This window comes from Lontra canadensis, unplaced genomic scaffold (genome assembly GCF_010015895.1).
Source record: "Lontra canadensis isolate GAN:19392208 unplaced genomic scaffold, GSC_riverotter_1.0 scaffold100, whole genome shotgun sequence".
Lineage (NCBI taxonomy): Eukaryota > Metazoa > Chordata > Mammalia > Carnivora > Mustelidae > Lontra > Lontra canadensis.
The window spans coordinates 4,715,357-5,868,789 of record NW_022631094.1 but is presented as its reverse complement, the minus strand read 5'-3'; the positions used below and the strand labels follow the sequence as shown (position 1 = coordinate 5,868,789).

The following is a 1,153,433-nucleotide window of genomic DNA, read 5'->3' as shown; positions in this document are numbered from 1 at the left end:
TACACACTCACACAGAATAGACAGATCTATAGAGATAGAAAGTAAATTAGTAGTTGCCAAGGGTTGGGGGTTAGAGAGAGCAATGGAGAATGAATGCTAACTGGTATAACATTTTTGTATGTTTTGGGGGATGGAGTAGGAAAATTAATGTAAAATTAGATTGTGGTGGTGGTTGCATGAATTAGTAAATATACTTTTAAAAAAACCCTTTGAGGGGGCACCTGGGTGGCTCAGTGAGTTAAAGGCTCTGCCTTTGGCTCAGGTCATGATCCCAGGGTCCTGGGATTGAACCCTGTATCAGGTTCTCAACTCCTCAGGAAGCCTGCTTCCTCCTTTCTCTCTGTCTGCCTCTCTGCCTACTTGTGATCTCTGTCTGTCAAATAAATAAATAAAATCTGCCTGAATTTTATACTTTAAGAGAGTGAATTTTATGATCTGTGAATTATATCTCAGAAAGCTTTTTCTTTAAAGAAGCAGTAATGAAAGTTATCCCAAACTAAGCTCCACTGAGAGTACTGATATTGAGAACCATGCTTATCTTCATTACTCTTCTAGGGAATTATCCTTTATTAGCTTTGTTATAGCCTGTAGGTCATCTTCACTATGCCAGTAACAGTACCACATGTGAGAATCCTGAGAAATAAAAAGCCACAGTAGAAATGACTGCACTTGCCAGGTGGTTAGGACGTGTTTATTTGAATGCATTTTAATTGGTGTAATTGCATTTCTGGGAGGGAGCATTTTCTTCAGTGTCTCATTCTGTGTTGGCATTATTAATAGCCTGTTATCTACTTACACAGAGCAAGAAAAGCATGCACTTCCAGGGGGATAGGAATAATGTTAATTTTATTCATTTGGCAATACCGGGGGAAAAGATAAACTGATACAGAGAAAAAAATAAGAACTAATACTTTTCTTAGAAGTATCTGCTTATTTTATGCCTTTGGCTTGGTTCAATATGCTTGACCGAAGATACCCCAAGACACTCATCATTCATTCATTAAACAACTATTTATTGTACTCCTTCTATAATGAGAAACAGAATATTGCTCAAATATGAGTGGAGAATAATCTTAGGAAAAAATAAATTTAACTTTTTATAGTTTTCGGACTATAATACTGACTCATGTATAGATATGCAAAGGAGGAGGCCAGGTCTCCATGTAATTACCGAAGAAGCATAAGGAAATTGTATATGTGTTTGGTGGCAGCTGTGGCATAAGTCGCCCATGCAATGACCTCTCAGCATATCAGACGGGACTGGCCTTCTCCCTGTGGTTCTCAAACTTCAGTGCGCATCATGATCACCTGTAGGGCTTGGTGAAACTGGAGATTGCTGTCTTTGCCTAGAAATTGATTCAAGAAATCTGATGTGGTGCCTAAAAACATTAATTTCTACAAAGTTCCCAAGAGATATTGGTATTGATGATATTGATGATTGATATTGATGAGATGAGATATTAATGCTGCTCTTAGAAAACCTACCCTAGTAAGAATCATGAGAGAGGAAACATGTTTAGTATCACCTTATCTTCTTTAAGCTTCCTTCTCACTTTTGGGTTTGTATGAGACCTTATTACAAAGAAGAGTCCCCTACCTTGGACCAAAGCCGGCAAACTTCCCTTTTTCCCTCCTTCCCTTAAACCCAGCTTCTGGGGACCCTCTTGTTTAAGGTTCTGTTTTTGGTAGGAAACACCAGCCAATCTAATAAGCGAATCAAAGGAATGCTTAGTTGTTGCCAAGGCATTCATGTGTGACCCTATGCTATAATACTCTTTCCTCTTGATATTCAGCTTGAATTTTCTCAGCCTTCCTTCAGGCCAGATCTGTTGTTCTATGCATGACAGCTTCAGCAGTAATGTCTATACTGATACTCCATTTTAATAGTTTGTTTTTACAGAAGGCATAGCTTCATTAATAATTCATTAAATTATTAAAGCAAGAGAAATCTATCAGTCTCATATTCTCAGCATGGAAATCATACAGTATCTTTTAAATGCATGGCACATAAATTCTCCAAAGGTGCCTTAGGAATGGGCTCATAGGTAGGCCTATAGCAGAACTCTGAGGATTTGGGCCAATGCTTGAGGGACACCTGGGCTGCTGGTTGGTTAAGCATCTGCCTTCAGCTCAGGTCATGATCTCAGGGTCCTGGGATTGAGGCCTGCATCAGGCGCTCTAGTTAGCAGGGAGTCTGCTTCTCTCTCTCACTCTCCCTCTGTGTTCACTCTCTCAGATAAATAAATAAAATCTTAAAAAAATCTTTGCGGAGTGGGAAGCTATGGATGCTATATGTGTATGTGACTATAAATTAATAAGTCATTGCCTACAGACCTAAAATTAGACTTTTTAAAAGGATTTTTTAAATGTTTAAATTAAAAAAAATTTTAAATTAGACTTTTAAAAGGATTTGAAAGGACTCTTTAAAATTAATGTGGAAGAAAGAATATTTGAACAAACTATCAACTACTTTGACCAAACAGACGTATGAAACAGTACACCCAACAACTACAAGGATATATATACAATGGAGCATTAACAAAAGTAGACACATAATGAGCCATAGTTTCAAAAGAGTGAAATATTACAGCATCTATTCTGTAACAACAAAATCAAATTGGAATTCATTAAAATTAAGATATAAAGAAAAGCCCTAAATATTTGAGAAGGAAACAACGTACATTTAAATAACTCACAGTAAAGGAATAAATCACAAGGAAGTTAGAAAAATATTTCTAATTGAATGCTAATAAAAATACAACATATTAGATTTTATGGGATGCAGTCAAAATAGTACTTCCCTAGAAGGAAACCAATACTTAAAAATACTGAAATACAGGGCAAAAAGAAAATTTTTAAAATGTTTAAAAATCAGTGATCTAAGGTTGCAACATAAGAGGCTTCTTAGGAAAAGAGGAGCAAATTAGGGGCGCCTGAGTGGCTCAGTCAGTTAAGCAACTGCCTTTGGCTCAGGTCATGATCCCAGGGTCCTGGGATCAAGCCTCACTTCAGGGTCCCTGCTGAGCAGGGGAGTCTGCTTCTGCCCTTCCCCTCTCCTTGCTCATGCTTTTTCACTCACTCTTTCTCTTTCAAATAAATAAATAAAATCTTAAAAAAAAAAAAAAAGAAAAAGAAAGGAAGAGCAAATCAAACCCAAGGTAAAGAAAGAAGGAAATAAAAATCAGGAATCAATGAAATGGAAAGCAACCAAATATGGAAAATTAACAAGGCTAAAAGTTAATTCCTTGACAAGTTTAAATGAGTTGATAAACCCCTAGTAAGACTAATCATGAAAAATAGGGAAAAATATAAATTCAATAATTTAGATGAAACAGGAACACAATTTACCAAAAAGAAGATAACCTGAACATTTGTAGATCTACTATGTAAATGGAATTTGGTAATCAATAATTTTCCCATAAAGAAAACTCTAGGCCAACAGTCTTGGTGAATTCTATTAAATAATTAAGGAAAAAATAATGACAATTATACACAAATTCTGTTAAAATAAGGATAAGTCCACATAAACTTGTGAGATATGACAAGAAAAGAAACTTATAGACCATACTTGGGGCACCTGGGTGGCTCAGTGGGTTAAAGCCTCTGTCTTCAGCTCAGGTCATGATCCCAAGGTCCTGGGATTGAGTCCCACATCCGGCTCTCTGCTCCACAGGGAGCCTGCTTCCTCCACTTTATCTCTCTGTCTGCCTCTCTGCCTACTTATGATCTCTGTCTGTCAAATAAGTAAAGTCTTAAGAAAATTATAGACTATACAGAGATAGAGGTAATAATCCTTACAAATAATTATTGAGGTGAAAATGAATAAGATATCATGAGTAAGTAGGGTTTATCACAAGAATACACGATTGGGGGGCGCCTGGGTAGCTCAGTGGGTTGAGCCGCTGCCTTCGGCTCGGGTCATGATCTCAGGGTCCTGGGATCGAGTCCCGAATCGGGCTCTCTGATCAGGGGGGAGACTGCGTCCCTCTCTCCCTCTCTCTCTCTGCCTGCCTCTCTGTCTACTTGTGATCTCTCTCAAATAATAAATAAATCAAAAAAAATCTTTAAAATAAAAAAGAATACACGATTGGCTTAACATTTGAAAAATCAATGTAATTCTCCATATTAACAGAATAAAGGAGAAAGACGATGATTGTCTTAATAGACTCAACCTAATGCAAACCAAAATCCCTGTAGGCTTTTGTAATTAAAATTAAATTCTAAAATTTCTGTGAAAAAGCAAAGCTCTAAAATAGCCAAAAATCTTGAGAAAAGAACAAAAAAGATTATGAAGGATTATGCTATCTTGTTGCAAGATTTACTATGAAGCTACAATAATCAAGATAGTGTGGTTAAGCAAAATAACAGAAAAATAAATCAATGAAACAGAAGAGAGTCCTGAAATAGATCCACACGTATATATATGGTCAATTGACTTGACAAAGACAATGTGATGTTTATATGCCAGCTTGAGTAGGTTATGGTACCCAGTTTTTTTGTCAAACATTAGTCTAGGGGCGCCTGGGTGGCTCAGTGGGTTAAGGCCTCTTCCTTCAGCTCAGGTCACGATCCCAGGGTCCTGGGATCGAGCCCTGCATCGGGCTCTCTGCTTAGGAGGAAGCCTGCTTCCTCCTCCCTCTCTGCCTGCTTGTGATCTCTGTCTTTCAAATAAATAAATAAAATTAAAAAAAAAAACATTAGTCTACATGCTGCTGTGAAGTTATTTTGTAGATATGATTAATGTTTACAAATCAGTTGACTTTAAGTAAAGCAGATGTCTCTTAAGGGTGTTTGGTGAGCCTTGTCTAATCAGGTGAAGACTTTAAGAGCAAAAATTGAGGATTGTGGAAAAAGAACCAACTCTGCTTCAAGATTGGAACATAGAAATCCTGCTTGAGGGGACCTGGGTGCTCAGGCAGTTAAGCATCTGTCTTTGGCTCAGGTCATGATCCCAGGGTCCTGGGATTGAGTCCCTTGTCTGACTCCCTGCTCAGCAGGGAGTCTGATTCTCTCTCTGCTTCTACGCCTCACCCCTGCTTGTGTGGGCATGCTCTCTCTCTCTCTCTCTCTCTCAAGTAACTAAAAATCTTTAAAAAAAAAAAAAATTCTGTTTGAGTTTACAGCTTGCTAACCTGCCCCACAAGTTTTGGACTTGCCAATCCTCACAATTATTTTTTTTTTTAAGATTTTATTTATTTGACAGAAAGAGATCACAAGTAGGCAGAGATGCAGAAAGCCCAATGTGGGACTTGATCCCAGGACCCTGAGCTCACAACCCGAGCCACTGAGCCACCCAGGTGCCCGGATTCTCACAATTATATTAAAATTTCACTCTGAGAGAGATAGTGAGAGAAAGAGAGAGAGGAAAAGTAAATATAAACAACTTCTACAAATCAATAACAAAAGAGCAAACCACCAAAAATTTTTTTTAATGGTCAGAAAAAGTATAGCTATTTCACAAAGGGAGATATATGATTGAGCAAAAGCAAGTCATCAGGGAAATGCAAAGTAAAACCACAATGAGATACAACTTTATACCCGCTTCAATTGCTAAAACTAAAAACACTGACAGCACCAATGTCAGTGAGAATATGGAGCAACTGGAAATCTACATTTCTGGTTGAAGTGTAAGATGGAAACCACTTTGGAAAACAGTTTAGCAGTTTTCATGACACAATGGAAATGAAATTATGTGTCTACACAAAGTCTTACACAAGAATGTCATAATTGGGGGCACCTGGGTGGCTCAGTGGGTTAAGCCTCTGCCTTCGGCTCAGGTCATGATCTCAGGGTCCTGGGATCGAGCCCCGCATCGGGCTCTCTGCTCAGCAGGGGGCCTGCTTCCTCCTCTCTCTCTCTCTGCCTACTTGTGATCTCTCTCTGTCAAATAAATAAATAAAATCTTTAAAAAAAAAGAATGTCATAATTGCATCCTATATAAAGCAGAAACTTGACACAACCCAAATTTCCATCAAAAGAGGTACCTGGGTAGCTCAGTCAGTTAAGCGTCTGCCTTCAGCTCAGGTCAGGATCTCCGGGTCCTGGGATCGAGCCCCATATCAGGCTCCCTGCTCAGCGGGAAGCCTATTTCTCCCTCTCTCACTTCTCCTGCTTGTGTTCCCTCTCTCTCTATCTCTTTCTGTCAAATAAATAAATGAAATCTTTATTTTTTTAAAAAAGGTATGAACAGACAAGTTATGATATATTCACGTAATGCAATACTATTCAGCAATTAAAAAATGAACTAAAGGTACTTTCAAAACTATGGATGAATCTCAAAAATCTTATGTTAAGTGAAAGAAGGCAGAGAGAAAAGAGTACATACTGTATGATTCCTTTCAAAAGAATTTCAAGACTAAGTTACACCAATATATGGTGATAGAAATCAGAGCAATGATTGCCTAAGGGAATGGGTACAGGAAAACCTTCTGGAATGGTGAAAATGTTCTATGTATTGTGATTTGGCTTAGTGATTACATGGGTATATACATTAATCAAAACAGATTGAATCGTTTAGAATCTGTACATTTAACAGTATATAAACTTTTTTTAAATTAATGAACTTTTTTTTTAGAGCAATCTTTGTTTTGCAACAAAATTGAGCAGCAAGTACACAGCTCCCAGATGTTCTCTAACCCCGTACACACACAACATCCTCTCCATCAACATCCTGCAACGCAGTGGTACATTGTTACAGTCAGTGAACCCACGTTAACGCATCATAACCCCAATCCATTGTATACTAGAGTTCACTCTAGGTGTTCTACACTCTATGGGTTTTAACAAAGATATAATTTCATGAATCCACTATTGTAGTAACATACAGAATGGTTTCACTGCCCTAGAAATCCTCTGTGCTCTCGCTATTCTTCCTCCCCACCCAACCTCTAGCAACTACTGATGTGTTTATTGTCTCCATACTTTTGCCTTTTCCAGAATGTCTTGACCACAGTACCTAGTCTTTTCAAGTTGGATTCTTTCACTTAAGTTTCCTCCACGTCTTTTTATGGTTTGATAGCTCTTTTTTTTTTTTTTTTTTTTTTGCACCAAAAGATACTTCATGGTCTGCATGTACCACAGTATACTTACCAGTTTACCTACTGAAGGACATCTTGGTGGCTTCCGAGTTTTGGCGGTTATAAATAAAGGTGCTATAAATTATCTGCATGCAGGTTTTGTGTGAACAAGTTTTCAGTTCCTTTGAGTAAATACCAAAGGGCATGATTGCTGAGTCATATAGTAAGAGTATGTTTAGTTTTACCAAACTGTCTTCCAAAGTGGCTGCTGCTGTTGTTCCACATCCTCGCCAGTATTTAATGTTGTTAGTCTTTTGGATTTCGGACTTTCTAATAGGAGTGTAGTAATAGCCCATTGTTTCAATTTGCAGTTACCTAACAGGATGTGCTTAGAAATATGTTGTTTAATTGCCAAGTATTTGGGGGATTTTCCAGCTATCTTTCTGTTATGGATTTCTCATTTAATTCCATTGTGGTCTGAGAGCAGACATTGTATGATTTCTATTCTTTTAAACCTGTTGAGGTGTGGTTCATATTCCAGAATGTAGTCTATCTTGATGAATGTTTCATATGAAATTGAGAGGAATGTGCAATCTGCTGTTGTTAAATGAAGGAGTCTATAGATGTCAGTTATAACCAGTAAAGTGATGGTGTTTTGAGTTCAACTATGTCCTTATTGAGTTTCTGCCAGCTGGATCTGTCCACTTCTATTTCTTGCTTTTGATCCATTCTGATAGTCTGTCTCTTAATTGGTCTATTTAAACCATTGATGTTTAAAGTGATTATTGATATAGTTCTACTAATATCTACCATATTTACTACTCTTTTCTGTTTGTTGTTCTTTGCTCATTTCTCTTTCTGACACTTTTTCTGCCTTTTGGTTTTAATTGAGCACTTTATATGATTCCATTTTCTCTTCTTAGCATATCAATTATATTTATAATTGAAGTTTAATCAACAAACAATGGTACATTAGTTTCAGGTGTGAAACATAGTGATTTCACAGCTCTATACCTTATGCTTGCTTACCATCTGTCACCATACAATGCTATTACAATACCATGGACTATATACCCTATGCTGTAACTTTCATCCCCATGATTTCTTTATTCCATAACTGGAAGACTGTAACTCCCACTCCCCTTCACCCATTTTGCTCATCCCCCTACTTGTCTCCCCTCTGACAACCACTAATTTGTTCTTTATATTTATGGGTCTGTTTCTGTTCTGTTTGTTTGCTTTGTTTTTTTTGGATTCACCATAGAAATAAAATTACATGGTATTTATTTTCTTTGTCCAACTTATTTCACTTAGCATAATACCCTTTAGATCTATCCATGATGTAAAAAATGGCAAGATATCATTCTTTTTATGACTGAGTAATATTCCAACACACACACACACACACACACACACACAACACACAACACCCCCCCACGTCTTCTTTATCCATCCATCCATCAATGGACACTTAAGCTTTCCTCCATATTTTGAATATTATAAAGAATGCTGCAATGAACCTAAGGATGCCTATGTCTTTTCAAATTAATGTTTTTATTTTCTTTGGGTAAATACCCAGTAGTGGAATAGCTAGATTGCATGGTATTTCTCCTTTTAATTTTCTTGAGTAACTTCATACTGTTTTCCACAGTGATTGCACCAATTTACATTCCCATGAACACTACAAGCAGGTTCTTTTTACTCCACATCCTAGCCAATACTTGTTATTTCTTGTCTTTTGGATGCTAGCCATTCTGACTACTGTGAGGTGATAGCTCATTGTGGTTTTGATTTGCATTTCCCTGATGATTAGTGATGTATCTGTTGGCTATCTGTATGTCTTCTTTGGGAAAATGTCTATTCGGGTCCTCTGCCCATTTTTAATTGGATGTGTGTGTGTGTGTGTGTGTGTGTGTGTGTGTGTGTGTGTGTTGAGTTGTCTAAGTTCTTTATATATTTTGAATATTAAACCCTTAACAAAATCATCATTTGCAAGTATTATCTCCCATCCAGTAAGAATGTCTTTTCATTTTGTTGATGGTTTCCTTTGCTCTGCAAAAGCTTTTTATTTTGATGTAGTCAATTAGACTTTTTAAACTTTTTAAAGTGATTACTTTGCAATATACATTTATAACTAATCCAAATTTACCTTCAAATAACACTATACCAACTCACAGGTAGACAAATACCAAATAATAACAAAATATCCCTGACTCTCCCCTCTCATTGCTCATGTTACTACTGTCATTCATTTTACTTATACACGAGAATACATAAATACATACATATATATGTATGTACATACATATATATATTTATGTATATACATACATATATTTAATACACTGTTGCTATTATTTTAAATGAACTGTTGGGGCGCCTGGGTGGCTCAGTGGGTTAAAGCCTCTGCCTTCGGCTCAGGTCCTGATCCCAGGGCCCTGGGATCGAGCCCCGTGTCGGGCTTTCTGCTCCGCAGGGAGCCTACTTCCTCCCCTCCCTCTCTCTTCCTGCCTCTCTGCCTACTTGTGATCTCTCTCTCTCTCGGTCAAATAAATAAAATCTTAAAAAAAAATGAACTGTTAACTGTTAGATCAATTAAGAAAAAGAAAAATAAATTTTTTAGGGGCATCTGGCTGGCTCAGTTGAAAGAGCATGGGACTCTTGCTCTTGGGAGTTGTGGATTCAAGCCCCACATTGCATGCAGAGATTACTTAAATAAATAGTTTTTAAAGAAAGGAAGAAAAATAAATTTTTATTTATTTTTTTTTTTTTAAGATTTTTTATTTATTTGGCAGAGAGAAAGATCACAAGTAGGCAGAGAGGCAGCCAGAGAGAGAGGAAGGGAAGCAGGCTCCCTGCCGAGCAGACAGCCCGATGCGGGGCTCGATCCCAGGACTCCAGGACCATGACCCGAGCCGAAGGCAGAGGCTTTAACCACTGAGCCACCCAGGCGCCAATTTTTATTTTTTTAATTTTATTAAATTACTTTTTATTTTTTAAATTTTAATTTTGCCTTCATTTAATCATTCTCCAATGCTCCTTTATGCAGATATAAGAGTCCAACCTATATCATATCCTTTCTCTCTGAAAAACTTCTTTTAACATTTCTAGCAGTTCAGATCTACTGGCAACAAATAAAATTTTTGTTCAGCTGAGAAATCTATTTCTCTTTCACTTTTGAAGGATATTTTCACAGGCTATAGAATTCCTGGTTGGTGATTTTTTCCCCTCTACACTTTAAATATCTCATTCCACTCCTTTCTTGCTTGCATGGTTTTGAAGGAGAGGTCATATAATGCTCATCATCATTTCTTTTTTGGTAGGGTGTATTTTTCTTGTGACTTTTTTCAGGATCTTTTATCTTTGATTTTCTGCACTTTGAGTATGTATTTCAATTACATTTAAAAATTTTTAGAGATCACTTTGCACTGAGATTCAGATACTTTCTTCTGCCTTGGAACTTTGTTGTCCATTTGATCTGGTTTTTAACACTTAGAAGGACAGTACATTTCCAGTTATATGTTAACCTATCACATTCTCAACTTTGTGAGTCAATTACTTTATTTTGTCACCCAGCTATTTATTGTTCAACTCAATCAGGAACTTACAAGGTAGACAAAAGGCCACAATCATGCCTGAACTGGCTTGTTTTCATTAGTTTCTCTTGTCTTATTTCTGGGAATCAATACTTGGTATCTTTTTTCTCTCACAAATGAGAGCAGGAGTCCCATCATCTTCCTTTCATACCTGCATCCTCAAAGGAGCCTCTCCCATGGCTTCCCACTGAACTCAGACCAAATCCATGCCCATCCTCCTCTGCCTGGAGAAACTGGACCTGTTTCTCCCACAGAAATGAGTGCTCTCTGCTATGTGTGTTTATTCCAACAGAATTGCTTATTCCAACAGAAATGAGTGCTCTCTGCTATGCATGAGATGATAGCTGCCTTCCACAATGGGCTGCCTAGTCCATTCCTCACTTGGCAGGTATAGAACTAAGGAAACCAGGAGTCTTTGAATATGTAAGCAGAACCCACACGAGGACTAGCTTTCCAATGGCTGACACAAAAGTCCTAGTGTGAGGCTGGAATGAGCCTCTTCCAGAAAGGGCTGTTTTATATGCTGTTGTTAACAGTAATGTCATCTTTCAAACCAAGCCTTAGAAAGTAGAATAAACTCCATTCAAATCAAATCAACAAATACTTGCCAAGCCACAAGTTGAAAACAAGACTCCCAAATAAGACCTATCCAGCTGCCAGTGATCTCCCACCCACCTCCTGCTGTAGGGAGTATCTCTGTGGCAGAGTATCCTTTAGGGCTCTTGTTCCCTTCTGCTCTATTTGTTCACTGTCACTGAGAAATATTGTTAGTTCTACACAAGAGGATCCTCTCTATACAGGTTACAAATGCAACAAGAAATACGTGCTTGTGTCCATGCATGAGAGTTTTAAATCAACTTAATACATAGAGTCCTTCCTTCCACAGAGTAATCAAGAGAAGCAAGCTCAATATCTCATGTAAGAAGTTGTCTGAAGATAATATAAATCATCTTCTGTCATTTTTTCTTCTTCATACCTACCCAAGGATGGCTTATGTCATTTAGATTAAAAAATAATTACACTTGTAAAATGTGAAGAGTAGGGCTGCTATCAGCAGTGTGGCTCATAGACTTTCCTGCAAATGGCTTGCAGGTATGTCCTTCACAGTGAAGGGAAGAAGTGAGCACATGCCAACAACATGCTACTGAGCTGCATACCCACCTCTACCAAGACTTATTCTGTGCTCTTGATTCTTCTAAGTTCTATGCTTCAGAGTACCGTTCCCTGAAAAGCCCCACTTTCTCCTTAACCACTAAGGAAAATTAGGTAACTTCAGGCAATCCTTGACCCCAGTTTAGTGACAGGATGACTTTGTACAACCTGAAATCCTCATTTAAAGCCAGGTGTGGAAGAAATACCTTGAGTCCTTTGGCATTGTCCTTTTAATGCTCTATTCCATTGGTTCTCAACTCTGGCTGTTATAAGGTGGAGATCCACTACACATGGGAGTCACTACAGGCAAAATGCCTCCAGATAAATAAATAATTTATTTTATCTTTATTTTTCTTAAGAGTTTAATTATTTATTTATTTGACAGAGAAAGAGTGAGAGAGAGAGAGAGAGAGAGCACACAAGCAGGGAGAGCAGCAGGCAGAGGGAGAAGCAGGCTCCTGGCTGAGCACAGAGTCCAACGTGGGACTCCATCCCAGGACCCGGGGATCATGACCTGAGCCAAAGACAGATGCTTGACCAACTGAGCCACTCAGGCACCCAGAAATAAATAATTTAAATACAAAACCTGCAAACCTAAGTTTAATAAGTGACAATAGAAATAACCCAGAGATCTCCAACCAGAAGTATTGTAGTAGAAACCCTAATCTCCAACTTTCTTCTCCATTTACCTAACTTTCCCCCTTTGTCAAGAAAACAAATAAGTTGGTACATAATATGCCCCAGATTATTTCCTCACACTATTATCTTCATTACCACGCATCTCCAGTCTACTAATACTCTCACTACTATATACTTAGTCCTTTGATTGTTAAGATTTTTATTGTGGACATATCCCAGGCATATTATCAGCATTCTTAAAATTAGAGACATAAGTCTTCTCTCAACATCTACTTTAAGAAAACAAAAACGCTGTGATGTATGCTTGGTGTGATGTTCATGCTATCCATTATTTAACACACCAAGCCTTGCGGGAAACCCCCAAATTTTTAAATGTAACTATTAGATTCTAAGGTAATTCAGGGATCCCAAGAGTGATTCCTTTCTGTTAGCCTTAGTCAGGATTTGGGTGTAGTAGAGGGAAATTATGTCTGGTAACCCACCCTCCTTGGAGATGAGAACCAGGCAGTGATTCTAAACCCTGGAAAACTATCTGATCAAGCGCAGGTGGGGCTCAGGCATATTTTTCCAGAGTTTTGTAGGTGGTCCACATCCATAGCTGATGTTTAAAATCTTTATCTTAGGAAAAACTTCTATCTTAGGGCTTGCCAACTAGCTGCTTTCTCAACCTAGTCCCTGATCTGGTCGTAGACTTGACATACTACTACAATTCCAAGGAGGAGGGGCCCATGGAACGATGGGATGGTTTCAGTCCACCCTGGGGTGGGGCTATGGCAGGAGCAGAGTCAGTATTGCAGGAGGTAGACTCTTACATATAAGAGTTTCTCTGTGTTCTGACCCAAAATGAAATCCATGATTCAAGATTCTCTTCCCTCCAAAGTCTTGTCTTAAACAGATTCTGAGAAGAGTTGGCAGGAATTAGTTCATCAGTTGCATTGGTTGTGATAAGAATGACCAGGTAACATGATACTGCTAGAGGGTGAGGAGACTTTGGTGGCAGGAGGCCCCAGAAGAACACAGAAAAAGGCACTGGAAGTGGAAATAGACAAAGGACAAACTGGACCAAATTCTCGTTTCTGACATAGAGGTTGTGCTTTCTCTGAGCTGGATGGCTTTGATTTCTTTCTGAGATATCAGTGGAAGACTGTCCAAGGGGTGAGAGGAGCAAGTGAGTCTCCATAGCCATGTGATATCTCAAGGTCTCCTTTTCAAAAACCATGCTGGATGGTTACGCTTGAAACATTTAGGAGACCACATTTTTTTCCCTTCTTTGAAGAATTAGGCTGAAAATACAACTCCACCCTGGGAGGGCTAACATAAGTTAAAGTCATAATTTTTAAAAAGGCCTGAGTTTTAAATCTAGGGCAGTGGTGGATAAAACTATAGTCTGTAGGTCAAATCCCACCTGTTGCCGGTTTTTGTGTAAGCCTCAGGCTAAGAGTGGTTTTTAAATTTCTAAATGATCAGAAGAGAAATCAGAAGACTAGTATCTTCTGATGTGAACATTATGAAATTATTTTCAGTGTCCGTAAATAAAGCTTTATTGAAACATGGCCATACCCATGTGTTCACACATTGTGTACTTCAATGACAGCTGAGTAGTTGTCACAAGCTGTATGTAGTACTCTGTTAATTTGCAAACTGCACAGCCCACCTCAAAACACAGTGACGGCTTTAATTCAACAGCATTTTGAGAGCTATGCTTATTGCCATAACATGACATTTTATAATGTGCATAGTGCATGCCCATCATGTCAAGACAAAAAAATGGAGAGAAAAGTAAACTTCAAATAGTACACTTGTAAGACAATGCAGTGTGGATTATTTTGTCATCAAATTGGATGACAAGAACTGTGTCTATTATATAGTGGTGCTATTTAGCTGTGCTAAAAATACAGTCCCTGTTGGCATTACCAGATAGACGAAGCAATCATAACAATTTTCCCAACTCACAGGAAAGCATGTCAGAAAAAGCAGGAAGTAGAAGAAGGAATATTTTATTATAGCAGAATTTTTTTCCACAAATTTTTTGGAAATGAAGCTGCAACCAAAGATTCCAAATAGCTCATTTGTTAGATAAAGCAAGTTATATACCAATGGTCATATTTGATTCCAAGCCAAAGAAATATGTCCAGAGAAAATAAACTGGTTTAAAACTATTAACTTTTGGGCAAAAAGTTACTCAAAGAGTTGAGGACATTGGAAGCAACATCAATAGTCAATTTTAAAAGAAGCCAAATGATTTCAAGTGGTCTTCCTTGGCTTTTGATAAGCCAACATACTGTTCAGTTGTTGTTATTCAAGGAGTCAATGCCAGATCTGAAGTCACTGAGCTTCATCTCTATGAATGGTCTCCATGAAACAATTACAACTGAGAATATTTTCAAAAACAGTAAGATAACACTAATCTAGTACAACCTGAAGTGGAATCTGCTAAGATGTCCTACCACAGATGGTGATAAAAATGTATGTGGAGAAAAACAGGGCTTAATTGGATGAATTTACAGTTTTTGAAAATGTAAGGTGTTTAAAGACTTCATTGTGTTCATTGTACTATTTATCAGCAGTTACTCCTGAGGAACATATTTGATACCATGTATTTTTGAATTGGTAGTGTCAACAGTAAACTTCCACTCTCATGGATGTAAAAATTTTCAATTCTATAAATTTTGTCATAAATGGAAGCAAATCTCTACTTGTTCTACCACACAGCCCCCCAGCAGTGTGATGTTTAGTGGTGACGAAATTTTACCGAGGTTATTTTCAGCTCAGGGTCAAGACTGAAATTTCTCTGAATGCGGACATTCTTCAATCACAGTGATTTAACTTTGAAACACTTTGGAAATTATTTTTCTAAAGATTTTTAAAAATTTGTTTATTTGACAGAAGGAGACACAGCGAGAGAGGGAACACAAGAAGAGGGAGTGGAACACAAGCAGTGGGAGAAGCAGGCTTCCTGCCAAGCAGGAAGCCCTATGTGGGGCTCGATCCCAGGACCCTGGGACCATGACCTACGCCAAAAGCAGATGCTTAATGACTGAGCCATCCAGGCACCCCTGACTTTGGAAATTAGTTTTTGCTGCAGATTTAATGTTTCTTAATGAATTGAGCTTAAAACCAGAAGGCAAAGCTGCGATTATGTAGAAAACTTGTACTGCTGTAAAGTCATTTTGATGACAGCTAATGTTGTTTGAATCACAAGTAATATCAAGCTGTGGTATTTACTTCCTATGTTGTCAAAAATTAAAAGAAGAAGTGAAGAGTCTCCATCCCACACAAATTTGCAGAGAACATATTTTCCAAGCTCAACCTATAGTTCCGGCAGTATTTTTTGGACCTCATTCCACATGCAAAGGAAAAGTCCCATATTTCAAAATCTATCTAATTGCGCAATTTTAGCTTCTGCTTGACTATCAGTTGAGCTGATTAATCTACAATAATATGCTAAAAGGCACATATCAAAGAAATAATATAATAGAATTCTATAAATGGCTCAAGTAGTTAATGTTCTCTATTAAATCACATGCTTCTGATTGATATCACTATTCAGCAGCACCTATTTGCGTGACAAGACATTTTCTTATCCTGTAAGTACCTACCTCAATTTTGCCTCTTAGCCTATAAAGCCTAAAGGATTTACTATCTGGCCTTTTACAGAAAAAAGAAAAGCCCCTGATCTAGAGGACAGTGAGTATATGAAAGATGGAGGAAGACCTCATTAAGTTCACTCGCTAGAAAGTTTGGTTAAGTACGAAGTGTAATTATTCTGATTTAGCAAACATGTTTAGCATGTCATGTTACTTGAATAAAAAATAGAATTGGACCTGAAGCTACATCTTTCTGCTATAAACTTACCACGTACTATTTAGTTTCAGCAAACAACAGCTGTCTTGCATTAAGATGCCAATTTGAATTTTTATTAGTTTTATAGTTTTGTGTTTCATCTGTACATCTTGCTTTAGCTTCAGATATCAGTAAGACCTATCCTCATAAGTAGTTTATATCTAATATTATATTTGTTCATATGTGTAGCATTATTTTAAAATGTAAGTTTAAGACACAGTTCTGAAGCTCACATTTTTTTCCTTCAAAAGAACCCATTAAATACTCGAGTTTGAGAAACGCTGTCTTAAATCAAACTTCTCCGATGCCAAATGCCAGGGCAACTGTCTGTCAGGTGTGAGATGTGAACATAGGTGAGAACCTCTCCAATCTTCCCAGATGTGTTTTCATTTACTAAAAAGGAACACTATGAATACACCTAAATCTGATTCTTCAGGAAGTGTTTAAAAAGTTGAATGAAGGGGCACCTGGGTGGCTCAGTGGGTTAAAGCCTCTGCCTTCAGCTCAGGTCATGATCCCAGGGTCCTGGGATCGAGCCCCACATCCCCACATCCCCACATCAGGCTCTCTGCTCAGCAGGGAGCCTGCTTCCTCCTCTCTCTCTGCCTGCCTCTCTGCCTACTTGTGCTGTCTGTCAAATAAATAAATAAAATCTTAAAAAAAAAAGTTGAATGAAATATTTCTCATCCAGAGATCACGGAAATGATAGAGCATCTGGAAGAGAATGTGTTGGGCAGAACTGACCTTAACAAGAGTCTGTTCTTAGCTCTTCAAATGCAGTGGTTCTCAACATTAACACGCACAAAACCACCTGATGGGCTTGTCTAGCGTGCACAGTAGCAAACTTTTCTCCCAAAGATTTTCACTCAGTAGTGCAAGGAGGAGGCCCAGGAATATTCTCTGATTGATGACACATGGACAGCCATATTTTGAGAAACATGCCTGTAGGTTCCTGATCTTCATGGTTTCATTCTGCTCTTTACTTTAGAACCCAGAGGATCTTTTGTAAAGCTCCCTGAACTCCCTACTGTAAGAGGTGAGGTAGGAAGAAGAGATTAACCCATTCCACCATGGTATCTCACTGATTGTTATTACAAATCCTAAACTACACTTGTTTGTGGAACATTCTAGAATACAGCAGGTGACTTGAGCTATTTGGTTTGTAATTAGCTAGAAGTAACTCAGGTTTTAAGATTCAAATACCAAATAAAGGAACTTACAGATAAAAAATAAAATGTGACCAGGACTCATTTTCTATCAATCTAGTTATTTTTTTAAAAAAAGCTTTAAACAACAATCTCGTTAGTCTCACATTTGTGATTTTCTGCAACTCCACTGAAGGTCAAACATACATGAAAGAACCCTTGCTTCATTGCCTAAAAAGACAGATGAATACCTTCATTTTAGATAAAAATCAGGAGTCCAGCACATTCTTACTGGTTAATATAAAATCTGGACTACTGAATGGAAGCCTCAGTGTAAGGCATCAACAACCCAGTGTCTCTAAATGAAACTTTAAACCTAAATTCAAGCCACTTCCTAAGCCAACATTGCCGAGGACTTTTACTGGGTATGTTTGTACAGGTTACCTGTCCCGACGACCCACTACCCGTTAAAACATAATACATTCATTAGACACAAAAGCTTGTCCTAGGAAAGAAGAGATTTTTAGCACTGGAAAATTACAGGATCAGGGCTCACCGGGGAGGTGAGCTCCAGGGCAGTGAGTTCCAGTCCCTGCTCAGCTTCTGATGTTGATATGACTGAAGGGGTTTGGGTTCGCTGCCCAGTTTCCTCACCCGTGAACCTGGAATAACAACGCACCCTCCTTTACAAAGGAACCATGCTGTGTAGCAAAGTGACAGATGCTTTCTCTCTGTTCAAGAGACCAAGGTGTAGCCTCATTGTTTGTGATATTCCCCACACATACTCTAACGACTCCTGACCTTTTAACTATGAATTCCTCGCTTAGTCTCCGTTTTGATACCTTCTATTCAGAGCCCTTTGGGTTCCTTAACCTTGCTTATCTCCCTGGCTTGGGTCTCTGTTGGTGAACCCTCACTGACATTCCTGACGAACATTACAACATTACGTTTGACTCCCACATCACCTATCCTTCCCAGTGACCTGCGGTCCGGATCCTCTCAGGTGTCTCCACACACAGTGCTCACCGCCATGCTTCTGTCCCGCTGCTTCTGGACAAGCCTGTCAGCCAGCCAGCTGTCCCCAGGGAGGCGGCAGAGACTCTTGCGGGGGCTGGAGCACACATCTCTCCCTGACTCTTACCCCTTCTTCCCACGTGCAGCCCCTCACCACACTGTAATAATGCCCCTTATGTGTCATAACTATGTCAGGACTCCCCTCCGGGCGTGTGTTACCTCCTGGCTTCTGACAGATTCCTGGCATTCTGTACAGGGGGCAGGTCAATGCATGCACCCAAGGTGGGAATTAACTGTTCGACTTGTCATTCTTCAACGGTCTGGTTTATACATTTGGGCTGGAGAAAGATGAGATGAGAAGAGAAAGGATGCCACCTGAGGAATCCCCTACTATCCCGAAAGCTCTAACATGAGCCCTCATATGAGCTCGAATATCCTAATATTCGATTCCCCAAGATTGTTCCCGGCTAAATGGATTCCCTTTTTCCTTAATCAATAAACATTTTTGCAATCCCACAGACACCATTAACTGAAAATGTTGTTTTAGTGTGCTATTTGTACTTAGTATGTCACAATTTATATTTGAAAAGGCATTCTGTATGATCCTTATAGACGGAAATAGTAACAAATAGTAAGATAGTAACAAATAGTAACAAATAGTAAGATGGCATTATCAGGAAGGGCTCCATTCCATGTAAGAGAAATTTCTGGATAAACGGAAATGTCCTCATTAAAGACCAATCTTCCGAAACATTTCACCATTTTTTCAGGCTTAAAAAAAAAAAAAAAAAAAGTGAAGAAACGACAAAAGGGGGCATCTGGGTGGCTCAGTCGGTTAAGCATCTGCATTCGGCTCAGGTCATGATCCTGGGGTGGGGAGCCTGCTTCTCCCTCTCCCTCTGCCTGCTGCTCTGCCTGCCTGTGCTCTCTTTCTCTGTCAAATGAATTTTTTTAATTTCACAATTTTTGATGGAACTCTTTAGTTTTTGAAATAATAGTAAAGTTAAATTCTTCAATATCTACATAATTAGATTATCAATGGATCTATTTCTAAAGTATATGTAGATGCCTGCCTCCTTATGCGATGGAAATCAGACATACTTTGCTTTTCATTTCCAGCTCCAGAGCATTGGTAAGAGTGTTCATTATTAAATGTTGTAATAATCCAGTACTAATTTTGTTTCTTAGACTTTTTGTCACTCAATATTAGACTGCCAGATGACACTTCCTGCTATTTTTTTACTTGCTGACTTCTTCTAATTCACTGCTTCTAATCTACTCCAGGGCAACAAACCAGTAACCAAACTTGAGTTAGAAACATGCTTGTGCACCATTGGTGGAAATGTATAATGGTGCAGTTGCTCTAGAAAATACTATTTCGGGGTGCCTGGGTGGCTCAGTGGGTTAAGCCTCTGCCTTCAGCTCAGGTCGTGATCTCAGGGTCCTGGGATCGAGCCCCGCATCGGGCTTTCTGCTCGGTGGGGAGCCTGCTTCCTCCTCTCTCTCTCTCTGCCTGCCTCTCAGCCTACTTGTGTTCTTTGTCAAATAAATAAATAAAATCTTTAAAAAAAAAAAGAAGAAAGAAAATACTATTTCACTCCTCCCCAATAGAAATAGAATTACCATATAATTCAGCAATTCCATTTCTTAATATATACCCAAAAGAATTGAAAGGAGGCCCTCAAAGAGATATTTGTACACCCACAGTCACAACAGAACTATTCAGGATAGCCAAAAGGTGGAAGCAACCTAAGGTCCATTGACAAATGAATGGATAGGATGCCTGGGTGACTCAGTTAGTTAAGCATCCGCCTTGGGCTCAGGTCATGATCCCAGGACCCTGGGATCAAGTCTCACACAGAGCTCCTTGCTTAGCGGGGAACATGCTTCTCCCTCTCCTTTTGCCTCTCCCTCCTTCTCCTGTGCACTCTTTCTCTCAAAGAAATGAAACCTTCAAAACAAACAAAAAAAGCACAAATGAATGGATAAACAAAATGAAATGTATCCATATGATAGAATAGTATTATAAGGATCCCCCCACCGTCCCCAGAGTCCTACATTGTCCTGGGCACAGTGATCATTCCCACCTAGGAACTCACCACTCTTCTACTCTGCCCCCCCCCCCCAGGTAAAGTCCTTTGAAATCCCATGTAATGGCTCTTTTCTGTTGCCTCCCTCTTTTAGGTCACAGGAGGGTCGAAAAAGGAGAGAAAGGAACTGAGTAAGGGGAGACGGAGTGAGGAAAAAAACCAGCTCAAGAGAAGGATCAGGGGAGAGGACGGTAGCCCCTCACTTCCTGCTTCGCATCAAGCATGAGGGCTAGATCAGTGCACATGCACGTGTGTCTATTATTATTCCATTTTACAGTTGAGAAAAATGGGGCTTATGGTGAGGTCCCCTTCAAAATGCTGAAAATGAGTGAAGTAAGAGAAACAAGGACACTGTTACGAGTTCATTATTTTCAGATTATATCCTTCCTACTTGGGGAGGTGTTGAGAAAGAGTTTAAAAAAGAAAAGGAAGGCAATCCTGTCACATGCATAGCCTGGATGAACCTTGAGGACACCATGTTAAGTGAAATAAGCCAGTCACAAAGACAAACACTATAGAGATAGCTTGGGGACTTGGGGAGAAGGGAAAACAAGGAGTTGTTCAATGAATCAGTTTGAGTTTTGCAAGATGAAAAGAGTTCTAGAAATTGGTTGCACAGCGATGTGAACAACTCCACACTATTCAACTCTATACTTGAAAATGGTTAAAATGGTGAATTTTATGTTATGTGTATTTTACCACAATTAAAAATAAAATTTATAAAAAGAGTTAGAAACACGCATTAATTCATTCAATAAGTATTTCTTTTGTGCCTACTGTATATCAGACCCTGCTCTTCATACCAGGGGAAAAATGCTGGTTTTGTCCTTCATGGAGCTCACATTCTATTGTGTGGTATATAATAGTATATATACCTTTGCAGTCTACCTAATAAAGCGTATGATTTTAGGACACTCGTTTTAGAACATAAATGATTTCTCTCTGAGATCTGCACCCTGACATATTTGAATGAAGAATATACCTGAAGTTAAAATATCTTAATTCCTAAAGAACATGATGATTAAAATGTAAAGACTGACCTATCACCAATACCTTTTGGGTATTTGCTTAGTTTTTCTTTCCATTATATAGAGTAAGGAATGGGATATGAGAGACTGAATAGACAAATGAGCAACGGTCAGACTATATGAAAATAAAACTTTGACCCACAACCTGCAGCAACGTGCCCAGGAAACCAACCTCTTATCTATAATAAACAATCCAGGAAGCCAGCCCACTTTAAATCAGATTTACAGGGAACAAGATCACTATCTCTAGTGACAATGCAGGAAGCTAAACAAAAACTTCTGTAACAATCAGCCTAAAATGGCCAGGACTTGATTAATGACTGACAGCTTCTCTAAATTTTGTCCTTGCTTCCAATTTAGGACCAACCAGAGAAAGCCAAGTAGACCCCCCCTCAACCAGTCACCTAGGATGCCCTGCTCACAGGCAGCTTTCCTCCTGCCTCCCCATGCCAACAGCCCCCAGTCGGGCATTCCCGAAGCCTCCCCTTTGTGCACTTTATAAAGCTTTCCCACTCCTCTACTTGCCTTTGAGTCCCCGCCAAAACACAAGGGACTGTGGCTGTCTCCCTTACTATAGCAAGTGTACAATAAACAGCTTTTGCTTTTCTCATTTTGTTGGTTTTTGTTTATTTCCACAGATGTTTACTATATACTTGCCAAACTGCGAGTCAATCTTTTAAAACAGTTACTAACTCCCAAGACATCATTGTTCCAGCTCCTGGGTTACTAGCAAGATGGTTGGCTAGTCCTGCCCGGCTCCTGGTGCCCAGATCTCAGCGAGGGGTCGCCCGACATTAACCAGTCATCCAGCAGATGGCACGATCACCACGCTCCTGCCCCCATCAAGAGTTCTTTCATTATTTCAGTGGCATAATTTTTTTAAGTTTATTTTATTTTATTTTGTTTTGTTTGAGAGAGAGAGAGAGAACATGAGTGGGAGGGGCAAAGAGAGGTGGTTTTTTTTTTAGATTTTATTTATTTGACAAAGCACAAGCAGGCAGAGCATCAGGCAGAGGGAGAGGGAGGAGCAGGCTCTCCATGTAGCAGCCAGCCCGACGCAGGACTGGATCCCGCAACCCTGGGACATTGACCTGAGCCAAAGGCAGCTGCCCAACCAACTGAGCCACCCAGGCACCCCTCAGTGCCATAATTTTTAACAATGAATGATCATTTGAAAAATTCTTTTAGAAAAATTATTTTTCCATCTAGATTCCTAGTTAATCTTCTACTATACTTCCTTCAGGCATGGAGAAATAGTTTCCATTTGTTTGTTCCAATGTTCGTGGAGGGTTGGATGACCTCCAAATAATGGGGACATTTGTACATCCTACCTTAGATTACATGTGCAAGAACGTAGGAACTATTCCTGCTCACTTGTATCTGAATAACTGCTGGGTAAACATCAGGTGTAAGAAATATTTGATAAAAGGGGCGCCTGGGTGGCTCAGTGGGTCAGGGCCTCTGCCTTCGGCTCAGGTCATGATCCCAGGGTCCTGGGATCGAGCCCCGAATCGGGCTCTCTGCTCCCCAGGGAGCCTGCTTCCTCCTGCCTCTCTGCCTAGCTGTGATTTCTCTCTGTCAAATAAATAAAATATTTTTTTAAAAAAGAAATATTTGATAAAATAAAGCTCGGTTTACTTTGGTGCTGAATAATCACTGTAATTGGTATTATTACCTTTCAAACACATGGTGTGCTTTTCTTCTTCTGCCTCCACGTATGACCTCCCTCTCGTCCGTTGGAAGCATCCATTTGCCTCAGGTCGGATTATTGTTCTTAGGGCAGAAAGGCAAAGAGAAAATATTACATGTTTTTTGCAGTCTAGGTCTTTGCTTTTGAGAGTTTTGAAGACCCAGGCTTGCAAAACACGTTTTCAAAGAGAAAGAGAAAATATTCCAAATACTCTCTCTTTATGTTTCAAAAGGCAAATCTGGCTGGCTCAGAGATTATTACAAGCACATAATTTTGAACAATTGATGATCAATGGATTGAACGATGGATTTGAAAATAGAACAATTTTACTTTAAACCAGAGTATAAGGGAATCCCTTAAAAAGGAACGGGAAAATCGAAAAATCCCTCCTCTTTTAGGTGTGGGGAGGAACAGCAAGACAGATGTGTGCTAAGATTTCCCCTCTAATGAGAGAGCTAATGGGGAGGATGACATCTCCTGGGCTGAGAGGAGAGATTTGGAAGATTTCCTGTGCTGTTTCAGACTCAATAAATCATCCCTCAGATTAGATTCCTATATAAAATGTTAAGTTAAATGCATTACGTAATCAATCTTAGACTTTGGAATTCATGTATTTCATGGGAGTCTGTGCTCTACTACCTGGTTCACCCGCGTCCTTCCCCCGGGGATAAATGGAAAAGGTATAACACAAAGGATACTTTTGTTGAAACCCATTTGTGTTTGTTACCTTTTAAAAACACTGAATGTGTTAATTATGTTAGTTTAAGAAAACAAAATATGTATACTTTTCAGAAGAATGATTAATTCTCACATAGGGCTCCTTTTGAATCTGTGCAGGAAGACTAATCAACCCAGGATATAGGGTGTCATTTCTGTTTCTTTATCAGTTTGGCTCCCTCTAGCTGTCAGTTTGAAAATTTTAGTAGGTTCTAAAATTACGCATTCTTGGTCCCCTTTTGTAACACAAAGCAGAGTGATTTTTTCATACGAATGTTTGGGAGGACAGTATTCTATTGTATATATATACCACATCTTCTTTATCCATTCATCTGTTGATGGACATCTAGGGATGCAGCCATTAAAAAACAAAACAAAACAAAATATGAAATCTTGACATTTGCAATGACATGGATGGAACTAGAGTGTATTACGCTAAGTGAAATGAGTAAATCAGAGAAAGAATTACCATATGATCTCTCTGATGTGAAGAATTTGAGAGGTAGGGTGGGGAGTCATAGTGGGTAGGGAGGGAAAAAACAAAACAAGATGGCATCGGGAGGGAGACAAACCATAAGAGACTCTTAATCTCACGAAACAAACAGGCTCGCCAGGGGTTGGGGGGGTAAGGAGAGGGTTGAGGATTATGGACACTGGTGAGTGCTGTGAATTGTGTAAGACTGATGACTCACAGACCTGTACCCCTGGGCCGAATAATACATTACATGTTAATTTAAAAAAAAGAAGAAGCTTTGGGAGGAAATGAGAGACTGATAGAATGTATTTCTTAACAAAGATCATATGCAGATATTTTTTGAAAAATTACTAAGGTTTGTATATAGGGTTGACAGATTTAGCAAATAAAAATATAGTGTACCTAGTAAAATATAGATTTGAGATTGAAAAATAAATAATTTTTTAGTATAAGTAAGTTCCAAGTATATTACTTTGGCAACTCTGTGTATTTTATGTCTTACATCTTGTTTGACAAATGAGGATTCTGAGGATCAAAACTTTCTACTCCAAACTCTATTTTTCCCATTTTCACATGGCTTATTCTTGCTTTTTCATTCTTAGTCTTCCTAAGTTGCCTCCAAAAATCAGCTCAGAGGTCTGATCGGAGGACACTTGATTTTAAGCTGTAAGAATCCTGAAATATCTTTATTTTAACATGACCAGTGGAAATGATCCAATAAGGATCCTTCTGTGTGCAAGTCCCCGGGAGACCTTTACCTCTTACTGAATCCTCCCCACTTGGACCCTAGTGTTGACATGCATATTTACAGAGAAGGAATTAAGGCTTAGAGGGACTTGTCCAAGGTGACATGACTACAAAGTAGGGAGCTGAGTTTTAACTCACATAGTCAGCCAGAACCAGATAGTAGATGCTCCAGGTTCATGGGCCGTGCAGTCTCTGTCACGACCACTCAACTCTGCCGTCGTCCAGCAAAAGCAGCTATGGGCAGCACACAGCTGGACAGGCGTGACCAAGCTCCAGTAAACTTTGTTTCTGGACACGGAAATTTGAATTTCCTAGAATTTTCACATATCCTGACTTATTATTCCTTTGACTTCTCTGAATTGTTTTAAAATGTAAACCACACTCTTAGCTCTGAATAGGGATTGGCAAAGTGAGCCCGTAGGTCAAGCCCTGTCCACTGCCTGTTTTTGTAAATCAGGTTTTTCATCTTTTCTCTCCTTGGTGTTCTTCTTGAAGGGCATTCCCATTAATTCTTCATGGTAGATTAATTCATGCAACAGGTATTGTGATTAATCAAGTCCAATGTTCTATCACCAATTCTGTGGTGCAATGTAGGGCTTTTACTTAAGTAATTGTCCTACAGTCTTCTGGAGCTCCTTTTAAAAACAAATTGGTAGCATTACAAGGTAGCTATGAATTAGCATAAAACTAGTGATTACTTTAATGAAATTGATCTTTAATCAGATAGTCCATTAGGCATTCTCTTCTTATTGGGCACCAATCTAGGCACAATCACTATAGAAAGAAATGCACTTACCCTTTTTGACAATTCATCAAGAAAACACTTGAATTTCTCTTTGGAATTATATTTGTGCTCATCCTTTGCGGAAGGACAAATACTTGTGATAGACATTGAGATCCTGGTGGCACCTCACTGAGTATTCTCACCTGTGCTGTTCCCAGAAGAAGGTGTGTGAAGGAAAAATAAAGACATTTGCTTGGGATTTGGGGTTTTTTTCCTAATACTTATTATTCACATATTATATATTTTCCTTTCAAGTAGTAACATTTTTTTCTCCTAAAAATAGGTTAAATCTTAAGCCCCCACCCTAAAATGCCACAAAAGATGAATTTGAAATTGTTAAAATTTAGATTTAAAAAAAATTTATTGTGTTATGTTCATCACCATACAAAACATTATTAGTTTTTGATGTGTGTTCCAAGATTTAAAATTTAGATTTTTAATTATTTTTATTGTGCCTTCTCAGTGTTCAAAAGAAATGGGTGAATTGGGACACCTGGGTGACTCAGTCAGTTAAGCATCTATCTTCCACTGGGTCATGATCTCAGGGCTCTGGGATCAAGTCCCACATCAGGTTCCTTGCTCAGTGGGGAGCCTGCCTCTCCCTCTGCCTGCTGCTCCCGCTGCTTGTGCTCTCTCTCACTCTCTCACTGACAAATAAATAAAATCCTTTTTAAAAAACTGGATGAATCATACTAGATTATGGGAAATAGTTAAGGTATTAGGTATTGTAGAGTGTCAGAACATACCACCCCAAAATATGCTACTTGCACAAAATGATTATTTTGAGCTAAAGGCAACTGAGAAGACAAAGATACAAGAAAAGCTATCTGCCCAACCCCCCCTCCCCCCGCCCGCCACACCAATTTGCCTAAAAGCAGTACATACATTTACAAAGTTGTCCTCCTCTCCTCACTACTGGTAAGGACCAAAATTAATCACTAGAGACAATTTTAGACTTTAATCAGGCTGGAAACAGCACCAGAGTAGTCTATATAACAATCTTTACCAGAAGCTTTTATTTACCATTAGTTTTCCATAATGTGCCTTCCCACAATTGGGAGCCCCCAGAGACTCAAAGTTCTTTTTCCTTTGTCTTGCTGCTTCTCTAACACTTTAGTGTTCCCTTGCTGAGATGCTTCATGAGCCTAAGTTCTAACCACCCCTTTGAGTTACTCATCTCTGAGTGGTCCAGGTGAAGGGTGGTGCATATGCTAATGAACTTCTGCTTGGTTTTCTCATGGTGACTTGTGTTTTGTCAGCCCGATTTATAGGGCCCCAGCCAGAGAACCAAAGAGAGTATAGGAAAAAGAATTTTTGTTCCTCTACAATATCTTGAAATTATGTTCTCTGCTTCACAAAGGGATTGTGTTCCTGTTTCAACGTAAATCCCTCTCCAAACACATGCCCTGAGGCCTGAGTCTCCAGTCATGTCAGGCAAGGAAGAAAAGAGCCTCTATAGATGCAGTTGTCACCCCTGGCTGGGTATCAAAATTATCTGGAGAGATTTTAAAACCACACTTTCCCTAGAGTGTTAGATTCAGTAGGCCTGGGCTTTTTCTTGCGGGGCTGAGTAGAAGTCTATATGAGTTCCCTCTGGCCACTGGAATAAATTACCACAGACTGGGTGGCTGAAAACAACACAGATTTATTATCTCAATGGTGGAGGTCCTAAGTCTGAAATTAAATGGCAGGGCTGTATTCCTTCTGGAGGCTCTAGGGGAGAATGTCTTTCCTTAACATTTCCAGCTTCTGAAGGTCATTTCATTTAAGGTCATTGGCTTGTGGCCTTTCCTCCATCTTCAAAGCCAGTGCTGTAGCATCTCTCTCTCTCTGACATTGACCCTCAGGCCTCCCTCTTATAAAGACCTTGCAATAACTTTGGATCCGCCCAGATGATCCAGAATAAACTCCCCATCTCAAAGTCCTTAGTCACATCTGCAAAATCCCATGTAAGATGACATACTCAGTTCCAGGGGTTAGGATGTGAACATGTTTGGGAGCTTTTATTCTGACTACTCCAGAGCCTAAAACAAGGCAAACACACAACTCCATCCCCAGCACTCTGCCACCTGCAGACATCACTAATTGCTCCACTATTCAACTAGTCTGTCCAAGGTTTTTCTTTTGCAAGAGCAGAGGAGCAAAGAGAGAGAGAAAGAGAGAGGACTAGGGTGCCAAAGAGATCTTCTTTGGCTTAAAAACCTTTGCCCTTCTTGATATCTGCATGACAAAAGTAGGGACTTTACCACAAGGACAGTATCTTATACATTGATAGATAAACAGGTAGATCTATATATATCTACAAGCCCATCCTCTTTGCAGCCAATGTAAAGATATACATTTCATACTCAGTGGGCCCCCAAAGCCACAATCTTGGATATTTTCCTACCAAGTCCTGTTGGTCATCACAACCCTAACCATGACTTAAAGCCCCACACTAAGAGAAGAAGTGGGGCATAGTCTTGATCATGGCCTTGGACTTGCTCCAAGGGCCTTCCTGCTCAGCAATGAGACATGCCTATCCTCACTCTCTAGAAGTTTGTGGTCAAGAATTTAGCATCCTGGGTTATGCCTGCTTCTACTCCACTGCCCATATCTGAGCACTCTACTACCAGGTCTTGGTTCTAGAGGACTCTCAATCCTGTTTCTTTCCTCTCCTCCTCTTGAATTTAGCTTCCTTAGCAGAATCAAGGCATCTCTCGTTTTCCTCAGTAGTGCTCTGCTTTCCTGGTAACTTGCTCTAACAGAGCCTGATTTCACAGACTGCTTCCAGTAGCTTCCCGTCTGCCCTGTGCTTGTAGCACAAGTCTCTCTGGTTTCACACATATGCAGAGGTCTTTCCTCCTCCTGTCAGTGTGTGTTTACAGATCTGACATATTATTCCTGACAACACTCTTTACTGCCGAGTTGCCATCTGAATGTTTCCAGGCATTCTGCCACAGGCACCAGTGGGTTGACAGCTCTAAATCTACTCAATCCACCACTGAAGGTGTTGACTCCATAAATTTTTTTCTTGAATCTCTGTGGCTTCTCTGTGGCTTCTCTGAGCCTCCTGTTGCTGCAACATTTTGTGGCAAGTTCTAAAGATGGACAAAAAGATCCCTCTCTAGTTCCTGTCCTGCATTCCCCAGTAACATACCTGGTTTCTGGAATCTTCTCACCTAGATAAGAGCTTCTGCACTTACTGGCAGCCAGGCTTATAGTCAACCTGATACTGCAGGGTCCAGGGGTTCCCATTTTATAGATAAAATAGAATTGGGTCTTCATCCAAATACGACTGCCACAGATCCTTCCCCCTCCTATGAAAGTTGCCAGTTTCTCTTTTTAAATTATGTGTCTATTCTAGACCTTGGGGGTAAAATGGACAGAGAGTTCAGAAAGATCATCTCTTGGACACCTGGGTGGCTCAGTGGGTTAAGCCTCTGTCTTTGGCTCAGGTTGTGATCCCAGAGTCCTGGGATTGAGCCCCACATTGGGCTCTCTGCTCAGCGGGGAGCCTGCTTCCTCCTCTCTCTCTGCCTGCCTCTCCATCTACTTCTGATCTCTGTCTGTCAAATAAATAAAGAAAATCTTTTTTAAAAATCCCCCCCAAAGCAGGATTTAAAAAAGAAAAAAAAAGAAAGATCATCTCTCCTCAAAATTAATGACCACAGGGGCCCCTGGGTGGCTCAGTCGGTTACGCAACTGCCTTCAGCTCAGGTCATGATCCTGGAGTCCCCGGATCAAGTCCCACATCAGGCTCCCTGCTCAGCGAGGAGTCTGCTTCTCCCTCTGACCCCTCCCTTCTCATTATCTCTCTCTCTCCCTCAAATATATAAGTAAAATCTTAAAAAAAAATTAATGACCACAAAAATGGAAGGATTAATGATGCAGTAGCAATTTTTAAAAAGGTGCATGTGTACAGGAGTTGGGGGGAGTTGTCTCATTCACATTATAATCTTTAAAAACTCACATCAACTTTTCTGCAGCGGGTTTGCCACCAGGACACGGGTGTTGTGAAAATCACCACTAAGCCTAAACCAAAATGCAAAAGGAAAAGACTCATATCAACATTGTCATCATTGGATGATTTTGGAAGTCTACCACTACTGGTTGTCTGATCTATAAATGTGGTGGGATTGACAAAAGAAGTATTCAAAAATTTGAGAAGAAGGCTGCTGAGAAGGGAAAGGGCTCCTTCAAGTATGCCTGGGTCTTGGATAAACTTAAAGCTGAACATGAATGTGGTATCACCATTGATATCTCTCTGTGGAAATATGAGATGAACAAAGTATTATGTGACCATTACTGATGTCCCAAGATGCAGAGACTTTGTCAAAAATATAATTACAAGCACATCTCGGGCTTTCTGTGCTGTCCTGATTGTTGCCACTGGTGTTGGTGAATTTGAAGCAGGTATCTCCAAGAACTGGCAGATTCGTGAGCATGCCTTCTGGCTTACACACTGGTTGTAAAACAATTAATTATCAGTGTTAACAAAATGGATGCCACTGAACCACCCTACAGCCAGAAGAGATATGAAGAAATCATTAAGGAAGTTGGCACTCACATTAGAAAATTGGCTACAACCCCAGCAGTAGCATTTATGCCAGTTTCTGGTTGGAATGGTGACAACTTGCTGGAATCAAACACTAATATGCCTTGGTTCTAGGATGGAAATTCACCCATAAAGATGGGAATGCCAGTGGAACCACAGTGCTTGAAGTTCTGGGGGTTGCATTCTGCCACCAACTTATCCAACTGACAAGCTCCTGTGTCCGCCTCTCCAGGACATGTACAAAGTTGGTGGTATTGGTACTGTCCCTGTGGGCCGAATGGAGTCTGGTGTTCTTAAACCTGTCATGGTGGTTATCTTTGCTCCAGTCAATGTTACAATTGAAGTAAAGCTTATTGAAATGCGCCATGAAGCTTTGAGTGAAGTTCTTTCTGGGGACATTGTGGGCTTCAGTGTCCAGAACATATCTGTCAAAGATGTTTGTTGTGGCATCACACCAATTTAGACCTACCAACCGAAGCATCTGGCTTCATGGCTCAGGAGATTAGCCTGAACCATCCAGGCCAGATCAGTGCTGGATATGCACCTGGGCTGGATTGTCACACAGTTCACATTGTTTGTAATTCTGCTGTGCTGAAAGAGAAGATTGATTGTTGTTCTAGAAAAAAAGCTGAAAGATGGTTCCAAGTTGTTGAAATCTGATGATGCTTCCATCATTGGTATGGTTCCTGGCAAGTCTATGTGTGTTGAAAGCTTCTTTGACTTTCCTTTTCTGGACTGTTTTGCTGTTGGTGACATGAGACAGATGGCTGTTGTGGGTGTCATCAAAGCAGTGGACAAGAAGGCAGCTGGAGCTGGCCAGGTCACCAAGTCGGCCCAGAAAGCTCAGGAGGCTAAATGAGTATTATACCCAATACCTGCTACCCCAGTCTTCAACAGTGGTAGAGGAACAGTCTCAGAACTGTTTTGTCAATTTGGCCATTTAAGATTAACAGTCTGCGACTGGTTAACGATAAATGCATTGTAAAACCTTCAGAGGGACAAAAAAAAAAAAAAATTAATGTCTTTTAGAACAGCAAAACTAAACTTAATCTCTGTGTAATCTATGTTTAGGATTTTATGTGTTTATATGTTAGTATTTATGTGTTTATAAAGTAAAATGAAATTTAAAAAAAAAACCTTCAGAGGGAAAGAGGAATGTTTTGTGGACCATTTGTTTTGTGTGTGTGTATGTGTGGCGGTTTTAAGTAATCAGTACTTTTTAATGGAAGCAACCTGACCAAAAATCTGTCACAGAATTTTGAGACCTATTAAAACAAAAGGTTTTCTTTCTTCAAGGTTTTATTTATTTATTTATTTGACAGAGATGCAGCAAGACAGGGAACACAAGCATGGGGAGTGGGAGAGAGAGAAGCAGGCTTCCCGCCAAACAGAGAGCCCGATGCTGAGCTCGATCCTAGGACTCCAGGATCATGATCTAAGCCGAAGGCAGACACTTAACGACTGAACTATCCGGGTGCCCCTAAAATAAAAGTTTAATGAGAAAAAAAACAAATCCCATCAAAGAGAGAGAGAGAGAGGCAGAAGATTCCCACTATCCTCTTGATTGAGCAGGGTCCTAGATGCTTCTAGTTCACACCAGTTACGACCACCATAAACAGTATAAGAAGAAGGAAGGTGAGTGGGGGAAAAATCAGTAAAAATCACCATAATACACCCAACAAAAAAGAGGCAGGTGAAAAAGATACATAGGAGGAACCCAGGTGTACATTTTCTACGCTTCTTCTAGTCACCATCTTGTTTGCTGAGCAATGGAAATCCCAGCAATAAACAGCGATTGGGGAAAATAGAAGACGAAGTGAAAATAATAAACAATTTTATGAGGGAAAAGGGGTCAAAGGAAGAACCAGCGTGAGTGCCTGGTCAATTTCATCTATTGTTTTCCTTTATTGATCCATTGTCTTCAGCATCAAATATGATGTTAACTGGTACTTTGACATACACATATTTGCAATCATATGTAAAAGGGAAAATTTTTAATGCTTCTACTATAGTTTTAAAATTTGAAATGGGTGCTGAAAGTAGTAAAATTTTTTGGCATCAAGGGAGATAATATGATTTTTTTTCTGTTTAACTAATACATATATGAATTATATCCTTAGATTTCTTAATATTGAATTATTTTTGCATTCCTGAGATGCTTTGCTGATCTATATTATTCTTTAAAAGTACTGTTAAATTGGGCGCCTGGGTGGCTCAGTGGGTTGAGCCTCTGCCTTCGGCTCAGGTCATGATCTCGGGGTCCTGGGATCAAGTCCCGCATCGGGCTCTCTGCTCTGCAGGGAGTCTGCTTCCTCCTCTCTCTCTCTGCCTGCCTCTCTGCCTACTTGTGATCTGTCAAATAAATTAAAAAAAAATTTTTTGAAAAAAATAAAAAATAAAAAAAAAAAGTACTGTTAAATTAGGGGCACCTGGGTAGCTCAGTCAGTTAAACGTCTGACTCTTGATTTCAGCTCAGGTAATGATATCAGGAGTGTGGGATGGAGCCCAATCATGGCTCTGCACTCAGCAGGGAGCCTGCTTGGGATTCTCTCTCTCCCTTTCCTTCAGCCCCTCCCCCCTGTTTTCCTGCTTGCTCTCTCTCTCTCTCTCTCAAATAAATAAATTGATCTCTTTAAAAAGTACTGTTAAGGGGTGCCTGGGTGGCTCAGTGGGTTAAAGCCTCTGCCTTCGACTCAGGTCATGATCCCAGGGTTCTAGGATCGAACCCTGCATCAGGCTCTCTGCTCAAGCAGGGAGCCTGCTTCCCCCTCTGTCTCTCGGCCTGCCTTTCTGCCTACTTGTGATCTCTGTCTGTCAAATAAATAAATAAAATCTTAAAAAAAAAAGTACTGTTAAATTATATTTGCAAATAGTTTATTCAAGATTTTGGCTTCCATATTAAAAGTCTAGATTGGTTTACAATTCTTTCCCAGTCTCTGGCACCAAGGCAGGTTGGTTTGACAACCACCACGATGAGGAACTTCTGATTACATTTTAGAGTAGATTATTTCTAGCCACAGCCACTGTCAGAGGATAACAAGAAGAACCCCAAAATGTGAGCAAGACATCAACTGCATTCCCTTGTTTCTGTAACTGTTCATGCTGTCTCTATTTGCCTCAAATGTATACTACCATAGAGTCATAGAGTTATACACACGCACATACGCACATAAAGGTGAGCAATGTTTATGAGTTAGGAAGATATAGGATCCTGGGGAAGCCTTTATCACACATGAATGCTTCCCATCCTCTAACCCCCAAGCCCTGCAAAACTGAACCCTGGACCTGCAAAATTCTCCCCTCTGTAATGCACAGTAATTTGCACCTTTTTCAAACCTGGAGCTGGCTCTTGTTGAAATCAAGAGACTTGATTCAGCTTCTACCAAAGAACATAAATGTATTTTCCCAAGAGAAATAGTTATTTCTCTCAAAAGAATTATGGTGCCAGCTGTAAAGATAAAACAAATTTTCTATCTTAAAATAGAGGCTACAAAATAGATATGTTTTTAACAATCTTTTGAGCAGGAGACCTTATTTGGGGATATTTTGTCTACAGAAGTTATTATATTCCATATTTTTTTACTTAACAATTTTTTACCTAACAATTAAAAATTATAGATAAAATACAAAATGCATACTTTATTATTGCATGGTACTGAGTGGAGTCTGCAATCTGTAGGCTTGTGAATAAACATCACCAACTAAAATTCAAATTAATGACAGAGTGCCTGGCCAGCTTAGTCAGTAGAGCATGAGACTCTTGATCTTGGGGTCATGAATTCAAACCCCACCTTGGCCATAGACTTTACTTAAAAAATACATACATACAATTAAAATGAATGGGATCAAAAGTAAATTGAATCACTAAAATCACTGTAATGTTCTGCTTAGGCCACAGCAAAGAACATGATGGCTCTATCAGTTAGGAATTGCATTCCTTCCCTGAGGGTAATAGAAATCTCAAGACAGTGGCCTAAGCACAAAAGCTTATTCGCTCATATAAAATCCCAGGGCCGACATGGTAGCTGCACATAGAAGGAGCCAGTCTCAAGTCCTTGACTATGTTTCTGTCTCTCCATCTTCAGAATATGACCCATCAATAAGGTCACCTCATGGTCCAAGTCTGGATCCCAGCAGGGTGTCTGCAATTCAGGGAGCAGCAGTGGGGCTAAAAGGAGGTTCCTCTCTATTGAACTGGCTTCTGTTACAGAGCTTCCATTGAGTCCCACACATACTTCCACATACATTTCCTTACCTGGAACTTAGTCACCCAGCCATGTCTCTGAACATATGGGACATGAGGAAATGTGGTCTTCTTTCTAAGAGGCATCTATTACTAAGAACAAAGGGGAATGGCATTCATTTGGTAAATGGATGGCCATTTCTGCTATAATAATTCAATTATAGTTGATGTGGTATGTAAAAACAAAGTTCTAAATTATGATATATTTCAAATAGAAAATATCATATCTGTGTACCTAATACTCAGAAAAAACATTTGTTTCAAAAATGTATAAGACATAGATCGTTGTAGGCACACCCTAGGCTCATTGTTCTCCAGATGTCACCACTGTGTTCATGCTCAGTCATATCCTCCCCGTGCCTGTGTTGTCTTTGTCAGCTTATATATGCACTCTTAACTATATAGAGTGATTTTGTGTGTGTAAAATTTATACAAATGTTGTCATAATGCTTCAAATCATTTCTAGTTTTCCTTTTTGGGAGACATGTTGTCAGCATTGATCCTTTCAGGACATGTAGATATAATTCATGCATAATCTAGCACCACTTACCAAAGAGTCTATTCTTTTCCTCACTGGTTTGTAATACCAAGTACACCAAGTGTTCTAAGTACTCAAGGATGGTTTATAGCTCTTTTCTGTTTCATTGCTATCTTAGTCCATCTCTGTATCAGTTCCACATGGTTTTAATCCTAATAGTTTTATCTAAAGTCTTGATACCTAAAAGACAAATCTCCCTCCTTTATCTTCTTCAAAATTGTTTGGACTGTTTTTTTACTGTATCAGTTTCCTGTTGTTCTTATAACAAATTACCACAAATTTAGTGGCTGAAAAACAACACAAATTGATTCTCTTACAGTTCTGGAAATCAGAAGTATAAAATCAAAGTGTCAACAGGCTATGTTCCTTCTGGAGTCTTTCCATCTCTCTCTCTGTGATCACATGGCTTTCTTTTCACTCTGACTTTTCCACTTCCTTCTTATAAGGATCCTTGTGTTTGGGCCTACCCAGATGATCCAGGATAATTTCTCCATCTCAAGATCTCTAACTTAAAAAAAAATCCCTAACTTAATCATATCTGCAAAGTTTTTTGCTGTGTAAGGTAACATATTCATGGGTTTTATGCATTAATACCTGGACATTTTGGGAAAAGTGATTATTCATCAACCACTTTGAAAATTTATAACATAATCTTAGTTTTAGATCAATTTGCCAGTTTCTATGGAAGAAGACACTCTGTTAGGATGTTTACTGCATAGCATTACATTTATAGATTAATGTGAGAATTGGTATCTTTTAGAATACTGAGATTGTCCATTCATAAACATGGTTTATCTCTTTATTTAGCCCTTCTTTTGTAGTCTTTAGTAAAGATACATAATTTTTTCTGCAAAATTGTACAACTTTTAGTTGTATTTATTTTTAGGTACTGTATATACATTTGTGCTATTGTAAAAAGGATTTTTTATTATCACAGTTTCCACTTATTTTGTAGGTATGTACAAATACTATTGGATTTTAATTTATTTACCTTGTACTTAGCAAGTACTGAATTTTCTTTCATTTCTAAAACTTTATCTGAAGATTCTCTTGAATTTTGTACATAGACATTCTTTTCTGTAAATAATTTTTTTCCCTATTCTTTTCTTTTTTTTTTTTAAAGATTTTATTTATTTGTCAGAGAAAGAGAGTACACACAAGCAGGCAGAGAGGCAGGCAGAGAGAGAGGAAGAAGCAGGCTCCCTGCCGAGCAAGGAGCCCGATGCGGGACTCGATCCCAGGACCCCAGGATCATGACCTGAGCCGAAGGCAGCAGCTCAACCAACTGAGCCACCCAGGCATCCCCCTATTCTTTTCTTATACTATTTTTTTCTTGTCTTATTGCATTAGCTAGGTACTTCACTGCAAAGCTGAATAATCCTTCTGACTTTTTACTTATATGCTGGTTGCTCTTAGTACTTTGTCAAGTTTCAGGAGTTCCTCTCTATTCCTGGTTTGCCCAGAGAATTTTTTTTTGAAGTTTTTTATTTATTTTTTTAAGTATTCTATACCCAATGTGGACCTTGAACTCAGAACTTCAAGATCAAGATTTGCATGCTGTACTAACTAAGCGAGACAGGTGCCCCTATTTTCTTTTTAAGAAAAGGCATTGAATCTTATCTGATGATTTTCTTCATCTAGTGAAATATGCTTTTCTTGTTTAATATGTTAATGGAATCTATTAGTATGTATTCCTAGGATAAACCTTACTTGGCCAAACTATCATCTTTTTAATATATTACTGATTTAGTTTACCAATATTTTATTTAGGTCTTTTGTATAATAGTTTATCCGCTAGATTAGCCTATACATTTTCTTCATTGTACTTGACTTTCCTCACTTTAATGCCAATGTTAGACTAATCTTGTACAGTTACTTAGAAATATAAGAGTTATTTATATATTTTGATATTACACTCAAGTACCCATATTACAAAAATTAGCACCCCATTTGTGTTTTTGATTTCCCTTAAAATAGAAATTCTTGGGGTGCCTGCATAACTCAGTGAGTCAAGTATTTGACTCCTGATCTCAGCTCAGGTCTTGATCTCTGAGACAGGAGTTCAACCCCCACGTGGAGCCTACTTTAAAAAAAAAGAAAAGAAATTTTTTTTTTAAGATTTTTATTTATTTATTTGACAGACAGAGATCACAAGTAGGCAGAGAGGCAGGCAGACAGAGAGAGGGAAGCAGGCTCCCTGCTGAGCAGAGACCCTGAGGCGGGGCTCGATCCCAGGACCCTGAGATCATGACCTGAGCCGAAGGCAGAGGATTTAACCCACTGAGCCACCCAGGCGCCCAAGAAAAGAAATTCTTAATTTTAATGTCAAATAAGTCAATCTTCTCTTCTCTGATTAGTCTGTTTGTGTCTTGCTTAAGGCAGCATTCACTATTCCAAGGTCAAGGAGCTATGTTTTTCCAATAGTTCCGCTTCTCACACTCAAGTCTTGGTACACCAGGAATTAACCTGCAGATATGCTGTGAGGTAGATATTGTTTTTCCCCATGTGAATAACCAACTACCCAGCACCATTTGTGAAGTGTGTCTCCTTTCCTTGCTGATCAATAACCCATCCCTGCAGCCCCAGAGATGTGAATGTTGCTGCTGCCCTTGCAGTGGCTTGTCTTTTCCTATGTTTTGGTCAGCTTTGTGGGATCACTGATCCTTGAGCCCCCCCAGGTCTAAATTAGGAAAGCTTTCCTCTAGAGATGGTTTCCTTCCCTATAATGCCTGTCTGGCTCCAGAACCCAAGCCCAGCTTCCCCCACCCTACCCCAGCCCACACAAAATGTCCCAGAAACAGTACTGCTGTACACCTCCACCAACCCAAGGCAAGCCCGCCCCTTCCGGATGCCACCTGCTCCAATCCAACTTGCATTTTTTTCCAGGGGGTGGCCCTTGGAGAGTGTGGGGTAGATATTTACAGAACCTAGTTGAAATGCAGTGGGGGGCTTTCAGAGAACCTTAAATAAGTAAAGTCCAGACCAATCTCTAAAAATTTACATACAGTGTGTGTGTGTGTGTGTGTGTGTGTGTGTGTGTGTAATTTTTGTAAACCAACTGAGATCATACTTTTGTGCTGTAATCTTCACTTTTCTGATGTCTTGGAAAGCATTCCTTGTTGATATGTAACATTCATATGTAATTTTAATATTGTAATAGTATTTAATAGTCTTGATTGTGCCATGCATTATTTAACCACTTGTGTGCTATGTCCAAAGACCAGCGGGTCTGCAGCATTTTACAAGTCTCTAGGAGAAATAGGCAGGGTGTGATTTTCAATTTAGAAACAGAAAATGAGAAAAATAATTGTCCCATGTTTAACAATCAGATGTAAGTATACTGTCACTGGAAGTGACTGTTGTGTCACTTGAGGCATGTTAGCAAATGTCTAGGGGGGCTAGGGAAGGGTGGCACATCTGTTTTTTTCTCCTGTTCCAGATATTTCACATCAAAGACAGCTTCTCAGGCTGCAGAGGTCAGAGGTTGACTTAAGGGGACCCTTTAAATTCAGGTTAATTGTATGTGAATTAGGAGTGCACACACACACACACACAGACACACACAGTTTTCCTTTTGGACGATCCTTTTCCCAAATAGGGCAGAGCCAATGGAGATGGATGCCTCTCACTGCTCAGAAACCACCTTGGAAACCCAGAGGGATTTCTGGGTGCACAAAGATCTAGGTTGCCCATTCTATACCATTTCAGAGGACATCAGAAGTGCATAAGCAGAGAATCCACAGATACATAATCAGGCCTCCTATAGATAAGACTGCCTGTCAAGTGTTGTAACTGGAATGTGGGGTTCTTCTTGTATCCACTGGTAAAACACAAAGCCCAATGACAAATCCTTGGTTGGTGAACACACAGTGTGTCTCAGTTACTGCCCCGCCAGGTGAGTTTGAAGGTTTCTTCTTAGATCAATACAGCTAGGCATAAGTAATGTAGGTACCTCTCTAGGCACTTGTCCTATATCCAAAGGAGTCACTACCAGTTCTGAGAGTCTCAGATTTACATCATTTTACTGCTCTTAACACACATAATTTCTAGTGTAGAATGGAATGTATAGAATAGGATAAAGAGCTTGATGTGGACTATCAACAATTACAGTCTTTTTCATGAAACCTAGGACAACCATATGCTGTCATATTCTCCCACATTATTCTAAATTGTCATCATCAAAAATAAGAATTAAGTGCCAGGATTAGCAACTATTCAAACAGGTGCAAAACATCTCCATAAAAATATTTATATAATTTCAGCAGTTAAGCTTTTGCCCTAAGTACCAATATCTATTCCATTTCTTCTTTTTAAAAATTTTTTATATATTTTCATTATGTTCAATTATAGTACATCATTAGTTTTTGATATAGAATTCAATGATTCATTAGTTGCATATAACACCCAGTGCTCATCACCACACATGCTCTCCTTAATACCCATCATCTGGTCACCACATCCCTCTACCCTCCTACCCTCTGTAACCCTCAGTTTGTTTCCCAGTGTCCAGAGTCACTCATGGTTTGTCTCCCTCTCTGATTTCTTCCCATTCAGTTCTCCCTCCCTTCCCCTGTGGTCCTCCACACTATTCCTTATGTTCCACATATAAGTGAAACCATACGATAATTATCTTTTCTGCTTGACTTATTTCACTTAACACAATCCCCTCCAGTCCCATCCATGTTGATGCAAATGGTGGGTATTTATCCTTTCTGACGTGTTAAGGTATTTCAGACCCCATTGTGGGGTGAGAGTCATGGTGCGGGAGCAAGATTGGGTGATGGATTTTTATTTTTTTTTAATTTTTTGTTAAAGATTTTATTTATTTATTTGACAGAAAGAGATACAGTGTGAGAGGAAACAAGCAGGGGGAGTGGGAGAGGGAGAAGCAGGCTTCCCGCTGAGCAGGGAGCCCAATGCGGGGCTCGATCCCAGGACGCTGGGATCATGTCCCGAGTGGAAGGCAGACGCTTAAGGCAGACGCTTAACGACTAAGCCACCCAAGCGCCCCGGTGATGGATTTTTAGTTTAATGTTCTATTGATAGAAACCAAGACTCTCAGGACCAGATCAACAGAATTGACAAATAAGCTTTGCAGAAACGGAGGCGATGTTTACCACCTCTGATCTCCATCATCTCCGATAGGTGGAAGGTCCTTTGATTTAGATAAGCCTCAATTAGAAGCAAATCCTTGAGTAGCAACTATGATATCAGTAAAATCATAACACTTTTTAAAAATGTATGTTTAATCCCATCATAGGCTTAATAACAATGGATCTTTTCATTTCCGAGTATTGTTTTCATTCGTAAGTAACTGATAGTGTGAAATATGCTCAGCCCAAGATGTAAACTCTTTTTTGATTATTTAAATTGAAGTTAGTTAACATAACAGTTTTACGAGTAGAATTTAGTGAGTCATCACTTACATATAAGTGCTCATCCCAACAAGTGTCCTCCTTAATGCCCATCACTCACCTAGCCCGTCTCCACCTCCCCTCCCCTCCTGTTCATTCTCTATAGTTGAGTCTCTTATTGTTTGCCTCCGTTTTTATCCTATTTGTCCTTCCCTTTCTCTATATTCATCTGTTCTGTTTCTTAAATTTCATATGAGTGAAATCAAATGGTATTTTTCTTTCTCTGACCTATTTCACTTAGCATAATACACTCAAGTTCCATCAATGGCAAGATTTCATTCTTTTTGATTGAGATACACACACACACACACACACACACACACACACACCCCACATCTTCTTTATCCTTTCATCAATTGATGGACGTTTGGGCTTTTTCCATAATTTGGCTATTGTTGAGAATGTTGTAAACATTGGGGTGCATGGGCCCTTCAAACCGGCATTTTTGTGTCCTTTGGATAAATACCTAGTAGTGCAATTGCTCAGTTATAGGCTAGTTCTGTTTTCAACTTTTTGAGGAATCTCCATACTGTTCTCCAGATTGGCTGCACCAGTTTGCATTCCCACCAATGGTGCAAAAGTGCTCCCTTTACTCCGCATTCTCACCAACATCTGTTGTTTCTTGAGTTGTCAATTTTAGACATTCTGACAGGTGTGAGGTGGTATCTCATTATGGTTTTGATTTGTCTTTCCCTTACAATGAGTAATATTGAGCATCTTTTCATGTACCCATTAGCCATCTGGATGTCTTCTTTAGAAAAGTGTCTATTCATGTTTTCTGCCCATTTCTTGACTGGATTTTTTGTTTTTTTGCCTGTGGAGTTTGATAAGTTCTTTATAGATTCTGGATATTAACCTGTTATCAGATGTCATTTGCAACTATTTTCTCGCATTATGTCACTGACTTAGTTTTGTTGATTTTTCCTTTCCTATGCTGAAACTTTTTATCTTGATGAAGTCCCAACTGTTCATTTTTGCTTTTGTTTGTTTCCTTGCCTCCAGAGACAAGTTCAGTAAGAAGTGGCTGCAGTCAAGGTCAAAGAGATTGCTGCCTGCATTCTCCTCTAGGATTTGATGGTTTCAAATGTCTTACATTTAGGTCTTTCATCCATTTTGAGTTTATTTTTGTGTGTGGTGTAAGAAAATGGTCCAGTTTCATTCTTCTGCATGTTGCTGTCCAGTTTTTCCAATACCATTTGTTGAGGAGACTGTCATTTGTCCATTGGATATTCTTTTCTGCTTTGTCAAAGATTAGTTGACCATGCAGTTGTGGGTCCATTTCTGGATTCTCTATTCTGTTCTATTGACAATTTTTGGTCTGGTACCATATCATCTTGATAATCAGAGCTTTGTAATACAGCTTGACATCCAGAATTGTGATGCCTCTTGATTTGGTTTTTTTTTTTAACATTACTGTGCTTATTTGGAGTCTTTTGTGGTTTCATACAAATTTTAGAATTGTTTGTTCTAACTCTGTGAAAAATCCTGGTGTTATTTTGATAGGGATTGCACTGAATGTGTAGATTGCTTTGAGCAGTATAAACATTTCAACAATATTTATTCTTCCAATCCATGAGCAAGGAATATTTTTCCATTTCTTTGTGTCCTCTTCAATTTCTTTCACAAGTGTTCTATAGTTTTCAGTGTATAGATCTTTTATCATTATGGTTAGGTTTATTCCTAGGTATCTTGTGATTTTTGGTTCAATTGTAAGTGGGATCAATCCTTGATTTCTCTTTCTGCTGCTTCATTATTGGGTATAGAAATGCAACAGAGTTCTGTACATTGATTTTATATCCTGCAACTTTCCTGAGGTCATTAATCAGTTCCAGCAATTTTCTGGTGGAGTCTTTCAGGTTTTCTACATAGAGTATCATGTTGTCTGTGAATAGTGAAAGTTTGACTTCTCCCCTGCCTATTTGGATGGCTTTTCTTTTTGTTGTCTGATTGCTGAGGCTAGGACTTCCAATACTATGTTGAACAAGAGTGGTGAGAGTGGACATCCCTGTCATGTTCCTGACCTTAGGGGAAAGGCTTTCAGTTTTTCCCATTGAGGATGATATTAACTATGGTCAAAAATGTAATAGTTTTTTTTTTTTTTTCTAAGTGTGTCTCATAAAGCCCAGATACTTTCTAAAGAAATATAAAAATCAAAAACTTCAAGAATAGAATTCTTTTCTAGTTATTATGAAATTTCCAAGCACTTTGAGGTACAAAACATGCTTAACCATTTTTCTGTTTTCAGAGCAAACAAAATAAAATCAAATTAGTTGACTATAAACAGGCATAAACAATCTTAACAATCTTGAGTGTGAAAATGTTCTAAAACTGGATCATGGTGAGGACTACACAACTAGGAAAACTTGCTAAAAATCATTGAATTGTATACTTAAAACAGGTGAGTTTTATGATATGTAAATTATACCTCAATAAAGTTACACACAACAAATTAGTTGCAATGCTTCCTATGACCACAGAATGTCAGCAAAGTCAGCTACGAAGGATTTTTCTATAAACCTAAATTTCCAAGGAGAATGCCAGCAACCACTAGATGTAGCTGTCTTTCACTACAGAAATGCCTTTGTTCTGGCTCTCAAGTGCCTGAAGTTATCACGCACCAGAGTAAGGCATCAGGAATAGGGAAACATTTTCAAATATTGGTTTATGCAGACCTACAATGATTCAAGCAACCATCTTATCCATGGTATATACAATAAATAAAACTAATCTCACGCTACAGTAGTTTTCAAAAAGCAACTAGAAATTCATTCTTACTGAAAATATTAAAATCATTTAAAACTAGTTTTAAACTACGTATGTGTTCTAGTAAACATATTATGTAAACTTTAATTATGACAATTTTATTTTATATTTTTTAAACGTACAGTTTAAAGTATGATTTTTTTTAAAAGATTTTATTTATTTATTTGACAGACAGAGCTCACAAGCAGGCAGAGAGACAGGCGGGGGGTGGGAGGGAGGGGGAAAGCAGGCTCCCCACTGAGCAGAGAGCCCAATGCAGAGCTCTGTCCAGGACCCCGAGATCATGACCTGAGCTGAAGGCAGAGGCTCAACCCACTGGGCCACCCAGGCACCCCTTCAAGTATGATTTTTAAAATTTTGATCTGTGGGACACCTGGGTGGCTCAGTGGGTTGAGCATCTGACTCTTGCTCAGGTCATGATCTCAGGGTCATGAGATCGAGTCCCTCATTAGGCTCTGAACTCAGCAGAGGGTCTGCTTGAGCTTCTCCCTCCCTCTCCTTTTGTCCCTCTCGCTGCTTGCACAAGCTCTCTCAAATAAATAAATCTAAAAAAAGCTTTTTTTATCTAAGTCCCCTTAAGTTCGACAAATTAACCAGTGAACTTTTCACTGGTTAATTTCTGGTTTTCACTGGTTAATTTCACTTTTTTCAAGTAACTAGGTAACATGAAAAAACCTTTTAAAAGGAAGACAGTCTCTCTTATTACCTCTTTAGTTCTTTTGAGAACATAAAATGCACTGGATTATAGGAAGGCAAACCCTCTAATACACACTGAAAACCACAAACATTTCTGGGCTGGTGATACTTCCTCTTACGCAGTGCAGCCCTGTTAGAATTAAGAAGGGTGGAGGAAACTTGTGAGCTGGAAATTTTCTCAGTCACATTTGGGGCATACTTACAAGTAAGTGAAATAATATTTGTTCAAATAAAGTCTTCATGTGTCAAAATCTTAACCTAGGTTTCCCAAATCAAAATGGATGCCATGTCTTCATTATGAGGTCAGTTTTAGGCTAAGAGCTTTTTGCTTTTGAATTCTGGTTAATATTTGAAACAGTCAGAATGACAATTTCTTAGACTAATGATTTGAGTACCAGGAATCTAGAAACTGCTCACAGGAATAAGAAAAAATAGGACTTGATGAAATGTTACTTACATTAATTTTTCTAAGAAATTTGAGGGTCAACTGTGTTCTTTGCAGTATCACCAAATGTCAAGGTCAAAGTAGACGAAACCGAGGTTAAGTGATGTGGCCAAAGTGACACAGGTAGTTAATGAAAGAATGAGGTCTAGGACCAAGTCTTGTGGCTTACCGCCTAGGTCCTCGTTTAAAACACGCATCCATTATTCATTCTATGCTTTATATTATCTGTAACATCGGGGGTTTTCTGTTGTTTCTGTAGTTCTTTTTGCCTAGTATGGATTTGAAAAAGACAGATAATGATTGCTTATTCAAGAGCTATAAAATACATCATGAGACAGTGATGTTTGGGTTGCGAAATGCTTTGGAAGAAATATTCAAGTAATTAGTTATGGTGAAAATGTCTTGGGACTGAGAACGACATGTGGAATCCTACTGTGCTTTAGTGAATAAAGTCTACGCCAGCTGTGGAAGAGCTCCCTTAGCTATTTGGCAAAGCCCCCATGGCAACCCAGTCTTCTTTACTCTCTGCCACTACACTGGGAGCTCCTGTTACTAAGCACTGGTCTGCCAACTCCCCCCGCCCCCCTGCCAAACTGCATGATCCTATAAGTATTTCTGGAGCAAGAGCAACCAGGCATTTAATGACGTAAGTCATGTCTCTTGACGAGAAAGATTAATGAGTCAGGCATGTTATGTACCCTTGATAAAAGAGATTTGTGTTCTGCCCTTCAGGGTGTAAGCTCCAACCAAATCCAGCTGGGTAGTATTAATTCAGACATCTGAATAAAAGGATAAATGTAAGTAATACAGAGATCTGTATACACATGCCTGCAAATACAAAACTACATTGCCTAAAAGCCTCAACCTTTGTGGCATCAGATGTATTTTCATTTTAACACTGAGTGGTTAGGTAATTTAAAAGATAGTAAGAATTCTAACTGACCAAAGTAGCAGATATGCGTGGGTATTTTAAAAAACTTTTTGTATGTATATCTATTTTCAAACAAATTCATATTGAAATGGATTAATGTTCTAAAATTTGGAATTTCTAACATTCTGTTATTATTCATAAGTTCATGTATCACACCAAAAGTCCCTGAATTTAAATTGTTCAAAGGCATATCATTACTGTCACTAATCTAACCTCTAAGTAATTGCCAAATATCACCACTGCCTTAATCTTCAATTATATTTTTTTGATCTTTCAAACTAAGGTAACAAAACAAATGCTGATCTTGGCATCTACTAAGCAACAGGATATGCTATATATATATATTTTTTTTTTAAGCTTAGAAATATCACTGTTCTCCCACAGTGAATGAAAGACACACTTTTCTCAGTATTGTCAATAACTTCTAGTTATATGATCGTGTCTCTCTGATCCTTCTGAGCCCCACAGTCTGATAACATGTTAAGATATGAGTTAAAATGCTATCCATGGCCATGACGGAATGACACCCCAGGTAGTATGGGGAGGCAAAAACCCTTTGACATTAGTCTCATTTTCCATTGTGTTCTAACCACTTAGAGTAACTAATTATAAACAATTAAAGCAAAATCAGCAATTTTACTACAAAGTGATTCATTTTAAAATTACTTGTTTACTAAAAATATGACCTGAAAGCAATTTATAAGATTCCCATATCCAATAGTTCATTCCTTTTGCAAGGAATGAACTGTGTACCTGTATCGTCAGGGGCAAATATATAGTCATACGACTTCTTGTCAAATTATTGTTCCTCCTTCCATAATAATCTACCCAAGACTTCCCAGAGTGCTATGAAAATAATTCACTAAACTAAATGGGAGAAAACTTTTACCCTCTACCCTCAGGGGACTTTGACATACACTTGGCAGAAAATATTACCCATCAGTTTTGAAATTTTCATAGTCCAAGAATGTTTAAAAGAAGGAGTTACAGAAATGGCCCATACATCGTGTCAGGCGATGGCTTGACACCAAAAAGTCTTGTAGGCTCAGTAAATATTGGATGGGTGCAGCCATGCATGACTTTGGGGAACACTGGTCAAGGCCTGACCCCAGACAGTGTTCTCCAGCATCAGCATGCTTCAGAAAAAGGAATGGAATGGGTTAAAAATAGAAATACTCACACCTACTAAATCAAAATTCCAGATACATGGAATGCCAAACAGAATCAACATATGGTACAGTCACATTATCCTCTATCTAAAAAGCCCATTTTCATGAAGTATTTCCTTATTTAGGCTATTTACTTCCTCAAGAGTTTACCAATAATCACTAGGTTTTAAAAGGTAAGAATTTAAAAGTCTAAGGCAAGCCTGACACTGGCCTGCCATGAGTCAGAGCTTTCCAGAACTCACCAAACACTAAGAGCAAGGCTTGTGTATTTGTTCTAGAGACTATTACACCACATGTCAAATATCCTCACAGTAGTAGTCCACGACAGATCTGGCAGGGTCCCTGTGTCCTCCCACTGTTTCAAGGAGACCAGCTGGAGTTTTCTTTGGTGAGCTTTGGGGCTTCATCTATTCAGACCTCAAGGGCAAATGCTTTCTTGGAAGCTGTGTTTACACCAGAGCTGGCTGAAAACCCAGTCTAAAGCAAAATGGAAGCCTCATGGTAACAGACTACTACACTAGTTGAGAGGTCTGAGTTATTTCTAGTGTTTTTTTTTTTTTTTTAAGATTTTATTTATTTATTTGACAGAGATAGAGATGGCAAGGGAGGGAACACAAGCAGGGGGAGTGGGAGAGGGAGAAGCGGGCTCCCTGCTGAGCAAGGAGCCTGAAGGGGGGGCTCAAGCCCTGGACCCTGGGATCATGGCCTGAGCCAAAGGCAGCTGCTTAATAACAGAGCCACCCAGATGTCCCAATCCTAGTCTCTTCATTGCCAATAGCCAATACTTAAGTCAACCTGAAATTTGGTTTTCTTGTCTCTAAAATTAAAGGAAAACTTACAGTTGATCCTTCAACAACAGAAGGGCTGGGGTGCTGACAACCCCCTCCCCATGGTCAAAAACCCACATAGAACTAAATCCACATCCACTAAATCCACTAAATACACATATAACTCCCCCCCAAAACTTTAATAGCTTACTGTTGACCAAAAGCCTTAATGATAATAAAGTCAATTAATACATATTTTATATACTGTATACTGTATTCTTATAATAAACTAAGCTAGAGAAAAGAAAATGTTAAGAAAATCATAAAAGAGAACACACTTAAAGTTTCATACCATAAAAAATCCGCGTATAAGTGGACCCATGCAGTTCAAACCTGTGTTTGTTCAAGGGTCAGCTGTATACTTTCAGGACTTCTTTTACCTTGAAGATTCTACTTCAATGTGTACAACTCTAGCTTTGATATGCCAACAGCTAGTCATTAAACCAGGGTCATTTTCTCCTGAACAGCACCAGGGATTTTAGAAACCAGAGAGAAACTAATACATGCTTCTGCTCATGAGAAAAGGACAGGTTTGGATATTTGTAGATCTAACAACTTGGAGCCACAGAACTCTCTTTCAGCAGGCCACCAGCTGCTTGGCCAGCATGCACTTCTCTTGGTCCCTTTTGGGCCTTTGGTGGGGTTTAGGTCAGAGCCCCAGGACAGAGGCATCGTGCCACTTGCTGCGTTCTGTTCTTGGTCTTGAGCTCTACCAGCTATGTGACCTCAGGCAAGTTACTTAACCTTGTCTCTAAACCTGTTTCATCTGCCAACTGGGGATGATAATAAAAGCACCAAGACTTGTTGGGGAATAAGAATTAAATGTGATAAGCCTATAAGGCACATTGGTGCTGGCAGACTAAGCACTCGGTACATGGAACAATGAGTTTTGATTACAGATGCATGGTTATAGCAGCCATAGAACTCAGCATGAACCTGGAGAAAGTCCATGAAGTCATGATGCTGCCACAGCTGTCAGTCCTCTCCTCTTCCAGACTTATTCTTACTAATGCAACCTCACTTATTGACTTGAAGGAATGAATGAACATGCTGACTCCCTATATCTCTTTCCAGAAAGTCCAGATCACACAGCTCTGAAGATGGGACAGTAACGAAAGGAAGCATGTGACATGATCAATGCATTAAAGGGATCTTCTGCATGAAAAATAAACTGGTAGTCGTGGCTGCCCTCCCAGGACGTAGCTTCAAGTCAGGGACAGGAAACTGACTTTTCACTATATGCCTTTGTATCTTCTGAATTTCGAACCTCAAATATGTGTTACCTATATTAAAAAATATTTTTAACATGTCAATTTTTGAAAATTAAGAATACACCTTGTAACTTAAAATCAAGTTTACACCTTCCCCTCATGAGAGCTGGGGAGCTGAAATCCCAGCCTCATTCGCCCTTCAAAGCATCTGAGCGCCGGTCGCTGCTGTCTTGCCTACGCATGCCCGGAACTGGAGGGGTATGTGCAGAAGCCATGGGAGCTGGAAGAGAGGGAAGGTTCAGCATTATTTCACGTTTTGACTGGTTTCTGCACAAAGGAACCAAAGGAATTTCTACTGTAGATTTAGAGCAGGTCTTTTGCTGTGATTCTGTTCTCCTGCCCCAGGAAGGCAAAGACCAGAATTAAAAGAAAGAACAGAGAGCGAAGAAAATGCACGGGTGCGCACGCGCGTGCGTGCGTGTGCGTGTGTGTGTGTGTGTGTAGTCCAAAAACCCCATGCTGGCTCAGCTTTTCCACATTGTTTTCCCAAATATTTTTCTAATAAATAAATCTGAAAAAACTTAGCATACTTTTGAAAATTAAGACTGGCTTGGAAATAACTAAGGGTTGCATTTTATTTGAGCAAGTACAACAAAGGTATAGTAAGGTTAATTTTCCCTTTTACTCATCATTTCCCATCCCTGATGGAATTATGTGTGAATGTGTAAAGAGGATAGACCTGAAAAGAATTTTTTTTTTTTAAAGATTTTATTTATCTACGTGAGACAGAGCTAGAGCATGAACAGCGGAAGGGGCAGAGGGAGAGGGAGTAGCAGACTGCCGTCTGAGCAGGAAGCCTGTTGGTGGGGGTGGGGGTGGGGAGGTGGGGGTGCGGGGGGTGGGTGCTGATTCTTGGACTCCGAGATCATGACCTGAGCTGAAGACACCCAGGCGCCCCCCTGAAAAGAAATATCTTAAAGCTCATTATAAAAGTAAGGTATCACATAGTAGCACATGACAAAATGCATCTTTGAAGAACATACAATACTGTGTTAAAAACGCTTTGCGCTAAAAATATACTTGGAATTCTAAAATGTATAAATGTGAAGTGTAGCTATGAGAAGATGGATGTATACAGAAATAAGCTGTACACAAGGCAGAAATACGGAAATATGCCATGCTCGAGTAGGTCAGAATCAGGCCTGTGACTTTAGGATGACCCCAGAAGAGATGAGCCACATTTAAGTTCCTGAAGCCCGTGGCACAGGCGATAGAACAGAACAAAGTAGCGCATCACCGCGAAGCCAGTTGGCAGCCGCTTGGCTTGTCCCACACAGGGCCGAACTGCTTCATTATTTTTGGTTCTAGACTAGAAAAACAGTGTGTTGGTTTCACAAGTCCTCATTAAAAAAGAAAAAAAAAGTGTAGTTTAGGCACTCGGGAAACAGACTATTAGAAGGCATTGGAAGACACTCTGACGAGAACTGAGAAGTGGAGCCGCTGACGCGAAACGCTGTGCTTCCGGCAGGCCTGGCGCTCACGCACGTTTGCACACACGGCAGGAGTCGCTCTGCTTCATTTTCCCTATCAGATGACTGAGCATCGGAAGCCCTAGTCACAGCTGACAAGGGGGTGTAATCCCACGATTCAGGGCGGGTGGTTTCTACATCCGCTAAATCCAGATTCTGGAGATCATAGGAGAAACGAGCGCGCACGCAGGCACGGCCCGGGACTCTGCACGACACTGTCCTGCAGGACGGACGACGTGCGTGGCGGCCCGCTTGCGCCCGTGGCAGCCGTACAGTGTAAGGCTGAGTGGAGAGCCGGCGAACCGTGCTACGTTTAGCAGCGAAAGTTTGGGTTTCAGGGACACAGTGAAGGAGCAAGAATCCAGAGTTCCCACGTGCATCAGGGAGCGGAGAGCGTGAGCCCCCCCCCCCCCCCCCTCCAAGCTCTCCCTCACGCCCTGCACAGCCCAGGCACGCATCAGCCATCAGGCGCCCGCCGTCAGCCGCCGGCACACCCTGTCTGATCCCACACTGATGCCATATGTCTCACACAGGCCTGAACCCCTCTCAGCCCCGGGCGGGGGGTGGGGGGGGCAGAATCTTCACTAGGAACCCGGAGCAAAACGCGCAGCCAGAATCTGATCGTCATGCCACTGTGAAGTCACTAAATGAAGTGACCCTGGGATGCCCTATGTCTGGGCTTCTTGTTTTGTGATGGAACGAAATCTCCTTACTGTTTAAACCACTAGGGAGTGGGGAGACATCTGCATTTTGTGACCCCAAGTAATGAGATGCAATCCTGTTCCTCCAAAATAACCTATTTTCTAGAGCAGTGCACACACACGAAAGGATGCACACTCCCTCTTATAAACTAAACTCTGATGTAAGTACTAACATTCTCCTAAATTCATCTCCTGAAGTCAAGCTCCTCGGAGAAGAGTGATTGCTCTTATTCCCTGTCCAGAATACCCTCCTCCCCAGCACTATCCGTTACTTCAAGGCCCAGTTCAAAATCTGCCTCCTCCATGAACAGTTTCTTATTTAATCCCTGCCTACATCTGTCTCTAATTCCAACATATGGCATTTACTGTCTCTAACTTTTTTACAGCTTGCCTGCTGATCCTTGTGTCTCCCCTCAATGTCTACCACACTGAGCACACATTTGATTTACAGTGACTGAGTATAAAGCACCATCTGCCTTCACCTGAAACATGGGATTTTCCTTTCCTCTTTTCTTCCTTGTCTTCTTTCCTTATCTTACTTCTCTGTAGAAGAAAAGACAAAAATTTAGGTAAAAGAAATTCAGAGCTCAGACCCTGAAGGAAGGTAAGTCTTTCTAAAGAAAGCCAAAAATGGAATGGCCTACCTTCTGGGAGTTACAGATAAGGGAAAGAATTATGACATGGGGGAACAGCAGTTAGACACCACACCAATGACCTTCTGTTTTTGTACCTCCCTAACACTCTGACCAGGTCTCACTACTGAAAGTAGGGGAGGGAGCATCCTTAACAAATCAGAAGGTACAAGAAAAGATGCAGCAGAGTCCAGCTCATGGTAGGCGTTCAACAAATGTCTCAGGAGTGCATGAGAGAGGACAGATCATCTTATGACTAGAGTTTCGGGCTTATACCTTAAAGATTTTTATTATAAAAACAGAATGAAGTGTAAATACCACTAAGAACACTGCCATCTCAATGTAATGGACTTCATGTGAATGTGTTGACATAAAAATCTTTAATCTGATATAGACTTCAAGCTGTTTTGAAATGGAAAATAAAATCTTGGGTTGTTTTTGTTTTTACTTTAAAACTACTATGGCCGTTAGCTAAAACTCAAAGTAAGGGCCTATCTGCAGAAAGGCTTTGTCCATTATCACATGACCTGAGTCTCTGTAGCTGCTCTTCTATGAAACAGCTCTGGGGCCATCATTCCCACAAGATGGCGGAAAGAGCATCTGCAGAGAGCAAAACCTGGTGTAGAAATTGTCTTGCGTATCCTTGAGGGTTTGCAAATACAATATTAACTTTTACTTTTAACACATTCCAGATATATTAAAAATTTGTTGTAACTTTCATGAGGTTCAGTCATTCAAACAGACACTAAGAACTTCTGCAAGATCTTTTATATTACACAATAGAGTAAAAACTGTAGTAAAAGTTCAGATAGTTAAATGAGCACCAAACACTACAAAGTGTAACCAACATGGTTCTATTAAAAACGCTCTTCAGCTATGCCATTCAAGGACAGCAATACAATACTTTCTTTACAAAGCAACTAATATAAAAATCTGCAAATGCCATAAATTCATTTATAGGCTCTTATTTTCATATAGGCATGTCATTAGATTCTTTTGATTCTTTCTTTCCTTCAATTCTTTCCTGAGGTATTTTTTTGTGGTTTGCTTTTATTGTACTGCTGGATGCATTATCTTTGATCATCCTTTCCTAAAATGATTTTTAAAGACCTGCAAAAAATTTTATTGCATAGGACACTATTCATGACAGAGGTTGGGAACTGCAAATATGTGGCATTGGAATAAGTCTTACAAATATTGCATTTTAAGAATCTGTTACATACATTTTTTTTTTTTTTACAGCTTGTCTCTTTAAAAAAAAAAAATTGAAGTTACAGCTAAGAGTTAACTACGTACAGTGAAGCATTTTAGGAATGTCAGAGGTTAGAGAATACGATGAATGATACAAAGGAAAAAAGCCATAATTCTTGCTGGCTATATATTGTATTGCCTTCAAAAGCAACTGTACATGTTGTAATCAGTTCATAGTTAAATATTTCTACTAATCTGTTTTAGGAGAGCAAATGTCTTTCAAAGTTTCAAGTTCCTCTATGAGCTTCTTGTTCTGAACTTCCAGCACTGCAACTCGACTCTCCAGACATTTTACATATTCTTTCTTTCGACGTCGACATTCTTTAGCAGCTTCCCTGAAAGAAAGTAGAAGCAAAAGGGCAAACAAAACATTTTTTTTTTTTTTTTTTTGCATGCTATGGACAAGCAGACTGAAGTAAGCTTGGTAAATGTGATCATGGCTGCATTCCAAATCTTGGAACAGCGTTCCCAATTCAATGTCAAACACTAAGCCAAACTGGATTTTTAAGGGTCACAAGTGTCCCTTCCACAAGTCCACATGGCAATTAGTAGAATTGCTGCATCTCCTGCCTTGATTAGAGTTCATAATAAACAAGGTCCAAGTCAAAGACAGTTACTCTGCTTTATGGCAATAAAGATCTTTGAGGGCCTTGAGTTCCTCAATGAGAGTCTTGTTTTGGTTTTCAAGCACAGCCACACGATTTTCAAGACATTTGACATATTCTTTCTTCTTCCTGCGACACTCCCGGGCAGCTTCCCTGGAACCAACACAAAGCAAATGACTACAGGAACAACCTCCCAGCACGATCCAGACTGGTTCAAATGAACTTCTGTCCCCCAAACTCAAAGACCAATCAATCCTAGGCAAGGTTTGTACAAAGCCACACAACGAATGTAACCAAGCACATGCCTTTTGTAAGAATACTTTCAAACAACAGGAACGACTTGAGAGCACGATCAATGTGTCCATCATTCATTGTAAATGCTGTTTTCTTAGGGCACACATTCCATGATAACAGTGACCAGAATGATTTTCAGTAACCTAAAACAATAGGACCACATCCCCAAGTGGAATTTCTACAAAAACATTTACAGATCTTTTCAATTCTCTTGAGTATTTTTGTCCACCAAAAGCCACATATTCCAACACAATGAGTTAACTTTATTTTGGTCAGAAATATTGGAAAAATTAATCCTCAGAAATTTGAAATGTCAATATTGGAGATTTTGTTTCTTCAAGACTGAATCTCATCAGTAAAACAAATAAGCTTGACCATGACTGCAAGAAGCAGTTTATTGGCTAGAAAACAACATGGATAAAGACAATGGTAAGCAAGTCACATACATTTTCATAAACCATAATGAAATGGACTCCGCTTCTGAAAATTAAGGAAGGGAAGAAGGGATAGCACAGAATCCAGCACTCAATAATTCAGACACTTTAAACCCATGAAGTGACAGCACCAATATTAAAACCTCGGAAAGGAAGCTACTATAACCCAAAACTCTATGTCAAGACTGTTTTTGAATCACATGCATTTACTACCCAATCTGCAGATCTTTAAAGCGCTGTAGGCATGCCCAAAAGAAGGAACAGACCAGCCAAAGCAACAAACACAAATACACAGATGAGTTAGTCATTCTCATGCATAACCCCACCAAAAAATAATAAATAGAGCCAACATTTTTCTCTTTTTCCTTTTTGTCAGGGTGGGAAGGGGTGGCAACTATATCCTTTAACTCCTCTGTAGAATATACCCTCTGGTAACAGTGTTCTTTTGAAGGAGTCAACTGAAAATAACTGCTTTGGGGTACACTTCAAATCAAAAAAGCCTATGTTGAAAGAGATAACTCAAACATATATTAACAGGAATTGTGTTGGATGTCTAAACACCAGTTACTATAATGCTAGCTAGCACTGCTGCAATTTTGAACCAGGAGGGATGTGTACAACAGATTTGGCCAATTCTGTTTTATTTTTAGGATAGTTGACTCACTAACAACTGGTTATCTGTTTTTTCTCCGTGGGGCCAAGTGTCAGCAGAAAAAAGACCTTGAAATCCCAGTGAACTGCAGGAAAAAAACCAACCCCGACTTCCTAGCCAAGAACAATGCACTCACCCTGTGAACTCACCAAGTTCTCAAGCTTCTCAACTAGTTAATGAGAAAATTAAAAAAATGTAAGAAGTAAACTGAATCTGACAAATACAGATTGATTTAATCTCAATGATGCATAGGGAAAAACTGAGAACAAATCCAACCACACATAAAATTTGCAACTCTTCTTTCTACAAAGGAACTAAAATACATTTATGAATACCAACGTTTTCATGGATTGAATCATTATATTAAATTCTAGATCTGGAAGGAAGATAATCACTCTACAAAACATGTTATCATTAAATGAAATTTTATATATAGCAGTGCTTGATATTTATTTTTTAATTTCTTTACCAAGGTGTACTATCTATTGTAAATATAATTCATATCTCATGTGGGAATGGTGCAGGTTACCAGTCAAAATGTTCCAAGCACCAAGCTTTAAATGATCGTACCAGTAGATGGTACATTCCCAAGTACTTCCCAGCTATGGAAAACACCTGTTTCTTCTATTAATAGCTAGCTCAGTTTTTAGGCCTTGCGTTTGTCTGGATATATCCTCAGCATGGAGAGGAAGTACATGGCAAAGAGGAAATGCTGACAAGGCTGTAAAGAAATATAAACTGTGGCTGGACTGGGAGAAATATCTATCAGATCTGTCATAAATGCCAGCCAAAGAATAAAAAGAGAATGCATGAGAGGTCTTTCACGTTAATAAGTAAAACATACATACTCTCCATGAAGTGAAATCTGCAGCTTACTCTGAGGTCTCTTTGAGGTGACTCTGGAATAGTGCAGCAGGCAGGCTCTGGAAGAAAGACTGCCTGATTGCACATCCAGGTTCTGTCCAGTGTGGGCTGTATGATCTTAACCAGTTCACTATTTAACCACTCTGAGCCTCAGTCCCTCATCTGGAAAGTAAGGATAATAACCAGACCTGGTTTCATGTGCAAGTTATGTGAGAGTTAAAGAAATGGTAGAAACAAAGCACTTACAACCTGCATATGGTACTTGCTCTGCTGAGCCTCCTGTTAGCCATTTATCATCGGCTCTTCCCTTGTCCTGCTCTTAGACTGAGATCTGGAAAGCTAAGATAGACCCTTCGCAGAATTCCTTGCAGCTAGGGATTCTATTAGCTATTTCTAGCCAAGAAAACGCGGGTGAAAGATGCTGTGAGGACCTCCCAGAAGTTTTCGGAAGATCCAGAAGCTCTGGACCTTCTCCCTTCTTCCTGCCTGTTGTGATCCTAAGAACAAATGTCACCTGCTGAAGCTGACAAGACAGGGAGGAGAAGCCTGGATCCTTGATGACACTGCTGAGCCTTTGTTCTGGCTGCACGTACCTCTGGGCCAGTCACATAAGATCAAAATAACACCTGTGAGGTGAAGGCTCCATTTCCCTGGGTTATTTACAGCTCGAACACAAACACTACCCAATAGCTGTTATTAGTGAATTATTTTTTTAAAATGTAAAATTTCATGACTGTTTTCCTCAGGGAAATTTCTTATTTATGTGTAGGTAGCTGTGGGGCACTTTTAGAGGAACCCACTTGCCCAGTATTTCACTATTTCATTGATAGTTCTACTGACATTTTTTTTTTAAATCTAAAAAAACAAAAGGGAAATAAGAATGCTACTTTCTAGGTCTTTTTCTTTTCTTTAGGAAAATAAGACATCAATGAACAATTTTACAGTTTGCATTATTACTATACTTTATATTTCTAAACTGAATTCTGTGACCATAGAAGCAAATGTTTTCATAGCTCCCTAAGATCTCAGAAAGGACAGTTTTAAAATATCCATATTCCTCCACCAGATCTAAGTTAGAGATCTTTGATAGTAAGACTTCCATAGAACAACTATGTGTGAGACTATGTGAGCTCACCCATTCAGCCCCTTCAGGATTTCTGAAGAAAATGCTGACAATGAAAAATAGGAACCCAGCATGACTTAGTCAATCTGGAACAATCACTGATAAAGACGTGCGTGTCTTAAATGATCTTAGTTTGGGTAATCTGTTGTATTTTCTAGGGTACAAAACTCCATCTAGTGATCTGTGATAACTACGATGTTTGGGAACTAAAGCCAACTTAAGGAGTCCTGTATTGTATAAAAATGTGACCTTTATTTACTTAATATTTTACTTATTTGATGGAGAGAGCAAACAAACAGGGGGAGGGTCAAAGGGAAAAGCAGACTCCCTGCTGAGCAGAAAGCCTGATCAGGACCCGATCCCTGGATCCTGGGATGATGACCTGAGCGGAAGGCAGATGCTTAACTGACTGAGCTACCCAGATGCCCTCAAAATATGACATTTAAAGGGATGTTAGTAAGCTGAATATAGATGCTACTGATTCACATTCAGTTACAAAGGGCTGTTACAAAGTCAGTACTCATTTCTGAATTGTAGTGGCTCGAAAGTCACAATTTCTAGACTAACTAGCTTGCTAATGCCTACTAACAAACCACCACCACATGGTCCCAGTCAGAGGTGAGCACATGATGTCATCTGAAATGTATTGTTTTCTTACAATGAGGATATGATTTAACACTTAGGAATAAGGTGACCAAATGACTTGGAGAACTCTTAGACTATTCTGTTCATTTTGAAAATCAGATTTGTACCATTTTCCACCATAAAAACTAACCCAAGAAATAATATACAAGTCAAATTAAAGAATTCTGGAAAACAGCATTTTTATGACATACTCCTATTTAAAAAATAAAATTACAGCAACATGGTACAAGAGTAAGTGAGAAAATGAGAGTGTGACCTGAAAGTACATATGCTATAATATTAGTAGGTATCTCTAAGTGATGGGGCTTTGAGTAATTTTGTTTCTTTCTTTGCTTTGTATTTGCACTTAACCAAAATTTATCAGACTTAATATGTATTTCAGTATTATAGAAAAAAACAAAGTTACAAAATAGATAATAGATACAAAATAGATAAAAGGAAACTACATACAAAAGGCTTAGAAAATTCTATTTATTTATTTATGTGAACTCTACCCCCAAAACTGGGATTGAACCCATAACCTCAAGATCAAGAGTTGCATGTTCTACTGACTAAGTAGAACCAGGTGCCCCTAAGAGGCTTAGCAATTCTTTACTCACACTTAATTTTGCTCATAAAGAAGCAAAGAAATTACACTTATCACCTATTTCACAAAGTAAATACCAAGTAAAAAATAAATCTTTATTTGTAATAAAGCCCTTGTATCATCATTAAGAAAATTAATGTATCTTTTAGACATTACCGTTACCACACGTAGGGATGTGCCACCTGCTGATGAAATGGCACTCTGATGACAAGACAATCTAATTATGGTCACATGCAGAGCACAAACCCCAAAATGCCACAGAACATGTAACTTGGGAGAAATGACTCAGGAAAAGCAATTTTTTTAAAAGCCCCACAGCAATAAGTTGTGTGTCCAATAGGTGGTTACTGGTTTCCGGTAAAACATCCTACCTGTTTTTCATTAGCCTCAGCTCTCGTTTGCGTGTTGCTTCTTCAGCTAGCTGCTGGGGACTGTGCAAGCTTCCTGGTGAGGCAGCCATCACTACTCCCTGTGGCAAAGCAGTAGTAGGAGCTCGGATCTGGTAAGTCGGCATGTCACCAGTGGCGGCTGCAATGAAACAAAATATGACAAGTTTATATAAACAATTTACAACTTGATCTTTTATATAAAACTGACCTGGAAATAACATACTTCTTTCTAAATGTCATAAGAAGTGAACTTGCTAACATTTAAGATGATTATTTTGAGCATTAAAGTCTTAGGTATCAAGGATCTTCAGCATTTGGAACAATAATATTCAGCATGCTCTATACAGTTAAGGTAGAAAAATGCCCCCCACACATTTTAGAAAGGTTTTTACCAAAGGCTAAATTAGGGAGACTTTTCAACTGCTCTCTGGGGAAAAAAGCCCTGATGTGTTTATCAATTCACATGATATAAATACTTTCACGGTGGCCAATTTCAAGCTACCAGTGTGACCTCTTGGAAGGTGGAGATGAGAAGACATACACAGTAAGTAGGACACCATACAGATAAAAGAGATGTAAATAACCTCAAGAGCATAGATAAAATTATGAGAAGTGATGAGTTTTGAGTATTTATAGTTTTTAACATAATCTATTTGTTAAATATATTATGTATTTCTTTATATATATTTATTTAATTTTTAACAATGGCTCTTTTTACAACCAGCTCACAAAACCCCTGAAAATTTAATAATCACTCTAGCATACCAGTGGGAGCTGGCTCTAGCATACCACTGCAAAAATGTTAATTAAGCAGAACATCTCCATTCTCTGAATATTCCAGGTAAGAGATTTTCCTGTCCCCTATACCGTGCCTGAGACAGTTACTGGATATCTTTAAATATAAGTCCTACTACCAGAAGATGACTGAGGCTCGCTGTCTTTTCAGTTTAAAAACCAAAACAAAATAAAGAACAAAACAGCAAAGCTCTACTTAAATCTAATTTCTCTGGGGGATGATCATTTTTGTCTTAAGTAGGTTTCTTGAGATAATGATACATTTCTAAGTATTCATTTAAAAAACTTTTCTAATTATAGTGCAATCATAGTTAAACGACAGACTTAATATTCACTTAGTATTCAAACTGAATACTAAAAGTCCTCCAAGTTTCCTAATTTATACTCAACATTTGCCTTTCTACTCTAATGAACATATCTTCCTAGAAGAGACAAATGGATTTAAGTGATGAAATGTTTCTACCACCACTGTTTCAACTTTGAGAATGTATGGTCCAGAGTTAATCTGACACTCTAAGAGATTACAAAATTCATGCTGTCTCAAAGCTAACTACAAGATAAAGGTTTTAAAAAAGTTACCAAATCCTACAAAAATCGGTCTGAACCAATGCCAATCAAAATAGAAAACACATCACTTCCATATTTCATTAAAATGCATTATAACCATTGAGTAAGAACTGAAATTTTACCCAAAAGGGACACAAAGACATTTTTTTTTTTTTTTTTACAAATGAAAATACCTACGCAGTTTAAAAGATCAATCAAAAACTGATCTAGGTGCTCCTTTTTGGGTAAATGCCAGGGTTTTTTTTCCCCCTAGAGCTTAAGAATTAGGTGAAAATATTTTTTAGACTTTCAAAAAAGAGCTTTGAGGGAAGATCACTTAAAGGTCTTCATAACATTAACAAAAATACCACTTACAAGGATGCACTTCTCCTTCCTTCTACATATAATCTTAAAAACAATGGTGACAAATAGTAACTGATAAGTACAAAGATCACCAGCAAAATCTCTATCAATAATAAAATTGGGGAAAATCCTAAATTTTTGTGACTATTTAAAATTCTGTATACACAGTTATCTCATTGTATATCATAGAGTATCTCAGCTTTGAAATATTTAAGAAGATAATTTTAAAAACAGTTTTAACTGTTAACTGACTCAAGATTTTTCTATTTTAATCATATTGTCAGAGGAGGTAGACTGGAACACGGAATAACATAGTTCTCTCCTCTCTCCTCTTTACCCACATCCAGGGAAGAAGGTTATGGGACAATAAAGATTGACACAATGGAACAGCTAGAGGCTACACAGGCTTTCTAAAACTGGAACAATAGCCAGTGACGAATGAAAAGTTTACGAGATGTTTATGTGTCATTGTGTTGACATTCGCAGGGGGCATGGGTACAGACCTTGGTCTAGGGCTTTTCTTTTGCAAACTCTGGTTACAGAGAAGTGCAATAAAATTAATAGAGGGGTTCATTATACTTTCTCTCTCCCTCTTTGTATGCATCTGCTATTTTCTGTCTATAAAGTTAGAGCAGAATTCTCATATGATATGTAAAAGTTAGTTTAAGAGTATTCATTCTTTTTTTAAAGAGGAAAAAAAGGGGGGTAGGTATACTTCATAGATGAAAACTAAAGTTCATTCATTGGTCTTATAAGCAGAAATGGTTCTAAACTTTTGCCTGTTTCCAAAAGCTGAAACCACCTTCAAAGGACCAAATTTGGCAATTCAATAGAAGCAATTCAAAAGAAGTATTCTTAAAACATTCTGAGTAACAGCTCAGGAAAAAGATATCACTTTAAAATGATAACTTGGAAGGGGATGATATATTTAGATATATTAGTTCTGGGACGTTAGCTAATAAATAGGGTTTTATTGCAATGTTTCAGATATACTACATATTTATCTCCAACAAAAATCAGGTTGCAGGTCATTAGTTCAGGTCAGAAATATGAATTGGCATTAATTAGTAGGAGTTAATACACATTTCTGTAATATCCTGAGGAATCTATATGATGGTACACTTTAAGTGGTCACAGAGTAAATGTCAATGGATAAATTCCATATACTCAAATAGGATCTTATCAGTAAATACACTAAAAAGATATGGGCAAAGACAATCTCTTGTTTTGAGAAAATCCAAATGTCAAAAAGTTTTGTTGCTGAAAGAAGTGATAAAAAAATTTTTTATCTTGGTTAGCTTCAGTTTCCAATGTTACCAATTCAGTGGCAATTAAATGCAGATTCAATACCTAGAATCACAGTTCAAAGAACCACCTTACAGTCTTTGATGACCTATTCTTATCTCTGTACATCTATAAAGGCCAGTTCCTATTCTGTCTAACTACTAAATGTGTGTCCACGTTATTTATTCTAGAATTTCACTGTATACATTATTTCTGACAATAAATGAGTCACCAGTGGGGCCATCATTTTGTGACTGAAGAAAGATAATACATAAAAGATACTTCTATACTAATTTTATTCTAAGGCAGCAAAAACTTTAAAGACAAGCCAGGGGTGTCTTTTTTAGCTGGTATTCCCTATAACCTAGCACAGTGTCTGGCATATCATGGGTGCTCAGTGGGTTTACACGCACACCACGAAGGAAATTTTGAACTTCCCAGGGTTTTGTCATTTGAATGTTTAAAATAAGCAGTATTATTATTGTAAGACTATTGTTAGCTATTGTTATAGCTAAGTCTTTAAGTCTTTAATACTAAGGCATGAGAAGCCCTTATAAGATGCTATGTATTTATTCAAACTGGCATTATTTCCTAATCTTCCTTTACATAGGAGTCATTTCACCTGGCATTTGAGAAGCAGATGAGTTCTAATTAGTGTTTCCCACTATCTACCTACTGACAGGAAAATTTTTTTCGGTTTAGCATCAAATATTTCATGGAAAAAGAAAATTCCTAGAACTCTCAATTCTGGTCATTAGGCTTCATACCTCTCTTCGCAAGCTTTAAACACGGTACAGTAGAAAAAGCATGGGATCTGGAGTCTGGATTCTAGTCCAGCTCTGCCACTTACCAGCCATGTGACTTGGGGCAAGTTCAGTTTCCTCATCTGTAAAATGGGGATACATTATCTCATTTAATACTCACAATAAACCCTGTAATGTATGTCAAAGTGTCTAGCACAGTGCCTGGCACATGGTAGGCATTCAGCAAATGTTAGTTCCCTTCCTCTTCCCTTCCTTAAGTTCTGAAAGACAATGTTCCAAATTATGCTTATACTGTATATTAGTTAAAAGGCATATAACATCCATAAAAATATTTTCCCCTGGAGTTTCCCTTCTAACAAACCTGGGTAAGAGAATGATTGAAACGTATGTCTCTTATTCCTTATTTTGTTTAAAAATACGCCTATTAAAAATGTCTAAAATTTATACAATATTTTATTATATTCCTTTAGAGAATAAATTATTAGAAGATAATAAAAGTCCTTTTCAATGTTTATAATCATTTAGAATAGAACCTCAAAGGTGGAGAATCACAAGTAACCATATTATAGTCTCATCAGACTGCTAATAAGAAAACTAACTGAAAAGCCTCACAAGTCAAAGACGTATTTGTTTCTTCCTAACAAAGAAAGAAATAAGAAACTCAGCCAAATGCCTATCTTGAAAGTTTTCAAAGTGGAACAACTTATCCACATCTCAAATAATGGTGATTTTGTTTGTTTATTCATCTACTGATTGATATCCCTATAGTACTGAGCACATTAACTGAATAAAAACATTCTTATAAATGGAGCTCCTACCTTCATATGTCATTTCGCTACGTGTCCCTTAGTAACAAGCAACAGAGCTAACTTTGAAGTTGTATTGATAAGCAGGGGACTTCTTTTCCCTAGCTCCAAGAAGCTATGGACATCTTTACTTTTCTTTTTTCCTTCTCTCCCTCCCATCCACCGTGCCAGGGCACACAATGCCTAAATCAGCCTTGTCCTTGCCTGGTGTCTCACAGTGTCAAAACCTTTCCCTTCTCCACTGCTCTATTTTTTCCAGGAAAACTAAATCCTGATTAACTGACTATTTAAGCACTGAACAGTTTCAAATTTGTTACAATAATTATAATACTCAGACCACAAATAATTAAATCATTAACTATTTTTACTTTAAGTTACATAGAAGGGAACTTCCTGAGTTGTTTAGTGAAAATCTTAGGAGTAAAAAAAAAAAAAATCTATGTAAAAGATAATAAATTATAAGTATTGACATGAAAACTTCTGTATATTATCAAATATATACTCTATTGTCCTGTGAGAGTAATAATATTCTAGAAAAAATCCATTTTTACTATTTAAAATGATGCTAGCTTTATTTTGTATGTTTTCTGAGTAGTGTGTAGTATGCTGTGGTAACTCACCTAAAATTAGCATGAATTTATCAGGTGAATTTTGAGGAGCAATGTAATATGGTGTGAACAGAACCAGACAAGGTCTGGTCTTAAAGTCTGAAGGTCCAAACTGGTTCACCACTTGTTAGCTTTGTGAGCTTGGAAGAGTTATTTACCACTCTGATCCATGTTATTATATGAAAATATAATATCTGCTCTGAGCACATCAGTAAAAATACATGGAAACCGCTTCTCCTCATGGGTATTTAAATAGTTTCCTCAGGGAGGCCTACCCAGATCCTTTAACCTATATTACCTGTTTCCTGTAGGTCTCTCACCACCTGATTGTTTGATAGCACTGAACACATTTGTATTTGTATTTATATTGTAACACTGCAATTTTTTAAAAGCTTACATAAATTCAAAGTATCATAATTATTTTATTAGGCAATATATTCATATAGGCAAATAAAACTGGGCAGAGTGAAATAATCATCCCAAAAAATATTTCATTGAAATTTTTTCAAAAATATTGGGAATGTAGAACAATGGAAATTTCAGTAAAACTTCCATACAGATTCGGAGTTTTATTAAAACTTAAGGTAGATAAATGACTTTTTTCACTTCTACCATAATTATAACTTGCTTTGCTGGCAAGTTTAAGAAACTGTTATACCTGATCCAAACCTTTCTTTTATGTGAAAATTCCCCAAAAATAAGCTTTTCAAGTGCCCTTCTTTCACAAGATAAAATGTATCCTTATCCTCATGCATCAAATATTAACTAAGACACTATTTTCCAAATTTGAATGAGCTGGAATATTTATTTTTAATAATTCAGAAATTCAGGTTAAATACAATATATTAGAGTTTTTAAGACTCAGAGACTAAAAGATATGGAGTGAGGCTCTTAATATAATCAGCTTATGAATAAAGAAAGCAAAAAACTACTTCTAATGAAAATTTAAACTATACCCACAAGTCTCAATAATACAATTTTATAAACTATAGCTATTCACTTTCCACATTTTATTCCATGATCCTATAAATAAATACCTAAAAACTTTTCCCATACCAGTCATTGTTAGCCTGATTTTGGTCTAGGCAAGTTTTTCAAACTGTAAGTTTTAGACCATTAGTGGGTCATAAAATCAATCTCATTAGCAACAGAAAAAATAGAAAAGCACATTATATCTCTACTATATTTAAAGATAAGCACTTTAAAAAAAAGCAAACAAAGCAACTAAAAACACTGCAGGGCTTAAACTCATGACCCTTAGATCAAGACCTGAGCTGTGATCAAGAGTCAGAATTAACCGACTGAGCTACCCAGGCACCCGAAGATAAGCATTAGAGACAAACCAGAAGAGACTCCTAATCATAGGAAACAAAATGAGGGTTGCTGAAGGGGAGGGGAGTGAGGGGAAGAGGTAGCAGGGTGCTGGACATTAAGGAGGGTATGTGATGAGCACTGAGTATTACGTAAGACTTATGAATCAAGGATCTCTCCCTCTGAAACCAATAATAAGATATTTTATATGTTAATTGAATTTAAATAAAAATTAGAAAAGAAAACTTGTTTATGTACACACACACACACACACACACACACAGAGGTATACAACATCATGATGTAAAACGTGGGTCATGATAAAAAATATGTGTAAGCCAAAGATCTACATCAGCCCATGTGGTTCACCAATCCATACAGCAGGTCCTCTACTATTACTTAAAAAAAAATTTCTTAAACACTGTGCTCTTCCAGCTCCTCAAAACAAACAAAAGTTTTTCATTTTTAAACAGCATTTCAAAATAGAATTGGTTATTTCTGAAAACTGATCAGATTTCTAAAAATAATGATTTCCAAAGCACAATGAGGTCTTGTGAAAAAAGTTTGATATTTTTAAATTTTAGCATTTCAAAAATTTTAAATTGGAAGCAACTCATGTATGGGTAAAACTGTGAAACAAAGCTCTTCAAGGACAGTGTATGTTCATTCCATACACATAAATGTATAAGAATGTTCACTTACAAGCAATGACTAAAAATATATACAAAGTTTTACTTTAAACTTTCATCTTTAAATATATTGTGAATTTTCAAATCTTTTATTTTTAATTTTCTCTCATGGTTAGACCTAAGAATTGGAATTAAAGTCTTAGTAAAGAAAGATATAAGCCAACTAACGATTTTTAGCAAACAAATACATGCACAAAATGCCTTTTGCTTCTAGAATCATATTGCAGTATTTAAGATTATTTTAAGGCCATCTGTATCTTACAATAAACTTGTCATTTGAGAAAAATAATAGTGCATCAAGATAATTTTCAAAACGCTTTAATACAGGTTTTAGTTGCTCAGATCAGTGGAGTGTTTCCATCTAGGAAGAGGGTTTAGACCCACTAACTCTGAAAAGCTAAACTGTGGTAAAGCTGTTGACAATCATCTTCGTGATTTCAACTGCAAATTCAGAACTTGGTTAGAAATGAGACACCACCGAAAAAAACAACAATGCAACCCTAATACAGAACATTAGCAACTAGGTCACGATCATTCTGTAATTAAGAAAACCAAACAACAGGATTACTGGAAGGTGGAGGGGGTGGAGTAGGGTGGGACAACTTTCAGACAAGCACTTCCCAGACTGAGCGCTAGAGGGCACTCCGAGGCGCCAGTGGCCGAGAGCGAGCGAGGGTGCGGAAACCCTCCAGCTCCAGAGCCCACCTCTCCCCCGCCCCCGCACGTGCGCGGCGGCCTCAGCGGGAGGCTCAGCCTGCCCACGTAGGCGGAGGCGGGACGGACGGCCTCGGAGTTCTGCTCACCCAAGCATTACAGGTTTCACAAAGCGTTCCCCCTCGTCAAGCAGATACTTACCTCAAGAGAAACGCTAAAGTAAGGCTTACGAGAAAAGCTATTCAGTGTTAAGAGTGATCTTGGAGATAGAGGCAGTGGCGAGCTAGTTAACAGCTCTAAATCTGTCAGCAGCCCTTGACAAAGCAGAAAGGAACTGACTAAATCACAGCATGACTCGGAGCTGACGTCAATGTGCAGCTCGCTTGGAGTTTAACTTTTCCACTTCCCTGCTGAACACGATTCCAGGAAATGTAGTGACGTCAGCCCTTTGAACTCGATTAGCTGAGGTACAGACCATTTTAAACACAGGAGGAAAGAACCAAGTAGGCACGCAAACACCGCCGACACGCTGCGTTTTCCTAGTCTGTTTTGGAGCAACATTTGTACACAACAACGAAATCGGAAGCTTAATTTTTTACAAGTTGAACGGTATGTTTAACGGTATGTTTAACTTGAAGCTGCACTGAATTTGCAACAGGTTGCAACGAAGTAACAGCTTATTTTAGTAAAGCACAACGGAGAGAGAAAGGATTACTGCCTTGGTCAAAAAAGCAATCCGCTGAGCAAAAAAGCATTTACACTAAGATGCCTTCACAGAGTGTGCTCAGTACATACAGATATATATTAAAAGAAATTTCTTACTCCTCAGCCACTGGAAAATTACTACTTTTTGAAACACTCAGAGGTCCCTAAATTTTTCTAAACTTCAAAATAAAAATTTCAGAATTAATTTAAATCTCTCTTAAAATTCTTACCTGTTTCATCTCCAGTTACAGCCATGATGGGCTTCTGCATACAGAACTGTCTTGTCTCCCCTATCACAGGTTGACATACAGTGTTCCAAACTAGCAAGCATGTGAAGGATAAGTAGGAGTAACTTACATCACAATGACATCACTAGCCTATCACTACCATCAATTTGCTTTGTCACAGAGGAGCTCAATGAAACCAAAGCCCTATAAAAATCCTTCCTGTAATAAACCATATTAATGTTGTTGTTTCTCATTGTACATAGAAATCTGTTGAGATGGGCTCTGGCAAAAAAAAAAAAAAAGTCTCATTAGCATTAAGTTACAAGATTGTTTCTTATGGAGTAACTAACTTCTTTATTATTGTTCTGTCCAAGGTTTCTAGATAAACAAAGGGGGCGTAAACACTGTATCTTTTATAACTCCTAGGAGGAAAACAAAACAAAACACATGGAGATTAAAGCAATAACAAAGGGGCCCCTAGGTGGCTCAGTCATTAAGTTTCTGCCTTCTGCTCAAGTCAGGATCCCAGAGCCCTTGGGATGGAGCCCTTCCATTGGGCTCTCTGCTCTTGGGAAGCCTGCTTTCCCTTTCCCACTCCCTCTGCTTGTGTTCCCTTTCTTGCTGTCTCTCTGTCTCTGTCAAATAAACAAAATATTTTAAAATAAGTAAATCAGACAAAAACCCTGACAATCAGCCCAGAAAAACATTGTGAAATACTCAGAAATGTATTTCTTAAACACTTCTAAATTCGTCAAGGAAGAAATAACCAGCCACCTTCTTACACTTAACAGTTTTATTTGCTTAACTATTTGCTACAGCACCATAAAATCCAGCTGTTCCCAAGGTGAAACAGAATTTGCTAATTTCACTTGAATAAATACTGACATTAAAAAAATTCACTGTGCCAAATGTAGCAAGAACTACATAGCATTCTTCCATAAATATTAGTTTGAATCATAGGAATTTGATATTTGACCTTTTTGGCTCATAAAAAACAGCAATTTCATGAGGCTGTCTAATACATTATTTTACTAAATTAAAAACCCTTGAAAAGAATTTGGGGATTTAAAAAAATTCATAAATAAATCACAATTACTACTAGTAAATTTTTAAAATGTCAAATGGTATTTGGATCACTTAATGAAGAGTGCATGAAGAGCTAGATCACTATATGAAATTTAACAATGGTAAGGTTAGTTAAAAAAAATTAGCTCATGTTCAACAATATAAAAGACCACAGTCTGGAAAAAGAAATGATTTGCACATCTATCTAGTGTACAATAATAAGTCACATGGCACTGAGACCTTTTATTGTTACCAGTGGGCTGAATAAAGCCCATTCCCTTATATGATTAGAATTCCACCTAACCTTAATATTAATGATGTTGATGTGCTTTTCCAGAGCACATGAATTGAAGACATCTGGCTATGTAAGAAAGTGTGGAGAGCAACTTAGACATCAGTCCCAAACAGAGGCTCCATGACAGACTCTCTTCCATCTCAGCTATACCTAAGGGCTTCATTTAATAAATGGTTTTATTAAACATTTATCATGTACCAGGGACTGTGCCAGATACTAAGGATCTCTACCCAAACAGAAGTTATCTAGGCATGTCACACATACCCTAAAGAGGTACAGTAGGAACTGACAGGAAGTTATCTAAACCAGATCTGCAGTATCAGGGAAGGCTTCCTGGAGGAAGTACTAAGATGAAGCCTAAATAATGTAAATGACTGACATAAGTGTTCCTGTCAGGGCAAATGGCTAAGTGTGAGGCCCTAGAAAGGAAAAGAGGGTGCGGCATAGCACAGGAAATGAAGAAATCTTGCACAGAGCTGCATTACAAAAGAGGGAGAAGTTGAGAGGGAAAAGTCTAGTAAAGGTGGCAAGGCCTAGATCAAGCAAAGATTTGGGCCATGTTAAAGATTTTGGACTAAGGGACATGTGGGTGGCTCAGTTGATTAAAAGTGTCTGCTTTCAGCTCAGGTCATGACCCCAGGGTCCTAGTCTCCTTGCCCAGCAGGGAGCCTGCTTCTACCTCTGCCTGCAGCTCCCTTTACTTGTGCTCTTTCTCACTGCTCTCTCTGAAAAATGAATAAGTAAAATCTTAAAAAAATTTTTTTTTTGGATTTTGCATAACAAGTAACAAGACTTCACTGAGTAAGAGGCTGACACGGTTAGATGTGAATTTTAGAGATACCACTCTGAACTGCAGAATTAAGTATAACAGAAAAAAAGAAAATGTTGGAGGTAGAGACATTTGTTTTTAAGAAATATTAGTAGCTCCCAGGATTACTGGGAGGGATGAAAAAAAGGGAGCCTGAGCTTTCAGGAACAATTCTCAAAAAACCAGACCAAGAAGAGATCTGCCACCTCTGGCATGATTAGGAAGATCAGGGAACTTCTCCACCACTACCAGCTCCAGGGCAGCCACCCAGCAGAAGGGATGACAGGTCGGAGGGCATGGCAGTAAGTAGGACTGGACAGCAGGAGTGGAGAGGAGTGGAAGGATGAGTGGTTTAGCTGGGAGGAAGGAGAGATGATACACAGGTTCTTAGCCTGAAGCAACAGGTTGGACAGGAGTCCATTACCGAAATAGGGTAAACAAAAAGAGAACTAGGGTGGGGAAAATGGACGTGACTTTGGACTGAAAGAGTCAAGAGATGTGTGTGGGACTTCTAAGCAGCTAGATGGGAGTCAGGGGCATGGTCAGAGTGCACTGACAACCAATGGGCAGGGATGAAGTCAGCCAGGGAGAGTGTGCCAGTTAGATGGAAGAGGGCCCAGAATGCCATCTTGACAAACACCAACTAACAGTAAAGAGATGAGCAGAGGAAGATTAGACCAAACAAGGAGACTGAAAGACATGTAGGAGAGAGAAAAGAAAAAACTAGTAAGAACACAGTATCGTGATGGGAAGTGAAGGAAGCAGAAGTCAGTAGTGTTTAAATACTGCTGAGGGATCAATCAAGAGAAGGACTGAGAACTGGCAAAGAAATCCCGAGACCTGTGAATGGAATGACAGGAGGGAACGTGACCGAGTAAGTGACACAAGAATGCCCATTGACCCTGTATTTAACATAGAAGTAGAACTCCTACCCACCATTATTTTAAGAAGAGGAGAAAAGGAAAAGAAAAGAAAAGGCAAGGAAAGAAAAATTAAAAGAAAACACAGGGAATCAAGATTGGAAGGGAAAAAACAAACACCTTACTTGTGTTTGATAAAACATCCATATACCAACACAGATAGATTTTCAAAGAATGTCACATTATTAGAAGTAAATTCAGTTTAGCAAGACTAATAAATAAAATACGTTTTAACAAGTCAGTAATATTTCTCTACAACAGCAACAACTAGAAAATGTATTGCTCATAATAGCAACAAAAACCTTCAAGCATTTAGGAACTTAACAAAGAATATGAAGTACTTTCACAGGAAAAATTTTAAACTACTAAAAAGTTAAAATAAGATCCAAATAAATGAGACATTCTACAGTTTGGAACAGGTCAATTTAACATTATAAAGACCTCAGTTCTTCCTCACCCTTATACACGGTTCGTAGGAATGTAAATTGGTGCAGCCACAATGGCAAACAACATGGAGGTTCCTCAATAAATTAAAAATAGAGCTACCCAGAGTGCCAGGTGGCTCAGTGGGTTAAGCCTCTGCCTACAGCTCAGGTCATGATCTCAGGGTCCTGGGATTGAGCCCTGCATCGGGCTCTCTGCTCAGCGGGGAGCCTGCTTCCCCCTCTCTCTGCCTGCCTCTCTACTTGTGATCTCTCTGTCAAATAAATAAATAAAATCTTAAAAAAAAAAAATAACTACCCTATGATTCAGCAATCACATTACTGTGTATTTATAAAACAAATAAACAAACAAAAACAAATACTAACTGAAAAGATAAATGCATCCCCATATTCACAGCAGCATTATCTACAACAGCCAAGATATGGAATCAACTGGAGTGTCCACTGATAGGTGAATAGGTAAAGAAAATGCAGTGTGTACACAAACACAAACACACAAATACACCTATTATTAGACTATAAAAAAAAAGGAAATCATGCCATTTGTGACAACATGGGTGGAACTTGAGGGCATTATGCTAAGTGAAGTGAGTCAGAGAAAAGACAAATACCATATGATTGTACTTACAAGTGAAATCTTCAACAACCACCACCCCAGGACCTGAGTGTGATACAGAGAACAGAGGAGTGGCTGCCAGAGATGGGGAGGCTGTGCTGGCAGGGAGGGAATGTACAAAATGGGTGGTTATCAAAAGGAACAAACTTCCAGTTACAAACTAAGTCCTGGGGATGTGATGAGATACAGCACAGTGCCTGTAGTTAATACTGTGCTCTCTGTTTGAAAGTTGCGAAGAGAGTAAGTCTTAAAAGATCTCTCATAAGAAAAAATCAATCATAATAATGTGGTGGATGTTAACAAGACTTATTGATTTATTGTGGTAATTACTTAGTGTATAAATGAATATCAAATCATTATGTTGTACACGTGAAACTAATATAATTGCCATATGCCAGTTATATCTCAATTTTAAAAAGGACTTCAGTTTCCCCTAAATTAATCTATACATTAAAAGCAACCTCATTATTGGTTTTATTATTATATTGTTATTATTTAGAAACTCAAATTTATTCTAAATGCATACTGACGAATAATGGTTCACCAAGCTATATCAGCACTGAAAGAATTTTTTTTTTTTAATAAAAAAGGGAAACTCATCCTGTGAGATAACAAACCTGAATGGTACTACTGGCATATAGAAAAGGAGACCAATATGGGGGCACTTGGATGGTACAGTCAGTTAAGTGTCCCTCTCTTGGTTTCAGCTCAGATCATGATCTCAGGGTCATGCGACTGAGCTCTGCGAGGGCTTCTGTGCTCAGCACAGAGTCTACTTAAAACTCTCTCTCCCTCTGCCCCTCCCTCCGGCTCTCTTTTTCTCTCTAAAATAAATAAATCTTAAAAAAAGAAGAAAAAAGGAGACCAATAGTACGGAATAGAGAGTTTTGAGACAGATCCAAGTATATACGAGAACCCACTGTATAATTAAGATTTTTAGCCCCATAAATTAATGGGGAAAAGACAAACAATGAGTAGGGGAAAACTGTCTCCATATGTGAAGAAAAATGAATTCCACCTAATACTATGTATCAAGGTGAAACTCTGGTGGACTAAGGACAAAAATGTGAAAGGTAAAACTATAAAGCTAATATAATTATTATAGGAAAATATCTTTGTGACTTACAGAAGAAAAAAGAGTTCCTAAATAAAATCCCACAAGCACAGAACTCATTAGTCTATTATCTATGCAAAATAGAAAAAAAATTTTTAAAGCTCTTCTGGTGAAAGTACCAGGTTTACAGTGGATTTCCATATAAAAAAAGATAAAATTAGAAGAAATAAGGATTCTTTACGGTGATTTATTTAGACATAGAGGGTTCATGAGAATCAGGGTAAATAAAGCAGGTGGCTTTGATTTTACAATTAAAAGAAAAAGTATTAGGGATGTACTATGAATTTGTTTTACTCCATAAATGGAGTGGAACTACCACTCAGTTCTTCATACATTTTTATTATAGTCCACATTAACCCCCAAAATACCTAAGAGTAAAGCTAGTATCAAGAGAATCATCATTCAGAATCTGCTTTTTTCCAAACTTGCAAGACTTTCAAACCAAAAAAAAAAAAAACAAATATTATTCTCTTTAAAATTAGTGCTACATCAAACATCCTAAGCAAATGCTAAGAGGAATAGAGTTAAATGAAAACATAGGATTTTTGCAAGTTGTATTAAACACATTATAGTTACTATGAGCAAAACTGAATGAAATTAAAATAACGTATAACTTGAATTGTACTGAAATCCTAGGTTACCCTAAAAGCTTAGGGTTACATCCCAAATGTTTCATTTTACTATTTCCACCTGACATTTAAATATACTAGAATGGTCTAGAGAGGGGGGGAAAAAAAAAAAAAGCATTTGTTTTGAAATGAAATGTCTAGAAATTAGATTTGAAGGAAAAACCCCCAATTCAGTGCACCACACACTGGATATTTAAATCTTCATAGACCAGGTAATAAAAAATATGTATTAGGTACAACATTTATAACCCCCAAATGAAGATTATTTACTTAATTAAAAAGTTCATTCACACGTCCCAAGTCTTTTTCCCATCATGCTATTCGGAACAGAACCTTTCTTTACAGCCAATAAAACCTGCTAAAAAGTGAAAATCATGTAATTTAACGTGTTGTTGAATGTACTAAAGTAAGTGCCTCCCCCCAAATCTGCCTCCTGTATATTTCAGGAAACTATAAAATTCCCACTAACTGGTGTGATATAGTGATGCATAGGTATTCTAAATGTACGAGATTAATAAAATATACCTTGAACAACAACCTGGCTGCCTGGGACAAAGAACTGCTGTGTGCCATCAGCTGACTGTGCTGCATACTGTACAATTGTAGCACCTGGCGGAGGAGCTCCTGAATTTGTCATTGTTAATGCCTGCAGTCCCTGAACACCATCAGATCCTGGGTTAGAAATCTGGATTGTTCCACCTTGGGCTATAGCAACTTAACAGAAAAAGAAAAGAAATATTAGAGAATTTCAAGATTCACTTGTAATAATCCCATATTGGAAGAATACACTGTGGCTCTGTTAATTACCAATGCTTCTCATTGTCAGTTTACCCTTATTTCTCTATGCTGAATTGATAAGGAGATCCTTCTTCATGGGACAACACTCTGAAAAAGCTCATAGACACTGGAAAATATCTTATATTCAGAATTATTTGAAATACATAGAACCCATGGAGTTTGTCTCCTCCTTGGTATCCATCCAGCTAAATTATTTAAGAGGAAGAGTGGAGAGGAGGACAGGGAGGAAGACCAGCTTCTTGGTTTTCTCCATTCTCTCAGATGTTTTTAGTTATAGATAAATAGCATTCTTCTAATATTTAAAAAGTAGTCAGTAAAATTCCTTGAGCATCACAATTACAATGAATTTACACCTTCATTCAGCCAACTACTTTTCTAATTTATCATCAGAAGAAAGTAGCTCTTAATGGACTATATTACTATATATTTTGGTTTTAAAGCTTAAGTCTACAAAACTGTAACCTTTACCATTTTGACTATGTCAGGAAAATCCTGAAATATAAAACATTAAGTTGTAAGGGATCTTAAAATATATAAATATATATGTTTATAAATATATATATACACACACACATATATATAAAAAATTTTAATATAAAAATACCAAAAGAATCTGTGCTACAATATTTACCTCTATCAAGTGTCTTGAATAACTGTAGCTCATGGCAACAAACAGGAGGCAGAATTCCTCTAAACACTGAGACTTGCCAGTCATGTTTAAAAGTTAACATATTAACCAAAAGTTCACAAAGAACAACTGATCAAATGTTTTATTTTTAAATTTCACTCTAACAGACAAATAAGCACTGTTTAAAATATCTGAGAGTTCGGCATACTTTAACGTAAATATTATGACTCTATGGTTTAAGTGGAACCAAACGCTATGCTCTCCAAAAAAAAAAATCCCATATAAACTAGCTCATTAGATTTACAATGAAGACAATGACACATCAGAATAACACAACACATATAAATCAACATAAATGCCTTAAAGGAATGTTACAGTAGTGTCAAAATATGTGTTAAATATTTCTGACTTATTCCTTAACGTTTTCAACAGTATCAAAGCAAAGGCCCATTTAGGTGAACACCTGATTGCATAAACTTACAAACTACTTGGGAAGAGTAACAACAAATCTTTAGTTCCTCAACCTGAGGCCTAACATAGAAAGATGGTTAACATTTTAAAAAAGATTTCTGCAAGATTCAGTCTCTGTTTTTTTGTTCTTTGACAGGCCACCATTAGGATAGGGTTGACAGAAACTGAAGAATCAGTTCATAATATCAAGGATGCTGAGGTTGAGAAATTTATGTAATTTATGTATTTATCTGGCTCACATAGAGCATCATATTCTGTACACATTTTAAAAACAAGATTTCAAGGGTCTCAGGATTCACCCTTTATAACAAAAAGGTCTGGAAGAAACCTAACTTTCTTACAAGTATGAAAGAGAAGAGATATTGCTTCCTCAGATCTTCATGACTGGACATGAATTTATTTCATATGTTATCATTTATCTGAATGTGTGCTTTCAGTTGATAATGAGTTTGGTGTTACAGAAATCGTGCTTTAGAAGGCGCAGGCACAGGCAGTGTAATCACGACGTGGAAGAAACACAAAGCACAGCATATAATAGGCACTCAATAAATGATGAATGGCTACCATTTCTTCAGGACAGACTACATCATAAACAACTTGAGCTACTTGTGAATCTAGAAGAGTTAAATAAGGTATGGTTTCAAATTCTAATTACATAACTTAATTTTCAGTGCCAATACAACTGACAAGATTTGGGACTGGTAAACAATCCAAGGTAGTTGCTGCCAAGGATAGAACACGAAATAGCTAGATAACAAAGACCCTTACTTTTTCTCTTTTCATATTTTCTTTTTTTCCACCTTTTATTTTTTTCAATAATGTTTCCTCATAGTTCCAAATAAACTTTGCTTTCACGCTGTGAAATGTTGATACGTAAAGAATCTGTTCCTCTCCGGGCGCCTGGGTGGCTTAGTGGGTTAAAGCTTCTGCCTTTAGTTCAGGTCATGATCTCAGGGTCCTGGGATGGAGCCCTGCATCAGGCTCTCTGCTTAGCAGGAAGCCTGCTTCCTCCTTCTCTCTCTCTCTCTGCCTGCCTCTCTGCCTACTTGTGATCTCTGTCTGTTAAGTAAATAAAATCTTAAAAAAAAAAAGAATCTGTTCCTCTCATCATTTTATTTTCTGGTCATTATATAATTAGTGGAAAACAAAAGCTACACACACACACACACACACACACACACACACACAAGCTAGCACTAGGGGAAAACATTTCTACTGATAAGTCTTGTACTTTAACCTAGCTCTTATTTTTTATACCAAAGGTACTTTTGATTTTGACATTATCAAATGACAGAGGACCTTCCCATTCAAAATGTTACCTCTCATTTGAAAATAAACAAGATTTCCCAATGCTTCAGGATACTAGAATTAGGTCTGTGTGTGTGTGTGTATTCAAGATTTGAAGAGGAAACTATTCAGGTTACAAAATACTCAAGGATAGCAAAATATGTGTTTTCAGTAAACACATATCAAGATAAATAGTGGGAAAAATTAAGATGAAATTAACTGAATGACTTTAGTCACATCTTTTGTCTTACCTAATTATTTTTTTAAACTTATGGAAATTTGCTAGTAAACATAAAAGTAGAAAAAATTTTGTGTCCTCTATTTTCCTTCCTTGCCCACACATTCTCAAACTTTTTTTTTTTTTTGGTCTGGAGTATTCTAAAACAAATCCCAGACATCATATCTGGCTAACCATTTTTTAATTAAAATGATTGGCCCATATGAAGGCCTTTAGTAACCAATGAAGATAAGATACCATTGTATTTACTACCAATTTTACTTTGCAGACCTAGGCTTTTTTAATGATTTCTTAGACTGACACATGCAACTGAGGTATTAAAGTTTCTACCTATGGCCTCACTGCTGATCACAATGAAGAGTCCATACTGGTCTACGAAGACTGGGATGCAAACAGAAGTAAAAGTGTCTTTATTTTAGCTTATATACATACCAATTTTCCTCTTTTAAGCAATCCTTAATAACATTAGTTTGATAATCTAAATTGAATTAAAACTGAACTAGATTATATAATCAATTAAATTCTACTTCAACGTCCATATTAACAGATTCAAGCCTGTTAGTGTATTACTGCTCATCATAATGGTGGGAAGAGGTTAGGCTCTGTTGTCCTAGTTGTTCTGGGAGTTAGCTAACGTTTTTTTCCCTCTTAAGTAAGCTATTTTCCCTCAGGTAAGCTATTCCCCATAACTAAATAGGTCACTCTATACCCACAGTTTGAATGTTGGACACACTGACCCTACATTAAGAGTTTGTATAGACAGAGTGTAAATCAGTAATTTATTAAGCATTTTTCTACTAGTTGGTTTTAGTGGTTACAAAAATGTCTCTATATACATCCTTATATAGTCAAGGTACTGAGTTTCGAATCAGTATTAACCCAAGTACAGTTTCTCCATCCCCAACTTACCATACACCACAGTAAACCAGGATGACCTCATATCAACTAGTGTAGGCAATAAATTCTTTAAAAATTCCTAGTTTACAAAACTGTATTTAAAAAATCTGTTACTTCTCTACTCACTGCCATTGAGCACTCCTTTCCCAGAGCTATTAATATCATAGAAGTAAGAAAACATTTTGTGTGGGATGAAAATTTGAGAATTTTGGCAAAAAACTTCTTTTAATTAAAAAAGCAGTATTTTAAAGTTTTGTATGATCAATAAAGAAAGAAGAGAAAGATAAGAGTTCATGACCAAATGAGGAAGGAGTAGAATTTATTTAAATTAAGATTTCATCTGACTTTTCATTTGATACTAATATCTTTGTAATCCTAAACCTGAATATATGAGCTAATTCAAACACATAAACATTAAATGTTTAATGATAATTTAAAATCCTCTTTATTCCAAATTCCAAAAGAAATTCATAAATAAAATTCACTTAATTAACTTTATAAAGAACAGCAGACCTTATGCCAGTGAGTTCTCAGATTTAAATTTTAAAAAGGGAGCACGGAACAGAACCTGTGAGTACCTATGCCTTAAAAACCAAGAGGTTCATAGAGCTGAAGGGAGACTAAAATAGCCTCATGCTGTAACAAGAATAGCAACACCAAGATTAAAAAGCCAGATTTATATTAACCAGATACCTTCTATGTTTGCTTTGAAAGTTACCTTGGAAGAATGTAAGAAAAGTCATTACTAAGAACTACAAATGCAACTGCATTTACTTTAGAATGCTACACCTATCATGCAAATTCCTTTTATGGTGTTTATTCATAGGAGTCTCCTGAGAATTCTGAATTCTTTGAGTAGCCCACAAAGTTCACATAGATCTCTTTTTATAATGGTGGATTTTGGAGTCACCCACTTACCTTTAGTGTATAAGAATTCCAGTAAAGATGGGTTAACAGAGACTCATTCTAACAAGGTTCCTAGTAAAATAAAGTAGGGACAAGCAAAGAGACAAGGGACATTTAGAAAAAAAAAATCTTGGGCAATAGTCCTTAACTGGTAAGGGAAGAGGTCAGGTATAGCAGAGTGAGGAATCAAAAAAAAAAGACTTTTGTTTTTAGAGAAAATTTAATTAATTAAGAAACTGCAAACATTTAAATTCCTTTAGTTACTTTTACTATGTTTATGAAATTCATTCCCATTTAATGTAGATCTTAAATGTCTTATGCAACAAGTGACATTCTTTGCTAATTCTGAGATTATTAGAACTGCTCTCTTTCAGAAATATTCTCTTGAGACAAAACAAATTTTCTTTGGCCAGAACGACTTAATTGGCCTACAGCAATCCTATCCCTAAGATCTGTACTTCCAGAAAAGATTTTGCAAGTGTAGCTGACTTTCTTGGTGTTGCAATAATGAATCCCTGTCCATTTAAAAGTATTTTTACTAATTCCAGGGAGTAGACTATTCTAACTTTCACTTCTTAGTTTCTGTGATTAAAAAAATAACTTGAAAAAATAAGGCAAACTTCTGTCAAAAGCTTCCGACTATTAAAAAATATGAGAAAGCCCGAGTACGCTCATTTTTATTTTATTTCTTCAACTTTGACACACAAAATCCTTTAGTTCTTTTTGTTTTTAACTCCAACTAGCTCATTACAGTAAATTAAAAATAAGTAATCTAAAATAATAATATTTGGAAAAAAAAAAAAAAAGCAAAGCCTGCATGGGGGAAAGTCATCCATAAATAAAAGTTGAAGAAAGAATTGAACCTACAAAAAACACATTTTACAGTAAAAGGTTATTAGAGGGTCTCAAAAACAGGTACATGTAAAAAACCCAAAATAATCTCCAGAAATTCTAGTAAAGTAAACTTCTCTAGTCTAAACACCAAAGGACACCAGTAATTATTTTGTTTTTTAGATACCCAGGGAGCAACATTAAAGCATTAATATCTGTTAAGATTCCTACTAAGAAATCTGATTAATGAAAATGGATCTTGTTTATGTGTAAATATACATTTACCCTCCAATGAAAGTAAATGTCTTTGAAACACTTTTAATGTTAGTATTCACCTTTCAGAAGAAAGAAATATCAACATAAGCAAGTGTCACGAAACGTCTAAGAGATGCATTTTAACTGCAAAGGCAGTTATCACTTTTCATGAAGCAATAAAAATGGCAATTTCTACCTGCAGAGAGCACATACAAAATAATCACACCTTTTAATACCTGCCAGGACCATATTGTATGGGTCTAAATTAAGAAACCTCAATAAGAGACAGTCTGTGACCTCTAATGGGGCAAACAGATAAACATCTAACTTCTAAACTTTAGATTTGCTGTTCTCAGCCATAACTCCTGACTCTACTCCCACCACCCTGCACCCACAGTGACGTCAGTCTCCTGCCAGGCCCCGGCTGCAAGTGGGTGCACTCAGAGCACAGGAAATACAGGCTTTGTTGCTACCTGGAGGGAAAATTCACTGGCTTACATTTCTGTTTTGTGTCAAAAGTAGCATGTCTGTTTTTTACCACTTTTCCCTCATTTCCTTTTGTCCTCATGCTAACCCCAGAGTTTGGCAAATTTTAGTATTATTCCCACTTGAAAGACCCCGAGATGGGAAAATAAAGCTTCTCTATCTGATCCAGTTGATGAATGGTAGGACTCGGAGCCTTCCCCAGACCATCCCTAGCTTCAATGTTCTTGCAACCCAATGCTTTCACAATTTCAAATTTTCAACTAATAACCTAGGCAAAATAACCTACAGCATCCCTTTCCATATCACTTATAAAGAGATCACCACTTCTATAAATTCCTAAGCAGCGTCGGGATATGTCAAAGAAATGTTTAAGATGAAAGCAACTTAGATCACCCCCAAACTTTAAGATGTCTTAGCATTATTTCATCCGTAATTTCCAACCTTTTCCCTATCACACCACAAATAGAAAATGATAGTATGTGTACAGCCCACTGCTCTAGATCAGACCTGAACAATGAGGAGTTTCCAGCAGCTCCAAGCCCTGCCCAGCCACTCCAGGGACTGAGAGCATGAGGCACTCACACTAGTGTACCTTCGTGTTGCCCTACAGAACCATGCCAGCTGGCAAACTCTGATTTACACTTCTAAAACTCCCACCATCTATTCTCACTGGGCCAGACAGAAAGGTATATAAATCAGAGAAGTAATAAAAAAAAAAAAAATTACAGTGAAACCTCAAGGTCTAACTCTTGACACAGGCAGTGGCGAGTTTCCTTTTCCTAACATTGACTTTGGACCTGTTCATTCAGCACCCCATAGAGGTTGTGGACAAATTATACCCCAGTTCTGCTAGGTGTCATGGTAGGAGCTACCTGAAGAACCAGAATTGCCAAATGAGAATTTGTTTAATACTGCAAATCTACCACCACCAAAATAAAAAACTCTAAAAAACTAATGACTACATAAGGTCTTCCCATATATTAAAGAGTATCATTTGCTTTAACAGCCACAACTTAAAGACTTGAGAGTTTTCTAGGTATTACTGTTTTTATAAAGGGAAAACAGAAAACATATCTAAAAATCTTACCACCATATTTAAACCAACACAGTATTTAATACCACATATATTCCATTACCTAAGTAGCTTTTATTTTAAAATCTTTTTTCTGTCCTTTTCCTAGCTTTTCTTTCTCCTTTTTGTTTTTCTTCCTAGCTCTTGTTTTTTTAACTAAAGCATTTTTATGTATATCAAATGTACTTGATTTGAGAAAAAAAAAATCAGTGCTTTAATTAGAGCAAAAAGCACAGGATTAACAGCCCATTAAAATGCACAAGACTAAATGTGAACGTATCTGTTTATTTACAGCTTTTGATGTTTAAAATTTCAAATAAAATGATCTGTCCAATTGCTGTACTTTTAAAAAAATAAATCATTTTTCCATTCTCTTCTAGAAAAAGCTGCAGCACAAATTAACAAAGACTAGTGAAAACATAATTACATTTAAAACAATTTAGGAAACATTATGTACCTCTTTTAGATTAGTAAGCATAATATGTAATTGTTGGTAACAAAAGCCAACAAGAATGAAATACAGACATTTATATCTTATGTTTGCATGCATCTTATAAAGATAACAAAAAACAGTAAGTTTTAAATTTTTATCAGACATGAATATAAACATATAAATAGGCAAACCCTCCCTTTATTTTTACTCCAAATTTTTCTTCTATATTCAGTAAAAATACTTTAACTTTTCAAAAGTATATGACAGGTCTCAGTACAAATCTCTCACTTCTTTAACATGTACTTTTCATTCTATGATACACACAGTTTAGATATTACGATGCATTTTTAAATGGAACAATTGAATGCCAAACTCAAGTTGCTTCAATGTAACTAGAGAAGACTTAAAGCTAGCACTGTAACATAGCGAATTGCAGCATACATACTGTATTGCCCCGTGCTAGTCTGATATATGCTAGTCGGTACTGCCATGGTAGCGATGTTAGGTGGCGTTCCTTCTTCCTCTGACTTTTCTTCTTCAATCTTGGGAACACCAGGCACATCAGAGGAAAGTTCATTCAGTATTTTTCTAAAACATAATTTGACAACAGAAATAATCAAGTTACATGAATGAAATTTAAAACAGAGAAACTATTATGGACTTGGTTTGATAGGTAATTATTTGATACATAATTATTCTCCCTTTTTGGAAAAGGTATCTTTAGAGTAGGAAACTTAAATAACTTACCTATAAGAGGGTCTTCGTGAAAGGATTTCTCTACGTTTATGAGAATCAATTACACCTTCTGATTCTGCAGACTCATCTGTCTCTGCAATTGTTGCTACCTATAATACAAGAGTTTCTGAAATGCATCATAAAATATATGATCTTCTTCATTCAAAAAACGGTGCTTAAGGGTCTAGATGCCAGGTGCTGGGAAAGTGTCCAGCAACAGAACACACTGAACCTGCACTACTGCAGCGCACACCTGGCTTAGGAAAGGGAGCAAAGACACACACGTATTTCAGTTGTAGAGCAGGTATGTGTGGACAGGAATGGCTCAGATAATAAATACTACAGAAATGCAAATGAAGGTGGCTGGCATGGCCAGTGAAGTTTCACAGGAAAGCACTACATATAAGATACCTAAGACTTAAGATCTCCACCCTAAACCTACACTTAGAAACCCAGTGGGGATTGAGTGAGCTAGTGACAGGCAAAATAAAGCGTCTGGACTTCACTGCCCTCTTTATAATACCACAGCTGACTTGAGCTGGGTTTTCAAACTAGACATTAGATTCAAAGAAGCAAACAAGTAAACAAGCCCAATTAAAGTTAGGATGTATAGGACAAGAAGTCAGTTGGGGCTTGATGGTGGTAAATCTTGAAGGTCAAAATAAGGAATTTCTCCTTAAAGGAAAGATCAGAATTTTAAGCATGATTTCATTTTTCAAGTCACATAATAATCACAGGATTTTAAGGGAAGTCTGCAAACTAAAATAATGAATCCCTACAATAACGTGATGGCTCTCAATATACCTTGCCATTATCATTCAGGGCCTAGGATAGTTTTGAGTTTATAAAACTCACTTTTCTTCATATTACAATTACAGGAGAATCCGATTTGGGCAAAATCAAAAGAACTTGTTTAAATGTCAACAATGCAAGCAGGAATATATACTTCTTTTTTTTTTTTTTTTTAAGATTTTATTTATTTTTTTGACAGAGAGAGAGATCCCAAGGAGGAAGAGAGGCAGGCAGAGAGAGAGAGAGGGGGAAGCAGGCTCCCCGCTGAGCAAGGAGCCCGATATGGGGCTTGATCCCAGGACCCTGAGATCATGACCTGAGCTGAAGGCAGAGGCTTTAACCCACTGAGCCACCCAGGCGCCCCAGGAATATATACTTCTTGAAGCACACTGGTGTACATAATGTTCACTTACACATATGACCATGCATCTCTGGTCACGGGCACCCTACACATAAGCATAGGCACCAGTGAACAGAATTTAGAAAAAATGTTATGGCAATCAACAATCATATGTCACCACCAAACAGTATCACTTTACACTAGGCTTTCACACATCTCTCATATACTCGTAACAAAGCCCGAATGTGAGGTAGGATACTATTTTACCCACTTTAGAAAAGTGATAGCTAAAGTTCATGTAGATAGATTAAGAGACAACCATTGTTCAACAAGCAGGAATTCTAAGACAATATCCACTGGCACTTACCTCTACCAAAGATAATTAAATCACCTACTTAAAAAAACCCAAAAAAGCCTACTGAATATAAGATAATACTTTCTTCCAATAGCAGCCAGAAATATCTAGAGCAGAAATATCTGCATCCCAATAAAAGTCCTAATTCAAAAAGGAGAGTGGAAGGATTTTCTTGTTCTATAATTAGGGTCAGAAAGAGTCAGACTCTTGGAACCAAGGGTCATTTTGATAAAAAGAGACAATGCTAAGAATGATTCTTACTCTTTTGAAAAGACACTTGTGCAGCAGAGCTAACTAAGCTTTTAATGCATGAGTATTTATTACTTCAAATATCATGTTGAAACCTTATTCTGCAATAAACCGTACTCAAATATGCAAGGGACAAGACTGATTATATATGTACACCTATGTTTTCCTCATCAATCTTTTTGTCATCAGCTATGTTCAAATAATTTCAACATCTAAAGGATAATAACTGACCTAAAAAGAAAACAGAAGTAAACTCAATAACCAAGAAAATTATGCTTTAAAAAATGCATACATACTTACACCCATCAGAATGGCTAAAATCAACAACAGAAGAAACAACAAATGTGGACAAGGATGTGGAGAAAAAGGAACCCTGGTACACTGTTGGTGGGAATGCAAACTGGTATGGTCACTCTGAAAACAGTGTAAAGATTCCTCAAAAATTGGAAAACAGAATTACCCTATAATCCAGCAATCACGCTACTGGATATTTACCCAAAGAATATAAAAACACTAATTCAAAGGGATACATGCACCTCTATGTTTATAGCAGCATTATTTATAATAGCCAAATTGTGGAAGCGGCCCAACTGTCCAACAAGTGATGAATGGATAAAGATGAGGTCTATACATACAACGGAATATTACTCAACCATAAAAAGTATGAAACACTGCTATTTGCTACAACATGGGAGAGCACTCGGGAGTCTAATAATGAAAAGCTAAATAAGTCAGTCAGAGAAAGACAAAAGCCACATGATTTCACTCATATGGAATTTATGAAACAAAACAAGCAAAGGGGAAAAAAGGGAGAGAGAGAGAGACAACCCAAGAAACAGACTCTTAATTATAGGGAATAAATGACGGTCACCAGAAGGGAGGGATGTAGGGGGATGGGTGACATAGGTGATGGAGAGTAAGGAGCACACTTGCTGTGATGAGCTCCGGGTGTGGTGTTGGAAGTGCTGAATCACTACATTGTACACCTGAAACTAATATCACACCATGTGTTAACTAACTGGAATTAAAATAAAAACTAAAAAATTCATACTTAATTTACATCTCAATAGATCAATATGCATCAATATGCAAAAAATGTTTTAGCTTCAAGAAATGTTAAGGATTTGTAATCAACTGTGATGACAAACTTAAAAGCAGATCTCTGGATCACAACCATAATAATCATGTCTATAAAAAACCAAGGTTTATCTGAGAGGGGATGATGATTAGAAGCATAATACCAAGGTAACAATAATATCCTATCATTCTTACAAGTTATAGATATTGAATTAAAAATAAACTTCCACCTACTTACTAATGTGAGTACTTATGAAAACAGTAATCTTTATATTACTATTTTTATCAGGCATCTTCAAAGAATCCTCAAAACATTTTTAAGCACCACTGGAGAGCTTTGCTAAATAAATCTGAGTCTGAGCACAGAGCCACGACGCAAAGAATTACTCATTTGGCAATTACTCATCCTGTAAATTAAGAGCAAACAACAAAACTGCAACTCTTAAGTCAAATCCATGTATTTAGCAGGACACAATGCACTTTGCATAGGAAATGGAAATTCCCCCAAATTTCTAATAAAAAGACTTGAGCATAAAAGGTACACAAAGAAAAAGATGATACATGAATTAATAAAAGGAAAAAACAAAACAAAACAAAAAAACAGAAGAAAGTCAAAGACAAATCATCCAGGAAGGCAGCTAACCTGAACAGTTTGTATTTGTGGTGACTGAATAACCGATGGCTGTGGTGTCTGAATTACTCCCTGGACATGTACAGTTTGGCCCGAAGGTAACTGTACTAGAGTTACAGCTGGGGAGCCTCTTCCGGTGCCTGATCCAGCTACAGAAACCTGCAAAAATGATCATCATTCAGGATTAAGACTGGCCATTTTCTGTTTTGTTTTGTTTTTTAAAGAAATACCATTCACTATTATGACTGGCCATTTCTTCCTTCCTTTCACCTGCTTCTAAGAAATGACAAGCTCACGGGGTACTTACCATTAGGAGGTGGTTACTGTCCTGGAACAGTCATTCTCTGATGTGATAGATATTAAAGAACCCATGCTCCTCACTTTCGGTTCCCATGCTTCGATGGCTAAGAATGTTCCAAGCCCAAAGTTCTAAAGCAGTTAAACTACCTCACTACGACCTCACGACTATTAACAGTGAATCCTTATTTAGGCCAAAGTATAAATTACCCTCTTCAACTTCCTAAGAGAAATTGGGAGACAGAACTTAAATATGGTGAATTATTTTTTAATAAATGAAATGCTCAAAATAGGATATTCTGGTACTACTCCAGAGACAAGCTAATGCCTTGTCTCTATACTAATGAAACTCATACTTTTATGCCCCCATAATCACAAAAAAGGCACAGGCCAGAGGAATTCCAGGATTTCTCATGCTCTTAGTGTGAGTGATCCAGAGAAAGTGCATGCCTTAGATCTGGGATGTCCCTCTTACAGTTTTCCTCCCTGCTACCTCCAGCATGTACAGAAAGGGCCAAAACCATCACTTAGCTTGCACAAAGAAAGTACAACCATCTCCCAGTACCCCTGAGTAGTTTCAACAGAGATCTCTATCAGCAAAACACAGTACTTCCACCCCCCCTGGATTCAAAACCTGCCAAGTTTTCTAATTAGTCAACAACTCAATCCTATAGGCAGGCCAGTGTAATCTTATAAACTTTGCCTCATTTTACTGTTTCACTCACTATACATTATGACTTACTTAAAAGAGTTAAAGACTTTGGAAATGAAATAAGTGAAATAAGCTACCAGTTTCTTCCATGAATGGTAGTAGAACCACAAGATCTAAAACAAACTTTGAAGGAACCCTCTGTATAGGGCCTCACTTTAAGAAACACCAATGATTTCCAATCTACTTACACTTAAAAACAATTATTAAAAACTGGGCTTATAATAAATAATTGTAAGATTTATTTATAAGCTCATTTCCTTAGAAAGCAAACTTCTTTGGTAATCCAAAAGTAAAAATCTTTCTTCCATGCAAGAGAACCTATGTGATGAGCATTGTACTAGGTGCACTAGGGTAGAAATAAAATTGGTAAAACTAACACCTAAGAAACAATAGCACACCAAGCATATAGAACAAATTGCTCCACTGTACGGGCCATGAAAGTCAGGGGAGTACAGAACAGAATGGGTCTGAACAATACAGACAGGCTTTGCGTAGAAGCCACAGCTTGAGCTAGGCCTGAGTAATAGACAGAAAAGGGCAGACACACCCAACATATAGCCCAATGGGCAAGTGCAGCCCACCTGCCCCTAGAGCATTATTGTCTACCTCAGATTTTAGGGGAAAGAAAAAGATTATGCCATTGTAGAACAAATACATTTAACAACCAGAAGTTTTTTTTAAAAAAAAAAGAAGGATTTGTTCTAGAAATGACAAAGCAGTACAAAAGATACATCTGTATAAACAATAAAAAGGCATCCACCTCTTTGTGGACCAATTACCAAAAGGTACGCCTTCAGCCACACAGATAATTCTCGAACTTTTTAGTCTCTCAGGACACCTCTACTCTCTTAAAAATTATTAATGACTTAAAGAGCTCTTGCTTGATTTATATCCAGTCAGATGCTGTAAATGTTTAACACTCAGTGTTGGGGAAGAGAGAACCTTGATTTCAAATGTTTGCTGATTTCTGTAATGTGAAACCCCAACTATGACAGATTTCAGGTTACCAACAGATGACACTGAACACAAAGTTGGAAAAAGATGCAGGCAATCAGCTCTCACAAGCCAGCTCCAGCATATCACTGGTTTTATGTATATGTATCAATATTTACCATATTAGAAATTAAAACTGAAAAATTTTTATACCTTAAAAATAATTCTACCACATGTTAACACAAATTGCACTTTATTAAAAATAATGACATTTTCCAAAACAGAAAAATCAGTGACCAGAGTATCAATGTTTTACTTTTTTACAAATCCTTTCAATGTTCAGTTTATTTGAAATCAGCTAAATTTTCATACCTACTTGGGCACTGAATCTGTTGCAAAATTTTACTTGATAAGTGAAGAAGATTTGGACCTCACCGAATTTCCTGTTACTACACCAAAACCGAACAGGTGGTTATTTCATAAAAATCAGTTGCAATGGGGAATCTGAGACCATAACAGTTCTATTAAAATCCACTGACCAATCCTGCACTTTGAATGGGTCCCATGCATGATTCTGTAATATCACGCAGTAGTTATTTGGAAAATATTGGCTCACTAGATTAAGTAGATCTCCCAAATGCTGACATATTTCATGATACTTTATCAGAAAACCTCATTCATTAAAACCAACATCAATCTCATCAGAATACTATAAATACCGAAAAGCTACCAAGCTCACAATGTAGATACAGGATTTCCAAAATTCAGAACTTCTCCCTAAAAAAGCCTGAATTTTATCATAGACAATAAACACTGTTAACTGTTTTCCTTGAAGTGAAAAAGCTTACTTCATTTGCTTTTAAGAAAATGTTTTCCAGGGGCACCTGGGGGGCTCAGTGGTTAAGCCTCTGCTTTCGGCTCAGGTCATGGTCTCAGGGTTCTGGGATCAAGCCCCACATCGGGCCCTCTGTTCAGCAGGGAGCCTGCTTCCCCCTCTCTCTCTGTCTGCCTCCCTGCCTACTTGTGATCTCTCTTTCTGTCAAATAAATAAATAAAATCTTAAAAAAAAAAAAAAAAGAAAGAAAGAAAGAAAGAAAACGTTTTCCAAACACTCAAGTTTGAATAGCCATGCTTTGGCTATTGGCTATTCTTTAGAGAAAACTGATGTCCTAGGGGAAAAAACTCAGCTAGTTCATTTCACCACTCAAACAATTACACAAGTGTTTTTCTTCAAGAACACCATCAGTCTTTACTGCACAGCAGAAATGCTTTCAGTAAACATACCAATTTCATAACACAGAATATTAAAACAACATGTACTCAAGGATCAAGGTTTGATACAATTGGTACTATTTACAGCTTCATCGTGGTATTTTGTCTCAAATAAATCCGTAAAATCCTTTAAAAAATTGTTTAAATTAAACTGATGTGTTGGTTTGTGTTTTTTTTTTAACGGCAAGTGAATGACGGTGAAGAATACAATGATTACTGGTATAGTTTGATGTCACTGACTTGATTCATGCTAAGGCACCAACAGCTTTAATCCCCCCCCTTCTGTTTTTACACCATCTGTATAAATATCATTACAGAGAAAAAGGAAAATAAATCTTAGCATTATTATGAAAATAGTCTAGTCCTCTCAAACCTCCTGAAAGTCTCCCCTAGGGTTCCGCACACCACATTTTGGAAACAGCTGCTGTATCCCAACGCAGCCCTTAGACCCCCGCTCACAGTGTAAAGAACTGAGCACTGAAGCAGGCTGTGATTTCAACTACAGCACAGAAGCACAACCCACACCACCATAACCCAAGGCCTGAGAGAGAGTTCGTGAGTCAGAGACTGAGTGAAATATAATATGAAATACACCCAAGAGTCCTACTGGTATTATAGATTGACCTGTGGATTAAAATGCTGGATAGTGCCCACAATCATTTTCTGTGGGGAAATACCCCAGCTTTAAAGACATCAGATATTCTGAAGAACTGAACAACTCAAGAAAGATCTGTGAGGTTTTGATAAAGATAAATCATGCTTCAAGTTATTTTAATTACCTTTCAAGTGTAATTTTCAAGATTTTAAATTATTAAATAAATACTCTTATCAAAATGGCTTGGTGTTAATAATACCTGCTGTGGAAAAGGAGCTGTAGCCACTAATACAAAACTGTACTCCTAGAATTCTGGAGATAAGTTATAGGAATTCTGTAACTACAGCGAAACTTCTCTATGTCCAAACTCTGGGCAGTGCAAAAGCTCATGGGACAACTTTTTTGTTAAACTGCGGAAATACAGGCTGAGAAGCTGCACATATGACAAACTCTAGAGAATTCAGATGTATCCTTAAAAAAAAACAAGAAAATACAAATCCTTAGATATAGAGACATTCTATATTCAGACACTCTAAACTCACTGGTTTTGCCAAAACTGGTGACCACTACTAAGCCTATCACTGTATTGGTAAACCGGCTAAACTTCACTGCTACACATTAAAAAAAAAAAAAAAAAATTCACGTGGCTCCCTACCTTTAGCATTTCAGTATTATTATATGATTATACTGAGCACATGAGCCACAGTGGAATCTACAGCATCCTTGAAGTAGGGTATTTTACACAGGTGACATAGAAGGAACAGTGGCAGTGATTCAAGGACATGCACGCAAGCTCCAAAGCCAAAAGTAGGTAAAGAAAGAAGCATCTTTGTGTTTTGTGTAAGGTGGCACATTCAGTTTTAGGTAGGCTACATTGAAAGCAATGGTAGGGTAACTAGGTGGAAGTGGTAATAAGCAAGGAGAATTTTGCAACTGACGCTTTAGAGCTAGAAAACAAAGATCTGAAAAATACTAAGAGCAATCTATTAAGAGTACTATAATTACTTTATTCCTAATGTGCAAACAGAAGTCTAAAGAAGCTCTGGAAAAAGAGAATAGTTTTTCCTGAGAGACACTAGTATAGGGACACAAACTTTAGTTCATCTGAACTAATATATGCATACTGCAGCCAGAAATAAAGAAATATTTCTGGGGCACCTGTATGGCTCAGTCAGTTAGCCGTCTGCTTTCAGCTTGGGTCGTGATCCCAGAGTTCTGGGATCAAGCCCTGCATCAGGCTCCCTCCTAACCACTCATACTCTCTTTCTCACTATTTCTTTTGCTATCTGTGTCTCTCAAGTAAATAAATAAAATCTTTAAAAAAATTTCTCATAAACATCAAATATTCATTCTAAAACTTAATATACAAAAAATATCACAAAAGCAGGTCATACTTATGAATTAACTCATTCTTTTATTCTCTCAACAAATATTTATCAGGAGCCTGTTGTGTGGGCCAGTCTAGACAGTAGGGACATAGCAATGAACAAGAAAAGTCTCTGCTCTCCTTCATCAGAAAGATACTGAAAACAGATGAAGACAAATACAACATTTTTATTGGTGTTAAATTCTTAAAAGAAAAATGAAGCAAGGTAAGGAATCAGAGAGTTACAAGGCGGGGGTAGTGTGGAAGGAGGCTAATCAAAATATACCTGTTGTGGAAAGCTTCTCAGAGGAGGGAACATTTGCATAAAAAGCCTAAATGAAGAGAAGGAGAAGGCCAGAGGAAGATCTAGGAGTATATTTGTCCCTTTCTAACAATCATGTAGGCAGCTGCTTAAAAACATAAATAAATAAAATGGGTGTATTTTATATTCCATAATTGTATACCTCTTTTTATGAGGTCTAAAAGTGCGTAGAATGAACTCACAGTAGACATGATTTACCTTTTCTTCCAGATCCCCTGAATAATCCTCTTCTACAGGATGCCTGAAACATAGATTATGCTGATGCCACCACATCCACCAACAACCCCACTATAGGCAGTAGTTAATCTGAAGTTAAGATGATGCAATTGACAGCCTTACTTGGCTTTGCAATTAAAAAAAAATCCTTATAATGACACTTGTAACTGGGAAAACCTCACAATGTTGTAACATGGCACTTGATTAGCACCTAGTAGACTACCTCCAGTCTGTAGCCAGGTTCCCTTATGATGGGGTTTATGATGTCACAATACAGCTGCAAATGTCACAGAGCTACTGGGCCTGCATTCAAGACAGTTAATAAAGGATGAAAAAATGTGAATTCACAATATAGCAGATTTCACTATCAATTCTGCTCCTGAGAAATAAAATCTATACCTTGTCTATTTTAATTTTAAAAGACTACAATTGAAATCCACTATTACAAGCATGAAGTTGGAAAATTGTCTTGATTTCTGTGTATTAAGACAAGATTCTTAATAGTCTGTTTCTTCTGTAAGGAAAAAAAAGTGTTTACAGAATGTTTCAAATATTTTTAAGGTTGAAAACAGGAAAATAATGAGAGTGAACACTTGAATATAGGTGTAAAATATTTCATTTTATTTTTTTAAAGTTGTGCTTAATTGCACTAAATAAAGAGAACACAAAATGAAAAATGTAGAGTGGGTCTCATTTTAGTGTCTGTCTTTCCCATTGCAGTTTTTTTTTTTTTTAAGTGTGGCTAACAGATTGCAAAATTCAATACAGTTAAATTTTACTTAATTTTATGGGCACCTGGGTGGTTCAGTGGGTTAAGCATCTGCCTTCAGGTCACGTCATGATCCCAGGGTCCTGGGATCAAAAACCATGTCAGGCACCTGGTTCAGCAGGGAGTCTGCTTCTCCCTCCCTTTCTCCCTCTGACCCTCCCCCTGTTCACACTTTCTTGCTCTCTCTCAAATAAATAAGTTAAATTTTTTTTTTTTTACCTAATTTACCTTGAGAATTTCGGTTGAAAATATTTATTGATAACAGAGTTAACCACATAAGACTCATATTTGTATATCTACCATGTTAAAATTCTAAAGAGAATTACATGGGAATGCTGTTGCCTCACATGCTTTTTCTATGTGTAGAGCATAAACAAATGTCATCTGAAATCTATAATCCAAATAAAATGAGAAGGGGGGAAGTAGATCACTGTTTCTGGTACTGTAAATATAAATGGCTGAATATTAAGTCTTTTTAAAAAGATTCTCTCCTTGTGGGGCGTCTGGGTGGCTCAGTTGGTTAAGTGTCTGCCTTCAGCTCAGGTAATGATCCCGGGATACTGGGATCAAGGCTCACATTGGGCTCCTTGCTCATAGGGGAGTCTGTTTCTCCCTCTCCCTTTGTCCCTCCCCTCACTCAGGCTTGCTCTCTCTCCTTCTTGCTCAAATAAATAAAATCTTTTAAAAAATTCTCCCTTGAAAGCAAAGCAAATATCAAAATTAAATCATGCTTAATTATACAGTCTATTTTCATTATATTTCCAATAAGCAGTGATGATCTTTTGAGGACAAATTAAAATTAGGGATTCTTTAACCTTTGAAAAACAATACTCTAGCTGATTTGTTTTTCCTGCCTAATCTGTAGAGTATCTTTAGTTTTCTATTTGTAGCATTAGGAGTATCATTTTATATTCTAACCAATATGTGTTTCATTTATCATATTTTAAAAGCATTATGAAAATGAATATTATCTTTGTAGCAGTTAAAATTCTTTTAACTCCAAGACTTTTAAATATCAATCCTATAGTTGCCTTCAGTAAGACTGAAACTAAAATTGGTCATAATCACTAGTCAGATGCAAGTAATAAGTGTACATAATGAAGTTTCAGTGAGATCGGAGCCCAAAAGAACATATACCCAGCAGACATCTTGTAAGAACAAATAGTAAATAATAAAACTATTCTTAACAATAATGTAGATCATTTCTAATAATTGATAAGAAATGTATATGTCAAAAGCCAGATACCACAAAATGAATGCCTAAAACCACTTATTACCCAAACTTCATATTAATCTTTATTTCCAAGCAAAAAACTCTTTATAAGAATGTCTATGAAGCAAACTTTAATTCACTTGAATTATTTTATTTGTTCTATCAATAACTTTGTGTAAGTCCTACAAAGTACTGAACTGGCAAAACCAAAAATTAAAAAAACAAAAATACCCAAAACCCTTAAGAACTGTAATAGTAGAGGCATCTGGCTGGCTCATGTGGAAGACTGTAGGACTCTTGATCTTGGAATCATGGATTTGAGGTTCACATTGGGTATATAAATTAGTTAAAAAATAAAGAGGGGTGCCTGGGTGGCTCAGTGGGTTAAGCCTCTGCCTTCGGCTCAGGTCATGATCCTAGGGTCCTGGGATCGAGTCCCGCATCAGGCTCTCTGCTCAGCAGGGAGCCTGCTTTCCCCCCCTCTCTCTCTCTGCCTACTTGTGAGCTCTCTCTGTCAAATAAATAAATCTTAAAATAAATAAATAAATAAATAAATAAATAAATAAAAATAAATTTCTTTAAAAATAGTAATAGTAAATAAAATGTGGTATATACATACAAAGGAATATTATTCAGCCTCACAAAGGAAAAAAAATCCCACCACAGAGTTTGACACAGATAAACCTTGAGGACCTTATGCTAACTGAAATAAGCTAGTCACAAAAAGACAAATACTGATGCATCCACTCATATCAAGTATCTAAAAGTAGTTAGGTTCACAGAAACAGAAGGTAGAATGGTAGTTACCAGGGCTGAAGGCAGTGGTATTAAGAAAGTTTTTGTTTAATGGATATAGAGCTTTAGATTTGCAAGATGAAAATGTTCTGGAGATCTGTTTCACAACACTGTATTACTAACACCACTAAACTATACACTTAAACTGGTCAGGACTGCAGATTGTATGTATTTTCTTACCACACATAAAAAATAATAAGAACTCTGGCCCCATATCTGGTGGATATAACAAGTAACTGGCTTCTTACCAGGAAAACATCCAATAAATTGATTTTACCAAAGGCAGTGGGACTGATTTCTTCATCATCTCATAAAACGTAAGTCTAAAGCTCTGGGTGCTCTCATACTCTTGGCCCCAGAGTGATGGTTCAACACATAGAATAGTTACCGATGCCAGAAATTATGTGGAAACAATTACTAATACATCAAAATGGATAAAATTTAAATTTTCTAATGCTCTTCACATATCCCAGATCAGAAACAGAATTGGGATCTAAATATAGAACTATCTTAATCTGCCACTGAAGAATGAAGGAGTAACAATATACAGTACATATACAACATGTACTGCATAGTACTGCTTATGTGTCTATATACACACATATATATACATAACATATATGTGTACATATACAATAACAATATATAACCTATTTTTATTATTAAATTCAATTGTTATGGAATTTCCAAGGCAATGCCCTCTATATGGTTCAGTTCAACACTGAATACCCTATGTATTACATAGGGTTGTATTACATATTGTATTACTCTACAATAAAGAGTAGAGAGCTTGATTAAATCTAAAGCCAGATAGCCTGGGTTCTAATTTTGGCCTTGCCTCTTACTAGCTGTGTGACCTAAGACAAGTTATTCATTCAGTCTCTCTACACCTTATTTTCCACCACTGCTAGGAGGAATGAAAGCAGTATCTTTCTACAAAGTTATTGTGAGGACAGAGTCAAAGGCCTGGCACAGACTGAGTATTCAATACCCACTTTTGTTATTCTTATTATTGTTGCATTTAAGTAATTTAGTCAAGAATTTGGAACTTAAACAATTTACAAGTATTAATCCTCTGATCTGGAAGGTTAAAATACTTTTCCAGTGCCTAGGTGGCTCAGCGGGTTAAGTCTCTGCCTTCGGCTCAGGTCATGATCTGAGGGTCCTGGGATCAAGTCCTGCATCTGCTCTCTGCTCAGCAGGAAGCCTGTTTCCCCCTCTCTCTCTCTGCCGGACTCTCTGCCTACTTGTGATCTCTCTCTCTCTCTGTCAAATAAATAATTTTTTTTAATTAAAAAAAGTAATAATAAAATACTTTTCAGGGGCGCCTGGGTGGCTCAGTGGGTTAAAGCCTCTGCCTTTGGCTCAGGTCATGATCCCAGGGTCCCGGGATCGAGCCCTGCATCGGGCTCTCTGCTCAGCAGGGAGCCTGCTTCCCCCTCTCTCTATGCCTGCCTCTCTGCCTACTTGTGATCTCTGTCTGTCAAATAAATAAATAAAATCTTTAAAAAAAAAAAAAATACTTTTCAAAGTCTTCCCAAAATTCAGGTGAAGAAGAAAGAACCCATGATTTACATTAAAAAAACAAGTCAAAATCTGAATCAGTGACAAAACATGGCTAGACTAAATTGCATCCTTAAGTTTTTTCAGTTTCAGTGCAAAGGTCAGAATTCATACACAGGCAAGTCTAAGAATTAAGCACCTAAAAAAGCATTATAATGAAACCTGGTCTTAATATGAAATGTAAAATCTAGTAATAGATTATATTTTAGATTTTCAGACGCAAAATGGCATAAAGAAATTCCTGCAATATTTAAAAATCCCTTTAAAAAAAATCCAGGGGCGCCTGGGTGGCTCAGTGGGTTAAAGCCTCTGCCTTCAGCTCAGGTCATGATCCCAGTGTCCTGGGATCGAGCCCCGCATCGGCCTCTCTGCTCAGCAGGAAGCCTGCTTTCCTCACTCTCTCTGCCTGCCTCTCTGTCTACTTGTGATCTCTGTCTGTCAAATAAATAAATAAAATCTTTTTAAAAAAATAAATAAATCCAAAGTACAAAAATTTAGGAGCATAAAATATGCCATTTAAAATAAGTTCATGGCATTATATCAGAATGTTGCATATAAAACTACTACGAATTTTTAAAGATTTTATTTTTTAATTTATTCATAACAGAGGGAGGGAGGTAGAGGGAGAAGCAGGTTCCCTGCAGAGCAGGATGCCCCATGGCATTTAGGATGACTAATTAATTAAGCATGTACTGCAACCTTTCTTTTCCCCCAGTAAAGATGAGAGGTACAGGGGCCTGGGTGGCTCAGTGGGTTAAGCCTCTGCCTTCTGCTCAGGTCATGGTCTCAGGGTCCTGGGTTGGGGCTCTCTGCTTGGCACTTAACTGACTGAGTTACCCAGGTGCCCAGTAGCTTTCCTTTTCTACACCCTCTGAAGGTCTGTTTAAGCATAGTAAATAGAGTTATATTACTTTCAAATGAATTCCTAATACAACATTCTTTTAAAACAACATAAGCCACTTCCTCTTAAAGCCTAATTGCAACCACTGGCCTAACTGCTACCATTCTAATCATTTGAGGCAAGTTAGTAGAATGATAAAAGCAAACAATTATTGCACATTCCAAGCACTGTACTTGCACTTCACACTTCATCTCCTTCATCTTAATCTATGAAAATCAAAGAATTCAGGCAATTAAGTATTAACTTAAAACTATATATAAACATTAGGAAAATAATGTTGAGGGAACCTGGGGGGCTCAGTCAGTTGGCCAGCTGACTCTTGGTTTTGGCTCCAGTTGTGATTTCAGTGTGGTGGGATCGGGCCCCATGTCAGGCTCCATGCTCAGCAGGGAATCTGCTTGGGGTTCTCTCTCTCTCTCTCCCTCTGCCCCCCTACTCATGCTCTCTTTCTCTCTCTCTAAAATAAATCTTTTTAAAAAAATAATTTTGTGTCTTTAGTGTTAAAATAGAGTACAAAAAATACTTTGCACCACTACTTTTAAGTAAACAAACTACATTTAATTCAAACTGTGTATATGTATGTATACATTGACTCTTTTTCCTTACACCAAGTAGAAAGCAGTAAATAAGCCCTTAAAAAAGGGAAAACTAGAAAGTTCTAAGGACTCAAGGAGACCACCTTACACTAGCAATACCTATCACAGTGTATTAACATATCTGATACCAAATACATAAAGGTATTTATTATCTGCCAAAATAGAAGTTTACTGCTATATAGAACATACCTATTTAAAGGTAAATTTTTTTCCTGAACTATTTCTGCTTGCATCATGTTTATCTGATAGTGTGTCTACCTAATACATTCACTACCATAAGCAGGCTTTTCTCTCCCATGTCTTTTTGGAGAACCACTAGAGATTTTTCTCTGCCGGGGCTCAGAAAACTCTCATTTCTGAAGAACACTATTAAGATGTCATCAAAATTAATCAATAGAGTGAAAATTTCCAAAAGCCCCTGTGTTTTATAATTCCTTTAACAAATGTAATTCTTTTAACAGTCTGGGGTTTACCAAGCTTGTAGTAACTTTAAAAATTAAAATCAGGCAAAGTAAAATAACCTCTGAATATTATTCAAAGTAGAACCTACAAAAATTCACACTTTTTCTTCAAACTTCAATGTCTACTCCCTTCGTTATTCTTTTTTCATTATTGTGGTAAATAATGTAGAATAAAATTTACCATCTTAACCATCTTTAAGTTTATATAGTTCAGTAGTAAGTATATTCACAGTTGTGAAACAGATTATTCGGAACATTTTCATCTTGCAAATCTGAAATTCTATACCCCTTAAACAACAGCTCCCCTATAAACCTTTCCCTAGTCTACTTTACTACAAAAAAGAAATCATAAAGAAAAGGGTAAAAAGAATAACTATGTTTATACTCAGTTGTTCTCCCATTATTGCTAGTAACAAATCACCTCTCTCTATGAAGAACTTGGAACATCAAACAAAAAGTATCCAAACCCCATCAAAAATCATTATAAATGACAGAAAATCTTTAACAATCTCTCCAACACTAAAACTAATTTGTATGTATTTTTCTGATTTTAAGTATAAAAACAAAATATTTTTCTGAAATTTGGCTGATTCCTTTATATCTGCTTAAATTATCTTTGAAATATCAAATTTTATTCAAAGTATTATCACTAAGATGAAAATGGAGGGCATTCTAAAGCCAAAAAGTAACCTTTAAAGAAATGTGTTATCACATACAAAATTACAAAATACAAGTACAGATATATAACAAATTCTTGTTCAAATTGAACAAAATAATCTCTGCTATTAGCAGTTCACCAACTACTTTTATGTCCCTCATACCTTGAATTACCTTCAAGAATGAGTTACATTTTAAAACAGTATATTTCCTTGAATTAGTTGATTAAAGAACATCATACAACACAGATTTAGCATTTACTGAAAAAAATTCAGTTTTACTTTTTCTTCCAACTTTTGCTCATTTTTAGAGAGAATTCTAGATGAAGTAAAACATTATATAAAAAAATTAAAGCAATGAAAAAGAGCCAGAGGAAGGAATACAAAAAAATAAGGAGCAATAGAAAGTCAATACTGAAATGAAAAATTTTTACCTAAAAATCTTAAGAACATTTTTCTCTTTCTGCAAAAGTCACTCAAGTAAGGGAATTAGTATGTTGAAATAAAAAACAAGATTCAATTGAACACTAAGCTTAAATTATATCTACTTAGCTGGCAGTAGATATACCAGATCAACAAAACACAATGCAGACCATCTTTAATATACAAATATGATGTTACTGACCCATTATCAATAGCAAATGTTGTATTTTTGTTTTGTTTTCTGATAGTCATCCACATCCTTCCTGGTCCTACTTAGAACCAAGAAGATGGATTTTTGGCACAGCCAAAGTAATGAGAAACGTCATTCTAATTTCCCACCAGACTGAAACAAAAACACACAACTCATACATTAAAATGTATCCTTTGTTAAATCATTCCTACTTCAATCCCTCACTGCATGCCAAGGCCGGCTTTATTCTGAGGCGCTCCTTTACATACTATTTGCATTTAGAACAGAAGGCATAAAAAAGGAGATTAGCAGAGTATAATCCTTGAACAACATTCCCAAGTGGTTTTCTCTGCTCCCTATAATCTCATTTCCAAAAACACACAGGTCTGTGGGAAGATTAACGTTTATATTAGAACACATTCTCTTGAGGCACTGTGCTGACCCTGATAATCTCTAGAGCTTCAAACTCTAGGATTCCCTGCTTCTGCTTCTTTCACCTTTGCTGATACCTAGAGAACTGGTCATTTATAAAAAAGAGTTATTTAGCTTTGAGAGGTGAGGTGCCCACAGGCTTCAGCAGCAGCTACTAGGCATGAAGCTTTGGAAAGCTGGTTTTAAAGCACATCCTTTCCAGCAGCTCCATGAGGATTACTTTGCCTATCCACATCTTCTGGAGACATTAACAACTCCCAAGGGACATCCAACAAGAAAAGTTCAGGGTGTCCTCACTCTTACTTTCAGAGTAGTTTACACATTTGTGAAATAAATGGGGAAATGTGAACAAGAAGTACGTATCATTTTAAGGAATTATGCTTCATTTTATTAGGTATGACAGTGACATTTGGTTACATAAAAAATGTCCATAATCTTTTACAAGTTGCATACCCAGAAGTAAGTAGGAGTAAAATGACATGTCTGAGATCTGCAGAGTTGCTTAAAATACTTTAACAATCAGAAAAAAAAAAAAAAAAAGATAGATGAGGCTACAAAATCTTAGTAATTATCAAGTTTATGTATACATAAATTTATATACATAGCATTATCCTACCTTGTATATGTTTGAAAGCTTACATTATAAAAGAAAGTTTAGGGCGCCTGGGTGGCTCAGTGGGTTAAAGCCTCTGCCTTCAGCTCAGGTCATGATCCCCCCCACATCAGGCTCTCTGCTCAACAGGGAGTCTGCTTCTCCCTCTCCCTCTGCCTGCCTCTCTGCCTACTTGTGATCTCTGTCTGTCAAATAAATAAAATCTTTAAAAAAAATAAAAAGAAAAGAAAGTTTAATTACCCATTTAAGGATTATATTATTTCCAGAGGGTATGTGGCTATTTAAAACTACTTGTATATAACATACATATATATTTGTATATAATATACATAGATAGATAGATAGATATAGATATAGGTTTGTTTGTTTGTTTATTTATTTATTTATTTATTTTGCTTTCCACCATCTTGGCTTTTGGACAGGGTTTCCTCCCTGGCTTGGTTATTTAAAATAAACTCTCCAACTTATTACCAATTGTTTTTCCAGGGGCACAGGGGAATAGAAAGTAGTCTTACATAGCAATACATACACTTAACAAACAAGAAAGCAGCTTCAATTAAAAATAAATCAACATAAAAAATATCTCAGGCAAGAAGAAAGCAAAGTCACGATTTATCCTCAACTATCTGCCACCCTCAGGATCTGTTTAAGGCAAATCCTGCTTTCAGCTCTTTGACATTATCACCACTGTGACTTCTATTTACTTTTGACTCCAGTAGAAGGGAAAGATTCCATTTGTATCAGGGAAGTTATAAAACAGAAAAACTGGAAACTTAAAACTCTAGCCTCGTTTGGTGCACATGGAGGCCTGAGGGCCAAGAGCAGCCTCGAGTTGTCAGATCTTCCTGAATGTGATGATTTTCAGAGTAACCCTGATGGGCAGAAGCTTTATAAAGTCCATGGTGCTCAAAACTACTACTCTCAAATGACCAGATGCAAAGGATGAAACTGACTGAATCTTTTTGTCACACCTTTTGTGCCCACACTAGTTAATGACAATTTGACGATGTAAAAAGGAAATTAAGTGTTATAAAGTCCTACCTACACCAAACCGTCCTTTTTGAAAAAAATGAAACAAGTATCAAGTATACAAGGACATCAGGAATTATTCAGAAGAGTCACTTTTAGCATACATTATAGGTTTTTTTTTTAATTTCTTTCCAGTGTAACAGAATTCATTGTTTATGTACCACACCCAGGGCACCATGCAATACGTGCCCTCCATAATACCCACCACCAGGTACATTATAGGTTTAATAAAGATTTCAATCTGATTTCCTAATGCTTTTATCACACAATATCACATCATAATGAATACTCACAAATTAACAGCTTCAGGCATCATAAGAACCTAACTGTTTAGAATCTAATTATGTTTAGAAAATTTTGACTGCTAAGAATTTGTCCTAATTTTTCAAAAAATCATGATCCGTGCATGGCGCAAGGATAACTCTTAGTTAACCAAAGTAATCAATGAATCAGCACACAGATTACTTCTTAATCTCTTAACATTCCTAATATGTGAAAGACAAAAACCATAGTTTATCCTTTGATCAGACCCTTAAGATATATAGAAAATAAATACCATAGCATGTCCATGAACTTGCTCTCCAGATTTAATAAATACCAACATTTGAATAGTTGAGATTTTTAAAGAAGAAAGCATTATAAATGCAAACCACAGGTTTTTTTCCTAGATCTGATTCAGCCTTCTCATGTCTCTCTCTCTCCTTCCACTTTCACTGTCCTTCACTTTGCCACACTCCTGTCCTCACCCCTTTGTTTCACAGACTCATCTTTCTCTATTATTTCACAGAAAAATTTCTTGAAGAATCTATACTTCCAATTTCTACCTCCTCTCCCTCTTACTTCTTCTCCTAGCTATGAAAACCTAGTTTCTATTCACTGGACTCCTATTCAATTCCAAACGCTCATAAATCAAAGGTTATTTTTCAAACTTCATATTACTGGAACTCTTTAGTAATTTCTGACTGACGCTCACAGAGCTGGTTGTGACCCAGGCTAAACGTCCTCAGGATTGCAAATTATCATTTTTAAACAATGGAGATGTATTGTTTTGACTGTGCAGGCTCAGAGGAGGGAGAGAAGGCTATGTGAGGGTCAGTGAGCCAGCCCCTAAAGGGAGGAAAGTGGAGGCAAAAGTAAGATTTGCTTTCAACTACCACTTCAGCAAAGAAGGACAGAATTAAAGATCAGGAATTATAGTGATAAAAACTCTAGAAGATGGCAAATTTATGAAAAAAGATATGTGTATTGTATTCTTTTCGTAAGACCCTAAGACTAAAAGACATATACCCAAAATCTCTGGATGTTAAGATTATGGGTAGTTTTTATTTTCTTCTTTATAATAATATATATTTTGTTAATTTTCTACAATGAACATACATTTTTTTAATAAGAAAAAGGCTGCTCCCCTCACCCCTTTAAATAGCAAAAGGTCTGCATGCCTGTATTCTAGGGTAACAAAGAAGGGTGTTGCCAGGGAGATGCAGCTCCACAGAATACTTGTGAGAAAACCCCCAGGGAGCTCTTACGAGGAAAGAAAAGCAGGCTGGGTGTTTGGGGCCAGTCTTGGGAAAGAAGAGACCTCATAGGAACCTGTCTGGCCTGAGACAACCCAGGAAGTACCTGGTATTTCCCCTGGACCTCCAGTCAGCCATATGGGTCCTCTCTCTCCTCCCTTCAAGATACTGTGAAAATCTCACGACTGCACTGTATCCCACACTACGGTGACTCCACACAAAAGGTGTCTCCACAACTGGCTGGTTGACTTCCAAACCAACCCCCACATAGTCCACACAAATATTAGTGTTCTAAACACAGGGAACACTGTGCTTCAAGAATATTTAGAATCCAGGACACTCTACACTCTCAAATGTATACAACCTCTGTTTACATTTACCAGCTCAACTTCCCAGCCCAGATGTTAGGCTCCAGTTAGCCCCTCTACCCATAGTTTCTGGACAGTCTGGCTTTGTGCCTCTGCACACTCTCTTCCCTGGCCTAGAATATGCTTCCCTATCCTTGTCCACGTCGTAAACTCCTATTGATCCTTTATATCTAGCTCAAAAGCAAATCCTCCATAAAGTACTCCTGGTCACCTGGCTCCTCCCTCCTAACATTTTATAGCACTTCTTATACTGTTGGAGCTATCATTCAAGTACCTGTCTTCCCTACTAAACCATGAGATATTTAAGACCAAAAACTACATTTCTCCATGTATCTAAATAGTGCTGAGAGCCAGTAGGTACTCAAAAAATACGTGACAAACTAAATAAAAGAATGTGTTTGCTTTTACTACATATTTTTATAAATATCTCAGAAATAAGTTTTAAGAGCTGAAAATCAGGCACTAACTCATACTGGTGGTCTCTAAATGAAACCAATTCAAAGACCTAACTAAAAAGGAAGTAAAGCTCAAACCAAATATATACTAGGCAAATGTAAGATTTCTGTAGTATTTCCAGTTGAGAAGTTAAAACTATACCAAATTGGAATTACCAACCTTCTGAAACAGTAATTTGAGGGTTACATATGTGGGCAGGGTTTTGTTTTTCCATTTGCATAGCAGTGGTGGTGGAGGGAGCACTGAAAAGTGTCCGTTACGAGGCAAAGTAACTCAAATACACATTGTCTCTTTGAAATCAAATCAGTAAGAATGGCTGATAACCAGGAAACAGGGTAAACTTAAGATCAACTTCAAGAAAACAGAATCTGCACATACTTATTTGCACAGTTTCACTTTCATCAGTGCCTGCCTATTGCCTACAATAAATTTACCTGAGCTAAAGTAGGGATTGAATTTTGACCAGTCTGGGTCTGCGTATGAGCAGATTCACTCTCAGCCACAGAATCTGTTACACTTCCATCCTGCTGAGATTCAATTGTTTCCATGGTCATTTGTCTGAAAAAACAATAAAAAAGGAAGAAGTATTAAGGCCCTATCAGAAAGATTTCTCTGCTTTTACTTAGCTTTCTGATATTCATTTCTGTCATCAATTGTACCACCTTATTTTTCAAGAAATGGGTTCAGTGGTAGAGGTCTAAGTCTCCAAACTAACTCTGCTCACAGGATATGAACATTACCATTGCAGGAAGCACTGTAAAATGTTTTATGGGAATTAACTTATTACAAAAAATGTTAATCTTATAATAAAGTCTCCTTGATAATTATTTTAAGCCCTCCAGTATAAATGAGTGAAAAAAGCAGACTTTCTATTTTACCTTAAGTATAAATATTCTATGACTCTCATGAAGGCCTAAGGTACCTGCTTCATAATATATAGTATCAGAGAATTTCCCCACAGTCTAAATTAAATGCATTATAATATAAAGATGTGCCTAGCTTTGACAGCACTAACCAGTTTCTGATAAACAAGCCTCTCAAACGGAATCATGCAGAGCTGACTACATGTCCTACAGCTTCCCATTTCATTAAAGAGAAGAATCTAGGGGTACCTGGGTGGCTCAGTGGGTTAAAGCCTCTGCCTTCGGCTCAGGTCATGATCCCAGGGTCCTGGGATCAAGCCCCACATCGGGCTCTCTGCTCAGCGGGGAGCCTGCTTCCTCCTCTCTCTCTCTCTGCCTGCCTCTCTGCCTACTTGTGATCTCTGTCTGTCAAATAAATAAATAAAATCTTAAAAAAAAAAGAGAGAGAGAAGAATCTAATTTTTCCAGAAGAACTTTCGACATAATTTTGTCTATGATAATCAATTTAACAATTTTTATTTCCATATAGACGATAAACCACTATGATAAATTTTATCCTGCTAGAAGAAATACAAACCACAAACAAAATAAACAAAATCAAATATTGAAAACTTACAGGAACTATTCTCTGTTACACATCTTTTCAACTGTCAATGATACAATGTGTTTCTCACTTTAGTAGTCTAATTATATAGCCAAAAAGTATGCAAGCTACTCAGAACTTTGAATTAAAATATCCAAATCCTTTTTCCAGATTTAGTTACCAGATTCTGCACTCTTTGATCCATCTTGCACTTTACTATCTTCTTTTGCATTTCAATAGTCATTACCTGAATCCAAGCCTTCCATTCTCAAACCCATCTATACTGCTTTTAAGTTATTCCTCACTACTGAAAAACATCAAAACTTCTAACTAAACATGACAATTTAGAGCAACTATAAAAGACAAAAATCCGGTCTACTATGAAAAAATGTCTTTCCGTTACTATTCCCCAGTTCCTTTAACTCTTATTTTCTAGAACAGCCTAGGCAAGTAAAGATCACCTGCATAAACTGCCAGTTCTTCTGGCTCTATGTTTGCTTATGTGAACAGTTCCCAAAGAGAATACATCAGAACATTTAGTTCTACAGGATATGATAAAAATGAGATTGGGGGAAGCACTTAGTGAAAAAGTTCTATATGTCCTGGTTAAAAGGTTTTCTTTGCCGCAGAACTTCTCTAAAGCCTAAATGTGCTAACGTGCCTTCAGAAGGTGGAAGGTGCAGATCCAATAGGCCGCATTTTCCAAAAGCATCTGACCACCAAAAACTCTTTTCCACAAGGCATGTCCTAAAGGTAGTGTTCTGAAAACAACTTGAGAAATGTCTTATGCTATGTCTTACACCTTTTAAAGAACTTGAATCTCAACTCAAACACTATATGCTAGAAGACCTTCCTCACTAAACCATTCATTTTAGAAACATTTACTTAGCGCCATCTACATGACTGGCTCCCAAAACACAAAAGTGGGTAAAATGCAGCCCTTGCCCTGAAGGAATTTATTCATTAATTGGTCCTTGGACAACCTCTATCAGAAGTAACTAACTACTTATTGGGGAAGTAGAGGAGCAGATTCCTAGGCTCAACCCCAAATCTACAGAATCAAACTTTCTGGGGCATCTAATTTTTTTTACATCTAAGAGATTCTAATGCATATTAAAATTTAGGAAAGAGGCGCCTGGGTGGCTCAGTGGGTTGGGCCGCTGCCTTCAGCTCGGGTCATGATCTCAGGGTCCTGGGATCGAGCCCCGCATCGGGCTCTCTGCTCATCGGGGAGCCTGCCTCCTCCTCTCTCTCTGCCTGCCTCTCTGCCTGCTTGTGATCTCTCTCTGTCAAATAAATGAATAAAATCTTAAAAAAAAAAAAATTTAGGAAAAACTTAGCTTACTGGTAAATTCTATCAGGTAGACTCATAAGGAACACATGTAAAGTCACTTTTTAAATTGTGTAAAGGATGTTATGCACAACATACTCTGGGAAACATAGGAAGCAATGATTATATCTGCCTGAGAATAGGGCCATATAAACATATACTGAACAATGAGAAGAATTTCACCAGGTAGAAGAGGAAAAGAGAACTATGAGAGGAAGGAAAGTACAGAGTATGGTTGGGAAATGGAATAACAGATTGTAGTAGATAACCTAGGTGGCCAGGGAGCCTGTTTAGATTCAGTGAGGAGGAGGCAAAATAGGACTGGTAGAAGTGGGGCTAGAAAGGTCAGATGGAACCAGAGAGAGAATACTTTTTAAAACTCTAGAGAGAGGGCACCGGGGTGGTTCAGTTGGTTGGGCATCTGACTCTTGGTTTTAGCTCTGATCATGATCTCAGGGTCCTGCGATCGAGCCCTACATCTTCAATCTACATACTCCAGCTTCTCCAACCCTATATGTAGATGCTCCCAAGTCTGTACTTGTCTACACTCCCCTCCTATGAGGCATCTCAATCTAGTTTTCAGATGCCTGTCCCTTCCCTTCCATTTCTTCTATTCGAGAGCATCACTACCCACTTAAGCATCGCAGCAACAAGCTACAAGCATGTATGTAAGTTGGTACCGGATTAATGACAAAAACCCACAGAGCTAAGTATCAGCCAAATCAGGATGCCATGAGGTCTGGAAATGGGAAGAAAGGCAGGTATGGAAGGTCAGTGGCCACCCCTATTCATCCTTCCTGCCACATATGGCATCATCTACTATAACCTCTTATCCCAACATTGGACTAAGCTGCCAAGCTGCTACTCCTCATGATTGCTGCTGTCCATTCTAAAGACTACACAACACGCTTGCCCTTCCTGTAAGCCATGACCAAACCTTGATGCCCCCTGACCCATGCCTGAATCACATCCATTAACACCTCACATTCCTACCTCCCCAGTCACTGTCAAAGATGTAGGCTCCTCCTGTACTTCACTATCCCTCTCATAACTAGTACTTCCTTTCCCCCAGTAATTCAGTTGCTTACTCCTAACTCCTATTCTCCTTCCAAGCCCTTGCAACGTGCTATCTGGAACTCCCACCCCTCACCCCATCCTCTTAACAGACAGCAGCTTGTCTTCCCATACCTAATCAGAATTCCCACTACTATTTGTCAGCTGTTCCTCCTCTGTGCCTTTGCAGAAACCCCTGTCTTTTTGAGGTCCAAAGTCATTGGGTGTACCATCCTATATTCACCCACATGATAATCATTTTCCACTCACATCCAGGATGTAAACTGAAGACTTTGGCACTTGAGTTAAAAGATTTCCTCTCCGGAGCACCTGGGTGGCTCAGTCAGTTAAGCATGTGACTCTTGATTTTGGTTCAGGTCATGATCTCGGGGTTGTGAGATTGAGCCTGCATTGGGCTCCATCCTCAGCAGGGAGTCTACTTGAGATTCTCTCCCTATTTCTCTCCTCAAATGGGCAGCAATCTTAGAGTTTCCCTAGTGAACTTACTCTTCCATTCTCTATGACTCTTTCAAAGTTTTCTCCCTCTTCTCAAATCTCCAAGCTTACCTAACTACCCTACACATAGTGTAAGCCTCCTGCTTAGATGAGAACTCCCTCAATTTCCTGCCACCAAATCGGCAAACCCATTTACATCTATACTCACCATTTTACCTTGCCTCCTGCCTCCCCACTCTTCAAGTTCTTTTATCTGTGCTTTGGACCCTCTTCGAGGGAACTATTATCAATTACCTTCCCCCCTCTCCAATGGCTCCTCTTATCAAGATTTAAACAGGTTTAAGTCTCCTCGATCTCAAACACACACACACACACACACACACACACACACACACACACACTTGCTAAACCAGAAGTCTTTTTCTAGCTACTGTCCTGAACCTCTCTTCTTCCTTTCACTGCTAAACTACATTAAAGAATTACCAACATTATATCCATTTCTTTACTCCCACCTATTCCTAGACAACCCTAAACTGGCTTCTGCTTCACTAAACTTCTCTAGTAAAGGTAACCAATCTGTCACTAAGTCTAAGTTCATTTTAAGTCCCATCTGGCTTGATCCCTCAGCAGTATTCAAAACTGTTGGCATCTTCCTTTTTGATGTCATCATATTGCATTTTCTGTTCTCATCCCATTTTCCGACAACTCCTCCACAAGCTCCTTTGCTAATTCTTTCTCTTACTCAATGTCAACCTTCATATTGCATGTCTTCAGGGCTCTGTTTCGTTTTCTCACCTCACTCTCAAATCTCCCTTTGTGTACTGTCATCATTTCACCAACTTCAGGTTTACACTCTCAAATCTAGATCTCTAGCCCAGAGGTTTCTCTTGAATTCGAAAACCATATATTCAAATGCCTATCTATTATCTCCAAATAGGTGTCCTACAGGTACCTCAAACTCAATGAGTCCAAAACTAATCTCTTCCTCCTCCACAAATGTGTTTCTGCTCTGAGATTCTTAACCTCAGGAAATGCAGCTCTGGCATCTATCAAGTGACAACCTGGGTGTTACCTCTAACACCCTCTCCCATTCATTCCCTACAGCCTCATTACCAAGTGGGATGACTCTTCCTACTGAAGAACAAGTTAGTCCCCTTCTTTACCACTACTCAATCTCCCTATTCCAATCCATACTAACAGTTCTCTTTCTCAAGTTTACACTTCTGCTTAAAACACTTCTCTGCTCAAAACTCTTCAGTAGCCCTATATTGACCATAGGATAAAATTCAAACGTCTTACAATAATAATAACCACAACAACCATTTGTTGGTGCTTACCATGTGGTAAAAGCCTACTGGCTTTAATCCTTAACATCTTTATAAAATCAGGATAGTCAGTTCTTCTTTTAGGGATAATAAAATAGATAATGACAAAGAAACATAAGAGGTTAAGAACTTAATCTTACCACCAATCTGATCTGTTCAGAGTGGCATAGCCAGGTTTTGAACTAAGGTCTTTTTCCAAAGTCCATATTCTCAATTACCAAACCAAACTGCCATTCAATCTCTTTCACGACGTGACCCCATTTTACTTTTATGGCCTCATTTCCAGCCACTCCATTCTTCCCATATTCTGCATTCTGGCCTCCTCATAAGCCATTTCTTTCAAATACACATCCTATTTCCCTAGTTCTAATCTTTTATATCTGTTCTTCTCTCTTCCTGAACTGCCCTTCACCTCTTCTTTGTCCAACAGGCAAATTCCTACCAGTTTTTCAAGGCCTGGCTGAAGGACACCATCTTTCAAAAGCCTATTCTAATAGCCTTGGGCAGAATTATTCTGTTCTGAGTTCCCAAAGCATTTTATGTAGTACTTCCATTATAACACTTGTCTAGCATATAACACATTTATTCACAAAGTACCAACACTAGTATAAGCAACTCCGGGACAGAGATTACATCTTATATTTCAATGTATTCCCAGTGCCTAGTACAGAATCTACCATAATTGTTAAATAAACCAACTGATCAACTATTAGGGAAGACTATGCAACTGTCAGATGTCACTAAAATGATAAAAAATAAGGTTTAGAGAGACTGATTTTCTATAAGGCACATAATAGATAGCAGACAGTGAATAAGAGGTCTTGTGAACTCCAGGGTTCCTTCCAGAGCCAGTGTCCCAAGTATTCCAATTTTGACAGCATTTTACAATAAAGATGCGTTTTTGAGTATGCTGCAACTATTGTTACAATCTTCATCCAGATATGCTTTATCTTTTCACAAGAGGATGTAGGGACTTTAATTTTATACCATTTGTATTCTTTTAGCATGCCTAGTATAGTGACCAATACATGTCACTTAATAAAAGTTTGATACTAAAATCAATTTATTTGAGGGGCAGTGAAGCACACAAACTCTTGATCTCAGGCTCTGGAGTGTGAGTCCCATGTTGGGTGCAGAGATTACTTAAAAAAAAAGGAAGAAGAAGAATATTTTTTAAAAATAACAAATAAAATAAAATCAATGTATTTGAAGGTAAAAATCATCTACAGAAAAGTAAAGCCAGTGCTATCTATTTAAAATATATACCCTATCATTTTCAAGCCTGTTTATTCTACTGATCAATATCCAACTGCTCTCTAGTACAACCTCCTAAACCCACTAAAAACCAGCCCTAGGGCACGACTCAGAGAAGAAGATTCAACTAAGAATTAAATGTTCAACATGGGTCAATCACTATACTAGGCATTTTCAAACAGTATTTCAGCGGGACATATACTACCCAGAACTCAGGGTATATGATATGCATATAACACTAACACCTGTAAATCAGCCTCAGTCCAGATAGAATTCATTTATAAAGTATAAGAGGAAAATCCATTATAATCCTTCATTGTTCACTATATATCTTATAGTTAAAATTGAAGAGATGTATTCAAGAATATGTTCCCCCAAATCTCACTTTCTTTTTTTTTTTTAAGATTTTATTTATTTATTTGACAGAGAGAGATCACAAGCAGACAGAGAAGCAGGCAGAGAGAGAGAGGGAAGCAGGCTCCCTGCTGAGCAAAGAGCCTGATGCGGGACTCGATCCCAGGACCCTGAGATCATGACCTGAGCTGAAGGCAGAGGCTTAACCCACTGAGCCACCCAGGCACCTCAAATCTCACTTTCTATATCAAATGTTAAGCCTAATTGTACTGAAGTTAGTTATTGATAAATTGAACAATATTTTAATCTTAAACAATAACCCTTATTAGAAAGACCAATAAGTAATCACAAGTTATAAAATATTTAAAAATACATAAAAGATGAAGCAATAAAAGAAAAACAAAAACAAAAAGTCCATTAAGTACTATAAACTAACAGCAAGCAAAGGACTGGCAAATACTTGGTTCCACAATTCTGAAAAACAGATAGATTGCTAAAATGGGCATATTCAAACTTATAAATGATTAATATAGTAGCAATATTCTTTTCTTATGAAGGTTAAATATTTCTTCTGAAATCTTCTTTATATATATATTTAGCAAACCATCTTCTTCTTTGATAGAAAAATAAATATTATCCCAATACGTTCTAAATATATTAGGATTCATTTTAATAAATGTTGAGATAGCTATGTTTTAAAATAACAGGATCCATCCATTAGCACAATTTTCAAAGACTAAGTTAAACTACTTTTAGAAGGGTAGAACTATATTCGTTTGCTTACTCCGTTATTTTCTAGAACTTTAGTAAAATGTCTACATAATACTGCAAATAACTCCTCCAAACACTTGTACAACAGTACCATACTATTTATGCAGTACAACACAACAGGTAGACAATCTATTATATATCTTCAAGAAATAAATACAAAGGTATATTCATAAAATTATATTCACAATTATAGAAATACTGAGACAACTAATGACCAAAGTTATTTAGGCATCCCTATGTGTCAATATCAAATAAGATATAGAACTAGAAGAAAAAATTAGAAGAAAACAGAAAAACATTTTAAAGGATTGCTATCACTGGTACCTAGGAAAGTGTTCTTAAAAGGCAGGAGAAAACAAATAGAAAAGGAAATACAGACCAAATCTATCTAAATGAAAGTAAGACAAAGGCTGTTTCCTAATTATAATTAAAATGTTCATTTAACTAACAAACTTCTAAAATCTTAGTTGTATCCTATTTGCAAAGATAAACTACACTGCAAAGCAACTATATTTGCCCTTGTAAAACTTTAAAAATAGAATCCAGCTGAGAAAGGAAAAAATATTAGTTGTTTCTATTCTTTATTTATAAATAGTTTTACCAAAAAAGTCACAGAAAATTTATTTTCTTTTTAAAGCTAGATCCAACTGACAAACCAGAATGTCTCTGAAAGCCACAAGAAAACCTGAAAAGTTCTATCTGGATTTTTGTAAAAAAATTGATAAAACTGTTCTATTTTATATTAGGAACAAGCATAGCTTAAAGGCAAGGAAGGAAGAGAACTAAAACTCTGTCCACATCCTTATGTATGGTCTCCTTTCTAAATGAAAAGACCAGCAGGAAACACAAGCTAAATGTAAATGCCCACTTCTCCCCTCCATTGCCTCACACGTACAGGGTAGAAAATGAACACTTCAGATGAATGGCTGACCACTCTGGATGGTACATTATATCATACAGAGTACATTATATCATATTTTCTTAGTATCATATATATACATACACACATTTATATACATTCATGGATACATGTCTACATATATATACATCATTCACTTATCTATTAGTTTAACTCTCTAAGCAGAACTTTCAAAAGAACAGAAGATATACCCACCTACCTTAGATTTGTCTTAATATATTTTTTCCTGCCACATTTGCTCATTATTAAGACATCTGTAATCAATGCTTTGTTCCTTCTCTGTTTTCTTCTTTGTCCTGCAGTAAAAAATTGAATTGGGAGATCATAAATTTCATTAAAAAAAAAAAAAAAAAAAAAACCTCAAAATAAATAAATAAATAAAATAAAAACTACATCAGAAGAATACCCCCCAGAATACCCTAATTTCTATAAAACTGAAAAAACAGACTTGAAAGCTGGAAACTCTGTATTTTTTTCAAAATTATTTCCTTGCAATGTTCTTATCATCTACGAAAAAAATTCAAAAAACGTAAATCATGTGCTATTTATCAGGTTATTTCCTACTGAAGAGAAAGCAGTGCTGTCTGAATCATTTAATATACACTACATATAGCTCACAATATCAGCTCCATTTTAAAAATAACAATCACTTAATAAATGAGTGAATTTATCATTTCTTTTATCATTTTCTTAAACTTCGTTCCACTGCAACAAATTTGTCAACCACTTTTTATTTACCTTAAATTCAAAACTGGCTTTTGTCAGAGAATTTTAACTCCAAACAAAATATTAACAGTTTCTTTAAAATCTCCTCCAACAGTCTATAGTACACTTAAAAAGCTGTTTTAGACACTCTAGTAATTAAACCCCATTTTTCACTAAGATTTTTTAAAAGTATATATTTGACAAGCTGAAGCAAGTAAAATTGGCAAAGAAAAAAGAAAAAGAAACTGAAGCCCTTAATTTACTGTAGATGTGGAAAGGACAAATGTGTGCAGCCCTAAGTGTCTTCTATGGTATCTGCCAGCAATGCTGGTGCTTAGCCACAGACATACTGCTTTCAGGATTCCCTCCTAAGTGGCCCCTCTAAAACGGTGTCATACCATCCTAGTCATTTTAAAACTGAGCCAGCAGGTTTGCCTAGGACAATGATTATAGCTACTGTCAGTACCCTCCATCCTCCAGCATAGGAATAACAGGAGATGGTAGGACATTTGAACCAGGCTACCTACAATATGAACAAAAAGGATGGTGACATTCCTTTGGATCAAACCTTATTCTGTTATATTCTTTTGGTGTTTTACATTGGGACATCTAATCTTCCATAAACATTGCATAGCCTAGAGGGCAGGGACCAGCATAGACAAGACAGATAACAAAATGTCCCCACTCTGCAGGAGATTGCAATTTAATGAGAGAGATATTTAAACAAAGAGCACTGACTATATTATTTGAATAATAGTGATCATGGCACCACATAAAAAGAGAAGTTAACTGCTAATTTCTATATTTCTCTTGGAAATACCTTTTTTTTGTTTAGTTTTTGAATGAGTAATACATTCTTATGGTGCAGAATTTAAAAAGCAGCAAAAGGTATTCACTGAAGTGCAGGAACAGCTACCTACTTGCTCTTCCCAGAGGCAATCAGCATTGAAGAAAGTACCAGCTTCCAGCCACCACAGCCACAAGATGTCAAAAGGGAAAATGACTAGTCTCATGCCAGAATGATGACCATCAGACAAAACGGATTCTGACTGAAGGCTTATCAAAGCATGATTTCATCCCAACTACTCTCTTAAGAAGTCATCATGACTGATTGCCTGCTTGCAAAATCTAAAAAAATGCTTTCTAGTCCAATCTTCCTTATATCCCTACAGCATTTCCCAATTCCCAAATTTTCTGCTGCTCTTTGGAACACCATGCTCACTTTTCTTCCAAATTACCCAGTCCTTTGTCTTCAGTCTTCTTTGCCTGCTCTTTAAAGATTTTTATTTATTTATTTTTTTATTTGACAGAGATCACAAGTAGGGCAGAGAGGCAGGCAGAGAGAGGAGGAAGCAGGCTCCCCGCCAAGCAGAGGGCCCGATGTGGGGCTCAATGTGGGGCTTGATCCCAGGACCCTGAGATCATGACCTGAGCTGAAGGCAGAGGCTTAACCCACTGAGCCACCCAGGCGCCCCCCTTTGCCTGCTCTTTAAAGGCTGGTATTCCCAGGCTTCCTGTCACAAAAGTCTCCCCCCACACAGGCTCCCTAGACTACTTCATCCTCACTCAGTCTCAGTTCTCATCTGCAGTCTAGACTTCTCTCTCCTGAGCTCCCGCCCACATGCATCTGCCCATTGGTTTGCTCACAGAACCTCAAGCCCCAAATGTTCAAATCTAACCTCAATGCCCTCACTCTGCATCTCTCCTCTTGCTGTACTCTTCTCCCAGTGAGTGACATCAACACTGACTCAGCCACCCCATCTGGGAGTTCTCCTCTCCTTTCATTACCTACTTCCCATGTCCTCAATTTCTGAGGAGGCAGACTGGTTTATTGGTAGCAATAGTGTGTGGTATAAAAACACTGGCACTGGAAGCTGATCTCGGTGTCACCCTGCTCTGAGTTCTATGGTTTATTGGCTATATGACCTCAGATAATTATAAAATTTTCCAAGCATTCTTTCCTGTCAAATGGAGATCTTTTTGTGAGGATAAAATGTAATAATAAACATAAAATGTCTAACTGTGTTTGGAATATAAGCAAGGACCACTACCTAACTCAGCATCAATAATTTTATCTCATATCTCTCGACTCTGTTGGAGCAGTCTCTCCATCATTTCTGACACTGCTTTTGTTCTGAAACTGATTATTTGACATGATTAAAGCAATAACTACCTCTCCATAAAGCAATTTGTCTCTCCCTGTAATAACCTCACCTCACTCAAACCTCTCTCTCAAACCCTCTTAATCTACTCCACTAGACCACAATACTCTATTCAAAAATGCAAATCCAAACACATTATTTATTTCCTTATTCAAAATCTTCCAATAGACCCCTTGCTTTAATAAATAGTCAAAGTTCTGAGCATTATAGTTTGAGGTACTTTGTAGAGGCTTAATAAAGTTTGTTGTAAAAGTCTTCAATTTTAAGATATACCAATCCTTTCCATTAATTTTCCAGGTTCAAAATTACCTTGTGTGGATTTGTAAAAGCAGGAGACCCAATTTTACTAAAGTATAAACTGTGCATACTTTGAAAAACTTGGCTGCTTTTTATATTACTGATCTCATCTCAAATCTGCTTTTACTATTCTAGAACATGCTACTCTTTGGTAGACAAGGATTGACTTAGGGTCCCCCACTTCCACATACACAAACACCTGAATGGTTAAGAACTCAAATGTCCTAATATGTTCTCATACTGAGATTATATATTTAGCCTAAAACATACCCCTTCAATTCATCATTTCACAACACAGCCTAAGGTTAGAATTTTTAAGCTGATCTCCTTATGCCTAAAATCACAAAGGTTACTGATGTAAGGTCTTGGATACTACCAATTTTCTATAAAAATATATTTTTAAGTCCTATCTGCTAAGGAAACCTTTTAGAGTACAAAGGCATATCTTAGTTTATTATAGGCAAATAAGAGCTTATACTAAGAGAGAAAAAGGAGTTCAAAATTCTTTTGCCTATTGTGAATTTCTGTGTTGTATATGGAGAAAAGCCATTTATCCTACTGGTAAAAATTTTCTATCATATATTAATTAGGTTTGATTGCCAAAATCACATCTGGCATTCACCTCATTCTTCATCTGTGTGTTGCTCTAGTCACCCTCTGGCATACAGATTCAATTAATTTCATTGCTATCAAGTATCCCTTAATATAAAGCTCTCTATAACAGGTATTTAAAATACATTGATTAGGAGTGCCTGGGTGGCTCAGTTGGTTAAGTGTCTGCCTTTGGCTCAGGTCATGATCAGCAGAGAGCCTGCTTCTCCCTCTCCCTGCCACTCCCCTGCTTGTTCTCTGACAAATAAGTAAATAAAATCTTTTAAAAAAAAAAAAAAAAAAAAGGATCAAACTTCTTCGGAAACATTACCAGAATATAAAAGCTTACCTAGCCAACTTCCTTCTCCCCAACCAACTCTCTGTATGAACCAATGCTCTCCATTTCTTCTATAAAACCTATAGCACACCTAATGCCAGAGTCACTCTCTAGTGTACCCAAGCACTTCTGTTTCTAACAGCTGTGGTGGATGCCTAGCAAGAGTTAGCCATATTTATCACCTAACTTGATTATGCCAACTATACTTACTGTTGTAATTTTGGAATTCTGTTAAATAGCATGTTAAATTGTTAAATAGATTTAAAAGATTAAAAAAGAGCTGCTTCTGTGAAAACTAAGTAGACTGCTTTGGAAAGACAATAAAAGGCTGCTTTTTAAAAAATTCTGGCTTTGGGGCTAGATATTACAGTTGGAAAGACCTATAAAATTGGAGAAATGACAAATATGTAGAGTTCTTTACAAAGACACTTGCAAAACAACCTAAGTTCTTGCTCTACTTTCAAGATCCGAAAAATGGAAATTGTAAATTATGCATTGAGATAGTTTTTGCAGGAAGGGGGAGAAACAAAAAACAAAAAACACAACCAAAAAAAAATCCCACATTGCAATTAGAATAGTCAAAATAAAAAGGAAAAAATGTGGAATAAAAGGGGATACACCTCTAATGGAAACAGGAAGAGAGAGAGAGACCACAGAAAAGTCTATTTCTCTGGTTCCAGGATGAAGCAAGGTTTTAGTTCCTTCGGAAAATAGGAGATCTTCATAGGTTAATCATGATTTAAATAGCAATAGCGAGTAAGGTTTGAAAGATAAGGGAAGAAGAACATGAAGTGCATATACAGCTGGTTCATTTCAATCCCATCGATTAAAAACTTGGGAGAAGGCAGGGCTGGGTAGAAGAGAGAAGTAATTACAAAGAGCCAAATACCTCAAGTTGGCAGGGATAAGCCTATCTTACTACATGCATTTAGATTAAAGAGATGAGTACAGGAGAAACAAAGTGGGAGAGCAGTGACAGGAAATTACACCACTTTTCAAGTTTTGTAATCATTGTGAAACAAGGTTAGAATAACTTTCAAATAACATTCTTTATTTACACTTTTGTGTAAAAACAGAAGTAGCAATACTTATAAATAATTGAGACACTTGCAAGTGATGTCTTTAAAATTTTAAACATGAATCATAGAGAGAATCAGGTGGCTTTCTAATACAGATTCAAGGCCACTCCAATTTAATTGCTGCAGATACCTATTATTTAAGAAATCTTAAGTTTTTATAAAGTCACTAAAGGTTTAACTATTTCAGCATCCCTTTCTCAATTAATTCCCCACCTGGCACCTGTTTTTGGCTATTTCACAGTCAATGAACAACAAAATTGGCTAGTAAGGAGGAAATGAAAACTAAAATTCAAACAATCATGGCCTATCTCCACTTCTCCAAATACCACCGTCTCCACCACCACCACTTCATGGGAGGAAACAAAATTTAAAATCTTCTGTGAGTTATTTGCTTGACTGGAGTCATTGCTGGATTCTCCTGTTCAATATTGTATTTCACTACTGCACTTTAAGTACATTTCAAAGTACTTATCTACACAAAGTACAACTCTAGTGACTATTAACCAGTAATCTGGAAAAGAGTAGATAAGACACTTGAATTAAGTAATGTTCAGAGAAATAAATTTCAACGTTATGATACTTACCTAGATTGGTCCTCTTTTGTGTATATGAACAAAGCTGCTACTTAGTTCTAAGTCCAGAAACATGCTTAAATAGGTTAATGTTAACACCTCCATCAATTTTAAAAGGAGTGAAAGCATCCCAACTGTCTATATACAGTATCATAGGTCTTTATGCATGATTCAGTTTCTCTAATACCTGAGCTAGAGGCTTTTATAATATCAATGCTAGAATATAAACTCCACTTTAAAACATTTCAAAGCAAAAAAATCATTTCTGCTCTAACAATGGAAATGAACAAAACTGAATGACATGAGTTAGGACGGTCTAATTTTAAGTCCACTGTGTTAAAAAAAAATTCAAGAAGATAACTTAGAAAAAACTGTTTTTGGGAAATTCTCAAATTATCAGAATCACACAAGCTCCATTAGGATTTCACATGACTTTGACATTTAACAGGTCTTTCTGACTGTTCAGAAAATACGAGCAAAGATGCTTCCCACTTGGGGACAACTGGGTACTTCAAAAGAGCCTCACAAAAGGGCTGCTAGTAAGGTTTTCTATAAGGCAAGTATCCTCCCTTACCAGTGAGACAGTTATTCCAAGAGGCTTTAAGCAAAACTCCCACATAACTTTCTAGCCTATGTTCTTCCTCAAAACTGTTTTATATACCCCTTGGCAACAATTTCCTCTAACACTCCTGAGAAAGCCAATCAAAAGATGTGCAAGATTAAAAAAAAAAAAAGTGCAAGATAGATATTGTACTTTTTAAACTTTGCTGTAAACGGAATTATATCAATAAGACTCAAGTTGTCTTCATTAGTAGTATCAAGATAAAATCCCACTAGTGTTATCCTTAAGTTTTCCTCTTCATTCCCCCTATTCTCTACTGGATATCCTAAAGCATCAGAAAAAGAAAACCCATGAGTGAAAGGATTTACTCTTATAGTGTATTCTTAATTATACAGTTCTCATGGTACAAAGTATTTTTAAAAAAACCTTAAATATTCTTTAAAAGGAAATTAACAAAATGATTTAAAATGTTTATTTCTACCTGTATGTAATGGATAAAAAACATTTCCCCTGAAATTTTTATTTTTATGATCTGCATTGATAACATTAAAATTGCATTCAATGTACTATAACTCTTCTCAAAGCTGATTTTTACATACAGAATCCACTAGTTCAATAAAGTTGAAATACTTAACAGAATTTAAAGACATTTCGGGCTTATTTTCCTAATGACCAATGTTGACCGCATGTCAAAATATCAGTTGTTCAGTTTTACTTTTAAAAGTCTATCTAAATGGAACGGGACATTTGAGCACTTTCCAATGGACTACTACGTCAACAATAAACCTGGCTCAATTTTCTGGCCCAATATTAACTTACAGAGAATATCAAGTTAGGGAAAACAGATCATAAATATATGTACGTACTGGTCAAGTTTCAATCTGGATTTCTTATGTGTGTTAATAACCTGAAACTCTTCCCTACTCTTCATGGAATTCTAAAAAGGATTTTACATTTTAATCCTGCAATAACCTGCCTCAGTAGCAAACTAAAGTCGTCTATGGAGTCTGGAGTTTCTTGAACTCATCCGTAGAAGCAAATTTCATTAACCTTCCAGGGCAAAGCAAAAACAAAGACTGAAGAGCTCCTCTGTGTTTACACATTCAATAAAAATTTATTCATATATTCTTACAAGATATGTACACAAAACATCAGTGTAATTACAACTTCACACTCACCAAAATGATTCCAGGTTGACCAGCAAGTCACTGGGAAAGCATCTGCTTACACTGATCTATTTACAGATTTATACCAAAAATGTTTGTGTAATTATCAACACTTAATATGACAATGCTTTAAGTGTTCTACTCATTCAGGATCAAACCCACTTAAATATCTTTCTAAAAGCTGTATCCGGATCAGTAAGCAGTTGTTTATACATTATTTTTTTTAGTACCTAGCTCTTATTAGCCAAACCATTATTTGCAATTTAACATCCTTGGGAGGAAAAAGTTCAAAGAAAAGAAAAAAGTTCAAATTTAAAAATTATGAAGGGAAAGCAGCTTACTATCCCAACATAGGACCAAAACTAGGAGAAAAACGTGGTACCCAAAGGAAAAAAAAAAGAGAGAGAACATGAATTATTAATATAATCTATTACAATTTTCATACCGGACCTCTATCGTGCACCGAGGTTTCTGTTTATTTAAAGGGAAGGTGGCTACAGTCTCATCAGCCCGCCAAATCAGGCCTGAAAGGAAGAAATTTTAGGAAGTTACGGAGCTAAGAGGTACTGTTAAAAGGGGCTGTTTTAGTCAGACCTTCAGGCTGATCCTGTAAGCCAAAACTGCTGAAAATTTGATCGTAAGCTGACAGCTGCTTTCCTGAGCGCTGTACACTGAAGGTCTCAGCGATTTTAAAGTTAGGGGGACCTGGTATTCGTGCAATAGGATAAAGAACTATGTTGAATAATTTATCTACTTCCTGTCCAGCATGTTCTGGGAACCTTGCTAGGTGCCTTCTAAAAAGGCACAAATCAAAGGTAAAGAATAAGAGAAACTGCCATTTCTATCAGCTGTCAGGGTTCTGATCCTTCTTCGCGGCTATTATAAAAGTCTCCGCACTATTTCATCAGCTCTGTCGTGTCTGGGGACTCAAGTGACTCAACACCGGTGTTCCCGACTCATGTTTCGGAGAAGAAATGGGTTAAGGCTGATTTCTACCTAAACGAAGTCCATATAATTGAGACAAAGGTGCTACTAATCGTCGGCTGTGGTAAATAAAACGTCCTTACTTCTCGTTTCCTTTTCTTCTCAAAGAGGGAGAACCCCACTCATCAGACCAGAAAGGCTTTTTCCCAAAGACTCGCCCAACTTGTACCAAGTTCAAAAGGAGCCAGGGAGGGCTGCGAGAGCCCAGCAGCCCGCTTCCCGCTCGTTAGAGCTCTGCACTAACCCGAAGGCACCCCGCGGGCGGAGCGGGACAAGTGAGCGGCCGCCGCCACCGGGAGATCCCCGGGGTGGCGCCCCCGGCCGCACTGCTCCCGCTCTCCCCGCCCTCCCCTCGGGCTCGGAGCCCCCCGCTCCCCCGCTCCGGGGCCCCGAGGCCCCCGACCCGTCGACCCGGCTCCGCTCCTCCTCCTGCCTCCGCCTCCTGCGCCGCGTCGCCGGCTCCGAGGTCTCTGGGTCCCGGGCCGGCGCGCCACTTACCCGCCGCGATGGGATTTACGTAGCGGACCTCGTCACTGATTACGGACGGGAGGAGGTGGAGACCGCGAGCCCGACCGCCGCTCAGGAGCGGCGCCGCCGCCCAGCAACCCGGCGCCGGCGCCGGCGGCGGCCCCACGTCGCCCCCACGTCAGCTCTGATGCGGCAGCCGCGGCCTGCCCGCCGAGCCGAGACCAAAAGTAGCGCAGCAGCCGACCGAACCGCGTCCTCGCGCCCCGCCCTCCCCTCCCCCACTCGGCGACTGCCTCCCCGGGGACGCCCGGCGGAAAAAAAATCCAAACTCGAACTCTGCCCCCTGCCGGCCACCAGCAGGAATGCAGCGCTGACAATCCAACAATTAAATGGAACGGGGGGAGGGCAGAAGGGGGAAAATGAGCGGCCAGGGGGCGGGGCCTAAGTGGTGGGGAGGAGCGCCAAGGCGTGGCCTTAGCGCGAAGAGGCGGACCAGGGATGTGGGCGGGGCCGGGAGGGGGAACTGGGATGCGGGGGGAGGAAGACCGAGTCCCGGGCTGGGCCTGTGGGGAGGCCTGGAAACCGGAAGTTGCTTCGCAGCGCGCGCGCCCGAAGGCTAGTTGACTACAAACAAAGCTAACGGTGGTCGCTGGGGTTTGTATCTCGAGGTCGCTTATTCTCTAGGTTGCCGGCTAGGGCGGCTCCATCCCCAACCCAAGCTGAGGTCCCGAGCTTTGTGGGTCCTTCCGGCCAAGGGCGCATCCTGCGGATCCGCCCCAGGTCTGAGGAGCGGACCCCTGGAGCATACCCACTCCCGCGCTCCTGCAGCGTCTGCCATACAGAAAAACGCTTCTAGGTCCCGGATATCCCTCTGGACTTGAGCCTTCAGGGATATCCAACTGGCTGTCCTTGTTCCCCAGCCTGCTGCCGCCTCCCCAGTGACTTTGTGCGTCAGGGTCGTAGAGAAACAGCGAGTTCCCACTTGGAGATGTGACAGAGGAAAGGAAGGCTTTTGGGTGACGCGCAGAAATCCCTGCCTCTAAATGGGGAGAGTTTCGTTTTTATCCCCTGGAAACTGAGGGCTTTCCAGTAAGAGGAACGTTTCTGACCCGCTGTACTCTAGGAACCCATTTATGCATACTCAGAACGTACTAAATTGTAAGGCTGAGTAAGCCCTCCGAAAGGGAGGCTTCGTAGCCTAAAGACAAGCCTCTTTAGGTTCAGGAAAAAGGATTTCAAACAATGATTGCCACCCAACTTTATAGTAGCCAGGAATGTGTCGTGCGGGAGACCAGTGTGAAGGACACCACTTGAAAAACTGCCGAGAAAGAATAGAAACATATCAACAGTGCAGGTAGAGAAGGGAAGCTTTGTGAAAGAACAGAATCTCTGTAGAGTTGGAGAAAATTCTGAACTCTCTTGAGTCCCTGGTTTTGGCCAACCTGAACTACTTCCAGCTATAATGCATACTAGCAGAGATAAAAGAATAAAAATCTGGTAAGTTCACTTCCCCCTTTGACATAAAAGTTCCTCTTGCAATAAAGTAGACGGTGCTCATCTCCACCGCTTGCAAATATTAATGAGGAACATTAGCACATTAACAGAATTAAATTTTAAAAACGGCCAAGTCCTTTTCGTGTATGTGGTTAGACAAGGCGGGCACAGAATAATTATATGTAAATAATACATCTCATTTTAGCTCAGGAAAAAAGGGGTCATTAGAAGGGAAGAGAATAAAACAGGATTATCAAACACTCAAAAATCTTACTGTACACTGTGGTCAAGGTTGACCAGTGCAGGATGAATAGATTTTTAGCTACAAAAATTGAGTGGAAATTGTGATCATTCGCCTTCCCCAAAACGTTGTTCTCCACCTACTTGTTGCTTTCTTTACATAGATAGTTAAAGGACTTAAGATGTAAGTGGTAAATCAACATACACGAAGATGTAAATGTCAACTCTTTTTTTTTAAGATTTTTATTTATTTGACAGATCACAAGTGGGCAGAGAGAAAGGAGGAGGCAGGCTCCCTGCTGAGGAGAGAGCCAGATGTGAGGCTCCACCCCAGGACCCCGGGATCATGACCTGAGCTGAAGGCAGAGGCTTTAACCACTGAGCCACCCAGGCACCCCAATGTCAACTCTTTCTTGAGAGTAGGGGAAGAGTAGTGCCTGGGGTCTAAGGAGAAAGGGCATGACCTAGCAGCAGGAAAGGTACATGCAGTTTCCTATTGCTGCTATGACAAATTACCACAAACTTAGTTATTTAAAACAACACATATTTATTACCTGGCAATCCTATAGACCAAAAGTCCAATACACGTCTCACTGGGCTAAAATCAAGGGGTTGTCGGCTCCAGGGATGCATCCATTTCCTTGCATTTTTCATCTTCTAGAGACCACCCACATTACTTGGTTGATAGCCCTTTTCCTCCAATTTCAAAGCCAGCAACAGCTGGTTGAGTCTTTCTCCTGCTGCCATCTCCATGATTCTGATTCTCACCTCCCTCTTTTACTTATTAAAACTTTGTGATTACATTGGGCCCACCCTGGTAATCCAGGATAATCTTCCCATATCAAAATCAGCTGATTAGCAACCTTAATTCTATCTGTAACCTTATTTCCCTTTGCCATGTGAACTGATTTGTACACAGGATACAGGGATTAGGATATAGATATCCCTGGGGGGGGCGGGCATCATGCTGCCTACCCATAGTAAAGGACTCTAAAATAAACTTGAGCTCTGAGGACAAATCACCTACCTCTCAGGGGTATCCCTTGCAAATAATTCAAACATTTGATTAGAAATGCCAATAAGTGATTTTTCACTTTCTCATTACCTATAATAAAGATAGAAAATTTTAAAATGGGATAAAGAAGAGTGGGTTAGGAAGGCATAAATTTTTTAAATGGAAAGAATAATAGTACCTACTCCTTAGCGTTGTTATAAAGATTAAATAAAGTGTTGCGCCTGGGTGGCTCAGAGGGTTAAGCCTCTGCCTTCGGCTCAGGTCATGATTCCAGGGTCCTGGGACTGAGCCCTGCATCAGGCTCTCTGCTCAGCCAGGAGCCTGCTTCCCTCTCTCTCTCCGCCTGCCTCTCTGCCTACTTGTGATCTCTGTCTGTCAAATAAATAAATAAAATCTTAGAAAAAGAGATTAAAGTATCTACCATAATGTATGTGCTTAATAAATAAGCTGGCCAAAATGGGTGATGGGCATTAAGGAGTGATGAGCACTGGGTGTTATATGTAAGTGCTGAATCACTAAATTCTACACCTGCAACCAATTTTATCATATATGTTAACTAACTAGAATTTAAATAAAAACTTAAAACGGATGGGAAAGCTAGCTATTTTTATCTTGGTCCAGTGTCGAGATTTTTGGGTTCCTCACCTAAGCAATAGTTCTCTGTTGAGGAGAGACAACTAGAACACCTACTTTCCTGAGAAAATACAGGCTGTCAGTCACACCCATATACTCTCTCTTCACATCAAAATATCTTAAATCATCCCTCCCTTTATGCATCAGGAGGAACACCTTCCTCCTCTCCTTTCTAAAACCAGTTATAAGATAGATGTCATTTCTTTCCCATATCAGATCTAGCTCAATTATCTGCTGTCTTGTACCTTTATTCTCTTTCTTCCTCTTGGCTCCTTCTCCTCTGCCTGCAAATGTATTCACATCTGGTCTCTACTTGAAAACTGTTGACACTGCTTCTCCCACTAGAAAGGCTACAGACTTGCCAGCTCTAGGGTATACATTCATATTACATTGTTTGCCCATATGCCTACCGTACCATCTCTTGCCCATCTCTCATTATCAGACTTCTCAAGAAAGAAGGCACTTGCTGTATTCACTTCCTCACCACCTACTCATTTCTTATTTCCTGGCTATCTGATTTTTGCCCTCTCCAGCCCCCAACCCCCCACCACCCCTCACCAGCCAGACAGCTTTCTGATTACAGAATCCGAAACGTTTTTTTTTTCATTCTATAGCTTCCTTGACCTTTTTTTCTAATTAATCCTACCTTCTTAATGTCTCCTCCCTGCGTTTCCATGACATTTGATTCCCCTGGTTTCACTCATCTTTGCTTCCCTAATTTAGATCTGAATTTTCTGCTCTTAATCATCTTCTACATTGTCCTCCTTAGTTATTTCATCATTCTCATTTCTTTTTTTTTTTTTAAGATTTATTTATTTATTTGACAGAGAAATCACAAGTAGGGAGAGAGGCAGGCCGAGAAAGATGGGGAAGCAGGCTCCCTGCTGAGCAGAGAACCCAATGCAGACCACAATCCCAGGACCCTGAGACCATCACCAGAGCCGAAGACAGAGGCCCAACCTGCTGAGCCACCCAGGAGCCCCATCATTCTCATTTCTATTGAAAAGAAAATTCTTAAAGTTATACCCCAACATCCCAACTTCCTTTCCTCACCCCAAATCATATTTCCAACCACCTGATAGAAGTTTCCACTTGCACGGCCTATGATCATTTTCAACTCAACAGATTCAGAACTACCCATATCATCTTTCCTCTCCATTCTTGAACCATGGTTTTTTTTTGTTTGTTTGAACAATGTTACCGACACTTTTCAGTTCTCAGTCATCCTGCCTCTAAACCTTGGAGTCATTTTGGTCATTCTGTACTCTTATCATTGAGGATCCATTTAGGTGATAATTTGAAGTGTATGCCATGTTCTAGGCTATATGCTAACAACTCAATTTGCATCCGTCCTTTCCTTCTCATTCCCACTATTACCAGTGACTGGGGTCATGCTTGCCTCCAATATAGTTCACCTAAGTATTTCTGTTTCATTTTTTCCAATACATCGCTCTTGTGATTTGATTTCTCTTTTTAAAAATCTTGAATAATTGGAGAGGGTGGTTGGGTTATGGACACTGGGCAGGGTATAGGATATGGTGAGTGCTGTGAAATGTGTAAGCCTGATGATTCAGAGACCTGTACCCCTGGGGCAAATAATACAATATGTTAATAAAAATAAATAATCTTGAATGATTAGAGGGACTGGGACTTAAGGGGCCAAAGGTGGAAAGGAGATTGAATTCCCTTTGGTGACCTCTTGAATTTTCTACTATATGTATGCATTACATATTCTAAAAACAAACAAAAAAATAGTTAAAACAAACAAAAAACTTCAGTGAGATTTTATTGGCTAAGTTTAGCATAAAGCCTTCATTATGTGGGTCCAACTTAAGTTTCAGCCCTATTCCAAGTTAGTCCCTTGTGTTTTGTACTACACTGGTCCATGTCATACCTTGTGGCACATCAGAGTCCTGTGAAGAGCTTGTCAAACGGATGTACCCAGGCTGTAGGCCCACTTATAAGTCAGAATCCCCAAAGAAAGGGCCTGGAAATCTACCTCTTTCAGATCAGTCTAGTGAGCTGCAAGATTATTACTAGACAGCACTTTAGCCAAACCTTACTACTTACTGTTCCGGATAATTACCTTACATCTTCTAATCTTTTTTGCTTTTATTCACTCCATTTTCTCATAAGTTCTATCTGCCTGTTAAAGATACAGCCCACATACTATCTCCTTTACTCATCCTCTTTAGAAATAATCTATCCCCTCTTTGCTTGCAATTAGTGATTGTTGTCAGGATCTAGAGCCAGAATTCTGAGTTAAAATTCCTATTTTGTTACTTCACTAGCTGTGGAAATGTTAGGCAAGTTTCTAAACCTCTCTATGCCTCAGTTTCTTCACCTGTTAATGGGGATGAAATTAGTACCTGCCTCATAGGTTGTTATGAAAATTCATGTGGGTAAGTGTGTAGAATTTTGTGCTTGGCCCGAAGTAAGCACTGAATAAATGTTAGCTATAATTAACACTTTATGACTTGTACAAGTTCCTTCATTGACTTGTGTGGGATCTAAGCTCTAGAAAGTCTTAAAAATCTAATTTGACTCCTTTATTTTATAAATTAGAAAGTGGAGGGGTGTCTGGGTGGCCCAGTCGGTCAAGTGTCTGACTCTTTTGATTTCCACTCAGGTCATGATCTCAGGGTTTTAGGATGAAGCCCCACATCAGTCTCTGTGCTTAGTGGGGAGTCTGCTTAAGGATTCTCTCTCCCCCTCTCCCTTCGCCCCCTCTCCCCTGCACATGCTCTCTCTCAAAAAGATAATTTTTTTTTTTGAAAAAAGAAAAGAAAGTGGAGGCTGAGTAATTATAATGCTTACTTTGGCTAATGAGTAGTAATAGCAGGACTAGGATCCAGGCTTTATGACTTTTTTTTTTTTAAGATTTTATTTAGTTATTTGACAGAGAGAGAGAGATCACAAGTAGGCAGAGAGGCAGGTGTCGCTATTTGGGGGGGCGGGGAAGCAGGCTCCCTGCTGAGAAGAAAGCCCAATGCAGGGCTCAATCCCAGGACCCTGAGACCATGACCTGAGCCTAAGGCAGATGTTCATCCCACTGAGCCACCCAGGTGCCCCCAGGCATTGTGACTTTTAAATCTATACTACTTCTATTATACCACAAGTTTTCAGAATTTTGCATTGTTTAAATGACTACCCACCTACTTTATTTACCAATTTACCACAGGTGAGAGAGAAAATGGATTCATTTGAAAGTAATTTACACAGGCCCTTTCTATTCAAGCTTTAGGATTTAAGACTAACAAATATATTGTGCTTAGTTTAAATATCTGAGAAAAGTAAAACAAGTCAATGTAATATATACTTGATTTATGATGTCTCCAATTTGCTCTTTGGGAAGAAATGTTTCATTCTACCAAAAAGTTAACAGTCCTAGCTTCCAAGGTGGAAAATATCTTTTCATATGGGTGTGTGTTCTTTGTTTTTTGAGTTTTATAAACTTAAACATCCCAATCTAATGGCTCTGAACTCACCAGAATATCTAAAATATTTATTTATACAACCTCACACCACTGAATTCTTTAAAACTAGGAGATTGTTTGCAGTCTTTAAACTATTGTAATTTTTAAATCATAAAAATATAATGAAAACGTACTTTCAAATGTTTCCTACATGTTTTTATTGACAACAAATTCAGTTGCTGCTGAGATTTACTTTTTTCCACATACAATTGTATGTACATTGTAGCTATTGTTAGAACCGTAAGTCCTGGAAAACTAAGAAGCTTGGCTGAAGTTGACCACTGTTCAGCCTCGGAAATTGCAGGATTTTTTAGAATTAATGTAGCAACTTCATTCTGTTCTCCAAATATTTTTGATATAATAATGATGGTAATTAGTGTTTCTTTTATTTTTATACTTTTAAGTATGTAAATGAGATGCTAGAGGAATACCAGCATGGCAAAGACATGAATGATAATTCATAGAGCATATGAACTGCTTTCTGATTACTTTATTAATTATTAAAAAAGAAATTTGAAACTAGTCCCAGAATTAAATCCAATGACTATTATTTAAGACATTTTAAAAGAATTGAGCGCCATGTTAAGAGAAGATTAGAAAGTTACTGGATTGAATATGACAACATCCCCCATGACCAAGAGGGCTCATTTCAACAACTTTTTGGTTAGGACAAGATTCTAAAGACAAATTTCCATTACACTAAATGGCAGCTATCAAGACTCAGATACATGGTTGTCAGAAAAAGGAGAAATCAAGGTAAGCCAAACTAAAAACAGATATCAAGAACTAGCAAGAGCTGGATAAAAAGCATTAGGTTGAGTTGATTCAGATGCTGAAATGGGCAACAGATCAGACTAAAAAGAAGGAAAAAGAGACTAGACCAACACAGGAGAGGAGTTGTCAGGGGTATAACTTAGGGTTGATGTTCTGGAATCCTAAACCAGATTATTAGCAAAAAAGTTTAGTGGGGAGAGAAGGAGAAAATAAGAGAAGAAAAGTAAAATGGTAGAAGAATGGGGATATATATATATTTGTGTGTGTGTGTGTGTGTGTGTGTGTACATACACATATATATGTATGTATTTATATACCCTTCAAGTCTTTAAGAACTAGAACAAGGGAGAGGCCAAGCATTTAAAAAAAAAAGAGATTATCACTACCAACACATTGGAAAAGGCCTCTGTGTCACAATTGTTCTTCTATGTCCTTAACCCCTCTCTCAGCCTCCTTTTCTTTTTGGCTCCACTGAGTCACCCAGGCGCCCCGGAGAGATTTTTCAAATACCTACCACACTCCCTTTCTTGTGCCTTTGAGTGCTCATATTACACACTCAGGTCCCCTATAGGCTTCAGTGCTCTCTGTAATTGGGATTCTGTGCCTTCTTAAATAGCCACACCTGTGTCACACCCCTGTGCTCACCCTTAGTTTCTCCTTTCCTCTTTTGAACTCCTGCTTAGTTGCTAAAGGAGGGCGGAAAAAACCGTCTTCTTTCTTTCTCTGATTCTATTTAATTTAGGAAGCCACAAACACGTCTAATCATGCTCCTTGGGCAAAAGAGTAGAGTAAATAACACAAGCTGTACCAAGGAAAAAAAATGTTTCAAGTTTTAAAATAAAGTTAGGCTAAAAAAGAGCCAATGCCCTCGATCTCTAAAAAACTCTTTAATATGCATAGTTCTATTTAGAATTTCCAGAAAAGTCTCCATTTGATCACCTGAAGTATTTTTTTAAATTTGCAGCATACAAAATAGGTTTTAAATTACTTCTTTTTAATTAACTCTTAAATTACTACTTTATCTTTCTTCTATTTGTTAATTATTTATAATGCAAAGGCATTGAGAAATATTCACGGAGGACATGCTTCATTGAAGGAAAACAGTCCATTATAATTACAGTATGGCTTATATAGGCTTCATGGTACAATTATTTATACTATTTTTGTCATGGAAAATATTTTTCCTTCTAAACAGTTAATTTTTTATTAAACCTAAAATGTAGTTCACCTATAAATTGGATACAATGTTCAAATTGAGAGATTAATGAATTGATAATAAAACATTCTGAACTAAATCTTGACTTGTATAGATCAATCAAGATGAGATGGATTTTTTTATGTTGTCAATTACTGAACTATGCTATTTCAGGACTTTTGCACATGCTGTTCCCTGTGACTATAATGCTTTTCCCCTTCTTTTGACTGTTTAATTTCAATCCATCCTTCAGAGCTTGGCTCATTCACTATCTCTTCTTCAATGAAGCTTCCTTTTATTTGGCAGACTGGATTAAGACCCTTTAACCATTTATGTTTTCATTTTATTTAGGCATCTCTTTTGTATTTACCATAATTGTAATTAAGTAATAATGTCAACATGTATTTTTTTAAAAGATTATTTATTTATTTATTTGACAGGCGGAGATCACAAGTAGGCACAGAGGCAGGCAGAGAGAAAGAGGAGGAAGTAGGCTCCTCCCTGAGTGGAGAGCCTGATGCGGGGCTTGATCCCAGGACCCTGGAATCATGACCTGAGCCGAAGGCAGAGGCTTTAACCCACTGAGCCACCCAGGCATCCCCATCAATGTGTATAAAGCCTATTTCCCTGCCAACATTTTTTTTTAAGATTTTATTTATTCATTTGACAGACAGAGATCACAAGTAGGCAGAGAAGCAGGCATTGAGGGGGGGCGGTAAGCAGGCTCCCTGCTGAGCAGAGAGCCCGATTCGGGACTCGATCCCAGGACCCTGGGATCATGACCTGGGCTGAAGGCAGAGACTTAACCCACTGAGCCACCCAGGCGCCCCTCCCTGCCAACATTTAACTTTGTGATGGCACTGTTTCCCTCTTCTCAATTATCCCTTAAAATAACCTTTAAGAAGACATGACGTTATGGAGAACGCATTAAATAGCTTCCAAAACAGCTGAATGCTCACACCAGACTTCTAAATATCTGTTTGTTTGCTTTTGTTTGACTTATCTAGTTCAGTGCTATGTGCTAGAAATGTTTAATAACTGTTTTCTAGTAAGATGAGAACTAAGATGCTATTATTGAGTCATGTGAAAAATGTACCTGAAGTGAAGGATTAGCCAGTATGTCTCTGTAAAACATGAGGTAAATGATATCCATATTATCTGTGTATAAAATGCCTTATTTGCAAGCATGCTTCATCAATAACAAGTACTTGAACTAGAATTTACCAAGTTCTTAGGCTTCATAAATTGACAACCTCTTATTTTGTAGGTTATAGTGCCATCATGTGGATGTCATTTTCCTAAAATGAAATGTAACATTTTGGTAATAGAGATTATTTATTATGATTGGGAAACCCAGTCACCCACACACAGGCATGACAGCTTATAATTTAGTACTGATTTCTAAGACTGTGTATTTCACTGGAAATTTCTGAATCTGAGTTGTTAGCATGCAGAATTTGGAAACCTTCATTTAGATGATAAAAAGAGACTTTCTGAATATAATAGCTTGGAGGTTCATGCAGTCTCTACGGATGGTCAGGCTTTTTTTTTTTTTTTAAACTAATGTTTATCATAGAGAATACAAATGAACAACCAGATGAAAAGATGCATAGGTCTAGAAAGATCCCAAGCACAGGAGCTTCTGTCTGTTGGGGTTGGGGTGTGCCACCGTCCTAGCACAGGGATATATTCACCAACCTGGAAACTCTCCGAATCCCATAGTTTAGAGATTTTTATAGAGTCTGCATCACGTAGGCAATCTCCAGCCCCCAGAGGACCAGGAGTTGGGCTAATGGTTCCAAGCTTCCTTTCTTTTTAATTTTTTAAGATTTTATTTATATATTTGAGAAAGAGAGAGAGAAAAAGAGAGAGAGAGCATGAGAGGGAGGGAGGGGCAGAGGAAGAGGAAGAAGCAGACTCTCAACTGAGCAGGGAGCACCATGCGGGGCTTGATTCCAGGACCCTGAGATCATGACCTGAGCCAAAGGCATACACTTAACCAACTGAACCACCCAGAGGCCCCTAAATATTTAAGTGTATTCATTTGACAGAGAGAGTGCACAAGTTGAGGGGGGCAGACTCCCCACTGAGCAGGGACCTTGATACTGAGCTTGATCCCAGGTCCTGGGATCACGACCTGAGCTGAAGGCAGCCTTCCAGGTGCCCCTAAAATTTCTAAGCTTTTAATCATGGCCTGGTTTTTCTGATGACCAGCCCCCATCCTGAAGCTATCCAGGAGGCCACAAAGAGGTGCCTTTTTTTTTTTTTTTAAGAATTTATTTGACAGAAAAAGAGAGAGAGAGAGAGAGACATAGAGAGGGAATACAAGTAGGGAGAGTGGGAGAGGGAGAAGTGGGTTTCCTGCTGAGCAGGGAGCCTGATGCTGGGGCTTGATCTCTGGGATCATAGCCTGAGCCACAGGCAGATGTTTAACCAACAGAGCCACTCAGGTGTCCCAAGAGGTGCCTTATTAAAACAAAAGGTGTTCCTGTCACTCAGGATATTACAAGGGAGGTAGGAGCCCTATGTCAGAAACCAAGACCAAAGACCAAATATTAGGGCAAAAGATGTTCCTAGCATCCCTATCACTTGGCAGATTACAAGAGTTTCAGGATCTTTGCCCCTGGTTCCTCTGTGTCAGGAACCAGGGGCAAAGATCAAATATATATTTCTAATTATAAAATAATTAGCCATTCTATGGGTGTGCAGAGGTATCTCATTGTTATTTTTATTTATAGATTTCCCAAATGTCTAAGGATGTTGTGTTGAGCATCTTTTTTTTTTTGAATTTTATTTTTTATATACATATATGTTTTTTCCCCAGGGGTACAGGTCTGTGAATCGCCAGGTTTACACACTTCCCCACACTCATCATAGCACATTGTGTTGAGCATCTTTTTATGTGCTTATTTTACTTATTTGTGTCTTCTTCGGTGAAATATCTTTGCCCATTAAAAAAAATTGTTTTTTACTTTCTTACTATTGGCTTTTGAGAATTACTTACACATTCTGATAAAAGTCCTTATCATATATGTTTTCTATAAGTATTTTCTCCCTTTCTCAGTTTGTTTCTTTTTTCTTTTTAATTTTTTAAATTAACATTATATATTAATATATTATGTATTATTTGTTTCAGGGGTATAGGTCTGTGATTCACCAGTCTTACCCAACACCCAGAGCTCACCACAACACATACCCCCACAATGTCCATCACCCAGTCACCCCATCCCCCCACCCCCTACCCTCTAGCAATCCTCAGTTTGTTTCCTAAAATTAAGAGAGTTTGTTTCTTTATTACCCTACTAATGCCTTTTTTTTTAAAAGATTTTATTTATTTATTTGATGGAGATCACAAGTAGGTAGAGAGAGAGAGAGAGAGAGAGAGAGAAGCAGGCTCCCTACTGAACAGAGAGCCTGAAGCAGGGCTTGATCCCAGGGCCCTGAGATCATGACCTGAGCTGAAGGCAGAGGCTCAACCCACTGAGCCACCCAGGCACCCCATACTAATGCCTTTTGAAGAAAAGTTTTTAACTCTGATGAAATCCAGTCTATCACTTTGTTATTTTGTGAATCAAGCCTTTGGTATCATACATAAGAAATCTTTGCCTCAAGAGCAAAGATTTTTTTCATATGTTTTCTTCAAGAAGGATAATAATTTCAGATTTTACTGTCCATTTTCTTTTTTTTTTAAGATTCTTTAATTTATTTGACAGAGAGAGAGACAGTGAGAGAGGGAACACAAGCAGGGGGAGTGGGAAAGAGAGAAGTAGGCTTCCTGCTGAGCAGAAAGCCCTATGTGGGGCTCAATCCCAGGACCCTCAGTCCATGACTCAAGCCAAGGGCAGATGCCCAACCACTGAGCCACCCAGGCACCCCATTTTTATTTCTTTACTTTCTTTATTTCTGGTTAGCTAGGCTCTGAATAAGAAATCAGAAGCCAAAGTCTTTTTTGCCATGTTCTGAAAAAGTAATAGTAGAAAATAGATGTTAATATAAGGAATCAACAGAATCACTTTGGAATGGCTCAGGAGAGGAGAGTGGTATAGTCTAAGGAAAATAGTTCCAAAACAAAAATGTTCCCTGAAAATTCTAGCAAATCTAGATGTAAATAACAAAAATACTTGTATGTAAATATAAAAATATTTGTATAAAAATAAAATACACAATTCTTAATGTAAATAACAAATCCTTAATGTAAATAACAAAAATATTTGTATAGAAGGCTAGTTGCAGTGACTTTCACGGAGATCTAAAAATGAGTAGTGAATCCCCTCAATGTTAAACTGACATCTGCCAGAGACTACAACATGATAAAAGTTCAAGCAACTCTACAGTGCAAATGTGGACCCACAGAATGTAGAGTTGGAAGTCACTTTAGAATTCTTCTGCATTGAAGTTTTATTAACTCCTTTTTAAGATAGATAAATGAACTGTACAATTACTCTCTTTGAAGCTGAGACTGAACCCTTAAGTCCTCCAAGAAGGAGGATGTGGTTGGAAATGTCCTCTGGATTTCTCAGTTAGAATATTATTTAATAAACATTGAGTGTTACTTTGTGCAGGCATTGTATATAGGCAATAAAAATGTAAGGGAGTTCCTGTCCAGGGTTAGGGAAAACAGGAATGTGCAGGATCTTTGGGAAATAACAACTTTTTTTTGTTTGTTTGTTTGTTTTGTTCATACCACATTTTATTTATCCATTCATTAATCACCACTTGGGTTGCTTCCACATTCTAACCATTGTGTATAATGTTGCTATAAACATAGTTGCAGGGTGCCTGGGTGGCTCAGTGGGTTAAGCGTCTGCCTTCCTCTTAGGTCATGATCTCAGCGTCCTGGGATCAAGCTCTCTGCCCAGCAGAGAGCCTGCTTCCCCCTCTCTCTCTGCCTGCCTCTCTGCCTACTTGTGATTTCTCTCTCTATGTGTCAAACAGACAAATAAAATCTAAAAAACAAAAACATGGATGCACAAATATCTCTTCAAGTCCCAGATGAGGCTCCCTTGCTGAGCAGGGAGCCTGATGCAGGGTTGATCCCTGGACCCTGAGACCATGACCCAAGCCAAAGGCAAAGACTTAACCCACTGAGCCATCCAGGTACCCCTATTATTTTTTTCTTCTGCTTTCTTTGGGTGTAATTTGCCCTCTTTTTCTATTCTTGAGGTAGAAGCTTAAATAATTAATCTGAGATGTTTATTGTTTTGTAGTGAAAGCATTAATGTCATAAATTTTCCTGAAAATTGAAGTACTGATTCAATAGCATCTACAAAGTATTACATGTTACACTTTCATTTAAAAATTTTTTTTAATTTAAATTCAATTTAGTTAACATGGAGTATGTTAGTTTCAGGGATAGAATTTAGTGATTCATCAGTTGCATATAATACCCAGTGCTCGTTATATCAAGTGACCTCCTTAATGCTCATCACCCAGTTACCTCATCCTCACCTCCCTGCCAGCAACCCTCAGTTAGGGTCCTATAATTAAGAGTCTTTTATGGTTTGCCTTCCTCTGTGTTTTTATCTTACTCTATTTCTCTTTCCCTTCCCCTATGTTCATTTCTTTTGTTTCTTAAGTTCCACATATGAGCGAGATCATATGACAGTTGTCTTTCTCTAACTGACTTATTTCAGTTAGCATAACCCTCTAGTTCCATCCACATCATTGCATACATTTTCATTTTCATTCATTTCAAAATATTTTCTAATTTCCTTTTTGTTTTCTCCTTTGCCTTGTGGGTTATATAAAAAATGTCTTCTTTGTGTTGGTGACAAATTCTCTTAGCTTTTGTTTTTCTGAAAAAGTCTTTATTTTGACTTCAATTTTGAAAGATGTTTTTGCTGGCTAAGTAGTTCTGGATTAACAATTTTTTTCCCCGTGCTTTAAAGATACCCTTCATATTTTTCTGACTTTCATAGTTTCTGATGAGAAATATGTTTTAATTCTTTCTTTCCATATAATGGTGTTCTTTTTCTCTGGCTGTTGTGTTTTTAAAGACTTATTTATTTTTTATTTTAGAGAGAGGTGGGGGGAGGGGCAAAGAGAGAGAGAGAAACTTAAGCACACTCCGTGCTGAGCACAGAGCCTAATGCAAGGCTCAACCCCACAACCCTGAGATCATGACCCAAGCTGAAACCAAGAGTCTGGCACTTAACCTATTGCACCACCCAGGCACCTTCTCTGGCTGCTTTTAAGATGTTCTATCATTGGTGTTCAGCAATTTGATGATGATGTGCCTTGTAATGTTTTTCTTCGTATATATTCTGCTTGTGGTTCGTTGAGCTTCTAGGATCTGGTAAGTTTTCATTAAATTTGGAAAATATTTTGGCTATTATTTCTTTAAAACTTCTTTGCTGCCTGCCTGTTTCTAGATCCCATCTACACATACATAGACCATTTCACATTATCCCACAGGTAACTGATACTTTATTCATTTTGTTTTCTCTTTGTGCTTCTATTATAGATTCTATTGCTGGTTCTTCAAATTCACTGATGTTTTCTTCTGCAGTGTCTGGTCGGCTTTTAACCCTGCACAGTGCATTTTTAAATTTCAGGTGTATTTTCATTTTAAGAAGTTCTATTTGGGCCTTTAATATAGTTTTCCTTTCTCTTTTCATCATGTCCATGTTTTCCTTTATCTTTGTGAGTATATATTGTGTGTCTATAAGGTCTGTTTTAAATACTATTCCTCCCAGATTCAACATATTATTTCTAAATTTGTTTCTATTGATTGATTTCTCTATTTTTCTCCTGATTATGGATCATATTTTCTTGTTTCTTTGCATATTTCATAATTTTTTAAAAGATTTTATTTATTTATTTGACAAAGAGAAACACAGTGAGAGAAGGAACACTAGCAGGGGGCAGTGGGAGAGGGAGAAGCAAACTCACCCCTAAGCAGGGAGCCTGATGCAGGGCTTGATCCCAGGACCCTGAGACCATGACCCAAGCCAAAGGCAGATGCTAAATGACTAAGCCACCCAGGCACACCCAGCATAGTTCGTAATTTTTAATCACATGACAGATATTGTGAATTTTACATTGTTGGTGACTGGATTTTATTGAATTTCTTTAAATACTGTATAGGTAAGTACTTGAAATTAGATCCTTTTGAGATTTTAAGATTACTAGGGTAGATGAACAGCCTTTAGTTTTGGATGATTTTAATCCCATAATTAGGCAATACTTTTCTGAGAATGCTATTTGATTGCCCTGTATAATACAAGATCTTCCCACTGTGGCTTATGGGATCGTAAGTAATTTATTCCCTATCCTGTGTAAGGTCTAGGAATTACTTTGTCTATTATACTCCATAGGTCATTTCTTGGACCCAGTTATACTCTTTTACTGCATGCACAGCCCAAAACTCAGCCAAAGACTCCTCCAGGTCTCAACCTATCTTTAGAGAGTTCTAACTTCTGTACTACTCTGTCCTGCAAATTCTAGGGCTTTGGCCTCCCTGAACACTTGTATCTATCTCTTCAGTTCAGTCAAAGATCTAGACTCTGTCTAGGTTCCCCTGTGCTGCAGCCTGGAAGCTGGTGAATTGATGAACTAGTTCAATTTAGGGCTCACTTCGTGTTTTCCCTTCCTTCAGGGATCACAGTCTTGCACTCCCTGTTATTTAGTGTCTGAAAACTGTTGTTTTATGTATTTTGTCTGGTTTTCTTGTTTTAGACAGAAGGATAAATACAATTCTAGTCTTTCCATCTTGGCTAAAAACAGATGAGTTTTCCGCAAATTTTTGTAATATTGGGTTGGAGTTAAGATGATGGAGTAGTAGGAAGATCCTATGCTTGCCTCAAACACAGCTAGATCAGTATCAAATTATTCTGAACACTCAGGGAAATCAATATGAGGACTGAGAGAACAAACTGCACGACTAGAGGAAGAAAAGAGGCCACATCGAGGAGGTAGGAGATATAGAGATGTGATTTAGGGGAGAGAAAAAATCACCAGTGCTATGGAGGGGAGGGAGCTCTGATGAGGCAGAGAGGAGAGAAAGATAGAGAAAAAACAGTGCAGTACATTGCACAAGAAAGACACTTCTCCAAAACCGTTGATGGGGGAAACGAGAGGGGCTGATTATTGCATGTTTACAATCAGTAAAGCTCAAAGACGTAAAGTTCTAGAAGTGTGAGCCGTTACTGGGTGTGGTCTGGCAGATGTAGCTGTGCTCCTGTGGAGAAAGAGGGCAGAGGCCTGGGAGTGGACAGCATGGTCTGAGGATCCCCTGGGCCACACTAGAAGAGACAGTTTCCCTTCTTAGAGTACATTTGGGAGAGGCAGCACTGCCCTTCTGGGGACAAAATAGACAAAGGCTGCCATTCGTTAACATACCAACAGAACTGCCTGCAAAGGCTTTTCACTGTGCTTTACCATAAACTCCCAAGACCTGGGTGTTTGTGTGATTGCTCCTCTGGAACAAACCAACACCAGTCCCAGCACGGCAAGACCCTCCTCCAGAGGATCAGTGTGGGTCTGTGCCATGACAGGTCACTAAAACTGGAGTTTTGAAACCTACCCATTGCACCTGAGATAAAACACAGTAGCGTTGTGCTGCCAGGTGGGCAGAGGACTGGGATACAGACAGGGTGAACACAGGAATCTGAAGGATACGTGGGACAAATGAGGTAAGATTGTTTGCTCTTCTGTGAGGTCTTCTTGCATAGCAGCAGAATGAACTCCCCTCTCCAAGGACAAGATAGCTGGCTGACACATTTCCTGCCACCCTTCCACATTGATCAGGACAGATGGACGTCAGTGAGCAGCACAGCGCCCCACAGTGGAGACTTGAGCAGTATATACCAGGCGCCCCACCCTGTATTTTGTTGATGCTTCTGAACTAGGTAGGACAAGTGTGTCTGAGAGTCAGAGCCGCAGTGGGCTCCTCCCCTGGAAGAACTGCACAACATCCACCGCCCCCCAACACACACCCAGCCTACTGACCACTGGGTGCTACAGAGCTTAAGCTCTAGGGGAAATAGGCTCTACCTTCTTTTAACAAACTAACCAAAACACACGTAGTTAAAACTCACCACGCAGGAGGTGCCTGGGTGGCTCAGTCGGTTAAGTGCCTGACTTCAGCTAAGGTCATGATCTCAGGGTCCTGGGATTGGGAACTGTACAGGGTGCCCTGCTCAGCAGGAGTCAGCTTGTCCCTCCGGCCACTCCTCCTGCTCACAGGTGTGCTCACTTGCCCCCCCCATAAATAAATAAAATCTTAGAAAACAAACAAACAAAAAACCTCATCACACACTGAACAAGGTCCAAACACTCACCATCTCACCACTGCAGTCAAGGAGAAACTTTGCAGAGGACTGATCTGAGGGAAAGAGAGCCAAAGCAGCACAGTATACACAGCACAGACCAGAAACACTTCCTGAAGTGCCACCTGGACAGTATATAACTTCTTCTTAATATAGCCATTACTCTTGGGATCTGGAAACATAACAGGCTTTCTTAACACACAAAAGACAGAGACCTAGACAAAATGCCAAGATGGAGCAATTCACCTGAAAGGAAAGAACACGAAGAGGTCACGGCCAGGGATCTAATCAATGATACATGTAATAAATAATATTTATTTATTATTCTGAGCCAGAATTTAAAACAACAATCATAAGGATATTCACAGGGTTTGAGAAAATCATAGAAGACACCAGGGAGTCACTTTCCACAGAGATAAAAGACCTAACATTTGGGGGGGGGGAAATGCTATAACAGAGATGCAAAACTGGATGAAAAAAAAAACAAAACTGAGCACAAGGATGGAAGAAGCAGAGGAATGAATGAGTGACATAGAAGATAAAATTATGGGAAAGCCTGGGTGGCTTAGTTGGTTAAGCTTCTGCCTTGGCTCAGGTCATGATCCTGGAGTCCCAGGATCGAGCCCTGCATTGGGCTCCCTGCTCTGTGGGGAGTCTGTTTCTCCCTCTCTCTGCTCATGCTCTCTCTCTCTCTCTCAAATAACTAAATACAATCTTTTTTTAAAAAGAGAAAAATTTCCCTTCCTCAGGGCCCGCATATCTATGGACAGACTACAGTATTCATGACTTGGGCCTCGTCAGTGCAGGTACCAAATTCCCCCCTAAAGTGTTGGAGAATAAGCATCTCTCAGCCAAAATTTGCCTATTGAATCCCATTTTCTCTCCAACTTTTTCTCTGCAGTTGAAGAGAACACATTCAAGAATCACGTCCGTGTGGGGGATTTACCGCTTGCTAAAATGTTAGTTTAAAAGAAAGGCACTCCAAAACTTCTTTGCTTGTCTAATTCCTTACAGCATTAGCATTCTGCTTAATATAGTCTCTTCATCTATAGTGAGAATTCCAAACTGGAAACCTGTCACTACTTTTGAACTCTGGGGAAAAAAAATAATTTTGTGATCCGTTTTCAGCCACCTTCCACACTGATCCCACCATCAGCTTTAACGGTTATTTTCAAATAAAAAACAATAAGAAGACACGTTTATTTTAGATAAACCTCAGTGGAATTAAAAAAGTGAAATGAAGGCCAAAACATACACCAAGCATAACACCTGAAAATCAGACGAATTATCTACACGGTCAGAAACAAACAACACAGCTAAATTCGATCTCGGTGATCACTCCCATCACAGGCTGACTGAACTGAACCACCAAGCTGTTCAATGAGAAATGGCTCCAGACTGTTAGGCTAACGACACTCAGAAGCAACATTGGTCTTTATTAAGAGCATATGATTTCCATTCGTTATAAATAGCCCTTTGTATACAATACCCTAATAATGAGCTAGTTACCTGCTCACCAAAAGAGGTCCCGTAAGGGCACCTCATAAGAAGCACTTTCGTTCATCTTGTTTCAATGCTTTTGTATGCTTAAAATGAAAATATCTTAAATATTCTATGATCATAATTTTCTGTTTCAGAATTATGTCCCTGGTCGCCACAAACTGCTAAGAACTGTTATGTAAGTAGTACAAAATATCTTTTGTCATATTTTTATTTTGAGCAAACAGAATTTTTATATCATTCGCATTTGAAAAACAACTCAAAGTTCTTTGAGTTGGTAAGGCTAGTCCTTGCCTGAGAGACCTTATTTTAAGGAAACAGGCGTATACTGGCATAAACTGGCATATACTGAACTTTAGATTTACCCTTGGCTTCCTGTTTGGCGGGGAGTCTGCTTCTTCCTCTCCCTTTACTGTTCCCCCTACTTGTGCTCTCTCCTTCTCTCTGTCAAATAAATAAATAAAGTCTTAAACAAACAAACTTTAGATTCACCCTTAAAACAATACTTAATGGGGGCACCTGGATGGCTCAGTTGGTTAAGTGTCTCCTTTCGACTCAGGTCATGATCTCAGGGTCCTGGGATCGAGCCCCACAATAGGCTCTCTTCTCAGCAGAGAGTCCACATCCCCCTCTCACTGTCCTTCTGTGCTCACTTTCTCTCTCAAATAAATAAAATCTTTAAACAAACAAACAAACAAAACAATACTTAATTTCACTTTGGAGAATACAAAAAGTAGAGGGAGAAAAAAACCAAGGTCTAGCTGTTTCTGCATGACTTGCTCTGATGAGTTTAACTTCCATGTCCCTTCCAGATGGGCCACATGAACAAGGAGTGGCTCCTTCTTATGACTCCAAATAATGCTACTACATGGTTCTGCAGACAACGAGAGCCCCAGGAATAGTCACAGCACCGCTGACTTGGTCTTCCCATCTCTCTACCAGGAGCCTTTTCAACTCTGAGTAATGGCTCCCACAATTCAGTTATTCTCTGTGTCTTGTAACAAGGGTGCTGAAAACCACCTCTCTAATGAATAGCTGTACTTTTATAATAACGTTTCCTGACAAATAATACGTGCTACATGGCATAGAAAGGGTTGACTATACATTTTCAAACCTCAGGCTTTGGGAAAATGCCTTCAACTTCAAGAATCACTTCCAGGATGCTTGGGTGGCTCTGTTGGTTAAACGTTTGCCTTCAGCTCAAGTCCTGATCCCAGGGTCCTGGGATGGAGCCCTGTGCTGGGGAGTCTGCTTCCTCCTCCTCCCTCCCCCGTCAAGCTTCTGTAGTCTCTCTCTCAAATGAATAAATAAAATCTTTCTTAAAAATTTAAAAAAGAAAGAATCACTTCTACTTGTATCTTTACACTAAGGGACTGACATTTTTGGTTCAAATATTTTTAGAGGAAATGTTTGTCAGGAATACAACATCACCACATGTTTTGGAGCATTCTTCACCTAGACAAGCTACAATTCAAGACTTGAATTTTTAACCTCTATTTCAAGAAACCAACACCACCATTTCCTTATTCCAATAGAAGTGTTCTCAGGTAAAGAAACTGACTCTTGAAATCAAATAATTTAAATAAGTACCTCCTTAAATATTTTTTCCTTAAGAATATAACAATGCAACACAGATGCAACTGAGAGACTTTTTTTCCCTGAAGGTTTCTACTAAGATGTTCTTGAGTATCAGATGGCTGAATCAAACACCCATTCTGTTCACTGCCTGCCTCAGGGGGCCAGGTCGTCAAGCTGTGGCTGATGAGATTTCAAAAGGTCCACAAAAGGGGCACCTGAGTGGCTCAGTTGGTTAAGCATCTGCCTTGGGCTCAGGTCATGATCCCAGGGTCCTGGGATCCAGCCGCACCTTGGGCTCCCTACTCAGTGTGGAGTCTGCTTCTCTCTCTCCCTCTGCTGCTCCCCCTGCTTGTGGGCTCACACTCTCTCTCTCCCTGTCAAATAAATAAATAAATAAATAAATAAAATCTTTTTTAAAAAAATGCACAAAAATACTAAATTGCACTGAACACTTGGAAAACCAAGCCAAAGCTACTGCAGAAAACACAGATCAGAGATTTACAGATTCTAATAGGCATTCCATTTTTATATTCCTCATCAAAACGGACTCTCAAAAGGAGCGTCCACTGTCAGTACTATAAAATATGAAAAACCCACACACAGGACTAGCTGATTTTTAAAACTGAGTAAAAAATAAAATTAAAATGCTTGGCTGAAAGAAGAAAAACTTACCACAACTTTCAGTATATTACATCCAAAAAGGAAGGAAGAACGAAAACAGAAAAGGAGTAGCTCTAAGGAAAGAAAATTAAGTGATTTTTGAATTTAAGTAAAGAAATTACACACCTTCCTGGTATACACAGAAAGCTATCCTACCACCCGTTGCCAGAATTGCAAGCAATGTCTTTTCCATCAAAAATACCATTAGGCACTTCTTAGAACATGATGCTAGTTCTAATGAGTTCAAATGAACAATGCACCACAATTGGTGGAGGAGGGGCAGGACATTGACGTCAAGTCTGAAGTTAATGGCAGCCCCTGGAGCTGTGCAGCCTAGAGTCCATGAAGTTCCACACCCAGGCCTTGAATGTGTCAAAGTGACAGATAGCAGAACCATTAGGAAGTTGCTCTATTGTTTCTTTTTCACCCTGAATCCTGGAACCTGTAACTCAGTGGTTCTCAAGAGAAGTAGGAGAGAGTTTCCCCCTTGGGGAAATTATATTTGACAATTACATTTGTGGTGTCATGACTGGGGGTGGGAAGACGCTACTCGCATCTACTGGGCAGAGTCAGGGACACTGCTAAACATCCACAATGGACAGGGCAGCCCCCCAAAAGCATCAATAATGTTAAGGTTGTGAAACCCTGGCACAGCTTCAGAACTTCTACTTTACTGAAAGGGTTCCAGAATTTTATGCTAAGAAGCTAGGCTCAAGTGAATATACTTTCACATGTGAATGTGGCTAAACAAGACAAAAACCCATTTATGAATGCTACTTTGAGGAATGAAAAACAAAACTATACAGGCAATTTACTGAAGTCCTGTTCTTCTTGACAGGACATCAGTATTGTAGTTTGACATCACATTTCAAACCACGTTAATCGAAGTCAGACACAGAGAGCAAGAGGAAAACACTCATTTGATGCCTTGAACTATCAACCTCCCATGTCCAAAATGAATGCACAGATCTAGTCTGAGGACACAGAAGACTAGGGCAGCAAGGACGAGGCTGCATTAAGCCATGCCTAAGAGGAGGTAGCTGGCTGCCATTTAGCAGACTGATGTCCACACTCACCTACCCACATGAGCCCTTTGCTCTCAAACTTTCACTTCGGCCCAACACTCCTTCCCACAATCCCCTTCATTCTTTCCTTCTAGTCCTGTCACAGTGTTGTCTTAGAAATATCCAGGCACAAGAATGAATTTCATTGTCAAAAAACCCCACAAATGGTCCTCAGAATATTTACTACTTAAAGATTTTATTTATTTATTTATTTATTTGTCAGAGAGAGCGAGCTTAGGCACAAGCAGGCAGAGGTGGAGAGAGAAGCAGGCTCCCTGCCAACCAAGGAGTCCGATGCGGAACTCGATTCCAGGATCCTGGGATCATGACCTAAGCCGAAGGCAATGGTTTAACCGACTGAGCCACCCAGGTGTCCCAGAATATTCACTACTTAAATGAGAGAAGAAAATACTGTCTGGATAGCCAGTCTCCTGGTTTCACGTCAGAATTCCACAGGGCCTCTCCCAGAAGAACATCTCCATCAACTCGGAAAGTCACTGCCATGCTTGCTATCTACCCCAAATCGTTCTTAGGGATGCAGAGGCGCCCAGACATCACCCAATATAAAAACAACCAATCCACTACGGAGGCCTATTCTTTACCACTCAGGGCCTTGCTGGGCTGTTGCAGTGCATGTCATGTTGTCTTGTAACCGGGTCCCCCCTGACTTGTCCCACCTTAACAATGCTGTCACAGCTCCTCCTCACCTCCTCTCTTCATGTACTTCACTTCCTAACGCCCAGGGGCTGCCAACAGCTTCATAACATGAGTTACCAAGTAACCCTCCTACTGCAGAAGAGAGCTCTACACACAGCCAAGTGTGCTCACAGAGCTTGCACGGCGCTTCAGATACATGGCCTGGCAGAAAAAGCCGTCTTCCGCAGAAGCAAATGGTTTGCAAAGCAAGAATATGCTCCCCACCCCTTTATCCCTGAGTGGTTCATAATTAAAGTCACACTTTTGAATACTGGCTTTACCAGGCTTTCTCTGCACTTCCTACAAAATATAAGAAATGGAAAAATCAGACATTAGATTTATTTTATAAAAAAGATATGCTAAAATTAAAGTGAATAAACAATTTCTATCTCTTCAGTAACCTCCCAAGAGAGGGATGCCTGGGTGGATCAGTCAAGTCCAACTCTTGATTTTAGCTCATGTCATGATCCCAGGGTGCTGGGATCAAGCCCCATATCTGGTTTCCTGCTCAGTGGAGAGCCTACTTCTTCTTCTCCCTCTGCCACTGTCCCCCACTTGTGCTCGCTCTCTCTCTCTCACTCTCTCTATCGCAAATTAATAAATGAAATCTTAAAAAAAAAAAGAAAGAAAGAAATTACGTAGAAACAACAATAATGAAAAACCAGTAGGACAGATCAATGAAACTAGGAGCTGGTTCTTTGAAAGAATTAATAGAATTGATAAACCCCTAGCTACACTTAACAAAAAGAAAGAGAAAGGATGCAATTAAAGAAAGTCATGAATGAAAGAGGAGAGGTCACAACCAACACCACAGAAATACAAAGAATTATAAGAGAATATTATAAAAAACTGTATGCCAGCAAATTGGGAAATCTAGAAGAAATGAATAAATTCTTAGAAACATAAAAACTACCAAACTGAAAGAGGAAGATACAGAAAATTTGAATAGACCCATAACCAACCAGCAAAGAAACTGAATCAGTAATCAAAAATCTCTCAACAAACAAAAGCCCAGGGCCAGATGGCTTCCCAGCAGAAATCTACCAGACATTTAAAGAAGAGTTAATACCTATTGTTCTCAAACTATTCCAAAAAATAGAAATGGAAAGAAAACTTCCAAACTCATTTTGTGAAGCCAGCATTACCTTGATTCCAAAACCAGACAAAAACCTCAATAAATACATTAAAAGAATCCAACAGTACATTAAAAGAATTATTCACCACAATCAAGAGGGATTTATTCCTGGGCCACAGGGATAGTTCAATATTCACGAATCAACCAATGTGATATACCACATTAATAAAAGAAAGGGTAAGAACCATATGATCCTTTCAATAGATACAGAAAAAGCATCTGACAAAAGCATTTGACAAAGTACAATATCCATCCTTGATAAAAACCCTCAACAAGTTAAGGATAGAGAGAACATACCTCTGTATGGTAAAGGCCATACATGAGTGACCCACAACTCATATCATCATCAATGGGAAAAAATTGGGAATTGTTCCTCTAAGGTCAGGAACAAGACAGAGATGTCCACTCTCACCATTGTTACTTAATATAGTACTGAAAGACTTAGACACAACAATCAGACAACATGAACAAATAAAAAGCATCTAAAATGGCAAGGAAAGGGTCAAATTTTCACTACTCACAGATGACATGATAATCTATGTAGAAAACCCAAAAGACTCCACAAAAAAATTGCTGGAACTGATAACATCAATTCAGCAAAGTTGCAGGATATGAAGTTAATGTAGAGAAATCTGTTACATTTCTATACACCAATAATGAAGTAGCAGAAAGAGAAATCAAGGAATCAATCCCATTTATGATTGCTCAAAAACCATAAGGTATTCCTAGGAATAAACCTAACCAAGGTGGTAAAAGATTTATACTCTGAGAATTATAGAACAATTATGAAACAAATTGGAGAGGACAAAAACAAATGGGAAAATATTCCATGTTCATGGATTGGAAGATCAAATATTGTTAAAATGTCTATACTATCCAAAACAACCTATATATATAATGCAATCCCTATCAAAATATCACCAGCATTTTCACAGAGCTAAAACAACAATTCTAAAATTTGTGTAGAACCACAAGACCCTGAACAACCAAAGTAACACTGAAAAAGAAAAGCAAAGCTGAAGGCATCACAATTCCAGACTTCAAGCCGTATTACAAAACCTTAGTCATTAAGACAGTATGGTATTGGCACAAAAACAAATACATAGATCAATGGAACAGAATAGAGAACTCAGAAATGTACACTCAACTCTATGGTCAACTAATCTTCGACAAAGCTATCCATTGGAGAGAATATCCAATGGAAAATAGTCTCTTCAACAAATGGTGTTGGGAAAACTGGACAGCAACATGCAGAAGAGTGAAACCGTACCACTTTTTTACACCATACACAAAAATAAATTGAAAATGGATGAAAGACCTCAATGTGAGACAGGAATCCATCAAAATCCTAGAGGAGAACAACCTTTTTGACCTTGGCCACAGATACTTCTTACTAGATATGTCTCTGGAGGTGAGGGAAACAAAAGCAGAAAGAACTATTGGGACCTCATCAAGATAAAAAGCTTCTGCACAACAAAGGAAACAATCAACAAAACTAAAAGGCAATGTATGGGGTGGGAGAAGATATTTACAAATGACATATCTGATAAAGGGTTAGTATCCAAAATCTATAAAGAACTTATTTTGATAAGTTCTCAACACCCCAAAACTAAATAATCCAGTTAAGAAATGGGCAGAAGATATGAAGACATTTTTCTAAAGAAGACATCCAAATGGCTAACAGACAAGTGAAAAGATCCTTAACATCACTCATCATTAGGGAAATCAAAATCAAAACTATGATGAGATACCACCTCACACCTATCAAAATGGCTAAAAGTAACAACACAAGAAACAACAGATGGTGATGAGGAGGAGAAAGGGGAATCCTTTTACACTGTGGGTGGAAGTGCAAACTGGTGCTGCCACTCTGGAAAACAGTATGGAGGTTCCTGAAAAAGTTAAAAATAGAACTACCCTAGGACCCAGCAACTGCACTACTAGATATTTACCAAAGGATACAAAAATACAGATTCGAAGGGATACATGCACACTGATGTTTATAGCAGCACTATCAACAGTAGCCCAGCAAGCTATGGAGAGAGCCCAAATGTCCATTGACTGATGAATGGGTAAAAAAGATGTGGGATAGGGGTGCCTGGGTGGCTCAGTCAGTTAAGTGTCCAACTCTTGATTTTGGCTCAGGTCATGATCTCAGGGTTGTGAGATTGAGCACCATTTTGGGCTATGTGCTGGGCATGGAGTCTCTTTTAAGATTTTCTCTATATCTACAATGGATAGCCACCAAAAAGAATGAAATCTTGCCATTTGCAACAGTGTGGATGGAGCTAAAACGTATTATGCTAAGCGAAATAAATCAGAGAAATAAATACCATATGATTTTACTCATATGTGGAATTGAAGAAACAAAAACAGATGAACATAGGGGAAGGGAAAAAAATAGAAGGAGGCAAACCATAAGGGACTCTTAACCATGGAGAGCAAATGGAGTGTTGACAGAGAGAGGGGGGCAGGGGATGTGCTAAATGGGTGATGTTATGGAGGGCACTTGTGATGAGCACTGGGTGTTGTTATATGTAAGTGATGAATCACTAAATTCTACTCCTGAAACCAATACTACATTATCTGTTAACTAACTACAATTTAAATAAAAACTTAGGGGACACCTGGGTGGCTCAGCAGGTTAAGTCTCTGCCTTCGGCTCAGGTCATGATCCCAGAGTCCTGGGATCGAGCCTCGCATCGGGTGCTCTGCCCGGCGGGGAGCCTGCTTCCCCCTCTCTCTCTGCCTGTCTCTCTGCCTGCTTGTGATCTCTGTCAAATAAGTAAATAAAATCTTTAAAAAATAATAATAAAAAATAAAAACTTAAAAAGAAAGTATGGAAGAATGATGGCTAAAAGTAGCTAGAGGCTACAGGGAGGAATACTAATGAGAAGCAATTTGATTCACTGTGAGGAATTTCAAAGAGTCTCAGAACAACTAGGTACCAGGTACTTCAGAAGATGGGTTCTGAAAGTAGGATTCAGTTGAGAATTTGTAGGATGAAGTATGCCTTTGGATTCCTCTTCGCACAGACATCCTTGTGCATTTGAGTGAATGGATCCCCTCTTACTGTATGCTCAACTTCTAGACTGGAGATGAAGTTTGTACTCTGCTGAAAGTGAATCTGAAAATAAAAATTAAAAAAATGGGGGGAACAGTATAGTATCTGAAACACTGATGATTCCCAAATGAAACAATATATAGCTTTAGTTCCTGGGCTTCAGACACACCTGTATAGCTTTCTATTTAACATCTCTATTCAAATGCCTAATAGAGATTGCGATGTAACATGTTTGAAATAGAATTCTTGATTCTCGTTTTCCCAGCAGACTTGTTCCTTCCTCAGTCTTCTTTATCTCAGCAAATGACAACCTGGTTCCTTAAGCAAAAACCTGGTAATAATTTTGGAGTAATTTCTTTCTCTTACTTAGAGGTAGCAAATTCATTTATGCTACTTCTAAAATAATTTCCCAATCCAACCCCTCCTCACTATTTCCTATGCTAAAAACCCTAATCCAAGCCACTAGCATCTTTAGCTAAAACATTGCAATAGTATCACAACCAGTCTGTTTCCATTCTTGCTACCCATTATGGACAGAATTGTGTTGCTCTCAAATTCATAGGTTGAAGTCCCAACCCCCAGTCTGTAATTATATTTGGAGATAAGGTCTTTGAATTAAAATGAGGCTATTAAGGTGAGGCCCTAATCCAATAAACTTATGTTCTTATAAGTAGAGGGAGAGAGGGGCGCCTGGGTGGCTCAGTGGGTTAAGCCTCTGCCTTCAGCTCAGGTCATGATCCCAGGGTCCTGGGATCAAGCCCCGCATCAGGCTCTCTGCTCAGTGGGGTGCCTGCTTCCTCCTCTCTCTCTGCCTGCCTCTCTGCCTACTTGTGATCTCTGTCTGTCAAATAAATAAATAAAATCTTAAAAAAAAAAAAAGTAGAGGGAGAGATACCAAGGGTGTGTGCATAGAGGAAAGATCATTTGAAGAGACAGCAAGCTATCTGCAAGCCAAGGAGAGAGGCCTGGGAAAGATTCTTCTCTTATGGCCCTCAGAGGAAACCAATCCTGCTAGCACATCCATCCTGAATTCCAGTCTCCAGAACTGGGGGGAAATAAGTTTCTCTTATTTAAGCCAACTCAACCTATTGTATTTTTGTTGTGGCAGCCCTAGAAGACATGCCCCTTAGCTCTAGGGAATTTTTTAAATATGGTAAACCAGATCACCTGATTGCCCATACTTAAAAACTTCCAGTGACTTCCCAAGTGGTTAAAATGAAATTTAACCTTTTACTATGGTTTATAAATTCCTAGAAGATCTGATATTTGTCTCACTTTTCAATTTCACGCTGTAATACTCTCCTCTTTGCTATGTTCTGGTCATACTGGCCATCCTTCTATTCCACAAATATACCAAACTTATCTATTCTTCAGGCTTTTTTCACTTGCTGCTCCCTCTGCAGTCATGTTCTGCTCATCATTTTGTGGCCACTTCTTGCCATTGAAGCTCAAATGTCACCACCTCAAAGTGGCCTTTGCTAATTGCCTTAGCTAAGCTATCACCTCTTTCTCACCATATTCTGTTACTATGTTTAATATTTTCTTTAGAGTATGAATTACTAGATTGAATTATCTTTTTCATCTGTTTACCTAGTTTTAATGTCTCTTCTCATTAGAATGTACGGTAATTGAGGCCAGGACCCTGTGAATGCTGTGCCCAACACCTAGAACATTGCATGGCACATAATAGACATACTATAATGATTCAATGAATCAGTGAATGAAAGAATGGATACATAGATTTATAATTTTACCTGCTTGAAATGTTTGGTTATTTTTTAATATTAGTTCAGTAAGCACTGAATACCTATATGACAAGCAGACATGTTATGAGAAGACTCAGGCAGTCCTTTGGAGAGTACCGCAAGGACCACATGGAACTGAGGCCTCCTCCCAACAGTCTCTAAGAAATTGTTGTGCTCTGCCAGCACCAATGCAAGTGAGCTTGGAAGCAGATCCTTCAGCTACGGTTAGTCCTTTAGATAACTCCTGCCCAGGCCAATATCTTGACTGAAACCTGGTGAGAAACCCTGATGAAGAACAATTTAGCTAAACCATTCTGAAATTCCGAACCCACAGAATCTGTAGAAAATAAATGTGGATAATTTGGGCTTGGGGATAATTTGTTGCCCAGCAATAGCTAACCAATATGTTCACAGATCTGGAAACTAGGATTCATCCTTGACAGCTTTCTTCTCCCTCAATTCCAATATTAAAGCCATCTCAGTATCTCCTGAACCTTCCATTTCTCCCTGTCTTTCCCACCACTCTCCCATTCCAAACTGCTGTCAGTTCTTCGTTAGGCAAATACAATAATCTCTTACCTGGTCAGCCTGCATCCATTTTGGCTTCCCTTTAATCTGTTCTCCACTCTGAGGCTAACATGTTCTTTTCCAAACACATAAATCTCATGAATTCCTCATTTCCTCTAAATAAATTACAATGGACTATGAAAAATTCTAAGGTAGAGGTAATCTCAGAGAATATAAGTCAACAGAAAAGGAGCAACAAACTTATTAAGAGTAGGAACAAATTCTTCTACCTGTTTTATTAACAATTTTTAGTAGATGGGGCACCTGGGGGGGCTCAATCGTTAAGCGTCTCCCTTCGGCTTAGGTCTTGATCCCAGGGTCATAGGATCGAGTCCCACATGGGGCTCCCTTCTCATCAGGAAGTCTGCTTCTTCCCCTCCCATTCCTCCTTGCTTGTGTTCCCTCTCTTGCTGTGTGTCTCTCTCTGTCAAATAAATAAATAAAAATATTTAAAAAAAATTTTTTTATTAGATAACACATAACTTTGGGACAAAATTCAGATCCCACTAAAGAGTACACCGGGAAGATACAACTCTCTCCTATTTCTGTGTGCCCTCGTCTCTCCAAAGGCAGCACATAGGCAGCTTTTCGATGTATCTTTCTAAATAGACTCTATACATATTGGTTTATTGGCAATTATGGGAAGTGCTTGAAGTTAAACCTACCCTTGTCTCTAAAATCTTGGCCTCCACCCTGCTTTCAGACACATTGCCTATAATCCCTTTTTAGATTAAAACCGATCTGCTTAGGGTGCCTGGGTGGCTCAGTGGGTTAAAGCCTCTTCCTTCAGCTCAGGTCATGATCCCAGAGTCCTGGGATCGAGCCCCACATCGGGCTCTCTGCTCAGCAGGGAGCCTGCTTCCTCCTCTCTCTCTCTCTGCCTGCCTCTCTGCCTACTTGTGATCTCTGTCTGTCAAATAAATAAATAAAATCTTAAAACAAAAACAAAAACAAAAACGCTCGGCTTTCAAAACCAGATAAGGTCAATGCAGACATAATTTATCTTTTTTTTTTAATTGCCAAAGGAGTTTTAATGATAACACAAGATCTACACATTTTGATTTAGCCTCCAATTCTCTAACCCATTAATCCTTTGTTTCAGGAAGTGTCATCTTTCATAGCTATCTAGATGCACAATACATTGTCCTGTGCCAATAGCTCGTTTTTTTGTAGGTGAAGTATTTTTCTTACAGTGTTTATTGATATTTGTTGACCTTTTCGCAGATTTTTTTTTTTTTTTTTTTTTTTTTTTTTAAGGAGACTGCCCCTTTCAGGATCGAGGTTTGTGGTTTTTATTAAAGCTTGTGGCTAAGGGGAGGCCTGGGTGGCTCAATGGGTGAAGCCTCTGCCTTTGGCTTAGGTCATGTTCTCAGGGTCCTGAGATCAAGCCCCTCAAGCTCTCTGCTCAGCAGGGAGCCTATTTCCCTTTCTCTCTCTGCCTCCTCTCTGCCTACTTGTAATCTCTCTCTCTGTGTGTCAAATAAATAAATAAATAATCTTAAAAAAAAAAAAAAGCTTGTGACTATGGATGGCTGGGTGGCTCAGTTGGCTGGGCATCTCCTTTCGGCTTGGGCCATGACTGAATCCCACATCAGGCTCTCTGCTCAGCAGGGAGTCTGGTTCTCCCTCTGCCTGCAGCTCTGTCTGCTTGTGATCCCTCCCTCTCTCTCTCTCTCTCCATGTATAATAAATAAAATCTTAAAAAAAAAAATAAAGCTTGGGGCGCCTAGGTGGCTCAGTGGGTTAAGGCTCTGCCTTCAGCTCAGGTCATGATCTCAGGATCCTGGGATGGAGCCCCACATCAGTCTCTCTGCTCAGCAGGGAGCCTGCTTCCCCCTCTCTCTCTCTGCCTGCCTCTCTGCCAACTTGTGATCTCTCTCTCTGTCAAATAAATAAATAAATAAAAATAAAGCTTGTGACTAACATTAATTGTATTCCCTCTATTGTGTGCAATTATTTAATTTTTTTGAAGCTTTTAATCTTTAATCTTTTAATTACTTTTAATCTTTCCTGAATGTCATACTGTTTATTTCAACCCATTTCTGGAGAATCTTGATTCTGTGTTGACCTATAAATTGAATTAATTTTACATTGATTTATTGAGTGCCTAGTGTTTGCCTTTCCTAAAATTTCACCTATCTTTAACACAAGAATCAGAAAAGAGAGCCAGCAATCTCTTCCTTCCCACCACATTAAGTTTCTAGGAAGCACAATAAAGAGAAAAAAAAGCCTGATTTGGTGAAGAGGGAGGAGAGAAAAGAGAAGGAGACCAGAAAATCAAGTGGTAAAACTTGGTGGGAAAAGTAAAGAAATTGGGGTAGGGGTGGGGGTTACCGGCTGGCTCATTTGGTAGAGTATATGATTCTTAAGATTGTGAGTTTGTGTCCTACACTCTGTGTAGTTTACCACCCCCCTCCCCCCCAAAAAAGGTAAAGAAATATTGGGCGCCATCTTCTGGATTTGTATATCCATGGGAGTCTCTGTGTGTGTGTCTCTCATAGAAACATTGTTTTCTCACAGCTAATGGACTGTACTTAAGCTCTTCTAAATGTTAGGGACAGAAGTGGTTTACTATGAAGCTAACGAAGCTTAAATTTCCTTCCAAGGCCCTCCTTCTTGCCCTAATGTTATTATCTGTGATTTTGTATTCTTTTTCTTAAAGAGGAGTTTTCAAGTCCTGGATTTGGTGGAATTTCATTTCATTGTGAAACTTTAAACACAGGGAATGGTGAATAAGGGGCAGAATATGAGAATATTAGTATAAACAGGCTGGAGAAAACCATGCACTGATACATATATTTTGGGGCAAGTAGAGTTGGGGTTGAATACCTGGAAATCTTGGTTTCTGGTTTAGGTTATGTACAAAGAGCCAGCAGATTAGACACTGAAAAAAATATTAGAGAGCTTTTCATACTGATTTTATAGCTATATTTTCCCCATAATAGATAGTGTTATTAAACTTAGATTTTATAGAATTTCAACAGTTTGGGTTGGAACTAACACTGAAAATACCTAGTTCAAGTTTCTTATTACCAAGGCACAGACCTTTAAATGACTTGTGTGATATCAGAGCTACAACATAGATCTCCTGTTTCTCGTGGTCTGTTATTACTACTCCCTCTAATTAGACACCATTCCCCTCTGCTGTGCCAGAATTAGCGCAGTGAGCTGAGCTGAGCACAAGCCATACTACTACCAATGTCAAAAGCAGCTGCTCTATGTCTGGACTTACCACATCTTCCAATTATGCTTCTGTCACCAGAGTAGAACTGAGTTATGCAAAAGATTGGTTTGGAGTCGAGGTATTATAGGGTAAGTAGGAGTTGATTCAGAGGAAACAGGAGTGTTTCTGAAAGTAGTGATGACTGGGCTGTAAGAAGATCCTGCATGCTTTTACCTGAGGGACTAAAATCTTGGTCTCAGAGTTTCTACACTGAAAATTAGTTGGCACGAATCTATTGTTGACATTTCCATCACTTAACTCTTCATTCTAACCTGCAGAATAGCAGAGATCATTACTGACCCTAAAAATCAAATCAGTGACTTTGATTAAGTTTAATCTGATAATATTTAAAACAATTTTTGGGGGCGCCTGGGTGGCTCAGTGGGTTAAAACCTCTGCCTTCGGCTCAGGTCATGATCCCAGGGTCCTGGGATTGAGGTCCACGTCAAGCTCTCTGCTTGGCAGGGAGCCTGCTTCCCTTCTTCTCTCTCTGCCTGCCTGTGATCTCTGTCTGTCAAACAAATAAATAAAATCTTAAAAAAAAACCAAAAAACAATTTCTCACATATGGCTAGACATGGTAGGTCAAAATTTGATCTTTGTTTACACCAGTTAGCTCCATGCTGTGAGCAACTGGTTCTAGAGCACTGGGCTATCTTTCCCACAATTTTAAGCCACCATTGCCAAGAGAGATGAGATGAATGAATATCTGTTGATGGCTTGATAGCTCTCATCTTTTTTTTTTTTTAAAGATTTTATGTATTTATTTGACGGACAGAGATCACAAGTAGGCAGAGAGGCAGGCAGAGAGAGGAAGAAGCAGGTTCTCTGCTCACAGAGAGTCTGATGCGGAGCTCTATCGCAGGACCCTGAGATCATGACCTGAGCGGAAGGCAGAGACTTAACCCACTGAGCCACCCAGGCGCACCATACCTCTCATCTTTACTGGGAAAAAAGAAAGGTCACAGTACATGCCCAGTTAATTAGTCATCCAAAAATGCTTTTTTGATGTTGTAATAGTGACCCAGGAACAGACTTTTGAAAGACGGTGAGGTAGAGAATTTCAGATTGTAGGTTAGTACCAAGGTTCTCATCTCTGATGAAGTTAAGTCTTTTAGTCTCCCTACACTCAATTTTCTCTTTTTAAAAATGGGATAATAATACTTGTCCTGCCTACTTCAGAGGGTTGAACAACAAAACTGGAAAACATGAACTCATACTTTTTCTTTACATATTAACTCATACTTCTTTGTTCTTTGTAGCAGGGTAGGGAAGATTAACATTGAAAAAAAATTAGCATGGCTCCTAATAAGGAGGGAAAATATTCTTTCCCTGCTTTGGGAGGTCTTCAGCCCTTCATTGGAGGGAACTGGAGTAAAATTGGAAGGGAACATTTTTCTGAATGGAATGAAAATACCTTTTCGTGTGTGTGCTGGTGATTTGGGTTTGATTTCCCAGAAGGTGATCAGGAATTTTATCACCTAATTTTATACACCTAAAAGAAAGAAAACAGAAATTTAGGAGGAGAGAGTAAAAGAGGGTGGGGGTTAGAGTTAATGGCCACGGGAAGCTATAGAAGAATATTTAAAATTTGTGATACTCCCTATTAGGAAAATGTGGATGAGGAAAGTCTCCCAAGCCCAGAAGGTGTCTAAGCCTGGAAGTGACAGGTGGCTGTTGAGATACTGCTCGAGTGCCTAGAAACTGTGGGATCAGAGTGTTGACCAACTGACTGCCAAGCTTATAAGCAGTCTTTTGTCTGCCAACATCAGCTTCTTCTATGTATATACAGTCCAGCAATACCCTAAAGAAATCTGGAAATCTAAAGAATCCCATTTTATTAGCACGATGGTATACGAACCTCTACCATTTGTTGAAAACACTATCTTCCAAGAAATAGCCTCTTTTTTTTTAAGTTGTTTTTTTTTTTTTAATTTGACAGAAAGAGATCATAAGTAGGCGAGGTGAGGGGAGGCAGGCTCCCCGCTGAGTAGAGAGCCCAATGCAGGGCTCCATTCCAGGACCCTGAGATCATGACCTGAGCCAAAGGCAGAGGCTTTAATCCACTGAGCCACCCAGGTGCCCCTAGACTATTATCTAGAGAACAAACTGATGGTTACCAGAGGAGAGGTGGATGGGGGATGGGTGAAATAGGTGGTGGGGATTAAGGAGTGCACTTGTGACGAGCGCTGGGTGATATATGGAGGTGTTGAATCGGTATTCACCTGAAACTAATACCACACTGCATGCTAAATAACTGGAATTTAAATAAAAACTTAAAAGATGGAGACACTATTAGGGGCAGCTGGATGGCACAGTTGGTTAAGTGTCTTGAGTTTTGATCTCTGCTCAGGTCTTGATCTCAGGGTTGTGAAACTGAGCCCTGTGTTGGGCTCTATGCTGGGTGTGGAGCCTACTTCAAAAAAGTGGGCGGGTGGTGCCTGGGTGGCAGGTGCTAGAGCCTCCAACTCTTGATTTCTGCTCAGGTCATGACCTCAGGGTCCTGGGATCAAGCCTGGGATCACATTGTCACAGATGGCAGGAGTTCTTTCTTTTTAGAGTCTGAATAATATTCCATTGTATGCATATGAAATACTTTCTTTACCTGTTCATCCATCAGTGAACATTTAGGTTGTTTCCATATCTTGCCAATTATGAATAATGTGGTAATGAATGTGGGACTGCAAGTATGTCTTCAAAATCCTGATTTCAATTCATTTGGATAAATATCCAGAAGTGGGATTTCTGTATCATATGTATCATATGCTCAATTGTTTATTTTTAGAGGTATGTCCATATTATTTTCCCTAGTGGCTATCCCAATTTGCATTCCCACCAACAGTGTGTCAGGGTTCCTTTCCTCCACATTCTCACCAATGCTTGTTATTTTCTGATTTTTTGGTTATGTGCATCCTAACAGGTGTGGATGATATCTCCTTGTGGTTTTGATTTGCATTTCCCTGATGATCAGTGACAAGACCTTTTCAAGTACTTATTGGCCATTTGCTTCTTATTTGGAAAATGGCTATTCAAGTCTTCTGACCATTTTTAAATTGCATTCTTTTTTACTGTTGAATTGTACAAATTCCTTATATATTTTGGTTATTAACCGCTTATCTGATATATGGTTTTCAAGTATTTTCTCATATTCTATAGGTTCCTTTTTCATTTTGTTGATTGTTTCTTTTTATTTGCAGAAGTTTTTTAGTTTAATGTATTCTCATTTATTTTTGCTTTTCCTGCATGGGCTTTTGGGGTCATATCTAAAAAATTCATTGCCAAGACCAATGTTATGATTTTCCCCTTATGTTTTCTTCTAAAATTTTTATGGTTTAGGTCTTCAATCTATTTTGAGTTTTTTTTTGTGTATGGTATAAGATACGAGTCCAGTTTCACTCTTTGGTATGCGGATATCCAGTCTTCCCAGCACCATTTATTTAAAGACCATCCTTTCCTCATTTTGTATTCTTGGTGCCCTTGTCAAAGATTATTAGCATGGCTCCTAATAAGGAGGGAAATATATGGAAATATATGTATGAATGGACTCTCTATACTCTTCTACTGTTCTCTGTGTTTTTTTATGCCAGTTATCATACTGTTTTGATTGCCACACCTTTGTAAAATAGTTAGAAATCAGGAAGTATGATTACTCCAGCTTTATTCTTCTCAAGATTTCTTTGGCTATTTGGGGGACTTTAGTGCCACTAGAATTCTGATAGGAACTTGTATTGAATATATAGGTCGCTTTGGGTAGTCTGGACATTCAACAATAATTATTAATTCTTTCAATCCATGAACACGGAATATCTTTCCACTTATTTGTATGTTCTTCAGTTTCTTTATTTTTTATTTTGTTTATTTGTTTAAATTGAAGTATGGTTGGCATACAAAATTACATTAGTTTCAGGTGTATAACATAGTGCTTTGATATGTATTTACATGATGAAATGATCACTATGATGACTATACTTACCATTTGTCACCATACGAAGTTATTACAGTGCTATTGATCATATTCCCTATGCTGTGATTTACGATCCTGTGACTTATTTATTTTATGACTGTCAGTTTGTACCTATTAATCCCCCTCACCTATTTCACCCATCCCTCCACCCATCTCCTGTCTGGCAACTACCGGTTTGTTCTTTGTTTTTGGGTCTGTTTCTGTTTTGTTTTTTATTTTTTAGATTCCACATATAAATGAAATCATACGATATTTGCCTTTCTCTGTGTTATTTCACTTATCATAATGCACTCTAGGTACATTCATGTTGTTGCAAATGGAAAGATTTCATTGCTTTTTATGGATGAGTAATATTCTATTTCCTGTGTGTGTATATATATATATGTATATACCACATACGTACACTATATGTGTGTATATATATACAACATACCATATCTTCTTTTTTTTTTTAAAGATTTTATTTATTTATTTGACAGAGAGCTCACAAGCAGGCAGAGAGGCAGGCAGAGAGGAGGAAGCAGGCTCCCTGCTGAGCATAGAGCCCGATGCGGGGCTCCATCCCAGGACTCTGAGATCATGACCTGAGCCAAAGGCAGCAGCTTAACCCACTGAGCCACCCAGGCGCCCCCACATCTTCTTTATTGATTCATCTATTTATGGACACTTATGTCACTTCCCTGTCTTGGTCATTGTAAATCACAATGAACACAGTAATGCATTTATCTTTTAGAATTAGTGTTTTTGTTTTCTTTATATAAATACCCATTGCTGGATCATATGATATTATCTATTTTTGAGTTTTTGAGGAGTCTCTATACTGTGTTCTATAGTGTCTGCACCAATTTACGTTCCCACCAACAGTACTTGAGGATTTCCTTTCTCTACATCCTTACCAACATGTGTTATTTTTTGGCTTTTTGATACTAGCCATTCTGACTTGTGTGAGGTGATACTTCGTTGTGGTTTTGATTTTCACTTTCCTGATGATTCACGATGTTTAGCATCTGTTCATGTGTCTGTTGGCCATCTGTATGTCTTCTTCAGCAAAATGTCTTTTCAGGTCATCTGCCCATTTTTTTAAACTGGTTTGGGTTTTTTTTGGTGTTGAGTTGTTTGAATTCTTCATATATTTTAGATATTAACCTCTTATCAGATATATTATTTGGAAATATCTTCTTGCATTCAGTAGGTTGCCTTTTCATTTGTTAATAGTTTACTTTGCTGTGCAAAGCTGTTTAGTTTGATATAGCTCCAATTGTTTATTTTTGCTTTTGTGACCTTGCCTAAGGAGACAGATCCAAAAAAAAAATATTGCTAACACTGATGTTCAAGGAAGCCTATGTTTTCTTTTCTTTTTTTTTTTTTTTAAGATTTTTTATTTATTCATTTGAGAGAGAGAGAGTGAGCAACAGCATGAGCAAGAGGGAGGGTTAGAGGAAAAGGGAGAAGCGGACTCCCTGCTGAATAGGGAGCCCGATGGGAGGCTCCATCCCAGGACCCTGGGATCACTACCTGATTGGAAGGTAGATGCTTAACTGACTGAGCTACTCAGATCCCCCAGCCTATGTTTTCTTTTAGGGGTTTAGTGGTTTCAGATGTTACATTTAGGTCCTTAATCCATTTTGAGTTTGTTTTTATTTATGGTATAAGGATGTGGTCCAGGTTCGTTTTTTACAGGAAGCTGTATGATTTTTCCAAAACCATTTATTAGAGAGATTCTCTTTTTTCCTGTTGTATATTCTTGTCTCCTTTGCTGTAGATTAATTGACCATATGAGTGTGAGTTCATTTCTGGGCTCTTTATTCTGTTCTATTAACCGATGTGTCTATTTTTGTGTCAGTAGCTTACTGTTTTGATTACTATAGTTTTGTACTATAGTTTAAAATCTGGGATTGTGATACCTCCAGCTTTGTTTGTTCTCAACGTGCTTTGGCTATTCAAAGTTTTTTTGTGACTCTACAAATTTTGGGATTATTTATCTAGTTCTATGAAAAATGTTATTGGTATTTCAATAGGGATTGCATTAAATCTGTAGATTGTTTTGGATAGTATGGACATTTTAAGCATTTTTTTCCAGTTTATGACCATAAACATTCTATTTGTGTCATCTTCAATTTCTTTCATCAGTGTTTTATAGTTTTCAGAGTCTTTTACTCTTCAGGCCTTTTACCTCTTTGGCTAAGTTTATTCCTAGATATTTTATTCTTTTTGGTGTAATTTAAAATGGGATTGTTTTCTTAATTTCTCTTTCTGCTACTTCATTATTAGTATATAGAAATGCAAAAGGTTTCTTCTGTACATTGATTTTGTATCTTGCAACTTTACTGAATTTGTATAAGTTTGAGTAGTTTTTTGGTGGAGTCTTTAGTGTTTTCTATATATAGTATCATGTCATCTGCTAATAGTGACAGTTTCACTTCTTCCTTACCAACTTGGATGCCTTTTATTTATTTTTCTTATCTAATTGCTACCATGTTGAACCAAAGTGGTGATAGTGGACCTCTTTGTCTTGTTCCATATTTCTGATATTTTAGGTAATTTTTTCATTTTTTCACCATTTCACTCATTTTTTCACCATTGAGTATGATGTGGGCTGTGAGTTGTTTTAATACAGCTTTTATTACATGAAGATATGTTTCCTCTAAACCTACTTTATTGAGGGTTTTTATCATCAGTGGATGTTATACTTTGTCAAATGCTTTTTCTGTATCAATTGAAATGATCATATGGTTTTTACCTTTTCTCTTGTTGGTGTGATGTATCACATTGATTGATTTGTGAATATTGAACCACCTTGCATCAGGAATAAATGCCACTTGATCATGGTGAACGACCTTTTAAATATATTTTTGGATCTGGTTTGGTAATATTTGTTGGTGATTTGTGCATCTGCCTTCATCAGAGACCCATAGTTTTCTTTTTTTGTGGTATCTTTATATGGTTTTGGTATCAGGGTAATGCTGGCCTCATATAGGATGAATTTGGAAACTTTCCTTCCTCTTCTATTTTTTGGAGTAGTTGGAGAATCATAGGTATTAACTCTTCTTTAAATTTTTGGTAGAATTCACCTGTGAAGCTAACTGGTCCTAGATTTTTGTTTTTGGATTTTTTTTTTTTATTACTGATTCTAATTCATTGCTATTACTTGGTCTGTTCAAATTTTCTATTTCTTCCTGATTTCTATTTCTTCCCAGTGTGGGGAGACTATATGTTTCGAGGAATTTATCCATTTTTTCTAGGGTGTCCAATTTGTTGGCATATAATTTTCCCTTTATATTTCTATGGTGTTGGCAATTATTTCTCTTCTTTTATTTCTGATTTTATTTAGTTGAGTCCTCTCTTTTCTTTTCCTTCATTCTTTTGTTTTGTGTTTTTGTTTTTTGTTTGGATGAGTCTATTTAAAGGCTTACCAATTTTGTCATCTTTTCAAATAATCAGCTCCTGATTTCATCGATCCGTTCTATTGTTTTTTCTAGTTCATTTATTTCTGCTATAGTCTTTTTTTTTTTTTTTTTAAAGATTTTATTTATTTATTTGACAGACAGAGATCACAAGTAGGCAGAGAGGCAGCCAGAGAGAGCAGGAAGCAGGCTCCCCGCTGAGCAGAGAGCCCGATGCGGGGCTTGATCCCAGGACTCTGGGATCATGAGCTGAGCCGAAGGCAGAGGCTTTAACCCACTGAGCCACCCAGGTGCCCCTACTATAGTCTTTATTTTCTTCCTTCTACTGGTTTTGGGCTTTGTTTGTTTGTTCTTTTAATAGTTCCTTTAGGTATATTTATTGGTTAAGTTATTTATTGGAGACTTTTCTGGCTTCTTGAGGTTGGCTTGTATAGCTATAATCTTCCCTCTTAGAATGGCTTTTCAGCATCTCAAAGATTTTGGAGCATTGTGTCTTCACTTTTATTTGTCTCCATATATTTTTTTATTTCTTCATTGATTTCTTGGTTGACCCATTTATTATCTACTGACATGACATGTTATTTAATCTCCATGTGTCTTTCCAGATTTTTTTCTTGTGGTTGCAAAAGATGCATGATATTATTTCAAACTTTTTGCATTTGTTCAGACTTGAAAAAACTGTGTTTTTTTTTTTCTACTGATGTAAGGAAGAGAAAGGGAAGAGTGAAAATGGCAGCTCTATGGTATATTTCAGTTGCTAGAAGTCATTCACAAATTGGAGGGTATCAAATATTCAAAGACAATGAAAAGCAGAGACCCCCCCGCCAAGTAGATAAATAAGAAAAATGACTGGTTTTCCTTTGAAACAAAATTTTTCCCTGTAATTGCTCATCTTGTGATCAAAACAATCTTAAAATTATTGTTTATCACAAAATAAGGCCAGTTTTATTAGTTTTGGCCTGATTGTATAGGTATAGTTAACATGTTATTTTACCATATAGGTCTTTTAAAATTGCTTAATTGTGCATTTACTTATTTTTATTCAGTAGGTGTGTCCAAATCTAAAAACTGTGTATGTGTTGTATTTATATTTATATTTATCTCTCCTTGCATATTATTTGTGCTCTATGTGTAATATATTTATATAAAATTGTACCCTTTATCATTGTATAATTTGGTCTTTATCTTGCTAGTGTTTTATATACCCATTATTTTGTCCAGTAAGATGCACTATTTCACCCATGGAGGAGTCTCCTTTACCCCAATAAAATGAAGTCCATAGAGTACCTTCATTCCCCCATATACTTTTCTTCCCTCTGCCTTCTGTTCCTACTATTTTCCTTTTCATTATATATTTCAAGTCATGTAATCCAATCACTCACTGTTAGGTTGTAGAGTAGTTGTATGTTCAGTTTTTAAAGAAACCTCCAAATTGTTTTCCAGAGTGACTGATTCTATTTTTTATTCAAACCAGTGATGTATGAATAATTGATCAAGTTTTTCTGCATTCTCACCAGCAGCTGGTTTATCACTATTTTTTATTTTAGTCATTCCAAAAGATGTATAGTGATAGCATATTCTGGTTTTAATTTGCATTTTCCTGAGAGCTAATGCAGCTGAACAACTCTTCGAGTGTTTATTTTTCATATGTGTATCCTCTTCAGTGAAATGTTTCTTCACATCTTTGTCTGCTTCCTATTGAGATTTTTTGGTTTTCTACTATTGAGTTTTGAGAACTCTTTATATATTCTAGGTATGAGTGCTGTCTCAGTCTATTCAGACTGCAATAACAAAGTACCACAGACTGGGTATCTTAAAAATAAGAGAAATTTAGCTTATCTCTCACAGTCCTGGAAGCTGGAAGTCTGAGATCAGGATGCCAGTATATTTGGATGAAGGCCCCCTTTTGTGTTGCAGATTTCTCATTGTATTCTCATGGTGGGGGGTGGACACCCTAGGGGCCTCCATGGAGCCTTTTTATAAGGAACTCATCCCAATCATGAAGATGGAAAGTTCGTGACTTTATCACCTTCCAATGCTCCCACCTACTAATACCATCTTCTGAAGGTTAGGGTTTTAACATACGAATTTTGAGAGGCCACAAACATTCAGACCATAGCAAGCCCCTTGTCATATGTATGGTATGCAAGATCCCACACTGTAGCTTGTCTTTTCATCCTCTTTACAGAATCTTATGCAGAATAAGTTTTTAAGTTTGATGAGACACATTTATCAATTTTTTCCTTTCATAGGTCATGTTTTCATTGTCAAGTTTAAGAACTCCCTGATTAAACATAGATCTTGAAGACATTCTCCTTTGTTTCTTTCTAAAAGTTCCATATTTAAGTCTGTTATTCATTTTTGTGTTAGTTTTTATATAATGTATGAGACTTATATTAAGAATCTTTTTTTTTCTTTGGTCTATAGATGTCCAGTTGCTTCAGCACCATTATGGAAATGGTCTGCTGCACTTCTTCTTCTTCTTTTTTTTTTTTAAGTATTTATTTGAGAGGGATCGAAAGGGAGAGCAGGCAAGTGGGGGGAGGTGCAGAGGGAGAAGAACAAGCAGGCTCACACTGAGCACGGGGCTCAACATGGGGCTCAATTCCATCACCCTGAGATCATTACCTGAGCCGAAATCAAGAGTCCAAAGTTCAATTGACTGAGCCATCCTGGTGCCCTTGGTTGGCTGAACTTTTTTTCTTTTTAAGATTATATTTTATTAATTTGAGAGAGAGAGAGAGAGAGAGAGGGAGAGAACACGAGAGGGGGAGGGTCAAGAAGCAGACACCACACTGAGCAGGGAGCCCGATGCAGGGCTTGATTCTGGGACTCCAGGCAGTGGCTTAACTGAGTCACCCGGGTGCCCTGCTGAATTTTTTAATTAAAAAATTATTTTTAAGGGCACCTGGGTGGCTCAGTGGGTTAAAGCCTCTGCCTTCAGCTCAGGTCATGATCCCAGGGTTCTGGGATCAAGCCCTGCATCGGGCTCTCTGCTCAGTGGGGAGCCTGCTTCCCCCTCTCTCTCTCTGCCTGCCTCTCTGCCTACTTGTGATCTTTGTCTGTCAAATAAATAAATAAATAAATCTAAAAAAATTATTTTTAAGTGTTGTACTTGAATCCCTTTAGGTACTTTTGTTGTTTTTCCATTTTTTTACATCAGATTTTTATCTGTCCTTTCCAGCATTTTAGTTTAATCATTATTAAAAACTTCTTGTGCTGCCTGGCCCTTTTTCCCCCTGGGAGCTAGAAAGACTATCCTTTCTCTTTATTTTATCATTGAGCTTCAGGTCTGCTTATCTACATATACTAATGAGGAGAAAGGGTTGAGGAGGTGAAAGACGAAGAAGTGTTTAGCCTGTGGTAGTGTCCAGACAGGCTAGCAATTCCTTGCTAGGATACCCAAGAGAAGTTCCTCTTTTCCCCATTTCCCCTGGGTTTTTCTAGCCTCTGAGACGGGGGGATAAAAAGTCTACTGAAATAGTAGCTCTTTTTTAGCACACTAATATCGGTATTCACCAGGGAGTTCTGAGCTCTTTACATGAGTCATCACTCCCAATAAAGACGAACAGCTCACCCAGCTGCTTTTGATCCCAGGAACTATTTGGCGTGGGAGAAGAAAATAGGCTGCGGTTGGAAATGCAGGGGAAGGAAGGTCTATTTAGTTCCCAAGAATATGCGCTTCACGAAGTGTCTTTTACCTTATTGTTTTTAACAGCTGCATAGTATTTCTCATGTGGGAAATACTATGTTTCTAGTTTTGTCACTGAATTGCCTTTGCAGTGGTGTTATCCCGTGCTCCGCCCGTGTTTGACTAGAACAGTCTCACATATATCCCTAATACTCAAATTTTAGTCTCTAATACTATTCAGTCCTATAGGGAACCAGTATTCCTTGTAAAGTTTTTTGATTTCTTATCTCCATACAGGGAACTTTTAAATGGGCAAAGAACATCTTATTACCAGAATCAAAATTCTGGAGTACTAGTGAACAGGCATAAGGACAACTAAGATCTCTCTGGCCCAACCATGATGATTTGAACATTCAAAGAATGATAATTATATACTTTATTGGAATAATTTTAATCTGTAAAAAGCTATGAGTACATAAAGTTACTCCAAAGGAAAAGCATTAAGAACAATGTGCCAGACTAAAATGGCAGCATAGGAGACCCTTGCCTCTGTCCCCCGATAATGATCAACAGTTAAATAGTTATCTATGACCAAAACCAGCTGTGGGAGAGATGTGGAGTTCACTTAAAAACTCTAGCAACACAGTGGAACAAGAAGCTCAAGAATTACTACACAAAAAGAGAAGGAAAACAGCTTCATTTTCCTGCATCATTCCATTTTCCAAGTGGGCATTACTTAGTGCCCACTGGGAACTCCCAAGCTAGAAGTATTTCCCTTCATTGAGAAAGGGAGAGCAGAGCGAACAGCTTCCCCATCCTTTCAAGGCACGTGACCCCTACTGCCCATGAAGGATCTGCTTTGGTTTCACCCCATGCAGAGACAGGCAAAGCTGAGATGTATAGAGATTTCTAGGAACAAGGAATAAAAACAGGAACTACCAACATCAGGTTCTCAGTGGGATCAACCTTGGTTCCCAGCAACCAGAACTACAGGGTATTCTAGTAGGCTCACCACAGAAGAAACCAATGACCAGGGCAGCTGCCATAGACCTCCTGCAGATTTTACCAGTTTTCCACCTTGGAGGTATTCCCATTCCCAGATGCCAGATACCTGAGTCTCTCCTAGCTCCCCAAACATTCTCCCCACCCCTACACTACCCCCTACCCTGTGCCTGCTGTAGTGTAGGCCTCTACGGCTAACAAATGCATAATGTCAGCCAAGACCCCCACAGCTGTCTCCCATCAATGTGTGTGCCCTTGAGGTTAGTCCTTCCAGGTGTACACTGCATGCCAGTGGCCGAATGCCTGTCACTGGCTGCCGCCGAGGTGTACGAGCACATGGCAAAATACTGTGGCCAAGGAAGTGCATGCTGGCAGCCAAGACCCTCACAGCAGTTTATGGGTCTTGATTTAGCCCTTTCTCCTATTACTGGCTGGCACTACTGGGCTCACCTATAGCCAACCCAGCCCTGCTGTGCACCTGAATGTTCCTGCTTCCACCTTTGTTCCTGAACGATGCTTCCACATCACTGGCCTCCACTTCCACAAACCTGTGGCGAGACTGTGGAGCCACAGGTGTGCATGCCCACAGCCAGGGCCCCCACAGCTTCTTGTGGTTGCAGATTGGCGCTGTCTCCTGCCACTGGCCTGTGCAGCTAGCCAGCTCTTCCAGCTGTATACCTGCATGACTCCAACCTGACTCCCAGCACAGTCCTCCTTTGCCGTGTGTCTGTGGCAGACATGGAAATACACGCTGACAGCCAGCACCCCTCTAGCTACCAGTGTCCCCACAGTTGGCTCCAGCCTTTGCTGCTTGCCCTGGTTCCTACCAACTACATTTGTATCTGCAACTGGCTCTTGCCACTTCACAGACACCTATAGCTACCAAGGCTGAATCATTAAAAAATAGAAAATCAGAATAGACCAATAACAAATAAGGAGATTGACTCAGTAACCAACATTCTCCCACAAAAGAAACCCCCAGGACCAGATGGCTTCATGGGTGATTATACCACACATTAAATGAAGAATTAATACCCAAACTCTTCCAAAAAAATTGAAGAAACAGGAACACTTTCAACCTCATTTTATGAGGCCAGCCAGACAAGGACCATGTTAGAAAAAGAAATTACAGGCAACTTCCCAGGTGAATATAGAGGCAAAAACCCTCAAGAAAATACTAGCAAACTGAGCTCAATAGTACATTAAAAGGATCATACACCATAATCAAATGGATTTACTCCAAGGAGGCAAAGATGGTTCCACATATGGAAATCAATAACTGTGATGCACCACATTAATAGAATGAAAGACAAAAACCATATGACATCTCAACAGTTGCAGAAAAAGTACTTGACAAAATTCAGCATGCATTTATGATAAAAAACTCTCAACAAATTGGGAATAGAAGGAATGTACTACAATTTAATAAGTGCCATATATCACAAAGCCACCGCTATATTGTACTCGCTGGTGAAAGGTCAGAAGTTTTCTCTCTAAGGATCAGAAACAAGACACTCTCAGTCTCATGAGTCCTTTTCAACATGGTACTAGAAGTCCAGACCAGAGCAATTAGGCAGAAGAAGAAAAAAAGGCACCCAAATAAGAAAGGAAGCAGTAAAATTGTGTCGCTTAGCTGATGATATGAGATATATATATATATATATATATATAGCCTGAAAGAACTATAGCAAAACCCCATTAGAACTAATAACTGAACTAGTAAAGTTTCAGGATACAAAATCAATATACAGAAATCAATTTCATTTTTTAAAAGATTTATTTATTTGAGAAGGAGAGAGAGAGCACAAATAGGGGGAGAGGCAGAATGAACAGAAAAGGGAGAAAGTCTCTAGCAGACTCCCTGCTGAGCACAGAGCTGGACCAGGCTCAACCCACAACGCTGAGGTCATGACCTGAGCCAAAACCAAGAGTTGGATGCTCAACTGACTGAGGCATCCAGGCACCCCAACTGCATTTTTTTACATTAGCAATAAAGTATCTGAAAAAGAAACAAACAAACAACAACAACAACAAAAAACCCCAACCATCCCTTTTACAATAGCATCAAAAATTGCTGAATACTTGGGAATAATAAATCAAGGAAGGAAGGATTTAGACACTTTAAACTATAAGACATTTCTGAAACACACTGAAGGCATAAAAAGGAAAAGTGTTCCATGTTCATCGATCAGAAGAGTTAAAATTATTAAAATGTCCATACTTTTCAAAGCCATCTACAGATTCAAAAATCCCTCTCAAAATTCTAATGGCATTTCTTTACAGAAATAGAAAGAGCAATCCTCAAATCTATGTGCAATCACAAAAGACCATGTATAACCAGAGCATTCTTGAGAAAGAACAAGGCCAGACGTATCACACTTCCTGATTCCAAACTATGTTACAAAACTATAGTAATCAACACAGCATAGTACTGGCGTAAAAACAAGCAGAGAGACGATGGAACAGAATCAAGAGCCTAGAAATAAACCGTGCATATATGATCAATTAATATCTGATAAGAGAACCAAGAATACTCGGGGAGAAAGGACAATCTCTTTATAAATGATCTTGGGAAAATTGGATATCCACATGCAAAAGAATTTAAGTGGACCTCTGTCTTATAGCACTCACAAATGTTAACTCAAAAAGGATTAAGTACTTAATTAAAAACTGGAAACCAGGGGCGCCTGGGTGGCTCAGTGGGTTAAGCCACTGCCTTCGGCTCGGGTCATGGTCTCGGGGTCCTAGGATCGAGCCCCGCATCGAGCCCCGCATCGGGCTCTCTGCTCAGCAGGGAGCCTGCTTCCTCCTCTCTCTCTGCCTGCCTCTCTGCCTGCTTGTGATCTCTCTGTCAAATAAATGAATAAAATCTTTAAAAAATAAATAAATAAAAATAAAAACTGGAAACCAGGGGTGCTCTGGTGGTTCAGTGGGTCAAAGTCCTGGGATCAAGCCCCACATCAGGCTCTCTGCTCCGTGGGGAGCCTGCTTCCTTCTCTCTCTCTGCCTGCCTCTCTGCCTACTTGTGATCTCTGTCAAATAAATAAAATATTTTTAAAAAATAAATAAAACTGGAAACCATAAACTTCCAGAAGAAAACGTAAATGATAAACTCCTGACATCAGTCTTGGCAATGATTTTTTTGTATATGACACCAAAAGCACAAGCAATAAAAGCAAAAAAAGAACAAAAAAGAATAAGTGGGACTACATCAAACTGAAAATCTTCTGCGTGGTAAAAGAGACAATAAACAAAATGAACAAGGAACATATAGAACAGTAGAAAATATCAGCAGACATGTATATGATAAGGGGTTAATATTCAAAATGTATAAAGCACTTCTATAACTCAAAAGCAAAAAAATCCAATTACAAAGTGGGCAGAGACCTTGAATAGGCATTTTTTTTCCAAAGAAGACATTTAAAATAGCTCATAAATACATGAAAAGGTGCTCAACATGGCTAACCATCAGGGATATACAAATCAAAACCACCACGAAATATCACCTCACACCTGTTAAAATGGTTATTATCAGACAGAGAAGAGAGCAAATGCTGGCAAAAATGTAAAGGAAAGAAACCCCTATGGGCTGCTGGTCACTGTGGAAAACGGCATGGAGGTTCCTCAAAAGGTTAAAAGTAGGTTTTAAAAATTAAAACTACGGGGGTGCCTGGGTGGCTCAGTGGGTTAAAGCCTCTGCCTTCAGCTCAGGTCATGATCGCAGGGTCCTGGGATTAAGCCCCACATTGGGCTCTCTGCTCAGTGGAGAGCCTGCTTCCCCCTCTCTCTCTGCCTGCCTCTCTGCCTACTTGTAATCTCTGTCTGTCAAATAAATTAATAAAATCTTAAAAAAAAATTAAAACTACCATATGATTCAGCAACCCCACCTCTAAATATATATCTGGAGGAAATAAAATCACTATCTTAAAGAGGTATGTGTACCCCCATGTTCATTGCAACATTATACACAATACCCAAGACATAGAAACAAACTAAATGTTCAGCAATGGATGAATAGATAAATAAATCTTGGTACATACATACAACAGAATATTATTCAGCTATGAGAAAGAAGGAAATCCTCCCACTATAGCAAAATGGATGAATGGACCTTGAGGGCATTATGCTGAGTGAAACAACCTTAAAGACAAATATTGTGTGATTTCAGTTATATGTGAAATCCAAAAATATTGAAATCCTAGAAACAGAGTAGAACAGTGGTTTTCAGTGGCTGAATATTGGGACAAACCTCCGGGGTTAAGATGAGTAAGTTCTGGGGCTGTATCATACAGCTTGGTAACTATAGTTACCAATACTGTACTGTGTACTTGGAAGCTGCAAGGAGAATAGAGCTTTAATGTTCTCATTATAACAACAAAAACAAAATGATAATTGATGTAGTTTTTTGAAAGTTTGGTGAGGTTGGTGGGGTCTGGAGCTGATGGCCAAGAAAGAATTCTTGAGATGTCTTTGGTGCAAAATGGTGGTTTTATTAAAGTTGGGAAACAGGACCCAGGGCAGAAGGAGCTGCTGCCACAGCTGCCTGCTGTCTCCTGCTGCCCTGAGACTGTGAGAAGCGAGTGATTATATTCCTTGGGATTGGAAGAAGTAAAGATAAGGGAATTTCCAAAAGAACTTTCATTTTTTAAAATTTTTACTTATTTATTTGACAGAGAAAGAGACAGCAAGAAAGAGAACACAGGCAAGGAGAGTGGGAGAGGGAGAAGGAGACCCATGTGCGGCTGGTGGAGGACTCTGGAGGCATGATCTGAGTGGAGCAGACACCTGACTGGCCGTGGAAAAGGACTTTCATATGTTAAAGAAGATTTAGGATCCTGGAGAAATGTCATAATTTGCCTATCTCAAGTATTTATCAAAGGGCTGCAAGTTATAAAGACATTTAATTTTATCTACATTTCCGTCTACCTTTGTTTCCCACATCAGTAATTATGTTAGGTGAACGACATGTTAACTAACCTTATTATGGGAAACATTGCACAACACATACATGTAGCAACTTATTACATTGTACACCTTAAGCTCAAGAACGATGACAAGAAAGTTAGAAAAAGAAATGAATAAGTAAGTAAATAAAATCTTCTCCAACCCCCACCCCGAAAATCAATGTACCAAAAATGTAGTTGTAAATTACCACACAAAGAAAATGACTCTGTTAGGATATAGTAACATTAAATCTTTTTAAAAAATTAATCCTAAAATTTATATGGAACCAGGAAAGACCCCAAATAGCCAGAGGAATTGAAAAGGAAAGCTGAAGTTGGTGGCATCACAATTTCAGACTTCAAGCTCTATTACAAAGCTGTCATCATCAAGACAGTATGGTACTGGCACAAAAACAGACACATGGATCAATGGAACAGAATAGAGAGCCCAGAAATAGACCCTCAACTCCATGGTCAACTAATCTTCAACAAAGCAGGAAAGAATGTCCAATGGGAAAAAGACACAGTGTCTTCAACAATGGTGTTGGGAAAATTGGACAGCTACATGCAGAAGAATGAATTGGACCATTTCCTTATACCACACACAAAAATTGACTCCAAATGAATCAAAGACCTCAATGTGAGACAGGAATCTATCAAAATCCTTGAAGAGAACACAGGCAGCAACCTCTTCAACCTCGCCCCAGCAAATTCTTCCTAGAAACATTGCCAAAGGCAAGGGAAGCAAGGGCAAAAATGAACTACTGGGACTTCATAAAGATCAAAAGCTTTTGCATAGCAAAGGAAACAGTCAACAATACCAAAAGACAACTGACAGAATGGGAGAAGATATTCACAAATGACCTATCAGATAAAGGGCTAGTATCCAAAATCTATAAAGAACTTATCAAACTCAACACCCAAAGAACAAATAATCCAATCAAGAAATGGGCAGAAGACATGAACAGACATTTCTGTAAAGAAGACATCCAGATGACCAACAGACACATGAAAAAGTGCTCCACATCACTCAGCATCAGGGAAATACAAATCAAAACCACAATGAGATCGCTTCTCAGCCTTTTGGCTAAGATCAAGTGTAAAACCAGTGAGGTACCACCTCACACCAGTCAGAATGCCTACGATTAACAAATCAGGAAACGACAGATGTTGGAGAGGATGTGGAGAAAGGGGAGTCCTACGCTGTTGGTGGGAATGCAAGCTGGTGCAGCCACTCTGGAAAACAGCATGGAGGTTCCTCAAAAAGTTGAAAATAGAGCTACCCTACAACCCAGCAATCGCACTACTGGGTATTTACCCTAAAGATACAAATGTAGTGATCTGAAGGGGCACGTGCACCTAAATGTTTATAGCAGCAATGTCCACAACAGTAACATTAAATCTTGCTATCTACCTTGTTTTTATTGATTAGTTAGTGTTTGTTTTGCTGCTTTATGCTTATTATAGATGAACAATACAGATTATTAAGTTAATTTTTGCTTTAAAAGTCCAAATTTGAAATCAAAGGACAATAGGAGCAGGATTATCAATAAAATAGTCATGAAATGATGGTTGATGAGATTGCTAGGGAACATGTAAAGAAGTCACAATGTCTCTTCAACATAAATAAGGCATGCAGATACTGATTGTAATTCAGATAAGAATGCTAATCTAATCCAATTTAATCATGTCATATGAAATTGTATAGCAAACTGAAGTAAGAAAATGGGTAAAGTTGAAACTTTAGATATACCCAGAGGACACATAAAAGTTATACAAAATCCAAACCTACCCTAAAATCCTCACTGGGAGTCAGGGGCTTGGGTGGGATCCTTTGTTACCAAAGCAAGTAGATGCTAACAACAAGAAGGGCTAGTGTGTTACTGTGAACTAAAGCAGAATCATCCTGGAAGTAGCCTTCTGAACCCACGAGTCCAGAGTCTCAGGCTATAAACTAACTCTCCACCTGTGGCACAATTCTGAATCACAGACAGGGTGACCTTAGCAAGACTGACAATGCTGCTGCTCTTCTAAGCTAAGAAAGTGACTTTGGAAGGCCAGGAAGAGATAGAAATAAAGATAGAAATGTAGCAAAAGTAAAAGTAAATTAATGCCATGGTGTTAATACTTTATTGCTTGGTTTAAGAATAAGCTTTATTACAATTGTAACTTGTCTGTGTAATTTTTGTACTTTAAAATATTTAAAACTGAGGGAATAGAGTTTTAATTTGACATATTGAAGAGAATGTGATCATGAGGATCTGATTTAGTTAACTACTATGTTTAGGATAGGTTTGTGAAAGTATTCATGTCCTAATGAAGATCTGTCATTATTGCTGTAAAGTTGGCATTGCTTTCGTTACTGCGTGGAACGCCTGAACAATTTTGATATATGGAATTTGTGATGGTGGCTTAAAAAGTTAATAAATTATTAAGAGAAATTATTTATTATAAATAATTATTTTTAAGAGAAATAAATTATTTATTAAGAGAAGTTACTTAATAAACCTTGTATATGTTTGGGAAAGATTTAGAGAACTTTAGTCTGTCAAAATTATCAACTAATTGAGCATTAATAACAAGAAGTGAGGGTGGGTATTTTTAAAATTTTAATACAAAGTATACTTGATTTATAAATGAACTAAAATTTGTAAGTTGAGTGTAAAGCCTTCTGACAAACTCTGCTATTGATTTCAAGGTTAGAAATTGAATATGAAGTTAAACACAAATAGCATATTGTCTTCTCCCTTTGCCTGGTTAATGTCTATTTAGTTTTTTCTTTCACGTTATGTGTTTTTCCATAAGGAAAGCATCTGTGTTGGTTAGAAATGCATTTGGCTGGAAGTAAAATAAAATCAACAGCAACTTAAGATTAATTGTTTTATTTATCTCACAAAAATAACAAATACAGGGATGGTATAGTTGCTTAAAAATATTTATAAGGACCCTGGGTTCTTCTATCTATCTGCTCTGCCATCCTTAGGGTGTGCCTTTTGTCCTTAAAATCACTAGTCGGAAGCTGCAGCGTGGTCTAAAAGCATTGTGCCCCACTTTAGGCAGAAAGAAAATGATAAGAGACAAAGGGCAAAGAACAAAAGCCTCTTGTGAGACTTTGTCTTTTTTATTCAGGAAAGATAATGTTTCCCTTGGGACTTTTGCCTGCCTCCTCATTGGCCAGAAATGTGTCACATGGTCTTCCCAAGCTGCTAGGAGAAGGCAAAGGGGGAAGAGATTTGGAGTGGGTGCTGACTGACTGTATCTCTGATCTCTGAAACTGGCCCTTTTTTATTTTCCTCATAGCACTCAGTAAACGAAGAGACCAATTAGAATACCTTTGAATGCTATAATCAGTGCAGATTTGAAGAGTGGTGGATAAAAAAATGCAAAGAGTATATTCTGTCTATTATATTTTTATCAACTTAGGTGCTCTTCATATGTATTAATAAGTGACTAGATTGAAAACTCCTTGAGAGCAATATATTGCATATATGATGGTTGCCTAGCCCCTTTTCTTTTTTTGTTGCATTTTTTGAGGTATAATTGACATATAAGATTATATCAGTTTCAGTTACACAACAGAATGATTTGATTTTTTTTTCTTGTGATGAGAGGATTTCTAAGATTTACTTTCTTCGGGACTTTTCCAGCACCTTTCCTTTTCTTTCATTTCCTTTCCTTGTTTGTTTGTTTGTTTGAGAGAGAGTGCACATGCTTGAGCCAGAGGCGGAGAAGGGAGGGGCAAAGGGAGAGGGAGAATCTCAACCAGCCTTCACGGGCTCAGCATGGAACCAGCACCGGGCAGGAGTCCAACACAGGCTCCATCATCTGACCCTCCAGTCGTGACCTGAGCCAAAATCAAGAGTCAGATGCTTAACTGATTGAGCTGCCAGCACCCTTTCCAGCACTTTTTTTTTTTTTTAAGGTTTTATCTATTTATTTGACAGAGAGATAGAGAGAACCAGGGAGCACAAAGGGGAAAATGGTAGAGGGAGAAGGAGAAGCAGGCTTCCCGTTGAGCAGGGAGCCCAGTATGGGGACCAGTCCCAGGACCCTGAACTCATGACCTGAGCCCAAAGGCAGACGCCCAAAGGACTGAGCCACCCAAGGGCCCCAAACCTTTTTTTTTTTTTTTAAATAAAGACTTTATTTATTTATTGGAGAGAGAGAGTAAGTGAGAGTGAGCACAAGCAGGGGGAGAGGGTGAGGGAGAAGTGGACTCCCCTGCTGAGAAGGGAGCTTGACGTGGGGCTCAATCTCAGGATTATGACCCAAACCAGAGGCTGCCGCTTAACTGACTGAGCTACCCCGCCACTCCTCCAGCACCTTTTCTTGAGGAGCTTGCTACTCAAAGTGTGGTCATGGACCAGTAGTGTCAACAACAGGGGCTTGTTAGAAATGAGGGGACTGTTGGAAATGTAGAATATCTGGCCCTTCTCACATCTATAAATCAAAATCTGTATTTTAGAAGATCTCTAGGTCATTTGTTTGGACATTTGCTCCCTGGACTTCCAGTTACATAAGCCAATACATTTCTTTTGTTCTTAAACTTGTTTCTACCATTTGCAGTTGAAAGAATCCTGAGTGATCTAGACAGTCACCATATACCATTAGGTGCTTTATTCTTTACTGTGATTCATACGTTTTTGTTGATTTGGATTTATAATGGAATCAATCATTTATATGCTCTTGGATCACAAAACAGATACGTAAAGAATAGCAAACGCATTTTAACACTCATGCTAACCTTGGTCAATTGTTCATGGCTCCCTGGCCACACTCATTGTGTTTGCATAAGGGGACATTGATGCCACCCTTTTTTTTTTTAAGGTTTTATTTTTATTTATTTGACAGGGAGAGCACAAGCAGGCAGAGCAGCAGGCAGAGGGAGAGGGAGAAGCAGGCTCTCTGCTGAGCGGGGAGCCCGAGGTGGGGCTCAATTCCAGAACCCCAGGATCATGACCCGAGCCGAAGTCTGAGCCACCTAGATGCCCCTGATTCCATCCTTTATCTCAGGGGCAGATTCACATTTCATAGTGTGGTGAAGGGTGGTAGTGATAGGTCGGCTTCAATGTTGCTCCTCATTCATGGATTCAACAGTTCATGTATTCTCGTCCTGGACAGACAGGTAAAGCCTGTGTGTAGAATTGTAAAATGTGAAATCTGGAAGTAAACTTGGGACTCTTCTAGTCTAGTATTCTTCTGCTACCTGGACTTAAGTATTCTACCACTAAAAGTGAAAAATAATTGTCATAATAAAAACCATTAACCTAGTAGTCATCATTTTCAATTTTATGTTTTTCTTCCTCCAAATGTTTACACAATTTGTGCTTCCTATTTAAAAAAATAGAATCTAGATAAGAGAACATCTGAATTAGAATAAAATTACATATTAACTGTTAAAATTATAAAAGAATTCTCTTATGGTGTTCTGGTAGGAACATCTTGATTTCCAGGTGCTGTGTCTCTTACATAAGTTTTAGCTCTCGACTCCGTACTTTCATGGGTAAGGAGGCTGAGACTTCCTTGGTTATGGGATTTGTCCAGATGGAAGCCTGTAAACTGTGTTCTGAATATGTTTCCTGCTTTTCCACTACCCAGAGGGCTTCTTCTCCAACCCTCTTTTTCTTTCTTTTTACTGCCAGATACACATCCCCAGATAAAGACATTGTCCTTTACCATATTCTTTGCTAGGGTCAACTGGTCAGAAAACACAGATGAGAGAAAAACTTAATTGAGAAAAGACTTGGATGAGAACCCAGGGTGACATGGAAAGAAAACAAAGTGATATAAAGGAATAACAAGAAAGAGCTTATTGGGGGTGATGGAACTCTTCTGAGTTCCAGTTGTGTTGTGGCTACACAGATACTACAGGTGCTAAAATTATTAGAACTGTATACCCCTCCCCCAGTTTTACTGTGTGATAATTTAAGATAAAAATAAATAAATAAAACAGAAAACAAAGTGTTGAGGCACCTGGGTTGCTCAGTTGGTTAAGCATCAGACTCTTGTTTTCAGCTCAGGTCATGAGATGGAACCTGCTTAAGATTCTCTCTCTCCCTCTTCCTCTCCCCCTACCCAGCTCTCTCTCTAAAAACAAAAAAGAAAAGGAAACAAAGTGTCAAAGAGTGCAAAGAGGCCATGCCTGCAGTCTTTCCTATCTTCCTAAATAGTCATAAAGGAAATGTGATGAGGATCTAGGCTACAAGATGAGTAACTAATTATAAATAGTATAGGTTACAAGACCTACTAAATTTACACACATGCTGATTTTTAAGACTATATATTGTGAATGTTTCACTTTGGTTTTTTTTTTTTTTAATTTTATTTATTTATTTGACAGAGTGACAGAGAGAGAGCATGAGAGGGAAGAAGGTCAGAGGGAGAAGCAGACTCCCTGCTGAGCAGGGAGTCAGATGCAGGACTTGATCCCGGAACTCCAGGATCATGAAGCAGAAGGCAGTTGCTTAACCTACTGAGCCACCCAGGCGGCCTGTTTCACTTTTTCTTTTTCTTTTTTACTACATCTTTTTGTACCAAAAGTACATCTTTTTGGTAGAGAGAGGTTGGTAACTTTTTTTTAGTTTGGTGTGATATATGAATTGTTTCTACAGTATGTTTTATTAAATAGTAAACTATTGTGCAATTCTTACTATAGTGTTAGTCTTATTTGCTTTCCACAGAGATCTGGCCAAGTAAATCATATGTTAATAAGGGTGTTTGTTTGTTTGTTTCTTTGCTTACTTGACTCATGTATGCTATTTATTGGAAAAGGCACTGATGCCCAGCTAAGGCTCTTAATCTTGCCATACCTAAATACTCTATTTTAGAAATCTGGTTGCATAATCTTGTGTAGTTCCTCTTTCCAACATTGATGCTGAGTATGCTTAAACATTTAGGACCCATTTGCACAAGTTAACACTACTGATAGACCACATTCCTTTGCCTGAAGGCTGTGTTGTTTAGCCCATCTATGCTTTCTCTAAATTAGCTTGCTTCCACACTTGCCACATTTGATTTTCTCTGCTTTCTTTGTCCATTTGTCCTCCAATGGGATGGCCCACATTACTTATTTTTATTACATTGCAAGTTCTCTCATCTCCATCATACTTTTTTGGGGCGGATCATGATTCATGTTCTACTCTTAGTGACATATGTATTTTTGATATGAGCTAACACTTGAGGAAAATGTCACCTCTCCTTCTTTCACCTATCACATATTATTTATTGTAATCCATTGCTCAGATTCACTCTCCAATTCTGAGAAATCACCTTCTTAAATGTACTATCTCAAATCATGAAATTGAGTATTTCTGTAAAATGAGCTCTCTTTTAACACAGCTTTGTTCTTGTTAAATTACTTGTCCTAATGTGACTGCAAAGAAAATATAAAGGATTTACGGGCATTTTTTTTTTTTAATTTAAAGGAGAATGCTTTTTCTTTTTTCTTTTGATAGCTTTCAACCAGAATTGTCTAAGAGAGACAAAGATATAACCTGTTCATCTGGATCCATCCTCCCATACAGGGATCTTACAGGCTCCTAGCTTTTCTGATTAGAAACCCCGTACCTTTTTTTTTTTTTTTTTAAGTGCACAGTTGTATGAGTTTTTTTCAATTGATAGGCTTTTTAAAAAAAAGATTTTACTTATTTAACAGAATGAGAGCACACAAGCAGGGGGAGAGGCAGAGGGAGAGGAAGAACCAGGCTCCCTGCAAAGCAGGAGAAGCCCGATATGATCCCAGGACTCTGGGATCACAACCGGAGTGGAAGACAGTGGCTCAACCAACTGAGCCACCCAGGCGCTCCATAGGCTTTTTTTTTTTTTTTTTTTAAAGAATAGTTTTAGATTTACAGCGAAACTGAGCAGATAATAGAGAATGCCTATATAACCTCTTCCCCACACACCCCCCTTCAGTGTTCCCTGTGAACATCTTACATTGGTATGGTATGTTTGTGACAATTAATGGATCTATTCTAATAGACTGTAATTAACTAAAAATCCATATGATTCTGATTTCCTTAAATTTTCCCTAATGTATTATTCTGTTTGAGGATCCTCTGCATGATACCACATTACATTCAGTGGTCATGTCAACAACTCTTGGCTGACAATTTTTCAGCCTTAACTTTTGTTTTTTTTTTAAATGATTTTTTTTTAAAGATTTTATTTATTTATTTGAAACAGAGAGAGAGAGAGATCACAAGTATGCAGAGAGGCAGGCATAGAGAGAGAGAGGAGAAAGCAGGCTCCCCGCTGAGCAGAGAGCCCGATGAGGGCCTTGATCCCAGGACCCTGAGATCATGACCTGAGCCGAAGGCAGAGGCTTTAACCCACTGAGCCACCCAGGCGCCCAGCCTTAACTTTTTTTGATAACCTTAACAGTTTTGAGGAGTACTGGTGAGGTATCTTGCAGAGTGCCCCTCTAATGAAATTTCTGATAATTTTCTTATGATTAGACTAGAATTGTGCATTTTGTGAAAGAAAATCACAGAAGTGTAGTGCCATTCTCATCACATCACTCCAAGGGAACATACTACCCACAATGAGTTATCTTGTTAATGTTGACTTTAATCATGTGGCTATGTGACATTTGTCAGGTTTTTCTACTGTAAAGTCATTCTTTATTTTTTGGAAGGAAGTCACTTTTATGGTACACAGCCAAAAAGTGGGGAGTCATGCTCTCTCTCTTTTAAGTGGAGTATCTGCAAAATTTATTTGGAATTCCTGCATGAAGTAAGATTATTTCTTCTCCCCCATGTATTACTTTATTCCATCATTTTTTATATTAGTATGAATCCATGGATATTTATTTTATACTTTGTGTTATAATCCACTAATATTTTACTTTCTTGCTCAAATTGTTCAGGCTTTGGCCATTGGAAATTCTTTCACTTGGCTCTTGTGCCTTTGACATACTCCAGTCAATGTGGATGTTTTATTTTTGAGTACTTCCTTCCTTTCTGACGTGACAAGGTGCTCCAGGCTCATCTTGTGTATTTTCTGCCCCAGTCGTCCTGTCAGATATTTCTCCAAAGAAGAGCCTTGCACTTTGTAAGCACAAAGTAGCTCCTTAATCAGCTACTCCAAACATGAAAACTATTCTCCAAATTATCATTTTTTCTTATTTGCTAAAAACAAAAGGTGTAAAAATATTTAATAAATTATATAACCAGGAAATGCATATTCCCAGTAAAGATTTAAGGAGGGATGATTCAGATTGAGTATACAGAATGTAAAAATGAGACAAATTGTTTGAAATAATAAATGTCCAGGAATAATAAGGCCTCTTCGGGTTTTATGTTATAAAGGAAGCTTATAGAGATAGAAGATGATTCTGGTTGGGCTCCTCAAATACTAGGGGCGGAGGGATTAGGAGATGAACTTGGAAAAAATTTTTTTTTAAGATTTTATTTATTTATTAGAGAGAGAGGGAGAGCGCAAGCAGGCAGAGCAGTAGGCAGAGGGAGAGGAAGACTCATTCTCTTCACCAAGCGGAGAGCCCAATGTGGGGCTTGATCCCAGGACCCTGGGATCATGACCTGAGCCTAAGGCAGCAGCTTAACCGACTGAGCCATCCAGATGTCCAGAGCTTGGGAAATTTTGAAAGAGAAAATTATGTGCGCTCACAATTGGGAATTGAAATAGACATACTTTTTTTTTTTAACTGATTTATGCAATGACATTTTAAGATATTCTACCTAAAATATTTTTCATTGATTTTCCTCTTTAAATACTAACTTATAAATCATTTTGTCTAACAATTATTTAATGTTCTCAGACCAAAGTCAGAAAGATTTTGAAGTGAAATAGCTGCCTACAAAATAGCACATCTATAATATGATCTGATTTGCATAAACATTTTTAATTATATTCATGGAAAACATTTTGAAGAGTATTTGTCAACTTAAATATGGTACTCTATTTCTACAGTATTGGTAGGGCTTTTTCCTTTCTCTCTCTCTCTCTTTTTAAACATTTTCTAAAAATTTTAAGAAATCAAGAAAAGAATAAATGAAATCAACAAACATTTTACAAAGCCAAAACACATTTTTAGTGATATATGTAATTTCTGTTAAAAATTAAAACAGAGAAAGGATTCACAGATGAACTAAGGTTTGAGTTAGGTTTGAGGGTAAAGACCAACCATTGGTTGGCCAGAAACAATATCTTTCTTTTCTGGAAGGAAAAACTAATCTCAATTTAGTATTAAAAGGCTTAGATACTATAAGTTTTTTCAAAATGTATTTCCCTATTATATAGGCTGGATAGCTCTAAAGGGTTGAGAGGTCTCTGGAATTTAGAAATTGGAGGTGTTAGGGGTGCCTGGGTGACTCATTTGGCTAAGCGTCTGCCTTCAGCTCAGGTCATGATCCAAGAGTACTAGGATCGAGCCCTGCAGGGGAGCCTGTTCTCCCTCTCCTTCTGCGGCTCCCTCTGCTTCTGCTTTCTCTCTCTCTCTCTGTGTCAAATAAGTAAATAAAATCTTAAAAAAAAAATAGGGGGTGTTATAGTGATTCATGTTTGGCACCCTTCATGATAATTCATATATCCAGCTAGAGTTTAAAAGGAAAGTGGCAGGACAGGGAAGTTCAAGACTTAGGGCATCTGTTCTCAACCTTTTTGGTCTCTGGACCTCTTAACACTCTTCCAAATTATTGAGGGACTCAAAGAGCTTATATTTATGTGGTTTATATCTAGCACTAGTTACCATGTTAGAAGAAGAAATTTTAAAACCCCAATTATTAACTTAAAAAGTAGTAAATGCAAACAGTTTAACATACATCACATGTTTATATGAAAAATAACCATTTTGAGGCACTGGGTGGCTCAGTCATTAAGCATTTGCCTTCAGCTCAGGTCATGATCCCAGAATCCTGGGATCGAGCCCCACATGGGGCTCCCTGCTCCATGGGAAGCCTGCTTCTCCCTCTCCCACTTCCCCTGCTTATGTTCCCTCTCTTGCTGTGTATCTCTCTGTCAAATAAATAAATTAAATCTTAAAAAAAAAAAACAGAAAAAGAACTACTTTAAGATATTCTACTTCTCTTGACATGGCTTTCCATTTTTTTTTTTTTTTAAAGATTTTATTTATTTATTTGACAGAGAGAGATCACAAGTAGACAGAGAAGCAGGCAGAGAGAGAGAGAGGGAAGCAGACTCCCCGCTGAGCAGGGAGCCCGATGCGGGACTCGATCCCAGGACCCTGAGATCATGACCCGAGCCGAAGGCAGCGGCTTAACCCACTGAGCCACCCAGGCGCCCCTGGCTTTCCATTTTTTGCATATGTCTTTAATATCTGACTTGATAAAAACTTTCCTATGATTCAAGAATATGAAAAAAGTAGGAGGCCTTTAATAGTCTTTCCCGTTAAATGTGGATATTCTTCTCTGATGTTACAGAACATTTGTTAAGTGGTAATTTCTTAAAGGTTATTTGCAATGAAGAATCTGAAATCATATAAGAGAATCTTTTGTACTTTGTTTCTATGTGTGTGCAACACACGTATACACACATGCATATATTGATCTATCCATTGGTCTACCTGGCACTTTATTTATTTATTTATTTATTTTTTAAAGATTTTTTATTTATTCATTTGACAGAGAGAGAGAGATCACAAGCAGGCAGGGAGGCAGGCAGAGAGAGAGGAGGAAGCAGGCCTTCCACGGAGCAGAGAGCCCAATGCGGGGCTCGATCCCAGGACCCTGGGATCATGACCTGAGCCGAAGGCAGAGTCTTTAACCCACTGAGCCACCCAGGCGCCCCTACCTGGCACTTTAAATGGATCCTTTATCCATGCATGACTTTTAATGGCCTGCATTGGTCATTTGGAAAATATTGGTTCACTGTGTCATGTAGACCTTTCATATGGTGACATCTCATCATACATTATCAAAAAGTCCTATTTATTAATAGCACTAAAGTCTTTAAGCGATTGTTAATCTTACAACTCAAACCGCCAGTTATTTTACCAGCAAAAGATAGGTTTATTTGAGAATATCAGAGAGATGCAGTCATGGACAAGCAAGCAAACAGGATTTTTAATGGACCTTAAAGGGTTGGTGCAAATAGTTTTGAAAAAGAGGGTTGGAAGGGAGAAAGTTTGAATAACAAGACTCTAAGATCTTGTGGATGTGAAAGCAAATAAGGAATAAATCCAGGCTTTTGTTCTCTGTGGCTCTGTGTATATGAGGAGGAGATAGGTGAACCTACACTTTTTTGAACATTATGTGTTAAAATTAAGGAATTAACACCTTTTAGACTGATGTGGTAAGGGCTTTGGGGAGGTGGGGACTCAGTGGTGAAGACTGTGAAGAGAAGTTCCTTTATTTAAAATATATTTATGTCTCAGTATTTATCTATAGACAGAAACCCACTAGAAAAGATGTATGTCAGAGGGGAACATAGTTTTGCTAACATATTTTTGACAATTTGAAAAGCCCATGGTAGTGTTGGCAAGGAGATTGTAGGTCTCAGAATATTCACATGGATTTCAAACAACTCAAAGGGAACGCACTTTTGTTGAAAACACCTTTCTGATATATTGTTACTAGTAGTGCCAAAACTTGGTAGGTATTGAGTCTCTTGGGCTCAGCGAACCGTGATTGTCTCCTTAACCGGGAATACCGCAAGAAGTCACTTTAAATACTGATTTCCGCGGCCCTTCGCAATTGCACTAATTCTGGCTCCCTGCGCTTGCCGTAACGCGGACTCTACCATTGCTTTCTGAGGGGGGATTTTGAGGTAGCGGAAGAAGGAGCCCAAAGGGTGTGTGTTGGGGGGGGGGAAAGCCGGGTCCAGAGGCCGGTTGTTTTACGGATCCCGTAACCAGCCCGTCCTACTCCCCTTTCCCCTTTCCCCGCCGCCCCTGTCCCGTCCGGCAGCGGCGGCGGCCTTGAGCTTTGTTGTGTTCCCGCTGTGGCAGGTGAGCGTCCGGCGCGCGGGCTCCCCAGGCTTCGCTCCCCACCCCCCGTGTCTCCTGGGCCGGTGGCGGCGGCCGGCCGGGGAGGCGGCCTCGGCGCACAGTAATGGCAGCGCTGTGAGCAGGGGAACGCGAGCTGACAGCCGCCGCCGCCGCCGCCCACCTTCCTCGCCGGGGGCTTCGTCCTTCACTCCTTCGGGCTGCCTCCCCCTCCCCTTATCCCCTGTCCCTTGTCCCGCTTCTGCAGAAGGTAACCCCGCTGAGGGTCGGGGAGCCGGGCTGCAGGCTCCGGGAAACTTCCCTTCCCGGTTAATGGGTGGCGGGGATGGGGCGGAGGAAAGGAGTTGGGGGCGAAGAGGGGGGAGGGGAGAGGGATGGAAGCGGGGCGGCGGGGGAAGGTGGTGTCCCGTAAGTGACCCCGGCTCCCCGGAGCGCTGACCCCTAAGCCCGGCACCCCCTGGACTGGATCCCGGGCCTCCCCTACCCGGCCTTGGCCGCCCCTCCCTCGGCCCCATTTTCTTCCGAAGGAGGGAAGGTGAGAGTGCGTGTACTCTTCTCCTTGTTTACGAGCTCACACGCATACACAACTCTGTGTTTGGGGGTGTGTGTGGGGGCATCAGTCTCTTACATCCTTTCCACGAGTATTTTCACTTTTGTTTCCGCAGACAGCGAAGATTGATAGCTATGGGGAGGAGTAACCTACGTGCACTCCAGACCTGTCTCTACAGTTAGGGTCTGGTGAAATAAGATCCTTAGACTTCTCAGAGCACTTACACGCTAGGGAGCCTGGACCATTCCCTACAACCCCACCGATATGTGCATGTAAATAAAACATCCGTAAATTGCACACTGTTATTGTCAAATCATCTCCTTTCCCTCAGGGATTACTATTACCAGTTGATGGGTGGTACCGTATAAGTTTACATTTTGAACATAATTAGATTAGGTAACTAGAATAGATAAGATTTGAAGATATTAACATTCACTTTAGGAGCTTTGACTTGACAGTATAAAATTCTTTGAACTACATCTGTCCCAAATGTACATTCAGAGTAAAATATGGGAAATAATCAGTTTGTTCTCATTGACTACTGACTACCTAATAGGTATTTAAAACACTCAAAAGGCTATACCCTATCCTTTAGAATCTCAGATTTCTTTCCAAGGCAGACAGATTGATTATACTTTGCCTCTCTTACTCAAATACAGTGTTTGAAAGACCCTTCCGAAAGACTCAGAGGTGAAATTACAGATGTACACAGTGTTTTGAGTTACCCTTTTTTTCTTTTCAGATGCTGTGTATCTGTAATTTAGTTTCCCTGTAGCAGTGCTACAGTGTGCATGCACATAGTGTGTGAAAAATACCTTTTCTATGTATTTGAATGTTCAGAAGCATCTGAAATAATCTTACTTCACTCTCCAGCCTCCGTTGATTTTCAGTATTTTATGGAAGTTAAGATGGTTTATCCATGTCTTTTATCCTCACCAGTTTGTTATTAAATTAAATATTGTGGACCTTCTTTAAAGTCAGTTTGCCTTCTTTATCAGTTAAATATTTAAGTACCTGGTTCATGTATCAAGTATTATTGTGGGCATTAGGGATACAACAATAAGCAAGACTTGTGAAGTTTCTGTCCTTCTAGAGCTTCAATTCTGGTGGGGGAGGAGAGACTGATAAGACATAAGGAATAAAAATAATTTCAGAGAATCATTAAGTGCAATGAAGGAAATAAAATGGGAAGTTGTGGTAGTGACTGAGAGAAGACTACTTTAGATGCTGTGGTTGGGAAAGACCTGTCTGAGGTGAGCTTTGACCTGATACCTGACAAGTCAGAAGGGTTTAGCCTTTGGAAGTCTGAGGGGAGAGTATTCCCTTTCTGAGAGAACAGCACAGGGAAGTTCTCAGAGGTGGTGTCAAGCTTGGGGTCAGTAAACTGAAGAAGCTCAGTGCATGTGGACCCTAGTGGGGGATAAGAAGTTAGGTCATAGCCAAGGGCCAGATCTGGTGAGGCCTTATTGTCCAAAGGAGTTTGGATTTTATTCTTAAAGCACATGGAAAAGCTATTGGAATTTTTGTGAAACTGAAATTGCTCTGGTCTGATTGACAGTTTGACTGCAGGGAAGACTGGATAAGGGGAGAAAAGAAGCAGAGAGACCAGTTAGAAGGCTATGGTAGATTAGTGACTAGTGTGTTAGATCAGGTTAAAGATTTTTAAGGTACATTTTGGAGCTAATGGCATTGATTGAACTTGAGGCTTGCATGAAAGTGCAGTTGGTTGGGACAGGGGTGATTCCTGGTGTTTGGACTTCAGCTGGAGGGTGGTGATGCTGTGAATGGAGATGAGAAAGCGGTGAGGGAAGCATGTTATATGGGGGGAAAGGTTAGATACGTGTTAAGTAGGACATGTTAGATGTTCAAGTGGAGGTAAGAAGTAGGCAGTTGGATATACCATCTGGAGTTTACTGAAGAGATTAAGAAGTCATTCATTCAATAAATGTTTTTCAAGCACCAGCAGTGGACCTGGCAGTGGGAATATAGTAGTGAAAACGTAGACAAAATCTCCGTCTTCCTGGGACTTAAATTCTGATGAGGAAAGAAAAAAGAGATCGGGCATCATCAGCACTTATCTGTTGGTTTATTTATGTTTTGAATAAAAACTACATTCACATGATTCAAGACTTAAAATGTTTGGTGAGGTACAGAGTGAAAATCTCCCCTATTTCTTGTATCCTGTAACACCCAGTTTTTGTGGTGCTAAAAAGGGTCCATGTTTTCTTACATACCTTTCCAAAGATATATTTTATGTACATATAAAGCAAATATGTTTATATTCTCCCCACTTTGTCAAAATGGTAGCATACTTCATCTGCTTTGACTCCTTGTATTTTTTAGAGTATGAAATGGTGTTTAGTTATGAAACAGGTTGAGACCAACTAAGGAAAGAATATAGAGAGAAGTGGAGAAAGCCCTGGAATACTGCAGCATTTTCTAAGTTGGTCCCTGCTGAGTTTTGGACCTACAGATGTGGTGTTGTTTAAAGAGCTGTTACTTTTTATGAGACTTTTTACAAAAGTTTGCACTGTTTCTTTTGTGTTCTACCTTTCTTATCTGCCTGTTGTCTTTATACACTGGAAAATGTCTGATTATAATTGAAGGCAGTGTTTTCATGTATCTACTGTCAATTAAATTCAAGAAAATTGATGACAGGATCAGCCCTGGAATCTTAATATTATAAAGACTTTTAACTGGTTGTTGTTATGTCTAGGAAAAACAGGCAGAAACTTAGAATGTTAGAGATTTATAACAAGTTATTGATACTTGAGATGTATGACTGAATCCTTGCTCAGTAATCAGTTAATCAATGTATCTGTTCAGAGTGATCTGGCTCTTTGCCTGGGTTTGAATCTTAACAGTAATGTTTCTATTATATTGCAGATGTTAGCATAATCCTTGTATTATTATCTTTAAGAATATTTAGAGTCATCCTCTGTTACCACTTTGTGTTTGGGAAGGCTTATTGGAGAGACTAGAACAGTGTAGGTCTTTTGATCCTTAGAAGTTTTGAGACTGAATAGGATTAAGATCATTAGCGTCTGCTATAACTTTTGGGGTGCAGTTGAACCCTGTTGATTGACCTAACCCAGAGGAGGAGAGAGGGAATTTTTTTTTTTTAAGATTTTTTTTAATTTATTTGACAGAGATCACAAGTAGGTAGATAGGCAGGCAGAGAGAGAGAGGAGAAAGCAGGCTCCCCGCCAAGCAGAGAGCCTGAAGCGGGACTCGATCCCAGGACCCCGAGATCATGACCTGAGCTGAAGGCAGAGGATCAACCCATTTAGCCATCCAGGAGCCCCGAGAGGGAATATATATATATATATATTTAAAGATTTTATTTATTTATTTGACAGACAGAGATCACAAGTAGGCAGAGAGAGAGAGAGAGAGAGAGAGAGAGGAGGAGGAGGCAGGCTTCCCGCTGAGCGGAGAGCCAGATGCGGGGCTCGATCCCAGGACCCTGGGATCATGACCTGAGCCGAAGGCAGAGGCTTTAACCCACTGAGCCACCCAGGCGCCCCAAGAGAGGGAATATTTTTTAATGAATATAATTATAATGCTTTATATGTTGGTTGACATTTTGATTTTCAGTTAGCTCTCTTTATTAGCCAGTCACTTGGTATATAAATATATCTGTTTTTTTCTGAGATTGTTCTTTTTTTTTTTTTTTTTTTTTTTTTTAAGATTTTCTTTATTTACTTGAGAGAGAAAGAGCACAGAGAGGGAGGGAGAAGCAGGCTCCCCTCTGAGCAGGGACCTGCTCATGCAGGGCTTGATCCCAGGACCCTGAGATTATGACCTGAGTCAAAGGCAGGTGCTTAACTGATTGAGTCACCCAGGCGCCCCTGAGATTGTACTTGATTTAAGAATTGTTTTGTTCAGTTTGATTTTTGAGGTCATTTTTGTTATCTTTACTTCTCTTGTATTCTTTTTTTGCTGGAGATTAAAGTAAGCTACTAGCTTTTTAGGTTGAAGAAATAGAATCTTTAATGGAAAATATTTAATAGTACTTTTTGAAGCATTAGACACTAATTACGTATAAGACTACCATTTGAAATATGTGTAGTGAGTGTGTTAGGCTAACTTAAATTCTGTAAATGTATAGGTGTTAATGTTTTATTTGAAGATTTTAGTTATCCAAATGATTTTCATTTATATACTTTAACATCATAAATGATGTTACTCTTGTTATTTAATCATTGGATTGTAGCCTGATTGTGTGTCAGAATTTTTTTTTTCAACGAAGTTGACAATTTATTGTTTTTGTTTCTCTTACCAGCTATAAGTTTCTTGAAGACAGCATCTCTAGCACCTATAAATACATAAGTATCTCTTAATGACTAAAGTCTTGTTTCAACATAGGTTGCTTTTCAGATATTGAAATGTTGGATTTACTTACTCTATGTAAATACTTATTGAGTTTCTCAACTTTGTTTTAACTCACTTGAGGGAGAAAATGTATAGGATACTTCAACAATTTTTTAAAAAAATTTTGAAATCTGTACCTTCACCTAGGTACTTTTCACCCAGCTTTCCCTAATGTTAATAACTTATGCAACCGGAGCACAGTGATTAAAACTGGAAATTAACATTGGTACAATACTATTAACTAAACTACAGACCTTATTTGAATTTTACTAGTTTTTCTAATAATGTCCTTTTTCTGTTTCAGGATTCAGTCCAGAATCTTACATTGCATTTAGTTATTGTGTCTCCTTAGTCTTATCTATAAGAGTCTTTTTTTCTTCCATGACCTTCACACTAGTGATGAGTGTGTGGTCATTTATTTTGTAGAATGTCTCTCAGTTTGGTTTTGTCTGATGTTTTCTTGATTTATTGAAGTTTTGCATTTTTGACAAAAATACTATAGAAGTAATGTGCAGTGTAATGTTGAGTCCTACATTCAACATTATTGATGTTGAGTACAGAATGTCAGTATATCCTATTTGAGGTGATGTTAATTCTCATATGGTGGATGTCATGTCTGTCAAATTTCTCTACTTGTAAAGTCACCATTTTTGTCTTTGTAATTACAAGGTATCTTGGGGAGATTCTTTGAAACTGTGTGTTTATCCCTTTTTTCCTCAAACCTTTGCCCATTTGTTTTTAGTATTCTTTGGTAGATCTTGCCTGTAACAGTTACTGTAATGGTGTTCACCTGATAGTGATTTTGTTTTTCTCATTTCCTTCTACATTTATTAATTGGAATTTTTCTGTAGAGAAGACCTGCCCCTTCTTGTTTATTTAGTAATTTGTTTATATTAGTATTGAGTCATAGATACTTGTTTTATTCTATGGTTTATAATTTAATGCTGTCATTATTTTGTTGTCAGATCGTTCCAGGTATGGTCTTCAGGTTGACTCTTTGTTTTTTCACCATGCCCCCATTCTCTTTTCTTTAGGAAAGCATTTTTTTTCTGACATGATAACATTTTCTAGGTTTATCTTCCATTTCCCTGCTGAGACCTAGAATCAGTCATTTGTCCTAGGAGCTCTGGTTCTTTCTATTGGAGATATTTAGAAACCAAGATCTGGATGTGATGTGTGCTTATTGCTACTGAGGTGTCATTGCTCCTGTTAGGCCTTCTTAGCAGACAGAGCTAGAAATATATGTGTATATATACACATTAACTCACACATACACAAACATCCATGTTTATTTGTGTATCTTTTTAATCCATGTGTGCATTTATGAAAAACTATGAGTTTATACCAATAACTCTGATTCCAAACACTATAGAGTTTATGCTAGCTGTCCCCTTTTGTTTATAATTACTATTTTCTGAGAGTGAGAAATAGAGCATACTTTGGTATGAAGTTACTAGAATAATGAATTATAGTGATGTTCAGGAAGATCCCCAAATAGTCCTGAACCTTAAAAAACATGTTAAGCTATCTTTCAGAATATTTCTTTTATTTGGTAAAAGTATAAATCAAAATTAATCATATTTTATCTTTGTAGTTCTAACTATTGTTTAATTACATTTAAAAAATTTTTAGAGATCACTTTGCACTGAGATTTAGATATTTCTTTTGCATCAGAACTTTGTTGTCCATATGATCTGGATTTTAAAGACTGAGAAGGACAGTGCCTCTTTTTTTTTTTTTTTTTTAAAGATTTTATTTCTTTATTTAACAGAGAGAGAGAGATCACAAGTAGGCAGAGAGGCAGCCAGAGAGAGTGGGGGAAGCAGGTTCCCCGCTGAGTAGAGAGCCCAATGCGGAGCTCAATCCCAGGACCCTGAGATCATGACCTGAGCCGAAGGCAGAGGCTTAACCCACTGAGCCACCCAGGCACCCCAGGACAGTACCTTTTTTGTATTTTTTTTTTAATTGTGGTAAGATATACATAAGAAAATGTCCCATTTTAACCATTTTTAAGTGTACAGTTCACTAGCAGTAATTATACTCACAGTGTCTTCACAACGATCACCACTGTTTCCAAAACTTTTTCATTATCCCAAATAGAAAGTGCAACCATTGAGCAGTAACTCACCATTGCGTCTCCTGCCAGCTCCTGGTAATCTGTAGTCTACTTTTTGTCTTTATGAATTTGTCTCCTTTGTTACCATATAAAAGGAAGATCATATAGTATTCGTTCTTTTTTGTTTGGTTTATCTTATTTGACATACTGTTTTTGGGGTTCATCCATGTTGTACCATGTATCAGAATTTACTCCTTTATTATGAATTATTAATATTCCTTTTATGTGTATTGCAGTTTGCTTATCCATTCTTCTGTTAATGGGCATTTGAGTCCTGTCCACCTTTGACTATTGTGAATAATGCTGCCGTGAATGTTGTAACACAAGTATCTTTCCCATTCCCTGCTTTTCGTTTCCTTTGGGTAAATACCTGGAAGAGCAATTGGTGCTCTCATATGGTAATTCTGTAGTTAGTTTTTTGAGAGCCTACTGAAATGTTTTCCATGGTGGCTGCATCATTTTACATTTCCTACCAGCATTACACAAGGATTCCAATTTCTCCACATCCTCACCAACATTAGTTACTTTCCATTTTTGGCTTGTTTGAGTGCTGTGATAATAGACATCTTACTAGGTGTGAAGTGGCATCTCATTGTATTTTGGATTTACATTTCGCTAATGACTTGTGATGTTGAAGATCTTTTTATGTGCTTGTTGGCTATTTGTGTATCTTTCAGGGGAAATGTCTATTCAGGATCTTTGCCCATTTCAAAATTTGTTATTGTTGTTAAGGTATTCTTTATATAGGATATTAATCTCTTTTCAGACATATGAGATGTAAATGTTTTCTCTCATTCTCTGGATTTTCTCACTCTTGATAGTGTCCTCTGATGCATGAAAGTTAAATTTTGATGAAGAACAATTATCTGTGTTTTCTTTTGTTTGTGTTTTTGGTATCATATCCAAGAAGTCATTCCCAAATCCGATGCCAAAGCTTTCCTGCTGTGTTTTCTTCTATGAATTTTCTATTTTTATATGTTTAGATCTTAAGTATAGGCCTTTCTTCCATTTTGAGTTAAGGTTTGCATGTAAGTAAGGACAGTGTATTTTGTGTGGATTATCAATAGATGGCTTTATGTTGGCACTTAGTTATGTCCAAACTTTGGCTAGTTTGGAAGTTAAATTTTAGAGGGCTAAAAACTAGTTATAAAGAAGGTAATCGAGGATTAAGGAAATGGTGTGGCATTATGATGAAAGGAATTGCATTTTTTCCTATCTGAAATAGGTGAAGATTATAATGAACTGCTTATAAGAAAAATGGAATGAAAGAAAGCCTTTTTAATTGATATATGGGAATAAAGTATGAGAAAGAGTAAAGGCATAAAGATTTCAGTAATGGTACAGTTTTGGTCTTCATTAGGTTCAAAAACATGGATGGAAAACTTAAATTACAGAAAACAGTAGAGAATAATACTACCTAAACTTAGCATTACCCAGCAAACTTGGAAAGTATTTATAAATATTGTCTTTTTATGTTGTGCAGATGGAGAAAATGAAATAGCAACTAGCCTGGGATCACACTGTCATTGAAAGAGCCAGTTTAGCATACTAGTTTCTTGATTCACACTTTTTCATTTTTGAGACCAGTGTTTTCCTTCCTTCCTTCCTTCCTCTCTTTCTTTCTCATGGATGGCGTGTTTGTTTTGTTTTGTTTTTTAAGTAAACTCTACTCAATGTGGGGCTTAAACTCTCAACCTGATCATGAGTTGACCCTGAGATCAAGAGTCACATGCTCTACTGACTGAGCCACCCACGTGCCCCTCTTTCTTAATGTTTTGACATCTGGCAGAAACTTCCTCCACCATCTTAAGACATTCAGCCTTTTAGGTGGGACTTGCCTGCTTTTAGAAGGCTGAACTATCATCTCATCCACTTCCTCTGAGCCAACTCTAGTTTTTGCAATGGCAAATAATAAATGCAGTAGAGGACAGGGGTAAGAGCTTCATCTTAAAGCCAGATGGATCTGGATTCAGATTCAGGGGTTGCTAGTTAATAGTTATGTATGTATTTTACCCAAATTTTCTAAATCTCTGTCTTTTCTTCTTTAAAACAGAGAGAATAATAGTCATTTTAGAATTATTCTGAGGAATTGAGATAATGTGTAAAATGTGTTTAGCATGGTTTCTGGAATATATGCAAGCCAATAAAGATTTGCTATTATTATTATTAACAACTCTGTAGTTAGATGCTGTTATGATGATTATAAGTCATGGGCAAAGTACATCCTGTTCCAGGTCTCTCCTGTAGGAGAATTGGTGTCATTTTTATTTCTTTTTTATAACTTGTGTGTTGGATTATCTTTATTTTTTTTTAAATTTATTTATTTGAGAGAGAGAGAGAGAGAGAGCGCACACCCAAACATGAGCAGGGGGAGGGGCAGTGGGAGAGGGAGAGAGAGAGAGAGAGAGAAGCAGACTGCCCACTGAGCACAGAACCCTAAATGGGGGGCATGGGCATGGGACTCAGTCCCACGACCCTGTGATCACGACTTGAGACCTGGTTGCAACTGACTGAGCCATCCCTGTGCCCCTGGATTGCCTTTATTCTTTACCTTAATGGACACTTAAGTGAAAGAATGGGATTGTAAGAGGTTGTGTTGTCCATGCTGTTTTTGGAATTTTAAACAGGAGGTAGTCAGCAGAGTTGTTGTGTATCCGCTGTAGCCGTATCACCTTTTCTTATTCTCTCATGTCTGTGTCTTCTAGAGCTGTGTCAGGATTTAAGTGGGAATTAATATATAGCAGCTCCCAGGTATATTAATTTGAATGGAAAAAAGGACCAGTTGAGAAATAGTGATAAAGTTGGTAGGAATTGGAAGAGAAGCAAGGAATCTGAATTTTATTACAGCTAATAATAAACCAGTAGAAACTGATTAGTTTGTGATTCCGTCCTCCGTACAAACTATGTAACCCATAACAAACAACTCAGAAAAGCAAATTACTATTAATCTTAACATCTTAGCCTATATTTGTGAGAAAAGATTTAAATCCAAGATTTTTAAATATATGTCATTTAATTTAGCTCTCAAAGAATAGGATAACAAATACTGCAATTCTTTGGGTAGTGCAAAGACAGAATGATTCGGGTAACCCTTTCTAATGTTTGGGTAGAAGATCAGGCCTAGGAAAAATTGTGCCCTGGATCATGTAATTCTTTGTGAAAAGGCTGGTTGGTCACAGCTTTGTCTAGCATGTGTGGCAGTGTGTGAGCTTGCCTGCCTTTGAGGGAGTTAGACAAATTCAAGTTCTTTAACTTATTTGAGATAGGTATATAAGAATGGTTTTCTTTTCTTTTTTTTAAAGGCTGGTTGGTGTCTTAAATTCCTTGCTTAAATATTAAGAAAAAAAGAGAAAGCAGGTAAAAGGGACATTAAACTGCATACTAATGAGAGCAGTGTGAAAACTTGAGAAGTACAGTCTGTAGAGACTTGGGAGAGAATCTCAAGTTTGAAGAGAGAATGGTCTTTAATTTTGGTCAGATGGGTTTATTTTGGAAGCATTTGCCTTCTACAACTTACATATTGTAGTATAAATACATTACTTACTCCCCACTGTCCTTCCTTTTCTTTGAGACTTAAGGGTTTTCTTCCTGCAATATACTTTTTGCCAACTGAGATTGATGAGAGTCTACTGTATTTCTCTTTACTGTTTTTCCCCTACTTCTGTCTTGTCTTTTTTTTTTTAACAAATGATGGAAATGACATTTGTGGAGTACTAAGAGCTCCATGGATCAAATCTTGTTACAACAAAAAGCATTGTACCCCATGCCTCATCAGATAACAAAGATATCTTTTGACTCTATTGGTTCACTCATTTGAATACAGTAAGATGAAATTGTTTAGATGCAACTTTGGAGCTTATTTTTATATGAAATGACAGAAGCATTTTTAGTCAGTATGTAGTAGAGGTAGCATTTCCTATGCAAATGGAAAATACTGCAAGTTAATAATGTCCTGTATGGGGCCTTAAGTATTTTCTTTCAAATTATATTAATTATAATGATATTAATTAGAATATAACCTTCTCTAAGCCCACTAAATGTCATTTGAAAAGCTAATTATGGTATATTGAGTACCTGAAATTAATTGAGGTCCCAGTATTGTAATTTTTGGACTGGCCAAATTTTTGGCAATAGTGATCAATACTGACGTAAAAAGTCATCATTTGGTAGTTTCGTTTCTCTCTCTCTCTCTTTTTTTTGCACTGAAAAGAGAGTTACAGGGCGCCTTCGTGACTTAGTTGGTTAAGCATCAACTGTTGCTTTTCACTCAGGTCATGATCTGAAGGTGGTGAGCTGGAGTCCTCCATGGAGCTCTACTGTCAGTGCAGAGTCTGCTTGAGACTCTCTACCTCTCTGTCTGCCCCTTTCCCTCCCTGTATGTGTGCATGCACGTGTGGACTCTCTCTCAAATACATCTTTAAAAAAGAATCACAATATTAAGTGTTTAGCGTTTTACATTATTTGTAAATCATACTTTTGGAAGTCAACTGAAATGTGGCATACTAAAGCATTTATCAGTAATTAAGGTGTAGTCACCTTCATCAACATGTTAAACATGGTTATATGTTTTACTAAAGTAGTTTATACTTCAGGTAAAATATTTATCCAATTGTGTATATCAATTCTCTACCTAAAATGGAAAGTTTTGAGAATCTTTTACTACTTTACCTGCTGAAATGTAATTATCCAAATCAATTCTTTATATGAAAAATGTTCATGGGTGCCTGAGTGGCTTGGTTAAGTGTCTGTTTGGCTCAGGTCATGATCCCAGGGTCCTGGCATCAAGCCCCACATCAGGCTTTCTGCTCAGTGGGGAGCCTACTTCTCTCTCTCCCTCTGCCTGACGCTCTGCCTACTTGTGCTCTCTCTCATCAAATAAATAAGTAAAATCTTTAAAAAAAAAAAGAAAAATATCCAAATGAAGAACAATATTGCTTCAAATTAAGATCCACCCATCTTGGCAAAGTTATGTTTTTTATTTCTGCTATTATTTGTAAATTTGTTTTTAAAACAGTTTCATCAGGCTGTGTTAACACATCATACTTGTGGTAGTAACATGTTCTTTTGGAGCTCTCTTTCAGCCTCAGAAACCTAAAACTCACTGGAAAGTTAAGTGACAGGTCAGCTTTTAGTGTTCTGAGGAATGAAGTATGTGTAGTGAGGAGAAAAACTTAAAAGAGATTTTAGAACATTTTTTTTTTCTTTTAAGATTTTATTTATCTGATAGAGAGATGGAGAGTGAGCACAAGTAGGCACGGCAGTAGGGAGAGGGAGAAGCAGGCTCTCCGCTGAGCAGGGAGCCTGATGCGGGGCTCCATCCCAGGACCCTGGGATCGTGACCCAAACCGAAGGCAGACACTTAACTGACTGAGCCACCCAGGTGCCCCGAGATTTTAGAACATTTCTATTGGAAATCTAGATAGATTAACAGTTTGATTTTCCTGATTACTTTTTTATTCTCATCTTTACGGTAGGCTACTTAGCTTTTCTCTTAAAACTGATAACTTGTTTTGGCGCACCTGGGTGGCTCAGTGGGTTTAAAGCCTCTGCCTTCAGCTCCGGTCATAATCCCAGGGTCCTGGGATCTAGCCCCACATCGGGCTCTCTTCTCCGCAGGGAGCCTGCTTCCTCCTCTCTCTCTGCCTACCTGCGATCTCTCTCTGTCAAATAAATAAATAAAATCTTAAAAAAAAACCCTGATAACTTGTTTTAAAATCTTTGTTATCAGATTATTAAAATATTTAACAACTTTTATGGGAAAGATGTCAGAGCGATAAATTAGCAGAGAATTTTTTTGTTAAACAATAAAATATAAGATACATGCCAAAGATTGTAAGTTAGAGTCTTTGAAGGATTTTAAGCCGAGTGTATGAAATAATCAGATTTGTGTTTTGGAAAGTTTACATTGGTCATGGTATGTGACATGTATCAAGGGGTCAAAAGAGGATACGGGCAGGTCACTTAGGAAGCTATGGCAGTGATCAGGTAAGAGGTGGTGGGTTGGATTAGGGTGATGTCAGTGGAAATGGGAAGAAGTGCATGAATTCAAGAATTGGCTAGAAGATAAAGACAGGACTTATTTATTGGATTGATTTGTAGAGGAGAGTCAGAGAAATCAAGAAAGAATAAAATTTCTGGCTTGAGGAACTCTGGTTGTTGATATTTGCTGAGATGTGGGATACTACGGAAGGATGAACATCTTGAGTTTGAGGGGTTGGGTTTATGGAAGAATAACAGACATAGAAAAATGTTCTTTGAATTTTTTTTGTGTGTGTTCTTTGAATTTTGACAAATTTTTATAGTCCTGTAAGTACCACCACAATTAATATCACCCCAGAAGTTTTCTGTTGCTCTTCCGTAGTCTTTCCTGAGCCTCTGACAATCGGTGATCTGATGTATGTCCATGTGTTTTTGCCTTTCCCAGAATGTAATGTAAATTGAATCATATAATATTTAGTCAAATGAATCCTCCTTTCACTTAGCTAAAGCTTTTAAGAATCATCTCTTGTCTATATATCAGTAATTTATTCCATTTTATTGGTGAATAATACATCACAGCATGGAGATACCATATTTTGTTTTTCATTCACCAGTTGATGGGCAGTGGGTTGTATACAGTTTTGCGCAGTTATGAATTAAGGTGCTATAAAAATTTGTGTTTAGTTTTTTTTTTTTTTTTTTTTTGTAAATCTGTATCTTTATTTCTAATGTATAAATACTCAGGGGATTACTGGTTAAATGAAAGGTGTATATTTAAGAGAAACTGTCTAAGACATTATTTTATTTTAAATTTCCACTTGCACAAATGAGAGTTTTTGTTGCTCCACATCCTCATCAGCATTTGATTCTGTCGGATTTTTGACCCATTCCAATAGGTGTCTAGTGGTATCTTGTTGAGGTTTTAATATGCATTTTTCTAATGACTAATGAAATTGAACATCTTTTATGTACTCATTTGCTATCAGTATTTCTCAACTCTTTGGGTCTTTTGGCTTTTTATTTGGATTGTGTGTTTTATTATTACTGAGCTTTGAGCATTCTTTATAGAGTTCTTTGAGAGTTCTGGGTAGTAATCCTCTGTGTGTGTATTGTGTATCTGTCCTATATCAGATCTGTATCTCACAAATATTTTCTCCCAGGCTGTAGCTTTTCGTTCATTTTTTTTTTTTCTGTTGAGGCATAATTGCCATATAATATATTAGTTTCAGGCTTACAACATAATGATTTTAGTATTTGTATATATTGCCAAGTGATTATCACAGTATGTATAGTTAACATCTGTTATGTAATCAGAAAAATTTTTTTTCTTGTGCTGAGAACTTTAAGATTTACTCTCTTAGCAACTTTCAAATACATAACATTTGGTATTATTAACTGTGGTCCTCATGCTGCACATCACATCCCCAGGACTGACTTGTATTGTGACTGGAAGGTTGTACCTTTTGACTCCCATCACTCATTTGTTCACTCTTTACTCCCCATTTCTAGTAGCCACCAGTCTGTTCTCTGTATCTATAAGTTTGTGTTATTTTGTTCCATACAGATGGGAAAAAAAAATGCTATTGGAATTTTTTTTTTAAGATTTTATTATTTTTTTTTATTTGTCAGAGTGAGCACAGGCAGACAGAGTGGCAGGCAGAGGCAGACGGAGAAGCAGGCTCCCGCTAAGCAAGGAGCCCGATGTGGGACTCAATCCCAGGACGCTGGGATCATGACCTGAGCGGAAGGCAGCAGCTTAACCAACTGAGCCACCCAGGAATCCCTGCTATTGGAATTTTGATAGGGATTACATCAACTCAGTAGAGTCAGTTAGGTAGTATGGATGTTTTAACACAATTTTTTTTTTTAAGATTTTATTTATTTGACAGAGAGAGACACAGCGAGGGAGGTTAGTAGGGGGAGTGCGAGAGGGAGAAGCAGGCTTCCCGCTGAGTAGGGGGCACGGTGCGGTTTGGTGCGGGGCTGGATCCAGGGACGCTGGGATCATGACCCAGACCAAAGGCAGACGCTTAATGACTGAGCCACCCAGGTGCCCAACACAGAATATCTTTAGCACGGAATATCTTTTCATTTGTGTTTTCTTCAATTTTTCTTCCATCAGTGTCTTAATAGTAAGGTGTCTTAAAGTACAGGTTCTCCCACCTTTGTGGTTATTTATTTCTAGGTTTGTTTGTTTTAATTTTTTTTATTTGACAGAGAGGGATGGAGAGAGAGGGAATACAAGCAGGGGAAAGTGGGAGAGGAAGAAGCAGGCTTCCCACTAAGCAGGGAGCCTGTTGCAGGGCTCCATCCCAGGACCCTGGGATCATGACCCTATCTGAAGGCAGACACTTAAGGACTGAACCACCCAGTCACCCTTATTCCTAGGTGTTCTTTTTGATGCAATTGTAAATGGGATTGTTTTCTTAATTTCGATTTCTGGTAGTTAGTTATTGGTGTATAGAAATACAACAGATTTTTATATACTGATTTTGTGTCCTACAACACTACTGAATTAGTTTATTCCTTCAAATAGGTTTTTGGTGGAGCCTTTAGAATTTTCTGTATATAATATTGTTACCTGCAAATACTGACAGTTTTACTTCTTTTCTAATTTTGTTGCTTTTTACTTATTTTTCTTGTTTAGTTGCTATAGTTCAAATTTTCAATAGTATGTTGAATAAAAGTAGTAAGAGTAGATATCCTTGTCTTAAAGCTTCTAGCTTTCCCCAATGGTTACAATGTTAGCCATAGGCTTTTAGTATATGGCTTTTATTGTGCTGAGGTACATTCCCTTTAAGCCCACTTTGTTGAGAGTTTTTATCATAAATGGATGTTAAATTTTGTCATGCTTTTTCTGCATCTATTTTGATGATCATATAATATTTTTCGTTGATTTTGTTAATGTGGTTTATCACATTGATTGCGTTGAGGATGTTGAATAAATTCCACTTGATCTTGGTATATGATCCTTTTGTATTGTTGAATTTGGTTTGCTGATATTTGTTGAGGATTTTTGCATCTATGTTCATCAGGGATATCAGTTATAATTTTCTGTTCTTATGGCATCCTTGTCTCATTTTGGTGTCAGAATAATACTGGCCATATAAAATGAGTTTGGAAGGTTTCCTTCCTCTTCTGTTTTTTGAAAGAGTTTGAGAACAATTGGTATTAATTATTTGAATGTTTAGTAGAATTTACCAGTGAAGCTGTTTGGTCCTGGACATTTGTTTGCTGGGAGCTTTTTGATTACTCATGCTACCTCTTAACTAGTAATCAGTCTGGTTAAATTTTCTATTTCCTCATAATGCAGTTTTGGTAAGTTTTATGTTTCTAGGAATTTATCCATTTTTTTATATGTTGTCAAATTTGCTTACATATTATTTATTCATAATCATTTCTTTAAAATCCTTTGTGTGTCCATGGTATCAGTTGAAATGTCTTCTCTTTCATTTCTGATTTTGAATTCTTTTTTTCTTCTTGGTGAGTCTAGCTAAAGATTTGTCACTTTAGTTTATTTTTTCCAAGAATCAGGTTTTAGTTTCATTGATCTTTTCTTTATCTTTTTAGTCTTTATTTAACTTTTTTCCACTCTGATTTTTGCTCTTTCCTTTCTCCCACTAACTTTGGGCTTCCTTTGCTCTTTTTTTCTTAGTTGCTTGAGGTGTGAAGCTAGTGTTTGAGATTTTTCTTGTCTCTTGGGGTAGGCATTTGTTGCAGACTTCCATCTTAGAATTGCTTTTGCTGTATCCCACAAGTTCTGGTATGTTGTATGTTCTGTTTTCCATACTTTTCAGTCTCTTTTTATTTCTCTTTTGATTTCTTCTTTGACTCTGGTTGTTCAATAGCATGTTGTTAAATTTGTGAATTTTCCAGTTTTCTTCCTGTTATTGATCTCTAGTTTTATGCCATTGTGGTCAGAAATAATGCTTGATAGGATTTCAGTCTTCTTAAATTTATTAAGATTTATTTTTTGGCCTAATACATGATCTGTCCTGGAGAATGTTCCATATGCACTTCAGAAGAATGGATTCTGTTGTGTTTGGGTGGAATGTTATGTATATATCTATTAAGTCACCTGGTCTAACATGTTTAAGGTTGATACTTGCTTTTTGATTTTTTTCTAAATTTAACTATCCTAGCTTTCTTTTTGTTTCCATTTGCAAGGAGTATCTTCCATCCCTTCACCTTCAGTTTGTATGTCTCCTTAAATCTGAAGTGAGACTCTTGTAGGCAGCATATAGATGGGTCTTGTTTTTAAATCCATTTTGTCACTCTTTGTCTTTTGGTTGGAGAGTTGTGTCCATTTACACTGGTAGGTATGCACTTACTGCCATTTTTTGGTAAATTGTATTCTGGCTGTTTTGCAGCTCCTCTTTGTTCCTTTCTTTCCTTGCTCTCTCCCTTTGTGGTTTGAGAATTTATTTACTGGTGCACTTAAATTCCTTTTTCTTTATCTTTGTGTATCTTTACCATTTGTTTATCTTTTGTTTTGCTTTGTGGTTACCATGAGGCTTATATATAACAACTGTGTTTGTAACTGTTTAAGTTGATAACAACTTAAGGTTGAGTGCATTCTAAAAAGCTTTACATTTTTACTATCCCTCACATTTTATATTTTTGAAGTCATGTTTTATATCCTTTTATTTTGTGTATTGCTTAACTAATTATTATATTTATAGTTATTTTTACCACTTTTGTTTTCTACCCTTTATAACTAGGTTTATATCTATTTATTATATATTTACCATTTTCTTGCCAGCATTATTCTAAGACCAGATGTTGTTAATTTTGAGGAAGTCCAGTTTTTTCTTTAATGATTCAGGCTTTTTGTGTTATAACTAGGAAATATTTTCTTAAACTTCTCTTAGTTTTTAATTTAATCTACCTAAATTATCCCCTGATTCTCCACCAGAGCTGCTAACTCCTTGCAGTGTCCAAATATGTTATGCAGTGAGAGGAGGGGTGAGGAAGGAAGGAGTCAAGGCAAAATAATGGCCCAGGGGCCAAATCCTTTCCTCTCCCTGTTTTTGTAAGTAAAGTTTTATTGGAACACAACCATGCTCATTCATTTGCTACTGTCTGTGGCTGCTTGTGTGTTCCAATGGCAGAATTGAGTTAGTTGTAACAGAGGCTGACTGGCTTTCAAAGCCTAAAGTATATATTATCTACTCCTTTACAAGAAAAGTTGATTGCCACTAGAGACAATCTATTAGTTCCTCCTGCCCCTTTTCTTGGGACAACTCTCCTGCAGCCCTTTATTCTTAAGTGTCTTTCTGGACAAATTGTTTTTAAGCTCTGTATAGTAGCTATTCTGAAAAATTCCTATTTCTCCTTTGTTAGATCCTTCTGTTTCTGGGATCCCAAGTCTTTCTTAATCTGTTTCATTCCCTCCTGATAAAATATATCTTCTATTTCCCTGTTTAAAAAGGCTGCATGGGAAGTAAATAGATAGAACTCTTAATAGAGAATTCTAGGGGCACCTGGGTGGTTCAGTGGGTTAAGCCTCTCTGCCTTCGGCTGAGGTCATGATCTCAGGGTCCTGGGATCAAGCCCCTCAATGGGCTCTCTGCTCAGCAGGGAGTCTACTTCCCCCCTCTCTCTGCCTGCCTCTCTGCCTACTTGTAATCTCCATCTGTCAAATAAATAAATAAAAATCTTTAAAAAAAAATAGAGAATTCTAGGTGGTTAGTCAGTTTCCTTGAGAATTTTGAAGGCATAGCTTTATATTACCTTCCACCTTCCAGTGTTGCTCTTGATAAATCTAAAGATTTCCAACTTAGGGTTTGCTGTAACCTGTTCTTCTTTTCTGAAAACTTTTGAAATCTTTTCTTTTTCCTCAATGTTTTAATATGGCAAAAAGAGGTGTCTGTTATTTATTTATTTATTATTTACTTATTTTGTAAAAGATTTTTATTTATTTATTTGGCAGACAGAGATCACAAGTGGTCAGAGAGGCAGACACAGAGAGAGATGGGGAAGCAGGCTCCCTGGCAAGCAGAGAGCCTGATGTGGGGGCTCGATTCCAGGACCCTGGGATCATGACCTGAGGTGAAGGCAGAGGTTTTAACCCACTGAGCCACCCAGGCACCCCGCCTGTTATTTATTTTTAAAATTAAATATTGTGGGTACTGTGTAGACCCCTTTTAATTGGAAAACTCATGTTCTTCAGTTTTAGGGTGTTTTTTTTTTTTATCTTTGATAATTACCTCTCCTTCTGATTTTCTTTTCTTTTCTTTTTCTTTTTTTTTTTTTTTAAGATCTTTTATTTATTTGACAGAGAGAGACCACAAGTAGGCAGAGAGGCAGGCAGAGAGAGAGAGGGTGGAAGCAGGCTCCCTCCTTGCTGAGCAGAGAGCCCGATGTGGGGCTCGATCCCAGGACCCTGGGATCACGACCTGAGCCAAAGGCAGAGGCTTTAACCCACTGAGCCACCCAGGCGCCGCTTGTTCTGATTTTCTTAGGATGCATATTGATTGCATGTTGGATCTCTTAGATTAGTATCTCTCAGAAACTGAGTTTTCTTATTTCTTTTATGTACTCCCCTCACCCCATGTTTATGATGAGGAGGAGAAGGGTTTTTACCCCCTTCCTTTGGAAAATTGCAAATATATACAGAAAAATGAATAGTATAATGAACCTGCTTGTACTTGTCACTCATCCTAAATATTCATAACCAAGCTGTTAATTTTTTAATTTTTTATTTAAAAGTTTTTTTTGTTTAAAGATTTTATTTCTTGTCAGAGGGTGCATGCATAAGCAGGGCAAGTGGCAGGCAGAGGAAGAAGCAGACTCCCCTTTGAGCAAGGAGTCTGTTGTGGAACTCCATCCCAGGACCCTGGGATCATGACATGAGCTGAAGGCAAATGCTTAACGGGCGAGCCACCCAGGTGTCCCACAAGCTGTTAATTTTGAAGCCTATCTCAGATAGCATTTCATTATATTCATAAATATTTTGGAATATGACCTAATAGGACTCTCAATTTAAAAAAACCTCATTTTATAATTATCATTATAAAAAGTTAAAAATTACTTATTTAAGGTTATCAAATATCCCATCATTATCCAAGTGTCCAGGGGTGTCATAATTTAATACAAAAGATCGTCTGCATCCAAACAAGTTCATTCATACTGTAATTGATTAATGTGCTTTTTAGTCTGATTTAAATTCATCCTCTATATCTCTTTCCCTCTCTTTCTTTTCTTTCTTATATGTGCGCATATTTATTGAAGAAATCTGATTATCCAGTAATTTCCTACAGTCTGGATTTTGCTGACTTGTAGATTGAATAATGCTTGAATATATAATATATATAGCATAGGATGCATTCAGATGACCTCTTTTTTTTGAGCAACTTCATTCACTAAGTCTGGTGTTGATGTTCATCCATTTTGTAACATCTATCAGTACTTCATTCTCTTACATTGTGGAATAATAATCCGTTGTGTGGATATACTTTATCCATTTATCTGTTGATAGACATTTGAGTTAATTTCTTCTTTTTGGCCTTTATGAATAATGTTGCTGTGAACATTCATGTACAAGTTTTTGTGTGGCCATGTTTTCTCGGGTATATATGTGGGAGTGGAATTTCTGGGTCATATGATAACTCTTTTTATGTAAATTACTTTTGTAATTATTTAATTTACTGTTGATAATCATACATATTTACAAATGGTTCTGAGAAAATCTAGTCTAAATTGTTTTCAAATGTAATGAAAATTTTGTAGGTATTAAAATTAATGTTGACATAATATTATTTGGAAATGTAATGACATGAATATTTTTTGCAATATTTTCTTTCTTTCTTTCTTTTTTTTTTTTTCCTGGTATTTAGAGCCTGTGATTTGTTTTTAGGGTTCATAACACTCATGCGCCTTAGGCATAGTACCTGTGTACTGCCTAAGTGTTAAAAATCCTAACATTGGGGTGCCTGGGGGGCTCACTCGGTTAAAACATCTGTCTTCGACTCAGGTCATGATCTCAGTTCTGGGATCGAGTCCCACATCAGGCTCTTTGCTTAGTAGGGACCACCTTCTCCCTCTGCCTGCCACTTACCCTGCTTGTGTTCCCTCTCCTGTCTCTCTCAAAAGATAAACAAAATCTTTAAAACAAAACAAAACAAAACCCCAAATCCCTAATATTGCCTGGGTGAAACTCAGGAAAAAGCTAAGGTGGTAATATGAGAACTTTGTGGACACTCAGTGGGACGTAATCTAAGTGGGAATGGAAATTGTCTTGGCAGAATGTCAGGCATAGGACCATGATGGGGTCTTTAGTAAAGCACAGGGAAGAAGAAGACTCATTTATTTTTACGAATTACCAGACAGCTTGGGAGATGTAGAAGAATAGTGAGGTGATCATGGTCCAGTTTCTTTACTTGCTCTGTATCATTCTTATATAAATTCCTCATGAATAATTACATATAAACCATTTTGATAAGACAAAGGAACTTAGATTTTTAATTATATGAGCTTTCTGTTGTGTAAGCAGAGAATTGAGGAGATAGTTTCAACATACTTTCAGCTATTGGTTCATTAAATTCTAGTATGTTTCACTAAGCTAGTGTTTTTCTCACCTTGACTTCCATATTTTCCATCCATCTAAAAATGGATTATCACTGCATATATACCCACTCTACCATAAACCTGTTGGTTTTAGCAAAGAAGTCAGTGTCACTCTAATTCTGTCAAAATTTGAATAAAGGTAAAAGGTAATCATGTAGCCATTAAAATAATTTACAGGTAGTGGGCATAATACCATTTTTATAAAGGGAAAAAACCATTATAAAGGGGACATTGACAACTTTTTAGTATACAGTAACAAAATAGGCCTTATCTTTAAGAAACACTCCAATAGGGGTGCCTGGGTGGCTCAGTGGGTTAAAGCCTCTGCCTTCAGCTCAGGTCATGATCTCAATGTCCTGGGATCGAGACCTGCATGGGGCTCTCTGCTCAGCAGGGAGCCTGCTCCCCCACCCCCACCCCTGCCTGCCTCTCTGCCTACTTGTGATCTCTCTCTGTCAAATAAATAAAATCTTAAAAAAAAAAATTAAAACACTCCAACAATTACAGTTCAGGTTGGGTAATGCTCTAAGAGTGGTAAGTCAGAATTTTCTCAAGTACTACATAAAATAGGGCACCTAACCTGGTTTAACTGGGCCCAGGGGAAGTTTTTATTTATTTATTTATTTATTTAAGAGAGAGAGAGAGAGAGAGAGAGAGAGTTGAGCACAGAGGGAGAATGAGAACGAGAAGCAGACTCCCCGCCAAGCAGAGGGTCTGATATGGGGCTCGATCCCAGGATCCTGCAATCATGACCTGAGCTGAAGGCAGATGCCTAACCGACTGAGCCACCCATGTGCCCCCCAGGGAAAGTTTTTTAACGGCAGGTATACTACACCAAGGCTGTGATATCAGTAAGAGTTAGGTGAAGGGTAGAAAGAGGGAGGAAGAAAAAGAGAAGAATTTTAGGTAAAGAAAACAAAGAGTAAAGGCTGGGTGTGTGAATCAGCCTGCCGAGTTCACTAACCTCAAAGCAGAGAGAAGTTACTGGATTGTGATGTCAAGGAAAGGAGTCCCATGAGAAGAGGAAGCTGAGAAGATGCTTATACTAATAAGGTCAAATCATAGAAGCTTAGTATGCCAGGTTGTCAGTGAGTTTAAACTTTGTGCTATCTATAGTGGAAAATACCAAATGGCTTTTAAGTATAAGAGTGACCGGTTAACTTTTTGGTTTAGGTAGGTTATTTTTGTCTTTGAGTGCCTGTTCTGAGATTATAACTTTGAAGGTCACGAATTTTATTTATTGACCGCTGTATCCTCAGAGGGTAGAATGGTGCCTTGCAAGTATTTAAGATTCACCAAAGATGCTAGTAAGGCAGTTTAGTTGCATATAGCAATTAAGAGGAAGGGATCCAGCACAGGTGTGAATCCTTTTGAGGCCACCATTAAATAGTGCTGTGACCTTAAGCAGATTCCTTAATCACCCTATGACTCAGTTTTCTTATGTGGAAAATGGAGAGACTAGTTGGACCTACATAATAGTTCTGAGAATTAAATGAGTTTGTATAAAGTACTTAGAATAATGCTTGGCTCATAGTAAGTACTACATAAATATTATAGGAATAGATAAATTTAAGAAGTAATTCAGGAACACAGTTGGATAGGATGTGGTAAATAAGGGTGTGAAGTGGTTAACATTGATTCCCTTTGTAGAGCTAGCGCTTTAGGTCCTCCCTGTTTCTCCCCTACACCTACTCACAACATACATGCACTCAAACTCACTCACTATTACTCTGACAGATAACTGCTCATCCATTCTAGTTAGTACTGGAAGTTTAAATAAATCCTGGTTTTTAGTCTCTGGTATGTTGAGGAAAGACTGCTGATTCAGGGTGGCACATCCTCCTGGATTTTGTTTGGTTTCTCTCTGATTCCTTTTCTTTCTCTTTCTTGAAATCTCTTCCTTGGACTCCTTGAGTTCTTTACTTCTCAGAACAAAAATATAAGCAGGGCTTCGAGCCACTTCCAGTTGGTGGGCTGGTGGTATGTAGCCACTTTCTTCCCCTTGTCTCCTTTTTCTCTTTATGCTTCTTCCCCTTCTCCCCATTGTTTACCTACTCCTTATTTTCCTACACAGTAGGAGACAAGAGAAAGGATTTCCTCCTTATTTGACCTTGCCTACAGGGCTAGCTTGGTGTTCACAGTTCTGGTAATTATGGAAAGTTTTGGGGAGAATGTTAAAACACATGTCAGAAAAGTACTCCCTTCTTCAATTAAATTTAACTTTAAAAGAGTTCTCTTTTAATCTGTTTTTTCTGATGTGATATTGCGAAGCATTTGGAATCTAGCACTTAAGCCAAGTTTCTCTACCCTTTTGTTTCAGAAACTGGCTGACTTCTGGAATATAGCTTGTCTGCTAGGCAAAGAAATCTTTTAGCTCACTTCTGGGCTGGTCAAGGTCACCAGAATCAGAGGTTTCATGCTAGAGCCATGCTTTAATTAGGTGTGTGGGACTGGATATTCTGAGAATCTAAGATGGAGCCTTAGCTCTCTGCTGCAACACTGATGGTCTTTGAAATCTATACATTTTTTAAATCTTTTTAGGTTCATGTGGATTTTGTGTTCTACTCTGTGGTTCATTTGTTTTGATAGGAATGTAAATTTTCTCCCTAATCTTTTACCTAAACTAAGGCTCTGGGAAGATAAACTCTTTTACTTTCTTGTGTCTTCTCATATTCCCACCTATCTCATTCCCTAGTTTAAAGAGTACATACAAGGATTTGGATCCAAAACCTTTTTATTGAGTGTCTCTTGCATATTTCTTTTTTTTTTTTAAGATTTTATTTATTTGCTCGACAGACAGAGATCACAAGCAGGCAGAGAGGCAGGCAGAGAGGAGGAAGCAGGCTCCCCGCCGAGCAGAGAGCCCGATGCGGGGCTCGATCCCAGGACTCTGAGATCATGACCTGAGCCGAAGGCAGAGGCTTAACCCACTGAGCCACGCAGGCGCCCCCTCTCTTGCATATTTCTTATAATGGGAGTTGGGTTTTTGGCTAATGGGACCTCAGCTTTTTTCCCTCAACACACTGAGTCTTCTAAATTCTTGGAACAACACTCTTGATCATAAATAACTTCTAGTAAAAGCTTTCCATTTCCTAGAGTTTGTAAGAATGTAAATATTCTGTATAATTCCTTGTCTGGATAGTCATGAAAAGATAGTGGCCAGTGTCTATTGTGTTTTTACTGTGCGCCAGGTTCTGTTCTCACCCCTTTTGTCTATTGTGCTGATGAATTTTGTGATGCTTTAAAAACAAGTAACTTGTTTGTAGAATTCTTGCTAATGTTACTGTTGTTTTTAATTAACAGATTTCAACACTAAACTTGCACAATGTCTTTGAAACCAAGAGTAGTAGATTTTGATGAAACATGGAACAAACTTTTAACGACAATCAAAGCTGTTGTCATGTTGGAATACGTGGAAAGAGCAACATGGAACGATCGCTTCTCGTATCCTTTTAGTGGCACTGATAAATGTTCTTGTATTGATAGTGATATTGTATTAGTAACTCTGTCAGTGAACATTGGTAAATGCCCTAAAACTGATAAACTTACTGAAAAGTGAAAACAGGTTTATGCTTATGTAAATGGAAGAGAATGCCATGTGACTGCTTTCACATGTATTGTTTACATTTCCAAGTTGACCTATATGTGTCAGTCAACAATCTGAGAACCTTTCATTTGACCTTACTAAGTGAGCACTTACGTATATGTCAGGTACTACTCAAGGCTTTGGGAATACAGTGTATACAAAACCACTTTCCTTTCATTCTACTAAGGGAAACAGACAATAAACAGGTATTTAAAAAAAAAAAATCTAATGCCAGTGCTTCTACTAGCAGGTAGCAAAGGACTCTCTAGGGAAAAATAAAGCAGGGTAAGGGCATGGAGAATGGTTAGAGTATGTATGTACACAACTCTCTTAGGTGGGATGGTCATGGAAGATTTCTCTGAGGAAGGTGGTGATATTTGAACAGAGACTGGACGAAAGCAAGGGAGCAAATCCTACAAATATCTGGGGGAAGAATGTTTCAGATAGTGAATGGCAAGTTTAATGACTTGACAGCTAGAAATATGTTTTTTAGTTAAGTTTTCTGTATTTGTGAATTAGCAGTTTTATATGAAAATACAAATTGTGGTTTCTCTAGAACAATCTGAATCATGGTGTTCTGCCTTCCCACATGACAGCAACCCTTTTTTAAATATATACATACTATATATATAATTATATATAAAAAACACTATGTAACCAGGGCATTATGGATATAAACTCTGGCACCAAGAAAAAAACCCCCAATATTAAAATATTTCAGCTTCTTAGTATTTGGGAGGTGAAAGGGGTCTCTAGGAACCCTTGGCCACAGGTACCTGGGGCAAAGTCATGGATGGCAGTCTTACCAATTCTGCCATTGTCTTCCAGGGACCAAGGCTGGGTGGGCATGGGGACAGTATAGGTACATTGGCACATGTTCACTGGCGGACTTCTGAACTATCTCAGTCTGCCACAGGACACACCATACATGTCCTTTCTTAGGGTAAAGAAAGGGGGTGGGGTTGAGGCCTGGTGTCTATGGGTCCAAATGGCAAGGTAGTGCCAGGGCCTTGCAGGAGGCCTTGAGTACTAGCTGGACACTGTAGGAACCAGAGATTCTTTCTACAGAAAGGGAAGTTAAGATGTGAAGATATTAACCAAAATGTGTGTGGAGATTCAGTTTTTTCCAACTCTGTGCTGCCCTCTAGCAGTCTTCTGGGACTAAGGGATGGCTACCCTCATCATGTGGGCATATACTCTTTAGAAAAGCTTGGATTTTGTAAGTGACCCAACTTGTTCTTAATGCCTAATTCAGTTTTTTTTTTTTTAAAGATTTTATTTATTTATTTGACAGAAAGATCACAAGTAGGCAGAGAGGCAGGCAGAGAGAGAGGAGGAAGCAGCCTCCCCGCTGAGCAGAGAGCCCCATGCGGGGCTCCATCCCAGGATGCTGGGATCATGACCTGAGCCGAAGGCAGAGGCTTTAACCCACTGGGCCACCCAGACGCCCCTCCTAATTCAGTTTTTAATATTAAGCTGACTGTTGATGTAAGAATCACCATTCTTTTAGACCAACAGCAAACCATCTCATTCATTACATTTGCAGTCATTACTAAGAAACATGTAAACTACCTATGTTCTAGCCACTAAAGATAAATAAAATGATAGTAACGTTTCTGGAAGCCTTCATAGTTTGCAAGGGTGTTTTATATTTTTTTATATTATTTAGTACCTCAAATAAGCCTGTAAGATTGGTGGGGCAGATACAATTGTCTTTATTTAACAAAGGAGGATATTGATACTCACATCATGCAGGTAGTAATTGAAGTAGCACAGACTTGAATATGAGATTTCTAACATCTAATTCCCAATACTTGCCAGTATATCTAGAGGATAATTGATATAGATTCTGCCTTTGAAGAACTTATTATTGAATTAGTCTAAATTTTTTTATGGAACATCATTGATTGTTTTTGCATAGGACTCTTTTTCTTTTTTGCATAGGAATCTTAATAAAATGGAAAATGTTAAATTTACTTGTGTGTTAATGAGGTTTCACTAGACAAGTACATAGGTAGTTTTGAGGCTATTTCAACTGAAATATGAACAGAGAAAGGAGTTGGTCGTGGAAATACCTGACTTCCTTGGAAAGTGTTGCTTCAGTCATTGTTATTTCTAAGATGTTTATTGTTTGATTCGTCTGAGATGGTCCAGTTACCTGCTCACGTATTTTTTCTTCCCTTTAAAATAAAGAATATCTGCAAAAACAATAAAATTAAGAATGGAAATTCTTACTTTAAATTCTATTTTGAAAAACAAAGGACTGTGTTACTAATTATTCTGAAGTAAAATCCTTTTCCATGTTAATTTGTCTAAGAATATGAGGTTGACTTCTGACCCTTAGGTATCTTAGATAGAAATTTTAGAGGCTATAAAACTTTAATCTTTTGAAAATGAAAAGAAGCCCCCCCCATTGTGTATCACCATATGTGATAGTAGTTGATCTTTTTTTTTTTTTTTTTAAGATTTTATTTATTTATTTGACAGAGAGAAATCACAAGTAAGCAGAGAGGCAAGCAGAGAGAGAGAGGGGGAAGTAGGCTCCCTGCTGAGCAGAGATTCCCCCATGCGGGGCTTGATCCCAGGACCCTGAGATCATGACCAGGGCTGAAGTCAGAAACTTAAAGCACTGAGCCACCCAGGCACCCCAGTAATTGATCTTTTATAAAGCATTTTTTTTGGGTGTGTGAAATGTAATGTGGTTGACCCTTGAACACAGGTGTGAACTATGTGTATATAAAAAAGGTGTTTTGGGGGTACCTGGGTGACTCAGTGGGTTAAGCCTCTGCCTTTGGCTCAGGTCATGATCTCCGGTTCCTGGGATTGAGCCCTGCATCGGGCTTTCTGCTTGGTGGAGAGCCTGCTTCCCCCTTTCTCTCTGCCTGCCTCTCTGCCTACTTGTGATCTCTCGCTCTGTCAAATAAATAAATAAAATCTTTAAAAAAAAAAAAAAAGCTGTTTTGTTTTGTTTGGAAAGATTTATTTTATCTATTTTAGAGATTTTAGGGAGCGAGAACTGGGGTGGGGAGGGACAGAGGCAGAAGGAGAGTAGAGAATCTCAAGCAGATTGCCCACTGAGCATGGATCCTGACGTGGGGTTCTATATCAGGACCCATGAGATCATGAACAGAACCAAAATGAAGAGCCAGATGTCTGACCAACTGAGCCACCCAGGCACTCTTTTTTTAATAAATTCAGTACTGAAAATGTATTTTCTCTTCCTGATGATTTTCATAAGATTGTCTTTTCTCTAGCTTACTTTATTGTAAGAATACAGTATCTAATATAATATACAGAAATGTGTTAACTATTTATGTTTCAGGTAAGGTAAAGTCAACACTAGGCTATTAGAAGTTCAGTTTTGGGAGAGTCAAGTTATACATGGATTTCCTTCTGCTGGGGGTTTGGCACCCCTCACTCCGTTGTTCAAGGGTTAGCTGGTACATATGTGGAAAAGTTGGTAAGGTGTACATGTGGGATTAAACAGATAATTATTTTTCATTTTTATTAAAAAAAAATTTTTTTTATAAACATATAATGTATTTTTATCCCCAGGGGTACAGGTCTTTGAATCGCCAGGTTTACACACTTCACAGCACTCACCATAGCACATACCCTCCCCAATGTCTATAACCCCACCCCCCTCTCCCGACCCCCCTCGCCCCAGCAACCCTCAGTTTGTTTTGTGAGATTAAGATTCATTTATGGTTTGTCTCCCTCCCAATCCCATCTTGTTTCATTTATTCTTTTCCTACCCCCCCAAACCACCCACGTTGCATCTCCACTTCCTCATATCAGGGAGATCATATGATAATTGTCTTTCTCTGATTGACTTATTTCGCTAAGCATAATACCCTCTAGTTCCATCCACGTCGTCACAAATGGCAAGATTTCATTTCTTTTGATGGCTGCATAGTATTCCATTGTATATATATATACCACATCTTCTTTATCCATTCATCTAAACAGATAATTATAAAGCAGACACCTGTATAATCTGCACAGGTTGAGAACCAGAAAACTCTGAGGATCCACCAACTCTCCCCCCACTACATGTCCTTCTCAGTTCACAAGCCCACTCCTTGTCTTGGAGGGAGCTACTGTTGTGACTTTTGCATCTATTATTTCCTTGTGTTTTTTTTTTTTTTTCTTTAATAGTATAACTGCTTATGTATACAGGCCTAACAATTACTGGTTCTTTCTGTGTTTGGAACTTTATATCAATTGAATCATGCTGTGTATATATTTGTGTCATAATTTTTTCTTTCAACATATATATGTATGTGATTAATTTATAACTAGTGACTTTGTAAAATATGTATTACTAGTCCCATTTTATAGCGGAGGATGTCATGGTTTATTGATGGTATAAGATGACTTACCCTAGTAGGACTGAATGCTGAAGTAAAATGCTCAAGTCTGCTTATACTCTTGAAGTGGACATTAAGAAAGCTTGTTCTGTCATTTGAAGTGTTTAACATGTGTAAGTACAGAATTTATGGAACCCTGTCCACAACAATTTTTACTAAATATAAACTCCATAAGGGCAAGGCTTCTTACCCATTTTGTTCACTGCTGTACTCCTAGCATCTAGCACATGTAGGTATTCAGCAAATACTTGGGGAGTGAATAGCTACTGTCAACTAAATGTCATTAAGCATATTGTACAGATGGAATAAATAACATTAATATTTAGCTAGTTCTCTTGTGTTGATAAGCAGGTTTCTTAACACTGATCTTCATAAGCGTACTGCATCCAGGTACGATGCAAGGCATTCTGGTTGCTAGGTAATGTAAGTAAAAGACATCAGTTTTTAAATACATAACAAATTACCACAAATTTTTTGAGAGATATCCTTTTATTATCTCACAGTTCTATAGATCAGAGGTCCATGGTGTGACTGCGTTCTCTCTTCAGGATCTCATAAAGCTGAAATTAAGGAGTTGGCTGGCTAACTCATCTAGAGCTCAGGGTCCTCTTCAAAGCCCGTTGCTGTTAATCGGGAGAATTTAATTCATTGCAGTTACAGGTCTTAGTCTCCATTTTCTTATCTCTTGGCTGTGAACTGCTCTTGGTGACTTGGTACACCTCAGTTTTTGCATGTGACTCCCTTCCATCTTCAGTGCCAGCTGTGGCATGGCAAATCTTCCTGTGTTATCTCAGACCTCCCCCTCTGCAATTAGCCACAGAGGGCTAGAAGCAGATGGGGCTCTGCTTTTAAAAGGCTCATTCGATTGGATTAGGCCCACCTGGAAAGTCCAGGCTACTTTCCCTCTTTCGGTCAGCTGATGAGTAATCATAATTCTGACTTTTTGCTCTGAGTTCCTTTTGTCGCATAAAGTAGCAGTCCCAGGTATTAGGGTGGAAAATCTTAGGAGGCCATTTTTAGAATTCTGCCTAACACAGGTAGTAATATTTCTAACAAAAGCTTTACGACAGCTTAGCGTGGTTTGGGATTTACCCTTTATTAAGGATTTCTATCAAGTGCAGTGAGGTTTGGTGTAGATCTAGATTTACTGTTGTTTTTTTTCTGGTTTGGGGTTCTTTGGCTATTTTGGTTTGCTTTTATTCATGGTTTTCTGCTTTTTGGCGGCTGTTCGGACAATTCCCAGACCCTTCAGTATAATATAGATGCTCTCCTACTTAAGGGCAAGTTAGATTCTAAATAGTTTTATTTAAGTCCAAAGTGATGAAGTGAGGGGAAATCTAAAATGCCTTCATGAATGTAAAACCAGGTTTTAAAACCAGTTGTACCATTGTCCTCACTTCTAATATATATTCTGTTAGGCATCTTTTCAAACACAGACCAAACATAGACCAGTTTTGACTACATTGAAAAATATTGAACTAGGTCATTCCATCCCTGATGATCCTCACAGATTTTAGTAGAACTTATTAACCTTGGCGCCTGCATTAGTAGCCCATCATTTTTTCTTTGATTGTATAGATTGGGAAAGGTTTTATCTGTAGTTTTCTCTGCTTGAAGCATCAGTAACATTTTCACTCTGTTCCAAATTAAATCAGACAAATGTTTGATTATTGTTATCCTGTAGCTATACACTTTAAAGTTTTTCCATTTAACCAATAATTTGTACCCTTGCTTGCTAGTTGATGATTTCATAGATACTGCATCTTTTACATGTTGCATGTTTATTCTTTTTCTTCAGAAATGTCAATAAAGATCTGTATTTTTTTTTTTTTTAAGATGAGGGAGATTTTTTTTAAAGGTTTTATTTATTTATTTGACAGAGAGAGAGATCACAAGTAGGCAGAGAGAGGCAGAGAAAGGAAGGGAAGCAGATTCCTTGCCTAGCAGAGAGCCCGATGTGGGGCTCGATCCCAGGACCCTGGGATCATGACCTGAGCCGAAGGCAGGGGCCTTAACCCACTGAGCCACCCAGGTGCCCCAAGATCTGTATTTTTTTATTGTCAATACTTTTTTGGTCATTGTACCATTTTCAATTTTAAGATAAGCTTTCCTTTCCTTTTTTTTTCTTTTTTTTAAAGATTTTATTTATTTATTTGACAGACAGAGATCACAAGTAGGCAGAGAGGCAGGCAGAGAGAAAGGAGAGAGGAGGAAGTAGGCTCCCTGCTGAGCAGAGAGCCCAATGCGGGGCTTGATTCCAGGACCCCGGGGTCATGACCTGAGCCGAAGGCAGAGGCTTTAATCCACTGAGCCACCCAGGCGCCTTTTTTTTTTTTTTTTTAAACTTACCAGCACTGTTTAAAATTTGTTTCTTGTTAGATGGATGTAATATTTCTTGTTATGTTTCTTGTTAGATGTAATAACTTAAAAGCACATCCATATAAATCTCCTACAAGCTGTACCTTCATAATAAGAACCCATAAACATACAATGTATACTTCTTTTCCCATGGCTTGGTTTTCTGCCCTTGTTTTTTCGCCCCTTTTTTCCTTTTTGTTTGTTTGTCTTAAAGATTTTATTTTTAGGAAATTTCTACACGCAACATTGGGCTTGAATGCACAACCCTGAGATCAGGAGTCTCATGTTCCACTGACCGAGCCAGCCAGGTCCCCCTCCTTTTCTTCTTTCTAATGAGAGCATCTACAGTGACCCTCAGCAGGATCAGGACACACAGGATGAAGGCCTAGGGTAGTGGAGGAGAAGATGAGAGCCCAGACAGAAAAAGACTAGACAGGAAAAGTTGAGGGACAGCAGAGACAGAAGAAAAGAAGGTGGATTTTGCAGCCTGGTGTCAAGACACCCAAAATAATAATACAGTGTTACTTCTCATTTCCGAAGGGGGAGATTTCTTAGAAAATGGTTGATGGTGTGTCCCACTGCTGTGGATAATCTTTACATCCCCATTTCCCCATTGTAGAACTCGTTGTTTTAGACCCACTATACAATAAAATTGATAGTGTTAATATTCAAAATTAAACCCAAGCAAAGGTAACACCTTTAATAGAGAAAATAAAATAAATGATTTTGCTTCTGGCCAACAGTCTTTTGGTTGTAACAGAGTATAGAACTTTTGCTCTGGAACAGTTTTGTTTTTTGGCTATGAGAGTTTTTATAAGTGGAAAGTTCATAATAGAGGAATTTTTATATCCTGGCTCCCTAAAGAGTGACATAAGGAAAAGATGACTTTGGAAAAGAGTGTTTAAATCTAAAACTGGCCTTCTCCAGTTATTTCCCATTTTTTGTTTTTTAAAGTGCCTTCTCTAAAACCAAATCATCATTGGATTGTAGAGGGTTGGATGCTCTTCTCAAGGCTTAAGTATTTCCAAGGTGGTTAGATATTTGAATAGGTTAGAGAAAAATAGCACATTTAGGAATATGTTTTAGATAGTTAAGTGACATTATACAGTGGTTAACTGAGACCCCAAACTATGGTGAGTTAAAAAATTGAAAGATTTATTAAGGCAGACTCCATTAAAAAAGACACAAGTACATCCTCATTGAGGATGTCAAACAGTATATAAATCCTGTATATGGATTGAAATGGGAAAGTCTCCTTGCATTCCCTGCCCTGCACAGATCCTTTTTCCCTAAGTGGAAGGAAGGTAAGTCCTGTAGCCTTAGTCCTTTTAGCCAATTTTGTTTACATGTGCATGCAGTGGATATTTTGAGATATTAGATTTGGTGATACAGAACATTTGGGCGCATAATTTAGAAAACCATACCGAAATTGTGCTATTGAATCATTTTGATTTTTCAATATCAAGTTGTGTATTTTAGAAATAAGTGTATTGTGGCTTCAGGGAAAAAAAAGGTAGAGCAAATATGATAGATGAAAACTTGAAGTAGGTATTCAGAACTTAAATATCTTAAGTGCATCACACCTTTGCCAAAGGAATTGATCTAGATCCTGTCTAAGATTAGTCTTTATTTAAAAAAAATACATTTAAGTATAGTATACACACAGACACAGTAACATACAGGTGAATTTTCATAACATGAACATACCCATGTACCCAATAGATAGCACTCCTAGGATCCCAGAAGCACCCCACATTCCCCCTCAGTCACTAGGGGTAACTACTCTCTTCTAATATGTTTAATTCTGACAACACTATTATATCTGTTTTTACTAGGGTAAGATTGTGATGAGTAATTGAGATTGAGTATAAATATATGATAAAACTCTTATGTGGTGGATTAGGACTTTTTTTTCCCCCTGAGGACTTTATAGCTAAAACTTCCAAGCTGGATCCAGGAGCTCATTTAGTACATTATTTTGGAGCACCTTTCTTCTTTATTCATACCTTGTTCCTTCTCTCCCCAAACTATTATCAGTTCTCTACAGAATTTCTGTCCAGATAAATTTCTAAATTTTTTCTTAGATGATGTATGTTAAAATTTCTATTTTCTTTGTAATATAGGTTAATATTTTTATGTTATTTTTAGTAAATAGTTCTTATGTACTATTTTACTTAATCTATTTTATGGAGTTCATTATATCTTGATTGATTTAAAGTAATCTTAATAGTGTGTTTCTTTACTATATATTTTTTTTCTACAAAAATACCTGGCACAGGAGCACCTGGGTGGCTTAGTTGGTTAAGCATCTGCCTTCAGCTTAGGTCATGATGTCCTGGCCCTGGGGTTGAGCCCCAAGTCAGGCTCCCTGTTGAACCGGGAGTCTGTTTCTCCCTCCCCTCTGCCCCCCACTTCATACTCTCTGTCTCTGTCTCTCAAATAAATAAATAAATCTTCAAAAAACAAAAAACCTGGCACAACAATATTACACTGTATGGATATTTTTGCTTCTCTGTGTTTAACTGTAAAAAATTTTTTTGTTTATATTTAGCAGTAGTATATTGAAGAATGTATACATACATACATTAAGATTTTACTATTTACTAATTATGTATAATGAAAACAAATAAAAGGATTTAGAAGGAACCTGGAAAAGTCTGACCAAAATCTACCCATCCATGACCTCATAATGGAGAGGGCTGCTTGTTCTTTCTGGAGTAAGGATACTAGGTAAATAGAGCATATGATGTTGATTCCCTACCTCATCACCAAGTGTTTAATAAGTGCGTCTTATGTGTCAGGAATTGTGCTTTGCATCTATGAATCTAGAGATGATTTAAGAACAGGCTGGTGTGGATGACAAAGGTATTAATAATTTCTACTGTATAAAAGTACTATAGAAAAAGAATATATAAAATGTTACGGAGATATAGAAGAGGAACAGTCTTCATCCTACCTCTATATCTTTTTATAATGAAAGTTTCTTAAAATTTTTTGTTTACTATTTTTTTTTTTAAGATTTTTACTTACTTACTTGACAGAGATCACAAGTAGGCAGAGAGGCATGCAGAGGGAGAGGAGGAAGCAGGCTCCCCGCTGAGCAGAGAGGCTTGATCCTAGGACCCTGGGATCATGACCTGAGCTGAAGGCAGAGGCTTTAACCACTGAGCCACCCAGGCACCCCCCTATTATTATTTTTAGTAATCTCTACACCCAAGGTGGTGTTTGAACTCACAACTCTGAGATCGAGAGTCATATGCTCTTCCAACTGAGCCAGCCTGGTGCCCCCCCACCTCCGTATTTTTAAGCAAAATTTTTATTTTGAAATACATCCCAATTCTTATATTAAGTATGCTGAATATATTTATAATATAAATAAAAATATATTAGGTACATTAAATACTTGACTCCATCCCAAATAATCAACCTTATTTTCAGTTTTTATCTGCATCTCTAATTAAGCTGTTCTCAGATTGCTTCATGTATGCTTCATCTTCAACATCTGGTCAGTGATGCACAGTTTATGTACTTTAACATTCATGAACTTAATTTGGGTCTTAAAAGGATTCTGTAGAGATATCAAAAGAGGATTTATTATCTTTAACTTAGAGATGAGGAAATGGCAACACAGAAGGGTTCAGAGGCTTGGTCAGGGTCACTGGCTAGTAAAACTAAAGTCTCAATCGGATCCCATTTCCTTTGACTTCTGTTTAAGGTCTGTCTGCTACAGCATATCTCCCACTTCTGATACTTACCAAAGTAGTACTCAGAAACTTAATTGATTAATTGATATTTCTATTCGTAGTATAATTCTTCTTATGGAGTAAATACCAAAGGATAGTGTGTGGTTTATAGGATGTTCTTATGAGTGCTGTGATGTGGGAAACTGTGTCAAATGAGTAATTTCTGTAATTGTTTTGTTTCTCACAACTGCATAGATATACCTGCTTGTGATATTCCATAGCCCTTTGTTGATATTATGCTTATGTCCATTCTTACATAAGCCTTATTTTGTAGGTTTCTGGGTAATTTGATTTTACAGAATGTTGCCCTGAATTTTAAGCTCTTTTAGAAGAAGCATTTCCCTTACAATGCTGTCTAATTCTCAAGTAATATTTGCTGAATGAGTATGTGAATAACACAGGGCTTTTTAAAGTAAGTTTGGCTACATATATTTTACTTTTTCTATATCTGTATAATCTTAAATTATCTGAAAAACTTTAAATTATAAACAAGTTAAATCTCTTGTTTTAAAGTAGTATCTCCAATATTGAATATGAAAACCTTAACAATTTAACTAGAGATATCTATGCTTTATGTGTGGCCTATCCTGAACCCCTTGGAGAAAGACTTTATACAGAAACTAAGATTTTTTTGGAAAATCACGTACGGCATTTGCACAAGGTAAGAAGTAGTACATACATGATACAAATATGTTTGTAGCTGGGTAGTTACTATTAGGATAGTTTACTGTTTTCCAGTGCAGAACTTATATCAGGTTAAGGTTATTTGCTTTGTTTTCTAAATAGCATTTTTAAAATTATATATATTTAAGGTTTATGAGTTAAGCATTATGTTAGATTCTCCAAGGGAAATCAGTTTAGTTATTCAGGATCATATAACTAGTAACTGAAATACTGGAGTTTCAAATCAAGGTTTGTTCAACTTTAAAATTTGCTTATATGTCCTCTGGATGGTGTTTATTAGAACCAAGTTTTCTCTTACTCGTGCTTCCCACCTCTTGGTAAATCTCTGTCTTTATTATTTTCAGCCATTTAGCTGCCTCTTCTACATAAAGTCTTACAAAAACCTAAAATGAAAAAGGGAAATGGTAAATAAAAAGCATGATAGAAACTATTCCTGTGAGCACTTATTTTAGTTAGTATGCCATATGTACAAGGGCAACATCATGGACTTGATCTGTGTATAAACAAAGAATTTGCGGGATTTGGCTAGGGACAGTATTTCTTATTTTGGACTACTGATCTGATCAGGAACTGGAAGAGATCACTTATTGTCTGGGCTAGAAACGACTCTACCCTTCATTAGCTGTGTGACCATGGGCAACTCAGTCTTCCTATGGATTGAAATTTAACTTTCTTTATCTTTAAAATGGAGACACACTAGAGGATATTATGCTAAGCGAAATAAGTCAGAAAGACAGTTATCATACGGCTTCACTCACATGTGGAATTTATGAAACAAAATAGAGGATCATAGGGGAAGGGAGGGAAAAATAAAATAAGATGAAATTAGAGAGGTAGATAAACAATAAGAGGCTGTTCTAACTCTAGGAAACAAACAGGGTCGTTGCAGGGGGAAGGGTGGAGGAATGGGGTAACTGGGTGATCATTAAGAAGGGTACTTCGTGTAATGCGCACTGGGTGTTACATGCAACTGATAAATCCCTGAACTCTACCTCTAAAACCATAATCTTAATTAATTGAATTTAAATAAAATAAAAATTAAATGGAGATACAATAACACTGTATAATATTGTGTCTAACCTTGTATTTGGCTAGGTGCAGATAAATTTTTAAAGTGGTGATAACCCCAGAGCACAATTGATCTTGTGATGTTTCCCTTTTAAAACTTTAGAAGGAAATGATCTACTTTTTATTATACATGGCGGATACATTTTAGTGTTCTAATATGTGCTATAATTTATCAGCTCATGAAAGCAGTTTTGATAATAGATACTTGAAATTGTTCTTATAATGTTTCATAATTTAGTTTTAAAGTTCTGCTGTGATAATCTAGTGAACTTTGGTTATCCCATAATTGTTACCTGTGTAAGGCACTTACAAATTTTGCAAGTTTTATATTTTAGCATGGGTTGTGGTTTTTTTTTTTTAATGTTTTATTTTGAAATACTCTCAGACTTACAGGAAAGTTGTAAAAATAATGCAAAATTCCTGTATCCTTTTTACCAGCTTTTTAAGGTTAACATCTCATATAACAGTGGTACAATTATTAACACTAGGAAATGAACATTGGTATAATTGGATTTTAAAGTATTGTGAAATAGTTTTATGAAAGTTTAGAATCCTTACATAATTGTATACCATATGTTTTCTCAGATCCTGTGACAAAAAAGAAGTTGGCTAATAGTTGATGACAAAGTAAATTATTAACATAGCCAACAGATTTGAAGCAGTTTCACCTGTGAGAAGAAAATTTTGTTTGATTGGGGGAGGGAACTTTTTTAATTACTAAAGTATTGCATTGCCGTTTTCAGAATTAACTACTGTGAATATTTTTGAATATCTATACTTAAATACATCTGTTTTGGCATATGTTGATAATATATATAATTTGATATTTGTCCTTTGCCTATTTTTGCTTTGTGTAGACTTCCATTTTTATTAGAAAATGGAATCCTATTATACACTTTATAATCTTTTTTATTTTAATATTATTATAATATTCTTTGTCATTAAATAGACTTTTATAATCCTGGCAATGATTGTAAAATTTTTCATTGTGTAGAGATACTACAATTTGTTTAAATATTCTCATACTGCTGGGCATGTGGATTATTTGCAATATATATAATTTTTTTTAAAAGATTTATTTATTTATTTATTTGACAGAGAGAGAGATCACAACTAGACAGAGAGGCAGGCAGAGAGAGAGAGAGGGGGAAGCAGGCTCCCTGCTGAGCAGAGAGCCCGATGCGGGACTTGATCCCAGGAACCTGAGATCATGACCTGAGCCGAAGGCAGCTGCTTAACCCACTGAGCCACCCAGGCGCCCCTATAATTTGTTTTTATAAACAGTACTTCTGTGAATATCTTGGTAGCTAAATTATTTTTGTGTAGCCAAGTTATTTATAGGATAACTTCCTGGACATAGAATTATTAAGTCGGAGGTCATGAACATTTTTTATTGTTTTCTCATATTTATTCACCCAGCAGCAGCAGTTTCTAAGTGTGCTTTTTTCCCCAGTGTTATTAATAATAGTTGCTATTTTTAATTAATTTATTAAAATGACAGGCAAAAAAATACTATTTATAGGTTCTTTCTTTCTCCTGAGCCTTAATTATTAAAATTCACATTTAAAAGCATAGCATTTCAGCAGAGAATTAATTAGATGGAAATTAAGGTCATGACTTGCTTAAAGTCCTATGGACAGTTTATGAAAGAACTGAGGTAAAAGAACCTGGTATCTTTTGAATGTCAGTCCAGTGTATTTTTACTGTTAGACTAGATTTCCTTCAAAAGTAACTTTTAAAAAATTAGATCTCAGGTTTAAGTTTGATATTTTTATTTTTCAAGAAGTAATAGATTTCTGTTAAGTAAATATAAAACAACTTATTTGGGGAATATAGAAAAGGTGTAAATTTTCATAAATAATCTTACTAACATAAGTGAGTAATTCAGAGTGATGATATATTTATATAACTAGCAGGATAACCAAAAGTGAGGATTTGAGGAAGCACACAGATACATGGCAGTAGAATTACATCCTCTTTTAAACTGATCTTAGTATAATATTGTAGCCTAAAGATACCTCACACCATTACATTTTATCCTTTTTTAGAGAATGGAACTGTTTACTCTCTAGTATGGATGCTTTATTTTCATATCTAAGACACATTTTTTTCCCGGCCATTTAAGTTTTACTTAAAGTAGTTAAATTAGAATGTAATTTTAAATGTAATTTAGAATACTTTTAAAAATAATTTTTGATAAATTTCATAGCTTACAAATGAAAATGATTAGCGCTTTCCAAGTAAAAATGTATTTCTTCTTTATATAGAGAGTTCTGGAGTCTGAAGAGCAAGTACTTGTTATGTATCATAGGTATTGGGAGGAATATAGCAAAGGTGCAGACTATATGGACTGCTTGTATAGGTAAGTATACCTTTAAACTCTTGACAACCCAAGCAGTATTGTGGGTATTCAGTAATTGAAGAACTTTTGGGTTTTGTCTTTTTGTTTTTAAATTTTTAAATAAATGGACAAAACTAAAGCATTCTCTGCTCAATGGGCTTTGTCTGCTATGGAGAAATGTCTGTAGTCAGGGTCATGTGGGTCTTGGAAGCCAGGAAGGGTATGGAAAGTTACTCTCTGAAAACTAAAACTATATTTAATTTCATAGTTCTATTTTTTTTTTCATATTGTCTAGGACTCTCTCTCTCTACATAGCACATGTTAAATCTTGACAGAGTTCCAAAGTGCAACTTCAGCTTGGATGAAACTTGGTGAAATAAATCCAAGCCCATGTTCCCCTCCAGTATGTTCTTATTTGACTGTAAGATCCAGTATTTTATGTTTCATGGAAACACTGCTAGTTAAAGCATTCAGCAGTTGTTCTCTTGAAGTTCTACCTTATCCTTTAGGCATTATATTAAATTACCTACAGTGTCATAATGCCTTCTCTCACATTTTCCTGTCTCTCCTTGTACTCCCGTATCTGTCTGGATTGATTGTCTGAATTGCTTGTCTTCCTTTCTCTAAGTGACTAATTCTGATGTGTTTTTCTGCCATTCCTCTCTGAACTTCCCTCTCTTCCTTGTTCTACCCAGTCTCCTACTTAGATCTTTTGTGTTAACTGTCACTCTGGCATATTTCTGTGGTACTCTGCGCTGATCCTTTCTAACCCGTTCACATAGACAATGGAAATAAATTCCTGGGTACATAAGGCAGAAACCTATTTATCGAAGAATAGTGGATAAATAAGGAATAGTATTGTTAAGTCACCTGGGCTTTTTACCCCTGGAATGAGAGTGACTCCTCTTGAAATGGTTGTGGCTTATGATGGAGGCGATAATTTTGGCCTATGCATTGTGGCTTGGACAGAGATGGACCCCTGCCTCAGTTTCTCACTGGGGAGAAAATTCTCAGTTCCTCCCCAGTGAGAAACTCAGGAGTGAAGCTGGCTGACAGAGCGTTGTCTGTATAGTTACTCCATGCATTGCTGGAGTACCACACTGAGGCTAGGGCTTGGTTCTCTTGGTGTGTTTGTCCTTTTTCAGTGGTTCATGTTCCTGTAGGTTTTTATAACAACACTGAAGTTTAAGTTGCCTCTGTTGAAAACTGGAGCTTATTTCAACCGCCATTAGCTTTTATTTCTTCTTAGAAGAGCCAAATGTAATAAAATCAGAAGCCAGCAGTTTCTGACCAGCACAAGGTTTACTGTGGCTTTGGCTTTTATAAAACAGTGTTTGCCATACATTAAACATCTTGACATTTCATGTGTTTTTTTTTTCCCTTCCTTCATCCATCAAAGTAAGATAGTCATAAATAGAACTTTTAGGACTACCCTAGATAAATTGTGGAGGAGAATTAGAGGAATCTTAAGGATAAGAGTGAGAACACATGCATGCCTTTGGCATTGCTGAGAAGCTTGGGCCACTGGTATATAGATGTCTAAGAGAGTAGTTAGACTATAAGCCAGTGCAGTATGCTATGTGCAGTGTGTTCCCTCTTGAGCTGAGACATTTTCATAAAGATTTAAATTGTTTTTCTTGTTTTGTTTTGTTTCGTAGGTTCTCCTTGCATCTGTCTGTATCTCTTATTTGCCAGAATCAGTAATTTGGTACTATTTAAATCAATACAAATATTAATAGTAAGTTGGTACTGTTAGTGAGCTTTTATTAAATACATATGATATATACACAAATGTATGTGTGTATATAAACCGTATGAGGAAGTTGGTGTCACCAGATTTGCAGCGGAGCAAACTAGGCTCAGAGAGGTTAAATGACTAGGTGCTCAGCGTTACTCAGCTACCAAAAAAAAAAAAAAAAAAGAAAAATCACAATTTAAACTCAGATCAGTCCAATTAAGCCTACTTAACTTCTTCATTTTACTTTAGTCTCATTCTAGATACACTTTTTTAGTCATTTAGGTAGATTCTGTTCTCATAACTTATCTTAAACTACGCATTCTTTCTAGAATGATTTCAATTTCTCCTGGTTTTAGCTACTACCTGTATACTGCTAATCACCAAAATATGGGCTTATCCCAGGTGGCCTAAGTTTCAGAGGAGTATTTTTTACCTAGCCTGCCTGTACCTTCAGGGTATTCCATGGGTACGTTGTAGTACTGCAGATTTCAAAACTGAGCTTATTATCTTTTACATCCACACTGTCCCCAGTATTATTAATTTTATTATTTATATTATTACTTTTTAAGTAGGCTCCATGCCCACTGTGGAGCCCAATACAAGACTTGAACTCATGACCCTGAGATCAGCACCTGAGCTGAGATCAGGAGTTAAGACATTTAACCAATTGAGCCACCCAGGCGCCCCAGTATTATTAATTTTAATTGGAAATAATACTGTATATCCAGAAGTAAATGCCGGAAGCCTCAGTTATCCTTTCTTCACTTACGGTTATCGTCTCTGCCTGATCCCTATTGGTCAGGTCCTCCAAGTGTCTCTTAAATTCATTATTTCCTTTGCATTGTAAGTATTTTGTTGTTTCTCTTATTAATGATAAGTCCCTATAAGCAGTCTTCCAGCCTTTGATTTCAAATTTTTTCTGTTTACTGAACTCATGTTATTTTTTCTAACATGCAGATCGGATCACTCTGAAATCACCTAGTAACCTTCCACTGTCTTTAGCAAAGACTTAGAATTAATGGCTCCTGGGATTCACTTATAGAGAATTTTATTTGACCACTGTGGCTGATCATCATTTATTTAATTATATTGATAGAATAGATGGTAAGATCCTTTTCATAGAGGATATAGTTGGCAGTAATTAGATGAAAACTGCTTAATGATAGTTTTTAATTGTGGGGTACTGAGGTTATCAAGGCTAGCTATCATTTTTAGTCATACTCTAAGGAAATCTGTGTCAAGAAATAAAAAGGAAAAATTCATTTTTGTTTCAAAAGTATTTTTTAATATTTTTATCAAGTAATTTCTAGCCTCTTCTTTATTCTGACTGATTTATAAAATGGATATGCATTAGCATAGGTAATTTAAGGATTCTGACTTTAAAGAAAATAATGATATTCCTGCCTCACGTTTCCCAGTACTACATACCTCTTTAGATCCTGCTGGCTCTTGAAGTGGAGTACATAAGATATTAACTGGAGAACTAACAACTCTTGAAATCCAGTAGGTATTAGCATGAGAACAATTTTGTAATGGAATTTCCTAAGACAGATTGAAATGCTTGGTTTCTCTGAGGCTTCAAAGTTACTTTTGGCTATTCCTTATTGTCAAGTACTATTTTTAATTTTGTCAGTGCTAATATTCCAGGAAAGCAAAGGATACTTACTAAACACTTTGTTGATGAAATAAATTATAAAAACATGGGGTACCTGGGTGGCTCAGTGGGTTAAGCCTCTGCCTTTGGCTCAGGTCATGATTTCCCGGTCCTGGGATCGAACCCCACATTGGGCTCTCTGCTCGGTGGGGAGCCTGCTTCCTCCTCTCTCTCTGCCCCCCTCTCTGCCTACTTGTGATTTCTCTCTCTATCAAATAAATGAATAAAATTAAAAAAAAATTATAAAAACTACTGCATTATATGTGAGCGGAACAGCAAGGTATTGCTTGTGTGGTAGAGTATAAAATATTTTAAGAAATTATTGGAACCTGATTTCTTTTAGGATTTCCTAGAATGTATGTCTTTATTTATTTAAAAACAATTGTGTGATGAGTAAAATTGACTGTAAAATACTCCAATGACAGAAATTAAGAATTGTATCCACACATCAAAATGAAAAATTGTGCTGTTTACATTTTAAGTTAAATCTTTAAATTACTTTAAAAGCTTATCTATCAAGCTTAAACTTAACATCAAGAGTAGAAATCTGGAATGAGAAAGATAGAGTTAATTGTAAGTTTGTTTTATTCCATGAGGTAAAGAGAATAGTGACTTATCCTGTCAGATATCAGACATAAAGCTTCACTAAGAATGTACATACAGATCTTTTGAAACGGGATAGTGATTCCTGACCTCTGCAGACCTAGCAGCTGGTTGTTCAGCATTAACAAACCGCTATCCTAAGAAGTTTATACTTACTCTGTAGGTATAAAGGAGCTACTCAGGCTTCTGAATAGGTGAGTAATTTTTAGATGAATTGGAGATGGCAGAAACAGGAAGTAGAGACCAGTCATGGGAGTGTTGCACATGATCCAAGCAGAGAGGCATTGGAAGAGAGAAGGAAAGTAATGGGAGAGCATGAGTAGCAGTTTAGGAGGACATGAAGAGCAGCTGATTAAAGGAGTGAAATGGAAGGAAGAGAGGTAAATGTTTCTAATCTCTTAGTGAGATTACTGGAATGGCATGGTACCACAGACCAAAAAAAATTTTTGGTGTTGGTTTGGTGGGACAAATTTGGTTTGGTACAAAGGATGCATAAAGGAAGGCACATATAAATGGTAAAGATATGACAATTAAAGTCCCACTACTCAGGGAACACATGTCACTGTTGAAATATTATATTTGTTTACTTTTGTATATTCTACCAGATGTGTAAACTCTGTTCAGGAAGCCCACATTTTTGTTTTTCATCTTTCTGTCCCTGGGGCCTGGCACACTACCTGATTTAAAGTTCACGCTTGGTCATTACTTGTTGAATGAGTGAGGGAGAACTTGTGAAATTTCTGTACCAGCTCTGCCACTTGCTAGCAGATTTACCTTCGGCAAGTTCTTTAAGCTTTCTAAGCTGCAGTTTTCTTACATATTAAAGGAGGATCTTACGATAATACCACAGTAATCTAGCTCATAGTATGCAGCCATATAAAATGCTTATGGGTATGCCTCACACGTGACACGAACTCAGTAAATGTTAGTGATATACTTTTATTTCCTGGCATTTGTGTTTTTATGATCTGGCACCAGGCTGCTTTTCTACGTTTGTATTCTAATATTAGCTTTTATTATCCATGCTGTCTGGAATGTTGTCCATTTATGTATTCAGTAATTCATCAAGGAAGTATTTTTTGAGGACTTCATATTTACCTGCCACTGGTTCTGGATGCTGTGTAAGCAAGGTCTTTGCTTTGTAGTTCTTGTATTCTGGAGAGGCAACAGATATACAGAGCAAGTAAGCAAATGAGAGAATTGGATTTATTTCACAAAGTAGTAAGTACCATGAAGAATATAAGACAGTTATATATAGTTACTTAAATCGGAGTAGAAGTTAAAGTTCATTTGGCTTGGTATCAGGTCAGGCCTGAGAGAAGTGTGTTTGAGCTGAGACCTGAATGACAGAGGCCAGAGGTTAAAATATCTCTTCAATTTATGTATCCCTGTTTCAGGCCAGGTAGCCCAGATGTTCTCTCTTTAGCTCTTATTCTGTCTCAGTCCTGTTCCCTTTCTTCAGATGAAAGACATGGTTGAAAACCCAACATGAAATTAGGAGGATGTACTACTGGAGAGGATGGAAGGAAGGATGAATGGGCATTTTGGAAGAAAAATGTAATAGGACATCGTAAAATGGGTAGAGGAGACTAAAATGTCCAAGGGAGTTACCAGGGTTTTAAGCCTTGGAGTTTAGAGGCTTGTAGTCAGTCGGTGTCGGAGTACAACTTGTGTAAGTGGTTGTATCTATACAGCTTTGGCATTAATTCCAGGAATTGTGTTTCTCATTGTCTCCTAGAGTTGTTTGTGAAGTTATGCAGTTGAAGCTTTTGTTGTCTTTGTTTCCAGTTTCATTTGTCTGCAGACATGAAGTAGACTTCTCACATTTTGATGCAGTGAACGCTAGAAAGTGTTTTACTTTAGAAATTTTGTGGTTATTGCCTATTTGTGTTGTCTATAGCTATTTACACATGGCAGAACCTTTCAAATCAGTACTTTTAGGTGGTGAGCATTATAGGCATTATAGTGAAATCTAAGATTGCAAAAAGTGAGTGCTAGAATATTTTGAGCCCTTCCTACACATTTTATTTCCTATAAAGAACTCTATATTCAACTCAGTAATTTGTAGAGTTCAATACAGCTATTAGTCTTAGAATATGTTGAGACATTATAAAGCTGTTTTCCTCTGGTAGACGAAGTGATCTTACATTTGTCAGTTTTGCCCATACTTCTTTCTGTATATGACAGTCTATTTCATTTTCTTACGTACTAATTGTCATCTCTTTTTGTTGTTTAAAAATGAAAAGTTACATCTTTTTCTGGTGATAGATATAAATTGAAGAACTGACTTGAGTTTTACCTCTATTTCTTTGTTTAATTCTTTGCGAAGTGAACTATCCTGACTTACCAAGAAGAATCTGGGAATGTGCAAATTATATTGCAGAAGGATTGTAGAAGCACCTTGGGTAGGAGCTGTTGGGTTATATGGGTACTGGAAATTTTTAGAGCAAAACCCTTGAGTTTTTAAAAGTGAGACTGAAGTAGTAGGCTTTTCCTCTCCTACTCTAGAGGTTATTCTTTTGCTCTTAGCCTTTGGCTGATACTTTTGATCCTTTTAAATTATATTTCTTACTTCTGCATAATTTCTTTGGATATGTTACCACACTCTTCTATAGTTGATTTATATAACCCTAAAATTGTTATTTTCAAGTTGCACGTTACTTGTTTTCCTCCTGATTTTAATATAGTGTCCATGGTATTATATTTGTTTTTCAGGTATCTCAACACACAGTTTATTAAAAAGAATAAATTGACAGAAGCTGACCTTCAGTATGGCTATGGTGGTGTAGATATGAATGAACCACTTATGGAAATAGGAGAGGTAGGAAATTCTTTACCTGACTGGCAGATGTGAGAGTGTTTTCATATATATTGAGGGAATTTGATTTTCCTTTATTTTAAGGACACCATGTTGACTGTCTTAAAATTGTCAGGATTTAAAACATCATAAATGTTAATAAAACACTGCAACGATTTCCTAAGAATCTTTACATAGATGAGAACGGAAGAGATATGATTAGTATTATTTTAATAATTAACGATAGATGAATAAATGACAGTTTAATAGTTCCACTATGTGAAAAATTCATAAAAAGTCTTTAAGAAAATATTTTCCAAGAGTATTTAGAAAATACTCTTGAGATTCTTGTAGTTAAAAAGTGCGAAGGTCAAGGTGCCTGGGTGGTTTAGTTGGTTGAGCATCTGACTCTTGATTTTAGCTCAGGTCATGATCTCAGGGTTGTGGAGTTGAGCCCTGTGTCAGGCTCCATGCTGGGTGTGGAGTCTGCATAGGATTTTCTCTCTCTCTCCCCATCTTCTTGTGCCCCTCCCCCCACCTCATGGCCTGCATGCTCCCTCTCTTTAAAAAAAAAAAGTGCAAAGGTCCTAGGCTTAAAAGAGATCCTAAAACAGAAGAGATACAGATTTATGGATATAACAAATTTATTTTAACTTTAAAAAGTAATTAAAGAAGTTCAGAGTAAAACAATGAAGCATGGAGGTCAGGTAGTTCTTTCAGATTCTTGAGGTAAAATGTAAATTTAAATGTGGAAAGTTACAAAAAACATATATTGGTTGTAAAAGAAATACTCCAGTACAGTATTTGTTTATTCATCAGTCAGTAAATCATCATCAATCAATAAAGATGTATTTATTGAGTAGTCACACACTGGTGATACAGTGGTGAGCAGACACAGGGTCTCTGTCCTCATGTACTTATCATGCCAGATAAGTACAGAAATTAATGTGAAATTGTGAATGTTAATGAAAGAAATAAACAGCTAAGATGTGGCATTAGTACAAATTTTACTTAGAATCATCCTGTTGGAAAGAAATTCGTCATTGTCTTTCTTTTTTCAAAAGATTTTATTTATTTATTTGACAGAGAGAGAGACACAGTGAGAAAGGGAACACAAGCAAGGGGAGTGGGAGAGGAAGGAGCAAGCTTCTTGCTGAGCAGGGAGCCTGATGTGGGGCTTGAGCCCAGAACCCTGGGATCATGACCTGAGCTGAAGGCAGACCCTTAACGCCTGAGCCATCCAGGCGTCCCTGTCATTGTCTTTCAGTAGACTTTAAAATGTGCAGTACTGTTAACCAGATAGTCCCATATCTGGTAATCTGTACTGTGAAAATAATAAATAATGGGGAAAAAAGTTTAAATATTTAGAAGTATTCCTTGTGGGGCACCTGGATGGCTCAGTTGGTTAAGCATCTGCCTTCAGCTCAGGTCATGATCCCAAGGTTCTGGGATCGAGCCCCGCATCTGCTCCTTGCTCAGCAGGGAGCCTGCTTCTCCCTCTCCCTTTACCTGCTGCTCCCCCTGCTTATGCTTACACACTTTCTCTCTGTGTCAAATAAATAAAATCTTTTAAAAAAAATAAAAGTATTCCTTGAGATCATTCTTATTAATAAGGGTGACTAACGGATAGGCAGTCTAAATGTCTAATATCCAATAGTAAAAACCATACATAGATGAATATGTACAGTACAATTTTGTTATGAAGGCAAAAAGTAGTTCACAGTAACTTTAATAAAGGGGAAAATATTTAATGAAAAAATTTGGACATAGTACATGTTTAATAGGAATAAAACTATAAGGGAAAAGGATGTAGAGTAACAGTTCAGTAGGAAATAATAATTGCTTTAGTTTGTGAATATTTTAATAATTGTCCCTTATCACCAACACTATCAAGCTCACTCTTCCTTCCAGAGGAAATCACCATAAATAATGTCTTCCCTGAATTTTGCCTGTGCATTTGCATATAAATACTTATACTATGCATGTAATGGTTTAATTTTGTATTTTAAACATTAATGGTATCATATCCTATGTACCCTAATGATAGCATACCATATATCTTGCAACTTGTATTTCTTACCTGTTTTGTTTTGTTTTTTTGGTTAATGTGTTTAGTTCTTTGCACATAAGTTTATTTTTCTGAGAGTTCAGTATTCTATAGTAGGGATATAGAATAATTTCTTAATCATTTATTAAACTATTTTTCTTAGTGTTCCGTTCTTTGTTATGAACAATACTGCTGTGAATATCATTGTTCATTTATTCATTTATTAAATATATTTTTAATCTCTCTGTGTCCTAGGACTTTTCTGTATGCTGAGAATACAGTAGTGAACAAAGTAGACACAAATCTTAATGCTTAAGGAGTTAACATTTATGTATAAATCTTTGTACATGAGCAGAAATTTTCTTAGAGTGAGTACCCAAAAGTGGATTTTCTGGGTCCAAGCACACACTGAATTTTGATAGCCCCTCCAGCTTGGTTTCAAAAGGCTTCTTAGATTGTTCTCCTACTATAGCTATAACATCTCATTTTCTTTTGTATCACGTTTTTCCCTGTTTGCGCTATTTAAAAAACAAAAAATAAGGGAAAACTTGAAGAATGGACCCTGTGGGAAGGCGGATGCTTTTACTTATTTGAAATGGAATTACTAATTGATCAGAATAAGGTTACCCCAGGGAAATAGAATAAAGAGGCTAATACCAGACTGATGGCTGTATAGATGCAATTATGTTGGAAACAGAGGAGCAATTAATTTTTGATATGGGAATAATTTGTACTCTTTATGGGAAAAATATATTGGAGTTTAAATATGAAAGGCAAAACATAAAAACTTTTGGAAGGCAATATAAGAGCACACACATCCCTGACATTAGGGTAAGGAGGTTCTTAAAAGACAAGAAAAATACAGACAGTGAAGAAAAAGATTGATAACTTTGAGACATTAAAATATAATTTATTTTTACTCAAAAAAAAAACACTATAAAGGAACTCACAAGTAAAGTCACAAACTATGTCTGCAATATATAAAACTGTCAAGGGTTTAATTTCTATAATAGATGAAGAACTCCTACTTTTTATTAAGAACAAGATAAATACGACTAAATAATGGGCAAAAGAGATGAATTGGCATTTCACAGAAAAAAAACTAAGATGTACAATAAACATATAAAAAGATACCCAGCCTCAAACAAGAAGATGCCGGTTAAAACCACAAGGATATACCAAAACAATCTATAAATTCATTGTAATCCCTGTCAAAATACAAATAGCATTTTTCATAGAACTTGAACAAATAATCTTAAAATTTGTATGAAACCACTGAAGACCTGAAATAGCCTAAGCTGTCTTGAGAAAGAAGAACAAAACTGAAGGTATTACAATCCTGGATGTCAAACTACCTCACAAAGCTGTAGAAATCAAAACAGAATGGTACTAACACAGAAATAGACACATAGATCAGTGGAACAAGATAAAGTACCATGCATACAAACCCATGCTTTTATGGTCAGTTAATGTATGACAAAGGAGGCTAGAATATGCAATGCGGAACTATCTATTCAGCAAATGGTGTTGGGAAAACTGCGCAACTACATGCAAATGAATGGAACAACCCCTTTCTTATATCATACACAAAAATCAACTTAAAGTGGGTTAAAGATCTAAAAGTGAGACATGAAACCATAAAATGTCTAAAAGAAAATATATGTAGTATTCTTTTGGACATCATCCTTAGCAACATATTTATGAATGTATTTCCTCAGACAAGGGAAGCAAAAGCAATATTAAACTATTGGGACTACGCCAACATAAAAAAGCCTTTCCTCAGCAATGGAGACCATCAATAAACAAGGCAACCCAGTGAATGGGAGAAAATATTTGCAAATAGCATCAAATAAGGGGTTAGTATCCAGAATATGTAAAGAATTTATACAATCAACATAAAAACACCCAAATGATTTAATTAAGAAATGAGCTGAGGACCCGAATAGACATTTTTCTTTTTCCAAAGAAGAGATACAAATGACCAACAGACACGTGAAGAGATGCTCAAATCACTAATAATCAGGGAAATGCAAATCAAAACCACAATGAGATATCACCTCACACTAGTCAGAATGACTAGTATCCAAAAGACAAGAAATAGCAAGTTTTGATGAGGATGTGGAAGGGAGCCCTCATGGGCTGTTGGTGGGAATGTAAATTGATGGCCACTACTATGTTTTGTTTTGTTTTGTTTTGTTTTTAAGTTTTTATTTATTTATTTATTTGACACAGAGATCACAAGTAGGCAGAGAGGCAGGCAGGGAGAGAGGAAGAGAAGCAGGCCTCCTGCTGAGCAGAGAGGACCCTGGGATCATGACCTGAGCTGAAAGCAGTGGCTTTAACCCACTGAGCCACCCAGGCGCCCTGATGGCCACTACTATGGAAAACAGAATGGATGTTACTAAAAAAAATGAAAAATAGAAATATCCTATAATCCAGTAATTCTGCTACTGGGTATTTACTCAAAGAAAATGAAAACATGAATTTGCAAAAACATATGCACCCCTGTGTATATTGCACCATTATTTACAATATAAATTATGCAAGTAGCCCAGGCGTCCATTGATAGATATATGAATGAAGAGGATGTGGTCTCTATCTACAAAGGAATATTACTCAGCCATAAAAGAAATGAATCTTGTCATTTGCAACAACATGGATCTAGAGTGTATAATGACATGTTAAATAAGTCAGAGAAAAAAACAAAAGCAAAAAAAAACCAGATTTAATTATAGGGAATGAACTGATGTTCATTCACTCCCCAGAGGGGAGGTGGGTGAGGGGATGAGTGAAATAGGTGAAGGGGATTAAAAGTACATTTATCTTGATGAGCACTGAGTAATATTTAGAATTGTTGAATCACAATGTTGTACACCTGAAATTAGTGCTATGTGTTAACTATACGGGACTTAAAATTTTAAAAAATGTGGGGATATGTATACATTTGGTAGAACTATAGGCAAGGGAATGATTTAACACAATATTCAGGGTTGTAGTAACCTCTGAGGGGAAGGTAGGAGGACATTCAGAGCACTGGTAATAGGGAAGTTGTGTTTCTTAAACTGGATCGTGAATACAGGGATGTATTTTATTATTCTTTTAATTGGCTTACCCTTTATGTTTGTATGAGAGGTTTTATAATTTTAAAAATCAGCCAACAGCCAAATTACTTTAATATAATTCCTTTGTTTCTCTTAGTCTTAGCATTTATACAGCCTTTCCATAATATCAGGCATTTAACAATCAATAAATTATGATTTATAAAAATCAAATCAAGTATTTCTTTAAGATTTTCAGTTAATTCAGTTGAATTCAATTCAGTTTCAGTTAGTTCAAACCTTAATTCTGTTCTTTGTACAAGTTTGATACTCATTTTCAGTTTAAATTAGAAATTCATTTTTTATGTATATTCAACTTTCATTTGACTTTTGAAATATTAGTTTTAAATACTTGATGTGGGGGCGCCTGGGTGGCTCAGTGGGTTAAAGCCTCTGCCTTCAGCTCAGGTCATGATCCCAGGGTTCTGGGATCGAGCCCCACATCGGGCTTTCTGCTCAGCAGGGAGCCTGCTTCCTCCTCTCTCTCTGCCTGCCTCTCTGCCTACTTTGTGATCTCTATCTGTCAAATAAATAAATAAAATCTTAAAAAAAAAAAAGTTTTAAATACTTGATGTGTCTTTTTGCTTTAAAAAGTCTTTCAACATTTTAGTAAATGTTAAAAACAAATGCTAGGTAATTCATCCTTGATTATTTTTCCTGGCAGCTAGCATTGGATATGTGGAGAAAATTGATGGTTGAACCACTTCAGACCATCCTTATCCGAATGTTGCTCCGAGAAATAAAAAAGTGAGTACTGATATTTGTCTTCTTGAGTCAATTCTAATTTCCTATTTGAAATGGTTTTAAATAGTGTACATTTGCATGGCAGTTAACTCGACGCAGGCCTTGGTTTACTTAAAGAAGCCTCATTTTCCATCTTAATGCCAATATTTTAAAATTGTTTTATAATCTTTTTTTTGACAGGTCTTTGATCATTAGCCCAAAATGCTTAGTGAATAAGTAAGTCCCTGAAAGAAAGTGACATGTCATTTGTTGTTGAAAGCCTGATACCTCTTAGATCTTCTAGGGCATAGCTGAATTGTTTTGACATATTCTTTCAGTTTAAATCTTAATTAGGATAACCTGTTTGGGAAGACAAATTACCTCTTAGCCCCAGTGTTAAATTAGTAACTTGCCTGTATGTGAGGTTTGTTTGTGGGAAAATGGCTTTGCATTCTACTCATGGCCCAGCATGGTGGACTCTTTACCTAATTTCTCTGTGAATATAATTTAAGAGAGTAAGCTTTCCTGCAGAGTCCAGAATAGAACATCCTAAAAAAATTCTTACTGGACTTCACTTTTGGGTAATTAGAAGAACTGAAAGTCAGTCATACAGGTGTGTGTAAAATAAATGTCATTTTACTGGAACTGATGTTGTAGGAGTTATCTACACCAGTGAATTGCAGTATGATAATGGCCACTCCATCTGAAAATGCTTTTCTTAATACAAGTTTTTTATGTGAGGGAAAACAAGGAAATCATTGTTTTTTCTATGGGCTCCTCATAGGACATTTAAAAAACCAAACAAACAGAAACAAAACAAGCCACCAAAGAGGATAGGGGAATATTTTAAAATTTAATGTTAATACTAAATAGTAGAAAGTAGATGATAGCAATTAGTAACTTGGTTTTAAAAAACCGTTACTCACCCTTTTAATGATTCCATTTTATCCAAAGATAGGAAGATGGAGAAAAAAGGATAGTGAAGCAGTAGGGTGGGACATTTTTTTTCTTTCTCTTTTCTTTACTAAACCATAATTAACTGAAAGAACACTCCCAATAATATTTGTAGGTTCTAATGTATTTATTTTGCTGTGAAGTATTAACTGATTTCTTGACTTGGAATTCAGCTATTTTACATTAAGTTTATTGAAAATACTGTTAAAATTTTCTAAATGCAGTTTTTTGAAATGTCTCTTTTAATATGTTGCTCCCAACCTAGTAAATTTTCTTAAGTGTGATTGTTTGTTAAAAATGAATTTGATGAAAAATGAAATAAAATCTAAATGTATATGAAAAATAATAGAAGAGTAATAAAATAATAATAAAGTTAAAAAATAATACAATAATATAGGATATTCTGGAAAAGACAGATTATTTGGTTAGAGATATTAGGACAATGTGTCTTAATTTTGTTGTTATAATCAGCTTCCGTGAAAGTATTATTTGATATGTCCTACTAATATTTTATTTATTTTTCATGTATATTATATTAAGTAGGTATTACCCCACATTTTACAGCTAAAGAAACTCAGGCATAACAACAACAGCAATAATAATAATAATAAAATATGGGAGCTATGGGTCAAGAAGTGTTCTAAAAGCTTTACCTGCATTATCCTATTTAATCCTCACAACTCTGGAATGTTGGTGCTACTTCCATTACCATTTTACAAATGAAGATGTCGGTGGGGCCCTAACAAAGCTAATTTGACTCCAGCCCCATCTTCTTAATTCCAGGGATTCAAATATGGCTTCAGCTAACTCTAAAGTGTCTGTTAGTTTTTTCTTTCTTAAATTTTAAAATTATTTATTTATTTATTTATTAAAAAAAAGATTTTATTTATTTATTTGTCAGAGAGAGAGTACAAGTATGCAGAGCAGCAGGCAGAGGGAGAGGGAGAAGCAGACTCCCCACTGAGCAGGGAGCCCAATATGTGTCTCCATCCCAGGACCCTGGGATCATGACCTGAGCCAAAGGCAGCCGCTTAACTGACTGAGCCACCCAGGCGCCCCCTTTTTTTTATTTCTTAAAGATTTTATTTATTTATTTGACAGAGAGAGACAGCGAGAGAGGGAACACAAGCAGGGGGAGTGGGAGAGGGAGAAGCAGGCTTCTCCTTGAGCAGGGAGCCTGATGTGGGCCTTGATCCTAGGAATCTGGGATCATGACCTGAGTTGAAGGCAAATGCTTAATGACTGAGCCACCCACGTGCCCTTATGCCTGTCTTTTAAATTCACAGAACATTTCTTCCATTCCTAGTTCTAGTACTTTGGCTTTTATATACATTTTAGTTTTATAATGCTTTGAATATTCTAGTAATTTCACACATAGTTCTTTATTTGATCTTAAGAAAGCAGGAAAAGTTTTATTTATAAGTAAATAAATTGAACTTCAATAAGTAGAAATGACTTACTGAATTTGAAATAGCTAAGGAAAGAGATTCCATGCCTACAAACTTCCAATTTGGGTATTTTCACTGCATTGCTTTAATATCTATTTATCCATTATCATTAAAGATAATAAGGCTTATAACTTCCATTACACAGACAAGTGGTTCTGGTAGGTATTCCCCATTGGTAAAACTGGCTGACCCTTGTAATGGTACATGATGGTGAATATTGTCATAGGCTCATTTTACAAATGGGAAAAATGAGGCTTGAGAGAATAGTCAGCTTACTCAGGTCACATATCTAGTATATGACTTAATGAGAATCAGAAGACCGGTTATTCTGGTCCTTGAGTTGTGGTCTTACCCATATATTACATATTCTTAGCAGTGGTTTGTTGAAGTTGCGTCTCATTGCCATTGCTGCTAACAGAGAAGTATTTTACTATGTGTACCTACAACTTCTTTGTGGAAAGAGGTCCACCAAACTTACAGAATAAAATCTCGGATCTAGCAGAGCATATTACAAATTTGATTTCCTGTCAATTTATTCACAATTTCCTTTCCCTGCTTTCATCCCTAGGTTGCTAGATATTCTCTACAAGTGTCTAAAGGGCATTACTGTGAACTTGTGGTTTCTCAAATCTGGCCACTGAAAATCAAGCTTACACAAAGGATGTTTAAAAGCATTATCTTTCTACAAAAAAAATTATAAAAGTAAAATGTGTTGATTGTATACAATTAAAAATGTATAGAAGGTTAAAAAGAGAAATTAAAAGACTTTTACTTTTCCCTTGATGCTTTCAGTTCTGTTATTTGAAGCAAACCCCTATTAAGATTTAAAGTATTTTCTAATAGAAATTATCTGTGCATTTAAGATCGTATATATGCACATATATATGTGTGTACATATATTTATATGGATGTGTGTATGTATATATCTACACACATATATTACATATAATATACTCATATGCACATGTACTTGGGGAGTTTATGTAAATATTAAGAATACTTAAAAATATATTTTTCTTAAAAACTAGAACAGATTAGTGGTTGGTGTGAGACTATAAAGTGGTAGTATGAGGGAGTTGCGTTATGGTTATAAAGTAGTTGTGTACATTGAATATAGTGCCAGTATTAGATATGTGATAAAATTGCATAGAATTACACATATACAAACAAATGATTGTGTATAAAAAACAAATGATTGTGTATAAAAACTAAATAAGGTAAAAAAAATCTGAATAAGGTCTATAGGTTATATCCATGTTGATTTCCTGTGATTGATGTATCATAATCATGAAGGATGTTACCACTGGAGAAAACTGGATGAATGTTTTCAGGACCACTCTGTGTTATGTTTGCAACTTCTATGAATCTATAATTATTTCAGAATTTAAAAATATATTTTTTAAGTTTAATTGGCACATAAAATGTGAATATCCGTTTTCTTCCTTTTAGCTCAAACTTTTTTCTCTTCCCAAGTAACTACTGATGATAATTTGTTATACCTAAATATTTGTTTATTTAAGTATAGTGGTTTTTATTTATTTGTGTGTGCGTGTGTGCGGAATCTTTATGGTCCTTTAGGAAGATAATGCAACCTCTGGAGCCTCCCCACATAAAAATACTGAATATGTATATGCACTCAAAACTTTACATTCTTTTTATATTTTTATTTGTATTTTTGTAAAGATTTTATTTATTTGACAGAGTGAGAGAGCACAAGCAGGGGGAACAGTAGAGGGAGAGAGAGAAACAGACTCCCTGCAAAGCAGGGAGCCCTATGTGGGGCTCGATCCCAGGACCCTGGGATCATGATCTGAGTCGAAGGCAGATGCTCATCCAGCTGAGCCACCCAGGCACCCTTCACATACTTTTTAGAAGGTTTATGGATTCCTAGGATCAGAACTGCTGCTTTAGCATTTATATGGTGGACTCCTTTATCCCCAAGAGAATCATTTGGCAAATTATAATCTGAAATAAGTTTCTATGCTTAGTATTTGTTGAATTGGAAAAGTTTTTATTTATTCTGAAATTACAACTTCGCAGCAAAGCAGTCATGACTTTTTAGCATCCACTCTCTGTTGTATAATCATAAACAAAGACAAGTGACAAATGGAAAAAAAAAATTTTGACTTCATAGCTCCTTTTTTTTGTTTTTTTTTTTTTTTTTTTGTTTTTTAAACTCTTCCTACTTTCACCATTATTCTAACATCATGCCCTATTAGATACCAAAGTTTCCTACAAGTGTGGCTCCCTATCATGGTTCTTTTCTATTCCACTTGTTTGTTTGTCTGTCCTTGGGCCCACACCTCACTGTGTTTATTATTACAGCATAATAAATCTTGATATCTGGTAAGACAGATTTGCCCTCCATAAGCCAGAAGTGTTCTTGCTGTTAGTTGGTCCTTTACTCTTTCATATACAGGTCGTAATCGTCTTTTTTTAAAGGTGATTGTAAGTTACCTAGAAGAAATTTTCTGTAGGATTGAAATTCAGTTGAATATATAAGTTAGTTTGGAAAGAATTTACATCTTTTTTTTTTTTTTTAAAGATTTTGTTTATTTATTTATTTGACAGACAGAGATCACAAGTAGGCAGAGAGGCAGGCAGAGAGAGGAGGAAGCAGGCTCTCTGCTGAGCAGAGAGCCCGATGCGGGGCTCGATCCCAGGACCCTGGGACCATGACCTGAGCCGAAGGCAGAGGCTTTAACCAACTGACCCAACCAGGCACCCCCTAAATAGTTTTTATGTATTTATTTATAAAGATTCTTCATGCTTTTTGTTTGATTTCAAGATACTTCATGTTTTCTGATACTGTTACAAAAAGTTTTTCTGTATAATTAGCCATTCTATTTGTTTTCTGCTAGTGTATTGAAATACAACACTCTTAATATATAAATCTTACATTCAGCCACCTTGTTAAATTCCATCGTTTCTAGCTTCATCTCCAAGAAAAAAAAAGTGTCATTTCTAATAATTTGTGCTTATTTTTGTGCTTTCCATGTAAGCAATCATAATCTGTTAATGATAGTTATGTTTCGTGTGTGTGTGTGTGCACGTGCGCGCGTGCACACGCTTGCTGTGCACACACACACACACCCCCCCTAGTGACCAGGACCTCCACAGAAGTGTTGAAGAGGGGTGATGGGTAATGAGCATCTTTGTCTCATTCCTAATTTTAAAGATTACACATGTAACATTTCCTCTTTTAAAACGATGCTTCCTCTGATTTTTTTTATTACTCTTTATCAGAATGATGGAATTAATTTGAATTTGGTATTGAATTTTATAAAATGATTTCTATTTGTATTGAGCAATCATGGGTTTTTTCCTATTAATCTGTTAGAGTGGTGGGTTACATTTATGGATTTTTTATTATTAAACTATCCTCATATAGCTAGAGTAAAACCCAGGTTGGTGGTTGTTTATAATAACTTTTATAACATTTTTGCATTTGATTTGCTAAATAAAATTTTATTTACAATTTTGAATGTATATCCATGAATGGAATAATGAGCCTATAACTATTCTTTCTCATATGTCATTGGGTTTGGTATCAGGCTCATCCTTGTAGGATGGATTAGGGGCTGTTCCCTCTTTTTCTTTTGAGGAAAAGAGTGTTTTAAGAGTTGTAACTGGGGTAATCTTTTTTTAAAAATTTCTTTAAATTAGTTAATTAACATATAGTGTATTATTAGTTTCAGAGGTAGGGTTCAGTGACTCATCAGTCTTACATAACACCCAGTGCTCATTACATCACGTGCCCTCTTTAATGTCCATGGGGTGATCATTTTTTGGTGTTTAGTAAACTCCCTACAAAACCATCTGGGTCTAGAGTTTCTTTGTAAGAAGAATTTTTTTTTCCACATTTACAAATTAACCTTGGTCTTTGTTTTCTCTTACTGAAATATAGGTGACATACTTTGTTATATTCGTTTCTGGTGTACAACATATACATGTACAACATGTATAATTGACAATATTATACATTACTCAGTGCTCACCACAATTAAGTATGGTCACCATCTGTAATCATATATTATTAATATTATTGACTATATTTCCTATGCTGTACTTTTCATCTCTGTGACTTACTTATTTTACAACTGGAAGTTTATAGCTCTTAATCCCCTTCACCTATTTTGCCTATCCCCCCCAACCACATCCCCACCAGTAGCCACCAGTTTGTTCTCCGTATTTAAGAGTCTGGGTTTTTTGTTGTTGTTATTTGCTTTGTTTTATAGATTATACGTCTAAGTGAAATCATGTGGCATTTGTCTTTTTCTGTTTGACTTATTTCACTTAGCATAATAACCTTTAGGTCCATCCGTGTTGTTGCAAATGACAAGATTTCATTCTTTTTTATGGCTGAGTAGTATCTATTGTGTATGTATACTGCATCTTTATCCATTCATTCTATCAGTAGATGCTTTGGTTGGTTCCTTCTTTTGGCTATGGTAAATAATGCTGCAGTAAATACAGGGGTGCATATATCTTTGTGAATTCATGTTTGTATTTTCTCTAGATAAGTACCCAGTAATGAAATTACTGGATTATAGGATATTTCTATTTTTCATTTTCTAAGTAACATCCATTCTGTTTTCCGCAGTGGCTGCCATCAGTTTGCATTCCCATCAACAGGCCATAGGGCTTCCACATCCTGAACAACGCTTACTATTTCTTGTCTTTTGGATACTAGCCATTCTGACTAGTGTGAGGTGATACCTCATTGTGGTTTTGATTTGCTTCTCCCTGATGATTAGTGATTTGAGCATCTCTTCATATGTCTGTTGGCCATTTGTATCTCTTTGGAAAAATGTCTGTTCAGATCCTCAGTCTATTTCTTAATTAAATCATTTGGGTTTTTTCTTTTATGTTGATTGTATAAATTTTTTATGTATTCTGGATATTAACCCCTTATTGAATATATCATTTGCAAATACTTCTCCCATTCACTGGGTTGCTTTTTTTGTTTTATTAATGGTCTCCTTTGCTATGGAAAAGCTTTTTATTTTGGTACAGTCCCAGTAGTTTATTATTGCTTTTGTTTCCCTTGCCTGAGGACATATCCATAAATCTGTTGCTAAGGCTGATCCTGCCTATATTTTCTTCTAGGTGTTTTGTGGTTTTGGGTCTCACATTTAGATCTTTAATCCAGTCTGAGTTTATTTTTGTATATGGTGTAAGAAGCAGATCCAGTTTCATTAATTTGCATATAGCTGTCGAGTTTTCCCAGCACCATCTATTGAAGAGACTGTCTTTTCCCCATTGTGTCTTCTAGCTTCCTTTGACATGGATTAATTGACCATAGAAGTGTGGGCTCTCTATTGTATTCTGTAGATCTGTGCGTTCGTTTTGTGCCGGTACCATACTGTTTTGGTTTCTACTGCTTTTTAAAAAAATTTTATTTATTTTAGAGAGTATGTGCAAGTGGGGGAAAGGATAGAGGGAAAGGGAAATAACCAGACTCCCTGCTGAGTGGGGGACCTGATGTGGGGCTCAGTCCTTGGACCCTGAGATCATGACCTGAGTTGAAATCAAGAGTTGGACACTTAACTGACTGAGCCACCCAGGCACCTTGAATACTACAACTTTGTCATTTATCTTGAAATCTGGGACTGTGATACCTTCAGCTTTGTTCTTTCCCAAGATTGCTTTGGCTATTCAAGGTCTTTTGTGGTTCCATACAAATTTTAGGATTATTTGTTCTGTATAAAATGCTATTGGTATTTTGGTAGTGATTACATTGAATTGGTAGATTCCTTTGGGCAATATGGACATTTTAACGATAGTGATGTTTCCAATCCACAAGCATTTTTTGTGTCATTTCCAGTTCATCAGTGTTTTATAATTTTCAGAGTGTAGTAGGTCTTTCACCTCTTTGTTTACTTTATTCCTAGGCATTTTATTCTTTTTGGTACAGTTGTAAGTGGGATTTAAAAAAAATTTCTCTTTCTGCCCCTTTATTATTAGTATATAGAAACATAACATTTCTGTATATTCACTTTGTATCCAGCAAGCTTACTGAATTCATTTATCCTAATAGTTTTGGTGGAGTCTTTAGTTTTTTTCCTATATATAGTATCATGTCATCTACAATAGTGATAGTTTTACTTCTTTCTTACCAATTTGGATGCCTTTTCTTTCTTTATTATGTTTGATTGCTACAGGGAGGACTTCCAGTACTACGCTGAATGAAAGTTGTTAAGAGTGGACATTTTTGTCTTGTTCCTGATCTTAGAGGAAAAGCTTTCAGTTTTTCATTGCTGAATATGGTACTAGCTGTTATTTTTTCATATATAGCCTTTATTATACTGAGGTATGTTTCTCTGAACCCACTTTGTCAGGAGTTTTTATCATGACTGGATGCTGTATTTTGTCAGATGCTTTTTCTGCATCTATTGAGAGGATCAGATGGTTTTTTCTTTTCTCTTGTTGGTGCAAGGTATCACGTTGGTTTGTGAATACTGAACCGCTCTTGCATCCCTGAAGTAAATCCCACTTGATTGTGGTGATTGTGGTGAATGATCCTTTTAATGCATTGTTGGATGTGGTTTGATAATATTTTTGTTGATGAAATTTGCATCTGTGTTCATCAGGGATATTTATTTGTGCGCGCGCGTGCGTGTGTGAGTGTGTGTGTGTCTTGGTTTGGTATCAGGGTAATGCTGGCTTTGTAGAATGAATTTGGAAGTTTCCCTCCTCTTCTAAGTTTCTTGGAATAGTTTGAGAAGGGTCAGTATTAAGTCTTCTTTAAATGTTTGATAGAATTCACCTATGAAGCCATCTAGTCCTGGGCTTTTTTTTGTTGGGAGTTTTTGATTACCTGTTCATTTTCAATACTAGTAATCAGTCTGTTCAAATACTCTATTTCTTCCTGATTCAATTTTAGAAGATTACATGTTTCTGGAAATTTATCCATTTCTTCTAGGTGTCCAGTTTGTGAGCATGTAATTATTAGTAGTTTCTCATGCTTTGTATTTCTGTGAGGTGGGTTGTTATTTCTCCTCCTTCATTTCTGATTTTATTTATTTGAGTTCTGTTTTTTGTTTGTTTTTTGTTTTGGGTGAGTTTGTCTAAATGTTAGTGAGTTTTATCTTTGAAAGAACCGCTCTTGGTTTCATTGTTTTCTTTCTTTCCTTTTTTTAGTCTTTAGTTCATTTGTTTCTGCTGTAATCATTATTATTTTCTTCTATTAACATTAGGTTTTGTTTTTTCCTATTTTTCTAGTTCCTTTTGGTGTAAGGTTTTGTTTTTGTTTTTGGTAAGTTTTAATCATTTGTGATTTTTCTTGTTTTTTTGAGGTAGGTTTGTATCAATATGTACTTCTCTCTTCGAACTGCTTTTTTCTGTGTCCCAAAGATTTTGGACTGTTTCATATTTTCATTTTCATTTGTCTCCATTTATTGTTTTTAGTTCCTCTTTGATTTCTTTGTTCACCTATTGGTTGTTTAATAGCATTTTTTTAGCCTCCATGTGTTTGTGGTTTTTTTTTTCTAGTTTTTTTTTTTCCCGTGTAATTGATTTCTAGTTTCTTACTGTTGAGATTTAAAAAGATGATTGATAGGACTTCAATCTTAAATTTATTGAGACTTGCTTTGTAGCCTTACTTGTGATCTGTCTGATAAAATGTTCCAGAGGCATGTGAAAAGAATGTGTGTTCTGTTTGTGGATGGAATGTTCTGTATATATCTGTTAGGTCCATCTGGTCTAATCTGTCGTTCAAAGCCATTGTTTCCTTGTTGATTTTCTGTTTGGATTATCTGTCTATCCGCTGATATAAGTGGGGTGTTAAAATTCCTTATTATAAATGTATTACTGTGAATATCTCCCTTTATGTCTGTTAATTTTTGCTTTATATATTTAAGTGCTCCTATGTTGGGTGCATAGATACTTATAATTGTTCTTTTCTCCTTTTGGATTGACCCTTTTATCATTTTGTAATGATCTTTGTCTCTTGCTACAGTCTTTCTTTTAAAGTCTGTTTTATCTGATGTTTCTATTTCTACTCCAGGTTTTATTTTCACTTCCATTTGCGTGGAATGTTTTTTTCTGTCCCTTCGCTTTTAGTTGGTATGGGTCTTTAGTCTGAAGTGAGTCTCTTGTAAGCAGCATATAGATTGGTCTTGTTTTTTTATCCACATCACCCTATGTCTTTTGCATTTAGTCTTTGAAAATTTAAAATAATTACTGATTACATATTATTTTGTTCATTGTTTTCTGGTTGTTTTTGTAGCTCTCTGTTCTTCTTTGTTCTCTTTCCTTATGGTTTGATGGCTTTCTTTAGTCTTATGTAGATTCTTTTCTCTTTATTTTTTGTGTATCTAGTATAGGTGTTTGATTTGTGGTTGCCATTAGATTCATATATGACATCCAACATGTGTAGGAGGCTATATTAAGTTGATGGTTGCTCAAGTTCAGGTACATTCGGAAAGCATTAAATTTCTACTCCCTCTCTCCACATTTTACATATATGATGTCATATTTTACATCTTTTTAATTGTTTATCTCTTGACTGATTTTTATAGATATAATTGATTTTACTACTTTTTGTGTTTTAACCTCCTTGTGTTTTTTAAGTAATTAATCTACTATGTTTACTATATGTTTGTTTTTATTTGTGTCATTAGATACCTTTTATTATTTTCTTCTAGTTATGCACGTTCTTTCCATTTAATTAATTTCCTTTAACATTTTTTATAAGACTGGGTTAGTGGTGATAAACTCCTTTAACTTTTGTCTGGGAATCTCTCTCTCCTTCAATTCCGAATGATAACCTTGTCAGGTAGGGTATTGTTGGTTGTAGTTTTTTTTCCTGTCAGTACTTTGAACATACTATGCCACTTTCTTCTGGCTTGCAAAGTTTCTACTGAAAAATCAGCTCATAGTCTTGAAGTATTTCCCTTGTATATAAGTATTTCCTCTTGCTGCTTTTATTTATTTATTTTTTAAGATGTATTTGAGAGAGAGAATGTGTGAGTTGAGGAGAGGGGGAGAGGGAGAGAATATTCAGGCAGACTCTGCTGAGTACAGAGCCTGACCCAGGACTTGATTTCATGACTCATGAGATTGTGACCTGAGCCAAAACCAGTAGTCAAACAGTTAACTGAGCGATCCAGGTGCTGTTACTCGTACTTTTTAAAAAATTCTCTATTATTATTTTTGCCATTTTAGTTATGTATCTTTGTGTGTGGATCTCCTTAGATTCATCTTGTTAAGGGTTGTCTGTACTTCCTAGACCTATGTGTGTGCTTGCTTTCTCAGATAAGGGGAATATTCATCTACTGCTTCTTGAAATAAATTTTCCAGCCCCTTCTCTCTCCTTTTTCAGGGATCCCTATCATATGAATGTTGTTATCTATTGATGATGTTGCAGAGTTTTACCTATTATTTTTTGTTTTTCTTTTTGTTCCTTTTTTTTTTTTTTTTCTGTTCGGCTTGGTTACTTTCCATTACCCTGTCTTCCAGATCACTGATCCATTCTTCTGTGGTTTGTAATCTGCTGTTGACTCACTCTAGTATATTTTTTTCATTTCAGTTATTGTGTTCTTCAACACTTTATAAATTATTTTGTATCTCTTTTTGAAGTTTTCACTGAATTCATCCACTCTTCTCTCAAGTATCTTTATGACCGTATCATTATGACCGTTACTTTGAACTCTATGAGAAATATTGTTGATCTCCATTTTTACTTGGCTCTTTTTCTTGTCTTGTTCTTTATTTGGGTTGTATTCCTCTGCCTTCTCATTTTATTTAACTCTCTTTGTTTGTTTCTCTGTATTAGTTAGGTTAGCTGTATCGTGGTCTTGAAAGTAGTAGCCTTGTGTAGAAGTCATGTGTTAGTTACCCTGTAGCACAGTCTCCCCTGGTCACCAGAACCAGGTGCTTCATTGGTGTTCCCTGTGTGAGCTGCATGTGCCTTCCTGTTGTGGCTCAGCCACAGTTGCTTTGGGCTTGCTGGTGGGTGGAGTTGACCTTCAGCCCAGCTGGCTGTTGTTGGGATACTGGGCAGAATTTGCTCCCTACACTGTTGAGAGGCCCAGTTGCAACTGGTGGTTGGGGCTAGCACTCAGCCTAGTTGTCTACAGTTAGCCCCTGCCACCACTGCAAGTGCACTGAAGGGCAGGGGCTTGCTCTGTGTGCAACCAGCTAAGAGGCCTGGCTGTAGAAACTGTGGGTGGGCTGATGTATGGTGTTGTCTCCCCAACTTCTCAGGGCAGGAGTCACTTTGGAGTGGTACCAGTTTTGGTAGGGGCAGCCTGATTGGGGAACACTGGGGTGGGTAGCAGTGTAGATGGGAGAATGTTAGAACTGTATCCAGTTATCTAGACCAGAGAGTGGGAAAGAAATGGCACCTACCAACAGTATAGTTCCTTAAGAAATCTCCTATAGCTCCAGGCCCCTCCAGCATATATTCTAAGATTAGTCAATAAATCTTCACGTACACCCCAAGTGCTTTTCAAACTGCTGCTTCTCTGCTATGTGTCTACTGAGTTATTTAATGTGCTGGTTCTTTAAGGGCAGGAACTCAGTTTCTTACTGCCTTCCAGCTCTCCAGGGATTAAGCTCTGGTGATTTTTAATGCTCCTGAAGTTAAGCTGGATAATTTTCAAAGCCATACATTATGGGGACTCATCTTCCTAGTGTGAGTCCCCAGGGCCGGGAGTGCCTGCTGTAAGGTCTCATCCCCTCATTCCTCCTTGCTTGTCATGTCCCTCCCACATTTTTTGATGGGGTTTCCTCTATAACTAGGTGTGGAAGATTTATTCTGCCAGTCTTCAGATTATTTTCAGAGTTAGTTGTGTAGATGTAGTTGTTACCTTGGTGTGTCTGTCCATGGGATGAGGTGAGCTCATGATCCTCCTACTCTGCCATCTTTCCAGTCTCTAACTTTTTGCCATATCTTAGAGCACTAGATTCCAAAGCAAAATCTTTTGTCTCAGAGTTTTTTTTTTTTTTTTAATTTTATTTTTTATAAACATATATTTTTTCCCCCAGGGGTACAAGTCTGTGAATCGCCAGGTTTACACACTTCACTGCACTCACCATAGCACATACCCTCCCCAATGTCCATAATAACCCCAACCCCCTCTCCCAACTCCCCTCCCCCCAGCAACCCTCAGTTTGTTTTGTGAGATTAAGAATCACTTGGGACACCTGGGTGGCTCAGTTGGTTGGACGACTGCCTTCGGCTCAGGTCATGATCCTGGAGTTCCGGGATCGAGTCCCGCATCGGGCTCCCGGCTCCGCGGGGAGTCTGCTTCTCTCTCTGACCTTCTCCTCACTCATGCTCTCTCTCACTGTCTCTCTCTCAAATAAATAAATAAAAATCTTAAAAAAAAAAAAAAGAATCACTTATGGTTTATCTCCCTCCCAATCCCATCTTGCTTCATTTACTCTTCTCCTACCCCCTTAACCCCCATGTTGCATCGTTTTTTTAAATAAGATTTTTACACTGCCAATAGTTTTTTTAGTAAGATATTTATTTCTTCTAAATCAGTTGTGGATTATTTTTTCAAAATTATTGGAAGTAGCTACTGACAGTATTTTCTTTAAAAAACATGTTTGAGGGGTGCCTGGGTGGCTCAGTGGGTTAAAGCCTCTGCCTTCAGCTCAGGTCATGATCTCAGGGTCCTGGGATCGAGCCCCACATCGGGCTCTCTGCCCAGCGGGGAGCCTGCTTCCTCCTCTCTCTCTGCCTGCCTATCTGCCTGCTTGTGATCTCTGTCTGTCCAATAAATAAATAAAATCTTAAAAAAAAAAAAAGTGTTTGAAAGAACTTTAAGTTTACAGAAGAGTTGCAAAGCTAGTACAGAAAGTTCCTGTATTATACTCCTGTTTTCCTACTGTTATCATCTGACAACCCATGGTGTATTTATAAACATTAGTACAGAACTGTTTAACTAAACTACAGATTGTATTTGCATTTCCCCAGTTTTTTCACTGATGTGTTCATTCTGTCCCAAGATTCACTCTAAACCACAGCATTGTACTTAGCTCTCATGTCTCTTTTGGTCTCCTCTGCTTGGTGGAGAATTTTTTTGTCTTTGTCTCTCATTAAGTTGACACTTTTTTAAAAAATTAGTGCTCAAGTATTCTGTAATATGTCAACTTTGATTTCTCTGATACTTTGTTATGATTAGACTGAAATTTTGGCTTAAAGGAGCAATTCCACATGGTGAAATATATGCCCTTGTCATCATATAATATCAAAGAGTAGAGAATATCTATAATACTTTTTAAATTGTGGTAAACTTTAATAACTTGGTTAATGTATTATTTTATTTTTAATCCCCATCTGGAATAGTTTCTTTCATAATATTACTTACGTGCATCTTTTCTTAATGACTTTTGTGAGAGGTTTGTGTATTTTGTTGCATTTTTTTCAGAGAATCAGTTGTATCTTATTGATCTTCCCTGTTGTATCTTTTTTTCTCTTTTATTATTCCGTTCTTATTTTTCTTTTCTTTTCTTCTTCTGGGAGATAAGAGTGTTTTTAGATTGGGCTGAAATGGACGTGACTTCAAAGTCTTTTACCAGAGTATTTTTTTTTTTTTTTACTGTAATCTGTGGTATTCATTTAGTTGAGATATGAGTATATAGTATGGAGGTTGAAGAGGGGTACTTTTTTTTTTTTTAAGATTTTGTTTATTTATTTGACAGACAGAGATCACAAGTAGGCAGAGAGGCAGGGAGAGAGAGAGGAGGAAGCAGGCTCCCTGCTGAGCAGAGAGCCTGATGTGGAGCTCCCTCCCAGGACTCTGGGATCATGACCTGAGCTGATGGCAGAGGCTTTAACCCACTGAGCCACTCAGGTGCCCCTGAAGAGGGGTTCTTAATGTAAGACAATATGTAGAATTCCTGATATTTAAGAATTAAATGAAGACATTAATAATTTACTTAGCTTACTGTAGCTTATTGTAATTACTTAGAGCTGTGTTAATAATTTTTAAAAATATTTAAGAATAACAATAAGAAATATTAGTTCAATAACTGCTCATATTTCCTACTGCAAATAATGAAATTTATGTTTTTGTTTTTTTTAAAGATTTTATTTATTTATTTGTCAGAGAGAGAGAGGGAGAGAGAGCGAGCACAGGCAGACAGAATGGCAGGCAGAGGCAGAGGGAGAAGCAGGCTCCCCGCCAAGCAAGGAGCCCGATGTGGGACTCGATCCCAGGACGCTGGGACCATGACCCAAGCCGAAGGCAGCTGCTTAACCAACTGAGCCACCCAGGCGTCCCTGAAATTTATGTTTTAAAAAAGAGTGATTAGGAGTAAGAAGTAAGATAAAATGAAAATTGATCAAAAATTACAAGTTTACCAAATACCAGAGTGGAGTAATTTATTCCCCAGGGAATATCTTTTCACACTTCTGTGATTTAGCTGCCATCTATTTTTCATTTGAGGCTGAAAAAGTTTTGTCTAAATCAGTTAACTAAAAGAGAGTGTTAACAATACCCATTTTATATTGCTGTTGTGAAGATGAAATAATATGTTTTGTATAAGGTATTTACTATAGTACCTGAGGCATAATAAGATACAATAAGTGTCAGTAAAATTAGTGTCTAAGTGAAAACTTTGTATGATAATTCCCTAAGGCAATCCAGCTTTTGTAGGTATTCTTTTTTTTTAAATTTTTTATTAACATATAATGTATTATTAGCCCCAATGGTACAGGTCTGTGAATCTCCAGGTTTACACACTTCATAGCACTCACCATAACACATACCCTCCCCAATGTCCATAACCCAGCCACCCTCTCCCTACCCCATTGCCCCCAGCAACCCTCAGTTTGTTTTGTGAGATTAAGAGTCTCTTACGGTTTGTTTCCCTCCCATCTTGTTTCATTTTTTTCCTTCCCTACCCCCAGCCCCCCACGTTGCCGCTCAAATTCTTCATATCCAGGAGATCATATGATAATTGTCTTTCTCTGATTGACTTATTTCACTCAGCATAAGTAGGTATTCTTCTTTAAACAGGTTCTTATGTAGAGTTTGTCAAGACAGCTTAACCTTTTAATGCTTGTTAATGAATGCAGAAAATATATATTTGTTATTCAAATCTGTTTTATATATATATATATATATATATATATATATAAGGTTTTATTTATTTGATAGAGACAGAGAGAGAGGGAGAGAGGGCAAAAGAGCACAAACAGGGGGAGCAGCAGAGGGAGAAGGAGAAGTGTACTCCCAGCTGAGCAGGGAACCCAATGCAGGGCTCCATCCCAGGAACCTGGGATCATGACCTGACCTGAAGGCAGATGCTTAACTGACTGAGCCACCTGGGCTCCCCAAATCTGTAATGTATTTATCAGGTTGAAATGCCTTTTGGATGATTTTTTTTCCCCTCACCCTTGGGGTTTATGCTATTCTACTTCCCAAATTCTTGACAAAGTGTTCATAGATGTATTCAGAAAAATGATTATCAGCCTCCATGGTCTTATTCTTTCTTGATTTCTTGACCCCCACCTCCTTTTAAATTTTAAGCAACCCTGTCTGAATTATTTGTATGAACAACAGACAGATTGGTGATCAGGGCATTCTAATTTCCTTCACATACTCTGTTTCCTGAGTAAATTACTTCATTGGATTCCTTACCTGTAAAATAGGGAAGGTTGGATCAGCTGACTTTGGAGGCCCCTTTCAACTTGAAATTTCTGTTTTCCAATATATGGTTTTATATGAGGTCTAATTAGATTTAAGCTGTCATAAACAGGATGATGAGAAAACATGATAATAAATACTCTGTGACAAGAGACTGGTAATTGCCAAGAGCACAAGGAAATGTTAAAAAAAAGAGTGCAACTGAAGACAAGATTGTACAGAGAAAAGATTTCCGAGTGGAGAATATTAGCGAGCAAGCATTCCTTAGCTGATAGAACTGTTTTTTTTTTTTTTTTCCTGCTTAGATGGTTCTCACTTAGTGCTAAAATTATTTAATGTAGTCTGAAAGGTTATTTTTATCATAATGGCCAAGAGTTGCTAAAATAAAAGAACATGTGTTTTTCTTAAATCTTGAATACTTAGTATATTGCTTGCATTTAGATAGTCAACATTTATTAAGTACCGGTACCTTAAAACTGTGTTCCAGCAACTGTCTACATTTCATTTTAGCCCTCTGATTCTTAAGCACTGTCCTTTAGCTAAAATGCTTGCTTCTACCACACAGGTAGTTATCTGATACTAATGCGATAGCTCTTTCCCTACAATTTGGGTTAGATAATCTCTACCTCCGTTAATTTTATGAGGATTCTAATTTTTTTTAGCCACAGTTATGTACTTTCTCCCTCTTTCAATACTGTAGTCTTAAACTCATCAGTAGATAAATAAATTTGGGTGGTACCATTAAAGAGAAGATTACTTCTTAATGTAAGTTTGGTTATATGAAGGTATATTAGGTGTATTTTATGCTATACCACCACCTATATCTATATTCTATTACCTATATCAATTTTTATATGATCATACATATAAAACTATCTTATATTTCCTTACTGTAAGAGAAATATATAAAGATTCCCATCCCCAGGGTACCTTCTTGGAGGATTTCAAAAGATTGAAGGCTATTTCAGCCTTTAAAGAAGTAAAGTTACCTGTCAGGCTAATGGAGGATTTTTCCTTTTGAAATCAGTATCTTCCACTAAGTGATAATTCTTGTGGAACATGAATGCTGAAATACTTAGCAAACTACAGTTAGGATTTCATGTCTTTTGGAGAAAAGTTGTAATTGGGTACAGTGGGATTTCTGCAGGAAAGACAAGAAGAAGTTCTAAAAGAACACAGAAAAAACAGCAATGTAAAATGATGTAAAGGGAGAAAAGGAGGAGGTCATTGTTAGCTTAAAGATCATGGATCATCTGCTTTTAAGTTGTAAACTAGGACTGGTCTCTTTTTGCTTAATTGTGTTCTTGTAAAAGATGGCTTCTCTTAAAATATGTAAACACTATAGAAATAATCCCAGTTTCATGCATTTTGAAGAAAAGTGTTTTTAGAGAAATAATAGATTTACAAGTGGAATGTATGTTACAATTTTGTTGTTGTTGTTGTTAAGAGGTTCAGTGAAACAGTGGTTAAAAATTTTTTTCATGGTAACACAAAATCTGTACACGCAAAATATAATTGATATTCCTTAAGTAAAGTGTTCTTATATAAGGAAGAAAACACCTGATGTAACCATAGATTGTATATCTGCGTATTTTTCAGTGTTCATTTCACTTGGAAAGATAAAAGTAATTTTGGGGCCTGGGTGGTTGAGTGGGTTAAGCCTCTGCCTCTGGCTAAGGTCATGATCTCAGAGTCCTGGGATTGAGCCCCTCATCGGGCTCTCTGCCCGGCAGGGAACCTGCTTCCCCTTCTCTTTCTGCCTGCCTCTCTGCCTACTTGTGATCTCTCTCTCTGTGTCAAATAAATAAATAAAATCTTTTTGAAAAAGAAGATAGGGTGCCTAGGTGGCTCAGTAGGTTAAGCCTCTGCCTTCAGCTCAGGTCATGATCTCAGGGTCCTGGGATCGAGTCCCGCATCGGGCTCTCTGCTTGGCGGGGAACCTGCTTCTTCCTCTCTTTCTCTCTGCCTGCCTCTCTGCCTACTTGTGATCTCGCTCTGTCAAATAAATAAATAAAATCTCTAAAAAATAAAAAAAAATTTTAAATTTAAAAAAGAAGATAAAAGTAATTTTATTCATATGCTAACTTACATTAATATAGTAGAATTGCCAACTGGGACTTTCAGTGCAATAACAATCTAAAGTTGTTTATAATTTTAATAAATAAAAATTGTAACTTCATATATCTAAATGTCACAATGTAAGATTTGAATATTTTCAGTGATATATAAAAAGGCAGGCATAACCAAATAATTGGAAACATAAATATTGTGGTATAAATTTTCTTCAAGAACTTTAGTTTTACTTAAAATTAAAATTGGAGGGGCATCTGGGTGGCTCAGTCCATTCGGTTTCCAACTCTTGATTTCGGCTCAAGTCATGATCTCAGGGTCGTGGGCTCGAGCCCGATGTGGGGCTCTGTGCTCAGCGTGAAGTCTGCTTGAGAGTCTCTTTCCCACTTTCTCTCTCCTCCTGTACCTTACCTGCTCATGGTCCCCCTCCCTCTCTCAAATAATAAATAAATCTTTAAAATTAAAACTGGATATATGAAATTATAAAAATGAACAAAATAGATATATTTTTAAATGCTGGTAAAAGGCATTGATTAGATACTTAAGGGTACTATTGAAAACACTGCATTTTTAATGTTAAAAGGATTCAAAATTACACTTTCCAGTAATTCTGTAGTTAACTTTCTAGTTTGAGTACTCTTTGAACAAAAATAGAAATTAAAATGAAATTATTTCTTCCCCTTTGAATTTGGAACACTCTGTAACATAGGCTGCTGTGGCGGATTTGTGTTTTCTCTGATATATCCATGTGTTTGTTATTCTATTTCTAAATTGTATAGACATTGGAGATTTCATGAGATTTCATTTCATTCTACAGTCTTAGATAAATTCTAGTTTCGTAGTCTTTACTCTTTTCTATCTCTCAATTCCTGAGAGATAGGTTTTAAAATTTCCCAGCTTGTTTTTAGATTTATTAACTTTTTTCTTTGCAGTTGTTGGTTTTTGTTTCATATCTCTGTTATTGAATAAATAATCAAGATTGGTATTTCCATAGTTATTTTTATTGCTTTTTAGTATTTTTGTCCATTTTGTACTCTTTTTTTTTTTTTTTAATTGTAGCACATACTAATATTGTTATATCAGTTTTCTTTGTACTTTTGGAGATTTTGGTGTGTGTGTTTAACTTTTTTAGTGTAAAATATAAAATAGAGAAAACTATACAACATAATTATACAACACAGTTGTACAACCTAATGAATTATTATAAGGTAAATATTCTTGTTCTTTCACCCAAGTCAAGTAATAGAACCATGTCAGCCACCCCTGAAATCTTTGCCTGTGTCCCATCTCTTTCCTTTCTCCAAAAGTTTACCACTATCCTGACTTTTAAGGCAATACCTTTTTTCTTTTTCTTACGGTTTTATCACCTATGTGTATATTCCCAGATTCTGTACGAGTTTTTAGTCTTGTCTATCCAAAAGAACTTCATATGTCTTTTAATCAACAGGTTGCTTTTCTCTCCTTTTTCTCTCCTTTTACTTTGTTGGTGAACCCTGGCCCTTTGATCTTTTAGACTTTCCCATCCTCTGAATTTTGCTGATTTGCATGAGACACATTTAAATATGTTCCTTTGTCCTCTGTATTTCCTGCAAATTGGTAGCCCAGAGGCTTACTCAGACTCATTGGTTCCCTCTGGCCAAACTGTAGATATTCTTCCGTATTATCTGTTTTTTCACTTTTGGATGTAAGCAGCCGCTGATGTTGAATACCAACATCTTTTTGTTTATTGTGGTTTGTAAAACTATCATTTTAATTCTGCCATTTAATTTTCATTTTTACCTGGAATAATATTTGGTCACCCATTGGTTATATAGGAAGGATAAAATAACTGCTTGTTTCTTTCCTTTACTTACTTGTCAAGGTAACAAGTTGGTTTGCTGTTATTCTCAGAAAATGACTAACTAGCTTTTTTTCTCCATTATATTCTGATGAACTTATAGATTTAAATACATTTGATTCATTTCTATTCATTGTTTTATCAAAGTTTAAATTGCCTTTCTTTGTTTAGTTGGCTCATGGTCTTTTTCATATGACTTTAGTCATACTTGCTATCTTCCTTGCTGTCTAGTGTGTCAGGATGTTCCAGACTTACCTTGTACATTTTCTTCCCCAGACCTTATTATTAGCTACTTATTGAAAAACTTATTTTTTTTATTTTTTTTTTAAGATTTTATTTATTTATTTGACAGACAGAGATCACAAGTAGGCAGAGAGGCAGGCAGAGAGAGAGAAAGGGAAGCAGACTCCCCAGCGAGCACCCCGATGCGGGGCTCGATCCCAGGATCCTGAGATCATGACCTGAGCCAAAGGCAGAGGCTTTAACCCACTGAGCCACCCATGTGCCCTGAAAAACTTAATTTTAAATACACAAGTGACACATAAATGCTTTCTTGAAAAACTTTGAATGACCCAGATTCTTTCCTCGGTCCTTCTCTATCTAGAGATAATCCCTGTTACTATTTGGTTAACTGTCTTTACAAACCCTTTCCTATGAATTTTTATGTTTACATACAGACATAAGTACAATACAGAGATCATTTTCTTTTTTCATGTGACTTTTTTTGTAACTTTAGACAATCATAAATGATACGCTTACTAACTTCTTTGTTTATTCAATTATATATCTTGATAATTTTTCTGTTAGTACATAGTACATTCTTTTTAAATTGTTACTTAATATTTGATATGGTTCCACCTCATTTGATTAAGCTCTTCTCAGAGTATATTTGTTTGTTTACAGTTTTACCACTAATATAACTCTTGCTTTTTTTGTGCACAAAAATGCAGATGTTTGTTTGAAGTTATAAAGTATGTGCATTTAGAACTTTGCCAGTTTGCCCTCTGAAGTGCTTGTTCTTCCACAAACAGTCTGAGAACGCCTGTTTCTTTACCACTCAGCAATCTTGTTCTTACGCAATCTTGCCAGTCCGAAGGGAAACCATTCCCTTGATTTCCCAGTGCCTTCCTGGCATGGGAACAGGGGTGAGTAGGAGGTGTTCTCCAGTGAGGGCTGCAGCAAGTGGTCTGGTAGCAGAGGTCTCCCTTCTCTTGGGCTTCACTATCTCTCACGCACCACTTACTGCTCCAGTGGGGACACAGACACAGCTGCTGCTGGGTGCCTCACTTGACAGCCTGGCTTGTGCTCCTGATGACCTAGTGGGTTTGATCATCCTTTGTGTGCCATCCAGCTTGTAACCTCTGCCACTTCTCTCCCTGTCTGCCTCCACTCTCTTCCCACCCTCTCCTTGTCACATACTCTTCTGTATTTTGGTGTGTCGTTTTATTTTCCTACATTATTCAGTCTTCTTTCTATCTTTTTCAGTTTCTTTAAGTCCAAGGGCTACTGCCAACATTGGGGTGTTAAAAAGTATCCTTCTTGTCATTTCTCAGATTTAGAGTGGGAGCAGGAGACTGCATTTAGTTTGCTGGAACCCTAGTCTCATTTTACACATAAGGGTAAAGGAAGGTTTCACTAAAAGATTAAGTTGCCCATTGTCATATACCAGTATCAGGACTTTGAATTCAGAGTTCCAGACTAACTTTTGATGACTATCACAAATCCGGTCTGCTATTTGAATTAACAGCTCATTTAGTTTTCTTTAAAAGCCTTGATTTTAAAGTCCCAATCAGTGATTGTAGTCTCTTTTGGTCTCTTGCTTTATTCTCCTCTGTAATAATTAAAAGTGGTTCCATTTTTCTCCTGTCAGTACTTAAAAATAATAGGTGATGTTTATTGTTTACTCAGGTACCAGGGACCGTGTTACATGCTTTCTTGGATTATGCTTAGTCTTCACCACATCCTTGCAACCATGAGGTTTAGGTACTTTTATTATCCCCACTTTATAGAAGAGGAAATCTGAGTACCAAGAGGTTAAGAAATGCTTGCCCAAAGTGACATATTAATGCAGCCAGAGCTCAGACCCACGCAGTCTGGCTCCAAAATCCTGGCCTTAAGGTCCATGCTAAATATTCCTGTTAGTCCCCATCATCCCAGCTGAGTGGTTTCATTATATTGGCAATTTCATTATGATTGCTCTAGGCATTTTCCACACAGTCCTGTTAGGATCAAATAATAAACCATATTTCTAAAAATTCTTTATATTCTTTTCTCAAGGTTTATCTCTTGGGACCTCTGTTCTTAGATGAAATTAAAGTTTATTCAGATGACCAATTTAGTCAGTGCTTTTGTATATTTCTAACAACATCATTTCACGGTTTATTTTCACTGTCAGTCCAGTAGAAACGCTGTATATTTATAATGTTTTTATGCAGTTATAAAAATATGTAGTGATTGAATAATTATGCCGCAGAACTTCTGCAGTTGTTAACTTTTTAGGGAGGACAGCTTAGTTATTTAAACACTGGGAATATCATTGTTTCTTTTAGACAGTATGTTCCCTGATTCCAGCTTATCTGGGCCTTTTGGGATCAGAAACAAATGGCAGGTGTGTTGAGAATATCAGGAATGGAAGTTTTCCTGGTGCTGAGCAACAAGAATAGGATTTGGTAATGAAAAGAATTCTAGGGGTACCTGGGTGGCTCAGTCATTGGGTGTTTGCCTTCGGGTCAGGTCGTGATCCTGGGGTCCTGGGGTTGAGCCCTGTGTCAGGTTCCCTCTTTGGTGGGGGGCCTGCTTCTCTCCCACTCCCTCTCTTTGTGTTCCCTCTCTCGCCGTGTCTCTCTCTGTCAAGTAAATAAAATTAAAAAAAAAAAAAAAGAATTCTAGGTAACCTGATTTTCCAAATATTCACATGTTTCTCATTCTTGACTGATTTTTATTTGATCCTGCGAAGTTGAAAGGGGGAAAAACCAAAGTGTTTCAAATAGATAAGATCGGTTAGATCATTATTTCACCAGATTTAATTTGGGTTTAGGAAGGAACTAATAGAAGATGAGTAGAGGAAATGAGCTCACTCTTTGTGGCCTTAGAGAAACTCATTGTTTTTATTAGTAATATCAGAATGTAGACTTTGTATCTGAGATTCTGTATACAGAATTACTATACCCATATTAATTCATGTACAAAAAACTTTCTTCAGGCTATCCAGATAATTGAGGAATGATACAGAGGCAAGGAGGGACAATGTTAGAAAGTCTGTATCCTACCTATAAAGAACAAGAAGTTTTTACTATGGAAGAGTGATAATATACTTCTTGTTGCTCTCTTTGTAAAATAATCATTAATTCAGAGAAAAGAAAAATTTATTTTTATTTATTTATTTTTTTAAGATTTTATTTATTTATTTGACAGATAGAGATCACAAGTAGACAGAGAGGCAGGCAGAGAGAGAGGAAGAAGCAGGCTCCCCGCCGAGCAGAGAGCCCGATGTGGGGCTCGATCCCAGGACCCTCGGATCATGACCTGAGCCGAAGGCAGAGGCTTTAACCCACTGAGCCACCCAGGTGCCGCACCCAACATTTTAAAATGAGATGAAAGATTGCCAGTAGGAAGGTTAGCAACTGCATAGTGGTTTGATTAGAGCATTAGTACTGGAGTCAGAAATTCTCAGCTTGGGGCCAGATAGTAGCTTTAGGCAAACTTTTTTTCTATTTCATTTTCCTCTTTCTGTAATTAGAAAGTCTGATACTCAGGTACATTTCTTATAGTGATTAAAACTTGGGTTACTCATAGTGCCTTGGCTAAGTAGGACTTACCAAACGTCACATGAATAATTGAGATGATTTTAGGTTCCTTTGCAATACAGAAACATATCTCATTAAATTTCTAAAAAGGAAAATACCTTCGTGTTTGAGTGGGAAGCAGCTCAGTGGCTCTAGCAGATCTCTTAAAGAACAACAGGTATTAGTCCCTTCGGTGAGTGATAATATAAAAGTGCACCTTTGAGGAATATGTACTGTTAGATTATAGTGGTTCAGACTGAATTCTCAGACCAAATCATCTAATAATAGAGTTTTGGTAAATGAAATTCAGATATTCTTAACTTACTGGACTCGTGTCTACTCTAAAATTAAATAAGTATCATTCTAGTGTCAATATAACCGAATGTATCAGTGTAACAATCAAAGCTATTAATTATTGAAATGACATATAATGAGTATGTTAACTATCATAAGTATTAATTCAGCTCTGATATGAAAAATTATTTTTAAGCATCAAGCATGCATTGACCTTTAAAATGCTTTGTAATTTGATTAGTAGAATAAGCAGCCGTATTTTGGCATACTTTGGTATTTTTCCTTAGATAATTTGTATTCTCAATATTTTTTTTGTTGTATCTTGTTCTAGTGATCGTGGTGGAGAAGACCCAAACCAGAAAGTAATCCATGGGGTTATTAACTCCTTTGTTCATGTTGAACAGTATAAGAAAAAATTCCCCTTAAAGGTAAAAAGCCTCCTTTAAAAACATAATCAGACCTTTAATTTCTTAAACTACCTGTTCTAATTTTTTAAATGTGATTTTAATTGATTTATTTAGTTTTATCAGGAAATCTTTGAGTCTCCCTTTCTGACTGAAACAGGAGAGTATTACAAACAAGAAGCTTCAAATTTATTACAAGAATCAAACTGTTCACAGTATATGGAAAAGGTAAGAAAGAACATATTATGCTAACTGCATCATCTCATATATAAGACATGATTTTATTTAACATTTATTTTCTTAGGTAATATATTTTTTTGGTGGAAAAGGTTTCTTTTATTTGATCATTACTCTGAATTATAGTTAATATGCAATACTTATTGATAAGTCATTGTTCTTGCTATGGCATTCTCCATGGGAAAAAGTTCTATCCAATTTTCATCATGGTTGATGCTTCTTGATAAATCCTGATTACTTGATTGGCTTGTCTTTAAAATTAATGCTCACATTCTTGGCAAAAGAATAAATTATATCTGTGTTTCGCATAGAGGCTAGGTGTTTGGGTTTTTATCTTTCCTTCTTTAAAATGGAAGGAAAAATTTAATAATTCTGAATACTTGGTAGGTTACTGTTTTGGTCTTTCAGTTTTTGGAAGACTGAGAAAAACCTCCACAAGAAATTTTAATTACTCCTTAAACCAACACATATTGATTACTATTTAAAAATTCCATGTATACTTTTTTTTAGTAAAGAAATAATTGTTATAAAGTCAGTCATCGTATAAGATGTATTAAATTTTTAGCCAGGTTTTTTCATTTACAATATTGAATTCCAGGCATTTTATTATACAATGATTTTTGTTAGTTTCTTTAGCCAAGAAGATAATGTGTTTCAAGTGGAATAGCTGTAGAATGGCCTCCATGGATCCCAGGTCAAGAGATAACAGTGCATTGTTATATATTCCACAAAACCCAGATCTAGAAGTCTGAGTTGTTTTAATTCTTTTCTGCTGTTGTCACTGATTAGCTCTAGGACCTCAAGTTAAGCCTTCTAGGACATTTTTCTCCATCTATTAAGTACAGGATACACCAGGTCAGTGGCTCTTAGCTTTAAGCCTTTTTGCTTCTTAGACTCTCGTTAAAGGTTCAAGATCCAGTCCTGAAAAGTGCACATGGATTATCAGTAATACACACACACACACACACACACACACACTCCTTGTTATATTTGGCTCTCAAAAAGAGGCCCTTGACAAAAGTATTATATATTCCACTTACATGGAATTTCCCTCTAGAATATGGAATATCTAGAATAGGTAAAGACAAGAAGTTATTGGGAGGAGAGAATGAGGAATTATTGTGTAATGTTTACAGAGTTCTTTTTGGGTGTGGTGAAAAAATTTTAGAAATAGACAGTTGTACAACATTATGAGTATAATTAATGCAACTGAATCACACACTCAAAAATGGTTAAAATGGTATATTTTATGTTACATATATTTTACCATAATTTAAAAAACACTAATAATGTAATACTAATAATGTAATATACCCCAAACCATTGAATTATATTTTTAAGTGGGTAAATTCTACAATAAATAAATTATATCTCAAACTGTTAAAATGAAGGCCACTGGAAATTATGTTTGGGAAGTAGCATTTGTAAGCGTAGTTCATTTAATTAACAGACTAATGTAGTCTTCCTACTTCTCTTTCTCTATTTTACCTAGTTTCAGCCTTTTCTCCCCAGCTGTAAGTGCTTTTATAGCTCTTTGAAGCCCCGCATTGAGACACTCCACTCTTGTCTACCTTTCTTTTGATATGCACCTTCCATTATCATTAATTTTTTTCCTTTTCTCATCCTCCATCACCTCCAGACTCTAATTCCTGTTGCATTTAGTTAATCCATAAACATTAAATCCGTAAATGACTAATAGGCATAATCCTTTTAAGGGATGTTTTTTCTTTCAAAAGCAAAATTTTTTTACAAAAATTACTTTCTTAGTTGATTAAGTATGCACTGAACATATTTTAGTCCAGATACCTTCTTGCCTGCCTTTGGTTTTTGTGACTTTGTCCTAGACTACTGGCACCACAGGGGAGTGTAGTAGGAAAGATAGGACAGTGAGTCTCTCTTCAGTCTTTGCCTCATTTTCATCAAAAGGTATCTGAGAGGTAACCAGGAATGATGTATTATTTCCTCTTTCAACATCACCTTCCTTTCCAGTATTACCTTCTTATGCCCCTGCAAACTCAGCAGTATTCTCCAAGGCTTAACTGTGCATAGTTCTCTGGGACCATTTGAGTTCAGAAAATCTAGTTACATAGCTTCAAATTGCAGAACCTTTTCCAAGTCTAAACATTTGTATGTATATGTGCTATACTAGCTGGTTTTTATTGTGAATGTTGTTTTGTTTTGAGGTAGAAATTAGCCAGATTCTCTAGCTGTTATCTTCATTAGTTTGTTCTTGTTAATATTAATCAGTGTCTTATTGGTAGCCCAGTGTTTCTTATGTAGGATAAGCTTTACTAAAGCTCTTAATTAACATATTTAACTATGACTAAATATAATAGACTTTAAAAAATGTTTATGAAATCTTTAATTTGATAATTATCATGTACATACTGTTTACATTTACATTTTATGAGACAAGGAACCAACATAAAATAATTAGATCAATCTACTTAATCCAGTTGATGTAAACTGTTTTTTAGTTTGATAGTTAAATATTCATAAAGTGACCACCTGTTCTGTTTTTTTAATAATTTTTACCCATTTTTACTGTTGCATGTTAGGTTACCTATATAATAGCATGATCAAGGTTATTAAATGAAGACAAAATGCAGGCCACTTAACTTGAGTTCATGTTCATGAGATTTTGGTAAAATGTAGGTGATAACTAATAGCCTAAATAAAATTTAAAATGATTTATGGAATGTGGGTTTAAATTGGTTATATAATCCTTATTTGTTACCTGGCCATCTTTAATTGAACCATTAAAATTAGGCTATCTAAGTTACTTACTGGTATTACAGGTTTTTCCTCATAATAGTTGCTGACTGTAAAAATATATTTCTAAAGGTTCTAGGTAGATTAAAAGATGAAGAAATTCGATGTCGAAAATATTTGCATCCAAGTTCGTATACTAAAGTGATTCATGAATGTCAGCAACGAATGGTAGCAGACCACTTACAGTTCTTACATGCAGAATGTCATAATATCATCCGACAAGAGAAAAAAAATGGTAAGTGATATGAAACAGTGAGTATGAATAGAAATTAAATTATAAATCCACTTTCTACACATCTCCAAGCTTTCTTAGATTTCAAACATTTTTAGTACTAGTCTAAAATATTCAATATGCCTTTTTATCAATTCTTAATAATGTGTTTTAAAAGACTGTTTTGGAGAGGTATGTTTTCAAAGTGTATTCCAAAGTCAAAAGAAAAACTAGAAAAAAGTGTTTGTACATTTTTACATATCACAAGGCCTAATTTCCTTAATATATTAAGAGTTTCTACTAAATAGCAGGAAAACAAAGATGAAAAGGAAATAGACATTTTAACCAGCTGAGCCACCCAGGCACCCTTGAAAAGGAAATAAACATTTTAAATATGTGCAGATACTCAATCTCGTTCAGAATAGAAGAAAATACAAAACAAAGACATAGTGAGATACTAGTTATAAGCAGTAAAAGAATGGAACTTGTTTTCTTAAAGGTTTTATTTATTTATTTGTCAGAGAGAGCACAGGTGGGGGAGCAGCGGGCAGAGGGAGAAGCAGTCTCCCTGCTGAGCAAGGAGCCGGATGCGGGGCTCTACGTGGGATCATGGCCTGAGCCTAAGGCAGACACTTAACCTGCTGAGCCACCCAGCTTTCCAAATGGAATTTTTTTAAAAGATTTTATTTATTTATTTATTTATTTATTTGACAGAGAGAGAGAGAGAGAGATCACAAGTAGGCAGAGAGGCAGGCAGAGAGAGATTGGGGGGGTGGGAAGTAGGCTCCCTGCCGAGCAGAGAGCCCAAGGTGGGACTCAATCCCAGGACCCTGAGACCATGACCTGAACCGAAAGCAGAGGTTTAACCCACTGAGCCAACCAGGCACCTGAATTTTTTTTTTTTTTTTTTAAGGAGAAAATAGCACTAAAAATTTTCAAATAATGGGGAATAAATGTAACAAGATACTTGCAAGACCTACACAGAAAATGAAACATTGTTGAATTGAAAGTAGCATTGATTTATAGATCCAGGAGAATCTACTCAAAACTAAAGTGGTCTTTCGTTTGTTTTAATTCTGAAAGTTAAACTCTTAGACTAAGAAAAATCAAGACGGTCTTGAAGGCTATCATGGGAAGACTTTGCAGGATGGCATGACTTACGATAAAACCACAGTAATTAGGACAATGAGATATTGGTGCAAGGGTAAACAAATAGACCAATGGAATAAAATAGCCTAGAAATAACCCATGCATAATAGGTACTTGATGTGAGACCAAGGTGACACAGTAGAGCAGTGGGTGAAAGGTAAGTCTTTTTAGTATAATGCTGAGTCTATTGGATGTTCTCTTGAGAGAAAGTAAAATCTGATTTCTACCTCAGACACCATATACAGAATCAATCAATACATTGTAGGCTTTTGACCTACATGTAAAACAGTAACACTCTGAGAAGATAATATAGGAGAGTAACTTCATGACCTTGAAGTAAGGAAAGATATTTTAAATGAGACAAAAAAAGCACTGACCACAAAGGGAAAGATTGATCAAGTGGACTGCATTTAAAAACAAAAAAACAACTTTTGGATCATTAAAAGACCATTAAGACCATCAGAAGACAATCATAGGGTAATATATTTGCAATCACTGAAAAAGGTTTATGTCCAAAATACAAAGTGGTCAAGAAATTTGAATAGGTACTGCAGAGTAGAGGATATCCAAGTGGCCAGTAAACATATACAAAGGCCCTCAATCTTATTAAAATAGGAGAATGTGAATTAAAAACTGCACTAAGATACCAGTACTCACATTTTGATATAAAATTTAAAAGATCAAATATAATTAGTGTTGTGAAGTGTGTAGACTAGTAAGAAGTTGTTTTATACTGTGGACTCAGAGTATAAGTTGATGCAACTACTTTGAAGACTGACATTGACTCTTAAGGTTGAATGTATACATGTCTTCTGATCCAGCCATTCCAATCCCAGATACATAATGCCCTGCCCAAACTACATGCAAATATATACAAAAAGGTGCAAGAGTGTCTATAGCAGTATTATTTGTATTAGTTCCAAACCAGAAAGAACTCAAATATCCAATAACAGTAGAATAAAGTACAGTATACTCCTATAATGGAATATTATTAGAGAAGTGAAAATGAACAATTATAGCTACATACAAAATGCAGGTGAGCCTTATAAACATGTTCAACAAAAGAAACCAAACATGAAGGAATTGTATGATTGATTCCATTTTTATAAGTAGTTCAAAACAGGCAAAACTAATCTGTGGGTTGGTAATCATTATAGTGATTACTTGTGTAGAAGAGCAAGAGGAATAGTGATTGGGAGGAGGTATGAAAGGAACATTTAGGTGTGGGAAATGTCTCTTTCTTACTCCATGCGGTGATGACGTGGGTATGTATGTGTTCACTTGTGATAATTCATTGAGATATATACTTAATAGTTTGTACACTTTTTGTGTATGTGTTATATTTCAATAAAAAGTTTAAAAAGCATTGCACTGAGACATCATTTTCATTTCTCAATGGGAAAGATCAAAATGTTTGATTACATGTTGTTGGCAAAAGAACTTCCTATTATTGGGAGCTGTTTTACAAGGATTTGTCTATAAGATGAAGCTCTTGACACAATAGTCCCACTTCCAGGAATCTATCCACAGATATCTTTGTCCATATACAGGATTATTAATTGTAATATTGTCATACCAAGGTTTGGAAAAAAACAAATTTGCATCAATATTTAAGAAATTTTAATATAGCCATATAATGGGGGTGCTAATGCAGTTGTAAAATTACCTTTATATGATGACATAAAAAGATCTTTCAGTTAAAATGTTTTGTTCTGCAGTTGCAAATAATACATAAAATATGCTACACAATTAGTGTAAAAAGGCAGAGGGAAGACTATATTTGTTTGAATGTGTGTGAAACATCTTTGAAATGTTATTAACTAATATTGCTTTCCTGTTGATGGTCAGGAGATGGGTGTAGGGCCCTTTCTTTGCATTCTCTTGTAATTCTGCATTTTGAACCATATATTACCAAATACATTAAAATATTTTTTTAACTCTTTGGAAATTTAATAATCAAACTTCTTTTTCTCTTCAGACATGGCAAATATGTATGTGTTACTTCGTGCTGTGTCCACTGGTTTACCTCATATGATTCAGGAGCTACAAAATCATATCCATGATGAGGGCCTTAGAGCAACCAGTAATCTTACTCAGGAAAATGTGAGTGATATAAGGAACTGGATATTTTTCTCTTAATCAGATTATAATGGAATTTTTCTTGACTTTACTGTTTTCAACAATGCCAGAAAAATCCTGCCATGATAGCAAATGAAACATCTTTTTTTGTTTGTTTGTTTTAAGGTTTTGTTTATTTATTTGACAGACAGAGATCACAAGTAGGTAGAGAAGCAGGCAGAGACAGAGAGAGGGGGAAGCAGGCTCCCAACTGAGCAGAGAGCTGATGTGGGGCTTGATCCCAGGATCCTAGGATCATGATCTGAGTCGAAAGCAGAGGCTTTAACTCACTGAGCCACCCAGGCACCCCAGCAAATGAAATATCTTTATTAAAATGTTTTAAACCTGTAGTTGGCCTCATTCTTGAATTACCACATTATTAGGAAATCATTGAATGAAATAGGCTTTCTCTTAGTCATATTGATGTGTTCTTTGGGCAGTTGTTAAGTAACTTCTCACAGAAAAATATGTTTGCTGTTTCTAAATGATTGTGTTTCTATGTAATTGGCATTAATAATTGTAGTGGTAATGGTATTAATCAGTGGTTATACAGGCAAGTTACAATTTGCTTTCTTTATATATGCTCCAAATTTGGTAGCCCAGGAAACAATTTAGATTAAAACAATCTTCCCTAAATATATGCTTGCTACCCAAAATATCCAGCAGTGATCCTCATGTCCCTCATACTCATCTTTCTGAAGAGTTCCCTGCCGATTAAATAACTATTTACAGCAAAGTGTCTTTCCTCTCGAAATGTGTTACTATCGTCAAGTCTTGCTGTATCACCTTCTTTGTTATTACTTTAGTGATGGCTTAACCAGTAAGATAGATATGACATGAAATGTTACTTCTCTTCCTGAAGTAGAGCTTTGGCTCTTCATTTCAGTAATTTCTATATGGACATCATTGTTCAGGAGCATTTATTAAATGCTAATCACTTCAGTGATTTTATGTTCTGCCACAGTAATGCATAAATAAAACCATTAGTTTATGTTATTAGTCTTTTAGGTTTAGGGTGCTGAATGATACTGAGCCAAGAGGCATAGGGCGTGGTGTCAAGGACAGGGGGTGGACGTGTAAGAGAATACATCTGTAATAGACTCAAATAATTTTATGACAAAGTTCCCTCCATTAAGTTCAGAAACTCACTTTTGCACTGCTAGATACTTCTTACCTCTGAGATGTGGGAGAATTGTACTACTTAGGTCAGGGATCTCTCTCTGTTTTCTCAGACTCTGGCTTTTTAACTCTTCTTTCACTCTCAACCTTCAGTAGCTTTGAAGGCAGTTTTGGTTTATGTAATCCTCTATGAAAGTGGTAGGCCTGGTAGTTCGTTCAGAGGCTATATCTTGTTACCCTGAAGATACGGTGTTCCAATAGAGAGGAGTGTTTTTTTTTTTTTTTTTTTTTTTTTTTTTTTTTAAAGATTTTATTTATTTGACAGACAGAGACCACAAGTAGACAGAGAGGCAGGCAGAGAGAGAGGGAAGCAGGCTCCCTGATGAGCAGAGAGCCCGATGCGGGACTCGATCCCAGGACCCTGAGATCATGACCTGAGCCGAAGGCAGCGGCCCAACCCACTGAGCCACCCAGGCGCCCAGAGAGGAGTGTTTTTAGTGGGTTCTTCTGGCAGAAGAACTCCAGTCCTGCATTTCTCATGTTGAATGACAGACTAATTTCAATATTAAAGTTTTAGATTTTCCAGGTCATCTTAGCTAAAAACATTTTTGAGGGTTTGTGTGTGTGTGTGTAACATTAATTTGGGGAAAACTTTACACATAAACAATTTTTTAGTAAGCCTCATTTTATCCTTGAACTTCTTAAAAGGTGATCTTGTACTTTGTATTTCATATTTTTAGATGCCAACACTATTTGTGGAGTCAGTTTTGGAAGTACATGGTAAATTTGTTCAACTTATCAACACTGTTTTAAATGGTGATCAGCACTTTATGAGTGCATTGGATAAGGTAACTTTTTAATACATAAATACATACAATTTTCTTTAGGCAGTTTCAGAATGAGGGCTCCTAATTGTGTATATGATTTCTAATCTAGACAAAGTCAAAATAGAAATACAACTTTTAGATTAATAACTGAGTGATTAAATTGAATGCTTGAATTATATGGGAATTGAATTTCCCATGAGTATGCTACGTAGGGGGGAATTGTTAATAAATTAGTATCTTCTAAAAAAAATGCTTGTATGGTCCATTTCATTATCTGTTAGGAAGGACGTTAGGTTGAGGTTGGTGTAGAGGAGAATAACTACCATGACTTCCAGTGCTTTGACGAAACCTCAGATGCAAGGCCTTCTGGCCAAGCGTCTGCGATTTCATGTTGTTGGAGCCTTCGTGGTATCCCTGGGGGTTGCAGCTTTCTATAAGTTTGCTGTGGCCGAACCAAGAAAGAAGGCATATGCAGATTTCTACAGAAATTACGATTCTATGAAAGATTTTGAGGAGATGAGGAGGGCTGGTATCTTTCAGAGTGCAAAGTGATTTTGGAATGTAAAGAATTTCTTTGGGTTGAGTTCAATTGAAGTTTGTCACTGACCTGTTCCTGAACTATGAAGCACGAATATTGGGTTATGGAATAGTTTGTCTTGATAAATAAACAACTAACAAATACTTTGGGAAAAAAAAAATGCTTGTATAATTTTAATATTCCTTAGTGCTGGTTTTTCCTTTAAATATAATACTAAGGTACTATACTGAATAATATTTGAAAAAAAAAATAAGTATGTTTTCTAAATTTTTGGATTTTGGTATACTTTAAAATAAATTTTTTACATGGTTATTATAAGATTTTTAAAAATGTAGTCTTATTTTATCTGTGTTCAGATACCAGTAATGAATTATAGAGACTGTCTTTCGGTAGGAACAATATATACAATTTTTTATATAATTATTATGAGGGATACAGTTAGAAATTTAACCTGCATTAAATATGAAAACAGGAACACACTACCATCAGAATGCTGTGTTTTGTGAAAGACAGTAACTTTTAGATATACAGATTATAGCATACTATATTGAACCAGCTGCACTTTTACCCCATTACTCGGGGCTAATTACTGGTCTGTTTTCTTATTTAGGCCCTCACATCAGTTGTAAATTACAGAGAACCCAAGTCTGTTTGCAAAGCACCTGAACTGGTAAGTTTTGATGGTTGCTTAAAAGTAATCTTATGGAAAATCAGTATTAGAAAAAGAAAACTGAGGAGAGCGTCAAATTAATTTGGTTTTGTGTGTCTCTCAGAAAAACAGATGAAATTAAATTATTAAAAATAAAAACGATTGTGTACCTTGTGTATAATTTGGCATTTATTTAAGGAATGCAATCGACCGTGTACTAAAGGAATAAACTGACAGGGAAAATACTCCATTTCACAGTGGTTGGGATTTAAAATATGTGTGCTTTGGAATAATTTGCATTACTTCTCCTAGGGATTTTACTGATTTTATCTGGAATCTAAAGGAAATTGTGTGGTAAATTTTTGATAGCCTTTATAGGAAACTGACATACCAAGGTTGTAAGATTTTTAAAAAGTACTTATTTAATATAAAAAACTATCAGAGCCTCTCAAAACTCATCTGGGTGTTCTTTTGAAACTTTTATTATATCAGTGCTTTATTGGGCTCTACACGTTGATTAGTTGTTTTTTTTTTTTACTTATTTCTAGTTTTTTGTTTTGTTTAGTTTTGTTTTTACCTTAGAGAATATATTTTAAGTTCTTTGGGGCATGTTCATAATTTTTAAAACAGCTTTAGGATGGCAAAGACCCTATCCATTGATCTTATTCTGTATTGTTGCCACTTTGCCTCCTTTGAGGCATAATACGTACAGAAGGGCCCTTTCTAAAACTTACTGTCAATTTCTACTTGAGCTTGCTAAGTACTGTGACAACTTATTAAAGAAGTCAGCGAAGGGGATGACTGAGAATGAAGTGGAGGACAAACTCACGAGCTTCATTACTGTTTTCAAGTATATTGACGATAAAGATGTTTTTCAAAAGGTAAGTTGTTAATAGAAAGCTTTAATTGTGTTTTAATCAGCTTTGACTTAGTTTTGAACTTTAAATCATCAGAAAGAAAGTAATCTTCAACAAAATTTTTTAATGCAGTTCTACGCGAGAATGCTGGCAAAACGTTTAATTCACGGGTTATCTATGTCTATGGATTCTGAAGAAGCCATGATCAATAAATTAAAGGTAATTTAAGCCTTTGATCTGATAATCCCCTAGAAATTATTCCATGAGCACATAAAGATATTCATTGCAGCATTATATGCAGTAACGAAATATTTCATTACTAGGTGACTGGTTAAAAAATATAGAATGTATATTCGTGTGGTGGGATTGCAAATACTGAATTGAAAAGACAAAATCTCTCTTTATATATTGATTTAGAATCATCCACAAGATACAAACCTGTTAACTTTATAAAAGACTTGTATTTACTTAATGAATGAATACACCTAAATTATTCCTTTCACAAGTTTTAGAGTGCAGTTGAATTTCAGGTCATCTTTACATCATTTTAGTGTATGAGAGAAATAGTAGTCGATTCATATTTATCCTGAGTTACTTAGTAGTTGATAATTCCTACATAGTAGTCATTGAATATACTATGTGGTCCTTTTTAAATATACCATTCAGTAGTTAACCTTTTGATTTTTAAAAAATAATCTAAACACAAAACATTTTCTATCCCAAGATTAAAGATCCAAATTTTCTGACCTGCTGATGATACAGTTTTGAAAAATTTCAAGGAAGTGGATTTCTTCATTATTCAGTAGATGGTATTAAAAATATGCCTAAGTACCCTCCTTTTGAAACTGACTAGTGATTCAAATATGCCTAGTCATCTTTCTAGGTATTTGATACTATATGTAAACCTCATAAGGTATCTTACTTAGAGTAAGTGGAGCATTTTGTAGTGTTGAAATAAGAAACATGAATTTATAGAAAAGTCTTTTTGTTTTAAAAGGAAATTTACTGTTTTATAAATCTGTATTTTCATTTAGTCTGCATTGAAGAAGAAAAAATCTTTGTAAGGTTTTGTTTTGAATAGCTGCTTTGGGTTATGAATAATATAGGCCTTTGGAGTAAATACATAAGCAGGACCTTTGACCATAGGCCTATCAGTAGAAACACATTCTTAATAATTGATACGGTTTTTTATTTTTCTTTTTTAATCATATATTTTTGAAAACTTTTTTTCTTTTACAGCAAGCCTGTGGTTATGAGTTTACCAGCAAGCTACATCGGATGTATACAGATATGAGTGTTAGTGCTGATCTCAACAATAAGTTCAACAATTTTATCAAAAATCAAGACACAGTAATAGACTTGGGAATTAGTTTTCAAATATATGTTCTACAGGTATGAGTATGTGTTCCATTCTGGGCATTTATTAACCATTTCAAATACTCTGATGCAGAGAATTAATGAGTAGATGCCTGATTACATTTCTTTCAATCAGTGGATGGTAGCTTCTAAAGTTACGTGTTATACTGAATTGGAATGAAATGTGTCATGTTAGAAATATTGATGCGTTTTATCAACATTTCAAGGAAGGTAAAAAAAAAAAAAGGTGCTTTAGTCACTTAAATCATTTTACAAATTTTTACTTTTAATTTAGATGTTTATCTGTTGAACTTTTTTCCTTCTAGGCTGGTGCATGGCCTCTTACTCAGGCTCCTTCGTCTACATTTGCAATTCCCCAGGAATTGGAAAAAAGTGTACAGATGGTAAGTTTGCAGGAAATATGTTAGAAGACCAAAGAAACTTTAATAATAGTCTTCATGTTATATTACTTTAAGTATATTTCCAAAGTCTTAAGGGCTCATATGATATAAAAGTATATGCACAAATGATAGTTTGTCTGCTTGTAGGAAGAATGTATATTGTAGTTATTTAATACTAAAACTACAATGCTAAGGGTGTCATACAGTTCTTTGTCAAAGTGTGTCTCTTATTTTTATTAAATCTGCTCTTAAGCAGTTTTAAACTACAGAAATTATTAGAAGAAAGTTTAGAACTCAGTACTTAAAACAGTCATTTTCTAATTTTTCATTTGAATTTGGAGGCATTTTTATGCCTCCACATTTATCCCTTATAATAGTTATTTTTATTTCTGGCCTGTAATTTAGGTAAGTATATATGGAATGTGAAATAATCTAGAAAAAATGCTTTAAAGTGCAATTGAATATAAACCTTACAATGCTTACCATAAAACTTTTAAAGACACTGTATCTTTACAGTTTTATTGGGATGTGATTAATATATCAGATGTCCTAGTCTGTTGAGGTTGCTCTAATAAAATACCACAGACTGGGCAGCTTATAAACAACAGAAATGTATTTCTCACAGTTCTGGAGCTGGAAACCTGAGATCAGGATGCTAGCATGGTCAGGAGAGGGCCCTCTCCAGGTCACAGACTTCTTATGTCCTCACATAGTAAAAGGGGCTGTGGGTCTCTTTTATAGTAAGCACTAATCTCTTTTATGAGGGCTCTACCCTCATGATCTGAGCACCTCCCAAAGGCCTCACCTCCTACTACTACATATTGGGCATTAGGATTTTAGCATATGAATTTGGGAGGGACACAAATGTTCAAACCATAGCATTACATAATTAATTCATTTAAAGTATAGTTTCAGTGGTTTTTAATATATTCACAGTTGTGCAACCACGAGACACACACACAGTATCAGAACATTCTTATTGCCCCAGAATTGCCCCTCCAAAACCCCGACCCATTAATAGTCATTCTCTGTTTTCCCCCAACACCCTTCCTCACCCCTCCCAGTCCTAGGCAATCTACTTTCTTTCTCTGTAGATTTGCCTATTCTGGACACATAGAGTCTTAACATTTGTAACTAACTTAATTCACTTAGCATAATGTCAAGGTTTATCCCATGTTGTCGCATGTATCAGTAGTTCCAATGCATAGATGTACCACATTTTATTCGTCCATTCATTGGTTGATGGACATTTGGGTTGTTTCCACCTTTTTGGTATATGAAAATGCTACTATGAACATTGATGTACAGGTTTTTGAGTGGACATTTTTCATTTCTCTTGAAACTGACCCTTGATTTTCTAACTCACCAAAAGAGGTTTCTTATTTCTTGACTCAATGGAAGGTTGAGTAGCAGTTCTTCTAGAGAAATCTTCATTATCATATTTGGGCAGTAACTTGAGGTTGTGATCCAGTGAATTATGCATACATTATGAAGTTTAAAATGAAAATGGTATTTCATTATACTATTCCCTAGAGATGTTTGCAGTTATTTGAGTCATTTTTTTCAAGTGTGTTTTTTGTTTCTTTTAAAATAGGGATTATAAAGAAAATAACACAGTGTAGACTCTGAGTCATCATTTCTGGTTTCTTATGTCTATTCTGCCATTTTCTGTGCTCTGTGACTTTGGGCAAATACCTTTCTGATATTTCTGATGATAGGACTACTCAGAGTGTTGATACAAAAATAAAATGAAATAATGTAAAGCGCTTAGCCTGGTATATAGTAAGTACTCAATAAATGGTAGCTGATAGCGAGGAAGTAATAGTTATAGTAGTAGTGGTCATAGGAGAGTAGAGAAGTATAAACAACCAGGTAGATTTCAGGATACCAAGCATTAGACTTTCAGACCAGGGGGTCTAACTTAAGGACTTCTTGGGTCTTCTTTAGAAAGGCATGATAGCATGATCATCTTAAAAACTATATGAAGAAAAGCACTCTGTTGAGTGGGCAGGTTATTACGGGTTTTGCAGAAAGAATAGATGCAAGCTAGGGGCAGGAGCTGGAGTAGCCAGGTAAGGCATTTTGATGTACTCACCTTTAACAGTACTAAAACTTACTTCTTAAGAGCCTGAGGTTTTGAATTGCAATTAAGGCAGAGAATAGTTGCTGCCAGAAATAGTTTCCTTCTGACTTCATGTTGTTGTTCTCTCTCCCCTTGAAATAATCATTTTCCACTAACACTTTTTTTAACCCCTTCAACTTTTATTAATGTTTAAACCTTCATCAGGATTCAGTTTCCTCATTTTCAAACAAATAGTGGGTTCTTTTCTGACTATGAAATTATGATTCCAAGAGTATTATCCTCTCCATCTGGATTTTCTCTAATTACCAGTAGAGGGAGTTTGTCCTTCTATTTTTTCTTAGTAAATCCAAGTGTTCAGTTACCTAGGACTCAGAATCCATTGGTGTACTTAACAGAGTACATTTCCACACGTAAATTAATTCATCTTGCCTTAATGATCATTTATATATCTTATATCTTAAATATAGCTGTGTAAAAATTACTTTCGTTTTACACATATGAATCTTAAAACTGTGGAAATTAAGCTTTAATTAAAAGTAATTTATTTTGCATATTAGACCAATAAATCTTCATTGTTGTACTTCCTTTGACCTGCTCTACAAATCTGAATAATACCGAAGAAATATAAAGTATTATGTATTAATGCAGCTCTTTATTAGAAGTGAATATGAATTCTTTACTTTTTAAGGCCATTTGAGGTTTTTTGTTTTTTTTAGATTTTGTTTATTTATTTGACAGAGAAAGAGAGAGACAGCAAGAGAGGGAACACAAGCAGGGGGAGTGGGAGAGGGAGAAGCAGGCTTCCTGCCAAGCAGGGAGCCCGATGTGGGGCTCGATCCCAGTACCCTGGGGTCATGACCTGAGCAGAAGGCAGATGCTTAACAACTGAGCCACCCAGGTGCCCCCAAGGCCTTTTGAGTTCTAATTAATACCCTCACATGGTATTTAAAGGATGGTGTCCTAGCCTGACAATTATTTATTTTAAAATGAGAAGTTTAGGCAAGCTATATATTTTACTAATAAACTTTGGTAACATAATTGTTTAATGATAGAATGAAGCAAGGTTTTATAGCATTTGTCTTTGAATACCAGATGAATTTATAATGTTTCCATTTGGTGCTCAGTCTTTTGTTCTTGGGTAGTTATAGACATGAAAATCTTTGTAATCAGATTTAAAATTTAATGGTGAAGGAATGTTTTCTGCTGGCTTATCTATATCATTATCATTAAAACTTTATGATAGTACTAGTTGCTAGGAGTAGAAAGAGGCAAAACATTGCTTTCAGAGCTTGGAATATACATCGCGACGCAGGGCTTGATCCCTGAAATATACATCCTTGCGCTTAAATAATTTAGAAAATTTGTTTTTCTCAGTTTCAAAATGTTTTATTTTGCTTTTGTCCACAAAGTCATTATAAAGGTTTCATAATTAAATTAGGAGTTGCATAGTAGTAATTGAATTTTATTCACACCTTTGGAGGTTGTTAATTAGAGCCAACTTCTGGGTTACTTTTATGACATAATTTTGACTTTCATTTGTCTAGATTAGAACCATGCAGAAAATCCTAAGTATTTCAGGTGTCAGTCATTTCCTGTTTATCATGCAAGGGGGCTGGTGGATTTGCACCATTGGAGGGAAAGCATGCTTAGCCAGTTTCAGCTTACAAGGACTAAGCAAACGTGGAATGGACTGCTGAAAATATTCACTAATTATTTTGGCTGGCAGGTCAAACATTGCTGATTGCTTTATTGAAATTTTGTTATGGGAGTACAGGATGTTAGGTTTGATATACAATTAAAAGCTTTAGTTGTAAATATTACATGTGGCACATCATTCTGAAAGTATGTCCACAATTTTGAATTGTGACATGATGTGTTTGCTTATTTTTTGGTTTTACAATGATATTGAGTGTTTTGGTTTTTTGTTTGTTGTTGTTGTTATTTTACATTTCAGTATCATTTTCTCACTATATATTTATGTACTGCCTTACTCTTTGAAAGATATGTTTTGGATTGATGTCCTACAGTTACACATTCAATTCAAGGAAGGAGTTTAATTTCAAAGCAACATTAATAGCATGTTAAATTTTTTACAGTAATATCAATAAAAGATGATACAAAGATGAGTACTTTGAAGCTTTGTTTGTATTAGTGTTTGGCTGGATGTGGAAATTAAATTGTAGTTATCACCTTATAGGTAATCACAGAAATATTAACCTGTCACTTCAGCAAGGGCATATGTTGGCAAATAGGAAAATAAAAATGAAGGTATGATTTGCATTTTCATATTGAAATATATATGATGGTGTTTTGGGTCAGTAATTAGTATTTATAAAGTCCAAATTGCTGTCATTCAAAACTGATAATTAAGCATTGACTGTCATTTCTGAATTTATACATAAAGTCAAATGTGGAGGGTTGTAGTTTAAGGGAGAGAACCCTGGACAAAATTGTAAGTGAAAAGAGCTGCACTAATATTTGTATGATCTTGGTCAGGGACTTGCATGGATATGTTTTCTCATCTATAAAATGAGTAAGTACACCAGATGGGTTGTCTTTTCTAACATCAACTTTTTTTGTGTAGTAATAGTGTAATAGCTAAGTAAGTTATGTTACAGTAGCTAAAAATAATTTTTTTTCTTTTTTACAGTTTGAATTATTTTACAGCCAGCATTTCAGTGGAAGGAAACTTACGTGGTTACATTATCTCTGTACAGGTAATACACATTTCATTATATCTAGTGAAATTTACTGATATAAATATCTTAATAATAAAGGAAAGGATTTCTTATAACCTAATGATAATTTTTTTTCCCTAATGATGGCTTTTAAGCTCTTTTCCTCTGTCTACCCTGCTGGTTATCATTCAAGCAACTATTAATGAAGTTTAAGTTTAGCACTTTTTTTTTTTAAGATTTTTATTTATTTATTTGAGAGAGAGCATAAGCAGGGAGAGGGGCAGAGGGAGAGGGAGAGGCAGACTCCCCACAGAGCAGGGAGCCCAAAGCAAGGCTCAGTCCCAGGACCCCAGGATCATGACCCAAGTTGAAGTCAGATGCTTAAATGACTGAGCCACCCAGGCACCCCAAGTGCAGCACTTTTAAGTAGTGCCTTATAAATTTATGCGGCTTATATTTTATTACTGCTTATTAAGAAAGTTTCTGAATTTTATAATGTTTATTACATTTCTGTAACACACCAGTTTATCTAGACATTAGAGATTTTATCTAGAAACCAAGACTTGACAAGTCAGATACTCCTAAAAAAAAGTTTCCCTAAATATGTCAGAAATCCTCAGAAAAAAATTTATTTTGTCATCATTAATCACCTTTATTCTTGGCTCAGATTTTTCCCCCTCAAAATAGTGTACATTTTTCAATTCACTCTTTTTTTTTTCCTCACCATATCACATACCCTCCCCAATGTCCATCACCCAGCCACCCCATCCTTCCACCTCCCTCCCTTCCAGCAGCCCTCAGTTTGTTTCCTGAGATTAAGAGTCTCTTATGGTTTGTCTCCCTCTCTGGTTTTGTCTTGTTTCATTTTGCCTTCCCTTCCTCTGTGATCCTGTCTTGTTTCTCAGATTCCTCATATCAGAGAGATACGATAATTGACTTATTTCACTAAGCATAACACCCTCTAGTTCCATCCATGTCATTGCAAATGGCAAGATTTCATTTCTTTTGATGGCTGCATAGTATTCCTATATCTCCCATCTTTTTTATCCATTCATCTGTTGTTGGATATCTAGGCTCTTTCCATAGTTTGACTATTATGGACTTTGCTGCTATAAACATTGGGGTACACGTGCCCCTTCAGATCACTACATTTGTATCTTTAAAGTAAATACCCCGTAATGCAATTGCTGGGTCAATAGGGTAGCTCTATTTTCAACTTTTTGAGGAACCTCCGTACTGTTTTTCAGAGTGGCTGTACCAAGGAAATTTCTGTAACCATTATAGCATTGTAAGGAGATCTGACCATTTGATTTTTATTTGTGGTGTTATTGTGCACTGCAGTAGCAAATGCTTTTCCCAAAATGTCACAATTAATTTCCAGTAGTTTCTAATTTTAGAAAAGTTTAGTTAGAATCCAGTCCTTTGCTTCTTTCTGGAACCGTTGTACACTTATATGATAGTAGGATTACTACCTGAATGATTGTAGACTGAGTGCAGTTGCTCTGAGTTGCCTGAAGATGTTAACCAAAGTAAACACTCAAATTCTCTTTCCTTTTGTTAAAGCTATGCTTTGAAAATACATTGAATCAACTTTTCCTTTGTATAAGGAAAGGAGGGTGTATATATCTCTTAGAAATGGTGTAAGAAAATTTGATCAATCAGGTGCCATAACCTTTATTAGGAAATTCTGTTCACTTACATAAGAGAAATTTCATTACGAGAAACTTAAACTAATTTCTTTTAAATGCCATTTATTTGACCAATTTATATTTGCAATATAATGTGTCATCATGTTGGTAATACATATTAGTACATAATTGGTACATGGTAATACATACTTATACAAGTTTATCTGTATTAAGCAAGTTGGGCTTTTACCTTTTTTCAGCAGTTTGTGAAATAAAGAGATATGATATTCTTAATAAGTGGGTCAGTTTCTACTTGACCTTTCATTTTACATCTGTTGTGAATTTTTTCTACTCTCATTTATTAAATATAATTGGTTTTAAGGAAAAAAATTGCTCAACCAGTTTTATTTGTATTTATTTATTTTTAAAGATCTGTTTATTTTAGAGAGAGAGAGTGCACAAGTGGGAAGGAGAGAGGAAGAGAGAATCTCAAGCAGATTCCCTGATAAGCAGGAAGCCCAAAATGGGGTTCAGTCTCATAGCCCTGAGGTCACGATCTGATCTGAAACCAAGAGTTCGACGCTTAACTGACTGCACCACCCACGCACCTCACTCACCCTGTTTTAGATAACTAAAAGAATTTCTAATACATCTTAATGTACTTGAATTTAATTTAGTTTTACTTCCCCTTAATGTCTTGTGGAGTTTAAATTCTCCTTGTTTCTCTAATTATCTCAGCAATTTTCAGCCTGTCTCCTAAAGTATTTTGTGAGGGACTCACTTTTTTGGTGTTCAGCAACTAATTGTATATAGAAATAAAGAAAAGGCTATTGTATATAGTTTTTGCCATTGGAAATTTGACCTGAAAAGTGTTACCATTAACACCTAAATAGGAAGGAAATCAACATTCTTTTCCTGTTTTTGAATAGTACTAAATTCCTAAGTTGGTGCATAATAACCAGATTTTTGGAACTTGTCGTTTGTTCATTTTTTGGGTCTTACTTTACTCTTGTGTATGTGTGTCTTAATTAAAGCCAAAGAGTTTATTCCTTTGCAAGAGAGATGTTAGCCTTGTATATTTGTCACTTAGTTTATCTAGTTTAGTTATTTAGTTTTGTTTCTCATTCATTTACTCATTAATAAAATGTTCTCAAACACTGTCCACCTTTAAGCTTCTTGTGCTGGTGTCTTCACATTTATCATAAGGTTCCAGGGCTCCTTTAAAACATTGGCTCTGTTTCTGGACTGATTACTTAGAATTCTGTTTCTCAAGAACCCCTAACGTTCATACTTACACATATAATCAAAATTCCTCTTTCCTAGTCCATTTCCACATTTCTAGGTATTTTTTGTATTGTAATCCCGGAGTCTTTACAAATGGTTGGAGATGGGGTATGAAGTGGTATTTGGAGAAAGTTAGAATCAGAAGACGTAGGGTTATTAGCCTATTAAGTCTGTAACCTCGAGCTTAGTCTGTAACCTTAACTTCTTTGAGCCTATTTCTTCATCTTTTTCTTTGGAAAATTCATTTACCAATTCAGAGGATCAGATGATCCTCTTTGTTTCTAGTACTGCTGTATGCCAAGTACAGATAAAATACAGAGCCTCAGCCCTCAAAAAGCTCGTACATGGGAGAACAGACAAGTAAATAATTTTGGTAAATGTTTTGGATATTGTAATCGAGAGGCAAGCCCAGGGTAAAAGTTTCCCACAGATTGGTGGTAGCAGACAGTCACTGGTAAAGGAAAGCTTCTGAGTAAATAACATCTAAACTTGGTTTTCAAGGGTGAATAGGACTTAGCCAAGATAGGCAAAGAAGAATGTTGAGAGCATATTACCAACAGAGGTAAGAATTTTAAGAAGTAAGCAACTATGCTATGAGATGTGACAGAGCTACTGAATGAGAGAATGATGAAAATGCTACTGGAATTTCTTTTTTTTTAAAGATTTTATTTGTTGGGGCGCCTGGGTGGCTCAGTGGGTTAAAGCCTCTGCCTTTGGCTCAGGTCATGATCCCGGGGTCTTGGGATCGAGCCCCGCATTGGGCTCTCTGCTCAGCGGGGAGCCTGCTTCCCTTCCTCTCTCTGCCTACCTCTCTGCCTGCTTGTGATCTCTGTCTGTCAAATAAATAAATAAAATCTTTAAAAAAAAAAAAGATTTTATTTTTTATTTGACAGAGAGACACACAGCGAGAAAGGGAACACAAGCAGGAGGAGTGGGAGAGGGAGAATCAGGCCTTCGCAGAGCAGGGAGCCCAATGCAGGGCTTGGTGCGGGGCTCGATCCTAGGACACTGGCATCATGACCTGAACCAAAGGCAGACTCTTAACAACTTCCAGGTGCACTTCCAGGGCACTTCCAGGTGCCCCAAGAAATACTGTCAGTAAACCACAGCTTTATACTTTAGGAAACAGTTCATTGACTTGCATTAGCTTTTTATTTTCCATGCTATGTCGTGCATTCATGTTTGTCATACTGTTTTTTATAAACTTTTCAGTGTGCTATCTCCCTGGGATGTGGCAGAACTATAAGTGTGCCTAAACCTGCTGTATCCTTCATAGCTTTCAGGGTAGTGTAGAATCTAGAACTTTTTTATTCTGTCAACTATTTCAACAAAATAATGGATCTGCCTTTTCGTCTCTCCTTCCATTTGTTTGTTCCTAGGAAGTTACTGGGAGGATTAATGTTTGTTTAATGGGACAAAATAGCATTGTTAAATTTTAGTAGAAACTGTGGGTTAGAGAGAGCCATTGGTGAAACATCTCCTATATGATTGTAGACCTCCCTGAGTGCTTGAACGTTGTCAGATAGAGAAAGCACATGAGGTGATTATTGGTCGCAAGCTGTCCGTCTCCCCCATTGTCTATCTGCCCATTTCTCCTCCTACCCTCACCTCCTCTTAATTGCTTTTTCTTGCCTAAGTCATAGCTTTTCTAGTAACATTTAAAGACATTGTTACCTACTGGTAGAGGTATGGTAGTTTAATTGTGATTTATACTACACACTGAGAACTAATAGCCCTCCCTCCATCCCCCCAAACAAACTGATTACACTGCTAGCAAGAATGGCTTCATAACAATTTAATAAGTCCTTGGTTCATTCTTTCAGGAGAAAGTAGCTGAAATAAACAGTTATTACTCAAGTAATTTTGAAATGTTTCTTTGAATGATCAGTTTATTGTTACAATTTTGTTTTTATCGTAGGTGAAGTTAAAATGAACTATTTGGGCAAACCATATGTAGCCATGGTTACTACATACCAAATGGCAGTTCTTCTTGCCTTTAACAACAGTGAAACTGTCAGCTATAAAGAGCTTCAGGACAGCACTCAGATGAATGAAAAGGAACTGACAAAAACAATCAAATCATTACTTGATGTGAAAATGATTAACCATGATTCAGAAAAGGTATGGGGTGGTATTTCAAGGAATTTAAGCATTATTAACATTGTATCTTTTTCATGAGATGTTCTGAGTTTTTAAAGTGAGATTATAATTGGTAATGCCCTTTGTAATTTAGAAAGTGCTTGAGTCAGCTAACAATACTGCAGGCTCCTTATAGCTATGAGTTTCTGGAATCAGAGAAGTTGGTGCCTATGTGCACTTTATAGTTTGATTTCGTTTGTCCTTTACTGTGACAGTGTACTGAAAATTGTGAAAGAATTGCCATCAGGTGGATTCTGATCAACTGATGTTAAAAACTGTAGTGTTTCACTTTTTCCTGTGTTTAATTGATATTTAATTACATGGGTCTGTAATAGGAAATGACCACCTGTTGATACTTGTATGCATAGTTAGCTTGTGTGACCATCCTAACTGCTCTTACTCTCCTGTCCCTTCATTCCAGCATTCAACTAATAACCGCCATATATTTGTACTACCTGTCACAAGAATAGCAAACTAGTAATATACTTCTTTTCTTTTTAGCTTTTTTTCTTAGTAACAAGTTTTTATTATTGTTATAGTACGTCTTGGATATTTAAGTGGTTCAGAAGCAACAGATGTGAGTTAAATCTCCTAAACCAAATTGTGCCTATAAGAAAAAATTCCTGTAAATGAGGTGTCATTTTTATTTTGGCGAAGTTAATAGCCTACTATTTCTGTCTTCAATTCATTTAATTGATGATATATTTTTTTAAGATTGATTTATTTGAAGGGGGTGGGAGGGGTAGAGGGAGAAGAGAATCCTAAGCAGACTGCCTGCTTAGTGCAGAGCCCAACATGGGGCTCAGTCTCCTGACTCTGAGATCATGACCTGAGTGAAACCAAGAGTCAGACACTTAACTGCTTCATCCAGGTGCTCCTAATTGATGGTATTTTGTAGCCTATAACTGAACAGCTTTAAATGGCGTATATTCTGAAATTCAAATCAAGCTTTTCTTAATACTGAGAAATGATTAATTTTTCTGACTTCAGAATCCTAACAAAATACTAAATTCTTAATATTTTAATTAAGTCAAGTAATTATAAGTTCAGCATGATTTTTTTAAAACCTGAAGTTTGTTTAAATTTGTAAGCTAAATTAAGTATCTAAGAAGCTGTATAGTTTTATAAAATGTATTACTTTAGCTGCTCAGGAATGTACAAAATATAGATTCTTGTTTGCACATTAAATTTTAATTATGAATCTGCCATTCCTTAGCAGAACTTTGTAGCTTATTATTGAGAATGAGTTCATTTGCCAAGTGCTTTTTGATCCTGCTGATAAGAAAACTCACTGTATGATCAGAGTGGCTTTTTTAAGCCTGATAAAGAAGTTGTGATTATAAAAATTAGCTTAACAACTTTAACTTGAGAAAAGGCCACTTGCTTCAGGTAGACTGAATAAAACATGAGTTCAAGGGTAAACTTCATCAGAACCACACAGGGTGACGTGTGCCACTGGAAACTACTTGCTTCTGTCGTCCGGTTATTTATAATCTATATTTTGTTATTACAATACTTTAAAAGACATTTGGTTGCTCACTTTTTCAAAATGGGGTGATAGAAAAACTATGAGCCTAGTAGTTCATAAGAATTAAAATGTTAAATTCTGTTTAAGCCAATGAGCTATGACTGTTTATCCAATGCTTATATATAATAGTCGGGCCAGGAAATAGCTTATTTCTAAATGTAAACAGATTAAAATTCAAAAATTAGAATTTTTTTTAGCTTCTTTTCTTTCCTTGACAGAAGACAGTTACTTTTCTCTTAAATAATTCTTTATAATGCGAAATTAGTCTTCCTTAGTCATTTAAGTTTATGGCACATTATTTGCAGCAACTCTTATTTAATTATTTTAATTTTTATAAACATAAATGAATTATTTTTAATTGTAGGAAGACATTGATGCAGAATCTTCATTTTCATTAAATATGAACTTTAGCAGTAAAAGAACAAAATTTAAAATTACTACATCAATGCAAAAAGACACACCACAGGTAAGTGATTTTTAATGTCATTTCTTTTGGAAAGATTTGAAAGACTTCACAAGTGGTAACTGAGATAATGCAAAACTTTGCACATCAAAATTAATAATGCGATGCATTTTTCTGGTTTATTCTTTGAATTTACTAATCTTGCAAACAAAACCGCTGCCAGTATCTTAGATTATAAAAATAGTAATATAATGGGTTTCTAAGGAAAAAGGTGTTACACATACTTACTTTTAGACTATATTAAAATGTGGAGTGTTGCTTGGATTCTTCACAAAAATTTTTACCTTGAGTAGTAATATAATGTCGCGTATCTTTTATTTGTAAAATAAGGGAAAGCTTTATCACATTTTTTCAAAGAAAAGTTGTTAGAAATGTTTCTCAGAATTTCATGTGCAAATGAACCAGTTGGGATCTTGTTAATGCTCAGAGTGTGATCTAGTAATGTCTAGAGTAAGGTTCAAACTACCAGATGAGCTGGTTTGCAAGGTGAACATCTACTGTTGATCTTTTAACTCAATAATGATTATTGCTTTGTTATGGGATAGCCTGGTAATGTCACTTACGTTTCTTGATTACCTTCTATGTGCCACCCTATCCTTGGTCAGGATGTAAAGTTACATAAGATGTCAGTCCCACTCCAGGAGCTTACGCCCTCACCGGGAGACCAGTGTTAGCTAATTGTTAATTAAATTTGAACCCTAAAATGTTTGCGATCTCATTTTTCTCTACACTAGTGAATACTAATTTGTAATTTGTGGATTGTATTTTATCTTTTATTTTATTTTTAAAAAGATTTTATTTATTTATTTACTTATTTGAGGGGAAAGCAGCAGAGGAAGATTGAGAGAGAATCTCAAGGAGAAATCTTGAAAATTAACTGTTCTGTGTCATTTAGGTTCTACTTTATTGCTTGTTTACATGAAATACATTTTACAAGAGTGTTAATTTTTTTTTATAACCTTCCAACTTTAACCCAAGAAACTATAAATAACTCACTGTAGATACTTGTTTGGTAATGGTTATGTGATCATGGGCACATGATAACTGTGTAATTTGATGCTCAGTATTGATGGGAAGTTTATGTAAACTCACTGATAAAATGTATTATGAAAGATTCAGTGACTTAATGTCTCATTTGCTTTTTTTTTCCCCCCTGTGAAACAGGAAATGGAGCAGACTAGAAGTGCCGTAGATGAGGATCGGAAAATGTATCTCCAGGCTGCTATAGTTCGTATCATGAAAGCACGAAAAGTACTTCGGCATAATGCCCTTATTCAAGAGGTAAAAGGAGGGGAAGCCCTCAAGGCTTTTTGGGATAACCAGTATTATCAATGAATGGATTAGGAATGTTTCTTTGTCAAATGGTACATAAATAATAGGATTCCAAAAGAACATAAAGAAATGCCTCATTACTTAATGAAAACAGTACTTATAATTTCAGTATTAAGTTCAAGTTTGCTTTGGCTCAGATTTAGAGGCCTGAAGTTCACCAATATTTTGAGCCTTTTGTCCAGTTATTGGAGGAAGTTGATGATTTCAAATATTCATTCATTCCATAAATAGATGAGTGTCTACATGTGATATAGTGCTGTGCTAGTCATTAGGGATGTGATGCAGAGTAACCCAAGATGTGGTTCCTGCCTTTTTGAAGTTCACCTTCTAATAGGGAAGAACTACATTATTGAAATAGTATGCAAGCAAAATATAAAATTACATTAACATGCACTGAAAAAGAGCTACAGTAGTATAAGAATGTACACGAAAGTATTGACTCAGGGGATGTTGGGGAAAGCTTTCTTGAGAAAGTGTTTAGTTCAGCTAAGACCTGGAAGGTCAGTGAGGTTAAGTAGGAGCTGGAGCGTGTGGAATGTGTATTTAGATAGATGAATTAATTTATAGTTTAATTTAGTTATGGATGAATATTATTGGATTTTGCTCTGTGTTCTGCTTTGTAATTCCTTCACAACAGAAACATTAGGCTTTTTCCTTATTTTGCATTAAATTTTTGTCATCAAACCTTGAGCTCATTGTTTCCTCTCTCCTTGTGCACTGCCATCCGAGCTTAAAAAATTCAGGACTGTTCATGGGATTCATTTGCTTGATGTATCATATCCATCCATTTAGGATGATTTTATTCATTTTAATCAGTATGATTTCATAACTACTTTAAGTACATTTTTCCCATATGGGTTAGGTCTGTTTGACGGGATTTCAGTACATCTGAGGCACTTTCACAGCTGATTTGTTAAAAGTAATTATTTGTAGCTTACTAATTAGCAGTACTTTGACATCCATGTCTCTCTTACACAGGTGATTAGCCAGTCAAGAGCTAGGTTTAATCCTAGTATCAGCATGATTAAGAAGTGTATTGAAGTTCTGATAGACAAACAGTACATCGAACGCAGTCAAGCGTCAGCAGATGAATACAGTTACGTAGCGTGATGTCGCTCTCCTCTAGTGTGAGTGTGAGAAGATCATTGCCATCACCATTTGGTGTGTTCCTGTGGGAAAAAGCAGGCCTGTGCCTCCATAATTTGGTCATTTGGCAGCCCCTGTTTTTCTGCTGTTTACAACATCACCAGTGCCACGTCATGAGCGTCAGAGAAAATGCCTAGAGATATTTCAAGCTCATGTCATTATGACATTTCTTAAAACTTTATTAAAAGAATGAGTGAAGTATTGCTGAAATGTGGGAATTTGGTTGGGTACCATGCTTTTTCTCCCCTTCACGTTTGCAGTTGATGTGTTTTTTTTTTTTAATGTATCTTAAAGAACATAAAATAAAAAACTTAAATATTGTAATATGACAGATAACATAATAATTGTATCTACATTAAAATGACAAACATGATATTGCTGCTTGTCAAATAAAAAAAATAAAGAAATAGAATGCCTTTTTTATGTGGATGGAGTATCACATATAATAGTATATGTATAAATGTTCTCATGAGTCATCAAAGCAGCTAATGCAGCTTTAGTTGCATTTTTATCTGAATGGTTTAATTCACTTTTACTCCTACTTGAGTCCTACATGAAAAATGTCTAGATTGTTGTACTTAAATGCATAAAAATGCATTCAACATAAAGAATGTTTTATTTTCATGGATTGGAACTGCGTTGGATATGAGTGTTTCGAAGGTTGAGGATTTTATTCTATCAAGAGTTTCTGGTGATACGCTAACACCACAGAAATAAAGGATGAGGAGAATACGGTGGCTTCAGGGCTGGCATAGAAAGAGTTTCTCACTCAAAATTTGTCTTCTGTTTTCATAATACCTTAATTCTAATATAGACAAATATCACAGCTCTCTTACCTCCCCTTCTACCTTTCTCTGAGTTGTAGGAGATCCTGGGATACCAATGTATTCTTTCCATTTTCCTACCTACATATTACCCGTACACCCCCTAACATTTTGACACTAGATTGACTCTTAGAAGTCACAGGTGTGCTTAGCAGTTTATAACCTAAGTACTGTTTTGGGTTTGGTTTTGGTTTTGTTTTGTTTTGTTTTTGGTCTGTATGGTACATTACACCAGGTGCCACTTATATAGAGACATGAAATTCTGCTATTTTGTTTATTATATATATATATTAACAGCAATATTAGAATACTCTGGTCTATTATATTTGTTACCTCTCTACCCCACCACCACTACGACACACATAATGTGATTTTTTTAAGCTGGAGTATTTTAATGCATTCCCACATTTTACTTATAATACTTAAGTTTGTGTCTCTGACCAATAAGATCTTTTTTAAAAACAACAGAAACACAACTATAATGGCGTTTTTACACCTAACAAAAATAATAATTACTTAATATCATCTAATATGTGGTCCATATTCAAATTTGTTGCAAAATGGCTTCTGCAGTTGGTTTGTTCGATTGCACTTTTTCTGACTCGTGTCTCTTTAAGTGTTGAGAAAAACTACTGAACTTCCAATGACTTACTTCTACACTGTATTTCTCATTTTACCTTTCTTCCTAGAGAGGAAGTAATGGCAAACCATAGAATATTGTACATGCAATGTCAAAAAACAAACCTTTGTTTTGATAACTTGTTGATAAAGTTTCCAAATTGATTCTTTTTTTTCCTTAAATATTTATAAATGTTAAATTTAAGTCTTACCTTGGTATCTAAATTGTCGAGAAAATATATTATATTGAAAAATGGACAAAATAGTTGTGCTGAGGTCTACAGAAATGACTGACAAGAGTTTTCTTCACATCTTTTGCTCATTTTACTTGAAAGAAACAGTAAAGATATGCTTGTGCATGAGGCAGAAGAGGCCAGATACATTTGACCAAGTCACCATCTGAAAGGGGCAGTGTTTCAAATGAATTATAGCACACAACTTCAGCTGAGGAGAATGAAGGGAAGGTTGCAGTTTGGTCAAGTTAGGTCAAGCATTTGAAGTCATTACTGCAGAAGACCCCGAGCACACAGCCCAGAGCACTCACCTGGCAGGCCCTGTGTGCAGTACGGTGCTCTCATAGGCAGAGAGGGTCAGAGCTACAAAAGGGAAAGAAGAGGAAAGAGAGGAAAGCCTTCTCTGTGCTTGATCTTGGAAAACAAAAATAATGTGAGCAAAACTTTCAGAAGCTTTTAAAAAATAAGTATTAACACTGAGATAGTTAACACATACGAGTCCGTGATAACCTTTTCAGCCAGAGAGCATGCAGCTTTTGTGCGCACTCCTCCTCCATGAAACCAGAATATTTTACTTGCTGCTGTAGGTTTATTCTAGGGTTTGGGCCAAGATTTTATGACCGTTTGCTTTAATTAAACAAGAGATACTCTAGGATTTGTGTTTTATTTATAACTTACTACCTTTATAGGAGTTTATAACCTGTATATGCTACAATGCTATAAAGTTTCTGTTAATTTTTTTAACCTTTACCGAGTACAGACTGTGACTGGTGCTTCCTAATATGTTACTTTGTTTGAACTTCAGATAGTCCTGTTAACCAGGCAATGCTCCTCTCTCCTAGATGAGGAAACTAAATGAGTTTTCTAGGAGTCATTGCCAGAAACTGCAGAGCCTGAATTTAAATCCCAGTCAAAATTGTGGGCCTAATAAATACTGCCTCTCTCTCTCTTTCTCTCTCTCTGTATCTATATATATATAAAATAGCCTGTAAGATAGAAGTAACTTCAGTTTTTACATAAAGAATAGTTTCTCCTGGCTTTAAAGAATAAAAATTTGTTTCTAGGTGATTGTGAGAATCAGTGCTTCATGTTTTAGTTTCTTAAGATACTTATTTAAGAAGTATATATACATTGTTAAAAACTTGCCTTATAGCTGATCCATGGCAAAGGATACTTGTAAATCCAATATTTTACATTCACATTTACAGCTATAGAATATTTACTTAAAGTATATATACTTAACGCAAACCTGTGTTCAGTTATAATTTCTCCAACAATATAGTAGCAATAGATAATTTATTGAGCTCTTAATTTTGGTTCCCAGTACACCTTCTTGGTTGAGCGAGGTCAAAGTAAAGATGTGAACTTTTAAAGCGCTAGTCCTAAGGGCAGTTGTGCATAGACTATAGCTAAATGAATAGAGATAATACGGAGAGGCCCACTGGTTGAAGTTCATGAAGCATGTCTAAGGCTGATGCAATCAAATTAGGCAATTCTTATGATACATATACTACCCCATGGGCTAGAATTCATTAAAGGTAGGATTGACTGATGGGGAAAAGCCCCTTTCACATGAAATGACTCTACCACACAGGAAATTCTAAGGATTTTTCCTTCCCCTATTCTCCGCCCATAGTTTGGCCAATTCACGTCTCATCGTCTAACAAACATTTACTGGTGCCAGGGTATTACGTGGGTACAGTCGTTGCAATGACAAGCAAAAAAGATTCAGTCTGTGCCAACACAGAGCTTTTAGACTTCTAGCAGTCAGTCATAAATATGCCATTTCTAGTGTAAGTGCTTGTGAAGGAAAACCCTGGGTACCCTGGGGAGAGTTGTGTAAGAGAAGTTAGGAGGGCAGAAAATGAAAGCAGGAGAGCATATTTAAATAGTAACAGCGAAGATCTTCAGGTAAGAAGTGGCAGCCATAAAACCTAAGAACCAAAATACCTCTGTGGATGAATTACATGGATTTTACGCAGGGGAGTTACATTTGCTCCCCCCGCCCCAAAATGTGGTAGGTGCATGAGTAAAATGGAAGTACTCATTTTATTATGCTTTATAATGTATGCATTTATTTTTTTTCTTCGGTGTTTGCGAACTACTTCAAAGTACTGTTTGCAAATTTGAGTGGAAAGTGAATAACCTGCATTAATGTAAAGAATAGACTCTAGAGGGCTGTTGATGGTTAGTGTGGATACTTAGGAGACCATGGTGAGGTGAGCAGTTGTGGTGGTGGTGGCAGCGGCCATCTCGAGAGTAATAAAGTAGATAAAACTGATATGACTTGATAATGGGTTGGGCTAGGGTGAATGAGGAAAGGGGTGAGTTAAAGATGGCTTGTAGATTTTTGGCTTTCACAACTAACACCATTTAGTGAGTTAGAGGAAGCCTGGAACAGCATGAGGATGGAGGAGGAACATGATGGACTTGGTTATAACACCTTGCATTCGATGTGCTTTTGAGATAACCAAATGGAACAGGTAGTTGGTTCTACCGTCTGAAACCGCTTTGTAGAGGCTCCTGCCCTGAATCTTAGAAACCATTCCCTAGAGGCTTTTTGATGCATTCTCATTTCATTGACTCTTTTGCCATGAATTAACAGTGTCCAGGTTAAATGTGATTAGAGGTAAACATCTATTACCACACGAATGTATACATATATTTTGAGTCATAAAAACAAGAATGAAAAGAGATGAGAATATTTAGTAGTTTATACCTGTTCTAGGGTTTGTCTTTCTATACTTTGGTGGGTGATCTTTGTTATCCCACTTTGAGGCAAGGGCACATTTATGGAAGTGGGGTAACCGAGCCAGAAGTAAATCTGTATGATTATTTCTTATATTCACAAATCTTTGTCAGCTACTAGCTACACACTGCCCTTTAGGAAGAAATATATCAGTGTTTTGCATTCTCCTGAGAAGCTTAACGATACCATTTTTCAGCAAGAATTAGGAACCTATGGGAAAGAACTTGTAGAAAAGAACTTGTGCATGAAAGGAAGGGTTTTTCCATTTTTGTTTATTTTCTTTTTCTCCGTTGTTAGTGGCTTACTATCTATAGTTACAGTAGTTGAGGAATTAGAGGTTGTGTTGAAGTTAGCAGTCCTGGGAGCAGGTAAAGTTAGCGGTTAACCAGATTGATATTTTCCTTGGAAGAATTTTGGTGTTCTAGGGAAGAGATGAAAAATGTCTGGTTTTATCAACTAGCTCATGAGACTATCACTAGCACTGCACTCAGTCCTCTGTTGAGAACCTCAACTTCTTCAAGTAGGCAGGTTTTACCTGTTAGTTTGTCTCTTAGGGAGGAAAGGACAGACATGATAAGCAAAGATCTTCTTTCAGTAGAAATAAACTGGGTTAGCACAAATTGTACCTAATATTTGGCCCAAGGAGGCAACTGATGCAGCAGAAATATTCTGACATTAAAGGAAAAGTTGATGCTGAAAAGAAAACAAAAAAGCTGTTTTAGTATTTTAGTTTATATAGTGCTGAAGCAACAGAATCCAAATCTATGCTATGAGGTAAATATCTGGGATTCCTTGTTTGGATTGTGTATTTCAAAATAACCATGTCTACATGTTGACAGCCAAGATGAAGATCTCCAGCCACTTGGTAAACTGGAAATACAGGGTATAAGAAGACATCAGAAAGGAGCATGCTCTCCCACTTGTAAACTATGTGCTTGATCCTGGTTGGGGGCACCCTGCCCACTGCTCCACATAACAGGGAAGAGTGGCACTCAGAGTAAGGAAGAGGTATCCATGGCCTAACACCCAACTTTTTTGTGCTTTCACTTGCATTGACCCATGTTTGAATGGAGGGAGCCAGTTTGCATTCCATAGGAGATTGTCCCTTCAGGAGGCCAAGCATAGCTCTGAAGAAGTTAGGCTCACTGCTCTCCAAGCTGATTAGATCCAAAAGTTCGGAGACCAGGGGAAGAGCTTGAGGCAACTAATCTGGGATTCTGTGTGAAGCAGAGATAAAGGAAGAAACAGAAAGCTACCTGATTCATTTTTGTCCCTAGTAGACTATCAAACCTATCAGGGATGACTTAGAAAAGGGCAAGCAAGTGGCCAACTAAGGAATCTCATGAAACACAGTGGAGCACAGTAGTAGAGTGCTATGGTTTCTGAAAATACACTAGAGAAATACAGTGAAGTGTGATATGAACTGGGAATTAGGGTAAATCCTCTTGTGTAAGTGTTTACTTTGTTAACTGTTCTGCTGTGGGCATATATGCTCATTTTTATGAGAACGATATATTGTATTTTGGCTACATATTGAGTAAATTCACTCTTATTCTACTAGGTTGGATAGTGTCCGTTCCCCCCCCCGCCCCCCCCCACACCCCGCAAATTCCTATCTCCCCAGAATCCAGAATCTGTGAATGTGACCCTTTTTGGCAATAGGGTCTTTGCAGTTGTAATTGAATTAAGATGAGGCCATCCTGGGTTAGTGTGGGCCCTAATATTTTGACTGGTGTCCTTCTAAGTAAATGGAAATCTGGACACAGACACACAGGAAAGAAGACCACGTGAAGACAGAGGCAGAGACTGGAAGGTGAAGCAACAAGCCAAGAACATCAGGGATTGCTGGGGACCACCAGAAAAGGAAGAGAGCACCAGCACCTTGGTTTTGGACTTCCTGCCTCTAGAATTGTGAGTGAATAAATTTTGTTGTTTTAAGCCACCAAGTTTATGGTGCTCTGCTTCCCTTTCATACATTTTTTAAAAATGGGTTTGTTTAAGATTGTTTTCTGGGCTTTTAATATTTTAAATAGTTTACATTTTAGCTAGGAGATAATACTTTCATATAAAAGCTAACTAAACACAATTTTTTTCAATTTTTCCTTCAAAAGACATAGAGAAAATAGTTCCCAAAGGATCACCATTTACCAGGTGATGAATATATATACACAAAAAGCCAAATGCTCACCTGCAGATATGATTGATTAGCATATTTGGGTAGAAAGTTGTTCTTAAACCTTGTATTCCATCGGATGGGACCCTATAAAATGCTCTCTAGACAGGGCTTCAGTTCTGCTTCCACTGTGCGTTCATGGAAATCACAGTACTGATCCCATACGTACCACGAGAAAAAAGGAGGACTTGGAGCAAATCCAAGTCCATGGTAAGAACTATACAAAAAAGGCCTCCGCCAGTGGTATGTCATTCCAGAAATGTATGTCCAATGACCAACTCAGTCTCCGTAGCTGGATAGCCAATGAACATCTCTGTGTCAGCATATCCAAACTAAACTTCTGGTCTTCCTCCTGCAACGCCATGCATGTTCTACTTACAGCCCTTCCTGTCTCCACTGATGGCAACTCCCTCCTTCTAGTTTCTCAGGCCAAACCTTAGAGTTTTCTTTACTCTTTCTCTCATGTCCCACTTGTTTGTCTCTACGTTCAGAGCATGTTCTGAATCTGGCAGATGGGTTGCACTAGGGACTGACAGTAAGACAGCAGAGCAGCAGGTATATGTATCAAGGAGTAGGCTGCATATCAGCATGGCTGGAGGCAAGGGACACTCAGCAGTATGGAAAGCAGAACCTGCATCAGCAAAGGAGTCAGCAGATATCAGGGCCCAGCTATGGAGTCTGGAATGTGCAAACCAAGTCCTAGCATTTTTTTTTTAAGATTTTCTTTATTTATTTGACAGAGATCACAAGTAGGCAGAGAGGCAGGCAGAGAGAGGGGAAGCAGGCTCCCTGCTGAGCAGAGAGCCCGATGCGGGGCTCGATCCCAGGACCCTGAGATCATGACCTGAGCCGAAGGCAGAGGCTTAACCCACTAAGCCACCCAGGCGCCCCAAGTTCTAGCATTTTCATAACAGAGATCGTGTACAGGAAGCAAGACAAAACCTCAGTTAACCCAGGTGGAGCCAGCCTAAAAGTCTCCGAAATAGGAAGAAATTCACTCATCAGATATGGGCACCAGACAAACCTGAACTAGCAGTGCTGGACTATAAATCTCTTCTACCACAGGGATTTGGTCTGGAGGCTGGAATGGGGCTACATCTGCAAAGAAAGTCAAGAGGCCCCAGTTTGGAGAGACTGAGATACTGGGGTGATAGTAAAGCTGGTCTAACAAGTTCTAACAAGATTACCAAGGAAATTTGTTTCTGATATGCTCTGATTCCAAACAAGGAGGACAGATATTTGAGTGTATGTACTGAGGACCTTGAGATAGTAGTTCCCAGGCTTGTGTTGTATGAGCCTCAGTAGGCTTAATGCACAGTTAGATTGGCCTTAACAGTAAAATAGTTAAACCTCATACTGAAAAATCCCCTTCCATACGTTTTTGGCTTAAATGAAATAGCTTTATATATAGCAGAAATACCCAAGGAGACACCTCCAGTTCTCCAGGCTAGACTGTAAACATTCTAGATGTTCCTTTTGTAAGCCAAATGAAGGGAACCTCCAGAATCTCTAGAAAAATTGGCAACATGAGAGACAAGTACTGCCTGGTTTGGTTTCTTTTTCCTGAAAGGAAAAAGACTGAGAGCATCTTTTTCTTGGCACCAGGCTGAAATTGCTTGGACAACCAAAAATCTGTTTTTCTAGAACTGAAGAAGTGTTACAGTTTCTATGCCACTGTGAATTGAGGGGTCTGGAAAAATCTCTGGCCAAAAACACCTTCAAAACATCACCCTCACCTCAGTGTCTAAAATTTCTCTATTCAAGGCTCCTTTGGATTTGAGTAAAAATTCCTAGTTATTGTGCAAACTGGTTTTCAGGGAGGGCTCATGTATTTCAGAATGCCTCTGCTTTTCCACCAGATGAACACAGCAAGCTGTGTTTCTGTCTGCGTAAAGGAGTCAGGTCACAAATCTTGAGCTCTGGAGGAAGTAGACCATCTGAAGCATTCTAGAGCTGGGAGGATCAGCCCAAGAGACTGTCAATAAAGGCAGGGACACTGGGAGAAAGCAGGAATTGGGGAAACAAATATTTCCCAGAGATGCTGTTTAGGAGCAAAATGAATTATGGGCATCTGTGGCAAGAGGGAACGAGGGTCACAGTGAAGGGCAAGAAACAGACTGTCACACTGGGGAGCCACATGGGGACAATGAATCCCCATAACATTTGGCTTTGATCATGAGAAGGGCTGAATTTTGTGAGTTCTTAACAACGAGCAGGACTTAAAGCCTGGAATTTTAAAACATGTGTGTACTCAATCTAGGATAGTCCAGAGGGCGTTAAGAAGTGGAGTCCTGCCCTTAAAAAGACAGCATGATACAGAGTCAGCTGAGAGAAAGAGATGCAGTGTAGAAGCAGCAATTTGAAAAACGCCTGGGTCACACGGGAGAGAGTGATTTTCTCATCTCAGGGGATGTCCCAGAGAGACAGGATCATGAGAATGCCTCTCCAGGAGCAAAGGATCTGACAGGTATCATTCCCCACCCCCCGCGGCATAAACATACGGCCACCTGCAGGAATCACCCACCCAGCAGTGCCCACACTTACTGCCTAACTTGCTTACACCAAGTCCCATGCCCCTGTGCTTCACTGAGTCCTCCCTTCCCAGTCATGCTCGCCTCTGCTGTGGTACTATGGGGCCCTGCTCATAGAAGACTGATGCAAACCTCACCAGCAAGAAGTGTCCTGATCCATAACTTTTGTGGGACCTCAGTTCCAGCAGTGGTGGCATCAGGTCTTACTTAGCAAACAGACCAGTGTGCACCATGTTAAAATTTCTCCCACCCAGCCGGGTACCAAACACTGCCCAAAACAGGCAGAAAGAGCTTCTGCAGATGAAGGGACTGAAGGAAAAATCAGCCAGGACTCAACAGCAAGGCACATACAATACACATAGGAGACACTTCTGAAGTGCCAGGTCCTAGGGAATGGGACACTGCACTGCAGAGCACTACAGGACATCGTCATAAGGACATTCAAGAGCTGGAGTCTTAGCTGACATTTCTAACACACAGAAATGGACACAGAGTGTTGGACAAAATGAGGAGACAGAGGAATATGTTCCAAATGAAAGAACAGGACCACACCATAGCAAGAGACCTAAGTGAAACGAATATAAGTAAAGTCAAAGTAATGATCATAAAGATACCAGACTTGAGTAGAGGACATCAGTGATACCCTCAACAAAGAGATAAAAAGAAACCAATCAGAAATTAAGAACACAATAAATGAAATTAAAAATACACTTGATGGAATAAATAACAACTTAGAGAAATAATGAATTAATGACCTGGAAGAATGAGTAATGGAAATTAATCAAGCAGAGCAAATGGGAGAAAGAATTATGGAAAATGAGAATAGACTTAGGGAACTCAGTGACTCCATCAAGCATAAAAACATTTGCATGATAAGGGGCAAAGAATAAGAAGAGAGAGAAAAGGGAGGAGAAAAATTATTTGATGAGTTAATAGTTGAAAAATGTCCTAATCTGAAGAAGGAAACAGATATCCAGACCCAGGAGGCACAGAGATCACCCCAAAAATCAACCCAAGGAGGTCCACACCAAAACACACATTAATTAAAATGGCAAAAAGCAGTGATAAAGAAAAAATAAAAAGCAACAAAAGAAAAGAAGTCAGTTACATAAAAGGGAAACTCCATAAGGCTATCAGCAATTTTTCAATAGAAATTTTGCACTTCAGAAGGGAGGGGCATGATCTATTCAAAGTGCTGAAAGGGAAAAGCCTGCAGCCCAAAAAACTATCCAGCATGGATATCATTCAGAATAGGAGAGATAAAGAGTTTCCCAAACAAAAGTTTAAGTTCATGACCACTAAACCAGTCCTACAAGAAATATTAAAAGTAACTGAGTGGAAAGCAAAGACTATAAATGAGAGTATGGAAAGTAAAAACCACAAAAACAGTAATAATATTTCTGTTAAAAAAAAAAAGTCAAAGGATTCATAAAATAAAAGACAAAATATAGGACACCTAAAACATTGGAGTGGGGAGTAAAGAATGGGTTCAAATTTAAGTGACCATTAACTTAATATAGACTGCTATATGCAGAAGATGTTATATACAAACTGAAAAGTAACTACAAATCAAAAGCCAGTAATAGATATGCAAAGAATAAAGAGAAAGGAATCCAAGTATACCACTAAAAAAAGCCAGTAAACCATGAAAGAGAGTGAGAAGAAAAGATCAGAGAAAAACTACAAAAACAACTGCAAAACAAGTAACAAAATGGCAATAAGTACATACCAATAATTACTTTGAATGTGAATGGACTAAATGCTTCAATCAAAAGACATAAAAGGAGATGCTTGGGTGGCTCAGTCAGTTAAATGTCTGCCTTTGGCGCAGTCATGATTCCAGGGGCATGGGATCAAATCCCTCACTGGGCTCCTTGCTCAGCAGGGAGCCTGCTTCTCCCTCTGTCTGCTTCTCCCCCTACTTGTGTGCTCTCTCTCTCTCTCTCTCTCTCTCTGTCAAATAAATAAATAAAATCTTAAAAAAAAAAAAGACTTAAGGTGACAGATACAAAAACAAGAACCGTCTATATGCTGCCTACAAGAGACTCATTTCAGACTCCTTTCAATCTGCAGGTGTCTGCAGAAATTGTTCTAAGGGGGAACTTTATAGCAATACAGACCTACCTCAAGAAGCAAGAACAATCTCCAATAAACAACTGAAGGTTACACCTAAGGGAACTAGAAGAACAACAACAAACAAATCTCTAAACCAGCAGAAGGAAGGAAATAATAAAGATTGGAACAGAAATAAATAATATAGAAACTGAAAAAACAATGAATGAAAAATCAATGAAACCAGGAGCTGTTTCTTTCAAAAGATCAACTTCTAGCCAGACTCATGAAAAAAAAAAAAAAAATAGAGAAACCAAATAAACAAAATCACTAATGAAAGAGGAGAAATAACAACCAACACCACAGAAATACAAATAATTGTAAGAAACTATAAATGAAAAATTACATGCCAACAAGTTGGACAACCTAGAAGAAATGGATAAATTCCTAGAAACATATAAACTACCAAAACTGAAGCAGGAAGAAATGGGAAATTTGAACAGAACAATAACCAGCAAAGAAATTAAATCAGTAATCAAAAAAACTCCCAAAAAACAAAAGTCCAGGACCAGATGGCTTCTCAGGTGAATTCTACCAAACATTTAAAGAATAATTAATGCCGATTCTTTTCAAAGTTGTCAAAAAATAGAAAGAAAAATTCCAAATTCATTCTATGAATTTGGTATCATCCTGATACCAAACCAGGAAAGACACACACAAAAGGAGAACTACAGGACAGTATCTTTGCTGAACACAGATACAAAAATCCTCAACAACATACCAGCAAACCGAACCCAAAAACACATTGAAAAAGCATCCACCACAATTAACTAGGACTTATTCCTGGGGTGTAAGGGTGTTCATCAATCACAAATCAATCAACATTATACATACCACTAATAAGAGAAAAGATAAAAAACATATGATCATTTCAATGGAAGCAGAAAAAGCATTTGACAAAGTACAATGTCTATTCATGATTAACACCTGCAACAAAGTAGTGTTAGAGGGAAAGTACCTCAACACAATAAAGGCCTTATATGAAAAACCCACAGTGAACCTCATGCTCAATGGAGAAAAACTGAGAGCTTTTCCCCTGAGGTCAGGAACAAGACAAGGAGGTCCACTCCCACCACTTTTATTCAACATAATATCGGAAATCCTAGCCATAGCAGTTAGACAACAAAAAGAAATAAAAGGCATCCACATTGGTAAGGAAGGAGTAAAACTTTCATTGTGTGCAAATAATATGATACTTTATATAGAAAACCCTAACCTCTCCACCAAAAACTACTAGAACTACTATAATCAATTCAGTAAAGTCACAGGATACAAATTCAATGCACAGAAATCTGTTGCATTCCTATACACTAAAAATGAAGAAGCAGAAAGCAAAATTAAGAAAACAATCCCATTTATAATTGCACCAAAAAAGATACCTAGGAATAAACTTAACCAAAGAAATGAAAGACCTGTTTTACTCTGAAAACTAGAAAACACTGATGAAAGAAATTGAAGATGATACCAAGAAATAGAAAGACATTCCATGCTCATGGATTGGAAGAATAAATATTTTTTAAAAGTCTATGAAAGTCAGTATCTTACTGATTTAATGCAATCCCTATCCCTATCAAAAGACCCCAAATACCCAAAGCAATTTTGAAAAATAAAAACAAAATTGGAGCTATCACAATTTCAGACTTCAAGTTCTATAACAAAGCTGTATTAATCAAAACAGTATGGTCCTGGCATTAAAAACAGACACCTAGATCAATTGAACAGAATAGAAAATCCAGAATAGAATATAAACTCACAATTTTATGGTCAATTAATCTTTGACAAAAGAATAAAGAATATACAATGATAAAAATTCTCTTCAACAATTGCTGGGAAAACTGGACGGCTACATGTAAAAGAATGAAATTGAATCACTTTCTTCCACTGTACCCAAAAATAAACTAAAAAATGGATTGAAGACCTAAATGTAAGACCTGAAAATCATAAAAATCCTTGAAGACAGCACAGGCAATAATGTCTCTGACATTGGTCATAGCAACCTTTTTTCTAGATATGTTTCCTGAGGCAAGGCAAATAAAAGCAAAAGTAAACTACTGGGACTACATAAAAATAAAAAGTTTCTGCACAGTGAAGGAAACCATCAACAGAACTAAAAGGCAACCTATGGAATGGGAGATGATAATTACAAAGGACATATACAGTAAAGGGCTAGTGTCCAAAATATAGAAAGAACTTACACAACACTCAAAAAACTAATAATACAACTAAATATGAGTAGAAGACATGAACAGACATTTCTCCAAAGAAGACATTCAGATGGCCAACAGACACATGAAAAGATGTTCCACATCACTCAACATCACAGAATGCAAATTAAAGCATAATGAGATACCATCTCACACCTGTCAGAATGGCTAAAATAAATTTAATAAATAAAATAAAATTGAAAAAAACACAGCAAGTGTTGGCAAGGATATGGAGAAAAAAGGAACCTTCATGCGTGGTTGGTGGGTGCAGCCTCTGTGGAAAACAGCATGGAGTTTCCTTAAAAAGTTAAAAATAGAACTACCCTATGATCCAGTAATTGCACCACTGGGTATTTACCCCCAAAATATAAAAACACTAATTCAAATGGGTAAATGCACCCCTATGTTTATTGTAGCACTATTTACAATAGCCAAATTATGGAAGCAGCCCAAGTGTCCATCAATAGATGAATAGATAAAGAAGTGGTATATATAAAAAAAGAAGTGGTAAACATATACAAAATATTATTCAGTCATAAAAAAGAATAAAATCTTGCTATTTGCAACAACATGAATGGAGCTAAAGAGTATAATGGTAAGCAAAATAAGTCAGTCAGAGAAAGACAACTACTGTATGATTTCACTCATACGTGGAATTTAAGAAACAAAACAAATGAGCAAAGGAAAATAAAATAGAGAACAAACTGATGGTTACCGAGGAGAGGTGGGTTGGGATAGGGGTGAAGTGGGTGAAGGAGATTGAGAGTACACTTAGTATGATGAGTGCTGAGTAATGGATAGAATTGTTGAATCACTACATTGTACACTTGAAATTAATATAACACTATATGTTAACAATATAGGGATTAAAATTTTAAAACTTAGTTAAAAAGCATAGGGTTTTATCACAGAATGAGAAAAAATACTTGTGGACTCATACATCAGATAAGAGTCTACTATCAAAAAAAATATATATATATATTATATATAAAGAACTCTTACAACTCAATAATTAAAAGTCTACTAGCCCAATTTAAAAAGGGCACAATATTTGAACAGACATTTCTCCAAAGAAAATGTACAAATGGCCAATAAGTACATGAAAAGATGCTCAATATCATTAGTCAGTAGGTAAATGCAAATCAGTGAGATGAGATACATCCTCTACGCACTAGGATGGCTATGATAACAAATGTTAGTGAAGATGTAGAGAAACAGGAACCCTTCACATGATGAAATGTAAACTGGTGTGGCTGCTGTGGAATATTTATCAATTCCACAATAGTTTAAAGATGGGATCCCCTTGTGATCCAGCAATTCCCTCCTAGGCATATACCCAAGAGAACTGAAAGCTTATATTCATACCATAACTTCTACACAAATGTGCATAGCAGCAGTATTGTGAATTAATACTGCATAAAAGGAGAACAACCCAAACATCCATTAACTGAAAAACGGATAAATAAAATGTAGTATATCTATACAATAGAGTGTTATTCAGTCACACAAAGGAATGAAATTCTAGCACAAGCTACCATGTGGATAAAACTTGAAAACATTATGCTAAGTGAAAACAGTCACAAAAAAACACATTATGATTCTATTTATGTGAAATGTTCAGAATAAACACATCCATTGTGACAGAAAGTAGTTTAGTAGTTATCATGGGCTAGATGAAGGGGGAATGTGGGGCAATTGCTAATGGGTTTGGAGGTATTTTTTTGAGAGGTAAAAAGACTTCACTTCATAGGTAAGGGTGATAGTTGAACAACATTGTGAATATATTAAAAACCATTTAATTATATACTTTATGGTATGTGAAATATATCTCAATATTTTATGGTATAGGAAACATATCTCAATAAAAAGTTAAATATGTATATATGAGAAAGATCAAAAAGCTTAACTAAAAATATGACCGTTTATAGCATTGTAAGGTGACAGATGCAGCTACACCCATGATGAGCACAGCATAGCATAGAACCTGTTGAATCGTGATGTTGTACATCTGAAACTAAGGTAACATTGTATGTGAACTATATTCAAATAAAAGAATTTTTTAATAGAAAGTTTCCTGGCTATGTTATCTAACCATAGCAATTCAATTAGATAATAATAAAAATAGATAATACAAAGATGTCTAAAGTCATCTTAAAAACTTGGAAATTAAGAAACACTTTCCACCATAGTGATCAAATAGTACTAAATGCTGGCAAGCATGCAGAGCTGCTGGAACTCTCCTACATTGCTGGTGGGAACGTCAGCCGGCACAGACATTATGGAAAAATTTTTGGCAGTTTCTTATAAAGTTGAACAAATACTTGCCGCATGAGCCACTTCTGGATATTTACCTAAGTGAAATGAAAACCTATGTTCACACAGAGACCTCTGTGGGAATATTTCTACTGCTTTATTAATAATCGCCAAAACCTGAAAAAAAAGTAATTGCCAAAACCTGGAAACAACCCAAATGTCCACCAACTGCTGAGTGAATAAACAAACTGTGGTACATCCATGCAGCAGAATACTATTCAGCAACAAAAATAAATCAACTATTGATACAAGCAAGAGGCAGTGTGGATGAATCTGGAATGTATTATGTAAAGTGAAAGAAGCCAAACTCAAAGGCCACATACTGTATGATTCCATTTAAATGACATTCTGGAAAAGGCAAAACTACAGGGATGGAGAACAGATCAGTGATTGCAAGGGTTTAAGACTTGGGGCGCGGGGTTTGACTACAAAGTGGTAACACAAGGGAATTACCTGGGGAGACGGGGTAGTGTGATGAACTGTTCTGTATCTGCATTGTGGTGATTGTTAGATGGCATTTGTCAAAATGCATAGAAAGAGTGTATACGAGAAAGAGTGAATTTTACTAGGTAAATTAAAAAATGAAGAGAAACATCCTCCAAAATAACCCTTGGATCAAAAAGAAATAAAAACAAAATTAAAGATTCTAGAACACTTTGTGCCAAAATACATAGGACAGAGTTAAAACTTTTCTTTGTATTCCAAAGAAAAATTATAACCTTAAATGCCTTCATTATTGTAGAATAAAAAACAAAAATAAGAAATAACTTAGCACTCATTCTTATAAGTTAAATGAGAACAATAAAATTAAAAGAAAATGCAAGAAAGGAATTAAAAGCATTAAAGCTTAAATCAATAAAATAGAAAACCAAATTTTTTTTTACAAGGACAACTAAATCCTAGGGCTATTTGAATAACTCAATATGGAGAAATCCCTCACAAGCCTGACTACAAGCTGAAAAAGGAAAAAGACATAACCACATATACACAGATATTAAAATAATTTGAAGACACTGTTGCTTGCAATTCTTTGACAAAAATTGAAAACTTAGATGTAATGGCTGTTTTCTTAGGAAAAATACAATTGTCAAAATTGACACACAAATAATGGAACAATTACTATAGAAAAAATCGGAGAGGCAATTGACAATCTGCCAGTCACACAACATGATTTCACACTTGAGTTCTATCTAATCTTTAAAGAAGAGTCCAGTCCAATGTTATTTAAATTATTCCAGGGCATAAAAGCTAGCTCATCCACTTGTTTATGAATCTTGCATAATTTATATCAAAGCCTGATAGACAAATCAAAGAATGAAATTACAGATCAGTCTCCCTTAGGAATACAGATGCAAAAATTACTGAGTAAAATATTAGCAAATTCATTCAAAAAGCATATCAAGGGACACCTGGGTGGCTCAGTCTGTTAAGTGTCTGCCTTCAACTTGGGTCATGATCCCAGGGTCCTGGGATCGAGTCCCACATCTGGCTCCCAGCCCAGTGGAGTCTGTTTCTCCCTTTCTCTCTCCCTCTAATACATAAATAAGAAAAAAATTAAAAAGGATATCAAAAATAATAAATTCTGCCTAGTAATGCAAGGTTGATTCAATATCAAAAACTCTATTGATATAATCCAATCACAAGTAAAGAATAAAAAATCTCTATAATCATGTCAATAGTTGTTGACAGTCATTTGATAATAATCAGTATTTATTGTTTCAAAAACTAAATAAAATAGGAATAGAATGAAAGAAAACTACTTGAATGTAATTATACCAAATTTATGAGCTAAAAACAAAAATCAAAACAAAACCTAACAAAAAGTCTGTGTCTATTATTGATACCTTATACTTCTGTGGCCCTACATTCTTTTCAAAACTCTTTCCAAAACATCTCGCTTTGTTCTCACATCTCCGTGAAGTCAAATGAAGAACAAACTTCAACTATGCTGCTCCTCACTTTTCATGTTTGTGAAAAGAATGTGGTCTCTGCGATCCCCGCGGACCCACACAGTGATTAAGGTCCCACTTCTGGCTGAATTACCAAGCTGGCAAGCAGCAGGGCGACACGGAAACTTGGTCAAAGATTCCAGCTCTGTTCTCTTCCTTGAACCCATCAGAGAAACCATCACCCTGAATCCTCCACATTCCAGGGACGAAAAGACTCCGGGGCTGTAACTGCTGAGTTATGTTTTTGTTGTGATCTAACTCCCTTTGAGGGAAGAAAATTGGAAAAAAAAAAAAAAAAGATCATTTGTTCAACGTTTATCCTTTTTCAGTGAGTTTTCATCTTCTTGTAATTTCAAACATACAAAAATGTTGTGAGCGTAGCATAGGGAACACTGTGATGCCCCTCTCTCAGATACGCCAATTATTTACATTCTGCCCAATTTCCTTTATTATTTTCCCTATGTAAACATTTTCCTCCTGAACAGATTGAGAATAAGTTGCTGACATTATTCCCCCTCCCTAAATACTTCAGTGTGTTCTCTCTCAAGGAACAATAATCAGAAGCCAGAAATGTAACATTTACATACTACTATCTAATAAAAAAACCCATATTCAAATTTCATACTCTTCTTATCCAGAATCAAAGCCCAGGTCATGTACTATCTTTTCTGTTGAGTCTATTTTAATCTGGACACCTGTCTCAATCTTCCTTTGTCTTTCTCGACCATATTCTTGAAGGGTAGATGGCAGTTTGGAGGGTGTATCTGAGAAGGAGAAACGGAGCCCGTGGTAGCCAGGGGCCGGCTGGTGACTCTCTGTGAGGCCCCGGTGTTGTTCGGAGCCGGCCGCATGCTCACAGGAAGGTCTTGGTGTTCTCTTGCCGAACACCAGCAACCTCACAGAACACCCGCAGCCCCGAGGCCACTCTGTGACCGTGCTGGATTACGACAAAAACAAAACCAGCCTATAATCATGTCCAAACACAGACAAAACATGACCATTGCCAAAACCACAAAGCACCAAGAACTTCCTTCTCTGGCCCGCATGAAGGACTGCTGCCTGGCCCATTACAGCGTTAGCCTGCCCTCCTTCGAGAGAAGATTGTTGAGACGCCCCATCATAACTCACCCCTGCTTCTTGACAGTGCGCAATCCAAAGCAAGGCCCTGCTTCCTTGAGCCCTCCAAGCCTCCCTAGGGGGCTCAAATCCCAGAAGCCCTCTCTGACACCCCCTGACTGAGATCCCCGCATCCCAGGGTGTGTGCTCTCCGTCACCCGGACTATGAGGAAAGCCAGCTCATTCCATCACAGACGTGCTCCTGTCAGTCTCTGACGCAGGGCATTGACCCCCCTCAACTGCTCGACTGGGGCTTGTTTGATGTTTCCTCATGATTGGATTCAGGTTCAAGGGGGGTCCGCCAGGCTTCTCCACTCTAGTTATTATTTTTCCCTTTGTAATTAATTAAGAAACAGTTTGTGGGGATATACTCTAAGACCATGTCAAATACCCTGTTACTCATTAAACTGTCATCCACTGGTAGGCTTGATTCCTCGCAGTCGTGACCCTGGATGCAGGCTCTGCCGAACGCATAGCGTTATCTGCTGAGTTTCTTTGTTGCAGCAATATTGCTGTCCCCGATGCTGTGATTGATTCAAATTTTGGATTCTTATAAAGGTGTAAGTTCTGACTTCTGAAAGGAACTGTGTGGTTTTAGGCCCAGGAGCACCAGACTTGTTTGTGCAGTTTCCAGTCAGGATGAAGCTCATCTTAAAAAGAGTATTTGGTGTAGATTGTGTTTTCAGGGACTCGAGAGTCTGAAAGAAACCTCTTCTTGAATCTTCTTCCCTTTAGCAGGAGAAGAAAACAGTGTGCACTGCCCGGCAAAGGTTCCTAGACAGCTGGGCACGGAGAGCCACTCAGTGCCCCACCCTGAGTAAGGGGAAGTGTCAAGAAATGAATTTTACCAGGATGGGATATCACTTGGGGTGGGCCCAAAGCAGGGGGTCTCCCCAGGCCCAGCATCGGGTCTCCCGGCTGGCCAGTCTGATGCTTCACTCAACCCTCCAAGCCCTTGTTTGCAAAGGCAGCTGATGAGAAGGGGGAGATGGTGCAGACCTCAACTGGCGATTCTTTTGTGCCCCCTCTTTCCTGCTAGTCAGGAACTGCTAGGCCCCCCACAGCTGACAGCTGGGAACTGCTGGAAAGTGCAGGGAAGAGCCATTCCAGGGGACAGCTGCGCCTGGGCAGAGCCAGCAGCCCCCACCCGTGCAGGCTTAGGAGCCCTCCCCCAGCCCCAGTTGCCCCAGTCCAAGCCCGGCGACCCCCGACCCCGCCACTGGAAGAACTTGTCGTTCTTTGCTGTAAGTCCCATCAGTTCCCAGGTGGGGTCCCAGGAATTAGGAACATTTCTTCCTCCACTCTCATCTGTCAGTCATCTGGAGCTGTTAACTCTCTGCCTTTAGTCCTGTGGTGACTGCTGGAAGATGAACAGAATAAGGAGGCGACGGACCCTCAGTGGTCCCTTTAGTTAATGTCACACCTTGGCTTAAAATGTGAGTCAAAACACGATGATTGCAAATTATATGCTAGGCGTGCTATGTGGACGTTGTTTTCTTTTTTGTCCCTCGTTCCCTTCACAGTGGCAGAGTATTGTAATCTGTCTGGCTTTCTTTCTTCCTTCCTTTCTTTTTTTCTTTTTCATTTATTTGAAACAATCTCAAATTTACAGGAAAGCTGAAAACAGTACAAAAACCTCTTTTTTTTTTCCTCAATAATTTGTGTTGCTGACCTGATACCCCATTACCTCTAAACACTTTAACATGTGTTTCTCACGAAGGGGGATATTTCCCTATACAACCTCAATAATCCCCTGGAAATTAGGAAATTATCATTACATGTTCCTACCATCTAATCCTCAGCCTCCATTTAAGCATGACCCGTTGCTCCAGTACGTCCTTCACAGCGGAAAGATCTACCTGGGATCACCTGGGGCATGTAGTTGCCACGTCTTTATAGCGTCTTTCAGTCTGAAATAGCTTCTCAGTCTTTCCTTGCCTTTTAAGACCTTGACACTTTTGAAGATTAATACACCAGTTATTCAGTTACTGAACGCTCTTCAGCCTGGGTGTGTCTGATGTCTCCTCATTTGTTGTATCTTTGGTTACTATGTATCTTTGGCAGGAACTTTGCACAAGTGACACCATGTTTTCTTCACGGCAACCCATCAGGTGGACCATAATTCTGATTTTTACCAGGGGACGTGGCCTTTGATCACTATGTTAGCATGGTGTTATGGATTGATCACCCTGCCTGGCTCCCCAGGATTATGTTGGACCCTACTTACGATGTGATAGTATTAGGAGTTGGGGCCTTTGGGAGGTTATTAGGATTAAATGAGGTCATGAAGGTGGAGCCTTCATGAATGGGACTCGTGCCTTCATGGGAGTCTCAAGAGACTTTACTTCATCTCTTTGCTCTCCTCTAAGTGAGGAAACAATGAGAAGTTGGCAGCCTGCAACCCAGAAGAGGTTTCTCATCAGAACCTGACTGTACTAGCACCTTGATCTTAGACCTCCAGCCTCCAGAACCGTGACAAATGAGCATCTGTTGTTTATAAGGCCCCTGGTTTTTGGTGTTTTGTCCTGGCAGCCTGAGCTGAGAGTAGCAGTTTACTTCTTTCCCTTTGGAATTAAAAAGGATGTTATGGGAAAGTATTTTGAAACTACGTGAATATCCTGTTTCTCACCAAACTTTTATTTATTCTCTTACTTATATCAGCATGGACTTGTGGTCTCCTATTCCATTCAAAGAATTATAATTCACTCTTAGCGTTTATTTGGATGCTCAAATTGTCCCAGATTTGGCCAGAGTGAATTCCTCCAAACTGGTCTCTGTGTCTTTTTGACGCCTTCCCATCATTTTTAGAGCACTTCTTTATTTTCTGAGACAACAAGATATTTCAATCTCATCTATACTTTTTCCTAACCATTGCACTGGGACTCAAACTCTCATGCTGGCTTAGAGGTTTCCAGTTCTATTTGAAGAGAACAAAGAGAAAGCCGAGGGTAAAGCCTAGTCTGATATGCCCGAATGGAGGTAGTGTTAAGACACAGCTGTAGAGAAAAAGCTGAGTCAACAGATCCATAAACGACTCAGAATCATCCTACAGGCACCTTCCTAAGGTGTGGAATACACAAGCCGGCCGATCTAGGAGGCTTTGATTTAATTTTAGAAGATAATTTGGCTTGGGATGACTTTTCAACAACCAGTTGAATACACCTCCCTTAACTAGGTTCAAGAGCTCTCCTGGGCCTGAACCTCGGACTAAAGGGACCCTAGAGTCAGTTTGGTCATCCTGGGACCAGACCATCCTTCTACTGAGAAATCTGGTGTAATCTGGCCCCAAGAAGACAGGCTCCTGGGCAGGGGACAACAGCAGGCACCACCCCGGAACGCTCTCAGGCATCGAGCTGCAGCATCCTGGAAGCCACAGGAACAAGACCAGCTTTGCAGAAGTTGTTGCCCCTAAGACTGTCTCCTCGGTCACAAGTCAGTGTCCTGTGGGAGCAGAGCCTCTGCCCGCAGATCCACCCCCTTCCAGGAAGCCTGGCCCAGGAAGCTATACTCAAATGTTCCATCTCAAACAGATTTTTATATTTTAATATGTCGACGAAATGTTCTATTTCAGGGACCTGTTTTAGAAATCGGGGCTAGGGAATTCGTTTTGACAAGGAAGCTCTTCCTCCCGAGAGTTTAGAATGTTTTCCCAGGCCTGCACTTGGAATGCCAGTTCCTCGTTCATGATGACTCCCACATGTTTCCTTTTCTCTGGAATGCCTGTTCTTACCCTTTGCCTGTTGGGTTGCATTTTCTTTACTTGCTGGTTTTTAGGAGATCTTTATGTATATTTGGTAGTAATCTTTTGTCAGTGATGTGTACTGCAAATACCTTCTTCCAGTTTGTAATTTGTCATGTTTTTATTTTCTTAAGGAGATTTTTCACTTTCTTAAGGAGATCTTTTTTGTTGTTTTTTTTTAATTGTGTGATTTTATTTTTTATTATGGAAAATTTAAACACATGAAAGTCTAAAGTATAATATAATGACTCCCCAGATACCCAATGTTTAATAATACTCCACTTGTTAACAGTCATCAATGAGTGATTTGAAGTATTTTGGATAAAAAAAGACATTAAGTTTATTGACGTCAAGTTGGCCAATATTTTGTTTTATCGTTAGAGATTTTGGGATCTTATTTATTTTTAAAATAGAATTTTTCTTTTGTGATAATTTTAGATTTACAGAAAAGTTTCAGGGATAATGAGTAGTGATTTCCCGTATACCTCTCACCAGTGTCCATTTCTCCTACCATGATCATACATTATGACATTACCATGTTAACTCAGAGAAACCAACACAGGAATGTTACTATTAACTAAGCTCCAGGCTTTATACAGATTTTGCCAGTTTTCCCATTAATGCCCTTTTCCTCTTCCAGGATCTTAGATAGGAAACCACAATGCATTTAGTTGTCATGTCTCCCTAGTCTGTGGTATAGGACAGTGTTTTAAGTCTGTCTTTGCTTTTTGCACCCTGACAGTTGTGAGGAATACTGGTCAAGTATTTCGTAGAGTAGGGTTTACTTTAAAATTATCCTTTACTCTGAGGTTCAGAAAAGTCACCTATGGTTTCTTCTAAATGTTACATTTTTTTTCTATTGACATTCATGTTCTTAATCTATTCGGGATTTATTTTTATGGTAGGGATCCATGTTTCTTTTTTTTTTTCCAGATGGATAAACTGTTTTCTGTCACTGAGTAGTTCTCCTTTCCCCTGAGGATTTTCCATGACCTCCTGGTCATATATTAATATTCCTCATATGTACAGATCTGTTTCTGGGCTCTATTTCATTCTCTTGGTTGTTTTGTTTCTGTGCCAATGACATCCTGGTCTTAATTACTGCAGCTTTCTCATAAGTCTTTATATTTGGCAGAGCTAAGCTCTTCTTCTTCCTCTTCTTTTCAGAAGTGTCATAGATATTCTGTGCTCTTCCTTATACATTTTAGGATATACATTTGCGCTTCCTCACATACTTGTCATGTTTTATAAAAACAAACACGTAAACTCTGTTTTGGATTTTGATTGGAGTTGCGTTAAATCCATAGATCAGTATGACTTTTTCAGGTTAAACTTTCCTGCCCATAAACATGCTACCATTCTCCTTATTTGGGTCTTTTTAAAAGTTTTCAATAAAGTCGTACAATTTACTCTGTATAGGGTTCGCATATCTTTCATTAGACATATTTCTAGGTTTTTGTTACTATGAAACGGTGGCTTCTTAAAAGTGCAATTTTCTAATTGGTTGTTGCCAGTGAATAAAATGGAACTACAGTTTATATGCAGTTATCGATCAGCTTGCCAAACTTTCTCCTGTTTATTCTAGTAATTTGTTAATTTCTTTCAGTTTTCTATAAAGACAATGATATCACCATAAACTATTCTAATTTTCTTTCCTCCCTTTCAGTGCTTATGACTTGAATTTCTTTATTGTGCTGGCTGAGACATGTTGAATGGACCTGGTGATCGTGGGCATCTTTGTCTCCTTTCTGACTTTAAAGGATACTATTCCTACTTATTATTTTTTTTTGAATTCAAAGCTCTGCTTGTCTTATGAAGTGAGTTGGAGAGTAATCTTTCTTCTTTGTTCTCTAAAAAAGTCTTTATAAATTAAAATGATCTATTCTTCAAATAGGCAGACTTGCCTATAGAACAAACTGGGCTTGAAGTTTTCTTTGTGGGGAAAGAACCCACTTCTGACATCCATTTTACCGTTTATTTTGTTTTATTATTATTACTTTTTTTAAAGTAAGCTCTGTGCCAACATGAGGCTTGAACTCATGATCCCAAAATCAAGAGTCACATGGTCTACTGACTGAGCCAGCCACATGCTACCATCATCTTTTTACAATTTTATAAGTGAATACCTATTTATGACATTCATTTTTCTAGTAAAAAAAGACTCTCTTATTGATCAAGATACACACACACACACACACACACACAGAAAAAACTACAGAGAGAATGCATATATGTGTGGTGAAGGTTTTGTAGTAGCTGACTGTGCTGTGTGGCTCTGAGGTTAAATGTTCATTCACCACTTTTGAAGAGCAGGTTTCCTGATTAAAGAAACTGACTTCTGTTTACATGTGTCTTAAACACCCCTCCACTCACACACATTTACATATTGTCCTTGCCAAAATACTTTAAAGAAGATTATGACATTTTAAAGAAAATTCATTCTCTGTGTGTGGATTTTTTAAAAAATCCACTTGGTGATCCCAGGCTGCTTTCTTTTTGATGCCAAGTTAATGTCTAATCATTTGCCTTCCGACTTGCTCAAACATGAATACCTGGAAAGAAAAGCTCTCTCGGTGGAGCAGAGATTAACTCTATGAGAAGAAGGAAGAAAGACAGGAGTCTACAGCAAGCCTGAGCAAGTTTCTTAGCTCTTCTTTAATATTCAGTTGTTGGAGAACAGATTGAACTCTTGCTCCCAAGGATAAGATCAGCACTTTGGAGGAAATGTCAAAAATTGAAGAAATCAGAACAAAGCCATTATTATTAATCATTCTTTCACTCCTGTAATAGTTACTGAGCACCTCCCATGCACAAGGCATCATGATAGACACAAAGGATATGAAGAATAAATATGAAACTGTTCTTGCCTTCAAATAACTTGTAGCCTGATAGAATTAAATAGGTAGTTAAGAATGCATAGGTTGTTATGGAAGGTGGAGGTGGGGGGGAATTTCCTGGGGGGAAATGATGCTTTTGAGTGTGAACTAAGCCTGCAGATGGTTCTTGGTTCAAGACTTTGTTTTCAGTAAAGAATAAATAATGGCTCTATTTTACTACTAGGACTGAGCTAAACTACCTAATACCCCAATCTTGCTAAAGCCAACAAAAAAGTTAGAGAACATATCTTTTTAATCTTTTTTAAAAAAATGTTTTACTTATTTGAGAGAGAGTGTGAGAGCATGTGAAAGAGAACCCAAGCAAGCACAGGGAGTGGCAGAGGGAGAGGGAGAAGCAGACTCCCCGCTGATTAGGGAACCCAATGTGAGGCTCGATCCCAGGACCCCGAGATCATGACCTGAGCCAAAGGCAAACATTTAACCAACAGAGCCACCCAGGCTCCCCAAAAAATCTTTCTAAAAACATCAAGGAACTAAAAAGATAGTGGAAAGTTACAAAGATAAGATCCAAGATGAGATAGGAATCCAGGGAATTAAGTCTAGCATTTGGGACTGTTTTTGCTGAGGAGACATTTGCTGGGCCAGAAGAGGTGGCTGGGTATCTGAACAGCATTGCAACAGCCTTCCAGGGCTAGAAGAACAAATACCAGACTCAAGTGATGGTCAGTGGTGAGGACTTCATGTAACTCCCTGTACTAAGCTCTGGGCTTTTAAAAGCTCCATCTTTAGAGTAAAGGAAAATCTCAACTAACCCTGATATTACCTGCAGTCTGCCCTTAAGTCCTTTGGATTGTCTAGAAAATGTCAGTTGTTATTATATTGAGGTAATTTTGTATTGTCAGTATGTTTAAGACCCTGGCAGAAACTTAAATAAAACATGCCTGAAAGAAAGTAACATCTATGCTTTGTCACAACTTATTTCTATAAATAGTTGTAAAATTGTAATGATCAACACAAAATCAAATATAATGAGGGGATGAGGCAAATAAACAAAAATCAGCACAAAAAACAGACACTAGGAATAGACTCACAGATGCTCCAGAGGCGGTTACTAGATGCAAACTGTGAAATAACCGTGCCTGTTATGTTCATGGAGATAAAAGCCAAACCTAACATTTTCAGCAAGGGGGGAAAAAACAACTTCAGCAAGAAACTATAATTATAAGAAGTGACATTGCCTGATTGAAATGAGTTGTATCTGTCTGGCTCCAAATAGTAGAGAGAAACCACACAGTGATTTAAACAGGGAAGAATCCAATATAAAGAATTATATACTATAACAAAGGATCAGAGTAATGAGAAATAACAAGAACTCTAATAATATTGGAATAGCAGATTAAGGAGAAATCACTAACCCTAGGGCTGAGATAGAACACCCAAGGAAGGGTCTTCTCCCGCTCCAGGACTGAGATTCTGAACTTTTTGAGAGGCATTGGCTAAATGTGGCTCAATGGATAACAGAAATCCCTGTGGTGTTGCATTGGTGGGACTTGTTGGAATTATGCCCTCTGAAACTTGCCAGAAATCTGCTCTTTAGGGTGTTGGGGAAAGCCGTCCTCAGGGAAGGGTCCCACTAGAGATGGTCTATTACAAAACTGCCGGGCTGGGGAGAACTGGACACATTGCAGGAGCCAAGTGCTAGGGAAGTTACAGTCATGGTAGAATCCTAGCACTGGAAAAGCTGTGTGCTCTACCAGAGCCTGCTTATTAGCCTAGTACACTGGAGCCAGGAAGCAAAACCCTTTCCCTGCAGTGTCTCTCCAGCACCCTCCACTAAGAAAAGCTCAGCACCAACTGACATGAGGAAAAAAATAGTTAAAGGGACAAGATCTATTTTCACAGAGCAGCCCAAAAGAATAAATTTGGAGTTGAGCGGTAATGAAATCAATAACCAGAGTAAGAAACAGGAAGAAATTTTATAACTGGAAAAGAAAATATCCAAAGCTAAGAAAATAGATGTGTGTAATAGTGCATTAGGTACAACTGAAGAAAGAATTAGGGAACTGGAGGACAGATCAGAAAGATGTAATATACAGACGGTAAGAGACATTTATGATAGAGTTGAAGGGTTCTAAATACATGCCATCCATGTGATGGCCAATAGCCAAACATGGATGTTTAAATTAAAATGGATTACAAGTAAACAAAAATCTAAAATTCATTTCCTCTTTCACACTAGCCACACTTCAAATGCCCACGAGCTCCAGCACAGATATAGAAAAGTACCATTATTGCAGCAGGTTTTATTAGTGCTGGATTAAATATTGTCTTAATTAAAACCTCATACAGAAGAAAAATGGAGCAGAAACAATATTTGAGGAGGGTTGGCTGAATAATTTCCAAAACTAAAAATAGACATCAAGCCACAGGTTTTAGAAGGCCAACAAATCATAAACAGGGTAAGTAAAAAAGAAACCCCTTACTCAGACCAAGAAAATCTTTAAGAAAACCAAAGCCTTAATGGTAAAGAGTTGAAAGCTTTCCCTTTGATGTAAGGAACAAGGTAGGAATGACTGTTCCCACCACTTCTAGGTGACATTTCTTGGCCAGTGCTATAAATCAAGAAAAGGAAATCAGAAATATAAGAACTAGAAGGAAGGCCAAGGGGTCACTTTTGAAGGCCACATTATCACGTACTTAGAAAATCAAAGAGAATTAATGAACTACTAGAATTGGTAAGTTGGTGAATGTAAAGTCAGTGTTCAAAGATTGAAAAATAAATTTTAAAATGTACCACTTTTAATGACAAAAAATGATAAATTACCTAAAAACAAATCTTACAGAAGATATGTAAGATCTCTAAATAAAAACTATAAAATTGTATTACAAGTAACTAAAAAGAGCTAAATAAATGGAGAGATGTGCCATATTAATTAATTAGAAAACCCAGCTATCATAAAGCTATCACATCTTCCCTAAACTGATGTGTAGATTCAGTTTGATTCCCTCTCAAGAGATGTTTTTGACAATCTGGTCTTAAAATTGATATGGAAATACAAAGGACCCAATAATCAACATTCTGCCCTGAAGAACAACATGTGGGGAAGGTTTGCTCTTCCAACTATTAAGACTTATTATAAAATTATACATTAAGTCAATGTTGTATAGATATTTAGTAGTAGAATAGACTAGAGATCCCAGAAACAGATCCTGGAATACACACAAACACAGGTTTTGACCAAAGTGTCAATACAAAACAGTGGGAAAAGATTCACTTACAGATAAATGATCCCCGGACAACTGGTCACCCATAAAGAAAAAATGGAACTCAACTCTTACCCCAAACTGTACATGAAAGTACATCCCATTGAGGTTGTCGACTAAATGTGAAAAGCAAAGCAATGAAACTTTTAGAATAAAACATAGTAGAATATCTTCATGACCTTGCCTTAACACTAAAATTCTTTTAAAATATTGATACATCTGTGTACCTTAAAATTCAGAACTTCTGTTCATGAAAAGATACTATAAGGAAAGTGCATAAGGCTAGCCACAGACCAGGAGAACTACACTTGCATTTGACAAAGGGGCTTAAATCTAGAATATTGAAAGAAGTACTGAGTCAATAAGAAAAGGACAGATACGGGCACCTGGGTAGCTCAGTGAGTTGAAGCCTCTGCTTTCGGCAGGGGTCATGATCTCAGGGTCCTGGGATCGAGCCCCGCATTGGGTTCTCTGCTCAGCGGGGAGCCTGCTTCCTCCTCTCTCTCTGCGTGCCTCTCTGCCTACTTGTGATCTCTGTCTGTCAAATAAATACATAAAATCTTAAAAAAAAAAAAAAAGAAAGAAAGAAAAGAAAAGGACAGATAACCCAGCAGAAAAATTGGCAAGAGATTGAACTTTACAAAAGCAGAAATCCAGATGGTCAATAAATATTTGAGATGATGTCCAACCTCATTAGTAATTAGGAAAATGAAAACTTAAATCACAACGATATACTACTACTGACTCACCAGAATGGCTAAAATTTTAGAAACCGATTAGTCCAGGATGACAATGTTATGCATTATTGGTGGGAATAAATTGCAACAATCACTTTGGGAAACTGTAGCATAGTCTCCTAAAATTGAAAATCCTCATATTCTGTGACTCAGCAATTCTACTCCAACATATATACCCTGCCCTGAAAAATGCTCATACAGATGAAAAAGATGTATATGAACGTACACAGAATTATTTGAAATCATCCAAGACTAGAAGGAACCCACGTGTCCATGGACACAGAATGGGTAAATGGTATATTCGTGGAAGGAATGCGGTGGGAGTTGTATTCACGGAAAGCAATCAATGATCACACGATGGTCACTGCGTGCGGCAACATGGATGAATGGGCTCCACTAGCAACCAAGTGACAAAGAGGAGCTTCGCCTGAGCTGGAGAAAAGTGACCACTGCGAGCAGAAAAGCCAGCCGATGGAGGCGCCCTCAGTCCCTGGGGCCCCAACCCACACCTCGGTGCTGCCGCATCGGCTACTGCTTCTCTATCTTGCAGTGAAGACCACGTTCCTTTTCGCATCTGTCCTACGCTCTAGATTCCCTCTCATTTCTGAGTCTTCAACTCACTTTCTGGATGGGAGCCCGCTTCTCTCCCAGGGTTCCTTAGCACTGCAGTTATTTGTTTGCAGTTAAGTCTTCTTGCCAAAGTGTGAGCTCCTTCGGGGCAGAAAGCCCATCTGTCGGGACCATCCTGCATGGCCAGAGCTTCAGAGGGCTCGGCACTTGGAAGAGGTTCAGTGACCACAGTCGTTTGCTTGATGCACGGGCCCACTCTGCCTCGAGGCAATGCGGCACTTAGCAAGAATCTTACTCTTTCCCAGGTTCCCGTCTCTTCACCGGTGAAGGAGCTCTCCCCTCCAGGATTCCGGGATTCTCTGGTCTCTGGGACTGGCCTCGGTGCATACTACCCAGAATGCTAAGTACCTCCTTTCTTTAGGAGGTACTGAGAATATCTGAAGCAGAGAAGGAAGAGGGAGTAAGCTCAGTTTAACTGAGTATCTACTATGCACCGAAATCTGTGATAGGCTACCTGTGTTTTTTCTCCTGGATTAAAAAAATAATAATGTAAATCACAAAACAACCTTTTTTTTTTTTAAGATTTTATTTATTTATTTGACAGACAGAGATCACAAGTAGGCAGAGAGGCAGGCAGAGAGAGAGAGGAGAAAGCAGGCTCCCTGCTGAGCAGAGAGCCCGATGTGGGGCTCGATCCCAGGACCCTGAGATCATGACCTGAGCCGAAGGCAGAGCCTTAACCCACTGAGCCACACAGGTGTCCTCAAAACAACCTTTTGAGGTGGCTGTCATTATCCCTTTTCTGCAAGTGCTTGAACTAAGGTTCAGGACTGGTGAGTAATTTGCATAAGGTGACCGGCGCGTTGGCAGACCCTAGAATTGAGCAAGGGCAGGGTTGCTGTCCTTCCGCTCCCCCTGTTTGCCTCTCCTGGTCTGATCAGAAGATGAAGGATATGTGGAAAGACTATCAACTAGGTCATCAGAGTCTAGCTTGAGTTTGAAACTGACTTCTACTTCCTACAAGCTGTGAAGCATTGAGCAGCTAAACTAAAATCTCTGGGCCAACCTGGCTGGGTATTCACACGGCGTTGGGGAGGTGTGGCTGTGGACTAAGTCCAGGGGCAGGTTTCACAGGGCTGGGGGTTCAGGTGTGTTTCAACTCTGCCCTGTCCCGTCTCCAAGTCTGAGAGGGAACAGAATGAGGGAGGATCTCGCCTGCGTGGAAAACCCCAGGAGCGGAGAAGAGAGTCCGAAGGTCTCTGGTTGTTTCCCAACCCCTGAGCCGCCCCCACTGGACAGGTGCGATGTGCTGCTTACAAGACACCCCTGCAGTGTATCAGATGCTACAAAATCCCTATCCTCTGACCCTTGGGGTCCACTGTCACTGTCTCCTCAAGTTCTACCACAGGCAGCACCCATCTCTTGAGTCTTGCTTGGATGTCTTGGTTTAGAAAAGGCTGAAGTTTTCCCAAACAAACTCTGTGTCCCCTCCTTTCTACTCTTCCAGCTTTAATGCTGTAACCTCTTTTGTAGGTGGTTGCTACGGCTTCCTTCCGATCTCTTCATATTGTCCTCCCAGCCTCTTCAGATCAAAAGTTTGCTCCTTCTTCAAAGCTCAACCATGACGTTATCATCTCTGATCTCTTCCACCCGAGTTAAAAAGCTCTTGACTGGAAATCCTGACATGGACTTTCCCACCTTTGGGACGGGGTTTGTCTTATAGCTCTGGGGGTTTCTCCTTTCCCACACAGCTGACAGGAAGCTCCAGTGGTGTCTGCATGCCCTCTGATGCCTGTCCCTCACTTAGTGCTTGAGTAGGTGAATAAATGAGAAACTAAAGAACTGGTCGTTCTCTCAGTGGTCTTGCTTCCTTTTCTCCACTACTGAGCAACTCCAAACTGCACTGAAGACCCTTCCTGCGCTTTGCTTCTTTCTCTCAAGTTTTCTATTAACCACTCCCCTCCTTTCCTCTCCTATTCTTCTCACAGCCCAGCACAGCACACATAGAGTGAGGGGTTCCAGCCAGGGATCCTCTGGAGGTGGCCACGTAGCACGTATGGAAGGTTCCAGAATTCTCTAGCTGGACTATGGTTCCTTAGACCTCCAGAGGTGGAGTTCCTGGAACCGATGAGACTTCTTATCTAGAATGCACTTAGTCTTAAGAATGGGGCTCCCGAACCTGCCTTCTCCTCTTGGATTTTAGAGACAATCTTGTGGAACTTCTTTTTTCTCCTGTTTGGTCCTTTATTTTTTCAGTCAGAAGGTGCAGTCTGTGGAGAACTTACACATTGGCCTCTGAGGACCCGCACATAAGGCGGCATCCAAAGCATTGCGTCTTGCTCAAGCCAGGAATGTCCTCAGGACACTTCCTCTCCCACAACCTCCACCCTGATTTTTAAAAAGAAATGATGAACTAGAAGAGATGCTTTGAGGCTGAGTTATGGGAGAACCTGGCCGTGGCAGTCTGGTCTGTGGTCCCTGAAGGCTCCCCTAAGTCATAGAAGTTGACAGTAAGGTCTCAAGGGAAGTAAAAGAAAAAAACATGTTCTTATTCTGAGAAGGGGATGGCAGGGTATGGAATGACAGAAGAGCGTTTCATGAAACGTTTCATGAAACCACGGGGCTGGGGTCTGACTCCAACCCCCTCCCAAAGACCTTGTCCCCTGGTCCTATTCAGAGTCTACTAACATTTGTGAGTTTCTGCTTCTTGACGGAATGAGGGAACCTGAAACCAGGCCATCAACCTCTGTCCGGGGCCTGAGGTCGAGGCCTTCACATTAGCTATGCTCTTGCCTCTTCTGCCTGTGTCTGGGCCTTCTTATACGTTTGACTCTATTTACCCAAATGGATCCCCTGCACCTGAATGATTCTCCTTTACTTTGCAAGTCTTCACTCTGAACTTTCCCAGTGAGTGTTCACTTCAATTGAACAGACATTCCTTGAGCTTCCAAGAGGGTTGTGGTCCCTGCCTTCAAGAAGCTTTTAACTTTGGGAGCACCTGGGTGGCTCAGTCCATTAAGTATCTGCCTTCAGCTCAGGTCATGATCCCAGGAGCCTGGGATGGAGCCATCATTCTGCTACAGTTCGGGTATAAGTTGAGAGAGTGACAGAGAAAGAATTAGAAAGGAAGGTTGAAATGATGTACTGAGGATCTGCATGCCAAGCTCAGAAGTCTAAATATTTTTGTATAAAAATGTTGAGCCAGAGCAAAATTTTGAGTCAAGAAATGTCTAAGTCTTGGGGTGCCTGTGTGGGTCAGTCAGTTAAGCATCTGCCTTCGGCTCAGGTCATGATCCTGGGGTCCTGGGGTCCTGGGATTGAGCCCGCCACTGGGCTCCTTACTCAGCAAGGAGTCTGCTTCTCCCTCTCCCTTCCCCTGCTGGTGTTACCCCTCTTTCTCTCTCTCTCAAATAAATAATTAAAATATTAAAAAAAAAAAGAAAGAAAGAAAGAAAGAAAGGGAGAGAGAAAGAAAGAGAGAAAGGAATGCCCAAATCTCAGTCTGTGGGCCATTTAATCCCCAGTCAGTCACTGAATCTACATCCATAGCCTCTGGCATCAAGTCTCTCCATTCTTAGGGTCACCACAGTCCTTGTTCATGCCACCATCTTCTCTTACCTGGGTGTGTGCCACGGTGCCCTAACTGGTTTTCCATTCTCCAGACTCCCCGCTTTTGTGGCTGCTCCTGAGTGACTCCCTACCAGCAGCCAGACTTGGCCTCTGTCAGAGCACAAATCCAATTTTGTCAGTTTCCTGTTTTGAGACTTTCGAGAGCTTCATGTTACCCTCAAGATGAAGCCAAAATTCCTTTCATATTCCACACCTGTCCCTTCCTGTCTCTTGCCATTCCTGTCGCAATCTCTAATTCTGCAATCCCTTTCTCCGTTGAGAATGCCCCTTTCGCTCTTCACCTGGCCTGACCCTACAGGTGGTGGGTCAAGGTTCGGCTCAGGTGTTACCTCCTGGGGAGCTGGCTCTGACACCCATCCTATCCTCTGGCTTCTTTAGTTCCCCAGGCTTCCTGTTGTTTTAGCTCTTACCATACAGTGTTGAAATAGTCTGTTGATTTATTTCCCCCCAACTCTCTGTTTTATTATAGGATCTGTGTTCCCACACAGCAGGTACTTGGAACTCAAAACGGAAAAAGTTTCCTCAAAGGGAAGAGTAAGTGTTCACTTCCTCTCTGGACTGACGTCTCCTGGCCCCCACAGCTCCCACACACTCTGGAAGAGTTATGTGCTCCTGTTTCTTCTTCCCATTGTCTTCCTGCCCCTAAATCTGTCCAAAGAGGTGACTGCCATGGTCCAACAGCTATGGGAAAGCCTGGACTAAGGTACCAGACCACTAGCAGCAGTGGCCTCTGGGAAGTAGGACAAGAGTCGGTATTGTATTCTTTCCATTTAGCTTCAGTTTATTAAATGTAGTGTATTTTATAACGGGAAATTATTTTTAGCAAGCAAGATCAATAGATGGGGACTGAAAGAGCTTGATTTCAGTCAGAAAAGCAGAATAGTGTATACAGTAAACTACCATCTGTCTAAAAAAAGAAAAGCAAAAGACATATTCATAAAAGCCTCTAGGAGGCCATATAAGAAATGGACAGTACCAGCCACCTCCTTGGAGGGGAGCTGGGAGCCTGGGACCTGGGAAGACAGACTTTTCACTCCATCCCCAAGCATATTTTGGATTTTGAACCACATGAATGTATTATCTATACAAAAAAAAAAAGAAGTGTAGGGGCACCTGGATGGCTCAGTTGGTTAAGCCTCTGCCTTCGGCTCAGGTCATGATTCCAGGGTCCTGGGATGGAGCCCCACATCGGGCTCTCTTCTCAGCAGGGAGCTTGCTTCCTCCCCCCTCTCTCTGCCTGGTTGTGATCTCTCTCTCTGTGTCAAATAAATAAAATAAAATAAAATAAAATTTTTAAAAAAGAAGTATAAGTTGAAAACAGCTGAGCTTAACGTCTACCCCACCAGATAACTTCGGAAACCTCACTTTCCCCACCTGGAAAATGGAGAAAACAAGTGGACGTCACAGGTTTGTTGCAAGGAGTGGCCGGCGAGGGAGTGTGGCCAGGGCCGGGAAGTTTCGAAGCACCCCACCCAGGCCAGGCCAGGCCGCGCCTTCTCATTCCATGCCTCCTTCTGACAGTTCACCCCTTCTCGTCCTCCAAATGAAGCTGTCAAGGCCAAGCCCTGTGTCTGCCAACATCCCCACCACCCCCACCGCCCCGCCATGAGAAGTGCCTAACTTGGCCCTCGGCCCGTTGGAAACCAGCTAATAGCATGAAGCAAAGCCATACTCTGAGGATCTGGGCATTTCAAAGCAGCGAACAGCCCCTTTTGTTCTCTCAGGCTCTCAGCCTGCCAGCTAGTTCCACACATTAGAAATATTTTGGGTCAGCACTGCAGTTTTCAACCATAGATTCATTTAGTTTCATGACTACTTCCTTATAATAGCTCTGGGAAAAACTGCACTGGGCCGGGACCCAAACCACGTTCCTGGCTTCGCAAGCTACGTTCAAAATGGTGTCTTCGGTTAGTAGTCATAAAAGACGTTGAAATCTCCTGCAACTGACTAGGAATCGGTTTGGAAAGAAAGGACTGTTTGGGTTGAGCTTCTAAAGGGCTGTCAGCACCGTGACCTTCAAGCTGCTGGAGGCAGGAAGAGGAACATAACTTACCATGTTTCTGCCTGTTCAAAGAGCCCTGCTTTTCTCGGGAGCCCTGTGGATTTTTTTTCTCCTGGATGTGAATATTTATTGAGTATCGATGAGACTTGTGATGCCACAGGAAGTACTTTCTTTGTTGTCTGGGATAGGTTACCAGATTTGGCAAAATAGAAATACAAGATACCAGTTAAGTCAAAATTCCAGATAAATAATGAACATATCTTCAGCCTAAGTATGTCCCACGCAATATCTGCATACTTACACTGAAAATCATTCCATGTGAATCTAAAGTTCAGCTTTAACTGAGTGTTCTGTATTTTATCTGGCGTCTTTGCCTGTGAAGGACACAGGGAGAATCCTCGTTAGCTCTGCAGAGGAGACAAGAGGCCCATTTCTCTTACCATCTGGCCTGGTCCTCTTTCTTTAAACCAGCCCTCCATCCCTGGGCCACAAGATCAGAACCCAAAAGGACCAAGACCCCAACATGCTTGCTTTGCTACACCTTCTCTCTTGAGCACTCTGTCCTGCATCCCGCTTTCAGAGTAGTATCTGCTCTCCTGGTTCCTGCCTTAGCCCATGTTCTCCTACAGTCTCTTGCTTTGCCTAGACCTTGTCACGGTCCCATACGGCTCCCCTGGGTGGCCTTATTCCCTCCTCAGCAAGAGACTCACATGTCTGCACAAATATCTTCTGTGTCTACACTGAGGAATGGTTCGGCCTGATTCACAGCAGCTCTGAGAAACCGCTCTGGCTCCAAGTCCTTTGACTTGGGCTCTCACCAAATTTGTCCCGTCCTTTTAAGATGAGTCTCCCTGGATCCAGCTCAGGGAGAAATTGCTTTGACGTGGTCCTGTGCTCCCTTTCTTTCTCTTTTTTAGAGATTTTATTTATTTGACAGAGAGAGACACAGCGAAAGAGGGAACACAAGAGGGGGAGCAGGAGAGGGAGAAGCAGGCTTCCTGCAGAGCAGGAGACGGATGCGGGGCTCAATCCTAGGACCCTGGGATCATGACCCAAGTCAAAGGCAGATGCTTAACGACTGAGGCACCCAGGCACCCCCCCGTGCTCCTTTTCAATGAAAGGCCATGTGAATAGGGCCATCTTACCAGCTGGTGGTCACCAACATGCTGTGCAAAGATGCCCCCTGGGTCTTAGTGTTGTCTATCGAACATTGCGCTTCGGAGGACATGAAATACCAGAATCTATGTTGGTTTGCTAGGACTGCTGTAATGAGGTACCACAAATTTACTGTCTCACAGTTCTAGAAGATGGAAGCTAGAAATCTTCTGAAACTGTAGGGAGGAATCCTTCCTTGCCTTTCTCTGACTTCTGGCAGATTGCCGGCCATCTTCCTTGGTTTCCAGACTTATCACTCCAATTTTCCATCTGTGCGCCGCCTTCCCCCTGTGTCCTGTCAGCCAAAGGCTGTCTGTGGACACGGATTTTAACATAAATTCGTTGGTTGCTAATAAATAAAAATTGGAAAGGCTGACACAAAAAATCTGGACTTCTGTAGACCTTTGTAATTAAGACTACAATGTAGGCTTTGTTGGAGAGCAGGTGACAGACTTGTCATACACGAGTGCAAATGGGTTTGTCATGTCCTTTCCCGAGAAGAAGCACAAAAAAAGGCCGAAGACACAGGCTCTGGTCCCTTGAGGTAGGACATATGGGGAGGCTGAGGAAGGGCTGAGCGGCAGGCACTGAAGCCAGTTTGGGGCCGGGCGTTTTCACATTTGGAGCTACACCTCAGATTCTTTCCTCTGTGGCACTGGGCAGCGGTCCTGACCCTTGAGTCAGCTGTCCTCACTCCTTCCGGACCTCTGCACCACCAGTGGTCCAACTCCTGAAGGATTTCCTATTTCTCTGGCAATTTCCTCAGTCATGAGAAAAGGATCTTTGAAGGATATTTTTGGAGACTTTGATAATCTATACAAGTTTTGGCTAAGGAAGTGTTTGTTGCGATTCCTGGCTATGCATATTTCCATCTGGTTCCACATGGTTTCTGTGTCTCTCCTCACCCTGCAAGTTAATTAGAGTTCTAATTTTCAGTAATATTTCTCACATGTGCAATTTTTGTACTACTTAGAGCCTTTGCTGAGAAGAGTTCCACAAACTGCCGTCTGTGTTTATTTTTCTGTTTATAGAGCAGAGTGTGCCCATCCTTGCACCAAGGCAACACCGTAGCTAAAACTCTACTCCTTCGTTTACTCAAAATTTTTCTTTTCCTGGTTAAGAACCATCACCTTCTTAAAAATTTTTTTTGAACTTCCACTACTGACACACAACATTTGGCTTTTTTTAGGGCTATTTTCTATAAAGCTCCTCATCTTTTTCAAATAAATTTAAGTATAATACCTACACAAACTCAAAGTTATAATCCCTTCATGAGAGAGTTGGAATGAGAAGACATGCTGAGTTCGGCTGCTGGCTGGCCAGCAAGGCAGGGTTTCTGGGAGTCCCAAAGTTCTGGGTTTATGATGTGGCAAGATGCACTCAGGAGACGCCACGAGGTAGACATCACAATCATCCACGTGCTGGAGGTGGGACGGCCAGAGCTCTGAGCCCAAGGAGCTCGCCCAAGGTCACTCAGCTACAGGATAGCAAAGCCAGACTTTGAACTCAGTTCTTCCTCACATCAAAGCGTGCTCTCCCGCCTTCTGGCCAGATGACCACCTACCATGCATCTAACCACCCGGGAAGATCTCGGAGGGAGCACAGTCTTTTGTGGGGAAGGTTGGTGGTGGCAGTGGTGAGTTAAGAAGACACATTATTTACTTTATTTGCTCATGTTTTATTTGGCTTTGATCCAGTGCCAGTTTATTACCTTGGTAATTTTTAAGAAGCGATAAAATATAAAAGTCAATCAATCAATAAAAATAGAGATTTGAAGCCTAAAAGAAAATTAAAGAAATGGAGGCTCAGCAAAACCACATTCCTCTATGTCATCAGCCTTTAGAATTCTTATACAAATTTTTGAGAATAGCTTAAATTGCCCTTGTAAATCAATGGACATTAAGAGTCTGGTATTAACTTAGTTAGATTTTGTCTCATGTGTATGCTTACTCAGCTCATGACTTTTTGGGGTGAACTTTATAAATATGAATACAAAAAGGATGGCAAGCCCCTTCGGAATGCTGAAAATCTGTTCTGATTGCAGCTTTTGCCAACTGTTCTTTGTGACATCTTGCGCAAACTGCACAAACATCCTCGTCCTGGGTAGGCATTTTTGGATCTGTTGGGACACTGGAAATCAGAAAAGTAGATCTCTCTCTCTCTTTTTTCTTTCCTTTTTTTTCTTAGACAACTAAGCAACAGAAAAACAATTAGGTAATAAAAGTTATACGAGAAAGGAAACATACAGTGCACTGCTTAACGCAACGGTAAACATCTACCTATTTAGTATAAAATAGACTGTTAATGAGAATGAAATATATGAGTCTAAAAAATAGACTGTTAATGAGAATGAAAGGGAAAAAAGGAATAGGTGGTTGTGTTAAATGCACGAAATCCTGTCAAAACATTGGATCCGAAGTTAACATATATCAGAAGCATCAGCTAACATGGGGAAGGGCTGCTGGCTTTCACTGTAAGCCGGTAATCCATTACTGTCGGGGTCCTTGGTCGAGACAGCAGAACCCACTGGAGCATTTTTTCTCAAGAAGAGAGCAAGCAGTTTATTAAGGAATAGCTGAGGCTCCAAGAACCATGGGAAGACTGAAGACAGAGACTTGAGACTGTGTTTCTGCTGTGGCTGGCAGAGCCAAACTGCTGAAGCGGCCACAGAGGGAGCCACGGCCTCTACCACGCGCAGGGGCCACCACCCCGATGCCCATGGCTCCAGCTGTGAGGGGCAGGTTGAGCCTCTTCGCCACAGCCTCCCTGGCAAAATGCATCCCCGTGCCCTCCCTCTTTCCCCACTCGCTCAGTTCCAAATCAAAGGTACGGAAGGGCCCAGGTGACAGGCAGAAGCCACCTCACGCACCGTCAAGGTGTAAACAGCCTGGCAAGGCAGGTTTACACGACATGGAACTGTTCCAAAATTTTCATGTTTTGAAGCCAAGTATACATATTGCTTTGATGAAAATAAAAAGAATTTATTTTTGAAGAATTATTTATTTAAGAATTTAAGAATTTAATTAATTTAAGAATTAATTTAATTTTGAAGAATTTATTATTTAGCCTTTGTGATCCTTAAATAGAGGACTTCTAGCATTGTCAAGTACTTTTGTTTTAAAGGATGAGCTGGCGTTTTCACGGGAGGCAGGTGGAAAATTACCTGAAGGTTTGGTTTTCATCTTGCTCCTTTATTTGAAGGGATTCGGGGCAGCCATCTTGCTGGCTCAAGGGAAGCCAAGGGCAGGAAATGACTATGTCTTTACTCAGGAAAAAAAGACACTAGAAAAGCCAGTGCCTCCTTCTCCGGAGACTCCCTGCTTCTCCAGACCCCCTGACAGGCAGATCTGTGTCAACATTTGAAGCTTGATAGTCCTAGCAGCAGTCATCTGGAATTGCACTGTCTCAGAGAGATAGCTGAGAGCCCTGCCAGGGACAGCTGCCCGTGGAAGAAGGAACAAGTTGCACATGCTAAGGGGCGTATTTATAGCAGCTGGAGCTAAACCGAACTACAACCAGCCCAGTCCTAAAGCTCAGCCAAACACAACGGTGTAGGAACCTCTGATGAGTGAAGTCTCAGCACAAAGGAACGGAAGTGGGGTGGGAAGAGAGGCGCCCTAGTCATAGAAATCGTAGAGACAGAGTCACCCTGATGCTCTGTGTGGCCTGCAGAGATGGACACACAGGGGACAACTGGCCACAGGCAGCTGCCACAGGTGTCCTCACAAGGCTGGCTCCCATGCCAGCTGGGTCAGAGACTGTGGAACAGAGAGGAGAAGCCAGGAGGAGCTCCAGAAATGCTTTTCCTGAAATCTGCAGGAGAATGGAGGACCTTATGAAGAAACTTCAAGTTTAGTTAAGGTGTTTTTTTCCCAGTTTTAATGAGATATGACTGACTTATAACATTGCATTCATTTTGGGTGTGCAACACCATGATTTGATATTTGTACATATTGTGAAACGATCCCCACAATAAGTTTCGCTATTATCCACCATCTCACACAGTTACTCTTTTATTCAAATTGAATTGTTGGCAAGTTTGCCTTTCATGTGCACCCCATTTTACCTGTTGAAGGGCACTTCTGGACACAGATGAACATTGGGGAAACCTCCTTCCATAGTGGAAACATTGTTGCAAATGATGAAAAGCGCTTTGTGGAGAAAAAAATAAGCAGGGAGGAGAGTTGGGGGAGCATCTCTGCCCCACTGCCTTGGACCCAGCACAGAGTGGGTACCAGGGTGTGGCCAGAAGCCCAGACACCGGATTCAGGAAGCTCTTTCAGCCAGAACTGGACTCCGTGAATGCACACAGCCAGAGAGGCTCTGGAGAGACATGGGCTCCTTGCTTCCCACCATCACCCACCATCGAGGGACCGAGGCTGGGGAGCCCGAGCCTTGTCCCTTACAGAACTGCCCCGGCAAGTTGGGCAGCACCAAGAGGGAAAACCCGCAGCAAGGAAGACTGACCAAGCGGTGCCCAGGGTGACCTCTACTTGAAATCAATAAAGAGATTTTTTTTTTTTTTTTCTGAGAGAGAAAGGTAAAAAGAAGTAATGCTGACATGAGACCCGGGTATATCCAGATTATGTTCCTTGTTCCTGGATCCTGGACGTTTTATTGGTTGATCACTCACCATGGCTGCGCTGGGGAATTCAGGCTTTTTTCCCTGCGGAGTTGGGCAATCACAGTTCTGAGGGTTAAAATAAATAAAGAAAGAAGCACGGGGCCCATGGGTACCTCTGGGTGGCTCAAAGGGAAAGGAGAAAGCAGGGTCCTCCTTGTCAAGCTGACAATGGACTAGGAAAAAACCCTGTCCACAGTGACCCTGACTGAAGGGGGGATTATGCATATCAAACCTCCAGTGTCCCTTTATTCCTCCCCACCCCTGCCTCACTCAGGTGCCCAAAGCAAAAAACAACACCAGAGTGACAACGTGGTTAGCCTACAGAGGGAGTGATGAACACAAATTCAAACAAGATTTTCAAGTCCACCTGGACCCAGCCCTAGTTATGCTACTTTCCAAGTGGTTAAAACCATGATTCCCAGCCCTGGTTGGAGGACACCCCCAGGTGTCTATTTCAAGGACGATTGTGAAATACTAAAAATAAAGTGATTTGAAGTCCCTGCAGTTAAAAACAAGCTCACACCCTTGCGTTCTCTAAACGCACCCACTTTGGGAAGGGAAAAGAGATTGAGAAATCTGGTAGACAAAACTCTTCTGTCCAACTCCAATAGGCTGCTCCAGCAATCAAAATACCAGTTTGTATTTGGGTAACGCTTTGTGGTAGTGAGGGCACCTTTCGATTACCGGGTTAGTGGCTAAATGTGTAAATTAATACAAAAGATGACTGTTCCAGCCTCAACACTGCTCTGAGGTAGAACTAGAGACGTGGCCTTCCTCCTGCTCAAAGCCATTGCTATGTACTAGCTCACCTGTGACATTTCAGTCTGACAGCAGCTGGCCAAGGCGACATTAGGAAAGAGGCCTAGTCAAGCAGTTGGGGTGGCGACCCCCCGCCAAGAACAGTTCAGCAGGCGGCCGTTGTCAGCCAGAAGAAGGGGAGACAGCTCCGGGCTGGCTTTCCCGCTGGGCAGAGCTCCTCCATAGCTTGAAATCCCAGGGTAGCAGCATGAGCAGTTGGCCAGGTCCAGAGGAAAGAGCCCTCTTCCAGTACTTTCCTTGGCCAACAATGCAAATTTGGACGATTACCATTTTTGTTTCACAATGGGAAAGGGAAGTCATTAAGTCCCATATAATTATGCCTTTTCAAGGACTGTGCCTGCAAATGCAGTCAACTTTATGGTTGTTTGTCTGGATGTGTCTCCCCTGCACTGCGTTCCCAGGGTGGGGTGTGGTTTCTGGGGCAGCCTGGGCATGAGCAGTCCTCTCTGTAGCCCCCAAGGAGATGGCGGGTGGACTCGAGTCTGCACGGGACCAGAAGCCAGTGCAACGAGGTCAGCTCTTCTGAGTAGCTGCTCTGGGGGTTTGCCTCAAGGCATGCCAAGCACTCCACATTCCTCCCACTCAACTGCGGGGCCTTCTGTCATTTTTAAAATTTGAGATGAAGACACCGAGCCTCAGAGCCTCAGGTAAGAAGGCAAAGGACCCCACGTCTTAGGCCACTGTCCCCAGAGCTGCTCCCCTCTCTGCTGACCACCCCGGTTAACAACCTGCACTGGGGAGAGTGAGTCATTTTCTGGGAGTGATGTGGCACTTGGGGATTGAGAGAGAATTTACCTCTGCTAGGTTCTTCCACAGCACGTACGCCCCAGCAGGCCCACTAAGTTGCTGATATAAAGTTGCTGTAGGACTTCACAGGTTCCAAAATGCTTAGCGGTGATTATCAGTCCTCCAAGCGGCCCCATGAGGCAACAACGTGCTACTCAGGGTACTTACCCTGTGGTAGCAACTACTGAAGTACCTTAGTTACTCCTCACAGCGGGGCGGCGGGGGGGGGCGGTACTCATTTTCCTATTTTGCAGCTAAGGAAATGTGAGGTCAAGTGAGGACTGAAGCTCATGAACAGCGAGGCCCAGGCTGAAATCTTCTGTCTGTTTGTTCCAAAGTCCACCCTCCTACCAGCCTGGAGCGCTGTCCCCCTGGAAAGTCCCTAGAACGGAGCTGTGCTCACAGAAACATGGACTCCTGTGGAGGCATCTGCACCTATGATGGGTTGGTATTTATTTTAAGACAATAACATAGAAATGGGAGAATGGAGAGCAAACTTGGTTTTTTTTTTTTTTTTTTTTTTTTAAGATTTTATTTATTTATTTGAGAGAGGAGAGAGAGTGTGAGAGAGAGCAAGCATGAGGCCGGGGTGGGGGAGGGGCAGAGGCAGAGGGAGAAGCAGACCCCCCACTGAGCAGGGGACTTAATCCCAGGACTCCTGGGATCATGACCTGAGCCAAAGGCAGGCCCTTAACTGACTGAGTCACCCAGGGGCCCCCTAAACTTAGTTTTAAAGACCATAAATACAAGACAGAAACAATGTTTGTAATGGAGACCCAACTTGGCAAGGTTCAGGGAGGCCTTCAACTTCATCGGGCAGAGCTTCATTCCCCGTTCCTGTCCCTGGCTTCACCCTGCTCAGCTCTGGGTCCACCTTGTCCCCTCCTCGCAGAAGGCCGGGGCGGGTGTTCTGCTTATGGCTGCAATGCACCAGGCCGGATGGTTCGAGGTCCTCACAGGAATGTCACAGAGCACATGGCCAAGGGCAGAGGGACTGCTCCAGGGGCTGATGGGACCAGCCAGAAAAGTGAGTGAAAGACATCATTAATGAGAGTTTGGCTATTTGTCTCCAGAAGTCTAGCCCAAAGGGTATACAGAGTATTTAAAGAATGAGTTAGAATCGAAAACACAAAAACATGTTTTACAACAGTCTGTGTAGCTACAGGTCTGACATTCACACGCACTAGGTACCATTGTACTGAATACAGTTGAGCAATCCATAGGTGATATTAGGCAAAGTAATTATTTTGACCATCAGATCAGCTGTATTCAAGCAACACGTAAAGCCACAGATGTTCCTAGAGTTTGGCATAGTTTATTTGTATTTGGGGGTTACGGCTAAAGCCACAGAAGCACATCAGGATTCGCTTTACCAGCTCAGGGACCGAGTGCGGTATTCTTTTATATTTTACTCCAAAAAACTAAAATTAAAAAAATTTAAAATAGAAAAGCACATTTCAGAATAATCCTTATATCCTTTATTTCCTTTTTAAATTGACCATATCTGGCTATATACTTTTATTTATTTATTTTTTTTAGATTTTACTCATTTATTTGACAGAGAGAGAGAGGGACCCAGCAAGAGAGGGAACACAAGCAGGAGAAGTAGGAGAGGGAGAAGCAGGCTTCCTGTCAAGCAGGGAGCCTGCTGCAGGGCTTGATCCCAGGACTCTGAGATCATGACCTGAGCCGAAGGCAGATGCTCAAAGACTGAGCCACCCAGGTTCCCCTGGCTGTATACTCTTACCTTATTTCAGTGTTTTCCATATGTTGTTGGATCTGAAAGAAAAAAAAAATTCCTCAGGGCACACTATACATTATAGAAAATTACTGTCATTCTGTATTCACACTGACTGAGAATTACAAAAAAGGAAAACCTGGGATCTAGAGTCAACTTCATTTTCCACATTGGTCATAAAAGGCAAATGTCTATTTTCATTTAGGAAATGGGTTACTTTTTAGTTTTGTTTTTTTTTGGGGGGGGAAATTGGTTACATTTTAAAAATCGGATTAAAAGATGCAGATAGTTTTCCCTGTTTATATGTAACTTCACATATTGAAGAGTGTTCTTAATGTTGTTTTTTTTTAAAGATTTTATTTATTTATTTGACAAAGATCACAAGGAGGCAGAGAGGCAGGCAGAGAGAGAGGGAGGAAGCAGGTTCCCTGCTGAGCAGAGAGCCCGATGCAGGGGTCTGAGATCACGACCCGAGCCGAAAGCAGAAGCTTTAACCCACTGAGCCACCCAGGCACCCCTTAATGTTGTTTTTTATCTCCTACTCATTTATTAGCTTCTATGACCAGCTTTAGGTGGAAAGAAAATTTCTGGAAATGACTTTATCAAAAATCATGTACCACTTTTTCTTAAGTATAAACTTTCAATGGTCAGGAAAGGTCTTTAGATGTCAATTTTTCTACCTAGGTCCTGGCAGTTTGGTACGAGCATGTGGTATTGGTTCAAAATATATACTGTTTTATGATGGCTCAGGCAAATTCAGTTTACAAGCATCTTTAGGAGACTTGCAACCTTTGTTACTAAAGAAATAGACAAGGCTGCGCAGATCATTTCCGACACCACAGTTAACCAAAATGGATGGCAGCAATATACTGCCCCTAGTATCAGATTAAAAACTTTGCAAGCATTCTTGACTCCTGTCTTTGTCTCACCTTCTACGTTTAAATCCACCAGGAAGTGCTTTTGATTCACTCGGCGGATATATCCAGAATCTTACTTCTGCTCGCCTTTTCCCCTGCCATCCTGGATTCAGGCATTGCGCATTGCCCCTCTGGTCCGCCTGCCCCTCTTTCAGCCCATTTTTCACATGGCAACCAGACTGTTCCTTTCAGAACACAAGTCAGGTAGTGTTGCTATCTTGCTCCAAGCCCTCCCATGGCCGTACTTCTCCCAGGATAACAGCTAAGGTTCTGCAACTGCCCGGGGGTCCACACAAGGCACCCCGTTGCCTGTTGTCCTGCAACTTCTGCCACACTCCCCTCTGTCCCTCTGCTCCAGCCGCAGGGACCTCCTTTGTCCTCACATCTGGGCACACTCCTGCCTCAGGGGCTTTGCTCTAGCCGTTCTAAGATATTGATTCGGCTAGTTCCTTCAACCCTTTCAAATGTTTGCCTAAATCTACCTTCTCTGTGAAACTCTGTGTCCCGAATATTCGCATTTAAGATGGCAAACCTCTGTCCACAAACCCTCTCCCTGAAACAGTGTCACATCTCCCCTATCCCACTCTCCTTCTCTTTCCAAGATCCCTATCACCTTTGGGCACATTACACAATTTGCCTTTATACTTGTTTTCTCCCTTTGCTGTAGTGTACGTTCCTTGAAGGCAGAGGTCTTTGTTCTGTTCATCAATGCATCCGAAAACTCTAGAATAGTCCCTCATCCATAGCTGACACTTGGTAAATATATGTTGGTGGGATCAATGTGATGCCTCCATCTGCCTAATGGAGCAACCTCAAATGGCCTGGAGGGTGGCGGCCCCAGCCCACCCCCAGCGCTGGCCATGTCTCAGTTACACTGACACCCTGTGTTCCAGGCTCCTCTTGGCGGAGTCTGTTATCTTTTCGATGCATTTATGGAGTGCCTGTTAGCCTTTTGTTTTTCTTTTCCTTTTTAGCACCTTTAATTCTCACCATCCCTACCTTTAAAATCCTTAAAAACAATTTCAGTGTGATGGTAAATTAAAACATCTTTTCTAACATGGGTAATTTATTCTGATGTATGTGCTTTTCCAGGTTTGCAAGTGGGGCCAGCCTCATGGTAAGCCACACATGAAGTCTTATGCAGTTTGAAGGGACTGCAGAGGGCCCCACGTATCTTCCTTCCGGTGGTATGGTCCACCATGAAGTTCACTAGGGGTGGAGGGATTGTTATTGAGGTTCGTGATGGCTTCCAACTGGGACAGGAACATCCTGACCGTTCACTTATTTAGCTACAACCTAAATGATGAGACACTGGAAACACATTAAAGAATGACAAAGTCAAGAACCTAAAGATGCACATTATAGCAATAACTCATTGCCAACGGGTGTGACAGTCATACATGCTATGTACAATTGTGCTGAGTACCGTGTTCCTCTAGATGTCCTCTAGAATGGAACATCAGTGTCTAGTCAGGGGAGGAAAGGGGAAGAGTATGTATGCCAAAGACCAAAGTGCTGGAGGCTGCTGGTGTGGGCTCCCTCTGCCAACCATCCCATGTTCCTGGAGGAGGGCTGACTCTGGCTCCTTCCCTGACTAAGACGTAAGGCTCAGTTTAGGAGAATGAATGCTTTAGAACAGCAATCAGTTACTAGAGAAATAGAAAAAGCTCTGTTCACATTTTTAAGATTTTATTTATTTATTTGACAGACAGAGATCATAAGTAGGCAGAGAGGCAGGCGGGGTGGGGGGGAGAAGGCTTCCTGCTAAGCAGGGAGCCTGAGGTGGGTCTTGATCCCAGGACCCTGGGATCATGACCTGAGGGGAAGGCAGAGGCTTTAATCCACTGAGCCACCCAGGCGCCCCTCACATTTTTAAAAATCACTTCATAACAAAGGTGAGTGCAAGAAGGTTTTTGTTTTTGGTGTTTTGTATTTTTTTTTTAAAGATTTTATTTATGTATTTGAGACAGAGAGAAAAAGAGAGAGCACGAGCAGGGGGAGGGGCAGAGAGAGAAGCAGACTCCCCACTAAGCAGGACACTGAGAGCATAACCTGAGCCAAAGGCAGATGCTCAACAGACTGGCCCGCCGAGGCACCCTAAGAGTTTTTGTTTCCCCCCCATCTGTCTGAACTGGGAAGTTAATGTGAAGGGATTTTCTGACCAGCAGTCTGGGATCACTGTGGTCCTTCAGCCTTCAGCCTTCCTTCCAGCACCGCTGGGGCTGGCAGCTTTCTAAAAAATTAACATATAATGTACGATTTGCTTCAGGGATACAGGTCTGTGATTCACAGTCTTACACAACTCACAGCCCTCACCATCACACAGAACCTCCCCAGTTTCCATCCCCCAGCCGCTCCATCTGTCCCACTCTCCAGCAACCCTCAGTTTGTTTCCTGAAATTCAGAGTCTTACGGTTTGTCTCTCTCTCTGGTTTTGTCTTGTTTCATTTTTCCCTCCCTTACCCTATGATCCTCTGTCTTTATTCTCAAATTCCTCATATCAGTGAGGTCATATGATAATTGCCCTTCCCTTACTGACTTAATTTCGCTTAGCGTAATACCCTCTAGTTCCACCCTCGTCGTTGCATATGGCAAGAGGTCATTTTTTGTTGGCTGCATAATATTCCATTGTATATATAGACCTCATCTTCTTTATCCATGCATTTGTTGACGGACATCTCGATTGTTTCCATAGTATGGCTGTTGTGGACATTGCTGCTATAAACATTGGGGTGCACATGCCCCTTTGGATCACTACATTTATATCTTTGGGGTAAATACTAGTAGTGCAATTGCTGGGTCGTAGAGTGGTTCTACTTTTAACTGTTGCGTGACCCTCCACACTTTTCCAGAAAGGCTGCACCAGCTTGCATTCCCACCAACAGCATAGGAGGGTTGCCTTTTCTTCACATCCTTGCTAACACCTGTCATTTCCTGAGTTGTTAATTTTAGCCATTCTGACTGGTGTGAGGGGGTATCTCATTGAGGTTTTGATCTGTGTTTCCCTGACGCGCCTGGCGGCTTTCTTAAAAGGCACAGGCAATAGACTCCTGTACAAAGGAGGAAAGGAACAGCTTTGGGCCTAGACGCTGCCCTTACTCAGACACACAGATTAGGAAGCAGTGGGTGAGGGAAAGATTTCCCTGCACATATGTGGTCCTAGCGCACAGAGCTAGGAGCTAGCTTTCTCTCCCCTCTGAATCAGGAACTGCAGAGACCAAAGGGCACACAAGGAAAGTGCAAAGTCTGTATCTCTGTACATCCGGGATCCTAAGGGGCAGGCTCCTCAAGTATAACCTCCGTGATACAAAAGGAAGAGTCTTCTTGTTGTCTCTCCCCGCTTACATTTAGAGCTCCTGGGAGGTGCGTCCACCTGGTCTTCACAGCCGTCTCAGCACGGCTCAGGGGGCACACTCTCCTTAGAAGTCACCAAGGCATGGGGGCGCCTGGGTGGCTCAGTGGGTTAAAGCCTCTGCCTTCGGCTCAGGTCATGATCCCAGGATCCTGAGATCGAGCCCCGCATCGGGCTCTCTGCTCAGTGGGGAGCCTGCTTCCCCCTCTCTGCCTGCCTCTCTGCCTACTTGTGATCTCTGTCTCTGTGTCAAATAAATAAATAACATCTTAAAAAAAAAAGAAGTCACCAAGGCAGCAAGACAGGTGGTGACTCCTCCGAGGCCTGCACCACTCAGTTTCTTGAGGCAGTTACGTCCTTTTCCTGCTTCCCGGTGCGCACCGAGCCCAAGGCTGGGCAATGTTAGGGTGCCCGGGGTTGAATCTGCCAGGGTAGGTGAGGGGGGCTGCGGTCATTTGTCATCCTTATCCCATCTGGCATCCGGTGCTGCCTTCGGCCGGGCGTTCCCTGGACGCGTAAAGGTTTGGAAATGTGGGACCTCGTGTCTTCAAAAGCTTTACAAACAACATCCTGCTCCTGGGTAAGCCCGATTCCTTCCATCTTCGATTCCTTCCATCTTCGCTGAACTCTGGAGAGCGAGCCTTAACTCGCTGTCTGCGGAGAAACCTCGGTTACCGCAGCCCCGAGAGTCCAGTCAGCGGACTGGCTCCCAGAGCTCCCAAGGCTCCCAGAGCCCACCCGCCTAGACTCAGTGGGGCGGGGTTTGGGGAGGGGCGGAGCTTGGATTCTTGGGTGGGCGCGGCCAACGGGGCGGGAGCGGGGCCAATGAGGCCGGAGCGGGGCCAACGAGGCCGGAGCGGGGCCAACGAGGCCGGGGCGGGGCGGGGCGGGGCGGGGCGATTGACCCCGGCTAGGATCTGGTCAGACTGCAGGAAAGATGGCGCGCAGCATCCTGTGTTTAATCCAGTCCCTCCCTTGACACACAGATAAGCTAATTGGTTCAAACAAAGAGAAATGTGCTCCATCCGTGGTTCCAGGCTTTCTTCCCCGTTCCCGACCAAGAGAGCCTGTGAGACAGACCCAGGCCGGTTAGGAATAAGCTGTTGTACAGGTGAGGTGAACTTTACCCTCCACTTTTCCCTGTTTTTTGTGGTTGAAAAAAATCACAGCAGTAATACAAGATTATTGCTTTTAATAAAAATTACAATAGGGTTCCTGGGTAGCTCATTTGTTAAGCATCTGCGTCCTGGGATCAAGCACCACATCGGACTCTCTGATTTGTGAGAAGCCTGCTTCTCCCTCTCCCACTCCCCTTGTTTGCACTCCTCTCTCGCTGTGTCTCTCTCTGTCAAATAAGTAAATAAAACCTTTTAAAATTTTAAAAATAAATAAAAAATAAAAATCACAATAATGCTGAGGTATATGGGATAACAAAGACAACTATCCGCCCCCCCTTTGCTCTTCACTTCCACTTTCCACAGCTAAGCACTATTTAAAGTTTGGGATCTCTTTCTAGAGGTTTTCCTGTCTGTTAAGTGTGAGTGCACACACAGTATACATTAAACATATACATGCTATCTTTATCTTACACAAATAGGTCTATATTTTACATACTCCAAACAAAAACAAAAGCACGGCATCAGGAGAGTGTTCCTGGCAGTAGATTTGATCCATGTCATTCTTTTTAACATGGCATACCATTCCATAGTAGGGAGGCAACCATGAAGATACATTTGGTGGCTGTAGTAGTTTCCTGGGACTGCCATAACAAATTATCACAAACTTGTGGCTTAAAACAACAGAAACTTATTCTCTCGCAGTTCTGGGGGCTAGAAGTCCAAAATCGAGTCATTGGTAGGCGGTACCATCTCTGAAGGCTCTAGGGGAGGGTCTTTCTTTTCATCTTCCAGCTCTGGTGGCTCCAAGAAATCTTTGGTGGTCCTTGGCTTGTACGTGCATCACTCCAATCTCTGCCTTGATCTTCAGGTGGTCTTATCTGTGGGTCTTCTCCTCTTCTTATAAAGACATCAGTCTCTGGGCTCCTGGGTGGCTTAGTCATTAACTGTCTGCCTTTGGCTCAGGTCATAATCTCAGGGTTCTGGGATCCAGCCCTACATAGGGCTCTCAGCTCAGTGGGAAGCCTGCTTCTCCCTCTCCCACTCCCACAAGCAGGGGATAAAATAAATAAATAAATAAATAAATAAATAAAATCTTATATAATAAGATTATATATATATATATATATAAAATAAGATTATTATAAAATAAATAAATAAATAAAATAAACAAATAAATAAATAAAATCTTAAAAAAGACATCTATCATTAGATTTAGGGCCCATCTTCTTAACTAATTGCATCTGCAAAGACCCTATTTCTACATAAAGGCACATTCTGAGGTTCTGCGGGACAGGAATTTTGGGGGAGACCACTGTTCAACTCACTACAGTAATCATAGGTCTTGATGATTTCATTTTACTGCACATTATCCGTGTCTTAGACCCCATCCAGATGGAAGAGTTGTAACAGCCCATTCCTGAAGAACTTTCCACATTCTATCAACAAATATGTACTGAGCCACCTACTATGTGCTAGGCATCTATATTGGAGTAAACTATGAACAAGATTGCTGTGTCTCCTGCCTCACACAGTACAGTTGCTCTGTGAAACAAAGGCTATGCTCATCACCAGAAAATTGCCAGTGCCTAGTACAGTGTCTGTCCTTCATAAGAATGTGTTCATGAAACGGTTGAGTGAACAGATAAATGAGAGATACAGACAAGCAGGTATTAACTATACGTGGTGATAGGATGCTGTGATGGGGGAAGTTACAGGGCAGACGGTGTTCTGGGAACAGACAAAAGAGCAGCCATAATGTAGACGTTTAGGGGGGAGGGATGCTTTCTTGGAGGACATAACTCCTCAGAGATCTTGCTGGAGTTAGTTGGGCAAAGAGTGTGGGTGGGAAAGGATGGAATGGGTCTAGACAGAGGAAATGTTGGCTTGGCAACTGGAGATGAAGCAGATCATGAAGAATCATAAGCTTGTAGGAAGGTCAGAACAGCCCCTGAGCCATATCCATGGGAGACCAACAAAGACAAAACTGTTGGGCCATCTAGAACGGTGTTGTCTGCTAGAGCCTTCTGCACTAATGGAAATATTCTAGATGTGATCTGTCCGAGGAGGGAACCATGAACCACATGTGGCTAGTGAGCACTTAAAATGAAGCTAACGTAACTAAGGACCTGAACATTTAATTGCATTTAATTTTATTAAATATTTAATCATTTAAATTTAAGTAGCCACATGTGTTTTAGTAGTTTTATAGTGAACAATGCAGCTTTCGATCCTGATATCCTAACTTAATTTAAAATCACAGTTTTGTCCATTTATTCAGCTTCTTCCTCAACCAAATCGTTTGTCAGATCTACTTCAGGAAGCCAAATGGGCCTGAGCTCTGCCTGCTGTGCGGGTTAACAGAGGCTCTCACAGATGGTTGCGGAGGCCAAGAGCTGGCTGACAGAGGCAGAGTAAGGGCTTAGATAGGAAATGGATTAACATTTAGTAAATTTCTGCGGTAATCTAGACACACATTATCTTTTTTTTTTTAATATACATTGTTACTTTTAATTTTAAAAAGCAAAATGTAAATACGCACCAGCAGTGGAAGAGACCCATTGCCTCTGGGAAGAGTCAACAGAAGGTCAGAGGTCAGGAGGTCAGATGGGAGGAGAGCTGCTTTTCACAAAATGCCCTTTTCTACTGTTTCATGTAATATGAGCACACACCATCATTAAAAATGAACCCAAAACCAAGACCAAGAACAATGGCTGTTAGTGGTAAACAGTGGCCGCCACAGATTGAAGGAAATTAGATTGCCCATTGGCCACGGGAGCCCGCCAAGAAAAGTCCAAGGTCGTTGAGATTTACTTGGATGCATTTGCTGCAAATGAGATTTAAAAAGCTCACCATTTCCCAGAGAAAATGCTTCCCAGCTGTTGTCTGGGGATGTGCAAGGAGGCTCCTGAGATCCCATTAAGAAGTGGGCAGCGAAGATGTCCCCGATACCAAGCAAATAAGCCATGAGTTGTAACTTGTTTAAAATGTAACAGAACGAGGGAAGCTGAATCACAGCTGTGAAAACGTGGTCCCAAGGGAGAAGCAGTTGGGGGTAAAGGCTGGCAGGGTGACTGCTCGGACAAGCCAGGGCGGTGGCTCCACGGGCTGGCCCGCGTCCTCCAGAGGGGCCACTGGTTCCCTGCTGCCCACCTGATAAGGATCGCCTTTAAGGCTATCGAATTCTTTTTGTTCTTTTATTGAGTAAGTAGCTTTTTCATCTTAATTTGCATTTCCAGTGAGGGTTCCCACTGGGGAACTTGTTTTAAAACAAGTAGAGTCCTGAAGCATGGCCCCCATAGAAAGGAAGGTGTTAATGCTCGCCCATGCCCACATTCAGTCTGGAGTGAATCTGGATTTAGGGAGCCAGCGCCAAGTATGGAACCAACACAGGCTTGGAAGGAGAGAAACCCAGCCCCCACTCTCAACTTCTCTACTCATTAAGGTGGGATCTTGACCTTGTTACTTAACCTCTGAGCTCCAGCTCCCTCCTGGGTGAAATGGAAATGATGAAACTTGGCAGGGCTTGGGTGAGAATTGAGAAAATATAGGCAAAGCACTTGAGATAATGTAATGTGACAGACATTTGATAAATGGTTCTCTCAATATATATTGTATATATTGTATCTCTCTCTATTTATATAAACCATGAAAAACCATATGTATGACACAAGATTCCTCAGTGAGCTGACTATGCAAGCCACCTGGCTCTGGGGGGACCCCCTCCCCCCGGCATATGCATCAACCTCTAAGCCCCTCAAGAATCCACCTGCCCACTCCCCATCAAGTTTATTTAGGTTTGAGACATCAGATAAAGCTCTGAAGACAGGAGCCTGGATCTAGGCCTGGTTCTACCATGAGCTGGCCCAGTGACAGAGCAAGTGACAGAAGCTGCTGGGCCTCAGGCTCCTCAAGTGTTAGACGGGAGGGAATTGATCCAGACTAAACTTACACTGAGATAATTAGTTGGGCCAGATGATTTCTAAACCTTTTATGCTCTATGATTAAAAGCATGTTCATTGCTGTCCATGGCAGAGGTCTAAAAAGGTACATGCTTCGCGCTCCCGGAGAGCACATCCTTCTCTGATTTGGGAAGGGGACAGTGTATGACTTGGTAGGAAGAACCAGGTCCACACATGTCTTCCTTCTCATCTGCTGGACTTCCTAGCTCTCCTCCCACCTGCACCTGGAGACAGGCCAGGTGGAAGGCCAGCCTTTCTCCCACTTTTCCTTGGGCATATCCTAGGTGACTGGTCCTCAGTCTTCTGTGTGTATCTGAATCACCAGGGAGCTTTCTAGAATTGAGATTCTGATCCTTTTCCCTTTCCATTCTGCTTCTGTGAGCCCAGGGTGGGGTCCCAGGATGGAATCAGGATTCACCCTAGGCAATTCTAAGGTGGATGGTCTATAGACCACCTTGGCCTACTTGTGGTTCCTCATGCTGCTCCCACTCTGATTTGGGTATGAGACTGGAGGGAACAGGAGGCCCTTGCCGACTGACAATGAATGAAATCTTGTTCACTGGAGAGAGCTGAATGGTGTCTGAATCAATGCCAATAGGCATTTCATGATTTGTCAGCTGGGACACCTGAGAGAGAGAGCACAGCCCTGTAAACCACAAAGATCAAAAGGTGGGAGTCATGGTGGAGGAAAAGGAATCAAGTCAAAGACAGTCAAATGACAGGTTCCATTTCCAGCGTGCCCCATCTTCTCCTGGGATTCTGCTTGTCTGAATCATGCTAACTGACGACACCTGCAGCCGTGGTGGCGTCAGAGCAAGGGCCCTCGGTGTGGGAAAGGAGGGGGCCTTCTTGGAGACGTGCGGTCAGCCTGTGTTCAGGGCCCAGTTTGCGCCCTGACTCTGAAGTCGGTCAGATAGCAGTGCCTTTCAAGTGTCTGCTGTCGTGTTTGAAGATGCCTTTCCCTGACTGGCCCTTAAAGAAAACGTCTTCTGGCATTTAGTGAAATTTTTGCAACTGGTTATTTTGTATCAGAAGCAAGTGTGACACATTCAAACAGCCCAGCAAGGAGAGCACAGCAGGAAGAGTTCCCACGGATGTGATTTAGGCCTCTTTCCCCCAAAAGGGTAAAGCGACGAGCACACTCTGGAATGGACAACAGGCATAGGGCACATAAGGGGGATGCGGAGCTGCTGTGAGGAGAAAACAGGATGCTCTGATATGGGAGAGGGGCCTAAAAGGGTGGGGGGCGCGAGCTGCCAACAGCATTTGTACAGAGAAAGGTCGGAAAAATAAAGGCCATTGCTTTTCCCTGAATCAGTAAAGATTAAGACCGCGAGATTCCGAAACTACTTCCTCTGGCTGAGCCCCAGCTTCTACACGAATCTAGACTGTTACTGAAACTCGGTTCTCCGCTGGTGCCCCTGTCATGCAGGATAGCAGTGTTAGCGTTTTCTTAGGGTTATTCCGAGCATTAAATCAGTCAGCAGACGCAGAGTCTGGCACTCCCTGAGGGTTAGCTGGCTGTCAGTCAGCAGTGGCAGGACACGTGGGAAAAGTGATAAGCCGGATGGGAGTTCCAGCTGCAAAGCCGGGCTTTTGAGCAAGCCCAGGTATTGTGGTTGAAAGAGAACGACTTCTGTCTTTAAATGGAGAAGGGAAGGCTTAATCAGTAACCAGCCAGTGAGAGAATGAAAAATGTAAGTTTTCATCACCTTTTCTCCATCTCTCCAACATATAAATGCAATGTAAAATGTCCGCCCACAAGAGGATCCCTCTTTGGCCCTCAAGTCCCTTGGGTTAGCTCATTGTGTCTCTCTTCCCATTTCCAGCACAGCTTCCCAGAACGGCTGCCAAATACGCCATCTCTGGTGTGCTTCCTACCATGCTCTTACGAGCCTGCTCCAGCCAGGCTTTGCCTGTGAACACTGCCATTGTCAAGGTCTCTGATGACCATCCAACACTCAGTTCTTAGTCTTCTCTTGACTAATCTGTAGCTCTTGGCCTAGTCAATCACTTCCTCTTCATTACACAATTTTCAGTTGGCTCTGGGGACACTATACCCCCTGGTTTTCTTCCTATGTCCCTGGCTTCTCCTTTTGAGTCTCCTATGCTATTCCTCCTCACCCCCAAACTCTGCATATTGGGGTGCTCAGGCCTAGTCTTTGGTCCTCCATCACTTGTAGAAGGTGATGTCTCCCAATTTTATGTCTCTTCAGGACACCTGTTCCCTGAATTCCAAACTTTATGACCAAATGCTCAGGTGGACAGGCATCTCAAGCCTGACATCTTCGAAACTTAACTCTTGCTCTTTCCCCCAAAACTCATTATGTAGCACAACTTATTTTGGTAAATGACAGCTCCGTCCTTTCAGTTGCTGCTATGGACTTAATTGCATTCCCCTCCACGCAAAATCGACATGTTGAAGTCCTAAGCCCCCATATGACTGTATTGGAGACAGGGCTTTAAGGTCATTAAGTTTAAATGGATTCAGAAGGTTGGAGCCCTGAGCCAATAGAATTGGTATCCTTATAAAAGAAGAGACACCAGATCTTTTCCCACCGTTGAGGACACAGAGAGAAGGGATCGCTCTGTGCACCAGGTGGAGAGCTCTCACCAGAAACCCACCACGCTGGCACCTTGATCTTGGACTTCCCAGCCTTCAGAACTGTGAGCAATAAATTTCTGTTATTTAAACCACCCAGTCTGTAGTATTTGGTTATGACAGACCAAGCAAAGGAATACAATTGCTCAGATCCAAACACTTAGCATCGTCCTTGACTCCTTTCTTTCTTCCACATCCTACATTCAATCTGTCAGCAAATCTTAACAAGTCTATCTTCACAATACAGCCAGGCTTTACCTACTGCTTATCACCAACATGACTGAGGCTGCTAGATTATTGCTGTAACCTTCTTAGCTGACCTCCCTGCCCACCTCACCCCATCTACTCTCAGAACGGCAGTGAGAGCAATGTTTTAATGCTAGAACAGTGTGTATTTTCTGTGCTGGAACACCTTTGGTGACTGGCTTCTCGGCTTTCTCATGCAAAAGCTGTCATCCTTTAAGACAGTCCACAGGGGGGCGCCTGGGTGGTGCAGTCAGTTAAGCATCTGACTCCAGGTGTCAGCTCAGGATGTGATCTAGAGTTGTGAGGTCCAGCCCCATGTTGGGCTCCGTGCTTTGGCAACGGAATCTACTTGAGAGTCCCTCTCCCTCTCTGCCCCTCACACTCATGCTCTCTTTCTCTCTCTAAAGTGAATAAATAAATCTTAAAAAAAAACCCATAATTCAATAAAATGGCCTACAAGCCCCGTACAACGTCTATGTTCCCCTCCTTGCCATATCCCAAGCTCCCACATCCCTTTCTGACTTCATCTGCCCTCACCCTAGTACATGGATTTGCACAGACCTGTGTTCTACTCAAGGCTCCACAAGACTTTCAGGTCTTGGCTCAAACATCGTCCTCTCTGCGAGGCTTTCCCTGGCCCCCCTGTTTGGAGCAGCAGCCTCCCCAGCCCCCAGTACATACCCTGTCCTTTTCCCTGCCTTATTTTCTTCATGGCACTGTCACTATCTAACACCATATATGGTCGGCTTGTTTGCTTGTTTATTGTCTGTCTTCTGCCACGAGAAGATGAGAACACAAGTTTCAGGAGGGTAGGAACGGTTTTCTGAGTTGTTCATTAACGTGCTACCCTGAGACTAGGCCTGCCGTGGAGTGCCGCCCCATAAAATATTCATTGAATAAATGCATAAAGGAATGAGTCTTCACATTTTCTTTCAGAAAACTCAACCTTTTGAAATAAAGCAGTCTTTATTTACATAACTGCCTCTAAGCAAAGATTTTTACTTTAAAAATTAGCCCCATACGTAATTAGACCCACAACTGGCTGAATCCAGGCAGTCCGAGCCCCAGGGTCACCCAGGAGCAGCAGAATCTTCCTGGCAGGCCAAGTCCTACAAGGAAGAAAACAGCCTTGAATGCTGTATTTATAAACCTTAAGGGAAAATAACATTGGAATGGTATTTTTTTAAAAGCACAGGTTGGGAGTATTAAAGGATACTTTAAAAAATATATTTTATTTGTTTGTTTGTTTTTTTTTTTTTGTTTATCAGAGACAGAGATTGAGAACAAGCAGGCAGAGCAGCACGAAGAAAGAGAGAGAGAGAGAGGGAGGAAAGCAGTCTCCCCGCTGAGCAGGAACCCAATGTGGGATACCAGGACCCTGGGACGATGACCCGAGGGAAAGGCAGACTCTCAACTTACTGAGCCACGCAGGTGCCCCTAAAGGATACTTTGAAAGACAAATTTGTTGGGCATATTAAGTTCACTTGTCAAAAAATTCGGGCTTTTTACCTTCCATCTGGTACCAGGGAAGTGTTCTTTGGAACGTGGGAAGTTTCCATTCTTCCGGTGTTGGAATACCTCTTGGAAAAACCATACGTGGGAATCTAACAGTCTCCGTGGTCTCCTTGGGTCTCACCTGTAAGGAAAAAGGAAAATGACCCAGAAGAGTGACAGTTTCTCTGTCCTTTGAGGCCCGCCGAGGGCCTGCTGAGTGCACTTTCCCAGGTCGCCCTTCCCTTCGCAGGCACTGGGGCGTCCCCGCTCCTTCATCTTCCCGCCGGCTCCCCTGCAGTCCCCCCAGCCCCAGGATGCCTGGTAGCTCAGGGCTGGGGCCAAGAACTCTTAACGGAACACCACGTTCCCTTGTCTCCTGCAGAGACCACGGACACTTTCTGCTTCAGAATCCCCCTTCCCAGGAAAAGCTTCTACAAAGCAGACTGAAATTTGTGTAAGGTCACAAAACATATTCTTTCTGACAAGAGATGGCAAGAGCCTGACCTCTGGTGAGCCGCCTGACCTTCAGCAGGGAGGGTCCGCCCCCCCCACCCCCCCACCCCCCCACCCCCCCCCCCCCCCCCGTTGTCTAGCTGGGGGGGGGGGGCTGTGCCTCCTTCCTTCAGCTCAGGAATTAACCCCAACGGGCGCTTTCATCTCAGGCCGGAGGGCCCAGTGCGCCCAGTGCCCTAAGCCATGCTGCCTCCCGAGTATCCGATTGGAGCTGGTTATGGAGAGGCCCCACCCGAGCCTGCTTTCTGCCAGACTCCCAGGGCTCATTGACACCAGTTCTCCCCTTCAAACGTGGCGCTCTGGACGAATGCCTGGACGCACTAAAAAAGATGTATTTGAGAGAGCGAGAGAGTGCACAGGCACGTGCAAGAGGCACCGGTGGGGGCAGAGGCAGAGAGAGAAGCAGACTCCCAATGAGCGGGGAGCCCAATCGGGACTCGATCCCAAGACCTGGAGATCCTGACCTGAGCTGAAGGCAGACGCTTCACCGACTGAGCCCCCCAGACGCCCCGTCTCTACCCATTTTTGATATAGGTTGTTGAGTAATTGGTGATCTCAAAACTTGAGTGAAAGGGAATAAGAGAAAAACATAATGGATGCTTACATTGTCTCTGTCTGTGAGAAACATAAAGCACTTCACGTCTAGACGTTTTTTGGATACCCCCACCAGACTCTGCTTTCATATGGGACACTGGGTGGATATAAATGATTTGTTTCATGTCTTTGCTATATTACTTAAATTTGTCACATGCATTTTTTAAAAAAGATTTTATTTATTTATTTGACAGAGAGAGACAGAGAGAACACAACCCCGGGAAGTGGGAGAGGGAGAAGCAGGCTTCCTGATGAGCAGGGAGCCCGATGCGGGGCTTCATGGCAGGACCCTGGGATCATGACCTGAGCCAAAGGCAGATACTTAACCAGCTGAGCCACCCAGGTGTCGCTGTCACATGCATTTGGTTTAAAAATCCCAACAGCACGGAGGGGCTTCATGAAAAGGCGCAGGGCTTTCTTCTGCCTCTCTCGACCCTACCCTCCACCTCTTCTCCCCTCTGGGCTTTTGATTTCATTTTATGTAGTCATGCTTCACATCCATGTTCCCCTCTAGAAACACAATGAAATCTGCCGTGCTCTATCTGCAGATGGATTCCAAACGTTTAAAACAAATAAACATTGTTTGACAGGTTAATGTTCCGGCCTTTGAAGAGCCTTCGGTTCTCACTCTCTGAGGGCTCTGTCCATGTGTGACCGTCAAACACAGCTCTGGGGTGGCGGATCCAGTTATCTGCAATCATCCCCTTTGGGGTGGCAGGACTCATGCAGGCTGTGGCAGATCCCATCATGTAAAGACTCTTCCTTCTGCACGTATCTACATGGCACGAGACCAGGTCTGCAAGGCACACACACATTGTGAAATTATCTGTGGGGTAATTATGAACTACACCTTGCTTGCTGCTTTGCAATCAACATCAGCGAGAAGATCTTCAGGGCTCAGCCTTGTTCAGCCCACCAGAAAGCTCACTGTAGACTTCTGAGTGGGACTTTTAGGACAGGAGAGCTGCAAAGATGGAAATGCAGGCTTCTGTGGAGATCCCCCAAAGCCTTTGATAGAAAAGATACTTTTTTGAACAGAGGCAGAAATCCTTCTTATCAAACAAGGGCTATTAAGCCCCCACATTGAGGCCAGAGCCTGGTGAGTGCCAACATGGCAGGAAAGCTCCTGGTTTTCAGTTTCAGGGGTTGTGGATTCAGATAGACCCAGGTTTGATTCTTGACTTTGCCCCTATTGAGCAGTCAGCTTCTGTCAACTTAATCTCTGTAAGTCTGTCACCTAAGATTTAAAGGGTGCCTGCTTTATGTTTCTTGGTGGGGGTCGGGGAACAAATACACCCAGTATGCTGTGCTCTATGGACGGATTCAATATCTAGCCCCTTCTTCTCCTTGTCTACTCTCCCTTCTAAGTAGATACTCATGTTTTTGACTCCAGCCAATGCTATTTCAGGCAGGGCTGGGCCAACAGCTGCAGACTGACCTTGCTTTCAAGGGCATTTTTTTCAACTAGAGTTTCTGGAAAGAATACCAGCTGTCTCTCCACTCTGCTTTTACTGACTGGAATTTTTAAGTTTCAAGATACTGTACCTTTCCCAGGTGAGTTAAACATAAACTCAAACTTTTAAATTTCATGGCATGCAATACTGTAAGCATTGATTTAATCTCAGCCAGTGCAAGCTTGGTGAGCTGGAAGGAGATTGAGTTGATAAAGTATTTTATGATTATCTAATGAGATGGAGATCCCAGAATGTATATATGTATGGGTTCTACATGAGGAAGCATAATATCTGCATGGGCCTCATTTTTGTGTGAGGGTTAATTTCTCAGCCAAACATATATATATGTATATATATAATATATATATACATATATATAAAATATATATATACATATATATAAAATATATATATACATATATATTTTTTAAACAATTTATTTATTTGAGAGAGAGAGAGAGAGAGCATGAGTAGGGGAGAAGGAGAAGAGGCAGAGGGAGAACCAGGCTCCCCTCTGAGCAGGAAGCCTGAGGTGGGACTCAATCCCAGGACCCTGGGATCATGACCTGAGCTGAAGGCAGACGCTTAAGTGACTAAGCCATCCAGGTGTCCCTCTTAGCCAAGTTTTTAAAAGATGTCCATAAATAAGAAAATCTTCATATGCCCCTTCCAGTTTCTACTGAGCATGGATACACGGAAGTGATACCAGAGACGATGTAGCTATGCCATCCATTACACTAAATGTGTGTGTGCATGTGTAAACACATTTCCATTTAAAACCTAGTGACAGGGGTGCCTGGGTGGCTCAGTTGGTTAAATGTCTGCCTTCAGCTCAGGTCATGATCCCAGGGTCCTGGGATGGAGCCCCGAATCAGGCTCCCTGCTCAGCGGGAAGCCTGCTTCTCCCTCTCTCACTCCCCCTTGCTTGTGTTCCCTCTCTCACTGTGTCTCTCTCTGTCAAGTAAGTAAATAAATAAAATCTTTAAAAATAAATAAATAAAAACAAAAATAAATAAAGCCTCGTGACAGTAATCGAAATAAAGGAACATCATTGATAGGTATTGATATAGACAAAAAGTACACTGGAATGTGCCAGCATCACTAAGTCAATGGTGCATCCAGAATTAGTGAGCAATGAAACCACACTTTTGCTTTTCAGCTCTCTTGATGTTTTTAAGGCATCTTCAAGCTTGCTGTTGTCATAACAATTCAATGAAAATAATAGCCAGTTGCTCAGAGTTTGAACATCCTGGTGCTGGCTTATTCTGGCCTCTTTAGTAAAGCTTCCTTTTATGACAATAGCTGTAGATCTCTCTCTCTCTTTTTTTCCTCAATAAACCTTTTATTGAGAAAGTTTTCAATTTACAGAACTGTTGCGAGGATAGCACCTAGGGTTCTGGGCACTGTATGCCTAGTTTCCTCTATAATTAACATCTTACATTAATATGCTGTGTTTTTCACAAATGACATATTGATATTGATATGTAATTCTTAACTAAAGTCCACACATCATTTTTAAAATAATGTCTTTTTTTCTGTTCCAGGACCCCATCCAGATACCCTATGATATTTACTGTCATATCTTCTTAGGTTTCTTTGGCTGAGCCAGTTTCTCTGACTTTCCTTGCTTTTCATGGTCTTGACAAATTTTAAGGAGTATTGGCCTGGCATTTTGTAGAATGCCCTCCTATTGGGATTTGTCTGATAGTTTTCTTGTGATTAACCTGGGGTTATAGGTTTTGGGAGGAAGGTCAAGGGCCGTTCTCATCACATCACATCAAGGGTACATACCACCGACATGAATTATGGCTGCTGATGTGGACCTTTGATCATATGGCACAGGGTGGTTTGTGAGTAGCAGTTTACTCCACTGTAAAATTACTCCTCCCCCGCCTTTCTATCCTCTTTTCAGAAGAAAAACATCTCTCTCCTCACTAAACTCATCCGCACCCAGCCTTCTGGTAGCCAACAGATATTTATCCTGCTGAGGTTCTCTTACGGGGTTAGGAGCATTGTCTCGTGTGTCTTTTAGCTTCTTCTGCCTAAGGTTTGCTGGGTCATATGTTGGTGGTCATATGTTGGGAGGAACATAGCGAGAAAAGATTTTTCAACATAAATATTCAGCAAGTATAGAAAGTATTCCTGTGGCTCTTAAGATTACCATTATTGTATTTTTTTTCTTCCTCTGCTACAAATAAATTTTCCCATTAAAAACAAACAAACAATGATTTCTCTACAGTGATCAAAATAAGTTACCTAAACAGCCTTCTGTGTTCTTCTCTTTAAATGTATCTTCTGGCTACTGGCTGCCAAAGACTTAGCATATTTCCTTCCCCACCTATGATAACAAGGCTGCCCCGTGTGGCCCAGCACTTTCACTTTTTATAGTCTAATAATTTCTGAGTGGGGAGCCAGATCAGAGGGAAGAACCAACAGGAAAATGATTGAGAGGTATCCCATGCCTGCACCTTGCTTCCATCATGTGCAGTTGGGGGGTGAAGCAGAAGGGATTTATTATAGAATATTAGACGGCTGAAAGAAGCAGACTCTAAGCTGAGCTTCTAGCTCCAAGGCCTGGCTCAGCTAATCCCAGCCAGGGGCCATTGTCACTCCCCACCAGGAAGCCATCCGCCTCTGGCGGACTTGTCTCCTCCACCCCCAGGTAACTCCATTCTTAATTCAAGTCTTGCCAGAGCGCATCTAATCAGCAGAACGTAAATCTTATTTAAAACCCTAGCTCCTAGGAAGCATGGGAAATGTCCTTTCTTGTTCTGGCTCCGGTAAAGGAGGCGCAGTAGAATGAAGCTGGAATGCCTGGAGAGTGAGCAAACTCCCAGTGTCGGCCACACCACACGGCCCCGGTCACGTTGCCCCTCTGAGGAGGAGGGCAACACCAGCATAGGATTTCTCAGGGACAGTGCGGGGAAGGGGCTGGTGTGCTCCAGAAGTCAAGCCCAGAAAATTTTTCTAGAGAAATGGAAGGGCTGGAGCTAGTAAGTGAAGTAAATTACACAGTTGAGGCCTTAGGTCTGGTTGCAAGGGTAAAGCACTAAGTGGAGGACTGAGTGTATGAAGTACCATGTGCTGGGAATTTTATTTTATTTATTTATTTTTTAAAATTTTATTTATTTGACAGAGCGAGATCACAAGTAGGTGAGGAAGGGAAGCAGGGTCCCTGCTGAGCAGAGAGCCCAATGGGGGGCTCAATCCCAGGACCCTGAGACCATGACCTGAGCCGAAGGCAGAGACTTTAACCCACTGAGCCACCCAGGTGCCCCCCATGTGCTGGGAATTTTAATCAAGTGAAGGGCAGATAATAAGTTTTCCTTTCTGTATTTCCTGGTATTAATTGGCGATGGCCTCTTGAAGCACTACATTAAGAATTTCTAGGTTCGGGGGAGAAGAAAGTTGTGACTTGTTAGTACTATCTGCTGTAGGCTATACTGACAGACGGGGTGACATGAGTGTAAAGTATTTATCATCTTTTTCTTCATGGCCCGGGGACATCAGCAATAGACTTGAGCTTGTCATCATCAAGCTTCTTGCCGGTGTCCGAGAAGAAAGAGAATGGAGATCGAATGAACTGAGAGCTGGACATAGTTGGAGATGACTCCCTCAGAGTGACAGAGCAAGAGGCGAGGGAAGGGCAGTATTGCCGGCCATCTGTGCATCCTAACTTTAAGGAACACTGTATGTGTACCATAAACAATATGCAATCATTCATCTGAAAGTCAACAATTCCAAGTATTTTGGGTTTGCCAGTGGGACAACTAAACTATTTATGTAAAAGCACACAGGAAAGGGGAATAGTAGTAATTAACCTAAATAATGGAAATATCCATCCTGACCTGATACATCATCTCCAGTGACATCAGCAAACAATGAAACCGTGTTGGCTTCATTCTCAAACCTCCAATGGCAGCTCTAGTCCCGCATCTTCCTAAACAATTTTAGACTATAATGCAATGAGTTCAGAATTTTGCATGTGCAAATCTCACTTTTCAGTTGAATGAAGTGAAGGAACAATATGACTTAAAATTTTTTAGACCTTCTTTTAGCGCCAAATGACTAAAACAAAAGTAGCCTAGAAATGGCTCTATAGAAATTAGCTCTAAATAATTGCTGAGGACAACTTGTAACTGAATAAATATCCAAATTGTTTAGGATGCTCAAAAAGGTGTTCTCTCAAGTTGCTCAAACAACCTACTTTTCACCTTTTTACTTTATATTTTCTCTTTTTTGCCTTAGTTCTCTTCACGTGTTCTGTCTTACACTCCTGTGATATATGACCACCATTTATGAGAGAAATATCATATCTGTCTCAAAACACCATTTTTATTTCAAAATTTACAAGTACAATGCCATTTTCAAATACCTGCTTGGGGCAAAAAAAATTAAACTTTGGAAGTATATCTAAAGGAATATATGAAGAAGCATATAGCAGTAACCATAGTTAATAAAAGTACATATATATATGTATTTTTAAATCTTATCTACAGTGAATTAAGCTTTATATTACTTCAGATGGATATAGCCTTTACAATTTTTTCTCAAAGACAAATTTCCTCAATGTGTTTGTTACAGTAACCAAGAATAACCCAGCAAGTGAAAGACCTTTTAGGGGCGTCTGGGTGGCTCAGTCGTTAAGCATCTGCCTTCAGCTCAGGTCATGATCCAGGGTCCTGGGATTGAGTCCCACATCAGGATCCCCACTCTGCAAGGAGCCTGGTTCTCCCTCTGCCTCTGCCTATCTCTCATGAATTAAAAAACAAAACAAAAAACTTAAAAAAAAAAACAAAAACAGAAAAAAGGAGACTTAAAAAATTGAATTTACTTTCTTTTTTTTTTAAAGATTTTATTTATTTATTTGAGAGAGAGAGAGAGAGAGAGAGAGAGCATGAGAGGGGAGCGGTCAGCAGGAAAAGCAGACTCCCTGCCAAGCAGGGAGCCAGATTCGGGACTCGATCCCGAGACTCCAGGATCATGACCCGAGCCAAAGGCAGTTGCTCAACCAACTGAGCCACCCAGACGCCCCTAAATTTACTTTCATCTATTTACCTACCTGCTGGCATGCGCGTGCGCGCGCGCGCGCACACACACACACACACACTGGTAAGTATAATACCATCTTTAAAATTAACTAATTTAAACCCTTTTCGTGAAGAGAGAAGAAATTATTAAATCATGGCATGTTCATACCAGTCTCCTTCACGTACGGAATCGCCATCGCTCAGGTCCCTAAAGAAGCATGTGTCCGCTCAAGCTGCTGAAGGAGGCTTTTCCTATTTCTCGATGACGTTGTTATTGCTACCTACTCTCAGACCTATCTCTTGATCAAGTGTTCATTACTTAAACAAGTAATGACTTAAATTAGGTGAAAAATTATCTCTTGGATTACACTTTAAAGAAGACTCCAGTGTGTGAATGATGGTGTCATGCATTATCCGGGACAAGCCCCAAGGCCCCCCGGGGTGGGGGGGGCGCCGTTAGGAAGGAAAGCCCTGTGTGGCATCACTCATAGCCTAGAGGCTTGTCTGTCTTTTATAAAATTCCGAGCACGTTTCCAAAGCCCTAAAAATGAAAAACAGCATACAGCTAAATCTTTGAAAGTCTTCTCCAGATCGCAAATTGAATTAGAGTCCTGGGATGGTGTGCCAGTCCCGAGATGCCTGGAGTGTGTCCTCTCCCCACCAGCGGGGACCTCTGGAGGCTGCTGCCGCCCCGGGCCCTGACCTCCCTGCATTTGCTCACCTCCTCCTGCAGACTCGAGCCGTCCATGCTTCAACAGCAGAGTGGTTTTGAAAGTTTGAGGACCAGTTTCTTAGGACGGAAAGTGGTCTGTTCAGCCTAGTATTTTATTAAAACATTTGTTCCTACCTACGTGTTTTAGGAGAAGGCTCCTCTCCCCTCCAAAATGTTTGATTTGTGGCTAATCCACATAGCCGAAGTGAGAGGTCAGTTTTGGCCTTTGTCTCTGTCTGCCTCTGTGCATGCCCAGGGGAGCGGGGAGGGCGCTCCGCTCCTTGTCTTGGAAGCTGTCTACACCCAGTGGGTCGGCTCTAAGGAGGCCGTGGTGAGCCTCAGTCACAGCATCATCTCGGCTTGCTCTGGGCCCACGTTCAGTGTTGGTGTTAGAGAAAGGGCAGAATAAGAAATAGATATATGGCACAGGGGAAAGATCTGGATGTTTCGCTTAAAGCAAAAGAATGAATTCAGATTTTCTTCTGAAGGTTTGAAGAACGTAGTTTAGAATCTCTGTCTTAGAACAGGTCTTCCAACAGTTTCTTGTAAGCTCTCATTTTCTACCTTTGGCCATGAATTAGCCTCTAAAAAGTCAAGATTCTTGGGGATATCCTCTTTCTAAGAGACTACGTTGATTTTTTTCTTTCAACAAAGTAAAGGGTCGCCAGTCTCCTTTGCTATTAGTAGATACCACAATGTATTATAGTGCAAAACTGTCTGTAGGACTCAGAATTTCTGTGAAAGTACCTTGCCATTCTTGCCAACTGAGCAATTCGGCCACATAAGTGTGTTTTCCTCTGAGTGCTGGAGCCAAGCTGAGAGCTGAGCTGGGCATGGCCCAGCAGGAAGGGGAGCCTGGCGTCTCCGCAGGCGCTCACGTTACCCAGGCACCGATGATGGTGGGGACTAGAGAAAAGCGAAACATTGAAAATGGAGCTGACAGCGTCTGGCAGCTGACAGGGCAGCGGGGGTGGGAACGTAAAAGTCAGATGTGCGGCCAAGGCCTTGGTGACCAGAGCACCTGCCACAGCACCAAACCCCAGGACCATGGTGCTTTAATCAGATTCCGTCCTGCTGGCAGGATGTCCTGCCCTACAAGACAAGGCTGGGATTAGACCAGGCTTCTTCAGACGAGCCAAGCCCGCATCCCAGTCTTAAGCGCATCCTTGAGAAGTCCCTCAGCATGGCAAGCGCGCAGTCTTATCTCCCACCCTTTAGAGACTCTCCCTCCAGCTCCCTCCTTCTCCTCTTTACAAACAAATGTTTCCGGAGGCAGCTGTCCCCCTTTCCTCGTAGTCTAGAGGCTTCCCACACCGGGCCCATGACAGGGACGCCTGAATACGGTCCCCAGAGACTACCACATGGCTCAACGGGTTGAACACTTTTCCAGGTTCCTCTTGAATGACTGTGTCACTGGGTGGGGGTGTCCCCTCCTTGCTGGATTTCCACTACCTCCCCCTCCCTCCTTCTGTGTCCGAGGCAGTGGCCTTCTCTGTGTCTCTGCCCACTCCCACCCAGCTGATTCTCTGCAGCAGCTTCCCACAGCCGGGTCCCAGGCCTCTGCTCTTCCCCTTGCACCCTCATCCCCCAGTGAACCAATCTGCTTCCTTGACTTCCGACGCCATCGGTGTACTGTCAAGACACAAATGGGTGTCCCCTGGATCTCTTCTTTAAGGCCCGGGTTCACACAACCAGCTGCCCCCTCCACTCTCTACTTGGATATCTCGTAGACGTTTCCAACTTGGTATGTCCCACATTTTGCTCCTTGGCTCTCCCTCACCCGGCAGGCTGCTCCCCATTTCTCATGACATCGGCGAAGGAGCTGTTCTTAACATTTTCCTCTCCCTCTTATCCAGTTCATTCACAAGTCCTACAGATTCCACCTCCAAAATCCATGTTACACCCATTTCCACTGCCACCAGGGACTCCAAGAAACCACGTTTGGCCTGGACTACAGCATTAGCGTCCTAACTCAGTCCCCTCCTGGTCTCTTTTCCCAACTTCATTCCCCATCTACTCTCATTCACAAAGAAACCAGAGAAATGACTTAGGAAGCACATCTAATCATGCCACACCCCTTAAAACCTTAAGGGATCCCCATTGCATTAGAAATGAAACACCAAATCCTTCACTAGTACCTCATGGACTGAATGTCCTCTCTTCCTGTGTATGCAGCCTCTCCCTTAGCCACTTTCTCATGCTCAAGGCATACCAGCCTCCTCCTGGTTCCTCAACACACCCTAAGGACTTTGCATATACCTGGGGCTCTCGTTTCTACATTCTGCACCTGGCCAGTGGCTGCTCATCCTTCAGGTTTCAACTTCAATGTCCAGAACTATTCCTAACTCCTCTGCTAAGCCCCACACCCAAAACCCATCTAATCTCTAGCATATCTTTTGCTTTTTTTTTTTTTGATAGCCCTTATCATATTTTGCAATTCTAATTTATGTAACTTTTGTTTAATATCTGTTCCTCTGATTACTCTGTGTACTTTGTTCATGTCCTGGGTCACTTCTATATTCTGGAACATTACAGGGACTAAAAATGGGTTTAATAAATAAAAGAATAAATGCTTACAAGTGTGACTTCTGCTTCATCTCAAGGCTCTAGAAATAAGCTCATTTGTCTGAATAGGGGGCAAAGAGCTCTAAAGTCAGTTTTTTTGGAAGAGATACACCTAATTGACCGACATGTGGTGCTCTGCAATTTCAGAGATGTGTTCCTCCCGAATTGCAGATTCACATTTATGTCCAACTGGTTGGTCTCTTGTCCCAATCACTCTTCTTAATCTGGACACCTATGGAATGAAAGTAGACTCAAAGCGTCACAATGATTACATTGCAGCAAGATTACCTACCTGTGAGACCCTTCTTGTTGTTTCTAGTTTTCCCTTTAGAGCCAAACTATTTCTTGTAGTTCTCTAGTTCTCAGCTGAAATAAATAAATAAATAAACAAATAAATAAATAAATAAATAAATAAATATTTCACAAGAAGGGTTAAAAAACAAACAAACCTCCCAACAACAATAGAAAGCTTACTTGGATCATGATAACTGACTTGAGTCCCTCTTGGCGACATATCTTTTAAGGGCACGCTTACCCTTTACTCCCTGCAGGGGTGCTGAGTGCCTCTGTGTACAGGGACTGATGGACAGGGACAGATGGACAGCCTGCCTTTATTAAAGCCTTACACCAGTCATCTAAACTAACACCTTCAGTTTAAAATTGGACTGAAACTAAAGGGATGAGAAGGCCCCAGCTAAATGGGGAGATCAGCGTAGTGGGGAAAAGCTAATGTCATTACCAGGGAGGACACTCACATTCATGGAAGTCATGGGCACATTATAGGGAAGGTTACACTTCTCTGCGAAGTATGGCTCTCTTGAGAGCTTATCCTCACCTCCAGTTTTAAGGCAGTTGAACAAAAGAAGGACTTCAGGACCTCAGATCAGGAAACTCCTAACTTTATCCACCTCTGTAGCCACTGTTTCCTCCCCAACAACTTATCAGGGTCTTAGGCTTTGCCCTGGGCTGGGTCCCAGGAGCTTATGCTGGCCTGACCCTGCAGGGCAGGAAATGAAGAAAAAAGGCAGCACCTAAGGACAAGAATAATAAAACAGCTAAAGGAGCCTTCAAAAATTGACAAATAAAGCTTGTGTGTTCAAGAGGTTTGTGGGGGCAGAGCTGGAGAAGACACTGAGGCATTGGGGCAGAAGTAGAGCCTGTGTCTCTAGGACACCCATGGCCAGAAGTCACCCCTCCCCCAAAGGGATTTTCACTATTTGTCATCATTGTCACCCCCACCAGTGCTCTCTCTGCCTACCTCAGTTTCCCCAGCTGTAAAAAGAGGGCAGTAGATCTACTTTGTTCTTTGGGTGGCTATTCCTATGGTGGATGAATCCTTATGCTGGGTTTCCAGGCGTTTTGAAAGGTCTGTAAAAGTTCTAGACTGTGTCCCTGATGCTAGAAGTGCAGCCCAAGGACGGGGAGCCCAAGGAAGGAGGATCTCAGGCATGGTGTCGTCTGCAAGCATCACTGGACGTTAGGATATACCTTTCGTCTCTTTGCTGCTGTGGGCTGCTCCAAGCTCCCACAATCACCCCATAGGCTGCATCTGTTGGGGTCAAGGAAGGAAAATGGCTTCATCTGCCCTTGGCTGCCTTATCTGTATGGAACTGAAAACAGCTGCAGTGAGTCTAGGTGTGACCGGCTTTGTGCCATGCCCACGCTAACAGTCCACATCAGCAGGACTGGTCCACAGGACAGCCTAGAGACCAAGAACTATGAAAAGTGCAGTTACCACAAATGTGTGCCTCCAGTGCATGCATTGAAAAGGGGGAGGTTGCAAACCTATTGAACTTGGAAACTGCTCAGGGGAAACGCCAGTCCTCTCAGATACAGCTGTCTTGCTGACTACTTCCCCCACGGGGACGGCTGATGGAATTTTTAGAAAGGGGCAGCTTCATCACCATCGGGTCTGCTCTGAGGAGCGGAATAGCAAATGCCTTTTCTGGCTGGTTTTACTGTTTCAAATGAATACTAGCAGAAAACTGAAAAGCAAGTGCCCTCTGTCCCTTCTCCAGGCCTCTCCACCATCTGTCAAGCCTTCCTGCCTCAATGCTCTTCAGCACCGCAGGACAAGGCCACTCTCCAGATTTCAGCAGCTTCAAAGCCTACCTGCCCCTTATCCCCTAGCCATACTCCCATCAAGTGTGGGGACTTCCATTAAAAGTCTTTCTCTGAGGTTTCTTAGTGACTCTGGAGCAGGTCACAGGAGGGTGATATGAAACAGGCAGCTTTTGTTAGTCCTAGATTCAGAGATGACATTCTCCAGCTATCACCTGGAAAAGTGGGGAAGGGAGCAGGAAATGCCCACTGGCTGGTGGGGGTTGGGGAAAACCGTATGTTCCCATGTGAAGTGCTGAAATAGGGAGACAAGTTAATTGTTGGGTGGGGCAAGACACCTTGGAAGACCTCACTGGGGGTGGTGGGTCTTCCTAAGGATAATTTCCTTGCTTGATTTTGCCTAGCGTCTCTGCAACGTAAAACACAGGACTGGCAAATTCCTAGAAAGGCCGCTGTTCCTGTGAAGTAACTCACTGTTTGAAAGAGTGTCGGTTCTAGGTAGTTCAGTCTGAGCAGAATCTAGCCGCTCATCTGTTTGCTCTTAAAAGTGTCATCTCCATCTTGATCTTCTTCAGCTTGAAGGAAATAAATTCTGGGTATTGAAGACATATAAACAGGGGTGGCTCAGTACAATTGCCTTGGCTCAAGTTCTAGAACATTATGATTCTGCCTAATAAAACCTGCGGGCTATTTTCAGCTACTATAATAAGATATTGGTTTTCCATTTAATCTCCTATAAAGAAATTTAGACATACAACCCCTATTTCCTTCAGAATTTGTATATAAAGTTTAATTGCATGGTTCCTGCCATATTTTCAAAAACTATCCACTCTCATTGTGTCTAGCTATTGGGTTCTCACAAGCGTAGAAATAAATAGGGTCAGTATTATTTGGCTTAACCTGATGGCTCTTTTGGCCAATGACAGTTTCTTGAGTGACAATAATGACCCTGTTCTGCTGATCTGAAACACACACAGGAAAATAAACAGGGAAGAATCTTGGCTTTGACACATGGCACCTAGAGGACGATGATCATTTTTTTTTAAACTCCTGTATCCCTTTTTAAGTATTTTATTTTTATTTTTTAAAGATTCTATTTATTTGACAGAGAGACACAGAGAGGGGACACAAGCAGGGGGCATGGGAGAGGGAGAAGCAGGCTTTCCACTGAGCGGGGAACACAGCGTGGGGCTCGATCCCAGGATCCTGGGATCATGACCTGAGCTGAAGGCAGGTGCTTAACGATTGAGCCCCATAGACACCCCTCTATCCTTTCTTTTCTTTCTTTTTTTTTTTTTTTAAGATTTTATTTATTTATGTGTCAGAGAGGCAGACCCAGAGAGAGAGCACAAGCAGGAAGAGTGGCAAGCAGAGGAAGAGGAAGAAGCAGGCTCTCAGTGGAGCCAGGAGCCTGATGCAAGACTCCATCCCAGGACCCTGGGATCATGATCTGAGCCAAAGGCAGATGCTTAACCAACCGAGCCACCCTGGAGTCCCATCCTCTACCCTTTCTTTAAAACACTTTTTAAAAGTTTTACAGGATGCCTAGATTGTTTTGGCTATTCAGGAACTCCTGAGTTTGAATTTTAGGATGGATGTTGCTATTAAAAAATGTCATTGGGATTTTGATATCGAATCTATAGATTGCTTCAGGTAATATTAACATTTTAGCAATATTGAAATTTCTAATCATGAACAAAGGATGTCTTTTCACCCATTTGTGTCATTTTAAATTTCTTTCAGCAAAATTTTGTAGTTTTCAGCAAAAGGCTTACTCTTTGGGTAAATTTATTCCTAAGTATTTTATTCTTAAGATAGATTGGGAATGGAATTGTTTTCTTAATTTTCTTTTTGAATTATTCATTGTTCCTGTACAGAAACACAACTATAATTTGGGGGTCTTGGTTTTGTATCCTGCAACTGTGTTGAATTCATTTACTAGTTCTAACAGGTTGTGTGTGTGTGTGTGTACATACATATATATGGAATCTTTAGGGTTTTCTATATATAAGATCATGTCATCTGTGGACAGATGATAATCCAATTTGGATGCTTTTGTTTCTTTTTCTTGCCTAATTGCACTGGTTATGACTTCCAGCACTGTGTTGAATATAAGTGGTGAGAATGGTCATCTATGTTCCTGATCTTACAGGAAATGCTTTTGGTCTTCCACTATGGAATTTATTTGCTGTAAGCTTTTCATAAATTGCCTTCATCATGTTGAGATAATTTTGTTTTGTTGTATTGAGTATTTTTGTTATGAAAGAGTGTTGAGTTCTGTCAAAGGCTTGTTTTGCATCAATATAGATAATCACATTTCCCCCCCTTCATTCTGTTAGGGTGGTGTATTATGTTAACTGATTTTCATATGGAGAGACATTCTTGTATTCCAGGGACAAATTCCATCTGGTCATAATCCTTTTTTTTTTTTTTTTATAAACATATAAATATATTTTTATCCCCAGGGGTACAGGTCTGTGAATCGCCAGGTTTACACACTTCACAACACTCACCATAGCTCATACCCTCCCCAATGTCCATAACCCAACCACCCTCTCACGACCCCCCTCCCCCCAGCAACCCTCAGTTTGTTTTGTGAGATTAAGAGTCACTTATGGTTTGTTTTGGTCATTATCCTTTTAATGTGATATTTAATTCTATTTGCTACATTTTGTTGATGATTTCTACATCTGGATTCATCAGGAATATTGGTCTATAGTTTTCTTGTTTTGTTTTTTTTTTAAGATTTTATTTATTTATTTGACAGAATGTGAAGTAGGTGGAGGGAGAAAGAGAAGCAGGCTCCCTGAGCAAGGATCCTAATGCGGGACTCGATCCCAGGGCTGGGATCATGACCTGAGTTGAAGGCAGATGTTCTAGCCACTGAGTCACCCAGGCGCTCATAGTTTTCTTGTTTTGTAGTATGTTTGCTTTCTTTGTCAGGGCAATGCTGGCTTCATAGAATAAATTATTATAGAATAATAGAATAATAGAATAATAATTATTATTCTATTCTATAAATTAACTTGAAATAAAGTCTGTGTATAAGCAATCAGTTTGCAAATTCCTGAAGACTTAGTGATAGCTTCTCCTGAGCAAGGATGAGTAGATCTAGTGCATCTCTGAACATAGTTATGCCTGAGGTGCCCTAAAGTGCTTGTTTTTGTGTTAAACAGGATCCTGTACAGAAAAAGGAGAAGAGACTGATTTTAAATGAGAGAAAGAGGAGAGGCTAATCTCTTACTTGCTGAAAAAAATATTTTCCTACCGAGTTTGTATGCATAGCAAAAGACATATACAGGAACGTTTGTTGCAACTATATTTATATTTATAATGGTTAAAAATGAAAAAAAACTCAAGTCTCCATATGGAGTAGAATAGATAAGTAAATCGTGGTACACATACACAATGAAGTACTAACCCAACAGTGGAAATAAATGAACTTCAGCTATATGCAAATGGACCTCATATGCATTATCTTGAGCGAAAAGAGTAATACATATAAAAAATACACATTCCATTTGTATGAGGTTCAAAAACAGACAAAACTAATCCATGATGTTAGAACCAGAATAGCGGTAATCTCTGGGGAGTTGTTGATTGGGACAGTGCATGACGGGATTTCTGGTTTACTGGAAATGTTCTGCATCTTGATCTGGGTGGTGGTTACAAGAGTGTGTACATTTGGAAAAATTCATTGTGCTGTATGCTTAAGATTTGTGTGCTTCACTGAAACCATGTTATACTTCAGTAAAAAGCTAACATGTCTTTCCTCTTATTTTTCAATTGTACTTTTCAGTTCCTCCAAAAAGACAGCCTTGTCCCAAGAGCTAAAAACCAGAGGCATTCAAAGAGAAACAACCATCCTTGATCTTCTTTCCAGTGTTTACAGTTTATTGTCTTCCTTCCACTCATTCTTGATGCTCATGAAGACTGGTACAAACATGGTTCTGTGCAATTCAATCCTCAGAAAAAGACCCTAAATCCAGCTTCTTCTCCACTGGTGTGACCATGGTCTGAGCATGGTCATCTTTTGTTGGCATTACTTTAGTCACTTCCTTTGTACCTTCTCAAAATGTGAATGTGGAAACCCTAAACCCCAAGGTGACTGTCCTTGGAGAAAGGGCCTTTAAAGAAAAGGTTGAATTAAGATTAAATGAGGTCATAAGTACGAGGCCCTAATACAATATGACTGCTGTCCTTATAGGAGGAGGAGGAGACACCAGAGATGGGAGCACAGAAGACTGGCCATGTGAGGACACAGTGAGAAGGTGCGCATCTGCAAGCCAGTGAGAGGCGTGAGGAGAAACCAGGTCTGTGGACACCTCGATCTAGTACTTCTAGCCTATAGAACTGTAAGAAAATAAATTGCTATTGTTTAAGCCATCAGGACTGTGGTATATTGTGATGGAGGCCCTAGCAAACCGCCTGACTGGTCTCCCAGCTTCTGCTCTCACCTTTGCAACATTGCAACAGCATGTAAGATGTGACCATGGCATTCCTCTCCTCTGCTTAGGACCCTGCTGGCCTCCCGTGAGGCTCAGGCCATAGCCCATCCTCACATTGGCTGCAATCTATTATTTGGTCCCTGTTCTCTCTTCGACCTCATCTCCTCAGTCTCCCTCCCCGTTTTCACATATCTCTGACTACCACGGCCTCTTTGCTCTTGCCCAGACATGCCAAGCATGTTTCTGTCTTGGGACCCTTGTGATGGTCCTTCTGTCCTGAACACTCTTTCTCCAGGTATCAGTGTGAGTCACTGGGCATCTCTCCCTGTCCTGCAAAGAGTGCTCCTCAAGGCCAGCCTTTTGATCAGGTCTTCTGACCAAGAAACAGAAAAGAGCAAATTCTATGCTCAGTCCAACGTTCTCTGTCCCTTATCCAAAGTTATGTCTTTTCACGATTTTTACCACTTTTGGACATGCTAGGCATTACTTTCTTTATTGTTTGTTGTCTGAATCTGTTCATTGAATGAGCAAAAGAATGAATTTTGGTGATATTCCTTCTATGTGTCAGTCTCCTGTGGTGATCTGACTTTATCCCAAAGGACTCCTGATGCAAATCTAAGGCGTTGGTTTATGCAAAGCATTAAGAACAACCTCAGGAGATTAGGCTCTGTGAGGTTCAGTAGGCTTTGAGGAAAGCTCGGGGTCTCAGGACCTGGAGAGTAGCAAGAGAGAAGAGATCATGAAGACTGGGGCCCTTGTTACTACCTTCCTTGTGTTCAGGTCAGCCCAACACAAGCCAACCGAACTACTGTGCTCCCGTCTTTGAAGAAGGAATAAATATATGTGAATTGCATCGCATTAACAAAAAGTTGGTGCTGTGAATAGGGGTACCAGCTGCCACTGGCCATAATTAAAATGGAGTGTTATGGCATTATAATTCTGTTAAACGCAAAAGCTTCTTGCAGCTCGTGGGAACACATGAAGAATGAATCTCATTAGATACAAGCACTTCCGACCGGCCGTTCCATCAAACTCCCTCAAATGCCACTTAGAGTGCGCCTGGGAGAAGCTGTGGAATTGTGCCGCCTTTGATGTGTTTGCAGAGAGGCAGCTGCGCTGAGAGGAGCAAAACACCCTCCCACCCCCTACCCCACTCCGTCGTATTCTCAGTGCTGATGGAACATGAGGGAGGACACACGGAAGACATAGCCCTGTTTCTGAGCAGTCGGCATTTAGTAACATCTAAGGGGACTTCCTTGCCTCTAAAATTCATTTGAATCCTGGTAAGACTGATGATGCAATGATTAGTGGGTGAATCTGACTTCTCAGCAGAATGGAATGAGAAGAAAGAGTAAAGGGGGGTGCTCCTTCCTGGAGCAGCTGTGAAGTCCTGTCAGGAGGCAATAAACCCCAGAGGACAACTGATTACACAAGAGGGGAGCAGCTGAAAGGGAACCTCCGGGGGTCACCGTCACGGATAGCCTCCCCGCTGGCAGGTCCAGAAAGGCAGGGCTCCCCGGCGGAGCTGCCAGGTGACAGCAGCAGCTGCAGCCCAGCACACCCCCACAGGGTCCCTTCCCAGGGCCGGAAGCTGGAAAAGGGGGGACGGCTGCCCAGAGTCAGCTGTTTGGGTAATTCCGAGCATTTGGCATCACATCTGGTGTCAGCGATTTGGTTACTGTTTTACATATTTCATTTCACGACGGGTATTAAGGGATGAAACCCGTCGCCCACAGAGGCTGGGAGTGTGGAGAAAGAACCCACCTCTGAGCGAGTCCTTGGGTCACAAGGTTAATATGCTTCTGTGGCTCCTGTAAAAACTCTGCTAATTGAAGCCTGGCTCAAGGCCAGGGAGGTGGGAAGCGTCCTTCTTCTGATCATCCTGGTATGGTGCGGACATTTCATTCCACTCTTCCTGGTGGTGACCCCCTCGCCCCGACCGCCTTGCCACCCAGGCTACCAAGGACCAGGACGGCTTTTTCTCAGCAGTGGTCATCTGTCTGAACATGAAGTTCTTCATGTCACGCGCCTGTAATTTGGTATTGGCTCACTGGAAAGAGAACATCTCAAATGTGTAAGTCACATCTAAGTCATAGACGTGGTGCCATGTCATAAAAGTACACATTCGATGCGCCTGGGGTGCTGTCATCACTATGAGTGGGTTCCACTCGGGCCAAGGCAATTGGCAGTCTCCTTCAGCAGGACCTTCATGTGAAGAACATAGGATTTGGACGGGGGTTTGTGTCCAGATTCTGCCTCTTCCCCGCCATGGAATTGTGGACAAGTCCTACAGCTCAGCGTCCTCACCTGTAATGTGCCCAAGATGGCGGGTGTGGGGTCCGATAATTAACACGGGCTCTGCAGATGTGCTCTGATGTTCGTCCGTCAGTGCAAATGGCAGGTGGCCTTCTTGGCCGGGAGGACTCGGAGGCTCTCTGCCACATGGGTGTGTGTCCCTGTTCTCCCTCAGACAGCGCTCCTCCCTGACATGACCCTTCCTTCCCATCTCCACATCCATCCTCACGTTGTCCTTGTGCCCGTCTCCCCACCGGCTTCCAGATCCTACTCTTCCTGTTCCAGCTACAATCTGTTACTCCAGGAGAGGTCTCCCTGATGTCCTCTGAATTTACAGTCTCGGCGGGCCATTTTGACACTCAGGAGTGACAGCGCCCCCTTCTCTAACCGCCCCTGCGGGTCAGCCCAAGGCTCGCAGAGTAGACTCTTGAGCCCAGAAAGCCAGAAACTATGCTTGATACGCTTGTCTTGCTGCAGTAGCCAGTAGGGAGACTCAACTGATACCAAAGCACCTACTTTTCCAACCACATGATTGAAATGCTGTTGTTGACGTGATATAATAGTTTGCCAGGGTTTCTTCCTATTTGGGTAAGAATACCCAAGCTGAAGTAAAGTGGCTTCCTTTGTGAAGGTGGTAGGACGATGATTCCCTGGAGAAAAGGGCAGGAGAACCCAAAGCTGGCCAGTGCAGGGAGCCTGGCATGAGATAGTGGTGTCCATGTGTGTTTCGGCATTGCAGAGCCCTATCCGAGCTGGGCAGTGCGGACAGCAAGAGCCAGAGAGTGCTTTTGTTTCCAGAAACAAGGGACTTATTATGACTTTTCTTCTAATTCTAAAGTATCTATTAAGCTTTCACTATGAGCCAAATACTATTTATAGGATATCTAATAAGATGGTTCTTGCTCTCAGAGTTAGTTTTGAAAGCACAGTAATCATAGTTTCTCAGATAGTAAGGAAATTTGTTTTCCTGAGTTCCAAAAGGCTGAGCCCCACCCCTGCCGCAGTGTTCAGCTGGGTGGGCCGGCAGGGGCTGCTTGGCCAAGCAGGGGAAGTGAAGAGTGTGGGTGTCTCCCCACAAAACTACCCTACCCCCAACCTTGGACCCCGGGTCTAGCTGTCGGGTGTCCTCCCCTAGGAGTTAGAGGCCTGAGACTTCGTGGGTCATAGTCTAAATGATGAAGCTTTTCCCTACTAGGATAAACCAGACAAAATGTAGGGCAAAAATGGTCCAACATCAGCAAGCTCATATAGTTGACCTAACAGACGTCATTTTGAGTGAAACAGATAAACATATGCTAGTTAATAGCTTACTGGGTTTAGAAGTAATTAGGAATCCTGTCTCAGCTGGATAGGCCTGAGGTCCCGCCCGCCCGGTGCTGCAGCTCCCGGGCTGTGCAACAGGGGCTCATTGTTTCCCCTCAGTTAGCAAATGGAGACAAGAAAATTTGCAACCTTAAACAATGCTCTTAGCTGATAAGCATGACTACTGGTAGGTCTCCTAAAGATGGTAATGGAGCTGATGCTGGCAGGGTGTCTTCCTTTGTCTGGGAGGCCTGCTGAATGCTGAGTGCATGCTCTGTACCCAGCACTATTCTGCGTAGGTGACGTGTACTAATGTGTGTAACTTTCATAACAAGCTCCAAGGTACATACTACTACTACTGGTCCCATTTTACAGATAAGGAAATGGAGGCACAGATAGGCAAGGTAATTTGCCCAAAGTACATAGCAGGACAGGGGCAGATCTGGGACTCAAATCCAGGCAGTCTGCCTCCAGAGTCTCCCCATGTAAGTCTTTACTTACTAAAGAAGCACTTTGCTTCTCTCTGGCACCTATAATCTATTAGGATAAGAACTGAATTTCAAAAGACTAAATTTCAAAGAACCGAACTGAACTGAATTTCAAAAGTCTTATTAAAAGGTCGCCTGGGTGTCTCAGTGGCTTAAGCCTCTGCCTTCTGCTCGGGTCGTGATCTCGGGGTCCTGGGATCGAGTCCCGCATCAGGCTTTCTGCTCAGCAGGTGGCCTGCTTTCGTGTGTGTGTGTGTGTGTGTGTGTGTGTGTGTGTGTGTGTGTGTTGTGTGTGTGTGTGTGTGTGTGTGTCTCTCTCTCTCTACCTGCCTCTCTGCCTACTCATGATCTCTCTCTGTCAAATAAATAAATAAAATTTAAAAAAATGTCTTATTAAAAAATGGGCAAAAGGCTGAACAGACACCTCACCTAAGAAGATCTATAGAGGGCAAACACGTCTATGAGAAGACGCCAAACAGCTTATGTTATTAGGGGAATGGAAATTAAAACAACGAGATACCACTACATCTCTATTAGAATGGCTAAAATTCAAAACACTGACAACACCAAGTGCTGACGAGGATGTGGAATAGCAGGAGCTCTCGTTCACTGCTGGTGGGACTACAAAATGGATTGGCCATTGGATCGGCCAACCAAGCATACTGTTACCATACAATCCAGCAATCGCACTCCTTAGTATTGATGTAAATGAACTGAAAACTTACATCCACACAAAAACCTGTACAGATGTTCATAGCAGCTTTATTCATAATTGCCAACATGTGGAAGCAATCAACTTGCCCTTCGGTAGGTGGATGGATAAATAAATGGTGGTCCATCCGGAAAATGGAATATTATTCAGAGCTAAAAAGAAAGGAGCTCTCAAGCCATGAAAAGACATGGAGGAAAGTTAAGTGCAGATCACTAAGGCGATCTTCAGAAGCTGCACACTGTGTGATTCCGATTATGTAGCATTCTATAAAAGGCAAATTTATGAAAACAGGGCCCAGATCAGTGGTTACCGGGGGTCAAGGGCAGAGAGGGCAGAACAGGCAGCTCACAGAGGGTTGTTAGGGCAGTGAAACTACTCGATATGATCCTGCCGTGGTCTGGATCTGTCCCCATCCAGCTGTCGAAACTGAGATATAGCGCAGAATGTCGGGAGTGAGAGTAAATATAAACCCTGGACTTCAGGTGATAGTGAGGTATCAGGGTAGGTCCATCAACTGTAACACACATAACATCTGGTGGGGGTGTTGACAGTGGGGACGCCGTGCTTATGGGGGGACAAGGGTGAATGGGCAATTTCTGTACTTTCTGACCAGTTTGGCTATGAACCTAAAACTGCTCTAAAAAAATAAAATCCATTAGAACAAAAAAGGCTATCTTCAGGGGAGAAGAAGACTTTGGGATAATCCTCCCTAGGACCTGTCTCCAGCTCTCAGGAAAAAAAAAAAAATCCCTAACATTAACTCAGAGTTCGCCGCACAAACGTGACACCTTGCCAAAACTTCTCGCATGTTTGTAAGGGAGGATTCCAGGTGGTATTAAAACATAGACCTGAGAGATGGGGAAGTTTCTAAGTATCAGAGTGGCCAGAATGGCTTCCTGGTAATCCAGGCCCAGGCTTTTCAGGACAAGGCGCTTGGTGTTTTCGGTCTTTGACATATTTGTGAGCAAATGGTGTGTGGGCACATGTCAGGCAACCACATGGGAGTGAGTCAGAAGCACTATTAAAAAATCCAAGCTGTTAGTGAAATCAAGAAATTAAACACACCCAGAAACAGCCACCCTGTGCCACTCAGAGGCAATCTTTAGGCACATCTGATGTGGAACTGGAACGAATAAATGCAGAGTCTGAGTCCTGAAATATTCATCCTGTCCTTCTTTTCTCTGTTGCATGAGGGTATCAAAACTCAGAGCATGTAAGTCTGCTCCACAAACTGATTTTGACTAACAATTTCAGGGCCAGAACAGAACTGGACCAAGCTTAAAAGAGCTCCGATTTGGATAAAAATGGAAAATGTCCCTTGGTTTTAGGTAGGGTGGTAGGTAGTTTCCACGGATCCCCTCCCTTTGCTATCAAATGCTGCTTCTGCTCTACCTGTGTTGCAGAAGGGGAGAAGTGGCTACAGGTGTATGAGCTAGAGTCTTCAAGTTCTGTCTTTAAGAATCTGGGAGTACCTTCCATCATGATCTGTGTGGGAATCCTGGTATTCAATTAGAGTAGAGAATAACTTGTCTTATTATCTTCTGGATTTCTATTTTCTTTAAAGGTTACCCCTTCCAGGGGTGCCTGGGTGGTTCAGTCCTTAAGCATCTGCCTTTGGCTCAGGTCATGATCACAGGGTCCTGGGACCGAGCCCTGCATCAGGCTCCATGCTCAGCGGGAAGCCTGCTTCTCCCTCTCCCACTACCTCTGCTTGTGTTCCCTATCTTACTGTCTCTCTTTGTCAATAAATAAATAAAATCTTAAAAATAAAAAAAGGATAATCCTTCCAGATGCCTTTCCCCTTGTGAGGTGGTCAAACGTTGATGTAGAAACAAATTAACCATCCAGGATTCACCTTTGCTTTTGGTGTATAACTTATAAAAGGGGAACCCCTCCCAAATTCTGAGGTTTTTTTTTTTTTTTTTTCTGATTTTACAATTGGTTTAGATGTGAATTACTTGGGAACAACTTTTGCTTCCATTATTCTCCACTCTTCACTACACAGTTGTTCCTGCTGATATGTTTGTTTTTCCCGAGAACAAGTTATATCCTGCATCCGTAAATAACTAGTTTTTGGAATGGAAGAGAATGTGTGGAAATAACTCATTATCTTCTGACTTCTTCAGGAAGTACTTATGGTCTGTGAGATCTGCCTTCTTCTGGATACAGAGAGTCATTTGCTTCTTCAAGTGTTCATGGCAGGAAGGGCAAGAACACCTCATTTGCACATGAAGGAGCCTTTCCCTGCATATTCTATGACAGCAAAAGTAAAACAAGTTTTCAGTTTGGCATAAAGAGGCAAGGAGACGTCATCAAGGTGACTTTCTGATTTTTGTGCTATTTCTCTAGATATTACATTACTTTCTCTATGCCTCTGCTTAAGAGATACTCAAGGAAACATGATCTACTCAAAATGATAAACAACATTGATTTTTTTTTTTTTAGGAGGCCAGATAATATTTTCCATGCACATTTCTTTATTATGCAGGAGTAGTTTGGCCAGATGGAGGCTAATGCGAAAATACATTATGACAAAACTACAAAATGATAATTTTTCAGCAACAGAGGCAATAAATTGTGCTTTTCACCCTTCCAAATGATCCCACAGGCCGAACCCTCTCACAGGAGGCCAGGTGGTCCGCCATCAGTTAGTCAAAATCATGGTCCGCCATCTTGCACTAACAAGAAGCTAAAGGTCCAGGTTTCTGGTGGTGGTTAGCAACGACAATGCCTGAACACTGTCCCAACGAGTCCAGTCAGAGGACTTACTGAAATGTTAGCCAAACCATCTCTGTTAGTCGTTGGAATGAAATTTTTGAAGTTGACACCTCAAGACTATCTTCTCAACTGTCACTTTTCCTAGATGCTCTGGAGCAATGCCTTTTTGCCGGGCTTCATGCCTAGATAATCGTGTGGGTCCTACTATGTGGCAGGGGGCAGAGCCTCCCACATCCGCTCTAGCCAGGGAGGGCCCGGAATTGGGGCTGGGGCTCCACTGGTGAGAGGAGGAGGGGTGCTCCCTGCTCTGCCCAGTACAGAAGGAGCCCTCTCGAACCCCACCCTACTCATTCCAGGATGGGGCTGCTCCTGACACACTGTGCTCACTCACTCTTCTTCTCCTCTGAACAGAATGCCTTTCCCAGAATGTCTTCTTCACATTGTGCTCTTCTGGGTTATTTTTAAATTAGGCTGTTGGCCCTAAGTCAGCAGATCCTGTTTGGGTGTCATAGTGATGCTGTAGACCTTTCTTTGTGCTCACTCATCTTCTGTCTCCAGAGATGTATTTCAAGAGCAAGTGTTGGGCACTCGGCAGATTCTTAGTAAACACAGATTGACCGATTGATGGATTCACTGGCTAACTGGTTGATGGACTGGAGGTCCCTGCTCTTTGCTTAGGTATCACTGGGATGGCTCCCTGTAAGGAGGAGAGGAGGTGTGGTGAGCAACTGAGGAATGAGCTGTGCTAAACCTGGCTTAGTCTAGATTCTTCTTCATCTGAAAGTTCCATCTCAGACAGACTCGCATTTGCATGAGTGAACACAGAGGGACAGGGAAACCCTCAGCTTCAGTATTAGGAAGGCAGGGGGAGCATTTATTTGGGGCAGGCCCAGGGCCCTCTGCAATCTTCTTCCATGGTTCAGGGCCATGTACAACCCAACCACAACAAGGGTTATAGGCCTTCTGGTTTCCGGTACTAGCTAGTCAGAACCAGGGTCACCTTTTTTTTTCTATGGGCTTCATGGTCTCCTACTACAAAGGAGCTAGCAAATATGTACATTTGAACAACGCCAAGAAAGTATAACTTCATTGAAATTCTTGAACTTACAATGTTTACCTTTGTCTTCAGGTTTAACGTTGAACATTGAGGGTCTGAATTTCATCACGTGTCGAGATGTTTTTAGCTGCCATCCCTAGGTTTGGAGCTGACTCAGCAAATGTATGGTTTTTGATTTTTTTATTTCCCGCATTTGGCAAAAATAATTATATGGAGAAATGTTCTTTAAGATAAGCTTTTCTTAAACAATAAAAGATAATATGGTCAGACTAATTGCTAACTTAAGCTTGCCCCTAATAAGCTCAGCTGATTAATTTTAAAGGTTATTGACAATTGATATTTTTAGGAGAGTTTCACCAGGCTAATAAGGACTCTCAAAATAGAAATCTTATGATAACCACATTCTAAGCCTGATAAGTAAAAATATGCAATGTAAAGCTCTACCCATTATCCACAGAAGGAAAAATTACAGCCTATGTATATAGGCTGAAATCTTTTTAGCGAAATGCTATAATTCATTGTATATGATTATAGAATAAGAACGAATAAGGAAATGGCTTAAGTTCTGATGAAGCTTTAGCAATAAAAAATGTTGGAATGGTCTGTAACATATTTAAATAAAGATTAAAAGAAAATCCCCCTACCCTAATGGGTAATTGATGCAGATACACACATACTCTATTTTGCTCTGTTTTCAAATGAATAAAATTCAGATGCAAAGAACTTTGCTTCTAATAGCCAAGGTCTTCTTTAGCTATAAAAATACAGTCCTTTTGCCAAGAGATTTCAAAATCCATGTCACATACACTTGAACAACATGAACACTCAACTGGCTGAGTTTCCTTATGTGATGATAAAATGATCTGTTCTCTAACCTCTCATTTTTATCATTGGCAGGAATAGGACTGTAGTCTAACCAAAGAGACATCTGTTAGCAATTTGCAGTCACCAAGTGGCCCTGTGTTTTTATAGGAGCTTGATCTGAAACTCTGATTCATTTGTTAAAAAGTGAGCTAATGAAGGGGGTAGGGGCAGTTGTCTCCCCACTGTGGGTCTGGGAAGGAAAGCTTTTTTCTGAGCCTGGTCAGAGCTCTGGGCTCTGCCAGGCAGCATCTGCCCGAGATGCTCAGGTCCCTGGGCTCTCAGGAGCAGGCGGTGGGAGGTGGTGATCTGCCCATGTTGGGCCTGAGATTTGAAGTGGAGAATTTGGTCTCTTGCCTTGTCCTCCTACTTTTCTTTAATCTTGCCTCCTCTCACAGAGGGTATATTCCGACTTGACACAAGACTGTGTCTCAAGTCATTAGATCAGAAAATACACACAGGCACGCAGAAGCTAAATGCAGAAGCCCAACCCTTGGACCCACACAGTCGTGGCCTCAGATCTAGGTTCAGTGGCTCTTAGCTCTGTGGCCTTAGGGAAGTTCATGAACTTTATTTATAAGATGAACATAATAGTGCCCACCCTGATGGAGAGGATATGATAAATGTGATGTTCCTGGAACAGAAAAGCATTCTTTTATAAGGTCAGGCTACCCCGCCCCCCACCACCCTGCCCACCCCCAACACACACATACTCATTGTGCTGCCATTTATGAGAAGATCTATTTCAGGCCCTGGTGTTTGTACAAACCCATACCCTAGATTCAGAAAGTAGAGCTGAGCGTTCTGGTTAGTTCTTCCCGATGCTAGAAGCAAAACAGACAGTAAGCCTGGTTTGAGTGTTGTTAATGGCCCAGTTTCCTCTCCACCACCTCGGTGCGTTGGAGAGAATCGCTGGGCTCCTGGGATCTTCAGTTTGTTCACATGCAATTTGCAGAGATGAACATCTAATTTGCAGGATCACTTCCCTATGATGAATATTACACAGAACAGGAATGGTTGCTGCTATTTTTACTCTCATGTTGCTTCCTACTTCCAAGGACAGTCAGCAATGCCTTAGAGGAGGCTGCCTCCGAAGGGAGGACAGCCTAATTATGTGACCCAGGGACAACCTCAACGAGGAAGAGAAATACATGGTAGTTTTCCAGGAACAAATATTTTCCAATCCTGGCCTGGCTTGATACACTTTTTTTTTTTTAAATCTACTCTATGAGGAACAGGAAATTTAACTTCTGAGCCAATCACCTGCTTCCTGAGGAAATTCAAATATTTTATTAAGCAGATCATTACAGCAATAAAGATACCTCCCAAGGCCAGTCCATGTTGTCTTAGGATTATATGATTTTGTTGACTGTAGTTTTACCTTCTCTCTGATAGGATGGGTTTTATAACATAAGGTTCTTTCTTAGGAGTCAGTGGGGCTCAGGAGAAAGTTGGGGAGAAGTGATTTTCAGCACAGTTAGTCTCGTCCAGGCACGGTGGCCCCTGGCAGCCCCTGTCCACTTAGAACCAGACTGCCCTCCCCACCTGGGTCTGCTGAGACCTGTGTGTGCCCACTGGTGACACCCCATTCCACCTCAAGCCCGGGGGTACCCAGGCCTTCCATGACCAGGGACTGTGACAGTCAAGTCTGCACCTAAAGTTACAAGTGACTCCCAGCTCATTCTCTCCCCATTCAGCCATTTGCCTGACTTGGCGTGTGACCCTCCTAGAGAAGATCCCAAGTTAAGCTCCTATAGAGGGAGATCTGCATGTTCTCAGCATCACTGTAAGGGAAATACGTTCTTACATCTGTTGTCCTTTTAGAGGAAAGCCATAAGATATTTAATGTCGATGAACATTATTTTTCATTTTCATCTCGACTTGGTCCTCAACACTTTCTCCCTCTCTGCCCCACCCCACCGCATCCCATCCTCACTTCCGTTTCATTTCCCCTTCTCCTTCTGCTCGCTTCTATTCTGAAATCTTTAAACGCTATGGGGGAGCAAGCTGCCCGCCTGCTGTGACCGCAGCGCCCCGTGTCTGCCCAGCGTCCCCAGGCCGGGCACAGCCGCTCACCCTGTGACAGTGGCACCGCCGGCCAGCCTACTCCCCGGACTGAACGCTTCAGGAGTTTCTTCTAGCTCTTTCTTCTGGTATTTACCTTCGTATTTCTCAACAGTGTCCTCACTCCACTAGGTTTAGTTCACCAAGTTTGGACATTTTCTGTGGACTCCTGATTCTAGTAGCTGAGTATTTAACCGAGTATCACAGCCCTCGCTTTCCCGCTCACCCATGTGTTCGTATCTTTTTTTTTTTTTTTTAAGATTTTTTGTTTGTTCATTTGAAAGAGAGAGATCACAAGTAGGCAGAGAGGCAGGCAGAGAGAGAGGAAGGGAAGCAGGCTCCCTGCTGAGCAGAGAGCCCGATGCGGGGCTTGATCCCAGGACTCTGGGATCATGACCTGAGCCGAAGGCAGAGGCTTAACCCACTGAGCCACCCAGGCGCCCCCCTTAAGAGAAGGCTGCATAAATAGCCTTAGCGTGATTAGGACCTTTTAGTTACTGTTCATTGCTGAGCCATAGAGCGTTCTGTAACTGGGCTTTTTTCCTTACACGACTTTGCTATTGTTTCCAAAAAACATAATCAATTTTGCCTTTTTTTGTTTTGCCTTTCTTTTTTTCTTTTTTTTTCTTTTTTTTCTTTTTTATAAACTTCACCTTAATTTGATCCACAAGCTTCGTCTTAAGATATTATAAACATCTCGGTATTATTTTCCAAGTGGTTCAAAGAAACCAGTTAATCTTTCGATGCCGTTCCTCCCACCTTTCCCACCGTAAGCCAGGAGGAGATCTTCCTCCCAGAGCCCTACAGTCTCCTGTTGCAGTTGGTACTGGCCCAGGCAAGGCTGTCTTCATTACTTCATAAAGTTACCTTTGCTGCTTACCGCCGTTGTATGTGGAATCCCATTTCCTGGGTTGCATGCTGTTCTTCATCTATGATCTTGATTTGGAAAAGAAAATACTTCATTCTTGAGAAGAACATAAAGGAGGTAAATTTGAGTCCTTGCGACACTTGTGTCAGAGCTTCTTCGGGAATGCTATGGCACTGCTTGCCCGTCCATTCATATCTGAGAGTAAGACATGAAAACGTTCTTTAGAAACTCTCTGCTGGCGGGGTACCTGGGTGGCTCAGTGGGTTAAGCCTCTGCCTTCGGCTCAGGTCATGGTCTCAGGGTCCTGGGATCAAGCCCTGCATCGGGCTCTCTGCTCAGCGGGGAGCCTGCTTCCCCCTTTCTCTCTGCCTGCCTCTCTGCCTACTTGTGATCTCTCTCTCTCTGTATCAAATAAATAAATGAAATCTTAAAAAAAAAAAGAAAGAAAGAAAGAAATAAACTCTCTGCTGGCAATGTCCACAATAGCCAGACAATGGAAAGAACCTGGATGCCCATCAACAGAGGAATAGAGAAAGAAGATGTGAGAGAGAGAGAGAGAGAGAGAGAAAGAGAGAATGGAATACTATGCAGCCTTCAAAAAGCCCACAAAATCTTGCCATTTGCAACGATGTATGCTGAGGGTAGTATGCTGAGCAAAATAAGACAATCAGAGAAAGACAATTATATGATCTCTCTGATATGAGGAATTTGAGACACAGGGCAGGGGTCATGGGGGGCAGGGAGGGAAAAAATGAAACAAGATCAGACCAGGGAGGGAGACAAACCATAAGAGACGTTTAATCTCGGGAAACAAATTGAGGCTTCTTGGGGGTGCTATGGTGAGTGCTGTGAAGTGTGTAAGCCTGATGATTCATAGACCTGTACCCCTGGGGCAAGTAATACATTATATGTTAATTTAAAAAAGAAACAAAGAAACTCTCTGCTGGGCAGGCTTGTCAACTGAGGAGATTTTTGTTGAGTGAATAGGTGGCCTTTCTTTGGAGAGGCCCCCAAATGTCGGCAGGTTCAGTGCATTAGAAGAATCCTGCAATTTCTTTCCCTGCTTCCTTTCCAGGGGGCCAGAGGCTATACTGTTGGTATTCTGGAAGCAGATTAGGAAAGAAGGAAGTCTACTGAAGAATCTCACTCAATAGTCCCTATGTTCAAACCCAAGGCTCTCCCCTGTTCTCTTTCTAATTATCTCCTCCAAAGAATAAATTTCTGCTCTCTTGACATTTGGGGAGGTAACAGTCGTGCCTTGGTGGAGGATGGGGCAGACATCCGATTCCTCGGTTCCTCGGGGTGGAGAAGTGAACTCCACCTCCTGCCTCCTTGTCTTCAGGTTTGGAGGCTTTCCGGGGTCTAGTGGAAAGAACTGGAGCTCTCTTTGGTATCTCCTCTGCAAACAATCAATTTCTCTTCCTCCATTCTGCTAAACTGGCTGTAGCCCCTCCATTAGCTCTCAAACACTTTTTTTCCTGGTGTTTCCTTTACCAAAATCTTTGTCCTTGTGGTTTTGTGTTTTTTATTCCGAAGGGAAAAGAGATAAACATATGGGGCCAATTCATTACCTTTAACCGGAAGTCAGTTTTGCTGAAGACATTCTGCTGACACTGGTAACGGGAGGAAAGAGGCAGAGGTCCCCTTTTCTGGCATGGAGAACCGTGTACCCAGCAACCTGGTGAGCTAGAGGAGCTATTCTCCCAATTGAAGTAGGACAAAGTTTTGTTTTTGGAACTTCTTTTTATTTTTATTTTTATCCCCCCACCCCCAATTTGGTCAGTTACAGTCATGGCTTTGGGCAAGATTATTCAGCAGAGAGGTAGAGAAAAGTCTTTTTTTTTATTTTTAAGATTTTATTTATTTGTTTATTTGTCAGAGAGAGAGCGAGCAAGCACAAGCAGGCAGAGTGGCGGGCAGGCAGAGAGGGAGAGCGAAGCAGGCAGCCTGCAGAGCAGGGAGCCCGATGTAGGACTCGATCCCAGGACCCTGGAATCATGACCTGAGCCGAAGGCAGCAGCTTAACTGACTGGGCCACCCAGGTGTCCCCAAAAGTCTTTAGACTCATATTTTCTTCATCTGGGGTCCTTGGACCGGTTAGAGGGGTTTGTGGAAAGATTTAAAATTAGTTGGGAGAAACAGCATATCTGTATCTTCAATAGCTTCTAACTGAAATTTAGCATTTCCTTCAATTATGAATATTGCAACAAACCACAGAAGTAATGACAATATCTCTGACTTGATTACCAATAGAGATCACAGATGTTTTTATCTCGCAAGACAGTAGTTGCAGACACCTCTAATTATCATTTATACTCATTAGAAATTATGGTAGTCATTAGACTTTTTTGCCAGATCTGATTACTTAATGGGCTAAAAAAGAAGCATTTTGTAACAATTTAAAAATATTTTGATAAACATATTTCTATTTATTTGTCTTATTTTGTAATCCTATGCATTTTGTTTTTGCATGTAAACACATTTTCTGAGAAGAGGTCCATGGGCTTCACCAGACCCTCAGCTCTGCTTCAGAGTTTCAAACTTAGCATTTAGCAAGTCCTTCAAACGGGCTCAAAGCCCACAGAATGTACAATGATATACGATGGGGGACTCCAATCAGAAATTATGTGTCTATAGTCAAATAACTTATTTAATTATAAAAATATAAAAAGTGTTAACATTTTTTATATACCTCAGTTAGCAAATGCTATTCATGTCTGATACATATGATTAGTGACCTTGTTTCAAACTACACAGGTTTGAATGAGTCCAAAATGCAGACAGGAAGGCTTGTGAGAGTGTCTTTTTGCAAATGACTCAGTTTTACTTTTTTGTTTTTCTTTCCAGTGAACAAAATGCCAAGATCCAAGTTGGCAGGCAGAAGACCTGGGTTCTGAGGTAGGTGACCCGATGGGACCATCTCACCTCAAATGGGAAGTTGGACTGGGGGCTAACTTCCAAAGTCCCTTTCATTTCTTTGGGCCTGTGAGACTCTAAAATAGTTTCCCTGTCTGGGTTTTATAATCTTCTGAGAAATAGAAAAATAATGCTTAAAAAAGCTGTGAGGATACCGTGGACCTCAAAGTTCCATTCTCAAAAAGAAATGGGTTGGAGTTTCTTGACGGTTTTTCGGAGAGAATAGTTCTTGATCTCCTTTGATATTGCCCCACTAGCTGAGGGCAGACAATTTGGCCAATGACTAGGTATCGATACATTGAGAAGGAAAATCTTCTGGGAAGATGTTAATTTCATTTATATTAGTTTGCACTAGTGTCTATAGGAGATGTACTTCTGAGGTAGGTGTGCGGATGTAGTGAGGTGGGGAGCAGGTTTCCATTTCCCACATTACTGGACTGAAATTTTTGCCTTACATGGTCTGGACCATTACCTACAGGTCCAGCAAGCATTTCTGCTTAGGAACCCATCCTTCCATTTTTTTCTTCATTCTTTCCTTCCTTGCTTGCTTTTTTCCTCCCTTTCTTTCTTATCAGTTTAGAATGTTTTTGGATACAAGTCACAGAAAACCCCAAATTCACTATCTAAAATAATCAGAGAATATATTACTCAACAAAACAAGAGGTCTAGAGGAGGGTGACTCTGGGGTTACTTAATTCAGCTGCTCAACGCTGTCATCAGGGGGCCCCATTCTTTCCATCTCTCTCCTCTTCCAGTTTCGGTGTGAATTCTGGCTACTTCCCCTCATGTTCACAAGATAATGGCCCAGTCTCACATCCAGATATGGCAACTTGGGTGGAAGAAAAATGATTGTTCCTTTGCTCATGACTCTTTTTATAAACAAAATATTTCCTTAGAAGTCTCTCCTCTTCCCCAGACCTCCCTTTAATGCACACGTGGCCAGAAATGGGCACAGGGACATTCCTAGATAAATCACTGTCGAGGGGAATAGAACCATTAGGGTTGGTCTAAAACAATGAAGTTTATCTACAAGTCACTGAGGAGATGTGCAGACAACGTGACAAAATTAGGATTCTCCTAGCAAATAAGAAACAGGGAGTAGCAGGGGTTAGCCAAGCAGTGGTGTGTGCTACCCTGGATGCCGTTTCTCCAGTTTGCTTTGGAAGCCTTCCTGTTCTTGTTAAGATGGTTTCAGTGGAGTTGAACTGTTCCACTCCCACAGGAGTGTGGGTGTCTCTACCCCTGTTATTTCACACATCTCACAAGGAACTTGCTGAATTGTTCGGGTCAATCCCAGGGACAAGAGGTGTGCCTTTGAGGGCTCCCTCAGGCCCACTGGCCATACTGTGTTGTTTCTCTGATGTCAGCTTCCTCTTTGTGGACATGCTGTGTGCACTTGACACGATTGTGGTTGCACTATAGAACTTCTGCTTCCACTCCAGCATCATAGGTCGGCTCCAAAGACCACCAGAGTGTGGAGTCTACCACCAGCTAAGGTTTCCGAGACCCTTCATAAACGTGCCTCCTGGGGACAAGGCTTATCATAAACAAGGTGTCCTCTATGTTTATGAATTAAACTTGGGACATTCCAGTGGAATGAAATCAATTTTAGTCATATTTGCTTTTATGGCTGAAATTCAGACGAACATTTCTTTATCTCAAGTTTGTTGGCGAGCTGAAAACAGTAGGGCTCTTGGTACATGTCCACCAATCCTAAAGTGTCTTTGGCTTTTTTTAGAGGGGGAGGGGCAGAGGGAGAGGGAGAGTGAGAATCTTAAGCAGGCTCCACACCCAGCATGGAGTCCGATGTAGGGCTCCATCTCACAACCCTGAGATTAGGACCTGAGCCCAGATCAAGAGTCAAACGTTTAACTGACTGAGCCAGCCAGGTGCCCCTGGATTTTGTTGTTAAGGTGGTGAAGCAACTCTTCTGCTGGTTTTTTTTTTTTTTAAGATTTTATTTATTTATTTGACAGACAGAGATCACAAGTAGGCAGAGAGGCAGGCAGGGGGTGGGGGGCGGGAAGCAGGCTCCCTGCTGAGCAGAGAGACCGATGCGGGGCTCAATCAAAGGACCCTGAGATCATGACCTGAGCCGAAGGCAGAGGCTTAACCCACTGAGTCACCCAGGTGCCCCTCTCCTGCTGTTTTAAAAATGGAATTTGCTTCCTTCCACAGGCGTAGATGTTCTGATGGGACAAGATCTCCAGTTCATGCTTGCCCAAATTTTGAATATTGATCTTCTAGAATGAGCTCCTGTTTTTCTAATTTGCATGTCTTCTTTCTTCTACTCAGAGTGGCAGAGGCTGTGGTAGTCTGCCAGCCCCATCTAAGGAAAGGCCTGGGCGAGTCTGAGCTTGCCCTCTGCAAGCTGGCTTTCATTCTGTGTCCTGGCTGGCGTGATTGAGGTGTGCCTTCTCCCCTCTACTCCTGGTATAGCTGCCATCTAAGAGAGGCTGCGGTCTTTATAATGCTCTTTATAATGAAAATCTCCTAATTCTTTGCTTTCTGCCTTACTTCTGTCTATAAACCTGAATTTTTCCCTCTGAAAACTCCTCCTAAAACCAAATTCTACCCTCCCCCCTTTTTAACACAAGTAACTCTTTGCCTGTGTACTGTCCTGGTGAGAGGAAAGATGAGCAGAATGACTTAAACACAAGCCAGCCAACAAATCGAAACATCCTTTGGTGGTGAGCATTTGAACATTCATACTTGTCCACACCCAGGCAGAGGGTGACGCTCTGGGACGACAGCACTTCCTTGAAGCTGGATCTGAGCCAGATAGGATCAAGTCCTTCTGAACAGGAGAACTGCTTGAGGAGGCTTCTTCCCGAAGAGAGTGACTGCTAGTTCTGTCTCCCAGTTCCCTTTTAAGCCCACAGGACATACTCTGTTCAGGTACAGTCAGGGAGAGGGCTGTGGGTTACCCAGTAATTCTTGGCACCAAGACCTATGCTCACAAGTGCGAACCCAACCAGGTACAGCCGAAAAGGGGAGAAATCCCTGAAATACTGGATAGTCAAATATGTACCGAGAACCTGGCAGTTGCGATTTAGATGAGGGTCTCCTAGGAATATGCTGGTTTTACAACTCTCCCAACAAGCTGTAGTAGATATTAGGGACGACGTGATCCCTGGCCCCATTCCCCAGCCCCAGGACTGACATCACAGGCTGCCTCCTAAAGCTGTAGAAAATCACCCATGCTGTGTAATAAGAGGGACAGCAGATGCTTTACTAGTCCCCCAAGTGTCCTTCTTAACAGGTCCCAGTACCTCAAATGCCAAAATTATTTCCTGCTTGAAATATGCCCAGAGCATTTTGTTCTCCTTAATAAGACCTTCCTTAGATGGAAACTATTTTTACTAGATAGAGCCTAATCAACCTGGAAGATGGAAAATATCCAAGTCCAGCCTTCCAAGTGGAGAGCTGATACTCCTCACAAAAATTAAATAAAAAATGTATCATGGTGTTGCCTGCATGGCTCAGTCGGTTATGCGTCTGACTCTTGATCTCAGCTGGGGTCTCGATCTCAGGGTTGTGAGTTCAAGCTCTGTGTTAGGCTCCATGCCGAGTGTGGAGCTTACGTTTTAAAAAAATGGATCATACACTCAATTTACAGTTTAAAACTCTAAAATTCCTAAAAGATAATGGGAGACAATCTTAGATGACCTTGGGTTTGGTCACGAGTGTTCAAGATTTAACACCAAAAGCACAACATCTGGAGGAAAAAAATCATTAAGTTGGCCCTCATCAAAATTAAAAAACTTCTGTTTTGTAAAAGACACTATTAGGAGAATGAAAAGACCAGCCACATTCTGGGAGAAAATATTTGCAAAACACAAGGGAGCCATGTCCAAAACACACAAACACTGAAAACTCAACAAGAGGGGTGCCTGGGTGGCTCAGTCAGTTAAGTGTCCGACGCTTGATTTCAGCTCAGGTCATGATCTCGGGGTTGTGAGAATGAGTCCCAAGTTGGGCCCTGCACTGGGTTTTGCGCTGGGTATGGAGCCCCTCCCTTTGCCCCTCCCTTACCTCTCTCTCTCAAAACAAAACAAAATAGCAATAAGAAAGCACATAACCTAATTTAAAAGATTCAGAAGATTTGAACAGACATCTCACCAAAGAAGATATAAGGATGGTAAACACGCATATGAAAAGATGCTGAACATGATATGTCTTTAGGGAATTGTAAATTAAAACAACAATGATGTATCACTACACGCCCACTAGAATGGCCAAAATCCAAAACACTGACAACACCAAATGCTGGCAAGCATGTGAAACAACAGGAGCTCTCATTCGTTGCTGATAGGAATGCAAAATGGTATAGCCACTTGGAAGATAGTTCGGAAGTTTCTAAAAACAACCATACACTCTTATCATACAATCTTGCCATCATGCTCCTTGGTATTTACCCAAAAGGGCTGAAAACTTATGTTCACACCCAAACCTGCACATGGATGCTTATATATAGCAGTTTCATTCATAATTGCAAAAATGTGGAAGCAATCAAGATGTCACTGAAGTAGGTGAATGGATAAACAGTGGTATATCCCGGCAGGGGAATACTCAGGGCTAAAAGGAAATGAGCTATGGACCCATGAAAAGACATGGAGGAAAGTTAAATGCATATTACTAAGTGATAGAAGCCAATCTGAAAAGGTTACATACTGTGTGATTCCAACTAGATGACATTCTGGGAAGGGCAAAACTATGGCAACGGGAAAAATATTGGTGGTTGCCAGAGGGAAGGGATGGAGGAAGAAATAGGTCAGCACTGGGGATTTGGGGAGCAGTGAAGTTTTTCTGTATATCATGAAATGTGTATGTATCATACATTTGTCAAAACCCATAGAATGTAGAACATAAAAAGTGAAACTTAAAGTATGGACTTTAGTTAATAATCATGTGTAAGGGTGCCTGGGTGGCTCACTTGGTTAAGCATCTGACTCTTAATTTCAGCTCAGGTCATGACCGCAGGGTCATGAGATCCAGCCCTGCGTCAGGCTCTGTGGGGAGTCTGGTTGAGGTTCTCTCTCTCCCTCTTGCTCTGCCCCTCCTCTCTCTCTCTCTCAAATAAATAAATAAATCTTTAAACAATAATAAAATAGTGTATCAATACTAGTTTATTAATTGTAGCAAATGTACCACACTATTACAAGATGCAAATAATAGGGAAAACTATGTGTTGGGGGGAGAAAGAATTTGTGGCAATTCTCTGTACTTTACAATAAACTTTTTGTAAGCCTAAAGGTGGTTTAAAAAATAAAGTATACTACTCTCTCAGTGTCAAATAAAATACAATAAAATCTTAAAATAATAAAGTATATTAACTTAAAAAAATAATAAATTGACCACATATGTGCAGGTTCATTTATCTACAAGTCTATCCTTATTGAAATACCACACTCTCTTGATTCCTTAGCTGTACACTGAGTCTTGAAATCAGACAGTGTTGTTAAGTCAGAAACTGTAAATCTGAGATGTCACCTTACATCCAAAGCTTTAATATTGATAGATATAGTGTAGATAGATAGATACATTGATAATGACAGAAGCACCAAAACTCTGAGTCAGAAATCACACCATTCTTTACTCACTATTTAATAGTGTCCTTAGTATCACTGTCTCATAGATGGTGGGATGACAGCCCAATGTGTCCTGCACTTACAGTGAGATTGTACCATAGGAAAGGCCCCCTGAGATTAAGAGTTTGAGGGAAGAAGGGAGGAGTCCCTGCTCCAGAATGTAGGCATCCAGATTCAGAGGGGATAGGATGCTCCTTTGAATGGGAGCAGATAGCTCTACCATGAGGAGACATATGGGCCAGGTTCAACACGCACAACATGTGAAGAGCAAATGTCTCCAGGGTTCAAGAGTATATACTCCCTCTCTTTATAGCACATCTGTTTCCGTTGTTCAGAAGGTTTGGACTGTACAGGAACACTGAGAAATCCAGGAAGTATTGCCTTGGTACAAGTATAAGTTCTCTAACCTTGTTTTTCTTTTTCAAAATTATTTTGGTTGTTCTTATCCTTAGCATTTCCATAGGAATTTTATTTTATTTAAGATCTTATTTATTTATTTGACAGACAGAGATCACAAGTAGGCAGAGAGGCAGGCAGAGAAAGAGGGGGAAGCATACTTCCCACCGAGCAGAGAGCCTGATGCGGGGCTCGATCCCAGGACCCCAGGTTCATGACCTGAGCCAAAGGCGGAGGCTTTAACCCACTGAGCCACCCAGGCGCCCCTCCATAGGAATTTTTAAATCATCTTGTCAATTTCCTCAAAAAAGTATATTAGGATTTTAGATGGGATGGCACTTAATCTATAGATCCATTTAGGGAGGATTAACATTTTTACAGTATTGAGTTTTCCAATATATGAACAGGGTATATTTCTCCATTTACATAGCTCTTAATTAATTTCTCATTGTCATGTTTTGCAGCTTTCAATATACATGCCTTTTATATATTTATTTAATTTTATTCTTTAGTAGTTTCTGATGTTACTTTATAGCTACAAAGATTTGGCATTCTACTACTGGGTGTTTACTCCCTGAATTCAAAAACACTAATTTGAAGGGATACATGCACCCCTATATTTATAACAGCATTATGTACAAGAGCCAAATTATTGAAGCAGTCTATGTGCCCATTGATAGATGAATGGATAAAGTGTGTGTGTGTGTGTAAGTGTGTGTGTGTGTGTGTATTTATATATATGTGTATGTGTGTGTGTGTGTGTATTATTCAGCCATAAATGGAATGAAATCTTTCCATTTGCAAAAACATAGATGGAGCTAGAGAGCAGAATGCTAAGCAAAATTAGTCAATTGGAGAAAGACAAGTACCATATGACTTCACTCATATGTGGAATTTAAGAAACAAAACAAAGAAAGAAAAATAAAGAGAAAAACCAAGAAACAGACTCTTAACTATACAGGACAAACTGATGGTTACCAGAGAGGAAGTGGAAGGGGGGGATGGGTGAAATAGATAATGGGGATCAAGGAGGCAATTGTGATGAGCACCAGGTGTTTCATGGGAGTGTTGAATCACTATATATTGTACTGAAACTACTATTACACAGTAATTGGAACTAAAGTAAAAGCTCAATTAAAAAAAGGGTTTGTGTTCTAATTATTTATTGTCAATAACAGTAATACAATTGATTTTTGAAAAGTTACCTTGTATCTTTCAACCTTGATAAATTCACTTATTAATCTAGTTGATTTTTTTATAGATTTCTTAGAGTTTTCCTCCTTTTTAATCTCTATGCTTTCATTTCTTTTTTTTTGTACCTTATTGCACTAGCTAAGATCTTCAATATAATGTAGAAGGGGTGAGAATGAACATCCTTGCTGTTTTTCACTGTTGAGTATAATATTAACTATAGGTTTGCTACAGATGCCCTTAATCATGGTGAACCTTAATTAGGTTTCCTTCTATTCCTAATTTGCTGAGAGTTTTGATTTCTTATTTTTTAAAATAATAAGTTGTTGTTGAATTTAATCAAATGCTTTCTCTGCATCCATTGAAATGATTATGTGCTTTCATCCTCTATTCTATTAAAATGATGAATGATATTGAATAATTTTTGGATATTAACCAAACATGAACTTGAACTCCAAGCACAAACCCTACTTGGGCATGATGTATTGTCCTTTTTACATATTGTTGAATTCAATTTGTGAATATATTGTTAAGAAGATTTATGTCAATATTCATGGATATCAATCTGTAGTTTTCTTTGTTTATAATGTTTTTGTCAATTTCAGAATCCAAACTTTTGTGTATACCCAAGGACTAACCAATAGTTACAATTTCCACTGTTCTTCATTTCATTTCTCTTCAGTCTAAAAACTTTTTTAGCATTTCTTAATAGTGTAGGTTTGATGGTGATGGATCCCCTTTGTTTTACATTATTTGGAAAAGATTTTATTTCATCTGTATTCTTAAAAGATGTTTTCACTGAGTATAGAATTCTTGATTGACAATTTTGTCTTTCAGCACTCTAAAGATGTTCTTCCATTTTCTCTTGGGCTCCATGTTTTCTAAGAAGTCAGTGGGAAATGGGATTGCTATTCCTGGTATGTAATATGTTGTTTTTTCTCTTGCTGCTTTCAAAACACCCTTTATTTTTGGCTTTCAACACATTGACTTGGATGCACCTCACAGGATCTTTGTGTTTATTCTATGTGGTATTTTTTTATCATCTTGTATCTGCAAAGTTTTGTGTTTAATCAAATTTAGGAAAATTTGGGCCTTTGTTTCTTCAAATTTTTTTTTCTCCTCATTATTTCTCTTTTCTCCTTTCGTATTCCAATTACACAAACATTGGACCTTTGTATATCATTTAACTGGTACTTGAATTTCTGCTCAAATGTTTCAAAATTTTGTTTTCTCTGTGTTCTTCATTTTAGATCATTTGTATTGTCCTATCTTGCATGCTATTTAGTCTTTTCTCTGGTGCATCTATTTGGCTATATTTTTTATTTCAGAAAGTGTATTTTTTTGTTCTGAAATTTCCATTTAGTTTTTTTTTTTTAATGTGTCTATATCTCTGGTGAGATTTCCTGTTTGCTGAGACTTTCATTTGTTCAAAGCATATTTCATTCACTTCATTGACAATAATTACGATACCCACATTAAAATCTCTGAGTTCCAATTTGGGCTCATGTTGGGATATGGCTTAGCTGATTTTCTTTTCTTGAGTCCTATTTTCTTGATTCTTCATGTGACTGGTAATTTTAGATTGATTCTGGACATTATAAGTGTTAAGTTGTAGAGATTCTGCATTCTGTTATTTTTCTCCAATGACTACTTTTTCCCATGTGTTTACAGCAAAATTGTGTGTGAAAACTCCACTTTTAGATGATAGCTCTGATCTCAGTTCAGTTCTTACTTTTTTAGCTGAGCTACTTTAAGCTTGTTTCATATACATGTGGTAGAGATGTGTGTCAGAGTTATGGGTACACAGAGTTTGAGCATCCTGTCTCTGAATTTCTTCTGTCTATGACCCTCCACTCTCCTCAGCATTCACTGTTTCATGGCATCATCTTTCCAGTTCATTTGATTCATCCTTCTTGTTTCCTAGGTCAGAAAACCTGGGGTTTGTCCACGTAAGCCACCACTGGTGCTTATGCATTCTAAGTGGACTGCCCTTAGCCACAGGTGAAAGGCCACAGAGATGGGAATCTTTATTTATTTATTTATTTGTTTGTTTGTTTATTTATTTATTCATTCATTCATTCATTCATTCATTCATTTGACAGAGACATAGCAAGAGAAGGAACACAAGCATAGGAGTTGGAGAGGGGGAAGCAGGCTTCCCACTGAGCAGGGAGCCCAATGTGGGACTCAATCCCAGGACCCTGGGATCATGACCTGGGCCAAAGGCAATGCTTAACAACTGAGCCTCCGAGGCTCCCCAAGAGCTGGGAATTTTCTTCTGTGGCTCCCCATCTCACGTTTCCCCAGCAGGCAGGTACTCCCCATCAGAGTCTGTCAGATTCTCTTCACTCTCTAGTACTTTCAGTAATTGCTTTTTGTGTCATGTTCAGGTTTTATAATTGTTTTTTGCATAGGGGAAGGGCTTGTCTGATTGTGTTCTAGTCCATCATACCCAGAAAGAGGATCTTTTTTTTTCAGATCCTTTCATTGAGATTTTGCTATATAAATAGCTATAGAAAGCTGGGAGGGCTGGAGGGAATGGCTGCTGTCTCCCTCTGCACAGGCCACTAATAATCTCATGAACGAGGGGGCTTGAGGAGGAGCCTGAGAATGACTAGAGGGAGAGAGGACCCCCTGAATGCTAACTGCCATGAGCAATCTGATAAGAGAGGAAGAGAGAGAAAGAAGGAAGGAAGAAAGGAAAGAAAAAAAGGAGGGAAGGAGGAAGGAAGAAAAGCAGAATCTAGATTGCAGTTGTAATATCAGAATGGACATGATTAGACTTTAACACCCAAAAAGCAGACTTCCAGTTATTACCTGAAAGTAACTATGGGATCTGTGTGACATTGTTTCCATGGGTAGGGAAAAATACTTCAAATAGAATGTATTTGAAAAAAGGGCAGTGTTTTGATAAAGATAAAGATGAAGTTTCAAGTGGGCCAAGTGGAGGAAAATGATTTCATTATTTTTCCATTCCACAAACATATATCACTTTCTACCCCCATTCCCATCTTATCAGTATGGCTATACCACAATTTTTGGTTAAAGTCATTTTAATTATCTATCTTTTTCATCATGTGCAACATCATTGATAACACAGCCACAGAGTATATTGTGAATACATTTCTTTCTTGTACTGTTTTCCACCTAGAGGTAGTAATTGACTTGGATTTGTTTGTTCATTGCACATATGAGTTTTTGTTCACTTTGTTCTACAATTACCTATCACTAATTTACCTTCTGACTTTCTTGATAGCACAATAAATCTCTCAATACATTCAGAATCATTAAGTGATTTGTTGATTTTTTGTTTATTTCCCCCTTGAAGACAGGTCTTCTGGAATTCTCCACCTTCGGCTCTCTCCTGTCCAGCTGCTCTCTGTATAGTTGCCACTCTGTGACATCCTTCTTCATTGTCCAAAGGAAGTCCTCTCCCCTGCTGTGTTAGCCTTCCTGTTACCTGGACCCATCTCTTCTTCTCTTTGCTTTTTTCCCTCATGCAGATGAAGCATATTATTATTATTTTTTTTAAGATTTTACTTATTCATTTGACAGGCAGAGATCACAAGCAGGCAAAGAGGCAGGCAGAGAGAGAGAGAGGAGGAAGCAGGCTCCCTGCCGAGCAGAGAGCCCGATGCGGGGCTCGATCCCAGGACCCTGAGACCATGACCTGAGCTGAAGGCAGAGGCCCCAACCCGCTGAGCCACCCAGGCGCCCCAGATGAAGCATAATCTTGAAGATATTCCTGAAAAGTAGTGCATAAGAAGTACATTTTTCGAGAAGTCACGTGTCTACAGATGCCTTTATTCTGCCTCACAAATTATTGACAGTTTGGTTGTGTAGATCCTTAACCACTGAGTCTGTACTGTTTTTATTATGGAATGGTATTTATAATTAATAAACACAAACAATTATATTAAGAGACAAAGTTAAGGAAATAAAAGTTCTAGCTGATTTCTCTGTCCATTCAAGTAATGGTCTTAATATTTCCTTTCATTGAAGCAGGGGTTTGGGGTCTGGAGTGACCATGTTGTAATCACCTGAAAGCAGTCTTTCCTTCATTCCTTCACTCACTTCCTTCCTTTAATAAGCTTCTAGAAGAATACATAGTGGAAAATCCATGCTCAGTAGGGATAGGTAAAGATTCCTTAGGTAGGAATAGTACAAACTACAAAAGAAAGGAATTGATAAATTATATTTTGTCAATATTAAAAAAATGTCTTCCCACGAATATTTAATACAAAATGAAATGGCAATCTATAGAGAGGAGAAAATGTTTGCAATCCATAGATCTGGCAAAGAACACGTATCCAGAAGATGTAAAGGATTCTTACACCTCAATAAAGAGAAGTGGGGAAAAGCCTTATTTTAAAATGGGCAAAAGACTTGAACTGACACTTCACCGAAAAGACACAGGGATGGTCAATCTGTACATGAAAAGATGCCCGATATCATTAGTCATCAGAGAAATGTAAATGAGACCACAATGAAATACTCCTACACACCCACCAGGAGGGTTAAAATTAAGAGGACTGCCCAGATCAAATGTTGTTGAGGATGCAGACCCACGGGAGCTCTCCTGCGAACCTGCTGGAAATGTGCCATATGCTATGATCACAGATTCTTACAAAGTTAAAAATATACTTCTATGACCTAGTCATTCCAGTCCTAGGCAGTTACCCAAGAAAAACAAAAACTTAGGTTCATAGAGACTTTCGCATGAATTGTCCCAGCAACTTCATTCATAATAACCAAAGCCTGGAAGCAATTCCAGTATCTGTCAACTGGTGAATAGATACACAAATTGTGGTATATCCATATGATGCAATAGTACTCAGCAATAGATATAAAAAAACTACTTACAGGGCACCTGGGTGGCTCAGTCGGTTAAGCATCTGCCTTCCACTCAGGTCATGATCCAAGGGTCCTTGGATTGAGTCCCATATGGGCCTCTCTGCTTAGCAGGGAGCATGCTTCTCCCTCTGCCTGCCGCTCCCCATTCTTGTGCTTAAGCTCTCTCTCAAATAAATAAATAAAATCTTTAAAAATACATATATTTTTAAAGATTTTTTAAAGATTTTTTTCTTTAAAAAAGATTTTATTTATTTATTTGACACAAAGAGAGCGAGTAAGAGAGAGAGAGACAGAGAACAAGCGCAAGCAAGGGGAGTGGCAAGCAGAGGGAGAAGCAGGCTCCCCGCTGAGCAAGGAGCCCCATGCAGGGCTCAATCCCAGGACCCTGGAACCATAACCTGAGCTGAAGGCAGATGGTTAACTGAAGGGAGCCACCCAGGTGCCCCATAAATAAAATCTTTTTAAAAAATGGGGGTGCCTTCGGTTCAGGTTATGATCCTGGGGTTCTGAGATCGAGTTCCGCTTTGGGCTCCCAACTCCATGGGGACTCTGCTTCTCCCTCTCACCTTCTCCCCTCTCATGCTCTCTCTCACTCTGTCTCTCTCAAATAAATAAAGAAAATCTTAAAAAAAAAAAGACTTAAAAAACTACTTATAACACAACAACATGGATTAATGTCTCAAAAATACACTGAGCAAAAGCACAAGATGCAAAGAGTTCATATGATACTACATTTAGAAGAAATTGTAGGAGAGGCAAACTAATCTATTGCTGTCTGGGTGTATGTTGGGGGGGATTCTGTGACGGGATTTGAGGAAACTTCTTAGAGTAAAGGAAATGTTCTATATCTTAATTGTGGTGGTGCAGAAATTTGTTAAAACTCATCTATCTTTGGGGCACCTGGTTGGCTCAGTCAGTAGAACATGTGACTCTTGATCTTGGGGTTGTGAGTTTGAGCCCCATGTTGGGATTACTTAATTATTAAGTAAGGGATTACTTAATTAAGGGATTACTTAAAAATAAAATATATTTTTTAAAGATTTTAAGAGAAAATCTTTAAAAAATATATCTTTGAGAAAGAGAGAGAGAGCAGGAGTCAGGGAGGGGAAGAGGCAGAGGGAGAAGCAGATTCCCTGCTGAGCAGGGAGGCCCCCCAACACCGGGGGAATCAATCCCGGGACCCCAGAATCATGACCCGAACCAAAGGCAGGTGCTCAACCGACTGAGTCACCCAGGCGCCCTTAAAAATAAAATCTTAAAACAAAACCAAAAACACCTCTTCTATGCATACTTTAAATGGTCGTGTTTCATTATAGTTGATTTAAAGATGACCAGGTCATGGGACGCTATAGCTTTGAAGCTATGGCGGGTGGGAGAGGTTGTGGTCTTTCAACTCTCTGATTAGAAGAGTGAGTCTGTCTCAGTAGGGGGAAACTGTAGAAGGTTAGCTCTGATTGCTGCTTTAAGGCACATTTTCTCAAAATCAGTAATAAAGGAGATATTTCTTAAGCACAATATAACTTACCGACTTAACCATTCACTTATTTCTGCTCCCGTGCCTCACCAACCTCACCCGTGCAAGATATAAGCTTTCTGAAGCTTGTGTTAATCATAGGTATCAGCAAGATATCCATACAGTAGGTATCAGTAAGATAAAATAGATACCCAACTGTTATCTTCTGCGCCTTAATTCTCCATTGGTTCCAAACTCAGGAGGATAAGATAGGGTTGTTATTTGTCTCCTAAGACTCCAACAGCCTTCTTCCCTCCTACTGAAAACAGTGATAACAATAGCACAATAATAAACCATAAATTGGCTAACATTTATGGGGTGTTTACTATGTGCCAGAATTACTATGTGTGAAAATGCTTATAAAATATTATGTCTTTCAATCCTCATAATAACCCAATAAAATGGGCACCATTTTTATTTGCATTTTGGAGTTGATAAAGCCAAGGCATAGAGAAGTTAAGTAGTTCACCCATGGTCATACAGTTAGTAGGTGGTAGACCTGGGTTTTGAATCCAAGCAATCTGATTCTTGAATGCTGACCTTATTCACACAACAGCCTGAGCAATTTTTTTAAAGGTAGATTTTATTAGGTCAGTTACCTGCTGTAATTCTTTCAATGGATCATCACAATTCTTAGGGGAAAACAACAATGATAAATCTTGCTATCATACAGAAAGCAAGGGCTCTAGAGGACTTGGTCCCTTAGGAGGCAGTTTCTCCTCACTTGCTATTCCAGGGCCATCCCCACTTTATTTTGGGATCCCAGGTACAGTAAACGATGCCCTGCCCCCGGACTTTTGCACATGCCTTTGCATCATACAAAGGTAGAAGCCTCCCCTCTACCAACTTTCCCTCCAACCCACACCATTGGTTTCTTCCGGCTTTGTTGAAATATCACATTTTCAGAGAGGCTTCTACCCCTTCTTCTCCAAGTCCAACTGTAACTTCCCTTTATTCTCTCTCATTTTAACCTGTGTTGTATAGCCATAGCCCTGATCACAATCTGAAATTATTTTCCTATTTTGGTGTGTAACTGGTATGACCTGCTTCACCAGCTTGGGGTGAAAATTAAGTCACAGCTTTATGCTTCATGTCAGCACTGGCTCTAGTTTCCACTTGCCAGACTTCCAGGAAGCTTACTCCCTTCCTGGGGTGGTGGGGAGGCTCTTCCCCCAGCAAACTGTCCAATAACCTCAGGGATTTACTCAACTAGAAGAAGCTAGTCCTGATCCCAGATACCTTGACGAGAATCATCTGGAGTTTCTGGTTGCTTTTGTAGTTGGCTCTGTTGTTTTCTCCTCAGTTGTTAAAAACTGAGTCCGTACCTTGTGCTCGGTCAGTGTGCACTATCTTCGGCTCACTTGGTTGGTCTGGATAGACCTCCCTCGGGTTCAGTGTGTCAGGATGTGCGCGCCCCGCCCGGCTCCTCGGCTTAGCCCCGGGCTGGGCCAAGATTAGCTCCCAGACCCCAAGTGCCTACACCCACCCTGTGACCACACCAGTCCCAGCACCACACCCCACTCACCAGCCAGCCCTACCCTTTTGTGGTGTTTAATGACAGGGTGCTGCTGAGATCCATTAGGACCCCTCCCTCCCACTTCAGTGTAGACAGTGTAGACACTCCAGAGTGCCTTGTGGGATCCCCCTGAAACTACCCCTGGAAGCACTGCCTAGGAGCACACGCACCCTGCTCTCCTCAGCTCTCCCTCCCTTCTGCTCTCCCCTGGCCCTGTCTGCTTAGCAAACCACTTACTGATAAATCCTCAGCATCTGTCCCTGGAGGGGTGCCTCAGACACCCCTCACACCCCCATACTGATAGTCTCTCTACCTGTAGCTCTCCTGAAGCCATCTTGATGGGACAGTTTCTGAAACATAGCAACTGTGGCCAAAGCCTCCTTCCCTTTCATCCCAGGAAGTTCTGGGTCCCCTTGGGGGACCCTTGGGTTAGCCCACCTCCCCAGCTGGCCCAGAGGAATTAGGAAAAGCAGTTTCCATCCAGTACACACACACAAGCACTTCTTTATTTCTTTGCCCCGGAGCTATGGGGCCACTTGCCCTCCATTACCAAGAAGGGCCACTGGAGTGATTCTTTCTGACACAGACAATTTTCTCCCGAATAACTGGAATTTTCCTAGATAGAAACTGTGGGACACTTATACATAGATGTTCATTTCAGATTTTTTAAAAATAGAATTCCATTCCAAGTGTTGCCTAGCTGCATCAATCTCCCTGTTTCCGCCTCAGGTCCTCTGTTTTTTTCTGGAAACCCAGAGGTTCCCACCACTCCTGGCTTATGGTGGGTATTCAATCCACATTGGTTGAATGAATGAAAGAATCACCAACTCCTGAATAAAACTGTGTCTATCAATAAATTAGGACAAGAGTTTGAGAACCAAAAGATTAATGGGAAATTATCCAATAATCTTATTAAAGACTATGTATGTGTTTATATAATGTAATTTTATGCATTTATTTTGAAGCTTTCAAAAAGATTTCAGACATTCAAAATGGTATAAAAAGTAATATAATAGGGGCGCCTGGGTGGCTCAGTCGATTAAACATCTGCCTTCTCTTCAGGTCATGATCCCAGGGTCCTTGGATTGAGCCCCGCATAAGGCTGCTTGCTCAGTGGGGAGCCTGCTTCTCCCTCTTCCTCTGCCTGCCACTCTGCCTACTTGAGCTCTCTACCCCATAAAGAAATAAAATCTTAAAAAAAAAGTAACACACACACACACATATATATATACACATATACATATTATATATATAAATAAAATAAACTCCAGGAAACCCACCACAGAGTTTAAGAAAGGAACCAAAACTGGGATAGTTGAAGCCACCTGTGCACCCCTTCCCACTTCCTTCCCACTGGAGGTAACCATTGTTCTAAAGGTTAGGAAACTTCCACAGTCTTCCAAGGGGCAGCACATCACACCGCAGGATCTCCCCCCCTCCCCCTCCACTCACAGGTGATTAAAGGTGAGCCCCTGATGCACCTGAGCCATTCAGCTGCTGCTCCTCAGGAATGTGCGATGAAAGGCCTGAGTTAATTTGCTGTGATGAGCAAAACTGACAGGTTATGCTAATTTACGGCTTAGCCCTTTTTTGGGTGTGGTCATGTGAGCAAGAACAGCTAGAAGGGATAAAACAGGCAGAGCACTTGCACCTGAGAAAAAGGGGGAAGGAGGAGGGGAGGGAGGAGGAGGAAAGAGGGGGGGAAGGGAGAGGGTTAGTGACTTTGACCTTATTACCAAATAGTTTTCCACTTCGCTGTCCCACCCCTCTAAGGCCTCCCTGCTTTTGGACTTTTAATTTGTGAGAGTCTTTTATAAAACCTTCCCGTGATCTCCATTTTACTTGGACGGGTTCTATTATTTTAAACTAAATAATTCTTTTTTTTTTTTTTAAAGATTTTATTTATTCATTTGACAGAGATCACAAGTAGGCAGAGAGGCAGGCAGAGAGAGGGGGAAGCAGGCTCCCTGCTGAGCAGAGAGCAGGCCGCAGTGCTCAATGCCAGGACCCTGAGCTCATGACGAGAGCTGAAGGCCGAGGCTTTAACCAACTGAGCCACCCAGACGCCCCATAAACTAAATAATTCTTAAGATAAGCTTTCCCTACAAAAAAAGAAATTTTATTCCCTAATTACAAGTGGACAAAATTCCTAGAATCCTAGAACTTGATTCACTTGACAGGTATTTACTGAGCACCTGCTAAGTACCAGGTTTTGGTACAAATCTTTGGTTCAGCTTTCTAGCCAAGGGGACCAACCAGCTCAGGTTTGGGGGACTTTCCCAATCCCTGCATCCTGACACCCACCTCAGTGCCAGCAAATGGGCCCCTTGGTTACCCTGTTTCCACCCAAAGTAGAAACCCTCCCACAAGGAACCCTTGTTGTCTTCCAGTAGCTGATAACATACAAACATTTGCCTAGACTAACAGAAAATTCTTTGTGCTGAGTTTGATTCCATCGTTGTGTAGTTTCTACTGCCATATCCTGCTTCCAGTTCTTCTCACAAAACATATTTTTCGTCGGTTGTTAAAATGTATTCCTTTCTGACCAGCCGTGTGCGATAATTTAAACCTGGAGTGGTTTTCTATTGCCTACCCAGAGCAGGCACGAACTGGAGTCCTCCCCAGCTCCGACTGTCCCCCAAGGCTGCGCTTACTCCATTCTCTTCCTTGGGAGGGACTTCTGGGAACCCCTCTCTCAGGCCAAGTGATCCCAAGGGGTAACCTATACACATGAAGTCCTTCATGCATTCGCCGGAGTCCTCCATCCATTCGCCAAACACATCCGCGGAACCTCCGGCACCTATAGGAAAGTTGGGGAGATGGGTCCTGAATTCCAGTAAATCTACAGCCTTGTGAGTGCTCCATTCTATGAGATGCTCAGACACTAATGCGCGTGCAAGAGAAGAGGGATGACCCGCAGCTGTAGGAATCAGTAGTTACTTTAGATGAAAGCACCGTCTGAAAAGCAAGCGCTGAAGTGCAGCTTTCCCGAGCACACGGGCATCATGAATGTTTCACGGTCATTATCATATTAACAGGCATATTCGTCTGCTTTCTAACCAGGACCGAGTCCCTGAGGAAATGGGATGGAAGCCTGCTCTTCCCGTCTTCTCCATCTCAGGTTATGGCCTCTCTGTCCTTTGTGGGTCTCACCCATGGCTGCACATTGGAATCGCCCAGAGAGCTTTAAAAATGGATGCCAGGGGCCCCCGGTGGCTCAGTTGGTTGAGCTGTCAGCTCTTGATTTGGACTCAGGTCATGATTTTGGGGTCGTGGGATGAAGCCAGGTGTCAGCCTCTGAGCTCAGTGGGGAGTGTGCTCAAGCATTCTCTCTCTGCCTCTGCCCTTCCCTCTGCTCATGCTCTCTCTCTGAAAGAAATAAATAGATAAATCTTAAAAAACAAACAAACAAACAAACAAACAAACAAACAATCGGGACGCCTGGTCTCACCTCAGAGTTTCTAGTTGATGTGTGGTGTGGTATAGACATCAGATTTCTGAATCTCTCCCAAGTAATCCAATGGGCAGCTAAGGTTGAGCCAAGACCTCCTTGACCTCTCTTTCCACGCCCACCTCCAATTCAGTAGCAGTGCTGTTGGCTCTGCTTTCCAAGGAAACACTTCTCCCACCAGTTCTCCCGCCCTGACTGCCCACCAGCTCCCAGCCCTGAGTCTGTCAGGGGCCCTCTGACTACCAGCAGCTGCCCACCTGCAGTTGGCTTTCAGCCTGACCATCAGAGAGGTTTTTAAGCCCAGGTTAGGTGACAGCACCCTTTGTTCTAAACTCCTCCGTACCTCTTAGGGTGGCAGGGGGGTCTTTATCTAGCTGATAGGGCCATAGATGGGCAGATTCCTGGTTATCACTTTGACTCCCTCTCTTACCATTGTCTCCCATCCCCCTCCTGGGTGTTCAACCCCGTGGCCACCCCTGATGTTTCCGGAACACCCTCAAGGTTTTCGTACCTGGAGACCTCTGCCTGAACTGCCTTCTTCAGGTGGTTGCATGACCTCCTCCCTAATTTAGCCAGGTCTCTGCTGGGATATCACCCTCTCCGAGGCCTTCTCAGGGTACCCCGTCTAACATCGCACCCCCGGCCATTACCCTCTATGCCCTTATCATCCTTTGGTTTTCTTCTTAGAGTTTGTCACCTATTACCTATTTCTGTTTGTCTAATCTCTTCCCCACCCCATTAGAATGAGAGCTCCAGGGAACACGTTCTCACCGCTCTCTGTTCTGCTGCGTCTGTAGAACCTAGAACAATAGAAGTTGCTCGATAAATGCTATTAGAAAGAACAAAGGAAGATAGATATGTTTTAATGGGAGAGGAAAGGTCTGGTGTTGCCAAAGTAGAGCAAGTCAACGCAGGGTCCGTTTCTTCTGCCCCTTATTGGCTGAGCGACCCTGAACAAGTTACTTCACCTCTCTGAACCTTGATGTCTTCATCTGTCCGTGGTGATACTAACAGTACTGTAGGCCTCAAAAAATTGTTGGATTACATGGAGTCCTGTATGAATAGCAGAGCAAAGTGCCTACAAGTGGGAGAACCTGCCCGAGAAACTGTAGCTGTAATGATTGTGTATAGTCTTAGCAGGGCCGGGCAGAGGAGCCAAAACCCAGAGCCCCAGATGCTCCAGGGAAAGATGATCTTCCTGTGGGAAGGAAGGGAGGGCATCTTGGGCAAAGCACAGAGCTGGGAGGCAGGGCATTCAGGCTGGTGACACAGGTTGGTGGTTGATGATGGTTGGTGACCCAAGTCAAATCTTTGCTCTGAAAACCCATTTTTTATACCTCTAGACCTCACAGGGTTTTTTGAGGATCAAAAGAAATATTGTATACCATTCTTCGTTTGAAACATATACATTTGAAAAGAGCCACGTAGAGAAATACTGTGTACACTTCTTTTCAAAACATAAATTGCTACATAAAGGCCCTTATTATGATCTCCCAACTTTGTCCAATGCTGTCTATATAAACACATGCTTGTCTCATCCTTTTCATCTGAGGCTGTCCTATCCTCCAGGGACTGGCATTCTTAGGGACTGGCCAAGTGAGAACATGGCTGGTTAGCTGCACCCGTCTCTGCTCAAAGGCTCTGCTTCTCCCCAGATTTATTTTGTATTTTAGTCTATTTTAATACGGGCTCTTGGCAGGACACATGTAGTTTTTTATTATTCTACTTCATCATGTTATAATTTCTTTAGGAGATATTATTTGATTTTGAAAAATATCTAGTCTTCCTGGGGTGCCTGGGTGGCTCAGTGGGTTAAGCCTCTGCCTTTGGCTCAGGTCATGATCTCAGTGTCCTGGGATCAAGCCCTGCATCAGGCTCTCTGCTCAGCGGGGAGCCTGCTTCCTCCTCTCTCTCTCTCTCTCTCTCTCTGCCTGCCTCTCTGCCTACTTGTGATCTCTGTCTGTCAAATAAATAAACAAAATCTTAAAAAAAAAAAAAAAAAGAAAAAATCTAGTCTTCCTAATGTACACATGATACTTATCTTTGTTGATGTAATCCCTTTGTTTGTTGTGTTTAAAAATATATACATAAGTTACATATGCATATTATATGTATTACGACATCTAATTTGTGAAGTACATTATTTATACTTAAGCTCACTTTTACTCCTTTAATCCTTTCCTTATTCTGATCTCGACAGCTCAGTCATGTATGTCTTAGGAATACTTTTCCTTTATTTGCCATTATTCGTGAATTCATTCAATCATTTAGTCACTCAACAAACATGTGTGGAGTGCCTAGTATATGCTACTGTTGTATTAAGGTAATGCAGCAGAACAGATTTAAAATGAAGAACTATGGTGAGGGGAATAAAACAGGGAGGAGGATAAGGGATTTGACTGAAAAGGGTTTCAACCTTACTGAGGGATGGCCAGGGAGGGCTGACTGAGAGGGTGACATTTTTGTTAGACTTGAGGGGGTAAGGGACAGTTCTAGCACCTTGCAGGATAACGCCCCAGGAAGAGGGAATGATAAGTGCAAAGACCCTGGGGTATGAGTCAAGTTAGAGAAAGAGAAAAGCAGCAGAATGAGGAGGGGGAGTGGTAAGAGATGGGGTCATGCACAGGTCTGATCTTGCAATAGGTGAACTCTGGATGTACGTGAAGACTAGCCCCTTACTACTGTTTAGGAATTGCTAGTGAGATCACTAGCTGGCAGTGTGACTTCATTGGTATGACATCAATTAACTTCAATAATTTTGTTTCATTTAAAGGACCCAGGATTCTAGTATTCCCTGTGGACCACTTTTCTAACATGTCATCCTAGATTCCACCTCACTGGTCAGCGAAGTCACCTTTTCCTACACTCATCCTCATTGGCTCTCCTTCTTGAGTCCACAGACCCCACTCCTCTGCAATATCTTTCCTTTCTTGAAGACCAAGGCAGGGCTCCTGCTTCCCAAAGGACGCACTTCCCAGTGTCCCACAGCCTCTGGCTCCTATGCTTTTTTTTATTTTGTTAACATTACACATGCATTTGCTTTGATGTGAAAAGGAAACAAAAATATTCTCCACTCTCTTTCTGAAAGTTCTACTTCTTAAAGTTGGTCAAATTTGAAAGTGGCATTTTATAGAGTCATTGACCTAAATAGGCAACCTAAATTACGCCATCTGCTACACGAGTGGAGTTTATGTAACACCACAGTAGAGGGGAGAGCTGGAAGCTGTTTAAGGTTGTCCATCAATACCGCTGCCTTCCGGGGACCGAGTCCCTTAGGACACCACCTGTCATGTTCTTCTTGGTAGTTTTAAATATCCTTTGTGACTGGTCTAGCATTCCAACTACACGAATAGTTTTGCTGTTTTCTTTTACAGTTCTTTGGAATAGGAGTGCTTTCTCCCCCTAACAATGTTTACAGAACCTCATTTTGTACTGCATACATTAGATGTTGTTTTTATTATTTTAAACACCTAAAAACAGAATAAAGAGGGGGCGTCTGGATGGCTCAGTTGTTGGGCTTCTATCTTTGGCTCCAGTCATGGTCCCAGGGTCCTGGGATTGAGCCCCACATGGGGCTTCCTGCTCAGCGGAAGGCCTGCTTCTCCCTCTTCCACTCCCCCTGCTTGTGTTCCCTCTCTCGCTGTGTCTCTCTCTGTCAAATAAATAAATAAAATCTTAAAAAAATAGAAAGGCAGAATAAAGAGATCTAATGATTGTAAATACATGGCCATAAAACCACCCGCGACCCTGAGTGTGGGTAACGGTATTTCTACAAATTATGAAATTGATCACATATCACTAAACCTTGTCAACTTTCCGATACTCCTTACATTTCACCTGGGCATGTTCCTTGAATAAAATCAGGACATTCTGAAAATCCAGCTCAAACATCATTCGCTTCCTGGCTCAAACCAAACTGAGCCCACTTTCCCTCTTCCCCAGAGAATAGAAGATGAAATAGTCAAACAGCCCTAAAACTTACATGGTTTTAAGAGGTCTGGGGACAGGAAAAAAACGACCATCTTTTTCTCTTTTCAGTTTTGCTTTGCCATCTTCATAGTCTTTTATTCTTGCTTTTGCTTATGGCGAACAAGCAACTCATCTGAGAAAAGACAGTCACCCACAACCTTCCCCCCACCCCCGCCCTGTGTGAGGGGGACGCTGAGTGCTCCTTTCCAATTCCACTTCATTGCTTGATAACTTTTGAATTTGGCCAACACATAAAGTCTCTGAAGCCCAATTTCTTTTTTCATAATAAAACTTTGTTCCTCCCTCTCCCTGTACACCCAGGGAGACCAGTGACCCTGGCAGAGAGAGGACTGTCCTTCCACGGTCTATCCTGATGACCACGTCTCTGCTTACATTACACCCCTCTCTAGAGTATCTTCTTATCTTGCTTTCAGTCTCCAAACACCTTGTCATGCTTCAAGAAATAGTATCACCTCCTTGTGAAGGCTCTGTGCAAACTACAAAGAGAAATAGGAGTGTCAGGGATCATTAACACCATATTGGTTTTTTTTGTCTTTTACTTTATTGAATTGCATTAATTTTTCACCATTTTCATCTCCCATTTTCCAAAACTTATAAAAATATTCAGTATTACTTGGCAAAGAACTACTGCATGCTAATTATGTTGAAAAAAAATCTTTTTTCAAAGAGCACACTAACATCTGCCTGCTGCTACCATGATCACATTGTAAATACAATTTTAAAACTTGCAGAATAATCAAAGGTATAAATAAAATAGCACCTGTACATGGTCAGATGTTTTAGCAAGCTAAGAAGTGGATCACGTCCTAGGGGCGAGCAATAGAGTTTGGGAATTTGCTGTATCTTAATGGCACATTAGTCCTGTAATCCTAGGGAATTTTCTAGACAAAAATCTCCTAGTTATCAAATCCTTCAGTCTATGCCTTATCATTACCTGTATGTATAAACTTCATTGTCTGTAAATACAGAATATGGTGACAGAAAGCACTTGGGACAAGACCTATGCTGACCCAGGAAAATAACCAACTTTAGGCATTTTACTGGAAATGAGGATTGAACACACTTAGAAAACTGTCTTAAACGTAAGAAAGGGTGTTTGTTTGGGTTCGGGTTTTGTTTTTTGAAATGTCATTCTGTCCTGCTCCAGACTCAAAAATCCTCCCGTGGAGCACTTTTATGAGGCAGAAAAACAAGAACAGACCTGAGTGAACGCTTCTTCTCAGCACTCTGCCCTTTCTCTCTTCCTCTCTCTTCCAAAATTCAAGGTGCTTCTGAAGCATAGAACATTCAGCATTTTTAAAAAGGTCCAAAGAACCAGTGAATGCTTTGCTGTTCAGAATTGAGCTTTTTGAAAGTGAGTCGTTCTACCAGCTTTTACATAACTGCTATACTTAACTGCATGGGCCTTTTCCTGTTGTATTTTTGCTGACACATTTTGAATTGACTTATATATGAGCTGATCCCTGTTCTCGAAGTTTTACCAACTGCCAATTTCACAGTGAAAGACTTCATAGGACAGAGCACTCCTACAAGATACGCTGGGCATGATACGGCTTTCGGACACGTAGCTGGGCTGTTTTCTTAACAGTTCCTGACAGAGGGTAGGCTTAACTTCCAGATGGAGAGAATGGAGATGTAAAGATACACCACGCATTACATTCACAAGTATTTTTTCTCAAGGAAATTCCTCATTTAGATAACAATGCATGAGCCGCCTCACGCTTAGGAATACCCAAACTACCCAGTTAAAGCACACGTTGAGAGAAAACACTAACGAACCATTCACTGTAGTATCTTGTCGCTCACCTGTATTAAAGCTTTCTTCCACCTACAGACGATCTCAGGCTATTTTTATGGTTTCTGAAACCATCTGTTCTAACCTGTACTCGCTGCTCCTTAGAATACAGATGTTAATTACCTTTTTAACATTTCCCTGCTCCTTGCTCTGAGCCTCAAATGCCCCCAAGCATTTATGAGTTTCTCAACACCCAGTCCTTTTCTCTGGTTTTCCACAAGCAGCAAAACTCAGGACTCTGCTCTCCCCAAATCATCTTTAGTTAGAGGGATACCAATTTGCCCTCTAGGGAGAAGTACAGAAATGACACTGCCCTTAAATTTCCACTAACGCAGACCTTCTCCCTCCGAGCTGAATGAAGTCGTCTAAATTCTAACCATCTTAAACCTCTTCCTAACAGGATGAGTCCAAACACGTCAGAGAGGTTCCTTCCCTACCCGACGTCTGTCCAGTTCTTGCTTTGGAAACGACGGCTTCCCTCCCTGGCGGGTACGTCCGTGGCTGGGTCCATTCCCACGCCGAGGCCATTCTGCAGTGAAGCGTGGCACTCATTACGGTTTGTTTTCATCCGCGGATCCTATTATCTTTTTTTCTCTGATAATAAATTCCCTAAGAGGCCCGAAAATGGATTCTGCCGTAGTCACTGGTTTATCAACTGATTTCGTCCTTGTTTCTTGTTTAAGGGTCAGGACATTGCTTTTGTAGTGAATGAAACGCAGTTTCTAAAGGGCCGCTGAGAGCAAATAGAAACCCCATTTAGAACGCAAGCATCAGTCTAAGTGGTTGTTGAGGATGACTCCGCCCTGCCCCTGCCAAGTAACTCATTTCAACAGAAATTAAGAATTTGTAATTTGATGAGTCCTACAGATCTTTTTGCTAATTATAATTCCTCATTGTATTCTATTACCGGAAGCTGCAGAGGGAGGGCTATCTTGCAATTGCAAAGAATGGACTTAGGCTCAGTTGCGGGAGTGCTTGAATTCTATCACTTTACTCACTCCTGGCAGGTGATAATTGAACTAAAAAACAGAGTAAGTCAGACAACAGTGGAAAATGAAGAGAGCCCAGCACCAGGCAAGAGATTTTCAACAAACATTTGCCGAATAAATGAATGAAAAGGAGAAAAGGAACCCTGAAAATTTTTAAGGGAGAGTCACCGTGGGCAGGATCTCAGAATTTCTGGGATCAGAATCAATTAGAAACATTCAGGCCATCCCATTCTGAGCCTGACTATGATTTTGCCATGAGGAAAACATGTGTTTCTTCTTTGAATAAAATCCTGGAGAATAAAAAGAGGAGGGAGAGAAATGTGGAGAGAGGTTGAATGGGATGAGCAGAGGATAAAAGCGAAGAGGGAAACACAGACTAGGGCCCCTTACGAAGAAAGCTAACAGAAATTATGCAAATCTGCTCCCTCCTCTGTCCACTCTTCTAATTCCCTTTCCTTCCTTCTAGTATTTATACTCAGAATTCCAAAGGGAGATTTAAGAGTAATTTGGAAATATGTTAAGTAAGACAACACCAGGTGGCAAATAGCAATTTAATTCTCCTTGCCAGCAGAGCTAAAGACTTAGAATGCTTTTTATTAGCAAAGCTGGGTGGGAGGAGGACAGGAGGCAGAGGGAGGGAGGAAAAAGCCATTAAAGTGTTTCTCGACAAAGGCAGCACAGCAATGGATCAGCTCTTATACGAAATCTTTTAATTTGTGCATTAATTCTCCTTTTCATCTTACCGCCTGCTAGAAAATTAGTTGTGGAGGTATTTCAGACGTGTTCTCTGGAGCAAATATTTACACAGGAGTAGTGTGTTGACACTGTGTGGCTTGGGGTTTCTGGGAGCAGGCTGGTGCCTCTCGGGACATGTAAGCACAGAAGGCAGGCGAGGCCACACCCGTGAGAAGCTGGCTGGTTTCAGAGAGTCGTGTCTGCCCTCCACAACAAGTCAAGTGTGGCGCTTTTTGTTTTGAAAATAGGATAAGGGGTCGGCTGATCAAGTCTTTCCTGTATTGATGCCCTATTTGGTTTTTCTCCAATGGGGAAATTGGATTTTCCAAGACCCTAAACACATGCTTTGTAAATAGTAATAAATACATAGCATTGAAGAGAAATTAGAGTAACCTGCCATTGACCTTGTAGTCTTTTGGCTTCTATACCCATTAGCACCTTCTCAGCCCCTCAGAGGCCCAAGACCAAGGAGGTGGGAGCCCTTAGGCTCCTGAACTGAATAATGGTTCCCCCTTCTCCCTTTTTCTTTTTTTCCTTTAAGTTATGGACTCTTCTTTTGTGTGAAGATCAGTAGGTGCAAAGAAGCAGGTAGAAAGTTTCTCCCCTGAAGAGAACTGAATATCACAAGAGAAACGTGCAGCTGCAATGAGGTGAGCTTCAGAGGACTTGTGCGGTGGGCTCTCGGCATCCTGTCTGACCAGACTCCGCTCATGAAACAGGAAGTGCCCAGAGTGGTCCTTGGACCAATTCAGCAACGCTGGCTGGGCTTTTCCTCTCCTACTCTGTCAGACTGACTGATGGGCTTGTATTGCTGGGGTTATGGGGGGACACCCCTCAGGTCTGAGGACACCGTGTATGCGGGGGCTCCCGCTGCCTGTCTTCCTGCGTGCGCACCCGCCCGGGTGAGGCCAGTCCTGTCAGACGTTAGGGTCACAGATTCTAGGTCCCAAGATCTCACACTATTTGGAATTTTCCCTTTAACACATGTGATAAGCTGATATAGCATCGTATGTTAAGTGAACTGGCAGAGAGTAAATAAAAACAAAACAAAACAAAAAGTGATGCTGTGGTAGACAATAGTAAGACGGTTTTTAATGTTTTCAAAATGCTCTCTCCTGAGGAATGGTTCCCTCTCTTTGGTGTTTTTGTTTGTTTGTATAAGGTTAAGGGCTGGGGCCTAAGAATCAGACTTAGGCCCCAGCTGATCCTGTGCTGATGGCCTCAGTTAACTTGTCTGTGAGTGGGGTTAATAATAGAATTTAAGTCATGAAGGCTAAATGAGTTAGTGTATATAATAAAGCACTTTCCATGTTTGTCTCCTCGTAAGCATCAAACTTAGCATTAACCTGTTATTAAATAGATCGAATAATGATATTAATCATTAATTAACTGATGTGAAGTTTAAACCTCTTTCTCTGTAGCATCTTACTGCACTCTGTTGAGGAAGGGCCACAGCTAGAAATACTCTCCATTTCCCCCGAGATTTGTTCTCAAGACCTCAGTGTGTTTCACTAAAGTTCTAAAAGGGCAGGCACTTTTCCATTTTATTGAGTTGGTCCAGAGGTCTAGATTCACTTTATATCATGACCTTCCAAAGCAGCAAGAGCTGACCCTTCTTGTCAGATGCCCAAGGACCTGGTCCCCACACACAAAACCAAACAAAGAATTAGTCAGGTAATCAATATGAGATTTATCTGAAAAATTGTTTCCCATCTTGGGAATTTGCCTTTGGAAAAGGACTATTTTCTACTTTCCCTGAATACTAGGTCTTGGATCTGTGACTTATCCATAAGGGGAGCATAAAAACCCCAGCTTTCCTTCATTTAGTTTTTCATCATATATTTATGGAGAACTTAGTGTAACATTGGCTAGGAATTGGATGTCGAAGATGAATAAGACATCATTGGTATGGAGGAATTGAGTTAGGGGAACTGTATGCACATCCGTATATGGTGATGGGAGCTGTAAGCTGATCTGGGGAGGCTAAAAAGACTTCGCTGAGTGGGTGGTATTATTTCTTGAAGGGTGAAGAGAAGCTTGCCAAGATGAAAACAGTAGAGAAGGCCATTCTAGAAAAATGGTGTATCATATGCAAAGGGCCAACAGTCAGCAAAGGCCCTTGGTTATGGAGCAGATGAGTGAGAAATTTGGAGTGACTTGGGCATGGGATCCTCTCTTCTCAGCTGGGTAAGTGAGCCTGCCAAGACATACTCTTCAGGGCTGAGTGGTTGGTGAGAGCAGTGGTTACCTCCAACTCTGGTGCTCAAACCCACAGGGAGGCTGCTAACTCATTTCCAAAAGAACCGCCAAGGACCAGGCCCCAGAAGTTTATGAAATGGGTCTCCTGAGCAAAGGGTCAAAGCAGAACCCCGCAGAGCCAGAAGGGATGGTGAGCCGGAGGGGCCAGGCTTGCAGGAGCCCTGGGGATTCATGGAAAGGCCTAGGACAGTGCAGATGCACGTAAACAAGGAGATTTGGGGGCGGAGAGCTGCAGGCTTGGGATTGTGAAGTGCCTTTTATGTCTTTCCAAGGTGTTTAGTTTTGTCTCTTCCTGCAGGCGAAGGAGAACTGGTAGACTGTCTTTACACCTTTGCGGTGTGGAGTAGGTTTGGGAAGGAAAGGGGCCAAGACAGGAATTCACATTTAGTGAGGATGCCCTTGCAGGGCTTCCAGGGCCCCTGCTAACGTCCGAGGAAGACTGGTATTGAAGAGGGAAAGGAGGGATAGGTAGAATGTGGAGGCGTTTCTGGACTGGAGATGGCAGGTCCTGTGGCATTGGATGAGGGTGAGGAAGGAGGAGCCGTTTTGCAGAGGATTGCCCTTGAGGGGAATCTGGCTGGAGCTGGACAATGTCAGAAGCCGGGATCTCAGTGTGCAGCCCGAAGAGCGGCAAACAGGCAACACAGAGCTGGCGTTTCCCCGGGCCGCGAGCTCACCGTTTCACAAGGCTTAGTGCACTCGAGCCTTACTGCACCCTTGCAAGGGCGTGTGACTCCTCCCAATTAAGACGCGGGAACTGAGGTACAGGGGGGTGAAGGAGCGGCTCGTGTTCAAACAACCGTATTGGCCAAGCTCGGTCTGGCACCCATGGCCACCTTGCTCTTCACCTCTGTTCCTGCCTTCCCAGAATACTGAGAAGCCATCACAGTTTAAAGTTTGGATTGGGGGTTGCCTGAGTGGCTCAGTCGGTTAGTCATCTGCCTCCGGCTCAGGTTCATGATCCCAGAGTCCTAGGATAGAGTCCCACATCGGGTTCCCTGCTCAGCCAGGAGCCTGCTTCTCCTTCTGCCTGCTGCTCCCCCTTGTTTATGCTCGTTCTCACTCTCGCTCTCTTTCTCTCTCAAATAAATAAATAACATCTTTGGGGGGAAAAAAGAAAGTTTGGAATTATTTCCAGATTTCGGAGGACAGCTTGAGCAGATCCACTAGGGCCTATCTTCATGAGTGGCTGAGGAATCCTAGCCAAGAAACTCGTAGGAGGGAAGACACCGAGTGAGAGAAAAAGGCCCCGGGCAGCAGAGGATGTGCTCCTGAAGGCCAGCCCACATTTCCCCAGGGACGTGTGCCGGAGCACCGAGTACAGCAGGTGAAGAAATGAAAGGCCTGTCTCACATGTCTCCTTAGGACACAGTAAAACAGGCCGGTGAAGTTGGTCTCGGGAGGACTGGAGGCCTGAGGCCCAGGGGGGTAGGAGATTGTACAGCCCTTGTCAGAGCATTGGCGGACTTTGCCAGTGGACTTAATCATCCAAGATAGCTCCAGAGACTAGAGGAAGGAAAATGACATCTCCTCGGTAGCAGCCTCAAACAGATCCATGACACTCCTAGGGACTTCTCTGAACCCTCGAGAAAAATCTACAAAAGGCTGAGGTTCTAACAACTCTGCCAGTGATCAGAGTACCGGACAGTGTTTTGCTGTCTTAACCCTATTTCCCCCTCAGGCAAGAGCACAGAGCAGAGGCATGTGATAAAGAACCATAATAGCCAGCCCGGGTCGAATGTTCACTCCATCCCAGGTGTGGCACTAAGTGTTAACCTATATTCTCTTATTTAGCCCCAAAATAATATCAAGAGGTAAATGCTGTTATTGCCCCATCCTACACAAGAGAGATGGGACCAGAAGAGATGTCCCTGCGTTCCGTCCCGAGTTAAAAGTTTATGACCTGAGGATCCTATAAGCCTATTGTGATCATCACTTTTTTCATATCGAATCAAAAAATCCAATTTGAATACACTTTACACAAATTCTAGGCTACTTTGAAGATGGCCAACGTCTTCTTTAATTTGAAGTTTGTTTTCCCAGCTGACTGGATTTGTCTCCAGCAGCCTGGAGGTGTGAAATGACATCACCATCTGATCAGCATCTCAAAACATTTTGGCTAATTTAAAAAAAATAGAGATCTTGAATGCGCGCTCTTAATTATATTTGACCATTTGAGCATGCTGCGCGGAAACCCTGGGTAGGCTGCCTGTTCTGCAATTTGTTTATGAAACAAGCTTTTGAGTCTCATGGGCTGAGAGGATTCTGTTTAAAGGGTGTACACTGTGAATCACAGTTTCAAAGGAAGACGGCAAATACAAAACTTAGCCAAGCAATTTGTAAAACTGGATTGCTGACAGGAATCCAGGAAGCAGCAGAAAAACAACCAAACACAAAAACATCGTCAAGTGCCTGGATGTAATCTGAAGTAACGAAGTGGAATGAGCCAGGGATGACACGATGACACAAGGGAACAGGCGGTCTTGTTTCGGGAAACAAGGAGCACGGCCGACCTGAGCCCTGAGAACATTCCACAGACCCAGGGTGGCGAGCTCTCCTGCATTTGGCATACAAGCTGCCTTCACCTGCCCCTGGTGGGTGTTGGGTTCACCATGGGGACAGGGAACTGAATGTTTCCTCCATTAGATTCAGATGTTTTATTACATTCATTAGGCTCAAGCAATACAAAGCTCTTTTAGTGATTACTTTTATCATCATCACAGCTAACACGTACGGAGCGTTCTCCTTTCAAAATGGATCAGAGTCTCTCTGGTCCTCACTGGAATGTAAGCCCCTCGAGGGCAGGGATTTTCGCTTATTCTGTTCACTGATGTAACTCACAGGACCTAGAATCATGCCCACCACGCAGCAGATGCTCTTTAATGTTTGATGAATGAATGGATGGATGAACAACTTTAGCTTGGACTTGGGCAGGCAGTAGTCTAAGTGCTTAACCGACGCCCGCCATCTTGATCACAATCCTGTGATGCTGGCATTTATCATTATTCCTGTGTTACAGATGAGCCGACGGAGTCCCATAGAAGTTAATTAGCTTGTGCGGGATCGTGGCCGAGGCAGGCTCAAGCCCAGGCAGTCTGATTCCAGAATCTACCTCTCCGTACTGTCACTCTTTCATGCCTGTTTCCACTGTTGGTTTTTCCTTAGTCTCACTCCATTTACTTCCCTACAATGTTCTTCCAACACATCACCCTATTTTATCAAACTTCTTTACATGCAAAAGAAGCTTTTTTATTTTGTTCTTTTTAAAGCACAAATTATACCTTGTTCTTAGGGCTTACGCAAAAGGGCTTTGAATTCATTTACATGTAGGAAACAATAAAGACAGGAGAATAGAAATACTACCTTAGGGAGGAGCCTAAATTTATATTTTTCTTTTAAGGACAACTTAAGCTATTATGATTTTTAAATAAAAAAGTGTTTATACTCATTTTTTTTTCCTGTGGCACAACATAAAAGTCGTTTTTTTTAGAAGTAAGTAATATGGCACAGAATTAGCCAGGCTAGGGGCGCTTCAGTGGTTCAGTGGGTTAAGGCCTCTACCTTCAGCTCAGGTCATGATCCCAGGGTCCTGGGATGGAGCCCTGCATTGGGCTCTCTGCTCAGCGGGGAGCCTGCTTCCTCCTCTCTCTCTGCCTGCCTCTCTGCCTACTTGTGATCTCTGTCTGTCAAATAAATAAATAAAATCTTAAAAAAAAAAAAAAGAATTACCCAGGCCATAAAATTATAAATCTAAGGTTTTTTTTAAAAGATTTTATTTATTTATTTGACAGACAGAGATCACAAGTAGGCAGAGAGGCAGGCAGAGAGAGGGGAGGAAGCAGGCTCCCTGCTGAGAAATTTAACTTTTAATCTTTAATTTTTATGTAGCGTTCTTAATTCTTCAGGACAATTTTATCTCTCTAAAGCAATCAGATATGTGTAAATGATACTGTGTTTAGAGAGGTACAGACTTACCACTGGGGAGATAAACACATGTTAGGTAACTACAAATTGCAGCCTGTGCTGAGCTATCCTTTTTTTCATAAGACTTCTTTTAAATTGGATAAGTCTAAGTGTTCTTGCTCAGGCAAAGGAAAATTGAGGGCAACTTCTGGTTTGCCACTGTATTCTGTGGCGTTTGCTTAAGGAATTTTTTCAGTTCAATTTTGAGCATTCTAACTTACAGCATTAAAACTCCCTATGTGATCAAGTTCTACCTTCCATCTTTTCTATCTGATTTCCTGCCGTCTCCTACCCCTCATGCCCTCCCAGATAAAGAAAATCATGTTCCATCTATCACCATTCCCACAGATTGGTCAGTCCCTGCAGACTCCCTTTGGCAAGAGGAGATAGTAAAACTTTGCTTAGTGTGTGACCATCTCCCTTTTGTTTTGGGGGTCTTCAGACTGTAATTTAGTAGCATGTGAAGAAGGATATAACATTAAACAGAGCCCTTTAGTAGTAGTAATTTTTATAAGTTACAGCAATTCCTTACAGAAAGCTCAGTTTTAGAGCCGTAGACTCTTAAGGGAGACCTTAAATAATCATCTCATACAAGCTCTCAGGTAACTCAGACATTGTGTATTTGCTAACTCATTTCTGAATTATATTAGTAGAAAATCAAAGTTACAATTACATTCTTCAAAAAATATTATTTTTCCGGGGTTCCCGGGTGGCTCAGTCAGTTAAGCTTCCGACTCTGGATTTCATTTCAGGTCATGATCTCAGGGTCATGAGATCGAGACCTGAGATGTGTTCTGTGATGTGTTTGGAGCCTGCTTAAGATTCTCTTTTTCCCTCTGGCCTTCCCCCAACCTCTCCTACTCTCCCCACCCTCACTCAGAACTTTCACTCCTGCTCTCTCTCTCTCTCTCTCAAAAAAAAAAAAAAAATAATAATTTTTCCTATTAGAAAATGTTTTATAATAAACACAGGAAAATACTTCTATATAATTTGCATCTATCTCAAATTTAGCTGAGTTAGTAAAAACAATTCTTATGGAATTAGACAAGTCCCTTTTCTTTAGGACAACTTCTCCATTTGACTACGCTTCTCAGACAATGCAAATGTGACATCTGAATCTTATTTCAATGTGTGGAAAAATATGCCATGAAACCGTCATACCCCAAGACCCATTGTTATCCTGCAAACTAATTTAGAAGGATCTCTCCCCAGAGAAAAGCAGATCAACTACTTTAATTTTTCAGACAATGGTCTTGGTTGAATATTTCTGTCTAAATTTAATAGAAAGTTCTTCAGCAGTTTTCTTTTTTGCAGTTGTAAATGAGTCTTTAAAAAAAGATTTTATCTTGCCATTTGAGACGATGTGGATGGAACTAGAGGGTATTATGCTTAGCGAAATAAGTCAATCGGAGAAAGACAACTATCATATGATCTCCCTGATATGAGGAAGGCGAGATGCAACGTGGAGGGCTTGGGGGGTAGGAAAAAAATAAATGAAACAAGATGGGATGGGGAGGGAGACAAACCATAAGGGACTCTTAATCTCACAAAACAAACAGGGTTGCTGGGGGTTGGGGGGTCGGGAGAGGGAGGTGGGGTTATGGACATTGGGGAGGGTATGTGCTATGGTGAGTGCTGTGAAGTGTGTAAACCTGGCGATTCAAAGACCTGTACCCCTGGGGATAAAAATACATTATATGTTTATATTAAAAAAATTTTTTTAAATCAGAAAAAAAAAGAATTTATTTATTTATTTGTTGGGGAGAGAGAGAGAGCACAACAAGCAGGGGGAGCAGGCAGTGGGAGAAGCAGGCTCCCTGCTGAGCAAGGAGGCCAATGTGGGACTCAACCCAGGACTCTGGAATAATGACCTGAGCCATGGCAGATGCTTAACTGACTGAGCCACCCAGGCATCGCTGTAATAAATTCTTTGTAAATGTAGATAGTTTGGGAAAAAAACAAACAAACAAGAATATATTTTCTTACTGGATATTTTTTACAAATTTTAGTTCTGTCAAGGTTTTTTTTGTTAAAAACATTAAGTATTTATCTTTGATTGGATCTAAGGATCTCTAAGTGCAGGTAGATCTCAAATTTTCTTTTTCTTTTTCCTTTTTAATGTTTTATTTTTCAGTAATCTCTATACCAAACATGGAGCTCAAATTTACCGCCCCAAGATCAAGAGTCACAAGTTCCCCTGACTGAGCCAGTGAGGCACCCCAAACCTCAGATTTTCTAATCCAGATCTCCACATCTTTAATTTTTAGGGGGAAAGACCATGTTCCACTTCTGCATTTCCCTAATTAACTAGACAAATCATGCTCTGCTCTAAGGAACATTTCCAAATATCAGCTAAGAACTTTTCCCCTCCACATCCCTAGAGTCCTCCCAAGGGCAGTCTCCTCCCTCCGGACAGCATATAGTCACTAACCTGAGATTGATGCCCTTTCCTGACCCCCATTAACCTTTCAGTTTTTCTTCAGGGGTAATTTTTGACCACTGAAAATTAAATAACTCCAAATATGTATAATCTCAATACTGGATATATTACAACACTGTAAGTCACAATTTTTAAGCTGACTGAAGTGATTTGGCAAAGTTTTAAAAAGGACACCTATAGGTAGTGTGATGATGATAATATATTCATTTTCCAAAGAACCTAGGAAAATCTTCACAGTTATATTTTATAGATGTTGTACTGTGTAATCACATAATACAGAATGTTGACTCCATCAATATTATTCAAAAAAACTGATGACGGTAAAAGCTGAGAAAATGATTCCATTCTATACAGGTTCTTAATTCTGTACCTGGTAAAACAAACCTAATCCCTGGTCTGTGTATGTAATTTGTTTTTCTTTAATGTAAGGTGTTTTTCTTTTTGTAGCCTTCAAGGTAGAGACACTATCTGCCACCATACATAGAATCTGGGAAAGGAAATATCCTTGATTCTTCCCTTTCTGTCCTCCTTTAAACCCAATAAATCTCCAGGCTTTCTGATACAACCCCGAGTATTTTTCATTTGTGTTTCCCACATGAAGATTAGAAAGGAAAAGATAAACCTCTTATTATTTATTGATGATACAGTTGTCTTCATAGAAAACCCAAAAGAATCTGTAGAAAAATTATGAAAATCACTGAGAGAGTTTGGCTAGGTTGCTGAATACAAAATCAATGCACAAATAGCAGTTGTGTTTTTATACATCAGTAGAAGTAGTTAGAAAATACAATTTTGAAAAAATATGTCATTTATAATAGCGGCAAAAATATAAAGGAACAAGAGAATCTTTCATGATAAACAAGCTTTTGATGAAAATATTTTAGGACTTTGTGGATTGATAATAAAGAAGGGCTAAATAAACAGAAAGATGTTTTGTGTTTGTAAACAGAAAGATTCATCACCCATTGCTCCTATATAGACTATTTTATTTTATTCTTGCTTTAATGTTTATTTTTAAAATTTTAATCCTAGTATGGTTAATCAATGTTATATTAGTTTATAGGTGTATAATATATTGATTCAATAACTCAATGCATTTCTCAGTGTTCCTCAAGATTGGTGTACTCTTGGGGTGCCTGGGTGGCTCAGTGGGTTAAACCTCCGCCTTCGGCTCAGTTCATGATTGCAGGGTCCTGGGATGGAGCCTTGTATCGGGCCCCCCTATGCTTGCCAGGGAGCCTGTCTTCCTTTCTCTCTACCTGCCTCTCTGACTACTTGTGATCTCTCTCTCTCTCTCTATGTCAAATAAATAAATACAATCTTAAAACAAAAAGATAGTGTACTCTTTTATTAAATTTTTTTTTTATTTTTTAAATTAACATAAAATGTATTGTTAGTCCCAGGGGTACAGGTCTGTGAATTGCCAGGTTTACACACTTCACAGCACTCACCATAGCACATACCCTCCCCAATGTCCATAACCCAATCACCCTCTCCCTACACTCCCTGCCCCCGCAACCCTCAGTTTGTTTTGTGAGATTGAGTCTCTTATGGTTTGTCTCCCTCCTGATCCCATCTTGTTTCATTTATTCTTTTCCTATCCCCCAAATCCCCAAGATTAGTGTACTCTTAATTCCCTTCTTATTTTACCCATCCCTCCACCACCTCCCCTCTGGGAACCATCAATTTGTTCTCTATACTTAAGAGTCTGTTTTTTGGGATGTCTCTTTATTTCTTTGTTCATTTGTTTTGTTTCTTAAATTCCACATATGAGTGGCATCAGATGGTATTGTTCTTTCTCTAATTTCACTTAGCATTATACTCTCTAGATCCATCCATGCTGCTGCAAATGGCAAGATTTCATTCTGATTTATGGCTGAGTAATATCCCCTTGTGTATTTCCACCACTTCTTTATCCATTCATCTATCAATGGACACTTGGGCTGCTTTTATAATTTGGCTATTGTAAATAATGCTGCTTTAAACAGAGGTGTATATGTCCCTTCAAATTAGTGTTGTTTTTTTTTTTTAATTTGGGGGGTAAATACAAACACTGTTGAAGAGACTACCTTTTTCCTATTGGATATTCTTTCCTCCTTTGTTGAAGATTAATTGACAATACAATCCTGGGCTTCAGACCAATTCATTTGAAATCCAGGTCCCCAAGCATCTCCCCATCCCTCCCTGTCTAGAAATTTAGGAACTAATTCTAAAACGTATGAAGAAGTACAAAGGGCAAAGAATGGTCAAGAGACTCCTGAAAAAGTGTCTTGGTTTGTTATATCAAGACTTATGAAGGCAAGGTAACAAAGACCATCAGTATTGACACAAGGTTAGATAGACCAATGGAAGAGAATAGAAAACCCAGAAAGAGACTAATGCAAATATGGAAATTCTGTTAAGGATTGAGCATTGCAGATCAGTGAAAAAAGGATGGACAATTCAGTAATGCTATCGAACCAACTTGCTATCCATACAGAAAAACATCAAGCTGAATAGCTCCCTTGCACATTAAAAATCTATTCTAAATGAATTAAAGACTTCAAATTGAAAAAATTTACAAGACAAATAGGAGAATATATTTAGGAACTTAAGCTATGTAAAGACTTTTAAAAGAAGACTCAAAAGCACAAACTATAAAGGAAAATTATGATGAATTCAAATATATTAAAAATAAAAATGTTCATTAAAAGATGACTCAGAAGGAAAAAAAAACAAGCAACAAACTGAAAGAAGACACTTGCAACACATACCATTGACAAAATACTATATAAACTAATTAAACAAACCAATAGGAAAGGTAAACAATCCAATAGAAAATACAAAGTGAGGAAAGGCATGAAAAGGTACTATACAGAAACAGAAACACGAGAGGCCCATAGATGAAAAGGTCCACAATCTTATTTAGCAATCAAGGCAAGGAAAATTAAAATCACGGATGAGGTACTATTTCACACTCACCAAAATATTACAAAGTCTAATAATACTAAGTCTCAGAGACAATGTAGAAAAATAGAAATTTCCACTTTGGAAAATAATTGGCAGTGACCAGTGAGGTCAACATGGGCAGAACCTATGACAAGAAATTCTACTCCTAATTGGTATATCCTCGAGTATTTCTAGCACACATGCACCAGGAGACCCACACAAGAAATCTGTAGTGGTTTTGTTCATGACAGCTAATACTAAAAACAACCCAAGTGGCTACAACAAATAGAATGGCTAGATGGTCATATATATTACAAAGAAGGAAAATAAACTACAGTAGCATACAGAAACACACTCAGATCTTAATAATACAGTACTCAAAGAAGAAAACATGTCATATACTATACACAATTTTGTTTCAACAAAGTATAAAATAGAACTAAATATATTGCTTTGGGTAGGGATATGTCCTTACTGAGCAGAACAAAGAAAAAAAAGGGAAAATTGTGGCTGACATGAAATCTAGGGAAGAGAAGGATGGACGCCATTGAGAAGGGATTGGCTTAAAACAGAGCATTTCCTAAGGATCCATTTCTCAGGGAGCAGTTACGTAAATGGTTCTTCTCCCTCTTCTTTAAGCTATATGTGTGCAATTACATAAAGGAGAGAGAAGTAGAGATGGGGCAATGAGAGAGGGGCAGGAAGAAAGACACTTCTCACACACTCAGCTGCTTTCTGTGACATCTTGGTATCTCTAAGAACATTTCCATCTTTGTTTTCTGGTGTTATGGGCTAAATTTTGTACTCCTCCATTCATATATTGAAATATATTGAATATATACTTAAATATATTGAAGTCCTAAACCCCAGTATCTCCAAAAGTGACTGTATTTGGAGTCAGGGTCTTTAAAGAGGTAACTGATTCAAAATGAGGTAGTTAGGGTAGACCCTAGCTTAGGATGATGGGTGTCCTAAAAAAAGAGGAGAATTGTGCAAACACAAGTACAGAGAAAAAACCATGTGAAGACACAGGGAGAAGATGTCCATGTACAAGCCAAGGAGAGGGGGTTCTCAGGAAAACCCAACTCTGCCCACACCTTAATCTCAGATCTCTCACTTCTAGAATTGAGAGTAAATTCCTTTCGGCTGTTGAGGCCACCCAGCCCACGTTACTTTATTATGGCAGCTCTATCAAACTCATACATCTCGTTTGAGTTGTTTTCTGTTACTTGTGGGGTTCTGCTCATGCATCTGCTGTGTTCTTCAAGTCTCAGGCGCTTGGCCTTGCCCCTCTGTGGCCTGGCACACCCCTCACTCCTGGTGCCTCTCCCAGCTCGCGGCTTACTTGTGATACCTCCAGAAAGCCTGTCATCAACTGTACAGGTAGGGCTTGATACCCCTGCCGGGGACTTCCAAGTTAGCCTCTGCCTATTTCTAGGGTTCCAAGGAGTACTTTAGATTGGAAGCCTCTGCTTTTGTGTCTCTCTGTCCCTTAGCAAGCTCTCTGAAGGCAGAGAGAGTAACATTCATCTGTGCCTCTCCCATAGGTAAGTGTTGGGTACACAGGAGTAGCCCAGCTGTGCTTCTGGGTCACACACACTAGAAGAGCACAGACCATACCCGGAGAAGGTAGTTTGGGGAAACACTAACAAGGACCATCTAAAACAGTAAACTCCTGTGTTACTCATTTTATTTGTGTTTATTTCATTTTGCATTGAAATAGTATATAAATTCTGAGGAGGGGAGGGAGAGGGACATCTAATTCTAAAATTACTTGGCATCTTTTGGTGTAGATTTTCCCTTCAGATGAAAAGCACATGTCACCACCGATATGTCTATTTCAGTTCCTAAAAGCAAGCACAGGAGTAAAATCCTAAGCTGATATTGCTAATTACCATATCTGCACACTGGTGTCTGACACCTGAGTGGTAGGTGACATTTTCATCCAGTAGAGCTTACCAGATGCCTTATCCATGCTGGCCACTGGGGATGGTGGGCAAGACGTTCCCTGTGAGGCCTGCATTCTTGATGAGAGGAGGCAACGGGCGGGAAGATGCCAGGTAGTCATACATACATGCAAAGCAAATACATTGCATAGGTTATGGGATAGAGAGTAACGGGGTTCCTTTTGGTTGGATGGTCAGGGAAGCCCTGTTTGAGGAGCTGGCATTTGAGAAAAACCAAGATTCTGGATGGAGGAAGTAGAAAAGCAGAGCTCCAGGGCAGAACAGAGGAGCAGAAGGGAGGCAGGCCAGTGCTGCTGGGTGTAGTGGGTGGTGGTAGGGAGTAATGTGGGGAGGCGGTGGGCAGGGTGCAGATCATAAAGGGTATCATAGGATCAAGTGGGGCTTCCATTCAAAGCATTAGTAGAAGGTCACTGAAGGGTTTAAAAAGGGGAGTGGCACAATGTGACTCACATTTTTCAAAAGATCATTTGGCTTCTGTGTGAGGGATGGATGGGGGGTATCAGAGTCAAAGTCGTGGATGCTGTGTAAGCCCACGGGACTGATAAGATTATCTGGGCAGCCAGAACAGATCGAGAAGATAATGGGGCTGATCCTTGTGGTACTCCAAAATTTAGAGACATCCAGCCAAGGTGATAGAAAAGGAGTTCCCAGAAACCATGGCAGCTAAGATAAATGCTTCAAGAGGAAGAAAAAGTGTGGTGTTGCCGAAGGATTGAGCAAAAAAAGGCCATTGGATTTGGAAACAAGGAAATTTCACGTACTCTGACAAGAGGAATTTGGGTGGAATTGAGATTTGAGAAGGTTTATGAGAAAATGAAAAGTGAGAGTGAAGATGGAAAGACCAAACGAGCCCTTCTCAAAGTCATGCTCTAAGGAGCAGCAGAAAATGGGAGCACTTTCTGGAGGGAACACTTTCTGTGGGCACAAGAGAAAGTGTTGAGATTCTGGAACTTGTGTGTATGCTAATACAAAAATAGATATTATGATGAACAATTTGGGCATCACAATTCTTGAGACAAGAGGAGGTAGAAAAAAAAAAGAAGGTAGGAAACATAGAAATTTGGGTTGTTATCAACAAGACAATACTAAAATTCAACTTAGTAACTTCAATTTGCTAAAAGTTCACTTTGAAAAAATTTCAAAGTTACTCTGTAACTCTGGGCTATAAAATAAATACTACTAGTAATGATAATGACGATGCTAAGAGAACTATTTTTACAGAGTACTTTCTATAAATCAGGTATCCAGCTGCTTTATTTAGTTTATCACTCAGACAACACCCGGATGAAAAATGTATTATTTTTTTTACAAATGAGGAAATTGGGGCTCGAAGAGTTTCATGTGTTCACGATGAATAGGTGGCAGATCTAGGATCTAAATCCAGACCAACTGCCCAAATATGCTCAGACACAGCCCCGCCTCCCAATACCCCTCTACCCTGTGCTTCCCTGGAACCCCAAGGGCCCTGAGCTCCTACTATAGAACATCCCACCTTAGCTGCGTATGTGGCAAGGTACTGGGAATCTGTTATGCTGTTCCGTTTAGAAGCAACTTCATTTTTTTCCTTTTGAAATTATTAAATTCTGTCTCCCATGACTGAAACGGTTACCACTGGGAATGCAAGAGCTGTTTTCCCATACCAGCCGTTGCCTGAAAACAAAACGTCCTGTAGGAATAAATTTCTTTTCCCTTACAAGTTCTAGCAAGCTGTTGTTTCAGGTTGTTTATATTTTCTAAAGGCTCTTTATTTGGAGTTTATAAATACGTGTGTATGTTTGCAGCACAATCTGCTTGAGAACAAGAATTGTGTATTTGTGTTTGTTTGTTTGTTTTTACTACTTTACATTTCCTTTATGCTTCTCTTAGAGCTTGGTATGCAGAAAAGATGTTCAGTAGGGGAACGCTGCTGGGTTGAAAGGAAGTGTTTGGGGAAAGCTAAGACTCTTCCTGAGCTCCCTCCTATTTAGGTCATGAAAACTCCAGGGAATGAGAATTTTATTAGATTGGACCCCTGATTGAAAAAGCCCTCCTTCCATTTTTAGCAACCTGGGGAATGATCAGTTCCTAAAAACTGAAAATATGCTGTTCTTTGTGCATGAGAGGCCCTCATTCTCTGAGCCATAAGAGCTACTTCAACGCAATCCGCTTCCAATGGGTAACAAAATTTCATACTAATGAATTTTTTTAAATGTTTGAGATTTGTGTGGAAAAATGAAACTAGATAATGTGAAAAACTCCCCCAAATCTTTAATTTATATTAAGAAGGTTCAGGTCCCTATTATATGATAATATGGCCCAAGTGTCAGAATAAACCATGAATGTGTGAATCATTTACCTGGGGAGGGGGTGGACTTTTGTATATTACAGTGTCCTTTGCTTCCTGGCTGATTTTACAGTCTAGTCAGACAAAGAACTGTTTTTACAGAAAATACCCCCTAGGGTTACCAGTTTTCCCAACTGCCTTTCTTAATCCTTTGGCTTTCAAATCATCCTTTTTTTTTGAAGCAGCTGTCTTGCATCCCCTTGCAGATACCCTCTTCAGCTTTAAACACCTAACCCTGGCGGATCCTGCCTGGGGAACAGCTCTGTCTGAGAGGGAAGCCGTTCTCCAACATCGTTGCCATGAAAACCGCCCCTTCCGTGAGACTGCATCTCCACTCTGCACATCTGTGCTGGGCGTTTGCCCCTTCTGACAGCCAGAGTTAATGACCTACGCCCTGGATGAGCTGCATGGCGGAAGAGGCATGAACATTACAGAGGAGATGTGATAATGGTCATGCGTGAGGCTTCGTTAGTGGTCTGTTTTCCGTTTGCTTGTGTCTCTAAGCTGTGTAATTTTGGAGCTAAGATAAAAACTTTCTCCTTATCCCTATTTGAAGTAGTGGGGCAGAGGGAGAAAAGAGAAGAAAACACTAGAATGATGTAAAGTATTAACCCTTGCTTTCTCTCCCCCTTCACCCCATTTGTTTTGTTTGTTTGCTCGTTTTTTTTTTTAAGGCCCTGAGATCAAGACCTGAGCTGAGATCAAGAATCAGACGCTTAACTGACTGAGTCACCCAAGACCCCATTCCAGTTTCCTGATATTCCCTATTTCTCCTGAGTAACATCCTCTCTCCTGCTTCAGCATTAACCCTAATTACTAACATTCCCTACCTACCTCCTCTTCCCCCCAGTCCAGGCTTTGAGGGGGAAAGAAAGGCAGAGAAGTAGGGCCTGGAGGATAAAAGTGGTTTTCTAAGGTGTGTTTGGACCATTAAACAATGATGAGATGGATCTAGGACCTGAGAAAAGGTAGGAGGACTGCACCTTTCGTCCCACCCCATCATTTAAATTCTCAGTGCACCCCAGGGACCGGGTGTAGCTCGGTGGAGCAGCTCCTCTAATTACAGCCCTTCAGAGAATGCTGTCCTGCTGCCTCCAACCTCCTTCCCCACCACCTACTGACCACTACTCTTTATCCACTGAGTCACGGCAGCCCCGCCCAGCCCAGGCCCCCAGCCACCACCCCACTGCCCTGCCAACGTCTAAACCTGGCTTAGATGACCATTCTTTTTTTTTTTATTTTAAAGATTTATTTATCTATTTGACAGACAGAGATCACAAGTAGGCAGAGAGGCAGGCAGAGAGAGAGGAGGAAGCAGCTCTCCGCCAAGGAGAGAGCCTGATGCAGGGCTGGATCCCAGGATCCTGTAATCATGACCTGAGCCAAAGGCAGAGGCTTTAACCCACTGAGCCACCCAGGCTCCCCTTAGATGACTATTCTGTCATCAACCACAATGGAATTGATTGACATCTAGAAGCTCTATGCTATCTGGACTACACCAATCTACTACTGTATGCTAATGAGGTGGCACTATTCGTGCTGACATGAAAAAAAATTGAAAAACTATGTCCATTAGATGATAACATTGTGCTAAAAATAACATTTACATATATATTAATACAGGGAACTGGGCCGTACCATCGGAGTCTCATCCGAATCATCAAGATATGGTGGACGTCACATACTGAAAAGAAGGTGGGTGGCATGGGCTTCCCTGAGCGAATTTTCAAAGTCAATGCTGAGAACGGGTGCTGGGATCCTCTTTTTCATTTTGACATTGTAAGAAAGTGGAGATAGAGGGCTTTGTGGGGAAACGCAGCAGAAGAGTTCCGCTACTGAATGCCAGGAGTGGGGAAGTGCTGGTTCCTGCATCTGGGGCTCCAGGAACATGGGCTTCAGAAGACACTAGCAGAGGTGTGTGTTCTTGGAGTTGGAGGGCCCTATAAACTGGCACCGAGAAAGCTCATGAGGCTTGTGGCAGGGAGAATGGAGGCTATGCCTGAGAAGCAACCGTGCCCACTTTGATCGAGGTTCACAGACAGGGAATTCAAGGCTGTTTCTCACAGACCCTGGGCCAAGAGGCACAGAGAGCCAGTCTGCAGCCACTAAGCCATTTTGAGTCCAAAAGGAATGCTGGGGAGGGCGAGGGCCTCCATCTGTAAGAATCGGAGTGAGGAGTAGATCTTCAGAGACCTGAGGAGTGAAGCGGGCTCCAGCCAGTTGAAGAAGCATCACCCAGGCCCGAAGGGCCCAGCAGGGGCCCTCCAAGATGTCTCAGAAACACCCTGGAGAGAAGGTCTTGGCTCTAAGCCAAGCTCAGAGAGCCCCCGTCAACAGCCCGGAAGGACATCTGTCTTTTTTGCCTCTCTCCCCAACCCCCTGACTTTGCCAAGTGAGCAAGTAGGAAAGAAGAGAAGAGAGAAAGAAAACCAGACCCACCACCTTCAAGAAAGGAAAAGTCTTTCCTTTGAACAAAAGCTGAATGGATTGAATAAAATCTTGGGCTGGATGCCTAATTTCTGATTGAATCCTGTACTCTGTGATGGCTTGACAGGCTGGTACCTAAAAACCCAGTAAGAAAATTGAGGAGCCTGCCAACTTCTCAGCCAGTGGCAGAGAAAAGTTTTCCCCTGAAAACATAGGGAAATAAAACTATAGTGGGGTTTCTCTTACATTCCTTTGGTGTGCTCTGTGGAAAGAGTAATTTCATAAACAGGGTAAGCTTTCCCAAAAGAGGATGTGCCCACTCTTGTTATCTCTGGCAGTGGGACCTGGAAATTGCTCACTTTTTCTCTTATCTATTTCCATTATGGTTGAATTATATAAGCAGAGCATGGTTGCTTCTGTAATCAGAGAAGCCACTGTGATAAATGTGCCCCACTAAAATTTCAGAGGGAAAAATCATCTCCATGACTGAAATATTATTGGTGGGAAAGAGAACAAGCTGAAAAATGACACAGCCATCATCATAGCTAACATTTGTAGAATGCATTACATCTTGCAAAACACTGTCATTTTAATGATCTCATTTGATTGTTACAGCAAGCCTAGAGTTATGCATTTGAATTATTTACATTGCACAGATGGAGAAGCAGAGTGTTATAATTGTTGGTTATTTAGCTTGGCCAACAACACTGCTAGTAAAGAGAAGGCTTGAATTCAAGTCTTCTGGATTTAAGTCCCATATTCTTCCCATTTCACAGCGCTGAGTGCTGTATGGCAAGGATATTTCACCGTCAGGAGATCCTCTATTCCACTGGTCTGCCCCCACCGGGCTGCACCTGCTGTCCTGCGGGACAAGGCAGGATGCCGCCTGCCATGACAACAGTCTGTTGAACTATATCCCACTTTCTTCTCTAATCACTGGAATCTCTGTGTATTTGACACCTCATCTTTTACCCCATCTTTACTCAGATGTTTCTGCTGAATTCCATACCTGTCAACAACCCCATCTTTTTCCAGCATCACTGTCCCAAACTTCACTTTGCTTTGATTTATCCTTCTCATTTTATTCTACATTGGGTCATTTTTAAGTCTTTTTGTTTGTCTCCTGGAGGAACTCATAGATCTGTCCATAATCCATTTCAGTGGGTTGGGCCCACCGCACTTGGGGGCATGTCATTTTCTAAGTGGCTCTTTGCCAATCATCCATTTTTAAAATTACCCTTTTCTGGAAGCTTTGTCTGACCGCATCTGACCACAGAGGTTTCTAGCCTTTGTGTTCTCATGGGAAGATGCACACTGTGTTGTAATGGCCTATTTACGTCACTCTCCAGTCCCCTCCTTCCCAAGAAAAGGACATCCTTGAGGGCAGAGAGTATGCCTTACCTTTTTACTATCATTTAGCATCGTGGTTGGCAAAATACTAATTTCCCAATAAAAGTCGAGAGAGTGAATAGGTAATTTTTTCACGAAAGACTCAAAGATCTACAAGGACGCCTTTGGAGCTTGTGAAATCTGGTTGTGCAGAAGTGGGTAAAGTGATGCTAGCTGTCAGGAGAAGGAGGGGGATGGCTTAGGCAGTGGGACACAGGGCTACGGGTTCGGATATGAGAGTGCAGAAGAAGGGAGGGAGCATGAGTATCGCGCCAGGGCTGGTGAGGTTCTACTTGGGAAAAACAAGCCGGCTGGAGTGCTACTGCTACCTAGCCCCCACTCGCTCCTGCTCTGGCCAGCTTAAGGTCCATTGGGAATTTTCTCATGGACCTCAGAGAAAGCACTGCTGTCCCAGTCTCTAGCTGTGGCACGTGAGGTAGGTGGGCAAACTACAGGCTCACCCCATGCCTTGGGAAGCATCAGGATGGCCCAGCAAGGAGCAGGTGGGGTGAGCTGCCTCAGTGCCCTGGAGACATTGTGGACGCAGCCAGAGGCCGTGACCACGAGGGAGCGGTCACACCTGGGAGGGCCCCAGAATGAATCAGAGGCCCAAGCAGTGGATGGTGGTGTAGTCCTGGGGAGGGAGACACTTTCCATTTGGGCTGGGGGTGTTCTCCTAAGTCCTAGCTGTGCGGGAGAGAGGGGCCCCAAATCACTTCTTTTTTTTTTTTTTTAAATTTTTTAAAAGATTTTATTTATTTATTTGACAGAGATCACAAGTAGGCAGAGAGGCAGGCAGAGAGAGAGGAGGAAGCAGGCTCCCTGCGGAGCAGAGAGCCCCGTGTGATGTGGATGTGGGGCTCAATCCCACGACCCTGGGATCATGACCTGAGCTGAAGGCAGAGGCTTTAACCCACTGAGCCACCCAGGCGCCCCTCCCCAAATCACTTCTTGTGACCATTTGGCATGATGGTGGGGCTGGGAGGCAATCTCATCTGATCCCAGTCCTTGGCCCACCAGACACTTTCACTGGGCGACTCTTATACTTAAAACGCTTCTAAGATTCCTCACTCACTACTGAACAAATGTGAAATTTTAGCACGAAAGGTATACCCTTAGTGGGTCTCCCAAAATGCCTTTTATTCTTTACCTCCAGCCAGTCACGTCCAAGAATCCTCCACTTCCACAAGGCCTGTCTGGTTAGCGGTGCTTCCTAAAAAGGCCTGAGTCATCCTGCCTCTGCTCCTACTCAGTGGGTCCTCCTGGCCTGAATGATCTCAGGATGAACCACCCCAAGGGTGCAGGGAACAACGCTCCACACTCAGCCGGGCTGAGCAGAGACCCAGAGCAGCAAAGGGAGATTGTGCACACATGCACACACATGTCCACACAGGCACGCACACACCGCACAGGCATGCACACACAGTGCACACACGCACAGGTGCACACACATGCACAGATGCATGCACACGCAGTGCACACACACACACAGATGCAAACGCATGCACAGATGCACGTATACACAGTGCACACACATGCACAGATGCATGAACATTGAACATGCATGCACAGATGCACACACAGCGCACACACGCACAGATGCACACACATGCACAGATGCAAACGCATGCACAGATGCACGTATACACAGTGCATACACATGCACAGATACATGAACATTGCACGCACATGCACAGATGCACACACAGCACACACATGCACAGATGCACACAGCACACACATGCACAGATACACGCACACACAGTGCATATATGTGCACAGATGCACACACGTTGAACACGCACACGCAGTGCACATACATGCACAGATGCATGCACATTGAACACATGCACAGATGCACGCACATTGCACCTACATGCACAGATGCACATGGTGCACACACATGCACAGATGCGTGCACACACACATCAGAACAGCCTCTTGTGTGTCCAAGGCAAGGAAGGAGGTCCACACTTCGCACTTCCCACAGCCACCTCTTAGGTTGCAATTCAGGGTTCTTTTTTTTTTTTTTTTTTAAGATTTTATTTATTTATTTGACAGACACAAATCACAAGCAGGCAGAGAGGCAGGCAGAGAGAGACAGAGGAGGAAGCAGGCTCCCCACTGAGCAGAGAGGCCCTGGGATCATGAACTGAGACGAAGGCAGAGGCTTTAACCCACTGAGCCAACCAGGCGCCCCCGGGGTTCATTTTAAAGCTTTTGAGATGCTTTACTCTGCATCAAGTGATCTTTCAACATTAATTTTAACTTGACTTCAATAACATAAAACTGGGGGGGAGGACGTATAAATTATTTTGAATTAGTTCTCCAATACTTTGGCCCCAGATCACTCTAAGGATGACTATAAGTTTAGTCATCCATTGCACAATTTCTTCAACACATGAATTAAGAACATTTACTCTGCTAGTTTCTAGAGGCTAGAATGGTGAATGGGATACTAGAATACTGTGGAAGACCTAGGTCTAACTGGGAGACAGATCTGTTAACTAGTAGTTCTCAAATTTTAGTGTGCATCAAAATGCAAAGGAGGGTTTTTTAAATGCAGAAGGCTAGGTGCTATCCTGATAGAGTCTGATTCAGTGGGTCTGGGGTGTGGCCTGAAAGTCTGCCATTCTAGCTGGTTCCTGTGCAATAGTGATGCTACTGGTCTAGGGAACCACACTTTGAGAACCAATGCCAAAAACTAACATTCATTCTAAGAGCACAGTTTCAGATCCTGGATTGTAAGCAGAGTAAGGCGAGGGATTTGTATTCTGTTCACTCATGGCTCTGTTCCTAGAGCCTAGAATAGCACTTGGCACATAGTAGACACTCAATGAACACCAGCTGAATGAAAAAACTCTTGCATGCAAATATAATGGGAGCCCAGAAGTGGGAGAAGTGACCTTCAAAGGGATTTTGATGACATCTTCGAGGAGGTATGTTAGAGAATTAACGGGAATTTTTAATCACATGTGAGTGGTCCAACCAGAGGCCCCAGCATTTGGGTGGCACGGAAGTGCACGAACAACACGGTTTAAATGTCTCCACTCATCCTCCATTCTTCAACGTCACGTCAGTTCTGACCACTGCGGCCCAAGGTGACTCTTCCTCTTCCATTTTTCTTCCTTTCTTCCTTTCTTTCTTTTCTTTTTTTTTTTTTTTAGATTTTAATTTATTTATTTGAGAGAGAGAGAGAGAAAGCACACAAGCAGGGGGAGCTGCAGGCAGAGATCAGGGAGAAGCAGGCTCCCCGCTGAGCAGGGAGCCCGTGATGGGCTCGATCCTGGGACCCCGGGATCATGACCTGAGCAGAAGGCAGACACTTAACCGACTGAACCACCCAGGCACCTCCTTTTTCATTTTTCTGACAACAAAGTCAGGGCTTTCTCAACTTAACTGGTGACAAGAGTTAACCAGGATGCCGATTAAAAGTACAGATTCTGAGGTCCCACCCAACACCTACCGAATCAGAATCTCAAGTGGAAAGCCATGGGCTCTGCATATTAATAAGCACCCTATGTGATTCTCAGCATCAGGCTACAGGGCTTTAAGAGGATCCTCATGATTTCAAAGTATTTTAAAATACAATTCAAAGACTTTGTTGAATAGATATATTAGTTTTCTATTGTTATGTGACAAATTGCCACAACCTCAGCAGACTTAAATCAGATCTATTTGTTATTTCACAGTTTCTGGGATCAGGAGTCCAGGCATAGCTTGGCTGGGTCCTCACAGGCTGCTGTCACAGGGCGCAGAGAGGGACAGGGAAAAGCTATTGTTGTTACTCTGTCTTAGGTGGTCAGGAAATGCAGCAATGACATTGGACAAAGGCCTGAGGGAAGTGAGAGAGGAAGCCATGCAGATACTGGGATGAAAAGCATTCTAGACTGAAGAAAGAGCAAAGGCCCTGAGGAGAGAGCCTACTCAGCCTGTTTGAGTATCAGCAGTGAGATGGCACCCCTGAGATGGAGTGAACAGGGAAAGCAGTAGACAAAGTTTGGGGATGGAGGGTGGATCATGCTGACCTTTCTAAACTAATATAAGGACTTTGGTTTTGTTTTGAAAGAGGTGGCGCTGGAGGGCTCTGAGCAGGGAAATGACATGGTCTGGCTCAAAAGATCACCCATTGGAGGGAAGGCTAGGGGAGGGCAAGGGAGTCTGTTGTTTTGTCAGGAAAAGGTGTTTGACTTCTGTGAGCTCTGGGTCCTGGGTGGGGGCCCACGGCATCATGCTCACCCTAGGAGACCTCCCCGGCTGAAACAAGCTTGCAGCCTTGGCTCAGACACTGAGCAGATGAAATTCCAAAGCACCAGAAAGAGCTTTTCAGATTGAATGCCTAGCTTAAGAGAGTAACTTGATAGAGGAGGGAAGGATGAGTCAGCCATTTAAAATCAGGTAGAGAAGATCAGCAGGGCTGGATGTGCACTGGTCCAGCGTACCTGAATTATTGCATAGAGTGCCAGGGCCTCCTGTGGGCTTCGTGGCAGAGCAGCCTCAGCTCCACTCATATCCTTCTGACACGAGCAGGTCTGGCTCTGGGGCAAGAGTACATGCCTCCTTCAGCTGGCAGAGTGTGAGGGGAAGGGAGAGATAAAAGGGTCTCCCACTGGTAACCCAGATATCCTAGCCCTGGACACAGTCTGAGAAGGCCCTACATGGTTGGTTGACTCCCGTTAAAGCTTTTCCTTTACTCATCCTCATTGTTTCACGATTTGAGAATTTCAGCCGTTTAAACTTGACAGGGTCAAGGAAAAGCATGTTGTTCCAATTATCAATCTCAATGCATTTGCTTTTCTTTCTCTCTCTACTGAATGAAACTGCTTAGGCACATTTGTTAAATAGTCTTTAAAAGCTTGTTCCTATCCCCTTACCAGAAGACTTTCAGAGCTGAGATTTAACTAGGCATTGGTGTGAGGTTTTAGGTGAAGTCATTTCATCCCCTTTACTTTAGCTGTCACATGTTAAATGTCCTCTGGGTGAGGAGAATTTTACTTCTTAAGGAATGTTTAAAATCATTCCCTTGAATGCCTCCATTCCCACCTCATTTTCTCTGAGTTTTTAAGGTTAAAAACAAGTAAACAAACAAACATAAAGGCTTACGGTACTTTGTGTTCCTGGTAGAACCCTGCCCACATTGGAGAGAAGGCAGAATGGTCTCCTCGCCTGCGGAGAATCCCAGTTCAGATTCCGAAACTCCATAGACAGTAGCAATCTTGTTACCTACACCTCTGACTTCCCTGGCAATTTACAAGGTCAGCATTCTAGGCCTTGCTAGAGAATTTGACCCTGAACGTCGCTTTAAAAGATTTAGCCGAAAAGAGTGGCATTTATAAAGCATCATGTGGAAATGCCTCTCCAGCCCCTGGATGCTCAGAATCCAATGTGCGTTGGGTCACGCTGGACCTCCAGGAAATAAATGGCTAAGACTCCTTTGCTTGGTCTTTCTACAGATCTCTCTTTACTGTAGTTGAGTTTAATATTACCATCTGGTCCAGCCTCTCCCCTGCTCTGTGCCCTGGTGGGTATGTCTTCATTGACTTCATCAACAAATTCCCTTGTTCTCTGACATTGGAGCCTGGGAAGGACAGACGCATTTGATTAGGGAACCTGGGCTCTGAGTGATGGGCCATGACAGCTGTCAAAAAGATGGCGGGCCACCCAGGTCCTTCTAGGTCTCTGAGGTTTCTGCAGGTGACCCAGGCCTTTTCTGAGTCTCTGACGCTGGGTGAGTGACACCGGGGACATCCAGAAGTGGTGAGCTCAACCTGGATGCCAGCTTTTTCAACATGGGCTATATCAACAGGGCAATGCTGACACACTTCCACTTGTTCCTGGGAACTGGAACAGGAAAGCAAGAATGTGGGGACAAGAGCTGATAGATTGGTTGAGGGCAACCCTGCAATATTTTGCAGGTGAGGGCTTGGATATGTGTGGTCAGGGCATAAAAGTAAATACTGCTTCATCCTGTAATCACAAGCTGGTGAGTCAGGTGTCCTTTGGAGCCATTTGGATCATACTAGCCTCTAGGGTGAAGACGCAGCGTTGGATGTGAGGGGGAAAGGAGATGGCCTGAGGAAGCCTGGCAGGGCCAACTCTGTCCTATACAATTTACTTTTGTTGTGAACCGAGTCACTCCCTGTACTTTTCGTGTCTGATGACTGCTTTCAGCAGGTTGGGCATCATTAAGGCTCCTCTCCTCTCTTATTCTTTTCCTTTCTTGCTTTTTTTTTTTTTTTTCCCTTTTCATTGGCCATTTCTCTCACCCATCCAATTCATACAAGCTCCTGTTTCGTTAGAAAAACCACGGTTAATAGACTTATGTTTAATGTTGCACATCAGGGAGGCTCGACTGAGCCCACGTGCAGCTCTGATTTCCCCCAGTCTTTGCATTTTTTCCCTTAAACACCGCTGTACTATTACACGATTCATATCTATGTCGAGAAGTCCTCTTTTCCCCCACCCCAGAGCAATTCTGGGGAAGTTCTGTGAAGAATATAGTCTGTGCCCCCAAAGAGCTGGATCCATGTGTAAGTTCCTTGATGGTGCCCGTGGCTTCCAGCCATCAGTGATCCCGTCCTCCGCAGCTATGCTGTCCAGTACGGTAGCCACCAGCCACATGCAGCCACTGAACCCTCAAGAGATTGGACACATGCTAGTTACTCAGTGTTTGATGAATGAGTCATGCATGAGTGGATGAATATGGAGGGCTGGTTCAAACCGAGATGTACTCTAAGGATAAACTACACGTGGAGGTCATGAGGAATTCATAGTTAAAGGTGTACGAAAAACATCATTAGTATTTTTGAAAAGCTGATTACATGTGGAAATGATAATATTTAGGATCTACTAGGTTAAATAAGATATATCATTAAACTTAATTTCTTCTGCAGCTACTTGAAGATTTGAAGAGACAAAGGGGGTTCACTTTATGCTTCTCTTGACTGCTTTCTTCTAGATGGCCTGCTTCCACCTTTCTCCCTTTCCTCCCAGAAGGAGTTCACATTTTCTCTGGAGGCCACCACCTATCACATTCTCCAGTGGCTACCTGTTCACGTCTGAAGCCCTTACTAGACTGAGCACCTCGTAAGAGAGGAACTTATAGGGGCGCCTGGGTGGCTCAGTGGGTTAAACCCTCTGCCTTTGGCTCAGGTCATGATCTCATGGTCCTGGGATGGAGCCCTGCGTGGGCTCTCTGTTCAGCAGGGAGCCTGCTACCCCCCCCACCCCCCGCCTCCCGCCTGCCTCTCTACCCACTTGTGATCTCTGTCAAATAAATAAATAAATCTTAAAAAAAAAAAAAATGAGAGGAACTTACACACCCAGCCTACAGTGCAGTGCTTGGTACAAAGAGGTGGACAAAAATCATTTGGTGAATACTAATCTGATTCTTCTATTAGGCTGTGCTTGTGCAAATGTTAACACGATCTTAAATTTAATACTTATGGAGAGGCACTCAATATGTGGGTGAAATATCCCAGAGATAACTTCAATTTTCAATGTATGACCGAATTTCAGAAACTCTTGTAAATGTCTTCTTAATTCTTAATTATTACATTTCTAAGGGGAAGATGCCAGGTAATAGGATACTGTTTGTGCCCATGTGGTGTATGTATTTCACAGGGCACGTGAGTGCTGCCAGATACGGTTGAGATTATCGTCCAGGTGGTCACACCTGCCCATTTTCATTTGCAGATAGGCACAAAACACAGGTGGATCCCAATTAATTCTCAGAATTCTCTGAGGTTTTCAAAACCAATCAAATCAATCAACTGTAAAGGAGAAGTACAAATAGGATAAGGGCTACAATTTTTTTCCACCTGATATATGCTGAATTTAAGAGAGTAAACACACCAGAAAATATTTATATAACATTCCACCCTTGACTTTGAGGATTTTGCTTCTCATTAGGACAGGGTTTGTTTTTTTGTCCACTTAGGCCAGAACCGATTAGGTAGCCTGGCTCTAATGGATCTTCATGGTTAGATGTTAGTGAAGCACATTGGTGAGAGTAGAGTCACTATTTGTGAGGAAATTTTATGAATTTGACTCAAGATACCCAAGAGTCTGGTATCAAAAATTAACACAATATTAGTTTTTCATCAATTATTAACATAAAGGGAATCACTATATCTAGAAAAACTAGGTTGATTTAAATGAAACTTTAAGCTACTTAAGCTAGTTAAGTAGACTTAAAAACATTTTTTAAAAAAGATTTTATTTATTTATTTGACACAGAGAGACACAGCGAGAGAAGGAACATAAGTGGGGGAGTGGGAGAGGGAGAGGCAGGCTTTCTGTTGAGCAGGGAGCCTGACGCAGGATCGATCCCAGGACCCTGGGATTATGATCTAAGCCGAAGGCAGATGCTTAACGACTGAGCCACCCAGACACCCCACTTTATTTCATTTAACCCATATAAATGATGAGACAGAGATCATCAGTCCAATTTTCAGCTGATAAAACTGAGGCTAGAGACAGACTGAGTGCCATGTCTAGGCGCTGGTAAATTGGTAGAGTCAGGATCTGAATCTAGAGACTTCTGGTGTCTGATGTGCTCTGCAACTTATTTTTCAATCAGAATTATTTTGAGAAAGCCCCACTCTAAACTAGTATACTCCTCCCTCCCCCATGCATTAAAACAGAAACAACATCTACAATTATGGGTAATTGTGTGGACCCAACTATTAGTACAAGAAGCAAGAAGACCTCAGCATGAGTTGTTATCATAGTTACAAACTATCACAAACTTAATTATTGGGTAGAAATGTGGAACGTTCCAGCCAAATAGGAGTATAATGAGCCTTTCCCATGAATGTGTGGAAGGAAATGGGGACTCTATTTCTGGGTCTGCCTCAAGCTTTCTCTGTGGCCTTGGGCAAGGGACTTCAACATTCAGGGGATATCCTGAGGTAAGATGGTGATGATGACACCCAGCACCTGCTTATTGCACTGGTTTGCCAGGACCGATGAGTACATTGGTCAAGGACTGTAGATGAGAGGAAATATATATATATATATATATATATATATTTTTTTTTTTAAATGACAAATTGTATTATACCTGGGGCAGTGTCGGGCAGGGGAAAGTGCTAGGGAGTCTGGAAAGCACATGATCTGTTTCCTTATTTTTAAAATGGGACATGGGTTGGGATGGAAGGGTGATCACCTGCTCTTCCTGCTGTAAATGCTGACGTTCCATGTGAGCTCAAGGCAGTTGTTAATTCACATATTCTAGGAATAACTGGAAAAAATGAATTTACTACCATTTAGGACAGACATGAACAAAAGACTCTTTGCTGACTTTTGTCATTCTGTAAACACAGTGACATACCGTTATTAAGGAATCGTAGCTCATAACTAAGACAGAGAGGAGCTCCAGTTGCTTTTCTTGACACCATCCACTTTTAAAAAAAAATGTCTCAGGTCCCGCATGCATGTAACTCATTACAGAGTTGCTTTCTCTTCCTGGTGCTTAAGTGCCCGAGTTAAGCGCCAGCGCATCGTGGGGATCCCCTTGCACAGCTTCCCCACAGGCATTCTGAATGTATTGTTCATGAATTTGCGTTAGGATTGCTTGTGTTGCAGAATTTTAAGAAATAAAATTATGGGAATTGCAGATGTTTAAATCTACATGTTGAAGTGGGTGGGTCATCACCCGGTCACAGGAAACTTCAGGGTAAATAGTACGGCTTCTAGAGAATGGCCGGGTCGAGTCAAAGCTTCACCAACCTCTCCCCAAGGCAGACGATTAATTTTTGCTTTTAACGCGTAACAACCTCAGCCCGGCCTTGCAGCCGAGCAAGCCAGCCAGTGCAAAAACCCTGCCAAGATGCGGGCCCGAGGTGGGGGGAGAGCTGTCTGCGGCACGAGAGCCCCCGCCGGGGGAGATACCTCCGCTGGAACATCCCGGCCCAGCCCCGTCCCCATCCTTCTGGGGGAACGTGGGGACGGCTCCTCTCCAGGAGTCCCTGTGCATTGAGTCCGCGGCGCCAAGAGTAAAGTGCTTTCTCTAGAAACGATTTCTCCCGAACACCCTAGCCTGAGGAAGGGGATTAAAAGTGACAAAGAAAGGGGGTGGGCTCTGGAGAGACCTCGGGGATGGGGGGGTGTGGAGCGGCGCCCCGGAGGAGGGGCTCAGCGCGAGCCCCGCAGCGCGTCGGAGCGCTTGAGGGGGGCGGGTGGGGGCCGCGGTGCCCAGCGCGGGGGTCGGCGAGGCGGGGGGAGGGGCAACCCGGCCTCCACCTCCGCGGCGGCGCCCGGGAAAGGGCTGGCCCAGGCGGAAGGCAGCCGGCCGGGGCGGGCAGTGCAGTCGGGGTCCCGCGGCCGCCCGCGCCCCGGGGAGGGAGTCGGCGGGGGCGTGGGCCCGCGGGCGTGCGCTCCGCCCCGCGCGGGGAGCGGGCCGCGCCTCCCCCTGCCGCATGTGCGCGGTGTTGTGTGCCCGGCCCTGCTCCTCCTCCTCCCCTCCCCTCGCCGCCGCCCCTCCCCCAGCGGCCCCGAGTGAGCGCGAGCGCCACACAGCCCCGGGCCGCCGCCGTCAAGCGCGCCGAGACGCCGAACAGGTGGCCGGAGGCTGCGGGCGCTGCAGCGGGGGAGAGGCGAGGAGAGCTCCGGGCCAGGCGAGGGCGGCCGGGCCGGGCCGGGCATGCTAGCCGAGCGGCCCCCCGGCGCCGCCGCTTGCCCGCGCCCCTAGCCTCCCGCGCGCGGGTGCAGCGGCCCCACCGCTCCTAGCGTCCAGCCGCCCCTGCCCGGGGCCGCTCCGGCCGCGGTCAGCGAGGGGCGCGGGCCGGCCCGCGACGGCGGCGGCGGCGGCATGAAAGTGACCGTGTGCTTCGGGAGGACCCGGGTGGTCGTGCCGTGCGGAGACGGCCACATGAAAGTTTTCAGCCTCATCCAGCAAGCCGTGACCCGCTACCGGAAGGCCATCGCCAAGGTGAGGGGCCGGGGGCGCACGGGGCGCCGGGGGTGGGGGCGGGAGAAGGGGGGAGGAGGAGAGGGAGGAGGAAGAGGAGGAGGGGGAAGGCGCCGGGATCAATATGGCGCTTCCTGGAAAGGGGAGGAGGGAGACGGAGGGGAGGCGGGGAAAGGGAAAGTGCGGCGGCCCGGCCGGGGCCTCGCGGGCGCCCCCCGCCCCGAGCTGCGGGCGGCAAAGTTCTCCGCGCGGGCCGGGCCGGTGGGGCGGGCGCGGGCGCAGCCCCGGGTGAGCGCGCCGGACCCCGCGGCTCCTCCCGGGCCGAGCGCAGGCCGCCTCTCCCTCGGGGCTCCAGCCGCTGGGCGGGCGTCGGCCACAGGAGCCCTTTCGGAGCCTGTTAGGGGCCGAGCCCGAACCCAGCCCTCCGGAGCGCGGGCGAAGCCTGGCCGGACGCCTCTCCCCCGGCTGCAGGCGGTGGAAATCCAGCCTCAGGCCTTTCCCCGCTCCCAGGCCCCGCGGCAAAGGCTGGGGAAAGGGAACTTTTTTGGTTGGAGGAGAGTTTAATTATTCCCCACACGGCGGAGAGCCGGGCGTTTGTGCTCCAACACTGCCTTCGTCCGGGCGGGGGAAGGAGCCGAAGCCACGAGCCCTTCCCTCCCGGTCGCCCGCGGGCAGGGCCGCCCCGGCGCGGTTCGGGGGCAGCTGGTGGGGGACAGTCGCCGGCAGCCCCGAGAGGGTCGCGCGCTCCCATGGGCTCGCGGACATTGGTTGGGGACGGAATCTCGGTGCTTGGGAGGCTCCCGTGCAGGAGGACTCCTTTAAAAGGCACAACCCTGAAATCAGTCACTGAATTAAAAGTTTTCCTGCCAAGGACCTCAGCGTATACCTATCTGGAACTAGTTCCGTATGGTGCTGAGGCTGCGGAGCTGGGGCCCGATTTCGGAGTGGAGTAGATTTCCCTTTTTCTTCGTGGAGTGATAACATTGTCTCCACTTAACTGCATTCCTCTACAATGTGTCAGAAGTGAAAAGGCATTTTGTTAAATTGTTTTATCTGCTGTCTGTTTGACAACAGCCCACGCCTCCGAAGTTTCTGTCAAGCACCTGAGGATATTTCCTTCGCTGTAGAGTAACGTTTGGTGGAAAGCACGTTCACTTAAAAAATTTCTCATGTTTCTGGTGGTGGAGTGGCCTAGCTCCTGTGCAGGCTGTGGGTCAGCAGACAAGAGGGACCTGTGGCTTTGCCTACCTCGGTGTATGCAAGCTGCGTCCTCCAATTCTCTCTGAAATTAAGGGAGAAAAACTTTCTACACTGTTGTTTGGTTTTTAGTATATATTGGATAGAATAGCGTAAATTTGGCCTTTTGTAGGTCATCTGGGGAACATTTAGGAACCTGACAGAAAGATGGAAGATGTTGACTATATTTAACAGCTCTAAAATGTTCCTTACAGTTGGTTTAACTGTTATTGAAAATTAAATAAAATTAGTGGAAATTGGGCACCTGTTTATCTTACAGTGCTGACAAGGGGAAACAGAACTCTCTAAAACCTACATTTAGCATTTTAAAAGATTGTTTATGAATGGCAGTTTATGATCTAAATGTTCTAAATCAATAATCCGGTTGCATATGCATTTTGGAGACCAAAATAAGTTGTGAAAGGGAAGAGAAATACAATAATACAATCTAGGCAGTGTGCTTGTGTTACTGAACAGAGAGGACATTTCGTTTCATTTTACATGGTTAAAATTAGTTCTCTTTCACTATGCACACCATGGACTTTGGTTGAAAAGCCTGTTTGGGAGATAAAACTGTAGTCGTTGATTTGATTGAGTCATTCATTCCTTGTACAGAAATTTTTAAGCATTTACTGTGTTAAAGGCATCATTCTGGGTGCTGGAAATCTAGGGAGCCCACTGGCTGCTTTGTGGAAGTTGGGAGTGTCAGGGTCTAGGACACGAGGCTCTGTTGAAGGTGAACGTGTTGTAGACTATCATGCTGTGGTGCAGGGAGAAGGGAATGTGTCTGTGATGTTGGTAGATGTAACTGAGGACTCTTAGTGATAGATCTGGACCTTGGTTTTAAATATTAGTGTAGTTGTTTCCCAGTGACCTGGGAAGATGGAAAAGGGAGTGCAGTTTTCTTAAGAGTCTGGGGAGGCATGCCTAAGAGAAGGGGCATATGAGCTGAGTTTTATTTGTATTTTTTAAAGATTTTATTTATTTATTTGAAAGAGAGAAAAAGAAAGAGAGCGAGCATGAGAGGGGGAAAGGTCAGAGGGAGAAGCAGACTCCCTGATGAGCAGGGAGCCCAACGGACTCAGTCCCAGGACTCCAGGATCATGACCTCAGCCAAAGACGATAGTCGATAGTTGCTTAACCAACTGAGCCACCCGTCCCTTGAGCTGAATTTTTAGAGGGTAAGTGTGAGATCAGTTACCCTCTAAAGTGTGAGATCAGGTGTAGATGGAAGCAAGGGTGATTCTCAGGGTGATGGTAGCATTGGAGTTGGATATAAATGAGAGGGAGGAGTCAGATGAGTCAGGGCGTTCTAAAATTATTTAAAGGCTCTTTCAGTGCAATTCATAGTTCAGTGGGTGAATTTTAAGATGGGCTTTGTAGTACACAAAGTTTAATCATTGAATCACAAGACTCCTGAGCTCAGATGTTGTCAGAGGCTGAGTGTCTTCATTGGTGTTTTTTCTTCTTAAATTGTTAGGTAAAGGTTAAGATTAAACTTTAGTCTTTCTTCCCTTTTCTCCCACCTCACTTAAGGTGATTATGAAGCAAACACATATTAACACTTGCTTTAACTCTTATTCTCTCTTCTTTATCGCTTATTGTTTAATAGGACAAAGTAAGTTTTGTATGAAGAATTGGGTAGCTGGCTAGCTGCAGAGTGGTGTTTAAGTTGCTAGGTGACCTGTGGCTTGACAAACTCCCATCTGGTGAGAAAAATGTGGAAAGATCATGTTTATAGCTTTGTATAAAAATCAGCTAAATTTTTCCCCCACCTCCACCCACTCCCCCAAAAAGAAGAAAGGAAAAGGGAAGGAAAGATCCTAAGTCACTAAAGCTTTCTCTGCAATAAGCATTTTGTAGTGTGATGGGGCTATTTTATTTGGCATTGTATTTGAGCTTTTTTTCAGGTTAAACAAATAAATTTTTTTGGACAGTGGAGTGGTGTGACAATACCAGAAATGTCCTCAATAAACAGATATTTAAAGGCTTACACTTAGTCATGGCGGTTTTTTTTTTCTTTTTTTTTTTTTTTTCCTCTAGTGGAAAAATGTTTTTCTGCTTCTGATCACTGATGGGTGAAAATGTTTTGGCTGTTCCATCTCCATCCACCCATCCTCATCCAGACCCTGTTTAAGGAGGGTGTTCTGCTAGACATCGAGAATTCTGTTGGAGGAACTAGTCTCGAGTGCTTAAAATTGGAGGACTGTCTGCTGTATATGGGTCTGTTCGTTCTTCTCATGCCTGCAGCCTGACTCATCCTTGAATCCTAATGGACACAGGGTGCAGAGCACCAACTGCAGTGACTTTTAAGTGTGGTGCCCTTGGTTTCTGAGGTTTTCTTTGCGGGCCACTCCTTAATTTTGAGTGAATCAAGTCTGGCCCTGGGGCTTCCCTTTTTTCCTGCTGTACATCCTAAATCTGGCTAGGAGAAAGATAAAGTCTTCATGTTTGTTAAAAAAAAAAATTGCTATTTTGGAGGGCTGCTGTGTACAAAATGTTGTGCTCTATGGAGAAATATAAGGTGAAATTGTTGCACTCGAGAAGAATATAATCTAGGAGACCAGATGAATACATACAACAGTAATAGTAGGTGGGAGCACTGCTCCGCAACAGGGTGGTGCAGACAGTAATTGCTTCTGGAGTTCAGAGATGTGAGTGGTCATTAGGCATTGGGTTGGGGGGGGGATTCTCTTTTGTCCCTAGAGTTGGTATTGGGCTTAGTGAGCCAGAAGGCTGGCCCTACTAGAGGTCAGTGCTTCCTAACTGGCTGGTAGAGTGATCTCAGAAAGCGCCTCCCTGCCTAAGATGTCCTGCTACTGCAGGTCTGCAGTGGGGTCCAGGCATGAGCCTCTGGAGGCCTCTCCTGTGAGTCTGCGAGCTGGGAAGGAAGGGATTGCATGAAGGGAAACAGTGTGAACACAGGTGATTTAGGCTTTCTGGGCTACTGTGGCTCCTGAGGAGCATTCATGCCAGGTGGTGGTCGGGATCAGGAGGACTGTGGTTGTGGGGGCATGACACTGGGACTTTATACGGTTGGATGGTACGGGAGGGAGTCGGGTATTTGGGCAGGGCAACGGTATGGACTCCTGGTCCTCTGGGAGAACATCTGGAGCAGCTGTTTGGATGAGATCTGCCTTCTGTCCGAAGTGCTGCTGAATGCTGAGGAAGGAATAGGAGTAGGGTAAGGTGAGGGAGGAAAGTTGCTGGAACCTGTTAATTCCCTGCCTTCCCCCATAGCCCTCTTCTCTTAGGGGACAATGGGAACTTTGGATTGGGTTTGGAGACCTAGGTTTATTTATTATTGGTAGGTATTAACTGTTCTGTATTATCATTTAACCTGGGGCAAACTAACCCTACAGAAACTCATTTTCCCTCTGTCTAAAGTGGGTTACTCCCTTGGCAGGGTTAATGTGAGTACTGAACAGATGATGAATGGGAGAGTCTTTAGTGCTAGAGCTGAATCACTGATGTTTTACTCACCAGTTTTACTTGCTGGGAAACTTTCCCAAGTATCCTATCATTCCTGTTTGGTTTTTCCTCGTTACTAAAGAAGGTAGTATGTCATTTAATTAAAGAATAGGTAAAAATGTTAATATTTGCCTAAGCAGCACTGCAGTCAGAGGAGCAAAGTGTGTGCTTGTGTGTGTGCGTGTGTGTGTGTGTGTGTGTGTGTGTCAGGGAACATAAATGCAGCCAGTATTGGCTTTACTCTAGCTTGATCATCTGGGCCTCTGGCCTGTGGGCCACTGCTTTTGTCCCTGAAGCATGGAAACCTGAGTTGTTTAATAGTGATTCATTGTTATTAAAACAAACTTGAATTTAAGGACAGTAACTTTTGAAAATGTGCTTTTTCTTTTTTTTGGGGGGGGGACTGCTGATTACTAAAAACATGTAAGTCATTTTTTTTTAAGATTTTATTTATTTATTTGTCAGAGAGAGAGAGAGAGAGAGAGAGAGCGAGAGAGCAAGTGCACAAGCAGGCAGAGTGGCAGGCGGAGGCAGATAGTGAAGCAGGCTCCCTGCCAAGCAAGGAGCCCAATGCAGGACTTGATCCCAGGACCCTGGGATGATGACCTGAGCTGAAGGCAGCGGCTTAACCCACTGAGTCACCCAGGCGTCCCTAAGTCATGGTTTTTTATGAGAAGTCTTAACAGTTGGTATGAGCTTTTCCTGCAAATACATATGTAACTGCTTGTTGTTACACTCTTACAAGCTTATTGAAACTTGGGGAAATAGTTACATTGTGGCAGAGTTTGAATGACAATAGCGGCAAGCATAAAAATAGTGAAGTGAAATAAATGTTTTATTAACATTTTCTGTCTTCCCTCTCAAAGTGAAAAAGAAATGCAACCTGTCTGAAAGGCTGATCTTTCTAAAACGCAAATCTCATTGTAGTCTTTTGTGTAAGTGCCTCTGCACCTGCTTCCCCCAGAGGCCAGGTTCTGCCACCTCAGCACAGCCTGTCCCTTATGGGACCCCTCCTGCCTCCAGCCACTCCCTCACCGGGCTCCCCCATCCCATATTCTACCCACATGCACTTGCTCGCACGTTTCTGCCTCTGCTGTGGTGTTGTCTGTTCTTCTGTATGCTGCCCCCATCCCCACTGTCTGTGTCTGCTCATCTGTTGAGCCTCGTCTCAGACCAGCATCTTTGGGAGGCTGGCCCTGCATCTCAGGATGTTTGAGGCTCTCCAGTTTGTGCTTCTCCTGGGGCCTTAGCTCCTGGACTGACCTGGGTGAATGAGCGTTACTGTGCAGTCCTTCAGTGCTTATCTGTACAACACAACTGAGTTCCGACTCCCTCCGGGGACATGCTTGAGGGTGGTAGTCCTCCCTCAGTCTTACTTGTATGGCCAACAGCTGCTGCAAAGGAATCTTAACCGGTTGAGTAAATAAAAAGCTCAGAATAAACACATCGCATGCATTACTACACAAAAAGTATACTTTTACTTGGAAGACTGTATGACCAGCCCTTTAGGGTTTGGTGTGTCTGGCATATTGGTACAAACAGATTATAATTGACAGTAAGATTTAGTGTGATTTGGAGTCCCTGGAAGTTACTCTTTTTGTGTCATCTCTTTTGAAGGAGTTAAGTCTGTTTTCAGACCAAGCAGAGGGATAGTCATAGGGTTTGCTTTGGGCCTGGTTCAAGGCAGGTGGCCAGAGCAGTGTGGGAATCTGGCCCGGAAACATACCTATGTTGGGTCTGGCGCCTCTAATTCTGTCAGTTGAGATCCTTGGGTAAGTGCCAGCAGTAAATAGAAATGTTTAGGATCTGAGATTCACAGAGAGAGTCTGGCTGATGTGAGGTGCTTCTTGGCTCATGGCGAACCTAGATGAGTTGGCCATGGAGGCAGTGCTTAGTCTTACTTGTACTGCTAACCCATAGATAGATCCTCCTTCTGTCCTGGGAGGTTTGTACCTCCCTGTAGAATTGGAGGCAGCTTAGTGACGTTGGACACATAATAGATGTTTGGAGCCTTATGCATTTTTTTCGGGGATGGAAAGAAATGTGTAAAACTGGTCCAGGGAGGTATTTCCTCAGTCCATTTTCCACAGGGTAAAATAGTTGGTTCAGCCTCAGTGTGCTTTCCTCCTCCTACGTGGCCGCTCATACACCATGTCTAGCCAGAACCAAGGTTAGTGGCAGTAAAGAGAGTTGGGGAAATCAGTAAATTTATATAACTTTACATATTTTTGGTATCTTTTCTATTTTACATAGAAAAGAGAAAGCTTTATGAAAAGCAATGCAGAGCTGTGTGAACATGGTAGAAAGGTGATCTTTGTTTTTTAGTCATTTGTTTTATCTTTAAGATTTTTTTCACTTGGAGTATGTACAAGTGACTTTTTTTTTCATAGCTTTGCATCTTCTTGGGTCTGCCTTGCCATCTTTAGGTGGCTTATGACATTAAATATTACTTTTGCTTATCTTTTTCTTCTATCCATTGATATTGGAACTTAGAAATAAAATTGAAATCTCCACATCCACATGAAATGTCAATTATTTAATTTTTTTCTCTTAAAAACAGACTGTAAAATATACAATAGAAATAAAAACATGTCCACCCAAAAATCATGTACATGAGTCTTCATAGCAGCATTCTCCATAACAGCCCCCAAGTGGAAACAACCCAGATGTCCAACAGAACAATATATGGTCTACCATACATTAGAATATTACTCAGCTCTAAGAATGAGTGAAATACGGATTCATGCTGCAACGTGGATGAACCTTGCAAACACTGTGCCAGTCCCAGAAGCCCATGTATCTTACATGATTCCATATATACAAAATGACCAGAACAGGCACATCTGTAGGTAGAGAAAGTAGAGTAGTGGTTATTGAGGACTAGGTTTGGGAGTGAGTGACGGAGAGTGGCTGCTCGTGGGTTTGCTTTGGGGGTAATGAGAATGTTCTAAATTTAGATAGTGATTATATGACTCTGTGAATATAATACAAATCTTTGAGTTGTACAGTTTAAATTTGTGATTCTGTCTCAGCAAAGATGTTAAAAAATAGACTACATAAGTTACTGTGAAGAAACTCACTTTTTAGGTGTTTTATAGTTCCAAGAGTCCCATAAACATGTATTAACTGTATCAGAGATGCTCAGAAGTCTCAAGTGAAAACTGGCTATTTTTAGGAGTTTTGTATACAGTGTAAACCCTGCTTTCTTGGGCCTCTCACTCTGTCCTGTTGCTGTCCTGTCCGGTAAGCTGTTCGCTGCTGAGCCTCCCAGCCCCTGGACTGCCCTTTTTCACCTTCTCTCCTCTCCTTCCTTACAGGCTTCTCTGGCAGTCACCTGCTCACCGTCAGCCAGGGGTTTCTTCCTGCCTAGCTCACCAGCGGCCTTTATTGAGTGAAGGTTGATTCAGAGGTCCCAAAGATGTCCATAGCGGAAGAGCTTTTCCAGTTTTTGGTTTTTGATCCTCAGTCATTTTGAGCTTTGGCAAATCTCACAAGTTCATGAGGCTCCATTTTGCCATCTTCATCTTCCCATATTCAGAAATTCTGGACTGGGCTCCCGATGCCAATCCCCAGAGCTAGAGATGCTCCGACCTAGTCTGTATTGTTGGTTACGGTGCTCATGGAACCATGAGGTATGGGTGATGTGCAGTGGCTTTTCAGAGCAGACAGGGTGCAGAATCCCTGACTCCACCCACCTCCCTGTGAAAATATTTGCTTCCCTTACTTTGAAATTATGGGACTTGACTGTGGGGTCAAATACATGCTGTTGGAAGTTAGGATGTATTTTGCCTGGAGTGTCCTTCAGAATTCCTTACCATCTCAAGAGAAGTGTCTTTTAGGATAAATTACATGCTCAGAAGTGACTTAATGACATTATCCCTTTTGTGAAGTATAACTGAGTATGTGACAGTGCCTGATATTAAATGTAGGATTTGTGTATACACATACATACACATATGTAGTCTTGAAGTTGTTATTTTGATAGTAGTATAAATTTAAATGGTTTTAGACATGGCAGTAATATTCTTTCCTTTTCAAATTCTGTATGACCTAATTTTTGGAACCCAGTCATTTTTTCTGGTGTGTGGTTTTTCTTGTTCTTGTTATTTCTATCACATCCCTTTAGAGTAGAAAACTAATTTATATTAAAGGGTTTATATTTTGGGAAAGGCCTGTTTGAGATATTCCACAATAAAAATCAATAAACGTTCATACAGTAAAATTCATACAATAAAAATGCTTTCTCTAGCACTTCAGAAAATATTTCGCTTCATATCTCAAAAACCTAAGATTACTAAATACTAAAACTATGTTGTATTAACAGATTAAAAATATAAAGAGGTAATACCATTTTTATGTAGGTGGCTGATATGAGACTGAGTTTTCTGTTTCTTTAAAGTATACAGTAAATACTGGAAGATTTTTTCATGTCTGTTTTAATTTTCTGAGTGCAATATTAAATCTAGAATTAAAAAGTAAACTTTTTTCCAGGGAACAAACTTTGTTCTACCACAAAGACATTTATGATGCATAATTTATAATTCTGAAACCCAGTGTGCAAAGTTATATGTGAATAGTTAGCTGGGTTCCTGCCCAGCAGGGTTATACTCTAAACTGAAATTTCTCTTATTACAGCCAGCAGCACCTGCAGAAGAGGGAGGTAAAATGTACAGGATATTGGTTCCCGATGTACCACCACACGGGATATGACAAATCACTGAATCCATTAAAGTTGAATGTAGGATTTGGTACTTTTACCACTCTGTTAGAGACCTGGGGAAAAAAACCTTTCAAGCAAATCAAGAGGACCTATTAGTGAAAGTGCATCAGTTGGATTGATAATGCTTCAGCAACTACATCTGGCGGGTGGTGGTATTTGAGCATTTGTACTGTCTGAGAACTATGAAAGGAGTATATTTTAGATTTTGAAGACATACTGTCAGGAATTTTTTTTTCCCCCCCAAGGAAACTTGGAAGGGTGATAAAACCCTGAACGTTCTATGGTGGGGTCAGTTTTATCTTTTGTATTTTATGATCCACTTTTTAAAACACAGATGTTTGGAAAAACACAGTTGGCTGAAGGTGGAAAGTTTGGTCATGGGTATTTTTGTCTCCTAGGAGGCAGCATATCAGAGTGACACACTCTGGACCAGGATTCAGAAGAGTAGATTGCAGATTCTGCGTTTGTGTGTCTGAGAGCAAGAAGGGTAACCTCCGTAAGCCCAGGATCCTTGACTTTTAGTGACATTTACTTCATGGGATTGTTGTTAGGGTTTGAAGAGAGAATGTAAAAAAATGCATCGTACGGGTAAAATGGAGTAGATGTTAGCTGTACTGTTCTTTCATTTTTGCAGTGAGTGGTTGTTAGTGAATAAGTCTCACTTGAATCAACTCTTCTAGATTGTTTCTTTTCATCCTCATTAGAACTGCGCTGGATGTGGGAAATTGAATTTGTGGTAAAACTGTTCTTCCTTAAAAAAACATGGAAACATTTTTCTGCAATTTAAGAAGTTAAATCCCAGTGACACTGATTTAGATTTTCCCAAGATGTCCACAGTGGAATAGCTTTTCCAGTTTTTGGCTTCCAGTAGTGCCTCAGTTTTCCCATCTGTAATTCGGGAATGCTATCTTTTGGTTGCAGGAATGAACATTAAGTGACTTAATGTAGGTAATGCTTCTTCATATAACAGACTCTTAGTATTAGATCTTTTTCTTCAAGTTTTAAATACAGATTAAACACAGTTTTAATGGCTTATTCATAAAGTGAAGTTGATTTTTATTTGATTTGTGATACCAAATGGTCATTTTTCAGGATGATTTGTTAAAGGTTCACTTTTTCCTTCTAAAGAACTATAGAGGGGTGCCTGGGTGGCTCAGTGGGTTAAAGCCTCTGCCTTCGGCTCAGGTCATGATCTCAGGGTCTTGGGATTGAGCCCCACAACGGGCTCTCTGCTCAACAAGGATCCTGCTTTCCCCTCTCTCTCTGCCTCCTTGTGATCTGTCTGTTGAATAAATGAATAAAATCTTAAAAAAAAAAGAACTATAGAAATTCCAGTATTAGTATCTACTAGCGAATCAATTGAAAATAGAGGAAAGCAAATGTTCTGATCACTTAGTGGTTAAAGCTGATTCTTTTACAGATCAAGGAGAAATGTGTTTGTCCAACTATCTTAGCCTGTGTCACTTTTTACTTGTTTTTACTATTAGCCCTTTTAACTTTCTAAAATTGCAGCTGTCATTCTGCTGGATCAACGGAAATTATGTAAAATTTCTTTGTTGTATTTTAAAAGACTTTGGTTATACATTTTCCACTTAAAAATATCTTTTGAAACTTGGAAAGAATAAAACTAAGAAATTATAAATAGTATTTATACTTACAAAATACAGAAATGTTTTTAAAAACTTCAGCATTTACTAACTAGTAGTAGTTCCGAGAATACCCGGGGGTTCAAAGAGATGATCTGAGTTGTAAAATAAAATGGAAGAGCTGACATAAAAATGTGACCTCTGTAATCCTTTATTCTATAGGCCTCTATAATTCATGTACCCATGCTACTTCTTTACCCTTCTCTGGATCTTAAGAAGGTGATTTTGGGGAGCTAAATCAGCAATAAATGAACACAGAACATCTTTTGCTTAGGTAGGTAGGTGTAAGGATTGACAGATTGATGCAACTTTTAATGCTTTAGTTCAGCTAAAGGCACCTGGTGCCAGTCACCTGAGGACTTCACCCAAGAGCTGACCTGTTTATCGTACTACATAGGGAGTGGTGTCTTGAAGACTTGCTCAGATCCTGGGCACGGCAGCATTACCATGTTAGACTTGCCAAGTTGTCAACAGTGGACTGTCTTCCTATTCAAGTGGATCACCTTTTCTCATTTATCTTTCCACACCACACTATTGAAGGTTATTTTTCTCTGTTTGAGGGCCTTAAACATCTTATTAAAATAATGTTTCTCCCTCCATATATGTGTTTCAGGCAGTTGCTAGGTAGTGATTAAAGTAATGAAACTTTATCTCTTTGTGCAGTGTTCATATTTTGGCTTTGATCCCTTCCAGTGTTTGTAAACATGGTTTCACATGAGTGCATTTGAAATTGAAAGTTTTTGTTTCATACAGGATACGAAAAAGAGATGTGGCCACATGGGAGATGGGAATTTATTTCTCTCTCTTCCCTTCACAACTTCCTGAGTTTTTGTGCTTGGCTAATGAAAGTGTGGGATGGGTACTTTCAAAAACTTTCCAGTTTTATAACAAAACTGTAGAGAAACAAGCTCTAGAGTATTCTTTGTCGTTGTTCCAGCTTTATTGAGATCTAATTGACAGATAACATTTAAAGTGTACAGTGTGATGATCTGATATACATTGTGAAGATTTTCCGTAATACGTTGCATTCATCACCTCCCATACCCACCCCCCCTTTGGTAAGAACTTTTTTAATTTCGGGGAATTTGAGACAGCTCATAGTCTGTTTTGAAAGGTGAATGGTGTGCTTCAGATCTTTAAGCTGAACCGGTAAAGCTTTTCTTCTTGGGTTCTTTTTCCTACATACTAGGAGGGAAGCTGCTTTCTTTTTAGATTTCAGGGGAGTGGTATTCTCAGTATAGTCTTTGCTTTTGGTGTTACTAAGATTTTTAGGTCAGCACTGATGATCAAAAGCTCTTACACAAGATGTGCTGTATTGAGGCATTATTTACTTGCCTGTCAGGTTGGGTAGATGTTGAGAAAGGACCTTTAACTGGGATACCTATCAAGTTTTCTCAGCCCCAAGTCATTGAGGAGTTTCAGAGGGGTGGGAGGAGAATCAGGAATCTTGGTGGGTATGCCATTATCAGCAGTAATGGTTAGCATTTATGGGGCATTTTGTGTGTCAGGCTCTAAGTACTGGGCTCAGTGCTTTGTGTCTATATGTTAATAAGTAGAGTGGAGGGAGGTGTTGATTCAATTCCAAGTTTACAGGTAAGGACACTTAGGCTAAAGAGGATAAGAAAGTTGCAAAAGGTTGCACATCTGATTCCTGATGGCTTGGCCGTCTTAGGTGGACCCTCTGACTACCAAGCCTGCACCCTGACTTGCTACACTGTGACAGACTGCTGTGGCCCTTGCATTTTAGGGTGTCACAGTAAATAATGCCCACAGGCACACTTTCAAAGCCAATAGTGGATTCCTTTTACACACTTTTCATACTCTGCTTCTTAGAATATTCTCATGGACCCTTTCCCATTCCCACACCAGAGTGCCGAGGGTGGCCTGCCTGATGCTGGCAAATATGTGCTTCTGGTCTGAGGCTTTGACCATGATCAGTTCTTTTATCTTCAACATGGCATTGCTATTTCTGTCAACATGTCTCCTTATGTCCTATGTTTTTATATGTTTTCTATTTTATTGGAACTAGGGAAAAGTGGACAGATTACTAAGCTTTTCTTTTTTCTTTTAAGTTTTTATTTTAATTTCACTTTGTTAACATAGTGTTATATTAGTTTCAGGTGTACAATATAAGTGATTCAGCCCTTCCATACATCACCTGGTGCTCATCGTGACAAGTGCCCTCTTTAATCCCATCACCTGTTTCACCACCGTAAACGCCCCCCCCCATAACCATGACTTTGTTCTCTAATTTTCCCAACACCATTTGTTGAAGAGGCTATCTTTTTTCCCTTGGGTATTCTTTCCTTCTTTATTGAAGATTAGTTGGCCATATAATATGGGTTTATGTCTGGGTTTTCTGTTCGATTCCATCGCTCTATGTGACCATTTTTTTGTGCCAGTACCATACTGTTTTGATTACTACAGCTTTGTAATATAACTTGAAGTCTGGAATTGTGTTCGTTCCCTCCCGAGCTGCCATTCTTCACATGGATTTTGCCAGCCTTCCTTGAAATCATTTCAAGTTCTTTCCCAGTGCCCCTGAAGTGCTGTGCGCTTAGCAAGCCAAGAGCCTAGCACTGTGCTTCAAGTGTTTGTGGCATGACTAGTGAGAGATGATCTCAACAGGAAGTCATTTCCTCAAGGTGCTTTCAGAGCTGCAAAGTACAGTTCTTTGTAATATTAAAACGTTGCCTTCAAATATACTGTAGCTGTGAGAACTTGCTAGTACTGAATTTTATAGCCCTGATAGTGATGCCTATGTAAGAATTTTTTTTTTATCTTATTCAGCAGTGTCAGATAACACCTTACCATAAGTTGATTAGTAAAAATGTTGTTTGAAAGTTAATGTATATTTAGGTATTGTTGCATAACCAACTACCCCAAACTTAAGGGTATAAATCAACAACTATTTAATTATTTCTCATGATTTTGTGGGTTGAGAATTTGGACTGGGCTCAACAGAGTGAGTCTTCTCCATTGGGGTTAAGTGGGGCAGTCCAGCTGCTAGATAATGTGGTCTGGAGGGTCCTAGATGGCTTCATTCACAAGTGTGGTGCTTGGTCGGGGTAGCGGGAAGCCTGGGCTCAGCTGCCATTCAGCCGGGAAGCGGAAGCAGGATACAGTGGAGGGATGCTCCTACAGCCCTTTGCAGGGACTTTGCACACGCTCCCAAGAACACCGTGTGTATTTGAGTATTTGTGACCCTGAGGGATTTGTGTGGCGCCTGTATTTGTAGATTGCTATAGGGAAATTTTCAATCCCAATCTAAAAATGTATGCACCCTGTCTTTCCCAAACCTACCTTCCATGCCCCTCAGCCCTTCTTTTGACGTAAAGATCATTTTAAATCTCATTGAAGCTAGTATTTCTCCATGTTTATCCCATGACATGTTAATAACCAGTATATGGAAAAAAGAAAAAAAAAAAGAGCACCTACACATAGCAGCTCTAGAATGGAGGTCTCAGGGTAGCTGGACTTCTTATGCTGTGGTTGAAGGGCTCCTACAGAGACAGGAAGGGGACACTCTTAAGACCTAGAAGCCAGCACAGCATCATTAACCCCTCTCTTCTATGCACCAAACCAGTCATTAAGTGGCCTGGATTCCAGGGGAGAGGACATTTATTCCACTTAACTAATGCAAGGAGGTCAACTCTTAATTTGAGTTGTGGCCATCTTTGTTCTGCTATAGGAATGTGTGAATGCAGTGTGTGTGTGTGTGTGTGTGTGTGTGTGTGTGTGTGTGTTGCATGTAACATTAAACAGTTAGTCTTTTTATTGTTTTGTGTCATGTTTTAAAGTTGTCCTGTTCTTGGCCTGGGTCATAAAATGTATATCCTGAACTTTTGAAGCCGACAAACCTAAGAAGTACTTTGTGTTCATAATTCATGAGTTCAGAGATCTGACAGCTTTCCCAGGCTACTCAGTAGAAAGAGATAATGGTAATAACACCTTGAGTTTATGTGGCATCATCTCTGAGAGGTTCAAAGTGTTTGTGCCACTTATGATTCCTTTATTGGAATGCCCTCTGAGGTAAATAAGCTGTACTACCCCTCAAGCTCGTACACAGATGAGGAAATGAAGTCATTTCAGCAGCCTGCTAGGGCGCAGTGTTCAGAAGGCTGTCTTCTGCAGGTCTGTGTACTGATTAGAACTTGAGCATGAATTTACCTTCCTTAGATACGATTCTGGGCAATGGTGGAGATTTACTTTTGTAATGTTTTAAATTATATACCATTTGCCAGAGAAGTGCCATGTTTAAAGGAGAGCTTATTACTTTTCCAGTGTGTTTTGTTTGTTTCGGTAGAAGCTTATGGGTATTGTATCACAGGGATGTTTCACTTTAATGGATTAAATTCTACGTGCTCAGCAGAGACAAAGTGGAAAAGGTAAAGGCAGTTATAGGGTTGCCCGCTTAGTGAATGTGTGGCGCGTGGCCTGACGGTGACATTGGAGGTGAGAAAACCTGTATCTGTCCCTAACCAACCCCCCACCCTGCCAACGCTCTGTTGGGGGAGCACCTCCTACTGCCTGTGCTTATGGTGATTAAATGGAGTTTTGTTTTTTTTTTTTAAGATTTTATTTATTTATTTGACAGACGGAGATCACAAGTAGGCAGAGAGAGAGAGAGGAGGAAGTAGGCTCCCTGCGGAGCAGAGAGCCCGATGTGGGGCTCGATCCCAGGACCCTGGGATCATGACCTGAGCTGAAGGCAGAGGCTTTAACCCACTGAGCCACCCAGGCACCCCTTAAATGGAGTTTTTAAGGATAATTTAATTGTGTGTTGTTTACTCTATCCCTGCCAGTTAGAACCTAAACTTTGAGTAAGATGGAGCTCCACTGTAATGTTCTAAATGTGATATTGCTTACATTTGTCCAGTTTTGCTTAGAATGAAACACTTTGCATATGATTGGTGTGCATTAGGTTTTGGGAAGAAACAGCTCCTCAGCCAGAATTTGTATTGGCTGTCTCCTGGTTCACAAACTTCTGACCCATGTGAAATGACCTACGCTATGTATTTCCAGCAGGGTAGACTTCATCACAGCGCTCTGGTACAGAGAAGTCCATGGGTTCTACGTGGCTTTGCAAGTAAAATTCAAATTTGTCAGCCTGAAAACAGACCCCGGCCTGGCTTTCCCCATTTATCTCCCTGCACCCTGCTTCAGTCGGTCCCATTGGTGACAGAGCTGACTCTCGTGTTTCCCCGAGGTTGTGCCGAGTTTCCCAGTTCCTTTGATGATGAACATGTCTCCTGGCCTGGGATTATCTTTCTTGTTCTCCCTCTCACTTTGTCCTTCGTTCTTCCGTTACTGCTGCCAGCACTATGCTCCTTTGCTCAGAAAACTTAAGAAGCTTCCTTTTGCTGTCAGGACAGCATCCCCGCTCCCCTCCGGTGGCATTCTGGGCTGTCTGACTGGCCCTGGGCTTCCTTTCCTTTGGGCACTGTATGCATGGCCGGGGGCCATGCTGGCCCATAGCGCTAGGCACACCCCAAATGGTGCCTTCCCTGACTCCCCGCCCACATCCCAGAGAGATTGAAAATTCGATAAGTCAAGTTAAAAGGGACACAAAGAATAATTACCAGAACATGTGCTTTTTGAAAGGAAGTTTACCCCAGTAATTTCGACTGTGTTATTAAGTGTTTTATTACTTGTAAATAATTAAAAGTGGATGAGCTTTTAAGAGAAAATAAGCAGATACCATCAGGAGGGATTTCTTTAGTGTGTCTTTCAGTGTGGTGCTCTTTCGAGCTGCCTGTCTCCCGTGAAGAATCCATAGTGCTCTCTGCCTCACGCTGCTGACAAGTGTGGCTTGACACGCTGGATTTACTGCGCTCAGATGTCCCCATAAAGATTATGGGTGGATATGCAAGTTCCAGGTGGTGGATGGCTTGTCCATAAAGTGGATAAAAGAGGGTGAAATGTATCCTTTTTGGAAAAATGAGGGTCCTTGAAGACTGCAGGGCAGCTCTGACTAATGCTGTAGTTAATAAAGAAATGCTTCTTTGGCTGCGTGGGGCCAAAAGTTTTTTTTTTTTTTTTTAATCTTTTATAATTAAGTCTGAATGAATATTAAGGTGTGTTTCTTTGCATTAGCTGTTCTGTGAGGAGTGGCATCTCTGAGACGTGATAATGGCAGAACAGTTGCTGCTGTGCTAATGAAGACGTTTTTGAATTGAGTTAGCGAAGTGAATTGGTGGCTTGAACTGGGTGTTTGAAACACTGTCATCGCTTACCTTCTGTTTCAATTGGGAAGACCCTTTGGACTCCATTCTGTTGTCGCAGATCTTCCCACCCCCAGCGTCAGGCAAAGGAAGAGACCCGTGCAGAGTCTGTGGGAGGGCGGCAGATGTGCCTTCCGTGGGGACTGACCCCATCCATCCTGGAGGCACCCGAGAGGTCAGGCAGGGGAAGTTAGAGGAAGCCGGCAAAGGAGAAAGCACAAGGGCCAGTCCACATGAAGCTGCAGGATGGCGTCTTAGAGTTCCCAGTCCCTTGACCGAGGAGGCACCAGGGGGCTCACTGGTGTGAAGTGGTGCTGGCCTGGCTCTCGCTTTCCCACCAACCATGGTCCCTCATTCTTGTCTCTTCCCAAGAAGGTGGAAACAGTCCTTTTGAAGAACTAACTGGTCTTTTAAATCAGATAGAGCATTGGCTTGGATCACAATTGCCTGAGGCAAAATGCTGGCCTGGGTAGGGCCACTGGGGCACTGTCATGCCTCTGAGGCTGTCACGCTGGGTGGCAATAGGTTTGGGAGCTCTGCAAGCCCTAGTCTGGTGTTCCACAGTAGCACAGTGGAGCTCAAGGGACGCTCAAGTCATGGAGTCTCAGGCCAGCTGCTTCCGCTGGTGACTGACTGTGGGGCGTCCAGACTTAACTTAGGGTGGTCTGAGCTGGCCGTGGCCTCCTGCAGAGCCAGTGCTCTGTGGTGACAGGTAGAGCCTTCTGCATCTCTTAGAATGGCCTAGGACATTAGAATGGGGTAATGCTTGCCTGGCCAGAGCATGTCCTATAATGTTCTTATAGAAAAAAATATATTTTGTTTTGCCGCACTGGATAGAGGAAGAAACATTTTAAAATAGTTAGTCTGTCAGTTGTATTTGTTTCTTCCAGTGGAATTCTCTTATATTTTATGATAGTCTGAGATTATCAACCGAAGTGTGTATGTCCATGTATGTATCCTCTGAGTGTGCTCACTTGTATGGATGTCTGTGTGCACCACATCTGTGTGTGTGTGTGTGCGTGTGCACGTGCATGTGGGGGGCTGGGATGGAAGGGCTTTTTGTAACTGTTTGAGTGTTCCAATAAGAGACTTGGGATTATTTTATACTTATAGGCTGTCTTTCAAGTAATAAATGATTTTCTTATACAATTCCATGAATTATAGAAATGCAGTCAGTTTTTATATGGTTCAGTAAATCTTTTAAAAAAATCTGTCTTGGTGATCATTGCTGGAATGTTTAGGATAAAACCTTTTCATTTTTTTTTTTTTTTTTGGTGTTAATTCAGCTATAACTTGAATTTTCTTGCTTCATTTTAAAGAGGATATTCATGATCCCCCCCCACTTTCCCCCTCGTTTTCTCTTTTTTTAAATTTTAATTATTTATTTGACAGAGATCACAAGTAGGCAGAGAGGCAGGCAGAGAGAGAGGGGGAAGCAGGCTCCCTGCTGAGCAGAGAGCTGGATGTGGGGCTCGATCCCAAGACCCCAAGATCATGACCGGAGCCGAAGGCAGAGGCTTTAACCCACAGAGCCACCCAGGCGACCCCCCCCCTCGTTTTCTTATAAACTGTATTGCTTGAATGCTGGCTCGTCAACAGGACTGGCTGTGAGAGAATTCAGTGCTCCAGTGGGGTGGGAGGAGAAATCAGGGCGATGAAGAACTTGCTCCCCTTATCATGGGGGAGGGCAAAGGCCCCAAGTTTCCATTCTCTGTCACTTTCAGCTAATCTGTTGTGGCTGCTCTGTGGTGTTGCCTGCAAAATAATTTTTCTCCCCCCCCCTTGTTTATGTATCAGCATCATTACTGTGCATGTGTCCTTGGGGAGCTGACTGATTGCTAAGTTAGTGCTGGCAGAGGAAGTGGAAGACAATATGTGAGTGTTTTATTTAAACAAACACATTCTACAGTTTATTTTATTGGATTTTGTCCTTTGAGAACGCCACAAGTAATCCTATTACCGTCTAGAAACTGCTTACTCACACCAGATTACAGGCTTCAGTGTGTGGCTGTTGCCTTGGAAAGCACATAAGTCTTTAATAAATGAGGCAACTTCCAGATTCATCAATAATTAACCAGGAATATGACAAGTTTTATCCCAGCCCAGAGCTGCACAGTGCTTCAGACAATCTGCTTCTGCAGATGAAATCTCTTTGTACTTCCTGATTCAGCACCGGGGGCACATGATGCCTCCATAGAGACACGGGTTTGAGGGAGCAGAATGAACGCTTTCTTGAAAAATGTTAAGCATTGATTGTTTCCCATAAGATAAATACATACTTATAGAGAACTTGGAGTGTACAGTTGATTGTATAGAAGACCGTGTCACCCATCATTTTATCATCCAGAATAATCTAAAATTTTAGTATTTATTTTCAGTCTTTTTGTCTGTATATGTAAACACAGATGCTTTTTTAAACAGTGGAGATCATGGTTTATCTATAATTATTCCTACTTATTTTACTTGATATATTTGCATTTTCCTATGTCTTTAAAAATTGTCATCATAAATTTAAGGGTGCATAGTATTTTTCCCTATTTTTCACCATATAAAAATAGCATAATCTCAGTGCATAAAATTTGGTGCAGAGTTTGGATTATTTGTTTAAGTTAGGTATCTGATTATTGGGTGGGAAGTCAGGGACATTTTAAAGGCTCTCGGTTTATATATTTTGCCACTTTGCTCTCAGAGAAGTTGTGCCGCCATGTCCCTGGCTGGCATGGGAAGTCGCTTCCTGCCTCTGCAGGGGGAGCCTCCTGGCTCAGTGTTGAAGCTGTGAGTCCCTGGTCCCAGGAATGAGGGCTCCAGCCTCATTTGGTTCATCTGTTAGCCAGGCTGTAACTCCTGTATCTTCTCTTTGTAGATTAAATGAGAGGTAGATAGGTGAGGGGCCTGATGTCAAGTTTGGCCCAAGGTAGGCAGTTGGTGCATAGTAGTTGTGGTGGCGAACGATCTTATGTCTAGTGTCTGGGTTCTTCCATATTAATGGAGCGGAGTGAAGAAGTGAGATATGAAAGGTAACTACGTCAACGTGTTCTGTACTTTCACGGAGTCATGACATCCTTGAAATGGGGATTCTACATAAGATAGTTCAAAAACCAGTGTTTAATATTTTAAAAAAAAAAAAGCAAGCTATTTCCTGAAAATTTCATGTAGGGTGGAATACAAAGGTTTCCTGGTGTCTAGAATATTTCCCATCTGTCCACGTGGCTCAGCTCTGTCTTACCAGACCCTTGCATGAGTCTGGTCTGTTGGGGGCTTTGTTGGTGCATGTCACGTGCCTTTTTTGCTCTGTGCTTTGGGTGTGGGATGACACTTTTCACGACTTTTCTGCTAGTCTGACTGGATTATGGCTATGAAGTCTGTCTTTTGTCTGCTTTAATATATGCATTTCCTTTGCCTCTTTGGTCTTCAAGGATTCCCTCCGTCTTTAAGAGACACAAATGCTGACTAACTGCAGTGTTGTGCATGTAGCTGCTGAAATGCTCTGGAACCTTATTCAGCCAGTTGTAAAGTACATCTACTCTTAGCAGTTTCCTCGGACAACTCTTACTTGGCTACTCATCTTATGAGTGAGGAAAATTACTTCATCTGCTTATCTGATCAACACTGGTCTTTTGTTAAGATTCTGACATTTTGGAATCATTATTACTTTGTCCTTTTCTTTTGCGTCTGTGGCACTTTCCCCCATTATATGTGAGGAATTTGTCCTTGTTATATATTGTGTTTGGGTTATTCTGTACTTGTTTAGTACTATTCGTATGAACTGGGTTTAACCTTTGTATTCTTGAGGGACATACTAGATTTATTGGGACTTCTATTCAGTCTCCCAGAGATTGAGAAAAGCTGTAAAAGACCTAGTAGTTTTCCAGTTTTGTGACTGAGCTGGAGATGGTGCCGCTTTTTAGACTAATTGTTTTAGAGAACTTTTTTTCAAAAAAGATTTTATTTATTTATTTATTTCACAGAGAGATCACAAGCAGGCAGAGAGGCAGGCAGACAGAGAGATGGGGAAGAGGCTCCCCGCTGAGCAGAGAACCCGATGTGGGGCTTGATCCCAGGACCCTGGGATCATGACCGGAGGCGAAGGCAGAGGCTTTAACCCACTGAGCCACCCCGGCACCCCTAGAGAACTTTTTAAAAGCTTTGCAGCTGTCTGTACCTGTTTTTGGTGTGTGATCTACTTAAAATAAATGATGCCTATTAACTGCTTTTTCTATCTCATCTGCATGACATTTTTGCACTTCTAACAACACAGCAATATATACGTATTGGAAAAGAAAGAATCACAAAACTCATTTTTAAGTTTTAAAAGTGTCTGAAGTAAGTAGTAAGTATCAGGAATGGATACTTTTTAGGTGGATCTTTAGAGCATGTTATTTAAATAGGAACATTAACTGGATCGGTGTGTGGATCTCATACACTGTTCCTCATCGTACACTGGCAGGCCTCTCCATTCCTTTCTAATCCCCTGATGGAATGAGATGCCTCTGACTGTACTTACTTTCAGTTGCCATTCATAAAATTGTTGGTCAGTCTTCTCAGGTGGCAGTGGTGTTTACAAATGCCTTCAAGAATGTCAGAGGGTTTCTGCCATTTCCTAATAGACTACTTGCTGTCTCCCTTATAAGACTGTACTGCTGGAAAATGTCTGTTTTCACCTGGGCTAGTCTGGCATCGGGTGGTATGCCTTCAGTTGGTCACTTTTGGTCAATGATTATGGGTCGGAGCTTTGACCAGAACACAAAATAGTTCACAGAGAGAGTCATGTGGGTTATCCTGAGCTGCTCCAGGGTATGGATTTCAAAGTGCAAAATTAAGGAAATAAGGACAAAACTGTTGAAGTCATGGATTTAGATTTCTGGGGTTTCAGAAGCATAATTATGTGATAGTTGTGCAAGTTTTTGGTGATTGAGGTCATTTCAGATTGGAAGAACCATTCATTTTTAAAAGGATAAAATCACTTCTCATTTTTGTAAGTAAAAACAAAACCTAACATCCCATCCCATAGCTTCACTGTGTGGACTGAAATAAATCTGTACTATCTAATTTAACCATTTCCGGCAGTTCTGAGGCAATGAGGAAACTTAGTTGGTCATTAGATTTCTGGTATCAACTTTCCAAAGAGGAATTGAGATGAATGAATACTAGTAATGCTAGTATTAGGAGGCATTGTAAGAGTGTCATGCCCATGAGCAGTTGTGTCCCCCCTTGACAGAATGGGAGAGTTTAAGGTACTTCCCCAAAGTTCCACAAGGTTATATAGAAGAGACGGGAAAAGAAAAGGGAAGAAAATCTTTTAGAAAGTTTATCTGAAAATACCAGGAGAAAACTGATCTCCACTGAGACTTGCCCTTTTGTTGATATCCAGCTCTTAATTAGGGTAGAGTAAAACATCCTAAAACATGTGGGTCCGTTTTTTCCTCTCATCTTATAAAGGACTGGATTTTTCTTTCTGTAATTTTAATCTATTGCTGTTTATTTTGTATAATTTAGATGACTATTAACTTTTTGGAATACCTAGACTTTTAAGTGTTAGAATGATGGTTATAAAACTGGCAGTTTCATAAATCACCTATGAGATGGGAGTTTTATATATAATATGCTTCCAGATAGTTAAAGGGATGCATTAAATAATGTGGAAACATACTAAACCAATCATAATGTTTGTTTTAGAATGATGGATATGGTGGTTACCCCCTTTTTGTTTCTGAAGTTTTTATAATGTGATTGGTTATATTTTTGTGATAAAATTAAAACTGCATAATCTCCTGGTTTTATTTTAAACGCGTTATAGGATTTGTTATAATCTTAAATAATCACACACACACCCTGAGGCAATTATTACAAATTAAAATTGAAGTCAGAAATATTTAAAAGTTTACGTAAATGTACTTTGAAGAGAATAGTTAGAAGCAAAAGTTCTATATGGAAGTTATGTCATTCAGTATGTTAAACTTCCAAATTAATGCTTTTTACCTGTTGTCCCTTGAATTAAAATAAATTCAGCTTGGTCAAGTCATAACTTTTAGTACATTAACAAAGAGTATTCTTTTTTAAATTTTTAATTCAATTTTTTTTTTAAGATTTTATTTATTTATTTGACAGAGAGAGATCACAAGTAGGCAGAGAGGCAGGCAGAGAGAGGGAGAGAGGGAAGCAGGCTCCCTGCTGAGCAGAGAGCCCGATGCGGGACTCGATCCCAGGACCCTGAGATCATGACCTGAGCCGAAGGCAGCGGCTTAACCCACTGAGCCACCCAGGTGCCCCTCAATTTTATTTTTTATTAAGATATGTATTATTTGTTTTAGGGGTACATGTCTGTGATTCATCAGTCTTAAATAATTCACAGTGCTTACCATAGCACATGACTTCCCCAGTGTCCATCAGCCAGCCACCCCACCCCTCCCACACCCCTCCCTTCGGCAACCTTCATTTTGTTTCCTGAGATTAAGAGTTCCTTATGGTTTGTCTCCCTGCCTGGTTTCATCTTGTTTCATTTTTCCCTCCCTTCCCCTATGATCCTCTGTCTTGTTTCTCAAGTTCCTCATATAGTGAGATCATATGATAATTGTCTTTCTCTGATTGACTTATTTTGCTCAGCACAATACCATCTAGTTCCATCCATGTCATCTCAAGTGGCAAGATTTCTTTTTTGATGGCTGCATAATATTCCATTGTATATATATATACCTCATCTTCTTTATCCATTTATCTGTTGATGGATATCTAGGCTTTTTCCATAGTTTGGCTGTTTTTTTAAATATTATTTATTTATTTATTTTTTAAGATTTTATTTATTTCTTTGACAGAGATCACAAGTAGGTAGAGAGGCAGGCAGTGAGAGAGAGAGGAGGAAGCAGGCTTCCTGAGAGCAGAGAGCCCGATGTGGGGCTCGATCCCAGGATCCTGAGATCATGACCTGAGCCGAGGGCAGAGGCTTTAACCCACTGAGCCATCCAGGTGCCCCCATAGTTTGGCTATTGTGGACATTGCTGCTATAAACATTTGGGTGCACGTGCCCCTTTGGATCACAACATTTGTATCTTTAGGGTAAATACCCAGTAGTGCGATTGCTGGGTCGTAGAGTAGCTCTATTTTCAACTTTTTGAGGAACCTCCATATCATTTTTCAGAGTGGCTGTCCAGCTTGCATTCCCATCGACAGTGTAGGAGGGTTCCCCTTTCTCTGTAACCTCCTCAACATCTGTCCTTTTCCTGACTTGCTAATTTTAGCCATTTGACTGGTGTGAGGTGGTATGTCATTGTGGTTTTGATTTGTATTTCCAAATGTTGTTGAGTACTTTTACCTGTGTCTGTTGGCCATCTGATATCTTCTTTGCAGAAGTGTCCATGTCTCCTGCCCATTTCTTGATTGGATTATTTGTTCTTCAGGTATTGAGTTTGATAAGTTCTTCATAGATTTTGGATACTAGCCCTTTATCTGATACATCATTTCCAAGTATCTTCTGACATTCTGTCTGTTGTCTTTTGGTATTGTTGACTGTTTCCTTTGCTGTGCAAAAGCTTCTTATCTTGATGAGGTCACAGTCGTTCTTTTTTGCCCCGTTTCCCTTGCCTTTGGAGATGTTTCTAGGAAGAAGTTGCTGTGGCTGAGGTGGAAGAGGTTGCTGCCTGTGTTCTCCTCAAGGATTTGGATGGATTCCTGTCTCACATTGAGGGCTTTCATCTATTTTGAGTCAATTTTTGTGTGTGGTGTAAGGAAATGGTCCAATTTCGTTCTTCTGCATGTGGCTGTCCAATTTTCCCAACACCATTTGTTTTTTCCATTCGACGTTCTTTCCTGCTTTGTCGAAGATCAGTTGACCATAGAGTTGAGTGTCCCTTTCTGGGGTCTTTATTCTGTTCTATTGATCTGTGTGTCTGTTTTTATGCCGGTACCATACTGTCTTGATGATTACAGCTTTATAATAGAGCTTGAAGTCTGAAATGGTGATGCCGCCACCAGCTTTGGTTTCCTTTTTCAACATTCCTCTGGCTAATCGGGGTCTTTTCTGGTTCCATACAAATTTTAGGAAATATTTGTATGGAACCAGAAAAAAAGTTGATGGTATTTTGATAGGGATTGCATTGAATGTGTAGATTGCTCTAGGTAGTATAGACATTTTCACCATATTTGTTCTTCCAATTCATGAACATGGAACATTTTTCCATTTCTGGCAAAGAGGATATTCTTAAAAATGTTTTAAACTAAATAAGGTTTAAATGCTCACTGGAGGTGAGCATTTGGAGGGATGCTCCAAAGCCCCCAAAGTCCTTCTTGGAATAAAGCTGGCAAATAGAGGGAAAATAAATTAACTTTTGTAAGTTGTTGGTTGAGGGTAACAACATTTTATGGTAGGGAAAATAATTGTTAGTATTGCAAGTCTTCAGATCAGCCAGAAGTGGAGTGGTCAGCTCTTAAAATGTTTTGATGTCATTGTGAGAATGGTGGTTATTTAAACAGAATGGGTGTAGAGCTAATTGAATTTATGAAACATGGAGGGATTCTCAGAGAAGATTTTTCTGTGTGTTCCAGGATGGGTTGAGCACACCTGGTTCCCTTTGAGGGTGTTGTGGTCCTCCTTCAAGATTCTATAGGAAGCCTTTCTAAAACTCGACTCCAGCGTTCAACGGTGGAGGCTGGGTGCGGCCTCTGCTCTCCTAGAGCTTCTCCGAATCTGTAACAAGTAGAAGAGCAGCTCTTCTCACACTGCTTGTTAAAAATGTGTTTGGGTTATATCCCGTCCTTGAATCAGGCCTCCATGATTTGTTTCTGTCTTCCTTTGCTAGATGCAGTTTGATCCAGAAGCCAGCTGGGATGATATTTGAAGGAAAATTATGTGGCAATAGTTGAGTCAAGATGTATTCCCTTTCTTTGATCTCTTTACAAGTTAAAAATATCTAAAGATTATAGCAACTGTGTCATAATTTCTCAGTAGGTGCCAGATTTAGGTGTCACCTTTTAGAGTGCTTAAGCACCGGGAAGAGAAAATTCCATTAATTATACAGTTCTATTTTTCTAAAAAGTTCGAAACATCTCTAGTGTTACCTTGTGGTTGCTTGATCCATATAGTTCAGTTTTGGGTTATTTAGTATATAGCTCAGTGTTCTCTCAGTAGTTCACACACTGGCTTTTTTACTACATAGAACTGTGAACGCTAGGTCCGTGGTGATATTTTGTATCTTTTACACTCTGTGTGGAGGTATAGTGCTGAGAACTACAGTTGAAATTGTTCATTTCTGTTCAACCCTCCCCCCCCCCCAACTTTTCCTCCCAGAAGCCCTTTTTTATTCGGGAACAAATAATTGAAGTTAAATGTCTTATAGGAAAAGGCATGGTATGTTTAGAGAATCAGATCCAACCTGGTTTTACCATTCTATCATAAAATCATACTAACCTTTTCTGAGGTCAGACTCTTGGTTTTATAAGTTTTCTCTTATTAATTTCCCCTTTGAATCAAGTATTAGCTGTGAAAGAAAGCTGAAATCTGGTTGTCCTCTTGATTCTGCTCTCTTTTCTGAGTGTGGAAACCACTAGGTAGATACCAATAAAAAGAATGGGAAGTGACTAAAGAACAGACAGGAAATACCAGTTCCCCTGGCCAAGCACCACAGCTCATCCCTGGACCGTGGTCCTGGTCGGAGGGGCGAGGGAAATACCACAGCTGCCTTCTGCAAAGTGTGTCTCTCCTCCCAAGCTAGCAGCATTCTGCAGCTGCGCAGGCTCTCAGAAATGCTTGGTGTCGTCCAGATTCCCTGATTTATGCACATGTGAACCTTGGTGTGGGGGTGCTCCCACAGGGCTAGGTGGGGAGGGATGCTCCAAGCCCCCAAAGGTGCAGAGTTTTATTTGGATGCTGAGCTGGAACTGAGAAGCGTGGGATGGAAGAGTGATCTGCCCCGAGTTCAAGAAAAGTACAAAGTAAGTAGAAGTACATCCCTTCAAATATAGGAAATCTCAGGTTGCTTTTATGCTCCCCTCACAGCTGTGTGAAATAATATCTTGCAATTTAGCCTTAACATTGAGTTTCAGCTCTTTTTTATGTGTGGCATTGTGAATGTTAGTTTTCAGTATTTCCTTATTACAGTGTATTGTATCTTGCATCTGCACTGATTATTGTTCTTTGTTAGTTTAGAAGTCTTGTTTTACCCAGAGAAACAGAACAGAAAAATAATAGCAATTTTGAACTGTAGCTCTCCCCTTTTTATTTTAAAAAAGACAGCTTCTGTAAACACCATGGCAGGAGATAAGAAGGGGCGTACTGTTGTCCCTGGGGATAAAATAGGCATGAGACCAAAGAAGACTGAATTTCTACTTAGCAATGATTTTCTTAATGAATCCCAGTAGAGTTTTAACAGCAGAGCAGGATTTCCTCCTATTGTGATTCTTGATAACCTCCAAGAAATAATTCCTTGGGATCGTACTCATATGACGTCTTTCTGATTATAGGCTTGTAATAATTAGATGTTTATCCCCAGAAAAAATTGCCATAAAAATTTATTATTAGTGTGAGGGAAGTGCTTATGCACCTTATTATGTAAATTGTTATTTTATAGTCTACATCATTCCAAAATTTAAAAAAAAAATTTTTTTTTTTAGATTTTATTTATTTATTTGACAGAGAGATCACAAGTAGGCAAGAGAGGCAGGCAGAGAGAGATGGGGAAAGCAGGCTCCCTGCTGAGCAGAGAGCCCATTGTGGGGCTTGATCCCAGGACCCTGAGATCATGATCTGAGCCGAAGGCAGAGGCTTAACCCACAGAGCCACCCAGGTGCTCCGTGGTGGTTGGTTTTTGAGGTGAGGTTAGGTTAGGTCAAGGGCAAGATGAAGGGGTGCCTGGGTGGTTCAGTTGTTAAGCATCTGCCTTTGGCTCAAATCATGATCCCAGGGTCCTGAGATGGAGTCAGGCTCCCTGCTCAGTGGGAGACTTGCTTCTCTGTCTCCCATTCCGCCTGCTTGTGTTCCCTCTCTGGCTGTGTCTCTCTCTGTCAGATAAATAAATAAAATCTTAAAAAAAAAGGGCAAAATGAGTATTTTATAAATATGTATCAGCAACTTTTAAAACCATTCAAATGAACTTTCTTATGTGTCTGAGGAGATCACCAACAAGTGCAAGGCATCTATGGTGGTGATGATGATGTTGAAGATGATGGTGGAGAGAAGTAGGAGAATGTGATGGCAAATGTTGATTTCACATGTCAGTCAGTGGCTTTAATGTCATTGTGCATTTCTAAGCATCTGAGTCAGCTAGAAGGGAACCAAAGAAGACAGGGATCCAGGAATACTGTAGAAGAATTTGCCTGTGTGCAGGAATTTCTCTGAAATGGGAATATTCTTCCTGAAAGTGCCAATAGCAAGAGAGCCATGTTGGATTTTTTTATGTGTATTTACAGTTTCATGTTATGCATAGTTAAAATTTTATAGCAAATGAGTGTCTTCTGCTTGCACTTTTGCACCTCATCTCACCTAAGAGTAGTTGATTCAGTGGGTTTCTAGTAGTAATTTCAGAAACTGGTGATTTCTGCATAGTTGCCTCATGTTATTTGAACGGTGACTGTAATTTATGCATATTAATGCTGACTGATTACATATACCGTATATGCTATAGGATGCTAGCTGTTTCTAAGTCAGACTCTGACAACTCTATCAGTTAGCTGTTTTTTGGCTGTCCTGTGAACAAAAATACTGGTCTTCCTCACGTTGCGGTGACTCAATGGATGAAATGGAGATGGATTTTTAAAAAAAAAGTGCACTAAGGAGAAAATCAGATTAGGTCTTTTAAAAAAGAACAAACTCTTTATTAAAGATATGATTTCTCATTTGTATTGGTGCAGCATCCATATAATTCATAAAATAGAATTTAGGGTGGTAAGGAACCTAAGAGGTTACTTCTAAACATGTAGACCTTCTGAACAGGGTAGACATTTTCTCCACGGCGTCTTCGCTGGGGAATAATGCCTGTGGTAATGTGCTCAGCACCATTTCGAGGAGCCAGTTCAAAAGGTTAACAGTTTTTATTGGAAAATGCTCTGTTGGCCTGGTAGTTGCTTCATTTATACCCTTGCTAACTCATGTTGTTGGCCACTTAGCAACACAGATCTAGTCTCTTCTCTTCTCTTTATGATTACCAGTTCTTGAAGCTAAGGACCTGTGATAATTGGGGCCGCACAGGGATATTGCTGACTTCTTGCCAGACGAGTAGATTTGAACCAGCTGTTTTCTAATATCTGTCGTTGGCCCAAGGGGACTAGAATGAAATAGATGAGAAGTAGACCTGGAGACTACCTGGCCGCCTCCCCATTCCTTTGCCCATTACAGGTGAACACCTTGAGAATCCACAAGTTTAAATACATTGCTTGAAGCCACACATGATGGCTTTGAGTTTGGTAACTTCTGTTTCAGTCCTGGATTCAGTAGTGAAAAGGTGCTTTGAGGTCCAAGTTGTAAAGTTTCTATTTCTTATTTGTGAATATGGTTTTGACCTTGTTGAATGCCCAGGGGTATATTTACCGTTCATGCATTGTTACCACTCGGTATGTAATAGTTATTTGGGAAATCGTAAAAAGTGCTTTCTGACATTTGGTAGCCGTATTATACAAAAGAAGAGGCTAGTTTCATGAATTTGGCCTTCATGATCCCAGGTAGGGAACAGTGTCCTCACTCTTCGAGAATGCTCACAGGGTTCATCGGAATCTGCTTCTGGAATAAGTTTTAGAGGCTTATGGACATGGAGTTGGAACCATTACTTACCCATGGACCTTAGCCAAGTTACTCAACCACTGAATAGCAGCTTTATTTATTTATTTACTTATTTATTTATTTTTGAGGGCCTGACACTGCTTACCTCTGAAGGGTGTTGGAGAATAAGGCTCTAACTCGGAGCCACACAGTTGGTGGTCACCCAATAGAGTTCTGCATCCTTGGGAGAGGCAGTACTCTTGATTTTCTCCTATTCTCATGATCTTGACTTAAGAAATCAGTCATTAATTAACAAATGCACATCTCCTCCTGTGTTCCTGGTGCTAGGATGTGACATGCCTCCGGCCCCCAGGCCAGTGAGGAAAAATCACAGCAAAGGGGCAAAGTGAGACAGGAGATGCATGAGGGTGATCTCCTGCAAAGGCCTTCTTCCAGGCTGGTGGTGAAGAAGAGACCGGCCAGAGAAGTTGACATTGGAGGAGGATTTGGGGGAGAAGGGGGTTGGTGGTGCAGGGAAACAGCTTGGAAGAGGGTCTTAATGTCAAGCTGAAGAATTTATAATTGCTTTCCAGTGGGGAGTTTTTGAAGGTTCTAAAGTAAGGGAATGACATAAGTTCACTGAAAATGCCTTGGAAATTTTCTCCTTAAAAAAAAAAAATATATTTTTTAAGGGTCAGAGAAGCTACTAATTTTCTGTTCATACTGTTATTCCTTTTCTAGCTTCAAGTTCTTCTGTTACAAAGGACCAAAACAAAATATGATTGGTTAATAATAGCCTACATTCTCCACACTGCAGCTTATCTCTTCCTTCCTCCAAATATAGCTTAGAACCTTGCTTTCCTATACTTAATAAAATTGCTCCTGCACTTCAACTAAATCTGGGGTTTATCTTCCTGACAAAGTTCTTTGTGGTTCATACCACATTTTCGTTTCCTCCTTGGCTATGTGCCTGCCTCTCCAAGTTTTAGATAGTTTTAAAAACTGAGCTACCCAGTTAGATTAATTGCTCTGCGTGATGCTGTCTTGTGTTTCTCATCTTGCCATATTTTAGTGTCTCCTGGGCCACGAAAGCAGCAGTCTCTTCTAGGAGTATAATAAATATTTTTTAGGCTTCTCAGAATTCGTTCTCTAGAGTCTAGAGATGGTGTCTGCTGTGGTTTATCATTCCCTTGTCTTGTTATTAGCTTCAAAATTGTGTTCTCACTTTTTTCCAGGTTTCTTGACTACTTGACTGCTTCCTTCTTTTTGGTCAGAATTATGGATGAATTTTATTTCATTTATACTTTTCCAGAATTTCTCCTGAGAACCTATATTTTGTTAAAGAGTAAAGTATTATTAAAAAGAATGAAGGGGTGCCTGGGTGACTCAGTGGGTTAAGCCTCTGCCTTCGGCTCAGGTCATGATCTCAGGGTCCTGGGATGGAGCCCTGCATCGGGCTCTCTGTTCAGCGGGGAGCCTGCTCCACCACCCCCCTTCTCTGCCTACTTGTGATCTCTGTCAAGTAAATAAATAAAAAAAATTTAAAAAAGAATGAAGTTGAGAATGGTAACTTTTCTTACTATTTCTTCAGAGACAAGTTGAGAATTCTTAAGACATGCTTTTTTAAAATTTTAAAATGATACCTAGAGGTTTCCTCTTACATCTTGATTCTATACACATTTGTGGTTAAATATTAAAGTTACGTATCTCTCTTTGATTTCTCTGGACAGTAAGTGCCCAACTCTTAACGCTGGTGTTTGTTTTGCTTCCCTCTTACTTGTACCCCAATTTCGTACTCCCACAAGTACGTATAGCATTTCCTCTCATAATACATATTTTGAACATAGGGTCACTTTTTAATCAGCAGCCTGGCATTCCACTTCCCTGTCCAGTCTTGGTCTCACGAAGAAATTAGTTCTTTTTGGTGGTCAGTCTTGGTCTAATGGCCCATGGAAGTTAGAGAACTACTGTATATGGAGCTGGTTTTCTGCCACGTTAATCTTGAGCTAGTGGGTGTTCTGCTACTATGGTCTGTGTTGTACAAGTCTCCAGGATAAAAGGTTTTGGAGTTAAAAAAAAATCCTTCACTTTTTCCTCAAATTACATTTCCTTTCTCTGGTTGGCTTTTGTCTTCAAAGCAGTGATTTTCAAAGCGTAATTACTGACAGGCCTTAAATGTCAATGCAGAAACCTCTCTTGAATGCTTCTATTTTATAACTATTCTTTCATTTTTAAAAAATGAAGTAAAGTTTTAAGAGTTACTGGAATTTGTATCTATATATAAAAAACGTGTGTGAGATTTGAGTTCAGTATTCTTAAGTGTCATTTAGCAAGGTTGCAAAACAATGACAGGTATGTACATGCAGAGTTTTAATTTAGGTTGATTCTGAGAAGGATGTTTTAGTTGTAGTCCATCAGTGTGGTCTTGACTTGGTTGGTCGTGGTTTTCAATTGCTGCTTTTGTTTTGCTTTTAAATTATAAATTCATTTGGTTTCATCATTATTGCTTTACAGTGACATTGATTCATGTGCATTTAACTTATGCTAATTCCACTGTCACTGTTTACTGAAAAATAATTAGCCTTTTTTTTTTTCTTTTTCTCGTGCAACATTCCCTTAAATACAAGCCAGACCCATTTCTTCTGGGTTTCAACCAAAGAAAAAGCAATCTGTCCCAAGAGTGCAGGAAAACCTGGCAGCATTGGGCTTTGTGGAGGGAATGCAGTGCTTGGAAAACCGCATGTGCTGTACTGTGTGGTCTACTTCAACAGTTTTCAGCGCTCGTTTTGTCATAGCCTTAGCTTTGATTTTAGAAGCCAGACATTTTGTGAAAGTTGATGCCATGCAATTTGTTGTGAAATCTTTGGCCAAATCTACAGGATGTAGTGATGTACTCTATTATCAACAGTATTGGGGTTATAATTTTCTAATGAGGAAAAATTAAGCCAGGTATGGTTTGCTATTCAAATATAACTCATCCGTGACTTATTCCTGATAGATGTATGTTTTTCACCAATTTTTTATTCAGTGATGGTCTTTTTTGTAATTTCAGTTTGTTTGCTATTTGGAAGTAATAATGGTTGAGAAATGTGGGCTGTGTTAAGTAAAGAGCCTCCAGTTTAAAGTAAAGCACATTTTATTTCCCAGAAGTGGGAGTCCTTGGGAGTAGTGACATGTTTACTTCTGAACATTTACTCAACCCATCAGTGATAAAATGAAGTCTCTATTCTTCTTCTAATATGAAAGCTTCTAATTGAAAATGCAAGGCACTTATGGGGCACTTTCACTCCATCAAACTAATGAGAAGAACGTTAAGAGCCCAATAGATGCTTATCCAAAGGATCCACATAGGCAGCTCATAAAGGAGGGAATTAACCAGTAAAAAGCCATGGGAAAACATTGAATAAACGTAGTATTCAAAGACTGACAAATTAAAATATTATCCTTTTTTTCTGTTAAACTGACAAAACAAAAAATGCCCGATACACATGGTGCAAAGTTTGCTTTGGGATACTGTGAGTGCTGTGCAAAAGTGTCCGTCTCTGTCGGAAAGCACTTTGGCAGGATTATCAAGATCCACAAACTTGTTTATAACCTTTCACTCAGTCCTCTGGTATACTGTCCTCTGGGATATTGTTAATCCCTCAGAAATTGAAATTATGGGTGAGGCTCTTGGCCAGTATTATTTAAATTCTGAAAACATCAGAATGATTTCGAAGGTCGGGTAGCAGGCAAAGGGTATGCAAGCCACAGTTTGAAATAATATGTAGCCATTAAATGGATTTAACAGCTAATATGTAGCAGAAGAAATAATATGTAGCCGTTAAATGGATTTAACAACTGTATAGCAAAGTGGCAAAAGGTTATGCTAGGTTAAGTGAAAAAAGGTACAAAATTAAGCATAGGCTGTAATTAGAACAATGTTAAACATGCTTATACCTAAGGTAATGCCCAAACCTTATTTCTTGAGGGGTGGAGGGCTTATAGGTGTATTTTCTGTTTCTTTTGTTTATAATCATCAAGGTAAAGAGAACATTAAAGAATTAGATAAGGCTATGGTAGGATGAAAATGAGATGCTGGGATGACTTTATTCTTAATCCAAGGGGATGTGTCAGTGTCCTTTGGTGTGCCGCTGACTTCTGCTCGCAGTTCATTTGCTGGGTAAATGGTTACAGCTTTTCTAGATGCCTTGGTATAAAGAGAAGTAATTTTGATAGTTAAATTAACATGTTAAGGTCATATTTTAAAGCTCAAAATCCATCTGGTGAGTGTGTTTGTATTTGCAAAGGGATTTATTGCAGCTTGCTTGCTCTATTGAGAATATAAGTTCTGGAGCCGTGCAGAGACAGACCTTTTTTCTTTAAGTATTTTAGAGTAAATCTTTGAATCATCATATGTTTTTGGGTCTTACTCCTTATTTCAAGGTTTCGGATTATTTTTATTTACTTTGTATGCAAACGTATTGACTTACCTTTGATATTGTCCGCTGATATCAACATGTTAAAAAAAGATTGGTAGTTTATAATTAATGGCTCATGCTTTTTCGGAAATATACAGTATGTACTTCCTTTTTCTGTACTACACATCTCTCAAAGATATCCAGTCCCTATTAAATACAAAGATCACACATAATGAAGGTTGAAATTTTCACAAATGCTTATTTGGACAGTACAGGTGGATTTTAGCTAATAAAGAGGCATATTCACTCCATACATTAGTGACCTCCCACTTACATTTTTTTTAAAGATTTTATTTATTTATTTGACAGAGATCACAAGTAGGCAGAGAGGCAGGCAGAGAGAGAGGAGGAAGCAGACTCCCTGCGGAGCAGAGAGCCCGATGCGGGGCTTGATCCCAGGACCCTGGGATCATGACCTGAGCTGAAGGCAGAGGCTTTAACCCACTGAGCCACCCAGGTGCCCCACCCCACTTACATTTTTATTTGTACATATTTTCCTTGTTGTTCTAGAAGAAACTTAAAATGACTTTATAGAGAAAATGTGACTTTGATAAAACTTTATGGAAACTTCTAATGGCTGTGTGCTTTTTTTTCTTTATCGGAGACAGAAGAGCCCCATATGTTGATTCAGTAAACCTGTGTTGCTCCTAGAATGTAGTAATTGGCATATTATAATAAGACCTAAATTTTAAAAATTAGTGAGGGACACACTACCCTTATTAGTATAACCTTTGATTTAGAAAAAAAAAAAAAATCTCAGTAAGAGATCCTTTTCTCCCCTTCCAGAAAAGAAACAGTCTACCTATCGTTACTGAGTTGAATGAGTTTTGGTACCAGTCAAGAAGGGATTCCTTTTTTTGCAGGCTCAGCAATGAGTCATTACTTACTCTTGAGTTTATTGATTCCCTAGTGGGCTTGTCCTTTAAAAGGATTTAAAATAGAGTCATTTTCCTGATGGCTCTTATGGCAGCTGTCTAACAGCAGAAGACAGGAAGGTGAAATGAAAGGTGAAAGTGAAAACGAACTCTCTCAGGGTGTTTTGGGACACAGCTCTGTAGCTCCGGCTTCATGGAGGACATGGGAGTTGGCCTTGAGGAGTATGCATTATTTGAGTAACAAATTTCAGGACAGGAATCGAGTCTGAGCAACTTGGAAATCTCTAAGGTGCAATGAGCTATCGCTTGCAGACCAGAGGCACAGAGGATGGTTGGTGGGTGGTGGTCATGGAAGGTGAGGTAGGGACGAGTGTGGCAGATCTCGTAAGGAGACTTTGAAATTTCTCCCTTCTCTAAGAAATGGGGATCCAATGAAGTTCTGTTTTTTTTTTTTTTTTTAAAGATTTTATTTATTTATTTGGCTGACAGAGATCACAAGTAGGTGGAGAGGCAGAGAGAGAGGGGGAGGCAGACTCCCTGCTGAGCAGAGAGCCCAATGCGGGGCATGATCCCAGGACCCTGGAATCATGACCTGAGCTGAAGGCAGAGGCTTTAACCCACTGAGCCACCCAGGCACCCCTGTTTTGTTTTTTAATTGAGATCTAATTGACATACAGCATTAGTTTCAGATATACAACATCACGATTCGATATTTGTGTGTTTGTGTGTATAGTGAAATGATGACCACAGTAAGTGTAATTAACATTCATCACACGTAGTTATTTTCCTTGTGATGAGAACTATTTTCTTAGCAACTTTCATACATACAATATTATTAACTGTAGTCACTGTGCTGTACATTACATCTCCAAGACTTATTTGTCTTATAACTGGAAGTTATTTTTTTTTTAAGATTTTATTTATTTATTTGACAGAGATCACAAATAGGCAGAGAGGCAGGCGCAGAGAGGCAGGCACAGAGAGGGGGAAGCAGGCTCCCCGCCGAGCAGAGAGCCTGATGCAGGGCTCGATCCTAGGACTCTGAGATCATGACCTGAGCCGAATGCAGAGGTTTAACTCACTGAGCCACCCAGGCACCCCATAACTGGAAGTTTTGACCACCTTTCACCCATTTGCCTACTCGTCATCCTCTGCCTTTGGCAGTCACGAATTGGTTCTGTTCATTTTCTTCTAAGTTCATTTTTTAAGTTCTTTTTTTTTTTTTTTTATGCCATACTTTCTGGAACACTGGTTCTTAAACATCAGTGTGTACACTGGGGAATCTTATTAAAATGCAGAGTCTGATTCATCCGGCCTAGGGTGGGGATTGAGAATCTCTCTTTCAGACAAGTTCCCAGGTGTTGCTGATGCCCCTGGACCTTTCATGATCAGGAGTAGTAAGGCTCTGCAGGAAGTATGCATCTATTTAAAGTACGTAGTTTGAAAATTAATTCATTTTTTGAGGGTTGAGAGGGACATCATTGTTCCAGATTTTTAGTGTTATTTTAATATTGCTGTGAAGGCAGATTTTGTTTGCTCTGTGCTTTCCTTTTTGCTGAACATTAAAACAGATACTTCCTCCCCCTCTTTCTTGTGCTTGCACTACAGAAATAGTAATATTTAGGAAAAGTTTTACCTATTAAAATATTCTTGACATTTGCATAGTGATACTTTCCAGAGTTGAAGAAACTAACATTGTTTAATAATAGCTTTTAATAAAAAGACAGTATGTTTCCAAATGATTCTTGGCAAGTTGTAAATTAGAGTATATCCAAGAAAAAAATTAGGGTTTATTTTAATAGTTTCAACTAAAATGACTTTCTTTTATTTCAGATAAAATGATATTTCACAGGAATAAAATATCCTCTAAAAAATACTGGAATTAGATTAGTGAATCTTTTAAAAAGATTTGATTTGTCTATTTGATAGAGAGAAAGAGCACACACACAAGTAGGGGGGCTGATAGAGGGAGAAACCACTGAGCAGGGTGCCCAACGTGGGGCTCAGTGGCAGGACCCCACCATCATGACTTGAGCTGAAGACAACTGCTTAACGGACTGAGCCGCCCAGGCTCCCCGGGTTAGTGAATTTTTAAACATTAGTATTATCTGTCATATTTTGGTGCCAGATGATTTGAAGCAAAAGTGATTGTAGCTGCTTAAGAAAGTAATCATGGTAGAGAATGAAATTTTTATTTTCTTGAGAGGTTGGTTCCTAAGTATATCTCTTTAGAGAAATATCTATGAGTAGGCATTTTAAATAAGGGAAAATATAGAAAAATTGATTTTAAAAAAGTCAAGAAAGCATTAAACTAGTCCAGCTTTCCATATCCATTTTCATGGAGTTGCTTGTACGTTTTGGAAGGATTTATTCTGTTTATTGCCCTGTCACTTGCATTTAAGTTGCTTTAGATACAAAGTATTGGTAGTGTACCTTAAAAAGGCTGACTGAATTAAATTGATGATTGCTTTTTCTTATATTTAGAGTTCTTTAGAATGTGAAGGTCAAAACTTGAACTCTGTCTTTGACATGTGTAGCTGTGGGTCCATTTCTGAATATTAAATCAAGTTTTTAAATTCTGGTAAAATATACACTTGGATTATTTTCCATTTACATTTTTAATGTAATTGAATCTCTCAGGGAACAGTTTGATTTTTGGCAACTTTATTGTAATTTCTTTGTTCAAACATCAAGTGTAGTTCTGCTTGTCCTGGATATTATAAAAAGTTACACACTCAAGGTATTAGCGCGGTTCATCCTTAGTGGCAACAATGAAACCATATGTATACAAATGAAGTCAACTGTTTAATGTGGTGAACATATTCTTTGCACTGTGGCTGCTTGTTAACTGCTTTAGCAACTGCTTCATTAGCAAATGTGGGAAATGTTGCTCCAACACAGAGGGTTTAGGGGAGACTGGCTGCTTTGTGAGGATGGGCTTCAACCTGATAATATGCATTGTGTAAGATCTGTTTGTATCATTTGGTCCTGTTTATATCCAACCACATTTACTTAGTTTATTCATTTGATTTTAATGGGCTTGAGTGTCATCTGGTGCAGGCTTTATAATCTGATGTGAGTTGAGCTTGGACTTTAACATACTTCTGCTGTAGAACTGACCCAGGGATCATGGAGTCATTAGAAAAAGCAGAAACCCTTAAGGGTATGTCCTTGAACGTTGCTGGTCAGGATGAATGTGGGCGGTCCTGCCTTCCATCCTGAAGATTCCCTGGTGTTCTCCTTTGAGGAAGGATTCCTGCTTTTCTAACCAACTGCCAAGGGCTGACCTGAAGATGTTTCCAGGTGTGACTGACCTTCGAGGCTTATCCCATGAGCTGTTAGGAAATAGTGTCATTTCAATTGCTGTATTTCTGTGAATCTCCGTTAAACAAAGTATGAGCTCATGCTGTGGAAAAATTTTTTTCTACCTAAAAGGACAGGATGTTCATTTCTCTCAGATGAGTTCTTTTAAATATACCAGCCTGGACATGTGTGTGGAGTTGCCTAAGCATCTGTTGCTTCAGAAGATATACCACAAAATTGAAAAGAGGGAGTGAAAACTATTCTTGGCTGGCACCAAGACCAGACACCAAAGAAAAGCCAGCAAGTTGTAAGACTTACATGGTTAGGACTAGCTGATGTTATTTTTGTCAGTCTTGTTTATTTTTTGTTTAAAAAAATTGTTTTGTGGGGCACCTGTGTGGCTCTGTGGGTTAAGCCTCTGCCTTCGGCTCAGGTCATGATCTCAGGGTCCTGGGATTGAGCCCCTGAATTGGGCTCTCTGCTCAGCAGGGAGCATGCCACCCCCTCCCCCTCTGTCTGCCTCTCTTCCTGCTTGTGACTTCTCTCTCTGTCAAATAAATAAATAAAATCTTAAAAAAAAAAAAGTTCTGTGTTAACCACATTGTGGATAGAAGTACCCTAATTGGTAATGATTTTGATAATGGTGATTGTAGTCGCAGTGAACATTAATTGTGCATGCTCTGTGTGCCAGGCACTGTGTTCTTTGAGCCCCTTGTGATCTCACTGTGATCCTGTCTGTGGGTATAATTCTGCTGTTGTCCTCTGAACGGGAACCCAGGAGGCTGAGTGATGGGATGGGCTGAGCCAGGCTGTGTCTATCTCTGTGTTGTGATTGCCTTGGGAGGGCTGCCTGGGTGGTCATGATCCCAGGGTCCTGGGATCAAGCCCTGTATCAGGTTCCCCGCTCAGTGGGGAGTCTGCTTTTCCCTCTCCCCACCTCATGTCTTCCCACTCTCTCTCTCTTTCTCAAATAAATAAATACAAATCTTAAAATAATAATTGCCTTGGGAATAGCTTCAACTTCTGCAGTTTTTTTCTTTGTCTTTGCTTTGAAAGGGTTAGAACATTTGATCAAGGGAATGTAAGCCTTTAAAAATATTGTAAGTTTACTTTTGTGTAGTTTCCTGATTAAAATCATGAATGCTTATGTATTTTAAAATGACAGATTTTAATGCCAGGTCCTTCTCACTTCCATTCTTCCCTTCCCTCCCCTCATCTCCCCTCCTTTTACTTCCCTTTCACTTCCCTTCTGTCCCCTCCATTCCTTCCCCCTTTCCTTCCATCTCTCTTCTTTCCCTCTTTTCTCATGTCCCAGAGTTACAATTAGACTTTATTTCAGAACAACCTCGTAAACTTTTAGAGTTTTGAGTATTAGGGGAACATCACAAACCTCCCCAAACCCAATGACACTAGACCTTAAAGATCATATGGGGTCTGGGGATGGCAAGTCCAAGCCCCCATGTTGCTGCGGTGGATCCCGAGAATGGGCAGCATATTCTTTGCTGGGCGTCTTTGTGAAACTTGATTTCATTGTGGGCAGTCACCACCAGGAGATTGGATCTGGAGCTTGAGATACAATTTATTTGCCCTCTCTAATTTACTCTCAGAGCAAAAGTTTTAGATAAGGTTCCTGTGGTCGAGGGTGCGGTGTGGGGTGTGTGTGAGCCATCTGTCCCAAGTTACATACTTATTAAATAGCAAGTGAATTTTGACTCTAGGTCTGTTGCCTTCCGTCTGGCAGTCACCTTGTTCCTCTGAGAATTGCAGCTCCAGTCACAGGGCTCACCTCAGAAATCTTCATGGCCCCCTTTGACCTACAGTCTGTTCCTCCTGACACTCAGGGCTGTTACAATGAAAACTTGGGGTGAGAGTTACTTTATCAAATCGAGATAACCTCTGTGTGCAGGGTATTTAGTAGGGGTTGATGGGATGAGTCACATTTCAAAGCTGTGTGCTTCAAGGTGTTTATGAGCTAGCCAAGGGCTAGAGGTACAGTATTAGTTCAGAAACAACATTGAATATCAGGCAAAAAGTGATACTTTTAATCAAAGGTAGAAAGTGCTTTTGCAGTTAAAAGGCATGAGGGATGATCATTGGTTGGTCATAACCCTGTAAAGCTTTGGAGGGAGATGGCATCGAATTGATCTTAACAGAAGCACAGAGGTGTGGGCATGTTGGCTGGGATAATAGGGAGGGGAGCCACAGAAATCAAGGGATGGCTTATATCTGAAGTGCAGGAAAGATTTGGCTGGGTAATTCAGCTGCCCCTGGAAGATGAGGTGGAAAGTGGCTGGGATCATGTAATAGGAGGGTTTTGAGTATAGGATCGTCAGCTGATACTTAATTTAGGAAGGAATTGGGAACCATTGAAATTATTGAGCAGGGGAGTTAAAGTGATAGGGGTTGTATTTTTTTTTTTTTAAGATTTTATTTATTTATTTGACAGAGAGAGATCACAAGTAGATGGAGAGGCAGGCAGAGAGAGAGAGAGAGAGAGGGAAGCAGGCTCCCTGCTGAGCAGAGAGCCCGATGCGGGACTCGATCCCAGGACCCTGAGATCATGACCTGAGCCGAAGGCAGTGGCTTAGCCCACTGAGCCACCCAGGTGCCCCAGGGGGTTGTATTTTAATAGGATAAGCTGGCTTTGGTGGTAGGCATGGACTAGACCAGGAGAGCAGGGGGACCAGCCCTCCTCCCCATCATTCTGAATTAATGTCATTTAGGAAAAGAGCCTCAGAAACTCAGCAGCTGGAGGTTTAGGTAGAGAGGAACTTAGGGCTCACAACAAATTTCAGACACAAATGGATGTTGTCAATCTAGAGGTGGATGTTCTGGAGCAGAACTAGTGCTCTTTGAACATAAATGATAGCAATTGCGACTGCTCAAGCTAGCATCTACCAAGTTAATTAGAAGCACATTAAAGGAAATGATCGTTCTCGCAAGTATGGAATGGTTATGGGTGTGTGTGTGTGAGTTTCATGTAAGTGTGTACCTTAAGAATACTAGATGTGGTTTCATACAGAGAAGAAATTTACACGGAAGATTTTATTCAATGTAATTCTTTAAAATTCTCATTAATCAGTCTGTCAAGGTTAATGACTATGCTGGTTTATAACCTATTTTTTTTTAAAGACCTTTGAGTTATTTGTAGTATTTTGGTTGATTTTTTTTCCCCCTGGTATGCAAGGTGCTAAAATATTGTTCTATTTTTTAAAATGAGAGAACTGAGAAAAATTGAGGCCAGCATCATTTGTATAATTCTTTTAGAGTTGAAGTAACTTAATGGAGAAGAGATCATTTCTGTATTCTGTTATTGCTATCTTCCCTGTTACTTTCAATAATTGCTTGGTTATGAAGTCTTTTTTGACCTAACCGGCCCTTCCCAAGTGCCCTCTTCCGTCCCCTTTTCTTTTCCTTTCTCCCCATCATTCCCCCAGCCCTGTTGTTCTCTAGCAATCCCATAACATCTCCAGCGTGCTTATGTGATAAGGTGTTGTCAGACATATTTTTACCCATAAACTCCTTGAGTGCCAAGTTCCTGTTCATCTTGTACCCCAGTGTGTACGTGCTCCACAGATGTCACGTGAATGGATGAACTAATACGTATCTACAGTGAAGTTGGGGTGAGATTTTGGGAGTAAAATGGAAACTTACAATTGCCCTAATATATGCAAAACAACTAGAACATGAAGAAGGCGGATACTGTTGTAGCCTTTCCCCTTTTTCACAGATTAGAAATGTTAGGCTCAGAGCTGTAAAGTGGCCCACATCTACCCAGAAAAATGGCAGAGCACTATGGAAGGGCGTCTAATGGCCTGTTTATTTTTATACATTAATACTTGTCAAAAGCCCTCAGATAGATTATTTCAAAGCACTCACAGAGTACGCAGTGCTAAATGAAGCATTTGAGAGTACGCAGTGAAGGTTAGTCATGTGCGGGACCTCAAGGGGGTTTTCATTGGAATGGCAGCAGAATTTACAAGGGCAGAGCTCATAATAATTATAAGAAGTGTCCATGGTTGAGGCAATGTCTAATTGAAAAGTTGTTGAAGAAATTTTGGAGGGCAGGAAAAAGGTGGACTTAGTTCTCATGCACCATTTTAGAGAAGAGAAGCTTGTACAGAATGGAGGCTGTGAACGTGAGTGTGGGGGCAGGCAGAGTGAACGCAGGGCTGAGTGCCTTCTTTGCTGATGCTAAATTTGGCGTTCAGTTTTCAAGAGGCTTTTGGTTAAGCAGGTTGGAAGTAGTATTTTGGGGGAGAAGTTGGCTGTAGGGGTGGATAAATAGTGGTGACAGGTTGGTCAGAGTGGTGGTCCGGGAATTGTGGTATGCAGTGTCCTTCAGAGTCCCCCTGCATCCAGCCTGGTGGAGTCCTGAGACCCCACCGTGCTCTCCACGCCTATGCAGAGAGCTGGCAGAGCATGACTCTGAGCAGAATGTGGGCCGGAGGCGTGGTTCTGTGGGGAGGAAGGTGTGTGGACAGTGACCTCCGTGTGAGGTTGAGATAAATGGTGGGATAATGGAATTCATTCAACTTTGGCAGGAGGCAGAAGTCACTGGAATTTATTGATGGGAACCTTGAAAGGGGAGGTCATGGGTATGTGTACTCCCAGGGGTGTTGAGCAGTAAAAAGCCTGTACCCTGAGACTGGCAGAGGACTAGGATTCAGTGCTGGGAACCAGATACCTACCTACTTATACCCAGAGTAATGGAACCCATCAGAGCTCTATCTCTGTGCCCCGGGTGGGGCCACACCCTGATTATGCTGGGGAGGTGGGGGCATGTGTGTAGGGCTTTGGCCAGGGTTGGGAGCCCGGGACCCAGCCAGTTACCTGGCTCTCCTCCGTTCTGTGTGCAGAGGGGAAAGGTGGGCCAGAGCCCTTTTTCATCCCATCTGTGACACTCTCAGAGTCACAGTGCTATGGCTGTCTCTGGAAAACTTAGACCTTAGAGGATCCCGAGAGCACTCAGTGTAGTGGAGTGATTGCCCTGACACTGGAAGGAGGCTCAGTTGGTGAAAAATTACAGAGAAGAGGGACGCCTGGGTGGCTCAGTGGATTAAGCCTCTGCCTTCAGCTTGGGTCAGGTCTCAGGGTCATGGTCTCAGGGTCCTGGGATCGAGCCCCACATCAGGCTCTCTGTTCAGTGGTGAGCCTGCTTCCCCTCCCTCCCCCCTCCCCCCGCCTCTCTGCCTACCTGTAATCTCTCTTACTGTCAAATAAATAAATAAAATCTTTAAAAAAATTATAGAGAAGAAAAAAGGGCACATGTGTTTTATTTATTTATTTTTTTTAAAAAAAGATTTTATTTATTTATTTGACAGAGAGAGAGAGAGAGAGATCACAAGTAGGCAGAGAGGCAGGCAGAGAGAGGGGGAAGCAGGCTCACCGCTGAGCAGAGAGCCCGATGCGGGGCTCGATCCTAGGACCCTGAGATCATGACCCGAGCCGAAGGCAGAGGCTTAACCCACTGAGCCACCCAGGCGCCCCGGCACATGTGTTTTAAAAGACAGTTCATACTTACGTAGAGGTTGGAATCTCATCACTAGGCTTTTGCATTTTCATCTTATTTTTCTCCCCATTCTTACACATTTGAAGGTCACACTAAGTATGGTCATTTCCTATTTTTAAGAAATATATTAATGTTTTCTTATATTAGTGTTTTAAACATTCTTAATGGCTTACACATTTCTTTGTATGGGTATAATTTTTTTTTTTTAAGAGTTTATTATTTGACAGACAGAGATCACAAGTAGGCAGAGAGGCAGGCAGAGAGAGACTGGGATCTTGACCTGAGCCAAAGGCAGAGGCTTTAACCCACTGAGCCCCCCAGGTGCCCCTGTATGGGTATAATTCTTATATAACTTTTTTTTTTACTTTGTTTGTATAAACCTGCATGGAACATGTTTATATGTAAATACTAATCTGAATATCCAACACTGTTTTAGATTCCAAAAGAGGAGTTATTGGGCTCAAGAAAATAAACTATATATATTGCCATATAAATGCTTTTTTGAAAGGCTGCGATTTTATGGTCCCGCCAGCATACCATCATTGTATCAAAGTACACATTTCATTCCATCTTTACCTATTTAATAATATAATGTAAAAAGTTTTGCCACACATGTTCAGAAATTATAGTAATAAAAAAAGAAAGCCTCCTTCTGCCTTCTGCTTTCTTAGTCTTTTCCTGAGGGACAGGGTCCCCTGCTCACCTTGGATGGAGCAGTGTTTTGGATTGCAGCAGTAACAAGATTGGACTCTTGGTCAGCCAAAACCCCAAAGAGAGCTTGATGCCATTTTTCAGACTGCTTCTTGTATTAACAAGAAGCCATTATTGAAACAGCCTCTCATTAGCTCAGTTAATGAGGTTGAATCAGAAAGACATGGAGTCAGCTGAGTCTTCTCAGGCTGCATGGGGGCTCTGGAACATTCTGTGAGGGCCTGTCCATATTACCTACACCTCCAGAGCCATGTTTCTTCCTCTCTTCCCTGGGCCCTGGAAGCTCCTTTCAGGGAAGTGAGATATGGCATTAACCAGGCGCTGGGATAGTGAAGGTAGTGCTCTGCCTGTCTCTCTCTACCTTCTTATCCTGTTTTACTTTGTTAGTGCACTTCTTACCAGTGAAAATTATCTTACATCTTTGATTCCATCTTGTTCCCCTAGAATCCAAGCTCTAGTATAACAAGCTCTCAGTTTTTGTGGTATGTGCTAAATCCCCAGGATTCTGGCCCATAATAAGGCCTGAATGTATGTTCACTGAATGACGTCCAGAGGCTTTCTATTGCCTTGGAAACAAGTGCAGACTTTCACCTCTATGTCCAACTTGCCCCAAGCTGCTTTCTCAGACCATCTACCTGATTTACATCTCCAAAACCCAGTTCCCACTCCCTGCTTACTGGTGTGCTGCTGCCGTTTTCCTGGAGTGCCTCCTTTTGCATTCAGTCTTGGTCTGGGGAAGTGTTGTCTTTTGGATCCAACTCAATACTAGGTACCCAACCCACTCAAAGTGTTGAGTCTTTTGGACCCAACTTTTTTGCTTGTGCGCTCCATGAAACTTTTCCTAACACCCTAACTGGCTCTAGTGCTCACTTTTATGAGCCTCTGAAAGTCATTTTAAACATCTTAAAAATGCCTTGTGATGGTGCGTGTGGTCCCTGTCCCTTCAGGTCAGGGACTCTTAGCCACACACAGTTCGTGGCTCAACTCCTCATGTTAAGACCGCTGAATCTTTTGTTCAAACATCTTTGTTTCCCATATTCTTTTTCTTCCTCTGAAAATTTTTCCTTTATCTCTTAAGTTGTATGTTTTGTTGGTCAATTAAATACTTAAAAAGTTAGAGCTGGTAGGAATCTTGGCCAGTATCTAGTCTCATTAGAAGGTGTACCTGTACTGTGGTTTTCCCATTAACTTTTGCCCCAGGGTTTCAGGTCAGCTCTGGGGCCTAGTAGCAAATGCAGATAATTGTTTCCTGATTAGGAGTCAGGTTTGACACTTCCTATTGAAATGTTTTGCTGTCTGGGATATGAAGCAGATGGTCGCTTATGGCAGAACAGATGTCTCTGTTGAATCAGAGCATTTTAATCTGCTCTTGTACCTTGAAGTGTTTCCCTTGGCAAATACTCACTTCTGACCTGCTTGTTTCAGCTTAGGGTGATTTCCCCCTACTAAATGGCTACCTAGATTCTTACAAAGAAGTCTGGTAAAATAGAACTAATAAAACATGAGTAACTCAATGTTGGTTAATCCACACACTTCTTCCAACACAAGGACAAAGTCTTGATTGACTCAGTCAGCAGCGATTCATTACTAAACTCACAGTTAACATGACCTATTGATTAGAACAGTAAAGATGGAAGCACAGCTCAGCACAGCCGGGTTTTTCGGATTGTTGAGTGGTGCTGTCAGGGGCTGGAGTGCAGACCGCAGGGGATCCTGCCTGGGTTTGAAACTTGGTTCTCTCCCTTAAGACTCGTGTAACTTCAGGCAAATGACTGCACACTGCTGTGTTTTAGTTTCCTCACGTGTGTCGGGGCGGCTGCGTAGGGACAGTACTCACTTTGAGGATTGAGTGAGGATTACACGGTTTATAGGCGAAAAGTGCTGAGAATGCTTCCTGCTCGTAACCCCTGCAAGGGACGCTGGCTCTCCTGTTAGTATTAAGGCAGCATCATCATGTGCAAAAGAAGGGCCCTCGCTGCCCAGGTGCAAAGAACAAAGGCTGGAAGGAGTGCCAGATCTCCACAGAAGTGCTCTGCTGAAGCCTGCGTGTGGCCCACCTGAGCCGGCTTTGTTTCCCCTCCTGTGGCATTGGTGGATCGAGCCTTTTCCTGGGGGGCTTGTCATGTCTAGGGACTGCTTTAGTCGGAAGGGTAGGTGTTTCGACATCCCATTTAGGTTTGAGCTTCATCCTCCAATTTCATCTATATTTTTTGAGGATAGACATGTTGAGTAAAGGTGTTAGGAAGCCAGTGTGTGGAAGTTGAGCTGTACTTTCTTGGAGGCAGATACACGTCTTTTCTCAGTACTAGGTACTGCTTTTGGCCTGTATGCTACCAGACGGGGAGGATGTGCGAGCCTGCTAATCGGCAAGTAGGTGTTCTTCACGCTGTGAACACTAATCCTGCTTTCTCAGACTTCTCAGCCTGATTGGAAGGGGAAGAGCGTTACTGCCAATGTGGTGTATTTATGATGATAAATTTGTTTTTATCTGATCGTGCCTTGATTGAGTGCTGTGTGCTGGGCTCATAAAAATCTCGACAGCAAAGTCCTCATCTTGCTGTCCTAGCTCAGAAAAATGTGGCATGGAGCCAGCACTGAGAAGGAATCCCTGTCTTTTCCCACTCACTGTGGCCCTCACTTCCTTCCCAGCAGCTCCCCTGTTTATCTCTTCCCACCCTGTGCTCAGCATGCCCCAAGCTGTGTGTGTGTGTGTGTGTGTGTGTGTGTGTGGCGGAGGAGGGGGGAGCGGTACCTTTTCATTATGGGCATTTTCGACCATGAGTAAGTGGAGACTGGAATAATGAGCCCTCAGGTGTCGTTCAGCCAGCTTCTACAGCTGTCATCACATGCCTGTCTCATCTTATTTGCAGCTCCCTTCCCCTGCTGGATTATTGCAAGGTAAATCCCAGAAATAGATCATTTTTTCCCCCATAAATTCTTCTGTATGTGTCACTCAAAGATAAGGACTCCTACAAATTTTTTATTCTAAACTGTGTTTTCCAGCCATCATTTTTCATTAACGGAGATTGCATTCACTGGTGGAAGTAGGTGGGCTGGCCATAATATGGCAGGTAATTATATAATTAGGAGATCTTGTCTTTACTGAGCAACCCAGGTTTAGGTGATACTCCTTCCGAAGTTTCAAAGCAGTCCCAGGTTCCTCATTCTCCTGAAGGTCTTGTGGACAGACCCCTATTGATAAAGAAGTTCCTGTTAGGTCTCTTGAGTATTCTAAACCTGTGATGATATATGGCCAATGCCTGGGGTAGCCCAGAACTTCCCAGAGTACAGGAAGGCAGGAGGAGTAGCCTCAGGGTGTTAGACAGATTCCATTTTCTTTATGAGCAAATGGACTGAAAAGGGTTGGTGACCACAGCTAATTGGTGATGGATGCATGACCTGAAAATGAAAATTCAGGAAGATTACTCTGTTTACATTTTGTTATTTTGTAAATATGTGCTGGAAAGGGATGAAGTCTGTGGATTTTATTTACACTTTGAGACAAAAAGCTGTACCTGAAACCTAGAGTTTGGGAGTAATTCTGCACACTAAATATGGTCGCACAGAAGCACATGGTCTATTCTGGCACAAGTGTTGAGTCGGGAGCTGGGAAATGTGGGTTGGAATAGTCATGTCTCATGCCCTGAATACCTCGGTGGTCTTCGGCTAGACACGGCTTTAGGTTTCCATTTCCTCATCTGGAGGAGATGGATTAGGAATGGGCTATAAATGAGGTGAAGATTGCTTTGGCCTTGGTGGGGTGCAGTGGAGTGGATGGAGTCCCTTACCTTAAGGTGGATGGATTCAGAGTGGTGGTTCTCAACCCTATATGGCTCTACAGCTCTCTTTTTTTTTTCTTTTTACTTTTAATTTTGAAATAATGATAGATTCCTAGGAAGTTGTACTAATAGTCACCCAGCCTTCCTGCGGTGGTCACAGGAATGCAGTGGCCGGCTGATGACTAATGAAAGTGTGTGGCCATTGGCCGCTCAGTATCGCAGACAGCGCTGCTGCAGTCATAGGCTCTTCCAAAATGGTGACTAGCTTTCAGAAAGTTCCAGGCAGTCTCCCCTCAGTTTACATGGTAACCGCATTCCTGAAATAGTGAGTGCTGTTGAACCTGGGCAAAAATGCTCACGTGTAAAGCAGATTTCAGTTCAAGTCTTGGAAATTTATAAACAGCTGGTTACTTACCTGAGTGTCTGGTGGGACCTTCAGACCTTAGAAGTTGGAGAGAATTTATTTTTCCTGGGAGACTGCCCACACATTGCAGATTGTGTGGTAGTCCCTGGCCTCTACGACTAAATGACAGCAGTACCCTCCAATCATTGTGACAACAAAATTTCCAAAATGCCCCTAGAGTGTAGTACCACCCTTTGAGAACTACTAAGATAGGGAACGCACATGACTTCTCATGATGGAATCTTTTCCTTAGTCCCCAGGCTGGGGAGAAAATTCTCCGTGTGTAGAGTGTTGGTTTGAACCAACATATCAGTACCTAATATTGATATGATGTATTGTGTTACTTATTGTTGACAATGTAACAGGCCCTACATGTATATTGTTTACTGCAAGGAAACAAATTGAGTGCTTTGAGTGGTAGCTGGAAGATTTACTACTTAATAGATGCAAGAGCTGTAGAAGTCCTCTTTAGGGCTTTCTTCTCTGTTGAGTGTAGAGCCCTGCCAGTCCCAGGGTGAATAGCTAGGGTTTCTTCACCAGCAACAAAATCATTCTTTCCTGCCCCCAGTCTCCAAAATGTCAAAGCCACTTTGTGAAACAGGAGATTTTTTTGGTCAAGTAGTTAGCATCATATATATAGAAAGAAACTTTAAACAATTCTAAAATGTTTAGTAAAATATGTTGCTGATTGTTACAGGGTTTTGGGACCTGAATCTGTTATAGGGCCGAACTGGATTACCGTCAGGGTTGGAAGCAGAAGTTGAGGTTTCTGTTTTTAATATATTCTCTTTTAAAGATGAACTTGTTTCAGTGCCGTTAAAGTATGAGTCCAAATTAAGATATCAAAATTGCCTTGTTAAGTGAAATGGAATTCTCTTTTGGGGTGTGTGTACATATGTTTTGTAAGTAAGTTTCATGGGTTCTCAAGCAGCACATATAAAGCTCCTTATATGTGTGGAGGCACTTTTTCAAACCCTGTCCTTGGGACATCTTCCTCCCTGGCTCCTTTATCATGACATACATTGTGTTTTTAGCGACAATGCTTTGTTGCTTTAGCACTTATCTTTTTCTTAAATAGAAAGCAATAGCCTTTTGCGCTTGGGTGGCTCAGTTGTTAAGCATCTGCCTTCAGCTCAGGTCCTGATCCCAGGGTCCTGGGATGGAGCCCGGCATCAGGCTCCCTGCTCCACGGGAAGTCTGCTTCTCCCTCTCCCACTCCACCTGCTTGTGTTCTGTCTCTTGCTGTGTCTCTCTGACAAATAAAATCTTAAAAAAAAAAAAAAAAAAAAGAAAGCAATAGTCTTTCTTTGGAGAAGAACAAAGAAGAACAAAGATATGGTAGGAGAGCATTTGTCTTTGCTTAACCTTGATTCTTCAGGGAAGTTTTCCTCATTTGAGTGTCATGGGAGAAATGCTGGACTCATTTCATGTGAATTAGTAGAACTGTGCCATTAGTTTACCTTTGGAAATCTCCCAGGATTAAAAAAAAAAATCTATCTATCTATCTATCTATTTATCTATCTATTTATTTGACAGACAGAGATCACAAGCAGGCAGAGAGGCAGGCAGACACTGAACAGGGGGTCTGACGCGGGGCTGGATCCCAGGACCCTGAGATCATGACCTGAGCGGAAGGTGGAGACTTAAACCACTGAACCAACCAGGCGCCCCATGAAATCTAGGATTTTATAATTTGGCTATATTTCTAAAACGTTTCACTGATCTTTTTTTTTAGAGTTGAAATATAATAACTGCAAATTGTTTAATTTTAAACTATCAGAAGATACACATCTGATCTTTTTGTTTCTTTGAAAAATTATAAATCTAAATAGGGTTCTTTTTGTTTTCAGTAAGGCTAGCTACTTGAATGCATTTATGTCTTTTCTTTTAAGGGTTGGTTGAACCTTGTGCCCAAATGTTACATCTTTCATGACAGACTGTTATGTAAAAATGAGTATATTGCTTATTTAATTTATCTATTGCAATATAGAGGTTATTCCCAAACTTAGTTTTTTGTTTTTACAAAACTTTTTTTTATATTGACACACCTGGACACTTCTTTTGTTATTATTATTATTGTTGTTGTTATTTATTTTTATTTTTTTTTACAATCCCACGTACTTCTTAACATAGTTTTGGTGGGCCCGGGCTTCAGGTGTGGCTTGGCGGGGAGTCTCTGGCTCACTGTGTTATGAGTTTGCAATCATCTGAAGGCTCAAGTGGGGTTTGGGGACTCTGCTTTCAAGCCTACTTCTGTGGCTGTTGGCAGGAGGCCTCTGTTCCTCATCATAATCTGGGAGAGCCGCTGAGTCCCCCAGATAGAAACCACAGAGTTTCTTTAACGTAATTTGAAAGTGGTATCTCATCACTTCTGCTGTATAGTACTCATTAGGGGTAGATCAAGGGGACCGGGTTACACAGGGGCCTGAAAACCAGAAAATGGAGATCATGGGGGACATTTTAAAGGTTGCCTACCACGTTAAATTTACCTACATAGTTTACTAAAATTTGGAAGTATAGTAAACTGGTTGAGACCTGAATACCTCATGGCTGCATACAGGATTTTGATAGCTGAAGCTGTGTTTGTGAAACTGAATAAAGAATTCTTGCTCTAAAGAAAATGAAGAATTTTCTAAATTCATTAATGTTCTGAGCTGATCTTTAAAGGGAAAGAGGAAAGCTCAGTGGTATATGCAGAGTGTCTTGCTATATTAGAACATTAAACCACACATTTGTTCTCTCTCTTATTTCTTATGCACATAAATGACTTGTGAATTGCCACTGTGGGTGAGCCTTCATGCTGTAATCCTCTTTTTTTTTTTAAAGTTTATTTACAGAGAGAGAGTGTGCACACATGCCTCGGGAAGGGGCAGACTAGAGAGAGAGAGAACCTCAAGCAGACTCCCCACTCAGCGTGGAGCCCGATATGGGGCTCGATCCTGTGACACTTAGATCCTGACCTGAGCCAAAATCAAGAGTCAGGTGCTCAACCCACTGAGTCACCTGGGCACCCCTGCCATAATCCTATTTAATGTTAGTTTTTACCTCAGCATTGTTGCGCTGGCTGACTTTTTGTGCTTACAGTGTTGCTTGCTCAGGAGAGTTTTGCCTTGGTCTTGGGTGAGGGGTGTTAGGCTGCCCCTAAATCAACTTCTCTCATTTCTTTTTTTATACTGATAATTTTTCTAGACAGATTTTTCACTTACTTTAAATTGTAATGTATTATTGCTAAGTGTATCACCCTTAAGTGGAATGTTTGAGGCAGAAAGTTCTAGAAGTTTATTTTCCCTTTTTTTTCCGAGATGCTGACATACGACAATTGCTTGTGAAAATAATCTGGACAATTCTAACCATGATGTGATATTCTTCATCGGTGTGCTTGGTGAAACAGTCTGGAGTACATTGTATCTGGTAGATAATTGATTAAATTTATATACAGTTTTTCTTTGAAGGTGATAGGACCCGTTAGGTCCTAAGTTCAGAGATTTATAAGTGCAACTAAAATCCTCTGCCAAACCTATGCTGTGGTACTTTTCTATGCAGTAGTATATTTCTTTGGTTTCCTATGAAAAAAGAATAGTTACATTTTTAATATTCAGTGATCATTGAATTATTTCTGTTTTCTATATTGAGTTTTGGTTAATGAAAGCAGTAGTGCTTTCTCTTCTTTTTCTGAATTTTTTAAAATTTAAATTCAGTGAATTAAACTCTTCATTTATTTTGGTTTTCCTTTATCATCAGTGCCTATGATTCTATAGCTTTTCTTTCTTTTTTTTTTTTCCCCTTTCTGCTCCTCTTGGGCAACATTGACTATCAAAAATTGTCTTCAGTTTGTCCTTTGTTTGCATAACCTATTCTGTCTGACATAGCCTTCTATCATGACTCGATGTCGCTGTTTCGGTCACACCCATTACAGTTTGTACAATGGGGGATTTCCAGCATTGTTAAGCCACCTTTGTCACCCAACTTAAATTCCCCAAGGTTCAAGGTGTGCCTTTCCAGGGGGTGGGTCTGGATCTCCAGTTCTTGCTAGAAGAGAAGCTATTTTTAGGTAGAAACTGTTCCTACATATTTTTTTTTTCTTCCTGTGAATGAGTAACAGTGAAATTAATCCAAACTTGATGCTCCCAGCATTATAGCAGGTCCCTAGTGCTTGACTGCCCCAGCTAGAACATGACTCATAATGAGGTGTAGTTGTGTAGAGACCATGACGCGATAGAGGAAAAAGGAAATTGCAGGTAAAACAGTGACTCTCTTAAAATTCGCCGGGCTCCCCTAATGGTTTTATTTCAGCGGGACTCTCCTGCAGTTCATTATGAGATGTAGACGTGCCGTGTGGTAGAGAGGGCTTGGGAGGATGCTCTGCCACTTTCTAGCTGTAGAAGCTGTGGTACTTGGAGGAATTACTTCATCTCTCTGAACCTGGGCTTTCTGCTCTGTCAAATGGGGGAGAATACCACTTTTCTTGAAGAGATTAGGAAATAGCATCTAGCACAGGGTCGGGTAATTGGTAGATACTCAGAAATGGTGGGATATAAGAATTTTATTCAGACATTTCCAAGCTGAGCTTTTCCCACATCCGTGCTGAGCCCTCATTGTATGAGGATCTGTCAAGTGGCCCAGGTAGGTGCTTGTAGCATTTTCCAGCATTTCGTAGTTTAGGTAGATTTTGGGCAATAGAGAAACAGCAAGTGCTTATGAAGGGGTCAGGATGGATGCAGCTTAGAAGTAAAGATCAAAGGTGGGCTTATCACTGAGTTGCCAATAAGGAGATTGGTTCAGGAAATGAAATTTCATGTCTCAAAATTCCATGTCTGAATAGGCAGCTTTTTCTTAAAAGGGAGTGTTTTATCTATCTATTTATTTTTAAGATTTTATTTATTTATTTGAGAGAGAGAGAGGATGAGAGAGAGAGAGAGAGCATGAGAAGGGGGAGGGTCAGAGGGAGAAGCAGACTCCCCCTCCCAAGCAGGGAGCCTGATGCAGGGACTCCATCCCGAGACTCCAGGATCATGACCTGATCTGAGGGCAGTCGCTTAACCCACTGAGCCACCCAGGCGGCCCAAAAGGGAGTATTTTAGAACAACATCATGAAGCACCATCAGCCGTGAAGTTCTTCCAATGGGAGGGCAAAATGAGTCATCATTTATTTGGTATTTTATAATAGTTGCCAGAAAAATGTGTCTCTTAACAAGGTTAACTGGGGATACGGATCTTGGGCATGGTCCTAGTTTGTCTGGAGGGAGGAGTTTGCAGTGATTTTCAGGAGATACTGTTTTCTTAGAGATGATTTCATTGTTTCAGCTAATGGATGAGGAGACAGGTAGATGTGTGTGTGTGTGTGCGCTCACTGCTTTTGTGAATTTTATTCACCAGATATTGTGTTACATGAGGGTGCAAACTGTAATTTTGTTTTAAAGATTTTTTTTTTTTAAATTTATTTGACAGAGAGAGCGAGAGAGCACAAATAGGCAGAGTGGCAGGCAGAGGGAGAGAGAGAAGCAGGCTCTCCACGGAGCGGGAGCCTGATGTAGGGCTCCATCCCAGGACCCTGGGATCATGACATGAACCAAAGGCAGCTGCTTAACCAACTGAGCCATTCGGGTGCTCCCCACCCTCCCCCTCCCCGCTTTAAAAGATTTTATTTAATGCAAACTGTAATTTTTTTTTTTTTTTAGTTGTGACTGGAAATTAACTATAAAGTTCATTCGTGATCACTGTATTTGAATCGATCATGCAGATATCTTGGAAATAATGTATTTTAGAACCGAGGAAGTTTAATATAAACAAAAGCTTAAAAGTAAAGGATTCAAAATAATATCACAGACTTCAGAAATGGCTTTAGTTGCCCCCCCCACACAAAGAAATTCTGTACACTAGAGGAATCAAAGAGATATTTTCTTTTACAAATATTTGAGAAATTATATCATTCGTCTTGTTTAGAAGGCTCCTTTTGGGAGAATTGCAGTACCTTTTTGTGACTTGAGTCTAAAACTTGGAAGATTCATGTGGAAAGTTAAGTAGAAGAATAAAATTTTGAGAGGAGAAAGAAATAGATGAGAATCTACTAGAACTGTTCCATCTACCTTTTTACCTTGACAGCTCTCCAGAAACTAACAGCTTTGCCCTATGAACATTTTATTGGTTTAAAGGGATAGAAATTATCTTAAAAAAGTGGATTTGGTGGTGGTGAGTGGGGACAGTAAGGCGAGTGAGGAATACTTCCTGCCTGTACGGGGCCATCGGTCCAGGTGAGAGCCTTGTCCCTCTGGCAGTCTTATGTAACATCTTATTGTGAATTAGGTGCTCCCCTCTGAGCCCACGATGACTGACCTGGATCATCTCCTTGAATGTGGGGAAGCTCGCAGTCTCCAGGAGGAGCCAGTGAACATAATTCTGACTCTTCTCTTTGAGGCAGGTGAACACAGCTGGTCTCCAGTCTTGAGATTCATGACTGTTGGATCTCTGCATTGTCATCATTTTTTTCTGTTCTGTAATTAGGTAATCGGGACAGAAAGGGAAGAATGCAAGAAAGCATGTTGTACATGTTTAGGGTGGAATGTTTGTTTTTTCTCATCCTTCGTCTCTGTTCTAATTTTTTTTTTTCTTAAGATTTTATTTATTTATTTGACAGAGATCACAAATAGGCGGAGAGGCAGGCAGAGAGAGAGAGGGGGAAACAGGCTCCCCGCCTGAGCAGGGAGCCTGATTCAGGGCTCACTCCCAGGACCCTGGGATCATGACCTGAGTTGAAGGCAGAGGCTTAACCCACTGAGCCACCCAGGTGCCCCTCCGTTCTCATTTTAATGCCAATTCTTATCCACCTCCTTGAGGAAGGACTATTCTCAGGAATCATTTGTTTAGAAAATTGCTAAGAAATACTCACAGATGCTGACCTCAGAGGTCATATTAGGTTGTCTGTTATCACCAAAGATGCAGGTCTGGATCATAGTACCGATTTCCCAATTACGGCCTCACGAATTGCCAGGTGTGCCTCACGAAGGGAGGACTTCCTGTGTCAGGTGCCCAGGTACCTGGCCTGTTGTGCTGGGCCCAGCAGTTATTACCGAAACAGTCCCTTCTTTGCCTCTGAAAACTTTTGCTTTTGGCCCAGTGTGCTTGTTTGAAGGACCTTGGGGAATTGACAGTGCCACCTTGATTGACATTCTCAATTGGTTCATGAGCTCGAGGGATGTCCTGCATGGGGTCCCGCCATGTCTGCAGTAGACGGTGGGAGTATTTGCTCCCACCACCCGGATTCTCCTCCCTGTTGAAATCTTTGACGTATTTGAAGTGTGTCTAGCTACTCGTGAGTGTCATTTATTAAAAGGAGGTAGGTTCTTTCTGTGAGTATTTGTAGTGAGATGTTTGGGTGTAGTTTAAGTCAGGGGACTGTCTGTAACCTACCACAATCTGAAATAACTTTTGAAAGTTGGTGTGGTTTACGTTTGGCCTATTTAATTTGTTCAGGGAAGTCTAGAATTTATAGATATTAGTAGAAGATGAAAAAAGAAAGTTTGCTGGATTTTGAAATCAGTGACTTTTAACATGGGTGTATGTGATATGAAAAGGACAGATTCATTGTAATAAAATATGCTTTATTACAAATAAGGTATTTGAGTATGTCATGTGTATCCATGTAGATGCATAGAAAATAGGTAGCTATAAAGTATGGTCTTTGTTTTAAGGAACTTGGCTTATTTTGGGAGGTAAGGAACAAGATATGAGATGTCATCTAAGGCAGGGGTTGTAGAAACAACCGTTATAACTTGGAAGAGTTTTTATTGGTCCCCTGAACAGATGCTCGTTATTTCTCAATAGATTGATGACCCAGCAACATAAAAACAAACAAACAAACAAAAACAAACAAACAAAAAACCAACCTATATGCTCTCTTTCCTACAACAACTTTTTTTTTTACTACAATATCATAAAAAAACAGTGCGATTGAGAAGCCACCTTCAAAGGTTTTCATTATAAATGTGGCCATGTTTGTTTTTGTTAACATGCCATAAACCTAACAAGTGCTCCTATTTCCAGACACTTTCTAATGCATCCTAGATTAGGAATATTTGCTCTTTAAGTCTGTTTTTACTCCTTTCCCACCCCCCCCCATCTTCCCCCGACACTTTCAGATCCCTTTTGTGGCCCTGCTTTCCCGCAGCGTGCTCTCCTGTGATTCTCTGCTTCTCTCGGTACTGGATTTGCTGGTCTAGGGATAGGTAAGGATTCTGAGTGAATGTCCTCTCGGATTTTATTAATCAAGCATTGGAATGCCCAGAGTGCCCGCCACTATCTCCCATACCCCGCGAGGATGGGCTGGGAAGGCATTCTCTCTTTTTGGGCAGCAGTCAGGGGTCTCAGGAACCAAAACTAAGATAATGGTTGTGGAAACAAGTAGGCACACTGAGAAGGGATGGATGAAATAATTTTGTGTTTGGATGCAGGGTTCTGCCAAGGAGTTCAGCCCAGATCACATTGATTAGCAGAGCATGTTGTAGGTTGGAAACTAAAAGTGCCCATGTAGGGAAGTCCACGTGGTTTAAAAGAATGCTTTAACCGTTTTCAAGAAAGCTCGTATTTTATGGTGTGAAATAACCGTTGTGTGTATTTCATTCAAATGGGTTAAGTTTAAGGGAGGGGGAGGAGAGAAAACTTACTACCAACTAATGGGAAATAAAAAATTTCTTTTTAGCCTTTCAGTCTTGGTCTAAAACTTTGCTTCAAATCCTCTGCTAAAAATTCATCATGCTCTGACTGGTATCCTATTGCAAATATTTTAAATAGTGAAATATTTACTTTTATTGCAGTTGGTATTTTGACAGGCAGCAGTGAAATGTAAAGTTGTATTATTTAGCCAGAGAATGAGTTACTTTCTGTGTTCCTTACCTCTCCATTTGGTAAGATCTTAGAACTATTCGTTTGTGCTTTTGACATTTTAGATGGCTATGTTCCAAGGTTCTCCTTGTGGTGATCTGGTCTTATATCAGAGGACTTTAAAGGTAAAATGCCCTGCTGTGTTTAGTTAGCTGTGGCACTGGGTGGGTTCACGGTTAGCATCGATTCACCCATTCTTCGAGGTTTGCCTGGAGGATGGCTGCCAGCTTCTCCCAGGGTGTCTTGGGCTTTTGGGTTGTTTTTTCCTTGTGTCCGTCCAAGTGCTCTTGGGTTGTGGGTAGTGTGTCATCCGGTTCCACTCCTCAGTTGGGTGTGTGTGAAGAAGAGAGGATTTGTCTGCATGCCCAGTTCTGGTAAACTGGGCCGATTCTGGGAGGGCTGGCCCTGGGGAGGTACCCCCCGGGGTTGGAGACCCCAGCGGGCTGACGCAGTGTACTGAGGAGGGGCTTATGTGCCGTTCTGGCTGTTTTCAGAGACATCCCGCAATGGAACATTTGCAAAAATAGGTAGTGATAGAAGAAAGAATTTCCACTCTGACTTGAGACCAATCCCTGTTAATACTTTGGTATAGTAAGGATAATCTTCCAGACAAAAGAGTTTGGTTGAGGTGTTCTCTGAGCCCCTGGCTCTGCAAATGGAGAGAGCAACCGCTGTCTTTTGGCAGTTACTGAATACCAGTCTTGTAGTTTCAGTTGTGTGACGGCTAAGAGCATCCCCATTCTGATTAAGGACAGCTGTCTGTTGTAAGTCATTGCATGCTTGATGGGGCACTTGTGTTTTGTTTACTATTTTGTAAAGAGATTCCACTGAATTGAGGTGCAGTCAGTATTTGATTATATGATGTAGGTGATTACACTGATCACATGAAAATGCTCTCAGTTTTCACGATTGGTCTTATGAGTCAGCTCCAACTTAGCCTCTCTCTCTCTCTCTCTCACACACACGTTATTATTATTATTCTTTTTTTCCCCAAGAGTTTATTAGCTTTTGCTGTGGTTTCAGGGGGCATTTAAATGACTTTTCCTGAAAGCCTACCAAATAAATAATAAAAAGGGCTCATTTATGTTAACCTGTGCTTCCTGCCAAGCTGGGAATGCCGACAAGATGCTGACTTGAATTTTCTTTTCAAGTTGCCTTATTTGAATTTGGGATGGAAGGGAGATGGCCTATGATACACTTCTGCTAACTGTGATTAGAAGATTTTGGTGTTCTATACTGGTTAGCTCATCCCCACTGGTACGTTCTAATTTACGGGCACCTTAAGAGCTGGATTTTTCTTGTCCCACAGAAAAATCTTTCACAAAAATAAATTGCTGTTCTCTAAGAAAATATGACTAAAATGTAGTCTATTGGGAACAGTATAGATTAACAGATTAGGAGAACTGCATGTCTCCAATGTATAACCAACTTCACTTCTTGTCTTACATGTGGATTCGAGGTGGCCTTGTTGTTTTGACTGTAGCCATCATCAACACAGCAACCACTTCCATTTATTAGGTAATTACGCACCAGGTGTGAGGCTGAGTATATTTCTTGCCATTAATACTTACCAACAACTGAGTGAAGGTATCATCCTCGTTTTGCAGATGAAGGGATGGATTTATGGGAGACTTCTCCAAGATCATGTCAGCAGTGCACAGAAGCAATGGGTTTTGAGCCTGTTTTTGTCTGATGGCAAAGTCTATGCTTCTCTGTGTGCCTCCCACCTCTAGTTTACAGTACAAATAAGTATAAATAAGAAAAATGATTCTTAACATCAGTCACTCTCAGGAGTAATCCATATTGACATAAAAAGTGTATAAACATTTAGACAATCAGTACAGACAAGACATAAAGGCTCCTTGCCCCCAGCTCCTCTCCTCCAAGTGTAAACATGGTAGCAGTCTTCTGCATAGCCTTCCTTCTAGGCTTTTAGGTAAGGGGTGTGTGTGTGTGTCAGAGAGAGAGAGAGAGAAGAGAGGATAGAGAAATTGAGAGATAATTCCAATTTCAGTGATACTACAAGTATGACTGTAGCTTTGTAGAATGGAGATGCTGGGCCATTTTTCTTTTTAATAATCACTCCTTTATGCTTTTGCTTGAAATGCCAAATATTCCATAAATTAAGATCTGTTGGACTCTTTTTCTGTGTTCCATTAATCTGTTGACATACTTCTGGGCTCTATCCATATTTTGGCTGTTGTGGACATTGCTGCTATAAACACTGAAGTGCATGTGCCCCTTCAGATCACTACATTTGTATCTTTGGGGTAGATACCCAGTAGTGCCATTGCAGGGTCATATAGGGTAGCTCTATTTTCAACTTTTTGAGGAACCTCCATACTATTTTCCAGAGTGGCTGCCCCAGCTTGCATTCCCTCCAATAGCCCCCTTTCTCTGCATCCTCGCCAGCATCTATCGGTTCCTGACTTGTTAATTTTATCCATTCCGACTGGTGTCAGGTGATATCTCATTGAGGTTTTGATTTGTATTTCCCTGATGCCAGCTGACATTGAGCACTTTTTTCATGTGTCTGTTGGTCACTTGGTTGTCTTTGCAGAAATGTCTGTTTTGTCTTCTGCCCATTTCTTCATTGGATTATTTGTTCTTTGGGTGTTGAGTTTGATAAGTTCTTTATAGATTTTGGATACTAGCACTTTATCTGATGTCATTTACAAACATTTTTCTCCCATTCCGTTGGTTGTCTTTTGGTTTTGTTGACTGTTTCCTTTGCTATGCAAAAGGTTTTTATCCTGATGAGGTCCCAATAGTTCATTTTTGCTTTTGTGTCCCTTGCCTTTAGAGACATGTCTAGTAAGTTGCTGTGGCCAAGGTCAGAGAGGTTGCTGCCTGTGTTCTCCTCTAGGATTTTGATGGATTTCTGTCTTACATGGTCTTTCATCCATTTTGAGTTTATTTTCGTGTGTGGTGTAAGAGAATGGTCCAGTTTGGTTCTTCTGCATGTTGCTGTCCAGTTTTCCCAACACCTTTTGTTGAAGAGACTTTTTTCCATTGGGCATTCTTCCTTGCTTTGTAAAATATTAGTTGACTGTAGAATTAAGGGTCCATTTCTGGATTCTCTGTTCTGTTCCATTGATCCATGTGTCTGTTTTGTGTCAGTACCATATTGTTTTGATGACTGTATCTTTATAATAGAGCTTGAAGTCCGGAATTGTGTTGCCTCCAGCTTTGGTTTTCTTTTTCAACATTTCTTTGCTATTTGAAGTCTTCTGTAGTTCCACGCAGATTTTAGGATTATTTGTTCCAGCTCTTACGAAGAATGCTAGTGGTATTTTGATAGGAGTTGTATTGAATTCCATGTGTAGATTGCTCTGGGTTGCATAGACATTTTAATAATATTTGTTCTTCCAATCCATGAGCAGGGAAGGAATCAACCAACCAACCTACCAACTAACCTTCCTTCTTTCCTTCTTTTCTTCCTGTTCTATAATTTTCAGAGTACAGATCCATTACCTCTTTGGTTAGGTTTATTCCTAGGTATCTGACGGTTTTTGGTGCAATTGTAGATGGGATTGATTCCTTGATTTCTCTTTCTTTTGCCTCATTACTAATGTAATAGAAATGCACTGACTTCTCTGCATTGATTTTGTATCCTGCAACTTTGCTGAATTCCATACAGGACTGACACACAGTTCTAGCAAGTTTTTGGTACAGTCTTTTGGGCTTTCTGTGTAGAGTATCCTGTCATCTCTGAAGAGTGAAAATTTGACTTCTTGGCGATTTGGATGTCTTTTATTTCTTTTTGTTGTCTGCTGAAGCTAGGACTTCCAATGTGGCTAGGACTCACCGCTGTGTTGAACAACAGTGGTGAGAGTGGACATCCTGTCATGTTCCTGACCTTAGGGGAAAAGCTTTCAGTTTTTCCCTGTTGAAGATGATATTCACTGTGGGTTTTTTGTATATGGCTTTTATGATATGGAGGTATGTTCCCTCTGTCCTCATATAGCAGAGAGTTTTAATCAAGCAAGGATGCTCTATTTTGTCAAATGCTGTTTCTGCATCTGTTGAGAGGATCATATAGTTCTTATCCTTTTTAAAAATTAATGTTATATATCACATGATTGATTTGTAGATATTTAACCACCCCTGCAGCCCAGGAATAAATCCCACTTGGTCATGGTGTTTTTTTTTTTTGTTTGTTTGTTTGTTTTTGTTTGTTTGTTTTAAGAAGTATTTATTTGAGAGAGAGAGGAGGAGGGGCAGAGGGACAGAGTCCCAAGCAGACTCCCCACTGCGAGTGGAATCCAGTGTAGGACTCAATCCCGTGACCCTGAGCTAAAACCAAGAGTTGGATGCTTAACTGACTGAGCCACCCAGGCGCCCCTGAAGTTTTATAGTAATTCAAGTTGTTCTGTTGCATTTGCCAGGTATGCAATTTTATCATATGCAAATAATGATCAGCTTGTCTCCTTTCTGTGTTTATGGCAGATATTTACTTACTTCTCTGTTTAGTTGCACTGGCTGGCACTTCCAGAAAAATGTTAATTAATAGTGGTGTTAATGAGAATCTAGCTAACTATATGCTAGACTACATAATAATGTTTTTGGTATAAGGATTTCAAGGTCTACTGCAAAAAACATGTAACTGTTACAATTTTGGAAACAGAGAAAGAAAATAAATTAAAAACAAAAGTACATGGGAGGAAGAAGAGAACAGGACTAGAGTTTGTGAGGGGTAAATAATGGGAAAATCTAATGGATGAAAATTAATGGGCTACAGCTGATGTTGTGGGGCTCTCTGGTGATTCAGGTAGTGTTAGTGTTTAATGATCATTTTGTGTCAGGCCCAGTGTTCTGACAGATGCCATGAAGACAAGGAGGAAAACATTCTTTCATGATTGGCCTGTGACATGTTCTCTATAAATTGTGGAAGGGAAAACCCTTAGTGATCAATGCTGTAGAAGCCTGCGTGATGTCACTGTGTCATAGAGGCTTGTTGAAGGATTGTCAAAGGATTTAGAAGAAGGCTACTTGGTCCACCTTCACTGCTGCATTCCATGTACCTACAACAGTGACTGGCCCTGAGCAGGTGCTTAGGTACGTATTAATGGATGAAAGAAGTCACTGCTCGTTGTGGCTTTGGCCAGTATTGTGGAGGAGCTGAGCTGCATTCTGTTATTAGAGGGGGTGGAGAAGCTTCTCAGCTACTTGAAGCAAGTTTGATACACGTCAGCTACTACAAGCAGGATGCAGGGCAGCTCTGATCAATTCGAGGTGTGGAGTATTTGCAGAGGAGGAAGAGGGAGTAGTTTTGAGGGGAGGTTGTGCTGTGGCAGAGAGCAGCGTGGAGGGGTTCTGGTGGCTGAGATGTGGCAAACACCCTTTGTATGGCTGCTGCCTTCGGCGCCTTGGCCCACATGGTCTGCATTTCCCATGATGTGCAAGACAGGAAATGGATACAGAGGTGGTACCCTTGTATCTGTTCCTGTCCTCTACCTGCTGCTCTTCCATGCCCAGGCCCAGGGGATCCCCGAACAGTGAGTATGAGATGTTAGCTGGTCCAGCCACCTTAGGTAAAGCCGGCAAAGGACAGAGGGCTTTAGGAATAGATGCTGAGGCAGTCTGCTGCAGAGCCGTCCTATAAAAGCTGGTTTTGTAACTCATGTTCTTTCACACACTGCGTTACGGACGTGTTTCAACATCTTCCCCAAGTGGCTTTTCAGTCATCGTTAGTCATGGAAGCTTTGATTAAGTGAGCTCCTGTGGGGAGGCCTGGTAATGATGAACATATGATGAAAGTAACTGCTTTGGGTATGGGGAAGAAGGTGTTCTGAGAAGAGCCAGGGCCACCTGTTTGAGCCCCGCACTCCTTACCCTAATGCCACCTTTCTGGAACTCAGTTTGAGGGAGTTGGCCAGGTATCATTCCCTCAGTGAGAATCTTAGAAAGGAGGAAACATGACATGAACATTTTCACTTTTAGTTGAGTGATGGAGGAGGCAGTGAAGTTAACTACTAGGAGATTTGACTTTGCATTCGTAGCTCCCAGTGTTTAGCTTTTGGGCTTTTAAAGGAGGAAATACCTCTGAAAACCATGCAAGCTTTGGATTAGCGATAGATCTTGAAGAAAAAAAGTCCACGTTGAAAAGGAATTGGCACCCTAGTTGTCCCCAGAGATAGTGTCTTTTTCTGGCGTCTTCTCTGCCCTCTGTAGCCACAGGCACACCCAGTTGCTGGAGCTGCTTTAGAATCTTGGCTCAGGTGATGTTCTTGTCCCCTTTCCTATTTTTTAAAGGGAAACACCCCCAAACTAGTCAGAGAATGTAAACAGTGGAAACATCAATTTCAAGTGAATAGATTGTCATAATATTAGTGAAAGCTAAGGATTATTCTCCTTCTATCTAAAGTAGGATATGGTTCCTATTCAGTAAAAATGTCAGAAACTTATTGTTTCGTAAGTTAATTTCCATTGACTCATTGATAAAAGTAAATAAATTCCTGTTTTTCAGAGGAGATTCCTGAAGATCTAATGCTTAACGTAGAAAGGAAGTTGGGTACGTTAGATAGCTGGTTTTCTGAGTTCTTTCATAATCTGCTGACTTTTTAATAGTTCAGTCAGTAAAGTTTGTAGTTTTTATTTGAGATGTTTGTAATTTTTCTCTAGTTTATATAAAGCCAGCTAAAATTTGGGCTACTTCTGGGCATATTTGCAAATGTTTTTAGAAATCTAAATTTCACGGGGCACCTGGGTAGCTCAGTCAGTTAAGCCTCTGCCTTCGGCTCAGGTGGTGATCCCAGCGTCCTGGGATCAAGCCCTGCATTTGGCTCCCTGCTCAGCGGAAAGCCTGCTTCTCCCTCTCCCTCTGCCTGCTGCTCTGCCTACTTGTACTTTCTCTCTCTCTCTCTCTATGTCAAATAGATTAATCAAAATCTTCATAATAAAAAGACAAAAAAATTAGAAACATAAATTTGAGACATTTGACTAACATGGTTTTAGAGGTCAATTACATTGCCACTAATTTTGTCAATTTTGAAAATAGTATTAAGAAAATGACTGGGTGACTCAGTCAGTTATGCATCTGCCTTTCAGGGACCTGGGATTGAGTTCTGCTTTGGGCTTTCTGCTTAGCGTGGAGCCTGCTTCTCTGTTGGCCTGCCATTCCCCCTGCTCGCGATCTCTCTCTCTTTCTGACAAATCAATAAATAAAATCTTTAAAAAAATGTTTTAGATAGTGGGGTTTTTCTTAGAGGCTCCTGTGCTATTTCCTTTGCAAAACACAGGGTCACTAAGTTCACTGGTGGCGGTTATGTAGAAGATTGTTTTATTACTGTAGGGGAAAAAAGGAACCCCTCTCCAGTATTCTTTTTAAGTTTGAAGAAACAGTGAAAGGAATTGTATGTTTCACCATGAATTTTATTGAATTTGGTACAAGGTGGTTTTAAAATCCTTAATCTTGGGGTACCTGGATGGCTCAGTTGGTTAAGCGTTCGTCTTCTCGAGTCTGCTTCTCTCTCTCCTGTTCCTTCCCCCTCCTTGTGCGTGCAGTCTCTCTCTGTCAAATAAATAACAAAGTCTTAAAAAAAAAGAAAAAAGAATCCTTAATCCTTAAGTGCTTATAAAATGCTCAGGGTCCTGTGCCTGTATCACAGGACTGTGTGCTGCTTGGAGAAGTACCTCTAATGCACAGACTTTTGAAGGGTTGCTATGGGATAGACGCTGATATTTATTGCCCAATTTCATTACATTTTAGGGGTTTTGTGTCATTATTTGATTACGTCTGCACACTGATTCTACGATGTAGGCAGTATTACCCCCATTTTGATAGAAGAGTAAAGTGAGAACTGGTAAGGCTAATTGGCACAGTCTCACAGAGCCTGTAGGTGAGAGAGGCAGGCTTCAACTCCGACATGTCAGACCCCGGAGTTCTTGGCTCTGTTGGAGGAATGCAGGTCTTTGGGCTGTGTGGTGATGCTGCATCACTTATCGGTGAGCACATTTTGTGCGGGAATCTCTAGCCTTGAGGGGGAGGAAGAGCCTGGGATTTCTCCTTAGTCTGAAATTCAAGGCTCTATTTCTTGTCTCCCCAAATGAGATGCTTGTATGCTTAAGATAACATTTATGGGAGCTTATTAGAGGAATTATAGACCACACATGATCACAGCCCATGCTATAAAAGACAACTTTAGCAAAGACTTCTGTGTTGGAACTTGCAAATCTTTGTAAAATGTATCAATTGCTAACTCCAATGTGATTTAAAAAAAAAACCCTAATAATGCATTTTATAGTTATTTCTTATAATGGGAAACAAAAAGGGAGAAACATTGGTACTTGAAGAAAAATGTTTTGGTCATTTCATGGTCCTATTGGGATAGAGAGCATTTGTGGGTTTTTGTGCTAAATACCGATGTTTGCAAACTGTTGGACATATTTGCTGACATACTGTAAAACTGTAATCTGCTTTTTAAAAAAGATGCGAAGATTTAGTTCTCTAGTTTTTGAACCGAAAGTATAATACAGGATGATTGTTAAACATGACTTCTGTTATGTTAACGTATTAGATGTATTTGGGAAAGTTAAATTTTATGATGTTGCATATATGAATTCCCAACATTATTCCTATTAAATCAGGGCAAATAATTCTGTTAGAAATTCTGTTATAGTAGAGAGGACTGTTTTATTACTCCAGGTTTTTATTTTTGAAGAATAATCATGAGGCGATAAATGAGGAGAGTTTTTTTTTTTTTAAGATTTTATTTATTTATTTGACAGAGAGAGATCACAAGTAGGCAGAAAGGCAGACAGAGAGAGGGGGAAGCAGGCTCCCCACTGAGCAGAAAGCCTGATGCGGGACTCGATCCCAGGACCCTGAGATCATGACCTGAGCTGAAGGCAGAGGCTTAACCCACTGAGCCACTTGGGCACCCAATGAGGAGAGTTTTTTACCTAGAAAACTTTAAATGTTAATAACTATCCCACAATTACATAGTAAAGTTTGTTTTAGATGTAGAAATAGAAGGTGGGCATTTCCACGATCGCTGAGCCCCCTTTTCCAGCATAATTCATCCCAGGATTGCTGGGTGTGCTTACTGCCCTGGGTGGGACTTAGAGGCCTTTACACCAATAATTGTTGGGCTCAGAGCACATGCATTAATTCATTTCTGAATTTTACCTCTTGAGTCCCATTTTTTCCCCTCATTTGTGTATGACAAGGTTGGTCTGTTGGTTATTGTTAATTTTCTGGGATCAGGATGGAGACTGGGTGCTTGGGAGGACACCAAGGGTCCTTCTCACCACTGCTTCCTCCACCTGGTTCTCTGGCCCCTATTATATGGAGGGGGAGGAGTGAGGGGGGCAGCAGCCCTTAGCGGAAGTTTGCAGTGAAGAGGCAAGCTCTGGGAAGTGGCTGTCTCCTGGGGGCTACACTTACTTCTTGAAGCCCACTGACCCTCTTCTGACCCCTGTGGGGAGCCAGGTGGCCTGTGATTATGATGAACATTTGTTGAGAAAGTTTCTAAATTTCTTTCTTATCAGTTAAGAACCTCAAGTGATCCTCTTTTTATTTAAAATGTTGACACTGTATTTATCATGGATTTTTAGCATTAACTTTGAGTTTTTAAAAAAATTAAAAAATATTTCTCATGACGAGGGAGGTTTGGCACCCCTTTAAATTTTGTCTCAGAGGCAGATAGCCCTTGCCTCATCCCAAGTCCTAGCCTTATTCTGACCATTGCCTTGAAAGACTAATTCTTTGTCATATGTCATTAAAAGTGGTTATCAAAGCCAAGTAATTTAGAGGTTCAAACCAGAGATTCCAGTGATATTCAGGTAAACAACTGCTTATTCATGCCGACTTGGTGGCTGGGCCGGGGCAGTTGTAAGGACCTGACAGAAACAGCTGTAAGGCAGGCTGTGAGACAGCTTCCAGTCTCTTCTCTCGGGGTTGGGGGGGGGAGCCTGTTAGTCTTTCAGTTCTGGTAGGTAGTTATAAACAGCCAAATATTAGATGAACTTTTAAAAATTTTTATGACTTTCGAGGTGGTTCGTGTAGTATCCTCGTTCTTGAATTCCTCTTCACGGTGAAGCCATTTTAAAGCTGGGATTGCTCCTGGTAAACATGACCGGATTGACATGGAACATGCAAGTCTTCCCCTGATGTGGGACACATTAGGAGACATAGAGCTGTCTCATTGCCTTTTAACTCTGAGATCACTGTGCTGTATTTCTTACTATTTCTAAGGGACACCTGGGCAAGCCATTAGACCAGGGTGAGAGGTGAGAGCGGGCCTTGCGTTGACTCGTCTGAGCAGCTGAGATTTCTGGACTGGCCCAGGCCTGGCTGTTTGTTGTTTCCTTCACAGGCTCAGAGTGTCTGGGGATCTCTTGGACTAGCAGGGACATGCTTGCACCCTGAGCAATTTTGCAGGCGGCCATGAGCGCCTGGGGTGTCTTGCCAGCTGCTATATATGGCAGCGAAAGGGCAGCGGTGGGAGGGCCTGCCATGCCCCTCGCAGGCTGCAGAGCCATCATGGGCATTCACGTGTCTTCCCAGCGCTCTCAGATCAGCTCTGTTTTCCTGTTCCCTCCTCGACCTTGGCATTGATTTTTGACAGCTGATACGCAGATTGAATCTTCATGTTAAATGGAACAAGTCACTTCAACTTCAGACACTCATTTGTCAGGCAGTGGTGGACGTTAAGATCTGTCAAGACTAGTTGGGAAGTCTGTGTGGCTCCGGGAGAGTAGATTTTAGATAGGGGAGGACTTGGCCCCTTGCCTGTGTGGCAGTGTGCTCTGCGTTAATTGGCAGGAGATCTCGGGGTCTGAAACAGTGTCGATTTCTATGTGTTTGGACAGGCAGGCGTGAGGTGTGTCCCCGTGTGTGGCAGGTGCTGGTGAAGTCGGGGTCCTCTCAGTTGTATGTTCACCGGGCCTATCCGAGAGGCTGGCATGGAGTTGTGGCACCGCCGTCTCTTCTGAGATGACAGAGCTGAATTGGGTCACTGGTCTGAGCCATGCAGACAGGAGGACTAAAGCTATCAACAAGTTGTGGTGTGTGGTTCCTCGGAGAACCGCTGGCTCGGTGCGGGTGCCGGTGGGGAGGGCCGCAGCAGACGCGCGCATGACCTGCCGTGAGCTTCTGCCAGGACTTTGGTCCTTTCTGCGAGCACGTGGTCATGGAACCCAGAAGTTCCCAGAGGTGTCCCAGTTGGGACACATAATGGAAAAATAACCATGGAAAGATGTTAATAAAATTTAATTGAAGACCCACGAAGTCCATCGCATTCTCAAGGGCCTTCAGCATGTGAATTTATGACCCCGTGACTTAGGTGTTCCCTTCCTTTCACACAAGGGGACATTTCAGCTGGTGATATTAGTAAATGGCTGAGAGGGGCTTGGATGGAGCCCGAGACTGTATGACTTCAAAGCTTTCGCTTTCAGTGAAGAGCCTGTGGCAGGAACATGTGGGCCACAGTTTCTTTGGTGGCAAGTGGCTTTTCCCTGTTGTTGGTTCTTGACTCTTCGCTATGGATTCAGGCCGGCCTGTATTGTTTCCTTCCTCGCAAAAATATCGGTTTTAAAAAATGATACATATATATTTTTTAAAACTGAAAGCAATATGGGAGGGGATACACTCTGCCTTCACCAGTTTCACTCCTTAGTGGTGGTTGTAAGAAGCCTGCTAGTTCCCTGTGCTCCACTCTGTTCACACAGCGAGGGAGGGCAGTGGAGACACTGCTCTGCCCTGGTGGGACGTGGTTTAGACGAGCTTCTCTGTGATTTTTACACCAGAGTAATGATCCTGGATCTTCTGATAATAGTTTACTCATAACGTGCCTGGACATTTTAAGGACAGGAAGAGTGAAAATGAGTAGGGAATTTGGGCTGTAGGATCTGTGAGATGAAGATCACCCATGGAGGTGATTGTTTAGGGACCGTCAAGCCAAGAACTGGGAAGCAGGAGATCGAGTGTAGCAGCAGGTGAAGCGAATCCCTGTGCAGCAGTGACATGGGTGTCACGTGCGTTTCCTTCCTGCCAAGGTGGTTACGGGGACATTTGGACAGCAGAAGATAAAACCTCTTGAAAACTAAAAAAGGCAGTTCTTGCTTGTGCTGGATGGTGTGGTGGGAAGGCTTTGTGGCTACTAAGTATGGTCCCTGAACCTGCTTGTTAGGAATCTGCCATTCTGTTATATGCTTTAATAAGTTTTGTAAACTTCTATATTCCTAATGGTTTAGAAATCTGAAGAATTGTCTTGTGAGTTTTTTAAAACAAAAACCAGTCTTTATTGTTTGGATGGAAGCATTTCAGTCAACTTTGGTCCACTTCCCTGTGTTGAACGTGCTTCCTTGGCTTCTGTGAAACCAGAAGAGATTTCCTAGTGACACGTACAGCATACTGATTTCCAGCGTGATGCAGGACGATAGCCAAGAATCTTCACCCCAGGGTCATGGATACCACGAGAAGAGTTTCTGTGCTGACAGTTGGCTGTTCTATCTGGTTTCTGGCCCGTTTATGGATGGCTATACTCTTCTGCCACGGGGACTGTCACTAATGCACAGATCTGAAGGCATGTTTAGGGCCATTCAAAACTATAGAATTTTTGGTGTCCAAAAAATGATGCAAATGGGAATTAGCCATTTTTGTTAATCCAGAATTTTCTTTTAGGGCAGATGGGCAACTCAGTAAGTTAAGTGCCTGCCTTGGGCTTGGGTCATGAGCCTGGTGTCCTGGGATGGAGTTGGACTCCTAGCTCAGAGGGGAGTCGGCTTCTGCCTCTCCCTCTGCTCCTCCCCCTGCTTGTGCTCTCTCTCTCTCTTGCTTACTCTTTCTCTCTCAAATAAACAAAATCTTTAAAAACTCTTTTCTTTTAAAATAAAAATTATAATCTGCCCTGTGAAAACAGCAGTAGGCTTTTCCACCGGCAGTAACCTTATTTCTAAGTTCAGCACTTTTTTCTGTGTGTTTGGAGATCTGGTATTAGGGTAGGCTGTTGCATGTTGGTCTGCCCATCTGCAAACAGGCCAGGTCCATTAAGCCATAAAATTCATTTTTGGGAAAAAAATTCTGTGCAAATAAATTCTTTTCATTTGTATTTCCATGTGTTTTGTTAAAAGTTGGACTCAGGGGTCTGATTTGAGACATCTGTGTTATGTACCTACTAGATTATTGACGTATGATGTTTCAACGGAAATGTGACTTTTAAAGTCGAGTTTCGTATTTCGAATGTTTTAAAGCACTGTTTACCTATTATACTTGGTATAATTGGTTGACTTAATTGATTTTCGTATTCTGTGAAGTCTGTATCTAAAAAAAAGATCAATGTCAATTTATTTATTTATTTTTGGTTCAGAATAAAGATTCAGGCTTTGAATCATTAGGCGGAGAGGGAAAGGAACATAATTTGTTGTTCTTACAATATAAAAGAGGCTGGTGAGGGAGACATTTTGAAGCTTGAAAACAGATTGACCTGAAAGTGGAGACCTGGAGAGATGACAGGTGGAAGGAGTGGGAGGTGTGGGGGGGGGCATGCAAGAGCAATTCAGCTCTGAGCATCCTTTTTTTACAGTCCTGTCAGGAACAATGAGAAATCTCCCCTTTGTCATAATTGACAAAGGAAGTTGTCTAGTGCCGCTGACTCCAAAGGCTGATGATTTTGAGATACTTGGGTTGTGAAGGAAGCTGAATCCTAATGGTGAATTTGTTTATAGGGAGACCAGATCCACTGATACGTTTTTTTTTTTTTTTTTTTTTATCATTTTGCATTCAGAGCATCTGTCTCTCCTTGAATTAACTGTTATCTCAGAATCTAGGAGAGCTCTTAGAGTCCTCTCCTGCCACTCAGCTTAGAGCTTTTTCCTGCCTGATGCATCTGCCTCCCAGTCCTGACTTGCACTGGGGGTAATCTTGGAAGAGGCAGCAAGAGGACGGGAACCCCCTCTCTTTCCTCTTGCAGTGGTTTCATATTTCCTTCTCTTTTCCTCTTGGGGTGGGAGGGGAGGGCAGCTGGCTCTCTCTAGCTGCCCTCTTTATGTTCTTTTTCTCTCTTTAGCTGAAGTCATCTGGCTTCTTTCCTCCCTTCCATTTGCTTCTGCAGGAGTATGCCCGCAGTGCCAGTGTGTGTGAGGTGAGCCCTGGTGGTGGCCAGTGGGCCCACTTCTTCTAGTGCTTACCATTTGCTCATTCTGAGGCCTTGGTCCACTCTCCTTGTAACTTAACATTTTCCAATTTCTCTGAAAGAACAAAGAGCGCATTTCCCACCAAGGGTCTTGAAAATATCCTGTATGTCCAGAGACCTTGTATGTGTAGAATTTGTGTTTGGTTATAGGGTTTAAGTTAGGAGAACACTGTATAGTAGACTTCCTGGTCCCTGCTCTCACTTGAGTAAACATCCTAGTACTAGGATGCCTTCCTAAACTCAGGAAAAGCTGTCAGAATCTTCTGGTTCACTCTTTTTTTTTTTTTTTTTTTTTTAAGATTTTATTTATTTATTTGACAGACACAGATCACAAGTAGGTAGAGAGGCAGGCAGAGAGAGATAGAGGAGGAAGCAGGCTCCCTGCTGAGCAGAGAGCCAGATGCGGGGCTCGATCCCAGGACACTGGGATCATGACGGGAGCCGAAGGCAGAGGCTTTAACCCACTGAGCCACCCAGGCGCCCCCTTCTGATTCACTCTTGAGTCTTCTGGAATACGGCCGCAGTTAGACTTGGTGATTGGTAACCCTGAAAGGTGATCCTTGGAGGGCACCCTGGGCGGGGGGTGGTCCAGCACAAGAGGGGGGTTGTCACGTTCACTGGAGTTCTGGGACAGACTTCTGAGGCTGTACATTGCTCCCAGTGCAGTTCCTGCTGTTTTTGCCTTCCCCTCTCTCACAACACCTGTGGGATTTCAGCATTTAATTAATAGGAGGCCATCAGACCCTTAGCTTACTAATCTCTCAGCAGTACTTAAGTCATGGTTCATTATTTCCTCTTTTCTTCAACAACCTTTGGTCCAGTATTTATTAACTCCATTTTAAAAATAAATGTTTTATTTTAAAATAATTTTAGATATGTAGGAAAGTTGCAAAGATAACACAGAGTTCTTTATACCCCTCACCCAGTCCCCTTTGCTAACATCTTACCTTACCGTGGTTCATTTGTCTGGTTCATTTGTTCAAAATAAGAAACCAACTGTATGTTACTTATCTAAACTGTGGAATTTCGTTTGGTTTTCACCAGCTTTCCCACTAATGTCCTCTTTCTATTTCAGGATCCAATCAGGGAACTACAATACATTTAGTTGCCAGCTGTATTTTAATATAAATTTCTGTATGTATCAGTGATCGGTAATTTTGTTTAAGGGAATGGAAGGAGAGTGAGTTATCTTCTCCTGGCTCTGGTGTTTTCTTCCATTCGAAAATATTTCATTCAGGCATATCAATCATAACCATTTACTGAATATCCCCATTTGTACTTGTTCTGGTTTGATGTTTTGTAAGTACTATGCTCTTTAAGTGCTTTGTATTTACAAATAAAATTAGCAGTACTTTGAATGAAGTGGCAGTAGGCTTCCTTCCACTTTAATGAGGTTTTGAATACATAGTTTCGATGTGCCATGGAGCTGATTAAAAATGGGATTCTACTTGTATGACTAGATGAGTCTAGTACCAGCTTTCCCAGGACCAGTGGTACTTGTAAAAGCCTGATCATTCCTTCTAGCTATCTTATAAAAGTATTTTCCTTAAAATTATAGATGTGTGTGTCATGTAGGATGATTAGTCCTGTGTGTGCGTGCGTGGGCATATGTGCACGTGCTTGTGAAGGGGGGATTGTTTTTTAGTGTGTTAAAACTGGCATTCAAAAGAATAAAATAGAAAATATTTGGTAGTTGGGATGTAGTAATCCCACAGGCTTTGCTTCTTCAGCAAGACGTCCACAGCTGGTATTGCCTTCCTCCGGGCCCCTCGCTGACATGTACCATCCCATACCTCGAGAGCTCAGCCTGGATCCCTGTCCTCTGAGCCACCTGCTGTGTGTCCCGGACTTCCTCTTTTTACTCATGTATCCAGGCTGCCTTGCTCTCTGGCTTTGCCTCCCCACAGATAAGCTGGTTGAGGAAGAGGATAGGTCTTGCACTTCTCTGGCTTTGGGGTAAGTGCTGCTCAGTAATGTTTGTGATAGGGATCTTTTCAGTCCCTGGTGGGGCCAAGGTGAACCATATGCCTTCACCTGTCCTTGACAGCAAAATGTAACCAAGTACCTTGAAAAGAGCTTTCTGCTTTTGACTGTGGTGAGCATGGAAATAGGAAATCCTCTTTGCCTGGCCACATAATCACAGAATAAACTTCAGCTTCTGTTAAAAAGTGAAAGGCAGATTGTATGAGTGAGATACCTTTGACCTTACGACTATTAAATAGAATAAACACAGTGTAGAATGAATTACTGGGACCAGGTCAGCATCAACCCCTGCTTCTCTGTGTGCCTTTCACCATTTACATTTCTGTGACTAGATCTTGATCTTGACATTCTCAGTTGGGAAAGTGGGGGGTCTCACTGGCTTAAAAGGGGAGGGAAACATGAGACTTGTTGCTTTGAACCTTCTGGAATGTCTAAAGTAACCTATTTACAACATTTTATTTTTTTAAAAAAATATTTTATTTATTTGACAGACAGATCACAAGTAGGCAGAGAGGCAGGCAGAGAGAGAGGAAGGGAAGCAGGCTCCCTGCTGAGCAGAGAGCCAGATGAGGGGCTCGATCCCAGGACCCTGGGATCATGACCTGAGCCGATGGCAGAGGCTTTAACCCACTGAGCCACCCAGGCGCCCCTATTTACAACATTTAGAAATAATCCTTAAACTTCCTTGCTTGTTGTTGTCACTTTTTAATGAATATATATAATAGTGCAGAATTATTTATTTAAGCAGTTTATTTCTGTCTCACCTCTTTTGTCACTCTGTTAACGAGAAAAATCAACTCTAAATTGAGTTGAACCGAGTATGTATTGTAAACACATAGGGGTGCATGAAAGGTGAGCTCACCTTTAGAGGAAACCATTTCTCTGTCCATTCACTCATCCTGCCACAGACATTTACAAAGCATGTACTCTGTGCTAAGCACCATACTGGGTGGAGGGCCGTGGCAGTGAGTAGGAAACCCAGGCCCCAGTCTCATGCAGTTGGCTTACAGGTTTAATTGTGTGGGTGGTGGTGTCCATTGCTGAGATAGGGACATTTGGGGAGGGGCAGGTTTGGAGGGATTTCAGAGAGCTGCATTTGGCCATGTTGAGTTTCAGATACCAGCAGTCTGTTTTTGTTTTTGTAAAAGCAAAAATTCAGTATCCATTTACCATTACATCCTCCTAATTTTCTGTTTTATGACTTCTAAAATTTTGATGTTTTGTTGACATTATAATGGTCATTTTTGCCCCCCAGTCGTCATGTAGGCATTAATTAAAAATGAGCATTCTGTTGTAATCATTACCTCTTCCCTTCCGTTGGTGGTGGTGGGGTGGGGGGATTCCTGCCCTAGGGTTGTGGGGATGGCCAAACACATGACACCTGGCACTGGACAGCTGAGCTTGATGACAGTTGATTTTGTATAACTGAATATCAGGTGTGCTCCCAGCCCAGGGACAAACAGTGCAGGCCAATCAGGGGTTGTGCTCAGGAGCAGAGAGATCGAGCAGAGGCTGTGGGAAGCAGGCTTTGCAGGATCAAGAGGGTAGGGTGGTCCCTGGTTCCCTGAAGAGGATGTGACTAGCTTGTGTGGATAGTTCTGTGCGGTGGCAGGATCCTCAGGAGAAGCAGGAACTGTGCTTTGCCCCGTGACGGGGAGGGCTGTTTGGTTTGGGTAGGGGACCTTGTCTATGAGGTCTCAGTGGGGAGGGGCACTTGCAGTTAGGCTGTCGGAGACCTTCCCGGTTTTCCAAATGTCAGGGCAGCTCGTAATATTGGACCTGCCTTAGTTTTAGGTCTTATAGCACATATTTGAATTAAAACGACGCTTTATACTTATTAAATGCTGCAGAGAGGGTTCTTTCGTTTTAGAAGGCAATAAAATATTTGAGAAGAAATGAAGAGATAATTATAATATCAGAAATTAGGTACCTATGATGGGAATGATTTAAGCTAGCCATGAGCTGCATGAGGGCCATCTAACGTCTTCATATGCCATGCCTTGGCTGGGGTCCAGGGGACGGACTGATCGCTTGCCAGCAGCTCCGTGTGGCTGCATGGGAGGCCAGGGCTGAGGGGCTCTCTGGGGAGCAGCCCTTCAGTGTGCATGGTTGGCTCTAGATCTCCAAGCCTGCAGTCTATTTTGGTTTTCCCTGTGGAGAGGACATCCTCCCAGTGGAGGGGACTGCTAGGGGCTTTTCTTTCTCTTCTTTCTGCATGAAATTTTAACTCCTGCTACTGCCTTGCTAAAAGGAAGAAAATGTGCCTGAATAGAAAACTCTTTCAAATGTTGATCTCTGGTTATTGATATGCATGATGAAGTGATTAGGAGAAAAGTGTACGGATGTCTGCAGTTTACTTTGAAATGCATCACAAAATTAGATGGAATAATAGGTGGGTGGAGGGATGGATGGATAGATTTGTGAAAAAGCAACTGTGGGAAGCTGTTAATTGTAGCATCTAAGTAGGGTACACAGCTGTTCATAGTATAATTCTGTCAACTTTTTGTGTTCGGAGAATTTCATAATACAATAGTGAGAGAAACAAAGTTCCAAAGTAAATGGGATGCGTTTCATCAGTGGATAAAAACTAGCGTTAAAAAAAGAGTTGGAAGTATTTGTGTGCACAGATAGTAAGACTATTCAATAGGTTTTTTTTTTTTTAATTTGTGTTTATGGGTAATGTAGGGTTTTGTTTTTTAAAAAAAGATGTATTTTACAGTTTGAAAACACTGGCCTCGGGCGTTTTGTGTGTAATAAAGAGCACAGTGGCGGTAGGAGGCCCTGGAGAGATGACAGCGTTCTGCAGAGCTCCTGCAGGTGGCCAGAGGAAGCTCGCATAAATACGTGAGATTCCAAGTGTCTAACTTAACAATGAATTTTTGTTCAAGGGTTTAATGTTGTTGAGGAACTTAGCATAAGAATTAGATTGTGCCATCAGCACAGGCTACTTTTTGTCTTGCTCTGTTTTCAGTTTTAGGCAAAAGAAAGGGAAAGCTTTCACTGATGGGTCAAAACCGTGAATGTGTATATATTCCGTTGTAAATATTGCGTTTTCTTTGCACAGTGTATTTTTGTAAGTGGATGAAAGCAACTCTTGAATTATTTATGTTTTAGGACTTCCCTCTCAAAATTATTCATTTTGGGGTATGATTTTTAAAAGTCTTCATTGCTTATGTAAAGTATTTGGGAAAAAACACACACAAGGGAAAACATTCTGATCTTAGCACTCCAAGAAGAATGTGTATTACACAAATCGCACATAAAATTTATGAATACCATATATATTTATACAAATACCATATACAAAATATTTCACTTAAAAATTGGATTATACTATATTGCCTTGCTGAAGGGATTACAGGCAAAGTGTATTGCCATTTGCCACTTATTTTGAAATGAATAAGAAAAAATTGGATTCTTTTGCTTTTTTCCTATGATGAAGGATCTGCTGAGACACTTTCTGAATAATTAATTGCATACTTGTACTTTATTTTCTTAGGCACAGTCTCTGAAGCCTATTTGATGAGGTTAGGTGACACTTTCTTAGACGTCGCTGCTGAAGTTAGGGAGATGGAGTGCTTGAAGTAGAAGCCAGATTTGGTGTCTGGTGAGAGAATCCATTGGGTTGGAACAGATCATTTGAAAAGGAAGAAGAGTAGGGGAGATAGGGTGGAGAATTTAGATTGTGGTTAGTTATGCTGGGGTTTAATCGTTACCTTGTATCTCATAATCTCTCCTAACATGGAAGTATCATAATTTATGTAACCATTTCTTAATGATTAATATTTTCTCCAGTATTCTGTTACAAATAACAACTGTAACAACATCTTTATAGATCCATTCTCTGTGTGGGAGTTTTTCCTTTAGGATATAAGTTGAGTTGCTTGGAGAAAAGGAAGTACACATCTTATGTTTTATTAGATATTGACAAATTGCACTAAGTTTATACTCTGCCTCTTGTGAAGACTGAGTTACCTGTTTATTATTTTTTTTGTTAATTTGATAGTCAAAATTGGTGTATTATTATTTTAATTTCCCTTAGTTTGTATCTATTACTCACAATTTTCTATTTATCCATTTCAGTTTGAGGTTGTTTTTCTTTGAGCCCTTTATAATAGTAACTTTTTGTGATAGATGTTGAAAATACACTTTCTGGTCTCTTCTCCATTGTTTAACCTTTTTTAATGGTGTATACCACACTCTACAGAAATTTTTAAGCTTCTGACTTTGGTGTTTTATATCTAGAGTCTTGCTTAAGAAGACCTTGCTCACCCTAATTGCAAAAGTATTCTATGTTTTAAAATTTAATATTTAAAAAATAGGAAAGCAAAAACATGTAGACTCTAATCCTGGATTAATCTGGAATTGATTTTGTATTTGGGAGGGAGTAATCCAAATTCTTCCTGCCTCACCCTTGCTCCCCAAGCGGCGAGCCAATTGTTTTTACACAGTATCTCAAGTTTTTGTTTTGCGTCTCTTTTGCTTTTAATGTGCTTGTGTATTTCTGAGTACATTCAGGGCAGATCTTCACCAATGAGAATTTGCTCTTTAAGTGCAGAAGCATAGTATCTAAACGCTTTTATGAAGTACTTTGTAGACATACCATGTGTTTACTTTCTTGGGTTGAAGAAGACTGGTACCTTACGATAAAAGTTTTGTAAAGGGAATTATTTTTTGAATTTGAGAATAAGTGTCCTAAATCATAAAATGGGATTAGGGCATACTTTGCAGTTCATTCTTTGTGATTTTTGAAAGTACATGGTTTGCATACATACTCTTTATACTATTTTTCCTGAATAGTAGTTTTGCTATTTATGGGATTCATTTAGTCGGTGGGAAATAAGTGGAAAACAACTTTGACTTTACCTTTGCAGAAGCATAATTTGTTCCTTCTGTGGATTGCAGCTGGCTTGCTATTAGAGGTTTTGAGAAAGATCATTTTATTAAGTTTGAATTTGCTTACCAGAACAGATAACCTAATAAAAACTGTGATCATGCTTGTCACTAGTTTTTTGGTGTTTTGTTTGTTTGTTTGTTTTTTAAAGCTGGATATTTTTGCTTATTAGTGACACATGGAAGTAAGTATGTTTACATTAAAATCTTAATTTGTAGTAAAGAAAATTTTTCTTGTAAAATTTTGTCTTAAATAGAAAGAACCCATTGAGGAGTGATAGTGATGGGATTTTAAATACTAGGAGTTGCTGGCAGTGATACTGGGGAAGTTCACCTTCCGTAAGCAAGCAGGAAATGACTGGGTAGTAATGACTTGGTTAGTCATGCTTTCGTGCATGATTAATGGTGTTATCTTTGAACTTTGGTATAAAGTCTGAGAGGGAAGCAAATGTTTCATTTTAATAGTGAGCCTTTTATGTTTGTAGTTGATAGAGATGTATTGCCCAACACCTGTGTTTTTCTTGAGAAACTTCGTGTTTCGTTGATTTTTCCCAGCCAACTCCTTCCTTGAAGTGTCATCTCATTTTTCTGCAAGGGGGCAAGGGCTGGGGAGAGCCAAAGAATGGGTGGGAATTGGGGAAGAGATGCTGGACTAGGGTCTTCATAGAGGACTCCTCCTTGGAGTCTCTTGTCCACCTGGCACTCAGGTGGACAAGAGACTGTTTGCACTGGCCTGGCGGTATGTCTCCTGTTGGCTGTGAGCGCTGTGTGGGGAGGTGTGAGTTTGTCAGTGATACTTGCTTGTTGGAAGGCTCAGGTTTCTTTTATTAACACAAATACAGATATTATGGAATAGGTTGTAAATTTTATATGCATGCATTTTAAAGATAAAATCAAGATATCCCAATGAAAGAGACTTGAAAGACATTTTGTACTGGCGGAAGGGGAGCGAAGCTTTTGCGGCTCCCATCAGCCCTTCAGCCATAGAATGTTCTGTTTTACTGCCTTTACTTTTTCTTGAGAAGAAAAATTCAAACTACGTTGCAGGCTTGACTGTGTACTTAACTCCACTGGTGACTATTCTGTGGTTTAACTTTTCATAAGCTTGCAAATCTCAGTGGTGGCATGCTTCCTCCTCCATAGAGACAGGGAAAATACCCTGCTGTCTAGTTTTCGAGGAAGGATTAATAGCTATGGTTAATTTTGCAAAAAGCTGTTTTTGAGATTTAGTCTTGCACATTTTTCCCCTTCATTTTTAACCTATCCATTCTGAGAAGCTGAGAAAAGTGAGCCATGGGAATAGTTCCCATTATACTTGTCTCGTTGAATTTAGTAGGCTTACTTCTTTGCCTCTCCTCTTGTAAATATTTGCAAATTCATTACAGTATTTACTTTCCCTGTGGTTTAACTTAAAAATAAAGATTTTGGCAAAACATGTGGCATGCTGAAAAATAATGGACCAGTAGTTTGGAGATGGAAGGTTTAGATCTTGCTATCCAATTGCTATTTGATTTTGATTTGTAACGTTTCTCAGTTGTTATTTACTACCTCCAAAGTCTTTGTATTCATGTCAAGTTCAGTGATTTTAATGGCAAATAATTGTTTATATTCTTTTATGGCTTAAAAAGTGTTTTATGAAGAACCTTAATTTCACAGAACATATAACTATAGTTTTTGGGTTGCTTCTGAATAAACTTGGTACAGTAGCTCAAGCATTTACTCCCAGCATTAGGGAGCAAATGTACCTTTTTCAAATATCAGTGCCAGCAATTAGTGTAAAGGATTAATAGAAGGACTGAGGTAAATTACTGGTGTAAGAGAACAGCTCTCCAAGTAAGAGTAGTGAAATTTATCAGGTAACTGGGACTTTCCTACAAGAACACATTTTCTTGGCCTGGGTGGCTCAGTTGGTTAGGTGTCTGGCTTTTGGTTTCAGTAAGATATTTGGTACAGTAAGATATTTTGAGAGATACAACATTCACATAACTTTTATTACAGTATATTTTTATAATTGTTCTATATTATTTTACTTTTTAGCTTCTTGCTGTGCCTGATTTATAAATTAAACTTTATCAGAGCTATGCATGTATAGGAAACAACATTGTATATATAGGATTTGGTACTGTCTTCAGTTTCAGGTATCCATACGCTGCTTGAATCTTCACAGTCCATCTGGAAACCTCATGGAATGCATTTTGAATATTGATTTCACCTTATTTTTTCTAAATTTCTCTGCTCTTGATTTTGGATTGTTATTAAATAATCCTGCATTATGCAAATTTGTAGTTGTATAGTACACAATATAATGTTAGTCAGAAGTTTTCAGTGGGCAGACTCATTAATTCATTTAATTGATCCTTTAAAAAAAAACAGGTTTGGATTTTGAAGAGAGAGATGGAGAGGCACTTCAGTGTTGTGGCTGTGGAAAGAATGACTTTGTGTCCCTGACTGTTCTTTTTTATATGTTGCTGGATTTAACTTGTTAATGTTTTGTTAACATTTTTTGTGTTTGTGTTCATGGGGGAGATAATATGTATATTTTAATGTCTTCCTGATCTTTAAATTTTTAAATCTGATTTTTAAACAAGCATATGCTGGCCTTTCAAAATGAGCTTAGTTCTTGAAAGAGTTTACATGAAATTGGCATTAATTCTTCCTTAAATGTTTATAAGAGAATTCAACAATGAAGTCATCTGAGCTTGGAGTTTTCTTTGTGGGAGAGTTTTGAATTATGAATCTGAATTTAAAACAGATACAGGGTTATTCAATTCTAAATCTTCTTGTATCAAGTTTGGTCATTTGTGTCTTTCAAGGAATTGGTCATTTCATCTGAGTTGTCAGATTTATTTGCATAAAGTTGCTCGTCATCTTCCATTATTTTTAAAATATCTGTATGATTTGTGGTGATATTCCTGTTGTATTCCTTAATTTGTGATTTTTCTTTATTCTTGATTAGTATTGCTTAGGGGTTTATCAGCTTTATTTTCAAAGGCCTCATTTTTGGTTTTGCTCATATTCTATATTCATCCATTTGTTAGTTCCTCAGTGTCTCACTGAGCTTTAGTATTTCCTTCTTTCTTCTTTGGTTTAATTTGCCTTTTTTTTTTTTTTTTTCCCAGGCTTCTTAAGTTGGAAACCTATGTAATTGTTTTTAAATCTTTTTTTCTTTTCTAATATAAACATTTAGAGCTATAAATTCCCCATCAAGCTTTAGCTGCAATTCACAATTTGGGATATGTTGAGTTTTTATTAGGTTAAAATAGTGTCTAATTTCACTTGTGAGTTCTTTTATCCATGGGTTATTTAGAAGTATACTCCTTAATTTTCAAATGCCCAGACATTTGGAGATTTTTCCAAAATCTTTATTATTGATTTATAATTTAATTTTGTGGCCAGGGAACATATGACTCTGTTATTTCAGTTCTTTGAAATTTACTGAGACTTCCTTTATGACTCAGCTTCTGGTTATCTTGAGTGAGTATTCCATAGGCACTTGAAACCCTTTCTGTTTCTTATTCCAGCCAGAAAAAGAAAGACAAGTTGGATTGAGAACAAAATGGGCTCTCTCTTCAGGCTGAGATGTGGGAGTGATGCAGGCTGATGTGTTCACAGTGACTTTGGTGTTGTATTTTGTATGGAAGGGGGTCAGAAGGTCCCTTCTATGTATGAGTGACTACAAAACTGTAATGAAATAGGAGGCAATTTTAGTCTATCGAAGGAAGATTGAGTGCTTTAAGTGGTTCCTTCTTCAAATTGCATATTCACTTTTATTTTTTTAGCAACTCAGAAATACGATTTGTCCTACTGAAATTTCTTCTTTCATCAGTAGGCCTGTTATGGAATATGTATACATATTCTAAAGATGATAATTTCATAAGTGGATGAACTCAGACTGTTTTGTGAAATGACAGCGTATCTACTCTGCATTTTCCTATTAAAATAAATACTAAAATTTGATGCCTTGAGCCTTTTCTGTGTTAGAATTTTGTAGCTGGAGTGAAGCAGATGGAATAAAACACCTTGGGGTAGTCAGGAAAAGATTATCATCACATTCCCTTAAAGAACTTAGATCCACAAGGGACTCTATCCAATAAAAGGATTTGGTGGCATAAATTTTAACTCCAAGGAATATTGACCCAACTGAAATTCACTAATCTCTAGACATTGGATTTTTAAAAAAACACTTTCCTTTTACTGGATTGTGATAGATATAAAATCATGACAGATCACAACTGCAACCAAAAATTAGACAATTAATTCAATACTAGTAATACTAATACATTGTTCACACATGAAGGTAAAAGAGGCACTTCCATGAAAATTTGAGTTCATCTACTGGTTTATTAACTAGTTGAAAATTTTGTAATAATTACCATATTTTTTTGAAAGCTTGCTAGCTTAAATTTTTAATTATCTATTGACATAGTTTAATGTGATTTCCAGCCTCAGAAATTCTCACTTTCAACAGTCTGCATTCCTGCATCTGTACATTTATTTGTCTAGAAGGGCAAAATTTCTAAAAGATGAGCTAATAGATTAGAGCTGACAGGTGTCATAAGTATTGTACATTTCATAAGGCAAACGATGTATTTTCTTTAGAAGATGCTTCATGAATAATAACACTTAGGAGATAGCCTTGAGAAATTATTTTATTGAGCATTTTACTTTATTTCTGATTTAGATTAGAAAACCTATTAAAATTCTCTGAAACACAGATGGAGGGACACCTGGGTGGATCTGTTGGTTAAGCTTCTATCTTGAGTTCAGGTCATGACCCCAGGGTCCTGGGATTGAGCCCCACATTGGGCTCCTTGCTTAGCAGGGAGCCTGCTTCTCCCTCTCCCCCTGCTCTCCCCCCTGCTCATCCTCTCTCTCTGTCTCCCTATCTCTCTGTCTCAAATAAATAAATAAATAAAATCTTAAAAAAAAAAAAAAAAGAAAAGAAAACCCAAACCCATATATGGAAAAGCCCTTGATTTTGGCAAAAGGGAGGTAAGGGAAATGTTGGATGTGGGTTTTATCAGGAAGTGTCTTTCCTTCTTTTCCCCATCCTTCTAAATTTAATCTCTCCCTGAGGATGGATCATAGATGGTGTCCACATAGCCAGGAGCAAAGCACAGTGATCTACTTGGTCTGCTGTCAGATTACTTTCAGGTTCCTATAGAGATTGTTCATTGCGTAATGAAGTTAATTTGTTGTGTGTAACTTCCTTAGTGTATTTTTTATTAAGTGGGAATTACTTTGTGCATGCACTTGTCGATTGGCTTTTTGTAGCAGACCCTTCTATCTAAATATGAAGATAGTTTATCTATATGAAGATGTTTAACTTCCATTTCACATGTGGAATACTTCAAGTTCTCACAAGAGTTTTTTATTCATAGCATTATATCTTTAAAAAGGGAGGCTACTTAAGCCTTTTAAGGATTTACATATGAGGATAATTGATAATGCCTAATGTGAAAACCCAGAATATTACATGAAATATGACAAAACTATTTTAAACATTAATGTACTGTCTAAAAGCTTGGAATCGTCACTGTTTCTAGTAATGAGAGAGAAAAGGCAAGTATACGAGTGGTTTATATTCTGCTGGGCAATAAAAATACATTACTGGAGCCTATAGTTACATTATCTGATTTGGGAGTACTTAAAAATCAGCAACAATGTGACATATGTACTGTTAACTGGTTAGCTAAGCATTAGCACAAATGAAAGCAAATCATTTTAAGGTGGAGAGGCACCAGTTCTCAGTGGGAATATGGTGGTGGAGTAGGAGGTCCTTAGACTTGCCTTGTCCCATGAATACAACTAGATAACTATCAAATCATCCTAAATACTTCAGAAGTTGACCTGATGGCTGGCAGAACAATTCTATAACTAAAGGTAGAGAGAAGAGTCTACATTGAAGAAGGTAGGAGGTATGGAGACATGATTTGAGAGAAACTGAGATTTGAGAAAAACTGACTGTGGCTGTTACCATGGTAAGGGAGCTGTGGTTGTGGAAAAGGGTGAGAGACAGGTCAGCACACAAGGGAGTACATAGGGAAAATGAATCCCCATACCAATTGGCTTGGAAAGCGAGATGGACTGAATTTTGACTTTTGGCAACCATTGAGGCTTAAAGCCTGGAGTGTTAAAGGTCAGTGGGCTAGGCTGGGATAGATCCCCAAGGGCATTGCACTGCTCTTGGAGAGAAGGCAGGTAAACAGCCTGTGGATATACAATATGAAAACTGATCTGAAAAGTCTGTGGGGCACACATTGGGGAGGTTATTTGCTCGTTTTGGAACATGTTCCAGAGAGAGAGCATTCATGGAGAGACCCTTTGGGAACAAAGGAACTGGCTGGGGCCCTTCCCCCTGGCCATCAGCAGAAGTGCAGGGCTACCTGCAGGGACCAGTCCAGTGCCAGTACTCATTACCTAACTTGCTTACACCAAACCCCATTCTTTCTCACTTCCTATGCTCTGGTAGAACAGCCCTTCCCTATTTCACTTGTCTCAGTCCCAGCGCAGTGGTAGCCCCTCCCCCAGGAGATTGGACCAAACCCCGGCTCACATTGCATCTTTCCACTCAACAGTGTTACAGAGCCTCAGTTTGGCAGCAGTGGCAACTGTGTCATTTCACAAGCAGAGCAGAGCATACTTAGTTAAAATGTGCCACAATCAGGCCAGGGACCAAATACTGCCCACAACAGGTAAAGAGATCCACTGCAGATGACTGCCTTGCAGGATAAGGCAGCCAGAACAAAGCAGAGCACTTGCAGCACACTTCAGAGACACTCCAGAAGTGCCAGGCACTGTCCCCAGGAATAAGGCACACTACACAGCAGGGCATTATAGACCTCTTCTTCATAAGGCCATTACCCTCAAGATGTAGCTGACCTTCCTAACTCACAGAAACAGGCACATATATGTAGACAACGTGAGAAGACAGAGAAATTTATCCCAAATGAAAAAACAGGAACAGCCCTGGCCAGAGATCTAAGTAAAACAGATATAAGTAATATGTCTTATACAGTAGTTAAAACAGTGATCATAAGGATACTCACTGGTCTTGAGAAAAAAAGTAGAAGACATGAGTGAGACCCTTACCACAGAAATAAGGAATAACATAGAGATAAAGGGCTTAATAAATGAAATGAGAAAGACGCTTGGTGGAACGTACAGCAGGCTGGAAGGAGAGAAATGAATTAATGACCAAAGAAGAGTAATGGAAAGAAATCAAGGTTAGGAAGAGAGAAAAAATTATGCAAAACAAGAATAGGCTTACGGAACTTGAAGAAATATTAGCTGAAAACTTCGCTAATCTGGGGAAGGAACCAGATATCCAGATCCAGGAGGCACAAAGAACCCCCAACAAAATCAACAAAAGTAGATCTACACCAAGACATCTTGTAATTAAATTGGTAAAATATAGTGATAAAGCAAAAATTTTAAAAGCAGCAAGACAAGAGACAGTAACATACAAGGGAAAACTCATCAGGCTAGCAGGGGATTTTTCAGCAGAAATTTTCCAGCTGGAAGGGAGTCACATGATCTATTCAAAGAACTGAAGGGGGAAAATCTATAGCCAGGAATTCTCTATCCAGCAAGGATAGCCTTTGGAGGAGAAGGAGAGAAAAAGCTAAAGGAGTTAATGACATTAAACTAGCCCTGCAAGAGATATTAGAGGGGATTCTGAGTGGAAAGAAGATATCAAAGGTGGTAGTATGGAGGTAGAAAACACAAAAGCAGTAACAATGAAGATTTCTGTAAAAATATCAGTCAAGGAACTCATAAGATAAAATGATGTAAAATAAGACATCATATACCTAAGACATGGGGAGGAGAGGAGTAAAGGTTGGGCTCAAACTTAAAACAGTCATCAACTTAATATGGACTGCTATATGCAGAAGAGGTTATATATAAACCTAATGGTAACCATATATCAAAACCACTAATAAATATGCAAAAAATGAAGAGAAAGAAATACAAATATATCACTAAAGAAAATCAGCAAACCATGAGAGAGAGAGACAAGAAAGGATTGGAGAAAATATTTAGAAACAGTCACAAAACAAATAATGATAATACATTTCTATCGGTAAGTACTTTGAATTCAAATGGATTAACTGCTCTAGTCAAAAGATATAGGGTGACAAGAATGGATGAAAAAACAAGACCCATCTATATGCTGCCTACAAGAGACTCATTTTAGACTTAAAGACACCTGCAGATTGAAAGTGAGGGTATGGAGAAATATCCATCATGCAAATGAATGTCAGAAGAAAGCCAAAGTAGCAGTACTTATATCAGACAAAGTGGACTTTGAAACAAAGATGGTTACAAGAGACAAAGAAGGACACTATATTATAATAAAGGGACAATCCAACAAGAAAATATAACAGTTGTAAATATTTAGGCACCCAGCAATGGAGCACCAAAATGCATCAAACAGTTAATAACAAATATAAAGGAACTAACTGATAATTGTACAATAATAGTAGGGGACTTTAATATCAATGGACAGATCATCTGAACAGAAAATCAACAAGGAAACAGTGGCATTGAATGATACAGTGGAAGAGGTGTGTTTATTTATTTATTACTATTTTTAAAGATTTTATTTATTGGCGAGAAAGTGTACGAATGAACATGAGTGGAGGTAGGGGGAGTGGGAGTGGGAGAAGCAGACTCTCTGCTGAGCAGGGAGTCCAATGCGGGACTTGATCCCACAACACTGGGATCATGACCTGAGCCTAAGGCAGATGCTTAACTAGCTGAGCCACCCCGGCGGGGCTTCTTCCCCTCCCCAACCTCTTTTAAAAAGAGGTGGTTTTAACAGATATATTCAGAACATTCCATCCTAACACAGCAGAATACACATTTTTTTTTTTCAAGTGCAGACAGAACATTCTCTAGCATAGATCACATATTAGCTTATAAAACAAACCTCAAAAATTCAAGAAGATCGAAGTCATATTATGCATCTTTTCTGACCACAATGCTATGAATCTGGGATTCAATCACAAAAACTCTGGGAAGACCAGACATAAATGGAGGATAAATAACATGCTACTAAAGAATGAATGGGTCAACCAGGAAATCACAGAAGAAATAAAAAAGCACATGGAAACAAATGAAAATGAAAACACAGTGGTTCAAAACCTTTGGAACACAAGAAAGATGGTTTTAAGAGGGAAGTTACAGCAATACAAGCCTACCTCAAGAAGCAAGAAAAATCTCACATAAACTACTTAACCTTACACCTAAACAAAACCTAAAACCAGCAGAAGAAAGGAAGTAGTAAAGATCAGAGCAGAAATAAAATGATATGGAAACTAATAAAAGCAATAGAATGGATCAATAAAACCAGGAGCTGGATCTTTGAAAAAATGAGTAAAATTAATGGTAAACCTCTAGCCAGAATTAGCAAGAAAAAAAAGAGAAATGACTCAATCACAAATGAGAAACAACTAATACCACAGAAATATGAATAATTGGAAAAAATATTATGAAAAACTATACGCCAACAAATTGGGCAATGTAGAAGAAATGGATAAATTCCTAGAAATATATAACCCACCAAAACTGAAACAGGAAGAAATAGAGAGTTTAATCAGATTGATAACCATCAAAGCTATGAGTCAGTAATCAAAAAACTCTCAAAAATAAAAATCTAGGACCAGATCACAGGCAAATTCTGTCGAACTTTTGAAGGAGCATTCATACCTGTTCTTCTCAAACTGTTCCAAAAAATAGACAAAGAAGGAAAAAAAAAGGCTTCCAGATTCATTCTGAGAGACCAGGGTTACCCTAATACCAAAACGTGGTAAAGACACCACTAAAAAAGAGAACTACAGGCCAATATCCCTGATGAGAAAATAGGTACAAAAATTCTCAAAAAAATACCAGCAAACTGAATCCAACAATACATTAAAGCCATTCACCGTGATCAAGTGTGATTTATTCCTGGGTTGCCAGGGTGGTCAGTATTCACAAATCAATCAAGCTGATGATATCACATCAATAACAGAAAGGATAAAGGACCATTTGATTATTTCAGTAGATGCAGAAAAAGCACTGGACAGTGTACAACATCCATTCATGATAAAAAGCCTCAACAGAGTAGGTTTAGAGGGAATATGCCTCAACATAATAAGGCCAAATATGAAAAACCGACTAACATCATCCTTAATGGGGCAAAAACTGAGAGCTTTTGCCCTAAGGTCAGAAACAAGCCAAGGATGTCCATTCACTGCTTTCATTTGGCATTGTGCTGGAAGTCCTAGTTGCAGCAGTCAAACAACAAAGGTAGATAAAAGGAATCCAGATTGGTAAGGAAGAATGAAAACTTCCACTATTTGCAGATGACATGGTATTATATATAGAATATCCAAAAGACTCCACTAAAAAACTTCTAGAACTGGTAAACGAATTCAGCAAAACCACAGGACACAAAATCAATGTATAGAAAGCTGTTGCATTTCTGTACACCGATAATGAAACAGCAGAAAGAGAAACTAAGAAAACAGTCCTGAGGTGCCTGGGTGGCTCGGTTGTTAAGCGTCTGGCTTTGGCTCAGGTCCCAAAGCCCTGGGATCAAGCCTGGCATCTGACTCCTTGCTCAGTGGGGATCCTGCTTCTCTCTCTCTCTCTCTCTCTCTGCCTGCCGCACTCCCCCTGCTTGTGCTCTCTCTCTCAGATAAATAAAATCTTAAAAAACAAAACAAAACAAAAAACAGTCCTGTTTACAGTCGCACCAAAACCCATAAGATACCTAGGAATAAACCTATCTAAAATGGTGAAAGATCTGTACTCTGAAAACTATAAAACACTGATGAGAGAAATTGAAGAAGACACAAAGAAATGGAAAGACATTCCATGCTTATGGATTGGAAGAACAAATATTGTGAAAAATTTCTCTACTACCCAAAGCAGTCTCCAGATTTAATGCAATCCTTGTCAAAATACCAACCAACAGCATTTTCCACAGAACTAGTCCTATAATTTGTATGGAGCCACAAAAGACCCCAGATAGTCAAAGCAATTTTGAAAAAGAAAAACAAAGCTGGAGGCATCACCATTCCTTCTCCCAAGTTATATTACAAAGCTGTAGTAATCAAAACAGTATGGTCCTGACACGGAAATAGACACATGGAAAACTATATGGTCAAATAATCTTTGACAAAGTAGGAAAGAATATCCAGTGGGAAGAGACAATCTTTTCAATGGTATTGGGAAAACTGGACCTTTTTTTTTTTTTTTTTTAAAACACCATACACGGGAAAAAAAAAAAATTGGGGGCACCTGGGTGGCTCAGTTGTTAAGCATCTGCCTTTGGCTCGGATCATGATCCCAGGGTCCTGGGACTGAGCCGCACATCAGGCTCCCTGCTTGGCGGGAAGCTTGCATTCCCTCTCACCCTGCTTGTGTTCCTGCTCTTGCTATCTCTCTCTGTCAAATAAGTAAGTAAAATCTTTTTTTTTTTTTTTTTTAAGATTTTATTTATTTATTTGACAGAGAGAGATCACAAGTAGATGGAGAGGCAGGCAGAGAGAGAGAGAGAGAGAGAGAGAGGGAAGCAGGCTCCCTGCTGAGCAGAGAGCCCGATGCGGGACTCGATCCCAGGACCCTGAGATCATGACCTGAGCCGAAGGCAGCGGCTTAACCCACTGAGCCACCCGGGCGCCCGATAAGTAAGTAAAATCTTAAAGAAAATAGATTAAAGGCCTAGATGTGAGACCTGAAACCGTAAAAATCCTAGAAGAGAACACAGGCAGTAATTTCTTTGATATAGGCCATAGCAACTTTTTTCTAGGTATGTGTCCTGAGTCAGAGGAGATAAAAGCAAAAATAAACTATTGGGACTAGATCAAAATAAAAAGGTTCTGCACAGTGAAGGAAACAGTCAGCAAAACTAAAAGGCAACCTATGTAATGGGAAAAGATATTTGCAAATGATATCCAATAAAGGGTCAGTATCAAAAATAGATAAAGAACTTACACAACTCTACATCCAAAAAACAATCCAGTTAAGAAATGGTCAGAAGACACAGTCATTTCTCCCAAGAAATCCAGATGGCAAACACACATGAAACAATGTTCATCACTGACCTTCAGGGAGATGCAAATCAAGACTACAGTGAGATACCATGTCACCTCTGTCAGAATGGCTAAAGTCAACAACACAAGAAATAACAGGTATTGGAGAAAATTTGGAGCAAAAGGAACCCTTGTGCACTGTTGGTGGGAATGAAAACTGGTGCAGCCATTGTGGAAAACACTATGGAGGTTCCTCAAACACTGAAAAATAGAACTACCCTCCAGTCTAGTAACTGCACTACTGGGTATTTACCTAAAGAATATAAAACGGTAACATGAAGGGATACATGCACCCCTGTGTTTACAGAGCATTATTTACAATAGCCAAATTATGGAAACAGTCCAAGTGTCTATCAGCTGATGAATGGATAAAGATATAGTCTGTATACACAATGGGATATTACTCAACCATAAAAAAAGGATGAAATCTTGCCATTTGCAAGACATGGACGACATGGATGGAGCTAGAGAGTAGTATACTGTCCACTGAAATAAGTCAGTCAGAGGAAGACAGAAGACAGCATATGATTTTGCTCATATGTGGAATTAAGAAACAAATGAGCAAAGGGAAGAAAGATAAATCAAGAAACAGACTCTTGGAGCGCCTGGGTGGCTCAGTGGGCTAAAGCCTCTGCCTTCGGCTCTGGTCATGATCTCGGGGTCCTGGGATCGGGCCCCATGTCGGGCTCTCTGCTTAGTGGGGAGCCTGCTTCCCCCTCTCTCTCTCTGCCTGTCTCTGCCGACTTGTGATGTCTGTCTATAAATAAATAAATAAAATCTTAAAAAAAAAAAAAAGAAAAAGAAACAGACTCTTAACTATAGAGAACAAACTGATGGTTACCAGAGGGGAGGTGGGAGGATGGGGGAGTGCCAGGTGCTGTGTGGGAATGTTCCATTACTGTATTGTACACTTGAAACTAATACAACACCGTTAAAAAGTAGAGAGTCACCTTTAAGTGCATATTTTCCATTCATTTAATATTTATCTTTTAGGTTGTGTTTCAGGGTTGAAGAGAATTTGGCTGCTTTTATTCGTGAAGTGCTCTATGCCGTTACCGTCTTGGAAATACTTAAGACTGGGGGTCAGCTGGCTGCTAATGTGACTTTTTCTAATTGGTGAAAACGTTCAGAAATCACAGTGTCAGAGTCTTTTAGAAGTTTTATTTGTTGCATTTTAATGCACGCGTTTCCTAAAGCATATTTGTATGTACTTAAAGTAGTATGTATGTATTTGAGAACTGAAGTTTTTCTAAAAACTGTTTTATTAATTAGTACAAGTTCTTGACCAAGGATAATGGAGAATGGAGGGCTTTTGTCCTGCTTTGCTCACACAGCATCCATCATACGCACTAGTAAGCTTCAAAACACTTAGATTCTAATAAAAGAGACTGAATAAACTTGGTCTTTGATCTGGAATCCATTGCAAGGGTCTTATGTCATCTCAGTGTTCACATTGCTGAACATTTCTTGTTAGATATTAGGTGCCCGTAGGCTGTACCCAATAAATGGTAGTGAAAGAGTGTGGACGGAATGGATGGAGTGGCATGTGCGTGGGGGTGGGGGTGGGTTGAATACTTTCGTTACACACAATAGGGAAACCCACTTTTAATTCTCAAACAAGAGAGTGTTTAATAACAGGGCTGGAAGAATTTTATTCTGGCAGCAGTGCATAGGATCTGGAATGGAGAAAGGAGAGACCAGGGACAGAAAGAAAATCTAAAAGGCTTCAAAGTGCTCATAAATCATCAGGCTTAGAAATTGGATAGTTATTGATTAAAAAAACAAACAGCAGGCTCATTGCTGTGGTCAGATTTGCTTCAGTTAAACGAATTTCATCCTCTTGAGGAAGTGCAGGGTGGTAGTTCTTTGTGCTTTCAGGCTTAAGCTATCTGGGAGGAAGGACCTGCTTGGGGTCCCGTGGGGCTTACCTTGCCTGCAGAGGGAGGTGTTTTGGACAGCAGACAGATGCTGTGCATCATAACCAGCCTGAGCAAATGGGAAGATGTCACATAAAACTTCAGAGTGTGCAGCTTTTCCCAGGACCTTGGAGCTTCCGGGCAGGAGTGAGCTCACATGCTTGCACGCCTGCCGCAGCTGCTCCTTCGATGTGGTTTTGGCTCTCCACCATGCAGGAACCCACCCATCCCGCCCCTTTCATTTACTCTCATTTCCCGTAGGCATGTGAGCTTGGGACTTATGCACCGAAGTATTTAAAACTTGACTTCTTGGAATGATGGCATAGCCCACCACAGTGTGTGAAGTGGGAATGGATGGTCTGGTTTTTGCGGGCTCAAAGGATAATATAATGTTAAGGGTAGTGGGGTTGGGAGATCTTCTATTGACCCTTTCTTATTACAGATGAGGAAATGGTCGGAGCTCTGAATGGCTTGAGCTCACACAACTAGGTATTGGCAACATGGGGACTAGAGTTGATTTCCAGTCTGCAGAAACTAGTGGACGGCTGCCAGCCACTGAGGCCTCAGACACAGTGTGGTTGTAGAAGTCCCTCTTAGGTCCATGCCCAGGGAGGAGGGTGAAAAGACATAATGCTAGCCTTTCCACTACATGTAAGAGAGAAAGGTTTTTGTTTTAGGAAACCACTAACTCTGGAGTATAAAAATAATCCCGAGAGGTATAGAAGTTTAGGAAGTTGTACTGCATCTGTCTCATCTCTGAACAGTTGACTATTGACGGATATATTTAGGGAGAAATCCATGAGGTGCTGATGGGTTACCTATGCTGGCCCTTAAACCTGGGAAGAACTTTGACCAAATCTCAGTCTAGAGAAATTTATGCTCGCATACTGCACTTAGCTACTGTGTGGCTGAGAACAGAGTTTTTTGTTTTTAAGCAAACCAACCAACCATGAGCATACTCACTCAAGATAGAGTCAGTCTCCATCGGGCACATTGTATTTTAGGTGTACTGGAGAGCTGGCCCATTGCAAAGCGACGTGATACCGAGTGACGTGACGACCCTGGTGTGAGCGGTGGTGTTCCCAGTGCTAGTTGCACGTTAGTGTTACTTTGGTTTCTAAATTGCTTGCTCTGGGTTAGGGTGGGTGAGTGGTAGCTAGTTAATAAAGCCATCCAGGTGTTTCTGATGAATCAAAATTGAGAACCGCTGGTGTTTCCTGCTGGTCACTTTGAGACGGACTGACACTAGATACTTGTGCCTCTCAGAGAGTAGGTTTTACAGTGTGTAATTAGCCTACATGGTTGGGGAGGGACTCTTTTTTTTTTTTTTTTTTTTTAAATTCTGGCCAATAATAAAGAGTAACTAATACTGAGCAGTAACTAAACGTCTTGAGCTATTTTAACTGCTTTAAATGTTTTGATTCATTTAATCCTTTTATCTCTGTGAGTTGGGTGCTCCTGTTACTCAGATTTTTTGGATAAGGAAACTGAGGCAGAGAGAGGTTAGGTCATTTGCTCCAGTGAGGTCCAGGTCTTTCTCCTTCTGAGCTCTATACCTTGTGCCAAAGGGGCTCATGTTTCCTTTGTATTTATGATTAACAAGCCATATAGCTCAAGAAGCGGATTGTACAGGTGTTGGTCTTTATACTGCCTGGGCGTTCACGGGCAGCCTTTGTCCCCTGGATTACGGCATTCAGTAGACTGTGTGACGTGTAGTTCTCATGGGAATGTCCGCTGCCACTGGTCATACAGCAAGGCTGATTTATCCCCAGAGCTCTTCCCCACCCCTGCCACCCACCTTCTGGTATTTTGCCTTAAGGATCAATAACACAGCATAGCAGTAAAGAGGAAAAAAAAATACCTTAGGTCTGGTCAGTTTTCTGATTTATGGCCCATTTAGTATTTTTACTCGTATGTCCTGGGGCCCTGTGTGCTGTGTTTATTGTGGTGATAATAAAATTATTTTAAATAATTTATCGAGATCAGGAACAGGGCAGTTTTCTAGTAAAAAATTAAAATATGAACAGTAAAGTTGGAAATTTGCTAACAAATAGAATTATTTTACTAGCAAATCTAGAAATGTACGAGGCTTTGGATAAGAGTAGTCATGAAGGAGAAGTGAAGGGAAATAAGCAGTAGTATTGTGCCCACCATTACAAAAGAGTAGATGCTCATACAGGCTTTTAAAAAATGGCCATGGTTTGGGGGCACCTGGGTGGCTCAGGTGGTTAAGCCTCCAACACTTGGTTTTAGTTCAGGTCATAATCCCAGGGTCATGAGGTTAAGCCCTGCCTTTGGCTCTGTGCCCACAGCTGGGCATGGAGCCTATTTAAGGTTCTCTCTCCCTCAGCCTCCCCTCCCCCAGCTCTCTCTTTCTCTCTCTCTCTCTTAAAAAAGAAAAAAAATTGGGGGTGGCACCTGGGTGGCTTCGTCAGTTAAGCGTCTGATTCTTGATTTCGGCTCATGTCATGATCTTAGTGTTGTGAGATCGAGCCCTGCTTTGGGCTCTGTACTGGGTATGGAGTCTGCTTAAGATTCTCTCTCCCTTTGTCCCCACCTCCCAAATAAAATAAATAAAAATGGGCAAGATTTGGAAGGCCATTTTAATTGCCTGGAGAAAGGCATAGATCATGATGCAGTGTTGAGTTGCACTGCATTACGTACCCCCTCCCCCAACCCAAGCGTTTTCTGTAGAGAAATGTTTTAAGCAATATAAGATTCGTTTTTTTTTAAAACTATGTTGACTAACTCTTTGAACCAGCCCATGCTAATTGAGCTTACTCTGCTTTTTAAATTAAATTAAATTAAATTTATTTATTTGACAGATCACAAGTAGTCAGGGAGGCAGGCAGAGAGAGAGGGGGAAGCAGGTTCCTTGCTGAGCAGAGAGCCTGATGTGGGGCTCGATCCCAGGACCCTGAGATCATGACCTGAGCTGAAGGCAGAGGCTTAACCCACTGAGCCACCCAGGCGCCCCAGTATAAGATTAGTTTTGCGGCATTCTCAGATCACCTATTTATTTTCTCAATAACATGATTTTTTTTCTGATTTTGGATTAAACTGTCCCCATGCTGACTGTGAAGTTTCCATTAAGATGCATTTTTGCCTTGATGGGATGAACTGTTTCCATCCAGGGAGAACAGGGAACCTCTGTGCTCGTGGAGTGCTCTCTGCTGGCAGCTTTGGATTCTAATAGTAGTCACAGACCCATCACCAAGTACAGAAGTGGGAAACATGAACTTGAGAGTCAGAGGAGCTCTAAAACCTGGCTCCCAGCTCGACACCCCTCTGCTGTGGGCATTAGAACGTAAGACAGCCCCTGTGGAAGAAGCCAGCCCCCATTCTTGGTCCTGCATCCTTGCTGAGTTGCCAAGCCCAAGGCCCTTCACTGCCCCTGCTGCATCACTGTGATCAATGCTTGAGCAGATTTTAAAACAATGTACAAGGATAATACAAAATTTATGAGGTGGTTAGGTTTTTGCCCTAAGTAGGGAACTAGCTATGGAAAAGAGGGAATTTAAAAGTTTTCTGCCATAATAAAGCTGGGATTAATTACTATGATCTGATTAATACCTAATACATTTTGGTTTTTAAAAGATTGAGATATATAGTAATCTAACCGAAAGGAGTTTATATTTTTATCTGTGACAAGACACCGACTTTAAAATTTGAGGAGTCATGAAGGTACAGTGTTCCTTTACGGGGGAACCGCCCCCCACCCCCAGCATAAGCATAATGACTTTGCTGGAGTGTGTGTGTGTGTGTGTGTGTGTGTGCATGTGTGTTTCAGCTGTAATTGATTACTTTTCATCTTCAGGTTTCATTCCCTTCTTCAAGTCAATATATGCATTTGGCAAATGGGTATATTAACACACTCTTCTCAGGTTTTAAAGACAATTCTGTGTTCCAGAAGGGGGTTTTAAAAATGCTATGCTATATCCCAAATACAGAGGCAAACAATGTGGAGTTAAACGTTTTTGAGACTGAGGCCTTAAACGGCATTGAGAGCTTGGGCAAGAGACTCGTGCAGTAAGTGTGCACAGAAGCGTGAGGCTTGCTGTATCCCGATATGAGGAGGGAGGTGGAATGACCACAGGGGCACCATGTTGAAATATCAAGTCCAAGTTATCCTACTCCCACTTGAGAGTAAGCAGCCAGGCCTGTTCTTCAGCCCTCACGAGTCATTGCACTTCCGGGGATGTTTCCTCTGATTGTAGTTTGCAGTGACCCTGGGCAAAATCACTGAGCCAGTTTACTATTAAAACTGGGAGTAGGTACACTGTAATTTGTGTGCTGGGTAGGTGATGTCCAGTGGAAAGTGCAAGGCTGGATGACAGGATGGTGGTGGCTGAGATCTTATTTATTACTATTTGGAAAATAATACAACCGATGTTTTTCTCAGCTCTGGACAACGGGCACTCCCTGGGACAGCCCCTCCTCACAGTCTCCTCTTCTCCGTCCAGCTTGGAGCATTCGTGGGGTGCCTGCTGCTGTGATGGGGGTGGAGGAAAAGGGTCAGATTCTTTCACTGTCCTCTCTCCCTGTCCCGCAGATCTGCTGTGCTGGTGAAGCATTCCTGGAGTATTAGCCACTACTCTTTTCATGTTGTTTACTTTATACTCTGTTCTTTCCACATTTGCCAGAGCCTTTTCAAAGACAGCATGGAGATACAGGAAAGAAATAATTTAATTTGAAGATTAGAATTCTGTTATTTTTATAATGCAATCATCTTAACTCTGGAATTGGTTTCTTGTGGTTGCCACTGGCCTTTGTAAAGGGTATGATGTTGCCTAAGGTTTATATACAACCAAATCAACTCTGCTTCAGTATCATATTCATTTAGGTAAACTTATTCAGCAGTACTTAGACTACTTGGTGTAGATTTAGAATGAACTAATCAGCCACCTCGAGATACTTCTATTGCCTTTCTGGTATTACGCTGCACAGTTTCATGAAATGTCCTCTAATTAGTCTGAAAAGTGTTTTCTTTTACTTCCAAGGCAAGTTATTTAAATTATGACAGATTTTTCCTTACTAAATAATTAGGAACATTCCTATGACCTTAGTGGTGTATACTCGCAGATCTATACGTTTTATTTCAGGTGAATTGAGAAGAATTCTTGACATAATACAAAATGTTATTATCTCCAAGGCAGTTTTTTTTTTTTTTCCCAAAGTAAGAAAAAAAAAAAACCAAAAAAACCAAAAACAAACCCACGAGTGTCAGCCATCCACACGATTTATTTACTCAAGGGAGAAGTTTTCTAGCACACCTTGCACCGTGAACTGAAATTTTGTGCCAGTCCTTGTTTGCATGTCTAAGGGTAAGATAAGTTTCTGAAGGAATGTCAGCTGACTGTGAGACAGACCCTTACAAGAATGAAACTGGAGGCTTCGCAGTAATACAAATACTCACTTAGACCATATGGGCATTGCTTCTCTTTTGGCATCATAAGCTTTCAGTAAATATGGGCCCTGGTATTATATTTCACATATGTGGATGTGCTAAATGTATGCTGATTAAATCCTATATGTGATATTCATTACTCAGCTATGATATGAAAATTGAAAGTCTTGAATTTGACATTAAATTCTTGGTCTATATCTTAGATTGGCCTGAAACATCAGTGGTGAGAAGGTAAGAAGGGCCTGATTACTGGACCTGAAAAGATGGGTTGTTTCTCTTGCACCCGTATGAACACATTGGTGGCTTCAGCTGTCAAACGAGTTTTGTGTTTTCCTTGTCTGGTCTTGTTGACCTGCTATTTATTTTAGTCTTTTGATAAACAGAAGAAGCTTCTCCAGTACTCGGAGGGAATGTTTGAAGGAACTGTTGCACAGATGTGAGGAATGAGAATTTCATCCAGGAAGGATCTAACTTTAAAAAATGCAGAGATGGGAGGAGATTGTAGGATCACAGAAATCCTTAAAATTTTAGAATTAAAAATTTTGGGATCTTTTGAAATGCTTTTTTCTCTTCAAATCTCAAGTTGTAGGTTCACATTTGCTGCTTCTGTTGGTAATATATTACCATTTTAAAAAATTACATTGTTTTAATAGTCGTTTAGTACATGACACTTGAGGTGACATCAAGTTTGGGGCTCAAGTGAGCCATTTCTGTGTGGGGTCTGAAAAGTCTCTGCAGTGGCCCAACCCTGGTAGGGATCTCGTGGGGCCAGCTGGGCTCAGGATTTCCAGTCCCAGGGGAAAAGGAGAAAGTAAAAGACAAGTGTTGACTGTTGATGTCATGTCCAGGCCTCATTCCCTATTGCTCAAACATGCCATGTATGTTTTGGCCTTCCCACCTTTGTCTTAAGATTTATCCTGATTGAAACGAAATAATTCCTTCATGAAGGGTTCTTTGTCTTCAGTGTTTTCTGAATTTTTGTAATTCCTGTACCACTTGGTTGGCATTTAATTTTGATAATTGGGTATTGTTAGTGAACTTTCCACATACCTATGGCTTGCCTCCCCATATTGATATTAAAGTCTTGGAGAACAGGGGCATTATCACAGACTTGGCTGTACCCTCTTTATTCCAAAACGCAACCACTTTGAGACTGAATGTTAAGTTCTTAATTGATGGGTAGTAGGTAACATGCCTTCCCTATTATCTCCAGTGGCTGTTTAAGTCTGTGGTTGGTGTAGAAATGCTTTCAGTCACAGGGAGCCTCCGTGTGGGTATCCTTCCGTGTCCTTGACCAGTCCTACGGCAGGACTCTTCAGTGGTCTGGATGGGCCTGTGGCTTTGCTTCCTGCAGCATGTCGTGTTAGTCCGGGTGGCTCAGAGTTGTGGTTCCAGCCCTGTCGGGAAGCTGTTCCAGGAGGATGGGATCTGTGGGGCTTAGTACTCTGCTGCTTCAAGGACATGCATTTATAAACATGTCTGATGGAGAATGTTGTAGGGAAGGTTAGGGAGTTTTAATTCTGTGAGTTGTTTTCAATATCAGGTGATGGTGGTCATGGGAATGGTTATCCTATATCCGCTCATGGAAGGAAAGCTGCTCTGAGTGTGTTTGGTTCTGATACAGCGTCACAGACTGGGTGAGCAAGAGGCGAACCTCAGGGATAACTCTTCCTTTGTTTTTACACACGAGATCTTGGGTGCCCACAAAGAGGAAGTGACTTGTGCAATGCAGTCCACTTAGCCTGTCAAGCCGTTTTATTGCCCTTCTTTGTGGCCACGGATAGACCGGATATGTGCCCGCTCAATGGCTTCGTCATCAAACCCAGAGTTCTCGTGGCAGCCACCCTATCTGCATCCTCAGAGTTTTAACCACCTGCCTCGTGTCCGTTTGTCGTCTCCCCACGTTGGTCTGAGACGTTTATCTGGACAGCTCTCATTGTTGGAGGTAGTCCATTTCACACTTTAATTACTACTTGTGTAATTATGTTTTGCCCGAGTTTCCATAGAGCTAGTTTGTTTCTTTGCTTCCATGCAGGTTTTTTTTTGTTTTTGTTTTTTTTTTTTTTAAATCAGGAACTCTACTTTTAAGTATGCTGCAGAATAACAATTAGACAGATTAGCTGTGTGATGTTAATCCTTATCCACAGTGGACGAGATCCAAGACCTCCAGGGGATGCCCGAAACCTCAGGCGGTACTGAACTACACTAGGTTTTCCCTATACATGGATGCCTGTGATACAGTTTAATTTATGAGTTAGAGGCACAGTAAGAGTTAACAGCAATAACTAATAATAAAATAGAATAATTATATAACAGTATACCGTCAGGAAAATTATGTGGATGTGGTCTCTTCTGTCTTTCTCAAAATACCTCCTTGGAGTGTCCTCACCTTTCCTGTGATGATGTGAGATGGTAAAATGCCTATGAGATGACATGAAGTGAGGTGAGTGACATGGGTGTTGTGATGTTACGTTGGGCTAATTCTAACCTGACAGTGTATCAGAAAGAGGATCATCTGCTTTTGGATTGTGGTTGATGGCGGTATCTGAAACTATGGAAAGGGAAACTATAGGGGGACAACTTATTAGTGCTTGCTGTTTTCTTTTTTAGTGCTTGGATTGTGCATTTTTTTTCCTTAGATGGTATGTACCAGGTGTACCATAAATTTTTAAGAGGAATAAATTGAAGGCACAAGTACCTAATGTTCAAATACCTCATAAGGAAAAAACTTTATAAACTATATAAGGACAGAAAACTAACCATGTATTTAAGGAAACTAAGAAATTATATGGCATTAATATAATCTCCTTGACATATATTTCAAAGGTATCTTGGAGTCCTTATTTTAAAAACTCCCCCATTTCAGTTGTATTTGAAATGGACCAGATGGGCCCAGATAAGGTCTTGAGTCCTTAGGGTTTTCCTGGAAAAACCTAAGTGCCAACATATTTTCAAATAAACACGTTAGTAAAGAGATGCAGATGGGTCCTTGGCTTGAGATAACTAGTAACATGTATCAGTGAATGTTCTGGGGTGGGAGGGTTGAGTTTAAGAGAGAGTCCCCTGTTGTTTTGTATGCTAGACTAGAGATTCTAGGAGGGTAGGGAACATTTACTGCTGTAACTCCTGTACCTAGTTCAGTGCCTGCCATATAATAGATGCCCCATAAATATTTGAATGAATGGATAACGTCCACAGATTCAGCACAGTGGTAAATTATAAAACGTGCACATCTATGAGACATTGTGTACTGTGGAGGGATAGGGCAGAAGATGAAGTGGGCTCGAAGACTGACGTTGCGAAGAGATATTCGCCAGGATTTGAATTTTGAGTAAGGTTTACACAAGTGAGGAGATGGTATGGCTTTCTAGGATGGTACAAACGAGCTGTATCAAGTCTGAGTGACCAGGAAGTCCCATGGGCTGACTAGCTTCTGTCTTGGTATTTGAGGTGTGTGTGTGTGTGTGTGTGTGTGTGTGTGTGTTTGTGTGTGTTTGTAAATACCCTTTGTCTGTCTGTATTGCTTCCTTCTGTACTGAAAATCTTTCCTAAAAGCTGACACATGTTCCTCGCCTCCATTGCCTGCAGAGATGTCCATGGTAATAAGAGTCAAGAGCACTCTCTGGTCTTGGGCAAATCTTTTGAAGATACCATCATGGATCCCTCCCTTGACTGATGATAGGGGAATCCTGGGAGGAGAAGGAAGCCCCACCTCTGACATCAGCAGTCCCGAGGAGACACTGGGAATAGTGTCTCCTATTCCCTCCAATAGTGTCTCCACACCCTCCCAAGTGGCTGTGGTCTGAGCACGTTCGTTCTGAGTGCTGCGGTCTGGTGTCCGTTACCTTGGGGGCCATACTTGTGTTGTGATGTTGTGGTGCTGTGCAGCTCTGACCCAGACCCCGCACAGTGTGGGGTGTGCTGGCCTGGAGTGCAGGGGCCGCAGGGCACAGTTGGGTAACTGTTTGTCTTGCCTTCCGAGGAGGAGATTGAAGGTAGGTGCGAGTTCTCTGTCAAAATTCAGTTTCCGTAGAGTCTCCTCTCCTGTATTTGCTGGGGACCCTTTCTTCTGATTCACTCCTGTTTAGTGCTGCCAGGCGTGAGGGATTAGTCATGTACCTTAAAGTGATTTGAGATAATTTCTTTAAGAAAAATGGGGTGGTGGCTTTTGGGTTAAGTAATATGAGGGGCTCGTGGAGAGCTGCTTCAGGGTCAAGTTTTTGTTTTTGTTTTTGTTTTTTAGAATTCTGAGCTACTTAGAGTTACCTTGTTGCAGTGAGGCTTTCTTTCCAGGTCAGAGAAATTCTTTCTGGTCTGAGTCAGCCTCTCTTGTTTGCTGGTTGGATAGTAAATACACGAGGGTAGGTTTTTCTTTTGTTAGGCTGGGTGAGTGACCTTAAGGTTTTTTAGGTTGGTTATTTCTTTTGTAAACGCTAAAAAAAATTTGACATTTTCAATTAGCTTTAAAAGCTCTCACACTGTATAGTATTGTCATTAACTGGACATGTGTTGTGGGCCACTGTGGTTGTCACACAGTGGGTCTCTACCTTGAGGTATCCCAGGCCCTATTTTAATGTTTATGGATTTTTTTTTTTTTCAGTTTTTATTTCAGGACTGCCTGGTGCATGACTGACTTCTGAAATCTGTATATTTTTGATAGGTAACATGGTATGAAGCACTACTTTCTAGTATCGAAGAGAGTCACGTGTATTAACTGGTGGGGGATATAGTTTTTTCATTATTCATTTCTTCTATTCTAAGAAAAAGAGAAGGAAAAGAGGACTTGAGGGGCACCCGAGTGGCCCTCAACTGAGTAACCTCAGTTGCTTAAACATCCCACTCTTAGTTTTGGCTCAGGTTGTGATCTCATGGGTTGTGGGATCAAGCCCTGCATGGGGCTCTGTGCTAGGTGGGAAGGCTACTTAAGACTCTCCCTCCTGCTCTGCCCCTCCCTGCACATGCTCTCTCTCTCTCTCAAATAAACAAATAAATCTTTAAAAAAAAAAGAAGAAGAAAAGAGAATTTTATTTTGGTCAAGTTTTCCCTTCCAGATTTGTACCCCTGACGAATCTATTTGATCCTCCCCAAGAGACAATTGTGCAAAAAAGGGCAAGCAGGTATTTAAAAGTCGGAGTATCTGAGCTCTCTTTCCCCTTCAGCTCTAATTACATGTGTGAAAGCTCAAGCAAGTTTCCTGTTCTTTTATTATTATTTTTTTAATATTTTATTTATTTATTTGACAGATCACAAGTAGGCAGAGAGGCAGGCAGAGAGAGAGGAAGGGAAGCAGGCTCCTCGCTGAGCAGAGAGCCCAATGCAGGGCTCGATCCCAGGACCCGGAGATCATGACCTGAGCCGAAGGCAGAGGCTTTAACCCACTGAGCCACCCAGACACCCCAAGTTTCCTGTTCTTTAGTCCTCTCATCACCAGGAAGTGCTCAGTACCTGGTCGCCCCCCACTGGCCCTTTGTACCCTAAAGGTGAAGGAGCAGAGTGCATATGGAGGGGGGCCCAGAGCCAGGCGCCTGCTTCCATAGTGCTGATGATTGTAAAGCTTATGAACAGATGTTTTCAGTTCTGGAGCAATATCCTATAGATCTATATTGTCCTTTAAGGACTTGGGCTTGGATCTGTTGCGCTTTTCCCCTTCCTTTAGAAAAGCCTTCTGTTCACCCACTACCAGCTCATCAGGTAACAATACTGCCCATCTCCGTGCCCTTGCATGCTCTTATGTTCACTGGGACTAAAGTGGGGAGCACTTGATTGGCCAAGCTGAGCAAAAGGTGAGCTTTTTGTCTTACCCTCCTTTCCCTGGGTTCTAGGCACGTTTATCCAGGCTTCAGCTCACTTCTATTAGGCATTTTAGGCTGGGGTTGCTGGGGACTCACCTGTGTGGGTGAGGATGATGGTGTTTCTACTGGAATTTGGGTTCCTTTATACTGCCAGGGAGAAGTACCTGGATGTCTTCTTTCTCTACATCAGATGTTGCCTGGGATGTCAGCTGGAACAACCTCACAGCCTTTCTAGAGCCAGCTCTGGGAGTCAGAAGATACAGTGTGAATGTCTAGAGCCAGCTCTGGGAGTCGGAAGATACACTGTAAATGGGGGCTCTTGGTCCTGACATGGCACAGCATGCCCGTGGCATTTCTTTTGGCAGTTAGGAGAGTACAAGTCTGTGTTTGTTGACTGTGGTCTCTGAGGATCTCTTGTTTAATTTTTTTCTCTTATCTAACAGGGTTATTACCTTTATTTTTTATACATTACTTACACAACATGGTGCATTGTTCTTTGTTCCATGCAAAAAAAAAAAAAAAGATGATGGTTCCTGCCGTCAAGGAACTTAACTAGAGATAAACAAACAGCACAAATATGTGGTCGAGATAAATACTTGGAGGTTGGAGTGCATTTCACAGAGGAGGTGGTTTCTGATCTCCATTTGAGAGGACATATACAAGCCACATAGTTGGAGGTGTGGGGATGAAAGTTGTTCCAGGCGTGGAATTGAATGAAAAAACTTAAGGGCTAACTAATTCACAGAACTGATATTTATTGAGTATTTACTCTGTCTCAGGCACTGTTCCTAGTGATTGGTTTTATCAGTGAGGAGAGCAGTTGAAGGCCCAGATGTGGTGTTGAGAACTGTCTGGAAGGACTGATGGACTGTGATGGGAGCCAAGGGAAGTCTGGAAATGCAGCCTTGGGAGGAGTGGGTGCTTGGACAGGGATGTTGGATTTTAACCTTTTGGAACGTCGTGAGTCAGTGCAAATGACTCCTGTCACAAGACAGGGACATGATGAAATGGGTATTTCATGAAGATAGTTATGCAGCAAGATGCAGGACAGGAATGAAAAGGTTGGAGTCTAGAAGCATTAAGATGAGTTGGAAAGTAATTAGATTATTCAGGACAAGAGATGAAAGGAAGAAGTACATCTATATGGTTATCATAGGAAGTGTGTATGTGTGTGTGTGTGTGTGGTAACCATTTTTAAGGTGTAGTAACTAACATCTGATTTAAGAAGTGTGGGTGAGGGACGCGTGAGTGGCTCAGTCAGTTAAACATCTGCCTTTGCTCAGGTCATGATCTCAGGGTCCTGGGATCGAGTTCCGCATTGGGCTCCTTGCTCAGTGGAAAGCCTGCTTTTCCCTCTGCCTGCTTCACCCTGCTCATGCTCTGTCTCTCTGACAGATCAATAGAATCTTTAAAAAAAAAAATGTGGGTGAAAACATTAAACCCATGAATTTATGACGTGATATGTAATAATACGTAAAAGAAATTCAAAGTATTTCAGCCCCCACGCGGCCTCAATTCTAAACCACAAATTTTGAGTTCTCAGACTCTGGTGTGCATTTGGATCACCTGGAGGGCCTGTTAAGACACAGGTTGCTGGGCCCTGCCCCGCCTTGAGAAATTCTGATTCAGTAGGGCCAGGTGGAGCTCCCGAATGTTAGCATTTCTGGCTAGTTCCCAGGCGATAATGCAGGAATGAACTACTTTGAGAACCTCAGCTTTAAATCATGGATGAGATTAGAAAATGTAATACAGTGTTTAGGTGGGTGGCTTTTCAAACTTTTTTTTAACAAAAACTTTTTATTCGAAGAAATATGTTGTATACCTCTCCATTATGCAAAATATAAAGAGGTTGGGAAGAGGGGCGGTAACCAGAGGACAGCCACTCTAATGCTCCCGTTTGAAAAGAATCCACGTGGGTCTGAGAAAGGCTGGGACATGAATCAGCGGAAGCCGCCTGGGGTCCTGGCCAACAGCTTTACTCACTGTGACCTCTTTTCAGCAGCTTAGGATCTCTGCGGCTCAGTTTTCTCATCGAAAGCAAGGATCATAAACCCTCTTACCACATTGGATAATGCACGAGTGTGAGTGTGTTTTTTAGGATTGTAAGGCATAATGCAAATATACTGGTGGTGACTGCCTTCTTATCCTTGTCCTGGTGCCATCCCAAGCCAGCCCCCTATCCCTCCCCGCTTTCCTCTGTTTCTGTGGAGTGGTGCAGAACTGGGGGAGCAGCCTTGACTCAGGCGATGTTGTGGAAGTTGTGTCAGAGTTAGAGGTCAGTAATGGGCAGATTGCCCATATGGCTGGGCTACAGTGTGACTCCGTAAGAGATTGTGTGCAGTTCTAATGAAACAAAATGCTAGAAAGTTACTTACATGTGGTTGGAATTCACCTTTGGTTTCATGCTGCTGTTTTCTTTTTTGACTGATGTAGTAAATGAAGCCAGTCACCTTCAGGGAAGTCATCAGGGTTGTGGCTGCTCTGTGTTAGGTGTGGAGGTGCAGTGGTGGTATGTGTGTTGGGTGTGGTTTGGGATGGAAAAGTGGGAAGCAGGGGAGTGCACTTGGCATGGAATATTAGATCTTCCCTTATTGCTATGGAGGCCACTGTTCTATCGTTGAACATCAGCTGTGCTTTCTGACCACCTGTATTTTCAGGTCTTGTTAAGAAAGCAACAGAAAAATCTGTTTAATGCAACATTTGTTACAACAAAATTGAAAATAGGTCCTTTGGTTTGAATTTATACTAAAAGCTAGGCATTTTTGAAATGGAGCTGATTAGATAAATTCAAAACTGTGTATACCCCTTCTTGAAATTCCAATGATTCATTTTTTTAAAAAGAGAACTATAAAATGTATTCTAAAAAATGTTTTGTTTTGGGTTTAAGTAAATTAGATAGACTTAACCAAGGGAATCGAGAATGTGGCCTAATTTCTATCCATCGTGCTCTTCTTTTGACTTTAAAAGCGAAATGTTTTTTGTTTGTTGTATCACGGACTGACCTCATTTGTCTCGGCTGCGTAATTATCCCCTGGCTAATAGGACTGATGGATGCTCACTTCAAGCTGCGTGCTGTGCCTGTTATTTTCAGGAACTTTTCGTGCCGTTTCTCCCCAGTCTTTTTGTTTTCCAACATTATGGATGTGCATAGTCAGATTTTTAGGAAAAGAGCCATACCTGCTCCCTGAGAGATGGCCTTTTTCAATTCTTGCACTTGATTCTTTTGATACTACCTCCATATTTCTGTGTCAACTGCTTATATTGCTTTTTGTTGCCGTTGTCATGTTTTTGATTTAATATGGAACATTTAAGCCAGTTTCACTGCCCCACATGTGCCTTGCCCCCTCTCTTGCAGCCACTTCTTGGGTCTCTGTTTCTGTCTGGAGAGAGAGGTTTCGCGCTCTCAGTCTCTCTCTTTCTCTCTCACACACATACATGTACATGCACACACACTTTCTTCCCTCCAAAGTAATTGTAAATTTGATTAAGTATTTGATGTACCCATTATTTTCATTATTAAAAGCTGCTCAGAGCTGAACTGTGTGTGATAGATACATTGGGGACATTTTCCTGTAACTTTGTGGTTTCCCTGGAACGAACGATACTTTTTCCTTTGTTTGGTCTTCTGTGAATTTACAACCAATTCTAGTCCAGCTCAGCCAGTTGTTAAAAAGTAACATCTTGGCATGTTTAGTTACAGTGGGTACTCTCAGCTTCTTGAAGACCTCTCCTTTGGAGCTTCTGGCCCACTTCCTTGAGGACCGGTCACCTTCCGCCCCTGGTGCCCCACTGATATCCGGGCTCAGCCTCACGTTATTCTGGGAATTAATTCTCTTCTATGTTATGTCCCCTATTCTCATACGCCATGCCATCTTCATTCATGGTTTATTTCCTTGGAACACATCTTTGAGCACTTTCCCGAGAAAGGTGCGGAGAGAGTAATTTTTGGAGAAATAGCATTTCTAAAACATTTTTTTCTACCTTTGCACTTTACTGATGGCTGTTGGGTGAGGTGTAGTATTCTTGCCTGGGGACCATTTCTCTTAGGCATTTTGAAGACAGTGTACCATTGTCATCTGGATTCTAGTGTTGCTCTCTAGAAGGCCAAACTCATTCTGATTCCTTATCCATTCATTATATAGTACTTGTATTTTACTTTCTGGAATGTTTTTGTTTTATCTTCTGCTTGTCTCTTCTGTTCTGATGTGCCTTGGTGTGTGCCTGTTCTTTGTTTGTTTTTGTTTTTGGTTTTGGTGTGTTCCTGTTTTCATAATTTGTGTTGGGTTCTCTACAGGCCTTTTAATATGGAAACTCCTGTCATTCTGGGGAACTAACTTGATTTTTTCCCCCCTGTTTTCCCAGTTTTCTTTTTCCTAGAGCTTCTATGATTCAGTGGCTTGACTTAACTTGATTCGCGTTCTGTTTTATTACCTGCTTTTATCTTCTTTTTTTCCTTTACTTTCTGGGGCGATTTTTTCACTTCCTCTCCAATCTTCTAATGATTTTTCACTTGATGTGGTTTTAACTTCTAAGAGGCTTTTGTTTGGCTTTCCTCTCTGTTTTTTTCCTTTCCTCTTTCCCTGTGTTTTCATTTTCCTTTGCTACCTGGTTGTACCATCATCTGAACTCTCCTGGGTATCAGTGATGGATTTTTTACAACCATCTTCTTTTTATACAGCCTGTTTTTCTCGGTGTCTTTTCTATTTGTTTCGGCCTTTGCTCCATCCTTGGGTTTTCCTCGGGGTCTGTTCCTTGCCTGCTGGCTGAGTAAGGGGTGTTAACTCGAACACAGACCCTAGAGTGTAGGCAAGGGCTCAGAAGCTGAGGTGCACAGGAGGGGCACCTGGCTGGCTAGATTCCTCTGGCCCTTTGCTCTTCAGGTGGTCAGATGCCCAGGGAGAGATTGTCCAGGCTCTTGTCTAGGTGGCTTGACTCCAGCTGCCTGTGTTCCGGGAACACATGGAAGCAGAGAGCAGGATTTCTCCACTCAGTGTGAAAATGTTCACTCATCCCCCCGTCCCACCCCATTTTCAGAGATCTCTGCAGTATAAGCCTCCAGGAAGCTGCTGGGGCCGTCCCAGTGCTGTGTGCAGCCAGGACGGAAACTGGGCTTTGCTGCTTAAAGAGAATTTCAGCCGATTCTGCGGTTTTTCTTCCCATGTTCATTCCTGTCTTCTGAGGTACTTGGTTTCCCCAATTCCAGAGCGGCTTAGGGCTCTCCTGAGGAGGTCATGTTGCTGCCTGGTTTCCCACGCAGTCCGGCACGGGGTTCACTCTCTTGCGTCCGCTCCACATGTGATCATTCCCACCCTCCTGCCGCTCTGTTACCCTTGTTTCTCTCTGTTCTCTTTGCTTTTGTGGGGATACAAATACAAATACCTTGAAAAATACCTAACGACTGTAGTTTCCGGGGGGGTTCAGGACGGGGGAGGCCGAGTACACGTGGGTCTCTTCGGTAGGATGTTTTTACCTTCCGTTTCTGTTGCGTGGCCCATTTTGTGCTCCCAGTTTAATGAATAAACCGTGCCCCTCCTCCCTGCCTGTTCATACCTGTCCTTCAGCTCAGAATGATCTCTTGTGTTCGTCCTTCCTCCAGCCTGCTCATTAGAAGCCTTTCCTGAATCTTTCCACGCAAAAGTAATCTTTCCTTCCTCTGAACTCAAAGCATTTTTACGTCTGTTTTTCTTATGACGCATGGTCTGCCTCCTTTGACTTTTTGTTTATGTCTTATCTGATAAATTTTAATTTCTCACAGAGGGCATCGGTGGTTGGTTTTGCTCTCATCCTGTGTTTTGCAAGTAGTAATTAATTTTCAAATTAACACGAGTTTTCAGTTATCTTTTTGTAGTCTTATATTTACATATATATTCTCATTTGAAAATCTGACAGGATATAGACCATTGCTGTACGCATGGTCACTGCAAAGAGCAGGCTACCACCGTTTCCAGTGGCAGATACTTTTCTTGAAGCTTATGTGGGTGTAAGATAGGCAGAGGCTGTGTGTTCCACAGGTCACAGCTTACGGAAGCTCATGGCTGTGTTGCATAATGCGATGATGCTTTCTGTAGAGCTGGAAGGATTTCTTTGAGGGGCCAGTCTTTCATTAGGATTTCCCCCATACTGTTTGCTCTTATTGTGTCCTGGAATAGAGTGGGCAACACCTTTCATTGCAACTTGCATTTTTTTCAAATTACACACCTGTGCTTTCATTCTCATCTGGTCTTAGAAATGGTTCCTCTACCTCTTTGTCTCCAGCCTTAGGCCAGGTCCCGGCTCCTATTCTTAGCCTGGGTGAGAAGCAGTGATTCTTTCTGTGGTTTTGTCCCTGGATTTCTTCTCGGTGGTTGGCTTCATCCTTGGGGACCCTTGTCTGGCCGGGACATTTGCTTCTTTGTAGCTCTGTCTTCATCCCCTTGATGAATATCATTCCTTGTTTCTTGCTCGTGTGTGAGGGATTTTTGGTTGTCAGAACATAAAACTATTGTTCGGTGTTTAGATCTTTGGTTATTTTAAATGAACTAATCCCGAGTGAGACAGATTCTTTTTTAAATTGAGTGTTATGTCATGTTGGTTTTTAAACCTCATAACAGGTGTATTTATTGTAGAATTAGTGTTTATTGGTATTTTTAAAAGTGCCTTATCACAACTTTTTGTTCAGTTACATTTCTAAGTTTCTATAGCTGGGACAACAATGGTTTCTGCTATTAACATTTCAAAGTTTTTAGGGTGAACTACCAAAGTAGAATCAACAAACACACTCTGACTTTTTAAGAAAAGTTTTCCTTATAGGTTCTTCACTATTCCATTGAAAATACAGCAGATCCTCTGTTTATTGAGAGAGAATTGTGTTGATGAAAGCTGCCAGTTAAAATCTGAGAGAGGCTACTGTTTGAAGGAGCTGTATTTCTCAGTGGCAAAAATGTCCTTCCTGGATTTTATACTCTTGTGGGAAGAGGTCATTTTTATGTGCCCTGTTTAGATCTGTGGGGTGTGTGTGTGTGGTTATGCTCTCTTGGAATTAGTGCTGATTTCCTTCTTGGTTTTTTCTCTCCAGACAGTTTCTGTTTAGCACGTATTATGGAGTGGCATTTAATAAGTGCTGTCCTGATAAATGTTCTGACATGGTGTTGTCATGGCTACTTGGCCATAGTTGACCATAGAATCAGGACCCTTCTGGAGAGAGGAGACAACCGAATCTCAGTAATTCTGAGATTACTGATCTTGTCTAATTACAGGCCTTGATCAGATAGTTGAAAGATTATAAGCCAGGTTTACAGAGTATTTGAAAGGGCAGGGGAATGATTACTATATAACATTCTGCTGATAGACCAAGGCTGATGAGTCTTGAGAATGGACCATTGCATTAAACAATATGGAGACTGTTGGTAACGTTAATGGACATTTTTGAGTGTGTGGTGGGGAGGAAACTTCATTGGAACAGGATTATGAGAGAAGAAGAATGTGAAACAACATATCTGTTAATAATTTTGCCTTAAAGAGAGTTAGAGAGTTGGTAGAGTGACTGAAGAGTAAAATAGGGTCAACGGAAAGTTTTATACAATTATTTTAGCCTGTGAAAAAAAAATACAGTATTAACAGCTTTTAAAGACTCAGCATTTACATCTGAGTACTATTTTCCAAAGTACTATGGTTTTTAGAATCATTAACAGTGAGACTGGAGATAGACTTCTAAACTGTTTTGGGGGCTTTCTGGTCAGGAAGAAAGGTGATGACTGAGGTGTGTCATGAGGGGTGAGAAGGGTTAGACTGGACGATAAGGTGAGGCCCTGCGTAGAGGAGGCACTGGGCCTCCACGGTGGGCGGGGGGGACAGTTACGCAGGACTTAATACAGGCGGGGTGTGAAAGGGGAACTAACTGTGGTGGAGAAAGGCTAGAACATAGCAGGTCCTGAAATAGAAAAGTCAAGGGGTTGAGAAAATTGTTAGGAGGAAATTTATTTCAGAGGAGTAGCTCCAAATGTTATAGAAAAGCTGTTAGGTTATGATCTCATATGGAGAGTGTGGGGAGGATAGGGAAGCAAGAAGAGGTTTTTATAAGCCACATTTTAGAGGTCAGTCTGCTTCATTGTGTGCTAAAAGGGTTTTAGAAATGAAAGTTAATATTTTAGTTGATTAGATCTTCCTACAGCTTTCTTGGGGAGTGGGGAGCAGAGGGCAGGATGACTCTGTTCTAACTGGCTAGGGAATGATGGTTGGGTGCAGCTTTCTTTATTCTCCCCCAGGATATTAATTATACCTGATTACCCTTGGAGGATTAATACCTTTTGGTAAGGAAGAGTAAGAGTGTGGTTTGTTTGGGGAATTTGTTCTTTGATGGCTCACTGGAGCACTATTGGAACCATAGCAACAGGTGTCCTAAGGACTCTGGACAACATTGTAATCTCGGAATCATGCAGAGTAAGGCTCTAGAATGAAGACGGATGCCACAGCATGTGTGTGTGTGCATGTGCGTGAGAGAGAGAGAGAGGGAGAGATGTATTTTTACAAACTTAGTCTCTGTGGATGACCAGTTTGAGTACTGACTCTCCTTTGAAAGAAGTCCAGATAAATGTGGGTGCAGAGTAACTACATGCTATTTGCATTAGTAGTTTTTATGGTAATGTTTAATAATTTTGAGAAGTAGTGTCTGAGCTGCATTCTGAGCACTGAGAAAGTGACAAGATTGGTAATTCAGCATTTTTTAAACAAGCGTTTTTAGTAAGTGTTCTGTTTTAGTGATTCTCAGGTGTTAAACATTCTTTTGGTTATGTAACTTCCTACATTTGATGTTTCTCTTCTCTACAGGATCCAAACTACTGGATACAGGTGCACCGACTTGAACATGGAGATGGAGGAATACTAGACCTTGATGATACCCTCTGTGATGTAGCAGACGATAAAGACAGAGTGAGTTCAAATCCAGGGAAGCCATTCAGGATGCATTTAGTGAAGAAGGGGGGGTGGTTAGGTGGGAGTACTTCCCTTTCTAATTAGAAACTTACTTTAAAGAACATTTGGGTCACTCCTTTTTATATATATATATATATATATATATATATATATATATATATAAAAGATATATATATATCATATATATATATACATATATATATGATATATATATATATAAAAGATATATATATATATATATACATATATATATATATAAAACAAGTATTGTGAGTCTTCACTATACTGAATTCTACGGTATATTGCTTTTCTTGACACCTGGGCTTTATTAAGATTACTATGTTACAGAATTTTAAATTTCCAACTTTTCGAATGGAATTCTCTTTAAAAGTTTCTCCTGCCATTTTTTCCTTTGTCTTAACCAAACTGACCCCCTTTCTTGACAACTGAGGTCTGTTTCTGTGTGTGATAACGCAAGGTCTCTGAGTTCTGACCTGAGCACTGGCCCGTCCCAAAGTAGGCATGGGCAGTGCTCTACCTGGCTCCCCAGGGAGTGGGTGCATCTCAGGGAGCAGGGGCGTCCCAGGGAGCAGGTGCATCCCAGGTAGTAGAGGCGTCCCAGGGAGCAGAGGCATCTCAGACATCCTCCCTGGATGCGCTCTGTGTTCCAAAAGCCACGCTTTTCTTGGTGTTGCTCTTGGGGAGCTTTTAGACTGTAGGACCATCCTCCGTGTCCTCTGATTTCGGCATCACGAATGGGACCACTCCCAAGCACATCATTGTTCACTTGCTCTCACCCTTTTTCCTGCTCTTTGAGGGAATGAGGAGGAGAAGTGACACTCAGTATTTTAGGAATTTGTGACAGAATATTTGGCTTTGCATGTAGATGATTATTGTCGTGGGGTTATGGGGCTGGAGCAGACTTTGGCCACAGCCTTGTTTGTGTTCTGGTCATGATGAAGTTATGGAAGGGCTGCTAGCTGCACACGTCGTGTGTCGTCATGTGTGTCATGGCACAGGATAGGTTAAGCCAGCGGTCACATCATGGGGTTGGGGGATGGTGAAGCTATCTCAGACTCACTCTGGTTCTTCCCGGGGAGCTCTCTCCCTCCCTGTCTCTGCCTTCCTCCCACTGCCCACCTTCCTCCTCTCCCCACAACCCAATTCTCTTTCTCCCCCTTCCCCTCCATTCGTGTTACTGACCCTTGGCGTCACCCTCCCTCCATGCCTGTACTTGGCTGGGAGATGGCCGAGCACGGCTGTCTTGTCTTCTCGGCTTCTGCTTTCCCGACAGCGCAGTGCCTCATTCCGAACTGGCAGATATCCTCTATGTTTTCTTGAAATCTTGAGGAAAATGAAAAATCCCAGATACGAAATAGTGTGTCAATTCAGGGAGCTTTGATTCACTAGCACATGCCATTGTGGAGTTTGTCCCGTGTAGCTCCTGCATCGATCAAAAATGCAGAACTGTTCTGCCCGTGTCGGACTTGCTGCTCTTTCTCTTGGCGTCACTTCTCCTTTTTGGGCTTTTCAGTGAGCTGGGTGTAAGGTGACTCTCAGATCCTTTTCCTGCCATCCACTTACCTAGAAACTTAAATTACAGTCAATTTATTGGTGTGGTTCAACTTCAAAGCTTAAAGCAACTCTCGGTGTTTATGAAGAATTCAAACAGGTGCCCTTGCGCAGCTCTAATATTACAAAGAGATGAACTCATGTTATGTTAATCTTTCAATATTTTCCCTTCCCCTTCCTTGTTTTCTTTCTTTTTCTTTTTTTGGTTGCTTTTTCTAATATAAAAATACTGTAGCTCCTGGTGAAGGAAAAGAAGCACATAAAGAAGGAAATAATCACCTGACGCTGCTGCCCAGAGCTCAAACCTGGTGTTGCTTAAGTGGGTTTGGTGGCCTGACTCTTCTCTTGGCTCAAATACTGACACGGACTTTCTTTAAAGTAGAAAGGATTGAACAGTGGCCTGCTTTTTCTCTTTGAGTTGATTATCAATATATTTCCATACCCATTAACCATGGCCGTGCCAGCCTAGCTGTGTACGGCGTTTCGTTCTTTTTTTTTTTTTTTTTTTTTAATTTATTTGACAGACATCACAAGTAGGCAGAAAGGCAGGCAGAGAGAGACAGGAGGAGGAGGCAGGCTCCCCGCTGAGCAGAGAGCCCGATGCGGAACTCGATCCCAGGACCCTGAGATCATGACCTGAGCCGAAGGCAGAGGCTTTAACCACTGAGCCACCCACGTGCCCCACGGCGTTTCGTTTTATGGTTTGGTGTAGTCGTTGCTGTTCTTATTTTGGATACTTAGATTACCGTGGAGAAGGCAGAGGTGGCCATTGGTGTACTTTCGCCTTTGGCGTTCTTGCATTCTGAGCAGCAGAGATGAGCGTGCCTGGATTTCTCCACCTGTGTTTCCTTTTTGACTGTGTACAGACAGGCTTTGCCGCAGATGGGTACCATCCTGTTCACATGTTGTGCCTTTCGATAGAGTGAATCAGAATGTTTTAAAGATTGTCTCTGCGGTTGGCCGAGCTCTGGTGTGTTGCTTGGGATAACCTGCTGTGGACTTCGGTTTGCTGGGTGGGTAGGATGGGGGGCTGTTCCCTGTCTCAGTGCTCGAGAACATGGAGCTCAGAGGACTCGTGCACACGGCACCTGCAGTCCTGCTCTGTGGGTTCACGGAGTATAGGTTACAGTTTCTCACTGTCCGTCCTAGCGCCTCAACTATTAACCTAATAGTTAATTGTGTTTAAAGAAGATTATTATTTTTAGTTGCTGAGTAACAAATTACCCCAACGACCTAAACAATAGTATCAACCACCTTAGCAGTGTGCATGTTTTAGATAGGTAGAATACTGAGATGTAGATGTTCAGCAGTAGGATTTTAAAAAAAAATCTTTGGAAATGCACTATTATTTTAGGCTCAGTATATGGCATTTTGGGTGGATGTTCCATGTGTATTTGAAAATAATGTGTATTCTGCAGTTGTTGGATTGTGTGTTCTGTACAGATCAGTTAGGTAAAGGTGGTTGATGCTATTGTTTAGGTCTTTGGGGTAATTTGTTACTCAGCAACTGAAAATAATAATCTTCTTTAAACACAATTAACTATTAGGTTACACACACAAATGGAAGAAGAAGCAAATTATCTTCTAAAATAGTTGCTATTAAAATCAGAGGTATTTTATTTTTCCATTTTTAAAGATTTATTTGAGAGAGAGAGAGAGAAAAAAGAGAGAACGAGGTGGGGAGGGACAGAAACACAGGGAGAGAATCTCAAGCAGACTCTTACTGAGCTTGGAGCCCCACGTGGGGCTTGATCTCATGGCCTGGAGATCTTGACCTGAGCTGAAATCAGGAGTCAGATGCTTGACTGACTCTGCCACCGAGGCACGCCTGAAGGACAATGTTTTAAATATTAGTAAATGAAGTAAGTTTTCAGGGAGTTTTATATCATGCAGATTAAATTCAGTTTCCAAATAGAAAAATGTTAGAGAATACCATGTATTGCAGACTGAAAGAACTTTTAAATTATTGTTTGATTTGTTCAGAGATACTTACTTATTTTTTATTTTTTGTGTTTATGTTCAGAAATCTTTATATATATATGTATATATATATACACATATATATATGTATATATGATCAATTTAAGTTTTTGAATGAGCTTCTTGGAGGACCCATTTGAAGTTGTAACTGTAAAAATATACGTATATGATTAAGAATCCAGACTGTCCACACTCACATTCATGGTATTGTCAGATGCATTATTGAGACCGAAGGGTTGCATATAGTCAGTTTTATGGCTCCTCTCCATGGCTTTGAAATTTGACTCGGATTTAATCATCCTGGAGTGTTTTCAAGTATTTTTGGCAGCTACTCTTGAGTAAGGATTTTGACACCTGTTTTTTTTTTTTTAGGTTAAAAAAGACATTACAGTTCTCTTACACAATAAAATTGCTCTAAAAAGTGTCCTGTTTAATGAAAATCCCCTGGTCATGTTTAAAATGCAGATAGATACTTAGCCTGGGGAAATAAGGTCTCCATTAGCCAGGCCTGGGCATCTGCATTTTATAAACAGTCCAGGTGGTATTTGGGCTCACTGAACTTTGAAACCATGGTTTAGTGGCCCTGCCATCAGTGTCTGTAATGGGGCAATTTCTTTCAAAGCTGTAAATTACAGGGGAACCTGGGTAGCTCAGTTGGTTAAGCATCTACCTTTGGCTCAGGCATGATACCAGGGTCCTGGGATCAAGCCCTGCATTGGGCTCCCTGCTCAGTGAAGAGCTTGCTTCTCCCTCTCCCTCTGCTGCTCCCCCTGCTTGTGTTCTCTCTCTGTCCGTCTCTCTCTCTGTCAAATACATAAAAACTAAAAAATAAGAATTAAAAAGGTGTAAATTATATACCAGATCACTGTGAATTTGTGAAATTTTGAAAAATTATTTTTCATAGATATTAGGATTAAGAGGCAACAATTTAAATGATAGCAAGAGAAGATTGAAGTACCTAATTAGTACCTAATTTGCTCATTATCCTTTAATTATTAGAGTTTCATGCACAGCACTGAGGAAGTTTTGTTTTGGTGCCTACATTGATTCCAATGGCCAGGATTTACCCAAGTTCATTCAAAATGGCCTTAGCATGTGTTGTCTTGGGTTCTCGGAGTAGGTTTGGTTTCATAAGATAGAATATTCTAGATCTACTTTGGGTATATAAATGTGCCTTGTTTTGTTTGTCCCTATTCTACATTGCTGCTTTCGAGTAAAAGGGAACAGAGAATCCAAGTGTGCACACGGTCATCATGTTTTATTTACTCTTAGTGTCTCATTCTCAGTTTTCTCCGTTGACATTTTGCCAAATGATGAAAAACTGAAATGGTTTCCATGTTATCTGTAGCACCTCTTAGAACAGCTGTTGTAATGTGTTTGTCTGTATGTGCTTTCCCGAGTGTCAAGCTGTTTCTTGTCTCAATTTCTTCCTGGTTTGGTCTTTGTTATCTGTTATTTATTATTATTTTAGTGAACTTTTCCTTGGTTCTCCTTAAGGAGGTCTAGGTCATTCCTGCTTTTCCTCTGTGTACTGCAGTAAAATTTGAAAATTCCAATTAGATTACAGTAGAAAAATGTTTTGTATTCACTTCTCTCCGCATGCCAGTCACCTGAGACCGATTGTGAGAACATTAAAACTGATTTTAGGTGCACTGCCCAAGAACTTAAAGCTGGGGGAAGTGTGCTTTTGTGTGTGTGATCAGCAAGAAGAAAGCCATTTCCATATGTTACCGTCTTCTTTTTCATACTTTTGGTGCTCCAGGTGCTTAGTTGCAAGCATTTCCTTTGTCATCCTCGGATGTAATTTTGTTTTGACCAGGAATGATGTCTTGTGTGCTATTTTTGTGATGACCTTGGGAAATACTTTTTTTTTTTTTTTTAGATTTTATTTATTAGAGGGAGAGGGCGGCGAGCATGGACAGTGGGGAGGGGGAGAGGGAGAGGCAGACTCCCTGATGAGTGGAGAGCCCCACATGAGGCTTGGTCCCAGGGCTGACCCCCAGATCATGACCTGAGCCAAAGGCAAATGCTTAACTGACTGAGCCACCCAGGCGCCAGGCGCCAGGGAATGTCTTCTACCATCTGCTCCTTGCTATTTGTGGAAGAAGGCTTGAAGGGAATAGTAATTTAAACTTTTTGGAAGTTTATATGAACTTGAGGAGTGGGAGCTGGAGGCCAGGTGGATTGTTGTGGAGACTGCTGGCTGCTGCTTTTTGGGAAGAACCCAGGGTTTCCTGGGGGACAGTTTGGCCAGTGTCCTCAGTTGGAAGCATGTTGAGAAAAGGAGACTTTAAAAATTTATTGGAATCATGGGCAAGCATTAATTTCTGCATGTTGGCTGAAGCTAGTGCTGAGGTATATATCACACATTTTCATCATTCTCCTAACTTAGAAACTGATGTAGTTTTGTGCTCTTGTGTTCACAATATTTCTGCCCCATCAGATGTCTGATGTTAGTATCATTGAAATGTGTAGTAATAAATTTTGCTTTTGAAATACATGTCTGGCACAACTTTCAGGCAAGGGACATGGTTTAGTTTTAAAAGTTCACTGTTTTCTACTGTTTTGGGTGTTATTTTTTGCTACCTAGGCATAACTCATTATTTTACTTGTTTTGGCATCAAGTTACTGAAAAATAATCAGGGTCCAGGGAGGTGACAGTAGGAGCGTATCTTGCTTCTCTGTGGAGAACGTGTGTACACATGTCCTTTAAAGGGGGCGTTATACATTCTGTGCTGTATTGATAATGTGGAAGAGAAGTACTCTTTTGTTTTTATTTATGCCGAAGACAGTCACATCTCTAGTTTTTAGATGAGAATGAAGAACGTATTTTTGTATCTGGAATAGTTTCTAAAACGTGAATAACCCTGAAGAATGAGCTCTGAAGAAATGGCTTGTTGCTTAAATTACAGCGAGAGCTCACAGCTCATAATTGAAACAAATCTAATTTTAATTTCTTTAAAGACTCAATCCTTCTCCTTACATAACACATTGCCAGGCGTGTGCCTGATAAGAGAAAGTTTTGAGATTTAAATTCCTTTGTTGTCAAGACTAGAACACTAAATTGCCGCATGAGGTCAGTTATTTTTTAGAATGTCCATATCCTGGAGGTAGGAGTGGGCTGAGGGGTTCCTAATAACCTCCTTTTCACCCTTTCCCCCCGCCCCCCCCACCTAATTTCTTGTTGACTTGGCCCGTGAATACATTCCTTTAGTTACCCCTAAACATGTGAGAGAATTTTTACACACTAGGATTTCAGAATAATGATGATGATAACAATAATAATAATAATTTTAAAAGGCAGCACATATAATAATTTCCTTTGAAAGATAATAAGACTTTTAGATAAAATATTATCTTATTTTAGACTTATTTTTAGTTATTTTAACTAATTTGCTGAGCACCTATTATGTGCCAGCCGTTATGCTCAGTGCTGTAATACAGTGTCAAACAAAAGGAGACACAGTTTGTCCTTTTGAGGTCCTCATGGGTTATCATGAGATACAGAATTAAACAATCACAGAAATGAAATTAAATGTAGAATTACCAACAAATAACGGTCTGAAGATAAGGAGTCATGCCACAAAAGGTGGCACAAAGCATTCTGACCAAGTCAGGATGAAGCAAGACTTGCCTAAAAGATATAGTCAGGCTGAATCCGCCGGATGGGTACGTGAAAATTGAGAGTGGTGTGTGATGAGATGAGTTCTCCGCTTGAGAACTGTGTCCCTGGCTGCAGTGGGAGGGTGAATGGATAGGAGCAGGGCAGACGCAGGGATCCTAGTGAGCGGGTGTTGCCAAGGGAGGTGTTAGCAATGGAAGTGGAGTATGTGATTAACTGGGGATTTTCTTATTTTGTTTTTAAATTTCTCCATAATTTTATGACTTCCTAGTTCCAGAATGAAGAAAGCATTAGGCAGTGTTACATATAACTGAGAATAGAGTCATCTTTTTAAACTTTAATGTGAATTGGCAGAGGGAAGGACTGATATAAAAGAGTTTGATGACTTGGAATTGAAATGATTTGTATTAAATAGACTTCATTAACTAGACGATTTCATTAATTTCCTCCTAAATGGATTTATTTTAGTTAGGCTCTAAAGAAAATATTTAAATTAAATGCTGAGCAGAGCACCACATGGCTAATTAATTAATTCAGAGAGGTGATTTCCCAACATTTAGATATTTTATGGGTACTGGTTTGCCCACAGCTCTTCGGTTTGTGGGTGGATGGGTTGGGGAGTGCAGGGCCAGGTGTAGCAGAGGTGTTGGTGGTGAGGAGTGCTTGTGGAAGGGAACAAAGAAGGGTGATTGGCCTCCTACATGGTCTGCCAATTGGAAAGGCTTCTCATAAGCATTTGGAGTTTTGAAGTTGGGAACAGCCTGTACAGTGTTGGCTGCTCATAGCTTTCCTAGGGAAAGCAGTCCAGACTTTGTTTGTCTGGGGCCACCCATAGTTTGGGAAGGTGGGGGACAATGTCTCACTCTTCTAGTTATCATATTAATTGTAGGCCAGGGCTTGGTTCTTGCTTTGCTGCACCTTTTATGTTGCTTCACCAAAGATGGGCATCTTGTTTAGGGGGATGAGAAGCCACATGGCCTGGATTTGGATCCCAGCTCCGTGATTACTTCATGAGCTTCAGAAATTACTTAATCTCTCTAACCTCAGTTTTCTCATTTCTAAATGGAGGATAGCGATTGTACTTACTTTGTGAGGCTGTGTTAAATTTGAGTTTAAACCTGGGGATTTGTATTAAAGATTCAGCACTCTTTAGCAAAAATAACACCCCGGTAAATGGTAATTACCATCATCATTTTTGGTCACAACACTACCACCATCGTCATTGAATTATGTTAACACTCATTCTTTTTTTTAAAAAATATTTTAAATTAATTATTTTTATTAACATGTAATGTGTTATTTGCCCCAGGGTTACAGGTTTGTGAATCATCAGGTTTACACACTTCACAGCACTTACCATAGCACATACCCTCCACAATGTCCATAACCCAACCACCCTCTACCTACCCTCCCCCCGCAACCCTCAGTCTGTTTTGTGAGATTGAGTCTCTTATGGTTTGTCTCCCTCCAGAGCCCATCTTGTTTCATTTTTCCTTCCCTACCCCCCACGACCTCCCCCACCCTGCCTCTCAAATTCCTCATATCAGAGAGACCATATGATAATTATTTCACTCAGCATAATACCCCCTAGTTCCATCCACGTCACTGCAAATGGCAAGATTTCATTTCTTTTCATGGCTGCGTAATATATATATATATATATATATATATATATATATATGCCACATCTTCTTTATCCATTCATCTGTTGATGGACATCAAGGTTCTTTCCATAGCTTGGCTATTGTAGACATTGCTGCTATAAACATTCGGGTACACGTGCCCCTTCGGATCACTACATTTGTATCTTTAGGATAAATACCCAGTAATGCAATTGCTGGGTCATAGAATAGCTCTGTTTTCAACTTTTTGAGGAAACTCCATGCTGTTTTCCAGAGTGGCCATACCAGCTTGCATTCCTACCAGTAGTGCAGGAGTAGTCCCCTTTCTCCGCATCTTCGCCAACACTCATTCTTTTAATACTCGTTTCTAATGATTTAAAAAAACAAATAGGCCATGTTACTTTGGGTATTTTTTAATGAAAAATATTCTATAATGTTTACTTGCATTTATGGTTTTTTTTGGTTTTGTTTTTTTACATTCCTATCAATTTGAAAATAGCTTGGTAATTATTACTCAGTAATACTTGTTGGAAGAAATACATTATTTTTTAATCCTTGACATTTGAGGATTTCCACTATACTGTCAATATGCATATTCTTCTGAACAGAAAAAAAGTGATCCCGGTTTCAATTTTTAGTGTTTGGGAGTCAACAAGGACTAGGTCATTAAAAAAAATAAAGCACAAATAGACTTGGCATCAAAAGCAAAGGCAACAAAACAAGTGGGAACACATCAAGTAAGAAAGCTTCTGCTCATCAAAAACATGAAAAGGCAGCCTATGGAATGGGAAAAAATATTTGCAAAACATTTATCTGATAAGGGTTAATATCCAAAATACATAAAGAACTCAAATCTTTCAAGAGCAGAATACCAAAGAATCCAATTTAAAAATGGACAGAGGAATTGAATAAACATTTTTCCAAAAACGTCATATAAATGGCTAACAGATATATGAGGAAGAGCTGCTCAACACATCAAGGAAATGCCAGTTAAAAGCACAGTAAGATATCACCTCCTACCTATCCGAATAGCTATGCTCAAAGGACAAGAGATAACCAACGTTGGTGAGGATGTGGAGCAAAGGGAGCGCTGGTGCACTGTTGGTGGCACTGAACTGGTGCAGCCACTATGAAACCAGTATTGGGGGTCCCTCAAGAAGTGAAAACTGGAACTACCGTATTATCCAGCAACCCCACTTCTGGGTATATTTCTAAAGAAAATCAAATCATTATCTCAAAGAGGTATCTGCACTCCCAGGTTTATTGCAGTATTGTTCATAGTAGCCAAGGTATGGAAAAAATCTAAGTGTCCATCAACAGATGAATGGATCGGGAAGATCTCACATCCGTGTGTGTGTGTGTGTGTGTGTGTGTGTGTAATGGAGTATCATTCAGCCATTAAAAGGGCATTTTGCCATTTATGATAATGTGGGTGAATCTCTTTGAGGGCATTATGTTAAGTGAAATAAGTCAGACAGAGAAAAACAATATATGTGTGTGACCTCACATATAGAATCTAAAAAAGGTGACCTCCTAGAAAGAAAGCCAGAATTATGGTTCCCAGGGCCTGGGAACTGGGAATAGAGGAATGGTATTGGTCAAAGGGTACAAACTTAAGATGAATAAATTCTGGGAACCTAGTATATGGCATAGTGATTATAGTTAGTAATGCTATATTAAATGTGAAAAGTTGCTAAGAGTAAATCTTAAATATTCTCACCACACAGAAGAGATGATAATTATGTGATGCAGTTATTAACTAATGCTAAGGTATTAATCATTTTGTAATATGTAGGTGTATCAAATTGACACATTAGACATCTTAAACTTACACAATGTTACATGTCAATTATATTGCAGTACAGCTCTCGGGCAGGCAGTGGGGAGGCAGGCCTTGTTTTTAGTCTTAAAACACTACCTGGTCAGCAATAACAATTCTCCAGAAAAATAGCACATCTCAAAACAAGCACTCCAGAATAAAAGCTACCAGACGCTGCTTTATAATAATATGCATCTTTGAAAATACCTAGTTTAAGTTTTCCTTTCATCTCTTGAATGAAATATGTAAAATTCAGCTTTTCATGTATATAATAAACCATTGTCACATAAAGGGGAAAAAAGGAGGAAGATTGGTAGCTGTTGATTTCTTCTTCTTCATTAAAATTTTCAAAGTAATTTTGGAGAAGTAATTATGTATGATAAAGAAGCTTATCCCATTCATTTATTCATTCACACAAGGATAGAAATCATGTGGAAAGTAGCAGATTCTTTTTTTTCTCCCGGAGTTTATATTGGAAGCAGAAGAAAATTGGCATGGCTTGTACCCTTTGATTCTACTAATGTAATTCCAGAATAAATCAACTAATAAAGCTAAAAATTGTTTTTTGGAACGTCAAAATAAAAAGCTTCTGCATATATGTGGTAAGAGTTTAACATCCAAACTAAATGAAGAACTCCTACAACTCAATAGCAAAAGAACAACCCCCCCAAACAAAAATAATGAAAAACAAACAAACAAAAAACCCAGTCAGATTAAAAAATGGGCAGAAGATCTAAATAGACATTTTCTAGAGAAAGACAACAGGTACATGAAAAGATGCCCCGTCTTATTAATCATCAGGGAAATGCAAATCAAAACCACAATAAGATGTCACTTCACATTTGTTAGAATGATGGTTATTAAAAAAAGATAACTAACAGGGTTGTTGAGGGTGTGGAGAAAAGGGAACCCCTTGTGCACTCTTTGTGGGGATGTAAATTGGTGCACTATGGACAAGGTATGGGAGTTCCTCAAAAAATTAAAAATAGAACTACCATGTGATCCAGCCATTTTACTTCTGGGTATTTATCTGAAGAAAACAAAAACAGTAATTCAAAAGCAGATATGTGACATGTTCGTTGCAGCATTATTTACAGTAACCAAGGCATGGGAACAGCCTAAAGTGTGCACTGATGGATGGATAAAGAAATGGTGGCATATATATATATAGGGGAATGTTACCCAACCCTAAAAATAGTGAAAATTTGCCATTTGTGCCAACATGGATGGACCTCAAAAGCATTATGCTAAGTTAGAAAAGGACAAATACCGTATGATCTCTCTTTGTATATGGAATCTGAGAAAAGGAAAAAACAACCGCTTACCCCCAACTTACAGATGCAGAGAATAGATTGGTGGTTACAAGGAGGGCAAGTGAGAATGGGTACTTTTTTTTTTTTTTAAGTGAAAATAAAAACAATTTTTAAAAAATCGAGTTCAACCTAATTGTAGTACACACTGTGGCAGGATATGGTTACACCTTTATATAAATATGTATGTATCATTATTGATATGTATCAACATTGTATCAATATACATATTAATATCAATACAAACACCTTTGTTTAAATATGTATCAATATACCTTTGATAGATATGGTAGTGTCCTCATAGGCTCTCAGGCTGTGAAGAATGAGGGCAAAGAAGGTATTAAGGGTGACTTTGAGAGTTTTAACTGGAGCAAGTAGGGTAGGGGTTATGGAGGTTCCATTTATTGTGGGAGGTTCATTTAAGTAGATGACTTAGGAATGGAATAAGAATACGGGGTTAGGGGCAGTCTAATCTCCTTCCTATTGGGACATTTAAGTGATTTTGTAATGCCTTTGAGGTCCATCCATGTTGGGATGGGTTCCAAGCAGGGGGTGTCACGTAGGTGGTTGGACATAGATGTCTGGAGCTCAAGGGAAAGATCAGAGTTGGAAACATGAATTTGGAAGTTACCACTGTATAGAATAAATGGTATTTAAATAAATTTCCATGTGACAAAAATTTATAATAATAACCTCATAACCTTTATTGGTTTCTTTGATATACACCCTTGACTTAAAATTTGCCTTGATTATGATGGAAAATACTAGTAAATTTTAGTTAGAAAATTAATATAAAATGTGGAAGAGGAACTCAAGTTCCCCTGAATTAACACAGTTGAATGAAAATAAGGTAAAATTTAGATTTTGAGAAAAACAGTGGCATTTAAAAGGCTGTGAAGTGTGCAGGGAGACTGCTCCTTAGACACAAGACATTGGTAATATCAGTCCAAGATACATACAGAAAATCACACTCTGACAGCCACTACAAATTTGTGAGTTTTATAACCAGCCTTTTAATGTTGGAAGGCATTCACATGACTGCCAGCCTGGAAAGTGCATATTTAATATAATAAGAGCACATAGTATAAAACTAGAAAGCCACCTAGAATGTGGGAATTACAGACTCCATATCCCGTGTTTCACAATTCTGATATTTCTTGCACTGGAATATCTGGTATATTGCTTGACCTCTTTACTTACGAAAAATTGATCAGCAACACTTCTTTTTAAGGGGATAGTCAAATGGTGACTGTTTGTTCTCAGGCATTATTAGCAGCAACGTGTAGAGATTTCTGTTATAGGAACTCGAGACTGAAACAAAGCTGCACTTACCATTTTCTATAACAGCATCATTTTCTTTGATTTAGTCCAGACATACTTATTGAACATCTCTTCCATTCCACACAAACCTTGAGAGATTGAAATGAATAGGGAATGGGTTACCTTTAGGGAATCCCACTGTGAAATAGGAAGATGAAAACGCTAACAAAATATTTTTCCGGTAAGACCATTTTCTGTAATAAGGTTGTGTCTTTTTCTCCTAGTATAAATTAAAATAATAAATAAAATAATAGTGAGTACTATTATAGTAGGAAATATTTCATACATAGGTGGGGATATTCAGGATGAGCTGGGAGGCATGTTCTGGTCAGCCTACAGAGCAGAAATGCTTCCTTAAATCCCCATTGCCAGTTCTGATTTTTCCCTCTCTGCCAGAAAATCAGCCTTCTCTTCAGATCGTCTCCCTTCTACAGTTGTTAACACAACAGATCTCTGCTCCTCACACTGTCTTGGTGGAGGATTAGATTTCTTTTTGCATTCCAGTACTTTTATAAAATACAATGTAGATTAATTACAAGGAAAAATTATCTTGTGTTTTGCTTGCTTCTGTTTCATCTGTGATTAGAGTTAACGGACATAAAAGAATGCTGTCAAATTGCTTAAGAGTTTCCAAAAAGCTTACTCTATTTCTGTACTTCCCTGGAGTCTGGGGTGATGCTTTCAACAGCACCATAGTATGTAACTCTTTGTTAAATAGTGTTGCCTTTAAAATTCCTGTGTTTGCATTATTTATCAGTGAGATATTCTGTGAGATATTCTGGTATAGGCTAATGTTTGGTTCTGCAGTTTCTTTAACAATTGGTATGTATGTGTTTTTAAAATAATGCATACTTAAAAAATAGTAAACTCCTAAGATTGTGGCTAAATCAAAAAATATGATCTTGAAAGTAATTGCCATCAACCCTTGGTTAGGCTTGTGTGTGTCCTGAAGTGTTGAGTTTTGTGAGACTCTGGCATTAATAGTAATGAGTATTAATTGTGTCGCAGGTATTTGTAGTGTCCAGTACTCACTGGAAACCTAATTCTTTGTTTTCGTGGGTATCTTACTTTCGCGATCTCTCCTCACACTCAGCCTCTGTTCAATTAGACCTGAGATAAAGTGAAGAAAAGATGCTCTTGATGCCTTTGAAGGGACATAAGAATACCTTTCCTCTCCTTCCTGGGACACAGGAGAGGTATTCCAGATAACTAACTTATTTTTTCCTGTGAATATTTTGTCCTGTATTTTTCAGAGTAAAAGGTGTATATTTGGGGGGAAAAGGTGGATATTTGAGACTTGATCACTTCATTTCTTTTTCACTGGAAGAAGAGAATGTTCCAGGGGATTGACAGTCGTGCTAGGAGGGCTCCTGTTTTGAAGTAGGAGCTGTGTTTTGATCCTATCCTGTCGGTTTTGGCAAGGAATGAGTTAAGGAGACTTCTTTGAACCTGGTGTGTTTACTCACACCCTGCTGACTGGAAGATGTGTTGCTACACCCTGTTTTACTCCTGACAGACTACCTGTGGCCTGTTTAACTGGTGATGGTTGTTTTCATTTGGGGTGGTGGAGCTCCTCGCTGATCTCCCTGGTGAGCCCGGAACCAATGCTGCCATATGCAAAGCTTGTGTCTCCATTGAGGGTCACCTAAGTGGAACGATTCTGTCCTATATTGCCCACCTGTTTTCAATTAGTTACCCTTCCTAGAGGACTGAGCAAAACACAGATCATATGTCTGGGTTTTGGTGGCTATTTATTTGGGATCCTTTATTCTGTAGTTAGTTTTAGAATCTGAGTCACTGTGGATTTTGCCTTTCTAATGGACTGAGATGGCAGACAGATTGAAGAGGAAACCTGCAAAGAGGTACTACACTTTTTCTGGTACCTTTTGGAAGGATTCAGTGAAAGCGCTGAGGTTTTCAAGGTCTTCAAACCTCAAAAGAACTACGTCAGAAATCAGCAAAAGGCAGGTTGGTACAGAAATTTCTGATCCCTTTATATCTCCTTTGGAGTTAAAATGAACATTCCTTGTGTTTGTTTCTTAATATTCTTTTGAAAAAGTTTCTTGATTTCTTTGAACATTGTTTTATAGCTACAAAATCATATTGGTGTTTTCTGTGCCTTCAGTGCATTTGTGGATGTTTATTATTTGTTTGTATATTTATTGATTTACCGTGTGGGTTTACATTGCTTACTATGCGTTACAACACAAGGTTGTGATGTTATCGGAAGATTGATTACTAATATGAAATCTCCTACTAAAACATTGTTTTAGGAGGACCCTCATGTTACCCAACATCTCACTGACTTTTATGCATAAACAAAATATTAGAATATAAGTAAATTAATATTTATACAAATTCATAGGAATATTATTCCAGAAGACTGTTTGGAATTAAACTTATTTTTCCTAAAAAATACTTTGAGGCTACTGAATGGAAATAGAAATGTTAGGAAGAGATTCTGGCTGTGTGCTTTCTTGATGTGTTGTTTTACTGTTTATATGCTGAATATATAACTTGTCCAGATAATGCCTAGCATGTCTTTTAAAAGTACTGTGTTAGAAATGGAAAGATTCCCTTCTTCAATGTTACTATCTTTGGAACTATTTTTTAATTACCAAACAATAATAATTGAGAAGAATTACACATAATCACACACCACACACAAAATACACTTTTTTTCCTTTATAATTTATTGTTGGACTAGAGCCATAGATTGAGTTCTCCAGCCCCCCCCCCCACCCCCCGCCCCATGGCCTTTTGGTGGAATGGTTCTTTTTGAGCTCAATTAAATAATATCCATATCTCTACTGGTGAAAAATTGTTTTTTCAACATTACAGTTAAATGCTTCAGAACTAATTCCTTCTTTTATAGCTCAAAATCAGCCCAATATTTATCTGGGAAGTTTGTGATTAGTTGTGTTTTAGAACATCTCTCAGTGGTCTATAGAGGTGGACACTGGAAATTATTTTGTATCATCCATTCTATACTTTGGTCCTCAAATTTCTTAATTTAAAGATTTGCTAAATCTTGAGTAGTTTTAGTTCTCTCTTTTCCTTTGCTTTTCCTTATTATTATGGAGAATACGGACTTGTTAGATGCAGATCAAGTCCTGAGACATTCCAAATCTCTGCAATGTGTTTCCTCCAGCAGAAATCACAACCATAATAGATGTTTATTGGTTAAGAATTCTGAACAATCCTGAATCATTTCAGTATGGCGTTGTTTATGTTCAGATCAATATAGTTTGAGTTAAGGACACAGAGTAAAGCCTGTTTTTAAGAAAGGAAACTTCTATGTAGAGAATGCAGAAACCAATACCAGCAAGGAATGAGGAAATGAAGGGTACTAATTCAGTAGGCAGAATCCTTTCTCTTCCCTCTTAAAGAAGCATCGAATTTAAAACTCTGCTTGAACTCAAGGGTGGGGGCCTATGTGTTGGCATTTGATACTTGAGAATTTAAATATGAGTGCCTTGCATTGTCATTAAGGATTCTGTGGCATTGTTTATAGAAGTAGGGTGTAGTTCTCTGCCAAAATCCAATTTGTTTAATTAAATTCTGCTGAGCATTTCTAACTTCCTGTCCTAAACTACTTCTAATTACTTGTAGTTTCAGTGGTGGTAATAGTAGGCATGGCATTCTGCTCTTATAAACATGCTTTTTAAATGATTAACATCTAAGCTGTCTGGTAAAATGTGTTACTTTTTTCTTTTAAAGATGAGATGTGGTTTTTTGGAGGGGGGCATGGGGACATTGGCATTGTAGATAAAGAGCTCTGTTAGACCTGCACAAAGTTTCGGGGTCAATTTATGAATGAGAGTGTGTAACACTAATGAAGATAAAGACACATTTTTTTTTCCTCCCTCAAGCAAGATACATCCTCTCTTTAGAAATCATTTCTTTGCTGGATGCCAGTATGTGACATTTAAGCAACCGTATAATTTCAGTTTTGTGTATCACTTTGCTTGAGCAAAGGTTTCTGTGGAAATTATAAGCATCAAAATCATTGTTCTGTATATTTTTTGGAGGGGGGAGGTGGGAGGTTACAGTTATAGAACAAGAGTATAATGATACCTCTGAGAGTTGTCGCAAAAATTGTGATCACGTGTTAAATGGAAAAAGAAAAGTAAGAGAAGCTGAAGTGTCGTATATTGGACAGTTTGCTGGGCTCACAAGGCAAGGGGTTGAATTTCAAGCATGTATGATTGAAACATCTGCCTCAGCCAAAGCAGAGCCTGGTTTTGAAGGAAATGGTTGAAATCCATGCATCAAGATGTGCGCATGACCCCGTGTGTGTGGGTTAGTCATTTTCTTCACTACCAGTACGGTGGTTATTTACCTGTAGATCCGCACGTGCTGACTTCTAGATCTTGATTATATATAAAATTACAATCTAGATGTAGAAGTAGCAGAATGATGCATTCTGACAAAGTTGCTTAATGGTGGGAAAACTAACTCAGAAAGTTAGATGATCTTTAAAAAACTCAAAAAGAAAGCTTAAGAGCTTTAAGTTAGATATACAGTTTACACTTTATTAAAAAGCCTTCCTTGGTCAGTAGAATACCCAGAACTATAAGGAATGCTGCCTTGATCTTCTAGGGCCTAACGGTGATTATTTTGAACCCCTTGGTACTTCTGCACAGGTAAACAGCAAAGGAAATTGGGTGGGTTTTCTGTTAAACTTCCTAGAAATGTGCACTGTCTAGTGTGTGTATGAGAAGGTAACATACCAGTTTTCCATGTTAAGCGCCACATGTGGAAGAATGACTGCTAATCGGAGTCTAGCGCTGTCCACAAAATTGCATTTTTATGCTAGTTATTCTCTCCATTATAGACGTGCCCCTCATTGTCCACGAGAAAATGCAGGTTTGTCTGGCGTAATACAGTCCTGTTGATCATAAGACACTAATAAAACATCTGTTCTCAGTAAGTGCCAATAGGAAACTGCTTTAGAATATTTAATGAGTTAGGAATATATAACACTTCTTTTTTATAAAGTGGTTACTATACAGGTGGTTGTTTTTCTTCTTCTGAGAGAGAGTGACTTAGATTGCTAAATGGAAAGTAGAATGTGTATCTGTGGGCAACTTCGAAGGGTGGTCGTCCCCCCCCCCCCCCAGCTTCCTTATCAGAACAGTTTCCTATTCATAGCTGTAAAGATAGTTTTGGCTACTATTGTTACCCAGATGTAAAGGAGAAATGGGTTTTGTTTTTAATCGAGGTTGAGTTGACACACATTGTTACATTAGTTTCAGGTGTATGAGTAGTGGTTCAGCAATTCTGTTCTTTACGCTGTGCTCACCCCAGGTGTGGCTGCCACCTGTTCCCGCACCCCGCCATTGCACAGTCATCGACTGCATTCCCTCTGCTCTACCTCTCCTGTATGTGACTTCGTCTGTAACCAGAAGCCTGGATCTGCCTGTCCCCCTAATTCATTTTGCCTATTCCCCCCCACCCCTCTGGAGGGAAATGTGTTCTTGGTACATTTTGGGACGTTGCTGTGTGGATATTAAAAGATTATTGAATTGGGGCGCCTGGGTGGCTCAGTGGGTTGAGCCTCTGCCTTCGGCTTGGGTCGTGATCTCAGGGTCCTGGCGTCGAGCCCTGCATCGGGCTCTCTGCTGAGCAGGGAGTATGCTTCCCTCCGCCACTCTGCCTGCCTCTCTGCCTACTTGTGATCTCTCTCTCTCTGTCAAATAAATAAATAAAATCTTAAAAAAAAAAGATGATCGAAATTGGCCTATTATTACTCTTACGTTGTGAAGTTGTATATTCTTGCTTTTCTCACCTCAGTTAATACAATTCATATTTTCTAAGCTTAAATATAATTCATATTTTCAAGAGTAGCATGTAATTTTTTAAATATTAACTTTAGCTTTTCCCATGCAATTAGGTGCATATCATTGTACTCAAAATATTAGTTTAAAAAAATATAAACCTTAAGTATTTGTTACCCTACGATTGTCCTAGGGCAGATAAGTTTTCTTTCCAAAAACACACTATCCCAGTTTGAGAGATTTCTGATCTGCATGGAAGCAGGCTCTCCGTAGTTATTCTTAGGGAAATGTGTCGGCCACTAGGTGTTAATTGTAGTCCGCAATTCTCCATTGACATTTCTTTATGAAGAGGGTTTGTTCTGAAATGACAGCCAAGTTTAAAGGAGGCTGCAGTAATCGTGGATTTGAAAAGAGATGAATTCAGAGCATCTAAGACCTAAATATACAGGGAAGTGAAGGGCACGTCGGTGAAGTACTCGTAGGTGATAAATTCTGTGCTGGAATTTATTATCCTCAAGGTATTTTTAGAAAAGACTGTTGAATACAGTTTTCTGGAAAGAATGAAGTGAAGCCAGGGTCTGTAGCTTAATGCTTTCTCTACATCCCTTCCTTCAGATAGTAGGCTCGCTACATCCCCATATAACCAGGACAGGCTTTTGAATAAAGAACTTAGGTAGTTGGAGGATCAGTATATATTTTCTGAAAAGCAACAGTTGTTCCACAGGGAGCACACTAAAATGGGGTGGATACAGTGCAGTTGATCAGGGAGAGAGCATAACGTATATTCTAAACTAGTGGATACATGACCACGGAGAAGACCTGTATCTCTCAGATTGAAAAAAAGATGATTGTGTCTGCCACGTGGGAACATGTAGCTGCTTGGTGAGAGTGGGTGCTCGGCTGGTGGTAAATTTTGCTTCCCATTCTGGGTTGGGAACTAAGTGTGCTGTAATTTTTGTTGATTTGTGCTTTAAAAACCTTTAGTTTTGTTCTCGATCATGAGGGTGGGTGAGAAAAATAAAAACTTTTGCATAAATAATAAGTGTAAGTGGCGGAAGGGAGAGCAGTTAACCTTTGGAACAAAAGCCGTATGTAACTAATTCCAGGATTTCCACCCCCACCCCCATATGTCGATTTTAGAGTTGTATCTTTAAAACCGTAAAACATGTTTTTGAAACTTATGACCCACTTCTCCTTCCCCTTAGGAATGCTACTTCTGGATTCTAACAGCAGTCATAGCTTAGTGAACGCTGATCTTCCTAATGGTTGGAAGGATTGACATTAGGGCTTAAAAAATCAATTCTCTTTGATTTGGAAATACATATAATCATATTTTGGCAGGGATTTTTACCCTTTTCAATTTCTACTAACCCAAGTGTTTAAGTATATCTTACAGCATTATATGGTAACATCAGCCTGTTGGTATTTCTACTTTTCTTGAATTTAATGTTCTTTAGGAGTTTGAAATACAATATTGTATGTCAGTTATAAAAAAAAGTTGAAAAAAAGAATCTCTGTCCCTGTAACACAAAGCATGACTTTATTAATAACAGTCATTCTTTGGTTTTCTGGCTTTGGAAGGCTTTTCAGCGTAATCTTTTGGTAGGATACATAAGTAGCTTTGTTATAGAGTATATATTTTAGTTCTTCATAGTAGACTTTTATCTTCATTATAGGATGTAAAGCCAATTTTTTAAAAAAATTTTTATTTTTTAATTAACATATAATGATTATTAGCCCCAGGGGTTCAGGTCTGTGAATCACCAGGCTTATACACTTCACAGCACTCATCATAGCACATACCCCCCCCGCCAATGTCCATAACCCCACCCCCCTCTCCCTACCCCTCTCATCCCGCAAAGCCAAATTTTTAATAAAAAACTTTAGAATATGTTTTTTTTTTAAACCTATATTTTGAAGAGCATCTGAGGAACTTGGTACCTTAGGTAAAATATTTTTTAAAATTCACCTTTTGATGCCGATGCTGTGACTATACATCAAAATGTGGGAAAACAGGTCTCCTGTCAAAGGTCCTGTTTCTTTTCAGTAGTTCTAAGCCAATCATTACCTTCTTCCCCTGACCATGCATAGTTTTGTTAATAGTTAGAGGTATTCCGCTCCTCCCCCTAACTCTGTCTCCCGTTTTCATCTGCTGTATTCACAGCTATGTCCCTGACACCTAGAACAATTTCCCCAGGATGAAGGAAGCTCTCAGTGTTTGTTGAATGAAAGGAGGAAATGAATAGAAATGAGTTAATACCCAAAGTGTCTTTGCCTTGAGAGGGCCCTTTTGGGCAAATAGGATTTTTCTTCTTCTCTTGATTTCCATGAAAACGAAATATTCGTTATTACATGTAAGTATAGCTTTACACAGAAGGCTTTATAAACAGTGGTCCCTTCTACCTGGATTTGAAGACATTTATATTGTGTTAGTCATAATAATGAAATCCTGTAAAGCTAGATTTGGAGGAAGAGAATTTTGTCTTTTTCCTTTCTTTCTCTCTCAGCTCTAATAGGATTTTGAAGTGACTCAAATGGATGTGAACTGTGAGAGACACTTTCTAGTTCACACCTTCCGTGGACTTAGTGGGGAATGCGGGGGCCGTAAAGTGTGACCTGGGCTGAGCAGGTTGTATTGGGTAGAGAGCGCTTATAGAATCCCACCGCAGACCTGCGCTCACCGACTAGGAAGGGTTCTGTGTAACAGGATATTTTTATGCTGCTGGAACCTGAACTTGCTTGATCTGGCCAAGAAGTCTGGCTGAGCTGTGGTTATCAAGCACGGTCCCAGAGCCCTTGCTGTTTGCGTTTGCAGTTGTGGCGGAGGACAGCTGTCTGTTGCTCAGCTGTTTCATTGCTTTTGATCTATGGGCAAGTGGCAATTACTCTGTTGTACATCTTTCCACCTTCACTGCCCCAGGCCACCTGGGGAAAATCTGTATCCATCAACAGTCTGCCCAGGATGTGGAGGGATGAAGGAGAAAATGTGGCAGCATCAGTCTGCTGCTTCCTTCCTTGATTTTCAGAAAATCTCTGTTTCTCACTCCCTTTTTCCTTTGTTTCTTTTTTTTTCCTCACTCCCTTTTATGTGACCTTAGAACATGAAAAGAGCAGGTATTTTTTTTCCTTCAGGCCCCACAAATGAGAACAGAGCTTATTATGATGTTTTTCTTTTAACAAAATCATCACAGTATAATGAGTATTTCCTATAGAATTTAAGACTGAACACGGGTACAGTAGTTGACATTACCATGCTGCTTCATTTATTAGGACCAAGTCCACGGGGCTGGGGATTGGGCTGTCAGTCTTTGGGTTTGTCCTGTTGGCTGCACTGGAAAGATGGGTCCCCTCGGTTGGTCCCCTGACACGCATATATGAGTCCTTCAGTGCTTCCAAACCGTCTACTACTACTATTGTATCTCAAATAGAGCGAGGTACAGAATCCTCTTAAATCATGCATTTTTTGGTGCCAGAAAGTGTCAAATAAAACTCTTTTTGTATAATGTTCCATGGCGCAGTGATGACTACGAGGACAACAAGGCAGCTTTAAATCACTGTGCTGCTTTTGAAGTAGCCGTAGTGAATGCCATCGCAGAGCAACGCACCTTTGGTCTTCTCACCGCTGGTCTCCGGTGCCTTGGCTGTCGGTAAATGTGTTTTCTGAAACTCTGGAGCACAGTCACTCTTTCTTAGAAATGGAGTTCTTACTACTTTAACAGGAAGATTGTTCCTTCCAGCTTGGCTTGCTCTTGTTAATGTGTTCATTTTAGTGTTTAGATTTTGTTCTTGGATTTCCAAACCAGTTTCTCAATCTGTGTCAATAATCATGTCAATAATCACTAGCTATTTATAATTAAGTTTAGGATATTTCTGAAAGAGCTGGAATAGATTGGTTGTTGTTGAGGGTGGAGAAGTTCGGTATCTAAATCAAAGTCTGGCTTCAAATTTGGTCCACACAAGATTCAAAACTTCCATTTTTAGTTTTTGGAGTCATCCGTTCCATGTTAACGTGTGTGTGCCTTGCCTCCCGGTGTCCTGCCTTGAAAGATAAGGGAAAGGGGAGCAAGCTCAGGAGATGCGCAAATGGTGCACCCTCTAGCGGACAGTAGGAGGATAGACCTAGGAGTGGATTCAGTCCTGTTGAGTTATTCCTCGAGTGCCATCTAGAGTCTAACAGTAAGACTGAATTAATGGGCTTTGACAAAGAGCGTGGAAGAAAAGGAGATTCTTAGATACCTTGTTTTGTATTGGGAATCTATAGTGATTGAAGTCAATAGCCGTTTCTTGCTACTCGATTAGCCATATGATTAGTATATATTGCATGAATACACATATGAGGATTTAAAAATCATTAATGCCTCAGTAGTGTACCTTTCATACTTTGATTTTTTTTCTTTGAGGATTGGATTTTATTTAGAGATAATTTATGTGGTTTGTGAGAATTTCATTTTTAGTATGAGTATGCTCTAGTTTATTTGAATCACTATACTTATTTTGATAAATGCATTCTGGAAATCTTCATTGTTAATGACTTTCACAGATGATATTAAGTATAGGAAAATTTTCCAGGTTTTCTTTTTATGGAAAGTTTTCTTTTTACTAAAAAAAACCTTCTTTTTTGGTAATTGTGGTTTTATTAGGGGCCTTTCTTGAAAGGTCCTCATTTTCTCTTTTGGACATTCTGTCTCTGTCTATGTATATTTACATATCATACACACAAGCACGTTTACAGTTCATGAAGCAGTACTGTACTACCTGCGAATTCTGTGTAAGCCATTATAGAAGAGTAGGTCAGAGCATGCTTAAGAGCTCAGAAGTGAATAAGAAGAAAGGTACTCAGTGTTTCGCACAGAAAGACTTGCTTCGAATGTACCTCTTCATGGTCTTGTCGGGACTGACAGACTTTAACACCCACTAATTTGGCTAAGAAAAAAGTTCTGATTGCATTTGTTATATATTGAAATAACTAAATATAGGGAAAAATTCTTTTTGGAAAAAGGGAATGTGAAAAGTTTTGTGGATAAAAAATGACAGAAGCTCTTTAAAATGTTCCACACACGGGGAACTTCTCAGGCAGGGGTGGCTCCCAAGCTGTGAGCTGATCCCCTGTGGTCAGTGTGTCTGTCTGTTGCGCCCAGATTTGCCCGCAGCCAGGTGTTTGGAGGTAGAGGAGCCTCTTGAGAAAGAGGAAAACTGCTTATGGAGAGAAGGGGGGCCCTCAGTTCATTTCCTTCACTTTGAGAGGGGAGCTGAGCGGTCTGAGCACAAAGCAGCAACCTCATCCCCCTGTCAGGTGTGTCTCCAGTAACGTGTGGGAGGTGGCACTGTGCCTGGCACTAGACTGCACGTTTTCGGTGCTGCCACAGGCCTGTGGTGAAAGCAACAGCAGCGGCTCTACTCGGGGCCTCCGGATCTTGAAGCAGGACCTTGAGGACTCAGGCGTGCCTCTGTCTTTGACTGTACTGCTCCATGTTAAGGAACTTCATGCAATGCTAATTGCCCAAAATGCTCCACCTTCCACTCTGAAGGGTGTATCTGAAGGTCAAAGCCTCTTGTCTGTGCTGCCTCCTTTCACCGTCAGGAAAGCCCCTCCTTTGACGGAGAGTGGAGCTGTGGGCCTCCCAGATGCTTTCATTCTCAGTCCCTGCACCTCGATGAAGGCCTGGGCATCACCATCCAGGCCCAGTTTTGGCAGGAGATGAAGAGCTAGATCATGTCCATTGTCTTTTCTTTCCCCATTATCCTGTGCAAAGATTATGTTTTATTATTATTTTTTTAAGATTTTATTTATTCGACACAGAGAGAGAAAGCACAAGCAGGGGGAGAGGCAAAGGGAGAGAGAGAAGCAGGCTCCCTGAAGAATAGGGGAATCCCCATGAGGGACTTGATCTAGGACTCTAGGATCATGATCTGAGCTGAAGGCAGTGGCTTAACCAACTGAGCCACCCAGGAGCCCCCAAAGATTATGCTTTAATAACTTTGTTTCTAAGCTCCAGAGAAAATAGCTTACTCCCTGTTTCTCTGCTCTTTCAGGCCACTCAAGTGGTGTTTAAGCCAAGTCATTTTCCTTCCATCAAATGCTAGCAGTTTGGGGAGAAAATACAGAAACTTAATCAAGCCTGTCAATAAAAAAGTTGACATTTGCACTGTATGAATGTCTCGAGTTGTCTTATTTGTACATTTGTTTTAGGATATTGGAAAGTAGGTTTTATTTCGTCATAAACTATTCCTTTATTGGTTATAAATGAATTAGCTTTGCCAGCACATTGGGTACAGAAATGCATCTTTTTGTCTCTTGTTTCTCAGGCAGAATAATTATAGCTTCAGTTAAGAAGCAGGTTTTTCACTTGAGATTCCCAGTGTCTTGAAGGGCTATGTTATGTAAAAAGATGAAAACGTCTTTGTTATACACAATCCTATTCTACCAGTTCAGTTAGTCATAATCATAGCCCTTTCTGCTAGACGTAAATGGTGATTTTGGCAGGTAATTTAATGTGTGAAAGAATATCTGTTGTCAGTTCAGTTTTAAAAGTTACATTTTTTAAAATTGCTAGTTCATTAGATTAGCAGATTTCAGTTCCTCAATGCCAGTATCAAATGGGGGGGCCACTTGGGACACAATAACCACAGAAAATGGTTTGACAGTATTGTAATAGAACATACTACTTCTCTGTCATGTTTTAAGAGAGGTTTCCAGTCTGGAAATAACTGGGCGTAGCTTCTGTCAGTTGAGTGACTTCTCTCTGTGCATTCTTGCTGAACACGAATCGTGCTCATGCTTGGTACTGACTGGCTTTGGTGTTGGCATTTTCCGCCAAGGTATGCCTAATGGTTGCTGAACCTGTGCTTCATAGCCCCGAGGCTCTCTGTCCATGTGTTCGTTGGTGTGTACTTGGGTCAGTGAGGGAATGGTCAGTACACGTTCTTATCACATGCATCTTCATTTTGGCCAGTTTAACTATGCATTTCAGCAGCTGTGTGTTTGGGGCCGCTGTGTATGGCCACGCTGGCCTGCCCTGCACAGCTCCGGGGCAGCCTCCCCGTAAGCCACTATGCAGTGTGGCATGCCTGTTTTAGATCTCTTCTTTACCTGGAACATACTCCATGCTTAAAATGTACTTTATGTTCTAAAATTTTATTCTAACTTTTTAAACTGTCCATGCTTAGGGAAGAATCACGTAGGCATTTCTGTTGATGTTATGTGTGTTTGGACCAAAGTTCTATCCCTCTGACAAATCTTAATTAAAATCAAGGACTTTTAGAAATTCATTTTAAACTTGAAATTAAATTGAAAAGAGTTTTTATAATTACAAAAATTTTCAATACTGGAAGGAGCCTCAGAAATAATTTTTCTGGCTTCCTCTTTCAAGGGAAGGAACACAGGCCAGGTGGCAGGTGTTGATTTGCTTTTGGAGGCAGAGCCTTTTTTGCGGGGCCCAGGTCTCCTGGCTCCTTGCTCTTAGTATCTGCCATTTAGGATCAGGTTTCTTAGGGTGCAGACCAAGCCAGTGCTTATGCGCGCTCTCATATTGCACGGATACTTACTATTAAGATGGATTCTGTGGATACATTCTAATCAATAAAGTAGTAGAAATTAAATAAATCCTTTGAAAATAATACCATGTATCACTTTAGTGTTTATTCTGTGCCAGATACAATTATAAGTACTCGATGCATTTTAACAAACGGGACGGTAACCACTCTGTGAAGGGGTTCTGGTATTTTCTCCATTCCAGGGATGAGGGGATAGAGGCACCATGCTAAGATGCCAGCATTGAGCTGTTACTTGTTCACCCGATCCTGCCCTGCTTCTCTGCTCTGCTCCATATCGTCTGCCTTACCAGTTCCTCCCTCTTGGTGGGCACGGGAAGGAAGGAGGGGGAGGTGGCACTTGTTTTTTTCTTGCTTGTTTGCTGTTCCTGTCTGCATGGCCCAACTTTGGTCACTGAGTGCCAGCTGATTCAGGTTTTCAGCTTTTTTTCTGGCAGCCCCCATACTAGCCTGAGCACCCCCAGCTCAGCCTCTAGCACACCAGCTCTGCTCAGCCCCTCTGGGCGCCTAGGGGACTAGCATGGCCTGGCAAGCCCCCCTAAGGCAGCGCCCCAGCTCCATGAAGTCCTTTCATTAACCTCCCCACATACCAGCTCCAGTATGCAGCATTCTCTCCTCAGAGGGCCAAGTAGCTGCCCAGAACCCCCCACCCCACCCCAAGGTTTCAGGTCCTGCCCACCCCAGTCTCCTCCTCCTGTTTCTCTAGCTTCAAGGGTGTAGCTGCTTCCGGTAGTTCACCTGTTTACCTGATTGCTTATATTAAATTCTCAGTTGTGATTTCTGTTTGCCTCACTGGATCCTGACTGGTGTATATTAAATGATACTCAGGATTAAGCAAATTGGATAATAAAATAATTTTTGTAAGTTTATTCTAAGTAATACCCTAAGTAGTATCTAGGTATTTATTAGTATTAGTACATGTTTTTGGAAATTTACTAAAGGGTATAAAACCTAAACACTCTTTTTTAAAAAAATGGAATGATGCCACTTTCTTCATTGGTCTCCAGAATTGCTAAATGAGGCTGAAAGTAGAAGGTAGCCATAGTATGTCAGTGAAATCTTGTGGCTTTTGGGGAAGATGCCGATCTAATTAATACCAGTTGATTTTAATGAGGTGTAAGTCGACTTATTTGTTATTTATCTCTGGACAAAAGTTCTTCTGGCACTCCATGAATTTCATGGTTGTCAAACCTTTCTCTCCCTGTCTCCTCACCCCTAAACGTAAGGAACCAGGAATATAGTGCTTAAAAGTGTGCAAGTTCTTGCTCTGGCCTTTCTTATTTGTGCTGTTGCCAATGATCTAACAGACCTGGTCATTATTTGCAAAACTTCAGGGTCAAAGTTAGCATCAGCACGTAATTCCTTATGGAATGAAATGTAGAAACGTGACAGCTTGGCTCTTCTCCCCCTTGGGCACTGTTCTGAATGTTTAATAAAAGGCTGTTTCCTCACAACATGTTTACACCCGGATTGTATGCATGCCTTAGCTTGGTGCTTCTGCAATTTTTACGTGGCATCTGTTCCCAAATCCAAGAGCTCTAACAAGGCCTTAATACAGATAGCAGCCAGGACAGCGGGGAGCTGCTCCTGTGGGTTTCTGACTTCTCCTGCGGTCTGGAGTTATTATTCATAATGTAAATTCTCTCTCCGTTCCCAGCATGTACATAATTAATGGCAAAGAGTATCCAAGGAAGTTCAGCAGCCGCAACTAGGTCACCATTACCAGATGTTTAATTATTGTCATTAGGAAGCGTTTGGAAATACCTGATGAGCTTTCTAAAAGCATGACAATAAGCAAATCCCTTTGGATTTTGACGGATTGGTTCTTTTGTATTGAATGATAATTAAAGTGATTACAGGCACAGCACTAGTGCCTTCTCTCTGGAACATCTTTATCAAAAGGAGGTAATAATTATGCGACGCTCAATATGAAATACACGTCAGCTCCCTTTTCATTTGTTCCCTGATTTCCTTCAACTGTGCCAAGTTTTAATTGATGTGCTTCAGTAGTATGAAAACTTGAGCATCTATAATTACATCTTTAGTAGCAATATTTAAATCTTTACTGACAATATATTTATCATTGAACAGTTCCCGGAATTAAGGTCAGTTATCTGGAACCTCAAAAAAATATTGGAAAGAAATGTCTTCCAGATGGTTTTTAAAAACAACAACAACAACAACAAGAAAACATTTTGGAGGTTAAAAATAAAATACAACAACAACAACAACAGCAACAAAACAAAACCCACCACCAACAGACCCACCCAAAAATACTTCTTGTGGCATATGAGGAGGCAGTGGTGGTAAATAAATCTGACAAAGGAGGGGAATTTTAAGTTTTTATCTTTTCTTCAAGCTCAGATGGATAAGATTTTTGATATTGTACTACTGTGTGGGAGAGCTGTTTTCAAGTCATCATTTCAAATGTTTGTTTTTGAGCTCTCATTGAAGATGACATGAAAAAATCTTTTTGGTATTTGAATTCAGTTCTGAGGAGCATAGGGAATCTGTATCTCTTAACTCTTTACTTCTTTCTCACACTGCTTCTCTTGTTAAACTTTGCCCATTCCTGTTTTTGTGGCTTAATAGAATTTAAAGTTTCCGTTAAGTGAACATTTTGGTTTTTAAAGCCAATTTCCTAGACTCCAGTTAGCTTTACGATGGACCTGCTGGCTTCCCCTTGTGTCCACTCTCTGTATTGTCCTTCCCAGGGCTCTTCGTAAAACCCCATGTAATGCCAACCAAGTTCATTACTGTCTCTAAAAAGTGAGAATGGCCATATTCTTCAGAGTTTTCATTCCCTTACTTGCTCTGCCTTCTGCTCTCTTTTGCAGGCTTTTTGGTTATATCCTGCATATGATCCCCCACTCCACTGGGCCCTAGGTGATAGGAGAAACGTAGGCTAAGGACATGCCGTTGGCTTTCAGAGATAAAGCACACAAAGAAGTCGATGTAAACTGATGTGTTAGGAATATTTATAGACAAACACTGTGTAGTGTGAGAAAGTTAAGCAGGTAGCTCTAGAAGAGAAATTTACATAGAGTCTTCATGTCATGTACAATTCAAACTCCCGTTTTTAGGGATTTGTAATGGCTTGATAAGCTGAATTTACCTGTTCTTTTGAACAGTGTAACACAGGTAAGATTGCAGAGGGAGTACGCTAAGGCACACATAAATCCCTTGTTCATATAAGAGAATTGTCTGTTTTCTTAACAACAGGTTTGAATTGCAAATGTGCTCAGCAAATGCTGGGTGGAGTGTTGGGCTCAGAAAAAACATTTGTCATGTGCTCTTCTATTTTCATACCAGAAAAGAATACAGAGTAATTTTTAAGCACTTAATTTTATGGTTCTCACTATAAGGCAGTTGGGGTGTAGAAGGGGGAAATGGATACAGTCGTGAGCAATCAGGGACAGATTGTGATTTTACAAAGAAGAGGTCAGGGTCAGCAAATGTTTTGCACATCAGCCTGAAGGGAAGCAGAGATGTGGAAATGTGCATCATGTGTCCTTGTAACAGCAGAGTGTCTGCCTTAGAGACTAGCTCAGCACGAGCCATCAAATGGAAGCTCTTGAAAGCCAGGTGTCAGAGTTGAGTTTTGGTGTACCCTGTGTTGGTAAGGTGGATGGGATGAGGAAATGGAGAAAGAAGAACTTAAATAGGCTTTGTGATTGCACTTGGTTTGCGGTTCGGTATGATTGAGCTGTTTAGGGTTCTCATGCAACTGTGGAGCTCCATTTTTGTTTTCCATCAGTGGAACATTTGCTTTTCCGTTGAGAGTCGTGGGTATTTTCCCACAGAGAGGCAAGCAGTTTGTCCTGGGCTCTGGAGCACAATCTGGATTCAAGTGGCTTGATTTCAAATTCAGCCCAGCTCCTTATTGGCTGTGTGACCCTGGACAAGTTAATTAACTTTCAGTGCATCTGCAGAATGGTGATAATAGTACCTGTATCAGAAGGGGGTTGTGAAGGTGAAGGCAGTGTGTGGTAGACGATATCACCTTATCCATGTTAGCTATCATTATTGTCATTTGTTTGGATTTGCATATCCCTTCCCAGAAGCCAGTGGGGGGGGGAATCTTTACCATACTTCTTTGAACTATTTTTTTTTTTTTTTACAATTTTATGGGCATCGAATGTGTTGTCCTTACATAATCCCTATTAGAGCCATGTAATCACATTCATATCTTTATAAAGGTTGTCAGTTTAATATTAGAGCAAGGGATAAAGACAAGGTGTGAATTGTTCTGTTAACTCATGCCTCTGTGTTAATGGGAAGCAATAGAAGAATTCTACCGTAATTGAGTGTACACAGGCACAAACGTCTCTCTCCTCATCCTTCCGCCCTGGCATCGTGTCTCCAAGTAGTATGTCAGAGAGAGCAGAATCTTCCTTCAAGAACTAGGCGCCCCTGGGAATGCTCACAGCGAGTGCTGCTATTCCAGGGTCCTCTGTCGGGGATTGCCAAGGCCAGAAATTCAGAAATTGTGTGTTTTTTATAGAGGTTGTTGATCGGAGTGTTTTCCTGTGTCCTTCCAAACTTAGGTTTGTGGTCTCATGATACACATGCTGTTTTTATGTTCCTTGGTGGAAGCCTTTTTGCCCCCCGGGGCGGGGGGGAAGTTTGTGGAAATGGGAGAAAATGAAAAGACATGATTTTTCAGGTCTTAAACATGATGAACATATCTCTGGGGGGGACTGAGGAGAAGCTGGTAGGGAATGGGTGAAGGAAAGGGCCAGTGTGGTCCATCTGTGTTGACCGGGGGACCACAGGTGGAACCAGAAAATGAGGCTTTTTTGCTTAAGTGGTTCTACATCCAAATGTCTCCTTTTTAATGCTTGACCATAATTTGTTTCCTCCTAAGAATGAAGCCCTTGTAACTTAGCCTCAAAATAAAATTTTTCTGATTATTAGTCTTTATATAAGATCCTCGAAATTCTCTTCCTTAAAAGTGATCTTGGTTAACACAGTTTTTCCCTCTTAAATGTTTGTGTGTGTGTATGTTTTGCCACGTGCTGCCCAGCTTCAGAGCTGTACAGTTTATCACTGAAATGAGCACTTCTGTTTTAATGCTACCCCAGCTCTTCATTCCGTTTGCTTTACTTACCAGCTTTTTATTTGAAATGTACATCTGTATAACAAGCTAGAGGCAACCCACTTACATGCTGGTTACTTCATATTTAAGCTCCTTGTTACCACTGAAGAATTTGCGCAGTTGAGGGGCATCAGTTGCAGTAAGCCTTGCACGCCAGCGTGTCTCATTCTCTACAGTTTATGTTGGTCTTTTCCAGGTGGGATCTTCCGGTAAAGTCACAGGCTCAGCGAGAGTGGTAGGTCTGTGTGCCAGGCAGTGAGACAATCCGTCCTGTGCACGACCCGTAGCTCAGTCTGTGTACTGTTCTTAGGCCAGCTTGTCCTCTAGCTCCTTTTGTTTTTGTACTTTTGTCTATAACTTGAAGGATTTGGGCCATTTGGGAGTCTTCATTTTTCTATCAGATCTTCACTTCTGGCCTTAACATCCGTATAGTTATTCAGCAGAATGTTTTAAACTGGGTGTATTCTCTGTTCTCTGGAATTCGGTGCTTGTTTTTGGGGAAAAAGCAAAGAGAGACCTCTTCCTCAAGTCCCCTAAGGATTTAGGGCAGGAAGAGGCATGAAAGCTTTTCAGGCCAACATCTCGTTCTTGTCAGCCATCAGCCAACATCACAGGTGCTGATAAGCTCCCTGATGGCCAGCAGCAGGCTGGCAAAGTGGCGTGGATGTCCTGAAATCATGCACGTGTCCACACAACTCACCGCCAGCCAGCCTGCTTGGGAACTCAGTGAGAACTGGGAGGAGGAAAAGCTGCTGGCATGGGCCAGGCACGTAGACCACGGGGATTGTCTGTTAAGCAAGAATGGATACCCTGTCTGCCTCATGGAACTTGCCTCTACTTTGGGGCCAGCCATTAATCAAGTGATTACGCTTTGAAGTGTAAAATTGGCCAGGAGTAAGATGGTGTGGGCTAAAATCTCAGTTGTGCCCAGGAGATAAGCAACTGGTCAGTCCACTGTGTTCTGCCTCTCCCCACCCTCCCAGTAATCTTGGTTTTCCAGAACGAAAAGGGGCTAAAATAATTAGTACAGATTTTCTAAGATCCACATCTCTTACAAACATACAGTATTAAAATTGCTCACCAAAGTCAACCTCCACGACTTCACCGTTAGTGACCCCACAACAGTATTTATAGTCTTAGTCACAGACCATCATTTGGCTCCAGAAGATACGGCTGTTGGTGTCCTCATTTCACATGTGCCCGGCCAGGAGTGTGATCTCAGTGTCGTGCCAGCCTCGGAATTGGAGAGTTGGATGTATATCTAGGCGTTGTGGAAAGGACATGTGCTGAAGAAGGGCTTATCATTGTGTCCGCTATATGGATAGGTTCTCCGGGGTGCCTTGGACACTGTCCCTGAGGAGAGCTCGAGGCTCAGGCAGAATGGTCCCCTCCTTGGGGGAGCGCCTCGGCGTCTACCTTCCCTGATCCCTGGTGTAGGCCGTCCTGTCTTTGTGTGCGGCTCCTGTGCTCAGAGTAGTTCCTTGTGTGTGGGTGGTAGAACCGTTTTGTGAGAGGATTTTCTCTGACGTTCCCTTTTACAAAGAATATCCAGGGATTGTTACACTCAGGATGTAAAGAAAAGATTCTGATTTTGAGAGAAAGTATGTGTCGCTCTCTACTCGGACCGACAAAGTAATACGTGGGAAGTCTTGGACTATATTGATTCTTGAGCTTTGGAGCAAAAATCTCATTCTTGTGCAAGTTATGCCAGGTGCGTGTTATCTGTATTCCATGGTTCTTTGCGCACTGATAGACACAATTCCTCACACACTTGTGGGTAGGACTGAGGCTACCTAGCCACCGTAAGGTTGAATTGACCCAAGGTGTGATCAAGTGTCCTAATTTTTACCCTTTTTATTTTTCACTTGTGTTGCTTTGTGCTCTGATCTGAGTGCTTGCAGTACCTACGTTAATCAGTGCATTGACTGTGGAGACAATTTCCAGCAGCCCACCCTAGAGACTCTTCGTGTTTGCTAGCCTTTCTCTGATATTTAAGCAACTAAAAAAAAAAAAAAAAAAAAAATTCCATTTCATCTCTAGGGTTCCTCCTCTGCCCAGACACCCAGCCCCCCACTGCACTTGAGTTCATCAGCCACAAGACACTTTTGGTCTTCTGGGCTTCACAACTCATGTACAGACACAAATGCTCACGTGATGCCTTTGTACTCTACGTGTGCAGTTCTCTGTCAGGTGTGACTGTTGGGGACTGTAAATCCTGATGTTCAGGGAGCGGCTGAACGCTGTCCACTTAATGTTTGGCACACAGAGCTCCATGGCTGTATTTAAAAGTGGTGCTCCTAGTTGCCTGTTCTGGGGGATTCATTTGTACGTGAGTGCAGTGACTTTATTCTGACCGCTTCCCAAGGGGTAGCGGGACTCTCCGTCCATCTAGAAGTGGCCAGCAGCCGTCTGAGAGAGCCGGGCCGCTTGAAGGGTATCACTTGGAGGAGCACACATTTCTTGGCTTTCCTATTCTTCCTTACATCTTGCAGCATCACACCGTGTTCTCGGTCCTATCAAAGACTCCTGGCTGCGTCACTGACATGAAAAGAGGAGCATTCACAACAGCTCTTGGCATTTGTTTTAAGATAAAATACATCACTATTAAAAATACACTATAAAACATTCATGAACGTTTTTGGAGCTCCTTTTATGAATTTCTTTGAAGCTGACTTAACATGGTTGCATTTATTACAGTCGCTCTGTGGTTCAACTTGCCTTTATAGGTTTTTAATCTCGGGTTCACATGTGCGTTTTAAGATGATAGAGCATTACACACGGTTGTGGTCTGTTTATGAAATTCAGATCCAGCCCTCAGATGCCATGTGCACGCCACATGGCAACACGGGGAGGAAGACCGTGTTTCTGTTCACAAACAAGTGTATTCGTGAGTATTTGAGATGGGATTTGCACATTTGGTTCTGTCTGGAATTGGTACATCTCTGCACGCGCTGGGGAATGACGGAGCACCAGCAGGCTTGTCGCACTGCCCTCTGCCCCTCTTCACCCAGGCTTCCCTCTGAGCCCCTGCAGCACTGCGTCCACGCTTCACCCCTGCCTGCCAGGTTCAGGATGTACCCAGCTAGGGGTCCCAGTGCGGTGCTCATTTCCCGATCGCATTTCCCCCAAAGCTGACGTGTCCTCCGATTTTTCTCAGAGGTGTTAGCAAAAAACTCTCCTCTGAATCGGAAGGCAAGCAGGTCAATTGTGCGATGCTCGTTTGCATTTTAGCTGAAGAATGACGAGGGGCAGGAGTGCTACCCCTCCGTCTGGTATGCTGTGTCAGGAGAAGAGGACTTTTCAGATCTTTCGGGTTTCCTGTCAGGCATAGATCTGTTCCTGCGAGCTTGGAGAGAGCTCTGTAGAGTGTCCGTGTTTCCTGCCCCGTACTGCTTACGTGCAGAGCACACGGCGGTGTGGAGCTGTGGACGGGAGCGGGTCGCTGTGCGGTCCTCGTGAGAGCTGTGCCCGCGGATGCTTCGGAGCGGCCGGCCATCCTGCTCCATCCGGTCTTCGGTGCGGCTGTAGCCTGAGCCCTGCAGAGCGCTGTTCCCGACGCTGGCCGCCGCGGGGGGCGCAGGCAGACCCCTGCCCGCACGAGGGGGCGCTGGGGCTCGTCGCTCACCCTCCGCCGTGCACGGCGGGACGGTGTTCACGGGAAGGGACGAGTAACGGATTGCTCGAACTGTGATTCGGGTTGGGTGCAGCCCGCCCAGAGTTCCGCGCGCACAAAGCTCTTTCCCAGAAGCAACTTAGGCTCCTGTCCTTTCTCCTACAAGGTGTGTGATAGCAGACGAGGTGAGAGAGTAATTAAATACAGTTCTTTACTTAAATAAAATAAAAGCAGATACTTTCCCATTTCCACAAAACAGACACCTAAGTGGGTGGCGGATGGCCCTGGTGTCGAAGGGGACCATGACCATGACAGGTGTGTGGAGATTTGGAGAGGGGGACAGCAATGACCTATAAGAACATGTGATTATGAAATCAGAGATGGTGCATGGGCAATGTTCCCATCTCAGTGGTGACCAGAATGTGCTCATGTGAAGAATATTCCACGGTAGACGTAACGTCCTAGCAGGACTCCCCTCTCAGATTACTAGTGGTTGATGATCGAACTTTGTTATATTGCCAAGTTACTATTGTGCTCTCTGAGGTATGGAGTCATATTAATGACCATTTTCAATGGGAAATAACACTTTATAACACTGCTATCATTTAAACACATTAAAATATGTTGTAATGCAGAGCACCGTAGGGGAGAGAGATGAAAACTTTAATTTGAAAGGCAGTTGGGAAATTATTTGGACAGCAGAGAAGGCTTTAGGGCAAAATTTCAATAAAAAAGTACATTTTTGGGGCGCCTGGGTGGCTCAGTGGGTTAAAGCCTCTGCCTTCGGCTCAGGTCACGATCCCAGGGTCCTGGGATCGAGCCCCACATCAGGCTCTCTGCTCAGTGGGGAGCCTGCTTCCCCCTCTCTCTCTCTGCCTGCCTCTCTGCCTGCTTGTGATCTCTGCCTGTCAAATAAATAAATAAAATCTTAAAAAAAAAAAAAAGTACATTTTTAAAAAAACAATTCATGAAGGAGGACAGTCCATTGTTCCTGTACCTGGACTTACTTATGATTACCAAAAAAGAAGAAGTTTGGCTTATGATAGGCACTCACCTGTCACTAATCTAAAAACAAAAATGGAAAGTTTTTGATGATAGTTTTGGGAAAAGCATAATTTACTTGTGACTATAAATATTTAGATATTATAGCCATTTTCTTGCCTCTTTCATAAAAACTTTTATTTTTGCACTGTTACTGTGTTTTGGGATTAGTTATACTTAGTTACTATATTGTATGCTTTTATGAGGGTTTGATACTATCCAAGTGATTCTCCAGAAAGCTAATCCATTAATTCCTTTTCATTTTAGGTTTTAGCCTACAGTTTTATTCTTAGTAGCAAAATAGTTCATGACAAATAACAGCATCAGAACAGGTCAGTTGTAAATAATGCATTTTTATAGTTTGCTCTAAAAATCTGTCATTTGGTAACCTCCATTTGCATTTCTTTTTTTTTTTCCTTTTCCATTTTTTAGGAAAGTTTTATTCATCCATTGATCCAATATTTACAGGGTCTGGAGGGTTCAGGCTGTGCTCAGTGCAGAGAGGGGCGGCTGCCACGCCTGCCAGCTGTCCCCACCCCCGTCACTGTGTACAGATAAGGGGACTGTTTGGATCACCTTCAAAGCCATCTGGCAGAGGCCATGGGGCTGTGTGTGTAGGCTGAGCTCTAGAGGCGGTGTTGGGCCTGTTGTCCCTTGGCACCAGGCCCTCTGGGAACAGGAGGACTCTAACTGGTTGTCTTGGTCCTGCTGTTCCCCACCCCCCTGCCAGTCCCTCACAGGGGCTGAGGAAGCTGGCTGGCAGGGCAGGCTGAGTGGGGCCAGGTTCCTGTGAGCAGTCCTGCCTCTGCTTTCATGGCATGGTAACACGGAGGGGCTGGACAGAGGCTCCTCAGCTCCAGAGACAGAGACCAGGAGCCCGACGCAGGCCTATTGCCAGGGCCACGATTTCTACTTTCTAAATGCTGGCTTTCTTCATGTCCTAGTGAAAACACATGCCTACAAAAAATTCTTAGTTGCTTTTAGTGGCAGCACTGAGTCTAGAATCCTGTTGTTTTGGTTTTTCATTTAATGCCATTTTCTTTAAACCACATTCCCTTGCTGGTCCGATCCTAACAGATGCCCCTCTTAGAAAATTAGGTGACTATCCCAGTACCGCAAGGAAATGTATTTTATTGTACTCATTTAAAATGTGTATTTTTACTCTCACCCAGCAAACAGATTTCTTAAAATTCATAAACTGTGGAAGAAATAGAATTCCAGTTTCCTTGTCACGGAGCAAGAGCTCTGAGGCTGAACAAATGCCTCCTCCCTGCCACATGCAAGGACTGCGTGGTTATTTCTGTCCCCCTACACAACGTTCTCCAGAAACTGGGGTCGCACAAAAAGGTGCATTTTTTAAATCCTTATTCTATTGATTTGTTGTTGAAACGAGCTGCCAGGAGGAATTCCGGGATTCTGTGAGCACCAGGCATGTGTGAAGCAGACTGGGTGCCTGGACCCTTGAAGACGACGCCCTCTTCAGCTGCCCGTGGCCGTGACAGCCGAGCAGCCCGCACTCATGTCCGCGCATTCAGCTGTCGTAGTGCAGAGCTGGGCCCTCGGGACTCTGCCGCTGCCTGTCTGAAGCAGTTTTGAAAATAGGAAGCTTGGAAAGCTCCCGCGGAGCTGGGTAAAGTCTTCGTGTCCTTTGGGTCTCTCCACGTGTCTTACCGGTGTCCGGCTGCAGGGCACCCGTCTCTGCTGGGCTGACATCTGAGCTGCGAGCCCGGGCGGCTGGTGACTCGCACTCGGAAAGCCCCCAGAGGCACAGAGAAGTGGTTTTGAATTTTGTTTGTCTCAGAATTCCATATCCAGTCACCGTGGACAGCTTTGTGGTGTTCGCAGCCTAAAAAGGTATGCAAAGAGTAAATCGAATAAAAACCTGAACCACACACCCGGCACCTACGTATCCCGCCCTCACGGTATCTTAACCCTCTTCTGTGTTTCATCATACTGTTTGAGATCTGCCCGAGAAATGATGTTTTTTAAAAATACGGAGCCCTGAATTTAGGGGGTTGTAGTGCTGCTGTATTTATGAACGTTGAAGCACAAACTAACAGAATCGGGGCGGGCCTTTTTGCCTGTTTTCTTTACTTTTATTTCAGTTAGTGGTGGACGCTTACAGATTTAGACTCTGTAGAACTATCAGGTGCCTAGACTGTCTTATTCTCTCACCATACAGATGTCCCTTGAACTCTTTTTTCCCAGCTTTATTGAGATATAGTGGATGTTTAACACTGTGTAAGTTTAAGGTGCACAGCCTGATGACCTGATACATTGCGTATTGTGTAATGATTATACTAACCGTAGTCAGCATATCCGTCACCCTACAGAGTGACGTTGTGTGTGTGTGTTTGATGAGAACATTTAAAATCCGCTCACTGAGCTACTTTCGGGGATACACGGTGGCATTGCTAACTGTAGTCAGCGTGCTGTACGCGAGATCCCCAGCACTTATTCGTCTTATAACGGGGAGTTTGTACCCTTTAACCATCTTCACTCATTTCCCTCTCTCCCTAGCTTCTGACAACCACCAGTCAGCTCTCTGTTGTAAAGAGTTTTGCTATTTTAGATTCCCAAATATAAGTGAGATCCTATAGTATGCGACTTTCTCTGACTTATTTCATTTAGTATAATGCCCTCAATGTTTACCCATGTTTTTTTTAAGGGGCAGGATTTCCTTTCACATGGTTGACTAATATTTCATTGCACATATACGCACTGTTTTCTTTCTTCATTCATCCATTAATGGACACTCAGGTTATTTCCGTGTCTTGGCTCTGGTGAATAATCCCGCAGTGAACACGGGAGTGCGGGAATCCTTCTGAGATAGTAACATTATTTCCTGTGGATCTATGTCCAAGAAAGGAGTTGCTGGGTTGTATGGTAGTTCTGTTTTTAATTTTTTGAGGAACCTCCATACTGTTTTCCATAATAACTGCGCCAATTGACGTTACCGCCAGAAGGACACAAGGGTTCCCTTTCTCCTCATTCTCACCAGCATTTGTTATCGCTTTTCCCTTTGATGATGGCCATGCTAACAGGCATGAAGTGATACCACACTGTGGTTTTAATTTGCATTTTCCTGATGATTACTGATATTGAGTGCCTTTTCATATACCTGTTGACTGTTTGTATATCTCCTTTGGAAAAATGTCTGTTCAGGCATTGTTTTATGTTATATGAATTCCTTTATATGTTTGATATTAACCCCTTGTCATATGTATGGTTTGCAAATATTTTTTCCCATTCTGTACATTGTTTTCGTTTTATCGATTGTTTCTTTTGCTGTGCAGAAGAATTTTAGTTTGATGTAGTCCCACTTGTTGATATTTTATTTTGTTGCTTGTACTTGTAGTATTATACCCAATCATCATCATCACCAAGACCAGTATCAAGGAGCTCTTTCCTTGTGTTTTCTTCTAGGGGATTAATGATTTCAGGTCTTATATTTAAGTCTTAAACCTCCTGCAAGTTATTTTTTGTGAATGGTATAAGATAGGGGTCCAGTTTCATTCTTTCGCATTGAATATCCAGATTTCCCAGCATGATATTTTAAAGAAACTGTCCTTTCCCCCATTGACTGTTCTTGGCTCCCTTGTCAGATGTTAGTTGACTGTGTATGTGAGGGTTTGTTTCTGGGCTCTCAATTTTATTTCATTGTTTTATGTCTCTGTTTTTATTCTGGTGCCATATTGTTTTGCTTACTATGGTTTTGTAGTATAGTTTGAAATTGGGATGTGTGATGCCTCTAGCTTTTCTCAAGATTGCTTTGGCTATTCGGGATTTTTTGTGGTTCCATATGAATTTTAGGATTGTTTTTTCCTATTTCTGTGAAAAGTGCCATTGGAATTTTGGTAGAGATTGCACTGAGTCTGTAGGTTTTTTTTTTTTTTTTTTTTTTAAAGGTTATTTATTTATTTGACAGAGAGAGCTCACAAGTAGACGGAGAGACAGGCAGGCAGAGAAAGAGAGAGAGGGAAGCAGGCTCCCCGCTGAGCAGAGAGCCCGATGCGGGACTCGATCCCAGGACCCTGAGATCATGACCTGAGCCGAAGGCAGCAGCTTAACCCACTGAGCCACCCAGGTGCCCCTATAGGTGGGTTTTGTTTTGTTTTGTTTTATAAGATTTTATTTAGAGATTGCACTGAGTCTATAGGTGGTTTTTTTTTTTTAATATTTTATTTATTTATTTGACAGACAGAAATCACAAGTAGGCAGAGAGGCAAGCAGAGAGGGAGAGAGGAGGAAGCAGGCTTGCTGCTGAGCAGAGAGCCCGATGCGGGGCTTGATCTCAGGACCCTGAAATCATGTCCTGAGCCGAAGGCAGAGGCTTAACCCACTGAGCCACCCAGGCACCCCATATGTTGATTTTATATTCTGCAACTTTACTAGATTTGTTTATTCTGCTTATTTGGGTGGAGTCTCTAGGGTTTTCTGTAGAAAAATCATGCTATCTTCAAAAGAGACAATTTTATTTTTTCTTTTCCAATTTGGATGCTTTTTATTTCTTTTTCTTGACTGATTGCTTTGCGCTCTTTCTATACATGAACGTGGGTCGGGGAGGGGGCTACGACTAGGCAGACACCAGTGCGAAGGACACATGTGGTACCTGTCGTAATTGTGTTCCCACCTGGACCGTTGCAGAGCTGAATCGGGCTGTTCTGGAGCTGAAGGCCTGCCATTAGGGCAGGTAAAGGCCTACTTGGCTTCATCCTGGGAGAGATGACTGGGGAAGCCGTCCATGCAATGGCTGCTTTTCAACCAAAGATAAATGGAGAGGAGTCACCAGGTGGAAGGATCAAGGAAGGGAGACCTGGGAAGGGGAGATGAGCATGGGAAGGTGGGGAGTCCGTTCTTCTGGGGGTGGGAAGGCCCGCAGAGTTGGAGGCAGTGGAGAGGGCTCAGTGGGAGGTAGTGAGGGTGGTGGGCCCATCCATCCACTCAGCAGGCTTCTAGGTTTGGCAAAAAGGCAATGTTCTGTGCTTGTGGTCTTCATGTTGTGGAGGTGGGCAGTGGACAGTTAACAGCAATAAAGTATGTCAGGAGGGCATAAGTGCTGTCAGTGTGAGGAAATGGGTTGGGACCAAGTGACCCAGGCTGTGGAGTGCTGTTTTACATAGTCCTTTTTTCCCCCCTTTTCTGATAGGGCAACATTTCAGCAAAGCCCTTTCTAAGCATATTAAGGTTTCTGGATCAATTATAAGAGTGGGGAAGTTACTGAGGGGGCATACTCTAGGGAATGAGCAGATGAGTGTTCTAAAAAGGCATTTTGGCTCCATCGTGGGTCAAGAAGCCGGTTCAGAGCTTTTAGAGTCTAGGGGAGAGAAGAAGGTGGCTCTGGCCAGAATGGAGAGGGGAGATTTGAGCAGGACCATGTTTAGGAGATAGGTTGACGGGCTGTAGTGAACAGCTCAGTGTGGGGTGTGGGCGAGGAGGGTGTCAGGGCTTGTGTACACTGGCAAGTGCAGCAGAGAAGGGGACCAAGTTTGGGCAGGAGCGGGGTGATCATGAGGGAAATTTCAGATACGTTGAGTGGGTCTGGAGTGTGGCATTGAAATTGTGGTATTGTGCAAGCCTCCAGCATTAAGGCCAGTGAGAAGGAAGGATGGGGGAGGGGAAATGGGGGGGTGGGAAATGAGCCACTGCTGTGGAGCAGAGCCTGGGACCCCATGGCTGTCTCTGGGGACAGGGATTGAGGCCTGTGGACAACTGGATGCACAGGCTGGGGGGCAGGTTGGGGCGGGGGAAGGTTCACAGTGAGTGGGAGGGGAGGAACCTGAGATCCCAGGAGTGGGGCGTGTTGTGAAGGTAAGTATCTGGATAGGGCTGCGGCTGGGGATACCCGGAGAGTTTTTTTTGGGAGGCGTCAGAAAGCAAAAGGACATTTTTCGGAAGAATGGTGACAACTGTGCACATGAATGGGGTGGTCGGACCAGTCGGTGGAGGAAAGGTAGAGGATACCCAAATGGCAAAAGGTAAGGCAGCGTGCAAGGTGTAGAGGAGTCAGGAGGGCCTGGGCCTGCGTGGGGGGTGGGGTGGGGTGGGGGAAGGGGGCTCGGCACAGGGCGCCTGGTCCTTCGCCACCCCCTACCCCCTAGCTGACCTTTCTATTTGTATGGGTTATCACTTAATCCTTTTTGTAGCTCCGTGGAGAAGGTATGTGTACACTGGACAGCTTGAACTGTTGTTCTTGGAGGCATCCACTCTGCTGCAGCTGGTCAGGGGGTCTCTTTCCCTTGAAGCACTCCGGGAGTATGTCTCCCTCCTCCGCCTTCTTGACACACCATGTACGTACAGTTAGTGTTATGTTGCTGAATGTTGCCGTTAGCAGCACCTGCTGAGCTGATCTCACCAGGCACCTACTACCAGCTGGTGAATTATTGCTGCATTTCACAGACGAGGGGTGGACGTAGAGTTGAAGAACTGTGTCCCGGTTTGTGCAGGGCTCCTCGTGGCCATGCACCCATTGGCTTATGAGACCCCGGGGCCATTGGGAGCATGAGCAGGGGTGGGGGGGCGTGTAGCCGGGAGCGGGGAGAGGGCAGGGACCTGGACTGAATGGCCCTGTTGGTGCTTCCTTCTTTCTTTCCATTGGATGCACTGTGTCTCCAGGATGTGTCCCTCGAGGATGGCCCAGAGGCCAGGAGACTTGGATGTAGTACACAATCCATCAGTAAATTTTTTTTTATAAAGATTTTATTTATTTATTTGACAGAGATCACAAGTAGGCAGAGAGGCAGGCAGAGAGAGAGAGAGAAAGGGAAGCAGGCTCCCCGCTGAGGAGAGAGCCTGATTCGGGGCTTGATCCCAGGACCCTGAGAGCATGACCTGAGCCGAAGGCAGGTGCCCCCATCAGTAACTGTTAACAGTGAAAGATTTCAGTTAAGTGACAGATTGGGCTAAATCACAGAACTCAGAACTCAGATTTTCCTAGGCTCCACCTCTGTAGAAGTTAGCGTGGGTAGGACCATGTCGTCTTGCTGAAGAAGCAAAGATAGGCCCAAACCAACCCCTTAGACAGGCTTTCCAGGATTTCCTCTGATTCTTGGAGTGCTGGCAGGTGCCTGCAGGAAGACTTGCTTGATTGAATTGCTCTGCAGCTCTGGCCTTTGTGGTTTCCTCATTGGCCTCAGATGTGTGTTTAACGTAAGAATTCAATATCGGCATTCATTTAATTATAAAATATAGCATGCTCATGGTAGGGAAGTCATACCTCACAGAATAATGAAAAGAACAAACCAGAAATACCCTACTGTTGCTACCCACATTTCACTCCCCAGAATTAATCACGAATTTTTTTTTTTTAATTTGGGCAGATACCTCCAGAAATTTTAAATTTTAAATGTACAGAGAAGCCTACAAAGTATTGCCTAATGCAGTTTTCCTTTTTAAACATAATGTTTCATTTGGATCTTTTTCTTGACAAGTACATGTTAGACATTCTATCCTTTTTAATGAATGCAAAATATTCCATATTTATTAATATATCACAGTTTCTGTCTTCCTCTCCCTCCTTCCCTTCTTTATAAAAACAACATTGCAGTGAACCCTTTAGAATATATACCACGGAATATATGTCTGGCAATGCAATTGCTAGGTCAGAGGAAGTGCACTTTTTTTAGATCGGAAAAAAATGCCTTTTTAAAGGTGAGGTTCAGTTCTAGCTTCAGAGAACATTGAAGTCTTCCAAAGGATGGGACCAGGGAGGGTGCAAGGGTGTGGCTTAGCTTTTGTGGGACCCTCACTGCTCATTGTGTGGCCCTCCTTGTTCTTTCCTGACCCAAACAAGAGGCAGGAAGATGCTGACCCAAGGAGTTGGGGTTTTCTTCTGCCCTTAATATAGAACCTCAGACAGCTTTGTGGAAGGAAGTGGAGGGAATGTCTGTCTTCTGTGTGTGTGTTCATATAAAAGCCAGTGTTTATCGAGCCTGTGTGGTAGGCATAGTACTTGGATTCTCCTGAGAACCTTGCTGGGTTGGCTGCTTGGAAGCTGAAGTTCCAGACCCCTCACCTGCTCCCCGGTCGAGTTGAGATCTGGTTCTCTCTCTGCTCCCTCTGCACCGTGCTGAGAGGAGACATTCTGCAGAGGCTGCTTCAGTCTTTTTTTTTTTTTTTTTTTTTTTTAATAAAAACAAAACAGCATGTGTTCTTTTTTTTTCTTGTATTGTCCTATGTGCTTTAAAACGGAGGTTTGTCATAATAAATGCGGTATTTTCCCATGCACACCTTTCCAGGACGAGGTTTTGTATCATCTTTATCTGTCTACCTTCATGCCTGATCATATCTTGTTTCACAGATGAGGATGAATTTGAAACGGGAGACAATTTTAAGTATTATGCTAATGGCATGAAGACTCTAGGCTTAGTAAGAAATATTCTTTGAAATAACCTCACATAGCCTTAGTTCACATTTTATCTTGCTCTCCTAAGAATTGTGAAAGAACTTAATTTTATTTTCCCTAGAGGGAGGACTATAAATCATAAATACTAACAAAGACAAAGATGTTTGTAGATGATTGAACTCAAGTTATAACTAATTTCCAAATCATAACACACCCGCTGAACGTGTAAACTTTTAAAGTGCTTTGTAAAGCCAAGTTAGGGGACTGTTTTTAAGACCAAATAGGTGAGCTCTTTTGTGATATTTTTTATTTCAAAATACCCAGAAAGTCAAGACTTTTGCTTTTTGGGGTGTGATTCCCAGACTTGCCAGCAGAGGTCACTGCCAGTTTGTGATTAAATGCTCTTGCTGGCAGCTCAGCCTGCAGTGCTTTCCAGAGGAAATAGGTCTGAGTGTGATGTGAAAATAGTTAGATTTTATTTTAGAATGTTGTCATGAAAATTATTATAGGTGTCATAATAGCATTTTTAAGGTATCTCAGAAGATGTAACGGTTTCTTGCTACCTAGATGTACCGAATATTTTACAGTTAGTTACTTAGCGTAGTTTAACATACTATGGGGACTATTATGAAAATGTGGCTTGATTTCCACTTTGCCCCTCCTCCCCTTTGCTTTTGTTTTATAAGGGAAATCTTACTAGTTATGAATTTAAGAGACATTTAATTTTTGGTGTGATTTTAATATGTAGCAAAAAAGAAGGCATTTTTTTTTTTTTTTTAACTGGTGGCTTCATGATTCCCTGATGATTGGTAATTGTTCTTAAATTTTAAGTATTTCTTTTCCTGCTCTGAATCCTGGCAAATGATTGCACCTTAAGTGGAGACTCACACAGCCTCGTTAAGTCCACTCTCCCATCTTCCCTCCTTCCCACAGTGTCTGAATTATTTTTCTGTATTCTTTGTCTACCAGACTAACTGGCTATACTAACAGCCAGTATATCCTATGGACATTGAATTGTCTCTGTTTTGTTCAGTGTGAGATTGGTAGGGTGCAGTAAATGTATGTGTGTTTGCGTGTATTATCTATGTATGTACATGTATAGATACAGATACACTTTGCATAGTTTTTCAGTATATAAAATTTTAAAGTCATGTGTAGACATATCTATACATTTCTGAGTTCGAGTACAGTTCATGCCTGCAGACCTGATTATTCAATGCCCATCGAATACCGTTGAATTTTTAGGAGAGATCACTATATATTTTCAGAGGTTAACTTGTTTCCACTGGTTTTCTCCTTATACTCATTTGCGGCGGACGCCCCCCCACCCTCTGTCCGTCTTTAGAAATGCTGTGCCCGCAGCATCCACTAGAGGGCAGCACGACTGCATACTGTCCAGCAAAAGTCTCCATGGCTTTCTTTTCAGTTGGCAGGTGCGAGGGGCACTTGTGAGAACAAAGCACATTATTACTGAACACAGAAACCCCCAGTGACAAAGCATTGTAGTGAATTCAAATACACGATCCGGGAAATTCTCAGAATCCCGGTGACTGGTCTCCAAGGCAAGGCCTGCTACACTCGATCACTTTTATAAGACTAACACTTGTGAATGGCGGTGAGCTATAATGTTAATGGATGCCTCATTGTAGAACTTTCACATTCTGTGTCAGGCCTTTGATAGCAGGCTTTTTTTTTTTTTTTTTTTTTAATCCCCTAAAGAGTTTTGAGGCTAAAAATAAGATAGTTGGGAGAAAACTGCTCTCTGGCTTCAATTTTGTTTTCGAATATAGTGGAAAATACGTGCAAATAAAGGCATGTGGATTACTTTATCCATCGTGCAAGAAACTTTGCTCACAGTACCTGACTGAGACCTTGCTAACAGGTTTACTTTACTTATTGAATCCTGGAAGATAAAGCAGACACAGAATTGGACCATATTAAATCCTCACAAACTAGTGCATTACTGCAGATCTGAATGGTCTTAGATTTGTTTTTATATCATTTGTGTGACTTGTGTCTTGATTGCCATCTTGATTTTAAGTACTTTTCTTTTGGGCTTCATGCCTTTTTTCAACTTTATTCTTGCCTAAGTTTGAGTTTTGAATGAGATAAGGCTTGGCAAACATTTGTCTGATAAGTTTTTATACTGTGAGCAACTGCAAAATTCCTCCACTCTCCTTGGTTTTCACATTTAACGTACCTTTCCCAAACTGTGCATGGATGCGCCCTTCTTGCTGGTCCTGCGTGTCCGTCACAGCGAGCAGGACCTGTTGGATTAGACGTGCCACCGAGCCCTACCTTTCCTTTACATACTAACCCTCCATCACAGCATCGGGCGGGTTACTGTGGAGACATAGCCCGTTAGGAGAGGAATTAGTTTATTCTCTAGCTGGTTGACAGCATCAGGCTTGATGGGAACGAGCACAGTATCTTCAGCATCCCTCTTACTTTGACTCTTGGTGAGATTACTTGAGGTACCATTTGGTTTTTCTTTTTCCTTCTTCCTGGCAGAAGCGCTTGTGCAGTAAGCATCTTGGTTACTTGTCTGATGCTTTCCGAGCTTCTCACCAGCCGGAGGGCGAGGTCAGGTTAAGGTGGCAGTGGTGCAGGGGTGTCCGAGGATGGACGGCCAGGGAGCGTCCGCGAGGGAGGAGGGGCTGGCCGCGGGCCCTGGTGGAGAAGGTGGAGCTCCCGTGGCGTGGTGTGCAGGCTGATGTGGCCCTGGACCCCTGAGGCGAGGTGGAGATGAGGGGAGAGTAAGGTAAACAAGTGCCCAGGTGCCAGGGCTTGCTGGAGAGGACGGGAGAGGTTGTGTGTCCATGTCCTGGCAGTTACGGCTCATCACCGCTTTGGCTTAACCTGATGAAGCAAGTCCTTTATCACATGCAAACTTAAGTTTATCCTTTAGGCTGAGTAAGAACAACCACTGGAGCAGGAATTACAGAGAGACAGGCAGAGTGTGTGTGTGTGTGTGTGTGTGTGAGTGTGTGTGTGTGTGTGAGAGAGAGATTGAGAGAGAACAACAGTAAATTGAGAAAAGCAATCCTGATCCTCACTAGAACCAAACATCCACTGTTGGAGTGTGACGTGGTGGGTGTGTACGGGCTCTGGGAGTCCAGTCTGTTACATGCCAGCACCACAGGGACCTTGGGTAGTTCCAGAACCTTCCCAGATTTTGTCTACTGATCTGAGTGCTGCTCACAGAGCTCATGGGAAGGTCGTTGCACTGGATTTCGAAAAGTCCTGCGCAGTGTCTGGTACATCCCAGCAGGTGCTTACTCGTTTGCTTCCCTTTCCACATCCCATCCATTCGGTCATCCCTTACAGTTGAATTAATAGCAAAGAGAAGTATTTTCTGCCTGCTAGTTAACCTCAAGGAATGAGCAGATTAGGAGACCTGACTTGACTGATGTCTTCAGAGGATACGTAACATAATTTTGAGTCTTGACTCTGTATCTGGTCATGTTCTAAATGCTTTTATTATCTTACTTAGACCTTGAACAACCCTCTCAAGTTGGAACTCCCTACAGCTGTTCTCCTCAGTTCACCCTGAGGTCGCTCAGGACAGACAGGGAGGTTAAGAAACTTTCCCATGTTGGGAAAAGGAGGAGTCAGGACTCAAATGTCCCCTGGGCGGCCCCAGGTCCCACGCCCTCAGCAGCCAGCAGTGGCTGGTTCAGAAAGGTAGCCTGGAGCCGACCTCAGCTGAAATAGACTCACGGATACTTTCTGGCTGTCACACCTTGAAATTCTGTGCCTTTCACGTTTTTCAACGAGTATAATCTGAGAATTGGCAGTATGGGTGAGAGCAGGCACCCACAGGGGAGAAACCTTTATCTAGTCGTGACACTCGGGCTTCAGCAAGTCCCTTCCCTTCTGTGGGCCTCAGTTCTCCCTCTCCTGTTTGGAGCAACATTTTAAATAGGGACATTGTGAAAGTCTCCGCGAGCGTGCTCAGGAGCTGCAATTAGGAGTTAGGATTTGGGCACCCAGTGGAGGAACCCATTCTTCAAGCTGGGCGTGAGACATTAAAGCACCTTTGTGTTCCCGGGGCGCATACCGTTGCCTTTAGTGATGCCCTCTTAGTGCTGCCCTCCCCTCATTCATATTCAGGATGTCACCTCCTTGCTTTTTGATGGCTTTTGTTCCCAGCTCTACAGCTTCAATCTTAACTAGAAACCACCCAACCAATTGAAAAGGCTCCCAATCCTGGAATGGTGTTTGGTGGCTTTCATTCACTCCATCATGTATTTGAAAGCACCAACTTTAGGGTCTCTGCAAACAATGAGGCTGTCTCCATGTTTCATTTGGAGATGTTTTTGTTTTCGGTTATTTATTGTGCATGTGAAGAGACTTTTAGCCATGTTTTTGTTTCTTGCCTTCTTACTAAACAGAACAATTCTTGAGTATCTTGCACCTGCCTTACTGTCAAATCTTTCTGTTCCTTTAAAGTCTGAGGTTTTTAAAAAAATTTATTAGAAAAGTAGTACATACTCATGGAAGAAGAAAGTAGAGAAGTGTATAAAGTGGGAAAATAAATGAAAGTGCCCTGAATCCACACCCTTTCTCTCCCCTGGAGGGAAAACATAATTATCTTTTTTTTTTGGGGGGGGGGGCTGCATCCTTCCAGAAATTGTCTGCACATATATGAGCATTTTAAACACACTCACACACACAAATGGTTTCCTGCTGCACATATCATTCTGCCAGTATATCTTGGGTATGTTTATGCATCAGCAAATAGAGATTGACTTCATCTGTTAACAGCTCCTTAGTAATTAGGGGATAATTTCTTACAATGCCCCTATTTTCTTGGTTACAAAAAGGATCCTTTGGATGTATTCCCGTGGTTCTCCCCCACGCCACTTCCTCTCTGCCGTGCTCTTCCAGGTCTGTTTTGGTGCGGGAAAGAGTTTCATTTGCTTCCTTCCTCCACTTTCAACATTTTGTAGTTGTTGATATCCTGTGTGTGTTACCGGTGACGTTTTTAATAAGAAAAGGGCAGGCCACAGAATTCAGCCTGGAACAAGAGAGGCCAGTGCGGTTGAATTTGGAATTGGGGGTGACGATATACAGTAATAACTTTATTTTTAAAATTTTTTTATGTAAAATATTTTTAAATATTTTTTTAAAAGTTATCTCTATGGGGCTCAAACTCCCGACCCCAAGACCCAGAGTCATGTGTCCCACTGACTGAGCCAGCCGGGCGCCCCAGGTATGTGGTAATAATCTTCTTTTCAGGATCTTGAGGCTCCATTTCTGGACTGCTGAGGATGAGGGCGCTGCCCAGTTACTTCACCAATGACCCAGACTCCCCTCTTGTCCCTCCGCCTTGCCGCCTCGAGCTGTCTTCCCTGGAGCCACCTCTGCATGTAATAGGAAGTAAAAAGGCACTCAAACAACGCGTTAGAAAATTCACAAAATTATGATTGGCTCCTTAGATTTGAATCAGTGTAAATACCCTAAATGTTTTTATGACGCGATAGCCTGCTAGGTTTATCTTCTAGAACTGGAGGCTATCAATGGTTTGTATTTGTGTATAATTGGTGTAATTAGCTTTGGACGGCTTAAGATTCTCATTTTTAAAATATGCGTTTTTGGCCGACCCATTTCTAATTTCTCTACAAGCAGCATTTCTGAGTTTCATCTACCTGGCGAAAGTGCTGGAGAAGCTAATGCTGGCAGTGTTTTTCTGCGGTTGTCTGTGTGAAACTATTCATACCCTCCCCCCTTTAAATACCGCTTCCGGGTGTGTCTTGTATTGGCCCTTGAAACTAAAGTTGGTCCCCTCATTCGAAGCCAGCCGCAAGCACCTTAGTCTCCTAACGGACGTGCAGACGTGCTGGCCCCCATGGCCTGGATTGTGGAGTTGGAGTCTGGGCATGGGTGAGCGGGGACAGGAGGAGGAGACTTGGGACATGGGATAGGGAACCTCAGCGAGGAGCCAGTTGTCGAGGTCTTACTGATGTTAGTTTGTTTGCTTTTTTTAACCGAGCATTGTGAATGTTTAAGTGTCTCGTACATACACGTGCCCTGTATTCCCAGACACATACCAGCCCCGCGTCATGGGAAGTCAGAGCAGCAGATGTGTTTTCTGCCTTCTGGCCATTCCTGTGATGCTGTGGGTGTCAGTGACCTCGGTGGGCAGTGGGTGGGCACGTGGGGCCAGGTCCCTCCCTGCCGCTGCAAGATGGAGAATGGAGCTCTCAGACCACCTCTTCCTGCTGTCCCCTCCTCAGGGTGCAGGCTGGTCGTTGGTCCCAGAATGTTTTCTCCGCACTTGCCCCTTGTCTCTCACCACAGCCCAGTCCATATACTTGCCTTGACATCATTTCCCTTTTCAGGCCACATAGGATTGTGTTTTGGTGCCAAAGTTAGAAGAAAAAGTGTTGGGTGGGTGGTTGGAGGACGGCAGGGGAGAGGCTAAGCGAGTACATTTGGAAAGTTGATCTCAAGGGCATTTTGCCTCAGAGATTTTCAGCCAGTTACTGGACTGTTGGACAGTGAAGGTTTTCATCTGCTCATTGTAATGTGCCCTTGCAGAGAGAGGCTGAGCGTGGGCCGCGATGGCTCCTGGCTGTCCGTGGCCATGTGTTTGGAGGTTAGGACTGGACCTGAGAGAGAGGTGCCTTCTTGCCGCGGGGCCCAGGCTTCTGGCAGGGTGCTGTGACTGTGGCTTAAACTTCCGTGAAGTCAAAAAGGCCTGGAGCACATGCAGATGGAAGTCTGTTTTTCTAGTTTTGGGGATCAGTTCCATACTGTCTAAGCTCAGGGCCCACAATGCTTTTAATTTCTAAAATCCTGGATTGTCATTGCTGTGCCTGCCAGTAGATCTCTCGTCTCGTCCCCTCCCTCCCCACCCTCATCCAGGTCGATAGGCTTGATGGTTAGGGAACTTGGATGGGAGCTGAGCATTTGCGTGGGGAGTGCGTCACGTGCGGCTGACCGCAGTGAGGACAGCGGCGCGTTCTCCCGTGGATTTGTTTTTAATGATCTCATGCATTAGGTATTTACCTAAGTATTTACATCTAAATATCCTCTATCTGTAGTATTTGGTGAATGCCTACGTACTCTGGACTGTGGACCTCCGGAAAACAAGTTATTCAAAAAATAGTCTTCAAACTCCTAATGAAAGCTGGGGGTCTTGCATATTTTGGCACTTGTAGTTTTAAATAAGTCACTAAGCAGAGGGTTATGACAACCATATGAGGTGTTTTATCTCAAACATTTGAACTACTGGGTGGTCTCTTTTTAATGGGTCTTAAATAATGCGATGCAGTATTAATTTTGATCAGTCTGTGCATGAAATATGTGCAGCTGGGGGGTCTCTCTGTGACATTTTCCTGTTGCAGACTGGAGGTGATGTTCTTTCTGAACAGTGGAGCATGTTCCCAAATATAAGGTTTGTGGACCTTAACCTGCGTGTGTATATGCATGTGTGAGTGCGCACGCACGTGTGCGCGTGTGTGTGCATATGTGTGTGTGTGTGTGTGTGTGTGTGTAAATGAAGGGAGAAATCCCTCTTCGTGCTTTCCTATTACTACTTTGGTACATGTTGGCCAAAGGACTTCCTCTTTTCTTTAGCAAGAGATCTCTATAAAGAGAGATCACATTAGTATAACCTTTGCCTTCTGAGGTGTGGATGAGTGCATTGTGGTTGGAATTTAATTTTAACAGATTTTATCAAACTGCTAAAAGATATTAAAAATGTTTAATATGAGAATCAGGGGCAGTAAATCACACACAGCCGTGTTAAAATAGATGTCCACAGTGCCCGGGTGTGGGGAGCGTGTGTTTCTGCCCGGGGACTTTTCATTATAGCACCAATCACGTACAGTACTCTCACCTCATAACTCTGCCATATTAGATGGTTGGTAGGGATTGTGGTAAGGGAGGGATTTAGCACCTCGCTCTTACCCTTTGGGGGAGGGCTTAAAGACTATTCTTTTACCCATTTGTAGTTCATTTGGCTCTTCATGGGGATTTTTAAAAAGCACATTTGAAATATATAGGCAAGTGATGTTAAGAGTTTCCTATGACATTGAATGGTATCTCTTGACTCCCTCTCATCTGTGGTGCATTTTTTTCTTTATGGCTCTTCATTTTTCCTCTCCTTTCTGTTTCGCTTTTCGTTTTTGTTGGCCTCCAATTTTTCCCTTACCAAAATTTAAAAGTTTAGCACCCTCCCTTTCATTGGCAAGATGCCTGTGAATGGTGGGTAGCGGGACTGTCAAAGCCCTTTGCTTGCCTAGTCCCTGTCTCTCAGGCTAGATAGAGCCTCCTGAGGGCAGGGCTGCCTTGTACCCCCATCGTCTAAACTGACTTGGCAGACGGTGGCCCGTATGCCAGATCTGGCCATTATTGGAGCACAGCCACTCCCATCCCCATATGGACCGCCCATGCCTACTTCTCGTTGCCTCCGCCATGGGTGTTGTTGAGTACTTGTGACAGAGGCTGCGTGGTTTGAAAAGCTTAAGATACCTATTGTCTGGCCCTTTACAAGAAGAGTTTGTTGACCCTTGCCCCACATCATAGCAGGTACTCAATACATGTTGAACGAATTAACATAGTAAGGGTTTCCCACCCAGGTTTTACTTAATATACACACAAAACCAATGGTCCCTGCTGCTTGGGCTACTTATACACCCTGGAGTGAAGATGCATCAGAGGATGAAATTGACTTTAGTCCATAGGATGTATCATTCGGTCATATTTAGTACGTGCAAATATTGTGTCGCCGTCTGTGTAGTACCTCTCCAGAGGAAGGGGGAAGGATTGGGGAAGAAGTTGCTGGACTTTGGAAAAGATTCCCAAATTGCATGGATGAACATGCCATGTTCCTTAAGAATGAGTCCCTGACTCTCGGCTGTGTGGGTCCCAGGAGAGCCAGGCAGATGAGGGCAGAGAATGTGACCAGCACCCTTTTCTGTGTGGGCTACAGATTGAAAGGCACCCCCACCGCCACTGAGAGCCGGCTAATGTGTGTACATGCTGCTACCGATGTTTCGAAGGACTGCTCTAGCAGCCTGTGTGGGCCGACGTGTGCCCCTCATTTCCTCCTGGGATCAGTTATTTCCCACATGAAACTTAGAAACCTATTTTGGTCATAGTGCTTCTGGATGGCTGGTTAGTTTTGTTGGGATGCTGTCACAGAGGAGAACTGGGTGGCTTCACACAACAGATCTCAGAGCTCGGGCAGCCAGAGGCCTGAAATCAGTGTCAGTGGGGCTGCACTCCCTCTGAAGGCTCCACGGAGGGATCATTCCTTCTCGTAGCCCCAGGAGTCCCCGAGCTGTGCCTGTGTCTCTAGCCCTCCAGTGGCACGGGGGTCCTCCCTGTGTATCTTCACATCCTCTTCCCTCTGTTCATGTACTCAACATTTGCCCTTCTTATAAGGATACCAGTTATGGCAGGTCAGGGCCAACTCTAATGACCACATTTTGACTTAATTTCCTCTTTGTAAAGAACCTGTTTCTGTATAAGGTCACTTTCTGAGGTGCTGGGGGTTTGGACTTCAGTGTGTCTTTTTGGGGGGCTACAATTCAGTCCATAATAAATAGGTATCTCAGATCAGTAGAATTCAAAAGGATACTTGGCTCAAGAAGTGAAACCTATTTATAAACTACAGCCAAGGTCAGGCAACATGTCATTATCTGAGCCTAGAAAGTCTTGCACACGATTGCTTGGGCTTCGTACGTGGGCATTAAGTGTTGATTACAAGAGTTGTGATGACTTTTTCTGGATATGAACTTTTAGTCATTATTTTTTTGGATGTGGTTAGAAGGAAGGGACTGTTGGAAAAAGTGTGCTCTGAAATGACAGTATACACCAGTGTGTTAGATAATGAGGGTCATGGCCACGTTCTTCTCGTGCGTTTGTCATTTCCTTGGCTAATTTTCAGATGTTTGTATCCAAATAGGATTCAATGACCAGTTAGAATTTTCTTCTTAATTTTACATTTTAGTCATAACATAGAATGCACGCTCTGTGAGTGGTTTGTGAGACTGTGCCCTGCCAAGATGTAGAGTTATGAGTTAATCACAGAATAATGTCTTGTTATTCTGTGTGTTTCCTTGGTTTCTGTTTCCTTCCCTTGTCCTCCCTAGAAAGAAAGAGAGATTAAAAAGGAAAGCTTTATGTCCATGAGAGTCAGAGACAGACAAACAGGTGCACAGAGAGGACACTTTCCCACATAGAGGAGGAGGAGGAGAGAGAAAGGAAGCAATGCACAGAGAGAGTGAGTTCAAAAGGTTTGCCAGGTGCACCTGCCATTCCCCTCAATGAACACATCTGAAAATGAGTGTTTAGTGGAACTGTGAGTCTGCTCTTGCCTTGGTCCCAGCTCCCTTTGGCTGCCCAATGTTCACCTTGCTGCATTGAATGTAATTTCAATATTTACATCACCTTCTTCTTCCCTTTTTTTGGTGGGGGAGGGAGTGGTCTGTTATTGGTCCTTAGCAGCCAAACTGAAAGCGATCTGTCCCACTGCTGGGCAGTTTGAAGAGATTTTGAAAAATAGTAGTAAATAGGAAAAATCTTAGCCATCTGTTCTCTTAGGCTTAAGAACTTACCCCAAATTAAGATAGAGTTCTGGTGAAGTTGACTTTTAATTTTACTTTGAATCTCTTCATTATTTTCAAAATTTGAAGTTGACTAACCCTTCCATTCAGGTCTCATTAATGTGATATAACTAAATGTGGATTTTTCCAGATACATCATGTTAACTTGGGTATTAGACCAAAAAAGCCACGAGTGTGTGAGTCTGCAAGACAGTGAGCACAGACACCTGTTACGGGCCTGAGCCTAGGAAAGGGCTCTCCCTGACTTGGGTTTCACTAGTAAGCAAGGCTTTCACTGAGAAATACATACATGCCAGGTATGTAGTTGGTGCTCAGTAGATAACGTTCTATAAACTCGTTTCCGACCTTCAGTTCCACTGTCATGTTATGTGAAAAGAATAATTCCGACTCATAAGAGACACTAGTAGCCTTCGTGAGAATGGTCAAATATCAGATGTGTATGAATCACTCCCCAAATTCAGAAATATGTGGCAGGGTCTCTCAGTGGAGTCCTAATGGCTCAGCATGGTCAAGGCTGTGGACCCCATGAGGGGTCACCCCTCGCGGCTCTTGTATGGCTTTGCAGCCCAGAGTTTAGAGCTGTTGAGACGTGTTTGTTAAAGGCTAGTGACCCACACCCCTGGCGACCCACACCCCTGGCCTGAGCCCCGAGAAGCTGACCTCCCCCAGCAGGGTGCTGTGGGCCTCCGCCTGGGTTGTGTCTAACGTAATACCATGCCGGAGGCTTAACCCAGCTTGGCTGGCCTGTTGCCTCACTGCAGTGGGGGGTGGGGCTCAGGAAGACATGGAGCCCTCACGGCTGCCACTTTGTGCGGCAGAGTGGGGTCTCTCTGGGTGCCTCCTTCCTTAGCGGGGTCTGCACAGGGTGAGGTGTCAGCATGCCAGCCTCTTGACTATCTTTCTTTTCTCTGGCTCCCCTGGCCGACCTCTTGGGGTAGGGTGGGGGCTGCTTCCTTCTGGGCACAACTCGGATCATCATCATCTGTGTCTTGCTGACGCTGTTGGCCTCTGGGGCACCTTGTGGCATCCAGAAAGTCTCACCTCGCCCAGGGGTGACGTGGCTTACTCTGTTTCTGCTTTGGGTACACAAACTGGGATTGTTTATTCTCATTTTGTGGCTTGGAGCAGAAATAAATCCGTGTGAGAAGACTCTGCCCCAGTCCCCACAGACGTTCTTCTTTGTGGTTTCTACCCAGTTTCTTTTCAAAAAATTCTTCTTTGCTCACAGTTGTGGGGCAGGGGTCAAAATATCATGCTTATTATATAAAAGCTGTGGCTTAGGGGCACCTGGGTGGCTTAGTTGGTTAAGCATCAGACTCTTGATCTCAGCTGGGGTCGTGATCTCAGGGTCATGAATTCAAGCCGTACGCTGGGCTTCATGCTGGGTGGGCAAGGAGCCTGCTTTAAAAAAAAAAAAAAATAAATAAATAAAAAAAAGGGCAGTGGCTTATATTCCAACTGCTGCTTTTCCAACAGAGAGGCCTTTTACCTTTTTTCATACATTTTCCCACCTACACCAAGAGGGCACAAACATGACAGTGGATGGCACTGGAAGTTGGGAGACAGTTTGCCACTAAAGGATGGTGGGTCCCTGGGCGCTGGTGGCAGTGGGCACATGGTTATGTGCAGTTTTTGTGGGCCAGGCGGTGCGTGACTGTCAGTGAAGAAAGGATGGCTAGGTATGGGCCGGGGTCGCCCTGCAGGCCTGTGCGGGGAGGCAGGGCATGGAGTTGAGGGGTGGAGGGTGGCTTGCTGAGATGGGCCCTGTGAAAATGTTTGTTTTCTCTCTCCTTTTGGTTGACCTTGGGAATCAGAGTCTCCTCATCTCCTGTTCAACCACCTATTTTGTAAGATGGTAAAACACTTTTGTCCCAGAGTTTTTAAATTCAGATGCCCGGTTTTTGGCTAAAGTTGAAGATTTAAGTCATTTAAAATGGGACATCATTATTTAGGGGAAAAACTCAGTCTATGAAAAGATGCCTCCTTTGGTTCTGCACACTGTTCAGTAATGCATACCTAACGTGCATCCATAATCCTGTGTCTGGAGAAGGGGGGTCCGCTATAAATAGCTGTCGTCAGACGGGGGTGAAATGCGGTTCCTTCACTTGTGGGAACAGCCTCGGGGGCTGTTGTGTGGCAGCCTGTGTTAACAACACAGCTGCCTGCAAGTCTCAGTTTTCCCTTTTGGGCTGTTGAAGCCCCACTCCTGTTCCCATATGCTTATGTGAGTCTGTGTTCCTGGGGTAGAGTTCTCCTCTTTCATCCTTTTTCCTAGTCTGCCTTCGGGGCTAGACGCCCTGAAGTTTCCTCCGTGAGCCACGGAAGCTGAAGCCGCTTGCCCGCAGCTGGTGGCGGGAAGGAGGGAAACACTGTGGTCTGTTTGTCAGAGGAAAAAAACAGATCAGATGAATGACAGAGTTCCTGAAAGAGCAGAATTCACACTCCTCGCCAGGGATTACTTCAGGAGGATTGTAAGACGCGATATTAGTACGTCAGTGTCCTGTGCACTGAAAACACGAAACAGAAAAAAGCAAGCGCAGCCCGTGCGGGACTCGTGCTGGCATTTTGTCCTAGCAGAATGATCTTGTTTTCCAGAAGCTGCTTGTTTTTGTAAAACCAGCTAAAAACAACAAACTGAAGTTTATCCAATAAATTCATTTAACCATTGCGTATTCAGCGTTTTCATGTAGCCCATCGGGGCTAATTGTAGTTGATAGCTTGCTTACAGAGACAGACTCATTTTTATCTCTGATGTGACTTTTTCTTCTCCACCGTAGAAAGGAGAAAATACCTTTTCTTTTGGTAGATAGTATGTAATTCATCCTTTTTTTTTTTTTTTAAATTGAAATGGCTAGCTTTTTAGGTGAGAGAGTATAGAGATGTTTTCAGAAATTTCAAACAAGGAAACACGTTATTTCCTTTCAAACATATAATTTTCTTATTTGCTATCCTTTTTATATGTTAATTCATGGTATCTGGAGGCTCTGGGTTTTAATTTAAACAGCATTGGTCCACAAATCCAAATTTGATATTTGTATACAATTTATACAAAATGTATAAATTGGAAAAAATGAAGTTCTTCAGAATAAGTGGTTTCTGTTTGGATTTCTGTTCTTGGAGTGTTTTCCCAATTAAGTTCCGTACTGTATCTGTTTCTAATAGATGTGTAATGCTGCCTTGTTTAGAGGATTTCTATTTGTTTTTAGTAAGGAGTTGTGGTCAGATGTAATATGAGATTGGATTGGGTTAGGTAAAATTCTCTAACTGAAAAGAAGAGGAATGGCCACCACTAGAAGTACATGAATCTTCTAGTGAATTTTACGAACTGTATGAAAAGTAAGTAATGATTAAATAAATGATTGAGATTCACTTGCTAATTGAGAAGTCTTTCTTCAACGTGCACAGATTGTGATGGAAACCTGAGCACTATGGTCTGGATACTTACTTTGAATATGCATTTTAAACAAGAGTAAATTTAGGTACAAAATCTTTATTCAGCTTTGGTACTGGCAAGTAGGTTTATTTTTTATTTTTTAAAATTTTATTTATTTATTTATTTATTTGAGACAGACAGAGGAAAAGCGGGAGGAAGATCAGAGAGAGAGGCGAGGCAGACTCCCGACTGAGTAGAGAACCCGGCATGGGGCTCAGTCCCAGGACCCTGCGATCATGACCTGAGCTGAAGGCAGATGCTTAACCTACTGAGCCACCCAGGCATCCCCTGGGAAGTAGGTTTAGTAAGAAAAAAATCTGACATTAAATTTTTTTATTTCTGCACATTATATAATTGTATTTGTCCTTATTGGAATAGTCTGCCACCAAAGGCTTCTAGAGAGTAGAAACATAGTGCATGTACCTCTTTAGAATGTACAGTATTTAAGTAAAAAATCAGTTTAATGATGATTGTGAAAGGGTGTGAAGGTAAAGCTGCTGATTATTTCCAGTCATATTGTATACAAGGTGTTGGGGTTCTGTCAGTGTTGTCAAAGGTGTTCTTGAAGGGCGTGTGTGCATATGTCATGTTCCAATGTTACGTGTTGGAAACAACTCATTCTTCATTATGTTCCGCTAGTTTTGATCTTTGTGTTCAAACCTTAGAAGAGAGGGGCTTTCCTGCCATTTTTGTTCAAAAGGTTTTCCTTAGTGTATCATTGCTGAGGGAAGGCTGAGCTCATGCCCCAGTGCCCTCGGGTACATGTGTACTGTTCCCTATATTGTAGTCGTGCTTGTACCTCAGGTAAGTCTATGGATGGTTTAGGTGATTCTGTATGGGGATGTGGTTGGGGTGTTTTTTGTTCGTTTGTTTATTTTTGTTTGTTTGCTTTGTTTTTTTAAATAAGGAATGAGAGCTGGTTCATTGTTAGTGAACCAGAAATTTCTCACTTCTCTCTCAGGCTTTTGAGTTACTTTAATTAAAGAGTGTCCTGAAATTGTTAAACGAACTTTCATCTGTTTATCTGTGAGAGTTTTGAGCTGATAATGTGTAAGCCAAATAGAAATGCAGAAATGAATTGGATTCCAAGGTTGATACAATGCTCCATCCCAATTTTGACTTAACTGTTTTAGTCCTCAGACAGCCTCCCTATTCTCTTCAGTTGTCTTTCTAATAGGAAATGATATATATTCCAGAATGAAGAGATCCATTTATGCTAATACTGATTTTGGTTTATATATGGTGAGTCTGTGAAAGGTTTTGTTTGTAAAATGGGTTCTCCTCCTGGTTCATATTGAATGGAGGAAGAGTGAAAACTGCTTCACCAAAACCTCTTGCTTTCTAGTGACAGCGAATTTGGAATAAAGTAAATCTGGGAATGGAATCTGAGATTACGGATGGACACGAGGTTAGCTGCTTGGGTTGTTGATGGAGTTAAAAGAGTCATATGTTGGTTGTTGGGGATGCAGGCAGTATTTCCTGCAAAAATATTTTTTGATAATAAATTGGTAGCATTTGAGAGCAAGGAGTCAAGTTGATCGAAGGGAGGCAAGACCGTATTGTGTGCCAGTGGTGGGTGAACTGGGGATGTATTTCATGGGTGGGTTTCTGGACAATGTCCATGTTTTCTACTTGTGTTTAACTCCATGTGAGTGAGGACCGTGGTAGTGGTTACAGAGGTGGTGTATGTGTGTATGTTATACTTCTGGTGCCTGGCATGAGGGTGGTAGTTCATAGTAGGTACTCAGTAAGTATTTGTTGAATGAATAAATGAAGTGATTAACCTAGAAGTTCATTCTATAATGCGGAAGCTAGATAAGCTTGTTCAGTACAGTGGCAAGGAGGAGGCCAGGATCCTGTGTCATGAAAAGCTTCCTAAAGTCAGAGCTCCCAAAGATTGCTGGAGGAAGTGAGGGGAGGGAGGGAGTTCAAGCAGAGGGTGTGGTGGAAATCCTGGAGAGGGCACTCTGATATTTTTAATGAGTCGTTAAACTGGATGATTCCAAAATGCTATTTATATTCTGAGATTCCATTAAATATTTGAGCATCTACCGTTTTTGTAACGATGTAAGAGTCATGGGAGGATGGGTAGTGGGTGGACATTCAGCAGTGTGAAACGTGATTAAAACAAAAGCAAAATTCAGCTGAGTAAATTTTAAAACTCTTACTGGCTTTATTCAGTGATTCATGAATTGGGCAGTATCCCATCTAACTGATGCAAACTAAATTAAGATATTAAGTCTTGGTCTGGTGACGTGGGCTTATTAGTACAAGTGACTCCATTTTGAGCCTGTTGTCTCCCTCTCTGTCTCTCTCCACCATTGAGATACCTACATATGCTTGATCATTTTGGTGGTTAAAAAAAAAAAAAAGGAAAATAACAGATTATAAATATATAATGACATTCACAATATTCAAACCATTTGTTCATTCAGTAAATATTCAAGTGCCAATAAACATTGTAGGTGCCGCCGTTGTCTTTGTAGTTGGAGAGAACAGCAAAACCGTGGAGGGGTTGGGGTTGAGTCACACCATAAAGTGTTTATGGAAACACAGTGAGGGGCATGGAGTGGGAGGAGCTAGGTTACAGGACTGGTGGGGCATGCTGCTGGACAGTAGCAGACCTTGGGGAAGTGGTAGTAGGTGAAAACAGAAAGGAGGCTGGAGTCTTACTGTGGTTGACCTGCAGTATCGGCCTCCTGTTGAGGTGTGAACGGTGTAATTGAGTTTGGAGGGAGAGGTGTGTATGGCTTTACTGAGTTTGAAAGTGAATGTCTCTGTCAGACAGAAATGTTGAGTAGGTAAAAAATGATGTACTCTTAGACATGTGGAGTTGGATACTTTGGAGATCCAATTGGAAATAACCAGTCATGGAGATATCATATCTAAAAAGACATTTGAAGTTTTGAAATGTTACCTGTTTTGAAATGGCTCGTCTGTTTGCTGATTTAGACATGCATTTGGTTCATTTTGGGTCTATTCTGTTCTGGGATCATTTTCTTTTAAAATGGATTCGTAGGCATTTGCCAGAGTGTGATTCTTCCTTTTCTGAGATGTCACTTTCTCATTTCTACATGAATTGTGACTACTTTGTCACCGTTACGGAAGTGTTCTCACATGCTGGCTTCACTGGTGCAAAATGTCACTTGATGTCACCAAGAGTTGTGAAAAGCTATTTTAAGTGGGGTGGAAAATTTCAGTTTTTAAAGGAGTCACTGGATTTTCAGAAATGCGAAGGATTTCTCTAGAGCTTGGACATTTGTGTGTTCTCTAATGTTGGGAGGTCATAGGTTAAATGGCTTTGGATTTTATTCTCTTCTTTGTTTATAGGTAATTATTAGTAGAACATCACTGAACACTTAGTGAGCAAATAAAATTGTATGTTAAGTTCATCACATTTTAAAATAAAGACTAGGAAGCCTAAATATTAAAGGAACTGCTAGAGGAGCTGTGTTTGTTATTGATTGACAAATGATTGCTCCAGGATTATGGGTTACAGAGGTCATGGTTTTGAGGATCCTCTGTTGTAATTACATAATTTTCGCACAAGAAAATGTAGCTGAGTACCAATGTTTGTAGAGGAGGCGTAGCTAATACTTTAAAATGTTTTCCCTTTGAATTAATGATTTAAAAAAATAAAAAAAAATTTTTGAATTAACTCTCTGCCATGTGTAGCGCTTGAACTCACTACCCTGTGATCAAGAGTTGCAGGCTCTATCGACAGAGCCAGGCTGGCACCCCTAAAATGTTTTCCTTTCTAGAAAATTTAAAACCAAATCACATTTCTTTTCATTCTACCCTTTTACATTTTACATCTTTTACATTTTTTACACATTTTACCCATCATGTCATCTAAACTAAGAAATTAAAGTGTCTAAGAGTAATAATTTATAGGTGTAATTTTGATCTCTCCAGGCTCTCAGAGTCCCTGGAGTATAGCTGGGATGTCTTCGAAGGTGGCTGCCCCGTTTGTGAATTTACATTTCTAAAGCCCATCCTATTAAAACTCCTCCTGCAGACCCACTTTTGTGGTCTTTCAGTTTGTGAAACAATTAATTTGGTCTGTGGGTCAAATTACTAGTTTATTTATAGACAAATTGAAATATACTTAATTTTTTTTAAAAAGTTACATAAAAATATCAACCATATTACAATGTTTTAAATATTTGTTAGACATTTAGATAATCTGTTAACAAATTCTGTCATTCTGAGTTTATTACCCTTGAACACTAAGCTTTTTTTGGCGGGGGGGAGGTCTCACCCCGGTTTTCTTTGAACTTTATAATATTTTTCTTTCTTTTTCTCTCAGTCTTCTGAATTCTCATAGAGAACTTCTGGGTATTCTTAAATTTGCAATCTCCAGAGTTTCAGCTCTTATTAACTCTTCTTCAGAGCCAGTTCTGAAATAATTTCCCAGAGGTTCCTGCCCCTTCCTCGGAGAGAATTAGTCCTTCTGTCCCAGGCAGTGGAGCAAAAGGAGAGAGGTCATAGACTCAAATGACTTAAGTCGGTTGACTTAAAATATCAGAGGCACTGTTTCCAGGAAGAAACAACTTTTATTTTTATTTTTTATTTTTTATTTTTTTTAAAGAATTTATTTATTTATTTGACAGACAGAGATCACAAGTAGGCAGAGAGGCAGACAGAGAGAGAGAGAGAGGAGGAAGCAGGCTCCCTGCTGAGCAGAGATCCTGATGCAGGGCTGGATACCAGGACCCTGGGATCATGACCTGAGCCGAAGGCAGAGGCTTAACCCACTGAGCCACCCAGGTGCCCCAAGAAACAATTTTTAAAGGGGGAAGAATGTTTTTTGTTTTTTCCTGTCTCCCAATTTAGCTGTTTGCCTTTGAAACCGAGATGCAGCTGGCAAACACACACATACGGGTGTGTGTGTGTGTGAGTGTGTGTGTTCTCTCGTTCCTGTGTTTATCAACTTTTCCTGTAAGGATGGCCTAGCAGTGTATTTTTAGTGCTTGCTGTAGTTTCAGTAACTTGCATAAATTGGTTAATAAAAGGGTCCGCTTGGCGTTATAAACCTGCAGCTTGTGATGCCACATAATTTTAAAAAGCAAATTTAAAATAAAAATTAACAAAGCTTAAAAAGAAAAGATGCAAAATGGTTGTTGCACATTGACCTGGAATGATTTCCTCCATAAACTCAGAAACTTGGAAGCTGAGCCTGTAGAATACTGGACAGAAAACTATTTTTTAAACCTTTTCTTTATTCTACAGGAAATGAAGCTGTTTGCCCTTTTCCTGTGGTGCCATATTGTCTGAATTTTCTTTCTGTCTTATAATAGGCAGAAAGAATAAGAAGGCCACACATTTGCTAATCCTCCTGATGCTATGTGGTGCTGTGTTGTGGGGTTGAATAATTATGATTAATTGTAAGCCGGACCATGTGCATTTCAGGGAGTGGATTGTAATGAAATAAAACCTAATGATTTTAACACTGTGCTACTGGTATGTATTTGTGATACATAGCTCTGGTCCTACAAGATAATACTTTGTAATTGCACAGATGTTGTTGAGCTCAAATTTCAAGTCATAAAAGTTTTGCGACTGTTTTTTAATGAAAATTAGGTTTTATTTATCTTGGTACTTCACAAATTAGACCTAAGAAATGTGGAAACTAAGAGCCGATCACAAAGAAAGCAGAGGGTCAGTAGCACACATGTACACACACATTAATCAGGATACACTTTTGCTTTCCTGTATATTGTTCACTTTACTGTGTTTTTATACTGTTTTACAAAAGTGCAAAAACAATTATAAATTAATTTAAAATGCTTGAAGTGATGGTGCAATTATGGGTTGATTCTGAGCATACCTTTAGTTTAGGGGAAAAAAGTCACCTTGAGTGTTGGACATGAGGTACACATGCATGTTTACTAACGATTGTACTACAGGTAGCTTTGGTCGGTGTATTGTCATCTGTGTGGGCTTAGGTTTTGTATAGCTGCTTGGAGAATTATGTACATTACCTTAAAAGCTTAATTTCACTTTTATTTAGGATGAATGACAATCGTTTCTTTGATTATATGGTCAAGTACTTTCACCTCCCCTTCAGCTGTTCCCAGCTCACCATTGCTTGTGTCTCGTTGTCTTACTGTTCCCAGGAGTAGAATGATACCCACCTTGCTGGGTCGCTGTGATAATTGTTTCCATTCCTCACGTCTAGTACTGGACACTGGAATTAAAAAGCTTTCTGCATCCATTATCTGATTCCTGCCCTTTGGGGTAGAAACGCTTGGCCCAGTTTTCCAGATTAGGAAATGAATCATCATGTTCCCATGGCTTGTCCCAGGTTGCATACAGCTCTTAAAAAGTTGAGTTAGGACAGTGCAAACAGAGCACCCAGCATCCCTCTCATGGTGTTGTCATTGTTCTAGATCCATAATGATCATTTGGGGGAAGTCCATAAAGAGCCGAAACCCATTTTTTTTTTAAACATTACATTGTCTTAGGCTGGATTTTTTTGTTTGTTTTGTTTTTGTTTGTTTCAGAATCATGGCTGTCCTCTTCCTAAGGGATAATATCACTGACTGATAGGGAGGATGTATCTATATTTAAGGATTTTGGGGTATATTTGGAAAAGGATTTTCTATATTGAATAATTTTTGATTTTTGCATTTTTAATGCATTTTCAATGTGCCTTTGGAATACTTGGGCATATACACACATCTCTAGCTTATGCCTGTGTTTAGATATTGCTTACACACTATGTTTATACACACACACACATATTTATTTTAAGATTTTATTTATTTTTTGTCAGAGACAGAGATTGATCACAAGCAGGGGGAGTGTCACGTAGAGGGAGAAGCAAGTTCCCCGCTGAGCAAGGAGCTGGTTATGGGACTCCATCCTAGGACCCTGGGATCATGACCTGAGTCAAAGGCAGATGCTTAACTGACTGAACCACTCAGGCGTCCCACATGCTATGTTTATGGATACATACCATCTTTGAGCCTCTTTATTTTAAATGTCAGACGTCAAATTTATTTTCCATCCTCATGGACATGAATTAAAATAAATTTGTAAGTTTTCAACAGCCCCCCCCCCCCCCCATGATTTCCTTGTGAAAAATTGTATGTTGAACCTCAGGAGTGGTAGAATTCTTGAGGTTGGCCCAGGATCCAGTTTTTCCTCTGGATTTCCTCTAATTTTATTCTGACTTGTTCTATTAGAAGTTTATGAAGAAGGAATTTTGAAAATGGTATTAATTTTGTGATTTGCCTAGTTAATTTTTCTGGTGGTATTTGAACTTCAGTTGAAAGACTATTAGGAAAGCCTATAATTTCTCCCTTTTGCTTCTTTCCCTAGCTTTCCTCTGTGTGTGACTTCTCTATGCTCCTTTTGGTGGCATGGTACTAAATCTACTCCCCCTTTCGGTTTTGTTCAGATAATGCTCCATTAGATAGTGTCTCTTATAAAATATTTTGTATTTCCAGGAAATTTTCACATTTTGACTAGCTTATTTTCTTTTATTTTTTAATTTATTTTTTCAAAGATTTTATTTATTTATTTGGTAGAGATCACAAGTAGGCAGAGAGGCAGGCAGAGAGAGAGGAGGAAGCAGGCTCCCCGCTGAGCAGAGAGCCCGATGCGGGGCTCGATCCCAGGACCCTGGGATCATTACCTGAACCGAAGGCAGAGGCTTTAACCCACTGAGCCACCCAGGCGCCCGGACTAGCTTATTTTTAGTTTGAGGACTGTGGTTATTTAACTGTGAAGGAACTCAGCTGCTAGGCAAGGTTATGACACTGACATGTCTACTATAAGGTACAGAGTTGGGATGGAAATCATTCAAATTTGTACTACCTTGCATTTTACAAATAACTAGCAAACACTGAATACCTCTGAAAGCTATAATTTATTTTCCCCGCGCACCTCAGAATTTAACTTTACGTAGGCATTTAAGCGTTAATGAATGTAAGAATAAACTGGTCCTTATTTTGCCCATTTCCAGATTCATGATTTTTTTTTCCAGCTTTAGGACTGAGTTTGGCAAGCAATATGAAAATGGACTGTTTTCAAGTCTCTTAAGTTGTTCAGGGACTAGGATGTTTTTAGCATTGAGGACTTGAAAAAGAGAGGCTCCTGGGTGGCTCAGTGGGTTAAGCCTCTGCCTTCCGCTCAGGTCATGATCCCAGGGTCCTCGGATCAAGCCCCACCCACATCAGCCTCTCTGCTCAGCAGAAAGCCTGCTTCCCCCTCTTTCTCTGTCTGCCTCTCTGCCTACTTGTGATCTCTCTCTCTTTCTCATAAATAAATAAAATCTTTAAAAAAAGAAAAGAAAAGAAAATTACCCATTTTTTCCTGTTATGGCATGAATGTATTTCAGTGGGTGCTGCTTACTTTCTAAAATCATAGAAGTGTTGAAAATTTTCAAGTTTGCTGCACACACACACACACACACACACACACACACACAGTTTAGTCAACTCACCTTGCAAATATAAATGAATTCTGTATATATTTTCAGTAATCAAAAGCAGTAATCAAAAAATCTTTTTTTTTTTTTTAAGATTTATTTATTTGAGAGAGAGAGAGAGAAGGAGAAGGAGTGAATGCAGGGTGGGGAGGGCCAGAGGGAGAGGAAAAGAGAGAATCCCAAGCAGACTCCTCGCTGAGTATGGAGCCCAAAGCGGGGCTGGATCCCAGGACCCTGTGATCTTGACCTGAGCTGAAATCAGGAGTCAGATGCTTAAATGACTGAACCACTAAAAGCTGTGAGTATTTGCTAATTGTCCTGTTGGGTACCACACTTTATAAAACCTGGAGTTAATCATGTAAGTGTTTGGCAGTTTTATTTTACTCAGAATCAGTAAAGGTCATAGACTGAAACAAAACAAAATGCCAGCACCACCAACATTGTCAAACAACAACAAAGCAACTTCTGACCTGTCTAGTGTATTCTGGGAACGCCATAAATATTCTTTAGCGAATGAATGTAGTTCAGCCGTGATCATTATATTCCTTATTAGTTTCCTCGTATTTACTCTTTGTACGTACACGCTTTTTTCCCATGGATGATTGATGGCAGTCTGTGTGTGACGCTTAGCTTATTTGGGCACATTCCTACCCGTCCTCTCAGGGTGGATTTCTTTCTTTTTTTTTTTAAAGATTTTATTTATTTATTTGACAGAGAGAGAGAGATCACAAGTAGGCAGAGAGGCAGGCATAGAGAGAGGAGGAAGCAGGCTCCCCGCGGAGCAGAGAGCCCGATGCGGGGCTCGATCCCAGGACCCTGGGATCATGACCTGAGCCGAAGGCAGAGGTTTAACCCACTGAGCCACCCAGGCGCCCCTCAGGGTGGATTTTTATTAATACTGTCTGTGTGAAGGTTCTGTTGTTTGAAGAGTGTCCTGTTCCTGCAGTGCTCAGCCAGGTTTTGATGCGAACTGCCTTTTTCTGTTGTTTTTTGGAGCAGAGACCCAATGTGGCCTACCCGCATGGATGGCAGGGCCTGAGTAGTGGCCAGTGAGACCAGTGAGTGCCCACAGACAAACCAGATTCTTCCTCAGGACTGGCTGCATCACTTGCCAGGCACGGTGCAGAAGGACTGTGCAGGACACTTTGTTAAAAAAAAAAAAGTGATTTGGAATTTCAGGATGTTGACAACAACGATTTAATCAAGTGTGAGGCTCTGTGCTAATGCACGAGTGGGTTTCTCCCGGGAAGCCTGCCACGCTCCTACTCTCACGGTGCTGTCTTGATTCTAATACTAGAGAGCAGAGCAGGGTAGGATTGACCTAGCTTTGTGCGTCCTAAGTCTTTGAATTGGAAGCTTCCTTGCTGGTTAAACCCTGGCCCTCTCATGAACTGCAGAATGAGCTCTGAGGGGTGCCACAGGACACAAACAGAAATGTCTGGTGGGTGTCAAAAACTAAACTTAGCTTTCCTCTATGTTCTCAACATACTTGGAACCGAAACAGGATTATAAAAACAGGTATCACCTAGGTTCAGAATTTGTGTAATTATTACAATTTGTGTACCACACAGAGTATCTGTTTCTTTTAATCTGTTGATTTTCCACTTGTATTTTTTTTCTCTCCTAATATCCCAGGAAGTTACTTAATTATTCAACTGTTCTTCTAGCTGTTACACATTAAGAATTCCTATTGTTGGCACAAAACCCATCACTTAAGCCTCATCTTGGGAATGCTCTCATCTATTATTTCTGATATGACTATGAAGCGTTGCGGTTTTTAGCACATTTGTGTGTACCCCAGAGGGTTGTTTGCAAATTGGGATTGCATGTGTTGTGAATTTATCTGAAAAATGATGGAATATTTTTATGGTTTTAATGTATCTGGAGTAATGACTTTGTGGGTGGGATGGAGCGAAGCTGTCAGTTTTGAAATCTGTAAAATGCAGAAAATTTGGTCAGCCTTCTGAGGAACCTAGATTGGCCCCCAAAGATTATGATGTATGCTGAAGTACATTTTTTAAGTTTGCCTTTTTACCACAGAAATAATGCATCTATCTATAAATCTGGACAACCCCCTACATGTCCCAGCTGTTGTAGGGCTGTCCTACTGATAATGTTAACATTTATAGAAATGTAGCTTCTTTACCCCCTTAGGCCCATAAAAAAACAGTAAGCTAAAAGAAATCCTGGGAAATCCCATACCACAGTATGCTACCTTGATGAAGGACATTGTACCAGGCGTGCATTTCTACTCCAGCCTCATCTTTCTCCTGCTCTCCTTTCTCGTGGTTACTCTGCCTGGGTTTGGGGTAGCCATGCTCCCCTGTATCTTCTGCTCCCACCACCTTTAGACACCCACCCACATGCTTATCTGTATATAATCTCCTTTGAAAACTGGCAAGACTAATGAGAAATAACTTGCACTTATTGACTAGGAACAGCTTCATAACCCTCAGAGGTATATTGCATTTGGACATTTGACCTTTGCTTTTGGGGTCCTTTTTGTGAAATGAGGGAATCAACCCTTTTGATAAGATTTCAAGGTAGCAGTTTTGTGGGGAAGATGAGATAGTTTTTGAATTTCTTATTCTTGAATGTGTCTTGGACCTTTGACTGCTAGCCCCCTCCTCCAGGATTTGGGTCTTGAAGGGACCGAGGGCGCGCGGATGGTTTTCTCTGTGTAGCATGCTTTTGGTTGTTGTCTTCGTTGAAGTCCAAGCAATGGCTAAAGGGGCTGAGTGTCTGTACGTCTTTCTCTTTCCCCCATGACTGCTACATGTATGTTTTATATTTTCCTATTTCTGTCTTGTCCTCACTTTCCCCTTCTCCTACTTTCTATTCTGGAATATATATTATGTCTCACATGGCTTCTGGTCATGAAGTCTTTGGCAGAGCAGTGAGCTGTTGGAGTTCTTTGTCTTTGCTAATTGCTTTGATAATTGTGGTTCTGTTCTGAGTTCTGAACTCTGATAGACTGGGAGGTCCTTTCCCTAAACACAGAGGGAAGTGATCCATCCTGAACGGAGTATCCACTTTTCAATGTGTACCTTTACTGTTTGTATTCCTTTTGCATTATTTTGGAGGCAACTAGGCAGAAGGGACAGTCTTTGCAGATTTGTCATTGGGCAAAGAGTATTAACCCCTGGGACTCTTGGAATGTGCCGGATCTTCTCTGCCAAGGGCACAGTGCCATCATGGACAAAGATGAGCTCTTCAGGGAGACAAGAATGCAACTTTATTAATACCAGAGCTGCAAAATACTAGGTGGGCGGTCCTTTCTAATTTGAATTTACAGCCCACCAAGGCACCATTGCCTCACTCCGGGACACTTTGACAAGCTGCCAGCAAAGAATAATTTTCAAAGCACATTTATTTTTCTGATATACTCTCTCAAGTCCTATACACTCTGCTTAATTTTGATAGCCATTTGTTGCTCTGGTATACTGACTGCTTTCTCCTTTGCATTAACCTCTCACTACCAAACTGTCCTTTACATTAAAGGACACAATGTTTTGAAATTAAAAAAACCACAGCATACTATTTGTCAACTACTTTTAACTATAGCTGGCAATTTTTTATGTACTAATGATCTTGATACATGTTTTACATTTTTTGAAACTTAGTGTCTCTTTCTGTTAATTGTAGGCATATATGGACAGTAGAGATATTTAAAAAAAATAAAAAAGAAAAGAATGTATATATAGTGAGGATTGAACAATTTTCATGTAGGTTTTAAACCTGTGTAACTGCCACCCAGATTAAGATACAGAACATTACCTTTGCCCAGAAGACTCCTTGTGCCCATTTTGCCAAAAGTTGGTCCCCTCGCCCATTGTTCTAATTCATCACTATGGGTTAGATGGGATAATATGTTATACACGCCCCTGTTTCCTACTGCATTTGCTCATTATGTCTGTAAGATTTATTTAGGTGGTTTGATATGGCAGGAGTTACTTTTGTGTAGCATTCTATATGATTATGGCACTTCTTTTAAAGCCATTCTAGTGCTGGTGGACATTTGAATTATTTTCATTTTGGGGTTCTTTCACATCAGTGGTGTGCCTGATGTATGTGACCCCAGCGCAGGCCAGTTTCACACCACCTTACTAGACAACCAAATTATTCTCATTAATATTCATGACATGGAACACATAATAATAACTGCCAGGAAAGAAATGAGGTGAAAATTTTCCGTTAGTGAATTTCCAGTATTTAATCATGGCAGTTAAAAAAAGACTACAATACCAAAAAGAAAAAAAAAGAAAAAAGAAATAGATGAGTAGGTTTTAGTTACATTTAAGTGTTTTTCCCAAAAAGTGCACCTCGTATACCTGCCCCTGTATTGGTTCCATCACAGCACTGAGGAGCACAGTGCCTGTTGCTGTTTTTGCCTTCGTCCCTTTTACTTTGTCGGCATTTAGGCCCTGCTTTTTTGTGTTCAGTAGTTGCCTAGCCAGATTTGTTGATCTGTCTTTGTAGGTGGTTCAACAAAAAATACTTCTTATAATTTTTAATTTTGAAAATTTTCTTCCACAGAAAGCACCAACCTCTATATAAGTAAGTGTTTAGGAAAAATTTTAAACAGAGGTGTATATGTTTGGCACAGAGTCATAAGAATCCCATTTTGTGATAAATTCCAAGAATTGCAGTGTCTTTGTTTCTTGGGGAATTGTTCTAGTGAGTTTCACATGATGTCCCCACAGTTGAAAAATGTTAAGCGCCAAGAAAAAGTCCAAGGGCCTGCGTAGAATGACAGAACTGAAATAACTACCATATTTGTTACTGCAGCCACTCTGCCGTCACTTTAAACATTCAGATCCATGTAAAACCACAGGGATTGGAGAAACACAGTGTGCCCTGTGCAAGGTTGGAGGATTTCACATGGTTAGGAACTTACTCAAAACGGGTCTGTGTAGCAGAATTGCATGTGGTGGCAAACCATGGGAGTCAGTGGGACAACTCCATGAGGTGAGTTCCCTGATTTAACCTCCAGGTGAAAAACAGTGTTTATATTAAGGTAAAAGCAACAAAAATGTGCTAATTTGGATATGAAAAAACTTAACAGTAACTGTAACAATGATTTAGAACTTTGACCAATAAAAGGATTCTTTGGGCGAGGAGGTTTTATCGTTGATACTGTTTGAAATTGGTAGTAATTGGTGATACTAAAAAGGAGCCTGACTTTTAGAGGTTTTTGTTTGTTTGTTTGTTTTTTAAAGTTGTTTTGGGTCTTGGCTGGCTGAGTTGGTAGAGCACGTGATTCTTAATCTCAGGGTTGGGAGTTCAAGCACCATGTTGGGTGCGGAGCCTACTTTACAATAAAAATTGTTTCAAAATTCTCTTGCTTCTACTCCTTATTGCCAGTACCTGGGGTAGTCTGTCCCCCTCCTCTTCACCCGAGCCCAGTTCTCAGTGCTCTTCTGAATACATGTCCCATAAGAATGTTCACATTCTTATACATGCCTACTGGTGAATGTATAGCTGTTCCTTTTTTATTATCTCCTCAGCACTCAGTACTGTTTTTTTCATTTTGGATATTCCACATGTTTTCTGTAAAGAGTTTTACCCTTCCTTTCCAGTCCTTATACCTTTTATTTCTTCTTTATGCTTTGTCCCCCTCATTAGGACCTCAGCACAGTGTTGAGCACAGTGATGGTAACCACTTTGTCGTGTCCACAAAGGGCTTGATCCCAGGACCCCGGGACTGTGACCTGAGCCAAAGGCAGATGCTAAGCCGACTGAGCCACCCAGGCACCTAGTAGTTTAGACTTTAGTTATAAATGCCTGTTCTGGTATAATCTGCTGAGGAGTATTAACTGCTAATATATGTCATACTGACTTATGTCCATGATTAGGTTAATAAGTAACTTTGCTGACAAGCCAGGTAAAACTAGAAGTGGATCATGGTGTGAACCGTGGATTCAGGTGTGGCCTGAATGCAGATGAGCCATTATTCACTCACCCCTAATGTGTCAGACACTATACTCAGACCGGGGTGTATAGTTTAGACTAAGACAGAGCTTTAGGATTTAGTGGGGGTTAGTTACAGCTGTGATCATTCCCAGCCATACTTGGGCTGGGAGTAATGATGGAGTCATGCTCAGAGCGTGGTGATGGTGACAGTAAAGGAGTATATAGTCCAATGGTATGTGGGACTTGTTTGTTTGGGAGCCTGTGGAAGGAGGAGAGAGGTAGGTGATGATGGTGAGTGAGGAAGACTTCTGGCTTGACCGCTGAATATGGATGGAGTCAGTTTTGCTGCAGGAGGAGCGAGGATCTTCCTGGTGAAGGGAGAAGCTGTGACATGGTTTTGTGTCGGAAACCGGTGAGTCAGTGTGCGGTTCTGGCTGTGAAGGGCAAGAGGGGCTGGCTGGATCCTGGAAGCCTGCCCTCCGAGCTGCTCTGAGGAGCTCAGACTTCCGTGCTGGGCACGCTGGGGAGTGTTCAGAGCATCATGGCCACGGCGTGGTGGTGCCCTCTCTTAGAAGCTCCTCATAACTCTTGACTCTTAGTAACCCCAGGGCTTATTGATGGCTTGCTCTCAGCCCTAGGGTTGTTTTTTTTTTTTTTTTTTTTAATTTGTTTTTATTGTTTTTTTACAGTTTTCAAATGTTTTTGGTTCTGGGGTACAACTCGATTTATTCCTGAAGTTCTTTTGTAGACTGAAGCATGCCTCATAACGGTTCAGTTAAAATACACATTTTGGAAAAAGAGCCCCATGTTTGAACATTCTTTCTTCCCTCACTTCATTTTTTTTTTTAACTTCATTATTGAGAAAGTGGTTTGGACACTTACAATGTTCCATGAATCGAATGTTCTACTTTTTACTTTTGTTTGTTTTTAAAGATTTTATTTATTTATTTGAGAGAGAGTTAGGGTGAGAGAAATCACAGAGGGAAAAGGAGGAACAGACTCGCTGCTGAGCAGAGAGCCTGATTCGGGGCTCGATCCCAGGATCTTGGGATCATGACCTGAGCTGAAGGCAGACGCTTCACGGACCAGCCACCCAGGCGTCCCACCACTTTTTACTTTTGAATACTAAAATACGTTATTCCAGGGTGGACAATTCCTTGTAAAACAGTTGAAAATTTAATTTCAGTCTGACATCTGGTGCTGATTTCATGTTCCAGTGTTTTATTCGTATTTAAAATTCCAATTTCCCTACATTTGTGATGTGTGTTTTTCATAATTGTATTTTTGTGTTTTCCTTCCAATAGGCATTACTAAGCCTCACCTTCATTATTCAGGAACTTCAGAGATCCCTCTTGGCTCTTCAGAACATACTAGAATTTACTCTCTTTTTCAATGTCTTAAGTAGATGATATGAATATGAGTATAATTAAATATATGATTAAATATAATCTTAGCTGAAGATTTCTTTTCAACTCTTATAGATGGGCATTTGTGGGTAATAGTTGTTAGTTGTAAGTTCATTTTTGAAGTGGATAAATGTCTTCAGAGTGAAAAAAAAGAGATTTTGGAGTTCATGGGTTATGGTTTGCTAGGTTCTTAGAGAGATGGGTGCAAGAACGTCACTACTTTAGAATCGTAACCAAACAAAAGAGTAATTGACCCTTAAATGGCAAAAATTTGGAATTGTGTGTTCTTTCAAGAGCAATTATTTAAGATTAATTGCTTACGAAGTTACAGTCAACTTTCATGGTTCCGGAGACAGTGATTTCCCAGCTTGGCTCACCAGAGAATCAACTACGGGACAGGGTGACTGGGGAGAGTTGCCTTTCCTGGTCCCTATGCCCAGAGACTTTGTTTTCTACTTTTCTGATCGCCACATGTGTACTCCAACTCGCCTCAACTGTATCTTCCCCACCCTTAGAAAATTAGATTATTTCTTAGACTGATTTTCCCTGAGAAGCAGAGTTTTAAAGAAGACCATAGTGAAAATTGTTTTTCTAAACAAAGTGTTTGTCTCATTAAAACTTTGGGATAATTTTAAGCAAAAAACAAAACAAAACAAAACAAAACAAACCCAAAACATATAAATAAATAACATGTTACATAATATATAGCAATATTATATAAATATAAGCAAAACCAAAAACTTATTAGGAAATTATAAACATAGTAGAGGAGGTACAGTTGTGCCTCTGAGGGTCTCGGTTCTTGTAGCCCCTTCTGCTGCCCTATCCTGCTGTCACCACATATCCAGACCTACTGAGAAGACCAAGTCTTTCCCAGCTGTTCTTGTGCTAGTATGATCTTGAATGCCTATCAGCTACTAACTTATCCTTACTCGAGCTTAATACTCCAGGACTTTTCCCCTTACTCGAGCTTAATACTCCAGGACTTTGCCCCTGACCATCCCATTAGGAACCTAGAGACTTTGGGGGTTTTCAGTGTTTCTCTGATAAAGCACATTCTTGGAATTTCTTTGGCTCAAGGGGTGTAAAATTTGTCCTCTATATATTTAAACTCTACAGCTGGGAATGATTTCTTATTTATTATTTATTTATCATTTATTTCTTATTTATCAACTAGCTTGTCTAAAGCTAGTTAAGTCCCTACTCTCTTTAGCAGTCTCTCTCTAGATTTAAGATTGAGATAATATTTTAAAGATTGCACGGCAAGCCGCTGGTGCTCTTTGAGATCTCTGTGTGAAAGGGATCCACGACGTGCCCTTACCTTCCCCTCTCCTCTGTCATCTTCCCAACTCTGGAATTGGGCTAGGCACCTGTGGGGTGAGTTCACATATTCTACAGGGCTTTGTCAATTTGTGTATATGTAAGAGAAGGAAAGTCTGCATCCAGTTATGTTCACATGAGCACATTTTCCAAAAAAGGGGGTTGTTAAAGACTAGGGTTAGATGAATGTTGCACGCAAACTTGAGTGTCCCTGAGGTCGTCTGCACTGATGGGCCTCATCTCACCCGATCTGTGGTGACTCCGTGGTATTGAACTTGTATTAGATACTGGGAACAAGAGCAATAATTGAAACAAAATTTTGTTCTTAAATGGTTAATGTGGTATCTTTTCCCACTTATACATTGGTTTTTATAGAAAGAATTAGTATGCATCATAAGGGTAAAATAAAGTTTTTATCCTCATCAGTTATTTGACATTTGAACAAGATAGGAAAAAGAAAACCAAGATAGTTCTAATGTATACACTGAGACAGAATATTTTTAATCTAAATATTGAGCTCTTTTTATTTGAAATAACTAAGTGAGGGTCACCTGGGTGGCTCAGTCTGTTTAGTGTTTGCCTTTGGCTCAGGTCATGATCCTAGGGTCTTCCCCAGGGTCTTGGAATGGAGCCCCGCATGGGGGCTCCCCAAATGCTTCTCCCTCTTCCGCTGGCCCTCCTTCTTCCTCTGTCCCTTCCCTTGCTCATGGCTTTTTTTTTTTCTCTCTCTCTTTCTCACATAAATAAAATCTTTTAAAAAAATGAAATAACTAAGTGAAAAATAAAGTTTTATTTTGTGTCTGTTTCATTGGAAAACATCAATTTATTACACTACAGCATACAGAAACTATTTTTCTTCCTAAAATGTGAATAAGTTGTGGTATCAGCCTCCCTCCTTTCTTGAAATAGTTTAGATGGATAAGACTGAAAAGCATTACTGTAACTGGCATTTGGAATTCCATTACATACATATGAACAAAAGTAAGAAAATGTAGTGAAATCAACTTGAAATTTAACCAAACTGGAGACATCATGTTTTGTAGGGTGCCTTATGGGGTGTGGTCATAGTTTGCAGTAGATTTTAAGAATTCTAGTTGCAAGCAAAAAATTTTTTATTTTTAGGTTTCCAAAGGATTTCTTTAAAACTCTGAACGGACATTTAGTAAATACTTATGCCAGTATTTTGCAAGAGAAATTTCTATTGTATACTATGTAGTATTTTCAATTTATTAATCTTTGTCATGCTGAGAGAAAAATAAATCTCTTACCCCTCTCCTCGATCCCACAAGAATGAGCTTTTAAAATTTAATCAGAGGCCCTTTTGATTTCCCTAAAGCTAGAACAGGGAAACAGAATTTTGTAAACTGTGGTATGAGTCTGACATCCTGAGATAGATAGATAGATAGATAGATAGATATATTCCCCCCCCAAAGGTTTTATTTATTTATTTGACAGACAGAGATCACAATTAGCGGAGAGGCAGGCAGTGAGAGAGGAGGAAGCAGGCTCCCCGCTGAGCAGAGAGCCCGGTGGGGGCTCGATCCCATGACTCTGGGATCATGACCTGAGCCGAAGGCAGAGGCATTAACCCACTGAGCCACCCAGGCACCCCACATCCTGATATTTTTAAGGAATAGTTTGATTTTTAAGCGTTAAGAAGTTCTTATAAATTCCTGAACTGTAGAACTCCAACTTCAAGTTTAGTGTTTTTGAAAAGCAAATTAATAGTAACAGTAATGATTGTATCCTTTACTGTGTGTCTACTATTTGCATGTCTCTTCCCTAGGTATTTTAAACACTGCTCTCTTTTTCAAGAGACAGCTCACTGGTGCTGAAACTAAAATAAAGAAACTAAAACCCAAGAGAGTCACCTTGCCAAGATGCCCCACATCCAAGTGCCAGTATTAGGATAAAAGCCTACATCTGACTTGTTTTAAAGCCCTTTGTCCTTTTACTGTCCTCCTCTGCCTTCAGGATTTTTGGATAGGCTAATCCTATCTTCGTCACACCTAAGATTACTTAGTCTACATTCTTGAGTTTTTCTGTTTCTAGGAAAGCCAGAGAGTGAAGAGCTTTTTATACAGGCTACAGTGATACGTATATTTGTATAAATGGGTCATGAGGTTAAGTCAAATCTCAGAGAAGCCCTAAGTTAATTTTTGTGTAACAGAAATGACTGCATACAGTATTATCAAGGCTTTCTAGAAGTTGGAAATATGAGTTCAAATGTAATAGTCATTAAATTAAGTGTAAATTGTGGGTCATTTCAAAGACACGGCTTTTACAAATTGATTACACGCATATTAGGTCCTTCAAATAGCATGCTTTGATTGAACAGAAAGTCTCTACTAACAAAACACGTCCCTGCGCTCTGTATTGTCCTTAGGGCATACGGTTGACTGTTAAAGCAATAAACCTTTTCTTTGCTCTCCATGAGGTAGAAAAGAAAGCTATAGTCTGAGGGTTTGGGAAGAGGCATAAGTCATAATTGAAGGCTGTAATAAATGTAAATCCATGAAGAATGGCTTAGCTTCAAACAGTTGAGTCGCAGAAGCTTGTGAAACCATGCCCCAATATTCCTTTCTGGAGCTCAGATCATAGAATTATCTACCTTTTTTAGCCTTGAGATTTCTAGGGCTTCTCAAAATCTTCGTCTCTTGGCTTTTAGCAAAAAACCCCCCACAACAATATCAAGTCTTAAGTGACAGAAATGAATTCCTAAATCAGTTAAACTTTTTCAAGTTTTTACTAAATTTGAATAATAATGCTCGTACAAATGATAGCTCAGGTCTTTACTTCATCAGTGGTACTGAACTAACATCCTAAATTTGAGATGGCAGGCTCTCTGTTCCCTTGTCTGGGTAATCGCTGATAAAACATTAATCATCTCAAGGTTCTATTCAAGCCCATTGATGGAAATTGTGAAATGTAATTTAGCTTGAGGAATTGAATTAATGTTTTCTAATAGCTCTGAGGTATTCAGTGATTTATAGGTTCCAGTGCTGGAAGGTGTATGTGTGCGTGCACGTGCTAGTTAATCTAAAAAGCCGATTACAAGTGATACACAGTCTATATCATAACAGTGTGTATTAACTCTATGGTGACTCTCAGTATGGCATATGTGTGTCTGGCATCGTAACATTTATTTACACAACCAATAAGAAAGGTAGTGATTGATTAAGAACTACTTGTTGAATTTTAAAAAACCTTCAAATATATATGCACATATATCTGTATGCACCTAATGTTTTTTGAAGCAGGTTCAGAATTTATTCTAATTTGATTACTTAGGCTATGAACCTCCATCATGCAAACAGTTTCCCCATCCATCATTTCCCTGCTTTACTATCTTGCTTTTTTCTCATCATCCAACCCTTGCTCTCCACCCCATAGCATTTTGCCTCAAACCCACATTAATACCATAATTATATCTTTCTTTCTGCACATTTCTTTTAAAAAGATACAGTAGGATGCAACTCCCATTTGTCTTTCCTTTTATTCCCTTTTTAATCTATAGGGTCAGAGCAGTTTCTGGCCTGGGGTAGGTATTCAGTAACCGTTTATTGAATAAGTATAATGGGAATGGGGAGAAACAGTGTCCATGATCCTAGGGAAGTCTAATTCTGGCACTGTCTTTTTTGTTACTTTGGACCAGTTTTATCTCTTGAAACTTAGTTCATTATTTGCAGAATATGCATTTTTATACTTAGGTCATTGAATCGACAAAGTTAAATATGAGTACATAAATGACATTCCTCATGTGTTGCCTAGAACATGGTAGGCTTTCATAGTAGGCTTTGCATAGGAAGCTCCATTTGAATGTTATGTGGAGCGTTCTAATAGAATGCTAGTGGAATGGAATGTATCCTCATATTCTAGCTGAAGGGGTATGTCAGTTACTAGTTGTGTTTAACTTTTATCCTGACCTTAGTTGCCACCCAGGGAGATAAAATTGATGTCCCAGGTGATTCAGGGTAGGAAGGTTGTGTCACTTCTCTTTCAGGTAACGGAATATAGGCAAGTTCTAAGTAGTATGCAGGAAGAGTGAGTGTGTAATGCTTTGCTGGGAGTAGAGCATTATGGATCTGGAACAGTAAGTTGGGTCTGTTTTGTGGAGAGCCTTGAATTAAGGATAAGGAGTTTTCTTCTTAACTTGGTGGATAGCCTGGGGTTCCTAAAGGTTGGGTCTGTGGTAGGACTAAAGGTTAGGATGAGAAAGTTTGGAATCTGGGAGTGAAGAACTTAATCATGATGTTTCTAACTGGAGTATATTGGAAATCTTGGTCACTGTGTGCCCCAGGTCATTGTTAATCTTTCCCTTAGCACAGTGACCCTATGGCTTTTCTGCTTGCGTTTCCATCCATTTCATCTTATGCCCACTGTAGCATAGAGTACAGTTTCTTATACTTGTGACTGTATTGTCTTATCCCCGAAGCAGGCCCACTCACATTTTAAGCTAGGCCACATTGAGTTCAGAATTTCCTAATCCTGGCCAGAATCCCTCAGTTTACCTTACCCACACTTTAGCCACAGGGGTTATCTTTCTGCTCTTTGAGCCTACCATGTTCATTTCTAGAGTAGGGTCTTGCACTGGTTTATCTCCCTGCTGGGAATTCTGTTCCTTTGACTTGAGAACCATGGGCTCTTCCTTGTCTTGGGGCTTGTCTTAGGCTCGACACTCAGAGAGATCTTTCCTGATCAACAAGTCATTCTCCATCATATCCTCTTTTTTAAAGTCTTACTTTACTGACACTGACTCATTAGTGTCATGTAAACTCAAGGGAGTAGTGTCTTTGTCTGGCTTGCTGTTGTATCTCCCATGTGTAGAATGGTGTTTGACATACAGTAGATAGTCACATGTTGGTTGGATGAGAGTGAAAGAAGACATGTGTACTTGTTTTTCTTTGTCTCCTTCCTCTTATTCATTCCATTTATATTTAATAAAAACACCCAGGAAGATGACATTAATAATTATAAACATTTGGTAATAGAGAACTGTTGGGTACGCAGAGATAAAGTAAGATTTATTTATTCTTTGAAAGAAGGTCCAGGCTCAAAATGGTTGTTTCATTACTGGAGGTGGATGAAAAAGGTAGAGTGTGGTAGGTAGGGGTTTGGGGACAAGCTCGTCCTCATGACTGGAGCTGCTGGGGGCCTCTGGAATGGTGTGTGGGGCTTATTTTCTTCTCCTTTCTGTCCCTGTTTTACAGCAATCCTACCAATGCCCACCAGTCTCTGGGCCAGGAATAGAGGGAGGAAGGGCTGGGAGAGATTTAATAAATGACCACAATAATGACAGAGATTTTTTACTCTGTCTGAAGTGTCTTCTCCCAGTCTAGCTGCTCCTAAACACAGGGTTTAAAGATTATCTCATGTATGTTTTAAAGAGGCTGGATTTCTATGGGAGAGACCATAAGGGACACATCTGTACTCTGTGGACATTCCCATCTATGGTTTCTTCTTTTAGGAACCATTTTAGGAATGATTCTCTTTGCAAACTAGGGCGAGTGTCTAAACTTGATCCTTACTGGCCAGGGATGTTTATTGGTGTTCTTGATGATGACTATTTCTTTGCTAACAGGAAAAATGAAAGTTAGTGTTTTCCTTGCTCTTATTTAGTTGAATTTCCAACTATACCCACCCCACCATGCCCCGTTTTTAAAATTGTAAGTAACAGAATTATACTATGAGTCAGTGAAAATGTAGTCAACTATGGGTTACTTATGATCACTTATTTTCAAATAAAGGATCGTGTCTTTCCTTTCTTCTGCTCTGCAAGGAGAAAATTGGAAATGAGGGGAAAACAGAGAAGCCATCCAGGAAGCACTTTATGTATTCTAGAAAGAAATAGATACAAAGTAACATTAGATTTCTTGCAATTTCTAGGTCCTTCTGAGGGAATGTTCTGAGCCTTGTTCCCCCTTTAGCACTAATTTTAAATTAGATTTGGTGAATGGTTGGTCATTAGACCCAGTTACCCTGAGCATATGACAGCCCCCCCCGCTAATGTTACCCACTGCTATCTGCAGTGATGGAGAAAAGATTAACAGAAGATTGAGAAGGGCGTTCTGCTGAGATCGTTTTTCATATAAGCCATTATTATCTCTATGTTAGTAAAACACAGAGTGGGAATAGCAGTTGGCTTTTCATGGAGAACTAAGTGTATGAAATTTCATAAGTTTGTGCATACATTTTGTAAGTGAAGTGATTCTGGTTGGGTGATGTTTACAATCTGTCTAAAGGGCAGAAGTAGAGGTTACTATTAGGCCATCTTAAGATGACTTCTTGTCATTTTCTTGCTTCCTTCCGCTTATAGTTTCTAGGTGTTCAGCCATTAGGAATTAGGAGAAATAATCTGTATTGCTGTATCAACAGATGACTCCTGTGCATGGAATCATTTGGGGATTCTGATATGTAGGCCAGTTGCAAATTTTGAAAAACAACACTTGGATATATGATTTCTCCATTAATGAAATTATGAATTGAAAGTTGATAGTTCATGGACATTGTCAGAAAGAGAAAGAAACTATATTTTGACATGGCCCCCCCCCCCGCCACCATGTATTAGTTTGTTAGATCAGCCACAACAAAGTACCACAGGCTGAGTGACTTAAACAGCAGAAACCTACTTCCTTATAGTTCTGGAGTGTGGAATCTGAGATCAGGGTTTTGGTATGGTTGTTGCTTCTGAGGCCTCTCTCTTTGGCCATCTTCCTTCTGTGGGTGTCTATGTCACAGTTTCCTCTTCCTGTTAGTGCTGTCCTAACATATCGGATTAAGGCTCATCCTGAAAACCTATGTTAACTAATTTCCTCTTTAAAGACCCTCTCTCCAAATAAACCACATTCAGAAACCCTGGAAGAAGACTTCATCAGATGAATTTTGGGGGAGAACAAATAGCCTTTAACAGTACTACACTTCTTAAATGATTTGAAACGCTTGTTAAATGAATTTAAGGGAAGGACCCTTAAATTAAGGGAATAGACCAAGCATTTTATATTGATTTTTTTTTTAAAGATTTATTTTTAAGTGATTTTTATACCCAGTGTGGGGCCTGAACTCACAACCCTGAGATCAAGAGTCGCATGCTGTACTGACTGAGCCAGCCAGCTGCCCCTGTATTAATTTCTGTAAAACAAAATACTTCACTTCATTAGTTACTGTTTAATCTCACAGGTTGGTTGATTTTTGTCATGTACCCTGCACGGTATTTTTTGAAAGTTCTTTGTGTCTTAATGTAGAATTACTTCCAATAGAACAGTATTCCTCCTGCTCTCACCTGGGTGTTAATATTGTCAAGATCCCCTCAAGATACAGATGTCAATTCAGTAGGTTTTGGATGGAGCCTGAGAACCAGAGTCTAACAGTTCTCCAGGTGATACTGATGCTTTTGATTCTCACATCATACCTTGAGAAGCAGGAACAGGATGGCTGCACAATTGCAGGTCATAGTGTAGAGTGAAAACGTGGATCCCTTGCTCAAAAATGATTAAGAATTTTGAGACTACACAGCAGAGCACAGAACCAAGTGTAGGGAGCCCTGTTGGAAAATTCCAGTGGCAAGCCCATGGAGCCAGCGCTGAGCTGGTGTCAGAGTGCTAAAGGAAATCATCCTGGGGCACTTATTCATACTGGCTTGGCAAATGATTACTTTTATGGGCCAGTGATAAATCCTTCTACTTCTAACTAATCATGGTTTTACATAGTGTTTGCACAAAGCTTCCTCTCAGAACATGGGGAAGTGTTAGTATGCAGGCGCTATAAATAAAGGAGGTTGCTCCTGTCACTCTGATTATCTTTGTGTATAAAACAGAATATTACCAGCAACACCACAATGGTTATTATATATAACTTGTCCTTCCTTTGAAAAGTTTCAAAGGAATCTGGGCCATGACACATGAATTCCTCTGCCAAATGATGACGCTTCTTCTTTGTCCTTGAGATAACGCTGTACTTGCTTTTTAATGGTAGTATTTAACTCTGGGAGCAAAATTCATTCCATTTTTCTGAAGTGAAGATCATTATAATACTAATAATAATACAGAAATGGATTTTAAAATGCTTGGGTTACACAGACACATGTATTTGTCAGTTTTTCTCTATAGGAGACAAGTATACCAAAGTGCTGAGTCATACATCATTGGACTTGTTTCCCCATTTTCCTGCTTCCTTCCTCCCTCCCTTCCCTACCTTAGGGAAACTGTGCAGGCATATATTTCTGGAAGCCAAGGAAATATTTTTCATTTAGATTAGCCCAAGGAGAAATTTGAGGTATGATGAAAGTGGTCTGAGGTTTATTCCTACTCATCCTACTAAACCGATTGCCTCTTGGTGCTTTTCCAGATCCTTGATACTGAGTTCCTTTAATCAAGTAATTATTTCAAAGAAAATGATCAGGTTTCCATAGGGTCATTACTTCCTTTATAGTCTTGGTTCCATCTACCTTATTTCTCCTAGCTTCATTTCCAGGTATCCTATTTCTCTATCCTTCAGTTAGGGCTGAAAACAAATCTGCATTATGGGAGTAATTGTTACTTGATGATGATAGTCTATTTTCCTCTCATCAATATTTGAATATCATGGGATTTTAGGGAACATGGGTTTTGTTGTTGTTGTTGTTGTTTTGATAAACATCTTGTGGAGGATTCTGATTCTTGGTCTGGAATTTTTTTATAAATAATGTATTAACACAGCTCAAAATTTAAAAGTTGTAAGTAGTACCTCTAAGCTACTCATCTCTTTACTTAGAGGGACTGTGTGTGTGTGTGCACCCACACGCACACTTATGTCCCCTTGAGTTAGTTTAGGCTTAAATGAACAAAGGCAAGCACCTCTCCCTCATTTTATACAAACAATAAACAATTTTCACAGTTAAACACCTTGTAAAAAATTACTTAATGTTATGGGATTTTACAAAAGGCAAAAACTGTCAAGACTGTAAACAATGAAAGCAGAACAATTTGAATGATAGGTAGTATATGTGCTCAGTGATCTGAAATCATACCCATAGGCCATGGTCATTTTTTCCATCTTCCAGTAGAGTTGGTGCTATCTGTAGTCTTTCAGAGTTTTGCAAACTGCAGCCCCCCCGCCCCCAAGAAACATTAGGAAAAAGTGTTGGGTTTTAGTACTAGAAATAATGAAGAATTAGCAGGGGAAATTTAGTATATTGTTTTTAAAAAGAAAAATTAGCATCCAGTTAGTTTAATTTCAATTCCTAATAGACTGATGAAATAACATTATTAAGAATGTGTAAACATCTATAAGATAGTGGAAGCAGGACCAAAGATTTAAAGTAGTAATCATCATACAAAAACCTGATTGTTTTCCTTGATAGCTTTATAGAATTAACTTGATTAAAAAAAGGCTATAGATGTTAAATATCATGATTTTGAGAAAGTAATTTTTTTGAATTCTCACATACCAAATTAACTGAATTGGATAAAGAAATTATGAATGTTTAATAAACTGTCCAAAGACATAATGATTATTGAAAACATATCAACTTAAAGAGAACCACAAGATAATGTGTATATATTTTTTAATGATCTGAAAGAATTAGCTAAGCAGCATATTAATGACATCTACAGATAATGGTGAATTGGGTACCTTTTGTTTGTCTTTTTTTAGGCGTGCTCTGGGGTCAAACATGCAAGTTTAATGTAACAGCAAAAGGTGTAATAGACTTTTTGCAAAAAGCTAACTGTTGTATCTGGAGAGAACTCATAAAATCCATGGGATTGGGGAGGGGAAAATCTAGTGACTAGATGACTGTTTTAGGAAATGGGCAGTAAAATGACCATTGATTATTATGTGAATTAGATATGATCTTAAAGTACAGTTAACCAAGTTTTTTAGTTTATATGATAAAAATCAAGTAGTAATCTGGGAATACTGTTACATATTTTTTCAGCTTTGTTACCCAGCCATCTGTCATTAGATGTCATTGTGATTGAGCAAACCAAGAATTTCTACTACAATAAAAAGGAAAAAAGAAAAAGGAGACATACATTGTAGAGACACACATGAAAATATGTGGAGCTAGATGACATTTGTTTTCATATGAATTACTAGAATACTCAACTTTAGATGACCTCGGCACCATGTATCTCTTTTCTTTAAGTTGAGCACAGCTGCTCAGAAGAGATGAAGTGGACCAGGGAGCTAGCAACTGAGTGAACCTCGCCACAGACAGTGTCCCTATTTTACATGTGGTTAGGCTTAAGCTTAGAGAAGTTGCAATGTCTTACCAAATGTATCATGGATAGTAAGCGGCTGAAATGGAATTGAAACCCATGGGTCTTTGCTTTAAGCACAGAGCTCTTCCTTCCTTATTACACGGGAAAAAACCTTGCATTGGAATATTCTGAGACATTTTTCATTTTTGGAAGCTAATAAGGGGTATTAAGTCTCCATGGACAACGAGGAGGATAAGATTTCAGTCTCTATAAGGAATAATGGGTTGCCTTTTTGACTTAAAGAGCTTCACATCAGCAAATGCATGTCCACTTTGGATCAAGAAGAAATAATAGTTTGAAAAATAATAGAAAAGTGAGTAGGCATGCCAGGCATCTTTACATCTTTAAATTTGTTTATCAAGCATAGATTTTATAACCTGAGTGATATTAAGAATTTGTCATACTGTATGATTTATGTACGTTAAAGGCTGTAATCAGTAAAATATCCAGAAATGGTAGGGTTACTGATAAGAATTAAAGAGGTGGAGATGAAGGAACTAAAATTAGCCCCTAATTTGCATGGTTTGTTTTTTAAAAAACATCAATTTTATAGAAACCTGTGAAGAATTAAAGTGATAGAAAATTGCAAAGTGTGTTCTCCTGGTAGGGAAATGTTCTGTTTTCCCTTCTTGATTATTTTAACAGAGAATCAATACTAATATCCTTTGTATTGTACTTTAGTGTTTACAAAGTGGATTCACATATATTCTCGTATTTCATCTCTGAATGACCTCTGGAAGATAAGGTTTCCTAATTATGCTTTTTAAGGTCTATTTCTTAACTTTAAGAGCAGATTGAGCACTATTTCCTCAATTTAGAAGGTTTGACTGATTAACTGTTTGGTGGAACATTCAAGAATGCAGAGGGGAAGAAGTGACGAGGATTTTAAATAATAAAAACTACTCCTGACATAATTTACTGAATAGCAATCTCATTCATTTTTCAAAAGGCTGAAAACAGAACAAAAACCACAGGTAACAATGGAAGCAGGGAGCATGTGTGTCTCTGATTCCGTCACTTAGAGTAGCAGCTTGCTTGCTTGCTTGCTTTCTTGCTTTCTTTTTTTTTTTTTTTTAAAGATTTTATTTATTTATTTGACAGACAGAGATCACAAGTAGGCAGAGAGAGGAGGAAGCAGGCTCCCTGCTGAGCAGAGAGCCTGATGTGGGGCTGGATCCCAGGACCCTGGGATCATGACCTGAGCTGAAGGCAGGGCTTTAACCCACTGAGCCACCCAGGCTCCCCGAGTAGCAGCTTTCTTGACTAACTTTTGAGAGCAGAACACTTTGAATATCTCTTTCATAAGAACAGCTTTATACTTTCTTCTTAGTTTTGTTGTTTTACTGGCATATCCCTAAACTTGATTTAAATCTAATAGCATTAAAACAAAAACTCTGGTTTCTTTATTGTTATAAATATTTTTTGGTAAATCTTTTACCTTATTGGTTAGGATGAAGTATGGCAGTGTGTAACCCCAAATCCCCCAAATAAAAATAATAGTGGCTGAAACAGGCTAAAAGTTCATTTGTCTCTTATGTAAAAGGAATCAAGCAGTCAACAGTCCGTGCTGGTATGTATGATAGTCCCAGTGTCAGAGAACCAAATACCTACGTCACGTCAGTGTCATCCTTAACACATGGTCTGATGGTCCAAGGTGGCTGCGGGAGCATCAGCCATCAGGTTCACATTCCAGGCAGCATAAAGGAGGGAAGAAAAAGGGCACCTAGTTTACCTTTTAAGGATGGTTTTGTGAAGTGCCACAGAGCATTCTTACTTTTATCATGTTCTAGTTGTAGGGCTAATGTGAAAACAGCTTGTTGTAAGGCAAGTGCATGACTCCTCAGCTAAAAATCAGGGTTTCTTTAGTGTGGAGGAAGAGAAGAATAGATGTTGGTATAAGCATGCGTCAGTCTCTGTCGCACGTAGAGTATGACACAACAGGTTAGTAGTGAGGATGCTTCAGTAGGATTTTGTGACTGCCTACTCTTCATGTATAGATGCAGATATATTTAGATACGTGTATATATATTAGATATGTGTATGTCTACATAAGTTTATGTATGTCTTTATTTAAACGAGTTTGTTTTCACAAGCTTGCCTTCCTTCCTTTCTACCTTCCTTCCTTCATATTTTCTTTAGGATTTGTTATTCATTTGAGAGAGAGAGAGAGAACACAAGCAGGGAGGTGGGCAGCAGGCAGAGGGAGAAGCAGGCTCCCCGCTGAGCAGGGAGCCCTATGCAGGGCTCCATCCCAGGACCCTGAGATCATGACCTGAGCCGAAAGCAGACACTTAACCATCTGAGCCACCCAGGCGCCCCTCACAAGTCCTGTTTCTAACCAATAACCCTAACATTAGATTTCTGGATTGCTTCTGACTACCACACTAAATTTCCAAAGTCTTGAGGAGGAGATGTAAGCAACTTGATGCTAGCATAGTTTCTATGTGATCCCCACCCCGCCTTATTTCTTAAAGAGACGAAAAATTGCCTAGAGAAGAATGGGCAATGTGCCAGCTTACCATTTCTTTAAGGGTCTAAGATTTGGCTTTAGAGAGTAAAAGAAAATTCCAGAAACCCTCTTAAGAAAGTTATTATTTCTTTCAAATGTGATCTGGAACAGCAAAGGACAATATGTTTTATAGCCCAACTTTTAAGACAATTGAATTGGCAATAAATTCACATAATGAAACTTCCAGCAAGTCTTTATATTTCTATTGGGGGAATTCCTTGGTTCTTGGAGTAAATTTTTAAATAGTTAATATCAGCTTTGTATTCTTTATATTCCTTTAGTTGTAGAGCTAATGAGAAAACAGCTTGCTGTGTTACGAAGAATGCCTTCTAGTGAGCCAATGAATCAACTTGTGCTTGTTTCGGTTGTCAGGCATGCTAAATAGTAGTTTTTAGGCACTTGAGGGATTGCCCGTAATGTTATTGTGAGATTCTCTTTCTCATCCATAACCAGTAAAATCCCTCCTTTCCACCGCTGCCTCTTACAGACCCCCAGCATGTCCCGTTCTTCCCCATAATCTGTTTTTATCTGGTTCATCTGTACATCAGGAGCAAGCAAGTCCTGTTTTCTCAAAACCCTGGATCTTCACTCTAGATTTCCTATGAAAATTTGACAAATCGATGTGTCTTTTAAGGCCTCAGTATCTTTTTACGTAAAATAAGAGGTTGAGCTAAAATATTGTTTTCTTCTACTTCCAAAATTCTAAACTTCTGCAATGGCTTTTTAAAATAAGCTTAAAAAAAAAATTCTAGAGAGCATATTTTCCCAAGAATCCCACCTAAAGTGTTAGTTTACATTTAAGAATGCTATCTTTGGGGCACCTGGGTGGCTCAGTGGGTTAAGCCTCTGCCTTTGGCTCAGGTCATGATCTCAGGGTCCTGGGATCGAGTCCAGTGTCAGGCTCTCTGCTCAGCGGGGAGTCTGCTTCCTCCTCTCTCTCTGCCTGCATCTCTCTCTACTTGTGATTACTCTCTCTCTCTGTCAAATAAATAAATAAAATCTTAAAAAAAAAAGAATGCTATCTTTAAGAAGTGTTTGCTTATTAGTTTTTTAAAAGGAATCTACGTCAAGAAATGTTTGATATTAGGTATATTATGAGTTCAGATACATAAGCTAATTTTTAACATGATGCTTAGATTTTATGAGGGGGAAAACAGAAAAATGTTACTTTTACTATAGAACCATGTTCTACATTTTCCTTTAGAAATTAAATGGTAAGTGTGTTAGATCACTTAAGCGAGACAAGGAGGGGTGATGGAGTTACCTTTTGAGTCAGCATGTAATCATGTCAACCTCTTTGATAATCCATTTTATTTATATTCAAATAGTATGTGTATCATTTTATTGGCAGCTGCCACTGTTCTGAAGTTACGGAAAGTGTCCTGAACACATTGTATCTGTAAGTGGCTCCACTACTGTAATCTTTGTTTACTCTTTGAATTAAGGTGTAAATATGTGCCCACACTTGATCAGGATTTCAAACTTAAGGAATTTAAGTATGGCAGATCCCAGGTTTTTAGAATAGGTTTTAAAGATAATAGCCAGGATTAGAAACCAGAAGGGGACTAGATACAACTTTTTGTTTATTTATTTTATTTTTGAGAAGATTTTACTTATTTATTTGAAAGAGAGCAAGAGTGAGAGCACAAGCAGGAAGAGTCGGGAGGGAGAAGCAGGCTCCCTGCTAAGCAGGGAGCCTGATGTGGGACTTGATCCCAGAACCCTGGGATCATGATCTGATCTGAAGGTAGACACTTAACCAACTGAGCCACCCAGGTGTCCCCTACATACAGTTTAAAAAAAGAGATTTCATTTTACAATTCTTAGTAGATAGACTGAAGCATTTTTTTTTTTTTTGAGATTTTATTAAGAAGGCTTAATTGGGAGATATAAAATTAACTTCTTTGGTGAAAATGGTAACTACTATTTAGTGCCTACTGACTGGCAATTAACTAACCTCTTTACATTTGTTTTTTTCCCTTTCATCTTTACAAAGACTTCAAAGTAGAATACCTGTTTCACAGGTGAGGAAGCCAAGGTCGTCCAGGGTAAGTTGTGGAAAGGCAAAGTTGCAGGTGGCTTCCAGGGACCCTAGAGCTGGTTTGACTTACACCCTTTCAAGAGAGTACTGAGGGATATCAGGGATAATTAGAAAGGATGTTGCTAAAGTAGTTTAATAATTTGCTTTCTTGATTAATCAGAGCTCTTGAAACTGTATATGCTTAGCACATTTCCCCCTTTCTATCTACCTCAGAACCTTTCCCCCAGGAATAGTATAAATTCACCCTAAACTGATTCAGAGAAATCAGAAAATAAAAATTGTGCTCACATAATAGTCTGATTAGCATATGTAATTCAGTACCTCCTGATACTATTAGGAATGTAAGGCGTGTGTGTTACCTCAGGGATTGAGTCTGTTTGGAAAGTTGGAAACATTGAGTGTGAGTGGGTAAAGCCACAGGCTTTGTAGACATAGAATCTGATTTGAATCCTGGCTCCACCAAGTACTTGATATATGAGCCCTGGAGTCTTGGTTACTTCATATGTTAAATGGGCTGTTGGGACTACCCTTCTTTGTCAGGTTAAAAGGAGATCCTGTATCTGGATTACAAGCTTAGTGCTTGGTAAAGTGTTAGTTGCTCTTGTTTTTTAAAATGTATTCTTTGATAATTTTATTGTTCTTTGCCATGGAAATACCTTCTCATTTGATTTAAGAAAAGTGGCATGTTTTAAGAATTTTTAAAGAAATAAAAATTTACTCAATACTGGGAGAATTTTTATAGCTTGTTTAAAAAAAAATCTGCCGAATTCTTCTCAATAGATTTTTTGGGGGGGGGGTGTCCCTAGAATATGAGTAGTTAAAACATTTTTCTTTAAAATTTTTCTTTTCAGGAATTTCTGTGGTATTTTTATTGCACAATAGTTGAAGTATTTTGAAGAGATGTTCTGTTTTTTAAAAGTTAATTCTGATATCAATTGACACATTAAGTAATGATTTCTATCTCTCAACAGCATAATACTCTGATTTTAAAAACTTTAAAGAAATATGTATATATATTTATTCATTTTTTCCCTGGTAGTTCAATGGAGTTTTTATTGGGAAAAATTACTTCTCATTCCTGTTTTACAGACAGGGAAGATGAGTCAGATGAGTCATGATACTCCTCTTATAAAACAGTGATGGATTTGGGCAGAGAAGGAAAAGGGTGTGAGAAGAAAAACATCCTTGATTCTCACTCAAATTGGATTCATTCTGCTGCGCTCTGCGGTGTTCAGCAGCATGGCCAGCCATGGAAATGTTTTTAATTTTGATTCTGGGTTGTCGTATAGTTCAGTGCATGTGACTAGAAAGGTCTCTTGGGCAAAGATGCTAATTTAAGAATGTTGTCAGTCTAAATGCTCCTAAGAGGATTAAACAAATTCCACGGCAAATAAATGGACATGTTTGGAAGGTTTTCCCTCCAAGTAATTTCCAGAAAACACACGAATCATTTGCTAAGCTGAAAATACAAGCCTATTAATGAGCCCAACTCACATGAATGGCCAGTCAGTGAAGGAACTTCCTTTGCAGGCTTGGGTTCAGCCGTACGAGCTGCACACCAAGTTTAATTAGAATTTATTTACAGCTAGAAGCTGCTCCTGTTTTCCTCTCCAAAGTCAGTAATGAAGCATTCCTCCTTGCCTCGTCATTAGTATTCAGAGCTCCGTCAGCCTGCAGTTCAAACTCTTTCCCTTGTTTTTGTCAGAGAAGATGATGGAGCAAGGTTGCTTAGGAACACTTAGCCACACTCGCAACGGGAATTATCAATCTGTTCTGTACGCTCACCTCCACACGCAGGGGAGAAAATTGAGTTTTGCTGCTGACAACGTTAATTGATTGCGAGTTGTTTTAGTGGGAGTATGATGTTGAAAACTAGATTTCCTTTCATTTTTATGCATTAGATGCAGAGAAAATATACAGTAACACGTTCCGCTGTAACTAAAATTATCGTAGAGGTATCTAAATTTGGATTTGTATGTTTTAGTATTCAGATCTTGACACTGGTCAGTTTACAGGATTATCTTTGGGTTTTGGAGACTGTTTCTCTAGTGATTTCTTTGGTTTCCAATAAATGCACATAGCCATCTCCTTCAATAGAGTTCTGATTAGTGCGGTCAGGGGGTGACCCATGATGTTGGGGGTGGATAGAGGGGTGAAATGGAAACCAGCACCATCTGGTTACCTCCAATTTGATATGGTCCAAAAGATGCTTTTGTCTGTTTCTCCCTCCCCTGCCTCGCAGCTTCTTGTCAGATAGATGTCTTCAAAGATGTCTTGCCCTAAAATATAAAGTAATGAATGCAGTATGTGTCTGTGGATGGTTTCATTTGACTTGAATTCATTTTTAGAGATGCTCTGATTTGGCTATTAGGAACTCTAAAAAACTGAAACAAATGAGAACATGGCTGATGAGAAAAAGTTAGACAAGCAAACAAACAAAACACCTCTCTGAGGGAAGGGATGGGTCGAAGTGGGGTAAGGAAGAGACGCCAGAGGCAAGCAAGCAGTGCTGTCTTCGTCTGGATCCGGAGCTCCAGTCCTCTGTAGCGCCTAAGCCAGCTTGCGTATTTAGAGTGGCTCTTGCCATAATATATTTTATCCAGGACTCTTGTTGAAATTAATGGATTGAGATTTGGCAGGGAGGCCTTACCTTTTACTCTTGTCAAACATCCTTAATTCTCGTTCTTATTTATTCAAGACGACACATGAAAGTCACCTGTGGAGCTTGAAAAAGCAGTGCTCGGGCACCTGGGTGGCTCCGATGGTTAAGTGACTGCCTTGGGCTCAGGTCGTGATCCTGGAGTGCTGGGATTGAGTCCCACATCCCTGCTGAGCAACGAGTCTGCTTTTCCTGAACTCTCTCTTATGCTCTCTTTCGTTCTCTCTCTCTCTGTCTCCCAAATAAAATACAAAATCTGAAAAAGAAAAAGAAAAAGAAAAAGCAGTGCTCATTCCCTGGCTTGCACTTTGCAGGGTCTGATTTAGTGGAAAAGGAAGCTGTCTCATAAAATTAATATTCTGGGAGGTTGAATTTGACTTGTTAAGAATTTGTGCATTCTCAGAATTTTGTTTCTTTAAAAATGCATTTAGGGCGCCTGGGTGGCTCCGTGGGTTAAAGTCTGGGTCCTGGGATTGAGTTCCGCATCCGGCTCTCTGCTCAGCGGGGAGCCTGCTTCCTCCTCTCTCTCTGCCTGCCTCTCTGCCTGCTTGTGATCTCTGTCTGTCAAATAAATAAATAAAATCTTTAAAAAAATGCATTTAAGTGATCCTTGTGTTATGAACATGTTCCTGTGTAAGGAGTCGTGTAGAAACTGTTCTGGATAAAATGATTAGTGCCAGTGGTATCAGAATGGCCGATGGCTCTGCAGGGGTTCTCTAGGAACTTGTCTCTTGGTTGCCGATAGTCTTTGAAAATGTTTTATTCCAAAGTTCATAGTGATCCTCTAGGCTTATCACTTCCATGGTTTGAGAGAATAGTTATCCTGACAGGAAGGGAGAGGAAACATTCAGGTTCAGGAGTTGACAGGTTCTGTTATTCCTTGTCTAAAGGTAGCGCTGGCATAAGTACTTTATTCATAGAGTCATAGTTTAATAAAGGTCAAAAACGTCTTGTAGCTAATTGGACTGAACTCCCTCACTTCTTATTTGAGGAAACAGAGTCTTAAAGCCTATTTTAATGAGCTAGCAGCCACATTATACCATGGAGTTACATAATGTTGAATTTTGCATGTGTGTTTGATCCTTGGAAAATGCTGAGGACTCCTCCGTGTAGAGGGGACACTGATAAGTGGATCATGTGGTATTGTGTTCTCAAGGACCCAGAGGACACATAGGAATTATGGACAAACATCTTGTTCTGATGATGATCTGGTTAGAAGCTTGGAAGAACAGATGTGTCTGTTATTGTAACTGAATTTGAAGGAGGAATCTAGGAGGGTTTGACATAATTGAGATCTTTAGGAACACATGATTTTTTATTATTTAGAGTAGTTTTAACTCTCAGACTCAGTATCCCCACCTTTTTTTTAAACAGAGGTTTCTTTTTTTTTTTTTTTTAAAGATTTTATTTATTTGGCAGAGAGAGAGATCACAAGTAGGCAGAGAGGCAGGCAGAGAAAGGGGGAAGCAGGCTCCCTGCTGAGCAGAGAGCCTGATGTGGGGCTCGATCCCAGGACCCCAAGATCATGACCTGAGCTGAAGGTAGAGGCTTTAACCCACTGAGCCACCCAGGAGCCCCGTCAGTATCCCCTTTTTATAATAACTATTCTATAACTTTTCCTTTTGGTATCCTGAGATGAAATTCGTAGAAAATAGAACCTAACTATAAGTATAATAAATAAATAGAAAAATTAAATACCTAAATTATTATATATTGATCTATAATGTTAACATTTATAGGATGTATTTGAGGCTGATTGGTGACCTATCAAAATAAAAGTTAAGTATAAAGGAAATGACTTATAATAAAACTATCATTCCAAACTGTGAACGTCAAGCTTGACCTAACTGGAAAACAGATGCCTTCATGATCTCACAACAACCCCCTTTCCCCCCAGGAGGTGGCACAGCTCCTCTTGAAGCACCCCTTATTTAAAGTTATACTTCCTGATGGCATTTTATGGAAAGTATATGCATGAAACAGATGCAATTCAGAAACTGTGTGGAGGCTGATTTGGTGAATTCCTTCCAAGCCACAAGTATAACAGAGCCTTGAATTCCTGATTTTAACTATGGGGGCTATTTTAAACGGCTGAAATTTTAATACCAGTATATGATATGATATACCCTCACAAAATATATTAAATAAGGTAAAAAACTTTAGAAGACTCCTTTGGGATATTAGTAGAATAGAAAATAAATGATTATTTAAAAAAAATTCTGGCACCCAGGGGGTCTTGGTGGCTCAGTGGATTAAAGCCTCTGCCTTCAGCTCAGGTCATGGTCCCAGGGTCCTGGGATCGAGCCCCACATTGGGCCGTCTGCTCAGTGGGGAGCCTGCTTACCCCCCCCCCCCCAGCTCTCTGCCTGCCTCTCTGCCTACTTGTGATCTCTATCAAATAAATAAATAAAATCTTTAAAAAAAATTCTGCCACCCAAATAAATGTGATATTACATTGCATCATTAGTTTAAACAATTTCATTGCCGCTTACTATTAATACAACTGGTAGTTTGATTTTGTCTCTATTTTTTTTTAAAGAAAGAACATAATTTTTAAAGGTCTTGTATAAGAGATTACAAGCAGGAGGATAAGAGTCACAATGAGATGTGAGGCTAGTCAGTTTCTACTTAATAATTCATTCTTATTTACTGTATTGTATTTTTTTCAAATCACATTCTTTGAAAAAAATCCCTGTATCAGTTAGTTTTATTAGTAAAACATATCTTTTTCTTACTTAGAGCATCAGTGATATTTTCAAGATACCCCCAAATTTATAGAAAGTATTGAGAGTTAATTGGGGCATCTGGGAGGCTCAGTTGGAAAAGTGTCAGACTCTTGATTTTGGCTCAGGTCACCATCTCAGGGTCCTGGGATAGAGCCCCATGTCAGGCTCCACACTCAATGGGGAGCAGTTGGAGAATTTTCTGTCTCTTCTTCCCTCCTCCCCTTGCTTGCAGGGCACACTTATGCTCTCTTTTCTCTTTCTCAGAAGAAAAACAAACAAAAACCAACCAATGCTCTCTTTCTCTTTCTCAAAAGACAAACAAACAAAAACCAACCAACCAAAAAGGCCTTTAGAGTTAAGAGTTCCTTGCTCTAGTAATTCATAGTTCTACATACTCAGATTATCACAATTGAGAACTTGTTTTTCTTTGTAGAAATTGTAATTTGCGTGGGTTAAGGCAAGGACAGATAATTTCTTACTGGATCGAGTATAATGGTATTTGTTTACATTCTCTCACTCAATCTAGAGTCTTGTATTATTTTTCCTAATAGGTAACTTAGAAAAACCCAATGCAAATATTCTTGTTTACCCAAATAGCTAACCTTGTGTAAATGGTGCACGTCGAGTCGGTCTCAAGCTGAATTCCTACATCAGGAACAGGAGAGTGATTTCCCAAGCCAGTGTTCCAAAAAGTTGACTTGATGGTTCAATTATACCAGGGACATTAGCATTCTTAATTGACTCGATCACTGCTTTCTGTAACAAAAGTTTCAATTCCATCTGTTCTTTTGGTTTATTATTCTTTGGAGCATCATTTGCTTTATTTCCCAAATATATAAGATTTTTGCTTGTCATTTAGAATTATTGCTAGTGTCGCTACCTCATGCTGAAGAGGAAGCCTTGCGACTGTTTGATGGCAGCTGATTTACAGTGTTTAATGCTACCTCACAGGCTTGTAAAGACCAAATGAATTGGATACATAAAGACTGGGAACAATGTTTGGCTTGTACTGGGCACAGTATCAATACTGTCAGCAGGTCATATTGTCACCATTATCAACCTGTTAAGATTGTCATCTGTACTTATCATTATTATCTTTCTAGTCAAGAAGAAGAAATTTCACATTCTCAATAAATCTTCACGGAATTTTTAATAAGTTCAGATACTTTTTAAAAACCTTGGTTATTAATGGGACTAGAGGTGCTTTGCCCGTCTCCTGCTGGGCCACCTGTTGGTGCAGGACGGTGATTCTGTGTCTTCTGAGCAGCAAAGTACTGCGGTTCTTCCTGTGGTCTGGGCACATCCGGGGACCTCAGACCCCTTTTAGGGGTTCTTTGGGTCACAGCTGTTTTCATAGTAATGCTAAAATAAAATGTTATTTGCGTTTTCACTTTACTTCTCTCTAGAGTGCACGGTGCATTTTTCTAGAAGCCACGTTCATGTGGTGACATCGTTCCCCCGAGTGTGCTTGTGATGATGTGGGCTTGTCCTGTTCTAAGATTTTCTAGGTTTTAGTTTCTGAAATGGGCAGTATTGACAGAGGTAATCCATAGAAACAAAACCTCCATGGAGGGGGACCTGGGTGGCTCAGTGGGTTAAGCCTCTGCCTTCAGCTCAGGTCACAGTCTCCGGGTCCTGGGATCCAGCCCCGCATTGGGCTCTCTGCTCAGCAGGGAGCCCGCTTCCCCCTCTCTCTCTGCCTGCCTCTCTGCCTACTTGTGATCTCTGTCAAATAAATAAATACAATCTTTAAAAAAAAAAAAAAAGCTCCATGGAGTTTTCAGTAATTTTTAAGGACATAAACATTACTGGAGCTTCTAAGCTTGAGTCTAACCTCATGAGGAGCAAATCACAAGTCCTACGCCCCATGTGGCAGGCCGAGCTTTACAATCTGGTTTGCTCACTGAGGCGTGAGGATAAAAAATCATAAACCTGTTTTTGTGTTGTTATCCACCATTAGATTCCCAGATTTCATATCTAAAGAGGAGTGCCAATTTTAATTCCTGTTTATTTAGTTGTAAGAATAAGTTTCTATGCCCCCTCACAATGTGGGACTTACTAAGCAATTGGATTTTTGAATGGAAACAGAAGCAGTTGATTGTATCTTAAATTTTCTTGAATCATTCTTTGTACCCCATCTTCACCAGTGAGAAGAAGAAAAATACTGCTAAGCAGCGTTGTGACCCAACATAGTTCACAGTACTGTGTTTATGAAATGACACAGGTAGAAATTTGAATAGAGTTTTCTCCTGTAAGCAAGTTGTGGAATTCAAAACTGAACATTCTTTTCCTTTTTTTTTTTTAAGATTTTATCTATTTATTTATCTATCACAGAGAGAGAGAGAGAGAGAATGAAAACAAGCAGAGGGAGAAGGAGAAGCAGGCTCGGCATTGAGCAGGGAGCCTGATGCGGGGCTCTATCCCAGGGCCCTGGGATCATGACCTGAGCTGAAGGCAGATGTCCAACTCACTGAGCTACCCCGGCATCCCAAAACTGAACATTCTTTAATTACAACAGGATTAGATTCATGTGTTTTATTTTGTTTTCTTATTTTTAGAAAATTTTATCTGAGCCTATTGTCTCTTTTTGACGGCAAGTAAAAAAGCCCATTTGTGGCATTGATATCACCTATTCCTATTTTTATTATAGTGAGGTCTTCAGTAAAGATGTAGAAAATATTTATTATCTCACCTGTTGTTACTCGTTTTTGAGTAGGAAGGAGGGGCTTGCTTAACCAGTGGCCAGTTAATCCTCATTTAAACAGCTATGTATGACCTTAGTTTTACCATTTTTTTCTGATAGTATCAGTTTTTTAAAAAGTGTGGTTGCATTTAATGATGTTGACTTGTGTTGGCCTTCTTTTTAAAACAACTCGCTTATAACACAGTATTATATTTAATCATTGCAAATTTATTTTGAGTTTCACCATTTTTTTGATAGTGTCAGTTTTTTTAAAAGTTGTGATGGCATGCGGTGATGTTGACTTGTGTTGACCTTGAAACAACTCACTTATAACACAGTATGATATGTAATCATACTTCAATCAATTTGTTTTGAGTCCTTTTCTCCCTCATAATTTAAAAATACTTAAAAATAAAAACAAAATTAAATGTCTTCTGTAAATTTTATTGTGGTAATAAGATCAGCCCCTCCCCAAATCCCTATTTTTATAAAGAATGATTTTGCATTTCTCTACAGCTTTCTATATGCTGGTGTTTAAACCTTAATGCAATAAAGTTTTTATTATTTTGCATTTGGTTTCATGTGGTATCTTTGCTTACTCAGGAGAACTCTACAAATGATTTTTTTTTTTAAAGGAAAAGGTAGTTATTCTTCAGATATTATTTATAAAATACGGTTTATCTGGCATTCAAAAGTTTTGTATATATATTTTAGGTAGTATGAAGAGAACTTTGGAATAGTGTGGTGAGTTTAGATTTGAATATTAAACCTATTAATTATTAACCACACAAAGGAGTGATTCTTTGTTTTTTTGGATGACTGTATTAACATTTTTATTTGGAGATAATACACACTGTAAATGTAATTAAGTCTGTGTCAGTCGAAGCATTTCCTTTCCATACTATTAGACAAAAAAGTTAAGAAAGGGAATTGGGCAATTGACATCTGAGTGTGTCCTTTTAATAGTTAAGGGAATCGAAGTTCAGAGAGGTTAATTTGCCTGAAGTCACACAGGGAGCAAGTTCGGGAGCTGGAGTTCAGCTCTCCCCTGTCTGGCTCTAGTGTCTCTGTTCTTTAACTTGCAAATTGCTGCATCTGGGAACAGAGTGGGTCATCCCTTGGGTCTGCCACCCCTTAGTTCTATGACTGTTATTAAATTATTAATTATTATAATGGTCTCAGTCTTAGACCCGAGAGTTTTGTTATTTATGAAAATCTGAACAGTTTTTTAAAAATCCCTTTTATTTTTGTCTTTCCTTTCTTTAAAATCTTGTCCTTTAAAATCTTACAAATACGATTTGTGGTTTTCGGTGTAATTATCAGAGACCAGTTTTCTTCTTTATTGTAGAGGTACTCTCAAAATGAGAACAAGGTTTTGAGTCCTAAGAAAAGTTATTTTAAAATCATAATGAATTAAAGCCTCTTCAAAGGCGGTCTCATTTACCAATAATGGAAACATTACTATAAGACTGGTTGAATATAAAAGTGTGATCATCAGAATAGAGAACATTATTCATATTTATAATGCTAACTTCCACTGAGTGGATTTTGATTCAACTGTCGTGTCCGGTGGATTTCTCAAAGGCGGTTATAACTGCCTACGAAAACTCTTCTGTTCTCTAGGAACCAGAGATAACTGACTTGAGTTTTGCTCAGGGCGGCTACAGATGGAGTGTGGAAGGGAAAGGTGAGAGAGCAGGCGTATTTGATTACCCCACAGAAAGAAAAATGCAAAGTGGATGGAAAACAGTTGGTTTCCCTCCTTAACTAGCTATCAGTAATTCTCCAGTGGACAGAACTCCATTATATTTTGTTGGATATAGAACTCTGTAACATGTGCCTTTAGTAGACTAATCCTGCTCGCTAGCTAGATCCTCCAACAATCACACCCATCGCACAGTTCTGAGGACAGATGGCTAGAGCATAAATCTGGAAATGGTAGTGTCAGGTCTATTGTACGAGGCTTCTTGGTAAAATATTGATAGCTTAGTGTCCAGCTGTAACTGCTGGTTTCTGGTCTTCCTATTTTAACCTTATTGTTTAAATGAATAATGCTAGTACTACTTTTAAGGTCACTGAAAAATTTTAAATTAGATGAAGTTGTCAAAGCACATAATGGATGTTTGCGTCTCTCTGTACTTGTGTTAATTAATGATTTGTGAGAAGTGCTCTGGATGAATTTAACCTCTGAATGTTTGGAATTCCGACCAGACCCACTGTTTAATGTTAAGTCATATCAGTGTAAGAAGAAAATGCTGCCAGAGGAAAGTTTTCTCAACATTTTAAAGTATTTCAGAAATGACTTGGTGATTTATAATTTTGTAGTAGCAGTAATATTCATTAAACCCAAGCAAACATTCATACATGTTTGTATATATACATAATATATATCTTCAATATTTTAATTTAAAAGTGTCTCGATTTTTTATCATTTATTTTTATTTAATTTTTTATATTTCAGGTTTTCATTTAAATTCCAGTTAGTTGACATATAGTGTAATAGTAGTTTCAGGAGTAGAATTTAAGGACTCATCACTTACATACAACACCCAAGTGCTCATTACACAATGAGTACCCTCCTCCATGCCCATCTCCCATTTTCTTTATCATTATTTTAAAGTGAGTGCTTGTCTATATTGACATTGTTTTTAAAGAAATACTTTAGTGGATGAATATTTCATTTCCAGAATACACTTTAACTCAGTACACAGTGTAATAGAAATGTTATAGACGTTCATACTTAGGCTTCGTTGATGTCCTTTTCCTCTCCTGTGCGTGAACTTGTAATCCTCCCAATCTCCACGACGTCCCATTCATTTCACTTGTTTTTGAGTGGGCCTCTGTCCTCACAGTGTTGGTGCTGTTACTAGTTTCTGATGTAGCGATTGTTCTGAACTAGTTAGTGGGGGAAGTGATGATAAATGGAAAAGTTAAATTTTTTTTTTTTAAAGATTTTATTTATTTGACAGACAGATCACAAGTAGGCAGAGAGGCAGGCAGAGATAGAGGGGGAAGCAGGCTCCCTGCTGAGCAGAGAACCCGATGTGGGGCTCGATCCCAGGACCCTGGGGTCATGACCTGAGCTGAAGGCAGAGGCTTTAACCCACTGAGCCACCCAGGCGCCCTGGAAAAGTTAAATTTTTAAAAAAATCCTGGAAGTATCTCGTTTTAGAGCTCTTTATTTTTATCCCTTAAACTAGCACATGCAAAAAAGTTTTATTTTTATTTTTATTTATTTTATTTTAAAAGATTTTATTTATTTATTCATGAGGGATAGAGAGAGAGAGGTAGAGGTAGAGGGAGAAGCAGGTTTCCCATTGAGCAGGGAGCCTGATGCAGGACTCGATCCCAGGACCCCAGGATCATGACCTGAGCAAAGGCAGATGCTTACCCATCTGAGCCACCCAGGTGCCCACAAAAAAAAGTTTTAATAATAACATCTAAAGATATATTCTTAAAGCAATATTGGCCTTCTCAGCAATCCGTTCAGCATCTTGTGCTTTATTTGGCCAGCTGCAGGAATGGGAAGTGCCAGCTGTAGAAATACTTGTATTAATTTGTTTGATTACTGTCTACATAGAATACTATAGATGAACTACTGTGGAACTTTTATGCAGTATTTTCCAGTTAAAAGCAAAGGTGCATTTAGGAAAGAGAAGACACATACCTCCTTTAAAACCTGCTTTTTCCTTTTTTGGTGACAGGTAAAGTCTGCATTATGATCATTTTTATACCACTTTCTCTACACTTTTGGGGAGATGTACTTATTACATTTCCTTAGTAATGTATTCACGAAACGTTTTATTCCATATTTCTTGGAGTCCCCACCCTGAACCCCGCCACCCTCAGGATATCTGTGTACTTGCGTGTTAGAAAGGGCCAAGTCACGACCATGGCCTAGTTTTTAAGGATTTTAATCTGTTATTAGAGTTAGTAAGAAATCTGTGTTTGCTATAAGATTAAGCCTCTGAGGGGATGTGTGTGTTCCCCTTTACAGAGGCTTCTAATGACCTGTTGTAGAAATGGTACACAGACGTGCTTCATGTTGTTTTCATGTCACTTTCAGGAATGCATGTGCTCTGTCTCTGGGAAGCAAAAGTTCAAAGCTTTTTGCAAAATAGAAAATTTCATTATGTGTTATCGTATTGATAGAGCTGGGTATTATTCCTGCCCCCAACCTCCTGCTGTTGACTAAGCCTTGGACCCCATGTAGTAAAAATAACCCCCTTTGCTTCTCCTTGGGGTGACCCCTGGATCTGTGGAATGTGTTGAGTTGGATTGTCAACGGTCAGTTAATTGGGTTATGTTTAATCACTGAAAATCAAGACTGCTATTTTCTTTTTGGTAAGATGGAAAAACATTTGAATCACGACTTTTTGTTTTTCTTTGTGTGATTTAGAATTTTGATGAATTATGAAAATAATTATCATAATAATTTGAATCGTACCTTTTTTTGGAGGTTATTACCCACCTTTCTCCTTCAGCCCCAAACCTGCTGATGCGATTAGTGTCTATTGTAAGCTTACATGTGATCTTAAAGGAAAGGGTCGCTGTCCTGTGTTTGAAAAGTGAATGCCAAATACTTAATTATCTAAAGCGGAGGTTGTCAGGCATACTGTGCATCAAAGTCACTTTTTAAAAACCCAGATTTTAAGAACTGGGAATAAATGGTCTAAAACATAAAGTTGCTAAAGAGCAAGTTGTTTATTGAGTTGTGACTTAAAATGTGATTAAATCTTTTAATATTATGTCTTTTATCTGGCCATATGGTCTTCAATAGTGACCAGATGAAGAACTGTCTTGATATAATTAAACTAGCTCTCATAATTGGGTCTAATTGGACAATAAATTGTCTTAGGTTTCTGGCCAGCAATTAATATTACTGATGGTCTAAATTTAATGCTGCGTATTTGGTAGACAGTATTGCTTAACATTCTGAGAGTGGGCTTGAGAGCCATTCTGCCAGAGCCTGATCTTGGCTCCCTATGGTAATAGTTCCGTGTGCATGGAAAAGTTACTTGGCTTTTCTGGGCCTCAGTTGACATGTCTCTAAAGTGGGGTAAGAGATGTATCTACTTCATAAGTTTGTTGTTAGAAATGAATTATAGGGAGTATTTGAGAAGTGTTGGTTATTTTTATTCCATAAATACATGAAAATTATCATATTGATAGCTTGCAATTATAGACTGAGATAATAAAATGTGTTTACATATGCTCACAAAATATAAGCATCCCAGATGTCTGTTCAATCAAAATATACATGTAATAGAAAATTCACTTAAGAGATTGAAACAATAGGGAATCTGTACTTTGCATAATTACATATCCCCAAATGGGTGTGAGGTTTTATTAGTTATGTAATTTGATAACATTGTTGGAGACCCAGTTCCTTCCTTTTTTTTTTTTTTTTTTTTTTGGGTTCCTGTCCTTCTCAGCACGTAAGCTCATTCTCAGAATCACAGGAGAATTATAGCAGTTCCATCTTAACACATTCCAGCTTTGTGAGTTGGAAACCTACCCCAAAACCCTCAGAAGATTTCACCTGATGACTTGTGGGCTATAATTGAGCCCCTTGCCCTTTCCTAAGCAAATCCTAACATGAAATGAAATTGCAGTGTCACATAGCCATGCAGAGAAAAATAGTTCCCTGGAAAAAAATGGAGATTCTGTTAGTGAGGAAGGAGGGTGGAATGAATATTCAATTGAGTAACATTTTCTGTTATCGTATTTTAATAGATACATGACATTTGTGTATCAATAAAAAGCCTATATTTGGGTCTATATAACTTACCTACCAGAAGTTGAATTAATTGCTGTATATAGTATATAGTTTCTCCTCATAAAAAGCCTTTGAAATAGAAATTTTTAACTTCATTTCAGGGATGGAGAGGGTCAGTAGTCCAAGGTGATAGAACCAGTAATTGCTGACAGATTTGTGATCCTCCAAAGTTTAAGCTCTTTCCATTATAACATGCGATTTCTTATTCCCATTGGGCATCAGGATATTAGATGCTGTTCTTAATCTTTATTGTAATACTGATTTACCTTAATTATTTTTGAAGACAGGTATGAACAGACTCGATATAAGACGCAGTGTTCTGTGTTCTTATATTAGCAAAATTTTGAATTAACTGTCTCATTAAATATAAATTTAATATAAGAATTTGCAAAATGCTTCATAATATCTTATGCAGTAATGTTTAATTATTTCTGTTTCCCTGTGACTCTAGCAGCTCCTTCCGAAACACCTGTTTTGAGCTCTAATTTTCAAGAGGCTAGAATAAAAATCCCAAAAGCTCCTTGTTTGTCTAAACTTAATATATTATTAGGTTTGTACTGGGTGAGTGGAAGAGTGGTGGTACAAAGTATGATTGTATTTATAAGGGTGAATGGTTGTGGTGTGCGGTTAGTATAGAATAGAATTAACTGGTGTTCGTGGAGAGGTGGACTTTCCTTTTTTTGAATTAAATAAAAATCATTACTTTTCATAGCCTATAAAGACCATATTCCTCTTTGTGCCTCTCCTCCCTCCACAAGATGATGATTCATTTGGTTGAAATTATTTACGTTCTGCTTGGCTTAACAGAAGTGATATTCACGTTTATAGGAATGATAGACTTAAAAAAAAATTAAAATGGTAATCCTCCCGTAGAGTTTCTGACAAGAGACTTGGAAGACAGAAAACAGAGTACACGCATAGAGAGTAAACACTTGTGTGAAGGGTGCCGCTGACACCATGGGGAAGGTATTTGAGGCCCTCGATGCCTGGCCTTGAGACACCGGTCAATGGTCTTTACTGTAGTTCACTGATTACTAGAACGTCTGGTGAGGGAAATGATTTTAACGTGGCTTCTGCACTGTACCTGGTTTTAATGAATACAGTTTAGGATAAGGATAAATGGGAATTAAAAGTGCCAAATCAAATCTGGTTTGGGATTCAAGGACAAATGCAAAGCAATTGGTCAGCCTTAGCGAGGTAAGGTTCCCATCATTTCACCTTTGTGATTGTCATGGTGCTACTTTACTCCAGTAGCACATTATTCAGCATGTGGTAAAGGGGATTTTTTGGATCATCATTCCTCCTTTCACCTCTCCACCCCCGAGATTGCAGGGAGGGTGTAATCTGCACCAGACATCTGGAGTAATTGGAGTAGTATTTCCTGGCCCCTCGTCCCTTCCTAGGGTTGGCACCTCAGCTGTTGTGTGGTTGATGCTGAGGAGCAGTGGCACCACCAAGACTTTTTTTTTTTTTTGCTTTAAAATCTTATCCCAAATAGTGGTTTCAGGGAGCCTTCACCTGAGTACATGCCCAGAGGGAAAGGACAGAGACTAATTTGATCTAGAAAATTCTGTTATTTTGGCATGAGAATGCTGTAATTCGTTCCAGATACCCCCGCAGTCGAAATGAGGTGCTGACACTTGGTTCCCTTAGCTGTCCTTAGCAACTCATGAAAACGTGATCATAATTTAACACCATCGTCTCCAAAGAAAAAGCCTTACAAATAACTTAGTGGATATGTTGTACTCCTGTTTGTTCTCCCATGCTTCCTCTCCCACACCAGTTTATAGGCTGTAGGCCCTTATCCTTGAAGGCCTCTGTCTCCCCAGAATTTTTAAAATAAAGATCTTGTATCTGTTGACGCTAACTTTCAAACATAGGAATTGCTGTTATTGCTAGAGGCATTATCAAAGTAAAATTGTGAAGATTGTAACATGGAGGAAACAAAAAAAGAACGTATTTGCATCTAGTAGATGGTTTTGGTTTTCTTTTCTTTTCTTTCTTTCTTTCTTTCCTTCTTTTTTAATATTTTATTTATTTATTTGGCAGAGAGAGACACAGCGAGAGAGGGAACACAAATAGGGAGGGTGGGAGAGGGAGAAGCAGGCTTCCCATAGAGCAGGGAGCCCCGTGTGGGGCTCAGTCCCAGGACCCTGGGATCATGACCTGAGCTAAAGGCAGACGCTTAACGACTGAGCCATCCAGGCGCCCCTATGATTTTGGTTTTGTGAGACATCGTCTGTACTAGGCTGATGTCCTTTTTTCATTACCAAGTACTAAGCAAATAACAGCCCCATAAACTCTTTAAGCATTAGAATGAGAACGCACATAAAAGTATCTGCTTTTGACAAGTATCTGTGGCATCTAACGTTCTGAATGGCTTAGTTTTGAACAACAGCCATTCTGAGTTTGAGAAATAGCAGTATGTACCAGGACCCAGTATAGAGCCTACTGAGAAAAATATTCAGAGCATAGTAAAGTCTGCATTGTATAGTCAAGGAAACTCTTCCCCAGATGCTGTTTTTGGATGCTGATTCCTTCTTGAGGAATTGTCATTACCTATGGTTTCTCATACTTAAGCCTTCAAATTTAATTAACTCATTTTTCTTGGGAAGCCAGAAACTTACCAGGATTTTGAATTACTCTGACATTATATGCTTGGGAGGATGTCCTGGTTTTTATGATGCTGATAATTAAGGCACAGGACCCAAGTCAGCTTCTAATTCAAACTTTCAAAATCATTTACTTTATGAAAGATACTCTGTTAGGAGAGGAAACTTCTCTCTTCACAGACTCATTTTAGATGCTTGGTTCCATATAACGTAAACAATCTGAGTTCAGCTCCCAAGATCATTTTAAATGACATCCATTGTGCCCTTCTTCACTTTGACAAGTGGGAGCTGCAGAACCCTCAGAAGTGCATTTTTGTTGTTATAGTCACTTCTATTCTCATCAAGTAAGAAAGGTCAGACTTTATTGTTGTCCTGGGAGTCATTGTTTTCATCAGTTATTATGTGTCTTTCTGTTGGGTGAGTACCTCTATTTATTAAACTGTGGAATAATGATTTACAGAGGAAATGGTGGCATTGACGAGTGGCATTCACCTAAGGAATCTTGATTTGCTGGCATGTTAAAAAGGTAGCAATCTTGTTTTCTCTTTTGTTGATACGTGTCTTCTTCTGACTGGTAACTAAGGCAGCTCTGGTCGATTTCCTATCTCATTGTTGCGCTTTTCTTTCAGAAAGTATTGTCAAAGCTCTAGAGGCTTACAGTTTAAAATAAAATTGGACTTGAAAAACATCTCTAGCTAATTCTGTAGAGTTCATAACCCTTGCCTAAAAATGCATGGGTAATTCCGGGTACTTAAGAGTTCCAGTCACCGGTCAAGGCATTCCACCTAGGGCATGGGTTATCAAAAGTGTAATAGTTTTGTATTAACCTGCAAGTCCTTTCATCTCGGATCAATGAAAAATACTAATTTGCCAATAAGATCAGTTCATTCAAACCGAGCTGTTGTAAGACGAGTATGAGTAACTGAAATAGAAGGCAGAGTATGGTACCGACACTAAAAAGACAAGAAGCACAACAGAGGAACTAGAAAGAGGGAGTGCTTTGGCATTGGGGCTCAAGAATACTTAAGACTTTGATAAAGAAAAGGAAAAGATGCTTTTAATTCTTTTTTAGAAAGTTTATTAATTTATTTGACAGAAAGAGAGAGGGCACAAGCAGGCAGAATGGCAGACAGGGAGAATCAGGCTCCCCTCTGAGCAGACAGCCTGACATGGGGGTTGATCCCAGGACTGATCCCAGGACTCTGGGATCATGACCCAAGCTGAAGGCAGACACGTAACCAACTGAGCTACGCAGGTGCCCCAAAGATGCTTTTAATTCTAAGGGAGGAGTTTATCCCAGGCAAAGGGAATAGCAACTGTGTGGGTTTGGAAGCGGCATACCTTTTAAATTAATCATTAGTTCATCGAAATTGGAATAAAAGGTAAGTTTCTACATTTCAGGGGGAGGAGACATTATGTAATGGAAGCTGAGGCAGACCCTTTCTTTGTAGTACAAAGTACCCCATTGCAGTGTGGTATTTTGGAGTCAGAAGGACTGTCTGAAAGGAGATAGAACCCATTCCCAAATTATGTATGACTTAACACTTGGAGGAAATGAGTTTGTAGGGGCGCTAAGTCTTTTATCGGTTGTTTTAGAGACCTGTGCAATTTTACTATGTGATTCTTGCTTATAATTCATATGGCTAATACAATGAAGCCGAATTTCCAAAGACCTATAGCAATGAAAAACTTCATAACAACATCCACTCCATTTGGTTTTCGAATGAGCTAGTATTAATGAGCCTCTGAAATGGCAGTGCTAGATCATGTGGGGGTCATAGCGCTGAGAGATACAATGGCTCACTTAATATTTTTGTGCAAAGAGATGTGTAGATGTGTAGTCCACATGCAAAATTAAGTAAGAGCTAAGGAATGTTTGGCAGCTGGTACAGGGGTGCGGATTTGGAAGATCTTATTACTTTATCCCTACATATTACACACAGCCAGCGACACTGCGGTCCTCTACATTGTTGATTGTGCAGCAGCTCTGGCAAGGTAATAACCATGCTTCCTTTATATTTTCTAGTTAATTCTGATTGCTGATTATTCTCTGTGCATGTACTCCACCCTGTATGATGTGTTGAGCACTTGGGATACAAAACTGAATAAAGCATAATCCCTCTTTTTCAAGGAACTTACTAGACTCTTGACTTACTTTTCTCCCCCAAACTAGTCAGATAAAAACACATTTTTAAAAAGATTTTTATTTATTTATTTGACAGAGACACAGTGAGAGAGGAAACACAAGCAGGGGGAGTGGGAGAGGGTGAAGCTGGCTTCCCGCTGAGCAGAGAGCCTGATGTGGGGCTCGATCCCAGGGTCCTGGAATCATGACCTGAGCTAAAGGCAGACGGTTAACAACTGAGCCACCCAGGTGCTCCCAAAACACATTTTAATATGAACAGTGACTCACTTTGGAAAGAGTGGAGAGGAAGAGACCGTAAGAGTTAGCATCATTTGGTGATGGATATTCCTCTGTCCGGGTTGAACCACTGGATCCACTGGTTGTCACTGTACTCATGTTTGAGAGAGAAATTGAAGGCAATACTGTAACCTTCCTTAACCATCAGTGCTTAGTGTTTGGTTGTGATCAGGTATATCTTTGTGCCCAGAGAGTTTTTGTATGAAATAGAATTTGTGAGCCAGAAATATCCTATTATAGATATTTAAGGAGTTGAACTTAGCACAGTACGGTGGACTACTGGAAGGGAAGGAGTGTAAGGGGAGGGTTAGTTAATAATCCTTGAAGTTCATGATTAAAATAGTTATGGATAGAACACAAACAAACCCTATAATTTTGTTAATCTAAATTACTACAAGCCAAGGGATTGAAGAGTTGTAGCACAGTTGTATATATTAAATCTTTGTTTCACATAGGATGTTAGGGTATATTCAGTTGATGTCCATGTAACAATAGCCAAACCAAGTTAGCCAAGTAGAGAAGAATGAAGTTGTAGTTCATACTACCGGGGTTCTTCATGGTCTCAACGAGCATAGGAAATCAATGGGAATCAAAATTAAAAAGGTGTTATGTTAGGAACCACAGAAGTACCTCTGCTCAGTCCCTGATTTCTTGCTTGCTTTTGGAATTCTGTTTATTCTTCCTCCCAGAGAGCAGCTTTCTTTGCCTGTTTCCATATTCTGATTTGTCTAGCTCACAACATTAGTGTTTCCTTATGAAGTTCTAGCCTCCTTGCGCTTTTGGTCCCACTTGCAGATTCTCTGTGGAGATACTGCAGTCGGTCCAGTTTAGATCCAAGGTCCAGCCTGGACCTCAGCAGTTGTGGCTGGAAGGGGATGGTGCAGGGTGGTGGCAATGATGATGGCAGTGGTTGGAGATCACGAGACAGTCACTCAGAACACCTGTGTTTACTGAGGGCCTGCCGCTTCGGATAGATGGGACAAAGGTAGGGTGCAGATGAGTGGAGGCATTTCTCAGAGAATGGGGAGGGCACCTGAACTTGGATGAATTGGCCTTATCAGGTGCATATAAGTACAAAAGATGAACATATTAAGATTATTAGGAAAGATATAGTAAAATAATTTTGTAAGATACACATTCAGACATGGAAGTTACATGATTCCCTTTCTCGGTTCAAGATTTTCAAATAGTTAAAACAAAAATTGAATATTTATTATTCTGTGATCCTAAAATGTTGTTTCTCGGTTATTTTTTATTTAAATTTTTCCTGAGATCATTTTCCCAAATATGCAAAGTACAAGGTTGTGCCTTCTAACTGAATTTGAAAGTAGAACTAAAACTTTCCCATATTTTCTTTATGTAGCTTAGTGCCACTGCCATTCTGTTTGAACGGATTGGGACCACACTGTTCATGTCTTGAAAGCTAACGTTCGAGTTACTGTTTTTAAAAGACTGTATCCATTTTCAGCCAATTCATAGATTCTCAAATACTTTACTCGGTGCCATCTAACTATTATACTATTAGTTTCCTAGACTTACCCCATGAATGAATGCTTTGGGTTACTTTTCTCATTTTGGACAGTTGGTGTGGTCTTAATAAGAATATATCAATTCCTGCTATTAATGGCCTTTGTTCCAGTTTTAAAGCTCACTAATTTTAAAAAATGGCCCTAAGTGTGAGGCTCTGATTCCTCAGAAAAGCTGTTGTCATTGGCCGTAATTATAACTTGGTAACTTGGTCTGTTAAGTTTCCTTGAGTTTATATTAAAATTCTTTTTTTGACTGTTAGGATTATTCTGCTTAGAACGGCAAGTCTTTAAACTATGAGAAGTTTATGTTCTTCTTTTTAGATGACTGAAGAATAAAGCTTGACTTTAAACCAAGCTAGTCACTTTAACTTTTCCTATTTAAAACCGCAGACATCGGAAAGTTAGTATAAGGAGCAATCCTAAGCTGCATTTAATCAGAATTTTTCATGTTCTTAGTTCACGAGAAACCTTTGTCAACACTTTATTACTAACACAGAGTATAAGTTAATGATGCACAGAGCTTAAAACCTCTTATATTCAATTAGAGGACCTATTAGCTTTGAAAGCAGTAAATAATAATTGGCATTTGCTGAGTTTTAAATAGATCTACATGATCTACATTTTTGGTTTAGAGTGCACATAGCATTTTGTGTTTTGCTCTGAAACTTGTTTTTTTCTGAGAATGCAGTTACCTTTTAGTATTTAACCTAAAGTCTCTTCCTGATTTTAATGTAGAATATTTCCTTCCTTTAATTGCTAACATGTTTTTCAAGTATTTATACATGACTTTTAAGGTGCTAATTGGCACGAGAATGGCTAAGGGATGGTAAACTGTTGGAATCAACGTTAACGTAAAGCACACCCACAATAAATTTTTGTATCCTGGCCTGGAATGGCTGGCATTTGTGTGTTAAATGCATCAATAGTCTCACAGTAAAATACATAAAACAGCAGTAGGCGGTTTAAGTGATCACCTCACCAGAGCCAGAGGATGCCAGCCTCTGGGGCTGCCTTCACAGAATTTGATAGAGTCTTTTGTAGTGTTGTAAATGTTACAGTGAGGGTCTTACTTCTCTTTTGAACAAAACATTGCCTGTTGATGTGCTATAGCTCTTTTGGTCCTAGTGGGGTTAAAAAAAAACCAAAAAAACAAAAACAAAACCCAGACTTTTCTTCTAAACCCCAAATACTTGATTAATATCAGCTTTTGTGTCTTTTGCTTATTGTTCTGTGTTTTTTTTTCTTCCTTTTGTAGTAATTTGCTGTCATTAGCATGTTCCATAAAATCACGCTTGCTGGCACACGGAGCCCGTGCCACTGAGCCAGGTGTCCTTTACATTCATCCATTTATTCTTTTTTACCTCTTTGTAGTTAACCTGAGATTCCCCATTTATCCAATACACCATTTTTGCAGTTACTCTATTATTGTTCGGAGGCATTCAAAGGCCTGATTTTCTCTGAATATAAAACCTGGCTGGGAAGCGCAGTCCCCAGGCTGTGTTTTTGTTTGGCTCCTTCGGATCGCACTCTGGGGACGCAGGTTCAGTGGACTGGAGAGGAGGCCCATCCGCGTGGCCCTGCCGTCGCCGTGCGCCCGCGGTGGCTCTGGCCCAGGAACCCTGTCTGGCCATCAGTGTGGCACATGGCCTGTCATATTCTGGCTCTGGACCTGGCTTCAGGTAAGGGTTGGAAGATTGATTAGGGATGATTTGCCGCCGCCGTTCTCCTAAATTCTCACCGGATCACCCAGCCTTGGTTTCCATCTCTTTTAAAGGGCAGTCACATACTAGAGTTGTTCAGTTGTGTTATGTGGCATTGCTTGATAGTGGGTTTGAGTATTTGAAGTGCTGTTTTAGCTAAAGGCAAGGAGTCCCTTCAAGTCATCACTGACATAAACTTTCAGTAGGCTTTGCTGTTCTATTCTGCTGATAGTTATTTGAACATTTTAAATGCTTCCTCAGTCCATTTATTTAAGCTTCTTTAAAGATTAAAACTTAAAATATTTGATTCCTGAAAACTAAGTTTTTTTTTTTTAAGATTTTTATTTATTTATTTATTTGACAGCGAGATCACAAGTAGGCAGAGAGGCAGGCAGAGAGAGAGAGAGAGAAGGAAGCAGGCTCCCTGCTGAGCAGAGAGCCCGATGCAGGGGATGGATCCCAGGACCCTGGGATCATGACCTGAGCTGAAGGCAGAGGCTTTAACCCACTGAGCCACCCAGGCGCCCCTGAAAACTAAGATTTAAATGGTACTTTGCTTCAGTATTATTTCTGGGTCTTTTTTTTTTTTTTAATTTATTTTTGAAACACTGGGTCTGAAATGTGATTATAGGTGTTTTTAGAGACATGGTTGCCCAAGGTACAGTTTTGAGCATACATGGTTATAAGGTGTCTTTCTCCTGCCTCCGGTCTTGAATAGTTCTTTTTTGTAGCAAGGCCAAAGACAAGAAAAACAAACCAAAACAAAAAACAAACTTCGGGGGTGACGATAAAATTCTCTTGCTGCTCTGCTGTTCTCTCCCAAATGCGTCAAAAAATCCTGGTGAGGTCACAGTTCCTCCTGCCTGTGGTGGTGTTGCTTTATTTCGGGAAGGCCTTAGGGAGCAGACTGGTTTGGCCTCTCTCCTCATTTATGGCTGATTTTGGGGATGCCCATCATCCCTAGCTGACCAAAGCCATAGCTGTAATATTTGCCACTTTTTTTTTTAATATTTTATTTATTTATTCGACAGGCAGAGATCACAAATAGGCCGAGAGGCAGGCAGAGAGAGAGGAAAGGAAGCAGGCTCCCTGCTGTGCAGAGAGCCCGATGTGGGGCTCAATCCCAGGACCCTGGGATCATGACCTGAGCTGAAGGCAGAAGCTTTAACCCACTGAGCCACCCAGGTGCCCCAATATTTGCCACTTTTAAAAATAATTAAATTTAACTTCTTTTAAAGATTTTTACTTATTAGTGAGGGAAAGAGAGAGAGGGAGTGAGTGAGCTTGTACAAGCAGGGTAACAACAGGCAGAGGGAGAAGAGGCCCCCTGCTGAGCAGGGACCCTGGTGTGGGATTCAATCTCAGGACCCTGGGATCATGACCTGAGCCAAAGGCAGACGCTTAACTGACTGAGCCAACCAGGTGTTCCAATATTTGCTGGTTTGTGGGGAAGCTCCCCCCCCCCCCCTTAGCTGTTGTGGATTCTCCTGCCTCTACTAATTCCTGGTTGGGGTCAGGGTCTTGGTCCAGAGCTGGTGTGGTTGGGCATCTGACTTCATCAAGCCTTACTTCCTGCACTGCTCCTTGGGAGTCTGGCTTTAAAATACATATGTAGATGTAACTGGGGCAATCTTTTTAGCTCTCTTGGTATTCCTCAAGCCTAGGGCTAGAGGGAGGGGCAGAAGTCCCAGGCTATTCTTTGATACTAAAGTAGCCTGTTAGATTCTGTTACCTGCATATATTTGAGTAAGTGAATAAATTAAGCGGGTTAGAAAAATTATCATTTATGTATGATAGGTGTCACTCATAAGATATTTTGATTGATTAGTTGTTAAAGGCAGTGGAGCTCCCAGGGTGGGGCTGCTGATGTTGGTGGCCAAGCCTACTGCCTTCCTGCCTTGCTTCCAGGAGAACCAAACCAGTCAGCTGTGTGCATCAGAACAGGAATATTGTGGGGTACCTGGGTGGCTCAGTGGGTTAAGCCTCTCCCTTCGGCTCAGGTCATGATCTCAGGGTCCTGGAATCAAGCCCTGCATCTGGGTTTCTGCTCAGCCGGGAGCCTGCTCCCCTCTCTACCCACCCACCCGCCTGCCTCTCTGTCTACTTGTGATCTCTCAAATAAATAAATAAAATCTAAAAAAAAAAAAAAAACAAAACAAAAAAAAACCAAAACAAAAAACCACAGGAATATTGCTTACCTCCTCTTGGGTGTGTTCATGCAAACTTTTGTGACTTAGCTTGGCTGTAAATACTTGGCTATGAAATTTCAATGTGGGTTACATAATTTATATGGGACTTTTTAAAATATCTTCAGTTGATTTAGGAGCACTCTTTTTTTGCATGCATTTTGAAGAAGACTTTCAATTCTAACATATTTTTATAGCTGGGGCTCTGGAGAGCTAGATAATCTTGAGAGAATTTCTCTAGTACTCATGGCATTGAATTGACAGACAGGAGTAGCGTCTTGTCCTGAAGTGAAGGGGTGTGTAATACAATACTTTGTCCTTAGGATGTTTTAGATTGCAGTTGTGCGGACATGTTGTCTTTAAGAGTAATGAATAGGTAAAAAATTAGTAGATTATTTAATGAAAAAAAAAATGTTTTTGAAGTGAAAACTTTTAATATCGTACTCCTGCTGTTTTATTTTTAGACTTAGAGTTAAAAGGACACAATAAAGATTTCCTTTTTGTGAGTTGAAAAAAAAATCCTAATTATCTCCAAATATGGAGTGATTGTAAAATATATAAGCCCCAAGGAGAGACATTTGTTTTTCTTAAACCTCTGTGGACGTGATTTCCTTGAAGTTTTTCATGTTTTACCATAATGTATTCTTTTAAAGGAAAGATTCAGCTTCTCTATGATTTCTGATACATTAAAGAGGGAGAGTGCTCAGCCAAGATCTGCATGTCATACAGAGATAGGCATGGACTGTGTCTTCCAGCCTCGGCGCAGACAGGTACACCAACTCTTTGTTTAAGGGATCGGCAAATGAACCATGGCGTAATTCACAGAGCTCCCAGGATTTTCTTTTTACTAAGTTGGCGTAAATGTGAGAAGGTCCAGCAAAGTTCTTGCCTTATTACTAGAACATTGGCAGTACTGATTGAAGACGGTGTGATTTGTGTTGATGGGGTATACTTTTGAATATCATGTGATATCTGCTTATTGAACTCTCTGAGGATCATCACCCAGAAGGAGCAGAAGTTTTGACTGGCTCAGACTTGTGCTGTCCAGTCTGTATCACTAGAACCTTCTTATAGAGAGGTCAAAGTACCACAGGCTTCTTTACTTACAGAAGGACTGAGTGGAAGAACATTACCCAACCAAAGACAGATACACAGTGATCTTCTTAAAATAAAATTTCTGTCTGTGGTATTTCAGTGAAATGTTTTCCTGTTTTCAAAATTAAAAAACCTTCTAAGCACAACTCTAGTGCTTTTAAGGAGATATTTTTTGTTAAAATAGCAGCCAACGTAACATAAAGGCAGAATTGTATCAGTGGATTTCAAGGATTGGCTAGCTTTTTGACATAATGCGGAAAATCAACAACAGAAAAGCTCATCGCACTGTGAATCATTGTATCTTTGTATTGTGGATTGTGCACTGTTTCAAGGATTCAGAAGAGAAGAGATCTCAGTTGTGTAAAGTGAAGGCAGGAGCTATATGGCTAAGAGAAGTTTTAATTTATTTTGAATGTTAGGCAGTGGGTTGTATCATAAAATCTAAGACCTTCAGAGGAGAAAATTATTTAGAGTGGACTTTGTTTATTATTTAAATAAGACTTTGTTATCAAGTGCTCCAAGTCAGAGGCAACTATGAAAGATCTGTTGAGACACAAAACCATAGCACATCCCCCAGGGCTCCTAGTTCAGAGGATTTCTCGTGTGGGAATCTGTACTGTTGCAAGCAGTGTCCAACATACTAGATTTTAAAAGGTATCACAATTAATGATGGAAAAATGCATTGGTTTGAAATTTCTATTGTTGAAAGATAAAAGCTAAAACATTAAAAGAAGTTAACCATTGAGATCTGAGTTATCTGATGGTTTCTAGAGTTTAGTTTTCCTGCTCCTGCCCTTCCTCTGTAGAGATGCTTGGGTAGTTAGGTTAGTTGGGCCTAACGGAAACAAGGTCCAAGAATGGGTATACCTGGATTATCCAATACTCTTGTGGCAGTTGAATGTTGACTGCTTCATATCACTTAACTTTCATGAGTGATGAACAGGAAATTGGATTTGGGATGCAATAGAGACCAAAGAAGGAACTGTGGGAAGTGACAGACATTTTGTTCAAAGTATTTATAAAGGAAAGCCAGTCAAAGGCTGCCCCCTTCTTCAGTTCTTGCCATTGGTTTAGGAATATGAGAGAAGAATGGCACTTCCTATTTAGAAGACTGGAATGTGGAGGGAGATTGTTCACAAATCATGTTCATTGAGTGAGTGACTGCTGTGTTTAGGGTAAACTTCTAATTCTATTTGGATAATGAATTTCATGATATTTTAAATAGTGGAGCTACTTCTATAGGAAATGAATTATAAATATGCAGAGTTAAAGTGCGTTTTGATTTACAGAACACTGAGTTTCCAAGGTTAATACATGTTACTGCTTTCAAACAAGTTCTTCAAGCACAGGTTGGCTAAACCAAAACATCAAATGGAAAAACTGTGTGCTTGATCAGTAGACACTGAGCTGCCTGAGGATGCCGGCTCTTTTGTGTAACTCGTCTGCCACCATCTCGTTAGCTTTAGAACCATAGAAGTACAACATTTATCAAGTCATGGGAAATTTTTTATTTAACGTGGTTTATTAGCCATTTTTAAGCATAGTCCTTCCCTGCCATACGTTTTTCCGCCTGCACAGTGTCTTTTTTTTTTTTTTTTTTCCTTCCTCATCATTAATTTGAGTCTCCACTTGAGCCATAGATGTCTGGTTATACTGTAAGAAGAAAGTTCTCAGTCCTAACCCATGTGATAGCAGACTCCCCCAGGTGCTTACTGTCTCCTCCCCCAGTCTTTATTATCATTTCTAGGTAATATTAAGAGCTAAACATGTGATTTCCTTACAGATCTTAAAAGTTGTATATCTCGATGTAATAAATCTCTAGACAAATTCTTGGCAATGATGCATACGTTTTATGTGTGCTGTGATTATCTCTAGTCATAATTATTTAATACATACAGTATGTGTGGCATTTATAATCTTCCCAAGGAGAAAAATGATGTGGCATAATTCTGGCAGATTATTTATGTTGTTTATGCTTTAAATGTATGGTAAAAAATGCTGTGTATCTCTGACTTTGAAATCCCCACTATTCTAGTTTTTAAATGGTTGCATGAAAATAAAGAAACTAAGCAGAGTACTTTGCTTAGAGTCCTCTAAGTCTTGTTTCTATGTATTTGTTTCTTGTTTTCTAAATATTTCCTTGTTTCTGTATATTTCCTCTTGTAAATTACTGTTAGTTGCTCATGTTCATTAACTGACCTGCTAAAAGGAGGGGGCTGGCAATGGGAATGTTCCTCCAACTTTTTGATGAACTGTTCAGTAATAGTCATTCTAGTAGGAAATTTATGTGTTATTATCAAACACTGAAGAGCAAAATTTCACAAAAATAACATCTTAGAGTAAGTCTAAAATAAACCCTATTTCTTGCTTTTGTGTGTTTGAAAACTAGACAGCAGGCTAATAATTCTTTGCCTTTTCAGATTATTTCATTTGTGTTCTGACAGTAATAACTGTGTTTTATCTGGCTGTCAGGGGTCCTTCTAGGATGGTCTTAAATTCTAATGTATTCATTCATTGTGTTGAACCGCAAGAATAAATTAAATCTCTAAAACAATATGAAAGAAGAGGAAAGCAGCTCAGTTAATTCCAGTAAAAATAAAAGCTATGTATTTATTCCCAGGGGAACCCTGAAACTTGTTGATGAGATGGGTATTGGTAATTGCTATAATCTGCAAAGTACTTATTTTTCTTCTTTGTATGAAGATGTATTTATCTGCTATATTCAGTGTTTTGCAATAGTGAGTTTCATTAAAGTGTGCCACATTTTGACTGTTAATATAAATTGCTAACTTCAAACTTAAGACAGCTTTTCATCATTACTTTAATATTAATGTATGTGCTAATAATTTGCTAGCTTCTAAAAGTATAGTATATATTTATTGTATTTATTTCTAATTTAAATGTACTATAAATATGCTTTTGCTTTACAAACATGCTTATATTATGTGGTGGAGAAAAAAGAGTGCAAAGCAGAAAATATATCCCCTCTAATTCTACAGTATTAAATATTTAATATAATATGTTAATATTTTGGTGTGTATTGTTTGGTTTTCTTTCCATGCCTATGGATATACATTTTAAATACTATAGTTTTACAGTGATTTACTGTGGCTCCTATTGTATACAGATAAGGGTTTTTTTTTTTTTCCAGTTTTCTAATAGAACCATTATAAATATTTTTCCTGTCAACATCCATGTGGATAGATTCTTACTGCCCCCTTGTCTGTGTGTTTCTCCCTGTCGACAGGAGCAGACAGTGATGTTTGAGCCTTAAGATCTCTCATTCCCAGGAGTCTGAGAGGATGCCACTGTAAAAGATTTATTCCTGGAGTGCTTGTTAAGGTCTTGCTCTCCCACCTGGTCCCATCAGATGGGGAAAATTGGGATTTTGTTTAGGGATGGGCCAATCATGGACACTTTGCCTGGCTTTGGGAAGGGGCGGTCAGATGGCAAAGATGGCCGGTGAGGTGGGCTGTGTGGCAGATTGTGCTTCAGTAAGGCAGTTACTAAAAAGATGGAACTGATTGAGAGAGAGACCAAGGGGTCATCTAGAGCAAACATCCTACCTATTTTTTTGTGGAGGGGAATGGCATCAACACAGGTGGGCTTTTGGCACCCCTGTGATCAAGACTGAAATGAAATTTTGACAGAATCTGTTCATTTCCTAAAATCTTTGGTAATTGATGAAGCAGGTGAGCTCAGTGCTTTGAGGGCAGGAAGGGAGAGAGGGCTCCTTGACTGGGGCCATGTGTTCGTGGATCAGCTCTACACTGACTCTCAGAGTTTGGGCTTAGTTCTTTAGTCTCACCAAGCCGGTGTTGCTGCAGTGTACATGAGAATAATAGGTCCCGTATCATAAAACTGTTATTACAATTAAATGAAGTAAATCATGGATGTTGATTAGTCCAATACGTCTTATGAAACACTCCAGTTCCTCTTTGTTCTTATTCTTTAGTCTCATTTTACCATCTCTAGAAGGTTAGGGCAGTGTTTCTCAAACTTGAGTTTGTGTTAGAATTGCCTGGTGAGTTTGTGAAAACACAGGTTTCTGGGCCTCAGCCCCAGAGTTTCTGACTTAATAGGTTTGGGGCAGAACTGAATATTTGTATTAATAACAAGTTTCCAGGAGCTGATGATACTGGTAGGGACTGCACTTGGAAAACCTCTGGGTTAGGCCACTAGAAGGAAAGGGGTTATTTGCAACCAATACACTATATCACCCTTTCTTTTTACCCACCTGCATGGATAACATTGAAATAATTTCTTGGAAAAAGTTGGTATCCTCTAGTCCCCTTTCCTCCAAGTAATCAATCTTAATTGTTTTGGATAATTACAGAAATTTAAAGCTAGAATTAGCTAGTTGTTTTAGAGTTAGAGTGATCTGAACTTTTGAGGAGTTTGATAGCGTTTTGGTATACGTGTATTACACTGGCTTACTTTTAATGAAAATTGTTTGATAAAGATTGTTTTCCTTTGAGGAGTCTCTGCATGTGTTTCTAGTGGATCTAGTTCATTTGAGCATGGATTTGTTTTCAGAACTGTAAAATACAAATTTTATATAATGTCGGGCTGAGAGGTTTAGTCAATATCTCTTTTAGCTTACTTGCGAAAGATCAGGAGCTGAGGTCCTTTTAATGGCATTATTTTAAGCAGATGTTTAAAACAACTGGAATTGTCAACCAGGTATTGTGAGTTGCCGGTGATCGGCCATCGAGATGATGGGAATGGAGTGTCACTCATGTAATTTTCTTGATGAGTGCAAGACAGGGTAAGGCACCAAATATATGGTGTTGACACACTTAATTTAGTACTTCTTCCACAAAGCTATTAAATTGACTATTAATTGGCCTCTGATAAAATTTCTGCTTAATGCAAATGGTGAAAAAAATACATGCTAGGATACTAGTGGCTGCTTCTAAAATAATTCACATGCTCTGAGATCTCATTAGTGACAGCAAGCATATCCACTTTTCGTCTGGATGTAATTAGGATTCTCTTAAATACAATGACTAAAATTTGTCAGACTGCGATTTAAAAAAAAAACAAAACAGTTTTTGACAAAATCCTTAACTTAGAACTTTACAGTTTGTTGTTCTGTTGTGTGGTCTCTCTTCCTCAGCAGTTTGAAAAGCAGGGGACAGCTTGTCTGTGTCCAGTCCTTTACCAGTCTGAGGTTGTTCTTTATTTTTCTCTTCCTGGCCTTCCCCTGCTCACTTACCATCTTTCGTTTTAAGATTTTTTTCTTAAAGTCAACTCTAACATCTGTCGCTGGCATTTTCTGATGATAGGAGCAAGAATGGTCTCATCGTTAAAGTTCCTGTGTGAAAACTTGTTAAGTTTAAACAGAAAATCTGAAAATGAACATTTTATGCGTAATCCGCATATCTTGGGGAGCTTTTGCTTTCTGGCAAAAAATTTATAGATGATGAGCTTGTCTTGTTTTGCTCTATCTTTTCATAAACTTGCCACAAAATACTTTATTCTCTGTTGGTTTCACTATTTTCTGCAGTGAGTATTCAGCATTTTTATATTTAGAAAAAAATACCGGTCACCGACATTTAACAGTGTCCTTCGAGAGGCAGTTGTTAATTTGCTTTTTTAAATATTAGTAGACTCCACTTAAGGCAATGCACATATAAAGTCATATATGTTTTATAGGAGTGACTGCTCAGTAGGGTGAAGTATAGGGTCAGTTAGTGGCCTTTAAACTTTGTCTCCTAAAACAGGGTTTCTCAAATTTGGCATAATGACAGTTTTTCCCTCTTTTTTCTTTTGCCTTATTTTATTTAAATTCAGTTAATTAACATAGAGTGTACCATTAGTTTCAGATGTAGAGTTCAGTTATTTATCAGTTGCATAAACCTAGTATTCACTGTTTCACATGCTCATCACGCATTAGCTATATATATATATATATAGCTATATATATATATATATAGCTAATGTATATGTAAATATATATATATATAGCTAATGTATATGTAAATATATATCATATATTAGCAAAATATTCTCCAGTTCCATCCACGTGAATACAATATTCCATTGTGTATCTCTCTCTCTATATATATACATACATACATATATATGTACATATCACATCTTCTTCTTTTTTTTTTCTTTTTTAAAGATTTTATTTCTTTATTTGACAGAGATCACAAGTAGGCAGAGAGGCAGGCAGAGAGAGGAGGAAGCACGTTCGCCGCTGAGCAGAGAGCCCGATGCGGGGCTCGATCCCAGGACCCTGAGACCATGACCTGAGCCGAAGGCAGAGGCTTTAACCCACTGAGCCACCCAGGTGCCCCCATATCACATCTTCTTTATCCATTCATCTGTTGAAGGACATTTGGGCTCTTTCCATAGTTTGGCTATTGTGGACGTATAAATATAGGGGTGCAGGTGCCCCTTTGGATCACAATGTTTGTATCCTTTGGGTAAATCCCTAGTAGTGCAATTGCTGGTCATAGGGTAGCTCTATTTTCAACTTTTTGAGGAACCTCCATACTGTTTTCCAGAGTGGCTGTACTAGCTTGCATTCCCACCAACAGTGTAAGAGGGTTCCCCTTTCTCCGCATCCTTGCCAACACCTGTCATTTCCTGACTGGTTAATTTTACCCATTCTGACTGCTGTGAGGTCGTTTCTCATTGTGGTTTTGATTTGTATTTCACTGATGGCCAAGTGATGTTGGGCATTTTTCATGTGTCTGTTGGCCATTTCTATATCTTCTTTGGAGAAATGTCTGTTCATGTCTTCTGCCCATTTCTTGACTGGGTTATTTATTTATTTATTTTTTGGCTGTTGAGTTTGATAAAATTCTTTATAGAACTTGGATACTAGCCTTTTATCTGATAGGACATTTGCAGTTATCTTCTCCCATTTTGTCCCATAGCTTCTTTTGGTTTTGTTGATTATTTCCTTGGCTGTGTGAAAGCTTTTTATCTTGATGAAGTCCCAATAGCCCATTTCCCTTTCGTTTCCTTTGCCTTTGGAGACATGTCTAGCAAGAAGTTGCTGTAGTCGAGGGCACAGAGGTTGCTGCCTGTCTTCTCCTCTAGGATTTTGATGGATTCCTGTCTCACATTTATTTATATAAGCTCGCATCCATTTTGAGCTTATTTTTGTGTACAGTGTAAGAAAATAGTCCAGTTTCATTCTTTTACATGTGGTTCTCTAGCTCTCTGAACACCATTTGTTGAAGAGACTATCTTTTTCCCATTGCTCATTCTTTCCTGCTTTGTCAAAGATTAGTTGACCATAGAGTTGAGGGTCTATTTCTGGGCTCTCTGTTCTGTTCCATTGATCTGTGTGTCTGTTTTTGTACCAGTACCATACAGTCTTGATGATGACAGCTTTGTAATAGAGCTTGAAGTCTGGAATTGTGATGCCACCAGCTTTGGTCTTCTTTTTCAACATTCCTCTGGCTATTCAGGGTCTTTTCCATACACATTTGAGGATATTTGTTCCAGCTCTATGAAAAATGTTGATGGTATTTTGGTAGGGATTGCATTGAATATGTAGATTGCTCTGGGTAGCATAGATGTTTCAAAAATATTTATTCTCCCTTGGGGCGCTTGGGTGGCTCAGTTGGTTAAGCAACTGCCTTCAGCTCAGGTCATGATCCTGGAGTCCCAGGATCCAGTCCCACATCAGGCTCCCTGCTGAGCAGGGAGTCTGCTTCTCCTGCTGACCTCTCTCCTCTTATGCTCTCTCTCTCTCTCTCTCTCTCAAACAAATAAATAAACAAATAAAAATATTTATTCTCCCAAACCATAAGTATGGAATATTTTTCCATTTCTTTGTGTCTTCCTCAATTTCTTTCATAAGTGTTCTATAGTTTTCTGCGTACAGATCCTTTACCTCTTTGGTTAGGTTTATTCCTGGGTATCTTAGGGCTTTTGGTGTAAATGTAAATGGGGTTGATTCCTTAATTTCCCTTTCTTCTGTCTCATTGTTAGTGCTTAGAAATGGAACTGATTTCAGTACATTAATTTTATATCCTGCCACATTGCTGAATTCCTGTATGACAGCTACAGTTTTTTTGGTGGAGTCTTTTGGGTTTTCCATATAAAGTACATGTCATCTGTGAAGAATGAGTTTGACTTCTTTAGCATCCTGTGTATTACAGCATGGTTAGCAGTTTGCTTTAGCGGTACTAACTAGATGTCAATAGCACTCTCCCCCAGCTGTGACAGCCAAGTGTCTCTAGACATTGCCAGTGTTCCCTGGGGCAACCTTGCCTTCATTGAAGACCACTGCCCTATAGTAAGAAGTACATTTGACTTGGTGGCCCAGTGAGCAAATTCATGCATAAACACACACACACACACACACACACACACACTCAAATAGCCTCAGTACTTGAAATGTACATTGATATTTTCTATTCTCTTTTGTTCCATGTTGTTCATTCCATAACTTAAGTTTATTTAAAAAATATTGTAAGGACATTTTTCTGGGTGGAGTAGGTGCCTATGGCACTTGGTAGTCACCCAGAACTGTTTGTGGGGTAAGATTTATTGTTTCCTTTATGTGGATTTTCTTAAAGTGAGGCTCACTAAAGCAGAGGAACATTATTTATCCCAGGCTTCCTATAGACTCCATATGTAGCAGTGATTCTGGAAAACAGCACCAGGATTATCTAGTGGCCCTTCTCCCAGTTACCTGACACCGAACACACTGGACAGATTGTCAGGGGTGTGGTCTGAACGTATGGTTTCCTTTGTTTAGGAGACAGAGGTTGTGCTTTCTGCACGAGAAGGTTGTGCCACCTTGGGCTCTAGGGGTTTGTATAAGATGCGATTTGCAAGTTGCCTGTAAATTTGGAATTTGCTTGTAGAGGATTGAGAGAGTGAGAGAATTTTGTTATTCTTTTAGGAATATAGATTGGATCTTGAAGTGGAAGGCTTTTTGAGTCTCCTATTACAGATTAGAGAGATTTAAGTTTTTATTTTCTCCAAAAGAAGCATTTACAATGTTAGGTGCTTAAGCACTGGAAGCCCTTCACTTCTCTTTGCATTTGTATTTCTTATGCAAATATTATGTGTGAAATATCAATTAAACTGCAGTTATGTGCAGGATGAAGTTTCTCCTGGGCAATAAATAAGAAATCTTCCAAGTGCCTTATAAATAATGTGTTAAGACTAAAAGAAACATTATCTTCTAAAAGTCAGCTTTTGCATTTTCCATATTATTTTGAATACGTGTTTGTGGGATTTTTGGATTGTTTTGAATGGTTGTGTTTTTGGTTTTTTGGTTGGGTTTTTTTGGGGGGGGTTAAAATTTTTTTTTATTTTTGTTTTTTTTTTGCTTTAAGATTTTACCTCTGTTTAAAATTAAGGCTATGTGAGCTTTTAGGAAAAAGTTGCTATGGTGACTGTAAATGTATGGTTGATGTCTCCAACTTAGGAATGGGTTTGTGCTCTAACACTTCATTTTAAAATAAACTATTTGGAGCGTTATTTTTTCATAGAAGTAGTATTGCAAATGATGGATTTCAGATTCAATCAAAAAACCTTATTTAAACCAGAAAGTAAAAGAAATATTCTATACTTCTGTCTTTATGAAATAATGGAGTACTCATCCTCCTTACCTACCCCTACCCCCTACCCCCACCCTCAATGAGTTCTTGTACTAGAAAAGTTTAGCAGATGGTCTCTTTGACTGGCAGTTTTTCTTACCTTATGGGACTTGAAATATAATGTGTATTGAACCACATGGTGCTTTGGAGAATTAATACATTCCTTCAGTAAATATTTACTCTGTATCTACATGTATAAGATCTAGGCCCTTGGGATAGAGCACTGAATAAAACAGACAACAGGGGTGCTTGGGGGCCTCAGTCGGTTAAGTTTCTGCCTTAGGCTCAGGTCATGATGTTGGAATGCCGGGATCGAGCCCCGCATTGGGCTCCTTGCTTGGCAGGGAGTCTGCTTCTCCCTCTCCCTCTCTGTCTCAAATAAATAAAAATCTTTAAAAAATAAATAAATAAAATGGACAACAGTCCCTGTTCTCGTGCATGCTCATAGTGGTTGGGAGTTAACCTCTAACTTAATGTACTGCGACTAGGGTAGAAGACCCTAGCATGCAGCAACCTACCTGTGTGGCTTGTTGCCCAGCGGCAAACTAAACAACTGGAAAGGGGTGCCGTGGTTCTTGAAGCTTCTGCTCTGTGGACTCTAGCTCCCAAATTTTGACCTCTGTCTATCTGTTGTGCACTTGGAACACCCCTTCTAAACAGAAGATACTGAAGGTAGTTGTGAATTCATCTTTGTTTTCATAGTTTCAGGAGAGCCTTCAGCATTGATGGATTTGCAAATGTTTAACAACACACTGATAATGCAGTGTTTGGCAGTTCTGTGGTGTAAATACTCTGCCAGGTTTTATTGCAAGAAGCCTGTGGGACATCACTGAGTGTCGAGTTGGGAAACACAGTCACATATCCTCCTGGAGTATTTCTACTGTACCGAAGCAATGGGTATAAAGAACTTTAAGACCATACACATATGAGACTGCAGTAACATAATGAAGATGTGAGTTTGAAGGATTTACCTCATTTGATTTTAATCTCGTTCATTTAATTACAAATTTGCACAATTTAATTTTTAATGATGACTCTGTTAACAGGGGACTTACAGAAGTCCTGGGAATTTAACAATCTGTTTTCCAGAGCCAGAGTACTTGTCAGCTCCTGCTGTGACCACAGCAGCACCACAGTACCTTGCCTGAAATTTCTATGGCCAGATATTAGAGTCTAGATTTTTTCTAATTTTTAGAAAAGTAATCTGGAAGGTGTACCGTAATCTGTAATACCTCCTCTGATGTCTGAGGCACAACTCTGTAATCAGATCATTGCTATTTCTGTAGCAAAACATGTGACTGTTCACCAATAGGTGAATAAATACATACTACAAATTTGTATTAGTTCAGGTTTGGTTTTGCCCACAAATGTGCTTTCTTACAAACTTAGGAAGAAAAGGTTGGTTTCTGGAGCTGTTTGATTCTGGAATTCTGGACAAGGCATTGTGAGGCTGTATTATCTGTTTGCAAATCAAGATTTGTTATTTCAGGTCTGGTTTTGCTTTCTCAATATGAAAGAGAATGAACTCAGCCTGCTGTCCTGTGGGATCATGGCTGCCCTGCAGGAGATGCCCAGAATCCCTGCATTTGTGTGGCTGGCTCTTCTTTCTAGAAGCCTCTTGCCATGTGACTCCCCCTACCTTTCCAGACTCATCTTGGGCTTCATTCTTTCTTCCCAGTTTCCTGGCCCCACCTCTCCTAGTGTTTCACCCCAGTGGATCCTGATTCTTCCTTTTGCTACACAACCTTCTGTTGCTGCTCTTTTTACCCTGTGTTTGCTGTATCCTGCCATGCACTCATGATACAGAGGCCACAAATTTTCAAGTCCAGCCCCATAAACTCATACTCCAGGAAGTGGAATAGGACTTACAGCTAAGCGATTTCTGAATAGTGATTTCTAGCAGTGGAGATGCATTTTCACATAGTGTTTGGGATATTGATGTTTGTGTCTTTGCAAAGCTCCTCCCCCCCATCCAGTACTTCAGGTAGATTATAATCAGTCAGTCATTGTCCATTTCTTTGCACACCTCTTGTGTCTTGTTTATTAGTGAGCATTTATCTGAGGGACTTCAGCTGGTGCTAGTATCCAGAAATAAAAGCCACATTAGGGAACAGGAGGCAATGAGCCAGTCTTCCTGGAGTGCCCAAACATGCTGGGCACACAGATTTCCTGACTCTGTGGTAGTTTTTAAGGTTCTACTGGGACTATTTGATACCAGGAACTCTGAATCGCTAATTTCAGGGATTTCCATTAATAATACCTTTTTTATGAGGGGAAACTACGGAGAGAAATTAACTCCTATTTTGACATTATATAGACGTTTAATTCAGCCTTTCTGCATGAATACTGTTAAAGATTTTCACAGTTTTGTTGTGCGGTATTCTATTTTACTCATTTATTATACTTGGAAACATGTCACAGTTTGTGAAGTGACTTTTTTCCCCTCATAAATTACCACTTGCCTAAGTGTATCTCACTGTCTGACAGGACCGAATCCGGTCAGTTTTTAGGTGGCAGCAATTTATAAATAATGTTCTTTTTCCAAAGAAAAAGCAACGGTCTATTAATGATTTGTTTACAAGAGGTTTGTTTTTATTTCTGGCAATTTTGATGTTAATTGTCTAATCAGATTTCTGTTTTAAAATAAGTACGAATTTGACCATTTTTTGAGTTTCTGTTGTTCTCTCTTGCAGGCTAGTATATAAAAATAAAAGAACTGTTTTTAAATGTCCCAGCAATAGTCTTTCCTGCTTTGCTGTTGTGCCTCTGGTGAGGTCTGTGGGGTCTCTTGTGTGTGAGAGTGATTTTTATTGTCTGAGCAGTTCCCAGCTTCTGGGTCATTTAGACATTGCCAGCATTTTTTATGGTTTCAGAGATAAAATTGTTGACGAGGAGCGTGGACCCCACAGCAGTCAGTCTGGGTTGGTCTGCCATCAAGGATGTGAATACCCAGCGTCTCCTTGGCTTGCCTTATAGTTTCCTGTGGTAACTCTACTGGTATTATTCTTACTTATTGCATTGTGGTCTCTCTTACCTTTTCTTTCAGTCCGTTGGTCATCATATTGTTATGTTTTAAATTTCCTGTGTCCTGTCCAAGGGATTGACTATGTTGACTTCCTCAGAAGAGAGCAGGGTGATGTTCTGAGACCTCTGTGCCCTCCCAGAGGGATCAGAAGTGTCGCTGCAAAGGTTCAACCACAAACAGTGGGATCCAGAATTCAGGATTCCACAAGTGGTGTTTGGTTTTCTGGTGTGGACACTGTTCTTCCAAAAGAGGCTGGGAGGTTTTCAGGATCTTGTCCAAGGAAATGTGGTGATCAGTGGGAAATAATGGTTCTGTCCTATATTTCCTTACCATGTCTCTATGTAGTTTTTCTGATAATATCGTTAGGGGACACCTGGGTGGCTCAGTTGGTTAAGCATCTGCCATCGGCTCAGGTCATGATCCTGGGGTCCTGGGATCGAGTCCTCCGTCTGGATCCCTGATCAGCTGGGAGCCTGCTTTTCCCTCACCCTGCCCTCCTGCTTGTACGCGCATACACTCACTCTCTCTCTCTCTCAAATAAATAAATAAATAAATAAATAAATAAAAAAAATCTTTAAGAAAGTCTTTAGAAAATTGAATGCTTGACCATTTAAAGAGCTAAGTCTTTATTCCTCATGGCTCCTTGATAGGCTAATGGTGTTTGAGACGCTGGCATTGGGAAGCCATACAGTACCACTCTGTTACTCCTTCCATAGATTGTGGGGGCGATGGTTAATGCAGCTTTACTTGTCGCCAGATTTTCTTATGCTTAGTAAATTTATGAGGCACTGTAGACTTGAAGATGATAACGCAGCAATTTGAATACCTTTTAATATATATTTATATACTTGAGGAGGGCAGTGAAAACTCTCTGAATACTTTAAATATTTTTATGCTGTACCAAAGATTTAGTCATTGGCTCTGATTTATGGAATCGTAGGTTTTAACTAGGGATTGAACTGAATGGTGTGATAGACACCAAAGTGAATTAGTGTTGAAGAAACTAGGATGGGTTATTTTTGGAATGTTTCATTGTCCTTTTGTCTTCAGAATGCCCTATACTTCTATTGTCACATTGTTTTCACACACTTAGCAACAACACTAATGTGATTCATGTACCAAAAACTAACCAGTTTAAAATTTAAAATTTAACATTTAAATTTGTAAATTTAAATTTAAAATATACCCCTAACCAGGATAATTGTCTAGCAGGTTTAGTTTCTGTAAATGAAAAACATTTTTGTCTCAATATCAAGAAAATATTGAGCAATTTGAATTAATTGTGGTCAGATTTGGCTTTTTAAAACCTAAATGTATTTTCAAGATACTGCACATTAAATATTAGCTTTTTAAAATTTCCTTTTCTTTTTCTTTTTAAAGTAGCCTTCACACCCAGTGTGGAGCCCGGTGTGGGGCTTGAACTCACTACCCTGAGATCAAGACCAGAGCTGAAATCAAGAGTCCGATGCTTAAAATTGTTTTACTTTAACTCTGCTGCTCTCTAATATCTGTTGCTATTGCTGTCTTTGGTCATGTAAGATACTGGGAGAAACTTTCATTGCATGGACTGTCTCATAGCTCTTTTTGTAGTCCTGTTACAGGAAATAGCCAGTCTTTTTTGTCCTGTAGGCTCTGGATTTGGCATGTACCGAGGCAGCATTCTAAACTGCCTGGCTCCTTTCCCAGCCCCTCGCATTTTTTGTTTCCATATTAGAAACTGTTCTTTTTTCTTCTTCTTTTCATTCTCCCAGTCTTTACCTCTTTCTACTCATGCCATTAGATTTCCTCAAGACTTGCAAAGAAGAAATGCAGGAATGTGTTCAAAGCAGCTAGTAATATATTATTTTTCTAAATTGTTAAATAATATTTGTGCTGAACTTCATATTATTTTAGGCCTTGAGTATGTTGCTGCGTAATACAGTTTGTCTTCAAAATAAACAGAATAATGGGGATCCTAATGAAGCTAGCCCTTTCCACTCCCACCACTCCCACTACTCTGCTGCCCCTAGTTCGTGTCCTCACTGGGTTTGGGCTTGTTGTTTCGCTCATCATGTACATATATGGGCTCAGGTTTGCTCACGACAACTTCATGAGGTTTAATGGCTTCACAAGACTGCCATTAATACCCTCTCTGCCTCTCTGCCTATGGAGGCATAGAGAGGTGACTCGCTCAGGGCCACCCAGGTGGTTGGTGGTAGTTTGTATTTCAACCAATGGCTCCCAGCCTTCAAGGGCTGCCCTCTTAGCTTTCTTCTGCCACTCTTCAGTGGAAAAAGCTCTCCCATCCTTGATGGCTGCTCTTCCTTCTGGTTTACCTACACTGAGTCCTTTCCAGATTCTCACAGCTTTCATTCCACTTTGGTATTTTGATACCTCCGAACACTGGTGATTGTTGCTGTCTAGGGAAATCATCCTCTGAAAGCTACCTTGTGGGCTTGGTTGAAATTGAAATGTGGTTTCTCTTGGAATTTGGGGTGTTTACCATCTCATGACAGCCTGCTGAGTGCCTTTTGAAGCTGAGCGTTTGTACAGAGAGGTAATGTCATAAATGGCTATTTTGTTATTCTCTTGGGTGTACATGTTTAGGGAAGGATGAGTTTATCTGAGAAGTGACACACTTTGAGTAGACTGTGTCTCTTGGCACTTCTCTTTTAGGTCTCCTTTACAGGAAGACTTGTGGCTCTCCTTTTCCTTGATTCGGCCTTCCTTGAATGACCCCTCTGCTTGTTGGCCACGATGGAGGTTGTATGCTGGACAGCGTCACACAGTTATTCTGGGCAAAGCCCTTGGCTTCAAGTACATGTGCGCAGTTCTACCACTTAGATGTAGTGGTAGACCATGGCCAGTTACCTTAGCCCTCTGCGTTTCCAGTTTCCCTGGGTGTTAAATGGATATGATGGTAGTAGTCTTTATATTATGAGTATTAAAAAAGATAATGTGTAGAAGGTCTAAACACAGGAGTGGTAAGAAATGTTAGCTACTCCCATTTGTATTACTCAACTGCTATTGACACGCCGTTTTCATAATACATTTTTAAACAGGATTTTTGTTTTAGGCCTCTTCCTTTTCTTCTAATTGATATAGAGGGATTCATTGTTTCTAGGTTTTTTCTTTCTTTTTTTTTCTTTTGGCAGATTTTATTTATTTATTTGACAGACAGAGATTACAAGTAGGCAGAGAGGCAGGCAGTGAGAGAAAGGAGGAAGCAGGCTCCCTGCCGAGCAGAGAGCCCGATGTGGGGCTCGATCCCAGGACCCTGGAATCATGACCCGAGCCGAAGGCAGAGGCTTTAGCCCACTGAGCCACCCAGGCACCCCTGTTTCTAGGTTTTAACATTGAATATTTATATAGTAAAATGGGAAGACAGAGCAGAAAAACTAACAGGAATACTTTAAGGTAAAAAAGAATTTGAGGATATTTGGAAGAGATTTATAGTTGGCTAGTAGAAGACTTTGTGGTATCAGAGTGATGTAAAAGAATTTAAGAAATGTGTATTGATATTTAATTGAATATCAAAAAATGTGTTTTTAATTCCCTCTACATTCTCTTAGAGCAGGGCTTTGTGAAGCTGCTGAAACTATATCCAGAATTTAGTGCCTCTGTGCTTTTTTTCTGTGAAGATTTATGCCTTTATTAAAGTTACAAAGTGGTCTAAAACCAGCATGTCACATAATTCTTGGCACATACTTGGCATAGGGTATGAAAGGATGTAAATGAAAGAGGTCATGAACTGTAGCCTTCTAAGCAGGTGCAAAATTATCTAATCAGAAAGGAAAGCTGTGGCACCTCAGGGAAAAGCGGAAACCAGAGGCCAGAGGTGTCAAGGACTGCAGGAATTTGAGCTGGCTCTTATTTTGCATTGATGTGCTATTTCCTAGGCTCAGCCTCTTTTAAGCATACTTTTGGCTTGAGAGAATAATAAGATCTGGATCATACAGTGTTGAGAAGTGGGAGGATTAGGACATGGGTAATTGGTATCATTCCTTGAACTAAGGTACGAGCCACAATCTCTTTCTCTCTTTTTGTGGGCTGTGAAAGGAGCTTGATTTTCTGGGTACACGCACAGGGGTGAGGTGAGGGAATGGTGCCCAGAGGACTTGTAGTATATTAGCTTCTTGTGTTCACTGGCCTACACTTTCCAGAGGGACTGCAAAATAGATACAATAAGTGATAGTAATTCACCATGTATTTGTCAGGGCACCTATTAGGCAGAAGCAGAAAATTAATGAAATAGACCCTTTCACAGGAGAATCAAGAATTGTTTACGGAATCCTCGTCTGTGAAGATGAGTTTATCTGGTTAGTGCTCCTGGAACAGTGTGTCTATTCACACACATATCAGTGAACTAAAAATTAAGTTTATTCACATATTAAAATATTAAAATATCCTTATTATTGAAATTAGTTTAGTACTGGTGTAAAATAACTAGGTCCTACTTGTTGAAGCTATGTATTGATGTAACCTTCCTGAAAATGTTTTAATATGCCTCCTTTATAGTATTTAAATCCTACGTCCCTCCTCGTGATACTTTTACTTTACTAGTTCCTATGAAACCACGTTGCCTTGAGTTTGCTTAACTTTCTTTTATCAGTTCTTCTCAAATATCTTCAGAAGTGGAGTTGGAGGGAAGGAAGAGAAAGCTGCCATCTCAGCTTCATTCCGGTTTTGATCCCCAGTTTTGTACCTGCTGCACTTTCAGACTGGGGTCCTTAACTAAACTCGTGGCTTCTACTACCACCGACGTACTGACATTGCTCTGTTATATTTCTTTAGCCATGAGCTCCCCTTTGCATGATAGATGCCCATTTCCAGTTCTCTGCTGGGAATCAGGTACTTAATATATGATAGTTTGACCTCAAAGTCAATGTATCATTTTTTGGTCCCCAACTTCTTTTCTTTGTGTTTGCTCTCAGCCCAACCACCCAAACCACAAACCTAGACATTTTGGATTGATCCCTTTCTTCACAGTACCAGCCCTAACCATGTACCAAATCCTTTTAAATAAGTCTCAGTTCTCCATTTTAATGCTTATACACTTTACATCTCTTTTCACTTTGTAGCCTTTCTCTTCGTCTAGGCCCTCATGACTTCTTTGTTGTTGGATTAAGGAGCTGTGTTTAACCTTCTAGTCCTTTCCTCATAGTCCTTGAAACCTACAGAATACATGCAAATTAAACCAGTATGCCTTCAAGGATGCCTTACAGTTTTTAGGATTAAAGTTCATAGGATTTAACTTAATCCCAATGCCCTTCATCTTCCTCTGTTGATAACCTCTTGATAGGTTGATAGTCTTTTGAAACTCTCAAATAATAATAATAGTTGACATTTATTGAGTACTTGATGTTTGTAGGGCTGTTGTGTGCCATTTGTCAGGATTAAGTCAGATACGCAACAAAGCACCAGTACTGAGACCCAGAATGTTGGAGCTGTCCCTGGTCATGCAACTGGTGAATCCTCTCTGAGCTGGACTCACTTTAGGGGACCAGTTCAATGTTGGCAGCCTCGTGGTAACGGAATGGGTGGAATGCAGTGCAGACACCAGTGTAACCGGGACTCCGTGGCCACTGTTCCACTTCACGGACGGGCTCATTTCTTTTGTGTGAGAAGTACCTGAAAGGGCAGAGGCTTTGGCTTTCCTCAGAATATATTTTCATCAAAATTAAGGTTTCCAGACTCTTTGGGCTTGGCTACCTACACCCGTTAAATGGTACTAGATTTCAAAAGATTTGCAGTAAGTTTCCGTATTAAAGCTATTTGTGGATTGGGGACAATGTTTAACTTGCTCTTTCTTTTACCTATCAAATATGAGGGAGAAAGGATTGACACACAATTAGTATTTATTCTGTGTTCACTTAAAAAAAAAAAACATTGCTAAGACAGGTTATACTAATGAAGAGTTGTTATAAAGAATTTCATTATTTAGTTACTTTCTGAATAAACCTGCCAGGTGATTAAAATGAGCCTAATTTAATCAGCATTGTGTTGCATACTGAAAATAATTTAGGCTAATGTCAAGGACACATTTATCTCTCCTTTGTAGAAGGTTTGAGATAATGAATGTAGCAAAAAGGAGTCAGAAAATGTTTGAAATTTTTCATCTCTGCCTCTGGGTGGATATTTAAAAATCACACTTATCCTTTTTGCATGCAAATTAAATTGAAAGGCATTTTGTAATGTAACATTATCGTTATATTTTACAAAACAAATTTATTGAACTTTGATCTTTTGCTAATACTGGCTTGTGGTTGTCAGAAAGAATGGTGACTTTTTATTATGCCTCAGTATAAACCAAACTTTCGTTCAGAACTTGGAGTGAACAGAAGTAATTAGGTTTTTATGCACCTTCATTGGAAAAGAAATCACTGTTAAAAAATAACTCACATTTCTTCCAGCATGCTTTTCTTAGGGCACTTTTTTCTCCTATATCCCCTCCCACTCCCCAAAGTCTTAATAGAGTCATCTGAATTCCTTTCTTCTTTTGTAGCAGTTAAACTCTCTTTTTTTCTGATGATGCTCTTAGGTGGAAGCTAAGGTATCAGTGGGGGTCTGGATCAAATTGTGAAGTCAGCAGTTAAGGGTTTACTAACTCCCTAGTGAGTTCCCTATACAAATGCCAAGTTGCCTTGGAAACAAGGCTAGTTATTTGAGTTGGAAATATTATCTTGTCTTTAAATGCCAGAGAGGATGATTTGCTTACCTCTGTTGCATCCTCTGTAGGTCTAACATTGTGTTGAGATGTTTTCTGCTTCACTACTTCTAGTACTGATTGATTGACTGGAGCCACAGCCAAGTTTTCTTTTCCCGTGCTTTTAATTTTAAACACGATTTGCAACATTTAGAACTAAGGAAGCAGTCCTTCTAATTTCTATTTTAGGATGGGAAGTTTTCCACTACTGATTGCCAAAAAAATAAAGTGCTATATATAGTTCACCAGATTTGACTGGCAAGAAATTTTAGTGATGAATGATTTGTCATATGCTCAACAATGGAGTCAGTGATGGGTTGATTAGGCAAAGGAGGTGATTGTCTAAGTTCTGTGAGATGGTGTTACTTGATGAAAGACTGACTGAGCCTGATTGCTTCTGTGTGCCTGAAAGCCCCTGGTACCAACCTAGCAAGTTGGTAGGAGAATGCGGTAGCAGCTGGAGGCTTACATTTGGACTGCTCCTTTTCTCTGATGTAAACATGGTAAATTGCTAGTTGGATGGTAGAAGGTGGAGCTGGGGGTGCTGTGGGCATCTTGAGACAAGGTTTTCAGGTTAGTGGAGCAGGCCTTGGCTTAATTTACCTGGCTCGCTGAGGAAGTAAACTAAAAGGCACCTTCCTAAGCACAGGGCTCAACCCTGCTTTGGTGGACTCACCAAATGGAGGCAGAAATGCAGATGCACACGAGGACAGGGCAGGAGCCCTTAAGACTCTGTGACCTTGTGCAGTGTAATTATAGCGCTGTGTTTCTGGGCTGAGGAATCCCAATGGCAGCTTCTGACCATTGGGCCTTTGGGTCAGGAGTTAGGGAGATTGGAGCATGGTGACAGACTTGTGAGTGAGGGTGGCAATGGCATGTCTTTGTGTGGGACATTTGTGGGACAAATGTCTTTGTCTCAGTAAAGTTCAAGTAACATCATGATTGGTGCTGTGGGTTTTGGTTACAGTTTAGAGCAAGGCATTGAAAGGCTACCTGTGTATGGTTTTGGCTTGTCTCCTTATTGCCTGTTTCCTACATGATGTTGGACTTTGATTAATAAAACTTTTTTTCAAATTTAGATCCCCAGTTCCCAGATTATGGCATTCATAGAAGAAGTTATTCTTGAGGGAACCTGTCATGTCGTAGTTATTAATGCATCTATGCCTGAGTGTTATTCCTGGAAAGCTATCTGTGAATCAATATGTAACACATATTAATAGTTAAGCATGGAATTGTCTGCAGATTGAAACACCTTGCTGTTGAATCTTATTTCCACATTTTACTTGCTTTTAGGTAGGTATTTGTTGGAAGGTTGGCAGAGTGACAAGGTGGGGAGGGCACCATAGATGAGGAACAGCGGACTCTCCACTCTCAAACTGGGGAGCCTGCAGTTGGGCTGGATTTGAGGTCCATTCTCATGGAGCAGTTCAGGGCAAGGGCTCCAGGCACAGCCAGTAGGAAAGGTGGCTAGCTTTCCATGTGCTCATGTCATTTTAGAGTTCCTTGCTAAGCTTTGGGTGTTTTTTTTTTGTTTTTTTTTTTGGTCAGACAATATATATATATAATTCTTGAAATGCTGAGGAGGCACAGAATTAATCTAGTGAATGTAACATTTAAAGTTTTTCAATGGCAAGCTTGAGATGCTCCTTCTGTAGTGAGTTAGTTTTCATTGGTATAGCTTGTATTACTACTATTACAAAACATCATTGGCTCAAATATATTCTTCTGCTATTGTTCTGCTTACTCATCCAGTAAAACAGTAGCTCTGTTTAAATGAGTTTTTAATGAACCATGATTGCAAGTAAGGCTCAGAGAATGACTAAGGTTTTAGTATTGTCTCTATGTCATTAACATAGAAACAGTCATCAGAAAGCTTACAAATTGATTTAATAGTTTCTTCACCCATGTCTGTATAATAGTTATTACATTATTACATTTGATTCCGAGGTTCATATTGCTTCTCTCCCAGTTTTATCTACTGTCATCTCTTTGAGAGAAAGCTGCATGTATTCATGATAAAATCATAAGAAATGCCACCTTCTCCAGTTTGGAGTCAGCCTATCTCTATGTGATTAGCCAATTTCAGAGTTATTTTGCTTTATCTGACTGTGCGGTCTTACTTTTTATTAACACTTAAACAGTAGTGTAACATAGTTGTAACTTCATGGACAGGTACAAATGAAACAGTGGCTCTTGGTGATGGGGACGGGAGGGAGAGGAGTTTACATTGTATCTGACAAGTGGGTCAGCTAGTTTATGGCTGCAGCATTTGCATACTGTGGATTGCGGATGACATATTCAGGGCTGTTAGTTGAATATTACTCTTCAGTCGGGAATCTAATTAGTCTGAAGGCTCAGTGGGTGATCGAGTGTATCATCCTGAGGGACAGCAGAATGAAATCCCAGCTCTGTAGTGTAAGCTGGGGAGCACCATAGCTGAACATGTTTCACTGCGATTTCCAGATGATGCATAATACCTTTCTAGGTATCTGTGACTTTTTAAAAGGATGTTTATTAGCTCTTAGGGGACAGATGACCTTTGACTGTTGACAGGTAGGGGTGTGTTACAGTGTTGGTCTCCTTGGTTGTGCAGGTAGCAATGGGAATGTCTTGCTCTCTACTACATGATATCTTGTTTGAAATAGCACTTTAAATATTTACCTCATTAGATTCCTTTGCTTATGTGTAGATTATATACTATGTTAATCCATATAATCATGCTACTATCTGGTAATTTTCCTTTTATAGATGTGCTATTGGTTATTAGGTGAGCTATATGGGAGACAACTATAAATGAAAGGTTTTGTTTCGTTTTTGTTTTTCAAGAGATGAATGAAGGGGAATTCAGGGACCCAAGCACTTGATGTACTTTGACAAGTTTTAAAAAGTATATCCCTGAGTGAAAGGGGGGAAAATGGAGTCTGTAGGGTAGAAGTCTGGCATGGGTCTCAATGGGCCAGAATCAAGGTGTGAGCAGAGTTCCTCTACTTTCTGGAGGTCCTAGGAGAGAACCCATTTCTTTGCCTTCCAGAGCTGCCGTATGTTCCTTAGCTGATGGCTTCCTTTTCTTCATTTTCAAAGCCAGCAACATAATATCTCTCTAACCATTGTCACATTTCTCCCTGACACAGCTGGGAAAGGTTCTCTACTTTTCCAGATTTGGATGATCAGATGTCCTCCTCCCCAGGATAATCTGAGATAATCTTTCTAGTTTAAGGTCTTTAATCTGAATCATAGTGTAAAGTCCCTTTTGCCATGAAGGTTAACACCCCCCGGTTCCAGCGGTTTGGGGAATAGACAACAAGGAGCATTATTCTGCCCACCACAGCCACCATCCTCTTTTTTTGCGATGAGGACTGTAAGGCTGAGAGATGGTAGAGAGGCCAGTGGATTTACCAACACCCATCCACGAAGTAAGATCAGAGCTATTTTTGATTGGAGATCTGTTTGATTATGAATCTTGGGCTCTTAGACACTTTGCTACACACAGTTCTGGGCTTTAAGCACATAATTTTAACCATTAAAAGGGCTACCCTCTATCCCAGTGGTTTGTAAGTGTTTGCATGTAATGTTTTAAAAATAACTTGGAAAAGAAATTAAAAGCAGTTCGGAGGCTTCTGATGTCTCAGAGAGTTAAAATGATTTCTCCTGAGGTAGGTGAGGAATGGTATGGCCAAGTATGGCCAAGTTTGGAGTTTATTTGAATGTGGGTTTATCTTAATTGTGGATGTTACCCTAAATTCAACATATCTGTTCTCATGGAGATTTGATGGATAAATGGATCAGAAGAGAGATTAAGTTATAACTATTGAAAGTAAAAATGAACTTTCAGAAATGATCTGCTTCACGGACAGCAGTGAAGATTCCATCTGTTAAAATATGGATATGAGTCATGTTTCACAAATTTTAAAAGCAGACATTTCCTTTATTTTTTGAAGGGCATGATAGAGATTTTTAATATGTGATGTTTTTGTGAAGGTTTAGTTTTCTTTTGCTGTGCTACTATATGCATTCTTGTAGAGTAGATTTTCTAAAATTATATACCCTTCCCAGTTTAACACAAAATTACTTCATATCTGCACCTGGCAGTTAAATTTTGGTTTAAAAGAAAGCTATGGAAATTGTATGTTATTGGCATATTGCAAATCACCAACTGTGATTCTGCCACTGAAATTCAAACAGCATTTGTTCATGACACAGTCCAGATTTCATAATACTTGTGTTTTCTAAAAATGCTGGAGATAATTATTGAAACTAATATACATGTATAAGTTCTTCCACGTGTGGCATTTAAAGACACAATCTCTGTAATTTGCAGTCTCCATTTTCAGTTTGCAGAAAGGACTTGATTCTTGAGAGAACACACCATTGTAAAAAGTTAATAACAAAACTTGCATTTCATTTGCTTCCAATTAAAGACCAAATGTCAGAACTTAATATCTTCAAAATCCATATTAAGCTGCATACCTTGTGAGAAGTTTGATGATATTAAAATCAAGTAGGGAAATTCAAAATCTCAGTGAAGAGCTTGAAATGGATATTGGTACTTATCAGGGTTACCAAGGTACCTTGACTCTTTGTTTTATTTCCCAAGTTGAAAATTGTAAATTGGATGTTACTGGATGGATAAGCATTCTAGTGCAGGATTATCAAACTATGGCCTATGGGCCAAATTTGGTCCATCACCTGCTTTGTAAATAAAGTTTTATTTAAACCTTGTTGTGCTATTTATTTGTGTGTATCACCAGCGGCTGTTTTTGTGCCACGGTGGCTGAGTAGAATGGTTGTGACAGAGACTGCATGGATTGCACAGCTCCAAATATACTTACTAGTTGGAACTTTCAGAAGTTTATTGACCCCTCGTCTAGCAGAATGTCTGTGTTACTATTCCTGGGAGATTCTTGCCAGTCGATGTCGGATAAACAGACTGATTTTTTTTTTTCTGTTTATGGGAACTTCAGTGTATACATACAAACACCTTTCTGTTATTTATAACTGCTAAGGATTTCTTATCCCAGTTATGTTGCTTATTATAAGGTTGAGTGGCCCAGCTATCCATCCTACGTTAATTTCTCCTTACCACTTAACCTCCCTCCACGTTGTTTAATCAGCTAATTATAGATGATGCCCCAGCAGGGTTCTGAGCTTCCTGTTTGTCTACCTGTCTCTATGACCTTACGATGGTTTTTGTTTTTGTCTTACGAATTGATTGACGACACACACACACACACACACACACACACACACTCGTGGCAATATCATTTGTTCAAAATGACAAAACCATCTATGAAACGAGAACTGTAATTATAAGTGCTTCTCATGTTCTGTAAATTTATCATACCATCCTTTAACTGATAGGACTCAAGCTTAGAGAAGCTTGACTTGGAGCTAGGTAGGAATGTTAGGGTTAGTCATGGTTCTACCTTCCTTGGAATGCCACACTTAGTTTACTAGGCATAAGGTTGTAGGGTGAGTGATCAAGGGGGTGCTGGCCCTTAGCACTTTATTACTCTGAGATTTTAAAGTGCTTCCACTGTTTAGTTATCGGAATAAATTGCATCTTAATTTTCTTGGCCTTTTGCAATGCTATATTATGAAAGTATAATTTTGAAATAATTTTATACTTGAGAAAAGTTGCAAAAATTGTTGCATATATTCTTCATCCATCCGTAATGTAAAATCTGATACAGCTGTAGCGCAGTTATCAAACGTAGAAGACCTAGTAACATTGAGTCAATACTGTTAACTAATCTACCGCAGTCTTTCGAATGTTGCCTCCTTTCTACTGATGTCCTTTTTCTAGCCCAGGATCCAGGCAAGGACCTCACGCTGCACGTCGTTCTCGTTTCTCCTCTGTCTCTTCCAATTTGCACGACTTCATCAGCCTTTCTTTTGCTTTCATAACTTTAATATTTTTAAAGAGTGAGTTATTTTATAGATCGCCGCTCAACTTGGATTTATCTGATGTTTTCTCATGATTAGATCAAAGATACACATTTTTAGCAGGAATACCACTGAAGTAATTTTATGTTCTTCTCTGTGCATTTTATATCAGGGGGTGATATGACTCATTACGGGTGATGTTAACCTTGGTAAAGTGTTTTCTGCCAAGTTTGTACCCTGCAAAGATACTATTCTTCTCTTTTTAATGAAAAGGTATTATGTGGGGAGATACTTTGAGATTTGCAAGTATCCTGTTTCTCATGATATTCTCACTCAGTGATTTCCACTTCCATTGGTGATCTCACCTGCAGCAGTTCTTACTGTGAAGATGGCCTGTGATGACTTCTGTTTCCATTATTCCTTCTTTTTTATTAATTGGAATGCTACAGTATGGAAGAGCTGTCCATTTCTACCATTAATTATTTCTTTAACTATTTACTTGTATCATTATGGACTTACAGATATTTAGTTTGTTTGTTTTTGGGTTAAAATGCATTTGTATCATTATTGACTTGTTTATGAATTGTCCCAGCTTTGGCCATTGGGAGCTCCTTTGGGTCAACACTGATTCCCTTTGATGTGCCTCTTTCACTTTTGAGTACTCTTTCCTTTTTGGCATCAAGGGTGTTCCAGGCCCATTGTGTATTTTCTCTGCCCCAACCCTGGAATTAACTATTTTTTTTTTTTTTTTTTTTTTTTTTTTTTTTTTTAAGGAGCCCTTGTTCATTCATTGGAAATAGTAACAGAAACCAAGATCTGGGTGCTTGTGTTCCTTCATACTGTGTGGTTGCTTCCAGGACCACTCAGTGGGGGGAGCTAAGAACCACACACGCACTGACTTTCGTTCCTACCTGTCTGTCTGCCTACCTACCCACTCATTTAAAAACAACAACAACAACAACAACAACAACAAAAATCCATGTTCATATTGACGCCTCTGATTTTAATCTGATATCACAGAGTTTATTTCTTTATTTGTAACTTCTGTTTCTGACAGGGAGAATTTTGACTCTCATTATCCAAGATATTTTTCTTTTTCATTCATTCGTGCTATGTGTGTGTGTCGTAGTGTGAGGATTTCTAAACAATACTCTTGTGAGAAACAAATTTATTTGACAGGTTTTTTTTGTTTGTTTGTTTGTTTGTTTGTTTTTCGGTCTCTAGTCTTACATTGAATGGTGAAAATACTTTTCCAAAATTACTTAAGTCTTTTCCTCTCCACCAGTCTCATTGCTCCCATTTTCTTTTTCTTGTATTCCAATTCTTACCAATACCTAGGAGACAACCTTATCTTTTATCCTTCTTATGCACAAATGGGCAGACATATGTATAGTTTTTAATACTCCTTCCTCCTATGTGAAAGGTACCTTATATCTTTTGCTATATATGTAGTACTACAGATCACATATATGCATTATATATAGAAATGCATTTTCTCTTCCACTTAATATATTATTTACAAAAAGATTTATCTCTGCCCCCTCTCTCTTAATGTTCTGTGATATAAAACCAATTTATTATTTTTTTACCAATAGAATTTTGGATTTGAAACATACAACTTAGAAATATAAAAGTAAAGCATCAAAGCTTGGGGGGAAGACTAGGTCTTTGAAGCTTTGCTTCCTAGAACATAATATTCCTGGGTGCTTAAATGTCAGTATTTTTCCTCTGTAGATTTATGTCAAATGTGGTGTAACTTTTGTAGCAGTTTTATTTTACTTTAATTTAATTTAGATTCAACTAACTAACTAACACATAATGTATTAGTTACAGAGATAGAGTTCAGTGATTCACCCATTGTTTGGCAGCAGTTTTAAATGCCTTTGTTTGTAAATGCAGATTTACCTTTCGTTTCTAGCTGGTAGCCGTGTTTGATGAGCAGGATCCACATCATGGAGGTGATGGCACCAGTGCCAGCTCCACGGGTACCCAGAGCCCGGAGATATTTGGCAGTGAACTTGGCACCAACAATGTTTCAGCCTTTCAGCCTTATCAAGCAACAAGTGAAATTGAGGTCACACCTTCGGTCCTTCGTGCAAGTAAGTGAAAGCTCTTTCTTCTCTGCATGTTTCATCTTAATTTACAGGGATGCCAACTCCTGTTATCCAGCCGTGCTCCTGTGAATAGAATTCATTATCTGTTTTTATCAAAAATTGATTAAGTTTAGAACCTGGGCAAATGTCTTTTGCTGGAGAGGTAGGTGAGAGTCTTCACATTTTAATACATGGGGCTTACTTCACTTTAGACTGGTAGACTTTTAAATTGCTCCCTAAAGGTAAATAAGGATGACAGTTAAAGTTATATTCCCAGATTTTTATTTTCACGTTTTTCATCTGAATGCTAGATCAAATAGGAAATAGTTAATGGCCTTAACACCAAACCCAAACATAGTATCTTTGATAATCAACTTGGATACAATCATTACTTGAACTTTATCTGAAAGAGAGAGTGGTGAAGAGACCTCGGGGCCAGAATTATCGTCAGAGATCTGGAAGAGCTGCTATTCAGATACCCTCTGAAGGAGAGAAAATATAGGGCTTAGTGAGTTTATATTAGGAATCCAGGGACTTAGAATACTCAAATTCTAGGACACTTGCCTGAAGAATTCTGTTGGCTGTTCCTGGGAGGTTTACACAGAAAAGTGAAGTACTTTTGCAAAAATAAATTTAGTGTTTGTAATGATCTAATCTTATAATTGAGCACTTTTTAAGAATAAGAAGGTCTATTTCAAGAAATTTGTAAGTCAGAAATCATTTATTTTTTAGTCACCTTTATTTAGAAACGTTGCAGTTTTTCCAATGTTGTGTGGTAGTTTTTTTTTTTTTTTTAAATATTTGTATTTACTTATGTGACACAGAGCAAGAAAGTGCACAAGTAGGGAAGCAGCAGGCAGAGGGAGAGGGAGAAGCAGGCTCCCTGCCGAGCAAGGAGCCTGATCCTGGGCCTCCATCCCAGGACACTGAGATCATGACCTGAGATGAAGGCAAATGCTTAACTGACTGAGTCACCCAGGCTCCCCTAATTTTACTGGTAGTCTTGTGTGGTTTTACTGGTAATTATCAGATCTTCTTCATATAAATAGGTAATAATATATAATAATGTATGAAATTCTCTATAGAGTATAGTTAGATAATATTTAGACTATAGTTAATTCTCACAAAACTTAGATTTGTTCACATGGACAAACATATTTTAAACTAATTTTGTGGAAATAGCATTTGATTACTACATGGATATGCTCTTTTAAAAATCTTATCTTGGATTGCTTCAGGCAATGTTTTTCCAAACGTGAGGTGTGTACCATGTATGGTATGCAAGGTAATACGTAAGTGGTACACTAGTTACTTTACTTTCTTTTATTTTATACCAGCTCATTAAGCCCATGCTTTTTCTGCTTGGAGTAATCTCATTTATAAATGTGGATTGCCTAAATTTGATTTTTTTTTTGAAGTTTCTGATGAAGTGTTCAATAATTTATCAGTTTCTTATAACACCCAAAGCTCATTACATCAAGTACCCTTATTAACGCCCATCACCCACCTCCTCTCCAGCAACCCTCAATTTTTTTTCCCATAGTTAGAGTCTCTCATGGTTTTTCTCCCTCTTTGATGTCTTCCCATTCTGTTTCCCTCCCTTTCTCTATAGTCCTCTGCCTGTTTCTTACACTCCATGAGTTTTAGAAGTGAAATCATATAACTATCTTTCTCTGATTGACTTACTTCTAAATGTGATTTACAGTAAATTTTAAATAAGAGTACAGCTATTCAGGTGCCTGATATTTGGGAAATAGTGTCTTTATATGAATAATTACCCTCTAAGGTATATAATTAGTATATAATTAATGTCTTATTGTTGTAGTTTTTAATTCATGTTTTATAAACATATAGTTTATAAATGCTTTTTTTATATGTTTTATAAACATATAGTTTATATATGCATAAAAGTGCATATAAAGGATGCACTTTTAATTTAGCTGCACCTTAAAAAAGTGTTAGAGGAAAGGTAAATGCTGTCTTTATGTTAAGAAGAATTTGAATGGTGTACTTTCCATCAAGTTTTGTCTTTCGTTCTGGACACAACATTTCTTCACCACCACCACCCACATTTGGCTGGTCCTGTGTGTTTAAATTTAAATGCTGTTTTTCACACAGAAGATCTCTTTTACCTTGTTTTTCATGAGCAGAGGAACTTATATTGGAAGCTTTGGCAATGTCTTGTAGCCATCAGTGGGAGAATATATAAATACTATTTTCTAGTTCTAAATTTTGTATGCTAAGCTTATTTGGATTGTATGGCTTTGGAAGCCATTGGGGAAGTGTATGGTAAGCAGCTAATAAATGCAATGTTTGGTGGTTGTGTAAAAGTTACCTGTTGTATACGACTCCCCTAACTATTAAGATGGTTTTTCATACTGTTTTAATACCACTGCTTCAAACATAATAGTGGGAGTTGGACAGCGCTGGGCCAGGCATTGTGATATGTGATGAGTCCAGAGTTGAGGTCGTAAGGCCTAGTCCTTGTCCACAAGGGGTTATGTTTAGTGGTCTTTCTGGTTTACCAATAGGAAAATAAAGAAGCCAACAATATGTAGAAATTTGCTGAATTGAGGAATAATCAACTCTAATTAGGGGCATGGTTCATAAGAGATTTTAGGTAAACTCCTGATGCTTTCCTTGAAGAAAGAAAGTTAACTTTGCTGTGTTTTCCAAGTCTTGCTATGTTTGAATTCACTCCTCTCCTTTTTTGCATGAAGAATTGATGGAAGCTAAGAAAAGTGTGCAATTTATTTTGTCAATAGAACAGTGGATATTAAGTCAGAATTAAGATAAGCCTAGGTGAATTTAATACACAGAATTCTCATCTTAAAAGCTTTTTATGCTTTTTTAGAAGTTGCTGTGAATTTGCCCTTGTAGTGCATATAAACTGAAAACCTTGATTTAGTTGAATTATTGATTCTCAGATATAAGTGATATTTTCCCATGAGGGACAATTGACAATATCTGGAGATATTTTTGGTTGTCACAACTGGTAAAGATGGGGATACTATGAGTGTCTGATTAAGGCCAAGAATGTTACCAAACATCTTACAAGGCATAGGACTGTTGTTCGTATCAGTTCTCCAGCCCAAAATATCAATAGTGTTGAGGTAGAGAAACCCTGAATTAATGAATCATTGTCCTTATGGTCAAAAATAGTAGTTATGTAAGAGAAGCTTAAACTGATACTTGAGAAATATTTTTTTGAGCCCTGTATGTTGAACAACGTTCTGAATAATACCCTTAAACTAAAGGATGAGACATCACAACCAGCTAATAATGATATTGCTCATAGAAGGTAATCCGTAGACCATAATAATAAAAATGGGGGAATTATGGGCAGTTTTACATAAACTTACTGGTGTAAATGTAATTATTAGAAAAAAATACATATTTTCTTAAATTCCAAAAAACGTGCTTTAAAAAAATGAGAAAGTGAATAAAATAGACCACACAGTGAGAGATCATGTATGTAAAGCTTCTTATGTTGAAGAAATAAAACAAAAGAGGATAACTATAAAAAATAGGTACCTATGGGGAACAGAGAGAATAGGATGGATGAAGTGGGGTAGAAGTGAGACTCACAACCTCTTGTTTTATATATTTGGCATTCAAACCATATTATGTTTTATATAATTATAATCAAATTTTAATTTAAAAAAAACTGTAAGATTATTAGTAGTTAAATAGTAATTCTCAAAATAAAAAATCATATAACAGAACTATACATAAATTATATATCCAGTTGGTAGCTCACGCATCCAAGAGTAACTATTTGGGGTTACTGTAAAGTCTAGTAATTTGTACCATGAAAGAAAGATGGGGGGGAAAAAAAGAACTACAGTTTGTTGTTGGTAATACTGGTCCTGTTATTCTTGGATTGTTCAGTGGATATTATGAGATGGAGCAAATGAAGAATTATAGTAATATTCTAATTCTGTTATTCCTTGTGCCATCAAGGATCTGGGATTCAGAATATAGACGGAAAGGTCTACAGACTTAAGTTAGAAGAGAATAAAGAAAAATTCCATGGTCCTCAAGTTGCACAGAACATATAATGACTCTGTGGGATGTTTTATTTCACACACACACGAAGGAGGGAGGAAAGGAAAATCCTGTATGTGTTCACTGACTATGTCTTGAACTAATGCTCCAACCCAGTAACTGAGCATTCCTGATATCCAGACTGTGATTTGGAAATAGCATTTTCCATCAAAAGGGATCAGAGCTTTCTGGAGAAATGGCTGAATTCTGATCCAGGGAGGAAATGTATCAGAGGATTCTGGGTCATCGTGCCATATCAGAAAATAAGGAAAACTGTGAAAGATCACTGGAGTTGTGTCAGCAGGGCCCAGGAGTCATGTCGAAGCTCCCACTGGCCCAAGGAGGATGATTAGAATATCAGGAAGGGGAGTAATAGCGGTGCGTTCGTGAGTTCATAATGATAATGAATAAGTAAGTAAGCAAGCAAGGTAAGAGATGCTAGGGAACCAGCTTACTATTTGGAAAACTGGTAGAAGAATTAAATAATTAGGTATCTTTCCTGTATGAATGATATTACTAGGTAACTAAATAGATGAAGGGGAAGTTCTTTTTATTGAGGTATCCTGGCTAATAAATGATAGAAGTAATGCTAGAGTAAGAATATTGCTTTTTTTGTCATTCCTGAATGAAATAATGGATCTATGAATTTATCATCAATCACTAGTAATATAAAAAGATAATAATAAATTGAGAGTTAACTAAGTATTGTGATCTTCCTGATGGAAGAATATAACACTATGAAGTAGTCTTGCAAAAGAAATTAAACCCAAATCCAATCAAGCATCTAGATCCAACTGTCAATTTATAAGAAATCCTGGATGCTGGAAAGCATGTTAACACCGTAGATGTGCAGTCAGTCAAGTCAAGATGGTGGGAGACTATATAAGACAAGTGACCCAGGTTCTTCGATACGTCAAGTGCAAGGTAGGGGAAAGAGGTGAAGAGGGAACACAGATTAATAGAGCCTTAAGAGATATAACATCCAATCATAATCTGTGAATCTTGTATAAATCCTGATTTAAATGAAACAACAACAACAAAAGAATAGCAATCATATGCAGATTGGTGAGTTGAACACCATTTGAATATTTGATATTAAGGAATTATTTCATTTTTGGTGGACTATGTTATTGAAATTATTTTCTAAAAAAGTTTTTATCTTTTTGTAATACACAACAAAGTAGGTGTTGGAAATCATCTATCTGGAATTTGCTTCAAAGTACATAGGCGGGGATAGTAGCTGAGTGGCTGTGTGGGGATGCAGTATGCTATTCTGCTTCTGTTTGTATTTAAAATCACTCTAAAAATGTATGTGTGTGTTTGTGTGCGTGTGTGTTTTTGAAGGAAACACTTTTTAAAGGCACTTATTTAACACTTTCAAAGTTTACTTAATTCCTGTGTTTCTTGAATATTGTTTCATTTAATGTAACTCGAGTTTTAACCTAATACATTTATAAGCTTGAGTATCTTTCATTGGTCATCTTTTCCCATTTCTGTGAAACAAAATACATCCAAATGTTAACTCTTGAATTTTTATATAACGCAAATATACTGGTGATCATTATTAATACATAATTTATCAACGTAGTGTAAATATGCACTAGAAAAACCTTTGCCTGTTAACGTGGAAATAACCGAGAACATTCAAATGAGAGTAAGCGATTTGTTCAGAGCTTGCCATAGCGAGGGACCCTTCCACCATCACTTGTATTTGGCAAGCAGGGAAGTGGGAAAGCTTTATAGTAAAACAAGGGGGAGGCTTCAGATGTGCCCTCATTGGTAGCTGTTGGCGTAGAGTAGCTGCTGGTGGGCTACCTAGAAGCAGAGGGTCCTTTGTAATTGGCTCAAGGTGGCAGGGACTGTCTCTGGCTCCTCCTAAGTTGAAAGCAGAGTCAGAAATTGGGGAAGCTGTCAGTTATTAATCAGATCCTGTCTGCATTGGGCCGACTGTTACAGGGGTTATCGCTTGGCTTCCTGAACTGGTTGCTGCAGGTCATAGTCTAATTTCCTGGACTCGTTACTCTAAGTAGCAGACTGGCTTATTAGGTTGGTTTCTACAGATTGTGGATTAAGTTTTCATTTTTATGTATACTCTGGTCATTGTCCATTTTTATTATTTTTTTGAGAGGGCATGTGTGCATGAGTGGGGTGAGGGAGGGGCAGAGGCAGAGAGGGAATCTTGACTTGAGTCTCAATTTCATGACCCCAAGATCATGACCTGAGCCGAAATCAAGAGTCAGATACTTGACTGACGGAGCCACCCAGGCGCTCCAGAAATTATTTTTATTATAAGTGTATCTCTTTAAATGGGACTTTCTCCCCAGCTAGTTCACTGTAATTGTTGAAAAATATTAAATTTTTCTAGAGTGAGAAATTGTTATCTGGGAAATCTTGTTCACAGAAGTGAGTAGAAGGGTATACATTGGAGTTTGTTACGGTACTGTTATCAGCCCTTCGACCTTCCGTCAAGTTAAGCACCAAACATCAGTTAGTGATCCTTCATCAAGTTATTTTTATTGATGTATCAGTGGAAAGACAACTGGCTTGTGTCTTCCTTTCATTTTGTTAAAAGGAATGAACTAGAAACCCATTGAGTGGCAAAAGAATTTGTTACCTGGAGTCATTTACTTTCTCAACATCAAGGCCATTATTTCAAAATGTCCCTTTGTCTGGCATTCTGGAGGTTTAGTTTGTTTTTTGTTTTTTTTTGTTTTTTCCTTTTTGAGATTTTCTTTCTTTTCTTTTCTTTCTTTCATCTATCTATCTATCTATCTATCTATCTATTTATTTAGAATCTCAAGCAGATTCCATGCTAAGTGTGGAACCCCACATGGGGCTTGATCTCATGACGTGAGCCAAACTAATTGTCGGATGCTTCACCAGCTGAGCCACCCAGGTTCCCCATCCTGGAAGTTTTTATGTGTAGTGGTATATATCATCAGTTGTAAGATTCAGGATAGGTGATGGTTAGTTTTTACTTTTTAATTTTTTAAGAGAGAGAGAGAGAGTGTGTGTGTGTGTGTGTGTTTCACCTGTTTTTTTGAGGTAGAAAAGCTGTCCAGAGCATATGTAGGACTTCCTAGACTCAAGGCACTTTTACCTTCATGGACCCCCTTCTACCATAATATCAATAATAAAAATTAATTTCATATAACTAAATATTTCAGTATTTTATTTTTTCTGTCATGCAAAATTTCATAGCTTTCATGGGCTCTAAAAGTATTATTTTCATATGATGTGAGGAAAAAAATATTTACTGTATCTCTCAAAGTTCATTTTGTTTTCCTTCTGATTTTAAAAGAAATTAAGTGTCTGCCTCTTGCAAGCAGAGAAAGTCAATTATATGGTTTCATTTACTTGTGGAATAACATGGAGGATGTTAGGAGAAGGAAAGGAAAAGTGAATTGGGGGAATCGGGGTGGGGTGGGGAGATGAACCATGAGAGACTGTGGACTTTGAAACAAACTGAGGGTTTTAGAGGGGAGGGAGATGGGGGGTTGGGTGAGCCTGGTGATGGGTATTAAGGAGGGCATGGATTACATGGAGCACTGGGTGTGTTGCATAAACAATGACTCTTGGAACACTGCATCAAAAACTAATGATGTGTTTTATGGTGACCAACATAACACAATAAAGATTTTTTAAAAAGTGTCTGACTCTTGGTTTCAGTTCAGGTCGTGATCTCAGGGTCCTAAGATAGAGCCCCACATCAGGCTGTGCGCTCAGTGAGGAATCCACTCAAAATTCTCTCTCTCCCTCTGCCTCTGTCCCTCCCCCTGCTCGCTCACTCTCTCTTTCTCTCCAAAGAAAGAAATAAAATATATATATATATATTTTAAAAGATTTTATTTATTTATTTGACAGAGATCACGGGTAGGCAGAGAGGCAAGCAGAGAGAGAGAGGAGGAAGCAGGCTCTCTGCTGAGCAGAGAGCCCGATGTGGGGCTCGATCCCAGGACCCTGGGATCATGACCTGAGCCGAAGGCAGAGGCTTTAACCCACTGAGCCACCCAGGCGCCCCAGAAATAAAATATGTCTTAAAAAAGAAATTAAATATTTGAGCCTCCTGAAAGCACTGTGGGTCCCAGGCACTGGGCCTCCTCTGCCTCATGGGTATACATCAGCCCTTAGGGCTGTTGACAAGGGAAAAAGGGGTTCAAAAAGCAAGCATTTCGCCTTGACCACTTTAAGGACAATTGAGCCATTTTGGGAAAAGATGCAAATCTTATGTGAAGACCTAGACTTTAGATTCCTGAAATTTTTGGTGTCCCGCCATCGCTTGGATGGTCTTTGTGTCGTCTCAGGCACTGTTCATTTTGAAGATTTGGGCAAGATTAGTAATCTCTCTCAGCCTCAATTTCTCAGTCTCTAAGTGCCTGCCCCAGGATTGTTGTGAGTAGTAAATGAAGTCTTTAAGTACTAATAGAGTGCTGGCACATGATAAGCACAGATAACAGAAGATTATAGAATGGTGGTGATGATAAAGGATGTCTCTTGAGTGTCGACTTTATGGATGTTTTAAAGGGTTGAAAAATTACAGAACCTAAGTAAATAGGACACATACTCTTTTCTTTCTTTCCCTCCCTCCCTCCCTCTCTTTCTTTCTTCCTTCCTTCCTTCCTTCCTTCCTTCCTTCCTTCCTTTCTTTCTTTCTTTCTTTCTTTCTTTCTTTCTTTCTTTCTTTCTTTTTTTCTTCTTTCTTTTTTAAAGATTTTAATTTTAAATACTCTCTATACCCAATATGGGGCTTGAACTCACAGCCATGAAATCAGGAGTCACTTGCTCCATTGACTAAGCCAGCCAGGCGCCCGGATGGGACATACATTCTTGTAGGACACACTACCTCTTTTCAATATCCCGTTACACTGCAACTGTTTTCTCTCACCCTCATAATTCTGTGATACATGTTTAAGTGTCTCTATTTTCAGTGGTCACAAATCCAGGCTTTGAGAGACCTAATGTGCTCAGGGACACACATTTCCTATGCAAATAAATCATTGAGTTCAAGTCTAGTGATTTTTTTCAATCTGTGAGTTTTTTTCTTTGTTTTTTAATTCTCAAAGACTTTTTTTAGAGGTCAGACATTCCAGGGTAGCCTGATCTTAGAATGGTGGCAGGATTCTTCTTTGCCCCAGAAATCTAATTTTTAAATATTTCCTCTGGAAGATCCAGACTGGAGAATCAGGATTCTTTTGGAACTGCCACCTGCCCTAGTAATTGCAAAATTTCTGGAAATAATATTGCTGTAGAAATGTTGAGAAAGTGTCTGATTTGTTCAATATTTTGTGTGTGTGTGTGTGTTTACTGTGTTTTAAATCTTGCAACATTTTTAACATTTCTAAGCTATGTTAATCTTATCCATTGCTGGCAACATTTTATTAAATACTGCGTTTGATTAATTGATAAGGTTTTACTAGCTTCCTAACTTTTAGAAGTAAAAGAGATAGTAATAATTATTACAGAAGGATTGTGTCCTAAGTTAGCACCCACTCCCCTGTCTTGATCTCTTAATTTTTTTCTTATCCCTAAGCACTTACAGATTGCTTTTGCCTTGCTAAGAGATCCAAGATCTTTGCTTTAGAGATCTATTCTCTTAACATTAACTGGTGCTAGAGTACTATTTTCTGAGTTTGATTTAAATATATATTGAAAAATAGAAATAATATTCCTATTGTATTTCCTTTTCACTTGTGAAGTGGAGCATGGCATACAAATGGTATTCTCAGTATTTCAAATAATTACCTTCTTACTGTGCAAGTTCTATTCAGCATATAAAACTCATCCAGTTTTGTTGTAGATGCAATCTGATTATTACATGTTGACAAGGTCATATATCTATTAATTGGATTGGAGATGGGATACAAAATTGCTGTAATTATTGTAATTTTCTAGCTAATTGCAGGGTTGGTGGTGAATATTTTACTTCTGCAAAATGAAAAACAGTATTCCATCAGAAGTTGTTTTATGGGGTTTCAGACATTTTGTTTTATATCTTTGTTGCTTTTTGCCCACAAAGTATCTCTTTTGTATTTTTTGTGTATTGATCTGCCTTTGAATGTCAGAGTGCTCATTGGAAGGGATCAGTGGAAGCAGGCAGAGGCAGAGAGCCGAGTAGTACTCTCAGCTACCCCTTTGTTCTGGTTGCCACGTTACGTCTATTGTTTATTTATAAATTGGAGTAGTCTCCTTTCAGACCTATAATAAAGGTTGGATGGGTCAGAACCAATTGGAAGAAGGATCATCTTCGCTGCTCTCTTGTCACCTGTGCCACATTCAGAAATATTCCCTGAAACAAGCATTTTTTAAATTAAATTCAGATTGTGCATCCTTTTTTTTGTATTAAAAAATATGTGAATTATTTGTTAGCCTACTTAGTATTGTAATATGGAGCTTATTTTGCATGTTCTCTCTCATACTTTTGCTTTATTTAAGATGAGCTGGCTTCCAAAGCTGGAAGCCAAATCGACATTTTAAAAATAATGGTATGTACACAAGGTGAGTGTGTTTGGAGGATTGCAGATGGATGGGGACTGAGCTACTGAGGGGGAGTTGGGAGCTCACTGCAGAGGATGGTAAAAACAGACTGATGTTTATTCCCTGCTGAAAAATAAACTGGAGGCGCAGGTGAAAATTGCCAAACCTAATGAGCAATTTGGCAGATAAGACGGGCTGTCAGGCGACTGCAGATCAACAGCAGGCACACTGTCTGCGAACCAACTTTTTTGTTCCAGAGCACTACATTTAAATACCATAAATACGATCTTTTTTTCATCGATATTTGGTATCACAAAGATTCCTCTTTTACCCTTCAGGTTTCCAATTAAAGATCCAATAATTAACATATGGTGATTTTGGTTGTAAAAGTATGTTAAACTTGTGAAATGTTTCCTCCATTAAAAAAAAAAAAAAACGAACAAAATATATCTTCCACACATCAGAACACAAGTAATATGAGGTCTTAAAATATACTAATAAAATATAAGTGATCACTCGCTTCATTGGGCTGAAATATTTCATCTGTGGTCTGTTGGAACATTCCAAAGTAACTTTGTAGTCTTTTCAGTGTTCTCTGTCATTTATATCTGCTTACTTTACCAGAGAATCCTTTCTTTCCATGGAGGGCATGAGCATTTAGACAGGTGCATGGCTTCTCCCCCATTGAGGCTGTCAGTATATTACATTGTGTAAGGGGCATTTGAAAAAGATACTTGTGTCTTTGTAGAATTGTAGCTGTCGGTGGGTCCCTAAACTTTGGGGTCTGCTTCCCCTCTTTTTACCACGGGGAACCTTAGTCTCAAGTAAAGGAATACAGTCAGTGGTTATGGCATGGCAATGGCTCAGGACTTCATGATCTGACTTACTGACCAAAATGTCTGAACCTGTACTGTAAGATCCCTTTGTGGCATTTCTGACGCCTGACTTGGAGTCCAAACATCTTTGCACTTCCTCTGTGGCATCAGTATTTCTGAGCTGCCTCTAAGCAGAATAAATATTTGTTCCTAATATTCTTTAACTACATCTATGTGAAGCACTTAATTTTTAACAAATCCCTACACATATGGAATATAATATTTTAGAATTAGTAATAGTGACTGTCTGTCCATTAGAGGAGTATTCGTTTTTAGAAGTTCTCTGCCCTGTGTAATCACGTGGACTTTTAGCCTGTAGTTAGCAGGTGATCTTTGGACAGGGCTTTCGTCTGAAAAAGCTTGCCTGTAGAGGGGTTCACAGTGCTGCCTTGGCAGGATCTCCACACCTCTGACATGTGGCACATTGGGAGGGGGTGAGTTACACACTCTACCAGAAGTTGCCTTTGAAATTAGACCCAAACCATGTGGAACTAGACCCGTCTTGCATGAAGCTCTCGGTATCTGTCAAAACTTGCTGCAATTGTAAGAGAAGAACACTTCTTACAGATTTGTCCCCCTCCCCCGTTTTCTGCACTGCCTGAACACTTCTTCCTTCCTCCCTTCTTTTTGCCCTTGGCTCTTATGTTTTAATTGACCCTGAGGTCTTGCCTTGTACTCTTGCTCTTGTATAGGAATCTACCTTATTTGCCCAAATATATTATCTGTTTATCAAATACAGAAATAGTTAGTGATACTTAAAAATTTGTGAAGGTAATGTAGTTATGGATATATTAAGAAAGTACAGTTCAGGGGCGCCTGGGTGGCTCAGTCCTTAAGTGTCTGCCTTCGGCTCAGGTCCCAATCCCAGGGTCCTGGAATTGAACTCCACATCAGGCTCCCCGTTCAGCAGGGAGCCTGCTTCTCCCTCTCCCACTCCCCCTGCTTGTGTTCCCTCTCTCACTGTCTCTCTCTGTCAAGTAAATAAATAAAATCTGAAAAAAAAAAAAATTTAAATCAAAGCAAGAAAGCCCATGTCCAAATGGCAGTCAGAAGTGTAGTACACAGAGAACATAATTGCATGAAAATGTTTTAGTAGACAGGATTCGATTGGAAACAAGATTTCTCTTTCATTTTCTCATTCTAACTAGGTATATAGGTTCTCTTTTCTGTTAGTGCATGTCACAGAGAGACCCATATTGTGGATTATTTTGTCAGCATGAAAGCCTGCCACATAAAGTCTTTCCTTCTCTTCTTGCTGCACTTGATATAGATCTCTTGTTTACTTCTTGAGACTGTGTTTGCTTATTTATTTTTTCATTGCTTTTAATGTCAGAAATGGCTTTGCATTCCCAGTTGTGTTTGCTCCTGTGCCCCGCTGGAGATGGGCTTCATATCAGAACCATTGTGTCAGCCCCAAGTAGTGAAAGACCTAGAGGAAGCTACACAAAAGGCACAAGGCGCTTGGTAAATGCACCTGTGATATTTTAACCCCTTCTGATTTTTTTCTTGGAACGCACAGATAGTAGTCTCTGTGAGGGCCCCACTTGAAAGAAAAAAAAGCTTAGGTCTGTCTCACTGTGTGAATTCATTATGTTATTTTGTATTTACTGTGTTCACTTACATTGACTTATAAATTAATCCTATATTAATTTTCAGCAATCAGTTTATTCCCTACATTTCAGCAGATAGTGTTTCTCCTTTATACAGAGTCTGCTCCCTGCAGAGTGTGCCCCGTGTATGGCTCAAGATGTGTGAGGGCACGCAAGGGTATTTGTGCTCGAGGAGCATGTCTGAGAGGGGATCAATAGTGCCTTCTCACAGAGATCTTTCTTCTTCAGCTCTTTCTACTCTTACATTGGGGGCTTCCTTTAAATATTTCCCCCGTATTGGCAATTGATAGCATGTAAGTCTAGAATTTTCATAACTCCAAGAAAGGGGATAATGCTCTCATTACCTCCTCTACTTTCTCTCCTTCTTGGTCTCATCGATCCAAACCACTGACCGTGCTTCTCCTTAAATACTGTCACACTGTGTGTTCCCAGCCCAATCGCTTTTCTATTTGTATTCTCTCTCAAAGTTGTAGAATGTTTTCTGTCAGTCCTGGAGATTAAGCAGCCACCATTTTCAGCCCTTATAGAATGACCGAGAAATGCAGCAGCTGTGTTTCCACCAAATCATACGGCAGCGTTTTCTTGTTCGCCGAATGGGATCCTGGTAATAATAAGAAACTTACATATATACCTATGTTTGAGTATATGTATACGTATACACAACTGATATCTAGTGAGCTTATATGTGGAAGGAGTATAAGAGTAACTTCAGGAAAATGTAGCATTTTATGAAGATGATCCCCATGTTTACAGATGGGAGATTACAATGGGATCAGTCTAGAAAGCCTCAGACCAACCATAATATGGGAAAAGGCATTTCAAAAGATAGGGTTACTCAGCCTATCATCAATTTAATTAAAATGTAGTTTGTACCATGACTGTTCTATTAGTTAATTTGTTATTTAAAGCAGCTTGAGAAGTATTTATTTTAAATATAGAATTTGTGTTAATGAGTTGGAAAAGAGTATTCCATTGCTTGGCAGAGATGTTACAGCATAAAGATTTATGACAGTACAACAAAAACCAGCTAGCAGTCAGCTTGCATAAGAATATATGGTACACACAGATATTTGATAATAGCCATTCTTTTGTAGCCAGAGTAAGAGGGTTGGGAGTGGGAGGCATAAACAAGGTCACTGATGAATCAAAAATCCTGGGAGAAAACTGTACTGAATTCTGAGTACAGGTCTGGGATGCTTGGTTAAAGCTTGAAAGGTCATGCATCTGCTCCGAGGAGGTAAGGGAGAGCCCAGTGGGCAGGGGTATGCACGGACCAGCGTCTGTGTCTCTGCTTCAGCCAGAAAAGTTACCAGTCCGCCGTATTCATTGCTCTTCCTCCTCTGAAATTTGCCACCTCTTCTCTTCAAAAGTGGGACATTAGCTTAAATGGAATTACTATATAATTTATCTGGTGTGTGTGAGTCTGTGTGTATGGACATGGCTGTTGCATATACATGATTCCTGCTATAACAAGTTCCTACAAACTTAGTGGCTTAAAACAACACAGATTTATTACAGCGCTGTATGTCAGAGTGCTGCGGGGATCTCGCTGAACTAAAACCCAGGGCTTGTGAGGGCTGTGCTTCCCCTGGAGGCTCTAGGGGAGAATCCATGTTCCTGCCTTTTCCAGCGTCTGGAGGCTGCCTGCTTTCTTTGGTTTGGGCAGCCCTTATCCCAGCATTAATAACCTTGCATCTCTTTGACCCTGGCTCTTCTACAGTCAGTTCGGCCTGTATACTTCCGCCTTTCCCTCCGATTTCCAAGGACTCATAATTATATTAGGCCCACTTGGATAATGCAGGATAATCTCTTCAAGTCAGAGCCTTTACCTTCATCACAGACAAAAGCCCTTTTGCCATGTAAGGTAACATAGCAGGTTCTAGAGATTAGGAGTGGACATCTTTGGAGGCCATTATGCTGCCTACCACAATATGCATATATTTATTAGATATAAATATATTAGAGTAGAGTGAAAAAATAACTACTGCCGTTGGTTTCAGTATGAAAGCATCATCTGTCCTGATCAGGTTACTCTGGGTATGACATTGAGCATCTGGTCTAAAAACATCCATGGGATGGCCATTTTGATTTAAGTACATAGGGAAGGAAAGTAATGAATAGTGGGGCAAACCACCTCGTTAGAATTATTTCTTTGAGACCATTTTTTACTTAGTTAAGCCAAATGGCTCAGTATTTGCAAAAATATAACTCTAGCCATGGTTATGTTATTGTTTGATCAAAATAATCTATAGTAACAAATTTGCTTAATATTTATCTCTTTTGCATAATTAAAAGAACTTTTCATAATGATTATTGATATGCTGTGTGAAGTTTTGATTGGAAACATTATGTACAATTTATGAATACTGAAAACAGTGGGCAGTGTCATTGTCTACCTGTGCTCTCCCTTACTTGCTCAGACTTTCCTCTTCCCTTCCTTACGTCTTATTTTCTTAAGCCTTAAATGTCATATAGATGTTTATTACTTATTTATTTATTTTTAAAGATTTTATTTATTTGAGAGAGAGGGTGAGAGGGAGAGAACGCGAGTGGGGAGGGGCGGAGTGGGAGGGAGAAAAGATCTGAAGCATAGTCCTCACTGAGTGTGGAGCTTCACATGGGGCTTGATCCCATGATCTTGAGATCATGACCCGCGTCGAAACCAAGAGTTGGACACTTATCTGACCAAGCCACCCAGGTGCCCCATGTCGATGTTTATTTTAGTTACATTCTAGACCTTTCCATAAAGGATCCAAAGGATGGCTTTGGGGATTATTGCATACATTGGTGGTAGTTTCAAATATGAGGTGTCATTTTCATTGTTTAACCTCCATATCAGGTTCCATTCCTTTTTTTTTTTTTAAGATTTTATTTATTAGGTTCCATTCTTGAGTGGTTTTATAAGTTGCTAATAATTCTGTTTTGAACAGAGCCTTTGAAGTGACTGAAGACTAGTTCTAATGATTCTTCATGAGTGCATTTACCTAAAGGCCTTTTTTTTTTTTTTTTTTTTTTTTTTTTGCATTACTTCACCTTGTTTTCTTCTTTTGATTGTAAAGAAGTGGATTCTTGGCCATTTACCAGTCTTTTAAAGAATCAAAAATTTTCTTAAACCTAGCACCCTTTTTCTCTTTTTGTGTTTCCTTATCTTCTCATTTTTTTTTGGCCACTCTATACCTCTCTAGCCTCTAAGATTTATAAAGCAAAGAATCCTATCTTCATCATCACTCTGCAGAAACTGGCTCAGTGCTTTGCATTCAAGAAGTATACACCCCTTTCCTCTCAGCCCCAAAAGCATGGCAGTGGTATCAAGGAAGGGTGTAAAGCATAGACTTGGTCACAGTTGGTTTAAAGGGGTAGACAGTCTATTCATTTCAATTTCTAAATAATCCAGTGTGATGAAAGACTTTGTATCTTCGAATATAAAATTTCTGTAGATCCAAGTTCAAATGTGTTCTTGATCTTATAATTTTATTTACAATTGTTCTAGCATTCCTTTATTTTTTTAAAGAGTTTATGTATTTATTTGACAGAGAGAGAGAGAGATAGCGAGAGAGGGAACACAGGCAGGGTGAGTGGGAGATGGAGAAATTCCCTGTGCAGGGAGCCTGATACAATAAGGGGCTTGATCCGAGGACTCTGGGATCATGACCTGAGCTGAAGGCAGATGCTTGCTTAATTGACTGAGCTACCCAGGCGTCCCCTGTGCTGGCATTCCTTTAACAGAATTGTTTTTTACACTGAAGAAGTGTTTTATAGTACTTTCTATTCATTATAATTTTATATGCATTTTAATTTTTGTACCTTCTCCAAGATTGTAAATGTATATGGAGACATCACAAATAACTTTCTCCATCAATATCCTCAATTGGATATGCGTGATTAGTGGCCAGTGTAAAACTCTATTAGTGTAGAAAATTGAGATTCTTAATTAGAAAACATATCTACTGAAAGCACAACTAAAATGATTGCTGTCTGCTTTTAGTTATGTCAGCCATCTTTATTCGTGTCCTTAATTTGAAGACATACTAAGTGGCCGCATTTTGGTTAAGCCTGTAGTGTAAGGCTTAATTGCTTCAGGAGAGAAGTTTGATTTAGCTATAGATAATTTTATAGTTGTGGTTACTTTCCCTTACTAATTTTAAAGACAGGGTATATACTTAAAGAAAAAAATAAAACAACGATTTTGATCTTAACCCATTAAGTAACTACTAGGGCACAACTGTATTCTTCAGAACTTGGTTTTTGTAGATCTTGATTCCGCTTTACTCATCTGCAGTAAATGATGCTTTGCTATATTGGTGATGCAAAATCTTGATGTGTGTGGTCTGTTTTCTTTTGCAAGAGTCACAACTGCCATTACAGCAGTGTCCTGAAGTGTCTGGAAAAAGGGTGTGTGTGTGTGTATGTGTGTGTGTGTGTGTTTGTTGCGGTGATTCTTTGCCTTTATATATTCACAAGTATGACTCCTTTTTATTGACTGAAGCCTGAGTTTTGATAAAGGCTTTTTTTTTTTTTTTTACTTCAAGGAAGTATTTATATTAAAGAGTATAATTGTGATATCAAAGGGATACTATCTGAATGAAGGTATTGTTTATAAAACTAATCAGACAATTTTTTTCTATATGATGAAAATGTTACGCTTTTAAATAAATGAAATGTTGTATTTCCCAGTTTTTTGCCTACTCAGCCACTAATCTTATTGGTAATACTGTCTTTGCGAGTACCTTCTAATAATAGAGTTTAAAAACATCAAAATAATGTAAGAATACTTTTCTCAGTTCTTCACCATTACTTACTATGTGTCACTCCAGTGTTCCTTGAAAAGATCTACTAAGTATATGTGGGAAAATACAGTTACTTTGTCTCTATAACTTGATTATGATCAAATGTGCTTCATCTTTCTGAAAAATGTAAGAAATCAGATTATAGTAGTATTTGTTGCTTGCCTTTTCGTAGTCAAGACACATCTAATTTACATGGGGGTATAGGCCACATCTAGAACCACTAATTATGTTGTTAAATTAATTGAAGTAATTTCTTGTTGCTTCTTAAAAGTCATTTAATTTTTGAAAAACAGCATTTAGGAGGCTTGAATTAGGAAATCTTTTCAGTGAAATTGAGCCACTTCTGAATGAATGTTCTATAAAGTCGGCACAGTCTGTTCTAAAGAGATTGATTCAACTGTAGCACAGTAAATATTATAGGAATTGTGATGAATATGCAACTTTAGACAGCTTTCCTTTTTTTTTTTAAATTTAACCCTAATCAGGAAAAAAGACTGTTATTCAGTATTGTTACATTGTATATTTCACCCTTGTCTTTATAATTTTCTATTTGGTGAGATCATTTATCTTTTAAGTTTTTATTAAAGAAAACTTGAAACCTATGCAAAACTGAAGAGAGCAGGGTACTGAAATGCCATACCCACCTCTCAAGTCTATCAGTTATCAATTTATGACCAATCTTGCTTCATGTTTACTACACCAGGTGGGATTATTTCAAAGTAAATTCCATACCTCAGATAATTTCTTCTGAAAACGCTTCAGTATGTATTTCTAAAAGATAAAAACTTTATAATGTAATCCCATACTGTTTGAGAAAAGACAGTATTTCCTTAATGCTATGTAGTGGTATTAAAATCACTGTTTTATACATATGGTTTCATATTAGGCTAGTTTAAATCAGGATCCAAAGAAAATTCACACATTGCATTTGACACACAAGCATACATTATGATTTATTCATTGAAATTGGATTTTTTTTCCTGTGGTTTTTCTCTCTCTAAACTTTGCTGAATCCATCCCTGTGGTGTCAGCCATGTTTCTGTGTCGCCTGTATGAGATACAGAGTCTTGGTTTGATTCTGGTTTTGATTTTTCAACAGTGGTATCTCTAGGTGGTGGCATGTGGTTCCATCAGGAGATGAGTAGTCTGGTTGTTTCTCATTTTGCAGTATTAGCAGCATTGGTGATTACTGCATGGACACATTATTTGTTTCTATATTTGCAACATGTTAATTGTCTTTCACTTATTGGCTAGAATATTTCTATAAAGAGAAATTTTTCCTTGACATCTAGTTTATTACCCTGTGGTATATTTTGCACAGGAAAAGACAGACCATATGCTTAATTCCATTTCTTTCTTTACCAGTTTTCAGAATAGCGAGTTGGTTTTCCAGGCTAACATCCTCTTGGTTTCTCTTTCCTTTCCCCACCTTTAAAAATTATGTCATTAAGAACTTAAAAACATTGACATATTGTTTTAACCTATTACATTATTATTCTTACTTGTGCTCAAATTGCCATATTTGGAGTAGTGACACCTGTCTAGTTTGGCTCCTGAATGCTTTTGATAAGAGCATTCTTGGCTTTTTGCAATGGCAGTGTATTCCATGCTCATCTTACACATTTTCTGCCTCATACCTGGAATCAGCCATTTCTTTAAGCATTTTTGTCCTGTTATTAGGAAAGCATATTCAGAAGTCATTGTGTGGGTACATTGTTTTTATTTTGCTAAGCTTAATAGTAAGTTAAAATCAAGAGCATCATGGTCAAATTTTCAATTTTCCAAGTCATGGCAGAGAGTGTAGTGAATCTATTCATGATTATTTGAGAGTTCTATTTTTTAAAAATTTCTTTTTCCCAGATTTATTGAGAAATAAGTGACATATGTCACTGTTTAAGTTGAAAGGCATACAGTGTGATGGTTTGATTTACATATGTTACAGAATGATTACAACAGGTTCAGCTAACATCCATTTTCTCATAAGGGTATAATACAAAGTAAAGAAAGAAAAGGGAAAAAGAAAAATGTTGTGCTTGTGATGAGAACTATTAGAATTTACTCTCCCACAAACTTTCCTGTATATTCCACAGTGGTGAGCAGTAGTCCTGCTATCACGTTCCCAGTACTTGTTTGTCTTGTAACTGGACGTGTGTGCCTTTTGGCCATCTTCCTCTGATTACCCCTCCTTGAGGTTTTCAGTTTTTGCATATGTTGCTTTTCTTTTTTAAATTGAAGTCTCCTTGGCATATAGTGTTACATTAGTTTCAGGTGTCCAATGTCGTGATTTCAGAGAAGTATATACCTTAGGCTGTGGCCACCACGAGGGTAGTTGCTATCACAACACAACACTGTCACAACACCACTGATTATATTCCGTGGTCTGTACCTTTTATCCCTGTGACTTACTCATTCCATAACTAGAGAGAGATGAAACTTTTTAAGGGCACTGATCAATCAAATGTGTTCTCCATGCCAGTTCCAATTTGCCTGTATTTGGATTCTGATGAACGTTTTAGTAACTGTAAGACTAATGTTCCCATGGGCACTAAGGACCGTGCATTTGATGAGCTCATACTTGGCAGGTGTCAGGTGTCAGAAGCACTGATGGGCCGTTCTGCTTGGCCTTCAGGAGGATGGCAGAACGCACTTTCACTGCTGTGCGGATGTTGGGAGGAGCACCACAAAGAAATCCAGACATTTTGACAATGACTGGTAGCCAGTGTTTTAAGATTCTGTTTGCTTGCTTTGGTCCTCCCCTCCCCCAATAATGAAGAAGAAATGGTGTATCAGTTAATGAGATATTTGTCCCTGGTGAAACTGAGTGGCCAGAAAATTGTTCCAAACTATTATGTCTTTGGAAGGCACCGTGTTAGGGAAATTGGTCATAGTCTGGATTGCTGAGTTTTGGAGAGGTTTTTCCTAGTCTGGTGTTTCTTAGCATAAGCTTACTCGTCCCTAAGAGTGGCATATGGCTCCCACTCCCACAGTCTTCACCACATCCTAGTGATCTTATATTCTACATTTTATCTTCCTAGGGTGTCCTCATGGGTGGTGTCTGAAGTGGGACATATAATCATAGAACTGTGGAAACAGAATATTCTATCTTAACATACACTTTCAATTTATTATCTCATATTTTAAAACTTATCCCTTCTTTTATGTGTTTAATAATGTTTATATTAATGGAGTTGAGAATAATGCATTTAGATGGTAAATAAATAAACCACTACAGTTCTGCATGCTTAAAAAGTGGTTTGTTTTTTTTTTAAATTTTTTTATTTTTCTAATTGTGCTGTATTGTCAGGAGGGACTGTAGCTACCAGACCTGTCTCCTATCTGAACTCTCACAGCAGCCCTTCTGTCCAGTCCATTTGCTTAAGAAGCTACCTCTCTTCTTTTGCCCCAGTGCTTTAAAAACTTTCAAAAGCTTCTCAGTACTTTTTAACAAAGTTAAAACTATTAGTGTGTTTCATTAAGGTTTGTGAGAACTATTTTGTGTCTTTCTTTTCAACTGTCTCTCTTTGTATCCTGTAACTAGCACCCTTTGATGAGTTTCTTGTTTGGGTCTAGGCCTCCTTAGCTCCAAGCACCCTATTTTCTCCTTGTGTGGTAAAGCTTCTTCTCTGTTCTTGTTGCACACCCCGCTAACCCCATCTTATACGTCAGGACTCTGCTGAAGTCCCAGTTTCTCTGATAGGTCTGCCCTGATTCCATAGATTTGCTGTATGGACCTGGAGTGCCTTGTAATCTTCCTAAGTCCAGGAGCATAGGGAATTTGTCTGGTTCCACGACTGCTGTGCTGGTAAACGTTTTACAGCTGAATCTGTGAAAAGCAAAAAAGACATGACTTTTGTAGCATTTGTCCATGTAAATGCTCTTATTGTGGCCAATTTCAAGTTAGTCATGTTCCTGAATAGAGTCCTTAAGAGAGGCATGGTGGCACACCGTTACAGGGGATTTCTACCAGACAGAGGCAGTGGGTGCGTCATGAGCATAGGTAATGATAAAATGTAAAATAATTGGGAAGTGGAGTGTTTGAGTGTTTGTTATCTTTGTGTTTAATATAATTTATTTGATTGTAAGTTTCTATAATTTTTAATAATGACTCTAATAAGCAACTCTCAGAAATTTAAAATGTAATCTTTTCTCGTGAGATGTGAGCCATCTCTAGAAATCCTTTGTATCAAGCACATTTTTTGAGTTGATTAGAAACTGTGGAATAAAGTAAGTATGGTAAGTAGTTACTGGAGACAATTCTGATTGAGAGACGCTTGGAGCAATTGTGGGATAGATCCATGGAGGAAGGAGAGAGAAGTTAAAAGGTAGATAGATCTCTAGAGTACCTGCATTTAGACACTGACTAGATTGGGTAAAGGGGGTCAGAGAGCATATTCAGATTCTGACCAAGATTGTATTAAAAACGTATATAACCACGCCCTCCCTTTTGGCTTTTTATTTTCATGTCATTCTTGGCATTTATTTTCACATCACATCTATGCTTGTATATGTGTGAAAAGGTAAAGAGAAACATGAGCTGTGACTTCCTAGCTTCCTAAGCCTTTCTGATGGTCATCCTTTGCAGGACTCCCAGTAGCAGAGCTCAGCGTCCTGTGGTCCCAGTGGTGCACATCAGCATCTCAGATTTTAACCTGATGAGAAGTAAAGGAGGCATTCTTTTTCTGTTTGGTCTTTTCCAGTGACTTAGCTGTCATATAAAAATATTTAATGTGTATTTTTGGTATTTTAACTCAGTAAATGTGTTTTGGAGATCGAGCCAGCCTCTGATAGGCAGTATGTTCTTAATGAGTCCTATGATTAATTCATAAAGATACTGAATACTATTTCTTTTTAAAAGGAATTTCTGTTTTTTCCTTTTAGAAGCGCAAGTACAAAAAGAGTATGGTTTGTCAAATCATCATTTAATCCCTTGTAAAGATCTTCCACTTAGGTCATGATAATTTTTACCCATAATTTTCTCTCAAGTATGTGAGATTTCTTGACATTGGAGGTTTCAAAGGTTTGAAAGATTTGACGTCTCTTTTCATTTTTTTTACCCCTTGATAAAGGAAGACCAGTGTTCAGTCCCAAGCCTGTTATAGAATGCATGATACATAGTTGGAAGACTTGCTTAGAATAAATAAATTCCAGTTAATTAATTTTTTTAGCATACACCGAGCAGTCGTAAGTTCTAAACATGTTAGAATAAGTCACCTGTGTATACCCTGTTAATTTTGGTATTTTAAAGCTCACTTCTTTTTGTATAAATATGTAGTCGATACTGTATAGACCCAGTAACATACATACTCTGTTATCTAGTAGATAAGGGTTTATGTTGATCTCTAAAATAACAACAGTAGTTAATAAAAATAAGGGATTATGCAAAAGGAAAATAAGTTGAAGTTGAAAAACGAAGACAAAGGTAAAGGAAATTTATGTACGTACACTCGGTGTCTGTTCCATTTATCACAGAGTATTCTGGTCCACAAAACTTTGCATTTGCTTCCTGGCAGCTAATGTGTAAAGGGAAGTAAGAAAAATCTTTTAATGTTTCTTTACTGACTCTGCTGACCAACACGAGCTCTGTCGGACTCCTGGCAGACGTACACAATGTTAGTCCGTCTACCCATGAGATTCTTTACGATTGGCTCTTCTTATTTTTCTCTGATTGGCCATACTGCTTAAATTTCTTTGAGCTGGTTACATGCCATGCAAGAAAGAGCTCATTTCTGCGGAAGCATGTTGATGTCCACTGTTCTGAATAGTTTAACAGGCAGAGAATCTAGAGAGGAAGATAAAGAGCAAAAAAGAAAAATGTAAGTGAATCGAAACTAATTTCACAAGAATGAACTTACCATCCTATGTGCTGCTATTTCTGGGCATTTACTTTGCCTTTGAATTATCACCTTATTCTGTTATAACTTGCATGCTTGCATTATAATAGCTTTTATATGAGAACAAGTGTATATAAAAAAGAGGAAACATGCAAGTGCATGTAGATATCCAAGACCACTACAGTGGGGGCCCCTGATTCATGAAGATGTTAGCATGGATCTGCTGGAGCTCAGGGGTGGGTGAATGGGGAATGAATGATAATAGATTAATCTTGCTTGTTGGAGAGACAAGATAGAGAAAAAAAAAAAGATGAACGTATTCTTTCTTGGAAGTCCCATTTTGCTGTTTATACCTTTTATTTACCGATTGTTGAGATGTGAATTATCAGAAAAACACTTCACTGATGTTTGCTACTGAAGCTACTAAATTGGTAGTTTTGCCTGAATTACTTGATCAATTCAACCCAAGTTCCTAAATTGACTAAAGCATTTGACAAGACAGTTTTGGAGAAAATACAGACTATTTCACAAGATTGTAGTAACACGTTGTATGAAAGTATAGATTAAGGGCATCCAACACATTTCTGTTAATTCTAGTATATGTTCCTGACATAGATATAAGAACAAATGTCATCATGGTTACAAAAGCTGATGTAAAACTCAGACATTGTAATAGCCATGAAGTAGGACATTTCCAATGTTATTTTCTAAAGGTTAACTGTCAGGGTTTAGGTCCTCTAAAGAAAAAGTTTTAAAATGGCCTAGGATAGAGTATTTATTTTATAGGCAATGTTTCTAGACAGTATAGTCTTTCTTTCAGTATTTTATTTCTGAGAATCAAAAGCTGTTAGAGCTGAAGAGGTTTTTAAGATCAAATCCATGTCCTTCTTGTTCTAGATGAGGAAACCAAAGCCACGTGAGACTGTGGGGAGCCCAGTGCTCTTGTAATGTGTTTTGAAATATTTCCTGTTTGAATTAAAACCTAAGCATGTATGAGCTTTGCAACAATGGTGGCCTAGGGACACACTTTCTCCTGCTACCCCCCACCCTCCCTCCGGGTGACCCTTCTTTTGTATGTTGAATCAGTGTAGGGTCACATTTGCAGAGAAAACTAAGGAGACATATTAGAAATCTGTGCTAATGCAGATAAATTTTGTAAAATCAAACAAGATTGATTACCATCCCTACTTAATTCAGAGCAAAGGAAGGGAATCTAATTTTTCTATTTTTTCCACACCTCGTTTGCTGTAATGAAAATGGCATTCTGCTTTGAATCACTTTCAATGAAATGATTTTCAATATTGTTGTCTCTGTGACATTTTGACAATTAAAATGTACTTCTCAAGCCTACTGGAAATGCTGCAGTGCTTTTTCTTGTTTTCATTTTTTCCCACTGGCCTGTATCTGTGCTCGTTGCCTAGGAAACTACTATTGGGTTGAATTTTGTTTGCTTGGTTGTCAGGCTGTCAGAGTTATGGGTAAAGTTCTTGGCGTTATATTTGTAAAAGTGGAATAACTATTAGAAATGTTTTATCTATGTTAAAGTGCTTTATCTCCTCAATTAAAAAGCAGCCAAGCAGTTCTTTGGTTTTCTTAAAATAATAGAGGATTTTTCCCCTTGATTATTACTGGAATTTTCTGTTTTGTGGACACATTTGTAGTAGGATTTGAATTGCCACTGTGGGTTAGATCCAAATATAGCACTTCAATAAAAAATTCTTATGTAAATATTTATTTACTTTGGGGACTTGTGGACATATATTATGATTCCTAAAATGTGCAAATATAAACATTAAAATACTACATTAAACATCCAGTGAGATCTTACAAAATGCAGGTCATTTGCCCTGTGTCTGATAAGTTAAAAAAGTATTCTCTCTATATAACACTGAAGTTAGAAAGAAGTTAAAGTTACAAAGAAGTAGAATAGGGACACCTGGGTAACTCAGATGGTTAGGCTATTGCCTTCAGCTTAGGTCATGATGTGAGAGATAGGGATGTTGCTACTTCAGAGCATCATCTGGGAACTTGACGGAATGCAAAATCTCAGGCCCCACCCTTGCATCTATTGAATCAGAATCTGTATTTTTAACAAATCTCTTAGGATTGTTAGGCAGTACTCTCCAGTCTAGCTAGAGCAGCGATTCCTGTCTTGGCTGCATATTTGAATTGCCCAGAGAGCTTGTCAAAGTCCCTAGGCTTTATCCTAGACTTAATTTTCAGTATTTCTGCACAGGGGCCTGGGAACCAGCCTTATTCTCAGATTATTTTTTTTCCCTTTTTTAAAAAATTAATTTCTTTTCAGCATAAGAGAATTCATTGTTTATGTTCTCAGATTATTTTCATGAACAGTGGAGATTTAAAAACTCAAAGGGTGTACACATAATGTGAGATGAGGATGGGGAGATCTTTTAGTACTGATCTGGATTTTGGACCTTTGGTGGTTAAGGTCAGATATAGGAGGGGTATTGGTGGAGAAAGAGAGTTAGTTCTTAATGAGTGCTTAGCATATGCTACATAGTGTTATCCTGAATTGACTAAGTATTAGAAAAGACTGTTTTTGGTGAACATACAGCCTCTTTCACTCCCAAGAGTGTAGTGGCACATTGTGTGAAGATATAGATTGAACCCTTACTGAAAAGCATTTCTGTTTAATACAGATAGTTGTTCCCTACATAGAAATGGAATATGAAGCATTTAATTTCTCTCTCTCTCTCTCTCCATGATATACCCTCCTTCAGTGTGCTACTGCCCAACTCCTTCCCATAAATCTCCTAAAAATAAAATAAGTTGTGATGATGTTAAAAGCCTCAGTTGTTTGCCAGTCTTAGTGAAAGGGAACTTGTCTCCTTCTCATGACCTTTCTTTTTACCTGTAGAGAATGATTGCAGAGATCCCAGCATCTGATGAGTCACTGGCTGCTTACCAGTGACTCTCCTCCCAGCTCTGAGGTTCTTTGTGAGTGAATTCAGCTAATAGACATTTACTACTGGCCCTTGGTGAGATGACCATGATGGTAGATGTTGGTGAAAAAATTGCAAATACATCAGAGCCCCTGTCTTTAAGTTCTTGGTCTTTAAGGATTTCATCCTTTCTGGAGGGGAGCATGATCTCTGTGGCCTGATTATTGAGGCTTGGATTTTGTCGTTACCCCTTATTAACAGGTTAACTTCAGGGGCCCTGGGGGTCTCAGTTGGTTGGGCGTCTGTCTTCAGCTCTGGTTTTGATCTCAGGGACCTGGGATCAAGTCCCACGTCCGGCTCCCTGCCCAGTGGGGAATCTGCTTCTCCCTCTTCCTCTGCCTCTTCCCCTTGCTTGTGTGCGTGCTCTCTCTTTTTCTCTCAAATACATACATACATACATACATAACTTAAATAAATAAATAAATAAATAAATAAATAACAACTTAAGTAGGTAAACTTTAGCCAGGATATCTTGCCCGTGCAACACCAGTTTCCCTACCAAAAAAATGGAAATAATAATAGAACCTATTTTGTAGCTTGTTCTGAGGTATGATCAATTAATATATTAAGGTTCTTAGCACATGCATGACCCCTAGTAAATGCTCAATATATGTTCATGGTTACAGACTTAATTGGTTTATTATAAATGATCAGGATGTATTTACTTTTACATTACTCTTTCCTTGAATGGATTAGATTAGCTACGAAAGATCTCTGCACTTTGAAGGTAATATAAACAGACATGTAGCCATATGTTCCAGAGCCATGAAGTCTTATTGCTGCCTTGGAGCAACCAGTTGGTTCCAAATGGCTTTATTAATAACCAGTATGTACGAGGCTATATGGTAAGAAATTAATCTGAAACTGGAACACATAAGATAGAAAAGTGGATAATGAGCTATTTGGATACTTTTGAAGTGTTTCTGTCATACTCCCCAGTATCAAATAGCATTTCTTCAACGTACACCAGTCCCTAATCCTGTGCTCTGTTTCATTTGTCTTCATAATGCTGATTGCCTTGTGACTCCTCTGTACTTACTTACCCATTGCTCTTCTTTTACCACGAAATCTCACATCATTGAGGGGTTATTTGATGCCAGCAGCTAGAAGAATGCTTAGCATATATGAGGAGGGGCTCAAGAGACCCTTGTCTTGAATGAATGACTTCTGGTACATGCTTATATAATGTCTTTTAGTACCATGAAGATTCAAGTTCAAGTTGGAAACTCTGTTTATGACGAAAATTAAGTATAGAGACCCCAGTGGAGGTTTAATGCCTGAGAATTAAGAAGAGGATTGCCTTTGTGAGGTAGTTGGTGATGGCTAATGAGCTAGCAAAGTAGGTTTAAAAATGTGGTAAAGTAGGGGAGAGTCAAGTTTACATCCTTAAGTCACAGAAAACAGACTAATGAAATAAGTGAATCTCCAGTCCCCGGTGAGGGGGGATATGACACGTTTGTATAGTATTGTGGGATAAAGGTTAGAACAATAAAGGAATGGGAGAAAAATGCTTATCAAAAGTTAACTTGACAGTTCTTGAGAAACTTAAATCCTTAATAAAATAATAGAAGACAAATGCCCAAGGAGAAGGGCATTTAGAGACAATCTTCAACGCAATCAATAATCAACATCCATTTCTGAAAGATAAATTACTTGTCAGATGAAGTTGATAATTTCAAAATTTAATTACATGATTATTGACCTCGATTGGTAAAGCGAAAGGGATATGAGGGATTTGATACAGATATACATATAAAATTGTGTGTGAGAAATTAATTTAGATTTGCTTGTACTCACATACTCATAGGGGAATAAACACTACACAAAAGGTGGTGGTGCAAATTGATAGTAAAAAAACAAACAAACAAAAACCCAGAAGAAAACCCTAAAATGTCAGTGGGATTTCTAGCTGTAGTGTTCTTTACCGATATGTGAAGTAGCAATTCTTTGAACTTTTGAAGCAAAAAACTTTTTTTTTTTTGGTCTTCTCTGGCCATCCGATATTTGTTTTTCTTTACTAAAAAGATTGCCCTTACAATATTTAAGACAGTCAAAGTGAAAAGGGTAGAGATACAGTAACAGTTTAACAGACATTTCCTAAGTGCCTTTTGCTGGGCTGGGAAGTAGGGGTGGAAGCTCTAAAATTACTGAGGTCCCTGTGTTGGTTCATCCAGGTCTCCCTGCCTTGCTTTATCTTTCCTGTGTCACATCTTTAACTTTACACTTTAGCCATGCTGATTTTTTTCCAGTCCTTTTAATTCTCTAGAATTTAGGTGTCTGGCCTTTGCCTCTGCAGTTTTCTCTGAGTCCATGTCTTCTTTTTTCCTCTTCATCCCACTGACCAGACATCAGCATCGCCACTCCAAAACAAAACTGCACACTGACAAACCAAAAACTTCATCTTCATGTCATGGTTGATTCCACAAATGTCTGTTTTAGGGTTGTGACAGTGAAGAATGCAGTAGTGTTCTCTGGGAGCTCTGTGCTAATGGGGAGGCAGATCCTAAAACTTCTGATGAAACAGTGTGGCAAGTGCGAGGGTAGGAACCGGAAGGCCATAAAAGAAACACCTCACTCCTGAAGAATTGGTCAGAGGCTTTCTAAGAGAGGAGACACAAAGAGAATCTAAAAGGATAACAGGGACAGTGGAGCTGTGGCTTCTCTTCTGAAGTCTTTGCTGATGTTCTTAGGAAAGATTCCCCTCTTAGGTGTTTTGGTAGAGCTCTGTTCCTGCAGCCCCGGGAGCATGCTCTAAAGGGCTGGATAATTTGCCTTCTCTGGCGCATGGCAGAGGCCAACTCCGGGCTGCACACCGTGAGCCCCCTGGGGAGGCGGTGATAAAGAGGAGGGGGTTTCTGGTGCTCTCTGTCAAAAGCTGTATTACTGGACTGGTGGGGAGGAAGCTAATAATAGTGCGTTAAAGGAAAAGGGAGAGATGAAGCAGCCGGCTCTTCTTTCTCAAAGATTGCTTGTCAAGGTCCCTCCTGGAACTCAGCCTCTAGTTGGGGCTGTTGGATGTATGACAATAGAGGGCACAGACACTCCTCTGCACACTACTGCGAGGGAGAACATTATCTGTAACAATAACCTAGAAGCCCCCCCCCCCCCGCCCTTTTTCTTTTCTTTTTTAAAAAATCATCTCTAAATATCTTGTTCATGCTTGAAGGAAGGCAGCTCAGCTAGCTCTTGCCGCCGTGCGTGCTTCTGGGTGCACACTCCTGCTCTCTCTCTGTCTTTTTCTTTCTCTCATTGTTTCTTTCTAGCTCATTCTCATGTTCTCGACTCCAGTCCCCTCGTTGCTCATGAGGTATTTTTCTGAAAGTGCAAAAAGAAGCCCCAAATGGAAGGAAGCCAAACTGTTCTCCCAAAGAAAGTCTTTGGTGCCCGCTGTTCACATAGTTTCCTACCCCCTGTGGTTATTTTCATCCGGGCACCTTGTTGTATAGATCACCCTTCTTACCTTGACTTTCATCCTCTTACTAGCGTCTTTTTATCATGGGGCAGGTGGTGGTCTGCTAGAGTATTTGTTCCCTTTTGAATGTTCAGAGTGGGATTCACTTGGAGTGATTTTTCCACAATAAATGACTCTCAAAACCCCTTGGCTCCATAGTCATTATTTTTCAGAATCTCTAGAAGAGTAGTGTCTGGTAGAGGCTCACACGTGTTTGTTGATTGAAGTAGCCAGACATTACACCTGCCAGAGCAACACAAGAAAGGGACACCAAAATTAGATAAAAGGGAAAAGATCACCCTGTGAAGCTTTGCTTTTTCTCTGCTCTTTGGGCTGGCCTGAACATTCCCCGATGGGCTCCTGGCAGGTGCTCAGGATTCTGGCATCAACTGACCATTTTCCCTGAGCTGGAGCTACCTTAGTAAAGGGTCTGGGGACACTAAGTCTTTATATACAGGACTCAGTAGATAGTGCGTATTTTTATAAGCTGCTGGTTATTTACCGCTGGCTAGGCCCTACCCTCTCCTTCAGGATGCAGAAAGGTAAACGTGAAAGGCTTTTTACCTCTGACCCGTTTCTTAAACACCCTCACTGTCCTCTTTCCTATTCTCAAAGACAACAACTAAGGAACCCCTGGGTTGCATCTTTAGTCATTGGGAAGTTTTTGTTCCTGACTGATGTATTTGAACCAACTTTAAAAAATTGTAGTTCCTGCTTTGGGGGGTTTTGTGTGTATGTGTGTGCACGCACGTGTGTGTTGGGGGAAGGGAGGAAGGACAGTTACAGTGAATGGGGTGCACACTTGTCCTCTGGTTAAGTAGCTGGTGGACGGCATTAGAGGTGAGGACAGAGTGCAGTGGGAGAGGGAGGGCGGAGAAATTCCACTAGCATCCCGGGCTACAGAGCTTTGTTGCACTGCTTGCGCCCATTCTGGCTGACTGGGCCAGGCGCTCCTGCTACATGGGTCAGGCTCCAGGCTCTCTGGCTCGTGCCTCAGGGGTTCAGGTGGGGTTGCACCTTCCGGGCACTGACGGAGTGCAGGAAGAGAGGGGACAGGCCTCTTGCCTGGGCTCCTTCCCCGCCCAGCTGTGGTTTGTGGGGAGCTGCGTCCTCAGAGTGAAAGCCACATCTCCCCTTGCCTTGGGGAGCTAAAAGCCTCACAATTACTTGACCCCCTTGCTGCTCTTCCTTAGTCCTGCCATATATTTGTAAACAGTCCGTCCTTTAGATTTTCCTCACTGACCCCTTTCTGAATCAGCCAGCTGTTTTGCTGCTGGGCCGCCGAAGCTGGATGTGATGGATTTGAGGAGTTAGGACACTGAGCAGTGGGGACGTGGTTGGGAGGAAGGGCAGATGCTGGGCAGTCTAAGTTAGTGACATTGGTGAAGGACAGAGGTATCGCACAGTGGCGCGTGTTGGAGAAGCCGTCCGTGTGGGGTGGCCGACAGGGCGTGCTGGGTGTGTGTGGTGGCTGAGCCCTGGGCCGAGAAGAGTATTCTCGGAAATAGTGTTAAGAAGATTCTTAAGTCCTGATTGCTGCAGGCCTTGACACTGAGGCCTCTGTCCTGGGATTTTCTGTTTAATTCTTGGGAGGGCCGGCTGGCTGGCTGGCTGGCTGTCTTGTTTGTGTATATATATGTATGTATGTATTGTGTATGTTATGTTTGTATCATTTAATATGGCTAATTGCAGAATCACATGCAGTTGTGAGAAGTAATACAGAGATTCTTTGTGTCTTTCCCTCAGTGGTAGGATTTTGAAGAACTGTAGTATTGTATCACACCGATATGAACATTGATACAACCTGCCTTCCTGACTCCGATTTCTCCATTTGTGCTCCTATGAGTATTTGGAGGGTGTTTGATCACAATGGTTGTATTATCAGTTTCCAAGTGAGAATTCTGATGTTACGAATTCAGTGTGCCTTGGAAAAATTTTTGGTTTTTCTTTGGAAACATTCATATGACATTGACACACTTTTCCCTTCTTGTATGTGTCTAAGATTCAGTGGGACCATTGAAAACACGCTGTTATCTATAGAAATGTGCTTTAAACTCAACCTCCCTCCAGAATCACCTGTTTATCTCTAGTGAAGTGTAAGCATATTGTGGATTTGACGCGCCTCAGTATAGCTGGGTCACCCAGGAGCAGGATGACCTTTGACCCAACCCTTAAACTACCTCGCTGGGCCTCCGTGCACTCATCTGTGAATGTGATGTTTCAATTTATTTTCTAGGTCACCTTCCAGCTATGGTAGTCTTTATTTATTGCTTGTATATGTAAAAAGATAGTTAATAGCAGGGTGATAAGGCTCATTTTATATCCTTGTGAGTTATTCACTGTTCTTAGAGCTTATTTTGTGCCTTGCCTTCCACACATTTCTTCCAGGGATTTCACCTCAGTCAGTGAAACACTGAGAAGCACCTTTATAAAAAGGGCAACATATATTGGAAGGTCAGCTTTGCAATATTGATGACAGGTTTTTATCCCCGTGGCATGTGTTAATAACTTGGTTCTCTTCCCTGTGAGATGTGTCTTTAGAAAATGTGTAATTGCCCTGAAGATCCGGGAGACAGTCTTCATTTTGCATCAAGAGTAATTATGCTGTTTGCATCATAAGTTCTAATAGAACTTGTGTAACTGCATAGTATTTTTAGATTTGATGAAATACCTTGATGGCTTATGCCCGTCTTCTTGGAAAGGGTTTATTCATTGCCTTGAGTGGTTAAATAATTTAGAAATCACTAGAAGAATAAAAGAAGAGAAGCAAATGGGAAAACTGATTAGGAGTGGGTAGGGGTGTGATATTTAACAGTTAAAAATGTATATATCTGCCATTTTAGTATTTGCTCTAATTCATTATTAGATTTGCCATTTTCCACTTATTTAAAAGGCACCTTACCTAGAGAGGCAAATCAATATTTACAGTGCATTAGTGACACAGGGAATTTGAAATCTTGTGATGAGGGTTTATTGCTGTTTTATCCACTCTTCAAAGGAATGCACACATCAAACAGTCTCCACTCTCGTCCTGGACCCAGCGACATCGCACCAGTCCCCGTGCGCTCCAACCAGCAGCTTAATTATTGAAGATCCTCGTCTTTGAATTTTCTTTTTTAATATTTCAGAGGATGTACTTAGCAAATCTATATATTAAATAAATCAGAAGATTACGGAGAAAGTTTTATTCTCGTGTTTTTAAATGCATTGATTTTCCTAAAATTGAGGATGAGGAATTGTAAAAATAATGACCGAATTACCTTAAACAAGAAGCTTCTATTATTTCTAATTACTGTAAAGAACACAGATTACATCAGCACATTAGAATGCTGAAATAGGCCATGGGCCAACCATGGGGGAAAAGGCTCTATTTGTATTATTTTCCTCGGAGGCCAAGACAGAATTGTATTCTTTTTACAGTATATGTCTTATCAGGACTGTGAAAGGTGGGAAACCTGTCTGAGGAGCCAGGCAGTTGTATTTTATGATGGTTTCTGTTGATAAGGCCAGACGTTTATAGTGATCTCAGGTGCAGCTTGTCAAAAGACCGCATGCCGTTTGTGGCTGCTTCCCCACCATTCCCTACAACTCAGGTATTTTCCTTCCCCCGTGTTGCTTGTAATACTTCGAACTGTTTAAAAAATAAATAAATAAATAAACTGTTTAGAGGCACCTGACGATGGCTTTTGATAATTCTCTGAAACACTTTTGTATTTTCTCTAATTCGTTTTTCATAAATTATTATAAGTTCTGTTAGGATGAGGCTTGTGCTTGGTAGGGGGTCACCGATACAGGTAAACATATGTAGAATCACACATTTTTTTAGCATCAGAAAAATTTTGACCCCATCAGAGCCACCTGTGGTCTTGCTAGATGAGGAGCCTGAGGCCTGGAGAGGGCAGTGACCCGCCAGGCTGTCCACTGGTCTAGGCCAATGTTTTTTTTTAATGTCCTGGGCCCTTGGGAACCACTCAGATCATTTCAAGGAGGCTGTTAGGGCAAGACTGTTTTCAGAATATTACCAAGTACATACTGTGTTTTTCACTGGGATGACCATCTGCACCAGTGGTGCTTAGGCACTGATGGGTAAAATGCAGGCCCCGCGCACCAGTGAGGACATTGGCACCAAATATATTCATTACCCAGCACTTTACTCACACTTTGAAACACAAGCCATTTCCATCTGTTGTCCTTGATAAAGCAGCAAAAATGACTGCTTTTATTACGTACTGGCCCTTGAGTCTCAGGTTTAATATTTTGTGTGATTAAAATGGCAGGTAGGCATAAAGTATTTGTACGTATTGAAGAGCAGAGATTGTCTTGAGAAAAACTTCTACATGACGGGTGTGCGCTGGAAGTGGAGCCAGCCCTTTTTTTAGTGGAGCACCACATGTTATTTTTCCTCTTGGTTTTTTTGTGAAAAAGGACAGAAAACTGTGGTTCTTCAGGCTTTGGTGTCTGGCAGAGTTTCCAGAAAATAAGTGAAGTGAGCCTGTTGCTCCATGGCAAATAACGGACAGTATTTATTGCCAAAGAAAACACGCAAGCCTTCTAGTGAAAATTAGATTTTGGGAAACATAAATTTTCCCACCATTTAATGACTTTCGTCATGAAATGGGTAGTGATATTCACATATGTGATTTTCTGATATGAAGAAATAGATCAGCCTTTGTAAGAGCGGTATAAGCCAATAGTATATTCCAAGTAGCTAATGTTACAGAATTCTTTCATGAGTAAAAGATCCAAAGTGTAAGACAGACAAGGAGATTTTAATATATAAAGAATGAGAAGTTTACATTCCATCTTGCAAGCTAACCTCTGAGAAACTCTCATCTGTCAAGTTTTGGTGTGGTATCAAAGAAGAGTATCTACAGTTTGGGAAAGATTATTAAAATACTATTGCAGCTAAATATTTGTGGAGTGCTTTTTTTCTTTGTATGCTTGTCATGTGGCAGCACGTTGAAATCAGAAGCAGGGATGAGAATCCAGATGTCATCTATCAAGCAAAATGGAAAATAGTGCTGCTCTCCCAGCAAATAAACTTTGTTTTATAAAATAGAGTTTTCTAAAATTCTGTTGTTTATGTTAACATGTAAATGGGTTTATTATTGTTAAGTTAAAAATGAATTAAGGAATAAATATTTAAATTATTTTCATTTCCACTTCAAATACGGTAAACAGCCCTAGCTATAAGCCACACAAACAAAAGCTCTTGGGGTCCTCAGTAAATTTTAGAGTCAAAGAGTCCTGAAATCAAAATTTGACAGGCACTGGTCTAGGCTGGTCACCTTTGGGGTGTTCTTTATTATTTTATAGATTGTACTTAAATTTAACCAGGAGGTTTTTCTTTCTTTAACACTTCTCAAAAAGGGATGGCTATTGTTTCAATCTATATGCATAACTAACATAATATTTCATTAACTCTCTAAAATCGAATGTTGCTATTTGTTAAAATCAGTGTATGACTTCTCAGTGTATATAATTCTACTTAGGAAACAACAAACATTTTTCCTTTTATGAAAATGAGACTCACATTTCTGTCTCCAAGTAGCTAGAAATGGAATTTGTTTTCTAATGACCTGCTAATTAATAGAACTAATTTCATGATTTGGGTAGTGAGTCAGCACTGACCCAGGCACCAGGAAATTGTCCCTGAGCTCCTGTCATCTTGCTGAGCCTCAGCTTACTTATCTGTGAGGTGAGTCACATGTTCCTCTGTTGTGATGTGATGCAGAGACTCAAAAAAAGACTCCAATCATTCCAAGTTAAATCAGTGGTTCTGATCCAAGATTACTTAGGTGTGTATAAACTGGATAAAAATGTCTTACAGTTTTCATGGAACCATAAAACCAAGAAGAAATTATAAACCAATACAAATGCCCATCTCGCACCATCATTGTGTTGCTGAGTCTGAATCACACGCACTATGAATGTAGACCGACACTGTGTGGCCCGGAGACTTTGTGTTGGGACCTAGTGATGCTGCTGGTGTGCACTAGGATTCAGTTCTTCCAGTGCAGTGAATTGCAAGAAAACCTTGATTTCAAGATCATCATGATATCATTTGTCATTCTTTTATGAAGACCACATTGTTTACTTTTTAAATTGAGTTCTGTTCTTTTCTCATTAGCCTGGGACTCAAATCACCTTCCTGAATGTGACTGTGGACAGAAATGTAAATGTGGGACCTTGAAATTGCATCAGGGTACTTGGTTACTAGGTACTACAAGCGAAAGATCCAGACTGTAGTGTTTCCTTTAATGGACATCCCTCAAATGAAAACAGAATGAAATGAAAACGGAAAGTGTAATGTGTGAAGAACTGACAGGAAGGGCCGGCTGATAGCGCCTCTTCTGGGACATCTGTCATACCTCAGGTCCTGTACACGCTGCCCTGGGCAGTGCCCTACATCTAGCCAGGAGTCTTCGGCCACAGGGTCTGCAGTCTTTGCTGCACCATAGCCCCTTTCTAACCCCTTCTCCGCCCCCAACATCTGCAGTTTCAAGTTACAGATACAAGAGGTAAAAAGCTAATTATTTTTGTCTGTTTCTGATGAACAGATTAACACAGTGACCATGTCCCATCAGGAGATGCATCCTGGATGCAATTTATTTCCTGGGGGAAAATTTTTCAAAAGCAAGCATCTTCTTTTGTCTAAGCAAATTCAGTGAAATTTTATAGTTCCTGGATTTATTTTGGGGTTGAAGTACTTTTATCTGATTGTTTTATTGTAGTCAGTACTTCTGTACCACTTTTTAGAGACCATCTTTTGTGAGTAGTGCTTCTTTTAGATTTACACACAGATGCACACATACATGCTTACACATGTGTGCACGCACACACACACATACACGCAGATGCATACACACATACACAGAAACTGAAGTGTGCGTAGTACCTTAACCACTAAATAATTAACAGCCCAGTAATTGGAAAGCAACAGAACTCATATCCAAGAAGCAGTATTATAATTGGCCAGAACTGTTTTACTCTTCCCCCTCCTTTTTTTAGTTTTCTGCTAACATTTTTGATTTGATCAATCTGGGAACAATTTTATTATTTTGTGGGGAAGTCTTTCATAGCAAGAGCATTGAAGTGTTAACACACATAGATGTATATTTTTGTGAACTTGTTTTGAGAGTCACTATATAGTTCTTGGTGTGTTTTATTTTTGGGTGCAATGTATAAGCGGTAAGGGCCATCACGAGGTTTTTTTTTTTTTTTTTTAAGATTTAATTTATTTATTTGACACAGAGAGAGATCACAGGTATGCAGAGAGGCAGGCAGAGACAGAGGGGTAAGCAGGCTTCCCACTGAGCAGAGAGCCTAGATCGCAGGACCCTGAGATCATAACCAGGCACCCCGTGAGTTTTTTGCTTACACTTAAAAATTGGCAATGATTCTTCTGTATAATTTTCATGTGTGTGTTTCTCCCAGGAAATTAAGATAACTACTAACAATATTAAATGTTCAGCATATTTTTTTTCTGGTAGTATTTCTCAGGCTCTCTTACTATCAAATCCTTATGATGTAGAAGCACATGTTAAAAGCAATATTATATTTATATGCTTCTGTTTCCTCTGATCATTTCTAATTTGCTTTAACATCTTTCAGACTATTGGAGTAGCAGTGGTTTAAATATCACCTTCAGTGTGTAGAGTCTGTTTTCAGTTGAGCGTCCTCTAGGATCTGTATACCCATACTGTTAGTGCATCAGTGTTCCAAAAATGTTTTTCATGGAGTAGGTGATGGATTTATTTCACCCTGAAAGCTGTTTTGTTAGAGACTATTTATTCATTTATTTATTAGAGAGGGAGAGAGTTGGGGGGAGGGGCTGAGGGAGAGAGAATTTTAAGCAGGCTCCTCGCCCAGAGCAGAGCTCCACGGGGGGTTAGTCTCATGACTCTGAAATCATGACCTGAGCCAAAACCAGAAGTCTGATGCTTAACTGACTGAGCCACCCAGGCACCCCTGTTAGAGATTTTTAAAGAAATACATACCTTACATTCTAGTTTTTAAAAAACAAGCTGTCTCTAACATAATCTAAATTTTTTGTCTTATATTTATTACGTTTTTGAGTGATTTTGCTTAGTTGATGAGTGGAGTTTTGGGTTTTTGATTTTCAGTGTTAACAGACTCATGTGCTTTTGTTCTTAGGTCTGGTTTTATAGTTCTGTTCCTTCTCTCCTTTACCAATGATTGTATCTGTTCAGATATGCTCAGGGCTATTGATACAAATATTCACCTGAGTTTGTTAATGATTATGTGAGAGCAGTTGCAAACAGATTCCTCTGTTATGTGAATACACTTGCTGAAACACTGTCTTTCATGAATCCTGTATGTGAGTATATGCCAGATTCTACCTGCATATTAGCATATTACTTTCAAGATTTCCATTCTCTGAAAGATAAGAAATGTGATTGTGCTCTGAGTTTTCAGATAGTACTTCTTTGAACAAAATAATTATCTTATTTAGCAGAATTCCTTACTAGATGAGCCAGGAAGTTTAGATTGTGTATTTTTAATCCCAGTATGGTTAAAAGTTAGATAGAATTTGTTCCATGGCTCGCATCATTATTTACATTTTAGAATATGTACAGTATGTATTATTAGAGAGCGTGTGTGCGTGTGTGAGCACAAGGGGCAGAGGGAGAGAGGGAGAGACAATCTCAAGCAGACTCGTCGCTCAGAGGAGTGGGACTCCATCTCACAACCCTGAGATCACAACCTGAGCCAAAACCAAACCTGAGTCCAACGCTGTCTACTGCACCACCCAGGTGCCCCTGTATGATATTTTATTTAAAAATACTGGGATAATAGACTGGTGACCCACTGTCACCTTAAGTGTTACTCTGATTTTTGGATTTCACTGCCTTTATCCTAATATGTAGTTTTCAGACACGAGTTACTTTTTAAAAAATATAATGCTTTTTTGTATTTATAGATATGCCTCTTCATGTCCGACGAAGCAGTGACCCAGCTTTAATTGGCCTTTCAACTTCCATTAGTGATAATAATTTTTCTTCTGAAGAGCCTTCACGGAAAAACCCCACACGGTGGTCAACAACAGCTGGCTTCCTTAAGCAAAACACTGCTGGTAGCCCTAAAACCTGTGACAGGAAGGTAACCATTTCTGTTTTGTGTCTTCTTCGTGTCAGTGGTGAATGTCAGCTGCTGACTGGGTCCTTTGCTTCTAGAGCGTCTTCTCTGTGGCCCTTTGTGTGTGTGTGTGCGTGTCAACTTTTCCCTCAAAGTTTAGATGACTTCCTATTTTATAGTGCCCTTGCATTTTATATTAAAATTCATGCTATGTATTTATTTATTTATTTATCCATTTTTAATAGATAATGTATTTATGATTAACAATGAAGACTTTTTTGACTTGAAATATATGCACGTAAAGTCTCTCACCTACTTTGTCTCCTAGTTGCCCTCTTTCTCTTCGGGGGCAGTCCCCGTACTAGCCTTTTGCATGTCCTTGCAAAGATGTTTTACACATGTGTGAGCAGATATTCATATTGGTTCCTGAGGTACATTAAAGAAATTACAGCATTATGGACTTTTAAGGATAAAGGTAGAATCCCTAGTCTAACTACTCTATTGATAATTTTTTCTTCCTAGAGAAAGGAAGTGTACTGCCTAGTCTTAATAACATTTTCTTCTTTGAGCCAATTCAGTTCAGTCCATGGCCTAATTTATTTAGTCTAAAAGAATAAACTTTATTCTATTTTTTCAATTTGTTTCTTAATGCTCTTTGTCCTATATTCCTACAGAGCCCTTATGATCCCTGTTATATCTCTGTCCTTTCACTCAGTGAGCTTTAAGCTGTGTTTGTTATTTTCATTGCTGAATCTGTAGAGTCTCAGTAAACATCTATTGAATGAGTTAATATTTTTTTCAATGCAGCAGTAATTGAGCACCATGTGTATGTTGAATTGTACTAATAACATGTTAATATGGAAGTGAGTATAGCTTGATGTTTGCCTGATTTATCCTTTGCATTTATGGGAAAGTACCTGTTTTAAAATTTCTTTACTTGTTGCATTTCTACAAACACTCATTTGTAGTAGTTCATTTCTGGAAAAAATAATATAGAGAACACCTAGAGTACCTTAACTGAGAAGAATCTTCCAGGAAAGGTTTCATTTTTCTGAAATACTTCATTACGTATTTGATGAGGAATCAAGTTGGAGTGTCTTCTCATTGAGACTAGCTTGGAATTTTAGCATGCTTGACCATGAAGTAAACCATCCAAAGAAGCAGTATCCAATTTATGAATAAGCCTCATGACATTTAATTTGTGTTCAGAATAGATTTGATTTACATGGATATTTAGAAGTGTATAAACAAGTAAAGTTGACAGTTTAAAAAAAGCACTATTAGAAAGGTTTTCACGTGGTTTAAGGATAGTGCGTCAGAAGTCATTGAGGTAATCAGGATTTTCTTTCTAATTTCTTCAACACCTTGGGTAGGTGAGTCAGCTTCAGTTGCACAAACAGAACCACCGTGGCTATTTTAAACATAAGCAAACAAACAAACTTAATACTTAGAATTGGAGTCTCAGAAAATCATTGGAAGAGCTTGAAGAGCAGGCCGTAGGCTGGGCCTCTTCAAGGACTTCCTGAACCATGCAGTCCTGTGCATCTGCCTGGGAAGGGAGTGACCTGGGTCCTTCCCCTGCATCTGCCCACCGAAGGCTAACACGCTGTCTCCAGGTGTGCTCACCCTGCTGCTTGCCACTTGTGCAGCTGGGAACTGAACCCAGAAATGCCTCAGCAACCTCCATTCTCTCCATCAGCAGCCCAGGACAGTTCTTCCCTCTTCCACAACCACCATCTTCCACAACCAGCTCTTGTGTCCAGATGTGCAGAACGCGGTTTGCCTCTGGATCCTTACCTGCAGGGGAGGTTTAGGAAGTCGACTTCAGCCTTCTAGCTGCAGCAGAGGGAGGCAAGCTACCAGAGGACTGTAAGGCACCCTGCCAGTGAGTCACCTAAATAACATATATCTAAATAACATATATTGGCACCTGGGTGGCTCAGTCGGTTGGGGGGCTGCCTTCAGCTCAGGTCCTAGGATTGATGATGATCTCAAGGTCCTGGGGTTGAGTCCCACATTGGGCTCCCCACTTGGCGGGGAGTCTACTTCTCCTTCTCCCTCTGCCCACTGCTCCCCCTGTTTGTACTCTTCTCTCTCTCTTTCAAATAAATAAATAAAAATCTTAAAAAAAATAACATATCTATCACTGTAAAAAATTTGGGAAACTCGTGCAATACAAAGTTAAATTATTTATAATGATAAAATGCAGCAACACCTAGTATTAAGATAATAAGGAGTAAGCACCCATGGCACATACACGTACTCACGTACACACACATGTACCACACGGAGTTGGAGTCCTACTGTGTCAGCATACTGGGCATCTTTATCATTTCTACTTTGTTTCATATCAGGGATTTCTTCTGGTGTGAATTTTATTGGAAAATATATATGTTTAGTGGGGCAGGGGGCAGAGGGAGAGAAGGAATTTAAATAGGCTCTATGCCCAGTGTGGGGCCCAACTTGGGGCTCGGTCTCACAACCTTGAGATCATGATCTGAACCAAAATCAATACTCAGACGCTTAACTGACTGAGCCACCCAGACGCCCCCCTGAAAAAAATTTTCAATGGATGCAGAATATCTCATTGTAGAATATAATTTATCATTCTCTTATTGTTGGACATTTATTTATACTATTTTCATTTTTATTCACATTATGAGTGTAAGTGTTGTGAGCCAAATTTGAATGTAGTTCTGTTTTCAAAAATGGTTATCCATTCAGTAAGCTTTTTCCCATGTGAAACAGTATTTAATGTAGCCAAATGCCCACACTTTCTCACTGGAAAGACCTCAAATTCCATGTACATCTTTAGATGAAATCATGTTCACATACAACGCACATAAAGGATAATACATAATGAATTTGTCCTTTGAATTATCTTTGGCTTTACTTTTCAAGTACCCATTTCCTAAGCTTGCTGTCAAAATTTTAAGCTGTTTGTATTAAAATCTGAGAGATTCTCTTTTTTGTATGTGTATATCCATCTTATGTTCATTTATAAAACGATGTCTTGTATTTTCAGTATTCAGAACGGGTGCTTGGAGGAAAGTATACATGGCTGATCAGTATTAACTTGATTTCCTTCTCTTGAGGCATGAGAGCTTGCCTATGCTGGGTGATCTCAAGATGCTATACATTTTTTTTTTTTTTAAAGATTTTATTTATTTATGAGAGAGAGAGAGAGAGAGAGAGCACAGGCAGACAGAATGGCAGGCAGAGGCAGAGGGAGAAGCAGGCTCCCTGCAGAGCAAGGAGCCCCATGTGGGACTTGATCCCAGGACGCTGGGATCATGACCTGAGCCGAAGGCAGCTGCTTAACCAACTGAGCCACCCAGGCGTCCCGATGCTATACATTTTTATGAATATGTAGTGGTTTAGGTTTTCTATATAAATGCATGGAAATAGAGGAGTTAAGGATTCATAGTCTTGTGATGCATTAATCTCTAATAGATAAAATAAGTTGACATTTTTCTATAACTCATCAACATAGTTAAGTGATTCTCTATTTTTCTAAGTTAATGAGCAAAACACACAGTTTTGGAATGATGTCACCAGTCAGTTGAAATCTTTTATTTCTGAACGAGGCAGTTCCATTCAGGTGTGTTAGAGTGCTACCGTGTTGAACTCGCTCCTGTGGCTGAAAACCGAGGTGGGAGGTGGAGTCTTCCCAGTTCATGTAGTTATTACACTATCAAATTAGAGGGCAACGTAGACAGATTTTGGTGCAACAAAACCAGGTGAAAGCTTGGAGAGACCAAGGGTTCTATGGGCTTCTGGATTTCTTAACAGTTCTTCATTCTTTAATTTAGAAGTGACATGTAGAATAGAAGAGAGTCCTGGCTTTTTAAAAAAGTTCCTTGGAACATTGACTCACTCCTGTTGCCCAGCATTTTGTGGCTGACTGCCTTTTTCAACTCTTTTAGAGAACATTTTTTACTCACACTTAGCATGGAAAGTATATTGCTAGAAAATGTATTTTCATTTGAGATTTTGCACGTGCTTAATATTTCATCTTAGGAAATAGTATTTCAATCAGTGTGAACACTTAAATCATTTTGCTACCTCTTTGGTCATCCTTATTAAGTCATTGTCCCTGCAAATAAAGTCTAACTAGTGTGTGGAGAGCATTTGATTCATTCCATCAAGAACAATGTAATGAGGCACTTATCAGAATCAGCCAGCCATGAAGTTTCAAGGATAAAGTCTGTGCATTATTTCATTGTGTACTCGTTGTAAGCCATTATTCCTTTCCCCCAAAGACTAAGAGCTGTTGCCTTTCTAAGTTATCTGTCCCTTTCACCAACCCCTTCCCTGCCCCACCAAAGAAAATTTACAAAGGTAGTTGAAAACAAAGGTAGCATTAAGAACATATCTTGAGGGGCGCCTGGGTGGCTCAGTGGGTTAAAGCCTGTGCATTTGGCTCAGGTCATGATCCCAGGGTCCTGGGATCAAGCCCCACATTGGTCTCTGTGCTTAGCAGGGAGCCTGCTTCCCCCCTCTCTCTGCCTGCCTCTCTGCTTACTTGTGATCTCTGTCAAATAAATGAATGAAATCTTAAAAAAAAAAAAAAAAAAAGAATATCTTGATGTAAGGGGAAGAAAGTCGTAAGACAACATTTTATATTAGCATCAGTGTCTTGTAAATTTTTATTTTTAAAGTTCTTAAGAGACCTTAGAATATTTCTGACACCCTGGATTTATTTTTTCTTAGTTGCTTGACATGTTTGGTATCTGTCCAGTACTCCTCATATACACAAGCTCCTGGAAGAGTTGCTGTCTTAATTGTCTTTGTCATCTTTTTTTCTGTTCATTAAAAGTGTTAGGAGATATTTCTTCTAACTTTAGAAAAATACTTACAGAAACATTTCTGTAGTATATTTTAAGATTCTCCCCATAGTCTTTTTCTTATAATACTACTATTTGCTCTTTGCATTTATAAAGTAATGAAAAGTATAAAGAAGCAAGTAAGTAATTTGGAATGGTGTAGATAAGTGTTATTGACAGTTTGGTGTATTAACTTGGGACTCTGGAACAGAGCTCTGTATAGTTGGTGGCTGTCCCTATTACCAGTGGGGAATCATTTAATGAATATGGTTTAATTTCTTAACTTTTTTTTCTAATTTTGTCTTATATTGAGAGCATTTTCCCATGTCATAAATATAGATAGCTTGCATAATGTTATGTCTGATTTTTTTTTTTTGTAGTTGGTGTTTATTATTTTATTTGGTGACTTTCCTGTTGCTTGACATTTATACTTGGCCAATTTTTTTTTTTCCTCTAATAAGTAACCTTTAGAAGTACCCTTCAGAAAAGATCCTAATATATTAATTTATATTGACATCTCTTATTATTTTCTTAGAACAGTTTCCTGAAGTAGACTTATTTGACCGAGGGAATGGATATTTTTAAAGCTACTGATAATTGTTTCTCATACGTTCATGACTAATAAAGTGTGAAGTACTTATGTTGTGTAAAGCACTGTGAGGAGGCCCAGATGGAGTGAGCTGTGCGATGAGGGGGAGGATAAAGAAAAAGAAGCAAGTGGTACTGTTCCTGAGTTCTGGAACTTACTGTCGCACTATAGACTTTAATGGCTCCCACTTGGCTCTGCATCAGAATCACCTGTGAACTTTAAAAAGATGAAATACACTTGTAGCGATGGATTCATTTACCTATTTCAGAAGATTTGTGTGTTTACTTAAAGCTGCTTTACTGACTTCAGTCTTTTTTTTTGAGTCCAGCTGAAAAGGAAGTGTGTTTGTTTGCCTGTTAAGAGAGGGTAAATAAGAGTATTATGGCTATTTTGAGATGTCTTCTTTTAGGCTAATTTTCCTATCATAGCAGAATAGAATCTGGAACATTTACCGCATTTGGTTTTGTGATATTTCACTTCTCATACTTAGATTGCTCAAATATATCATTTTAAATCAAAAGTCCATTAAAATGAAATTTTTTTTGAGTTTTAAATAAAAGTATTCTAACAACCTCCTGCGATGTTGGGTCCTATCCGGTCAGTGCCAAATTAGAATAGGACGTATCTTTTCTAAATAGAAGCTCTGATACAAATAATATACCTGTCTATTGTTCCTTGGCATATTGTCCTCCACCCTCAATCTTAGTTGAACGTGCATTTCAATACATCGGGTCAAGGCACCGTGTTCCCATATCATGTGTGAAGCCACCAATGTTAATTCAGACACAAGGGACTTCCAGAAAGTGCCCACTCCTTGTTTTATTCAGAGTTAGAAAACTTTGGCAGTTTCTATGCTGACAGTGTATTAGTTAACATTGGCTCCTACTTCATGATACTCTAAAATAGCTGCTTGCTTGCTCATTCATTCATTCATTCATTCATTTTTTACAGAGTTGTAGTCTGTGTTTACCTGTTTATTTGCTGCCTCATCCTCCTTCTCAACCATTTGGCTTCGGAGTCTCTGCTTCTCCTTTATGCTTTTTTTTTTTTTTTATATATTTTATTTATTTATTTGACAGACGGAGATCACAAGTAGGCAGAGAGGCAGGCAGAGAAAGAGGGGGAAGCAGGCTCCCTGCCAAGCAAAGAGCCCGATGCAGGGCTCCATCCCAGGACCCCGGGATCATGACCTGAACCGAAGGCAGAGGTTTTAACCCACTGAGCCACCCAGGCGCCCCTCCTTTATGCTTTCTAATGGATAAGGCTAGTCATATTGGTACATTTGAGTATGCTATTTCATTTTTAAGCTAGTACATTTGACCAGGTGGCTATTGAAAAACGTTGTCTGTCTTTTGTCATTTGTGAGCCAATCGTAGATGTTAGCTAGTTACAGTAATCATCTAAAAACCTCACAGGATGAGCTGAGATCATCCCCTAAAACCACGTTTCCTCTGCAAGAGACCTATAGCTGTGTTTAATTTTCTGGGGCATTAGCTTCAAGGGAGATCCAACTGAGACCTAAATGTTAGACCGTTTTACTGCAACATTTGTATTTCCCGTTAAAGGCCTCTGAAACTATAAATTTCACCCTTCTATTTTGCATATTAAAAGATCTTCATTTGATTGCAGTACAGTTATGTGCTTTTAGTAAGTGATGGTTATAATCATTTCTACAATAGGCTGGCTTCAACTGCCAAGCTCACCTAGTAAGACTTGTTAATAACCTGGTCTCATCTATTTCTGTGTCACAGGTAGGGATATAATCTATCTTCACTTGCTTTGAATATTATAATTTGTGTTCAAAGTTATAAAATCCTAAGGTGCTATTGAGAAAATTTTTGAGCCTGGATGTGGTATTTTTAGAGTTCACAAGCCATTCCAGAAACATAAACCAAAGTAATGTGAAAATCTTTATTGAGTACCCTCAAAGTTACATAGAATAGAGAGGGAAATGAATGTGTTACACCTGTTTTTCTTGACTTGGGGGGAGAGAATTGGGAAATGACATTGATTCAATTATATTGAACAAACATTTGCATGGCTTTTATACTTAAAAATATTTTGGACTTATTTCATCTCTTTAACTTGGTTTTTGTTTTTAATCTTTGATACTTTAGCTTATAAGCTTAGTTCCTTCAAGTCACAAAGTTAGACGTAGTCACCTCAGGTCCTGCTGTTAACAGGAAAAGTAGAAGATGGGACCGCTCAGGGCCAGAGCCCTCTGCCACTTGCATTCTAGCTGCTCTGGCAAACTTGGTTTTAATTTGCATGGATTCCAGGTGCCCTTGTGTTCCCATCTGCCTTTAGAGAAGTGCATTTTTACAGTGTGGGGGTAGAAGTGGTTTCCATCGATCTCATCCCTAAACTGTATCCATTTTTGAGGTTTTTGATATTTTCACATAATCATAGCCACATTGTCGTGAGTACTTCTTGTCAGAGAATGTGCTTGGTGTGTTATATGTTATATCTCATTTCATCCCCCTCTACTGTATAAGTGTGGTTGGTGTTCCCATTTTATTGATGAAGAAGTAAAGCCAAGAGTTTAAATAGGTCACCTAATAGTTAAACCAACTGTTCAGTGATAAAGTTATGATGTGAATCTCGATTTTGCAGTTTCAGATTCTGCTTTTGACAAGTATCCTCCCACATCCCAACATGCTTACAGACTTTATACACTGCCCAATTATTAAAAATTTTTTTTTATTTTTTAAAGATTTACTTATTTATTTAGAGAGTGGGCGTGCATGCCTGCATGAGCAGGGAGGTGCAGAGGGAGAGGAAGAGAGAATCCCTGTGCTGAGTGCAGAGCCTGACTCCCAGCTGATCTCACGACCCTAAAATCATGACCTGACCCAAAATCTGAGAGTGGACTATTAACCGACTGAGCCACCCAGGGGCCCCTGCCAGTGTTCATTTAGTTGAACAATTTAGACTGTAAAATATTTCACAGTAACCTTTTTATTTTTATCTCCTCTAAGTCTTTCTGTTATACATGAATATAAGAATAATGAGCATGTGTTTATTATTAGAACTGGCATATTTTGTTAAAACCTCACCAAGTCTATATTATACCTTAACATCTTAGTCTTAAGTAAAAGTATGCTGGCTTCATGAATACCTATACTAATAATGTGATTATGTTAACTGATCTCCGTTTCTGCTCCTTTTTTGAGGAATTCTTTGTGTTCGTCTATTTTCTCTAATCCTTGTGTTTGATATTATTATTATTGAGAATTTATATATTTGGCCGCCTTCTTGATATTTTATGTGCATTAGTGACAGCAGAGTAAATAAAGATAGAGTTGGACTATAATCCAAAGACCAAAATAAATATCCATAAGACTATACTGATACTAATAAATGACTAAATAAAAAGTGAATGGGGAAAAAAAGGGACAAATTTTCTTACAGAATTCTAAATAGTAGAAGTAATATGTCCCCCTCCAGAAGGTGGGGATCTTAATTCCCCTCTTCTTGAGGATTGGCTGTACTTAATACTTGGTTCCTAAGAAGAGAGGAGGGAATGTGAAAAATACTAACTTTATAGTGGAGAAGTGACAGACTTACCTTAACCAAGTGACCAAGGTTAATATCACTAATGATAAGTCATGGTGATATCATGAGCCCTTGAAATGGTACAATGGCATGGGCATTTCACCTCAGTGGAGTTTTCCTCAGAACTCATAACTCCAGTTTAATCGTAAGGAATCTCAAGACAAACCAAAACTTAGGGACATTCTATGAGGTACCTCACCAGTATTCTTCAAGAATATTGTGGTCATAAAAAAAATTAGGAAAGACTGAAAAACTGTCCCAGGTCAGAGGAGATTAAGGGGATGTGAGGATTTAATACAATTTGGGATCCTGGCATGAAACAAGGGCATTAGTGGGGTTGGGGGGAACAGATGGATTGCAAATACATCTGTTAGTGTAGTTAATAGTATTGTATCAGTGTTGATTTCTTAGTTTGGACAACTATACCAAGGTTATATAAGATGTTAACATTGGAGGAAGTTGGGTGAAGAGTGGGTAGGAACTCTGTACTATTTTCACAACTTTTCAGTAAATCTAAATTTTTTTTCCATCCCAAGAAGTTCTTTAAAACCCAGCTTTCCAAGGCACATTGTGTCACCCACATTTTGGGCTGAGAATTAGAGATGGCAGTTCAGGCACAGGTGCCTGGCATGTGTGGAAACCAGGACTCAGCCACAGGTCTCTGTGAACCCTTGAGCATACCTGGTCATTGTCAGACATGTATTTTTCTCTTTGGAAATGAGTTCTTTTTTAAAAAAAGGTTTTATTTTTTTACTTGACAGAGATCACAAGTAGGCAGAGAGGCAGGCAGAGAGAGAGGGGGAAGCATGCTCCCCACTGAGCAGAGAAGGGGATTCAGGGCTTGATCCTAGGACCTTGAGCTCATGACCTGAGCCAAAGGCAGAGGCTTAACCCACTGAGCCACCCAAGTGCCCATGGAAATGAGTTCTAATGCAAGCTTTTCAACTGATTTTATTACTACTGATTGATGGTTGGTAGCCTTCCCTGTGACAGGACTGAATTTGAGAAATGCTTACCAGTCTGACACCCGCTGCATTCTCATGGCTGGGTACTCCCACTTGTGTCTTTAATTTTTGTCGAGTCATCCTGCTGCAACAGCTGTTTTGTTGTCCCTTTAGTCAAATTGTTAAGGTTTTGAGGGGGAGACAGAAGAGGGTTTCAACAAGAAGTACTCCAAATTTTCTGGAATCATGTTTTCTAAAGTTATGATTTTCAGTTATCATTCAGGGAGAAAAATAGATTCCTTGAAAATTAATATCCAGCTTAGAGAACATGATTTTTCTGCTGATAGGTAGGAGAGAAGGACTTAATTCTTTAGAAGTTTGAGCTATCAGTTTCTTTATGGTAAATGCTTTTTGTGTGGAGATGGAATTCTCCAGAAAAGTCATTATGATTGTATGAGGAGCATAAATAAGATGGGATTTTGATAAGTGAAAATATTTTTTCTTTGTTTTCAAAAATCTGTGGAGATGATTTACCTGAGGAGGCAATTTCACAAGTAAGGGGAAAACGTTAAGAAAGTCAAATCTTTGACTGTACATAGGGATTTGCACCGAAATTACTCAGTTGTTTTGTTTGTTAATCTACTCAGTTCATTGAAGTTATGATTGTGCACCAAAAAATATAAGGAGGGAGTGCTAATATTTACATTGGCAGGCTAGTTACGTATGGTGCAAGTATCTTTTTTTTTTTTTTTTAATTTTATTTTTTATAAACATATATTTTTTTTCCCCAGGGGTACAGGTCTGTGAATCGCCAGGTTTACACACTTCACAGCACTCACCATAGCACATACCCTCCCCAATGTCCATAACCGCAACCCCCCTCTCCTAACCCCCCTCCCCCCAGCAACCCTCAGTTTGTTTTGTGAGATTAAGAGTCACTTATGGTTTATCTCCCTCCCAATCCCATCTTGCTTCATTTACTCTTCTCCTACCCCCCTAACCCCCCATATTGCATCTCCTCTCCCTCATATCAGGGAGATCATATGATAGTTGTCTTTCTCTGATTGACTTATTTCGCTAAGCATGATACCCTCTAGTTCCATCCACGTTGTCGCAAATGGCAAGATTTCATTTCTTTTGATGGCTGCATAGTATTCCATTGTGTATATATACCACATCTTCTTTATCCATTCGTCTGTTGATGGACATCTAGGTTCTTTCCATAGTTTGGCTATTGTAGACATTGCTGCTATAAACATTCGGGTGCACGTGCCCCTTCGGATCACTACGTTTGTATCTTTAGGGTAAATACCCAGCAGTGCAATTGCTGGGTCATAGGGTAGTTCTATTTTCAACATTTTGAGGAACCTCCATGCTGTTTTCCAGAGTGGTTGCACCAGCTTGCATTCCCACCAACAGTGTAGGAGGGTTCCCCTTTCTCCGCATCCTCGCCAGCATCTGTCATTTCCTGACTTGTTAATTTTAGCCATTCTGACTGGTGTGAGGTGGTATTTCATTGTGGTTTTGATTTGTATTTCCCTGATGCCGAGTGATATGGAGCACTTTTTCATGTGTCTGTTGGCCATCTGGATGTCTTCTTTGCAGAAATGTCTGTTCATGTCTTCTGCCCATTTCTTGATTGGATTATTTGGTCATTGGGTGTTGAGTTTGCTAAGTTCTTTATAGATTCTGGACACTAGCCCTTTATCTGATATGTCGTTTGCAAATATCTTCTCCCATTCTGTCAGTTGTCTTTTGGTTTTGTGAACTGTTTCCTTTGCTGTGCAAAAGCTTTTGATCTTGATAAAATCCCAATAGTTCATTTTTGCCCTTGCTTCCCTTGCCTTTGGCGATGTTCCTAGGAAGATGTTGCTGCGGCTGAGGTCGAAGAGGTTGCCGCCTGTGTTCTCCTCAAGGATTTTGATGGATTCCTTTCTCACATTGAGGTCCTTCATCCATTTTGAGTCTATTTTCGTGTGTGGTGTAAGGAAATGATCCAATTTCATTTTTCTGCATGTGGCTATCCAATTTTCCCAACACCATTTATTGAAGAGGCTGTCTTTTTTCCATTGGACATACTTTCCTGCTTTGTCGAAGATTAGTTGACCATAGAGTTGAGGGTCTATTTCTGGGCTCTCTATTCTGTTCCATTGATCTATGTGTCTGTTTTTGTGCCAGTACCATGCTGTCTTGATGATGACAGCTTTGTAATAGAGCTTGAAGTCCGGGATTGTGATGCCACCGACTTTGGCTTTCTTTTTCAATATTCCTTTGGCTATTCACGGTCTTTTCTGGTTCCATATAAATTTTAGGATTATTTGTTCCATTTCTTTGAAAAAAATGGATGGTACTTTGATAGGAATTGCATTAAATGTGTAGATTGCTTTAGGTAGCATAGACATTTTCACAATATTTATTCTTCCAATCCAGGAGCATGGAACATTTTTCCATTTCTTTGTGTCTTCCTCAATTTCTTTCCTGAGTACTTTATAGTTTTCTGTGTATAGATTCTTAGTCTCTTTGGTTAGGTTTATTCCTAGGTATCTTATAGTTTTGGGTGCAATTGTAAATGGGATTGACTCCTTAATTTCTCTTTCTTCTGTCTTGTTGTTGGTGTAGAGAAATGCAACTGATTTCTGTGCATTGATTTTATATCCTGACACTTTACTGAATTCCTGTACAAGTTCTAGCAGTTTTGGAGTGGAGTCTTTTGGGTTTTCCACATAGAGTATCATATCATCTGCGAAGAGTGATAGTTTGACTTCTTCTTTGCCGATTTGGATGCCTTTAATTTCTTTTTGTTGTCTGATTGCTGAGGCTAGGACTTCTAGTACTATGTTGAATAGCAGTGGTGATAACGGACATCCCTGCCGTGTTCCTGACCTTAGCGGAAAAGCTTTCAGTTTTTCTCCATTGAGAATGATATTTGTGATGGGTTTTTCATAGATGGCTTTGATAATATTGAGGTATGTGCCCTCTATCCCTACACTTTGAAGAGTTTTGATCAGGAAGGGATGCTGTACTTTGTCAAATGCTTTTTCAGCATCTATGGAGAGTATCATATGGTTCCTGTTCTTTCTTTTATTAATGTGTTGTATGACATTGATTGATTTGCAGATGTTGAACCAACCTTGCAGCCCTGGAATAAATCCCACTTGGTCGTGGTGAATAATCCTTTTAATGTACTGTTGAATCCTATTGGCTAGTATTTTGGTGAGAATTTTTGCATCTGTGTTCATCAAGGATATTGGTCTGTAGTTCTCTTTTTTGATGGGATCCTTGTCTGGTTTTGGGATCAAGGTGATGCTGGCCTCATAAAATGAGTTTGGAAGTTTTCCTTCCATTTCTATTTTTTGGAACAGTCTCAGGAGAATAGGAATTAATTCTTCTTTGAATGTTTGGTAGAATTCCCCCGGGAAGCCGTCTGGCCCTGGGCTTTTGTTTGTTTGGAGATTTTTGATGACTGTTTCAATCTCTTTACTGGTTATGGGTCTGTTCAGGCTTTCTATTTCTTCCTGGTTCAGTTGTGGTAGTTTATATGTCTCTAGGAATGCATCCATTTCTTCCAGATTGTCAAATTTGTTGGCGTAGAGTTGCTCATAGTATGTTCTTATAATTGTCTGTATTTCTTTGGTGTTCGTTGTGATCTCTCCTCTTTCATTCATGATTTTATTTATTTGGGTCCTTTCTCTTTTCTTTTTGATAAGTCTGGCCAGGGGTTTATCAATCTTATTAATTCTTTCAAAGAACCAGCTCCTAGTTTCGTTGATTTGTTCTATTGTTTTTTTTGGTTTCTATTTCATTGATTTCTGCTCTGATCTTTATGATTTCTCTTCTCCTGCTGGGTTTAGGGTTTCTTTCTTGTTCTTTCTCCAGCTCCTTTAGGTGTAGGGTTAGGTTGTGTACCTGAGACCTTTCTTGTTTCTTGAGAAAGGCTTGAACTGCTATATGTTTTCCTCTCAGGACTGCCTTTGTTGTGTCCCACAGACTTTGAACCGTTGTATTTTCATTATCATTTGTTTCCATGAATTTTTTCAATTCTTCTTTAATTTCCTGGTTGACCCATTCATTCTTTAGAAGGATGCTGTTTAATCTCCATGTATTTGGGTTCTTTCCAAATTTCCTCTTGTGATTGAGTTCTAGCTTCAGAGCATTGTGGTCTGAAAATATGCAGGGAATGATCCCAATCTTTTGATACCAGTTGAGACCTGGTTTAGGACCAAGGATGTGATCTATTCTGGAGAATGTTCCATGTGCACTAGAGAAGAATGTGTATTCTGTTGCTTTGGGATGAAATGTTCTGAATATATCTGTGATATCCATCTGGTCCAGTGTGTCATTTAAGGCCTTTATTTCCTTGATCTTTTGCTTGGATGATCTGTCCATTTCAGTGAGGGGAGTGTTAAAGTCCCCTACTATTATTGTATTATTGTCGATGTGTTTCTTTGATTCTGTTATTAATTGGTTTATATAGTTGGCTGCTCCCACGTTAGGGGCATAGATATTTACAATTGTTAGATCTTCTTGTTGGACAGATCCTTTGAGTATGATATAGGGTCCTTCTTCATCTCTTATTATAGTCTTTGGCTTAAAATCTAATTGATCTGATATAAGGATGGCCACTCCTGCTTTCTTCTGATGTCCATTAGCATGGTAAATTCTTTTCCACCCCCTCACTTTAAATCTGAAGGTGTCTTCAGGTTTAAAATGAGTTTCTTGTAGGCAACATATAGATGGGTTTTGTTTTTTTATCCATTCTGATACCCTGTGTCTTTTGATTGGGGCATTTAGCCCATTAACATTCAGGGTAACTATTGAGATATGAATTTAGTGCCATTGTATTGCCTGTAAGGTGACTGTTATTGTATATTGTTTCTGTTTCTTTCTGATCTACTACTTTTAGGGTCTCTCTTTGCTTAGAGGACCCCTTTCAATATTTCCTGTAGAGCTGGTTTGGTGTTTGCAAATTCTTTCAGTTTTTGTTTGTCCTGGAAGCTTTTAATCTCTCCTTCTATTTTCAGTGATAGCCTAGCTGGATATAGTATTCTTGGCTGCATGTTTTTCTCGTTTAGTACTCTGAATATATCATGCCAGCTCTTTCTGGCCTTCCAGGTCTCTGTGGATAAGTCTGCTGCCAATCTAATATTTTTACCATTGTATGTTACAGACTTCTTCTCCCGGGCTGCTTTCAGGATTTTCTCTTTGTCACTAAGACTTGTAAATTTGACTATTAGGTGACGGGGTGTGGACCTATTCTTATTGATTTTGAGTGGGGTTCTCTGAACCTCCTGGATTTTGATGCTTGTTCCCTTTGCCATATTGGGGAAATTCTCTCCAATAATTCTCTCCAATATACCTTCTGCTCCCCTCTCTCTTTCTTCTTCGTCTGGAATCCCAATTATTCTAATGTTGTTTTGTCTTATGGTGTCACTTATCTCTCGAATTCTGCCCTCATGGTCCAGTAGTTGTTTGTCCCTCTTTTGCTCAGCTTCTTTATTCTCTGTCATTTGGTCTTCTATATCGCTAATTCTTTCTTCTGCCTCATTTATCCTAGCAGTGAGAGCCTCCATTTTTGATTGCACCTCATTAATAGCTTTTTTGATTTCAACTTGATTAGATTTTAGTTCTTTTATTTCTCCAGAAAGGGCTTTTATATCTCCCGAGAGGGTTTCTCTAATATCTTCCATGCCTCTTTCGAGCCCAGCTAGAACCTTGAGAATCGTCATTTTGAATTCTAGATCTGACATATTACCAATGTCTGTATTGATTAGGTCCCTAGCCTTCGGTACTGCCTCTTGTTCTTTTTTTTTGTGGTGAATTTTTCTGCCTTGTCCTTTTGTCCAGATAAGAGTATATGGAGGAACAAGTAAAATACTAAAAGGGTGGCAACAACCCCAGGAAAATATGCTTTAGCCAAATCAGAAGAGATCCCAATCGTGAGGGGGGGTACGGGGATAAAAAGAGGTTCAGAAAGAAAAAAAAAAAAAGAAAAAAAAAAGAAACAAAAAAGAAAACCAATAATGAAAAAATATGAAAAGGAAAAAAAAATATATATATATTAGATAAACTAGTTAAAAAACATTAAAAAAGAAAAGGGTAAAAGTTAAAAAATTTAGCAGAAGAAGAGAAAAAAAATTCAAAAAGAAAAAAAAATTAACTGCATGGCTAAAGAATCATGGGGAGAAAGCCATGAGTTCCGAGCTGACCGAGCATGCGACCGGTTCAAGGTAAGCCCGAGCTGAGAGTCACTCCTCGGCTCTGTCTCTGTAGCCGGCTTCCCCGTTCTAATACCTGTAAGCTCTGCGACTCTCAGCCACCCCCGATCCTTCTGTGACCCTGCGGGACCTGAGGCCACGCTGACCCCGCGTGGGCTTCACCCCGGTTTAGCCTCTGGAGCGATGTCCCTTAGTGGAACAGACTTTTAAAAAGTCCTGATTTTGTGCTCCGTTGCTCCGCCGCTTCCCGGGAGCCGGCCCCTCCCCCCGTGGTCTATCTTCCCATCTCTTTGAATTCACTTCTCTGCCAGTCCTACCTTTCAGAAAGTGGTTGATTTTCTATTTCTAGAATTGCTGTTCTTCTTCTCTTCGATCTCCCGTTGGTTTTGTAGGTGTTTGCAATCTTTAGATAAGCTATCTAGCTGATCTCCTGCAACCTGAAGTAGTCTCAGCCTGCTACTTCTCCGCCATCTTGACTCCTCCCCCTGTTGCAAGTATCTTGATTTTTCAAGTTTTAGTGATTTCTTTGAATATATATATTGCTTTTAAATTAACATGAAGAACATTTAGGTAAATATAAAAAATTCATATTGCACATTTGATAATGTGTAAGATTGTAGATATTTTGGGATTAGGCAGCTACTCTAAGTATTTTATTTTCTCCCTTTCATTCCCTGGCATCTGTTCCCTTCTTCTCTTGGTGTTGTGCAAATTGCTTCTGATGCAAAATGCTATTGTTATTTATAATTTTAGTTTGGCGATACAAACGTTTAGAGGTACATGTTTTTGAAAGAAAACGAAATGTGGATAGGTATTTCTTGCTGTCAAAATAAGAAATATGTAGCACCTTCTAAAATGTTTTAAAATTGTTTTAGATTTAAATTTGTTTTTCAGAGTCAAGCAGCATTAGTCAGATGTTGCTCTTCATTTTTATTGTAGTTTTGGAAAATGAGCCAGGCTCTTCAAAATGTAACCTGACCTGAAATATTTATATTTTATTTTGTTCTTATACACTTGCCTTTGTTGAAAGAGCAGGGTAGGGACACCTGGGTGGCTCCATCTTCAACTTGGGTCATGATCCCAGGATCCTGGGATCGAGTCCCGTATTGGGCTCCCTGCTCGGCAGGAGGCCTGCTTCTCCCTCTCCCACTCCCCCTGCTTGTGTTCTTTCTCTCACTGTGTCTCTCTCTGTCAAATTAAAAAAAAAAATCTTAAAAAAAAAGAACGGTAAAAAATGGTGGTCTCTTTTCTCTATTCTTTATACTTGCTGATTGTGGAATGCCTATGGCCATATGGCATTTGGGTGACGTTTTTGTTTTGTTTTTTTGTTTTTGAGAGAGAGAGAGGGAGAGAATATGAATCCTAAGCAGGTTTCACACCCAGGGCAGAGCTGAATGGGGCTATGTCCCACAATCCTGAGATCATGAGTTGAGATCAAGAGTTTGGCGCTTAACTGACTGGGCCGCCAAGGTGCCCCAGTCATGTTGGTTTTTATGAAGTACTGTGCAAGAAATAAAATGGGAACGCCTATTATCACTGCTTTCCTTGCAGTTATTTTCCTTAGTTCCTCAGAATCCAGATGGGGATAATGTTTTTGTAATTTGAAAAATACTGAACTATCCTTCCAGACTACCTTTCCTTATACTCTTATTGATGTTTTCAAAGGATAAAGGAGATAATCCCAGTTATACCTGGAAAGAGATTGTTTTAAAACCATTTAAATAAATTAAAAAAAAAGATTTGAGAGAGAGAGAGAGAAGGTGGGAATGTGTACGTGCACACATGTGCACGCCTGAGCATGTAGGGGCAGGGGTGGAGAGGGAGAGAATCCTCAGACCGACTCCCTGTGGAGCGTGGAGCCCAACGTGGGGCTCTGTCTTGAGATCTGTGGGATCACAACCTGAGCTGAAACCAAGAGTCTGTCATTTAGGGATTGAGCCACCCAGGTGCCCCAATTTAAAACCATTTTAAAGCAAACATTTTACTCCTAATTATTCCTGAGACTAGGCCGTGTTTATCAGGGAGCCAACCATCTCTCATGTAAATATAATTTGTGATACAAGATCACATATTGGCTTTGCCCTAGTTTATGTACAAGAACTCAAGGGATACTTTTCTGTTGGGAGGGGGTCATTTTGTGGGAATGGGTGGATCTCAGAAATTACCACCGTTAACAGGTAAACCATGGTTCCTGGTTAGGTCTCATGAGGGATAGAATTCTTTACTCAGATACTGGGTATTGAAATGGGTAGATACAACCCTGGGAACTGGTTACTCACCCTCATCTCCACAGAACATTCGTTGCAACTTCTCTCAACCTCTGTTTCTATTTTTTAAATGGTAAGAGGTTAAGCTGGATATTCTCTCACTTTTCTCCTTCCAGATTTAAAAATCTGTATCTAAAGTTTTTCACGGTATTCTGAACTGTTGAGATGGATTAAAAACAACAGAAGAAATAGGTTCAAATAAATAGCCTGAATGAGGCTGAGTTTTGCTGATCTCTTTCCTCTTAGATATCCTTGTCTGCTCCATGACCAGTTCTGGTGGCTTCAGAGAAATCTGTGCCCTCATGGTCACCTCTGGAAATGTCACAGCCTTTGTAAGTTGGCCTGCACCTCTGTGAGATATTTGGCCGACTGGTTTTCATATCGGATCCCTTAATGTTGGTACCCAGTGCAGGTCTGTGCTCTGGGGGTTATTTTTCTTATCTGATGTTACAGCAGTTACTGAGTTACTGGTCAGTTGCAAGTTGTGAGTAAAACTAAAATGTTATACTTCTGGTTTTGTCAGCATACCAACCAGAAGGATTTGCTCCGTGACAGGAAACTTACTTGTAAACTAATCATAATTTTCAAATGTGTACTTTCTGTAGTGTTCCAAACAAGCATTTTTTCCCCTGGCATATTCAGCATTCTTGAGTGTCCCACTGATCTAAATGGAATTCTGTGATCTAGAAGCTACTGAACACATGTTGTAAAGACTGGCAAAGCCAGATTTTTCAGGTCAGAATGAATTTTAAGAACTGTGTACCTTTAATATTTCAAAGGGAAAAAAACTAGTAAAATTTGATGTACATTATAGGAGTTTTGATTTTGTACGTTAATAAAAATAAAATCTGCTTGGATAAGTCATTTTCAAGTTTTGCTGCTAATTCTTCAAAATTTAACTCAGTTTAGAATGGAAAAAGAGGTAAAAATAAATTATGTGTTAATGAAATATGAGCTACAGAGGTACTCTAATAAATGTTTTGGCATTCAAAAATCTCTGCATTTTGATTTTTTTTCATTTTTTAATTTTTAAAAAGTTACAGTATCAGTATAATCCATGTCTCATCACAAATTATACCACACCTTAGTAGACTATCACTAATGATATATAGCCTACTAATAGAATTTTGACAGAAATATATGGATGGTTGAATTTCCTCTTTGTCTTGTCATAGTGCTGTTCAGGAGTAAGAACGGATTTGTAGATATGGACTCCTTCTTTTACCTCTTTAGCCCTTCCATTAATGAATAAGAATGTGGAAGAAAGCAATTACCCAAAAGGAGAATAGGAGATATCTATCTATCTACCCACCTACCAGTATTTATACTTATTTATATATGCAGGAATTATAGATAGTATGGGCTTAGCTAATATGGGGATGAATTTCCTTGACCTCAGATCAGTAACACAGGGGGCATTTCATGTAGGATATTGGTCACCATGGATATCAAATAAAGTTCATTATACAGCCATGTGTCTAGGATAAGTGGTGATAATACTGTGTTTGGAATAAAACCCTGTGTTTCTTTATTTAAAAAAGTATATTAATAGGCATGTAGTTGGTTTAAATGGATAGGGATGGCCAAACCTTCTGCCTTCATTTACAGGTTGGTTATTGAATCTGTAATTTTTTTGTGTGAGTCAGTTTATTCCCAATCCCATGTCTCTTTTTTTTTCTTTCTCATTTATTAACTAAAGGACGATTTGAAGGTCAGAAAAATACATTGATAAAAGTCCTATTTACAGACCATTTTATGGTTGTTTTCTTCTGCTGCGTGTTAGCCTTGGCCTTGCTTCCAAGGTCATGCTCTGATATAGCCATCAGGAAGCACACAAGGTAAACTCTGGGCATAGAGACCGGAATGGGTCTGTTACATTGACCCAACAATGTGATTACTGGTAATTTTAGCAAGCTTTATGTAATTAAAAAAAAAATTCTAAGCCATCATTACTAATTTCACTTCAGTCTTATAATTTCAGGTTAGACATCCTGAAAATAGTTTCTTTGGTGTCTGTGTATCATTTCTTAGGGAAATGATAACAGAAAATTGAGTTCTCTTTGACTAGGATTGCTGAGTTGAAAAATAATTGTAAACTTAAAATCTGAAAACTGCACGGGAATATTTGAAACCATAGAATGCTTCTATAGACGGTACAAAAGTTAAATTTATATGCACTGAACTTTCAGTATGTCAAAATGACACAATTCCTAATGGTTTTTAAAAAGGTGTTTGGAATTTTTGCATTGAAAAAAAGTAGAGCTGTAGTTGGGTTTATTAAACTAACATAGAAATATCTGGTACTTCTGTAACGTTCATGAAATATTCCTGTATTTCTACAACATAAGGATGTAGGCTTGCCAAGGAATCTGACCATCAGCTACGTAGCTGTTTCTGAGAGATAAAGCTTTGGAGTTTCAGCTTAGTATGAAAGGACTAAGCTCCTATCCCAAGGCACTGGGTGGGTTCTGTGTGGTTTCTTTTTATTGAATTGTAATTGGCTTGGGGAGGAGTGATGGGGGAGAGAGGACAGTTACTTTCCCTATCCTGAAAGAGATTTACTGCATTAACTAGGGTACTGCTACCAGGGAGCAGAAAATTAATATGCATTTCTCAGCCTGGGTGGCTTTTTGACACCTGATGATATGGCAGTACATTTAGATGATAAGGAAAATCCCTGATCACAGCAGGAACATCTGTTTTTTTCTGGCAAGAGGGAAAGCAAAGCTGAATGGCTGTTTGGGACAGCCTCATGAGTGAAGGATTAAAATTGTAATTAAAAAATAAGAGTAATTCCTTATGGTATTTTTCTTACAAAAATTGTTAGATAAAGTAGTAGTGGCTTTACTATAATAAATTATTTCTTGTCATTAGCAAATTTAATAATCATTTGGATTTTGCATGTTGGTACTACTAACAGATTTTTGTAAGTCTAATGAAAAAGATTTCTGTTTTTACTTGGAAGTTTACCAGTATACAGAACGGAGGCATTAATTTGATCATAGAATGAAACAGATTAAAGTCACATTCTCCAGGTTTTTTTTTTTTTTAAATAAATGCAGCTCTGACTTGTTATAAAAATGTTAATGGCAAAGATTTTTGTTGGCTTGTTTTTGTTTTTTTTTTTCTTTAGGTTAGAAAGTATAGGTTTTTAAAATACATTTAACTTAAAAATGTTCACATTTTTTTGTAGCTGATGATAGTCTGATCCATTAAAAATGTAGATAATCTGCATAGACATATTAAGACTACCATTTTTTTTTGTCATTGTTGTTTATACATCTACAGACATTCCTTTCTTTCAAAAACAAATGAAGGAAATGCCTTCATACTTCATCTTTAAAATTTTTTTTAACTTTTATTTCTTATTTAAAAAATGGGAACATAGGAATGCAAACTCACAAATGAACTAAGAGAAAATTCTTTTCGAAAATAAATTAACATATATAATTTGGAAGAAAAAAAGCAGCATGTTTATCAGTATGTCCTGTCAGGCACTCCTACTCAAAGTTCACATAGGTAATAAATTTAGGTTCATTGCTAATCAGAATCAATGAGTTTGGGATGTTTTGAGAAATGCTCATCAGATCTTTTGGAGTTCAGATATTTCAGTGTCAGTGCAATGCTTATAATGAGTTTGTATTTTTTTAAGAATTATTTTTTGTGTTTATTATGATCTCTCAGAGCTTCTTATTCTGTTAAGTACATTAAATATTTGCTGGGTACCTACTTTCCAAAAGGCTCAGCGCAGGACATCATGGATAGGGGTAGGAAGATGGTCCTTTCTCCAAAGCTTACAATGTAGTTGGGTTTGCTAGAGGATATGGCATTTATTTATTCTTTAAAATATTTTTTTCATTTAAATTAAGTTAATTAACATATGATATATTATTGGTTTCAGAGGTGGAGGTCAGTGATTCATCAGTCTTATATAATACCCAGTGCTCATTATATCACATGTCCTGCTTAATGTCTGTCACCCAGTTACCCTTTCCCCCCACCTCCCTCCCCTCCAGTTTGTTTCCTATGATTAAGAGTCTCTTACGCTTTATCTTCCTCTCTGATTTCATCGTTTTATTTTTTCCTCTCTTCCCCCTATGATCCTTTGTTATGTTTTTAAATTCCACCTATAAGTGAGATCATATGATAATTTTCTTTTTCTGATTGACTTATCTCGCTTGTCATAATACCCTCCAGTTCCATCCATGTCATTGCAAATGGTGAGATTTCCTTTTTGATGGCTTAGTAATATTCCATTATTACACACACACACACACACACACACACACACACACACACTCACCCACCCACACCCACATCATCTTTATCCATTTATCTGTTGGTAGACATCTGGGCTCTTTCCATAGTTTGGCTGTTGTGGACATCGCTGTGTAAATATTGGGGTGCAGGTGCCCCTTCAGATCACCAAATTTAAGACTACTATGTTTCTAAAATCATTTACACCAAAATAAATATTTTTAAGCTGAAAAGTATGTACTTTATACATTTCAATTGGAAATCATGAATATCCAAGCATGTATTGTAAAGGAGAAATCATATTGCATGTTATGGTGTTTGCTGATATACTCATAAATACAGAATCACAACTTTATAGGACTCCAGTCTTCGTATGAACTTTGGATCAAGCTCAGGATTGCAAAGAAGAACATGAGTGCAATGCGAGTAGTACCTGCATGATGCTGTCCACAAACTAAAGTATATATTGCATAGTGATTCCTAATACATTTTAGAAATTCTTCGCTTTCTTGACAGTGACTAAGATTACTTCAGCTGGGCTTATCATACATTATAAATTAATGCATGAATTCATTATTGACATTACCATAACAATATTGAATTAGGAAAACTTTTTTGGTATGAGGGGTTAATTTTATTTTTGTTACCTATTAACTACTCAAAGTTGATTCTGTAAATATAAAATTGAATTTTTCGGGTGGAGTTCAAGAAGACAGGTTTTTTTTTTAAATCTATAGCTCTTATCTCCTTTAATCTGATTACTTTGTGATGGCCTGAAACATGAATTACATGTCATAATTGATGAAAATGGAGAAATGTCACGCTGCTTTTTAGATGCAATTGGAAGTAATCACATTATCCACAGACATTGTATATTGTAGGTGTGACATTAAATTGAAATAGTCATAAAACAGAGTTACACATCTTGTATAAATCTGAAAGTACAATCATTATATTTCAGTGAAAATGCATTTCACTGATGCTTATCATGATGCCTTTTGAAAGCATTCCCTTGTTAATTTTTAAAACAACTTATAGAAATGTTCTTTAAAAATTTTGGGCATCTGAACCATGTGAAAATAGGAAATACAATACATATTGAAGAAAAAACCCTCCATGTTGGTATAGGCCACTGAGCTAAGTGCTTGAGTTTAGAGGTGAATGGTGATCTTCTCCCTTGGTTTTGCTGGAATACTGGAAATAGCAATTTAAAAAATTAACTAAACTATAAGTCAGAACTATAATTAGAAGTAAAATTAGAAGATAGTGGTAACAAAAATCATGACATGCTGATGTCTGTTGAAAGTCTGAGAATCTTTCTTAGAGAAAGTAGCGATTGCATTGGGTGTTGAAACATGGGAAATGATCTTACGAGAAGAAATGGTGTTGGATTCTAGGCTTCAAAAGAGCTTAAGTGAAGGCGAAGAGGCGTGTGGCACGTTGAGTGTGATTGTGTGCAGGTTCCTCTGGGCTAGCTGCGGTGTCTGCCCCACGGGTGATGTGCTCCAGTGTACTTCTTTTTTTTTTTTTTTTTTTTTTTTAAGATTTTAGTTATATATTTGACAGCGAGACAGTGAGAGAGGGAACACAAGCACGGGGAGTGGGCGAGGGAAAGCAGGCTTCCTGCCTAGCAGGGAGCCCGATGTGGGGCTCGATCCCAGAACCCTGGGATCATGACCCAAGTCTAAGGCAGACGGTTCACGACTGAGCCTCCAGGTGCCGCTCCAGCGCACATTTTAGTACAGTCGTCTGTGGGAGGTGGCAGAGAACATTGCTGGAGAGGTTAAGGCTGGGGTCAGCCTCGGGTTCAAAGGCTGCTGTACTGGCTTCAGATGAGAGATTGGGTTGAAAGAGGTACAGAGCATGACGGTTATTTTTCAGGAGGGCACCGGAATTGATAGAGTAAGCGAGTTTCATTTTGGATCTGTTGATTTGGAGGTATTTTGGGGGATGGCCGATTGGAAATTTAGATCCTGAATTCAGTGCCTAGAAGTTGTCAGGAGGGAGGAGTTGGCTGAGGAGACAGGAGCGAGCAGGCCGTAGGCCATAGATAAGCTATTAAGGGCCATTGCAGGCAAGAAAAAGAATGGTGGAGATTCAAAAGCAATCAAGAGAACGTACCACTCACAGCCTGGATTTGTAGATACCAAGGAAAGTGAGCATTTTGTGTCTTCTGGTCTCTTCATTTTCAAGATCCGCTTCTCCCTTCGTAAGTTGTATTTCGTCCCTGTCTGAACACTCAGCTCACTGTCCACTCTTCACGAACAGTTCCAGCGTCCGTTGGTTATCTTTGCCTGAATGAGTTATTTCATTAGGAGCTGAAGGCAGTGATTTTTCTAAATCTCTTCATTATTCTGTTGGCTCTACGTGGTGTTCTTCTGAAAAGATGAGCTTCCCCTCATCGGCTGGCACTGTCGGTTTCCCGGAAGTAGAGTTCCTGGTGAAAAGGCAGAACAGATTTTTAATACCTTGTGTTCTGTTATTCATTTTTCAAAGTAGAGTTGATGCGGTAGTCACCTCTAATGGTGGAAAATGAATAGAGAAGCCAGATCCTCAGCCACTGGGAGCAGCCCCGAGATCGTGGCATAAAAACTGTACTTGTGTCTCTCCGCGCTCCCAGTCCTTCCTCCTTCATGGACATTGAAGATTCTGCCCTTAATACATTTATCTACCCTTTATGACTAATTTGAATTTCTTGACAGTAAGTCAGCTCATTTTGCTTTGTTCTCGAGTTACCACGCAGCAGTTTTAAGGCAGAGCTCCTAGTATTTTGAGATACAGTGGGCTTTGGTTTCTTCTGTTGCTTTATTCTTTTCCTTTGTCTGTGTCCTTTGCTTATGTTCCCATTTCCATGTTCCTGCAACCAAGGTCAGTCCCTAATTCCTGGGTGTGGAGAAGCATTGTAATCTTAGTGTTTTCCTTGTGCTGGAGGTTATGTGCTCTGTTAACAGCTTTCTTGAGCTGCGGTAATCGGACATGTGTAGAGGTTTCCTAGTAAAAATATTTGCTAGTGTTTAATTCTGTCGAGGTTTTAGTTTATTATCTAGGTATACTAAGAAGAAAACTTTTAAAGTTTCATACTGAAGTTCATACTGATAAATATTTACAGATCTAAAAATATTTTCTGTGCCCCACAATAGTGGCATAGGTTCAGGACTATCGATTCATTTTGAAGCTTTTTTCTCTCTGATGGAATTCATGAAGGAGCAGAAAACAGAATCTTGGTCTATTGCTCCGGTCTGTGCAATGCAAACCTATTATGTGATACTTTTTTGTTTCTCTGTATTTGCTGCTCAGATGGTTTAAGAATTGAAGAATAAGAAGCAGTCATGTGTATAATGTATTCAGCTGGATTATCCTTAACAAAGTTATTAAGGAGAATGTTTTGGTCCTTCACTTAAGTGGGGAACTGATGTCAGTGGGTTGAAGTGAGGGTAACATTTTAAATTTGTCCTTGTAGAAAATATTTAGATACGTGTTGAGCTAGAATGTTTGACTTCTCTGCCTTATCCTAGCCTTCTCATTTCTCTTCAGGACATTAAAATTAGGTTTTGCAGCCCAAAAGCCAAAGCAGATTGTTGTATGTTATTATTTCAAAGAAATATCCAGTAACATTTGATGGCTTTGGGATGTATTTTTTTTTTAAAGATTTCATTTATTTATTTGACAGATAGAGATCATAAGTAGGCAGAGAGGCAGGCAGAGAGAGGGGAAGATAAGCAGGCTCCCTGCTGAGCAGAGAGCCCGATGTGGAGCTCGATCCTAGGACCCCGGGATCATGACCCGAGCCGAAGGCAGAGGCTTTAACCCACTGAGCCACCCAGGCTCCCCGGGATGTATTTCTTTTTAAAAGGTTTTATTTATTTCTTTGAGAAAGAGATTGGAGAATGAGTAGAAGGAGAAGTAGATAGAGAAGTAGACTTCCTTTATAGCAGGGAACCCAACACGGGGCTCGATCTCAGGACCCTGGGATCATGACCTGAGCCGAAGGCAAACTTGCTTAAGCAACTGAGCCACCCAGGCTCAGTTCCTGCTTTGGAACATACTAAATAAATTTTTATCAACTAACTAGGTTTTTATTTAAAGACTTCACTTGCCATAAGCATGTTGGGGCGAGCAGTTATGTATCTATTATGTACCATGTATTGGGATAGATTAATTTTTTTCTTTATTTGATATTTGAATTAATGCTTCAACTAACCCATGAAGTAGCTAACAGAACAGTCTAGAGGATCTTAAGTCTCTTGCCCAAAATCACACAACTACAAAGATGTAAATAAAGAGCAAATTCCTTAATCTTTCTTATTTTAAACATTTTTGGTGAATTATAGAAAATATCTCACATTATTATAAGACTAGAAAGAAGAGGAAAAGAGAACATCCCATGATTGAGAGAGAACAACAGTCTTGTAGAGAAATACTTTTCATTTTCTGGTGCATGTAACTGGCCTGTGGAGATTGATTTGGGAGGGAGTGCAGGGAAAATGGTTTCGTCTCCTGTACTCATATGTGTGTGGCTGCCTTCCTGCTCTAGTCATTATATCCCCTTCCCCTAGATGGATGACTGCATTCATGAGGCCTAATCTGGGTGAAATGTCCTCAGTCAGCTATTTTGTATAGATTTGGGGAAAATATTTTAAGTCTGCAAAATCATTTTTCTGCTACTTTTGAAAGACCAAGCGCATCGTTCATTTGCAAGGTCTGTTTTTTTACAAGACACCTTTTTGTTTCTTTTTGAATAGAAAGATGAAAACTATAGAAGCCTTCCACGGGATGCTAGTAACTGGTCTCACCAGTTTCAGAGAGACAATGCTCGCTCATCTCTGAGTGCCAGTCACCCAATGGTGGACAGGTGGCTGGAGAAGCAAGAACAGGTAACATAAATTAATCCTTCTACACGTGTCCTTGGTGTAACTTCCTAGCTCATACCCTGAAAGATGTTTCTCTCCATCACTGTGATGATTAAAGGTCAATTATTCTAACAGACTTCAGGTAAGTACCAGGCTTTCTGTCAGTTTGTCTAATGTGAGTACAGACAGTTTCTGCGGCGGTCCCAGATCAAAGGTTTTTCATAAGCGGTTATGAATATTTGCTGTGGATTCTGGAGTATCCTGCCTTAAGAGCTTGTTACGTTGCCGAGGCACAGACATTTGGCAGTGAACAGTACAGTTTATGAGTAGACTTTCAAGACCACTTACAGGTTCTTCTCTCTATTGATGGGGATCAAGTCAGAGGACCTGAAGAGGCAAATTATAATGTTCTATCTTATCTGACTTCACTCTGCAGGAGAAATCCATGCGATAGTGTTATTTCAGAATTTACCTGATTTTGTCAGGTTTGGGGACTTCCCCTTTCATAAATGTCGAGGAGCTGTTAGAGGTTTGTAGGTTTTTAGAGGTGCTTAGTTTACTCCACAGGGTTGGCCATCTGCCATTCACGAAATCAGAATCGTTTACCACTCAGTGTAAGTAGCTGGTTTGTGTCCTGGGAAAAACAACTGTTTGCAAACTTGTTACGTCCCTGGTAGAGAAGCCTTCACTGCATGAAGACTAAGGATCTATTTGGTAAGTTTTGATATATAAAAACCAAATTCTTCCAGTGGTGTTGTTTAAAGTCTGAATTGTTTATTGTTAGTCACAGTGTTTTCTTTGTAGTGGAAATTCTAGGATTTTCTTTGGAGTTTTAAACGTTTTTTGTATTAAAAACACACTTCTCTCCTTACTTTGTCACTTATTTTCCTTAAAAAGCTCATTTAAAATGGAAGGTTAACGAGTGTACTCAGAGAATGTTTTTGTTTTCTGTTCCGGTAATTTCTAAAATTATCAACAATTCTATTGCCTGGGTATTGGAATAGTTGTTTTTCAGTTTAGATTCATGATGTTAGTGAAAAGAAATCCTAAATGTTTTACTTAATTCATCTTAGTTTGTGTTTTATGGCATAAACCTCCTAAAACAATTTTGTGTGTTGGGGGTGTTAGAATATGAAACAATAAAAAAGGACAGTTTGCCTTTGATATCATGGATGCTATCACAAACATACTGATTTTTATCATATCACAAATGTTAGAATACATTAGAAGCATTGTGTGATGGAAATAATTTTAAATAATAAAAAAAACATGGAGACCTACCTAGGAAAAACATTTTCTCAAAATAATGCAGTTTTTAAACTCTTTGGTGGTATTATTACCATTTCGAAGTGAATATTTTTTTTTAAAGATTTTTATTTATTTGACAGACAGAAATCACAAGTAGGCAGAGAGAGAGATTGGAGGAAGCAGGCTCCCCACCGAGCAGAGAGCCCAATGCGGGACTCCATCCCAGGACCCTGGGATCATGACCTGAGCCGAAGGCAGAGGCTTTAACCCACTGAGCCACCCAGGCGCCCCTCGAAGTGAATATTTTGAAGTTAGTTTAGCATGGGCCTATAGTCAGACTGCCTGCACAGAACCTGCTCCTACAGTAACTCTGTCCAGTGATGGGATGCCTGCCAAGGGGTTAGTAGAATCATGCATGGTACCTAGGAAAACTGTGTATCTTAGTATATTTGTTAGAAAAGAAAAATTGGCTGCCATGAACAGAAATTCTAGATTGTGGAAGAAGAAGGTACTCCTTACCCATTTAACAAGATATCTGGAGAGAGGGACGATTGGCGGTGGCGGCCGCAGCCCAGCAGACCTCACTGAGGATCCAGACCCTCCCTTTGCTGGGAGCCCGACACAGGGCCTCCGTGGCTGTGTGCCCCAAGTTGTCAGAGCCTTGGACATCACGGCTTGGCACAGAAGAAGAGGAATCGTGCCTTCATCTTCTGCAGGGCTAGTCTTGAAAGCGGATAATGTTTCTCACAAGCCCCCTCCCCCACCCACCCGCCCCCAACAGGTGCCCTTCATACCGTGTTGTGTGACTTGTCTGCCAGTTTGTCAAAGGGAGTTGTTGGTTTAGTCTGGTTGAGCTTGATCTCCTGGAGCTAGGGGTGTGGGTGTGGTGGTTTGTCTTCCTTGGAACACAGCTGCTCATCACTGAATACAGTCAGGGTTCTGTTAAAGCAAGGTGGGGAAGTACGATTAGCTAACTCTGCTAGATATGATTATTGTTATTACAAGATTAGGAGGAAAAATTGGCAGTCCAGAGTTTCCAAAGTATGATATATTTAATTGTATCCTAAAAATACACTTTCTTTTTCATAACTTTTGTGGCTGTAGATGTGCTTTTAAGGAGGTCGTATAGTTTTTCTTTGTAGTTTTGGTATAAAATAGTTTTTTTACACAAAAGGAATTGCATTGAGAAGCCACATACTTTTTTTTTTTCCTTTCCAAAAGACTCAGCCTTGATTTGCTTCTGCTGAAGTTATTTAAAGCATTTATTCCATGATAAGCAGGTTTTTAAAAAATAAGTACTTCCTTGGTTTATGTAGTCTAATGTAAATGGCATTAGTTAATTGATTCCTGAGCCTGAAAACATCTTCCTTGGCTTAAGTTTAAAAAAATGATGATCCATTCACTAAATTTGATGATTTCACATCAGCAGGATAATTAACCAAACTGAAATTTACTTAACTCAACAAGAACAGCAAAAACAACACAAAATCTGTATTAAAACTTTGCTTAAAAGTAGGCACAATTGTTTGGGCAGAAGAGGAGAAGTTATGTTGGGGATCCTGTAAATCTGGTCCAGATACTCTCATTTAATTGTGCATTTATTCTTTTAACTGTTTCCTATGAGTCATCTGACTATAAGGGCCTAATGGCTCTTCTGTGGCTTTTTTTCCTCCTTAGCTTTTGCCATTAAAAATGTAACAACAGACGAGCATCACATAGATACAAATAATGTTTTATATGGTAAAAAACAAAAAATCACCCCCCTGCCTTTACAGTTTGGGATCACCAGGGCAGAACTGTGTTCTGTGAGTTACGCCATCTGGACTGAAGAGGTCAACAGAGTTCTAGATTTTATATGCCTTCGGTGGCTTTGTTTTTGCTCTATTTCCTACAAGATAGCTCATCTCATTATCTCTGCTTCTTGAAGGCAATTATGACCGCACCAGTTTTGCCGGTGGGAATAAACAGCAGGAATGAAAAGGACAAGAGAGTTTGTTAGAGCAAGCACTGAGCTTGTAGGCATCTCTGGAAGCCGAAGGTGGCTTGTGCTTCTTTGGCGGGTTGGTCCCCTATAAGGGGATAGTGACTCTTTCCCTCTCTCAGAATATTCACAAGGTACACACTCATATCATCAAAGACAGGGGATGTATCTCATTAGAACTTTGTACCAGGAAGAACTTGGGCTCAAGCTCAACATGATTTTCGAAATACAAGTCCTGCCGTTCAGTGACTAATTCTTGCTCAGAATAGCCTGTAGCTGAATCCTACATCAGGGTCCTCTCAGAAGGTAGAGGACTGTGTATCTTTCAAAGAGCATCTTTTTCTTGTGACTTCCTTTTTCTGAGCTCTCAGAGGAGGCACGAAGAATTCAATACTAAATGGTTTGTTGTATTGCCTTGAAAAGTTTTCATGCTTCTGAAATTCTGACTCTGAGACCCAGGAAACAACAACAAAAAAAATCAGCAAAAGTCTTGGTTTTGATATGTGGCAATGCTTTAAGAAATCTGAATTCCTTTTAACCATCACCATTTCCCTGACTCTGTGTAGACTATAATTTAATATTGGTAGATAATAGATCATAAGCTGACTTTGTTCTTATGTCCTACAGTTTATTGCAACTAATAAATTCCACAAAAGGGGAGGCAGGAACTTTACAATATGTTATTGGAGGAATTTAAGGCCTGAAAGTAGAGGGACCTTCAGGGAAATTTAAGCTAATTGGGAGCCTGCCATTTTCACTACCTTGACTTGGTGAACAGGCCTGAAGCCAATTAACAGAAATAGCCAGGAGGTGCAAGGCACATTCCAGCCCCCACTTAAGCTCTTATAGGGGAATGAATGCCCTGACCTTTAGAGAAAAATCCATGTTTTAGGGTTTTTTTTTCCATCAGGCAAAAAATTTGTCTAATTGGCAGATCATACTGGGAGAGGCACACTGTGAGGAAAACTACCTTAAATTCTCGGTGATGGCACAGTTCAAATGTGACAGTGGATGTGCGCTGTCCTCACATTTGTCCCCTGGCCTTCTTCTGGTCCCCAGCGTTCGGTGTTGTCTCACAGCTGTGAGTTTAAGGAATAATGACAGTGCCTTTTCTTCTTCTTTTATGAACTTTTTTTTTTTTTTTGAAGATTTTATTTATTTATTTGACAGGCAGAGAGGGAGAGCACAAGCAGGAAGGGTGGCAGGCAGAGGGAAGGAGAGAAGCAGGCTCCCTGCTGAGCAAGGAGCTTGATGGGGGACTCGATCCCAGGACCCTGGGATCATGACCTGAGCCAAAGGCAGATCCTTAATGACTGAGCCACCCAGGCATCCCCATTTTATGAACTTTTGTCACTGTCTGCAGTCATGATGTTTCTGTTTCAAATTTTTTCATGTGGTGCAGAACGTTCCTGACTTCCGCTATTTATGCCTTCTGAGATGAAGATGGCTAATATAGGGATAATGTCTGTTTTTACATTAGCCCGAGTCAGGTCCTAAATATTAGAAGTGGAAAATATCTGAATGTTAAATAGAAGGCACATTTCTTCGTATTTTTAAATTTTAATTAATTAATTATTAAATTAGCTCATACTCAGTGTGGGTCTTGAACTCACAACCCTGAGATCAAGAGTCTGTATGCTCTACAGACTGAGCCAGCCAGGTGCTTCTCAGTGGAAATCATATTGAAACAAAATGATGCTTGAGAATAAATTTCTTCCATTTGTCCTCTTCTTAAAAAAGACTTCTGCAACTGGCTTATTCTGATACTTTTTAAACTTGCGAAAATATTTATGCTTTATAACTATTCACGTGATACACAATGAATACATTTCACATGTCATGGAAAAGGTTAAGATTCTGTGACAGGATTTCATTTTTGCTTTCTTTATAATTTGGTTAAGTCCAAATCTTTGAAGATCTGGGGCAACAATAAATTTTAAAAATTAGAGACTATTTTGGATGTGTTAAACATACTGTAGTGAAAAAACGTTTTTAAGCTTATCCAGATTTTATATGGAAATGGTTTAAAAAAGAATAAGTAAGCCAGGTGATAAGTAATGGTGGTATTTATTGGGTGTTGCCTGTTTTACCTTGTAGTGATAGCACGATGGGGGTCCAGGATGATCAGGTCCTGTTTCCATACCACTCATTGAAATTGGTTTTTTCCTCTGACCTGCCTTCCTCTGGGAGATCCTTTTCCTTTCCCAAGTATTTAAGAGCCTTTTCTAAGTGGAAAAACAAAACAAAACCAGCCTCATTTCACTGATACCTAGAACCATCCAGATGATGTAAGTGGTCAGTTTCCGAATAGGAAATGATCATACTTTTTAAATTACAAAGTTAGGAGATAGCTTCCTTAGCAATCTGATTACAACAGCTGCAGACCAGTCAGTGAACTGACCACGGGGTCATCTTGTTAAGACATGGAAGGGCTACAGAAATTCTGATGTGGGCAGAGGCCAGGCCTCATGGCATCTGCCTCATTAATGGGACATAAGGTTAGGATCTGGGGCTGCCAAATGGTACCTGGGATGCGTGTGTTTGTTTATGCTTTAATTCCTTAGCCCGTGAACACTAGGAAGCCACATGACTGCTAGGGTTATCTGGATAAAAATAATCAAAACCCTCTGCCTCCAAATCCTAAAATTCTACTGTTTTCTGTTAAAAGGAAGAGGATTTATTCATATTAGTTCCTAACTGGCAAACTTTTGCTGAACTTGGGTGGAAGCAAACATTATTGTGTTTTACCTCAGCAAGAGCCCATATAGAAACTAAAACATCAAGATTGTTTTAAAATTAAATTTAGTTTTCATTATAAAATGCCAGAGATTTTCTTTAAGCAGAAATCTTTTATAATCCCAATAACATTAAAAATAAAACCAAAACAACCTTTGAAAAGAATTTTCATGTCACCTGGATATATTAATGCCAGTAGATTTTGTTGTGCTCTAATAAGATGACTATTGTAATACACATCTTAAAATTATTTGTGTTTTCAAATACCATGCATGCATCCTGTATGTCTGTGCCGTATTCTTTTCCACCAGCCCTACATGTTTTCTACTTTTATTATCGGAGAACTGGGAACAGGAAGCATCAGGCAGAAGAAGGGGACTAGAGCATAGGGACCCTGCTAGACGTTCGTCTGAGGACACGGTAATTTCCTGAGGAGCCTTGCCAGCCACTACAGGGCCGCTTGGGAGGCTCTTCCATCAGGGCAACAAGAAACATTTTACCCTTCCTTTTATTTGGTGGCAAAAAGACAGCATGAGCCTGCAGAGTGTGTGGGATTGGAAACCTGTCCTTCCCATGAGTGGGTCCTTTTGTCTGACCCTTAACTCACCTTATCTAGGTATAAACTCTACAGACGTCATTTGCACTGTGTACAAAATGGGGACAATAATACCGATTCAGCAGATAGTGACATTGTGTGTGAGGATTAAGTGATCTAGAAGATGTGAAGTGCAGATCCAGGTTCTGGTGTCTTAGAGACACTTGTCCGTGATGATGATGCTTTCTCTGCTCTCTTTATTTTAGGGGAGGATAGACTTACTGGAGACACCTCCGCAGCTCCCGCTAGGATGGAGGACCTCTTTTATTTTCTTACATGTTCTCTTCTCCTTGCATATTGGAGGTGCCATTTGGTATGCAGGGCTGGTTCGTTTTTTCTTCCCTGGTGTACTTCTAATGCCCTCATCATCCTTTCCGAATTGGATTCTTGCTTCTGTGGCATCTTACCAGAATTAGAATAAAGTTTAATCTTTTTAAATCATCTCTGGTTCTTTTCTGAAGAACATAATCTGACACAAAAATGACATTAGCCTTAATCTCTGTGTCTGTGTCCATTTTTTATGTCCCCAAAACAAAAGTTTTTGGCAAGCCTGCGTGGCTTAAATGCGATTAAATCTTAAGAATAGCATTTAAGAATGCCAAGTGTCTTACGAGGGCTTCTGCTTGGCCACTGGCTAAGCATCTGGGTCCCTCTGTGATGTGAGTGGAGTCAAGGAGCCACCATTCAACTCACCAGCTTTTGGAGTGGGTTGTGCAGTTTAGGGGGTCCTCATCAGTTCTCCTGGTCCTTTATGACTGGCCCTGTTTATTGCTTGTTTGGCCTATGGAGCTAAAAGCCCGTAAGCAGAAGGGAAGTGAGACAGAAATTCTACCCAGTGAAAAAGTCTTCGTGGTATGTGGATTAACCTTCACGGGGAGTCTGTTAGTAGCTGATGATTTTCTTGCCTGTGAATACAGCTGCAAGAACGAGACGTTTAGAGCATGCACCGTGGATAAAGATGCATTTTCATTTTTAGCTATGACCCTCAGGTGCCTTTTCATATTTTCATCGCAGGCAGTCTTAAAGATTTTTGTTGTGAGCTGTGTGATTAACTATGACGATGAAAAGAATGCACGCTTTATACTCTCTCTTTATTCCCACCAATCTGTATGTCATTTGCTTTTGAAAATTTGTTCTTTATTTCTGTGTTCGGTGAACAGTGGAACTGCTACTCTTTAAAAAATACTGGTTAAGAAATTACATTAACATTTTTGGCTTACGGTATGTTGTTTTCACTAGCCATATCCTGAAACCCGCCTATACAAATAGAATCACTCAAAAGCCATTTGTAATTTTGGAATGTTATGATTTAGGTACCTGTGTCTTTTTCTTTCTTTCCTTTTTTTTTTTTTTTTTAATTCAGTCCTACACCGGCTTTTTCTGGTTACCTTCAGCGTGGATCTGAAATGGTCCTGAAAAATGGGCTGTCTAAAGTGCTAAGCCATTTTGCCCAATGGTTTTATGTTCTTCTTCCCCCCACTGATGTCTGTGCCCCATAGTGTTTTCACTGGGTCTGTTGTAAATCTGTGATCCTTTTTTTCCCTCTGCCTGTGTGCCTAAAAAAAGGCTGTTGTGAGCTTTCTTTAATATCCAGTAAACTCTAAAGAAATTAAAAGTACTGAAAAGAAACATGTAGGTTCCATAACATACCACTGGTGTTATGGAAGGGGAGTTAGGATAGGCTTTTGGGTTTCATTTCATGTTTTGTGTTATTTATACCCTTCAATAGTAAATGCATACAACTTTGGAAATATTTTTATTTTTGGTAAATCAGACTTCATAAGACTGTAAAACTGAGCACTTTTTTCTCTTTTTCTGCAAATAGCATACTTCCCAAATTATAAAATTGCAATGTCAATATCCATTGGAATCTAAGTAAACCCTTTGAGAGGCATAATGTCTCCTCCTACCTTGGATAATCCCTTTAATTCTCTGAAGTAATCCATTAACTGGCCCTCCTGTGATTTAACATCACAGCCCCCTGAGAAAAAGAAGCAGGATTAGTAGTATCCTTGGGTCCTCACCACCCTTTACAAACTTGGGAGAAGCTTCCCAGGCCTCTCAAAGGCTAACCATCATCACTTCTCCTCTGTCTGCCATCCCTTCTCAGTCTTAGGACTTTCCTCTTTTTTCAACTTGTTTCCCCAGTCCTGTGTGCATGTCTCTCTGTACTAGATCTCTCAGTTCACAACCCCCACTCCCCACAAGCCTCTGTCTTCCTGTCACCTCTGCCTGGCTTGCTGCGCCTCCCAATTCACGGATTTGGTTCCTTCTTAACCTTTCATGTGTTGGTCACATCCTCTCCTTCAGGAGACCTTTCCTAGTCCCCATTTTTGAAAGAGGATGATGTCCCCGTTGTCTTCATTATTGCCTCCTCTCTCACCGTTCTTTTTTTTTTTTTTTTTAAGATTTTATTTATTTATTTGACAGAGATCACAAGTAGGCAGAGAGGCAGACAGAGAGAGAGGAGGAAGCATGCTCCCTGCCGAGCAGAGAGCCCGATGCGGGGCTTGATTCCAGGACCCTGGGATCATGACCTGAACCGAAGGCAGAGGCTTTAACCCACTGAGCCACCCAGGCGCCCCTCTCTCACCGTCCTTGATAATGTTCATGTCTGTCTCCAGGCACTGAAATGGCACAGGCGCTGTTTTGTTTACTTTTGCTTGGAGCTCTTAATAAGCCTTGATGAATTTTTAGGTGAATAAGTGTTACAATAAATTGAAAGGAAAAAGTTCAAAATGTCCTCACTTTGCGGGTTTCCTGTATTATGGATAGATTCCTTGTTAGGTGGACGAGATTTTATGATCTTGTGATTTTCACTAATTATGAACTAAAAATTGCAGATTATAAATAAAGCAGAGAAAGTCTGTTAAATATTAAGACACATACCTACAGAAACCTGAGAAGCAGTCATACTTCTGAGTCACTGATGTTTGATTCATCATTGCTTGTCACTTAGCATCTGCTCATGGCAAAAAGACTGGAAAATTGTTTCAGACTAAAGGACCAAGGAGTGGGGGGGGGATGAAAGTAAAGCAGTGTTCCCACTTCAGAGAGCTTGATGATACGAGGGAGAGCACAGGCTTCCTATGCCCGAGTTGATCTTTCTCTGAGAATGTCTTGTAATTGAACATGGATTTAAGTGTTAAAAGGTGAATGCTATCAGTCTGTTACCAACAGACTGTCTGTGTTGTGTCCTAATGATTTCTGCTGGACTACAGTTGAGCACAGCCGCCCGGGGAAGCCACCTGAGTGTGTAAAAGCTTTGTAGAGGAGGTGACGGTATCGAGGCCAAGAGCTGCTGTGATTTCAGTGAGCTTTAGTGAGACACAAGAAAGAATGGGCTTCCCAGAATGTTGTTATGTTATGGGCCCAGCATAGCCATCAGTTTTGTTATAGTTCCAAAAATTTGTAGTTATCAGAAAATAGTAAGTTTGCTCATAACTGAAGTGACAAATACAGTTTCCACTTAATTGGAAAATAATACTTAAACCATTTGATTATATTTAATAATTTATAGGCAGTTGAAAGTAATATGGTTAGTATTCTCTTCTGAGTAGGTTTATTTCATTTGAGAGCTGTTTTTTGCTGTTTTAGATTTTTTTTTCTCCAGAGAGTTCTGAGGGTTTTCATTTTCATAAGAATGACTATGAACTATACCATTACTCTGGGACCTCAAGCTGGTAAAAATTTATTTTCTTTTAGAGATGAATTTTCTTTTTTCAGGAAAAATGGAGTTTTGGTACTCATGTATTCAATATATAAAATGTGGATATGATGAATTCTGATCTGCCATTAATTAGCATATTATGCCTAGTCTGTAGCTTTTTGATATTATTTTGTTCATTCAGTTCTCCGAGTAAAGCTTCTCTTTTTATAAAATGAATATTTGATAGAATTAGATATTTGATATGAAATTGAGTTTTAGAAATTATCTTCAAAGACAGAAGAAATATCTTTTATTTCTGATGGAACTGTATAAGTTTTTTAGTTAAAGGAATTGATTCTAACAAGAAGATGACACCACACAAGCTTGTAGAGAATTTAAATTTTTTTGAGTTAATGGTGAGAGGTGTCCCTGTTTATTCCTTCCTATCCCCAGGGCCTGTTAGATATCTAAATGAGACGAGTGTTTAGAACCTTCCGTGTTGTTGGATGACAGTATAACTCATAGATTATACGGGGATGTCGTTGATAACGTGATTTTTTTTTACTTTTTAGAAAATGTTATTGATTTTTGCAAATATCATATACTCAGTTCCAAAATCAAACATTTCACATGAATCTGCAAAATGCTGCCTTCCACTTGCTAGCTCCCCTCCTCATATGTAACCACTGGTACTAGTTTCTTGAGAATCCTTTCAAATACTACCATTCTTTTATGAGAAAATGTAAAAATTTATCTTCTTTTCATGTACTTATGTAAATACTATCTACCATGTTCTGTGCATTTTATTTATTTATTTATTTATTTATTTTGCTTAATAGGGTTTGGCAGACTTTCCATGGTAGAATGTAACAAATGTCTCCTTTTGAAAGAGTTTAATAATTTTCCTTTGTTTAGATGGGCCATTGTCTGCTGATGATGAGCATTTGGATTGTTTACTGTCCTTGCTGTTACAAAATGAATAACGTCTGTACATAAGCCATTTTGCATTGAGTATTACTTGTATAGATACCTAAAGATGAAATAGTAAATTTGTGGATTTATACAAGAATATATATATTTGTAACTTTGATGGATATTTCCAAAGTGACCTCAGTAGATGTTGGGCCAAATTATACTCCCACCAGTAATGAGGGATTGTTGACAATTTAAATCCTCTTACTCTTTTCTCACTTACTAGGACCAGGCATCCATCCATTCCATCCCTCCTTCCTTCCCTCCTTCCTTCCTTTCTCCCATTGTTTTGCCATTTAATGGTTTAGATGAGTATTCGAGGGTGTCCTGGTTGATTAGAATCGTCTCTGTTTATGGATGTACTTACTAGTTCACTCTGCAGAGCAACTGGTTTAGATTATTCTTGTTGTTTCTAAACTTCTCTCTCTCTCTGGTGTTTAGAAAGTTGAGATGGTAAGGTGTTGGCCTCTGTAATTACAAGTGAAAGTATCAGAGATAGCTATAAATGCAGTGATTTCCTAGTCACATTTTTTTATCTGTAGCCTCAATATGTAGATCAGAAATGGCTATGCACATAGTAAAATATTTTATTATAGATACCAAATGTAAAATTTGTGAAATCACATTTAAGTGTTTAGAAAGGTGGAATGTGTGCCCCTGTTCCAAAGGCCTTTCACCATTTGTGACAGTTGGGTTTGGATACTTAGGTCAGTTTTTCTATCTTTTACACATAAAGTTCTGATTTATTAAATGCCATAGTTGACATAAATTAATACAGAATCTAATTTTCTCCAAGAAAAGCCTCATGTAAATATGAATATGTGTTGCTCTGTGAATATGGTGGTTATTATTGAGGCTATTTTCCCTGAAGAAAAGAGCCTGGGATCTTGTTGCTTGCATCATTGACCATCCTGTGACATTTTGAGTATTAGTCCTCACTTCTGCTATTTCTTTTCACTGTATCTCCTGTTGGGAGATTCTTTTTCTAAATGTCTCTCAGAAATTTACCCATTCCTCTCCCACAGTCTCCTTCCCAAGTTCAGGCTGCCATCCACTCTATCCCTGCAACAGCATCACAGCCATGCCCCTGTCACCCCTGTCACCCCTGTCTCCACTGAGATCAGGGTGGTGGGACAGGAAGAGCCATGCTTAACACCATCCTCAGCATCGGCGAGGGATGAAGTGGTTAAAAGTTGCTGCTGGAAGTCAGAGTGACCTGGGTTGGAATGTCATAGCGTGTGTTATGCTGAGAAAATTCCTGAAGTTTTTAAGCCTCAGATCAGGTTTCATAACTTTGTAAGACACATTTCAGAGATCAGGATGCGTGGATGAGACAGTTCATGTAAAACTTTTAAAGCAGTACCTAACACACTCTAAACACTCCGTAAAGGCTAGTTTTGATGCGGAGATTTTGCTGGTGATGAGGTCTTCCCTGGTGTTACTCTGCTGACCTGTGGAGCTGCTGCTCGCATCTGCTCCCGGCTTCCCCCCCCCCCCCCCGGCGTGCGCATTGCAGGCCCCAGGCGTGGGCTGGCAGGCTCTCCTGGTTCTCCCGCTAAGTCCTGTTCTGCGCTTGCCGTGGGTGTCTCCCGGCTTGGGACACTTCTCCTGACACCTTACTTCCTGCAGCATTCCGTGGTCCACATGCCCGTCTGTGCCAAAACCTAAGTCAAGTGTGTGTAGTGCTTTCTTACCCGTTTCCGTCTTGGCACTTCCACGGGTCGTTACCACCCTGTGTGTGTTCCTGTCTGTCTCCGTGAGCGCGTGGCCCCTCTCTGTGGCTCGGGGCCCCTCTCTGTGGCTTGGGGCTTCCTTCTGGTCTTGCTCAGGAGGCATGAGTGCACTGCAGGTGGCGTTAGATCTTCATGGCGTTTGCATCCACACGCCCTACCCTTGTATTGAGTGTGTTCATAATTACAAGGAGCTATCTGCCTGTAATTTGTGTATCTAAAAGTGTACTTGTCCTAAAACATTTTTATAGCAAGTACTTGCATGAAGAATATCTCATTCCGTAGATAGTATATCTTTCTTCACATACTGAATGTTTTACTTTTCATGAGTCTCTTCCAGATTAAGTTGGAGAAAGTTTGAGGGGAGGGCAAAGAATCTTAGATTATATCAGCAGAAATCTAGGCTTTTGGACTTACTCATATTTTAGGTCCCTGGAGAGGGACTAATTTGCCTGAGAACTTTGTATTTTAATCATAAACAGACCCGATTCACTAATACTTCTATAAACCTTTGGCTGAGACTTTGGCATTAAGGTTCTGAACTCTTAGAAGGAGAAACATACTTTTGTAGGTTGGCCAAGAAAAATAAGTCTCAATTCAAATAAAAATAATGTGTTTGTTATTTTAAAGAGATTTTTTCCATAGAGCTGTGTTTGAAACTTTTTTGCTAATTTAGTTGTCTAACGTTGAACATGGCTTAAGCGGGGATTTGTGGTATTTTCTGTTACTCAAGATAATGACTATTTGAATTTTAAATATTTTACTTTTGACTAGAGAGTATGTTGTATTAGCATATACATTATTATTTAACTAATTTTGTTGTGGATTATAAAAAGGTGAATCCTGGGTCTTATTTTCTTAAATATACTGGAAGTCATAAAAATATACAAGGAATTTTTATTGATGGTTGAAAATGTTTTCTTAAGGTACATGTGCAGTTTTCCTCCTGCTGTCCGTAAGTGGCTGAACTAGCGCTTTGAATCTGTTATATCCCTAGAAGACTTGCCATTGGCTTCTCTGACATTCTGTTTCTAAGCTCACTGGTATTATTTACAGAAAAATGTCTGTCTTTTGCTCTGCCTGTGTGCATGCAGGTCGTTTCTCTAGATGAGCTTTTCCTTGGTGTGATCATTTAGTTTTTGATCCTGTCCCTCTAGCCTGTGCTTACCTACGAATACTGGCTGATTCCTTCTCTCCTGGATGTCTTTGAACTATCTTCATACTTTTTCCCAAGCAGAGGGGATGTGGTCCCTAGTCTAAAGGACAATGGAGGTGAAACTCCTTATTCTGGAGCTGACTCTGCATCTAGGTATGCAGTATTTCACAGCCTCTGCATGCCCCAGTGACCTGCACCCCCTGCGAAATTGCATGTCGCTCATTTCCAAATAGTTCCTAAACCTAGAGAATTCTGTAATTATCTATGACCTTCTCATTCCTTATAATTTTGCCATGCGTCTCCCACAGTCCAAACTTATTTTGTTTTTCTCCTTCATGTTTTATCTGTTCCCAGGTATGCCATATTATACCTTTACTCTTGAATACATGCATATCTTTCTACTTTCTTAGCACCTGTTCTCATCTCAGCCATATTCCTCTTGACCTGAGTGATGTAATATGTATCTCCCTCTACCATCTGTTTCTTCTTTAGTGAATTCTGCATATTCCTATTTGCATTATCTTTCAAACCACCACTTATATTGCATCACCCTCCAGTTTAAAAGCACGACAGAACTCCCTCCTGCACTCTGATTTAAAATTAAACTCATTAGCTTGGTATTCTATGTACTCTGCAATCCAAAATCCAATTTAACTTTTTTAGGCCTCATCTCCTACCATGATCTCATGCCTATCTTGAACTCTGTTGGATTGCTCTTCCTTCCTTTCAAATAAATATTCCAATCCTTTTGGTCAGATGTCCCCCCACCTCTTGAATCAATATTGTGTCATTAACTTAGTCTCTGATCATGTGTGCTTTGGGTGCTTGCTGTAAGACATCGCTGTGCTTGAAAATGGAAATGGTGGGAGTGGGACTATTAGTCAAGTAGACCAAAATCGGATCCTAGTTCATACTTCTTAAATGGAAAATTGAATAAGCCTCTTAATCTTCAGTTACTTGGAATAGCAGAACATGGATTGAAATGGCCACTTATTGAAAAGTAATGTTCTAAAAGTATCTCTGGGGAAAAGGGAGTGTGGTAAAATTTTGAGGAAATCCAAATAATTTATTTCAGTTAATGATCTTTCCACAAAATACCAGTTTTTAACACGTGACTTGCATACTGTTTTCAGTACTTTCGAGTAAAAGATGTTCTGATGCTTCCTCTGTGGGCAAAACCCTGTGAGCAAGTGGTGTTGTGTGCCCACAATCAGAAAGCTTAGAATTCATTCCCTCTTAGGCTGACATCTCCGAGCAGCTGTTTCCTTATGTGGGTAACTGTGGGGAAATTCCCTCTCTCTTACGAGTATAATTGTTCAGGAGTTTTAATGACCATTCCATAGTGTTTTGAAGCTTATGCCCTGGACCCAGGAAAACTTAGATTTCTGTTGCCTCAGCTGTGTGACTTTGGTCATATGGATTTGATTCTTTCCTGTTTTAATTTTCTTATTTGTAAAAAAGTAGGCAGTAGAACCTATCTGGTGCACTCCAATAAAATAATGTAGCTCAGTATGCAGTAAATGTTATTTTAATGATGTAACATGCTAATCAAAACCTAATACAGAATTTATTGTTATTCTCTGCCACTCACCATGTCCCAGTGATTGCTATAAATTTTCGGTAGTCATGTTCTATCATTAGGAACTCAACTTGCTTCTTATCTTTAAATATAAAGCCTTGTTAGGTAGAATAATAAGAAAATTACATACAACAGTCTATTCCACTGTAAAAAATCTTAGACTATGCTTTTTGTATTTGAAACATTTTTGAACTATATAATCAGTATTCTTTGTATTTTCCACATGTATTAGGTGGTGATGCTTTTCATATAATTATATGTATGGTTAAAATCCATTGACAATAAGAAAAAATGTAGCCAAGATACACATCAGCATGTTTTTCTGGTTGTAGTAGGACTGTAAACACTTTAAATAAGGTGTTTCTCAGTATTTTATGAAGAAGCACAAGCATTATGTCTGTAGGTACAGCAGATTTTTATTTACTTGTAAGTATTGTTATCTACTTGTAGCTATAATGCTTCCTGTGTAGGTTGATCTTTTATTTAAATTCAAATAGGTGAAGTAAACATAACTAGAACCTCAATTCATAAATATATTCCGGTTACTTGAATTTATGAATATTTTATCCAGTGCTCATGCTATATAAAAGTTTGATCTCTCAGCTTCTGAGATTTGGCCATATATACATATATATAGATTTTTTTCTTCCTCATTCAGACTAATAGTCTTTTTAGGTTCTACACTGTAACTCTTTTTGGCTCTAAAATACAAAGGCATTATTTTTTATGACATTTTGTATTTCAAATTTATTTAGAACTTTTATAAATTAAACTACATTTTTAAGCATTTTACTCTGATTCTAGAAACTAAGACTATATCTTCTAAAAGAAAATTTCCATATATATCCGTTGATTTCTAAAGAAGTAATTTACTGTGTTCTTTTTCTTAACCACTTTTAGCCTGGGCTACTATTTTTTAATTTCTTTGGTACAACATTTTGCACTGCTAACAAATTTTCATTATTTTTCCATAGTACTGTGTGTGTGGTGTGTGTGTGTGTGTTTGATGTAGAATAAACTAGTTTTTGTTCTTTCTACCCTCCCAACCCCAGCTTTATGGTTTAAATCAGAGAGCCTCTGGCTCTGTATTCTTGCTTGGTCCTTTTGTCCTGTTGGCTGGGCTCTAACCTTCCTACCTGTCAATTTTATGACAGCCTCCCTTTTCCATCCCAAACAGTGAAGGGCCACCCCACTTTCATCTTTATTTTGAATAATTTGTGCATTTCTGTCTTTCACTTCCAAACTAAACTGTTAGAAATAAAAGCAACTTATAGAATTTTAGGTATTTTTGACAATAAAACAATCACATGTATTTGTGAGTAGACAAGGAGAGTTGGTGACTTTGGGCTTTTTGCATTGTCCCTCATCTTACTAGGCCAATTCATAACAACAATCCTGTATAAGTCACACTGACTTAAAAATTTCATAGTAACCAGGGTCAAGGAAGCTGGGAGAGGTTCTTTAATAAGGCTTCCTCTGTTGAAGGTTGGGGCAGCCATGGAGGTGGGCTAGGGGATGGGTTTATTGCCTAAAGCCATGTTTTTGACAGTTGCCCACCTTGCAGGACACTGGTCTGCCTGTCCTCTCTCTCCTAGTTAGCTCTGGTTACTACAGTATATTCCAGCTCCTTATCCAGCTCTCCCTCTTCCACATGCCAGTAGGGGGTGTTTGACTGTTTCTTCCTTCCTATGCCATACAACTGCCAACTCTTACCCACTGCCCCTTCCTAGCCTCTGTATGGCTTGGGCCACTCTCATTTTCTTCCCCTTCATGGTGTGACTAGTCTTATAGCTAGAACTTAATTCCAGCCTCCTACATTCTTAATATTGTGAGTCAGGTACATTTGCAAAGAAGAACATTCGTTTGAGCAACATGAATATTTACCATTAAATTTTGGTTTCAAAACCAGCCTATTCTACATTTGAAAATATAATACTAAATTTTCCCTTTTGTTTTTGTTTAGTTAAATATCTCTGTAGTATTGAGTATAGGCATCAGTGCTTGGTATGGACTAAAATAATCTACTCATAATCCACCCCTGCTGTCAGATAACTTACAATCTCAGAGGTCAAAGAGGACTAGAATCATCGTGCCTGTGATGAGGTCACAGAGGAGGGGTGAAAGGCGTTATGTGAACATTTCAGGTGGATGTGACATTTGGGCAGGTATTCAGGGACTCTGCTCCAAATCACTGGTACTGCTTTGGATAAATGGTATTCACTTTGGGTATTGAAGGTGTATAGTGGGAACCTCACAGAACAAGGTTACAGAAACATGCAAATCGAGGTGATTTTTGTTGGTGAGTAATTTTGTTAAGGGTTTGGTGTACCTTTGTAGACATTTGGATAGCAGAACTTGAGTCCAGGTTGTGAAAGTATCCAAATATGTAATCGGAGAAGACAATATTGGTCATGAAGAAAAGGGGTTGATTCTGTTACACTGATTTAGAAAACAGGTTTCTTTAACCATTGAAGCCACTGATTTGGGAAGAGAGAGCCCCATTAGGACAAGAAGAAAGAACATCCTAAACCCAGACTTTTGCAGTAGAGGAAGAAAGAATAAATCTGATAGATACTAGGAGGTAGGGTCAGTTGGTCTTGGTAATAATCAAGATGTGGTTTCCTATGACTAAGACCTTAAAAGTGGCATGTGATCATTTTTGGAGAATGAAGGGCCATGCACCAGATTTTTAGGAGGTTGAGGAATAAATAGGAGGTATAAAACATGGAATGCTAAGAGAAATGGGAAGGATGTGTTTTGTTTTGTTCAGTTTTTAAATGATAGGAGGGGTTGTTGCCTAGTTTCCTGCTAATGGGAAGAAGCCATTGTTCCTTTGATAGGGCTGTTTGCTCAAAATGTAGAGTTAAAGAGAACCTGGATTACCTTGCCTTAATAAGCCCAATTTCATCATGTTTCATATTTGATTAGTTCCTTCTGGAGTCTTTCAAAGACCCTTCTGGTTTCTACTGACTAGGTTTTGTGTTACTGGAATATATCTTATGTCTATTTCTTCCAACAGATATGCTGTAAATATATTAAATAGCATTGGGCATGATTCTTTTCCCAAGGGATTCTGATTATTAAAATCCCTGTTCTTGCTAAGAACTTTTATGACATGACTCACGACTTTATTTTTTACCTTGCACATGGATTGCTTGATGTAATGGGATGATAGAACTATTTATCATCAAATTTTCACTTTTCTCATCTGTTACTGTTTTTACTATTATATAACACATTAATGTGTAAAGCATTAGATCTTATATAACATTTGAAAATATAGAAATATATGAGCTTCAAAATAAAGGAGAATTTAAAAGTTAATCTTCAGTCTGTGTTGAGCTGCTTTTTGCTAGACTAATAGTGCTTAAGGACTTCCTGTAAATAAGAAGATAAAAATTGGACCAGTTTTGTAGTGACTTTTCAATTTCGCATGTGATTATAAATTTACAGGTCATTAATATTTGCCCTATAATGATTCTGTGAATTAAAAAAAATCCTTGTGATTTTTAAGGTGGTATGGAAAACCTTAGTAATTCTTACATAGTTTAACTTCTTAATACTTAAGTTCTCATAGAAACAATTTTAATAATAAAAACATGGGTTGGCATTTTTTTTAAACCCCGAGAGAGAAAGTGTGTGAGTGTGTGTTATGATAGGATAATTTTTTGTTAAGAGTAATTACAAGATCTACAGTATCTTGAATTTTACTCTGTTTAATTTTTTTTAAGTAGGAGCTTGTTTATTTTATTTTTATTGAGATATAATTGACATATAACATAATTTTAGGAAGTACAAAGTATTAATATGATGCATTTATATTTTTCAGTGTGATCACCACCATGGTGTTAATTATAATAACTCTCTGATGTCACATAATTCATTTCTTTTTTGTGGTGGGAACAATTCAGTCTAATTTCTTAGCAGCTTGGAAGTTTGAAATACAGTGCTGTTGACTCTGATCACTGTGCTGTGCGTTAGATCCCTAGTGCGGAGCTCTTCATATGCATTGTCCTTATGCAGAACCTATGAGGCAGAGTTTCACATTATTATCCCCATTTTCTAGATGAGACGCTTGGGTCTTAAAAGTCCTATAACTTGCTAAGGGTTATAAAACAAGCACAACAGTTTGCATCCAAATGTAGGTTTCTCTGGCTCTAAAACCTATGGTATTGTCTAGTGTACCATAACGACATAGGCAACGACAGATTCTCCAGGAACTGACACTTCCAGGGTTGGGAGAAGGTAGGGTGTGTCCCTGGAGGTGTTTTGGGAAGTCTGTGAGGTGTGTTCCTTGAATGCCTGTGCTCTGTTAGGGTCTTTGCTTTGGTCCTCTGCCTGGAATGTTCTTTCCCCAGACACTCCCTCCTTAACTGTCCCTGGTCCTGTGGATCCTTGCTGGATTCCGCTCCCCTCAGTAGGCTATCTCCTCACCTGTGTGTACAGCTTTGACTTTAACTGCTGCATCCGCATTCCCCACCTTCTCCATTCCCAGCTCCCCTTACCTTACTTCGTATTTAATAACACTCTCTCACATTCATATAAGTTACTTATTTATTACATTTTTGTATATCTTTTTGTCCTGCCTATTAAAATATAAATTCCAGGAAGAAAGAAATACTGTCTGTTTTATTCACTCATGTCTCAAAGGCCTAGGACAGTACCTGGCACATCATAGGCATTCAGTTGTTGAGTTGATAAATAAAGTGGTTAGATGGATGAGAACTCCCCGAATTCATAAGGAAAATACCTTGTTTGATGAGCTTATTCCTGAGGAAAGGGTTCATTGCTTTTATCACGTTCTCAGTTTATCAGACTGCACCCAACGTCTACCCCAATGAGTTAGTGATTCATATGCTCGTAAACACCACGGAAATGAAAACAGTAATTTGAGAAAGATAATCTGTATTTCCCATATTCATTGTAGCATTATTTACTGTAGCCAAGATGTAGACGCAGCCTAAGTGTCCATCACTGGGTGATGGATGAACAAGATGTGATTGTATGTGTGTGTGCGTGTGTGTGCACAATGGAATATTGTTCAGCCATAAAAAATAAGGACATTTTTCTGTTTGTGGCAACATGGATGGACCTTGAGGGCATTATGCAAGTGAAACAAGTCCAGCCCAGAAAGACAAATATCATATGATCACAGCTATATGAGGAATCTAAAAGAAAAACAAAAACCAGACTGCTAGATACAAAGAACAGAGTGATGGTCCAGAGGCAGGGGGATTGGGGGCTGGGCAAAATAGGTGAAGGTAGTCAAAAGGTACATGTTTCCAGTTATAAAAATAAATAAACCTGGGGATGCAGTGTATGGCATTGTGAATATAGTTAATAATACTATATTGTGTATTTGAAAGTTGGTAAAAGTAGTTCTTAAATGTTCTCAGAAGAAAAAAAAATCTGTAACTATGTGTTATGATGGAGCTTAACTAGACTTACTGTGCTGATCATTGCACAATATATATAAATACCGAATTATTTTCTTGTACTCCTGAAACTAATACAATGCTCTCTGTCTGCTCTATCTCATCTGGAAAAAAAAAGAAAAAAGATGGACACTAGGTTTTTAGCTGTATATGATTCATACAAATCAGTAATATAGAGAACTAGTATGTACTAGTTCAGTTTAAACTTCACCTTGGGATCACTTTGAAACGATCAATTGTGTTTTGTATTTTAAAATTACAGATTGAAGAGTAACAAAATTTATGTCCAAAGATAACCTTGTTCTAACCTTGTGTATATCTTTGCGCGTCACCATTTGAGCCAGCAGGCCTATTGGTGGGAGTTAATACCACATGAAATGCTGTAAGTACACATTTTAAATGACTGGTTGTCATCTAATATCTTCTTTCTGTGAATGTGCACATGTGATGTGTCTTGATTCAACTCCACAAGAACTATTGTACATGTACAATATGTTATGAATGCTGGTAGGCACTGACCATCTCCTGGACAAAGAGAAGAGTCATGTTCTCAGTCGTGTAAATGGCCGTGATGCTGTATAACAGCTAATGGGACTATATGCAGATGCGTCCTAGAGCTCAGGCCCACTGAGTCCTGGGCTCATGACCACCAGCCATCGGGTCATCAGCTTCATTCTCTTGACGATCACACACTCTTGTTTTGCCCATCTGTCTTGCACATGTGACCTGGCTGTTAAAACTTTTCTGTTGATCAGAGTACATCATTTAATAAAATGGGTAGGAATAAAAATTCCTCTTCACTTTAGTGTATTGGCTTAATTAAGCCTTTTTATTAAAATTTTTTTTTCATTTTCCAAGAAAATGTAAAAGTTGTCTTATGAATAGATGCTCGCCTTCACTAGGGATCATGGGAATGCAAATTAAGATACTAATTTTTTTTGGCTATCGTTTAGCAAATATTAAAAATATTTGTCATATCAGGGCACCTGAATGGTGCCCTCGGTTATGCATCTGACTCTTGGTGTTGGCTCAGGTGGTGATCTCCAGGTCATGAGACAGTGCCTGTTGTCTGGCTTTGCGCACGGCACAGTATCTGCTTCTCCTTCTCCCTCTTCCCTGTCCACTGTGTGTGCTTTCTCTCTCTCAAAAAAATGAATACATCTTAAAAAAAATATTTTTCTTATCAGGTATTTGCAATGATGTGGCCCCGTAGCTGCGCTCATGTACTACAGATTGAAATGTAATTGATGAAACCTTTCTGAAAGTGGATTTGGCAATATCTGCCTTTGATTTCAAAATTTTGCTAATGGGAATATTACCCACAGCAATGTTTGCACGTGGATAAGTATGTTATTGTTACAGTAGTAAAATACTGGAGACAAGTTATTGTCGCCCATTAATGGAGCAGTGGCTATATTAATTATTTTATATTTGTACTATAGAATATTCTATAGCCATTGAAATAATTGAGGTACTATTGGAAGATTTCTGAGACATGCTGTTAAGTGAAGAGAATAAGTTTCACTGAGTATATGTAATGTTTCATATCATATAAAGATTATACCTGAGTATATGGACCTATTATGTATATAAAAAGGAAATCAAAGGAATTTTTTTCTTCCAAATTGCAACCGTTATTAATTCTAAGGGAGCAACTTGGAATAGAATTATAGGGGTGAAATGGGATTTCTATATTTTATTCTGTATACTTTAGCACTAGTTTAATCCTTTATTAGATGACTTAATGATGGGGACATACTGTTTATAACATTAAAAAAAAATTGCCAGAGAAAGACATACACTCCAAAGCTGAGGTGGGTTGATTTCCTTTGCTTTAAATAATGTTCTCTTGAATTACTTCTCTCCCATTCATTCCTCAACATCCAACATCTTCTTTAAAGTTTACTTGATTAATTTAAAATTAATAGTTTAATATTTTAAATTAATATATTTTTATATTTATTTTTATAAATGTGTAGTCTCTTTTATTAAAAAGTTGAATGCAGTCTTGGGGCAAGCTTGGAATCACTTGCTTTCAGAAAATGGGACATGACCAGATAAATGTCTTTGTGCCAAGTGGCATGATTTGAAGGTAGAAACTCAATAAAGATTAGCAAATTAAAGATTTTTAAAGCAAAGTAGTAGTTTTCTGAGGAATAGTAATGATAGATATTAAATGAACCTTTAGTTTGTTTGCTCCAGTTTATAAAACAGAAGATTAAGTCTGGTAGAATAACTGTTATTTCACATGCCCATTAGGAATATGGATAATGTTCAGAATAAGCACTGTCATGGTATTTTACTGTCTTGAAGAGTTTCCTGATAAACTCCAAAAATTTACTTGGTAAATCTCAAAGTTCATTATCTAGTCATCTAGCACATAGAACAAATATTTTTTTTAGAATCAGTACGTCCAAATATTTGAAAAATGTACAATTATGAAATAGATTTATGTTTATAGACTTAAGAAAAACTTTCGTAAGGTATGCTTTTAGTAAACAAAAGTTATATATTCTTTAAAATTTGTTTTTGGGGGTACCTGTGTGGCTCAGTCCATTAAGCGTCTGCCTTCAGGTCATGATCCTAGAATCCCGGGATCAAGGCCCATATTGGGCTTTCTGCTCAGTGGGGAGTCTGCTTCTCCCTCTGCCCTTCACCCTACCTGTGCGTGCTCTCTCTTAAATAAAGAAAATCTTTAAAAAAAATTTATTTTTAGGCTTGCCTCGCTACTTTTTCACCTACTCTGAAATCCAAATCTTATCCTTTCTAGGTTGGTTCCTGGTCATTTCTCCATGTGGAAACTTCTCTAAAATCACATCATAATCTGTTAAACCAAGGATATTTTATTTGTACTATTCTGAAAATTACCTGTAGAATCTCCAGTCCTCAATTTCTAGTCTTTTGAAGTTTAAATTTAATTTCTCTCCTTTTTTTTTCCCCCTGAAGATTCTGTTTATTTATTTGACACGTAGAGAGAGAGATGATCACAAGTAGGCAGAGAGGCAGGCAGAGAGAGAGGGGGAAACAGGCTTCTCGCTGAGCAGAGAGCCCGATGCGGGGCTCTATCCCAGGACCCTGAGACCATGACCTGAGCCGAAGGCAGAGGCTTAACCCACTGAGCTACCCAAGTGCCCCCCTGTTTGTTTTTCTTTTGTAAAACATCAGAAAAGCTAAACAAAATAAATGCAGTTGGTAATTGAAAACCATTAAGACATATGCTCCTATCCATTCCTTACAAAATTTTTCCAAATAATAAAAAAAAAGACAACTGTATTCTGTTTTCTGTTTTTGAAAATAATTCATTATCTTCAAGTCACCTTTAAGAATAACTATGGCAACTTAATAGTTCAAAAATGAAACCTATATGAGAGAGAAGATAAATATTAGTAATTAGTGAATTTAGATGTAAGGTACATTGGGTTGAATATATTTATCAGTTTTCTGTAGGATTGAAATTTTCCAAAAAAAACCCATTTTTTTAATATATAATCTGGGTTCTTAACATTTTCTTTAAAATGGCAAAGTGAATTTACTGTTACCTGAATGTGGTCGTCTCAGCTAATGAAGTAAAAAATAGTTCACAGCCCCAATTCTGATCTCTGTTTAAGAAATAGAAGGTCACAGAACTCAGAGCAATTTCATGTGCAGCTGCTTCTCTGTGTTTATAGTCTCCCACATTCTGTCTCTGACACGTGGATGTTGATGTTAATACCTAGTGGGTTCTGGCTGTGTTTTCAAATTCATGTTGCTCTAAGTTGTTACTGTTAGTAATCTAGTGCCTTCCAGGAGAGCCAAGATTCACACTTAGAATCCTGGAATCTGGAATGGAGTTAGATGTTGAGAACACAAAGACGCCTGAGGAAAACCTAATGTAGATTCATACTTTTTTTTTTTTTTTTTAAGATTTTATTTATTTATTTGACAGAGGGAAAGAGATCACAAGTAGGCAGAGAGGGGGAAGCAGGCTCCCTGCGGAGCAGAGAGCCTGTTGTGGGGCTCGATCCCAGGGCCCTGAGATCATGACCTGAGCCGAAGGCAGAGGCTTAATGCCCTGAGCCACCCAGGCGCCCCTGTAAGTCATACTTGAACGAACTGCTGAGTTTGTTCCCTGGAAGAACTTGTCATCTGCACAGGCTGCCTCCTTCTGACCTGGCCTCATTTTGTCCAGGAAGCTCTCACTGCTCATCATTCGTGAAGTTCTTTGCAGCTTCTTTGGCAGCCCTCCATGTGACTGTGTCAAGAGGCACGGGAATGGCCCTGATCTCCTGCGCCTCTCTCAGTGGTGCATCTGCTCCACCTCTGTGTGCTCAGAGCATAGCTCCTTGTGAACTGACCACAGCTGGGCGATTGTGGGTGCCCTCCTCCTTCCCTGGGGTGAGAGCTTCACCAGGCAAACTCCATCTTGCATGTACACCTTGTGATGGTGCTGGTAATTGTGTGTATGTGTGTGTGTGTATTTACAGGTCACCTGCCCTGCTCTCAAGATGCTCTCCCTCAACTGTGATGGATTTATATGCACACCCTTGATGGAGTGGGTTGGTAGCTGTGTGACAGAGGGTGGGTTACTTGACCAATCTGAGCTGCAATTCGAGTTGTAGAACAGGAACAGCACCTGTGTGTGGTCCCTGGCACATTCATGAAGGTGTTTAATGTTATTACCACTCTCCATAAATGTTTTCTCTCTTTCTACCCATCTTCCTCCTGTGAGGTAATTACTCCCTATCACATATTTTTCAGGGTTTAACTAAAATAGCCATAATTTAAAAGGCTTTGTTCTGAATATATGCACTTAATGGGTGTAATTATTAAACACCAAAAATGAATGTTACACTCGGGGCCCTTGCATTTAGGTAGGTGCCTTGCTGAAGGGAATAGTCGGGGTAAAATGCAGCCTGTGCTCTGTACCCCAGCTTCACGAACCTTCCAAGGGGACCCCTTTCTTTAGTCTCATCAAGGTGCCACAGAGGTGACCAGAGGCTCTACAGTGTCTAATCCCCTAATCACTGGCCTTTTATGCAGGTCCTCTTTGATTTTAGATAATATGGTTCTTTTGCTGTTAGAGTGGTTTGTTGGTATAAATTCATTGGTTGATAGTAATTCATTTGTTGATTCAAATAAGATCTAAACATCTGATATTAAATATCTCTGTTAGGATGTAAAACGAAATGAAACAATAATCAGGCCAAGTATGATTAAGTGTCAGAAGGAGCGCTGATATTTTATATTATTGATTTTCTTTATTAATCTTCTGAGAACTCTCCTTTCTTTCTAGTCGTACTCATAGCTACTTTGGTAGTCACTCCCGGAGTTGTCTCCTTTGATTGTGCGGGTGTCTTCCCAGCCCCGTGCCATGATGAAACTATGTCACTTGCTTGGAGTCCGCTGCAGGGTGTTGGCAAGTGCTACAAATTAGGACTTTTTTTTTACCCTTTGAGAGCCATTTGTTAGACCTGGATCAGTGCACTCCTGGTTTTATCACATCTTCACACCAACTGCTGGAAGCTTTTGGCTGCCCCTCCGAGTCACTGCTTTGGCAGTCCTTCATTGCATTCATTTTTGTCTTTAACCCGAGTGGTCAAACTTCTGCTTATCCCCGGTGGATTTCCGCATGTGTGTGTCTACTGCTTTTACCAGCCTACCCACCCCTCTCTCCATGAGCCCCTGGAAGGTTTACCAGAAGGGTGCTGGGTCAAGTTACAGTTTCCCTATGCTTTCGTAGTGGCATTGCTTTGATAGAAACCTCAGGATTTTGTCTGAGGTTGTGATTTAAAACTGACCCTTTTAAACTTTCCAGTCCCATTGGAGTAGCCAGGCAGGGCTCAGTGTTCTTTAGGATATTTGGGGTGCCATAGAATTTTAAGTGCATTGGGAAGACACCTGTACCATGGCAAGCCTCTCCTTAGGCTTGTGGAGTACAGTATATGTGCTCCTATTTTAAAAATATGATTTGGATCTTGGTGATATTTCTTTAAACTGGCAGAAGAAAGGAGGTCTGTTAGTGCATGTCTCTTTGACCTAGTCCAATACGTGTGACTCAACTGCTTTGACCTTGGCAACAGTATTACATAAATTTTCTCATGGTTTAATGATTCTTTTAAGAAGATGAAGGGGTGCCTGGGTGGCTCAGTGGGTTAAGCCTCTGCTTTTGGCTCAGGTTATGATCTTAGGGACGTGGGATCCAGCCCCGAATCGGGCTGTCTGCTCTGCAGGGAGCCTGCTTCCCCCCCTTCTCTTTCTGCCTACTTGTAATCTCTGTCAAATAAGTAAAATCTTAAAAAAAAAAAAAGATGAAATTATATTAATATCTGACGGCCTACCCTAAAGGATACTTATAGCCACGCGCCCCCCGGCCAGTCCCCTGTAATTCGGTTTTTACAAAGAATTCTCTTATGTAAAGGTGATTTTCACAGTGATGGAGAACAGAGACAAAGGGGTGTGGCCAGATGAGGAGTGGGTTTCACATTTTAAGGCCAAGACGTGGCCAGAGCTAGAGAATTGGAGCCTGCTGATACAGATCCTGGAATCAGGCAGCCAGGGATTGCAGAGAGAAGGAAGAATCAGATGGAAGAGCCATGAGACTTATTTTAGAAATTGCCTAATGACAGATTCAGGGTTTTGAATAGGAAATAGTATTTGGTATTCAAAAGATTTCTCAAATACGGGGGAAGAAAGGTAGCTCTGGCCCTTGAAAAGCTAATCTGAATAACAAAGGCTGAGCTGACTTTACAGGAAAAGTGTGAAAGCCTTCTGAATGTACTTCCCTGTTCTTCGTCTTTGTCTGAAGCTGCTGCACATTGTTCAGGGGCATACACATGTCTGCGCTCTAGAGTCCTGGTATTAAATGGATAGGTGTTGTGGCTTTTAGAAAGACACTTACTGTCGAATGTTTTAACATTTATCTGTTGTTAGTTACAAAGTCTGTTTCTTACTAACGGAAACAGGTGAACTTTTTTCGGAGGGAACATTCCTATTGCGAGTAGCCCAGATCAACCTGCTCTATCATTTGGAGCACAGGTCAGTGGACAACTTGATCCTCTTTTACCAGAATGTTCCAAGAGTAAAACATAAAACAGTTTCTATCCCTGAGTATGACCTAAATAAATATTTCAAACCTTTTATTTTTGTAACTGAAAGTAGTGTCGGTTGTGTTTTATATTTTTTAGTTGTCCTACATATCATTTATTCCATCATTTTATACTAAAAATTGTAATGAGGCTCTTTTTTCTGAAGGCATCTCTTTCTGGTAAATATTGATAAGGCCGTCTTTCATATAAAATGAGCTGAAGTTTTTTAGTCCATTTGCAAATCATGAATTCCAGATTTAATTATATCCCAAGGGAACAACCTGAGGAAACCAAAAGTACTGATATAATTGGATCAAATTGTGTAATCAAAAGCAAATGATATGGTTATTAAATCTAATGAAATGATCTCCCAGCATTTAATTCATTTCTCTGATTCAAGAAATTTTAGTAATAAGTGAATGTGTTGAAATGGACATCCTAGGCAGTCACTGCTCCTAAACAGATCTTTTCCTCTAGACCGTTTTTTTGGTTGGAAATATTTCTGAAGGCTACACCTTAAAGCAGAGGGTTGATATCTTTTGGGACATGGGTGAGAGGAAAGGTGATGGGAAGTGAAGTATGGGTCCTTATGAAAGGCAGAGGGAAAGCAGTGAGAGGAGAAAATTGCTGTTGAAAAGTACTGTTCCTTTGTATCACCACCTTCATTTCACATGAAGTGAACACGGACCGTAAATCGGTCATCTAGATGACATCTAAAGGAGTAATATTACTAGTCTGTAAAGATTTTGTTAAAATTCTTGGAAAAGATAAGCTCCTGATAAATAAATGATTGAAATGAATAGCAAATCTACAAATCTACCTACGTGAGTGTTTCACAAAAACGGTGATATATGCAGTCTCCTTAGTAATACTGAATTCAACCTAGAATGACAGCAAGGCTTCTTGTTGATCAGATTAACTAAGGGGTACACGCGCGTGTGTGTGTTGTATCTGTCTGTCTGTATCAAAGTAACCAGTCAGGAATTGAGAAGGGATAAAATTTTACCCTGTTTACAAGCTACCTAGTTAGTCTGCTACAGTTGCATGGACGGTGATGGAGGATGAGAGTCCTGGATCAGAGATGAAAGATTTTATTACTGTTAGCAGAGCCAGCAGCGTGAGCATCAGCGTATTTGGTTCAGTTCCTCTTATCCCCAAACCCGTGCAAATGTCACCAATGGCCCAGATATAAGGTCTTCATGCTGTGTGGGTTATGTTATAGAAGTTATGGTACCGCTCTTGGGAGGGAGATACTACCTGTATTCTCAAGACTTGCAGATACGCCAGAGTCTGAAGGAGAATTGTCTTCCAGTGCAGACCATAAAAGTTGTGAAATGGACAGTTTAATATCAGTCTGGTAGAAATATCTATTGATTTGGTCTTTTCAGAAAATAAGTGAGCACTAAGCTCTTTAAAATGATCATGTCATTTGAAGCATTCTGTTTTAGACTGCTTTCAAAGAACATAATCCTAAATATTGAAATGTTTTTATTTAGAAACCTGTGATGACTGGAGTTGAAAAGTATCCTGTGATGAGTGACTTGATGGAAATGAAATCTTTTGAAAATGTTTTCTGTACAATTTGAAATGAAATACTTCAGGTGAAACATTCATATTTTATTGCGATTCCTATGTAAGCAAAGAACACGTGTAAGATTTCAAAACACTAGAAAGAAATACCAAATGTAAGGTGGAAAAGCTGGGACTCATCTCAATCAGTGCATTGTTTTGGAGCGCATGACGTACTTCAATCATTACAACCAAACTTTTGTATAGGATAGAAGAAAGACTTATTTTCAAAATCAAATGATATTTTATAAATCAAGATTTAGTTTTACTTAATGTACAGGGAAGTGTTAGTACTTAATCATTCATGAGGCAGTGTTCCAGGTAATTGGCATTAATGAACTCCTGTGATTCTCATAGGAATTCAGTAGACAGTACTCTTCCCAGCCTGTGAGTAACTGAGGCACAGAGAAGTTACATAATTTGTCAGGATCATGCAGAATCCATGTTTCTAACCACCAGACTAAAGTGCTATACCAAATATAACACATGATAATACTTTAGATGAGTGTATTTCTTTAATATCTTAATTTTTGTTTGGCATTTTTATCACATTCTGGGTATTAGAGACAGTGCTATAATGCATAGCTAATTAGTTTTATTAATGTTAATCTCTAATGTTATTATAAGCTGTTGAGCCATGATCTAAAATTGCGCATTCAGACTTATCGTCATTGCTATGTACTTTGTGTCAAACATATAAGCAGTTTCATTTTGTTTAAGAGAATACATTCTCTCGATCCCCAGGAAATCTACTGACTAGTTTTTGCTTCATTGAATTCAACTAGAAAATTGAGTGAAAGTACTTTTTTTAAGCTACTTACTTTATCCAAGCTATTTACTGGTTTCAAGTAAGTTAATGACTACATTTCATTTGTGAAATTGTAATAATTGCATCGGGAAGTAATAAACCAGTACACATTCTAATGCATGTTTACGTGTGTGGATTTTGTTACAGGACCCATGTGTTACTCTTTACTTGCTTACTAGCAATTTAAAATAATATAAAACTTTGGGGACTGTTATGTTTTCTTAATAAGCCCTTCAAAATTATTAATGGTGAAATATGTGTTTATCATCTAGGAAAGCAGGATAAAAAATATATATGTTGGTCCCTATGGAAAGTCCTCTTAGGTGTTTGTGGACCACAGGACTCAGTGATGAACTTGCCTTACTGTGACTCTTCCTTACTAATCTCCATTCTTTCTTTGATTCTGTTTAATTGAAATTTCTCCTAATTATTTAATTTATTTTATATGGTATGTTAGGAAGTCTTTTTCTCATCTTAATCTTTTCTCCCATTTGGAATGCTACACCCCGAAAATGGTTTTTAAAAATCTCTGCTTCGTTTTTAAGACTGATTAAATGTGATATGTATCAATGAATAATCCCATGTTTGTACCTTTTTATAATGTTCTGTTTGATTTTTAAGCCCTTGATTCTTTGCAAAGTCACTTTTCAGAGAAATTATAATACAGTGATACTATGTAATAAAAATAGTTTATAAAAGTATGGTAAGATTTTAAAAAATTAATAAAAATAGCCTTTATTGTAAGAAGATTTTATGCTCATGATAAAAATACTTATTTCTATAAAGACACAATAAAAATCACTTGTAATCTTGCCACCCAAATATAACCACAAGTAAAATTTCCTGATGTTCATTCTTTCTATGTTTCTCTTAAAATGACAGCCCCGCCTCCATTTTAATAGTAAGTCTCACTCCATATGAAAGTTCATTTATTATATGTTCAGAATTTAAGTTTTTCTCCAACATAAATTTTATTATATTTTCTCTTTTCACACATCCTGGCTCTGACACTAACTAGTTGGCTAGGATCACATGCATTACTTACTAGCTTTGGTCACTCTTCCTTGAGTAAAATGGAGTGAAAAAACATGGCAAAACTCAAGACCATGGGCCTTTTTGATGCTGTTTTCAAAATTCCAGCTCAGCCACTGCAGGGAACGGTGAAATCTTTTCTAAGCTTAATTTCTCATGATGAGAATTCCTACTTTGTTGTGAGGATTAAATGACAGAGTGTATATGCAGTTGGTGTTGTGTTTTAGATGTTTAGTAAAATTGGTTCTTTCTCTTTTCTCTAAAAACTTTACTTTTATATGTAAGGCACTTTGCAGGTAGTGGTATCCTTGAGTCCGTCATAGCTTCCCAGACAGATCAGGTTATTTCCTTTCTTCCAGTTAGGAATGTAGGGCATGGTGACATGAATAAGGACATGGCTGAGGTGGGTCTCGTGCCCAGCTCTGTCCTTCAGTGCACCACTGCACATCTGGGCATGCCCAGTACATTTCTAGACATAATATCTCATACAGTGTTTAGTAAACCTTATTGACAAATACTTTGTGTGTCAGCAATACACCTCTGTTATCCAAACCGCATTGTGAATGGATCACTGGGAACTTGTCATGTGGTTATGTTGCTAAATACGTTTGGAAAAAAGTTTCACACATAATTCATTAAAAATCTCATATGTTCTGGGGGCACCTGGGTGGCTCAGTTGTTTAAGTGTCTGATTCTTGATTTTGCCTCAGGTCAGGGTCCTGGGTCTCAGGGTCATGGGGTCAAGCCCCGTGTAGGGCTCTGCACTTAGCACCAAGTTTGCTTGAGATTCTCTCTCTTTCTCTCCTGCTACCCCTCTCCCTGCTTGCATACTTACACACTCTCTAAAATAAATCTTTAAAATAAAATCCTATTGTTTTGCTGAGGATTAAACTGAGGTTGTATCGAAGACAAAAGCAGTAGATTCTCTACTAAATGGCACATCGTAGGTCTTCAGTATATATATTAGCAATTATCATTTTTATTTTTGTTATATATTATAAAATTTGCAGGTCTCTTGCCTCTTTAAGAAGTGATTTGCATTGATCACTAGCAAGAAATATGTTTCAATTTTTTGTTTATTGATCTAAATGAAAGTTTATTTTTAAATTATTTTAGTTCCCATCAAATATTAATTTTGGAATCCTTTTTAAGCCAAGGAGAAAATGTTTTTTGACTGAAAATAGTTGTGTGTAAATATTTTTAAACATATGGTATTTTAGTGCACCACTGAATAAGATGTCTTTTTTTACTTACCCAGGTATTATTTACTTCACCCCCAAAATAAAACATTTTAAAATGTCACCTCGATAAGGTCTAGAAAGTTCTTAGAAAGGCAGAATGGTCAGATGACAAAATCCATACATTTCAACAATCCATAAATGCATAAATTAGGAATGTTCAGAAGAAAACAATTGGGTATTCTTCTCATACTCAAGGCCCCTATGAAACCAGATTGATAAGGCTGCCTGGCCATTCGTGTGTGGTGGGGGGGCTGGACACCTCATGTGAAGCATGGCTTCAGTATTTTCAAAGTGGTGATAGATACTTTGGTCATCTGTTTGGCATAAATACGGAGAGGAGTGAGGCGGCTGATGCCGGGTGAGATGCAGGATTAGTTACTGAATTCAGTGTTCTTAGTAAGGATTAATATGTAAAGCTTCTTTTGTGTATCAGGGGGGCACAGGAAAAAATGGAAGAATTAAGTGAAGGAAGAGATTCTAGTATATGATTGGATCTTGGACCAGATGTCTTCTGGTATGATTCCTCCATGCCCTGAAATTCTAATAATTATGAGGAACCAACTTACATTTTGGAACTTAATTTTGAGATTCCACTCTGCATGTAACAGGTGCAAAGATACATACTTTTTGTTGTTCTCTGTAGTGAGATAGCGTTCATAAATCAGCACCATCTGTTCTCCTTCTAAAGACTCTTCTCTTGCCTTGGGTTGTGTGGAGTCATGTTGTGTATGTTCCAAGACAGGAAATGTTTCATTTCTGTGGTAAATGAAAATTTCATGGGCTGTATTAAAGACTGTGTTTGCCATTCCATTTGATCAGTATTAGCTTGAGCTGGGAATGTTTGGAATCCTGTTGGGGGGGATGAAGCTCACATTTAATATTCAACATCACAAGTACTGAATCATTCCTAATATAAGCCCCAATTATTTGGTGTTGAGCTCTGGGTTCTGTGGTGTACAGTTCATGTTATAATGAGCTGCACTGCATTTAAAAGTATAACGGTTATTAATTTCCCAATACAGTACAAGAAAATACTTCTAAGAGGTCTTATTGTCTAGTATTGTCTATCCTTCAAGGATTTGAATTAGGTTTTTTTTTTTCATAAATGTTTTAACTCAAGTGGAATATAAAGACCATGAAGTAAAATTATATTGCACATTTCCTGATTGTACTTGTTTAGAAGGTTACCACTATACACTTACCATTCTCAGTTGAGAAGGCCTCCTCCTCTAGATGTTTTCAATTGTTTTCCACATGTGATGGGAAATTACTTTTCCCTGGTGATTTGGCCAATTAATCAAGTCATGGCAACATTAACACAAAAGCCTTCTGGAATCCTATTTGTGATACTTAGGGGATTTGGAAAGAGATTCCCCTTGGAATTATTTTTCTCCGAATGTGATCCCCCCCAAAAGTGATTTAATTCATGCTGTGAACATCCAAATAAATATTTTTGGGGGAAGATGGCGTAGCTTGTTAGTAGTTAACATGTTTCTCATTAAGTTTGGAAGGTCTTGGAGGTACTCTAAAAAGTGTGAAAAAGACTTTTACTTAAACATTTTTGTAGCAATATATTGAACCATTAAAATTATTTTATTGTTAAGAATAATGAAAACACTTGAAAAATATCATAAATTTAACAAGATACCAGAACTTCCATTTCCTTTTGCATTTCCTAAACATAAAGATCAAAGATGGGTGTGCAGGAAATTTTAAGGAGGCAAAAACTAATTTTTTATAAAATGTTTTTAAAATGATAAATTATTTCTTAACATTATAGGCATTTTTTCAAGTAATAACTTCACAATATTTAATTCCTTGGAGCTTAGAGTTTAAATATAGATGTACAGGTGGTTGGTTTCTAGATAAAGTTTTATTGTGTTCCTATAAAGCAGAATGTGTGCTTTTCATTTCCTTGCTTTTATAAGCAAACCAGTTACAGATTTGTCCTCTTATTTCATACAGTGATTGATAGAGGCAGCATTCAGTTTTTAAGTGTTCTAATTACAGATCCTTTTCTTCTTTGCAATGATATCTAATGTTTTTGGATATATATATATATTATTTTTTTTTAAATCTGTGACTATAGAAAAGATATTCATTACTCAAGCAAGAAAAAATATAACTAGGTAAGTTTCGAAATTAAAAAGGTAATTAGGAGTTTAGCCAAATTTAGTTTTCTTAATCAGTTCGTGTGAGTGCATGTGATTTCAGAATGTGTCATCCCTTGGTTCTGTAAGGGCTTTTTAAGTTGAGCGTTAGCCTTGGTAGTATTCATATTATGGAAGAGAATAAGATTGCTTTTTCCTAGAAGCAAAGAACAAATAAATTCATATGTCTTTATCCCTACTTGTCTAATACACATTTCTAACCTGATCTAAAACTCATCGTCCTCACCCAAGCTTATCATATACTCATTTTCTCTTACTTTTTTCTCCTTTGACTAGAATTCTTCCATCTTTTTAAAAACTTACTTAGATCCATATAATATGGTAGACAAAGGGTTAACAAAATCTTTCCCCTCTTCCACATGAGAGTTTAAGCTTTGGTTATTTTTTGGCTCTCTTTTTCTGAAAACCTGGTAAAAAGCTTCCATCCACTATATTTGTATGGTACAAGTGACCTCTGAATAGTAAATTGCGTATGAGCTCAAAAAACGAAGTATGTGACAAGCAGCTCTGCCTGTGGTGTTTTGAGGCGCCTGCTTCTGTGAGGCATGAGGGAGGCTTTGAAGCCAGAGGAGCCCTCACAGCCTGCTGACGTGAGTCCTTTCCTGCACCTGAGCTGGGACACCCAGGAATTGCTCTGGGACAGTTATACAGCCTGCTTCTTCCAAGGATGCTGCCTTGCTGGCAGGTTGGGTTTCCAGCCTTAGGTTCTTCGGGCATTTCAAATATGTAGTCAGAATAAAAATACTACTAGATGGCTTTTAATGAAAAAAAATGAGCACTCTGTTCTGCTCTTCCTGACTCTTCCAGTCCCTCTTCCCCGAGGGAGTATTTATGGATATATTTATTCTGGTACTTACTTCCATGTTTCTAAATAAAATGTTAGGTTGCTCTTTCCTGGTTACTGGTTATTGACATCTGTTGACTTGCCACTGTGGAAGATGAAGGTTTTTTTCTTTTCTGCCACTTTTACTTGCCATCTTCCCATTTCCTTGCTCTTGTCACATCAGAAGTCTAAGTGAGATCAGTACCCAGTGCCACATTAGATGGCGGTTTGTGGCTCACTGCATGACCAGGTAGGTCATTAATTAATTAACTCTGATTAATTTTTTTCCCCCTTACACATTTTCCTTTGCTGTTCTGGAGTCAATTGCTTTGACCTTTTAAAAAATCTATTCTGTTTTATCTGTGTATTTCTGAAACTTTCCCCCACATTCTCTAACAGGTCTATCAGAATATTTCCCAAATGTTCAAAAATATCAGACCAGTTATTAATTTCTTTTTTACTCAGGGAGATAGACTTTCCAGACTCCTCTGTTCTGTTGTTCTAATCTGACTTGGCTGCTGCTTCTCTGAGCTGTCTTTTCACTTTGTTCTAGGACTTTCCTTGGGTTCTGTCCATTGCTTTATTGAATTTCTTGGATTTTGCTGGAGCACATCCAAAAATAGCTTAATATGAAAAGATCCATGGGAAGTAAAGACTTCGCATATCTAAAGAATTTTTTTTTTTTTCAGCTTTCGTACTTGATTTTTCTTTGGTTGGTTGGTTGAACACAGAAATCCCCACTGAAAAATTTGGTTTAATATAGAAGGTATGACTCTGTTGTCTAGTAGAATTTAATGTTACTTTAAAAGGCATTGTTATGATAGAGCATTTTGTTACTGATACTCCTAGTCTTCATTTGCTAGCAGTCAAACAAATGCTACCATTTGGCAGTGCTTAGATTAATCTCTGTTGTTGAGAGATAATTCTCCATTGTTCTCTTCCATTTTTTATGTCTTGAGAGCAGAAGCCTTTGTTGTGGAGTATCCCTGCAAGGATGTATGTACAGCAAACAGCCTTGGAAGATAGATATAGTGTGTCCTGCCACAGCAGTGGGCAGACACGCTTTTGCCTGTGTAAGGTACTTGGGTTCCCTCAGCTTAGATTTATTCTGTGTGCACCAGCGTTCCTGGTGCATTCCTTACTTTGTAAGAATTTTAGCTGGAGAAATGTGCATAGCCAAGGATGATACTTTGGCTATTGCTGTAATAAACAGTCCTTTGTCTCTGACCCAGGGGTCTCGTTTTTTTCCTCTAGCATCCATGAAGCTATACAGGCTAAGTTCGGGATAAAATCGTAGGTTCTTCATAGTTTTTTTTTTTTTTTTTTTAAAGATTTTATTTATTTGTCAGAGAGAGAGAGCGAGCGAGCACATGAGTGCACAAGCAGGGGAGCTACAGACAGAGGGAAAAGCAGGCTCCCCACGGAGCAAGGAGCCAGATACTGGACTCTATCTCAGGTCTCTGATCCTGACCTGAGCCAAGGGCAGATGCTTAACAGACTGAGCCACCCAGGCATCCCTCTTCATAGTTCTTGGCATTTCTTTTTCCTCTGAAAATTTCCTCGACCAGTAACCCATAGTATTTTCCTCCTTGTGCCATTTATTTGACTGTATACAGCATTTAGTTGTTTGCACTTTTTAATGAGTATTCTCATTTCAAAGACATTTTACAATGAAGGTACTTTGTATATAGCAAAACGCAACAAATATCAGGTTTTTGGAAGGTTTCTAAAATGTAGATTTTATATTTAATTGAGTAGATAATATGCTTAATATTAGTAGGTAGGTAATATGCTTAATATTAAGTTGTCTCGTAAGGCACAAAGTATGAAAGGATGAATATATTCTCTTAAAATATAATGGTGTAACACTACCTTAAATCGTTTATTTGCAGTATGTTTCATATGTCATGTATTTCTCTTTTCAGTACCAGCTAACATTTACTGGGCAATTACTATGTGTCAGGCACCATGTTATACTTGTTTTACAGGTTACCTTATCCCTCTCAGTAGTCCTAAGAAGATGTTTTTATTGTTTGTATTTTACAAAAGAAGGGATAGAAAAGAAGGGGTATATAACTTGCCTAAGGATATAAAATTGGCAAATGGTAGAGTTGGTACTCACACCCAAGGCCATTTGATTCTTGAACCTGAGCTCTCATATAAAATGCTATAAAATGGAGAGAAGGGAAAAGATAAAAAAGTGTGTTTTCTAGGGTGCCTGGTTGGCTCAGTGGGTTAAAGCTTCTGCCTTTGGCTCAGGTCATGTTTCCAGGGTCCTGGGATCGAGCCCCACATTGGGCTCTCTGCTCAGCAGGGAGCCTGCTTACCCCTCTCTCTCTGCCTGCCTCTCTGCCTACTTGGATCTCTCTCTGTCAAATAAATAAATAAAATATTTTTTTAAAAAGTGTATTTTCTCATCTGGAAGTTTTTAATAGTGTGTAGTTTAAATTAGTATTTTAGGCCTTTGTTATTGATTTGACATAAATAAAAGCCAAGTTCCGTTTTCTGCGTCTGTAATGGAATTCAGTATATAAGTTGTGCTAAAAGTAACCAGGTTCAGTCACAGCTTTTTAAAAGTACAAAACAACAAAGTAAAGTGACACAGGAGCCGATATTTACCCATCCAAAAGTTGGGAAATTTTCAGTTGTGGTTCCCACAGCAATTGCATCTCCGCCTCAGGGCAGTGAATGTTGTGATCTAAACTGAACACCATATGCAGCTGCATGAAATAATATTCTACATGCTCTTGGGGGCCTGATAATGGCCACTGTGGGAACAATGAATGTGTAAATTATCAGTTACTCTTTTATCACTGTAGTTTGGGGCATTTCATTTATGTGGCTGTTTCATAGTACAACTTAGGTGTTTTGCTGATAGTACATCATGGTGGCATTTCAGTGGTGCTTAAATTATTAATGAATCCTGAAATGAAATGTTTTTAACTTGAAAGATTATTTTTATGTTTTCCATCTGATTTATAAACAATCTCTGTGGCTCTCCTCCCTACCCCCACTGCCAATGGGAAAGCATAATTTTAAGAGTTCTTGTTTACATTTAAAGTGTGGTTCTTAGGCAGGTTCAAGATGCTGGTTAACCTTTGAAATGTATTGTGTGCTTGTGCTTAAAAGAGATAGATGACTAAGAAGTGCATATTAGAGCCTCTTAAATCATAGGATCATCAATCTTCAAGTACCTTCACTTCATGCACTGCACCGCCATTGAAGACACATGGAACCTATCTACAACTCATAGAAAAACTTGGTGCGTTCACCTTCTTATTTTGGTGGATTCTCAGAGGTATTGTCAGTTGGGTGTTCCCAGTTGCTCTGTTGACTTAATATTGCTTGAAGAATTTAAAATACTGTTTTAACAGTGCGCTGAACCTATGACCTTTGCTTATCATTTTGTTGATTGATGTCTTTGTTGATGGCATATAAATTTCTGCTATGAATCTCTCAAATACATGATTAAAAATACAAAATTTTTCTTCTTAGGGGCACCGGGGTGGCTCAGTTGTTAAGCATCTGCCTTTGGCTCAGGTCCTGGGATCAAGCCCTACGTCAGGCTCCCTGCTCAGTGGGGGAAGCCCTCTTCTCCCTCTTCCCACTCCCACCTGCTTGGGTTCCTGCTTTCACTGTCTCTCTCTGTCAAATAAATAAATAAAATCTTTAAAATTTTTTTTCTTTTTAAAGAAGACTTTTTCTTTAAAAGTTTTAAAACTTTTCTTTTCTGCAGTTTAATAAATTCACATAGAAAATCACTATTACCAAATTTATATAGTAGAAAGGGATGGACCTAACAAATTTCATGTTTATATAAGTTATATGTATAAACTTCCAAGAAACAGATTAAATAAATTTTATTTATGTGTATTTGGAAACTTCTTACCCCAAAGATTTCTTGGGATGATTTTGTTTTTATTAGCAAAATATATGGAATATCTGCTGGGTACCAGGCACTAAAGGATCCAAGATGAAGACACTGAGCAACTATGATTAGAGATTTCAAGTCTTTTCTAAATATTCTAATTTGGTTAAAAAGGCCTTTGATATCAGTCATTCATGTTTATCATTATTCAAATTATCCTGAAAGGCCAACCTAACTGTGAACTCCTTAATGAAAAGACAGTGACCAAGGTTATAAAATGAGGGATATTGTTGAGTGGCCATTTCATTTCTTTTTAGGCGCCGTCTCATTTATTCCACACACACCTTTTGCAGGACCAGCATACTTACCCGGTTTCTACAACATGTTGGAACATAATGTTTTACAAAATTCTACCTTCGTTAAAGATACAAAAGTGGGGGTCGATTATTTTGTTCTTTGTGCCCGTCCCTATGCTTCAAGCTTCATAATAGAAGTAAACAAGTGGTTCTTTATGGCTAAGATCTTAATGCCTTCAGAGATACTTCTGAATAACCAGTCAACTGGCTTAGGGTGTCTTTATGTGAAATTTCAGGGGATGAAGGATTTGAGTCTAGGGTGGTACTTCCTGCACACTCATTTTGACGAGCTGATTTAGAGGGAGCATTGATTTAGGAAGAACATTGAAGATTTTGATAGTTATTAAGGTTTTTAATGGTCTCAACTGTTGGGGTTAGTAAAAATTTTAAACATGTATTGCCTGTGCCCTGTACATTTATTTATTAACATAACATCGTAGTAATGTATAATTATTCCTGAAAACATACACTGAAAAGTGAAATAAAAATGATAAAGTTCCCATAAGTAGAAGTTCTTTCCTTATTGCAGTGGTGTCTTGTCTACCTCCTGGATATACTAACTCAGGGAACTGTGGCTCTAAAATACAGCTTGGCATATACACATACCTATCTTATCATTAACACTGATATTCCCTAGAGGAAGGACCTAGTTAACACGATCAGAATGCCTACCAAACTCCAGTTTTATCCAGTTTCCTTTCACATGATGGAAGTAAAGCTAACACGGAGTATACTTCTCTTCTTTGTGCTGTGTGTCTCTAGGATGAGGATGGGACAGAAGAAGATCACAGTCGCGTTGAACCCGTTGGACATGCTGACACTGGTTTGGAGAACATACCCAGCTTTTCTCTGGAGTAAGTTACGGATGGTTTTAACTAATTTTGTAATATACGTGTAGCATCACTAATAGCAACAAGTATTCCAAAAAGCATATAGCTTGCGGAATGTTTGTGATTAGTTAAAAACATGCCTTGCATTGGTTTGTTTTCCAAAGAGCATCTTTCATCTATTGCATTAAGTATGTAATGTAAGAAGTATAGCATGGAAATTCCCATGGACCTGTCCTGGTTTCATGCCTTGGCAAATACTATTAAATGATAATACGAAATAGTATTTGATTGAAAATGTTTGTCATGTTAACAGCATTGTAACTGTTTTCAAATTGCTTTTTATGTCCGTGTTTTGGTCATTTGTTTGTTCTTTAGCTTGCTAAGTTAAAAAAAAAAGTTTAGATATACTTTCTTGAAAAACCAGTTGGAGCATGTAAGCATTAGTCATTGTAGTATATATTCTTTCGATTTGAGGAAATGGAATTTCTCAAGATCTCTTTTGAAGAATAAGAGTCATAGGTTAGGGCTTTAAATGTGACTTCAGGTATAAAAGGACAAGGAAAACATTATTATTATCACAACTTTACAATTATCTTATGTATTGACATGTTTAAGTGGAAAGTGTTCTCAGGACTTCTTCCCTTGGTAGGTTAGACCGGGGAGGGCAATCATTCTGAAGTTCTGTTTGACTTTGGGTAAAGTTGAAGGAACCTAGATAATCGGCATTTCAGCTCTTAATTCTGCCTTTCCTTGGTCTTCCAAGGGAACTTTCTCAGTGAGATTAAACAAGGTCTAGAATCAGGGGATGTTTAGATAGACAGCAACCAGTAATCTCTATTAGAGTTAAGAAGTACTTGCCATGTCCTAGTTCTTTTCAGAAAGAATGTGGAATAAAATAAATTTATTAAAGTTACCATTACTATTTTCAGTTGACAAACTAATCCTTGAATAGATGTTCAAATGTTATGTAACAGTATCTAAAATAAGAAGTTGTGAAATTCTATGAAAATACAAAAATTAATTCGTTTAAATAGTATTACTTCTGTAAATATTTTGGCAGTTTGGCAGAATTTTAATTTTTTCCTAGTTAACATATGTGATTACATCTATGCACATATTCTTAATTCTGTTTTGATTTGTTTGATATCACTGTCTTTATTTTTCTTTTAGTCTTTGTATTCGATAACGAGGACAATTAATAGTATCTAGGATAACTTTAGGTTTTTATTTAAGAAATACAATTGAAGGACTGGCATTTCCATTATATAAGAACTAAACTGAGATCTTTGTCAAATCCATTGGTAATCATAGTTGTCCAGGTTGCTTCTACTAGATATTTAATTGAAATACTATTTTTAAACATTGATTGTCAGATAAGACCTGCTTAGATTTCTGTGCACTACACACACACACACACACACACACACACACACACACACACAGAGAAACCTATGAAGAAAATGAAATCTCATTGAAAAGGTTTAGAAAATTTACATTCTCCAAATTATACCAGTTTTCATTAAACTCAGGCTTAATAGTAAAGTGCTTTCATTATGTAATGGAAGTAACTTCATGTTACTTATATCTCTCTTCATGACTTTAAAGTTTGGTTACAAACACTTAGAGAAATTATTTGATTTTAGCAGGTATCTACTGGCTTTGAGGAATGAGTTTCATTCCCGGCATTGTGGGACACTTCCGGAAGCTTAGGACTTGGCACTATTGTGGAATAATGTGGGCAGGAAGGATCGCTGGATCACATCTGGCCTGTCCCCAGTGGAGGCAAAACACACTGGATTATTGGAAGGATTGATAATGTGACCTAGGCAGGAGCACTTTGTAAATTTTAAAGTGCTGTGCAGCCAAAAGCCCTTTTATTCATTTACTCTTCCTTGTCCTTGAAATAAATACCGGGACGGAACATTTTCAGTGGAAGTCTAGAGCTCTGACTCACAAAATGTGTACTTGTATTACACATACAAGAGTGTGGTCTGAGAGAAAGGGTTCTGTGTCATTTTAATGTCATTGTTTCTGCTGCTTGCTCTCTCTCCATGCCGTCAGACTAGTGTGCAGGTATGTACTGTTTACTGTCGCTCTCATCCTCACGCTTATGTTCCAGAATGTGTATGTGTATGCGTGTGCGCTTGGTGAGATTTTCGTTGTGTTCTCTTCTGTTGTTTATTGTGTGTCTGTTGTAGCAGGTTGTTTTGTTTTGTTTTCGGTTTTGGTTTGTTTACAGTACATGTTCATGCTCCCTCATTCATCATTGTCTCACAGTGATATGGTAAAGCTCGTACGAGTCCCCAACGATGGAGGGCCTCTGGGAATCCATGTAGTGCCTTTCAGTGCTCGAGGCGGCAGGTAACGTATCCTGGAGGTTTTTAATTGAATCCTAATGTTGAGTGTTTTATCTTCATTTATGCCCATCTACAGAGTGGTGTTGATTTAGCCTATGCTTAATAGGAACATTTTCATTTGGGGCCAACTGCTCCTTCATTCAGATGTATACATCATAATCACAGAAAGCACTTACGCTGATGAAGAAATCAAGCATTTAAATTATTCTAATAATGTTATTGGTCATCACACATCCCTGCAAACATTTCACTTCGCTGTGTATTGATGAATCACTTTAGAGTCACAACTCCAGCTGAATTTGCAAAATTAAGGGAGAGCTTAAAGCAGTTTTCTGGAAAAACTTATCCAATAAAAATGATCTGAGTAACTTAGGTAATGATGCATTTAAAATTCATTTTTAGGTTTAATTAGTTCTTAAATTTTTGTTAAGATTTTTATGATTATGTGTGAAAGTTTTAAAACCTAAATAAGCTATTGATTTATTTCCTATCATGTGGTCTGTGGCTCCTTCTCTTCAACCTCTGCACACTCAAATGTCAGAGTTTTGTATCATTAATTACTTCATTACTTTTTAGAATGCATATCTTTAAAAACTTCAAATGTCGTATGAATTACTTTTACTCTGGTGCTGCGTTCTGTGAAAAAAGTATTATCGGATTTATTAAAAATTTTTGTTTTAATATCTTTAAATACTGTGAATTGATTTTGTGACTCATGGTTGACGGGCATCTGTCAACAACCCGTGAAGTGTTCACATCCTTGCCCTGGAGAAATGAGCTGTTCAGGGGCTGAGGTTTACTTGTATCCTCTCTTAAAACCCCATCCAATAGTTACCCAGTGAAATATACTTACGAACTATTTGGCTTCTTATTTCGACCTTCTTTCTTCTATTGTTGCCATTATTACAATTTTTTTAAACTTCCTTTACACTGGGAGAAGGAAGAGGAAAGCTGGAAAGTGGCCTTAGACCAGGGACTGAGGATGTGAAACACAGTTTACACAATTGCCAGTGAATTATAAGTGTCTAGTATGTTGTCAGGTGGGCTGTCAGTGATTAGTGTGTAATTAAATTATTTAATTTTTTAAATTGAGTATTTGATCAATTGTACTACTTCCTGGTAAACACTTATAATGGTGATGACTCTAGGTTTCACCTCTTTGGCGAAGCACCTACTTTATGAGATGGCTGGAAGCTGAAACTTTGATTTACCTAGAACTCTGCTGAAGTACGAGACTTGACAGTTAGTGTCCTATAACAAGCTGTGAAATTCACCTTGAATTTTGAGGTGGCGTTGTATTCACAGGGCTGTGACTGCTTTCCCTTTTTTCCTTCTTCTCTTCTTTGTTTATTTTTAAACTCCGGAGAAGCATTGAAATTTCTTCAAGGTGCTTTCATGTAAACATGCTTAGTTCTTTTTCAAAAATGGCCTTTGCCTTTATTTCCTTTAAAGGATACAATTTTAAATGATCTCAAAAGTTAAGTCTTTTTTCATTTTATTTCATGAGTAGAAAAAAATGATATGGTAAAGCGCATGGATTATAGCTTCCAAATATTAGTGTACATTTATCTCCCTGTGGGATATAACTTTTCACAAATGAGATTTAATTGTGTATACACCGGCTCTGAACCAGTGTTTCGTTTTTTTGTTATTATTGAAGTATAATTGATGTACAATATTATATTAGTTTCAGATGTTCAACATAGTGATTTGACATTTGTATATATTATGAAATGATCACTGTAGTAGGTCTAGTTACCATCTGTCACCATACAAAGTTAATAATATTATTATTTGTATTCCCCGTGCTGCACATTATATCCCCATGAATTATTTACTTTGTAACTGGAAGTTTGCTTCTCTTGATCCCCTTCACCCAGTTTACCCACCCCGCCAAACTCCCTCTCCTGTGGCAGCCACCAGTCTGTTTTCTATGAGTCTGGTTTTGCTTTGTTTTGTTTGCTCATCTGTTTTGTGTTTGAGATTCCACATAAAAGTGAAATCATGTGCCATTTGTCTTTCCTTGTTTGACTCATTTCACTTAGCTTAATAGCTTCAGGGTCTATCCATGCTATCACAGATGGCGAGATTTCATCCTTTTTTATGGCTGAGTGGTATTCTGTTGTAGATATACCGCATATTTATCCAGTCATCTAGGGATGGACGCTTAAGTAACTTCCATGTCTTGGCTATTGTAAACAATGCTGTAATGAACATGGGGTGTCTGTATCTTTTCCAGTTAGTGTTTTGTTTTCTTTGGTTAAATACCCAGAAGTGGATTTGCTGGATTGTCTGATAGTTCTATTTGTAATTTCTTGAGAAACCTCTGCACTGTTTTCCATAGTGGTGGCACTAATCATTCCTGCCAACAGTGAATGAAGGTTTCCTTTTCTCCACGTCCTCAAGAATACTTGTTATTTTAGTGTGTATGTGTATGTGTGTGAGGGGGAAATTGATAATAGTAATTCTGACAAGGCTAAGGGGATCTTGCTGTGGTCTTGATTCCCATTTCCCTGATGATTAGTGATGTCAAGCATCTTTTCATATGCCTGTTGGCCTATCTGTATGTCTTCTTTGGAAAAGAGGTCTACTCAGATCTTCTGCTCATTTTTTCTTTCTTTCTTTCTTTTTTTTTTTTTTTAGATTTTATTTTATTTTTTATTTGACAGAGAGAGAGAGAGACAGTGAGAGAGGGAACACAAGCAGGGGGAGTGGGAGAGGGAGAACTAGGCTTCCCGCAGAAGCAGAGAGCCAGATGTGGCGCTTGATCCCAGGACCCCAGGATCATGACCTTAGTCAAAGGCAGATGCTTAACAATTCAGCCACCCAGGCGCCCCTCTTCTGTCCATTTTTATTTTCTATTATTTATTTATTTTTTTGCTTTTGGGTAGTGTGATATTACTAGCTGCTTTTATAATGTATGAATCTCAAATATTATCTCCTATTTAGTACATTGTCTTTTCATTTTGTTGATAGTTTCCTTCACTTACAAAAAATGTGTTCATTGGATATACTCCCATTTGTTTTTTTTTGTTGTTGTTGTTGTTTGTTTGTTTTGTTTTTAAAAGATGTACTTATTTTAGAGAGAAAGAGAGAGAAAATCCTCAAGCAGACTCCCTGCTGAGACAGGAGCTCAATGCAGGGCTCCATCGCAGGACCCTGAGATCATGACCTGAGCTGAAATTAAGAGTCAGATGCTCAGCTCACTGTGTCACCCAGGCACCCCACCCATTTATTTATTTTTGCTTTTATCTTCTTGCCTGTAAAGTCAGATCCAGAAAAAGTTATCTCACCAAGACCGGTATCAAGGAACTTAATCACCTGTGTTTTCTTCTTGGATTTTTATGGCTTCAGGTCTTACATTCAAATCTTTAATCCACTTTTAGTTAAATTTTGCATATACTTTAAGACAGTGGTCTGGTTTCATTCTTTTCATTCTTTTGCATGTAGCTGTCCAGGTTTCCCAACACCATTTGTTGATGAGACTGTCTTTGCCCCTTAACTGACTGTGCCACCCAGGCACCCCTATCTTTAACTTTTGATATTTATTTACAACATGTCTTGGTGTTGATCTTTCTGGATCATCTCATTTGGGACTTTCTGTGCTTCTTGGATCTGGATATCTTTTTCCTTCTCCAGGTTAGGGAAATTTTCAGCCATTAATTCTTCAAATAGGTTTTCCACCCCCTTCTTTCTCTCTTCTCCTTCTGGGACTTGTATAATGTGAATGGAATATGTTTGATATTTTCCCACAGATCCTTAAATCTACCCCCATTGAAATAATTTGTTTATCTTTTTCTGTTCTGTTTGGGTGATTTCCCCTTCCCTGACTTTCAGGTCACTGATTCATTTTTCTGTGTCATCTAGCCTCCTTTTGATTCCATCTAGTGTATTTTTCACAGCAGTTACTCTATTCTTTTGGTTTGTGACTTGCGGTTGGTACTTTCTTATATATATATATTTTTAAAGATTTTATTTATTTATTTGACAGAGAAAGATCACAAGTAGACAGAGAGGCAGGCAGAGAGAGAGAGGGAAGCAGGCTCCCTGCTGAGCAGAAAGCCCGATGCGGTACTCGATTCTAGGACCCTGAGATCATGACCTGAGCCGAAGGCAGAGGCTTAACCCACTGAGCCAGCCAGGCGCCCGGTACTTTCTTATATTTTTCTGTCTCCTTGTTGAAGTTCTTGGTATGTTCATCCATTTTTTTCTGACTTTCGTTAGCATCTTTATGACCATTACTTTGACATTTTTCTTGGATAAATTACTTCTGTTTCATTAAGGCTTTTTTCTGGGATTTTATTTAGTTACTTCATTTGGAACATACATGTTCCTCTGTTTCCTCATTTTACTCGACTCTCTATTTTTGTGTATTTTGCAGCAGCTATATCTCCCTGTCTCGAGGAGTGGTTCTGTTTAGGAGATGAACCTTAACATTTAACCTTACCCTTTTTCTTGGTTTTCTCTTGCCCAGTTGTATCAGTTCTGTGGCGTCAAAAAACCCAATCCTCCCCACCCCTACCGGTGCCTGGCACTCACAGGTTATGCCCTGTGTGCACTACACATGGCTGTCCAACTAAGGCAGGGTTGCATGAGCAGCTAAGGGCAGAAGGCATGGTTCTACTCACCTGCTGCACCTGGAGGTGCTGGCAGTGGGGAGAAGGGGTTGCTTTCCCATAGCTGTTAGCTAGCTAGAGTGAGGAACAAAAAATGGCACCCACAACACTATCACTAGCAATGTAGAAGTAACCTGTAAAAATGGCACCTGCCAGCATTCTGTCCCTGGAGAGAATACCAAGAGACTTCTACCCCTCCGGTAGATCCTTTAAGTTTAGCAAGTGAAATTCCTTCATTTGTGGTCTAGACTTTTTTCATACTGCTGTTTTTTGAGCTGGGTCCAATGTGTGAGCTCCCTAAGAGGGAAATCTTTATTCTTGATAGCCCTGTGGTTCTCCTTAATGTAATTCCCGTTGGCTTTCAAAGCCAGACATTTTGGGGGCTCCTCCCTCTGGTTCAGGCCCAGAGAGTTGTGCGTTATCTAATGTGGAGTACAAACCCCTTGCTCCTCAGGAAGAAGCTGTGTGTATGTATTGATTTATATATGCATATATCTATTTATATTTGTGTTAATGTTTCAAGTTTTTCCCAATTGTGGGTCACTGTGTTGGGGGATCTTGGCAAGAGCTCATGTCTTTGTGGTCTTTTCATCCTTTCTTATGGAGTAGCTGTTCAGCTGGTTCTCAAGTTCTTTTCCGGTGGGACAGTTCCATATGCAGCTGTATGTGTGTTGTATCTGTAGGGGGACATAAGTTCAGGACACTGCCCTCTTGATCCACTTTCTGCCCTCCCACTTAAATGAGACTTAACCGGTATTTCAATTACAAGCATGTCATTTTCTGTCATTTATTACACATTTCCTCCCTCAATGTGAAAGGATATTAGGATAAAATAAATAGATGAAAAGCCTAGAGCAAAAGGAGAATAAGATAGAAAAGTAAATGCAGTATAGATTAATTCAGTGGAAGCAATTTCACAGAATCCATCAGACACTGGTTACCATGGTGTTTAGAGATACAGAACACATTCAAGTAGGCAAGTATCCCTTTGCAGAACTACAAGTTGTTTTATAACTGAGTCATTTTTAATCCCTGTTGATTTGGCATTTAAAGAAGAAAATCTTGTGTAGCTTTCTTATATAAGCGACAAGGTGATTAAGAAAATCAGATTCTTTATAAAATCTTTTTAGGCATTTCCAGTTTTCATATTGGGAAACAACAGAAATTTTTTTTTTTCTCAATATTTGTATTGCATTTTTAAGCTTCCGCATGGATTCAAGAGTCATGGTTCTTCAGAGTTAGGTTGTCATTGGGAGAGAAAAAAATAGGCAGGCTGCTCAGAATCACAGACGTCAATCTTGTGGAGTCAGACACGCTCATGGTCCTTGTTCTCAGAAATGCTTATAGGCAGATTCTTCTCATTCAAACAGAAACCTTCCCAAGTATTTACCGTGTGACGATTCCCGTGTTAGGTGCTAGGAAACAAAGATGAACAGGACATAGTCTTTCTCTAGAGATCTGCAGTCAAGATGCAGTGATGGCCAAGAAATCACACAATTATAATTATGTGATAAATGTTGATGGATAATAGGTACTCTGTGAGTTGATAGAAGATGAATTGTCTAAATTATGTAACTGAAGCTGGCCTGTTGCCGAAGATGATTTTAAATGTGATGACAGCTTATAAAGGGAGCTGCATCAGCTCCGTGGTGGCTGCAAGGGCAAATTAAGCAATGGAGTATAGCAGAAAGGAAGAAATTAAGTGGAACTCGTGAAGAAATTGCATATATATCTAGTGGGAATAAAAGAATACATATTCATGGGATGTAAGTTGAAATTTCCAAGAATAACTTCTCTTGTACAAAATTCCAATCATACTTGGGCTTTCTCAATTTTGGAGATATGACTAATTGAATAACACTCACTGAATACTTATTTTTGTAAAAGTGACCCATATATGTCAGGATTGCTTTTTGATTTGGATTTCAAAGTCAAAAAGTCTAAGGAACAATGTGGGATGTGAATTATATATCATAAAGAGAAGACACACAATGCAGGACATCTCGAATACAAATATAATTCAGAAAAATAGGCAGAAATGTGAAGTCAGTGTTAGAGAAATTCTTAAAGCCACTTAAGTATTATTATGGCCTGAGGGATAATGAAATTTTTTGAATAAGAATCTTGCTGAGCCTACTTAAAAAGACTATTTTGTGGAGGAAAGTCGGATGGTCTTTTTTGATTGGAGGCATCAGCGACAGCTGACATATGGCAGCTCATTCCCCAACCACTGCCTCACTACCTAGACACAGAGACAGCAGACACCTGGAAAAGACAGTGTTATCTTCCCCTTGTTGCGGTTTCTTTTTAAAAATTTTTTTTTTAAGATTTTATTTATTTATTTATTTGACACAGAGAGAAAGAGCACAAGCAGGAGGAGTGGTAGGCAGAGGGAGAGGGAGAAGCAGGCTCCCCAAGGAGCAAGGAGCCTGATGCGGGGCTCGATGCCAGGATTCTGGGATCATGACCTGAGCTGAAGGCAGTCACTTAACCAACTGAGCCACCCAGGTGCCCCTAAGTTGTTTTTGTTTGTTTGTTTTTTGTTTTTTTGTTTTTAATTCCAGTTAACATACAGTGTAATATTAGTTTTAAATGTATAACATAGTGATTGATCACTTCCATACATCACCTTGGGGCTCATCACAGCAAGTGGGTCCTTCATTCCCATCAGCTGTTAACCCCATTCCCAACCCATCTGCTTTCTGGGAACCATCAGTTTGTTCCCTGTAGTTAGAGTCTGTTTCCTTGTTTGCCTCTCCTCTTCTGCTGTGTTTTTTCTTTTCTCTTTGCACATTTGTTTTCTCTCTTAAATTCCACATATAAGTGAAATCATATGGCATTTATTTGTCTTTCTCTGACTGACTTACTTTGCTTAGCATTATACTCTCTAGTTCCATCCATGTCATTGCAAATGGCAAGATCTCATTCTTTTTTTTATGTCTGAGTAATATTCCATTGTGTTTGTATACATGTATGTATGTATATATATACATATGTATGTGTGTTTATATATATATAAATGTGATAGATATATCTATATCTATATCTATCGATATACCTATATCGATAGATATATCTATATCACATTTTCTTTATCCATTCATCAATTGATGGACACTTCCACAATTCGGCTATTGTAGATAATGCTGCTACAAATATTGAGATGCATAAATCCCTTTTAATTAGTATTTTTGTATTCCTTGGGTAAATACCTACTAGTGTAATTGTTGGATCATAAGATAGTTCTGGTTTTAACCTTCTGAGGAACCTTCAAACTGTTTTCCAGAGTAGAATGCACCAGTTTGCAGTCCCACCAATGAATGCGGGAAAGTTCCCCTTCTCCACCACTTTGATGGTACCTGTTGTTTCTTGGGTTGTTGATTTTAGTCATTCTGACAGGTGTGAGGTGATATCTCATTATAGTTTTGAATAGATTTTCCCTGATAAGTGGTGTTGAACATCTTTTCATGTTTCTGTTGGCAATCTGGATGTATTCTTTGGAAAAATGTCTGTTCATATCTTCTGCCCATTTTTAATTGGATTATTATTTTTTGGGGTGTTGAATTTTATAATTTCTTTATATATTTTGGAACCTAACCCTTTATCATATATGTCATTTGCAAATATCTTCTCCTATTCCATAGGTTGCCGTGTAGTTTTATTGATTATTTCCTTTGCTGTGATGCTGTTTTACTCTAGTCATCATCTTGTATTTCTTTTTTTTTTATTTTATTTTTTTTCAGTGTTCCAAAATTCATTGTTTATGCATCACACCCAGTGCTCCATGCAATACATGCCCTCCTTAATGCCCACCACCAGGCTCATCCCCCCACCCCCCTCCCTTCCAAAACCCTCAGTTTGTTGCTCAGAGTCCACAGTCTCTCATGGTTCATCTTCCCCTCTGATTTCCCCCAACTCGCTTCTTATGTCCAGCTCCCAGTGTCTTCCATGTTATTCCTTATGCTCCACAAGTAAGTGAAACAATATGATAATTGACTCTCTCTGCTTGACTTATTTCACTCAACATAATCTCCTCCAGTCCCGTCCATGTTGATACAAAAGTTGGATATTCATCGTTTCTGATGGAGGCATAATACTCCATAGTATATATGGACCACATCTTCCTTATCCATTCGTCCGTTGAAGGGCATCTTGGTTCTTTCCACAGTTTGGCGACTGGGGCCATTGCCGCTGTGAACATTGAGGTACAGATGGCCCTTCTTTTCACTACATCTATACCTTTGGGGTAAATACCCAGTAGTGCAATAGCAGGGTCATAGGGAAGCTCTATTTTTAATTTCTTAAGGAAACTCCACACTGTTTTCCAAAGTGGTTGCACCACTTGCATTCCCACCAACAGTGTAATAGGGTTCCCCTTTCTCCACATCCTCTCCAACACTGTTTACTGTTTTGTTAATTTTAGCCATTCTAACTGGCATAAGGTGGTATCTCAATGTGGTTTTGATTTAAATCTCCCTGCGAAAATGAACTTTTGGGACTTCATCAAGGTCAAAAGCTTCTGCACAGCAAAGGAAACAGTCAACAAAACAAAGAGGCAACCCACGGAATGGGAGAAGATATTCGCAAATGACACTACAGACAAAGGGCTGATATCCAAGGTCTATAAAGAACCCCTCAAACTCAACACACAAAAAACAGATAATCACATTAAAAAATGGGCAGAAGACATGAACAGACACATCTTGTATTTCAAAAATAAAGTTACCTGATTCCCATCCAGAAGTCTTTATTCACAGTTTCATTACCTTGAAATTTTCACTTCATACATATAATTTGATTTCCTCCTAATGTAAATGTCAAACATACCCTTCTTATTTACATCACAAATGCTACGGGGAGGTTATGCCAAATAATTGTCATTTCCTTTGGTAGAGAAACTATGTTTTATTTTTTATATTCCTAGGACTTAACCCATAGGTATTGCTCAGTAAAACTTACAAAGTTGGGGTGCCTGGGTGGCTCAGTGGGTTAAAGCCTCTGCCTTTGGCTCAGGTTGTGATCCTGGGGTCCTGGGATTGAGCCCGCATTGGGCTCCCTGCTCAGTGGGAACATTGCTTTTCCCTCTCTCTCTGCCTGCCTCTCTGCCTTCTTGTGATCTGTCAGATAAATAAATAAAAAATCTTAAAAAAAAAAAAAAAGTGTGTGGGCACCTGGGTGGCTCCGTTGTTAAGCGTCTGCGTTTGGCTTGGGTCATGATCCCAAGTTCCTGGGATCGAGCCTCTGCATGGGGCTCCCTGCTCAGCGGGAAGCCTGCTTCTCCCTCTCCCACTCCCCCTGCTTGTGTTCCCTCTCTCAGTGAGTCTCTCTCTGTCAAATAAGTAAATAAAATCTTTTAAAAACAAAAACAACAAAAACAAAGTAAAAGTGTGAATGAACCTATGACCATCTGTATTAGCTATGGCATTGCTGTGTTAGATATAGATAAATAAAGACATATCCTGGTTTGATAGTTGTTAATGAGTTTTTCTGAGGTTTCTAATAACGTAATGTAATCTTAGGTATTTAAAAAGCAAGAGAAAAATGTATACTGCAGACATTGGGTTTATGAAATTACAAGATTTAAATTGGGTTTTAAGGGACTTAAAAGTCCAATGGAAAAATAGGTATAGAAAAAAAAATCCATGCGATGTGTCAGAAGAACCGCATACACAAGTGCCTTTGGGATTAGCAGAAGGATGGGTATCACGTGCCGTGGTGTACCCTCAGCAGAGCCGTGGAGCTTGGTCTGTTCTTTGAAGGAAATGTGGGAGTCATGCTCATGACGTTCTGGAACGATATTCTTTCCCAGGGGGAGAATGTATGAAAGGAAGATGCTGCATCCACGTGTGCATGATTTGGTAAGAAATAACGGCTCAGGGACTTGAGACAGAATTTATTATGAGATAGCGCTGGAGAGATTGTTACAAAGCTCTTTGTGAGTGACCGATGAGACTCCATTCAGTAAATAACGGAGAAATTGTTAAAGGTTTTCAAGAAATATGACTATTTTTTAAAATAATAGTTATTCTTTTACCCGGATTCCACAGTATAACTTACGGTGGATATTATATATCCTTTTCCCTGTGGAAAACACAGGGAATATGGCTAAAGCAGATTTTTTTTTTTAAATTTTATTTATTGAAGAGAGAGAGAGTGATAGAGAGCAGGCGTGGGGTGCCAGAGGGAAAAGCAGGCTCCCAGCTGAGCAGGGATTGTGATGCAGGGCTCGATCCGAGGACCCTGAGATCATGACCTGAGCTAAAGGCAGATGCTTAACCCACTGAGCCACCCAGGCGCCCCGAAGCATATTACTCTTAACAAAGTGCAGTCTGTTTCTCTGGGTCTTTTCTGTAATGGACATTTCCCATTTACATATACATTCCTCTTTATTCTTAGATGTGTGACCTTTGAACTCTTCTTTCACAGTACTTTTTCTTATGCGAATAGTAGTTACACACTTGTGTTTATTTTTTCCAGGAAGGTTTTTTTTTTGTTTTGTTTTTTGTTTGTTTGTTTGTTTGTTTTTTAAAGATCTTGTATCTACCAGGCAGTACTCTTGTTTCTATGCATAGGGTATACCAGGGCTTGCCACACCCTTTCCAGGGTCAGATATTCCATATTGTTGCTTTGTGGGACATAGAGTTTCTGTTGCAAGTATGCCGTTCTGTCATTGTAGCTTGAAGGCAGCCGTAAGCAATGTAGAACCAAATGAGTGTGGCCATGTTCCAGTAAAGCTGCATTTATCAAAATGGGTGGCAGGCTGAACCTTGGCTCGTGGGCTGTAATTTGCCAGCCGTGCTCTAGAGAACCAAACAAATAAAAATACCCATCATCATGGTGTTTCTATTCTAGTATTTTCCATATCTAAAATCCCTTCTTCTCTGTTTACTATTCATAATATTTGTTGGGGGGAGGTGCTGTGGTGGCCATGAGTCAAGAGTTTCATTGTCACTTACTGGTTGATGAAAAGTCTCTCTGTTGTAACTGTATATTATTTCCCACCAACATATCCCCCTAAATCTCAGGAATTCCCAGAAGAAGGCAAATTAAAAAACCAAACTCATTCAACACCCTCCCATTAGTAGTAAGTAGTTACAGAACTCTTCTTCCTCTATCTGATTGTCAGTCATGAGAATTAAGGAAAAATCCTAAGTCTTTAATTGGGAAAGCAGCCCTTGGTTTGATAGGAAGGGTCTGAGGGTGTGTGTGTGTGTCTAGCTTTCCGCTAACGGTTCATGCTGGCTCTGCCTTATTAATCCCATCTAAGCTCACTTTATATAGATGAAGATATTTATCTTCAGTTTCCTATTTAGAGTATCAAGTGAAGAGTCAGCACTACACTTTGAATTGCTATAGTAAAGTTTCTTTTCATGACTTCTTCCCCTTGACTTTTTGCTTTATAATAACAGTGAAAACAAAAAGTTCATTTTCTTTCCAGAACTTCTTGTTAGGAATGTTGTGTTACATTTCTGTCAGTCATTGATTAACTGGCCACATGTCATCTTCATGTTCTTGGCAGAGGTGTTGTTCAGAGCAGTTCAAGTTTTAAGACCAGAGATCCCTGAGACTGAACCCAGCTCTGTCTTTTGGTAAAGTGTAGCCTGAACAACTTAGCTTCACTTGGTCTCATTCTTCCCATCTGAGGGATGGACACTCCTATGACTTCATGTGGCTTAAATAGGAAAATATATGTGGTTATAAATTACAGCATTTAGCAAAGTATTTGGCAGTGACAGCTAATAAGAATGATGTTTCAGGGGTGCCTGTGTGGCTCAGTGGGATATGCCTCTGCCTTCGGCTCAGGTCATGATCCCAGGTCCTGGGATCAAGCCCCGTATCGGGCTCTCTGCTCAACAGGGAGCCTGCTTCAACCCCCCCCCCCCCCCCGCCCCACCTGCCTGCCTCTCTGCCTACTTGTGATCTCTGTCAAATAAATAAATAAAATCTTAAAGAAATGATATTTCTTCATCTTCTGTCATTTGTCTTCCTGTAACGTGCCTTATAATTCCCTCCGTGTTGTTTGTTGTTCTGGTTGTTAGGTAGGTGCTGATGAGTCTACATAATAGTGGAAAATGATGGTTTTTTTTTTCTTCTGTTTTGAATCCAGGATGAGAATTTATGGCTGTCATAAATTCAAGATTCACAAAAACAGCTGACCCTCGAACAACATGGGTTTGAATTTTGTGGGTCCTCTTGTAAATGGATTTTTCTCCTAGTACAGTACTGTAAATGTTTTTTTGTCTTTCTTATGATTATCTTGTTAACATTCTCTTTTCTTCAGCTTACTTTAAGAATACAGTATACAGGGGCACCTGGGTGGCCTAGTTTGTTAAGCATCTGCCTTCAGCTCAGGTCATGATCGCAGGCCCTGGGATGGAGCCCCGCATTGGGCCCTCCTTGCTCATTGGGGAGTCTGCTTCTCTCTCTCCTACTCCCTCCTACTTGTGCTTTCTGTCTCTGTCTACATCAAATAAATAAATAAAATAAAAAAAAAAGAATACAGTATACAGTGCACATAATATACAAAATATGTGTTAATTGACTTACATGATCAGGTGCAGTAGGTAATTAAGTTTTTGTAAAGTCAAAAAGTTATATGCAGATTTTTTACTGCACTGAGGTCAGCACCCCTAACTCTGTGTGGTTCAAGGGTCAACTGTATACACTACTTTAGTCTGTTGAATGTATGTGTTAATGAAGAATTATAGCCAGTTGGAATTTCATAGAACTAGTTCATTTCAGATCATTGTAGAGTTTCGAAATTGATTCTCACTTTTCAAAGAATGAATATGCTCTTTGTTCCATTTTAATTTACTTCTGAGAAAACACAATTTAACTTTATCAGCTGAATCTGTAACCTCTTGTCAAAGTTTTCAATTGTGCATTCTTAGCTGCAGACTTGTTTTAATAATGGACTACAATAAATATATAGGCTTTAGACAGAAAAATGTAGTTTTTAGATTTAGATTTAGATAAATCTTGCCTCTTTAAATGTAGAAGTATGGTGCTTGTCATTTCTGCCCTAAGCTGCAGGATTTCTCTATTTTTACTTACTTTTGTGTTGTTGTTCTTCTTCATCTTATCTATTAAAGATTTTAAAAACTCAAGATTTTTTTTTTTTTAACTTGGACCTTCTTTGAATTTTCTTCTGTGTCTGCTCTGATGGCGGCTGTGGTTCTCAGGGATCAAATGTAGGTAGTAATTGTGGGCCCCCTGTCAGTGTTCAGCGAGGTGAGAGGGTCTTGCTCTCGCGATCCCATCCTTCCCACTCCTACTCTGCCTTCATGACAGTGGTGGTGTTTATACTGTGTCAGCTTTTATCAAGATGAATTATGATCATTTCCATACAGCTGGGTGGCAGTTGTGGGAGTTTACATTATCAAAGCAAAGCTCAGACTTGCTTAGCCAATTTAGATGTCAATAAAACATTTGTTACTTATTTTCAGTTTTATCATCGGTTGTAATTTATACTTAGAATTGAAAATGTTAACATGTATGACTGAGTTTGTTTTAATTAAGTGTATAATTAGGCTAATGAACCTTGTATAAATGTAGTAGTGCAATCCTTAATATAATCTAAGCAGTTAAATTTCTAATTACACATCCAAAATCATGTACAAAGATGCAGCATTTCAATGGCTTGCTTTCTGTGACTGTATTCTTCTTCTTTGCCCCACCTCCCCCACTTTTGATGAGAAACATTACTCAAAAGCCCCGAGAAAGGGTTTAAAGAAATGTGTGTAGGTTTGCATATTTTTATTGTAAGAAAATTATTCAGAAATGAGAATTGTACATAGTGGATGTAGTATTTTTTCCCAAAATTTTGAAAAAAATACAGGAGACAATAGAAATGGCTTAGGCTTGGGGATGTTTCCAATGTAGCAGGAAAAAAAAAATCTGCGTGCTCTAAAATCACGTGTGCCGAGAAGTTTACATTAGATTCACACAGAAGGTGAAGGAGGCTCTTTTTCTATACCCCCAGCCCTCCAGACATACCTTCATAAATCTGACCCTCCACGTTTCTCCTGTATTTATCAGCACCACTCATTCCCTGGAGTTCTGCTCCTGGACCGCTCCCCTCACAGAGCTCACCCCACTGCCTCTTTTCCCTCTTCCTCTTCATAGCTTTCGCAAAGTGACTTCTAGTTCTTAGGAGAATCATTGTCCCTGATAAGGAATTCTGGTACCTACTGCCTAGAAGAAAAACTAGTCTCTATCCTAACACGTGGATATGCCAGAATGTTTGGGACTTCATTATTTTCAATTATGTCTCTAGTAAGTGTTAAAGACATAATAAATATGTCTTTAATAAAGTCTTCTAGGGACCACAACACCATAGGCATTCAGTTCTTAATTATTCCAGAACAAATACTAGTTGCGGGTTGAATTTGCAAAATATATACCTAAAATTTATTTTTAATTATACTGTTTACAATGGCTTTAAATTGAACGTGGGAGGTATGGAAATCTATCTGCTTGCACTCACGTGTTTTAGGAAGATGAAAGTGTTATAACTAACCGTTGATTTCCTGTCAGAGGGTACTTTTCATTCTCAGTCTCCCTGTTATGTTATCAGTTCAATTTTCTTGTGAAGTTTTTTTTTGATAGTTCATTCCCATTCCTTTTGTAATCACTTTCACCTAGTGAAGCAAATGAGATAATTTTGCAGATTGTACCACTTTACTTTTAAATTAATCCATTCTTTTTGAGAGAATGATTCTAATAGTGTGGTCAAGTACTTAGAAATCAGCAGGCTACTAACTTCTCCTTAATTCACTCTGTTTCGTTGATTTCCTGATCACTTGCTGTGTTACTCAGGGTGAAATTCTTCCTCCTCGCCCCCCGCCCCCCAATCAGTTCTCTAGTCCCTGGCACTGAGAAAAAGGACTTCAAGATTTTTGCATCTATTTTAACAACTTTGGATTCTAAAAGCCTCATTTAATAAACTTCTGTTTATGTTCCATGTAAATATGATGGTGTATTTATTTATGATTCATACATTTTTCACTGTGTATTGGGACTACTGAGGAGTTAAGCTGTATGTGAGGGACTTATTCAGAAAGACAAGCCATTGAATAAATGAAGCATGCCATGCTTTTTTACTTTGGATTATTATTCTAGAATGATTCCAGGGTGGGGGTAGATTATAAAAGAAAAATGGTTACCTGGATGAATATAAATCCATAGACCTATTCATCTGAAAAATATGAAATGCCACTTACAGATTAAAATTACGTATTTTCAGTTTGTGTTATTTTAAACTGTGATAAATACTGAAAGGATCTATCTGGGGTAAATTTGTAAATTTAAACAAATTTTCAGTACTAGTTAAGTGAGTAATTTTCATTAAACATAGTCTGTCTCTGTCTCTTATCTGTCTCTATATGCATGTATGTATATATACATATATATATGTCTCTCTCAAAGTATTCTGTGGGCTATTTTAGAATACATAAAATATTTCAGAATACATAAAAGCATAATCATTATTCATCACTTTAAGATTGCAGGGATAAGATTGTAATGTTACTGAGAAACTGCTCATGATTTCACCAATTTAAAACTAGCTACTTAACTGGAGTGACTCTTAGGCCTGCTTTTGCTGCCCATGGAAGGCGTGCGCTCTGAAACAGCACTCTGTCCGACGAGGTAGCTTTCAGCCACAGGTGTGGCACCACGTGTCTGCTTGTGCTGTGAGTGCCTGTGGGTGGCCGGGCCATCGTTTCCTTGAACGTGGTCCTTCTACTTCTTGCTTCGATGGTGAAGTGGCCGGATGCCTTCTGTTTCCCATACTGTCAATAACTGTGATTTAATTTGCCTTCTCAGATTATTTTTTCTCATTCAGCAGAATCCTTGATGTTTCTTAATAATTCAATTCCTCTCATGGGACACTTAATCCATGACACGTAGAAACACACTTACACAATAGGTTCGCGTAGGGAGAAGGTCGTGGGCATGATGGCATTTTACCAGTAACTTAATTATGGGTCGTGTATTGTGTGGGATCGCTTTCTTTCACGTAGGACTCTGACAGTGTGAAGTTGCTCATGCAGCTGTGTCAGTGTACTTTGTTCTTACCTTTGAGCTGAGAGGATTTTTATGTTTGCTTAATTCCAATACATGGTAGTGGGTAACCAAAAATCACCTATGTAGTAATGTTTTTTACCAGTCACTAAGATGTATAGACTCTACAATACTATATACTATATATGTGTGTGTGTATACACACACACACACACACACACACACACACACACACTATACACTAGTAGGTATTGATCCTCAAATGGCGTCATTTCAAAAGGTGATTTAAGTATTATCTCCTCTAATTATTTTTGCAAGTTGGTGGACTTGACCTTAGTAAAACGTGTTGTACTATACTTAATACTAAAAATTAAAATGGAGTTAAAGAATGACTCTCTTCATGAAAGAAACAAATTTAAGTTTGCAGGAATAACAAGTGAAAAAGGACCCTCGCTCTCAAGTCCGTTTATTTCAGTCCAATCATATATTTGGTATAATTAACATCTGTCTGAAAAAAAGGATCTGGATCTAAATTTCCTTTTGCCTGTATTCTATTTTGCAAAATCTTGTTAGAAACAAGAGATTTGTTTGCCTCAGCTAAAGTAACTCAGTGTTGGTCTGTCAACACCTTGCTACTAGTTATGGGCTTGAGTGTGCATTGGCGAATCCTATCTTCTCTATCTTCTAGGAGCTTACAGTGTACTAGTAGAGAGAAGGTGTGTATATACGTAACAGTTACAGAGGAGTGAGATGAATGACCCCAGAACAAATAGCAATTACTGTAAACATCTAAAAGAGGAAGCTCTTTGGGTATTTATTTTATTTTATTTTATTTTTTTACCGGAAAGCCTATATAGGACACGGCAAAGTGTATTCTGTTGGAAGATGTATATCCATATCTGGGCTAAATAGGATATATCTTCAACTTTAATTTTGACAGGATTCTAAATTTGAGTATCTATATGAATGTTATCTCTAAATATTAGGATTATGAAAGAAAAATCTAAGCTTTGGACAGGCCCAAAATAGGTTCATAACAATTATTAACAGGATCATCATGTAGAATTTATGTTAGCTATTAAGTTAGTCACAGCGCCAGAACTAGGTAAAGATTCCTGTGGTCCCATAATGTTTGCTGCTTGTCCCAGGGTATCTATAATCTTCTTTCTCTCCGGCAAGACCTTAGTATTCTAGACCAGGTGCGTGGATAATTTTTGCCTTTTTTCTCCTTATTGGTCTCTAGAAGTTCATTGAGGCTTTCCTTTTGACCTTCATTTGGAGCACACATTGACAGGATTTGAACCATTGACATTTGAACCTGTCCCTGGCTTTCTCCTATTTGTCTTCAAATGGGAATAATGGCAACAATTTTTTTTTACTTTTGGGAAACCTAACAAGTTTTGAAATTCAGAATATTAGGCACCATCACATGCAGATGCCCAGATTGGAAACTTTGCTATTTTTCTTTGCCTGTGTACAGTGCGCTGAGATTAACCTTTCCTGGTTACCTGCGCTTTCACGGGGAGATGGGGTTGCCGGCAGCTGCGTCCCAGCTGGCTTAGAACAGAAAACTGCCAGAGCTGTACACAACCACACGTTCAGCTCTGCTGCACACTGCGATGTCCACTGAACCGTCGGGCGAGCTCTGTCCGAAGCAGTTCGAAGCAGAGAGAGAAGGACATGGTTTGTTTTGGAAACAGAATCCTGACCCCCAGAAACAATTTCTTTCATTTATTGAGGGGCTGCCTTGCTGCAGTTCATTTGTACTGTTGTGCTTTTGGTGTTGGTGTGATTTTCAAATGTATTAATAACGACTTAATGCACTCTGTTATCAGGAAGTCTTTGTAAATATAATACCAGCATTAAAACAGGAGGGCATTGTGCATGGTGGAAATACTACGTGTGTAATGATTTGCATTCTTAATGTTCCAGAACCCTGGGGTTGTTAGTAAAGCGATTGGAGAAAGGTGGTAAAGCTGAACAAGAAAAACTCTTTCATGAGAATGATTGCATTGTCAGGATTAATGATGGCGACCTTCGAAACAGAAGATTTGAACAGTAAGTGCATGACGGCTGCACCGCTCTCTCATGCTTTCGGCGTGAGAGAGTGTGGTCCGCTGAAGTGCCCCAAACAACATGTCTGCGTCTCTGTCTGTATACCAGAGAGGAGTATTTTCTGTCATTACCTGGCTTTTAAAAATCTAATCAAACTCCAGGTAATTACTACCATTACACTATATTTCAAAATGCCCTCCGACCAACAGAGCGCTTCTTAAAATATTACGGGCACAATTTAGACTTCACAGTTTTGCTACTTCCTCACCTTTTGGAAAATTTGCCAGCATGCTAGGTTTTATTATACTTTACCTCATATTTCCAACTTTGTTGCATGTAATGAGTCCCCATATGGATAAGCAGGGAAAGCTCCTTTGAACTGTAGTGTGGTCTACTCAGACTTTCTTTGTCCTGATTCAAGTCCTTATGCAGTTGGAAAGAAGAAAGTTGTCCGGTGCCTATCAAACAAGGCAAGAATGAGCAGAAATCAAAAGGACTTCGTGTAGGATCTGAGTAGGGAACCCGCGCGAGGGCAGCAGTTTCTCCGGCTGCTCCTGGAAGTGCACCGGGACCAAAACTCTTCACATTATGAGACCCTGAGGCCACCCTGGTGTTCTTGAGAATTTTGCATACGCAGACTTGCGCTCGTGTTGCTGATGATGGATAGCTGATTTCTCTAGTTTACTAAATATATTTATTTCTTCAAAAACTCAAGTGGTCCCGTGTAATAAAATGTAGTTACTTCTTAAAAGTATTGAATGATGATGTGGAGAGAAGACTGTATTTAATTTCTCTTCCTGTTGCAATTATAGTACCTCTGTTGTACTTAAAACTATTACTTAATAATTTGTGATTGAGAACACAATATCTTATCTGTAGTTACAGATAATTTTGTCATTTTTATTAAGAGAACGAGAAATTTATATTTGGAGAAACAGCGATGCTTCTGTCAGAGCTCACAAACTTGATTGATAAATGGGATATTAGAATTTTGTTCTTCAGTTTCAACAAAGTCTGTCAGTTCTCGTTGCTTAATTAGCATACGTCATTAAGCTCATAATATCTTCTAGGCTGCCAGTCTCAGTTTGCTAATTTTCATTCTTTCTCAAACCCAGAGCACAACATATGTTTCGCCAAGCCATGTGTACACCCATCATTTGGTTCCATGTGGTTCCTGCAGCAAATAAAGAGCAGTACGAACAACTATCCCAAAGTGAGAAGAACAATTACTATTCAAGCCGCTTCAGTCCGGACAGCCAATATATCGACAACAGGAGCATGCATAGTGCAGCACTGTCTGCCCTGCAGAGAGCTCCCAGATCGAATCCCCCGCCCGAGCCCATAGACTCTCACCCCCGACTTCTACCTCAGAGTACGCACCCGTCCGGAAAACCACCATCAGCTCCGGCCCCAGCACCGCAAAATGTATTTAGTACAAATGTAAGCAGTGGTTATAACACCAAAAAAATAGGCAAGAGGCTTAATATCCAGCTGAAGAAAGGTATGACCCACCTTGTTTTGTTTTATGGAATTTTTTATTTTATTTTATTATTTTAAAGATTTTAGTTATTTGAGAGAGAAAGAGCATAGAAGGGAAGAGAAAGGGGGAGAAGCAGACTCCCTGCTGAGCAGGGAGTCCAATGTGGGAACTCAATCCCAGGACACTGGGATTGTGACCTGAGCTGAAGGCAGTCACTTAACCGGTTAAGCCACCCAGGAGTCCCTATGGAATTTATTTTAAAAATCAAATCAGCTATCCTGTTATTACAGGAAAGAACTGATATAATGACTTAAAGTATTTAAAATTGCAGTTTTTATGCTTTTCAGATTCATTTTGCTATATAAGAATTAAAGTATGAAATTCAGAGTAAATAAGGCTTTAAAAATAAGTTTCTGTGAAGAAGGTAGCAGTTTCTACTGTGGTAAAAATTTTTGGTAAAGGAGGAAATTGGTTTCAGGATATACTGTTAAACCCAAAACAAGAGCAAGGACTTGACTGTTTTGATCACACCGCTTGATGTCCAGACATAGCTCTCAAAGAGGACATTAGTGCTCCTCCATTTTAACCCTATCATTTTGGTAAGGGCAAGTGATGGATTGATTTGAAGCTGTCAGTGGTTCATGGTAGAAAGTAATTTCACCCAGCAGGTGGCTCCTTGTCTGCTACTTTCCCAGAATATTACACTGCTTTCCTTCCTTAAGATGACAAGGGAAATTCTGATGGACCTTGCTAAATCTTTACTATGTACACCTAATATCAATTAATTTATTTAAGTATCCTTTCCATAGACTGTGTACCAGAAGCATGCTTTTCCATCTTGTTCTTGACAGCTCAAAGCAGACTGCTTGGCTTGATTTTCTGATTTCCAAACACTGTCCCCTCCAGGCACTGGGTTACACTTTTGCTGTTAATCATCCATTTTAGCTGGGATTCTGATACATATTTTAAAATCGTCTCTTTCAAAATGGTGTCATAAAGAATATTTCTCTTTTTATGAGCTCAGCCAACTCCTACAGTTAGGTGAAAATGCATCCAAGAGAGGTTGAGTGATTTCCTCAAGTCACATGGCGTTGACAGCAGATTGTTACAAGAACATTTTCCATATCCTGACATTTAGACCGTTCTTTCCGTTTGGAGTAGGGTTTACAAGGTTGTAAACTCTGAGATTCCTATTTCCTTTCTAATCATATTCTTTCATTGAACTTTACATGAACCACAAACTCCTTATTTCTGGTTACTGACTTTTAAGCTCCAAATACTTGGTTGACATGATCAGGAATTGACAGCTTTACTCCATTTTTGAAACCTCTTACAAATGCAGAGTTATGTCAGCATTAACCCCTTTTAGCTTTGTTAATTTCTAAATGAGATAAGTATCAGATCTTATCTTCTTCTTTCCCTAATCAAATGACAGGCCCTTGTTTTTAAGCAAAAACACAGTAAGAACCACAAATGGAATTGTATGAAAAAATAAAATTCTGCTTGGGATCTCTCAATGGAGGAAAAATATTTTACTTGGCCATTGTCATAAAGATATTAGTTCATAAATATCTTTGCCCTTTTACACTAACAGGCATATTTATTTAGTTAATTACAGTTTTTTACACAATTATATTTTAACAACTTAGGATACAATATGAACTTTTAAATGAAGTGAAATTTGACTTGCCATTAAAAGAGGCATTCTTTCAAATGCAGAAATTAACAGTTTATTTTAGTAGCATTTTAAAAGATAGGTTACACTGACATAGCTAATTGAGAAAGACTGTGCTCAATCATCAAGATCAGAAAAGTGGAAACTGGTTTTCTTTTAAACATTTTTTCTGACTTTTGAGTATCCTCATAGCTCTATCTTGATTTTAATTTACTAGGAGAATGTGTGACGAAAGGCAGAAACCAACCGTGCATTGTCAATACTTATAAATACTTTATATGAAAAATAAATTTATGATACATAAGAGTGAAGAATGCTGATTCTCTTTGATTAGTACTGAAGACAGTTATTTTAATAATAATGATTGTATGAGAATTGAACCAGCTTTCATTGTAGCTAACAGATAAGATTTTTACCAGTTACAGTTGTTACATGTAACATATTTAATGAAGTACATGAAAAACATAGGGTGTGTCCATGTTGAACTTTAAGCAAAGTTCAGAGTGAGCTGACATGCTTTGAATGACAGTTCTTTCATAAACTGAGATCAGTTCTATGTGCTAAATGGAGAAGACTTCATGATAATGATTCTTGTGCATAGTTTAGGAAGCATAATTTAGGAAACATGACAAAATAGAATAGCCCTTATGTACTTGCTTTCATAATTATGATTTCTTAATATTTATTGCCATTTTCCATTCTCAGATACCTTGCTTTTTTATAGAAATTAGCTTTTTAATAAAGTCAGAAGAGAAGGTCAGTAATCTGTTTCAGTCAGTGCAAAATGTTTTGTTGGCTTTGCTAAATGAAAATTGATATCTATTTATCTTTCTTTTAAAGGTCATTGCCTGAACTTTTAGCTTACAGATTTAGGGGTTATTGCTGATATTTTAATAGTATTGAGGTTCATATAACAATCAGTCTTTGTAGTTCATAAAAATTAATATTGTAAAAGGAGAATAATTTAGAATTCTTTCTTAATAAATGTTATTGCAAGTCATTAGAGTTTCATGAAAGCACAGAGACATATGGAAAACTCCCAGCAGAATAATTAGGAAAATTTCATATAGACAAGATGCCATTCAAGTCTTCAGCACAGAAGACTCAAGAAATTAACAGTCCAGGCATATTAAACTGATTTCATACTCAAAGTAAATGAATGTTTTGTTTGAACTTGAGAATATATACTGTAGGTTTTGCTACAGGTGTAATTCTGGGGTGTTTTCTTCATATCAACTTTATACTTCTTCTTTAACCCACATTTTCATTCATAGTTACTTGTCCATATTTATTTACTTACAGATTTATACTCTTGCTTCTAGTTTTGTACTGAGTGCTGCATCAAATTAATGTATCCTTTCATAGATTTTTCACCTTTATGTAACCCTCTGTTCTTCCCACATGAACAAATATTTGTCCTACTGTCATTTTGACTGAAATGGAACCTAAGATCCTAAAGAGTAATTTTTTAAAAAGCTCTGATAGAAATTAATCATTATTAGAAGTGTTATAAAAATTCTGTGATTCATTAGAAATTTGTTATAGTCTTGACATTTTTTTCTTGGCTCATTTTGGCTTGTTGTGTGTCAGTTCTAATAACATGTAACTGTTTTCTATACTGCATCACACTTACGAGTGCCTGTCAAGAAAGCTGCTGAAGAACCTAAAATTGAAATTATGCAGACCAGCACAGTGATCTGTAAATGCCTTATTGATTTTAGTATCTTTAAACATAGTATCATGGTCCTTACACTTGGTAGCTACAATATGAGGTGGTATCTTCCCTGGATAATTTGCCTTTGTTTTTTAATTTTTTATTTATTTTTTATTTTTACAATTTGAATTTTTGGTTGAGAAATATACATGTTAAGATTTAGGTAAATAGAAGAGAACTAGACAAATATAATATGGCTCATCCTATCAGTAAATTGTTCTAATTATAGTATTGGGAGGTTCTGTTATCTAGAAAAATCTCTTTTTTCGCTATTTCTTTTCTGTCTTCCTGACCATTTTCTCTTTCCTTGCTCCTTCTCCTACCCTTTAAATCTGGATACCATGATTACACAATATTAATTGATATTTGAGGTACTATGGGTTTTAACAGAATTTTTTCCCACATGGAGATACTAAGTTTATTTCACATCAAACATTTTGACCAATCTAAAAACTTTTGGCAGTCATATTGGTATACTACCTTTCATCTCTCTTGGACTAGATTCCCATTTCTTCTTAAAGAATTTTGGTATATAGCCATTTAAACCTTCCCTGATTTAGTCTGTCTTGGGAGAGCTATTCAGACTTCGAAAGTATTGAAAGCAGTGTAGGCCATTGTGAAAATTACAAAATGTCCAGCCAAGAAAGAGAATAACAAAACCTTTCTGTAACATACACCTGTGAAATTCAAGGTATCTCATTTTATTTACGTTTTCTGTTGTCGTTCTCTGTGTAGGTACAGAAGGCTTGGGATTCAGCATCACCTCCCGAGATGTAACGATAGGTGCCTCAGCTCCAATTTATGTGAAGAACATCCTCCCAAGAGGGGCTGCCATCCAGGATGGCCGACTCAAGGCAGGAGATAGACTTATAGAGGTGAGTGCCTTCTCTAAGTCGAAAGTTCCATAATTCTTAAGAACTTCCATTTTTAGGGGTCAGTTCTTTTTCACCTCTTCATAAATATGAAGTTAAATTATATATGTTAGAAGTGTGCATCATAAAGCAGTGTATTTCTGCTTTATTTCCACTTGTTTCCATGTTATTTGATGAGAAATATCTTTTCATTGAGTGTACTCATAAATTTTTAGTTACTCAGACGTTCGGTTTATGAGGTAACATAACATTTCTCATTATGTAAGTACAGTGTCTGTTAGGTTCTATTTCTAGATGGCTTCAAATTTATGTCTGGCAATATAGAAATGATATCTACTTTGTAATCAGAACAGAGACAAACGAAGTAAATGAAAACAGTGTGTCTTGATGAGAGGAAATTTTGAAATGGCAGCATCGAGAATGAATTGAGACATAAAAATCAGATGTAAGAAAAAAAATTTCCTTTCTGTACCTCATGAGTTTCGGTTCATTGGTCTTTGAGGCCATCTCAGACATACATAAACATACCTAGACATTTCTGTGTGTGTGATTGCTTATGTATGTAGAAGTAAAAGGAAGAAAGATTGAGAAAAATAGATTAGTTGCTTTTCTTAGTGTTTTCTTCGGAAAAAAAGTGTCTGTATTTTTAGCAGCAGATACCGCCTTTCCTAATTATTAACTAGTATTCAAACACTAATGTTAAACTACATTTTTGTGGCATTACCCTTTCTTCTTTACTCGTAGCTTCATATGTGGTTTCGAATTCCCTAGATCGAGCTCTCCTAAAGATTTCTTGAGAATTAATAGAGCAGAGGATTGCCTTCCAGATTTTTCTATGGCTACATATTGGGCCTAGATTTCTTAAATCTTGCTCTTTTCCTTTGTGTCTTGTTCTTGGGATACCATTTTTTAAAGGGTCACTGGTAGAGGCTAACTAAAAGGAAAGATTCGAGTATAAATTATGTTTAGAGTGTTGTTTCCAGAAAGGGCCACTTGTCCTTGGGGCATAAATTGAGTAGTATTGGGCCAAGTTTGCCGTTATAGCTTGTTTTATGTAGTAGGAGGCTCAGCTGGGACTTGAATATAGTTGTCTTTGCCTCTGAGTCCAAAAATGTCTGTCCTCCTCTTTCTGGCACCAGCCCCACTTTCTCTTTCCTCCCATAATTACTTTACTTTCAACACATTACAAAGGCTTTTGTTTTTCTTTTTGAGCAGTGAGAAGAGCCTAAAACCTCTGTTTCTTCAGAGTTAATACTAATAGAGTTAGGCTCTATTTTCTGTAGCTATCTTCTTTATTTGAAACTACATTTTCACACATCTTAAACCTAACTTTCTAGTATCTGTAGTTGCATCGACACAACGTCAACAGTTTTATGGGCAGTTTTTCTGAGCATCTATATATTTGGAAGTGTACTTAAAGTATCAAGTCACTCTTTTTTTTTTTTTTATCTAGAAATTTTTCCTTTCTTTGAACCTGTTACTACTTATCAGTTTTGTGCAATCACTTAAATAGTAGTACACTGAGCAGCAGAAGATGGTTTTTAGTGGAGAGGGAAAGGTCCCAAAATGTATTTTAACTATAGGGTGATTTTGATATCATAATTTAAATAATATACTTTATTGCTGTGGACAAAATGTTATTTTTCTCTAAAGTGAATACTATCAAATAGGTTTTAAAAGAAATTTGCACTCTTATTTTTTTAAAATATATAGTGCTTTCTGATAATGTTATTATTCCTCCTAAAGGTAAAAATAATGAGATTCCCCAGAAATTGGTTATTTCAAATCTCTCTCTCTCTTTTTTTTTTGTAGGATTCTTTTAAAAATATTGAAAAATATTGAGGTATTACTACCTCAAAATACTGCTACTCCTCCACAAATATTATTATTTTGCACTCTTCTTTAATGTGTGTCTTTAGGGATAAAAATTGTCTTTATAAGTTTCAGTAAAATTCCATTGAAAGTTTTACCAAAATACTTTTAGTGTGTTTCTTCTCTAATAGCAACACCTTTTGGTTTGGGTATAAGATAATCTATGATACATAAGGCCATCAAGATATCTCAGTCCAAAGCCATTAAGTTTTGTGTTAACATAATAATTTAGATATATTTGTTTATTACTGGTTATTTGCTAATACTCTGGTAGCTGTAGCTTTTGGCTTACTAATAAGCGCTAAAAGATTTCCTACTTCCTGTCTCATTTCTAGATACCTAGGCTATGTTTCCTTATTAGCTACAACAGCCTGATGGTTGCCAGATCATGGCAGAATTTCCCATGAAATGCGCTGTGCTCTGTAGGAGACATGGTACATTCTAGGATGTGTGTCCTTTCTTCTGTCATATGTTTGCACAGCATTGCAGCTGAAAACTTTTTATTTGTTTTTAGGTAAATGGAGTAGATTTAGCAGGCAAATCCCAAGAGGAAGTCGTTTCCCTGTTGCGAAGCACCAAGATGGAAGGGACTGTGAGCCTCCTGGTCTTTCGCCAAGAAGATGCCTTCCACCCAAGGGAACTGGTGTGTAAATTTAGAGCAGATGCAAGATTTCTGATGCACGCGAGCCAGGGATCTGGGCTAGCCACCTGATGGCCAGTGTTCATCAATACATTTTCTAGATAGTTTCTATATTTTATATTTCTTTCAGCCTTAACTTAGCATAAGCATTCTTTTCTTATATTCGCTCAGTTTTGAAGATAGATATCCATAATACTGAGGGTAGGGGTATTTAAAAATCAAAATTGCAAGGATATTTTCTAGGACCGCAAATGTTTATTAGTGAACGCTTTCAGATGGACTGATTGAATACAGAGACGTTGATTATTTCATAACTGTCACTTCAAAGGCTGTTGTTGAAAACTTGCCATCTTCTCCACTGCATATGACAAATGTTCATATTTCAGATTTTCATAGTAATCTAGCTAAGCCAAGTAAAGCTTCTTGCTTACTCTTGTATGAAAAGGAATACCTTAATTGGAGTATTACGATTGAAAGTAAGGAGACCTGAGTGGTAATAAGCCCCATGGCTGTTAATTACTAATATTGACATTATTTGAAATGACATAGATGAAATTAAAAGGCATTTGTTTGTAGTTCATTTTATTTTTTAAATGTGCATCAATATGTCTAAATATAAGAGGTATTTACATAGTATTGGTGTGAATGAAATATGTATACTAAGTTGACATAGTTTGAATGTTTTTCTGCAAGAAGTGCCAGGTTTCATTTATTATGTAAAAACAACATAATTGGAGGAATCGCTTTTATCTTTTGATGTGGTAAGAAAATTGTTTTATTTCCAGTACAAGTGGTATTTTAAATATTTCAAAACAGATTTTAGTTGGGCCATTTTAGAGTGTTTGACATCTCTTTCAGTCCGCTTTTAGCTTTAAGCAACAATTAATTCGTATATACTGGAGTGGCAAGGTTTTAGGGGCACAGTTTCCAGACTTGTCCTAGTGCCCTAAATCTCTTAGGCTAATATTTCAAGGTGGATGTGTCGTGGTTAATAAAATTTTCCTTTTGTTGTGAGCCAGATATGTTTGAGTGTAGGAATACCCCAGTTGCACAAATTTATTGTCATTTCATGGAATTTCCGATTGTGGTAGGAAAGCATTGCCGAATGCTTGTGTTTTAAGTAGATTTTGAAAATTATAAAAATGTCTTTATTTCTATTTTAAAACGTTGAATGCATTATTTCCCAATTTAAATTCATTTTTCCCTTTTCCCCCCACTGTTATCCAATTTCGTGCTTCAAATGCCACCTGATCCTAAATCTGGAGATGTCTCTATTAAATTGTAAATGAGCCCTTAAAAAAAAAATACTAAGCTTTAGATGTGATTTGATGAAGCTTTAATTCTTCCTCAGTATATCTTAGCCTGGGTAATACTTAGCATCATCAGATTGCCAGAGCTTCGACACTGCTCGTCAGCAGCCCTTCCCAGACTCCGTGCCAGCATCTAGCCAGCTTAAGGTTATTCAGGTTCTTCTTGTCCAATTTTGATCTTCCAGGCTTCTGTTTTCCCCTTCTGCTGCCTAGTTTTTTCTCCTTGGTTATTTAATTTATTGCTTGTGAGCTTTTCATTAAGGAGTGAGCCAGTAGGCCGTCAGTCTATTATTCATGTTGCAGCTGCTTTTTAAGATTTCAAAGACTAAAATTCTGAAAACTTAAAGGGGAGGGGGTGCATTTTAAATGATCTTTGAATCCAATTAACAAAAACTCTTTTCCTCTGTTTGGGGTCTCTGTGTTTAAATTCTCTGTCTAAAACAAAATACTGTTACCAGTATGTGCCTCTTTTATAAATCAACCTTTTAAATATCTATGTAATTAAAGCAACTCTATAATATGTGATAAAAATTCACATTTCTGTGTAATATTTTAAAGTATAATGCTTCTGGTTCAGACTGTGGTTCAGACTTATTATCTAGTGTAGCTATCAAATTATAATATACCTTATAACTTAGATGTAGTTGGGGAATTTAGAAAAAAAAAAACAAAAAACCAAAATTAGAAACAGTATCATGAATAGGGAGCCTAGTCTGGTGATATTTGTTTTCCTCCAAATAATAAAGTCATGATATACTGTGAGTGAGCAAGTAAAAATTTACATCAGAAACTTTCCTTAAAACACACACCCACACACACAGAAGATAATATAACCACATCAGTGAAAGTTTAGAAGACAAAGTCGTACATCATCCATAATATAATCACCCTCTGTATATTTCGTGGGTTTTAAGAACCAACAAAATTTCCTTTAAAGTCAAGCTTTGTGTCCCTGTGTGTTGAAGATGGCTTTGGTCAGTCTGTATTTATATTTTTCTTCAATTCTTCTAGAATGCAGAGCCAAGCCAGATGCAGATTCCAAAAGAAACGGTAAGAGCTTTGTCTTTTGCAGGGTACAGAGATGTTGGAAAGATAAATGGAACTAACTTCTGACTAATTAAATATGAAGTTACTTGTCCTCCCTTTTCCTGGCTCATAATAGATACTATGTAGGTTCATTAAATTCCAAAGTGGTCTCATCTTAAGCTGACTTATTGCTATTACCACAGATGGAGAATGTTTCGTGATTACTTTTGGATAGACAGGGATGGAAGAGAGGGAGACATTAGAGTAGTTTCCTGTCACCTTCACAGTAAGAGGGACCGAAAGTTGGTAAGTGTAGTAGTTTGACATAAATATAAAAGGCTTTATGAGTTGTGAAATGTTATATTTTAAGTGGCTACAAAGGAAAAAAAAAGTAAAAAAGAAAACTTGATTCAGGCATAGGAAAATAGGGAGGCCTGAAAGCACAGTAACAGTGTATCATATGCAGGAAAAATAAAGTGATATGTCAGTAATTAGGCACAATATATTAGTTGTCATAATAACTTATAGTTATAATAAGTATTTTATTATGAGTTATTATAGCACATTCTAATGGAGTAATTTCTCTTAATAAAAGTAACTGCTCACAGCTTGGATTAAAATGCAAACTTAGTTGTGTCCTGTTAAAGAGACAAATTCTAATACAGACTAGAAATAAAGGAGTAAGTTGAGTTCTAACAGGCAGTGCTAATGTAAGAAAAATAAGAATTGCCTTGTTAGCCTATCAGTCTCTGAAAAGTACGGTTTTAGTGTGGAGGCTCAGCATGGGGTGAAAAGAGAGGGTGTTTGATATTGACATATAATATCCAGTAGAAATTCTAATAGTCTCAATCCTTTATACATCAAACAACAAGGCATAAAAACATATCCCAGACTCTTATAAGTAGTGGGAAAATTTAACAACCATATCTACAGTGAGTGATGCTAGTATGTATTTTTCTAAAAATTGTCGTATTAGGTGGAAAAAAATTAGAATATGAAGATTTGAATAACATACTTAATAGGTTTGGTTTCTCTTTCCACATTTATGGACAGCTTTGAACCTAATAAATAAAATGTTATTTTAAAATATTCCATAATTATAAACATGGGTGACAAATCAGACCTCAGGAAAATCGGGTAAACAGTCTTGAGAATATTATTATACATTCATAAGTATGGGTTGTAGAAAATTTATGGTCTTAATTTTTGTTCATAAAAAACGTTGGGCAGTGATAACTAATCAAAATCAAAATGGTATTTGCGTATGTGTATGGTGGATAGGTTGGAAAGGAAGGGGAAATTAGATCGATTTTTAGAGAATTTAAACTGGGCACAAGTGTGATTCATAGTATTTTATAGGTCATAATGATAGCAAAATATACTGTAAAGCCAAAATACTTAAGGTAGCATGATATTTTTATGGGAATAGATGAAGAGAAAACTTGAACACATTAACAATGATAGACCTGATGTATATATATGCATGCATGTTAAAGGCAGCATTCCCAAGTAGTCGTAAAGCATGGTTTATTTCATGTTTAAAATAATTAGCCATTCAGTTTAAAAAGTTAGATTTCTTTTTCTCACCATACACCAAAATAAATCTCAATTGGTTCTGGAATTAAACCTTAAAAATTATGAAAATATATTAAGAAAAAAGTATGCAAGAAATAAACAAAAATATAAATAAATAAATAAATAAATAAATAAATAAATTTTTTAAAATGTGAAAAATCTCTGTTAACTTTGGATAGTGAATGCCTGGCCAAGCATGGCAAAACCAAGATGTTCATTAGATAAATAGATTTAGATTTGTCTATAGAAAGTTTTTGTATAGCAATAACCATACTGTGATAGAGTGAAAAGATAAATGCTAAATGGGGGAAGTATTCTGCACTGTGACCCTTGGTGAATAAGTACCCCTTTATTGTTGGGATCTCATCCTATAGCTTTTAGGAGAACAGAGTGATTTCCCACATAAAGTACAGTTGACCCAGAATAAGGATTTGAACTGTGTGGGCCCACTTATATGTGATTTTTTTTTTTTTTTTATAGAAACAGTACCTTATTGTAAATGTAGTTTTCTCTTTGACTTTCCTCATAACGTTTTCTTTTCTTTAGCTTATTTTAATGTAAGAGTACAACAAATAATACATTTAATGTAGAAAATATGTGTTAATCAACTGTTTATGTTATCAATAAGGCTGTTAGTACAGTTTATGGGGAGTCAAAAGTTATATGAGGATTTTCTACTATGTGAGGGGTCAGTGCTCATAATTAGCACCTGTTGAAGTCCAGGACAGCGTGAGCTAGAAGATCATGCTATAAGCTCTAAAGATAGGCATGTTCTTTCAAAACATTTAGGCTGTCCTGGTGAGGAAATTGATGATTAGCCCTGACCTTTTCAATCACTGAGGGTAAGAAGTGGTATTGGCTTTAAATGCCATATTCCACTGAGAATTCTAAGGTCCATTTCAGCCCACTACCTATACCCAGTAGCCTCCTGTGTTCATGAGAAAATTTGTTCAGCAAATGACAATTCAGTCATCTTAACAAAAGAAGAAATATACATATGTATGTGTGTCTGATTTCTGATTACAAATGGAAATTTTTTCTGATGAGAGTTTTTCCAAGCTCAGTCAGAAATCAGTTTGGTTTTTTTCTAAATATTTTCTTTTTTATTTCTTTTTTGTTGTTGTTTTTGTTTACCTGTTTTTAATATGTCCTCTCACATCTACCTCTGTTTCTGCTCTTCCTCTGTATATAATAGAATGCCGTTTGGGTTGTCAAAGGCTTCATGTTGGGCTCCTGGGTGGCTCAGTCCTTAAGCATCTGCCTTCGGTCAGGTCATGATCCCAGGGTGCTGGGATGGAGCCCTCGCCAGGCTCCCTGCTGGGCGGGAAGACTGCTTCTCCCTCTCCCACTCTCCCTGCTTGTGTTCCCTCTCTTGCTGTCTCTCTGTCAAATAAATAAATAAAATCTTAAAAAAATAAGGCTTCATGTTACATTTATAATTTAAAAAAAATGACTTCCTGGGTCTCTGCCTCTCATTGTACCTTTTGAGGGCAAGTCATTAAATTTATTCAAGTCTTGAAATTCTCTGATATTATTTAAACTTTTAGGTAATTGTAAGCACCTTGAGAATAGATATGTCATAAAAGTCAATTAATTTGTTTATTTGGTTGATTATTACAATGACCCATAACTGATTTCATCTGAGAAATTGAAAACACATCATTAAGATACACGAATAAGTTCAATGACTAGTAGACCTCTTGAATACATTAGATGGAAGCTTCCTGTACATCTTCTAAATATTATCTTAATTAATAAGAGCGGGAGATTGTAGCTGGGGCAAAAGGGTGCCAGAGCACCTAGTTCTTGGGGTCCAAACAGACCAGTTTCAGCTACTTGCTGCTGACAGGATCCAGAGGCAGAGAAACGAATGGTAGGTAAACAAGAAAAGAATTTATTTCAGTGAGGCCAACACTGGAAAGACTGTGGACTAATAATATCTCAAAGACTGTCTTCAAAGTGCTGAAAATACTTCCAGGTTTGTAGAAGGAGAATGTGGAGCAAAGGTTGGTACGCACACATATTGCCACGTGAGCTGGGGAGACTTGGGCCCTGAGTCTTCAACCCAGTCTGTCCCAAAGATCACCCAAATCTTTAAGTCTTGTTATGAGAAAGAATTACAGGACAGACACAACACAGCACACCAGAGACAGAAGCTAGAATGTTTGTTCAAGTGAGAGTACACTCTCCCGATGTGAGAAGGCCAGTGAGTGAGCTCATGACCCTGGGGTAGAGTCTCTGTCCTTTATTGACAGTTGTGGAATATTCACTACTTGGGTATGGATTTCTTGGAAGCTGGTTTTGAGCCTTTTCTTCCTTATTTGGGCAGGGGTTTCCAGCCTACTTTGTCAGCCATCTTGGTCCTGTCTGGTTTGACCTAGGTTCTTGTGATTCCGTTCTGGAGTGTTGCCAGGACACGCCTCTGACTTTCTCAATAGCTGGTCATGACTTTCTTTTGCTTGGCCTCTGGGCCTCCTGTTAGAACCTAACTGACCGCCTCTAGCACATACAGGCAGGCAGTGAATGTCAGGTTGATCATTCTCTTGGACACTTGGGTGACTCAGGGGAGTCCTTATTGCCTGAGGGGGGTAGATTTAGCTCCCATCATGGTGTGCTTTGCTGGCAGGGTCTTTGCCTGAGTTAAGAAGTAAACTGAAAAGAAGAACTTAATCCATTAGAAAGTACAGATCGAGGTCAAAATGGAAATAGTTGAAGTCCTCTTTGAAGATTAGAAATTCTGGTTTCAAATTACCCATTCAAAATTGGACAGATAGCCGAATTATTTAGCACAGGCTCACCACCACTTGCTCCATGTCCTGAACAAGGTCCTTTGCCTTTGAGAAGTTTATTCCCTTAATATAATGCATCTTGCGTGGGTGTCCTGGTAGGACAAGACAATACATGGGGTACTAGTCAGTGGTGCCCAGAAAAACAGAACTAATAGGATACGTGCATATACAAGAAGAGATTTAGTATAATAGTTGGGATCGTGTGATTGTTGAGGCCACCGAGTCCCCATCTGCGGTGTGGGTCAGCAGGCTGCAGACCCCAGAGAGTCCGTGTAGCAGATAGTCTGAAGTCGGTTAGCTGGAGAATATCCTCTTCCTCAGGGAGGATGTCTTTCTCTTTTATTTGGCCTGTAACTGATTGAATGAGGCCTGCCCACGTTGTGGAGGGCAATCTGTTTATTCAGAGTTCATCAGTTTAAATATGAATCTCATTCAGAAACATCCTGGGAGTTGACATACCAAATTAGCATCACAGTGAGGCGTAGTGAATTTACCTGCTGGCTATAAGGCCTTGACTTACCAAAGTGCCATTTTCTTCCTTGGCTTCAAATAGGCCCAATGCACACCTGCTTAGGAAGTCCCCAAAAGAACACTTGAGTAGGATCCATGTCAAAATACGATTTGATGTTAAACATTTTTCGGGGTCATGACATAAAAGAAGGCCTTTAGAAAATAATATGGTTTAGAGATGATAGGAGAGCACAGAGATAAGATAAGCTTAAATGTCTTGAATTCAAAATGCATTCCCAAAAGAGTTAGTGGATTCTCCTATGGGAAATGGAGGGATACACTGGGGAGTCTTTGAGAACCTCCTGGAAGATCAGGAGGTATCTTGATAGGGTAACTTCAGAGGATTTAGTCTTGATTTAGAGATTTAATGAGCTAGGTAATAAGCATTGTCACTAAGAGGTTCATTTAACTAATGGTTATAGGAGATCAAGTAAATGCTACCATAATGACCCCATGGTAAAATGAGAAAACCATTGAAGAAATTAAGAGCGCAATCCCATTTGTAGTAGCATCAAAAAGAATAAAATATCTAGGAATAAATTTAACCAGGGAGGAGGGGAAAGATCTGAAAGATTGGCTTCTGCACAGCCAGTAATTCAAACTTATTTTCATTTTTTAAAGTGTGTTTGTTTGTTTATTGTCTCTAAACCCAACATGAGGCTTGAACTTAAAACCCTGAGACCAGGAGTTACATGTTTTTCTGACTGAGCTAGCCAAGGTGCCCTGATTCAAACTTAACATTAATATGATCTTTCTCCAAATTAGGATAGAGTAATATTTTCATGATATTATAAAAATAGTAGTGATTTTGTATAGCCAATCTCTTTGTCAGCTTTAAGGAATTCATTTGAAATTTTTTATTATTACCATAGTAAGATAAGGCTTTCTTAGTGTTTGGTGTGCTTTTCCTTGAGAAACATCTGGGTTAGTTTTTATTGTCCTCCTTTTGTAGATAGTAATAAAATTGATATTTTAAAAAATTTATTGTTTTTTTTTTTGCTACTGAACTCTTAGGTTATTTTTTATGTTGGTAGAAATACCTGTTTTAAAATGAAAACTGTTTTAGATATAGCAGAACTATTCTGCATTAGTTACTATGTACCATTTTTTTTTCCTGAAATGTCAGACCTTTAAAAAAGTTTCAAAAACCGTACGGAAGACTCCGGTATGCCCTTCACCACACTCCCTGATTGTTAATATTTTACTGCATTTGATATCTAATTATCTTTCATCCTCCACTCCCCCTCTACTTTTTCCTTCTTTCCTTCCCACTATATGTATTTTTTTCTGAATTGAGAATAAATTGCTGACGTAACTCCCTTTATCTGTAAATATTTCAGTGTATCCATCTTAAGAACAAGGACCTTTCCTTATGCAACCACAGTATAGTTGCCAAAGATAATGAAATTAACGTTGACTTGAAAATGAATGAATGGATACATAAGAATCAAATCCTGGTTTGGTTTCCAATTCAGGACCATGTGAGGGATTTAGTGGTCATGTTTCTTCAGTCTAACATAATCTGGAACATTTCCTCAGTTTATCTTTATTTTTCATTTTTGAAGAGCAGGTTACTATGAGACTATGCCTCAATTTCGGTTTGTGTGGTATTTTCTTAATTTGATAAGGATTTTTCTAACAACATTACAGATTATTAACTGTATAAAACTATCAATTTTTATATTATCAAGCCAATAAATTCTTTAAATTTTACATCTACCACTTAATTTAGCATAGAGCACAGTAAAGCCAGATGTGATATTTTGACTTTGCTAATAATAATTAACCTTAACATATCAGCATAGATAATGTATATAAACATTCATCTCACACATGGGATAAATTAAAATATATAACTTAAAGAAACTTTGACTGGAGGATCATACTTCTGTGCAAAAAATAAAGTAAAACCAAGATACCTTATCTATTTAAAAAATCCTCCTAACTAAAAACATGAATGGTTGTTCCTATTTGTGATAACTGCATATTATTTAATCTCTTTGTGTTGAATGAATGTAATCTCCCTTCAACTTCTGTAAACCTTTTGTTAGCTTGAGAATATGATGTCCTGTCACCATGGCGTAATGGTTTTCTAAGAACTCTGGTATCCCTTCTGAGTACCAGCCCCTGCCCAGCATTTATAACCATGCTCCTAGCCCTTCTTTCCTACACTGGATTTTTGAAGAGGAAAAAGAATTAAAGAAGTGGCATGCAATAGGATTTTTATGTTACAAAGCAGTAGTGTATAATGGATGTTACAAAAATCAGTCAAGTATAGAAGAAAAAATCATCTGCTATTATGTGACTTCAGTGCCACCATTTTGATGTGTATTTTTTATGATTTTCTTCTTTACCTATGCAGCTAATATATATAAATATAAATATATATAAATTATAAATGTAATTATATATAATATAATATAATTATAAATTATATATATAAATTTTATATATCATATGTGTGTGCATATATATATATATGGTGTACCCGGCACATATCATATAGCTAATAAATGTCATGTCTGAAGCAGAAGGACAGGTTGGTATGTCCCTTCCTCCTAAAACTTTTACTGATACCAAAAGGCAGACATTAAACAATTTATTAAAATAGGATATCAAGGCTTATGATGGGTGACGTATTGGATGTTAAGAGAGCTTGCAGGATAAAACCCAATTTCTTAGTCATAAATGTTTTTCTGTCCCACCAAAAGGGATACTGTTTTAAGACATTTTAATAGCTGAATAGTATGACATTATCTACCTAATATCGTTCACGTAGGTTTTTCTTATTTTTTAGCTGTCATATTAAAGCAGTGAACATCCTAACATTCATTCTTGATCATGGTGTTTTAGGACATATTACTAAAGTACTACTATTTTTTGGGTTAAAAATGTGAGAGCTCTTATTAAGTGTTGTCAAATTGACTCCGATAAGTTTTATATCATTCTATATTTCACCAGCAGTGCAGGGAAGTACCTATTTCACCATCCTTTCTACATTCTTGGATAGCATTACTTAAAACAGTTTTCTTCAGTAGTTTGATAACTTTTGTTGATTGCATGCTTTCGTTGCAAGTAGCTTATTTTACCTATTTTTTGGGTTCATTCATCTTTAATGAATTGCTCATTCATCTCTCTTTCATATTTGTTGTGGGAGTGTTCGTCTTTTTGTTGTTAATTCATCACGTTTGTGCAATAATGAAATTAACTCAATGGAAAAGGGAGCGAGAGAGAGAGTCAGTAAATTAGAGTGGAGCAGGGAGCAGCAAAAACTTTGCCATTATTTCTCTGCTCATAACTCACAACAGTTCTGACACCAAATATGTGAATTTTCTAGACCATGTACTTCTTTTATACTGTCTGGAGTTAGTGTAGACCCCTCAGGTTATGGTCTTGGTCCCACAAGACTGCCCCCCACTCAGAGGCCATAAGGAAGTTGTGGGTCCCCAGGCTACTCACAATTTCTATCTAAGTTGGCCACGAATCAAAGGTTCCTTTGACTATCTCCTTCAGTTTGATAATCTGCTAGAGCAACTCACAGAACCCAGGATCTTGCCAATTTCTTACAAAGGTATTTTATTTTTTTAAATATTTGTTTGAGAGAGAATGAGCAAGTGAGAGAGAGAGAGAGAGAGAGGGAGAGAAAGAGAGTACATGAGCAGAGGGAGAGGGAGAAACACACTCCCCACTGAGCAGGGAGTCTGAAGTGGGGCTTGATCCCAGGACCCTGGGATATGACCTGAGCTGAAGGCAGACAGTTAACTGAGCTACCCAGATGCCCCCCCAAGGGATATTTTAAAGGGCACAAACAGAAAAACCAGATGGAGAGATATTCAGGGCAAAAATCTGCAAGTTCCCAAGCTCAGGAGCTACTGTCCCTTTGGAGTGGGGGTGTGCCCCCATTCTGGTAAATTGATACTTTATCAGCCTGGAACTCTCTGAACCTCATATTTTCACAGTCGTTATAGAGGCCTCAACATATAGGCGTGATCAGTTATTAAGTCTGTTTTCAGCCCCTCTCCCGAGAATGGGCTTGAGCTGAAGTTCTTAACTTCTAATCATGGCTTGCTCTTTCTGGTGGCCACATCCCATCCAGGAGCCACCAAGGAATCCACCCAAATGTCACCTCATTAGAACAAAAGATGCCCCTAACATCCAGAAAATCCCAAGGGATTTAGGAGCTCTGTGTCAGACACTCTTACTAGCAAATACAGGGTTGTTTTTTTTTTGTTTTTTTTTGCCCTGTGTCAGGAACTGGGACAAAAGACCAATATAGCAGGCATTGAAGGCAAATTTTATATATTTACATTTATTTCCTCTTATCTCACAAATGGCAGAATGTTGGTTGAAACATTTATTTATTTGCAGACCCTGAAATCAGCTATTGGACTCACATCTGTGATTTTAGGGCCTCCTATGACCTGGATACATAACCATACCATGTCTTTCCAGTATTTTGCGCACTCATATTAAAATTGTAGTATATTGAGGCTCAGAGATGACTCTGCTCGATTTTTTTTTTCTTCTACTTAAGATAACTTTTTTTCCCTCTCTCATTTGGATCGACCCATTTTCCAGATGAAGCAGGCTCAGAGGGACCTATGGGCCCGCTGTTTCCCGCAGCTGTTGGGACTCCTGTCTGAGGAAAAAGGACAGGCGTCCTGCTGGTGTTGCACACTTGTGGTTACTGTTCTGTCTGCAGATAGAAGTATGCATCTTTCCTGCTGTTGTGAGGATAGTGGGAAAGCAGATAGCTTTCATACTCCCATTCTGCAGGTTTCCTGCTTCTAGAATGCCTAACAAAAATGCTAGGGGAGTAGTAGGCACTGTAAAAACTGCCAGGTTGCATCAATGCAAAAAATCACTTGGCGTGTCCCTACATGTGTGATACGAGCTTGAATGGCACAGTTATGTACAAATGGCTTGAGAGACAAAGGAAGTACATTTGTTGTGTTTTTGTAGAAAGAATTTGACTCATGGGGCACCTGGGTGGCTCAGTCATGAAGTGTCTGCCTTTGGCTCAGGTCATGATCCCAGGGTTCTGGGATTGAGCCCCATATCGGGCTGCCAACCCAGTAGGAAACCTGTATTCCCTCTCTTACTCCCCCTGCTTGTGTTCCTGCTCTTACTGTTTCTTTCTCTTTCAAATAAATACATAAAATCTTAAAAAAAAAATTTGATTCAGATAGTTGTAAATTACACAATCTGGATGGAAACCCTCAAGGTGATAGAAAATTAGCTTCTCTTTTGTATCAGAGTGAAGAGATCTCCATACTAGAAGACGCTGTAAAAAGTTCTCTATAATGTGGCATTTAAAATGGTTTTTGAAGAGCAAATTTTTAAAAAAGATTTTGCTGCCAGAAAATTAAGTTCTAAAAGCTGGCATTAATTTCAGTCTTATGTCAAGAGCCAAATGGATTAATAATGAAATATCAAAGGAAAGTACAATCTCTCACTTAAATGTTTTTAATGATAATAATGACTTAAGACTTGATAAGAAAGCTGAAAAAGAATATCATTCCCATCCTGCAGTTTTCATAATAAATGAAACTTTCCTGTGGAGAAAATAGTCTCCTTTAAGACAGGTTCAGAGTAGGGCATGTCAGGAAATGATTCCAACTTGATTAAAATTTTTCTTCATATATTCAGTCAGCTCCTTATCTTGATTTTTCAAGTAGAAAAATAAATGAGAATTTTAAGCCTTAGTAAAACATTATGGAAATGTGAAAATCAGTAAACATTAAAAAGCCAAACTGAAGATCTAAATCAGTAAGTGACAATTAAGAACCTTACAGGCTTGCGGCAAACAAATGTGCTCAATGATCAGACCTAAATGTGCCCAGCTAAGAACTATCTTTGCTTTTTATACCTTTTTAAAGGCAACTTTTCCAGGAATATACGTACTGATTCTGATTAACAAAGTATGTTTTACCTTTAATGACTTCTGAATTTGAAATAATTCTGAAGGACACTGTGGTGTGTTTTGATACTGTTTTGTATTTCAGACATCAAAATTTACTCATACATTATGTTTTTTATAACACTTTATATTGAGATAGCTGTATTAATTCACACAGTCATTACTTAGTATTTTTTAGTTGTTTTGAACCATATGAATAAAAGTTTATAGAATATAATATATATATTAGTATTAGCATAGTAAATATGAGCTGTACCAATATTTTGATATGAGTATTTGATATTATTTCTCTCTCATACATTGCTTTTATTTGAGGTATAATTATTCTCTGGGAATATTTTCAATATAAACATCTTTATAATGGGCAGGCTTAGGCTTGATTTTGACTTTGACACCGAAGTATATTTGCTTTGTATAGTAACATAGGAATTGCTGTGTATCTTTTCAAGTTGTTCTTATTTTGTATTCTTTATTATATAGTTTTCTTGTTTTTAACATATTAATGATTTTATTTTACTCTTTGAAACATACCTTGTCCTGATACCTATGAGGTTGTCTTTTGCAAAGATGGCACAAAGAATATCCTACCATAAAACGTTAACAGTGGATATTAGTAAATCAGAAACATCACTTCATGAATCACATTATTAGGGATTTGGAGATTTCAAAAAAAATATCTTTTGCAGTACAAAATAATCTTTTATTGATAAGTGTTATACTTCCAAAAATTATTTCTTCTCATTGTGCTGTTAAATCCCCAAATTTGTAAAAAACAAAAACAAAAAACAAAAAACCACGTCATTATTATGTTAATTTTGGTAGTCACTAGAAAAATTTAAACATTTGTTGGGACACAGAGAGGAAAATTGAAGTCTCCTCACATTGCTGCACGATGGCCTCCTTTCACATGTGTGATTGAATATTCTTTAAAAGCACACTTTAAAGGATGCATTATAGTCTCGCCTAATTATATGCCATTAGATGTTTAGCTATTTTTCAATTATAATTTGATAAGTCCAGCTTGAGTGATTAGGTAGATGCTGGAGAAATATTCTACAACTGGAGAAAGCAGAGCAGGAACGTGTGGTAGGACTAGATGAGGGGCTGGCTGTGATTTGAAGTTTGTGCCAATTAGCTGTTATGTGGTTGGAAGTACTAACTTAGAAAAAGAAATCTGTCCTTCCCTATTTGGAGATGACCAGGGTAGAGTCCTGGTAGTAGGTGGGACTGCTGAAGAGAAGTCTGGAGGTGGGCTCCGACTCGCCAGTGCCATGTCGTAGTGGCAGAACATGTCGTCTGACCAGGGTTTATCAGGCTCTCTTTTCAGCGTCCCGTTCTTTCTTCCTCACTGTGTGAAGGGGGCTGGGCAGGAGCTGGGTGTCTTAGATGTGTTGCATTCTGAAGCAGTCTTCTCATGCGGTGATGACTACAGTTATGAAATCAAACCTTGTGCTCACCACTAATTAATGAAGCTTGGAGAACATCCCCCAGCTGTCTGAGGCATGCGACGGAGTTGAGGAAAGGTGTCCTCTACAGTTCTTTCTGCCTCACGATGTTGAAGGGTAAAGCTCTCTAGTGACTCTCTGAAAATGAAAACCTGTTTCTACTGGCTTTGTATCCTCATAACTTATTATTAATTGTGAAGAAAATGACATACCATTACTGAGCATTAAACTCTTAATGACATCAAAAATTCCTAATGACTAAAAGGACAAAGGTGTTGTATTTATTTATTTTGATTCCTGCTGTGACTGTTTTTCTCCTGTGGTTTAGGATATATAAACAGACAAAAAAAAAAAAAAAAGAAAACACCAAACTCTAGGAATCCACGTGTCTTCAGTCTTCAGCTGTATTTTTCCCTACATTTCTCAGAATCTGGTTTGAGTTTGTTTCAATATTGAAACAAGTGCCACATAAAAATATTAACAGCTGGTTCCAGGAGTCATCTGGAGGGGGTGCAGATGCACTATTATCGTGGATCTTGTCACGGAACTTTGGTGCAAATACTGTGCCTGTTAGGATTAAACACTGCTCATTAGCAGTCTTTAAAAATAGCTGTGAGGAAGGAACATTGGAATATAACGTGCCGTGCAATTTTGTTTCCTATTAGAAAGCAGAAGATGAGGATATTGTTCTCACACCTGACGGCACCAGGGAATTTCTGACATTTGAAGTTCCACTTAACGATTCAGGATCAGCCGGTCTTGGTGTCAGTGTCAAAGGTAACCGGTCAAAAGAGAACCATGCAGATTTGGGAATCTTCGTCAAGTCCATTATTAATGGAGGAGCAGCATCTAAAGTAAGCAAATGTTAACTCTACTCAGCTTATGCCCATTAACAAAAATATTTCATTACTACCCTATTCCTGTCTTGGGAACATATACACTGTGTGCGTGTGTGTGTGTGTGTGTGTAGGGGCACACGCCTGTGAATTAAACTGGCAAAAGACCAGATGAACAGAACATGTTTACAAATTTTATTGACATTAATATTTAAAATTTTCCATGTACAGGGGCTCTACAGAAAAGAAAGAAAAGCTAAAGAAAACTCAGAAGCTTAGATACCGTTTTAGCAAAGGGCAATAAGTTGTGGAGCAGTAACTAGAGAAAAAAGCAAAAAGGAGGTTTGGGCTTCTCGGAGAGGTCAGGTGTGGGATGGTAAATAGATGGCAGAAGCTGGTGGTAGATAAGGTTTCTTGTGTACGGTCTGTTTCGTCGCTGACTTATCTCAGTGCCATCCCTGTCTCTGGTGGTGAGGGTGGTTCTCTTCCCAGTTAGGGACAGGCGAGGGGCCATCTTTGTAAAAAGAACTCTCTCTTCAGCCAGCCGGGGGGCAGGGGGGAGCAGAGAGCTCCTCCTGCATCTGCCTGATTTCGGTTGCCTTCAGCTCCAAAGAGACCTTGTGCCAGGGTGGCGTGCTTACCCTGTAACGCCTTTTGTTTTTCCTCATAATACCCCATCCGTGATCAAGCGAGTAGAAATCTCTGTGATTTCTCATTTCAGGATGGAATCCATAGCTTCAAGTCCCCATTTTTTTGGTCTCATATTTTTACGAACCTTAGTCCTTGCAGTTGAAAGAAGATAATCCATGCAGACTTAGCTCAGGTTCTGGGCACAGAGCTGCCCTACGGAAAGGCTCGTCTTTCCGCTCTCCCCTGCCTGTGGGTCACTTAGCCTGTTGGCCAGTGGAGAGCAAGTTTCCTGTTTGTCCAGGGGGCACTTCTCTGCAATTGTGTCACAGCCTTGAGCTTGTTCTTGTCTTGGGTTGTAAATAACCTCTGTGGGTGTCTCTGGAAGCAAGAAAGTAATCACTTTGTGTCCTTTAAATTAGTATGCTATTTTGGTAAACAGATTATGATAATGACTTGATTTACAAATGTATAAATGATTGAAATAGACACAGGCTGCCGTGGCTGTTTAGACATTATTGTGCTCCTGTTCAATTGGGCATAATCCCTTAGGATTAAAGCCTTCTTTCTTTCCCCTTGTTTTTATTTTATTTTACTTTTTTTAAACTAAAGAGAAAGAAGCTTCTTTCATAACAGACTATTTAATAGCACTTATTTTTACCTGTTTTCTTCCCAGGATGGAAGGCTTCGGGTGAATGATCAACTGATAGCAGTGAATGGGGAATCCCTGTTGGGCAAGACAAACCAAGACGCCATGGAAACCCTCAGAAGGTCTATGTCCACTGAAGGGAACAAGCGAGGAATGATCCAGCTCATTGTGGCAAGGCGAATAAGCAAGTGCAATGAGGTAAAGTGTAGGAAATAAAAAGAAGACAGTAGCATTTGAAATTGTAATAAGACTAAGTTTTTGTCCTAATGGACAAAGAATGGCAGGTCCTAGCACTTCCTTCCAAATATTATAAAATTATCTTTGCTCTTTTTATTGTCTGTGGACTGCAATTTGTTCTTTTAGTTCTATGATCAAAGAATTCCTAAGTGCGCATGAGTATTTTTATGGCCAACTCAGCAGATAACACTGGAAATCTTAGAAGCACCTTTAGCTGGGTTCTCTTCTTGCGAACAGGAACACACCTCTCTTCTGTTCAGTGGTGTTGTACCTGGGAGAGAGAAACAGTGAAACAATGGCTTGTTCATTTGTTTCTCTAAAATGGGATGCCACTTTCAAAGTCCCTGACAGGGAAGAGTCTGTTTCTCTTGTGACATTGTCAAAAGTTCAAGTCTCCCCTTTTGTGCCCTGTGTCCCCTTTCTCCTTCACTGTGGGGTGGGATATTTCCCCTTGATGGCGTGCTTCGTGAGAGATAACTATTGCAGGAGGCCGTGGCGGGTTCTAAATATTTGCAGCAGTGCATCATGAGCAGAGAGTTGGAAGAGTAGCCTCTCCTGAAGGTTGTGATCATCTCTTTTCCCAAGTTTTAAAAAACAGTAAGTGGAAACATACTTTCTGGCACAGTGGGGTATTTGAAAATTTAAAAGGAATTCTATATTGATTTGATAATGTTAGAACTTAAAAAAAGGTTCATAGATCTATTATAAATTATGTGCCGTCTATACGAAATAGGTGGGAGCTGAGAATTTAGAGAGCAAAGCTTGTTAAAAATGTAGAGTTTGTTTTTGTTTTTAATCAAAGCTCAACTCCCCACATTTTCAAATCAACTACAAGGAAATGACTAGGAAATCATACAAACTGAAAATTATATCTAAATCGTTTAAGTGTTTTTCTTAATTTAAAAATCTATGTTATATATGTATAAAATGAGCTGTTCAGATTGTGTTCATCACTCATGCCATCCTGTAGGGCATTCATGTTTTGCAATGGAAGTTGGGTGGTCAATCTACATGTGACCAATTTGGGAAAGGTTATTGATTATTGACTTATTCTTTATTGTTTTTGTTTTTCAAATGGAGAACTTGTTAACAATAATTAATGCATTAATTTCCATAGCAATACGAGAACAGTGTAACCTTAACTAAAAATCTCGGAATGGAGAACACTGGGACATAAAAGAATTCATTTTCATAAGATAAATATAAATGCTGATTCCCTCAGAGTAGGCTACTGGAATGGTTTTCTTGAATAGTAGCATTTTTATTCATTGCCAAAAATTATTAACTCACCTTTCTAATATAAGTCCTGTAAAGTGCTAGTTGATAAATTCTCCAAAGTTCACAAGTACATTGTTCTTTAGTAGGTCTTTCTCTAAAACTGAATAATATCACATTCGCAGGATGGTATTTGTTTGGCACATGTTTATTGAGCATCTACTATATTCAAGAAATGTGTTGGATCCTTGGGATATGGCAGTGAATAAAAACAGATGGGGCTCCTTCTCTTGCAGAACTTATATTCTACTGGAGAATATGTCATATTCTCAGTCTCTTTAAAGATAAAATTAGTAAACGCCTTCTCAAAGTTTTCTTTCACAGAAGAGCATGGGATGTTCTGGGAGCACTTAAAACATTAAGAAATGTACGCTAAAGACCAGCATCCTGAATCTAGACATGCTTTGCTGTGATTTGGATGAGTCCCTATTACTCCCTAAACAGTAGCAAAGCAAACCTGTACCGGCCTGAAAATGTTTTGATAAAAGCACTGATTATACTCCCTGTTGTCCTGTAAAACACATGAAATTGGAATCCCACTGAAATATCTCTGTGTCTCATTTACTTCTTCATGTGAATTTATGTGAATGAAATGATTTAAGTAAGGGAACAGCTGCAATAGGCAGTAATAGACTTTAATATTCAATATTCCTTGTGGTATCATTTTCATACGTTGCTGGTTATTACTGTTTCTTAGGAGAATATAAGCTCATAAAACAATTATATCAAAAAAAAAATCATATCACGAGTGCTATGCTTTCTTTGTAATACTACCGAGAAGCCTTTTGTACTGACAGGGTTTAACTAAAGAATTATATGAAGACAGAAGCGCTCAGTCAGCTTCCCATAAGGCATAAGACATGATTTTGCTGTTGTTGTACTTATATATTACCTTTGGAAGAGCAGCTCCCTGAATTACGAGAGAGTTTGTGTAAATTATGTTACAGTAAATATTGATACAAGCGTACGGTGTCTTGTCATGAATGAACCTCAAGCTAAAATAATGTGCTTGGGTTCCCGCCTTCTGGGTCTATTAGTCAGCCAGAGTCCGGCCTTTGACAATATCACAAAACTATATTTTACTAACTCATCTTTAAATCAGGGGTTTGCATATGTAATTTCAAGCCAGAGGAGATGAGAATTTGCGGAAGGAAAATGGTTTGTACTTTGTCACAACTCTCCGTGCCCTTTTCTTTTATGTAGGAAGTGCTGTATATTATCTTAATTTTTTTCCCCCCAAAATTATTTGTCAACTCTCCACAGTAGGTATCGTCTCCTTATCCAGCATTTCACTCTACAGCACATTTGAGACATTCTCTGGAAGATGTTTCTCAGTGTCTTTCGCTTGGCCTTTTAGGAATCTTGGAAGCCAGCCATCTTGAATCTCTTCTTACCTGCTCTCCTCATTTTTCTCCTACTTCACTCTGGCTCTTCTCTCTCCTTTGAGGTTCCTTTATTTCTGCCTGCTCTGTTACTGTGAGTGTGCCTCAGCGCTCTCCCTGGACTGGGGCCTCTACCCTGTGCATGCTCCTTGGGAGGTCCTCAGGTACCCCCGATGGTAGGACCAGTGCCACAAACCCGTTTCCAGCCTAAAATTCTGTTCTGGTTCCAGATACTCCCTGGTTTGTCACAAGGTGCCTAAGACTTTATTTATGCTTTTCCTTCAAAACCAGTTTCTCCCTGAGTTCTTCATCCACCCTGATCTTCCCTACACCCAACAGACCCCCACTGCCACTCTGTGGTTTAGAAGCTGGAGATGTGAGTTCACTCTTGACATCTCAGATGCCTTCCCTAGTTCGGTAGCCTCTGCCTCCAGAACCTCTCTCTCCTTGAGCCACTTTTCACCAGCCCCTCTGCTGTGGCGCCACCTCAGACTCCCTTGTCCCACAGGACTCACTGCTGCAGTCCGTCCTCCACACTGCAGGAAGGCAGGTTTTTCCTCAGAACACGTTGCTCATGTCATTCCTGGCTGAAATCCCTTCAGGAGGTTTCCATCCTCTCTGGGACGGGCATCAGTCTCCATCCCATGGGCCCCTGGGCCATGCAGAAGATGGCGTCTGTGCCCCTCCAGCCTGTCCCATGCAGCCAGTGTGAGCTCCTCTGCACTGCTTGCAATTTCTCTGTCGCCTCTGGGTTTGCCCCATTAGCCCATTCTGCTCCTTGGCCTCACAAAGACAGCTTTCAGCTTCTAGTTTCTCTCACCAGAGTATTCCATAGTCCCACTACTTACCTTCATCTAGCAACAGTCATCTTGTCCTGGTTTTTCTTTTTAGTTTTCTTTCGTGGGAACTGTGAATTCTGAGATGGCTGGGACCTTGTCCATCTGCCGTGTTGCTACCTCTCCATCACTTGATGTCCAACCCAGAGCTGACACCTAAGCACGAACGGAATGATTAGGGAAATAATCCTGGGGAGGCTGATGTCTTTAGCAGAAAAGATAATGTAGTTATGTTAGAAACTGAAGTTCTAAAAACAAAACAAAACAAAACAAAACAAAACCATCAGGCATGGTAACCAAACTAATATTTTGGCAGTGATTCTAGATTTCCTTCGCTTTCCTTACCTTTATTGTTCTTAAGTACATTTAAAAACATCTCATTAACAATAATTGTTTCTTTAGCGGGGGGGGGGGGGGGGAAGAGAGAGAGAGAAATGGCTTCCTGTTGTTTTGTGCTCCTGACCCGATAGATTAACTTTTTTGGAGAAAAACTTCTTAAGTCTTTTCCATTGGATAGAATACATAAAGCAAGGGGCAGAAATGTTGGTTACCATCACAAAGAAAACTTTTGTTGAGGACTTTGAAGGAGAGTAGAGGGAAACAGGAGTAAATACTTGACATTGTTCCTTGAAGATTGAAAGTAACCTGTGTATGACAATTATGCAGATTGTAGATGTTCCAAGGAAATTAACGTTTGTAGAAATTACTGCGCTTTAACACAGCTTGCGGTTTTCTCATTGTGTCTGTGTTAGACACGATTTCATGTAAAGCCTCGTCTTAGTACCAGTAGAGAATGTGGCCAGGTGAGCCTTGTGTTAGACCCCATACAGAAGGGTTTAGTCATCAGGGACTACTTTAAAATGAGTCTCTGAAGTTTAATCCTCTTAGAATTAGAAAGCTATATGAGAATAGGAAGGGGCCTAAATTACCATTTATGATTGTCTTCACTTTATGTATTAAGAAATAAATGCAGAGAGGTCAAATGATTTGCTTAATGGCTGCAAGGCCAGGGTAGTGAAAGTAATGTAGAAGCAAGGTGCCCATTCCTCTTACACACTCGAGTGGGCCTAATTGGCTATGAGTGTGTTGTTCAGGCAGTTTATATTCTGGTTGTGTTAGGAAGTAGCATACAATAAAAGCATGGGGTTTAGCATCAGACAGTCCGTTACATTTTGGGTCTGCCACGAATAGGCAGAGTGACTCGGGGAGGTTCCAGTACCTCTCTGATCCTCGGTGTAGCCCACGGTGGGTGGTGAGGGGGGAGGATGGGAAGGAGATGAAGTGTTGTCCTGCCTGACAGCAGAACCTGAAACTGACCCTAACACGACGACCACTCTTCTCCAAAACTCAGGCCTGTCTTTTTATTCATTGTTTCGTTTCTACCCAATCTTTGGACGTTAGTGCTTTCCACAAGAGACCGTTGTAATCTAGGCTATGTACTGTGCTGTGCTCTCAGCTTGAGACCTGCTTCCAGTGGCCTAGTGTGTGTAAGATCTCCAAACCATTTTGAGGAAAATCTGAGTCATTCATTTGGAAATTAATTTATTCATCCATTTAGTCACCTAGTACCTGCCCTGTGCCAGGTATTGGGGATAAAATAGAATAAGCCCATAAATATTGAAATGTCGAATAATAAGACAGTGACAGTTACTAACCAGAACCCAGTCTGTAATTTGCTGCGGAGATCAGGGCCGTATCTGTGCCAGGTTTTTGATGTTAATGGTTGAGATGGTGGGATACAATTTCTTTATATGAAAGACAGCATTTGACCCACTCGTGATTACTTACAACAACATGAGAATTTGCTAAACACTGCAGAAAATATATTAGTTTTTTTAAAAGAAGCCAAGATTTTAACTCTTCCTAAGAAAAGTAATCAAGTATGTAATGGAAAGCATATTGATTGGACAGTATCCAGTTTCTTTGTTATTATATATCATTTGTTACTTTCTGATTATAAAAGCAACATATGATCATTTGAATATCTTTTCTAAGTATGGACTACATTTACATTGTTTTCCAGTATTGGGGTAATTCCCAATTGTATACCTTTGCAGATAATGTTATGGTAAAGAACTGATTCACATGAATCTTTATTATTCACAAAGCTTACTATTTTGTGAGGGCAGTGACCACCACAAAGTGAAAGAAGTGGCCAGGTCAAGGAGTATCAGATGTTTTTGGACCTGTGATGTACATTTCTGTCTTACTTTAGAAAAGACTGCTACCCAGTACAACTGAGAGCTGATTTTTTTCTAACAGGTGGAAAGGCTTTCCTGTTTTTCCAGAGGTGGAGCTGAGGGGGGCCTGAGCACAATTACTCCTCCCTGGGACTAAATTAAGTTAGATTGGAGAACATTTTTTGCACCTCAAGCAACAAGCCACAAAGTAAAAATTGTGGTTCTTTTATTTTAGTATCTTCTTCTAATTAAGTTTGACTTGGAGCAGGTTTTTATGTAAGGAGACTTATAGGGCCTGGGTTGCAGACCACCCTGGGCATCTTTCCAGGACCCTCTCATTCTGCCTCTTGCCTGTACCACCATAGTGCCCTGTGGCGTGTTTCGTGTTCCTAAACTCCTTTTCTTGCAACAACAAAGAATCATCAATAGATTTAAAACAAAACTGTGAACCCCAAACAGGTTTTTTTTTTTTTTAAAGAAATTAAAAGGCATTGTATCTTCTGTTAAATATTTATGTAGTAGGCTACTGATGTCTTCATTTAAATCTGTCTTTTGAGATGTAAATTAGACATGGTTAGGGAGGTAGGGGAGGTATGGACTCTTTCCCATGAAAACGTTCAAGTGTGAGGTTCTTTCTGAACAGGCACCTTACTGTTTTTTTCTCTAGAAAGCCTGCATCTGCTTTTTTTTTTTTTTAAATGGAATTTTTATTCCAATTTCTAAAATTCTAAAATAGCCTTTTAGATTATTTAGGGATTTCTCATGAATAGCTTTATAAGGATTTTATCATCTAGAAAATTATAGTTATCTAGTTCAATTAAATGTAATCTGTTAAGCAAATGTGAGGATGCATTGTTTGTCTTATAAAATAAATTGTACAGTAAGTAGGTCTCGTTTAGAGATCTGGATTGCAAGTTTCTTCAGTGTATGTGCTCATTTAAAATTTTTTTCAGACATACTTGTTCTTAAAGACATAGGGTATTGCTTCTGTTTGTTCTTGTTTTTACCTCCCCAAAGTACTTAGGAATTGAGGCATAGTATTCTTTCAGAAAATGTCCTTTTATTTTTTACATCAGAGACCTTGAATATTTAATTTACTTTTCTGTGAAGCTGTCAGTTGTAATCAGCAATTTAAAAAAAAAAAACTAATAAAACAAATCCTCATTTCACAGTTTAAACCTTATTGAGTCTAATTCACTAGCGCTGTGAGTTTATTATTCTCCTGCAGTTTGACGTGCCTCCAATTGTAATTGTGTTGACCCTTCAATGCATTAAATCTCCCCAGTGCTTATCAAACTGGGAGAGATAAGTCTACAATTCGGAACTTCATTAAATATCTCATTTATATTAAACAGATGATAGCTTCTAACAGAAATAATAATTTGTTCCAATGAAGGAGCCACAGCCATTGTGGTTTCCTCTGTTTGGGATGTGCGGTCCTCTCTCCCACTTGGCGGTGCTGTGCTGCCTCCCCCCAGGCTCCCCCCACCACCAGCTCAGCCCTCCCTGCTAAGCCCTCTTTGTCTCTGGCTGAAAGCCAGCACTGGAGCGTCATAAGATATTAGTCTATGGGGTTAACCTCAGAGCCCACATTTGGAGGATTGCTGTTAAGTGTGCTTTGTTCCTCCTTGAAGCCGACTTGTTTCAAGGCCTTATGAACATAGGTTCCTTATTCCTATTATTTTTGTGAAGAATCTGACCTATGAGGCACAGCTGTTTTAAAGAATGCCACATACTGTTTTAATCATGGTGACGGAAATTGACCTATATTCTTTGCTTATTTTTTTAGATCATATATGTTTGTGACAAACACATCTTTGCTTCATTAGAATATTTGGTCCTCACTTCTATATTGTTTGCATACTATTAAAGTGGTTTTCTCAGGTACTTACTATCTTAAAATTGCAGTAAGAGAATAGAATGATTTTTTACTAATTTCTAGCAGAAGAAATGTAGACTCAGTGAATTGTTCAAGACACCTGAGCTCACAAGTGGTCTTTAGGTCTTGTAGAGTAGGTAGTAATTCTACCAGCACTTGTGAGGTATATCTGCTTATTATAGATACAAAAAGTATAGCTCAGTTCCGGCTTCCATTCTGATAAAGCACGCTTTATGCAGAGCAACATCTCATAAAGAATTCCGAATTAAACCATAACTTAAATTGACTTTAGCAGATACTAACAGTCAAATTGAAAAACTAAGCAGCAAAATAAGTTTTTTTTAAAAAAAAAAAGCTTTTAATATACATATTTTTCCTCCAATGGTTGCAATCTGACAGAACTTCATGGGAGGCCCAGTGTAAAGTGGCAGAGAAAGTTGGTCATTAGGCAGAGCTGTCATCACAAATTATTTTGGTACAGGGAGAAAAGTTCTAGTTCATTTGGTACCCAGTTGGATACAGGCCTTGGGCAAGTTGTTATAATTCCCCCATGCTGCTCATGGGCCTCCAGTACTGACTTTCCCTTGCCCCCTTTTCTCCGTAGCTGAAGTCACCTGGGAGCCCCTCTGGACCCGAGCTGCCCATTGAAACGGTATTGGATGATCGAGAACGAAGAATTTCCCATTCCCTCTACAGTGGGATCGAGGGGCTTGATGAATCCCCCACGAGAAATGCTGCCCTCAGCAGGATAATGGGTGAGTCAGGTAAAACTCTGTTTATCACATCTTATTTTTATGCTTTCCTGGTTCACTGGAAGGTTATTAATGTAATATTAATGTAAGGCAGGTCCGTGTTTTTAAGAGGAGAAAGAGCAGGTTCATTATAATCATCCAGGAAGTGTTAATAGTGGAGAGACTGAATCAATACATTGATTTTGTTAAGTGAATTTTAGATCCTGTAACCTGTGGGGGTCTGGGGGGGAAAAAAGGAAGGGGTCACATGGAAATACACTCAGTGATCAAGATGTGTTTAGCTTGTTCGAGAGTAGAAGTGAAGCCGTGTTTTAGGAAAGTCAAAATTCAGTGGTTTATGACAAGGAGGATTCAAAGTCTTGTATCTTTCACAGCAACACTGTTTATAGGGAGAGGAACGAACGCATCTCCACATGTTTGCAGGTAGATGAACTACTCACATTGATTTGGCTTGTACTCAGTCGGGTATTACCATTTTTAAGTTGCATCTCTTCTTTTTCAAAGCCCTCATTTTAAAATCTGGAAGCTGGTGTTTTGCATCCTTTGTTTGGATTCAGCACCATACTGTCTGCTTGGCCCCCAGTGGGTAATGAGGTTATTAGCACGAGCTCCGCAGCCGCGCAGCTGTCTCCTAACAGATCCAGTTAATAAAGACTTGCTTTGCCACAGGAGTGGTTGGATTGACTGAGTTGCTCATCTTGGGATTAACTTGTGAGAGTTTTCAAATTTAAAGCATAAGAAGCTGTTTTGATTAAAACAGCACCTGACATAAAACACTTTTATTGTTGGTGTGTTTCGCAAGGCTCGAAAGTAAAACCCTAAATTTAATGCCATTTTGAAACATTTAATGAAGATTTAATACAATTCAAGTCTCCATTTCGAAGCTTCATTGCGACAGGAATTTATTTCCTTCATCAGTGGACATTTGTGGAAACCTTCTATTGACAAGACGTTTGTGTACACACTTTTGCTGTAGATACAAAAATGAGTGAGACACAATCTTTGCTTACAAAGAACTCTCTCCTGGGCGTGACAGGAAAAACCACATAAAAATGACTACTAGAATTTTCTGGTCTTCCTTTGGTCCTTCTAGCTTTCCAGTTTGGAAAAGTTGCTAAATTCTCAGTTCCTTATTTTGTTGCACATAGGACTTAGACCTGCCAGCCCTTGGTTTGATTTTGTCGATAATTTTCTTTTTTTTTTTTTTTTTTGCCTGCTTGGCATAAATGGAAGTAGGGGAAGGATGTTGAAACCATTGTGCACCTATTAGGGGACACACAGTTCTGAGAGATCACCACACTAATCTTCGCTTCTTAATGATCGTTCTCTTCACTGGCATTGCATTTCCCATACTTTCTTGGTTTTGGCGTGAAATTTATCTTTGTTAAATACTTTTTTCATTAATGAAAATTTAGACCCCTTGAGAGAGAGTGCATGTGTCCCTGGATCTGTGTGCATACAAAGTGATACGCTGTAATTTCCCCTTTATTATAGGAACGTAGGACTTGCCATACTGAATCAGACCATTGGTCCACCAGTTCCTGTAACCTGCGTCCTGCCTCCAATCCCTGATGCTTCAGAGGAAGGCTGAGAAACTAAAACTAAAAAAACCAAAAACCCCAAAATTCACCTAGTGACCTTTTGAAGTGCTGTCTATAAGGGGTTGAGGATTCCTTCATTTTCTTCGTAGTCTGGTGCCCTGATTTTGTTAGCTGTGGCTTCATTATTAGGCCACTTCCGTTGGCATTGCTGTTGTTCTCCCTTCCCTCCTGTGGAGATGTAATGGACTTTTAAGGCTCCAGATGCCTTCTGGGGGCAGCAGCTTCCCTCCCAGCTCTGTGCTTTGTGATCTTTGTGATGTACTGTGCATGCCTTTTGGGTCGGGGGTGAAAGACTCTTTACCCTTTGTTGGTAGGCCAAGTTAATGTTGAACAATTTGGATATTTTCTTTACATCGTTTTTTACATATTCTACTGCCAACTAGGGATCCTGTATAGTTTTGCCCTGAGAAATGTATATGCTTAACCTGATCTGTCTTGAGTTTTACAAATTTGAGAACTCAGTCTTCATCAGTCCATACTCCATTATCAGTGGCCCTAAGAAACAATTAGTTTGCTAAGTCCGTTCCCAGGTCCTGCAAGGGATGTTAGCTTACAACTAAATACCAGAACAGGTTACCAAATATCAGATAGTAGAGTACTGAATTTCTGTTAACCTAAATCAGTAGCACTAGTATTATCTGATTTGCACAGAATGTAGGTACATGGAAATCTCTCAGGTAGATCTTGTTTGGTTACAGATTGTCTTCTGTATTTAGAATAGCTCGTATGTAGACACTAGTGGAGGTGATGGTATTTACTTTATGATCTCCTCTGATTCAGATAGAGCTTTGTATTGAAATTCCAGTTGATTAAGAAATGACTAATTGTATGCAAACAGGGTGAATTTTTACCTAGAAAAATCCTCATGTGAGACTCTAGACCAAAAGGAGCTTTGAGGCTAACTCATTTCTGTGGAAACATATCTCAGGAGAGAAGCTTTAAAAAATAAATCAAAAAAGGAAGAGATGGAAGACTTGGCAGGATGTTAGGGGTCATCCGCTGCATTCTCCCTCTTAACAGATAAAGGACCACCGACACAAGATCCCATGGTGATTTTTTTGTTTTATGTTGTTTTTGGTTATTTCCTTTTTCTAAAAGTAGCCCTCTCTAGGGCATAGTTAGACCACACAATGAGGACTAGTAATGATCGTTCTTTATTAATATTAATTTATCCATATCTTTAAGCAAAAAGCATTAGACGGTCTCTAGAAGCTGTTCCATTCTGGTGGCCACTGTGTTCTGAGAATTAGAACAGCTCATCTCTGAAAACAGCCTTAGAAATCATCTACTCCAGCTGAATTATCTCATGTTCAGAGGAATTAGGGACCAGAGAAGTTCAGTGACAAGTCTGAAGCCACAAGGTTTCTGTGTTCCTGAACCAGTGAGGGTGTGTCTTCTCCTGATTCATGAGTCCCATATTACTTCAACCTGGATTGGTCTTCCTAGCTTTTGGTCGGGTCAGCCAGAGTTGTGACCAAGGCAAGATTTCTGTTAATGTCTTCTGTGTGGGCCTACCTGCCACTAATCAGGGCTTTTAATCCTGGATATTCATTAAAAAGAAATCTCTAGAGAACCAACCTAGGATCACTTCATGTTAAAAGACTTAAAAAAAAAATCTCCTAAATTGCTGGACTGCCTTAACTATAATAATCATTAAACAATAACAGGCATGGTTAATTTAACCAACATGTTCACTAAAATATATCGCAAGTTGACACTTGGGGTCATGGAACCTTAATTTTTTTTTTTTTTCCAAATTTAATCTGAAGAAATTTTCTGTTTAAAGTAAGACCAAAATCTGGTATATTCGTTTTAGAGTTTAACCTCAGTAGTTTTTATAGTCATACATTTGTGGTGAGTTTAATAAATATTTGTGCTCAGCATATTTTTATCTTGTTAGAAATTCAACATTGAGAAATGGAACATTTATGTTATTTTTATTGTGAGTCAAATCACTGGAAAAGTTTTCATCTGTTTTTAGTGTCATGAATGGTATTGCCTTCTATGTAAATGTACCAATTAATAAATGTTTAGTAAACAACCATTTCGTATCTCATTGTTTCACTCCTCTATAAGATATTGATTGGTTTAAATTTTAGTCTGTAGTTTGTTGGTTAACTAGTTGAAGAAGGAAGAATATTTATCCATCAAACACCAGATCAAAGGCTTCTCAGATCACCCTTGGAAGGTTTCACGTTTATGATGTGCACACATCATTAAGAGGTATTGTCTAGGTGGAGTTAGTAGAACTTGGAGTGAAATAATTTAGTTGTCCATTATTCCCAATATATTCCTGCATCCAGAATCAAAAACTGTAACTATTGGCGAGTACGTTAAGAAGTTGGGAATCTGATGAAAAATGTGAATTCTCAAATCTTTTGAAATATTAGCCCCTAGAATCATTTGTGAGAGGAAAAAAGCTAAATTGTTTTCTTATTATTAGGAAAATTTCTTACCATTTATGTATAAAATTTTGGATCACTTAAGGTACAATATTTCTACTCAACACAGCATATTATAAAAGGATTGTCATATGAAGAACCATTCAGTGTTCCATATTGCTTATTAGGCTGTCTCCCAGAATATATTGTGTAAACCCAAGAGTTTTAGTTTTTGTGTTTAAAAGCGAGTGCACTATAATTATATTGTAATTTTTCCTTCCAGTAAATTTTGCCTTTGTGAGGACTTGGCATTTAATGCTGTGACACGTGCCTTGTCAGTGGTGAGCTGTCAGGGATAACTCTGGTTTTGTCATTCTGTGCACTTTTTAGGCAAAAAAGTCTGTCTTGAGAAGGGAATATTTCTTTTGGTGATAGTCCTAGGATGTCCAACTTTATTTATGAATGATAATTTTTTAGACAGATTTTTGTCTTTCTGTTTTGAAGTCCTAAAACTCAAGTAGTAGTAAATGAATAATTTGAATTCAGGAGAAGGAAACGATTACGTTAAATTTGATTTGCTTTATAATCATGAGCATTCATAAAAAGTTGCTAGTTTTCACAGTTTGTCAAAATGAATGCATTTCAAATCAAAATAGAGTGTTTTTCTTGATAAAATGCTGTGTTGCTGTTTCAGTAAACATAGAGTATTTCTATAATAAAGTAGTTGGTGCTAAATAATGAATGCATTTGAAACGTCTAGCACGTCCTCTTCTGTGGGTTGTCCTGAAAAGATGCATATCAACTTAATTTTTGTTCCTTTGTTGAACGTCTAGAATAATATGTGTTTTAAAAATCCTTCAAGCCTATATATGCCATCCCATAATTGCCAAAATCGTGTTAAAATAAAAAGTCATCATTTGCACATTCTTATGAATGTTTGTTTTAAAAATTAGATCTTAAGCCTGATGTTAAAATGTTAAAATCTCTCCACATGTTTCTGTGGTACTATTTTTAAAAGTGGCTTATAATAAAGGGAAAGAGCACCCTGTGTAAAGTGTAAAATGGTGCCAGTGTTGGGAAAGGACAGCAGTCAGTTTCAGTTGGGTAGGAGCCAGTAGAGCTGGCTTACCAGATTGGAATATTGGACTTCAAATGAGACTTGTCCCATCCTGCTGTAAGATAATGGGGAAATTGTCAATTCTTGTCTTGTTGGGAGAGCCAGTCATCTTACCCTGATGTGTGTTTCTGTGAGTATGAACTCTCTTGATGGATCCACTTGGACCAAAGTCTTGTCCAGCGAGGTCTTACCCAGAAGTATGGCATGAGATTTGAGGAGGAAGCCAGAACTGTGGATGTTTTGGGGAGGAAGATGCCTCATCAAAGATAAAGAAGCTTTATCTTTAGTGACTAAGGGCTTGAATCTTAATTTTGTCCCAAAAAATACATCCGTCATGCTGATCCACGCGCCCGAGCAGATTTCCCTGAAAGAACTCATCAGTAGAGACAGTTTGGAGTCTCCCTTACCAAGAACGTTACATCCGAATTGAATAAACAAAAATATACGGACCCCACTGTCTTGGCCTGAAATCCTTTGGGCAGTGAGATCCTATCATTTCAAGATCACTCCCGCCATCTCCCCGTGAGGCCTCGACTCTGCACGTACTCATCTTTGAAGTGCCCCCCTCAGTGTACCGGGAGCTTTTCTCCATCATGAATTTAATGATGTTGTTGCCAATGCGTAAAGTCAATGTCATCATTTCTCCTAGCAGAAAAGATCACATTCCTCATTCAGAGCCCAGCTGTGAGGTTAACTTTTGTGAAGATCCCTGGCGTCCTCTGCCTCCAGCCGCCCAGGCAATTACCAGCCCTAGTGAAGGCCATAGTCCTTTTAGCACATCCTTCACACCACCAGTCAGTTATCCCAGTTTGTATGTTGGGCTCTTTCTCTAGGGTGTGGGCTGTTCAGGGGCAGAGATTTAAGTCTTTCTTTCATCCTTGCTATGCGGTATGTGCCCAGCAAATGAGTATGGGAGTGATTGATGTAAGTCTGCAGGGCTTCCCTATAAATTTCCTGGTAAAATTTTTCAAAGGACTTTCACAACCTAGAATCTGTGTCGCATTTTCACATTAGAAGACATTCTGGAGATCATCTGTGGCTTTAGGAAACCTGAATCCAGTGAAATTAAACTCTGTGCTGAGAGCTACGGAGCCGCCGAGTCAGAGAAGGGAGCAGACTCAGGGCCTCCACTGGCCATTGATTTGTGAAAAAATAAATTTCCTTCCTTCTGTTTTGTTCCACCAGGTTGAGCAGACATTTGGAAATTTAGCCTTTTTCTAATACTGCCATTCGTATAGCTATACGCGTAGTCCTTAGATCGAGATCTAGAATTTCTCTTCCTTTTCTTTCCCCTGGGCAGGTAAATACCAGCTGTCCCCCACGGTGAACATGCCCCAGGATGACACTGTCATTATAGAAGATGACAGGCTGCCAGTGCTTCCCCCACATCTGTCCGACCAGTCATCTTCCAGCTCCCACGATGACGTGGGCTTCATGACAACGGACGCTGGCACGTGGGCGAAGGCTGCAATCAGTGATTCAGCAGACTGGTAAGATCGCCCTCCAGGCTTGGAAAACATTACTTAATTGCAATCACCTTCATTTTATGTTTAAATGGTCTATCATTAAGCACAGTTAATCAATTTTGTTTTATGGCCGTGTTCTGTTTTCATGGTCTTAATACTCTTAATTATCACTCTTTTAATAAAAGATTCCCCTCCACCCCATAAACTTGCCCCATTGTTTTAGCGTGTCCAGAGCTGTACTGACTAACTCAGCCAGCTCTATGACACAACCACCACTCACCAAAAAGACCTGTTCATTTCTGAAGTTCCGCTGTTGGTTATTTTAGATCTGTTTTAATTTGATGAATTGTTTTTTCATTAAATCAGTTCTAAGCAAAATCTCTGAGGTGGCTGAAAGTTTGTAACCATTAGATGACTTTGGTCAAATTAATAGCTGCTATGCTGTAGGAGTGGGAGGAGACTTTTAAAGGGTTGTTTTTTTAGAGTGCTGTAACCCTTCCCTCTTGATTCTAACATTGTGACTTTTGGGGCAGTCTCATGCCGTTTCTTTCTCCCTAATCTTCCAAAACAGAAGAAAGTATTTGATATTAATCGAGCCGATGCGTGGCCCGTGAGTGTGGATGTGTGCCTTAATTTGCGTGCCTCGTAATTATACACATCCATAAGCCGAAAGGCAAGTCCCTCCCAGGGATGACCTTGTGAGGTTGTAGTGAAAATTAACATAAGCTGCGTGAAGCATTATACCAGAATTTTCTTATTGCCCTTTCTCTGGGGGTGTTCCATGAATACATCAGCAAAATGATACTTAAATGTTACAGCATTGTTCTTTACCACTTACCCATTTCTCTTCTGTACTCTTACCCAGACTTGTGTCAACAGTCCATATTAGATCGGAGGGTTCTGGGGGCCCGTTGTTGATTTGTGTTAACATTTTTTAGCAGTGATCTTAGCAAAGTCACCCTCTCCCCAGCCCCCTTCCTCCACTCCTTACAAAACCACACGAACATCCAGCACATGTACCTGGAAATTCTGCAGATGTTCTCTTGGAATAGTCTCTCCTGTTCGTTTGGATCCTTGGAAAGTCTATCTCTGTCTTGTCTTTCTTTCTTTAAAAAAAAAAAAAATTCTCTTCCTGAAAATACAGGATTTAAAAAGGAGCTATACTCCAGCTTGCATGATAATAGCGTATCCGTGAATGAGGTTTTTGGCTCAACATAGAAGGGGAAACGACAATATAAAGTAAAATCCCATTTGAAATCCACAGATGCTGTTCCATTCACTGCTGCAGCTTGTATCTGTTTCGGAGAGTGAAAGCAGCAACAGGGAAAGTGAGGGTTAGTTATTGGCAGTATTCAACTTTGGGACAAAAGCCTTCGAATTTCCACAGTGGTGAGGATTGTGAAGGTGGCCATAGGAATAGATCTGTTTGGGGCTTTCTAATGCACTGTATTGGTGAAAATAAATAAGGAACTAGCAGAAATAGATTGTGGCATTAATTTCCCTAAGGGCATTGATAAAATGGGGAGGACTTGCGTGATTTTGCTGTGGGGGACGTGGAGCAGGGGAAGGAATATGAATGAAGGGTTATCCAAACAAGAATGGCAGCTGTTCCGAATCACAGCAGAAAATGTAAGCTTTTCCAGCCTGACAATATCTCCCTAATCCTTGATGAAAATGTTATGAAAACAAAAGGGCAATAAGACAGGATTAATAACTGGAATTTTAATAACATTGGGGGTCAGGATATGGTTACATTCTTTAAAGAATCAGCTGTCAGTTTTGCAATCGAACTTGTTAAGTATTCTAGTATACTGTTTATTGTGTCTGAAATTAGTTTAATGGGTATATTGATAGGGAAGAATTAATTATGTCATGGTTTAAGAGTATTTAGTTATTTTAAGACTCTTATTAGCTCACAAACGCATTTGACATTTTAAATTGTGTATATTTACAGTTCACTGAGCCATCGTGGAAGGTGAATACGTCAAACGGCTGAACTTTTGTTAACGAATAGGATATACTTTTTTCAGTCCGTTAATTGATTTAGGGAACATCAGCAATGTTTTTAAGGAGAAACAAGGCAAAACAGCAGATTCTAATCTTAGTGGCAACATAATTCCAAGGATATGAGATCAGTTTAAAAAATAGGCCAATGATGTGGTTTTCAGATAACATTGGCACCAACAATATTTATTTGAAAAGGCTCTTACCAATAATTTCTATTAAAAATGTACTTCATGAGTAGAATGATTGAAGAGATCAGCTTTCAACAGATGAAAGAATTATTCTTACTGAAAATATATAATTTAGAGTATGCTGTTGCAAAATTGGGTCATAGTTCTTATCATATGGGTTTTTAGTTTTCACTTCTAGGACTGTCTTTTCCAATTGGGGTGTATGTGGAAACTATAAGCATAATATAGTAAGCATAGTAGTATCTGAATACTACTACATAAACATAGTACTCAAGCATGTATAAATTTAAGAAATATGTCTAAACAGTACGTAATTATGTGTATACTACAAGCTGTGGCTATAAATACATGCATACACACATACACGCATATACAGTATGCAGGCATAGTAGTATGTGAAGGAGCCCCAAAGGTTTCAAAAAATGTAGTCAAAACTTTATGGAAAAAAATGTGGCATATTAAAGATGGAAAGATTTAATATAGAATGCAGAGAAAAGAATGTCTATTTGGACATAACATAGAGCTTTACCAAATAAAGTTGTTCTTGCCCTGGGCTGAATTCCCAGTGCCCATGGAATACATCTTCTCTTTTCTCAGTACCGGGACCAGGACAAGGGGGAGACAAGCCGGGTGCCCAGGATACAAACTACAGGCAGGGAATCACTCTCAGGTGTGCACCCTGACCTCGCACGACCGTGAGAGTGGGTGCTTCCTTGAATTTGGAGTCGTGGGCACCCACCTTATCTCATCCTGGGGGCCCAATTCTGTGCTTGGTGGAACAGATTGGAAAGGATTGTGCCGTCCCCTTTGTATTCCCCTATCTATATCTGTTATCATAATGTGTATTAAGTTGATTATTTGAGACAGTCTTTGTGGTGTGATAATAGCTTACTTTGTACGGTGGTTTGCAGTTTACAAAGGACTTTCACATTATGCCCTTGAAGTCTCTTACTGGCCTTTTCAGACGGGTGGGGCCGCTCTCCTGTTTATTGAGCATATCAATGCACGTGGGCCTGACACATTTCAGGTCACTTAACCTGAGGGCGAAACATTTCCCTTGATGTCTTTCTTTTTACAATTTTTGCTTTAGCTCTTCTCTCAGAGTCAGCTATCATTTCATGCACAGTAAACTGCAGCTACGTTTTTGATGGATATCCAAACCAGATCTCTCTGCTTTACCAGTATGGATGGTAATTTTCTGTGGCCGCAAAGGGTAGAGATGTTTGCTTCCATCAGAAGCATAAGGCAGGCTATCGTAAACTCAGCTGACGGGGTGGATGCGGCCCCCTCACCTTCTAGTATGTTTAGCTCGCTGTGGAGGCATTTTCTCCTCACCGGCCAAATGGGGAGGTGGCTGGGTGCTAACACAGGAGAGCGCTGTGTTTACTCAGTGTGCCCAGCACAGAACAACCATTCTTATTGCATGAAACGGTGCTCAGAACACTTAAGTACTTTTTTAAAGTGTTCACAGATTTTTACAAATAGGAGTGATTTTTGTGTCATCCCATGACACGTCCCCTGGGAAAGCTCTTCCATCAGTGTCTTGTTACCAATGATCTGCCATGGGCTTCACCATGTCTGTTTGAACTACTGTGTTGGTGTCGCCAAAATCAAACGTCATCCAGGCTTAGTCACGCTATTCCCGCCTCCCTCCAATATCAAACATTCCCCCATCTCCGCGTCCATAGCATTGGCTTGGTGCTTCTGGTGTAGTATTTTTTTGTAGGAATGTGCAGAGAACAGAGATCGTTTTGTTTTTATTTTTTTAACTTCGGTCCCCAGCACAGCACGTTAATCAGAATAGGTTCTAATAAAGGTGTGTTGAGTTGGTTTCTTCTCAGTTGAATAAATACTGCTGAGAAACTACATTCTCATGAAACCACATACCACAGTAGTGTTTTTTCCTTCTTTTCTGAAACGCAGGATAAAGGATATCTAAGAAGACCAGGATATCTAAAGGATGTCTAAAGAAGACCATACTCTTTTTTAAAATTTTTACTTGATTGCAGTTCATACAGTCACTTATTTGCGGCCAGTATTTGTATTCATATATGAAAGTCTTCCTCAAATATCCGGTCCTCCCCATGTCCAAAAGACACCAGCCTTATTTTTTAAAAGAAGATTTTATTTATTTACTTGAGAGGGAGAGAGCCTGTGTGAGCAGTGGCGGTGGGTGGGGGGGTTGTTGGAGAGCAGAAGGAGAAGAACAGGTAGATTCCCTGCTGAGCGCAGAGCCCAGTGCAGGGCTTGATCTCATGACCCCGAGACAATGACCTGAGCCAAACCAAGAGTCGAGTGCCTGACTGCCAGAGCCACCCCAGCACCCCCATCTGCCTTATTTTTGTTAATCACTTAGAAATAATGATGTATAGGAGAACAGTGAGGAAACTGAAGCAAATCAAGGAGATGAGAGAACTCATGTGGAGAAAGAATTACTCTAAATGTAAATAGAATTTTGTATTTTCCCATCACTTCCTATTCAGGCCGAGGGTTTTTGTTGTTGTTGTTGTTGTTTTTAATGAACTATATTTGTGTTAGTTTCAGCATTTCTGAGGAATACACATGAGCACACCTTCTTATGCACAAGCGTATATGTTCTTTCCTGAAGTTGGATGTCCTCTATTTTTAGTAAATATTTTTGTTTGTTTTTCTCTTCACACCAGTTCTTTGAGTCCAGATGTTGATCCAGTTCTTGCTTTTCAACGAGAAGGATTTGGACGCCAGAGTATGTCAGAAAAACGCACAAAGCAATTTTCAGATGCCAGTCAATTGGATTTCGTTAAAACGCGAAAATCAAAAAGCATGGATTTAGGTAGTGAGTACAATCTCCATGAATCTTTATCTAAATAAGGTTTAGATGCTTTCAGATTAAAATTGATAGGCCCAAACACATGTCTGTTTACTTTAAGCAATAGAGAAAATAAATGTGAAATGTGGCAATTTGGCAAAAATTAGTTTTTCTCTGAGTTTAAGATAACCATATTTCTCATAAGTGGCATGTTTACATAATGTGCAATATGTTAACATATATGTTTCCTGATGATAAAAGAAACAAACACACGCATCTCATGCTATATTCCTGCATCTTTATTTGAAAAGATGAAATGTTTTAACATCTTGGTTGTTTAAAAACAATTTTTGGAAATAGTATTTGGTTGGCTGTGGGATTCTTGCTAGAAGGAGAAGTATTGGAGAGAAACCATTATCTCAATCCATGTGTAGAATTTGGTTACTTCATGATATCTTTGTTTCACTCCTATTCTTTAAGGTTTATGTAATAGAAACTCTTATGTGTTGATAATTAAGGCATGTAATTGAAGTAATAATTTGAGAGAATATTTGTTGTAGAAAGTATTTGGAAGCAAATGGGAGGAGAAAAATAACTATAGTTGTTCAATCAAACACCAATCAGGTAGTGTCTCTTTTTGAATCAAAATCCACCAAAAAGCAAACAAACAAAAAAGTAAAATAATTAATTATATCTATAAACCGATCAAATGATTTACAGAACCTTTGTTAATCAACTGTAACTTATTTATGATGTTCTCTGGTGGCTGTTTGTACTTCAAGACTAAAAGCATTAATTTATCACATGCATAAAAGAAAAATTTGGCGATGCATTGCCTTGGCTAATTATGATATGCTAACTTATAAATAACACACGTGTCTGTGAAATGAAATGGCTGGCATTTTGCATGGAGACACTGCTTCCCCCCCCCCTTTTTTTGATTATGAATGTTTGCTTGATGTTTCGTATTATTTGCATGAAATATTACCTAAGAATGATCACCTAACTGAAAAGATCCGGGAATGGTTGAAGCATGTTGGGCTGTGGGGACTAACTGTGCTAACCAGTATACATTTACCTTTTAACAGTAGCTGACGAGACTAAACTCAATACAGTGGATGACCAGAAAGCAGGTAAGAATGGACAGTGAGACTGTTGCCATAGAAACTGTGGTCCAAGGAGCTGATCATAATTATAGAGCTGCCAATCATATTGCGTGTAAACATAAATATTCCACACTTGCATGGATGTTTTCATTGTAGAAAATCAAATTGTACAAGAAAAAAAAATTTTCCGTTAGAAGGAATACTAAGAGCAAATATAATTTAGTGTTTCAAAAATGCTAAAACAACCTAGATTTTAATAGTATTTGTGTAGAAATGTTCTGTCATGATTAAATAAAAATCAAAGTCCTGAAAACAGGATCTCTTCTAATAGACTCTTAAGTATCTAAGTCATTTATTAGATGACTAGCTTGATGTCATGATCCTCAAAGTGGTGATTTTGATTTGAAGGATAATCGCATAAATATAAATATTTTTCACTGATGGACAGTGTCCAGTAATGCTGTCTTTAGTTGCTCAGAAAACCTTAGTTCTTCTTCAGGTGCAAGAATTAGCTTATAGTTGTCTGACATTGAGTTAGACTATACAATGCACACAGCTCCTTTTCTTGACTTGACTTTGGGAACCTATTCTAAAATTTTCTTTTTTTTTTTTTTTTAACTCATTAGGACTTGTTTCTAAAATGCTGTCTAGATCATTATGTAGCATCAATAATCAGATTATATTGAACTGGGTTTTTCATTGTATTAGAATTTATTTTTATGTTATTTTATGAAAATAATCACAGGAAAGTCTTCACATGTAATTAAAGTAATGTGCTTTGTATGCATTTATGATTTATTATTATAAGTTTGGAATAGTGTTTTAATTATTCTAGATCCAGTATGAAGTACTCACGTCACTTAGCACTAATTAGCTTCAATTCACCTTTTTAACCTGCAGTAGTAATTAGTTTTTAGCCTGCTTGAAAAATGTGTATCCATATACATATGTAAAGATTATTGTGGACAAGGTTGGAGTTTTTACATTCTGTAGAGTAAAAGATAGATTCTAAAAATTACATCCAATAAATCATAAGATTAACTGTAGTGGAAGGCAATTAACTATAGCTTCAGCCATTATTATGTAGTTATTTCTCTGATCAAACATGAAATTCACTGAAATTCTGGAACAGGGTAAAGAGAAACTATTTGATAGTTCATATATGTAAATTAGTAATTAGTTTTAGAGTTAACAGTATTCATTACTTTTAAAGAAGTAAGACCTATCCAGGATAATGTTCATAAAAACCAACTCGAACTTCTCAGGTTAAAGAACATGACTTCATATACTATGCCAGTCAGGTAAAGTCAGGAAAATATTTAATTTGACCAACTCACTTTTACTAAAAGGAAAAGAGCATTAGTGCAATTAAAAAAATAATGATGATGATATCCAGAGTTTAATTGGACACATAAAATAACTTTCATGGAGAGGAGGCAGATTTTATAATCTAATTCAATCTAATTCAATTTTGTGTTTTTATTGTGGTTTAAAATGTTGGATCCTAGATAAAAGCTTTTTCCTTTTTTCTTTTATTTTCCCCACTATGTGCCATCGATCCTACCAAAGTAAACTAGAAAACCTTGGGCCACAAAATTATTACATAGACACCACAGTACCTATTTTTTGGTCTGTTGGTTTTAGATCTACATGAATAAAATGTCTAAAGTTGATCCTTTCCACCCTGAAATATTGGACAGTGAGCAGATTTTCAGTTATTTTTCTTTCTTCAGTTCGCTTGAATTGCTAAGATGATCATGATTTTACAGTTCAGTCCAAAGGTTTTTGGTAGAGCCACAGCGGCATTTCAGCGCAGATCATCTGTCTAGCCATAAGCCTTTCATAATGAAAATTGAATTCCATTTCCCTTTGCCCTTGCAAAAGACATCCTCTACTTTTTTTCGGCAAGACAGGTATTAGTAAGTAGTAGAAAAATAGGCCTAGGGAAAACAGTATGATTATGATTTTCCCCTTTATTTCAGATTTAAAGTTCTTTTTTGATATTTGGGGGTAAATTTTCTTTGTGAATGAAAAGAGAGAATAAGAGGAGAATTGTGTTTCTAACAGTTTAATCTTTGGATATAAAAAATAAGCAAAGTATCCTAATGAGCTGACTTATAAAGAGCTTTAGAATATTATTTAAAAATTAAAAGATGTTGATTTGTGTGTGCTTGTGTGTGTAAATAAGACCAATTTTTGCCCATACTTTATATAGAGAAAGGCGTTCTTAATTTTCAACCCTAGGAAATGCCAAGTGTATCATGTCGGGGTTCTCAGTAACCATCACTCAGGAATCTTCGCACTGTTACTTAACAAAATCTTTGTTAACAGTTTCTTTGACAAATGTCATACTTAAATGTATCCTCTCCATGTTACAAATTAGAAGTCTCTTCCTGTAAAGGACCAGGTAGTCAATAATGTGGGCCTTACAGACCAAACAGTCTCTGCAACAATTACTTCATTCTGACGTAGCGTGAGAGCAGCCATGGAATAGAATGGACGTTCCAGATTAGGCCCATGGTTGGCTGATCCCTCTTATAGATTCACAAATTACACATTTTGACTTTTTGTATAACCTTTTACTGTAAGAATTTTCGACCATACCTAAATATAGAGGTAATAATTCATTGATTTCCTATATACATAATACCATGGCCAGAATGTTACATACTGCAGTGTTACAATTTCAGAAAGAAGAATAGGTAGGTAAGCCTTAAATTATTCTTACAAAATATCTATTGCTTATTTATATTTTCATCATTGTTTTTTCTACCAGATTTGCCTTTATGTATTTTAATATATACATATATATTCTTATATATGTATATAAATATTTATGTGCATGTATATATAGACATATACCTATTTTAATATTCATGCTATTTCTAGATTTCATTATTAAAATGTTTAGTGCTGTGAGTATATTAAGTCAAATCTCAGCTAACTTTTCATAAAGAAAAACTTAATATACCTGAGTGATGTTTTTATGAAAATCTTTACTGGAAGCATGAAATCTTTATTGGAGAAATATAGATAGATATGAATACACACACACACACGTGTCCTTTACGCTCCCCAAAAAGTGCCAAATATTTGCCTGATAAGTGACTACAGAACTCAAATGCAGCTGGTAGGTTATGAAAATTGATATGCATGAGCTATTCAGAAAAAGTTTTCCCCTGTGCTAACTCTAGGAAATATAAAGTAAATGTCCCTGCTTACGAGTGATCTTCTCCTATTCTCTTTGACTCCTTGATTTCTTACTCTTTGTTTAGTTCTAGAACAAAATTCATTTTCCTTCCTGTGACATGACTTTTATGAGTATTTGGAACATGAACTTGTCAAAAATTATAGTGCTATCAAGAGAAAAAGTAAGATTGATCATCCTAGAAAGAAACATTTCATGGGAATTTTTGTTATAAAATAATCAAATATATACAATCCTGCACTGAGAAAGTTCAATAAATCATCTTTTTCTCCCAAGCACAATAATTGAGAGACTATTATTTCTTCATTAGAATCATCTATCTGCCTTTCTGCCTGTGTTACATTTTTGACATATTTATTCTAACTTAAAAACTGCTACCCCATTGTGAAAATGAGGTGGAAGATGTAATATAAATGGATCTTAAAAAGATAATTCTTGTTTTGACTTTCAGTTTAACTTTTATTCTGTTTTCTACCCTGAGCCATGCAAAGCCCGTGTCATAATTATTTGCCTTTTAGGTGATACCATATCAAGGCTCTGCCTTAATTATTGATTAACACGTGAGCTGGTGACCCCATGTACAGATAAACGACCTGCTCTCTTCTACCTTCCCATTTTTTTGTACCTGTCTTTTTAACAGCGTAAGTGACGAGCTAGTTGTGAAACCTGGGCTGACCAGTGGTGGTCCAAAGCTGGTATTTTAGTCATGGAGAGGCAGACTTCATCTGCCTCTGAGTGCCAGGTCAGGCAGTGATGGATGAGGCTGTCTTCCTCGCTCAAAGAAATCCATCTTGATTGCCTTCTAAAGCTTGGTGCTACTGGTACTCTCTCCGGGCCCCCTGCCCTATATCCTCCAGAAACAGCCCCATCGTTCATTCTCCCAATTCTCCCCTGCCATCCTACTGAAATTTTCTTCGTTAATTGTTAAGTTTTCTTCCTCCTGTTCCTCAATTGTTCCTCGAGAAGCTATTATTACTCCCGAGCCTGGAGACACACGTCCTCATGTTCAGCTCCTGAGTCTCTCCTCCTTTACGGCTCCCTGGTGAGAGCCCTTATGTAATTTGTTTCTATTCAGATCTTGCATTGCTCTTTCCTGAGAACATTAATATTTCCCAGAATCGGGTTTCTGCCTGGTGCCAGGGTGCCCTAATTGACTGGGTGACGAGTAGTCTTTTGTGCTCGTTTTACTGACTGAGCTCTGTGAAGCCGCGGTGTAATGAGGAAGAGAATTTGTGGAACTCATTGAGATGAAGGTTTAAATTCTGCTATAAATAATTTTGAGCTGTCAATGATTTCAGTTAAGTTACAAAGCTTACGTTTGGTTGCTTATCCTAGCCTTCTCATCATCCCTACTTTTCAAGTGAGCTTCTGGGTTATTCTAGCTCTTTTAGGTTATTTACATACTTGGAGCAAATGATTTGACCAGCAAATGATTTTAGCTCTCTTGGGCTAAAAATGGAGACTAATGAAAATAGAGAAAGTAGACTAAATTTAAAATATATTTGGAAAAATTAAAATTAGTTACTATGACTTTATTTTTATAACATTTCCATCCACACTTTAGAACTCAGTGAGTGAATAATCTATGTCCCTGATGTTTTCCACAGTCCGTAGATATTCAGGTATGTAATTTTCACCACTAATTCTAACTAACATTTCATTTTTGTACATCTCCAAGGCTCCCCCAGCAGAGATGTAGGCCCTTCCCTGGGTCTGAAGAAGTCAAGCTCATTAGAGAGTCTGCAGACGGCGGTCGCTGAAGTGACTTTGAATGGGGATATTCCTTTCCACCGCCCACGGCCGCGGATAATCAGAGGAAGGGGATGCAATGAGAGCTTCAGAGCTGCCATCGACAAGTCTTATGATAAACCTGTGGTGGATGATGATGATGAAGGCATGGAGACGTGTAAGTTTATAATGTCTGAAAGAATAGCAATTACAGGCAGCTTGGTAGAGTAGCAGTTCTTAAAGTATGCTCCAGGGAACCCTAGGGGTTCCCGTTATCCTTCAGAGGGACCAATGAGGTCCAAACTTTTCATAATAATAAGATGTCATTTATTATCTTTGTACCCTTGTTTTCTCACGACGACAGAGTTGGGTTTTCTAGAGACAACAAGTCATTTGATACCGCAGTAGATTGAAAGCAAAACAGATAGAAGAATCAGTCTTTTCAGCTGGATAGTAAAGAGATTTGCTCAAATGTAAAACAGTGCCATGGTTTGCACTCATTGTTTTTTGAAAAAACAATGATCGTTTTATAAAAACAATTTGTGAATATAAATTTTGTTTTTTATAAAGTAATTAATATTTCTAGGTCTTCTCAGTTTCAATTCAGTAAATAATGATAGAGGTAATCCACGTAAAAAATTATTTTGAGTCCTTAATAATTTTTAGGAAGTTAAAGTTATTCTGAGACCAAAATGTTTGAAAACCACCGCTATAATGCAATATCTCCAGTGAATATATGTAATAATCTATGCTTTTGAAACCGTAGTTTTATTTTTTTATGAATTACTCTTGCTTTCCTTGATCTGAGCTGGCATATTTGTAGATGGGTATATTTCAAAATTGTAAAATATTTTAAGCTAAGATTATTGAAAGTCAAAGGTTATTATGGGCGAGCAATATGTTTTCCATAGAATATTGAGAAAAAAGTATTATTTATAAGTATGTTCAGATGTTACAGAGAACTGTCTTTATAGTTAAACAGTCATGGCATAAAAATAACCATTCCATTGGTTTTAACCATGGGTGACTCTTAATCTCACAAAAACAAACTGAGGGTTGCTGGGCAGAGGGGGGTTGGGAGGGGGGGGTTATGGACATTGGGTAGGGTATGTGCTATGGTGAGTGCTGTGAAGTGTGTAAACGTGGAGATTCACAGACCTGTACCCCTGGGGAAAAAAAAAAAAATATATATATATGTTTATAAAAAATAAAATTATAAAAAAATCAGAAAACAACCTTAGTATATTTACTTATAAGAAAAAGGATTTAAGAGTCCTAATAGTAAAAACTGTTGATTAGCTTCTGTTGTTCATAATTACTGCTTTATACTTTTATAATTCTATTGGACTCGGAAGTTCAAACATTACCCTATGCATCTAACTTTTGTTAGAGACACTACTGCTCAAAGTCCAGGCAGAGACCAGAGATAATTGAAGTGGATTGTAATTTACTTGCAATTTAACTTTTGGGTGAACCGCTCCTGTCACAAATACCTAAGGAAAATTGCAGTGGGGAAGAAAAGCTTTAGATAAAAATCACATTCTGTGGGGACTGAAAGCGAAATCACATAGTTTTTGCCTGTCGCACATACACTGGTTTTGGGAAGGCTAATACCACTGTCATCACGTAGCAAGCGAAACTTCAGGAGGCCACTGCTCTGCCCCACCCCTGCCTTTCTGCCCCTTCCCTTCCTTCTCCATCTAAAGCTGGATGGAGCCTTTTCACTCTCTCCAGCCAGCGATTTCAAATGTATGCAACCTCTTCTTGCCAGATGAAGAACATATTTCCTATTTTTGCTGCCAAGCCTGGGCTCCAAGATCCTGAGTCATACGCGCTTTCAGCCTTCTTTGAGTTTTTTCCCGCTCCATCAGTGGTTCCTCTCCAGCCTAAGCAGTATCTCTCATGCAGCCCTACTGTGGTAGCATCATGCTTCTGCCTGTCCTGGGTCTGTATTTAATGAGACGTATGGTACTTTGGCCCCTCGCTCTTAGTTCTTTTTTAAGCTTCTACAGTTTCTGATGCTTTTGAATTTTTTTCTTGTTCTGCTTAAAATGTTATTTAAATTCACTCATAAAATGTAATTTTCTCATCTATAACACTCATTTCAAATGCATCAGGGGATGGAATATATATCAGGACAAGGCACGTGTTTAATTCTGATAGGGACAGCTTTCCGAGTTTCTCAGCCGTGTGGATAGACAACTAAATTTGTCCCTAAGTCAACTCAGTTTCCTTTTATAATTTGAAATAACTGGTTTAAGTACATTATGTTCAAACTTTTTCATTCAGCTGCCATTGAGACAAAGACAAGCAAATAGACAAGTTACATTTTGTAAACCAAAGGGGACGTTCTGGACGAGAGATGGGGAAAGACCTGTGACATGTGCATCTGTAGCCACAGAACGCTATGTTGTCCAAAAGTCCTGATTTTATCATTTTTTTTTTCTCCCAGAGCAGTCTGTTGAACTCAGGATACAAAAGAAAAAAAAGAGAGAGAGAGGAAAACAGATATTTTACATTTCAGACTTCCGCAGTCCGAGTCGTTGAGGCGGCATTAGTGGAGTGGAGTGGGCACTGAGCTGGGATTCAGGTGACTTGTGTCCTAGTCCACATCCTTCTGATGAATTTGGGATTCTGGTCAAGCTACCTAAAACCTTTGAGCTTTAAGTTCCTCGTTATGGAACTGAAGATTGGGACAACCGGATCACTGATTCTCAAAGTTGTGTATTGTGACCTCTGGTCAGGAGGGGAGCCTCAAGAGGTTTGGGGGGAGTCCAGAAGTGAGGGGAAGGCTGAGAGGCTGGGACTCTGCTGTCACGACCTCTGTTGCCTTGGCCCTTGAGGATTTTTTTTTTTTAAGTTACTTTTAATACATTGTGGCTGTCTGTAAATTTTAATTTTAGTAAAGGGTAGTTTGCAGTTCTTTAGAAAATTCCTGAAAAGCTCTGGTTTAGATGGTTTCCGAGGTCCTCTGTAGCTTGGCTATTCCATGATTCTGTGTACCTATTCACTTAACCTGCCTCAATCCTGCCTGCGAAGCTCTCTGACCTTCTGTAGGGCCCACAAAGGGAAACACCACCATGTCTGGTTTAGTCCTGCCTAACCAAGCACGGGGCCAGGCCGATCATGGGATTCGGTGAACATTCATTGTATCAGTGAGTGAGCTTCTGTTTAACTAGTCCCTCTGCATCCCTGCATCTCTGCGAGAGAGAAGCGGGGCAGAGACTTTCACTCTGTGGGAAGAGGGGGATGGTGGTGTCACGTTGCCATCCCTCTTTGTACTGGAACCTGCACGCACCAGACCTCTGGTGCCTAAGCAATGTCTTAAAAAAAAAAAAAAAGCCCCTCGGGCCCAGTATTACTGCCGGTGAGCATTAGACTGTCCCCTTCACGTAGGACTAGACACAAAAAGGTGTTCTGTGGCTCCAGCAACGAGGAAGGTCCAGCTCATTCCACTCTTTCTTTGGTTTCCTAAACAGCATGCTTTTCAGAGTCTGGCTTCTGGATTCTCACGGCCTGGCCCACACACGTGCTGTCACCGTGGCTTCCCAGCATCCGCGTGCTTGTTTCTGGTTGTACGCCGCATCCCCGCCTCCCAGGGCGCTGTCCCTTGTGGCAAGCACATCTCTCTCCTGCCCCTGTCTGTGCTCCAGGGGTCTCCAGCAGACCATGCTTTCCTGTGCTGTGGCCTGACGCCCTCACAGCCATCGGTGGCAGGGAAAATGCCCTTTCGCTGTTGAATGTGGCTCTGAAGGGAGGAGCACTGTCCTAGCAGACAGTCCTTTTGTTCCCCCACCAGTACGCTCCAGACGTGTGGGCACGGAGGGCGGGCTATCGTCGGAAGGCCGTGAGGCCGTGAGCCGAGGCAGGGGACCCGGACAGACAGCCCCAGTGCTGCTCCTGTCCCTGTTTCCTCCTCCCGCCCGAGCCCTGCAAGTAAGATGCTGAGGCGTAGGCTCGCTTGATTGCTGTTGTCAGTCGGGCCGAGCATCTCCCTGGTGACTGTATTTCATGGCTCCGAACAGGCTTGCCTCTTCTCCGCGGTGTCGAAATCATGGCATGGGCACAACAATGGGGGCCAAGAGACCGGGGCGGGCTCCATGTGGTATCTGGTATCTGTCATCTTCTGTAACACTTACGTTCTTCCTGTGGAGATGGCAGAAGCCAGCGTTTTTGTCTCTCATTTAATCCATCTGGCCTCTCCATGTTGTGTGTGTCTGTCTGGATCAAGATGGAGCTTTGTATTCTGGGACCCATTATCTCCGAGGCCCTACCTGGGCTTGACAGGTCAGGGCATCTACAATCTGCTCCCTCTTCTATGCAAATTACATACCCTGCCTGGCTCTCAGCACGTGGCTTCTACCTCTCCCAGAATAAATCAGTTTCTGTTGCTACGTGCAACAACATTGCTTTGTTTTCTTCTTGAAAAATATATGGCCCCATTTATTATTTTTTTTTTCTGTTTAAAGTTGCCAAATTGTAAGTCTTCCTATCAATACAGAAACTGCTTTTTGTTGGGGTCAGGAGGTGAAACATAATGAAACCAAATACACTCTTATTAATTGTACCTATGGATTTTAAGATCTAGTTTACAGTTTTAGATGTGAAAACTGTGTGCCTTGAAAACAGAGACAAGTTGCTTTTGAGTGGCTTGCCCACTTTTCTTGTAGTCTCTTACCAGAGAAAAGACATAGCTCTATAAAATTTACATAACTTAGGTTAACCCTATGAGATTTGAAGAAGGTAAATTTATAGTAGTCAGTCAGCTCATATGAGAGATCCCTGGGTAATTTTTTTTGTTTACTAGTTATAAAACAGCATATTGTAGTTGATAGCTCAAATTTTCTGTGGTCAGCATTCTGCACACTTGTAGGCACTTTCAGCACTACGTATTCCAGCAAAATATGCAAACTAGGTCTAATTTTATCTAAGCAAAACCCATTAGATTATAGAAAATCTGCTGTGACAATTCAGGACATGGGTTTCAAAGTCAAAAGTACTTCTGAAAGATTATGTAGTTGATTAATATCGATAATTGGATGTTGAGCTATAGAAATTTTTGTTTCAGAATTGTAGGAATAGCCTGTCCTGTGCTTTTAAGCCAACTTGAATACTTAAATATCACCTGCAGTTTAAGAAAAGGAGCTTTGATTAATTTTAGGAAGTTTCCCCTTGCAATATGGGTGTAAGCCTGTGAAGTACCCCGAGGTGTTCGTCCCACTTCTTTTTGTGGGTAAATATTAACTTAAGTAAGCTAAAAGTACAATGAAAAGTCACATCTGAAGTGTTTGAATTATAGAATCCTCATTTTAACCACTTTTTGATAAGAAAGAAGTATTTAAATAGTTGACCAAGAGCACACTTGGGAAAAACTGAATCATGCTGAATGCATACTTTCTGATTCATAGTCCTGTGATTTTTCTAGAATACTAAACTTCCAAATGGGAAAGCCCCTACACTAAAACTACTTTAAAGTATGTGAGTATGTGTTCATGAGTCGTGGCTCCTAAAATCTGATATTTACGCTGTAAGTTCCTGGGCGCCAGGGGGTGGTTCAACCCACTGGATAAACCGATCCCTAAGAAGCAATGTGGTTAAGGGCCATTGTAGTGCATGGGTTATCATGGCACCAAAGGTCAGGGTACCCACTTAGCCTCTGTGGACTTAGAGCAGAAGGGGAGGTAGCGAGGAAAAGGCTCCCCAGAAGAGGTCTTGGTGGAGATGAGTGGTGTTGCCCGAGTGGTGTTCACCTGGGCATGTAGGCAGCATGTACATCAGAAAGAGTGTGGACCTTCTCTGGGTTACCATAGATTGATTACAGTTGACGTGTGTAGTATAGGTGACAGCGTAATGAGGAATACGGTTTAAGATGAAAGTAGAAGACAAATCACAGACAACCTTGTTTAAATTATTTCTGTTTTATACGAAGGGCCTTAAAGAACCATTGAAGAATTTCGAGTAAGTGTGATTGCTGGGGTGGTAGGACAGAGGATGGTTATCAGGGATGTCATGGTAAGTGAGCAGTACCGGTGGCAAGAAAATCAGTTATACGTTAGTAATGCAATAATCCAGGTTGAGTAATGATGCTTGGCAGTGCCAAAGAAAAGGAAGAAACTGTGTTTACATGCTTAGCATCTCACACGTAAAGATGGATGATGATGATGTGATTTTTCTCATTAGCAATTCCAGGCTCTGAAACTTTGAATCATCGTCATACTGTGTAATCACTCCATTACCAAGCTTTCTTAATTTTTCCCCATGAAATCTACTAATTTCACTCCTTCTGTTCAATCTAGCCCAAATCCTCGTTATTTAATATCTAAAGTTATTGTTAGGATCTCCTAACTGATCCTGCTGTCTCTAGAAAACTGTAATCACGTTCTTATTCTCAGAGTCCTTCAAGCCTCCCAGCTCATTCTTGCCTGGAGCATGTAATCTCCATGAGCTGTATCTTATTCCTCCCCCTCAACCCTACCCTCTCATGGTACATTAGACTATCTGCCTTCTTTAGGAAACTTCTTCCCAAGCACTCTAGTCTTCCCTTGACTTTCTCAAGCCCTAACTGATTATATAGAATGTATCTGAGACTTTATAGTATAAAGCATTTTTTTTTTTTTTTAACATCAAGAAGATTTTGTTGAGTCCCCAGTATGGACTGGCTTGATAGTTTAGAACACTGGCTTTTGGGGGATAGTGATTTTGATTTCTCAATAAATAGCAAAATAGAGCATTGCTAGCTATTCACTACTTTATCACATTTGCACATGGTTGTGTTGTTATTTATTTTTGTTTTTGTATTTTTTTCACTTAAAAGAGTCAGAACAGTGACCTGGAATCTCTTTCCTTGACACTATAAATCATATTCTGTGTAGTGTTAGAACATAGATTCAACACCACGCTCATGCCATGATTAAAAGTAAAATTTTTAGTGAAGTTCCAACAGTAGAGTTATGAGTGCCACCATTTTGGTTGTGTAACTAACCCATTCTGTCTCTTGAAAGGAACACTTTCAACTTCACTACATTGTCCCCATGGACAGGAAGTAGTATCCATTGTAGACCATCATTTGAATGTAAAAATCAATTAGATGCCGAAAGTTAAAATGCAAGGGTTCAGAAAATTGAGGGTATGACCCTCATTGTACTTACTTGATCTGTAGCATTCTCTTGGGAAGGGAAGGATAATGGAGATGACATTCTACCAGCATCTTCAGGAGCCTTTTACCTGTTTAATTTGGGGCGATGCTAGAATATAAAGTTGAAACGAAAAATGAGTTTTGGTGATAAGTCTTCAGTTCTTTGGAAGAGTGATCTTAATTGTTTTTGTCTACCTTCAACATAAACAGTTATTGATATTGTTTTTTTTAAATGAACTAAACATACTTTAGAGTGTTTTTGGAATCATCTACTTGACCTGTCCTCCAGTTGCTGAAACCACTTCTGTGATAGCACATGGCAAATGTCACCTGAAATCTTCCTGTCTTTCTTTTCATAGTCAGACTCTTGGTTCTTCATCATATCAGTTATTATTCTCACCTCACATTTTAGGGTAAAAGCTTCTTAATTCTTCATGTTTCATGTTTGGTGGCAGCTTTGTCATTTTTTTTTTTTTTTTTTTTTTTTTAGCATTTTGAAAAAGCTAAATTTTCCATTGCCAAGAGCTCATCATTCTAATGTTAAAAGTCAGGGTCCAGAAAAGCAGATCCTGTTATTCGACACCATCTGTATCACTAGCTGTTCATTTTCCACATCTTTCTTCCTTTTCAAAGTCAAAATATTCTACTAAAATAAGAAACAAAAAGAATATTTATATCCCCAAAGTTCTTGAATCCTGCATAGGACTTTGCAGTGCCCGGGAATCTAGTCTTCATTAATTTTTATCACTTTTTTTTTTTAACCTAAGATTAATCAGTAGAAATTGGTAGGGGTCAGTGGATTTGCTAAGTCTGGTGAAATTTTCCAATTACTCATGTCTCGTTTGAACTTACTCATTTTAAGTTTTAAGAAGATAAATTCCAAAGACTTAGTCATCCTCTGTACAATTATTCCATTTAATTCTTTGTCTTTTAAAATAAATTGTAAATTACTCAAGAATGTGTGGTTCCCTCATTAGGTATTTCTGATACCTAGGGTAGTCCTTCATAAGTAGGGAACAGTAAAGGATAGTTTTCCATGTGATTGACTATTTGTTCATTCTGTTATTCACTCAAGAAATAATGATGCTTCTTTGAGCTGTGCCCTCAAAGGAAAGGACTTGTTTACTGGTGATTAAGAAGTAATACTATCATTCTCATTTTGTGTTTCCCTCTTTATACCTACTGAACAATTCATTTAACTCTAGTAGCCAGTGTGAACAAATCATTTAATTCTAGCAAAGTTGTCACCACTACCCAGAATTACATTTAACTGCTAACTCTTACACTTGGGATAGACTATGTATCTTCCATAGCTACTCTAAAGTTTGATTTACACAATGTACCTATTAGGATGCTTTCAGCTGCATTTAATAGAAAATCCAACTCAGAGCAACTAGAACTGTAAGGAAATGCACTGTTTTTCGTAGCTGAGCTCTGGAGTTGGCCAGCTTCAGAGACCATTGGGTTCATAGCCTAGCAGGGTTACCAAAGATCCCCATCTTCCTGCCCTTTCGGCTCCATTATCCACAATTCAGCTTATCCAAAGGGTAATCACAGACCTCAGAGGCCTTCTGCTTTCTTGTCCATACCCAACAGAGGAAAGTGAGTGAGGTAACTCCCCAAGCATGGAGTGTTTCTATGCAGGTTGATGGGGCCATTTTCAGACTAGTAATACTGGAAATAGTAAATCGAGGGGCAGGCACCCATAGGTTGGTCGAATGCTGAATTAACGTGTTGGAGCTAGACTGCATTCCTGAACACGGTCAGAGTCCCATTAAGAAGAAGAAAGGGGAAAATGGATTGTGGATAAGCAACCAACAGAAATCATTAACAGTATCAACAGTAACAATGGGGAAGAAAATAATCTCAGGTCCATGTGGTTTAGAGTCCATTTTTGATTGGAAAATGTTTGTGATAACTAGATAGAAGTATTTATGTCAGGAGCTGCAGAACTTTTTCAGTTGAAACTTAACGTCATTTCCTCCATAATCATTAACATATAAGTGCCCAATCTTTTCTGAACTTCTTGGTGACCCAGTCCTAACATGATACCTTGCAGATTTAAGTAGCTTAATTTGTAGCATGGACTAGAATTTTAATTGAGCTGCATTTGCATCTGTTGAAAACATGGTAATTAGGTATGTTTTAATTGCAGAATGACGGTGCTGCATTAAAGAGAAATGAGCAGCTTCACGTTAAACCTTCTTCAGAAAGAGAAACTTAAAAGTATCTGCCTTCCTAGGTAATCATGTGGGAAAGTTCAGTGCATAGAGCAGGTTAAAATAGTCAGAAGTGTTAGTCAAAAATAGAAATTTCTATTTGTTTGGAAGGAGGTAATCATCTTTCTTTGTGTAGGCTATCAGCAAAAGGAAATCAAATAATGTGTCAAGATGAGCAGAATTAAGGAGAAAAAATGTAAAACTTAGCATTTAAATAGATCATCTAAGTGTAAGTTTATGATTAGTTCTTGCATTGTAATTTATGTCGGGAACACAATCGATCAAACCATTTACTGCTAATATACTACTAGTACTTTTCTTACTTGAAAAATTGTTTATGTGAATTTTTTTGTATTTTTTTTAAGTTTGAGGGAATAAAAGTATTTTATGTACCTTATTATAAAGGTGGTATTAAGTGTACAAAGATTGGTTGTAAAACTTTAAAAAATAATCTGACTAGTATTATCAGTGACCTTGAATATACATATTTAAAACAATTATACATCTGTAACCCATTTATTTAAGCTTTTGATAACCACCATAATTCTGCATGGGGACAGGGTCAAGTGAGAGATCCTTACTTTTTTTTCCTATCAAATGTTTTTAGAGTTCAAAGTATATATACTATGATACTCTAAAAGAACATCTTATGTTTGTACATATGAAGCCACATATTGCTAAATATTTTTAATTAGTTGGCATTCAAAGGGATCACTTAAATCAGTACACCCCCAGAAGAGTTTCTGTGATAATGTATTATCTAAATTAGAATGTTCCGAATAAGCATAAAGAATTCTCAAATGTGCAAGTATCATTTTAAAACAGTCCACTTGCTTGGGGCAGGAAACGGAGCTAGGATTTTTGATTTTATAAAATGAGGTTACAAAACCCGAAGTTAATAAATAATTTAATACTAATTTTCTCTGTTTCACCCAATTTAGAAAATAAGTTGTATTACATACACCAGAAAATTATTGTGAGCATGAAAAGAACTGGCAACAGATCTGACTTCAGCATATAGTCAGTTGTGAAGGCGCTGCCTTTATTCTGTTACTGAGCCAGGAGCAGACATATGCCCCTTGTACTTCTGCCAAAACTATTAGGCAGAAAACTAGCAGAACTGCTACTGATACTTCCATTCATGATTTATGATAATGGTTGCTGTGGAAGACTAAGTCACTTACATTTATTGAGCTCATTTTTTTGTTTATAGTTTCAGATATTGGAGAGGGCTCTAAAATCCATTAGACAACACGTGTAGCACTAACAATAATCACATGAAAAGGTACCAGCAACTGATGAGGGAGCGAAACCAAGTACAGTGAGCCTTCCGGATGTTGTAGTTGGGGTGTGGCTAGTTTTGTCACTCTTGGTTAGAGGAAAGTAGGTATTATTCTGAACCTCGAGGAACGGGGATACCCGGAGTTTAGAGGAGAGTTTGGTTGGTTGGGATAAAGTCATGCGTCAGGCTTAGCCACAGTCCTTCCTCTGCTGTCTGCGTCTGCCTGGCACTCCTCATTTTAGAAGTTTAGAGAATGGGAGGCAGACATGTAGTCATACCACATGGGGAGTGCAGTAATAAAAGTTTGTACCAAGAGTTATGGAAGGATGGGTAAAGGGAGGCTTGCATGTTGGGAATTTAAGAAGACTGGCTAGCATCCATTTAGCTATCTTGAGTGGACCAATACACCTAGGTTTTACAGTTCCCGAGAACCTCTGATTGCTGTGTAACTATTTGCATGATTATCTCAAAGTTGAGGCCACACCTGTTCCCCAAAGGGTTGAGACAGCAGTTGGTGACCTGGTGGAGAACAGGCATGTTTACAGGGTCAGACAGGCGCTTCAGACCCGCTAAAGCAATATTTATATTCTCCTGAGAGACTCACTTGTAAAAAGGCTACATTATACTTGGCACGTCTTTGGGCTAGTTGACCAGGATATTCTTTTTTTCTTTTTCTTTTTTTTTTTTTTTTTAGATTATTTATTTATTTATTTATCAGGGAGACATCACAAGTAGGCAGAGAGGCAGGCAGAGAGAGAGGAGGAAGCAGGCTCCCCGCTGAACAGAGAGCCCAATGTAGGGCTCTATCCAAGGACCCTGGGACCATGACCTGAACCGAAGGCAGAGGCTTAACCCAGGTCACCCAGGCACCCCTGACCAGGATATTCTTTCACTGCTCCGTGTAGACCACAAAAGAATGAGAGGAAAAAAAGCAAAATTTTAAAATCTACTACGTCCTTTGGAGCAGAGGAGTGGTTCACAATTAGATCAGAGGGAGGTGCAGAGGGAGGCAGACCTTTCTAAGTCATTAAAGTCACTGGTTGCTATCCAGTCCTAGAGTTTCGTATACATTTTTGATCTGGCTTCTTGAGTGATTTCATCAATATGAGCCACAAGTCACGGCATTAAATGAATACACAGGATTGACAGTAGGTTTCTGAAATACAGTGCTGACCGCTGGAATTATCTTCTGGGCAGATTGTGTAATGACTGGGTGATAGATTACCTCAGTGTGTGTTGTGTGAAGCATGGAATTGAGCAATCACAAACAGAGTTGATGAAAGAAATGCATGAAGGTCTTGCTGAAGTACAATCATATGGGACATAATTCTAGAAAGAGTCCTAGCCTGGGAGTACGCTGCCTTCAAACTTTTCTGTTTCCTCAGCAAGAAATGGGAGATGTTGGTCTGAATGACCCCTGAAGTACCTTCCAGATTTAGAAACTGTGGTGCTTTTATTCTTGAGCTGTATGAAAGCATGACCTGTTGGCGTGAGAAATACGTTGGCTCATGTTTTTAACCAAATGTGTCAACAAAAGGAATTGTACACTTTATTTTGGTATCATGCTAAGTAGCTGGCATTTTTTTTTTAACTGTATTACTTTGGAGTGGTCATGCCATTACTGATAATGTTTTCCTCAGATTTGGGAAGGTTTACTAGCAGAACACTAAGAGACTGAGATTGTTTTAACTGGCCCTATTATACTTTGATATTGTGTATTACTAACTCAAGTGTCCCTTGGTGGTGGAGAGGCAAGACTGACTTTCACTTGAAGATATATTAACTTGACTTAGAGGTCAGTTCTTTGTGAAATATTGGGAAGAGGCTTAACTGTTCTATTTGGTTCTGTGTTAGAAGGAGCTCAAAAACATTGATTCCTACTTTATTTGTTGATGCAGGAGAATAAAATGACCTCAGAAGTCAAGGGAAAATCTGAAGCCCCAGTAATTCTTAGTCTATTTGGAAGAAAATCTTAGGCAACCAATCTCAAAAAAGATTTATGAGAGTGGCTCTTAATATGTATATGTATTGTTTCTTACTTAATATAGAAATTGTTCCAATTCTTTTGGTAGGTGGAAACCTATTCTAGTTACTTGTCATTCTTTCAAATCAAAAAGTTTGAGGTATTGAAGTGCCCTTGGACCATATGCTTGCTGAGTGTTGGTTCAAAGAATAGGATATTGTTATCACTAAGTAGATCTTTTATCTGCAGACTTCAAGGGAGTGTGAGGTTATTGATTTACACATTTTCGTGGTTTTATCCATCTTTGTTTCATTGTCATGGTGTAGATGGACATGCAGAATTATTTAGGATTAGAAGATACAGTAGCATTTGCTTATGATGTTGGCTTTATGCAATGACAGCATGAGGAAAAGTAACAGAGACTGTGAAGATCCAGTCTTCTGTCTGCAGAAATCACAAATGGACATATTTGGGAGCCTGAAGAAAGAAGTCCTTGTGCTGGTGTTGGTGTGCTTACTAGTGAACGGTGTAGTCTCACAAATTAATGAGGGGCCAGAGGAGATCTACGTTATCCTTACCTGCGAGGAAAGGAAGCACCAGAGGGAAGGGCTGCTTGTTTTCTTTGCATTTTGCAAATACAGTACACGGGAGCCTTAGGGATCCACGCTGTGTGATAAGTGCCTACTAATCCCCGCCAGCCATGCATAGCTGTATCAAAGAGGATATTACCCTAGTGAAGGAATCAACATCTGGCCAGGAAGCTGCTTATCTCTTACCGTTGGCACATGATCTTCACGTAGGAATACCCATGTGCTTAGTAGTCATCCATACCACATGTTCAGTTCTCATTCTCCTCAAAAGTAAATAGCACAGGGGTGCCTGGAAGGCTCAGTCGGAGGAGCATGGGACTCTTGATCTCAGGGTCGTGAGTTCAAGCCCCAGGTTGGGTGTAAAGATTACTAAAAAAGGAAAAACTTAAAAAAAACAAAAACTAAATTAACATTGCAATGCACATTGATAGCAGGGTCAAACAACAGTAGAAAATGTAGGAAAGCAAAATCCGCAGGTGCAGATTTTAGCCTCTTTCACTTTGTTCTTTTGGTTCATTGTATTCCTCATCTGTTTTTGTTTGTTTCCCTTCCAAGTGGAAGAAGACACAGAAGAAAGTTCAAGATCAGGGAGAGAGTCTGTATCCACAGCCAGTGATCAGCCTTCACATTCTCTGGAGAGACACATGAATGGAAACCAAGAGAAAGGCGATAAGATGGATAGGAGAAAGGATAAAGCTGGCAAAGACAAAAAGAAAGACCGAGACAAGGAGAAGGACAAAATGAAAGCCAAGAAGGGAATGCTGAAGGGCTTGGGAGACATGTTCAGGTAAGTCTTTACCGACCCAGAGCAGATCATCCCTAGACATACTTAATCCAGAATTCCAGGAGCGCAGACTTGAAAACACTATCTTTGAGTTCAACCAGAAATGTTTTCTAATTTTCAGTCTTCGCCGTTGCACTTGTAATTTCTCAAGGATTTCACTTGAGTTATTTCAGACCGTTGTAGCAGCCTTAAAGATGTTTTCTTGCCAACCATGTAAATAACGGTGAGAGGAAGGAAGGACATGTCTTCATGTTAGCTGTGCATAGAGTAAAAGCCCCGTGGAGACAAAGGGCTATTAAAGCGGTGTTTGTTCTTTTGTGTGTGTGAACAATGGTTCATTATTTAAATTTAACATAGAGCTCAAGTTAGTGGTAGCATTTAAAGGTTCATTAATAACAAGTCTAATAAAAAATGTTACAGAGCTTCAATTAAGCTGTGTTGATTAATTTAATACTTATTACTTCAGTCTGTAAAGATTTCATTAAATGTAGTCTCTGGCTGTTTCCTGACAGTTGTTTTTGTGTCCCTAAATTATACTCCAGGATTACTTAGCATATCGTTTTTTACAAATCATTGCTCCACAGTAAAAGTGACAAGTTGTTCAGAAGTTGCACTGAAACTCTCCCATAAATGTTCATCTTAGGTGATTTATAATATTCAGGCATTTAATGTTAAATATAAAGATTGCTCGATTGTTCCATAAATTAAACCCCTAAACATATCAAGATCATGGTTTCAAATTGAAAACATACAGCATAGTCACTTGACTCTTCAAAACGTAGTTACCCTGTATTAGGAATCCCTTCCTTTTAACTTTTTTTAAATTGCAAAATATGAACAAGCGTTTTTATTTTCATGGAATTTCTTGATTTATGATCCTCAGGTTGACCTCAATAACTCAGAGAGTTAAAGATATGTCAGGCCTGCAAAGTTGAGGACTCGGGGCACAGCCGACAGGCCACACAGTGCAACAGATGTGCTCTGTACATATCTGAATAAGTTGAGTGCACAGAAGAAGTATACTATAGACCTAGATAAAACAAAGCCTGGTCTATTAGCGGCATTAGCTTTCATTTAAATATGAAGGGATTTCCATCTCTGATGCTTTAGAGCATTGGGATTTTCCTAGTTTGACATTAGAGTTTTTCTTGTTTATATACTCCCAAATGCTTTTTTCAGTCGATTTCGCCTTTCTTCATTATATGCCGTGTCCAGGAACACCTATGGGATGAAACTTCCCTAATGTCCACTTTATTTCAGTTTCTGTGTTAGCCAGAGGCTTTTCTCTCTGTCTATGTAGATGGGCAGTGCATAAGCTGGCACTTGGTTACACATGACGTAAGGCCTTTGCCCATCAGTTAAAATTTAAGGACTATGTACTGCTGTCTTCTTTAAATTAGAGAATACGAGATGGGAGGATATCTTCCCTAGACTTAACACATTCAACCGGTAGTACAGTCTTGTGTCCAGGTGCCCTCCTGGAGTCACATTGAAAGTCAACGGGCTGTTAGTTTTCCCCCTTTGTCGGCCAACTTTTATCTGGCAGATACAGTGCTCTCTCCTTCTCATGGACTAAAAAAAAAATAAGCAACGTTCTGGTGTGTTTTTTTATAAAATATGTTATAAATTATTTTCCTTATAAATTTTTTTCTGTAATTTACAGCTCCAGAATAAGAGAGGATTTATGGTAGAGTTGTTCCTTTGGGGGTCAGAAGAGTGGACAGTGTGGGGTCCACGGGAACATGTATGTTTCAGAGGGATGCCAAATTGTAACCCGGCAAGCACCTTGTTGCTAAAAGTTCTGTAAAATACCACATGATGTTTTCTCTAGACAGATTCTATAGATTATATCTGCATCTTTTAGTGAAAGCCAGCTTTGTGAAAATTCTAATTTCAAAGGCCTGCGTGTTTTTGAAAACTAACTTCCATGTTTAGGTGTAGGGGCCAAAGGTTCTGTGTGTGTTTTTTTTTTTCCCCCTAAAAAATGAGCTTGTATTCTCCCAGTGTTTGAGAATAGCTATTAAAGAAAATCACTGACGTTCACACTTTTTTGGGAATATAGCATCAGTGGTTTGCTAGAATTAGCCTACGTTGGCTTCTGAGAGCAGGTTGCTCCATGTTTAGACATGTAACCCAACGATTGTTAAACATGGCCATTATAAAAATTAAGTCCATTTTATAAAATCAAAAACAGTACTCAAAATTTACCAGTTCCTGATATTTTATCGTATTTTACCAAGATCTCTGCTTTTGAGGTTATTTACCCCTCTCTCATCAGCACGTGCGGACATGTTACGAGGGTGGGCAGACATATTATGAGGGTGGGCAAACACAGCTCTCGCCAGCTCTACCTTTCAAACATGTGCTGCTGGATGAGTATGAGCCGTGTTGGGAGAGCTTAGACCATGGAAGTGTCTGAGTTCCACAAAACAGAGCTGCTTCCCCTAGGAGAACGACATGTCACCAAGTGAAGAATGTAAATCTCTCTTCAGCAGAGTCTCGGTATCTTGTCTAGTTTTCTTGAGTGTGGCTGTCTTCCATCTGGGTGCAGACCCCTGGCTCAGCCCTTTGGGAAATTGTCGAAGCTTACCAAGCACTTCTCCTTGAAAACGATCTGAGAATAATTTATTAAACATAAAATACACTTTTTGTCTGATTGACTCTTGGCTCTTAATCCTTCCTTCACACCATTATTTTATGTTCTTCATATTGGAGAAGACTCTTATTAAAGTGTTGTTAGATTTTTCAAAACATTTCGTAACTACCTCGCATTCTGAATCTCACTGTTTGAGACCAGTCCAGTCTCAGGTTGCTTCTTTTATGTTTTCTTTTCTTTTCTTTTCTTTTTTATAATGTAGGGAATATAGTCCGATTTTAAAATTCATCTCTTCCCTTCTATTTGTGTTCTTATGGAGAAGAACATGTGATTTCCTTAGCAGTGTTGCTTTTAAATAGCTTAATCAAAATGTGTATGTGCATATACATTCTTAGATCAGTTTGTAAGGAGTTCGAATGAGGCTGCCCAACGGAGACCTGAAGTACGAACCAAGGATGTGTGTGTGTCTGTGTGCAAGCGTGTGCATTTGTGCGTGTGTTTTTATGATTTTGTTTCTGTGTTTTGTTTCAGGTAACAGAAAGATAAAGCTAAGGGTCCGGGCATTAGATATTGGTCTAGCTTTCTGGGCACATGAGCTTTTTCTATTTAGTCACTCAAGGAGGTAATAATAAGTTTTCCTTTAAAAACAGGCTCACAAGCTCTCCCTCCCACCATCTCCCTCCACAGCTCCCCACAAAACACATACACTCTCTTCCTACCCCTATAGATTGTGATTTGGGGTTCAGTTCATATGGACCCTGTTTTTTGTTTTATTTTGTTTTTAAAGATTTTATTTATTTATTTGACAGACAGAGATCACAAGTAGGCAGAGAGGCAGGCAGAGAGAGAGAGGAGAAAGCAGGCTCCCCAAGGAGCAGAGAGCCTGATGTGGGGCTCAATCCCAGGACCCTGGGATCATGACCTGAGCCGAAGGCAGAGGCTTTAACCCACTGAGCCACCCAGGTGCCCCCGACCCTGTTTTTAAAAGGGCACCAGAGGAAACCATGGCACCTTGCATAAGTATTTTTATTTATTGGTATAGTCAGAGGACATGGTTTTCTGTTTCACACATTGAATGGTAGTCACAAAGATGATTTAATTATTGATAAATAGCTCTAGGAGAAATTGCGTTGAGTCCTATGAATCACTTCTCTGTTTATAAATTATGGAGTATATGAAGTGCAAAAGCTGTCTTAATCTATAAGAAATCAAATAACAAATGTAAAGTGTTTCATGTTTGTATGAAATTCTCATTGTATATACTACATCTTCTTTTGCACATAAGGAACTCCTATTGCCTTAATTAAAATGGCTTTGTAGCTAAGAAACCAGAGTGCGCTTGCTAAATAGGTAAACATGACTTGTAAATGTAATCATTCTTTGTGCAAAGTGCAGAACAGAGGGAGGGTCTGGAATTTTGAGTCTTTGTTTATGTTTGATTCTCAGATGCTTGCCTATTCACATTTAATACTCCAAAATATTTTTGAGAATTCTGCAGTTGTATGGAATTGTCCCTAAAGAGGGAAGGAACTAAATCTGTCCTTTAGAAGGAGAGAGATCTATTATTTAATGTTTTAAATGCGTTCATGTTTGAAGGAAAGCAATAGCATTATTCAGTAACATACTTTTGCCTGGTGTCTGTCTTCAAACTGAAATAATCAATACGATAATAAAACCCTATATTAGGACAATAGTCTCCAGTAGTAAGTGTTGAAAAAATTACGTGTTGCCCTCCTTTTCAGTCCTGGAGTAAGTACAATTTGATATTGCTTTGCCTAAAAGATTAGAATGGTTCTCTTTTTTTTTTTTTTTTAAGATTTTATTTATTTGACAGACAGAGATCACAAGTAGGCAGAGAGGCAGGCAGAGAGAGAGGGGGAAGCGGGCTCCCTGCTGAGCAGAGAGCCTGATGCGGGGCTGGATCCCAGGACCCTGGGATCATGACCTGAGCTGAAGGCAGAGGCTTTAACCCACTGAGCCACCCAGGCGCCCCTAGAATGGTTCTCTTTTGAATGTCGTAGAATTGTATCCACTCTCAAACTGAAGGTTTCTTAGAGGTGACCTCACTGTGCGCATCTTGGGTTCATTTTGTGCTTTTGTCCATATGTGACAGCTGAGAACCTATCACTATGGAGAGCTAAAGCAAAAGTAATGTTACATTATTACCATTAAAATTGAATCCTCCAATTACACTTAAAATGATTACCTGGGTCCCTGCAGCATTGTTTTATTTAGTTCTGTAAGAGGAAATAGGTAATTTAGTTTGAAACCTTGTTTGGTTGAAATCAGATACACTGCTATCTTTCCCCTTTTAGAATATGATAGTTTTCAGAACACAGTGAACATGATCAGATTTTAAGACTTAATGTTGTAGCTTGGATTACACTCTTTAGGCTTTGAGAGAATAACAAACAGGAATGACTGTTGCTTCCCTTACCTGTACTTACTAACTGTGTGTCTGTACCGTGTTTCTCATTTAGCCTTGCCAAACTGAAGCCTGAGAAGAGATGAACAACAAACCAGATTCAAAAAGGTCTTGAGAAGCACATATTTGCACAGTTGATTTTTAAAACAAACAATAAATTTACTTTCAATGAAGTCTTAGTGGCTGTTGACGAATTTTGTTTACGACATCAGCAGTTTCGATGGTTTGGTAATTTCCATATTAATCAATTTGGAACTTTTTCATCTTGATTTTGAGCTTGGGGGTTTAAATTACTGCTTGAAAAGGCAGAGAAGTGTTTTTTCCTATCATTTTTATTAGCCCCTTTTTCATAGTGGAAAACCATAGTCTAGCTGCTGGCGTATTCAGAAATCATCAGCACACATCAGTCCGATGTTAGAATCTGCTTTCGAGACGATGTAACGTACCCGTTTGGTTTGTGTGACACGGTGGCTGAGGACACAGGCAGGTGGCAGGGAGGCCTGTGGGGTGGGGCTGTCACCCACCACTTGGTAACCAAATCTGCAGGTTTGCAAGATACTTTTGAACAAAGTTGAGTCCCTTCATAGGTTACAGGGCTCAGACAAAAGATGGGGGTTAGGAAAAGAGATGTCTGTGCTTGGGGGCGTGGCTGACCCAGCAGGTCCTTCCTGGGAAAAAGTAGAGCCACTCTAGCAAATAGTAATTCTGAGGTTTGCTGAGACCACAGGGAGTTAAGAGCACATACCCTTTTATAACAGTGTTTCTGGAAAGATTCTGCCTGACCACGTGTTGTAATCACTACTCTCTGAATGTACGGGTGGGTCTCAGCCTGTCCTTCCTTTAGGAGGAAGCCTTCTGCTTAGAAGAAGCCTTAACTCACCATCTCTCCATTCTATGCGTCAGAATTGCCGGCAGGACTCCCATGTAGTCAGCTTCATTCCCCAAGAATGTTGGAATCGTATCACTCTTGAAAATAAATGCGATGATGAAACAGAGAACCATTTCATAAAGGGTGTCCTGGAGCTGGGTTGTGCACCTGTGAGAACGGAACTCCGCCCGCCCCTGCCAGGCAACAGCCCTGACCGGGATCCCAGGAAGGAGGCTCCCATAAGCCTGTTTATTTGTTGATGTCGGAAATAGTGGGACTTGTAGATTTTTATAGCTCAGGCCTAATTGCCCTGTGGGTGAATGTGACCGGTTGCACCCTGGTAACGTTAAATGGCACTCGGTCTAAGCTGCTGCTGATTTAGGGAATGCAGTAAAGATAACATCTGTGGGAAAGTCTGACCATCTGCATGAAGGATAGGCACAGTACTTCCTAACAGAAAAGAAAGGACTTCAGAGATCTTCAGGTTTCTCCTTTGTGAGCTGGACAGAGACCAGCCCCGTTGTGTGAGTACACACGCGGGGGAGGATCCCTCGGAGTAAGTTTCAAATCTGTGCAACCGAGGACTTCACGTTTGCTTCTAATTCGAATGGAGATGAGGTTCCCGTTTTCAACGCAGGAAAATTAAGTGTCAGGCTGACCTGTTAGCAAAGGCAAGTTCGAGGGTAGCTGATAATCATATTCTTTTCGAATTCTTCTCTTTCTTGTTAGCAGTTTTAAATAGAGAGCCCCTGACATCTACAGCGCGGAAGCTGACTGCGAGGAAGCCAGGGGAGGCACAAAGCATGACGGCGAGGCCTTTCTAAGACCTTTCCTGACGCTCCTTAACGCTGCCTTTGCAGAGACCTGCGGCATGAATCTAGAATGCCCCTGTCAAGGATGACACCTACTTTATAGTCTCTGTAAAGCAAACCTTTTCGTAAAAGAAATTTTTGACAGTTCTGAGATGCTAAGTCAATTTCAATTCCAGACGGTGTAGAAAATGGAATCTTTTCTGCAATTGATGTGAAAATTGAAGGCTAGTGACTATTCACTCTCTAATAACACAGGGTAAATAAATACGATCACACCATTGGAAAATGTCCTGGAAGACAGGCCAGGCTAATGACATTTACCACAACATGTATTGGGAATATTCTCTCTGAATGTTTTTATTTGTTACCATTAGAGGTTCTGTATCTTTCACATTAAATATATTGGATCCAAGTACCTGGTATTCCTAAATATATTTTTATCAAGCCACAAATTATTACATAAAGGTAATTGATTCTTGCAGATAGGCTTTTAAAGAATTCCCTGGCGAAGTGACCGCTTACATAATTGAGTGTTGGATGGTTTTCTTTTGACCTGTTTAATAATAGCCAATTTAGAGACAAAAGACCAAAATTGGATTAAATTTCATATCCTAGTGAAATGACCGTGTCTCCCGTTAACCTTTCCACTTCTCTGTTTTTAGCATGGATGAGATTGAAGGTAGGGCCAGGACACGTCAGGAAGGCCTGCCCTTCTCCACCAGATCATTCCCTTTGTCCTACGCTGTGCTGTTACTTCTCTAGCTTAGATGAAAGTCTGTCTTAACCTCCCTTCCCTTTCAACTGCGACCTCGTTTTCTCTCCTACGCATCCCAACACTTACCCTTTGATCAATTAGTATTTGTCCTCTTCATTTCTCCTGTTCTATCTGAAACTGCCTTTGGTGACACCTCATGCCCCTGGGCTCTACAGCCTGTTCCCGTGCAGGTTACCAGGGACCTCTTCACGGGGCGGTGTTCCCTGTGCCCCCTCAGCTCGCCTGGGTGGGCCCGTAGCACTTGGCATGTTGACAGTTGCGCTTCTTCGAGATCAGCCTCGCCGGGGTCTCTGCCTTCCATTCTAGCCTCTCAGTTCCATCTCCCTTTTCAGTCCCATGCCATGCTCTGTCCTTCAGGTAGTGGAGCTCCCCCTCCCCCTCCCCCAGCTCAGTCCTCAGTGCTCTTCTCTTTTCCTCTTCTCAGTAACACAGAGTTTTTCTGTTCTTGGGAAACAGCCTCTCGACTCTAAATACGGCCGGTGGGCAGATGACTCCCAGATTCACATCTCCCACCTGGGCATCTTCTTCCAACTCTAGATTTGTAGGTCCTCCGTCCTCTTCCCACACTGACTTGAATGTCGACACTTAATGTGCTTCCAGCTCAGTGCTGGGTACTGCTTCCCTCTTCTTCTCCCTTCTACCTTCTTCTTCTTTTGTTTCCTTCTTCTTCTTCAAATTATTTTTTTGAGAGAGAGCACGCACGTACACACAAGCAGGGAGAGGCAGGGTTAAGGGGGAAGCAGGCTCCCCGCTGAGCAGGGAGCCCGATGTGAGGCTCCATCCCAGGACCCTGGGATCATGACCTGAGCCAAAGGCAGAGGCTTAACCAGCTGAGCCAGCCAGGGACCCCTATTTCTTCCCTTATTAGATAATGGCAACTCCGTTTTTTTTGTTTGTTTGTTTTTCAGTTGGTTAGGTCCAAAACCTTCAAGTGATCCTTGACTCTTACATTTTCCTTACATTCCACATCCAGTTTATTGATGTACAAAAGCAAAGGTCCACGTGGTTTATAAATTCTGTAACGCCCTGGTACTTTTCCGTACCCCCCGTCCTCCGCCTCCCGGATGTCAGCAGTAATCCTCCAACCGCCCTTCCTGTTCCCACCTTGCCTCCACTGAGTACCTTCTGAACACTGCACTAGAAGTCATGTCCTTTCCCTCCTCTGTTCAACCCCCAGCAGTCTTCCAAGGCATTCAGAGGAGAGGTTCAAGGGTCACCTGTGGGACACCTACGCCCACCCCACCCGCCCAGGACTTGCCTCCTACCCGTAGCCCCTCTGACCTCTTCTCCTCTTGCCTTTGCTAACTTCACTCTGGCTGCACTGGCCTCTCCTCCCGCACCTGCCAGGCCCACTAGAGCCTTTGTCCTCGCTTGTGTCTCTACCTGCAATCATCCGTTCTCAGATACCCACAGGTTCGTGAGGGTCAGCTTTTCAGGGGGTGCCTCTTCAGCCTCACCAAACAGCACTCCCTCTCACCGTGACCCTTCCTGTCCCACTTTTTGGCACCGCTTTTCTCCTCCGCATTCACCACTGCCTAACATAGGATGTATCACACTTGGTTTAACATTCGGTTGACAGTGGCAGGGATCGTTGACCTTGGCCCTTGCCCAGTGCGTCATCAGGGCCCAGTGAGTGACAGAGGTCAGGACGTCCGTATGCGGTCAGTGTCTCCTCCAGCTTCCCATGGCCCATCTCCTCCTTGGTGCCCAAGACGTCGCAGGCTGTGGAAGGAAGCTCTGCTTCTCGTGCATACTGCCAGAAGTGCCTTGGGATCCCCCCTCCTCAGAGCCGTGGGCAGCCGAGGACTCAAGAAAGCCCCCGTAAAAGGACTCCTGTCCGTGCAGCCCAGAGGGTTTAAATGCTCAGGCATAAGTCTCCTCCCTTCGTCCCGGAAGTGTGGTCCTCAGACCAGGAGCACGGCAGGGCCTGGGAGCCTGTCAGACATGCAGAATCCTAGGCCCCTCTCCAGACCCACTGACATCAGAACCTGCAGCTTTACAGCCCTAGAGATTTCTGTGCACACCTCGGGGGGAGAGGCTGTGCAGTCCCATTCTGCCTGCTCCTGGAGTTTGCCTGTGGGATTGAGCTCCCCTTGCCACAGTGGCAACAGGCTTGAGAACACTCCTTTTGGGCTGCTTTTCCTCCCTCCGCCCCATCATGTCTGCACTCCCCTGTCATTCCAGTAAACCACTGGCCTGAATCCTCGTCTCAGGATCGGCTGCGCTGAAATCCAGACCCAGATGTGTTTGTTGACTGAATGAATGAATACATCAAGTTCCCAGAGTAAGCAGTGACAGTGTAGGTGAGGAATTTCTACCTGGAGTAATTCTGCAGTTTATGACAAGCTGTCACACCGGGGCAGTGCTGGTGCATGCTCCCATCTTTGGAAGATGATGTCACTCCAAAGCGTGTCTGTGACTGACCAAGACAGTCCCCAGAGAGCAGGCCTTTTCACGCTCCATAGGTCTACATCATGTCCTTTGGTTTATTGTTCAAGTTACCGTTTTCCCTGCTCTTAGTAGCCATAAATGATTTAGGTATTCTCCATTACGTCAGACTTCTAAAGAAAGATACAATTTCCAAATTGAAATCCTTCATGCCAAGCAGGCCCCAACCTTCAGGCTTTGGGTCGTATCGCTGAGGGGTCACAGATTGAAGCAAGGAGTCAATATTGAAATTGCCCTATTAATGCCTTCCTAAGCCTTAAAATGTCAGGCTCAGCAGATGGTGCAAAATTCTGTCCCTAAAAGAAGTCGGAGCTTTGTTTTCCTTTTCACAAGCTTCCCCAGGCGGCAGAGAATGAGCTGGTGAAACTGCGCCCTCCCTTCTGAAGACCACACCCACTGCCTTCACGCCCGGGGCCTCTACAGGTGCCACCGCCCATAGATGGCGCCCTGGAGTTTTCCCCTTTTCTCTACCGCCCTGAAGGGAGGACACTTAGCTGAGTACCTGGGGCCTAGCCTCCTGAGGCCCGGGATAGTCCTGATTTTTTTTTTTTTTTAAGATTTTATTTATTTATTTGACAGAGATCACAAGTAGGGAGAGAGGCAGGCAGAGAGAGAGGGGGAAGCAGGCTCCCTGCCGAGCAGAGAGCCGGATGTGGGGCTCGATCCCAAGACCCTGAAGTCATGACCTGAGCCGAAGGCAGAGGCTTTAACCCAATGAGCCACCCAGACGCCCCTGGGATAGTCCTGATTCTTAAATGAGGTGTATCTTGGGGTAAAGATAGCCATACCTCCTTAGCTGTTCCTTCAATACCTTATTTAATATTTACATATTGTATATTATAACATCCATCTCTCCTGTGTTAAAAAGACTGTCATTCTAGTTTATGTAACACTTGCAGTCCTTATAAAAAAAGAATAAAAGAACAAGTTTACATTATTTGCCCAAACAGAGGAACAGGGACTTTGAAATGAACTGAACTGACACAAACTAACTGCATAACATCCCTACTGTCTGTATGAAGGCTTCTCTGTTTCTACTCTCCCAGTAATTTAGCGTGTTAACCATTATCACCTCTTGGCTCCCGTTTCTGATTTCGTTGGGTGACGTGCTGGTCATGAGGACTTCCCAAAGGAGAAAAGTCCTTCGGGATTCTCTCCTTGGATTGTGGAGAGACAATCCACAATTGTCTCTCCGGATTGTGCTTCTGCTGGTACGGTGGCAAGCATTTAGCATTCATTGCGTGTTGGTATTGATGGACGTCCACTAAGAACATTGTTGCAATGACTCATTTAATCCTTATAATAACCCTATAGGGTGGGTGCTCTTTCTAATCAGCTGTTAGAGGTAAAGAAAGTGAACACAAATGTTCAGGGGTTACTGATGACCAAGGTCACACAGGGGCCCCGTGGCAGAGTCACAGCAAATTTGAACACGGGTCTACCCCTAAGGCCATGTTCCTACCCACTCTACTAAACCAGCTGAACCTTCTTAGCCTCTTCCAACGTGTTGGGCTGCCGTGACTACCCGGATGAGAGCCAAGATGGCTAGCGGTTAATCACGTGACGTGCCGTTGCTATTGTGTGCTAGGAAAAAAGAGAGATCCCTGTCGCTACCTGGGAAGTGTGGAAGTTAGTATCTTTTGAGCCAGACTTTTAACTTTTGTTCCTATTTGATTTCTTAGCATCCTCTGTCTGTGGTCTTATCCCTCCCAAAATAATTCTTAAGGACTCAGGAGTTTTACTGTTAATTTAAAAATTACTGATTGCCATATCCCTTCCCCCATACCTGACCCTCAAACCCATCTATACAGTACCCTGAATACTAGCGATGATTAAAAAAAAAGAGAACAAAGGTTAGCTCTATGCCTGCTCTCTTCTTTCAAGATGGCTATTGAGTCCTATAAATGCTTTAAGTCCTTTCCCGTTTTTAACCTCCTTTTCCCCTTACTGTGTACCTTCTTGTACCTCAGATCTTGCTCAACGGCTGCTCTTCCTTTCATCTTCTGCTGTTAAAACAGTCATGAGGCTGTGTGTGTTCGCAGTCTTGATTTTCTCCGTGAATCTCCTGATGTTCCCTATCTTCCTGTTTTCACCCTTGCCCTGTCCGTGCCGCCTGGATTAGCAATCCTGCTGATCCTTGGACGTGCCCCAGAGACCACAGTTCGGCCTTAAGGGCTGTGCCCCTTGGAAGACCAGTGCAGCTCAGGGCTGCCTGCCTGTCTGGCACTGCTCATTGTGTCTGTCTGGATCCTCGTACCTGGCCAGGGCACCTTTCCACGGCTGCTTCAAGGGAAGTAATCTTTTCTCGAATTCCTGCTTTTATAACCACTTCCGTCATCAGGAAAGCATCCCAAGTTTACTTTGGAATTCCTAGAATTTCAGGTTTTCTTTTTTACTTCATCTTTTTAGGGTATAGGGTTAAAAACTTTTTTTTTTTTTGAGTAAGTGATAGTATCAATTTAATCTTAGTATAGGGTGATTCTGAAAGTTTAAGGAAGTAAACTTTGAACACACTCTAAGATAGTTATTCTAACAGGATGGACATTTTCCCTTGATGAACTTTCTAGAACAGAGCAACAGCCAGATGCTTAGAGCATAGCAGCAAAGCACTAATAATCATTTATGCAGGATGTTTTCTGCTACACACCTGAATTGTCCTAGCCAGACTGGGGAAAAGGGGATTGCCCTCAGATGAATTTAGTTTCCTGCATCTCAGCATTCAGGTACATACATTTGCAAATGAGCAGTAAATCTCCTGATGGGCAATCATATTTCAGCACTTAATGATAAGTATTCTATTAAAGACTAACTTTCACTGCTTCTTTGCACATTGGCTGGTGAGAGCCACAGATCTGGAGCCAAGGAAGTCTGCAGCCTGTGAAGTATGGCCTGATGCCTTCCATTTCCTCAATGGGTATTTCTGGCAGGAAGAGCCATTTTCCTGGTGGGGGCGAGTGTGGGCTCCTGGCCCTGATCACTGCTCCAAAGGACTGCTTCATTCTCCTACCATATCCACTCCTGCCTCACCCTACCAGTGGGAGCAGCCTGGACTCTGAGGCAGGCACAGAAAAACAAGCATCCACGTGCCTTGTGCAAAAAACAGCTGGGGCAGGCAATGACTTCTGAGCATTTTGCTGCTCACCTGGCAGAAACTCTTTCTGATGGTGAGCAAGTGGCTGGCTATGGAGTGGGTAGGATGTCTTAGTCATTTTCAGGTAAAGCCATTCCTAAGTACATTCGACACCTGTTCCCTGAGGGCCTGCTCTCTGCTGGGGACCATACTGGGGGCCAGGGATTCCCGTGTAACTCAGAGAAGACAGGCCCTGCCACAGTGGCCCTTTGGAGGGGCTGGGGGACTTAGAACAAGTGCGCCCGCCCACAGTAGGGGCCAGAGTCACCTCCCTCCAGAAGATGACATTAAAACTGAGATCCAAAAGATGTTTTCTCTTTTTCAAGGGTCTTCTGGGGGACAGGAGTATTTGGCATCGGTGGGATTCAGACTCTTGATAACGTTCCTCAGTAAGAAATATATTTTGCCTTGCAAGCCAGTGGACCCACACACACAAAGTCACTAAAACCAACATTTCCCGGGGTAAGACTGGCCCTTCCTCCATGCGCTGTGCTCTGATGTACTGGTGAGAGCCGGCTGAGCAGAATGGTGCAGAGGTTCCATCCCCTGGGGCCAAATCCCAGCTGTACACTCACCAGCCTTGCATTTGCAGCAAGTTAATGAAGCTCTTTGTGCTTCACTTTTCTTGCTTGTCAAGTATGCATAATAATGGTACCTGCCTCACCCCGTTGTTTGGAAGCTAAAATGAGTCACTGTATCCCAGGCACCTCAGAACCCCTCCTGCTACAAAGAAAGAAAGCGCTCTGTAAATGGTAGCTCTCGTGATGTTACTGTTATTATGGTGTAACTCACTTGTTTGGAAACGCTAGAGGAGTCCTACCAAATTGATTTTACATTTTTAACAGGTTGCAACGCACAATCGAAAAATACTGTTTCGGTGCTGGAAGTCCTGTAGGTTTGCAGCGGGTGGGGAATGAGAGGCCATTCAAGAGAATGGCTTGATACATTGACATTTTTAAAGAAAATTAAAAGGACTGTAGCAACCGTGTGTGGGGGGAACTAAGGAGCTGGCCCAGAGCGTGGGGCCGGAAGCTCTGCAGGGCAGCTGTTGTGAAAATGGTGGCCAGCCACGGGGTGGCCACGGGGACAGAGATACGATGTGTATTTCTCAGGAGGCATCTAGGGGACCTAGGGATTTGATAGATATAAAAAATGAGAGAGAAAAAATAGTAAGAAATAATTCCTAAGGTTTGGGCCTGAGAAACTAGACTGATGGTGTCTACACTGATGGGAAACCCTGGAGGAACGTCCCTTCCGGAGGAGGAAGTGGGACCTGTTGAATCTGACTGGTTGATGCTTGTGTGCGAAATACCCCAGTGGACGTCACCAGGGAGCAGATGAGCAGGAGGGGCTGTGGAGATTAGGAAGTCGGAGACCAAAAAGGTGAAGGCCAACGTTCTGGGGACCCTTCAAATATTGGGGGGCAGCTTAGGGTGCAGAGTGGGGCCATGGAAGGTTTTGGTGACCGAGAGGCTGCAGCAGATAGAAAACCAGAAGATTATGATCGTTAAAGCCAAGGCAAGAGGGCGTCTTTAATTAATTAGAAGGATGTGGCCCACAGTGTTTCTGCTGAGAAGTCTGACGTACTCACGGGCCTGGCTGCATGGGAATTCTAGCATCATACGTGTCACTGACCAGTTTTGAATGGTTACCCATTTCAGGGTTTCTGTAGGATGGCAGTACACACAGAATCTCTGGATGCTAATGCTTGTTCCCAGTTAGGGATATAATATATTAATTCCTGTTGTAAGATGCAAGCTTTTTTTTTCCCCAACATTCTCTACACAAACACAGAAACCTGTGATTTCTGTATTTTTGAGCAATAGAAATTACATTTTAAGTGACATATTCATCCCCATTGCAGACCTTCACAAAGAATTACAGAATTAGTATATGAGGGATTAATTTTAACAAATTTAATGATTGGTTTTGTTGACCATGAGATCCGATAGAATTTCTCATTCCCTCTCTCTGTGTTGTCTTTCCTCCTCTGTCTGTCTTGGCAGGTGTCTTACTGCTGAGTCTGTGACCAGAGTTGAGTGTGGATCAGGATGACACCAGCCGCTCTGAATTATAATAGGACCCGAGTTCAATTTTCTCTCCTGTTTACAAAACAATAGAAGTACTTAGTTCAGATAAATAGCTTGCTTCCTCACAGTTCCTGCTTTAAAATTACCTTTTTTTAAAATTTAATTTTATTTTTTCAGTGTTCCAAGATTCATTTTGAAACTTTTTTTTTTCAAATTGTGACATTTAACCATTATAACACATAATAGGAGTCCTCACTCTATACTTATGTACATCTCAGACTGTTTCGCAGGATGTATTTTCTCAAGATTCGTGAGTTGCTTCCATTCCCGTGGCTTCTAAAAAAGAACAAACCGATTTTACCATTTACAGATATCTTTGTGTTTCAAGGCAACCGTGTTCATCTTTTATGTTCTATCTAAGGGGATATAAAGTTTGGGATATAGTCAAACTATTAATGCTTTATGTAAACTATTGAAATTGGTATATTGAGCGTGTGCCCATTATTTTTAGTTTGTCACCTTTTCTGCAGGGATCCTAGCTGTGCACTGCCTATCTGCATTATTTAAAAAAAAAATGTTTATTATTTTTTTACAGGTGTTTTTAATATCATGAATCATTCTGTATATTATGTACTTTATAGTCATGGTTGCATTCTAAAACATTTCCACTAGGTTTCTTTCTGGAAATATATTTCCCATGAAAATAGAGAATTATGTGTATTTCCTGCTGTGACACGATTTTGATTTCTTTTATATTTTCAATAATAAAATACTATAAGCTAAGTATCATTTTTTAAAAAGTAGAAAACGTAACTAGTTAGCTGTTGTTTGGTCATAGGTACCATTGCAGTCTTTAAATTATTTACTACTACGATTTTAGATCTGCCTTCACAATGTTCATGAACAAATAGAAAAAAGTGTATATAACATTTTCCCTATGGAGTTCTTTTTTTGGAAAGGTCGCATATTTAAATATAGTTTTATCCATGCGGGTCTTATTATCTATACTGTCAAAATTCCATGCTTTTACTCTTACGAGTAGACCCCTCTCTATGGAGTCTAGCAGAATTCCTTTGAATGTTATTTTTCTTGTGAGATGGAAGTTAGGTAATTCACTAAAGCAGAATTTTCATACTATTTCCAGGTAGTCTGGTCAGCCACGGGAAATCCCCCTTTCATTTAGAAGTGTCCTCCATACTGTGTATATAGTGCGGCTGACAGGCAGCCAACTAAGTTAGAAAGAAACACTTATTAGCGGCCAAGGTAATAGAAAGCGTGTGAGGGAGTCTCTAGTCACCAACTGTCGAATATCCAAATAGCATCAGGAACAATGAGGAGAAAATGAAAATCATTTCTGACTCATGGAATGTTGTTTTCTTCTCGATTTCATACTGAAAGTCTTTCAGCTGGAATTGCAGGGTTGGCCGAAAGAGATGAGGCTTTGTGCGGGTGGTTATTTTCAGTTGTCTCCATTAATTCTACTGTAGTCTTGGAAGGCTGCTGGCTCCCTCCCCCCCACCTCGGCCACCTTGGGTTAACCTTGACGGTGACATCCCTAAGAGTAGATTAGTTGCTGGGAACCGTGGGCCTGAAGAGTGAGGTACTGACGGGAGAGTGGGATCATTTACAGAGATGCTTCAAAGAACGTATTTTTCTTTTCTGTTTGGAAAGCCAAATATATGAAAGGGAACTGTCTTTCTTGCCTTCTTATCTCCATGCCTTTATCTGGGACCAATTGGTTTGGTTGCAGCACAGACCCAAGGAACTGTTGTTTAAATGAGACAAGGCTTATTTGTCTCTAATTTATACGAAGTCTGGAGAAAGGCAGTCCAGGGCTTGTGTGCTAGGCCCAGAGTGTCAGCAGTGTCACCCCCCTCTGCTCATTCAGCTATCCTCACTACATGTGTCTTTATTTTTTTAATTGTGCTAAAACAGCCATGATGTTTACCATCTTAACCATGTTTAAGTGTGCTGTTCAGGGGCATTAACATTCACGTTGCCGTGTGACTGTCACTACCGTCTGCCCCAGAACTCTCTTTCTCTCACACACCCTGACACTATGTGTCCTCTAAACACCAAACCCATTTCTCCGTCCCCCACCCATAACCACCACGGTTCTGTTTTCTGTCTCTCTGAACTTGACCATTCTAGATACTTCCAACAGTAGTTATGTCACTGGCCTATTTCGTTGAGCATAACGTCCTCCAGATCCATCGTGCTGTAACCTGTGACAGGATTTCCTTCCTTTTTAAGGCTGAATAATATTCCACTCTACTTATAGCTCACATTTTTGTTTATCTGTTCATCCGTCAACAGACAGTTTGCATCCATCTTTTAGCTTGTGTGAGTCGTGTCACGATGAACACGAGTGTCTTAAACATGTATTTCTACCCTCGTGGTCACTTCATGGTTACAGCTCCAGCCATCTTGTCAGAATTCTAAGCAAGAAGCATCAGGAAGGGGGAAAGGGAACTTTCAGCGGAATCGGCCGCCTTTCTACAGATCATTCCCAGAAGTCCCATATCAATTTCTATGAGCCAGAATTTAACAATAAAAGTAATGATAAAACAGTTAGTACTTATGGAGAGTTTATTTGTGTCAGTGCAGAGTGCACGTATAATTCACTGAATTCTCATGTAAACCCATGAGGGTGGTTGCATTTTACTAAAGAGGAAATTGAGGCTCAGAGAGGCTCAGCGAGTTGTCCAACCCGAGTGAGTCGTATGGCTGTGCGTCATATAGCTAGTCAGGCAAAGCTGGGATGTTGACCCAGAAATCTGGCTCCAGTGTTTACACTCCTGACTGTCTTCTGCAGTCTTCTGTTCCTGTTCTCAAAGGTGGCTGGGCAAAGTAGCTTGATCCCAGGGAGGCACATTTCCTCGCCCTACCAAATCAGGGGTCCACTTCTGAGGAGGTTAAGGAGAAGGGGATACCTGACATCCAGGAGCTGCTATGGGAGTCTGCGCTGGGAGCCACCTTTCTGAGTCACTGTTTCTGAAGACGGGTGGAGTCAGGCCTCCGAGATTGTAGCTGCTTTATAGCTCTGGGCTGCCGTTCGCCCTCATTCTACCCTGCTGGCCAAGACCTGCCATGAATGGCCAGAGCATTTTGGCTTAACCAGAAAGACAAGGTGTGGGCCACAAATACTGGAGAGCCTTATTATATGCACCTCTTGAAATGGTCGTTGTCTTCCCAGCTTAGCCTAGAGGATCCACATTGACATGGAGGAAGGAAGGAATATATAGATATTTTTGTTAGAAAATCATATCTATTATTTAATTGAGTGATTTCTGCCTTCAGAGTGCTACATGCTTTAGAACATGATTACATTTCATCTTTGCTACTATTTTTTATAGATAGTATTTTTATTATTTAATAGTGCCAACTGTCATATATCAAGTAACCTATGTCTTTCTGATTTTGGAATACAGGCTCTTCATCAGTGTCCTCATGTTGATGATACTGACTGTGGTGCCTTTTTAACTTGACTGGTTTTTATGGATATATTCCCTAATATATTCTTGGGTTACAGCATGCTAGATCTTACCTTCTGGGACTTAGAGTGTCATCTGCATTCAATCTTAACCATCTCAGTAGAAGGAGTTTCCTTCTTTAGTGTTTAGAAAGTAATCCTGAAACAAATGGGGGCACTTGGGGGGTGAGGATTTACCTTTTACTATCCTAGGAGTCCTCTTTTTATTCTTTGTAAATAATGAAGATACCACATTGAGCTTTGTTGTTTATCTGAAACCCTGGCCCAGTGGTCCTCAGGCCCCAGGGTTTTGCCCTCAGGGCTTCTGGCAGTGACTCCTTGGTTGTCATCCACGGGGAGGAGTGCTAGCGGCAGGTACAGTTAGAGGCCACGGATGCTGCTGAAGGTCCCATGATGCACAAGAGAGCCCCCTCCCCCACCCCATGCAGCCCACTGCCCAGGATTGTCTGGGTCAAAATTTCAAGAATGCCAAGGTTGGAAAAACATTGCCCCTGCTCAGTCCCAGCCTCTATGTGACATGTCCTTGCATTGTTGATTTTCAGACAAGCTACCCAAATGCTTCTGTGTCTTATGTCAAGTTGTCCTTGGATCCCCCTTGAGCAGCTCACTTGAGTTATTCTGTGGGGGGGGAACCCTACCCCGTGCATGTTGGTGGGTGCTTAAGAATTAGAATTACACTGGAAATGTTCAAGTATGTTGCAGTCGATCTGGTGTTTCACCCTCAAAGGTGCTTACGTAGTGATCTTCCTTAAAGTTTATATTTAATATGATCTCAGTGTCCTAAATAAAGATTTTACTTCATGAGTGACCAGTATATAAAATAACATGAGGAACCTAAGAGGCATTCAGAGAGGCTGAGGTCAGTCTAAGGGGAGATGAGGATTCTGTGGTAGAAAGAATCGGAGTGTGGATTTGAAGCTCTGTCTTCCCAGCCCGGTCCCACCGCGCACTGCCTCACCCGGCCATCTCGGGCTCCCGTCCACACGTCTCCCTCTTGTGTTCTTCTAAGAACTAAATGAAAGAATGTGGATGGAAAGCTTTTTGGAATTGTAAGGTGCTGTACATCTGTCAGCTCGTGTTAAGTTCTTTTCTCATGGGCTTTCTTCCCTTAGATTATTTCTTCCTGCATTAGTTTCTTAGTTTGTAGATAGGTATGTTGAGTGCCTTTGCTAAAAAGGATGTAAGGGTTATCTTGATCATTTGGGGTAGAAGTCTACCTATATATATATTATATACTATCCTCAATAAAGTGACATTTGCTAATACCACCTGATTGTACACACTCATTTCGGCCTGACAGTTTCAAGCTTCAGCCAAGGAAAAGCAGCATAATGATCTCCCATCAAAGCAACCGTCACTGGGGAGACTTGAGAATTTAAACTGAGACCCGTGGGCTTGGCTCTGGTTCCAGGACGGTTTCTTGGACAAACAGGGTGCGCGCTCGCCGAGCTCTGCTTTTTTGGCCCACGCCTGCCGGGGAGCCGGTGGGGCCGCAGACCACACAGCAGGTCGGGCAGATGAGACCGTGCTGGGGAGATGGAAATCAGCTGGGAGGAGAGGAATTCCAGGCCAGTGCGCAAATCAACAAGTTCTATATTTAAACGCTTGTTGAACTATTTTGTCAAATAAGGAAAAATGTGGTGGTTTGCCATTTGTCACATCTCATGTTCCCTGTTCCACGGGGGCTGTGATGATTGGAGATGAGACAGTAAACACGTCTCCCTACTCTGAGGCCTTGTCGCTGGAAACCCCGAGCCATCCAGATTTCAGACCCTTCCTAGCAGCTGCGCTCTGAGCCACAGTTGAGTCATAACTCTGAGGCGGTCCTGTGCATCTGGGTGGAGTGAATCACAGTGTGGAAGAGGAGAGGAGCTTTTCTAGAAAACGGCCATGGCCATTCTCCCCTGTCACCCGGCCCTCATCTGTGTGTGTGGAACTCACCAGGACCAAGGCGTGCTGCAGGAACTCCGACTCTACCCAGATGTGTGACCATGAGGCCTTTGTTCCTTGAGCGGATGGTGGGACCCAGGGAGGCCCGGGCAGCCAGTGGCCTCCAGCTCACACCCCAAAGAACCCTTTGTTGAGCCTTCTCAAGCGTGTCAGCTCCCTACTATTAAATCTGAATATGCAAAAGATAAAAAATGAAAGTCGGTGCCTCTTAATTTACTCTGTAGAGAGCGTTCTCTAAGAAATGAGAATCAACAGAAATTGTTTCTTCTCATCAACAGAAAAAAGTGCTGACTGACACCTTAACTTTACAGATAATGAGATCTTTGGGGAAGTTTTAATCTTTCAAAGTTTCCAGGAGCTATACAAAAGGTCTCTCCCCTTCCCATCCTCCAGTCATCAATGATCATATTTTCTTTGTCACTTCCCTTGCTCTGTAAACACAGTACAGAACATATTTGAGAGGGGTTCTGCTCTATCTGTAACTAAATATCTCCTATCAGTAGTTAAAACTTGGACTTTGACTTGCAGTGCGTATTTAATGGAGGGTAAATATTTCCAGCTCAAAAAAGATATTCCTAAAGTGTACATGTGTTTGCATTGCCACAGAAACATTTATAACCTGGATGCCAATTTGAGTATCAGGCAGATGACAATGGAAATTATTAGGATTATCTCTGGTGCTAAATACTTCCGATTCTTTGTCCTAATAGGAAAAAAGGTGTAAAGTAACCTGTCTTTCTACCTTTTACTTTTTATGTTTCTCAAGTGCCCTTTTGAATAGATGTGTTTCTTGACTTAGGTCTCATTAGCATTTCTTATAGGGACTGCCTTTGGGGCAGTACCACTTGCTAAATTGTTCTGATGCTTTAAGAAAAGGAAAACCATGGTAACCAGATGTAGGGTATGATTATTTGCCTCTGACCTGGCAAAGTGTTGGATTTAACAAAAGAAGCTTAATAGAAATGTTCAAATTGACCCTTCTCATCACTTGGGCTGCTCAGAGCTCAATCAATCTCTCATTATTATCCGAGTTTTTCTAGCAAAGGCAGCAGTGATAGTATTTTTCATAATCACTTCTTGAGCCAAATGTAATTTGCAATTTGGAGTATTGTATTATGAAACAATAATGCATTAAAAGGAACAGTGCAAGAATTAGGAGTATAGTAGTAAAGAAAGGATCCAGAGAAGTAGTTGTGTGAAAGGCACTCCCAGAATCATTAGAAGTGGACATGACTGATTTCAATGCCAAATTAAGCATTTATAAAAAACAACAACAACAACAAAAAAACAGAATTATGTGTTGTTTTTATTATGTTTAGGTGTGTGTGTTTATTTTATATATGCTATATATACATCATTTATTATAAAGTCAGTGTAGTTAAAGGGGAAACAAAAAAATATACTTTTCATATTATTTGTCATCTGCATGTTTGGTGTTATGGGGTTTGTGTGGTTTGATTACCTGTGTGGGTATATGTTGAAAAAAAATAAGGTGTATTAAGCCTTATAAAAATCTTGTATGGAACAGTAATTACTAATTGACCCCATTTGACAAAGGGAACTTATTTGCTACAGAAAATGTCAGGTAGTCCATGAACTAGCTGATGCCTGAAAAGCTTTAACATCATAATTAAGATATACTTCCACTCATCTCTGACATTTTCCTTGAATGGCTCTTAGTACAGATTATAAATATTATTTCAGAGTTATTTATGTATTTATCTTGTGTTTTGAAGGATTACTGTGTCTGCTTGGTTTTTTTTTTTTTTCTCTTAAGTCTTTCTATCTAGGTCCTGTGGTTGTGTGTGTGTGTGTTTGTGTGTTTGGGTTTGGTGTTGTTTTTAAGATATTTGGGATTTACAGTGATGTTTGTAAAATTAATATTGATAATGTGCCGGGTTCAGTTTCTTTACTGTTGTTTTAATGTTTCCTTGTTCCATACATATCCTTCCAGGACTCGTGAAGTGTTGGGTTACTAGGCATATCAGTGCCTCCTTGATTAGATAACACAGGCTATGCCAAGGGAAGAGTGCACTTATAAGGACACTTAATGGGCATCCTGAAAAGGGTGTGTTGTCCATTAAGGGTTCATATACTACATGTCTAAAGGCTGTTCTAGCTTGGTTAAATAGAAGCTATATTTTCTTTTAAAAAAAAAAAGTTCTTTTTTCTTTTCTGGATGTCAAGCAACTCAAATTTATTTTATTAAATCTGATCAGACTAGCACTGATGAAAACTGTACACAATCAAATAATGGTTCTCAAGTTTGTGAATTTCCTTCTAAAGAGAACCCCTGCTAAACTCCGCCAAGTTAAAACGGCATCCCATTTTATAAAAGCACTATCAAGTTGTCATGTACCCTTTCTAAGCCTCCGTTCTCATCATTGTTGATTACCAGGTTTGGTTTTGTTTTTTTTTTTTTTTTTTTTTTTTTGCCTAAATAGAAGCTTTCTGCTTTTCATAATCAGCCTTCTCTTCCCTGATTCATCCAGCATTGCCACAATCTACTGCTGAGCAAATCAGTGCACGATCATGGTAGCGAGTTCTTAAAATGTCACTAAAATATGTGAGATCCTGTATGGGAAGGACATGTTAGAAGTGACTTGTTTTTTTACTTATTTATAAAATGGAGGCTGAGCCACAAAAAAAAAAAAAAAGATGGGGGGCGGCTAGCCAGAAACTATGAGTGCATTATTATAAAAGATAAATGCACTCGTTGAATTCGTGCTGTTTTACCCTTGGATTGGGTTTGGACAGTTTGACACGCTTCTGCTGTCCCCTGGCAGTATTTGCATATGTCAGTACAGACAATTTTGACTTGCGGAGTATCATTGTATTTAGAAATATTGGCAGTGTCCTAGCAATGGGTATGTGGGTCGTTTTTATGATCCTTTCCAATGTTGAGGATCAGTTCTTAACCTTGCGTCCAGATTCCTGGTCTTCACAGACAAGTTCCATGTGGGAACAATGTCCTTTGGACCTCACTGCTGCAGGAAATGCAAGATTTATCTCATTTATTTCCACAAAGATGGTTTAATCAGCTGCTCTGAGCATAAAAGAATAAGAGTGTTAGACTGTCTTTGGTTCCTCAAGTTTGTTTTTTTTCTTGGTTCCTCAAGTTTTTGAGGCTGGGTGTGGTGAAAAGAGTCTTGGGTCCGTCTTGGATAAAAAGAGTCTAATGTCCGGGTTTGCTACTTGCTCTATGGCCTGTGAAATCATTAAATCCCCTTGAGGTTTCCCCTAAAGAGGAGGATGATGGTAACACCCACCTCACAGGCGGTTGTGGAAATCAATGAGATAAAGTACATAATAAAAATTCAATAAATTTTACTTAAATGTAATTAAGTAATCAAAAGAGCATCCAACAGGTGTTCAATTATATGTCTCACTTAGGATTTACACGAAATGAACTTCATAGGTCTGGGAATTTCATTTTCTCTAGGAGTATCCAAGTTTAGACTCACTGAGATCTCTTAAACTACATATGAGGTGACCTGAACTCTGTTCCTAGCTTTCAGTGTGACTTTGGGCAGCTCTGCATACTTCTTGAGCCTCAGTTTCTTTGTTTGTCAAATATGGACATTGAATGCGGTGACCAATCTTTAGATTTTGATTTTCAGAAATGTGCACATATACCTTCTGTGCATATGGGTAAGAGTGCAGTAGAATATTCTATAAAGATATATAGCTAGATTTTTTTTCCAACTAAAATTTAGAACAGTTTAAGGCTTTAAGACAAAAATAAGTTCAATAGGGATGGCTGGGTGGCTCAGCCGGTTAAGCGTCTGCCTTCGGCTCAGGTCATGATCCCAGGGTCCTGGGTTTGAGTCCCATACCTGGCTCCTTGCTCAGTGGGGAGTCTGCTTCTCCCTTTGCCGGCTGCTCCTCCGGCTTGCATTCTCTCTCTCTGACAAATAAATAAAAATCTTAAAAAAAAAATAAGTTCATAATCGTGTTAGAGACCGTTGTGATGAATTGAAAGAACTTTGCTGCCAGCGACCGCAAGAATGTGGAAAAAGACTGAACCAGAATCAACTGAAAAGATTTTCTAGAGAAACTTGGATCAAAACCATTTAGGAAAAGAATGACACAAAAGGAAAATAGAGAAATAGTGTTAAAAGCTCGTGGTTTTGCTTTGATTTGGGTGAACAGAGTGTTCCTGAGGCATTTCAGAGAATTTGATAGAACATCAGAATAACACAGGACAGGGTTTTCAGTTTTGCTGTGGAGTCTCGAATCCAGATCATTGCACTGCTGGATCTCTCAAGGATCTTTAGGGCAAAGGGCAGCATTATCACAGCAGGCAGTGGTCGAGGACAGGTTAGTACAGTGGCTATACCAACTGTGTCTATGAGAAACACCGGGAAGATTCCAGAAAGAGATAATGAGTTCGCAGAGAAAGGAAGTGATTAAACCATGTGATGGTGCAAATATACAAAATACAGCATGGGGTATTGAGTTAAGTGCATGGTGGCCACTCCAGTGGAGAAGTTGGTGTTGGGGGAGGACGGGGCTTCTAGTCACTGACACTAAATTTGTATTTGAGCCATTTCAGTTCTCTCCCCCAGGCAAGCATCATCACTTAACCTACACATTGGTTAGGGTAAAAAGTAAGGTAAGTATTATAGCAAACCCTCCTTAGAAATGAAGACCTTGGTAATTGGCAGTGAGAAATACCAACCTTCTAGGTGACATTTCAGTGATTTTCTTTATTGAAGAAAATCTTACTTCAAAAATTATTCCTCAAAGCTTACAAGATAATTGGTGCTGGGTGTTCTGTTCATCTATTTTTAAGTATGGCAGAAGATTTTTAAGACTTCTACTATATCACATTTTCAAATACAATACTAGGAAGTTCCATTTATTACAAATCCAATTATATTTTTATTTTATTTATAGTAGGATGCTGTGTGTTCTATCACTCAGCAAAATTTTTTCTGAAGGTCTCTAATTTTAGTAGCAATATAATAGTAAGATATTTCACTATTATTTATACCGGAGAGAGAATTAGGTTAATTTACTAAAAGCTGAAATGATGGTTCAATAGCATGAAACTCTTACCAGTAAATTTTTAATGACAGTTCTTTCTATAGAAAACAACAGAATTTTGTTGTAGTCCTTTGTTATTCTTTTTTTTCCCTCTTTCCCCTTTCGTCAACAAATGCATGTTTTGCCCATTATTCTTTACTATAGTAATAAATATGGCCGATCTGGCAGACGGCAGTGATCTCATTTGTAACGCGTCATAGTGAAACCCATTTAGCAGATTACTTGGAGATTACTTTAGCTGAATGAAAACATTGCTGTATTCTTTTTGAAGAAAGCCATATGTTTAAGAAATGTTAGAATCAATTCTACTCTGGTAAGACAGGGCTCATCAGGCTGTATCTTATTGTGAAGGAGTCTTCGGTGGCTTGGCATTTTTTCCACAGTTCCTTCTTCAGGCAGCAGTATCTCTGATATTTTTCTCTATCAACTTTTTCTCAAGCTTTCTATTTTTCTTTTTGTCTCCATGCTTTTTTGTTTTGTTTTGTTTTTTGTTTTTGTCTTTCTTGAGAGAGAGAGAGAGAGCATGAGCAGGGGAAGAGACAAGGGGAAGGGAGAGAGAATCTCAAGCAGATGCCATGCTAAGCACAGGGTCTGTGTCTGGGCTGCACCCCAGGACCCTGAGATCATGGACCTGAGCTGAAATCAAGAGTCTGCCACTTAACTGACTGCATCACCCCACCACCCCCACGTCTGTGTGTTTCAAAGGTCATTTCCTTATGTTAATATATCCTAAGATATGATTAGCAAATTCTTCCTGGAGTGATAGGGTCCATGACTGCTTTCTAGTCTAGTGTCACACCCATTGGATGGTGGAGTTTTCTGTTTAAACATGTTGGGGGCTGGGGGGAAGGTTAGTCAGAAGGCCGTTCCAAAACTGATCCTTTGCTGGAAATGGGTTTGGACCTACCATTATTAGTACATGATTTTTTCAGCCCTGCTCTTCTTTGGAACATGACCCATTTGAAATTCATCCGTGGCTTTTAAAAGATAATAAAATAAATGTAGTTGATATCTTCCAAGTTTTAAGCAGCTTGGTATTAAATGATTGTCTTAATAGACTGATCACTGATTTTAGCTGTGAAACTGACTTTGAAAGTACATGTGTAGCTGAAAGTTTTCATGGACGTCCTGCCTCTTTGCAGGAAAAATTAAACAACTTTAAGAGAACACTACAATATATTGTCAATGAGAATGAATGAGGGCATAGCTACGCTCTTGTTCTTTTTACTCTCTAGAACAGTTGGTATATTTTTTTTCACCTATTGTCTTTATTTTATTCTGTCAAAAATTACCACTAAGGGATTAATTTTTACCCCAATTATAAAGTAATATGCTGTGCTTTTATAGTATGCCTTAAAGAAATCACATAATTTATTAACTAAGGCAGGCATTAAGGGAAATGTTCAAATGCTAACCTAGAAACATTTTATCTGTGCTTTCTTTGCTTTTTAATATATCAATCTTGAATTTATAATTTCAAAAGGAAAGCATACTGTAACAGTTTGATAATAAATTTACATATAGTAAAATAGTATATTTTATTCAGGGCTGGCCTAGGACGCTAATATTTTTAATATCAAATAAATGAGAAAAAAATTCACTTCTTAAATCTGAATCAGGATTCACTCTTTTTTATTCTTTTTAATCATGTGTATTTAAGATGAAACTTGAAAGTTAATAGATTGAGATCTAAAACAGAAACCTTTTCAGCTTTCAGGCTGAGATCATTAAAAAAAAGATCTAACATAGCTGATTAAAACTCTATGTTAGGTTTGGGACCAAAAATATCTTAACCGTTTTAAAACATGGCAAAGTCAACCACTCTCAGTTTTCCCTCATATTATTAACTCAAAGGAATGTTGTACATGATCTTCTTGTAAGATTAAACTGTACCTTTTGGTACAGATAGAGATACAATTGACTCTTAAAATACAGGGATTGGGGTTCCGATCCCATGTGCCTTTGAAAATCCATGGGTAACATTGGACTCCCAATAAACTTAATTACTAATAACCAACTGTTGACCTTACTGATAACATAAATAGTTGACTAACACAGATTTTATATATGTGTTATATATTGTATTCTTAGAATAAAGTAAGCTAGAGAAAAGAGAATGTTAAGAAAAACTTGAGGAAAAAAATACATTCACAGTACTGTACTATATTTATCAAAAAAAAAAAAAAACAAAAAACCACAAACCTGGGTATAAGTGGATCCATGTTGTTTAAGGGTCAACTGTGTATCTTGTGTTATGGTGTAGTGCTTCATAAATATGATACAGGTTTGAATGTATGTAATTTACAATGTGAACCAGCCCCTGCCTTTAAAGGCAAAACAAAACAAGTTTGCAACATTGTATCATTGGAGGGATATTTATGCACTGGAAAACTAAATGGTTAAAATTATTTACCTTTAGAAAGCCCTCATCTAAGTAAATATCATGTATAAGATTTGAACTTACACTTTTCTTGAAGTTGGAATTTAATATGTTTTCTATTTCCAGATGCCTCAGTATTGCAGAATTTTCAGGATGGGAATTCATGGAGGCTTTAAATACCATCTTACATGCTGATGATGCTCAGATTAAATTTTCCATCTCTGTCCTCTTTCCTGAACCCCCTGTAGATGCTTAATACATTTTTGTCAAATGAATGAACATTATGTTTTAGATGTTGGCTCCTACTGTGATGTATCAGTTTTTTATGTTCGCTTTTTCATTTGTTTATTAATTCATTCTATAAAGTCAGTCATTATGCCTAACTCTTAGGCATTATTGATATATTGACAAAAATAAAGGCAAGAGAAAGTTTTTATTTTTAATGCTTTGTGATTGTTTTAAAAACATAATGCATATTTTATCCCTTGTGGGAAGTGGTCAGATTCTGGGCCTAAGTTCTTAGGGAGTTTTTTTTTCCTCTTTTTCTTTTTTCCTTTTTGCAGTTGCAATGATCTTCCAATTTCTAAATACCATTGCAATTTAAGGGTAGATTTGCTTTATAGAAGTTAATTTTATAGACAGTTTTGAATGCTGTCTAATAATATACATAACTTTTAAAGGATGAGTGATAGTAGTTATTTTAACTTTTTTCTATTTTAACATTTTAAGAATGTTCTCCCTTCCTCATTTCTAAACCCCTTTGTAAACAGTGTTCCTTTAGTAAACGTGTAAGATATTCCCATGTACACTTCATGTATAAACCAGTATTTGAAATCAGATTTGTGTTAATAGAAGAAAGACCTGTGCTACCAACCAAGCCAAAAATTAAAATATCTTTTTCTCTTTTATATCAGTTTTGGACTACTGTTTATTTATTTATTTATTTAACTCTTCTTTTCAATGTGATTAATCGTTCAGCATAAGCTAGATCCCTACTTTATCCTCTGAAAGAAATACTTGATATATTTTATATACTCATGAATGCTTAGTTAAGTTACTGTCTATAAAAGGTTTTTTTTTTTTTTTTTTGAAATATCTGGTGACTAAATCACTAAAAGGAATATTATTTGAGGGTATGTAGCGCATGCATTCCAGGCAACATGGTCTCTTTTAGAGGAAAGCAACAGAGCAGGACCAAGAATTGACAGCAAATCTAGGCTCCTAAGATATTTCGGATGATGCCAGCATGGAGTATTAGTGTTTTCGCAGAGAGCCTCCAGCTCCGTGGCCATCTGTGAAAGTTTGTGTGGACCGGTTTTGAATCATGTTTGTTTTTGATCAGATACAGATTTCAAAGGCAAAGATGCAACATTCAGCAATTGCTTTCCATCAGATTTCGGAATAGCATTTGAGGAGAATGCCTTAAAGCTTTCAATTTAATAAGCTCAAAGCGTTGTAGCAGTGTAAATTATCCTTTGTACTTTAAACCTTGCAAACATGACCTTGTCAGTTTTTAAACTATGATGAATGTTTCCAATAAACCTGACTGTGAAAATAAGAATAGTTGTTTATGGAGAGATTATTAAGTAGATGATTGCGGATTACCATTCTTTAGTCATAAGAGCAACCCGTTCTAATGCAGATTTTTGGCCTCTAGCATTTGAAGTATTTAGCCCGAAATTGTTCCGTTCAGTAAGGATGAACTGCAAAGTTGTTGTTTATTTTTGTTTCTCCAAAGGAAAAAGGGGGGATTGAGGCCATTTTCAAAAGGGTTGTCTCTGGAAAGTTCTCATTAAAAATGAATCCAGTAATCTGATTGAAAATATTCATATTGGGCAAAAACTGGAGAATTACAGAACTTTTGGCCCTCATTTTGAGGAAGGTCGCATTTCATTGAGTAGATGTGTCTTTGTCACAAAAGAATGAAAACTCATTTTGTATATATTGACAAGTTAGAATTTTTTGTTATTAACAGGTTTGGCAAACATCGAAAAGATGACAAGATTGAGAAAACGGGTAAAATAAAAATACAGGACTCCCTTACGTCAGAAGATGAGAGGATACGAATGAAGCAGGAGCAGGAGAGGTAGACGTCAGTCATTTGATTAAATCTCACCAGATAGAGTTTTTTGTCCTTTCTACCCTTCCTTCCTTCCTTCCTTCCTTCCTTCCTTCCTTCCTTCCTTCCTTCTTTCTTTCTTTCTTTCTTTCTTTCTTTCTTAATATGAAGAATCTCTACTCAATGGGTTTTTAGTTTTTCTGTGTCAGTCCGAACACTGATGGTTGTGGGATAAATACAATGTAATAAATACAATGTAAAGGAAGAGTCAAGGAAAAAACCATGTATTTATATGAGGCATTAAAGTGAATGTTAATGGTTGAGTTAAGATCTTTGCCTAGAAGAGAGTAGGGCATATTAGATGAATTAAATAAACATTAAGACTGAATTTATGATCACTCTTAAAATCACAAGGAAATAGTTACAATACCGTTTCATTCATTTATGAATAGATAGTATTTTGTGATAATTTTTAAGACTATTTCTCTGGCAAGAAAACTGAATTTTTATATCTCGTTTAAAATATTTTGATTTATAATAAGACTCAAGAAGGCCTTCTTGCTATGTTGTTTTCCTCTCAAACCTGACATTTGTTTCTTTTTTTTTTCTCTTTTTATTTCCCTATCATATTTTGTGAAATTATCACTTGAATTTGATTGCATCTCTTCCAGAAAGATTGTTATCTGTTGTTGAGTCATTCCGTGGTAAAAACCCAAAGACCAGTGAAATGAATGAAAAGTTACTTTAGGCAGATAATTGAAACCCATTTCTATAAGTGATTAGAGTTTCTCTTGCTGTAATTCCCAGGGGATGAGCAAGCCACCTCCTTGCCTTGAACTTCTGTTACTCGAGTTTACAGGCTCACAGCCAACTCCTCTTTGTGGTTTCAGACCCCTACAGCAAGAGACACTATACCTGTTGTACTTTGAATAATCCGGGGAATGTGGGTGCCTTAAGTAAGACTAAAAGACTAAATATTGTCCATAAATAAGATTCTTCATCTCCAGATTCTTGCTAACAATTCTAGAGTCGGTGCACTTTCGAGTTCAATGAAAGAACTGAAAAGAATATTCTACCATGGTTTTCTTTAGAAGAGATTACTGTTTGGGTATTTTTCCACTCATCTTTCTCCCATGTCTGAGGCTTTAGGCTAGGTCTCTGTGCGTAGCTTTTCAGAGTACTAAATACGTAACTGGGAAAAATAGGGACTTTTAATTTGTGATGCAAGATTGGGTTTATTCTTTTGGTTCTTCCCCAGTTTTTATTTACTTATTTTTAAAATCCTTCCATTTTCTTGCTTACTGGGACCCTTTCTAATCCTCAGCAATTTTGAGACCCTCAAGCTTATTTTTTTTTAAAGATTTTATTTATTTATTTGACAGATCACAAGTAGGCAGAGAGAGAAGGGGAAGCAGGCTCCCCGCCGATCAGAGAGCCCAATGGGGGGCTCGATCCCAGGACCCTGAGACCACGACCCGAGCCGAAGGCAGAGGCTTAACCCACTGAGTTACCCAGGCGCCCCGATCCTCAAGCTTATTAATAAGCTCACTGTTGTCAGGCCTGGACACACAATATTCCTTAGTCCATACAATATGTCATTTAATTGCTCAGTACTATAAAATTCTATCCTAAGAGAGTATAGGAGAGAGTGTATACCAGCTGAACATATGTACTCAGATTTATCCACAGGCAAATAAATAATGTGACTTAGCTAGGGAAAAATCTGAGCGGTAGTAACATTATACTTTTCCCCTATGTTGTTGCCAACCATAGGGGATAGCTTCATTAATCCAGTACCATTATTCATATTTGCAATATCCTTTTCTTGCAGTTTAAGGTGATCACTGTGTTTCAATGCAGAATTCTATCAACATTTTCCAAGATACTTGTTATAATGCATAGTCAAGTTTTTGCAGCCAAACAATGATTTTTATATAATGGTTTCACTTGTATTATTAATTTGCCTAAGGCACAGTTCACTTGCAGTTTTGCTTTTAATCTCCATCTCTGTACCTCTAATGATGCAATACTTCTGGGAACTAGGTTGGTCATAATGAATTTACAATGTACAGGAGGCCTAGAATAAAAATCTTTCAGGGTCAAGGAACAAGTGAATGGTCCATTAAAAAAAATCAATTAGCTTCATAATCTAAGAAAACTATTATACTCTGACTTCGTATTTCAGTAACAGTTTTTACAAGTATGTTCGTTATTTGGATAGGCCAAGCCTTTCTTTGTATGCCCTCCTTTCTGTTCTGTCTGTTGGCATTGGTGATGCTTTGTTTGAGAAAGGAAATTGCAACTTCTTTGGGGAGAATTTGGGTGGAGGAGTAGATAAAAATAAATAAAGCACTGTTTATAATCTCATCATAGCTTTTGCTTCGCTGCTGATTAGTAGCAAAACACCTCCTTCCACATTATTTACCACTGGAACTGTTTGAGTTCTCAAAATTATTTTGGCTGATTTCGTATAAAAATAGAAAACTTTCTGTTCCCTGGCTATTAATTATGACATGTCCATATACAAAAATATTTTTTGTCTGTATACGTCCCTGAAACCTGACTATGACTCAAGATATAAATATGGAACAAGTGAGAGGACAGTGAATAGAATTGAAAATGTGTTAGATAGTGAACGTGAACTAGATTCTTCTGAGCATGGGTCTGAGATTAAATTTGACTTCATCCTTGCTAACTTCTCCCCATCTCCTTCCACTTGCTGTCATCCCTGGGAGGAAGGGTCTTGAGTAAAAGCTGTCCTTCTAGGAGAAATGAATGAGGAAGACCCCCACCTGGAACTGTCCTCTGACTCTACTGGTCCTGCCCCACCAAACAGCCTGAGCCTGCACATCTAGGCTCTCTTTCTGAGAAGGGGGGAGAAGAGGGATAACACCAAAGGTAAAGTTAGCTGGTCCTGTGATGTGCTATTTGACTTCTAACGCCAGGATCCAAACCGAGGTACCTTTCAGAGATGCTATTGGCCACTTTAGGGCTAGGTGGGGAAATGAAGCAGGGTATGGGTATTTGGAGCTGAGGGATGAATTCAGTGCTTACTGCTGTTACTGGATTGTCTTTCAGTTGTGCCTAGGGACAAAGCCCCTGTTGGCTGTTTTCCACCACACAGAAGGATTGGGCTCCAACCCCAAAATAGAACATACTTAATTAAATGATCTATCTCAGTTCAGGCCCACTTAGCTACCATTACGTTGACCAAGTATCCAAATTAACGTTTGGCTCTCTGTTGTGTTTTTGCTCTAGTGGTATCTCTGCTTAGGCTCTAAAGGTTGATGTATATAAGCAGTGTGGTGTGGGAGTTTCCCAAACAGTGTTTAGCAGCCAAAAAAGAGTTCTGCATGCAGATGTGTTTGAGAAACACTTGGTTAAACCAGTTTATGCATATTTCTTTACTCCATTATTCTCAAAACCCTACCTTGGTTAATGTACCTTGTGAGTCACGAAGGTATGAATAGAGAGTCATCATTTCCTAACTTATTTATTCACAGAACACCCCCCTTCACTTGTTTTCTGTGAAATACCAACATCTCTCAGGATTCATTCACTGGGGAAATACTGGTGGCAAGCAAAGGCCATTAGCTCCTGAGTCAGCCATATCCAGCTCCTTCATGTGACTGGCTGTGGAACTCCGGGTTGGCTGTTTCATAGAATCGTGAGCAAGTGTAGAGCCAGTGTTTGCAACCGGCCTCTACATTACGGCTTTTGTTTTGTGTAGTTACGAATCTTATTCCTGAGCATTCATTTTCCATTTTCTCTTTCCCACATTTCTCACCTGTTTAAAACATAAACATTTTTAAGGTCTAATTCTAATGTATTCTAATCCTATATCTATAGAAAATTTGAAAGAAAAAAACATAAATTTAAAACTGGAAAATAAAAATTTATCTGTTGTAATACCACTATTAACCTACTGGTATATGCCTTTCTAATTTATTTCCTATAAAATATGTATTTCCACACAGACATACCTTTAAAAAGTTAAATCTATTTTCATTTTTTAAAAAGATTTCTCCACTTATTTTAGAGAGAGAGTGAGCGTGAGCTAGGGAGAGGGTGGAGAGGGAGAGAGAGAATCATAAGCAGGCTCTTTGGCCTGACTCAGGACTCGATCTCATGACACTGAGATCATGACCTGAGCCATAATCAAGAGTTGTTGGCATTGGTGCTTAACTGATTGAGCCACCAAGGTGCCCCACATCTATTTTCGTTTTTTTTTTTTTTTTTTTTTGAAGACTTTTTATTTATTTATTTGACAGAGATCACAAGTAGGCAGAGAGGCAGGCAGAGAGAGAGGAGGAAGCAGGCTCCCTGCTGAGCAGAGAGCCCAATGTGGGGCTCAATCCCAGGACCCTGGGATCATGACCTGAGCTGAAGGCAGAGGCTTTAACCCACTGAGCCACCCAGACGCCCCTCTATTTTCATTTTGACTTAATCTGCATTTTTTATACATTCTTAGAAAACCATGTTAAACTTTCTGGGACAAGGCCAAGTGTGTATGAACAGATGGATGGATAGGAAGGAAGGATGGAAAGAATGGAAGAGGTCTGAAAGATGAAATCTTAGCTGCCGTATCTGGCAGATTCCCCAACTGTCAAATATTTACCTCATATGTTATTCATTCTATTAAATGAGATTTAGACATAATGTTAACTGGCTTGTGTTTTGTAGTTACTCAGCAAGGGATACCTATTCTGGTATTCTTAATCTGTTATCTATGTAGTAAGTTGTACTGGGAAGTATTTTCAAGGGGACTAAATGCTCCATAGTGGAGACATGAAAAAGGTAAATGAATGTCTTATGAAATTCTCCCAGTATGTGAAGGACATTTATAAATCTGCTAAGGAAATGTATGGCTTGAAATGTTCCATTATTTAAAGTGATAATCTCTCTTACAGGCTTTGTGTCTTCAGTACTAGGCTATTGAACTGTTTGTGCCCACAAATGGTACTTCCCCTTCTTGGTGCCTCATTTGCAACTCTGTGTGGCATTTCTGTACATGGTTCCCATTTACCGGCATTTCTCTTTTCAGTTTTACCAATTGTTTCCAATATCTGCTTTGCATAATTCCTTGAAATTTTGATAAAAACTTTTTTTGTGATTTTTTTTAGTTCTTTTTTAGATCTTTTAAAAAAAGATGATATGTGTTTATTAGTCTTTGCAGAAATTAACATTTTAAAATATCATAATGTAGTAGTAAAGTGTGTTTAAAGTGCATGAATAGAAAGTTCGTGAAATTACAGGGAGAACAATCAGAAAGCAGTCACAGGTCTGAAAAAAAAAAGAAATTTTCACTCATTTTGGCTTGAAACTTAGTGTTCAGCCTCCCTGAATTCTGACAGTAGAACCCAGATAACCTCGGTGATCTTTGCATTTAGATCACATATTGTCATTTGAACAAAGCTTGACTTTTAAAAATTAACCTTTTGGTGGAAAATGTACATTTTTCTCTTCTATAGCAGATTTTTTCATATTTTCTCTGACCTCTCAACTCCTTCAGAAAAGTCAACTGTAATCACTGAGATTAGTTCCAGCAGGCATTTTTTAGAAAAATTTATTGTTGCAGGTGAACAGAAATTTTAAAGAATCTATTAACTATGTGGAAGTTCAGTACTTTGACCAATATTTGGGCAAATTAAGCCTTGTGTGTGTGTGTGTGTGTGTGTGTGTGTGTATTTGATGAATTTTGTTGATAGACTGTAACTGGAGTAGGAAAAGGTAATTTTATATTTGATGAGAGCTATTTTAGATGTATTTGGCATTGCAACATCTCTTTGAGTTAGAAATAACTGTAGGTGCTTTGTTACTCGTGAAAGTCAGAACATCATGTGAGTGAATGAGTATGTATGTGAGTGTGTGTGTGTGTGTGTGTGTGTGTGTGTGTGTTGGTTTGTGAAATATTATTCTAGTGTTCCATTAGTCAGTGTAAAAGAGAAGTTCTGTTGTTTCACAATACATTAAGTCCACATCTGATGGTATGAATTCTATGTTACGTTATTGTACCCTCTCCCAGGGATCCCTTGCTTTTGTTAAGGGGGAGAAAAGATCTAAGCCTGTTAACATTATAAAATCGATATAAAGCAATATAATCGGTGTGAAAATAGGTAGCTGCGAAGCTTTGGGAAGGGACGGATTGACAGGCTGGAGTTAATAATGAACACTCCCCAGAGACGGTCATCTGGGGTCTCGTTCCCAAGAACTTACGTATTTAGCAAAGTGGATGGATTCCACACACATGCTCGGGCACCAGCGCTCACAGGGAGGAGGCATTCTTCTAACCCCTCAGATTCTGTACAGATTGTGGTTGTATCCGTCATTAGTTGTATCTGTATGAATACTTTGATCTCTTTTTCAACTTTTAGCCATTTTATATTTTAAAACCGTTATCATCTCACCTGAGCATTAAGGGATGAAGCTTAACTTTGCCCAACCTAGCGCACGTTTCTTCTGTGGAGCTCTAAACTTTAAGATTTGCCTTCTGGGGTGCCTGGGTGGCTCACTGGGTTAATGCCTCTGCCTTCAGTTCAGATCATGATCTCAGGGTCCTGGGATCAAGCCCCGTGTCTGTCGGGCTCTCTGCTCAGCAGGGAGCCTGCTTCCCCCACTCTCTCTGCCTGCCTCTCTGCCTACTTGTGACCTCTCTTTGTCAAATAAATAAATAAAATCTTAAAAAAAAAAAAAAAAAGACTTGCCTTCTTCCCTTGAATGGGAAATGTGCCTTCAAAAACAGTTGGTCATCCTCATGAAGAAGTTTTCCTCAGAACCCATTTAGAATATGGAAGTTTTTTCTTCTCAACCAACTTTTAACTCAGTATCACAAAGAGGTTAAAATCCCACTTAAAATTATGACTGTTTTCAAAGTAGGAAATGTAGTGTTCTATTGTCCCTCTTTTGGGAATTTGGCACAGATGCCAAATTGGAAGCATGCTTATTGGGAGGTGGCAGTTAGACTTACATAGCAGGGTGAGCTGAAGGATTGATGAGTTGAGCCACACTACTTCCGAAGTCCGCCATTTGCTGAGGTGTTTCTAGGGGCAAATACAGCATTCATTCAGTTGACACAAACTGCTATTACATTGAACTATTCCTTCCAGTTATCTTGTAGTTTAAATTTCATTCTGCCATGCCTTTAGATTTTATTTGTTGAACATCTGTAATACTGATTTTTAGAGAGAGGAAATACTGAGGGGAAAAGATCCAGGAACTTTGTTCCCAGAATGAGGCTTCTGGATGATAGTGCGATAAGTCGGGTGTAAAATGTTTCCCAAAAGAGTTGTTGGCAAGGCCTTAAACATTGTTTTGAAGATATTTAACAACTATCTAATATGTAGCAACCCAAAATTCATTTTAATTTTTTTCTGGTAAACTAGTATGAGTAGACATTTATAGCATTTTTAAAAATTTTTAAAAAATTAACATCTCTCCAGGTCGATTTCAGTTTTTTAGAGGGTTCTGAAAAATGAACCATGGGTGTTCTATGTACTGAAGTTTTGTAACTTTGGAGGTGAAGTATTTGGGATATAACTAATTTAAGTACGTCATTGATTTCCATCCTCAGGAGTGGGTCACTCAGTAGCAATCCTCATGCTGTACCTTTTCTGGCTACATAAAGACCATACTTCATAGCCATAAAACAGTTATTTTCATCTTACTCTACTGCAGTTAGTGCTAAGAGCCATTTATTATAAAAGCAAAAATCCAAATGAACAGAAATATTACAAGAACAGAAGTCTTGTGTGTTTTATCTTCATCACGCATCATCCATTTTAATTAGCGAAAAGGGTGGTGAACACTGTGACAAGAGTCTAGAATTAAAATCATTAATTGATGTCAAGCTGAAGAGAGACTGTTAGCATGAATTTAGTGACAGCGGGAAAGAAATTAACCTTATTACTTTATTTAGTATATTACATTATTTTGTGTATTGTTGTCCATGCAGGTTCAAAGCAAGTTCATTATCATCTTGGAAAATACTTTTTTTTTTTTTAACAAAAAGAAAAAGTGTGGATATTTATGCTTGTACATAACAAATTGACATAAGTTCCTCACTTGTTAAAAGTCTTACAGAGTTTTTCAAGCTTTCGTTTCTTTTTTTTTTCTTTTTCTTTTTTTTTTTTTTTACATTTTAAGAATCAGGAAATCATCCATGATGATGTTGCCCATCAGCCTCCGTCACTACAGCTGTCTGCCATCATTTAGGCCTCAGAATAGTTCTCTTGTTTATAACCACGAAGGACTGTCTGACATGCTTAAAGCAATAGACATTTATTTCTTTGGCTAAGTTTTGGGCTAATCAGTTACTTCTGTGATTGCTGAGGTTTGGCCCAAGATAAATTGGGTGGATAATGCTGAACAACAACCTGACTGTTCAGAAAGACGAATGGCTCTTACATCTCAGAGATAATTTGTGACCTCAGGGTCATGATAAAAGAATAGAGGGGGTGTCCTTTTATAGCATCGACCATCTGGAACTATTAAAGGTTGAACTGCAGTGTACTCACTTTTTTTTTAAGTTTCCTTAAGAAACTGTACTATTTTTATTAAGACACCAAAAATGTTTTCTCCCCTGAGTCAAATATTTCTTTTCTAATTAAATCTTTCCAGAGAGAATGAAAATATATCATATGTAAATATAACATGTTTGTGTTCCTAAGTCCCTTTTCTCACTTTAGATTACACAAGACATATAAGCATAAAAATATGTAATAAAGAAAATCGTTTGTGTTTTCTGTTAATTTGACTGTGAATTGTCATGAAAACTCACAAAAGCCATCGTGCATTCCTGGTTTTTTAAAAATTTACTATTCAGGGCCATTTTCATGGTAGCAAGCTCATTAGCAGTAATTCCTAGAACGAACTTTAAAATGCATATTGCAGGGCGTCTGGGTTGGGTCTCTGCCTTCAGCTGGGGTCATGGTCTCAGGGTCCTGGGATTGAGTCCCTCCTCGGGCTCTCTGCTCCATGAGGAGCTTCCCCCTCTCTCTCTGCCTACTTGTGATCTCTCTCTCTCTCTGTCAGATAAATAAAAATCTTTAAAAAAAATAAATAAAACGCATATTGGTCCAAACTGGTAACCAGACTCATTCACCTATTACAGCTCTAGCCCCACTTCTGGGCCACAGGTGTGCTGGAGTTCCTTTCTGAAGTTTTCAGCACGGGGTGAGCTGGGAGGGAAAAAGGGGCACAAATAGCTTTCATGGCTTTGGGGATGAATTCATTAGTGATGACAAGATAAACGATAAAAAATATAAGTTCTTATGTTATTGGAGCTTAGGAAAAAAACCTAATGCTTTTAGAAGGCGCTATAGATGTGACTGTAATGTTTATTGGATTCAGTGATTAGTGGCAATTAGTAATAGTGTACAAATTTGGGTAGAAGAAAGCAGATGAGAGCTAGGCTTTATGAATAGTAGCTTGTGCTACGAAGCACTTCTTCCGAGCAATTGACTTGTTAGAAATTGACTTCCAAAATGAAGATGAGTTTCTGTGTAATTTGGAACAAAAGAACATTCAGTTTGGGGACCCATCAATAATATATTGGAACTATTGTGCAAGAAGTTTGGGGAGATGATTTAGGTTCATGCTTCTCTTGAGAAGAGAATGTTCATATTCTTTTTTTCTGATGGTTTCTTTTCTGAACAGGGCTGCATTTTCCAACATAAGTAAGCTGGATTTTCTTCACTTTTAGTGAACTGAGGTTCAAGTACCATAGGGCTCATTTATAAAACAATCTGTTACTCCCTTTGATTTCAGGGGGGTCTCCAAATTCAGAGATTTTGACTTTATTTCTGTTGTAGCCCTTCACATTCTACAGGTTCCCAAACTTCAAGACTTCTGCGAATGCCCAGCCACCCTGTACTTAGGTGATTCTCTGATGGCGACCACATAGAGTAGGAAAGTGGGTTGTCAGTGGAGTAATCATAATTGAGCTTCAAATTAATATCCCATTGAGTTGAAGAAAGAAGTCATTTCTCTCTCCTGTAGTTTTTCTGGCTGAATACGGAGTCAAAAAGACAATATGATGCAAAGAATAAAAAGATCTCTGAACTTTTTTGAACTTTTCATCATGAATATCCAGTATTTAGTGGTAATCAGCTTTTATAATAACATCCTTGACTGTCATAATAGCTCCTAAGTGAATAAGTAGTCTATAATAAGAAATTGAGTATAAATTTAGCTAAACTTGACATTAGAATTTGACTTGCTATTTCTCTTATGTGTATTCTCTTTGTGGGACTTATTAGAATCTAGGACCCTTCCTGATAAAAATTGCTAACTTCCCACTAGTCTGTTATGAATTAAGACAATGATTGGTCCTCAGCTCAGGAGATAGGGCACTTCTTAGAAGGTTTGGGGAATATGTGAAGCATTTTTGCTTGCCCACATGGCTGGGGACACTACTTGCTGATATGTGGCTGGAACTAGTTGTGCAGGAAGTTTTGCAACAATAGCGAATTACCCTTTCTCAGATATCACTGGACCCCTATTGAGGAGCACTAAGCTAGGCGAATTTAAGTACTTCCATTTTATAGCTGGGAAATAAAGGAAATTAGAAAAGATTGACTAGGCAGGTACAAAATTTGGGTAAGCAGGACTGGCCTCATAATGATAGGCTCAATGTAATAAGAAAACAAGGGAGAAAAGTGCACATTTTGCTTGCAGTGCTATCTGACAGTTTTCCAGCTTCCTATTTTGAAATAATTTCAGATTAGAGGAAGTTGCAAAGATGGCACAGGGAAATCTTGTATACTGTTCATCCAGTTTCCCCTAGCTGCTAAAACGTCCATGTCTATAGTACAATGTCAAAACCAGGAAATTGTCACTGCTTCCATGTGTGTACATAGTTCTGTGTCATCTGGTCACACGTATGCTTCCTGTAACCAGCACTGCAGTCAAGAAGCAGAACGATTCCTTGGCAAAGACCTTCCTCGTGCTGTTCTTTATCATCACACCCGCCCCTCTGCCCCGACTGTTGCTAAATCCCAGCAACCACTGGTCTCTTCACCTGGTCTTTAATTTTGTCATTTTGAGAACGCTATATAAATGAAACCTTATTTCGAAAGTACTTGACTTTTTGAGATGGACTTTTTCTCCCCACATAGCATAATGCCCCTGATGTCGATTCCAGCTGCTGTGTGTATCACTAATCTGTCTGTTTGTATTGCCAAGTAGTACTCTGTGATAAAGACGTACTTTGGTTTGTTTGGCTGTTCACCTGTTGTCGCATGTTTTAGTTACCTCCAGTTTTTGAGTATTTGAAACAAAGAGTCTTTGAACAATTGCATACAGGTCTTTGCATGGATGTAAGTTTCTATTTCTGTGGGATAAATGTCCAGAAGTGCAGTTGCTTGTGGTATAGTAAGTTTATGTCTAGTTTTGTGAGAAAGTACCAGACTGTTTTCCACGGTGGCTGTACCATTTTACATTCCAACAGTAATGTATGACAGGTGCAGTTTCTTTACATCCTTGTGAGCATTTGATGTTGTCACTTTTTTATTTTAACTGATTAATAGATGTGCTCATTATAGTCCTAATTTGCATCTTGTGATGTTGAACATCTTTTATGTGCTTATTATTAGTATATACTTAAATTTTTAAAATTTTATTATGTTAAATAATACTTTATAATTATATATTTTATATTATATATTAAATATATGTTTATACAATATATATTTTATTTTATAACTAAGGATGTGCCGTACAGTACATCCTTAGTTTTTGGTGTAGTGTTCCATGATTCATTGTTTGCATATAATACCCAGTGCTCCATGCAATATATGTCCTCCTTAATACCCATCACTGGACTCACCCATCCCCCCCAACCCCTCCCCTCTAAAACCCTCAGTTTGTTTCCTGTAGTCCATAGTCTCTTATGGTTGGTGGGAATGCAAGTTGGTGCAGCCATTTGGGAGACAGTGTGGAGTTTCCTCAAAAAATTGAAAATAGAGCTACCCTGTGACCCTGCAATTGCACTACTGGGCATTTACCCCAGAGATACAGATGTAGTGAAAGGAAGGGCCACGTGCACCCCAATGTTCATGGCGACAGTGTTCACAATAGCCAAACTGTGGAAGGAGCCAAGATGCCCTTCAAAAGACAAATGGATAAAGAAGATGTGGTCCATATACACAATGTAATATTTTTCAGCCATCAGAAAGGATGAATACCCACCATTTGCATCAACATGGATGGAACTGGAGGGGATTGTGCTGAGTGAAGTAAGTCAGACAGAGAACGACAATTTTCATACATTTCCCTTATATGTGGAACGTGAGGAATTGCATGGAGGACATTATGAGAAGGAAGGAAAAAATGAAGAGACAGGATCAGAGGGAGAGTATATATTTTTCAAAGAAATATTGCTTCATGTCTTTTGCTCTTCTAATTGGATTGCATTTCTTTGTCTAGTTTTAAGTATTCTTTACATATTCTGGACATGAAGTATTTGTCAGATATGTGGTTTACAAATATTTTCTCTCAGTCTGTACTTATCTTTTCACTCTATTAATAGAGTCTTTTGGAGAGGAAATGCTTTTAGTTTTGGTAATGTTCAGTTTGTATGCCTTTTCTTCATGAATGATACTCTGTATCATTTCTAGGTATTATTCTCCAAGTGTTAGGTCCTAAGGATTTTCTCCTAATGTATTATAGTATTATATTTTTACATTTAAATCTGTAATTCATTTTGGATTAATTTTGTATAAGGTATGATGTGTAAATTCAGGGTGCTTTGTTTTGTAATGTTTTTGTTTTTGGCTAGGGACATTTAATTGTTCCAGCAGTATTTGTTGAAAAGAATGCTTTATTTCATTGAATTGCTTTTGCATAATTAAAAGGAATCAGTCAACCTTACTTGCTATTTCTGGGTTTTTTCTTCTGTTCTGTTGATGTGTTTGTCCCTCAATAGATTTCACATAGTCTTGATTATCATGGCTACATTCTAAGTCTTGGAATCAGAATGGGTGTTTTTTCTCTGTTTATTATTATTTTTTACAATTGCTTAGGTATTCTATCCTTTGTCTTTCCATATAAATTTAAAAATAATCTTGTCTATGGGGCGTGTGGGTGGCTTAGTTGTTAAGTGTCTACCTTCGGCTCAGGTCATGATTCCGGAGTCCTGGGATCGAGCCCTGCATTGGGCTCCCTGCTCAATGGGAAGCCTACTTCTCCCTCTCCCACTCCCCCTGCTTGTGTTCCTTCTCTCACTGTGTCTCTCTCTGTCAAATAAATAAATAAAATCTTCAAAAAATAAAAATAAAAATAATCTTGTCTATATCTACAGGAATCTTCCTGGAATTTTTATAGGAATCATATTAAACCTGGATATCAACTTGGGGAGACATGACTTCTTTACTATGTTGAGTCTTTGTTTCATGATCACTGTAACTCTTTTCAATTTTTTAGATCTTCTGTTACTTTTCATCAGCATTGTATAGTGTTTAGCATATAAGTCTTATACATGTTTTGTTAGAATGAGAATCTCTATATGTTTATACATATCTATAAACCAACATTTAGTTTTTATCTGTGTATCTATCTGTTCCATTTTTTAGTGCTTATAAATGGCATTGTATTCTTAATTTCGGCATCCATGTTCATTGACGGCTTATATACAAAGATTTTTGGGTTTTTTGATGCTGTATGTTGTTACTTTGTTGAACTTGAGCTTTAGTTCTAGGAGACTTTTGTAGATTCCTTGGGATTTTCTATGAATGCAGACCTGCAATGACATCATTATGTCATCTACAGACAAGAATGGTTTTATTCCTTTTTTTCCGATCTGTTCTATACACCACCCATTTCTTTTCCTAGGTTCATTGCACTGTCTAGAATTTCCAGCCCTCTGGGGGAACAGCCATCCCTAGCCTTTTCCTAATCTTAAGATTCAGTCTTTCTCCATGATGTGTAATGTGTGATGTTACTTACAGGTTTTTTATAGTTTTATCAGGTTTAGGAAGTTAGTTATGCTCTATAACAGTTCTTTTTTGAGAGCTTCTGCCATGATGGGTATTGAATTTTGTCAGATGGTTTTTGCTGCATCACTTAATATGATCATGTGCTTTTTCCTCTTTAATCTGCTGATCTGTTGATAACATTGATTGATCTTTGAATACTGAACCAGCCTTGAATTCCTGCAATAAACATCACTTGGCTGTGATGTATAATCTTGCTATAGAGTGCTAAATTCTATTTGGTGATATTTTTGTTAAAGATTTTTGCTTCTCTGTTCATGAAGGATATTGGCTCAGTTTTGTTTTGCTTTTTAATTTTTATGCTGTCTTTTTCCGGCTTTTGTATCTTTTCTATATTCTTTTCAATATATGCCTATACGTCATATATGCTAGCAGTAGTTTACTTCAAATATGAATAAAGCAAAGAACTTTGCAATAAAATGTTGAACTCAGTCGAACATATTGTTTTATATTCATAAGACTTTACTTTTAAGTATGCAGCTAAATTCGTAAGTATATAGTAGAAATACTTTTCCCAACAAAAATCATTACAATTCGATTGAGGGTTGTTTAATTATTTTTAGGTAACTAAGATCAACTTAGTATATGAAGTATATCAATATTTTATAGGTTGAAAAGTCCTTTCTACCAAGTAGCTCAATAAAATCTTAGGAAATATTTAAATGATCTTCAGTAAAAGTGGTTATTTAAGCTGTGTTTCTTAGTTATAACACAGGTAAGTTTTATTTCAGAATTTGATTGGATACATGCCTTCTTGTCCTTAGTCTCAGGATTTGCTGGTTCTGTATACACATAAAATCAAAGCTGTTGTCATTAAACTGAGATCTTCTTTTGCCGTTACTAGAGAATTATGGTGTGGATTCATGTTTAGGTTTCATAATGTATTGTGAGGGTAATATATTGTATGTGTACAATAGATTTATAGTGAGTAAGATGTATACATTAGGTACCCACACATAAATTTATACATATATAGTCTCTGTGTGTGCGTGCGTGTGTGTGTGTGTGTGTGTGTGTAATTTAAAAAAAAAATCACTTCTTGCCTTAAAAAAAAAATTCATGAGTAAGACTCAGGTGGATGCCTAAAACTGTCCCTGGTGAATTTCTAAAATTAATTAATAAATGGCAATTTAAGTTAAGATGTAAATCATGACTGTGTCTTATGGACATGAACAAAAGTTATCTAAAGTTAACCATTTTGCAGAGTCCTTGACAATCTAAAATGACTATAACATCATTTATGCCATCAGTCTTCTTATAACTGCATGAAATAAAATGTATTTTACAACACATTTTGATGAATGTTTCTGTATGCAGTTCTTAGAAAAGGCATCATTTCTGTTTTTTCAATTTTGTTCTAATTTTACAGGATTCAAGCCAAAACTCGTGAATTTAGAGAGCGACAAGCTCGAGAGCGTGACTATGCTGAAATCCAAGATTTTCATCGGACATTGGGTTGTAACGATGAGTTGATGTATGGGGGCATGTCTTCCTATGAAGCTTCTATGGCTCTCAACGCCAGACCCCAGAGCCCAAGAGAAGGAGATATGATGGATGCTTTGTATGCCCAAGTGAAGAAGCCACGGCATTCCAAACCTTCATCTGTAGACAGGTAGGCTCCGGGAGCAATCAAGGTATTGCTTCCAAATCAACTTTTATACAGTTTTTGACAAGGGAGTAGATTGTTCATCAGTCCTCGTACCACAACTGCCTTTTATTAATGGCCTTTAGAAAGCTGTTGTGTCTAAAAGTATTGAGTTTATACAAATTGAAGCTTAATGGAAAGAGGAGCAGAGGTTTTGATAGCTTTTCTAATGATTCCAACATATTTCATCTTGTCCTTAAATTGGTTTTAGACTGGAAGACTAACCTTTGAGTTTGTAACTCAAATAAAAAGCAGGCTTGAAATTTTAGCTCTTTTACTTAAGCTGTATTTCCTTTTGTTGCTAACAGAGCCTCTAGTTACAGTAATTAAACAGGTGGAGATGGCCTGATTTGTTTGAATTATGAGTTACTTAAAGGGTCTCATTTTTTGGTGACATGATTTTCTATTATGGAAGAATTAGTGAATGAGATGTATAATATAGCCAGTCTGCAAATTGCTTGTTAATAGCCACAGACCAAGTTCTGATTATGTATAACAGTATAGCACAAAGGAGGGAAAGGTTGACTCTATATATTAGTGACTACGTATTTATTTCAAAATTTGACTGACTCTATGGTTATATATTTATTAGTGGCTACATATTTATTTTAAATTCTGAACTATTTTAAAAACACATTTTTCTACCTATCCATTTATATGTTCAAACACCTTTAAAGTTTAGTTCATGAGGAAAATAATTCTCATTTATTTTTATCTGCACTATATATGCATGTTATTTTCATTAACAATATACTAATCTCATCATATATTATAATGCTTTCTTATAATCATTGCTCTCTAGGGGAGCTGGCTCTGAACATTCAAAGTAGGTTTCACTTAAAAGGTGTGGTTTTCAAGCTTTGACTTGTATCAGAATCACCTGGAGGGTTTCTTCAAACACAGATTGCTTAACCCTTCCCCGAATTTTGATTCAGCAGGCAGCTGAGTCTAGCATTTGCATTTCTAACAAGTTGTTGAGTCTGAGGTTGTTCTCTGGTGCTGCACTTTACCAACCCTTGCAGGTCTAGGGATGAGATGAAATTAGTTCGTCTCTAGCACCCACCTCTGATTTGGCTGCTACATTTTGCAGGCGTTCTGTGTTTTAGTTATTTACTTCCAGCTTTGATAGAGGTTTGCAAATGTAACAGGCAACCTTCAGGCAAACCCAGAAGGAAGCATTTTATAAAGAGTAGCAAAAGGAGAAGCAGGCCTTAAGGTAAAACTGTAGTCAGATTGTTTTTCTGTTTTCTTTCTCTTTCTTTTTTCTTTCTTTCTTTCTTTCTTCTCTCTTTCCCTCTTTCTTGGCTTTAGGTTTTCTTTATTATTTTATGAAAATCTATTTGATGTTGACTGTAATGAATAAGTAATGTAAGTTAACATAGAAGGGTTATGCTTTATTTAAACCCCTTTGGTGTGGTCATCTAGAAAGTTCAAAGTGCTTGTTAACCAATATCGATGTGTCAGGACTCAAAAAATAAGGTCATTATCAGTAACAGTGACATTTTTATACTGAACTTCTTACTTGGTTTTTGCTCTACTTGTGAAAGCTTCTTGTAGAAGGTCAAATAGCACTTGAAGGCCATGACTGTCCCATCAAAAGTGTTTTTCTGGGGGGAGAAAGGACAACAGAAACGTTGGCATGGCCTTTTAGTAACTTTGGGAAGAACTGAAAAAAAATTAATGTTGTATTGATCAGTGATAAAAATATTAATCTTTCCCAGCACCTCCCACATGTAGTTTGGAAATCTAGTAGGTGGTACACGTGCTTATAGGGGCTACCAAGTCCCAGCTGACAGGAGAGATGGGAGCCCGGGGTGGGGGGGGAGGGGGTTGGTGTGTGGCGATCTCTCCAGCCCCTGAAGGCCTGAAGCAGTTGTTTCAACCCCCCCGTTGAAAAACCCAAGCCCCGCAGCAGGAGTCTCTGTCTCCCCTGACAATTTCTGCACATTTTCAAAAGGACTTAAGTGCTCAGAGCACCATCTGCTACTGGGCTCTAGCATCCCTGGCTGCCGTCTCAGCTCTGTACCAGGCTGACCCCCTACTGCAACTCAGCCTCCTCAACTAATTTCTGTCAAAAACCCACTTGGTGAGACGTTTCAGGAGAGACTTTTGTTTTGGGGATGAGTCATACCAGGCAGTGAACAGCTCAAAAATCACATCATGGATAGTGTTGTATCCAGAAGTCCCCCTCAGCCTCACTCAAGCATGGCCTAGGCAGCTGGGTACCACTGGGGACCTCAGACTCTACCCATTTGTGCCCCCAAAGGGTGATTGGACTAGAGGATTTCTAAGGTACTGCCAACTCAAGAGAGAGAGACTTTATTTTTTTCTTTGAAAAGGATCACAGGAACTTCTTAGTTTTCTGTAATTCTTGTTTTTACGGAGAATAACATGTCTACCAAACAATACATTAGTAATAGAAAAAGTTGGGTGTCATCTCACCTGTAAAGTACTTCTTTACCAACCTGTCATCGAATATGAATGTGGCATGGAAATAACAGCATCCCCTCCATTGTCTTTTCCCGTCAGAAAGTGGTGGAAAAGTGGTTCTCAGACTTGAGTGGTAATAGAGACTCTTTTTTAAAGGATAATCTCTTGATACTGCAGTATGGAATTAGATAGTTTTGATTATAATGTTACTTAAATATGTATAAAAATAAAATAGGGCTAAACTCCTTCTGTTTATAGCCATTATACAACTATAAAACCAAACATCTTTACAAATTAAATACAAACAAAACAGCAAAACCATTACATTCAAATGAGCAACATTAATTTAATGTGGCCAGTAATGTGTTTTAAAATCTAAACTCTTGCACAAATCATTAATATGGTGGTGGCTGCGCCATGGAAGGTTCATTTGAGTTTGTGTGCCTACCCTCACACGCCCAGGGCCGACTCCTTTCTCCACCCATTTTCTCTGCAAGACTTCTGTGGTTCTGCGAGCTCCCTCCCGTCTGCGGTGTCCTGGCCTCTTTACCTGTGAAGTCCAACTTGCTTCGGGTATCAGTAACTTGAGGCAGTGAAAATGCCATTTCTGGGTGCCTTCGTATTTGGAAACTTAAATTCAGACAGAGATGCCTTATATTGAGATATAATCATTCAGATGAAAACAGAAAAAGCTTGCCACTCCTCAGAATGTGTCACCTGGGACATCTGGGTGGCTCAGTGGGTTAAAGCCTCTGCCTTCAGCTCAGATCATGATCCCAGTGTCCTGGGATCAAGCCCCTCTTTGCTCGGCGGGGAGCCTGCTTCCCCCTCTCCCTCTCTGCCTACTTGTGATCTCTATCAAATAAATAAATAAACTCTTAAAAAATGTGTTTCCTGTACAAAGAATATACCCAATAAAGAAACTCCCATCAGTTAATTAAATTTCACCAAGATTTGTAATTGGTGAACTGGTACAACTTTATGATTCAGATTTCTGGACTTCACGGGAGTGTAGGTAGTCAGTGGACAATCTGAAGTATAGCCTGCGTCTGTTTCTGGGGTTTTTCACTGTTCACTGAGAAAGCGGCATTCGGAATTTCATCGCTTAATCATTTTGATTGATCGTATAGTTGGAAATGTGCATCTGTTAGCCCCACACGGAAATACCCAGGGTTAATTTGTTAACTGCTGTGAATTTGATGTCAAAATAGGATACTTTTTCCGTTTGCACAGATTATTTGTAAAATGCTTTCCTTTTTTTTCTTTTTTCTTTTTTTTTTACAGGGTAACTTCCTACTGTATTTTCATCCCAATTTAGTTTGATTGACAAATGATCTCTTATCCGACTGTCTGTGTTGGTCACAGTGCCATCGTTACTACTCTCCATTAATGCCCTTGGTAATATTTTAACTTCTCATTTTGGGTTGATGCTAACGAGAAGCCAACCCTACCCTTCTGTTTAATGTGAATAACAAGGCTTAAGCTCACAAAAATATGGGCGCACGTACATTTTATCCTGATTAGAACCAGAGACCTCAAAGATTTAGCTATGTAAATGATTCATAATCCTATACTTCTTTGGCAAGATTGTATTTCCTGCTTGATGATTATATCTTTGGCTGGCTAGATATGTGAGAGGTTGATACGGTGCTCTCTGATGTATTTCTTCCTACCGTGGAAGACATCCCAGCTGCCTACCCAATAGCTTTTCTCTCCTTTCTCCTCACTTAATAGTATCCCAGTTTTGTTCAGGCTGGCAAGGTGCCCAGATAAAAATTCAATTTCCCAGGCTCCTTTGCAGTGAAAGGTGCTTATGTGACATCATTCTGACTAATGAGTCAGAAGCAGATCTGGATAGAACTTTTTCTGTAAAGCTAGTTTTTTTCTGATGGGAAAAAATGGAGCCAACTCAGCTTTTTCCCTTTGCCATTTCCCCTCCTTCCTGTCTAGAACTTTGGTAGGTACTCCAAGGTGGGGTTTATCTAACAGTCTTGAAGATGAAGGCTACATGGAGGAAGAGGGAAGGGGCCCATTCCCTTGGACAGCGAAGGGCTCTAACTCCGTCATGCCCACCCTCTTTGCGACCTGTGCAACTGAGTCTCTTACTTGTTTAGGTTACTCTCCATCATTTCTGTTCCATGGAGCCAAATAGCGTTTGGAGCCTAGGAAATTATGCACACAAGAGCCCAAAGGGAATAATCATCCTTAGATCAAGACTGTCTGAAGAACTATCCCCTGGTCAAATCATGTCCACAGTATTTTGTATTAAGTAGTGGGCAAATTTATTTTCTAGTTTTGCTCACTTAGTTCTTCTACTTTTCACTTTATTTAGCCTGTATTTAAATAAATATTATCAGTCAGATGTCTGCTAGCATAACATCCTTCTTGACTCTGATACAGCACCATCTCCCGGCAACTCCTGCGTCTCTCAACAGTCCGGCTACAAAGTGTAGCATACAAGAGCCTGAGCTATGGGAAATACTGCCCGAGTTTGGTTCTGGGTTCTTACACCATCAGCTATGTAAACTCTCTGCCTCATTTTCCCCATCTGTATAATAGGGATAATAATACACTTACTTTATCAGGCTCGGGGGAGACTAAGTCTGTTAATACATATAAAGCTCTGGGGCACCTGGGTGACTCAGTAGGTTCAGCATCTGACTCTTGATTTCTGCTCAGGTCATGATCTCAGGGTCATGGGATCAAGCCCCGCATGGGGGTAGCAGTGGGGCGGGGGCAGGTTCATGCTCAGCAGAGAGTCTGTTTCTCTCCCTCTCCCTTTTCCCTTCTCCCTTTCCCCCACTCCCACATGTGTGCTCTCTCCTTCTCGCTATATATAAAATACATAATAAAAAAATAATATGTAAAAAGGACTAGCCCTGTCCCTGGTCCACAGTAAACCCTATTTAAGTGTTTGATGTTGCTGTAGTTTGTTAGGAAATGGGCATTTTTCCCTCCGGAAAGTGCAGCAGCCCCACCTGGGTGCAGAAACAAGCAAAGAATAGAACTGAAATGAATTAAGATAACTTTTATTCCTTACACATAAATATACTTGTAAAAGTGTGGGCATGCAACTCTGCTGATACCACTTTAGTCACTAAATAGCTTGGTCTCTAGGTATTCTTCATAAACCACATCACATTGTGACCAGTTCTCTTTAAATTAGGACGTACTGGATTTGGTATGAGACCTTGTGGAGGGCTTCCTCTGTATAAATACTTGTAAGTGCCAGGTACTGTAAAATGGCTTACTTGAGAATAAGTAGGGGGGATAGTTGTGTAAGAATGTGATCTCTCAATTGATTTCAGTCCTTTGACAATTTGAAGGTCTTCATTTTGTATTTTCATGGAACTCTTTGAAGTTCTTCGTGTTCTACTTTTATGAAGCTCTGGTGGATTCCAAGCTAGCCAAGTTCCATGGAGATATGGAGACTTGAACTTCTGCAACCTTGTCTAAAATTTTGACATTTCTATTTACATCAAGTTATCTCCAGGCAGGGTGGATGGGCAGGAATCACAATCTTGACTGTCCCAGACCACATTCTAGAATAGTGATTTTTCAAATTTTAGCATGTATACAAGGAACCTGGAATGCTTTTCACAAATGTAGGGTTTTGACCTTGCCTCATATTCTGATACAGTAGGTCAGGTAGGGGACTCAGAACCCACATTTTCAGAAAACATCTCAGTTGACTATAATGCAATGGGTCCATTCACCCTTTGGGAAGCACTACCTTTGGGCTAATGAAAACAAATAAACAAGATGAAATGGAACTTGGATGTAAGTTCATTTATTAAGGTCTAACAGTGAAGCTATAAAGTAATTTATAGTTTGTGTCTTGGTCACTGCTTTACTGTTCACCTATGGCTAGATAATCATTTTGTTTGAAAGGTCAAGTACAGGTGTGGTATTCATAAGCTTTATTCAGTATTTCTTGACACTTAGCCAAAAGTTTCTTTTCATGTAAGTTACACAGCTGCAATTTTAAAAGCTTCATATGCTTTGAATTCTAACAAAGAAATGATGAAATGCTGGTCGATCATATTTTTATTTACTTGAGGATACCAAGCAATTCATATTTTTATATCCAGATACCAGAATCTGTAGTTAAAATCTCTACAGAAAAACAGCTCTAATGGACATTTGCTGACTGTCACCATGCGATCATTTGCCACCAAGAGTGCATTGTCCTCAAATATAATTGAAATAAAATAGGTAGTGTGCTGCTGTAAGTCTAAATAGCAGGAAAATAGTAGGCTAGACTCCCCCAGCTTGCTCAGGACACCTTAATGGAAACATAAATACCATAATCATATGCTTTTTGCATGCGTTTTACCACTAAAAAGAAAATGTGGATTTTAAAAGAAAAGACCTTTGTGAACTTGTTTTTTCCCCCCCCATTAAAACTGAAATCCAGTTGTGTCAAAAGGAAGTGTGACAAAGAACAAAACTAATTTTCTTAGATATAGGTAGTTATTAACCAAGTGCTCTTCTTAAAATGTTGGGTCACATAACAAAGTTGCATTTGCTATTCAAAAAGTCAAATGCCACTTTATTTAGTTACATTTACTCGGTATTAGTCATCCCTGCTTTTCTTGAAATGGGAGAAAGTCATTCTTGAAGGTAGTAAATCTCATTGTCATGATGAGTTTTACAGGTTGGTGCCATTGCTAATTCATGTGCTCCACCCGCCCTTCTCAGTGCCCTTAGCGATCCTTTCCTGACCTTGGCTGGCTCCATTCACCTCAGCAAATGTCCCAAACTGGGTTGTTCCCTTCAACACATCTCTCTTGTCCAAACCGACCACCCACCTCCATCTTTGTCCCCGCTCCTTCCCTCTCCCTACGTGCTGCAGGTCAACTCTCCTTCTTCTAGGCCAGTTCTGTGCACACTCTGCCAGCCCCGTTCTGCAAGGAGCTGGCTCGCTCCGTGAGTCCTTCTCAGCCCCTCCTTCAGCCTGTGTCTCTCTGCTCGCTCTTCCACAGAGCGGGTAACTATGTAGATGTCTTTATCATGCTATTAAAAAAAAATCCTTTTTTACCCTCTAGCTGTTTTTACCTTCTAGCTATTTACTGCCCTATTTTTCCTCTTCACTTCTAATCCAAACTTCTTGAAAGATTAATCTAGATTTGATGTAAACTAGATCTGGGTCTTCTTTTCCACATCTCATTCCTTCCACATGGCAGGCCCAATAATGGCCTCCATCCCCACACCTCTACCTCATTCCCAAGCCTGGGAACAACTGAATATGTTGCTCTATCTATCCAGCAAAAAGGACATGGAAGATCTGATTGAGTTAATGATCTTAAAATGGGGAGATTTTCCTAGATTATCATCCATCCCAGGGGCCTCAGAGGAATTACAAGAGTCATCATAGGTGAAGGAGGGGGACAGGAGAGTCAGTCAGAGAGAGATTTGAAGATGCTGGTCTGTTGACTTTGAAGACAAGAAGGGACCACAAGACAAGGAATGCAGGTAGATACTAGGAGTTGGAAAAGGCAAGGAAATAGTCTCCCCTAGAGCCTCTAGAAGGGACATAACACTGCTGATAGCCTGATTTTAGCCCAGTGAAAACCATTTTGGACTCTGACCTCCAAAACTACAATTTAATTATAGTTTCCTATTGGTCTCCTAGTTTCCTGATCCAGTAAACACTTGAGTACTTTCCATTTTGGATCCCTCTGTGGCATTCCTGGAACTCTGTCCTCTGTGTTTCTGTGAATGGTACCTACTGCCTATTGCTTCCTACTTCCTATGGGACTGTTTCTTAACTGTCCTTTTAAGGATTCTCTTCCTGCCTGCTAAGTTTGAATTCTTTAGGGAAATAGCTCTGGATTACTGTTATTGCCTAATGTGTTTTTTTTGGCTGAAGTTTTAACTACTGTGTGGCACTGGTGATGGGTAACCCGTCCTAGCCCAGTCCTTCCCTTTAAGCTCCAGACCCTTGGAGCTAACTACCAGCTGGAGTGTCTGCTTCCTGTGTCTGTCAGGAACCTAAACCCAACCTATCCAAAAGCCAAAGTCATCACTTTCATTCCAAGCTTGTTTTAGTTTCATGGGCCTAATCTCCAAGAATACTATACCTAGATTTACTCAAGACATAAACCTTTCTTAGGCAGCCAGCCTCCCTTCCTCCACCTCATTCAGTGACGGAGGCCTACCAGTTTTACATGCTATACAATTCCAAATCCTTTCTGTCCTTCCGCACCATGACACATGGACTGGCAAGAGTATGCTAACTCATCTCCTTGCTTGAGCTCCAGTCTTGTTTTTCCCCAGATTCCTACTTTTCCCAGTACCTGGAGTCTTCTATACAAAATAAAGATCTGACAGCCCATTCCCTTGGTTAAAATTATTCCGTCGCTATTCATTGTCTCCATGACACAGTCCGAACCCTCAGCATGGCGTCTGTGGGCCTCCAAGACCTCCTGTTTCAGCCTCCTTACTAATTATGTCAGACTGTGTCATATTGGTTCACGTCCTACTTTCCTAACAGAGGATCTTCTAGAAGTATAAACCCAACTTCATGAAATACATGGGTGAATTAAGTGGTTCTTTGGTCGTTATATGTTGTGTAAATGTTACATTTTGGTGGGTTAAAACAAACAATCACCGTTCATTAAGCTATTCTAATATAGTTAAAGATGCAGCAATTAAATTAAAGGCTAGGGTGACATAAACAACCCAACAAATGAAATCTTGAAAGTAATGAAGCCATAAATAAGGTCATGGCTAATTTTAAAGACTTCTTGTTTAATTCTTTTTGTTGATTAACATTGCCTGAAACCACAATTTGTTTGTAGAAGTAACGTGTAATGGCGGTTGTTTATTTATATATTTATTTTAGCCTTGGAGGAGATTTAAATATTCCACAGAAATATGAGGATAAGGGAAAACCATCTTAGACCTTGGTAGTCATCAGGCAAATAATTTTCCAGCACAGTGTGTTCACTTTTGTTTTAATGTCTTTCCCTTTGCAGGGCATTGAACTTTTCGGCCTTTGATGGTGAGCTGGCCGCACTGTGGTCGAATCTGCTTGAGCTGTTTGAGATTTCATTTGGTTTTAGCTTCTTAACAGAAGCTCCGAGATCCTGCTTTAAATGCAACTCGGCATGATAACTCATCTTTTTATTCTGTCCCAACCTCCTGGCCCTCCTGTCCTGTAGACAACCCAAACCCGTGGACTCAAGTGCCAATCTTACTGGTATATAGTGGTCTTAGGTTGGCATTATTTTCTTTCTTGCTCCTGAATAAAGCTGGGATATCAGTCAACTATTAATATAAATTCATGAGGATTTATGTGGAGCCCTGTTGTGAGATGCATTTTCAACTTTGGGGGAGACTTTATCAAGACCCGAATCCAAATCCATTTTTAAATTAACTTCCCAGATGTTCTAGAGCTTTTCCTTGGGCACCCCAGCCCTCGGTGTGGATAACTGTCTGATTAGTCTCTATTGGCTGCTTCATTCCTTTTCTTTCCATCAGTTCCTTGTTGGTTGATTTTTGTAACTTAAGGAGAAACAGTAGTTGATTGAAAAATGTTTGTTGCATTTTCCAATCAAGGAAGTGTTTGGGGAATCCTTAGTGTGTCTCCCACTAAGATAGATGAGTATATAGACATGTGGAAATTCTAAGCTTTCTGTATTATTGCAGAATAGAAAATGACTAGATAATTCCTATGTTCTATGAACATATAGTAATTACATATTATAGTTGAGATTGCATAAAAGGGATTCATGTTCATAGACTGAATGGATCAATGAATGAATGTTTATTGGTGTACATATACATTCCTGTAAAACTCACAAATATTTTTAAAAGTGAATTTTCTGTATCAGTTTTTGTCTTATATTATTAGTTCTACCTAATAGATTATAAAGGGGTTATAGGATCGAATCCCTAGGAATTCAGAGTTTTTAAAATGTTTCTTCTCAAAAGAAAATATTTCAGGTCCAGGCAAGTATCTTGTAGGTGATTCTTTTTGGTGAGGTGTCAGGATGGGTGGGGGGCTCTTTCAGCTTAACTTTTTTTTTTTTTTTTACAAATGTATTATAATTTTAGAAGTTGAACAGATGTTATTGGGCAAGAAATTTGTGCTTTTTTAGTACCCTGGTTTAACTGAAATTCTTGGTTACCTCCAAGAGAGGCCCACCTGGCCCAGCCCCACGTGCTATTAACCTTCCGGTGGAGGGTGGGGGGTGGGGTGGGGAGAGTGGCAGGGGGGTTGTTGGCAGGTGCTGACTGCACCTGAAGCAAAGGAAAGACCAACAGGCCACTGAATGAACCAAGCTCACAGCAGAACTCAGATGATCTGAGCTGAAGTGAGCTGAAGAATACAGTGTTCAGGAATCTGGAGGATTTCCTGCGTGTGCATGAATTCAGCCTAAAATCTTGTGACTTAGCATTGACTGGTAATATCAATCTGAATGGAGGAAATAGTATAACATCTGAATTAAAGTATATGTTCAAAGATATCATGCTCAGAACTTTAAAGCATACCCAGCAGCTCAGATGAAGGGCTAGCAGTTTCAGTTAGAGAATCTTTATTTTGTAAACTTTACCATGGATTCTGTTTATTCTAATTTAGATATAAATCAGATTTGCCTAAATTTTATTTAGAGGAAACTCATTTGCTGATTTGAATGCAATCAGATTAGAAAATTATTCTTCTAAAGTCCCTTCAGATAAGTCCCCCTAAAATCTCATTTCTGCTATAAATTTGTAAGGAAAAAAATTTGATAGTGAAAAGATAAATTCCTCTATAGATTTTCAAAGGTTATGAATAGTGGTATCTGAAATAATTATAAATCACCCACCTACAAAAAATACTGCTATCGTTTCATGTTGACCTCATATAATTCTGAATTGTGAAAAAATATTTTAAAAATAAAAAATTATTTTGTCTTTGTGAAGAAGAATGTGATTTAGAAGAAAAAGTTTGCCATATCAGAACTTACTCATCTATGACCGGAACACAATTCCCTCCAAATAAATCTTTTTAACAACCAAATAGCAGATATCTTTTGCCTCCCTTTTCTGGTCTCTGCTTTGCTACTTAATAGGTCATTTAATGCTGGGTACAAAGCAGTAGTCTTTTGAAGGTTATATAATAAATTGGACCTGCATCAGGCACTTAGGCGGAGACATAGTCAAGTAAAATTTTAACTCCAAATATATTTTAAATTCTAATGGTGCTTAGAATTCCCGGGGGCACCTGGGTGTCTCAGTCAGTTAAGTGTCCGGCTCTGGATCTCTCAGCTCAGGTCTTGCTATCAGGGTTGTGAGTTCAAGCCCCGCATTTTTTTTTTTTTTTAAGAATTCTTTAAAAAGATTGGGGGGAGTGGGAGGGATGCAAATGAAACTGGGCAGTTTTGGAGGACATAGGTGAGGGAATTAAGGACTGTTTAATCCCTAGGAGTGCCATAAAACTAGTCATTGTGGTTGTGGACAGTTAATGGTGAATTTCTGGCAGTTGGCAGTCAGTGACATGAGCCATGAGGATTTTCTCTCAATTTCACAAAGTCACCATGTGGCCTGTGGGGGAGAGGAGGAGGACTTAGAAAAATGACTGAAATTCTGTATAATTAAAATTCTGATACAGAAGAGTTTTGTTTTTGGGTTTACAAGCTGCATTAGCATAACTTTTTAAAAAAACACCCCTTTTGTAACAGAAACTAAAGCTGAGGATAAATACTTATTTCTAATTATTCTCTTTTTCTTCCATTTCCTTTTTCCCTTTAGTCTGTACATTTAAGCTTTGTGAAATATTCAAGGGCTTACAGTTTTCGAATAAGCCCAAGGTTTTTGTACATTTCCATCTTATAGCCCCTGGGGCTGGTCATCCCCCTCCCCAGCAGTTATCCGCGGGGCTCCTAGGTGCTGAAAATTGTGGAAACATCTGGGATATGGAAATGAGCAAGACCTCATTTACCTTCCAGGTTCCTCTCACTTGGTGTCACCTAAGAGACCATACACAATATATTGCACACAGACTGATAGGAATTAGGTAGGATGCTAAGGAGATTGACTCAGGTTGGGGAAGGGAAGGCTTCAAAGACATGATGTGCTTGCCTCCGAAGTGGGTCAGAGCTTTTAGATCTATATATCTATAAATATCTATAATATATAGTATCATATGCATATTATAGCATCTAAATATATGTTTAGTATAATAAATACATGACATATTATTTGTTATAATATATAAATATATAATATATTATTTAATAAAATACATAGATATATCACATATATATGCAATCTATATAAATATAAAACAAAAAATAAAAATTTGTAAGATGTTGATAAATAAAAATCTTTACATATATATTTATCTAGTTTTGACTGCCAATGCAGTCTAGTTAAGGCACTCGATTTATATATGTGCTCCTGGTAAATATGAAATGTGGTCAGCATTTCCCTGTGTAGATTCTTTAATACCTCCTGTGCCTAAAAGCCACTGGCAGTATTGCTGTGGCTTTTCTCTCTGAGCGGTCTGATGCTTTGGAAGGATTTATGGATTTTGGCACATGAGGCTTGCCTCGCCTTTAGGGCCCTTGGTGTCTTCAGCTTTCAGTTAGGTGGGGCCTTGAGGCCTGCAGGATAATGAAGTAGAGCCTGGGCAGGCAGAGACGCTCTGCCCCATCAGGCAGGTGGTTTCTATGAGACCAGACCCAGGATTCAGGGGCCGTGAGTGAGAGCTGTGGTGGGGATACTGACCTTATGGATCCAAAGTAGGTTTGTAAGAATATTTATGTTTTTCATGTAGTATGGCTCAAAACACCTGAAGAATCTCAAAGCATTGTTTCGGCTCTCCTTGGCCGTGAGTGGCCTGTGGTTTGCAGTATCCCCAGGCCTGTAGGCTTTGCTGGATCAACAAGGGACATGGGACTCCGTTAGTTAGTGGCAGTATCTGTTGAACACCTGCTAGTCGCAGACTACCTTGCCAGGCCAGTTCAGAAATGCTAGCAGATCTCGTTTTCCCTCTGATATTATGTTTAAGGAATTTTATTTGCATCTGGGAGAGCCCCAGTAATCCATCTTTGAGATAGATAAATCCAAAATGTGCTGCCCCGGTTTCTTTTAAAGTTTAGCACGTCTTTTTCAAAAAAATATAAAAAAATATTTTAAAAATTTATTTATTTATTTGAGAGTGGGAGATAGAGATTGCAAGGGGGAGGAGCAGAGGGAGAGAGTCAAGCAGATTCCACCCTGAGCATGGATCCTGATGCGGGGCTCGATCTCACAACCCTGAGATCACGACCTGAGCTGAAATCAAGAGTCAGATGCATAACTGACTGAGCCACCCACGTGCCCCAGAATCAGCACATCTTTGAATTGTCTTGCTTTTTCTATTTCTAGCTTTTATACACAATTAAGGCAAACTGGAGATAGGTGTCGTGTTATCCCCACTGACTGAGGGGTTTGTGATGATCAGCGGTCCCATTGGACTTACAACTGGCTGATTTTTTTTTCAAATATTTTATTTATTTATTTGACAGACAGATCACAAGTAGGCAGAGAGAGAGAGAGAGAGAGAGGGAGGGAGGAGGAAGCAGGTTCCCCTCCGAGTAGAGAGCCCGATGTGGGGCTCGATCCCAGGACCCTGAGATTGTGACCTGAGCTGAAGGCAGAGGCTTTAACCCACTGAGCCACCCAGGCGCCCCACAGCTGGCTGATTTTTTGAAGGGCAGGTGCTCTGGGTCTTACCGGGACGTCCTTCACAGCTATTGCACGAGACCGTGACTCTCCTTCTTTTCCTCTAGTACAGTACTGAAAACATTTACAAGTCCAGTGACTATGCCAAGGCCACACACGTACATATATGCAGGGTTGGATACGATTATGTTCTCAGAGAGCTGAAAATTCTGGTGATAAGCTCCATTGTCTTAGGAGAACCCAGACCTGAGGCAAGTGCAAGCCAGGGCCTCTGCCATCTCCACATCGATGGAGAGCCAGGTGGCATCCTTGCTCAGGGACTGATGTCCTTCCTGAGGGCACTCTGGGCTCTCCCCAGGCTCGCACTAGCCACCAGGGCGAGTCCTCCCACGTGGCCTTTGGCTTGAACCCTCGCAGCCAACAGTGGGAAGGACAGCGTCCGGGAAGATAGGAGTCAGGGCAAGGAAGACAGGCTAGTTGACCACGAGTTGGTGTATCGTTCCAGGCAAATTCTGGGACCTCACAGGCACCACAGGCCTGCAGCCCTGAGGAGGGAGTGAGTCGCAGGTGCTTCTGTGGCAGAAGGCCACACCCGGGAGCACTCCCCTGTGAAGGCCTCAGCTGCCTCTGAGGGATCCTGGCTCTGCCGGCCAGGAGCAGGTGGAGCCACCAGCAGTGATTAAAGGTGGTTAATGTGAAGAAATGCAAATAATTTAAAATTGCAATGCTCCCCCGTCCTTTCCCGCACTCCCTAATTACCTTTTCTGCTTTATTTTTCTGACTAGTGCTTATGCTGTTATCCTAGGGCCTAGTCAGACTTTCAAAACACTGTTTATCCTCCATCTCCTACAACTAGACTGAAGTTCCCTTTCAGGTAGGAGTCTTTGTCTGTTTTGTCCGCGGCTGTAGTCCAAGGCCTGGCGTATGGTCATTTGAATATGTTAAATGAAGGAATGAATAAACCAAGCTCTTCGTCAGCCCAGGAAGGGCAGTGTGTGGGGGGCGTGGTGTCTGAAAAGGACAACTCTGAGCAGTACGCAAGTAGAGGGGCCTGCTTTAGAAAAGAAGTGTGGGCGTTCTAGCCGCAAAAGGAGGTTAAACATTTTAATTGTTAAAAATCACTTTTGCTCATGCTAGATCCATAATCCTTCCAGGTTTCCTAAAGCATATATAATTCTGAGGGAGAGATGGGAGACAATATTATGCAATGTGATACATTATTACGCAATGTGATACATTAAGGTAGATATGATATAGGTAGGGTAAAGGGCACAGTCTGAGTTCTCATGCCAGCTCTGCCATTTAACCTTCTGTGCCTCACTTTCTGTACTTGTAAAATGCGGATATTGACATTACTGACCTCATTGGGATTTTTGTGTATGTATGTGAAGATTAAATGAATGATTACAGACGAGGCCCTTTGAATACTACCTGGCCCATAGAAGATTCTGGTAAGTGTCAGTTGCTGTCATCAACATCATCCTTATTATTATGCTATCACCACTATCACCATCTGTACTCTTGAGTTCTTAAGAGTATTTATTGATTTTTTATTTGAAAGAAAGAGCAAGCAGAGTTGGGAGAGAGGCTGGGGGAGAGAGAGAATCCCAAGCAGATTCTACACTGAGCGGGTGAGCCCAACATGGGGCTCAATCTCGTGCTCTGAGACCATGACCTGAACTGAAATTAAGAGTCAGACGTTTGAGCCACCAAGGTACCCCTGTATTCTTGCATTCTAAGGACTTTTAGAAGCTAAAAAGTTTGCCTCATAGATCGTTTCATCTGAACATGATCTATAATGATTCTGTATTTTTTTAGCATTTTTGTGCATAAGAGTTTATTGTAGGTTTCTCAACTTTTTACTTTGATGCCGCAATGGGCATCTGTAGCTTTTTACAGTATATGCTGTGCTAAGATGTGCATTGCCGTGGACATTTGACTGATTTCTGTCATTAAGAAGCAACTTAATCTGCAGTAAGTTGGTGTAGTATTGAACTTGAAAAGCCACAGATTCATTTTCAAAAGAGGACACTAAAGTAAATGAGGGTTATGATATTTGAGGACAGGAATGAAGACGACACAGGCCTGGGGCTGGGGTCAGATCCTCCCCCAGCTTGTGATGCACCCCATGGATGACTCCCCACCTTCAGGAAGGCTGCTGATCTTACCATTTTCCTTCTGGAATGTGGGGTGGCATAATAGGGCCATTTTAAATAGCTCTGTGGTATGTTTAAATAAAAACTACTGTGTAATTGCATAATATTAGTATTACAAATGCCTTGTATTCATTATATGATAATTAATTAAAATAAGGTTCAGTGTTAATAAATATGTAGTAGAGAATATTATTGATGTTTTATTTATGGTAAACAGGAAATGTCCCTTGTGATTTTTTTTTTTTAATTCCCAACCTGGAAACAATAAATCAGATATGAGAAGGGGCTAGATTGTTTTCTTTTATGATATGCCTTTTTCTGGCACATTTTGTCCACTTACCTGGGATTAGCTACATACATACCTCACAAAATGAGGTCTCATTATACCCAAGGATAGCTAAATGCCCATCAAGGAATAAATGAATGCGTTTGAGTTGTTTTAATTAGCTAGGTGTGATTTAAAGGTTGCTGAAATCAAAAAGGCTTATTCATTTTTCATCAATAATCACTTACCTTAATATTTCATTAGAACCCGCTGATTTGCAGACCTCCTTCTGGGCTTTGATTCATTATGACTGCAGACATAATTTAACTTTCCCTCTTTTTCTCATTCTGTATTATACTCTTTCATCTCTGAGACACTGTTAAGATGTTTCCAACATTCTTCACAGGGCTGCTAATTGATCCAACTTCTTCTTTTTTTTTTTTTTTAACTGTACTTAAAGCTAAGAGTTCTAGGCTGTGGAAAGCTATATGTGCGCGCGCATGCGGTTTTGCGCCGGGTTCTTTCCTCCTCTGAACATCTGATAATAACGTGCAGATTTTCTATTTCATATGTTCTGAGACCAAGGACTGAATTATCATATGCAGAAGTCAGGAAGTAAATAACTGGGACACATTCTTAGACTATGCCATCAATTGGAAAGAACGAAGCATCTTGTGTGCGGCATGCTCGGGGGCTGAGATCACTATCTCGGCATATACCTTATTCTCAGAACGTGTCTCCGGTTGCTTTTGAGGCACACTTGCCCTTACCCTTCGATGCTCCATGGGTCTGTGTGTCCTAGGGGGTGACCCTGTCCCAGGCTTCTGTGCTGCCACCTAGAGAGCGCTGCTCTGTCTCAGTGAAGCCAAGAGTTGGGCCCTCACGTTAATGTGATGCCTGTGCAGGGAAGAGCCATTCTTTATTCTTAAACTGTTCACCGGCTGCTTGTGACTGATCGCAGCTAGACACAGCCCACGCAGGGCGTGGGAATCGGATCAGAACCTCTTAAAACCCCAAACTCCAAGTATCTCTCCTTAAATGCATCCATAGGCCCTAGGTTTTTGTTTTTGTGTTGGGTTTTTTTTTTTTTTTTAAATAACTAACCTAAAAGGTGGAAACATGCCTAGCACATACAGATTCTGACAAGCTGATGCTAGCACTGAAAAAAAAAAAAGTAGATGGATAGATATTTTCATTTTTTTTAATTGATTTTGAAGTAGTATATGTCTGTTTTCCACAGCCGTGTTAAGCCATTTTTGTGTATAGTACATATTATTAACTTTCACTAGCTGTAACAGTTTTCATGCTGAGCAAAAATTGCTAAATGTTAAGAAATAAAAACTTGTGCTTAAAATTGGTAAATGTATATGTGTATAGAATTGTAAATATTTTCATTGGATTGAAACCATTCTCCCCACTTGACTGTTCTCAGAAAACTTAATGCTGACTTCCCTCATGTCCCTGATCTATTTTTCCCAGAAATATGTCTAAAAAATTAATGAGCCACCAGCAGATATATAAATATCTACTAATGGAGAATTAAAAGAATGCTTATACTTTAGGAGATATTATCTACCATTAAAAATTATTAATCCTTTCTTTACCCAGAGCTAGTCCTTACATTTTGCCTACCTTTGGAATGTTTGTTGATAACTCTTCTTATTAAATACTTTATTCTTCAGTATTAGCATTACCATGACTTATTTGGTGTGAGTATGCATATTTCAGTAATTCTAGTATTTGCATATGATATTCTCAAGATTCCAGGAGGAAGCTTAAGATAGATTTACTGGACTTCATCATTATGATCCTCTCAACCTACCTGTCCTGCTTCTCAGCCTTCAATGGACATGTGAATGCAGACATAAGCTTCTATAGCAGGGTGACATAGTAGATCACTGTGGCTTTATTTTTTTTTTTTTAAGATTTTATATATTTATTGACAGAGAGAGAGAGATCACCAGTAGGCAGAGAGGCAGGCAGAGAGAGAGGAGGAAGCAGGCTCCCCACTGAGCAGAGAGCCCCTTGCGGGGCTGGATCCCAGGACCCTGAGATCATGACCTAAGCAGAAGGCAGATGCTTAAACCATTGAGCCACCGAGGCCCCCCCGCCCCCGCCGTGGCTTTAGATTCAGATCTTGGCTCTGCCACTTACTTGGATGTTTGGAAAGTTACTTAACCTCTGTGAGTCTCGTTAAATTCATCTGTACTTTAAATTTTTTGTCCCATTGTTAGACCATATGTCAGCTGTGTCCCGGTTTTTATATTTAGAAAATATGTTCTTCATAACCATGCATCATGGTCCATGTTAGAAGCTATTGGGTCTAAAAGAGAAATAGAGATCCAATCTCTGATGGTAATGCTCTCCTAGTCTTTTGGGAGAATAACAGACGGATTTAAATAACACAACCAGTTTTATTGACCATGCTGTTTATTTTAATAGCTAGACCAGAATGGTTTGATTGACTTTTTAAAAATCTGGTATGTTTTTTACCATATGGACAAGGCCATATCTAGAGTGCCAAGCTAATAAGCCTTCTCTTCTCTGCCAGTGAACCATGAAAGTTGTTAGCAAAATGTTTTATTTTGAATCGATCCATTTTCCAAGCTCTTGGTGATATAAACACCCTTCTTAAAAGATAGAGTACAGATTATCGTTCATCAGTCACTGGAAATTTGTTGCATCAAATATCTGTAGGCAATGAGTATGTGAATGATCTAGAACAGAATGTATACTGTGTGATTGGGGATGCCTAAAAACGTTATAAAACTACCCTAAATCAGTTGATTGTGGGCACACGGTTCCAGATTTTGAATGGTGTTGTAACACAAAGAACATAAAACATGGGAGTTGGGTAATACTTAGCAGTAATGTATTGTTTTAAATAGGGTTTAAAGTAGCATGACTTTGTGCTTTTCTCATTGTGCAAATCATTCTAAATCGTGATACCACTTCTGTGAACAGCAGTGAAATCACAGTATTAGATTGTTTTCTCCCCTAATCAATTCTTAAATATTCATTGCATCCCTAGCTTCCTCGGTACCATCAAAACATTCATACCTTTCATTTCTCTCCTCGGCCAGTTTGTGTTTTCCTTTATGTCCTTTACCATACACACTATCTTTAAATTAGTTGCTAAACGCCCTTGTTCCTCTAATTCCACCATCACTGTATTTTCTGGATCTGTTTCTATTGACTGATTTTTCTCCTCATTGTGAGTTACATTTTCCTCCTTTTTATGTCTAATAAATTTTTATCAGATGCCAGACATTTTGAATTTTATTATATTGAAGGCTGGATTTTACTCTCTTTTATAAGAGTGTTGGATCTTTCTTGGCAAGTGGTTAAATTAATGGCTGATCGTTTGTTATTTTTAGGCTGCTTTAAAATCTTTTTTCGGCCGGGGCGAGAGTAGCCTTCACGTTGAGGCCCAACTTAGCCCCATTTCCAAGATGTGGCCTTTCTTGACGGACTACTCCGTGTGGTCAGTCAAAGAATTCCATGAGGTCTCTTCCTCTAGTTGGAGAAAAACTGCCCAATTCCTGGTACTTTAAGAGTGCCCCAGATTGTTTATCTTACTGCTGCCTGGGAATGATTTTCTTTTCTCACAGAAGGTTGTTCCTGTCCGGGCTTGCGGGGTTTTACCTGACCCAAGCACGGTTTGTCCACATGCGAATTTCTGGAGCTCTGTCTTCAGTGTAGATCTCTCCTCTCAGAAAATCTGTCCCAGAAATTCTGATGCCTCAGCCTCCCCCAATTCAGAATTCTGTCTGTGTGACTACGGTGCCCATTTGCGTTCCCCTCCCTGCATTGCAGTGTGGGAATTTCTACCAGACAAAAAGCTTGGGTACGGGTAGGGCTCATCTCGTTTGTTTCCTTTTCTTGGAGATGACAGCCCTAGTCTTCCTCACATCCAATTCCTGAACATAGTTTTTATGTTTCTCCAGTTGCTTAAAATAAGATGGGAACTTATTCTTGTTGCCAGAAATGGAACTTCTTAAAATATATCTAAAGAATTGTTCTTCTGAGGGCGTCTTCGTTCTACCCACACAGTCTTAACTCCTAAACCACTCACAATTGACTTCTGAAAGACTCTTTGCAGGGGCTCCTGGGTGGCTCAGTTGGTTAAGCAGCTGATTCTTGATCTGAGGGTCATGAGTTCAGTCCCATGTTGGGCTCCCCTCTCCTATGGAAGGAGGGAAAGGGAGGGAAGGAATAAAAAGAAGGGAGAGAAGGAAGGAAGGAGAGAAGGAAAGGGAAGAAAGGAAGGAAGGCAGGCAGGCAGGCTCACTCTTTCCAAGTGACGAAATTGCCAGATCTTGAGACCGTAGCATTGTCTTTCGCCTCCTTGTCCTTTCTGAAATATTTAGTGTTGATGACCGCTCCTTCACGCCACCTTAAAAAGGCATTCACGTTGGGTTTACAGGACACTTTTTTCCTTTGTCTCTTATGCTTTAATTTATGTCTTCATTGCTGACTACCACTTTTTGGGGGTGGTGACTCTTTGATCCCCTACCTGTTATAATTCTCAAGTACCTGCTTTCTGATCTAGTTTCCTTCCTAGTGTGCCTTCAGCTGTCACGTATGTGCAGCAGATTTCTGAAGTCACTGTAAGCAGAGCTGATCTATCTCCGAGTACCATCCCTGCTTTCCAGCCTCTCTCTCTGGGTATACTGACTGCAGCAAAACTCAACGTAACCAATCTACCATTATCTGTATTATCAATACCATAGCCACCACGGTGTCCCCTCTGTCTACTATTTTTGCCATCATCCTCCCTGTGCTCTTCGCGCATCCCCTTCCTTCATCTTTGTATCTAGTGATAAGGTTTTATTGATTGTTTCTGTACTGTTTGTCAAACGAGTTGTCCCCCACCTGTTTCACTGTCTGGACTCAGAGATGTATTATCCCTTCTCTGGTGTAGTGAAGTAGCAGCACTTACACTTCTACGCCCCTCTCACCGATCTGTGATCCATCTTACACTGTGTCAGCATCACCTTTCTAAAGTCTAGTTTGGCATTGCTCCTGCTCAGAAAAACTCACTGCAGAATCGAGTCCAAACTTTTCTGGAGTGTGGTGGTCTCCTGGTGAACCACCACAGTCAATCCTCCGTGTTTGCCCTTGTCAAAACTAGTCACACTAGGCTATTTGCTATCCCAGAATGTGTCAAGCATTTTCCTACCATAGTCCCCATCACATAAGCTTTTCTTTTTTTTTTAAATCAGTCTGAAACTGACGCATATGGCTCTCTTTATCTCCATTGTTAAGAATCCTAATTTTCCAGATGCCATCTCTGCAAATTTAGTACATCTAGTTGGAATGAGTCTCTCATTTTTCTTGGATGTAAAACATTTTTGCATGCCTGCCTACTAAGGATTTCTATGTTTGTATGGGAGAGTTAGAAACTATCTGCATCCTGTCCACTTTTTGCATGATTTGCATTTTTTCTCATTTTGTTCTAGATGTCTTCTTTAGTGATGGTGGGAAGTCATTAAGGCATTCCCCAAGAGCTGCTTTTAGGACTCACACTGCAGCCAGAAAGCAATCTCATGTGTAGGTTTGTGATCGCTCTGTATGTGGCTGACTTCTCTTATAAGAAAATAAGGCTCAGGGCCATGACTTCTTCACTCATAACCTCCAGATGCTTTTGCACATTTTTGGAGAATTTGAAGGTGGGCAGGTAGATGAATAAATGAAAAAATTGGCTTAAGATTGTTGAATCATTTGACTGATTAAGGAGATTATGTAGCATGTGACTTTAGCATCTAAGGATGATTCAGTTTATAAAAATCAGTTACATATAACTGCGGTAACATATCAGTGACATGGAACAGAATAAATCACTTTACAAATCCATTATTGCACTGTATTTTTTGGGGGGGGCTAGGACAAAATAACTCAAATTCAGTATTGATAAAGGTGTGTGTGTTTGTGTGTGTATATTTATATATGCAAATTTTTTCCCTGATACATTTCTTAAGCCAGTGACCATGATCTGTCCTCCTGCTGATAATGCTGGATTCAAGGCTAGGCATCCCAAGGAAACAAAGAATACAGGTTATTTTGGGACCCATCAACATCTCTCCTCTTGTCTCTCTTTCTTCCTGTGCAAATATTCTGGCAGTGTGGGGCACTACGCTTAACTAGGCACAACATTTTGCTGATTTCCTTTAAATGTTTCCTGAGTAAGAAACACATTATCCCTTAATCAGCTTCTTTTGAGATGTCTGTTTACACTAAACAAAATCCTATTCCAATTAGTTTCAAATTCTGAGCTAAAGGCTGGTAATTAAACATTGTCTGAAAGAGCGTCCTGCTACCGTATTGCAATATTGAAGTCCAGGTGCAGGAGAAACAATGTTAAGCTTATTATCAAGTTTATCAATTTAATTGGTCATCCACAAAGAAAGACTATATATTGACATCAGTTTCAAACTTAAGCACTGTGAATTTGAGAAACTAACTCTATTCCTTCATCTGTACAGTGAAGTATCTGCATATAAATAGTAATGGTCACTATCTTATAGAATTGTGTAGGAGAAATGAGATACTATAGATAAAACATTTGGCATAAAGCCTGCTTTCAGTATTATAAATCTATTTTATTGTGGTGCAGGTAAAAAATCTGACAAAAATATATTATGATAAAACAACCCTTTTAATAAGTAGACCTTGAAAACTTAATGAGAGGTACAATTACTTGAAGAAACATTTAGTTTTAGTACGTTATAAAATCTTGGACTTCATTTTAAATGGAATTTAATCTATAGAAACTACTGGCCAAGCTATGGAGTAAATAAAATGTATGTTGCACGTGTGTAATAACAATTTTGTAGCCAGTGTTTTCTGAGTAATGTGAATGTGGGCATCAGCTGGGATGAGAGCATTTCAAACTTGGACTGTCAGTAGATGAACCACTGTAACATTAATTGGCAATAGAATTTATTTCATAACGTGTGTGATCTGTTGCAGTGGTAAAATAGATTATTTTTAGATTCCCATATAAAATTGTTTTCTCACTAGATAATTATAATTGGCTCTGTGTGTAACACAAATTTTAAATATTTTATGTTATTAGTAACACCAGCGTAACACAGGAATTAACAAGATAGAAATGCAAATACATTTTCCTGTTTCTTAAACTGTGGCTGCAAACAGAGAATTGGTTCTGTAAATTATTTTTAATGTGCACACTTTTTAACAAGGTCCTTAAAGTGGTAATCATTTCTCAGTTTCCAACGTCAAGGGGTAGTCATGGTTTGACAGCTGTAATGTTGCTTTTGTTGGTGATGAAATACTGGTTTTCATTAAATTTTATGTTAAAATAGACTTTAGAATCATAGGTTTCTCCGGTTGCAGAGCTGGGAGGACCTGATTTTTTTTTAAAGATTTTATTTATTTATTTGAGAGAGAGAGAGAGAGAGTGAACGAGCAGGGGCAGAAAGGAGAAGAGGGAGAGGGACAAGCAGATTCCACACTGAGTGCAGAGCCCTACACTGGGCTGGACACTGGGCAGGACACAGGGCTGGACATGGGGCTCGATCCCACAACCCTGCGCTGACATCAAGAGTCCAGAGCTCAACCGACTGAGCCACCCAGGTGCCCCTGGGAAGTCCTGATTTAATAGCCCCTTACTTTACTGAAGTGGGAACTGAGGGGTTGGGATATCAACGAGGGTGGCTGCTGCCTATCGTTATCTTTCCTTTAAAGGTGGTGGTACCGTGGCAAAAACAGCTGATGTGGAGTCAGGAAACCTGTGGGCTTGTGGGACCACTGCCCTCAGATAGGCGTGCTGGCTTGTGTGAGTCACTTCATTTGTCTTCTACAAATGTATAAAACAGACTCACACGTGGTCTGCCAGTTACGAAAAGGAAGTGTATGTAAATATAGTATATACGTGAAAGTAGTAGTATACATGAAATAAAGTATATATGTGAAAGTGTACTTAAAAATATAAAGGTCTACCTGTGTGTGTCACACTTTTATAATTACCGCTGCCTGGTGACTTCTTCCATGACCTCTAGAATTTTACTGAGTAATGTATTCATTCAGAGGTGGAGATGCGGCAGCTTTGAAGAGTAGAGTACACCTCACCATACTAGTGGTTTATTGCAATGTTCCTGGACTTAGATACTTCTTTAATAAGCAGTACCCAGGTAAGGGTCTAACTGGACTTCGAGTGAGAAAAAGAAATTTTTTTAAGAGCTTAGTACGTACGATGTAGTTATAACCCATGGATGCCACAGTAACTGTTACGTTACATTAATATAGCAGTTAATGTCACAGTTACATTAAGCAGAGACAGCTCTGTGAGTGGATAATGCCGGCACAGGTCCGGTGTGGACCAGCCTGTCTTGGAGCTTGAGAGGGATGCGCTCGTCTGGACAAATCGGTCCGTTTCCTCTGAATTCTGTGTCGTCCTTCTCACCCCCACTGGCCCCGGTGGTGGTGGCTCCCTGAGCTGTGTCTGTGGCCATTCTTCATTTCGTTGCAGAGTCTTGTTAAACGTCATGATGTCCCCGCGTTGCAGTTATGACTGAGACACGTTGACCGTGCTCTGCTTTAATCATTCACTCTGTGTTCCTGCTTCCTTGGACCTGCATTGGTTCCAGGGCTGCTTTCCATCCTTCTCTTTTGCTTTCCTCTTTATTTCTCCTGCCATTGATCCAGCCTCGCCTTTTCACCTCTGTGTACTCTGGATCCTCTGCTCTCCTTCTCCTGTGTCTGCTGCCCACGGCTCCTGCTCCCCAGCACTCCCGTGACCCAGCCACATGGGCCAACGAGTGTTCCCATGCTCACGCCCCTGCACCTGGCATTTCGTCTGCTGGATGCCCTGCCCTGGCTCTTGACGTGACTGAATGCTTCTTGTCGTCCTGGCTCACTCTTCAGGGTGATCTTTTCTGATGCCCCGTCTATGTGCCACAGGCTGCCCCACCCCCAACCCCTCTCTAGCCCGTTACCCTTCTTTAATGTTTGCATACACATATCCCTATCTCAGCCTGCCCTCTTTGCCCGTGTGTTTTCTTATTTCTAATTCTGCCTTCTTGAATCTATATTCAAGACCCCACATATCCTGTCTGTCTGTCTGTCTGCAAGGTTCCTCTACAGTGGCTGGCCAGGGGTAGGTGCTAGCTGATCCTTGCTGTATGCATGCATGTATGTGTGTATTTCATATGCAGGTTTTGTGTGTGTATCTTTATATGCATGTGTGGATACATGTGTGTTTGTGTGGGGGTGTGGCTCCCTTCCCCTTGCTTGGGAAGCGCTCTTACCTGCTCTCAGAAAATCCTGTTGGGTGGCAGGTGCTGACCTCTGGGTATGCCATGAAGATGGTCCCCACCAGGAGCAAAAATGAGTCCTCTTCTTCTGGTGCTTTCTGTTTCGGGTTTTTAAAGCACCTCCTTTTCACCAAGCTCAAAAACTCTGCCTTGTCTAAGCTGTATTTAAGAACCTATTTGTCAGAGATTTTGCTTTTAACCCTCCTTGCATGCCTTCTAAAAAAATTCTTCTTTGAGAATATAGAATGAAGAGCTTCTAGAAACTGTTCTCGTTGAATTAACATACATTAATAGTATGATCCCTTTTACTGAACCTTAAAGTTATTTTAATATTAAAGTGATACTTTTGGGGCACCTGGATGGCTTAGTTGGTTGGGCAACTGCCTTCCGCTCGGGTCATGATCCTGGAGTCCCAGGATTGAGTCCTGCGTTGGGCTCCCTGCTCGGCAGGGAGTTTGCTTCTCCCTCTGACCCTCCCCCTTCTCATGCTCTCTCTCTCTTTCATTCTCTCTCTCTCTCTCAAATAAATAAATAAAATCTTAAAAAAATAATTTAAAAAAGTAATACCTTTTTTGTGTGTAAAACTTAGAAAATAGAAAAGGAAATAAAAAAAGAAAAAGATGATCGCACCCCAAAATAATAATTATTAACATTTTAGAGTACATTCTTAGGCACACACCCATACATAGATCAATATTTACAAATGTATACTTATTCAAAACTAAAAATACTTATTCAAAACTAAATCATATTATACATAACTCTTTGGTGACCTGCCTTTTTACTTAGTACATCACAAACATCTTTCTGTGCCAGTCAGCGTTCTCCTACAGAAGTACTTTTTAAATGGCTACAGTATTTCATTTTGGGGGTTTATCTTGGTCAAACCAATTTGCGCTTAACAGCCTAAACCTCACTTTTCTCGTCTGTAAAAGAGAATAACATTGCCTTAAATAGCGTAAGGAAATTAAATAAGAAGAGGCACAGAAAGCACCAAGACCATCACGTAGCAAGTACTCAGTGATTACTAGCTGCCGTTTAGTTTATATTTATCCGTTCCTACTATCATTTAATAACTTAAAATGCATTCTGATCTGTCCTACTACTCTTTCTTACGAATTCAAGTACGTAATTGTATTTTATCAATAACACATTTTTAAAGTCTAAAAATCCACATTGTCTCTATTTTCAAGTAATATTATCAAAAGATAGTAGGTCATTTCTAGTTCCTCCCAAAGGAAGAACACTTTGGTTTTATAAAAGAGGTTGCTTCAGGGCTGCCTGGGTGGCTCAGTGGGTTAAGCCTCTGCCTTCAGCTCAGGTCATGATCTCGGGGTCCTGGGATCGAGTCCCACATCGGGCTCTCTGCTAGGCGGGGAGCCTGCTTCCTCCTCTCTCTACTTGTGATCTCTCTCTCTGTCAAATAAATAAAATCTTAAAAAAAAAAAAAAAAAGAGGTTGCTTCAGGAGTTTCCACCTGGAAGTAAAAGTTGGTCCTACTTGCCTTGTCTATCTCATTCCTGGCCTCTGCCACTTCTTCGATCTGACTTTCTGCTAAAGGTTGATGTTCACCCCGGCTGTTTCAGGACGAAGGCCAGGAGCGGAAGCCCCTGCATCCTGGACAGCCTTGCTCTTCTGTGTTCTCTCATCCTTTATCCTCTTTCAGGGTTCATTGGGCTACTAGCCTCAGGGTGGTAGGAGACTAAAGAAATTGTTCTCGGAGTGGAGTAGTTCACCAACATACTTTAAGAAGGCATGTAGCCTTCAATAAAAGTTGTTCAATTTAATTTAAACTTTTCTTATTTTGAGTCTTTTTTTTTTTCCATTCAGTTAAGCATGTAGTAAACACATTTAGAAATGTGGAACTGTTTCTGTTATTTTGGATTAAAAAAGAAAACCCCATCTCTATTTCTAATGAATGTCTGTTTACTCCCCTTTTAAAATATGTCACAGTTAAGTGTCTGTTCTGAATTAAGTATCTGAAAAACCTACATTTATTCACGGTCCTATCATGCATTTATTAAGAGCTGGAAAGAAAATGCTGTTTAGGCTTTACATTGACACAACGTATCTGTTACTTGTTTTCTCCATTTTATGAGTTCATATTTCTTACAGGGGACAAGGTGGGTTAGAAAGGAATATATCCCTTCAAGGTAGAATCTATTTGAGAGTGGACATCTCCTCCCCTGACCGCTGTTTCTCAGACAGAGATGGAAAGTGTTCTGCCCTGCATAGTTTAAGCGTTTTCTCTGATTTTAAAAATATTTTCTTCCGTTTTTCTTTAAAATGCTAGATCCTCTTTTTTTTTTTGGTTTGCTTTTTTTTTTTTTTTCTCATTTTTCTCTTTCTTAGCAGAATGCTATTATTGGCTGTCAGCTTCTTCATCCTGGGCCCATATGTGGGGGAGATATTAGAGACTGAAGGAGTTTGTTAACCCTACTGACATTTGTATTGTCTACGTAGAACTGGCTATTGAGAAATCCTAACACAAAACCTCAGCCTTTCCTTTATTAATGCACTAAAGATCCTGACCAAATTTAAAAACCAGGAGAGCCTTGTTGAGCCTGAATCTGTTAGGCTATGAAATGCACCCTGGGTTTTGAGGAAGAAGTGAGCACATTTATAGCTTTAATTACTCATTTGGGATACTACAGTCTGTTGCCAAAGCCAGTTATCATCAGCTTTGATTAGAAATCAGGAAAGACAGCTGCTGAAATGCAGAGTGAAAAGAATTGTATTGGATTAGAAAGGCGTTCTTTTGAATCTGAAAGAGAAAGAAAGCATCTTTGGGAAACATCTGAATATGCATTTATTTTAATAATTGAATGGCTAGAGGTATAGTACAGTACATTGTACGTTGGAGTGGTTTTCATTATTAAATTAAGTGCCTTTGTTCAATTCATCTAGATTTTCCCATTGGCTGCTGTATTCTTTTTCCTCTTTTAGCTCCATTTTGATGCAGTGTTACATCCCGATTTGTGGTTGAAATGTGTCAGTATTCATAAACTAAATTCATGAACCATCTTCCCAATCATTTGGGCTGATGAAACACCATTTACCAGTGTGAAACCAAGCCAGGAGAGGCATATAAAATAATGTATTCAATGCTAAGCTTAGAAAGACAGTACTCTTTATTCCTAATCCCACTTTCATGGAGAATGACTGCTTTGAGCCTTATTATTTTAGCGATGTAATTTCAGGTTATAATATATATCAGAATAGTATCCTATGCAAATGCTCAGAAGGATCAAAATTTCAGAGTTAAATTCACATGCCTGTGTTCATAGTTTGCAAAATCAAAAGATGTGTGAGGAAGATTTACTTTTTTACCTTTTGAAAGCTGTTTGAGATCTTACATGGAAACTTAAATGAGACAATGACCTCCTATCTTTAAACTTCACAAAGAAGCAGCTTTTCTCCTTTCTACCAAAGATGATCACAGTTGCTTAAAAAAAAATACATAAATAAACAATATGTATAGAGGCATGCCCATCCCTTCAGAGACTGTGTAAGTACTAAGGATAGTTGTATTTACATTCATATTTGCAGGAGAGTAAACATTTATGCAAATATGCTAAGAAAAATTACCAAACACTTTGTTCGCATGTGCTCTAGCTTCAAAGTAAAGCTGAGAATTGTCACCCAATTATTTAACTCTAGGTAGTGTAATGCTTAAACAAAACAAAGATAACATTCTGTACCTACACAATGGATCAAAACAGCTTCCTTCATCCTCACTTTGGACCATCTGTTTAAAAGAAACTAAAAACCCTCAGGAAGCGAGCCTCTAATCTATGGTTAAGAGTTTAAAGACACATGCTCATTCTGACAACCAACACTGTGTACTGAGCGCTGTAATAGGTTTTGTATTAGCTGTAAAAGGCTACGTAGCTTGACCTCAGCATCTGTCAGCTAGAGCTTCTCCATTCTTAGTAGGAATTCAAAAATTCTTTCTGTAGAGCGTCTAATTCTACATTCTTTTAACATCGCTATGGTAAGTATTGGCATACTGCTTTCCAGGAGTAAATTATTGTTAAAGTTTCCAAATGTTTTAAGGATCATAATTCTCAGCTTGCCCCTATCCACCCCCCGCCCCTTGCTGCAAGGAGCCACAGACATGTGCCAATAACATGTTCGCATAATGGAAATCATTCAGACTTGTTGGAGAATAGAGTTGATCAGGGCTAAGAGAATTGTGAAGGTCTATCCCACATTATTGCTTCTTGAATCCCACAAAAACTTGTGAATATTTTGTCTTGGTTCAGAAATGTTGGCATTTGTTAATAGTTTTAGGCTTTGAGCATCAAAATGGGTCTAGAGCCATTTTTTTCTCGTGAGCTAGTGTTGCAAGATAGTCAGAGTTCAGGACTGTTTTTACGTAATGCCGAACAGAAAAAAACCACCACCACAACAAAAAGCCTTCGACTTTACTCAAGGTGAGAGAATATTTTTTTTTATAATTAAGCTATTAATTATCATATACTCATTATAGGAAAGTGTCACTGTTTTTACTCTTTGTTTGACACAGTAAAATAAATGACCAGTTCGTTATTATAATTGAGAGAAAAACTCTAATAAAAGTGATATTAAAACTAAAATGATCAGACAGCCCTGGAAACTGAAGAGGGGTAGGGAGTCCCAGTGAGTCCTAAAATAAATAGAGTATCTATTATTTGATACAGTCTTCTTTGGTTGATATTGTGTCATTGGACAGTAAGTTGTTAGATTGTGGACCTTAGTCATTAACCTTCCATTCCCTGTTCTCTCACCCTGTTTCCCTCAATCCTTAGCAGTAGATTCTTCCTATCATGGCCATCGCGCACCCTAAAACTGGCCTTGAATTTAGGGAGATGGTTGGGTTGGGCATGATCTCCAAGATTATCTTCTACTGCTGATTCTAGCGTTTCCTATATCACCAGCTATGGAGATGACATTGTCCTACTACCAACCTTTGGTTGAGCAGGATTTTCTTGGTGTCTTCTGTCTCCATTAGTATAAACACCTGTAAAAGTGTGTGAATGTTCTTACATGGTTGAATAGTTCTAGAGGGAAATACTGTGTTTGGAAACATTTCAGCCGGAAAATTCATCGAAGTGGATATTGTCAGACATTTTCTTAGAACAAATCAAAATCACTTAGTACGATGTAAAATACCCAAGACATGCAAATGCAAAAGCAATGACTGTAACCTTCACTCTTGTAAATATGCGTCACTGATTCAGAGGGGGACCAATAAGATCACAAGTGAATATCATTAGTCAGAACTCTCTCGGCAAGATCTGATTTCATGCCAGTCACATTCACACACACCCATTTGTTTGTTTATGTCAGTCATTAGGACTCAGTAACTAAATAGCCGTGGTAGTTAATGTGGCATTTCATAAACACATAGATGAATTGGAAAAAAGCAAATTATCTGCCAATAGTGACCAGTTGTAAATAATATTATGTAAATACCCCAAAATGTAAATATCCATCACAAAAATATCCCTGAGTAGAAGAGAACATGACAAAGGCAAGCGGTTTGAATGAGGTTATACCAGAAGTCAAAATGGGAGGCTCTGGAGCAGTGCCCAGAATCTCCCCAGCCCTTGAGCTGATTCTGACCCAAGTCATCTTTGTGCTTAGTGCAACATTGAGCTGACTTTGTGGCTCTCTTGTCTGCTTCTTCCCATTGCACCAAACAGTAAATTTGGTATTATTAGGAAAACTTGTGATATTCCAACCAATGGCATTAAAAGAATTTTTATACTTCTATAACATAACAATCTTAAAAAAAAAAAATGAATGCAGAAGATGCAGCAAAACTCACCAAATTCACATTAAGTAAGAGGAAGACCGAACTAAATCAGTGGTCTAAATTCTAACTCTTTAAAAAAATTAATAGTAATTTAATTGCTTTCATATTTATGAAGTTCCTTGGAGAAATTGCTTTGGTAAATAGATAAGAAAAAATTACAAATAGTACATCAGTGGGTAAATAAAGCAGTGTTTCTAAGGAATTCACCATGGGCTAGTATGTTTTAAGTGGTTTTCTCCCTGAAGTGTATATATGTTACTAATTTGCCTTACAAATCATCCTTTGTAAGAAATAGAGATGTTTCTGATTTTTGAATTATTTTTGGTATTTGGAAGTTATTCATTTACAGAAACATAGTAGGAATGGTAGTCTTTCATTTACTTTTCCATTCATGCATTCATTCATTGAACAGATACGTAATGGGGCCATGGTATTGGGTGTAGACTAGTGAGTTCAACAAAGTCCCTGCCTTTTATGTCATGGGGATTGGAGTTAACTGGAAATAAAAAAATGACTACATGTTTAATTACAGATTATGATAGGGACTTAATCAGGGTGCTGAAATACTTCAGGAGGAAGGAGTTTTTTTCTTTTTTTTTTTTCTTTTTTTTCCCATTTGAGCTGAATCCTGAAGGGCACAAGGAAGTCAGACATGGAGGAAAGAGGAGTCCAGGCAGAAAGAGCTGTATGAACTGAGTGAAACTCGGGAAAAAGTTCAGCCTGTTCCAGAAAGTGGAAGGAAGCTAATGTGGTATGGGATGAAATCAAAGCAGTATGTGGAAATCAAACCTACCTAGGCAAAGCTTACAAGATGTTTTATTCAAGGTTCTCTAGGGAGCCATTATAGTGTTTTTGAGCTTGTGAGCATAGTCTGACTTACAATTTTAAAATTATGCTATGTGGAAAATAGATTGTGAGGTGGGCATGTCACCCACGAAGACAGAAAGTATATTAGGGATGTCAAGCAGGTGGGATTTAGTAAAGGGGCTTGGTTACACAGGGGTTGGAAGAGGGAAAAGATAATGAAAGTATCTAGAAATAAGAGGTGCGGAAAGCAGCTCTCAGAACACAGAGTGGAGGATAGGAAGGTGGGTTTGGAGCAGAGACAACAGATTAATACCTGGCACCATGGGCAGCAGCAGGCACAGGAAAGCTGTTGTGCTGGTCTGGAGATGAAAGAAATGGGTTTAGAATAGGTGGTAGGATGGCAAATGCTTGGATTTGTGAGAGACTTTGGAGCTGGAACCAATAAGACCCGCCATTGTGGGTTGGTTTCACCAAATAGAAAGTCAAGATTAACTCCCAAACTTCCTACTTGAATAACTGAGTGACTGGGCTCCGCTCCTTGAGGTAGAGAGATCCAGAGGGGCAGGTGCAGCGAGAAATCTAAGTGAGTTTAGACTACATTGAGTGTGGGAGGTCAAGTAAGCCATCAGATATGTGAGTATGGTGGTCAGAGGAGACCCAGATGTGGGAATCATCAACTTTCAGATGGTCTTTAAAACTATAGATATGGATGGTACCAGTTAGGGAGAGGATAAAGAGAAAGAAGGGCTAGTTCTGAGCCCTGGGGATCTCCAGTATTGAGAGATCAGAGCAAAGGAAACTGACACAGGACAGAACAAATACTAGAAGGGAAGTAAAGAGAGTGTGGTGTGGAGAAGCCAAGACAGGAAGGAGGCAGTGGCCGGTTGTGTGCAAGGGTGCTTGGAAAATAAGTCGTGGACAGAGTAAGATGTGAAGAAGGCATTACTCAGTCATTTTCTAACCAGCTTCCTCCAGTCGTACTGCTCAGTAAATGAGGAACACTCCACTCACGTGTCTGAAAGTAATCTCATTTGAAAAAAAGGCTCAGAAAGTGTTTGTTCTTTTAGGATCTAATGAAAGGCCTGCCTTTCCTAAGTGCCAGAAAGCGAGACCCACGGTGCCGTGTTTAGCCGGTTTCTGAAGCCCCATGGGTCAGCGGGGTTACTCCAACCTTTTCCAGGTGCCCTCCGTAGCCACCACATCCAGGTTGAGCCACCTTCAAGGAACAGCAAGGGCGATAAAACTGGATTGGAGTCGCTGGAAACCAGCATATTCTGTCAGCTTTATCAGTCTGCAAATAAACCATCTAGACTAAAATCACAATTTAGATGTTGCTTTGTCGACGTATAAGATGTTTTCTCAAGTAATGTCTCAGCGACAGTAACATCTGCCTCTGCTCTTGGGCCAGGGCTGGAAAAGGGATCGTTTGCTAAGCGACTGATTAATATTGGGACCTTCGTTAAATTCTGTAAAATGTCTAACATAGCAGTGAGCATTTCAGGTTATTATCTCTCCTCCTTACGTAAGTTGTCTTTCCGTTTGCTTTGCTACCATAATTAGAGAGACAGGAGCAGAAACTCTATTTCTTGGTCAAAGTGCTATTTTTATAACAAGACAAAACATGCATTGTTTTTCTTGACTTATCAACAGGCCACACTGCTGTTCAGTAAGGTTGTGTTTAATAAGTATGTTCTTTGGGGCCAAAATGTCAGATATATCCCTAATGAGTTCAATGACATCACTGAGCATGCTTATATTCCTTGCCAATAGTCAGCATTGTTGAAGCAGATCACATTAGCTGTCGTTTGAGCACAGATGCCAAGGTCAGGGCATTAACAAGCAAGAGAGCCTTGGAAAAAAAAAAAAAGATGAAGATTTAGAGCAAAGTCTGTCCATGTCTGAGAACAATGGGCGGCTGTTTCGGGAGAGGGGTGGAGACTTTCTGGAGGAGGCATTTGATACAGACAAGTTTTCTGTGCATCTCTGCCCTATGAAAATTGTGTAAGTCAGTGATGGACCTAAAAGATGATCATCTTTAAGCCACAGCTGCCACTTTGAATGCTGAGTTCTGGAATATGCCGCAGACAGCGCTGACATTCCAAAATTGATTGAAATTTTATGACCTTCAGAGGTAACTAATACATTTCTAGCTAGTGTGACTTCTGGAAATAATAAAGTTCAGCAACCAAAAGTTGATTCTTCATAACAAATAGTTCCTGAATAAGTTCTTTTTTTCTTTCTTTCTAAGTTTTTTTGTTTGTTTGTTTGTTTTTTGGTCTTTTAGGATCATACCACTAAACGCACATGTCATCAGATAAAAGGGAAAAAATCTCATGTAGTATATATATTTTTTTCCTGTAGGAGGAAATATTATTTCACTTCAAGAAATGGTATGTGTGTGTGTGTGTGTGTGTGTGTGTGTGTATGTGTGTGTGTTTGTATATACGTGGATTTCTATATTGAGTTTGGCAAACTTCAGCAGATTTTCATGGCTGGGCCAAGTGTCTCCTTTTTGGATATAGGTAGAATAACCTTAGCATGAAGGGCAACCTTAGAGAAATTGGTCTGCATGTTTTGTTTTGTTTTAAGTTATTGCTTGTGTGCTTTCCCCTTTTTGCTTTCTAAACTTGTCATTTTAAGGAGAATAGAAGAAAGGGGCTCTTGTTTTCCAGGTGGCTGGTTTGCATTGAAAAGTAAAAGGCCAAAATAGGGCATGACGTCTCCAGTATGAAATTGGCTAAAAGAAGCATAATTTGGAGGCGATACAGATGTTCCAGGTCTATATTCAAGTGCCCGGAGGGAGTTGCTAGACAGGGAGAGCTTCCAATCTGTTCTTCTCTAAGTAAACACCTTGATATTGGCTATATTATGTTTTTTGACAAGCATAAACAGAAGGCTCAGCTTTACCAACACGTCTAATAAATCAGTCTTCGTAGCTCAAGTGTGGGGCGGAGACAGAGGGCAAGATGGAACAGGTGTGTAGCACTTCTGGCCCTAGCCGGTGTGGTGCATTTCTCTCTGCTCAGGAAATGGCCAGGTTGAGGCTTTCCTGGTCTCTGTGGCTGGGTTGGTTTATGTCCTATTGTGCATGTGTTTCCTTATTGGTTGCAGTCTTTGATTTGTGGTTGCTCAATGTATTAAATAGAGCCAAAAGGCCAGATTGTTTCTGCAGCTCAGGGCCTACCCGGAGCCGGGTGGAGAAAGGTTATTACTATTTCACGTCAATGCATTTGCTTTTTCTGTCTCGCCCCATAGCTGGCCAGATGCATAAATAGGAACTGAAACTATGGTCTTTTCAAACCGCCCAACTGCGAGTAGGAATGAACACCAGAGTCCCTGGATAAGTAAGGGCAGTTCCTGCGTCGCCATTTTGTAGGTGACCAAAGGTGTTCAAATGGGCCAACTGGACAAAATGAGAGAAATGTTTCTTTGTCGTATCAGCACCTCGTTCCTTCCTGCCTGTGGTCACTTGTGTATTGCCCAGCAACAAAAATAACACAAAGGTGGGTTTGGTGTGCTGAAAGCGTGAGATGTGTGGGGCAGGACGTGGTGTGCGATCTAGAGTTTTCCGTCTTGTTGGAGACACACGTGCACACATTGCCGCCCCCTCCCCCCAACTCGAGAAGACTCGCAAAGGGACAGATGAATAAGGGCAAAGTAGTACCATTAAAGAGGTTTATCTTTAGGCCAGTTGTGGGATGTGTGTAAGAGGAGCGTGAAGCTACATTTGGAGGAACAAACATAAAGGGCATCTCACGCAGAGAGTCTTGAGGCTGGGTGTGGGGTGCCCACTCCCCAGGTACAGAGTAGCTATTTTGGGGGGTGAGGCATTAGACCGGAAAGCACAGGGGTCTAGAGGCTTCGAGGCTGGGGACGATGGTTAGGAAACACAACTGGTAGACCCCTTCATCTTACCAGGTTCAAGAGAAACAGAGACAGGGGACTAGGGTAATTTGGATATAACAGGAAGAACAAACAATCACAGGCAGGGTAAGGTAAACATAGAAATGAAAAGCAGAAAGAAGAGAGAATTCAAAAAAAATCCCAGGTTTACCCTCTAGCCACTAAAGCCCACGTGGGTAACACAGGAACATGTGAAAAAAGTTTCACATGACGGAGAGCATTTATCCGCATGAATCAGGGCTGTGATGGTCGTCCAGTCTTTCATTTTTTGTTCATTTATTTTAAAATGTTTGTCACACACCAGACTATTCAACTGTTATGCTCCCTAAAAATCTTTTCCTCTGATTTTCATCCTAACCAGTAATTTTTAATAGTTTTACTGAGGGATAACTTATACCCCCATAAAATTGACTGGTTTTAAGTGTACAGTTCAGTTATTTTTAGTAAATTTATAGAGTTGTACAGCCATCACTCTGATCCAGTTTTAGAATATTCCCATTATCCCTAGAATATCCCTTGTGCCTATTGGAGGTTAATCCCTATTCTCACCCCTCCTCAATCCCAGCAACCACTTTCCTGCTTTCTGTCTTTAAAAAAAAAAAAAAAAAAAAAAAATTTAACATTTCAAATTTCACATAAGTAGAACTATAGTATTTCGTTTCTTTAACGTAGCACAATGTTTTTAGGTTCCTCCATATTATATAGTTTTTCCTCTTTATTGCTCTGTAATATTTCACCATGTGGATAGACCACATGTTGTTTATTCATTCACCAGCAAATGGGTATTTGGATCTTTCCAGTGTGGGGCTAATATGAGTAATGCTCTTATGAACTTTTTCACACAAGTTTTTGTGTGCACATGTTTCATTTCTCTTGGGCACATACTCAGGAGTGGGATTGTTGGGTTGTGTAGTGAGTTTACGTTTAACCTGTTAAGAAACTACCACACTGGTTTTCAAAGTGACAGTACCATTTCATGTTCCCACCACCAGCAGAGGGGAGTTTTGGTTTATAGATATCCTCATCAACACTTTTTATTGTCTTTTTTTGACTTACCGACATCCTAATGGATGTGAAGTAGTATCTTGTGATTTTAATTATTTGCATTTTCCTAATGACTGATGATGTTGAATGTCTTTGCCTATTGGCCATTTGTATGCCTTTTCTTTTGTAAATTATTCATATTATTTTACTCTGATTTAATAAGGTTGGTTGAATTGGCTTCTTATTATCGAATAGTTAAGAGTCTTTTATGTATTCTTGATATATATCATTTAACAGAGATGTGACTTGCCGATGTTTTTCCCATTCTATGGTTTGTTGATTTTTTTAAAAAATATCCTACAGTCTATAATGAACATTTTTAAAAAATTTGGGATGTAACTGACATATAACATTATATTAGTTTCAGGTGTACAACATAACAGTCATATGTATGTATATATTGAAAAATGATCACCACATGTCTACTAACATCCATCACTTCACATAGTTTTTTTCTTGTGATGAGAATTTCTAAGATCTACTCTTCACAGTCTTAAGTATAGTCATCGAGCTGTACATCATATCCCGTGACTTACTTATATTTGGAAGTTTGTACCTTTTGACCACCTTCATCCATTTTCCAACTCCCCATCCTGCACTTTGGCACTGCGGATCTGTTCTCTGTATCTATGAGTTCAGGTTTTTGTTTGCTTGTTTGTTTTGTATATTCCACATAAAAGCGAGATCATAGGTATTTGTCTTTCTCTGACTTATTTCACTAAGTATAATGCCCTCAAGGGCCCTCTGTGTAGTCAGAGAGGGCCAAATTTCCTTCTTTTTTGTGACTGAATCAATTCAGTTCCGTGTGCGTGTGTGTGTGTGTGTATATGTGTGTGTATATAAATCTTCATTACCATTCATCCATTGATGGACACATGTCAGTTTCCTTAATGATGTCTTTTGAAATACAAAAGTCCTTAATTTTGATGATTCCAATATTAGTTTTGCTTTATAAGATTATGCTTATGGTGCCCTATCTAAGCACTCTTACCCCCAGCCAAAGCCATGAAGATTTCCTCTTAGGTTTCCTTTAGAGGTTTCACAGTTGCAGCTCTTATATTCAGGTCTGTGGTCCAAATTTTTGAGATGATTTTTGTGTATGATGTGAGGAGAAAAGAGCTGAAGTGATCTCATGGACATGTGGATATCCTAGCTAATAATTAAGTCAAAATAGACAAGAGGCCGTGTGACAAAATTCCATTCATCCTATGGAACCCATCTTAGATATTTAAGTTTTTTGGGATGTTTTCCGTGTCCTCTCTTCTCTACTTTGATAGAACTTGTTCCTTACCTATTTCTTTGTACATTTGTCTGGTGTCAAATGTGGAACCCTATATTGTCATGAATGTGTTTATGTCTGTCTCTCTCTCCAGAATGTGAGCCTCTTTTTCACTCTTTCCTCAGTGGGGAAATGTAGTAGAACCTGAAATATTTTGGGTTGAATTTGATTAAATATCTACCTCCATGAACCTTGAAAATCTCCCTCTCCTTCCCCACACTGTATGTGTGTGTGTGTGTGTGTGTGTCTTTCAAAATCTAAAACCTGCTAGCATTTGAAACAACAGCAACCATGAAAATAGTCCAGGGAACCAGCCAGTTCGGGAGAAGGAATAAATCATTCTAGCTGACAGTACCCAGATTTCTGTAGAGCTGCTTTGTAGCTTTTGGAGATAGACATATGAAAAGGGACAGTGATTTGATGGGACTTGAACAGGGTGATGGATAACGGCTACAACCCTAATGAAATAGCATATCTAAGAAAACCTAGAAACCCTCAGATGACAGCAGACATGTGACCGTCCCATCTCTATTATTTACTTGCAGTCACTCTGTGCTCCAATTTGCTGAGGGCTTTCATTGTCCCTGTTGATGTCCATCTCCCTGTCCCATACACTTCCTGCGGTGGCACCCGAGGCATGGTTTTCCTATGCGCCAGGTGAGACGATAACCCGTGCCTCGGGGATTTAGTCTAAATTTTCTGCAATAAAAGGTTGTTTGTATTTCTTTATAATCAGGTGAGAGAGATTCTAGTTTACTTTCTCCACAGATATTTACTGAGGATTTAGTATGTAATAAGCTCTGTGCCCTATGTCCTATAGAAGATACACACACATGCACATGAGTGGCCCTTCCCCCAAGGGGAGGTTTCAGTATGTTTAAAACATTGATGAAAGAGGGAGAAATACTGATAATATTGCTCCAATTCCCCACATGCCTCTGTAAAATCTTGTGAGATTTTCCCCAAATCCAGCTGAGAAATAATCTTTCCATATTGTCAACTTAAGAAGGTTTCAGTGAGCAATGTATTTGGATATTGATCTTCTTAACTATGTCTTATGGAAAGCTTTTAAGTCAATCTCTTCAGGTTTGTTGTCTCGAGACAGGAATATAAGGGCAGTAATGATGCTAGGATTTGGCAAAGGCTCTCAGAATGAGACTTCTCCCTCCTGAGGCTAACCTGCTCAGAGGTTTGATCATATCAAACTGTAGGGATCAAGTATATCCTCAGGGTTTCAGACCAAGTTCTTTAATATCCACCTTTATTTCTTCACCTTTCATCTACTTGAAATGCAGTTCACAATAATGATTAGGCTGGGATTTGGAGCCACAGAGATCTGGTTGGAATCTTAGGCTGTGTGTCCCTGAGAATGTTACTTGATATCTCTGAGCCCATTTCCTGTTTTGTAAAAATGGGGTTCACATCTGTCTCAAAGAAGTTAGAAAGGCCAACTAAAGAATATAAAGAAGGTACGTAGATCTAAGCCTCGCGTGCAATAAGCTAATTAATGGATGTCATTGTTAATGTTTTTAACTACTTCTGTGCTGACCTGAACTCGATCATGTTAAGCTTGCAAGTCCCCTCCATAGCATTCTGTGCCTCATGTGGTGCCCCTTGCTTTGGGGTGTGTGTGTGTGTGTGTGTGTGTGTACTTTACATTTCTTATTAGAGATACCACATTACAGATACGGTCAGATGTGTCTCCCATTCCATTCACCTTTCCCCCTTAAGATATCTCGTGAAGTTGGTCTTTGTCCTCTGGTCCATTTTTCAAAACTACCCCCCAATAAATTGATGTTGATTTGATAGTATCAAATATATAGTCCATATTCAAGTTTCCCCAATTGGTATAGTTTGTTTTTGATCCAAGATCCAGTTAAGTTTTATGCATATCATTGCAATGCCTTTTTCAGTTTCTTCTCATCTAGAATGTTCTTTCTCTCCCTGCTCCCTTTTTATGTCTTTGGATGGTACCACACATGCAGAGTCTGGGCCAGTTGTCTCATAATGCTCCATATTGTGGGTGTTCCCCGGGGGTTTCCTCATGACCTGGGAGCCCTGGGATGTGGCTGGGAGCATGGTCTGCAGATGGTGCAGTTGCTGCTCAGCCCCTTGCTTCCCTTTGATGTCACATGTGCCACTCCATCTCTTGGAACCTGCTTCTCATCTAAAATAGGGGACCTCTAGTATACACCACCGGGAGCAGTTAGGAGTTCCCAGTGAGATGATTTAAATAAAGGTCAGTAATTCCCGGCACATGGTAGACCTCCAAAAAGGCTTTCAGCAGCCAAACAGCAGAGAGGGCTGTTGGTCAGATACGGGAGAGGAGAGCCTGGTGGGCCCCACAGAGAACTGGAGGGGAGCAGCCAAAATGAGAGCTGTCCAGGGTAGCACTTGCTTTGGAGGGCTGGGTGTCTTGTTTCCCTTTCTCCGTCTTACCTTGTGTGATTTAGAGTCCAGAAGGAGCTGTACAGCCAAGACCAAGGCAGCAGATTCTGAACAGGCACACGAGCAGAAAAGCTCTCTTTCAGGGCAGAAGTTAGGTAAGGGCATTGCTGGTGGCTTCTGTTCCCAGAGCTCAAATGCTGGTCCATCCTGGGCCTCTGGCAAGCCCCTTCTGGACCCAGCAGATGCTTGCAGACCTGGTATAGCCTTGGGGAAGGTAAGAAGCAACTGTCTCCCTTCACCACCACCAGATGGATCTCTCCCTCTCTCAATTGTTGTCATCCTGGTTAGGCCTGAAAGCCGCTGCTGGGACTGTTGCTTCTGTTCTCACATTCATTGCCCGAGCGGTAGAGCAGATAGCGGGTTCCACGTCTTTACGGTGACTCCCCTGTTGGAGCCTGATGCTGTCAGTCCCCAGGAGGAGGGGCCCAGTGCTCTTCTTTCCACTGCTTTCATGGAGAAGGGCAGCTTCTGGTCCTTCCTGGGCCAGCCCTAGTTTTCCTAGGTCATTCCAAGGACAAAGATTTTCACTCAGATAACTGGCTCATGGTCAGCGTGAGCCACGAACTTTGTGAGGCCCAATGCAAAATGAAAACTCCGGGTCCTTTGTTTAAAAGGCAAGAGAAACGTGCAGTTAAAGGCACGAAAATAGAAAGCCTGTTCCTTTCTCTTATAGCTTCTTTTCCAGCTTGTCATGATGTTTTTAATTTGCTATTGAATGTTGTTCTAAGTAAAGAAACATTGCAGTTTTAAATTATTAGCATGGACTCTACCATTCATCTTGATAGCATTGTAATGCCATTCTTTTTTGTTGTGGTAAAAACCACGTAACATTAAATTTGCCATCTTAACCATTTTTAAGCTCAGTAGTGCCAAACACATTCACATTGTTGGGATCGGTGCCAGTTTTAAATACAAATATAAGAGCATTTCCCTCGCATGCGGAATCGCTGAAGTTACATAATTCGTGTTTCACAGCTCCTGCACACATACATATTGCGTTGTCAACTACGTGGGGAAACGCTGCAGAAATCTAACTCAACCTTTGATCTCTCTGCTTTCGAGAAGCACACACTCCACTCACACGCTCTTCTGACTTACTGACGGTAAGGAAGGACGGAAAGGATCTGTGGGCGGCTCCATCGTTCCCTTTCCTTCCATGTCATCCTTTACAGTGTGTTTGGCTAATCAGCTAAAGTAACACAAGTAAGAAAGGACAGGACAGGGTTCCTTGGTCATTTCTGTTTCTTAGAACACCACTGCCTGCCTTCTGCATCCAAAGCAAGTTCTGGTTTGAACGGGGAGAGCAGCATCTCGGCACCTCTGCTGAACTCCCACGCATTGAGCATTGACGGTCCACCCGGATCCTGGGCTGGGGACCACGGGGGATGGCGCATGCTCAGGGGGCAAATAGGAACCACGCGGCGCGTGCGCACTGCAGGATCGTCGCCCCTCCCACGCTCCACTGTCCCGTCCGACTCCGCTTAACACAAGTTCGGGTAAATTAGGAAGGACTTCACGACAGCAACAGCAGAACCCTTCTGTCCAGGATGCACAGCCAGCGGCGTGGCCCTGCTCCTGGTAGATATTTTCCCCAGCATTTTGGGAAAGGAGGCTACAGGGGACAGCGCTGCTTTTGAAAGCCCCTTCCGTCGGACCGCGTGGAGTCATGCAGTGTGACCCCCAGAGTCTGGCCCAGCTTCCACTCTGCTCCATTCCTCCCTTCTCGGAGCTTCCTCTGGGGATCCCAGATGTAATGCGCTGGTGCCCCGGGCAGGATTGGACTTGCTTTATTAATCAGAATACACTTAACAAATTCAGATGGTTTTGTGAAGCATAAAACCCTCCTTTCAGAAGATGTGTAAGGCATGACTTACCCACTGAATATTTTATTGAGTGTGTGCTCAGAGGTGAAAATAATATTCACAGCTAGGACCTAAGAAGAAAGCATCATCAGCCCATTTTACAGGCGAGGAGATGGAGGTAGGGTGGAACTTGGCATTCCTCAGTGACATTCCAGCCCCCCGGATTGTGATTTCAGAGCTTTGTCAGTCATCCCTAATCAGAGGGGGAAGAAAACCCCATCCTCTGGCGCCAGTCACCAGCCCCCTTTGAAGCAACTCGTGTTTGAGCATCAAACCGTGCAGGTGAAAAGCACTCTGGTGTGAGGTACCAGGTGCAAAGCAAGTGGAAGAAAGTACTCATTATTTTGAAGGTTGCAAATGGATTTCAAAAGCAGGACTGTCCCTTTTGCTCACTTCTGGAGATGAAAGTGCACAGTTTTCACAACATATTTCTTCAAAAGCTATCAGAAGCTTCATATTTTTAAAAAAATGCGGTGTGTCCCTCTCCATCATCTCTGTAGTTCCCCTGTGGTTGAACATTTTAATCAGCTGTTTTTGTGGTTTAAAGATTTTTCATTTGATTTACAACTTGTAGGAGTGGAGATGCAGTGAGTAATCAGGGAGAACGCCATAAAGAGGACAAAAGGAAGGTGAAACACAGCGTTAATAATTTAGTTTCAATAACCTTAAAAGGTTTACTGTTCACTTTTAACCTTGTATCCCAAAAAGCAAGCTACTGCAGTGAATCATAAAAATGTTTCTTTTAATTTGCAAGTCATTTATTTAAGTATGCTTACAAGGACTGATGTAGTCCTTAAACAAAAAGGTCAAGAAGCGACAGCAGCTGCTCGAGTTGGTTCTGGCTATTTGAGGTTGCTGTGCCTTTGATGGGACAGATTGTAGGGTTAAAACTCTATAGAAGCTTGTTTTCAAAATGTATGGATTATTATAGTATCAAATTATTAATTCAGTAACATTTTAGATAGTATTGGGCAAAGCAAAAGAAACTCACAGTGGCATAGAGGCAAGAAGAGAATAGAAGTGATTTTTGATAAGGACAAACCGAGGAAGAGATTTACAGGTGATATTTAAAACCTAATGTCAAAACTAGGGGGCAGACTGGGGTCATGCTTGGCGAGGAACTTTAAAACACCTGCAAACTAGAATTTTAACATCTCAGGAGGACTGCTAAATTAACAGAGAGATTTTCCACCCAGATCTCATTACCAGCCCTATTAAAACAATCCCCGTTGTACATTACACTACAGCATGGCACAGAAAATCACCAGGTGCATAAAGGTGCACTTTGTTTCATAATTAGGGGGGACGCATATTCCAGCTAAAGTGAAAGAGCTAATGGCATATTTCTTCAGGGTTCTTCCTCCTCTTTAATTAAGATTATGTACCATAAATAAGTGGAACCGGTTTCTTCTAGAATTCTTATTTTATTTCTGGTAATAGGATTTGTCATTATTTTGTGGCTCAGTTTCTCAGGAAGTGTTGTACAAAGCTTCCCTCCCACGGTGGGGAGATAAGCCTCCTAGTATTGCCTTGTATGATTAACCTTGAAGAACAAGAGAGGCTGAGATTATCTAGAAATCCAGAAGAAAGGTTACTAGATCTTTTCATTTTGACCTGTTTTAAATGAGCAAACGCAGCTGAGAAGGGGAACTAATCATTCCCAAACCCTGGATGGGTTCTGATTTTTTAAGGGGAACATTTAAAGTGGGTTCTTCTTCCTTCTTGAGGTCTGTGAATGCTGTAGCTACCTTTTTTGGTAGCTACACACTGACATTTCCTATGGCAGGGATTTAAATTGCTTATTCAGTGTTAGTTGGTGGACTTGGGAGCACACGCTCAGGAGAGCCAAAGTGGAGCAAGAACTTGGGCAAACAGCCAAAGCTTCCTGGTGTGTTACCTGGTCCAGTTCTGTTCTTTCACTTCCTGAACTGGATGCACCAGTAGTCAGGGCCTCCGGGAGCTACGTGTGTACTGGTTTCCTAGAAAAGGCACCCCTTCCTCCAGATTTATTGTCTCCTCTCTCTGTGGCATTTTATAAAAACAGGATACTTATTGCTGCTTGCCATAAAGTTGTCACCACAGTCACACATTGACATTGTCTGTGATGCAAATAGTGCCCATTTAACATGGCACATTTATGCAGTGTGCAGCATGGGCAGCTGTATGAGAAGAAGCTAAAGGAATTCTGAGGACGGCTTCAGAATAAAAATCCTGGCTCTGCTGGGAATAGAACTTCCCTACCAGGTAGTTACGAGTGCCACACACACACACACACACACACACACACACACACACTGACATTAGTTTCTGTCTTCTCTGTTGTCAGAGCTTTCAGTACTCACTGCATGAATACAGAATTTTGATACTTGTGTTACGAATTTTCCTACGAGGGTACTCTTGAGTGGCGAATCACCTCAGGTTGTGGTGGGCTCCCCTGAAAATGACTTTCTTTTTCATATTTTTGCTCTTGATATTGTCTGCTTTTTGGGGTGTCATTCTTAGTGCTTACCAAGGCAGGAAAATTTGGCGTTGTTCGTCCTAGCTTGCCACCATTCTCTTTGAGATTAATAAAAGTGAGGTTTAACACATGAAATTTTGATAAATAACCATCTTAAAATACTGAAACTCAGGCACCCACCAATGAAGCAAACTCTTCTTTTGTCACCCATGGACTAGCACATGTTACCCTGAGGGGTAGTGTTGTGTGGTAGCTTCAGCTCTGGAATAAGGTCCCTGGAGACTGGAAATTGGGATGCAGCTTGCCTGCCCAGGCTTCCCGGGCAGAAGGCATTCCACATGTTGGCCCTCAGTGTGTTATCAGGGACTCTCACTGGCCTCATGAATCCCTACTTTTCAGGGCTCTTACTCCTGGGCACCAGCACTGATTTGATTTCTTCCAGTCAGGCCCTCCCCTCTCTTTTGACTGGAAATTTCTTGAATGCTTCACCACTTCTGTGAGCTTCCCTTTCAGCCCATATTTGGCACAGCTTCCTCACCGTCTGGCCATGGAAAATGTTGGGCTAGTTTAAGTTAAGTACGTGAGCCCTCGATGTCCAAAAGCAGAGACCTGACCTTTATGATCTGATGCCACTGAGAGCAAATCCATTTTTTTCCATCCCACCCTCTTTCTCCTTCTGCATCCCTGATCCTCCATGCCCTCCACCCTCATCTCTATCTTCCGTGTCCTTCTCACTCATCCCCATCCTCCATGTCCTCTGCCCCCTCATCCCTGTCCTCCTTGCCCTCCTCCCTCCTGTCTGTCGTCCACACCCTCCTTCTCCAGTCCCATCTTCCCTGCCCTCTCCATTCATAAGGTGGGATCACATCACCTGTCACACCTCTGTTAAAGGTCATTTTAAGGATGACAGTGATAATGAATTGTGATTTCCAAAGATTTACAAAAGTACTGAGTCTGGTACAAACAGTGTGGAAAATGATCGATAATTCGAGGCCAGCATGAATTAGTGCTGCAGGCAGTACAAGTACATAGCGCTCACTGTCTTCCTAGTGATGATGGTAGCATCTAGCTCTGCCTTCCTGGAGACGGGTACAGAACTTCCAGGGACAGGACAGCAGTGAGGTGGCTTACTCCAGCCAGAGAGGTGGATGTCTGGAGGAGGGACAGAATTCATGGATTTCCGACTCTGATCTTTATGGCTGAACTAGTTCCTGCTTACCTATTCTGAGGAATAAGAACAGTGCTTTGATGGGTAATCATTTAAGGTTTCATCACTAAAGAAGCCATTTGTCCAAAATGTAGTTAAAGAAGAAACAAGTATTTACTTAAAACAAATAGTTACTTTTTCTCAGAAGAATGCTAGTGGTTGAGGTAGGGATGGAATTTAAAAAACACATTAGCCCAGAACACGTGAACCAAAGCAATTTCCTCTAAAGTGTAATTGACTGTAGTGTTAATCTCTGTGTCCATAGTCAAGGAAATCACCATTGTAGTTTTCACATGTGAGGGAAGTCAGAAGTGCCTTGTTTACATTACTGCCATTTATAAAACATTTAAAACAGCTATTCTGCTGAATAAACATTCAAGAGTCTGAAGGATAAGCATATCACTTAAACTTCTTAAGACTAAACTTTCCAAACCATTTCCTGCCAGAGGGACCCAACAGTAAAATTGCAAACTCTGTGCCCCGAGATGAGATAGGCTGAATTAGATTAAGCAGCTTACTGTTGACATGTCTATTGATCTGGGTTCAGTGCAGTTTCCTGTCTCTGCCAGCAGTCAGATTGCTGTGTACAATAACACAGTGGCCTGGTTTATGTGAAATTGGGGACTCCAAGCATCAATTACTCCAGGAAGGCAGTGGCACTGGGAGATAAGGTTAAGCCGCTTGCAGTGTTTAAGACTGCTAAAATCCAAGCAACATATTTGCTGTCTAAAATGTTGCTTATAAATTTGACAGTGTTCCATTTATTAAATTTCTAAAGAGATGATCCAGTGTTATTCTCTGCAGGTAGTAGTACAAATAGCATTATGAATGCTTATTGTTAAAGCAGTGTAGCCCACTTGCTCAATTTCATGCATGTTTCTTACATATCTGCATAAAGATACTGGGTTAGGTGGCAGGAGGTCAGGAATGGAGTGGAGCCGTCTTAGACCATCAGCTGGGCCCCAGTGAGAGAATGTAATTAATGCAAGAAGTAAGTGTCAGCCATTTTACTTGGATACCGTGTTTTCTTTTTTTTCTGAGGCCAGTTGAATAGATTTAGTCAACTAATTTCCTATATATCTAATATCCACTCATAGGTTTTTAGAGAGCACCTACTTTCCTAATACTAAATATTATATCTTTAATGCAAAGAGCATGGAGAATACAGAAAAGCATAATGAAAAACACAGATGTGATCACCCAATGACAGTTATTTTGTTTTTGGATACATATGTTAAAGGTATTATTATAAAATATATGTCTCAGAGCACTTACCTGGATGGCATGGTTGGTTGGGGATCCGACTCTTGGTTTCCGCTAGGGCCATGATTTCAGGGTAGTAAGATGGCCCCTGCACTGGGCTCAGCACATGCTCAAGGCAGAGTCTGCTTGAGAGTCTCTCTCCCACTCCCTCTGGCCCTCTCACTCGTGCTCTCTCTTTTGCTTTCTCAAATAAATAAATAAATATTTGAAAAAAAAATTAAAATGTTTTCCCCTCCCCCCTACAATACACACGCATGCGCACATCACTGAGCACTCATCTAGTTGTGATTATAATTTATTTTTATTTTCTTTCTTTATTCTTCTTGGTTAAAGGAAGTATCACTTTTCTTGGAAGATTTTTACCTCTTCGCTTGCTTCAAACATTATAGAAAGGACAGAAGATGAGCCTGTGTTTACATACTTTTGTAGAGAGTAACAGAAAGGCATTTTTTCACCCATGGAGGTGGGTATCTTAGAAAAATTCTTGATGGGTCAGCTCTTTAGGTCTGTTCATACAAGTTGTTAAGTTTCATACCGAACGTATAACTCCCTGTTCCTACAGGAGATATTCAGAAAGCAAATTCCATGCTTTCTGGTGAGACATATGTGCTATGAATTGAATAAAAGGATAAATTTTTGAAAGTGACATTTCAGCTTTCCTATCATGACATTTTATGTATTTTTCAATACACATTTATCCCAGAAATATCTCCCTTACTTTATTACAGGTAGAAACAGGGTTTCCTATAAAACGTAGGAAATCCCTTCAATATAGTACTGATGAAAACCAGACTTGGAAATTTGACAAGTCAGAGCACATTTGACTAATTTAATTGTATTTTCCAGGTTGACCTCCTGAGATTGGCACTGTCCTCAATAAGGCTTTGCAACAGTTACACCATTATTTTCCATTTTATATCTTCCACAAGTGATACAAAATGAATGTATTTAAAATGTATTTAGCATTTATTGGCATAGTTTTAGGTTTTATCTTTTAATGAGATTTTAATTGGCTTTATTGCAGGATTTATGCAAGGTGCGTGCAACGCCAATAGGCAAGAGGGACCTAATAAGTAAAATGGGCCATTACAGTTAATGCTAATATGACATCTGTTAGCAAAGCTAGTGGGTTAACTTCCTGACTGGGTTCTGATACTTAAAGGAAACCAGGCCTGATCATTTTAGGTTTTTCAAGTCTCCTGGACTCTTGGAAATACTGAAAACTCATGGTATATTCTTCCTTTATTGAAAAGTCCTGATTTTGTAAAGGTTTTTATTATCTTCAAAATACCACGTGCTGATACTGGACTTCTCCTGAGAAAGAGTTGTGGAAGACCCCTCCATATAGGATACTTTTAGACATTCATTATATAACAGACAGTATAAGCAAGCACATTTTCCCCCCTGTTCACATAGTGGTGGTAGCAACTAAAAAAGAAGGGTAATGGGAGACCCCTGAGTTGCTCTCTCCTGTGCACCAAATAGGCCGCTCAACCCGTATTGCGTGAGACTGCAGATGTCTTTGTAGTCCGTTTCCCTTGTCACTGATGATATGGAAGGAAGAATTGCCAGATTTGTTTATAAGAATTGCATATATAGCCACATTAATAACGGCAGTCATTTTATGATGGTTCTCTGAAATTGCAAACACCCACCCGCTCCCAATTTATGGATCCTGAAGAGCTATAAATTAAAGCACACCACTTAACCAAAAAAGTCTATATATAAAAATCAGCATGAAAAGCTACCCTGTAAGAAAATCAAAATAAGCTAGAAAAGGTGTATCAAAAAGCCAATGGTTTCTCATCATCAAAAGAAACAGCCCTAAAATGTGGGGTTTCACTGGCCGCTTCACTTCTTGCCTTCTGAGCTGTCTAGGTGCTTGTACCTTGTCCCCATCCCATTATTTACATAACCATCTTATCTCTACTCCAGGATGGTGAATTCTTGGGGGACCTCTGTGCATCCCCTATAGAACCAAACCAAACGGGAGGCCATACACTTAGAATCCTCAGTAAGCATTTACATTGTCATTGACTTGAATCAAATTAGGCTAAGATGTTTCCGGGAGGGACTAAAGGACATGCAAGGCATGTCTTGGTCTTGTCTGCCTTTTGTTCATAACATTTTATGATTTTACATTGGGAGTTACTTCCCTAAGTGAGGTTCGTTTCTGAATATCTTTGTAGTCCTCACAGCCTAGCAGAGTAGTTTGACATCTAAATGATGGCAACAGAGCTGGAAAAAAGAAAGCAGAAAACAAAGTCATGATGCTCATTTGGGCTAAAGGAGATTGCCAGGAAGGATCAGGCTAGAGGAGTGTAAAAGAAGGAAGGCTGCTTGGGCAAGTGTTGACAGCCATAAGATCGAGAAGAAGAGGCTGAGATAATAGGACTTCAAAGTCTGGCATGAGTTTATTGAGATATTTTAAAAATGTATATTGGTGAAGTTGTGGGAATGTCAGGAAATATAAGTATGGAGGAGGAGTAATAATGATAAATGTCAGATTTCCCACTATGGCTCACTGATAGTATTATAAATTCAGCTAGGATGATAGTGATTTGAGCACACTTAAATAGTCCTAAGAACCGGTGGAATGGGCAGAAATATATATGGGAACAAAATACAGAGCAAAAATACATGGAAGCAAAAAAAAAAAAAAGAAAGATGGTCTAGGCACTGTCAGATTCTAAATAACATACTATATGATATGCCATAAAGCTGCCTTTCCCCTTGATGGAAAGGAGAAAATGCACATGTTCTCTACTCTTTTTTCTTATTTCTGCCTTTTTTTTTTTTTTTGGATTTGCCATTCATTGTCTTCCCTCCTGTCTGCTTAACAATCCCTCCCCAGATTCTGAGCATTTCTGAGTGTACAGTCATTTCCCAATTTCATGACTCTGAACTTAAAAAGGAAACACACACTCTGCAGGAGATGTCTGGGCATGGAGGAAAAGGCCCGCCCACACTTCGGGGTCAGGTGGGCCAGACTGGGCCTAAATCTTTACACAGCCACTTCCTGTCTTTAGGACGCTAGACATGTTTCCATGTCTGTCGGTTGGGGACAATTACACTGACCTTACAGAAGTATAAGAATTAAGGGTCAGGGGAAGAGAAGGAACATTTATCAGTATTTATAGTGTACCAGGCATAGGGCAGAGGCCGAAGGGCTATGTATGCATTCTCTATTCTCATGACAACCCAGTGAAGTAGGCCTGAGTGAATGAGCTAATACACATAAAGACCTTGGTGCAGCAAGTAGGAAACAATGCATTGTCACCTTCTCCTAGAATTGAGGGGAATGGGATCACCGCAGGGTAAGACAAAATACCCCTTACCACCACACTGTGTTGAAAAATTAAGTCAAAAAGAATGGCACTGTCGGATGAATTGTAGTTTTCTTAGGGATCAGATGGTTGAGATCATCCCAGACCACCGCATATCCTGGGAAATGAGTCTGGGCTGTGACCGTAATGGCAATGAGGTAAGGGCACAGAGGGGAGGTCCTCCTGTGTCCCAGTAATGGCATCTTCTCAGGCAGCAAGTTTTTGATCATTCGTGTCTATTATGTCAGTAAAGAGAGAATGGTAAGTTATTTCCATTTTGTACCACTGGGTATATCTTCCCTCCTTGTATATACAACAACTTGAGCTGTTTCAGATGCTATAGAAACCTCAGGCTTCAAAGCAAAGGTGGTATCCTACAAAAATTCTTTCCATCACCACTGGTCTTATCAAATGTCCCATCCAACATTTACACACAAAGTATGTGGGGCATCCCACCCCTGAAAGAACGGTTCTGATTTATGTTCACATGTCACTGAGGCATTAAACCACAGCCTTGATGAACAGAAGAAAGAAAACCCCAATACAGATGACCCTTGAACAACACAGTTTGAACTGTATAGGTCCACTTATATACATAGATTTTTTTGTATACACTACTAAATGTGTTTTACTTATGTTATTCTTGATAACATTCTGTTTTCTCTAGCTTGCTTTATTTTAAGAATACCGTATATCATACATACAACATCCAAAATGTGTGTTAATTGACTGTCTGTGTTATCAGTAAGGCTTCTGGTCAATAGTAGGTTATTACTAGTTAATATTTGGGGGTATCCAAAGTTATATACAGATTTTCAAGCACACAGGGTCAGTGCCCCTAGCCCCATATTGTTTAAGGGTCAGCTCTACTGGTATTCCTCCAATTTCTCTTCCCTCTCCCACTCACAACACACACACACACACACACACACAAACATATGCACACAACATGCACACGCATGTGTAGCACATATGTGTGTGTGCACACACAACCCTTATTTACACTTATGGTTACCTCTTATTGTGGTAACAGAGGAAATATGGGAGACATTTTCTTATGTTATATGTTGGGACATCCTCTGTCCTGGCCTTGCATCGAGCACATATCATAAAAAGACAGTACCATGCAGATGCTCTCAGTTGGACAAATTCTAAAAAAATCTTCCTATGCTTGCAATATGTGGTTAATTTTAGAAAGATATATGTTTAAAATTCAATGAATCCGATCTCTATTAAGTAGGATTTTTGGCAACTGAAGGTGAAGGTTATGCACTCATGGTAAACTGGGTGCCTGTCTGGGATTTCTGGCCATAAATATCTTACCTGATACAGTTCTAGCATTACAACTTTGCGATACAAAATAGCATGGTAATGATAACTAATAATTGCTAGCATTTTATTAAGTGCTTTCTCTTGCAAGAATTTGCATACATTTCCTCCTTTAGTTTTCACAGCATCCCTGTGAAGTGGGCACTTTTTCGGGAAACCACTATACAGTATGTACAGTTTACCAGAACCAAGGAGTGACTCAATCAGGCTCCCAGAGCTACTAAGTTAGCACTGGAACCCGTGTCTCTCTGACTCCCACGTGTGCATGTTTGTGGTTAAGGACACCAGGTTGGGAAGTATTTCCCTATTTATAAAAGATGTTAAATTTTGACTCCCAAGGTCATTCTCCCCAGCTAGAATTTGACATTCATCTTAATATTATTTCACAAAGAAAAGACTCAGTGATGCTTTGCTTCTCAGCAAAGAGCCTTACCCAGGCTCTGACACCAGTGCTGATAATGCTTCCGTGTGAATTCTACCCTCTTTCATTTCTAGAATATTTCATAGCATGATGTTAAGGGAAGTAAGAGTGAATCCTCTGGGCTCCTGACAACAAAATAATCATCCAACTAAATATTCTGCTAGACTTCTTGATGAGAAGATGTTTCTTGTGAACTGAAGTTTGTTTCTCATTAAAAGATCCAGTGGGTTTATATATTGTTCATCTCTTGACCCAGGAAATGGAGGTTAAAGGAACCAGGGTGGAATGCCCCACATGTTTTGTGTGTAAAGAAACTTAAAGAAGTGTCTGTTCATGTCTTACTGAAGTGGAAAGAAAATCCGAAGTCATTTTTCCTCCCCTCTAGTTAATTTTAAGTGACAGGATTAAGGTTTGTTTTGTTTTCCTTTGTTGTGGTGGTGGTAGTTGTTGTTCTGGATCAAAATATGTGAAAATTTAGTGTGCCTTAAATAAAGTGGTGGTTATCCTCATACAGTATTACTTTTCTCCTTTAGCCAAAATATATATCAGGCCAGTACATTTCAGAATGTTTAAGGAACTTGAAATATTTAAGTCCTTGGAGAAGTTGTAACAGGTCTATTTTTTATTTTTTTTAATTTTATTTTATTTTATTTTCAGTGTTCCAAAATTCATTGTTTATGCACCACACTCAGTGCTCCATGCAATGTGTGCCCTCCATAATACCCACCACCAGGCTCATCCAACCCCCAACCCTCCTCCCTTCCAAAACCCTCAGTTTGTTTCTCAGAGTCCACAGTCTCTCATGGTTTGTCTCCCCCTCCGATTTCCCCCCACTCACTTCTCTTCTCCATCTTCCAGTGTCCTCCATGTTATTCCATATGCTCCACAAGTAAGTGAAACCATATGATAATTGACTGTCTCTGCTTGACTTATTTCATTCAGCATAATCTCTTCCAGTCCCGTCCATGTTGATACAAAAGTTGCATATTTATCCTTTCTGATGGAGGCATAATACTAACCATATCTTCTTTATCCATTCATCTGTTGAAGGGCATCTTGGTTCTTTCTACAGTTTGGCGACTGTGGCCATTGCTGCTATGAACATTGGCGTACAGGTGGCCCTTCTTTTCACTACATCTGTATCTTTGGGGTAAATACCCAGTAGTGCAATTACAGAGTCATAGGTTAGCTCTATTTTTAATTTCTTAAGGAATCTCCACACTGTTTTCCAAAGTGGCTGCACCAACTTGCATTCCCACCAACAGTGTAATAGGGTTCCCCTTTCTCCACATCCTCTCCAACACTTGTTGTTTACTGTCTTGTTAATTTTGGCCATTCTAACTGGTGTAAGGTGGTATCCCAATGTGGTTTTGATTTGAATCTCCCTGATAGCTAATGATGATGAACATCTTTTTTCATGTGTCTGTTAGCCATTTGTATATCTTCTTTGGAGAAGTGTCTGTTCATGTCTTCTGCCCATTTTTTGATATGATTATCTGTTTCGTGTGTGTTGAGTTTGAGGAGTTCTTTATGGCTCTTGGATATCAGCCCTTTGTCTGTAGTGTCATTAGCAAATATCTTCTCCCATTCTGTGGATTGCCTCTTTGTTTTGTTAACTGTTTCCTTTGCTGTGCAGAAACTTTTGATCTTGACGAATTCCCAGAAGTTCATTTTTGCTTTTGTTTCCTTTGCCTTTGGAGACATATCTTGAAAGAAGTTGGTGTGGCCGATGTCGAAGAGGTTACTGCCTATGTTCTCCTCTAGGATTTTAATAGATTCCTGCCTCACATTGAGGTCTTTTATCCATTTCGAGTTTACCTTTGTGTATGGTGTAAGAGAATGGTCTAGTTTCATTCTTCTACACATAGCTTTCCAATTTTCCCAGCACTATTTATTGAAGAGACTGTCTTTTTTCCACTGTATATATTTTTTTTTCCTGCTTTGTTGAAGATTATTTGACCATAGAGTTGAGGGTCCATATCTGGGCTCTCTACTCTGTTTCACTGGTCTGTCTGTTTTTGTGACAGTACCATGCTGTCTTGGTGATCACAGCTTTGTAGTAAATATACCCGCTCTCTTTCCACCTTAAAGAACTGGAGAATCAGCAACAAATTAAGCCAACCACATACACAAGAAGGGAAATAATCAATATTAGAGCAGAGATCAATGAGATAGAGACTAGAGATACAGTAGAACACATCAACGAAACTAGAAGCTGGTTTTTTGAAAGAATCAATAAGATCGATTAACCATTGGCCAAACTAATCCAAAAGAAAAGAGAGAGGACCCAAATTAACAAAATTATGAATGAAAAGGGAGAGATCACAACTAACATCAAGGGAATAGAAACAGTCATCGGAAATTTTTATCAACAGTTATATGCCAATAAGTTAAGCAACCTAGACAAAATGGTTGCATTCCTGGAAACCTATAAACTTCCAAAATTGAATCAGGATGAAATTGACAACCTGAATAGACTAGTGTCTAGTAATGAGTTTGAAGCAGTGACCAAAAACCTCCCAAAAAACAAGAGCCCAGGACCTTAAAGATTCCCTGGAGAATTCTACCAAACATTCAAAGAAGAAATAATACCTATTCTCCTGAAGGTGTTTCAAAAAATAGAAACAGAAGGAAAACTTTCAGACTCTTTCCATGAAGCCAACATCACCTTGATCCCCAAACCAGGCAAAGACCCCACCAAAAAGGAGAATTTCAGACTAATATCCCTGATGAATATGGATTCCAAGATTCTCAACAAGATCCAACAGTACATTAAAAAGATTATCCACCATGACGAGGTGGGATTTATCCCTGGAATGCAAGGGTGGTTCAACATTCCCAAATCAATCAATGGGATAGAACAAATTAATAAAACAAGAGAGAAGAGCTACATGGTCCTCTTAATAGATGCAGAAAGAGCATTTGACAAAATACAGCATCCATTCCCAATTAAAACTCTTCAGAGTATAGGGATAGAGGAACCTTTGCTCAACTTCATAAAATTCATTTGTGATAAACCCACAGCAAATACCATTCACAATGGGGAAAACCTGAGAGTCTTCCCATTGAGATCAGGAACATGACAAGGATGCCCACTCTCTCCACTGTTACTCAACATAGTACTAGAAGTCCTAGCAACAGCTGTAATACAACAAAAAGAAATAAAAGGTATTCTGATTGGCAAAAAATAAGTCAAACTCTCTCTCTTTGCAGATGACATGATACTTTATATGGAAAAACCAAAAGACTCCACCCCCAAACTACTAGAATTCATATAGCAATTCAGTAATGTGGCAGGATACAAAATCGATGTACAGAAGTCAATTTCTTTCTTATACACTAACAATGAAAATATAGAAACGGAAATGAGAGAATCGATTCCATGTACTATGGCGCCAAGAATGATAAGATACCTGGGAATAAACCTAACCAAAGAGGTAAAGGATCTGCACTCGAGGAAGTACAGAACACTCATGAGAGAAATTGAAGAAGACACAGAAAGATGGAAGACCATTCCATGCTCATGGATTGGAAGAATAAACATTGTTAAAATGTCTATACTGCCTAGAGCCATCTATACTTTCAGTGCCATCCCGATCAAAATTACACTGGCATTTTTCAAAGGGCTGGAACAAACAATCCTAAAATTTGTATGGAACCAGAAGAGAGCCCGAATTGCTAAGGAAATGTTGAAAAAGAAAAACAAAACTGGGGGCATCACATTGTCTGATTTCAAGCTTTACTACAAAGCTGTGATCACCAAGACAGGTCTGTTTTTTTAAAGCGGATTCAGACATTCAGTATTTGCTGAAAAATGGTGGAATCCCTTTACAATTTTCAAGATATCAGAACCTATGATTGTCACCATTTGAAAGGCCCTCAGGGAGCGTGACCGGGCCATGCAGGTAGCTACGCAGCAGCTGGGTTCTGACGGCCTTTGGCTCTGGAGGTCCATGTATGACGTTCTAGGGTGGTCCCTGATGAAACACTGTGTGGCTGAAGGCCTGATGGCTGGGGACGCAGCTCTTGCTCGCTCCTCCATTGCCCTGGGAGAGGAGGACTAGGGAAGCAACGTGCCTTGCATCACACATGGGCATCGCTGCCTTTGCTGTGACTCTTCCTTGCCTTCTCCGTTGTTATCTTTAGCCCCGTGCACAATGAGCCTCCCAAGACATCGGCTGTAGATGCGCCTGCGCCATTAGGTGTGATCGATTAGTAAACAGCCTCGTTAAAACTGTATTTAAGGACCTTGGCATTACCCCCGTGGTGGTGTTGGCAAGGTTTCTGAGGCTAGAAGACAGAGGGATGTCACTAGTAACATTAGATGAGAACTCACTAATATTGCCGTTCCCGTCTTGAGCAACTGACTAAATGGTCACGCAGAACCTCCGTGATTCAGTTCCGCGTCCCACACGGGGCCCACCTGCTGGCGTAACTTACGCGGCATCCTTATTGTCTGTTACTTTTCTTGGCTAAAATACGTCTTTAATGAATGCTGTTATTTGCACCTTGGAGAATGGCTCATGATTCCTGATTTGACTTGTGTCCATGACAGAGATGGAATAAAAAAAAGATACATATAAGAAAAAAAGTAAATCTTATGTTCCTGGCTGTGTGTCTCTAAAAAATGAAATTCTGCTGACTTATAGCTAAAAGCAGCTCATTAATTAGCAAAAGTACTTACGATTGTTTCACACCATAGAGAATATTTAAGCATTGAAAAATTGGAGAAGTACGTTTTTTGCATGAGAATCCCAGGCGTATTTTGTCCGGGGAGAGCTCATTACTTTTTTCTCTCTTATAAAAAGGTCATTGCCTCTTTTGACATAAAATTTCTATTTTCTGAAAACGGACGGGAGGCACACATTTTTTTTTTGTTTTGTTTTTTAAGTCAGCCATTGAGACTTTCCTAAAAAAGCTTCAGTGTTCACATTAAAGGGAAATTAAATCACGTTAAGAACTAGAATTATACTGGTTATTTTTATTTCAGGTTGGGATTGAGAAATTTCAGATGAAACCCTTTTGATAAATAGCAATTGAGAATTCCCACAAGGTTTACTGCGTGTCTTTATTAGTGTGTGTTTTGGGGGATTTGGGAGGAAAAAAAAAGAAAAATCTTTTCTTGATAAAAGAGAGGTGGGATGTACATTTAACCCTTCAGTGACCATAGGCGTTATTTGTGTAACTAGCTTTGTCCCGAGTAAGTGAAACTCAATCCATGGTGTCCCAGCAGCAGTGACCTCTGACAGTGCAAGGGGTGGGGGGCGGGGACGGGGAAGCGTATCAGTTGTTCTCTGCCCACTTTGGAAATGATTCTACTAGGAACTCCACTGCTGGGGTTTCACTTTTGCGTTTCACTTTTGCTCCCCGCTGATTTGTTTACAATGAATTAGCCTGCAGGACCTCAGCTATAGCCAGCGGTCAATGTAAGGTTGCTTATTGAAAAACACTTGTTTCTGTGCTTATTTTTATTTATTACTTTTTTTTTTTAAATCCAAGAGTTGCAAAACAACCATTTGAATGGGAGATAATCAGAAGACTGAATCTTAATGAATCATGAACCTCTCTATAAGTTAAAGAGGGAGTATATTTTAGGAGCAAATTGCGGATATAGGATTAATGAATCTTATCCAACTCAGCTGTAAACAGGGAGGCATCATCCGTCCCAGATTCACCAAATACACACACTGCAGTCAGGCACAAAGACGATGACAGACGATGGCTTGATGCTGGGCACAAAGGGAGTGACGGGTAGATGCCTGTAGCAGTGAGTCTTTTGAATTATAGGGCGGTACCACTAGTTTTTCTGACTATATCCAAGAGAACTTCCTCCAGAAACATACAAATGGGTCAAGGCCTGAATCCTGTAGGAACCTGACAAATCTCAGTAGCACAAGGAGGGGCATAGAGGGCCGTAGGGGCTCCCTCAAGGCGATCGTAAGCTATTTCCCATTTCCTAACAGTGCTGGGTTTGCTGGAGCACTGTCACAGTAGCTTGGCGGTGATATCTTTCCTTATCGTTTCCTACCCTGGCACACTAGGTCTGTGATTCACAGCCGGGGGGATGGGGCTCATGGCCAGCCAGCTCACTGTTCTTTTTACTTGCCATCTCTGTGCCCGCCATTGTATCTGTCACGGTGCTTGCTCCTTGTCCCCGAGCATCCTGCTCTCGCACCTGCTTTTGGACCCCCCACCCCTCCTTCTGTCTCACGTGAGAATGAAGTAGGAGTAAGAGTCCAGTGAGGTATATATGTGATTGACTGTCACTGTATACCTGAGCAGGGGTGTTCCAGCTCCGTTCTGCCCTGCCCACCTCCCCCACCCTCACATTGGTCCTCAGCCATGACCCTCTGGGGTTTGGTGACAGCAGCCCTCAGATTCCCAGCCCAGGGGGTGCGGGGACTCTCTGCAAAGCACACACCACAGTGTGCTGCCTCCTCCCACGCCAGATACCCATAACAGAAACAAGCCAGAGAAACCTGTTGCATTTCCCTCACCCCAGGTGAGGTTGAGAAAGCGGGGAACCCGAGGAACAGCTTCAGGAGGTGAGTCCTTGCATTTCTTCAAGGCCTAGTCTCTGTTTCCTTTCTTGCCCCTACTTTTACCTTTTATCTCACTGTGCTGCCTTTCCCTGCCCTCTCGCCCCTCTTCCTCCGGGCTTGGCATCCTTCTCCCAGGTTCAAGCCCATCGGCCTCTCTTCATGTCTGATGCCTCACCAGAGTCGTATATGATTACAGTTCCTGGATTTACTTTTGAAAATGGATCAAGAGAATAAAGTTGGAAGAGTGTATTAAAAAAAATTAAACACAAGTATATTAAAACACGAGTATATTTAAAAAAAAAAACACTCAAGGATTTGAGTACTTTCTTAATTTCTTTTCTAATACATGGAGGAGTTTTTCCTCATAAACCTGGCCATTGTAGAATTTGAAGAGACTTTAGGTCAGCATCGGAGTATTTTTAAATTGAGTTCAGATATCAGTATAACAGACTAAATATAGTCAAATCAGGCAAGTTCTACAAGCAGGTGTTAAAGCTCTCAGCTCCTGCTGATTCTCACCTGAAAGTTCCAGTGACTCCAGCATCGGATGTCTGCTTGTTGAGAAATACAAAATCAAAGATTTTTTTCTATTGTTAAGTATATAACATATCTAATTGATTTCACCGGAGCCCCGAGGCTGCTGTTGACGAAATGTGCTTATGATGCAAACGTTTAGGTGTTGTGTTTTTCTTTTTTCTTTTCCTTTTTTTTTTTTTTGAAGATTATTGTCCTCAGACTCAAATTATGCTTTACGTGTGTCGTAATGAAGCTGGTACAATTGTTTTGCTTAATTATGGTTGACTGTCTAAAGCTACCTTTCCCTTGAGTCATTGAAAGTTTTATTGGAGTTCTTTAATATGATCATAAAATTAATATGCTTGTAATTAAATACAAGAGAAGCAAATCCAAAGTTTGCTAAACAAACAGTTGTTCTACTTATGAAGAAAACTCTTATGCTGACTAATGTCCACATCAAAGAAGGTAATTGGAAAATTAATTCACATTCTCTTCTAACATTCATTGAAGAGATAACATGTTCTCATCATTGAAATTAATACTGTCAATAAATGTTGATATATTTTGCTTTCCACTTACCTTCCATTTTCTAAATGAGATCTAGGCTTAGTCAATACATTTATTATTCAGAAACCGCTAATGAAAGGATGAACTAGAACTTCAATTCATGAGCATTCTAACTGTGACCCAGTTGCCACTGACTTTATAATCAGAACACAAGAGGCATCTTTAACTCATTCAAAACGTTCTTCAAAATAGATCAGACATCTCCCAAACTTCTCTTGCATATGAACACAGTACTTTCACACCATCCCTATTTAATAACTTGTTTATATTTTCTACTGTAGCAAACCCAGCCATTGATCTGTAGCAGACCTCAAGTGCATGGATGGTGGATAGGTGGATAGACTCTGGGAACACTTGCTTCACATTGAAGTGTTTTGCTGTTCTATCTCTCGGTAGAGGCAGCAAGAAACAGAGCTCTCTTTTGCATTATATGCACTCCAGAAATGACCTTCAAAATTAAACTGTCATGATGTCTTGGCAGAGGCAGAGGGAGAAACTGGAGATGTGTACCCTGGAGCTGATGCCAGCATCAGGGACGGGTTGGGGAGAAGGTGACATGAGCAAGAGGTGGCCATGCCCATTGGGTTGTATTCAAACACAGACCTCAGTGGATTCGAACTCTGGACCCTGAGAGTGCCAGATATGCCCAGCCACTGCCAGCTCAGATGGCCATTGTCACTGAGCAGATTTACTCATTTTTTTTCTGGGTTTAAACCACTTGTCTTTCATTTGTGAATAACATTAAGAGATAGATCGATGTATTGTGCCTTAAATATTACCGGGACAGTAACATTTAAATGCACAATATTTAGACCTATTTTTCGTTTTTCCTCTTTATGAAAGTGAGAATACATTCATAAAAAGAATGGATTCTACAGTGTGATTTGATCATTATCAATGCATATAAGGAATGCCACCATATGCAAAAACATCACTTGAAATAAAAGGAACAGGAGGTTTGTCTTAATGAGTTTTCAGATATGTCCGGAAGTATTTTGGTCGCTGGCCCTGGTGCTGGATCTGCTGCGTGAAGTCCTTTAGCTTCTCTGTACCTCTGTTTTATGCTTCACTTATACAATGCGATGTTTGGACAAGAAGTAATGTTTTCTTCTTCCAAAGAGTGGATCTCAATCTTAGTAAGCCCTTCATACCTCTCTCTGTAAGATGCAGAAAGGATGTGTAAAGAATATGCTTGAAAAGTCTTTAAAGTAGTTTAGAAGATCTCTGATCCTTCTCTCTAAACACAACAATGTTCTGGGGCAGGGATCCTGTCCTTCACTTTTGTCTGCCTAGTACTCAGCACACTTAACAGCGTAAGTAAGCACTCGGCACTCAGTTGCTAAATGAAACCCCATGTCAGCCCCCTTTGGTTTCTAGGGTGATGAAAGCTCCGTATTATGACTGTTAGGATACTTACATGAGTCTCTTACTATAGTAAATTTCATTCTTTAAAAGTTAATTCATTTTATTTTATTTTTTCAAGTAGGCTCCATGACCAGCATGGAGCCCAACACAGAGCTGAATCAACCCCCAAATTAGGAACTGAGCTGAACTCAAGAGTCAGACGCTTAACCAACTGAGCCACCTAGGTGCCCCTATTTCATTATTCATTTTATTTTTAAATCAATTTTTGATGTATTAACATGCCTTTTCCTTTTAAAATTAGTGTTTAAATTAATTCATTTGATTTTTAAATTTTAAAATTTATCTTATTTTTATTTTTGCATTTTATTTTTGTTTAATCTCTTGGTGTATTAAAATTCATTTCATTTTTTAATGATGCAATTGACTTTTTTTGGTGTATGGCTCTATGGATTTTAACATACAGAGCCTATAAAAACTCAGTTTTACTCTATGTTAATTTACAATTTCAAAACAAACCAAAACCCCCCCCCCTCTCCTTTTAAAAGAGTCACTGCCAGCCCTCTGAAGAGATGAACCAGCAGCTGGAACTGTTCTCTCCAGAATATCTTAGCCCGCTTAATAGAAGTGACTTTTCATTTCTTTCTAATCTTTAATTATATTTCTCTTTTGTCTTCTAATAATTTATTTAAACTTTTATGTATTCTGGGATAAGGATCTTCCTCTGTTATAAAATACTGTTTTTAAGTAATGAGAGAACACCTGTTTTCTTCCAAGAAGCTTCTCACAGTGGAAGTAAGATTTATCAGCATTTCCTGAGAAGCCGCGAGGAACAAGAATATTAGCAAGTTGCATTCATGTAGCGTAGCATGTGCCAAACATGGCTAGCTGCTAACGCGGGGTCCTTTACTTCATCCTTCAAACTCCCCCAGTGTGCGTGTGTATCCTTCTTTGACACGAGAAATGAGAGACCTGGGGCAGTTGCCTAGTCCATGAGGACAGAGACGGGGCTCTGTCTCTGAATCCGACACCATTCCCATTCCAGGCTGCCATCCCCAGGAATGGATGCCGTTTGTAAAGATGACAAGGCAGCTGTGTGTGTGTGTGTGTGTGTGTGTGTGTGTGTCTGTTTGCCCAAACGGACATGAACACATGTACTGGAGGGATGGACAGGGGAGATTTGCCAAGAAGCTGCCAGAGAGTTTGCTCCCCATCTACCCCATGTTGACCATGACAGCCCCCCAAAAACCATCTGCTATGGTAGCGCCGGTGTCCATGTGGAAGCTTTTGCTCTGTAACACAGCAATAGCCCTAGTGTGGAAGGAGTAGGTAGCCAAGGGACTGGTGCTTTGTTCCCTCCTTCCTGTTGCGGTGACTTGGTATCTCTCAATGCTCAGTCCCCAGCTAGTCCTGGTCCTTTCTTGTACATTGCACCGACCAGTCGGACCAGCACCAATGCACCATTGATACCTTCTCAGAATTCAGTAAATACTAAGCCATGTGATGGATGGGCCAGAGGGCCATGAACAGTTTCCTTCTTATACAGACTAAGACTCCCCAACTAGAGCGGAACCCAAAGGCAGCTCGATCCCATGTGGTGCAACTAGTGCATTTCCTGACACATTTCTTCTTTCTTGTGAGGTTTTTAACTCTCTCAGTATCTGGCAGAAGTTCCACATCAGCAGCCATGTTCCTCCAGCCTCGTCTCCCAGTTGGCAACTAGCACCCATCCCTAAAGAAACCATTTGTGGGAAATGTATGCTTTCCTCTTCTGGTGTTGGGAGGACTTGGAAGTCAGTTCTCACAGGGGGACGGTAGGCCAGTTCCTTAACGGTAGGCCAGTTCCTTAAAGAAGCTGTGCTTCTTTGAAGGAAGAGTCGTGGTGCTCCCTGTCTTGTGGGCTTGGGGGACTATGTGAGACAAGGAACATAAGCTGATTAACAAAACTGGAGGTCAGTAAGCTACCATTATCATCACTATTTATAACAAAGGTCTATACAACCAGAGTGTCAAGGATGGTTCATATACCCAAGTCTGCTTTTTGGAGCAGGTCTTTACTTTCCGATCCCATTGCATGGCTGTCTCGATTATTTCTTTGCCTCAGCAAAATTGAGAATATACATGTCTACTCCTGAGGCCACTGGACCATTTTTCATGCATATAATATTTTGCTTTTGTTGGGCTGTGCATTTCCTACTCACATTTGAAGAAGAATCTTCGGTGAGGAGCCAGGGAAGGTGTCAGGTAGAACTAGGTTGTGTCTTGGAGCTCACAGCTTTCTTTTGGCCCCACCGATTCTCCTGTTCTGATTAGTCGCTCAGAAGAGAAAGGTTGTATCTTCTGTTCTCAAAAGTAAGAGTGAGGTGCTGTTGCTCTATTCACCTGGTAAGAAAGGTGCATTTTTCATACTCCGATTGCTTTATTTTACTCATGGTGTTGGTTATTCAGGTTTGCCCAACACAACAGGCCAGCATTTGCTCAGGTAACTGGAGTTAGGGGTGTGTGTCCTTGATGGCTGTGAAGCAGAGGAAAGCTCCCTGGTCACCCACTTGAAACCATGACTTTGGCCTTGTTAACTCGGCTCTGCCTGCACTAACCAGCCACGGGGGACTGTCAGCTTAGAGCATTTGTCTCACAGCAGCACTTTTCTCTCCAGTTTTGCATGTGGCTTCTCTGGGCTGAGGTTGGGCTTTATTAAAACAGCACCCCGGCACAGAGAGCAGGGTGGCAGGCATATCAGGATGAGCTCATAGATATCAAGCCCCTGCCCAGGTAAATTCAAAGCCTGGGATCTCATCTGGCAGTTTGCCTTTCCCTTTGTATTTGCCTATTTTATGACACCTTTTGAGGGAATTAACTGCTTTTGACAATTTTGTAATCTATAAAGGAATATCAGGATGCATTTGTCTTTCAGTTGACTGTCATAAAGCAAAATAACAGCCAGTGAAAATGTTCTACCAAAATAGAATAATTCTATTTTTTAAATAATAAAAGGAATAGTGTTCATCATAAAAATTTGAAAGCAGAAAAACATAAAAAAATAAAGATGGTGCCCTATTCTATCAAGATCCTCCTAGGGCAGCCCTTCCAGATAGCGCTTTATGTGTATATGCACATGCCAACCAGTGATTTCAAGTGGGCATTCTTCTAGATTTTAAATTAATTTTAGTTGAAAATCAGTATCCGGGTGGAATTTATTGAAATACGATAAATCTTTCACTGATTGAATGTTGATTAGAAGAAAAAAAGACCAAAACATTAAAATCATAATTGTCAGGATTACCAGTGAATTTTTTCTTCTTCTGTTTATTATCTGAATTTATTAGGGTTCTTCGATAATCAAAAAATAAAACGATCTTAAAATTTAATTTGACCAGAAATTATGCTTACGGAATGTTTTCACAGTTTTAATTACTGCATCATCTTCTAAAACCTTGCTGCTCTCATTTTTAATGTGAAGAGCTCTAATGTGGACGTCACGGTCCAAGAGCATTTCTCATCCATCTCATTACATAATAACAGCTTCACGGTCCTTTTTTTTTTTTTTTTTTTTTTTTTTTTTTGTGAGAGAGAGCATGCACAGGAGCGAGCATGGGGGTTGGGAGGTGGTGGGGGGGGTAAGGGCAGAGGGAGAGGGAGAGAGAGAATCTCAAGCAGGCTCCATGCCCAGTGCAGAGCCTGACACAGGGCTTGATCTCACCACCCTGAGATCATGACCTGAACTGAAATCCAGAGTTGGATGTTTAACCAGCTAAGCTACCCAGGTTCCCCCTGATTCACATTCTTCTGTAGTAGGAGCTAAGGTTACACAGTAAACTGTGGGGGGAGAATTCAAGCAAATAACTAGACAATTCATGTTAAAAATAAAATACTTTGATGTGTTAACCTGGGGTCCTGAATTTTCTATTCACTCAGTAAGCACCTGGTCTAAGTAAGAGAGAAGGGATAGAGCAAACTTTGATGTCCTAAAGTAATTAAACACAAACTAATGATGTTTGCAGTGTTGAAGGTTTGACAAAAGACTATGTATATACCAGGAACTTGGAGGTTGGTTTTGTTATTGTTGTGTTGTTTTTATTTGTTTGGAGGTGGACAGGTGGCCTATGTTTTTTCTTAGAGGAAAACAATGTATTGTCCTAAGAGTTCAGTCTGAACTGAGTGCCAGTGGGACAAAAACCAGGAGGTTGAGGTTTCATTCCAGTCCTTGGCCAATCAGTCCCTCAGACTGAGTAATTAAAACATTCAGACCATCTGTGAATACTCAGAAGCCAACTGAATCTTAAAAACAAGCAAGTGTTTTTCCTAAGAATACATACATAGTATTTGGTGACTGCAAGAAATTATTCAAGATTATGAGCTATATGTCTGTGTGTATGTGTGTGTGTGTGAGTGCACACATACACATTTTAAATTTGGAATAGAAGACATTGTTTCAAGATATTGCACTATTCAAGTTAATTTAACTTCGTTTGGAGCTGAATATTTTCTCATCTTGTGAGTGCAGATGGGAAAGCACAAGGTCATAAAGTGTAATGTCTACCTGCTTCCAGACACAACCAGCCATTTCCTAAGATGGACGTATAAAGCTGACATTGCATGGTAACATCAAAAAATTGGCTGTAACATCATAGGATATTACACAGATATTGGTTTTGGCTCTGGTCTTCCTCTTAACTTCATTAGTAATCAGAACAGGAAGAGTACAAAGAATTCAACTTAAGTATTACAAAGTATTAACTTAAAAGATACTAGAGGTCAAAGAAAGTAAGGAGAAATGCCAGGATCATGAAATTCTTTGTGACAAGAATGAGTTCAAAGCTTCCCTGGAGGGCCTGTTTATTTCACACAGTGATCAGCAATAAGATGGGAGGTAGGACCATCCCTGTGTTGTATCAAAAGTCATCCTAAATGCCAGAACTAGCACACAATTTAAGGAGCTTCAGAGATACTGAGACGAAAGATGATTTTAAAGAGTGACTCTCAAATGATAGTGCTCCTTAATTAGATCTGATAGGGTAGAGACCAGCACAATTCCATGTGCGCTATAAAAGGATTATGTCACAGAGCCCAGATGTAGTCACTGCGTAGTCTGTAACCCCGGGGAGCACCCCAACACTGAACTCTGTCTGGGTCACTTATTTCTAGAAAGTGTAGACCAGGGGACTGCCAGGCCAGCAACAAGACTGATTAAAGAGATGGGAAAAGTCATTATGAGAACAAATTAAATGACATAAGAATGAATAATTGGGCTAAGAGGAGGTGAGGTAAGTTTAATGTAAATCAGTTCTGTTACAGCTCATATTTCTCGAAAGCATTGTCTGTGCACTGAACACCACGTAAGCCCTTTGCGTGAATTCAGTTGGTTTTCACAACATTTCTCTTTCACAGTGAGTTACTGCTGTCACCCACAGTTAAGAGATCAGGAAACTAAGGTTTAAAGAGTTGGTTCATGAGCTTGGCCAAGGTTTTGTGGCTAACGAGTGGCAAGCTTTCTGCTTGTGAGTGCTGTAAGCATGTATTCTTTTCTGTGCATACGTGGACCCCCCCAACCCCCACCCGCTCTGCTCCATTTGCTGACGTCACACACCTCTTCCTAAAACCCCGTTAGGGCTGTGTGTGCCCATCCACATGACTCTAAATACGTTTTCAAATGTTGCTTCTTATGCTACCTTCTGTCCCTTCTCATTTTTTATGTAACATATGATGCCTTATATTCTTAGTTTTATATAAATATATCCCATTTCCTAACTGGAGCTAATTTCTTGAGGATGGTTAAATGTGTCTCCTGTCCCAACACATAAACACACTATAAATGTTTGCTTCTGATGTCTGTACTTATCTATTTGTCTGTTTTAAAGAAGCTTTCTCTGACAAGCCCCTAGCATGTTGCTGTGTATTGTCAGTTAATATTCACGTTGTATGTTAATGTGTATGTGTGCGTATTTGTAGCAGACATTCTATTCTATTATTCTATTCTATTATTCTATTCTATTATTCTATTATTCTATTATTCTATGTATTCTATTATACATTATATTCACAGAGGGCCTGGTCCCAGTGCCAGACATTGCTTGAACAGAAAAGAAAGAGCCGGCACCCTGCTCAGTGTGATGAAGAAAGTCCACCGTAGTGCTGAGGGTCTTACTGTGTGTCCAAGGCTATAAATGGGCACATTAAAAAAAAAAAAAATCAAGTGTATCTTAAGAGTGGGATTAAACAAGATGAAAATTTAAGGTAGATCCCACAAACACTGGATTAATCGAGTTCAACTTTTTTGCAACTCATCGTTGGATTAATTATTGATATGCTTTTTCTAAAGAGACACTGTTCGGAATACTGTTTGTAAAATGAAGCAATTTGGAGTCTCCAGTTAACTTAGCGTAAAAAACTGGGCACATCTTGAGATATTTGAAGACAATTTAGGATGTTACAAAACCAGGAGTGAGCATTACTTAATTATTCAGTTATTCTGCTAGAGCAAAAAGAGCAAATCTGTTTTATAAATAAACATATGTTGGATTTTAGCTTTATAGATAAGTTCACCAAATTTCACTTTCTCTAGTATACGTAATCACACCTCCTGTAAGATTTAAGTTTACAAAGAAAAGTTTTCATAATCACTTAGGTAAAAATGGTGTTTCTTTTTTCTTCTGCTACGGTTCCACTGGTACTCTTCAGGAACTGTGGGGTAAAATTTAGTATGTTTCATCTGTGACCCACAATGTATCTTCCAACATCCACCTAACAGTGCCTTGAGAATGATGGAGAAAAGCGCTGGGAAAAAAAAATAGCTTTGGCACGTTACAGGATATTCATAGTGATTTCTTGAATTATTTTAGGAAACTCGATTCTCACTGATTTCCAGAGACCACAGTTGATGTATAAATTCCCTAATTTGTTTACTTTAGAGAGATCATCTCAAGTGCAGCATCTGTTTTTGCTTTTTCTGCAAGATCTTCATTTTACATCAGGAGGACTGAGGCACGGGGAAGTCACGTGGCCAGTCCGAGCCCACCCAGGAAGCTCCTGGAGCCTGCTGCATTAGGAACTTCCATCAAACACTGTTGCCCCAGCCTCCCCCACTGCTCTGTAGAGGCAGCTTCCGTGCCTAGCCTTTCTACTGTTTTTCAAGGATAAACTCCATCTGCCAGATAACATTATTTTACAACTAGAAGAATGTCAAAACTCTAATTTTTGCCGAGGCATGTCTCATTTTGGACAGGCAGCTTTCTTTTATGAAGCTCAGATCGGTAACCTAAAATTACTTTCAATATGTAGAGAGGGGAGAGCCTTCTGGAAGTACAGTCATTATTTATGAAGCTTGGGTGGGGAGCTCCCTGACATGTTCCAAAGAAATTAGGGAGATAAAATTTTAATGTCAAAAGCACTTATATTTTAAGTGTTTTCTACCATTTTCCTCCCTCTACAGTCCTTGCAGAAATGGCTGCTGTAGGAGATCTATTCCCAGAGCCCTGTCTGAGCCCATGCTCAAGGTCACAAGGAGAGGAGCACCCCATATTTTGTGATTTTACTGTAAATACAAGGCTTTGCAAACCTGGAAAGTATCAACAACTTCCATCTCCGAAAAATAACCAAGTGAATTTCCTGACACGAAGAGTGGCCCAAACTGGTCCTCTAGTGGTTAGCATTTTTGTAAGGAAGGCGGAATTATTGTGAATATAAATTCAAGCTCAAGAGAGGAGAGGGATGTGGAGAAAATCCAATTAACTAGAGTGAAAGTCATACAGAATAAACTACCCATTGCTAAAAGAAATAGTTTTAAATTGGATGAATCTTTAGAGTAGAATTGATAAAATATGTCCTTATTGTATGAGAAGATGCACTTTGCAAATAATATTTTTTAGGAGGCATCATCTGCATGAGAATGTTTCATGTTCTTATTAAGAAGGCGATTAGAAGTTTGGAGCCTTTTTTATCATTGTTACTAACTTGTAGGGGAAAATCTTCCTATTCGAGTATTCATTAAATGGATCTCTTTGTGTGTACAAATATTAAAAGTAGTCTTGAAAGTACTATAGGTAAGCAAGGAAAAAAATGCGCTGTTTGTTTCCTCATAGAACTGACATTTTTATTTAGGGGAAAAAATCCATGAATTTACAATCTCTCCCTTTCTAGGTTTTTCAACATTTCTTGCAAATTGTATGTAAATGAATGCAAATAAGCAATCCTCACTAGCAAGCTGCTTAGAAGTGTAAAATGAATAAAATTAAGATGCTGAGAGAAACGTGCATCTAATTAAGGTAGCATGTAAAGAAATGTTTAAATTCAAATTAGATACTTCAGTGGAAAGAATTACTTGTTTAATTCAAAAGGTGTTTTGTATAATTCAGGGTAGACTTGTCCTTAGCGGTGTTCCCATTTCCTTCAAAGTCAGTTTTAGGGGCTCACACTGACTCAGTTATATTTTAAAACTGAGTTTAACCTAAAAGGATGCTATTAAAAAAATGTGTTCTAGGGACACCTGCATGGCTCAGTCAATTAAGCATCCACCTTCAGCTCAGGTATGATCCCAGGGTCCTGGGATTGAATCCTGCATTGGGCTTCTTGCTCAGTGGGGATCCTGCTTCTCCCTCTACTTGTGTGCTCTCTCTCTCTCCTCTGACAAATGAATAAATAAAATCTTTTTTTTAAAAAAAGTGTTCTAGTTTTCACCTCTAATACAGATGGAGAGTGTGGAGTGATCCTTTCATAGTGAGGATGGTGAGTGTGGGAATCAGTGTTTCTGTCCCATTCACATGGAGCCCGCCTGGTACTTTCACGTCATGGTTTCATAGAAAGCCTTGAGACACATAGAGAAGAGGCAGCTGGTTATTCCTGGATCCTAAAGTTTTCCGTGCAGACCTAAAGGATGCAGGCACATGCCTTCAACAACCCCCCACCACGTTGTTGCCCCCAGGGGAGAGTGGGGACACAGTCTTGATGCTCTCTGGCGGAGGTCAGGCATCTCCCAGCACAGCTGGGGATGGAAGACAGAAGGAATTAGATCTCCAGTTAGAAGGCTTTGGTTTAAAAAATGGAAGAACTTTTTTGCAAAGCAGAAAGCAACAAGGAAATTCCTGAAAAGTTGAAGCTCTGTGTTGAGAAGATAGAAACTATTTTACAAGAGTAGCACTGTTCTTGCCCCAGACACAACAGCCTAAAGGGCAGACAGAGAAACAGACAGGAAAGTAGTTCAGGCTGGGTTCTGAATGCTTGATTTGGAAGCATTCTGCGAAGTCCACTTCACATGGTAAGCTCTTAACTTTCCACCAGACTGTGTGCTTAGATCCAGTCCTTGGATTTCAAACGAGTCCGTGTTTTAGCCCAGAGTATCTGCTTCCTGGCTTTGGAGATAAAATTAGTTCATTGTTAGGAAACAGTTTTGATCACACGTAAGATACAAAACTCCCTCAGTCTTGGGTTCCCTCATCCAAAATTCCTCTGTCTGTGTGTGACATGGGAACCAGGAGGCGACGCTCGTGCTGTCGCTGTTCATTTGGAAGGTTGGCTCTCTCTTTTCAGCAGGGACAGAAATCCTTCTGAATCAACACCAATCTGCTTTTACTCTTCCCTCCTCTTGTGTCTCAGTCCCCATGCTCACCACCACGAGGCTGAAGCCCAGACCGAGCCTCTGGGATTGTGAATTGGAAAGCATCTACTGGCTGGTCACGTCTGTTTTTGAATATCCGGCAAGTTCGTTCGAGTTCAGTAACCTCAAGTGTCCCAGGGGTATCTTCCTTGGGCCGGAGAATATTTCTGTGCAGACTTTGGGCTGTACCTTTCCATCTGCTGGGGACTTTCTCTTTCTCCTTCTCCCTCTGCCTCTCAGATCCCTTGGTACTCTGAGTGATGGAGTCTCGGCCCGTGACAGGTTTGGTGATGGCTTCATTCACCACACCACATACATCTAGCTGCCTACTCGGTATCTTTCCCAGAGATCCCACAGTCAGCACACCCTGGCTCCACTCAAAAACTTTTCTCCTAACAGGCTCGTTCCCAATTCCAGATCTCTCCTGGGTAACAGTGCCTTAACCTGCCGAATCTGCTCACCCATCACAGGTGCCTGAGTTCAGGCTTTATTTTTCACCTAAACTTATTCTGGTAGCCTCTTATCTTTCTCTTAGCTCTCTTCATCAAGTGCCTCTTTCACTCTTTTTTCTTTTTAACAATGTTGACACAACTTCTTTGCTTTAAAGGCAGATCTGTCACATTCCCGATTAAAGGACTTTTGATGGCCCATCATCAACTTTTCTGGTCTGGAATGCCCTGGGCTCTGCCTGCCCTGCCAGCCATCTCCCTCTCTCTTTCCCAGAGTCTCCACTCTGTGAGCTCATGGCTCACGTTGCAGGAGTTGGGATGCACCATGCCATTCCTTTGTCTCTGCCTTTGCTTCTGCCCTTTCTCTGCCTGAGATGCTCCTTCCCCGCTGGCATCTTCCATGTCTGCCTGGGAGCCTCCTGCTCATTCTCCTGGTCCTCTGCCGGTGGGGAGTCTCTCCTTCTTCCTCCAGGGCTGAATTTGTCATGCTCTCTTGCACTCCGGGAACTCCCGTTACAGCATTCAACATGGAGCATTCGAAATTGTTGTTTGCTGGCATGTCTCTGGATTGGGGTATGAGCTCCTGAGGGCAGGAAGTACACTGGGGAGAAAGTGTCCAGGACTAAGACCAGGGCTGTGGTCCTCAAGCTCTTTGGTCTCAGGATCCCTTTACCCTCTGAGAAATTACTGAGGGCCTCCAAGAGGTTTTTGTTAATCTTGTGGGTAAACATCCATTGATATCTACCATGTTGGAAATTTAAACTGAGAGATTTAAAAATTATTAATTCCTTTAAAATCAACACAAATAAACCCATTACCTGCTACTATAAGTGATACAATTTTATATAAAATAACTTTTTCAAAATTAAAACAATGTAGCAAGAAGGTCATCATTGTTTTACATTTTTAGGATGCTCTTTTTTTTAATTGTGGTAATGTTATCTATTTATTTACTTAGTTACTTATTTTTTTTTAAGTTTTTATTTATTTATTTGACAGACAGAGATCACAAGTAGGCAGAGAGGCAGGCAGAGAGAGAGAGAAGGGGAAGCAGGCTTCCCGCTGCCCAGAGAGCCCGATGCAGGGCTCGATCCCAGGACCCTGGGATCATGACCTGAGCTGAAGGCAGAGGCTTTAACCCACTGAGCCGCCCAGGCGCCCCAGTTACTTACTTATTTTTTATCATTAACATACAATGTATTATTTGCCCCACGGGTACAGGTCTGTGAATTGTCAGGCTTACATGCTTCACAGCACTCACCATTTCACATACCCTCCCCGTATCTTTAGGGTAAATACCCAGTAGTGCGATTGCTGGGTTGTAGGGTGGCTCTATTTTCAACTTTTTGAGGAACCTCCATGCTGTTTTCCAGAGCGGCTGCACCAGCTTGCATTCCCACCAACAGTTAAGACACTCTTTTACTGTCTGGCTCATTGCGAGTGGATAGCTGGATTCTCGTAACTGCCCCTACATTCCATTCAGATCAGTGGGACGTCTATGCAGATAGTCCGCCTTGATTATGGGTAGTTTTCTACACCAAAACTTGACAGGCCATAGTTTCTCGCGTGCCATCATAGTGTGAAAACGAAAACTTAACGGGGACAAACTTTTTGTTCTGTTACTCAGAATGCCTGGTAAATCCCGAATTCTGAATAACAGGTTTTTGTCAATTGTTCTTTTTAAGTAAAAATGGTGCTCGGCGAAAAGAAATGACTAGTTCGGCTTGCTGTTCGGTCGCAGTGTGCTCTTCTGTGAGACCGACCGCGTACTCACGTGCGACACGAGAGCTGAATTCAGGTGTACTTGGTTTCTTGTGATAGAATACTAGAAAGGTAAGGACGCAGGGTCAAGATTTACTAAAACTAATATTTACTGCTTCATCAAGGGTATGCCTAAGTGAACCTGGCATTTATCTTCCTTCCAGTGCCTGCAGGGGAGGGATACAGTGACCACCAGGACAGTGGGTGCTGTTGCCTTGATGGGCCCCAGATCAGCGGCTGTTTATCACCCCCTTGTCCGCTGTCTGTATACTGTCTGGGCAAATGTTAATCCAGTGGAGAAGGCAAATAATGTCTTATCATCATTATAAAATGGTTCTGGCCTTGTGGGCCTGTTGAAAGGCTCTTGGAGACCCCCAGGAGTCCACAGAGCACGCTTCCAGGACCATGGGACTAGAGAGCCAGACCGAGGCCCCTTGATGGAGGCTGCAGAGTTCATTAGTGCTGGTCCAGGAAGGGCATGAGGGGACAAGTGACAGGGTCATGTGGGGACTTTGGAGGCCCTGTGGGGAGTTAGGGAGTCAGAACTGGACATTAATGCCAAAAACTGGCTATGTATGAGTTGCCAGTGAATGTGTCAGATTGAGTAAGCCCCAAATTTTTAAACACTTTTGGAGTGGTGTGGTTACTCAAATCACATTCAGTTGCCCGGATGCACTAGGTTGAAGGTACTTCTGGGTGCTCTTATTTCTACTCTGTAGGAAATGAACTTTGGGCGTATATGCACACGGATCCGAGAGGTGCCACTTAGGTGCGCACACGTCCCCAGCTCCTTGGCCTCCCAGATAGTTACTTTCTAGGCCAGTGCATCTTTGTGTTTTCTCATCAGCAGCACATTTCTTGGACCATACACATCCATCCTCTATCATATGCAGAAAACATTTGTTTACCATGGAGACCTCCCACTCGGTGGAAGCATGGGAGACTCATTATTCAGTTAAGAGGTCTAGGTCAATATAATGTTCCGAATAATCAAAAATCATTCTAACCAGGCTAGCAGTGTTTGCTCGGGACTCCATTCAGGAGCCCTGCCTCACTGTTGATCTCTTTAAAAAATACTGAGCAGAAGACAACGAATCTTCAAACTCAGCTGATTCCATTGTGATTGATCTGAGCCAATTTTTAAGGTAATTGATGATATTGCCTTAGTTGAGTCTGTTAGTGCAAATAATTATTAATCAATATGCTCTCAGCTCTTACTTCAGAAGATAATTCTAACACATGATTTATTCTGAACATTTCAATTGAGCTACCTTTACAAGAGGGAAATCAATTGGTGAGCGTCTAAAGCACTTCAATTATCTAGCTCTGTATTCCTTTCTCAGCCACATTTACCCAGGTAACTAGCTGTCCCAGTCTGGCGAGGGTGACAGGAAGTTTCTCATTGCCGTGGTACAAAGATCATATATGGTTCATCTCTGATTGGCCAAGTGGATTGAAAGTGATTTAGTTAAATGCCTTTAAAAAAAGCATGTGGCTTCACTTTGGAAGAGTACAGTTAGCCCCGCCCTGGAAAAAGGAGGAACATTCTGTTAATTTCCATTCGGTTGGGAGGTGGTTTACTGTTACAGACAGTGAATGTCGTCTAAGTTGGTTAAACACAAGGAGACCAGAATCACTGAAAGGACATCAAGGTGTGAAGCATTTCAGGGGCTCAGCTTATATTACTCCCCAAATTGCTGCAGTTGATGGATTTTTCGTGGCTTCCTTCTGCTCGGGCTTTCCAACCTGGGATCTGCTGTTTTGCCCTTCTAGGCACTGTCCTGATGAATGTTGTGGTTTGATTTTTTTTTTTTTCCCTCTGAGAAGAGATACAGAAGAAAATAATCAGCACCAGGAATGAGCTTGCCTTTGTTCCCCAGTGGAGCTTCCAAGCATCTGTTTTTGTTGTACTTGTGGAGGGTACAGGAATGTGTGGGCCTTGGCCTGGGACTTTAGACATGATTGTAGCAGATGGGAATTTTAAACGGCAGTTCCCTGAATTGTCATCGTAGAAGCCCTTCAACTAACATTGAGATGCTGTGCTACGCTTCTTGCCCAACACTGTGCCTCTTGTGTTCTTGCAACATATCCAAATGGCAGAATGCTCAGGCTTTCAGCATCTTTCAAGGCTAGTTCTTTTAACTGCCTCCTCTCTCAGCATCCCCAAAGCCTGGGCCCAAGACCTCACCTACCAATAAACTGAAACCCCACCCCGTTGTTAACAGCCAGCCCAGGGGCCTGTCTCCAGAAGGTAATGTTCTTAAGCATGGAATAGAGCTCACACTCTCCGTTAAACAGTGGGATAGAGGAAAGGGGTCTTTGAATAGGACATGGGGTATTTTCAGGAGCTAGTTCCACAGACATTCTTGGGATGTCTGACTTGAAATTAGCACTACAGGGGAAGACCAAGAAAAATGATGCCCTGCCTCTGTCCACAGGCAGTCCATGCCCCATGGGGAAGGGTTGGAATGGAGACATGAGACATTGGATAGTAGGAATGTAGGGAGGGAAGAGGCTGGCCCCAGAACGGCTGAGGGGGAGATGGAGGGTGGTGAGGTCCTTGATGTCCAGCAAAGAGGAAGGAGAGGCCGAGGGGTCACCCCAGATCAGCACTGAGGACTGGTCGATCTCTAAGGACCCTCGCGGTGTTCTCTGTTTCTGCCCTCTTCCAGCCACTTCCCTCAGTGATCTCTGGGAGCACTGGCTCCTTCTAGACTTCTAGACTCGAGAGGAGAGGGAAACTGAGGCACTGGGGTCAGCCATGGTCTCTGTGATGGCTTCTTTCAGAATGACTCCCAGAATAGCTGATGGAGTCCAGGGGCTCTTAGGACAGTGAGGTGTGACCGAGCAGTCAGAACAGTTACGGGAGAACTCATAGTCAACTTGAACACGCGCATCAGTGTTTGGAGACCTTTCTGAGTAGGGGCACTTTGCTGGCCAGTTTCTAAGAAAGTTGTGCCGCCCATACTTTGAACCGTCATCCCACCATCTTCTCCCGAATTTCTTCTCTTGCTTGTCTCATGCCGTACCCTCCTTCGGTGAGAGTGTGCGTGTTAACCCTTCTCCAGTTCTTGGCAATGGGCTCAAGTTCAGAATGTGCTCCTTGACTGGCTGTTCAATCCACCTCAGGCAGTCACTCAGCTCCTTGGGGTACAGTTTTCCTGTCTGTAAAAGGGGTATAATACTTGGGTTGTTGTGAGCTTTAAATGAGATAGCTGTTAAAGCCCTCTCTGAACCGCAGAACTCTACAGTAGTAGATATACATGTGCACGTATGCACGTATGTAATAACATGTAAGGGACCGGTTTGCCTGTCAGTTTTCTGATTCCTCCTTAGCTGCTGCCTGCTCAGGCCTTGTCCATACACCCTGTGACCAACTGGTCTAGTTCTAAGATGAAGCCCTGAAAAGAAGTTATAGTCCTTGCCCACCTGTCCTCTTCCTATCAAAATTATTTACTTGTCCTCAAGCAGAAATGGGAGAGGTAAAAAATCCTAAAAATCGATGCCATGTCTGTTTTGTATATCCTAGCTCAGTAAGCATCCAGAAAATGAAGGAATTACTTGAAATGATTTGTTCTTTCTTCTCTTTTTCTTGTGCATTTTGTTTTTGTTTCCGTTTTTAATATACAGGAAGAATAATTTAAAGCCATTTCTCCTTCCTCTAAGTGTGTTTGGAGATCCTTTTGACAGCTTTGCTCCTAACATTGTGTAATGCTAATGATGTGATATGAAAGACGGTGTTCTTTAGTACAAAGGAATGGAATGCTCCAAGAGTAACAAAAGTTGCCAAAGATATTTGGGGATCAGGACCCAGGGTAATGCTTACATAACCTCCAACTGTTTTCCCAGGTTGAAAGTGAAAATAACAGAGATAAAGGAAGAAACAACGTGTGTAAACATGATATATTAATAGCTCATCCGATCTACATAACAAAATAAACCAGCATCCCAGGACCTCAAAGTGAGGACCTCAAAGTGATAGGTGTGGTGTCGAATGTCCTCTTGCCCTTTATTCCCGTGGATAGGGCTGTGACAGGTGAAATGCAGCATTTGTTTAAACAGAATGGGGGACGCCTGCAAAACATTCAAGGGCAGGAAATGGCGATAACTGCTACACACAGTTGGAGCAGCAGGAGACCTTGAGGTGAACAGAACATAATCACTCAATGTGGTATTCCCACGGAGGGACACAGTGAACTTTCTAAAAATTCAAGACCTCTGTCTTATCTCCTTCCAAAGATGAGAAAGTGAGCCATGAAACTGCTTTCTGGAGGTGAGATTTGTTTTAATGATAGGTTCTGAACTACTTTGCAGACTTTGAGCAGGAGAACCCAGGGTCCAAAAATAGCTCCTTGAGAGGGAGGGGGAAAAAAAAAACCCACAAAAAAGCCCACCAAAAAACCCAAAGGCCTGGAACACAGGCTGGTGGTGCAGGCACAGTGATCTAGGGTTGTAAATCAACAGTCCCTTTAATGCAGGAAGACCTAGTTAAGGAGACTTTGGTTTTCTTATAAGGCATGAATAAGTGCTCTGGGCAATCTGCCCCATTGGAGAACAGAATAATGCTAATAATTTGCATTTATATAATACCCCTTGGCTTGTGGATCTACAAGCACTTTGCAAACATTAATTAATTCTCTAAGCCCCCCCGTGAGCCAGGGGGTGTCGGTAACTAATCACGAAGGAGGGCCAGTGATTCTTGCCAGAGTGGATATGCAAGTTCGAGAACACTGCGGGCTTGGGAGCTGAGGAGGTTGAGTGGAATTTTTATGAGAAGGAACAACAAAGGTAGAATGTTGATCAGCCTGTGTGGGAAATAAACCTGGATATTATGACCGTGGATGGAGGTCTGTCAACGCTTTGGTTTCTGTCCTGTGATTCAAGGCAGGCTCTGTGACCACTTCGCCTCTTGCTGCGTTCTCTTCATTTTCAGAGCTCTGCTTGGACTTGGTTTGAAAGCCCAGAGGAAAGATCGGGGCTCAGTTCCCCTGTGCCCAGTAAACGAGAACATGCAACAATGGGGCCAGACTGGAAATCAGTATTTCTGTAGCTGCCATAATAGTCCATTCAAAGAATCATCGATTGATTGATCCTCTCAATGACTACTTTATTTGAAAACACGGCTTTTTTGAATTTTTGCTCCTTGTAGGCATTACGATTATCCCCAAGCACTAGTAGGGGAGAAGAGTGCCTCCCGCTCATGGTCTAGTGGCTCAATGCTATATTCTTTATTCTCTCCATGTCATGTAAATATTTTCATTTCCCCAGTTTGCTTTTCTGACATAGATGTTAGGATCATTGGAATGTTCCTGCAATTTGGATGTAATTTACCAATAAACATTATGTACTTGAATTTCTTATGAGAAAGACACACTATGCATAGAAGATAGTTATGATGTGGCATAAAAGAACCATTTATGTCTATAGTTAAATCTCACTCAGTGTGGCCTCTTAGAATGAGGGCCCATTGGAAATTGTGAAAAGTTCAAATTCTAACTTTTTTTAAAAAATAAATGTAGTGGTTTGCTTTTCCATTTTTTTTTTTTTTCTTTAAAGAAATGCATTTTGAAGCTAGCTAACAAAGTGCTGCTCTCTGGCGATACTTAAGGAGTAGGCTTGTCCTGAGTAGATAAAATTGGTTTGTGATCTTCTGGCCTGTATCAGCTGGAACAGATGGGTATTTTTGAAGTGCTAGAAAAGTGCTTATAGCTCTTGATTCCTATAATAGATTCCCATTGTGTGAGATTTGGAGAAAATTCAAATAATTTATACTACAGCCCTTTCTATATTAGTACAAATGCCACCTTCAATCTCGCTCTTTGCAACTTATATGAGTTAGTGGTGTGTGGTTTGTTGCAAAGTATGTTCACACACGTGTATCTCCGCTAAGGTATGAGATGAAGTGGTGAAATCATTTTGAGGGGTGGTTAAATCGTTTTAGGGAGACTATTATTTGGGGTAAAAATGCATATTATTTTTTTTTCCAAGTAGTTTTGAACTCTAGGAAAAAGAATGAGATCATGCTGTTGCTCCCAAAGTCCTTGCTAGAGCCGGCTGTCAGGACAGCGACACAGGAGTGGACTCAGGAAGGGGAGAACTCTGTTCGGTGTGTGTGAAAGATCAAACACTGCAGGGCTGGGATTTCTCCCAGCAAGACACACACTTTCTTTCAGGCTGTTGCCAGCTGGTTTTGGTGTGGGGTAGTGTTAAGCTTTCCAGATTGAAAACATCTGGCTTTTCCTCAGCCGTGTATACTGAGAAGGAGAGCAGTGTTCGCTGAAGTAAATTCACCAAATTCTTATCTGACACATTTAGTTGACCCTAATGGGATAAGTTGGGGTGATTTCTGAGGATGCATCTTGTTTCCACCTGTGTGACTCTTCTCTCCTTACCCAGCTTTTGGAGGAATCCTGGGTTTGAAATTTGGAGGCTAGACCTTTTCATGAGATTTTCAAACGCAGTGTCAATAGTGATTCCTGAAAGTTCCCAGAGTCATTTGCATAGAGGTCGAGCACAATGTTTCCTGTAGGAACTTCCTGAATTATGAAGTTTTAGAGCAATCCCATGTCACCAGATGTCAGCAGGTTCCAGAAAGATGACTTGTTACCTGTTGCTGTTAAGAGCCGTAGACTTCTGGTGCTAACTGATTGCTGAGGCAATAAAGGAAAGAAAATCTGTAAATAGTAGAAGAGTCTGTATTTATCTACTAGATATGTTCCGACAAGTATGAATGGAGGTGAGGAGACTCTGAATGTATTTACCTTTTGAAAGCACCCTTTGTGGTTTTGTAGCTCATTCCTTCTGTAGCACTTCGCAGAAGTGGGGGAAAAATTGTGAGACCTATGCCCAATTGGAATCTGTCTCTGAATTTTAGCAGACAAATGTTTTTTAACTTACTAAATGGACATTATACAGATTCGGATTTTTGAACAGCAATATACAAACCCAATGTTTGTTAATTGGATCATGGCTTCCCGCTGAGTTAAGACTTCAGAGCTGACTGACCAGTGTTTATAATTGGTCTGCTGTTGTCATTGGTCTTACTGCTTTAGCTTGAAGTGTCTCAAGAAGTTAATGACCTGTTAAGACAAAAGCCACTAGAGAAAGTTCTTAAAAGAGACTAGTAAAAGCCAGAAATATTTATATTGTGTCAGGAGTAATTTTGTACACCAGTTGTGTGCCAGGTGTATGTACACACACACACACACACACACACGCACACACACGCACGCACAGGCACACTAATCCTATCAATATGGTAGTAATTACCTCATCTGACATGGAGGCTCAGAGAGGTGAAGTAGGTGGCCCAGGTCACACAGCTAGTAAGTTCCCATGTTAGTTGCCTCCCTGGTGACCAGAACTATGTTAGAGCCTAGGTAATAAAATTGGATAATTCAGCCTAGCCCCTCCTCTAATTTTAAAGAGCTCAGAAGATGACAATAAACTAATAATCATGAATCAACAGAGTGGAATACCAAGCACTGAGCACAGCCTTCCCTTTGCTAAGGGTGCTTCTGCCACAGAAGCTTTTCTCCTGTTCATGTGCACATTTGTTGTTGCCCCAGGGCCTTTGCATATCACCATACAACATAGATGTACCTTTGGTCATTTAGAACTCACCTTCCTCCTCTTGTGAGAGCCCACACTGACCACACTGCTTCTGCAAAATCACATCTCGGACCCCTCAGGAGAGACTCGACTCTCCAGAGATGCTGAGAAGTAGCCTTTCTCATATCTCTACCTGCTTAAGTTACTGCCATTCTGGATTAGAGCGGAGTTTGAAGTGCATGCGGTCTGGCTTAAATGTGCCTGCTCCCCTGCACAGGCACCTGTTCTCCTCTTTTATACATTCCTAAAGGAAACAGTTGAGAAACAGGACTTATTAAAAAATATACAGTGGTTCTGTTTGAGGGATATTGTGATTATTTTCATGGCTTTTTGCCTTGGACTTAGCCCTCCCCTCTCATAAATTTTTGCGTAGGTTTGCTGGGTTCCATGTAGATACCAACTACAAGGGGTGCCTGGGTGGCTCAGTTGGTTAAGTTGGTCTGCCTTTGGGATCGAGCCCCACATGGGGCTCCCTGCTCAGTGGGGAGTCTGCTTCTCCCTCTCCTCCCCACTCAAGCTCTCTCTCCCTATCTCTGTCTCTCTCTCTCAAATTAATAAAAATTTTTTTAAAGATATCATTTATTTATTTGACAGAGATCACAAGCAGGCAGAGAGGCAGGTAGAGAGAGAGGGGGAAGCAGGCTCCCTGCTGAACAGAGAGCCTGATGCGGGGCTCAATCCCAGGACCCTGAGATCATGACCTGAGCCGAAGGCAGAGGCTTAACCCACTGAGCCACCCAGGCGCCCCCAAATTAATAAAATCTTAAAAAAAAAAAGATAGCAACTACAAGATAATTTCATTTAGAACTAAGGTAGCCAAGCATATGGTATTTGGTAGGAGGTAGCAAAGAAAGTCCAGAGATGTTATGAACAAATGAGTTCTGAGTTTTGTTTCAGTCTGGGGACATTTATTTATCTTGGATTGTTACAGAGATTTTCTGGATTGTTTTTCTATAATTACCTTGATTAATATTTAAGTGGTATGTTTACATTTTGAGTTGATTTATATGAAGCTTTGCGTTTCCTCTACTAAAACACTCTGGTTTCTCATGTTACCACAATGATAGAAACCATTCTCCCGGCTCTGTGCTTCCCGCTTTCCGAGGCTTTCTCAAGTTGAAGAATGGCAGTGTGTACACACATATTTTGTGAAACGGCGGTGGTCACAGAGCCAGAATGTTCCACCAGAGGGCTATCCTTCCAGATCTCTGTGCTATTTATAGAAACCTCTACTTAGGGCCTCTCTGACCTGCAGTAAATTTAAAAATACAGTCCCTAAACTCTGTGTATGTGTGCGTACGCGCGTGCTTGAATGCTGTAAATGAATTTCCTATGTGTTATTTCTGTTAGAAGGCCACGGAGATATATCAACATCTTTTCTCTGTGTCTTGGTATTCTTCCCTGATTTTTCTCTCCTTCAATTCCTGGGGGAGGTGAGGCCTTGCGGGCAGGGCCCGTGTATTTGCCTGGCTGTCTGGGTAAACTTGGCGGAGGCCACGGGCCATTCATTGTCCCGTGTCACGAACCTGGCAGCAGGTCCTGACTCCAGTGCTGCTTTCCTGTCACATCCTAACCAAATCATTTGTCCTCTTTGAACCCCAATTCCATCATCGGTAAAATAGTTGTAATCATGTAGCCTGTTCTTTTTAAAATTTCCAAAAGCACCGTGTTAACTGACCACTGTGCAAATCGTGGGAAGTTAAAATTATAGCCGTTATCACCAAACTGGTTTTCCCCTTCATTCCACCACCGAGTGTTCTTTTTTGAAGTTTGGCAAATGTCATCTCTTTATAAACCCGACCTCTACGCCTCAAGGTTCAGCATTTTGTGACGAGGCCAGATGGAGGTGGGGCCAGTCCAGTCTAAAGGATGATTGCTGATAATTCAGTAGAAGCCACTCAGTAAGGAGGATCCATGAGGTGTTTTTTTTAATTTTTTTTTTCCTTTTCTTATTCCTGTTTTTCCTTAGGAGAGATCCTCACAGTAGAGGTCTGTTTGTGAAGCATGCTATCTCTTTTGGATTTTTTTTTTCTTTCACAAAGAGATTCAAATTCATTATATTCTTAAAAGGAAAAAAAAAATGTTGGCACTCATCTCTTCGTGGTATGGTGGAAAGTGGGCTGTGGTCCGTTGACTGAGCTGCCTTTTTCCCTGGAATGCTTTCAGTGCGGTTACTCTCCCCTTTTGCTACTGAATTCTTAGGATTTCCATTTGCTGAACTTGGGTTTATGAGAAAAAGAAATCAACTTTCCTGTAGGTAATTATGGTAGAGGGAAGTGTACTGGTGTCCCTGTCACTTGATAAGAGAAGGCTCGGCTTCTTCACGATGTTGCCTTTCTCTCCTTGTCTCTGTACATACACAATTTACAGAGATTTGCAGCCAAAAATGTATTCTTCTAATTAGGTCGCTTTTGTCCAACATAAAAATTTTATTGATGTTATTTTTTTATAGCAAAGTCAGTAGAAAATACTTTTGCAGTCATTGATGTGCATACCTTGGGTTATGTTTTATAATCATAGTACCTCCCAGGACCAGTGATAGTAATTCGTGTAAATAACTTGATAAGGCTGGAAGCATTTGAAGCCAGTAGAAGGGCTGAAGGCGAGAGATTCCCACCAGGGAAAATCTGTGTGTAGCAGACAGGAGCGAGGGCCAAGGAAGCGGGGACTCCCTCTATCTGGTGTCGCTCTGTTAACTGCAGGGGCGGATGTTGCAGGATCTTTAAAGCGGCTGTGATGTTGCCAGGACTGGTGTGGGCTTCCCGCCCTTTCAAGGGAACTCCTTGATCATGCATTCGACTAAATCGAGGCGGTTGGAAAGCGGTTCTTGTGTTCTAATTGCCCAGTGGGCTGAGGTCTGGGGACAATAAGTGGATATCAGGGGAGGGTCAGGCTTGAAAGCTGGCAACCCGGTGAGCAGACCGAACTGGAGGGGATGAAGGATGGCTTCTTCTTCTTCTTCTTTTTAATTATTTTGTTTAAGAGAGAGGTTTTCTTTCTTAAACATTTTGAAATCTGGTTGGTGAATACTTGCCAAATTGATTTGCAGTATTTGTCTTTTTTTTCTTATTCCATCGGATCATGAGTGAAAATCCCGACTCTAAAAGAGGTTGAGACCAAGTGTGCTCCCCCGGAAAGAATAACAGTGCCGAGCTGCATGGGGGAGGTAGGGGGAGTCGACAAGGCACAGGGTCAGGGCAGCCCAAGTCTCTGGTGGTATCACCTTCGATCTCGGCTCTGCTGGAGTGTGATTTTAAATATTTGCCATGGTTTTTAAATACTACAAGTCCTCTGCTACTCTCTTGCCTTCAGCACGCTTATATATACTAACCTTGGATTTTAAGATCAAAACCTTTATAATGAAAGCAAATAGTGGCATAGGTTCCTTCAACGCCACGCCTCCTGGGATGGGTTTTGAAAGAGAAAAACAACCTTGATTGTGCACAATTGCAAATCAGTTCCCACTGCCAGTCTTGTAACCAGGGAAAGCCCTGAGAATTTAGTTCCTTTGTCATTTAAGGTTTGATGATTGGCTGACGTTCATCCCTATATCAGGGTTTCCCCCTTTGCAAGCTCTTTTTTTTTTTTTTTTTAATTGCAGTCATTTTCGGATCTGATTGCACCAGCCTTTGCAACACCTAAGTCCCTTACCCCAGAAGTCTAGGCCCCTTCCAGGGCTTCTTATGGTGTTAGAGAGAGTGATTGGCAAGCCCGAGATGGAGGTGGGGGTGGGGGTTGCAGTGACGGGTGCAGGTGGCAGGAGCTGCCCCAGAGACAAAACACAACACCACTGGGCCCATTATTTTGGTTGGAAATACGTAAGAAAACCTTTCCTCAAAGTGGAAACAATAAACAAATTATCCACTTCCACAATCAGCTAATTGAGGCTGTCTCTCAATAAACAAGTGGATTTCCTGCTAACAAGCACTTTTACGAATTTAATCTCCAGTGTTCTTCTGCCCTTCCTCCCCCATGTCATTTATGCTCACTAAAATTTTTCTTAATAATGTTACATATTAGTAATACTCGATGTCCCTGTTTTTCATCCTCTTGGCATAAAAGTCTGCAGCTGCCATTTGATTGCCTGGCACATTTTTTTTTAATTGGAATTAAAATTAAATTGATCCAACTCTTTTTATTTTCCTGGTTCTAATAAATCAAGGTAGGGAGGTGGTAGCCACAGAAGTCCATGTGCGTACAAGACCTCGTCATCTTCGGTGCGTGGGAATAGCCCCCCTTTTTATAATAACACCTTATTTTAAAATCATGTCCAGTAGATCACTTTTGTCCACAAATATGAAATAAAGTTTTAGAGAAACGTATTTGTTAAATATTTGAATTACATCCTATTTATTTGTGGGTTGGTTTCAATCCGTGTCTGAAGGATCCTCAGTACCTGAAGGCACTGTTTGAAAATTACCTTAAGGCAGTGAGAGGAAGAGACTAGTGTAAGTATAAAGAATAAAGTATAAGAAATTCAACACCTGTTTTCTGTTTAACAATATAAGGGGATTTAAATGAATCGACACGTGGGGATTTAACACTTAAATTGTTAATATAATTTTACTTTAAAATTCTCAATCATCCCATAAAATTGATTGTTTTAAGTTCCTTTTCTTGTATCTCCTGTATTATTCCCTCTCTATGACCGCCTCATACAAGGGAAAGTAGTAGCTTTATTAGGGTTTTTAAAATCCAGAACGTTCATTTATTATAAATTGATACTTGAATGTCTAAATAAAATATCCCATTTCTTGCCTGAGGAATATTTTTCCCCAAGCGAAAATCTATTTTATTTTATGTGATTGTGCTGATAAAATTGCTTAGTACACTTTTTGAATCAAGAATTCATGTAGAGAATTTCAGTGTGCAAGTTTATGATTGAGTCTCTGAGGCCCCTGCCCTGGCATATGGAAGCATATTTAAGTTTGTTTTTAATTTCCTTTACGGCTGGCATGCTTGCTTTTGGTTCAGATGCGTGTGTGCCTGTGTGCACACACACACACACACACACACACCCACTAGCAGAAAGTGTCAACTGGGCTTTTCCAAGTTATTAGGGCAATCTTCTGAATGAGCTGCAAAACTGAAATTAATATCTTCGTTAGAGTCATCAAGGACCAAAGCCCATCATCTGCTGGCCCTGTTTGATGCTTAGCTCTCCATGAGGTTAATGTGGATTTTGTATATACAAGGACGCATGACTGGGGGCAGCGAGCAATTCTTTTGGACCATGTGCTGTTAAATCCCATAACGGCACACGCTCTGATCTATTAGTCCTCATCAGCTAATGCAATGCAGCCAGATTGATATTTTTAATAATGCTGTCGATAATAATTTTACCTTATGGATCCTTAGAACGCCAAGTGTCAAATTAAGCATTTTTATTGTTTTTTAAATACAATGAATTTTAAACTAATTTTGAAGTGAATTTGCATTATAAATAAAATAAGATGCTTTCAATTAACCAGTGCCATTCTTTTCTGTGATAACTCAAAAGGTAGATCACGATTATCAATGTCATTCTTCTTTTCTCAATAGAATTGTACACAGAATTTTAGTATATAAAACTAATCAAAACCATTCTATTTTTTTTTGGCATAATGTAGTTTTAAGAGCGAAAGTGTCATATGTATTTGTTCTTAAAATCAACCACTGAGCATATTAAGTCATGTCTATAGACGCTGAGGATTCTGAGGAATATTGTCTGAAAAAATCCACCTACCGAATGGTATCCAAACTCGTTGATTTGATGATTTTTTTACTTTAACCATAACCTAAATTTCTACCTGATGTTCATTTTGCACCAGCCAGATGGGTCGACTCATTTTGTCCTGAGCAGCAGAGTTTCATAACTGTACATCCCTGATCTAGACTCCTAGTCCTCTCCTCTCTTCACACATTGTTCTTGACCTTCAGGACACAGCTCAATCACTTCTTTCTTATACCATTTCGTAACATGTCTCGCAATAATATTCTTGGCTCAAAAGCTGTTCAGCTGCTTATTTGTATATGTCTTGTCTTCTCATCATGATTGCAAATTTTCTTTGGGTCAAAAGTATGAAAAAACCCCAGCATTCTCCCTACACCTAACCTAGCATAGTGCTGGGTGTGTAGTTGCTGTTCAGCTCATACTAGAAGGAGGAATTTATGACAGTCCTATCTTACAAAAAATCCATTTTGAGCTGTCCTCCTTGAAGAGATAGCACCCAGTTTATTTCGATTTGGGCCTCTGTAAGCTGGCCTTCATTTTCCTAGAGACCTCTATTATGCTTGGTGGCAGACCTGATGCAGAGATCTAATGGTCCACCCAACCAACCAACCTCACTTATGACATTGCTTCCAGAACCAGCCACAAGTAATGTGCAGAGGGGAGGAAGTGTTTCCTATCCCAGCTGGAGAGTCAGCAGAACCTATGCTGCTCCCTTCATGATGGGGGCTTGTGGCTTTGGGACTTTGGCTGTGAAAGAACTCAGTGCAGGGGTGAGAGCTGAGAGCTAGGATTCTCTGGGCCACACTTCGTCTGCTTTGAGAAAAGACCTTCCTATCTTTGGAGCCCAGGTGCTCTCATGTGGAAAATGAAGGGCAGTCCAGACTGAGCGGTCCTCTCAGTGGCAGGGTGTGTGAACGGGTTTTCCAGAACCTGGGAATGACCTTGCCCTTAGAAAGGCAGTTAAATATGTGCCTTCTCGCCAGGAGAGTGAGAAGAATGATTTGGAAGTTGGAGGGTTTGATAAACACTTTTCTTAGCTTTGCCATTGTGGTGGAGTGTGTGTGGTGTACACAAAAGGAAGCTGCTTCTCTGCTGAATTTGCCCAAGAGGAAAATGATAACATTCTTCATCTTAACAAGTTTCCTGTAAAGCTGCATATATGAAAAATGGGCTCATTCAACCCCTGGGGGAGGAAAGGAATTACAAATTTTTCATCAAGTTTTGTGAATCAGTATTGAATGTTTTCTCAAACATCAAATGTTTCCTTACCCACCTCCAGCATCTATCCCCTGCCTTCACCCCCTACCTCCAGGTGACAAATAGAACTGGATTTATTACAACCTGAGCAGCGTGAATTCTAACGTTGTGGAGATGGGTACAGCTATTGGCCTTGAAAATCTGTAAGCCAAGGTCTGCCAGGACTCTAGATGGTTATAAAGGATGTGAGGCTCATTTCATTGTCAACTAAGGAACCACGCTGAGGGACTCTGGGGTATTCAGGAGGGGAAAAGACAAGCCACACCCTCACAGAGATGAAAATCTCTTTGTGAAAATAAGGCATCCATATGTGCAAGATTAATGCGTGCAGAAGGGCTAGATGAGTCCTTCCTAATTAGTCACGTGGAAGACAACAACGTGCTCGAATTCCAAACAGGCCATATCTTCCCGTGTCTGAAGTGATCTGGAAGATTTTGTGAAAGGATTCCCAGTTGGAATAGGGTATAAAGTAGTAGCAGAGCTGATAATGATGAATATTTACTGTTTCTTATTTGTTTTCTCATTGTTCATGTGTAATAATGAATACATTACTCATTACATCTAATCAGCGGATATTGTTATGTAAATTTCACAGCAATTATCTATACCTTTTTAGCAGGGTATTTTAATTCCCACTTATGTAATTTTGCTTGAATATTTATTTATTTATTTATTTATCTACCATCAAACAAATAGGCATCTCCGGAAGCTTGGAGACCTGTAACGTAGTATGAAGTGACTTGTGTGGTGAGTGGTGACATGCAGCATGGGTGACCCAAGTCCTTGCGGCTCAGATGTGGGCTGTGCACCTGCAGCATTGGCGTCACCTGGGAGCTGTTAGAAGTGGGGGGTTTCGGGCCCCACATCAGACCTGCTGAGCTACATTTTCACAAGATCCCCACATAATACACATGCACATTCAATGGTGGGAATCACTTTTGTCACTTATGTTCCCTAAGCACCCCATGTTCTATCGTGATCAGATTCTGTTGGAGCTTATAACAGAACTGGGAAGGTGGGTGTTTAATCGCTCTCTCTGTAATTTTCTCCGAGCGTGACACATTATGTAATAGAACAAAGTTTTGTAGTATTACGGATGAATAATCCTGGCCATCGCTAAAAGTTAAGTGAATACCTAAACTATTTTCCCAGCGCTTGGAGTCTTTCAAAACTCAAACCATGTTTTGAAAAGCACCATTTTCCCTTTTATATCGAAGTCCATATGAATTCAATTTTGTGGGAAATTTAAGCCACATGTTTCTGATTCATTTACACTTAACCCTTGAGAAGGTTGTGTTACAACAGCAATTGCCTGTCCAAAAAATTCTCAGTCTTTTAGTAAATCCTTCATAAGGGTCGAGAGATGGGAAAAAGAGAAATGGGGAGAAGTCACTGGGAAGAGCCCAGAGCAGCTGGAGTTGGGGTTCAGCTCCCTGAAGGTGGGGGCGGTCTGTGCAGAGTCCATGTGTGGACAGCTTCTTTTTTACTCATCTTCGGCAGGGGCAGAAAGGGCTAGAAAGAAACAGGGGCACGTGGACCTCATGCAAGTGCAGACAGACTCCATATTTTTTTTACTACCCATACATTAACATCTCTCCCTTTCCTCTACCAATTGCATCCATATCTCTTTGTGAGATGGCTGTGTTGTGACTTCCATGAACCAACCTCTTGGGAACATTGATAAAGCATGAAGGGACAAAGTGCTGTCCCCATAGTCACTGGGAAAGCCTCCATGGGTGACAGGATGAAAGACAACAACTTTGATCATCTCCACTTTGCATATTAATTCTAGTTTGAACAGATGTATAGCCAGAGAATCTTAAAAACTCATTGAGCTTCTTTTTGCCTCTTGGTAGAGCTTGTGTTCTCGCTCGTGGAATCATATATTCACTGTGACAGCTTTTTTTTGATTGATGGATAGTATGTATAAATGCATGTGTACACACGAGAATATATGTCATGAATAAAGAGTGAGTGTTTATAGTGGGAGAAAACAATGATCAAATGAATCATGTTTTCTATTTAGACCTCTCTGTCCCTACGTTTAGCGAGTTTGTTTGGATAAGAGGACTTGGCTTGATTACAGTTCTTAGTAGCCATTGATAAACGAAAGGGCATTTGAATTCCATGTCTAACACATTATTCCAGGGAACCAGTAAATACATATTCATATGACAGATGCTCTAATCAAGGATGAAGGTCTTACTTAAATATTTTAAAAAGCAACCTTGGCGCTAGAAGGCAAAGCAAATGCGAGCCAAGATTGTGATTTTGCCAGTTTTCCCCTTGCTGTAGGCATTCACATGATCGTCTTTTGTTGTGGCATGTAATGCCTTCAAACATGCCATGCCCTTTTTCTCGAAAGAAAGCTTTTCTCCTCTGTCATCAGCTGCCTGACTCTTTCCTTCCAGGATCCCCTGATGTCAGTCTGTGAGCCTTCCCTTGCCCTCTGTCTTGGGGCAGCACCCAGCATCTGTGCTTCCCACATATCCTAGGCTTACCTCTCTTCTAACATTTGTGATTCTGGTGTATAATAACTGTTTCTGTGCTTGTCTTCCCTGTGGCAGGGACTCCACCTTCTGTACCTCTAATGCCCACCACTGAATGCAAAGTAATTACTCAGTCAGGTTGTTGAACGAATAAATCTGTGACTTAAGGAGGATCCCAAACTAGCTCTTCCCCCTTCTGGGGATGCCCAACTTAAAATCGGAGCTCATGGATTCAATTTGTGAAGGGTTCTACAGATATCTAGTGTTGTTGCTTCATGCCACATGGAATCCCAACCTTGCTTCTCTGAGTAGAGTCTGGGCTCCTCTCCGCTGGCCACCTTGGAGACACCCATGTTGGGTCGAGGAGGCTATGTCAAGGAATATGGTGGCTCACCTGGCCTTCATGACCAGAAAATGAATCTCAAGCAGATGTATCCAGAAAGCCTTTGTTCAGTTGTTGGAAGGTAAAGCTGCATGGTTTCCATTAGGCCAGGAAGCCCCATACCTCACTTGCTCCATTCTTTAGGTTGTTGAAAACGTGTCCCAGTTTTAAAAGACTTTCACAGATGACATTTTCACAGTTTCCTTCTGTAACCTATTCCATTATTTGTTTAATAAGTCTCGCTGTCAGAAATGTATTCTTTTGCTCTAATCTAAATCCCAAAATGCCCATTTTCCTCCATTTCGTCCCCACAGAGTGGGGGAACAGCTGGCCACCTCAAAGTGTTCTCTCTCCATCCCTTGGATCATGTGTCATCTCCTTAGGGTTTCCAAAAGTTTCTCATTATATTTGTGAGTAAAAATAAAACTTGAACTTTCAACTCCCGAGTTTATCACCAGAATATCCAACTTCCTTGGTCGCCTCCTGCTCTCCTGTGGGTCTTCTCCCACGCTCTCTTCTGTGTCCTTTGGTTACCGTCGTGGGAAACCGAACTTACTCCTGTACTCTGTCCTGCGTTTGGTCTTCCTCTGAAATTGTAAGCTTCTTGAAAGCAGAGATTGCATGACTCTTCTTTGCATTGTCTGCAAGGCCTAGGACCTAGAAATTGAATTTTCAGCAGCTGTTCTTTACTTTGACATACCTTAGCCTGGTTTGTCTGAAATTGATCGAAAAAAATATAGCTGGTAAATTTCATTCCGACTTACAGGGAAAAGTCTGTATATAGCAGAGGCATTTTAGAAAGAGAAGCTCAGTGCTGACATTTAATGTGAAAAGCACAATGTGGAACAGAGAAGATTCTGCAGTGTGTATACATTTCAGAGTTCTTTAGTCGTCAACAAGGCAGCGGACATTTCTAGGTAGTATTAAAGCACATTCCATTACGAGCATTTCCATGGTGCAGTCCAATAGAGAAGCTGGATTTGTCGGTATTATAGATAATTAGGATAACAGTAATACCAGTAACTACTGTGAAGGGATTTCTATATGGCATAATGAAAGCCCTCAAACTGTTTAGGAATTCTTGGATGAAAGAAGATACAGAAGCAAGAGTTTTGGTGTTGAAAAGACAAAAGCAAACTGCGTTTGAAATATGTTACCAAACGTCATGTTTTATGAGCACAGAGTGGCAAAACATCAGGACACAGCTGTTGATTTTAGATGCTCTTTTCGGAGCCAAGGAGCCTTGTGCAGGAAAGAGCCCGTCAGGATAATCAGAGTGAAACGCATCACCCTTGCGATGATTTACCAAGTTGTATGCCTGTCCTGGAGATCTCCCCTGATGCCTAGGAAGTGTTTGGCTAGATGGGACACAGAACTATGTGTGCGCTTGAATATTTAACAACAGAACCAGGCTTTGGCAAGATAGGCTGGCACAGTCCAAAAATGTACTCTCAGTTCTCTGGATTAAAGGGAAACAAAATAAAACAAAACAAAACACCCCAAGTCAGAAACTCATGTTAAAATTAGAGTTTACTATGACGTGTTCTATACTAATAAAATTTTGCAGGAAAAAAGAATTACTCCATTTTAAATCATAGTATGCAGTAAGACAGTTATCTGCTAAATTCCTGTGACAAACACAAAGCTATTGCTAAATAACTACTTCTGAAACTTAGTGTATCATGTTGTTATTAACTTTTCTGTTGGGGGAGACATCTTTTATTAAACATTTAAGCTATACATCTCAGAACTCTATTTTTGGGCAGTTGATATCAAAGCTATAAAAGGAAGATAGCTTCCATGTTATAGTTCTGTCAAATACTTAGCCTTTTCATTAGGGAAAAAAGAAGAAAAGAAAAACCCCATATCAAGCCATTACTAGTGGCATGACCTTTGCTCAAAAGATCCATGTTTCAACATAACACTCGTGCACCCCTGGGAGCAATAAAGGCCAAAGGGCAGCCCTTTCTGTTAATGGTGGTACATGATTCTAGGACACAGGGTCAGTGGATATTTCAATTAGTACCAAGAGTCTATTATTGTACCAAAGGACACAAATAAGTAGCTATAAAAATAATCAAATTAGAAAACAAATTAGAAATTAATAAGTCTCATGAAACTGCCTTCCATGACTAGAGACATGTTTAGGTATAAGCAAGGTTTGAAGTTGGTAGAAAAAGTTTAGAACATATCAAAGGAAAATGACCCATAAGATATTTTCCTAGTTTAGTTCTGCTTGCTATGTGCTTTCTAATTTTTTTTTCATTTCAGAAGATGTGCTTCTTTTCATTTACCTGAATATGACTTTTTCCATTTTTCTGCACACCATAGGAATCATTTCTTGGGTTGTTGGATTTTTGTTGCTTTTTTTTTTTAAACAGTTCTTCAGAGAATGAAAATGTCTTGTCACTTTTGGAGCATCTTTCCATGAACACCCCCAGTACTGTTTCTAGTGTAGACGGTCACAATGAAAAGGCATTCCTGGGAGCCTAATTGTGCAATGGCACACCGTGCATCATAACCCATCACCCACCAAAATGCACATGCTGGCAGAGCCAAGCAATGATCGTGGGTGTTCACAATGACTCCGAGTTGTTTTTGGTTTTGTTTATGGTTTTGGGTGGTGGATACTTTATTATAGTCAGACATTTTGGAAGTAAGATATATGAATAATAATTAGTGAACAATATTAAATTGGACATAATGGGTAAGTGGGAGATTTCTGCAGCCAAGCCCACCTGCCCCCAACAGGTTATTGTCTCTGACAGACACACAGACATGGACCCGCTGGCAAACAGATTTAAAGACAGTAGAAGGACGGAGCCAACACTCAGTGTTGTATAAATTTTCAGTGGTACATCAGGTTTACATCATTACTGCCCAAATTGGTCATGCTTTTTTATTCTCACAAATCACTCTCTTAATTATCTTGACAGTTTTGTTTTGCAAATAGTGACCCAGCCAGAGTGTATCATTTCAGATGAAACATGCAGGATGTTGATAGTGAATGATACCAGCCATCCTTCCTTAACCAGAGATGCAGAAAAACAGAGGTTACCAAGATCTTTAAGGTCTACTTTTACTTTGTTTTTCTAAAAGAGAAGTATTTAAGGAGATTTAGAGGTCGGGTGTTATGGGGGTAGGGAAGGTATTTGCAGACTGTTTTCTGAGTGGCCTCTCATCTGTCCCAGCCATGGGCTTAAAGTCCTTGAGGCTTTCTGAGCTCTTTTTAATGCAAGTGAAATTTCTGGTGTTTCCATCTGCCAGGTTCAAAATGGAATTTAATCTTGAGACTCAGGGAAGGTATTGACATTCATCAGTACTTCTTAAGAAAGAGCACAGTCCATGCTTTGGCACACACCAAGCTTTATTACTAAATTTAATTTTGTTTTCCAATTAATTTTATCCACTAGAACAACTGTTTTCAAAGCTACTATTTTATCAGCAATAAAGTAAAATCCTTTATTCCTACTTCACATCTTTGACTCCAGCTCATTGAATTTAAGGGAGGGATTAGGGAAAGAAAGAGAAAACTGGCGTATTTTTCTAGACAAAGTGAAAGCATTAACATAGGGCCAGTAGAGGTAGGGAAGGCTTGGGGAGAAAGGTTATTTCATGTTTATATATAACAGGTTCAGATTGTTGTTGGCATATCCAGGTGAGGTACCCAGCAGGCAATTAGGTTAATGGATATGGTTTTTAAAAGGGAGGTCAGAGCTGGAGAGGTAGAGTTCCCTGCATGAAAATGATTATTGACGTCATGGGATGGACCAGCCTATGGAGGCTGCAAACAGAGATTAAAAAAAAGAGTCATAATTTGGGGTTCTCCCCCCAAAATATGAAGAATCATATTTTATTATTCAAGAGGAAGAGATTGGCAGGGTCAATTTTTGCCGGAAACTCGAAAACCTAAAAGAAGCCATTCACAGCATTAAGCCTCTGGAAAATCATTTGAGATTCCAGTGGGAGCCACTGAAGTCACATTGCTGGATGTTGAGAAGACAGTGTGAAGGGGGAGTGGAATGTCAGTGACCTTCATGCAGTGTTGGGTAGAGAAGGGTAGAAATGGGACTTGGTATTTATGACTTAATTGAATAGGAAGGTCAAGGAAAGGTCATGAAGCGGAGATAAATCAACCAGCAATGAAGGAGGCATTGATGATACCAGGGGAAAGTAACTCGGGCAGCGAAGTCCTAATTACTCATCCAGAATGAGCAGAAATAGAGAGGGAGGTGTTCTGGCAGGTGGGCAGAGGGGACTGTAAAATTACAGACACAAAGAGTTACCAGCCATAACAGTTTTGCCTCTTAGGCCATGATGAAGTTTGTCCCCATACAGCACCTTATAAGATACGTGATATTAAGTAAGATTTCAGTGAACACATGAGTCTGGCTTTTAAAATTTCTGATTTGCTGATTTAAATGTAAGCATGTCCTAGTGTGCTGGAGGTATGAAGGAAAGCCAAAGCAAAATGTGGTGTCTGCATAGACAAAGGGAACTGGAAGAGCTGGCAAACTTAAGAGGGGTGGGAGAGAGGCTCCATGTAAAAGTGACAGAACTGAGATTTACTTAGCTTTTCAAAGAGAAGACTGGGAGGAAACCTTGTTCTGATTCTCAGAAACACAAAGTTTTATGAGGATGAGTCTGGCCAGTTTCCCCCTACTCTTAAGAGGCCAAAATAAGGGGAAATGAGTTTAAATTAAAGGTGATTCTTGGGGCACCTGGTGGCTCAATCATTCGGCTTGAGTCGTGATCCCAGGGTCCTGGGATCGAGCCCCATGTCAGGCTCCCTGCTCAGCGGGAAGCTTGCTTCTCTCTCTCTCACTTCTCCTGCTTATGTTCCCTCTCTCACTGTGCCTCTCTCTGTCAAATAAATAAAATATTTTAAAAAAAGGTGATTCTTTTGTCTGTGTCTTAGAAACTTGAAGAAATGTTAGGATGGGATTCTAACAGGCTATGGAGAATCTTGAAGGAAAAAAAAAAGACTTACCTGTTTTAAATAATGTACATTCCGTTGGCTGAAGTCAAGGACCAAAACAGGGTGGTTTCTTGAAAACTTTCCAGTTAGTGACTTGATAATTTCAGTGGGTGAGTTCAATCTGTTTGAGAAATGCTACTATTTGCTTTTTTTTAACCCATACAAAAATTATGAAAATGAAGCACTGTGTGTGTGCGTGTCTGTGATGTCTGTGATGTCTCTGTCCAACTAACAGGGACATGAAAGTAGTACTTTATGAATTTTGGAAAAAGAACAACAACGTTTATATGTTAGTTTTAGATTCTTTGCATGCAGTGAAAATACAAGTCTTCTTTAGCAGTGGCTATAAACAGGTCTACAGAAGTTGTCATTGGAATTTGCTTAAATATTTCTCAGAGTGAAAAAAAAGAAAAAAAAATGGTCTGTAGTTCATTCAGACCTCTAGCTCTGACCTTGATTCTTTTGTCTTGCGTTGTCTTATTTTCTGGTCAGAGTAATTCAGCAGGTACGATTCCTCATTAAAAGCTTTGGAATATTCAGACACTACAGACCATGTTGGGTACCAGCGTGTTCTAATGATACTGAATGACCTGAAATTATACAGTCTGTGTTAATCCCCGGAGATAACAACAGTACAGCACTTGCAGGCAGAAGTTGTAAGCACTTGCCCATCACAAAAGTTGACCGTGACCATGCTTCGATGTTCTTAACCATGTTAACAACTCAGTGGAAAGAGCCCGCGTTGCAGATAAACAGGAACTTTTCCACTAATCTCTTACAGGTTGGTCATCCCTTCTTTTTCTTCATTATTTGATTGCTCTGTGAGTACAGAGCTGTTTATGTCTCTGCTTCAGACAAAGGCCCTGTGAGTGATTTGCTCGTCCTCGCCTTCCCCAAGTTGACCAAGGGCCATGATGCTTAATTAGTCGATCCTCACTCCACGTTCATTTTTTTATGTATTAAAAAAGTAATACTTATATACAGTAACAAATAGAATAATACTCCAGGTTAATTACTTTGCTTATTATTACAGCTTTCCCTGGAGTATTTATTGTTTCTGGAACCTTCTGGTCTGAGACTAACAAAAAGCCATCCCACAGCCCTAATATGACTCACTGGATCCCTCTCCCGGGTCCTTACTGCTGCGCATGCGTGGTTCGCTGTCCCACAGCAGCGCACGCGCAGGTCCCAGCTCTCTGAAGTCCTTAGACGCAGAGGTCTGCAGACGGTGGCCCGCACACCAAATGACCCCTCACCCACCGCACATCTGTTTAGGCTCTGTCAGTTGATGCTTTTACTCTACAGAAGTAGAGTTGAATACTTAAAACAGACTATTTGGCGCATAAGGCTGAAAATATTCGGTATTTGGCCATCTGTAGAAAAAGTTTGCTGGTGGTTCTCCAACCCTATGTAAATTATTTGGGCCCTCTTTCTAGTTTTATCTCCCACTCTTGTCTTATTCTTCTTCAGTTGGGCATCTTGTGTCCCAGCCAAACTGACAGGACTTTCTTTCTTTCTTTCTTTTTCTTTCTTTCTTTCTTTTTTTAATGTATCCACGTCATCCTGCCTGTGTTTTCATCTCATGCCCTTTCCTGACCTCTGCAAATTCTTCTTCCCTTTTAAGATCCAACACATGTGCTTTCTCACCCAAGAAGTCATATCTGATTCCACCAGCATGGATTACTCTACTTGTAATCTAAGCGTCTATCCTGCATTTTCTGGGTTCTTCCTAACCCAGTCCAATAGCATATCCTCAAGCACAGGCCTCTGCCCAGATTTAACTTCCAAGATAAGGACTCAGCCCTCTGGGTACAGCTGCTCTGAGTCCCAGGGTGGGCTGTTGGACTTTAGTCCCCGTCATCATCAACCTAGTGAGTGACAGATCACTTGTTGACATCAAAGAATACCACATGAAATACCTGATAATCACAATTTAAATTCCTTTATGCTAATGCAGTCCCTAGATGGTTCTAGCTTTCTGTGCCCTGCATTTCCTTAGAGCTCTACCTGCTGGTTTGGGCAAGTGTTTCCAGCTCTGAAATGAGGTGGGGTTTCAGATTCCCACATAGTCGTGACCTCTGTTTGAGCAGCTCGCCCCAGAGTTGGGGGGGATGAGTCTGAAATCCCACAGTCCTGCCAGTAGTCTTTGGCCAGCTGATGGCTTTCAACACTCATCAGAGGACACTTTTCATTGCTTGTGGGATCCTTCTGGCCCATCAGATCAACTTTTACTAGTCGCTTCAACTTACCTCGTGAAGTCAGAACTCAGGTGAGTGTGGCAAGCTTAACTCAACCCAGATACACTTTGTCCTTCACCTTCCTAGCACATAACACAATTCTAGTTAGAGTTTACGGGGCGCCTGGGTGGTTCAGTGGGTTAAAGCCTCTGCCTTCGGCTCAGGTCATGATCTCAGGGTCCTGGGATCGAGCCCCGCATCAGGCTCTCTGCTCCGCGGGGAGTCTGCTTCCCACCCCCATCCCTGCCTCTCTACCTACTTGTGATCTCTGTCTATCAAATAAATAAATAAAACCTTTAAAAAAAAATAAAGTTTAAATAAATAATAATAAATAAAGGTGATTCTTTTGTCTGTGTCTTAGAAACTTGAAGAAATGTTAGGATGGGATTAATAATAAAATAAAAAAATATGTTAGGATGGGATTAGTAATAAAATAAAATAAAAAATAAAATAATAAAAAATAATAAAATAATAAAAATAAAGTTTACTATCAGCATGTATGTGTGTATACACACACACACGTAAAACCTCCTATCTTTCCTACTCAAGTGACTGTGTCTTATTCATCTTTTTATTCCCTACAGAGTAACATACTGCCTTTTACTCACTGTACACTGTAGAAACATTGGAATGAATCCATTCCTTACCCTCTTGGCACCGAACTTCAACTGAGGGCTTCCCCTCAATTCATGCTAATGCTGTTCTCTCTTTATGATGCTTCTCCCTAGTTTGCACGCTGAAAAATGAACCTCGCCTGAGATGATTAAGTCTTCTTCCACATGCTCCCTCAGTTGGGCCTGTGTACTAGAAACAGGTCCCAAAGGCCCTTTACTCCTTTTCTGACAAGTTTTGCAGTAAGTTAATGGCTATATTGTCCCTTTGTCCAGCTGGTCAATAACGGCGTGCTGTGAGTGGTCAGAGTTTCCATGTCATCAAGATGTCTGGGGGTATGCACCTTTGTTCTCTTGTGTTCTTTTATCATTGGAAAGCAATTGCTTTGAACACCAAAGAACGATTACGGAAGATTATACCTTTTAGAGGCAATCTCTGCATCTTGTTCAGTGTGAGAACACAGTCTGCAAAATGTAGTGTGACTTGCACAGCAATTACTCACCTTGTTAGATCTAATTTCAGAATGCCTCAATTGCCCATTATTTTAGCACATTTTTTTTTTAATGTACCCAACAGCAGTGTTGAAACTTCAGTTCTCTTCAAGACTGTTGTGTTGGTGCCTACTGATTGCACCAAGCTATACACACTTTTTTCGATTTAAGCACTTAGAGGGCCCTGAGATCAATTTCCTTGTTTACTGAAGTCTTGTTTATTTCGTAGAACTATGTCATGCATTGAGTATGATGAATCATCCAGATAACCAAAGCTCACTATGTTTAGGAACCCAATTTTTTTTCTATATTATCTTTAGTAGTTAGTAGGAATTTTTAAAAGATTTATTTATTTATTTTTATTATTTATTTTAGAGAGAGTGAGAGCACAAAAGCAGGGGGCAGAGGCAGAGGGAGAAACAGACTCCCCGCTGACCAGGGAGCCCAGCATGGCTGAGATGAAAGCAGATGCTTAACCGACTGAGCCATCCAGGTGTCCCAGTATGAATTCCTTTAACCTATATTTCATGATTCTCTGTCTTCTTCAGCAGTGTACTTAAATGATAATTAACCCTTACTTGATGGTTCTAGATCATCTATTTGCATTGATTATTTCATTGAGTTATTAAGATACAAAGAATTGATTGATTGCTCTTACAGTAAGTAACAGATTGTTAAAATATTTTAATCTGTTTTTATAGAACTTCATCTGTAGTCATGTATGATTTTTTGCTTCTGATCTTATGTCCTTGATGCTATTAATATGCTGTCTTATGTTACATCCAAGTTCCAGAGTGACTATGCTAAGATGATTGACTGCCATCCTTCTAGAACCCACTCTTCATGTGCAGACACTACTGTGTAGTGATTGCAAGTGTGCACTGTTTTAATCCCAGTTCCGCTATCTACTAGCTGTTGATCTTTAGCAAATTACTTAATCTTTGCATTTCTCTCCTCACTTGCCTCATCTATTAAATGGGCATAATACTAGAACTGTGAGGATTAGGTACATAGGACAGTGTCTAGTGTATGGAAAGAGCTACATAGTTGTATTAGCTGTTTCTATCATGGATAACAATGGATAAGGTACCTCAGAGACCTTCGGATTTTGGCCAGCCATATTCTAGGTCTGAGGATTACTAATAGTATAGATTGATTTTTCTGTCTCCCACAATTTTTAGATTACCCTTTTCTAGAAGTCACACATATGTAGAATAATTAGAGTCAGCCTTGTATCTACCTATGTAATTTAATTGGTAATTAGCCTAAACTAGAGTAAGAGTATTTGCATATCTCCCTATGTGTACACACTGTTGAGTACTGTGAAGTCATCCAGCCTGAGCCATAGCAGTAAGTGCTTCCCTTACACCAAATCATGACAGTTCAGAACAGCCCATCCCTAGCCTTGGAGACTAAAAAGCATGTTTATGACTTGGGCCTTCTAAAACCATACAGTGAACTAGGTTCTTGACTCCCCTACCCCTCAAAGAACATGCAACTGTTTGTACAACACCTATCACCATGGGTCTAGTTGGAAGAGATTGCTTATCACCTATGACAGAATCCCACATATGAAACTCTGTGGTGGTTTGGTTCCACATACTCCATTTCTCTTTCAAGATTCGAGAGTGCTAAATGCCATGATTCCATCCTTATTTTTGAAAATATCAGATGGAATGATAAAATCAGGATCAGTATCTCCAAGTTCTTACCTGCCCTTAAGTCTCCCAACTTCAGCACTCTGTCTGTCTTTTAGTAGGTTCAAGGGCTATCCTGTCCAGTATAGAAGCCACCAGCCACACTATGTTCTTTATATTTCAATTAATTATAATTAAATGAAATTAAAAATCCAAATTCTCTTGTAATTAGCCAAGTCAAGTGCTCAATAGACACAGGTAGCTAGTGATGACCATATTGCATCCATGTAGAACACTTGCATCATGGCAGAAAGTTCTGTTGGCAGTGTTGTAGAGATATTCACAGGGACATGTGGTACATATATGGTATTATGAGCTAAGGTGTGGGGTCTCTATCCTTGTTAGCCTGCTGTTGTACCCAGAACAGGATCTCTAGAGAGCTTCTAGGTTTCTTCTTGCCTTTCAGAATGAAGCCTGGGCTGACCAGAGTCAAGCCTGAGTAGAGGCAACTTTTCTGTTTCTCCTAGACCCCACTTGTGTCTTGCCTATTCTTAACCATGGGGACAGTATGAAATGGAAGAGAAAGGAAGCTGTCCAAGAGAACCACAGGAGGAGGGATGGCAAAGAGGGAAGAAACCCAAGAGAGATTTCTCCAGAAGATTCTAGGGTCTTTAACTTCTTCCATGAAAGTGATTATCTACTTTGGGGGTCTTAATGATTCTATTTTGCTTTTGAATCATGCCAAAACTTCTTTCTTGAAAGGAAATGAGAGATGGACAACTTTTAGGTTTAAACAACGAGTCACCTCCCATTGTTGGGTTATAAAATCATCCTAATAGGTTGGCATCAGCCATTTTTAAGGAGAATGAGGTAGAATAGAATAGATAATAGCAAGTATACTAGATATAGAAATTTTTTTCATAATCTCTACTTCAGTTATATATATTATATATTTATGTACATTTGTACTGGTTGCTGTGTAAAATGTTATGGGCTGTGGTCAAAGTCTGAATAATACTGAGTTAGAATTATAGGTAACACAATAAATAGAATTGTTTTTCTAATTTTCTAATGCCTATTTCCATAATAGTGTTACACTTGCTTTGCCATGTGTTTCATGTCATCCTTTTATGGGTATCAGAACCGTGAAAAATCCTATATAGAAAGCAGATGGTGGTCCCAAATCCTTAAGTGTAGCCACAGGTTTGGAAATCTTGGAAATATATGATAGAAAGAGTTCTATTGTGAAATTTGCAGAGTTGAGTGGAAGGAGTCCTTTCTGGTTGGTTTTACAGGGCAAATATTTTTCATGTGCTCATAATGTTCTATGTTGGGTGGTACACACACAGAGGATAACTACTTGTAAAAGATAGTTAAAGAAAATGGAGGTAAGGTGGAGCATATCCCTGGAGGGCATAGATCAGAGGCTCTCATTCATTCAAGGAATTCATGGAGTACTTACTTAACTGGCATTGGGACCAGGGCTGAGGACACAAAGATGAATATGATGAGGTCCCTCCCTTTAAAAAGTTTGTTGTCTGATTCCAGAGAGACAAGTCCAGTAAACACCTGCAGTGCACACTAGTATAAGACAGCATGGGGGACTGGTAAGTGTAGATGCGTCTTGCTCAGCCAGAAAAGGAGTATTTTCACCCTTGAGACTTTGCCTTGTCCAAACCAGAATTTTCTGCCCCGCATCACCCTCATCTTTCCCACCTAGTTGAAAATCTCTGCCCTTGACAATGGATGTTCTTGTGTGAAGTTCAGTGGATCAATGCCTAGCGATTCACAGGATTTATAAGTAGCTATAAAATGAGATTTTAAAATTCAGTTTGAGTCTTTTCATAGAATAATCATGTTCATGATTCAGCACAGGGTTTTTCATGTTACATTCATAGTCAAGGGCTGCCTTTTTTTTTTTCCCCCTCTTTTTTTCCCACTGAAAGAATGCTAACAGGAATAAATCGAGTGGGATGAGCCTTCATTGTCACCTTTCTTCTTTGCTTAAGTATTTATAGTAAGAAGATTAAATGTGCAGAAGCTGCTCTTCCCATTCATGTAAACCAAAGATACAAAGAATTTAGTAAGTGCCTGGGCGGTGGTTTGCCCTAAATGAGAAGAGCGTGGAGATGGCAGCCAGGCAAGTGGGAGCCCAGCAGAGCTTCTGGGAGGCTGAGAACTGGAAGTGACCAGCCCCAGCAAATGGCTCCTGCTGGGGACCTGGGTGGGGTCTAGGAGCAGGACCTCTTCATGTCGGAACCTTGACTGGCAACTCTCACCCATCACTTCTTAGTTTTCTTGAGGGAGCACTTACATCGAAGCCCTTTCTTTTTAACCCCTTACTTCCGGTTGACCATTAGTTCTCAAATTAGGACATTTGGCACTTGGCATGAGCAGTCTGTTTATGGCCATAGAGTATCTGAAGTTGTGGCTGCTCCATCAAGATAGGGAGTGTAATCTTTCAGCTGAGTGCCTGTCTCTTGCATCTCTACCCTGTGCCTCTCACGGTTATCAGAGTAGGAAGCCGGTCAGAGGTGTGAGCTGAAACCCTTTTGGACCACGCGAAACAGCTGTGTTTTGCTATCCTGCTTTAGGAAAGCGATCACAGTGGATGGGTAGTGTGGCGTCTGCCTCCTACTTCTGAGTAGGATGGTCAGCACAGATTGTGCCAGCATGTAGACAGATGCTCAGCTCCCAGAGGACCTTTCTGTCCACCCGTGGCCACCACTACTCCCCTGGGCTCCTTCCACTGGCTCTCTGTTGCTGTCATGGAAGTTGGAAACATGAGTATAAATATACACACACATATGTATACCCACACATATTTTTAAAGGGCTTGTGGTTTCTGAGAATGGTGAAAGGGAAAACTGTGTAAAGCAAAAACGCCCAAAGGATAGTGTGTCCTGGCCCACCACCCATCTTCAGAGCTCCCTGGTGCCTCTGGGCCCGCGTCTTCCCGGGAAACTGCAGATCCAGTGCTTTGGCTCCGAGCATCTCCCTGTGACCTAGACCTAGACTTCTGTCCTTTCCAGCATGCTGTCTCACTAGCCTTCCAGCTCCTAAAATCTTATCTCATTTATTTTTTTTTTTAGACATTTATTTATTTATTTGAGGGAGATAGGGAGTGCCTATGAGTGAGGGGAGGGAGAGGGAGAGGGAGAGTCAGAATCTCAAGCAGACTCCATGCTGAGCGTGAAGCCTCACTTGAGGCTCGATCCCACAACCCTGAGATCATGACCTGAGCTGAAATCAAAGAGTCAGACGCTTAACTGACTGAGCCATCCAGGTGCCCCCTCATCTCAATTATCGTGGTCCCCTCTGTTGTCTCTCTCTTTATCCTTGGGGTTGTAAGACTTTTTGTTTCGTTATTGTCATTTTAATGGGGTTTTAGAAGAGATCTGGCCTCGTGTGAGTTCAGTCTGTTGGGTTTGGCTGTTTCAGAAATCTCTTTTTAGGAAGAATTCCATCCGGGCAGGGACCCCAAACCACTTGCTGCCTCTTAAACCGGCCCTACCTTCACGTGGTCTGGTATCTCAGCCTGGCCCACACCAGTTCCTCACTCCAAACCCATCCCAAGTGCAGGGAGTCTGAAATGCAGCTGGCCCAGGCCTCAACTTTCCCTTAAGAATTGGTCCTCCCCTCTTGTTTTCACAAAAAAGTATACATTTACTTTCCTGTACAGCCTTATCTATTGTTTTTAGATGTATTTATTTGAGAGAGAGAGAGAGAGAGAGAGAGCGAGAGCACAAGGAGTGGGGAGGGGCAGAGGAGAAGGAAGCACTGAAGGAAAGGGAGAAGTGGATTCTCCCTGAGCAGGGAGCCTGAGGCAGGGCTTGATCCCAGGACCCTGAGATTATGACCTGAGGCAAACACTTCACCGATTGAGGCCCCCAGGCACCGCACAACCTTATCTATTCTTACATTACTTGACTGTTGAGTTTGGGAACCGTTTTGCACATCTGTGTATTGTCAACAATATAATGAGTATTACCCGGCATTTAAAAGGTGCTTAATAAATAACAATGGTAATTGTCACTACCAATTATGGCAACATGTTATAGCAGGTTTACGTCTTACCTAATCTTCCCATATGAAGTGGGAAGACATATTCTCAACCCAAAGCAATGAGGACCAATGGGGGCGGGGAAGGTCTGCCACACCGGCAGGCCTGGTGTCATAGGTGGTGGGGATCCAGGGAGGGTGTCCCCGCCAGCTCTCCCATGCTGTCTCTCACACATTAAAAATAAAAGGTGGCATGTGGAAAGATGGGGACACTGTCTGGAGTGAAACAAACTCTTGAGCAAATATGCTTTAGTTTCTGACAAGCATAGCCCAGACACTCAGCTCTTGGAAATAACCGTAACCACTCACCTGACCACTGTGGTGCCTTCCCAATGAGTTGATGCAGTTGGGGATGGTCTGCTCCATCCGTGGCTCAGAATCCACGCTGTCTCCATTCCCGGCATCACTAAGTGAGTCCACTGCCAGCAAAGCTACCGTGCGTGCGTGCTGAGGGGAACTCAAAGTTTGTAGCATTTCTTTCCATTTCCACTCACCAAGAGGAGAGTTCCCCTTGAGTTTGCCCAATGCACGTTGTTATTATTTTACGGTTCCGCAGAGTTTTCATCACCACCTCCCACGGCAGTTTCCATCTCGCAGACCGTCCCCACCACAGTGCCCACCATCATTTCTGCGGCAAGTCTGTTTGTCAGAAAACTCTAATTGCTTTATGTGTGAGAACATTAAACTGCAATAAATTTATGTATGCAGCGGCTCCATTACTAGAGAACAAGTTTTATCTCCTAATAAATTGATGTTTCTTTTTAGTGTCAACTAAAACCAAAATTTACATCCGAGGAAGTGAACCTTAACATTAAATAATTGCTTCAGTGCCACTAGTGGTAAGAAGGGGTACTCACCACCCTGCTCTAAAAAGGCTAGAGCGAGGGAAATGGTTTTTTCCTCGGTTAATTGTTTCTTGAAAGCATAATTGCTCAATGGCTTTAATTGAAATAGGAATAGAAGCTATGCCCTTTTAAAACAGATACTGTAAATAGTGTCATCATTTGGTATGAGTTATACCATCAGGGAAAAGACTAAAAAGCTTATTTATGTTGAAGGATAAGGGGGAAAAAGAGATTTGCTTTGGTGGTTTATCTGGGTGTTGCATTTAAGATAATGTAATGGACCCTTAAAATTCTCTGGACTTTGATTAATATTTAATTGATCTTTTCTATAAGACTTTGAGCTAAACTGATTGCTAACAAAAGACACAACTTGGACAAAGGATTTATACGAATTTGACTTACTTTTAGAAGGTCTGAATTAAATTGGCCCAAGGCTGGTTTTCTTATTTCTGTGTTTATTATACTGCAAATGTGGTACTCTTTCAGAAATGGTGTGCATTAAACACTCCAAGTATCTGATCCCATGTGGAATAAATATGAGAAAGTATCGTGTTACTTTACAGTCATATTAGGAACTGAATATGTATTATATATGTGTGTGCATGAGAGGGAGAGAGAGGAAAGGAGAGGGAGAGAGATCTCTTAATTCAAGTGTGGCACAGATCAGAAAGCTTTTTCCCAATTTCTTTGCATCACGCAGATTTGAGCAATAGAATGCTGGCATGGGAGCCAACATGGAGTAGCCTTGGACTAAGAATGCCCATATCTGCATTGTCCTCGGCCTGTCATCTCTGTCATTCCCCCAGCCTGTCATTTTCTCTCTCTGGGCCTCAGTTCCCTCCTCAATAAAGTGAAGGGGTTTGTCTCAATGAATTCAGAGCTACTTTATAATTTGAATGTTCTTTAATTCTAAAAGCAATGACTTTGTGACCACAGAGTATGGTTTATAGCATAAGATTTTGAGTGATCAGCCATTCCTTCCATACCGTGTAAGTAACACTTAAATTTTCCTTTTCTTTGCCTGGAATCTTCCATTCAATGCTTTTCACAGCCATGTCTGAACTACAAGAATGGAAGGCAAATAGTCCAAGTACAGATTGTGTATTGTTCTATCAGTTATCTGGAAAGGGTTAAATATTCCTTTTTTTTTTTTAAAGTCAGAGGTTTTCCTTAATGGCATTTGAATAAAATAGTAAATGCCATGATAAAGACCAACAAACTCTCCAACATGTAGTTAAACAATTTGTGATTCCCTGGCTTTAGCATTTTGGAATAGTTCTGAAGTTGATGGGATGATTTTTTTTTTTTTTTTTTTTTTTTTTTTTTTTTGGAGAGTCTCTGTGAACAGAGGGAAATTTTTTCAAAATAAAAGGAAAATCCTGTGAAAAATATAAAAAAGCATGTTGGGTCTCCAGGGTAAAATTCAAAGGTTTAACTAGAAGATGACTCTCTTCCTCTTCAAAAAATCTGGACGTCATCCTCCATAAAGCAATTTTAAGTTAAAAGGGAAAAAAAAAAAGCCAAAGTATGAAGATATTTAGTTGGCTAGTTCATTTCATAGCAATTCATAAAAATTTCTTAGTAACATATATATATGTATATATGTATGTATATGCTAAGAATCTTGTGTAAGTTACATGTAGACTATATTTAAACTCTTTATAGTAGTCACGGTCTACTTTTACTATCAACATTACTGTAAAGATTTAGTGTTGTTATGTCTTTGTTTATGGCATTCATTGTTGCTATATCATGGAGTTATCTGGAGCCAACTCCTTGGTCAGAAACATAACCTCCAATTATAACATTGCTCCTATGGGAAAATGTGATCTACTTTATGATGCGGTTTCACATTGTGGTGAAAAGTAGAGAATGCCTGCATTTTTTGAAGTTTAAGCTTTTCAACTCATTATACCATCAGTTATGACTTGGCAAGATGTGACTAGTGTGTCTTAGTTTGAAGTTTGCTCATGGATTCAATTTGAGTGGGAGTCCAGCCCCTCCCCCAAGTGCATACAGAAAGGATAGTAAATGTGTAAGTCAAACTTAAGCCTTAACTGGAAAATTTGCTACACATTTATGCACTCATGTTTTTGGAATGAGAATTTAATTTGAAATGTTATGAAATAAAAAGATCTCTTCTCTGCAATGCCAAACATCTTGATATTCCAAATGTAGACTACAGTTACAGTTACTGATAAATCCTGGCTTTTCTCTTAAAAATCCAAAAGTTCATTGTCCTTTTGTGCTCCTTTTTGTCATTAATCAGACTTACATTATTGGTGACATCTTTAACTGAATATTTTAATTACTGCTAAGATCCTGCCGAGAATCATGGTTCTAAGTTACAAGAACAAAATATAAAGCTTCTCGAGGTTTTTTTGGTTGTTGTTAAATAATTGAAGGTGTCCAATCAGCTTTTTTTGAAAGAAAATATCTCTTTCATAATAATACCCATTGGGACTTAGAAACTGCATAAGCCAAATAGCTCATCTACCAAAACCTGCTGAGACTTACAGAGAACAGTAGTTTTGGCCAAGAGAGGGGTACGCCCTTTACTGTGGCTTCCATTCTTTTCATGAGAGAAGTTAGCCAAAGCATAGGTGAGATAAAGAGCATACTCAGTAACAATATTAATCTAACATCAGGAAAATGGGAAGATTAATCTCCGAGTGTTAGAAAGGGGAATCATGACAGCAGTATATCGCAGCTGTCATACTTAGTTAATTTAACATTTTGATTTTCTGTAAAGTTTTCTCACTTAGTGAAACCTGAGCACTCATGAAAGGGATCAGAGCAACAGCCCCTAAGGAGACTCTTGTCACCCGAAAAGCAGATTCCACTTGCCAGCAGCCCAGGTGTCACAAGCCTGAGGGCCCAGCTGGAGGGAGCAAAGAAGTTTGTGTTGGGACCTCGAAGGGATTCCCTGCAGTCAGCCTTTAGCAGCGGAGCCCAAGAATCACTGGAGGTGCTGCTCTCTCTCCAACAGCGCACTGTGCTATCCCATGGGTGCCCACTTCATAAGCAACCTGGTCGACCTTTCTGCTTCTCTATCCCAATTACACAGCCACTGTGAAAAGTCAGAGCCATTCTTTTGTAGTGGTATTGGTTAGAGTTCTCATACATGCCCATCCCTCTTCTACATCCTTGCTGCCTGTGATCTGACCCACTCCTACAACTTAAATTATACCCCTGTTTCTGTTGATGACCCCTGAAGCGCTATCTGCAATTTTTAAAAAGATTTTTATCTATCTACCAGATAGAGATCACAAGGAGGCAGAGAGGCAGGCAGAGAGAGAGGGGGAAGCAGGCTCCCCACTGAGCAGAGAGTCCGATGCGGAGCTCGATCCCAGGAGGCTGGGATCATGACTTGAGCCAAAGGGAGAGGCTTAACCCACCGAACTACCTAGGTGGCCCACTCTATGTGCACTTTTATTTCTCTCCTGAGCTGCAAGCCTGGATTTATAACAACCGATTCTGTGTCTCTATCAAGATGTCATTTTAATTCATCGGACTCAGAGGTGGGGAAGTGCCTGTTCTGTGTTCAGCACTGGGTAATGGGCGTTCTTAGGCCACATTCATACTATTTGCATATGCATGAGACAGATATTATTACTTCTGTTAAGAGAATCAGAAGAAATAACTGCTCAAAATACAAAGAGAAATTCTAGGCCTTTATATTCCATATTCAGGAGAGTGGTTACTGTGTCCCTCTAAGACATAAAGTTTATTCATGTAGGACTTATGCCCATCTGATTTCCAAAAACTATTTGAAGCAGTTTGCAAAAATAGCTGTCAAAACAAAGTTTAAAAGGACTAAAGGAAAAAAAGATATGCCAAGAAATTGGCGTGAGTAATTATACTTGAACATTATCTTGGAGATTCCTGGTAGCCAAGGCAAAAAGGATAATATAAAATCCTCACTCTGTAACTAAAGGAAATACATGTTCAGCTGGAGAAATGCTTTCACTGGCACCAACTTTCAGGTCACTTTTAACATACATACTTGTAAAAGGGAAACTGTGTAATGAAATGACAATTTTCTAGTGAAGGATCGTATAAGATCCATGAATGTTCTTATTATGATCAATTGTTTACACAATAGATGGAAATATAGGAGAACATCTATAGAAATACCTTCTCTGGCATTTTATGTTAGGAGTAATGTTTTACATATATATGTTCCAAAATAAAAACTGTTCAACAAAATAAATAACGTTTATAAATATAGGTTGCCAAAAACACAGAAATACTCATATTGTAACCATTCGTCATATAGACTTCTGACCAAAGTTGAAGATTTATTGTGTTGTAAAAATATTTCCCTGGGAATTTAAGTTGATATAACCTAGAAGTATTTAGCTTTCTGATCAATATTCTTGGCCTTATTAAGAGTAGTAAAATGTTCATAAAGATTTTTGTAAATGCGGGACACCTGGGTGACTCAGCCAGCTAAGCGTCTGCCTTGGGCTCAGGTCACGATCTCAAGGTCCTGGGATCGAGCCCCACATCAGGCTCCCTGCTCCTCAGGGAGTCTGCTTCTCCTTCTCCCTCTGCCTCTCCCCCTGCTTGTGTTCTCTTCCTGTCTCATGCTGTCTCTCTCAAAGAAATAAAATCTTTAAAAAACTTTGTATTATTGGAAAAATGGAAAATCAACACCTTATCTGAATCCATGTTATAAAAAACCTTAGTGACTTTATGGAAACAATTTAGCACATTTATATCATTTCATGTAAACGTGTGTTTATCAAAAACATTTTCAAGTTTATGAGATGTTCTGCATTGTATCCATCTATTCCATGGGCTCCATACCTCTTCATAAAGTTCTCTAGATAATGTCACGCCAGGACCGTGGAGATGACATTTTGATGTCAAAACAAAATAATGTAACGGGAACCTATAGAAACAATGTTGCAGTGACAAAATGAAATGTCAGTGGAGGTCTATTGTAGCCTAATGTCAAAACAAAATGTCAGCCAAAATCCATGGAGACACCATTATGATATCAAAATGAAACAATATCAGAGGCAGTCTACAGAGATATTACAATATGAGGAAAGACAAAACAAAATGATATCTACAGAGGCCTGTGACTTCTGAGTCTCAGGGAAGCTTCATGTCAGATAATAGGCTCATGACAAACACGGGTAATATTTCAGTACAGATCTTGCTTTACTTACGATGTGGTTAGGTCCCAATAAGCCTGTCGTAAGTTCAAAATATCCCAAGTCAAACATGTATTTAATACACCTAACCTACTGAACCTCCTAGCTTCGCCTAGCCTGCCTTCAATGTGCTCAGGACATTTATATCAGCCTACAGTTGGGCAAAATAATCCAACACAAAGCCTATTTGATAATCAAGTGCTGAAGAGCTCATGCATTTTACTGAATACTATACTGAGGGCGAAGGACAGAATGGCTGGATAGGTGCATGACCATTGCTATCCGTTGTTTGTCCTCATGGGATCCTGCTGCTGGCTGGGGCCTGGGAACGGAGTATCACTCTGTATGTGAGCCTGGAAAAAGATCTACATTCAAAATTCGAAGTACAGTTCCTACTGAAGGCCGATCACTGTCACAGCATCATGAAGTAAAAAAAAGAAAATCATTAAGTCAAACCATCATAAGTCAGGGATGGTCTGTATATATTTTCTAAATTTATTTTTTTTTGCCACTCGGGAAAATATCCAGAACTGATTCTTCGGTATAAATGTCTGTGTTCGTGCTGATATTTATATCTACATCTCTGCCTGTGTCTAGATCTAAATCAATGTCTGTGTCTATCTCTGACTTCTTTCTGAGCTTCTGTTGCTACTGCACACATGATATTAGTTCTATCCGGTCTTGTCTTAGTTTCCCTACACACTAGTGTTTGGACATCAGTGGAACGCAAAAATACAGGGAAAGCAGTGTTGCAATCTGCTTGTAAGGGGTCGTACTGAATTTTAACAGATGCCTTGCTCCATTCCTTTCTCCTCTGTCCTCAGGTATAAGCCGGCACTACCCCTTGTCTTGGTGAGTCTCTAGGCATCAAGGCTGGTTTGGAAATGTGCACCTGGATTCCTGTGACCTCTGCCTCTTCTGCTCATGATTCAGTAGAACCCTGGCTAGGTACTTATTCTCTGGCTAGTACTTACTAAGTACTGTTTCCCAGCACTTTGATACTCATTGAAAGATCAAAAATTCTATATTTATTGCAGAAAAACAAATCTTTATTACACCCTGTAATTATGTTGAGTTATTTTCCCCCAAAGTTATTTAAGTTAGTGAAGTGCCTTTCCAATCCATGAGCATTTTCCATTTCTTTGTGCTGTCTTCAGTTTCTTTCATTAGTGTTTTATAGTTTTTGGAGTATAGGTCTTTCACCTCTTTGCTTAGGTTTAGTCCTAGGAAGTTATCTTATTATTTTTAGTGCAATTATAAATGGGATTGATTCCTTAATTTCTCTTTCTGCTGCTTCATTATTGGAGTATAGAAATGCAACAGATTTCTGTACATTGATTTCGTATCCAGCAACTTTACTGAATTCCTTTATCAGTTCTAGCAGTTTTTTGGTGAAGTCTTGGGTTTTCTATATATAGTATTCTCATCTGCAAAGTGTGAAAATTTTTCTTCTTCCTTATTGATCTAGATGCCTTTTATTTCTTTTTGTCGTCTGATGGCTATAGCTAGGACTTCCGGGACTATGCTGAATAAAAATGGTGAGAATGGACACCCCTGTCTTGTTCTTGACCATAGAGGGAGAGCTCTCAGTTTTTCCCATTTGAAGATGATACGAGATGTGAGTTTTTCCCTCTATGGCCTTTTTTATGTTGATGTATGTTCCCCCTAAATCTACTTTGTTGAGGGTTTTTATCATGACTGGATGTTGTAATTTATCAAATGCTTTTTCTGCATCTATTGAAATGATCGTATGATTCTTATTCTTTCTCATGATGCATCATGCAGATTGATTTGCGAATATTGAACCACTCTTCCATCCCAGGAATAAATCTCACTTAATTGTGGTGAATGATTTTTTTTTAATATATTGTTGGATTTGGTTTGCTAGTATTTTGTTTAGATTTCATCAGATATTTTGGCCTGAAGTTCTCTATTTTTGTGGTGTCTTTATCTCGTTTTGGTACCGGGGTAATGCTGGCCTCATAGAATGAATTTGGAAGTTTCCCTCCTCTTCCATTTCTTGGAATATTTTGAGAAGAATAGGTATTATCTCTTCTCTAAATGTTTGTAGGATTTGCCTGTGAACCCATCTGGCCCTGGACTTGTTTGTTGGGAGTTTTCTGAATATTGATTCAGTTTCTTTGCTGGTTATCAGTTTATTCAAGTTTTGTATTTCTTCCTCTTTCAGTTTTGGTAGTTTAAATGTTTCTAGGAATTTATCCATTTCTTCTTATTATGTTTGTTGGCAGGCAGCTTTTCATAATGATCTCTTACAATTGTTTGTGTTTCTGTGGTGTTGGTTTTTATTTCACATCTCTCATTTATGATTTTATTATTTGGGTCCTTTCTCTTTTCTTTTTGATTAAGTTTCACTAAAGGTGCATCAATTTTATTAATTTTTTAGAAGATCTGGCTTCTAGTTTCATTGGTCTATTCTACTGGGGTGTTTTTATTTTTGTTTAGTTCTATATCATTCATTTCTGCTCTGATCTTTATTATTTCCTTCCTTCTGCTGGACTTAGGCTTTGTTTGTTGTTTTAAAAAATATTGTTAAAATGTCTGTACAATCCAAAATAATCTACATAGTGCAATCACTACCAAAATATCAAGAGCATTTTTCACAGAATGAGAATAAATAATCCTAAAATTTGTACAGAGCCACAAAAGAGCCCAAATAGCCAAAGCCATCTGAAAAAGAAAAGCAAAGTGGGAGACATCATAATTCCAGACCTCAAGTCAAATTACAAAGCTGTAGTGATCAAGACAGTATGGTATTGGTACAAAAATAGACACACAGATCAATGGAACAGAATAGAAAATCCAGAAGTGAACCCACAACTCTATGGTCAATTAATCTTGTACAAATCAGGAAAGAGTATCCAATGGGAAAAAGACAGTCTCTTCAACAAATGGTGTTGGGTAAACCGGACAGCCACATGCATTCACAAAAATAAACTCAAAACGGATGAAAGACCTAAATGTCAGACCCGAAACCATAAAACTCTTTGAAGAAAGCACGGACAGTAATTTCTCTGACATTGGCTGTAGCACCTTTGTTCTAGATAGGTTTCCTGAGCTAAGGAAAATGGAAGCAAAAATAAACTATTGGGACTACATCAAAATAAAAAGTTTCACAGTGAAGGAAAGAATCAGCAGAACTAAAAGGCAGCCTATGGAATGGGAGAAGGTATTTGTAAGTGACATATGTGATAAAGGTTAGCACCCAAAATATATAAAGAACTTACAAAATTCGACACCCAAAATGTGAATAATCCAATTAAAATGTGGGCAGAAGACATGAACAGACATTTCTCTAAGGAAGACATCCAAATAGCCAGATGTTCATCATCACTCATCATCAGGGAAATGCAAATCAAAACTACAATGAGCTATCGTCTCACACCTGTCAGAATGGCTAAAATGAACAACACAAGAAACAACAGGTGTTGCCGAGGATGTGATGAAAGAGGAACCCTCTTGTACTGTTGGTGGGAATGAAAAATGGTATAGCCACTCCAGAGAACAGTATGGAGGCTCCTCAAAAAGTTAAACATAGAGCTGCCCTGTGATCCAGGAATCACAGTACAAGGTATTTACCCAAAGAATACAAAAACACTAATTCAGACAGATACAAGCACCCTGACATTTATGGCAGTTGTCATTTATAGTAGTCAGATTACGGAAGCAGCCCAGTGTCCATCAATAGATGAATGGATAAAGAAGATGTGTGAGATTATATATATGTATGTATATGTATAATATATATATATGTGATACAATATATAATATATGTCTATGTGTGTATGTGTGTGTGTGTGTGTGTGTGTGTGTGAGGAATATTATTTGGCCATAAAAAAGAATGAAATCTTGCCATTTGCAATGACATGGACAAAGCTAAAGTGTACTATGCTAAGAGAAATAAGTCAGAGAAAGACAAATGCCATATGATTTTACTCATATGTGGAATTTAAGAAACAAAACAAATGAGCAAAGGAAAAAAAAGAGAGAGGCAAACCAAGAAACAGTCTTCACTATAGAGAACAAACTGATGTTTACCAGAGGGGAGGGGATGGGGGGATGGGTGAAATAGAGGAGGGGGGATTAAGGAGTGCTCTTGTCATGATAAGCACCGGATGATGTATGGAAGTGTTGGATTACTGTATTGTACACCTCACACTAACCCTACACTGCATATTAAATAACTTGAATTAACGCACAACCTTAAAAATTAAATTAAAAAGAGAAAGCATTAAATTTGAAGCCTTTTATATTGTACACCTGAAACTAATATAACATGGCATGTTAATTATACTTGAAAAAATTAAATTTTTTAAAAAGTCTTTAAAAAGACTTTTAAAAAGTCTTTGAACAACATTTTAGACAGAAGTGAAAATCTGACTACATGAATCAACTTATAAAGGTCAAAAATTTCTTATCCACATTTTAAACATTTTGTGTCTGGAAGTCAGTATTATTGATTTTTTTCTTTTGAAATTCACAAATGCCTGAAATAGAGAAAAAGTCAAACAAGAAAAGGAAACCTCTTCTAGGAATCCTATACCACAAAATAAGTAAAGATTTTCTCATTTGTTTCAGCTACAGTACAATTTTAAAGTCACGTGTAAGTAAAATGATACAGTGAAGTCTCAGTTAACTAGAAATCAACCAAGCAAACCCACAATTAGCGAATGTTTGCAAAAGTTGAGTTTTAGAAGAAAGAGGTAGATGCCTACGAAAGTACTGCTATTGGGAATTTGTCCCAAAAACATCAGTGAGAAAGCAAAAGGGCTTTTGGGTATTATCCCATAGTTGATGGAATAAGGTTCAGCTAAAGTACTTCTTGTTCCTACTCAGATATTCAGTAATGAGAACTAAAGTTCATGAGAATCTTAAAACTTTTTAAGAAACTCTTCCTTCCAAGATGGAAGAGACTTTAGTGCTTTCTAGAAAGATTTTTCAACTCGGGGATTGTAACAAACGTACAAAAAGGACTTTTGTTAGCTCTTATTTAGTTAGAGTAGCAATTGATTCTTCAAAGACTGTGATTATTCAGGATTTTATACGAGGTTCCATTTGCTTATATGAATTCACATGTACTAGCTACAGAACCAAATCTCTTGGAAAATGGCATCAGCTTTGTGTGTGGTGGGGTGTGCTGAGTCTCGGACTGTATTCTCAAAGCATGCTTCTGTGGCTAAGGTTCGGACTGCACTGTGGGAAAAGTCATGAAACATTCTACCATGAACACCAATGGGATAATTTTAAGAGCTCCAAGTGGGAGCTGGTCACTATTTGGCAGGAGAATTAAGAGTGGACGCCAGCAAATATTGAAAGAGAGAATTAAAAATTATAGATCGTAATCACCACTTCGAGCAGTGGGAGTAAACTTGCATAATAAACATCTAAACCCAAACTGTGAATTTCATTACATGTCAAAGAAAAAGCCATTTGTAGTATAATGCCAGAACGTGTGTTTGTGGAAGAAAAGTTTGGAAGACTTGGCTAAATCATAAAAATAAGATTTGCTTGTATTTGGAGCTTGGTAGGTTACAGATTGAATGCTTTAAAAGTTTAGTCTCTGAGTCAATATATATGGAAATATTTTTTAAAGTATATATACACACATAGATATTCACATATATTTACACATATTAACATATATAAAACATATAGCATGTGTAAATATATAAATATTCTAAAAAGTAATTTATGTGCATAAAACATATATAATCTAAAAGAATAGTATAGAAATAATTCTGTCATCAAGATCAAAAGCTTTTGCACAGCAAAGGAAACAGTTAACAAAACCAAAAGACAACTGACAGAATGGGAGAAGATATTTGCAAATGACATATCAGATAAAGGGCTAGTGTCCAAAATCTATAAAGAACTTAGCAAACTCAACACCCAAAGAACAAATAATCCAATCAAGAAATGGGCAGAGGACATGAACAGACATTTCTGCAAAGAAGACATCCAGATGGCCAACAGACACATGAAAAAGTGCTCCATATCACTCGGCATCAGGGAAATACAAATCAAAACCACAATGAGATATCACCTCACACCAGTCAGAATGGCTAAAATTAACAAGTCAGGAAATGACAGATGCTGGTGAGGATGTGGAGAAAGGGGAACCCTCCTACACTGTTGGTGAGAATGCAAGCTGGTGCAACCACTCTGGAAAACAGCATGGAGGTTCCTCAAAATGTTGAAAATAGAACTACCCTATGACCCAGCAATTGCACTGCTGGGTATTTACCCTAAAGATACAAACGTAGTGATCCGAAGGGGCACGTGCACCCGAATGTTTATAGCAGCAATGTCCACAATAGCCAAACTATGGAAAGAACCTAGATGTCCCTCAACAGATGAATGGATAAAGAAGATGTGGTATATATACACAATGGAATACTATGCAGCCATCAAAAGAAATGAAATCTTGCCATTTGCCACGACGTGGATGGAACTAGAGGGTATCATGCTTAGCGAAGTAAGTCAATCGGACAAAGACAACTATCATATGATCTCCCTGATGTGAGGAAGTGGAGATGCACAAGTGGAGGGGGGGGTTAAGGGGGTAGGAGAAGAATAAATGAAACAAGATGGGATTGGGAGGGAAACAAACCATAAGTGACTCTTAATCTCACAAAACAAACTGAGGGTTGCTGGGGGGAGGGGGGTGGGGTTATGGACATTGGGGAGGGTATGTGCTGGGGTGAGTGCTGTGAAGTGTGTAAACCTGGCGATTCACAGACCTGTACCCCTGGCGATAAAAATATATGTTTATAAAAAATAAAAATAAAAAAAGAAATAATTCTAAAGCTTGCTGGGAAACATGAAACATAAGGTAAAGATCAATATAGTGGGAAAGAGAGAGGAAAAAAAGCAAAAGTTCATTCTGGGAGGTCCATCATATAATGAATATGTTTTCTAGAAAGAGCGAACAGAGGTAATGAATGGAGAGATTATTAGAGAAATAACACAAGAAATTTTTCCAGAGATGGAGAACTTAAGATCCTAAATTAAAGAATTAACTAGTGCCTCCAAAAATCAGATTTAAAAGGAAACAGGATTGTGAAGTTTCAGAATAACAGAAACAAAGAGATGATCCTTTAAAGAAAATATACAATAGAGAGCTGGGAATCAGAATGTTAGAATACTCAACAGCAACCCTGGAAGCCAGAAGACCATGGAGCCATACCTTCAGATATTGAAGAGTCGTGTCTCCTAACCTGTGCTTCCATCCCTAACCAAACTGCCAGTAAGTGGTGATGGTTTAAGCATGTAAAGATACAAGTTCTTGTTTTCTTTTTCTTTTTTACTTCTAATACTTCCCCTTTTAGGAAGCTACATGATGTACTCTAAAAAAATCCCAGGATGATGATGAAGGGAGGTGCCAGGACTGCCACTATGCAGAAACCTGGAGAGCCCTGCAGACTGGAGCATGTGGAAAGAACACTTGATTTGGAGGGCTCTAAGAAAAAACCCAGAATTCATAGGCTATGATAGGTTGGATCATGGGGAAATGTATCTAAGGCTATAAAGAAGGAGAAGATATTTGCAAAAGACCTATCTGATAAAAGACTGTTATCCCAAATATACAGAGAACTCTTAAAACTCAATAATAAGAAAACCAACCACTGAATTTTATTTTTAAATTTTATGTATTTATTTTAGAGAGAGAGTTTGAGTTTGGGGAGGAGGATAAGGAGAGAGTGTGGGAGGGGGAAACAGTCTCAAGCAGATTCTGCTGAGCATGGAGCCGATATGGGGCTCGATCTCATATCCCTGAGATCATGACCTGAGCTGAAGCCAAGAGACAGATGCCTAAGTGACAGAGCTGCCCAGGTGCCCCTCAACAACCCAATTTCAAAAAAGGATCAAGGACTTCAAGACTTGAACAATCACCTCCCCAGAGACAATCCACAGATGGCAGATAAGGATGTGAAGAGGTGTTTCACATCATATGTCATCAGGAAAATGCAAATTAAAACACCAGTGAAATACCACTACATATCTATGAGAATGGCCAAAATCTGACAACACCAAATGCTGGTAAGGATGTGGAGCCACAGGAACTCAGACATTGCTTGTGGGAGTGCAAAAGTGGTACCGGTACTTTGGAAGACCGAAGTTTGGAAACTTTCTTACAAAAACTAAACATACCTTACAAATCCAGCAATTGCGCTCCTTGGTTTTTACCCAAAAGAACTAAAAATTGATGTCCACCCAACAACTTGCCCATGAACATTTATAGTAGTTTTATTTGTAAGGCCAAAATTTGGAAGCAATAAAAATTCCCTTCAGTAGGCGAATGGATAGAAACTGACATATCCAGACAATGGAATAGAATTTAGAGCTAAGAAGAAATGAGTTATCAAGCTGAGGAAACTAGAAGCATATTATTATTAAGTGAAAGGAACTAATCTGAAAAGGTTACATACTATGTGATTCCAACTCTTTGACATTCTGGAAAAGGCAGAATATGGAGACAGCTAAAAGATTAGTAGCTACCAGGGAAGGTGGAAGAGGGATGGATGAACAGGTAGAGCACAGAGAACTTTAGGGCAAAAAATACACTCTGTATGATACTATCATAATAAATAAGTGTCATTATACATTTGCTCAAACCCATAGAATTGACAACCCCATGAACAGACCCTAATGTGAACTATGGACTTTGGCTAATAATGTGACAAGATAGGTTCTCGAGTTGTGACCTGTATACCACTCTGGTGGGAGACGTTCATAACAGGGGAGGCTACAAACGTGTGGGGCAACAGGTCTATGGGAAATCTCTGTACCCTCCTCTCAGTTTTGCTCTGAACCTAAAAATCCTCTAAAAAATAAATCTTAAAAAAATAAAAAGACTACAGAAGGTGGAAAAAATTAGAGACAGGCTCTAAGAACACTAAGCCAAAGAAAAACCAAGAATGTCATAGAAGAAAGGAAGTGTAATCACAGTGCTCCATTTGAATTAGTAATAAACAATATTTATATAAGTAATATAAATACTAAAAATAGCATTTAAAAGTTCTGCTATAACTGGATCGAGAGGACGTGGGACATGAAAACAGGGAGTGGAGAATGGGATTGCCGTGTATAAGAGAGTTAGTGCTTCTTCTACCTTCATAGGAAATCAACAAATAATGTTTAAAATTATTCAGAAAAATGTAGTGAAATGCCAGAGGTATTCAGTTAGATAGGGATTATTGTTAGATCTCTAGCTTTTGTTTTGTGTAATAAATCATATTGATAATTTACTTTTAGTAATATTGAGTATAGTATTAAAAATCATTAATTATATGGAAGAAAGTGAGCTGAGAATCATCAACAAGAGTGTATCACAAACCAGGAACTGTGATGGATCCATTCTGCTAGAGGTTGAATTAAAAAGAAATGTTGTAGAAAACAGTGAAAAGCCTTAGAAGTATTTAGCTTGGGATTGGGTAGTCAGAGGGACACAAGGCGAAGAAGCAGAAGATACTTTAAGACTTTTAGTTAGCAGTTAACAATATCAACCCTACACGTGCAAGTGTTGCTTTGAAAAATGTAATTTACAAAAGAATGATGCAGGCCATTTTCAAAATCTATCAATAATTCCAAACCAATATGGTCACACTTTTTGTTTCTAATAATTTAATTGAACATGAAATGAGAAGTTAAACTGATCAATGTTTCTATCTCATTTATTTCCTCTATCCAGATAAATTATTTATAAGTTGGGATATGGCCAGATTGTAAATTGAAGGAAAGCCTAAAAAATTATTAGCTAATAATTATGAAGTTAATTAAGACATAATTAAACATTAAAAAAAAACTACCTGTCAATAGAAGTATTCCAATGATATTTAAAATGTTTATAAATCAGTAATATGTGCAAGTTCTTCATTTGGGCATATCCAGTGTTCTGTTTTCATAGAAGACTAAATAATGTATGTTTCTGCTTTTATTCTAGTTCTCAGAAACCTTTCATTTAGCCAGTCATGGAATCACAGGCCTCATATCTCCTGTTACATTATTTTCCATTTTAAATCATTCCAGGAAAGCCATATAGAATTTATCCATAACTGAGAATTGACATGAGCATTAAGCAGCGTATTGCATTGGAATTTTTATCTTAGAAAAAATAATAGCTTAGTTTCGTATAGTATTTTGCAATTATGCTGTCATTAAGGACAAAGAATGCAAAAAAACAAAAAGAATGTTAGTCTTGAATTCTATGTAATCATTTCATGATTAAAGAATTAAAATAATGGTTCTATAATTAGTTTCTATGCTTGTATGATAAAACCTCTCTAATATGAAAAGGAACATGATAATCGTTTTATTTTGTCATCAAAACCCATCAGGTTTTGTAATTTGATTTCCATTGCTTTCTTATTTCAAATTTTCATAATATACTCCTGATTTTCACTCTTCTTTTCACTCTCCAGAATTTTCACCTGTGCTCCCGAATTCCTTTGCTCTTTATTCAGACACTCAAACGTAATATTTTAGTTTGAAGCACTGACTTTCACTGTGGGTCACAACTGGCTAACCTTCCTATCCCCAGTGGTTTTATTAAATGAATAGTCTGACCTATAAACTTTCTTCAACTCTCTAACCTAATAGAATACCTTCTATGTCCTTGCCATTTATTAGACGATTTATGAAAATCATACAATCTATGAAAAGAAAGTGCACTTGGGGCATTATGTCCAAATTATAACTGCATCTTGTCTTGTGGAAAGAGAAATGTCATATATGGTTTCTTAGAGGCAGTAACATTGTATTTTCAAGAATTAGTTTAAATTCATAGATATGCCTAGAAAACATTTTCTCTCCCATCATTTATTTGTTTAAAGCCCCAGAGTATTCAGCTAGGGAGTGAGGAAGACTCGAGGCACACTGCTTCTCTCCCCCTGCCCCCTTGCCCATTTTCCTCTAAGGGCCTGGGGAGGTTCATTCTGGCCTCTCGCACCTTCTCTGGGGTCTTAAGCTCCAACACTCCATCTCACAACAGTCAAAGCTCACTTGTTGGAAAGTTTTTTGAGAACATGATTTCTGAAGTGAAAACTTTGATAAATCATTTTTCATTGATGGTTCTTTAAAGCTTGCTAAATAAGGTTACTTTGTGCTAAATTTTAAGTAAATGCCTCATTAGAGTTGTGACTGCAATAGATTTAGCAATCTTTCTGGGTAGAAAACAACTTGGATTATTTCTGTGAAATTTACTAGTCAGGAAAAACGACCTCAGGCTCATAATAGAATGTCTTTTCTCGTGTATTTATTGTTGGGTCCTGAAATTATGTATGTCCGTGCACGTGTGTTTTCTTTGTAGCTGGACGAATTCCCCTCGAAAAAGTAAAGCTAAATTTTTCTCACTCCTGCCTGAGACCAGTGACAGGCTAATAAGGAAGAGTGATGATAGTAATAAAATGGGGTGGAGGGGTACATTCCTGAGATTTTGCTGCTTATAAAATGATAGCCCTGTTACCGAATGACCACACAGGGACCCAGAGTAAGATCTAGTCCCCAGTCTTTCTGATGGAGAGAGGTGACCCTCCCTGTGACTCATCACATCAGAAGCAAATGCCGTATTAACAGCTTTGGTGACTACCTTTTTAACGCAGAAAACGTAGCTGTATGTTTTTAATTTGTTATGATTTATTACACTGAAATTGGTGTGAAATGGACAACAAATCATGGGTGTCAAAAATCTGAAAATGAATTTTATCAGCTGAGGAAAGTGAGTGCCTTTGGGATTTGCATAAGTTTCTCATAATTCTTTTCATATTACAAGTGATGAGCAAAACTGTGAAAATAAACTGAAAATGACGTGATATTTCCTAAGTAGCTAATTTCACATGTACATATAGACACATATGAATATAGCCATTTAGCCTCCCGTTAGACTTTTTCTGTAATTCAAAGTGATTTGTGCACACCACAGCAACATCCGTCTAAAAACCTTAAATATTAACATCATTGTCACATCTCACAAAGGTATGAGATTGTCTATAGAAAAATTATACATTACAGCAAAGTACATACCAACTTTGCTTTTTCACTGTTCAAACTAGGAAAAGAGAATTTATACCTATTCACTAGTATAAAATTGTGATGATTAAAGAAAGATCTATCCCTAAATTTCAAATGTTATAAATACCCTTCAGCATTGGGGGAAAAAAAAAAAAAGCTCCCCGTGTTAGGAACTAACTTTGCATGCATAATTAATTGGAGCACCATATTCCTATTTCGCAACCAGAAGAGAAATTGAATTCAGGTGTTTGGTGAACATATGGGGGATTTACTGTGAATTTATGACCTGTGGTTTGAGTGTAAAACCCCAAGATACTTGCTGATAAAACTTAATGAAGCCTGTGCAAAGGAGCTATTTTTATTTGTAGTTTGGTAATTGATACATTTCTTGGTTTAACCCTCCCAGCCTTTCCCCCATTTCTCATAAATCTTCCAGCCTGAGACGGAGAGCCAGAGTAGAAAGCCCTGGTCTTCTGAGCCAGAAGACTAGTGCTAACCTACAATGAAAATTCAAATACTCTTTTCCACAGCATTTCAATCCATTCCTTCCTCCCTTCCCATTTAATCTAGCAATGTATGCATTTCCACCTGCACAGGTAATAGGAGGCAAACCCAAGTGCCATGGGAGGCAGCATTCCAGGTTCCTCTAAGAGAAGCAAAAACTTTCAAAGAGGCATGATGTCACTTGACTCTGTCCTAAGAAAGCAAAGATGGAGGCATAGTGTAACTCCTCATTCAAATGTCGGCAACAAACGCATTGCCATTTCCAGGTTTTTCACCCAGGAATCAGCCTGCCGCACACGCGCCCTAGCAATACCACTCTGCTTCTCTCTTCCTAGGTTTGTTCCACGAACGCTCCTGATGTGAGTGCCAAGAAAGAAAACACATGCAAGTGCTCCGTTTTAACATACGGGGTGTAATGGGTTTAATGAGAAACCTGTGTTTGCTCACTAATTTACAGCAATTAGGAACTCAGTTCTGACATCTGTAGATTCTAACTATTTGTCTGGCGATTACAAGATCAGGAAGAGTTTATGCAGTTACTAATCAGTGTAGAGAAACAGGTCGGTGAGAATAATGAGACATACCTTCAGTCTCTCGATGGCACTGGCCCCTAGGAGTTGTGTTGGTAATGCTTTTCAGTTCAGTGACATTTCCTCCCCCCAACACTGTAGTCATCACTGTTCAAGAACCTGTTTGTATCCACTTTATCATGCTGACAATCTGTCTGTTTTGAAAGGATTACAACTCTGTACATCGGTGCGTGACATCACAGTAAGACATTGCTTAATGATCTGAGACGCTTGTGGTCATTGCTGGCTGCCTGTTTCTAAAGTTGTGTGACAGGTCTGCCCTACATATGTTTCCTTGGGTGTCACTTTTTTACCTTCTCTGGTCCTAGTGCCTGTTTTAAGTGACATCCATGAAATAGCTGAATTTTAGACTTGCCAGTGGTACAAATAAAGGGACTAAAAGTTTTTCCTTCTCTGGGATGCAGGAAGAATTAGTCATTGGACAAGGATGGGAAAGGTGCTTTAATTTTACTCTAGTGAAGTATCTTGAAAAGTAATAGTACCCAGGAAGGATGGATTGTTTACATAACATACGAGCTCTTTAGTCTTTTCATTTGTGGGTGACTATCAAGGAAGTCAAAAAAGAGATACATTTCCCTGAAATAAGTGGCCCTCCTGTAAGGGCGGGTTATCTACAGACAGCATCGAGGCTCGGAAAAGCCAGAGTTCAGGAAAACAGGGTCTTTGAGTGTCATGAACGGTGTCCTGGATGCTTTAAATTACTCTGGTCTTTGCCTTTGTCAGTGTGCTGGGATGCAGGCCATAATGGTGTTTCAGAAGGCTGGACGGCAAGATCCCGGAGTTTGGGAGATGGTTGGACTTTGAAACACTGGTGGCTGGAGAAGAAAGAGTTCCTTAAGGGGAGAAGTTGGCAGTCAGCAGAGCTCTAAGAGCCCCCCTCGGGTGTAGCATGGGACCCCGGGGAAATGCTAGAAATACATCATGGGAATATGCGTCAAGCATGGAGTGGCATATCTGAGATCTCAGATAGAATTTGAAAATGGACTTTTGTAATTTTTTTTTAATTGGGAAAAGAATAATGTCCTTTTGCGTTTCCAGTAATTGGATGCCAAGTGCAGGTGTAAAATCCAGTAGCATTTGGAATAAGAATTTTGTACTTAGGCCAAAAAGTAAATTGCTGGGGCTGAGGAGTGTAGAGCAAAAATGGAAAGGCCAAGGGTATAAGCTGATGTGGTTAACAAAATCTTTACTGTACCTGTTCTTTTTTTATTTTAATTTTTTTTCAGTGTTCCAAGATCCATTGTTTATGCACCACACCCAGTGCTCCATGCAATACATGCCCTCCATAATACCCACTACCAGGCTCACCCAACCCATCCCACCAGGCCCCTCCAAAACCTTCAGTTTGTTTCTCAGGGTCCACAGTTTCTCATGGTTTATCTCCCCCTCCGATTTCCCCCCACTCACTTCTCTCCATCTCCCAATGTCTTCTGTGTCATTCCTAATGCTTCACAAGTAAGTGAAACCATATAATAATTGACTCTCTCTGCTTGACTTATTTCACTCAGCATAATCTCTTCCAGTCCCATCCATGTTGATACAAGAGTTGGGTATTCATTCTTTCTGATGGAGGCATAAGTACTCCATTGTATATATGGACCATATCTTCTTTATCCATTCATCTGTTGAAGGGCATCTTGGCTCTTTCCACAGTTTGGCAACTGTGGCCATTGCTGCTATGAACATTGGAGACAGATGGTCCTCCTTTTCACTACATCTGTATCTTTGGGATAAATACCCAGTAGTACAATTGCAGGGTTATAGGGTAGCTCTATTTTTAATCTCTTAAGGAATCTCCACACTGTTTTCCAAAGTGGCTGCACCAACTTGCATTCCCACCAACAGTGTAAGAGGGTTCCCCTTTCTCCACATCCTCTCCAACACTTGTTGTTTCCTGTCCTGTTCATTTTGGCCATTCTAACTGGTGTAAGGTGGTATCCCAATGTGGTTTTGATTTGAATCTCTCTGATGGCTAATGATGATGGACATTTTTTCATGTGTCTGTTAGCTATTTGTATGTCTTCTTTGGAGAAGTGTCTGTTCATGTCTTCTGCCCATTTTTTGACGTGATTATCTGTTTCGTGTGTGTTGAGTTTGAGGAGTTCTTTATGGCTCTTGGATATCAGCCCTTTGTCTGTAGTCTGTAGTGTCATTTGCAAATATCTTCTCCATTCTGTGGGTTGCCTCTTTGTTTTGTTGACTGTTTCCTTTGCTGTGCAGAAGCTTTTGATCTTGACGAAGTCCCAGAAGTTCATTTTTGCTTTTGTTTCCTTTGCCTTTGGAGACATATCTTGAAAGAAGTTGCTGTGGCCGATGTCAAAGAGGCTACTGCCTATGTTCTCCTCTAGGATTTTGATAGATTCCTGACTCACATTGAGGTCTTTTATTACTTTCGAGTTTATCATTTTGTATGGTGTAAGAAAATGGTCAAGTTTCATTCTTCTACACATAGCTGTCCCAATTTTCCCAGCACCATTTATTGAAGAGACTCTTTTTCCCACTATATGTTTTTTTCCTGCTTTGTTGAAGATTATTTGACCATAGAGTTGAGGGTCCATATCTGGGATCTCTACTCTGTTCCACTGGTCTATGTGTCTGTTTTTGTGCCAGTACCATGCTGTCTTGGTGATCACAGCTTTGTAGTAAAGCTTGAAATCAGGCAATGTGATGCCCCCTGTTTTGTTTTTCTTTTTCAACATTTCCTTAGGAATTTGGAGTCTCTTCTGGTTCCATACAAATTTTAGGATTGTTTGTTCAAGCTCTTTGAATAACGCCGTTGGAATTTTGATTGGGATGGCGCTGAAAGTATAGATGGTTCTAGGCAGTATAGACATTTTAACAATGTTTATTCTTCCAATCCATGAGCATGGAATGTTTTTCCATCTTTTTGTGTCTTGTTCAATTTCTTTCATTTGTGTTCTGTAGTTCCTCAAGTACAGATCCTTTACCTCTTTGGTTAGGTTTATTCCCAGGTATCTTATGGTTTTTGGTGCTATAGTATATGGAATCGATTCTCTAATTTCCCTTTCTATATTTTCATTGTTAGTGTATAAGAAAGCAACTGATTTCTGTACATTGTACCTGTTCTTTTGTAAATTGGGGATTTGAAGGACATATGTTAAGTCCCAAACTCTGGACAAACTAAGTAAAACCAGTTTTAACCAGAAATATCTCTGTGAGTTATGTCAGATCCTGGCGGGTCACCCATCTCTGCCAGGAAGAGAAACTAGGAGTGAGCCCATGAGTTTGGTTTTACTGAATGACCTGGCTGGCAGGTCTGTTTTCACCACACTTTGAGAAAACACCCACATGGCGGATTTGGTCTCATGAGGACTGATTTTCAGAGCTCACAGAGCCAGAGTGGGTACGTTGGATGCAGTGATAAGGAAGTTGACTGAAGGAGTCACCCTAAACAATTGGGTAGATTTCCATGGAGTGTTCTTGGCGATATACTAGTGTTCAGAGGAAAGCTCATTTGATTGGTTTCTTGTGTTAAGATTTGGCAGTAACCATCTTTCAGGGACATCTTCTGCAATAGTATTTACTTTGTGCAATTTTTCTCAGAGACTAGAACTTTGGAGTGACTAACCATATAAATGACAGTGGTAAAACTCATTCATAAAATATGATTCCTCTCTTGATTCTGCTCTTCGAACCAGCAAGCTTTTCCAACAGGCAATATTTGTTTGCAGCCATGGGCAGGGCTTAGGTCTTTGTGCTTCTAGGCAACTTTATTCCATTTAATACCTATGTATGCCCAGCCCACCCCCATCCCCACCCCCGCCACTCTGCCAGCACTAAGGTGATGTGGTGGTGGTTGTGGCGAGTGTTTGTGTCTATATGTAGGTGTGTGTGTTTAGAGGAAAGAGGTTTAGAGTGTCTATTATCTTTTGTTGCAATGGAGCACAAGAAAACAAACCCACTGTGCAGTCACATTTCAAACCCGTATTTGCATCACATCCATGAACATCTTGTGGGTAAAATCAAGACACATGGCCAAGGCCAACCTCAAAGGGTATTAGTTCTGTCGCTGTATTAGCACAGTCATAACAGCTTCTTCTATCAGTTTCTGTGGATCTGGGGTCCAGCTACAGCTCAGCTGAATCCTCTGCTCAGGGTCTCATCCAAGTACAATCAAAGAGTCAGCCAGGCTGGGGTCTCACTGGGAGGCTCCACTAGGGAAAGAAACATTTGATTCCCTGCTCCCGGAGTTGTTGACAGCATTCTGTTCTCTGCAGCTTTAGGATTCAGGGCTGATTTCTTCTTCAAAGCCAGAAGAGAGAGATACAGACTTGCAAGATGGACACTGCATACTTATATACTCACACAAATGTAATCATATCCATTCCTTGACTTTTATTCCATTTCATTGATAGAAGCAAGTCACAGGCCCTGCCCATACTCAGCGGCGGAGAGTTGTGCAAAGGTGTGAATATGTGGAAGGGGGATCATGGGGCCACTGCCACTCTGAAGTCTGTCCATTACAAGTATTTATGTAGCAGTTTACCCTGCCACAGGAACGTGACTTGCAGAATATAAATATATTTATATATTATAAAATATATTTACATACATTATATATAAATATAAATATATAATTACAATAAATATTTATTTATTATATTATATATTATATAAAAATAAATATAAATATAAATTTATATATAATATATTTATATATATTTAATGATTGTGATGAAGTCATGATCTTAAGAAAGAGAAACACATGCACATGTAAGCGATAAACACTGTAAAACAATATTTTCTGGTGGAATCAGAAGATGGAAGGAAAGGAGAGGATATTACAGAAAGAAAGATTCGAGTGAATATACCTGCCTCCCTTGTCTTGTACTAGACATGATAATCACCTGTCCATTTTGGGCACCATGGAAAGCCTGCCATAGTTCGTTCTTTCCCTTCTGTCTTCCCCATCCCATATCATGGTTTCCTTCCTTCTATGGGAAAACTAGTATATTCCAAGGTGGTACTTCTTGCCCCCCCCCCCAAAAAAAAAAAAAAAAAAAGAGTGGTCGTTATCCCTTCCATTGAATTCTGGATCTTAAAGCTGTGCCCTCTGTTCCAGCTTTCCAGATTTCTTTTGCATAATTAAAAATGCAAATGTTAAGGTATTTTTAGTCCATAAAGAATTAATCAGTCATATCACAACCCCCTCTCTCTCAGCATATGTTGGTCTGAAAAGATAGGTCAGACCTCCAGCCTGCAGGGCAGTGGACCCAGCGTTAGATCAGAAGGAGCAGACAGCTTTGGAGAGGGAAGACTAGATGGAAATGCCTAGTTGTCTTTTTTTTTTTTTTTTAATATTTTTGTCTCTTGGGCCTGTTACTGGGGGATCAGTGGCCTTATCTTGGTGCAGTGGAAGTAAATAGCCTAGAAAAGCAACGTAAGAAACAGGCAGCATCCGCAGAATACAAAGTAGAGGTTGCAAGCTAGCTGCCCACAGACTTATTTGGTTTGGTTTTTTGTTTTGTCTCACCTTAGCTCGAAAAAAAGAAAGTAAGCCAGCATTTAAAATTCAGGGAATAGGGGAGAAAACTATAGTTCTGGCTTCTCTGTAAAGAAAAAGAAAATAGAAGGCAACGCTAGGCTCACATCCCTTCAGGACAACAATCTACTGAAACCAAGTAAGGGACCAGACCAAGCGTATTACTTCCATTTGTCACAGAACCCACGTGGGTGCTCCCAAGGCCGTCGGCTTTCCTTCCGTCCTTAGTTAATTGCCACACGGGCCTGGGAATTTGTCCCGACTATGACGTTTACAGGCTGAATTATTTTCTAAATGGTGTCCATATGGCACCTGCAGTGCTTTTGAATACATACAGATTCCTAGGACCCGCCCACGACTGACTGACTCAGAATCTCTCCAGGCGAATCTTGGTCAATCAGCATCTTTAAGCAAGCGCCCTGGATGATTCTCATGGACGCAAGAGAATGCCTGTTGATGTTTCTATTCTCACTTGCTGGACCTAAGGCGATGGTCGGATAGCGTGCCTGCAGGGCTCAGGCACAGGACAGACTCCAGAGCTCACGGGCACATAGGATCGTTGCTACAGTTGGCTACTTTTGCAAAGCATGTCGCAGTGGTCCATTCCGAAGGCTATAAAGCCTAGCACTCTGTGTGATCTTCCTCTGATAGGAGAGGGTACAAACGCCATGTAATTATGAATGGGAAAGATTTGAATTCCATATAATTCAGGGTTACACTGTTCATGCCGGACTAGGAATCTCCATAGTGGGTGAGCCAATGTATCCTTGTTTTAGTGCTGTCAGAAAGACTTCCAGATAATTACTGAACCAAAACCAACCACCGTCATTTAGTTGAAAATTTATATATATATACACACACATAAAAGTATAAAAGAAAGTTCCAATTGGACTAAAAAAAATGTATAAGGGAAGGCTGTGTTGGTGTTAGACTTAAATTGTCTTGTGTCTGTGGGGATTCTTAGGAAAAAACTATCTCTGGGATGCCTGGGTGGCTCATTCAGTTAAGAGTCTGCCTTCAGCTCAGGTCATGATTCCAGAGTTCTGGAATCGAGTCCCATCTCCGGCTCCCTAATCAGTGGGGAGTCTGCTTCTCCCTCTGCCTGCTGCTCCCCTGTTTGTGCTCGCTCTCTCTCTCTCTCTCTCAGTCTCTCTGGAAAATAAATAAATAAAATCTTTTTTAAAAAGGAAAAGAAAAAACCATCTCTGTAATTGTCCTCTTCATCCCCCGTTTCTGTAGAAGTTATGATTTACTAGCTTGTCATTAAGAGTTGTATTGTCTCTGTCACCCATCTGATAACTCCTGTGGCATCTGTGTTATTCACCACACATAAAATAATGAGCAACCTAAGTTGTCAATGAACCTAAATATAAGTTGATTGGGATGTGTAGGCCTTAGTCACTAATGCTAATGAATATTTAAAATTTCCGTTGGCTTTCTTGGCAGAAGAGCCAACCAGGAACTTTAGATGTCCAAATGTGAATTATTGGCCCGTTATAGAGTGGCCTGAGAAACAGAGCGAGCAGTTGCAAGGGATTCATTCATGAAGCCAGGATGTCACCTTCAGACTGCCAACAGTCGTCCCCAAGGATGCTTGATGGTCTTCCAGTCTTTGGAAGTCATCATCAATCATGAAAACCATTGTGGCCTGTTTTTCAATTTCAATCCTTAATGTGGCTTCGCTAGTCTTAGGCAAGTGGGTTGCCGTTCTCTAGAGCAAAGGAGGAAAGGAAGCAAAGGAAAAGAGAGGGAAACAGTGTCTCTACAGCTGCTGAGGTTTGAAATAAGGGCAGAAGAGACTTCCAGAACTTGGCTGCCACTGTGAAAAACATTGAGGTCACCAGAATTTAAAATTAAGGACACTGGGTCAACTTCCTGTGTGGAGAGATTTGCACTTTCAATTAACCACAAATGGTAGGAGATCAGTTTTCATCAGTGGTTTGGACTTCATGAACCTAATAATTATAGGGTTAAAACTGTCTATGCTACATGAAAATAACAGGGAAATATTTCTAGTCAGACCTGTAAAATATTTTGTCAGTCAAGCCTCCTACGATCCTCATATTAAAAGCTATGGAAAGTATTCCAGGAACAAAAAAGTCACAGTTGGAGAAACAGCAGTGAGATGAACGAATGCTCACTTCCTATCTCAGGAACTATCTTTGTGCCTGCATTATCGCAGCTTCACATGGAGAGAGGAGTTGCAGGGATTGGGTACTATGTTGGGAAGCCATTATTGAAAGTGTATGTGTTAAAAAAAAATATAAGATGCTTTATATGTTTCTTGAAAACCAGTGGGAATAACAACCTGCTCAGCTCAAGAGTATGGAGGGCAAGTTTTAAGCAGTATCCAGACGTGGGCGGAAGCCTTGTCAAGTAGCACATTGTACAGACCCATTAGCCTTTAATGTTCTCTGGGTGATCTGTTCAAAATATTTGTCAGAAGAAAAAAGGGAAGACAGGGTTTTATTGACTGGAAAAATAATGAAACTGGGAGTATTGACAGAATATTCCAGAAGCTCTAATAAAATTAATAGCAACAAAAAGATGATAGGAATCTACCCAGTAGATTAAATGATGAAAGACTATCCCATATTCTTGGAAGATGTTCATATTGTCCTATATGCGAATATTTTCAATCTGAGATTCTTAAACCTTTAGCATTTTTCAAAACACATGGAATCATATGAAGATATATATTAGAGAATTTTATGTACTCCACCATGGCAGACTTCCTCTTTCCAAGCTACCTCTGACAAATTACATGACCCAGGGCAGGTGTGCAGCTAGAGGAACTCAGAATCATACTGAGTAACCAGGGTAACATGTTTTCAGTGAAGAGACCCCGTCTTCTAGGATCTTATAGCTCTCCTTTCTGTGAGCAGCTTGGAGGGTATAGTTGATAAATACAAGGCTTGATTCTCACCCTCAAGGAGTCCGATGTGTCACTGGGGAGATAGCATGTACCTAATGTGCTTGAATAGCTCTCCTGATAGGACATGACTTCGTCCTCAGGGGATAACATAGACCAAAAGTGCCATGAGATTTAAGATTGTTTTAACTTGGCCATCTCTGCAACTCTTGCCAAAGACTGTTTTTAAAATCTGTATGATTTTATAAAGCAGGGGCTTTGGAGTCTGGTACGCGTTTTACTAAGGGACATAACACGGCACAGCAAAATCAGGGATGGACTGGGCTCCAGAAGAATCTGGATTCCAGCCTCCCCTCCCTGTTGATGGGGAGACTGCAGACAAGTCACGAAAGTCAGTTTCTGTGTGTGTGTGTGTGTGTGTGTGTGTGTGTGTGTGTGTGTGGTGAGAGAGAGAAATACTACCATCTGTACCTATCTTAAAAGCTTTTTGTGAGAATTAAAATTTAATGCTATCAAAAAAAAGGCAACATTATTATCAGCTAATTGGTGAAATCAAACTGCCACCCAAAGTTATTTTTTAAATGCTTGTCCTTTACGCTGTGAGACCTGCCTTTTGTATATAGATAACTCCTAAACAGAAACTTTACATAATGGCATTATGAAAATAATACTGCCCGTTCGTGAGTCTGTGTTGTTACTTGGTTGTTGCAACTAGGATATTTAGAGCAGAAATGATTATCATGTCCAATTCATATGTATCTAAAACCCCACTCAGAGGTATTAAATGCCTTAGTCTGAGAAGGCGGGGGAGTGAGGATGGGCCCTTGGTATTTCTGTCTCTTAATGCAATGTCCTTTCCAAAAAAATGTTGCCGCCAGCACCTTGCCAGCTTACAGAAAGGAAATGAAGCTTTTAAAGTAACGCATGAAACAGGAATGTCTAAAAATACTGCTTGCCCTCTGGAATATCTGAAGTAAGTCTTCAATAAGTCTTAATCATAAGAACAAAATGAAAGCATTTTAAGTGCCCAGAGACTGTTTTATAAACTCACTGCCTCTTAAACGGTGTCCTTCCACAGCCAGCTGCCATTTCCTTCCCCTAGCAACTGCACATCACAGATTGGATCTCTGAAGGGTGTTCATTGCTGCCCCTTCTCTCTTTTAGCAACAGATCAACTCCTAGCAACCATGATCGGATACAGCGTCTACGGCAAGAATTTCAGCAAGCGAAGCAGGATGAAGATGTAGAAGATCGGCGACGTACCTATAGCTTTGAGCAACCCTGGGTGAGTGTGCGGTTCGGCAGCACAGAGAACAGTCTGACCACTTGCCTGCAGTAAAGAGCCACTGAGCTCTGACCTTCGTCCTTTATGAAACAAGACAAGATGGAGCCAAATTCCTTTGACCTTTAACATATTGACCTTTTCCTCATTTCCATCTGGGTTTCATCATTGCTAATTTCATTTTATATCTTGTTGCACCATCTGTCCATTGCATAATCAGTTGCATTTAACTTATGACAAGACATAGCCAAGGGATTCTTGCTCTCAACTATGCACTTTTTTTTTTTAACTTTAGTAAATATTTTTCTATATACATTTTTCTCAGAATCAGAGCCAGAATAAATTAGTTCAACACATGGCTATTGTGTATCTAATATACACGAAGTATAGTATTTAGGAATTCTTGATTCTTTATTCTCCCTCATCCCCTTTGTGTATTTGTGGAATCCCTCTGGTTTAGCTGCCCATATCCCTGTTCTAGTGTGTCCTGCTCACAGCCATCACAGTGATTTTTCTAAAGCAAAATTTTGAATGGCGTCTCAAGGCCCAGAAGAGAGAGTCCAAATTCTACAGAGTGCTGTGCTAATCCCCCTAAGTCCAGCCCCAGACTTGTGCTCTGTTCTTGTGTTTTGCCTTGGAGAAGATGGGATTGCTGGGAATGGGAGGCACTGGGGGAGATTTGGTCGGTGGGGGGGGGATGGAGAGGTTCAAGATGATGGGAATTTTGAGGAATCTCTTTGGAAACTTGAGAGAGAATCTGTGAGAGGTGAACATACAAGCTGCTTGAGGTAGGAGGTTCTAGCTGGGAGTATTACTAAGTCTAGTCAACATTGTACTGTGCCCATAGCCAACAGGGCTTAGAGGACTAGGAATAGAACAATGTTTGGATTAATTCAGTGGTGGGGATTGGCAAGACACACATGACAGAAAATCAGGGAAGGCACTCTGGAGGCCTGGGGAAGATGCTGGTGGAGCATTGCCCAGGCTGGGTGAGTACAGCTCAAGGAAGCACTACCCCAGTTGCCTGGGAGGATGCAAGAAAGGTCGGTGGTCTACGGATTGGAAAGCGTAGGGGGCTGTGGACAAGACGATATATTTTTTTAGAGTCCAGGATCTTGGAGGTAGGACAATTCTGGATGATTTGAGGTCAAAGGTATCCCATCCATGTGAGTTCCTGAAGTAGATGAGAGATTAAGGTCCAAAAAGATCATGAGTTCAGTTCAATGAACTGGAATTATAATTACACTAGATATTTGTGGAAGTAGGACTAGAGGAATAGTAGTGTTAGAAAGAGCTTAAAGTGGGGGAAAAAAAAAAAATCCTGTTTTATTTGGGAAAGGGTATGTACTCAGCTGACCCAGAATTGAGAGGTTGGTTATTTTGTAGGGAAGCAGAGATAAAGGTAGAAATGTAGTCGGAGGCTTCAAAGCTAGATTAGGAGTTTGAAGAAGGATGGTATCAGGACAGAGCACAGGCCTACTGGCCAGGCGATCTGGCTCCTCAGGCCTCTTTTCTGATGTTGTAAACCAAGAAAGTTAAGAGTAGATGGTTGAGTGCTGGTTATTAAACCCTTTGTTATAAAATGAAAATTTAAGAGGAAGCTGAGTGCATAAGGCAAAGCAGATAGAAGGAGAGCTTCTCCAAGTGTGGTCCACAGACCAGCACTTTGAACTGTCACTTCGAAGCTTGTTATAATTGCACATTCTCTGGCCCGGCCTCAGACCTTCTGGATCTCAACCTCTCTGGGTGTGGCCCAGGAATCTATATTTTAACAAGGCCTGGAGGGGTCCTTCTGGAGCCTCTTCAACTTGGAGAAGCACCTTTCTAGACCTTTAGTCATCTCTGAGGTCCTTTTTGGTCCTAAAATCCGACACCCTCAATAGATTCTTCTCAACACCAGAAACCTATAAACATTTCGATTGTGGGGTTTAGGGGTCAAATTAGAGTCTGTGGAAGATAATTTTGAGGTAGAAGAAGGAAAAATGGAAGAAGTGGTGCCACCTCAGTTCAAGTGAGGAAGGTGGAAACTTAGAGCAAGCAATTGGCAAAATGAGACCAACATCCAAGAGGAAGACCTGATTGTGAAATCAAGCCCAGACTAACTTTGGGAGGTTGTAAAACAAGTTCAGCAGATATAATATCTAGGAAAATTTCTAATTGTGTTCCTGCAACAGTATTACTATTAATGGCATTGTTTTTCTAAAACATTTATTTTTTAGTTGATCAAGTAAATTGAGTCATTCCCAGGTAGCAGCATGACTGAATTATGTTAATCTATTTATATTGTTTGGCATAATTGACTCAGTCTCTGCCTACTAGGTTTCCTAAAGCATGGTTCTTTCTTTTTTTTTTTTTTAATTAAGTTTTTAATTTTAATTCCAGTATAGTTCACACAGTGTTATAGTAGTTTCAGGTGTACAATATAGTGATTCAACACTTTCATGTAACACCAGGTGCTCATCACAACAGGTGCACTCCTTAATCCCTATCACCTATTCACCCATCCCCCCCACTCACCTCCCCTCTGATAACCATCAGTTTGTTCTCTGTAGTTAAGAGTCTGTTTCTTGGTTTCTCTCTCTCTCTTTTCCTTTGCTCATTTGTTTTGTTTCTTAAATTCCACATATGAGCAAAATCATATGGTATTTATCTTTCTCTGATTTATTTTGCTTAACATTATACTCTCTAGCTCCATTCATGTCATTGCAAATGGCAAGACTTCATTCCTTTTGATGGCTGAGTAATATTCCATTGTGTGTATTCCACATCTCCTTTATCCATTCATGTATCAGAAGACACTCAGGCTGCTTCCATAACTTGCCAATTGTAAATAATGCTGCAATAAACATAGGGCTGTATGTATCCCTTTGAATTAGTGTTTTTGTATTCTTTGGATAAATATCCAGTAATGCAATTACTGGATTGTAAGGTAGTTCTATTTTTAACTTTTTGAGGAAACTCCATACTATTTTCCACAGTGGCTGCATCAGTTTGCATTCCCAACAACAGTGCATGAGGCATCCTCAGCAACACTTGCTTTTCATACTGTTGATTTTAGTCATTCTGATAGGTGTGAGGTGATATCTCATTGTAGTTTTGATTTGCATTTCCCTGATGATAGGTGATGTTGAGCATCTTTTCGTGTGTCTGTTGGCCTTCAGGATGTCTTTTTTGGATAAATGTCTGTTCAGGTCTTCTGGCCATTTTTAATTGGGTTACTTGGTTTTTGGGTATTGAGTTGTATCAGTTCTTTATATATTTTGGATACTAACCCTTTTCAGATATGTCATTTGCAAATATCTTCACCCATTTGGTAAGCTGCCTTTTAGTTTTGTTGATTGTTTCCTTTCCTGGGCAAAAGCTTTTTATTTTGATAAAATAGTTTTTATAGTCCCAATACTTTATTTTGCTTTTATTTCACTTGCCTCAGGAGACATATCTAGAAATATGTTGCTACAGCCAATGTCAGAGAAGTTACTGCCTGTGCCCTCTTTTAGGATTTTTATGGTTTCAGGTCTCACATTTAGGTCTTTAATCCATTTTGAGTTTATTTTTGTGTACAGTGAAAGAAAATGGTCCAGTTTCATTCTTTTGCATGTGGCTGTCAGGTTTAACCAACACCATTTGTTGAAGAGACAGTCTTTTCCCCACTGGGTGCTCTTTCCAGCTTCGATGAAGATTAATTTACCACATAATAGTGAATTCATTTCCGAGTTTTCTATTCTGTTCCATTATCTGTGTGTCTGTTTTTTGTGCTAGTACCATACTCTCTTGATCTCTTCAGCTTTGTAATAGAAGCCGATGTCTGGAATTTTGATGCCTTCAGTTTTGCTTTCTTTTTCAGGGTTGCTTTGGCTATTTGGGGTCTTTTGTGGTCCCATACAAATTTTAGGATTGTTTGTTCTCGTTCTGTGAAAAAATGCTATTGGTATTTTGATAGGGATTGCACTAAATGTGTAAATTGCTTTGGGTAGTATAGACATTTTAACAATATCTGTTCTTCCAATCCATGAGCATGGAATGTCTTTACATTTCTTTGTGTCCTCTTCAATTTCTTTCATCAACATTTTATAGCTTTGGAGTACAGACCTTTCACCTCTTTGGTTAATTAAGCTCATTCCTGAGTATCTTATTATTTTTGGTGCAATTGTAAATGGGATTTTTCTCTTCTTTTCTCTTTCTGTGGTTTTATTATTAGTGTATAGAAATAATGGCAGATTTCTGTACATTGGTTTTGTATCCTGTGTCTTTTACTGAATTCATTTATCAGTTCTCATAGTTTTTTGATGGAGTCTTTTGGGTTTTCTATATGTAGTGTCATGTCACCTGGAACTAGCAGAAGTTTGACTTCTTCCTTAATAATTGGGATGCCTTTTATTCCTTTTTGTTGTCCGATTGCTTTGGGACTGCCAGCGCTATGCGGAACAAAAGTGGTGAGAAGAGTGAACATCCTGTCTTGTGCCTGACCTTAAGGGAAGCTCTCAGTTTTTCCCCATTGAGTATGATGTTCTCTGTGGGTTTTTCGTAGATGGCCTTTATGATGTTGAGGTATATTCCCTCCGGGCCTACTTTTTCGAGGGATTTTATTGTGAATGGATGTTGTACTTTGTCAGATGCTTTTTCCGCATCTATTGGCATGATCGGATGGTTTTTACCCTTTCTCTTATTGATGTGATATATCATGTCAATGGATTTGAAGCAGGATTCTCTTTTGAGGTGTGGTAAACATCCTTAGCTATGTATATTTGCACAGAAAGGCTGAAAAGAGGAAAGAGTATGGTCACCTGCGGTGACCTCAGGTGGTCACCTGAGGGAGAAGACCAATGCTATATGAAAATGGTTCTCAAACAGAGTCCTAACCAGCAAGAGCCTGCCTGGGTTTCTTAGTCCCCATACCACACTGTGAGGAGCAGCAGAATACCTCTTTACTTTACTTGGGAATGTGGATTTCAAACCAGAATTAAATAATTAATTATTTAGTTGATCAGATGTATTGAGTGCTTATTGCTGTGTTCTGGTCAGTGTGTTTGGTGTGGGAGGACAAAGACGGGAAGGAAAGACTACCCTTAGAACTCTGTAGTCGAGCCGATCCAAAAGAAAAGAGTATTTTGTACAGTTTATGATATAGGTGTGCACAGAGTAGTAAGCACAGAGGAACCATGGCCAAATCAGTGTGACTGGTTAGGAAAGGCTTGAAAGATGACCTCGGTGTTCACTTTGGGGGCCATGCACATCTTCTCTGTATCATTTCAATTTCAAGTACACGTGCTGGCATGTACTTGAAAGAAAGAACACCTCACTGAAGTTGAAATATATTTTAAATATATAACTTTGAGAAAGAGAGAAACATGTATTTGGGAACTCAGATTGATTGGACTTCTGGTTGCTGACATTGTATCCCCATGCAAATGTCCAAGTTTGTTTGAGGCTAAATGAGCATTTCGTACTTCTTAGCTGTAGATGTTTTTCATTGGAAGATGTGGAAATGATTTAATACCAATTTTGATTCATTTATAAGGATTTCTTTTTTCTTAATGGTAGTGGGGAATATGTTGGCATAGACTTGTATTTATCTGCTTAATACAGTCCTATTAGGAAAAATGTTTGAGAAAATCTTACACATCCAGAAACTCACCTACTGAAGGTCATAGGCCAAATCATTGTATAACAAAATGCCATCACAACTTTAGACTGACCACTTGGCTTGTATTATCATTTCCTGTAATGAGTGAGTGGGGAATTATTTGGATGACAAGCTGAGAATGGAATAATTTCCTAAATTGTGGGTCAGAAGTTGACCTTTTCTTTCTTTCCTTTTTTTTTTTTTTTTAATTTTCAAACAATTGGGATCTTGCTGTGTACTCTCCTTTCTGATGATCATATAAATGGGCTTCAAGTGACTGTAATTCTACCTAGTGTATTAATTTTCCTACCAATTCTCATTGTTGCCTTAATAAGAGCTGCTCAGTTGTTCAAAATGTAGCTGGGTGTATGGTTTTTGTTATGTTTTATAAAATGAGCTTTGAGTGTCTTAGAGTCTTTTTCTTTTCTTTTCCTGTATGTACTCTGACCTTGAAAGGTCACTGTGTTTGGAAAGGATGAAACTGTGATCTCACCCATTAGAACTGTTTGCAGTCATTCTCGTTATAAGGAGCCACAAACTCATCTTCAAACTATGTGTCCGTCTTAGTCCACAGTAGTTGAAATTGCCATGCTTGTTGGAAATGCCACACGCAAAGTGCAACCAGATGTATCACATAGAAAAAGATCCAAGCCAATTACTTTACATACAGAGAGCGATGCTACAGAAAATTCATCCAAGTAGCCCTTTTCCATTCATCCATTTTCAAAATGTTCTTCCTAAACTCCAGTAGTGTGGAATGCACCTGTTCCTGGACTTTTGTTCAAAATAATGTTCGGGCCTGAGGGAGCTGATTTGTGGCACAAAAGGTCTTTAGATGAACAGAGGCCCAGAAAATTTCCTTACCTCCATAATTAAAGTGAATTCTATCCCAAGTTGGGTAAGAAAAGAAGAAGGAGAAGGAGAAAAAGCAACTTCTTCCCTGGTGTTGTGCCAGGTACAACATAAATAAAGCAGCAAGTTGTTTTAAATCTTTCTTAAGATAATGGAACAATAGCTGAGGTTAGGGTTATTATCGCAGAGCTCAGATATGGACAGGACTTAGTGTTGCTTTTAAAAGAATTAAATTGCAGGCTGCAGACAGAAGTACAGTATGCTGTTAAAACTTTGCAGATACCTGAGTGTTGCCCACAAGGAGACTTGCTGGCTGAGGCGGTTGATAGATGGGATAATGGAGCCTTTAATAGCTATATTGCTAAATCCTTTCCATCCCGGGTTGGTAGTGACTGAAAGTAGTTTAGTCCTTCAGATGGAAAATTGATCCTCTGCGATGTGAATACCCTCTTCTCCCCCAAGCTTTCTTCCTAGCTGTCTTTAAACAAATAAAAAAAAAAAAATCTGTCCTTTTCTCCATTTTTCTGTCTCGCACTTTTAATGGCTCCTCTTCCCTTTTTAGGGTTTTGTCTGCTTTAATTAGTAAGCCAGTCGGTAGTACACAGCCACCCCACGCCCCCAAATTGCCTTCCCTGTACCTGGGGCATCAGAGCAAATGATGCTTTTGTTTTGGTTTTCATCTTTCTTAAGACTTCAAGAGTATATGCTCTGATTTCCTTATAATGGGGCTCCATACCTTGACTCAACAAACACCTTCTCGGTTGAAGGCCTCGCAGTTCACATTGGGTGGAAATCACCTCCCTTAGAAGTCGACCTGGAGAAAGCCATTTCTGCAGGAAAGGGAGGGCCCTTTACTCATGGCCAAAGCCCCCACGCTGCTGCAAAGCAGACCCCTTTCTTGTAGCCTCAGGACCCGTCCCCCCAGCCAAAGGCTCCATGACCAGTGAGCCGTGCCACCCACAGAGGTGTCAGGTAGTGGAAAAGAGTGACTCTGCTTTAGACTGCCATTAGCACGTGACACTAGAGAGCTCGCCTGTTCTGTAGAGCTGCTCTGTATTTTCAACCTACCTGCTGTTTGAGGGCGGGGCGGCGGGGAAAAGTAGATCCGGACACTGGTTGGGAAAGAGGAGATAGAGACAAACGGTGTATAAAAATCAAACATGTATTTATAAAAACTTTATGAGGGAAACTGGTATGCTCTGCAGATTTTTCAAGCATTAGTCACATCATTAGTAGCAATTAAGCTTTTCAACATTCAGAACCCACAAGAGTTCGATCAATAGTTATAGAAGTACCTTGGGTGATGGGGTAGAGGTGGAGGCTGCGAAGGCAGGATCAATAGGCAAAAGTTAACTTTGTCTTGATTAAAAGTTTTTAGTGGGTCCGCTTCAGAAAATAATTACCAAGATTAGCAGTTGCCCCTTTTTAAAAAAATGTTTTACACTCTTGACGTGATTCAGTCGCATAGCTGTTCTTCCTGCCCGCTACCAAATGTGTAAATTACCATTTTTATCAGCACGTGGGATGTATATTAGGGTTGCAGCACATTTGAATTGCTGAAATGGGTACTCCAGATCTCAGGTGGGCGTGTGTTCTTTCAGTGATCGTGGCCGTCATCTTCACCACAGCTTTGCCTCCGAAGCAGACAAACTTCTTGTAGCTCATTTTTGCTTTCAATATGTGCCCTTTGAATGTATGGGAAAGTTTGGGAATTTTGATCATTGATAATTTAAATAGGAAAGTCACTCAAAAGTATCATTTAGGTGGGCTCCTGGGTGGCTCAGTCAGCTGAGCCTCCGACTCTTGGTATCAGCTCAGGTCATGATCTCAGGGTCATGAGATTGAGGCTCCATCCCTGCTTAAGATTCTCTCTCTTCCTCTCCTTGTTGCCCCTCTCAGCCCTCTCTTTCCCTCTCTATCATTTATAAGAATAGCACATACATGTGTGTATATGTGAACAGATACAGGTGCACACACACGTAGGCTTACATGCTGCTTTACATGAAGAAAAGTTAGAGTATCTGAAAAGTATTTTCTCTAAATGTTCATAAAACATTAATGAATTTTCTTTCCTATGTAACAATGCACTTGTGTATTAAGCTCTAAAAGTTTGACAACATTGCCTAGTTCTAACTGGCGCTGAAACATTGTATGGTGCGTAATTTATTTTTCTTCTTTCTTTAGCCCATGAACTGTTAACCTTTTTGGTTTTGTGGGTTTTTTTTTTATTGATTATTTTCACTTAGGCAAAAGAATGATTTTGTATAACTGAGGAAAATGCTCAGTTAATGACAATGTGATGAAAACACTTTGTAGATGATATTTTTAATATTTTGTTTTACACCAGTAAATGATGGGCAAGTTGCGTAGCTTTTCCAAAGCTTATACAGTTGTTTGTACGTTCTAAATAATATCTCTCTATAATCATGATAAAGACCAGCACTTTGCAACTCACTTACAAAAGTAACATAGTTTTCACTGTGGTTTTAAACAGGAGCCATGAAGAGATCCACATATCATGGCCCTCGAGTGTACTCATACTATATCACCACGTATTTATTTCTATTTACAATCTCTACATTACCATGGCTGTGGCAACCTTGGCTATTTTTTTACTTGAAAGGTCATTGCTTGTCAGGAATTTCATCATGAACAAGGCCAGGTTATTTGTAATTTGCACTCTTAAAAACAGAGCTGTTACCTTATTGGCTGTTAAATCTCCAGAATTATAACAACTGTAAATTACCCATGTGTTTCCCTGTATACATGTTACTTTGTTGTGGTGCTTGTTGATACTGTTTTATTTGAAAACCTGCACTTCTCTCTGGGGTTACAAATTACCTCTCTTCATTTCTTGATTTTTGTGATTTCTGGACTCCAGATTCTATTTCTGCCAGAGAGATGGAAACCCCAGTATTTAAAAGTCAGGATTGTCCATTATAATACTGTTCCCACAATTTACGTTTTTATGCGATCGTCATTGAAATCATGGGTCAGGTTATTTTTTATTCGGGCCAAGTATGAAACTTGCCAGGATGAATTTACCTAGGTGTTGCTCTGCGCTGCTCAGATATATAAGCCTCCTGGAAATCTGCAGCTCAGTAACGTTTCATCCTAAAGATAAGGGTGATTCTTTTTAAGAACTTACCCGTTTGCACACTTTGAAAAAGAGAAATGGAATAAAATATTCATGGTAAGGTTAAGGTGTATATTTCATCCTAGTGGGCAGACTAGGATGACATATGTCAGTTTGCCAATACCAAATTCATTCACTCATGTTAAGTTTTCCGATCCCGTGTGATGATAATTTTATTATTAGAATGCATCAAGATCCAACTAGATGCTCGCCACTGATAAGATTTGAGGAGAATGGTGTCAGAAACCACACACTGGAGGAAGCAAAAGCCTTTCAACTTCTTCTTCTTCTCTTTTTTTTTCCTGTCAGAATCAAATTTTCAGGCCTCTGGGAGAAACAACTTAAAAATACACCTGAAATTTCTACAAGTCCTTGCATTTTCTTTTCACATCTCCACAAGCAGTGTGTCACAGAACAGCATGAGCTTAAAAAGCTGGTGACTAAATCCTACTGGAGAATGCCAGATCTTTCAAGACTGCTTGACACATGTATATAGCTTATACTGAATGAAAAGGAAAGGAAAACGTGGTTCTTTTTTGAGGGTGTAAAGGCAATTGTGTAGTATTTTCTTGCTTTGCTTTCCCTCCATCCAGTGGCTTCTGTCAAGCTTCCCATGCCTCACCATGAACAATAGAAACACTCAGTTCTCTTTTTGGCCAGCCTCATCGAGTGTAATGGAAGAAAATGTCTGTCTTCCTTAATGGAGTTGATGAACAATTGGTTGATGCTTTGTTTGCATAAGCAGAACTCACTCAGCAAAGTGTTTTCCTTGCTGAAGGCACTGCTGATGTGTTATTTGAACGGTGTTGTGGAGCGGGTCTCAGAACACACATTTGTTCCAGTGAGTGTGGTTATAAACATCCACTAGTAGAGACTGGGGTATTGTAAAGCCTAATCTCTTCACACATTATTTTTGTATCGGGATATTTTTTAATATGCTCACTGACTATGCCCATATGCTTTGAAATTTTTGTCCCATATATTGCCTTATTATTGCTTACCAACAAATAAGATAATGCTGGCCAGGCAGAAAGAGAACAATAGACGATGCTTGCATTCTGTTCACACAAAAGCCAACCACAGGAGCCACTCCTTAAGTAGCAAGCCCACATGTTATCTTACAACTCTCGGAGCGAATGCAAACACTGTTATTTTAGGAAATTAGTGTCGAGTCAAAGTCTGCCACTGGTTTTCAACTCCCAAAGAAAATCGATAGCTTGTTTTCAAGAGACATTCTTCACGCAGAATATGCCTGTTGCGCAATGTTGCGTAACACAAAGGAGAACAGAGGTCCACAGTGCCCAGATGGGTTACTTAGTGTCACCGATGCTAAGATAAACCATCGGTGGGTGTTTTGTAACGTTAGAGGCACCACTGTCTATTTTGAGCAGAGCTACTTTCATTTAGAAGGGCAGATCTAGAAGGGAAGGTAAGCTGAAAACTGTCAGTGAGAAGTTGAAGCATCCACGGGGCCTTGGTCTGCAAGGAACGGTCTACACAGCCGATATCTGATTTTGCTGAGACGCAGCAGTCAGTAGATGACCTGCTGACCAGTGTGTTTAGCCAGAAGGAGTGAAAATTTCTCCATAGAATTTAATTAACCCAGGTAAAAAAAACATGCCATTTCCTAAGAAGGCAACATGTATTATCTCATAACCCATTCAAGTAGCTGTTAGCTTTTGGGTTTGTTCTTTTGATGAGCGTTTCCGTTCCCATGTGGCCGCCATCTGTGGGTTGGAGGAGACCCATGGCAAGCGTGACTAGTTTCAGCCAATCTTGTTTCAAAATGTAACTGTCATCCTTTAATAAAAAGGGGAATCCACTATATTGTTGTCTATTGCTAGGCTAAAATATGTAGCTGCTGAAAAAATTCACCAGCTCAGCCAACGTTCACGGACTCGCCCCACTTTTGTGAATTATTGTAGCAGATGTTTAGGGACTTGTTTATTTTTGGCATTGGCTTCCTCTGGTCTTCTGAGCAGACTCACTCCCCTATGTTTGCCAGAGAGACATGGGATACAAAGTAGTATCTAATGTTGGTATTTACCAAACCTCGTGAGGAAGACTAGAAAAGTTGACCTCTCAATTTCAGACCATCCTCCAGCCATAATCAAAATTTAAGATGCTCGAGTACTGCGCGCTCGGAAGAGCAAATAGAAAACACAGCCATCGACTTTTTAAAAATTCACAGAATGTGTCATGTGTTTCCGAGGCAATCCTTATGCATCGGAGCAGGGTCAAGCAGGCCCGTGCCGTCCACCCTTCCCTTCTTGCTAACCCGTGTGCGTTTCCGTCCCGCAGCCGAACTCCAGAGCGGCGGCGCAGAGCGGCAGGCACTCGGTGTCGGTGGAGGTGCAGATGCAGCGCCAGCGGCAGGAGGAGCGCGAAGGGTTCCAGCAGGCGCAGCGCCAGTACAGCTCCCTGCCCCGGTACGAGCCCTCGCCCCGAGCTCACAGCCACCCGGGCTGTAGCAAAGCCTTCCCTGCGACACATGGCGCTGGCTTGTCCCACTCTCTCGCGGTAGCCCTGCGGGAAGCAGCCTCGGGGTGCTGGTGGGGTAGAGGGTAGCGGGTGAGAGGCGGGGGGAGGGCAGCATGGCTCAGCCTGCATGGCCGTCTCCCCGTGCAGGGGATGCTGCTTTCTCACCCCAAACTCCCGGACTGAGAGCAAGATGAGCTGACGTAGGAGGACTGGGCTGAGGGGTCACACCTCGGATCTGGTATTGGCTCTGCTACTTCCCAGGGGGCCGTGGACCGGACGGTCTCTTCCGCTGAAAAATGGAAAGCGAACTCTTCCTCTGCCTGGCTGGGTAGGCCAACTAGTGTATCTGGTACCGTGTGGATCCAGGGCTCTGTGAAAGGGTAGGGTGAAGGCTCTGTGGTCTGTGCTCAGGGGGGATCTTACTCTCACTCTCCTGCCATCCTTGCTTTTGCTCAGTGCTGACCCAAAGTCCCAGGGATGCCCACCTCATTAGCTGACAAACCGGCAGGGTCTCTCGGGTGACTGAGCCCTAATACTTTGAAATGATAGACCTTTTTCCATTTAGGTATTTCCTCCACGCACAGTAAAGAATAAAAGCATTTGGGGCGCCTGGGTGGCTCAGTAGGTCAAGGCCTCTGCCTTCGGCTCAGGTCATGATCCCAGGATCCTGGGATCGAGCCCCACGTCGGGTTCTCTTCTCAGCAGGGGGCCTTGCTTCCCTTCCTCTCTCTCTGCCTCTCTGCCTACCTGAGATCTCTCTGTCAAATAAATAAATAAAATCTTTAAAAAAAAAAAAAAAGAATAAAAGCATTTAAAAACGCCCACCTTCCCAAACTTCTCAGGAGGCACTCTGATAATCACAATTCCTACAGGCATTTGTTCTGTTTCAAAAGCAGGTGACAAAAACATTTTGGGTGGGAAAGAAACTATGTTGACCATGTTCATATCAGGTGGATTGCCTGGAATGCAAGCAGAGCCCTGGGGGCCGGGGCAGCAAGTGCTTATACATGTAAACTTGACCGACTGATATAAAAGTAGTCTTGATTTCCTTCAAATTTTTAAGAATGATGAGTCCCTTTAAATGTTAAATAATCACTATAATAACCCTGAGGGACTTGGCTACATTGTTGCAGATCACACAAGGGAATGAAGATATGAATGAAATTCTGTACCAGGCTGAATACTTTATTGTAGTCATCGTGATCGTAGTATTACTGGTATTGTAATATTGTTCATTCGGTTGTTCTTTTTTAATCTATAAAGCTGTATCTCCTTAGAAAACTAAATTACTTTTTCTTTTAAATAGGAGACTGGCTTTTTCTTTTAAATAGGAGAATATTTATTTAGCCCTCTCTAAGTAAGAGTCATTGAAGTTTAGGTCTAGACAGGACCTTGGAAATCATGTTGTCCTACAAGGAAGCAGCTCAGTGAAATTAGGTAACCTCCCCCAAGGTCTCACAGCTGATTCTGCCAACATTCAGAACCCAAACCTGCCCATGCCCTAAACCCTAATTTCATAAGGCTCATTGCTACCAAAGGTTTTGGTTCTTAAGTCTGGAATTTTAATGGGAGTAGGTGTAAAGTTTCTCTCTGTGCTCTACTGCCCTTAGCATTTGGAAGAAGGCCACTGTATGAATCAGCTCAGTGCATCAAAAGGAGAACACTTGAAGGATTCTACATAAAGGGGGTTCTGTGTCAAAGCCCTCCACCCCGCCCGTGTGGCTTGCTTTCCATCAGAAAGATGAATGCAGTTATGTGCATTGGTGACCTACCTGGTGGTCAGGAGCATGTCGTGGCCCATGGGAACAGCATTGCCTGTGCAGGGGCTGTGATCTGATTTTATTGGCAAATTGTTTGGCTTCATAAATGTTTGTGGTGTTCAAGAGTGTAACAGATGAAGGAAAAATATCAGAAAGCTTATGTAAGGGGCGGAGTGAGTTGGGAAATGAATGGGGCTAAGGAAAGGAAGTGGGAGAGATGGTGGCCGAGGGCCTGGAAGGACACGTGGTAGAAGAAGAGCCTGTCAGGTCCCGGTGCTGGGCAAGAGGACAAGGACAGATGGGGTGTTTCTGCTGACTTTCTCCTGGTCGTGCTCCCGGGTAGCCCAGTATTCCAGGCTGAGCCTCTGCTCTCGTCCCCACCTCCTCCTTCTCTGAGCTGCCTTTGCTTGCCGTCCCTCTCTCTTCTGAAGAACCCAGAAGAAGGATCTGATTCATGGAGAGGGCTCCTTCTACCACTGCCAGTGGTGACAGAAAATCCCTCTGGGTTGACCAAAGCCCCCTTAGGACCAGGCATTGTGTTCTGTATTAGTATGAGAAAAGCAGAAATTCCAAAAAGAATGAGCTGCAGTTTCAGGCAAGAGGGCTGGTAGGCCTTGTATAGCCTGTTGTTCTCTTCCATCAGAGAACAGTTTCTCAATGGGAGTGGCGATTGTGAGGAAGATTCCGGAACCTTGCCTCCAGCTTGGTTCCCTGTAGAGCGGCACCACTTGACGAAGGCTGTGTGCAGAGATCTAGAGGAAGGTAGAGAGACCAAAGAGGAGCTCAGGGGGAGATTGCAACAGCCTCCATGGGCTTGAGTCAAACCCACATTTCTGACATGTGAGATTCTTTAAAGACACTTGACCTCTGCCTTTTGGATGTTGACAATTAGAGTTTTGTCTAAACAAGCTGGTGTGGCATTTGATACCAAAAAGACTTCACACACAGCAGAAATTCTCTTGCAAAGTGGAGCATAAAATAAAACAAATGGTCGTTCTTTGTATCAGTAGCATTGGACAAGGTGGTTTGAATTAGAGGGCTGGATACAAGGGGAGCGGTTTGTAAATTCTAACTGTAATTAACAAACCTCTAGACAGAATTCAAGTTACATTTTGAAATGTCAGTAAGAAACTCAGGTAATAACACTCGCTTGAAAGGAGAGACCTGAGTGAACACACACTTAATTCTCAACCAGACTAGGATTTCTTTTTAAATCTTTGAATTCCTAAATTAGTTATCTTTTTTTCTTTTTTACTTTCTTCTTTTTAATCCTTTTAACATTTCTAGATTAGTTTCTTAGTGTTCAAAAGGCAACTCTAAAACTGAGTAGAAGTATGTTCCCTTACAGTCACAGACAGAAAGATGGCTTTCCTGAAGCATTGGGTCTTTGGTGTAAGCCCTCTACAGGATGGTGGTCTTTAGGCCATCTTGGAAGTGGTTGTAATCATTGAGTGATAGTTATTGCCAAACCCGGGCATTTGCTTTGAGTGGATTCAGAAGACTCGAGTGGGCTCTTTCCAGGACCAAACAAACCTTTCTGTTGGTTATGAAGGAATTCAGTGAAAGGAGATTGATATTTTGTTCCTGCTGTGGTTAATTTGTGGCTTTTGACTAAGAAATCATGGGATAGTCAAAAACTCCTTTCCAGTCTCTGAGGAAGTGGGGTTGCCTTCACTTAGTGAAACCACCTCAGTTATTTGGTGCCTCTCCTGCTTCTTGGTCTCGGCCCAGTCCTCTTGACAAAGGACGGATGCTTATTTTTGCTTAATTTTTTCCCCGTTGGTCATAAAGATGCCCCCCAAAACCCAGAGGCTCATCTTTGAGGGAAAAGTGACTTGGCCTTCAAACTATACTTCCAACGCCCATTAGTTAACCATTCACTGTGTGCCATGCTTTTCTAAGCATTTGACACATCCTCTTTCCTTGATTTCTCCCCATATTCTATGAGATTAGGTATCTAGCCTATTTCACAGATGAGACAATTTGGGCCCAAACAGTATAACCCTCCCAGGATCACACACCTGGTGAGTGGCAGACAAGATTGGAATCTCTGTCCACTTGATCCTGAGCCTAGTGTAGAAAACTCTCATTGTCTGCTCTGTTCTGGAGTTTCTTTATGAGCTGCTCATTTCTCGTCCTCTCCTTAATCAAGGGCTTATTGGTACCAGTGGTTTCCTTACCAAGAGTGCGTGCACGGGCACATGCAGCGCAGGCGCGTGTGCACATGCGTGGGCACATGGGAACATGTGCATGCGTGTGTACCCATGCATATGTACTTTCCCCACGTGTCTTACTTCATATCTCAGGCAGATCTGCTTTCTTCCCTCTGGCCTGCCTAATTTGAAGAATATTTTAGCTACCAGAAATTCTTTCTCTCACATCATCATAATTTCTATCCCTAACAGACCTTTGGTGACTTCTCAGTGTGTTTAAATAAGAAAGACTCTGTCTTCCTGAAAGGATTCAGAATTCAACTTCTGGTGCATGAGTGCCATAGAGCGAAGCCTCGGGCTTTATAGAGTCTGGGGTTGGGGGATGGAGATGGTTAGTGGATCTCAGTAGGCTAAGAATGGAAAAGAGCTGACATTTCTGTAGCCTATTTCTGGTTATCTTTAAATTGATAACTAACCCATGAAGGAATTCCACTTTTGTTGCTGGAACATCAGTAACAAGTTCGTTGTTTTAATTAAAGTTTCATGATTAATGTCAAATCCCTGGTTTCAAGCTGGCACTTTCCATCATTCATGTCCCTGGGCAGATTAATTTATGACTTTTTAAGTGAAGATAATCAGTGCTTTAGGCAAATAAACTATTCCATCAAATCTAAGGATTCTTGCCTGGGCTGATGGTACAAATGGTCCGATTCCCATTAAATGAGAGCCAGATAGAGATACTGGGGACCGCTCAATTAATCTTAGTCATATCCAGAGATGATGCTGGACATTAGTTCATTTTCCTTATTGAAAATATCCCCAGCTGCATTTTAGGCCATGAGGAAAATGGGCAGATTTCATCCCAAACCATATTGGTAGCACTTCTGAATGTTCAAAAATGCAAATTTCTCCATGCCCGTGGGAGCCCTGTAGCTGCCTAGACCTTATTTTCCCTTCACACGAGTCTTCCTGAACATTCCGTCATGTCGTGTGTGTTGATGTGAAAGGCTGAGCACTACATACTGTCGCCAGATGATTTTCTTATTGATAAATGGAGCAATATATTTTGTTTTATTACTCAATTCTCTCTTCCTCTCTTCCATTTTTAAGGCGAAAAATTAGGACATGTCTTCCTTTCTGGCACCAAATTGTTTTACTTTATCATAGCCAATCTTATTGTAAATTCATAAAAGCATCTAGAGACTTGATAGTAAATTAAAGATGTTTTAGAACAATAATGTTTCCTGAAAATGATGTGCAACTTTATTGCAGAAGTGATAAGACTTTGAAATTTCTATATGACTCTGATTTATTTCCCTATCCTGGGATGACAGAAAATGAGTGAAGGAGACAGTCCCAGCCCTCAGTGAGGGTATAGTGTGTGGGAAAATAGTGCTTAGTCTCCAGCCTTCCAGGTTTTACCAGCTTGATGAGCATGTTTTCTGAAGAGTGTCAGTTGCTGACATATACATCTCGAAAGCCAGGGCTTTAAGGGACTGCCTGTTGCATTTTTTGTCATATAGGAGTCTAGACTTAAATCTTTCATCACTGAACTCATACCATAATCCATTACGGGCACTTCATATTAGCTCGAGACTCGGGCATTATGGTGGCAGCTGTGTAAAATACTTGTTTTGCTTGTTTACGGTTGAATTGTAACGTTCTGAAACGAGCAATTACGGCTGGGGCCGAAGCTACCAGATCTCTAATACTCCTGTACAGCGTCTTGCCGGTGTGTCTAAATGGCAGGACATATGGTTACCCCAAGCAGAACAGACAATGCCTACCCAGACACAGTCAGAGGACCCTTTTGCTGGATGCCACGGAGTCCCTTAGCTCTCTCTCCTGTCTGGCCACTGTTTGTTGACAGTCCGGGGACCCCTCCCCCCATCATTCTGGCTGATGGATGATTGTAGCTCAGCGCCTTTGGTCCAAAGATTCAAATGCAAGTTCCACCCCGCTTCATCCCCCTGCCCCCTCCCTCCTTGCTTCCTTTTTCTCTCTCCCCTTCTCCCAACCCTCCTATACTAACCTTCGGGATTTGCTTTCTAGGCAAAGCAGGAAAAACGCCAGCTCCGTGTCCCAGGATTCCTGGGAGCAGAACTACTCCCCCGGGGAAGGCTTCCAGAGTGCCAAGGAGAACCCCAGGTACTCCAGCTACCAAGGCTCCAGGAACGGCTACCTGGGCGGGCACGGCTTCAACGCCAGGGTGATGCTGGAGACGCAGGAGCTCCTTCGCCAGGAGCAGAGGCGGAAAGAGCAGCAGATGAAGAAGCAGCCGCCTCCTCCAGAGGGGCTCAACAACTATGACTCATACAAGAAAGTCCAGGACCCCAGTTATACCCCTCCCAAGGGGCCCTTCCGGCAGGATGTGCCCCCCTCCCCTTCTCAGGTCGCTAGGCTGAACAGACTCCAGACTCCTGAGAAAGGGAAACCCTTCTATTCCTGAGCAGGAGAAGAGCGGAGGCTCCGTGTCAGGCAATAAAGGACATTTTCTTATGAAGACTTGTATTTGGGGAGTTTTTTTAAAACCTCGATGGTACTATGGAATATTTCTGTTGTTGGTATCAGTGCCTTTAAGCAGTGTGGGCAAAGAAATGGAAGGCCTTAATGTCTTTGCCACCATGTCTCCAGCGTCTGTTTCATGGAAGGATTTCCCGCCTCCCGACAATCATCGATTCAAGGCATCCGTGTGCTCTGCCTCTCTCTGGAGTCCCAGGACTGTGCCCCGCCCCCCGCCCCCACCCCCATGGTGAGCTGTCCGTGGCTCTGCATCTCGGCCCCCGACAACTTATGGTGACAAATTACCTTGAAGTGAGGGTGATACTGATCCTTCTTTTTCCCCTTTCAGTTTTCTTTGATGTGAGGCGACGTCCCAGTGTCTGGCGGATCCGCGTGGGTGACAGACACCAGAAATGGGGGCCTTATGGTACTTCACAGCACAGTCATTTATAGTACTTTGTAATCAGCATGGTTTTCCCTGTTCTCTCTCAGCTCCTACCACAGGAACGTTCCTTCATCCCATGAAAGAAGCTAAGCCATATCCAACACTGTCTGGTTATCATGGGGGGTCCTTTTGCAACTGCCTTAGAACTCGACATTACCAATAAAGCGATCATTCTTGTCGGTGTTTATAAATACACTTGTTCAGTCATGTTCCTGACATGTGTGTTGAGTCACCGCAGCTCTGTGTGGGGGACGTGGGAGAGGGACTGACTCCCGGTCGGGGAACGATAGAGCCAGCCCACCTGCCCTGTGTGTATCGTGATGTGGGAGGTGGGAGCTAAGAAAAGAATTCTCCCAGCATGAGCTTCTGGCCCACAACATCCCAGTAATTATTTTAATTAGTTTTCATTTGACAGGTTGGCAGGAAGGGCATAGAGTGGGACAAAGATAAATCCAACAGTCATTTTGGGATTCTCAAAACTCATCTGCTCTCTATGGTGTTGAAAGTCAGTTGGAAATGACATTTGTCTAGTGCGTTATATTTCTGCCTGGTGATGCCATCCGGGCTCCTAAATAATTCTGCCCCGAGACAAAGAAGACAAATAAGGGAAAAGCTGTTCTATCACACGGCAAACCTTCTGGTGTCCCCAAACAGTGGTAACAAAAGCCTGGGCTCTCGTGTCAATATTGTAAGGTGTGTGGGGGTCATGAGGACCTTGGTTGCTCCTGTTTTCAGCTGTCGGTCTGAACGTCGTGTACTGTAAACCATGGCTGGGTTGCTAAAGTGCCTGCAAATCCCGAGATGCAAAGGCTTGAGATGAAAGCTCGGCATACCATGTATTAACAAAAAAGAAAAGAAAACAAAACAAAACAAAAAAAAAGACATGTACTGATATGCCTATTTTTTTTTTTTTTTACTGGCACATTGTATTTTTGTGTCCACTTGTTTTTAGAAAATATGTGAAATGTCCACATGTACCTATTGTCTTTTTTGCATTTCTGTGTAATGGTTCTTTGTGTTCCTAATGTGTGGCGATACTCAGTGGTGTTACCAATGTCAGCACGGTGACCTTGGATGACAGTGGCTCTTTCTCACAGCCTTCCCGGAGCTGTGAGAAACAGCTTTCCCTGTACATATGAGACTTCTAATAAAAGGCATATTTCTTCCTGTTCTTTGTGGTGTCTGTAGTGTTCCTGTGGAAACTCCTAGCTGGGTGTTGTTTTTTTTTTTTTTTAAGTATATTAGCAGATGTGATTTTTTTTTTTCATATTTAGAAAAAGTGGAAAGTTTCCTTCTATCTGTCTGTGTGCAGATGCGGAGGTGGGTGATTGACTGCTTACTCAAACACCTGAGGAGAGAGGGGGCGGGAAAGAAAGAGGGACCGCCTTAGTGAGTTTACTGAAAGACCCAGGCTGCCGAAAGAAGCCTGGGGAGTTCAGAATGGAAGGAGCCAATACTCTAGAGCTACATAAGAGAAAAATTATGTAGGAAGCCACATCATATTCCCGTTACTATCCTTTACTCCCTCGAGATCGCTTCAGCGAGCCAAGCGTTTTGAGGGAATCCCACCTTGCATCCTGTGATCCTGGAGAAAGGTCCAGATTCTTTTCCAGTTCCAATACCAACCAGTTCTTCTTTCCCAAATTACAAAATAAGGCTTCACTCTTTCTTTTAGATTCATTAATGTGCATACGGTCCTCCGAAGACATAAAGGGCAACATGGCCCTAGGTGTGTCTCGTGCATAAATACCCATGTGGCCCCCCCCCCCCAGAGGGCAAGCTTTTTACACAGACCTGTTGAAAATGCCCTCCGTGTGGAGCGCCTGCGTCAACTGGTTGTCATGGTAGCCTTCAGCCTGTCACTAAGTCCAATTCTGTCACCTCAGGATTAGTAACGAGAAGTGTATAGCAAGCCAAGAAAATAACACGTCTTGGGTTCTTGTACGCATGCAAGGTGTGGGAAAGTAGCAAAGAGAAGGTGGGCAGATTGGTTAATTTTCTCACTGACCAGGAGGCCCATTGCAGATGCCAAAACTCGCAGGTTATTTGTCTCAACTGACAGTGAGAAGTGGAGCGGGAGAGGTAATAGTGAATGTCGTGGGGACCCAAATCACAAAGGGATGTGTAGATGAGTACTATTTGGGCCACACTGAGAGGAGAAGTGGGACTCGCAATGAGTCAGCACAGAAGTGGGAATACGCTCTACTAGCAGACTTGCCTAAATGACGGCCTTCTGGCTCCAGAGTACTTTCCAGGGACTCACTGGGGTCACAGGAAGAATGTATCTGTAGCAGGGAGCCAGGCTGGGTGTGGTCAGCATGTGCACTGGACGCTGCAGCCTCTGGGGGGTGGGGGTGGGGAATCCCAACCCATGCCAGGGGACAGGCAGCCCCACCAAGGCCCGTACTTAGGTGAGGTTGGAAGTGGAGTGAGTCAGCCGTCCCTCAGAAAAGATGGTCCCACAGTTACATCATCACCACTCTTGGTCCATTAAGACTATGGAAAGTCTTGCAAATATAAATTATCCAATAATATTCTATAAGGTGTCTGTATCATATGTGCATTGAATGCCACCACCATCTCTTCTCCCTGTGGCTGGTTAGACCAAAGACTGCTCAGAAGTCAAACCACCCCACGGTTGACAGGGCTGTCTGCGCAATAGGAAGGAAAATGAGACCTTGGCTTCTCACTTCTCCTGCCAAAGAAGTCAAATATATCAAATCAGAGACCATAAACCAAATGAATTTCCTCTTTCTTTGAGCGGAGGCTATGGATTTAACTGCAAACCCGTGTTGAGGAAGGGCAGCAAATAAGCCAACAGAGCCAACCACTTTGTCAGCAGCATGAGTCTGAAAACAAGGCCAGAGGCAAGAGACCAGGCTCTTCTGTCCACATCACTGCTCACAATTTGCCCAAAGATGGCCACTGTCTTCCAGGCGGCTCGCCTTTCTCCAATAATTTTTCTTAGAAAGTACACACGTTTCCATGTAGATGGTGAAACAGGCCTAGGTAGCATGTGCACAATGCACACGTGTTTCTATATTTGTCTCCATTAGTCTGGTTAGCTTAACACGCTTCTAATTTCATCCTGTGAGTCCTTGACATGCACGCAGCTCTTGTCCTCGTTGAAGTCAACCCAAGACGAAGCAGAGAGTACTTTGTTTCTGGTTTTGTTCACTAGTCATGGAAGAATAAGTCACTAAGGTCCAACTAACTACCTCTGAGTTTATCCCGTCCTGGAGGGCTTCCTTGGGTAACAGTGCACCAGGAATTTCAATGGCTCTCTAACTCAGTTCTTTCTTCTTCTTTTTCTTTTTCTTTTGTTATCTTTCTTTCTTTTTCTTTTTTTTTTTTTTTTAACAAAGATTACACTGATGACCTGTCAGGTAAGGAGATAATCTTCCTTTCTTACTTTAGAGACAGGATATCATCTTAATAAGGCAGCTAATAAGAATGTTCGCAGGTCAGAAGTGCGAGAGACAGAGGTGCTTTAACCGGAAATCCCTGTCAGCTCTGAGTAATGACAAGATCACAGAGCTGGTTAAGTTAAATTGACTTTTTAAAAAAATGTGTGGAGAATGAGGGTTATAATTTTGAGCATACGCTTTTCTTTCTTTCTTTCTTTCTTTCTTTCTTCCTTCCTTCCTTCCTTCCTTCCTTCCTCTTTCTTTCTTTTCACAAGAAACTGGTGTTTTACATTAGATCTCAAAGAGGGAAAGAGTGTCCTTGCCCTCCACACAGAACGGACATACTTCCCGTTAGGTGGGTTCTTTCCTCCAAAATCCACCGTCTTCCCGCAGCACTCCTCTCCCCTGCTCTTCCTCTCCTTCCAGCTTCCACATCCCATGCAGCCAAGCACAAAATATATGGGTGTCCTTTGTCCATACATTTTCTTTCTTTAGGTTAAACCCCGCAGTATAGAATTTCATTTTTAAAGGATCCCGTTATGAGTCCTTTAAGATCAAGCATCCTTTGGGAAAGACAGGTCTGTTTGTTTTTCCTTTCTGAATTCAGATGTAAGTGATCGGGTTTTGTTTTCTGATTTTGAATTTTTTAAGGCACGCCCTAGGCGCACCAGCCCGTCACTGCCCAGGTAGGTCTGTTCCGTGCTGGGCGCAGGAGAAGAGGACAAGAAACAAGGGCGAAGCTCTCCCTCCAGTGACTCTGAACAATGACTCATCTTTCATCCTCTGTGCTTATTTGCTCACAGGATCAATTAAATGTGTGAAAAACACGTTTTTCTGAATTGCTCAACTAACTGCCGAGTCACCTCACACTGTCGTTGGCTCAGAAAAGCCATTTGGAGTTTGTTCCCAGACAGTGCGGATGTCTCACGAAGAGGCGACGCTCTTCCCCGGGGTGTCATCAGCCTCTGCGCATCATCGGTGAGAAGGGGGTCCCGGTGGCAGGAGCCTTTCTCCTGTCTCCGAAGGCAAGTTTGCCACTTGCTACAAGGCTCCTCCTCAAGCTGAAGTTTGGCTTCCACGAGGGATTTTATGATGCAAATGTTTTAAGTACAACTTTGAAGATTTTGCCATTAAAAACAGTCTCCATGGCTCAGGGCCCAGCCGACTGCAAACTACAAGGGGGAAAAGTGCCATATATTTCTGGCAAGTGACAGGAAGGAAAACAACACAAATTTCTAAACCAATCGTGACCTTGGCTAATGATCTGGTTTCAGGGATCAGCTCTTATCTGACTTGCTTTCATGCAGTGGCATAAAACTTATCACAGTTGTTTATATTGGGACCAAATGGGTGAAAACATTAACCTAAGGACCCAGAGACAGGTCAGATTAGGGCTCGCCAATGAATGAGGGGTATTTCGGAATAATGCGAACCTTTGAACTTGCCTTGTGAAGCCTCAGAGTGAATTTGTCCTACACATGCCCCAACCTTCAACTCCATTTCCAAACTCTCCTTGGCCTGACTCCGATCTCAGCCCAAGGAGCCTCTGCTCTCCGGTTTGGGCAGCCCAAGCGTTTCTACAAAATCTGAACCTGGAATCAGAGTACACAAGCTGCTGCTGGCTCCCACTCTGTTTGCTTGATCTATTTGTGTGGTAGTTCACAATAATCACAACTTTCTCATCTTTTCTCTTTGAGTCTCCAAACCCCAGGAAGCAGGTTAGAGAAGTGATAGTCCAATTTTACACATGAGGAAATCGAGCCTCCCCGGGTTTGTGTCTTGCCAGCGGTGGGCAGCTCCATCAGAACACAAAACCCATTGTCCTGGCTGCAGCCCACCGTTGGGGTGTAAAGTTTTTATCAAAAGAGAAGCTTTTTGTTTTTAACAATGTAACGTTCCTTATTTGATGATAACTCACCGATTGGGAGACGAAACACAAAATACTGTCTAAGGAATTACGAAGTTAGCAATACCTTAAAAATAGATTTCTTTAATCACAATGCCATTTACATACACTTGAAAATTACAATTGCATGTATTACCTATTGTAAATATATATGCTATATGATTTAAATACAATGGCTTGTTCACACTTTAAGCCCAATGTTTACAGATTTCAAATACCTATTGAAATAGACAATGCCGGGTTTCCCCGTGGATTTGCAGACCCCACCGGGTCCCTTGTTGGTAACCACTGTTCCATGCTTTGGATCCGTCGCTTCGCTATTTAAATCTCTTTGACCAGAAGGTATTCATTTCTAAGCCAGGTTTTCACGTTCAGAAAAGAGTCACATGAGATTGAAGACAGTGAAAGTTAAAAAAAAACAAAAATATATATACAAAATGAATTGGATTTGAAACATGAGGAAAACAGGAGGCAGCAGAACACAGAGTGGTCACAACAAAAAGCCAATCCTAGCAGCCGGGTTTCTGAAGCAGATGCAGAAGGGACCCCAAATCCTGAAACAAAATAGAAAAGATGGCTGGGAGATCATGAAACAATCACAATTTGCATTAAATCATCAGCTGTTTTCAGCACAGATGGGAAGAGCCTATTACGAAACGTCATAAGACATTTGCAGCGGGTTTCAAGCTGGACATGCATTAAAAACATTCTTAGCTTTTCTCACTGGGAACAAAAATGTAAATCATTTTCCGTGATGATTTTTTCTTTACATATCATTATTCTTTGTATTTTATTTTATTTTTGGTAAGGAGACGACATAACAGCCAAGGGGAAATGATTCATTTATAGAGTTGGAGAGAGAAAATTTATCTTCAAAGAGGTAGAATATTAATTATGCATAGAAAGAAACTTTTAGCTCCAAAGCGTTCCCAGTGAAACGAGCGGCTTATTTCACTCAAGATCCTAATCAAACACAGTTCGGTATCTCACACTGGCAGTTCCTGCGATGTCTCAGGGCAGCAGGCAGAGTCTGGGCATCTCCCCAGGACCAGCCCCACCCAGGACACTCCCTGGGGTTCCGCCAGGAGGATCATGTCCACCCTCGGTTCCTTGCTCCTCTAAATGAACTGCGGGGTTGTAGCTGATGCTCCAGGCCCCTCTCCTCTGATCCCCTGTCCCTAGAGAAGAGACATAGACAGCCACAGACTCAGTGTCTGGAAGAACTGGCTGGCCCAAGGAAACGAGTTTCCAATAACTAATCCAGCTGAACGAGGCACTTCCCTTGGCTCCGGCTCTCCTTCCCGTAAGCCAGGAAATGTTCTCTGCATTCAGTAGGGGATGGCTCATCAGGGACTTCTAATCTCTGATTGGTTACTTCATATACTATGCTAGTATATTCTGCTGCCTATCTTTAGTCCTTTTAGGGGTTCCCTCTGGATTAATTGAAAATCATGGATATCCTGTTTATGTGATTTGTTCAAGGTAATTGTAAGGCCACGAGGAGGCCAATATTGATTTTTAAGGAAGATGCCACTTTGTATGGCCTGAAATGTACAATGTAGAGTGGAGGGTCAGTTTAGGAAAGAAAATTATCTCATATTCACTCATTCATTCATTCATTTATGGCTCCCATTATATGCCAAGAGCTGTACTAGATGCTGAGCATACGGCAGAGTGTTACAGTCACATTCTAGCGGGGAAGAGCTCTGTAACAGTCAGGGGGTGGTACTTGGCAGGAAGAAAATAAAGAGAGGTTATGGGATAGAAAATGAAAAGAAGTAGACAGATATCTCAGAGTGAGGATCTGAGGAGGTGAGGGAGCCGCGTGGCTCTTTGAAGGAAGAGCAGGCTGAGGAGGAACCACAAGTGCAAACGGCCGGGGCAGCCGAGTGCCTGGGACACTCACCGTACAGTATGGGGGCTGGGCTTGGTGCTCTCTCAGGGGAGGGTGGCTGAGGAAGACAGGAGCGGGAGAGTTTTTATGATCATGATCAGAGCTGGACAAGGAGAAAAGCGAGGACAAGAGTCAGGTAGAGACACACAACAATGTTGGTCAATGAATCGATTCTGCTCAAGGAATGCTTGGAGTCGGGGAATTAGAGTCATGAGTGAGTGCGCACTCTGAGTAGAGATTAAAGAGGGAGCGCTGATAGGTGTGACCATGAGGCAGAAGACAAGCTCAATGGAAGTAAGGCAGTCAAGGAACAGAAAGACCCATATGTTAGGAGGATCTTCTTTGTGGATGTTGACATCATCAACAACAACAACGACAACAAATATGGTTGCAAGACACCAATTCAGGTGCTAAAATCTTCACAGAACAAAAACGATAGAAGACCACCACCAAGAGTGAAGTAAAACATATTGTACCAGGTTAACAGCTTCAAAGAAATGTGAGGGTGGGGGTGGGGTGCGCGGTTAGGGAGAAAGGAGGACTTACGACCTGGAAGTGTCACTAAGGAGTGACAGAGACACCTATCCCATGTCCAAGCCCCAAGTGTGTGCTGTGTGAGCAAAAACCAGCCATCCCCAGAAAGGCTGGGGATGTTGATTAAGGCAAGAAGCTGGTGGGGGATGGGCAAAACCCTTTAGAGACATCAGACCGCATAACAGGGGTCCCCTCGAGGCCTTGGGCTGCTTCTGATGTCTGAGGTAAAAGGGTTGCAGAGCAAGATCAAGTTCTGTGGTCTCTGAGGGGAGGTAGAAATTCAGTTCTAATCATTGCCTACTTCTCAGGTGCTGAGAGGCAGGAGTCTTGCAAGGACCGTAGGGGCCCCTTGAGTCGGGGGAGAGTGCTGTAACCCCCCAAATCCCCAAACCTGCTTCGTACCACGTGTGCCTGTGTCTTGATGACAGACACATTCACACATTCATTCCCTTGTTCAGGAGCTGATGGATACCAGACAATGTGTGTCATTGCACATTCATTGGTGAACTAAAGAGACATTGACGTTCTCATAAAAACTGCATTCAAAGGCAGAAGCCAACATTAATTAAATAAACACATTAATAAATGTAGTATGTTAAACTGTGACAAGGTCTCTCAAAACAAAGTTGCTGTGAGCAAGGAGCAGGAGAAGGGGATATAATCAGGCTGAGGATGGTAAAGGGTTGGGGGGAGGGTTGTGTAAGGTGGGTCCTGAGGGATTCTTGAAACCCAACAAGAATTTGACAATATATCAAGTATCTGAAAACCTCATTCCCTTTGACAGTGAGGGTTCATTTTCTGGAATCTAGCTAATGAAACAACCCAAAAGGTGAACAGAGATTTACACCCAAACCTGTTAAAAATACTAAAATAAAAACAAAAACATTGTTTATAAAAGGAAAATTGGAACCTAAACACGTGAACATAGGGAAATAGCTAAGTAAATTATGGTATAAAATGCAGCACTTTTGTTACTGGAGCTGATAAATATATTTCATTGACACAGAAGTAAAATGGCAATATAATGTTCCATTAAAAAATTATGGCAACAATGTCCACAATCACCAAAATGTGGAAAGAGCCCAGATGCCCTCGACAGATGAATGGATAAAGAAGATGTGGTATATATAAATACAACGGATTATTATGCAGCCATCAAAATGAATGAACTCTTGCCATTTGCAATGACATGGAGAGAACTAGAGGGTATGAGGCTAAGTGAAATAAGTCAGTCAGAGAAAGACAAATACCATCTGACTTCATTCATAAGTGGAATTTAAGAAACAAAACAGATGAACATAGGGGAAGGGCAGAACAAATAAAACAAGATAAAAACAGAGGGAGGCAAACCATAAGAGATGCTGAACTCAGAGGCCATCTGACATAATGAGCCCAGGATGTTATATACAACTGATAAATCACTAAATTCTAGCCCTGGAACTAATAACACACTAATGTTAACTACATTGAATTTAAATAAAAAATGTTTAACAGAAGTGATCACCAGATTGTCCCCCAGCATGTGTGTACGTATACACATGTGTGCGCATGCATGTACATGTGAAGGAAGGGAACAAACACCCCGGATATTAATGAGAGTTTTCACTGAGTGTTTGCACTAGGATTTGTATTGACTTCTTTCTCTGTGTCTCCATTAAAATAAAGACAATCATTTTATTTAACAATTTTTCTTGAGTTAAAAAAAATTTAAACTTTGTAGTTACCTTTTGCCTTTTCACTCCCACCTTGGCATTGGAGCCGGGCTCACGGGATGGCAGTATTCAGTCAGCGAGGGTTTACTGAACACCCAGGGGGTTTACTGAACACCCAGGGTACCCGGGCCTGCTGGCTGCTGTGGGAGAACGTCTAAGGTCAGGACAGGGAAGCTTATTTGGCTCGTGGTGATCCAGGGTGACTCAGGGAAGAGCTGGGACATCGGCTTGTGCCTTCATACAAGGGTGGCACTGGGGAGGAGAGGGGAGGGAGGATCCCTCCTGTGAGGAAAACTACCACGTACAACTTGTAGAAGTGAGACTTAACGACCCGTGTGAGTGTGAGCAGCTATGTGGAGATAGGTGTGGGCGCCTGGGCTGGACAAGGCAGGGGGAGCCAGCTGCAGAGGCGTTTAGACACCAGGGGCCCATGGCGGGGATGGGGGGAGAAGGCAGGTTTTTGAGCATTCACTTACTCATTAATTTACCACATTCTTGTCAAGTGTGCCAGGCACTGTGAGCTTGGGATGCATGAGTGAACAGATCAGATAAAAACCCCTGCCCTCATCTGGCCGACATTTAAGTGTGTATTGGGGAGTGGGGTGGGCACTGGGTGGGGTGAGACCAAGTAAGCAACCAACTCAAGAAGTAAATGTTACGGTGTAGGAAGAGTGCTGCACAGTCGGGAAGAAGCGAGCAGGCACATTTGTGGAGGGCGGGGTCCGGTTGCTGTACTGAATGGGGGTCACAGCAAGCCTCGTGAGGCCTCACTCGTGCAAAGGCTGAAAAACAGGGGTTCTGAGCCAAGGCAGAGACAGATGGAGGCCGGGCCGAAGTTGTTGGTAGTGACGAGTCCTAGAGTGAGAGTTTAAGGCATGTGAATGATAACTGGAAGACCACTGCGTAAGGGACAGATGTTGTCACCACAAAGGATGGCAGGAGCCACATCAGTGAAAGTGACAGTGAGGCCGGACACGATGGGACCCATGTAGGGTGATTGGGGTGGGGTGGAGTCTAATGGCATGCGATTCAAGGATGAGGGGAGTTTTGAGGAGAGAAGGTAGGTTCAGAGCCAAAATGGGGGTAAAGGAAGAGGCCAACTTCAGGCCCAGGACTGAGAAGTACAGGAGGCTAACTGCTCCCTTTTATGTAGGGGAAACCAGGCCTCAGTCAGCTGGGGTTCAGAGAGGTGGTTGGGAGCACAGACTTTGCATTCAATGAATTCCTGAAGCACCGGGGATGGGTCTGAAATAAAATTGGCAGGAATTGAGAACAAAATCTCAGCTGTAGAGAGCTTTCTAAGGTTTAGAATGTGAGGGAAGAGGAGTGCCCTGGGAATCTGGGGCTCCTTGCAATGACTGTCATAAACAGCCAAAATGGGCTTCCTGGTGGCAAGGCCATGTCTAGGGGAGTCGGTGAAGAGATCTGGGGAAGCTATGACACACGCTGAGCCTAGGCCTCCTGTTGACACTCATCAAAGGAAAGAAAGCCTGGTCTTCACACCAGACAACAGGTTCATTTTGACTCATGGGGAATGCCCAGGGCTTCTGCATGTGGCCTATGGATTGATTTGGGGATGTCTGGGGAAACCATCCTGAATAACAAGCAAGGGACAGGTAGGCTAAGGGCAACATTTCAGGAAAATTAACTGCACAACACATGTAGGTAGATGGTTAGAAAGATTAGGTGAAAGATGGAAGGCCACATACTATCAGTAATGGCAGAAACCCAAAGAAATGCAACTGAATTTCTTGGGATTAACTTGGTTTATCTCGAGATTTAATGAGTGAACCACTCGAGGTATTTGGTGGTGGTGATGACCTTTATGGAGTAGTGTGTGCCTTTGAGGAGCCCTTCTGTGAGGAACTTTGAGGAACAGTCACCAAGATGAGCTTGGTTGATTGATAAATGAATTGGGGGGAATGCCAGTGAGGGGTGACAGAGAGGGAGCCAGAGGAACCCGGGAGAGCCATCTGACCATGATGCCATTCCAAGTGCTGTGAGGAAGAGAAGGGAGGAAGAAAGGCCATGTACTATGGTGAAGTTCTAGGAAAGTTTGATAAAGCCTGTGGGGAGTCCTTGTGCCAAAGTCACCTGTCAGAGGAGAGCCATTAGCTCAAAATAGCTACTTTTATTATAAATTTTACAGTGTAACAATATCTCAACAACATAATAAATGCACTTTGTGTATAGAAAGTTGATTTTTTCCTCAATAAAACACCCCGTGCAAATTAGGAAAGTTCTAAGAAGCAAAGCTCTTTTTTTCTGATACTCTGAAATATATTGCTTATTATTAAGAGTGAGAACCGAAGTTGGAGATAGCATCTATGCCAAATGATAAAAAGTGCCACATTTCCAGCAGTCTTGTCATGAGAGTTCTACCGTCTCATGGTATTACAAGATGCCTTAGAGAAAGAAGTTGTGCTCTTACACCATTTCCAGCTGACAGAACGTCAAGTGGCCCAGCCTAAAGACTGGGAGCAGCCAATAGTCTACTCTGTATTGGAAATGGCTGCTCCTGCCCATCCCCAGGTGATTGCCAACTTAAAGCCCTTCAATGTTTAGCTCGGCTCCTGTCTGGGAAGAACCATGTCTTCTCAACTGGTAACCATTCCACGTTCTGTGGGAAAGCGTAACTGATCAACATGACTTAGCAGCTCTCCAAACCCACCTGCTCACGTGGATTTGTTGGTATCGACCAGTGATCTGGACTGTGGGAGGAATAGGGAAACTATGGTCATTCAGCTTGTGCGTAGAGGTTTGGGAGAGGTTCCTTTCCCCCCTTTTTTTGAAAAAAAGCTAAGTGCCAAAAAGAGGAGCCCCAGCGGGTTTCTAACCACCCTCAGGATGGTTCAGAAACAAAAGCCTTAACATCCTTTTCTTAATCATGGATTCAGTAGCCAGAACAAACGGAAGTCCTCTTGCAATGATGAACTCTTGGCTTGATCTTTCCTGAGTGGCCTTTATCGAAAGATTTTAAAGTTTAATCAGAAAAAAAGAACTGTTTAAAGGCTCCGCTTTTGCAAATACCAGAAATAAGAGCTCTCACTTAGCTGCTGAGTGATTTCCAGGGCACAGACACAGTCCAGTGGAGGAGGACCTTGGAGGTTCCTGTGGGATACAGATGTTCTCCACCGGGCAACGATCACCCCCAGGATCTCTCGCCTCCTATTTATGGCCCAAATCACCACCTTTCCAGACTGTGTCCCCACGATGACTCTTTTTCATGAGACCTCAAATGGAGAGTGAGTCAGAGTTACAGAGAACTCATGTAATACAATGGGCATTTGGGACAGAAGTTTCCCAAACCATCCCTAGAAGAGTAAGGGAGATGGGACAAAGAACAGATATGTGGCACTTTGAGTCCTGAGATAACGAGAAGCGTGGGAGTCTTGAGCCACATGATTACTATTTAATAATGTTGGCCATTGGGAGACCGTCAAAGATTCATGTTCTGGTCAGAAGTGCCAACTTTCCTCTCGAGTCTCAGAGAGACTGGCAAAAATTCTGGCTTTGGCAGATGGCTTCTTGGCATGGTGGGAGGATTGATCACACTTGAATGGTAGGAAATGTGACTCCTTCTTTGATTAAAAGTTTCTTACAAAGGAGAACAAAGGCCTAAGGTGGTTGGCATGCTTAATAGCCTACATTAAAGAAATCTCTACATTAAGGAGTATCTGTTGCCGAGTCAACATTCTGATTGTTGCCACAGTGTAACTTTAATGGTTTGTTTTTGTTGTTGTTGTTGTTTTTTTTTTTTTCGAGAGAGAGAGAGAGAGAGAGAGAGAGAGCAAGCATGGGGTGGGGGCAGAGGGAGAGAATTCTAACCTCCATGCCTAGTGCAGAGCCCAATGCAGTGCTTGATCTCACCACCCTAAGATCGTGACCTGAGCTGAAATCAAGAGTCAGATGCTTGACCAATTAAGCCACCCAAGAGCCCTCAGATGCTGCATTCTTCTTCAGTCTGACTTAATCATCATGCATCTTCTCTTTGCCCATTTTTTTTTTAAATTAGCTTTTCTTTACTAAGACATGTGGTTTTTCCTGTGAAAATGGGACCATTAGCTGAGAAAACAAACAAACAAAAAACCCATGAAAATCAGGATTTTTAGGGATCCATATGTTAAGTCCCATTTTGGTGAATCTGAACGTGAAATTCCCAAAGACATGTAGCAACATCTTATGAAGCAATTCATCCATTGGCCACAGGACTCAGGTCCAACTAAATGTCAATACCTTGGGCCATTGTGTTAGAAATAGTTGGAGCCCTTTGATACCCCATTAGCCCATCCTGTGTTCTTGATCTCAGGCTGGCTCTAAGACATGATTTTGATGCCTTGATCTCCATATTCTTTTCACCCAGTTAACCTCAGGATTTGTTTAATCTTAATACCTATTATAGGCTTATTTCTGGCTTTGGCTTTTCTTCTATCTTAAGCAGGTCCTTCTCTGGTGCTTGGCTATCTTTAGGTTTGACCAAATGGTTCAGAGTCTTTCCAAATGTACCCCAGGCTTGGATGACACTCTGTTGTCCCCAGATGGTATCCGGGGCACTACATCCATCACTTCTGATAGGTTGACTTTGGGAAATTAATTGACTGTGAAATTAACCTGGCTGCTCCTGGCTTTTTTCTCATAGTAGGTCCTCAATAAATGTTTGTCGAGTGAATGCTTTGTATGAAACTTTACTTAAAGCAATTAAAAAAATGTTTTCCCTGTAATGTCCTTTTTGCAACTAAAATGGTCATGCGGTGTTTCTGTAAACAATAGTAGAGAGGGAGAAGAAGTGTAAGAAAAGAGATATTGGTGTGACTCTAAAGAGAAACTAAAAAAGACAAATGCTCCTCACCTCAAGTGACTGTATTTGGGAACTATCACTAATGAAATTCACCATGTTTTCATAGACTTGGGTGGGTGGAATTTTGACCTCTTCCTAGGTTTTAATTTTGAGATCTCTTAGTTCATTGGTGATATATTGGTTCTCCTCTGGTGTCTGTCTAGGGCCCTCTTCTCATCTCTCACTCTGTTCCCTCCCTGTATAGTCTCTTCCTGTGCCATCTCATATCAAGGGCTCCCAGCCCCAGTGTCTCTGGGACCCTCAGCTCTCTCAGGGTCTGCACTTGGCCCGCTTTGCTCCTCACAGCCACGCGGGGACATACTGCCGCTCCTGCTGGGGTCTTTCTGGTTTCACGAATGCCTATACTTGAGGTCTGCTTTCCTGACCCTCTCAGTGCCCCACTGGGGCTCACTCTTCTCCTCCGATTGTCCCGTTGTGGGTGGAATGGTTCTCAACCCTGCTTGTGACACAGTTTACTGCAATGTCAAGGAGCATGGGCTTGAGTCAGCTGACCTGGGTTTGAATCCCAGCTTTGCCACTTACTCACTAGATGATCTTTGATTTTAACCCCTCCAAGCCTCAATATCTTCATCTGTGAAATGGGGACAATAAGAGTACTTACTTCGCAGTGTTGTTTAAAGGATTCACTGATAATACGACTCCTTTGTTCCATGCTTAGAACATAGTAAGTGCTCCCCAAATGTTCGTTTTCATTCTTCGCAGATTATTCCTTTGTGAAAGTACCTCCTTAGGTTTTTCCTAGGGTGGTCCCCTTCTGTCCAAGGAGCTCAGAAGGGATTTTTACGGGGATGCTCAGAAAGCGATATCCTGAACAAGTAATCTCTCTGCTCGTCACCCCCCAGCCACTGGACCCTCTTTCTTGTTCCCTCCTTTCCTCCAGCACATAAACTGACTGGCAGAAGCTTTGGGTCTCCAGTTCTTCATGCACTCAGAGCGCCTGGCTAGGACCCGGTTCCCAATCAGCTTTCCCGGATTAAGGATTTGACTTTTACTCTATGAGCGGAAACACCACTCTCCTTGCCAGAAGAGCCTGCTCGTCTCGCCAGGCCTGCTGATGACTGATAGTGTTGTTGCTTCCTGAGGATTAGGTGAATGAGTCCAGGATATTTACTCTGACTCCTTTTTGGGTTTGTTCTGCTTCTGAGGGAATTTCCCCACATGCTTATATGATGGTTGCATAAATAACTACAAAATTCTAATTTGTTTTTCCAAGCTGATTATTCTCTTTAAATTTCTTAAATTATTAAGATGATCTGGTTTCTTGGGAAGTAGCTGTGTTTCAGAGTAATTTAATTCTATACTATAGGGAACAATTGGGTACTGTCTGGGGGGAGACACTAAAAAAACCTATTAAGTCTACTCATTCTTTAATTTTCCTGATTCTGCAGCCCAGTGAGGATGTGGTCTCAGGTAGGAGAATATTTGTCCATTACCCAGCTTGCACAGATGTTTCAAGAATTCTCAAACGGCCCCTTCTCACTTTTGTTTTTGTTTTGTTTCTTCTGCAACAAGAAGGGCTCCCTGCATGAAAACAGGCCAGCACACAGCAGCGATGCCCAACTGTGAGCAAGCAGTCTCAGCTTAGGTGGACTCAAAAGCACTGAGCGACACAGCATTCGGATCTGGAATAGTCCCTGGTGGTTAGGGTCAGGCTGACCAAGGAGAGACTTTCTAGACTATTCAGTCCCAGCTGCACTTAGAGTTTCCAGTTTGGGCTGTACCTTGGAGCCAGACCATCGTTCCTCAGAGCCAACATTATCAAGCCCTTCTGTGGCTCATGAAGCTCGTACATCCTCTGGTCTATGACAGGATGTCCAACTTCCTTAGCCTGGCTTTGAGGCTATGACCCAGACTTACCTTTCTAGCCTTTTCTCCCATTACATCCCATCTCTAAACCAGCCCTCCTGTCAGATCACATCTTGCATTCCTGTCTGATTCTTGGGTCTACAACCTCACTCCGGACCGGAAGATCTCCCACCCTCACTTCTTGCCAGCAAACATTCTCCTTCCCGAATCTTCTTCACCCCTCAAAGTCCAACTGTTTCTATCTCCTCTTATAAAACTCCCTCTCCCTGCTCCTGCCACATGATTTCCCTCCACACGGAGAATTACATATTCGATTACTTGTTCTATCAACCGAGCACTTCTTATGCTTGGTACTTTGTTCTTGTTAATGCTTTTGTGTGCTCACAGCTTATTGGTCTCATTGGTCTATTGGCTTCCTGGAGGAGAAGACTAAATTTGTGTGTTTCTGTATTCCCTGTGGTGTTTTCTTTGTGGTGGTTTTCCTGAAGCGGTCTTGGTTCATTGATTAATTTAAAGCAAGTCGAGACTCTTTGGGGGACCTGTCAGCTTGTCAATCCCAGAATTCCCTGCCTAATACCCGTGCAGGAAGTCAACATGATAGGATCAATTTCATTCTGATTGAGGGATAAGAACTAGTTCAAGTCCGTTCAGCAATCGGGCAGGTACCGTGGACTGAACATTGTGCCAAATGTTAACCAAAATATCTTGGGCACAGTCTCTACCTTCGAACAGCTGCCTGTTTAGGAGGAGATGTCATTTGCAACGGGAAAGAATCAGGAAAAATTATTAGCCAAAAACAAAACGCTATATTTCATTGAAGTATTGATTGATTGAACTACAAAGTTGAGAGGTATGGAATATTTGGAAAATGGTATGGGTTTCAAGATGAGGGGAGATCAGGGAGGGAGGCAAAGGGAAAAGCCTCAGGGGACTATAGGGGCCCAGAAAAGCTTTAGGGAAGAGGACAAGATGAACAATATTTTCTCTCAGAGGGACAAGAAATACCTCAAAACATGTGTAAGGGAAATAAAATGGTTAAATACTGGTTACTAATCAGGCATTATGTATTTGTCAACTTATTTATTCCTCATGGTTTTGCAAGGCATAGCTTATCTTCCTATCACAGAGGAAGATTCACTAAGAGAAGTTAAGTGACTTGCCCACAGATGGTTCCCAGCCCAGCCAAAACTCCATCTATCACCAGGCTGGTTGGTGCACCAAGGCAGAGAAGGCCTTCACTGGAGCAGCCCCAGGCAGCCAGGGACCACTTTTCCCCTCCCCTAAGAAGCAATTTAGAAGGGAAGAAGTGGGGTTGCCTGGGTGGCTCAATCGGTTAAGCTTCTAACCCTTGATTTTAGATCAGGTCATGATCTTGCGGTGATGGGATCGAGTCCGGCATCTGGCTCTGAGCACAGCAGGGAGACTTCTTCAGATTCTCTCTCCCTCCTGCTCATTCTCTCTCCCTCTCTCTCTTTCTCAAATAAATAAATAAAATCTTAAGGAAAAAAAGGAGGGGAAGAAGCATTCAACTTAGAAAAGAAAGCTGTTGTAGGTGGCTTCTACAATGGCCTCCCATGATCCCCACCTACCTGTTTCCAGTGAATAAATTACAGCAAAAGTGATGGGTTGTCTATTCTACCAGTGAGTTATCACAGTCTGTGACTTCCATCATCCCAGCACTCTCTCTCTGGCTGTCCTCACATGCTCTCTTTGAGAAGACAAGCTACTGTAAGGAAGGGACATCCATCAAGGAAACAAGGGCCTCTGCTGTCTGGCACGTGAGGAGCAGAATGGTGCCAGCAACCATGTGAGGGAGAGGTCTTCCCCAGGCGAGCTTTCAGATGATATCCCAGCTCAGCTGCCCTCCTGACTGCAGCCTTGAGAGAGCCTGAGACAGAGAGACCAGCTAAGTCTTCCCTAGATTCCCGATTCACAGAAGGTCTGAGACAATAAACACTATTTGGGGAGTAATTTGTTATGGAGCGCTATTCAAATAATGTAAGACCCCTTTCAAAGGTGGTCTCTCCTATGACTGAAATCTGACCTGTCATTAGATGCCTCGAGCATTATTCACTTCAGGTGAATTAGACAGTTTAAAGAACATTACCTGACTGATTGGCCCATCTATATTTGTAGGACCTTTTCATCATGCTTGGTCCCCAGCAGGTACCTCAGTTCAGGAGGCTGGGAATTATTATTTTTTTTAAGATTTTATTTATTTATTTGATACAGAGAGATACAGCAAGAGAGGGATCACAAGCAGGGGCAGTGGGAGAGGGAGAAGCAGGCTTCCTGTGGACCAGGAAACCCAATGCAGGGCTTGATCCCAGGACACTGGGATCATGACCTGAGCTGAAGAAGGTAGACGCTTAACAAATGACTAAGCCACTCAGGTGCCCCCCGCTTTTTAAAAGATTTTATTTAAAGGCTGGGAATTCTAAGGTTATTCTCCACCGTCGGAAATTCTGGAAAACAGCTAGAAAGTCTGCATTTCTAAAAGCACATCACAGGCCACAATATTCTGTTTTGGTTTGGATGGTAGTTACTTCATGAAAAAAGCTGTATGGTTATCATTTTTGTGCTTTTCTGTAAGCACATTACGTTTCAATAAAAAGTTTACTTAAAGACTGTTGCCAGTTGATGCAAAAGTATACCACACTTGAGATACATCAGTCTGTGCAATTGTCTTTTGAAGGACTAGGTAATAATAATACCTTATATTTATTATCACACTGTTCTAAGTGCTTCAAGCGCGTGAACAAACAACAACCCTGAGAGGTAGATGCGATTGTAGTACCCATTTTACAGATGTGAAAGGTTTATTATTTGTCCAAGCTTATACAGCTCCTGAGTGCTGGAGCCAAGATTCAGACCTAGGCAGTGTAGCTTGACGGAAAGTCAATGCTCTCTGCCATGACAGAATTAGATGGTAAGCAATGACTATCTGAAAGGTAGCTATGGGAAGTGGCTGGTGTGATCTAGTCACTGGCTCTGGTTGCTAAAATGCCCTCTCATGTGGCTGTTCCACTGGGCCCTTCCTCTGCTGTCCTGCTGCCCCCACACAGCTCTCTGAATGGTCACTTTGAAGGGAGGGTCACATCTCTTCTCAGGCCTGTGCCTGTTGGCTGCACACACAACATCTGTTCCCTGTTGCTGGTGGAGGAGGGCTGGACAGGCCACCTCCAGCCAGTTTAACGTTCCTTGTCTGGGACCAGGCCCAGACAATAGTGCTGCGCCCACTCACTCCCCAACACTCAACCTCAGTGAAGAAAAACAACCCATTTCTTGCTGTAGTTTTCTCTCCAGCCATGGGTCCCAGACTCATAAAGAGTTTCTCTCTCTTTTGCAGGTATGTTTTATGGACAGAGGCAGGTTCACAGGAGAGCTTACAAAACTTACGTTCCAGAGACACTCCCTAGCAAGGCCCCTTCCAAGGCCTTATGCCTCAAGGGATATTCATAATTTTCTATTCTTTTTATAAAGAGAACTCCCCTAATTGTATGAGTTTCACACTCCACCACTAGACATTGTCTCCAAAAATGAAACCTCTCATCTTCCTCCTTAGCATGGCACATGGGGCCTCTGTGACAGGCCTTTAAGTACTGCCTTAGTTTCCTTCTGCTCACGGGGACTTCAGACTATGTACTAAATTCACAAGTCTACTTTTCCCAGGTATCAAATGTCCTTTACTTCTAGCCTAGTACCAGAGGTAAGGCCTGCCTAGCCGCCCCAGTTCTTAGGACCAGGGCTATTCTTAACCAGGTCCATATGCTGGCAAGGAAACCAGACAGCCAGATGTCCCTGGATACTCTGTACTCCCCACCCTTAGCCTTCCAGGGACCACAAGCTGATGTTTCTAGGATGCACCCTGATGACATCCCACACTTTAAGATGTAAAAGTCATACCCAAGTCACCCTGCAGTTGATTTAAGTTCCCTGGTTATAGGCAAACTGTAGGGAACTCTAGAGGAAGGGAACATACTGTCATTATCTAGACCACTAATTGTACTGGAATCTTGTGATAAAGGTATGGAGAAAATAATTTTTTCCCTGTCCTAGACTTCGACAAGAAGAAGTATAGAGAAATTCTTTTGTGAATAACCATTCACAAATTTCAACAATTGTTCACTCTTGATTCTGAAAGTCTCTTTGCATGAATGATTTTCTCATCTTTATGCAGAATTTTTCCACATTTTTGTTGACTAAAATATTACTAATCTAATTTCCTATTAAAAAACTCATTTCCAGCATTGCAGAGCTGAAAGGTGCTACCAACCATTTAGTCTTCAATTTACATACAACAAATCCTGTAATCTGATGGGGGCTTTTACACAAGGGTGGCTGCAAGCAATTACATGGGCAAAGAAATATTTGAGTCCAGAGCCGTGTGCTGTGTTAATCTCATCTGTTGAACTCCCATTGAGATTTCTCCTATTGTTAAATTGTCTATTGATGTGGATTTAGAGAGGAAACTCCACCAAATACAGCAATTCAATGTTATAATTCTGTTTGTGCTCTAATATTTTCCTTTTAATTATAATTTGGGAAATTGGGGTTTATTAGAAAGAAAGGCATCAGACTGGAATAATTTATTCCATTTTCCCCCTACTCAGCACCACCGCAAAGTAGAACATTCTCCAGGTGAAGTATTGATTTGAAAAAGCCTGGAAAAAGTCTTGTTATCACAAAAGCCATTGAACCAAGGCTCTGGGGTAGATTGGATATACTGAAGTCTGATATGGAGGAAGCAGGGACTCTGGGCCACTGGCCTGGGGGGGCACTGTGTCTATTGAGGTTTCAAGGGGGAAATTTCAGAAGCTAACTCAAGGTGATGGGGAAATATAGCCTCGGATGCTAATGACTCAGGGGTCAACAGGTCAGTACTCACTCCATCCATCCATCCATCCATCCATCCATCCATCCATGCTTCCATCTGTTCTTTATTAAATGATAAGTATGTATTATGTTCCAACTTTGATATTTAGTGTTTTAGAAGATGCAAAGTAAATATTTTACATTCTTTTATTTATTCATGATTCAACACTCACCAAATATCTCTGTGCCTGATATCATGGTAGGTGCCAAGGCCACAAATATGAAAGATGGAACCCTAACATCTAGTACCATGCCAACCAATCAATCCTTCTTAAAAATACCCGAATGAGTGTTAGTGTAGAGAGATGGTGAGCACAGTGTAGACCTTGACAGAGTGTGTGTGGTGAAGAGAGAAGGAGCGGTAGCCAAGAAACCTTCCTGGAGAAGCTGAGGGCTGCTGAAGATAAACATGAAGTGGTTACAGATAAGTGTAAGAGACATACACATTTTTTAAAAAGCCTCATTGAGGTGTAATTGATATATGATACATTGCACGTACTAAAAGGATATAACTGATAAGTTTTGTCATGTGTATACATCTGTGAAACCACCATCACAGTAAAGATCATGATTATCCCCATCACCCCAAAAGTTTCCTCCCACCCTTTGGTAATGGCTTCCTGGCATCCACTCCATCCCCAGGCAATCACTGCCATACTTTCTGTCAATATAGATGAGTTTGCATTTTCTAAAATTTTTGTAAGTGAAATTATATAGTACACCTTCTTTTTTTGGTCTGGCTTCTTTCACTCAGCATCTTCATTTTGTGATTGATCCCTATTGTTGTATGTATAAATAGTTCATTTTTTGGGGGGGCGCTGAGTACTATTCCATTGCATGGATTTACTATTTGTTTATTCCCCTGTTGATGGAAATTGGGGCTATTTCCAGGTTTTGACTATTATAAATAGAATTTCTTTGAACATTCATGTACAGGTCTTGGCATGGAAGTAGCTTTCTTGTTCTCTTGGGTAAATATCGGGGAGTGGAGGAGCGGGATGTTATGGTACGTGGGTGTTTAACTTTTTAAGAAACTGCCTATGTTTCTAGAGTGATTGCACCATTTTACGTCCCTGCCAGCAGTGGAGGAGAGTTCCAGTTCTACATCCTCATGAAAGGTATATATTTTTTGTCTGCCATTCAGTGTGAGGGACCCCAAGGTTTTGAGAGCTCAGTGACTGGAGCAGTCAGTCACAGAAGCGTCCGACCGCCATCTCTGCCCAGCCAACCAGACGACCAGCTCAGCGTGGGCATGTTTCGAGTGAGAGCAGGCTTGATGGCTCATGCTGGGAAGCTTTGCTGAACCACGGGCAGCAATGCCATCACGTAACGTGGAGGCCAGGCTGGTGCTTTTGTTAAACAGCTCTTCCTGGAAAAGCTGCGGAGCTATAGACACTGCTCTTTTATCATTTTTTTTCTCATGAGAGGTTTCAATTCTATCTACCTTGCAAGACCAAATCCTTCCCAAATGTATGCATCTGTCAGTGAGGAGGATTACAGAAACCAGCTCACACGATGTCCCAGAGCCTGCCTTGCATACATTTTCCCCTTCAAGCTGGCCAGCCACCCACCTTGCTTTGTCCTGAATCCGACTGCAGAATCACTCTCCAGAGGCCTGTCAGAGGAGACAGGCAAACAAAGAACTCCTGCTATTTCCTTTTGACCAGCCTTTACTTCTGAGACCTTTTTCACCTCATTTTTCCTGACATTTTCTAGAGGCATTTGAAAATGTGGTGATTGAGAGAGCAAACGTGTGCCCCACAACATGCCTCCATGACAGGAGAGATTGTCATGTCTAATCTCCACCCTCAGGCTTGGGCTCGAATGACAGGACCAGCCGATACCAAAGATTAGGAAGAAAACACTTAGAATGCCAAATGAGTCTGTCCAGAAAATGGGGGTCTGATGTGCCAAGGAACTGGGCACAAGATTTCCAAGCACCGAACCAGGAGCAGTATTCTGCTTTCTCTTTTTCACAACCATCCAGAGCAAGCTGAATCAGTTTCTTTGTTTTTCTCTCCACAGCTCCCTGGCTTCCTTCTTCTGGAGAATTCTGGTTCAATTTGTGTTTTTGTATTTGCACTCATGGGATTAGGTTTATGGGAAATATGCTAACAGAGGAAATCAGAAAATTGAAAGTTGATGTTTGCAATCACACATTCCCATGGTGAGGTGTCCTTTTGAAATGTGGTATGTTGTCCCACAGCCCGTGTTGGAGATGTTAAGAACAGTAACTCCAGCCATCCCTTTGTCCGGAAGAAAGCTGAGACACGAGAGAAGGGTGGCTTGCAATGCTGGATCAAGACCAGAAGCTCAGGGGTGGGGAAGTTCAGGGAAGCCGAGGAAGAAAATAGTCTGGCTGATATTGGTGGGAAGAGCTTTGATTTCTAAATGTTGTGTTTTTCATCAAGTTTCCAAATATCTGCCTTTTAAAGGATCACATCCTCCTGGAAGGTTTTCTGGTATTTTTTCACATGTAGGAATAGGAACAAAGGGGGAGAAAGAGAAAAAGCAATCGTGAAAATCATGGTGACAGAATGTTAGCACTTGAACAGACCTCGGTGATCTATGTCCACAATTCTTATCTATGGATCTGAAAACTGAAGCCCAGGGACAGGCTCAATCATTTTCTGTAGCTGGTTGATTCACGAATGATGTGCGTAAGACTTGGCCATATTCAATTCTGAGGTAAAGGCAAATCTCTCATCAAGAGAAAAACATGACACATTTAGGGTTACCCTAAAGAACATACTGCCCTAAAGAAAGACCACGAAGGTTTCCAGCATAGTGTAAGACGCAGCAACATTTTTGTCACAGTACGGCATTTTGAGCTGACTTTGGAATGGGGCCGCCATGTTGTCCACCTGCCCTGAACATTTTAGTTCCTGCTTCTTCAGAACTAAGTTTCCCAGGAGCCCAACTCTACCTCCCAACTTTTTTCACCCTTTCAACGAATATGTAGAGCTCCCCTTGTTCTGGGAACATTCGCTTTGTTTTTGCTGCTAACTTGATCCAGCTTCACAGTTTAGATTTCTCAGTCAAAAACACTGATTCGCACATCCCATATTTTTTTGAGGTAAGCATCAAAAGGTAAGCAGAGATAGTGCTTGTCTGTGGATTGGTTGTCTACTGATGATCCCGTATAATGGGGCTGCGGAGAAAAGATGTGTCACTTAAAATGTGGTTACTTATGGACATCCTTTCAGTGGGTGCCACAGGTGAGGTAGGTTCTGGGGTAGATAACTCTAGCACTGATGTCTGTGGTGATAGCAGGACAATACATCTGATGTCTTCCCCCAAATTTCCAAAATTCCAAACCAATTTCAAAGACACTCTGTAGTCATCTCAGGGACCAACCAAATTCTGGGTATAGTCATTGCTGAGGGATAAAATGGAACATTTCGTTCTGTTGGTTGGCTTTGGTTGGTTCTCTTTGGTTCCCAAACATTGCCCAGATTTTCGATCAATTCTCCATTTTTCTCATAACACAAAGGTACTTGAAGAAACCAGGAATCTTCACTCAACTTCTGAGTACCAACTATGTTCAAGACACTGTGAACTGCCCAGATGATCCTAAAGAGATGACAAAGAACCCTTTGCCATTCAATCTCAAAGGACAAATACTGAGTGATTCTTCTTTTTGTAGAGTCTGCATCTTTCTTTACAATAAGATTTGATTACAAAAGGTAAACTGTTAGATGCTATACAAACCAAATGGACACGCAAACTTTAAGAACTTAAAAGGGAAACAATGTTAGCCTTTTAAGTAATATGTAATATGTAATATAATATGTAATAAGTAATATGATGGCCCATTTCCCACATTTGGGGTCTGTATATTCTGCTATATCCTAGGGGTAAGTGATAAAGGACAGAGAAGCAGACAGAGAATTGTTCTTTCTGGGGCTGGGCAGTGATCCTGGGGGTTTATGTCGCTGTATCTGTTCCATCTCAGAGGATGCCAATCCCATTCATCATGTCAGATTGACCAGGAAGGAGTGTGAGACTTGATTCTGGCCAATGAGACATAAAGCAAAGTCCCTTGGGGGTAGAATCCCAAGGAAGAGAGAGTTTGCTCTTTGCGTTTCTGGACATAGCCCTGGGAATTGGTTTGCTAGGACAGCCATAAAGTACAAGGCTGAGTGGCCTAAAGAACAGAAATCTATTGTCTCATAATTCTGGAGGCCAGAAGTCCAAGATCAAGGTGTCAGCAGGTTTTTGTTGTTGTTGTTGTTGTTTTCTGAGGACTATCTCCTTGGTTTGTCCCTAGTCATGTTCTCTTCATATCTTCACATGGTTTCCCTACTGTGTCTTTGTCCCAGTCTCATTTTACATGGGACACTTGTCTCTTTAGGGCTAACCTGGAATGACTTTGTTTTGCCTTAAGTACCTCTTTAAAGATCTATCTCCAAATATGGTCACATTCTGAGGTACTAGGAGAAAGGACTTCAACATTTGAGTGTGGGGGACACAATTCAGCCAACACACCCTATCTGACAGGAAGTGGGCAACTTCACCAGCCATTTGAAGCAGCCCAAGGGATGAGTCCAAGACCGGGAGGGAAAAGAGCAGAGCCAGAGGCCTGAGGGGCCTGTACTGTTCTACCCCCTGCCAAGTGGAACGGCAAACTTCCTCATTTGTTAATTCAGTTTGAATTGAGGTTTTCAAAACCATCCTGGGGAGAAAGACATAAAATGTCAGAAGTGCAAATTTAACCGATCAGTGTTTACAGGGCTCCTCTGGAGGGAAGAAAGGAACAGACTTTCTTTTACCCTCTTTTGAAGCTTTGTTTCTGTTCCTCAACTGTGAATACCTCCAAACAGTGGCTCAGTGTCTCTGCCAACACCTTTCTTCCTTGGCCTTGGCATCTCTGGCACCCCATGGTGGGTACCTGAGTCCTCACCTCTACACTCAGGCAAGACCTCTTTGTCTTAGACTGTAAGTGCTTAGAGGACAAGTATATCATTGTGTCCCTCAACATAGCTTTACCGTGCTGTGTGTGATGTGAATTCTGTTTCCTTCTTTCCTTCCTTGCCTCCTCCCTCCCTCCCTCCATTCCCCTTTCTTTCTTTCTTTCTCTTTCTCTCTTTCTTTCTCTTCCTCTCTTTCTTTCTTTCTTTCTTTCTTTCTTTCTTTCTTTCTTTCTTTTTCTTTCTTTCCTTTCTTCTTTCTTTCTTCTTTCCTCCTTTCTTTCTTTCTTTCTTTCTTTCTTTCTTTCTTTCTTTCTTTCTTTCTCTCTTCTCTTTCCTGACAGGCATTGACTGTATTATGCAGAGGGGATAGTCAGTGACTAAGACAAGTTCTCATTCTCATAAAGCGGAGATTCTGGGCGTTTCCAATACCCAGAGATGCGGTTGGTGCTACCACAGTAAGAGATAACAAAAATAAGCACAGGTTGTTCTGAAAACATGTGATGGGGGCTGTCTCACCAAACCTGGGGTTCAGGGAAGGATCTGGGTTAACTGGGTTAAAATAACACAGTGCCTCTGTGTTATTTTGCCCCCTCCCTTGAGAAGAGAGTGGCAGATGGTTGGAGGGATATGAGGACTACTTTCCATCCTTTCCCTATACCCAGAGCCCACTCAGAGCCTCCACAGAGTCTCATACAGAAGAATTCCAGTGGGCCAAGTCCCTCCTCCCAGACAGACTCATTCCCAATTCAGTTCCAGCATATTTCCCTTGGGATAAGGACAGCTGCCAGCTCCCCGGGGGTGGGATTCAAGCTGTGGAAAGAGCAGAGCTCTGAGGACATCATGTTACACCCACCAAAACGGTGTCAAGAAACACAAGAGGGAGGTGGCTCCAGAAATAGAAAGTATAAGGAGGCCTGGGATTGTGCTGGGACAATCTGGAGCTTGTAGCTTGATCTGTGACAGTGAGTGTACTACAGGTCTTCCTGGGACAGTGACTTCTAGGCCACCTTCTCAACCACCCCTGCCATCTGGTCACTTTTGGGGCTTGGGCTCTTTTCCAGCATGGGTAACTGGTGCCCCACCGGCACCCACCCACTTTGGAATACCAGCCATGCTGTGGCTGGGGAAGAAAGCCTGGTGTGAAATGTTGGATCTCTTTGCATCAAGGGCAGAACCCGTATTTGGTGGCAAGGGAAGTCCCGCTTCAGAATTTGAAATCTGGATTTTCTGCTAATCTGATGCTTTTCCTCTGGCTGCACAATAATATTGTTTTGGTTGCTAAGAAACCATCTTTTAATTGAACATTGGGTTGAAAGTCTCTAGTATGATAATAGACCATGCAGATGTCGGGAGGAGAGCACAGTGCCCAACTGACAAGCAGACCATATCTCATGACGAGCGTGTCAAAATACACAAGCGTCTTTCCAGATTTTCCTCACAAGGTGCTGAGGCATTGATTTGTGAATGCAAATGCCAGATTCCCTCATAGCGTGGACATGGCCTTGTTGCATCTATGCCTATAACCAACCTTGGCTTTGTTTTATAGACTGGTATTTTGTGGGCTATTAGTCGGAATAAACCGCTATCCTAATGATCAGATCATTATAATGGTGCATTAGTTTGATGCAGGGTAATGAAAAATTGTTACCTCAACAGGGCTGGCGGTCTCTTGTGGACCTTATCTCATAATCCCTGCTTAACAGAGGCATCCTTGGTTCTTTTAGTAGTAGAACGAGTACCCAATTAAAGATCTCTTTGGAGAAAGGACTTTAGTGTTCTTTCAAAAGCGAAGATTAAAGTTTAATATTCCTAACAGTAATTGTTCTCTTTTTTGTTTTTCACAACTGAGAGATATTGTTTGGCCAAATCTCTAAGGGGAGGGGAAAGAAGCGGGCAAATAATACTGGCTCGGATCACCCTGATAAAATTAATGTGTTCTTTTCCTTCGGAGACAGAAGGAGTTTCATGCATTGTTTGCCAGGCAATTTTCTAGCACACGGTGTAGTGGGCTGCAAGGTTGGGCACATATCTTTTTGCTAAGAAATCAGATATAAGCACAATCAAGTTGAGGATGTCGACTAGGACAGTTCCTTAAGTAAGGACAGGACCTTAAGTTTCTACTACAAGGTTCTCACCTTGATGGACTGATTTTAGTGATAAAGGTGTGGCCTGAATGACATGAAAGTAGTTCAAAAGTGGGCTTTTAAAAATCTTTTAGTGCTGGGGCACCTGGATGGCTCAGTAGGTTAAAGCCTCTGCCTTTGGCTCAGGTCATGATCCCAGGGTCCTGGGATCGAGCCCCGCATCAGGCTCTCTACTCAGCAGGGAGCCTGCTTCCCTTCCTCTCTCTCTGCCTGCCTCTCTGCCTACTTGTGATCTCTGTCAAATAAATAAATAAAATCTTTAAAAAAAAAAAATCTTTTAGTGCTGGAACTAGAGGTTTTTTTTGTTTGTTTTTTGTTTTTTAAATGAGAGTTCTATCCCCTCTGTTTCCCGGCTAGCAGGTGGTATCCCATCTGTAACAGTCAAGGTTCTTTATTGCAAGCAACAGCAACTCTGCTGACCTTCATCTGAAAAGGAGTTTACTGAAATGATACTGAGTGACTCATTTATGTTTAAAAAATGTCTGAACAACAAAGGATCCAGAAGAACATGTGCTAAGGTACCTAAAAGACACCTAAGTCTGAATATAGTAACTTTGACCATTTGCTTAATTTTTTTTTGTTCGTTTGAGATTCAGACATTAGGAGAGAGTCATTTGTTCAATTGCTATAAGGTGGCAGCTCCAGAATTTCTTTGTAGGAGAGACTTACGGGGTTGATATGGTCACAATGTACTACAGACAAGCACATTTTGGAGGCCATTTTGTGGAAGGGGGATGCGAGGGGGCTGATGGAAGATTTTTTGAGTGACTTGTAACCTGTGAAGTCACTTTTAAGTGCTAAGACTACGTGCCCAGCTCTTGGCTAATGATAGTAGAGTGCACCTTGCTGGAGGAGTCCTTTAAGATAGGAACAAGGAAAACAGATTCTTTTTATCCCACCTTTTAAAAACATATTGGTAAATTCTGATGACTTGGGTCTCTGAACAGTTTCTCAGGCTCAAATTATAGCTGTTCCATTTTTCTAGAGCAGTGCCTACTCTCCCCATGGGAATACTGTTGCTTATCTACTCAATATTCATCTCCAACCCCTCCTTTGCTGGCAGAAGCCACTTCTCACAAAAGGCTGAAAAAATGCCAAATATTTATTTTGACACTCTCTCCTGCAACCCCATCATATGACCTAGTTCTGGCCAGTTAGATACAACCATAGTCTGAGAAAGGCTCTAATACAAATATGATGCTACAAACTGTGGCAGCCATTTTGGGGCCATGGGGACAAGGCTGAGGTGGAGATTCACTGAGCTGGACTTGAAGGACTTCAGTCCTTGGTGACTTACTGCCCTGATGAATCAATCAAACCCAAAATGAACGATTTCTGGGTCTTAATGTGAGTTAAGACACTTGTCATCTGTCCTCATACTGACCCTCACTCTAATCTCTGGACCAGTCCTGACTCCAGACAGGAGGGATTTAAGAACTTGGCCTCAAATCCCTTTTGCTACTCATGCAGCTTTCACCATGGGCCACATCTGGTCCTGATAACTGTGCTTGTGTTTGTTCCGGGAATTCAGTCCTGGTTGTGTATACAAATTCTGGAAACTGGATGTTGTTTAGCCCCTTAGATTAAGTTGCTTCTGGCTTATGTGACCAGCAGCCCTGTTCCTTGGGAGCCTGAGGAGAGAGCCCTTCATTTCGCAGAGGGTGGTGGTTGAAGCCCTGCTTCTTACTGACATTCTTCTCTGCCATTTACAACCGCTGCCCTGCTTGAGCTTCTGAATTTCTCTTGTCCTTTCGCTCCTTTTTGTCCACAGTATGATTCAATCTTCATGGTTGCAGGGCTAACAGGGACCCAAATACATGACATAAGAAAATTAAGGGTTCATTCACTCACATAAAACAAACAAACGAAGAAAAAAACAGGAAACCACTTTGGAAGTAGGCAGTCCAGGACTCCTATGTTGGGTTCTAACTCAATGAAGCTCCCTGAATCTTTCCATGTGGCTTACTTTCAGGTGACTCTGAAATTTTCAGCTTTGAAAGATGGTTGCAGGAACTCCAGCCATTATGTCCACATTCTAAACAAGAAAGGAAAGGGAAAACAGCTATAGATGGGCTCTCCCAGAAATCCAGTGGTCTCCATTTACATCTCCTTTACCCACTCTGAACAGTAAAAGAGGTAAGACCATGTAGACACTCACCTAGGTCTGTGGCTGCACTGACCAGGGCAGGTGTGCCAGTACCAGGGAAGTAGGGAGCTGGGAGCCTGCTTGGCACCCAGCACCCTCTGCGGCATCTTACTCTTCTAACCTGTTGAGACTGAGGCTCACCCCTGGCTGGAGAACTCCGTGTGCTCCTTGTTGTAACCTTGTGGTCCCTGTGCCAGTCTGCTTTCCTTTTTCCTCCACACTTGCAGCTGATAATGTAGCCCCTGGAGCCTGCCACAGTGCAGTGGGAAGAACTAGTTCTAGAGCCCAGTTCCTCCTAAACGACCCCTCCAATAACAGCTCCTTGGGCTACCCCAAACCGTTTGACCAAGACAGAGCCCAGAGCATCCTAGAACTTAATAGTACCTGGTGGCAGAAGGTATGTCTGGGTATACTCCCAAGAGTGACATTTGGCTCTATTCAAGGAGGGCCTTGAGACTTGACCTGACTAGAAACAGCAAGTGGGTCTTAATTACCTAACTAGGTTCCCAGAAAGGATCATGCAAAAGTCTGAAACCACAATAAGCGTTCATATGGGTCAAGCTGGAAAAATCAGAAACCATCTTTGCAATGGAAGTTTCCATGTAATTGACAGCCTCCCTGTGTTCCACTCTGATTTGGTGTCAATAAACACAAGAGAAGCACTAGCTATAGTCCCTATTCTCACATAGCTGCTGATACTCCTTTTTTATAGTCATCAAGTGTTAATAATCTTTTAGTTTCCTTTTTGAGGGAAGTAAGATGTTTTCAAGAAGCTGCAGGTCTTTGACTTTCCCTCTATCACCGAGAATCCTACCTGAGATTGTTTTCACAAGTTCCCCAAAATGTGTATTACACATCAGGTTGGGAAAAGTGGACCTACCTCAAAAAGAATGAGTAAATTTTCCAACTATCTGTTGGGAAAATTTAGTTTCTGGCTATCTAGAGTCCCAACTGTATGAGGTTTGGTGGGAGGTAGAAACTCATTTCTAACTAGGAGAGTTTCAGGGGCCACTTATTCCTGACAAATGGAGTGTAAGTAGAAGACCCAGGACTGGGAATCAGATTCCCTTGCCTAGATCCTGAACTTTGAGGGAGTGAATCAAAAATGGAGCTGACAGTTGAGACATTATCTATGGCAGTGGGAATCCAGTGGCGCCAATCTCACTTGGGAGCCAGCAAAGATGCCGAGTCCTCACCAGCGGCAGTGATGTGGTAGTGATGGTGGCATCCAATGAGACGACTTCATGGTTGATCTTAGCTCTGGTCCCCACTCTGCCTTCCAGTTCATTTGTCAAACAGTGTTCTCTAGTTTTGTCCATAGATTCCAAGAATTGCTTGATAGCCTTGTATCAGCTTTTTTTTTTTTTAATGGCTGGGCACATACTACATTAGGCTTCTTAAATTTGGGCGATTTTTTTTTTCAGCTGCTTTTCTCTATGGATTTTTTTTCCTCCCTTAGTTTGTGTCTCTAACACTTCACGGGGGAAATGGAAGTTGCCCTGAGTCTTGGAGGAGAGAGAAAAAAGGTGTTAGGAGAAACAAGCAGTGTGAACAAAGCTGTGATGGCAGGAGCAAACAAAGTACGCATGTGACACAGGGAAGAGAGCGTCCGAGTCTAGCAGCAGGTATGTGCAGGGGAGGTGTGAGAGGGAGGGAGGGTGTGTAAGACGCCAGGATCAAAATGGCACTACGGTACAGCAGAAACAGAGGAGCTGAGGAAGAGTTCTTGAATGGGGAAATGATGTGAGGGAAGTAGAGTTAATAAAGAGGTCAGGCAATAGGTTTTTAAAAACCCAATTCCTAAGTCTCAGCCTGGGAAACTAAATGGCAGAATGACGACCTGGTTAGATATCCACTGTTAGGGTATGCTGTAGTGGGTCCTGGTGCAGAGTCTGTAAGATGAGAGACTTTTAGGTTGGCATTTTAGCCCAGGAGAAGGAAGAGACCTCTCATGGATTTGACTGTCACTGTGGAATTGGCCTCCTTACAAAGTGCAATTCCTACTACTGAGAGTGTTTGAGTCTGGCTGGACATCCTGTCTGTCATATGCATGATGTAAGGGCACAGGCATCCTGGGAGGAAGGATGGATTTGACTTCAAAGGTCAACTTAACTTGGGGCACCTGGGTGGCTCAGTCGTCAAGTGACCTTCAGCTCAGGTCATGATCCCTTGATCCTGGGACCGAGTTCTGCACTGGGCTCCCTACTCAGCAGGGAGTATGCTTATGTTCCCTCCCTCGCTCTCTCTCTCTGTCAAATAAATAAAAAAAAAAAATCTTAAAAAAAAATCAACTTAAATTTTGTGGATCTGTGAGTCAATGAAATAAGGAGCCATCCCGATTTTTTAAATATATAACACAACACTATTTTGCCTGTAATAAAAATACCAGTGCACAAAAAAATGCATTTTGTAAGACTATATATTTTATAAGATTATACACACATGAAACACAACTGCATGGCTTTCAGTGGGGAGTAGAAGGGAAGTGGGAGTGGTGTTTGAAGACAAAACAGAATTAATTAATTAATTGAGGCAGGGAAAGGAAAAAGATGAGATCCAAAAATATATTTTTTGGTACTTATATAAAATACATGGATTAGTGGAACACCAGTTTCTGATTTAGTTGGTAGAATAAATTCCCCAGTAGTCAATAGTAGGAATCTTATTTTTAAGCCCTCATTATTTTGAAGTATACTAGACTTGGAATATAAATGTTTCTTTTACATGCTGACATTATTATTTATTAAAGCAATCAAAAGAGAAGCTTTTCTCCTGATCCAGCCATGCCCCAACTGGATCCCTACCTGAAGACTCCATAGCTTACAACCCGATAGCCACAGTTTATTTCAACTTGCTATTCATGACAGTATGAGAGAAAAATAAAGTTTATTTTAAAATTTGTTTTAGGAAGTTTTTCTGGAGTAATTTTCTCAAGATGTGTTTTAGAATTACCTATATCATCAGGGAAATGTAATAATCCTTAAAAGACTGTGCATCATTATGCAATGTATTTGATTTTAAAAAGAGGAAGAAAATCTCCGCTCCCCTTTCTCTTTGCAATGAAATTCACTCTTTCCTGCCATCTAGGAAAAGCAGGGTTGAAAACTGCTTTAATGAGCCACCTCAGATAACTCAGCTCCATTTAACTTAAAAGGAGATGTAAAATTGTTCCCATGTAAAACTTGACATTCAGATTTCTTACCAGTGTGTCCTCAGCGGGATCAGTCACTTTCTTGGCTCTTTATTCTTTCTTGTATCTCAGACAACCCATATGGGAACATTTGCTTTCTGCCTACAGCTCATTCTTTAAAACTGTACTGCTGAAAGTGTGGTCCACAGGATGGTTGCCAGTCCGCAAACTGTTAGTTACCAGTCCACCACAAGACAAGTACAGAAAGTGGGAATCTAAAATTTGTATAACCATTTGACATTGCTGCAATAGCCAAGTGCATGACCAGTGTACTGGACTTCTAGAACAAGGTAGAAACCAAAGGGCCAAGTCCATGACAGATCAGAAATTTATTAAAAAAATACAACATCAAAAAAACCTGGTCCTTCACCACAAAAAACTTGAGAAGTACTGCTTTAGGATGTCCTTTAATGAAGGTATGCTGGTGACAAGATCTTCATTTTTATTTTACCTGCATATTTGGAAGATTGTTGCACTGGCTATAGAATTCTACATTGACAGCAATTTCCTTTAGTATATGGACATATTTTCCATTGGTTTTCAGGTTTTAATGTTACTTTGGAGAAGTCAGCTGTCAATCTGTCTCCTTTTCATTTTTTAATTGTTTTCAGATTTCTCTTTGCCTTTAATTTTCTGACGTTTTACTATAATGTATGCGGGTGTGAGTCTTTTTATTTACTCTACTTGGGATCTGTTGTTCTTCTTGAATGTGTAACTTGGCATCTTTTATTATTCTGGAAACCTTCTGGTTATTTTTTTTCCTTCTAATACTGGTTCTTCCCCTTCTCTTGATTTTACCCTTCTGAAATAGCAAATAAGCTAGATATTATCAGTCTGTTTTCTATGCCTCTTAACCTTACTTCTGTTTTCCCCCCATCTTTTTATTTCCCTGTGTTGAAATCTAGATAATGTTTTCTGATTTTTAATAAAATTAATGCTATTTTCATAATTATGATCTGATGATTCCAATATCCAAAGTCTCTGCTTCTCTTGGTTTCTGTTCATGGTGTCTTGCTCTCCTGTTTCCCTGGTTATCTTTGACAGAGTGCTAGTCATTGCCTATAGAAATTATTTTTTGAATCATTTGAGGTTTAGTATGAAGGTATCTTCTTCCACAAGGAGTTTATGTTTTCTTCTGAAAAAGGCTTTGGGGCATTACCTGTCTGACATTTAAAGCAAGGGTAACACTTGAGGTATTGTGAGCCTCTCCTCCTCACTCTGCACACTTGATGCAGGCCCCCAGCACAGCAGCTGCATGTGGGTCCCCGGGGTGTCCTGTGCTTCCTTGTCTGCCTCTCTTGCTCAAGCTGGTCTTCCTTTCTGGAGTGCCCTTCATCTCAGCCACCTCCCTTCACTTCCCTGGCTCCCATTTATGTATTCCAACTGAACCCAGGCTTCCCCTCTTTTCCTTAGCATTTCCAAACCCGAGGTGGATGTTGTTGTCCTTATGTCACCTGTCCCCAGAAAGGAGCCTGGGTCTCTGCTGAGCAGAAGTGGAATGATCTGGTACTTGACAACTCCAGTGGTCATTGAGAAATGGAAGCCTTAGGCAACAGTTTTGTTTTTTTTTTTTTAAGTAGGAGAGACACTGCAACATACCAATTACACAAAGAACTTTATAAAGCTGTGTAGAGATAGAAAGAAAGAAATGGATGCAAATCTTTAGTTTTGTTTACTTCTGGTATGCTCTTATGCTAAAATCATACCTCTTTCAGCCACCACCATTTGGGGGCCACCACACCTTTTATGAACTTGGAACAGTAATTTGTGTTCTCTTGTATCACAAACTTACCAAAATAAAAATTATCTGCCCAAATTGGCAAATGCTCTCCAAGAAAATGTGTGTCTGTGTTTACTTAGCTCTTTGGGCATATTTCTTTTTATCTTAACTGATAAGAAGATAAGTTTCTTTATTTTAGTAAATTTTAGCACATTTTGGTTGGTTTAAGCAGAATGATTGACCCAAATAGCCTGCCTTACCATTCCTTGAAATAGGAATGCACCTCTGTTTTCATAGTTTGGAGCAGGGAAATGACTACTGCAAGAAGTGCTTAAGGAACAGTTAGGAGGAGACAAACCATTGTAGTATGACCAGAGGAAACCACATGAAAAAGGGATTTTTCTGACACTTTTTTGCTCCATGACATAAAACAAATCCTATGTTTTGAATCTTTGAGTCACTTGGGCATACATGATGAGACAAATGTAATATGAGGTTGGGTAAAATTTAATCTATTAGGTGTGGTCTATCCAGTAGAACTTATGGACATTTTTTGGTCTGTACTGGAAAGTATTTTATAAAAGATAATTTAGAATTTCTATGCAAATTAAAATGAACGCCTTAATTTTCCTTAGAAGAATCTATCTGAAAGGGGGCATGTGGGTTTTATCTCCCACACTGGAGATTGTGAGCTGGAATTGCAAGCTACGTGGCCAGTTCATTTGTGCTTCCAGACTTGCTTCCTTGAACAAACAAATTTGTCTCACATGACAGTTGCCCAAATGTCGTTTTTTTTTTTTTTTTTTTTAAGATTTATTTGTTTAATTTAGAAGGGTGGGAGCAGAAGTAGAGAGAAAGAGAGAATCTCTAGTGGAGTCTCCACTGAGTGAGGAGCCTGATACAGGGTTTGATCCCACAACCCTGAGATCATGACAGAGTTGCAATCAAGAGTTGGACACTTAACTGAGCCACAAAGGTGTCCCAGGAAATGTTATATTATATAAGCAGGGAGCACTATAGCACTATTTCTCAAAGACCAATGCATTTACCAATCACATGGAGAACTTGTTAACATGAAGGTTCTGATTCAGTATGTGTGGAGTGAGACTGGGGATTTTTATTGTTTATCAAGCTCCCTGATTGCCTCAGTGCTGCTGGTCCCCAAAGTACACTTTGAGTAGCAGGGTCGATAGCTCAGAACATTTCACAGTGAACATGGATCCGCTTTCTTTCTCCATATCAGGCTTTCTCACACATGGAAAAGTTTTTTGAATATAATAAGAACTGGAATATCAAGAGAGGAACCATCTCGACTGGCAGTGCAATTAAGTGTTTATAGGGGCACAGCAGGTCCACGTCCTCACAACTGGAATTATCTCTTTGATGCCCAGATATATGTGTAAAGCAAAAGACATCATGATCCCCTGTAGAAGCAGAACCCCAAACCAAAATCAGTCAGCAGTTTTGCATTTTTCATTGAACATGACTAACGAATTTTCTTTTTTCTTTTCTTTTCTTCTTCTCTTCTCCTTTCTTTTCTTTTTTCAATATCAATCATTTTCCTTTTGTTTTAATCAATCTTCCTTATCTTAATCCTTGCTCCCTTTAAGAAAACACATTTATTTGAAAGGCTTCATCCTTTAGTTAGGTAAATTGTTAGATGGGGAGAAGAATCAGCGGTATGGGTGAAGAGCAGTCCTTCCTGTATAAAGTCAGACCTGCCATTTGCAGGCTTACCCAAGCAAAACCTGCAGGTCAGCAACACGTGCGAAACAGAAAAGATACTGGAAATCTTCAACCCAGAGATGCCAACAGTCTCAAGTCTTAGGTGAGGACTTTTCATAGAGGCCCCACTAAATAGAAAAGGGGGGGTCACCTCCTCAAAGCAGATCAGTTAAATGAAGAGTAAGGCAAGTCAGCCAGCTTATATTAGTGAAGAAAATCCCCCAAAGACTCTAAATAATAAAGGGAAGCCATACATGGGATCCCCTATCCTCCAGCAGCATGGATTTGAGCTGCCCTGGATGGGTATGGGAAAAGATGTTGGAAGAGATCCTGCTGGGGAGCAGGTGGCATATTGTTGGTGGACATCACTCATGAGAGGTTGGGAGAAGCCATGCCTAGGTTATATGCTCCAGGAAGCAGAGCACATTCTTTTTTCAGTCTCCTCAGTCTAATCAGTCTGCTCTCCAGCACTGCATCTTCCGTCTAACTTGTCTCGGGGCCTCTTCTGAGTGAAATAGTACCAAGTTTTCACACTCACAGTCATTACCGAGAATCTTGCTACTCAAATTGTGGTCCGTGGACCAGTAGCATCAGTGTCATCTGGGGCTGTTTATGAATGTAGGTTTTCAGGCCCCATCCCAGGCCTCCTGAATCAAAATGTGAAATTTATCAGGATCCTTTTAGTTTAGATACACATTAATGTTTGAGAAAAGCTGACCCAGAAAGCAGATAGGTTGTTCTAACTGGAGATGCCCTTCCTCAGCCAAGTTTGGAGAAAAGATCCTGTGGCCTGGCCAGAAAGCAGACAGGGGTCCTTGGTAAATTCTTTCCTAAGATAGAAGGACCTCTCAAGGAAACACACAGCTCTGGATCAGCAGTGATCATATGAATTCATTCTCATGCTCCAACTTGTGAATTTGGAGTTGCCTGAATTTTTTACTTTGATATAATGAGATAAATATATGGTGTTGGATTCTCTTACTCTCTCTTCACTAGACCGTTCCAGAAATAGTCATCCATAAACCTAAGGGGAGTTGAGATGAAAACTTTTGGAACATGAAATTTTGGTCCAAATGGGATTTTTGCTGGTGTTACTAATTAAGATTCTCTTCGAAACGAGGCCAACCCCATGCTCTCCAGTTGGCAGTATGTTTAGAATCCCTCTGTAAACACGCAGTAGCTTGTACAAATAGGGAGGCTTTACTTTCCCATCATAAAGAAGGTCTGAAATAAATCCCAGACAACTCTAGAAGTTTGTCTTTGCCATAAAAATAGTGGAATTCATTGAGAACTGCCTCACTGTGCCCAGACAGGATACAGGCTGGCCAGTTAATTGGCCATGGGAACCAGCTGGTGGTGAGTTTCACTCTATTCAAACTGCAGAAGGGAGTCCAATCTTAGCTTTGCTTACCAGAGCGTTAAAAGCTTTACATTTGGGTGATGCTAGTATCCATATAGAATAAACGAGACTGCCTGATTTTCATAAGTGACCCTGCACAACTCCTCTGTCGTTGTTCTTCATGAAAGAAATCCTCGAAAGCTTTGCATGACTGTGGCATCTGGTATCACCATGCTCCTCTTCGAGTTAGAACTCAAGATTGTCGACTCCTGACTTCCGTATTATCCCTTCTGTGTTGTCACCACGGCACACAGGGGGAGGTGATCAATGGTGGCCAACACAGCCTAAAAAGCTACGTAGCTGGATGGACCTGCAGCTGGGGAGCCAGAAGGAAGCCAACTACGTTAGCCCAGGGCTTGGACTATAGTGTGAGCAAATAGCCATTTGTTGAGTGAACGACTGAACGACTGATTCCCCATAAGACAGAGATTTGGTTTGTCATGTTCATCTCTAGATACACAGAAGCAAGACCAGTGCCTGATACGTGGCAGATTCTTGATTCCTACTTGTTGAATATATGAATTGGACTATTCACCCCGCTGGGAGGTGATTGCTGAAGCTGAATCCACGTTGCCCAATTAACCTTCTGTACTTCTTCCCATTTCACATTGTCTAAGAAGTCCTGATAATTCTTCTCCTTATTGACTTGATGGGATCCTCTAAAACCTGAGCAGATCCAAGAACTGCCTTTTGAAGGGAAATTGCTTATCCATCAAATGAGGTCAAAGATAGGGACCCAAATCCAGTTGTGCCCAGTTTACAGACTTCTTTTGAATAACAGCTATTGGGATTTTCCTTTGGAAATTTGCTGAGAGCTCATGTAAGTCTATTTCATAAAACTGCAAAAAATTTAACCTAGCTAGTCAGCACTACTCAGGTGTTATAGAAAGACCTGATGTGTTAAGCCTTTAAAATTGCTTGGTTATAGAAGCTCTATGAGAGTAAGTCCTTGGAATGTGTCCATCTGAAGCCAAGCACAGACTGGGGCTGATGGTAGGAGTTAGAGGGAAAATACAGTGAATCCAGAATGGGCAGTGCGGACTAGTGTGTCGTTTCCTGTTGCACACAGGTTGGGAAGCAGACAGATCTCAGCTTCCCACCCAGTGCTGCAGTGTGATTCCATTAGCAGGGAAGGGAAGAGCTATACCCTCAGTTCCTTTCCCAGGTTAGATAGCAGCAATGTGTCTTTTTTTTTTTTTTTTAAAGATTTTATTTATTTATTTGATAGAGATCACAAGTAGACAGAGAGGCAGGCGGGGTGGGGGGTGTGGCGGGAAGCAGGCTCCCCACCGAGCAGAGAGCCCGATGCGGGGCCAATCCCAGGACCATGGGACCATGACCCAAGCTGAAGGCAGAGGCTTCAAGCCACTGAGCCACCCAGGCGCCCAGCAATGTGTCTTGATACTGAAGTGACTTTACTCAATTCAGAGGTGTTCTGATGGGAGGAAGGACTCCTTTATGACCCTTGGGACACCGAGAATCCCTCTATGTTTTTTCTCTAGGTCTTTCCTACCAAGGGAGTGGGGCTTGTCCAACGGAGTGAAGGGTGTCTGAGAGGGAGGACAATCTGGCCTCAAACCAGGGTCAAGAAGAGAAAGTACTAAAGACATTCCTGGTGTGTGGTATTGAGCAAAAGCCTCAGCCTCACTGAGCCTCAAGCAGACAGGTTATTTTCACATAGGAGGTAATTATATTTCCTTTAATATATGCCTTGTTGTATTCTGTAGAGTTGGGATAACAGCCTCTGGCATACAGTAAAGGTTATTGTTGCCATTTATTAAACACCTGCTATTTGCTGACCTAAACTTTGAGAATTAACCATGTAGTTTACAAAATAAGTTATCATTCTTATGTGCTAATTTGGGTACCATATCAATAAGAAGATATAGTCATTGCTTTTCTTCACTGACCCAAAAAGTTTTTGAACCCTTTATTTGTGTTACAAGAATAGACAGACATAACCATAGGCCAGTTCTTTGGTTCAGTATCAATGTCTCACTTAGCTAGGATCAGTGGCTAAATTTGAATGGTTCTGTATGTGTGTCTGTGTGTGTGTGTGCTTGTGTATATTTGTGTATGTGTGTATATGTTTTGAAAAATTCCTTAGATAATTCTGTTATGCTTGTTGGCTTAGAATTACTATTCAGAAAACCCCAGCACTGTATTAATTGATGAGAAAATCTCTGTAGAACTTATTTTTCGTACAATATTTTTTAAAAACATTTTTTTTTTATAAAATAATCTCAAACAGAGGAAAGTTGCAAATGCCAATTTTTTTTTCCTGGAACTATTTGAGATCAGGTTGCCAACTTAATATTCTCTCTTAATACTCTATCATTTCTAAATATTTTAGTGTGTGTTTTCTACATAGAAAGACATTCTTCTGTATAACCACAGCATAATTAAAATTAGCATATTAACAATAATACATTTCTACAATTTAATCCTCTGACCACATTCCAGTTTCATCAATTGTCCCAGTAATGGCCTGTGTAGCAAGAGAATCCAGCCCCAAATCACGTAGTGCATTTAGTTGTCATGCCACATTAATCTCTCAGTCTCAAATAGTTTCTTAGTCTTTGCTTGACATTCAGGATCTTGACATTTTTGAAGATGACGGCCTCGTATAATGTAGACTGCCCCTCAATCTGGGTTTGTCTGACATGTCCTCATAATTAGATTCTGGTCATGCATTTTCGGCAGAAATATCAGAGGTGGTGCTGTTTTCTTCTCAATGCATCCTATCAGGAGGTACACAATGTCCCTTTGTCCTGTTAATGATACAATTCATTTAGATACTTGATTATGGTGTCTGCCAGTTTTCTCTACACCAAGTTCGTTCCTTTACTCTTTGTAATTAATATGTATTGTGAAGGGAGCAATTTGAAACTATGTAAATATCTCGTTATTCTATAAACTTTCAGTTTATGCCTATTTGTATCAATATGGACTCATGTTTTTCTCTGCTATTTATTGGGATATGATCCATTATTAACATTATTTAACTTTGATTTTCTATTTTCTAATTATCCTGGACTTGGCCAGGAGATGTCCCTTCAAACTAATTTGTTACACTTTGATGTGTCCCTAGTCATCATCTGAACACTTCCTTCTTTTCTAGCATAATTGGATGCTCCTGACTCATTATTACTTTTTCTTCCCTGGCCGTGGAATCATCTGTTTCTCCAAGAAGCTCTGGTTCCTTTGAGTGGAGAAGGGTATTCAAAAGCCAACTTCTGGGTTCTAGGTGTACTCATTGCTCCTGGAATATTTCTTTCTCAGTGGACAGAGATAGAGTATATATACCTGTAGGAAATGTATGTATGTACACACACACATATGTATATAAAACTACATATATATGTATAGATACTTTTACCTCTATAACTACATCTATGTCTTTACATGTATTTATCTATCCATATGTTTTGAGAACCTCAAGGAGTAGTAGCAATACCTCCAATTTCAAACCAATACCGCGGGGTTCATTCTAGTTTCCTCTCTTTCCTTATTTGTAACTGCCTTCTCAGGCAGTGAAAAACCCGAGTCCTATTGTCCTTAGCACATTTGCTTACTTGATCAATCTCTTTGAATGTATCTAGTCTCCACTGATGCCATCCCCACGTGGGTACCCCTTACCCCCCTAGAGCTCTAATTCCCTAAGCTGGACCATTGTTGCTTCCCCCTACAGTCCTCCCATATGGATGACCTCCTGGTCCTGCTTGAGCTCCGACATCCCTTGCAGGTGACTCTTGTATACAAATATGTTCCTTGTCCTTTTTGGCTTCTTCCCCCACACTGGGCCACTGTGGTTCCTTCTTTCCATCTTTTGCTCTGTCTCATCTATTAGGTCTAGGACTGGATAGTTCAGGAAAAGGAAGGAATAGGAAGGACCATACCAAATAGGAAGGACCAAATCCAAAGATTTGGAATACAAATCTTTCTTTAGTTTGAAAGATTGTCCCAGTTAGTTTAAATAAACCTCAGCTGTGAGCTGGCTTCAACACCATCCCTAGGATGAGGCAGAAACCCCAGAATAACACTAGGAAGCTCTTGCTTTGGTCCTAGCAGATGAGCACCCTCTGCGCTATTCTCTGAGTTGACCTTCAGGGGCAAAGATTTCTTCCCCAGCTTCACATCGTTATCAGTTGCATTGTTACTGCTTGTTACTGTTCTTTGGTCTTTGCTTACACTTCCCAAATCCAACAAATGAATAAAACTTTCACAACCTTCACTGCATCCTGCTGATGCAATGGGGAAGGATTATAACACTATAGTTTTTGATGAGAAAAACAAAGCAAGAACAAAAGTCTAAGTGTTACCCAAAAGACTCCCATTTCATTCAACCTCATTTTCACCTCCTGGTGTTTTCTGTGTCTTACTACAACCATCCCATCCTTGAGGGAACTTTTAGCCCTACTGCTACTTAAAAGCTATGTATCCCCTTTAGGTGATTTATAAAGTCACCCAGGCTTGCCCCACATTGTATATTAAATGAGAGTGAGGATGGCGTCTTACAAAAGTCACTTCCCAGGGCGCCTGGGTGGCTCAGTGGGTTAAGCCTCTGCCTTTGGCTCAGGTCATGATCTCAGGGTCCTGGGATCGAGCCCTACTTCAAGCTCTCTGCTCAGCAGGGAGCCTGCTTCCTCCCTCTCTCTGCCTGCCTCTCTGCCTACTTGTGATCTCTGTCTGTCAAATAAATAAATAAAATCTTTAAAAAAAAAAGTCACTTTTCCAGGTCCCATTTGTGCTTCCCTGCTTACTAGTCTCTGTTTCATGACAGTATTACTCATCCATGTCAGAACAGGGTTTCCACTTAAAAGTACAGTCATGGCTACTTGTGTTGGGAAGTGTGAAATCAAAGTAGATGTTTGGTAAAAGCTTCCTGAAGTCATAGGAACTTCTGACTGTTGTTTTTGCATAATTCCTTTCAAAAGATTTACTGATGTGTGGTAAGTGTTGATGTAGGCACCGCCACATGAAGTGGGAGGAAGGGTATTTACAAAATCCTCTTAGTTGTTGACGTTGGTTTCCTGGATTTTTTTATTTTCTTTGAAGCAAATCTTAATGGAACAAATGATATGACAAAATACTCTGAAAGCATCTGAAACTCAAGATCCACCCACACACACCTCCAGATTTCATCTCAACAAGGCTGAGTGCTTGTTTTCAGCGGGTGGCTCCAGGGCTGACTCACTGCTTTCACGCTCTGAGCTCAGGGTCTCAGTGCTCAGTCTCCGCACACTCTTTTCTCTCTCCTTGTTGCAGTCGGACAAGGCAAAGCAAGAGCCTTCTCAACTGTCCTGAACCCCTGGAACTCTTCTCAGATGAACCCAGCTTTTGAATGATGCCTGGAGGGAAGAATTTCCCAGCACCAGATTTACATTATTTTCCTGCTGTGCTTCAGATATCATTTTTAAAATTCCATTCACACTATGAGAGGAAAGAGTTTCAAGAAACTAAAAGGGTTGAAAATCTATCTCCTCTGCACACCCGTAATTCCCAGTCTGCCCCACTGTCAACAAATCAAAGAATCGGGCCAGCAGATGTTAGCTACAGTGACCTTCTCCAGAGGTGTCAAAGATGATTTAAAAAAAAAAACAAAACGGTAGGAAGGGGATCTGGCTCCTTCAAATTGCTTCATTCTTTTTTTTCTCTCTAGACAGGGAAGTTGCTTCTCAGTTGAATAGAATGTGTTGGTGTTGGTATGTGGTCTTAGGCAGCTGCTTGTCAAGAAGAGAAATCTGGGTGTCAAGACAGCATGGCTGATAGTGTGAGGAAAGTGACAGCAATGCAGGGTTCACTTCAAAAGGAGAGGCAGACTTACCCAAATCCTTCCTTGAGCTGAGGAAATTCAAGACATCAGGAACATCAGCACTCAAAGCTCCTTGGGGAAGCCAGGTCCTTAATGTCATAATTTTCACAAAGCTAAGCTGATAGAATCTGTAGATAGCAAAGTGCTTAAATTAAATCCGGCTCAGTCAAGTGTGTCTAGAGAATCACTTGAAGAGATGCTTAGAGAAGTGATCAATATGGTCTGATCATGATTCTTAACAGGGCCAATTTTTGGATAGGTATGGAGAGTAAACTCTTACTTTTGAAAATGGACAGCTCATGATGAAGTGCTCCTTCTTTGTGGATAAACCTGCTCCCTGTTGGTGGACAGGGTCAGTGGGCCAAGCTGCCCTAGTGAGGTGGTCTAGAAGGAAAGACTTATCCTTGGCCATGTGACATGCCTACATTGCTAGACTGATAGACAGGAAGTCTGGGGATATTTTCTTATTGCTATTTTTGCCTACCTACTTGATGTACCCCCCAAAGACTTATCATTCCTAATTGGGATGGAAAAATAATATAATGGGGGGACATTTGAAAAATCAGTATCATGTTCCCTCTATAGCTTAAGAAAAAACACAAGAACCCACAAGAGAGTTGATGGTCATCTACTGTCATGATTGGGGGTTTTTAACTATTTCTTGCACTGGCCAGCTTTTAATGGCTTACATTTCTATCATTACGCAATTTTTTTTTATTGTTAAGATATTAAAGGTGTTAAGATACAACCTGGAGGGGCGCCTGGGTGGCTCAGTGGGTTAAAGCCTCTGCCTTTGGCTCAGGTCATGATCCCAGGGTCCTGGGATCCAGCCCTGCATCGGCATCTCTGCTCGGCAGGGAGCCTGCTTCCTCCTCTCTCTCTGCCTGCTTCTCTGCCTACTTGTGATTTCTGTCAAATAAATAAATTAAAAAAAAATCTTTAAGATACAACCTGGATCTTTTCTAATACTGTCAAGTTAGCCAAGGCAGACCACAAAAGAATGATACAAGAGACGTACTCTTTGGTCTGAGGAAAGGGAGGTAGGGCCCATAACTGGGTCATGGGAGCCCAACCCTCTAAGGCAGTGTTCTGAAGTATCATCGTCTTCTAAATGGTTGCCTTCCAGCTTGCTCTCATGCTCCTGGGAACTGCGCATAGAGCCCCCTTCTGAGGTCATGTTATGGAAGAGACAGGCCAGTTTCCTGGAGTTTACCTGCTTCCCTGTCTTCTGCCCCATCCATCTCTCTGAGTGTTTTTTGGCTTGGAGTATGCGTGCCTATTAGTAAAAGATAGAGTATATCATGAGAGTGCTCAGAACAGTCCATGAACTTGAGGTTTCTAATCCTGAGCAGAAAATGAGAGCCGAATAGAAGCATGAAAGATCCTTTGGAAGGGGAAACCATTACAGTGGCCATCTTAGACCTGCCCACCTTGATGCCTTTCTCCAACACATATGACAGGACTCGATAGTCACGTGTGACTCTGTGCTCAGGCCCAACTCCCACAGGAAAGTCTGTTGTGGATCTAAGAGTAGGAGTTTGGTAACATTTGCCCTTGGAGGTTTGTGTAAAGGGAAAAAAACATGCAAAGCCTTCTTCAGCTTTGACTTCTGTGATTCTATGGAAACAAGGCAACAGCTCTGAGAATCCAGTGAAAGAACAGCTAAGACGGCGAAGCTGTTGAGGAGGAGGAGGGAGGGAGAGCAGAAGGAGGCATTATAGGAGTTATTCAGGACTGGACTTTTGTCTCTGAGATCTGAAGGAGGAAATTTTTTCAATGGGCTGTTGATTTGGATCTGAGAGGGAGTGTTAGTGGTTGTGTTTAGAGAACAGCTTTGGACAAGACAGGGAAAGGGTTTCTGGATGTCCTATTGTCTGGGCATTTTCAACCTTGTCTTTTTAATAACACTTTGGCGCTTCTCTGCCCCATTCAGAACAATGAAGCAGTAAGACAACATTTCATTTGAATTGTGCTCTCTGTTTGTTGTTAACAGTGTGATGGGAAAACCTCAAAGGCTCAGAAATTCAGCTCTGGGATTGTCTGTGTGCTTGAGACTGGGGTAGAGAGGCCCAGGGCTTACCCGACCTCCATCTGCAACCCTGACTGTAGAGTTGAGATACACACTGAATCTGGCAGATGGCCAGACTGCTCTCAGAGTTCAGAGAGAGTATGCAGATATTTACATATATACAGACATGTCTGGAGCAGCTGTTTGTCCTTGTGTCTTCCTGGCAAAATGGGGAGACAGGGCCCCTAGGTTGGCAGCCCCGGGCCACGGTCACCGATTCCTCCGCAATTCTTTGTGACAGCAACGTTCAAGGTTGATGTCCTGGAAGGACCTGACTTGAAGGGCCAGGGAAGCCATCCTTCTCTCTGGGATCACACTAAATGGTGCAGCTGGGGAGACAGATTGAAGATAAGGAGGGCTGCTGAGAAAATATAGTTATTGATCTGTGAATCTGTGAATTTGAGACTCCCAAGAAGGTGACAAGGTGGTCCATCCAACGCCCTGGTTTGAACTTCAGAAGATCAACAGAAATGAGTGTGGTCTCCCTTCTACTCATCTTCTTTCTTCCACACCCATGTAGTTTGATGTTAAATTATCTGATTAAAAAATAATATGTGACAGGAAGCTGTGGAGAAAAGGGACCTTTATCTGGATTGAATATAAATGAGACAAATTGACAAGGATTTTACTTACGAATTTAATATCATCTATGTGGAACCTGTTCTAGGAAAGACTTTTAAGATGTTTAACAAGTCCTGGCTCATCAATGTCCTCATCAGATAGCATCCCCGTACTTGAGTGACTGCCACCCTCCGTGCTGAACACGCCTGCTTAACAGCCAGAGGCCCTGCTAGGGGTCTAGCGCAGGAAAGCGATGACATTGATACAGGTCTACACGTCGGTAGCGGCATGCTAAAATCTGCGCACCGCAATGAACACCCAACAGCTGTGGAGATGGCAGGACCCTTCTGCCCAGCCAGTGTGAATGTAATCAGCACTCGTGTCTTTTTCCATCTAACCCAGCACAGCTGCTTCTCTGCTCAGAAGGAAATAGCTGCCACCCAGAAGAGTCCTGCCTTCTCTGGTGGAAGCTTCTCTTCTGTTGGTGGGGATTGTGGGGTGGAGACCCCAGCGTGGATCCCTGATTATGCCTCACTGGCATATTTCATACTGTTGCCCCTTCTGTTCCTACATTCCCAGGCATTTGTTCTAGAATGCTGCACTGTGCTAGCCTCTTGCGTTAGAAGGGCCTTGAGCACTGGGCCCCTGCCTTGCTAGGATGAGTCATTGCCCTTGATCCTTAGGCCCTTGACTGTGCTTCCCTCATCACCACAGACCCCCTCCCCTCTTGTAAACTTCCTGTTGGCATCATTGGCTTCTGTTCTGGCCTCAGACAACAACCAGGGGCCCCTAGCTGGTGTCAGCCAACTTCTCTGATTCCTGGAATTGGGAAACGAGGGCCTAGGATCTCCCCAGAAACTGGCAAGGCCCTTCTGCAGAACCCTTCATCAGAGAGCTCCTGGGGATGCCTTCTTCCAGCCACACATGTCTCTTGACGATTTTCCTCCTGCCAGGGAGTATCTGTTGGCTCTACAGTTGTTTAAGAGAAGCAGACAAAGTTGTTCCTCCCCAAAGAGTGAAAACCAGCCTCATAGTTACCTGTTGGCTCTACGTAGAGAAAGGGAAGCAGCTGAGCATTGGTTTAAGCACGCTGCCCTTCTCAGTGGCCTGCACTGACCGTGAAGAATAAAGCAGACACAAAAGCGTTTGGATTTGGAGTGTGGTGGGCATAAGCATGTCTACTGTCCCTAAGTGCCACCCATGGGAGACGGCTTGCCATTGTCTAAGCAGGCCCCAGATGTTCCCACGCCTTCCTTATCCCTCTACCATCTGTCACAGTCCTGCCCAATTCCAGGGCCCACGTAAATCATAGCCCTCCTGAAGCCTTTCATCTGCCCATGAACTGATCACAGTACCTCACGCTGTCCTTCTTCTAGCTTTTTGCTCACTCTACACCATAAACATCATTTCTGTTCTTGTCTGGACACTCTAAAATAGAATTTCCTTGAGGAAGGGGCATTGTTTGGCTCATCCAAGGGCCTCTGTCCCCTGGCCCAGCCTGAATCATCCTCCTGTGTCACGCAGCTGGGGCTGGGCAAATGTCATCCCCTGGCCCAGCCCTCGGTGAACTGAGGGCTGTCAGGGCAGCGGCTGAGGGCAGCCAGCAAAATGGATGGAAGTCGCGTTCATAGTTGCTCCAAAGTAGTCCAAGGCAAGCCAAGACTCCTGAAATAGTGTCATGTTCAGTGAGCCAGAATGCCATGGCCCAGGGACATGGGAGGCAGTCCTTCTGGTGATGAGCTCTCTGTGAGTGCCGGCAACTCACGTCCTGTTATTAATAACAATACTCTAAACAGATAGCATGTGAGGGCCTCTACCACCATAATCTGACTTCATCTGCACTAGAAAGCTAGCCAGTAAGAAGTATTATGATTTCTGATTTTCAGATAAAAGAGAAGCTCTGAATTTGTAGCTGGTCACTGTGGAGCTAGGATTCAAACATACATGTCTCTGTTCTGGTTCTAGTATGGGGACTCTCACTGGTCTGTTTGGGGCCCTGTTGTTAAACAACCCTAAGGCTCCCATCTGCCCCCACCCAGTTCCGGGATCCCATGATGAAGTGCTGTGGTCAGGTGGGAGCCAGAAAAGGAAGTGGGCTAAGCGGTTAGGATGGGGGTCCCTAGATGAGAAGCTCTGATAGAGCTCTTGCCTTCTCAGGCAGCTGCTGGAGCCTGTCCACCTTGACTGCCATACTGGGTAGGGTCAACACCCTCCAGATAGCTCTCTGTAGTCTATACCAATTTTTTTTTTTAAGATTTTATTTATTTGACAGACAGAGATCACAAGTAGGCCGAGAGGCAGGCAGAGAGAGAAGAGGAAGCAGGCTCCCTGCCGAGCAGAGAGCCCGATGTGGGGCTCAATCTTAGGACCCTGGGATCATGACCTGAACCCAAGGCAGAGGCTTAACCCACTGAGCCACTCAAGCGCCCCGTCTATACCAATTCTTGACAGAATTTCTTAATGCAGAATTTTATGAAGATCCAGAAAGTGGGAGGTAATGAGAAATACTGAACCTCCGCTGTGAAGTGAGAGCTGCGGTTTGCTGTTTGGCTGCCCTCAGCATTCCCACATAGACTAAACATCTTTGTGAATGATACATTAGCTTCTGGATGCCACTGTAACAGATTAACCACAAATTTATAGTCTTGGAGGTCAGAAATCGAAAATCAAGGTGTGAGCAGGGCTGGTTCCTTCTTGAGACTCCAGGGGAGGATCTGTTCCTTGTCCCTTCCAGCTTCTAGAGGCTGCTGGCATTCCTTGGCCTGGGCTTGGGCCTGCAGCCCTGTGCCTTATGCTACCATCATCACAGGGGTCCTCTCTCTCTTTTGATCTTCTTGTCTTTCTCTCAGAAGGACCCTTGTGATCTTATTTAGGGCCCACCAAGATAGTCCAAGATAATCTTCCCATCTCAAGATCCTTGATTTTTAACATCTTCCAAGTCTCTTCAGTCATGAAAAGTAATATTCACAGATTCCGGGGTATCTTTGGGGGCCAATTGTTCACACCACCACAGTTGGTTTCTGGCATTTATTTTTAAACTCCTCCTCACTAAGGAATCACGAAATGCCCCCGGTGGGACAGTGCAGGGCTGTATCTGTTCTCCCAGGGGCAGTGTCTCTTTTAGGTTTTGTGTCTCATCTCAATTCTTGCTCCCTGGCCTCTTGTGGGGGCTCCCAGTCCCCCTTCCCCTGGCCCAACTCCTCCGAGGAGGTTCTCCATTGAGGTGTTGCTTTCTGGGATCACACACATAGAGTGTATTTAACCACAGGGACACTTACCATGGTATTGCTAATGAGACTGGGCTTTGCTCCAATAAACTCCACAAAATTCTAGCTTCCTGCTTAATGGAATACCCCACAATGGCTGCTGGATGTGGCACCTCACTTTTCCCTTGATTTTGAGGGCTCTGGGCCTGTTGTCCCTGAGATCTCTATATGGCTGCAGTTGACAGAGGCAAATGACAAGCCACTGCCTAGCATACTGTTGAACCACCCCTCTCACCATTGGTGGAGGGGAGATTATAATTAGTCATATCATGCTAAGGATTTCGTGAGCTAATTGAGGACAGAGGATGTACTAGAGAACAGTGGTTGGAGGAGAAAAGATTTCAATGGTGAGTAGGTTTGGTGGTAAATGGAAGCTATGTGTTCTGGAGAATTCTCATGGCCAGTCTAGACCAGAGGTACCAATGTGGCCTCTGTAATCAGGCCCAACAGGATCCTGGACTTTGTGCAGGATTTTAATTCTCCAGGCCCTTAAGACCTTCATACGTTCTGGAGTTCTTCAGTCAGCTGTTCGGTGGAGACTAAGTGATAAGCATGCCTACACTTTAGTAGGTGGAGAATTTTACACGTTGGAATTTCTTGGGAAGAACATTAGAATGAGATCATATAAATATCCCTCGAGTTGCTTCCATATCTTGCAAGGGAAGCCTGGAAGGTATGGGGTTTGTAGTTTGGTGTGGTCGAAGGAGTGGTAATTGCGTCCGAGTGGAAGGCGGGCAGCGTGTGATAGGACATGGGAGGTGGGACAGAACAGCATGAAAAATAGAAGGAGATTTGTTTTTCCCCAACTTTAAATTTTGAAAAATTTTGAATCTACAAAAATAGTTAGAAGGTAATATCATTACCCTGGATTAACCCTATCACTATCATTTGGTCGTATGTGCTTTCGCTCACACACACACACACACACACACACACACACACACACACATACACATGTGTACATATGCATATGTGTGTGTCTACATGTATCTATGTGTGTATACACACAAATACACATATTTATACTTTTCTTTCCAGAACCATTTGAAAGTAAGTTGAAGATGTCATGGTACCTCTGCTCTAAATACATCTCCTAAGACTACAGACATCAACTTACATCACCAGACTATTTCCATACCTAGCTAAACTAACAATTTTATAATAACATAATATAAGCGGCATAGAGCTCATGTTCATATTTCTTCAACTATCCAGAGATTTCTTTTGTAGCATTTGTTTTTCAGTGCATAAGAGGGAAAGATTATTTTTAAATATTTTATTTATTTATTTGACAGAGAGATTGAGAGAGAGTACAAGTAGGCAGGAGCAGACAGAGGGAATGGGAGAAGCAGGTTCTCCAATGAGCTGGGAGCCCGATGTCAGGCTTGATCCCAGGACACTGGGATCATGACCTGAGCCGAAGGCAGACATATAATGACTGAGCCATCTAGGTGACCCAAGGGAAAGATATTTAATGGATATATATTGTTTTTGAGAGTAGAAAAATTGGAGGAAAGGGAGAAATGCCTGAAGAGGGTAGTTGGGAATGTTTCTGGTGTAAATTATTCTCTAAGACTCATACCCTGCTATTATCATGATATCTGTTGTAAAATATTTTTGTGGATTCTGGTATAAGACTGTTTCTTCAAATGCAAGTCCACATGAAGATTGAATCTTGAGAGACCCCAGGATTTATTTTTTTTAATTTTATTTTTGTAGAGAGATTACATAGGCTAGGATTGGAATAATTATTCCTTTTTAAAAATCAATTAATTAACATATAGTGTATTATTAGTTTCAGAGGTAGAGTTTAGTGATTCATCAGTTGCATATAACACCCAGTGCTCATTACTTCAAGTGTCCTCCTTAATGCCCATCACCCAGTTAGGCCACCGCCTCCCCCACAACCTCCTCTCCAGCAACCCTCAGTTTGTTTCCTAGAGTTAAGAGACATAAGAGTCTCTTATGGTTTGTCTCCCTCTCTGATTTTATCTTATTTTATTTTTCTTCCCTTCCCCTATGTTCATCTGTTTTGTTTCCACATATGAGTGGAATCATACATTTGTCTTTCTCTGACTGATTTACTTTGCTTAGCCTAATATCCTTTAGTTCCATCCATGTCATTACATATGGCAAGATTCATTCTTTTTGATGGCTGAGTAATAGTCCATTGTGTTTATATACCACATCTTCTTTATCCATTCATCTGTCATTGGACATCTGGGCTTTTTCTATATTTTGGCTATTGTGGACATTGCTGCTATAAACATTGGGGTGCATGTAACCCTTCAGATCACTGTGTTTGTATCCTTTGGATAAATATCCAGTAGTGCAATTGTTGGGTCATAGGGTAGCTCTATCTTTAACTTTTTGAAGAACCTCCATGTTGTTTTCCAGAGTGGCTGCACCAGCTTATATTCCCACCAGCAGTGTAAGAGGGTTCCCCTTTTTCCACATCCTCGCCAACATCTATTGTTTCCTGATTGTTAATTTTAGTTATGGAATAGCTATTCTTAATATTTAATCTAGTGATTCTCAGACTTTAGGGTTCTTTAAAATACTTAGAGTGTTTGCTAAAAGCACAGATTCTTGGCCTCTCCCACCAGACATTCTGCTTGTGCAGGCCTGATTAGGGCCTCAAAGATGTAGGTTTTACTTTGGTTGTTTGTTTGTTTTCCTAAAGCTATAATTTTAAAGAATATTACAGGGAATTCTGAAACTTGAAAAAAGAATGACTTACTCAGGCCTATTAGAAGTATACTTTAAAAAATTTTCTTTCACAGTCGAGAATATACATTTTTTAATTCCAAGTGAGTGATTCCTTAATGATGGGCTTTTAAGCAAAAAAAATTGCTCTCACACATACACACACACACACATACACACACAGGCACTTACTCACTTGTGCATAAATAATGTTTTGAAGTGATTATGGGCTTTCTTACCTGTCACCATACGATGTGAATAACTACTCCACTTACATATCATTTTGGAAAGACCACTGTAAGATGAAAATCAAGCATACTAACAAATAGAGAGAGACGTAGCATTCTTTAATTTCAATTAATGAAAAGAGGCCAAAGCAAGGGCATCTTTTTCAGACTATCCTCTTCATATTAAGAGAAAAAAAAGGAAAAAAAGCCTGGATCAGACAACCAGGTAGAAGGATAAGTTTTCAAAAATAGATGTATTAGTTCTAGAAAAATAAAGCCAGGGCAAGACTCTTCAATGGATTACTTCACTGGCTCCCATCTACTCCTGGAAAAGTTTCTGAACCTGGAGAGGATCCAAAGCCTATCTAAAAATGATCTATCTAAAGATGAAAAAAATCCACCTCTGCCGTGCTGTGAATGCATTTGTGTCACTGCGGGGGGTGGATTCCTGGGTGGACCGCACTTAGGGTGATCCTGTTAAAACATTTTGGACCATGTCATTTAGCAGAACAGAAATAAAACCTTCTGGCACTTTTTCAGGGGGTGAAATATGGTGCGAGAACAGTATTATGGCATCCTAGAGACTTTACCAACAGATTTGGCTCCTCGGGGACATGGTTTCCAGTGGTGGGGCCTTCAGAGTTGGTCGGAGTCCAGGCCAGGAATCACAAGACCAGGTATTATGCCAGGAGAAACATTTTTCAGAACTGAGCAATTTTTTGAAAGAAGAGATTAGAAAGCTTAAGGGGCCTACAGAGACTATTTAAAAGAGATGTGAATATGCTTAGACTGGATTAGGATTTACAGATGAGGGATGAAGAGAATTATCTCTGTATCTTGAGATCTTTTCTTTTTTAAAATGATTTGCTAAAATATTTTCTGTGCACAATTAGTCAGAGTAGTGATGGTGTTGAGGAGGAAGCAACCAGTTGGTTGAATGATTATAATAGGCACTCTGAAGTTTTGTCTGTGTGAAAATATAACTATATTAATTAAGATTCACATGGATTTACTAGTATCTACTAGAGGTCTAGAAACTCCAGTATGCTCCAGTAACTTGGGTAAGTTCATAATCCTATAGGATGGTTTTTGATGCATTTCAAGAATTTTGCATTTCAGACATATAATATTTATAAATTAATATAAATATAATATATAAGCAAATCAATATAAATAGAAATATAAAAACTAACATTAAAAGTGTCCCTTTGTTGGTATTTTTGAGATGTGAAACAATGAAACAATTTTTCTCCAGTCTTTCTTTTTTCTATTTTGTCCTGTCCCCCTATTCAGGCTCTGGGACTATTCTGTGACCATTGGCTCTTGAAGGAGAAATAAAAGTAGAGAACAGAGGGCACCTGGGTGACTCAGCCTGTTAAGCATCTGCCTTCTGCTTAGATGGTGATCCCAGGGTCCTGGGATCCCAGGGTCTCTGCTCAGCAGGGAGTCTGCTTCTCCCTCTCTCTCTGCCCCTCCCCCATGCATGCTTTCTCTCTCTCTCTCTCATGCATGTGTATGCAAAAATAAATAAAATGTTTAAAAAAAAGTAGAAAGCAGAGAAAAAAAAGGCTCTTTCTGGATTGTTTTTCTTTTAATGGGCAAAACAAGGAGGTGATCTAGACAAGATTGTGTGAGAACCTCATGAGTGAGGGCAAGATCCCTACCTTGACCACCCTCTCCCTCAAACCTCCTGCACCAGGATAGATGTCCAGGCCCAGAGCAAGGATGGATGGATGAAGGGCTGGAGGGCCCAGGAGGAGAAGGAGAGAGAAGGCAGACAGCAGTGAAAATAGCCCACACATTCATGGCCCAGCATCCTCTGGGACAAGCCCCAGCCAGCTGCCCTCCCACAGCTCTATGGCTGATGACAGGCTAACTTATGTCTCACCAGTGCCTTCCAGGATGATTGACCCCAGGTGGAGTATTTCCCTAAGATATTCCTGAATATGTTGAAGAGAAAGATGTGGGGCTCTGGACATGTAACTGGACAATGAAAGGGAAAAGGACCCTCCTTACATCTATACTTGGATGAGAGGTGTCCCCTGAGCCAAGACAGTGTACAACATACCCTCTTACATATGCACATTGATGGCACTCGAATTTTCCTTGTCACAATGCCATATGTGTGCCAATACATTGGTATTGGAGGTGAGAGTAGATAATCTCTTGTGGTTCATTAACAGGGGAAATCAACCCCTTTGTTAGGGTTAGCTTTTTTGTAACATTTCCAATGTAAATTTTCCAATGTTTCCAATGTAACATTTCCAAGGTCATTTCCAATGTAAAATCATTTAGGGGCCTCTAGGATGTCTCCCAAGTGCAGAGTGCAGTGCCTTTTACTGTCCAACCCACTACAACACTTCTGCTCTTTTGGTCTCTCCTCGCTGTCCACACACCCTCCACTGAAGGCATGTTAGAGTAACCACTGCTCCCCAACAGTCCATGTGTCCCTACCCTCCATGCCTTTGCTCGTGGTGTTCCTCTGCCAGGAGCTTTGGTTCTTTCTTCCTCTCACTTACCCTACTCAGCCCCCACCAACCTCTACCCCAGTACCCCTAGCGATAACATGTGCACACCCAAGGGTTAGGGAGATTTTAGCCTTCACTCAAGTCCAGGGAGTTTAAATCAACTTCGCCCCGCCTCCATCCACCAACCTCACCTCCATGGAGAATCATGGTGGTGGGCATTATTGTAATTGGGTCTCAACACATCTTTCTAATAGAGTTGGGCTCCGTGAGGTCAAACATTGTGTCTTTCTCATTCTGGTGTTACACCTGGCACAGGGGGGTGTATGTGGTGGTGTGATGTTTGCGGAGTGTAATTGAAATAACAGGACAGTAATTCTTTGATGATTACTGACTTATGTGGCCATATGTCCCATACAAGATACTTATTGTAGTCTTTCAAGTGGTTCGGGAGTAATCTAATTAATAAGATTTCAGGAGGTATCTTGTAGGGAAGGTACTTTCCTAACTGTCTTTCAGTGGTGCTTGAAAACCTATCACAGTTGGTGTTTTTGTGCCAAATACTTCACTAGCCATTTATAGAGCGTCTTCTATGTGCTAGGTGCTGCCCGCGATTACCCTCAGTTCTTCTTTCACTGTGCCAAAGAAGGGGATGTAGGAAGCTCAGCTACTTTGAGCCCTTCTTTTTGTTATCCCTATCCAGTTCCCAATGCCCAAAATATTCCAAGGTGAAAGGAAGTTTGGGATGCTCTCCAGGGAAAGAGAGGAGACACCATGGTGCAGAAATCTGTGACTATTGGCAAAGCTGAGCCCAAAGTGAGCTAGTGCCTTTGTGTTTCTGAAAGGAAGGTCATCTGAGAGAGAAAAGGAGATTTATGTTGTATAGAATAAGCAGTGGGCAGCAAGAGTAAGAAGTGAGCTTTTACATCCTGTGCTTGGCACAAGGCCCCTAGAAGTGACAGACATTCCAGGTCTTTTGCTTAAGACCTGATTGAGTCATTTTTGGCCAGAGAGAAGCTCTGCAGCAGGGAAAATTTTGGCAAACTTTCATGCTCCTTTGCCACAGATGGAAGTCATATTTCTACACATAGAGGACAGTTAGGATGGGGAACTAGTCCTGAAAAGAGAATCAAAGTCCATGTGTCCACCTTCAAACCCCTATTCCAACGCATAGCTTCTACCCTGCTCACCCCTGTACAGAGAGTCACCAGGGCTAGGACATCGTCCTTACCTTCAAGAGTCCATCTAAGTGATGCAGAGCAAAAGGCTGCTATGCAAGAGCAATTAATCAATTATTGCAATCAGTAAAGTGAAGTGCCAGCATGAATGGCTGTCCCTTCTTCTGTTTTATCACCCAGTTGGCTTAAAGAATATACTGAAATGCAGGTCTGGACCCACAGTAGATGGAGCTCAAAGGAAGCCTTGATTCCTTAGGCATCACTAATCCCCTATCTGCCCACCAGACATGCTTGCCCTCTAGGCCAGAGGGCAAGGCCAAAGCCAGACTGGAGGGTCAGGTCACTGGACACGGTCTGCAGAACATGGCTCTGCCTGGAGCCAATCCAGTGGCTGGAGGCTGTGTGAGCAGGAAGAGGGGAGAGAGTCTCCACAGGGAAAGTCTGAACTAGCAGCCACAGGCCTAATGGGTTGGAACCTCTCCATGGACACTGCTTTTGCTTGTAGCCACAGAGGAGGAAAATCACTGGGAACTATTTTGATAGCATTTCTGACTTTACCAGGATGGACTCAGATTCCAAGTTCAGTTGTCCGAAGGTCTACAGGTAGATGGGTTCTTGCAACCATAAGCCCAACAGGGTGCCCTTGGCCTGTGTTTTCCTGATTACATAAAAGCACCAACTGATTCTTTCAAGATTAATTCTTTCATTTCTTCCATTTATCCCAATCTTCACTCTTCTTTCCTCAAATAACTTTTTTTTTCCCTTGTGAAGCCCTTCCGAATATTATTTTTGTTCCCAGTTCTTTCTAAAATGATGGAAATATTTTTTTAGAACTTGATACTTACATTCAAGAATGGAGAACAAAGGGAAAGAGATGGTTTTTATCTATGCATACAGATCCTCAAGGCAAGGTTAAGATAATCATTGGAGCAAAGCCAAATAAACATTTTTCTTTGTTCTAAATGCTAGGGCTGTGCTGAAGGGTGAGGCTCTGAGGTGAGGGAGTAGGGACTTGTTCCAGTTCGTGGAACAGGTGGCATATGTGTAAGTCCAAAAGCAGGGAAGTTTTCCCCTTCTGACATTTCCTCAGTTTTATCACTACCAGAGGCCTGAGCTATTCCCAGGGCAGGAGCAGCTGCTCTTGGATTTTGTGCCAGAGTCTGGAAATTCCTTCCTTGCAGGGGAAATCACAGTGGCACTCACATCCTTGTTACCTCCTTCTTCCCTGCTGATTGGGCCCTCCATGTGGCAGGCCTCCATGAATGCATGCAGTGAGGCAGTCGCTCTGTAGGAGAGGGAGCACAGATTGCTCTGACTGACTCATGTCTACCACAGAGGCCACCAGAGCATGAGAGTTAGGTTAATCCCAAGACCTCAGAAGCAGATACATCACGATTGGTGGTGGTTCTCTTCCTTTGAGTGCTGGGATGTTGGTGGGAGTGTGGAGAATGAAGACGTGATATGTCAACTGACTCATCTTGTCCTTCCTGACAATGACACTGAGGGACAAAGGATGGTGAACACCTTGGGAGAAGCCACCATGCTTATCATCCTTGTGCACTCCCCGCAGCAATTGGAACAGGTGTCTGCTTACAGTAGATATTTTATACATATTAGAAAACAATAGATATTTAATCTGTGTGCTCAGTCTTTCATTGATTCCATAAACATGGTTCCATAAACACTGATTCCATAAACATGTGCTGAGGGCCTACCATGAACAAGGTCATCATGCTTTGGGTGGGATTGAGCACATTCGCCTAGGGATTGGCAACATTATCAGGTAGGATAGGGACAGAATCCAGGACCAGATGGATCAAGGAGAGTATCTCCCCTGTGGAGGCTGACTGCTGAGAGACAGCTTGACGGCTGAAGAATAAATAGCCAGGTGGATGGTGAGCTCAGCTATGAGGGCACACGGATCAGTTACCATTTCTTGACTACTCACTATGTATCATTCAATTCTTTTTTTTTTTTTTAAGATTTATTTATTTATTTGAGAGAGAGAAAGAAAGAGAGAGAGTTCACATGTAAACAGAGGGAGTGGCAGAGGGGGAAGGAGGGACACTCTCAAGCAGGTTCACCACTGAGTGCAGAGGCCGACGTGGGGCTTAATCTCGGGACCCTGAGATCATGACCTGAGCTAAAATCAAGAGTTGGTCACTTAACTGACTGAGCCACCCAGATGCCCCCATTCAATACTTAATTACAAGCTTATGAAGTAAGTATTACACTTTTCCTTTTGTTTATTTTTTTAATTTAATTTTTAAAAAAGATCTGCTTATTTATTTTAGAAAAGAGGTGGGTAGGGGCAGAGAGAGAGAGAGAGAGAGGATCCTGAAGCAGACTCCCTGCTGAGCATGGAGCCTGACCTGGGGCTCCATCTCAGGATGGTGAGATCATGATCTGAGCTGAAATCGAGAGCCAGCTGCGCAACCAACTGAGCCACCCAGGTGCCCCTATTTATTTATTTATTGAGAGATAGAGTGTGTGCACATGCATGAGCAAAGGTGGGGGGAGGGGCAGAGGGAAAGAGAGAGAGAATCCCAAACAGGATTTCATGTTCAGAGTGGAGCTAACACAGGGCTCATCTCATGACCCTGAGATCACAACCCAAACAAAAATCAGGAGATGCTTAACAGAACTTGCCACCCAGGTGCCCCTATGCTTTTCACTTTGAAGCTAAAACTACTGAAGTTTAGTTTTTTTTCTCAAGGCCACATTCATTACTTTAAGTGTTGAAACTAGGATTTGAAACCAGGTCTCCTGATTTCAAGGCTTTCAACTACAGTCTACACAACAAGTAGGTGTCTGTGAAGGGGCTCTTATATCATGAGCTACACATAGCCATAGGAGTCCGGGTGGGAGGCAGGAAGTGGCACTGAGTCTCTTCCATTCATGGCAGCACTCAACTATACCCAAAGAAGAAGGAAATTTGCAAGAATGTGACAGAATATCCGGACATGGGTTTGAAGACAGAGCTCCAGTTCTAATAGGAATAAGGAATAACAGGCAAAGGAAGGAAGGGGACACCCAGTTGTGGAAACTCATTTGAATGGTCTGCTCATGCAGGTGGATGGAAAAATAGAGCCTGGTACACATAGGCAAGGATGATTCAATATATTTAATTGTTCACGTACCTGGGGTCCAATGCATCAGAATAAACACTAGATTTAGCCTTTAAACAAGGTCCTGGTAAGGCTTGCTAACCAGGTGAGTCAGGTGCTAATCCTTTAGTTGCTGTATAATAAGTTTATGGGGTAAGGTGGGGGGTAGAGGGGCATGAGGATCAGTCCTGCTCCCAGGAATGCCCCAGGCTCACTCCTACCACAGTGGCACCGAGGCCCTGTCATTTTGCTATGTCCCAGTGGCCGTATCTTTGTCCTTAGTAATCTGACTGTATGGGAGAAAGCTCACTTCAAACTTTGCCTGGCCTCCGTGAGACCAAGTCAGCCAGTACCTTTCATGTCCTGGCAAGAGTGAGGGGGATCCTGGGCAGGGGCTGCTTCCAAGAAGAAGCCAAGTACATGGCTGCTGTAAGGAACCAGGAAAGGAGGGCCAGACAAAATCATCGCTACTCATGTAAATCGCCTTCAGTTCATGTCTCCAGCATCTATCACAGCTTCATATTTATATTGGAAACCAAGTGGCCCTGGTCCTTGACTTCTAGGAACTTCAATTTGAGATGAGAACCTACTTGGAGATGCATTTGGATAGTACTTGTGATATAGGAAATAACATCTAGCTGCCCTCACAGAGACCAATGTAAAGTGGCTTAGACCAGACAGAATTATTTCTCTCTCCTACGTAACAGTCCAGGGCTGATATATGTTGGGCGCCCAGGATCATCCTGTCTAGTTGCTCACTATCCCTAAGGGATTGGTTGCATCTTCCCTGTCCAAGATGGTTTACCACCCAGTGGACATAACAGCTATCAGGAGTGAGTGTAAGAGGGAGAGGGGGCACGCTTCTCCCTTTTGGAGCATGATCCCTAGGTGAACATGTCACTTCAGCTCTATCCCATGAACCAGAACTTGGTCACAAGGCCGTCCTAGCTGCACGGAGCCTGGGATATGCATTCTTTATTCCGCAATGGTCTACCCGGCTAAAAGCTGGATAGTCTATTAAAAATGAGATATTTGGAACAATGAGCAGCCTCTGTCAACATACCCATTTTGGCCACTCAAATATCCATATGCATTCTTCGCTTCTCATAGAACACCCCCACCCCGTGCCCATGGGGAGAACATCCTAATGGCCCATTGAGTCCCGCACCCAGCTCAAGGTCTCTGGGGGATGTGTCATCATCTCTGTCACATCTAGATGAGGTTCCTCTCCATACTAAAAGCAAGTCATCTGTTTCTTCCTCATACTCAGCAGGCAGTGACAGTGCAGGATTAGATTAATGACAGTAAAAACTCCCACTCACAAGAGGGAAGAACAGGAAACATGCATGGTCATTGGTCCCTAACTATGATCAAATCCTGTCAGGTAGAAATAGCAACAAATCCCTGCCCTGGCTGGGCAGTCATTTCCTTGGTCAGCACCCCTGGAGAGAAAGAGCAGAGCAGGCTGGCAAGCCAGCTTTGAAGTTTCACTTGTGAGAAACTGTTATTTCAGGTCCTTTTGACAGAAGAGAGACTGAAGTCCCCAGGAATACAGTGCTTTTTAAGTTTTCTTCAAAGACACCGAGGGCCTGAGAGATTAATTCATGGTGTTCTTGTCCATCGGGCATTTTTTATTTTAAGTGAGAGAATCCCACATCAAGTGGGCTCAGGTGTGAGGGGAGTGGAAGGGCTCTTGGACTCAAACTATGGCAAGGGCAACACTGCATCGAGGCCTCGGAATGAGGGAATTGGAGCTGGACAGTTGCTGGGTGTTCTGATTCTTGTCTCTGAGGCTCTCAGTGCATCAGCCCCCCTCCCACATTTCCTGTCTACAGAACTTCTGCTTCCACGTTGAGGAAACAGGACCATGGGGGGTTCCCAGATCCCGCCGCAGAGCGCAGAGAGCCAGCTTCTCTCAGTTCAACGTAAGAAATCCAAGGGTAGAGCTCTGGTGGCTTGAGCAGTGAGCCTCTGTTCCCCAGCCCCACTGGAAGCACTTGGTGGGATGGGAGACAGGAGTATTTCCCAGCAGCAGCTGGAGAGGAGGCTGCGCAAACACCATGGTGGTGCCTCCTGCAGACCTGGGCGTGGCCACTGAGACTGAATTCAAGTTTTCTGATTCCCCATCCAGGACACTTCCCAAGTTCCATCTTGGGTCTTCTTGTTCGGCTTCATCGATTTTTACTTCCATGGCCTCGACATCTGACGTAGTTAATTTTGGTTGGATTTGAGCTGTCGCGTTCCAAATTCAGTAAGGATACACAAGTGTCAGGTAATAATCCTTCTCAGTCTTGTGAACAAGTTAACACTGCTAACAGGCAGAACCATTAACATGCTGACTTACTTTCCTAACATAATAATCCTCTGGCAGCCTGAGCTTTGCTGATTGATATTCGACCTAATAAAGCTGATCTGGATAAGCCTCCCTGGTCTCCAAGGACATTATTCTAACTGTGGGGATTTAAAAAAAAAAATTTTTTTTTTTTTTTGTTAAAGTGAATTTAATATCTTAACAGAAATATACTTTCTAACCACCTTGCTGGGCCTGACTAATATGAGTATCCTCTGTTCCGGATTGTGGAAATACAATCCGAAGCCTGAGGACCCTCTCCATCGGCTGGAGGGCAAAGGGTTGTTGGCCCTGTCCACTGGTGTGGAAAGATTCGGTGGGTTAATTCAAGCATCAAGGGGGCTAACAAGGAAAGCAAGCAATAAAACTCCGGACAGAAGAAAGGAAGCTAGCAAACAATAAAAATGGCAGGAAGGTTCCCAACCCATCTGTAAGCCATTAGAATGTTGTGAACCATTTTCAGGATATTTTTCTGATGTTGTTTTCAGCTTTTGTACTTGTTAGGAAGAGCATTTGGGAACAAAGTGCATTGAGTAAATGAAGCTCTTTTAGGCACAAGGGTCCCTGGGAGTTTCTTTGAAGGGTCTTGCTGGTTCTGTAGTAAAATTAGAGATAAGGGCAACCAACTAATGTGTATATACCCTTCAAGCAACTTCAAAAAACAGATTTTCTAAAGATGCAGTGTGCTTAAAATTAGAAATGGAGCTCTCAGATCAATGAGGGAAATACATACATTTTTTCGTGTGAAGCTTTCTAGTTCTCGTCCTGTTGATATGCCAAAAGTGCTAAATAGTTAGTTAATGGCATGCGGGAAATGTCTTTTAAATCTTTTTCTCATGCAGAAGTAACTTCTATTATGACTGGGAGATCCCACAATTCCTAGCCCCAAATCGGGGGATTAAATTTGTTAGCTGGGAATAGTTCTGTAAAATACTCCCAAGTCCCTTAAGTATTAGAGAATTCAGCCAGAACAATTAAGAAATATTGGTTCAAAAATTTGGATCTAGTAACTTGAAAATAATTTTTTCTAAAAATCTTAGAAAATGGATGTATTAGTTATTTGAAGTTAAGAAAAAGGATTTCCATTTTGAAAAATGTTAAATTCTGAGAAAAGATCATTAAGCAAGCGGTCCTTAAGGGGAATGGGAAGGAACTACTTTATATTCCTGTTCAAAATTGTGTTTCCAATTAAATTTGTTCAAAGATACATCTTTTGGGAGGAAAAGGGATGTGTGTGGTCATTTTAAAAATAAAAAGATTTGGAAATGCTTTTGAAACTTGTAAAGTTTGATATGAAATTTGTGTGTGTGTGTGCATGCACGCGCGAACATGGAGGGGGGCCCTGCCCAGTGAGAAGTCAGACGGCTCTTGTGGGGTCCATTGCCCTCTCACCCTGCGCCCCGGGTTCTATTATCTGGTTCAGGAAGAATACCTTCATAGGCAGCAGTTAAAAGGGCATAAGCTTTGGAATCTGACACTCTAGTCACACTTTGGGACATTCTTCTACAGGAGTGTGTGGTCCTGCTTACAGTGGGTGAGTTACTTAACCATGAGGACCACTAGATCCTCACCTGAAAAGTGGGGAAACCCCAGCATTGTTGGGGGACAAGGCAAAGACACGTACCCCAAGTGTTTGGCCATAAGGAGATTTCAGCGTGTGTTGCTGCTATTCTTATGAGGACTATTCTATGAGTTAGGATTTCATCTGGGTCTCGGACTCTCCTGCCCTCAGGGGCTGGCCACAGGTGTTTATGTGTCCGTTCTCAGCTGGGAAGGTCTGCTTCTCTCCCTCTAAGGTCTAGCTCAGCAGCCACTTCCCACTGCATGTGGAGATTTTGAAGGGATGGCATTGAGTTTGTTTTTCATCTTAGCTGTTTCCGTCCAACTCGGTTTGATTGGGAACAGGCTCTTCTCTTGCCACCTGTTAGGGGAATGGCTTTGCCAGAGAAGAGGGACTGCTCCCTGCTCCCTCACGCACTAGCCTCTCAGCTGTTTCCCATTCTTCTCACCTGTAGGGCTTTGGGCCAGGCTTACTGAGGATTGGTGTGACCAAATCGAGAAGAGAATAAAAGCATCTGGTCTCAGGGGCAGTCTGCTGTCTTGGCATCAGTGTTATGGCTCACCTTGTGCTGTGTGTCCAGTTTCCAGCTAACCTCGCCTTTGCTTACCCTTGTAGGGACGTGGGCTGCCTACACTTTGTCTGCCATGTTTCTCCATGACTGACCCTGCTCAGCAATCCCTGACAATCTTGTTTGGATTCTGGATTTATTGTCTTGACTTGAATTTCCTAACTGCCATCTTGTTTGTTCAGTCTTAGACCCATTGCTGTCTGATCTTCTTTCCCCTTGTCACTCTCTTTTCCCCATTCAGAGAGAGCAAGTTAGAGTGAACAAGTTGAAGTCAATAAGTATTGTGTGGAAAGAGCACGGACTCTGCAATCCTGCAGACCTGGATTTGAATCCTAGTTTGGCCACTTCCTTGCCCTGGGACACTAGATACATTACTTATCCCCATCTGAGCTCTAGCTCTTTCATAGGTAAAGTCACACAAACCTTACCTCTGTCACAGTGTCATAGAGGCATTTTACACATAGTGAGCAGCACATGACTGTGACTTTCCATCAGGGGACTGGATCAGTAATTGGTAATATGTCATTACAGGACTGAATCTATGAACCAACCGTGAAAAGATAACTGTGATGTGATTAAGTCAAGATTGTATAATAGCCATTTATTGTTTGGATAGAAAATGCTACCATTTCCTAAATGTCCCATTTAGGAAAAGGATCAGTCTCTGTTTCTAGATGGCAACCTATGAAGTCAGACTGAACAGCACGGTGACTGTAAGTGTGGCAATGGCTGTGTGTGGGTAGGCCTACTGGATGTTCATCTAGCAATAGAAGAACACGACGGAAGCAGACACTGATACCGAGCATCAGGAAGGGTATGACTGGCCATACTTGGCCTTTCCTTTTCTTTTTAGTTCTTTCTTCAAAATTGTAATTTTAAATTTCTTGTAATTTCCTTATGCATTGTAGCAGGCCAGTGAATCTCAGTTGAACATTTTGGTCTATAAGATTACTTCTATAAGGTAAGTTGAATTGTGCTATACCAAAATCGGCATTACTTTAGAAGATTTACTTTAGAAGATTTTCTTTCTCAGAAAGAAAAGACTTCCAGCTTCTAAACCCGAGTTCTCTGTTACGTTCTAGCAGTTCCCCAAATTATGACAGAGCTCCATTAGAGTTATAGGGCTCTAGGGTCATGCTGAGCTAATTCAACCCAATTATTAGAAGCTGACCTCATGTCCCTTGTTTATACAGTGGTGTAGAGGTTGTTTGGGATTCCCTCCTCCTCCTCCTCCTCCTCCTTCTTCTTCTTTTTTGCCTTGTATTCCTAGAAAGGGGATTTAGATTATATACTACAGCTGATTAGAAAGAACCCATTCAGTCAAGCATTTAATATTGAGTTATTACTCAAGCCTGACTTTTAGAAATAGACATTGATCCTGCCCCTAAATGGGTCCGTGGAAAGAACAGTGGTATTTTCTGCTCAGAGAAAAGCAGGCAACATTTTCCAATCCTCTGTGCTGCCCTGGCACAGCGGTGGCATCCTCATTAAGCTTCAGGCTACACTCCTAGAGAGCTTACCACCCGGTCCTTAGAAATGAAAGGTGACGTCTCAAAACATACTTCTCATGATAATCTCTTTCAAAATTAACACAGATAAAGGTTTCCAAAAGCTATCAAGGCAAGTTATGACAGAGATGAATGTAGGCAATACCCTGTTAAGTATATCCATTAATCACTATTTTTAAAAATTTTCTACAAGCAAAATTTTTTCTTTTATTTTTCAGTTATAGTTTGCCTTTGAACAAAGCCATTTGGTTAACTATTCAAGTGAAAGTAGATGCCATTAACCTATTGTCTCCCATGGATTATACCTAAAGTGCTTAAGGGATTTAGCACATCTTGGAACACAGACCAGAAGACCTGCTATCTCTGCACTGATTGCATGATCCTTGGTTTCTCACCAGAATCACTAAAAGGCATTAATAGGCAACCACCTGCATATGGTTCTTTGTAGGACATGGCCACATAGGGAGCAGACAAGTGTTCTCTTTCTGGGAATACGTGTTTTATTTTTATCACTATTGAAAAGCTAGCAGAAGGTGAGGCTTACACTCCACTGGAAAGGTAGACTGGTGTAAGATTAGTATTGCCAGATCATGATACGTGGGAATATTCTATTTCTAATGTCCCCTATTTGTGTTTCTGTCAAGCTATGTAGTTGAGCCATATTTTGGTTTAGAGTACCAGGAAGCAAAAATGTATTGATGTGTGTGTATGTTTTTGTGTGTGTGTGTGTGTGTGTGTGTGCGCACGCATGCATGTGTGTATGTGTGTGTGTGTGTCTTTCCATCTGTGTGTATGCAGGTGTATGGGGACCCATATGAACATGTGCATATATACTGGCCATGACATATTTACCGTATCTCAGCTTTGGAAAAGTAATTGCTGTTTTCCCAACTAAGTTCTCGAGATTTTAGACAACACATTGTATGACCAGGAATCTGCAAAGAAGGTCCTGAATCTGAGGGATGGTTTCCATTATGACGGGTCAGAATTGTTCTAGAGCTGTCACATTCTTTCTTTTTTTGGCAGACATATTCTTTTACTGCTCCCCTTAAACTCTAGCTGTGGGTTTGGCTCCTGAAAAATACAGGAATCATACCTAAAGTTCCTGGCTGACTCAGAACTTTGCCTCCATATGCAGATCCATGTTGGTTCCTCGGGATGACTGTCAGGTCTGCCTGCCATATCTTATTCCAAAAAACGCTGTATTTTTGACCATCCCCTCACTCCATTCCCTAAGTTAATAGAAGGACAATAAAATACCATTAATGTTTCCTTCTTTGCTGATTGCCTTGTTTCTCTGAAACTTCTTTTCTATAGTCCCCTGGTTATGCTCCTTTTGGGCTACAGTTAGTTATCTTGTTTTTGTGAAGTGTCTTTTTCCGGGCCTTACTGAGTTGCATGTCCCACTATTTTACGTCTGATTGATTTCTTGGAGTCCCCTCTTAGGCTGCAGGTGCAACCTGAGTGATAGTGTATCTAAAGCCATTCTGAGCCTTCTTAGGCCCCAGCTTCTACATTTATATACCATCATGTACCTTGGCCATGAGGAGGACCAAGCAGTACAAGGATAGTGTAGGACTGCCACAGGCAACTGGAACAACTAATCGGAATAATTCTATTCCTCTAAAATATTAAAATGACTTCAGGACCCTAGTTTCTAAAACATGCATGTGGGCTCTGGTTCAAAATGGAAACAGGAGGCTTCTTGTCCCTCTTCCCATGAACACACCAAATCTATGGCCATACGTGGAAGAATTTTCTCTGGAAGAAATCCAGAAACAGCTAAGTGACTCCTACACATCAGCTGAGTGAGGGGGGAAACAAACAAACAAACAAACAAACAAACAAAAAAAGCCCCAAGACATTGAAATGAATAAAAAAGCTGAAACACAACTCTCACCATAAACCCCACACCTGACATAGTGACATTATAGCTTGAAGCAAACTCATAATTCCCAGCTTCTCCCTAAAGACTGAAAGATTTGGACCCAGCATCTAGGACCTGTTTAGGCATTAGTTTTAAGACTTTCACCTGAGGGATAGGCCCCTAATGCACCTAGATGTGCAAGGCTTGCATCCAAGAAATCCACCAGACTATAGCAAACAAAGAACTAGCTCTTAATAGGCTTGCAAGTTCTTGCCATGGCTGTCTTTTCAGGATACAGTGTAGATGGAGCAGAACGAAATGTCCATCTTGTAGTCTTTCCTTGAATGAGACCTATCTGTATACCCAAAATCCTATGACCTGAAGGTCAGATTCCTATTTTCAGTACATATTTAGGGGCCAATTATGAAGGAGGCCAGTGAGAGCCATCTCCATGTTCTCCCTTTTCCCTGCTCCAGGTAGCTGGTATCTTTCTGCAAGGAGCTTGTGCACACATTTGGTGCCCTGGCTTTGAGGCTGTCACCCAAGGGACACAGCCCTTGATTACATGGTTCTTGTGACCAGTGGGACTTCTCTTCATGGGTTCCACAGGACTGTAACAAACAAAGAACGAGTTCTTAACTGGATAATGCTACCCCAAGCATGGCTTAACACAGAGGGAGCAGACAAAACACTAATCTCCCAGACTGACAGAGGTATAATTGTATATTTTAAATTCTATTGCCTGAGGGTCTGTTTTCTAATAAGCCTACATCCAAGTGCTGACTGAGAGTCTCCCCTTTGGGACACTGCCCTGTTTTGGCATACCCTCAGCTACCGGGAACCACAAAAAGGACAACCTGAACAATCACAAATGTGTAGAGACAAGGAAGAGCTAGGACTGGACTGAACAATAAAGTTCATCTGAGGAGATGAGTTAGGACTAGGAGAGGTGAATGTTTTATTTAATGTCCAAAGACTAACACAGAGAGTCAAGGAAAAGGAAGAAAAAGAGGAATAGGTTCCAAACAAAAAACCAAGATAAAACACCAGAAATAGATCTTAATAAAATGGAGATAGGTGATTTACCTGATTAAAAAGTTCAAAATAATGGCTATAAAAATACTCACTGATGTCAGGAAAACAATGCATGAACAAAGTGAGAATTTCAATAAAGAAAGAAAATATAAGAAAGTATCAAACAGAAATCACAAAGCTGAAGATATAATAACTGAAATGAAAAATTCAACGGAGCAGATCTACATCAGACTACATCAAATGGAAGAAAGGATTCATGAACTGGAATACAGGGCCATA

General features: G+C 39.9%; 4 protein-coding genes, 2 long non-coding RNA genes and 1 pseudogene across 49 annotated transcripts; 5 read left to right on the top strand and 2 right to left on the bottom strand.

Annotated features, from left to right (window-relative positions):
* The first annotated feature begins 25,388 nt into the window (after positions 1 to 25,388).
* On the top strand, positions 25,389 to 31,133 carry LOC116855287 (annotated as a pseudogene).
* Positions 31,134 to 52,324: 21,191 nt separating this feature from the next.
* CREM (cAMP responsive element modulator) lies at positions 52,325 to 121,297 on the bottom strand. Of its 26 annotated transcripts, none has more exons than XM_032837855.1 (10): positions 121,092 to 121,292; positions 112,338 to 112,434; positions 103,665 to 103,788; positions 85,551 to 85,697; positions 82,107 to 82,204; positions 81,805 to 81,947; positions 73,583 to 73,771; positions 62,254 to 62,289; positions 58,398 to 58,554; positions 52,325 to 53,158 (listed from the first exon to the last, which is right to left on the bottom strand). In XM_032837855.1, the coding sequence occupies exons 2-10, from the start codon at positions 112,379 to 112,381 to the stop codon at positions 53,014 to 53,016; spliced, it is 1,083 nt and encodes a 360-aa protein (XP_032693746.1). In that variant the 5' UTR covers positions 112,382 to 112,434; positions 121,092 to 121,292; the 3' UTR covers positions 52,325 to 53,013. The 26 variants fall into 26 exon arrangements, with proteins under 26 accessions (XP_032693746.1, XP_032693749.1, XP_032693755.1 ...); XM_032837852.1 differs by lacking the exon at positions 52,325 to 53,158 and adding an exon at positions 53,220 to 53,581 and having other exon boundaries at positions 121,092 to 121,284; XM_032837853.1 differs by lacking the exons at positions 52,325 to 53,158; positions 121,092 to 121,292 and adding exons at positions 53,220 to 53,581; positions 120,677 to 120,696.
* Positions 121,298 to 184,110: 62,813 nt separating this feature from the next.
* On the top strand, positions 184,111 to 288,985 carry CUL2 (cullin 2). Of its 4 annotated transcripts, none has more exons than XM_032837901.1 (21): positions 184,111 to 184,257; positions 209,145 to 209,285; positions 220,457 to 220,559; positions 223,918 to 224,012; positions 230,702 to 230,807; positions 236,593 to 236,675; positions 261,977 to 262,073; positions 262,167 to 262,277; positions 265,131 to 265,293; positions 268,397 to 268,521; positions 270,396 to 270,503; positions 271,631 to 271,690; positions 272,422 to 272,550; positions 272,659 to 272,745; positions 273,766 to 273,918; positions 274,209 to 274,286; positions 279,017 to 279,083; positions 283,875 to 284,077; positions 285,988 to 286,089; positions 287,251 to 287,367; positions 288,397 to 288,985. In XM_032837901.1, the coding sequence occupies exons 2-21, from the start codon at positions 209,167 to 209,169 to the stop codon at positions 288,526 to 288,528; spliced, it is 2,238 nt and encodes a 745-aa protein (XP_032693792.1). In that variant the 5' UTR covers positions 184,111 to 184,257; positions 209,145 to 209,166; the 3' UTR covers positions 288,529 to 288,985. The 4 variants fall into 4 exon arrangements, with proteins under 4 accessions (XP_032693792.1, XP_032693791.1, XP_032693793.1 ...); XM_032837900.1 differs by lacking the exon at positions 184,111 to 184,257 and adding an exon at positions 184,322 to 184,504; XM_032837902.1 differs by lacking the exon at positions 184,111 to 184,257 and adding an exon at positions 184,650 to 184,789.
* Positions 288,986 to 324,266: 35,281 nt separating this feature from the next.
* On the bottom strand, positions 324,267 to 326,651 carry LOC116855252. Its single transcript, XR_004380314.1, has 3 exons — positions 326,567 to 326,651; positions 325,462 to 325,633; positions 324,267 to 324,344 (listed from the first exon to the last, which is right to left on the bottom strand). It is a non-coding gene; the product is annotated as an uncharacterized LOC116855252 (long non-coding RNA).
* Positions 326,652 to 435,451: 108,800 nt separating this feature from the next.
* On the top strand, positions 435,452 to 436,102 carry LOC116855286 (transcription initiation factor TFIID subunit 4-like). The gene has a single exon (XM_032837889.1). The coding sequence runs from the start codon at positions 435,452 to 435,454 to the stop codon at positions 436,079 to 436,081; it is 630 nt and encodes a 209-aa protein (XP_032693780.1). The 3' UTR covers positions 436,082 to 436,102.
* PARD3 (par-3 family cell polarity regulator) lies at positions 436,057 to 1,085,815 on the top strand. Of its 16 annotated transcripts, none has more exons than XM_032837837.1 (25): positions 436,057 to 436,283; positions 549,179 to 549,280; positions 692,313 to 692,493; positions 731,470 to 731,648; positions 759,020 to 759,151; positions 799,903 to 799,994; positions 802,248 to 802,331; positions 820,900 to 821,025; positions 822,138 to 822,523; positions 826,627 to 826,766; positions 829,150 to 829,278; positions 831,597 to 831,635; positions 844,516 to 844,704; positions 845,990 to 846,160; positions 854,356 to 854,515; positions 860,903 to 861,092; positions 865,927 to 865,988; positions 867,140 to 867,184; positions 872,044 to 872,271; positions 885,838 to 886,069; positions 915,998 to 916,108; positions 931,439 to 931,681; positions 1,065,574 to 1,065,694; positions 1,077,604 to 1,077,731; positions 1,083,749 to 1,084,145. In XM_032837837.1, exons 1-25 carry the CDS (start codon positions 436,164 to 436,166, stop codon positions 1,084,143 to 1,084,145), a joined length of 3,987 nt encoding a protein of 1,328 aa, XP_032693728.1. In that variant the 5' UTR covers positions 436,057 to 436,163. The 16 variants fall into 16 exon arrangements, with proteins under 16 accessions (XP_032693728.1, XP_032693719.1, XP_032693727.1 ...); XM_032837828.1 differs by having other exon boundaries at positions 865,927 to 866,075; XM_032837827.1 differs by having other exon boundaries at positions 436,164 to 436,283; positions 865,927 to 866,078; positions 1,083,749 to 1,085,815.
* Positions 635,890 to 640,236, top strand: LOC116855267. The gene is made up of 3 exons (XR_004380324.1): positions 635,890 to 635,900; positions 636,101 to 636,103; positions 640,137 to 640,236. It is a non-coding gene; the product is annotated as an uncharacterized LOC116855267 (long non-coding RNA).
* Positions 1,085,816 to 1,153,433: the final 67,618 nt, after the last annotated feature.

Excerpts from the sequence above, each read along its gene's own strand:
- CREM (XM_032837855.1), bottom strand. The coding sequence starts at position 112,381 with ATGAGCAAATGTGGCAGGAAAAAATATATTAAGACAAATCTAAG. Across the intron at positions 81,948-82,106 it reads TCACGAAGACCCTCTTATAG|AAAAATACTGAATGAACTTT; the intron begins GTAAGTTATTTA and ends ATTATGTTTTAG. Across the intron at positions 58,555-62,253 it reads TGCCCCAAGTCACATGGCTG|CCGCCACTGGTGACATGCCG; the intron begins GTAAGTGGCAGA and ends GTTTCATTGCAG.
- CUL2 (XM_032837901.1), top strand. The coding sequence starts at position 209,167 with ATGTCTTTGAAACCAAGAGTAGTAGATTTTGATGAAACATGGAACAAA. Across the intron at positions 272,746-273,765 it reads CCATGATCAATAAATTAAAG|CAAGCCTGTGGTTATGAGTT; the intron begins GTAATTTAAGCC and ends TTTCTTTTACAG. Across the intron at positions 273,919-274,208 it reads TTCAAATATATGTTCTACAG|GCTGGTGCATGGCCTCTTAC; the intron begins GTATGAGTATGT and ends TTTTCCTTCTAG.
- LOC116855286 (XM_032837889.1), top strand. The coding sequence starts at position 435,452 with ATGGGGGGGTGTGGAGCGGCGCCCCGGAGGAGGGGCTCAGCGCGAGCC.
- PARD3 (XM_032837827.1), top strand. The coding sequence starts at position 436,164 with ATGAAAGTGACCGTGTGCTTCGGGAGGACCCGGGTGGTCGTGCCGTGC. Across the intron at positions 549,281-692,312 it reads TAGCAGACGATAAAGACAGA|CTGGTAGCCGTGTTTGATGA; the intron begins GTGAGTTCAAAT and ends TTTCGTTTCTAG. Across the intron at positions 829,279-831,596 it reads CCTTCCACCCAAGGGAACTG|AATGCAGAGCCAAGCCAGAT; the intron begins GTGTGTAAATTT and ends CAATTCTTCTAG.